The sequence below is a fragment of the Myotis nattereri genome (genome assembly GCF_964212035.1).
Source record: "Myotis nattereri genome assembly, chromosome: 2".
Lineage (NCBI taxonomy): Eukaryota > Metazoa > Chordata > Mammalia > Chiroptera > Vespertilionidae > Myotis > Myotis nattereri.
This window is the reverse complement of record NC_138076.1, coordinates 140,067,362-141,220,794: the sequence shown is the minus strand read 5'-3', so window position 1 is coordinate 141,220,794 and position 1,153,433 is coordinate 140,067,362. Positions and strand designations below refer to the sequence as shown.

General features: G+C 38.2%; 3 protein-coding genes, 1 long non-coding RNA gene and 1 pseudogene across 7 annotated transcripts; 1 reads left to right on the top strand and 4 right to left on the bottom strand.

Moving 5' to 3' along the window:
- The first annotated feature begins 201,176 nt into the window (after positions 1 to 201,176).
- Positions 201,177 to 752,944, top strand: SYT1 (synaptotagmin 1). 2 transcript variants are annotated; one of them, XM_081083378.1, is made up of 12 exons: positions 201,177 to 201,247; positions 201,821 to 201,932; positions 314,853 to 314,974; positions 385,322 to 385,383; positions 546,374 to 546,556; positions 600,061 to 600,245; positions 607,416 to 607,538; positions 611,355 to 611,522; positions 614,863 to 615,030; positions 657,684 to 657,801; positions 744,540 to 744,673; positions 749,887 to 752,944. In XM_081083378.1, the coding sequence occupies exons 5-12, from the start codon at positions 546,391 to 546,393 to the stop codon at positions 750,091 to 750,093; spliced, it is 1,269 nt and encodes a 422-aa protein (XP_080939504.1). In that variant the 5' UTR covers positions 201,177 to 201,247; positions 201,821 to 201,932; positions 314,853 to 314,974; positions 385,322 to 385,383; positions 546,374 to 546,390; the 3' UTR covers positions 750,094 to 752,944. The 2 variants fall into 2 exon arrangements, with proteins under 2 accessions (XP_080939504.1, XP_080939505.1); XM_081083379.1 differs by lacking the exon at positions 201,177 to 201,247 and having other exon boundaries at positions 201,270 to 201,932; positions 607,425 to 607,538.
- On the bottom strand, positions 666,503 to 669,793 carry LOC308513389. The gene is made up of 3 exons (XR_013995533.1): positions 668,739 to 669,793; positions 668,438 to 668,510; positions 666,503 to 668,205 (listed from the first exon to the last, which is right to left on the bottom strand). It is a non-coding gene; the product is annotated as an uncharacterized lncRNA (long non-coding RNA).
- A 77,694-nt stretch (positions 752,945 to 830,638) lies between the features above and the next one.
- Positions 830,639 to 940,384, bottom strand: PAWR (pro-apoptotic WT1 regulator; the record flags this gene model as incomplete). The annotated part of the gene is made up of 6 exons (XM_081083376.1): positions 830,639 to 830,956; positions 833,319 to 833,423; positions 835,176 to 835,323; positions 852,331 to 852,365; positions 868,125 to 868,256; positions 939,869 to 940,384. The coding sequence occupies 6 exons, from the start codon at positions 940,382 to 940,384 to the stop codon at positions 830,870 to 830,872; spliced, it is 1,023 nt and encodes a 340-aa protein (XP_080939502.1). The 3' UTR covers positions 830,639 to 830,869.
- A 36,735-nt stretch (positions 940,385 to 977,119) lies between these two features.
- LOC308513875 (cleavage and polyadenylation specificity factor subunit 5-like) lies at positions 977,120 to 987,117 on the bottom strand (annotated as a pseudogene). Its single transcript has 3 exons — positions 987,085 to 987,117; positions 977,945 to 978,102; positions 977,120 to 977,600 (listed from the first exon to the last, which is right to left on the bottom strand). The product of its transcript is annotated as a cleavage and polyadenylation specificity factor subunit 5-like (transcript).
- A 2,622-nt stretch (positions 987,118 to 989,739) lies between these two features.
- Positions 989,740 to 1,153,102, bottom strand: PPP1R12A (protein phosphatase 1 regulatory subunit 12A). Of its 2 annotated transcripts, XM_081083374.1 has the most exons (25): positions 1,152,514 to 1,153,102; positions 1,096,373 to 1,096,503; positions 1,072,426 to 1,072,544; positions 1,059,318 to 1,059,477; positions 1,053,576 to 1,053,720; positions 1,045,200 to 1,045,274; positions 1,044,486 to 1,044,574; positions 1,044,176 to 1,044,333; positions 1,038,935 to 1,039,059; positions 1,033,193 to 1,033,408; positions 1,031,897 to 1,031,991; positions 1,031,007 to 1,031,111; positions 1,029,674 to 1,029,841; positions 1,029,100 to 1,029,276; positions 1,022,487 to 1,022,577; positions 1,021,039 to 1,021,239; positions 1,020,627 to 1,020,795; positions 1,018,148 to 1,018,269; positions 1,010,597 to 1,010,662; positions 1,005,186 to 1,005,202; positions 1,003,404 to 1,003,539; positions 1,001,379 to 1,001,483; positions 998,660 to 998,707; positions 994,617 to 994,667; positions 989,740 to 992,180 (listed from the first exon to the last, which is right to left on the bottom strand). In XM_081083374.1, exons 1-25 carry the CDS (start codon positions 1,152,748 to 1,152,750, stop codon positions 992,094 to 992,096), a joined length of 3,093 nt encoding a protein of 1,030 aa, XP_080939500.1. In that variant the 5' UTR covers positions 1,152,751 to 1,153,102; the 3' UTR covers positions 989,740 to 992,093. The 2 variants fall into 2 exon arrangements, with proteins under 2 accessions (XP_080939500.1, XP_080939501.1); XM_081083375.1 differs by lacking the exon at positions 1,029,674 to 1,029,841.
- Positions 1,153,103 to 1,153,433: the final 331 nt, after the last annotated feature.

Here is a 1,153,433-nt window from a genome sequence, read left to right as displayed (position 1 = left end):
AGCCTGGACCTGATTTAGTTAGACAAGCAGCCCCAGCCAGATTCTTGTCATTCAAAAGAGCTTCCTGGCTCTTTATTTTATTAATATCACTAGTCTATGACACCCTAGAAAGACTTTGTCAGTTCATCATGTTCTTTAAACATAAACATTTAAATTCCAAAACAAGTTTAAATAAGCCACTTCAAGTTTGGTTTTGTAATATTTAAATACATTGAAAGCTCATATGGCAAGCTTGCAATTTAAAAGAAATGTAAGGAGAGAGTCATGTTGTAAGGCAGAGAAGCCTGAAAGGAGAGAGGGAGGAATGTGTTGGAGCAAACATTGGACTGGGAGAAGAGTGTGGGTTGCAGCTCTCACAAAAGCTTATTGTGTAGACCCAGGCAAGTAAATCATCCAACCCTTCAACTTTAACTTCTTGTCCTTTCCAAGAGGACCAACTAGTCTCCATGTTCTCATTAGCTTTAAAATTTTACTAAATTTTTTAAAAATATATTTTATTGATTTTTTTACAGAGAGGAAGGGAGAGGGATAGAGAGTTAGAAACATCGACGAGAGAGAAACATCGATCAGCTGCCTCCTGCACACTCCCTACTGGGGATGTGCCCGCAACCAAGGTACATGCTCTTGACCAGAGTCGAACCTGGGATCCTTGAGTTTGCAGGCTGATGCTCTATCCACTGGGCCAAACTGGTTAAGGCAAATTTTACTAAATTTAAAAATTTTACTAAATTATGTTTTTTATTTTATTTTTTTTCTTTTAATTAAATCTTTATTGTTCAGATTATTACATTTGTTCCTCTTTTTTCGCCCCCATAACTCCCCTCCTCCCAGTTCCCACCCCACCCTCCGCCCTCACTCCCCACCCACTGTCCTCATCCATAGGTGCACGATTTTTGTCCAGTCTCTTCCCACATCTCCCACACCCCTTTCACCCCCAAGAATAGTCAGTCCATTCCCTTTCTATGTCCCTGATTCTATTATAATCAACAGTTCATTCTGTTCATCAGATTATTTATTCACTTGATTCTTAGATTCACTTGTTGATAGATGCATATTTGTTGTTCATAATTTGTATCTTTACCTTTTTCTTCCTCTTCCTCTTCTTAAAGGATACCTTTCAGCATTTCATATAATCCTGGTTTGGTGGTGATGAACTCCTTTAGCTTTTCCTTATCTGTGAAGCACTTTATCTGACCTTCAATTCTGAATGATAGCTTTGCTGGATAAAGTAATCTTGGTTGTAGGTTCTTGGTATTCATCACTTTGAATATTTCTTGCCACTCCCTTCTGGCCTGCAAAGTTTCTGTTAAGAAATCAGCTGACAGTCGTATGGGTATTCCCTTGTAGGTAACTGAGTTTCTTTCTCTTGCTGTTTTTAAGATTCTCTCTTTATCTTTTGCTCTTGGCATTTTAATTATGATGTGTCTTGGTGTGGTCCTCTTTGGATTCCTTTTGTTTGGGGTTCTCCGCGCTTCTTGGACCTGTAAGTCCATTTCTTTCACCAGGTGGGGGAAGTTTTCTGTCATTATTTCTTCAAATAGGTTTTCAATATCTTGGTCTCTCTCATCTTCTGGCACCCCTATAATTCTGATGTTGGTACGCTTGAAGCTGTCCCAGAGGCTCCTTACACTATCCTCGCATTTTTGGATTCTTTTTTCATTTTGCTTTTCTGGTTGGGTGTTTTTTGCTTCCTCGCATTTCAAATCATTGACTTGATTCTTGCGCTCCTCTGGTCTGCTGTCGGGAGTCTGTATAATATTCGTTATTTCAGTCCATGTATGCTTAATTTCTAGGTGGTTCCCCAATATACGATCGAGGGTCTCATTAGTTTTCTTGTAGATCTCATTAAGTTTATCGGTGGCTTCTAAACAGTTCTTGAGAGACCTTAAAAGTGTGGTTCTGAACTCTATATCTTCCATTGACAATTTTGTCCTGTTTCTTTGTCTCTGCATTTTGTTATGCTTCCTTGGTGCACCCCCTAGTGGTCTTTGTGCGCAGTCTTATACACCTTGATTGTTGTAGCTAATACCAGGGAGGGTTTGACCTCCAGGCCAAGTGGCTATGAGAATCAGCTGTTTCTGCAGTGAGAGAACCTCTGTCCTCTAGGGAGGTGCTAATCTAGCCTTTGCCTGAGGCTATCCGGCAAATGCCTCTGTGCAGGGCTTGGGCGGGGCGGGTCGCACAGGATCAATAGGGTGGGCCAGAGAGAGCAGTGATGGCTGCTCTCAGTCCTGTCCCCAGGGGCTCTGCCTCTCTGAGTCCCAGCAATGGCTGCAAACCTCGGAGAGAAAGCTGCACTCGCTCTGACCGAAGCCAGACAGTCCCTCTTCTCCCGTTTGAGTCTGGGTCCCTAAAGACTCGCCAGGATCTGGAGCTCAGAGTCTGCGACTCCCTCCCGATTGAAAACGCCAACCGCGCCCTCCGCCAGCCCGCTCCGCGCACTCCGCACCTCAGAATTTGACTTCAGCACTGCGCCTCCTCTGAGTGTCCGTATGCGTTTCTCTTTCCTCCTAGTTGTAGGACTTCCACTCAGCCAGCGTTCCTGTGGTTCTGGGTGATGTCCCTTCCGTTTTTTGGTTTCACTTTTGAAGTAGTTGTTCAAGGCAGCAAACTCCGGCATTAACCTATGCTGCCATCTTGGTTCTCCACTAAATTATGTTTTTTAAAGCACCACCTGAATTATGAACACCCAGCCTCTACATAAATGTCAACACAAATGACCCATTACATACAGCACTCTCCATGCCACCCTCACAAAAACGGCAGGCTCTTGCTCTGAATGTAAACAATTGGAACTCATATCAAATTAGACATTGGTTAGGTTTCCAGTCTTCTGCTTCGTACAAATAATTCCTCATCATTAAAAGGTAGGATAGTTGTGCCGTATTTTTACACAGTCAGATAATACATATTCTGGTGCTACTATATCTGGGGAGAAGAGGATGAGTTTGATTTTGACATATAGATAGAATTGCTGATAAACCATTGGTTATTCCGATTTAAAACCTGGAGAGACAGTTAACTAGTTGTAAAATTGTTGTTAGTCAAATAATTTCCGACTTCTTCACCCCCTCTCCACTCTCCCTAATGAGGTTGTAAATTAATCTGTAGCAGAGCCCATGCTCATAATTGAATTCATGTAGTATCTACAGTGTTTGGCATGATATTGAGCATATTGTAGGACTTCATGTTTGGTGGAAGTATGGGGTTTTGGAGATACTCAAGAAGGAATAGGTTCAGAAAAATTCAGGGCAGTCAGTTAGAAGGCTGTTGTGGTAATACAATAGAAATTCTTATAAGTAGAATACATTATTAGCAGCAAAGACAGAATGATGTAGGTGCGCTGAGAGGCATTGACAGGTGTAATCAACAATACTAGGGGATTAAGTGTATGTGACTGGAAGGGAAAGAGAGGAATCTGCCAGATTTTTATCTTGAATCGAGTAGAAGATGATGTCATTTACAGAGTGAGGAGAGGTTTTTGTACATATTAAATCTGAGATGACTGTGAGCTATCTAAATGTCAAGCAGATGGTTGGATGTGAGAACCTTGAGATCAGAAGCCATGTGAGAACTCTAGAAGGAAGCAGATTATGAGTAAAGTCATGGAAGCGCGTGGCATTTCCTAGATGAAAGGATATAGGATGAGAAGAGGATCTAGAAAATGACCCTGTTCTCTAACATATCATGGTACAGTGCAGCAGGAAGACCCAATAAGGCCAATGAATAGACAACAGAGATACTGGAGCAAACTATGGACAGGTGGTATCATGAGATCCAAGGGCAGAAAGTAGTATTTCTAGTAAAATGGAGTGATCTGCTGTATCAAATGCAACTGAGTCATGAAAATGACAAGTCCCTAGAGACATCCATTTGATTTAATACCTGAAACTCATTGGTGAAATCAGTGAGAGCAGTTCCTGTGAAATGGGAGGGGAAACTGAATTAGCACCTAGTAAGAAGTACTTGAGAAGTGAAGATGCTGAGACACTAAGCATAAACAGCTTTAAAAAATTATTGCTAAATTGGATTCTTAATGAGAAGACAGAGCATTAAGTGAAAAAGATTATGATGATAATAAGGGATTTTTTTTTTGTCTGCTTATTTGCTCTCAAATATAGGTGAATTGTGATTATGTTAAAATGATATTTGGAAGGAGCTGGTAGAAAAGTCAGGTTTGAAAATAAAAGAAAGAGGTAAGTGAAACAATGGTTTTTGAAAGTTTAATAACCACAAGTTGAGGTAGGTCCCTTTCAATGGAATCAGCTAAGAGTAAGGATGAGGAGGGGAATTCAGAGCTATGAGGAGGGAACAAAAGTATAGAGTAATCATTAGAGAGAATAAGAATATTGTAGAAGAAATAAAGACATTCCATGAAGAAAACAAAACAAAAACAAAAAGAACAAAAAAATAAGAATGGAAAGCAACGAAAAGCAGTCATTAAAGGAAACTGACCTGGTCAGTGGGAAGAAGCAAGCGCAGGTTACTACAGCATTTCCCCAAGTGTCCCACCAGTAACAGGCCATTTCATTCCAGTGTTTTTCACAACTCTCCCCACTCCATCTTCTAACTTCTTTAAGTACTTCCAGAAAATACTTTACTTTTGCTTTTTGGCCTAAATGGTTTCTATTTTCTTTGTTCCATTCATGAGCCTAAATGTTTACTTTAGTTATAGTTTGTGAGCTGTATATCATGCTAGTAAAAATACCTGCTTCAAGGAAGAGTACAGATTATATTTTGAAATGAAATAGGCATAAGAAATCATGACTGCCTGCCAGTTCCAAGTAGATTATAGACTCAATTCCCCTATCTATCTCATTACATTTTTACTTGTGTCTGCTTTATCTTAGGCGCCAGTGAGTCAGAATTTTAAAACTTTTAAAATATTTATAATATTTTCTTATATATTTGGAGATTAGCTCCTTATCAGAGCTTTGCAAATATTTCTTTCATTCTGTACATATTAGCACCCTCATGTTCAGTGCAGTACTGTTCATAATAGCTGAGAAGTGGAAACAACCCAAATGTCCATATCAAGAGAATGGATTTTAAAATGTGGTACATGCATTCAAAGGAATACTGTTCAGCCTTTATAAAAAATAAAATTTTGCACCATTCGACAGCATGGATGAAATGTGAGGACATTCTGCTGAGTGAAATAAGCCAGTCACAGAAAGACAAATACTGTATGAGTCCACTTATATGAGGCACCTAAAATAGAGTCATAAAACCAAAGAGTAAATGGTGGTTCTAGAAGTAGGGGAAAGAGAAAATTACTAATTAATTGGCACAGAGTTTCACTTAAGTAAGATGAATAAGTTCTTGAGATCTGCTGTACAATATTGTACTATCTTTAACAACAACATATTGTACACATAAGAATTTGTTAAGAGGGTAGAGTGCATGTTAAGTATTTTTAGCAAGAATAAATTCCAATAATAAGACAAACTTTAAAAATATTTATTCAATTTTCAGATTAACAGTATTGTAAAGAATTTGCAAACTGCTGAGAATAAAAAAAGAAAAATCATTCATGATCCCATCACTCTTGAGATAATCCCAAATAAATTGATACTTAGCCTGCTAGTGTTTGTTTGGTAGCACATGCTGATATTTTAAATAACACAATAATAGCAATATGGTTTGTTTCATTTTTTTTTCTTAAAAATTACATGTAGCCCTGGCTGGTGTGGCTCAGTGGATACATTATTGGCCCACACGCTGAAGGGTCTCAGGTTTGATTCCTGGTTACGTACACATACCCGGCCTGGTTGGGATTTCTTTGGGAGGCAACCAATCTCAATCTCTCTCTCTCTCTCTCTCTCTCTCTCTCTCTCTCTCTCTCTCTCTCTCTCTCTCCATCTCTCTCTCTCTCTCCCCTTCCCATCTACACCCTCTAAAAATCAATGGAAAAAATATTTGGTGAGGACTAACAATAATAATAATGTTACTACAACTACATTTGGCATAAAATTAAGTCAGTCATAACTTTGTTTTAGGCACTGTAGATATAAAGGCTACCAAGACACACACACACACACACATACGTGTGTATGCATATCAATAATATACAAATTGATGTTATGATCCAAAAAATAAGAGGTATGAATAAAGCAATGAAAAAACAAATGATTGTTTCAGAAGACGCATCACAGAGGGAAAATTAGCCTTCTAAGGCCCTCATAGGAACTGACAATCCTATGAAAGAAGCCTAATTATTTCCCTGATTTTATAGATAATTAAAGTGAGACACAGATGATTAACAACTTGTTTGAAGTCACACAGCTAATATGTGAAATGACCAGGATTTAAACCCTAGCAGTCTGATGGCAGGTCTCAAGCCCTTTTAATCATCAAGTGATGCTACTTCCGTTCACCAGTCGGACTTTATTTAGCAGAAGGTATGCACAAAGGCAGGGCAGTGAAAGCCCATGGCATACCCAAGGGAGAGTCAGATGTTTTCTTCAGTTGTAGTAGAGATTGATGTAAGGTAGTGAAAGTGATGATACCAGAAGAATAGTTGAAGAGTAAACTACATTATAAAAAGCATTTAATACCCTGGGAAGGAATTTGGAACTTTTTCTGTAGGCAATAGGGAGCCACTGAAGGATTTTAAGCAGGAGGAAGACATAGTTTCCATGTAGACTTCCAATTTGTAGAATTGGTATCACCAATTCTAAAGTTAGAAATCACTTGTTAATTGTTTTTTTTTTTCTTCACATCATTATATTCTTAACTTGTTTTTAGAGGGACAAAGGTATAATCCAGAACATTCACAGTAATTACAGCTTATATGAAGCATGAAAATCTGAGGCTAACTCCACAGGGAAGTTGGGGAAATGTTAGGACAGGTTCTATGCATCTTTATCTATGTATCATGGCTTCAGAGCTTTGCCACCAGCTAAAAGGGCCATCTTCTTCCTGTCTCTTGTGCTTCCCAGGTAGCCTTTTTCATCATGTAGAAACTGAAGTAGGTACAGGTCAAGGAGATGCTAGTTTCAAAGGTTAAGTGGATGCAGCTGATTAAGTGAAGGAGTGGAAATTATTGGAGATAATACCTCTGATTAGGGGCGTTCCTCTCTGATTACTGTGCTAATGTCATTTTTCCCTCCTTTATGACTACAAATCGAATGCATTTTTTAACTTCATTTTCACTCCTTGAGGAATACACAATGATTTTCAAATACATAATAGAATTTCAAATCATGGTTATAATTTTTCATTTTCCATACCTGAAAAAAATACTTTTTATCTACTTGGGAATCTGTATTTTGGTTTTCCATTATATTAGCTATCACATAGAACAAGTATTTTGGAGATATATCACAGTCTTACTTATTTTAAATTGATATTGCACTTTGTATCTTCAAAAAAAACACCCCTTTTCCTAGATCTGTGAAATGTTAAAAAGACTGGGAGCTTCAGACCTTGATTTTTCTTTCCTCTTTCCAATTAAAAGTGCCAGGGAAAACCAAAATGACTAAAAGATGAGAAGAAAAAAGCAGAAAGGATAGAGCTGATTCATTTCAGAACACTGGTACTAATAGGATTTGTTCATGCTCTATTTTAGCAGATACAAATTAAAGGGCCAGATCATGTTTTCTTATTTAGTAAATTAGCAATTTTCTTTCTTAGTTAACTATCAACAACCAGCCAAGCTTTATGAGCTTCCTTTTATCATGCAGCAGAAATTTGTAGAGCTATGGACTCTGCTCTTCTGCTTCCTAGAGACCAAAGGTAATTAGTCATGGTTTGCCAAGAAAGCAGAATATTAAAGTGAATAAATATGTCCCATTCCCCAACCCCCGCCACCCTGTCAGGAAATCTAAGCAGCAGAACGAATCTTAAAAAGGGAAAGAAGTTTTGCTTTATTGAGTAGATTAAGAGCTAGAATTGAGGCTTGAATTCTAGGGCTGAGCTCTGCCACTACCTACTTATCTGTTTGTGAGAAACCCTGTTTAAGCCAGAAATGCTCTAGGCAGATACCTCACCTTATTCATCTCTTCATTTTCTCCCTCTCCTGCATTTGTTTGTTCTACATATCACCCACTCCCTTACCAGCTGCCTGTTTTTAATCTAATTCACATAAAGGTACAGTGAATTGATGATATTGCAGGATGATGTCTGGAAAAAGCGAAGCTTATCCTACAGGAACAAATCTATAATAACACCTGAATAGGCATGCTTTAATTTTCTTTTTAATTTTTAAATTATAGTTGACATATTAATTTTAGAGGTACAGGTGATTTCACATTTATATACCTTACAATAAGTCTTTCATTGTACATAGTTATTGCAATACTAGAGGCCTGGTTCATGAATTCATGCACGGGTGGGGTCCCTTGGACTGGCTGGCGATCGGGCAGATTGGGGCCACAGGAGGTTGGCTGTGGGAGTGCACTGACCACCAGGGGGCAACTCCTGCATTGAGTGTCTGCCCCCTGGTAGACAGTGCATATCACAGCGACCGGTCGGTTGGTCCCTTAGGCTTTTATATATATATATATATATATATATATATATATATATATATATATATTAGACCAGAGGCCCAGTGCATGAAAACCATGCACGGGTAGGGTCCCTGGGCCTGGCTGGCAATCAGGGTTGATCAGGTTCCCCACCTCCCTGCCTTCTCCTTCCCTCACTCCCTCAGCACTCTGACACGGCCGCTGGTCACCTGCTATGTTCTGCACTGCCCTGCCGTCTGGTGGTCAGTGCACATCATAGTGAGCGATAGAACTCCTGGTCTCTCAGTCAAATTCCCAAGGGGACAATTTGCATATTAGCCTTTTATTATATAGGATATTCCCCATACAGTTTTGAGTCAAATGAGTATAATTCTCATAGGTCTGACTGAATCCTAATTATGCAGTATGACTTTGCTGTTCAGAGTATAGTCACTGGATCTAGACTTTCTGAATCCGAATCCCAGGTTCACGTGATGTACACTTGATGCAGCTATGGGAATGTACTGGGCACAGTACTTCATTTCTGGTTTTAGTTTCGTCATCTCTACAGCTGAAATGATAGTAATAATGCCTACACTATAGGATCATTGGAGGATTAAAGGAGTTATTGCATGTAATGTGCTTAAAACTATTTTGGCCACAGCAAGTATGCAGTAATTTTTTGCTATTATTTATTTATTTCTACATTTTCTCAGCATTGTATTTTTTTAAAGGAAAAAGAAAGATGCTTGATGTCAATTTTGGTATCAATTCCCAAGACCCATTATTAAGCTATATATATATATATATCTATATAAAAGCCTAAGCAATCAGCTGACCAGTAGCTATGACACACTGACCACCAGAGGGCAGATGCTCAATGCAGGAGCAGAAACCAAGCATGGAAACATGCAAGAGACTGATGAATCTCAAAGGGAAGAGGGGAGGGGGAAGGGTGGGAAGAGATTAACCAAAGATTTTATATGCATACTAGAGGCCTGGTGCACAGATCCATGCACCAATGGGGTCCCTCAGCCTGGCCTGTGGGGATGGGGCTGAAACCAGCTCTCTGACATCCCCGAGGGGGCCCGGATTGGGAGAGGGCATAGGCCAGGCCGAGGGACCCCACCGGTGCACTAATCCATGCACCAGGCCTCTAGTATGAAATAGGAATATATGTTGAAGTTTTCATTTATGATTTGTGGGTTCAACTGTTTGCAATTTCATCTGCTAAACTTATTGCTTCACTCGTGGCAGAGGCAGAAGAGATTTTTTTTCAGGCTATAATAGAAAAAGGCTTGGACTTACAAGACTTATTTCAAATCCTTGCTATGCCACTTAAATTTCTCCGAGTCTTAGTCCTCTGTGAAATGGAGGTAGGAATTACCCATTTGGTTGGGTCATGGTTATTTATGGAGGAAAACATTTATCCATACTTAACAAAATGGAATGTTAAGGAATGAGAAAGAAGGAGGCTTGCAGTGGGATATAGGTTCAGCCATGGTAAGAATTTATATATATCCATTTCTACTTCCTTCCATATATCAGTTCCTACCAAGTGATCCATTAATGTTGATTTTACTGAACGGTCACTGCTTTCATCATGTCCCTTGCGAAAGCCAATTAGCCAGTGTGTAGCATTGACTAACACTCTCTGCTTGTGTTTCTCTTGGCTTTTATAACATTTCTGATTTCCCACTACTATATTGGCTGTGCTTTCTAGGATGGTTATTGTGGGCTTACCTCTTTTTAACTCTGCCATTTAAAAGTCCAGGTCATTCAGTATTCTTTCCATGTCCCACTGCTACTCATACTCTCTATTCCTCTTGGATGATCTTAATATAACGTCAACTGCCATTTATCAAAGCACACCTATCTCTAGTCAGCCTTCTCTACTGTACTTTCAACTAACTAGCTACTTGTGTAAACCTCTGTGGTACAACCCACAGTATCTGAAACTCATTAGTCCAGTACTTAACACTGACCCCAGGTAAAGAATGTTTTTATACATACTTTAAAAAATGACACTGCTACCCACCCCGTCATTCAACCCAGAAACCTGAGAAACAACTTAGAAAATCGCTTTGTTTATAACCTCCATTCTTACCTCTTATATATTCTTCCTTCTTTATATTTCTCACTTCTCCATACCCATCTCTTGTTTTAATCTATGGCTTCTTGACTGAGTATAATGGTTTTGAAATGGTCTCTCTATATATAATGTTTTATCCTCAAGTCTTTCCTCAAATTGTGACATAGTGATTTCTCTTAAGACAAAACTGAGATTGTCTTTCTCCTGCTTAAAAATGACATCAATCTCACTAAAAATCCCATTCAGTTTCCTTCTTTCCTTAATGGCCTCAGCTTCCCCCCCTCTTTTAGCCCCCTACCCCATTATAATGGCCTCCCACAGCTTTTAGGATAAAAGTTAAACTCTATGAGCTAGCCCATGGGCATTCACACCCTGTCCTTGCCTCTTTGTCTCATCACTGGGATATGCATGCACTATTCACATTTATCACCCTGAGGTTACAGGACAGTTCCTGGCAGAGACATCAAGAACAGCAGTGGGATTCAGGCAGTACAAAGAATTACATTTGAGACACTTCTTCTATCACACAAAACTGCTTTCAGAAACAAAGAACAAGGTAGAACTGGCTTCCCATCATTTGGGAGTTGTTGGCTGTGGATCCAGGAGATTTGGTGACACACTGTTTAAATAATGTTAATTGGAATCTGCAAGCTGGTGTGAGCTAGGTGGAGTAGAAGGTATCTGGGTTAATGAAAGGTGTGTTTTTAATACTTGAAACACCCTGGGGTAGGAATTATATATTAATGGATTTGCATACCTTATATTTAATACAATGCTCAACACATATGAAGCACTGATTAAATGATCATTTAGGGAATACACAGGAAAACATGGGGGAAGACACTGGGAGCACTTGTGTGCACTTCTTATATGTCTTGATGATGGTATTCAGTGTGTTATTAGATGAAAAGAAAGAAAAATATTAGCCAGGAATTTTAAAAAACTTTATGGAGGTAGAATTAACATATAGTAAATTCACATTTCTTAACTGTATAGTATATGTTTTAACAAATATAGACACCATTATAAACATTTTCCTAATTGAGATACAAAAATTTTTCATCATTCTGGTTTTTCATGCAGGCAATCCCCAACTCCCACCCAAACAGCCACTTTGCTTGCTTCCAACACCATGAACTAGTTTTCCCATTCTTGGGCTTTATGTAAATGGAATCATGAAATGTATACTTTTTTGTGTTTAGCTTCTTTTGCTCATCATGTTTTTAAGATTTACCCATGATGTTGACAGTACCAACTTTAATCTTTAATTGAATAGCATTCCATTGGATGAATATAAATGTGCCAAAATGTATTTAAACATTTACTTGTCAATGGACATTTTTTCCCTCGCACTCCTACATTTTTGGCTCTTATAAGCTAGAGGCCCAATGCATGAAATTCATGCAAGAGTAGGCCTTCCTTCCCCCGACTGCCGGCACCTGCTTCCCTCCAGCACCCAGGACCTGGGACCTGGGCTTCTCTTGCAGCCCCAGCTTCATCTGGAAGGACATCCAGAAGGACATCCAGTCTAATTAGCATATTATGCTTTTATTATTATAGATTTTAGAATCATGTTTTATTTTCATTAGAGCAAAAAAGAGGGAGTGAGGGAAGGAGAGGGAGGAGGGAAGGAGATGAGAAGGAAACTGGGATTTTTATTGAGATTGATCTTTTTTGATGAAATTAACATCTTAATACGGTTGGATCATCCAATTATTACACTGGTATGTTTCTCAATGTTTTTTTTCTTTAGTTTCCCTCAGCAGTGTTTTATCATTTTTCAGTGTAGAGGTCTTTAAATTTTTTTACTAATTATATCCTCTTTTTATGGTATTATAAATGATATTGATTTCTAATGTTCATAATCTCACTGTTCCTAGTTTATAAAAATGCAATTGACTTTCGTATATTGTCCTTGTGAACTACAGCTTGGATCAGTTGCTTAGTAATCATTTGCTTCTTTTGGGGGGTAGGTAGATTTTTTAAATTTACTATGAAGAAAGTTATTTTGTCCATGGAAAAAAAATACATTTCACATTTCCTTGTCAACCTTGACTTTTTTTTTTTTTTACTTGTCTCATTGCACTGGCTAGGAACTCCGTTACAGTATTGTTAGAAGTGGTGAGAACATATAAGCTTGCCTGGCTCGCTTAGAAAGGAAAGTATTCAATCATTAAGTATGATGGTAACTGTAGATATTTTCTCATAGATGACCTTTATCAGACTGAAGAATTTCCTGCATATTTCTGTTTTGTTGAGAATTTTTAAAATCATAGATAGACCTGGAATTTGGTCAAATGCTTCTTCTGTACCTATTGAAATGTCTATACAAATTCTTAAATGTCTCATAGAATTCAACAGTGAAGTCATTTGGGCCTAACGTTTTATTTGTAGAAAAGTTTTAAATTATGAATTCAAGTTATCTAATTGCTATAAGGCTGAAGATCTCTATTTCTTATTGGATTAGTTTTGATAACTTGTGTCTTTAAAGGAATTTATTTTCTGAGTTGTCTGATGTATTGCCATAAAATTGTTCATAATATTCCATTACAATTAATTGAATGCCTAGAGTAATTCTTCCTGCTATTGACAATTGTCATTTTCTTTTTGTTGTTGTTGCTCTTGTTTATAATAGCTAGAGTTTTACCATTTTAGTTTCTCTTTTCCAAAAGCTGGCTTTTACTTCCCTTGATTTTCTCTCTTGTCTATTTTCTACTTAATAATTTTCTCTTATCTCTTCTTACTTTGGGTTTAATTTGATTCTCCCTTTCCCATTCTTTTCTTTAGCTTCTAAAGGGGAAAACTTGGATTTTACTTTATTGTTTTAAGTCTACACATTTTCTCTAGGAATTGTGTAGGTGCTGTCAGTATATTCTGCTCATTTATGAAAGCTGCTCCGTCCCTGTCCCTGGAATTTAGTTTACCAAGGTTTCTTAGCAAATGCTACTTTTTCCTAATCCAACAAAAAAGTGTGATTTTCATTTTGTTTTTATTTTTTATTTTTATAATGGGAGAAAATGTCTTTCAAATCTCTGTACCTTACCTGGTAATAGAAGTCTATTAAATGGCTTTTTAAATTTTTTAAAATGTTTTTGTTTATTGTAGAGAGAGAGGAAGGGAGGGGGAGAGAGAGATAGAAACATTTACAAGAGAGAAACATCAATCAGCTGCCCTCCTGCACGCCCCTACTGGAGATCCAGCCCATGCATATGCCCCAACAGGGAACCAAACCAGCATCGTCTTGGTACATGGGTTGATGCTCAACCACTGACCCACACTGGCCGGGCTATTTAATGACTTTTCAAAAAATGTATCTTTCTTGATGGAAGTATTATAGGTGTCACCCATTCCTCCTCTACCCCGTTCTAGCCCCAGGCCTTCCTCACACTATTGTCTGTTCACAGGCTATGCATATATGCATATAAGTACATTGTTTAATCTCTCCCCAGTCCCCACCCCAGCCCTTCCCTCTGAAATGACAGTCTATTTCATGCTTCAATGTCTCTGGATCTATTTTGTTCATCAGTTTATTTTGTTCATTAGATTCCACATGTAAGTGAGATCATGTGATACTTTTTTTTTTCTCAGACTGGCTTATTTCACTTAGCATAATACTCTCCAGGTCCCTCCATGCTGTCCCAAAGGGTAAGAGACCCTTCTTTTTCACAGCTGCATAGCGTTCCATTGTGTAAATGTACCACAGATTTTTAATCCATTCATTTACTGATGGGCACTTGTACTGTTTCCAGATCTTAGCTATTGTAAATAAAGCAGCTATGAACATAGGGGTGCATATACTTATTCTGATTGGTGTTTTAAGCTTCTTAGGATATATTCCTAGAAGTGGGATCAATGGGTCAAATGGCAGTTCTATTTTTAATTGTTTGAGGAAACCCCATATTGTTTTCCACAGTGGCTGCACCAGTCTGCATTCCCACCAGCAGTGCACGAGGGTTCCTTTTTCTCTGCATCTTTGCCAGCACTTGTCATTTGTTGTTTATTGATGGTAGCCATTCTGGCAGGTATGAGGTGGTACCTTATTGTTTTAATATGCATGTCTCTAATGGATAAAAAGACTTACGTGTAAGTAATGAAACCATAAAAGTCCCAGAAAAAAATGAAAGGCAGCAAAATATCAAATACCTCATGTAGCAAAATTTTCACTGATACAGTGACTAGGGCAAGGGAAACAAAGGGAAAAATAAAGAAATAGGGCTACATCAAAATAAAAAGCTCTGCACAACAAAAGAAAATAGCATCAAAATGAAGCTCACTGTATGGGAGAACATATTTGCCAATGATATATCTGGTATGAGGTTAATTTCCAAAATATATAAATATATAAAATATACAAAATATACAACTTAACAAAAGGAAGACAACCCAATTAAAAAATGGGTGAAGGACCTGAATAGACACTTCTCCGAAGAGGACATACAAATGGTCAAGAGACATGAAAAAATGTTCAAGGTCATTTTAATGTCTTTTTAGAACATATTGAGGTTTTGCTAATGTTCAGTTTAAAAAAATTCATATGTTTTTAGCATCTTTCCCCATTTTCCTAAATTAATCCTAAGTTAAATCCTGGCATACTAATTCTAAAAGATCTCAGAAAAAAATACTTCAATAAACCAACTGGTAAATATAAGAGATTTAGCATTTTCAGGCAAGAAAACAACTAGTTAACCATTTTTATTCTTTTCTTTAAATGAGTTGCTAAGTTGTTAAATTCCAAGGTGAGGTTATACAGTATCTCTTTCACATTTTTTTTGGTTTGTTTTAAAATTCTGCCTTAAAAAAATTGAAGAATAAAGAAACATTTTGTTGTAGCATAAGGTTTATTTCTCAGATATTATTACACCTTTATAAGTAAAAACAAATCCTTTCATGAATAACAGCTATTACTTCTAGAACAGGTATACTTCAATACTTAGAGAAATTGTCATGGACCACCAAAGGGCCACCTTTATTCTTGTAGATTAATCATGTCAGATCACCCTGCTGTGAGAAGCTAAAGCCTTGCCCGCTTGATGATTTTACCTCAATAGATTTCATTATCTTCTCCTGCCTGCCACTTTACTCTCTGGTTGCATTAGAAAAGGCGTGGTAAAGGAGTCTCATTGTGAAGAGAACCATGTAACAGCTTTGCTACCAGGCAAGAGTTAATTCACCGTTCTGTAGGGACTGATATTCTCCTGTCCTTCAATAAAAGCTAATGTCTCAGTAGGTCCAAGGCATTCAGCTATTCTGCAAAGAGGTTGATACTTGGGAATTAGGAGTCAATCAAGAGTCATTCATACGTGCTATTTCTGCTTATAAAAATATACTTGAACCTACTTGATATCACATATGACTAAATTAAAAAAAAAACTAATCAATTAGCTTTAGCCTTGTTAATATCACATAAATATTTGAAAATGTGATAGTTTTTGGATGAGGTGCTATTGAATATCAGTTTGGGCATTTGTAGCAGATGATATCTGCAATAAATAAATCTCTGGCTTGAAAATCAGCCTTGTTTGAAGGATGAGAAATATTTAAGTGATGCCATTTAAATAACTCAACAACTGTTCATATGTAATATTCAGACATTCTAATAAAAGGAAATAAGCTCTTCCATGTAAGGTGTTTTTGCCAAACATTCACAATAATAAGAGAAATTTCCTTTTTTATGAGTAGTGTGTTAGCTAAAGGCATTGCCATGCTATTTACATCAACGCTTGTAGGCAGAGAGAAAATCATGACTAGAGAAAGAAATCAAATAAGAAAGAAAGCAAATGAGAGAAATAAGCAGACTAAAATTTGAGATAATTAAAGTTCTTATATAGGTAAAGAACACAGTGGCTTTTGTAAGATTCAATGTGTCAGTTGAGGATAGCATGCCATCAGTGTAATGAGTGATGAGTACAAAAAAAAAAGACCCCTAAAATACCAATCTTCACTTATTTACATACTATTTCTTCTTTAGATGTTCATTTTAGTTAGTTAAAACAGCAATAATCATTCTAAATTGCTTGCAATTGCATGAAGATATAGAAGTTTGAAAATAAGTTCAATTTACCAAAAATTCCTAATATAAAAATCATATGCTACTGTTTCGATGATTTCTATCCTATCCATATCCACTTTCAGTATTGTTTGGGATGGTGTTCTGAGTCTCAAGGCAAAAAGTTAATTAGTGAAAGTGATGCACTGTCTTTGTGATGTGTTAACTATAACCATGTATATGTGTAAGCACGTGGGGCTTTATGTGAAACATGCATTCTATAGATATGTATAAAATTAACATCCTACTCACAAATGTTTGAGTATTATCTAGCATTTGTCTATTGTTATATATGTTGAATTTTTAACATTCTACTTATGCTGAAACAGTTCTAGTTTTGGTCTAAGCAAATAAAAAGTGCACCATTATGATTTTCTTTTTAATATGATAGGATATAGATCAAACCCTAAGAGACGTATTACATATTGAACACCCTTTATGAAAGATCTCTACAAGGGCTTCAATTTTAATCAAGAGAAAAATGAGGAGTGTGACCAAATGATCTCTTCTACCACTAAAAGCTTTAATATTCTATGATTGTGTGATTGTAGTCATTGCTCATTACAAAGGGTAGAAGTAAGTATAGTTTCTTTATCCAAGGAAGTTCTCTCCAAAACTTCTCAGATTGCTGATTTTGTCTCTAGGCAGCTGTAACCTTTGAGAGATTTAGGAGCATCAGGAACAAATTTATTTTCAAAGGTTAAAATGCATTGCTCATCCCTTATAAAGAATGAATTTTGACATTCTATATAGGTTTATTCATTTAAAAAGGAAATCTAAAACCAGGGTGTTTTGAAAATGGTATCTATTTGACTTAGAGAGACATATTTACTTATTTGTGAATCCTAGAATTAAGCTAAACAACTTCACAATTGAATATCAATATCTAATATTTATTGAGCACTAAATATGCACTGAAAATTCTAAATGCTCTAATATATGAACATTTGTAATCCTCACAACAATTCTTTGAAGCAGCTATTATTATTTTATACCCATTTTGCAGATGATTCATAAGAGATTGGGTAACTTATACAAGGTACTAGTAAGCTGTCAAGCTGAAGATTCAACCCACGTATTATGGCTGCACAACCTGCATTTAAAAGCACTTTAGTTTTTTATGGAATTGAACATGTTGAATTGAACATCTTGAATTGAACACCGTAAACAATAGTTCAAGGTCATTGGTTTTATTTTTTACCACCAAACTGAGTAACCACTATCTTAGTGGTCTGTGGTAGCTGAGTTCTCCTGCTCAGAAGGTCCTTAGATACAATTATCAGGGTCTTTCCTTTCCAGAATGTGATCTATTTACGTACTCAGTCAACTACTGAGTTTGTATAATGGGCCAGTGGCTTAGTGGGCTTGGGCTGCTCTAACAAAATACCATAGACTTGAATATTTAAACAATAGATATTTTTTCACAGTTCTGGAAAGGTCTGAAATTTAGGTGCCAGCATGCTTGTGTCTGGTGAGAGACCTCTCTCTGACTTGCAGATGGCTGCCTCCTTACTGTATCCTCATATGGCAAGTAGGTGAAGCTCTGGTGTGTCTTCCCTTCTTACAAGGGCCCTAATCCCATCATGGGGGCTCCAACTTCATGGCCTCATCTAAATATAATTACTTCCCAAAGGCCTCACCTCCTTATACCATCACATTGAGGGTTAGGGCTTCAACATATGAATTTGGAGGGACTCAAACATTCCATCTATAACAGCCAGACACTGTCTTCATCACGGGGGATACAGTCATGAACAAAGCAGACAAAAAGCCTTGCCCATGTGGAATTCAGAATCTCATGGGGATGACAGATAATAAGCAAGGTAAATATTTATACTAATAATAGAGGAATATACAAATTATCCGGGACACCATCACAATAACAGTAAGGACCAAACAGGAATAGCAGGCTGCATGGGGTGACAAGGCCGGCAGGAGGGTTAGTGAGGAACGACCAAACGACTGAACAGCAGGCTGTGTGGGGCGACCAGGATGGCAGGGGTTGCAGTTGGGGGTGACCAGACTGGTGGTGGGAGACAGTTGGGGGTGAACAGGCTGGCAGGGGGTGGAGTAAGTTGTGTCCAGGCCGGTTGGGGGAGCAGTTAGAGATGATCAGGCAGGCAGGCAGGTGAGCAGTTAGGAGCCAGTGATCCTGGATTAGGAGAGGGATGTAAGACTGTGGGTTTAGGCCCGATCCCTGGGTTTGAGCCTAAACCAGCAGTCAGATATCCCCTGAGGGGTTCCAGATTGAAGAGGGCGCAGGCTGGATTGAGGGGACCCCCGATCCATGCATGAATTTTGTGCACTGGGCCTCTAGTGTAAAGTAAATAGTAAGTGCTAAGGGAGATAAAACACAGAAAAGAAAGCTAGGATATACAAGGTGTTAAAATTTTGGATTGGATGGTTAAGAAAGTCTTCTGAGAACTTGACTCCTCATCTGAATGGCCCAAGCTGGGGGAAGAGTCAGTGCAAAGGTTTTGGGGTATAGCATAGCTGGCCTGTACAAGACAACAACGTAGGGTGCCTCAACTGGTGTGAATTCAAGAGAAATGAGATTAGAGAAGTAAAGGGAGCCCAGATCCTGAACATCCTTGTAATTTGTAATATTAACCTCAGATTTTATTCTGAATGAGATGAAAGCTATTGGAGGATTTTGAGTGGAGAAGTGGCATGATCTGACTTTCATCTTAACAGAATAACTCTGGCTGCTCTGCTGAAAATAAACTGCAGAGGGGAACAAGAGCAGAAGCATGGAGACCAGTTAGGAGGCTATTACCTGTCAAATTATTAAAAGAGATTAGGCAAAAGGGTGCTAATCATGTCTCATCTGAATTGATCAAATGTTTTGTTTGCTACACAGAGAAAATTTGAAAGTGATTTTAATGCTAATATGGGAAGACTTCCAAGAATGTTGGCAAATTGCACAATGCATTAATCTCTTTGAAACTCTTTCAAAGACAAAAACAACCCAAATTGAATATAAAGCATAAATATACTGAAACTAAACAGTGACAATGAGGCCATACTTTAAATTCTACAAGTTATCTGCTATAAAACATACAATAAACACCTAGATCAGTGGTTCTCAACCTTCTGGCCCTTTAAATACAGTTCCTCATGTTGTGACCCAACCATAAAATTAGTTTTGTTGCTACTTCATAACTGTAATATTGTTACTGTTATGAATCATAATGTAAATATCTGATATGCAGGATGGTCTTAGGCAACCCCTGTGAAAGGGTCGTTCAATCACCAAAGGGGTTGCAACCCACAGGTTGAGAACCGCTGACCTAGATGAAACACTCAACTCAAACAATATTACTTAATATAGTAATATAACTAAGAATTTAGAAGATGATTGGGAACGTTCTGGGAGTACTAATAAATTCTCTAGCTTAGGGGCTAAAAGTGGGACATGTTTGCGGACTCAATATAATTTCATAGAACAGGAAGGGATTTTATCACCTCACAAAATAAACAAGATTTGTAATTTAATATGAAAGGGGGCAGATTGTAGCTATAGCTGGGTAAAAGAAGAAACAAGAGAATAATAGTATGAGAACATTTGGGGTCAACAAAGACATTCTTTATCTACCTTCAGTAGAAAAATCCTCTAAGCAATAGAGACTCACATGGGATAAAACTTTTTTCCAAGATGGTGTTTGTTTCAGGAAGCCTAGAAATGGAGATCTCATTGTGACCTCATTATCTATTTGACTAGAAATGCCAAGAGAAAATGGAAATCAATAAATCTGTAAGAAAAGTTGACAAGACATTCACTGCCTAATGCTCTGTTTCCCTTAGTAACCACCCCTCAAAAAGCTGAATAAGCTGAACACTTGGACAAAGGATAAAATCATTAATAACATTTCAATTTAACATCTTGAAGCAATGCCATGATAAAAGGTAGGAAAGTCAAAGAGAATCTCTGCACAATATTTAAGAGCAAATATTGGCCTCAGTAAGACGACATTAAAGTCAAAATTAAAATAAATAAAGCATTAAATTGATGCACAAGCTCTCCATCAAAATAAAAAATGATAAAGTTCTGTGCAAAGCCTAGATAAGCATAGGTTTTAGAATTTTAGAAAAGAATTGCTTTACACTCTCAGGTAAATGCATCAAAGGTATAATGCAAAATCCTATATAATAAAGAGGTAATATGTTAATTAACCATCATGCCCTCACGTAAGACTAATGCTCCCATGTCGTCACAAGATGGCCATCCCCATGTCGTCACAAGATGGCCGCCCCAAGATGACCAGCAGGGGAAGGCAGTTGGGGGCAACCGGGCTGGCAGGGGAGGACAGTTAGGCATTGATTGGGCTGGCAGGGGAGTGGTTAGGAGGTGATCAGGCTGGCAGGCAGAAGTGATTAAGGGCAATCAGGCAGGCAGGCAGGCAAACGGTTGGAAGCCAGCAGTCCCAGATTATGAGATGGATGTCTGAGAGGTCCCAGATTGGAGAGGGTGCAGACTGGGCTGAAGGACACCCCCCCCCCCCCAACCAGTTCATGAATTTTGTGCACCAAGCCTCTAGTATGATATAAATGACTAGAGGCCTGATGCATGAAATTCATGCAAAAGCAGGCCTTCCTTCCCTTGGCTGCTGGCACCAACTTCCTTCTGGCACCTGGGTTTCCCTCACAGCCCCAGCTTCACTTGGAAGGTAATCTGGAAGGACATTTGGTCTAATTAGCATATTATGCTTTTATTATTACAGATCATTTGGAAAAGGAGATACCAAAATTAATAAAATAATTTCAAAAACATATTGAAAAGTATAAAATTATATTATTAAAATTCATTCCATGGCATGTTAGGCAGACTTGATGAGTATAGGAAAAATAGAAAATAAATGAATATTGTCAAAGCAAAATTGTATTAGACAAACAGGACTTTATTTAAGGCTGTTACCATAGGGAAGAAAGGGAAGAATGAAGCCTGAACTCTGTTCTAAAAAATGGGGTCAGGAGAGTTTTTAAGTGATGATATGTAAGGAACCATAGCCTTCTATCTTTGTGACAACAGATAGTTTTACAAGAAACTAAGAGATAGGGTACTCTTCCCTTAATAATTACATCACAAAGGGATGACTGCCAAATCCTGGAGAAAAATTGTCCTACCTTGTAAACCAGCAAAAACTTCTAAAATGATTTAAATCTCAAAAGAAAAGAGAGACAATTTATAAGGACAAGTTTTCTACATTAAGTTCTCTAGGAAAAAGGAGGGCAGGGACCTCTGTGGTTAGGACATCTGGGTTTTATGAGGCAGGTGAAAAAGGGGTTAGCAGGAAGAAGCCTGTCTAAAGTTTAGCCAGGCTGAGGGAAACATTAAGATTGCCTTGGCCACTGCAGATGATAATATAATTGATACAGAAGGCCACACGATGAAGATCCAATTTACAGGTAAGTCCTGGGTGTGGCAAAAATAAGCTTACAGTTGTTTTTGTGGAAAATAATACAATGATTAATAAATAATGCAAGAATAAACTGTTTCACATACCCACAACTAAACACCTACTTTCCCCCACAATGTATAAAACATACTTTCAAAGACACAGTGAAAGAATAATTCCTGAAATAAATCAACATCTTAATCAGTACATGTTCAGATCAACTGCTAGGACATTTTTCACCTAGGTTTATCTTGATCAAGTAAACTTTGAGGGTAAAAAGAACTCATAAATTCTAGGGTAATAAAACCATAACACAATTCCAAAGAGGGATACATAGTTAGCCGGACTGCCTTCAGATCGCAGCAATGAGCCGATGTGATCCAATGTCATTTGAGTATTTTCAAAGACTGGTCAGATTATAGAGAGGAATACATTTTAAGCTAAGAAAGTTTGTCTATTTTATTTATTTGCCCAGGTGCACTGTTCTTTTTAAAATATATAGCTTACTGAGGTAAAATTGATATCCAATAAACTGCACATATTGAAATGTGATAAATGTCAATATATGTACATATCCATGAAACCTTTACTACAATTAAAATAACAAACATTTATGTGAACTTCTAAGGTTCCCTAGTCCTCTTCTGTAATCCCGCTAGTCCACCACCCAACCCCCAACCACAGATCTGCCTTCTGCCATGATACGTTAATTTTCATTTCATAGAATTTTACATGAACTGAATTATACTTTATACACACTTGTATGGGGGAAGATAATGTGGCTTTTTTTTTTTTTACTTAGCATATTTGCTTTGAAGTCTTATATGAATCAATAGTTCTTTTTTCAAATTACTGAGTAATATCCCATTGTGTGATTATGCCAGAATTTGATGCATCTGTTTGTTGTCATTTGGGTTGTTTCTAGCTTAGAGTTAAAAGCTCCTAGCTTTTAATAAAGTCTCCCAAACAAATAAATCCCCTATGGACATTTATGTACAAGTAAATGTACATTTATGTGGAAATAGGCTTCAATTTCCTTTGAGTAGACACCTAGAAGTGGAAATGGGTGTCACAAGGTAGTTGTATGACTAATATTCTAAGTCTTCTACCACCACCAGTCTGTGAGAGTTCCAGTTGCTTTACATCCATCCATACAAGCACTTGTTATGGCTAGTCTCTTTAATATTTGCAATTCAAGTGGATGTTTATGGTATCACATTGAGTTGGAATTTGCACTTCACTAATGACTAATGATGACCTTAAACATTGTTTGTTGTGTTTACTTGCCATCTCTAAATCTTCTTCGGTGAAGTGTCTGTTCAAATCTCTTGTCTGTTTATTTTTAAAATTGGGATATATGTCTTTTTATTGAGTTGTAGGCATTCTTTAGATATTCTGTATTTAAATTCTTGATCAGTTATATGTTTGCCATATTGTCTACTTATCTGTGGCTTGTCTCTTCCTTGCCTTAACAATGGGTATTGAAGAGTTATAAGTTTGTAATTTTGGTAAAGTCCCATTTATCAATTGTTTATGACCCATTTTAGTGGTTTTTATTTTCTAAGAAACCTTTTTATAATATAAAATCACATTTTTTTCCTTCAGTGTTTTCCACTAGAAGGGCTGTAGTGTTAATTTGCATATTTAAACTTATGATCCATTTCAAGTAAATTATTGCACAATGGTTTAAGGTAAGGACCCAGTTTTATTATTTTATATATAGATAATCAGTTTCTCGAGCACTAGTTTTTGGAAAGATAATTCTTTCCCTATTGAAAACCGGTTTTGCACCTTTGTCAAAAATCAATTGGCAATATATAGATGGATCTTTTTCTAGACTCCCCATTCTGTTTGGTTGTTTTATTCACCTATTATTGTACCAATACAATGTTGTCTAGATTACTATAGATTAATAGTAAGCCTGAAATATGGTAGTAAAACTTCTCTAACACTTTTAAAAAAATGTTTGTTCCAGGACATTTGCAGTATCATATATATTTTTTTTAATTTTTATTTTCTTTTTTACTCCCCCTCTCCTCCCCCCACACGCACACTCATGCCCTCACCCCCCTGTTGTCTATGTCAATTGGTTAGGTTTATATGCATACAAGTCCTTTGGTTGATCTCCATTAAATTACTTTTAATAAAAAAATGAAAATACAGCCATGGATGATGTGCTCAGTGGTTACAGCATTGTACTATGTATCAGAGGGTTGCAGATTTGATTCCCGGTCAAGGGCATGTACCTGGGATGCAGGTCTGATCCCACTCTCAGTCAGGGCATGTGTGGGAGGCAACCAATAGATGTGTCTCTGTCACATTAATTTTTCCCTCTCTCCCATCTCTGTCTTTCTCTCCCCCACCAACACCCACTTTTCCCTTCTCTCTAAAATTCAATGGAAAAACTACCCTCACTCCTCAGGTGAGAATTAAAAAAATATGGAAATATATATTTAAGGAAAAAAGGTGAGTTACTCTTGAATTATGTATGTGGTCTGTAAATATATGGCATTTGTATATGTATTCATCTTTGTATTATGTGTTGCGCATTTTCTCCCTCCAAATGTCATTACTAGGATATAATCATTTGCTGGCCTAAAAAATTAAATACTTAAGTAAATTAAACAAAATCTTGTAGTCTGGACAAAATATTTAATACTGACACTGTTTTAAAGTTTAATTGATGTCTTACCCAGGTTTTACAAAATGTATGTCATAATATTTAATTACTAGAGGCCAGATACAAAAAATTCATGCAAGATTAGACGATTCTTTTCCTGGCTGCCGATACCGGCTTCCCTCTGGAACCCAGGATCTGGGCTTCCCTCGCAGCCCTGGCTTTGTCCGGAAGGACATCTGGTCTCATTAGCATATTATGCTTGTATTATTATAGAAATTTGTTTTACAATTTTTCCAATTTTAAATTTTTTTAAATAAATCTTTATTGTTCAGATTATTACAGTTGTTCCTCTTTTTTCCCCCCATAGCTCCCCTCCAGCCAGTTTCCACCCCACTCTCTGCCCTTAAACCCCCCACTGTCCTCATCCATAGGTGTACGATTTTTGTCCAGTCTCTTTCCGTGCCCCCCAGACCCTTTTCCCCCTGAGAATTGTCAGTCCACTACCTTTCTAGGCCCCTGATTCTATTATATTCACCAGTTTACTCTGTTCATCAGATTTTTCATTCACTTGATTTTTAGATTCACTTGTTGATAGATGTGTATTTGTTGTTCGTAATTTGTATCTTTACCATTTTCTTCTTCTTCATCTTAAAGGATACCTTTCAGCATTTCATATAATACTGGTTTGGTAGTGATGAACTCCTTTAGCTTTTTCTTATCTGTGAAGCTCTTTATCTAACCTTCATTTCTGAATGATAGCTTTGCTGGGTAAAGTAATCTCCATTGTAGGTTCTTGGTATTCATCACTTTGAATATTTCTTGCCACTTCCTTCTGGCCTGCATAGTTTCTGTTGAGAAATCAGCTTACAGTCATATGGGTACTCCCATGTAGGTAACTGTTTTTCTCTTGCTGCTTTTAAGATTCTCTCTTTGTCTTTTGCTCTTGTCATTTTAATTATGCTGTGTCTTGGTGTGGTCCTCTTTGGATTCCTTTTGTTTGGGGTTGACTGCACTTCCTGGACTTGTAAGTCTATTTCTTTCACCAGGTAGGGGAAGTTTTCTGTAATTATTTCTTTAAATATGTTTTCAATACCTTTCTCTCTCTCTCTCTCTCTCTCTCTCTCTCTCTCTCTCTCTCTCTCTCTCTCTTCTTCTGGCACCCCCATAATTTGGATGTTGGTATGCTTGAAGTTGTCCCAGAGACTCCTTACAAGATCTTCATATTTTTGGATTATTTTTTCTTTTTGTTTTTCCTGTTGGGTGTTTTTTGCTTCTTTGTATTTCATATCTTTGACTTGATTCTTGCAATCCTCTAGTCTGCTGTTGGGTCTCTGTATATTATTCTTTATTTCAGTCAGTGTATGCTTAATTTCTAGTTGGTCCTTTTTCATATCTTTGAGGGTCTCATTAAATTTATAGGTGGTTTCTATAAAATTATTGAAAAACCTTATAACCGTGGTTTTGAACTCTATATCCAGTAGTTTGCTTTCCTCCATTTCTGTCATTTGTTACCTGTTTCTTTGTCTCCGCATTTTGGCTGCTTCCCTGTGTTGATAGAGTGGCTTTCTGTGCTAGGTGTCCTATAGGGCCCAGTGGCTCAGCCTCCCCAATTACCTGAGGTGGGCACTCTTGGTGCACCCCTTTGTGGGCTGTGTGCACAGTCTTGTTGTAGTTAAGCCTTGATTGTTGTTGGTATCACTGGGAGGAATTCACCTCCAGGCCAATTGGCTGTGAGAATCAGCTGTGTCTACGGTGGAAGAACTTCTGTGCTGGGGACACCCTTCTGGGACAAGACTTGCTTCAGTGGGGCTTTGGTGTTCACTGAGTCTGCTCCCTGAGTGTGTCCCTTAGGGATCTGAGGACTTGTAATCTGGATGGTCCCACTCTGGCCACTGGGTACACTGGCTCTTGGATCTCTAAGGAGGTGCTAATTTAGCCTCTGCCTGAGGCTACCCAGCAGGAGCTATGGAGAGATCTGCAGATTCCTCTTCCTTGTTTGGGGTTTGGAGGTGCCCAGATGAGGCCCACCTGTGAAGCAATGCAAGCTGCTGTGGGGCCTTGGGCCTTCTTTTGGATGTTCTGGGTTTCTCTGACCCAGCTGCAGTTTGTTAGGTAATTTTCAGATTGCAAAGGGCCAGGCCATTCATATGCAAAATCCTCTGTGCACAGCTTGGGTGGAGCGGGTCTCAGGGAATCAACAGGGCAGAGCAAACAACTACGGCTGATCCTCAGCCCTGCCCTAAGAGGCCCTGGGTCTCAGTGTCCCTAGGTAATTGCTGCAAGCCCCTCTGAGAGAAAGCTGCCCTCAAGTTCTACTGGATGCCAGACAGTCCAGTTTCTCCCCGTATGAGTCTGGGTTCCCAGAGACTCGCCCAGAACTGGAGTTCAGATCAGTCGGGAGCATGTGTCTCTCTCCTGATTTAAAAAGACAACCACATCCTCAGTTGCCAGCCCTTTCTGCATGTGCCTCCGTACCTCTGCACTTTACTTCCGCACTTCCTCTGAGTCTCAGTGTGCTTTTCTCTTTCCTTCTCGTTGTAGAATTTCCACTCAGCCAGCCTTCCTGTGGTTCTGGATGATGTCCATTTTGCCTATTAGTTGTAGTTTTGAAGTGGTTGTGCGAGGCAGCAATTTCAGGTGTTTACCTATGCTGCCATCTTGGTTTTCCCCTCTCGTATAAATTTTAGAATCATCCTGTCAATTTCAATTTCCAAAAAAAACTTCTGAGATTTTGACAGTGATTATGTTGAATTATAGATCAAATGGTGGAGAATTAACCTCTACAATAATGAGTCTTTCTTTCTGGGATTATGGCATATATCTTCATTTTTAGTATTTTAAATTTCTCTCAATAATGTTTTATGTTTTTATTATAAAAGAATTAGAAATTTTTATCAAATGCACCCATTAATACTTCATAGTTTAATGCTATTAGTTATGTTTTAATTACATTAGTTTTGAAATTTGTTTACAATTGTCTGTTACTGGTATATAGTAACAAAATAATTTTATATTGACCTTGTATTTTATAATTTTGCTTTTTTGTGGATATCTTTTCCACATTCCTTTTTTCCAGCTTTGTTGAAGAATGGTTGACAATTAAAAATTCCATGTATTTAAAGTATACAACTTGCTGATTTGATATATTTATACATTTTGAAATATTCACCACAATCTGTATTTTATGTCAGCTTTTCCCAGCTCTGTGTTCCAAGCTCAATGCACACTATATTGTATCTCACTACCCTTTGAAGATTCATTTATTATATTAGCACACTGAAGTATTAAGAAGTTTCACACAAACATGTGTAGTGTTTAAAAACATTTCCCACATATATTTGACTTCAAAAACTTATTTGAGGAGCAACTTTTAATGCTGCCCAAACAATAGCAATAGTTCCTAAAATTGCTGCCTTAAGTCATTTGATCAAAAGATTGACACCAACAAATGGGTGCTTGGGGGAGATTAACACAGTTGCTGTGTATAGAATGGATTGGAAGCCACGAGAGCTTACCAACTAGAAGGCCATTGAGGTATCTATTGCAATAAGCCATACAGAGGAGATGAGAGCCTAGAGAGTTGTAAAGAAAGAATTGATGAAATGCCTTGCTGCCTTCCTTTTGCCTGAAATGCCCTGTTATCTCCTTTCCAACATGGATTTTAAAGAACTGTTTTTGTTTGAATAACTACAACAACAAGGAGAATATACTGGTTGTATTTATTCCTTGGCAAATTACAATCACTATTTTCCCCCTTGTTTCTGCAATCTTCTCCCTTTCTTTATTTGGATTGACATGCAGTTTATTACCAACAGACTGTCTAGTTAAAATGGTTATATTAATTTATTAGTATTGAAAATCAGTGTTGGAGGCTTCACTCCACGTGCCATGCCTAAAAATGACTGTTTTATAACTGAGTCAAATCCCACTCCGTCACAAAGAATTCATAAACTATGCTCACACATATTAACCTCCTAATCTCAATTATTTTGGAACTTACTATATTTCTATAATATATTCTGTATCAATTTGTGGGTTTTTCCCCCTATATATTTATTCTTCCTACTCATCTTTGTGCCTGTATTACATGGAAGGAATCTTCTCTTAGATAATTGGTTGGCCTCCCCTCAGCACCACCTATGGAGCTATTGCACTAGGCACAATATAAGAGTAATTGATTAGATTGTAATATTCTACTTTCCTTGATTTTATATTCAATAAATGAATTTAAATTGGACTATGAATTTCAAAAAAAATTTTTGTGCATAGTGGAGAGAAATAGAATGTAATAGAATGCTTTTCCCCTGGAAAGGTAATTAGCATCTAAAAATGTAAACTTTAAAGGGAACATATACATACAGTAAGATTAGTAGGAAATTATATTTGTGAACTTATTTTAAATTCATTATATCTCAATGTCAAATAAAATAACAGAAAATAGCCAAAACTAATCAGCAATAGAACTTTTTTGGAGGTGAAGTTTTATATACTTCATTTTCTTCTAAGAAGGCAGAAGTGAATTCAAACTAAGCATTGAAGTTACCTACCTACTCCCCCCTTTTTAAAAAATCAGTTTCTATGGGAAAAGTACAGGTTCTAATGGCATTTTATTAGATTCTTGCTTATGAAGAGCAGGAGGTTGAAATGAAAATAATCACATGTGGCTTAGTGATGGAGTGTTGGCACTGAAGGCAGTGGAGTCAGTGAAATTTGTTTGAATCACGGCTTTTGTTTTGCTAACTAAATCATCTTACGCAAATCACTCTGTAACTGTCCATTGATAGCTTCATATTTTTAAAACTAGGGGCCCGGTGCACGAAATTCGTGCACTGGGTGTGTGTGGGGGGGGGGGGGGGAGTGTCCCTCAGCCCAGCCTGCCCCCTCTCACATACTGGGAGCCCTCAGGCGTTGACCCCCATCACCCTCCAATCACTGGATCGGCCCCTTGCCCAGGCCTGACGCCTCTGGCCTAGGCGTCCGGCCTGGGCAGCAGGGACCTGCAGTGGCAGCGGGGGGTTGGGGGCGGGCCGCGATCGAGTGGGCTCCGCCCCTGCCTCTGCAGGATGCCTCTGGCTGAGGCGTCTGGCCCGGGCAGTGGGGACCCACAGCTGCAGCGGCCCCGCGATCGTGGGCTTCGCTTTAGGCCCAGGCAAGGGGCCCCTAGCTCCTGGGACTGCCAGCTTCGACCGTGCCCAGCTCCCATCACTGGCTCCACCCCTACTTCCTGCTATCACTGGCCAGGGCTGAAAAGGCACCTGATTCTCCGATCATGGCTGGGGGGCAGGGCAAAGGCGGCCCTGGGGTCGCCTTTGCCCTGCCCCCCAGCTCTTAGCTCCCCTCTGGATTTCCGATCACTGTCAGTGGCAGGGGGCTTCTTCCTGCTTTCCCTTTCGCCTCCCTGCATTGTGCCTACATATGCAAATTAACCACCATCTTGTTGGCAGTTAACTGCCAATCTTAGTTGGCAGTTAACTGCCAATCTAAGTTGGCAGTTAATTTGCATATAGCCCTGATTAGCCAATGAAAAGGGTATCGTCATACGCCAATTACCATTTTTCTCTTTTATTAGTGTAGATAACAGCATTTTCCCAATAGGATTGATATGAGGCCCATGACACAACAGTTGTAAATAGTACAGCAAATAGGATCTATTTTTGCTTTTGTATAATTCATTGTAAGGTGTTGGGGGATGTTTAGGCAAAATTACTCTTGGTAAAGAGAAATAGAACATCTAAATTAATTTTAGGACCATTAGTCTTAGATATATTTAAGACAATAAAAATTCACTGAATTGTTTCCTCCAATTGTTGAGAGTAAATATAATAGACCCCATAATTATTTTAATTGAATTTTAGGGGAGAAAAAAGTGTTTGCATAGGCCAAAGCCACAAAGTTTTCTTTTCCTATGCTTTATCTTGAGTTACTATTTTATTAGATGCAATGTGTGGATTGAAGTTCATTCGTTTGCATATGGATAATCAGTTGTTCCAACGTGATTTATTGAAGCAGCAATCTTATCTCCCCTGAATTGCTTTTGTACCTTTATTGACAATCAGTGGTCCATATATGTAAGGGACTATTTCTGACTTTCCATTTTGTCCCATTGATCTATTTGTCTATCTTTACACAAATATTACATTGTCTTGTTGATTGTAGCTTTATAAAAAGCTAGGTAGGGTAACACTCCAACTATTTCACACTTGGCAGTCTAGGTTCTTTGAGTTTCTTAAAATTTCTAATTTTTAAAATTTACTAATCTCCAAAAATTATTTCTTCACTTATTAGGATTGAGATAAATTTGGGGAGGACTGGCATCTTTAAAGTACTGAATCTTCTTTTTTATTAAGTTTATTGGGTTAGCATTGGTTAATAAGTTTATATAGGTTTCAAGTGTACATTTCTATAATACATGATCTGTATATTGCATTGTGTAACCCACCATCCAAAGTCAAATCATCTTTTGTCTCTATATATTTGGCCGCCTTTACCATTTATTAATCCTCCATCCCCCTTCCCTCTGGTAACCACCATACTGTTGTCTGTTTCTAGACTTTCAGTTTTATATCCCACATATGAGTGAAATCATATAGTTCTTAACTTTATCTGACTTATTCTGCTCAGCATGATATTCTCATGCTAGCATTTCATCTTTTCTTATGGTGAAGTAGTATTGAATTGTGTATATGCACCACATCTCCTTTACCCAACCATGTGGTGAAGGACGCTTTCGTTGTTTCTATGTCTTGGCCACTGTGAATAATATTGCAGTGAGCATACGGCTGCGTGTGTCTTTGCAAATGTTTTCAAAATGTTCTGATAGATACCCAGAAGAGGAGATTGCTGAGTTATATGGTAGCTCTATTCTTCATTTTTTGATGAACCTCCATACTGTCTTCCATTGTGGCTGTACCAGTTTACATTCCCACCAGCAGTGAATAAGGGTTCCTTTTTTCTCCACAACCTCTCCCAACACTTATTACTTGTCTTGTTGATACGAACCATTCTAACACGTGTGAGGGGGTATCTCAATGTAGTTTTGATTTGCATTTCCCTAATAAGCTAGTGAAGTTGAGCATCTTTTTATATTTCTGTTGGGCATTTTTATGTCTTCTTGGGAGAAATGTCTGTTCAGGTTCTCAGTTCATTTTTTAATTGGATTGTTTGTTTGGTGTTGAGTTGTATGAATTCTTTATATATTTTGGATATTAACCCCTTGTGGGATCTGTTGTTTGAGGATATTCCATCTCTATTTCTGGTTTCTGATGAGATGTCTGATTAAATCCAAAAGTAATATCCATGACCCCTTTATCATATGGTTTTCCAGCCAAATCCTAATTTTTTTTTCTCCAGAACACACTTCCTCTTGGAAAACTTTTCTTCAAGTTCTTATTCTTTTTTACTTAACAATTTATTCCATGTATCTCTCCCCTCTCACATTTACTATTTGCAGGAGAGAAATCATGTTGCATTTTAACACTTTACTTAGAAATATCCTCAGTTAAATATTCAAGAATTTTAAAAGTATATCACATGAATACATTTTAACTCCTACTTTCACAAAACACTAGGCTGCAATTCAGCCAACTACTTTGTTACTTTTAAGTAAGGGTTGATTTTCCTCCAGTTGCTGATAACTTGTTCCTCATTTTCATCTGAGGTGTCACCAGCATCACCTTTAGTATCCATATTCCTACCAACAATCTCTTTAACTCAATCTAGGCTTTTTTCAACCTGCACTTTAAACTATTCCAACCTCTGCCCATTACCCATTTCCAAAGTCACATTCACATTTTTAGATATTTGTTCAGTAGTGCCCCACTTGTTGTTACTCAAATCTACATTAATCGGGGTTTTCAAGATAAACAAAACCAATAGTGTGTGTGTGTGTGTGTGTGTGTGTGTGTGTGTGTGTGTGAGAGAGAGAGAGAGAGAGAGAGAGAGAGAGAGAGAGAGAGAGAGAATAAGGAATTAGTTGGTTCATGTGATTTGAGCCTGACAAGTCATGAGCCTGACAAGTCAAAACTACTCACTTAAGCTGACAGACTAAATCAAGACCCAGGAAAGCTGATGCTGCAGACGGAGTCTGGAGGCAGTCTGCTGAATTCTCTCTGCTCAGGAAGCCTAGTTTTTGTCCTGGTGAAGGCCTTCAACTGGTTGGATAAGGCCCATCCACAATTTAGACAGCGATCTGCTTTTCCTAAAATTCACCAATTTAAATGTCAATCTCTCCCTGACCGGTTTGGCTCAGTGAATAGAGCGTCGGCCTGCAGACTGAGAGGTTCCAGGTTCGATTCCGGTCAAGGGCATGTACCTGGGTTGCAGGCACATCCCCAGTAGGGGGTGTGCAGGAGGCAGCTGATCGATGTTTCTCTCTCATCGATGTTTCTAAATCTCTATCCCTCTCTCTTCCTTTCTGGAAAAAGTCAATAAAATATATTTTTAAAAAATAAATAAATGTTAATCTCATCCAAAAAACCCTCAATATGATACAAAAATTATCATCTCAAGGTTAGATAATGTGCATTATCTTGATTGTGATGATAGTATCTTGAGCATGTACAATGTCATAACTTACCAAGTGGTATATTTTAAATATTTGCAGTTTTTATTTTATGTCAAGTACACTGCATAAAGCTATTAAAATGTTAGCATATGTGACAATCAAGATCTATCTCAGGTGATTTCTATTTTAAAGAAACCAATAAAGTACATTATTGGCAAGCAAAATTAATCAGAAACAGGTGTATAATTTTATATATCACCAATAATCACCTAATGAGTAATGGCCTACTACCAGAAAAAGTCAGCAAGTTTGTATCTACCTTTGTATTCACTATTTGTCAAATGACATGTATTATCAAAAGAAATATCAGCAATCCAAACAACAAAATATAAAAAAGTAAACTATTAGTTCATAGCTATAGGTCTATTTTAATTAAATCTGCGTGTTATTTACTATGTTACCTAAAACCTTAAAAATTGTGTTATATGTCTGAATAGTTTCTATTTAGTTTGTACAACTGGTGATTTTGCATAATGACTTCCTGACAAGAGGTAGCAAAATCAATAAAGAAACTAACATCAAGTATAGATCAAAATGCAATGCAAAATAAACCATCAACAAAATAACAAGAAAGCCCACTGCATGAGAGAACATATTCGCTAATGTTATCTCTGAAAAGGGTTTAATCTCCAGCATTTACAGGGAACTCAAAATTAACAAAAGGAAGATAAACAACCCAATAAAAAAATGGGCAACAGACCTAAATAGATACTTAACAAAAGAGGACATACAGAAGGCCGAGAGACATATGAAAACATCTCAAAGTCACTAATCATTCAAGAGATGCAAATCAAAACAACAATGTGGTACCATCTCACACCTGTCAGAATGGCTATCATCAACAAATCAACAAACGACAAGTGCTGGAGAGGATGCGGAGAAAAAGGAACTCTCCTTCACTGCTGGTGGGAATGCAGACTGGTGCAGCCATTATGGAAGACAGTATGGAGTTTCCTCCAAAAGTTAAAAATGGAACTCCCATTTGACCCAGTGATCCCACTTCTAGGAATATATCCCAAGAAACTAGAAACACCAATCAGAAAGGACATATGCACCCCTATGTTCATAGCAGCACAATTTACAATAGCTCAAATTTGGAAACAGCCTAAGTGCCCATCAGCAGATGAGTGGATTAAAAAACTATGGTACATCTACACAATGGAATACTATGCTGTGGTAAAAAAGATGAAATTCTTACCATTTGCAACAGCACGGATGGACCTGGAGAGCATATGCTAAGCAAAATAAGACAGTTGGAGAAAGATAAATATCACAAGATCTCACTCATTTGTAGAATATAATGAACAACATAAACTGATGAACAAAAACAGATCCAGAGACAGAGAAGCATTGATCAGACCATCAAACCTCAGAGGGAAGATAGGGGTGGGTGGGGGTAAGGGGGAGAGATCAACCAAAGGACTTGTATGCATGCAGGGATGGGAGGGCAATGGGGGGATAAGGACACATATGTAATACCTTAATAAAAAAAAAATTTTAAAAATGCAATGCAAAATAGACTCAGTGAGTCTCTTTGAGAATTAAGTTGTTAAATTCTGTGATATATTAAAAATTCACAACTAGCAGTTTTTCCCAAGCTGTTTTACATAGGAGCTCCTCCGGTGGTTTACCACTCAATTTACCAGTACAGTAGGTCCTCAGGTTACATGGGAGATACGTTTCTTTGGTGCCACATAATGCGATTTTTGACATAAGTCAGAACCCACCTCCATAAGCACCTACGTGGAGCACATACACAGGAGTAATGAAGTGAAACAGTAAAAAAAATAACTAAATAAAAGAAAGATAACAATCCCTGACCTTTACTTGTGGTAAATAAATAATAAAAAACATAAAGCACATATATACATACGTCAAAATGATGGAACATTTTTTTTATAAGTGAATGGGAGATAGTGACATAACCACGAAACGACCTATGTTGAGTCCAACATAACCCGAGAACTGTCTGTATATTTCCCAACTCTTCATAAGCCTTTTGTTTTATTTATTTATTTAATATATTTTATTGATTTCAGAGAGAAAAGGAGAGGGAGAGAGAAACATCAATGACGAGAGAGAATCATTGATCTCTGCGTTCCGCACACACCCCACTGGGGTTTGAGCCCACAATCCGGGCATGTGCCCTGACTGAGTATCAAAACCTGTGACTCATGAACCTCCTGCTTCATAGGTCAAAGCTCAATCACTGAGCCTTTGATTTTACATGAAGTAGCTGCTTACCCAATGGAAGGCCACAATTATAGAATACAGTAATTAATGAATATACTGATATATTTTAAGGATTAAATGAATAAGTAAAATAAACTTAGAAAACAATTCATAATTTGAGGATCTCTCTGCATCTGACTCCAAACAATAAACAGGATTTCTTATACATACTGTATTTTTTTTCCTTGAATAGTCTATTTTTATGTCTAAGGTATTACTTGTAAACTTGTTAGTATTTGAGTCACACACCTACCTGATAAAGGGAATAGAGGTTGCACTGTTCTTTATAAACAGAAGCTGTCACTCATATGGAAGAGCAAATAATTATGTGAATAAAATATAAGGCATTTTATTAATAAATGCAGCACAAAACACTTATCCTCTTCTTCTTTTATAGACTCTACCTACTTTGCTTTTAAAATGTCATCCATATTTATCAGACCACATGGTTCTTGACATTTAAGAATTTTTTTTTTATCAAATTGAAACTGAAGCTTTGACACCAGGAAGTAATTATCTGGGGACAGAAGAGAAACTTTACTTTTTTCAAGCATCAGTCTACAGTAAAACTGAATTATTGGTTATTTGTGATACTTTGTAGCTGAGAACTTTTATCATGATGTAGTTAAATCCTTCTTAAGGCACATACTAGTTCCTGGAAGTTTCCAGGGAAAGTTTCAGGAATTAAGCTGCATTTATTAGATAAGTTATTCTGTCTTGTTTTTGTTGTTGGTGTTGATTTTTTCCAAGTCAACTATGGACATTGTATTTAAAAATCATTTTAAACACCTTTTAACAAAGATATTTTATTGATTTTTGAGAGAGGAAGAAGAGAGAGAGAGAGAAACATTTCTATGAGAGCAAAACAATCAATAGGCTGCCTCCTGCGACCTCTTCCTTGGATGGAGCCTGCAACCTGGACATGTGTCCTGACCAGGAATTGAACCGGTAACCTTTTGGTACATAGGAATATGCCCAACCAACTGAAACACCACCATGGCTAAATCTATAATCTACTTATGCTACAGCAATCTACATAGGGTGGGGGAAGGGTAGGAAGGTGGGGCTGTTTTCTCTATTTTTAAGGAGGAGAAATAATCTCATGGAGGCCCAATTTGAAAATTCTCACTATGTGCACAAAACTTTGATTTCCCATGTATCACTATCCTATCTAATAAAAGAGAAACATAGTAATTAGCCATACCTCCGCTACCCTTCCCATTGGCTAATCAGGGCGATATGCATGACAGGGGGGAGCTTCCCAACCCCCTGATGGGCCCTGCTCTGTGCGTGACAGGGGGCAGCCCCCCAACTCCTCTATAGGCCCTACTCTGTGTGTGACGGGGGGAGCTACCCAACCCCCGATGGGCCCTGCTCTGTGTGTGACAGGGTAGAGCTATAACCTCCCCATCCGCCCTGCCCTGAGTGTGACAGTGGCGGTGCCCCAATCCCCTGATTGGCCCTGCTCTGTGGGTGATAGAGGGCAGCGCCCCAACCGCCCCCCACGGGCCCTGCTCTGTGTGTGACAGGGGGCGTTGCCCCAACTCCCCTATCGACCCTACTCTGTGACTGACGGGAGGAGCTCCTCAACCCCTTGATGGGCCCTGCTCTGTGTGTGACAGGGGGGAGCTTCCCAACCCCCTGATGGGCCCTGCTCTGTGCGTGACAGGGGGCAGCCCCCCAACTCCCCTATAGGCCCTACTCTGTGTGTGACGGGGGGAGCTACCCAACCCCCTGATGGGCCCTGCTTTGTGAGTGACAGGGGTCAGTGCCCCAACCCCCTGATTGGCCCTGCTCTGTGCGTGACAGGGCGTGGCACTGCAACCTCCCCATCGACCCTGCCATGAGTGTGACAGGGGGCAGAATCCCAACCCCCCAATCGGCCCTACCCTGAGCATGACTGAGGGTGGTATCGCAACCTCCTGATCCGCCCTGCTCTGTGCATGACAGGAGGCTGCACCCCAACTCCCCAATCAGCCCTGCTCTGAGCCCAACTAGGGGCTGCACCTAGGGATTGGGCCTGCCCTCTGCCACCTGGGAGCAGGCCTAAGCCAGCAGGTCGTTATCTCCCGAGGGGTCCCAGACTGCGAGAGGGCACAGGCTGGGCTGAGGGACCCCCCTCCCCCCCGAGTGCACAAATTTTTGTGCACCAGGCCTCTAGTCTTATCTAATAAAAGAGTAATATGCAAATTAACCATCACTTCATGATAAAGATAGCGGCACCCACACCCAATAAGGAGGGTATATGCAAATTGACAAGACAAAGATGGCAGCGCCTGCTGGAGCCACAGAGCTGGCTGGAGAGCAGACGGGAAGGCTTGGCATCCTGGGTCACCCCAGCGACCCCAGATGCCAAATCTGGCTGGAGAGTGGGAGAGCAGGTGGGCTAGGGGCAATCAGGCCAGGAGGGCAGGGCTGTTGGGGGTGATCAGGCCAGCAAGGGGGGCAGTTGGGGGTGAGCAGGCTAGCAGGCAGAGTGGTTAGTGGCGATCAGGCAGGCAGGCAGGCAGGTGAACGGTTAGGAGCCAGAGGTCCCAGATTGGGAGAGGGATGTCCCTGTGGGATCAGGCCTAAACCAGCAGTTGGACATCCCCCAAGGGGTCCCAGATTGAAGAGGGTGCAGGCCAGGCTGAGGGACAACCCCCCCCCCCCCCTTCCGCAACTTTCATTCACCGGACCACTAGTATTTTACATATCTTCTAATTTTAGCACCTTCATAGCACTGGCTTTATTTATTTTAAGATTTCTGGTGTGTAGGAACTACACACACACACACACACACACACACATATATTTAGTTAGTGCATTAAGGTAAAATTCAAAATTCTAGCTGTAAAACTGCTCTTTAGATGTCAGGGAAAGGGAGGAGAAATAAGAACAAATCTAGCTAACAATGATAGAAATTACTTTGCTATATTTAAGATGAAAGAGAAGGTGTGATTTTAACATTAGCACTCCATGTACTTGATACTTCTCAGCTAAAGATTACCTAATGCAAATTTCTTCATGTTTTACACTTGACCTAATTTGTTAATTTTTAATATTTTTCTTATCTCTTTTAAAATTAAAAGAAAAGTGATAGGCCCTGGCCAGGTAGCTCAGTTAGAGTGTCATCCTGATACACCATGGCTGTGGGTTCAATTTCCAGTCAGGTCACATACAAGAATCAACCAATGAATCCATAAATAAGTGAGACAAGAAATTGGTTTCTCTCTCTCTCTCTCTCTCTCTCTCTCTCTCTCTCTCTCTCTCTCTCTCTCTCTCCCCTTCTCTCTCTAAAAGCAATCACACTTAAAATATATGAGGAGTGACATATTTTAATGGAAACAGTATGGGTTTAGGAATTAGACAAATTGAAACTCAAAATATGGTTCTCCCACTCATTATGTATAGAAACTTGAGACTTGACCACGTCCTCCAAGCCTCAGCTTCATCATCAGTAATTTAGGACTAACAAATAACACCTTCTTTGTAGAGGCTTTTGAGATGTATGCTTTCGTGTGAAAAATACTAGGTCATAGTTTGCTTTCAACAAATACTTTGAAAATTACCTTTGATGTAAGAATGGAATATTTGCCAATTTCATGCATAGTGTGCATTTTTTCTTTCAACATTTGCTAATGAGTCTCTTAATAGCTCAACTAATCTTTAATATAAATAAAGGAATAATATCATTATTTGCACCCAGGCTTTTTTCTTCTTCTTCCAACATGTTAATATTATCCATGCTCCCTTTAAGTTTCCATAATAATTTGTTCTTTCTTCTTGGATGAATCTGTTTATTCACACACACACACACACACACACACACACACACACACACATACTATCTGGATAAAAGACACAGCAGATAATGAAAGCTGCTTTCTCTAGAAAATAGTAAAGCAGCAGGGGAAAGGATACAATTATTTTAACTGTAGACAATTCTGTAGAGTGTCTTTTTATAACATGATACTAATAGACTATATCATATTGTATGATTAAAATGAACCCACTATGTGGGAAAACATATTTGCCAATGTCATATCTGATAAGGGCCTAATCTCCAAAATTTATAGGGAACTCATACAACTCAATAAAAGGAAGATAAACAATCCAATCAAAAAATGGGCAAAGGACCTAAATAGACACCTTTCAAAAGAGGACATTCAGAAAGCCAAGAGACATATGAAAACATGCTCAAAGTCACTAATCATCCGAGAGATGCAAATCAAAACAACAATGAGGTACCATCTCACACCTGTCAGAATGGCTATCATCAACAAATCAACAAACGACAAGTGCTGGAGAGGATGTGGAGAAAAAGGAACACTTGTGCACTGCTGGTGGGAATGCAGACTGGTGCAGCCACTATGGAAGACAGTATAGAGTTTCCTTAAAAAACTGAAAATGGAACTCCCATTTGACCCTGTGATCCCACTCCTAGGAATATATCCCAAGAAACCAGAAACACCAGTCAGAAAGGATATATGCACCCCTATGTTCATAGCAGCACAATTCACCATAGCTAAGATCTGGAAACAGCCTAAGTGCCCATCAGTAGATGAATGGATTAGAAAACTGTGGTACATCTACACGATGGAATACTATGCTGCTCTAAAAAGGAAGGAACTCTTACCATTTGCAACGTCATGGATGGAACTGGAGAGCATTATGCTAAGTGAAATAAGCCAGTCAATGAAGGAAAAATACCACATGATCTCACTCATTCATGGATAATAGAGACCATTATAAACTTTTGAACAATAATAGATACAGAGGCAGAGCTGACTCAAACAGATTGTCAAACTGCAGCGGGAAGGCCGGGGAGGGTTGGGGGGCAGGAGGTAGGGGGGTAAGAGATCAACTAAAGGACTTGTATGCATGCATATAAGCATAACCAGTGGACATAAGACATTGGGGGATAGGGGAGGCTAGGGGACTGTCTAGGGCGGGGGGATAAAATGGACACATATGTAATACCCTTTGTAATACTTTAAGCAATAAATTTAAAAAAAAAAAAGAAAAGAAAAAAAATGATATTTAAGCTAACAAAAATAATAGTTTTATTTGTCTTTTACTTCTTGACTTTGAAAACATCAAATTTCTTAATTCCACCTGTTTTTAAATTTACACAATGATCTTCTTTGCTGTCTCCTAAAGCCTCTACATTTATCTGTTTCTTAAAGCATGTGACATCATTATTTTAAGTTAATATGTTATGCCTCTTTATGTTTCAGCTAGAATACTGATTTTATGCCTCTCACCAGGAAGTCTACTATTAAAAATAATAAAACATGATACTCAGTCTACAGTGCATGATGAAGTTTAGAATAGTAGTAACAAGCATTATATAGCAATGATTTTTCTTTATTTAGATTGTAGGTTGGTCATAAGCAAATAATTGATCCCACACTACACTTATGAGTCCAAAGAGGCATTGTAAACTAGCTACTAGAGTAAAAAAAAATCTAAGATGCCACGTGTCTCTCTTAACATACTGCAGTTTCGTGATCTCCAAGGAGCTTTTAAAAAGTAGATTTTCTTCATGGCAAGCTTACCTATGCAATTTTTTTTTATTATAGTTTCCTTCCTGTTTTACAAAGCTTTCAAAAACACGAACACCTGAGTTCACAAGAAAAAGTCATTGTTACTCTTTAATACGTAAGTTAATTTTATAAATAAGTTTTTATTCCCATATTTTATGACTAAGTGATATGTACTCAAAGTAAGAGTGCTATTCAGCTCCTATGCACAATTTTCATGCTGGAGTTGCAGATATTCAAGTACATGAATCTTTATTATCTGGTTAACAAAAAAAGGAGCCCCCCCCACCAAGTAAAATTTATCCTTTAATCTACTAAAAATAAGGAGTCTTTCTGAAAAAAATAGTACTCATTATCAAATCATCTTTTGAAAAACAAAATGTACTAATAGTATAGTATTTTAGTCATTTAATTACAATTCAGTCCCCACACTGTCCTCCTGCTTCTTGAAAGAAGAGAAAGCATTTGCTGAATTGTTTGCCTTCCACATAGAAAGAAGACAGCCACAATGAACATTACTATTTACCAAATGCCACATATATAAATATAATTTCTTTATTCCCTACAGTGGTCCTTAACAGTAGCTATCATATTCCCATTTTATAGGTAAGGAAACAGATGATCAGAAAAGATAAATAACATCTCTAAGATTGCAGAACTAATCAATTACATAGATGTACAGTATTCCAAAACCCCTGCTCAGATTATAAGAAAGCCATTGGTAAAAGTGTTCAGTTAACATGTACCTACTATGGGATTTGAATGGAAAGATCTATGGTGACTCTTTTCAGTATATTTTCATAATCTTAGGCTGCATTAAAAATGATTAATATACATATTCTTGAATCATTTCCCAAATCAAGCTCTCTGCCATATTTATTTCTTTTAAAAAATATATATTTTATTGATATTTTACAGAGAGGAAGGGAGAGGGAGAGAGAGTTAGAAACATCGATGAGAGAGAAACATCGATGAGAGAGAAACATCGATCAGATGCCTCCTGCACACCTCCTACTAGTGATGTGCTGGCAACCAAGGTACATGCCCTCGACCGGAATCGAACCTGGGACCCTTGAGTCTGCAGGCCGACGCTCTATCCGCTGAGCCAAACTGGTTAGGGCAATTTCTAGACAACTATAATAGTTTTATTTATTTATTTATTTTAGTAGATATTTACTTTTCCATCACAATTTATTCCCTCATACACTCTTCTACCTCTACCTACCAGTGATGGCGAACCTTTTGAGCTTGGCATGTCAGCATTTTGAAAAACCCTAACTTAACTCTGGTGCCGTGTCACATATAGAAATTTTTTTATATTTGCAACCATAGTAAAACAAAGATTTATATTTTTGATATTTATTTTATATATTTAAATGCCACTTAACAAAGAAAAATCAACCAAAAAAATGAGTTTGCGTGTCACCTCTGACACGCGTGTCATAGGTTCGCCATCACTGACCTACTCCCCACCTCCTGCAATCACCACACTGTTATGTGTCCAAGAGTTCTTTCTCTTTTTTCCCCCAAATTAACTCTTCTGTGACAACTACATATTTAATAGCTAAAGAAGAGGTTTATCAATATAACCATAGTTTGTACTTTCAGTAATATATTTTTTAGATTCAATTAAGGAGAAAAATGAAGCTGTTTTAAATAAAATTAAATTTTCAACTGAGGGGTTATGGGCACCATTATACTCATCAGCGTTATCATCAAATAATGTTTTATTATAATGTCTTGCACTCACAAGAAAAACCCTGTTGCATTTTTATAAGTTTTGTTTGTGGGGATGATTTAAAGTCGATTTTGTAATCTCAGGTTATTCTTTCATTAAACTGATTTGAAAGCTTGAAAGAGAAACAAAATATTTTAGTTTCAAAGTAGAAAAAACAACAACAACTAATCACATTTAACTTTGGTAAAATTTTTATTTTAATATATTTAAAAGAAGAAATACCCCAAAATTACAAAAACTATTTGAAATTAATATCACTAATAGGTTAAATGTTTATTCAATATTTAAAAGCTCAGTAATAAAATTGTGACCATTCCCCTATTCTTACCTGGTATGTAACTGTTTCTAGCTAGCATCTACAATTATTTATCAACTACTGCTTTGCTTTATTTTCAATACTTTCTCTTTTCTTACTCATTTCCACAGTCCTCCTTTAACTTCACATTTCTGAGTACCTAATGGCGCTCTATTCTAGCTAATGCTCTATTCTATCTTTGGAACGGTCTTGACAACCAAGGGATTTCTGATGATGCTGAAAATAATTCATCTGTCTGTGATAAATATAATATTTAATTAGAAACAAGAGAATAATATATCCAAAGGGAAAAGATTTGAATGTCAAGGTGAAAATGATTTTTTTTTTTTCTGAATCTGGGACTCAGTTTTTTGCTTTATTTTTTAAGGAGTTTTAAAAAGATTTTTCATTGATTTTAGAGAGGAAGGGAGAGGGAGAGAGTGATTCGAGAGAGAAATATCCATTGGCTGCCTCCCATGCACACCTGAACTGAAGACCAGCCTGAAAGCTGTGCTTGTGCCCTGACTGGGAATCAAATCAGTGACCTTTCGGTGCACAGGACCCCTCTTTAACCAGCTGAGCAACACCAGCCATGGCTTTTGCTTTACTTTTAAAAATCCCAAAGACAATACAATGAGTGATCCATTGTGTTATACCCATAATTCTACCATTTGATTAGATTTTGATTTTCAAACAAAAAGAAAGGTGTTAAATCAAGTAATTAAATCAAATCTAAATGCTACATTTGAGCTGATCCACTAATCCTGCACATTCTCTAGAAATAACCAGTATCTTACACCTGGTCTTGCCATGGCGGTAAAATTATATGATTTCTTCTCTAGCTTAATGTGAATGTTTAGTACATCATTTATGAATGATCATTGTCCATGGAAACAGTCCACCTTGGGAAACGAAGCAGCGTCCCAAGTTGGGACTATTAATTGTTGCTTCAGAACAACTCATCTCCAAAAAAAAGCTCATCAGTCTGCAATGGTATAATTTTCCCAATGAAGCTAGCCGGTGCAATGGTTAAATTTCTGGAATCTTTTGCTTTTTGAAGATAAAACGTTCTCTCAATTGCCAAAGTTCAGCTTTGTGCCAAGGCAGTAAAGTGCTAAAATTAAATGCCATTCTCATTTTAAACAATTGAAAAGAAAAGCCAGCTCTTATTGAGGAAATTGAACAAAAGGCTTTGACATCGACATCACCGAGAAAAATGCCCGAACAAAAGCATGTGCAATGTTAATCAGTAAATCCTTGAAAAGCCTTGACCAAAGGCAAATCATCTTGTAGTGTTTTAATACACAATGGGATTTTTTCCAATTTACATAAAACTGGATTAAAAATGGTTTAAAGTGTAGGTGTCTTTATTCAATAGCTTTTCTATGAAAACAACCAATAGAAGGCTTGCATATTTGTAAAACTTATCTTTTTATAGACCTCAAAGTTGTACAAATCTAGACTACGCAAACAAATGGCACGTACAGAGACCCTTGATTGGGCCTGACTGCACTATGGAGGAGCTATTGCTGAAGCGTGGTTGCTCATTAAACAGTTCTTGCCCTAACAGTGGTGTGCCCATGGCGTTGCAATTAGCACAGAGCCCTTTGAGAGTAGGGACCGGAGAAGTAGGCTATGGTGCTTTAATATTCTTTGCATTAGGCAGTGTCTCTCTCTCTAATCTCATATCTGAGAAACAATGGGTAGAAGTAAATCATCAACTAGACAGCCTCAAATAATTTACAATTACACTAGATTCATTAATCAGTCCTGAAAGGAACTTAATCTTAAACTGAGTGGTACTCACCTGCAGGTCAAAAGAATGGAATTTGAGAGAAAAAAACAAAACAAAACTAAGAAACATGCTATCATTTGTTCCCTAAATTCTCAAGATTTATCCTCATATTAAAGTCATTAGGTAGTAATTTGTTTTATTTTGATCTATGGATATATAATATTTGCCCATTATATAAATTTTTCATCTCTGGCATCCTTTATAGATCATCTTTTTCATTTTTTTGAGGGCATTGTCCATTAATTTATTCATTGTTTTGTTGTTGTTTTGTGTTGTTAATCCTCACTGGAGGATATTTTTTAGAGAGAGTAAAAGGGAGAGGAGGGGGGTAAGAGAGAGAGATAGGGGGGGCATTGATGTGACACACACACATCAATTGTTGCCTCCTGCATGCACCCCGAAAGTATCCAGATTGAACCTGCAACCTAGATACGTGTCCTTGACCAGGCATCAAACTCCAAATCTTCATAAATTTCTAATTACATTTTCTCAACTATAGGGTGATAGCATTCGTCTGTCATTTATCTATTGTCTCTGAGCCCCAAACCACCTCTTTCTACCCTTGCTTTGTGATGCTCAGAATTGGGACTCTGCAAAAACATTTCTCTTTTGCCACCTGCATTCCTGTTAGATTCTGACTACAGAAGGCACTAAAGAGAGACTGCCAGGCTGACGGAGTGATATAAAACTCAATCCTTTCTGGGTTTTTTGTTGTTGTTCCATGAGCCATGTCTAGCAATCATACTTTGACCTAGCAGTTGATTCCAATTGTTTCAAAACTCACAGTTTTTTAGTCTCTATTTTATCCATTTTCTATATTACATTCTTCATTGTAGTTTCCATGTTTTGCCTGGACCTAGACTGGTGTTTAGAGCATGGTGCAACAGATAGAACCATATGTCTCAAGATAACAGGAGCCATGTCAGTCTTTTTTACTTTATTCACCACTGCATTCATGGTCTGAAACATTAAGCTCTCAATATATAGTGGCTAAGTAAATATGGACTTTTAAAAACAGGTGGCCTTACCCTGGCTGGTTTTGCTCAGTGGTTAGAGTGTCAGCCTGTGGACTGAAGGGTCTCGAGTTTGATTCCAGTCAAGAATACATGCTTCAGTTGCAGGCTCAATCCCTGGCCCTGGTCAGGGCACATGTGGGAGCCAACCAATTGATGTGTCTCTCTCACATCAATGTTTCTCTCTTCTCTCCCTCTCCCTCCACTCTCTCTAAAAATCAATGGAAAAACTATCCTCAGGTGAGGATTAACAAAAATACAAAACAACAAAACAAAACAAAACAGATGATCTTGATTCAAGTTCCAGCCTTACCTCTTAAAGGTTCTGTGATTCTGGAAAATCTTTCTGACATTTTTTATTCTCAATTAAATAATCTTAAAAACAGAAAAATAGAAATTGTTTTTAGTCATTGCTGGTTGCTTGCAAAAACCTGGCTCAAAGCCCTAAGTTTTTTTTGTACACCTTAGTGCCTCAACATCCAGCAGATTGTCTTGCTCATGCTCGGTATTCCATAAATATGTGCTTAATGAATGCCGAGTAAAGGATGCATGTAATGAAAAAAAGAATTTTTATAATTAGCCAGACATGGTAGGCATTTGAAAAATTTGACAATACCTTCTTACTATTTTTAAAATAGTCAGAATTACTTCATAGAATAGAAAGTATGTGGATAAGTACCATATTTTTCATAGCTCTCAGGTCTTCATGTGTAGCATAGCACTTGGGCACATTGATATTTGGAATAGTTGAATGAAACACGTTGCTAATAGTACTTCACTACAGCAAGTGCCCCCATCTTGCTCTGGGTTGCCGTATCTCCATTATTTGTTAATCTAGCTGCCCATGGGTGGACATGTGAGACTTGTATTTAAAAGATTAGGCTGCTGGGGTTCAAAATTGTTTTTTACAAATGACTGTTAACCTCTCTGTTCCAGAGCTTCCTCATATATAAATTAAGATTATAATAGCAGCTATTTTATAGAGCTGTTTTGAGGATTAAATAAGTTACTACATCAAAGCTTTTAGAGCAATACCAAATCTATGGGAATCACTCAATAATACTTGCTGTTGTTTTAGAGGCATTTATTCAAAGTTGCTAAAATCTTATTTTTGAAATATATGAAGTATAGGTTATAAACAAACCAATACTGAGCTAAATATATTCTAGAGAGGAAAAAAACAAGTTGTTGAGAACATATTTTGATCATAAGAAAAATAAGATTGGTATTCATTTTTATGGTTATTTTATCAGGGATGAAATATAACCTTAGCAGTATTGGGCTCAGTTGAGATCCCAGAGAATGAGACATAGTGTCCTAATCCAAGCAGACAAATATATAAAACTAGAGGTCTGGTGCATGAAATTTTTGCACTGAGGGTGGGTCCCTCAGCCTGGCCTACACCTTCTCGCAGTCTGGGAGCCCTGGGGGGATGTCCAAATGACGGCTTAGTGTGCCTAAGCCATTAGTCGGACATCCTTAGCATTACCATGGAGGCAGGAGGGGCTTCTACCACTGCCACTGTGCTTGCCAGCCATGAGCACACTGGGTTGAGTGTCTGCCCCCTGGTGGTCAGCATGCATCATGGTGACTGTTCATTCCATCATTCGGTCATTTGCATATTAGCCTTTTATTTTGTAGGATACACTGTAGATGAGGCCCCCTAGAACCATAAGAAATGTGAAAACTTCACTGTTAACTCATTCTCGAATTGCCCCCACTGAAAATCAAATTGTGCCCCCTATGGGGCGTGTGCTGCACCTTGGTAACCACTGGGATTGACACTTTTCCTTTCTGAGTTTCATTTCTGAATACATATGCATATACCATGGGAATTGTAATCTCTTCTCCACCTACCTCACTGGGTTATCATGAGGAGGTTCTGACCTAATAAACCTAGAAATGTTTCATCAAGTAAGTGATGTCTAAAGAGGAAGGGATTGTTATTTTTAAGCCCACGGGTACCCTCCCAGGTAGCAGGTGCTGATTAGGGGAGGAGGGCATGATTGTTTCCTGGGACTGTAGCTATGGAAGCTTTGCAGAGGGTTGCACAGGCCTCAGAGGGGCAGCTCTTGCCAGCAACCCTATAGCTGTGGTCTTCCCTGGAGGTGCTGGCGGGGGGCAGGGCATTAGGGGGCGCTAGGGGGATGGTGAGGCTGAAGGGGGAGTAACTGTCAAACCTTCCTGCTTGGCGCCATTCTTTTAAATTGTACTTGGCTGTTTCGCAGCTGTACCTGCTCAGGGCGGGGCTCCAATCTCCTGGAGCCAGTTGGGGGCCAGGCCAGGGTGGAGCCAGGTGGGCTAGGAGGGAGGGTTTAGATGTGCCCCCAGTGAGGTTCAGAGCACTTCTGCTGCGGAGACAGCGCTGCTGCTGTCGCGGGGAGAGTTTGACCTTGGGGGGCCGCTCAAGCATACCTCCAACCAGATCTAAAGTTGTAGGGGGGAGAGGGGTGCCCGGCCCCAGCAGAGGAGGCCAGGCAGCAGTGGGCCGTGGGCCCCGGGTGCTGTGGGGGCGCTGACAGGTGGTGGGTGCCCCTGGCGGGGGTGGCGGGGAAAGAGATCAGGAGTCGGAGGTGCAGGCTGCAGCTACCCCTGAGAATGGGTCTTCTACCTGTCCGCCCTGGGGTTGCAGAGGCTGGGGTAGGGTGTCCGTGCAGGGGGATTGGGAGAGCTCCTCGTGGCTGCTTTCGCTTCCTTCTTTGCATTCCAGGCTCCTGTCAGGCACTCTCCTGAGACCCCGGGGAGAACTTGGCTCCAGCTGCCCACCCCCTGCTGCACGCACAGCTTCCTGCTGGTTTGTCAATATGCAAATTGATCATTACTGGGACACTGTAATGGAAAATTAGCATATTACCTCTTTATATGTGTAGATTATAATTTCCATTTTGCTACAGTTTAGGTAAAGATGATACCTAAAATAAAAGTTATACTTCTTGAAAACTGTTACAAATACTGTCATTAAACTATTTGTTTATTCATATATATATATATATATATATATATATATATATATATATATGACTTGTGTTCTTTGAAAAAAGTTTCAGCTTGCTGTCTCCTTTAGTGATTCAAAAAGCATTGCTTGCAAAACCTGGGGAGACAACAGAAAGTACTTTAATTTTAATTTGGAATTCTGTGCAAGCTATGAGCCAAGTTATTGACTCCAACTTATTTTTTTATTGTTAAAGCACCTTGCTCAGAAAATATTAAATGCATATGTCTGCAACAATTGTCTCAAAATAATGAACTGAGCAATTTTTGTCATAAAGAAAGATCTGAACTCTTCCTAACATGATTTATTAGTTTTCTTTTGTTTATATATACTAGAGGCCCGGTGCACAAAAATTTCTGCACTTGGGGGGGGGGGTTCCCTCAGCCCGGCCTGTGCCCTCTCCCAGTCTGAGACCCCTTGGGAGATGTCCACCTGCTGGCTTAGGCCCGCTCACCAGGGGATTGGCCTAAACTGGCAGTCAGACATCCCTCTGGCAGCCCAGGAGCCCTTGGGGGGATGTCCACTTGCCAGCGGGGACCAGGCTTAAGCTGTAGTCGGACATCCTGAGTGCTGCTGAGGAGGCGGGAGAGGCTCCCGCCATCACTGCTGTGCTGGCAGCCATCAGCCTGGCTTGTGGCTGATCAGAGCTCCCCCTGTGGGAGCACACTGCTCACCAGGGGGCAACTCCTGCATTGAGCGTCTGCCCCTGGTGGTCAGTGTGTGTCATAGTGACCAGTCATTCCCAGTTGTTCTGCTGTTAGGGTCAATTTGCATATTACCCTTTTATTATATGCCTGGTGAATGGGTGGGGGCTGGCTGGTTTGCCCTGAAGGGTGTCCTGGATCAGGGTGGGGGTCCCGCAGGGGTGCCTGGCCAGCCTGGGTGAGGGGCTGATGGTTGTTTGCAGGCTGGCCACAGCCCCTTCAGGGTGGGGGTCCCTGCTGGGGTGCCTGGCCAGCCTGGTGAGGGGCTGATGGCTGTTTGCAGGCTGGCCACAGCCCCTTCTGGATTGGGGTCCCCACTGGGGTGCCTGGCCAGCCTGGGTGAGGGGCTGATGGCTGTATGCAGGCTGGCCACAGCCCCCAGCCACCCAAGCTACCAGTGGAGGCTGGCTGGAAGCAGGTATCTGGGATTTATTTATCTTCTATAATTGAAACTTTGTTGCCTTTAGTGGAGACCACAGCTGGCCAGGACAGGTGGGAAGCTTGGCTTCCTCCATTGCCGGGGCAACCAAGCTTCCTGCTTGCTCCAGCTCTGTGGCTGCCGGCCGCCATCTTGGTTGGGTTAATTTGCATATAATCGTTCTGATTGGCTGGTGGGTGTGGCTTGGGGCATAGCAAAGGTACAGTCAATTTGCATGTTTCTCTTTTAATATATATATATATATATATATATATATATATATATATACACATATATATATATCCCACATTCAAAGGCTATGAAATTGCATTGTTTACCCATATCTTCAGAAAAAATTCACTTATACTGTTGTGGTAAACAACCTGCTTCCCTGTTAAAATGGTCTGGCCCTCTAGCAACTTCAGCACGAATTATAGTTAATTTGCCTACAAATGTCAGGTGGTCATAATTACCTGGCCACTCAGTGTATATATATATATATATATATATATATATATATATATATATATATATATGGCTTTGCTTTTATTATGTTTTAGAAGTGAATTTTGTTGAAGCTCCATGAAGGGATTAGATCTAAGTAGATGATGAAAGTTATGTGAAATCTTTAAACACACACACACACACACACACACACACTCACACACTCACACATAATGCTATGGCTATGCATCTGTTTTTACAAATGAATATATATTATATATCTGGTCACTGAGGGTTATTCAAATGAACCAAAGGTGTCCTCTGTCATTGGTCCTTAGGTTATTTATTTCTTCACTGAAGGCTGAGACCCATTAGCTCAAAAGCCCACCAGCACCCAACTCAAATTTTCAAGACCCAATTATTCCAGAAATAACCCGACTGAGCACTTTCTAGCCATTTAGTGCTTATCCGCTTTACACATTCCACAAAACCTAACCCCACATCTGCTGATAGAGCTTTGTGGTTAAAAGATCCCACGCTGCTGTGGTCCTTCAAAGTTCTCCGAATTAAAGACTGGAACACCGTGTTGCTGAGGGACTTTTCCAGACACACCAGCCTCCTCTCTGAGTAAGCTTCCCTGAGAGCTTGCTTATTCTCTCTAGCGGGTGGCCACCCAAAGCACATGAGCTTCTGGATGGTCTCGCACAGTGAGGGACTCCCTCTCCTGTGACTCTGTCCAAGCACCGTCCAATAAACCTTGTCATGTTACCGGAGCTCACGATTATATCTTTTTCCTTGATCAGCTCCCAACTCATCTCTAGTATCCATCCTGTAATTTTCATCCTGGCCACAATTACTGTGGTTCAAGACTCATCATCTTTATCCTCAACTTTAAAAAACCTTCAGTTTTTCCTTTCACACAATTGTCAGAATGTGCTTCTCAAACATAAACCTGATCATATTATGTGCTGCTTAATATCTCTCCTTAGCTTGATTATAACCTTGTGGCTTTGTTAAATTTAAGTGGGCAATGTGAATGCCTGGTTTCAAAATTGTAAAGTAAGTAACATCTGTACATAAATATGAATAATAAATAAAAAAGTAAAATATAGTAAGTTATAAATTATGAGGAAAAGGCAGGCCTATGCTAAAGAAGGGGCAAATTATTACTTACTAGAGTGTGACATTTAAAAAGACTTCCAAAGAAATCTTCAAAGATGATTTTAAAACAGTTCATTAGATTTAAAATTGAAGTATATTACAGCGATTTTTAAATAGGTCTGTTTATTCTGGTGTTCATAAAGGGTATTGTCACTCATACAAAAGAGCTCAAAAGGCACAGGATTTTAGAAGGTAGGAGAAAAGAACAAAAATAACAATCAATCTTCTAAATGTACAAGTTTACCTGCCCATTCTAGTGAAACTTGTTTGAATCAGGTTGAATTCATTTGTCATTTAAGACTTCATAAATCAACCCCAGAAAAAAAATCTAGAAAAGTTCTTTTGTGAAATTTTTAATCCTTTTTACCAGACAACTTTCTAATATCTGGAATGTTTTATGTCTTATAAAGGTCAAATTCCAAAGCTATCCTCCAATATTTGTTCAATTATTTAACATCTGTTTGAGTCTGTATTATATATCAAACTCTATGCTTGGTGCACATATAAAAACAAATGGAAAATATCCCTGACCTCTTCTATTGTTTATATTGTTGTACGGAAAAAAATGTAAACAAATAACTCTCTGAGTAAAATTGACTACAGAGTTTTGTTTATACAAGATACAGGTGGGGTTTAAAGGGGTCATAACTAACCCCTTTAGGTGAGTAGAAAGTTTGCAAAAATAAATATTTCTCCTAAATCTTCAAAGAAAAGTTATTTTATTTTATTTATTTACTAGAGGCCTGGTGCACGGATTCGTGCACTGGTGGGGTTCCTCAGCGTGGCCTGTGGGGATCGAGCCACTCCTGCCTGCCACTCCTGCTCATCCTGGCCCACTGTGCTTGGCGTGGGATCACGCCCAGTCAATCCCAATCAGGAGAGGCTTGCACCGCTGCAGCAGCACTCACCAGTCGTGAGCCCTGCCTCTGGCGCCCATTGGTCAGCTGAGCGGCGCTCCCGCTGTGGGAGCACACTGACTACGAGGGGGCAACTCCTGTGTTGAGCGTATGCCCCCTGGTGGTCAGTGAGCATCATAGCGACCAGTCGACCGGTTGTTCGGTAGTTCGGTCATTCAGTCACTTAGGCTTTTATATATAGAGATTTTGTATTGAATTTACTGAGGTAGCATGGGCTAATAAAATTATGTAGGTTTCATGTATACAGTTCTCTAATACATCATCTGTATATTATATGTACTGTGTGTTCACCACCCCAAGTCAAGTCTCCTTCCATAACCATGTATCCCCTATTTATCCTCTTCTAACTCCCCGCACCCTCTTCCCCTCTGGTAATTAACATAATGTTGTCTGTGTCCAATGTCTGTTTTTCTTTTTTGTTGTTTGTTTTGTGCTTGATCCCTTCATCTTTTTTGGCCCCCAACCCCTTCCCCATCTCACAGCTATCAGTCTGTTCCAAAACAAGCTCCTTAAAAGACAGAGAAGTTGACTGATAGATCACTGCAACTAGGGATTAGATCTCTCTCTAGGACACTGACTGTTATACCAGTATAACCTAATATATAGTATAAACTAGAGGCCCGATGCACAGATTTGTGCATCATTCGGTCCCTCAGCCTGGTCTGTGGGGATCGGGCTGAAACCAGCTCTCCAACATTCCCTGAGGGGTCCCAGATTGCTAGAGGGTGGTTCTCAGGTAATGCATCTCGGGAATTGGGTTCCCTCCTCTCTAGTTCCGGGTGCATCACCAAGAACTGCAGCTGCCAAGTGACCACAGCTCGGCAGCTCCTGCATTGAGCATCTGCCCCCTGGTGGACAGTGTGTGTCCTAGCTACTTGTAGGAGTATCTGACCCCTGGTGGTCATTGTGCGTAATAGCTACCAACCTGTCGGCTGGTCGCTTAGGCTTTTATATATATAGACTAGTAGCCAGGTGCATAAAATTCGTGCACTGGGGTAGGGGTGGTAGGAAGGGCTCCTCAGTCTGGCCTTCACCCTCTCCAATCTGAGACCCCTCAGGGAATGTCCAACTGCCTGTTTGTGCCCACACTTTTATCAGATAACAGCTCCATTGTTGTTTCTTTCTTATGCTTAAAACCATTGGAATTAGTAGGTATTCAAAGTGTGTATACATGTTGGGGGGACACCCTGTATATTGCTAGTCAGCAGTGAAATAAACCAACAGCAGATTTGGAACCCCCAGACAGGGCACCTCGCTCATTCCCCACGTGTCTCCCCACTTCACTTTCCACCTTCGTGGGCAGCAGGAGAATCAACGTTTTCTCTCATTAATTCGGAAAAGCACGACCTGTCACCCGCTGCCCAGCAGGAGTGAGCTAGGCCCCAAGCAAAAGAGGTTCAGTCAGGGCAGCCTTCTCTCATGGGTGCTGGCACCCAAAGTGCACATTCCTCCTCTACATTTGCCCTGACTATCCCACTGTTTCACTGAGAGGACAGAATTCCTCTCCACCTCTGGGTTCTTGATCTTGAACGCTGACCAAGGGCACCTCAGCGAGGGCCGCCCATGCCCACCAGGTATGTCTGTCTGCACCTGCTCCCGCCTCAGCCAGCATTAGCCCCATAGAGGTGATCTCGTAGCTGCACTGGCCTCTGTGGGAACAGGGCATCACCACTCCGCCCTCTCACTGTCATCTCACAGGCGCCCACTCTCAGCACCCAGAACACCCAGACACTCTCCAAAGGACATGAGCGCATCAGAGGGGATGTATGCACATCCTGTGGGGGTGTTAGGCATGCCGGGTTGATGGAAGTGCGGTGGAGAGGCGGGGGGGAACTTGTGCATGCCTTGGTTTGCAACTGTTGCAGGCGTGGGAGGGTGACAGTGTGCTGGGGGATGTTTGCACACCAGGGGGGGATGTGCACACCAGAGGCCTCTGGCTTTGCGGATCCGCAAACCCCCGTGGTGTGGCCAGGAGGATGTCAGTCTGGCCACCATGGTGGCTGTCCCTGCGATCCTGCGCCTTCTGGGCCAGGAGGCGGATCTTGCGCAGCCACTCCTGGGCACTGATGGCCTTCAGGCACTACTTCAGCTCAGCCTGCAGGCTCTGCTTGGCACGCTCACAGCTGTCACCACCGCCATGTGGGGAGTACAGGCCGCCCCCTGCCGGCCTGCCTCCCCTGTCCAGAGGCTCTCTGCGCTGCTCACCTGCCCAGAGTGACTGGGACTGGGCGGAAGCCAGGCGTCCTGCCCTGCCCAACCCTGGCCGATCCGCCCCTGTGCAAGCTGCTGCCCCACCGGGAAGGGTCACGGATCCAGGTCTGGGGACCACAGACAGCCTCAAGCGCTGCCCCCTGCCCGGCAGGGTCACAGATCCAGATCCCGGCACCACGGAAAGCGTCAAGCGCTGCCCCCTGCCCCCAGGTCACAGATCCGGGTCCCAGACCATGCACAGCCTCCTACACTTCCCCCTGCCCAGCAGGGTCACAGATCCAGGTCCCGGACTGCGGACAGCCTCAAGCACTGCCCCCTGCCTGGCAGGATCACAGATCGGGTCCCGGGACCGCGGACAGCCTTGCCCACTGCCAACATCCTTCAGTATGCAAATTAGCCATCATCTTGTTGCTTCAGGGTAGGGGGTCCCCACTGGGGTGCCTGGCCAGTCTGGGTGAAGGGCTGAGGGCCGTTTTCAGGCTGGAGGGCGACTGAAACTCCCAACCACTCCTTTTTTTCTTTTTTCTTTTATTCTGGGATTTATTTACCTTCTATGGCTGTCACTGGAGCTGAGAGCCAGCTTTAGCTCTGAGGCTCGGCTGTGGCTCTGAGACCTCGGCTACAGCTCTGAGACCTTGGCTGCTGAAAGCAGGTACTGGATTTGTTTGGGTTCTATAATTGAAACACTGTTGCAGTCCTGCTGGCTGAAGCCCTGCTGACTGAAAGCAGGTTTCTGGAGTTTGTTTAGCTTCTATACTTGCAACATTGTTTCTTAGACTGCAAGCTCAGAGGCCGGCAGTGGCAGGCCGGGAAACTTGGCATCCTCCATCACTGGAGCAAGCAAGCCTCCTGTTCGCTTCAGTGCCTGGCTGCCGGCTGCCATCTTGGTTGGCAGTTAATTTGCATAAGGATATGCTGATTAGCCGATGGGAAGGGTGTTGGGGTTATGGTCACTTTGCATGTTTCTCTTTTATTAGATAGGATGTCATTTTTAAGCAATACATTCTGAGTAATAACATTTCTCTGGCATAAGCTTTCAAGTCTATCACTAGAATTTTAGAGATGTTTCAAAAAGAAGACATAACTATATTTAGTCATTTTACCTATAGATTTGTCTTTTGGAAAAAATTCTTAAAGTTACCTCAAATAGATTTTTGCCACTGTACTTCACCATAAAATGGTATATAAAATTCTCACAATTTGCCATTTTAAGGAGAAAAATGTATGCACTGTACAGATTAACTATAGAAAAGTAATCATCTGTGCCTCTGTTTCTTCACCTGTAAAATAGGAATTGAAAAACCACATACTACATAGATTTATGGAAAGGATAATTATCTATGTACTTATAACAGTTCCTGTCAAGTAAATCAAGATAAATGTTCATCATCATTATCATCATCATCATCATCATATTGTGGACATTCATGCGTACTTTTTCAATGACTCTTTAAATAAGACAAAATAGACTGACAGTATTTTTTGTTACTTTTATTATATTTCTTGAATTCTTAATATACAAGTACTAGTTATTCACCGTAAATGGTTGATACATTTATTTGTAACATATTACTTATGGGTTAATTTAAGATGGTCTGAGATACATTATAATTAACCTATTCCTTTCTTCCAAAAGAGCCAAAGGTGTCAGAATAAAAATGGCTCCTAGGACTTCCAGCCCTGGTAGTGTATGGAAAATAGAGGAGAAATATAGATTGAAAGATGCTAGTCTGTGAAAAGTCCTAATCTTACAGTTCATGCATGAAAGAAAATTGACAAGCGTTTCCCAAATTAGATGGTGATTCTAAAAATACATATGATATTGCCAATTATGGATTATAAATCTAAATCAATAATTTCCAGGCTATCAATAAAAAGATTCAATCTACTCTTATAAAAGAACTAACTTTGAAAAATTCTCTTTCTAGTAAATGACTTAAAAAATTACTATTATAGGAAAATGCAATCAAGAAGCTTGCAGCCAACATTTGTGGGAAAGAAGTATCATACAAGGTAGTGTCAGTCAGTTCATGAATACAAATATGCTTTATTTTCTCATGTTTTGATAGTTGTGGTCTCAATCAGCTTTTAATAAGTTATACTTTACTTCAATTTCTTATTTTCAATAAATAACCACACCATACCAATTTTTATTCTAAATTTTGTATTATTTTCTAAACAGTGCCCCTCAAATTCTCTTGGTATAGGGTCTCTTCTTGAATGCTGTTGTTATAATATCTGAGATATAGTAGAGGAAACAAGGCACACATCCAAAAGTCACACAGCTAGTAAGTGGTGGTTGTGATGAGAAACGCAAGGGTTAAAACTATGCATAAGGAATCCAAGGAAAATGGAATAAATGTCCAATGTGATGGAGAAAAATAAAGTAAAAATAAAGTATATGTGTTTGCAGCTCTGAGGGGCATGTCTTTGTGTATTGAGGAGGGTGAGGGGGGAGATGAAACTGGCAGAAGTGTAGGAACCCGTGAGGAGATGCTCTGAGGAGTTTGGTAGGATGGGGTAGATGTGAAGCCAGGAAAGGGAGAGGAGAAGAAGGAATAAGAGAAAGATGAGGCTAAAGGAAGAGAAAGAAGGAGAACAAAATAAAGCTTTCAGTTTGACTGAATAATCTGTTAGGATTCTGCCTCCAAAGAATAGACGCCTACTTGAAAGTTTGTTTTTGAGTAACATTCTGTGAGGAACATATGTGAAGTATCTAGTGAAAATTTATTATTTGGCTCCCTTAATGTTAGCTTACAGTTAAAAAAGAGAAAGAAAAACTTGAATACAAAGAAGGATGAAATAAGTCATTCCACGTCTAAGTAAAAATTATGTATGGTCATTTAACATTAAAATAATATAACATCAGTATAGCCAGGGGAAGTTTAAATTGAAACTCACAAGTTTGCCCTGGCCAGGTGGCTCAGTTGGTTGGAATATCATCCAGTACACCAAAATGCTGTGGGTCCGATTCCTGATCAGGGTACATACCTAGGTTTTTCATTGATCCAGGATTGGGAAGCATACAGGAAGCTATCTATCTATGTTTGATCTCTCCCCTCTCCCCTCTCTCCTCTCTCCTCTCTTTCCTCTCTCCTCTCCCCTCTTCCCTTTCTTCTATTTCCCTCCCCCCTGTTTCCTCCTCCCCTCTCCTCTCTCCTTTCCTCTCTTCTCTCCTCTCCTCTACACCTCCTTCCCCCCTATTCCTTTCTCCCTCCCTTCCTCTCTCTCTAAAATCAATAAAAAAACATATCCTCAGCTGAAGATTAAAAAAACACCTCATAAGTTTTGAGGAAACTGTTTACATTAAGATAATTAAAATAGATTTAAATAATGAAAATATATCTTAATTATTTTGTTACATGGCAACACCAAAACAAAGATAATCTGATGACATAAAATTATTATCTAGATTAAGTATGTGTCCAATTGTTTCTCTTAATTTTTTCAACCTAATAAGTTACTTTATCTATCTTAGTCAAACTCTGAGCCATGAACCAGAAAGCCGTTTATATTGACAATCATTCCTTCATTTATTCACTCATATATTCAAAAAATATTCAATACCTATTGTGCTCCAACTGCTGGGCTTTGAGCTGGACAAACAATGGCTAGCAAAACCAGGCACAGTGGCTGCTCTCAGGAAAGACAGACCTTAACCAAATAATTATATAAAGAATATAAAAATACATACAGTATGAGATAAAGGGAAGTTATGGAATGGGAAGACATTCCTGAGAATGTGTCTCTATGAAGCATAAGTGGAAAGAATATTTTAGTAGAGGGAATCAGTCATGTCAAGTGCCTTAGACTAAGGACAAAGCAAGGAATTTAAATGTGGAGAATGGTTTGAAGGGGGGAAAATGTAAATGAAGAAAAAGTAGTTATAGGTGACAAGTGAAGTAGAGCAGAAGACAGTGTCAGCTTGAGTTAGGTGGTAGTTTGTAGACTGGTAGAAATGGAAGTATTCAAGAAATATTTAAGAGATAAAATATAAAATATTAAGGATAAGTTGGATATGGGAGAGAATGTGAAAATAAGGGCAGTGTCAAAAATGCCTTAGATTTTCATTTACTGAGTAAATGTTTCCATTCACTAAGATGGAAAACTCCAGAAAGGTGGGGTGGAAGGGTGGTGGGGATGAGGGACGTTATTTATTGGGATTACACTGGACTATTTCAAAGATTCACTGCTAATGCAACTTTACTCTAGGACTCAAATGTCTACACTGAACCACAATTACATCTAATGATAAATGGCCATATAAGCATAAATCACTTAGTAGTGAACAGTATTTTATCATCTTCACAGATAATTCTATAATAAACCAAGGGAAGTGTAGCAGCACATATTACATTCTGTTCTTTAATTAGATGGTTTCTTCTGGCTCATGTAATTGTTAATCTAGTAGCAGAATGGAAACTGAATATGTAAACATATATGCAAGAACTAAGTTGGCCTTCTAAAAAATCTATGCTAAATGTGTTTTTCTTTACGTTATTTCTAAATAGCCTTCCTGGAAAATGTGGTCCATTGACTATAATCAGTTTCTTAATCTCCTCTCCCAACATAATTTTAATCAGAGTAAGATATTTCCATTTCACAACAACAAAAATCGAGTTAGTCTTCATACTTTGATACACATTTGTTTCTTTCTAAAGAGAAAGATAAAAAAAAAAATCCTTGCATATCCCAAACTGCATTTTATACAATTCTTATTTCTATTCTATTTTTGATAGAACAGATGAGGATTATTTATTTCTATTCAATATTCAATAGATTTCAGCTTCTGTCAGAAGATAATGTATTCATTAATATGTTCTCCTGAATATAATGCTAATTATTATAGCCCCACATCTTTCCAAATTTATTTTAGTTCTTTAAGAGTGGATTCTAAGAACAGATGTTGAAAACATGTCAGATTTTGATTCAATTATCTTATCCCCCACAGTGTTAAAAACGCAATAGCTCATGAAATTTCAAAAATTAGAGCTAATTTCAGATGAGAAAATCAAGGCCCAGAGAGCTGAAGCCAGACTTGCTCACTCACAGAGGACACTGCTGAGCAGAGCAGAGCAGAACTCGGGCTGTAGCTGCCAGGATGCAGGCCAGGGTTTCTTCCCAGGCACGACACACAGCTTCTCTACTAATGGTGGCTCCCACAGCATTTTATGTAACCCTTACCAGATACTATATTCATTCCTTGACAGTATCTCCAGTGTTTGGTCACCTCTTATCATCTCACTTTTACAGACGAAGAACCTGAGGCATAAATTGTGCTTTGCCCCAGTAAAGGATAGAACTGTATTCCTACCCATGAAGTTTGACTTCTGCCTCAGTGCAGTTAACCAATACGCTATGCTTGCCTTTTTTTAAGAAAGGTTCTCAAAACAGCTGAACCTGAAAATGCTGTTCTTTTTCTATGTATTCCTATTAATTTTATTTTATATGAAAACTCGAGGCCCAGTGCACAGATTCATGCACTGGTGCGATCCCTCATCCTGGCCTGAGGGGATCAGGTTGAAACCAGCTCTTCAACATCCCCCACGGGGTCCCAGATTGCAAGAGGGCACCGGCCAGGCTGAGAGACCCCACGGGTGCATGAATCTGTGCACTGAGCCTTTAGTGTGCATATAAGATCTTTGGTTAATCTCTTCCCGCCCTCCCCCCTTCCCCCTTCCCTCTGAGATTCATCAGGCTGTTCCATACTTCCATGCCTGTGGTTTCTGCTCCTGCATTGAGTGCCCCCTGGTGGTCATTGCATGTCATAGCTACTGGCCGGTCAGCTGGTCGAACAGTCAGCCGGTTGCTTAGGCTTTTATACATATACTAGAGGCCCGGTGCACAAAAATTTGTGCACTGGCGGGGGCGGGGGGCGTCCCTCAGTCCCACTTGTGCCCTCTCACAGTCTGGGACCCCTTGGGAGATAACGACCTGCTGGCTTAGCCTGCTCCCGGGTGGCAGAGGGCAGGCCCAATCCCTAGGTGCAGCCCCTGGTCGGGCTCAGAGCAGGGCCGATTGGGGAGTTGGGGTGCCGCCCCCTGTCATGCACAGAGCAGGGTGAATTGGGAGGTTGCGATACCACCCTCAGTCATGCTCAGGGTAGGGCCCATTGGGGTTTTGGGATGCCGCCCTCATCACACTCAAGGCAGGGTCGATGGGGAGGTTGCGGCGCCACCCTCTGTCATGCACAGAGCAGGGCCCATCATGGGGGTTGGGGCTCTGTACTCTGTCACATACAGAGCAGGGCCGATCAGGGGGTTGGGGAGCTCCCCCCTATTAGGCACAGAGCAGGGCCGATCAGGGGGTTGGGGTGCTTTCCCCTGTCATGAACAGAGCAGAGCATATAGGGAGGTTGTGGCCCTGCCCCTTGTCACACACACAGCCGCAAGGCGATCAGGGGGTTTGGGCGCTGCCCCCTGTAATGCTGCTCCAGGGGCCAGAAGGCCTTGCAGCTCTGCTGATCCCAGTGCTGAGAGGCCTCGCCGCTCCGCTTGACACTGGGGCAGTGAGGCCTCGCTGCTCCGCTGATCCCGTTGCTGGGAGTCCTTGCTGCTCCACTGATCCTGGTGCTGGGTGGCTCTGCTGATCCCAGTGCCAGGAGGCCTGCGGCTCTGCTGATCCCAGTACCAGGAGGCCTCACGGCTCCGCTGATCCCTGGGCGTGAGGCCTTGCGGCTCTGCTGATCCTGGGTTCTGGAGGCCTCGCGGCTCCGCTGATCCCTGTGCTGGGAGGCATATTACCCTTTTACTATATAGAATAGAGGCCTGGTGCACGGGTGGGGGCCAGCTGGTTTGCCCTGAAGGGTGTCCTGGATCAGGGTGGGGGTCCCGCTTGGGTGCCTGGCCAGCCTGGATGAGGGGATGATGGCTGTTTGCAGCTGGTCACACCCCCTTCAGGGTGGGGGTCCCCACTGGGGTGCCTGGCCAGTCTGGGTGAGGGGCTGAGGGCTGTTTTCAGGCTGGCGGGTGACTGAAGCTCCCAACCTCTCCTTTTTTTTCTTTTCTTTTTTTTTATTCTGGGATTTATTTACCTTCTATGGCTGTCACTGGAACTGAGAGCTGGCTTTAGCTCTGAGGCTCAGCTCCAGCTCTGAGACCTCGGCTGCTGAAAGCAGGTATCTGGTTTGTTTGGCTTCTATAATTGAAACACTGTTGCAACTCCAGCTCGGCCGGCTGGCTGAAAGCATGGGGTTTGTTTAGCTTCTATAATTGCTACATTGTTTCTTAGAGTGCAAGCACAGAGCCCAGCAGCAGCAGGCGGGGAACCTAGGGTTCCTCCTTCACTGGAGCAAGCAAGCCTCCTGTTCGCTTCAGCTGCCTGGCTGCAGACCGCCATCTTGGCTGGCAGTTAATTTGCATATCGCCCTGATGAGCCAATGGGAAGTGTGTCAGAGGTACGGTTAATGACCATGTTTGTCTATTATTAGATAGGATATATATGTATACTTTATTTCATTAATGAGAATGATTTATTTTAAACATTTTCAAGGATATTTTTGTTGTTAAAATATGATGAATTATCATGAAAATTTAGTCAATAACATCTCCAAAACTTAATTTGACATATTTACCTCCAAATAGACTAGCATTGTTTATATTCTTCAAAGGAATTCTCATTACTGTGACTATTGAACTAAATATAAGTCGGCATAGAATTCCCTAAAAGCCTTTAGAAGTAAAAAATTTAATTTGATTAAAGTTCCAGTCTGGTGTTTCCTCCTTTTTCATAGCGAGGAAGTGGTAATAAAGTAATGAAGTAATAAAGTCCGCAATGGCCTCATTACAAGCTTATCATAATATACTTATGTGAACCATATTCTGCCCTGCATTTTTTAAGCCTTTCATTTAAGCATTATTTTTATTGCTGCAGATGTGCATGGAAAAGAATATTTAATGAACAGAATTAAAAACAGTTGATGTTTCATGAGATTTTCTAACATGATAGTCCTTACAGACGTTGAAGCCCTATTGGAACCTTGGAGGAGTAAGGTAAAGGAGGAGAAAAATTACTTTGAACTCGGTGCTAGGAATTTGCACATAAATCATATTATTTTTTATCACAGCTCTGGATATGTCTATATTTTCTTCATTTTACAAATAAGGAAAATAAGGCACAAAGAGGAAAATATAATGCACAGTGTACTGCCAATTATCGGCAAATTCAGGACCCGCATCCAGAATACCTGTCTAATAGCTGAAGCTTTCCCCACTGCTTGGTGCCCAGAAGTCTGCAAGGGCCTAGATAGTATCTCATATTTTTTAAGGAAAGAGAAGCAAGGGGCATTTTTTTTGTTTGTTTAAGGAATCAGGAGCATTTTATGGGGGTATATGTAGAAGGGGAAGAGGTGATGTGGAGAGGTATCAGTACCAGAAGGACAGGGGAGGAAAAATGTTTGCCTGGAGTTATTGTATGGCATAGGTGGAGGGAAAGAGAGAGATTATCTAGTGATAACATGTTAAAAATTGCTGTCATGCCCTAACCGGTTTGGCTCAGTGGATAGAGCGTCGGCCTGCGGACTCAGGGGTCCCAGGTTCAATTCTGGTCAAGGGCATGTATGTTGGTTGCGGGCACATCCCCAGTGGGGAGTGTGCAGGAGGCAGCTGATTGATGTTTCTCTCTCATTGATGTTTGTGACTCTCTATCCCTCTCCCTTGCTCTCTGTAAAAAATCAATAAAATATATTAAAAAAAATTGCTGTCACAATTAATTGACTTTAAGCTATTTTTAAAGCCTGAGTCAAGTTTTAATTTTTTTTTCTGATGGAATGTTATTTATTTTAATGTAATTTTGCATAAATTCTGGACCATGTGGGACCTCAGTTTTATTTGTGTTGCACATTAATGGTCTATGCTGATAATAAATTTACTCAGGGGTATTCCTCCATATTACCTCCTGTCTTTCCCCCCCCGTTTCTCTTTACTATGAGGGGAGGGCAGAGAGGACGAAAAATTATCCTATACTTAGAAACATGTATAAGTACTTTTTGTACTACAGGAATCAATGTAAATATAATATATTAGCATTTTGACTAAATTAAAGAAAATCGAGTTTTAGAACATTTGGATTATAGAATGTAAGCATTAACAGCCAAAAGTGTATTAGCTACTACTGCACACCTGGGTGGGCCTGGAAAATATGCTTCTCTAATTCCCCAACATTCTTTTCAGACACCCATGTCTACATATTTCTGTTTCTTAAACTGCAGATACATTTCATTTATTTATTTGTGTATCATTAGTTGGTGCAAAAATTTCCTAATTTTGTTTATCCACTTTCTAAAAGGAATAGGTACCTACTATGTGCCAAATTCCCCGTGAAGAATTAATTGCTCATACTCCTATCCTTTCCCTATGCTGCTATATGAGCAGGTTACCCTGGAGTTATGAACAGAGTAAACATAATTAAAATGGATCTTAGAGTCCCTGATGCAGGACTACCTGCTATATCATCACAAAGAGGTGGTCAAACAGCTTCAGCCCTGGAAGATATGTTCTATTTTTAAGTGGAAAATATAAAATGGCTTTTAGGAAATTTCTCCTTTTCAAATCAAACAGAATTTCTAGACTAAGGCTTAAAAGTGGCTTAGAAACTTTGAAAAGAGCTTTCAGTATAAAAAGAAAATGTAGAAGACTGAAACCTTTCTCAATTTGTGGAGTATATGGGGGATTAGAAATATTTGCATAATGAGTTCTGTACATGGCGTTAGTCTACTCTTGGCCACTTCTCATTAGTGTGCTAGGGAACAGAGTGCGTACCCCTCCCCACCATCCTTGGAAGATACCTCAAGGTACTAACAGGAATCAATTCTTAAAGAAGAAGTGTGGTTTTTTTTTATATGCAACTGCAGGCAATTGTAGATACCCTAGTAAAAATCTGGAAAAAATAATAGAGCTTTAAAACAAGATAAAAATTTTGATATACTACTACAATTGTGAAAATATATTGCTACAATATTTAATATTGAACTCTAAAACAGAGAATATATATAATATTTTCAAAGATTCATATAACTCTTTTTCGAAGGTTGATGCAACAATTACTAAACAAGATCTCATACAGAGCTAGAAAGAATAGTTCAGAAAATTCCCCAAAGCAGAAATTTGACTAGTTGCATTGTCTGATAGCAGTAACATAACACTCAAGTACAATTTTTAAATTTAACAGGTACATACAAAGACTTAAAATATAGTCTTAATTTTTGATTGCTGAAAAGGAAATTCAAATTACACTGACTGACAGATTATTCATGATTTTCTTTGAGAACACTGCATATGATAATGTATGAGATGCCATTAAGATTATTTATTTGGACAATAGTATACATCAAATGTAATAGTGACATTTTTTTAAAGGTATGTTTTTATTGATACTAAGATGAGAGAGAGAGGAGAGAGAGAGAGAGAGAGAGAGAGAGAGAGAGAGAGAGAGAGAGAGAGAGAGAAGCATTGATCGGGTGCCTCCTGTATGCACCTGACGAGGGCAAAGCCACAACTTGGGTACGTGCCCTGATCAGGAATAGAACTGGTGACCTTTTGGTGCATGGGAGGATGCTCAACTCAAACTGGCCAGAGCTGAAACTTTTTAGTAATATGTCCAATTGAACTTTCTGCAATGGTGGATTATTCTCTGCACTGTCCAATATGGCAGCCAAATGTGGCTATTGGTCACTTGAAATATGACTAGTGAAACTGCAGAACTGAGTTTTTAATTGTATTTAATTTTTACCAATTTAATTATACATTTAAATACCACATGTAGCTGGTGGCTATTATAATAGAATGCAATCCTGGACAAAAATATCTTAAATTTGTGAATATATTTATGAAGTGTCAACTAGGTACCATAAACTATGCTATGTTCTGGGGATACAGTAGTGGTTAAATATGCCTCACTCATTCCAACATGACACTAACAGACAATCTATCTCAATATAAGCAACATTATTATTAAGAATACCCATAAATCTTATATTGCTATGTTGATCTGAAAAATTAACAAAATTTAAAAAGAAAAATATCTAAATAGAAATTCACTGATATTTTTATATAAATAAAATTTCACTGCAATTAAAGCTGCTTGAAGTTGAGACTTTGTTTGATTACTACTATATGTCCTTAAGATGGGGTACAGTATGCAGTAGACATTCATTAAATCTTTTATGGGAGAGAAAAATATAGGAAGGAAAGAAGGACAGACTGATGGAGAAGTATATGGTTTTTCTTTCATACCTTATAATGTTGGATAATGGTATTTATATTAAATTATATGATTACATTAAGATAAATAATGTAAGAACAAATATAATGAGATTTCCTTCCCCTAATCTACATAAAAGGTTATGTCACTTAAGCCCACACAAGATTGCTCCAGACATTTAATAAAGTGTGCTGGAGATGCTAAAGAATCTTAATATTTTTACAAAAGCAAACATGTTTCAGGATTCCCTGTTGCTATTAATTGCCAATTATATGTGATTCTAGCCAAAGTGATCTGCAAATAAAAGAGAGTTACAATGTATTAAATATTATTGTTGTTAGTACTGAAAGGGTTTCATGTTTAACAATATCACTAAATACTGAATTGGGTATAAAGAAAATGGAAGGCAGAATTAACAAGTTAGTTGAGGGGGTTGGTCATCCTTGGAGACACAAAGGTCTAAACACCAGGAAGGTCAAAGTGAGTACAGATGCATGATCCTTAAGTCATAGTAAAAGGAAGAGGTTGTGCTTTAGAATTAGGTTGATCTGGATTCCAATCCTTTCTGTGACCCTTAGATTCATCATGTGTAAATTTTCATGATGATAAAAATTTACCATAATGGTATAACTGTTAAGTAAAATATTGATATAAAACACTGGCATTGAATCTAACAAACAGTCAGCACTTGATAAATATAAATTACCACATGGATACCATCTTTGCCTGACTAGTATCTCCCTACACTTTTTGAAAAATGTTTTATCCCATGTTCATATAACATTTTGTATTACTGCAACAGGACAAATTGTTCTTCACAAATACCCCAAATTTCACTAGTAGCATATTGAACACAATGGTGTTAATTATCATAAGAATACCATATTTGCTAACATACAGGTTAGCCTTTTCGGTACCATAGAATCTTTTGTTATAGAAAATTCTTCCTTTTCTTGAAACTCTAGCCAGTGAAAGTAGGAATCGTTCTTGCCCTTCAAAGACCAATTGTGGATAAATTACAAACAAGATCATATCTAGATTGATAGAACTTTTTCAACCTCATCAGAGGAAGTCTTTCCATGTAACCCACATCTTCTAACCTTCCATGAAGTAAGGGAACTGTATCCATTCATAAATGTTATTTATCAGCAAAGCTCTATTTATACTGAACCCTTTAAAAGAATTTTCATTTTGACCTTGACTGACTTTCGTATTATTCCCACACAGTCCTTGATTGATCACACAAAAAAGTAGGTTGGAGATGAAAAACATAAAAGATGAAGTAGTTCTGAGAGAACATTTCAGCCCAATTTTTACTTACACTCCTGTTTCAAAAATGGAATGAAAAATGTGAAATGCCAGTGATACATTTAATGGAATAAGAAAGGGTTTGAGTGGTAACTGTTTATTAAGATGTAACAAAAGTGAAAGGGACATCTGTAATACTTCCAACAATAAAGATAAATTTTAAAATATGTAAAGAAAGTAAACTTGAATATTCAGAGTGGCACTGAGTAATCCCTTATCAGCTCTTTTAGCTCTTGCTCGTTCTCTCTCTCTGAGGTTGGCAGGAGAGAAAAAAATAGGATATTTTTTTATATATTTGATTTTGAGATGCTCTGTTTCATTTCATTCTAGACTTAGTTGTGTTTTAGAATTGAAAATATGGCTTAGCTTCCTAGTGTATTTCTTCCAAAAGCAGTGTACTGAAACAACACTGCAGTATTGATTCATGCTACATGGTTGATAGTGTGGTTGTATAATTAGAAGAGCTGTAAAGAAAGCTTTCACACCTCTGCCCTGGTTGAAGAAATAAACAGCTTTATGGGATGAATCTTTAAACCATTAAAGGATTTAGCAAATAAGTGTTGTATTGGTGATTCATGCAGCCCCTGATAATTTGGGTCACCTTTATCATTTAGTAATGCAGAATGATACTTGAACGAAAAATCCCTTCTTTGGAAAAAAAAGTAGGCTTAGGTGTTTCTTGACTCACTATAGCTGATAGCAAAAGTTAATGAATGTTAAAACAGTTATTCTCAAAATGTAGCATATATAAAAATCACCTGGATATCTTGTAAAATGTATATGCCAGGGCCCTACTCTGTGATGTGCAGTTCTAATAGGCAAGATTTGCGCCAAGAATTTCCAGAAAAGGCCCAACTCCTGGGGCATGAAGTCTGAACCACCAGCATCAGGGCTAAGTAGAAACAACAAACTTATCCACTGTCCACAAGTTGACGGACTCCTGTATGGAAACAGTTTTGGGGAGAGAGATGGGAGTTGTCTTTAAAGAATTCAAATTGGCTGTAGATAAAGGAGACAGGAGAAGGTGAAGCAGGGCTAGTTCTGGGGAAGCTGTGGAGTTCCTAGGTTTGCTTCTTTGGATTAGTAGTGGGCAAGAATCCAGAAAGTTCATGCCATAAGCAAGAAGCAGAGGCAGCTGGTGGCCGGTGTTGCCTGACTATTCTTTGTAGAAAATCACAAAAATTGCTACTTGGAAGTTAATTCAAAGTTTCAACATACACTCAGAAATGTAAGTGATCTTTGGTCTTTTTTGCTCTGCAGTTGTTAACTGATTAACCTCTCTTGTCTCTTCTTCCTTCTGCCTGCTGTAATTTTATTTAGGGCATCCCCACATTTCTCTTCTTGTCAGTTCTCATGTTGACAGTCTGAGAAAAGCCCTCTTCTAAAGGCCATGGAGGATTCTTGTCACATGCCTTTGCTGAGCAGGGATTTGGGCTCCAGAAGCAGGCAGGAGGACTGTGAGAAAAAGGATACACACTGCAGAAAGAGTATGAGCAATGAGAAAAGACACAAAATGGAATATCCAGGGCGCTACATTCCTGCATTTACTTCAAGGAGAAGGCAGGAATGGTAAGAGATGAGGCTGGAAAAAGAGGAAGAAGCAGGATTGTAGAGAGGCTTAAGCCATGTTATGCAACTTTAACTTTTTACTATGAAGATAGCACCTGGGTTTTAAGATAGAAAATGATACGGTCAGATTTACAAGTAAGCGATCTATTCTTCTCTTTGAGAATCACAATGCCTCAGAAATCAAGCTTTTCTTCATCAGACAAGCATTGTCTTTACTCCTTAAAGAAACCCAGTTTCACTATGAAGAAACAATTTCTTGACATCACAGCAATACCAAGGAGAGATATCAAGGGCTCAAGGAAAAATAAGTACAGTGAGTGTTATCTTAGTAATTTTTTTCTGTTTTACTTTTTTTTACAAGAATGTTGGGACTGTGAATTCTGAGTTCTGATCTTTAGAAATGTCTATTTTAAGGACTGGAACACTTAAAGAGCAAGGCATCGCTGTAGCTGGTTGACACGTGTAGGAGGAGTGTGGTTTGTACACTCTGCATAGTCTGGTCAGGATCACGCAAGTGGTCATAAGGAAGGGGATGATCATAATTGAAATTAACCTTCTGGTTGTTTCTTGTTAAAATGTGCCTTTTTGTTGACATTATAAAGTGCCACATAAATAATACATGAAAGCACCTTCTTTTGATGTTGCTGCAGTGATCACAGGAAAATATAATGTTTCTCTTCATGAATTAAATAAAGAAGATTACAGTGAGGGCTGCAAAGAAGAAAATTACATGTTGTCATCCATGTAGGCAACAAAGTAATGATTTTAATAAAAACTTTCCCTGTTAATTTTGTCAGTCACTTTCCTTCTGTGTGTGACTGGTGGATGACTAACCATCCCAAGGAGGTAGTCAGGTCCACATTAAAAGTTTTGTTGTTAGGCAAAAGTTTCCTAAGAACTCACATAGAATTTAATTTTCTCACTCATTTGCCAAAAAGTATAATGAAAGTGACACATAACAAACTCAAAGTTGTTGAGAAGAGAAGTAATTTGACAAAATGTGACAGTGCACTGGGTCTCATATTTCATGTGCCAGGAAATTACCTATGAAGATTCTTTAACATAGAAAAGGTCCAGTCTCCAGCTCTGTTGGTCTCAAGAGGGAAAAATGCATCTACATTTTTATATATATACTAGAGGCCCTGTGCATGAAATTTGTGCATGGGGGAGGTCCCTCAGCCCAGCCTGCACCCTTTCCAATCCTGGACCCCCTTGGGGGATGTCCCACAGGGATTGGGCCTAAACTGGCAGTTGGACATCCCTCTTGCAATTTGGGACTGCTGGCTCCTAACTGCTCACCAGCCTGCCTGTCTGCCTGATCGCCCCTAACCACTCTTCCTGCTTGCCTCTAACTGCTCTCCCCTGCCAGCCTGATGGTCCCTAACTGTCTCTACCTCGGCCCCTGCCACCTTGGCTTTGTCCAGAAGGGTGACCGGAAGATGTCTGGTCAACCTGGTCTAATTAGCATATTACCCTTTTATTAGTATAGATATATATTTTATTGATTTCAGAGAGGAAGGGAGAGGGAGAGAGAGATAGAAACATCAATGATGAGAGAGAATCACTGATTGGCTGCCTCCTGCACACCCCCCACTGGGTCCACATTTTTAACAACCTCCACAGACATTTTTAATGTACCCAAAGCTTGAGATACATGGTTAGCAAATAACAAAACCCTTACTGCATCCATGTGGAAAACTGATTTTGAAATTTTATAGCGAGAACAAGAATACCCCTTTGCTGCAGGCTTACACATACAAATTTCTAAAATGTTAAAGTCTCTGTCAAGTACACATGGCATCTAACAGACAGGAATTTACAAAGATGAACAAAGAGTAACTAAGATATTTTGAAAACTCAATAGAGTAAGAGTAACATTAATGAAAAGTAAAAATTACTATTGTTTTATACAAGAATGCAGAGAGTAAATCTAAGTGTGCTTTTTGTGAAGAAAATAAGGTTATGGCTGTGCAAATGCTCTGAAAATAGCAAGTTTATGTTAAAAATGTGTATATTAATACATTCAGCAAGCATGTAAAAATAAAGGTATGGAGAATCATGTGAATCGGAAAAAGTACAACATACCCTGAAAACTGCCTCTAAAACCAGCTTTTGATTGTGATTATCTGGAACCATTGGTAGTTTTTCTTTTGCTTTAAACTTATATAACATGAAAGAAATAAATCTACTTGAATCAAGCAAGCACCTGCTTCAAGTTTTGAGATGTTGGTGTAAAAACAAAACAAAACAAAAAATACTTCACTGTGCAATATAGACATTTAACATTGATTACATATGTAATCCAGTGTTCATGGAAAGGTTTCTGTCCCCCTACTTGAACTTTTCTTGATCATGCTGTGAAATTTCCACCTGTCTCCTCAGAAAGTGTCCATAAAATTAAATAACTAAGAGAATTTGTTTGAGGGAAAGTGCACATTAACCTGTGACAGCTGATTTGCTGAAGGACCCTACAAGTTCCATGGGCCTATCACTTTAAACTGATGCAGTTTACATAATCCTAGTTGAGCCCTCAGCACTTTGCAGAATAGGAGGAGGACACCAGGGACCAGAAGGCAAGTGTTCCACAGTTAACTCCTGCTTCGCTTGAAAAGTCAGTCTCCTGTCAAATTGTTGTGGATATGTGCCTCCCTGGGGCTATTGCAAACTTTCAGCCTCTGTTCTTCCAATTCACTGTGCAACACTCACCCAAATACAGTGGAGATAACTTTCTCAGGGCACAGAAACAAAATATGGGGTCTGAAACTATGCTAACATTTTAGAATGTCAGAATGATTTCCCCAAGGCCTGCAAATGCTATCACTCTGTGCTGCAGTGAAATGCAGCCAGCCCTGTGCTTATATTGGAGTGACCTGTAGGAAAATGCATCCACCTTCATATCTGAGACTGCAAAGGGAAGAGACACCGTACCCCAAAGCATCAGCTCAATGTTAGAACTGGGTTCAATTTATGACTCTAATGCCCATTCTCTATATGTTCTTAGCTATTGTCTCTAAGCCTTTTCCCACATCTGAACATGGTGATAGTATGTATATTGATGGATTCTTGTGATTCACATGAAGTACTTGGAAACTGACTAGAAATAGTATCTGTGAATAAAAAATATGTAGTCAGGATTATTCACTCCAGATATATTTACTGATCACCTCCTTTGTGTAATAGAGGTGGCAGGTTATATCAGAATTATTTGTGAGCACCTGTAAACATTTGAGAAGTACTTTAGAGGAATCTAGAGAGCCTATAATTTATATCTACACTAATAAAAGAGAAAAATGGTAATTGGCGTACGGCGCTACCCTTTTCATTGGCTAATCAGGGCTTTATGCAAATTAACTGCCAACTAAGATTGGCAGTTAACTGCCAACAAGATGGCGGTTAATTTGCATATGTAGACACAATGCAGGGAGGCGAAAGGGAAAGCAGGAAGAAGCCCCCTGCCACTGACAGTGATCGGAAACCCAGGGGGGAGCTAAGAGCTGGGGGGCAGGGCAAAGGCGGCCCTGGGGCTGCCTTTGCCCTGCCCCCAGCCATGATCGGAGAATCAGGTGCCTTTGCCGCCCTGGCCAGTGATAGCAGGAAGTAGGGGTGGAGCCAGCGATGGGAGCTGGGCACGGTCGAAGCTGGCAGTCCCAGGAGCTAGGGGTCCCTTGCCTGGGCCTAAAGCTAAGCCCACGATCGCGGCGCCCCCCGCTGCCACTGCAGGTTCCCGCTGCCCAGGCCGGACACCTAGGCCAGAGGCGTTAGGCCTGGGCAGGGGCGAGCCTGCAACCGTGGGGAGCTGGGGGTCCCCTGCCCAGGCCTGACACCTCTGCCGGAGGCCTCAGGCCTGGTCAAGGGGCCGATCCGGTGATTGGTGATCGGAGGGTGATGAGGGTCAACTCCTCTGTCAGAGGCGTCAGGCCTGGGCAAGGGGCCGATCCTGCGATTGGAGGGTGATGAGGGTCAACGCCTGAGGGCTCCCAGTATGTGAGAGGGGGCAGGCTGGGCTGAGGGACACTCCCCTACACACACACCCAGTGCACGAATTTTGTGCACTGGGCCCCTAGTATAGCTATAATTAAGTACTAAGAAAAAAGGAAAGGAGCCAAAATGTTTCATATGCAAAGACTTCCAAGTAGTTTTGAGGGACTATAAATTTACAGTAGCAATGAATGACTCAATTAAGTCACTTTATCAACTGTAATGAGAATCCCTAAGAAAATAGAAATGAGAGAATCTTAGAATTATTCAGGATTATTGTTGTTTGATTTATTGTTCCAGGCAAGTATAAAAAATCAAAACAAGCAAGGTCATTGATGGTGTTGCAAGAGTGAAGTTAAAATTACCCCCCAAAAAATGTCTTAGTAAAGTGCAATTTTAGTGTTGACAATTTGGAGGTAGAAATGTTGAGGAAAATGAGTAATTTTCAATATTTGACCATGGGTGTAGATGACTTTAGTAAAGAAAAGTTGCTGGCTTCTGAATCAAGAAAGTGAAATAAACCAGTGAAATAGTTCACTCATATGTGGAATTTAATGAACTAACTAGCAAAATAGATGGGGGAGAGTTGTGGGGATGGAGGGATTGAGCACAAAAGAAAACAAAAGAGAACTCATGGACAGGAACAACAGTGTGGTGTTTGCAGGGGGAGTGGGTTGGTGGAGGTGGAAAAGGGTGTAGGGGAGATACATGGAATGGAAAGAATAAGATAAAATAAAACTTATATTAAAAAGAAAGAAATTCCAAGTGAAAGTTTGATGTCTATTTATTCCCATAGACATCAAAGTCATTCAGAATTGTGTTGAGGCTGGAGGGGTGGAGGTGCACGTTCTGGGTCAGCCTGCTGCAGCCCTCAATGGGTATAGATTGAACTAGGGTATGTATTGGTATATAATAAAGTAACAGACAAGGGAAGATGCTAGAATAAGTAAACTCTGAAAGAGTTAAGAATGTAGGAAGGTTTGTTCACCATGAAAGGATCATTCCCAAGAGAAGAGTTAGAAGGAAAGGGAACAGTGAAAAAAATGAAATTAGGGAGAGGATGCACAGAAAAATATGGGAATGAGGTCACAAGAGCAGACAGGTGTCAGAAAAGGAGGTATTTGAGAGGTTACCCAATGATGAGATGTATGGCTATTGTTAAATGTACTGCTCTCCAAGGTCTGCCAAAAGTTCTGGTTTAATTTTTTTCCCCCAGTGTTTTTTGAAGTCCCAGTGGTTCAAGTGGCTGGCTCATTGGCAGGAAGTACATTGTATTAGTTAGATGCATGGATTGTGGAGTCAAATCACTTAGTTATATAGTTATAGATCTTACTGCAGTGCTTATTAGCTGTGCAACTTTAATAACTTAATCTCTCTAAGTCTTTATTTCATCATCTATAAGATGATCAATATGGTACATCCAGCATAAAGTTGTAGGATTGCATGAGATAATGTATAAAGTATTGAGATTTGGACATAGCACAAAATAAGAATTTACTAAATGGTGTATATTGTTTTTACTGTTACTATGTTGTATGTATAAGAAGATGATTGCTTTGATTTAAGGTTCAAAGCAGAACATTTAGTAAAAAGTCATAATTTCTCACTCATAAACAGCAAAAATGGTTTTGATTAGTTTCTAGAACTGTCACTTTAATAGAAGAATTGGGAGATTGTGCAGAATGAGAGGATTCAGGCCCTCAGTGGAGTCAATCTTGGTGCAGACTGGCCACGGTTGCCTACAGGTAAGAACTGAATGAGGGAGGAGGAAGTGGTCCAAGGAGAATTATTAGTTTCCAAGACTTTTCCCTTATCTACTGCTGAAAAACAACTCACCATAAATTTAGTGGCATTAAAACCAATATTTTTAAAAAATATTCTCTTTCATTGTTCGTGGGTTGACTGTGCTCAGTCAGTCTTCCCTCCTTTAAGCCCTTCCAATCACCCAGATCAGACATTTACTGGAACTGGAATCATCACAATGGGTTTTTTTAAATTTATTTTTTATTTCATCACAGTTTTATATTTAGAAGTTTTTACACAGATAGTAGAAAGTTTACATATACCCCATACTCAGTTTCCACCATTATTAACATCTTACATTAGTATGGTACATTTGTCACAATAAATGAACCAATATTGATATAAATTACTACCTGAAATGCATAATTTCTTCAAATGTTCTAATTTTTACCCTATTGTTAATTTTTAAATTTTATTCCAGGATTTTATCCTAGATAACATTACATTACATATATGGTCATGTCTCCTAAACTCTTCTTGGCTGCAACAGTTTCTCAGACCTTTTTTGCTTTTGATGACCTGGTCAGTTTTAAGGATTGTTGGGAATATGTTTTGTATAATGTGCCTCAAGTGGGATTTGTTTGATGTCTTTCTCATGATTAGTTTGGGATAATTTCACAAGCATTGGTGTACATTGGAATTCACTGTGCTGTAAAGTTCTATGTGTGTTGACAAATGTTTAATGTCCTGTATTCACATTAGAGAGTCACACAGAATGCTTGCCACCCTGAAAAAGTTCCTGTGCTTCACCTATTCTTTTTTAAAAAATATATTTTATTGATTTTTCACAGAGAGGAAGGGAGAGGGATAGAGAGTTAGAAACATCAATGAGAGAGAAACATCGATCATCTGTCTCCTGAACACCTCCTACTAGGGATGTGCCCGCAACCAAGGTACATGTCCTTGACCGGAATAGAACCTGGGACCTTTCAGTCCGCAGGCCAATGCTCTATCCACTGAGCCAAACAGGTTAGGGCATGATTCACCTATTCTGATCCCTACTCCTTAAATCATTGACAACCAATGACATGTTTAGTCTCTGTCGTTGTGCCTTTTCATAATGTTATATAATTAGTATCAAACAGTATATAGCTTTCTGAGACTGGTTCATTTAATTAGCAATATGCACCTAAGATTCATCTATGTTTTTGTATGGTTTGACAGCTCTTTTACTTTTATAGCTATATAATATTTTATTGTGTAGATGTACAACAGTTAGTTTAACCATTCGCCTATTGTAAGACATCTTGGCTGCTTCCAGTTTTGGAAATTATGAATAAATTTACTATAAACATTTATCTTCAGGTCTTCAAATCAACTGGGTAAATATATAGCAGTTGACTGCAGGATTGTATGGTATGATGTTCACCTTTATGAGAAACTTCAAACCATCCTCTAAATTCAGTATATCGTCTTGTATCCCCACCAGTAATAAATGAGAGTTCCTGTTGTTCTGTGTCTTTGCAAATATTGGTGATGTCAATTGTTTTCTATTTTGACCATTCTAATAGATGTGTATAGTACTATCTCACTGCTTTTTTTAATTTGTGGTTACCTAATGCCAAGTTGTGTTATGACTTTTTCTTTCCATGTTCACATTGCCATTTTAATATCTTCTTTGATGAGGCGTCTGTTTAGACCTTTGTCCATTTTTTAAATTGAGTCATCTTTTTTATTATTGAGTTTTTATAATTCTTGTGTATTTTGTATACAAGTCCTTTGCCAGATATGTGTTTTGCAAATATTTTTTCCCAATCTGTAGCTTGTCTTTTTATTCTGTTAAAATGTCATTTGCAGAGAAGTTTTATTTTAATTTTAATGAAGTGCAACTTAGTTTTCTTTTAATTTCATGGGTTATGATATTGATATTGTATTTAAAAAGTCATTGCTGACTCAAGGTTATATAGATTTCATTTTATATTTGCATCAGACATTTATTGCTTATAATTTCACAATTAGATATATGATCCACCTTGAATTTGTGTGAGGTACAGATCTGTGTTTGGGTAAAAATTTTTGAAAATGGACTTCCATTTTTTCTCAGCAGCATTTGTTGAATATGACCATTATTACCCCACTGAATTGTACTTGCATCTTTATCAAAGGTCAATTGACTATATTTGTGTGTGTATATTGCTCGGTCCTCTATCTTTACCATTGATCTATATGTCTTTTTTCTTCCAAACCCATGCCATCTTTATTACCGTAGCTTTGTAACATCCGCAAATCAAGTAGTATTAGTCCTTCAACATTGTTCTTTAATATTGTGTCAGCTAATCTGGGTGCTTTTCATTTTCATATAAACTTTAGAATAAGTTTGCTGCTATCTAAGATATTGCTTACTGCTATTTGAACTGTGATTGCATTGAAGCTATAGATCAAGTTGTGAATAAATGATGTTTTTTAACAATTTATATCACCTAGTAATTTGAGTAATCCAGGGGTGAGAGAAACATCTTTGCATTTTGTAGACCTTAGGGGGGAAATGTGGAGTTTCTTAACAATAAGTATAATGTTAGCTATAGATATTTTATATAAATTCACTAGAGGCCCAGTGCATGAAATTCATGTGCGGGTACGGTCCCTAGGCCTGGCCTGCAATCAGGGCCATCTTTCCCAGCTGCCCACAGCTGGCCCCGCACCCTGCCACCATCCAACCCGGTTCCCTGTTCACCATCTGGCAATCAGAGCCTGATGGCCAGGGGAAGGGACCAAGAGGTCAGCTGTTCCTGTCCACTCACTGGCCCTGACCCTGCCGTGGGTTGCTCTCTGTGTGTGGGGCGACTGGTGGGGTGGGGCCTTGGCCTGGTGCCACCCACATCCCCCCGCCACCCACTCCTGGTTCCCTGTTTGCCATTGGGCGATCAGAGCCTGCCGGCTGGGGAAAGGGACCGAGAAGTGGTCAGTGCGCCTTATAGTGACTGGTCCAGCGGTCATTCTGGTTGTTCCGCCATTAGGGTCAATTTGCATATTACCCTTTGCAAAGTGGGGGCTGGCCAGCCTACCTTGATGGGGGCCCCAGATTGGGGTGGGGGTTCCTACTGGGGGGTGAGGGGCCAGGGTTGGTTTGCAGGCCAGCCATGCCCCCTATCGGGGTGGGGTCCCTGCTGGGGGCTGGGGGCTGGCCAGGGCATGGGGCTGTGTTCGTTCTCATCTCTGATTGTTCTGGTCAATCTGCTGTTTCGGTCGCTGGGCTTTTATTATATAGGATTATGTAAGGAATATAAATGAGGAAGTTTTCTTCTATTTATAGTTTGTCATGGTTTTGCTTTGTATTTATCATGTCTGCTGGTTGATACTTGCTGATTGAGATCTCAGTGAAGGCTTATCACAGGAGCACGCGTATGCGACCTTTCCATGTGGCTGGGGCTTTCTCACATGTTGGTAGCTGGTGTACAAGAATGAGCACCCTCAACGAGAGAACCTGGTAGAAGCTTGTCTCAGCCTCTATGGCTTAGCCTCAGAAGGCATGCAATGTCACTTCCCCTGTATTCAGTTAGAAGCAAGTCACTAAAGTCAGCTCATAACCAAGGAAAGGGGCATTAAACTCCATCTGTTGATATAAGAGCATCAGAGGATTTGTGAAAATGTGTTGTTGTTGTTTTTAAATCTCCACAATGACTCACACATCAAAGGTGGAAGCATTAGCATCAGTACTTTCTGTGGAATGAAAATACTGGCTACTCTAGAATAGACTAGTCATGCTCTAATTTTAATTGTGCCTTGGATGCCTCTTTGCACATGTATCTAAGTTAGGCTCTGTCCATACTTTTCAAATCAGATGAGCTCAGGGCGACACACAGGGAAATGAAGATGCCAGAGAAGGAGGCCGGATAAACAGAGAGAACAGTAGAGAAAGTTGGGGACCAAGGAAGGTTGCAGGGAGTTTTGAATTCTGGTATCACCTATGCAGTATAGAGTCCCGTAACTCTCCCCCCAAAACAAACCTATAATTCATAATAATTCCTTTACTTGAAGTGAATTAGTTTCTCAACTGTGTGACTGTTAGACAAGGTTCAGAGAAATCCTCTAGCTAACTTCGCTCCAGAACAACCTCCCAAATATAATTATAATAGAAGAATTTTCATGCGAGAATTCTGCCAGGGACGAAAAATAAGCAGTATTCTCTTAGCAATTAAATGATTATCATCAATGCAGCCATTCTCCTGCAGAGTTCTATGACGGAAAGTGAAGACCATCCTCAGTGACTTAAAACTAATTGGAGTGGCAGGATATATATAAAAAGGCAGCTGAGGGAACATAGTTAAAGTTTACAATTTATGAAGAGAAATAAATAGTATGGGGATTTTTAGGAGGAAATAATTTAGGAAGGCTTTGTATAAAACAGACACAGTAGAATTATTTGCAAGGCAGATTATAGTATAAATTATTTTCCACAATGGCTCTGCTAACTTGAGTAAATTATTTAACCTCCCTGGACCATCTATTTTCTAAACTATTATCAAGACTGATGATAAAATTTAAACCATTGTGTTGTGATAATCATGTGGCATGCTATATATGAAAAGCCTAATATGGTTCCTGGAACACACAGTAAGTGTTCAATTAATACTGGTTTCCTTATCCTAATTTATGTTTTAATCTGTATACTGGGGAAGGAAGAAACATAGTAGTTCTACAAGAGAACATTCTAATCTTGCACAGTATTCTAGGATAGGGATTGGCCAACTTTTTCTGTAAAGGGATAGATACTAAACACTTCTGGTTTTGCTGATCAGACATCTCTGTCATAGCTACTCCCCTCTGCTGTTGTTGCTCAAAATAGCCATAGGCAGTACAGGAATAAATGAACTCTGGTAAAATTATAAACTTTACTTACAAAAACAGACAATGGGCCAAATTTGACCTGTGGATCTAGTTCACTGGCTTCTGGTTTAGGACAATGACATGAGTAAAGTTGTAAGAGCTTGGAATTCACAAATGATTTTATAAAAATATGTAAATAAGGCTAATTGGCTAGAGTGATGGTTTGGCATAGGGGAAAGCCTGGAGTAAGACTGGAGAGAGAGCTGTGAATTCTTGAATGTCAGGATTAAGAATTTTGAATATATTGTGAAAATGAAGTTATAATATTCAGAAATATTTCATTGGTTATTTTTTTGTTAAGTAATATTATAACAATGTAAGGAACATGTAAAACACTAACCACAATGTCATTCCTTTAATGCAGTGGCCCTGTGCAGTTTTGAATGTTCCCTCTGTGCTCCCATAGCTCTCTGACTTCCTCAGGTCCCCTTACAGTAACCTGTTTGCAAACCACCTGGTTTCCCACTTGTAGACTGAGAGCTCCAGGAAGGCAAATAACTCAACTGCTTTAAAACCCTATTGACACCTAAAAAAACCACATATACACAGATATGATATATATACATGTGTATACACAAACATACTTATATACATACTGTATATATGTATTTACTTTTTGCAGAAGAGATGCCAACTAATAGGAAAAATAGCAATAAAGAAATATACATATTAAAAAGTAAAAGTTCCCTGTAATTTCACACCACAAAGATAACTTTATTAAAAATTTACTATAAAGAGAACCAGAGACACAGAAGCATCAAACAGACTGTACAACCTATGAGGGAAGGCATAGGGTGAGGAGGTAAGAGATCAACCAAAGGACTTGTATGCATGCATATGAACATAACCAATGGGCACAGACACTAGGGGGGTGCGGGCTGGTGCTTGGTGGTGGGGGCAGTTGCGAAGAGGTCAATGGGGGGAAAAGGAAACTCATGTAATACTTTAAACAATAAAGAGTTTAAATTTTTAAAAAATTACTGTATATTCTTTTAGACACTATTCTCTGCTCATCCTGTCTAACTCTTTGTTCACAAAACATTTTAAAATTTATTGAAATCAAAGTTTACACTTTAACATATTTTTGTTTTAATTCAATGGAATATAGTAAGCATAATTCACAGCATCAGATATTTAGTGCATTTCTCATTTGTGTTTTCTCATTATCATTATCTCATTTCTTTATTACTGCCTTGATGCTCAAAGGAATTTGAATGTGTTATTTATGTAATATAGGTATTAACCCTTTATATGTGCTTACTTAGACTTCATGTAAGTGATGTTTTCATTAAAGAGGACTAGGATTGTTACATTGCATTCTCATTATTATTAATTTCTGAATACTGACTTGGAATATTTTTTATTTTCTAACTATTTTGATACTGGGTGACTATGACTCTACTTAAATTAATCTGAGTTTTTTATTTATTTATAAGCATACTAGAGGCCTGATGCACGAAATTCATGCAAGTGTAGGCCTTCCTTCCCCTGGCTGCCAGCACCGGCTTCCCTCTGACACCCAGGACCTGGGCTTTCCTCCCTCTGGTTGCCAGCAGGCACCCGGGACCCGGGCTTCCTTCGCAGCCCCAGCTTCGTCCAGAAGGACATCTGGTCTAATTATCATATTACACTTTTATCATTATAGATTGTTATGTTATTTTAAAGATACATAGTAGTCAGAAAAAAAGAGATATTTCTGATGTTTTATGTTAAATCTTACTTGTGGTTTAATATATGATAAATTTTGATAAATATTGTCTGGTTTTTAAAGGCAATGTTTATTAATTCTATTACACAATATTACAGGAGAATATTGTTTATTTAATTTCTAGTTCTTATTTTTTCACCTTGATCTGATAATAGATACCTAAAATAACTAAACTTTTACAGTTCAATTTTATTTTTGTTCAACTTTTCTTATAATCCATTTATTCCCCTTTCGTGACCATAAGCATTGTTTGTACGACTAGATGTAACATTAATAAGCTTTAATTGGAGACTTATTGTCTATGTACATCAGTGTTCTTTAAAATAGAAACATCACAAAATTTGGATCATAGAAAATGAAAGTCTTGCATATATCTACTGCTAATGAAGGCTGATGTTAATTGATTGGTGTACAATGCTTAATCTCCTTTAATGCACATAGTGATGTCTATTAAAGATGGATCATTTTTATATACAATAGCAGAGTCATACTCTTACTTATTTGTTTTTATTGTGGTAAAACATCTGTGCAAAAGAGAAGTCTTCAAAGTACTATCCTATGCATTTTGACCAATGCATATGGAACCACATAACAATACCCCAATCAGGGTATATATTTCCATCATATTGCTAGGTTCACTTTTACTACCTTCCAAGTAAATCTGTCCCTCCATATTCTGAATTTTATCACTAGAGATAATATTCCCTATTCTTAAATTTCATATAAATTATACATACACATATATATGCATTTACATATTTACATATATATATATATATATTATATTTTAGAGGCCCCGTGCACAGGATTTGTGCAGTGGTGGGGGGCGTGGCCTGCGGGGATAGGTCCGCTGTGGGAGCGCTCCTCATTCTGGTCAGCTGAGTGGCTGTGGACCTGCCCTCTGAGTGGCTGCTTCCTGGCTGGGCATCTTCTGTGGAGCCGGAGCACTCACCTCTTCAGGGGACCCAGTCGGGGCCAGGCCCAGGGACAATAGCACTGAGAGGCAGAGAAGTAGGCCTCAGTCCCACGGCAGCCACAAACCTGCCTCCCAGCTTCTGGGGTCAGCTCTGCGAGCCTGGTGACAGATCTGCACAACCTGCGGGCATCCAGAGGAGGCAGCAGGGAGCAAGGAGGAGGAGCCTGGGGCGAGGAGGCAATGATCACAGACCAGGTTCCTGCCCATTGGCCTGGGGTTCGCAGCAGGAGCAGCCACTCATCCTGGTCAGCCAAGCAGTGCTCCCACTGTGGTAGTGCACTGACCACCAGGAGGCAGCTCCTGCATTGAGCGTCTGCCCCGTGGTGGTCAGTGTGCGTCATAGTGACTGGTCAACCGATTGTTCTGGTCATTCTGGTTGTTCCACTGTTCAGTTGCTGGGCTTTTCACACCGGGCCTCTAGTATTATATAAGATGTGTGGGTGTGTGTGTGTGTGTGTGTGTGTGCGCGCGCGCGCGCCCGTTCATGCCTGGTTTCTTTTATTAAAATATTGTTCTTGAGATGGATATATGTTGTTGCTTGTCTCAGACTTTTTTATTGTTGATAAGTGTTCTAGCCCTGACTGGTTTGGCTCAGTGGATAGAGCGTCGGCCTGTGGACTGAAGGGTCCCAGGTTTGATTCCGGTCAAGGGCATGTACCTTGGTTGCGGGCACATCCCCAGTAGGGGGTGTGCAGGAGGCAGCTGCTCCATGTTTCTCTCTCATTGATGTTTCTAACTCTCTAACCCTCTCCCCTTCCCTCTGTAAAAAAATCAATAAAATATATTAGAAAAAGAAAAGTGTTCTATTTTATTAATATAAAATATTATTATCTATCATTCTGATCAAAGATATTTGAGTTTTTTCAAGTTTTTGGCTATTGCAAATTGTTTTTGTTATATAATTTTACCCTTTCACTTGTAATATGACTGTTCTCTTGTTCTATAACCTTGCCAACTTTTGATATTGACAATCTTTTTATTTTATTTTATTTTTTTAATATATTTAATTGATTTTTTACATGTTTAATTGATTTTTTTTACAGAGAGGAAGGTAGAGGGATAGAGAGTTAGAAACATCAATGAGAGAGAAACATTGATCAGCTGTTTCCTACACACCCCCTACTGAGGATGTGCCCACAACCAAGGTACATGCCCTTGACCGGAATCGAGCCTGGGACCCTTTAGACAGCAGGCCAATGCTCTATCCACTGAGCTAAACCAGTTAGGGTGACAGTCTTTTTATTTTAATGATGGTATAAAACATGTAACATAAAAGTTACCATAGTGGCATTTAACGCATTCACAGTGTTGTGCAACCATTACCACTGAATGTTTTCATCATTCCAAAAGGAAGCCCCAATCCCACTAAGCAGTCACTTCCCATTCTTTGCCTTTTCCCCAAATACCTTTTTGTTGTTGTTGCTCTAATCTCTCTCTGTTCTCTTTCTGGAACTCCAAGTATAACAGACTGCCTGACATTTTCTTCAAAGCTACTGAGGCTGTATTCTATTTTTCAATCTTTATTTTTCTTGGATCTTTTGATATAAAATTATTTTTATTAATTTGTATAACCTTTTATTATTTAGTCTCTAATCTCTTATTAAGCTCATTTAATACTTAAACATTTTTCAGATATTGTCAGGGCCAGCCTGACAAGGTAAAGCCGGGCTGAGGCAGGGAGGTGGGAATTGAGAAAAGAAAGACAGGAAAGCGGGATCGGGAGGACTTGAGTTCTCGAGGAACTGAAGCAACTTTATTAGCCACACAATCCTATTTATTCATAACACACTGAATAGGAGGTCTGTCAAGAGGAATGTATTCTTTGTTCCCCTTAATCTCTAAGGGAGAGACACAGCAGAAGGACAAGTTCTCAGTACAGCATATCTCAGTAAATAGTTACAGACTTCTTGGTAAGCCATGAAAGGCTGTTCTTATTCTACAAAGGTTGCTCTCATTCTACTGATAATCACCATCCAAACAAGTCTGGGAAAACTGTGTGGATAAGGGCCCCAGCCTTGCTAGCCCCTTCAGGTGCAAGGACCTTGCCAGCCTACATCTGGCCCTCAACAAGATATAATAATTTTTAGTAGTAGAGTTTTCATTTTTATACTTATTTATATTATTTCTCTGCTGAGATTTCTTGTTGATTTGCTGGTTATCTCTTTTAAAGTTCTTAAATATTTATAATAGTTATATTAGAGACTTAGCCTTAATTCCCATATAGAGGTTGTCTTGAAGATCTGTTTCTATTAACTGCTTTTATCTTTGTTTCTTGCCATCTTTTCTTGCTTCTTTACACTTACAATATTTTAAAATTGTATTCTGGACATTGTGGTTGATGTTCTAGGGAATCTGAATGTTGTCTTACTTAAAGGATATCAGATTTTATTTAGTCAGGCCGATTAGTTACTCCCGGGGAATTAATTTTAACTTGTCAGAACATTGTGTGTGTGTGTGTGTGTGTGTGTGTGTGTGTGTGTGTGTGCGCACGCGCTCCTGTTACTTTTACATGTTTGTGCACAGGTTCTACAGCTGTCAGCCAAGGACACATGTGGAACATGTATGGTGAGTTCTGAGCCCACCTCTCTGTGCAGCTTTCTCCTCCTTGGTGCCCTGCTTGGTGCCCAGTCACCTCGGCAGCATCTCTGGACTCTGCCTCCTCCGCTGAGCAAGATGTGTGTGCTCTGCTCGGACTCCATCTTTTGTGGCACAGTCCCGGCAGAGACCGCGGGCAGAGAGCATGGGCAAATGTGCAGTGCAGCTGGCTTGCCTCCCATCTCTTGAGAAGCAGTTACGAACTGTCTGTATCTGACATCTGCAAATAGTTTCCTCAGATATTCTGTTGTTTTATGGTTGTTTTCAGAGGAGGGGCAAGTTTGGTATTAGTTACACATAATGGATAAGAGAAGTCTTGTTTAGGAGCATTTTATCACTCAACAATCACACTGTACTGTAAAATGATCATTGATATTCATAAAAATATTTTCTCTATTTTGCAATATTTTTGTTCGAGTGTGATACATAAACATTTTAAGCTTTTTTGCTCACTTTTCACATGTTTTTTATGCAGCATACTGTTGGTTAAAAGTCAATTTAGAAAGTAACTTAAAAACTCCTCGAAGGGCAGCAATTATATTCACAAGCAATAAAATCATAAAAATATACTAACTATTGGAGTGGTACGTTAAAAAAATGGATGATAACAAGGAGAATGTTGTTAAGGGAAATGACACAAAGAAAACCTACTGAGGGGGACATTAAAATGTGGAGTCTGCTGCAAGATCTTAATAGCATGATGTGGGAATAGAGAAAATTAGAGAGTAAGAGACAGAAAGCTCTGCTGGCTCAGTGTATCTATCTGTTTACTTACCACACTTGATTTCAAAAACCTCTTTTACATAAAGGTTATGGAAATGTGAAACCAGCATAGAATATAAATAGACGACTATATCAAAAACAAGGAAAAATAAAAGAGAGGTCAAAACATTAAAATTGAAGACCAAGTTAAAGGAGCCACAGATGTGACAGAGATTCCTAGTAAACAAGGAGAAGAAGGAAAATGAACATACTATTTGCTATGCTGAAAGAAAATCTATAGACATTGTTAGTTAATTAGTTAATATTTTGGTCCCAAAGCAAAGAGATCTATCTGATGGACTCTTACCAGAGGCAGCACATGTTCTCTGATTGCACTGTTATCTTAAAAACAAGGATACAGATTCTTCAAGTAACATCATTACATCTCTTGATGTTCAGGTATCATTTTGTTTACACTGCTCATCCACTCTGACATATATTAGCAAATATGTTTAATTATAAAAGATTGGTATCCTTGACTTGCAGGAATTTGTCTTAATATTACTTGTTAATACTCTTCAGTTTTGTTTTTGTTCTTTTTTTGCATACTCAGCCATATTCACTCTTTTTTCTATATTTACTAGTAAATCTATAGGGTGTCCCAAAAAATGTACACACACTTTAACAGCTGATAGCTCAATTTGAAAATAAAATGTATTTTCATAAATGCTGCCTTTATAATTATTCAAAGTGTGGGTATACATTTTCAGATATATATATATATATATATATATATATATATATATATATATCTCAAGATTTATGACTGGCTGGCTGACTAGAAGAATGGCTTGTTAATGAGGAAGACAATCACCCAAATCTTAAAATGTAACTTCCTGTGTTGAATATAAAATCTATTTCTTGCAATGACAAACATTCACTTGCCAGTGTGCCAATTGGCCAAATGGGAGATTTAGAAGCAGTAATCTTCCAGAAAACTACTGCCTCGAGGCTTATAATTGACCTTTGTGATATTTATTATAGTTCAGTCTTCTCGCTTCCAAGCTTTCTTTAAACTCTGAAATGTTGGGACTATGCTAATCTCAACAGGAACTTTTTTTAGCTTTAGCCTTCCCAGATATAAGAGTGTATTTGCATAGCATGAACTTTATAGTGAATCTTATAACTCCTCAGATGTCTTAGGTATATTTAAAAATGAGTAAAATCCATCTCATAAAACTGAGATGGAAAATTAAAGAAAATTTTTTATTTTCATTAATTCTAAACTTAAAAGGCATCATCTTGGTAGAGCAAGAAAAGTTATAAAACTCATTCACATATTTCTTGATCATGATCCCTAAGTGGGTAATCTTACATTTGGAAACAGTAAGGACTATTGATTTTTATTATTTCATTTGTTTATGCATGTCCTTACCTCTTTTACTACCTGTCACACATGAGTATAATTAATGTAATTTATGGAAAAATTAAATAATATGAATTAGAAATACTACAAGGAAATCAGGTAAAAAGAAAGGGAGGATTTAATAATGGGAGAAAGGTTTTAATCAATGTTTTTATATACACCTTTCTATTAAAAATGTGCTTCAAATGATCTCATGCTCATAATTTTAGAAACTAGGTGTAACCTTTATCAAATAAAACTACAAAGCAGTCATGAGATAAAGTGACTAGACAAGAAACATGGGAGAGAGACAGGCATTATAATCTGACATTATGGTTGATAGTGTTCCTGATTGCATTAAATAAATGTGATTGTTAAACCACTTTTTTCTCTGACTCATTAATAGGATGATTTATAGGAATATGTTTCATAAAACATAAGCAATATTTGAGTGTATGATAAATAATCCTTCTTTACCAATGATTTTTTACTGTAAATCTGGATATTTATTTAAGTATTGGATATCTTTAAAGAGATAAAATAAATGTTGGTATCTTGATAGATTTTTATCACTGGTAAGCAAGATTCCTAAAATCAACTGGGAAACAACTTGTATTTTCTATTTCCTGGAATAGTGTATGGACTATTCATTTAAAATCATTAAAAAAGTTATTTGTAAAGTGATCTGTGGACATCACCTACTTTGTAATTCTTTTTAAAAATTTATTTTTATTGTTGAAAGGATTACAGATGTCCCCTTTTGTCCCTCATTTACCTCTCCTCTCCCCACTCACATCCCCCTCCCAGGCCTCACCACACTATTTTCTGTGTCCATGGGTTATGCATATATGCACATAAGTTTTTTGGTTGACCTCTTCCTACCCACCCACCCACTCCTGCCTTCCCTCTGAGATTTGTCAGTCTATTCCATACTTATATGTCTTTCCATCTATTTTGTTCATAATTTATTTTTTTCATTAGATTCCACATTTGAGTGAGATCATGAGGTACTTGTCTTTTTCTGATTGACTTATTTCACTTAGAATAATACTCTCCAGCTCCCTCCATGCTATCTCAAAGGGTAAGAGCTCCTTCTTTTTTATAGCTATGTAGTGTTCCATGGTGTAAATGTACCACAGCTTTTTTATCCACCCATCTCCTGATGGGCACTTGGGCTGTTTCCAGAACTTAGCTACTATAAATAATGCTGCTATGAACAGAGGAGTACATTGGAATAAAAACAGTCTCTTCAATAAATGGTGTTGGAAAAATTGGACAGGAACATGCAAAAAAAAAATGACACTAGACCACCAACATACACCATATACAAGATTAAACTCAAAATGGATAAAAGACTTAAATGTAAACCATGAAACCATAAAAAAAGTCCTAGAAGAAACCACAGGCAGCAAAATGTCAGACATCTCTTATAGCAATATTTTTGCTGATAAATCTCCTAGGGCAAGGGAACAAAAGGAGAGGATAAACAAATGGGAGTGACTACATCAAAATGAAAAGTTTCTGTACAGCCAAAGAAATCATCTACTTTGTAATTCTTTATCAAACTTTTCAATTATTCTATTATTATTTATAAATTTTGTCATATATGTTATTCAATTTTGGCCACTTATATTTTTCTAGAAAGTTACAAATTCAATACATTTTTAAAATGTATATTAGCATAGAATAGTATTCCTAAAAATGGGTTTTTGAAGAATCAGCGTTCATGAATTAACAGGTATGCTAAGAAGTAAGTGCCTTTCTTAATAAAGTAAATTGGCACGTTATAAGAGACAAATTAAAAGTCAGCAATATGCACTAATCTATTTTTTTTGTCACTCTGATTCAAAGAGGAGAGGATATAGACCCCCACATCTTTTTTTTAATTTAAATTTTTTATTGTTTAAAGTATTACATATGTCTCCTTTTTCCCCCATTGACCTCTCCCCGGCTGCTCCCATCCCCTAGCACATGCCCTCACCCCCCTACTGTCTGTGTCTATTGTTTATACCTATATGCATGCATACAAGTCTTGGTTGCTCTATTAACCTCCCCTCTCATACTCTCCTGCTTTCCCTCTGAGGTTTGACAGTCTGATCCATGCTTCTATATCTCTGGATCTATTTTTGTTTATCAGTTTATGTTGTTCATTATATTCCTCAAATGAGTGAGATCATGTGATATTTATCTTTCTCTGACTGGCTTATTTCACTTAGCATAATGCTCTCCAGTTCCATTCATGCTGTTGCAAATGGTAAGAATTCCTTCTTTTTTTACAACAGCATAGTATTCCATTGGGTAGATGTACCACTGATTTTTAATCTACTTATCTGCTGATGGGCACTTAGGCTGTTTCCAAATTTTAGCTATGGTGAATTGTGCTGCTAGGAACATAGGGGTGCATATATCCTTTCTGACTAGTGTTTCTGGTTTCTTGGGATACATTCCTAGAAGTGGGATCACTAGGTCAAATAGCAGCTCCATTTTTAATGTGTTGAGGAAACCCCATATTGTTCTCCATAGTGGCTGCACCAGTCTGCATTCCCACCAGCAATGCAAGAGGGTTCCTTTTTCTTCACATCCTCACCAGCACTTGTTTATTGATTTGTTGATGATAGCAGCCATTCTGACAGGTGTGAGATGGTACCTCATTGTTGTTTTGATTTGCATCTCTCAGATGACTAGTGACTTTGAGCATGTTTTCATATGTCTCTTGGCCTTCTGTATGTCCACTTTCAAAAGTGTCTATTTAGGTCCTCTCCCCACTTTTTTGATCAGATTTTTTATCTTCCTTTTGTTAAGTTGTACGAGTTCCCTGTAGATTTTGGAGATTAAACCCTCATCGGAGGTAACATTGGCAAATATGTTCTCCTATGCAGTGGGCTTTCTTATTGTTTTGTTGATGGTTTCTCTTGCTGTGCAGAAGCTTTTAATTTTGATGTAGTCCCATTTGTTTATTTTCTCTTTAGTTTCCATTGTCCGAGGAGCTGTTTTGGTAAACATATTGCTATGACATATGTCTGATATTTTGCTGCCCATAGATTCTTCTAAGATTTTTATGGTTTCCCATCTTATGTTTAAGTCCTTTATCCATTTTTAGTTTATTTCTGTGAATGGTGTAAGTTGGTGGTCTAGTTTTATTTTTTTTTGCAATTTTCCCAACACCATTTATTGAAGAGACTGTTCTGACTCCATTGTATGCTCTTGCCTCCTTTGTCAAATATTATTTGAGCATAATGGCTTAAGTCAATTTCTGGGTTCTCTGTCTGCTGCATTGGTCTATATGTCTGTTTTTGCTCCAGTACCAGGCAGTTTTGAGAACCATGGCTTGGTAACATAGCTTGGTATCTGGTATTGTGACCCCTCCAACTCCACTAGTTTACCTTATCTTCTGGAAAATCCTTGTGTCAAAATATTTCATTTTTGTGTAGCCTGATATTTCCCCAAACCTACTTGAACATTGACATGTCTACCACCACACACACACACAAAAAAACTTGCTTAAAAAAATTTGCAGAGTAAGTGAGTGGGGACACAAAGATTGCTGCTGAGTGGGACTGCAGGCTGCTAGATAGTATGAGTGAGAGAACGAAAGGAGAGTGTGTGGACACGCGGGGAGTGTCAGTATTTGTGAGTGAGGGACAGCTATACTCCAAGGGACTTTTGGGAACTGGTGGACCGGCTCCCCGTGACCGGGCAGCCTTTACTGTGGCTGAAGTCTCTCCCAGAGCAGCTGGCTCTGCCACAGAGGCCACGCCATCTTGAAGGGGAGACGGCTGTGATCAGAGACTGACTGTGATCGGGATCCCAGCCTTATGTTCAACTGGGGAGATCTCTGATGCCTCCCGGGACCTTGCAACCACAACATCCAGGGACTAGTTACCTCAGCTGCAAATCCAAGAACGCAAGAACTCAGGCCTATCAACTCTCTATCCTCCTTTTCCAATAGTAAACAAATACATACATATATAGATTAAAGAAGGAGGAAAATTATATATATATATATATATATATATATATATATATATATATATATTTATGTATATATAATTTATATGCATATATATATATATATATATATATATATATATATATTCTTTTCTTTGTATTCAGTTTTTTACTTTTCTTCTTATATACCCTTTCTCTTCCTAAATCCTCTATACTGAATTGTGGCTATTTCCCCAGTCATTCAATTTCTTGACCTTACCTCCTGGAAATAAGCTCTGCCTCCTCAAATTCATCTGTGTGTTTGTTGTTTGCATTTTTTGGATTAGTTGTTCTTTGTAGTTTGCATTCATCTCTGGGTGTTTCTTGTTTGTATTTTTTGGATTAGTTGTTTTATTGGAGTTTTTTCCCCATATACATATTTTTTCTCTTTTTCTCGCTTCTCTCTTTTTCTTTTCTCTTACACTGTTTCCTTTTCTCAATATCATTTTTGCATTTCTCTGTATTCCCTAATTTTTTTTCACTGGTGGTCACCTTTATTCAGGGGTATTAGTATTGTGAATACATTTGTGTTTGGTGCCCTGTGTGTTGTGTCTTTCTGTGTTGTATTTTGTGCCTTTAAGTCAATGCATGAGAGAGAGAGAGGTACATAACCAGAAACCCTGAGAGGAGCAATCATGGGGAGACAAAGAAACAGCCCGCATACGAAAGAAAAGGAGGAATCACCAGAAAAGCAAATAAATGAAATGGAGGCAAACAATATGATGGAGAAAGCATTCAGAGCAATGGTCATAAGGTCACTGAAAAGGATGGAAGACAAATTCAACAATATATGTAAGAACCAAGAGAAAATGAAGAAGAACCAAGAAGAAATGAAAAATGACATCACTGCAATAAAGAACTCAATAGAAAGCATCAACAATAGACTAGAAGAAGCTGAGGACTGCATCAGTGAGCTGGAAGACAAGGTAGGAAAAAATACCCAAGCAGAGCACCTAGAAAAAAAAAAAAAACTTAAAAAACAAGAGGAGAGCCTAAGGCAGCCGTGGGCAAACTATGGTCCGCGGGCCGGATCCGGCCCATTTGAAATGATTAAAACTAAAAAAAAAAAAAGACGGTACCCTTTTATGTAATGATGTTTACTTTGAATTTATATTAGTTCACATAAACACTCCATCCATGCTTTTGTTCTGGCCCTCCAGTCCAGTTTAAGAACCCATTGTGGCACTCGAGTCAAAAAGTTTGCCCACCCCTGGCCTAAGGGAACTTTGGGACTACACAAAACGAGACAACATCCACATAATAGGGGTACCAGCAGAAGAGGAAACTGAGCAAGTAATAGAAAACCTGTTCGAAGATATGACAGAAAATTTCCCTGATACCATGAAGAAAAAAACTCACACAAGTCCAAGAAACTCACAGAATCCCAAACAAGATGAACCCCAAAAGATCAACACCAAGACATATTATAATTGAACTGTCAAACACCAATGGCAAAGTAAGAATCTTAAAAGCAGCCAGAGAGAGATAGAAAGTTACCTACAAAGGATCTCCCATCAGACTATCAACTGATTTCTCAACAGAAATACATCAGGCCAGAAGGGAATACAATAAAATATACAAAGTCATGCAAAGCAAGGATGTGAATCCAAGAATACTGTACCCAGCAAGGCTATCAATAAAAATTGAGGGTGAAATCAGGAGCTTCAAAGACAAAAAAGGACTAAGGGAGTTTATTACCACCAAACCCGCAATGCAAGAAGTGCTAAAGCGTTTTCTATAAAAAGAAGAAATAGGAAGGGATGAAGGAACACAGGCATAAAGGATAAAAATGGTGACAAACAAGAACGTATCAATAATAACTTTAAATGTAAATGGATTAAATGCCCCAATCAAAAGACATAGGGTAGCTGAGTAGATAACAGAACATGACCCATATATCTGGTGTCTACAGGAAACCCACCTTAGCAAAAAGGACTCACACAGACTGATGGTGAAGACATGGAAAAAAAGTTTTTCAGGTGAATGGAAATGAAAAACAAAGCTGGGGTAAAAATACTTATATCCGACAAATTAAACCTCAAAGTGAAGGCCATAACAAGAGATAAGGAAGGCCACTACATAATACTAAAAGGAGCAATTCAACCAGAATGTATAATTCTGGTAAACATATAGGTACCCAATACAGGAGCACCCAAATGCATAAAAAAACTTCTGGAGGATATAAAGAGAGAGATTGACAGCAATACAGTCATAGTAGGGGACTTTAATTCCCCAATAACACCACTGGACAAATCCTCTAAACAAAAAATCAGCAAAGAAACATCAATCCTAAATGACTCATTAGATCAGATGTAATTAATTGTCATCTTCAGAACATTCCACCCCAAAGCCACAGAATATACATTCTTCTCAAGTGCACATGGGTTATTTTCAAAGATAGACCACATATTGGAGCACAGGCAAAGTCTCTTCAAATTCAAGAAGATACAAATCATATAAAGCATCTTCTCAGATCACAATGGCATGAAACTGGAAATCAACTACAATAAAATAATCAAAAAGCAAACACCTGGAGGCTAAATAGCATGCTTTTAAACAATGATTGGATTACCCAAAAAGATCAAAGAAGAAATAAAAAATATCATGGTAACAAATGACAATGAAAACACAATTCAAAATTTATGGGACACAGTGAAAGAAGTCTTGAGAGGGAAGTTCATTGCTCTGCAGGCCTATTTCAAAAAACAATAAACAATGGTAATAAATTATATAACCCTACAACTCAAAGAGTTAGAAAGAGAGCAACAAGAAAAGCCCAGCATAAGCAGAAGGAAGGATATAATAAAGATCAGAGCAGAGATAAATGACATAGAGACCAAAAAAAACAATACAAAAGATCAACAAAACCAAGAGCTGGTTCTCTGAAAGGATAAACAAGATTGATGAACCTCTATCCAGGCTCACCAAGAAGCAAAGAGAGAGGACCCAAATAAACAAAATCAGAAATGAAAGAGGAGAAATAATAGCCGATCCCACAGAAATACAAAGGATTATGAAAAAATACGATGAACAAATCTATTCCAACAAAATGGACAACCTAGATGAAATGGACATATTTTTAGAAATATATAAGCTCCTAAAACTCAATCAAGAAGAATAAAAAAACCTGAATATGCCGATAACTACCGAAGAAATTGAAGCAGCGATCAAAAATCTTCCAGCAAACAAAAGCCCTAGTCTGATAGCTTTACAGGGGAGTTCTACCAAGCATTCAAAGAAGAAATAAAACCTATCCTCCACAGATTACTTCAAAAAATTCAAGAGGAAGGCATACTTCCAAGCTCTTTCTATGAATCCAGCATTACCCTAATCCCAAAACCAGATAAAGACACCACAAAAAAGAGAGCTACAGGCCAATATCCTTGATGAACATAGATGCTAAAATTCTCAACAAAATTCTAGCAAATCGAATTCAGCTTCACATTAGAAAGATCGTACAACATGACCAAGTGGGATGTATTCTGGGGATACAAGGATGGTACAATATCCACAAATCAATAAATGTGATACATCACATAAACAAACTGATAGACAAAAATCATATAATCATATCAATCAATGTGGAAAAAGCATTTGACAAAATCCAACACCCTTTCTTGATAAAAACTCTAAGCAAAGTGGGAATAGAGGAACCATGCCTCAACATAATAAAAGTCTTATGCTACAAACCTACTGCCAACATTATACTGAATGGGAAAAAACTAAACTCATTTCCCCTAAGAACAGGAACAAGGCAGGAATGCCCACTTCCACAACTCCAGTTCGATATAGTACTGGAAGTCCTGGCCATAGCGATCAGAAAAGAAGATGAAATAAAAGGGATACAAATTGGAAAAGAAGAAGAAAAACTGTCCTTATTCGCAGATGAAATGATACTGTACATAGAAAACCGTAAAGACTCCATCAAAAAACTACTGGACCTAATAAGTGAATTTGACAAAGTAGCAGGATACAAAATTAATACCCAGAAATCTATGGCCTTTTTATACACTAATAATGAACTCAGAGAGAGAGAAGCAAAACACACACACACACATACACACACACACAAAAAAATCCCATTTACCATACACCAACAAAATTAAGATACCTAGGAATAAACTTAACTAAGGATGTAAAAGACCTGTACTTGGAAAATTACAGGACATTGAAAAAAGACATAGAGGAAGACATGAACAAATGAAAGAATATATCATGTTCATGAATTGGTAGAATCAACATCATTAAAATGTCCATACTACCCAAAGCAATCTATAAATTCAATGCAATCCCAATTAAAATACCAACAACATACTTCAAAGACCTAGAACAAACTCCCCAAAAATTCATCTGGAATAAAAACAACAACAACAACAAATAGCTGCAGCAATCTTGAGAAAGAAGACCAATGTAGGAGGGATCACAATACCAGATATCAAGCTGTATTACAAGGCCACTGTTCTCAAAACAGCTTGGTACTGGCACCAGAACAGACATAGAGACCAGTGGAACAGAACAGAGAACCCAGAAATCGACACAAGCCAGTATGCTCAATTAATATTTGACAAAGGAGGCAAGAGAATACAATGGAGACAAGACAGTTTCTTCAATAAATGGTGTTGGGAAAACTGAACAGATACATGCAAAAAAATGAAACTAGACTACCAACTTACAGCGTACAGAAAAATAAACTCAAAATGGATAAAGGACTTAAATTTAAGATGGGAAACCATAAAAATCTTAGAAGAATCCATAAGCAGCAAAATAGCAGACATATGTCATAGCAATATCATTACCAATACAGCTCCTAGGGCAATGGAAATTAAAGAGAAAATAAACAAATGGGACTACATCAAAATAAAAAACTTTTACACAGCAATAGAAACCATCAACAAAACAAGAAAGCCCACTGCATAGGAGAACATATTTGCCAATGTTACCTCCGATGAGGGTTTAATCTCCAAAATCTACAGGGAACTCGTACAACTTAACAAAAGGAAGATAAGGAATCCAATCAAAAAATAGACAAAGGACCTAAGTAGACACTTTTGAAAGAGGACATTCAGAAAGCCAAGAGACATATGAAAACATGCTCAAAGTCACTAGTCATCTGAGAGATGTAAATCAAAACAACAATGAGGTACCATCTCACACCTGTCAGAATGGCTATCATCAACAAATCAACAAACGACAAGTGCTAGGGAGGACGCAGAAAAAAAAAGGAACCCTCTTGCACTGCTGGTGGGAATGCAGACTGGTGCAGCCATTGTGGGAAATAGTATAGAATTTCCTCAAAAAGTTAAAAATGGAATTCCCATTTGACCCTGTGATCCCTCTTCTAGGAATATATCCCAAAAAATCAGAAACACCAATCAAAAAGGATATATGCACCCCTATGTTCATAGCAGCACAATTTACCATAGCTAAGATCTGGAAACAGCCTAAGTGCCCATCAGTAGATGAATGGATTAGAAAACAGTGGTACATCTACATGATGGAATACTAGGCTGTTGTAAAAAAGAAGGAACTCTTACCATTTGCAACAGCAAAGATGTAACTGGAGAGCATTATTAAGTCAAATAAGCCAGTCAATGAAAGAAAAATACCACATGATCTCACTCATTCATGGATAGTAAAGAACATTATAACCCTAGCCGGTTTGGCTCGATGGATCGAGCGTCAGCCTGTGGACTGAAGGGTCCTAGGTTCGATTCTGGTCAAGGGCACATGCCCGGGTTGCGGGCTCGATCCCCAGTGGGGGGCGTGCAGGAGGCAGCCGATCATTGATTCTCCTCATCATTGATGTTTCTGACTCTCTCTCCCTCTTCTTTCCTCTTGAAAATCAATAAAAATATGTTAAAAAATAAAAAATAAAGAACATTATAACCTTTGTTCATCTTTTTGATGAACAAAAAGATAGATACAGAGGCAAAGAAGCATCGAACACACTGTCAAAATACAGTGGGAAGGCTGGGAAGGGTTGGGGGTGGGAGGTAAGGGATCAACTGGAGGACTTGTATGCATGCATATAAGCATAACCAATGGACACAAGAGACTGGTGGGTAGGGGAGTCTGGGGAAGGTCAATGGGGAAAAAAAGGAAACATATACACTACTCTTTGTAATACTTTAAGCAATAAAATAAAATTAAAAAAATAAATAAGTGGAAGAGAGTCAGAAAAAAAACAAAAACTTGCTTACCATAAAACAATACTTTGTAGGACAATGGTTTGGAAATACTAGCATACAAATATGAAAAGGGATTTCCCATACTCATTTATCTATCTGTAATAAAAGCATAATATGATAATTAGACTGGACATCCTTCTGAACAACCTTCCGGACAAAGCCAGGGCTGCGAGAGAACCCGGGTGCCGGGTGCCTGCCAGCGGTCAGAAGGAAGGCTGGGTCCTAGTGCCAGAGGTGCCAGAGAAAAGCTGGTGCCGGCAGCCAGGAGAAAGAAGACCTACTCTTGCATGAATTTTTTGTATCGGGCCTCTAGTTTTTATATATTGCTTTTGTAATTACCAAAAAAAATGTGTAAACATTACAAGATATATAAAATCATAAACATGAATAAAGTTTGTTAAAGTCTTCATTTCTCTCCCTCCATTTATGCTTCCTGTTATAGATTTATAAATGGAAGAATTATTCACATATTTTTCATCTTAATTATCACGTAACTAGAAGCCCGGTACACAAAAATTTGTGCACTCGGGGTGGTCCCTCAGCCCAGCCTATGCCCTCTCGCTGTCTGGGACCCCTCGGGGGATGACCATCTGCTGGCTTAGGTCCACTCCCCGGGGGATTGGGCCTAAGCTGGCAGTCAGACATCTCTCTGGTATCCCGGGAGCCCTCGGGGGATGCCCACTTGCCAGCGGAGAGCAGGACTAAGCTGCAGTCGGACATCCTTAGCGCTGCTGAGGAGGCAGGAGAGGCTCCCACCACCACCACTGTACTGGCAGCCGTCAGCCTGGCTTTTGGCTAAGCAGAGCTCCCCCTGTGGGAGCGCACTGACCACCAGGGGGCAGCTCCTGCTTTGAGCGTCTGCCCCCTGGTGGTCAGTGTGTGTCATAGTGACCAGTCATTCCCAGTCGTTCTGCTGTTAGGGTCAGTTTGCATATTATCCTTTTATTATATAGGATAGAGGCTTGGTGCATGGGTGGGGGCCAGCTGGTTTGCACTGAAGGGTGTCCCGGATCAGGGCGGGGGTCCCCCTGAGGTGCTTGTCCAGCCTGGGTGAGGGGCTGAGGGCCGTTTTCAGACTGGCCACACCCCCTTCATGGTGGGGGTTACCGCTGGGGTACCTGGTCAGCCTGGGTGATGGGCTGAGGGCTGTTTTCAGGCTGGCCACACCCCCTTCAGAAAGGGGTGTCCTGCTGGGGTGCCTGGTCAGCCTGAGTGAGTGGCTAATGGCTGCTTTCAGGCTGGCCACACCCCCTTCAGGGGTGGGGGGGGCCTGCTGGGGTGCCTGGCAAGTCAGGATGAGAGGCTGATGGTTGTTTGAAGGCTGGCCAATACCCTCAGTGAGGACCCTCACCCCATGAGGGTGTGGCCTGTCTGTGTGAGGGGCTGATGGCTGTTTGCAGGCTGGCCACAGCCCCTTCAGGGTGGGGTCCCCACTGGGGTGCCTTGCCAGCCTGGGTGAGGGACTGATGGCTGTTTGCAGGCTGGCCACAGCCCCCAGCCACCCAAGTTCCCAGTGGAGGCTGGCTAGAAGCAGGTATCTGGGATTTATTTAGCTTCTATAATTGAAACTTTGTTGCCTTTTGCGGAAGCCACAGCCGGCCAGGGCAGGCAGGAAGCTTGGCTTCCTCCAGTGCCGGGGCAACCAAGCCTCCTGCTTGCTCCAGCTCCATGGCTGCCGGCCACCACCTTGGTTGGTTTAATTTGCATATAGTCGCTCTGATTGGCTGGTGGGCATGGCTTGGGCATAGCTATGGTATGGTCAATTAGCATCTTTGTCTTTTATTAGTGTAGACATATTAGTTTACATATATGAATTTCCTTCCAAGTGGAATTTACTGCAGCATTTTTGTAATTTAATTTTATTTAAAATTTCTTGAACCTATTTGCTTTGTATTCCTATTTGAAACAATAAAAACATCAGGCTGTTTCTTTTCTTAATTAAATATTAAATGGAGATTTCTTATTTCAACTTTTTTCATTAATATCCAGTTTGGTGCACTATAATTGTAGATTATACCTGTATAAATATGACTTTTAGAAGCTTATTGGAGTATTCTATGTAGCCTATATTCTATATAATTAGGTTTGTAAATGTTTAAAATATATATATAGTCTTTTTTTTAAAAGTAAAATATTAAATTTGAATCAGTTCATTATGTTAATACTTTATTCTTTACACAACCTTCATTCAAAAAAGCACATGAGATGCTTTGGTGTGGTCATTCCAAGTAAACATAATAATAAAAAGAAGCATGAAAAATTAAAGAATTTGCAAAGGAATATTATGATTAATAATTATATTATTTTAAACTTCCATAAAATTGCCTATTTTGCCTGATTAGTCTGTCTAAACTTTTTAAAAAATATGCTTTTATTGATTTCATAGAAATTAAAGGAGAGGGAGAGAGAGAGCGAAACATCGATGATGAGAATCATTGATCAGCTGCCTCTTGCATGTCCCCTACTCAGGATCAAGCCCACACCCAAACATGTGTCCTGATCAGAAATCAAACAGTGACCTCCTGGTTCCTGGCACAATGCTCAACCAACTGAGCCACACTGGCCAGGCCAGTCTGCTTAAACTTTAAATATTTACTTGGGACAATTCAACTATAGTAATTTTTCCTTCTTTTTTTCTTTTTCTTTCTTTTTTTTTTTTGTTCTTGTTGAATTGATAATGATTTTTTTCCCTTTGGATTGATTGTCATTAATTCACTCAACAAATATTTACTAATTGTCATACACCCCACACTTTTATGAGTACTGTGGATATATTAGTTAATTAAAAAACAAGAAGAATCCAAAAGTCCCTGTCCTCACTGAGCTCATTTTCTAGTATCATGGTACCATCTTTGATGTTCTGCTATATTTGACACTAAAAGATAATGAAAGATATGTATTAATTTTGGTTTGTTCTTTTATTAGTATACCCACTAAGTATAAGTTGTCAACTTTTAACATTTGTACTTCTGCTTTCTTAAATATGTACTGCCTGGAAAAATTTTATTTGTACTTTGATTTTCACTTCTTTCTCCGATTTCTTTGTTATCTAATTTTGAAGAATATGCCATTCTTGTATACCCCAGATATTAATATTTGTTCTGTTTTTTATCTGTTTTCTGTTCAGTCACTATTTATTGGTAAATAAACTGTAGCAGACAGCTTTCTAATTTCTGCGGATAGAGGTTGTGAAACATACCCACGGTTCCCACTTCCCTGGAGTTTTCTTCAATGTGCGAAGAGACAGATCCCATTTTAGATATTAGTGAGTGCTAAGAAGACAATAAAGCAGTCGAAGGAGATAAAAAGGGGTTGTGAGATCTCCTAGATAAGTAAGCAGGAAGGTTTCTCTCAGGTGGTATTTGATCATTTCTGTATGAATATCCAGTCCTGGAAGGGTTTAAGAGAATAGCGTTCTGGGAGGGGAAAGAACATGTTCAGTTTAGGAATTTAACGATGTGATAATGTAATGCATGGAGCAAGTGGGAATGAGGTTAGAGGGTATGCAGGAGCCAGGCTTTGGTTTTGCAGCGTGAGTAACAGAATGTTAAAGTAAGATTGCTCCTGCTGTCAAGCTTCCGCTCAAATCCTAGAACAACCAGTGTGAAGGAAGTAACCTGTCATTCTAGATAATAGAATGCAGGACATGCAAAGGTGGCCCAGCACTGGCTCTGCCATTGTTAACCCATCTCCCACTACAATATTATATGAACAAAAGCTAAGAGTTTCTTAGGATGATTTCTATGAAGAGAGTAAGGAATTTTATGAAGAGGGTGCTCTTCATAAGGGTTTCCTCTTCCCTCCTCATAGGCATAGACCTGTCCCTCCCTTCCAGCAATGAAATAAAGTTTACAACACCAGGTTCAGCAAGATTGACAATGTCCTGGGATTGGAAAGGCACTGCCTGAAGACTACCTGAAGGCCAGAGACTGGCTGGAGGGGCCTGGCTTGGCAGAGGTGAGAGACAGGTGCTGAAAAGAGAGTAAGGTTCAGAGTTGGGCAGGTAAAGACCCTGTGGTCTTTCCTGTGGAACACATCTGAGGAAGTTAGCTAGTGAGAGTCAGCCTGATGAGGAAGAACAACCCAGCTGATTGGGTCTGTGAGGCAAAGACCTCCTGAAGGCAGGACAGATGAATTACTGTCAATATCAGGGAGATGCATGTGAGAGATTCCAGTAACAGCTCCCTCTCCATCCTACTCAAGAGCCTACAAAAGCACATCACAACAGAAACAAAAAAGTGATATTTAAATATCTGACATAAAAGTGGTTCTGGTTGCTGGACTATAATAGCACCTGCCACATGAGTGTGAGCATTCCGGTAATTTCTTTCTCCTGCAAAGGCTGCCCTGGATTGAATGGGGGTGTTGGGGGGCAGAATTTGGAACCCATCTCCTTCCTTATTGGTAGGTTGTGCCAGGCAGTAGTGAGGAAAAAGGAAAGATCCATTAAAAGAAAAGAGAAAGTCTACTTTTGTTTTAGATCAAAGTTTATTAATTAGAACTTAATAAATTAGAAAATGAGGCTTTTAGTTAATATCTGAGAGTGATAAAAAAATCTATGAGTTCTACATTGTACAAAAAAGGTCTGTTTTAATAATTGCATTCCTACAAGTTTATTTTGTTCAGTAAACTGACTGCCAGAACTTTAATATACACATATATATTTTAAAATCTAGATTGATCTATTTTCCTAAGTGACAGGTTTGATTTTAATTTCTGCATATATTTAGCCTATATTTTTGTTGATTTTATCTGAGAAGTACATCATATTGCTATTGGATGAAGTGTGTGTGTGTGTGTGTGTGTGTGTGTGTGTGTGTGTGTGTGTATGTGCGCATGCGCGCACATGCATGGGGGTGTGAGGGGGCCTGTTCCCAACTGGTGCTGAGTTGGAAAAAGAATTTTCTGAGCTTTTAGGAAGTTGGCAGCCGGCAGGATGGCAGTGAGGAAGAGAGTGTGAGAGAATGAGGGAGTGAAAGGGAAGTATGTGTATGAGTGTGGAGTGTATGTGTGTGTGTGTGTGTGTGTGTGTGTGTGTGTGTGTGTGTCTGTGAACAAGTCAACGATCCTGTAAGACTTTCTGGGGCTGATGGACTGGGGTCTCATAGATGGGGAGCCCCCACTACCATTGCAAGCAGTCCCCGGCAGCAGAGCTGGCACAGAAACCATGCCATCTTGAAGGGTAGAGCCAGCCCTGTCTGCACGTGGGGCTCCAGCTGGCCACGCCTCCTGGGCACCCGAGCCAGCCCCTGACTCTCGGTGCATGGAGGGCTCCTACCGGCCCATAGCATCTATGCCTCCCAATACCCGGAGCCCAACCTTGATAGTCAGGGTGCACTACACTCCAGCCAAGCCTGCTGATGTAGCTCAGGCCCCACACAACTTGGTGACTGGACTCTTCAGTGACAGCAAAAAATGGGAAGAAAAAAAGCAACCCCCAAAGGAAAGAACAGGAGAAATCCCCCCATTAATAAAAAAAGAAGAAAAACTAAATGAAAAAGAGGCATGCAATATGTCATAAAAAGAATTCAGAATAATTCATACAGTTCATAAACCAGATGGATGAGAAAATCAACAACCTATGTAAGAATCAAGAAGAAATAAAAAAATTATATAGCCACAATAAAGCACACAGTGGAAGGTTTCAATAGTAGACTAAACGAAGTGGAGGATTGAATTAATGAGCTATAAATAGAATAGAGAAACAAGCCTAATCTGAGCAGCAACTGGAGAAAAAAATTAGAAAGCAAGAGGAGAGCCTAGGGGAACTTCAGGACAAATGAAATGAAATAACATATGTATAATAGGGATGCCAGAGGACAAGAAGAGCAGGAAGGATTAGAGAACCTATTTGAAGAAGTACTGACAGAAAACTTTCCTGATATGGGGAAGAAAAAGTCTCACAAGCACACAGTTTCAAACAAGTTGAACCCCAAAAGACCTACCCCAAGACACCCCAATACATCATAATTACAATGGCAAATGTTAACAACAAAGATAGAATCTTGAGGGTTGCAAGAGAGAGATAGAGAGTTACCTACAAAGGATCTCCCATTAGATTATCAAATGATTTCTCAACAGAAACACATCAGGCCAGAAGGGAATGGAATGAAGTATAGAAAGTAATGAAGATCAAGGAACTAAATCCAAGAATACACTACCTAGCAAGGCTTTCATTCAAAACTGAAGGGGAAATCAGAAGCTTCGCAGACAAATAAAGGCTAAGGGAATTTATCAGTACCAAACCAGCAATACAAGAAATGCCAAAGGGGTTGTTGTAAAAAGAAGGGGGGAAAAAGGAAGAAGAAACACAAGCACAAAAAATAAAAATGGCTACAGCAAGTACCTGTCAATAACTTAAAAGGTAAATGTACTAAATGCTCTAATCAAAAGACATTGAGTGGCTGAATGGATAAGAAAACATGAACCATATATATGCTGTCCACAAGAGACTCAACTCAGGACAAGAGACTCAGACAGACTGAAAGTAAAGGGATGAAAAAATAACTTTCAGGCTAATGGAAATGAAAAAAAAAGGTGGAGTAGCAATACTTATATCAGACAAAATAGACCTCAAAGTGAAGGCGATAACAAGAGACAAGCAAGGCCACTTCATAATAATAAAGGGACTGATACAACAAGAGGATATCACTCTGATAAACACATATGCACCCAATGCAGGAGCACCAAAATACATTAAAAAAAAAAAACTTCTGAAAGATATCAGGGGAGATATTGAGAGCAATATGATCATAGTAGGGGACTTTAATACCCCACTAACATCGCTGGATAAATGCTCTAGACAAAAAAAAAAAATCAGCAAAGAAACAGCAATCCTAAAAGACTCACTAGATCAAATGGACTTAATTGACATCTTCAGAACATTTCATCCAAAGCTGCAGAATATACATTCTTTTCAAGTGCACACAGGACATTTTCAAAGATAGACCACATATTGGGTCACAAGCAAAGTCTCTCCAAATTTAAGAAGATAGAAATCATATCAAGCATCTTCACAGACAACAATGGCATAATATTAGAAATCAATAAAAACAATCAAAAAATTCAAACACTTGGAGGACAAAAAGCATGATATTAAACAATGATTGGGTTACCAAAGAGATCAAAGAATAAATTAAAAACATCCTGGAAACGAATGACAATGAAAACACAACAATCCAAAACCTAAGGGACACAGTGAAAGCAGTCCTGAGAGGGAAGGTCAAAGCATTACAAGCCTACCTCAAAAACAAACACACAAACAAAACATAAAAAATGGTAATAAATTATCTAACTCTAGAATTTAAAGAATTAGAAAGAGAGCAATAAGAAAAACCCAGAGTGAGCAGAAGAAAAGAGATAATAGAGATCAGAGCAGAAATGAATGACACAGAGACCAAAAAACAATACAAAAGATCAATGGAACCAAGAGCTGGTTATTTGAAAGGATAAACAAGATTGATGAACCCTTAGCCAGGCCCACCAAGAAGCAAAGAGAGAGGACCCAAATAAACAAAATCAGAAATGAAAGAGACAAATAACAACAGACCCCACAGAAATACAAAGGATTATAAAAATTACTATGAAGAACTCTATTCCAACAAAGTAGCCAACCTAGAAGAAATGTACACATTCCTAGAAAAATACAACCTTCCAAAATTCAACCAAGAAGAATCAAAAAATCTCAACAGGATGATAACTAAGGAGGAAATTGAAGCAGTCATAAAGAAACTTCCAGCAAACAAAAGCCCATGGCCTGACAGCTTCACAGGGGAGTTTTACCAAACATTCATAGAACTAAAACCTATCTTATTTAGACTATTCCAAAAAATTCAAGAGGAAGGCACACTTCCAAGCTCTTTCTATGAAGCCAGTATTACCCTAATCCAAAAGCCAGATAAAGACAATACAAAGAAAGAGAATTACAGTCCAATATCCCTTATGAACATACATGCTAAAATCCTCAACAAAATTCTAGCAAATCAGATCCATCATTACATTAGAAAGATTATACACCATGACCAAGTGGGATTTATTCCAGGGATGCAAGGCCAGTATGATATCTGCAAATCAATAAACATGATATGTCATATAAAAAAATTGAGAGACAAAATCACATAAACATATCAATTGATGCAGAAAAGGCATTTGACAATATCCAACACCAATTCCTGATAAGCTCTCAGCAAAGTGGGAATAGAGGAATCATACCTCAACAAAATAAAAGCCTTATATGACAAACCTACAGCCAACATCATACTCACTGGGCAAAAACTAAAACCATTTTCCCTAAAAACAAGAACAAGAACAGGAACAAAACAGGGATGCCCATTATCACTCCTCCTGTTGGAAACAGTATAAAGTGCTAGCCAAAGCGATCAGACAAGAAAAAGAGCCAAAACCGGTTTGGCTCAGTGGATAGAGCGTCGGCTTGCGGACTGAAAGGTCCCAGGTTCGATTCCGGTCAAGGGCATGTACCTGGGTTGCGGGCACATCCCTAGTGGGAGATGTGCAGGAGGCAGCTGATTGATGTTTCTCTCTCATCGATGTTTCTAACTCTCTATCTCTCTCCCTTCCTCTCTGTAAAAAATCAATAAAATATATTTTAAAAAAAAACACTATTTCTTTAAAAAAAAAAAAGAAAGAAAAAGACATAAAAGGCATCCAAATTGGGAAAGAATAAGTAATTTTGTCATTATTCACAGATGACATGATATTGTACATAGAAAACCCTAAAGACGCCATAAAAACTACTAGAACTAATAAATGAATTTGACAATGTAACAGAATACAAAATTAACACCCAGAAATCTATGGCCTTTTTATACACCAATAATGAACTCACAGAAAGAGAAACTAAAAAAAAAAAAAAAATCACATTTATCATTGCAACAAAAAAAATTAAGATACATAGGAATAAATTTAACCAAGGAGTTAAAAGATCTGTACTCAGAAAATTACAGGACACTGAAAAAAGAGATAGAGGAAGACATAAATGAAAGAATATACCGTGTTCATGGATTGGTAGAATAAACATCATTAAAATGTCCATACTTACCAAGGCAATCTATAGATTCAATGCAATCCCCATTAAAATACCAATGGCATACTTCAAAGACTGAGAACAAACTCTCCAAAAATTAATCTGGAATAAAAAAAGACCTGAATAGCTGCAGCAATCTTGAGATCAAAGAACAAAGTTGGAGGGATCACAATTCCAGATATCAAACTATACTACAAAGCCACTGTTCCCAAAACTGCCTGGTACTGACACAAGAACAGACATATAGACCAATGCAGCAGAACAGAGAACCCAGAATTCAACCCATGCCATAATGCCCAGTTACTATTTGAGAAAGGAGGAAAGAATATTCAGTGGAGTCAAGACAGACTCTTCAATAAATGGTATTGAGGAAATAGGTCAAATACATGAACAAAAAAACAAAACAACAAAAAAACCAACAAAAACAAAAACAATGAAACTAGCCCACCAACTTACACCATACACAAAAATAAGCTCAAAATGGATAAAGAACTTAAATGTAAGACAGGAAACCATAAAAATCTTAGAAGAAACCATAAGTCATAGCAATATCTTTACCAACACAGCTCCTAGGACAATGGAAACTAAAGAGAAAATAAACAAATGGGACAACATCAAAATAAAAAGCTTCTGCACAGCAAAAGAAACCATCAACAAAACAACAAAAAGCCTGCTGCAGGGGAGAACATATTTGCCAATGTTCCCTCTGATAAGGGTTTAATCTCCAAAATTTATTGGGAACTCATACAACTTAACAAAAGGAAGATAAACCAATAAAAAATGGGCAAAGGACCTAAATAGACACTTTTTGAAAGAGGACATACAGAAAGCCAAGAGACATATGAAAACATACTCAAAGTTACTAATCTTTTGAGAGATGCAAATCAAAATATCAATGAGGTACCATCTCACACCTGTCAGAATGGCTATCATCAACAAATCAACAAACGAGTGCTAGGGAGGATGCAGAAAAAAAAGGAACCCTCTTGCACTGCTGGTGGGAATGCAGACTGGTGCACCCACTGTGAAAACAGTATTGCGTTTCCTCAAAAAATTAAACATGGAACTTCCATTTGACCCAGTAATCCCACTTCTAGGACTATATCCCAATAAACCAGAAACACCAATCAGAAAGGATATATACACCCCTATGTTCCTAGCAGCACAATTTACAATAGCTAAGATTTGGAAACAGCCTAAGTGCCCATAAGCAGATGAGTGGATTAGAAAACTGTGGTACATCTACCCAATGGAATATTAGGCTGTTGTAAAAAAAGAAATAATTCTTACCATTTGCAATAGCGTGGATGAAACTGAAGAGCATTATGCTAAGTGAAGTAAACCAGTCAGAGAAAGATAAATATCACATGATCTCACTCATTTGTGGAATAAAATGAACAACATAAACTGATGAAGATAGTCATAGAAGCATCAAACAGACTGTCCAACCTTTAAGGGAAGGCAAGGGATGAGGGGATAAGAGATCATCCAAAGGACTTGTATGCATGCATATGAGCAAAACCTATTGACAAAGATGAGGAGGCGTGAGAGAAAGTGCTTCGCAGGAGTAGGGGGGAAGATGGAGGTCATGGAAATGTCAAGGGGGGAAAAAAAAGGAGACTTATGTAATACTTTAAACAATAATTTAGTTTAAAAAAAGAGAATTTTCTGAGACTGGCATGGGAGAATGAATGATTTTTATTTGCATAGACTTAAATCCCTGGTTTTCCAAATTCTGTTTCCCTTTGCCCAGTCATCGAATAAGTGTAGCTGGGGTTTCAGTAAAGCTAGAAGTACAGCCACTGTCCAGAGTTTTCTTTCCATGTTAGAGCTAGTGTTCAGTACAGCTACTTGCAGTCCATCAGGCCATTGTGTGTGTGTGTGTGTGTGTGAATGCCAGGAAGCCAAGACTGAGCCATTATTCAAGCATGTCAAGTGAAACCAAGATATCCAAGAGAGCTAACTCCTTTCTTCAGGGAATTAAGTATCCCAAATTTAAGTGGCCCCACCCATTCTGGGCCAACCATTTCTGACTGCAGGTGTATTGGTAGCAAGCACCTTCTTTAGTCCCCCCAACTTTACCTGTCATGGGTCTATCTTCCTTTGTTGAACTACTGAGGAGTATAAAGTTGTAGCTTCCTAGTGAAGCTTCCCAAATGACATGCCTATAACATCTGGCCTTCTCTTTGCTCCTTTTCTATCTATATATATAAAGAGCCAGGGGCCATCACGGCTGAAACAACCAAACGGACAACTGAACAGGCTATATGGGGTGACCAGGCTGGCAGGGGTTGCAGTTGGCGGCAACCAGGGCAGTGGGGGGGGGGGGGCAGTGAGGGGCAACCAGGCCAGCAGAGGGGGACAGTTAGGGGCAATCTGGCAGGCAGGCAGGTGAGCAGTTAGGAGGCAGTGGTACTGGATTGTGAGAGGGATGTCCGACTGCCGGTTTAGGCCCGATCCCCAGAATTGGGCCTAAGCTGGCAGTTAGACATCCCTTGAGGGGTCCCGGATTGGAGAGAGTGCAGGCTGGGCTGAGAGGAACCCCCTCCCCTGGGCATGAATTTCATGCTCTAGGCCTCTAGTTATTAATAAGTAGCTAATTATAGTGGTATAAATATTAATATTTTACAATTATTGACCTTTCTATTAAGAATAATGTTTAATGTGTACATTATTTTTAGCCATAGGAATTAATTTTTAAATCGAATGATTCTCTGTCTCAACTTAAATCCTTTTAAAATCACAATCTCTTTGTTCTTCCTTTCTTTGTGGCATGCACCAGTATCTCTCAGTTATCTTTAATTGGAATATCCCTTTGATTAATTTTTTAAAGAAAGCATATTGGCCTCCATGTCTGAGAATAGCTTTGCATTCTTTTTGTTTCAGAAACAACTTGGTTGAATAAATATTTTTAGATTGTGCAGCGTTTTTTTTTTGTTGTTGTTGTTGTTTTGTTTTGTTTTTTACCTTTAAATCTATCTTTCTTATAGTCATACTCAGTATTGCACAGATGTTAGCCAAAAATCTAATTTTTGTTCTAAGGGTATTTGTACAGTTTTGCTTTGTTTTCATTCATCTATTTTTTATTACCAAACTTTGTCTGGAATTAGGTCTCTTCTCCTTAGTTAAAATTGCTTTAGAAAGAAGTTCAAGGATTTTTTTTTTCCCCAGGTAAAAATATTTTCTGCTTGCATTTATTTGATCACTGTTTTGTTTCTCTTTTCAAGAGTTGTATTATATGCAAATTAAAACTACTCATATATTATAGGAGCTGGTCCCATGTAAGAGGGTTCCCTTCTTAAAATCTGCAGTCATAGTGATGTTACCACTATCTCTCATACTTGCTTTGGCTGCATTTCTGCTTTTGTGTAAGAAGCATATTCTGCCTGCATATTAACTAACATAGATTCATCAAACCTTCAAAATACTAATGACTCTTTTTCTAGTTTTCAGCACAGATACTGGTTTTTTCCTTCACTGTTTCTTCTTTTTGAATATTTATGTGAAAATATGGAAGGGAGATCTATCCACCTGTAGTCTAATAACAAGCTTATCTAGACATGCAAAGCACTTACTTTAAGCAATGTTACATATTCATATGGCTGACTGTAATGTCTTAGATAAATTTATATAAGTAGAATTATTGTCTGAAAATTATGCACATTGAAATCTTTTGATGAATATTATTGAAGTATTTTCCAGAAATGTACTGTCAAATGATGAGTCCTTTATTAATAGGTGGTATCTCTCTTTTCCATTTTGGAAGGCTAATAAGCACATCTCGATATTTATGCAAATTTGAGTTTTTTTCCAATGAGGTTGAACATGACTTTACAAAATGCCGGGGTCCAGCCCCAGTGGTCCAGGGGTTCCCAAAGGTGTGGACAGAGTCAGCAAAGAATGAAGGACACAGAGATGGTGTTCAGATGATCAGCGTAGCCAGGTTCTCCCTTTATTCTCCTGTTACATCTGTATTTATACCATTTGATCCTATAAGCATGCCTCTATAGACACATCATGGTATGTTTTGGGTCCTCCCTTGACCTTCTTCAGTTCCTTGTTTCATGTCCATAGTTTCTTATTTGACCTTTGCCAAAAATCTTATCTCTATCTAGCTCTGTTGATTTTAATCCTATCCATTATATTCTAAAGGTTAGGGCTAGTTTGTTATCTCCATTCCAAGGTCACTACTCTACTGCTCTACTATTAAGCTACAAGGAAGTAACTGAAGGAGATTATCCAAAGTAAAGGTTATGTCCTTTTAGCCTTGCTGATGGTCTTCCTTGGGACTGCCCTGCATAGGGGCATAGGCTTTGGTGCTTTCTCTGGTGGGTAGACCCCTGGGGATGTGGGCCTAACAAGTCCCAAATTTATTGCCAACAGTCTTAGTCTAAGTTCTTCACAAGTAGTACACGGTATTTCTGTAACACTAGGGGGTTTACTGATTTATTCCCTTCCTTAGTCCCTTTAATCCCTAACTCCAGGGAAATACCCCCACCTGGGGAAACAACCTTTCTCAGGGAGGTGGCCCTAGTTAGAACACATAGCACTAAGAAGGGGAGCAAACACATTAAGAACAGTATGCCATACATACCAGGTCCCTTGAAACATATGCTGTGCAGATGTTTCTTCCCTGAAGCGACTGTGTCAAGCAACAAGGATGGACCGGCCTCTGGCAAAAAAATAACTTTTTTTTTTAATTGTCTTTTCAGGTCTTTGATCTTTTTAAAAGTGGGTTCCAACAGGTCACTTCTTTCTAAAGCAATTTTAACTAAGGAGAAGAGACCTAATTCCAGACAAAGTTTGGTAATAAAAAAAAAGATGAATGAAAACAAAGCAAAACTGTACAAATACCCTTAGAACAAAAATCTAGGAAACTCTTCATTCACCATATTTGAATGATAGCCTTGCTGGATAAAGTAATCTTGGTTTCAGATACTTGCTTTTCATTACCTTGAGCACTTAAGAGCCATACCCTTCTGGCCTGTAGATTTTCTGTTGAGAAATCAACTGACAGTCTTATGGAACCCCCTTTGTAATTAACATTGCTTTTCTCTTGCTGCTTTTAAGATTATGTTTTTGCCTTTAATTTTTTGGCATTTTAATTATGATGTGTCTTGGTGTGGTCCTCTTTGGGTTCTTCTTGCTTGGGACTCTCTGTGCCTCCTGAACTTGTGTGAATTTTTCCTTCACTGGGTTAGGGAAATTTTCTGCCATTATTTCTTCAAATAGGTTCTCTATCATTTGCTCAGTTTCTTCACCTTTTAGTAATCCTATAATGAAGATATTGTTAAGTTTTATGTTGCCCCACAGCTCCCTTAAACTGTCCTCTTGTTTTTAAAATGTTTTTTTTCTCTGATTGAGTGATTTTTTTTTCTACTGTCTTCTAATTTGTTGATCTGATCCTTGGTTTCTTTTAATCTGCTGTTTATTCTTTCCAGTGTATTCTTCATTTCTATCCTGTCATTCTTCATTTCCAACTGGTAATTTTTCATACTTTCTATATCTGTTTTCATGCCATTGAGCATCTTTATAATCATTACTCTGAACTCTATATCTGATAAATAGCTAATCTCCTCTTAATTTAGCTCTTCTTCAGGAGAATCTCTTGTTCTTTCATTTGCGGCTTGTTTTTTGTTTGTTTGTTTCAGCATTTTGGCTGCCTGTTTGGACAATGTCAGACACTGTTTGTAACTGGCCCTGAGTACCCTGTTTGGAGTCACCAGTGATTCACAGCTTGTGTCTCCCTCTCCTGGGTTTGGATGCATTTGGAAATGAACAAGATGCACACTAAGGTCTTCTGTTTTTAACCCTGGGTCCAGAATCAGATCAGCAAAGACTCAAAGCACCCAGAGATCTGACTCTCATAATTCTCCTTTTGTTAAACCAAACTATGGTAAAAATACTTTCAGATTTGTCTTTAAGTATGATTCTGACTGTTCTTCATAGTAACCTATCTATTCTTAGCTAACTATTGGGAATTTTCTCTGATATCCTATTATTAGTACCCACTTTAAAAGTGGGAATTCCTCCAGATCTCTTAGGAATCCATTCCAATAATTAATAGCCCTCAGTATGAGGAAACATCTTTATATCTCACTTAAATCACTAGTGCTTCACTTCAAATCAACTACTTATACTAACCCTCATGAATTGAGGGAGTTCATTATCAACATTTTAGCTCTGTGTTCATTTTTCTTCTATGAAAATTATTGCTTCTGTTTCAATTATTCCCATATATGATTCAAAATAGCCAATGAAGTTTATGATCATCTGAACATATGTCATGGGATAAATTTCAATTACTGTTATTACTTCCAATTCCCTTTTATAACCATATTTATCAAGGCTGGAAAGGTTTCAAATGGCCCTTGGACTGATGCTTTAAATTTTTCAGTAGTAATTTTTAAAATTTATTATCCACAAAAAAGCTTATCAAGAGATTATTCTAATTCTACTCTAACAATTATTAGGTAAAAAGAAGTACTTAGGAAATGAGATTTCTCATAAAAGTAAATATACTCAGAAAACTAATTTAGCTATATAGAATTAGTTTTTAAATCATCTTTGCATTGAAGGTTCTATTTTCCAACCATCATTTTTTATGGAGTTTAGATAGCTGACTAGAAAATAATGTTAGGTCATTAGTCAAAGGTAAATATGAGTACTGGAAAGTATATATGAATTAGAAAGCACTTTGTCAAATGCATAATGTAAGTAGTTAAATGCATAGCAAGGCAATAAAAATCCTGATAATGTAAAAGACTTTTCAACTTACATCCAAGATTATGTGGTTTGAAATTTTTTATTATTATTATTGCTTAAAGTATTACAAAGGGTATTAGATATGTGTCCTTTTTCCCCCCGCCCTTGACAGTCCCCTAGCCTCCCCTACCCCCCAGTGTCTTATGTCCATTGGTTATGCTTATATGCATGCATACAAGTCCTTCGGTTGATCTCTTACCCCCCTCCCTCCTGCCCCCCAACCCTCCCTGGCCTTCCCACTGCAGTTTGACAATCTGTTTGAGGCAGCTCTGCCTCTGTATCTATTATTGTTCAAAAGTTTATAATGGTCTCTATTATCCATGAATGAGTGAGATCATGTGGTTTGAAAATTTGACTTTAGATAATAAAAGGAAATTTTTTTGTTTAAATTGTGAATGAGCATTAACTTTCCAGACAAAGATTGGGTAGCTCAAAGAGTATTAAAAATGAGGACTACAATGATATCATTATATATATACTTGAAACATTGCTTCAGAAGCAATTCTCAAGACTTGAGACATATATGTACTTCTGTTTTAATTGATTGCTAGTATAATAGATTTAAATAAAAATGTGCTAAATTAAAGAATGTATGTATCCATTTATTAAAATTAGTTGAGTAATTTTTCTGAAAGAAGTTTCTAAAACAAACTATCATTGAAAGATTTAGTTTCATATTAATTTTTTTTATTTCAAAATTGATTGATTTGTTTCTTGAAGAACTACAAATTATGAATGCCTGGATCATATAGTCTAACTATAATTTTCAGTTACATTCAATGGAAATAAAAATTACTTTTTCTCTTGATAATCCTCCAGATATGTCTATTTTACTTCAAGAATTGTCTTTATCAGTGGAAATATAAACTCTTATCCTATACTAACACAACTGTCCTGGGGTCTAGGTCTATGAAGGACAATTATTTCTTCTTCGTAGATTGCTATTTACCTAAATTTTCGAACTTTTAAACATCGAGTCTACTGTGATTACCCATCATGATTAAAATCAGAAATCTTTAAGTGTCACTGATTTAAATAGAGATTTTGTTATTTTATAAAATCCAATGGACCGTTCAGAATGACTGAATTAACTGGTTTTCCCTTACCGTTGCACCCATGGTCTGATTCAGTTATTATAAAACAATTCTTCTGCCATAACCGGTTTGACTCAGTGGATAGAGCGTCAGCCTGCGGACTGAAAGGTCCCAGGTTCGAGTCTGGTCAAGGGCATGTACCTTGGTTGCAGACACATTCCCAGTGGGAGGTGTGCAGAAGGCAGCTGATCGATGTTTCTCTCTCATCGATGTTTCTAACTCTCTGTCTTTCCCTTCCTCTCTGTAAAAAAAAAAACAATTCCTCCTATATTCCTATGGCCTAAGCAAAATTGAGTTGAAATATAGGAGGAAATATGGATATTGTTGGTAGAAACCAGAAAGAGATATTTTATTCATTACTTTTGCTTTTTACTCTTCTAATTATCTTGGACTTTTCAATGGAAATGGATTGTAACACAATTGTTAGTGAGTTTGTTATTCAGTGTTGTGGGGAAATGCAATACTGCTGATAGTTGATTGTCTTTGAGGTTCAAAAGCATCTTCACAAATACTCTGCCATCTCATTTTTGGAAGAAGCAAGTGAGACAGTAAATACATTTATGAGTAATGACATCTGATAATCAGAGAGGAAAAATTTAACATGGTTTTTCTGATTCCCAAAACAGAGAGCTTTATTCTTCAAGCCTTGCCTACTCTGACAATAGAAGGGAAGAAAGGAGTAAATGGATTTTATTTGGGACATACAAATTTCATGTGGGCTGTGTATATTCATTCGTTTAATACAAATTTATTGGTTTCCTATTATGTTAAAATTACTGATGATAGGCTTAGGATACAGTGATGAGCAATAAAAGTAAGCTCCTTTCTCCCATTGGGGATTATACCTTAGAAGACAGAAAATTAACAACATATAAACTTGAAAAAGTGCCATGTAAATAGACTTCTAAATTTGGCTTAACATTTGGCTTAAGTATGGGGTAACTTATAACAGACAAATGTTCCACCAGAAAATAAAAAAGAGAAGCCTTTTTAAAAAAAGTTTAAATATAGGTATTAGAGAACTACTGAGGACTTGGATATATCCCTGAGGAAAAGCAGTTGTGGTTAAATAAACCAATGTTTTAAAGCTAAGTTTCCCCCCACTCAGGATTTTAAACATAAAAGAGGAGACTGAAGAACATAGCATAGACTCAGGGGAAGGACCCCTATTAATATGAAAACAGGATAGTTTTTGGCAACTATGGAGATTGAAAGACAAAGTTCAAAAACATAAGAGTCCAAAATTCCAGTACAATAGGTAATACAGAGAATGGATATGAATATTATGTCAGTTTTACTCAAGATAATTGCCAAATTTTAATTCTGCATGGGACACAAGATTAATAAAACCGACACAAACTATGAAGAAAAAAACCACCAAAACTTTTTCAATAATTTCCAAATGTTGAAACCAGGATTATGGATCAGAACTCACCAATGAACACCCAGGTGTAGCTGGGGGCTACATCCAAGGATTGTGAAGTCAAAAGTAGACAAAACCTTAATAATCCTGACATCCAGCCTTAAACAGAGCTCTGATCAAATCCTCATAACAGCCCACACTCCATATGCCTAGCAATAGAAAGATTAAATACTTCCTGGAGAGCCTCCAAATTCTCTATAATTTTTCGTACATAATATCTGATATTCAGTTTTTTTGTTTGTTTTTTTTAATGAGATAGCGTTTTTATTTTATTTCTTTCTTTAATAAATCTTTATTGATTTTTTAATTGTTTTATTGCTTAAAGTATTACAAAGAGTGTAACATATGTCTCCTTTTTTTTTTCTCCCCTTGACCCTCCCCTAGCCTCCTATGCCCCCCAGTGTCTTGTGTCCATTGGTTCCAGCCATGGGCAAACTATGGCCCGCGGGCCGGATCCGGCCCGTTTGAAATGAATAAAACTGGAAAAAAAAAAAAAGACCGTACCCTTTTATGTAATGATGTTTACTTTGAATTTACATTAGTTCACACAAACACTCCATCCATGCTTTTGTTCTGGCCCTCTGGTCCAGTTTAAGAACCCATTGTGGCCCTCGAGTCAAAAAGTTTGCCCACCCCTGGACTATGCATATATGCATGCATGCAAGTCCTTTGGTTGATCTATTACCCACCCCCCCCCCAACCCTCCCCAACCTTCCCACTATAGTTTCACAGTCTGTTCGAGGCTGCTCTGCCTCTATATCTATTTTTATTAATCAGTTTATAATGGTCTTAATTATCCATAAATGAGTGAGATCATGTGGTATTTTTCTTTCATTGACTGGCTTATTTCACTTAGCATAATGCTCTCCAGTTCCATCCATGCTGTTGCAAATGGTAAGAATTCCTTCTTTTTTACAGCAGCATAGTATTCCAGTGTGTAGATGTACCACAGTTTTCTAATCCATTCATCTGCTGATGGGCACTTAGGCTGTTTCCAGATCTTAGCTATGGTGAATTGTGCTGCTATGAACATAGTGGTGCATATATCCTTTCTGACTCGTGTTTCTGGTTTCTTGGGATATATTCCTAGAAGTGGGATCACTGGGACAAATGGGAGTTCCATTTTTAGTTTTTTGAGGAAACTCCATACTGTCTTCCATAGTGGCTGCACCAGTCTGCATTCCCACCAGCAGTGCCCGAGGGTTCCTTTTTCTCCACATCCTCTTCAGCACTTGTCGTTTGTTGATTTGTTGATGATAGCCATTCTGAGAGGTGTGAGATGGTATCTCATTGTTGTTTTGATTTGCATTTTTCGGATGATTAGTGACTTTGAGCACGTTTTCATATGTCTCTTGGCTTTCTGAATGTCCTCTTTTGAAAAGTGTCTATTTAGGTCCTCTCCCCACTTTTTGATTGGATTGTTTATCTTGCTTTTGTTAAGTTATATGAGTTTCCTATAAATGTTGGAGATTAAACCCTCATCGGAGGTAACATTGGAAAATATGTTCTCCTATGCAGTGGGCTTTCTTGTTTTGTTGATGGTTTCTTTCGCTGTGCAGAAGCTTTTTATTTTGATGTAGTCCTGTTTGTTTATTTTCTCTTTAGATTCCAATGCCCTAGGAGCTGTATCAGTGAAGAAATTGCTTTGAAACATGTCTGAGATTTTGTTGCCTTTGGATTCCTCTAGTATTTTTACGGTTTCCCATCTTACATTTAAGTCCTTTATCCATTTTGAGTTTATTTTTGTGTATGGTGTAAGTTGGTGGTCTAGTTTCATTTTTTTGCATGTATCTGTCCAATTTTCCCAACACCATTTATTGAAGAGACTGTCTTGACACCATTGTATGTTTTTGCCTCCTTTGTCAAATATTAATTTTGCATATTGGTTAGGGTTGATATCTGGGCTCTCTATTCTATTCCATTGATCTATATGTCTGTTCTTGTGCCAGTACCAGGCAGTTTTGAGAACAGTGGCTTTATAATACAGCTTGATATCTGGTATTGAGATCCCACCTACTTTGTTCTTTCTCAGGATTGCTGCAGCTATTTGGGTTTTTTCTTTTATTCCAGATGAATTTTTGGGGAGTTTGTTCTAGATCTGTGAAATATGCCGTTGGTATTTAAATGGGAAGTGCTTTGAATCTATAGATTGCTTTGGGTAGTATGGACATTTTAATGATGTTGATTCTATCAATCCAAGAACATGGTATGTTGTTCCATCTGTTTATGTCTTCCTCTATCTCTTTTTTCAACGTCCTGTAGTTATCTGTGTAGAGGTCTTTTACCTCTTTAGTTAAGTTTATTCCTAGGTATCTTAATTTTTTTGGTGCAATGGTAAATAGGACTGCCTTTTTAGTCTCTCTTTCTGTAAGTTCACTATTGGTGTATAGAAATGCCATAGATTTCTTGGCATTAATTTTTTATCCTGCTACATTGCCAAATTGATTTATTAAGTCTAATAGTTTTTTCATGGAGTCTTTAGGGTTTTTTTAAGTATAATATCATGTCATCTGCAAATAAGGACAGTTTTACTTCTTCTTTTCCAATTTGGATGCCTTTTATTTCTTCTTCTTGTCTAATTGCAATGGCTAATACTTCCAGTACTATGTCGAACAGGAGTGGTGAGAGTGGGCATCCCTGTCTTGTTACTGTTCTTAGGGGAAATGGTGTTAGTTTTTGTCCATTGAGTATGATGTTAGCTGTGGGTTTGTCATATATGGCTTTTATTATGTTGAGGTATGATCCTTCAATTCCCACCTTGCTGAGAGTTTTTATCAAAAATGGGTATTGAATTTTGTCAAATGCTTTTTCTGCATCAATTGATATGACGATGTGGTTTTTTTCTTTCAATTTGTTCATGTGATGTATCACGTTTATTGATTTGCGGATATTGTACCATCCTTGCATCCCTGGGATAAATCCTACTTGGTCGTGGTGTATGATCTTTCTGATGTACTGCTGGATCCGATTTGCTAAGATTTTGTTGAGGATTTTGGCATCTATGTTCATGAGGGATATTGGCCTATAATTCTCTTTCATTGTGTTGTCTTTACCTGGTTTTGGTATTGGGGTGATGCTGGCTTCATAGAATGAGCTTGGAAGTGTTTCTTCCTCTTGGATTTTTTGTAGTAGTCTGAGGAGGATAGGTTTTAGTTCTTCCTTGAATGTTTGGGAAAACTCCTGTGAAGCCGTCTGGCCCTGGGCTTTTATTTGCTGGAATTTATGTGATGACTGCTTCAATTTCTCCCATAGTTATTGACCTATTGAGATTTTTTGATTCTTCCTGATTGAGTTTTGGAATGTAGTATTTTTCTAGGAATATGTCCATTACCTCCAGGTTGTCTAATTTGTTGAAGTAGAGTTGTATTGTTTAACAATCATTTGTATTTCTGTGGGGTCTGTTGTTATTTCGCCTCTATCATTTCTGATTTTGTTTATTTAGGTCCTCTCTCTTTGCTTCTTGGTGAGTCTGGCTAGAGGTTCATCAATCTTGTTTATCCTTTCAAAGAACCAGCTCTTTGTTTCATTGATTTTATGTAGTGTTTTTTTGTTCTCTATGTCATTTATTTCTGCTCTAATCTTTATTATCTCCTTCCTTCTGCTCACTCTGGGCTTTTCTTGTTGCTCTCTTTCTAATTCTTTGAAATGTAGAGTTAGATGATTTACTACCATTATTTTTTCAGGTAGGCCTGTAGGGCTATAAACTTCCCTCTCAGGACTGCTTTCATTGTGTCCCATAGGTTTTGGATTGTTGTGTTTTGATTGTCATTAGTTTCCAGGATGTTTTTAATTTCTTCTTTGATCTCATTGGTATCCCAATCAATATTTAATAACATGCTATTCAGCTTCCAAGTGTTTGAGTATTTTGGGTTGTTTTTATTGTAGTTTATTTCTAATATTATGCCATTGTGATATGAGAAGATGCTTGGTATAATTTCAATCTTATTGAATTTGGGGAGATTTTGCTTGTGACCTGATATGTGGTCTATTGTTGAAAATGTCCCATGTGCACTTGAGAAGAATATATATTCCGTGGCTTTGGGGTGACATCTGAAGATGTCAATTAAGTCCATCTGATCTAGTGAGTTATTTAGGATTGCTGTTTCTTTGCTGATTTTTTGTCTAGAGGATTTATCTAGAGATGTCAGTGGTGTATTAAAGTCCCCTACTATGATTGTATTATTGTAGATCTCTCCCTTAATATCTTCCAGGAGTTTTTTTTTTATGTATTTTAGTGCTCCTCCATTGGGTGCATATATGTTTATCAGGGTTATATCTTCTTGTTGTATTGATCCCTTTAGTATTATGAAGTAGCCTTCCTCATCTCTTGTTACGGCCTTCACTTTGAGGTCTATTTTGTCTGATATAAGTAGTGCTACCCCAGCTTTTTTTTCATTTCCATTTGTCTGAAAGATATTTTTCCATCCCTTCACTTTCAGTCTGTGTGAGTCCCTTATTCTGAGGTGGGTCTCTTATAGACAGCAAATATATAGGTCATGTTGTTTTACCCATTCAGCCACTCAATGTCTTTTGATTGGATCATTTAGTACATTTACCTTTAAAGTTATTATTGAAAGGTACTTGTTTGTAGCCATTTCTATTTTTTGTGCCTGTTTTCTTTGTTAGCTTCTTATTTCTTCTTTTTACACCAGTCCCTTTAGCATTTCTTGCATTGCTGTCTTGGTGGTGATAAACTCCCTTAACCATTTTTTGTCTGTGAAGCTTCTTATTTCCCCTTCAATTTTGAATGATAGTCTTGCTGGATAGAGTATTCTTGGATTCATCCTTTGCTTTGTATAACTTTGTAAATTTCTGTCCATTCTTTTCTGGCTGGATGTGTTTCTGTTGAGAAATCATTTGATAATCTAATGGGAGATCCCTTGTATGTAACTTTCTGTCTCTCTCTTGCAGCCTTTAAGATTCTCTCTTTGTCTTGAACATTTGCCATGCTAATTATGATGTGTCTTGGCATGGGTCTTTTCTAGTTCATCTTGTTTGGGACTCTGTGCTTCTGTGACTTTTTTCTTTCCCACCTCAGGGAAGTTTTCTGATATTATTTCTTCCAATAGGTTTTCTAACCCTTGTTCCTCTTTCTGTTTTTCTGGCACCCCTATTATTCATATGTTGTTTCTTTTCATGTTGTCCCATAGCTCCCTTAGGCTGTCCTCTTGTCTTTTAATTTTTTCTCCAATTGCAGTTCAGTTTGGGTGTGTTTTCCTTCCCCGTCTTCTAATTCACTAATTCAGTCCTCTGCTTCCCCTAGTCTATTGTTGAAACTTTCAAGGGAGTTTTTTACTGCAGCTATATTGCTCTTCATTTCTTCTTGGGTCTTACATAAGTTATTCATTTTTTTCAACTGTTTCTTCTCGCTTCTTGCATAAGTAGTTGATTTTTTCATCTGTTTCTTCTTGATTTTTGCATAAATTGTTGATTTTTTCCTCCATCCGGATTATTCACTCAAGGACCCTTATTCTGAATTCTTTTTCTTACATATTGCATGCCTCTGTTTCACCTAGCTGCTTTTCTGGTGAGTCCTCATTTCCTTTGGGGGTTTCTTTGTCTACCCATGTTTGATCTCACCAACAGATCTAGACATTGACTTGTTCAGGGGCTTCTCCTTGGGTGGCTGTGGCTCCTCAGGCTGCTGTTTCTTCTCGGGTGGTTGTGGTAGCAGTTGCTCCTCAGTTGGCAGCAGCTCCTCTGGTGGATGCTGTTCACAAGCTGTGGTGCCTCCTCTGGCTGCTGTGGGGAGGCTTCTCACACAGCTGCTGCTCCTCAGACAGAGGGTGTGCTGATCAGGAGGCTGCTGTTCCTTGGATGGGGGTGGGCTACACACGTAGCTGCTACTCCTTGAACTGGGGTGGACTGCTCATGTGGCTGCTGTTCCTTGAATCAGGGCTGGCTGCATACTGCTGTTGTTCCTCTTATGTGGTGGGCTTCTTGTGATGCTACTGCTCCTTGGACATGGACAGATTGATTGCTAGTCTGCTGCTTCTCGGATGGGTGTGGGCTGCTTCCACGGCTGCTGCTCTTTGGACGAGAGTGAGCTCCACGTGTTGCTGTTCCTCCTCTCCAGGTGTCTGGTTATGTGGCTGCTCTCTAGCACTTTAGCCAGACAGGATAAAATTCACCTTAACAAGACATGACTCAAGGGGAACAAAGCATGAATGTACTCATGACACTGATAACCCCAATATAAGTGACCACCTGAGAATAGAGAATTAGGGAAGAGAAAAGAGAGTACAAATGATATCTAAGAGAGAGAGAGAGAGAGAGAGAGAGAGAGAGAGAGAGAGAGAGAGAGAGAAAGAGAGAGAGAGAGAAGAAATAAAAGATAGGAGAGAAAAGAAAAAGGAGAATATATATATATATATATATATATATATATATATATATATATATATCACCACAGAACCAATAGATAAACCAAATAAATACAAACACCAAAACACCCAGTAAAGAGGGTGGGGGCAGAATCTTTAGAGGCTGAGCTGATATACAGGAAACAAGGTTAAGAATTGGATAAATTTGGGGAGGACCTCACTTCAGTATAGCGGAGGTATAAAATGGATGAGTGGATAAGAAGAGACAGAAAGGGAACAAAATAATATATTTACAAAAAAATTGATTTAAAAAATGGTATAAAATAGAAAATAACAAGTAAAAATAAAACAAAATTGAATGATGAAAAAATAATGTGAAAAGAAGTAGAAAATAAAGCAACAAACAAAAAAGGAGAACAAAGGACAAAGCAAAAAAAAGAGCTAATAAAATAATAATAAAAAAAATGAAAAATTGAAATGTCATTCCTTTGGCTGGCTTAAGATCACAGTTTTCTGGAGTGTCTGTGATTTTTATCCCTGATACTCAGTTTTTAAAATTATGCATTAAAAAGTCAGACCTCCAGTCAAACTAAAGAGAAACATTAGACAATAGAAACAGACCAATAAATGATACTGATTTTGAAATTAGCTGATAGGACATAAAAATGATTAACTGTTTTTGATTAATTGTTTGAGAAAATAGAAGAAATATTTGAAGAAAAATTTTCTTGAGATTCTTGGAATTTATAAAGATAAATTAAAGTGAAATTCCAGGACTGAGAAATAGGGCATGAATCGTTGCTACCAACGGAGGGAGACATTAATAGAATTGGTTGTACTTTAAAAAATGACCAGTGACTCCATTGAAAACTGTTCAAGTTGGTGTTTTTCAGCTTCTACTACACACATACATCAAAAAATCAGACTGTGTGATGTTTTATTATTTCTGAATAAAGCAGATATGCATGTGGAAATACCTCAATTGGTATCCAAAGGAGGAAAAATAGGAAGAAGACAAACAAGCAGATATGAAAGAAAATGAATCCTATGTAGGCCTCAGCACACAAAGCATAAGGAATCAAGATAAGGCTACACGGCACTGGGCTCCTATCTCCGCATTTCAGAAATGTGAAGATCTTTTGCAAAATTTCATTTCTTCTGGTCACTCATTTTTTTATGGAAGTATAATAACACAAATTAGTTTCAGGTGTGTAAGGTAATGAATTAATTTGTATATATTGTCATAGTAAGCCTACTTAGCATCCTTAATTTTGTAAGTCTACAATTTTTGTGTGTGATAAGAACTTTTAAGATTTACTCTCAGCAACTTTTATTTTTTTTTCATTTCCTTACCTAATCTATAATTTTTTTTATTTTTTTTTATTTTATTGCTTAAAGTATTACAAAGGGTATTACATATGTGTCCATTTTTTCCCCCCCGCCCTCGACAGTCCCCTAGCCTCCCCTATCCCCCAGTGTCTTATGTCCATTGGTTATGCTTATATTACTCTCAGCAACTTTTAAATATACAATATTGTATTTTAAATATAGTTGCCACACTGTATATTACATTCCCCTGACATAGTTTATTGGAAGTTTGTAGCTTTTGACCCCTTTTCTCATATTATAAGATAGTGGTGCATTTTAATTCTTTTAAATGTGGCTGCCTAGTTTTCCCAATACTATTTATTTATGTTTTTAATATATTTTTATTGATTTTTTACAGCGAGGAAGGGAGAGAGATAGAGAGTTAGAAACATCGATGAGAGAGAAACATTGATCAGCTGCCTCCTGCACATCTCTCACTGGAGATGTGCCCGCAACCCAGGCACATTCCCCTGACCGGAATCGAACCCGGGACCCTTCAGTCTGCAGGTTGACGCTCTATCGACTGAGCCAAACCGGTTTTGGTCCAATACTATTTATTGAAGAGACTGTGTTTCCCATTGTATATTCATGGCTGCTTTGTCATAAACTAATTGACAACACATGTATGGCTTTATTTCTGGGCTCTCTATTCTGTTGCATTGATCTATGTGCCTGTTTTTATGCCATTACCATATGATTTCGATTAGTATAGCTTTGTAATATGGTTTGAAATCATGGAGCATAAAGCCTTCAGCTTTGTTCTGTTTTCTCACGTTGCTTTGGCTTCCATACAAATTTGTAGTTCCATACAAATTTTAAGATTGTTTGTTCTGTTTCTATTAATAATGCCATTGGAATTTAGAATGGGATTGCATTGAATCTGTAGACTGCTTTGAGTTGGATCTTAGAACCAGATTGTATTGGTTTTAGACAAACAAAACAATATGATATTCATTTCGTTCAACTGTTATAGAGCAAATTCATATTCATTAGGGAAACATTGAAATATTATATGCTCCAGAAAAAAAAACACCTCTAGACAGTTTTACTTTACTTGTGTCATTTAATCTTCATAAAAATCTTTTAAAAGGCAGCACCAGGGTTGAAATTCAGGTATGCTTAACTGTGGAGCACATAGAGTTTTGTTGGATACAATATTATGAAGGAATGGTTACCCCAGTAGGACATGAGGCAGGTCCCAATAAGACATTAAGGTCTGTTTTGTTTACCTAAGGTAAAGGGTAAAAGAAACCTTATTAAATGCCAAAAAGTATAAATAAAAAATCTCCAAAGATATCATTCCCATTTTATGAAGAATAAATATAATGTCAAATTGTCCACATCACAAAGTTTTTAACAGCTAGATTCAAAATTCATAACCAAATTTTTGTCTCCCAGTACAAACATTAGGTGTAGGTAATGAACTTGGCTATATTGTTAAAATTCAGGTTTTGATTTCTCAGCTATAAGTATGATTGGGATTCTTTGTTTCCAAAGTCCAAGGTGATACATTTGCTGCTGATGAGGTTCCACACTTTTAGTAGCAAGATCCTAAAGTTTAAATCTGAGATATCTGAAGGGTGATAAATGCAAGATTAGCCTGAAATAATTTAAAGAGAGAGAGAGAGAGAGAGAGAGAGAGAGAGAGAGAGAGAGAGAGAGAGAGAATTTCTATTTTTTTTCTTTTTTTACTTTTCTACAATAAGATGTCAAGTATTAGTATGCAGCAAATATCTTTATTATACCTCTACTAAAACACTCACTGGTGAACAAAAGCATAAATGAAAACAATCAACCCTACCATACTATAACCCATTAGGATGTGGTGGGAAAACCCTTGAGTTGTGGCAGGATTTTGCATGTGGTTACTATAATAATTCAAGTAGGATTTGGCCATGCCTTTTCCTCATAGACCAAGACGCCATGCTGATTAACGAGGAGGAAAGTAAAATACAAAGAAATATAAATTTTCTTATTTTCTGAAAAATAATTGACCATGATTGAGTGGGTTTACCTCAATTCTCATGTTGAAATAAGTTTGACTGCTTTTCCATATTTGGCTAGTTATTACTCCCTTTGCCACATTTAGCTGCCTAGTAAGTATCTACAAAGTGCTTATGAGAAGAAACATGTAATATACAAACAAAATAAATTCATTTCCTCCTGCATATCTGAGATAGTCTGTGAGTAAATTTTTTGCAATTTTAGGGTAAAAACATTGAGAATATAACCCACTTATGACCTACTACCTATGCTTTAAAATTTTTTGTTAAATTATTTTTGTTTAGTTTGAAGGATATTTGTTTGATAATAGCTAAGGAGACAGTATTTCAGAGTGTTCTTTAAAACAACTTTACTACTCATTTTATGAGAGATTCTACAGTACATTGGTACTTCATTGAACCTAGCTTTTAAAAATTGTGTTCAGTTGCCTTCAATGGCTACTTAACATAAACATTATTGCGGTTTTTAAGAAGCATATATCAATTTAAAAAATTGAAATAAATAGACCAAACAAATAGCATTTTGAGTGTTTTTAAATTAAGGATCTTGTAGATATTCTAATTGAGTTATATACAACTGAAAAATCAAATTTCATTTTCCTTCACTGGTTATTATAGTCAAAATAATAGCCAGAAAGCCATTATTTTATTTTTTATTATAGGCTTTTTAGTTTTCTGCATTCCCCTTTCTTTCTCTTTTTTGAAGTATATACAGTTCACTATGTCAGTTTTTACCCCCGGGTGACAGTCTCATTTTCGGGAACTTCTGAAAACTCATGAACCATACTTTTTCATGAGTTTTTGAAACATTATTTTCTTTGACCTGTCATGTGAAAATATTGGAAGTTAGTAATAATAATAAGCCTATTTCTATGGAAATGGTCTAGATATTATTTAATCAATCTTGCTAGATGCTGAACAATTCATGAACTGCTTGTTGAATTTCAATAAGCAGCTCATGAATACTTGAATTGAGAGATTCCTTTTTTTAAAAAATCAGAAACTGGTAAGTTCCATCAGTAAGAAATGCTATCCCATCAGATTTAAACTGGTTCTGAAACATCTCAGTTTCAAAACTCTTCCTGAATAGACAGGTTGTGACCACAAGATAATACAATTCATTTTCTTGGGTGGTTTGTCAAACGTGCTTTCTGAACACAATTCCAGAGGAACTCCAAAAATGCTTCAAGCCCTAATAGCATCACTGTAATCAACCTAAGGTCTCCTAGGGCAGACTTCTTAGAAGGTCAGCACTCACTGTGATATCGGATGAAGTGGGGGGTGGGAGCTGGGGGTCTTCTCAACTGGGTGCTATTGGGGGTAGGTTTCTTTGTTTTTAATTAACTCTTTATTATTGAAAGTATTACATATGTCCCTTTGGGGGTAGACTTCTTACGATATCCCAATAAAAATCACTTTCTGAGACTCTCACAAGTGAATGAGTGGTTTTTATTTGGGTGGAATTAAATCCCTGTATTTCTAAAGTCCCATTTCCCTTACTCCAGTCATAGAAGAAGTGCAACTGGAGTTTCAGTAAAGCTAGGAACAAAGTGAGTGTCCATGTTGGAGACAGGACCAGCACAGCATCAGGCTAATTCAGTCCATTAGTCCATTGTGTGTGTGTGTGTGTGTGTGTGTGTGTGTGTGTGTGTATCCGCATGGCCTTGGACCACGCAGGAGAATGCCAGGAAGCCAAGCATGAGCCATGAGCCAAGCGTGCCAAGAGGAACCAAGCGAGTACAAGAGAGTGAACTCCTTTGTTTGGGGAGTTATGTATTCCAAATCTTCCCCCACTTTCAGTGGCCACATCCAGTCTGGTCAACGATCTCTGTCCCCAAGTGTGATTGATGCCAAGTGCCTTCCCTATGTCAGCGCAACTTCACTGGGTCTGCATCTATCCTCTCTTTTCCCAGTCCCCTTCCCCCAGGGTTTTGCAGGGAACATCCTACTATCTGGCCTTCCCTTTGCTCCTTTACTATTATTAGTAACTAGTTAATTACGATGGTATCGTTTGTGGTATTTGTCAGTAATCGCCCTTGTTATTTTACTGCCACACCTTTTATGTCGGTGTAGGTACTTTACAACTGAAAGAATGCCTTTCGTTTCTTACAAAAAAATTTATTGAATTTATTGGGGTGACATTCGTTAATAAAATTATATAGGTTTCAGGTACACAATTCTATAATACCTCATTCAAAGGCCCTTGGAGAGGGTGCTTCTTTTATATCTGAAGAGTGTTGGAAAAGAAAATAAATCACATCCCTTCTTCTGTCACTGTGCATCCTTATCCTACCATGGATACATTTTTAATTGCTCTTCTTAAAAGCTCGATCCAAAAGCCTGAGATATAAACAGCTCTCTACCATTATCCTATTACAAGCAAACAGCCTCTCAATCCTGCCCTGATTTTCAGAAAGGAAAAAACAAGCATTTAGAAATCGCTCTGAACTATATTTTCTACAAACATTTTCCTATGGGTGATCTTAATAGCCTACTAAACATTTGTAATCACACAGAGTTGAAAATATGGAACCGCAGGCCTGTTAGCACAGTGTGTAACCTCGGTGCTCACAAGGTATCCAGCACCCATGCTGAGCTGATTTCCAGAACCTGGGCTGCTCCAGCTCTCCAGAGAGCTGAAGCGGCCAGTCCACTCTCCTGTCTTCCTTGGAGGAGAATAGGTGGTAGCAACAATCTATGGGGGTGGAAACTGAGGAAAAGGAAGAATCAAGTAGAGGAAGAGGGGAAGGTGGCACACACAAGGCAGTGATTGGATAAGTGACACAGCTTGAATTCAGTGGTGCTTCTGTTCCTGTTTTTAGACTGATGATGTGTTTAGCTTTTTTCCACTCCTTTTTTAAAATTAGCAAACATAATCCTTACTAAGCACCTGGCTGCCTTGTTCCTAGACCAGATCTGTCTGTCTCCTTTCACCTGTCATTTTGATGCAAAATACGAATGCAATTTCACTGCTCTAAGAGATTCACTGGGAGCCTACTGAGATTTTTCCAAAGGCATGAACTCTTAAACATGCATCTTCTTATCAGAATTTCAAGCATTGGAATAATAAAGGAATGATGACAAGAATAAGTAAATAATTAAAGTGAAACAATAGATTATCAAAAATAAATGTTATGCTTTCATTTTTTCTCTTGTTTTCTCCAAAGGTGGGGAAAGATGTAGATTATAGCATGATTTGTTTGGGATCACATGAATAGCCTAACTACACATATATTTTCTGTTGGTTTGATAAATATTAAAAGTCTTGTTGTATCAATATATCATCATGCCCTTTTCAACAATACAAATGTCTAAGTTTCTGGAGCTGCTCAAGTGAATTCAGCCCATCTACCAATCTGTACCTGATTGCAATTAACTGTAAAAACAGGTAAAGTATTTAAGGTTGTGTGGAAAGGCTGTCCTAATATTTCTTAGAGACAATCAGATAGGTTATTACTTGTATGAAGGAATCTGAACCCTCCCACACTGCATACCACATCACTAATGTCTGACTCTAGCTACATTCTTTATAGAATAGTCCACTATTCTTAGTCATTGTTCTAGTTGAGTCTATGCCTGAAGTAAGATGAGATGTGAAAACTCTGAAGGCTCCAGTTCTTTTGGGACCTGAAGACAGTCTCAGAGTGACAGCTCATCAAGGGTTGTGTCTATGGCCCATACCATGAATTAGAACCACCCACATTTCATGTACCCACTTCCCCTTTGTTGAATGTGGAGATAGAGAGAGAAAGGGGTGGGCAATAGCTATACAGAAAAGAGGTAAGGCAACTATCAACATGAAAAAATAGTCAAGTTGAATATATACCTAATTCTTCCAGGATACTTTGCTATTGAAAAAAACACACCAAACAACAGAGTATGAAATTGATGGGATGCAAAAATAATTATGTATGGGAGGAAATGTCAGACTATGTGGACATTTCAAAGTGCTTTTGGGAATCCTCCATTACAAGTGTGAGTGTAGACATCACTTTATTTTGTTTTTAAGTGGTTTTATTTTTTTACAAGTCCTACATTTCAAATGTATTCTAAAGTCTGTGCTACGGAGCTAATGTGTAAATAGCCTAGTTCTAAAATTATATTCCTGTTGCTATTACTGCATGCATATACTTTTGAAAATAATTCGACTGATTAATATCTTGAAAACATATGTTGAAAAGTTTCATGAATAAAACATTCACCAGGATTTCCATTTGACAATGTGTGAAATAATGGGTTCCAGGACCATATTTATGTTATAAAATTATAGTCTCATAATTGACAAAGAATTTCCCAAGTATAACTAAAGAACTTTGGTATACCTCATTAGTTTAACTGTATTGACTATCATCAAATCATCATAGATTCTGATAAAAGTTGACACAGTTAAAGATCTGATTCTTAAAATAAAGATTGTAGTTGATCCAAACTCTCAAGAACTCTTGATGGATTTCCTCAAATTCACACACACAAAAAATACATTTTGGTTTTTAGAGAAGTTTGCTATTTCAAAGATGATCTGAAAACTTTGACAGATTTTGTTCAGTAAGAATTTTCATGAAGTTGGCAGCATATACTGCTGGTTAACACCCTGGGAAATGGATTTAGGCTGACCTGAATTTCATACTATGGTTACTACTTACTTGCTTTTTGTGTGCCTTGACACCCTTTATTAAGCCACAGAGTCTTGGTTTTTTTTAATTTATTAAGTGAAGGTGACTAAAATTTATCTTATAGGCATTTTTTGAGAATTTAAATAAGCAGCTTATGACAGTGCCTGGTATGGAATGCTGCTGTTATTATACTTCAAGTGTAAGTTTTAATTACAAAAGATTAAATGGCAATCTAAGTGGATAACATCGATTGTTTTCAAACTAAGTATAGAATATCATTGTACTATGTTCAGAAATTAACATATGCCTTGTAATAACCTGTGTCCAAATTTTCAGGGTGGCCAGGTATCATTATTATTCAACCGTAAAGACACAGGTTTAGCTGACAATCCCATGACTTAAACTAGTTGTTCTCTAGTTCAACAATGATATTGACATAAAAGCAGGAAGTTTAATAAGTTTATATTCAAAAAAGAAATTAAGGCAATATAAGGTGCAAGGAAAACCAAACAAGAGAAAATGAATCTTTTTTTCGGCCGGCTGGTGTGGCTAAGTGGTTGAGGGTCTACCTATGAACCAGGAGGTCAAGGTTCAATTCCAGGTCAGGGCACATGCCTGGGTTGCAGGATCAATCCCCAGTGTGGGCATGCAGGAGGCAGCCAATCAATGGTTCTCTCTCATCATTGATGTTTCTATCTCTTTCTCCCTCTCTGAAATCAATAAAAATATTTTAAAAAATCTAATTTTCATGAAATGAAAATAAAAATGTCACAGGTATTTGAGATGTCTTACCATCCACCAATAAAGAATATAAAGAGATGAAGAGAAAAGGAGAAACTGGGTATTACATGATTCAGCAATTCACATTGGAAGTTTTCATTCTTCAGGTCAATAGATCAACTATGATCTCAGGCAGTACAAAAAACCCCTAAATATACTGGTTGTTTCTGCTGGGGAAAATAATATAATTAAGCTCTCATCCCACCCAGGTCCACACCAGACTCAGCTCACTCAGGAATGAGTCACAGCTCTGATGCAATTATTGCCCTGGGCAGAGCCAAAGCACTGATTAAATAGCTCAGAGCTTTGGAGTTGGAGGGAACCTCTGCATTAATTCTCCTTCATGCTTAAATTAAGGCTGATTCTGGAGGATATCGAGTGATTGCTAGGGATTTAGGAGGATGGTCTTCTGCAAACTATCCATTGGAGCTGAGGCCAACAAGCTCTCCACTGAGCAGTTGAAGTGCAGGCTGGGGAGTTCTTGGGCTAATGTGTTTTTCATATATGATAAGTGTTTTCAAATATACTTTATTAATTGTGCTTTCAAAGTTGACTATATAAAACAAATTTTCAGTGAACTTACATTCCAAATGGTCTGCAACAAATGAGCAACTAAAGATACAAAAACATTTATTTTTAAATTTTATCTTTATTGTTTATGCCCCTTTTTTCCCACTGACCCTCCCTCCTCACTTCCATCCCTTCCCCAGGCCTTCATCTCACTATTGTCCGTGTCCATGGGTTATGCCTACCTCTATATATAAAAGGCTAATATGCTAAGTGTCCTTCCCTCCATCCAGGTAATGATGTCACATAGCAATGCCTGGCTTCCTCTCCCTAGCAACTAGCTTCCTTGCAGTTTCTTCAGCCCAGGAACAGGACTTGCTTTATAGCCAGGTGGAAACATTTTAAGCACACTTTAACCAAATGTCTGTGAAGCATTTTCCCGTGCCTCATCTCATTTGATCCTCACAGAAATTCTGAAGTAGGTACATAGGAGACTCAGTGGAATCCTATTTTCTTTTCATTAGCTGGGGAAAAAAAGAAATTTAGAAAGCTTAGAAACTTGACCTGACTGAAAAGAAGTAAGAAATAGTGGACCTTGAAAATGACTACACAGAATATAGTCAAACACTGTTGCAGTTAAATATTTTACCCTTTGTTCTCCCTGCATGATCTACAATAATAATCTACTTTGTGTTGATATTTACTGCTGTGTTGCTGCCAATTACCTGAAAGAGAAGTTGTGGTGCTTCACTGGGCTGGAAAAAGTTTAGCTAAATCAGAAAGCAGGTCTAATTAATTAAGCAAGTTTATCTATATGTATACTAGTAAAGCTCTCGCTGGCGCCAATAGCACACGTGTATTTCGATCTGTCATTGTCCATCGTGAATTTTGTTGACATTTCTATTATAGAGAGAAGGCAAATACGATATTAAAATTTTTCTTCTAATTAATTTCCTTTCAATGTGCGTGAATTTGTGCACAGGGCCAATAATATGCATAGAAGCTCTTTGGTTGATCTCTTCCTTCCCCTCCGCCTTCCCTCCCAGGATCCTCAGTTTGTTGCATGCTTCCAAGTCTCTGGATCTATTTTGTGTGTCAGTTTATTTTGTTCATTAGGTTCCACATATAAGTGAGATCATGTGATACTTGTCTTTCTCTGACTGGCTTATTTCACTTAGCTTAATACTCTCCAGGTCCCTCCATGCTGTCTGAATGGATAAGAGATCCCTCTTTTTTACAGCTGCATGGTATTTCATTGTGTAAATGTACCACAGCTTTTTTATCCACTCATCTACTGATGGGCACTTGGGCTGTTCCCAGGTCTTAGCTATTTTAAATAGAGCTTCTATGAACATAGGGGTGCATATGTTCTTTCTGATTGGTATTTCAGCCTTCTTAGGATATATTCCCAGAAGTGGGATCATTGAGTCAAATAGCAGTTCCATTTTTAATTTTTTGAGGAAACTCCACACTGATTTCCATAGTGGCTGTAACAGTCTGCATTCCTACCAGCAGTGTACTAGGGCACCTTTTTCGCCAGCACTTGTTGTTTGTTGATTTATTGATGGCAGCCATTCTGACAGGTACAAAAACATTTCTTTACTCAACAAATGACTAAGTTATTCCTTTGAAGAAAATACTACTTTCTCCCCTCCCCCAAAATATCCTATCTAATAATAGACAAACATGGTAATTGACCATACCTTCGCTATGCCTCCAATTGGCTAATCAGCCCAATATGCAAATTAACTGCCAACAAAGATGGTGGCTAATTTGCATACTGAAGGCAGATCCTGCTGCACCGCCCCATCTGGGGCTGGCGGCAGCACGATCCGGAGCTGCTGCCTACCCCAGCGCAGGATCGGGGCCTGTTGTGTGTGGGCGGGGTGGGCAGGGCAGGTGGCAGCACTATCTGAATGGCCGCCCGCCCCAACGCGGGATCCGGGCCTGCCATTTGCAACTGGGGAAGATGGGGCAGACACTGCAGGATTGGGTGTGCCATCTGTCACCAGGGGAGTGGGTCTAAGCCAGCAGGTGGTTATCTCCCGAGGGGTCCTAGACTGTGAGAGGGCACAGGTTGGGCTGAGGGAACCTCCCCCCCCACCCCCCGCCGCCCGCGAGTGCACAAATTTTTGTGCACCAGGCTACTAGTATATTATAATTCTTAACTCTTATTTTGTCACCTGGGATGACTTTATTATAATCATCCCAAAGGAACATATATCACTGCTCAAAGTAATTCAGATTAAGTTAATTGGCCCAGAGATATAGTGGATGCTGGTTAGTTTCACTGGTTAACCATGATGATGCTGCCTCAGTCACTAGCTTAAATATATAAGGTTATCTGTGGATTATCCGTGCATTGTGTTTCCAGGTTATCCATAGATATACACTGCATATGCAGCTGTGTATTGAGAAAAATTCAGTTTCACACCCACAGCTTTTGTTCAGTTTCACAATTGATATTCATTTTAAAGCATCTACTATATTGTATGTGTGTGAAAGATTTTATGAAACCCATCACCACTGTTAATTATTCAAGGCAAATATATTTAGGGGATTATGAGGAAAATTAATTTTTGTATGAAGTGACTCAGATACAGAGATTTTATTGTGCTTAGAACTAAGGATAGATTGAATTGACAGACATGCGGAGTATATACTACTGTATTACTATGTATTAAAAATGCATTTGTAGAAGTTGGAATTTGTTTGAGTACAATAAGAGAAACTGTTTATCTTACTTAAAATCTCCCAGTCTGAGGCTAAACTCCTCTCTTACATACATGGTTTCCCTTTTTCCATTTTGATTCAGGGGGCCTTGAAAAGTGAACTTAATAATGAGAGCCTTGGATTTGAATTCATATTTGGCTTATTCTCTGGAATTTACATTTTCATTGTCTCTTTTGGGGCAAATGTTCAACTCCTCTGAGCTGTTTTTTTGTTTTGTTTTGTTTTGTTTTCATTTGGTAAATCAGCTTGTAAGCTAAAGTTTATAAGGTATTTCAAAAAGGGAATTAAAAGTATTCCCTGAATTCCCTTATTAAGCCTAGCAAAATCTAAGATATCCAGTAGAGAACTGTTTTGAAAACCACTTTGTTTATCTTTTTTTAACTGAGGTATAATTGACATATGACATTAGTTTCAAGTGTACAAAATAATGACTCCATATTTGTATGGTATACTGGTATTGCAAAATGATCACAATTAGTCTAGTTAATATCTGTCAGCTCACCTAGTTACAAAAATTTTTTTGAGATTTTTTGAAACTTTCATATATATAATACAGTATTACTAGCTATACTAGTCATGTTGTATATTACATCCCCATGACTTATTTATGTTATAACTAGTGGCCTGGTGCATGAATTTCATGCATGGACAGGGGTGTCCCTCAGCCCGGCCTGCACACTCTCCAATCTGGGACCCCTCGAGGGATGTTCAACTGCAGTAGGACATCCCTCTCACAATGTGGCACCATTGGCTCCTAACTGCTTGCCTGCCTGCCTGATTGCCCCTAACCGCTTCTTTCTGCGAGCCTGATTGCCCCTAACCACTCCCCTGCCAGCCTGATTGATGCCTAACTGCTCCCCTGCTGGCCTGATAGCCCCCAACTGCCCTTCCCTGCCTGCTTGATCGTCGCAACTGCCCTCACCTGCCAACCTGATTGCCCACAACTGCCCTCCCCTGCTGGCCTGATCGCCCACAACTGCCCTCCCCTGCAGGCCTAATCACCCCCAACTGCCCTCCCCTGCCACAACCCGCCTCCTCCGCCAAGCCCTGCCTCTGCTATGTGTGTGGCCATCTTGCGGTGGCCATCTTGTGACGATGTCGTGCAAGGGCGTGAGGGCCACCTAGGCTTTTATTAGTATAGACTAGAAATTTGTACTTTTTGACCTCCTTCATTCATTTTGCCATCCCACATGCTCTGCCTCTGTCAACCACTAATCTGTTATCAGTATCTATGAGGTTGGGTTTGTTTGTTTGTTTAGATTTCACATATGAGTAAAATCCTAAGTATTTGTCTTTCTATGTCTGACTTCACTTAGCATAATGCCTTCAAGGTACATCGATGTCACAACTAGCAAAACCTCATTACTTTTTATGACCAAACAATATTTCATTGTGTATACATACACCACATTTTCTTTATCCTTTCAAATGTCAATGGACATTTATGTTGTTTCCTTTATCTTGGCTATTGTAAAAAAAAAATGCTACAGTGAACATGCAGCACATATATCTTTTTAAGTTAGTGTTTTGATTTTCTTCAAAAAAAAATTCCAAGAAGTAGAATTGCTGGATCATGTGATGGTTCTATTTTTAACTTTTGTTTTTTGAGGAATCTCCATACTGTTTTCCACAGTGACTGAATTTATATCCCCACCTATACTGCACAAGGTTTCCCTGTTCTCTATATCCTTTACCAGTATTGGTTATTTCTTGTCTTTTTTATAACAGCCATTCTAACATGTGTGAAGTGATATCTCACTATGGTTTTGATTTATATTTTCCCGATTATTGATATTGATCCAGTTTATTAAGGATCTGTGGGCCATCTAAACATTTTCTTTGAAAAGATGTCTATATTTTCTTATTTTTAAGTTGGAATGATTGTTTTTTTAGTTATTGAGTTGTCTGAGTTTTTAAAATCTTTTTGCATATTATCGCCTTATCAGATTTGTGATTTTTTAAATATTTTCTTCTAACCAGTAGGTTGTCTTTTAATTTTGTCAATGATTTCCTTTGCTGTGCAGAAGTTTTCTAGTTTGATGTAGTTTCACTTCTTTATATTTGATTTTTGTAACCTTTGTTTCTGGTGTCAAATACACAATAAAAATCAAGACTGATGTCAAGGAGTTTACCATCTGTAAGGAGTTTTATGGTTTCAGGTCTTACATTCAAGTCTTTAATACATTAATTTTTATTTTATTTTTGTGTATGGTATAAGATAGTGGTCCAGTTTTGTACTTTGCATGTGTCTGTCCAATTTTACCACCATTTATTGAAGAGACTGTGTTTATCATTGCATATTCTTGGCAGCTTTATCATACACTAGTTGAACATGTATGCATAGCTTTATTTCTGTTGCATTGATCTATTTGTCTGTTTTTATGCCAATGCATACTGTTTTGATTACTATTGCTTTGTAATATAGTTGAAATCAGGGAGCATGATTCCCAGCTTTGTTCTTCTTTCTTTTCTTTCCTTATTTTCCTACTGGAGATCAAGTCACAATCTGGGCATGTGCCCTCACCAGGAATTGAACCAACCAGGGCTGTTTTTCTTTCTTTAGATTACTTTTAGGTATTTTGTGATTCCACTCAAATTTTAGGATTCTTTTACCTATTTCGGTGAAAAAATGCCATTGAAATTTTATAAAGGTTGCACTGAACCTTTATATTGTTTTGGATAGTATGGGCATTTTAATAATATAAAGCTTCCTATTCATGAGCACAAAATATCTTTTCACTTATTTTTAATCTTATTCAGTTTCTTTCATCAATGTCTTATAATTTTCAATTTATAGGTCTTTCACTTTCTTGATTAAATTTATTACTAGGTATTCTCTTTTTTTTGCAATTGTAAATGAGATTCTTTCATCTTCTGATAGTGTATAGAAATGCTACAATATTTTTTATTGATATTGCATTCTGCAACTTATTGAATTTGTTGATTAGTTCTAATAGTTTTTTAATGGAGTCTTTAGGATTTTCTGTATCTGGTATCATGACATATGTACAATTTTACTTCTTTTCTATGCAATTTGGATGCTTTTAATTCCTTTTTTTTTCTTGCTTAATTGCTCTGGCTAGGATTTCCAATATTATGTTGAATTAAAATGACAAGAGTGGGCATCCTTGTTTTGTTTTTTATCTTAGAAAAATGTGCTGAGCTTTTTACCATTGAGTGTGATGTTTACTATAGGCTTATCATGGCCTTTATTATGTTGAGGTATGTGCCCTCTATATCCACTTCATTGAGAGTTTTTATTATAAATAGATTTTGAATTTTATCATATACTTTTTCTGCATCTGTTGAGATGACATATGATTTTTATCCTTCATTTTGTTAATGTGGTATATCACACTGACTAATTTTGGGATGTTAATCTCTGGAATAAATTCTACTTGATAATGGTGGATGGTCCTTCCAATGTATTGTGAAATTCAGTTTGTTAATATTTTGTTTAAGGTTTTTGCATCTATGTTCATCAGAGATATTGGCCTATAATTTTATTTTCTTCTGGCACACTTATCTGGTATTTTTATCAGTGTAATAATGACCTTGTAAAATAAATTTATAAGTGTTCCCACCTCTTTTATGTTTTTTGTAAGAGTTTGAAAAAGGTTAGTATTAACTTTTCTCTGATTATTTGGTAGAATTCACCAGTGAAACCATCTGGTCCAGGACTTTTGTTTGTTTAGGAGGTTTTTGAGTATTTATTGAATCTTCTTACTAGTGGTTGATCTATTTAAATTTTCTCTTTCTTAATGATTCAGTCTTGGTAGGAATTTATCCATTTCTTCTTGGCTGTCCTTTTTTTGTGTGTATATAATTGTTTCGTAGTAATATTTTATGATTCTTTGTATTTCTATGATATCAGCTGAAATTTATCTTCTTTCATTTCTGATTTTATCTATTTAAGCCATCTCTTCTTTTTCTTGGTGAGTCTTGGTTTATAAATTTTATTTATTTTTTCAACATCAGTTTCATTGATCTTATCTATTGTCTTATTAGTTTCTATTTCATTTATTTCCATTCATATCTTTATTATTTTCTTCCTTTTACTAACTTTGGGCATTCTTTTTTCTTCTTTCTTTAGTTCTTTGAGGTGTGAAGTTTGTTTGAGATTTTTCTTGTTTCTTGAACATTACTATGAACTTCCTTCTTAGAGCTGCTTTAGCTGTACCTCCTAAATTGTGTTATGTTGTGTTTTCATTTCTATTTGTTTCAAGATTTTTTGTTATTTTTCTTTGATTTTTTTTTACCCACTGGTTGTACACTAGCATGTAGTTTTAATGACATATTTGTGAATTCTCCAGTTTTCTTCTTGTAGTTGATTTCTTCTTTCATTCTATTGCTTGGGAAAGGTGCTTGACATGATTCCAATATCCTTAAATGTATTAAAAGCTGTTTTGTGGTCTTACATATGATCTATCCTGAAGAATGTTCTATATGCACTGTGAAGAATGTGTGTTGTGCTACTTTTAGATGAACTGTTCTGTATATATCTGTTAAATCCATCAAGTATGTGTCATTTAAAGTCAATGTTTCATTGTTGACTTTGTTAGATTATTTTTCCATTGATATAAGTGGAATTATTGATTTTTACTATATTCAGCTACATATTTAAATTTTAAAAATAGCCCTTATACATGCAATTACCTTTAAAAATCAAAAGTGGATGTTAAATAACTGCCTAACATGAAGAATAAAAGAAATATTGGTAAGAAAGCTTAAAGAAAAAAAGTACTTCAGTAGTTAATGGAAATTGTGGATTTTTTTTTCATTTTGTGTATTCATATAAAGCTTTTAAAGTTTTATAATTATTATTGTACTTTTTGTGATCAATGAATTTACAACTCCAAGCCCTAAAAAATAACTAACACCCAAGGAAATTTTCAATAAAATTCACAAACAGATTTTCTTCTCTATTCCTTAAGTCATTCAGTACCAGATTAATTTGTTTTCCATCATATACATCTATATTGAAAATGAATTTTACAAGTGAATTTGCATGCTTTCAATTACTATTTTTGTCTCCTTGTTTATTTAACTGAAAGGGCAATGTTAAGTGGTAGAAATTTATTTTTAAAAAAGATTTATTATTTTTTTCTTTAAATTTGTATCATTCATAAGAGCTACTAATTGGGAGTTTTTTTATTTATTTATGCATAATAATGTGTAAGTAATGTTAATTTACATGTCACATCTGCAATATAATACAAATTGCATACTCATATGGAAAATTTATGTTTTAAATTAAAATACACTAATAAATTAATATACTGAAACTATGGATTGATGGCTTACACTCAATAAATCATTTAGTTTGGGACACAAAAAGAATACAAAAAATGAAGTTTAACTCTTTTCAGTAAAATAATGCAATATGGATACACTAATTTCTTTATTTTTGTAGTTGCTATTGATTTCTAGTGCTTGTTTTTATATTACTGTATATTTCTTCATCTGTTATATTATTGTTCAGATATATGACTCTCCAGCAAAAGTCATGTCTTCCTCCAGCAATAGCCATGTCTTCTTCAGTTGGCATTGCCATTTAGCCTACTGTGCTTTACATAGTGCAAGAGATTCGTGTCTATTAAAAAAAAAAATCCTGGCTGTTGTGACTCAGTGGCTGAACATTGATTCATGCACTAAGAGGTTGCTGGATGGATTCATGGTCAGGGCATATGCTCTGGTTGTGGGCTCTATCCCCAGTAGGGTGCTTGCAGGAGGCTGCCGATTGATGTTGATTCTCTTCCATTGGTGTTTCTATGTCTCTCTGCTTCCCTCTCTCTCTAAAATCAATAAAAACACCACTAGCCAGTTTGGCTCAGTGGATAGAGTGTCTGCGTGTGGATTTAAGGGCCCCGGGTTCAATTCTGGTCCAGGGCACCTACCTCAGTTGCAGGCTTGATCCCCGGCCCTTGTCAGGGTGCATATGGGAGGCAACCAATCCATGTGTCTCTCTCTGTCTCTCCCCTTCCTTCCACTCTCTCTAAACATCAATGGAAAAATACCCTCTGGTGAGGATTAACCAAAAAATAATAATAAATAGTAAAAATAACTAAATAAAATCAATAAAAACATATTTTTAAAAAGGCCTAGATAAATAATACTACAGAGATAGCCTATACTACTATATGGATATTAAATAATGTGGGGGAATATATTTTTAAATCTAAAAAGAACAAAATCAGGATACATAATTTATGTAATCATAAATATAATTTCAGTTTTGTAAGGAAACACATACATATACATAGAAGTAATCTGACGTTAACATACAAAAATACTTTTCAATATGTTGTAGGTGTTAGGAGCTAGATTGTGAGATAAGAGATAATATTGCTTTACTTCTTTTTTTAAAGTATATTTTACTGATTTTTTTACAGAGAGGAAGAGAGAGGGATAGAGAGTTAGAAACATCGATGAGAGAGAAACATCCACCAGCTGCCTCCTGCACCTCACTGGGGATGTGCCCGCAACCCAGGTACATGCCCTTGACCGGAATCGAACTTGGGACCCTTGTGTCCACAGGCCGATGCTCTATCTACTGAGCCAAACCGGTCAGGGCTTGCTTTACTTCTTTGTATATTTCTTTATTTTTCAAAATTTCTACAGTGAGTATGTATTAATTTTATAAGTAATTTGCATTTAATCAAGTTTTAAAATATATTTTGAATAAAACTTTTAAAAAAATTAACAGATTTTGTATAACATTTTTGAAGGTCACTGCTTTACTTTAATTCTTATCCAGTCTGATTTTACTCCCAGAGACAATAAAGTACCTTGCATTACTCTACCATGGAGGGAAAGTTCAGCTACGTCTTTGTTTACTATTTCAAATTGAGGAACAGTTAATTACTCTGTCCTCCTCTGATTAATCTCCAATTTAAAAATCACATATACTGAGTAGAAAAAAGCTATATCAGAAAAAAGAATAACCTGTCAGCTTCACAGTATTTTAATATGAAGATAACGTCATTCCAGTTCTGTAGCCAACAACAACAAAAAAAAATTGCTTTAAAAAAAAAAAAAACAGGGTTGAGAGAACTTGAGATAGAATAGTATTTTGATTTTGTCTTTTGAACTTTAGTGTGGGCTTTAAATCAGTTCACAGAACTTTTTCAATTTTTATATCTTTTTTCCTTTGTGAAAGTAATAAATGTTGAAAGGTTCTGTAAAATACAAGTGCCGCTTGATACGTTGATAAAACAAGGCTACAAAGAGCATATCGCACAGACAAGCCCCAATTGAACATGAGCTTTAGCTGTAATCTTAGCTGACATTTATCTAAAATTATCTCCTACTTTGTCATTACACTATTAAAGGTACAAGTTGAGTGGCCCATAAATCAGAGGTTCTCTAATTCTGTCTCAAAAATCAAAACTGATTTATTTAAATGTATCTGAAGTCCCTAGGCCGTTACAGAATGGATTATTAAAGAGAGATGTATGGCTCTGCACAAGGTAGCTGACATTGCTCTATGGTTTATAAAAGCGCTATACTTGTTCTAGTCTTTTAACATATCATGGTTCTTGATTTCAGAATAGAAATATAAAATAATTTGTCTTCACTTTATTGAAAAGCTTCAACCCATCTGTTTTACTCCTATAAAATTTCTCTTAACCTGGCCTTGAAGAGAATTCTTAGAGAATGGTAACTATCTTAACAAAATCTTTTTTTTTTTTTTTAATTCTACCCTGGAGGTTTAGAGATGGTTTTATCTCAGCAGTGTTCATGGAGATTCTAAATTTTAAGTACATTTTCTAGTCCACTTGATGGATTAGTGCTAGGTCCCCGTCTTCCATTTTACCATTATAATAGTATTTTCTCATTCAGTATTCAGGGATATAAGAGTAAAATGACATTTATTTAAATATATTAAATTACTGCCATTCTTTATTATATTAACATCTCTAGGTGTTTAATTTTCAAAACAAATTATTTAAACCTTCTACATGGCAACAAAAACAAACCCAAGATCACAAAACTCTAATTTTGTCTTAAGCAAAGAACAAATCTTAGGTTGACTAACCATATGTCTTTTTGCCTAATATATTTTCATTTGAAATTTTGATCCAAATTTAAAATAACTTGTTATACAAAATGTTATATGAAGAGTAAGTACAGTTGCTTTGCAGTTCATTTACAGCCTTTTGGTAAAACAAAATTTGACTTCAGAGTCTCCAGAAAGCATTGTGTTTTGTTTTGTTCTTTTTTTTTCTATCTCTAATTGTGCTTTTAAACATTCAGTCCATAGATTATTCTTTGTAGTGAAAATTCAATTAAAAACTTATTTACCAAGATTCCCTAATAAAGAAAATATGTTGGTGAAATAAGCATTTTTTAAATTGAAATCACTTGAAAAACAAAATTTTCAAAATTTATAAGATTTACCTTTAACATGAATTTTTATTAAACTAAACTCTACTAAATTGTTTTCATAAATGTTTCAGAGTTATGTTAGTTTCTGGAATCCTTCATAAATGTTATAGGAACTTAATGTCTTCCCTTTGTAAGAGCACTACTTTAGTACTCACACTTTGGTGGAGTCACACTTTGGTGGGTTCTCTCGAGAAAGATTAATGTGGGGTACTCAACAGAAAACAACGCTAAATGAGAATATCACATAAAGCCTCGAGGGTTCTGTTTTGAACTAATGTATTCATCTTGTGTCCGTGGGTTGGATGGGAGGGAAGGGAATAGAAATTTTTGGCTTGGGACAAGGCAATGCTGCAGAATAAAAGGAAACAAAAGAAAAAAGGAAAAAGGGAAAAAACTTCGGGATTGTGTTTTTGCTTCTGTCTGCCATCACCTGCCTGATCCTGGCAGTGATTTGGAGCACTGGTCAGGGATTTGTCAGGAATGAAATCTAAAGCCCTATGCATTTAAGACTCTGATTAGAATATGTGAAAATAACTAAATTTCGACAGTGTTTCTCCAATCAGTTCTTTCCAAATTTACTAGACTGGTAAATTATAATCTAAAGTGGGTCTCATATTGTTTTGTTGGGGAGAGGGTGAAGATAAAAGCTTTTCTGCTTGTAGATAATAAAGAGTGAACTGTCTTTGGTTTACTGAGGATTCTGTATCATCATCCCAGGGCTTATTTTCTCCCCATTTCCTTAGCTCTTGGGAGCTGTCAACTCTTCCCACGTTATCTGATAAATAACTCATATAGTAAGAGCAAATGAATTCACAGGGTTATATAAAATAAGAAATAAACCTCTCCCAACACACCATTTATTAAATGATCTTTCCTTCATTCTGAAAAAGGTAATTTTGAACTAAAAAGACTAAATCACCCAAACTCATATCTTCCATCCAGAGCACAATCTATTATAATGTTTATCAACAACAGTAAAGGGAGCTCATCATTCATAAAAACCTACTCTGAGAAAGAAAGATAAAGTAAAATCATAACTTTTCAGCAAAAAAAAAAAATTACTTTAAACCACGAAGCAGAGGAAAACTGGTACATAAGATCAACATAAATTAAGCCTAATTAAATAATTGTTGCAGATAAAGTAGACCACATTAAATAAGAAATTCAAGGAGAAACCAAAATGGCGGCATAGGTAAACACCGGAAATTGCTGCCTCCTACAACAACTTCAAAAATACAACGAAAAGACAAAACGGACATCATCCAGAACTACAGGAAGGCTGGCTAAGTGGAAATTCTACAACTAAAAGGAAAGAGAAAAGCACTCTGAGACTCGGAAGCTGCAGAAGTAAAGTGCAGAGGTACGAAGGCTCGAGAGCACACAGAAAGGGGCTGGTACCTGAGGACACGGCTGTCTTTTTGAATTGGGAGGGAGTCACAAACTCCCAACTGCTCTGAACTCCAGTTCTGGGAAGTTTCTGGGGACCCAGGACTCATACAGGGAGAAACTGGACTGTCTGGAAACAGGCAGAATTTGGAACTTGAGGGCGGCTTTCCCTCAGAGGTGCTTGCAGCAATTAAATGACCGGGACACCTTAGGGCAGGGCCGAGGATCAGCCATAGCTGTTTGCTCCGCCCTGTTGATTCCTTGAGACCCCGCTCCACCCAGGCTGAGGCAGAGGCTTTTGCATATGAATGCCCTGGCCCTTTGCAACCTGAAAATTACCTAACAAACTGCAGCTGGGCAAGACAGACCCAGAACTTCCAAGAGAAGGCCCAAGGCCCCACAGCAGCTTGCATTGCTTCACAGCTGGGCCTCCAAACTCCAAAAAAGGAAGGGGAATCTGCAGATCTTTTCGTAGCTCCTGCTGGGTAACCTCAGGCAGAGGCTAAATTAGCACCTCTTTAGATCCAAGAGCCAGCGTACCCAGTGGTCAGAGTGGGACCATCCAGATTATAACTCCTCACATCCATAAGGGACACACTCAGGGGGCAGACTCAGTGAGCACCAAAGCCCCACTGAAGCAAGTCTTGCCCCAGAAGGGTGTCTTCAGCACAGATGTTCTCCTACTGCAAACACAGCTGATTCTCACTGCCAATTGGCCTGGAGGTCAATTCCTCCCAGTGATACCGACAACAATTAAGGCATAACTACAACAAGACTGTGCACAAAGCCCACAAGGGGGTGCACCAAGAGTTTCCACCTCAGGTAACTGGGGAGGCTGAGCCACTGGGCCCTATAGGACACCTAGCACACAAAACCACTCTACCAACACAGGGAAGCATAAAAAATGTGAAGACAAAGAAACAGGTCACAAATGACAGAAATGGAGGAAAGCAAACAACTGGATATAGAGTTCAAAACCATGTTTATAAGGTTTTTCAAGAATTTTATAGAAACCGCCGAAAAATTTAGTGAGACCCTGGAGGATATGAAAAAAGACCAACTAGAAATTAAGCATACATTGACTGAAATAAAGAATAATATACAGAGATCCAACAGCAGACAAGAGGATCCCAAGAATCAAGTCAAAGATTTGAAATACGAAGAAACAAAAATACCCAACCGAAGAAGCAAAAAGAAAAAAGAATCCAAAAATATGAAGATAGTGTAAGGAGCCTCTGGGACAACTTCAAGCGTACCAACATCAGAATTATAGGGGTGCCAGAAGAAGAGAGAGGGCAAGATATTGAAAACCTATTTGAAGAAATAATGACAGAAAACTTCCCCTACCTGGTGAAAGAAATAGACTCCAAGTCTAGGAAGCACAGAGAACCCCAAACAAAAGGAATCCAAAGAGGACCACACCAAGAAACATCATAATTAACATGCCAAGAGCAAAAGACAAAGAGAGAATCTTAAAAGCAGCAAGAGGAAAAAAGTCAGTTGCCTACAAGGGAGTACCCATACAACTGTCAGCTGATTTTTCAACAGAAACCATGCAGGCCAGAAGAGCGTGGCAAGAAATATTCAAAGTGATGAACAGCAAGAACCTACAACCAAGATTACTTTATCCAGCAAAGCTATCATTCAGAATAGAAGGTCAGATAAAGAGCTTCACAGATAAGAAAAAACTAAAGGAGTTCATCACCACCAATCCAGCATTATATGAAATGCTGAAAGGTATTCTTTAAGAAGAGGAAGAAGAAAAAGGAACTCTTACCATTTGCCACAGCATGGATGGAACTGGAGAGCATTATGCTAAGTGAAATAAGCCAGTCAGAGAAGGATAAATACCACATGATCTCACTCATTTGTGGAATATAATGAACAACATAAACTGATGAACAAGGACTGATCCAGAGACGGAGAGGCATTGATTGGACTGCCGGCCCTTGGAGGGTGGGGGTTAGGTGGAAAGATCAACCAAAGGACTTATATGCAAGCATATAGGCCTAACCAATGGACATGGACAATGGGGGGGTGAGGGCATGAGCGGGGGGGTTTGGGGGGTAGGGGGTAACATGGGGATAAGGGCACATATGTAATATCTTAATCAATAAAAATATAGTTAAAAAAATAGAAATTCAAAACTGAAAATTGAAATGGAAAACAACATGCTTCATAAAATTTATTAAAGAAAAACAAAAACTTAACTCAGAAATAAATATTAAGATAAAAATGCCAAAGGTAGAATAAATGTGACTTAATGTGCATTGATAGAAACAATATGAATAAAAAAGTAATAGAAACAAGAATCAAATTTGAAGAAAGAGATTAAATTTGAAAAAAGAGATTAAAAAACAGGCACACAAGATCCAACATACAAACAATTGGGATTGGAAGGCCTAAAACAAAACAATATAACATACCTAAATATTTTAAATTTCCTAAAATTAAAAGAAGACCTAATATTTTTTTTTTGAGTCTATCTTTACCTAGAAAAATTAACCTGGATGCTTCAAGGCCAAAATTAATCAAAGAAAAATTATTAGAAGATCTGTGCTTCCAGTCCAAACAAACAGATAACAAACAAAAAACCTATGTTATTTTTATTATGTAGACATTGGTATGAATAAAACATCTTTTGTGAAGTGATTTTTCAAAAATTTTTCTATAAATGGTTCTCTTATTATTGAGTTATAAGAGTTCTCTGTATGTTCTATTTTATGGTATTTTATTAGATATATGTTTTCAAATACTTTCTCCCAGATAATAGCTTGCATGTTCACATTTTACTATTAAGCACTTGAAATGTGGCAAGTACAAATGGGGAATTGAATTTTAAAATATTATTAAGTTTAATTAATTTGAATTTAAATACAAATAAATAAAAGGAGATCTATGAATGCCCATCAGCACATAAAAATGTGTTTACCACCATTGATCACTTGAGAAATGCAAAATAAATGACTTTTAGATACCACTATGAGCACTAGTATGGCTAAATAAGAGAAACTTGCAATACCAAGTGTCTGTGAAAATGTAGAATAACAGAAATCTCATATGTTGCTGGTATGGATTTCACATTAGAATATACTTTGGCAGTTTCTTATAACCCAGCGATTCCATTTCTGAGTATATATCTTAAGAAACCCAAAACACTATTTCAAAAGAATATATGCACCCTACTGTTCATTGCAGTGTTATCACTATAGCCAAGTTATGGAAACAACCCAAGTACTCTTCAATGGTCAAATAGATAAACAAATCTGTGGTGCATACTAGTATACACAATGAAATATTACTCAGACATGGAAAAGAACGAAATCTTACCATTTGCAATAGCATGGATGGAACTAGCAGATATTATGCTAAGTAAAATAAGTCAGTCAGAGGAAAACAAATACCTTACAATTTAAAAACAAATACCTTAGAATTTAAAGAACACTATAAATGAACAAAACAGAAACAGACTCCTAGATGCAGAGAATAGCCTGATGGTTGCCAGAGGGGAGAGAGATTGAGGGCCTGCCTGGATGAAAACGGTGAAGGGATTAAGAAGTACAGGTTGGTTGTTATAAAGTAGTCATGGCATATAAAGTGCAGCATAGAAAATATAGTCAATACTAATGTACTAACTCTGTATGGTGCCAGTTGGGAACTGCAAATATCAGGAGAAACACTTTGTAAAGTATATGATTGTCTAACCACTATGCTGTACACCTGAAACTAATACGAAATCATATTGAATGTAAACTGTAATTGAAATAAATTATAAAAATAAAAAATGTAAAAAAATAAATATTTTGACAGTTTCTTTTAAAGGTAAATGCCACTTACCATATGATTCGCATACCACTTTAAGATATTTACCCAAATGATAATTTATATCTATTCAATGACTTGTACATGAATATTCCTTAAGTTTTATTTATAATGTCCACAAACTCTAAACAAGCCAAATATTCATTACATTGTGAATGGATAAACAAATGTGACAACTCTATAAAAAAGGAACAAATTTCTTGTTCACAACAATAATGATGAATGTTAAAAATATTATGCTAAGTAAAAGAAGCCTAAAATAAAAATTATATACTACATAATTTCACTTATGTAAAATTCCACAAAGGGGATTTTAATAATAATTATCAGTGTTCTACTAGGTGTGCGGAGGGGATTTACTGCAAAAGGACATGATTTAACTTTTTGGGGTGATGGAAATATTCTTTATCTTAACTGTGGTGATAAATTATATGAACATATAGATTTGACTTAAAACTTATCTTGTAGTTTACTTAAAATTGATCATTTTATATTTTATTTTTTTATGTTTTACTGTATGTATTGTATACCTCAATTAAGCTGATTGTAATATTCCTAGAAATGAATGAAAATAGTACTTAGAAAACCTTTAGTATTCAGCAAAACCTACGACTTGTGAACATCTTGAAACCTTTACTATTTATTATATGAGAATGGTAGGCAGCATCAAAATGAATGAGTTCAACGTGCATCTAAAACATGTTAAAAATTACTATAGAATATACCCAAAAGAAGTGAAACAAAAGAGGTAATAAAAGAAAAACAAAAATCATGAAACAAAAACAAATATAATAAAGTGGACATTGAAACAGCTAAAAACTAAAGATAGGCAAACTTAGCAAGATGAATCAGGTTTTCAGTGGCGAATTTTTTGATGCTTATAATGTTATTAAACTTATTAAAATTATCTAATCAATAATCAAACAAAAGTGTGCCAGTGATTAATATGTCAATGAACAGGATTTATCATTCATCTAATTATGTGCAAATGCCTTGAAGCTTTTCCTTAAAAACTTCAAATAATAACAATAATCTAATATTGATTTTTAGATTTTTAAGTATTTCAAGGTGACATTTTATATTTCAATTTTCTATTTTAAACTTTCCAAATTTTTAAATTTTCAAGAAAATGTCTTATAGCGAAATATTAAAATTAGTAATCATATTATATTCTAACTTATTGAATTTTTAAAATATGAAGACAAAACAACATGATGTATGTTTGTGTTATTACAAATAAGTACTATGAAATATTTCTGCCCACAGAAGTGCCTTGTAGCACATGTACATTTGTACATACATACATTTATGTGTTATATTTTATATGTTGTATATACTATAATATATTGCATATAAATGTACAGATGTATTTTTACACCTCCAATGCTCAGTAATAGTAGAATATAAATTTTAAAAACTGACTGATATGAGTACTCATCTCTCCTACTGTAGAAAATGTGACATATTACAGATTTTGTACAGTTTATGAAGAAATATAGACTAAATTATATATGAGGTAAAATCACTGGAGGACATCAGTGTTAGCTTGTTTGTTTTTTTCAATGCATGCGATTGCAAAACCAGAAACATAACCTCATTGCATCCTTTCTTTTTTGAGAAATGTAATTAAAGTTCTTCTTTTATTGTAGACATTTATTGACAGTTTCAAAAGAGTTGACAAGAGCTAAACGAAACAAAATGAAACAAGACGACGACAACGACAAAAACAAATAAACTTCATAGGCCTATATTGGCTGACACTTCTTATATGTAAATATTACTTTAAAACTTTTTGGTTATCAATTAGTGGAATAAGAAAATATGACTACATAGAACTATCTCCATACTTAAAATTACAGTTTAGTCTTCATTTTTTGTATGAAAATTAGTTTTCTCTCTCATTGAGCCTCTCTGGAAAAATGCACCTGCATAGATTTCCATTGGAATAGTCACTTTGGGTGCTTAAATATTCAGATTCTGAGAATAGGAATACCAAATGAGATGTAATGCAAAGTTACAGAAACAAATCCATCAACATTATTTCAGTGACTCAAGGTTAAGAGAAGTTCATTTCTTGCGCGCTTATCAGATGAAGGAGTGAATCCTGATCTTTGGGCAGCTCTTCTTGAAGTCTTAATTAGGAGACCCAGGATCATCCATCCATGGTCCTCCTATACAGCGAATTCTCATTATCGTTTGCATTCAGCCATTGGAGAGGGAAAGAAAGTGTGGATCTGGCCCATCTATCTTTTTAAACCTTGTTCAGCTATGACACACCCTCCGCTTCATCCTGTGGGTTAAAACTCAACTATATGTTTACACCTAACTGCAAGAAAGGCTAACGCATGTAGCCAGGAAGAGAGCAAATACATTTCGGTAAACAGCAGTCTCTGATATAGACATTAATTCTATGATACTGTATATGTATTTTTTAAATTTTGTATAGGGTATGGAGCTTCTTTGGGGGTGATAAAAATATTCAGAAATTAGTGTGATATATATAACTTTATAAATATACTTTAAACCAGTAAATTGAACACTTTTATTATTATTATTATTATTAATTATTATTATTATTTAAACATTAGTGGTGACTTACATCTAACTATGTGCTCCTACCCTATCCCAACTATCTGTCTTCCCTTGGGAGGTAACAACCATCCTGAAATTTCTTTAGTGTTATCTCTCTCTCTCACACACACACCCCTAAATAATGCGTAATTTTGTTTGCTTTTGACCAATGCAAAAAAGGCCACATTGAGTAATCTTTTGAGCTTGCTTTTTTTAAACTCAACTTATTACTAAGATTTTTCCATGTTGTTGAATGCCACTGTTTGTTTTCATTGCTGAATAATAACCAATTGAGAGAATGTATTAAAATGTATTTATCAATTATCCTGATTTTGGGTTGTTCCCAAGATTTGCTGTTGCAAACAGTATTGCTTTGAGCACTTGTATGCACATCTTTGGTGCACGTATGCAGGAATAAAAATACTGGTTCAGTGGGATAAAATTTCCCAGCTTTAACACCAAATTTAACACTAAGTGGTTGTACCAATTTATATCCCATAAACAATAAAAGATCCTGATTATCTACAACCTCTGTTACAGTCAGAGGTATTATAAGATTTCTTAATTTTTGCTAATCTGTATGGGTGCTAAAAGGGTAAGACATTTTGATCTTGATTTTACTTCCTTGATTAATAGTAGATGAGCAACCTTTCACGTTTTTTGGTCATTTCTTCAGTGACAGACCTGTTCATTTTATCTGCCTATTTTTTAAAAACATTTTTTTCATTTACAGTGGATATGCATCTTTATATTAGTTTCAGGTGTACACCCCAATGACCACACATGACATAATAAGTAATCACCACAATAAATTCCACACCCATCCAGCACCATGACTACTTATTAGAATATTATTCACTGTATTTCCTATGCTGTACTTAACATTCCCATGACTATTATGTAACAACCAATTTGTACTTCTTAATCCCTTCACCTTTTTTGCCATCCCCCCAACTTCCTCCCATCTGACAACCAACAAAAATTCCTATGGTTGAAAATATATAGCATGGTGTCATAAAAAGGGGATGAGCTAAGAATTATTATACTTGGACCCTATGCTGTCTTCACCTTTAACAACTGAACAAATAAAATCATTAAGACTTAGTAAAATTACATTTTGAGGCGTTTTGAACTGGATTATCTCTAAGATTAGCTACTGCTCTGAAATGCTATAATTATACTTTGACAGTTTCTGATGAGTTGAGTCAGACATAAATGTATGAAATCCAGCAAATTAAAAGAAGGTAAAGAATACTTTCTGAAATGAATATTAACATTGCCATGAATGACTTCTATTACATATCAGAGTTAAGCTATTATTTTTCTAAACATTAAAGTGGAAGTCAGCAACTGTATTACATACCAATTGATTTTAGTCATGATTTTAGAAAAATACATTTCTTTCACTTTTGTGTGCCGACACCATTATTTCTGGCACATTGTAGGGGCTCAATAAACATGTGTTGCATATGAATAAATGGATGACATGAATAAGAATGAAATGTAACTCTATATTCTGAATTGGTATAAAAAATATTTCTTACTCTATAGTTCATTTTCCTAGTTAATTGAAAAAAAATCATTAGCAAAATACACATAAAAAAGACTCCTGTAACACTTAATACTTAAATGCGTTGCTCTGTTTTTATTCAGAGCATGTTGTAAACGAAACTTGGATTGGTCTAATAATTAACTCTAGCAAAAATCTAAAATATATAATTCCACAAAGGGGACTGGTAAGTGCATAGTTAATATGAAGTTCAAATAATAAAAAAAAAACCCTGCAGTTTCCATAACAAGTTATATACCAAAATTGGTATTGGGGAAGAAATTTCCTATGGGAAAAAAACTAGAGAAGGAATATAATAAAAGATATGAAAAGGATTTAGATTCTGAAGCTGGCAGAAAGCTTCAAACACTATGGGATAATTGACACATTTGGTCCTTTCATATTCTTGAATATAACTATCATCCCCCCCCCCTCCACCACCCCACCACCACCAATTCAGAGGAGAATTTTCCTTTCTCCAGTGCTTATGGGAGATAAAATTTTGTGTACTGATATTCAGGTAAATGCCACATTTTCTTTATCCATTCATTTATCAGTGGATGTAGGTTGTTTCCATATCTTGCTTATTGTAAATAATGCTGCAGTGAACATAAGAGTACAGATAGTTTTTCAAATTAGTGTTTTTGTTTTCTTCAAATAAATATCCAGAAGTGGGATTGTTGAATCTTTTTTGATTTTTAAAAAACTCTATACCATTTTCCATAGTAGTTACACCACTTCATATTCCCACCAACAGTGAATAAGAGTTCCCTTTTCTGTACATCCTCACCAATACTTGTTATTTTTCGTCTTTTTTAATGAGTTGTATGAATTTTTTATATGTTTGGATATTAGCCTTTGATATATATGATTTGAAAATATCTTCTCATTCAGTAGGTTGCCTTTTTATTTATTGAGTATTTTCCTTGCTGAAGAAGGTTTTTACTTTGATGAAGTCCTACTTGTTTGTTTTTACTTTTGTTGCTCACCAAGACCTATCTCAAGGATATTACCATCTATGTTTCTTCTAGGCCAGTGATGGCGAACCTATGACACGCGTGTCAGAGGTGACACGCAAACTCATTTTTTTTGGTTGATTTTTCTTTGTTAAATGGCATTTAAATATATAAAATAAATATCAAAAATATAAATCTTTGTTTTACTATGGTTGCAAATATCAAAAAATTTCTATATGTGACACGGCACCAGAGTTAAGTTAGGGTTTTTCAAAATGCTGACACGCCGAGCTCAAAAGGTTCGCCATCACTGTTCGAGGAGGTTATAGTTTTAGTTCTATGTCCAGTCTTTAACCCATTTTGAGTAAGTTTTTATGTATGGTATAAGATAGTGGCTTTCCACTTTCCCCAACACAATTTATTTAAGAAACTGTCCTTTCCCCATTGTATGTTCTTGGTTGCTTTGTTATAAACTAACTGATCATATATACATGGGTTTATTTCTGGGCTCTCTATTCTGTGCATTGATCTATGTATCTATTTATTCCAATATCAAGCTGTTTTGATTACTTTGGCTTTGTAATATAGTTTGAAATCTGGGAGTATGATGCCTCCAGCATTCTTCTTTCTTTAGATTGCTTCAGCTATTTGAGTTTTTCATGGGTCCATCTTTAATATACATGTATCAAGTATTTTTGTGAAGCATAGCCCTAAGTCTCTGTATATACTAGTGAGATAAAGACACATAGTGCCTGCCTCAGGCAATGTATAATTACCAATAATAAATCCCACATTTATAATATTGGATTGAGTAAAAGGAGTGTATAATTTTGCATTCATTAATTATAGAAAAGGATAATAGTAAAAATTAAAATTAATATAAAGAGGGGAATGGTTTTATGTAAAAAAAACATAGGTGAGGTAATGGAGGATTTATACCCTTTTCCTCTACCTTTTAGTGTTCAAAACAGTGTGGAAATGCTACAAAACAATATTTTAGAAAGAAGGTAGATATTGGGAACTCTATTCACTCACTTATTCATTCTGCAAATATTTATTGAGTTCTTACTATGGGCATAACGTAAAGATAATAAGATATTCTCTAGATAAGAAATAAATAATTACAATAGAGTATAATAGAAATAAAAAATACATCACAATGCTATAAAGAACATACAAGAGGCACTTAATACAAGTGAGCATATTCCCTAATTTAAGAGAACCTGCACATGTGAGAGAAAATTTCCAAGAGTTCATCATCTAAAAAAGCAGTGATACAGAAAAGGGACTATATTTTGACTAAAGATTTAAACCTGGCTGCTCACTGTGTGAACTTGGCCACATGACATCAACTCTCTGATTCTCAATTGCCTCATATATGTCAAGGATTGTTGCAAAGATTTAAAATATAGGCCAAGGGTCTAGTACATAGAAGATCTGTAAATGGAAACTAGTGTTAGAATTATTTATGGAGTCTTAAATTCAGTAAGAGTAGTTAAGGATGTTCCAGAGAAATAAAAGCACAAACAGCTTAGGCTGGGATAGTAGAATGACTTTATATTAGGTCTCCAGGTAACAATTGAGAATCTGGTAGGAAGTGGACTGAATAGTGAAAAGATTAGTAGAGAATGACTCCAGAGAGGTGAAGTGGTAGAAGTTAGATCATGAAGGACTTGCACAACATGCTAAGAAAGTATACATAATAAGATTTGTGTTACAGAATAATATTCCGGTGGCAACTAGAGGGTAAATTGGAGTAATATTTCCATTAGAAAGATCATATATAAAGCAGTTAGAGACATGCATTTATTCCTCCTATGTACCAAGCACAACGATAGGTAATATCGATTTTATAAAGGTACAGATACCTTCTTTTAAATCCAGGAGAGAAATTATTAGGCTTGAAATAGTGGAAGCACAGGGAATGAGTGAATGATAGATTTGGGAATACTTTGGAGGTATAGTTGACAAGAATATGTGACCAAATGGATATAGGGTGTGAGAGATAGAGAAGGGTCTGGATGACACTCCCATTTCTGAGTGAAGCACTGGATGGAGAGCATGGTCTCCAGAGAAACGGCTTGGGTCCAAATCCTGGCTTCATTTTTCAGTAAATAGCAACTCCACTTACTAGCAATAGGCCTGGAGTGGAACAGGGCAGACATGAAGCTCAGTGAAGTGCAGAAGTAAAACTTTTTCTAATACACTAGAGGCCCAGTGCACAAAATTCATGCATGGGTAGAGTCCCTAGCGCCCACCAGCCTGGGCTTCCCTTTCTCGGCTGCTGGCTAGGGACTTCCTTCATTCCGCACTGCCCCCTGGTGGTCAGCACACGTCATAGCAAGCGATCAAACTCCCAGTCAGTAAAACTTCCAAGGGGACATTTTGCATATTTGCTTCATGGATAAGAAGAATTAGAGAACAATCCCAAACTGAAGATCACAGGGTTGCTATGGGCCATGGACCTATTTTAAGAAATCCTGGGTTATTACATCCCCATTCCTGAAATTCCAACCCTCCTTATGTTCCTTTACATAGCCTCTCTTTCATACTTACTACATTTTTATCATTACATAAAATATACTTATTTATGTTTAATGTTTATTATACATTACTTCATGCCTAACTATAAATGACTCAAGTACAAGATATTTGTTTGTTTTGTTTGCCAATTTATCCTACTATACAGAACAGTGTCTAGAATATCAGTTATTTAACAAATACATATTGAGTGAATTGAAGCATGAATGCAATCAGAGATTCCCCTAATTTCACCTTTCAGTGATAAAAGATAATAGGAGACTATTACAAGTAGAGTCACTACATGGCTCAGATCCCACAAGAATATTCTGATATTCCTTCCAAGTTAAAACAAACAAACAAAGAAAACATAGTAAAAGCTATGCCTAAAGGCAAAAGTAATAATGAATTGGCAGTAGAGATCAAAATCATAAATATCAACTATAGCTTAGCTTCATGACAGGAGCGGACTATGCCTGAAGAAAAAGAGGATGATTGTTTATGCTCTTGTATTCTTCCCTTTTACCCTCTTTCTTCCACTAGCATTTATAGATCATTTTTATTGACATGGGTAATAATAGACTTAAGGAAATAAAAGATGTCACCTAGAAGTCTTAAGCTTAGACACCTAGATTATTGCTGCTGTCTGCAATAACTAATAAGATTTTGGATTATTTTCCTTTGTGGAATAAATTAGATATGTTTGCAGTTTTAAGGTTGGTTATGTTATTATGGTGGAATATTATTTTTAGAAATGTAGTATAGGTAGGGCAATGTATGAAGAAACCACAGGCATCCGAAGGGTAATTGTGTAAACATTTCATGGTTTGGGGTACTATTGAACCCTCCTTCTACTGGTAAAACATGTATAATACTTGTTCCATTTCTCACTATGGAAAATGAGGGAAATGGTACCTAATGGCAGCAATGGTATAGCCAAGTATCAAAAGCTCAGCCTTGAGCATTGTATCTGAAATGAATGATGTAAAGGCAGTAAGATTGCTGATATTTATTAAAGTTAGTTGTGACTGTGTCCAGACAAAGAAATACATGGCTATTTATTTTATTATTTAGGAAGAACACATATAGGTCTTACTATGTGTCAGGTATAGCCCTAAGTGTTTTAGAAATATTTAACTCATTTAGAAACCTATATTAGTCATTGATGCTCTTTGCCAAATATTCTGGACTCACAGTAGGGTTGCACTCCCTGATGTCCTGGTTGGGTGTAATCAAATGATCAGATTTGGCCAGTGAGTTGTAAATAGAAGTCATGCATGCCACTTTTAGTCCCACTAACTAGTTCCCAATATGATACCCTTTGGCCCTCTTACACCTTTGTTATGGCCATTGGCAATACTCTAGAGAATGGCTCTTCCTTCAACCTGGATATATGAGTGAGAAAAACAACAATGCAGAGCTGTTATTCAGCCAACCCATAACGAACATGTACCCTGAGCATAAAATGAATCTGTATTTTAAAGGTACAGAGATATGGGGAGTTGTCTGTTATCAGAACAGAGATATCTCTAACCTAATAACACAGACCCTTATGAATTAGGTATGTTACTCCCATTTATAAAGGAATCTGAGCCACGGAGAGTTTAAGTAACTTACACAGGTCACATAATAGAAGCAGCAAACCCAGGATTCAAACCGCTTAATTTGGCTTCATAGTTCATACTCGTAACTGGTAGGCTATGCTGCCTCCATGGACTGTCATTTATCAAAGATGATTTCTGTCCTTTTCGATTTTTGTACTTACAGACTATGTGTTGTTACTATGTGTTTTCCAAGATTCTTCATTAGCTACCAATTACTAGTGTGAATTCCTCCAATAAAACAGGCAGAGTTGTTTTCGTGCTTATAACCAAGAACCATGAAAGAAACAAGGGTAAATGCATACTCTTTTGTCTTAAAATCAATAAATAGTCACTGAAGAAGTTTAGGTAAAAAATTATATGATTCACTATTTAAAAAAAAGTCAAATATCTTTTTTTTTATAAAACTAGAAGTATATTTTATAAATTAAAATATATTAAAGCTAATTTATTAAAGTGGATATATTGGTAGAATGTCTTTAATTGAATTGAGTCATAAATCTCAGAAAATTTTAAATATTAGAAAATAAAATAAAGTGATATTGTATTCTCATTATGATGCTAACCCAACTCAGATATAATAACACTCTTTCCAATTCTTAGAAATGGCTTCTACAATGTATGACTAAGGAAATATGTTCTGAAAGTTCAGCAAAGTTACTTTTCTATTCAGTATTAACTTTAAAGCATTTTCAAAAATTCTGCTTAAACGTTTGGAACTCTATTTTAAAGGTAACAAAAGAAGTTCTGAAAAACTAAGCCTGGATTTAATGTTTAATAAAACTGCCAACTGCTTTTCAATTTGGTAGCTGAAAAATATTTAGACAGTAAATTGAAAAATTTTACACCTATCATTGAAAAGTGGTATTTGCCTCCAGAATTTCTAAGATAATAATATGTAATCATGCAGAGGCCTAAGAACATTTATTTTTATTTACAGAGGCTCAAACTCAATAACTATCTCCTAGAATGAGACAATACATATTGTCAACTTTGTCTTTCATTGTTTCTGTAGTTTCTAGACTCAAGTCAAACTGTAAAAATTGGAAAATAATCAAAGCAAAGTAATAATTTCATTCATTACAGTTGAAAATTGCAGATAATTTTTCTTATTATTTGTATACATTGAGCTCTTCTTCAAGAATATTGGACTACATGTTATCACACAAAATCAAAAATAATTTTTAGATTTTGGGTTCACAAGACTAAAAAAAACCCCAAAAACTTATAGTGAGGTAAATTTTTTAGGCCATAAAAAAGACAGAGCTTATTTCATCTTTTTGTTCCTCTTCTTTATAGAAGAGTTGGGTGTATTCATTTATATGTGTGTGTTTGCTGTGACTTGCTATTTTTTTTTCATAATCCCAATTGCCATATCTTCTCCTTTCTATGTGAACAGAATATTAATAAACCTAGGGCCATTGTTTCTAAGTAAAGTTTGCCAGAAGGCCGATGCATTCTTTTCTGTAAAAATATATATGCAGATCCTGTGACTTTTTTAAAAAATTGTAGACCTTGTTTCATGACCCTATTATCTTAATCTACTTAAAATGAAATTAGTTCCTTTGTTTAAGGTCTAATAAGATTGCTAAGCAAAGACCTTTGCCTGGCAAGCACTGTTGGGAATAAAATCCAGGAATGCTGTGAGCACATTTTTGTCTTTAACATTGCCTTGCCATACATCCATTTTTATCAAAGCCTCTCTCCAGTGATGGAGTGTAGAATGGTTTGGAATTTGCCTGCTTAAGTAAAACTGTAAGCTGGGACTATCTCAGTTTGCGTCAGCATGAAACAATCCCGACAGCTTAGACCTCAGGCAGTAGTTCTAAACCTTCCTAATGCTGTGACCCTTTAATACAGTTCCTCATGTTGTGGTGACCCCCAACCATAAAATTATTTTCGTTGCTACTTCATAACTGTAATTTTGCTACTGTTATGAATCATAATGTAAATATCTGATATACAGGATGTATTTTCAGGGGTCGCGACTCACAGGTTGAGAACCACTGGTTAGACCTTGAAGGTATCAATTATCAGGCAGAGGCATAAAAGGAATAGCCAGGTATCGTTTGCATATTACTTTTAGCAGAATATAAAAGGGGCTCGGCCTGACTGCTAGAGCAAGTCTCCTCGAATTTGCGGGCCCCAAAACAATGAATCAGAAGTGTCTATTTAGAATCCAGGTAAAAGCACCAGGTAAAATATGAGGAATTAGGGTGATTTTAATATTTGTGTACCATATTTCTCCAATAATGAATATGGAAGAACTGGGCTTCTCTTGTTTGTTTTCTGAATTTGACTGTTTCTCTCATTAATCTCATTATCTGTTTAAATACTTGCTTCTGATTGTTATCTGGATAAGAATGTGACAATGAAGATAATAAGCATTAATATCAAAGTAAGTTTATCTTTGAAGTCTGTCAATTGAACATTTTGTTCGTCCCTACACAAGGGGAGACTATGACTTTTAACTGTACTATTTATTTACCTGAAAGAACAGGAAGATCTAAACATATGGTTCAACATCACAATTAGAAGGTTCCTCGCAGAGAGCTCAGTAATCCATGATAATTTGATACAAACTGACATTTGGCTAAAACTGTGACAAGGAAAAGAGCAAATGTCCTTTGGAAAATAAGTGAATAATCTCCTAGGGTACTGAAACTGGGAAAAATAGGAAGTGCAGGCTAAAATTTAAGACTTTCTGGCTGAATATGAGCTTATAAGTATCATAGCACTTTCCTTCCTCCACAGTCTCAACAAACCCATAACTTACAAGAGCCCCTTAGATCCCCTTCTTTTCACCCTGTGCACTGGTTTATTTCTTTTGAAAACTCCCCAGTGACTGCAGACATTTTTCTTAACAGGTAATTTTTCAATGAAATGTCATTTTGGCTTTGTGAGTATCCTTAGTGGCATGTACCAAATGACTCATTTCATTTGTGACCAGAGCCAAATTCAAATTTAATTTTCCAGAGGAGACAAGTTAATGTTTAACCTATTGTGCCACCTGGCATCCTAAATTAAATTTCCTGAACTGTTTTCACTGAGGAAAGAATCAGGTATATTGTTTTGTAAAGGCATTTTCAACTGTCAGCTGGATCTTCAATCATTTTTAGAGTTATATTATTATCCCATTTGTTATAATTAATAAGTAATAAATATCCAGAATTCTTGGTTTTGAAAATGACAATTAGATTATGTAGGTCTATGGCATAGCAATAGCTTATACTCTGAACATTAGGAAATGTTAAAATCTTTTACCTGAACTTCCATTATAAAGCATATCCTGGATATTGTGCCCCGTGAATTCTATCATAGAGTGAAATGTTGATTTGCAATTCAAACCCAAACCAATTTAATTTCGAAGCTCATGTTTTTCACCACATAACAGTAGAGTTACAGATGTTTCGTAAATTTATATGGAAAGAATTTCAAATTTCCATTTATAAAAGAACATTATAAAGTTAAACATAGAAAGAATTTTCAGACCACTTCAAAGTGGCATTGACACAAAGATCTAATGAGATATAAATACATACGTATATCTCTAAGAAAATCCAAGACTTTCTATGCTTCTGTATATGCATCACTCTGAGTTATTAAGGTCAGTTTCTACTCAGAGTATCCTGGCATGTCACCAAAATGCTATAGTTATAATAGGTGCTCCTGTAACTTACCAATTTACATTCTAGCAGCAACTAGCCCATTTATGTTCAAATATTCAAAATTACTCTATATATTTGACTAATCCCAAAATGAGCCACTTTAAATTATAAACAATGCATTTTATTCTTCTTTGTTTAAAAAATATAAATTTATGAAAGAATTGATATTTTCTCTTCTATTCTTATCTCAGAAACAGTTCTTCTCTTTCTTATTCTAAATCAGAAGAGTACAAAGCCTGAATCAGACAAGGCATCAAATTCCAGGTCCACTACCTCTTGGCTGGCTAACTTAGGGAAGTAGTGTGCCCTCTCTGGGCGATATCTATATAATGGGAATAATAATAATATTAATACTGATCTCATTTAGTAATTTTGAGAATTATGCAATTTGATTTATGTAAAGTACTTCAAACAATACCTGCACAGTAAATACTAAAAAACATCATGTATTAGTTATTAAAGTCTTCATATTTACAATACCTTAGCATGATACCTAATCTCTCTGTAATACTCACCCACTACTACATTTTATTTCTCATTCCCTTCCTTTTAGCATAATTTCTTCTGGAATACAGATATTAAATAATAATTGAAAAATATTTAGAGACAAAAAATTACATGCTGTCTCTATCAAAGCACATGGACTATAAATATTTTGGGGTGTTTTCTTCTTGATCTATAGGCTGTTATGATCATATTGCATATAATTCTAGGTCTTGCTTTTATTCATGTAATGTTACAACAAAAATATCTCTTTACTACAAAATAGACATCATTTTAATGGTTTAAGTTATAGGTATTTACTAAGTTATTCAACAACCTTCCTATTGTAAGTCATTGAGTTTACTTTCATCTCTTTTTTTTTCATCATTATAGCTAATGCTATCATTCATTCATTCATTCATTCACCAGGTAAGATTTGTCTGGCCAGAAGATATAGTAGAGAGCAAAAGAGGCAGAATCTATACCTTTGTGGAGCTAATATTCTAGCTGGAGCAGGAGCAATAGACAGATAACCTCTCTTTACATATAAAGAAATGACATGGTTATAAAGAACACTAAGGGAAGATATGGGTGTAAAAGGTGGTAGGGAGCCCAGCTGGTTTTGCTCAGTGGTTGATTATGGACCTTTGAACCAGGAGGTCATGGTTCATTCCTGATCAGGGCACGTGCCTGGTTTGCAGGCTTTATCCCCAGTGTGCGGTGTGAGGGAGGCAGCCAATCAGTAATTTTCTCTCATAAACTCTCATAATTGATGTTTCTATCACTCTCTCCCTCTCTCTTCCTCTCTGAAATCAATACGAATATATATATATATATATATATATATATATATATATATATATAATTTTTTTAAATTTATTTTTATTTTTATTATTTTTTTAAGTCCACAGGGGCACTCTTTTGGAAAAGCTGGATTTGGAAGTCTCTCTGAGGAAGAAATATTTGAGCAGACACTTGAATGAAATTATGTTAAATCATAAAATTTCAGTGTATAGAAATTATTGCAAATCTTTTTGAATATTTGTATATTTATAAGTGGATGACAATTTCATTAGTAAATGCAAAAAAACCTAAATAATTTCACATCATATTCTAGCATTAAAAAATAATATTATACCTTGCCCTTTCTGGGTTGCTCAGTGGGTTGGACTGTGGTTCCATACATCAAAATTTGCAGGTTTAATCTCCATTGGGGTGCATATGAGAGGAACCAATTAATGTTTCTCTCTCCCTCCTTCCTTCCTTTCTCTAAATTCAATAAAAAAAAAATCCTCAAGTGAGGATAAAAAAATAACATTATACCTTATTAAATAACAATAGCAGAATAAGCATATTTGACTCACTGGGTGCTCTGTGAGGAGTTCAAAATATGGCCTAGAGAGTTACATAATTACTCAGGCCAATTTCATATCTGGTAGATTGGAGGTTATGGATCTGAAAATCAACTTTGTTTTTATATTTATCAGCAAAATAGTCATCATCTGTTTGTAAAAAAAAAATAAAACATGATTCACATCTGTGGCTATGATCATGAACAGGCTTATCTCTTTGGGTTCAAATTATTGGCATCAGCATACCTATGTATTTTATACTTTCAAAACAATTCAAAATCTCCATGTAATTCCAGTAGACAGGAACCTGTTATATTTAGCAATAGGTAACCTGAAAGGATTTCTGATACTTAGGGTGTATGATAGAGGTTGCCTTTGCTTAGAAGTTTACATAATCACTTAAAGCCAGCCTTCCTGGAGAAATTCCCACATTCAGCACTACAGCCCTTTGATCATAATGTAATAGGACAAATGTCAGGAAATACATTCCCATAAAGTGAAATAATTTTTTTTCTTTAACCCAGAAATGACTATAAATATTACCATCATGGGAATTTTATTCATATGTTATATTTTCAGCTTCTGTAAGGAGAACACTGAATGACAGGGAGTAGTGATGCTTTTAATTTAGGACAAGATCAAAGCTCACTTAACACTTAGTGCAACCTGATTATTCTGGTCTGTATGCTACACCAAAATCATGACACAATGACCTCAAAGCATTTGAGGGTTCATTTTCTCTAACTAAAAGAAAAAAATGAAATGGATTTTGGTGAATTGTCTTGATGAGATAAATATTATACAAAATTTATATACATGTTCCTTTATTGTATCTATACTAATAGAAGGGTAGTATGCTAATTAGACCAGGTAACTGGCCATCTTCCAGATGTCCAACTTCCTTCTGGACAAACCACAGTGGTGGTGGCCAAGGCAGAGATTGTTAGGGGCAATCAGGCGGGCAGAGAAGGGCAGTGGGGGCCATCAGGCTGGAAGGAGAGGGCAGTTGGGGGCCATCAGGGTGGCAGGGGAGTGGTTAGGTGGTGATCAGCCTGACAGAGGTGGTTAGGGGCCATCAGGCAGGTAGGCAGGCAAATGATTAGGAGCCAGTGGTCCCGGATTATGAGAGGCATTAATCCACAGGAGTCAGGCCTAAACTGGAAGTCTAACATCCCCCAAGGGGTCCCAGATTGGAGAGTTTGCAGGCCAGACTGAGGGACACCACCTCCTGTGCATGAATTTTGTGCACCAGGCCTCTAGTATTTATATATTTAGATATAAAGTAGCAGTTCTTCTTTAGTTTTCCTTTTTCTAAATAATATAACATTGTAGGTTTCTATTTCACATAGATTGGAAGTTGAAGAATTTTAAAAACCTAAACAAAGAACTAGGTACATGCAAAACACTCAAACTGGAGACACATTAAATTCAAGAGTGGAAAGGTAAGAAAGAAAAGCAAAGTGAAAATAAACCTAGAAATTATATAGGAGAATTACATTAAGAATGGGAAGATACCAGTTAAAATTACCAAGAGAAAGAAAATGCAGATAGAGTAGAAAAAGAGACATAAAGCCTGCATAGAAATAAAAACACAAGAGGGAAAGGAAGAGAAAATGCCAGAGAGGTTCTGTCAGGATGAGAGAGAACGAGGGTCGGGGGGGGGGGGGGAGAGAGAGAGAGAGAGAGAGAGAGAGAGAGAGAGAGAGAGAGAGAGAGAATGAGGATGAATTAGAAAGGGCAAAGGAGTAGTCAAAGAACATAGACAGAGGAACAAGAAAGAAATTCCAAGTCAATATTTTTATGACTAAAAGTTACACAATCCCACTGCAGCTAGGTTGCACTTAATGAATTAAGGAGAAAATATCTCACAAGGATGCACAAGTGTCTCAGAGAATTAGACCTGGAAGTTCAACTCGATCTTTCCAAGGACAGGCACTAGGAACTATAAGGATGACATTGTCAAAGTTCTTTTTCTTGTCTTAATACATTTGCTCTAGACTTCCCTTTCTGAAGACGGGGTTATGGTTGGAAGTCTGGTTTTCCTACAGTTGCTTGCTTTTCATCTACTTAGTATAGTCCATATGAGAGAGTGACTAGGATTTCTGAATTTCAATTGCTAATTTTACAAAGGAGTTTATTTGATCCAGTTGGATAAAGGATTCACTCATGGTAATAGGTTTAATCAGCCTTCACCAGAGAGTGATAATTAAGATTAGTCTTCCACCTATAAATTGTGGAACAGCTCTCAGGGAAAAAAGCCATGGAATAGGTAGAAAAGTTCAAAGATACCAACTCCTTAGAAGTAAAGAAGATTAATTAATGAGAGAAGAATGCCTGAAGGTCAGTAAAGTAAAAAGATTGTTGAAGGGGAAAAAAATACAGTAGAATAGTATGTTAAATAGGAATGTGTCCAATTTCAACCATCATGCTTCATGTTGATATCTGTGCTTGTAAAAACTCCATTGCACCATAAAAGGTAGTTTCTTGCTCTAAATTTTTAGGGAGAATAAAATATTTGCTTGTGAGTTCATATAAATTTAATTCTCTACTACTGACATTTCTTGGGCCAAAGATTGTGTGTGTGTGTGTGTGTGTGTGTGTGTGTGTGTGTGTGTAGAACAGTTAACATGAGATTTACTCTCTTAACAGATTTTAGAGGTATAAACAGTATTATTAACTATAGATGCAATATTGTACAGTGGTTCTGTAGAACTTTATTTTATTTTGAATAACTGAAACTATGTGCCCCTTGATTAACAACTCCCAATTCTTCCTCCAATTAGTCCCTGGCACCTACCATTCTATTATCTGGTTTTATAAGTTTGACTATTTTTATATCTCTTACAAATAGAATCAGGCAGTATTTTTCGCTCTGCAACTGGTTTATTTCACTTAGCATAATGTCCTCAAGGGTTATCTATGATGTTATCTATTGCAGGATTTTAAGTCTGAATAATATTATCTTGCATGTATTTATAACATTTTCTTATCTATTCATACGGTGGACATTTAGGTTGTTTCCACATTTGGCTCTTATAAGTAGTGCTGCAATAAACAGGGGAGTGTTAATATCTATTTAAGATCTTGATTTCAATTACTTTTAGAATAATACCCAGAGCTATAATTACTGTATTATGTGGAAGTTTTATTTTTAAGTTTCTGAGGAACTTCCGTACTGTTTTCCAAAGAGGCTATACCATATGAATTCTTCTCTACAATGTAGAAGGGTTCAAATTTCTTCACATTCTCACCAACATTTGTTCATTTGTTGTTGTTTTTTTAATAGTAGCTATTCCAGTAGGTGTGAGGCACTATCTCATTATGAGTTTGATTTATATTTTCCTAATAATTAGTGCTGTTGAAAATATTTATCTTACCTGTTGGCCATTTGAATGCCTTCTTTGGAGACATGTCTATTCAAGTCCTTAGCCTATGTTTAAAATTAGGTTATTAGGGGTTATTTTGCTATTAACTTGGAGGTTATTTTATATTTTAGAAATTGACCTCTTATCAAATACATATTTTGCATATATTTTCTCCAATTGTAAAGGTGGCCTTTTTCTTTTGTTTATTGCTCTGTGAAGCTTTTTAGTTTGATGTAGTCACACTTGTTTATTTTGCTTTTGTTAACTATAGTTTTGATATCATATCAAATAAACCATTGCCAAAACCAATGGCATGAAGCTCTTCTATGGTTTCTTCTTTTACAGTTTCAGTTCTTATATTTAAGTCTTTGAGTTGATTTTGGTGTATGGTATAAGATATGGGTTCAGTTTCATTCTTTTGCATGTAACTATCCAGTTTTCCCAACAACAGTTATTGAAGACTGTCCTTTTCCATTTTATATTTTTGGTATCTTTGTCAAAGGTCAGTTTATTGTATACACTTATATTTATTTCTGGGATCTATATTCTGTTCTATCTGTATGCTTATCTTTATGCCAGTATATTACTATTTAGTTAGTATAGTTTGTAAAAATAGTTTGAAATCAGTAAGAAAGCTGCCTCCAGATTTGTTCTTCTTTCTCAAGAATATTTTGGTCATTTGGGTTTCTTTGTGGTTCCATATGAATTTAATAATGCCTTTTTTCTATTTTTTTTTAAAGCCATTAGGATTTTTACAGGGGTTGCGTTGAATCTATAGATCTATTTGAGTAGTATGAACATTTTTAAAAATATTAAGTCTTCCAATCCATGCACACAAGATGTCTTTCCATTTATTTGTATCTTCATTAATTTTTTAAATCACTGTTGTAGTTTTTAGTGTTCAAGTCTTTCATCTCTTTAGTTAAGTTGATTCCTAAGTATTTTATTATTTCTGATGCTATTGTAAATTATATTGTTTTTCTAATTTCCTCTTCAAATAGTTTCTTGTTAGTATGTGGAAACACAACTAATTTGTGTATGTTGACATTGTATCCTGCAACTGTATTGAATACATTTATTATCTCTAAGTGATTTTTATAAAGTCTAGGATTTTATTATATAAAACTAGAGGCCTGGTACACGAAATTTGTGTGGGGGGTAGGGGTGTCCCTCAGCCCGGCCTGCACCCTCTCCAATCCAGGACCCCTAGGGGGATGTCTGACTGCTGGTTTAGGCCCAATCCCGCAAGGATCAAGCCTAAACCGGCAGTTGGACATCCCTCTCGCAATCTGGGACCACGCACTCCTAACTGCTTGCCTGCCTGCCAGCCTGATCACCCTAACTGCTCTTCCCTGCCGGCATGATCCCTAACTGCTCTCCTCTCCTGGCCTGATCCCCCTAACAGCCCTCTGCTGCTGGCCTGATCACCCCTAACTGCCTCTGCTTTGGCCCTGCCACCATGGCTTTGTCCAGAAGGACGTCTGGTCTAATTAGCATATTACCCTTTTATTAGTATAGATTATGTCATGTACAAATAAAAAAGTTTACTTCTTCCTATTCACTTTGGATACCTTTTATTTCCTCTTCTTTCCTAATTGCTCTGGATAAGACTTCTAGTACCATCCTATATAATAAAAGGCTAATATGCAAATTGTCCCCTCAACCAGGAGTTCGACCAGGTGGTGAGGCTGGCTGGCCAACCACCCGCAGCCCCTCCCATAGGCCGGCCCAGCTTGATTGGTCCTAATCAGGGCGGGCCAGCCAGACTCCACCCGTGCACAAATTCATGCACAAATTTGTGCACTGGGCCTCTAATATATAATAGATGTGTCTAGAATGCCACACTTGCCTTTGCCTGATTTTAAAAGAAAGCCTTTGCTTTTCACCATTGAGTATAATATTCAATGTAGGCTTTTAATATATGGCCTTTATTATATCAAAGTAATATCCTACTATCCCTGCCTAGTTTGTTGAGTGTTTTTATGATGAAAGAGTATTGAATTTTATTAAGTGCATTTTCTGCATCTATAGGATGACTGTAATTTGTATTCCATTATTATGGTATATCACATTAACCAATATTTATATGTAAAACTACCCTTGGATTTTGCATATGGTGTAATTGTATCTCTTATATCCTTGCATCCCCATTATCATTGTATCCCATGATCAACGTGTATGGAATTTTGAATGTTCTGTTAAATTTAGATTGATGCAATTTTGTTGAAGATTTTTGCATATGTATTCATCAGGGATATTAGCCTGTACTTTTTTGTAGTATATATGCTGCCAAAGCGAGCACTACCCTGTGCTTTTGATCTGGCTTTGGTATCAAGTTAATACTGGCTTCAGCATATGAGTTTAGAAGTGGTCTGCCTTCTTCAACTTTTTGGAAAAGTTTAAAAAGGATTCATATTAATTCTTTCATAAATGGTAGAATTCACCAGTGAAGTTATCCAGACTTGGGCTTTTATTTGTTAGGATGTTGCTAATAACTGATTCAATCTCCTTACTATTTATAGGTCTGCTCACACTTTCTATTTCTTTATGATAAGATTGTCTAAATTGTATTTTTCTAGGAATTTGTCCATTTCTTCTCTTATTCAATGTATTGGTGTATTGTTTTTCATAGTAGTCTATGACCCTTTTTATTTCTGTGAATGTGTTGAATGTCTCTCATTTAATTTCTGATTTCATTTTTTGAATCCTTTTTCTTTTTTCTTGAATAGTCTAGCTAAAATTTGTCAGTTGTTTATCTTTTTTTAAAAAAATCAACTCAATTTTATTTTTTTCTATTTTCTTTTAGCATCTCTCTATTTTTTATTTTTATTTTTTGCTCTAAACTTTATTATTTCCTCCCTTCTGATAATTTTAGGTTTAGTATGTTTTCATTTTTCTAATTCCTTGAGGTGTAAAGTTTGAATGTTTATTTTAAATATTTCTCTGTATTTCTTCTTTCTTTCTTAAATATTTATCACTAAAAGCTTTCTTCTGGTACTCTTTTTCTACATCTCATAAATTTTAATATGTTCTGGTTTCATTTTCATTTCCTCAAGGGAGTTTCCAATATCGCTTTTGATTTATTCTTTGACCCATTGTTTTTTTTTGGGGGGTGGAAATATATATACATATTACTTTTCACATATATTTGAACTTATTTCTTCTGGTATTTACTTCTAGTTTTATTCCATTGTGTTTAAAAAAGTTCCTTGGTATGATTTAATCTTAAATTAGATAAGACTTGTGACATAATGTCCTATTTTTCTGGCAGAATGTACCATGTGTTCTTGAGAAGACTGTTATTTTAGTGCTTTTCAGTGGAATGCTATGTGTATGTTTGTTAAGTTAAACTTAACTATAGTGTTTTTCAAGTGCGCTATTTCTGTCATTCAAGTCTAGTGTTTCTCTACTGATTTTCTTTATGGTTGTTCTATCCATTCTTGAAAGTACAATACTGAATTTTACTATTACTGTATTCAACTATCTTTCCTTTTAATTCTATCAATTTTTGTTTTATATACAGGGTTGGCATAAGTAGATTTATAGTGTTTGTATTAAACATAACACAATAATTAATAAATAATAATAGAAGAATGAACTCTGTTTCACAACTATAAACCTACTTTTGCCCCATCCTCTATTTAGGTACTCTGATGTTGAGTGCATTATATTTGTAATTGTTCAATCATCCCGTTGAATTAAACCTTTTATCTTTATTTAATATACTTCATCTCTTCTGACGGTTTTTTACCTAAAGTCTATTTTGTGTGCTATAAGTATAGCCACTACTACTCTCTTTTAGTTACCATTTGCATGGAACTTTTTTTTTCTACTCTTTTGGTTTCAGACTAATGTGTGTTCATAAATCTAGAGTGAGTCTCTTGTAGCCAGCATATTGTTGGATTTTCAGCCACTCTGTGTCTTTTAATCTAAGGGTTTAATTCATTTACATTTAAAGTAATCATTGATAGGAAAGTAAAGCAATTTAAAATTACTATTTTTAATTGTTTTCTGTTTTGTCTTATAGTTCTTTTGTCACTACTTTCCTCTCTTACAACCTTTCTTTCTATGTCATTTATATTTTTGTATTTACATGTTTTCTCTTGGGGAAATTCTATAAGGTATTTTATTTTTGGTAAACATGGGACTCACATAAAATATCTAACAGTTTTAACAGTATATTTTACTATGAGAACAACTTCAATCTCATAGAAAAACACTACATTTTATTTTTCCCCACATAAACTTTTTTATTGAAATCACCATTTATGTCTTTTCATGATATGTATATATTAACATATTTTAGTTATAGTTATTTTAATACACCCGTTTTTAACATTTAGATTATAATTTAAAATGTTTTAAATTTATGTTCATTAAAATAGTATAATATTCTGCATTTGTCTATATATTATCTTTACAAAGAAGTTTTATACTTTATATTATTGTGTTGCTATTTAGTTTTTTTGTTTGTTTCAACTTGAAGAACTGCCTACAGTATGTCATGTGGAGATCAAGTGGCAATGAATTGCTTTAGCTTTTGTTTATCTGATAATGTCTTTATCGCTCCTTCATTTTTGATGGGCAGTTTTGCCATTATAATATTTTTGGTTGGCAATGTTTTATTTTTATCCAGCACTTTGAATAAATCATTCTTTTTCCTCCTGCCCTGTGAGAAAATCTGCTTAAAAATCTGTTGATAGTCTTATAGGGAAGCCCTTGTACATAACAAGTCAATTTTCTCTTGCTGCTTTCAAATTCTCTTTGACTTTTGATAATTTGACTATATGGATGCTCTCAGCTTATCATGGTGGTTACATTTCAATAAACCCATTGTAAGTTGAATATATCATAAGTCAAAATGTATTTAATACGCATAACCTACTGAATATCATAGCTTAGCCTAGCCAACCTTAAATGTACCCAGAACACAATATCCAAAAATGCTGGCAACACTGTAGATTATCAGTTGTCTACTCTTGTGAGTCCATGTCTGATTTGGATCTGTGACTCACTGCCATTGCCCAGCATCATGAAAGAGTCATACCACATTTCACTAGCCCAGGAAAAGATCAAAATTTAAAGTACAGTTCCTATGGAATGCATATCACATTTGCACCATCATAAAGTTGAAAAATATGAATGATAAGTTGAGCCATCGTAAGTCAGGAACTGTCTGTAATGTGTCTCTATGGGATTATCTGGGTTTACCTTTTGGGGAATCCTTTGGGTTTCCCATTTCCTTTCCCAGATTTGGGAATTTTTAAGTCATTTTTTCTTTGAATAATCTTCTGGCCCTTTCTCCATTCATTTTTATTTTTGGAACTTCCATAATGTATATAGTGATATTTTTATTGATATCTGATAAGTCCCTTAAATATTTTTGAACTCTTGTTCTTTTTTTTTTTTTTTTTGCTCCTCTGACTGGATAAATTCAAAGTATTTGTCTTTGTGTTTGCTAATTTTTTTCTGCTTCCTGTAATCTGCTGTTGAACTCATTTATTGAATTTTTTTAGTTCAGGTTTTTTTATCCTTTAAGTCCAATATTAATAGTTGATTCTTTTTTAGAATTTATCTCTTTGTTGAATTTGTCACTTTGTTCATGCATTACTTTCCTAAGGAGACTCAGCACTTTTTTTTTTTTTTTTTTTTTTTTTATTGCTTAAAGTATTACAAAGGGTACCACATATGTGTCCATTCTATCACCCCGCCCTAGACAGTCCCCCAGCCTCCCCCATCCCCCAGTGTCCCATGTCCATTGGTTATGCTTATATGCATGCATACAAGTCCTTTAGTTGATCTCTTACCCCCCTACCTCCTGCCCCCCAACCCTCCCCTGCCTTCCTGCTGCAGTTTGACAATCTGTTTGAGGCTGCTCTGCCTCTGTATCTATTATTGTTCAAAAGTTTATAATGGTCTCTATTATCCATGAATGAGTGAGATCATGTGGTATTTTTCCTTCATTGACTGGCTTATTTCACTTAGCATAATGCTCTCCAGTTCCATCCATGACGTTGCAAATGGTAAGAGTTCCTTCCTTTTTACAGCAGCATATTCCATCGTGTAGATGTACCACAGTTTTCTAATCCATTCATCTACTGATGGGCACTTAGGCTGTTTCCAGATCTTAGCTATGGTGAATTGTGCTGCTATGAACATAGGGGTGCATATATCCTTTCTGATTGGTGTTTCTGGTTTCTTGGGATATATTCCTAGAAGTGGGATCACAGGGTCAAATGGGAGTTCCATTTTCAGTTTTTTAAGGAAACTCCATACTGTCTTCCATAGTGGCTGCACCAGTCTGCATTCCCACCAGCAGTGCACAAGTGATCCTTTTTCTCCACATCCTCTCCAGCACTTGTCGTTTGTTGATTTGTTGATGATAGCCAGTCTGACAGGTGTGAGATGATACCTCATTGTTGTTTTGATTTGCATCTCTCGGATGATTAGTGGCTTTGAGCATGTTTTCATATGTCTCTTGGCTTTCTGAATGTCCTCTTTTGAAAGGTGTCTATTTAGGTCCTTTGCCCACTTTTTGATTGGATTGTTTATCTTCCTTTTGTTGAGTTGTATGAGTTCCCTATAAATTTTGGAGATTAGGCCCTTATCAGATATGACATTGGCAAATATGTTTTCCCACACAGTGGGTTTTCTTGTTGTTTTGTTGATGGTTTCTTTTGCTGTGCAGAAGCTTTTTATTTTGATGAAGTCCCATTTGTTTATTTTCTCTTTAGTTTCAAGTGCCCTAGGAGCTGTGTCAGTGAAGAAATTGCTTCGGCATATGTCTGAGATTTTGTTGCCTTTGGATTCTTCTAGAATTTTTATGGTTTCCTGTCGTACATTTAAGTCCTTTATCCATTTTGAGTTTATTTTTGTGTATGGTGTAAGTTGGTGGTCTAGTTTCATTTTCTTGCATATATCTGTCCAATTTTCCCAACACCATTTATTGAAGAGACTATCTTGGCTCCATTGTATGTTCTTGCCTCCTTTGTCAAATATTAATTGAGCATATTGGTTCGGGCCGATTTCTGGGCTCTCTATTCTATTCCATTGATCTATATGCCTATTCTTGTGCCAGTACCAGGCAGTTTTGAGAACAGTGGCTTTGTAATACAACTTGATATCTGGTATTGAGATCCCACCTACTTTGTTCTTTTTCAGGATTGCTGCAGCTATTCGGGGTCTTTTTTTATTCCAGATGAATTTTTGGAGAGTTCGTTCTAGATCTCTGAAGTATGCCGTTGGTATTTTAATGGGAAGTGCGTTGAATTTATAGATTGCTTTGGGTAGTATGGACATTTTAATGATGTTGATTCTACCAATCCAGGAACACGGTATGTTCTTCCATCTGTTTATGTCTTCCTCTATATCTTTTTTCAACGTCCTGTAGTTTTCTGAGTAGAGGTCTTTTACCTCTTTAGTTAAGTTGATTCCTAGGTAGCTTAATTTTTTTGGTGCAATGGTAAACGGGATTGCTTTTATAATCTCTCTTTCTGAAAGTTCACTACTGGTGTATAGAAATGCCTCAGATTTCTTGGGGTTAATTTTGTATCCTGCTACATTGCCAAATTCATGTATTAAGTCTAGTAGCTTTTGGATGGAGTCTCTGGGGTTTTGTATGTATAATATCATGTCGTCTGCAAATAAGGACAGTTTTACTTCCTCTTTTCCAATTTGGATGCCTTTTATTTCTTCTTCTTGCCGAATTGCAATGGCTAACACTTCCAGTACTATGTTGAACAGGAGTGGTGAGAGGGGGCATCCCTGTCTTGTTCCTGTTCTTAGGGGAAATGGTGTTAGTTTTTGCCCATTGAGTATGATGTTGGCTGTGGGCCTGTCATATATGGCTTTTATTATGTTGAGGTATGATCCTTCTACTCCCACCTTGCTGAGAGTTTTTATCAAAAATGGGTGTTGAATTTTGTCAAATGCTTTTTCTGCATCAATTGATATGACCATGTGGTTTTTTTCTTTCAGTTTGTTTATGTGATGTATCACGTTTATTGATTTGCGGATATTGTACCATCCTTGCATCCCTGGGATAAATCCTACTTGGTCATGGTGTATGATCTTTCTGATGTACTGCTGGATCCGATTTGCTAAGATTTTGTTGAGGATTTTGGCATCTATGTTCATGAGGGATATTGGCCTGTAATTCTCTTTCATTGTGTTGTCTTTACCTGGTTTTGGTATTAGGGTGATGCTGGCTTCATAGAATGAGCTTGGAAGTGTTCCTTCCTCTTGAATTTTTTGTAGTAGTCTGAGGAGGATAGGTTTTAGTTCTTCCTTGAATGTTTGGTAAAACTCCCCTGTGAAGCCGAGGAGACTCAGCACTTTTATAACAGCTACTTTTAATTTTCTTTTAGGCAATTTATATATCTCCATTTCATTAGGGTTGGTTTCTAGAGTTTTATTTCATTTCTTTGTTTAGATCATGTTTCCATGGTTTCTTATTTTCTTGGCCTCTTGTAGGTTAGTATCTGCACATTTTAAAATATGCCATCTCTCCGTCTTCACTGATTGGCCTTATACAGGAAGTGACATTCACCAATTAGGCTAGTTAGAGCTTTGTTAGGACTTGCAGTTTTGCTAGCCTAAATCACTATTTTTATTCTTAGTGGCCCCCTAGACAGAAGAGACAGAAACTAATCTCATGGGTAGCAACTTGAACATTAATGTACAATCCAACTCTTTTCCTTTCCAGAGAGAACTTTGGAGCTGAAATTTTTCTCTTGCTTGCTTTTTTGCTAGACTGAGGGGAAGACATTCGGTGAGTTAGTGTGTGATGGTTCAAACTACTTTCTTCACTCTCAGTAGCCCCAGGTATCTAGAATATGCCAGGTCCTATCATCACTCTGATTCAGGCAGGGCAAACTAGTCTTGGGCCACCCCCAGAAAGTTGGATCTTTAATGCACAATTCAATTATTTCCCTCCCCAAATCAAAGGTGTAAGCTGAGGGTTTTGCTTGCCTTTTTGTGTTGAGCCAGAGAGCTGTAGCAAGTACCCACACACTAAGTTAATTAATCCATGCCTTTGGTTTCTGTAGTTCGCAGGAGTGTAGCATATGCTGGGCCCAGTCAGTAGTATGAGACATGCAAGACAAAAGCCAATCCCTCCGAGATGTTGGAAAGTTGAATGTGTAGTTCAGTTCTTTCCTTCCCCTAAGAAAAGGTAGGATCTGGGTTTGTTTTTGTTTTCTGTGTGATTGCTCTGTGTGCTGAGCTAAGAGAAAAGTTGTGGTGAGTGCCCACACACTAGACTAGATGAAACCACCACCTTTGTTCTTAGTAGCGCTAGGGGTCTAGTGTATGGCAGGTCCTGTCAGTGCCACATAACAGGTGAGGAAACAGTCAGTCTCTTGGATAGCACCCCCAAAAAAGTTGAAACCCACTTTCTTGTGCGGTCTAACTTTTTCTTTTCTAGAGTCTAACTTTTTCTTCCCTAGGGAGAAGCTGGACCTGTGTTGCTTGTTTTTTCTCCATTGACTTGCTCTGTGTCGATTTTGAGGAGGCACAATGGCACAAATTTCTGCCTTTGCTCTCTGCAGTCCCAGGGAGCTATCATAATTTACTTCTGTAGGTACTCTGAGACAGGCCACATGGAAAAGTACATCAGGCAGCACCAAGACCACAGGATGTTGTATGTGTGATGTAATTCTTTCTTTCCTCTGGGATAAAAGGGGAGCTGTGGGTTTCCTCCTGACACTGACACTTATGGGTGAGGTTTTGGCAAGGGGGTCCCCAACTTTTCTACCAGTTAGATGTGGCTGGTTTCACAATCACCTGGCTGATAGGAGCCTCTGAACTAGTTCCTGGATATCTCAAGGGGAATTGATCTGTGTATTGCTTTTGGTTCAATTTGTCCATGGTGGGAAAGAAAGTCCCAGTCTTCCAATTCTGCCATCTTGCAGGCGTCACTCGAGTCTTATTTGTTTTAATGCCAGCACTTTGCAGAATGCAGAACACTTAAGCAGTGCTTATGGATTGCGGATAGAAAAGCATACACTGTTGAGATTTTTGTGTTATTCATTGATTCACTGAATCTAATATTTATTAAAAATAATTGAGTCTCTACTAATCACTAAGCATTTTTTCTAAGTATGAAAGATTCTCCACAGGAAATATAAAGATAGAATGGCCAAGCTGACATACCTAATGGACAAAATGTTTTAGATTTTTTGAGGAAGCCAAATACAAAAATTTCATTCTTACCTGGATCCTGGACAAATTGAGAGGCAAGAGAAAAGATCAGCAGATGGAGAACTGAAATATCTTCTTTATTGCTAATAAAGGTTAAGAGGAAGGACATAATGGAAAAATCAAAATTGCTTTTCTCACTGGGCCCACAGAAATAGACTGAATTACCAACTGGGAAGTTTTACATTGGGCCAGCCTCCTTACAAAAGAACCCTGACACCTGAGAAATAAGGAGAAAATGTGATATTTGTGAGCACCCTCAGAAGGAAGGAAATAGGAATGGTTTACCCTTACAACTCTCCAAATTCATGTGCACAAATTTAAATAGTAATGAGTGAGATGCATTAACTAATACTGAGACAAAAATATCAATGAATTATAAGAAAAGAAAAAGAAAACCAAAATGTTTTACTAGATTTTGTCTTAGTTAACGTTCAATTTTAATCACTAATGATGTCATCAATTTCTGCTTGTAATTAATTTAGTACAGTTTTTATTTATTTATTTTTAATGACAACAGCTTAGGCTTGTTTATAATTTTCTACATTAATTTAGTGGAAGCTATCCAATGATACTCTATTATATTTTTTCCAGTTAAGTTAGCATGATGGACTTTTAATAGATCCTTCAATAAATATTATGATGATCAAGAATATTGTGAAGTCAAAATTACTCTCAATGATATTTTTGACTTTGTGTAATAACAGTGATCACAAAGATAAATCTTGAGTTTAACTTAACCTAATTTCCAAATGGCACTTCCTCAGAATTCTTTAAACCTTTATGTTTGGTGTATGGCTTTTTCTCTTTGATTTGTGGAAACACACATCTACACTCATTGAATTAGTGAAAGCAAGGTAACCTCAATAATTTAACCAGGTTTGTGACTTGAGAGAAAGCTACTAAGCTAAATGCTGAGATTCTCCTAGGATATGTTATAAAAAAATTTGTGCAGGTGGTTGAGAGTTGTCCTTTATGCAGCTGTGGTAACAGAATAAAAATTGCTTACTCTGGGAACACTGACTATGTCATCCTTAAATTATCCGTGCACTACTCAAATAGTTTACATTGCTGTAGTGGTAGGAAGGCTTAAAGTATGCTTCCATCCTGCAATCATCATTGCCTGTAAACACTGAGCATTCAATGCAAGCAAAGCACATTCCACCATATCTTTATTTTAATTTTTCTGTACATATTCATTGCTTATGTTATGTGTTATCACTTTTTTAAAAAATTGAATACACATATAAAGATAAAAAAGACCTTAGGAAGATTTTTCCTGTAATCTAGCACTTAAATATAAACACTGATATTTTCATTAATAACCATTCAGATATATTTATTTCTGAGTGTATGTTTTCTCTCAAATATTCATGTATATATTTATCAATATATTAAAATATTTCATATGCATTTGATATTTTCTAATTGAATGAAACATTACAGAAAATTATAAAAAAGGAAGGAAACTTATTACAAATTGGAATTACTATAAACCCTTGCTCCCCAACACAACTACTGCTAATATTTTAAGATATAGCTATTTATTTTATTTTTCTAATTTGTATCCTGAATAATTGGCATCATTAAATAATATATTAGAAACACATACCATGTCAATCAATAAATGCAGAGAGACATCAGTAGTATAGTGATCAAAAGCAATGTCTCTTGAGTCAGATTGCCTGGCTTTCTGATGTATGCTGCTCCTTAGTTGTGGAACACTGGACAAATCGCTTAATTCTATTAAACCTCATCTCTATATTGGGGAATGATAGCATTACCTATCTCATATGTCTGTTATAAAGCAACTAGTATATAACAAAGCATATTATAAAATCTTATAATTGTATTTTATACTATTACTGTATAGTTTGCCAAGAGAGTAGATATACCAGAGACTATTTAACTCTTTTACTGACTTTCATCACATTTCCAATTTATCACAATGAAAACTAATGTCTGCAATGAAAATCCTAAGTATGTGTCCTTATACATTAAAAAATTATTTTTTAAAATACATTGCATGAAATGGGAATTTAACTCAAAGATTATTCATTTGAAATAATTTTATGGGATATAATTTTTTTCTATTTAAAAGGTTTTAAATTGCATTTATTAGTAGTATAATGAAAACTATGGACAAGCACAAAAAGTGTCAACAGATGCTGTTACTTAAACTGGTAATGAAGAAAACAAAAGGACTTGTCCAATTTGTTGGCATTTTATTATTCATAGTAACCTCTTATGATTCTATATCTGTAGTATCAATTGTAACATCTCCTCTTTCATTTCTGATTTTATTTATTTTATTTTTTTTATTTTTTTATTCATGAGTCGAGCTAAAAGTTTCTCTATTTTGTTTATCTTGTTAAAAACACACACAAAACAACGCAGCTCTTATTTCACTGATCTTTTCTATTTACAAGTTCAAATCTTGTCAGTCTGTTTCACTTCTTTCCACTGATATTTATGTCCTTCTTTCTACTAACTTTGGATTTTGTTCTTATTCTGGTTCCTTGAGGAGTGATGTTATATTATTTAAGATCTTTCTTGTTTCTTAATGTAGGTATTATTACTATGACTGTCCCTCTTAGAATTGCTTTTGCTGCATCCCTCAAGTTTGGTATGTTGTATTTGCATTTTCATTTGTCTGAAGGTATTTATTTATTTTTTTTCTTCATTGGCCTATTATTATTCAGTAGTAGCATGCTGTTTAATTTCTACATATTTGTAAATTTCCCAGTTTTCATTTTGTAACATTTCTAGTTTCATACTTTGTAGTTGGAAATACATTTGCTATAAGTTTAATCTTTTTATGATATGACCTAACATTTTATTAAACTTCATACTTATTTTCTATTCCAGATGGTTTTAGAAAATTACTATTTTTATATTATGACCTTTTTACTGAATTACCTCATAAATAATGATCACAATTAATAATAAATGTAACAATAATGAGTCTAGAATTTTATTTCTGAATATGAATGTCTTATTTTTTTAATATGGCCAGAAAACTGTTGACATTCAAGATCCTTAATTTTAGTTGTTTTTAGGATTGTCTTCATGACAACCGGGGATGGTTTTCATTATCTACAAATGAATTCCTCATCTTACACATAGAGAAAAATAAGTCTTGATTTAATGAGGAATCATTTTGTTTGATAATGTATACAATTCCTAAATGATTAAACAGTCTAAAAAGATTTTCTTAAAATAGTTTTGAAAAACAAATGCTATGTAAGAAAAATTAGTTATTCCAATTGCTATATGAAATTATTAATTTTATTTCTTCACAATGAGCTCATTTAAAATTTTATTGAAATGTTGAGAGGGCTATAAACCTAAAAACTTAAAATTTAACTGAAATGTTTTCTCTATTACTATTTTTCTTGAAAGTGTTTTCCCCCTTTCCTTTCCTTGCTGCTTTGCCCATTTTGCATACAATTTAACCAATATCTCTTCTCTTAAATAAATAACATGTGCATCAAGTGTTTTTAAACTTTCATACTTCAGATTTTGTCAATTAATACTAATTCTTTAAATATAATTTTTTCAAATATAAAGGAATAGTTTCCCAAGTTGAAGAAAAAGCACATACTCAAAGACCATGACTTTATTACTCTACTTTTATAAATATTAGAAACTTATATGTATCCATATATTCCACTTTAGGTTACAGTGATAGTGTTTTTTTTTATTTTATTAAATGAAATACAGTACCAAATGTGCATACTATTATCACTTAAGATGCTCAATAAGTCATAATTTGACTGTTGCTTCCAGATGATTAAATGGTGCAGGTTTATTTACTTGGAAGCCTAAATGAAAAGAGCACAGTTTCAAGCATCATAATCATGCATAATTTCACATTTAATGGAAGGAGAGGAAATGTAAATTAATCATGTAATCTATAAAACTTTTAAACTCTGAAAAATATAGGAAAACCATTTATGTGACATGTACAGTGAAGAAATTCAATGAAATCTTACTAATGTTTTTAACAACTGAAGGTTTTCCAATGTACAAAGCTAAACTTGTTAAAGAACATACCTGAAAGTCTTGCAGTAGAAAATGCTTTCATATTCATTTTGAATAAAAAAAAAAAAAAAAAACTTCCCACAATTCAGTGGAATGTGAGCAAAAGAGTGAACTCCTGCAGTGTTATATGTTTTGAGAGAAATGAAATCTCTTCAGTACAAAGCATTAATATGCATTTTGAAAGGCTATATAAAAGCACGGTATTGGCATGCTTTAAAAATGAGCTTGTTACACAGAAAAATTGGCATATGTATACTGCTCCATCTTTTCCTGAATCTCACTAAATATAAAATGCCCCCTCAGCATAATCCTGGAGAGCTGCAACTTGTAAATCCAGAGGGCTTCAATTGTTTGAGTTAAAAGTAACATTTAAATAGCCCAGAAGGGAATGTTCTAAACTCTGACTTGGATTTAAGCTACTTGGCTGTAGTCGGGGCTTGCACAGTTGATGGACAGTACAATTTTTGAAGCACATAGAAAATGTAGAGGTCTCAGGATGATTAAGGGATTGTAAGAGAAGGCTAAAGGAACATGGTTATAATGTTTTGGTTTTTTTTTTTTTAAAAAAAAAAAAGGTAGTGAAAAGAAAAACCCCAGAATAAAAAGGATCTTGTAGTTATTCCTTAGACCAGTGATGGCGAACCTATGACACACGTGTCAGAGGTGACACACGAACTCATTTTTTTGGTTTATTTTTCTTTGTTAAATGGCATTTAAATATATAAAATAAATATCAAAAATATAAATCTTTGTTTTACTATGTTTGCAAATATCAAAAAATTTCTATATGTGACACAGCACCAGAGTTATGTTAGGGTTTTTCAAAATGCTGACACGCCGAGCTCAAAAGGTTCGCCATCACTGCCTTAGACAATTTGTCTAACGTTGTGGAAATGAAGGGAATACACAGATATGTTATTGAATAGGGGCATCTGTATGGCAATGTCCTGAAAATGTCTCAGATTTAACTCAGGGGGTCAGAGAAAGTTGGATTCAGCATAAAAATGTTTCAATAAATTTCACATATGGATGCTAGACTGCAAACAGCTTCCTTAAAGAAAAACCTTCAGTACAGCACCACATCAACATTCAATTACCATATGTATTCCAATGGTCTCATAGCTTTTCCATTGATCCCTTTTACTCATATTATATATTGATATTAGCACATAAAATATATGTCATTCCCTTGCCCACTGTCTCCTTCTGGGCTCATGGAAAACTCTCTTTTTCCTCATTTTATTGTAATAAAACATGACATAAATTTATCCTTAAACATTTCTTTCTTTTCTGTTTTTTGTTGTTATTGTTTGTTTGTTTGTCAATCTTCACCCTAGGATATTTTTTCCATTAATTTTTAGAGACAATGGAAGGAAAAGACAGGAAGGGGAGAAGAGAGAGAGAGAGAGAGAGAGAGAGAGAGAGAGAGAGAGAGAGAGACCTCAGTATGAGAGATACACATTAATTGGTTGCCTCCAACATGCACCCCAACTGGGCAGCAGATGGAAGCCACAACCCAGGTTTATGCCCTTGACCAGGAATCAAACCCATGATCTTTCAGTGCCCAGGCTGACACTGTAACCACTGAACATCACAAGCCAGGGCTACCCTTAAACATTTTTTTAAATATATATATATATATATATATATATATATATATATATACTTTATTGATTTCAGAGAGGAAGGGAGAGGGAGAGAGAAATAGAAACATCCTATCTAATAATAGACAAACACAGTAATTGACTGTACCTTTGCTATGCCTCCCATTGGCTAATCAGCACAATATGCAAATTAACTGCCAACAAAGATGGCGGTTAATTTGCATATACCGGCTGGGAGCGAAGACTGAAGACAACATGGAAGCAAAGTGCTACAGAAGGGAGCTAAGTAGAGGTGGCGGAGACAGGAACAAAGCCAAGTCTGCGGAGGCAGGAGGTGGGAGCAGGAGGGGAAACCCAGCTGGAATGGCTGGGAGTGGGAGGGCAAACCCAACCACAGCTCTGGGAGCGGGAGCAAAGCCTGCCTGAGTGGGTTTCGCTCCCTTCTCTGCTTTGCTCCAGCCACAGGAAGCCCTATTCTTGCAGGAATCTTCCTACAATGGGCCTCTAGTTAATAATGAGAGAGAATCATTGATTGGCTGCCTCCTGAACACCCTCTACTGGCGATGGAGCCTAAAACCTGAGTTTGTGCCCTGACCAGCAAAGGAATCATGATCTCCTGGTTCATAGGTCAATGCTCAACCACTGAGCCATGCCGGACAGGCCCCTTAAACATTTTTAAAGTGGAACATTTTTATCATTCCAAAAGGTATCCCTGTCCCTGTTAAGTGGTGGCTCTCCATTCATTCCTTTCCTCAGCCCCTGGCTAATGTGCTTTGCGTCTCTATGGATTTACCTTTTATGGATATTTCAGATAAACAAGATCCTAGAACATGTGGCCTTTGTGTCTGTCTTCTTTCACTTAGTGTTATGTTTACAAAGTTTGTCTATGTTGTGCCATATATCAGTAATTCAGTACTTTCTATTGATAAATAGTAATTTGTTGTATGTTGATATTAGAGCCTGTTTATCCATTCATAAGTTGATGGACATTTAGGTATCAGCATTACTATGGGTAGTGCTGCTATGAATATTTGTGTTCAGTTTTTGTTTGAATATCTATATTCAATTATTTTAAGTATATGTGTGTGACTGTGTGTTTGTGTGTATTTGGGGGTTATATAATAATTCTGTTTTACTTATTGAGGAACTGCCAAACTGTTTTCCATAGAAGTTGCTCCATTTGACACTCTCACTAGCAATGTATGAAGGTTAAAATTTCTCCACATCCCTGTCAACACTTAATTTTGATTTAAAAACTATTATAGTCCTAGCTGGTTTGGCTCAATGGATAGAGCATCAGCCTGCAGACTGAAGGGTCCTGGGTTTGATTCTGGTCAAGGGCACATGACCGGGTTGCCAGCTCAATCTCCAGTAGGGGGATGCAAGAGGCAGCCGATCAATGATTCCGTCTCATCATTGATCTTTCTTTCTCTCTCTCTCTCTCTCTCTCTCTCTCTCTCTCTCTCTCTCTCTCTTCCTTTCTGAAATCAATAAAAATTTTGAAAAAAATTTATAACCATCCCAGTGGTGTGAGTTCTGTGGTTTTGATTAATTAAAATCCCTAGTAATGTGTGATATTAAATACATTTCATGTGCTTTAGAGCAGTTTGTATTTATTTTTTGGATAAATGCACATTGAATTCTTTTGCTCATATTTTAATCAGGTTGTTTGTCTTTTTGTCAGCAAGTTGTAAATGTTTTTCATATATTTTGTATACTAAACACACTGATTAAATATGATTTGCAAATACTTTCTACTAATCTGTGGGTTGTTTTTAACTCTTGATAGTGTTCTTTGAAACACAAAACTTTAAGTTTTGAAGCAGTTTAATTTATTATTACCTTTTTTTTCTTTTGATTTTGTTGTCATGTCTAAGAAATCGTTGCCAAACTCAAGGTCACAAAGATATGCCTGTTTCCTTTTGAGTTTATAATTTCTTCTTTAGGCTACTAATCCATTTTGAGTTAAGTTTTATATATGATGCAAAGTAATGGTATAATTTCATTCTTTACATATGGTTATACAGCACCATTTATTGAAAAAAACACTCTTGCCGTAACCGGTTTGGCTCGGTGGATAGAGCATCAGCCTGCAGACTGAGGGGTCACGGGTTCTTATTGAAAAAAACACTCTTGCCGTAACCGGTTTGGCTCCGTGGATAGAGCGTCAGCCTGCAGACTGAGGGGTCACGGGTTCGACTCCGGTCAAGGGCATGCACCTTGGTTGCGGGCACATCCCCAGTAGGAAGTGTGCAGGAGGCAGCTGATCGGTGTTTCTCCTTCATCGGTGTTTCTAACTCTCTATCTCTCTCCCTTCCTCTCTGTAAAAATATCAATAAAATATGTTTAAAACAAAAAAAAAAAGCAGAAAAAAAAACCTCTTTCCTCCATTGAATGGTCTTGGCACCCTTGTCAAAAAATGAAGTTTGTTTTATCCATTCATATACCTATCCTTATTCCAGTGCCACACTATTTTGATTACTGTAGCTTTGTAGGATCCTTGCAATCAGGAATTGTGACTCTTCTGATTTAATTTTGTTTTCCTTTTTTAATATTGTTTTCCCTCTTAAGGATCCCTGTAGTTACATATCCATTTTAGGATCAGGTTTCCATTTCTGCAAAGTGGTCATTGGACTTTGATAGAATTTCATTGGTTCTGTAGGTTGCTTTGGGGTGTATTGCCATTTTAACAAAATGAAGTCTTCCAATTCATAAACATGAAATGTCTTTCTATTTATTTAAGTCTTTCTAATTTCTTTCAGCAATTTTTTTTTATTGTTTTCAGTGTACAAGTTTATACTTCTTTCTTAAAATTATTTCTAACCATTTTATTCTTTTTGATGCATTATAGATATAACTATTTTCTAAATTTCCTTTGGGGATTGCGTATTGATAATATATAAAAATACAACTGACATGTGTGTGTTGCTCTTGTAGCTTTTCTTGAATCTGTTTTTTTCCCTCTAATAGTTGTATTGTGAATGCTTTAGGATTTTACATATATAAAATCCTATCATCTGAAAATAAAGATTTTTTTACTTTTTCCATGCCAATTTGGAGGACTTTTGTATCTTTTCCTTTTCTTTTCTTGTGTAATATTATTATCATGATGTGATGTTTGATTTTAAAAAATGTATTATGGCTTCCAGTAAATTATCTTTTTTTTGTACCTTCCTTCCTAATGTGACTCATTATATTTATTTTTATATGTTTGACCACTCTTGCATTCCTGGAATAAATCTCACTTGGTATTGGTGTATAATTCTTTAAAGACTTTACTACATTCAATTTGCTAGTATATTGTCCAGAATTTTTGCATCTATGTTTTTAAGGATATTGGTGCATAATTTTCTTTGGCTTATCAGGCTACCCACATAGAATGTGTGAAGAAAGTGTTTTTCTAGTTTTCAAGAGTTTGAGAAGGATTTGAGTTGATTATTTTGCAGAAGTTCAGTAGAACTAACCAGTAAAGTGATCTGCTCTTTCACTTCTTTTTGTTGAGCGGCTTTATAGGGGTATTTCATATGGTTTTAATTTATGATTTTCTGAACACTGATGATTTAAGCACATTTTTATGTACCTATTAGCCATTCACACATTTTCTTACATGAAGTGTCTATTGAAATTTCTCTCCTATTTTTTAATTGTTGTGGTCTTTCCATTATTGGGTTGTAGGAATTGTTAATCTACCCTTGATATTGTTATCTCTAACCTTGACCTAATTTCCAGACCTAAGTATAACTGACCTGTCATTGTCATATCTTCTTTCCATAGGCAACTTGAACTTTAAAACTCCACATTGAATTCAAATACTTTTAAAGATATATTTGCTCTTCTGGTCAATGACTCTATTAATTACCTAATTAAACAACTCTGAAATCTGATATCCTGCCTAGATTTCTCCCTCTTCATTATGTCTCACTTCAAACCTGGAAACTTTTTAAATATATCTTTTAACCATCTCTCAGATGTGTCCCATCTTATGCATTTCATTATTACTGACTTCATTCAGGACCACATACTTGTCTAAGCCAGGAATCAGCAAACTTTCCTTTGTAAAGATACAATAGCAAATATTTTAAGCTATGTAGGTCACACAACCTGGATGCATACTAACTGCTTATCTCTGCTATTGTAATGTGAAAGCAGCATGGACAAAGCTTAAACAAATGGGTGTGGTTGGATTCCAATAATATTTACTTACAAAAACTGGCAGTCAGACCTTAGGTTGTGGATGAAGACAAAACATGAACAAACTAGATCTAAAATAATTTAATCTGGGGGCCAAAATAAAATTCAACACACTTTTAAAAAAGATAACAATATTTAGCCATTTGACAATGTGAGAAGGCTAAAGGCTAATTCTTTCTATAACATCTGGTTCCCTCTAAGGGAAATTTCCTCAAGTGGAACAATGTAACCCAGATGGGAAAATATAACCTTTCCCCTTTTCCTGCAGTCTGGGCTAGCAAGCTTTGTTGCCTGTTTGCTCACATGTTACAGAGGCCATAAATCTTAAAACAATACACAAGCCTTGGAGAGGGCTGTCAGTGCTGGTACCAGGCCAGGCCCTTAGGTATGGTCCCATAACCCCCATCCCCACACACGGGGCTTTTTGCAAAGCCCCCGTAAGGTCCAGAAGTCCCATCTATATTTGGAGGACAAAGAAGACAAAAAGATATAAGGGAAAAGCTCCACCAGATTGCTTTGCTCAGAATTTGAGAGGCATCTCCTCTGAGTCTGCTGGCATAATAAAGCTGTGTAACTCCATTTCTCTAAGTGTTGCTTGGTTTTTCTCTGGTCTTCTATAACTTTTGGTTCCCTAATCATGAAGCCCAACCATGCTGGTCTTTTTGGCCTCTGGTGAGTGGACCAGGTTTGGGGCCCAGGGACACGGGATAGGCCTCTGGGAGGCATGCTTTGCTGATTTTACCAGAATTGAACCAGGGGACTCCAGGAGCTCCCAGACCTCAGCTTAGGACCTGGTCGGCATCTGGAGAGAGTGGACAAACAACTCTGGACCTATCGACAGAAACTATAAGGTAGGAGCCCCATGCAGTTAGGCCCACTCCAAGAGAGTGGAAGAGGGAGCTTGATCACCTCCCTGGAAGTCATACAACTTCATCAGGTAAATTAGTCAGGAACCAGGTAGACTGTTTAAACTCTGAGTGAATGTCTGGTGAAAGTGTGTGAGTATGGAAGGAGAGGGCTTGCGCTCTCCTATCCATTGTGTGGCTCCATGACCTCAGTTACAGAGTCTGAGTGGGCCCTCACCTGTGGTTCCGTGATTCGTCATAAGGCATATCAGTGACTCACCCCCACTTGGAGGTGACCAGGCCCAGGGTTTATGTGGGTGCACCTTAGCTAAGAAGAATCAAAGCTCCCATGAGGGATGCGGCCAGGTGAGCATCTGAGTGGATCTGTGAAAACAGGTCACCCCTCCCTTGTCTGTCTCTCACCACTGATCATCATGGGGTCGCCACTGTCCTCAATTTCATGTTGAAAAATTTTGAAAAGGGATTCAATGGGGATTATGGAATTAAAATGAATACTGAAACATTGAGGAAATTCTGTGAAGTAGAATGGCCAGCCTTCAGTGTCGACTGGCCCTCGAAAGGCTCTTTAGATGAAGGACTGGTCAGGGTGGTCTGGAATGTAGTCATGGGAGATGCTGGACACCCAGATCGGTTTCCCTACATAGACAGCTGGTTAGAAATTGCTCAAAACTTGCTGCCTTGGGTCCAGTTCTGCATGTGTAAGAAGGGACAGAGTAAGGTTTTAGTAGCAGGAGTAAAGAAGCAGGCAGGACAGGAGCAGGCAGAAAAGAAGCAGGCAGGAGAAAAGAAACAGGTCCCTCAGAAGGAAACTCAGCCCCCTATTCTATAGGAATCCGCGGAGGAAGTCCCACCAGTTTTACCACCTCCATATGTGCACAGGCAGCACCTAGTACTCCCTCTGCTGGTCTGGAAGGTCCATAAAGTCTAGGAACACCGCCCTCCTCCATCTCTCCCCAACCAGATTCTCCAAAGCCAATTGGGTGGCACTTGTGTTCAGCCTACCAAGGGCCCAAACCACAACCAGCACGTCAGATGCCTCTCAGGAAGATTCAGGGTACCAAAGTACTTAGCGAAGATGGGACCTTACAGGAGAGAGGGCTGGTCTATTATTATCAGCCCTTTACCGTAAGTGACATCCTGAATTGGAAACATAATACCCCAGCTTATTCTGAAAAACCTCAGGCCATGATAGACCTCCTAGAAATGATCTTCCAGACCCAGAAGCCCACCTGGGTGGACTGCAAGCTGCTCCTTTTTATGTTCTTTAACACTGTGGAGTGCATGAGAATAGTAACAGAGGCTTGGAAGTGGCTCCGGACCCAGCCCCCGGCAGACAGGTGGGCCAGGGAGGCCTTCCCAGATGAGGAACCCGATTGGACCCTGAACTCAGAAGATGGAAGGGCCAGGCTAAAAAGATATCGGCTGGCTTTCCTCCAGGGGGTCAGGGCCAGAGCCCAGAAGCCCACCAATATGGCTAAAATCTCCAAGGTCTTCCAGAAGCCTGATGAAAGTCCAGCAGCTTTCTATGAGAGACTATGTGAGGCATACCAGATCTACACTACCTTTAACCCTGAGGCCCCAGAAAATCAAACTTTGGTAAATGAAGCTTTTGTAGGCCAAGCCCAGCCTGATAAAAGGAGAAAATTATAGAAGCTGGAAGGATTTGCAGGAAAAACTCTATGAGCTGCTAGAGATAGCAAATAAGTTTTCATCAATTGAGACAGGGCAGCAAGAAAGGAGGAAGAAAAGAGAATACAAAGAAGGGCCAATATAATAGCAGCGGCTTTTAGAGGTTTGGGCCCCCAGACATATCAGAAAGGGAAGCAAGAATACAGATCAGGGTGGAAGGAAGAGCAAGCCTGAGACAAGACCAGTGTGCCTATTGTGAGGAAACAGGACACTGGAAAAATGAATGTACCAAATGGCAAAGTAAGAAAACAGGGCCCCCTTTTCCACCAAGTCGCTATCAACCAGAGCCACCCGAAGCAAATCTCATTGGGCTAGCAATGGCTGATTCCGACTAGGAAAGACCAGGCTCTTTTCAGCTGGGCCCCCATGAGCCCATGGTCAGAATGAAAGTTGGGGACCAGACTGTGGACTTTATAGTTGATATGGGAGCTGAGCACTCAGTAGTCACACAGAAAGTAGCGCTTTCTTAGGAAAGGAGGTCACCATTATTGGAGCTACTGGGGACCAGACCCATAGACCATTCTGCCGCCCTCATCAATACCAACCTGGTGGCCACCAAGTAAATTCATGAATTCCTGTACTTGCCAGACTGTCCAGTACCTCTGATGGGTGGATACCTTTTAGCCAAAATGGGGGCAGAAATCACTATTGCTCCAGATGGCTCAACACAGCTTCGCCTAGGTGAGGAGACCTCCCCAATGATCCTGTCCTTAGCAGTGCCAAGGGAGGAAGAATGGAGACTTTATACCCCCCCAGTCAAAGGCCTCACCATTAGAACCTGAATTAGAGGGAGAATTCCTGCTAGTCTGGATGGAAGGGAATCCTCCAGGCCTGGCTAAGGACCATGGCCCGGTACTAATCGACTTAAAGCCTGGGGCACAGCCTGTTAAAATCTGCCAATATCCAATTCCAAGGGAGGCATGCCTAGGAATCCAGGTCCACTTAGACCGGATGCCTCAGTGGGGACTTCTTAAAAGATGCCAGTCTCCATGGAACACTCCTCTCTTGCCTGTCAAAAAGCCTGGGACTAATGATTACTGTCCCGTACAGGACCTGCAGGCTGTTAATGAGGCTGTTGTAACCCTGCATTCGGCGCTACCGAACCCCTACATGCTTCTGGGACTCATTCCATCAGAGTTGAAATGGTTTACATGTCTAGATCTGAAAGATGCCTTTTTCTGCCTTCAGCTAGCACCCTCTAGTCAGCCCCTATTCGCCTTTGAGTGGGAAAACTCAACTATGGGGGCCAAGGAGCAGCTCATCTGGACCAGACTGCCACAAGGGTTCAAGAACTCCCCTACTTTCTTTAGTGGAGCACTAGCATCTGATCTGTCTAAGTTCCCAGTGGGGTGTATTCTACTCAAATATATAAATGACCTTCTACTGGCCAGCTCCACATGAGCACAGTGCTGGGAAGGAACATGAGCCCTTCTGAGACTCTTAACTGAAACAGGTTACAGGGTGTCCAAGAAAAAGGCACAGATTTGTCAGAAAGAAGTCAAGTACCTAGGCTTTTGAATCACCCAAGGGAAATGAAGTCTAAGGACTTAAAGAAACAGGCATTACGTGCTATCCCAGTCCCTAGCACCTGGCGACAGATTCGGGAATTCCTGGGAGCAGCAGGGTTCTGTCGGATTTGGATCCCAGGGTTTTCAAACCTATCCGAGCCTCTCTGGAGGCTTTGAAAGAAGAAGAGAGGCACCCATCACCTGGAGTCCCGAGCAGGAAAATGCCTTTATCACTACTAAAGCCAAGCTCACTGAGGCCCCAGCACTAAGGCTACCGGATATGACATGGGACTTCATCCTCTCTGTTCACGAGAACAATGGGATAGTCCTGGGAGTTCTAACCCAGGAATTTGGACCCTGGCAAAAACCAATAGTTTATCTCTCCACACAGATTGACCTGGTTGCCTTTGGGTGGCCCTCATGTCTCAGAGCCCCTGCAGCCACAGCATTATTAGTCAAAGAAGCAGATAAGCTTACCCTGGGACAAAACTTAAATTCTAAGTACCTCATGCTGTTGTCACCCTAATGGAAGAAAGGGGGCAGCACTGGCTGACTCATGCTCAGCATCAGGGGCTCCTATGTGAAAATCTGCGGGTACAACTAGAAGCAGTGAGAACTTGTAATCCTGCCACCTTTTTACCCGCCACTGAGGGGGCCCCTGAGCATGATGGCCTACAAGTCCTAGAGGAGGTTTACTCCAGCCGGCCAGATCCAACAGACAAGCCCCTACAGAATCCGGACTTAGTATTGTTCACAGACGGCAGTAGCTTCCTAGATGAAGGAAAAAGACGAGTCAGATATGCAGTGGTATCAAACTTTGAGACAGTTGAGGTACAGGCCCTGCCTGAAGGATGGTCAGTGCATAGGGCAGAGCTTTGGGCCCTCACCAGAGCTCTAGAACCCAGTAAGGATAAGCGTGCCAACATCTGCACTGATTCATAGGTAAAGAACATGGTATGGTGATTACCAGAGGGAAGGGGTGGGGGGTGGTAGAGGAGGTAAAGGGGGGATAGATGGTGATGGAAGGAGACTTAACCTGGTGTGGTGCATACACAATACAACATATAGATGATGTATTGTAGAATTGTAAACCTGAAACTTGTATAAATTTATTAACCAATGTCACCCCAATAAATTCAACTTTTAAAAAGGAACAGGAGAATTTGAAGCATAGTCAGGAAGAAAGTCAGTCAATTGGGGAAAACACAGAAATAATAGATGATAGAATTAACAAGGCTTTCAGAGAACTATTTTAAACTCATATTTAAAGGTAACTATAAACATAACAGAGAAACAGAAGATATAAAATAAATGAACATTCTGAAGGTAAAAGCACAGTATTTGAAATAGAAATTGATAGACTAAATAACAGATGAGATACTGAGAAAAAAGAACTGTATCTAAAGAAAACAATAAAATGATCAATATAGAAATAAGCAGTAAAAGGGAGGGGAAAACCCTAAGTTTTGTATACCCCTAGAACAATATTAAGCCGTCTAACATCTGTAAAAGTGAAATCCTGAGGTGGGAGGGAGAAAGGAAGTTAGAATAAGCAGAAGAAATATTTTAAAAAATAATGGTCAGAATATTTCCAAATTTGATCAAAACTCTAAATCCATAGATTAAATAAGCTCAATGACCCAAACAAGATAAACACAAAGAAAATTACACCTAAATGAATCACTAAAATTGTTAAAAAAAAACAAACAAACAAACAATAAATAGAAATCCTAAAAGCAGTCAGAGAAAATGAACACATTTTATATAGGTTGAAAAAGAAAAGAAATATCACTCACTTCTCATCAAGACCATTCTGAACTAGAAGATAATGGAATGAAGTTTCTAAGTCCTAGAAATAACACATGTTATCAGCCTAGAATTTTATGTTCAGTAAAAACAGCCTTCAAAACTTAAAGACATTCATAAACAAGATAACGCTCATATAATGTGTGAATAACCAACTTATACTACAACAAATATCATAAGATGTTTTTTAGGCTGGAGGAAAATAAACCAAGATAAAAACATAGAACTACACGAAATAATGGAAAACAAAAGTTTGTGGGTAAAGATAAAAAAATATTAAATAAAACTCATAATAGAAATGTAGATTTAAAATAGTTGGATAAGTAAAATAAAATGACAGAATTATGCTAATGATAAATAAATATTTTGTTATTTATTTGATAAATATAGTGATAAACTTAAATATTTTGAACTTATAGCATTATTGACAGAGTGGTAAATATAATAATGTGTATTAGATTGTAGTAAGTAAAGGATGCATGTTCTGTAAAAACAATTGCTAAAAGAATAGTAAAAATAATGCACTGAATTAACTAAATATCCATAAGGAAAAAAAATGGAATCTTGATCCCCAACCTAATACCATACATAAAAATAAATTCCAGATAGATAATCTACTTAAATGTTAAAAGTATCAAGGCAAGCTTTTAGATTAAATCATATGAAGTTGTCATTATAACTTTGGAGTAAGCAAATATTTCTTATATGGCACATAAACCTAGTTATCCATAAAAGAAAGATGTAAAAATTTGTGCTACACAGAAAAAAGAACAGATGCCCAATGCATTTTATTTGATGCTACAATAACTTTGATATCAAAACCAGCAAGTATAGCTCAAGAGGAAAATTATAGTCATTAATCAACAATAGGAATGTAAACATCTTAACCGTATCATCAAACCAAATTCAGCAATTTTTTTTAAAAAGTGTATTATGTTAGAGTTACTTAATATAAAAAATACATGGTTAATTCTATATTGAAATACATGTCAATATAAATCACTACATTAACAAATTAAGAGAAAATTGCCTTCAGTAGATGCAAACAAAACAAAAACAAAACCTAGAAAAATTTAATATCCATTCCTGATTAAAAAATAACATTAACACATAAAAAAGTAAATCAAAATAAGAGAGAACTTCTTTGCCTTAATAAAGGAGTTTGTCACAAACTCTACAGTAAACAATGTACTTATTAATAACATATTAAAAGTGTTTTCCTTAAAGTAAAAATAATAAATATGTTTAAGTGGATGTTCTACCCAATGTAACAGTCAAGCATAAATATGAAGATGATAGCTGTTGGGAAAAGTGAAAGTCATTATGCATAATTTATAAGTTTGTCTCCAGAGAAAACCCAAATAATATGCAAATTATCATTATTAATCAAATAGCTTAGCGGGATTGCTACAAAAATCAATTTCATTTTTATGATGAAATGTGAGCTTTTAAATAGTAGAACTCACCTCAACTATAAAAACTGGTAATTAAATTAAATGTAAGGAATAAGTACAAAGCCTTTGATAGAGGGAGTCAAAGTCATAATGATGCCAATTTTTAAATCCCAAAATTAATTTAAAAATATAATAAAGATCAATAATATTAACAGAGTTTTTATTGGAAATATAAAAGGGAATTATAAGTTATATATGAGCATGCTAAAGATGAAAAACAGTCAAGATATTTGGGAAGTACATGAAGGGAAAACAGTGGAGGGGGAGTAGGGAATGCTCTTTCGTATTTCAACATCTATTATAAAGTTACATAATTAAGACAGGGTCCTATTGATGCAGGGATAAAAAAGACAGGGGAATACAATGGACACTTCAGTGTGAGAGGCCACGTCCAGCATGACTTAGGGTTCGGGATCTGGAGAAGGGCCGCAGGCAGATGATGAGACAAGACAAGAAATAATAATTTGGAAATAATGGGGGGTGGAGAGTCCAACACAATGGGAAGAACTTTGCTAGTACCCAGGCCCTGCCAATCTTTTATTCAATTTTGGATGCACATATTGCCCTTAGTCAGGCAGGCAATTCCGGTAACAGACAATCTTAAAGGTCAGTAAATATTAGTAAAGATTTTCTTTGAGACTATTTGGTCAGGAAATTGCTTGAGCCACCATTGTCTCGACTAAACAATCGGTGCATAGCTCTAGCCCTTGCCAGAGCTCAAGGTTCAGGAGCCTTCTGTGTTCCTTGCTAAGTTGGTTGAGCATTGACCAGTGTACAAGGAGGTTGCTGGTTCAATTCCAGGTCAGGGCACATGCCTGGGTTTCCAGCTGAATTCCCAGTAGGGGGCATGTAGGAGGCAGCCAATAGATGTTTCTCTAATCAACATTTCTCTCTCTCTCTCTCTCTCTCTCTCTCTCTCTCTCTCTCTCTCTCTCCCTCTCTCCCTCTCTCCCTCTCCCCCCCCTTCTCTGAAATCAATAAAAACATGTTTTAAAAAATCAAAATAAAAAAGTGATCTGGACAGAACTAGCATGGCAAGTTGATGGAAAATAGGACAGACTCTTCAATAACTATGCTGGCATAATTGGTCATCTGTGTACAAAAAAAGGAACTAAATTCTATCTTAAAGCATATACACAAAATAATAATTTTAGATAGGCTAAGGACTCAAATACAAAAGGTTAATGTTATTAACTTAATAAATATTGAGAATATAGAGTAAAAGATGAGAGGATGATCTACACTAAAATTAAGCTTTATTTTTTTTTTTTCATAAAAAGAAAAAACAAACAAACCCACAATCCACAAACTGAGAGAAAATACCTGCAATACATGTAGCCAACAAAGTATTAATAGGAAGAATATATAGTGAGCTCCAATGAATTAAAAGACCAAAGATAAATAATATATGGGTAAAAGATTTGTGAAAAGGTATTTCACAGAAAGGAAAGATAAATACTCAATAAACATAAGATATTCTAAATTTTTTCAATGATCAGAAAAATACAAATTAATAACAAAAAATAATCACTGATATCCAGCAAACTAAAAAAATGCTTAAATTTTATTACTACAATTTGTCGGGATTTCTCTCCTCCCCCCCCCCCCCCCAATTTGATAATAATGTATATTGCACTCTCTATGTGGTCTCAATTTTTAGTCCTCTGGTATCAGGGTTCTCGCCTGTGAGTCTTCCATTGATTATTCAGGAAGTTTTTCTGTATTTTAGTTGTAATTCCGGTTTGTTCCTGGGAGCATGTCCATGAAGCATCCACATACTCTGCCACCATTTTTAATCTCCAGAATTTCTTTTCTTATTCTAAACAAGTATACACTTCCATTCCTAATTTGTGCTATTTTAAAAAATTAAGATTCTTAAAATGTAAAAACTTTAGATATACAAAATCTGGATCAATTTCTTCCCCTAAGTGTATACTCAAGAGAAATTTGTGTCTTGGCTGGTGTGGCTCAGTTGGTTGAGTGATGTCCAGTACACCAACAAGTCACCAGTTCAATTCCAGGTCAAGGTATACGCCTGAGTTGCAGTATAGTGCGAGGCATGCAGGGACAGCTGACTCTCAGATTGATGCTGCTTTCTCTCTCCCTCTCCCTTCCTCTCTCTCTAAAATCAATAAAAACATTTTTTTTAAAAAAAGAGAAACTTGTGCACATGAAGAACAAAAGACATGTATGAGAATGATCATAGCAATACTACATGTAATATCATATAAAAAATGCAAATATCTACAGACAGAAGAATGGGTAAAAGTAATGATATATTCATACAATTGAATGTAATATGAGTTATAATGAATAAACTTCAGCTACACATGGATAAATTACAATACTTCTTAAACTAAGAAAGTGAGTTGGAGAAATATATTATAGCACAATTATATTTATGAAAACTTCTAAACCAGGGAAAGCTGAAGATAACCTTTATATATAGGTGGTAAAACTATAAAGAATAGCAAAATAAAGGTGAACACAAAATATAGAATTGTCTTTACCCTGGTGGTACAGGTAGGAAGGAATATCACATGAGGGAGAGAAAAATGGGTGATGGCAAAGGTAATTTTTAATACTTAATTTCTGAAGCTGGATGGTGGCTATCATTTTGGCTTTGTTAATGGCCTTTAATCCAGTCATAGTATTTATAATGAAAATTCCTAAGAATTCTAAAGCCGACTGCTAAAATTCAGTAACCTCATTCATTAAGGAGAGTGGCTGGCAAAATAAGCTTTTCTGGTTTCATGCATTTTCCTTGGTGATGATGAGACAATTGTATTAATACTAGAGGTGGCACATGAAATTTGTTCCTGGGTATGGTCCCTAGGCCCGGCCTGTGATCAGGGCCATCTTCCTCAGCTGCCCGCAGCCAGTCCTGCTCCCGGTCACCACCCACCCCCAGTTCCCAGTTCACCATCGGGTGATCAGAGCCTGCTGGCTGGAGGAAGAACTGAGAGGTCGCCATTCTGCCCACTTGCTGGCCCCGTCCCCACTGCGGGGTGCCCTCTGTGTGTGGGGTGACTGGTGGGGTGGGGGCCTTGGCCTGGCACAACCTGCATCCCCCACCACCCACCCCTGGTTCCCCATTTGCCATTGGGGAAAGGTTCCAAGAGGTGGTCAGTGCACCTCATAGTGGCTGGTTGAGCGGTCATTCTGGTCATTCCACTGTTAGGGTCAATTTGCATATTACCCTTTTATTATATAGGATTAAGATTATTAAGTCTTGGAAGTTGAGATGTGAAAGGTGACGCACTTACTAGTACTTTCTTTGTTAGCTTGAAGTTACTTAACACTTCTGTCTGTTTCTCAAAATATTTGCTATTATTTAGATACTAGAGGCCCGATGCATGAAATTCTTGCTAGGGGCTCGGCCCCCACCGCCATGGCAGTGGCCTCAGCCCCCACTGGCGTGGCTTCATCTGGAAGGTCTTCCAAAAGGATGTGTGGTCTAATTAGCATATTACATTCTTATTATTATAGATCATTGACTTCCTGATACCCAAATCTATTCTTCTATCTCTGTTTAAGATAGAAAACATGGGGGCACACGCAAAGGACAACACTGGCCTAGAAGATGTCATTATCATTGTATCCACACCCTGCTACAGCTTCCTGGAGTGGAAGCATGCTCACAGAGCAAGAGACCAATCCCTCAGGACCCTGCCATCTTTGTCAAAAGTCTAGAAGAGCCAAGAGGAAAGCATGAGATCCAAGAGAGACTTCTATGCTGGGGCTCAATGTAGAGAAACGGGTGTCCTTATCTTTTCTTTAGGTTCAACATACAAAAAGTAAGCTTCTTTCTTTCAGAAGCCTAATTTCTGATGCTTAATTTAATAATAGGTGAATTAGGGACAAGTGGCCCAGGATGCATATAAATTATTGAAGCAAACTCATATAATCCATTCTGCAAAAAGTCTTCCAGGGATATTCTAGAATGAATCAGACCCAGATGTGTTTATCCTGCCCACAATCAGAACACTGAAGATCATTCCAGAATCAAATTTTGAAGAAGTGGTCTTGAGTGTCTGCCATGCTTTTCTCTCAAATGGTATTACTGGGATATTTTAGCTCCTTGAAAACACAAAATAGCCTTCCTCCCCCATCCCACTTTATCTTAACTATCTCTATGCCTTTCAGTAATTGAATTAATATCTTTGGAAACACCCCCCCCCCCACACACACACACACGTATTGAATGAAGCAGCTGAACTCTGATTCTCTATTTTTCAGTTAAAGAGAAATCCTCCCTCTGATTTTGAAGGAAATTAACATAGAATTTAATGTCACTCTTGCTTTAGTAGCAGACTTGTTTTTAACACAGTATATTCCTTGTATGATAGAGTATTTGAAAGATATATCATTTGTTTTCTGTCTAAGACCTTTGCTAACATTAGCTCAAACTACTTTTATTTTGCCCTTGAGATAGATTCACGTAAATAATATTTTCCTTGCTAACCTCAACAGCCTGACACAGTATATTACTTTTGAGTCACTGTCCTCCTTTTCATTTCCAATATTTTCTTAGTCATAACTTTAAGAAAAGGCTTTTTGTAAAGCCACATTGAATACTGCTATCTCTTTATTTTCTTTTCCTTAAGAAGTGTAAAGTATTGTAGTTCAATTATGAGGCTCTTACTCTCTGCCCCAGGGTCTTGACTCCCATATCTATTCATTTATTTTTCCCCTTCTCTCATTTTCAGATTCTCTTTATTTTGCGGTGTGGGTGTTCGGTTTAAAGTTCATGTGGTTAATTTCTCTTTACCTAGTTCTGATAGTGAGAGCCCTAATTTTTTCCTTACCAGTTGGCTATAAAATGATCAGCAGTACTGCCAGGCCAAATGACTCTCAGAGAAAAAAGTATAAGGATGGCTCCAAATGGATGGCTCTGCTTGTTTGTTAGAAAATAAAAATGTCAGTGTTCATGAGTGCCTTTTCTTTTAGCACTAGAATTAGATTTTTCTTAATATTAAAAAGTAATAGAAATTAAATTTTATGAAAAAAATTTAAGTGCAAATTCTTTGAAAATCAAATTATTCATCTCCTGGAAGACTACAGTATAAGGCCAACACATGCAAGATATTGATAAATTCTTATAACATGGATTACCTCTCTTCTAACTTCAATGCACACAGATTAAGAGAATATTGTGAGTATAACTCACCATTGGTTAAAATTAATTAGATGATTATATGACAGAAAGAAATCCAATCTCCTAGAAATCTGAAAAAAAAAATTAGCAGTAGCAGCAACAATTAATTGCAATGATAAAACAATAATAAGGGTTAATATCTTTCCTTGCTATGTGCTTAGAACAACAGTTGAGCACAGCTTTACTTATTCCTCACAAAAACACCCACCACGAAACCTAACGATGTATGTGGTGTCCTTATGTCCTTAGTACAGATGAAAAAAACTGGAGGGGTATTGTACACTTTTCAAAATCACATAGGCAATTAGTGATGAAGATAAAGTTTTATCCAAATTCTTGCCCTAGAAAACAAACATTTAATCCTCTGTCTGTTCAAAGGCTGTATCTTGAAAAGCAATGGCAGAAAATGCATAGGAATAAAAAGTTTTAAAAAGACATGAATCTATACAAACAATAAGCAAAACGTAGAAAAATTGGTTATTGTTTTTATTTTTTCACAACTTTGGAGAATGACACTTATGAATAGATTTTACCTGAGGTTGGAGGGGGGTGTGCATTAAAGACATGAAGTTTAATGATATATGAGAGCCTTATTAAATGGAACTTTTTAGTACCATTGATCAACTAGAATATGCAAGAGAATTTTCACAGAGAATTTTCTTGGTACCTCTTTCATGCATTCTTTCTATGGTTTACAGAAAATCTTGGCTAAATTTGCACTTAATGAATTTCTTATTTCTAAGGTCTTTAATTCCCACTCTTGCCATAAGACACACTTTTCTCCTCAGTGTCCCAATCCAATTTAGTTTCTATTCTGATTCTGTAGCCTAAAATAGATGGCAAAGGGAGCATTAAAGTAGTAAATAGATGAATCCATTGGAACAGGAATAAAGAAAATGGTGACAATGGGATCTCAATCAGAGCAAAATGTGAAGGAAAAACTAACAAATCTGGTATTTTAAAAGCAAAAAATGAGGAAGCAAAACATTAAACAAAAAAGAGATGAAAACAGTTTTGGAAACACCATGTAATTTTTTTAATGACACACAACCAGGAAATGAGTTAAGTCTTTGTAGTATGAGGCATAGAGATTCTAGATTAAAAAGTACCTGAGAGCCAGGCCGGTGTTGCTCAGTGGTTGCTCAGATGTTAGGGTTAATTCCTGCTTGGGGTACATGCCGGTGTTGTGGGCTCGATCTCCAGTAGGGGGCGTGCAGGAGGCTGCCTAGCAATGTTTCTCTCTTATTGATGTTTCTATCTATCCCTCTCACTTCCTCTCTCTCTAAAATTAATTAAAAGTCTATTTTTTAAAAGGTACCTGAGGAATGAGATAGAGAGAAAGGACAATTGACCTGATATTTCTTTTAATTGATGTGCGTCTGCTATCAAGGCAGGAAAGATGACACACTCTCTATAACATAAAAGTATGAGTTCAGCTCAGTAGGACCAGATGGAGGTAGTCAGCCCATTAATTGAATTTGGGGAGCAACAACATAGGAGAGAGAATAAAAATTGTAGTCCTGCAAAAACTAGAGCATATCCACAACCAGTATATAAGTGGAGTCTTCTTAGTATTCCGAACAGAAATGTTATCCTAAAGTTAATTATATAATATATGTAAAACCCATTTCTTATGTGAGCCAGCAGGCACCCTTAAGTAACTTTGGGATATGAACATCTAACACCATGTATGTTGTGTAGGATTCTGACCACTGAGAGAGAGTGGTTGTTGAATAGAAGGTGTGGTAGACTGAAGAGAAATTGGCTAAAATATTGACAATGGGATCAGAGTCTGAGACAGAGTTAACTAATCAGGGTTCATATTCTACTTACTCATTTCTTCTAACATAAGTTTAGTTGTTTCTAAATACAGCCACTGGATGTAGCGATTAAACACACACAGTTTTTAATTACTGGAACTTGGATATATTTAGAATTATCTATATTTAGAATAAACAACTATATTTAGAATAAATATGTCTATTGGGTGTATATAATAATAATAATCCTCTCATACAAAGACATTTATTGGAAAACAATATTAGAGAAGTAATTGATGTTTCTCTGTCTCCTCCTTCACCCCCCTTTCCTCCTTTTTTGTCATCAAATACTTAAAATTCATTTAAAACTAATATTTATTATTTTATTTCTCCAACTACGAAACTATTCTAAAATAAGATTTGAGGAATATTTTAGAAAATGAAAGATAAATATTTACATAAAGTTACAATTCTGGAAAATACACAATTATTTGTCATTAAAATATTCGTTTATACTTAACGTTCTCATCTATGCTGAGAAGAAGGATCTTAAACTTTACATAAATAGGAGAGATGTAATTAAAGCTTGAAGAAATGTGTTACTGTTAATTGAATTCTTGCTACAGTTACCTTTGCAAACCAATGTTAATGAAACTCCAGTTCAAAGTGGATGGGCTTGGGGAATTGAGATAGCTATTTATTTCCTTACCTGAGATGTCATGAAAATCTTCTGAATAAAATCAAGAGCCCAATTAAGAGGGTTCTCATTTGTAGCTATTGGTCAAATTGACACAAACTGCTAGGATTTCTAAGCAAAACAAATCAGAGGCTCAAAGGCCATTGAACAAGGTCAGAGAGTGAGGAAGGGAACTACTTCTTTGCCTTTGAGAGCCCTGCACCTGTGGAGCTCAGTAGGCGGTGCTCCTAGGGCAGCGAGGTTCTGCCCCGCCCCTCGGCCAGCTCACAGTCCCTTCCCCCACAGGCGGAACCTCGCAGTTTGGTCTCTCTCCGTATTACCAAGCTATAAATTGCCCTAGAGCTTAGAGACAATCAGGTCAGCACAGCTCTCACAAGGGAAAAGCTCCTTACTTCCCAGCAGAATCGTTCAGGGGAAAGAGAGGAAGGAGGGAGGGAACCCACGCTTTAGTCATCACCGTGCTGGCAATGGATGGAGAGAGATGGGGCGGAGGGAGGAGGAGGCTGGCAGAAACTGCATCCCCAACAATGTCGCACTTGACCCAAGTCTACAAACTTATCGGCCACGGCAGCGGAAACTCCCAGCGCGCTCCCCACCGCCGGGTAGCTTAGATGCGCTACTGGGTGGAGTCGCGCTCCCGGGCCCCACCTATGGGACACAGCTCCCCTGCGTCTCCCTGGTCCACAGCACCCTGCACAAAAAGTCTCTAGGCATCTCGCAAGGCTCAGCTTAATCTACACTTGCTTCCACCCCCGAATCCCGTTAGGATTATGTTATTAACCTTCGAAGGCCACCTCCTGTGGCTCCGTGTGCGGACACCCGCGCGGAATCCTTCCATATCCCCGCCCCGCCCTGCTCTGCGTTCACAACTCTGTCGGGTCAAAAGGCCAAAGACAAACTTCTGCCTCTTTCCTGATCTCACCTTTTCAAAAAAAACCCCACAGCCTGGGAACCCACACACATCGGGACTCCTAGGGCGCTGTTCCCGTCTGGGCATGCTCAGTATCAGGGCAGGTTTTGATTGAAAGTAAAGAAAAAAGAAAAGAAAGAAAAATAGCTTTGTATGATGCCGTCTCCTCCCGTGCTTAGGGCTGGCTGAACAGGTTGTGGGGCATCCCTGCGGGTACCCAAAGGGCTTATCGGGTGCCCTTGACAGCGTCTCCTTGGGATCTCTCCCCATCCTAGGGACCCCCCTCCCCCAACCCTCCTCCACCCCCCTCTTCAGGTCCCTGTCCGCTGTGGGGATGGAGAGACACTAACAGAACTGGGATGGGCGATGTTGGCTGAGGGATCCACCTATTATTAGTGCGCCCGGATTGGCTCCTTGGCGCAGCGTACCGAGGTGGAGCCAATCAGGTGGCCGGGGCTGGGAGATGATGGGCGGCCGCCTCCTCACTGGAGGGATTCCTGGAGAAGCTGCAGTGTGGGGATGCTCCAGACCGAGTCCTGCCCCCAGTGTCTTTCCACCTCCTCCTTCTGCTGCGGCGGCAGCAGTACTTAGCGGCCGCAACTTGAGGCTGCAGCCGGACCAGCCCCCCCAGGGTGGTGCCCAGCCGAGAGGGGGGCCAAGTGCCCCAAAGGGGTGTGTGTAGGGCGGGGGCGGCCAGCTGGGACCAGCTGGTGGCCCTGGAAAACCTCCCACACACCCACACCCACACACCCCTTTTGTGTTGCAGGCTGCCCCTCCAAGCACAGAGGCAGCGAGAGGACGTGTGCGCCTTCGAGGCGGTCCGCCCGGGGAGAGCAGTGGGGACGGAAACCCTCACCACCTCCTGGTCTTCCCTGCAGGTAAGGCGGCGGGACCGGCGGTGCGGCCACCCTGGTGGTGCCTGTTCGCTCGAATCCCTCTGCAAGATTTTGTTCTCGGTACCTTTGGGTTTTGGTGGTGGGCGAGGAGACCTGCGGAGGGAGCCCGGGGTGGCCTATTGTGAGAAATCTGAGACCACATGTGCATCTCCCGGCAAAGCACTTTGCCCAGCGCCCCTGATTTAGAGGCTGGAGTTGATATTGGGCACCCCCCATCTTCCCGCTCCGTCTCTCTCCCTCCGTCCCCCGCCCCAATCTCCATCTCTCACCTCCACCCGCCCCCTTTCCCGTCACCTTTTCATCTTCACCCTCCTGCCATCCTAAGCACGCACAGGGTTTCTTTCTCCTCCTGGAGAGGACTGCCTGTTCTCCGAGGAAAGAAGGGGATAGTGAAGAAAGGAGAAAGATTTCTTTCTGCGGGGGCAGAGGGGCAAGAGAGAATGCGAGCTCCGTGAGAATGAGAGTGCAGAAAGCAATTAAACTGAACAGAGCGAGTAGACCAGCCATCCTGCCGGGCTGTCAGAGAGGGGAAGCATCAAGTTTGACTCGACCTCCTATTTGCAAGAGGCTATGTCTCTCACTTGATTCGTTCCAACGGAACAAAAATAAACCGCCGATCCAACCCACATCCAACTGCTTAATTGCTGTTGTTTTTAAGTGCCAACCAGCTGACTTTTCCTGTTTTCATCTGTCCAGTGGGGCTATTTGGTATTTGCCCATCAGTGATATGTCTGAACTTTGAAGTGTTTCTTGCATAGAGAGAAAAAAAAATGAAAAACATATTATTACTTCCCTGAGGTTCTCTGGTATGGCCTTTATGTTGGGAGGCAAAAAAAAATATGTAAAGTTACAAACATTCGTAGGTAACACCAATATTACCAGGAGGCTTGGGCTTCTACTTTGAGAAAGCTGATCTAGTTAGCTTTGTATACATGTTGATTTTCACTTTCTTGAATATTAGTTAACCCTTTGGGGAAATAAAGCAACCATTTAACTTTTCTGTTACAGCTAATTTGTGTATGAATTGCCATTTCATTCTACCTTTCTACTATCTGCATTCTATTGCCCGGCTAGCAAATTCATGCACTGCCTTATTTCCTTATAATAATAATATTTAATAGATGTAAACATGATGTTTATACAATTTCATTGCTCCAGTTAGAAGGCATATGGAAGCTCAGTTGGCCAAGAACCCTCTTGTACTGGAACAAAGTTTAGAAAGTAATGGTAGAAAGATAACCTCAAATTAAAAAAAAAAAAAAAGTCTTAAGGGGGAAATGTTTTTGTTCTCAAGGAAGAGAAAGAGGCAAAACCACTATGTGCCTTAACTGCCTGCATAATAGGTCAAGGGAAAGGTACTTGTTGGACAGACCTTGACGGCAGCTTCGGCAATTTCTAATGCCATCAGCAATGTCTCCTGTTATGCATCCGAGACAGCTAAGTGATTACTGTCAGATGGGAGAAAGTAGAGAGAAGTGTCTAGTTGGATGTAATGGGAAATCGTTCCAAGTGGGTCCTACATGAGTGCAGAGCAGCCAGCCGATGCTAGCGTCCAGATAAACCCTTTCCTTTGATTTATCAGGGGAAATGCCCAGTCTTAGGTTTATTCTGTGTGTGTGTACATGTCACTTGGGATGAGAAAAGGGAATCATCTTTCTGAACTCTGCCTGATCTTCCACACTAATCTATGCACCACAGAAAGTATTTTTTCACCACATATCTTAGTGTATAAGTTTATACACAACTTAGATAAGAGCTGGTTCCATTTAACATCAGTGTAATGAATATTATTGTCTAAACATTTTCCATTTGAGGCATTTATCTCTGCTATCTAAGTGGAATTACCTAGAGTCACAAAAACAAGATCTTCTTCCCAGGGCTTTGACACTTAACTGGCTTTTTTCCCTTTGTAATGTAGTGTTTTTGTTGAAAGCTGACTAAATTTTGGAGATGCCACCTCTTGCTTACAAGGACAAAAGGACAATCGCTTAATTGCCTCATGTGTATACAACTGAATTAACAAGTTTAGACATGAAAGGATGTATAAAAAGGAAACCAACTATGTTCCATGTGAGCAAAAGAAGGTCTTGTTTGCTTATTTTTCCACTGTCTTAGGAAAGGTAAAAGTTTAGGCTTCCTGGTTTGTGACAAAGTTTTTTCATGTCTCTCTACAAATGTTAATTATAGCAATGCCATATAAAAGAGATGTATCTGAGTGGTTAGTTTTTCACATACTTCTGAAATTAAGTCTTTATGGATACGGGAAGTCAGAACTAATTCCAATATGTAGTGAGTGGATTGAGAAAAGATTTAAATTATAATCTGTCATCCCACCAAATGTTCTAATGTAACAATTTCATACAGCCTTCATCCTTTCTCTGTTTAAGAGAATATTTTATAAATGTCATTAATATTTCTGAACAAATATGATAATTAGATATTTTAAGATATTTTTATAAAAAAATATTGCTAATGTACAGGGGAAATTTTAAAATACTAATTCCAGAAAATGCCACACAATGGGGCGTTGTTCCAGACTAGTTTTGAGCTTCATTTCATAGTGAAGAATATTAGTTATTCTCTGTGGTCAAATTATCAGATAGTTTTAATCAAGAAATATTAAAATGGATAACATGGTGTTTACATGATTAGCTATGCATTTGAGAGGGTGCTAACTAAAAACAAAATTACAACATAGTAGCTTATCTTAATTATATTTGCAAAATGAACTGGAAAATGAATAAGTGCAGAATGTATTAAAAATGTAATTTGAACTTCCTGTTAGCCTAATGACACTATGCATATAATATCAATTCATCTCTTTTGAGGTCAGTATATTAAATCAATTTAGAGTGAATTCCCCACACAGGTTTGTGGAGCCATCTGATCCCAAAGAACGTACACTTAAGACAGACATTTTTATGAGCCTGCAATACTTATAGCTTGTATGATTTCCAGTTTGTGGAATAACCAGTAAGAGATAGCATTAATTCCAAATCGGAACATAATCTTTCTTTTCCCAATGATAGTGATTCAATAATTTGGGGGTAGAAAAGCAAAAATAGAACAGTTTGATTACATAAGGCAAATTTGGTCCAATGTTACAGAAAACCAAAGTTAGACTTTCTGTCATAATGGTAGTGTGGGCCTTGCAAATATTTTGCTAAACAAGTAATGGTTTGTACAAATAAATATCTAATCCATCTGTGATTTAAAAAAGTTTTTAACTGATTTGGTTGCCATAAATGCATCTGTATCAAAAGTTTAAGATGTAAGAGATGTTTTCTAGCTGAATTTGCTTTCCATGGGAATTCACCAAAGCTATTTAAACAGGGATTGAGTATGTGGCTGTCTAAATAAATAAATTGTTTTTCAACTAGCATTTAAAGATATACAGGATGGGGCAAAAGTAGGCTTGCAGTTGTTCTTATCGAAAATAATACAATGATTAATAAATAATATATGAATGAGCTCTGTGTTCCATGCACTTACAACTATAAACCTACATTTACCACACCCTGTATATGTGTGTGTGTGTGTGTGTATAATATATTATATATATTATATAATATATTTATATATGGATATATATGTGGATAAATACATATAAATTTTTAAAAAATTTCTAAAAGGATTATAAACTAATGGACAATATTATATAATCTTCTGACACTAACGGGTACTCCTGTAACCGTTCAAAGGAAGATGACAGTCTCTTAGCTTTTAATAGTTCTTTGGTTGAAAAGCTAGAAATACCCAGAAGAAAAACTGAACAGGGTATGGTTTTTTCCCTTTAAACAGCCCTTCTATGGGTTTGAGAACAAGTGATTTTTATTTGAATCATGGATTAGGAAAAACAAAAACAAAAACCCAGTAACAGAAAATGCACTTCTATGTAAAAGTAACAAATAAGATGAAGTCATATTTTTATAGGACTTGGACATAGTGGGGTGGTAAAGTTCCTATCTTTCTAAGGCTTTTATCAGGTGTTTCTTTCCATGTTTGCATAAAGGTAAACTTGTTCTTATTCTTTTACATAATTGAATATGATTATTATTGCTTTTTCAGGTAAGGGGGTATGGATTGGTATCTTTAATAATTCCTCTAGGAATGATTAGCATTTTTTTCATAATATTATGGTAAACTTTATTCACACCTCTTCAGTAAGTGTGGCCATTTTTTAAAAGCAGGAATTTAACCTTTCTAATTTGAAGAAAACATGTTTTCCTTCAGCTTAGCTGTCATTTTAAGAGAGTTCTTGAAGAGCTACCTTTATATTGGCTATAAGATAAACTGTGGTAGCAGGGTAGTAGAGTGAACATCACTCTACTCTTATATGATAGTAATAGAAAAATAAACTTATTTTAAAATATATTGATAATATGTTCACACTGTCTATTGCAAGTATGACAAAATGCTGTCCTTTCTTGTATATATGAATAAAAATTTGACCTTTGCTGTTGAGAAATACTGCTATGTTGTAGAAAGAGTAAGCAACCAGAGATGCAATTTTGGTTGTTTTAAACATCCTATTCCAAAGAAACTTCCTTTTAAAATATTTATTTCCCTAATTTACAAATAATATTTAAGAGAGTTCTAAAACAAATTAAAACCTAATTTAGAATACAATAGCACATCCATGATAGTTTTAGAAATAATTTTCTGCCACATCTTTGAAAAATATAAAGCAGATTTTTAAAATTTTTCTGTAATTTTAATAATTTTAATATTTAGTTAAACCATAAGTTCTAATTGTTTAGAACTAGTTCTGATTCTCTTTGGGTTTGTTTCATCTCCACAAGTACACTCAGTGCTTGGAAGGGACGTGGAATTTTGGTTTTCAGAATTTGCCAGTAATGCAGATGAGGGGAGTTCAGAGGTCATCTTTTTTGGTTACTTCTATTGTGGAGATACAAAGGAAAAATACTGGTCATTCCTACATCGGTCTCACATATAGTATGTTGAACATAGGAAGTCATTTTGCTAAGGGGGTGTTCTGAAAAATTGTAATTAAAATGTAGATAATAAATACTTCTATTTCTTAGTCGTTTGTACAAAATGAAAGCTGAAAAATTTCCATGTAGAATGAGAATGTGTTTTTTTTTTAGCTAGTATAAAAATCTGGTGAAACTATTCGGTTAAGATAAAATTTCCTAAATTTTCCTGACATCCCTGTCGGATAACATTTTATTATAAATACTAGATTACAACCCTGCTACAGCAACCCCAAATACTGTGCCTGAGACAGTTAGTTAAGTGCCTCAGTCTGAAGCTAATTTTTGATTAAAATATCCAATTAATCAAATCTAGGTGTGGTACTGAAATTTGGTCTTATCTTATCCAAGTGAACCCATTTCTCTATTTGGGAAATGTAGCTTTGCTTAATTCTAATGTGCTTAGAGTTCATATAATTAACTATTATTTTTGCCAAAGGATATTATATAAGTAAAAGGAGTTGTGTGTTGTTTTCTGCAATAGATAAATGTTTTCTTTTTATTTCTAAATAATTCAAAGATAATCAAAGATAAAACGCACATAGGCACTTAAACACAAATCAGAAGATTATTTAAGAACTAGAGGCCCAGTGCACAAAATTCACGCAAAGAGCTCGGCCCTTGGCCGCCACAATGGCTGCCTCTGCCTTGGACCCCGCCGCCATGGCTTAGTCTGGAAGGTTGTCTGGAAGGACATCTGGAATGACCTATGGTCTAATTAGCATATTATGCTTTTATTATTAAAGATGCAAAACATTCTTAAACTACAATTGGTTAAATAAGATGTACTATCTCTTGTCCTCTTCCCACACTCTCCCGGATTTCAACCATCTTTCAGTCACATGGCAATAGAGGGCAAATCAGGCAAACCCACCTCACACCTCTGGTGAGAGTTGCCTGGGTGTGCCTCCTGGGGTCACCCAAGGCCCATTTCCTTCCTGTGCCCAGCCTCCTTGCTTGTCACCCTAGGCTTCGCTCCAGCCTGGAAGCAGGTGATTGGATTTACTAATTGCTGCAGTTGAGACTCATTGGCATGTCTTCATTATCAAGAAGGCAAAAAGAACATGAAAATACTCAGACAAAACATACACAGCTACACCAAACTTAGTATTAATACTTAGAAAATGGGATGTTAAATGTTACATAAGTTATAGGATAATTGATAAAATAGCTTTTCTTTCATGAAATTTCTTTTGATTACTCACAAGTGATCCAGGAAAAGGTGAGGTTGTTCGTCATGAATCAGTATGGCTGCTTTTTTAAACTAATTTACACCAGTTGATAAAACTCAAATAATTGTTAAAGAGAATTTCGGATCCTTGGATTGGCTTTAATACTCCCCAAACCCACTTGTCTTGTTATGAAGACCCTTAAATATTCATATCCTCATCCTCATCATCACACATCATTGACCACAGATTTGTTTTTCTATGGGATCTGTGGTATCATTGTGAAACCATAAGGTTGGTTTGAGGATGGATTACAACAATCTATTTTCAAATATAATGTTATGTGAGAGTTGCTGTAAGTATAAGCAATGTAGCATCAGAGCAGCAGGCTACACTCACTAAAATGTCAATTTAGAATTGTTTGCTCTTTCTTGAGAAGGAAAAAAAAGCCAATTGAGGGTATTTATTTCCTCATGATGTCCTGCACTACAGTATTGTATGCAATAAAACCAGTGGATAGACCCGTGTTCATCACCTATGAAAATGCTTACTTATGAGGAAAAAAAAAATCAACACATGTTTTTTAGACAAATGACTCAATGGCTTTTGAAATAGGAACAGTGGTATAACAGGTTACTAAGGCCTCACTGAGCTCTTCTAGCACTCATCCTTTGACTTAGCAAGATTATTAAGAAGAAAAGTTGACACAATTTCTCAGGAAAAAGACAAGGTACCAAATCATTGAATCTGTTTCTGCCTTGGAATGTCTGCCAGATCCTGGTTTACAAGCCTGGCTTTCTGCCTAATTCACAGCATTTTCATCAGATTTGAGGAGTGAAGAAAGTGTGAACCATTGGGCATTAGAGACTATTTCTAGAGCACCAGAATCTCTTCTATAAATAGAATAACATCACCAATATAAGGCCACAGGTTTTAAATTTAAATATATATAAACCAGACCAATGTATGCCTCAAAGTGCTTGAGTTTTACCTATCTGCACTTAGGAAATTCTTATGTCATAAGCTTAGATAATAACATAATATTACAAATAACATCTCTCTTTTTAGTGTTTTTTTTTAACTTATAATGTTAAATTTAAAAAGCCAAGCAATCACCTCGAGATAACACCTTGAGTTTAATAATTCAAGGAAGTGACATTTCAACAAAAAGCCATATACTCCTAAATTAACCAAAACTGCCCTGCTTTTGAATTGTGGGGGAAAAGAACAAAAAGTACTTGATATACAAGTTTTCAATTTTTTTTGCAAGGGAATCATAGATACTTTCTGAATCACTCATAGACACCGCAAAATGAATATTGATGATAGGAGAGAGCCAACTTCTCCAGGAAAAAGTGAAAGAGACAAGTTCTGTTATGCCTTTAAGAATCTGTCTCATCATTTATATACTGAATAGATAGCAACAGTTTCATTTCTCTTGACTTCTGGACTTTTAGACCTGTATGCATTGAAGCATATTACTACTCACTGTCGGAGTAGATTTGTTCAGCTCTCCCGCTAAAAGGATAATATAGCAATTTTCATGCATTCCCTCTTTTCCTTTCTTATTTTCTTCCTCTCCTTATTCTTCCTGCCATTCTTTTTTTATATTTTAATGAATTATCTTCCTCTAATTACTAACTGAGAGCTTGGTACTCCAGGCTTCATACTAATGGGTTATTTTTTCTCAACAACCAAGAAATGTATTTCTTAGTTTTTATACATTTTAGGTTAGTTTTATGAAGCACATGCATAGATAAGTAAGGGAGCAGGTTCTTAATTTGTTTATGTAACTGGTACACTTAAAGGGAACGTGCCATAATTTGAATGTTTTTTTGTTTTTTTAAATAGATTTTTATTGATTTCAAAGAGAAGAAGGGAGAGGGAGGGAGGGAGGGAGAGAGAGAGAGAGAGAGAGAGAGAGAGAGAGAGAGAGAGAGAGAGAGAAACATCAATGATGAGAGAAAATCATTGATCCATCTGCTTCCTGCAAGCCCCCTACTGGGGATCAAGCATAAAACCCAGGCCCTGACCAGGAACAAAACCATGACCTCTTGGTTCATGAGTCCATGCTCAACCATTGAGACACACCAGCCAGGTTGGTGTTTTTAAGTTCTTAAGTATAAAGACTGGCTTACTGGTCATTTCTAGAACAAAATTGATTGCAGAGAGATAATACAACAATATTTAAAAGTACAAATAGCCCTGGCCAGTTTGCTTAGTGGTTACAGTGTTGACCCATGAACCAAGGGTTCTAGGGTTTGATTCCAGGTCAAGGGCTTGTACCTCCATTGCACATTCCCCAGCCCCAGCAGGTACAGGAGGCAAACAGTCGATGTGACTCTCTCACATGGATTTCTCTCTCTCTCTCTCTCTCTCTCTCTCTCTCTCTCTCTCTCTCTCCCTCTCCCTCTTTTTCTCTCCCTCTATCTTTCTCTCTCCCCCTCTTTTTCTCCCTCCTCTCTCCCCTTCCACTCCTCTTCTCTCCCTCCCACTCTCTCTAAAAATCAATGGAAAAATATCCTTGGGTGAGGATTAAAAAAAAAAAAAAGTGAAAATAAGTGACATATACTACTAGGTGTTGAGTGTACCCCGTGAATCACACAAGGTTGCCTCAAGAAGTCTAATTAAGGAGCCACATTTATTTCAGAGCTGGCGGCTATGAGGGGGCAAATGCTTTCCAAATCTTGAAGCCCTGACTGGCCGTAACATCAGTCTTATAAAGGCAAATATCACAAAGGTATTGATTATGTCTCTAGGTTTGGATTGAGGAACCTCGTTTGCAAAAGCAGTTTGTTACAGAAGCTAAAATTGAGCAAGTTAGTTATCTGCAAAGATTAATTATAGTTTCAGGTCTTGGGACCACTCAGTCAACGGAAACGCATTATCTGGAGCCACTGAGGCAATTTAAAGTAATTGTGTTATCTTGGTCTCCAGGTGCAGAGGAATGTGTTTTGAAAGACCAGTAAGACCACAATCAATGGGGTATTCAATCCACAATCAATGGAGTATTCAAACGAATGGGATAACATATAAGTTAAGAAAATCAAAATAACCTTTCTATTATTTTAGCAAGCAAATAATTACAGAAGCCAGAACAGCAGGATTAAAATATTAAACAGTAATTTTTACCCGAGATGGTTGCTACCATGCTTCATAGGTAGCTTTTTTGTAATATATATTTTGTTATTTCAATGATAATTAAGTAATTGCTCTCATGGCAGTTGTATAGCACTATATTTTTTAAAAATTAAATTGCCTTATTTGACTTTGATAATGAAGAGATTCTCCATTTTGCAGATAGAGGAGACTGAGCAGTTAAGTGATCTGCCTGCAGTTCCACATGTAGGAAGCCTTTTATAATTTTTACCTACAGAAGCATAGGGCCTCCGCATTTAGAAATGGGGACAGAAGTATGTCTTTTAATTCTCTCAAAATATAAAAACTAGTTCGCTATTTTTTACCAAAATGAAAATAAAATTCTAACATTATACTGAATGTTGAACTATATAGTCTTCTTATTTTTGTGGAAAACATAAGACAATTTTAATACACTGTCCTTACTTAGTTACTCTAACTGTGAATGAAATTACATTTGTATTTTAAAATTATTCCAGGAACAGTTATTTTTTTAACTCAAAAAATAACAGGAACAGTTTTTAAATCTATACAAGAAATCACTAAGCCTGAGTCACTAGGCTCAGTTGCCCTTCAGTCATTGCTGTATAACTGCGATATTAAATGTCATTTCACTGTTTGTCTTATTTATAAACTATGTAGTATTAAGTCACTTCCTTGAGTACCCAGAGATGTGGTTGGATGTGTGTAGCTTATCACAAACTCTCCAACCTCATCATGTCTCATTATTTTTCTCATTGGTACTCACACACATAATTTCTTACTGTTTTCTGATTCTAACATTAATGGAAGTTGTTGAATCTATGGATGCTTTTTCTCTTTTATTTCAAGGTAGAAAGAAGTTGGCAGAGAATATATCTAAGCTCCGATTATTATTCAGCCCTAATGTGTGAAATCTATCAATCGGCAATTCTTTGTGTTAAGACTCAAACACAATTGGGAGTGATTGTCAATTGCCATGCACATTGCAATGTGGATTAACATAATTGACTTTCTAGGTGAGCTGATATAAGGAAAAAGGAGTTTTAATTGGGAAAGGGCTGTAGAAAGAACGCAAGATTAATTAGAGCATAGGATAGGTATTTATGGTGATTTTGGACAAACACAGGGTAATCATATTTTTATATTCTTAATATATGTCAGCACCCTCCTGGGTGCTTTCCATGCTTCATTCCATTAATATTCCCAATAACCTTATGAGATTGGTACTAATTTACCTCTAATTTTTAAATGAGAAAATCATAGGAAAGAAATAACTTGCCAGTGTTACACAGATATTATGTAGTTGGATATGGTTTCAACCCCAAACAGCCTATATTTATAAAGCCAATACCCAACCACAAGTAATCACATTAAGCTCCTCACTGGCAGGAGAAGAGTACAGATGGTATCAAAGAGGTAGAGATGACCTACAGAGATAGGAGAGACATAGACAAATTTTATCCACTTCATAGTAATGTGATCAAAACATTAAACTTGGAATCTTCTAGACCTGAATATAAATACCTCCTCTGGCATGATAAGCTTCAATAAGAGAGTTCATACTAAAAGTTTCATTTTAGGAAGGGAAATATAGTAATTTCTGCAAATTGCTACTCTGTTGTCAAATGGCAGATCTTACCACTCCCCCCCCCCATTTTTTTGTTTTGTTTTGTTTGTTTGTTTGTTTTAGTCAGGAACTTTTTCATTTGTAAAAATGTCACCAAACTCAAAATTGTTTAAGGAAGGAAAGGGATTTTAGAGGTCAGGTTATCATAAAGTTCAGGAATATTCTTTATTTGGTCATAGCTGGATATGGAAAATCAAACCATCTGATCAGATCCAGACCTATTGCTTCTTATTCCTCCTTCCACCTCCTCCACCTTGTCCCCACCTCTTCTCTGTTCCTGTTCGGCCAGTGGGTGAGTGATGAGCTTAGTGGTTATATGATTACGTATGATTGAATATTGGCTTTGTAAACATAGACTGCTTCGGTTTGAATCCACGTTCTACTACAATTTAGTTCTACTTTTCTCTAGCATTGCTTTATTTAGAGCCATGTTCCTTCTTTACAGTGGTAAGGATGATTCTAGTGACCATAGGCTTATATAAGAAATTGTGTAGAGTGAATATCTTCTTCCCCAAAAAATTTCCAGAATAAGTTTGATTAGAACAACTTGGATCACTTGTCCTGGACCATTCACTATGATGAGGGCAGTGAAATAATGATATTTTTCTCAGCCAGGACTTGTGTAGTCTCTGGATTTGAAAGTTAGACATAGCATTACTCATCTATATAGAAAGAGAGTTCTGCTGTTACAAGAAGGAAAGTGATTAGATTTAGGACAGGCAAAAGCAACACATGTGTACTAGCTCATAAGGTAGGAGCACTGGCCCATCAGAAGGGATGTTGGCTAGCATTAATGTTGGAGCAGGATGGCTCCAGGAGATTCAGGGAATTCTAGGGAAAGGTGCATAGTAGTTGAGGATGTGGAGAGAAGTGGAACAAGGATGGCTGTTTACAAACAAGTGTGGAGTATTCAATAATTTAACACCGATATGACTACACCAGTGTGAAAAGGCTGAACATCAGAGCACGAGGGCAGAGTTGAGTATCTTTAACTCTCATTGGGTCCTTGCGTTATTGCCTTGACTTCTTTCTTTTTTATTACAGAGGCAATATACCTGTAGGACTTGAGGATTTTTAGATTCTCATCCCAGTGGAGCTGAGAGCAGCCAACTGAAGGCACTCATAGAGCCACCTGTATACATATCAGTACTTCAAAATTTTGTTAGTTTAGTGTAGGGAGTGTTATCTCAAGGGGTTTATAAAGTTTTATTTTATAATTGCCCTAACTGAATATGCATGGCTATAGATGCAATAGAATAACTGCACTAAAGCGCTGTGCTTTTTCTCTTTGCTGTACCATAAACTGAAAAGTTATTATTTAGGAGTAATATATTTCTTCAGTAAGTGCCATGATGTACCTACCACTGTTTTGAATGCTGGGAATACAGAAGCAAATATCAGAAAAATTCTTTGTTTTTATGGAGCTTGCATTCTAGGGGAGAATACAGATAATTAAAAACAGCAACAAAACATAACGAAGGCAGTGTCAAGCATTGAGATATGCTATAAAATAATAAAACAGGCTAATAAGTAAAACAACGTAATACTAGGGACTCTGGTCAACCCATAATGTATAAGCTGAGACATAAAAAGGAAGAGAAGCCAGCTATGTAAATGTCAGAGGAAGGCTTTGTGGATAAAGGAAACCCCAGTGAGGAAACTGCAGTAGGAATGAGTTTGGTCTACAGCAGTTCCTCCCTCTTACCCAATCCATGATTTTGCCTTGCATGGTTTCACTTACCCAAGGTCAACTGCAGTCCCAAAATACTAACTGTAAAATTCAGAAATAACTCATAAGCTTTAAATTGGGTGCCATTCCGTGTAGCATAAAGAGATCTTGTGCTATCCCATTCCACCTTGCCCGGGACTTGAATCATCCCCTTTTCCAACATATCCACCCTGTATGCCAGCACTGCATGTGAGTCACTTAGCAGCCATCTGGGTTATCAGATCCACTACAGACTCCCAAAGTATCGCAGTGCTTGTGCTCCAGTAACCCTTATTTTACTTAGTAATGGCCCCAGCGTGCATGGGTAGGATGCTGGCAACTCAAAAATGCCAAAGAGAAGCTGTAAAGTGCTTTCTTTTTGTGAAAAGGTGTGTTTGTAAGTAAAAAAAAAAAACGTAGTATGTGTTGGGTTTGGTGTTGTCCGTGGTTTGAGGTATCCACTGGGTGATCTTGGAACATGTTCCCTATAAATAAGGGGGGGACTCCTGACTTGCAGTAGAGACAAAAGGCAAATGTAGCTGAGTGTAAAGACACTGGTTTCATGAGTTTGACCCTGCTTTAATATTTTAATTAAAAATAATCTACAGCCCTAGCCAGTACGGCTCAATCGGTTGGAGCATCGTCTAGTGGACCCAAGAATTGAGGGTTCGATAGACAGATAACCGCTATTTACATATAAAGAAATGACATGGTTATAAAGAAGACTAAGGCAAGATATAGGCAAAAAAGACGGTAGGGAGCCCAGCCGGTGTTGCTCAGTGTTTGAGCAGGATCTATGAACCAGGAGGTCACGGTTCGATTCCCTGTCAGGGCACATACCTGGGTTGTGGGTTCAATCCCTGGTTGGGGCTTATGTGGAAGGCAGCCAATCAATCTTTCTCTCTCACATCAATACTTCTCCCTCTCTCTCCCTTCTTTCCTCTCTCTAATCATATCCTGGGGTGAGGATTAAAAAACAAACATACAATCTGAAAACATTTATTAAGGAAAATTTCAAAACAATATGATTATACATAATCTAAACATTATTTAAATATATTTGGTGTCTCATTTCTGCATGGTATGATTTCAGACTATACATATGCTTACTTTATTTTTTTATGGTTATACTCATGGAATCCTATTTCTACCCTGACTTTCAAAATGTATTTTCAGATGTCTTATAATTTCATCCTCCATTTTCATCTTTAAAAGAGTAACTCCTTTTATATTCCATAGACACTTATTGTATATATTTTGTGAAATCTTCATGACCTTTCTCCTTTTGCCTGAATGTCTAAGGGAATGGAACACATGGCCTACCCCAATTTTATTATTTCTCTGAATTAAGTGTATACCTTGGTTTTTTTTTTATCACGGTAATGATTTTTTTTTTCAGTGTAATTTCCTTTCGAGTATATTTTTGATAATATCCTACAAAACTCTAATTTAGATTTTGAAACAAAAGTAAATAAACACTGAGAACATAATGAAACAAATTATTTTGTGTCGATTATCATTTAGACAACACAGGTCTCAGAGCATTAACCGGAAATTATTTTTCCTCTATCTAGTTTCATATCCTGGTTTCAAGAACTCAATAACCCAAGTCTACCTGGGTCACTCTGTGATAGTAAACTAGGTGCTTACAGAAGCATATTAACTTTTGTGAGACTGCAGTACCACTCAATGCGCTGCGGCAGTAATGAAGCAGTAATTAAAGCGTCAATCTTAAAGGCCCTCTTTTCCCCCCCCAAGACTCCTATACACATTATGCTCTGATAATAACATATTTTGAAAATGGAGTTTTCTTTGCTGAGTTCACACAAAACACCCTGTATTTGAGCACAGAAAGAGTATAATAATGGACTCTTCTGGTCAATAGTGGCATGCTCTATGTTTCCCTTATGTGTGGAGCCAAGACTCTTTTCTATCCTAAATATCTTATGCTTTAGGACATATGTACATATATATTTGCATATGTAGTATATTTGAATTTTTTAATGTATCCGATCAATGCACTACATGCAAGTTTTCAGGATTTCGCAATGCTATTTTTATCATTCTGATTTTCCAGTGCCAGGCAGATGGTAGGAAGAGAGCATTCTATAGAATGTTTGTTGGATGAGTGAATGAACCCACTAAGTTTACATAATGTTTTCCAGTGATATTCAAACTCAATACACAGTCAAACACACATTCATTCAAGATGAACAACAGTTCTATTTCTTTCTGCTGTTGTATCTTGATATTATTTTATCTAATTCTCTTCTTTTTTTTTTTTTTTTTTTTTTTTTTTTGCTAATTCATTAAAACATACTGGTCATGACCAACCAAGTTAATGCAACAACCTCCTAATGGATAACAATCTTTAATTTTAAATACTTCCTTAAAAATATTAAGAGTTTTCAAAGAATTACAGTACATTTCAATCTCATTAAGCATACTAGTATGTGAATATACAGGAACTTGCAGTGGCTTATTTTGAATATAAGGTATTATCATACTGTAAATGCATATAATGTAATATAAATCTCATACCAAAATTATAATGTTATTGCTATATTTACATATAGGTGATTTTGTGTGAATTTGCACTGTTGTTTTTTTTTTTTTTTATGTGTGTGTGTGTGTGTGTGTGTTTCTTTAAAACCCACAATGAATCTGGCACCAATACTGTTATTGGCTATTCTCAACCAAGTAGATCCATGTTGGTCTCCTACCTTCTGAGGAATTCAGTTAATAGCCACTAGTTAATATAGCTATCAGTTAAAATATATTAACTTTCTTTTTTAAAAAAAATGGGTTAATACATTGCACTCTTTTTTGTTTATGGATAAACTGTCTTTTTAAAAAATATTTTTATTGATTTCAGAGAGAGCAAGGAAGAGGGAGAGAGAGAAAGATCAATGATGATAGGAAATCATTCATCTGATGCCTCCAGCATGTCCCCTACTGGGGACTGAGCCAGCAACCCAGGCATGTGCCCTGACTGGGAATCGAACCCTGACCTCATAGTTCATTGGTTGATGCTCAACCACCAAGCCACACCAGCTGGGATGGATAAACTTTCTCATAGAGTAGAGAAATATACACAGATATAATAGATTACTTTTCTACCTTTAAAGTAATAAATGAGTAGAGAACTAGTCTATGGAATCAACAGACAATGAAGATTGAGCATAAGTATTCAGGGTTTTGTGTTCAAATTAAAAAACAAATAATACAAAAATTCTCAGCCTGCTTCTAATTTCATGTTGTAGAGATTTTAGTAGATTGTTTCTCTGATACTATTCTGTGCTAACATGTGAAAATCTGTGACCATGGCATTTCCCTACAAGGTAATTAAACAAACAAGTGGCCCAGCAAGAAATGCTCTTTTGACTTCCCTATTATCCGTGTGAGTTTTCTCATAATGGTAGATAAGGTTGGAGATTATGTCTTTAATCCTTTAATCATTCATTAACCTGCTCAAAAATATTTACAGTAAAAACTCCCAGACATTATCAACCACCTATAGAAGAATAAAGTATAGTTCAGTTAAAAGAGACACTGTAAGCAAGTAATGATAATATACTCAGATGTGAATTGTGAAATAGTCAGGATAGTGTAAGATATGCTATGGTAACAAACAGTACAAAAATCTCAGTGGATTCAACACCTAAGCTTTACTTCTTTCTCATACTACATAACCATTGTGGATTATTGTGTGTACATGTTTGGGGAGGAAGAGGTCTTCTGATTTACAGGGACCCAGACTGATGAAGGCTTTAAGGACTAATATGGCTAATATGCAAATCAACCGAACTGCAGAATGACTAGTCACTATGATGCAAACTGACCACCAGGGGGCAGATGCGCAATGTAGGAGCTGTCCCCTGGTGTTCCCACAGGGAGAGCGCTGCTCAGCCAGAAGCTGGGCTCAGGGGTAGCGAGAGCAGCGGCAGTGGTGGAAATCTCCTGCCTTCGTGGCAGTGCTAGGGATGTCCGAATGATGGCTTAGGCTCGCTCCCATGGAGAGTGGGCCTAAGCCATCAGTTGGACATCTCTCGAGGATTTCCGTACTGCGAGAGGGTGCAGGCGGGATGAGGGAACCTCCCTGAGTGCACGAATTTTGTGCACCAGACCTCTAGTTTCAATATAATGTTTAAGGATTCATTGCAGTAGAGAGAAAAGTACTATAAGTTTTCTCACCAACAATAAACTACTTTGACCCTGATCACAGACCAATTGCTGGATCCAGTCTACATGGCCTGTGACTACAGGGCCATAGGAAGCATAACACCCTTCACCCCAACCCTGGCTTTGAAAGGAGAGGATATTACCAAGTCCTTGAAACCTCTTCTGTAAGTCTCAACAGGAAAGTGTGAAGCTTTCGGGGAGGGGAACAGGGCAAGTGCCGGGGGGTAGGGGAGACCAGGGGGAGGTCAATGGGAAAAAAAAAGGAGACATATGTACTACTAATTGATTTGTAATACCTTAAACAAAAAACAAACAAACAAATAAAAGCACATGAGAGTGAATGATTAATTAGTCAAGACAGTGATGGCTTCACAGAAGAAGTGATTCATCAGCTGTACCCTGAGGGATCCTTGTATCATTATGAGAAATGCTTAGTCCATCCTTTAATGAAAACTTTTCTTTTCTTTACCTGAATCTCAAACAATGTATATGTATTTGATTAAAAATGCCAGCATTCCTGGCCAATTTAGAGGGTGAACTAAATAATTTGTGTGTTACTAAGAATTCTAATATGAATTACAGCCACCAATTTAATAGATCTATTTGGACGTCTTAAACATACCTCAAATTTACCACATCCCAAACTGAACTCATTCTCTCTTCACCAACAAGTCCAGTCCCTCCCCAATATCTTTGATTCTAATGAATGATTCTACCATTTGTCTGGTTGAGTTATCTAGAAATCTGGGAATTGTCTTTGTTTTCACGTCTCTCATCCTTAACCCCAAATCCAAAATATATAATGTCTCAATGATTCTTGCTCATAAATATCTTTTAAATCAATAATTTTCTCCACCTCCATTACTATAACATAATCAAACCAACTTGCCTTCCCAAGTGTGCTGTTCTTAACTTGACACTCAAGTCCATGCAATATTGACTCCTCCTATTCACCAGCCTAATTTCTCATATCAGTCCTTTCATTCTCATATTCTGGGCACATTGGCCTTCTTTCAAGATTTAATATTTCACATGCCTTCCTGCCTCAGGGCTCTAGCACAATCTGCTCCCTGTGCTTGGGAGTCCCACGGAATATATGCACTATTGGCAGACACTAACACGTTAATTCAATAATATAATATGGCTGGCTGTTTAAAAATAAGTGTCTATTATTTATTTCTGAAGGTAAATGTTTAGTTTCTCCATATTATAAGAGTATGAATATGTCACTTTTGAAAATTTCTGCAGAACTGTCAAGAATTAGCAAATTGTGTGTACTAGGGAAGAGTAATTGAAACTTTTTTTCATATTTTGGGAAACCCTAAGCAGAGTTTAAGTTTGAAGATATTGAATACTTAAGTACATTTAAATAGGAAATGTATTTATAAATTCATAACTTACAGGTGAGAATAATGATGAGACTAAGTGGAAGGAAATCTTAAGTGGGTTAAAGAAGTGTTTTAACTATATATTGAAACGTTGACCTCCTCGTTCATAGGTTGATGCTCAACCACTGAGCACACTGGCTGGGCTTATATTGCTAAATTTTTAACCTTAGGATTTTTTTCCAATTATTTTGGCAATGTGTTTTCTCAGAATCATGGCATCATAGATTCTTGTTGTTGTTGTTTGTTTCTTTTCCTTGTAATCGGAACACTCTGTGATCTTACATCCTCTGGGTGTGAAAACATATTTTCAAAAAATGTCTGAAAAAATTCAGTGAGAAATAAATCTTCTAGCTAAAGCAAAAATAGTGAGACATTTTTACATCTCTGAGGACTAATTACTAATTTGAGAATAACAAAAAATTTTGGTATTTATACTTTTATACCTTAAACAACATTAAATTATAAAATTATAGCAATGAAGAATTAATGTTTATCTTTATATTGCAAAAAGCGTATTGAACTTAAGTGCTCTATGAGTACAGGAATCATTTCTGCATTGTTTCTAATTATATCCTCAGTGTTGACTGAGTTGGCAGTGCTTAGCACTTACCATGCAAGCACTTAAAAATCTTCGGTGGATATTGCTGGATGAATCATCCCTTTATATTTTTTTCATTTAGTTCTCACACATTTCTATTTTTCTTAAAACTAATATAGTAACTTAATGTGTGGCCTTGATAATAAGAGTCTTCATGACTTGAATTAGTTATGGTCAACTCTAGTTTTCATACAAGTGAAAATATGACTTGTCTTTTTTTGTCGGTCTTCACTTCCCTAGAATAAATTTGCCAGGTAGTTCACTATGAAGTTCCAAATGAATGTGTGCTAATTTAAATGTTCATTTTGTGGTAGATAATAAGAGTAAAAGCATATTATGTAACAACATATGCCAATTCCACTTTAATAAGACCGCTATTTTATATTATTTGGGTCAATGCAAACTATCTTTGAAGTATAGAATTATTCTTTTGCATTATCTTTTCCCTTTCACCTACTCTCTACCTTTTTTCTTCCTTCTCTGTTTTTAACTGTCTCAATTGTCATAAATCTCTTGCATTCAATGCACAGAAGTGTTCTATTACTGAAAAACAAAGATATTCTCTCTCTATAGGTATGATTTTTGATATATGTTTAATACTCTACATTGGAAACTGGTAATTTTAAGAAAAATCTGGTTTATTGCTATAAAGAGCAGTGTTTTTAAATAAACATTTTAACTTGAGTTTTGAATGAAATATTTTAACTTTATTTTTATTTTGAATGAAAATGTATTTCATAAAAATATTTAAAATATTCAATCAAAAAATATATTAATTGAAAAATGTATTTTTTCAGAGCCCTCATTTTCTTCCCAGAGGCACCACTCTTAACAGCCTTTAATCCCCTCAGAAATATTATGGCCATATGCAAAGATACATCACATTTAAAATTTAAAATTATTGCTCTATTATATATGCAATGTTCTGCATGTTTTGTTATTAGATGATTTTATTTATATTGTATAATATTTTATTTTCTATAAACCAATTATTTTATGATATACATATTTTATTATTAGGAAAAGTTACATCTATTACTTTTAGTTAACATAAAATCCTATATAATAAATAGGTAATATGCAAACTGACCATCACACCCTCACAATATGGCTGCCTATGACCAGACCTGCAGGGGGGTTAGTGAAGGATGACCAAACGACTGAACAAGCAGGATGTGTGGGGCGACCAGGCCAGTGGGGGGACCGTGAGGGGCGACCAGGCTGGCGGGGAGGGCAGTTAGGGTTCTTCAGGCCAGCAGAGGGGGCAGTTAGGGGTGACCAAGCCAGCAGAGGGGGCAGTTGGGGGCAACCAGGCTGGCAGAGGGAGACAGTTAGGGGTGACCAGGCTGGAGGAGGGGCAGTTAGGGGTGATCAGGCTGGCACACAGTGGCAGTGAGGGGTGATCAGGCTGGTGGGGGGGAAGGAGTTAGGGGCGAGCAGGCAGGCAGACAGGTGAGCGATTAGGAGCCAGCAGTCCAGGGTGTGAGAGGGATGTCTGACTGCTGGTTTGGGATTGGGCCTAAACCGACAGTCAGACATCTCCCAAGGGGTCCTGGATTGGAGAGGGTGCTGGCTGGGCTGAGGGGACCCTCACCACTGTGCACAAATTTCAAGCACCAGGCCTCTAATAATTTTATAAGCTATGTTAATTGCAAGCGATTCAGTTTAACTTTTAGCTAATTTAGTTTTATGATTTTAAGTATTTTCTTATATAATTTTTGATGGTTTTGATGGTTTTGACTATATACATAACACATATTAAATTATTTTATAGATTTGAGCATAGTTAAGTATTTTATTCATATTATATTCTTGTGTTAATATATTATTACAGTATCTTATTTAAAATTAGCATTTTCATTAATAATCATTATTAGAGATAATAATATTTTATGCATTTTAAATATTTGAGTACCTATATAAGTTCAGGAACAATTATAAATAAAAATTTATAATCCTATTTAATATGATTATATAATATGTTTGGTTTGGGACTGCAATATGTTAATTTTAAGGATTTTAAAGTATTTCAAAATGTAAAATTGTTAAGAAAAATCTTGCACATTTTAGCTACATAAATATTTTAGAACTAAAATAAAGGATGTGAAAGTTGTATGAAAAATATGAAGATTTAGGGGTCTTTCCAAATTTACTTAATAATATCTTACCCCTAGAGAGCTTTAATTATGTCAGGTGTTATTCTAAATACTTTTGTGTATTACTCATTTAATCCTACTTCACATTCTCTGTGAGGTCTGTATCATGCTCATTTTTGGAAACAAAATTAAAGGTCAGAGAAATGGTGCTGTTTGCTTACAGTTGTGTAACTGTTAAATGTTATAACTGGGTCTCAGTGCAGAGGCTCAGGTGTGGTGGGTTTGGTTGGTTTTAGAGCTAATAGCATCTAGATCATTTGTTTCCTAATTTAAAAAACTGAGCATGAGTTCAAAGTTGCTCATTGTCAATAACTTCCAGACCTCAAAGAGCTTAGGTTTTAATGGGGACAGTACAGAAATAGAGAAAAGAAGGAAAGGAGGAAGGAGAGAGGGAGGTAGGAAGGTGAAGAGACTTTTGTAGTATGTTTTATTTTGGCAAGTGCTATCAAAAAAGTCAAAATGAAAAAACAGGGAAAGAAAGTATACAGTTCTTGGTTGGGGGCTGAGGCAGGAATGAATGTAGAATGCTTTTAAAAATAAAGGTGGTCAGTGAAGGTCACATTGGAGTACAGATTTGAAGGAGGTGAGAAATTGAACTTTGCTAAGAGGTGGGACCATGCCTGGAGATTTGAGGAAAGCAGAAAAGCCATCATGACCAGTGGCACAGGCTGAGAAAGCACCAAAAAACTTGAGAGCAGGAACACGATAGCAAATGGTATAGGGCACTGGGATGACTCTGGCTTTCATTCTGAATGAAATAGGAAACCATGGGAGTGTTTTGAGCAGTAGGGTACTGTTCCACTTTAGAGTTTCTGAAGGGTCATTTTGAATAAAATATTCTTGCCGGAATTGATTGAGTGGGGCAAGGGTGGAAAAAGAAAAAAATTACTCTTTGTAGGTTTATGTTAAACAAACCTCTCTGTGTTTCCTACATTTTTGTGGCCTCAGCATGTTAAGAGAACAGTAGAGAGCTTAGGAACAGATTATCATAGAATATTATTTTAAAAAATGGGTTTAACTTCCATCATACACACTAAAGCTTATCATAACCCTGACTTTGTTTTGTGTTTTGAGCATTTTATACAAGCATTTCACAGCCACCTTGCCAGGTAATGCATTGTCTTGGAGCAAGTAGATAAAAGTTGGGCTAATTTCAAGGCATTTGGGAAAGAGGCAGAGGAAATTTTTCTTTTATTTTTTCTATGCTTGACTTTACTAAATGCACTGCCAAACGTCGAAGAAAAGGAAGCATTAAGGGTTCATGAATGCAGAGTAAGTGCAATTGGTTCTGAACGCCATCCTCCATTAAATACTTGGATTGGCATTGCTTTTCCAGAAAATTGTTTTTAGACAATGCTTTTGCCTTTCAGTATTTTACATTTAATTTCATTTTAAACAAAAATATATCAGTGTCAACATTCCAAATGATACCCACTAAGTCGAAGGCTGATTTTGAAAGTTATAAAACATTTGATGTAATCACCTAAATGTTGTTGGTTATAGTTAAATGCACAGCAAAATTTAAGAATTAAAAGATATTTATAGCCCTTATAGCTATTATAAACAATATTTTAGTCAGTACATACTCCTGATGTTTTAGGTACCCAGTCAGCAAATGTTTTTCTATTGATTACTCTGGGATAAGCATTCAGACAGATAGCCTAGATTTGTTTTTCCAAGAAGAATATATATATATGTATATATCTAGCCTGAGCTGGTTTGGCTCAGTGGATAGAGTGTTGGCCTGTGTGCTGAAAGGTCTCTGGTTCGATTCCAGTCAGGGGCACATGCCTGGGTTTTAGGCTTGATCCCCAGTAGGGGACATGCAGGAGGCAACCAATCAATGATTCTCTCTTATCATTGATGTTTTTCTCTCTCCCTCTCCCCCTCTCCCTTCCTCTCTGAAATCAATAAAAAAAATATATATATAAAAAAGCCTAAGCTACTGTTATGACCAAACAACCAGAATGACTGGAACGCTGTTCAGTTGCTATGATGCGCTCTGACCACCAGGGGGCGGACGCTCAACGCAGGAACTGCCCCCTGGTGGTCAGTGCACTCCCACAGTCAACCTCCTGCGGCTGGCCAACTTCCCATGACCCCTCCCCCCAGCCAGCCAACCTCCCCCGGTCCCTTCCCCCTGCCGGCTACCCTCCCCCATATGCCTCGATCACTGGACAGGCCGAGGGACCCCACCAGTGCACACATTTATGCACTGGGCCTCTAGTATACTATAGTTAAAGAGCAAGGAAAGACCCACAAAATACCTTCAATAATAAGTATAAGGCAGTGTATTATTTGTTGCTAGAGTAAAGAAAATGTATATTTAATTAAAGAACCACTTGGATGAATAGATACAGCTATTTACTATTAAGTCATTCAATAAGATTTTATGTTCTGTAAATGCTACTTAGTCATGTGATTAGGAGGATGGAATGCCAGTAGGTGGAAGTAAGATAATGATCTCCTATGACACTTACACTTTATATCTTATAATATAGTTATTTGTGTGCATTGTTTACTTTCCCTGTTATAATGAGCTCCTTGAGATTAGGGAAGATGTCTCAATTGTTTTCATATCCCATGAAGTTGATATTCAATAAATATGTACTGATTGAATGAATTATGTGCTTTCTCCTAAGAAGAAAAAACATAAATTCAACACACATAAATTCAATTCTTTGGTTAGAAGAAAGAAGTTATGACTCTTGTTTGAGAGCACTGATCATATTTTTTACATGTGATATTCTTGATTTATGGAAAGAAAGCTTAACCTTTCAAGTTAGAAATATTTAAAACTAACTAAACTTTATTTTCCAAAGAGGATTGCTTGAGTCTTATACCCAGAACTATTATTAATACATTTAAGCTACATTATTGTTGAGAGTACAGTTAGCAATCAAATTTATTGCATGATGAAAGTGAAATGTATTTGTATCATTAGTAGTAGTAATAAAAAGTATACTAATAAAAAGTTAGTATAACCTCAGATATAATATTATATTTAATCATTTTAAAATAGTTTTTGTTTTCAATTTTTGTGATTTGGAAAGAGTATTGTTTTTGTATCTGGAAGACCACACATTTGCCTGTAACATAGGTGTAAGTAGATTGCTCATTTCCTATTTTACTTCCTCTTCCTGGATATCTTTGTACACAATGCCCTGGGTAGATAGATAGACTCATCTCCATTTTTTAAGCTTTAATGACACATATTTAAGCTGCTGACATAATAAAACATATTCACCCTACCGAGAGATAATGCATGTAAAATGATTAGTATGGTGCTTGACACAGAAATGTTCAGTAAATTATAGTTATGTCTATTATTATTATTACTAATCTTGTTGGAGTTGTTCACTTTAAAAAATACATCAGAGATCACTTTTTCCATCTACCTCCTGAACTCTTCAAGGTTCAGCATACCTCTGCCTGGTGATTGGTTAATATCTTTGGTAGCTTCTGAGTCATGCTTCATCAAGAAACCAAGGGTGTGATTTGCATTCCAGCATATCCTCCTCCTTCCTCCTGCTCACTGTCACTTCTATTTTTACTTTGATGCACAAGGTTCTTTAAGGCATCTTGTCTTCTGAGGTTTGCTGCAAGCATAGATTTACTACCTGCTTTTCTATAGGAAATGTGTACTTGGTAACAAATCTTTACTAGAAAAAGACAGTTGTAGCTAGATTAATACCTAAGGCCAAGCTTTCATTTTCTCCTAAATTCCCTATTCTTTGCCCTCCTTGGACTATTATCAGTTTTCTGTCCTGGTTCTCTCAGAGCGCCGGGTCCAGTTAATTTTGTTAAAGAGTTCAAAAATAATTTGAGTATCTATAGTTAATCTATTGACATGCATGTGTTGAATTCCTACTTTATTCAGGGATATTTGTTAAACACCAACTCGGGGCATTTTATTCTGGCATTTCTTTGTTGCTTCCAAGGTTTGATACTATTTTACCTGAAATTATGTGCAAAATTGGGAATGTATATTTGCATATACATTTTCTGGGGATTGAGCTTATAGCTTCCATTACACTGTCATAGGATGAAAACTCCAAAGTGATTGTCACCCACTACAGAGGCAAAAAAACCAAGTTCCTCTGGTTGAGGAGTTTGGGATATAAGTGAAATTGACATAGTAAATGGCAGGATAAAAGTAAGGATGAAGTGGTATACAATACAATAGGCAAGAAGAACAAAATCAGTAATGAATTGCAGGGAAGAACTGGAACTTGATTGGGTTTAAAAATAAGTTCTTTGTTAAAGTTTCATGGGACTTCTATCCTGTGGGGAAAAGAGCATGAGCAAGGCCTTGGAATTAGGATTGATTAGAGTGTTTTGGAAGATAATAAAGAGACTATGTCTTAAACGATATTGGATTATTAAAAAAAGTTATTGATTACCTGATATATTAATAATTATCATGTTTTACAATGTTGGATAGTAAGCAGATTCATGTCTGACTTTCTTTTAGCTAATCTTCCTTAGATTTAAGGAACATTTAGACGCTGAAAATCTTAATTATTCTTCAAGATTATTTTTGTAAAATAACTCAGTAGCAACAAGCAGCATGATATATCATTAAGAAAGATACTGAAAAAGGAAAAAAAAAAAAAGAGAGATACTAAAGCCTGGCTGTCAGAGCTCAGTGGTTGAGCATTGACCTATGAACCAGGAGGTCACGGTTCAATTCTCAGTCAGGGCATGTACCCGGGTTGTGGACTTGATCCCCAGTGTGGGACATGCAGGAGGCAGCCAATTAATGACTCTCTCTCATCACTGATGTTTCTATTTCTCTCTCCCTCTTCCTTCCTCTCTGAAATCAATAAAAATATATTTAAAAAGAAAAGGAAGATACTGCAGTTCATTTCACAAAGACACTAAGTACAGTTCTACAGCAGCTAATTACATTGTAGCAGTGTATGCTGACCCAGACTGAATATTTCTATTTCAGTTCTCTTATATACCCAGGGCATCTTGTTGCTAAGCTTCGGTTTGTTCAATTAGACAGAAAAAAAATGTTCAAATGTCATGGCTTAAGAGAATAGACATTTCCACTTGATATCACAATGGATTATTAAAATTAATATATCTTAAACTGGGCTGTTCATGACCCTCTTCTTTTTATACTTACATCATTTTCCTTTTCTTTCTGGTCTCTGTTGAGCTTCACAGTTTCTATCAATTGCAATCAGTTGCTCTTTCTCCAGCTCATTCTCCTCAAATTGACCCCTTCTTCCTGGAAATCTTTTTTCATCTTCTCCTTATACCATAGTTTTTATTCTTTACTCCCCACTCTGCTTGCATTTCCATTACTCTGATCGTCTTCCCAGAGTAAGATTCCCTTCCCCATTGATTTAAAGATTGCCCTCCCCTGAAGCTAAGCTGAAAAACCATCAGCTAGTGCATTATCTAAATAAGAACTAAGCAGTAATAATCAGGCTCTAAACATGAATATTTCTAGATTTTAGGAATATACATTGTACCTTATTTTATACTATCTTTTTCTGATTGATTTCTTTAGAATTGATCCTACTGATTTTTCATGATTTAGTACATATGTTAGTTATCTTCCCCATTAACTATAATCTTCCTACCAACAGGATCAATTCTCTTACTGTTAGTTTTTGTTTGTTTGCTTTGTTTGTTTTTATCAATCAGATTAAGCACAAAATGGGTTCTTGCTATATAGTTGTTTATTAAAACACAAGAGGCCCGGTTCATGAAATTTCATGCACTGGAGGGGGGTTCCTCAGCCTGGCATGCCCCCTCTCACAGTCTGGGAGCCCTCAGAGGCGGGAGGTGACCTGGTGATCAGGGGAAGGCAACACCCCATCATACCTCTGCTGCTGCCACTGCCAGCAGTGCAAGCCTCAGCCAGCCCTGGTTAACTGAGCCTCAGGCGGCCCTGGGGGGCTGGGCAGCCACCATCCAAGGCTTGCCTGCACCTTGGGCTGAAGGGACTGGGGGACTCCAGAGGCAGGTGTGTGGAGCACCTGGGCCCACCTGGTGGTGGGCCTGGCCTTGCCACACACCTGCTGCCCCAGCAAGGCTGAGGGGACTGGGTGCTGCCATCTTGTGGCTGTGGGTGCCTCCATCTTTGAGGGCGGGGCAGTCAATTAGCATATTCCCTCCTATTGACTGTGGGGACTGCCATCTTTGTGATGGGGTGAGAGTCAATTAGTATATTCCCTCTTTATTAGATAGGATTGGCAAGATGTTAGGAGATGAATGACACAAAATCAATACCAACATACATTTTAATTTATAGTGTTCAAAACATTTTTACATGCTTTTTTTATTCACTATTCATAACAACACCATTATATATCTTTTTTATATTTTGTAGTAAAGTAACAGGCTTGGTCAACAATATAAAAGTAATAAATGGCTAAGCTCTGCATTAAACCTATACTTTCCCCCCATACCCAGCTTTCCATGATACCATAGCTGTTTTCTGAGGTTGCATTTTAAAAAAGAAAGCTAAAGATTGAATAATTTCTAATATCTGTTGAATCAAAGGGACATAAATGGATGTGGTACAAATTTGTCAAGATAGCTAAAATAAGTTCTAAATGTTACTGAATTTTAAAGTACCCACCATAAAATGACAGTTAATTGGTACTTATATATGGAAGAAGGCATTTTCAGCAGCTTTATAAGGTCAATAGAACTTCCTTATCCACAGTTTCACTTTCCAAAAGTTACACATGGTCAACCACAGTCTGAAAATATCATGTGGAAAATTCCAGAAATAAAAAATTCAATAAACAATTCATAAGTTTTAAATTGCACGCCGTTCTGAGTAGTGTGATGAAGCCTCATCCTGCGCCATTCCGCTGCTGTGTGCACGCCTCACTCGTTAGTCACTCAGTAGCTGCCAGGCCCACCATCTCTGCGCCACAGGGCTGGTGTTCCGGTAACCCTGACTTACTCGCTGCTGGCCCCAAAGCCCAAGAGTGGCAATGCTGGCAATTCAGACATGCCAAAGAGAAGCTGTAAAGTATTTTTTTAAGCAAAAAGGTAGAAGTATAGACTTAATAAGGAGACAAAAATTTGTATGCTGAGGTTGCTAAGATTTACAGTAAGAACAGATCTACCTTTGAGCCCTGGTGGATGGCTTACTTGGTTGGAGTGTCATCCTGTACCAAAAGGTTGCAGGTTTGATAACCAGGGCACACTGCCAGGTTGCAGGTTCAATCATCAGACAAGGCAGGAGATAACTGATCAATGTTTCTTTCTCACATTGATCTCTCTCTCTCTCTCTCTCTCTCTCTCTCTCTCTCTCTTTCTCTCTCTCTCTCTCACCCACCCACCCCTTCCTCTTTCTCTAAAAAAAAAAAAAAAAAAAAATCAAGGAAAACATATCCTTGGGTAAGGATTTAAAAAAAATATATAGCCATAAAATTATGAAGAAAAAAATTTAGTTTTGCTGTCATATCTCAAACTAGCACAAGTTATAGCCACAGTGAATGGTGTTTAGTTAAGTGTTTAGTTAAGATGGAAAAGACATTAAATTTCTGGGTGGAAGATATGAACAGGAAATGTATTTCAATTGTTGGCAACATGTTTCACCAGAAAGCATTGAGCTTATATAAAGACTTCAATAAGGGGTCCCCTGAAACACATGGCCATATCCACATAACTTTTATTTATTATAGTATATTGTTATAATTGTTCTCAGTTATTGTTCCTAATCTCTTAACTGTGCTTAATTTATAAATTAAACTTTATGTATATACTAGACCCAATACATGAAATTCATACAAGAGTAGGCCTTCCTTCCCCTGGCTGCCAGCACCGGCTTCCCTCTAGCACCCAGGACCAAGGCTTCCCTCGCAGCCCTGGCTTCCTCTGGAAGGTCGTCTGGAAGGACGTACAGACAAACATCTGGTCTAATTAGCATATTACACTTTTATTATTATAGATAGGAAAATACATAGTACATGTAAGGTTTAGTACTATCCATGGGGAGGCATCCACTGGGGGTCTTGGAATGTATCCCACATGGAGAAGGGGGGACTACTGTGCCTCAGAACGCATAGGATAAAAGGAAACTTGGTCAGAAATGTCCCTAGAAACGTGTGACAGTTTGAGTTGTGCTCAGGAGGAAGGTCACAAATCACTGTGTTAGTGATATCCATTAAGCAGTCTTTCCTCTCTTTAAAAGCTAAATATTGGGTTCCAAAATAAACAAACCTCAAAATGGCTTGCATCTCATCTCATGCGTGTCTTCTTAGATCCACAAAACCAGTGCTGTTAAGTTTAAGTGCTGAGAATTATTCAAGTAAATCCTGCTATATGTGATAAATTTGCAAGAGATGCTACATCTAAGACAACTATGAATAACAATATCATAATTGTATATATTAGTTTTCTATTTGATTCCTCATGATGTATATTAGTTTTGTCTTTGTGCTTATGAATGAAGGAGCTAGGTCTGTTTTCCCTTACCTCGTATGATGTACCTGAGCTCTAGAACTGGTGAATCTTGACTGAGCTTGAACTGTGTTAAGTGGTTTAAATAGGACAGTACTTTGCATGGTTTGATAAAACCCAGGTGGATTCTTCAATTTCTTGGGTTTAGTGATATGGAAAATATCACCTTTTAGAGTTTTTAACAGGAAAACAACCTACCTACTGCCTATCACTAATTTTTAAAATAATGACTTTACCATTTCTCAAATTATAGTACATTTTGAGTTCTGCACAAATTCCTCAGAAATTAGTTTAGTCACACCCAAATAAGGGATTAGTAATTACCATTTAAAATGTCAAAAAAAGGTTTTAAACTGTTCATTAATAATATAAAAATAGGGAAAATATTTTAGCAATACAAACAAATCACCAACATGAACCCCAAATGATTGGTTTATATTTCCTCTTCCTACCTCCCAGCACACACACACACTTTAAGTGCTAAAGAAATTTTAGATTTTAATATAAGACAGAGATCTGCCATAGAAAATAATGCTTATTTCATTTTTTTCCAGAGGTCTGAGTTAAAGTTCAGTAAAAGAAGAAATGCATACCAAGAAAATGAGCAAAAGAAAGTCAATATCAATTTGACATTTGTAGGATATAGATTTGCATTTTTATGTTTTTATTATTTTAATTTTTAATTACAGTTGGCATAGAATGTTACGTTAGTTTCAGGTATACAATGTAGTGTTTTGTCATTAATATACCTTAAAAAATGATCACCCTGATAAATCCAGTACCCCTCTGACATCATATATAGTTATAGTATTATTGGCTATATTCCCAATGTTGTACTTTTTATCCCTCTGATTGTTTTAATAACTGGCAAATGTTCATTGCAGCATTATTTACCATAGCCAAGATATGGAAACAGCCCAAGTTCCCATCCATAGATGAAAGGATAAAAAGTTGAGGTACACAATGGAATCCTTCTCAAGAATCTAGAAAACAAAATAAACAAATAGATATGTATTTGATTTAACAACAAATTTTTCTCCCAAAATATCCCAAGGAAAAAAGTTTGATACAAATGAAATAAGGGGAAGAGTTATTTTTCAGAATTCTCCAACATTTTAACAGATAAGTAGATATAAATCCTAGTTTAAGAAGAGTTACGTTAACAGAGAAAATGAAGACAGACCTAATCAGATTCTAAAACTGAAAAAAAAAAATTGCATGCATAAGTTTTATTATAATGGGCTCATTAATATTTTTTATTCACTAATGACTGAATTTGCCCAGCTAAGCTGATCTGCTGATGAACTTCGCCATCAAAAGTGTTTACCAAGCTCTACTAGGATTGGGCAGACAAGTGGATGACTGCCATTATTGCAACTAGTACAAATGCACTGAACAAGAACATACAAATGAAAAACAATTCCAGATTTTTTGTGGGAAATTGCAGCATGAGGAGCATGAGTGATTAATATTAACGACAAGTTACTTCTTCAAATCTATTACTAATAATTCTTGCCTTAATTTTTTTGGGGGGTGGGGGCGTTCTATTGGTTGGTTTATCAGAATACAGGGTGAGGCAAAAATAGGTTTACAGTTGTGAATATGTAAAATAGAGTTTATTCTTGTATTATTATCTATTAATTATTGTATTATCTTACTACATGAACAACCATAAATCTATGTTTGCCACACTTTGTATATCGATTTTAACATTGACAGTATTGTACACCTAGAGCAATAAAACTATTTCTGAATATAATATACAGTAAGCAAAATTTTCAAATCAGCTCACATATTTCTCTCCATCTGTATTGAAGACAAAGACAATGTAAGTAGTAACATTTACTGAATACTCAAAGTGGGTGGATGGGAAGAGATTAACCAAAGAATTTGTATGCATATATGCATAATCCATGGACACAGACAATAGTATGTGAAGGCCTGGGGTGGGGAGAGGATGTGGACTAGAAGGGGAAAAGGGTACATCTGTATAACTTTCAAAAATAAAGATAGGTTTTTTAAAAGCCTAAAAACTCAGATACTTGTGAAATCTAAGCTAGAAAGTTATATAATAGAAAAGTTGAGTCAAAGATAGTAAGCCTAAATAAAATTTCATATGCTATGATTTCTGCTAAAACTAGGCCAGAGTATGATGATATTTTACTGAAAACAAAACTTAAGTGAAACTAAAACTTAAGCATAAAGTTAGGTTAAAGACTAGATTTATCTCATGCTACGTAGATAAAACAACAAACAAATAAAAACATGGTGCCTTAGGTGAATAAATTAGATATGAGCTTAATGCATACTCTTTATACAAAAATTCCTGACATAACCAAAGCAAAAGTATAAAACTTAATAAATTGTCCTCTATGTTTCTCTTCAAGACCTCAAATTTCAGTGCCCTTTATGTACACAGACTCTTTCAAGGTTGGAGGGGAATAGGGAGGCTAACAGTAGATATGTGTATGTGTGTGTGTGTGTTTTGTTTTTTCTGTTTTTTTTGGGGGGGGATACCATGGGGGATAAAATTTGCAAAAATAAGACATCCTAATCATAATTAGTGAGATAACTGTGTTCTTTCCATGAATACAGTGAGATAACTATATTCATAATGATTTCATTTTTTTTCTTCAAAAGGACCTTCACAATTGTACAAGTATTAGGAAACTTAACATCTAGAACTGTTATTACATATTTTCCCTCTGCCTACATCTCTCTCCCCTCTATTCTTACTATCAAATGGGCATCAAAATAATAATACTTTCTTCTTAGACTTGTCAGGAATAAATGAGATGATGCATTATTAAGTGTTAATGAGAGAGTTTGGACAATAGTAAAACTTTATGAGTTCTTAAAATTATGACTACTTAAGTCAGACTTTATGATGTACCTTCCTTTTAGGTTTCTATAACATCCCATAAGATACGTAGAAAATAAATATGTACTCAAATGAATTATTCATAGGGAATTGATTATTTCAATACATAGGATCATTTTGAAATGTGAAATGAGAAAAGACAAAAAATACTTTCTCAAAAAACTAATTCATGACATTAGGATTATAGGATTAAGTAATTAACACTGCAAATAATCAAATTATTTAGTATAATATTTAATCTTTAAATAATGTAATATAATATTTGTTCTAGCAATTACATTAAGAATTGGCATTTGTGTGCTTTCCACATAATAAACGGACTCCAAAAAAATACATTTGGTGGCTTGAACTATGGCATATTCATTTGAAAAATAAAATATGTTATCAAAAACTTTTCATTTCTCTAATTAAACAATTATAAGAAAATACTATGAACAGCTATATGCCAACAAACTGGACAATGTGGATGAAATGGACAAATTCCTGAAAAAATACAATCTTCCAAAGTGGAATTAGGAAGAATCAGAAAACCTGAATAGGCCAATAACAACTGATGAAATAGAAGCAGTAATAATAAAAGTAAAATAAAACAAAAAAAAACCACCTCCCAGCAAACAAAAGCCCTGGTCCAGACAGCTTCACAGGGGAGTTTTACCAAACCTTCAAAGAACAAATAACACCTATCCTCTTCAAACTATTCAAAAAATTGGAGAGGAAGGAACACTTCCAAGCTCTTTTTATGAGGTCAGCATTATCCTAATTCCAAAACCAAATAAAGACACTACAAAGAAGGAGAACTACAGGCCAGTATCCCTGATGAACATAGATGCTAAAATCCAAAACAAAATATTAGCAAAACGGATCCAGCAATATATTAAAAAGATCATACAGCATGACCAAGTGGGATTTATTCCAGGGATCCAAGGCTGATACAAAATTTGCAAATCTATAAACGTGATACATCATATAAACAAATTGAAAGACAAAATCACATGATCATTTCAATAGACGCAGAAAAAGCATTGGACAAAACCCAACACCCATTTTTGATAAAAACTCTTAGCCAAGTGGGAATAGAGGGATCATATCTCAACATAATAAAAGCTTTATATGAAAAACCTACAGCCAACATCATACTCAATGGGCAGAAACTAAAACCATTTCCCATAAGAATAGGAACAAGATAGGGATGTCTGCTTTCACCACTTTTATTCAACATACTGGAGTGTCCTAGCCATAGCAATCAGGCAAGATGAAGTGATTTTAAAAGGCATCCAAATTGGAAAGGAGGAATTAAAACTCTCATTATCATTTGAAAAATATTCGGGCTAATTTTATATGCTATATAGAACCAAATATAATTATATAAGTTACAGTAAATTATATAATTAATCAGATAGATACCAAATAGTAGGATATTAGTGAGTTCTGAGTTTAACAGGAAAGCTACCTTTCTCTGTAGTGCAATGGTATGAACATAGAAACACTGCTTAATAAACTCTCTGTAGAGTGCTTTGGGTAGGACTAAATGCTCAGTGACCAGAACGTAAGCTCTTTTTTATTAGACCAGGACTGGGATGCTGTCCAGATTCTGGAGGTGAATAATCATCATGGCATAGGACTCTGGAAGCCTGAGCAGTGACCGCCCAAAACTGTTGTGAGGAGACATATGCAGCAGTTTGTCCTGAGCTTTTAAAGGAATGGACAGATGAGGCTTTGGCACTGATTCAAATTAGATCCATCCATTGATTTGCTCTATACAGCTAATTAGGATGTACATACTTTATTCACTGCCATAGGGCAGACCTTATGCTAGGGCTTGACATCTGTCATCTCACAAAGATCACTCTTGATTTATTGATACAGGTGTACTACACATTTTTAATTTAGCAGGGGGGGAGTAATTTTCCTTCCCAGTGTTTTTATAATAAATCTTGATCAGGAACTACCATGCCAAATCTCTGGCATTCACATTGGTTTTAATTTTGGAGTTAGTCCACATGTGACTTCTGTCTGGACAGAGCTGCAATTCCCAAGTTAGGAAATGAACCAAATAAAAAGGCCCATTTGGGACTTGTGTTGAAGCAGCCTTCCTCATCTTCAGCACCCAAAGGGGTAGAACATCTTAGACCAGTGGTTTTCAACTCATGGCACACATAAGCTATTTACTAAAATTCTGTGGCACACCAAAAATATGTATTTTTGCCAATCTGACCACAAAATAGGTATAATTCTGGTTTATTCCCACTAGACGTTTATTATTGTGTTGGCTGTTTTTATTTTTTTTAATTTGACAAACTTAAAGAAAAGAGGTCAGTGCCCCTGACTAAATAGTCAGGTATTACATGTTTTAGAAATTCTTGCTGCACACCTGTGTGCCATGGCACACCAGTTGAAAATTTCTGTCTTAAACTAAAAAATCCTACTAACCAAAACTCCTAATCTTATTAACCAAAATTTGTTAAGGCATTAGTGAATGCTTGAACATCAGTGATTGAGTTTCTATATCTTTTACCCTATCTATATGGTTGTATTATCCAGCATCAGATTCTTACACCAACACTGCACTTAATAACTGTACAAGCTTGAGCAAGTTTCTTAACTTGGCTGTCCCATATTACTTACCCATAAAATTGGAATAAGTATAGTACTACCTCATAGACTTGTTTAGATGATATAACTGAGTTAATAAATGACAATGTTCTTGGAACAATGCCTGAAAAAAATCTAACAATAAATGGGTAATTGTCATTATTATTATTGTTGTTGTTTTGGGAGTATTTTCTCATGTATAGGCTGTCCCTATCCCATCCCAAGAAAACTCAGTCAACTCGAGCGGGGAAATATCAGTCAAAATAATGAGTTGGTGCCAGAACATTTACTTTCCATTTCGTTGTTTTATCATTGTGTTAAAGACTAACAGCATAATCTCTACTCTCAAAACTTCCGTAGGCTCTGATCTTCCCACAGTCATAGACAGTAGGATTTGAATGGCTTTCATCTAGTTTGTCTTAGTAATACACCCACAGTCCATCAAGAAACAAATGCCATTCTATGGCCCTAGTTAAACAGAATTCATGATTGTTTCCCCCCCAGGATTGTATTGCAACCACAGATGACAATGGCAGCCTGCCAGCAGGCCCTGCCAGCTGGCTCTCTACTGCTCTCTGGGTTTTAGAGAACAGAAGCACCGATATTCTTTATTCTGCAGGCCAATTCAAGCACAATTTACAGTGAGGAAGAAAACCTTTAAGAGTGGTGTCACATATAGTAAAGTTATATCTTTAACATTTAAAAATGCAGTTTCTTTCGCATATACTTGTAAAACGAATAGTGGAAAATTATCAGTTAAAATGAACATTGATAAAACAAAACAAAACATGTTTTCCAGCAGTCAATTACATGTCCAGTAATGATACAAAATGATATAACTGTTGATAATGAAATGTTTCATTCATTCCTCTTTCATTCATCACTTCAATACACTGTGCCTTCTATGTGCCCAGCACTTAGTTTTGAGATTGCATTCACTTCACATCCATAAATGGCTATGAGCTGGCAAATTCTGCTGCGTAGTGCTACTTATTCTGGGTTAATACTAGGAAAGAATGCTCCCTAAATATCACCATTTTCAAATAAAATTTTAGAAGTTCTCATGTAGCTCTCTTAATATTTAAGGTTGTTGCTAAGTTCTTCATGAGTATCACTAGTGTAGGATTTTGCCTTGACCTCCAGTGTGTATTTCTGGAGTTAGAATAGCCTGGCACAAGTTAAAGAGTGCAATGCAATAAATAATTGAAAGAGTAAATATGGAAATCTAAGTAATATAGAATGACAATAGGGGGATTAAGCAATGATGAAAAGCTGCAACCCTGGAAATTTTTTTATTTTATTTTAAAAGCTATGTGATATTCTCCAGATATATTTTTCTTTATAATTACAAAAGATATGTTATATAATTATATGGTAAAAGATGTATCTATAAATATGGGTGGGTATAGTATACCATTTAAATTAAAAAAATATATATATACTTGTGAAATATTAGCATTTTTCTTCTGAGTGAGATTCTTTTTTTTCTTCTTTCTTATCCAAGAAGAATATTGTTTGAAATTTAATATAGCTCCTAAAAGTGTTCTGTTTTCTGTTTAATCTGCAAACAGAATAATTTTATTTTTTTAAAATTGGCTCTTAAAACACCATGAGTACATTTCCCCTAATATATTTAGTTCAATAAGCTTTATAATTTTTATCAATGCTTTTTAATGGAACGCCAAAATAATTTTATGGTAGATTATTTTATAGGTAAAACAGAATTTCTTCTACTATTATTACCTTTCTGAAGGATGTCATTAATTTTGTTATGCAATTAAATTTGGCTCCTAGTTTATTTTTTAAATCTAAGACACCTTTATAAACACAACTTAAGACAATTATATACATAGATAAAATCCTTATTTATATTAAAAATATCATTATCTGTATTTGTGGAAGGCTGAACACAAATCTGACTAAACAAATTAATCAAATAAATGGTCATTGAAAATTGCTAAAAGACCCATTGTGTGGTGATTCAGAGAGTCAGTAGATAAAGATAGCTATGTTTCCGTAGTTTTCTGGTGACATAACTATTTTGGTGGGAAGAAAATGACTAAAATGATGTTTATTTATTTCATTCTTTCATTCAACCACTATTAATTTGGATATTTTGTCAGGCATGCTCCTATTTACTACTAAGGCTAGACTGGTGAACAAGCTATATAACATGTTGCTCTCATGACACTTACATTCAGAAGGAGAAGACAGATTTATAAGCACATAAGCAAATAAATCTGGTGGAATGAGGCATATTTAACTGTGAGAAGAAAATAAAACAGGCTAGAGATAACTATGGAAATAGACGACCAATTTTGATTGAATAGTTAAGGAAGTCTGGTTTGAACTAAGACCTAAATGTAAAAAAAAATAACAAAAAAAAGTAGACAATGGAAGATCTGTGTCCGATGCTCAAAAGAAAGAGCTAAAGGCCCCAAGGGAGACACTTCAGTTGGTGTGTTTGAGAGATGAAAAGAAGGTGCATTTGACTGGACCCTCTAGGACTAGGGAAAGGAGAGAGGAGGCGAGTGATAGTGTTAAAGTTAACACCTATAGAATATGGTAGTCCATGGAAAAAATTGGACTGTACTCCAAGTGCAATGAAGGATTGTAAACAGCATATTATCGGGCTCTTATTTATAACTAGAGGCCTGGGTGCACGGAATTTGTGCACAGGGGGAGGGGTTGTATCCCTCAGCCCAGCCTGCACCCTCTCTAATCTGGGACCCATCCAGGGATGTCAGTTAGGATTAGGGTCGGACATCCCTCTCATAATCCAGTACTGCTGGCTCCCAACTGCTCACCTGCCTGCCAGCCTGATAGACGCCTAACTGCTCCCCTGCCAGCCCAATTGGCCCCAACTGCCCTCCCCTGCCGGCCTGGTCCCCCCCAACTGCCCTCCCCTGCCGGCCTGGTCCCCCCAACTGCCCTCCCCTGCTGACCTGATCACCCACAACTGCCTTCCCCTGCAGGTCATCTTTGACCACATGGGTGCAGCCATCTTATGTGTTGGAACGATGGTCAATTTGCATATTACCTATTTATTAGATAGGATTTTAGAGGAAATATCTTCTATGTGAAAGAATATTTATTCTATTCATGGATTTGGACCCCTTTTGGTGATACATACTTGTTTCCTAGTTTAAATACTCAAAACTGTCAAAATGTATGTAATTTTTAGTGTAATGTGGCTTGTCTGAACAATGGAAGACAGTTAAAACCATTTAGCATAATATTTTCCTTTCCATATGTTTGTACAAATGTATTAAGTTCTTTACAGTTAGACATTTTAAGTAAACAACATCAACTTCATTTATTTAGTTATATCCTTCCTACATAAAATCTTCACACATTATTTTTAAAGGTATATTTATATGTATGTTTATCTGGCTGACTTGATACTAATCCATTGCTTCTCTAACTAGAAATAATAGTGATGATAAATGTTTTTCAGTCCAACCACTTAAGCAACATTTTCCATGAAGTTAAAAATACATATTTTCCAGAAACATAAACTTTGAATTGAATTTGGGCCTCTTAAAATAATTTTTCCTAGAAAGAGATAGTCTTCTTCTTTTATTAGTAAAGTTTAGAGTTGGTTATGAGTATTTGAGATTTTATTTTGGTGTAGTGTTTTTCCTTTTCTTTATTTTCTAGACATAACTATTTGCCAAGCAAATGCAGTATTTAGACCCCCAAGAAGTTCAAAAGGGTTTGGCACTAACAAAAGAAGTGCTTTTATATTTCAAAATCCTCTATAATTAACATTTCTGTCTCAGCATTAAAGCTTTTTCCTGCTTTAGATTTTCATTTTAGTGGTTGAAGCCATTATTATTTGTGCTAAAGACAATCTAGCTATTAAAAGTAGCATAAGTGCAAATTGGAAAATAATTGAAAGATAATTTGCCATTATTAACCACGTCCAAATATTTGTTCTTGTAGTTGTTACAAAAATGGTGATCATCAGGCCAAAACAATTCTCCTTTGCAGGCACCAACTCTTTGCTGTTGAGGGTTTGGCCTTCATAATACTCATGTGATCACATCCCGTTATACATGCTTGAGACAACATCTTCAAAAGGGAGAATATGTGGATACTTCTTCTTTACCTCCTAAAATGCTTTCTAACCATATGCTTTAACTAATTAATCATGATCATATAGAGACACTTAATCTTAACTTTATATCTATAACTGTGCCCCTTATTTCTACGAAAAATAATATTTTCTTATATAGATTTTTAAGGACCTATTTGAAGGCAAACTTGACCTGTAACAGTAGTCAAAACATAAAGGGTACTTTAGGGACAGCTCTGTACCCTCTATATCAGGCAAATAGTTTGTAAGACTTTATTCAAAGCCATGTCCCAGAGGGTTATTTATAAACTATGAAACAAAATGGCATAGGTAACATAGCTGGCAGATAAACTGAAGTTATGGAACTAAGAAAAATTTAACAGTTATAATACCTGTTACTTAATGAAATTTAGCCATATTATTAATAAATATTGATTTTTTTTCCTTAGAAATTTTGTTTTTCTAGAAAATGGAAAATTGTGAGATTGTTAGCAACCAAATAAACATCATTGGATTGATCCTACATAATAAAAGCCTAATATGCTAAGTGTCCAGTCATCTGGTCATCCGTTCAACCAATCAAAGCGTAATATGCTAATGATAGGCTAAGGCTGCTCAACAGCTCACTATGATGTGCACTGACCATTAGGGGGCAGACAGTCGACTGGCAGACCTGCTCACTATGATGTGCACTGACCACCAGGACACAGATGCTCCAACTGGTAGGTTAGCTTGCTGCTGGGGTCCGGCCTATCGGGACTGAGCAAGAAAGGCCAGACATGCCCTGGAACCCTCCCGAGGTCTCTCCGTGGCTGGCCAACCTCCCATGTCTTCCCTGGACCTGATCGTGCACCAGTGGGGTCCCTTGGCCTGGCCTGAACCCTCTTGAAATTCAGGACCCCTCAGGGGATGTCGGAGAACTGGTTTCAGCCTGATCTCGCAGGCCAGGCCAAGGGATCCCACTGGTGCACAAATTGTGCACTGGGCCTCTAATATCCAATAAAGATAAATATAAAATTTAAATTTATATTGTATTTATGTAGGCACATATACATTAACCATAAAGAAATAAGTGATAGTTAATTGGTTCACTTGACTTGATCTTGACTCTTCAGGGAATATTATTTATTATTTTATTCAAAACTGGAAGTAATATATAACATTGTTAAATCTCAAATTTATCTTTCAAGTAAACATGGATACATCATTTGTATTTTATATTACAAAAAGAAAATTTTTCAAATGTTTAATTTTTACATGTAATACTTGTATTATAATTATAATATAGTAGATTTTTAATTCTTTCTATATAAATTTTAATGTTGGTGAAAGTCACACATATTACAATTTCAGAAATTGCTGAGTGAGAATGAGATTTTGGGATATTTTGAATATTTAGATTACAGGTTTGTATTTATATATACACATATATATTTAAATATTTTATAATCTTGAGTGATAAACAACCTCTCAGTTTATATGTTGTTAATTCAATAGAAAATATATAACATAAATAATAATACATAAATTTATATATAAATATGTCAAGAATATTTTAGACTCCTAATCATATTTTATAAAACTAATTCTTTGCATATTTTAAGACAGGAGGCAATAATGTTACCCCATTTAGTACTTTCTTTCCTGTGAAAGAATCACAAAGTGTGTCATATCCTCTGATAAAACACAAAACTTGATTTATGTGCATCACAGAATCAAATACCTGTTGTATTTAGTAAAAAATAATTTAAATAGCTGTGTATCAATTCTGTGTGTCAGAATTCCAGTTAACTAAAATTTAGTTATAAATCAAATTTACAAATGTCTATTTTCATAATAAAATTGCAATTTGAAAAGCAAAGTAAATATTAGTGTGTATTAAATCTTAATTAATCTTATAGAAGTTTGCCTATAAATATTGTAAGATTAAATCAGACATTATTTAATAGTATGCATCATCCTACAGATATGTGACGAAAAGAAGGTAGGAGAGCCTAGCTGGTTTGTCTTGGTGGCTAGAGCATGGGCCTGCATACTGAAGGCTCAGTCCCCAGTGTGGGGTGTGCAGGAGGCGGCCGCTCAGTGATTCTCTTTCATCATTGATGTTTCAGTCTCTCTCTCCTTCTCCCTTCCTCTCTGAAATCAATAAAAATATATATTTTTTAAAGGTAGTAGATGTGTGTAATACTATAAGTATTACTCAACTGAAAGTACTCAATTTTAACGCTCATATTAAAAGTTTACAGAATTCCATAAATATTTTGGGGATAGGGAGAGAAAAAAAAGAGTTCTGACCTTAATGAAACCATATTTTGACTATTTTTTTAGCTTAAATAATAAAGATAATAATATGACTATGTATTGCTGGCTCCCTGAGCACTTTATATAAACCAGTAGTTTCTCTAAACACAATATTGTTCAGAACATGAAGCAATAAGGTATGCAGAGGTTAAGTTGAAACAGTTTTCAAAATTAGGATAACATCATACATTGCAATTAACTTAGTTTGTACATGTTAATGTAAATAAAAATATTTTTATTTCCTCCAAATTGGTTAAATGTTTTGGACATTTAAAATTATTTACATTTTTAAATTTGGAATGATTAATAAATCATTTTTTTCATATTTCTGTAAACTTTTTTGGATACCAGTGAAATCTTGCAAAGTATAGTGTATTAAGTATTGGTATTATATTAAGAGGAGATTACAGGTTACTCATATTTTTTTACGTTATTAAAAAGAAATAATAAATGGATCCATTTTTGTCTTTCTTTTTCTAAAACCCCTTGAATCCTAATGATGTATTGCATAATGTAATACAGTATGTAATTCTAGCAAAATGAAGGTAAAAATGATGGAAAAGCAGTCCTAGCCAGTTTGGTTTAGTGGATAGAGCATTGGCCTGCGGTCTGAAGGATCCTGGGTTTGATTCTGGTCAAGGGTTCGCTTCTGGTCAAGGGCACATATCTCAGTGCATACAGGAGGCAACCAATTGAAGTGTCTCTCTCACATTGATGTTTTTCTCTGTCTCCCGCTCCCTTCCACTCTTTAAAATCAATGGGGAACTATCCTTGGGTGAGGATTAACAACAACAACAAATAAAAATTGAAAAGCAATGGTAATGTTTAATTTATCTTCAAAGTAATTACTTTAAGAATTACGATACAGGAAGCAATTGTTCTTTATTTTCAACTAGAGGACCAACGCATGAAATTCATGCAAGTAAGTAGGCCTTCCTTCTCCTGGCTGCCGGCACCGGCTTCCCTCTGGCAGCTAGCAGGCACCCAGGACCCGGGCTTCCCTTGCAGCCCTGGCTTCATCCAGAAGGTCGTCTGGAAGGATGTCTGGACTAATTAGCATGTTATGCTTTTATTATTATAGATTATAAAACAGACTAAATAAACAGTGTCAATTATAGGAATAATAAAATAATTAAAACTACTTTCAATACTTAAATGTAAAACATAATGTAGTTAAGGCTTTCAAAGAAATTTTATACCCCTCACCTATAATGAGTTAGATTCAGCATGACCTTTATATCTACTAGCTAGGCATTACATTTCTTTTTCTGTCTCTTGAATCCTATGAGCACGTTAAGCTTTAGTGCATGTTAAACATGAACCATAGTTTTCTGGAAGGCATTTAACTATCCTTTACCTACCTAAAACAATTGTTTATCTTCTCCTGGAGAGCTGGACTCATCATTCAGGGTCCCCTGCTTCTCTTAATTTAAAAACAAAGTCAAAATTTTAGCTGATAAAGATGAAAAGTATTAAGCACATTGTGTTTTAATGTGAAATATTGCACGAGCAATATTTTTATGAGCTGATAAATTCTGTAACCATCTTATGGCCTCTGAATAACTGCTCAAGCAGATAAGCTTTTAGCATCAAGTTCTTTGAAAGTCTGCATCCTTGAAATTATAATTATCATAAAAATAAATTATATTTGCATTATTAATTTTATTAATAAAGAAAATACAAGAAAATCTGGTATGTTTGCTTAAAAAGATGCTTTTTGGGTAGCACAGAATAAAGCTTTTATGTGAATCGTTTTTATGGTTTACTAGGGCCCAGTGCACGAATCCATGCACCTTGAAAGGAACTGTGGGCCACGAGGCTGTGGTGGGCACAGGGGCGCGTCTCAGCCCATCTTCTTTGCCCCGGCCTGGCCCTCCTGTCGCGGCCCCCGGTCCCCTGTCAGCTGGCAGCCCCGCTCCCACCACCACTGCCACTCTCACATGCTAATGGTGCTGGCCCCCCTCCCACCCGCTGATGGCGCAGAGAGATTGGGGCCCGCGCCGTCAGCGGGTGTGAGTGGAAGCTGCTGTCCTGGTTGCCCTTCAGGAGCAGGGGGAGTAGAGAAGCCTTCAGGGGCGATCAGGACTGGCGCTGGGTGCTGGTAGCGAGTGTGAGTGGCCAGTGGGACCGTGGCATACAGGAGCAAAGAATTTTCAGTAACCACCAGAGGTTCGCCTCGATAAAAGTGGCCAGCACCCCGCCTTGGTCTGGTGCCCCCGCTCACCTGCTGCACCATCCTGCCATGGCTGATGCCCACCATGTTCCACGTTCTGCCACCTGCTGCCTACTCTTGCCATGTTCTGCGTTCGCCCCCTGGTGGTCAGCACATGTCATAGCTACTGGTTGTTCAGTTGTGCTGCTGTTTGGTCTATTTGCATATTAGGGTTTTATACATATAGATACATGCTTTCACAGGTGGCATTCTTATCTGGAATGAAATCTAAAGTAAGTTAGCCTGCTTTTTAACTTTACAAAACCTATAATATGGTTTCACAAAGAATTCGTTTAATTCAAAAAATGAACCCTGAGTTGCCCTTGTGTTGATGTAGATGCTTGGCTCCTGAACTGGCTTGAAAATAAGAGGAGGGTTAGTAAGGGGAACTCTTCTGATGGGAAATGAGCAGCAGGGTCCTAAGGGAAACAGTTGTGCTCCCAGAATAATATGTGTTTCTAAGTGAACCTAAAGTGTTCTTTAAAAGACAAAGAAAACTTCTTCAGTGCAGGGAATTTAGATAGACTGGTGGCAGATGTAAAATATCAACTGAGACACTGTACTTATAAATTGGACACATATAAGTTGAAAAGGGATATAGTGAATATTTAGAAACTTATTAAGATCATGAGGAATAGATAAAAGCTATCCACTCCCCTCCCCAGTATTGAGAAGAGAACAAAAGAAAAATAATTTTTGGATAAATGGAGAAATTAAATAAAATGATATTTTATATAAGCAAATAGTTGAGCTACAGAACTGTCACAACACATAAAAAGACTGAAAGTGGACATTGGACTTCAAAATTTTGTATTTCAAATGAGTGTAGTCATATTTCAAATTACTATAGTCACCATGCTGTACATTATATCTTCAGAACTTCTTGTAACTGGCAACTTGAGCCTTTTGAATCCCTTTACATATTTTATCCACCCCCAGCCTCTGGCAACCACCAAACTGTTCTCTTATCCATAAGTTTAATTAATTAATTTATTTATTTATATTAAAATATTTTTTTATTGATTTCAGAGTGGAAGAGAGAGAGAGACAGAAATATCAGTGGTGAGAGAGAATCATTGATCGGCTGCCTCCTGCAGGCCCCCTAATGGGGATTGAGTCCTCAACCCCGGCATATGCCCTTGATTGGAGTCAAACCTGGGACCCTTCAATCCGTAGGCCAATACTCTATCCACTGAGCCAAACTGGTGAGTGCTCAATATTTTTAGATTACACATATAAGTGAGATCATATAGTATTTGTCTTTGCCTAATTTCACTTACTATAATGGCCTCAAAAACCATCCATCTTGTCACAAATGACACCATTTTCTTCATTTTTATGGCTGAATAATATTTCACTGTGTATGCATATATATATTTCACCCACAATGGAGACTCAAGTTGTTTCCAAGTCTTGGCAATTACAAATAGTGCTGCAGTGATCATGGGGTAATGATAACCTTTCTTTTTTTATTGAAGTACAATTTACATGCAACATTATATTAGATTCAGATGTAAAATGTAATGATTCAATATTTTTACATATTGTGAAATGGTCACCACAGTAAGTCTAGCTAACAACTTTACCGTACATAGTTACAAAAGTATTATTTTTGTGATGAGGACTTTTAATATCTACTCTTTTAGCAACTTTCAAGTTTGTAATACAGTATTAACTGTAATCACCACGCTGTATATCACATCCCATAACTTCTTTTATAACTAGAAATTTGTATCTTTTGACCCCATTTACCCATTTCATTTCCTCCTCCCCCTGGCCGCCGGCAACCACCAAACTACCAATCTGTTCTCTGTATCTATGAGCTTGTGTTTTAAAATTATTTATTTTTTTCCAGTTTAACATATGTGAGATCATATAGTATTTGTCTTTCTCTGGCTTATTTCACTATTATAATAACCTCAAGATCCACACATATTGTTGCAAATAACTACAACTTTTTATGGTTTAATAATATTCGCACCCGCAGCTTGGATGGAAACAAGTTATTTTTAAATCTTGGCAATTGTAAATAATGCTGCAATGATCATGGGGTTGCATATGTCTTTTTCAGTCAGTGTTTTGTTCTCTTTGGATAAATACCCAGAAGTGAAATTTCTGGATCATATGGTGGTTATATTTTTAAAATTTTTTTAAGCACCTCCATACTGTCTTCCCTAGTGACTACATCAATTTACATCTGACCAACAGTGCACAAGGGTTCCCTTTTTCTTCACAGCCTCATCAATGCTTGTTATTACGTGTCTTTTTTGATAACAGCCATTCTAACAGGTATGAGGTAATATCTCATTGTGGTTTTCATTTGCATTTCTCTGATGATTAGTAAACTTATCACCTTTTAATATATGTCTTCTACAATGCATTCAACTTTTCTTTGCTTACTGTTATTTATTTTAATTTTAAGTTTAGTTTCAGTAGAATAAACAAGTATACCTGAACATAAGAATACTCTTCAAAGAGAAATGACCTTGGAAAAGGAAACAATAGATTTCTTCACTTACTTAAACAATTTAAAAGTTACAGCACATTATAGTGCTATTAAAAATGTTGTAAATAATGTAAAACCTACTTAAATCTCTATTGTGGAGAAAAATAGTCCTAATTATCCTATCTAATAAAAGAGAAACATGGTAATTGGCGTACGACCACTACCCTTCCCATTGGCTAATCAGCGAGATATGCAAATTAACTGCCAGCCAAGATGGCAGCCAGCAGCCAGGCAGCTTAAACGGAACATGAGGCTTGCTTGCTTCAGTGACGGAGGACTCCAATGTTCCCCGCCTGCCTTGCCGGCCTCTGAGCTTGCAGTTTAAAAAACATTGTAACAAATATAGAAGCTAAACAAAACCCCAGAAACCAGCTTTCAGAGAGCTGGGATCTCAGAGCTGAAGTTGATACAGAGTTTCGATTATGGAACCGAAACAAACCAGATACCTGTTTTCAGCAGCTGAGGCCTCAGAGCTGGAGCCAAGTCTCAGAGCTAAAGCTGGCCCAGAATAAAAAAAAGAAAAAAAAAAAAGGAGCAGTAGGGAGCTTCAGTCCCAGCCTGAAAACAGCCCTCAGCCCCTCACCCAGAGTGGCCAGGCACCCCAGTGGGGACCCCCACCCTGAAGGGTGTGTGACCAGCTGCAAACAGCCATCATCCCCTCACCCAGGCTGGCCAGGCACCCCAGTGGGGACCCCCACCCTGATCCAGGACACCCTTCAGGGCAAACCAGCTAGCACCCACCCGTGCACCAGGCCTCTATCCTATATAGTAAAAGGGTAATATGCCTCCCAGCACCGGGATCAGCGGAGCCACGAGGCCTCCCAGCACCGGGATCAGCGTGACAGGGGGCAGCGCCCAAAACCCCTGATTGCCCTGCAGCTCTGTGTGTGACAGGGGGTGGGGCCACAACCTCCCTATTGGCCCTGCTCTGTTCTTGACAGGGGAAGGTGCCCCAACCCCCTGATCAGCCCTGCTCTGTGCCTGATACGGGGGGAGCTCCCCAACCCCGTGATCACCCTGCGGCTCTGTGTGTGACAGGGTGCGGCGCCCCAAGCCCCCTACCCCCCACGGGCCCTGCTCTGTGTGTGACGGGGTAGAGCCATAACCTCCCCATTGGCCCTGCCCTGAGTGTGAGAGTGGCGGCATCCCAACCCCCTGATTGGCCCTGCTCTGTGGGTGATAGAGGGCGGTGCCCCAACCCCCTGATGGGCCCTGCTCTGTGCGTGACAGGGGCCAGCGCCCCAACCCCCTGATTGGCCCTGCTCTGTGCGTGACAGGGGGTGGTGCCGCAACCTCCCCATCGACCCTGCCTTGTGTGTGACAGGGGACGGTGCCCCAACCCCCCAATCGGCCCTACCCTGAGCGTGACTGAGTGTGGCATCGCAACCTCCCGATCCGCCCTGCTCTGTGCATGACAGGGGGCGGCGCCCCAACTCCCCAATCGGCCCTGCTCTGAGACCAACCAGGGGCTGCACCTAGGGATTGGGCCTGCCCTCTGCCACCCGGGAGCAGGCCTAAACCAGCAGGTCGTTATCTCCCGAGGGGTCCCAGACTGCGAGAGGGCACAGGCCGGGCTGAGGGACCCCCCTCCCCCCCGAGTGCACAAATTTTTGTGTACCGGGCCTCTAGTATTTGATATAACATCACAAGAGTTTTTTTCAGAGACTTCTCATATTTTATAAACATTGATGAGTTAGTTCTTTTTCCCTGAGGTAATATAGAAATATTTGTAATTTAGGAGTCCTCCTCCTTGTTATGTATTTCAAGGAATCTGAAGAAATCAAAAGAGTATTTTTAGTATACTCCCAATCAAGCCAGTGAATAAAAGTATGAATTAAAGGAATTTATATATTCAGTAAGTACAATTATAGATATTTCTTTTAATAAAAGAAGGGGATGGAATAAATTATTTTCAATAACATTGAGAAAGTCTTTTAAAATCTATCAAAACCCCCCCAAAATATTAATCGTATTAAGTGCTAGTAGTTTATTTTATTCTAAGCATTTAGGCATATATCCAGAAGAATAGGAATAAGTTATATTGTAAAAAAATGTATTTCCTAGTGATAAGTAAAGCTCATTCAAACATTCAACAAATAGCTGTGAGTACTTACCAAGTGCCAAACTGCTAAAAGTGCTGAAGGTAGAGCAGTGAACAAAACAGAGAAAAATTATCTGTCCCCCATAAAGTTTATATTCTAATGGGAGGAGGCAGACAGACAGACCAAAAGTGAAGTGTTTAGCATCTCAGATGGCAAAAGTGCTATAGAGAATGAAAAAGAGAAAGGGCATGCCAACAGCAGGACTGTGAGTGGTCCCTGGCCAGTCACACATGCAGTGATTAGCATCAAAGAGCAATGACTTAGAAGTGAAATTAGAGCAAACAGAGAATCAGTTCTGCCTGTCTTGCTGCAGGCAACGATCAGACTGAGCTTGTCCCAGCAGAGGAGAGGATGGATGAGAGTCCTGCCGGGAGAAAGCAGAGTTCTGGGCTCCATCTTCACTCTGCCAGAGCACACAGTATCCCTGGGTTATATTTTATTTCATTTCATCATTAAACCAGCAATTGTAGTGCCTACTATGCCAGGGATTATACTAGATCTTGATACAATAATGATTAAGACATCTTAACTGCACACGAAAGCTTAAATTCTGGCATTTTAAGAACACCTACTGGTATAATTACTTGATGTAAAAGTATTGAAAGATTAGATTTTCATGTTTTGATTCATTAAAGCATATATTGTGTTAAAGTGTTGTCAGAAAGGGAATTTACTATTTATTGAGGATCTTCCCTTCTTCAGGTTTGGGGTTAGGGGTTTCATATGCATTACTTCATAAAATTGATCAAATAGTCCTAGGACTGGTGTATTATGATCCTTATTTTATGATAAAAAAAAGGAAGTATCCCAGTTCATGGAATCAGCAAATAACAGAATAGACAATTTCATTTTTTTTCTTTCAAAATACGATGTGTACAAAAACCACATATGAAAGATACTAATTTTGTTGCATGATTATATAATCATTATCGCATGGCCAATATGGAAAGATCCATTGAATTATGTGAAAATGTGTTAAATAAGAAGATACACACACATAGAGAAGTATGTGTGTCTTTGTGAAAACAAGGAGATGAGAAAAACAAAAGAATCAAATAACACTAGAGTGTTGACTACATATATTTGGAACAACACTTTTCTAATGAAGGACCAAGGGATCAAGTTCCTCCAAGCAAAGCCATCGAGTTTAGGTGATGACGGCAATGATGCTTAGAGATTTATATCCTCAAAAAGCAGTTCTATCCAGGAGTTGCATACTTATTAGAGCATCAACTACTAAATTCTCCTTTTATGTACTGATGGAAGTCTCAAAGATGAACTAACTGAAGCCAAAATATAAAATTCCACGTGCAGTTAGGTCAAACACTTTGATCTGCCTCCCAGTTATTACTGCCACAAAGCTACTTTTTATTTTGTCAAATGAAATAAAAGTGTGAGTTTGTCTATGCCTTACAAACAGAAAAAACACCATCAAAACCACAAGTTCTTTGGGATTTAACAGAAGCAACATGATCAAGTTGGTCCAATCTCTGCTTTATAGTTTAAAGGGAACAAGTAATTTAAATGACCTGTTAGGTATAGAGTGAAGAAAGGCTGTTCCCCAGACATTTCCTAAAGCCCATGATATCTGAACTTGCTTAGACAGCAGCCATATTGTTGCATGGAAAACATGAAAATCATATTTTATACCCAAAACTTAAAAATAATTGGGGTTATTAGAAATAGAACATTTCAGACAACTTTGTAGTCTTATTTTTGTGGGGTTTTTTTTTGTTGTTGTTGTTTTTTGTCTGCCTCATCTTCTTATTAACATAAGACACATAGTTTTGTGTAAGCCACTCTCTCACAAACATATATGAAGTCATTTTGCCCCTGGCAAATAATAGACAAGGAATTTTCAGAAGCTGAAGGAAAAGATTCTGTCAGAGATTCTCTGGGCTTAACTAACCTTCACCAGCTAGCTGTTCAGCCAGGAGCAAATCACTTCAGCTTCCTTAGCCTCAGTTTCTTCGTATTCACAATCTCCACAGTTCTGTAAAAATTACCTTTACTCATTCAACTAACATTCATGGACTTTATCATTTCCAGGTCCTTGAGATTTTTCTTATTCCATTATTCTAGTTGAAATACTATATTTAAACTTGAAGAATCTGACAATTGATGAAGCAGGTTGTTTTTTTTAAATTTAGTACTAGTAAATATAATTTCTAAATATAAGGCTACCTTAAGAACCCATGGTGCAACTTCAGAGATACCACATCCTTGGGCAGTTTTGATAATTACATAACTCAACAATATAAAACTGAACAGAGCTTAACAATTCACTCAGTCCAAATCATTGCCAATCATTCTGCTCTATTGATCAGAAGCTATGATATTTCACCTTAATCACTAAAGCACAATTGTACCATGTTCCTATGGTCCTTTGATAATGTTTTTAGTTTACCCAGTGTTGTAACACTTCTTATTTCCATAAATTAAACAGGCTCAAGAAAATGTTGCAATTAAAATGGGTAAAGAAGGGTGTGTGGACAGGTTGAGGGCCTTCACTTAGGATGATCAAGTGCTGGGACACTGATTTATGTTTACATTTTCACAAATAATTGATTTAAAAAAATGAGAACACAAGCCATTAATATGTAACTAAGGCCATTTCCATCAACCCAAAGATTCATAATCTTTGCAGGACAAAGTGGACATTTTATGGCAAACTCTATGTTCCTCCTCCATATGGATACAAAATGATTGTTTCCATTTGGAAAGATTATCTTATTGGTATAACACTGAATAAATGCACATCCTTTATTTCTTTATGCAGATTTAACTTCTATGCAGATTCCATGCTCCCATTCGCATTTTCATTAACTCATTGTAAATATTTCAAAAGTGATTATTTGACATAAATGTGTGATTGGTTTAGTGACTTTCTAGGATTAAAGTATGCCATTATTTCTTATCAGCTACTCATTTATAAAACAACTCAGCGTGAGTTACTTCTAAATTGTTTTATATCATCTATTTGTTTCCTTATATTTCAAGTAGAAAAGATGATTTTTTTTCTCATATTGCCTTCAAATTTTTTCAAGATATACAATTGCTTTCTACTGTTAAGATTCTAATTAAACTCTGGCTGTGACAAAAATCACAAATACAAAATTTAGGTTTTACACATAGGAAAAACATTTTATTCTTGTATCCCCAGAGAATTGTTAGAAAAACCATTCTAACCAGATTTATTTGCTGCCATATTCTCCTTATAGTTAAACATAGACCCCTTTTTTAATTTAAGCCAATTACACAGATAAATATAAATGTAGATAGAGATAGAGATAGATAGACCTTCATTGTCCTCCCTGAGGGACAAATACCGATAATGGCTATAATGAATACAATATTAATTTTTCTTAAATATTTTTGTCAACAAATTGGCAATTAAATAACTAATACCTACTTCACTATAATTCGTTTTACCTTTGATTCTTCTAATAGTATATCATTCTTACTTAGTGGTATTCAACGTATAAACGTGTTTTCTCGTCAAAACAAAGTCATTCATAAAGTCATCAACTACTACCGATACACCAGGACCATCTACAGTGTTGTTTGGTTGAGCCTCCTCTTCTGCTGTTTACATACATTCAGCTAGGGATTGCCAGTTCAGATCTAGAAATAGATTATAAACTCCTTCTTCACTATTAGGTGACCGTCAGAGCCATTTATCTACTAGATTGAAAACTGCCCCAAGAACAAGCATCATATTATCTTCATAGCCATAATGCTTAACATAGTCTACAGTGCATAGTAGGTATTTTTAATACATGTTTTTTTTAAGTAAGTAAATGAATGCATAACTATTTGAATAAACAAAATCTGGATCTTTCTAATGCTCACTAGTTCCCTCAGGATTTCAATTCCTAAACATCCAATCTCTGCTTAAAGCCTTACATTTAGCCTGGATAAATTTTCTTAGATTCTGGATGTCAAATAGTAAAAATCCTTGGGGATTTTTTCTGTCCTTCTCATTCATTCCTCATGCCAGCTTACATCCCTGGATATTTGCACCTGTGTAGTTCAGGCCACAAACATTCATTTGTTCATTCGTTCAGTTGGTACTTATTGATTTCTTCCTGTGTGCTGAGCATTTTAGATAAAAAGAGGAGCAGAAAAGAAAGTACACCCTATGTCTCCATGAAAACTAGAGTCTACAAAACCAGAGAGTAATGATCATGACTGCAAATAATGTAGTTGCAATTCTGTGAAATGCTACAAAAGAGAGTAAGATAGACAGTGTTCTGAGAGCTCATAGTAAGGAAATTTTATCTTCTTGGGTAAGCTAGGCCTTCCTGATGACTCAGGTACACATGGGCTGATATCTGAAACACAAACTGGAAATTACATGATGAGTATGGAGGAGAGAATCCAGGCAAATTCTTTTTTTTTTAATATTTTTTATTGATTAAGATATTACATATGTGTACCCTCTACCCCCCCTCCCCCCGCTCATCCCCTCACCCCCCCCCTTGTCCGTGTCCATTGGTTAGGCCTATATGCTTGCATATAAGTCCTTTGGTTGATCTTTCCCCCTTGCCCCCACCCTCCCCTACCTTCCCTCCAAGGCCCGACAGTCCAATCAGTGCCTCTCCGTCTCTGGATCAGTCCTTGTTCATCAGTTTATGTTGTTCATTATATTCCACAAATAAGTGAGATCTTGTGGTATTTATCCGCTCTCCAGTTCCATCCATGCTGTGGCAAATGGTAAGAGTTCCTTTTTCTTCTTCCTCTTCTTAAAGAATACCTTTCAGCATTTCATATAATGCTGGTTTGGTGGTGATGAACTCCTTTAGCTTTTTCTTATCCGTGAAGCTCTTTATCTGACCTTCCATTCTGAATGATAGCTTTGCTGGATAAAGTAATCTTGGTTGCAGGTTCTTGCTATTCATCTCTTTGAATATTTCTTGCCACTCTCTTCTGGCCTGTATGGTTTCTGTTGAGAAATCAGCTGACAGTCGAATGGGTACTCCCTTGTAGGTAACTGACTGTCTTTCTCTTGCTGCTTTTAAGATTCTCTCTTTATCTTTTGCTCTTGGCATTTTAATTATGATGTGTCTTGGTGTGGTCCTCTTTGGATTCCTTTTGTTTGGGGTTCTCTGCGCTTCCTGGACTTGTAAGTCCATTTCTTTCACCAGGTGGGGGAAGTTTTCTGTCATTATTTCTTCAAAAAGGTTTTCAATATCTTGCCCTCTCTCTCCTTCTGGTACCCCTATAATTCTGATGTTGGTACGCTTGAAGTTGTCCCAGAGGTTCCTTACACTATCTTCATATTTTTTGAGTCTCTCTTCTTTTTTCTTTTTCGGTTGGGTATTTTTTGTTTCTTTGCATTTCAAATCTTTGACTTGATTCTTGGGATCCTCTTGTCTGCTGTTGGATCTCTGTAAATTATTCTTTATTTCAGTCAGTGTATGCTTAATTTCTAGTTGGTCCTTTTTCATGTCCTCCATGGTCTCACTATACTCCTTGAGGGATTCATTAAATTTATCGGCGGTTTCCATAAAATTCTTGACAAACCTTATAAACGTGGCCTTGAACTCTATATCCAGTCGTCTGTCCTCCTCCGTTTCTGCCAATTGTGACCTGTTTCTTTGTCTCCGCATTTTGGCTGCTTCCCTGTGTTGATAGAGTGGCCTGCGCGCCAGGTGTCCTGTAGGTCCCAGTGGCTCAGCCTCTCCAGTTACCTGGGGTGGACACTCTTGGTGCACTCTTGGTGCCTTGGTTGTTGTAGGATCACTGGGAGGAATTGACCTCCAGGCCAATTGGCTGTGGGAAGCAGCTGTGTCTGAAGTGGGAGAATGGACCCCCTCTGACCACTGGGTACAGTGGCTCCTGGATCTAAGGAGGTGCTAATTCAGCCCCTGTCTGAGGCTACACAGCAGGAACCAGGAAGAGGCTCAGCTGTGAAGCAATGCAAGCCACTGCGGGGCCTTGGGCCTTCTCTTGGAAGTTCCGGGTCTGCCGGGCTGGGCTGTAGTTAGGTACATTCACATGCAAAAGCCTCTGCTGCAGCCTGGGTGGGGCTGGGCCTCAGGGAGTCAAAAGGGCGGAGAAAGAAGCTATGGCTGATTCTCCGCGCCCGGAGTTGCGCGTCTCAGTGTCCCGGTAATGGCTGCAAGCACCTCTGAGGGAAATCCACCCTCAAGTTCGCCCGCTGCCGCCTGACAGACCAGCCTCTGCCCGTATGAGTCCTGGGTCCCCAGAGACTTCCCGGAACCGGAGTTCAGAGCAGTCGGGAGCTTGTGATTCAAAAAGACAGCCGCGTCCTCAGGTGCCACCCCCTTTCCGCCGTACCTCTGCACTCAGCCTCCGCAGCTCCTCTGGCTCTCAGCGTGCTTTTCTTTTCTTCTAGTTGTAGAAATTACACTCAGCCAGCCTTCCTGTTGTTTTGGACGATGTTTGCTCCGTCCTTTGGGATAATTTTCAATTGTTGTGTGGGGCGACTATTTCCCGGTGTTTATCTATGCCGCCATCTTAGTTTCTCCTCCAGGCAAATTCTTGAGCAGACAAAGGCCTGAAAAGGCCTTGTACTATGCTAAAGTACAAGGAAAGCAGAGAAGTATGGTATAAGAAAAAAATTTAAAAGTCCTATAGTCAGACCATGTAGGATTTTTAGGTCATATCTAAATTTACCTAAAAGTAATGAAAGGTCACTGAAAGGTGCTGAACAAGGGAGGGAAATGATCAGATTTTCAATTTTAAATGCTCACCAAAGCTTTAGTGTTGTGAGTGAACTAAAGAGGCACTAAGGTGGATGTGGATAGATTGGTTTGTCCTCAATATGAGTTTTCTGGCTTAGACAACCAGATGGATGAGGGTGTTATTCATCAAGATAGAAACACTGAGTGTGTGGGAAGATCATGAATTTGATTTTGGACATGAATGTGTGTTTGGAAATAAATCCTAGGAGAGATGTCTGATAGGAAATTGAATATATTGGCTTCAGGCTCAGAAGAAATCATTTGTGTTTAGATAGTAATTCAAGCTGTAGATGTGGCAAATAATATAGAATAAAAAGAGAGAAAGCTTAAATATGAACTTTGAGGGATTCCACTATTCAATGTCTATGCACACAGGAATGAGCCTGCCAGTGGCAATGAGCTGGTACAGAGGAAGGAGTATATAGTATTGAAGACCAAAGAAGAATATATTTTGAGCAGAGAGAAGACATTGTTTGTGTCAAAAACAAACCACTTGGATATCACTGAAATAAAAAAAAAATATTTATTAGATTTAGTCATAGGAAATCATTGGGAATTTCAAAAAGAGCTGTTTCGATGGACTCATGAGACCAGAAACCAAGATAATAAGTGAGGAGTGAGTAAAAGCTAAAAAGCAGATAACTATCGATAACTCTAGCCTCTCTAAGTCTCTGTCATTATGATGTTGGTGACTCCCTGAGGAAGCAAGGTGACTACTTTCTGGGAAACCGTTTTGCCATTGTCTTATTTCTTATTGTTTATTTATTCTAAACAAGCTAGTGGAGGAGTCCTAGAGTGTCTTCTCATGGGGACTGGCCACTTTGCAAAATTACTAAACATGATGAACATTTGCTCACTATACTGCCTAATTATATTAATAGAATCATAAAGTCTTCAATAAGGCTCAAAGTACAAGGTAATTGATAATATCTGTCTGACTTTCTATTTCCATGACTTCCTGGGTAAGTTTTTTGGATATTTCTATAACTTTCCTATGTAGCATTTATGAAGTAGAATTTAGAATTGGGGTACATAATAAAGGTAATATCAGGGAAGAAATATTAGCTATAAGTCAACTGTGATATCTCAAATATTATTATACCTTCACTCCATTCCCTTCCTTCTTCCCTCTCTCCTATCTTTACTTTCCTATTTTCTTCCTTCTCTTTTAGAAATGAATGCTTAATGATTATTCTATACTATACAAGTCACTAGCTGATTAATATAAGATGTAAATGAAGAGATAATGATAAATACACTGAAATTGCTAAAGCAAAGTCTATGTCGAAATAAACAAAGATTAATAAAAATAATTGAAGAGAATGGTGTTATGGTATTAAGAGAATGACTTTTGTTGTTGTTGCTGTTTTTTTGTTTTTTTTGGTGGTGGTGGGGTTGTTGTTTTTGTTGTTAATCCTCACCCAAGGATATTTTTCCATTGATTTTTAGAGAGGGGGGGAGGGAGGGAGAGACACAGAAACATTATTGTAAGATAGAGACACATGGATTGGTTGCCTCCCACACAGGCCCCAACCAGTGCCTTGGGGCCAAGGAGCATGCCCTTAACTGGAATTGAACCTGGGGCCCTTCAGTCCAACGCTCTATCCACTGAGCCAAACCTGCTAAGGCAAGAAAATGAGTTTGATACATACTTTTGATGTAAGGCTACATACAATGTGGTGATGAATAGAGCACTATTAAGAAAATATAATGTAATAGAGATTATCCTAGAAGCTCTGCACAGGTCTAAATGTAAAGATACGTTGGTTATTGTAATAATCTAGGTATCAGTTTGGAGGACTGAGTGTAAATAAGAGGCATTATGTAATGGAAGTATTCTCAAGAGTAATTATTGGGAACATATCAAAGGGAAAGGCAGTCAATTTGGAGTCAAAGGAAGGTTTATATGCAAGATACTTTAAAAAAATGAGATAAGTAAGTTGAAGTAATATTTTTGGCTTATTAGGCATCATGCGTTGGTAGAACATTCATGCATACATTTATGAAGGTAGAAGAAAATTCAAAAACATTTAGATTACTGTGCAGCTATCTATATATTTTCTCAAATACTTCAGGCCCACTCAGTAACTAGTATTTTCTAACATATGCCCAACACTGATAAAGACAAGTAAAAAAAAATCAATTGATTGAAAATGTTACTAATTTATTTAGTTATATTTACTTACATCGGACTGGAAAGTTAAATTTTACTTTTAATTGTAAGTGAAATCATTTGAAGTTTATTAATTTCTAGTATGTGTTGTAGAGTTTGTTGTTCTTAAATGACATAAGTAAAACATCTCATCTTTGTCTTAAGAAAATGTATACAATACTCTTGATTTCTCATATAAAGTTCTTATGAAGAAAGTTTATTTTTAAAGAATCAAATTTTATCTATTTTATTTCTTTATCTTTTAAAGATGTTTGATGTATTTATTATCTTCCTTTTTATAATTATTTTAAAGGATATTTATTTTGGACCAATCTACACTTACCATAAGATCTAATAGTGACCAAAATTATTATGTAATTTTAAACTAAGTCAAATACATTTTTTCATATTAGTCAAGTAAATACTTGAGTAGAATCTTAAAGTTTGAAGAATAATATTTCTCAAAAAACATTAAATTTCTATTTAATGTAATATTAGGTACTTAATTGACATTTAAGAAATTTTATATTTTTTCTCTAGAATTAATAATGTTTTAAAATGTATACATGCTTGAAAAATGTTTTATTATGATCATTTTCTGGGTTGTTTATCTGAAAAATGTCCTAAGATGATGGCAATTATAATGTTTATAAAGTGCAGAATTTCTTCTTTATCCTTGCCCTGAAAATTTTTCTAAAATGTGAATTATTAGATTTCTTTTGTTGCTGTTGTTGGGTTTTTGTTTAGTCTTTTGTTTTCTTTTTACTTCGCTTGATTAATCAAATCTTTAGAAATATTTACTTGATCCAGTAAAATGTATGACTCATTTGACTCTCAATGATGCATACAGGAAATGATTAAACTCACAGTAATTGAAGTCTAATTATTAACCAAGTAGAGGCCTTGTGCATGATTTTCATGCACTTGGTGGGGGAAGTCCCCTCAGCCCAGCCCGCTCCCTCTCGCAGTCCGGGAGCCCTCAGGGGATGTCTACTGATGGCTTAAGCCCACTCACCTGGCTTTGGAGGCGGGAGGGGTTCCTACCACTGCTGTGGTGCCTGGCTTCTGGCTGACCTGTGCTCCCCCGCTGGGAGCACACTGACCCCCAGGGGGCAGCTTCTGCATTGAGTGTCTACCCCCTTGGGGTCAGTGCGTGTCATAGCGACCAGTTGTTCCACTGTTTGGTCGATTTGCATATTAGCCTTTTATTATATAGGATGATTTAGAAGATAAACAAATTAGCCTTATGCATCACTAGTCACATATATGAAGGGGATTGAGAGGGTGTAATGCAAGCATGTCAAACTCAAAGGCTAACACAGGCCAAATAAACAAGGTTTAAGTTTATGTGGGCCCCCCAAAAATAAAAGCTTCAATTTTCATAAAAACGTAGGTTTTTTCAATAGAGACATGCTCAATACAAAAGGCTGAAATAAATGAGTAATTGTTAACATAAAATAATAGAGCATTTTAATAAAAATTAATATTTTTTCTTGAACATTAACTTATCAGATACTGAATAACTGCACAAATTAATAAGCATAATGCAAATAAAGCTATTTTTCTTGTTCTCTGAAAGTGAAATATTTCCTGTTTGTTGTGCACACCAAATAGGTCAGTCTAAGGCTAATGATGTGGCAATTGGCTGCTAAAATATTCGCTGCTACTATTAGTAAAGAGAAATGGTGCACCTGTGTGTAAGGAGCGTAAGGGAAATGAATGCAACACGATTATAGTCATCGGTCATTAGCGAGCGTTGTAGTTTGTTATTAATAGTTATGTATAACAGGATATTGTAAAAGTTAAGTTAGGAAATTTTTATTAAAACGTTTCTTTCATGCCGTTATATTGGTTGGGCTGCAAAAACATTCATTGTGGGCCGCATGCGGTCCATGGGCCGAGAGTTTGACATGCTTGGTAATGGTATCTTCCTAGCTAAAATATTGATTGTGTCCCTAGAAGTCTCCTAAAAACTTAAATATCTGTAGAAAAATCATGTGCATTGGAAAGGGCACTGAATTGGATTTGCCTTGGGGGAAAAAATCAGTTAATCTTCCTTAGTTTTTTTCATTTGCAAAATACAGCTAATTTTTACTTATCACACAGATGTTCTGACTCTTAAGACACGTATGTGCCTTTTTTGAACTACTGTAATAAGATGACATTACTCTTCAGTTAATTGCTCTTTTGATAACCTGTCAAATTCATCCCTTAGTAAAATCCTAAGTAAACAGCTATACAAAATTAAATTCTCAAAGGGGTTTGGGGAAATGACTGTGGGACTTTGACACTGGAGAAATGGGAATTGTGGTAGATACCCCAGAATGTGTTTCTGTGGGTGGAAAGAAGAAAGTCGTGCTAATATTAAAGAGTGAGGTGCATAACTGGGGACTAGAAAAATAATGAAAACAAACTTCTACTCCTGGTTTTGTCCCTGGAATCTGTTCTGATAATAGAGTATGACCTTCAGCAGCAGATGTTTTCATGTCTTAAACACGGAGCAGTTTAATGAGTTAAACCTACTTTAACAGCAACAAATTATAAAGTAATTTGTTTTCTTTTATTGATGCACATGTTATATATACGTTTCCACTTTAATGTTCTCATTTGCATAAGTTTAAATAGGCTTATGAATTACAGCTCTGAGGCTGATGTGCAATAGTTTATGGGCTCCTCCACTTTGTAATGTCTGCTTAAAGATACATAAAGCTCGAATGTTGTATTAGAAACATTTCTTATTTTCACCTTATAAAACCTCTGAATTTAACTCTGAATAAAGAATACTGTTTTGGCCCAGCAAGTGTGGCTCAAGTGGTTGAGCATGGGCCTATGAACCAGGAGTTCAGGGCTCAGGTTCAATTCCTGGGCAGGGCACACACCCCGGTTGCAGGCTTGATCCCTAGTAGGGGGCTTGCAGGAGGCAGCCCATTGATTGATGTTTCTCTCTCATCATTGATGTTTCTATATCTTGTTCCTTCTCCCGTCCTCTCTGAAATAATAAAGAATGCTCTTTTGTTTTCTATGTCTTTTCATGCACTAATTTATACAAATGAATATAGATTTTCACGAAATATGATGCAGTATGCAGTTTAATTTCTACCTATCCTCAATTTACATGCAACCTAATGTAAAAAAAATTAAACTGAGTACACATATTTATAATGCACAAGTGAAGGATTTAAGTATCACACGAGCAATATGGAGGTTCCAAATGAGGAGTGCTGACTGTTACCATGGGAAGTGAGAGTGGGCATCTTGGAGGAAGTGTCTTTTCAGCTATTTCCTCAAAGGTGACTGGTAATCTCTCTCTATATATATTTTTTTAGATTTTAAAACAATTTATTTGGTTCATTAGATTCCACATATGAGTGAGATCATGTGATACTTATCTTTCTCTGAATGGCTTATTTCACTCAGCGTAATACTCTCCAGGTCATTCCATTGTGTAAATGCACCATAGTTTTTTTACCCACTCATCTGCTGATGGGCCCTTAGGCTGTTTCCACGTCTTAGCTATTGTAAATTGTGCTGCTATGAATAACATGGGTGCATATATTCTTTCTGATGAGTGTCTCACATTTCTTAGGATATATTCCTAGAAGTGGGATGACTGATGATCAAAAATAGACCCAGAGTCATAGAAGCAAGAACAGACTGTTGAACATCAGAGGGAAGGCAGGGGAGGGTGGGTGGGAAGAGATCAACCAATGAACTTATATGCATATATGCATAACCTGTGGACACAGACAAAGGGGTGGTGAGGGCCTGGGGTGGTGAAGGCCTGGGGCAGGGAGGATGGAAGCAGGCTGGAATAGGTTAACGGGGGGAAAAGGAGAACCTACGTAATACTTTCAACAATAAAGATTTTAAAAAAATAAATAAATTACAGCTTACATTCAATATTATTTTGTATCAGTTTTAAATGTACAGCATAGTCAAAATAAGTTTCAAAAGTGTTCCTCCCTTCAGATTCTGCTACATCTACTGATATAGACTGCTATTATAATTCTGTAGTTATTTTAAAATTTTAAGACCTTTTACAATTATATTGAATATTTAAAATTACTTTACTTACTATCAGTTTTTTGTAAGGAATAATAATATCAGCTTATTAAGAAATAAAACCATTATGTTTGAAAATTTTTCAGGGCTTTGTTATCCACTTTGCACCCCAAATTCTAGATATTTTTATTAAGATTTCCAAAGGCATAAGGATAGAAACTGATTATTCTCAAATATACTTTTAACATATTGTACTTAATTATGCTATATTTATGGGGATGTTTTATTCTAGAGTTATTCTGAGTCTAAATAAAATCCAGTATCCTTTTAATGAAATGTTAACATATTCTAAACATTATAAAAAAAAGGAACCCCAATGAAAGACTTTTAGTTTTTTATTTTATAAATGTAAGGTAACTCACCTTTCTATATATTAGTGTCAGCCAGATAAGATTGAAAATCATCTTTATTTATTTGTGTGTATATATGAGAAATAATGATCCACTGCCTCCTGCACACCCCCTACTGAGGATGGAGCCCTAATGTAACCTGACTGGAAATCGATCAGGTGACCTCTTGGTTCATGGGTCCAAGCTCAACCACTGAGACACACCGGCCAGACAGGACCCATCTTTTGAGCCAGGATATTCTCTTAATTTTATTGAAATGTCTGAATAAATCACTTAGCCAAATGTATGTTTTTCTATCTATATAATAAAAACCCAGTCGTCATGATGCCATAACAACCAAAGACCGGTCAGCAGGAGGCTGCGTGCACGGTGAGGCGCACGTGGGTGGGCGGGGCTGCGTGATTTCACACGCTGGGCTTCTAGTTAAATAATATTAGAATCATAGCAAAACCAAAATTCTTATATGATATAAATGATAATAAAGGTAATTGCAAATAAGGTTATTCAAAACTTCTTTTAAATATTTGAGGAGGGCTCAGATCTGGTTGTTGAAATCAACATTCCTTTTAGCACATGTTCCCACTATTTTATTCCAAAGTTCAGCCTAGCTAAATCTGTTTGTTTCCCTTTTATCTCAATTTTTTTGTTTACTAACAAGTAAATATATTTAGTTTATTGCTTACTGTTTATCTGTTCTCTTGAACTATACAGTTTTCTTTTACTATTGATGTATATAGAAAATGAGCTTAGCATTCTTTATAAGAGTCTGGGTGAGTTATACCAGTGAAACTATTTAAACTCTTTTTAATTACATTTAGAACTCTTTTCTCTGCCCAAGTCTCTGGGCTTAACATTTATGAAACTATAGTTTTCAATTACTGTTTTGCTACCCCATTTCTTTTTGAGAAATACAAACTTGAAATCTTTCTTTTCACAGTCTCAGGATAAATTCTCAAAGCAGTTACAACTGACCCTGAGCTTTATTAGAAAGTTCTTTCCTATATTGAGTTGAAATGTTTCCTTATACTCCCACACACAGCTCAATCCCTCGTGTCCATGCAGAACAAATCTTATTTCACACAACAGCCATTCAAGTATTTGAAGATGGTTATATTCATACTTCTGAATCATCTCTGCTCTCGGCAGTTTTCCATGAGTCATGGATTTGATTTCTTTACTATCCTGTCTTTTGGTGTAATCCCAATTAGTCTGTGTACCTGGAGTTTGCTGCAGGACCCTGGCATTAGTCTGAACAACACAGAATAAAGTATGCCCCATACTAACCTTGTTCTTGAGCCTATATTTCCAATAACACCTTTTGCTGCCCAGACACACATAAGTTAACCTGATCAGATTAGATATTAAGATGATTGCTTCATAATGTTGGCTTATATTAAATTTAAAGTTAACTAGAATTTGGGCCAAAGATGGAACTCAAGCATCAGTAGTTGGATGTACAAAATAATAATAACAACTACATGTTAAGAACACGTTTAAATTGAACAAATATTTTAGGGATTTTTAAAAGCTATACATTTTAAGAGATTTTAAGTCTTTTGTAAGGTTTTTAAGTACTCTCATCTTATACCCTATATAAAATAACGGTAATTTATATAGGGTATAAGTAAATGTACAAGCCACATAGATTTTTTTGTTTTGTTTTTGCTTAAATAAGACAATGCACTCCTACATGCTATGATTTATTCCTTCTGGGAAGCGACCAGGAAAGCACTGATGTGAGAAGAGCCTTTCACTTGCTCTTCTCTCCATTCGAATCAGGTTGCCTGCCAAAGCCACATCCCTACTTGTAAAACTGCCCGCATCAGTTCATGCAGCCTCCATGTGTAATTTGCTTTGCTGGGAGCTATATCAGGGCAGGGTTGGCTGATTGAGAGAGTTGAAAGCTACAGACTCTGGGACAAGAGGACTGCCCTGTGGGCATATGAGCTAGTTACATTTTGGTCCTTTATCAAGCAAGGGAGATAAAACTCTTGGTAAGTATAGAAAAGGCTATCCTGACAGTGCTGTCCTGAACAGTGCAAATGACTCTCATCACAGGTGCACTGTTCACTGAGTAGTATTCATTAGAACACCACCTGGACAGAACAAACAATATATATAAAGAGATCAATTGGAGCCAAATTTTATGTAAAGGATAATCCTCATAGAATTATTTATAAAGGGAAAACTAATCTAATCTGAATGACCAGCAATTATAGAATTAATTATAGTACCACCATACAAGTAAATATTCATCCATGTGTGAGGATGCTAAAGAAAAATCTTCAATATTTCCATAGAATATTGACGAGGTACTAAATTCAAAAATCAAATTTCAATGTAGTATGTTTAGTGGTTACTCATTGTTAAAATACATAAATGATACATTTGGACAGAGAAAGATAGTAATTGAGACTGATGTGGAGACAGGAGGAACGAAAGATTATAAACCAAAAAGTTTAAAGATTTATGGCTAGATGGTAGAATTATTGACCACTTATTGACTTTTTAAAATTCCTGCACTTGAGTTTATATGTGTTATGCAAACATTATGCAGGCAATAAAGTTGCTACTTCTATAAGAAAAGCATATATAATTAATTATAAAAACAAATATGATAAGTACAAAAGTAATGTGCCCAGGTTATAAAAAAAAGAAACCAGCCTCAGGAATTTGAGCAAAAAAATAAATAAATAAATAAATAAACTATGTCTTGGAAGGCTATCAAAGAACTCACCAGGTCTGTGGATCCCAGCTTGGGAAAGAGATCAAGGGAAGCTGGATACCAAGGAAGCCAGGATAGCCAAACACAGAATTGGATCAGGAAGAACAAGGGGGTGGTCTGATTAGAGCTTCCACTGGCACCTTTGTCACTGGACAGTCAGTCCGTAGTCACCTGACACCTCTGCTCCCATGCCCAGAATAATATCTAACCCTCCTTCATTTATGCTTCACTTCGAGAAACTAAAGTCCAAAGTGGGATGGTGAATCTTATTGGCCCATAACCCATAGCATATGTCCATGCCCACATTTCCAGGGCTCTGCATGACTCATTTCTGCTTCCCTTGGCTTCAGATGGTGGCACCCCTATTTTAGAGATTTCTGTCATCTCTCTTCAGTAGAAAGGATGTGGAATGCTAAGTCTTGACAAATGTTCTGTATAGCAAAGATTGGAATGGGATAGTAAAATATTGTGTTATTACTTCTTCTCTAGTGATCCTTAAATGGGACCCTTAAGATAAATTATTTTTCTGTACAAGAAAGGCTAATTGTGTATGTCACAATTACTAAAACTGGAAAATTTAATAATGTGTATTATGTAGCGCAGATGTAGTAGATATGCACTCTCCTGGGGACCAATACATGAACTGATTTATGCATGCATGCCAGCTTCAGACACCATATATTAGTGTCACTATATTCTAGAGCAGCAATTTTCAACCTTTCTTCATCTCATGGTACACATAAACTAATTACTAAAATTCTGTGGCACACCAAAAATATACATAATATTTTGTGCCAATCAGACAAAAAATAGGTATAATTTTGATTAATTCAAACCAGATGGCCATTGTTGTGTTAGAAGTTGTCATTTTTATTAATTTATTTATTTTTATTGATTTCAGAGAGAAAGGGAGAGAGATAGAGAGATAGAAACATCAATGATGAGAGGGAATCATTGATTGGCTGCTTCCTGGATGCTCTCTACTGGGGAGGATCGAGCCCGCAACCTGGGCATGTGCCTTTGGTTGGAATCGAACCTAGGACCCTTTAGTCAGCCGGCCAACTGAGAAAAATCGGCTAGGGCGAAGTTGTCATTTTTTTAATTTGATAATTTAAGGGGAAATAGGTCAGTGGCCCTGACTAAATAGTCAGAGATTGCATGTTTTAAAAGTTCTTGTGGCACACTGGTTGAAAGTAACTGTTCTAGAGTATCACCAGAATGACTTTTGTTCAAGTTATGACACTTAGTGTTTTTGAAATACTAAGTCATGATTAATTACTAAACTAACTGCCAAAATTTGAATTTAAAAAATGTATATATGTTTAGTTTTTGAGTGATATGTAAGGACCTGTCTTCTTTTTATTAATAGCTTTCAAAGAAAAATGTAAACTAAATTAAAATAATAGGATTACATGATCAACAACATATTGACAAAATTTTACTTGCAAACAATAACATTTAATATGGGTGTTCTCTACACTTTTATAAGATGGGTTATAAGATTCCATAGAAAGGTATAGATGTTGTACTGCCATGGAGTTGTTTTAAGAGCTAATAGATGACATTCAACAAATGAAAATAATACACATTATATATATGTTATAGATTTGTGTTAAGGAATATTGGGATGGCTTTAACACATTGAGTTTCATCTTATACAAATTCAAGAAGCAATTGAATTTTTAATTCACACTTTTTTCTTGATTTTATCCAATCAGATGCATTTTTGTCAAGTTTTGTAAACAAAAGATGTCTAAGCATTTTTAATTATAAATATTATATATCTACATTGAGAATATCTTTTCATTGAGGAAGAGGGAAAAAAACTCTTTAAATATTATTGCTCTTTGTATAAATTGTCTCAATTGGCAATTCAAAGCCTTCTATAATTTGTCCAGTTGGAATTAATTCCCTTCCTTTCCCTCCATGTTGCCCCTGAACTTTGTTTTTACCAGTATTCCCTCATTCAAGTTTACATCATATGATGATACTAATGATTGTGATAATGAACCCTTAGTAATTAGGACAGAAAAGTTAAGATGAATTAGCTAATTTGTCCAAGGTCATACAGCTTATAAATAAAGTACTACAATTCAATCTTGAGCAGTTTGACTCAAAAGTCCATACTTGTAACCCCTACATTATTAATAGATTATATCTTTTCTTCTCTGGATCATTAATTTTTAGAGGTAATGGCATCCATCTTATTTAGTAATATAACTTTCATAATACTTAAGACTATGATGACCTCAAAATAAGTGAGATTAAAAGGAAATATACCAAAAGGATCAGTACAGTTTTTTATATAATTGGAGTTACAGTTAAACATACCTACTTTCAAATTTTGTCTCTCTTACTTTATGACTATAATAGGTTACCTGTAGCTTCAGTTATCTAATCTATAAAATAAGAATATTATCAAGAAAACTATATTTAGGATTGTTGTAACAACTAAAGTTACAGTTTTTAACAAGTCTGGTAGAAATTAATAGATGTTAGCTAATATTTTAATCAAACATTTAAGGAGAAAATGCTAATAGCATATCTATACTAATAATAGAGGAATATGCAAATTGTCCAGGACTCCATCACAGTAACAACTGAACAGCAGGCTGTGTGGGGTAACCAGGCTGGCGGGGTGGGGGTGGGCAGTTAGGGGGAATCAGGCAGGCAGGCAGGTAAGCAGTTAGGAGCCAGCAGTCCCAGATTGGAGAGGGTGCAAGCTGGGCTGAGGCGACATCCCCCACCCCGTGCACAAATTTCGTGCACTGGGCCTCTAGTTATTAATATAAAGAGCGTCTTTTAAAATTATATGACTGTCTAGAGTCAAATCAGCACAGCCCAATAGACTTTCTGAGATGAAGAAAATGATTTATCCAGTTCAGTATGATAGCTAGCAGCAATAGTTAGCTTTTGAGTACTTGATATGTGGTTAGTGTGATTGAGGACCCAACATTTTCATGTTAATTCTTTAGACTTAAATAGGTCCATGGAGTTAGTGGCCACATAATGACCACTTATTGAACAGTGCAGTTTTAGGTTCTAGATCAGTGCTTCACATTCCCCCCGAGGCATATATGACAGTTGGCATTTATATGTGAAATGCTCTCCCATAGATGGGGACTGGCAAGACAGAACAAATTAGTGACTGAGTTTAGAGGCTGAAATTAAGCAGACTTCAGTTCACATCTTGGATGTAGTGCTTAGTGTGTGACCCTGAGGTGGAGTTGACTTATCCGCAAATTGGGATAACAATTGAACTACATTATAGAGCTTTTAAAAATACTTTTTATTTGACATAATTTCAAAGTTACAGAAATATACAAGAATAGTACAAAGGTTTTTTTTATATTTTTGTATGCCCTTCACTTGAAATCTCCAAAAATTCTCTCCCTCTTGCTCTGTGTGTGTGTGTGTGTGTGTGAGAGAGAGAGAGAAAGAGAGAGAGAGAGAGAGAGAGAGAGAGAGAGAGAGAGAGAGAGAGAATTTGCTTGAACCATTTGAGAGTAAGATACAGGCATGATTCCCCTTCCCTTTATTAAATACTTAATATATGTTTCCTAAAAATAAAGACATTATCTAACATAAATGCAGAAATTAATATTTATTAGTCACAATACTATTATCTAATCTAGAGACCTTATTCAGATGTCAGCATTCGTCCCAATAATGTCTTTTATTTCCAAAGTAAGTACCATCTTATGCGTTGTATTCCTTTTTCATGTCTCTTAAATCTTCTTTATTCTGAAACAGTTCCTCAATCTTGATTTTGTTTTATGACATAGACTTTTTTTAAATGACATTGGACAGTTAGTTTGCAAACTGTTTCTCAATTTAGGTTTGTCAATTGTTTCCTCCTAATTAGATTTACCTTGTGCACTTTTAGTAGGAATAACCAAGTATGGTGTGTCCCTTGCAATGTTCTATATTAGGAGGTACATGATGTCCCTTTGCCCCATTCTGGTGATATTATCTTTGAACACTTTATCACTTTAAGCTGCTGTCTACCAGCGGTGTTTACTAGTTAAGCTTATATAATTATTTATTTTGATGTTCAAATTGTTCCAAATCTGGGCAGAGGGTGCCCCACAAACTGGCCCCTATATCTTTTTGACATGACTCCATCATTAAATGAATATGTCCCTAATTTCTGGCATAAAAAGTGGTTTCAAACTCATCTTTTACTTTCTCTGAATAGCCCTGGAATCAGTAATTTCATCAGAATGTATAGTTTTCTTTTAGTGAAAGAATGTATTTTTGAAAGCATGATCTTGGAGCCAGGTATGGCTCTTACTGTTATTGATAGTGATTTCTTCTAGGTCCTCTCAGCTTATAGAACTGAAATTTACACATACACACACACACACACACACACACAAGTACGTATAAACATACATATATATATATATACCAACATACTACCATATACATTACATATATGTAATTACATAAAACTGATGCCTCCAATTCCAATCACTCCCCTTTCCAATATTTGTGACACCCTTCTCTGACAGTACAAAGCCCAGTTCCCATGACCTACAATATATTTGTTTTGTTGTTCAATTCTAGAATACAAAAAAAATAGTTTCAAAATTGACTCATGAATCTGAAAAAAAAAGATGCCTACTCTGTAAAATTCAATATTTGTTTAGAGTTCTTTGAGTCTTCAAATTGGGGATACATAATGCAAGTATTCAAAGTCCAAATAGTTTCACAGTTACTTGAATTCTTGCCCCTACCCCTCACCTAATGTGATTGTGTTATTCATTTAAAATGTGACTCTATTCATGTTTCTGTTTTAGATTTTTGAATTTGATCACCCCAATCTCATCTATTTTCATTTTTAAGTGTGTGAAACATTAAAATTATCAAAAAATCAGAACTTCCTTCTTTCATAGAACTATTTTCAGGAGTAAATAAGACTAAAATGCTTAGATTTTACACTTTAGATGGCACCTATTTAGGTCCTAAGAAATTTCATCTAGCTATCCATTTAACAATACAAGTATTGATTTACCTGTTTAATGTTCAATTGCACACTCCCTTAATACTTCATACCTTTTCCTCCACCTATGAAACAAAGTTGGAATGCAAATGTGTGAATAAAATTATTCTCCAACTTTGATATTTTAAGTCTTATTTGTACCCTTGTCACAATTGATTATAAAATACTATTGTGTTTAGTTTCCAGTTAAGTCTCAATGGCTGAAAGTTCATTCAGTTTAGTTCATTCCTAAAAAAGTAGAAAAATAGTTACTGCATGTGGGATAAGCATAATTTTGTTGAAGGACTAATATAGAAACAATATCAGAGTCAGAGTCAGACCTCCATTTAAATAGTGCCTTAAATGGAAGGAAAGAAACTGTAGTTCTGTAAGATGGTGATAATTGTTAGACTGAAGTGAAACGAATAGAGTCCTGTGGCATGTCTGAAGGAATGAGGATTACATGCTTAACTCATTCTTAGAGACAAGGTTTCTAGATTAAGTCATGCTCCACAAAGAGAGCGGGGAGGAAGCTCACACCATTAGAATCACTTTTATTTTAATGTATTTCTTTTGAAGAAAAAGCTTTGTTTCTGGAAACATCTAATATTGTTGCATATTCCTCATGAATTCTTCTGTGCATACTTAACAAGTGACTATAATGTGTATACTTTATTAGTGTTAGTCAGTAAATATAGCAGACAACAGATCTCATAGCTAAATGTTTGCAATAAAATTTATGGATCAGATTTAGGCATTTCTTTCATTGGGAGAAATATATACATACACATACATATATATTTGTAATAAAGACGTGCATAAAGTTTTATGATCATGTATAAAAGTTGAATTTCATTAAAAAATTGTTTACTATACCACCATAATTAAGCAACAGAAGAAACAAAAAAAGAAAAGTATATTTATGGAGAACTCATAAATTACAGAAATAACTATGAATTTTATTCTTAAACATTTATGGGAAGCAAATAGAGATGACATATCAGGATCAAAAATATAATTACCATGTGTATCAGCAACAAAACAACCTCCCTGAGATGGTTACTTTTAAATATGCCTTCTATACTGTCTATATTCATGATAGTATATAGAAATATATTTCTTGTCTACACTATAATGTGTGAACTTAGAGTTGTTAAATTGTAAGTTGTACACCCTCACAATGTTAGTTATAATACAATTTTAGTAAATATTATAACTCAATTTGATGGGAACATTTAACGTATGATCCTACAGCACAAATATGTTAGAAAATGCTTACTCATACATAGAGAAACTTTCATATATCATCAGTTTCACAAGGATTTTAAAAACATAATAGATGATTATTGCTTGTTTGATACCCAGTTTTCATATTTCTGGACCTCATCCTCCAAAGGAGGTAAATACAATCGCCCTCTCCTAGCAGCAGCCCCTCAGAACCCAAGTCTTCTCCATACCATCGGGGGGCTTCCCAAACCCCTCACTTTTCTGCACCATCACCCCTCCTGAAGAGATCTTGCTTGTCTGATTCTCATGCATCCTTTATACGTCCAGCTCTGTCCTTGCTGCTAATGAGGTAAGTGGACTTTCCTACTATCATCCCCAGGATGCATTTGGGTTCTAGCTTCATCTTGAAACCCAGGACTTCATTGGGATGCTTTGGAAACCAAATTTTTATTGTAAGGTTATTTCTATGAGAAATTGGTTTAGGTGTTCTGAACAATGCAACTAAAAGTTTTGCTGTAAGACTACTGCAGGTCATGATGTTTAAAAATGTATCTCCTATCTGTTGTGGGATATGTCCCATTCTATAATTCTGACCATGGGATCATGCTTACATTTTCTTGGGCCTTTTGAAAGGACCTTGGCAAATGTTTAGGGTATGTTTTGTAACTAGCTATTATTTCCCCCCTTGTTATTCGTCTGAATTAAAGGCAAAGTATCCTAGAAATTTCCTTTTCTTTCTCTAGGGAAATTGTCAGCGTGGCAAGGGATAATATTTATTAGTTTTTCCACTTTCATTATAATAAGATTTCTCGTAGATATCAGAAAAATTTAAGGCTACCATGGCTACTGAAGCTTGCCTTTCTCTCACCGGATGTTCTTAACATCTATATTCTCTAACCAACCCAGAATCTGTACCACAACACACGTCTCTTTAACAGGATGCTTCCATCTGCATTTCTATTTGTTTATTCTAGTGCTATTTTGTATCTTCCACTAAAAAAGATATAGATTCCTCGATACTTTATTTTTCAGCATTTTACCTCAGTTTTCCCTTCTAAATTTAAAAGTATGCATTTAAACTTGAAGTAAATAATACTAATTGACCCAAAGTTTAAAAAATATTCCATTATAAGGTGGAAGTAAAATGATAGCTTAGAAAGCAATAACAGCAATAAAGAGTTTTGGACATTTTCTTTTCTCAGCTGATCTTATTAGGAACTACTGGAGTCATTTGATACTCCATTTTAAAGGGTAAATATTTGACTCATATTCATTTGGGAATGATTTATGTAAGACATATCATATCATAAAGTGTTTAACTTCTGGGCATAAGTCATTACCCCTGCATTTAATTATTTCTAAAAGATAGCATAATTTAAGAATATATGATTTACATTTATTTCTAGGCTTATTTTACTCTTGGATTAATTAAATAATTTAATGTACTTATCACTTAATAATTTTTTAAAAAATATTTTAATTTTTTAAAAAGTAAAATAAAGGTCACAGAGAAAAACAATGACCTCAAAATAGTTTATGCCTTAAAAAAATAACAACAGAAAACATAAGTTAAAAAAAGAAAAGAATTTGTAAGACAGCAAGGATACAATAAACAGGGCAATCTTAGGAAATCTGAGACTCTCTTATGACATGTCATGTTATTAGTAATAGTTATGCTAAAGTATAGAGTGAATTCTAACAGATTCTGAACCATGAACCCAATCACATGGGATTATCTAAGAGGAATTCTCCTAATCTAGCACATGCCTCTATTTTAAAAACATAGAATATATAAAATCCAGTATTTAATTTCTCTGGTGATCATCTGGAAATATGGTGAGTCATTTTAATCCAAAATATCCTTTTTCAGAAGGGACTAAGATGGAAATAAAGCTGATAAAGTTGAAGGTAAAATACGACCTGCATGAGTCAGGAACCTAACATAAACCGAAGATGTCCTTCGGAACCCGGAGCTGTTAAGTTCTGCACTTCAGGAAGACGAATAAAACAAATGTTATCATTTGGATGCTGACAAATAACCCGGTGTTATTTTAGCACAATAGTTCTAATTGGTCTTTCCATACCCTGAACATGTAGCTTGACTATGTCACTGCCTTTTCTGCTCACATAAGGGGCTAACAGACAGTGACTATTTGGTTTTATACCACAGCCTATCTCTAATTCAGTTCTGTTTTTAACATGATTTAAGTGAGTATCTGCTAGTTTCAGAGTAATTTTAAGGTAGAATTTAGATTGTTAAAAAAAAAAGGGGTTGCAAAAATTACATAGTTTGATCCTATGTCTCAAATAAACATAATAAACCAGATTTATTATTATTAGCAATTATAGGAAAGTTATTAGCAATTATTTTGGGGAAGATACAAATAATGTTTATTTAGTAATTTCTGTTCCTAATTTAATAACATTGTAGTGTTTAAATGATTATCAATTGCCAGTTGTTACCTATCTGATTAGGAAAATATAATTTTTCAAAAGATATTTTATATAAAAATGTAATGATTTAAGGTGAAGTCATAGAACTTACTGTCAGAAAACCTGGCAACTATCTAGTCATGTGACTTAGATGTCATGTATTCTTTCTGAGCCTCAATATTATCTGTAAGAGATGATTGATAATAAAATTAACAATCTAAGCGATTGTAGAGAAGATCAAAATGCAATATATGATAAATACATGTTAAGCTGAAAATAGCAAAGTGCATTTGGTAATTATATACGGATAATGTTATACTAACTTGTAGATACTTTTTGATAATTTAGAGAGAAAGAGAGAGACCTATTTGTGAATAAAAAAGAGTAAAAGAAAGCTGATATTGGCAAAGGCAGGGGTGGAATGAAAAATACAATGGAAATATATTAGAACATATTTCGAAAAAGACATAATAGCTATGCAATGCTGGGAATAAGAAGGAGAGAAATTAAGGAAATATTAACATAGTAAAGGAAAAAGTCAGAAGTTGTGGGGAAAAGTAGAGCTAATGACTTAAGAGGCTTGGAAACAATACTAAGTTATGAAGCCTAGGGAAGGATAGTTGAGGCGTTACTTGCTGATAATGATGGAAGACCAGGATGAAAATGTTTTCTAAGACTGCCAATATATATGTTCTATAGCTATAGGTTGGAGAGTGGTCAGACCTTAAAATAATTAATTAATTAAGTTAATTAATTAAATTATTTAACCAAAAATTGATCTGAACACAATTTGTCTCTTCAATGGTTGTAGGTTAAAATGAGCATCAGGTATAGCCAGGGCATAAGTTTTAGAGTGAGACAGATTGAAGCTTGGATTCCAGTTCTACCACTCCCATAGCTATGTAACCTTGTGCAAATTACCTATCTTCTTTGCGTATTATTTCTCTCATCAGTTAAATGAGGGTAAACATAGTATCTATCTCATGAGGCTCTCAGGGGGGAAAATGTGTTGCAATACTTGAGACTGCATACATGCTTACTAGATGGTCAAGAAATTAAGTATTTAGAGAGCTTGCTTCTGTGCATAGAACTGAGACATAAATTCACATATTGAGAATTCATACTGGTTTACTTAGAAATGAGTGAACAAGCATGTGGGCATGATGTAGATTTATTTTTCTCTTAGGGGTTATTTTAACAATTTTCTCTAAAGAATTCTAACAGACTTTCTGTAGCTGTCCTACCAGCTTCAATTGTTAGGTGCATCTTACTGGCAACTACTCTCTGTCAATAGAGATGGAACAATTTATTTGATGTTGCCTCTGTAAGAGAGGGAGGCCCTTTGGGTGCAAAGTGTGCTGTCATGCAGATAACTTCCCTAATGAGGTAGAGAACTGAGCAGTCAGGAGGCAAAGCAGTGTTTGGAAAAACAGTCTATTTTCTTTCCACACCTCTCCCATCCATATAGAAATAGCTAGCACAAGAGCCACTCGCTATAAGAATTCCTAATATTTGACATGATGTGAGAAGGCTGCCTCTCATAGATGTTATCATGTCTGAGTCTGTGCCTGGCTTCATCAGTGTGTTTGGACAACCACTTCCTTTAACCTTGAGGTGTGTTTCCTTTTATTTGAGTGGTAGTTTGATTTATGAGATCTGCACTTGTTTGTGAAATTATGAGAGGCTAAATTTGGGTTTTCTTCTAAATCTATATCTTTAGAATATAATATGAATATGCAAATTTAGGTTTTGGTTTTGTTTTGTTTCGTATTCATTCAGTATCATAATGAGAAAATACTTATAGCTTGTACATTACTAGCCTGATAGTGGCAAGTAGGAGAATGTATGCCATACTTTCTGTATCTCAGCTTCCTCCTTTATATTAGTAGAAGATATGTCAGTATTTTTTACTTGTATCATAGGATTATATTGAATGTCAATTATGTTTTATTTAAAACTTTCTGCAAAGCTATTTGCTTCTCCAAAATTATCTAATTTAGCAAGTGTACTAATTTTAAAAGGATTTCTATGGTCATAAGATTTAGTTTAGTTGTCAGCTTAAAATTTGATTTTAATTTTATTTAAAAAGTAAAATCCACTTCAATTTAAGTTTTCTATGTGAAAATTTTTAAAATTTCTGTAAATATTACCATCACGTAGATATCACATTTTGTTCTATTTTATTGCCATCATTTATTTTTATCTGACTGCCCATGTAATTTTCATTTCAGTTGCCTTAAGGGAACAATATGAGAACTCTTCTAGAGCTAATTTAACTCCTATCAATTTTCACCAATAAAAGTCAAAGATTATAAAAATTTATATAAACATCTTATTCACTTGGATAAGATGCAGTCTGTTCAATTGCTAAATTGGTTCTTATATTAAAACGATTATTCATTTTATTTCATCACTTCAATTATAGTCTAATAAACTCTTTTAGCCTTCTGAAACACAAAAACTCATAAAATCTTATTTATCTAAGACTTACTTTCTCAGTATAAGAAACATTTTAAAAGTTCTGCATAAAGCAAATCTCTATGACATCGAGATGTCCAAAATTATGAAGATTATCAGCCATCATTTTTGGTATCCTTAAAAATTATTTGATTTTGAGAAAAGCCTCTAAACAGTAAAGTTGAGTAACATTTTTAACTTAATTTACTCTGCTTTAAAAGTAAAAACCTGTGAAGAAATATCTAGGTCACAGATAATATACTCATCTTTCTTCTCCTATCTTGTTCTTATACTCTTGGGTTGAGATGCATATGGTTAGATGAATTCGTGTAACTAATATTAGAACAATTTTGATTCCAGTGTATCAACTTCTGTAAGCCTGGCTATCCTAAAAGAATTTATTGGCTAAAGCTTAGAGCCTCTAAGAAACCCTAACTTGCAGAAGGAAGGTTCACGTGAAGAGGTAAAATAAACAAAAAAACTATAACTTGTTAAATAAAAATTTTGTCTTATATTATCAAGAGTAGTCCAGGAAAACCATCCCTGTCTAAGACTTTGAATGCAGAAATATAAAACTTGGAATTTTTTTGTAAATTTCAGTGTCCTATTTCATAATGTACTGTTTCTTTCTAACAGAAACCACCTGTCAAGTTCAGATCATGAGAAAGAATGCCAGCATTTTTTGTAATACAGTGAATTAAATCCATCCCTTTGAAAGAGTAAATATATGGCTCAAATATCCACAATTTTATATTTTGGATCTCCTTGGAAACTACCCATGTTAGGAATAGTTTAATAATTTATGAATACTTGTAATAACCTTCTATGACAGATATCAGCAAAAAATCAGCAGGGAAATTTTTCTTTATATATCCTTGTTTTGCCCCTTCAAGAGAGAAAAAGAAAGAGAAGGAAGGGAGATGGGTGGAATCCTAGAAGATTTAGATTTAATGAAACATGCCTGGTGTGTGTGTTGGGTTCTTTCCAGAAACATAGGAAGTTCATTAGAATAAATAAAGGGTCATCTATATTTAAGGGATGCAGTTTATATGCCTTATTGGTCATGGTCTCTCCAATGAAAGATTATTTAATGCATCTTTGTTGATTAAATATATATATTTTAAATTTTATAATGTATAAAGTATTTTGTTTGATCCTTGCAGCAATCCTTTAGGATAAGTGAAAGCAATATTATTATGTCTCCTTTGATGTTTCTGCTAACATGGCTCCCTGGGTCAGTGCGAATCTAGAACACTTGTAAAAGACATAACAGCCATCTTAACAAGCAGGGATTGAGATATAAGACCTGTGGTTTTTATGTCATATCTGGAATTGAGAAGACCTATCAACCAGTAAAAAAATGTGTTAATTGCCTGTATGATTAAAAAGCAATAACTAGAGATTGAAGTGAAAGTCTAAAGAGCTAAATATGTAGATTAAAATTAAATATGAGCTGTTTTTGAAAAAAGATACATTGAAAATTACTATAGAAAGAAGTTGGAGTAACCCTTATCTTTAGAGAATAGCATAAGCACAGGTAGCAGCTTCAGTCCCTCAGGTTCTCTGGAGGTAAATAGCTTCTTCAATCTATGGATTCTAATAAGTCATACCAGCATATTACATGTTGGTAATTGAAGTGTGATAAACCAAAGGAACCTGTTCTGGCTTGCGCTCCACAGAAATCACGCCTTGCCTAGGAGGTTAGATTTGATTGGATCCATTTCCAATGAACGAAGTTCAGAAGCCTAAAAAAGACTAAAATTGAATCTCCGGCAGTTTAAAAAATTTAAGTTCTAAAATGGTACTTTCTAGACCTAGATAATTTGGAATCTGCCTTTGAACAGAAGGGCAACCATGGGGAACTATTGTGCCTCCCGTGATGACATCAGGGATATCTCGTCCCCTGGGTGGTACGGATTGCTTTCCTCATACATGTTGCACTAAAGCCTGAAGCAGACTTTGCCAATAAGGTTCTGAAAGGCAAGTTTTAGGTCTCATTGATTTACTGAATTATTTATTTAGATAATGGATTCCTGAGCTCTTGCCATGAGCCAGTCAGTACGCTAGGCCATACGGCTACCACATAGGCATGGCTCACGTTTTGTGAAACCTAAATTTTATTACTCTGGTAAAAATAACATTACTCCTGAGAAGGGAGGCTAAACATTATTTAAAAAGTACAGTACAGAAGTAGGACCCTTCCATAAAAGGAGGCAGATACACAAGAATGGAGATGAAATTGTGGTTTCTGTTTGGGTAAATTAGAAAATGAGATTAATTGCTCCTATGTTGAGAATTACGGTAGGAGGCAACCTCCATAATGTTAATTCTTTCTAAGATAAACATTCTTTTATACTGTTTTCAGCTTGTCATTGCCAATGAGGGCTTTTAAATAAAACTTAAAGGAAAACTATAAGTCAAAACAAAAAAAGAAGCAATCCTTCCTAGTATTCCAAATTATTAGAGCTAAAAATATGAATAAACAAATAAATTTGCTCTGAAGTAATTTGAAAGAGATGTACTTATCTGTAACCACCTTAGTTATATGTATCTCAGAGCAGAGTAAGTCCATCTTGATCTTATCATCTAGAACACCAGTATTTTAGTAGCTTCATTAAATATTTCAAAGTACAAAGACTCAAATTTCCTTTGAAGTAAATAAAGGAAGGCATAGCAAGCAGTCAAGGCTTTGGATATCAGATTTAAAAAGTTGGAAGAAAATTATTTCATTGTATCAAAATCAATTATTGAATTCTACTGTTTTTATGTCACTTCACTTAGAGTGGTATAGGTAGGAGTAATTTTAATTTTTGTCTTCAAATCAAAAGCAAAATTTCAATGTGGAAAAGGTTAACTGATGAATAAAACATGTCCTATTTGGAAATTTTTGCTTATATACAGATATAGAATTCATGCTTCCTCATCTGTGATGATAGTTGAATCAGCACTATCTTTGTCTGTTAGTAACTTAAATGCTATGACAAGTTCAAATCATGACTTGTATGTTTGCTATTATATAATTGGAAAATTATACCTTGTCTATTTATGGTTCCTTAAGTCATTACATATATGTTACAACTTTTAAACAACTTTCGGTATAATTCTTATGAGTTGGCTTTGCAGATATGCCTGTTTTTAAATTTTTCTATTTAAATAGAGAATTTACAGGTGGCATTAAGAGATATGTTTAATTACATTTTTAATTATAAAGAACCCAAACTTTCATGTTCACTAAATAATAAAAATGCAAATTCTTTATTTATTAGTATATTTAGAATAATAAATTTCTCTGAAAGTAACTTAATCTGGCAACTTTGCATAAACAAGCAAGGAGGCCTTGATTTAAGGCTATTGTAGCAGGTGATAGAGGCCGGAACTTAATCCAAGCTCTACTCCACTGAAACAAAGGGCAGGAGAATTTCAAGAAGTGAGGAGGGGGTCTCTCATGCTGTCTATTTGCTAATTGGCTTTAACCAGAGGAAAAGGAAACTTCCTCATATCTTCAAGCCTAAAAATAGTGATACAGCTTGGAACAAGGAACCCATCAGAGTTAGTCTCCTAGCTTTATACAGACATTGAAATATAGTAGTGCTATCTTCCTTGATGTTTATATTCAAAGGTTTGGTTCCCAGGTTCTTGAGAAAGACTTTTTTTGGGTTGTAAAACTGACAAGAAGCTTTTTAAAATATTTATATTTCAAAGGAGCAAAGAAATATTTTACAATTACAAGTTTTCTAAAATAAATGCTCTAAGAAAAAGAGATATCAAGAGCCTAGAATTGGGAAGAAGACTGTCTAAAGTTTAGTCAAGTTGAGGAGGATGGTCTTGATAAATCTGTTTAATGTTTAATTGTTATAATTTGGACTTCTTTTCCAAGGTTCTTTGACTGTAGCCCTCTGAGGGGGGTGACTCATTTGGACATGTAAAAAGTGGGAGAAATAATATGGATACTATTTTTTGTTTTCTTCTTTATTTTGTTACTTACTATTTATTTCTTGGGAAGTTGTCTTTGTGAATTTTAAATCCTATAAGTTGAAAAGAAACTAGATATTTATCCTAGCAACAAACAAAAAATGAAATTGTATCTTAAGAACTAGAATTGCACTGAAGAGGTTTATCATAGAAACACAATTAGTAGTAGTATTTTTAGTACTTTTATTGAACATACTAGAGGCCCAATGCACAAAATTTGTGCAAGAGTAGGCCTTCGCAGCCCCAGCTTTGTCCGGAAGGTCATCTGGACGGTGGTTTCACTGTTCAGCTATCAGTCAATTTGCATATTATGCTTTTATTATTACAGACTAGTAGCCCATCCTGCGAAATCACATGCAGTAGGCCGCCCACCGCATCCATGAGAGCCAGCAGGAGCCGCAGCCTGCTGCTGAGAGCCGCGCTGCTTCCGCAGTAGGCGGGACGGACCTGTGTTCATTCCACGGGAGGTAGGAGGGAGCCACGCTGCTTCTGCTGGACATGGACCCGCTGCCTCCTCTCTGGGCCTGTGCTTGGCCGTGGAGGCTGTGGGCCAGGCCCCCTGTCTCTGTCCATGCCCACTCTGGCTCTGGGGGGCCGGCCCGAGCTGGGCGCAGCAACGAAGCAAGCATTCCACCAGGCCGCTCATGCTGCCCGCTCTCAGCGGCCGCCACCCCCCCCCCCCGGCCCCCGGCCCCTGGACTGGGGGACTCTGGCAGGGCTGAGAGGACTGGGCACTGCTATCTTGTGGCTATGGGCACCTCCATCTTTGTGATGGAGTGACAGTTAGTTTGCCTATTACCCTTTTATTAGATAGGAAGTATTCATCATCATGCATAGAAGAGGGAGGAGGTTATATTATAAAGATAAATAAATTAACTCATGCTGAGAAACTACTTGAACAGATACCCATATTCTTTTTACTGTTTAAAGTATTACATATGAGATACCCATATTTTTATATTAGCTGCTTTCTACCCTGAAACTTGAACTAAAAGTAGTGTTATATGTCATCCTGTTAAGGAAACAGCAATAATTATAAATTCTCTTCCTCTTTCAGAATCTTTTAAACAAAAAATGCCTTACTTTCTGGAAAATTCCATAATGCTATAATGCTGAAACATTATTCAAAATAAAATAGCTCATAAAAATGTTTATGAAACATACCCAGATAATTCTTAATCTCTGTAAACCAGAGCTCTCTATTCCCTCCTTTGTAAATGTTGTTCAGGGTAATTAAGTGCTGTTTTTCAGTTACTTGGAGAGGAACAGATATGACTGGGACTCCTTAGATCATGATTTCATGTGCTAATATGATGCTGCCTGTATAAGGGACTATCTACTAACAGTAGATGTAAAGGTTTGGAACTGCTTCTATGAACTGTATTTGAGAGAATTATAGCAAGGGCTAAAAATCAATTCATTTTTGCATTCCTCTTCTTTCTTTGTTTCCTTCCACTGGTCCCACAGAGCTGAATTCTTGGGTTCTCTCTCCTCTCTGTACCTTTCTAACCCCGCCTTCTGTTTCTCCTTTAACTCTGCTCTTCTCTAGGAAAATAGGACACTGAGAGATATATAACTTCAAACAGCCATCAGGGAGTAGGTCCTAATCATCCCAGCACTCAGTAAGCCATGTCTGAAGTCTCAACCTTTCCTCTGGGTTTAATAGGATAAAGCAAGTGGTGGAATAGGAATTGAGAAATGTGGCTCTACTGATAAGGAAACTTTCTCAGAAACTGTGAATTAGCAGCAGCTCACCAGATTTACTTCTAGTGTTACATTGCTATTCGAGTGCCTATTTTATCCTATGGCTTCTATGGACATATCACGTAGGGTAATGATCCTCCATCTATTTGCACAGGTGCAAGAAAAAAAAAATAAGGCCCTAAAATGTACACACAGACTCACACATACACATATGCATGCCAAGCATACTAAATTATAGAAAAGAACCATTCATCAATAAAGTAAATGTTATGAAGTCCTGTGACTCATCATTCAAATTTACTCATAGAACAAATTAAAAAGTAATTTTGAAGAAAGTTGACAGATTGGACCAGAAGCATAAATCTAAGCCAGCCAGGAAGTGTAGCTGCACAGTAATGTTTGGGAACAGCTGCTATCTAGGTGTCACACATAGGTTGCCTCTATAGATGCTAATGATGACAAAACTAATTAGTAGATTAGAAATTGCCAGAAATCAGGGGTACCTAGGATAAGAATCACTAAAATTGAATAGTATTTTGACTAATAGTAGTCTTTCTTCATCTAAGGCAGTGATGGCGAACCTTTTGAGCGCGGCGTGTCAGCATTTTGAAAAACCCTAACTTAACTCTGGTGCCATGTCACATATAGAAATTTTTTGATATTTGCAACCATAGTAAAACAAAGACATATTTTGATATTTATTTAATATATTTAAATGCCATTTAACAAAGAAAAATTAACCAAAAAATGAGTTTGCGTGTCACCTCTGACACGCGTGTCATAGGTTCGCCATCACTGATCTAAGGATTTATGGAATAGGCGAGTTTTTGTGTAAACATCTGCTGCTTCAGGAGAATATTCATCACTCAGTTGCCAAATGACATAGGCATTGGGGCACTTTGAACACGGCGAAGACTTTAGATCTGTAGCACTGCTGAATTTCCGACCATGGACTAAAACTTTATTCAAGTGCTTTTCTTTTAAGTAAAATAAACATTGTTTATAAAGTGAATTATTGAATAGTTTAATGTAGAAGAAAGCATTTCAAATGATATTTAATTTAAATGTAAATGTGGACTGTGAGTTATGAAAGAGAATGTGGCTTTTCATATTCTTCTTTTCTAACCCCTGGGATCAAAGTCAACTTTTGAACTTGCAAAGGGAGCCTCTAAACTTTAATCTTAATGTTAGGGTTTACGTTCTTTATTTTCACTGCTAGCAGACAAAGGCTACCGAAAGCTTTATCTGCAACATAGCTTTCCTGTGAAGACACGGGCTCTGAATTAGCAGGAGATTGGGGAGGACTCGAACATTTAGGTCGTGGCTTCGGAACCAGAGCTCTCAGCAGGTTCATGCTTTGTGGATAATTAAAATCAATACAAAATAATTAAACAGAAGAATCTCCAGTTACTTAATCCAGTCCCCAATCTCCAAGAGAAACCAGCTCTACTCTCTAAGAACCGCCACATGGACGTTCTGGTTCTATGAGAGAAATGGAAACACTGGATTCCCTTTCTGCACTTACTAAGAACATTGCATGCAAATGTGTCTTGGTAACTAACAGGTGTTCAGAAAGAGGTCATTGTTTTTATAAGCTTGATATGAGCCTCATACCATGGTCTTCTACATTCCCCAGATTAACAGTGGGAGGCGCCGATGGCCAAACTTGTACTCATTTTTCACGTTACATGGACAGAGGTGTTGGCATTGCTGATAGTGCCCCATCTTCTAAGTGGCTCTGTTATTCTTAGTGTCTCTTCGTCACGTTTTAAAAGACCATGTCAAGTACAACTCCCTCCATGGAACCTTACTAAACTCAATACCCATTTATTTTATTTTATTTTTGGTTCCTTTATTTAGTGAGGCTTTAGGATATATACACAAATCTATAATATAGATATAAATTACCATATAAAGTAGCATTTGCCATCTCTCCACCTTGAAAAGTCCCCAGAGCCCAACACAACACTATTTAGTCATTAATCAGCAAATGCTAGTTCATATATACATAGTTGAAACTAAATTTATTTATTGTCTGTCTACAGGAGAGATGAGGGCAACCATGAGAAATGTTGAGTCTCCCAACTGATTTTAATTCTTTATTCCAACATTATGTTTTCTTTGATTTATTCTATTTTAAAGCTCCCTTTTTATTTTATAGAGGTCAAATATCATAAGAACAAAGTAAAGCAAATATTTATAAGTTCTATTAATGCTCTACTTTATTAAAGTAAAACTTAATATGACAAAATTAATGTACAAAGAAGATTTTGGATGGTCCCTTGGAATTCAATTTTATTTTTTATAAATACTTTTCCTAGAGAAAGGGGCTATGATTCTTTAAGGTTCTGTAAAGCAGTAGAATTCAAAAACTCTAAAATAGTGTGTCAAGATAAATTGGTAGGTTAGTCCAAGGATACCTGAAAGTTTTAGGCAAACTCTCTTTGAAAAATAAAAGAACTTTTAGTCAATATTCAACATTAGGCTACCATATAGAACTACATCATATTCAGACACATAATATCTTCTTTAATCCTGTCATATTTGACTACTGGTCAAAATACAAGATTTATATTAGAGGAAATATTTTCAAAGAGTATCATCTACAACCAACAGCCTTTACAATATCTTTATGTATTCTGTGACCTACATTTCTTCCAAAATTATTCATTCTTTCTCCTTGAGCTAATTAGCACCCAGTTACTTCAATTGAGAAGGAAAATAGGCAACCCAAGTGCAGGCTGTTCATTGCATTATACCTGGAAGGGAGCGGGGAGGGAAGGGCTGCAAGTGTGGATGGCATTCTAAGTTCCCATTGCCACTTAAAACCATTGCTTTCCTCTCATGCAAAACTCTTCCTCTACACACACATCTGAGCACTGTCTACTAATCATTGAAGACACTGGAATCTGGCCTTTGCTCTTCCGTTTGAGTCCAGTTTCAAGCACGCATTTGTACAACCTCAGCCTCTGTATAAAGGACCCATCATTTATTTCAGCATCTTTCACCGGCACTCCACTCAACAAACATTATCAGAGCTCAGGTCAAGGAAAAAACATTCATTTTCATTTTAGTCCTTATGAGAACCAGTTTTTCTCTACTTTCGCCATTCATACCCTTCAATTCTATAGTAATATAATGTGCAATTCAAGAATGTGGGTTAATATGTTGTCTTAAATTTCGTATGCATTCTATGAAATGATCAGAAAAAACTGACCAGGGCTATCTATATTTATTTTCCACATTATTCTTTGTATAGTGGCATAAAAATAGTAGGTATTTAATAGGTATTCATAAATATTCATTGACTAAGAAGGAGGTAAGCTCCTGCCTGTGTTGCTCAGTGGTTGGATGTCATCCAAAGCACCAAGGGGTTGTAGGTTTCATTCCAGGTCAGAGCACATGCCTGGGTTTCGGGCTCAATGCCTAATGCAGGAGGCAGCTGATCCATGTTTCACTCTCATATCCATGTTTTTCTCTCTCTAAAAATTAATCAAGAAAAATTTTTTTCAAAAGGAGGTGAATAGTTACTAAATATTTTAGAAAGAATTTACTCTCTTTTGTACACAGCACAATAATTTTAAAGGATTTAGTAATCCATTTAAGAATATAGTTCTCAGTCATCTACCACTTCCTTTCGCCATATCTATAATTGGATTTTCCCAATGAATGCTATCTTCCAGGTCATATTTTAGCCTATGACAAATAATAAAACTAGTTTTAAAGTCATGGCATGCCAGGTTTGTAAAAACAGACTTTTAAGTTTTGGTGACAAATTATATAATGTTATGGTGCAATAGTTTATTTGAAAAGACTTTGTAAAACCTCTAAATTATACCTCATCTTTATGGTTCTTGTGCCTTCTTAGATGTTTCTCTAATAATAGAACTCTGTAGAATTGACTGTTATTCACCAGTAACAAAGCCCCATCTTGTTTGAACTTCATAATTAGCCAGATATTATAAATTCTTCTTGTTGAACTGGTTGCCTATAGAATTTTGCATAGAGATTTTTCTTCAAATGATGGTATCTTGTAAACATGACAAGTTATATCTTGCAGAAGCCCATATCTTTTTTAGGTTTAATAAGAAACATTAAAAAACATAGTTTATTTTTACAGAGACATTATAATTTTAAGAGTCTCTGAAAAATGATATATTCTAATAGATGCTTAATTTTCAGTGTAGCCCAAATATATCCTATGCCCAGAGAACATTTTTTAAAAATATTTAAAAAATAGTTATCTTGGAAAATGCATCCCCCAACTCTTCACCATGTGTAGTACAGGTAGGCTTTGTTTGCTATTAAAGGATGAATTTCATTTGTCTTTAAAGACTAAGTAAAAGATAGAAATATTTTTAGTAAGTAAGTTATTACAAACAGCATCGTTGTACTTAAAAGTGAAAATAAGCTACTAACTCAGCCTTGGGACTTTAATTTTATTTGTATACTATGTGCTATTTGCAAGTGGGCTTCATTTTAGGCTTGTTTGTCTTGGCTTGTTTGATTTATTCTATTTTAAAGCTCTTTTTTATCTTATAGAGGTCAAATATCATAAGAACAAAGTAAAGCGCCGAAACCGGTTTGGCTCAGTGGATAGAGCGTCGGCCTGCGGACTGAGAGGTCCCAGGTTCGATTCCGGTCAAGGGCATGTACCTGGGTTGCGGGCATATCCCCAGTAGGGGATGTGCAGGAGGCAGCTGATCGATGTTTCTCTCTCATCGATGTTTCTAGCTCTCTATCTCTCTCCCTTCCTCTCTGTAAAAAATCAATAAAATATATTTTAAAAAAAAGGAACAAAGTAAAGCAAATATTTCCTTAAGTTCCGTTAATGTTCTACTTTCTTCAAGTAAAACTTGCAAATATAACAACAAAATTCCTGAAAGCATTTCAGCTGACCCACAACCTCTTAAAGAATTGTTTAAAAGATAGGTTATTTTCTTTACTGCAATATATAAAAGAAAAGATTTTTGTGATCAAAATGTGAAAGGAATGAAATCAATTTGTTCTCAATACGCAAAGAAAATAAAATTAACTTGTAATGAATTCAAAACAATAATGTACCTTATTTTTAATCAGCTTAGTTTATTTATATAAGTATTTCCATTTTTCTAAAGATAATTTTGGAAAAATTGTGCTTTTTGGCTAAAATTTTATTTTCATAAACACACATGTGTTGTTGACAGTGTAGCCCCCTTTATAACTGAGATTAATTTCCAGTATGCAGAAGTACTTGAAATTAAAATAGAATAATTTTGAAGCAAAAGTGGTTTCCTCCCCCTTTTAGATTTGGGACATGATTCAGTTCATCATTTGAAACTTAAAATTTCCATAAAGATGCTGCAGAGACAAATTGCATTCAATTTTTTTTCCAAATTTATCTTACTGTTAAAAGTATTACAGATATCCCCCTTTTACTTCACCCATTGACCCCATCCACCCTGCACCCACCCTTCCCAGCCCTAGCCCTTCACCACACTATTATCTGTGTCCATGGGTTATGCATATCCTATATAATAAAAGGCCCACGACCATAACGGCATAACGGCCAGAACGACCAATCGAACAGTCGCTATGAGGTGCATTGACCACCTCTTGGTCCCTCCCCGCAGCCCGTAGGCTCTGATTGCTGGATGGCCAATGGGGAACCATGGGGAACCTGGGTGGGTGTCGGCGGTGGGGCAGGACTGGGGGCTGGCGAGTGGGCAGAAGGCAGACCTCTGGGTCCCTCCCCCTGGCCCGTAGGTTCTAATAGATCACCACATAGCAAACAGGGAACCGGGGTGGGTGTTGGTGGGGGGGGGGGGGCTGGGGACTGCCAAACGGGCGGAAGATGGCCCTGATCATAGGCTAGGCCTCGGAACCCTACCCACTCACAATTTCGTTCACTGGGCCTCTAGTATGCATATAAGCTCCCTGGTTAATCCCCCCCCCCCTCATCCCCACCCCTGCCTTCCTCTGAAATTCATCAGTCTTTTCCATGCTTCTATATCTCTGGATCTATTTTGTTCATCAGTTTATTTTTGTTCATTAGATTCCACATATGAATGAGATCATGTGATACTTGTCGTTTTCTGACTGGTTTATATCACACAGCATAATACTCTCCAGGTCCCTCCATGCTGTCTCAAAAGGTAAAGGTCCTTTTTTACTGCTGCACAGTATTCCATGGTGTAAATGTACCACTGCTTTTTTATTTACTCATCTACTGATGGCAACTTGGGCTGTTTCCAGATCTTAGCTATTGTAAGTTGTGCTGCTATGAACATAGGCACATATATTCTTTCTGATTGGTGTTTCAGGTTTTTAAGTCTTTAAAATAAAATTTTTAGAAAAATTTCTGTTTTTAGACATCAAAGTGAAAACATGTGGAAAGTGACGACTTCACTCACCTCACCCCCACATTACTTCTCCTTCATTGACAAATTCTTAGGATAGCAAGTTAAAACTATTGTATAGCCACAGATATGTGTAGAACAGAAAGGAATTTGGAAAAATACAGCAATTTAATTGTTGGATTTGTTTCAGAATAAGGGACTCTTTCATATAATATGCATATTCTATCCATATGTGTATATACATATGTATTTATACATAGCTAACATATATTACGTAGGGTTTTTTCTTTGTAGGATTGCACAGTTTCTGATTATTCAATGAGATACTGAGACAAATGGTACAAAGCCAGACCTCTTTCCTCTGTTCAGGAATGAGATCAGGAGTGCTCATGTGAAACACATGGAATGACCCGTCTTTGGTGCTAATATAGCCCCACTAGCTTTTTGCTTCACTAATCATGTGGGTTGGGGCAGTATAAGTCAAATAACACAGCTCCAACAATATTAATGGGAAATCACTTCTGTTTGTATGGAGAGTGCAGGGTGGATAATTGTGCTCAGCCTGGCCCTATCCAGTCCTTTGTCCACATTCACAGTCAGCATGCCTCCCAGGTCCCACCTGTAAGGCAGCACTTCTTGGCTTTACCACTTTTTCAAATATTCCTTAGCCTTTTAGGAAAAAATCTGAGGATGGATAAATGGAGTTCAAAATAAGCAGTTTGATCTTTAATATCACTATCTCCTTAAATCGTTCAGAGAAAAAGCGCAGATCTTTTTCTCCTAAAGAGTAATATCTATGAGAAATTTTAGGATATAACTCAGGTAGATAATGTTACAGTAGATGCATATGTATCTAATAAAGAACGCTGTATAGTTATATGTTAGGGAATACTAACATAAAAAACCCTTTCACTTTTATTTCAGTAAAGTGTTCTTTTAAAAATATTTACAATCTGGGTGGGCTCCATCTTGAGCACTCCCATGCCCCTTCTCAGGCATGAATCCTTTACTTTCTCCTAATCTCTAAGAGTCTCATGAGACTTGCAACCAGGGGAGCAATGGGCAGCAGTTCCACCCTGGCTTAGCCCCTGATCCAGTCTCCAGGGCCCCCTTGTCTCTGACTTCCCAGGGAGCTACAGCAGCCCCCCTTGACTCACTGTTATCCTATAATGTTTCTAGGGAGTCCAAGCAGAGCCCCGCCTTGGCTCTCTCCTGTTGCTTCTTCTACCCTAAGGCCTTTCTTTATTTTACCGTCCCCAGCTTTAATAAACAACTCTCAAAATAAAAAATAAAAATTTTAATATATTAAAAAAATATTCCCCCCCAAATTACCTCTCTTACAAGGAGGGAAACAAATTTATTCAATCTATAAGAATTTGCTGGGCATCTGGTATATACCAAGACATCTCCTAACTGGAGATACAGGAGGAAACAAGAAAGACAAATTTCTGCCCTCAGGAGCTTAAAATCCAGTAATATTTAACAGATCAAAGTATGTATTTATCAGTCCATGAGCTACTCTTTAAAACTACTAGACTTATTAATTCTATATTGCCCGTAACATCTTACATTGAATATCTAATAAATACTTGTTAGGTGATACATTTAGTCACCAATTTAAAGGGCCAGTGAAGATAACTTTTACTTAAAATATCTGAGCTTTGGAGTGAATAAACAAAAGCACTGGATTTCATCAGAAGGCAGCATAGGAATATTTGCTGTAAGTCTACCTCTTAGTATAAAGAATATGAGAATTATTTTACATCTATTTTGAAACAACGACTTTATAAGTTTTGTTTTCCAACTTTTTAGATGACATTTCAATGATTTATTAATGCATTTAATGGAGTACAACCTAAGGCGGGGGGTGGGGAACCTTTTTCTGCCAAGGGCCAGTTGGATATTTATAATATCATTCGGGCCATACAAAATTATCAACTTAAAAATTAGCCGGCTATATTTGGCCAAACATTTAATTAACTCACCCCCAATGCCTGGTCAGGGCCAGACCAAATGATTTCCCAGACCTTATACGGCCCGCTGGCCAGGCGTTCCCCACCCTTGAAGGGCTTTTGGATTTTGTTTTACTCTTCCTGGAAGATTTGCAGTGCTCTCCTCCACCAGCTTGGTTTTAGCCTCTTCTCCCCGGAACCCTACTCTCCTGGCATATGGGAAGAATGTTATGGTTTCAGAATTAACCTTCATCAGGTGCTTTAGATGGTGAGGTCCTGTGTACTGACCAATTCCTTAGCCTCTCACTGGGCACCACCGGGCAAAGTGAAAATATACCGAAAGGTAGAAAGAGGGAGGTATTTTTTCATTGGATATTTTTCACTGATGAAGCCCTTTTCTTGAAGCAAACACCGCTCATATTTAGATGAAATTACTTATCATAACCTGGAATGGGAAACCCAGTGGCTGGTGAATTTGGGCTTTTCTGAGAGAGAAGCCAAACAATTTAAGTTAGAGTCATGGACTCTTCACACAGGCTGTCAGGTTCAACCAGATGAAACAGTGCCTCATAACCGTTTGGCTCTAGAAAAGAAAAACAGATTTACTTAGGAGGAAATGGCTGATAAGAGATGAAAAAATTTAAACAGGTACTAAAACTGCTACTTTCATGCTGCTAATATTCTCAGTGCCCACAGGCCACAGAAAGGCTGGAAATAGCTAGTGTAGCTTTGGAGGAGGATGAGGATTTTGCTTGCTTGGTTTGTTTCTACCGTTTATTCAAATTATCATTGTTCTTTATAATTTGGGTTGGTTTTATTGGTTTAGAAAAGCTTGGGCCTGCTGCAAGGGGAACCATCTAAAAAGGATATAATTTAAGGCAGCTGAGTCTCTATAAAACTAAGTTAGGGTTAGATATAACTATGTTATATAAACCAATCTCTTAAACATCTTAATAAATACTTAATTTTAATCTAATAAAATGTCCCCATCGTCCAGTAGTGTTTTAAAATATCAGCTCTAAATTTTCAAGTTCACTTTTTTTCAGTTTTTAAAGAACCATAGAAATACTATATGTAAAACAAACAAACAAACAAAAAACCAAGGATACATTTAACTGTGTTGATAGAAAATGACACAATTAAAATGCCTAAAAGGTCCTGCAGATTATTTTTACTATTTAATTAAAAATACAGTGAGCACCATTTCTCTGATAGCTTTTATAGTCAATATTAGTATAACTCACTTTATTAAAAGCTCTCAAAATGAGAGAATTAGTCATGGAATAACATTTTCTGCAATTAATGACATATTTAATTTTCTTATGTAGTCATATATCTATCTTTACTCCTAATCAAAATATAATTTAGCGAATTTATTATTTCATCTAGAAATTAACAGCTGGCTTGTAAGAAACACTTATGTCAGTTTAATTACTGCCTTTTTAAAATTGTATAATATACTGGGACAGAAAGTTAATGATGCTCACAGTATTTAGCATAGTTCATAACCTATATTTTAATGAAAATATACTGTTATTAACGATACACATTCTACAGATATACACCAGTTTCTGCTCCTTTTATGTCTGTTTATATAATTCTATAAAATAAAGCCAGGCTAATTCTATTTATTAATTTAGGCATCACAGAGTAAAATATGCATTCACTATATTCATGTGTACATAGGATTATATGAATTTAATCTACCCAAGACATAAAAAAGTAGTGTTGTCTTACAGTTTCTCAAGATTCCAATCTGGTCAAGAATTCATTTTGCTTTTTTTTCTTATCACAGATACATAAGCATCTTTAATTAGACTGCACATGTTTGTGTTTTAAGTAGTATCCCTTCCCTTCAGCCTCACTGTGCCAAAAGTGACGTAAACACTTGCATATTGTCCTTGGAGAGATGCACTGATGTTAAATATAAGATATCTTCAGCACTGGTGTCTCAAATGTAAGCCTGTTACACAAACTAAGTTAAATCCCTTTTTGCTGTAGTAAAAAGTAGGATCTCTTCCATTATAGTACCTCAATTGTAAAATCCCAAGTTCTCTTTCTTTCCTCAGTCTCATTGAATTTGGTGGTTGTCTTTATACCAGTAGCTAGTGATTGGCTATAGGACTTCTCCAAACCAAGGACTATAGAAATAGGAAAGACATAGTATATCCCTGGGCTCACATGGAAACATTTATAGACATAAAATACTAGAAAGATTGTCATAATAGTTTTATTGTAGGAGATAATTTTGGAAATACAGAATTGCTATAGAATATATGCTACATGAATAGTCAAGATGTCTATATTAATAATTTATGTAATAAAGTTTATTATTTTCATAAAGTATTACCAGCCAATATCTGCAGATCTATGATAATGAGTAAAACGTGTCCACTGGTTTCAAGATAATTCTGAGTTTAGAAGGTGTGAGTTATCACAAAATAAGATAGCTGAGTTTTAAAAGCCTTAAATAATACCCAGTTTGAGAGACTTCAATCACAACACCATTTCATTTATAAATCACTTTTAAGTGTCTGTATTCTAGAGAATCCTTGACAGTGATGGGTGTTTCTGAGTCATTGCTAGAGAAAAGGTCTAAGATGGGCTATAGCAGAAAGAAGTTCCTCTAGAAGAGAATTAATAGGAACTAGCTTTGGAAATTCATTTCTGAGTGAGAAAATAGAGCAGGCATTCAAATCTCACTTTTTGGCATATGCTTCACATCGAAAAGGAAGCATAAGAGAAAAACAGAGGCACTGGAGAGAATAGTAGGGTGGTTTCCTCTCATTAGCCCCCCCCAAAAAAAAAACGGGGAAACTGGGCAACCGGGATTACACTGAATTATGTGAACTATAAAAACCCTTGGCATATGAATTTGCCTCTAATTAATTAGGAAGAGAGTAGATGTAAATTAATATTATAATCAATGTTTGTACTTAGCAGCAAATAATATTTTTCTTCAAGAGTCATAAATGATTTAACATTTTTCTGTTATATCATAATTCTAAAAAAAAAAATAATTGAAAACAAAGAAAATAAAAGCCTCCCTGGCATTATACCCCTTTAAAGTAACTATAATTTCAGTTTGGTGTGACTCCTTTCAGATTTCTAATAGCATATAAATATATACTTTTACATTAATTTTTTGTTTGTTATTATTGATTTTTTAAAAGGCAAGGTAGAGAGAGAAACATCAATGTGAGAGTGAAACATCAATCTGTTGCCTCCTGCACGCCCCCTACTGAGGATCAAGCCCACCACCCTGGCATGTACCCCAACTGGAATCAAGCCAGCAACCCTTTGGCTGAGCCACACCAGCCAGGGCAACATTAATGGGTTTTTGTGTAATACTATTCTGAAGATTACTTTTTTATGCAATCATATAAAGATATAAGATAACTAGAGGCCAGGTGCACAGATTCATGCACCAGTGGGGTCCCGTGGCCTGGTGTGCAGACATCCTCCAAACAGTTCCAGATTGTGAGAGGGCGCAGGCTGGGCCAAGTGACCTCACTGGTGCATGACTGGGGTCACGGAGGGCCATGTCCATTCCTGATCAGCCAGACCCCAGCAGCAAGCTAACCTACCGGTCCAAGCATTTGCCCCCTGATGATCAGTGTACATCATAGCTACCAGTCGAATGGTCCAATGGTCGAACAATCGAATGGTCACTTAGGCTTTTATATATGTAGATATGTCAATACTTACATATAAACCTACTTTAAATTTGTTGTCATTACATTATTTCGTTAAATGAGTGTACCATAACTCATTTAAACAATCCCTTCCTGAAATATATTCCTAACATGGTAATATAAACAATCATGTAATACACATATTTCTAATGGAATTCACATATTGACAGTTCCTGATAAGCCCCAGTGATGAGAAGGAACCAGGTTCACTGGAGTATATATAGACAAAGTGCCAGACACTTGTTAACATAGTGTCATGTAATCACAACAACACCGGAAATGAAAATTGTGGGCATCCTGTTCCAACAAAGGATAATGTGTTTCAGAGAGGTTAAAAAGGTCATAGAAAGACACATAGCTAGTAAATGACAAAGCTTATTCAAAAGCGGCGATGTTTGAATGATTCTTTGTCTTGCCATGCAACAAATTGTGAGCACGGCACTTCAAGTGTATGCCTGGTATAATTAGATCTGTCTTTTTAGTCATATGGTTGACTCTCAAATTGTTTTCTTTAACCACAAACCCCTGATTTCATTTTTAAGAGAATTCTTGAACAAAACCATGCCATGCTATTTCCCCCCTAACATCCATAACAGGAAACCTGGTTGCTTAGAACAAAATGGAGTAGCCATTGCACTATCATCAAGAGTTAACTCTCAAGACGAATGATGGGTTTCTTTACCTTTACATTTTAAATACAAAGCAACATCACACTCATGCATATCAACAGATAGTGTTTGATGTCCAATACATTTTTATATTATGTGGGAAGTGTTTGGTTTACATGGAAAATGAAGTAATCCTCTTCATAAATGGACAATATACTTCCTCTAGTAAATAGTTAAGTCCAGACTCTTCAATATGTATATGGATTAACTCTGTCCCCTAGTTTAGTATAATCCCATTGTTTTCATAATAAAGACACATCTATCCTTTTACAAAACAGAGATCTTTATTTTGGGCAAAATATTTTTCATCATCTCCTAATTATCTATGTGTCAATTATAATTTACTGAACGAATGCTGAACTCTAGGGATATAAAAACAAATTAGCCATAGGATCTATGTTCTCAAGTAGCTACCCAAGTAGTAGGTAGGAAAGGCATATGAGCAGGAGATTGATAGAAAATATAATACATGTTAAAGTGACAGCCCAGTGACAATTTTGTGTTTTAATACAGAAAACATGAGAAATACTGCTATTTAGGTTTTCAGGGCACTAATAATATGGGATTTAATGACATAAAAATTTTAGAGTAATTATGATACTCCAAGGGAGGGAGAAGCTAGTTTAAAATACATTGTTTAATATGTGATATCAGTTTATAATTATATAGACAAATAAAATGCCTAGTTATCATTACCAACACTCTCTCTGTCTTTGTTCATTGCATAAGTCAGTGCAATGAACAACTTAGTCAATCCATCCTTCCGCATCATGTTTGTAAAGCCAGATGAAAGCGTAGATTTTTTATTCACCTGAGTGGATGCTTTGCTGTAGTCTAGTCAAAACCACCAGGCAGCTCCTCGTGATTTGGCTACGAGAGCGCTTGCTGAAGCTTACGTGTTGTTCAGGATGTCTCTAGCCTCTGCACTTCTGTCTGTTCTAATGACCACACTCAGCAAGCCCCAGCTTTCAAAGGAGACTCCACTAATTAGCTTAGTCGATAGAGCATCTGGTAACTGGTTGGTGGGATAAACAAAAAAGACTCCTGAAGTGAAGGATGGAAAAAATGAATTCTCCAGGCCACAAAACCAAAATGAAATTATCAGCATACAACGCAAAGCCATGAGAAGCCTGATCATTGACATCAGCATCGTCTTTAACATTGCCTGGCACCGAATCCTGGGCCCAAATGCAGATAATTGGAATTACATAATGCTCAGTGCTTCAGTTTGGCATGAGTTTCATAATATAATAAAACTTATCATTTGTAAGCCCATCTGATTTTTTTGAAAGAAGACCGAGAACAATTTGATCTGTCTTGCTACAGCAGACATGGATGCAGGTGGTTGAAAAACAAAGCATTTAATCAGGCAGGGTTTTACTTAAACTACTTGATGATTCATCATCCAGCTTCTGCTCATTGTCACTTGCGCCTCTCTGAGCTATTCTTTATAGAGTATTTAAGGAGCCTGGACTACATGTGCCTCTGTCTTGGATCCTATTGTACTATAAATTGTAGTTCCAATTTGTTTGAAATTCGGCATGGCCTGTCAGGATGCCATGACTCATGCTCTGTCCAGATGAATACTGTATGGTAGTTACACCAAAAAGGACTGTTGTCGCTACTAATTTATTGGTAATTCTGGAATATTCCTAGGCTACAGTTTTGTCAGGTTCCAGTACCTTTAAATCATACCCCTCCATTTTCTTATGTTTTTTTTTTTTTTTTTTTTTAAAAACAGGATAAATTTAGTCAATGGCTTCATAAACACTAGATTCTGGTCTCCCAAATAGCCCTTGCTGTCTGAGATTGCTCAGGACTGCCTTTCTCCATGATGAAGAGAGACCAGTGTGCATGGTATTCCCCAAGCAGAGACTGCCTGTACTTCTTATCACAGTCTATATTCTGAGGTGTGTGTTTTTTTTTTTTTTCATAAGCTGACTATCAGAAACAAAGCAAGTCGTAATTGGATTAAAAAAATGAAAACTTAAACTCAAATGACAAAAGCATGAGGACAGAACTTTTTTAGTTGTCCTCTTTAGCACTTAATAATTGCAATTAAATAGATATTTAAAGGAACTCATAAGATCCTTGAAGGCAAAATAACCTGTCTTCATCATTGCACCCTCAGCATTTAACTACGCAGCAGTAAGGATGCCAATCTTTAGAATAGCTGGAGTTGATGCATGAATGAATGACTCTTGAAGACAGGTTATGTGGCTAGATCATCTGGATGCTGGAGAAAGTTAGAAACACTAGGAAAGCACGAGAATAGGACTGAATGATGTAGAGATGAGCTGAAAGGATATAGATGTATTCAGCCTAAGATTACACCTCCATCTTAGTCTATTGGGGCTGCTGTAACAAATCACTAGATGGACAGCCTTCTCACTGTGTCCTCACATGTTGGATGGGCCAGGGAGCTCTCTGGGGTCTCTTTGATAAGGGCACTAATCCCATCCATGTGGGTTCCATTTTCATGACGTAATCACCTACTCCAATGCCCCACCTCCTAACACATAATATTGGTGGTTAGGTATTTAAAATATGAATTTGGGGAGCACAGACATTCACTCTACAGCAACTTTAAAATGAACATCTCCTCAAAGCACATGTTGCTCACGTGCTGCTATTGCACCCAATACATTGATTTGTTACGGCTCCTAAGGGTACTTAGATGGGATTTGTTATTTTCATTTCCAGCACAGAGTGTGGTACATTAATAAGTGCTCAGAGAGCATTTATGGATGACCTGAACCAGTGCATACACAGTGTCATCATCATTAAATCCTTAAGTCCTGTCTGGTTTAAAGGCAGTTGAGGTGTTGTGTTGAGAATTTATGCAAATTGTATAATCCACTAGAAGAAATGTCTCAAAGAATTTAAGCATCTGACAAACAATTTTTATTTTAAATCCTCACCCAGGGATATGTTTTAGAGAAAGGAAGGGAGAGAGAGAGAGAGAGAAACGCGGATTGGCTGCTTCCCATACACATTCAACCTGTGCCTCTGACTGGGGATCTAACCCAACTTAGGTACGTGCCCTGACTAGGAATCAAACTAGCAGGTAACTGTTCATTGCATGGGAGGAAACTCCAGCCCACTGAGCAACCTTGGCCAGGACCACAAATTTTAATAAAATTCAAACGACAATATGAGGTTAAGAAATATAGCCGAAACCGGTTTGGCTCAGTGGATAGAGCGTTGGCCTGCGGACTGAAAGGTCCCAGGTTCGATTCTGGTCAAGGGCATGTACCTGGGTTGCGGGCACATCCCCGGTGGTGGATGTGCAGGAGGCTGCTGATCGATGTTTCTCTCTCATCGATGTTTCTGACACTCTGTCTCTCTCCCTTCCTCTCTGTAAAAAAATCAATAAAATATATTTTAAAAAAAATACAGAGAAAAAATGTTTTTGAAATTTTTCATAAAATTAGGAGAAATGAGAGTGGGGCATGGAAAGGGAGAGTAGCAAGTAGGAATACCTGGGCGAGACTGGAAAGAGTGAAGACAGTGCATCAGATTTACATGAGCTCTAGCCAGGTTTGCTTTGGGTTTCTAGCCAGGGATGATTTTTAACTATTCACATTTCAAAGACAATCCTTAACGATATTTCAATGTCCAGTAAGATTTAGACAGTTATATTTTGGGGTCAGTCACATGCAGGAGAATGATTCAGATGCGTATAGCAAACAAAGACATTTAATAGAAATTTTCAACTATGTAGAGAATGAGAGAATGATTTCCTCTAGCTACTTCATATGTGGCCTTAGAGAAATAATGCATTAATCTGCAATTAGATCATGCCATCTTTCAGGATGTTTAGCTAAGGTGAAACGTGTAATTAGACATTTTAAATTGCATGTCACCTCCACCCACAGGGTTGACACATGTTGTTTTCTCTTTGGTACAGTTCTGTGTAAGGATTCACTCAGTATATCTAGAAGTCACCTTGACCATGAAAGTAAGGCTGTTGCAAATTACAGCTTCAGAATTAAATCAAACACCATCTTCCATTATTTATGTGCTCCAGTGTGAATGCATTTCATAACGTTTTTCCTTTTATTTAATATAAATTTTATACCAAAAGACATCATAATAATTAAATTATTAAAATTAATAGCAGATTATGAATGTTATATTAATCTGTCCACCCTTCATTATGGTAGGAATATACATAGAAATAGATAGATGACAGACAGATAAGAAAGAATATATGTAAATAAATATATCTCAATATTGAACCTAATTTGGTTTTATCAGTTTGTTGTTCATGTGATAATTACCCTAAAGCATGTTTTCAATGATTTCATGTTTGTTATTATAAAAAACTTCAAATGTGTATTTTTCATTTGAGATTTTGTTAAATATTAGCATGTGAGAGAAAAATAAAATATGTAACTCACCTATATGTGTGCAGTAATAAGTGCTAAATGTTAAAGATTTATTTTCTAAAAATGCACTTAAACTAATACAATATTGCCTGCATTATATTTCTCCACTCTTTCATTGCAATGTTAATCAGGAATTTAAACGCTATTTTGGGCACGGTATCCTGAGTACTATATGAAAAGAAAGTGATGATGGAATTTTTATTTTAGCATTAACAACAGTTTTCAAGGGAGCTAATTAAAATCTTTATCTGAGCCTTGAAGATGGGAAAACTGTGAATGCATGTGCTGAGTTCATATGCCTTTGAGATTTTCTTTTCAATTTTATAATTTCACATTTCTAGCTTTTTTTTTTATCCATTCTCCCATAAAAGTGTTTCTTGATAACTTTAAATGCTGCTTCAACTTAAAGTGACAGTTAAACAATTTCTAAGATATTTTGAAATAGCTTAACAGGGAAAAACATCATTTTTTGAGGGTTTAGCAACAATTTAGGAATTCTATTTAGTCTTGTCCAGTTAGTATGCAACATGTCATTTTAAGGTGGTATCCTGATTACCAGCAGGATCAGAATTCAAAAGGTGAGAAAAGTATTGCTCGGTTAATTTCCAAGCACTATTTAGGTTTTGTCAGTATATGTTGAGTGGAATAGTAACTGGTTGGACTTCAGGGAGTAGTAAATGCTTATTTGTCATATAGGTGTTTAGTTGGTCTCATGGTAGTCTTGGTGTCCTTGAACTACACCTTTATAATGACCTAGAAGAAAATAATCTTTCCTTGTCCTTTACCTAATAATTTTATGGGACCATACATTTTATTTTCTGCCAAGATATTATGATATTATGCGTGTATTTATGGATAAATACAGGGAGTGTGAGAGAGAGAGAGAGAGAGAGAGAGAGAGAGAGAGAGAGAGAGAGAAACGCAAATGTATTGTCTATTTGCTCTATGGTCATCTAGCAGATCAATTTCATTTTCTTGTGTTTCAAAATTTCAAGGTCATACTCATATTGTCTTTGGCTGAAAATAAATGAGTTTTTGGTGTACAGCTAGGTGGTGTAAGGTCAAGGTGTATGGGTAATGATGGAAACTCCCATAGTATTAGAAATTAAGATAAAATAAGGTTGCTCTTCTTCATATTGAACTTAGGTTTTATTTTTCTACACGAAACATGATGTGTAGTGACTTAGGGAGAAATACATTAGTAGTAATGGGGTACTAACATTGCTGGAATGCCAGGTTTTGTGTTTTTGTATACTTAATATATCACACAAGTGAAATAACATTCTGAGAAATATCTAGAACAATCTATACTAATAAAAGGATAATATGCTAATTAAACCAGGAGACCTTCCAGGAGACCGGCCAGGGAGGGCAGTTGGGGGCCATCAGGCCAGCCGGGGAGGGCAGTTGGGGGTGATCAGGCTGGCGGGAGGGGGGGGCAGTTGGGGGCAAGCAGGCTGTCAGGGGGGGCATTTGGGGGTGAGAAGGCTAGTGGGGGGGCAGTTGGGGGCGAGCACGCTGGCAGGCAGTGTGGTTAGGGGCTATCGGGAAGGCAGGAAGGTGAGCGGTTAGAAGCCAGTGGTCCCGGATTGCGAGCGGGATGTCCCCTGAGGGGTGCCAGATTGGAGAGGGTGTAGGCTGGGCTGAAGGACACACCCCCATGAACGAATTTTGTGCACCAGGCCACTAGTTTAATATAATATACAAAGTCCTCAAAGAAATTGGAGGCATGACACTGGAATTTGAATCCTGACTCATCTACCTTTTATATCTATGTTTGGGAATATATTTAACCTCCTTGTGTCTTCGTTTCCTTGCCTGTAAAAATAGAATAATAATAGCATCTTTATCATTAAATCATCTTGAGGAGTAAGTGACTTAATACCCCTCTCCCTTTCTTTACTAAAAAGAAAACTTCAGGAAGGTTTTGTGTATGTGTGTATATTTAAAGGATATATCCTACATACATCCTAAAACAATGGTGGCAACCATTTTAAATTTAAAATACTCATCCAAACTGAGAAAGTGTTTCTTAGCATAATTAACTACTGACAAGAATGTTTATGCATGGGCTCTGTGTTTTAGTAGCAATTTACTCGAAGTTTACTCTGTTAATTTATTGAGATTTGACCTTCTATATAGTTGAGAAATTAATCAGTAAAAGAATAATTAGAGGTTATAATATGTAGTTTGTCTATTATGGTGAATTTCCTTTTGCTTTCATAGAGAAAATATTAATTTTTCAAAATGGAGCTAGAACATAGCATCACAGTTTATTGGTTAAGAAAGTCGGAGAGTTTTTTGTTTTGTTTTGTTTTGTTTTGTTTTTAATGATAGGCAGCTCAAAAGATTTTGTTGTTCGAGACCATGAAGTCCATTATAGTACAAAGCTAATCATTTCTTGAATAATGTTTTGCTAAACACTAATGTTAGTTTAAGTAAGCTTGATAATCAACCTTATTCACCGCTGCATAACATTTGAAGTCATCACTCCCCTGCCAATTGTAAGTCCATTTTGTACTTTGTATCTCTTATAGTTCCTGCATCAAACTCTGTCTTTTCTCTATTGTCCTCTTCTTGTAGGCCAGCAGGAGGTATCTCTCTTCATAGCTATACCTTCATAACTAGCACAGTGCCTGGCACATAATACGCCCTCAATAAATGGTAGTTGGATGAACATGGTAATGAATGAATAAGAATGTTAGCAACCTTTTATTTTATTTTATTTTATTGTTTAAAGTATTACAAATAGTACATATGTCTCCTTTTTTTCAGCACCTTTTTCTAAAAATAAATGATGTGAAATTAGCATGAGTTTATTTTTTTAATATATTTTATTGATTTTTTACAGAGAGGAAGGAAGAGGGATAGAGAGTTAGAAACATCGATCAGCTGCCTCCTGCACACTCCCTACTGGGGATGTGCCCGCAACCAAGGTACATGCCCTTGACTGGAATCAAACCTGGGACCCTTGAGTTCGCAGGCCAACACTCTATCCACTGAGCCAACCCGGTTAGGGCAGCACCTTTTAATTTATATCTACTGTATTGTGCTTAGTTAATGTTAAGGAGTAATAAAATCAATATTAAGACTCCTTCACTAAAGGTACAGTGGTGGGAAACCTAGGAGTTGAAGTACATTAAGATGTTTGCTTAGAGTTTTGAAATTATCATCTTATTTAAGAGTAATTATAATAAAAAACTTCCTTCCATAAAATATTGGTTTAATCAAATGATCTTATATCCTTTTTCACCCAACTGTTATTACAAACACATTGTTGATGAATTGATGCTGCTACCTTAAAATAAAAATGAGGGTGTATTACACTAGAGACTTTTCTATATGAACCCAGATGAGATGTAATAATTCTGATGGATGATTCTTACAAGAGATACCTAAAAAGAAACAGTCAATCAAACATATAATTTAATTCTTATTATAGAACAGCAGATATCTGAGCTTCTTAAGAAAATGTGTGCCCATCACAAAATGCTGCTGAGTTCTACCCTGTTTCAAACTAATAAAAATACAGGTGCAGTGCCAGCTACATACATTAGGAAGAAACTCTGTGGAAAAGTGAGATAAGAGTTGGAAACACTTTCATGTTCTTTGGAACAGTAAGTGTATTTGGATGTTATGCCATGATCAGAGAGACTATGTTAAGTGTTTTTGTTTCTGAGGAATGTTCTAAAGAGTTTGAACTACGATATTCAAAAAACAGAGAAACAGCTACTGGTGATTTTGAAAAACTAACTAAAGCCCAAGTTTGGGAAGAACTGCAGTCCAGAGTGGTTTAAAAAATGTCACATAATTTCAATTTAATTTAATTTAAATAATTATAAAAATCTTGTATATACTTTATTTTACAGTTTAATCTCAATAAAAATAGCAACTCGACCCCTTACATGCTTTGTTGGGAGTTTTGCTAATAATGGAAGAAGAAATGGTAAGGAAATAAATGATTGGTGTTTTAACCCAGTTTGCATCCATTTATTTAGATTTCTTTCTAACCTTTAGCCTTTCCAGATTTTCTCTTTTAAGTAATGGCATTTAAATAATGGCATGAATTTTAGGAATTAAAAAAATATTTTGTTAATAACTTAAATGTATGCAGAATCTCAGAATACAGTGGTCTGCAAAGTCAGTGCTCATTTCTTGAGTGATTAACTAAACATATTTAATAGTTTGGAAGATAGAAACACCTTTCTAATTCAATTTTTCTCACGTAGTTCTTCATTTAAAAAAAAAAGTGAGTTCCTATAGCAATGAATTAAGTCCTTTGATGAACTAGGTATAGTAGACACATGCTCCCTGCCTGTGGGACATCACAGTCTGGGGGGTGGGGGGGCGCGAGGGAGGAAGGAGGAGCAAGTAAAGATGCCAGTGCAGAGCGTAGTGTTAGTGTCACATTTATAGAGGAGCCTGTGATGCTCTGGGTTACAAAGGAATGATCCTCACTCAGATGAATGGGGTTTGGGATGGATTCTGGGAGATGTGAATGACAATGAGGAATACTTTTGAAGAATTTTAATTCAGGAAAAGTAGGCTAGCTAAAATTTTTAAAGAAGGACCTGCCATAGTTTTCCCTTCAGACCTAAAAATATGAGTTTATAATTGAACTAGGGAACACAAAATAAGGAAATCTCTGAGGGAAATAGGCCACGTTTCATTTGAGATTTGTGAGTTTCATATACTAGCAGGACATGGATAGGTAGATAGCCATTAGGAGAAAATTTGGGTCTCGCAGCAGTTCTCAACCTGTGGGTCTCGAACAACGAAAATACAGCCTGCAGCCCTAACTGGTTTGGTTCAGTGGATAGAGCGTCGGCCTGCGGACTGAAGAGTCCCAGGTTCGATTCCGGTCAAGGGCATGTACCTTGGTTGCAGACAAATCCCCAGGAGGGGGTGTGCAGGAGACAGCTGATTGATGTTTCTCTCTCATCAATGTTTCTAACTCTCTATCCCTCTCCCTTCCTCTCTTTAAAAAAATCAATAAAATATATTTTTTAAAAAAGAAAATACAGCCTGCATATCAGATATTTACATTAAGATTCATAACAGCAGCAAAATTACATCTATGAAGTAGCAATGAAAATAATTTTATGGTTGGGGATCACCATAACATGAGGAACTGTATTAAAGGGGCACGGCATTAGGAAGGTTGAGAACCACTGGTAGAGAATAGTAAAGAGGACAGTGCTAACGATGTAGTGTTATGAGTAATCCGCATAGCAGTAATGGTGACACTATTAGAGTACAGCATATAGGAACAGAGAGCTGAGGACAAAACCTTGGAGGTTTAAATGTGGATGTGGTAAAGGAAGAATAAGCAGAAACAGATACTAAAATAAAATACAGAAATACAAAAACCGTGAAAATGTGTGTATTGACACACGACCAAAGTTTTCAGACAGTGGAATGGTGCTGAACAACCACACTGCGGTAGAGAAGCTGAAGATTGAGTTTAGGTGTTGGATTTCACAGTCCTGATGTTCATGGTGACGTTAGTAGAATGAATGGAAATGCCAGATTGCTAAGGATTTAATAGATACATGGAAGTAAATGCAGAAAAGTTTACTATGCAGGTTCCATAGTAAAAAGGAGAAATGTCAGTATAGGCTAAAAGGTCTGTGGAATGAATATTTTGGCTTAGTATGGAGAAAATTGAACTTGTTTATAAACCGGAAGGAAACAGAAATATTGAAGGAAAAGAGTAAGGATTCTTAAGGTCTGTAGTGTAGGAGTCCATTTTGAATTTCAGATTTTTTTTTTTTATTTCTTAAAAGCACAAACAATATATTGCATGTATGTGAATTTTTATTGAGTCATGAGAGTCTCATTAGGTTCTATACTCTCCACTGCAACCCCCAATAAAATAAAGTTTGGAATCTCTGAAATGTATAGAGGGAATATGTTATGGGCAATGACCAAGGAAGCAGGGTGACATTAGTTTGAGAGGATATATATTTTACACCAATTCATTGAAAAGTTCATCTGTGAATCTCAACATGTGCCATGTATATTAATAACAAAGATGAAAAGAATAACTCATATCACCTCTTAATTTTCTCTGAATTCGGAAGGAAAATAGACCTGAAAGGATCTGTACTGCATGCCTAATGCAATACATGATTACTGAATACTTGCCCAGTCTGTAGGGCCCTCAAACAATTAAGCAGGACACCTAATCCAGACTGTAAAGGAACCATGTCAATGTGATTCTAATAATGCTATATCCTCAAGTATTTTGGAAAATTAATCTGATGTTAGTGTGTAGGATGGATTAGAGGTGGAAGATTTCTTCAGAGGTTATTGCTTTAAGCCAGGTATAAATTGGTAAACACCTGAGTCAGTGGTCTGAGTGCATCAATGGTGGAAATGGAGAGAAAAAGGCAATTTGTTACTAGATACACTAAGAAAAAAGAATGGATAGAATTGTTCCTGATTACAGAAAGAGGGAAGGAAGCATAGATGACTTCATATGATGTTCATACTAAAATAACTATCATATATATTTGTGTTTAGTCCATTGTAAGCCTCCAGTAAATGCAATGAGATGAATGAATACATGACCACGTGAGAAAGAGAGGAAACAATGTGTTGGAGGGCGGAGTGTAAGTTTTAGGCATTTCCAGTTTGAAAAGAAAATGCAAAGATCTTTGTGTAACTTAAAACAATTTGTCAGCACAATATGCCCATTTCATACCCTATACTATCTTAGTAGTATTACAAAAGTGAGCCAGGTTTGCTAGGCCCACTTGTCTTTTAGCCATACACTAAGAAATACAGCAGAATTTATGTAAATGAGCATAAGCTCTGAAAGACTGATAGTTGGGGTCCAGACCTCAGTTTAACCTCTCACTACTAGTGTGGCCTTGAACAAGTTGTATAATCATTCTATTTCTGTGGGAATAATAGTATCATCTTCCTCATACGGTACTAAGGGCTTGATAAATGATATACTACCCACTAGCTTTCAATGCTACATGAAACATGAGGTTTGCAGATCACTAGATAACTTATCCAAAGTTGTCTACCAGGAGATACTGATTGTTTATCTCTTTGTACAAGACATTGTGTTCATTACAATGGCTTCAGATTAAAATAAGTATAGTCTAATACAGTAGGTTTAGAAAAAACATTTTCTTACTTTGAAGTGCCTAATGTTTTCAAAGTAAACATATTTCATTAGTTTATATGTACATATTTTAAAGAATGTGAAAATACTTAAAGAAGCTTGACTTTTAAAAATCTTACATATTCCAAAATTTCTTCTGTATATCATAAATCATTCACTTGGTTTGGTTTTAAACTTTATAAATTTACTTGCTTTAGTTTTCTTTTTTTCCTGGCTTTTTTTTTAAGTTCATAGTGTTTTTACAAATGTAAAATAATTCTAGGGATTAAAAATAAATATCCTACTCTCCCTTTCTCCAATATAATTGGTGGACTCAAAATGTTAGTGATTTTTCCGTAGCTTTAATCATTGTAAATTATGTGCTTTTACATTTGATTTAAGAAACAGGTAAAATTTTAATTTAATTGTTCAATTGAGATTGATATAGTTGTCTTGTCTTTTTGTTTGTTGTTTGCTTGTTTTGTTAATCCTCACTAAGGATATTTTCCCATTGATTTTTTGACAGAGTGGAAGTGGGGAGAGAGACAGAGAGTGAAACATTGATGTGAGAACGATATTTCGATTGATTACCTCCCGAACATGCCCCAACCAGGGCTGGGGGATCAAGCCTGCAACCGAGGAATATGCCCTTGACCAGAATCAAACCCAGGACCCCTCAGTCCTCAAACACTATCCACTGAGCCAAACCCTGTAGTGATACAGTTGTCTTTTATTTATCTTATATTGCCCAAATAATACATAGAAGATATGTCATTTTTAAAAATAGGTAATTTATGTAGTTTAAAACAAAAGGTTTTGGTTACTATTATATGAACAAACTATTTTTTTATATATTTTATTGATTTTTTACAGAGAGGAAGGGAGAGGGATAGAGAGTTAGAAACATCGATGAGAGAAACATCGATCAGCTGCCTCCTGCACAACCTCTACTGGGAATGTGCCTGCAACCAAGGTATATGCCCTTAACCGGAATCAAACCTGGGACCCTTCAGTCTGCAGGCCAACGCTCTATCCACTGAACCAAACCGGTTAGGGCATGAACAAACTATTTCAATAGAGGCTTCCTTTTCCTATTGAGTTGTACTTGTTATTGCCTTGGTTTTCTCATATCTAGGTTTATAGATATGGCCAATGTGACATAAAAAATGTAGGATGTGCTAAATATTTTGGTCAAGATAAACTTATACCATAAATCAAACATTGTTTTTTTTTATAATTTACTAGATTTATTTGTTTATTGATATCTTCTTTTCTCATCAAAGTATATAGTCCATCTGTAAATTATAAAAAAAATTTTATTGTGGTTTAACTATTATTATTATTATTTATTTACATTAAGAAAGCTTAATTTTATTTACTTTGTTAATAGTATATTGCCATTCAACCAATGTCCGTATACTCTGCCTTCAAGATTGTAGTTAATTTTTTATGATTTTGTTGCCTTTTTATGAAAGTTTACATCTTTTACAATTTCTTGCATTATAAATATATTCACTACATATATTTGTTCATGTCTTTATTTTTGTATTTGGTACTTCAGCATTGGGGTTGGGATTGAATTTAGCAAAAGGTAATACAGTTTTAATTGGATTTTATAAAGCTTAAGCAACATGAAGGTTAAGACATTATCTGTCTTGCTTGTTCCTGTGCCTTCAAGCCTACAAAAGTACCTTCCATGTAGCTGCTCAATATATATGTGTTGATATAGAGGAGAGATGTTGGGAGAGCTAGGGTATAAGAAAAAGGGAAAAACAAGTTAGTATGGCATTTCTGGCCCTCAAGAACCTAGAGGCAAGATGAGGAAATATGATAGGTGCATTAAAAACTATGACTAACAATTAGTTCAGTGATGAGATGTCCACTCCAGTATACCATAATTATATGTGCTTTCAGTGTTTAAGAATGGAAATCTCTAGGGCCTAGGCTATAGTGTTTTCAAATTTGAATTGGTGTTAACTTTATATTAAAAATAATAATTGTATCAATAAGAGTAGCACTAACAATAGCCAATTCAATAGGACTTATTATGTGCTAACGTTGTAATTAAATTAATTTACCCAATGCTCACAACAACACTATTGGAGAATTATTATATTCAGGTGTTTGGGTATTTTTAGATGAGGAAATTGATAATTATAGCTAGGAAGTGCTGGAGCCTGGATTTGAACTCCAGTTTTCTGAAGACAGAACCCAATGACAACTAAAAAAATAAGTCTTTGAAAGATCAATCCAGTTCTTTACTGTAAATGTCACTCATTTTTTCCCATGCAAGATTCCATTCATTGATTCCTAGATTAGATTTATAGCAAAATAGTAAGCAGTATAAATAATCTCTCTATATAAAAGCCTAATATGCTAAGTGTCTGACCAATAGGTCAAATTTTTGGTTGACCACTCGACCAGTCACTATGATGCACACTAATCACCAGGTAGCAGACACTCTGACCAGTAGGTTAGCTTGCTGCTGGGGTCTGGCCATTCGGAACTGGACAAGACTAGCTGGACATGCCCTGGAGCCCTTCCCGCAGTCTCTCCCCAGCCTCTAAAATATTTCTTCTAATTAATTTTCTTTCAATGTGCATGAATTCATGCACTGAGCCTCTAGTCATGATATAAATATTATTTCAAACTATTTAAAGCTTAAATGTATTAAGTAGTATAAATGTTAATAAATCATGTTTTATTGAAAATTTAGTAAAGGACTATATTTTGAAACAAGCATAATAACTAAAAATTAGTGCCATAAAATTAATTACTTTGGCTTTCGTCTCCCCAAACACATTATAATAACATAAGTATATTCTTTCCATGCTTGTGTTCTTTGCCTAAGTGTATTCTTCCAATGGTTTTGACCTGAACTTTATATCAAAGTTCACCTAAATTCCCACAATGATCAACTATTGCTTTTATAGATCATGTGAATAACAATGGTCAATAGATTAAGTGCATGATGCTAGTTTTTGCAAATTTCTAGTCTAGATTTATTTACTAACTAATTCATCTCATAAAGAAGTCTAAACCTCTTTTGAATAATTTAAAATCAAACTTGAAAATAAATTTATAAAAGAAATATATTCATCCTAACAAAGGAATAAAGACACTGAAGACAATCAATTGAACAAAAACAGGCTGACAAAATCCACAGTGTATTCTATGCTAAGATTTTAGAGAGGAAAAAAAAAAGATGAAAGTAGTTGCATTGTTATATGGATTAAATTAGACAAGAGAGCCAAGATTTTCAAATTTGTTTTTTTTTCTGATCAATTCACAAAGAAAATTAATATAAAGTTTCTGTGGCTTTCATCTCACATTGACTAATTATGGTGAAGGATTTTTCCCTAACAATTTTGCTTTTAAAAAAATCCAAACAAACCTTATTCTAATAATAAAGCAAAAACTTGATTTTCTGAGTATTTTAAGATATTTTAATATTGTGTTCTTAGAATTAAAGGGCCATGTTGGTTTGACTGGGACTGCATTGTAGCAAGGAACTAGAAAGTCTATGATGAAAATGGCACTTTTCAGTCATTGGGTTGAGAATAAAAAGGTATGAATGTAAGAACTTGGGCAAGTGAATTTTTATTTTGAATATTTTACCAATGAGGGGAATTATTGACTCCTTTTGAGAATCTGGTGAAGATGCACAAATATATAAATGCATACAATTCTACGTAATATCTCAGGAGGTATACAGACATCTTGGAGCTACGGTCTCAATCAATAGGTAATGAAACCAAGAGCTAGGTCATTCCTAAAGGACTTTTGCAGTCTATTCTTCTAATACAGTTTGCAAACATTTTCCCCTAATTTATTTTTTTAACTGGGAAAAATTTTTTTGAATGCTGTAAGTAAGAGCCTATTTCTACTAGTTTCTCCCCCACTTTTTGCCTTTGCCCACTGCAAACAAGATTCTTCTTATGCAAATATCATTTAGAGCTTCTTGGCCCAAAGAATATTTAATGTAATTATTCTTTAAATATTCATGTCTTGGATAATTTGCTGTTATATCAGCTGATTTGCTTATACATAAGGTCAAAAACTTGAGGTAATTCATCATAAACTAGTCATTTATCAAGGTTCACTGAATCTTTTAACCTACATTGATTACTATAAAGTTAATTGTCCATATTTGAACATTACTCAAATTAGCCTTTTAAAAATTACACAATAAAAAAGGAAGATACACATAAGTCAAAATACATAAAACATCATAAGCAAATAACCTTTGGCAGTTTTTATTAGAAAACTGTATCTTAAGCATATCCCTCTAGATTATTTAAGCTATTTGTTATATTAAAACTATTTATAGATAACCTAATAAAATTTATAGTACATATGTTCAATTGAAGAAAACAATTAATATATTAGAAACATTTCACTCTGACAGCACAGTATTATAAAATTTCTGACTTAGATGTTATTTTTGTCTATAAGCTTTCATGAATTTATATATTTATGTATATATATATATATATATATATATATGCCATACAATATCATCTTTTAATATTATAAAATTTGAAATGCAAAGTCTAAGAGAAGTATCTTAGTTAGGACAAAATGTATTTTGCTTTCATGTTTTATTTTTTATACATTTGCTTAACCCAAATTGGTTTATGTATGCTTTTCCCATAAGCTGTAACTCTAAATACTGTTTTTCATGACAAATCAGCAGGAGCACATTTTATTAGTCAAATGTGCTATAGTTTACCATGCAAAGTTGACCTATCATGAAAGTAACTTAGGGGAACAGTAACATTAAATGATTGTTAGCATCTCGGAGACCATTTTCTAAATTGCCCATGCATTTATACATTCAAGAAGTATTTGTGGAACTACTACTGTTCTGTGCCAAATGTTCTAGGCCCCAGTTATGCATTAATAAACCAAAATGAAAAGAAATTTAGCTCTTAGAAGTTTTTAAAGAGGTGATGGAGGAGAGAAGAGGAAACACGCATACATGCAAAACAATGATAAGCACTACAAAGAACAGTACGAAGAGCAGCACAGCGTTACTTATCAGTTAAACAAGTCAACCGACTGAACATCAGGGAGCCTGAAAACTAATTTTTAAATTAATATGATAATTTTTACTCCTGGTAATAGGTAAAATAGTTGGTTTGTTTTTTTGAATCATGGTAAATGTCGCCACCCACCCATAACTCCACACCATTATTCAAAGTGTAACTAGAGGGACTAGATCCTTCAGTGGCCTCCCATGGTTCCCTAAGCTGGAGCCTCAGCAGAGGCTCACCCAGGCCTGCCTCCAGCATTGACATGCTTCGTGTTTCTCCATATTCACTATATCCAACCACAGTCACCATTTTTGTTGTTGCTTTTCAAACCTATAAAGCTCATTTTCTGCCTCAGGACTTCACAAACATATTGTTTCATCTGGAATCCACCCCTTTACCCACCGCCCCTAGCTCCCAATATACCTTCAAACACAGCTAATTCATAAATGTGGTTTCTACATGGAATTCTGGATGAGGGCCCCTGCTCTCACTTTCCTAGTATCTTTATATGTCCTTTTTAGAACCCATCACAACGTAAGGAATTATATAATTGCATATACTCTTTGTGTATTATCTATCTCTGTCTTTCATTAGCCTAAAGGCTCCTTGGGGTGAAGTGAGGGGGCACTGAGGTAGCTGTTGCTTTCCTTTGCCTGACACAAATAAGCATTTAGAAAATTGTTTCTGAGAGAAAGAATGAATTTCTATCAAAAACGTCTTCAGCTTACAGCACATGGTTTTATGCAACTCATGGCAAAGTGGGTTCTGGTGGGAGCTGGTAATAGCCTTTATACCATGTGACTGAGCAAATGGGTCTAGTTGAACCTTGTGTTTCTCAGGCTGCGTCACGCGTGGGTCCTGCCCCAGGCTCTGCAGGAAGTCTACTGCTTGCTTGTAGGCTCATTGCCCCAATGACAGATGGTTTTTAATCTTCGCTACTTGGCATCCAGAATGGGAATATAGTTCTAACTCGTATTCTTTCCAACATGTAGAAAATGACTCCGATTGGCTGTGCTTTTTGAGTAATCAAATACTTTTTGGGACCTGTGGCCATGGGAAAAGGCTTTAACTGCTCCCTGGCAGGAAAAACCACTTTATGCTTGGAATCATTGTTGAAAAAAGGATCCAATTGTGAAAAGCCACAATGTGTAAACTATGAAAGAATTTCAGGATGTTATTATTTGATCATCTCATGCCCAATACTCTGAAGGACACACACACACACACGCACACACGCACACACGCACACACGCACACACGCACACACATGCACATAAGGACACAGTGTCAGTGATGTTTTGCACATCCTTTGAAATGAGAAATTAGAATTATCCTTGAGGGGAGGAAGAATCCTTCAGTGCCTAGCATATCCTAAATCTCCATGTGGCACTTTTCAATTTGTAGTAATATTCTATTTAATTTCTTTATCTGTCTCCCCAACTCTTTTTTCAGTGGCAAGGAACTATCTTTCCCTTTTTTATCCCCAAGATCTGGCCAAAATAGAAAAAGAAAAAGAGGTCAATATAGGCAGTCAATTAATGTTCAGTGACTGAGTCACAGATAATAAATAACCACTTATAATGGAAACAAGGCAAAATGGAGCTCAGAAGCCACACAGGGAACAAAGTTCTCATAGGAAACACCTATTTCTTTAAACCAACAACTAAGGTTTTCCCAAACCTAGTAAACCCTCAGATTTTCCTACATGGATTTAAGCCATAAGGATTCTGTTCTATCAGTTGGCAAATAGGACTCCTTATAGCTGCAGATAAACTACAAAATTCTATTCAGAATATAATGAAAGCTGCAGGAGATTGCGTGTGTATTTATCTTGTAGGAAAAACTTGAGTCCTACAGGGTGTTGCTATGTTATCTCCCTCCAGAGAATTGAAACTGAAACTGTAAAGAGAGCGGAATGGTCTGATTAGGATAAGAGCTACTGGAATATGCAGTCTCCAGTCTTAATTAGGACTACAAGATTCAGCTGATAACATAAATCTCCCTCTTTGTGTTTCTACATTTGTGAATGAATTATGCCACCGGACTGAGAGTTTGGGGATTTCATATTCTAAAATCATTATTTAAAACCCTAAAATATAAGGAAGTAGGTTTATCTATATAAGAAAGTAGATAAATGCATTAAGGGGTGCATTAAATAAAACAATAAAAGGAAGAAGGAAAGAAAACAATGGAAGAGAAAGTAGAGAGGGAGAGAGGAGAAAAGAACAGAAGAAGCAAGGAAGGAAGGGAACTATTAAAATAGTAAGATAGAACCGCTCTGCAAGTCAGATGCATTTGTATGTGCTGTATTTCAATGTCCTTCCTAGGTAAATAGCAATACCTTTCCATTTTATTAGCACGGTGGCACTGCTGTTGCTTACAAAGAGATTCACAAGTCAAAATAGACTCAGTTAGCTTTTCAATAATTCTAAAAGGTGGGAGAACCCTGCCAGAGATGGATAGCACTTCAGTATCCTAACAAGGAGTCTTGTTAGCAAAATAAAGTGTGAATTGCTTAGAGATAATTCCCCCAGTGGGTAATTCCTCTGGGCACTGCTGTGGCAGTGCATGCTATTTCTGCTCTGCAGACCAATGCCATTGGACAGGATACTAGTATGTCAGAAGAAACGTGAAGAATTCGCTTTTTTGAAACATTCATCCTTCTGGATTTTTCTTTTTGCCAGCATGATTCACATGTATTGATTCTTAGCCCGGAGCACCTAGCACAGCATGGAATTAAGGAGGCTAGAGCAGGATGTGAATAATGAATGGGCTGCATAAATAATCAGAACTCTCTATGCCCAGTTAGTAGTAAAAGCAAGTACAGAATTGCAGGCCAGCGTTGTGATGGATTATTTCTTTTATTCTCTCTCAAGGGAAAACAGGAAAACAAGAACTAGCAAGAACTTGAGTGACAAACACCTGGATTCAGATCAAGAGACTGTCCATTTGCCTATTGCTTCATTCCTGGAAATTGTGCTGCAACTGTCTGATTAAGGTATTTGGATAAAACAGAAACTTTGATAGTTTTTTTGATGATCATCCTCCCCCAGCCCCATCCTTATACATATTTTGTGACATATGGTGGTGGTAGGGCATTTGCACAGATGATCAGAGGTTTGTATCTCTTACTTTTAAGCTGATTTTATGATATTAAAGTAAATATCTTTTGTAATTATTACTAGTATTAATACCTTTGAAGTGCTAATTTAGTTGATGGGGCACTGGTCATTTATATAACATTTTTGCTTTCTCCTACTTTCATTTTATGCTTCATCACATCCCAATATGTCATGGATCATTATCTGTAGAAGATCTTGAGCAGCCTTGCATTCTGCAAGAATATGCCATGACATCTGCCTCTGTGCCTTTGTGCCCTGTTGTACGGATGATATTTGGGTAAGGGGGCGAGAGAGGAGGCAGAATTTGTCTCAGGCTAATGTTTTTGTGTGCCATGCCATGTCTTATTCTCATATATGCTTAATTGAACGATGAAGTACATATATCATATTGTACTGTTACATATGTTAGAGTACATAATTGGGGTTGTAAAGTATCTGCTTGAATGTCTTAACTAATGAATTCCATCAAATTCAATTATCATTCTTAGACTCTTCATTAACCAATCAAATTGCTCCTTTGGTCTGTCATTTCTAACGTATATTCACTAGACATAAATACTATTCTATCAAGTAAATTTGAGGTGATTAAATTAAATTATCTCACAGATCATTATTTGAAGTCAAGTGTTATGGATATTTTAGATTTCCAAAGAATTGTTTTTCACATTATTCTCATTGTATACAGAAGAAATAGTTTTATAGTATGAGACTGTCTTGAAGACTTTATTTCACTATTTGCATCTTAATGTTTTTTTCCACCCTCAGGAAGTTGGATACAATCAGTTTCCAATAATAAAATCATTTAGAAATAAACCAACTATAGACCTATAAATTCACCAACATATTAAATAAATCTGTCCATTAGGTTTTTGTTATATTACAAGCTCATCACCTTTTGGGAATTAACTATTTCAATATTAGGAGTTTCTCCAATTTCTCATTCAATATGATACTACAGAATAGAATCACATTTGTTATTGTATAAAACTGTTTTATATTAATTTTCATAAATTTTACATATATTATTATTACAATAAACAAAGTGGTCTGAAAATGCATATAACCAGAATCAAAAGCATTTTAGTTTCCTAGGAAATAATCATCACAGTGATAATGATTTTTTCAATAATTTTATAATGAAAAGCATGTGCTGATGCTCTGGCAGTGTGGTCCTTACTATACAGCTTTTAAAACATTTCTACTTTATTCTCATCTATTTTGATGGCTCCTAGGAACAATTTCTTCTTCTATTCTGCAAATATTTTAAGGAACATCTCAATGTAGCCTGAAGTGAACCTACACAAATATCTATTCCTGGGCACTATGCCAGGTTTGCTTAATCAGAATCTTTGGGAATGGGTTCCAGAACCAGCATTTTGAATATGTATGTCAGATGATTCCTATATATTTAAAAGTTTAAGAACCACTACGCTATAATATGAGAGGAAGTACACATCTGAGAGGGAAACATTGTAAAATTATCCTATTTAATAAAAGGGTAATATGCAAATTGACCCTAATGGCAGAACAACTAGGAACGACCAGTCGCTATGACATATGCTGATCACCAGGGGAAGATGCTCAATGCAGGAGTCCCCCCTGGTGATCAGTACACTTCCACAGGGGGAGCTCCACTCAGCCACAAGCCGGGCTGACAGCTGCGAGCACAGCGGCAGTGGTAGGAACCTCTCCTGACTCTGGGGCAGTGCTAAGATGTCCGATTGATGGACATCCCCCAGGCTGCCAGAGGGATGTCTGACTCCCAGCTTAGGACTGATCCCCTGGGGAGTGGGCCTAAGCCGGTAGGTGGACATTCCCTGAGGGGTCCCAGACTGCAAGAGTGTCAAGGCCAGGCTGAGGGACCCCCTTGAGTGCACAAATTTTCATGCACCAGGCCTCTAGTAAACATATAATTGATATCAAACATAAAATATTGAAATTAAATTACATTTATATTTTGCCCAATTGGTATGACTCAGTGGTTGAGCGTTGACCTATGAATTCGGATGTCACAATTTGATTCCTGGTCAGGGCACATGCCAGGGTTTTGGGCTGGATCCCCAGTAGGGGGCATGCAAAAAGCAATCAATGATTCTCTCTCATCATTGATCTTTCTATTTCTCTCCCTCTCCCTTTCTCTCTAAAATCAATAAAAAAAATTTAAATAATTTTTAAAATTTTTAAATTTAGATTTTTTTCTTATATATTTTTATTTCTCAGGAATAATTTTAGACTATATTATTTCTGCTTTCATGCTAAATATTTTAAAATTAAAGTTCAGTATATGAATGTCAACAATAATAATATCTATTAATTTAAAAGTTTTCCAAGGTTGTCAAGTAATATAAATTACCTCTACCATATTAATGGCATTAATTTATAATTTGTACAATTAATTATTATTTTCTCATTTGAATCTTTAGTTTTACAAAGCTTTCTATATAACATCATTTTTTGCACATTAAATATATCTAAGAAGCACCACTTCTTTTAAAAATATATATGTATTTTTATTTATTTCAGTGGAAAAGGGAGAAGGAGAGATAGAAACATCAATGATAAGAGATAATCACTGATCAGCTGCCTACTGCATTCCCCCTACTGGGGATTGAGCCAGAAACCCAGGCGTGTGCCCTGACTGGGAATCATACCATGACCTCCTTGTTCATGGGTTGATGCTCAACCACTGAGACACAATTGGTTGGAAAGCACCACTTGTTTAAGAACTAGAGCATGAGGGACAAAATAGTCTCAAATAGGGGACATACAGTATTAAACTAGCTGTTAAATAGAGTGGATGCTCATTAATGGTTATATTCATAATTCAGGGCAATAAATATATTCAATTATTATAAAATAAATGGATACATATAATAGTTACACATCCATTGAGAAAGCATATGAATGGAGGAAATGTTTAAACAGAGAAAATGAGCTACTCTGAGTTATTTAACCCACCACTTAAGTCTTTATCCAACTTTATTTTCTAAAGAATTCTACCCTCTCTATATTTGTTTAAAGTTTAGCATAGAGTGTTTTAATATACCAAATTTACCAAATTGCTGCATTTACCTATACAATTGTTCCTTTAATTTATTATATATTTATTGAATACCTATTGTGTATTAAGCACTATGCTAAATTTGTTACCTTTACTGCAGAAATTAGACTACAAAGAACAGTTTGTTCTATTTGAAATTTAGTATTTTACATTTTACCATTTCTCTTTATTTTTTTGTTCTTTAAATTTGGGTGGTTTGAGAGAACAGGCAGCATCTGCGCCTGGGGATGGATGAACAGGAGTGTGAATAACTCAGGGAGTCTGCCCAAATAAGGACACTCTGTCTTATTTCTCCTCTAGCCTTTGGATTTCAAGATGGTCTAGTGGCCTTAAGTAGAGACCCCCATAGTCCCATTTAATCTAAAGAACAAGAGTTACATGTGGAAATGCAAGCAGAACTATTTCCTCAATCAAAAATCCTCTATTCAGAGAAAAATTAATAATTTCAAAATAAAGGCCAATAGTATACAGCATCTCCTGATTTGATATAAGACACACAAGTAAGCTAATCTGCAATGTAAAAAGCAAGCATTAGAAAGCCATTCTGGGAAAAGAGCCCAAAATTCTTTATCAAATCTAATTTTCAGTAAAATAGATTATCTAAAAGAAAAGTTTCCAAAATCTCTATTGCTTAGGTTGAGGCACAAAAGTCATCTTGTAATTTCTTAAAATCCCTCTTTACCCTGGAAAATGCACTGAGGGGGAAAATGTGTTTTACTTTATATTGAAGAAAGTGTCAAAAGGGATTTTTAAATGTATAGCATCCCTCTTTTCCATCCCATTCTCAAGAAACAAGAGCAAAGGATAAGATGGATATTGACAGCATTCAAATGAGAGTCTTAGGACAGGAATGAGTATGTTGAGTTATCTCAAAATATATATTTTCAGCTTTTAAAAGCTACTATGAAAATCTGGGCTTAGTAAGACTACAATGATATCACCACCCAACTTTGTATGAATTTCCCAAATACTTTTGTTTCCACATCCATTTGAAATGATACTTCAAAATTTCTGACCAAATCTATATTACCAGTTATCTTCCCCTATAAACTTTGTTTGACATTCCATACATTTAGGTTTTCAGTCAATGTCTTTATTTCCGACTCTCCCTTGGCCTTACAGATCTTGTTCATTGGGGAGCCTGATTTTAGACATTTATGTTATTCAACAGTGATTTTGTTAAGCATCTTCTATGGCAGTCACTCTCCCAAGGCCTCTGTGCAGGCCCCGTTCTCACGAAGATTTCATTTTAGTGGAGAGACAAACTATTATCAAAGGTCAAATACATAAATACTTAGGCCCACTAAAATATTGGCCATCCAATAACTTTAATCACATTCTTCTCTACCTTTTTTCCTCCCAAGTTTTATGTAGTCAGTGATCCTACTCTTCATTTTAATCTCACTATTACTGTTGTCAACCATGCACTAAAATCAATCTGATCCACTTATTTTAACGTTTTTAAGTCTTTCCATCTTCTTAAATGGAAAGGACAGGGTATGCATACATTTACATATTAGAGAAAGCTGAATTGCCTGAGAAATCTAACCCATATAGCTAGGTCTAAGTAACGGTGTAGGGGCCAGAAGGGAAGGCCATACCCATCGCATTACAGAATCAAAAACTCAGAACTCAGCCCTCATAAGGCATCTTTTTGGATCCTGAGATTTTTCTTAACTACATTTTCCAGTGACTGAATGCCCTATTCTGGGACACATCAGAATACACCTTTTGCTCTGTTGCTCTGCCTGCCCGACAAAGTAATTTTGGTATTGATTAAGTTGGACCAGCCATTTCTAAATTCAATAAGAAAGGTCTATATGTATCTAGTCAAGATAAAAAGAGCAATCATTGTGGTAATAGGAAGGAAATTATTCAATTGAAGATACTTTCTATAAAGCACAAAATAGATGATAAGAAACAATACATAGCAACTAATATTTTATTTAGTGATGATTTACAATTTATTTAATGCTTATTTGTTTTTTATTTGAGTGTATCTTTTACCAATTGTTAGGCCTTTAAAAGATTCTTCATTTGTCATACATTTACCCCTTAAGTTATATGTAGGTAAACATATATTGAACATATACTTACAAAAATAATAAGGTTCATATGAACATGGGAAGAGAACTTGATATAATCCGAGAAACAGAGCCAAAGTAGGAAATGAATAAATAGATGGAAAAAGAAACATTTTCAACAGCCCAGTAATTATGTGAGGTGACAAAGGGATATATTGAAGGACAGAACATTGTGTCTGGTGCTAATGTAATGGACTCTGGAAAGCTATGTTTTCCTAACATAGTAAAATGCACATTGAACTACTTGAAATACAGTCTAAACTCACTGTCTGCATCTAGATGAATCACTTATTACAAAACCTTTTCATATCAACAGTTCTGGTGGACTGAGATGAGGCACTCAACCACCTCCCATTTATAAATATTTCTAAATATATAGATCAACACCAGATAAATCTGAAAATCATCAAGGGTCAGAAAAGAAGAACACAAAGGCAGAGGAGAAAGACTCAGAGCTGATGTCATGACTAAACAGGGAGAGGCCAGTCCCTTAACAAGTCTCTTGTGGCTAAGTCCTTGGGTCCAATGAGGTTAGAGTTCCGGAACTGAAATTCTCACATAAATTCAAGACCCTGGAATAGCCGTTTCTTTCTTGATGAAGCAGCAAGAAAATTACACTCACTGGTCTAGGGAAGTGACTGGAGTATGTCTTCCTAGGAATATAGGTGAAATGAAAAAAAAAAATAGCTCTACTATAACAAATCAAAACACTAGACCTTGGCATGTACCAGTGTGGGGCTCAAATTTATATTGTTCATAGTACATGAATTCCCCCAAATATAATTTATGTAAACTAATGGAAACCTACAGTTCTTATAGAAACATGTCTTAGCTAGAGCACAAAGGACTCTTAAAGGGAAACAAAACACACACACACACACACACACACACACATACATACACACATACACACACACAAAAAAAAAAACACCTGAAAATGAGTTTTCAATTAAATAATGATAAATTACTGTGTGAGAATTATCCAACATAATGAAGAATAAGCAAGCACCAAAAGCAGGAGAACTAAAATCCTAAATATTTGAGATAGCTTAACAATATAGAAAAAGCATAATTAACCACTTTGAATTATTAAGAAAAAAAAGAAGAAATAAAAACCAACATTAGAATACAATGAAAGCAAATTAGCAGATAAAGTATATAAATTTAAAATTTTAATGAAAATTTTTAGGAGGAAAAGAGAATATAGCCTTAGAGAATATTAATGGAATGTGAATTATATCTGTAGACATTTCTAGAATGAGAAGAGTATTAATAGATGGGGGAAAAAATGAGTAATTACACAAATGTCTACTAAAAATTCCAAATGGATGGAATTAAAAGTTTATAACTGAGAATTTCCCATACCTGAAGATGTGGGTACCATAGAGAGAATCATTCCTAGCCACAAACCAGCCAAATAAAACAAACTGAGATACATAAACATTGTAACAAAGCCACAGAACTCCAAAAACAATGCCAAGATCTTCAAATCAGAGAGAACAGACAATATAAAGAAACAAGGAAAGAGGTAATATTTTGCCACCTGAAATAACCAGATGAAAAATGGAAATAAATAATTTCAGGTGTTGAAGTAAAATAACTAGCAAACTCAAGTTCCATACTTATATAAAGTATTCAAATAATTATTCAAGAATAATTCTGGGTATGTTTACTTTATTAGAGACCTGAGTTCAAACTTAGGTTCAAAATAGAAAAAAAATCAAGAATTAAAAGGAAGATAGAGCAACAAAACCAAATTTATTTAAGGTTGCGATGTAAACTTGTAAGACAAGCATAAAGAAATTTTGAGAAGTTAAAATGAGAAAAAAAAGAAGTACAAATGTGCACTTAAAGTAAATATATGCCATTACAAGAAACATTGTAAACTAAAGACCAAAAAGAGAGAAACATTTAAATTATAGAAAAAGGTGATGGGAGTGATGGATGAGATGATATAATGTTTTGAAGAGAAAGTAGAAATCTATTATTGAAAACATTTTAAAAGATAATTATTTTTGTGAAAAAGTTTAAGCAATTCTGCCAGATGATGGAGAAATACATTTTAAAGTATTTCCTAGCTCTCACGTACAGGGTGGGGCAAAAGTAGACATACAGTTGTGAGTACACAAAACACAGTTTATTCTTTGATCACTTTTTATTGCTTATTGTATTATTTTCCATACAAACAACTGTAAACCTACTTTTACCCCATCACCTTGTATTTATAGATAAGTATTGAGACTGTACTTAGGAGGCTTAGAGTAATATATAGGAAGGTTTTCTCAAATATGAGAACAACATCACAATTATCTAGTTCATAAATTTATTTAATATTTTCTTATTATACTTTGAATGAAGAAGAGACAGTCTGGGGCAGGGGGAAAAATCTTTTAGAAAAAATATAATATCTTTCCAAAGTAGTTCCTAGTCAAGATGGCAGCTGAGTATAGAGCATGACCAGATTAATCCTTTGGGATTAGTGGTTGTTTGATGTTATACAGAAAGAGAAATGAACATCTGATGGCACCCAAGAAAGCACTTCTCTAGGGTAGAATAGTCATCCTACTCACCCTATGTTCTTTAGGACTTTTAATTCTAAAAATATTGGAGGTTTTTAGCCATGTTGTTTACTTCTGAGTATAAATGTAAGGAAATTCAGTTTTATAATTTAGAGACGCTTGAATAAGGTTTTTAAAAAATAAGATTTAATAAACTGATTTAAGGTCAGAATGCTTCAAGTTTATTTTGGATGCAAAATGATCTCCTATTGAAATCAACAAAGGAGATCATTTCAAAAAGTATTCATCCAATAAAGATTCTCTATAGTTAGAAAATGTACATTGATCTATTTTTATTTACCAGCAACATTTTCCTTCTCTTTATAAAAACTTTATAGGAGAGAGGAAATTTAAAAATAAAACAAAAGGCAGAAAACATTATCTGTAACTTTAAAAATTGTATTCAACGTTGCCTGCTCTTCACATAGCATGGTATCCAATACTTACTGGTCTTCTCTGATTCCGTTATGTTGTGGGCAGGCTGGATAGTGCTTTACCACCAGTTTCTTGTATCTAGGCAAGAGCATTCAACCCAAAAATCCGAGTTTGTGTTTTTCTACTGAAAGAAATATCTCTGGTAAATAGGAAGGATGACTTATGTGTATATATCTGACCATATATAAAAAATATTATTTGTGTTCATCATTAAGTTGAAACTACATTGCTCTAAATCATTGTTTATAGTTTCTTTCTGTATATCTCCAATATACTACTTAGTTTTAGATCTCTGATACCTTAAGATGTATAACAGTTGAAATAAATCTATTGTTTCCCCACAAAATGTTTTGAATTGATAGTTTTCCTTCTTTATTTAATGAAACAAATAATTTATTTCATAGTCATAGCAATTTTTGCAAAGTTTTAGCTAACCTAATGCAGTGAATGAAAATTGCCTTTGTCTAATATTTATTCAGAAAGTAAAAGATATATTTCAACAATTATAACTATAGAGTAAAAGGTTATTTGGTTTTGTTTACTAGCCATTCCTGTTTATATATAATGAAATATATATTTATTTTAGCAGGAGAAAAATTATTCTTCCATATTTAAAAAGCCTTGTCATTCATACCCTGAAACTATTTTTTTTAGAATATATATTATCCATTTTCCACATACACATTGAAATTTAGTTTGTGAAATGGAATGTATATCTATTTATATGTTTCTCTGTAATAGGGTTTTAGACTGTGATGGGTGGTTTTCCATATACACATGAAGGATTAGATACATATATTTTTTATTTCCAAAAATGCCATCAGTATTGTCAGTCTCTGAATATAAAAACTGCCTCAATGTTTCTGATATTTCTTATTAAAGTATAGTCACAATGCAGAATGGAGAAATACATTTTATGAAGCATGACCATGAAATAATATACACTGAAACTTATGTCCAAATGAGTGTTGCCCTTCACTGTGTTCACCTTGGATTTCAGAAATGCTGCTGTTGTTCAAAATATTTTGTAACACATTTTTGTGAACTGTCTTTAGAGCCAGTTTATACACCAGAAAGCATTTTTCAGCAAACACTGGGAAGACATTGCATTATTATGACTAGTGAAAATATGGAGGTAGCCTCTCTGAGACACTGCTTTTAATGAGTTTATGTTTCAAACAAAATAGGCATCCATTAAGTGTACTTTTATTTTAGCCTAGAGGCCTGGTGCACAAATTCATGCACGGGTGAGGTCCCTAGGCCTGGCTGGCAATCAGAGCCGATCAGAGCCTGGCTGTTCGGGGCCGGCAGGCCGGGGGGAGGGACGGGTTGCGGGAGGTTGGTCGCTGACCCTCAGTCCCTTTGGGAAAGGGGCCATGTCCGCCACCACCCACCCCCGGTTCCCCATCCCATCCAGGGGCCTGAAGGCCCTGGCAGGGTCGGGAGAGAAGGCGACGGTCGCCGGGCTAGGTGTGGAAGGAATGGATGCTGGATGGCTACGGGAGGTTGGCTGTGGGAGCGCACTGACCACCAAGGGGCAGCTCCTGCATTGAGAATCTGTCCCCTGATGGTCAGTGTGTGTCGTAGTGACTGGTCAACCAGTCATTCCAGTCATTCAGTTGTAACGGTCACTTAGGCTTTTATATATATAAATAATACTTTTTTTCCTAAAAAAATATATGTATCACAGAAAAGGAGGGCTTCTAAGCTGATGGGTTCATGAATCACATGTTGAGTAAAGGACCTTATCACAGAATATTACATTAGACTCTTTTAAGATTCTTTAAAAATAAAACAGGAAACAACAACATTTCAGGCTGGATCAATGAGTGTAGACTTACTGTTTTGCTCACCTCTTGTTATATCATTTACTTATGTCCTTATCTCAGACAAGTATATAAGGTCCTTACTAGAACCCATAAAACCATACATGACATGCCCCTGTTATACTTTAAAATCTTTTTCAAAAGATAGAAGAGGAAATACTCTCAAATTGATTTTATGAGACCAGAATTACCCGAATACAAAAACTCGACAGAGACTTTTCAAGTAAACTGAAGATCAGTAGGTCTTAATAACATAGAAGCAAAATATCCTCAACAAGGGGCAGTCCATAAACTAGAAGGATGGTCTGTCTTCTGTCAGCTGTTCATTTTTTAAACCAATATTCACCATTTTGAGCACTATTCTATGTGGTCAGGAAGTCAGACTTGTTATCATCACTCATTTAGTCAGCCACTTATTACTTAAGTCATCCAAGAAATATTTCTTGAACATGTATAATGTGTCAGACATTATACCTGGTACTGGGGAATATAGCAGTGACCAAAGTAGGACAAATTCCTGCACTTCTGGAACTTACCTTTTACTGGAGAGATAGGCAATAAAGAGGCCATACATGTAAAATATATAGCATCTTAGTGATATGCTAAGAAGGAAAGGAGAATTTAATGTGCACATGAAGGTGAAATTTATGTAGGTTGTTCAGAGTTGGCTCCATTGAGAAGGTGACTTTTGTAAAACCCTAAAGGATGTATAGGACAGGCTCTTGACAATGTCTGCTGGAAAAGAGGAGGTAGAAAGAACAAGCAGACACATAACTAGGAGGCCAGTGAAGACTCAGACAAGCGAGTGCTTGGAGGTAAAGTTGAAGTCTTAGGTGGAGAACAAATCATGCAAGGCCTTGAGGAAAATGGTGAGGAGTTTAGACTTTCTACTTACTCTAATGGAAAGCCACTGGAGGATTTTTAATAGAGAAAATGCCATAAAATGATTGACTGTTATAAAAATTCATTCTAGTTTCTCTGGAGAAGATATATTTAGGTGTCAAAAGTACAGTCCTGGCTTGTGTGGCTCAATTTGTTGGAGCATTGTCCTGTACACTAGAAGGTCATGGGTTCAATTTTTGGTCAGGGCACATACCCAGGTTGTGTGTTTGATCCCACATTGGGGTGCATCCAGGAGGCAACTGAACAATATGTTTCTTTCACATCAATGATTCTCTCTCTCTTTCTCCCTTCCTCTCGCTCCAAAATCAATTTTTTTTAAAGTACTGGCTGAGAGACAATAGGAAGTTATTGCAGCAATGAGGGGAGGAAGCTGTTAGAGGTTAGTAGCTTTGATTGGACTCAGGGCAGTATAATGGTGAAAAGTAGAGAAACTTGAGACATATTCTGAAAGTAGAACCTATATGACCTGTAGATGGATTAGTCATGGGGAATAAGTGAGAAAAATTAATCAAGAATTATCCTAATTTTTGCCTGAAACAACTTGGTGAAGCCATTTACTGTGATGGGAAGATTCAAACAGGAATAAGTAAAGGAGGAGAAACCAAGTTTTGTTTTCTCCATAGTAAGTTTTAGATTCTCATTGGATTTCCAAGAGATGACAAATAGGCAGTTAGATAGAGGAGGCTGGACCCCACCTTACTAAAAGTTGCTTAAATATTAGTGACCTTTGTCATGTCACTTTATTATGTCTATATTTAATAAGTGTAACTTTACAGAGTACTAGGGTTAATTTGACAGATAATTGATGTAGAAAGCCTGAGCCAGCCTCTGCAAGTCTCTTGGCCTATCCCCCAGGTTGGCAGTATTGGCGCAGTAGTGCAAGCACCATGTCCTCACATGGCCACAGAGAAAGCAAGGTAGCTGAGAGAGTGTGTGTAGCAGAAAAGGACCTTTCTTTCTTTTCTTTTCTTTTTTCTTCCTTTCTTTCTTTCTTTCTTTCTTTCTTCCTTCCTTCCTTCCTTCCTTCCTTCCTTCCTTCCTTCCTTCCTTTCTTTCTTTCTTTCTTTCTTTCTTTCTTTCTTTCTTTCTTTCTTCCTTTCTCCCTTTCTTTCTTTCTTTAAGTTAGCGCTCTCTTCTGAGCAGGAGCAAAATACTTTCCAGAAAATTACTAACAAACTTCTCCAATGTGTTCTTGTCCAAAGCAGCATTAAATGCTTATCCCTATGCTATCACTTGCAAAAGGAAAGGGTATCATCTAAATTTAATAACTATGACTCATTTCTTATGGCTGAGATTCCATCATTAATGAAGAAGCTAGGGTATATTGGGAAGGTGACCGTCCATGTATGCTACAGGAAGCATTGGATTACAGATGGATTTAAAATCAGGACAGGAGGATGCCCAAAAATTTGTCCACTCTACACTCAAAATATCTTCACTGTTCCTCTATAATACCCATTGGATATGACCACTGGAAGAATGAAAATGTATATTCACTAGTCTAGGGTATCACCTACAAATTACTTGCTTCTAGGAGTGAAAGAAAACCATAACCAAATATAGTCTTAGGTTGCCAATAAAAAGGGTTCTCTCTCTCTCTCTCTCTCTCTCTCTCTCTCTCTCTCTCTTGATTTCTAGTAACTTCATGTTTTCCCAGCTGCTGAGGAAAAACACAGCCTAGAATATCATAATCTAATCTAATAAAAGACAAATATGCAAATTGACCGTACCTTCACTATGCCTTAAGCCACGCCCACCAGCCAATCAGAGCAACTGTATGCAAATTAACCCAACCAAGATGGCGGCCAGCAGCCATGGAGATGAAATGAGCAGGAGGCTTACTTGCTCCAGTGATGGAGGAAGCCAGCCTGCCGCCGGCTCTTAGCTCCACTCAAAAGCAACAAAGTTTCAATTATAGAAGGTAAATAAACCCAATACCTGCTTTCAGCCGGCCGTGGCCACGGAGCTGGAGCTCGGCTCTCAGGTCCACTGAAGGCAACAAAGTTTCAATTATAGAAGGTAAATAAATCCCAGAATAAGAAAAAAGAAAAAAAGCAGAGGCTGGGAGCTTCCATTGCCAACAGGCTTGGCCAGCCTGAAAACGTCCCTCAGCCCCTCACCCAGACTGGCCAGGCACCCCAGTGGGGACCCCCACCCTGAAGGGGGTGTGACAACCCTGCAAACAGCCATCAGCCCCTCACCCAGGCTGGCCAGGCACCCCAGTGGGGACCCCCACCCTCAAGGGGGTGTGACCAGCTGCAAACAGCCATCAGCCCGTCATCCAGGCTGGCCAGGCACCCCAGTGGGGACCCCCACCCTGATCCAGGACACCCTTCAGGGCAAACCAGCCGGCCCCCACCCGTGCACCAGGCCTCTATCCTATATAATAATAGGGTAATATGCAAACTGACCCTAACAGCAGAACGACTGGGAATGACTGGTCACTATGACACACACTGACCACCAGGGCGCAGACGCTCAATACAGGTGATGCCCCCTGGTGGTCAGTGCGCTCCCACATGGGAGGAGCTCTGCTCAGCCACATGCCAGGCTGATGGCTGCCAGTACAGCGGTGGTGGTGGGAGCCTCTCCTGCCTCCTCAGCAGCACTAGGGATGTCTGACTGCACCTTAGGCCTGCTCCCCCTGGCAATTGGACATCCCCCGAGGGTCCCCGGGCTGCCAGAGGTATGTCTGATTGCCAGCTTAGGCCCAACCCCCCAGGGAGTGGGCCTAAGCCAGCAGGTGGTCATCCCCCAAGGGGTCCCAGACTGTGAGAGGGCACAGGTTGGGCTGAGAGACCCGCCCCCTCCCCCCGCAAGTGCACAAATGTTTGTGCACCGGGCCTCTAGTCTTAAATAAATTTAATGTGAATTTTAATTTAGCAGGTCTGTATAATTGCCTTTCACCTTTATAAGGGATACTTTTTTTTAAATGTATTTTATTGATTTTTTACAGAGAGGAAGGGAGAGAGATAGAGAGCTAGAAACATCGATGAGAGAGAAGCATCAATCAGCTGCCTCCTGCACACCTCCTACTGAGGATGTGCCCGCAACCAAGGTACATGCCCTTGACCGGAATAGAACCTGGGACCTTTCAGTCTGCAGCCTGACGCTCTATCCAGTGAGCCAAACCGGTTACGGCAACAAGGGATACTTTTATCATCTTCAAAATACCTCAAGGCTTTCATCCTTGCTGTCCCTTCTGCCTGACATTTCCTTCTCTTAGATATTCACAGAGTCAACCAGATCTCTTCATTCACACCTTAAATGTCATTTTCTTATAGCTGCTTACCTTGACTACTTTACTTGGAGCAGCCACACCTGTATTATGTACATATATTAAACACTGCTTTTGATGTAAGAAGTTATTACTAACTAAAAACTGCATGTACTTTTGCTCAGACCTATTTATTAAGTCCTCTCCACTCTCAATTCACTCCTAAACTTCTTTTTTCTTCTCCATGGACTCCCAGCACCTATGACAATATGTGCTATATAGTTGATAGTCAATATTTATATTAAGCATCTTTTTTATGACATTTGTTGGAATTTTTTTGATTGGGAAATTAAATTACATATAGAAATCTTTCCTATATCACTATTTTAGGGAACTTTTTTCTTTTTAATCCACATTTTCTACTTCAAATTATAGAATGAATAAACATAACTATGCTTTTCTGGCCATAGTAGATGTGCTAAGGATAGGCAGTAAATGCAAGCCAACTCATTCATGAAGCTTTTTTATTTGGTTATAATGATTTCATGTGCACATATATTTTTATACTTATAGGCTCTTAACCTATGTCTTCCACTGTCTCTTAATTTAGATATGACAATGGCTTACAGTATGTTTCTATAACTTTAAAATTAATCATTTGCCTATGAACCAAAATACAAATAAAATTTTTCTTGTAAAAATATATTTCTGGGCTTATGGGCCTAAAGGGTATAAGTTGGAATCTGGACAGGAAATGTAGCTAATTTCACAAGGATTGTTTTAATTGGCTCCTCAGTTTGCCTGAGTACAAAAACACCATTTTTGTATTCCAATACCCTTATTCAAAAATAGTTACAATTATACCATATATATACCATTTGCCTATTGGCTCTTTTAAGGAAGGAACAATTAAGTTCTTTGAGATATTAGAGTTTTCATAGGAGTAAAATGTAGTCAAAACATTTGAGTGTTCCAAAGTCTAGCTGAAGACTGTAGGTAGTGAGTGGGATGAAATAAACTGAAAGGGGAACTGGAAGTGCCGAGGAAAAATGACACTGAGAGAGAAAAGAGATTCAGAAGTAGACACATCTGTGCTGGAAACTTAATGAAGTCAGTAAGAAACATCAGCCTGAGTATTTGGGGGAGAGGGAGAGGGCTGGATACACAGACCTGTTAAAGAATCAGAAATGAGACAATCCTATATAATAAGAGATGAATATGCTAATTAGCCATTATGCCCTGAGGCATAACGACCAAGCGCATCACTCATCACGACCAGATCACGGATCAGCAGGAGGGTGGGTCAGTGAGGTACAAGCTGCAGGAGGGGGCAGGGCAGCAAGCTATGAGGGGTGGCGGGGCGAGGGAGCTACAGGAGGGCGGGGCAGCAGGCAGAGAGCACGGGGGGGGGGGGGGGGGGGGGGGCAGCAGCAACTACTGGCGCAAGGATTCCTGCGCAGGGCTACTAGTCAGGAATAATAGAAGGAGGAACTTAGAAAAGTCATACAAGACTGAAAGAAACCAAATTCCAGAAAATAAGTTTCTGCGTGTGTGCACCTTTAGTAGCAGGGTCATAGTGTCTGAACATGAGCTTGTGGATGGGGAATATGTTAGTTGGTCTGTGAATGTGGCCATTCATTGTCCAGCTCTGTGAGGAGGGTTAGTAGGTATTAACTGTTTATTTACTGAGAATCTGCTATATGTCAAGTGCTGCAGCAGAAGCAAATAAAAGACAGAGAGCGGCCTCTGTCCTCAAAAAGGCCTTAATGTCTGGAGGGAAGATAAGTAAAAAAGCAATGGGATAAAATATATCTGCCACAACACTCCCATTATTGGAACGTTTTTCCAATTTTCAAAACGAAGCTAAGCAACCCACTGGCATTGACTTCATGGCTATCTAGTTTACACCGTCCTTCCATTCAGTTACTCTTTTCTCTTTGCCCTATTATAGAGAAAACAATGCGAGTTGATATCTGCATATGTTTTTAAGTACAAATCCTTATCTGTGTCTGCCATATCACACTGTATTGTGAGAAGTCCAAACTTTAGGCTCTTTCTTAAATTTAATTATCTGGTACTTTCCTGCAACAGTCTGCCTCCTATTGACATGGCAGGCTTCATTTTGTTCACGTATCTTTTGTGTGTGTCTCCTTGATATTGATAACAGTGGCTGGTGTAAGAGCTTATCTGCCTTTGATTCTGCAAATGTAATAAAGAAGGAAAATATAAAGTAACAGCCACATGTACTAGTTATTCAAGCATCGATTCAGCGTCTGTATAGATAATGGAGGGATATGGCATGCAAGCTGCAACTCCATCTATCTGGGGCCAAAGAAAAACACCAACGGCAAGAGATAGCACCTCCTTGACAAATATATGAAGAAATAAATTGTTGAAACAAAACAAGCTAAAGTGATCTTATGGGCGGCTTTGTTTTATGTTTTTTTTTTAATATATTTTATTGATTTTTTTACAGAGAGGAAGGGAGAGGGATAGAGAGCTAGAAACATCGATGAGAGAGAAACATCGATCAGCTGCCTCCTGCACATCCCCACTGGGGATGTGCCCGCAACCAAGGTACATGCCCTTGACCGGAATCGAACCCGGACCCTTCAGTCCGCAGGCCGACGCTCTACCCACTGAGCCAAACCAGTTAGGGCTGTTTTATGTTTAAGGTACAATTATTTCTTGCATATGGCCCTTTGTATTTTTTGTCCTTTTTTTTTTTTTTACTTCAGAGTATCACCCGTCTTTTTCTTACCTAACTATTTATAAATAGAAATGATGTGAAAATTAGGAGAGATTTTACTCTTTATTCTGTTTTGGTTTTAACTCCATTTACTCTACTTGAATATGTCTTAAATATTATAAAAATTACAGGACATTTGATAGAAAATATTATATTAAGGGAATTCTATGAAGTTATGTAGTTTTTACCTGACCCTGGCAGATTTTTAATTTGTAAGAGCCTTCTAAGAAGGGAAAGTTACATCTTATAGAAACTTATATATAGCACAAATCGTTCATAATCTATATTCACCTTGTGGAATTTTTTCTTAGAGAATGTGTAATAGAGTATTTGGTTTATAGTCAAAGCCAAAAACAATATAGGTAATTGATACAGACATTTAAAATATCATAGGCCTCAAGATAATTAATTTTGTTTCCTTTGGATTTTATAGATGAACATGAAATTTGATTTGAAATTTAAAGAAGGGAAGAATTAGTCATATGGAACTATTTTATGTAAAAGGAGATTTTTTTCATCATTGATTTAAAACTATAAATCAGACATTTTTTATCCAAAAAAAATCTAGAGAATAATATTGGTTTTCAAATGTGATTAGAAAAATTGAAACATTCAACCCTACCCTTTCTATGAACTCTTTCTTAGATTAGCAAATTTTCTCAATCTCATCATTTGTAATGTTTTTTATAACATTGAGAGTTATATATAAGCACTGACTCTTTTAGAAAATTATGCTGAGTTGTTTTGTGGATAAGTATGTTTGTGCCAAGATATTTGTTTCTATATTTGATTTGTATGGATTGCTATTTGAGGAAAGCTGATAATTTTGCAGTGAGGGGCATTACATGAAAAGCCATTATTCTCTGGAGCCTTTATTTTGGGGCCACAGAATGTAGATGGGAGGCCCTGGGCAAGTTGAGGCTCAGGCTATTTGCCAAGATCATTGTTGGCTCATACCATTGCCCCCTTCCCAACTCAGAGACACCCTGGCAGTCAGGAAGATTCATTTATAGGAGAAAAAAGAGGAATGGCTCCTTCTTTACCTTTGCCCTGAGCCACAAACAACAGAAACCACCTGGAAGTCACCTTGGGAGAACGGAATATTTAAGAGTTGTAGAACTTGTTATGCCAGGACCTAAATCCTATCTCCACCAGCTGCCTGTGTGACTCTGGGCAAGGTGACTGGCCTCTCCAGCAATTTCCACCTATTCCTAATAATTTAAAAGGATCCCCCAACATCATCTCAATGACAAGAAGTGAAGGTAGATATGGTTTCCAAACTATTTTGACTTCTAATTTAGGGGTGGCACGAGGTTCTGTTCAGATATAACTTAAAATAGTGCTCGTTAAATAGTGGGTAGTTACCTATCAGTGGGTCATGTAATCAAACTAGTAGTTTGTGACTAGCATTTTAAAATAAAATAGATTAAAGTGAAAAAAATGATACATTAAATGCATTGAGAATTAGTATTGCTTTGTGAAACATTTTTTAACCAGGCCAGCAGTACATTATTATTATTCATGAATGGCCAAAAGACTTACAAGGCCCAGTATTATTAATATAGCCACACATATGGAATACCACTTAGTGATATAGAGTAAAAAGGGCAGTTTTATATGTATTTTAAAAAGACACATACTCTCCCTCTTAAGTGCTCACCGTGCACGGCTACAAAAGCAGGAGGCACCAAGCTGCAGGAGTTCTTCCAATATACATAACACGTATAACATGTGGAAATATCTCAAGCATAAGAACTGTGCTTAAGTTGCAAAAATAGTTTCTTTCTTCAAACATTTTGATCTGGGCTCAAGCAAAGCAAATAATGAGCACCAATGACTTTCATACTATTTAACACTTTAACACAGAATATAAAACAGTTGCAATAGAGGTTGGTTGTATATTTACACTGTGTGTACTTAGTTGTGCTATAAAGCATATTTCTTACTGATGTGACTAGGTTAAGTAAACTCACTTGCTGAGTTACTTTATGTTCATGCACAAGTGTTATATACAAAATCACAATGTCCATTCCCTTGGATTCGTGTGGGAAGGAAGCATATAGTGCATCCTTGTTTGGTTTTATTTAAGAACTGCTTTTAGGCATCTTTCCTCAAAATTCATATGCTAAGACTACTGCAGAGAGAATTCTCTATTCATTTCCTCTACACACTCTGCCGTTGGTTCTCTGACATTTTTTGTGAGCATCAAGATGGCTACTTTATGCAAATAATCCTTGTGCATCAGGCCACAACTTATCCATTCGGATAGCTCTACAGCTAATGAGTTAATGCCTATATTATAGGTCTCTTTTTTCTACAACAGATTATGAAACTTTCTGGTTTCAATTATCCTGAACCCCAATCTGAGAAAGGACATGTAATCATAAGAAAGACATATTCCTTATCAGAACAAGCAGATGTGCTCAAAATATTGACAGAGTTGCATAATCTTTTGGGCATAGTACTGCAAGGAAGTAATGCTCCAATCCCTGCATTTTTATTTTCTGTGAGTTTGGTATTTTCCCTCAGAATAATCATTTTCCACATTCTTGATGAAATCAGGCTGCTGCATCCAATCAGCCATCCTTGAATAGCTGAAGCCTTTGACATTAGGTCCTATCGCACTGTTTACATATGGCTTCCTGATGTGGATGCCCAGTCAGAAACTCAGGTACTACACTGGGACCCCGTTTTCACTTTCTGAAGAGCAGTTGCATATCCATAACATCCAGCTTCTAAAAAGAGAAGCTTTCAAACTAAACAGAACGTGCTTATTTATGGTAATCCAATTTTTTTAAAAGAAGCAAACAAAATTTTAGAGGCATATACATTGAACCATACAAAATAGCTATTTGATTCCCTTTTACCTATAAAGATGGCAATTACATATAGTTCAATTTATTGTTACTTTTGAAGTAAAACAAAATCTTATATCCAATATACATTTCCTTTTAAATATCCAACTAGGATTAGATCTGATCTAATGATTTTCTTCATTCTTGTATTTAACAAATATTTCCTTAGTTCCTCCTTTATTCAGAGCACTAGGCAAGTGGCAACAACAGAGATAAAGCTGATAGACTCTTAAGAATCATGTAATATTTTTTTTTTATTAATAGGAGGCTGGTGGCAAAAGAAAGAAAGTTAAATGTTTCTTTTCACTTAAAAATTAACACAAAACTTGATAACTTATGCAAGTGTGTTTTTTCAAATATCTTCCTATACTGTCCTTATATATACTTCCTCTTGAGTAGATGCTCTCTATAATCAACCTACAAAAGTAATTTAGTCTTTCCCAGGCATCATTCCTCAACCTTCAACACTAATAGATCTCCTGTAAGAATTGAACCACCTAAAGTCTCCCTTGTCTTGAAGCATTGACAAAGCTCCAAGCTAAGTCTTTACCATTTTAATCCCACCAGCTACAATTTATGATAATGCAGTTGTCTATATGTTATTGCTTCTTCATTTTTGAGGAGAGAGTAATGAGTGGATGTCTAAGTACTTTGCCTCTTAATAAGATAATCACTGAATGGCCTCTGTGCTGCTGTTTCTAGCTCTTTCATATTTACTTTAGAAGTTGCATTGCTTTTGTTTTGTTTTGTTTGGAGGGACTCGTTTGTTCTGTGGTTGATAGTTTTGAAACCAATGCTTCTATATCTAATACTGCAGAGCTTGTTTTCTTCAATGAGTCCTCATTTTGTGTCTTCAGACGTACTGTTCCACTTGCAGCTGTGGCACTGATGCTCACCAGACTGTAGACTGAGTACAACAGGGCAAGGCATTAAGCCTTGATTCTCAGCCTTGGCCTCACGTTGGAATCACCGCGGAGTAGAAATACCAATGCCTGTGTTCTGCTCCTGAGATTCTGATCTAATGGGTCCGAACTGAGGCCAGGGCACTCAGATTTTCAATTCCTCCAGAGGAACTCTTACTGCTCAGTGAAACCTGGGAACCACAGACAGAAGTCTCATTGAAGTCAGGCCCCAGCTTTGGGATCTGCTAAAAGCTAGTGTCTATATTCACTACAGTAACTCATTTAGGTGATTAGCTGGCTTCCATTTATAAAGTTCTTGCCATTTGCCCTAAATTCATCAGAGTGGAGTTCAAATCTCAACAAGGATGAGAAACAGTAGCCATAATAGCCCTTAAGTCACTCCTTGGTAAGCACTGTAAGATTATTGTATGCACCTGACGACTTGGGCAGCTTTCTCCTGAGAGTAATTAACATCTGTGTAAAGATGTAATCACCTGAAGCAGCTATGTAAGCAGGAGCGATCTCAAGGGCTTTCATTTCTAGCTGCAAAGAAATTGTATTACAGCAGCATTTTTCAGCATATCTTAGAGCATCAGTGTAATCAGTATTAGAATGAAGCATTGTAAGACTGAATAACAGAAAGAGATTAATTTCTATTAAATATCTACATCTATTGGTTCTCCAAAGTAGATTAAGCCGGGAAAGTCTAATGGAGGGATTTCACCCAATCGCCTTTGACTCTGGGCACAATTCCTGCAGTGGCTGCTGAGGTTCACCAGAAAGAAAAAAGAAAAAGAAAAAGAAATGAAGTAAGAAGCAGTCCTAAACATGTAACCAATCCCCAAATTAACTGCTGTTTCAATGAACTGTGTTGTTATTTGGGTTCAGTCTTAATTTACATTGACAATGGCATTCTTTGGTCTAGAAAGAAAGATTTTTTTTACTGCAACACTCTACATTTTTAGAGTCCAACACTTGCCTGCAGTTTCTGAACTGAACTTACTGGTTTTCCTATATCAGTTTCACTAATGATCTAGGTTTATCTCCTCCATTCATTATTATCACAGAAAGTCTAACATTTAATTGTAGTATAATTTCACCTTTTCCTTTTCACCTTCATGTCATTTATTATAAGAGAATTGAAAGATCTTTGTCAGTTTGGGCTATAACTGTTGCCTCAGTGTCTCCGTGATTCATTAAATCATAAAAATAGGCATTAATAGTGATTTTCAATGAATAGGTCATTTCTATTTCATATCAAAGTCCAGCAGCTCCCAAGAAATCCCTTGGTCAACTATAAAACCACGACTTGGGCTTCAAAAAATGTTACTAAGTGCTGATTTTCACCTAAGGGGCAGGTTGATTCAGGATTTTATTGAAAAATCTTGCAGAAGCACCTTTCCCCTTGACTAAAAGGTACACTCTATTGATGCCAGTGAAGAGGAAAGCCTGAAATGGGAATTCTTCTAGGTCTCTGAAAGTTCTGTTTTCAGAACTTGGTTAAAGTCCCAGCGAAGAGCTCTAAACTCCCCTTAGTGGTTATCTTCCTTATAGTAAAAGGCATTCTTGAAGGCCGCAAAAGTCAGAAAGACCACGTTAACACTCTCAGATGGTCAAGAAGTTGGTTTCTAAACACTATGTTACATTAAGCAGCCAGTGTAAGAATGACCCCAAGTTCAGTAAGATTTGAGGATGCTCTCGCATCCTATATCATACCCCACCACCTCATCTACCTGCTTTACTCTATCTATCCATGTCCAATTTGGAAGAATAGAGAAAATGGATAAACTAATCAGAAAGATAAAGAACAAAAATAAAATCATAAAACTATCCTTGGAAATGCAATTCTTAAAAGACACTCAGAAAAATAGGGATTGGATTATTCACAGGATAAATATATGCCTGGTCACAGTATTAAGAAAGAATCTTTGGATGGCAAGTCATAGGAACTGTTTGAACTTGCATAAATTCAGTGACATTATCAGAAAGACACTGGGATATCTACAGAATCCAAGGAAGCATTAAGTTTTCATGGAGGAGAGAGTGGGGTCGAAAGCACCAGTAGAGATATCAAAGACAGGAATGTGTTCTTCAGGCTTCTAGAAGTCTCCTAGAGGTTCAACAGCTTAACTCCCTATCTCTCTGATCAAATTCCAAAGTAGCAGTAATTTGATTTTCCCATGTGAGGTGAAGGGCCCACCCCATATCAATTAGAAATAGCCAGACTAACAGTTGTCAGAGGGGACGAGTTTGGGGGACTTAGTGGAAAAGGTGAAGGGATTTAGAAAAAAACAAACAAACCCACAAACTCATAGACAGAAAACAGTATGGTGATTTCCAGGACAGGGGGAGGAAAAAGAGGGTATAGGGGAGATAAATAGTGATGGAAGGAGACTTGACTTGGGGCGGTGAACACACAATATAATATGCAGATGACGTATTCTCTTATAAACCTGAAACCTATATAATTTTATTAACAAATGTCACCCCAATAAATGCAATAATTTTTTAAAGAAAGAAATAGCCAAGAAAGCTATTCTTGGAACAAAAACAGACCCTTGGGAGTCATTCCTATGGACAGTATGGCAGTTCTCAATTAGGAAGGTCCAGACAGAAAATCCAGCAGGATTCTGTTATGAGTATTTTCACAGGACCCTGAAAAGAACAAGAAGATCTAATTAAAAGACAGGGACATTTATGGATCATGTTATTCCTAAAGCCTCATGCCTTTCTATTTTGCCTAAAATGTCTTATATTCTTAACTTCTGGCTAGTAAGCAATTGTGCCTTGAGAGAAGGTGGTAATATTTTGCTTTTGGTAATAAAAGGAGCATGAAAAATCCTGAGAATAGGCAGTTGTACCTTTTCTGAAGAAAGCAAGGTCTTGGGGGCTCTCAGATTCCGTTCTGAGTGAATGCTGCAGGAGTAGTGTGCACTGAATGGGTCCCCGCCTTTCCCAGAAGCTAACTTGTACTCTAAGTCTGTCTCTCCACTTTCCATTTTTCTCTTTCTCTATTTGGGGAAGCAAATTGGAGAAGATAAGAGTGGAGTTAGGGTGAGAGAGTGAGTGGGAAGAGAAAAAGAATGAAGACAGAAGAAAGAATGAGGAAGAAATGCATAGAGGAAAAGAGAGTATCTTTCAGAGGACACAATGTTCAAACAGGGTATTCCCTTTCCCAGTAACCTCCAAGAACATTAGAGGGAGTAACTGCTTCAAGGAATCATTTAAGGCAATTGAGGCTGCCTTTCCAGTCACTTCTATCCCTTCCTCAGTGCCCCTACTGCCTAATAGACTTTTCAGCAGCTCAGAGACTTAATGTGGAAAGACCAAGTTGATTTAAATTCAAAACAAGTTTCAAATGGACTCATATAAAATCTTTACCCTCGCCGGGACCGGTTTGGCTCAGTGGGTAGAGCATCGGCCTGAGGACTGAAAGGTCCCAGGTTCGATTCCGGTCAAGGGCATGTACCTTGGTTGCGGGCACATCCCCAGTGGGGGGTGTGCAGGAGGCAGCTGATCGATGTTTCTCTCTCATCGATGTTTCTAACTCTCTCTCTCTCTGTCCTTTCTTCTCTGTATAAAATCAATAAAATATATATATAAAAAAAATCTTTACCCAAGACCAAGTTTCTATAGATTTAGAGAGAAACATTTGGGAAGCATTATAATAACCCAAAAGGAAAAGGGGAAAAGAACAGCATCTGAGAGCCCCCACCCTCCAAACCCTTGCTGTCTTCAGTTTGTCTGGTGCTATCCTTGATTAGAAGTCATTTCATTTCATTTGCCTATCTATAATAATAAAAGTGTAATATGAGAATCAACCGAACAAGCAAACAACTGAACAACCATCCAGACAGCCACGCTATGAAAGGCACTGGCGCCAGGCCAGCCAAGGCAGGTGTGATGCCATTGGTCGGGGGACCCTGCCATCACCCCAGAATTGCCCCACAGAGGGAGGCCCAGGCCACTAGCCAGTAATGCTGTGGTGGGTGTGAGGGGCTGGCCAGCGATCACCCTGCAGAGGCAGACCCAGGCCAGCCAAGCAATCGCACCCCACACCTGTCGCCTGCAGAGGGAGGCAACTGGTGGCAGGGAAGGAGGGACAGTGCCACCCAGGTGCTGGCAGCCAGGGGAAGGAAAGCCCCGATAGGCCCTGATTGCAGACCAGGCCTAGGGACCCTACCCGAGGGGTCCCCAATTGCAAGAGGGCACAGGCCGGTCTGAGGGACACAGCCCCCCTCCCTCCCACCCCTGTGCATGAATTTTGTGCACCAGACCTGTAGTGAAAAATAAAAATACTGAAATTAAGACCAAGCATGAATATATTTCTATATGCCTTTCAAATTAGCTGACGGGAGAGTTAGGAGAACAAGAGTACAGGGGACCGGATTTCACTAAGAAATAAATTTCATTCACCCTCCTTAGAAGGTAAACTAAATGTGTGAATTCAGTGCAACCCTTATCCTTTTTCTGAAATCACATCTTTTTGACAGGAAAGAGTGCTGCTTGCTTTGTCCATGCCCCCAGACTGTAATGGAATGTCCATAGGGCTAGCCAGAGTGTCTTCTGTGTAAAAACTGAATACACAGCACTTCGCACAGGGCCTGCGCACGGAGGCACTGGGTAACATTTGCTGAAAGGATATTAAATCACGAAGCAGTGTCTAAACAGCGATGTGACCTTTAGGAATGTGAGGAGGCAGTATCGAATTGGCACAGTGTTTAAGAGTGCGGACCCTCAGTTAGACTGAATTGATTCAAATCTTGACTGCCATTTTCTAGCTTTGCGGTCTCTGCTGATTTATTTAACCTCTCGGAACTTGGTTTCTTTCTCTGCAAATCTGGGGTAATGATATGAGCTTCCTCCTGAAATAGTTCTTAGAAATAAATCAGGTATCGGGCATAAAGCATTTAGCACATCTCCTGCCACACAATGAGCACACAGAAAGAGATATTAAGCAAAACAAGCTATCAATCTGAGTTACATAAAAAATTCAATCAAACTTTGCAAATATCTTGAGTTTTAATATTGGTTGAAATTTTCATGCTACCACACTCATTACATATCAAGAAATTGACAGAGTGAAGGTGGTAAAAGATCCTGTTTTATATAATAACATTGAAGTTCTAGAGCAGCAATTTCTGTGACTATGCAACCAAACATAGCTTATTAGAGTTCTCTGTTCTCCAACTAGCCAATAAATAAATTACAAAATAGGAAGCTGTTATCCACCAAGTATTTTTGGAAGCACATCCTTGCTGTTTTTCTCCTAACATTAGTGTGATTCGAGAACATTAGCATGCCCTTGGCTTCATTTGTAACCAATGGTTTGGAGGCAACCAGTGATTTGGAGGCAACATGATAGAGCGATTGGTAAAGGGAGATTCTTTTATGTACCTACAGTTTTATTTTGTGGGGTTATTTTTTAAAGTCTAGATCTTTGATTGGTTTTATTTATCTTTGTCTAAAAATGGGAGGTTAGTGGTGCTAATCAAAACCAGGATAATATGGTGTAAACTGCTCTGAGAGTCCTTCCAATAACAAATTCAATTCTGAATTTTAATACCCTTCCATCTCTAATCCCTCCAGCCTGGCAGGAATAGTGTATCTTGGATTAAATTTATATCTGTCAGAACACATGTGCTTAATAGCAACTAGAATTAAGGCACCCATATACTCAAAATTTGAACAGAGTAGAAAGATCTGTGCAATGTAGGGTCCGGTGCATTACTTTTGTCCAATATATTAGAGATAATTCAAGAATCAGTCACTGTCTGTAGTTAATGTATTCAATATATTAGTGGAGAGGGGATCATCAGTGAAATGTAGAAGTTAGTTAATATTCGTACAAAGAATTCATTAACTTCAACAAGATGTGATTTGAGAGAAAATGTTCTAATCACCACATGTTTTAAATAAGTGCGTACACATAATAGGTGCTAGGGTTTTGATTCTACAACTGGGTATTCACACTGAGAAATGCTATTTTAAATGTATCAGTGAGATTAGGGGAAATATACAAAATGTTTGGAATGTGAAATAAATGCAAGCATTGCTGATGTTAGGTAAGATTATATTAAATTGGATTAGGGTATGTTAAAATATAGGACAGAATTACTTTCAAAAGTAATTCAAATCTAATTCACTAATGCTAAAATGTGATGCAGATGCAAGCAAAATGTCTGCAGTGCTGTTTTTATTTTTCAGGTAAGCAGTGGAAAGATTAAAAATGTAAACTTACTCCTTGGAAATGAGGAGTATCACCCTTGATTTTCAGCGTTAAGTGTTATAAATAATCTCTTTTTAGAACTGCCTAAACCTCTTCTTCTTTTTGAATATATAAAGCTCTCTATCCTTAAAGGGAAATTATATGCTTTGTCTCTACAATTGAAGCTATCAAGGATGACCTTGAAGTTTCTAGTAATGCCTTAGTTACCTATTCTGGGGCCAAAAGACTCAAATTTTGCTTTCCACAGATAACTGTTTTATCATTGTTTTTCATAAATAGAATATTGTTGAAGGACCAAGTAGTTTACCATTTCATATCAACCTCAATTGGTCAAATGTCTATGTGCTGAGACACTCCAAGAAATGTCAGCTTAAATCCCCAAAGACATCTTGACTGGAAAACAGTAGGCAAACAGAAAAATCATCTTAGCCAAATTGTCTACATAAAATGTTTCAAATAAATAACTGAACATTAGCTTTTAAAGAATTCTGGAATTTCAGACTTCCCATGTATTTGCCCAGGGGATACTTTTCCTTTGGGTAAAATGCCACTATTGTGTATACCTTAACTCATGTACTCTTCTAGTGTAAATATCACAGTAAGTTTAAGGGGCTCTAGGATGATTCCTGTTTAACCTTTGCAATAGCTAAAAACTGGCAGTATGATAACTCGTTCCTCTATTTCACATGCTACCTTTAATAAACCAAAATGGTGATATTTTATAAATTCTTTGCACATTGTAAAGTTCAATTGCAAAAAAAAAAAGAAAAGAAAGAAAGAAAGAAGAAAGAAAGAAAAAAAAAGTCCTCAGTCTCACTAAGGAAGTTACCGCTGAGAGTGATGGTAGAACATTCTGGAGTTTCATTACTTACAAATGATTTAGAGGACATCAGCTGTAGATCCTATGATTAATTGGATTCAAAAAAATCAATGCTTAAGGTTTTTTAAAATTTTTATTTATTGATTTTGAGACACAGAGAGAGATTTGTTGTTCCACTTAGTAATGCATTCATTGGTTGATTCTTGTATGTGCCCTGACCAGAGATCGAACCCTCAACCCTGGCATATCAAGATGATGCTCCAACCAACTGAGCTACCCGGCCAGGGCTGGGTTTTTTATTATTATTATTAGTAGTAGTAAAAATTTTAACTCTAAGCTATTTTATAAATAGGAAGACATCCCAAATGCATTATTTACAGGGCTAATGTGATTAGAGTTGAGAAGACAAGATGACACACAGCTCTCCCTGGAATCTATTCTATTGGATGGAAAGACTGTGTGCTATTAGTGACTACAGAAAGGCTGCAAGAAGTTAGCACACCACCATTATCTGGCTAATTGCTGTGTGAAGTACTTTTAGAAAAACTGGGACTGAAAGGCACTACCAATTTATGGTCTATTCTTAGTGACAATCATGCCCAAGAGAACAGCACATTGGGAAGTCTGTTTTTCAGATGAAAATATTTCTATCAGACGAGGTACGTTTTAAAATGCTCTCTTACTGAAAGGTGCAAAGTGATCATCTTTTCACAATATGAAATTCATCTTTCAAGTATTCACTTTCACTTCAACTTTCTTTATTCATCCAAATAAACTTACTTTTTTTGGGGGGGAGGAGGAGGAGCGAAGGGAAGGCACTTAATTCAAATTTAAAAGAAGATGAAGAGTATACAGGTTAATTTTAGTGGTTGGGTTAATTGAGAGCTTTCACTTTTGCTAATTTCAAGGTTTTATAACTGTTTAAAGCATGTTCTCGGCTTTAATCATATGCAACGTAAAATATGTAAGGGACAAACTGCTGTCACAAGATGCGTAGACATGTTTGCAAATCCTTTTTTTAAAGCATAGATACAAATACAGTATGTCCTTGGTTACGTCGGAGATCTGTTCCTTTGGTGCAATGTAATGCGATTTTCGCTGTAAGTCAGGACCCACCTACATAAGCACCTACATGGAGCACATACACAGCAGTAATGAAGTGAAACAGTAAAAACAATTTAAAAGAAAGATAACAATTCCTGAGCTTTACTTGTGGAAAATAAATAATAAAAAAACATAAAGCTCATATGTACATTTGTCAAAATGACGGAACTTATTTTTTTAATATATTTTATTGATTTTTTTACAGAGAGGAAGGGAGAGGGATAGAGAGGTAGAAACATCGATGAGAGAGAAACATCGATCAGTTGCCTCCTGCACACCTCCTGCTGGGAATGTGCCTGCAACCAAGGTACATGCCATTGACCGGAATCGAACCGGGACCTTTCAGTCCACAGGCCGATGCTCTATCCACTGAGCCACACCGGTTAGAGCAGAACTTTTATACATATATATGTAAATAAATGGGAGATGGTGACTCACCACGAAACAACGTCGAGTCCGACGTAACCCGAGGATTGCCTGTGTACCTGTTATTTCTCCTTATACTTTTCAAAAAAGTTAAAAGAATTGTACTATACTTTTTACTATAACCTTTCACTGGTTAAAAAGAATGACAGAATTGTGTGGATAAAGTCAACCTAAAGGAGGATGAAGCACACCAGTGCAATGTGTTCCCTCACTGGTCAGAGGCTACAAATTAAGACTCATCATAGCATATGCTTACTGCTTGTTTATTACAACTTTCACACACAAACAACTTACTTGCTTTTAGCTAAAATTTTCTTGGTAAGAGGAATAACAGTGCATTTGTGACTGCAAGATAAAATATTCATTGTTTGGCTTTTTTCATTGTTATGTTGTTTTTCATTATGGGGAGAAATTTTGCAAAGAATAATGTTGTGTTATTATTTCACAGTTTTAAAAGGGTCTTTTTTAATAAATAAAATTTGGCTTTTGAACTGGAAGTTCTGTATCCAGGTTGCAAGCAAGCTACACAGATAATGTTCTCATGCTGTGTTTGCTGAGATGCCCTGAACTCTTGCCCCAGATTATTTCATTTATATTCCATGTCTGTTCAAACTGTGGATTTAGTTTAGCATCACTAAACACATTACATTTGCTTAATGACTATGTATTCCTTGAATCTCAAATTCATTGAGGCACTCCTTTGGGATCCTCATATTGTTAAACTAGGGAAGAAGGCAAAGCAAGGCAAAAATAGAAGGATGGGAGCCAAGGATGGGGGTGCTGGGGAGGGGAGGTGTTGAGCTTGTCCTCTTTTTTTCGCATTGATTGGAAAATGATTTTAAGAAACCTACAGCATTGGGGTATATATATATCAGTATGCAGCTTTCTTTTAAAATGAGTAGCAGGATCTTACATTTATGCAGCACCTTTTGCCCCCAAAGGAATGAGTTACAATCTATGTACAGAACACAAAAATCACTTTACCCACCACTGGAGAGGAGCACAGCAGTTGTTTAATAGAACACAACAATACTGCAAAATCATTTTAAAAAGGAATTGAATGAGAGTACAGTCTCCAAAAGAAACTACAGGGGGGATTTAAGAAGAACAGACTACAGCCTCTCAACTTGGAATCTGGCCAGGACTTTCAGGCAAACATTCCACTCCATTTCAATTTTTTTCCCCTTAAACATGATAGTGCCTTTGACCCAATGATTTGTGTCTTGACATTTTAGTGTTTCTATTTCATGACATCCTCTGGATCTAGTCCCTTGATAATTACTGTTCCAGAACTGACCCAGAAAGAAGAATTCCATTTAGTGATTTTCAGTTTTCATTCTTCTAATGCACCTGGGTTCCCACCTCCATGTCTCCTTGCCGAATGCCACCAGTTCTACTCAAAGTGGGTAATATTGCAATGCCGATGTCATTAAAAATCCAAAGCGGCAAAATAGTAGGTTATAAGACAGATTTTCCTAATTTCTTATAATTATAAAAAAATATGTTTAAGACATCACTGCAAAATTAGGAAGGTTTTGAGAGATTCAATGAAATCATGTGAATAATGTCCTAGTGAAATGGATTTGATACCTGTCACTGAGGGATTGTTACTTCTTTGTTTCTGTCTACATTAATTTACATTGTACTGCAGATTTTTCCAAAGTCCTAAATGATAGTGATTATTCTACAGGTGAATTTATATTTAAAATAGGTATGTGCATTTCATTTTCCCTTGTGAAGAAACACTATACATTTTCATAATTTTATGACCTACTTATATTTAATTTTCATGATAATAGCATAGCTTCTCAATTCATAAGTATGTTGGACAGTTTCTTTTCATTTTTCATAGAAAAAGAACTGTCTTTGGAAACTCTTTCTACAGAGAAGAAGGCAGGCTTTGAAGTAAGATTAGAGCTTTTTTTCCCATCTGGCAGGTTTGAATCATCACTCCCTCTAAAAGGATTAATTTCTTTTGTTCCAATTTTAAAGTAACAATTGCCAGCATCCTGAAAAGCTTCATTATGTGGAAAAACTGGCATGAGCAGAAACCATAATAAAATAGTTAACCTTCATCCTTAGAGAAACTATAGCACTACTAAGAATTTAATTTTTTCTGCTTTCAAATATCTAACAACACTGTGCTTTTTTTTAACCTACCACTCTGATAAAAATAAAAGATAATCACATGTAATTTATAAATGTACAAAAGGAAGAAAATGTATTTATATCCATTAAATTTTTGTTTGAGTTACAGTTATTAGTGATGAAAGTTACCAGTTGTCTAAATTTCATAAAGTAATATATTTTGACAATTAAAAGTGTTACATTTTTACTGAAAATAAATAAATTGGATCATAATATACAGTAATGACAATTGTAACTTCTCTCAAATAATTACAACATGTAATTAACTCAGTTAATGCTTAATGATTTAACTTATCTATAATAATAAAAGCATAATATGCTAAGTAGACTGGACATCCTTCCAGATGACCTTCCTGACGAAGTCAGGGATATTAGGGAAGCCCGGGTCCTGGGTGCCAGAGGGAAGCCAGTGCCGGCAGCCGGGGAAAGGAAGACCTACTCCTGCATGAATTTCATGCATTGGGCCTCTAGTGTGCCTAATAAATTCCATGACTTGGGTTTAAAATATTTTGAAGAGTGCTGGGAAATATTGAGCTACATATAAATTTTACCATTTTTTTTCAGTTAGCTTAAGTAGTTGTATTTCAATAAAATTTAATAATAGCTTAGGTTTAAACTCATTAATTTTGTTGGCTTGCACTAAAGATACTTAGTATTTCTTAGCTAGTGGCTCAGTGGTTGAGAGTTGACTCATGAAGCAGGGAGTCATGATTTGATTCCTGGTCAGGGCACATTCCCGGGTTGCAGGCTTGATCCTCAGTGGAGGGTATGCAGGAGGCAGAGAATTACTAATGTTGATTCTCTCTCATAATGAATGTCTCTATCTCTCTCTCTCTCCCTTCCTCTATGAAATCAATTAAAAAAAAGAAACCTGCTATTTTTTTTTTTTACGGTAGTTCAATAATATAGTTTTAATTGTTTATATATAGAGGGCAAAAAGGAACATGTAATTTGGATATAGATTTGGGGATTTTTCAAGTATCTAGTAGTACTGGTTTCCTTTATGTACCTATCTCATTTTATTTCACAACATTATGAGGAAAAATTATTATTTCCATGTTTAGATAAAGAAAATGTAGCAGCAGAAAGTGGTTCAGCAATTTAGGCCGTATGACTTAAGTGTATGATTAGTGTAGTTAACTCTAAAACACTTTTCACTCAACGGTGACATTGGTTTGGTGAATAATTATGTAAATTCAAAATTTCAAGGCGAATTTATACAAAAACATGAAGCTTAATTCAACATGTATAATACCTCCATGAAAAGAAGGTTCCCTGGAAAAACCCGATAGATGGCATCTCAAAAAGTGCCTAGGCTCCTTACTGTATGGGCACAACAAAACTTTCTGGTAGCCCTCTACATCTCAGCAAATAGCAAGCCTCCTTTATGACTATGCTAATTTTTCTCACCTTAGTGATACACAGTGAGGTCAGCAGCAGAATACCTTGTTTTAACATCATGTTAGAGGCCAACTGTACACTTCTGAAAGGGAGGATGAATGAACTTATAATATATCTGAACCCATTTAATAATAATGATTTGGCATGACCATATTTTATTCCTATCATAAAATATATTAAATAAATGATTATTAATAGATACAATACCCCATGGAGATAATGAACATGGACTTTAAGGTCACACAAACCTTGATTACAATCCAAGTTTTCCTTTTACTAGCGCTGCATGTAGGCAAGTCATTTAAACTCATTATCAGTTTGTTTCTAGCAAAAATAAGGCTACCAATAGTCTCATAGGACTGTTGTACATCATTCATGTATGAACGAATAAATATAAAACACAGGTTATCTAACCTATAGGAAGTACTTCCGAAATGATCATTGTTGTTTTGTTCATATGCTAGTACTATTAATATATATCAGATAGCATGCAAGGTCTTTAAGGGCAAATAGAGATAGCCCCTACATAGTTATAGAAATTATGGACTAAAAAGATAGGCAGTAAAACAAGCATGGCCATTCAGTTTACTAATTACTATTCTAGAAGAAGATTAAAATCGTGAAGAGTTCCATAGGGAAAATAGTCAATAATGTTGCAATAATTATGTATGGTGTCAGGTGGGTACTAGACTATGAGAGTGATCACTCTGTAAATTTTATAAATGTCTAATCACTATGTTGTACACCTAAAACTAATATATTATCTATCAATGTAATTGAAAAATTAAAAATTATTTTAAAGATTTCCAAAAGCTTTCACTTAGGTTAAAAAGCCATGCTGGTTCTATTGAAGGTATATATTTCACAATGTTCCTGATCCAATCCTACATTGCCTGATTGTCCTTACACCCGAAAACACCGGAGGTCTCAGGGATTAGTATAGATGCCTAGGGGAGGACTGCAGTTTGTATGGGCACTCAGTATGCCCACCTTTCTTTTTCTAATTGGTTTGCATTGAAGGGTAATAATATGCCTTTGGGGATGCCAAAAGGCACTAGTCTTGAGTCTTAGTTCCTAAAAAACACAGGTGATTCAAGGTTCTCTTTTGGGGAAGACTGAAATTTTGAAATTGACTGGAAATACCCATTTCTATTTTAACTTAAAGAGGAAGTGATGACATTCACTATTTCAAATTTTCAAATTTTCTACCTTGGATGGGCCTACATGTGACCACACTTGAAGATCACTTATGTAAGGCATGGGAATTAAAGTATTAGATTTTATGTCATCAAGGGAATACCTGCTTAGGACTGGCCAATGAAGCAATTGGCCAACAGCTGGCACCTGTATGACCAACGTTGCCAAGGCCAAAGAGTGGCCTTCATGCAAGGAGTGGATTCCATCATAAATTGTAATTGGAACATACTTTGAGGGGAAAAGGGAAGGAGTGGCAGTGACCACGAAAGAGTTCCAGGCAATGGGTCCTTTTTTTTGGAAAGAGTCCCCGTTAAAAAGAAGGATGACATTGCTGGCTTTGATATTTGGCTCTTTTGATCTTTTTGCAATCTGTAGGGATGAATAGTTGGTGCCATCTTCTGAGAGTCCCTAAAATAACATCTCTCCTACCTATTTGATTTTTTGTCTGTCTTTCCTTTCATTTTTTTTTGTTGTTGTTGTCTAAAATGTACAATGTAGGAGTATTAGATATTCACAGAAAGATGTGCTCAGAGCTTCAGAGATTTACTTAGTGTGACCATAGTGGAGGATGAGAGGGCTCCTGCATCACGCATCCTACCTTCTTCATGATGAGCCACGTGAAAGCCAATGGTGAAACACATTATCACCTTGATTAATTCCTTTGAAGCACAGTATAGTTGCAAGTGATTAAGATGTTTTGCATTGGTTATTGACTTCAATTAATGCATAACTTCTGGTATTTTGTTGTTCTGTACATTTTTAAAGCTGCTAGGACAAATCTGAAAGAAGAAAAAAAGGATTTGCATTCATACAAATGTACTCCCAAGGTGCTCTACCCATCAACATTTCAGTGTGTGGAAATTTTAAGCCTCAAATTATTCACAGTTACCTCGTTGGCCATTTTTCAGCAAAAGGGCTGCTGCTGTTGACAGCTATGGCAGCTGGCCAAGAGAAACGGCATGGAGGGGATGCAAATTTCCCCTCTAAGTGAGGTGAGGGGAAATTATGTGATGAGGTACAGCAGCTATCTAAATCCAACTCTAATTTAAGGCCCATCTCAAGTCCCTCCTCTTTCTACATAATTCTTCCGTAATTTCTCCAGACCATGATGACCTTCCTGTCCTCTGGGCTTCTCCAGCTCACAGTTTATTCAGGTAGCCTCAAACTTCAAATGTATTTTATAAGCTTATGTGTAAATTAGCATTTAGCACATGAAACTATTTGGCACATTTTTTATGTGGTTATTTTATTTATGTAATTATTTTAGTCAGCTTTATTACCATTATTGGAGGAAATTATTGCCTGGATCTGTTCCCAGAGCCACTACCCATCACACAGCAGTGACAATACTGTTGGAACTTGATGGCCTAAGGATCGCTCTGTCCCAATATCTAAAGTTCTCTTCTTAAATTAATGGAACATCTGAACTGAGAAAGTAAAGGAAGGTCAAGTTGGGAATGGTGGGCAGAAACTAGATAATACTTATACTGCTTTGTAACCATATGTCAACTTTCATTTCCTGGGAGATTTCAGGAAAAGACTTTGGGAGCAGAAGTTGAATAGATGATTTAGGGGATCAATTCCCATTAGAACAGTAATGAGAGATTTTCAGTGTAAAATCCCAATAAGAAACGAAAAGAATTCTGAGATTAGATAGTTTTAGAGATGATAGGGAATGTATCTGGATGATAGGTATGGATAATGGACCCCTCCACTCATTCAACATTCAGCTAACCAATGCTTACTAGCTATTAGGCACTGGTTTTAGGAGGTACTTTAGGATATAGCAATAAATATGTTAACAGGATCCTGGCCATCAAGGAATTTACACTCTAGTGGAGTAAAAAGAAAATAAACCCACATACATAGAGTTATACTGTAGTAGGGGGGAAAACCAATAAAGATATTAATGAATAAGAAATTAAGAGTAGAAGGGCCATTTAAATAGGATGGTACAAGGCCTCTTTGAGACAGTAACCTCTGAGTTGAAACCTGAAGAATAACAACCATCCTGGAATATCTGGAGGAAGAGGTTTCCGAGTAGTAGGTTCAGCATATGAAGAGTCCTGACACGGGAATGACTGTGGTTTGTTCTAGGCAGAGAGAGAAGAGCATGAAAGTTCGGTGCAAGGCAATGGAAAGTGTTAGGTGAAATAGGTGCAAACCACATGGGTCCTAGAAACCATGAGAAATGGTTAGATTTAATTCTAGTTGTGATAGGGAGCTCTGACATGTGTTCAGCACAGAAATACTATGACCAAATTTATATTTGAGGAGCTCACTCGGGCTATTGGGTAGCACACTGACTGTAAGTAGGAAAGAGTAGAGTTAAGAGAATAAAGCATTGATCCGAGGAAAAGGGGGACTATGAATGTGTCTGCAGGATTGATGAGTGGAGGTCAGATAATTTTGTGGAGTTAGAATAGGTAGGTTTTGATTATATGGGGATTCAGGGAATGAAAGGATTCACATGATTACCTGGATCCCGGTCTCAGCAGTAGATTGGGTGTTTAAGATGCTAAACGATTACTGTCTCATCTCCCACTGTTCACTATTGTTTCTTGTTAGCCTTACTTCTGCAGCTAATGTATTCATGGACAAGTGCCCAAATGTCTTCTGTGTGCACAGCAAGGGTTCTATAAAAAGTCCATCAATTTATTATTTTGCTACTGTTCAAACAATAAAATGCTATTCATGAACACTATGTTTTTTCCAAAGGAAAAATACTTCGGTGAAATTTTTAGAAACTTCAGCTTTTCTGTAAATATATTTATGCTTCCAAGATTACTTAGAAAATTATTATTCCATTTAGAAGCCTTGCATTAAATTTTAAATCCAAGTTGTTCAATTTCATTAAATGTTTAACTTACATGAAGGTAACTCTTTCTGTTACCATGTAACAACTTCTGCTGTAGCTCTTGTGAAACACAAGATAGTATTTTAAAAGCTCTGTAAGTTTTCAGTACTTTCCATAAGAAAACAAATCTCTAGCAACACTTGTGTATTTCTATGTCAATATTTTAAATCTCAGTGGCTTTATCCTTATCATTTAGATAAAGATCCCTTTGATTTTCTTTTGTTTTGACTTGGGCTTCCAGTTATTTATGCAAGGCCATTCACTCCGTGGAATGTCTAGAGCAGTGGGACACTCTATTTTCAGTTTTCCTGAGATACCCTGAATAATCTTTAGTTGTCTTTACATTCTATTATTATTATTATTATTATTATTACAAATATTTAATAAACTTTATTCACATTACATACCATTATCCTGGTTAAAATGAACAACTTTTCACAGTAGTGAAATTAATAGTCTGAACATCAATAAAAGAAAGGAAAATTGAAAAAGAATTTGGTCATTGAAAGTTTGACATATATAGTTTTTATTTTCATCTACAGAAATAAAAGCATTGGGGGGGGGAGCCCTTCTCTCAATAAATTGTCACAAGTTTATTTAACCTTGTATTCACTTGCAAAGAACATCTATGTACATATATTTTCCAAGGTCACAAAATTCCACTTTTTGTTCATTTTGTTTGATTTTAAGTGAGAAACAAGAATTGACATTTACTTCAGAAAATTCAACTATAACTGTAGTAAGCTGGAACTGTGTGGAAATGGGGACTGATGGAGGTTTCTGTTTGTTGCATATAATCTTGGCTTAGGCACAGCTAGCATCCAAGCAAACTTCACTGAAGATGGCATTTCCCAAAACATGTTGTTTTGGGGCCAATGAGCGAGGTGCAGAGTAGATCACAAAGGTAATGAAATAAACCCTTAAAATGCACAGCAACTTTATTCACTCTTCATTATTGACAGGTGAAATCCTTAAGTGTCTTGTTTAAAAATAACAACACTCTAAAACCATGGTTCTCAACCTTGGCTGCACATTAGAATCACCTGGGAATCTTTTTAAAATCCTGATTTCTGGGCCTCATCCTCCGGAAATTCTGTTTCTTTTTGACTAATGTTGTGGCCCCACCCCATAACAAAGAAACAGAATTTCCGGAGGATGAGGCCCAGAAATCAGGATTTTAAAAAGATTCCCAGGTGATTCTAATATGCAGCCAAGGTTGAGAACCACTGCAAAAGTTAGTCCAAACTCTGTATTGCTCATATTAAAAAACACTCCCAGGGGAGGGACCCATAATGTTACACTCTATTATTGGTGAATATTAGCAAAAGATATCAAAGCAAATCATAGCTATTAACACTAAATTAAGTGTTTGAAGTTCTTGCTTCCTGGCACCATCATGAACACTTTTATGTTCTTGTTCATTTAATCAAATGCCCTATGAAGCAAATAGCATAATTGTCCCCATTTTACTGATAAAGACTGAGCTTAGAAAGGCTAAAGGCTGTCCCTAACATCACCTAACTGTCAATCAGAAGAACTGAAATAAATACAAATGTACAACTCACATTCAACTGTAAGGTAAATTGCTTATTGATGTTAGAAAGTCAATACAGTTAACACTGTTATTTTATAATTTGATTAATTTTAAATATTTAGATTTTTCAACATTATAAATTTCCATGTGCTTCTCTGTTTTCCCACCAATAGCAATTTTGTTTGTCTCACTATCGCCTTAATTTCTTTCACTATCATCTTTTCTCCCTCACCCAGAGTCGGTGCTTTACTCAGTGGGTACTTAAAGCTCAGCCCAGAGAAGGTATTTTCTGTATTTCATGATGTTTTGTTCTCACTGCTGTCACAATTCTCTCTCCTGGATTCACAATACATACTGAGCTCTGATAACATTTCCAAGAGTTTTGAACTTGTTTTTCAGTGTCTATGAATGGAATGCCGCTGTGTGGAGTCTGAGGTCTGTACCAGAGGTTTTATGGGTATCTTTCATTGCTAGATAAATACTATGGCATTCCTATTACTGTAGGTTAGTGTTTCTTTATCCTGTTATTTTAATATTTTTCCAGTACGATGGAGAACAAGATTGAAAAATCAATAGAATTAGGATTGAAAAGAGACCATAACAGGATGGAAATTGGACAGAAACAAATGAAATAAATCCCCACCCTCCCTCCCCCCAGTTTAAGTTCAAGATTAGATTAGGTATCTTTTGTTTCTCTCAGAAAATAAAAGGTAAGGAATATCTCACACATATCCATCTCATGTCCTGTGCTCACTTTGGTTACCCTCCATTTTATTCTGAACAAATTTTCTTCTCAAAATGATGTCTCCTTTTGTGTTCATAACAGGGGCTAAGTTGTCTATAATAACATATTTTTCCACTGCCTTCTTTCATTAACATCATACCTTTTGCTACTTATGCCTCTTGATGTGAAAGTGAGGAGGGGAGGCATTCATATTTGCACCCCACTTATCAAGCCCACTAAACTATATTTCACTAGAGTAAAGTCCTTATTAAATCAGGAGTCTTGATTGGCCATTTCAGTGTCTCCTACAAGGCTCCAGACACAAGATCCTGATCTTTTTTTAGCATTACTCATAGTACTTCCTCTATCCTTGCATTACAAACTCATAAAGTCCTGTCCTACTGGCAGTTTTTAGGCTATTCCTGTTGATACCCAGATATTTTTTCTGGACCCCAATCTACTCATTTTATCTTATTTATATTTTCATTATTTATTTTAATTTTGAATACAGTTTTCTTCTAAAGCTACGTCTTCTAAATGTACTTTTCATTTAATACCCATCTAATTCCTGAGCAATTTTACTCTGATGAGGATGCCTTCATTTTCCAAGTCTATTTGATTTCCCCTCCAAGAAAGGATGGAGGCAGTTTGGACTAGGATCAGGGTTGCAGAGATGGTGAATGGTAGCCCATTTTGGTTCATTTTGCCAATCATTGTTGAGAAGTTCTACTGTAATTTGATGTCTATTTCTTAATAGTAACCTAAAAAGTTGCTTTAGGATATAAGAAACCTTAAATCCACTGGTGAAGAGGAGGTTAAGAGAGATCATAGTCTTCCAGTATTAGAAAGGTTTAATACACTTTTTTTTTCATTCAATAAGTATTTATTAAGTGCTAAGTGTTCCGCTAGATATTAATAATTCTATTGAGCACAAAATAAACAACATCTCCCAGAATTTACAGCTGGCCTAGAAGAAAGATGATTTGTCAGTTTACTTCGAAGAAGGGTGATGAGTAATTGGGGAAATTACAGAGAGATATGTGAGTCTATAGCAGGAGATCTCCATCAAATGTAGAAGGAAATGACATTTCATCTGACATCCAAAGAAGGGTAAGGGTTAACCCTATCCTAGTGCTAAGAAAACAAAGGTGAAAAAGACAGTACCCTGGCTTCAGTGAACTTACAATACAGGGGTATATGGGTTTTCTGAGAGATCTTTCTAGAAATAGTTCAAATAAACTAGGAAGGACTTTTAAATCAGTGGCTCTTAACTTTGCACATAAAATTCACCTGAATTTTGTTTTGTTTATTAAGCCCAGGCTTGTTTAGGTATTTCCCTCAAATTTCATTAATTAAAATTCCTGGTTGTGGGCCCTGGGAATCTGCATTTTATGAGATCCCCAGTGACTCACGTATGTGAGTGTTGGGGATCACTGCCTAAGATTTAGACATAGGTGTGCTTGAGAATCACCTGTGGATGTTTTACTTCTGCCGGTTCTCAGGGCGCACCTTAGGACCCAAAAGGTCTAGAACTAAGAGACCCAGAATCTTCATTTTTAGGATTCAGTCCAGTTGATTCTGGTTCAAGGTTAGAGAGACCACACATGGATAAGCTGTGCTCTGAAGTTTTACAACAATATTTTCCGTTACAGAAGATGACTATGGTCTAGATAGTGATTTGAATTTCAGAGGAAAATTAGACACAAATACCTGGAGGGTCTCTTCCTGACCACATCTTCCACTCAAGCATAACTGAGCAGGCACTACTCTAATATACAAATGGCACATGACATATCTCTGTTCACAAAAATACAAGTGGATGCAGAACTTTTAATGTGAGAGTAAAGCACTTAGGCTTTTCTAATTCCTTTTTTTATTGTGACACTTCTGAGATCTAATGTTTAGTCACGATTATACAGCTCTTGCTCTCATTAATGGCTGAGAAAGAAATTTATTATCCCATCCCCTGGTTCTCTTTGAAGCATCTAGGCAAAAACTGACAACTTTCTGCAGACAAGTCTTCAGTCCTTCTGAGAAGAGCATAGTGCACCTTGTAGGTGCTTCCTATGCCTTTGCCCAGACTGTGACTGCCCTGCAGCCACGAAAGGAATTTTCCTTCGGTGGCTTATGAGAAGTCATCTCTGTAATGGGGCCACCATGCTGTATGTATAGGGTGCGCCCAGCCCACCTCCAGGCACATCTCCCTCTTTCTTTGCTTCATTAAATAAGCAGCACGCCCTTTCCGTTACAGGGTCCCTCATTCCATGCACTCTCCTCTCCTCTCCACGGAGATCTTTGTCATCTCTACTTGCTTCCACTAACGTCAGACCACTAACACTCACCTTTCACGGGTTAGCTCAGGAGTCACTTATCTAGAAAACCCTGCCTGGATTCCTAGTCCAGGTGAGTTCAATTTCACACGATTTCTGTCTTGGAGGGTGCTTTCTGAGTATTATTATATACTCCTTCATGAGTTTATTTGTTTGATGTCTCCCTAACTGGACTGAAAGCAGATTGTGTATATTTTTATTCACCATATTGTCTACATATAATAGGTGCTTAATAAATATTTGTTGAGGAAGTAAAATACTCTAAGAGAGCTAGGTCTATGATTTCAATCTATTTGACGGGTTCATCAAATATTTATTCACTATTTGCTATGTGTGGAACCCAGGAATAGGCGCCAGGAATGCAGAGATGAATTAACTGTTTGTGAGCTGTACGCAACATGCACTTTTCAGTCTTAGCCAACTGTCTTGCAAATAAATGGGGTCCTACCACCCATTTATATATGGTGGCCCTTTCTTAATAATTCATCTTCCGAATTTATATTTCTGCTATTTTTCCCACACAAAACCTAGCCCAGTTCTAGGAAGCCGAAATTAAAAAAAAAAAAAAATCAAATCAAGCCCCATTCTAGAAAACAAACCAAAACCTCAGATCAATTTTTGATTTAGTACATGAAAAAGCTTTTTTTCCCCCAAGATAATTATAGAACATAAAGGCTCACAAAATGTTAGATTAAATAGCTCACTTCTTTCTTCTTCAATAAGAATAAGATTTCGCCATTATTAATTAATTACTTAAAAAATTAATTTAGGATATTTTTGAAAACTTCTAGTGAAAAAAAAAACACAATTCAAATGCTTTCAGCAGTGATGGCTGTCTTAGCAAGTACAATTTATTTTTTCTTAAATATAAGCTAAAAACCTACATTCGAATGTGACTACAATGCTTTTCAAATACTTAATATCATTTAGAATAGTGTTTAGAAATCTTCTGCCTTTAACCATTCCATATCATGTCTATATTTGGTGTAAATATTTCTTCTCTTCGAAAACATATTCTAACATCTCCATATCAAATTTAAATTAAAAGCTTCATAGCTAAAGTTGTACCTTAATATAAGGTTATATTTCATAGACCTGACTCCATTTTAAATATTTGTAATATTGTCCCTTTATTTTAAATGACAATTAGTAACCAACTTGTCCTTTGGTTTTCCTCTTTTGGGTTTAACTGTGACCTCAACTCACAACACCAGATATCATCTCTTTGGCAATTTCTTGATCTGGTTATCATTCCTGCTGCCAATATTGCTGACTACCTGGCTAATGGTTTGGACTACAAGAGTCAGAACCTAAATAACCAAAAGAATAAAAGTATATGCATTAAATAGACTTAGCCAGTAAAGATTATATAATTCCAGTTTTATGCAGCCAGTCTACTAGACCAAAGTAAATATCACAGCACCTGTTTGTTTAAAAGGAATTCAAAGTATACAGTTGTCAGAAACACTCAGTTCTACATGACAGAAATTTGTTCAGAGGCTTGCCAGTGACGTGATAATAACCTCATTCTACCATGAATCATCCAATAATCATCCACGTTCAGACCTATTAAATATAGGGTGCTAGTGTTTATTTTTGCCAAGTGAGATAGGCCAAGATTAGCTATACTTTACAAATGAAAAGAGGTAAGGAGAGGTTAAATGACTCTGCCAAAGTCACACGGTGAGTACACAGCAGATCTAAGATGAAAACGAAGTGCAATGAGCTATGGTGCCTCCCTTCCAGGGAAATCATTTATCAAGCACTTATCCCAAATCAAGATTAATTGAATCAGATGAGAGTTCTTCCTTCATTGAAGCACATTCAACTAATATGGCTGAGATCTGTTGTTTGTGTTGCCATTCTAAATAGAGTGTGTAATGAAAAGAACTACAAAGTTAAAAACAGCAGTTCTTTTTCTCCAGTTAACATCAAAGATTTCATATCCTTTCACTCTCACATCTGCGTGAAGTAGGGCATTTATAGTGTATTTTCTCACATATTATGTCCAGATAAAAGCTAAACAGAATAGGTTTATGGCTCTTTGATGCTCTAATCTCATACTTGTTGTTTCTAGAATTAAAGCTGCACCACGTGTGTTTCCATAGTATTATGTTTTCCTTTCGAGTCCATTGTTCCTATTTAAACAGCTGTCCACAGTTCTGCTGCTGTCATACTGGCTGTAATTATATTTCAACTAAAAACCATTGTTGCATTTGTATTTATAACTTGGCAAAGGAGAGCAACTCACAGTACATAGAGGTCTGTTTTTCAAAACTGGGATCAATTAAAGTATTTGCTAAGTGCACCAGCGTCAGAAGTATTATCCTGTGGTATATTTATTAATTTAAAGGGGAAAATCTCAGTCACAAAATCCATGCACATTAAATGGGTAGCAATGCTTTCTGCAACTTAATTTGAAATGGATTTTTAAACAGAGGAAATGTTGTTTCTAACCATGTCATGGAGGCGGTGATTATGTTACGTTCCTGTTTATGTTTAGGATTTAAGTATCTGTATTTAGTCTCCTATCCAGTTTGTAACATCTCAATAAATAATTCACAAATAGTCATAATTTGAAAAAAAAGTTAGTTGTTATTAGGAGAATAGTGTGATGCATAAAGGTCACCCTAGATCCAAATTTCACCATACACTTGATAAAATCACTCTGGACATTTGAAGGGACAGCATACTCTTTAATTATCTACTCCCAGTTATAGACAAGGGACTCATGGTGTTCATATTAATTCTTTTATTAACATCACCCATTGTTTAAGCCATCGTTCTGAATATTTGTTGAGCTGTTTAAAATCCATGATTGGAATTGGGGGGAAGTATAATGATACTATAATATATATCACAAGATTTCCAAAGGAGATTTTAGAGACAACAACCCCAATACAGACTGCTGAGTCCTGGGAAGTGTTGTGCTTTATCCTCAGTAGATATTTACATTTAAGGAAAATATGATTTTCTATCAGGAGTTAAAAATTATTAGAAACAATAGTAGTATGGAGATTTTACACTTATTTATATTAGGCACTTATTTTGTGCCAGGAACTGTGCTAAATGTTAAGAATAGAGAAATGACTAATCATAGCCCTTGTCGTGAATGAGCTCACAATCTAATGAAATACTCAGATATGTAAGTAAATAACCACAGGAGAGTAGTCGAGTCCCAACTGAGGCATGTAGATAAATAAACATCAAGTAGGATAGTTTGAAAAAAATAGTGAAAGTTTCACTAAAGAGATTTTAATGATATTTCAAAGTGGTTTTTTTTTAAATTATAGAAGCGATAGATGAGCAGGGGCTGTGAGCGATGTTGTGGAGCACCACTGGAAACAGAACAGAGCAGGACATGTTGTGGGTAGGGGACTTTAACATGTGCTGAATGTGTTGTAAGACTTGAAGGTCAAAGTTGGAAGAAGAGATTGAAAATGTAAAAAGACATTAGGTTGCTAACAACCCTGTACTCTGCTAAAGAATTTCAGATTCTTGAAAAAGTTTAACCTGAAAATTGACATGCTTAGATTTTTCTTTGATAGTTTAAGCCCATTTCTTTAGAATAGTTTGGAAAAGATACATGTAAATCCCAGATCTATGAATTAGTAGGTATATGACCTCCTGTGATTCTCTTAGACTCTCCTTGGCACATGCACAGTTTTGTTATCCTTATGGGAGACGAATACCTGCTTTGTAGAATTATTTCTAGTATTAAATGAATTTATGTAAGTAAGGTGTTTTGTGTTTTCCTTAGTACAAAATAAAAACTTTGTAAATGGAACTATTTGTCAAATTCCTATTGAAAATAGGACATATATCAGTTAAGTGAAGGAATTGCTATCTCTCAATTTTATAGTCCTTTAAATCTTGTTTCACTTCTTTATTCTTTCAGAAGGTAGTTGTTGACCATCTCTTCTGTATCCAAAACACCTGGGATACAGGATTGCTGGTTATGGTCTGACAAGCTAATGGGGAAAGAAATTCAGTCAAATGAAGGCAGTGCAGTATGACCTCATAGGTTATAAGTATATGGGCATCATATATCATTAATGTGTATTCTGTTAATATTCTTTTTAAAATAATTTAATTTGCTGGGGGTGATTCTTTAAAAGTATTGCAGAAATTTGAAGCCCAATGGAATTATTATTATAGGCAGTCCCAGAATTATATTTTAATATGTACAGAGGATATAGCTACATGAATCAATTCATACAGTGATGATTAAGGTCATAATTATAATAAATGCAAATATTGTAACTTGAAGTGTCTACTTAACATAGTTGGTGCCTATAGAGGTGAAATGATCAAGAGTAGCCAACTGGAGAGACATTTTTCCCATGATTCATCTCCAGGTCGGTGCTATGCTAGTTGCTTTGACATTGCTAGGCAAAATGCCATTTTGAGATTTTGGTTTTTGGGTTTTGAAGCAGGGATAACAACCTATATAGCATTTCCCCCCTACTAAACTTTTGCAGTGTTAAAGAAAAATTGTTGACCAGAGAAATCAGAAACAAAATTTGCAAGTAAAGTCAAAATACTAATCAACTCATGTAGATGTTCCTGTGATGCAAAAAAATGCATTAACTTTTTTTTCATTCAAAACCTCTACAAATTGTTTTTGTGTAATATACTGCACCATTGGATCCCTACCCAGGGAGCTGATGCAAAATTTCATTTGAGAAACAAAAGCTATGTCCATCTATGTGGCAAGAGAATGAATACTGCCTTCCAAGTTGATATTGGATCTAACAATTTAAATTTAAAATACATAATTTGGGAGACCCACTATCATCTCCCCTTGACCTTGGTATTAACAGCATTTGTGACCTTGAATGCAAATGAAGTACAATATGAAGGATGTTCTTCATCAGTATGAATTAGCAGTTTTTAAATGCATGTTTCTGCAGCCATCGGTTTATTTTCCAACATGAAATTTCTATCTCCCTAAATCAATTTAACCAGTAGCGTGTTGTGAATGTGACTCATTACATCTGTGCCTGTGGTTCGCATTATGTTGCTGCAACAAGACCACTGGACAGATTTTTGAGCCTAAGGAAGTTGGCCATTTCAATTAACAGGACACCCAGGACATTTCCCTCTCAGGATAATAAAAGTGTGCTCTGATTTGCTTCCTCTCTGAAAAAGAAGAAAATATTATGTATTGCTAATATCAAGTCAAAATTCATTTTTTTTTCTTTTGGAATACAACACAAAGTCTTAGCAGGAAGTGAATATTTTTTAAAAAGTAAAAATGTTGGAACTTAGAGAAGTGTGATGATTTTTCCCATATTATAGTGTATGTGTCAGGAATGCCTTTACTAACTCTGTCATTTCTGTAGAAATATAGATAGGCACATTCATGGCTTTTTAAAAAACTTTCTTTTTATTATTTACACTCTTACAGATGTCCCCATTCGTTCCCCTTTGTCCACCTCCACCCAGCCCTTGCCACCCCCACATTATTGTTCCGGTCCATGGGATATGCATATATGTTCTTTGGCTAATCCCTTCACCCTCTTTCACCCAGTCCCCCCTCCTCCCCCATACCCTCTGACAATGTCAGTTTGTTCCATGTATCTATGCCTCTATTTATATTTTGTTTGTCAGTTTATTTTTTTATGTGCCTCAGGCATGAAACAGCTCTGGCCACCAACACAGGCATCAAGCTAGGATGAACTAAGGACTGTACATCTGCTTTGCCCCTGACTGATATAAGAGCCACACCACCAATCAGGTGTCTCCTTGCCCATTGCCAGGGGGTGTCTGTTTATTATTACTGATATTACCTGCTGTTACCTGTTCATAGCAATGGGTCTGGGTTTCCTGTGCTTTGGAAAGGGAAAACCTTGAAGAAAAGGCATCATTCTAATGTTTAAATATTGTTTACTCTGCGAACCCTTTGAAGAAACCTGTGGTGGCTAATCCCTCCTGGGTCAGTGCTCAGCAAGGCTACCTAATGGGTGGTGACGTAAAAACAGTGTGATGAGGACTCCAAACCACTGCATGAAGAATTGATGCAGCTTTTCAATGATTCTTTAATGAGAGTAGAACTCTGACCTTGTCTGACACTCAGTCAACATTGGTGCTTGCTGAACTTTTAATATAAGTGCACATGTAAGCCATAGCTCTTGTTGTCTGATTCAGTTTCTCTGCGTTCTATTCTCCATGTCTCTCTTTCTGTTCAGTTTTTGTAAGCCTGCATCAGAAAAGGAAAAGGAAAACAAAAGCAGAGCACCTTTCAAATATAAAAACGCCCCTGCCAATATACGCTGGCGTCTTTAGACATACTATTTGTATGGTTAAGCTTCACAAAGTCGTCTCTGCAGAGGCTGCACATTTAGCTGCGAGACAAGTGAGTTATAAAATTGGTTTTGGACTATTGAGAAAAGAAATGGAGCTAACGGGTAGAGATTCTATCATGAGCCCATAAAATAGGAACTTTTCCTTCTGGTACATGTCTCTTCCCAGTACTGATTTAGCTTTCTTTAGATGGAGAACAGTCATTATCAAGACAACTCGTACTTTTTCTCTACACAACAGTGGCTCTCAATTAAAAATTTGCATGTATATGTAGTGCTGATATGAGCCAAACATCTTCCAAAAAAAAAAAAAATCCTTTTTTTTAAAAAAATCCAATGGTTACTTTACAGTTAAAGAATAATAGCATTATACAGTATTGGAGCTGAAAAGATGAGTAACCCCCAAAAAGTCATTTTAAAGTTGAAAGGTGCTGTCCAAAGAGGTTGATTTGCTCCAAATCAGAAAGCTAGCTCACAATGGAAGAACGGAGCGTCTTCATCTGCCCCTAGCGCATTTACCCTTCAGTGTGCTGTACACCTTGAAAATAGAATCAGGGATTTAGAAATGATTAAATGCCCATACCTAGGCTTTTTAAGGAAATAATTTATCATAACTCATATTTTAGCATATCTTTCAAAAAGTTGAATTTGGTCTAAGTACCAAACATTCATTAACATTGGCATTCTGTTGTAAAAATAATTGCATTTCTTATATATTAATGTCCCTTTTACTGTTTCAAAACATCTTAAAATCTATTATTTTATATTGTTTTGTTGTTGTTTTTTTCCCACTGAGGACACTGAAAAAAAAAGGGGTGGTAAAATATAACCTTACCAAGCCAAGTTCACAAAGCAATTCATACAGATTGTGACCATATCATTATGAGTGCCAATGAATTTGCAGAAGGGAAATAGGGAAAGCTTGCCTGATTTGTGCTCAACTATTGGGAGATGCCATATATATATATATATATATATATATATATATATATATATATATCCTATATAATAAAGATGTAATATGCAAATGGTCATCATGTAACCACCGACAGCATAACAATCGGATCATGGATCAGCAGGAGGGTGGGGCAGCGAGCTACAAGCAGGCAGCTGAACGCTACAGGAGGGGCTAGGTCAGCAAGCTATGAGCGGGGGGCAGGGGAGAGGAGGGAGCTACAGGAGGGCGGCAGTGAGCTATTGGCTCACAGATTCATATATATATATATATATATATATATATATATATATATATATATATAAATTTAATTCTCTATGAAGGGGTATCACCTTAATTTCCTAACTGATACAATGCATCTCAGAGCAACTACTTCAATTAAGACCTGAAAACCATTTTGAGGCAAAACTGGAATTCAAACTCAGGATTGTCACTCCAAAACAAATGCTGGGTCCTCTGTATTAGTGATTCTCAAAGTGTGACCCAAAGTCCTTTCCAGGAAGTCTATTAGACCAAAACTATTTTCATAATACCTTTTCTAAATGTCATTATCTAACGACTGTACAATGGAATTTTCCAGGGGTTACATGATGCATGATAACCCAACAAATGGACTAACTTGACTAAAGAAACAGACATGAGAGTTCAGCTACCTCCTATTAAATTAGAGATTTCAAAACATCTGCAAAGATGCTGAACAATGACAACCTTGTTACTCATTTTTTGGAGGGATATAGTTATTTTTATATATATTTTTAAATATGTGTTTGTTGATTTCAGAGAGGGGGAGAGAGAGAGTAAAACATCAATGAGAGAGAAACATTGATGTTTTGCCTCCTGCAGTCCCCCTTCTGGGGATGGAGTCTACAACGTGGGTATGTGCCCTGACAGGGAATGGAACTTGAGACCTCCTGGTGGGTGGGTTGATGCTCAACCACTGAGCGACACCAGCTGGGCAGATGTAGTTTTTTATTAATAACGTGTTAATTAACATGTTACTACTTTATGGTTTAATGTTATTATTTTCATAAATTAGTAATAGTTTATATTTGTTATTTTAATTTCTAATAGGTTTTATATCTGTAGATATAACTATATACACACAATTCTCTTGGAACCCTCGATGAAAAGTGTAAAGGAGTCTAAGACCAACCATCGTGGAGAACCTGGATGCTAGATGAAGCTTCCTCACCGAGTAAAGTTGGAAACTACAGTATAAAGCAAAGCAGCCCAGGGCCTATCTTTCAAATGACAAGAAAACCTGTGTGTACATCAGTCTTAGTGTTAGCAGTGACCTTTAGATTAAACCTTGCTGCCATGTCGTCTTTTTAACTTACCTGAGAAAGAAATCAGTAGTTATTGTTCTTTCCTTTGAAGGTCATGGGTTATGAATTGTCACTATAATGAGGTACTTATTTTTTTTCTTCAGGATAAATGTTTTTATTTAATTTTATTTTTTCCATCCCCATTTATCCCCCTATACCCTTTTCCTCCCCCACCCACACCCTACCCCCGCACCAAGCTGTCTGCCTGCTCTCTATCTATGAGTCTGTTTCTATTTTGCTTGTTAGTTCAGTTTAAATCTAACTCTTTGGGCTTAATTCCAGCATAGATCTCAAAGACTAAGAAGGAAATGATAAATGATAAAACTCACACATTCCAAAGAAAGGGGCTGGAATTACATAGGCCTTTCAAAGGCAATTTTTTAAAAAAATATATTTTATTGATTTTTTTACAAAGAGGAAGGGAGAGAGATAGAGAGTTAGAAACATCGATATGAGAGATACACCGATCAGCTGCCTCCTGCACATCTCCTACTGGGGATGTGCCCGCAACCCAGGTACATGCCCTTGATCAGAATCGAACCTGGGACCTTTCAGTCCGCAGGCCGACGCTCTATCCACTGAGCCAAACCGGTTTCGGCATCGAAGGCAATTTTTAAGATTGGTTTGACAACACCTCTTCTAACCTGGATAAGACGAAATAAAGGGCAGAAGTAGGAGAAGCCATGTTGATGGAAACTGAATAATGTATTTAAGGATACTTGTGAATACGCTCTGAGCATTTATGAGGGAGAGTTAAAGAAAGCTTTCTTCTTATATAAAATCTAAAGAACCGAGCTTTAGAGAGACCATCCATAAACCCTCGTCTGTGACCTACGGAGGCTCTGGGGCCTCACGATGATGCCTGACCCAAAGCAGGGAAAACCGAACAGCGGGATATTGTGATGGGTTCAGCCCTCAGAGGGAGGAGCATGCAGAGGCGTCTCCATTGAGAGGAGTCTGGACTCAGAAAGGTGGACAGGGCCAAGGATGGTGATGAGCATTCCCTCTGGGACCAGATATTAAAGAAACAGCCTGGAGTTGTTGTAGTTAGTATCTCCTAAATTTTTATTGTATATTTTATAACCCATCATAAGACATTAATTTTTACGTAATTAGGTTCTTTCATTCCTACAGAAAAGTTGCAAGGAACTCCCAGATAATTTTTTTGCCAAAATTCATCAATTGTTTATTTGTTGTGTCCTATGCTCTATCATTCCCTTTCTCTATCTCTTTCTTTCTCTATGCCTATCAGTCTGTCAGTCTGTCTCTCCATGAACACACCCTGTTTTCTGAAACCATCTGTAGGTTGGAGGCATCATGCCTCTTTACCCCTAAATACTTCACTGTGCATTTCCTAAGAATAAGTGCGTTTTCTTCTATAACCTGCACTGCAGTTACAATGATCAATATCAGGGAATTTTTCATTGATACCATAGTATTACCTAATCTAGCTGGAATTATTTCAAATGCTTCCCAAGAATTCTTCCTGGAAGGACATCCTAACCTCTTATACAGGGGAAACTACTCATTTCCCAAAGGTTTCGAGAGGAAGTATGAAGGGGGAACAGATGAAAACACACAAATCTCTAACCCAGTCTTGAGTAACTAGCAAGGATTCTAGGAAATTGGTGTTGGGGATTGAAAGGACTCATTTACTAAAGAATAATTCAATAACATATTTGCTGGGAAATGGAGTTGCAAGACGTATGTAGCCAACAAAGCAAATTCAAGGATGGATTGGCAAGCAGCTACCAGAGGCCCCTGCTTGTGCTTCTGTCTCGTGTGAGAATCGATTGCAGAACCCAGGGCTGTGCTGATTCATCAAGTGGAGATCGTTCATGCTCAGGAGCCAAGATTAGCTGCTATGTTATCTAAAGCCAGAATTTTGCTTCACAGTACATTAATGTAATCTGTAAGGTATCTTTCTCAATCTTGAGCTATAGAATATTAACTGAGTGTCTACATGTAAAGTCCTGGACTAGGAATAATTCCTGAATAGTCTCTTCAACAGTCATTCATTCAGCAAATATTTACTGAGAAGTATAATGTACTATTATGTTTCAAGGAGCTAGGAGAACAGTAGTATTTGACTAAAATAGGCAAGATCCCTGCTCTCCTGGAAGTTACTTTCTAGGGTACATTCTGTTGTCCTTTGTTGAACATGACGATGATCTTTGTAAGGGGGACATTGCAATGATGCTTTGTTATGTCACATGCTATAGTTTCATGCTGTGATATGAAAGGAAGGATTTGTATCAGAGAATGAAGGTAAAGGAGAAATTATCCAGCTTTGTTCCCTGTAATGATGTATTGTCTTTTTAAAGTCCTTCTTGTTAGCTACACATTTTATTTTTTACTAGCTCCAGGATTCTGGTATTTAATCCTGCATTTAGTGTGACCTTTTTACAGTTAGTTGCAAAGCAGAACACACTTCTTTAAAATATGCTTATTAAATATTTCCTAGGCTAGAATTCACACATTCAGAAGCTAAAGCCCACATGTGTATACATTAATTACAATGAATATCAAATGTGACTATTAATTTTTCTGGCTAAAGTTCTATGTATGGTTTTACCACTTAAGTAACTTTGATTTATGTACAAGTATTTTGACATCATACATGTATTAAACACACAAGCCTGAATCTGAATAATTTTCTTTTGGAGGCAAAATATAAAAAGATCTGAACCATCATTACTTTTACTTCCGTCTGAATCCTGAGCCTCATCAGCATGGTTCCATATCCTCTAAGTTGACTTTAAAAAGCTCTTAGCCAAAATATAATTATACTAGTGGTCTGGTGCATGAAATTCATGCACGGGGGGGGGGGGGGGCGGGTTGTCCCTCAGCCCAGCCTGCACCCTCTCCAATCTGGGACCCCTCGGGAGATGTCTGACTTCCGGTTTAGGGATCGGGCCTAAACTGGCAGTCAGACATCCCTCTCACAATCTGGGATTGCTGACTCCCAACCGCTCGCCTTCCTGCCAGCCTGATCACCCCCTAAACACTCCCCTGCCAGCCTGATTGATGCCTAACTACTCCCCTGCTGGCCTGGTCACCCCCAATGGCCCTCTCCTGCCAACCTGGTTGCCCCCAACTGCCCTCCCCTGCCAGCCTGGTCCCTCCAAGTGCCCTGCCCTGCCAGCCTGGTCACCCCCAACTGCCTTCCCCTGCAGGCCCAGTCACCCCTAACTGCCTTTCCCTGCCAGCCTGCTTGCCCCTAACTGCCCTCCCCTGAAGGCCTGATTGCCCACAACTGCCCTCCCCTGCCGGCCATCTTGTGGCAGCCATCTTGTGCCCACATGGGGGCGGCTATCTTATGTGAGGGTGTGATGGTCAATTTGCATATTACATCTTTATTATATAGGATTTGCTTGGTTATACTTTATAAAAGCACTGGACAGCCTGGAAATGATGCTTAAATTATATTGAACCATGGAGTTTCTAATAGTCATTTTTTAAAATCACCAGAAACTAACTTTAATAGCTTGCTTAGGGAATGTCATTCTAGACCAGCGATGGGCAAACTATGGCCCTCGGGCCGGATCCGGCCCATTTGAAATGAATAAAACTAAAAAAAAAAAAAAAAAAAAAAAAAAAAACCGTACCCTTTTATGTAATGATGTTTACTTTGAATTTATATTAGTTCACACAAACACTCCATCCATGCTTTTGTTCCGGCCCTCCGGTCCAGTTTAAGAACCCATCGTGGCCCTCGAGTCAAAAAGTTTGTCCACCCCTATTCTAGACTCACAAATCCAGAGAGACAAATCAGAAGTATACTTTGTGTCAGAGATGTAGCTATTACTTTACATTATAGAACAAAAGTGTGATTTGATTCTTGAGTTCTTTATAATAAATATGGATGTGCATACTATACACACATAAAAATACATAATATATGTATATACACACATAGATATATATTACATACATGTCTATTTAGACTTGCATTTTTTGTTGTGTGCAATGTATACATATATATATGTTTACATGTGTGTGATAGCTCTTCAAAGGTAGAAAGTGATAAAGACTGCTTGACTCTAGAGCTTAATTTTTTTAGTAACACATGCTATATTTGTATGTCACCTTTGAAAAGGTTTGTAATATTGATGCACACATAGATGCTGTGAAGTTTATTTTGATTTTGCTAAGGAGAAGTAGTTTATGTGTATACAAGAGGCCCGGTGCACGGATTCGTGCATGGGTGGGGTCCTTTGACCTGGCCAGTGATTGGGCCAATCAAGGCATCTCTCCCAGTCCTAATCAGGGTCAATGGGGGCTGGCTGGCTGGGGAGGGACCAACGGGAGGTTGGCCGGCCAGCGGGAGGGCTCCAGAGCATGTCCAGCCCTCTCGCCCAGGCCTGATTGGCTGGATCCCAGCTGCAAGCTAACCTACTGATCAGAGCATCTGCCCCCTGGATGTCAGTGTGCGTCATAGCAACTGGTCAAGCAGTTGACCAAATGGTCAACTGATCAGTCAGACACTTAGCATATTATGCTTTTATTATATAGGATATGAGTGTATAAATATTTCAAAATCAATCTTTCCCTTAGTGCTAAACATGAGATACTGAAAATAGATATTTAAAAAGACCCTTGAAATATAAATGCATTTAGTATATTATAGTGAAGAATTATATTTTAAAGCTTGATTGGTTAATTTTATGCATCATTTATTTTAGTGTCTCATAATTTGTTAAGGAAATATTACTATTCAAATGTTTTAGACTGTTTCCTTTTCCAATTCTCAGTTAACATATTGGCTACAGCAGTTTATGCTTCTGTTTGAATACTTTCAAGAAAAGAAGCAAGTTATTAACCCATTGAGGGTGAGAATTATAACTGTTTCATAAATATATTCCAAGTACACAGTGTTATTATTGTTTTCTGATTAAAGAGACTTTAGTTGCTGGTTATGGAAATAAGCAAGTGAAGACTCAAATGAGTAATTATATTCTGTAGGTGTTTAATGTATTTTTATATTAGTCACTGAAAAACAATTGCCCATTCTCATCCATTTAACATGTTCTTTCCTAAAAAGAAAATACCATCTGCAATTAGGAAAAACAAAAAGGTATATTAAATAAAGTATTATGTTTTATTTTATTGAGTAGGTTGTTTATTGGTTTGTTTATTTGTTTTTAGCTATTAGAATACATTTAAGGCTGTTTAAAAATCCACACAGCATTAAATACTGTGTTCCTTTCACACGTTTTTATAGACCTCTTGAAATTAGTCACAAATAATTTCTTACTCTTATGTTCTTGCCTTTTTGCTATTTCTTAAGCAAAACCAAGTTCCCCTGCCTAGGGCCATCACACTCCCAGTTCCCTTCACCTGGTTCTTACCGGGTTCTTACCCGGAAACTCATGCAGCTGTCTTCCTCAATTTCTCTGATCTCTACTCAAATATCTTTCTAGAGTGGCTTTTCCTGACCACCCTGCCTGAAAGAGCCTCCTGTGCCAGCATCTGGCTTAATTCTTTTAAGCCTTACCTGTCCATATTTTTCTTCATAGCCATATTGCTCTGCTTTCTTTTTTTTAAAATATATTTTATTGATTTTTTACAGAGAGGAAGGGAGAGGGATAGAGAATTAGAAACATCGATGAGAGAGAAACATCAATCAGCTGCCTCCTGTACACCGCCCACTGGGGATGTACCCGCAACTAGTACATGCCCTTGACCGGAATCGAACCCGGGACCATTCAGTCTGAAGGCCGACACTCTATCCACTAAGCCAAACCAGTCAGGGCTTGCTCTGCTTTCTTATCAATACTGTGAGGTAAGGTCCTTGTGGGCGATATTCACCTCTCTTAACAGTGCCTGTCCTATTGGAGGTGCTCAAATCATTTTTAAGTAAAATGAAACTATAGACAGATGATAAGTAGATATGGATGTACATATAAATACAGATACGTATACAGATATGCCAAGCCTCTGTTGAATGAATACAGAGGCAAGTTAAAAACCAAAAGATTTAGGCAAATGACAATCACACTCACTTGAAACCAACTTATCCTCCTATCTAATAATAGACAAACATGGTAATTAACCATACCTCCCCTACACTTCCCATTGGCTAATCAGGGTGATATGCAAATTAACTGCCAACCAAGATGGCGGCCAGCAGCCAGGCAGCTGAAACGAACAGGAGGCTTGGTTGCTCCAGTGATGGAGGAAGCCAAGGTTCCCCGCCTGCCACAGCCGGGCTCTGAGCTCCAGTCTAAGCAACAATGTTGCAATTATAGAAACTAAACAAACCTCAGATACCTGCTTTCAGCCAGCCTGCCTCGGAGCTGGAGCAGCAATAAAGTTTCAATTACAGAAGGTAAATAAATTCCAGAATAAAAAAAAAGAAAAAAAGGAGAGACTGGGAGCTTCAGTTGCAGGCTTGGCCTGCCTGAAAACAGCCCTCAGCCCCTCATCCAGGCTGGCCAGGCACCCCAGTGGGGACCCCCACCCTGAAGGGGGTGTGGGCAGCCTTAAAACAACCATCAGCCCCTCATCCAGGCTGGCCAGGCACCCCAGTGGGGACCCCCACCCTGAAGGGGGTGTGACCAGCTGCAAACAGCCATCAGCCCCTCACCCAGGCTGGCCAGGCACCCAAGCAGGACCCCCACCCTAATCTGGGACACATTCAGGGCAAACCAGCTAGCCCCCACCCGTGCACCAGGCCTCTATCCTATATAGTAAAAGGGTAATATGCAAACTGACCCTAACAGCAGAAAGACTGAGAATGACTGGTCACTATGACACACACTGACCACCAGGGGGCAGATGCTCAATGCAGGAGCTGCCCTCTGGTGGTCAGTGAGCTCCCACATGGAGGAGCTCTGCTCAGCCACAAGTCAGGTTGATGGCTGCCAGTATAGCGGTGGTGGTGGGAGCCTCTCCTGCCTCCTCAGCAGCACTAAGGATGTCCGACTGCAACTTAGGTCTGCTCCCTGCTGGCAAGTGGGCATCCCCTGAGGGCTGCCAGGCTGCCAGAGGGATGTCTGATTGCCAGCTTAGGCCCAACCCCCGGGGAGCAGGCCTAAGCCAGCAAGTGGTCACCCCTGAGTGGTCCCAGGCTGTGAGAGGGCATAGGCCTGGCTGAGGGACCTCCCCCCCACCCCCCCACCCCCGAGTGCACAAATTTTTGTGCACCGGTCCTCTAGTATATATTAAGAGGCTAATATGCAAATCAACTGAACGGCAGAACGACTCGTTGCTGTAACACACACCACCAGGGGGCAGACGCTCAATACAGGAGCTGCCCCCTGGTGGTCAGTGTGCTCCCAAGGGGGAGTGTCACTCAGCCAGAAGCTGAGCTCACGACTGGCAAGCACAGCAGCAGTGGTGGGAGCCTCTCCTGCCTCTGTTGCACTGCTAAGGATGTCCGACTGCTGGCTTAGGCCCGCTCCCCACAAGGACCGAAGCAATCAGTCAGACATCTCCCAAGGGCTCCCAGACTGTGAGAGGTCACAGGTCGGGCTGGGGGACTCCCCTCTCCTGCCAGTGCAAGAATTTCGTGCTCTGGGCCTCTAGTGATTGAATAACATCACATTACGTGTCTGAGCAACTGAATTTCTTTTTTTTTTCAGAAGTAGTCAAACTAAAACATAATATGGTATTTAACTTGGGCAATAGAAATAAGTTATTAAAAAGCATAAATAATAAGCTATATTAAGATAGATTCTATTTGCAGCAATTAATTTAAGGGTATACATCACATCAATTATTTTGAAATTGCTTTAAATAAGTTGAGATCGGGTTGGCAATTCAATTCACATCAATCCTTGGCTGAAATTTAATGGTCAGTTGCCTGTCTGAGGATGGGTATGTACAGTCTGAGGCATTTGATCTTGCCCATTTCTTTGTGCAGTCATAGTATTAATTGATAGAGATCTCCATATTTCATCAGAATAAAAGAACAAAAGAGGCCTATTAAATATCACCAAATCCATTAGATGAGATGTTGCTACTTCATAACTGTAATGTTGCTACTATTATGAATTGTAATGTAAATATCTGATATGCAGGATAGTCTTAGGCGACCCCTGTGAAAGGGTCATTCGACCACCAAAGGGGTCACGACCCACAGGTTGAGAACCACTGCTTTAGAGGTTCAAAGTTCAAATACACAGAATTAAACTAATATGGACAGAGCTGATTGCTATTCAGGGAGAAAGTTCGAGGATACAAGTTTATTTAGGAGATTCTAAGCTCCATGAGAGTAAAGTCCACGTGTACAATGTAAGCTTTTGTATCCATAGGAGTGGCACATAATAGTCACTCACTACATCTTTGTTAGATTATGATCCTATATTAATGACACCCCCCCCAAAAAAAGAATTATAATGCAGTATTAGATATTTAGGTGTTATTGAGAAATGGTTAATGATGCAGTCTTATTTTTGGTCAGAAATGTGCTTGTTTTCCTGGATGTGGTATTGGGAAGCAATGAAATATATCAGCATGATGATTGTGTGGTTGAAAGAAGACTCTATGCTTTTCCTTAAGTAAAAACTACACTTTAAAGCTGACCTTGTCTTGAGAGCAAAAGAGTAGTTGAAATGGAAATAGAAAATGTATGTAGGGGTTCCTGTCATTCAGCATGAAAATAATAACAGTAATAGATTTTTCAAAGAGTGTTAAGAGAGGACTCTTTTATATTAACAATAGTCACACAAGTATCTCTTTTTTCTCTATTCAGTGGTTGGAACACTACTTTCTTATTCAGGAAGCTGCACAAGATATATGTGGCTTTTGAAGTCCTACATGGTAGTAGGATACTTTCTCGTTTCTAGGTAATTTCTACTAATGCAGATATCAATTATGCTTTCACACTTTCAATATCTCGCCCTTGTGTGTTATGGGTAGTGCAGATTGGTTTTGTTTTATAGCCTTTGTTAATGCATTTGCAGATTGCATTGAAAGAGTCTGAGAAAATTACTCCATACATCAGCATCGACAGTACAAATTGTGTTTTCTTTTCTTTTCTTTTTTAATCTACACACTGTGCTAGTACATTACATTGGATAAGCCAGAAAAAAAAAGTGACTAATGTTGGTTCTGAAAAGTTGTGAGGTTGGAGCAAATATACTTTTTAATGCTTCTCAAAACTGAGCAACAGAAAAGGTATATAAAATAGCACATAAAAACAAATGTGCACTCCCTTGTCCTACCATCCAGATTTGGAGGCATATGCAACTTGATGATTAATTTAGTGTACTTGTAAAATTAGTGAAATTAAAATATTTTCTATGCATGTAGTGCTATTCTCTAGCTAATGAACCTTTAATGAAATTTTATTTATATAGATGTGCTGTGTAAACATTGAAGATTATATGGTAATTACAACTTGGTTAATTAATAATAGCTATAATAGACATTTCTTTAAGAAGTCCTAAGGTAACATTTCACAAGTAATAATAATTTAGAGCCAACTGTATTATCAAAATAATGCCCTTCTTCTTTAGTCAGCCATGTGTAAACAGTAACCTTAATAGAATGTTCAATGTTTCTAACCACTGTATAGTATAAATTCTAATACATTTAAGTGCGACTGTGTTTAGTTTTTGTGTCAGGCTTGCTTCACTATCTATACTTTTATTTTTTCCTCTTGGATCTAGGTTGTCAGTACCATATAGAAGAAACTATGGGAAATTTTGTGATTTCAAATTAGGCAATGTCTTTCTCTTCAATGTGTCATGAATTTTAGTATTAAAAACACTAACAGAAAGAAACAAAAATGTTATACTTTAAAGTATACTTAATATACTTTAAAAAATGTGCCTTACAATATCTTGTAGCACAAAGTTAAGTAAGACATTACCTAATCAAAAGAAGACTACCCATACTGCTTTGCTACATTGATCCTCTGTGCTCAGTGTGTTGATTGGGCCTTTCATGTTAACTTATTTTCTTGGCACTTGCTTCTTTTTAATAAAGAAACATGAAGGCAATGTGACATAGAAATAACTTCTTAAGATCCTGGGTAATCTGTTATAGCTTATCAGAACACTCAGGAGAATTTTATATTTTTGGCTTGAATATCCCTAATTAACCAAGTCTGTTAGCTCTTACTCCCTGTTAAGGTGACAATCCTTATTGGTAACCTGTCATGTAACTTTCATATTAGTACATCATACAGTTAACCCTAGCTCTTTCTCTTAGGCCCTCAAAGTGAATGAGTGCATAATTGACAAGAGATAAAGGTATAATGGGTAGCAGTTATCTACCTTGAAAAAGAAAAAAGTGGGATAGTATATAATAAGAACAATATTCTGCAATTGGAATTCCGACTCATGGGAAATACTAGAATCTATACCCACACATAGCAAGTATGTCCTATACCCTTTCCATTCCATCGAGGATCACAATATTTATTTAATTATGTAAGCTTTATAAAAATAGATAAATCTAAATAAATAACATAGGAGATAATTGAAATTTATTTTCATGTCTATGTAATAACTAAGCACCTTATAGAAATCAATTAACTTTTTCATGTGCATATAAAAACAAAAAGCATAGCTGGCTAGCATTAGGTCTGTCTATGTAGCTCCCTGATTCAACTGTACGGCCAGAGCTTTCATTATCATGGGGTTAAACAACAAAAACAGAGTTTATCATAATGTGCTATGTGTTGTGATAAAGGCATGAATTGGCATTTTATGGACAGGGACCTTTTCTCCTACTTCTTTTTTCCACGCAGCTTCAAGAATAGCACTATAGAAACTTAAAAACATTTGTGTGATTTGCCTGTTAGAGAGATGGAACTGTGGCTTCTCCTGGGGCCACCTCTAATGTATTGACAATAAGACTGTGATTGTAGTCAACTAGAAAATGGTCTGTGCTTCCCATCAGCCTCTGCCATCAAGTTCACTCTTCTTAACATAATTAACATTTACATTTTTTTCATTATGTTGACAATATATTCCATGTTATGATTGTTAGTAAAATTAAAAATCCACATGGTAGATATCACATAGTCTCCATTAAAGTCTGTAAAGTGAATTATTATGACTGTTTTCTAATGTTTCCTTATACCAAGGATATGGAAGTGACTATAATAAAATCAGTTCCTTTTCAAAAATGATATGACCTTAAACTATATCTAAAGAGGAAATTACAATGCTAGTGATTCTATGGCAAATACTCCAGTGACACCATTAAAAGATAGTAAAAAATAATTCACTTTAGTATGTAATTACCAAAGAATTTTTAATTTCAAATTGAAGCTTGGCCTCTTAGTTGAGTTTTCTGTCAGAGGGCCAATCCTCAGGCCCTTTTACCCCCTGCCTAGAGTCCTACATCCAAGGAAATCTGTCTGTTCTAAGGAATTAGTCCTAAGCAATTCATCTTGATTATATTCTTTTTGTCAGTGAAAATTAGCTGCCATTCACATTAGACACCTAAAGAATCAAAGAATAGAAGCTGAGAAAACAGCTCACCCATGTTATTGCCTCACTTGAGCTGCTGTTTTTCTGTTCATTGTATCATTTCATGGGTGAAATGAGAATCTTTTTCAAACACAAGTAAAATGGCGTCAAATTTTTAAGTGAAATTTTATTGAAATCTCCCCTAAATTTCTAATGCAAGAGCACTCAACTACTTTCTCTACTGAAAAATTTAGTGTCACAACTATACATTCTCCATATAATTTGATGGATATTCACCATGTCTCTCAAATACATTTAAGTTTGGTTGGGTTATTTTAAAGAATAGTTTACTGATTTTTAAAGTGAGGGGAAAGGAGAGGGAGAGTGAAACATCAATTGGCTGCCTCCAACACAAGCCCCACCAAGGATAGAGCCTGTACCCCTGGCATGTGCCCTGACCCAGAATCCAACAGGCAATCCTTCAGTGCACAAGACAAGGCCCAATCAACTGAGCCACACCAGCCAGGGACTATGTAGGGTTTTAAAACATCTATGAATTCTTTGAATAAACCATTTAATATAGATTTTTATAAGATTCCATTTATGATCATTTAAAAAAATAATTATTTTATCAGAATTAGGTGGACGTTCCTTACTTATGGCAAGCATCTTTTTGTATCCTTCCCCCTGTGGTCTTTTCTATATATCGATTTGTTTTCATTCATTGTTAGGGGAATCTAGAGTCTAGTGTTTTGAAACTATGACTTCATATGTAATCTCTTTCAGAATGGAAATCACATTCTATTCTTTGAAATTCTTACCATTTCCAACTCCCACACATCTACATCTAAGAACTAGCTTTTAAAATGTGTTTTCTCCAAAGTAAAGTTGTTTGTTTGACTCAAAGAGCTTTTATGATTAAAAAAGTGCTATCTATTTAAAGAGTTAAGAGTGTGGCTGTTTGAGTTAACACAGACTGTCCTGTTTTCAAGTCATTCCATTAACATATTTTAGCCATCACCCTGATATGAATATCTTAACTTAGATATTTGCTCAGATTTTGTTGACTCTAATTAAGAGAAAACGTATCTCTAGACTTCTACGGCGATACAGTTTTATTTCCTGCTTACTAAAATTCTATATGAAGTATGTAGATGTTTGGAGTTAAAATATTATGACAAATGTTTTATGCTTCTTATAAATATATCCTGAAGATAATCCCACAATGTTAAATTCACCTATGTAGGTGAAACTATTGTATTAGTCTGGGAATCTTTGCTTAATATAGGCATAACGATATTCCTATAAAAGTTCCAGAAGTACTGATGAACTTCTCAATGGTGGCATGTTGAACATTCCTTGAAAAGGCTTTTATTTTAAGGCTTTTTGTTCCTCTAAGATTAGATGTGTAAATTACATTTAGAAATCAAAGATACCTCAATAAATCAGTTAACCCAGTCTTTTCCCTTAGGTTAGTATTGTCACCCCCTTTACAGATAAAGCAATTAACATGCAGAAAACTTATTTCTATTGCTTCAGGTGATGCACATCTAATAAGTAATGAAAGAATGTCTAGAAAATATAGGTTTTCTGTCTTATTAAAGTCATTTCAATTACTACAGAGACTTTGTTGCAAGGGAAACACTGGATTCAAATTCATAAGAGCTGAGTCTAGATCCTGGTTCCACCACTTACCAACACTTAAGAACTTGAGAACTGAGTCTATTCCAATGTAAACGGAGATTTGACACCTACTTCACCATGTCCCATGAAGTTGAATGAGATAAATATATGCTATCTGCTGAATTCAGCTTATTAAATAACAGTTTAAATTATTTTTTTAGTCATGTTGCTTCTCAAAAAATTAGGCATTTAACCTCCCAGAGTGAATCTTGAGAGAGGGCAGCTTTCATGTGAAGGTCAAGATCCCGGACACCTTCGAACCAATCTGTATAGACGTTTATATTTGTACACTCTTTTTATTACCAGTAAGTTAGACAGAGATGATGTCTGGAGAATAGGTGTAACATGAGAAATAAGTGTAACGTAATTTTTTTTTAGTTTATCTTGACATTATTCCCCAAATAGATGTTAAATAGAGGAAACAGAAGACTATTTCTTGGCTATGGTTTAGTGGAGGCTGCCCTGAACTTCCAGGTTGATACCTTCTCATAGTGCTAACCTAAACTTGTAGTATAGTAAAGCATTAAAGTTGCACCAGTCAGCACAGAACTATAAAGATCTCCTGTCATATCCCAACATCCCACTTATTTCTTCAAAGACACTTTGCAGAGCTTGAATTTGCAGCCAAACAAGGCTTACGTAAATCCTTTTCTCTCCTTCAACTGTAAATCTGTATATAGGATTGCTGTCCCACTCTCCCCAATGACTGGGAAGGCCGAGTCAACTTATTTCTATTCTTGTCATTTTACCAACAACCTGTGTCCTTGTTAGGAAATGTGCCATTTTTACAGCTACCATGCTGCCTTTTATTTATTTATTTTTTTAATCCTCACCCTAGGATATTTTTCCATTGATTTTTAGAAAGTGGAAGAGAGAGGGAAAGACAGAGAGAAACACATCAATGGGCCAAAATACATTGATTGGTTGCTTTCTGCATGAGTCCCATCCAGGCCGGGGACGAGTCTGCAACTGAGGTACATGCCCTTGACCAGAATCAAACCTAGGACCTGTTGGCCCACAAGCCAACACTTTATCCACTGAGCCAACCTGGCTAGGTCCCGTGGAGCCCTTTTAAAGGTGTTTGTTTGGCTTCTCCTTTTTATAACGCCAGAAATGATGCATGCGTCTATTTTACCTAAATATTCTTCACAGTCTAATTGTTGCAGTACTAGAATCTCTATAGAAATCAACACCCTCTGAAAATAGTCCAGTCCTTTTGTTTTCTCTCTCCCTTGTGCAGGCCTCCCTTTTAACCCCTTGCTACCCACAGAGACACTAATTTTGCCATCACTTTCCCTCCAACTTTCTTGCAGGGATATTGCCACAAGCAGTCTTGATTTGAACACAGAATTATAAAAAACATTGTGCTCTGTTCTGACAAAGCTGGAAAAAGTGGTCCCTCCTCATCTGTGCACTGAACCAGACTGAAATGGCAGTTACTTCAAGTTAGAGTTTCAGGTGCCTTTAAGGATACTTGACTAGAACTTTCTAGTTTCAAAAAAAAAAAGCATATGCCTCGGACAATAGGATGATAAGATGAAAGAAAATTAGGAGCTTCACAGGAGTCCCAAGCTCATCAACTATGCTTGATGGCCAGGAAGTCACTTTGGGAAACTGACAATCAGCATTCAGGTTCATTTTCTGAGCTCAAAGTATATCCTGTTCACCTCCATGGAGGGATGAGCATTGTTGAGCATTTACTCATTTTAAGCACTACCTGCCGTAGGGAAATACAAATTATAGAGCACAACCTCCTCTAGTTTTTAATATAAAATCAGCAGAGATGTGTGTGGGGAAAATAATGAGATCATGTCAAGTGAGGGCTAAGTTGTGCGTTATAGAACGCAAGTGCTCCACAAGCAGGGAGGAGACAAAACACAGGAGGACGCCAGTGCTGGCTGTTATAGGCTCCATGGAGAGGTCGGCAATTGTGCCTGGTGGGTCCTGAGCTATGTTCCATGAATGCAGCTCATGGAACTACGCATGGATCCCACGAGCGTCTCAGCTTTCTCTCCTCTAAGCTGGGCCGTGCCCATTCTATGGCTTGCCGTAAAAGACCATTGGCATAAACTCCTTGCCGTTGGATGGTTTCTTCTGAGCCATCCTCACTACTGTTCACCTGAGGGCGCTAGATGTGGAAGCAGGGAGTGTGCAGAGCCACTTTGGCAGTGATGAAAAGCACAGATAAAGATTTCTATACCGGGATGCCTGCCTCAGTACTACCCGCAATTGTCACTTTATACAAACCAAAACCACAAATCGCCGTTTGTGTTCTCTCGTTTATGTTAAAGTCCTTTCAGTGGGATTTATATCCCATCATTTGAATCAATGCATCGCTCTTGTATTCATCTTTTCTATTTCTCTCCCATTTCTCTTCATTTAAAACTCATATCAGGCTATTCTCTTCTATAAAAATGTTCACAGTTGCCCATTTTAATAAACAGAACCCATTACAGACATACTCAGAGCTGGAAGGCACCTTAGCGAATCACCTGTTTCTACTCTCTCATTTCACAGCTGACAAAATTGAGGTCAAAATAGATTAAATGATTTGCCTAAAGTCACAGGCTGACTAGCATGATATGACACTAAATTTTACTTTTGCCGATATATAATAGTATTCATTCAATATTCATTTATACGGCAGGTGCTATTCTAGGGTCTGGAGGCTAGAGAGGCCCCTATAGACATAATTTTGCTCCTGTCACCGTGCCTCTGCAGGATTCTTCTCCCTTAGCTGTGACTTTCTGTTATACCTTTGTATTTTAAAACAGAGTTTTACTTTTTCATGCTTTGATAATGTCCTTATCGTCACTCAGTCCCAATTCACTTCCCCAAGCTTCTCATTTAAGTCCCATTGTCCTTTTCAAGATACAAACTGGCTCTCTTGGCTTAGTGTCATTCTGCCTCAATATCCGCTGCCCCATTCTAAAATAATTATTTTGAGTATAATGAAAATGTTAAACATGGTTGAACCCAGTATGTGATTATTGTAATTCTGACTGCCAACAAATGTTTTTGTATGTTTTGACTTGGATAATAAAGTGTCACAACAGAAAAATGAGCAGACCCTTTATCCTGCCCCCCTTTTTCAATCTTGGTTGGTAAATATTTGCTTCTAGCATAACGAGGACAGGCTTGTAGACTTAAGCCTCCTAAATGGCTGTCAATGCTTATACACAAAAGAGAAAATATAGAAGTATGTCTTTGCCCTAATTATGAGGCACAATCTTTTGGCCTTCTACCTTCCTAACAAGGGGAGTCCAAATTCTGTATTATTGCCTTCTTGCCAGCAACATCACAGGTCCCTGCAGTAATTGCATTAACTTATGGAACATTTGTTTGTTTACTTTATTTCTTGATCAATTATTTTCCTTTAGTGCCTAATACTCTCCAATAGTCACCCATATAAATGTCAGTATCTTTTATAGTTATAGACAGAATGAAACAATCCAGTGCTTAATGAACAAAATAAAAATAGCCACAATTCAGTGTAATGTTTTGTAGAGATACTGAAAAATGGCAGGTCATTTTTAATTTAAAAAATAGTTTTATGGTCTTTTTTTGGTAATGTTTGTTTTGCTGTTTTAAACTCTCATAAAAAGTTGCAGATTAATATAAGCAGTTTTCCTATGCCCTTTATCTAATCAACCAATTGTTTACATTTTATATTTTGTCCTATATCATTTTCTCTGTCTCTCTCATAATATATATATATATATATATATATATATATATACACACACACACACACACACACACACACACACACACACACACTAGAGGCACGGTGCACGAATTCATGCTTGGGTGGGGTCCCTTGGCCTGGCGGGCAATTGGGGCTGATCCGGCTGGCCAGGGGAGGGACTGCAAAAGGTTGGCAGGGCACGGGAGGTTGGCTGTGGGAATGCACTGACCACCAGGGGGAAGTTCCTGCATTGACCGTCTGCCCCATGGTGGTCAGTGCGCGTCATAGTGACCATTTGGTTGACCAGTCGTAACAATCGCTTAGGCTTTTATGTATATATATATATATATATATATATATATATATATATATATACAATTCATATATTTTTCCAAACCATTTGAGAATATGTTGGAGACATAGTGTGCCTTATCCTTATCCTAAATACTTTAGCGTATATTTTAGTATATTCCCTAAGAGCAGGACATTCTCTTACATTATACAGTACAGTTGTCAAACACAGACAATTTACCATGGATAGAATACCATTATATAATTCACAGTCCATATTTGCATTTCATCTACTGTCTCAATACTCTTATTAATAGCTAATTGTTTTTTCCTAATGGTCTAGGATCTAATCAAGAATCATGCGATGCATTTAGTTGTCCTGCAATGCACTTTTTTGTTTGTTTAAAAGCTTATATTCAGTCATTAATGGCCTAGATAGTGTCTCTTTTTAAAGTAACCTCTGCTTGCTGACTGCTGTTCCAAGATTAAGAATTTAAGCCAAAAGATGTCTAAAAAAAAATCCCTTAGGATTAGTGCTATCTGTGCTGAGGGAATGGCACATCAACTCTGTAACTGTGTTCTCACCACAGTTTAGGCATTTCAATAGTGGGGAATCTCAGAAAGAGAAAACCAGAGTTTATCAACACTTTGCAGTTTTGAAATTTAAAACTTGGAAGAAGGATTCTGTTGTCATTTCAGTCTCCTGGGGGTTGCTGGTTTACAAGGGGCCATGTTGCAGTAATTCACAGTACATGCTTCAGATCCAACCCTAAATAAATATCCACCTCAGTGGGGTATTTGGTAAAAGCTCAAAATCAATATATTTTCATCAAAATGAAATCTTTGGGATATTTAAAACAAAGTTCGGATGTAAATATTAGTTATTTGTCATTCTTGAAAGTAAGTCCTCTTTTTAAAAAAGCACAGCTGTGCATTTTTAAATGCCGAACATTAAAATGAATGCAAATAGTTCCTCCCCCAAAAAATGAAAAGAAAAAAAATCAAAGATTTGTAGTATTTAAAATGCCTAAAGCATGCAGTGCTTTGCTTATTCCGTAAATAGAATTATGACTTTAGCAGTTTGATTTCTCAGCTAATTGTCTTTTTTCCCCCATGTCAGGCCTTCTTCTAAAACTGGATAAAAATACCATGACAGAGTCATCAGCTTTATCGACTATGAATGTATAGAATCTTTTGTGAAAAAATGTATAAACCTACCTAAACAGATTCATGTTCGTTTGTTTATTGTTTTTGTTTTAAGCATTGACTAGTGGGGCTCAGTGGTTGAGCATCAACCTATGACCCAGGAGGTTATGGTTAGATTCCCAGTCAGGACACATGCCCGGCTTGCAGGCTTCATACCCAGTAGGGGGCGTGCAGGAGGCGACAGATCAGTGATTCTCTCTCATCATTGATACTTCTATCCCCCTCTCCCTTCCTCTCTGAATTCAATGAAAATACATTTTAAAACACAAGAATTGTACAAACACATAACAGTACCAAGTCTCAATACCAGCACCTACTGATATCCATTACATTACTGAAAAGCCAGATAGAGGAGGGAAAGTGCAAAATCATACTGTGCTATTTTCCCCTTTTTTCTCTAAAATAAAGAGAGTTGTTTATACATGAAAGAGAGAAATTAGCTACCAGAAAAATACTAGGCACATCTATATTCAGCACATAGTTTAAAAATAAAATCATTTTCTGTCCCCTACAGAACAGGCCTGCTCATTCATCCTTGGGATAGATGCCTGCAAAACCAACATGAAATCAAATCCCTGCAGATGGCTCATAAGTCAAAAAACAACAGCAGCAACAACAACAAAAACTGTTTAATCCTTCCCTTAGGGAAGCCTGCCCCTTGCTAAGCAACAATGTGCAATATATAGAATGTCAAGTGTTAGCTTTTTAGAATGCCTTCGTTTTCCCTAATGGGTTTCCCCCCATGTTTCTTGTAAAGACTTCTTTGTCACTTTGTTACCACAATATCTACATCTATAGAATTCTGTTGTCATTTTTATTTTAAGAAAAAAATATATGTTCAGTAGACTGAAACTATATATAGAAATCTTACCAAAATTGAGTGTGCCTCAAAGTCATGTTTAAAAAGTCAGCCAGACAAATCTAAGCACCTTTTTGCATTGCCCTTTCTAATGGATTTTCATAGAAAGGAGTTGTGTTTCAAGCAGGAATTAAAATGAAAGCAGAGCGCGGAGGCTTACCCATTGAACAGTGGCAATAAATGCAGCTTTGGAGCTATCGCTGTCAGTTCCGATCTTTTCTGCTGAGCACCGGTGTGAGCCCATCCCCAGAGCGCTGGTAGGAAAGCGTTGTTGTTTTGTTGAAGATAAACATTGTAAAGACTCTGAAAACATAGGAACATGCCTATTAGGAATCTATTCTTATATATTCCATTCTCTCTTGGTTTTCTTTCTACCTAAACTTTTTGAAGAGTAAAAATGATGACAACATACGTAAAAGGGGACTTCTCTCTAGCACTGTCACACTTTTTTATTTGTGGGTTGGTGACTGTCAAACCAAACCAGAAATTCTTGACTTTTTGTTACGTTAAGGAGTTGCATTCCTGATAGTAACTCTTGGGAAGGACTTAGTTCTCTTACTCTATAAACTGAAAGTTGTACTTTTTTTCTGAATAATGTGAGATTATTTTTCTCCCTTCCCCTAATGGATTTATTTTATATATAATCTACTCTCTATCCAGATTGATCTATATGCTAAGTGGCATTAGGTTATATGTGGACACTGATTTGGCTCTTAAAATCTGCCATGCTCCTAACTTTAGTGAAAATATAAAATTCAAAAGTAACATGATATGTATAAGGTTGATTTATAATATTCATATTGATACTCAATATAGCACTAGACATTAAATTGTATGATTCTTCTTTAATGGATATGATAATGTAATATTCTCTAACAATGTCTGACCAGGTTAGTATTATTTCTGTTTTCAAACTGAAAAATTATAGTATTAAAAGCACAACTAATTTTCCAGAAAAATCAGTGTATAAACTACTCACACAACTTTAAAATCCCTATCAATCCAATGCTATATATACTAGTACATATACGTGTATTATGTTGTTATTTGGATGTATGCATTGCAAGATTTTTAAATACAAGTATTAAATCATAAAATGTATCAATTATATTTATGACAATTTGAAATGATTCTGAACTATGTATAGTCACCTCACCACTGTGCATATTGTTTTCTTTTTAGAAAAAAAGAATCTGGAAGAGAGAAAACAGAGACCAAAATACCCCTGAATCTCTAACAGAACAGTAAGTAATTTTCTGACAAAATAATTATACTAGCACTTCTATAAAATTAGAAGAGCTTCAAAATTCTTTTACAGAAATAGTCACCTTTCTATTTGCTAAGATAAGAAATGAACATATTAAGTAGGTGGAGCCTTCTATAACTCAATTTCAATTTGCTGGAGTAACCTGAAATCACTTATCCTATAATCCGCTTAGATAAGCAGCCAAGGTAATCCTTGTCTTACATCTTTGTGGCAGAAAATGTTTATGTTGGTTTCATCATATCTTTTGATTAGCATCATATCTTTTTTAAATTCTAAAGAAGAAGAAAGTAATAAAATTTAATCAGATGCCTCACATGTTCTGTATGTGATACAAAACTTATTTATTTTGAACAAACTTTTAAACAGAATCAGTATGCTTGGGGGGTTTATAGGCATTAAATTAGAATTATGAAACACCATCTGCAGGCTTAAAATTTATAGCTTCATCTCATCAGTACACTTCTTCTCTATTTTCTCACAACTTTACTATGACATGCATTTCTAATATAGCTATTATTTGATACTAATAATTCTTTTTCTAAATATGATTCTATTGAACAAAATTAAATGCATTCTTATATCATTTATATGATAAAAATGGCAACATTATAATGATTTCCTAGATATAAACATTATTAATTTGAATATGTGAATATCAAATTAATTTTTTAAAGATAAAAATCCACTTTGAACCACTTTATATCACTTTTAATGCCATGATTGTTTTGACGAGTTTGCAAATGTAGTTCTCTAAAATTTAAAACAAACTTTAATGTAAAATGTAGTGAATTAACAAAATGATAACTATATATAAATAGAAAGGTATGTGATATTAAAAAATTCATAAGTGATTTTTCTAGGATATCTACAAAGTATATTACATAATAAAATTCTAGCTTTCAAAAAACTTTAATGTAAAGTTACATGTTAGTTGGAATGAATAAACATAATTAATCAAGATTATGATGCAATACATTTCACTTATTGTACTTATTCCAGAGGAGCAATGAGAGAAAGATATTTCTTTACTTCCCTGAATATCATGTCCATCTTCACTTTCCACAAGCACTCTACCTTCACTTTGTGCTGTAGTTATGGGTAAATTTTTAAATCTGAAATTTATAAGATCCAAAACTTTCAAAAATTGTTCCTTAATTTGAAAATTAACTCTGAATATGTGAAATGCTGTTTTGAGGTGACAGAGCAGGTTATGAATAAGTTTACATAGTTCTGGATATAAGAAAGATAATTTAAGAATCAGATTTTCCTATCATGTAAAAAAAAAAAAGAAGAAGAAGAAAGAAAGAAAAGCAAGCTCTGCCCATCTGAGTAAATTGCAAGATATGAAATAAATGAGCAATTTTTTGACATTTTTTTTTCAACATCTTACTGACCAGAGAGTTAACGTTTCTCAGCACCTAGCAATTGTCCCATAAAAACACTAGGCTCTCTCAAAGTTTTGCTTTTATGCATACAATTCAGTTTTTAAACGTAATTTCAATTCTGTACATTACTCACTGTAAAAAGGTTAGATTTTTTAAATGATAGAATATTTAATCTCCTTATATAAGAGCCAGATATTATTTGTCTTACCCCTCCCAATTTCTTAGTCTCTTATAATTTCACTGTGAAAAGCCACCAGTGGCCATTTTATTTAGTATGGCAAACTCTGGAGGGAACTGATTCCAGTAATGAGATCTGCTCATTGGAATAATCCCAGAGAAAAATAATGTATATGTCTTCAAGAAAGAAAGCATGCTTTTATTGGTGCATTTGTTGTTTGGGGCAGTTTTTCTTTTCGGGCTTTAATTGTCCTTAGTTTTTTTTAAATTTATCTTTCTTGTTGAAAGTATTACAGACGCCCCCCCCCCGATTTTTTTTTTTTTTTGCCGTTGACTCCCTACATCCCACACCTGCTCTTCCCAGACCTTCTTTAATTTATCAACTACATACTAAGTCACTCATACATAACTCTAAGAAAAAAATGGCTCTTAATTCAAGCTCAAATAATAAAAAAGTATAATTTATTCTTTAAAAAAATTATAAAATGTTTAGGAAGAGAAATACTCAGAATTAAAATGATACTGTCAAAACATAAGTATCTTAATGTATGTCTTGACCTTCAAAGAACTCAGGAATTAGAGGTGTCAGAACATGGAATGAATCCTGATGTAAGGTGAGAACATTTGAGTACAGTGACTAGTTCTCTTTCTCATCTGTAGACTATATGCTTGTGTTGTAAGCCCATGAATAAGTGACTTTTTACTATTTGTATTTGAATCAAACTTATAACTGAAAGATTTTTATCATAGAAAGCCATAAAAATACTTATAATTTTTCCTCAAAGCCCCATAGATTTAAAATGATTTGGATAGTTGATTAAAATATTACTGAAGATCTTTGGAGCACATTGAATAAATTTCACAAAAAGATTTGTGCCTAAGAAAGTTAAGGAAAATAAGGAAAGGTAAGAAAAGAACCTTTGGAAATTGTATCTTGAAATAATTTTTCTCTTCAATTGCTGAACACTCAATGGTACTTTTAAGAACTCCATGGGTCCTCTCTCTATAGATTCTGAATACACTAGATAATAACAAAGAGGATAGATTTTAAAAACATTCAGAAGCTCAGTAGTGCTTCTTAGAAACTATTCATATTATCCTAGATTTTCTAAACCTCCTGAAATACTGCTGGGGGTTGATTTTCTCTCTCAAAGCATGACTATGATTAACCATCTCACTTTCCTAACACATCAGATAGAAAAAGAAGTATTCAGTAAGAAAGGACCTAATGGAAAGCAGGTTTTAACTAGGAAAGTGTTTTGTGGTCCATTAGAGAATAACTATTATTTGCAAATGCTACTCGGAAATTTAATATAATCAAACCTTTCTCTATTTGAAGTAACAAGTCCTTGTAATCAAAAAGTTTAGATGTGTGTATATTTAATAGTATCATAGAGCTAGGAAAACATTATCTAATCTAATAGTCTCATTTTATAGGTATTACCTCCTTTAATATCCTTATTTATGGAGGTGATGCCATTGTAATAACCTGGTTATTACTTAACAGGAAAGGAGTGAAATGGGAGAACAAATAACATAGGTATTCCATTCACTCTCCAAGTCTGCTCCCCCCTGATTGATGGGGGAAGGGACTTGACAGAAGAAGTTGAGACACATGCCCAGTAAGGTCTGAGTCACATGGGAAGGGGCCTACCTATCGACCTGTCAATCACACCTGAAAGCCAGTCAGTGGCCAAAATGGGTGTGGCCACTGCAAGTGCATGAAACCTAAATATATAAACTTCCAAACAACAGAAGTTCTTGCTCTCTCTTCTCCCGCTTGGGACTCCTGTGGCCGGGGGATGTGCTCCCCTGTGCCTACATGGCTCACGGCCATTTGGACTCCACACATGCACTGGTGGGCTTTAATTAGCTTACATACTGAATTACACCTGGATACAACATGGAAGCGAAACTCTGGGCACTGGCCTCGTTTCTGCCTTGCTGAACTCCCAGCTGCCCCTCTTTCAGGACTGGCTTGGGGGAAGTGGGACATTGGAAACTGAGGAATGTAACTCCATCCACATCCCATCCTCCCATGTGAGTCTTAGAAAATTCATTTCTGAAGGTATCGCAAAAACCTCATTCCCACTTGTGTCTGGGAAATCTAGCCCATCAGTTCCTCTGGCATTAGAGGGACAGATAAGTCATGTATGCTAGCTCTTAATAGCTTGTGGCAGTTCAGGAGAAAACTAGCTTAAATAACCACTCTCTATTTGTTCTATCTGCCACATAAACTGAAAGTGCTTATATTAAAAAGGGGGGATCTTGAATGGGTTCAAGAAGCCTCTTAAAATTCAAACTTCTTTCAACCAAAACTCCAATTAAATTTTATATAAACTCTGCCTAATATCCACCTGCCCAAAACCTTATGTAGACATAGCTCATTAGGATGATATTTATAGTAGAAAGAATTACTATATTACACACATAATATATATAGAGAGAGTGAGTTAGGGAATCTGAGGCTTGGCTTTGTCCAACTTTCCTTCTGATAGGGAAGAGTCCAATAGCATATGGAAAAGTGATAGCATTCACCCCATAACAAAGAAACAGAATTTCCGGAGGATGAGGCCCAGAAATCAGGATTTTAAAAAGATTCCCACGTGATTCTAATGTGCAGCCAAGGTTGAGAACCACTGCTCTATAATGTTTTCCATTGTGGCTATACCAATTTACATTCCCACCAGCAGTGACTGAGGATTCCTTTTTCTCCACAGCCTCTCCAACACTTGTTATTGCTTGTCCTGATAATAGCCATTCTCACAGGTGTGAGGTGGGATCTTGTAGTGGTGATTTGCATTTCCCTAATAGCTAGTGAAGCTAAGCATCTTTTCTTATACCTGTTGGCCATCTGTATGTCTTCTTGGGAGAAGTGACTATTCATTTCCTCTGTTGATTGGTTAAAGATGTGGTACATATATACAATGGAATACTATTCAGCCTCAAGAACAGATGAAATACTGCCATTTGCAACAAGAGGGATGGATCTTGAGAATATCATGCTAAACGAAATAAGTCAGACAAAAAATGTTAAAAACCTATGATTTCACACATATGTAGGATATAAGACTAAAAGCAACAAGTGACCAAACAAACCAAACTCATAGGCACAGACAACAACAATATGGTGACTGCCAGAGGGAATGGGGTTGGGGCATAGGAAAGGGTAAAGGGGATCAAATATATGTTGATGGAAGATTTGACTTTAGGTGGTAAACACACAATGCAATATACAGATGGTGTGTAATAGAATTGTACACTTGAAACCTATATAATTTTATTAACCAATGTCACCTCATAAATATAATTTAAGAACATTTAAAAGGAAGTCTTGAGATATTTTGACAGTCTTCATGGCCCCATAAATTAAGCTGAATCAGTGTGCATTTTGTTGTGAAGGGTACCAAAAAGGCCTTCTATCCCACCGGAAAAATACTTCCTTTGGAGTCAAAATGGGGTTATTTCCTTCAGAGAAAATCAACCTAACAACACTGTAAACTAGTTTTCAAAAATAAATTACATCCAACACATGTTATTGCATGCATCATTTTATTTTTTTTAATTTTTTAAAATATATTTTTATTGTTTTCAGAGAGGAAGGGAGAGGGAGAGAGAGAAACATCAATGATGAGAGAAAACCATTGATTGGCTGCCTCCTGCACACCCCCCACTGGGGATCAAGCCCGCAACTCAGGCATGTGCCCCTGACTGGAATCGAACCCGGGACCCTTTGGTCTGCAGGCCAGTGCTCTATCCACTGAGCCAAACCAGCCAGGGCTGTATGCATCATTTTAAAGAACACTTTATATCAGTGCATGACAAAATAATGCTCTCTCCCTTAAAAAATTAAATAAAATTTGGCATGTGATATCTGAAATTAAAATCACAAAATTTTCTTAGCAAGGAAATCTCAAACAACAAAAAATTATTAATTTTGCTGCTCTTTCCCTCATGATAAATAATATTTTTAAATTTTTTTCTCTTTTTTTAGTATTTCAGTGATTTTCTGTTGGTAAATTTCATATCCACCATTTTCATTTGGTTTTATTGTTTTAGTTGCTATTTTGTAAGTACTGTAAAAATACATTTATAATACTGAAGCAGAATATCAATATTAACACCACTCCCCATTTTAATTCCAGATCTTTTTCTGCTTTTAAAAATAAGCACATCCCAATCTTAATAATAACTATTTCTGTGTCAGTAAAATATAATTTATGGTAAACACCATTTTTTCTTCTTACCTCAAAATTTAATCCTTATATAAACTACAAACAATTTTCTTTTCTATTCTAAAATATGAGAAATATGGTTCAATATATGCTCCATTGTACATTTAAGCAATTTATGTTCCCTGTTCTATGGTTATTATAAATTGCTTCACCCTGCTATTGCTTTCAAAAGAATCCTGGCAAAGCCTATGAACTGGTACAAGATGTTGGAGAGTGAGGAAATAATGCCTCTAGACAAATGATTAAACTGCATTGGTCTGCTAAGTCAATGACCCCCAAAGTGATATTGTATACATTTTCAATAGTCTGATATGTACTTTGACAATAATTCTTAGCAGTATTTTTGTAAGTCGCTCAGGGTTTTTGCTTTATTCATTTTAGGTTTGAGTTTAGCATTGATACAATTTGCTCTAACATCTCCTGGGAACTTATTTTTTTATTAGGTATGCAATATTTGAACTATGAAGGATTTAGTCTTGGATTTTCCTTTCCTTTTGGATTTTATTATTATCAGTGTTTCACAAATGGCAAAGTCAAATTTGTCGGTAAGTGAAACAGCTGAAATAATGGAAAATATACAGGCAGCCCCCAACCTAGGGGAGAGTTGTGTTACAACATTCATCTTAATATGTTTTCTTTCCATTTCAGAGGATGGATATTTACTCAGCATAGTTACACAAATAAACCCGTAAAGACCCAGGCTAAGCTGAACCACAGTATTTAGAGCACTGGGAATGGGGACGGGATGATGAGAGGGAGGCAGGAACAAAATGTTTCTCCGTTTTTCCTGACACTCAGTCAACCCAGGCCAAATAAGTAGAGCTGGCTTCCCATGCTGTTCCCTCTTTTCCTAACCTTTGCTTTTTCCTGCTGTGATTCTGCTTCTTATCTGATATTCTCAAGCTGCTGTCTCTTTAACGTGGTTTTGGCTTCAAATTTCCTAACTCCACTTTTCTCTTGATCAAAATGCCTCAACGCAGCTGGCATGAGAAAATGTGTAGGAAAAAATGAACGGGGTCAGGTACTCACATCAGCCCTCTCTCCTGTCTGCTCTCCCACCCGCTATACACACATTCTTAACCCAAATAAGCAAATGACATCAGGGATGTCAGGCAGGTGAGGCCCTGTAGTGATGAACCTAGGTAGTATGTGTGATAATACTGGGGCCAGGAGCCCCAGGCCCTGGAGGCAGCATTCCTGCACTGCTTTTGAGCTGTTATACCTCCTTCTAATCACCCACTTAGGAGCCCAGAATTTATTTATTTTAACACCAACAAGTTTTCCCATTGGTTCTTGTGAGGCTCATGATAGAAGCTGTGTCAATGAGGTGGAGGAGGCTATACTTATCAGCTTTTTCCTCCTGTAGTGTAACTTATTTAAAGTTCGTGACTAAATAATACTATTTACCTACATTTTAATTTTTATAGTTTTTAAATACCCAAATTATAAAAGCATGGATTCATGAAGTAAATACTTGTGTCCCCTCAATCTAAAGAAAATTATTTCATTTGTACCCTTGCCTTAGTTCAGGCTGCTGTAATAAACTGTCATAGGCCGGGTGGCTTGTAAACAACAGACGTTAATTCTCACAGTTCTGGAGACTAGAAGCCTGCGCCCGGAGTGCCAGCCTGCTGTGTTCTGGTGGGGGCCCTCGTCCAGTGACAGGCCTCTCACTTTGTCCTCACGAGGCAAAAAGAGGGCAGGAGGGCTGTTGCCCTTTTTCTAAGGGCACTAACCCTAAGGGCGCCAGTCTCATGAACTAGTCACCCTACAAAGCCCCACCTCCTAATAGCATCACATTGAGTGTTGGATTTCAAGGTTATTTTGACCTTTTTAAAATTATGGTAAAATATATGTAACATAAAATTTACTGTTTTAACCACTTAAAGAGGTATTCGTACCCGCTTACAGTTGTACAACCTCCAGAACGTTTTCATCCTCCCAAACTGAAACTCCATTGCTATTAAACACTAACTCCTCATTCCCTCTCCCCACAGCCCTGGAAACTACCATTCTACTTTCAGTCTACTTGAACACTTTAAGGTGCTTCATATAAGTGAAATGATACAGCATTTGTCCTTCTGTGTTTGACCTATTTTCTTAGCATGATGTCTTTAAGGTTGCAGCGTGGTTCAGAATTCCCATCCTCTTTAAGGTTGAATAATATTCCATTGTATGTATATATTACAGTTTACTTATCCATATATTCTGTAATTGATGGAATAATTTAGTTGTCTGAAGTGGAATCTTTTTGCAGTTCCCTAACAAAAGATTCAAATATAGAAATGCAATGACTTTGGGGCTTTGGGAACATGTCTCTTTTAATATCATAAACCCTAAAATTTATCCCAGAAAACTAGTTTTGTATACATGATCAGCAGAAGAAATATATGATTTTAAGGTAACTTATAGTTTCTAAGTCATAAATATGCCACACTTTAATTGCTCAGGCTAGAATTAGCCAGTCTTTATTTGATTACCTTATGTTTTTATACATTGAATGTTCCTTAGAAGATTTACAGTATTCTTAAATTGGCAGTTCTCTAAAAATAAATAGAATAATAGAAGGTTGTTGTTGATTCAAAGGGCATAGAAGTGATAAATGGTGATGGAAAAAATTAAGCTAAAAATATAAAGTTAGACCAAAAAAATAGAAGTGCAAATTTAGTTTTCAATTTTTCTACAACTATTTCACTTCTGATCTATATATTATGAAAAATTACTCTTGAAGAATTACCAGATAAATCTTAAGAAATTATATATTTCTTCATGCTTAATATTTTCAACAAACATTATGTACTTACTAATAATTGTATGGCTAGCAATTTTTAATACAAGATACACAAATACATATGTACATATCTGCATATCTCTTGTAATAGACCAGCATTATCTCTATATTACAGATGAAGAAGCTGAGGATCAGGAAGTGAGTTTCACAGTTAATAAGTGACTGAGTAGGAATTGGAGATCGGGACTTCTAGATGCAGGGCTGTTGCTCTCCACCACCTCACACTGCCCTCTACATGCTATGCAGGGTATTACATGCAGGACAAGACACTATCTCTCCCTTGAAGTAATTTACATTACAGTGGAATGGATGGGCATTCTAAACATAATCCTATATAATAAAAGGGTAGTATGCAAATTGGCCCTAAGGGCGGAACGACCCAGAATGACTGGTCACTATGATGTGCACTGACCACCAGGAGGCAGACACTCAATGCAGCAGCTGTCCCCTGGTGGTCAGTGTGCTCCCACAGGGGGAGCGCTGCTCAGCCACAAGCCAAGCTGCCGGCTGTGAGCGCAACAGTAGTGACAGCAGCACTAAGGATATCTGACTGCAACTTAGGCCCCCTCCCCATCGGGAGACCCCGAGGGCTCCTGGGTTGCCAGAGGGATGTCTGACTGCCAGCTTATGCCTGCTCCTCTAGGCCTAAGTTGGCAGGTGGACATCCCCCAAGGGGTCCTGGACTGTGAGGGTGTGCAGGCCAGGCTGAGGAACCCCCCAGGTGGACGAATTTTCATGCACCAGGCCTCTAGTTATAATATAATAGCATGAGGATAAGAAGTATTTGGAAGCCAGCAATAGACATGGCTTAACACTGCCTGAAAAACTTTACAAAAAAAAAGGACATTCCATTTTTACCTTTCATGACTTATTATCACACTGGTTTTCTACTTTGTGAATGAATTTACCTAAACACACAATAGTTAGTTAGGGTTGAGGCTATAATGAGGTTATGAAGATTAAGTAAAGTATATGAAGTTTATTCTATCCAATAGAAAACCATTGTTTTAACGTGTTTGTTTGTTTTTTCTGTATTGTTGGGGTTTTGTGTGTGTGTGTGTTTGTGTGTGTGTGTTTGCTTAGTGTCTCATTCTGTGGAACCCTTAGTAATAGAATAAGAGTAACAAATTTAAAATAAGTTTTGTTAGCTTGCATTAATTTTTTAACGTGCTTGCATTATACAGAAGAGGGAAGATTTAAGTGTATGACTTTGCCTCTCGTTCAGAAGCATCACATCTTCTCAGGTGATGCTTCTCAATAGTGTGATTCATAATAACACTTGTTATTTCCTTCCCTCATGGGCAGACGCTAAAGCCGGCTTGCCAAGATCTATGTAGCTTTAAGTTACTGCAGTGAGGGAATTTCACAGCACTGTTATGCTCTTGGTTAATACAGCTGTGTGTTTTGCTTGGGAAAGACAATTCTGATAGTGTCCTATTGATTCAGATGTTTTCTGACAGTAGCTGCCGACCAGGTTTGCCTTCATTGACTTTTCAATGTTCTGTTACAAATAAGTTGCATGTGCAATTTGATACTGAAGGACAGAGAAGGTTCCCCACTGTGCAGGGGGTCGGAGCAGCCCTGAGCTATGGGGCGGTGAGTGCTGATTATCATTCTGAAAACCACCCTCTTGTCCTGAGCTGCTGCCATAAAAGACTTGTGTTTTCTCTGTGTATTTTTTTCTCCTCATTTTATTCATCCACACATTCCAATGTACCTCTTATTTTTTAAAGGTGTAAAGTTTATTCTTAGAAAATCCCCAGGCTGACTAACACTTGAAATATAAAGTCAAAGGTGTTTTCTTATATTTTTATACGTCTGGAATTCAAGATGACCCAAATTGCAAGTACTTGTTTTGTTAGTGCAATTTAAAAGAAATCTTATTTGTTTGATTTTTCTAAAATTGTGGATGATTAGCAATGTCTGTTATCGTCATAATAAAATAAACTATCATTTACTGAATGCCTACCATTTGCCACACTCTGTGCATGGCAATTTTCAGGTTATCTATAATTTTGACAACTCTACAAGGTAGGTATCATACCCTATTTTACAGATGAGGAAACTAACACTCTGAAAGGTTAAGTCACTTGCCCCCATAATAATTACTTTTATCTTTTTCATCATGTTTGACCTGTAGTTATCTAAACTGATAACAGTATTGTTTAGATTTGCAGAGTACGTCATAGTTTGCATAGCACTTTCACATGTGGTGCCTCTTTCAACCGCACTAAACCAGTATCTATATTTTTGCATCCATTTTCTTTTATGAGACCATCATATGGATCTAAATTCATAAATAGATTATGGATGTCCCTGTGCTGAAACATTACCCTTTGTTAATTTAGCATTATTTGTACAATGGCTTTATTTTTACCACTACTAATTTATGTTCATATGGTATGAGGGGAGAAGGCAGCTGGAGAACTTGACTATTGATGCCCTTGAACAATTTTGGGGATTATGCTTACCTAGGCAATAGGTACCTAAAGCAGAAGCATAATCATGTTTTGAGACCAAACTTCTATGCCCCAGAAAACTATGTAGAAAATACATGCATAACTGCTATTTCCTGCTATCTCCTCCCAGGATCCCAGCCACAGCATCCTTGCCTTCTAAAGGCATTTTAGTCTGTGCAGTTTATTCCCATATCTCCACATAAACCAAAGCATCCTATTCTTCAATATACATGAATAAACATGGGGGAGAGGGGAGGAAAAAGACAAATAGAGAAGAAAGGACACCTACAGTATTACACAGAGGTAAGATAATATAAAAATGGGTAGTAAGTATATTTCTGTCTCATTGGTTCCAACACTCAATGACATTACATTTTTTGAAATAATTTATGGATGGAAGTACCAATTGGGTAATAGGAACAACAAATGAAAAAGGTGGAAGAATAAGTACAGAAAAAAATTAAAACAGATAAAAGTCACATGTACGCCACCCTCCAACTCCCATGGGGACATAAAACCAACCTACTCACCATTCCAGAAGGTACCATGTTCTTTCACACACCAGAGCTTTGGTTCAAGAGTTTGACCCCGCTTTTCCCAACCTAACCTCATCCTTGGCTGAGTTAGTTTCTTTCTCTCTTCTATATTCCCAGAGCATCTAGAACATACCTGTACTGTAGCACCCATCTGATCTGCTGGATATAAGCAAAGTCAGCCAGCAGTTGGGTAGCCTAGCCATCCCCTCACACTCATCAATCCAGAGAACACTTCCAGCACAATGACTAGCACACAGTAGATAATTCTATTCAGTCATTCAACAGTACCAGGCCTTGTGCTAGCGCTGAGGGCTAGACTCAGAGAATACTTGAAGAAGAAAAGGAACAAAAAAAGTAAGGAATAAAGGAGTGAAAGAGCCATAAAGAGACAAAGGGAGGGAAGAGCCAGTTAGAAAAGAAAGAAGGCAGGCCAAAAATAAGTAAAAATATGACTTAATCTATCATACAGTATCCTATCTAATAAAAGCCTAATACACTAAGTGTCTGTTCATCCAGTCAGCTGTTCAACCAATCAAAGCGTAAAATGCTAATGATATGCTAAGGCCGCTCAATCACTCACTATGACATGCACTGACCACCACGGGGCAGACATTTCAACTGGTAGGTTAGCTTGCTGCTGGGGTCCAGCTGATTGGGACTGAGTGAGATGGGCCACGCGTGCCTTGGAGCCCTCCCAGCTGGCCAACCTCTTGTGTCCCTCCCTGGCCCCAATCGTGCACCAGTGGGGTCCCTTGCCCTGGCCTGCACCTTCTCTCAACCTGGGACCCCTTGGGGGATGTTGGAGATCCCGTTTTGGCCCAATCTTGCAGGCCAGGCTGAGAGAACCCACTGGTGCACAAATCCGTGCACAAGGCCTCTAGTTTCATATGAAACCATTGTTTTCTTTTAGCAAAGAAATATATTTGAAAATAATAAATATTTTAGAGTACTTTAGAACTCACAATGGATATGATGGAAATGAGTTTTATATAAGACTAGAAATCTGATCTTAGATATTTTTATTCACATTAATTTGGAAGGTATTTTTCTTATTAAAACATTTCCATGTTTACATATGAGAAGACAAGATCTTTTATATGTTTTTGTAATGTAACAAATGAAGTGGGGAGGCAAAAGAATTTTATCTGCTGAAACCGGTTTGGCTCAGTGGATGGAGCATCGGCCTGCGGACTGAGAGGTCCCGGGTTCGATTCCGGTCAAGGGCGTGTACCTGGGTTGCGGGCACATCCCCGGTGGGGGATGTGCAGGAGGCAGCTGATCGATGTTTCTCTCTCATCGATGTTTCTAACTCTCTCTATCTCTCTCCCTTCCTCTCTGTGAAAAATCAATAAAATATATTTTTTTAAAAAAAGAATTTTATCTGTCAATCTACAAATTTGTACATTAAAATATTCCTAATTAATGCAAAATTCACCATACACATGTTAGTATGTGAGTGTGTGTGTTTCTGTGTTTTCTCACTGGTCTCAGTGGGAGGGATTATGCTAATTTGTACCAGTGCTCCTAATTGGAACTAACCACTCCCCCATGTAAACACCATATGCTTTTCATTCTCCTGGTAGGCATGCCTTAGTTTCTCTTTTTTTTACTCTCACCCCTGCCTTCATCCATCCTAAGAAAACCCCGGATTTTTCTATCACTTCTAGAGTTTTCAGGGGTTTCCTGCTGCCCTTCTACTGCTCTTCATGCATTGCAAATGGGAACCCACGTGTAGAGTGTGTATCAGAGGAGGCTGCTCTTGCTTTGCTAATGATTGAGTCTTGTTTTCAATTATTGCCATACCTATGGCAAGACTTTTTTTTTTACCCATTATGATTTATCATCTACAATACTTTGTTAAAGAGCATTGCACTCAGAAGTTATGTAATCAAGAGGCAATCAAGTGTAATATGAAGAATTGATCTGAAGTCCTTGCACTTGAGGGCCATACAAAGTCTCTTGTTTCGGGGAAATAAGGATGAAAATTAACAATAAACAAAACCCAGAAGTTCCCTAGGCTCCAGAATCTCAACAGAAAATAACATCAACCGTTAGTGAAAGTGTAGGTATTAACATAGAAAAACAGATCTTGTGCAAATATTAAAATTAACACCTAGGGCTTTTGTATAGATAATTTTTTATTATAAACAATAAAATATGTTGTATCTTAAATGCAAACATATCAAATACAGCTTCTATCTTATGTTTCTTCTATCTCTTTGCTACTGAAAAACAAATATCCCAGTAACAATAATTAGCAGTCACTAAAGGCAAGAAGATTACAAATAATAATAATAATTAATGAACAGTCTTGAGAAATAAAATCAAGGATGATTTAAAATATTTATTTTACTTTTGAACAATGTAAGGGTTATAAGCACTGAGGCTGACACACACACCCCCTTCACCATGCAGTAAAAAAATCCACCTATAATTTTTGACTCCCTAAACGCTTAACTACCAATAGCCTACTATTGACTGGAAGCCTTACCAATAACATAAACATCTATTAACCCACATTTTGTATATGTATTATATATTGAATTCTTACAATTAAGTAAGCTAGTGAAAAAAATGTTAAGAAAATCACGAGAAAATACATTTACAGTACTATGCTAATATGTATCACTACCATAAGTTTATATCATCTGTTTACAAGATGAATCATCTGTCAATACTAACATGAATATTGTCTTCTGTGATATAAAACACTGTATACATTATGCATATTACTAATACAAGACATCAGAAGTAAAAATATATTGTGAAAAAAATCACATTTATTTACACATGTAATGAATCATGCATTGTTAATGAAGAAGCAGCAATATGATTGTGTGTAAATTACTGTCATTATTATGATTGCTTCATGGTAGTAAGGAGATCTCCAAAAAGTTTCCAATATTCTTATTGAAAAAAATGCAGATATAAGGGACCCATGCAGTTCAATTCTGTATTGTTCAAGGTTCAGCTGTAGTACCTTAATTCATCATAATTACTTCCCAGGTTCTGAATCAAATCTGACCAAATATTATCTGTTGAAATCTATATGACAGTCCAAATTAAATAAGAAAAGAACATCTGTTAGTCTTTGTGTGTTTATATGCATAGAAGGTGCTGTGTGAATTGGTTTGAACTTTCCTTCTTTTCATTATCTTACAGTTTAATTGACAATATGCATAAAATTGAAAAAATAAGATATGGGAAGAGGAAAAGTTAGTGCTATAGATAAAGGGTTTCAAAAATTACAAAAGAACAAACTAATTATTCACAAGATAGCAAAAGGGATATTCAAAAAAAATTAATTGGATAAGGGAAAGGAAGGAAAAGACCACATACATACTCAACCACAGGCATGTACACATCACCCACACATGTGATGTACAGAGCTCAAACATACACACACGAAAGTTATGCACAGACTCTACCACACACATATCATATATACATACAAAGGCACACATAACACATTTGCTCATACAATCCCAAACACACAGACACATCAAAGTTATGCTGCCAACTTAATTAACTAAGGATACAGAATTTTATCAGAAGTGAGGTAACCTCTTCATCATTTCAGAGAGCTCAATTAGTAAATCAAAGGTCATTTCTGGCCTGGATTTTTTTTGCAACTACAACCCAAATTAATAAGAACAAAATCCAAAGCATGACAGGAGGTCTGGGATGACATCTACTCCTGCCTGCCTCTTGCAGGTTTGCCGTGTGGGTGTGTAGCTTCTCTTCATCCCCAGTGTCGCAGATGGGGCTCACAGCTGCCAATGACTGGACAAGCTACCAGGCTTGTAACGTTCAGTTATTTTTGCAACAGTGCATTTTTATATATGTGTACAGTATCATTCTAGATAATCATAACTTTATAATCTATGTATTTCTCATTAAAGTATGTGTGACATCTTTTCATTCTCAAACCAAACTCAGTGGCATTTAGGCTATGTTCATCTAGGGAGAGAGCAGAGTCAGTGCTCAGGAGCCATGGGCAACACTGCATTTCCATGCATTAAATATCATGAATTATACTTAGTCTAATACTGAATATACACAGTGGGAATAACAACCCTTGCCTGATGATGAACAAATGAAATCATGTTTGTAACACCGCTAATACATGGTACATATCAGATGTTCAAAAAATGTAATGGAGCCTGGCCAGCATTGCTCAGTGGTTGCTCTGTGAACCAGGAGGTCATAGATCAGCTCCTGGTCAGGGCACATGCCTGGGTTTCAGACTTGATCCCCAGTGTAGGGCACGCAGGCAGCAGCCAATCAATGATTCTCTGTCATCATTAATGTTTCTATCTGTCTCTCCCTCTCCCTTTCTCTTTGAAATCAATTATATATATATATATATATATATATATATATATATATATATATATATATAAATGTAATGGAGAAGTGTGAAGCATTCTTTATTAAAATTAATGATTTCTAGCTACTCTTGGTTTGGTCGATTTCCCTCACAAAATATACTAATTTAGATCCTAAATAAGTAACTATATTTTCCAATTTGATCACTTTTTAATGTCCTAGGAAATATTAATAAGGGGTACTGAGTTCACATTAATATGTCTCTGAAATATGGATAAAACCATAACACTTTCAAGGAAATATACATTACTTAAGTTTTACTTATCTGTAAGTAGAGTATGCTTTTGGATGATCTACTCATTCACAGAAACCTTCCTTCTGTGACAAGCCACTTAAGTTGTGATTCACCCCAACTTAGAAACAAACAAACAAATAAACAAACACGCTTTCCCTGCCCAGTGTGGCTCAGTTGGTTTGAGTGCCATCTTGTGAACCTAAAGGTCGCCAGTTCAATGCTCAGTCAGGGTACATGCCCAGGTTGCAGGTTCAGTCCCCAGTTGGGGAGCACATGGGAGGCAATTGATCGATGTTTCTCTCTGTCCCTCTCCCTACCTCTCTCTCTAAAATCAATAAAATAATATTTTAAAAATAGAAGTAAAAATAAACACGCTTTGTAAAAGAACAGATATTTTTTAAAATTCTTTGAAATGTCAGGAAGAGTATAATGTAGTAGATGTCAGTGAAAGTGGTTTTATGTTATTAGAATCATATAGCTCATGCTTATCCATCCTTTCAGATGTTTCTTGAACAAAAAAATACAGTCTTTATGTGCATTGAATTTTACAGTTGACTTTAACTTCTGCTTCGTGTATTAAGCAGAATGATAGAGCTATGGAGCTGTGGAATTGGAATTGGAAGATATGCACTTCAATGCCATTTAAATATTAAGTGTATTAGGAAACTATACTGATACGCAGGCATTTTTGAGTGTCAGTTCTAGGTCCTTTAAAAAGCACACCAAAAGAACTTATCATTTTTATTGTGGTAAATGTTGATGTACGCCGTCGAGAATCGGAGGAATTAACTCCCCAACAAGAAGAATCATGGAACTACAGAATCCAGCACATAGATGTTTAGGCGTTAGTAACGGGAAACCAATAGTCAGCACCTGCCTATAATCTTATCTGAAACCTGGATATCCCTAGGCCTTTGGACCTTTTTAAAGTTTCTTGAGCATTTTACTTGCAAAATAAACACTGCTTAAAACAAAACAAAACAAAACAAACAAACAAACAAACAAACCAAACAAACAAACAAAAAAACATTAAGCTGTTTTATTTGGAGTCCCTTAGAGAAATTGTTCTTATAAAGCCAAGATTTCTGTAAAAATCATACCTTTCCAAATAACTTCAAAAGTGTACTTTCAAGCAAATAACTAGGAAGATATGAACTCAACAAGGCCATAGGTGACTCTCTTTAGCAGTCAGTTTGTAAAGAGACCTTGTAGTGTGGACTTGCTGGCATTTCTAAGTAAAACATCAACACCAACTGTACAGTGGAATAGAAAGACAGAGGGGAGAAGATAAGATATGGGCACCGCGTCGTGAACTTAAGGGTTCACATAAATTTTCCCAATTCTTTCTCCTAGCATACAGCCTCTCTTAGGATCCAATTGCCCTGGGCCACAGTCAGAGACTCATTTGTTCAGGGCCCCACAGACCCAGCAGGAACTGATATACATGAGGTGATGTACCTCCACCTTTCAGGGTTGAGGATAATCATTTGGCATCATCGCCTCTACACTTCACTTCCGCAAGCACACACCCAGGCGGCCAGCCTGAACAAGGAAGGCGGGAGTCCATGTTATACCAGAGCTCCTGCATGCTTTGGATTTTGTTCTTATTAATTTGGGTTGTAGTTGCAAAAAAATCGGGCCAGAAATGACCTTTGATTATTTTATGAAACCCAAACACACTTGTCAAACTCAACCATGCAAAGCAACACAAATTAAGTCAACTTTCACTCCGGTTTTGTGCCAAATGGAATGAAGTCTCTGGTGGGCTGAACAGCTCTATTTCCTGCTTTCAATTTCAGAGAGTGCAATTAGTAAATCAAACTTTAAAAAGCTGTCTAAAGTAATTAATTAGGTCATAATCACTCAGAAGCATATTTTGTAGTGTACTCTAATCTAGTATCCGGTCTAAATGCTTGAAAGGGTATCAGTTTCATTATTAAAGAATTAATTATAATTGGACCTAATCCTTGGGAGATGGAGGTTGGGAAGAAAAACAAAACTCGGGGAATAAACTGTTCACCTATGTGAAGTAAATAAATTCTTTCAGAGCTCAAGAGTGCTAGTTGTGCTCTGGAATTATTGTATTATTACTTCTTGTTAAAAACCTTATAAAAATCACCCAGCGAATGACTCATAGTCAGAAAAGGTCCTCTCAATATGCTTATCACATATGGACAACTGATATTCCTCCTACTCTGTCCCGAGCATTTCCAGTAGTCAGTACATTGGTACAATAAAGTACAGGAGAATGCACGTGTTGCATCAGCCACTACATTAGGAGTTTATCCACATTATCCCAGTTACTCTAATAACATATTATACAATCCTGTGAGAGATGTATACTTTTTACAGAATGAGGAGTAGAGGTTCAGGGAGACTGAATGGTTTCCATGAAGTTAACAAAAGTGAGATTTAGGAATTTAATCCAGGCCTATCTAACTCCAAATATCACCCTGTTTTTACTACTTCAGCATTTGTCACACTAGGAGCCCTAGTAGCACATTTTCTTGAGAATTCATGAATAACAAGATACGGTTTTTAAAAACTCTGTCCTTTCATTTTAATCTAAAGTGTATATATTTTACCATTTATGAATACAAAACAGCTCTTTGGCAGATCATTCATAAACATTTTAGCAGATAACAACTTCAATTGTTAAGTTATGATTGCTTAACCCCTCCCTTAAGATCCCTGAATGATCTTCAAAGATTTTTATTTTTTGAAAGATGGCTGCCTATGACTCATGCTTATAAGATTGTGGGCTGCACAGCCACAGAATATTCCTTATGGACGCCTCAGTATTGCTAACTAATTCTTTAAATTCCAGGTTGTATTTATTTATTTTCATGAGCACTAATGATCTTTAAGACTCAAATGTTACAATGTCAGCAGATATAAGGAAGCACCTAGTCACAAACTCTGGAGTTTGAGTTATAACCTTGTTCATTATGGGAAATTTTATTTGACCAACCATTAGGAGCCACCAGAGCATCTGAAACATGAGCAGTTATTTGATCAAATGATTCTTAGAGAAGATAATTCTTGCTGTTTTATGCATTTAATAATATTATTACTTCATTTTAACCAGACCATGAGTTCTCTTTTATATATTGTTTGCTCCCGGTTTACATACATTTTAATGAGTTCTGTGAAGCCTGGTGTGATAATATCTTTGTCTCTTTCATATGCTAGTATGGCATGCTTTTATTTGACAAATAGCTTTTCTCAAAGGACATTTTAATGCCACATTCACAAGAAATCAAGTAAGAATACTAAATACCATTTATTTTGTCAGTGCGGTGGGGTTTTAAAGAGCTTTCCATCTTAAAAGTTATATGAAAGACATGTGAAAGATTGGAAAATATAGATAACTACCTCACATCCTAATATTTACAAAAGACAACATAACTTTTTACCATTTGCATATAGGAAAAAAATCTCTTCTTTTAAAGATAACATTATGTTATCCTGTAGAAACTAATTCTCAATTTAAAACTCAATAATAGAAATACTCTCTTCAAATTAATTTAAAATTTCTCATTTGGAGTGACAGCTTTTGTATTTATACTCTGCTCCTAAATGTCACTGTCTTTAATATAAAGGCTCTTACGATACATGAAGACCAATTTCCCAACTTTTTTCTTTCACTGACTATGAAGAAGAATGCCCAGAGGGAAAAATGTTACTATTTTTGTAAGTTCCTACTCATTTATTTTTTAATGTTTCTTTTAGGATATAGCAAACTAAATAAGAATTCAACTCATCCTAAACAGTAGTAACAACTGAGATAAATATAGCTTATCTGTACCCATTCATGTCAGAGAAAATATATAAATGTGGACCATTTCCATACTTTCCCTGCTTATTTGGACCAAAGGGTATTGTAAAACCCAAGTTAGAGAGTTCAATAAATTAGAGGCAGATAATAATTTTAGTTTTATGGGTAAATTGTTATAGTGAATTAATATGTTTCTCAGATGGCAGATGCTCATCCAGAAATGACAATGAGTAACACGAAGCCAAGAACACAGATAATTGACCTGCTAGGGGTTTCACAGCAGTATAAACCAGAACAGCTAAAAACAATCTTAGCACTTATAAGTGCACAAGTAATCAAGAATATCTTTTTAAAATTATTTTTTATCCTCACCCAAGTATATTTTTATTTATTTTAGGAAAAGAGGAATGGAGAGAGAGAAACAATGTTAAGAGAGAAACATCCATCGGCTGCCTCCTGTAAGTGCCCTGACCTAGGATTGAACCCATAACCTAGTTATATGCCCTGACCAGGAATCGAACCAACAAACTTTTTGGTGAATGGATGGATGCTCAACCAACTGAGCCACCCAGCTGGGCAAGTATATTTTTAAAGCACTATTTCTTCTACTACATTTTGGGGCTTCACAAAAGATATTACACACATAACTGAAGTCATAATGCTGACTTAAGTTCTTATTTGAAATGTATTTTTGAAAAATCATTAAGAAACTTCATTTTGCCACATAATTCTTTTTATATTTGTTTTTGCACATTTCTATTTTTCCACAATTGTGTTTCAGTTTTGAGACTCTGAGTTTTTTCTTAATATTTTATGTATGGATAGCATGACATTTTATAGTAATTATAAATTAACATCTTATATAATAAAACCCTAATATGCAAATCGACCAAAACTGTGGAATGACCAGTTGCTATGACACACACTGATCACCAGGAGGCAGACGCTCAATGCAGGAGCTGCCCCCTGGTGGTCAGTGAGCTCCCACAGGGGGAGCGCCACTCAGCCAGAAGCCAGGCTCGCAGCTGGTGAGTGCAGCAGCAGTGGCGGGAGCCTCTCCTGCCTCTGCTGCAGGTGGTTGGTAAGGAGCGAGGGGTACCGGATTGAGAGAGCCCCAGACTGTGAGAGGGATGTCTAACTGCCGGCTTAGGCCCAATCCCCAAAGCTGGCAGGCAGAAATCCCACAAGTGATCCCAGACTGCAAGAGAGTGCAGGCTGGGCTCAGGACCTCCCCCGACTCCAGTGCACAAATTTTGTGCACTGGGCCTCTAGTTAAAATATAAAAAGGAATCTAATAATTCCTATTCTACAGAAGGACATCTATTAAATACCACTTGTATGTGACCTGACATTTACAGAAAAATATACAAGTAAGTCTGGCAATGAACACATGAATATGAACTGTGGATACAGTCAGATATTAAAATTCTTTATTGGGACTCAGTCTTGGCAAATCTTAGTGTGTAACTTATTGTAATTGAAAAAAAAAAAACAGACTTGGGTAAAGGATAATTTTTATTTTTATCTTTTTCCAAAAAGAGATACTGTTGTTTTTATATACAAAATGGCACAATCAAATAGAGTTGAATTAAGTGTCTCATTTCCCAACAGATTCAATAAATAATATATATATATTATTTTATATATATATATATATATATATATATATATATATATATATATACATATATAAAGAGAGGCTCAAATATAACCTTGAACGTAATGCTTTGCAGTATTGTAAGAATCTTAAAAATGCCTTCCATTTTCATCTTCTTAAATTTTTCAAAAGCTACTTAAGATGTCATAGAAATTTATGCCTCCACTATAACTACAGCCTATCTTTGGAAAGCTGTTTATCACAAATTCCTGCTATTTTGTATAATGGACCTACCAATACACAGAATGAGTGATGTACAAACTGACCTGGTCAGACTTGGGAACCTAAGTACATATCTGTGAAAGAACAGCAATTTGTCTAGTTTTAGGATATTTTTTTATTTTTTAATCCAAATTATTTTATAGGCCTCAAGAAATTCTAATGACAACCTGAGAGGTCATTTGCTATTACTGACAATTCATGGTGAAGAAACTGATGGCTAAATAATTTGCCCAAAACCAAAGAAAGTTGAATTAGGGTTTTCAGCCCCAAGTTTTCGAGTCCAGTTGATTATTGGAATTGCACTAACATTTTTTTTTACCTCTAATTTTTTCTTTAGGATGTGACATCATTTGTTATTGTAAAATTATACTTGTGGCTATACTTATACTTGAGATTACACTTCCATTTTAAATTCCTATTTCTGTCACTAACAGCTTTTGAAAAATTTTATCTTTTTTTTAGACTTGATTTTTTATATTTAAGAAAATTAAACTAGAAAGTTGCATTTAAAACTACCCAGTCTTTTTTTTTTTTAATTAGACAAAACTTGACAAAAATAACAGCTGTGAATCTGAAAGCTAGGTTCCTCTCAAAGCACAATCTGAATGTAGGAAGAGTTTTGCCTTTCAAAAGTGAGGATGTATGGACAAAAGAGAACAAGTTACTTAAAATCCTGACCCTCCCTTTTTGAAGAAACTGCATCTGAACTTGAACTAGAAAAACAACGTAAAAGTAGAGGGAATTCAGTCTATACTGAACAGTACTGGTGTTTGAAAACAACAGACTCTTCTTATTCAGTATATTATTGAGCTAACATGTAGAGAAACCTTTGTAGATCAATACCAGTTTATTTTTTAAATCACTTATTGATTCTCAACATTTTATTTACTATCTTCTACACCAGACAATATTATGAGCACTGAAGTTACAATAATAAATGACATATACCTTGCCTTTAAAAAGTTCAGTCAGAGAGAAGAAAAGGAGGAGAGAGGGAAAAGAAAAAAAAACACACACAAATTTGTGCTAAGAGAGTACAAGAGAAATAATTACTTTTGTGGAAGGTAAATATTTTAGATTAGAAAACTGAACCCCAAAGAATGAATGAATGATTATTAAATGCCTACTGTATTTCTTTCCTAGGACTGCTGTAACAAATTTTCACAGATTTGGATGGCTTAAAACAACAGACACTTATTCTGTCCATTCTGGAGGCTAGAAATCCAAAATCACGGTGTCAGCTGGGCCATGCTCCCTCTGAACCCTGGAACCTTTGCAGCTCCTAGTAGCTCTGGACATTCCTTGCTTTGTGTCAGTGTAACTCCAACCCTGCCTCTGCCTAGTTCACATTAGTTCACATGGCTGTCTTCTCTCTGTGTCTGTGTCTATTTTCCTCCTCTTATAAGTTCACAGTCATATTGGATCGAGAGCCCCTCCTCTTCAGTATGACTTCAACTTAATTACATCTGTAAAGACACTATTCCCAAATTAGGTGACATTCACAGGTACCAGGAGTTAGGACTTCAACATATCTTTCTAGGGGACACAATTCAACAACACCACTAGGTGCTTATTAAAACACCAGATTTCTGACCTCCTTAGTTTAAAAGGTAATAGTGTTTTCATTTAAAAATAAGACAATAAAATAATTTCTACCTTTTTTGGAGTTCACAGTTCTATATGTGGGCTTTTACATATACAACTAGTGGCTCGGTGCATGGATTTGTGCACACTGAAAGGAAATATTTTAATACTAGAGGTTCGATGCACAAAATTCATGCAAGAGTAGGCCTTCCTTTTCCCGGCTGCCAGCACCAGCTTCCCTCTGGCACCCAAGACTCGGGTTTTCCTCTGGTTGCTGGCAGGCACCCAGGACCAGGGCTTCCCTTGCAGCCCAGGCTTTGTCTGGAAGGACATCTGGTCTAATTAGCATATTACACTTTTATTATTATAGAACTAGAGGTCCAGTGCACAAAAATTTGTGCACTGGCGGGAGGGGGTGGGGTGTCCCTCAGCCCCACTTGTGTCCTCTCACAGTCTGGGACCCCTCGGGAGATAATGACCTACTGGCTTAGGCCCACTCCCAGGTGGCAGAGGGCAGGCCCAATCCCTAGGTGCCTGCCCCACAGCTCCTGGTCGGGCTCAGAGCAGGGCCGACTGGGGAGTTGGGGCGCCGACCCCTGTCACGCGCAGAGCAGGGCCGATCAGGGGGTTGGGGAGCTCCCCCCTGTGACGCACAGAGCAGGGCTGATCAGGGGGTTGGGGAGCTCCCCCCTGTCACGCACAGAGCAGGGCTGATCAGGGGGTTGGGGAGCTCCCCCTGTCATGCACAGAGCAGGGCTGATAAAGAGGTTGTGATGCCACCCTCAGTAATGCTCAGAGTAGGGCAGATTGGGGGGATGGGGCACTGCCCCCTGTCACACTCAAGGCAGGGTCAATGGGGAGGTTGGGGCACTGCCCCCTGTCACCCACAGAGCAGGGCAGATCAGGGGGTTGGGGCACTCCCCCCTGTCACACTCAGGGCAGGGCCTATGGTGAGGTTGCGTCTCCACCCCATCACACACAGAGCAGGGCCCATGGGGGGGTTGGGGCGCCGCACCCTGTCACACACAGAGCAGGGCCAATCGGGGTTGGGGAGCTCCCCCTATTAGGCACAGAGCAGGGCCAATCAGGGGTTTGGGGTGCCTTCCCCTGTCATGAACATAGCAGGGCAGATAGGGAGGTTGTGGCCCCGCCCCCTGTCACACACAGAGCCGCAGGGTGATCAGGGGGTTTGGGTACTGCCCCCTGTCACGCTGCTCCAGGGCCAGGAGGCCTCACTGCTCCACTGATCCCAGTGCTGGGAGGCATATTACCCTTTTACTATATAGGATAGAGGCCTGGTGCACAGGTGGGGGCCAGCTGGTTTGCCCTGAAGTGTGTCCCGGATCAGGGTGGGGGTCCCCACTGGGGTGCCTGGCCAGCCTGGGTGAATGGATGATGGCTGTTTGCAGCTGGTCACACACCCTTCAGGGTGGGGGTGCCCACTAGGGTGCCTGGCCAGTCTGAGTAAGGGGCAGAGGGCTGTTTTCAGGCTGGCGGGTGATTGAAGCTCCCAGCCTTTCCTTTTTTCCTTTTTTTTTTTAATTCTTGGATTTATTTACCTTCTATGGCTGTCACTGGAGCTGAGAGCCGGCTTTAGCTGTGAGACCTCGGCTGCTGAAAGCAGGTTTCTGGGCTTTGTTTACTTTCTGTATTTGAAACTTTGTTGCAACTCCAGCTCTGAGACCCCGGCTGGCTGAAAGCAGGTTTCTGGGGAATGTTTAGCTTCTATATTTGTAACAATGTCTTAGAGAGTAGCTCAGAGCCCAGCAGCAGCAGGCGGGGAAGGTTGGCTTTCTCCATCACTGTAGCAAGCAAGCCTCCTGTTCATGTCAGTAGCCTTGCTGCCGGCCACCATCTTGGTTGGAAGTTAATTTGCATATCGCCCCGATTAGCCAGTGGGAAGGGTAGCGAAGTTACGGCTAATTACCATGTTTCTCTTTTATTATATAGGATGGCTATTTGTCCTTTCTCTGTAATGGAAGTGTCAGCGCCACCCCTCAACTGCTCCACCATCCCACCTGCAGGGCAATTGATCATGGTCGGGCCCCCCCGCCCTGGCTTCCTCAGCACCTGGGAGTCAGGCGGCGGCCCCGCCCCCCGCCCCCGACTGCTGCCATTGGTCACTGTCTGGGGGTGATCGGTGGGGTGGTCAGGCCTCATCAGGGCCCATCAGGGCTGGCAGCGCCTCCACTGCTGCCCGCTGCCAGTGCTGTGTCACCAACGCCCGCTATGTTTTGCGCTGCCCCCCTGGTGGTCAGCACACATCATAGCAATCAGTTGAACTCCAGCCGAGACAATTTGCATATTAGGCTTTTATTATATAGGATTCTCAGTATTTTATTATCTGTAGCATTGATTATTCTATTTACAAATATGAAAAGGATTATCTTATCTGAACAAGATAAAAAGGTAAACCAGATTTAATTAGCAATTAAAGATAGGGATAAAAAGGAGCAGTGGCCCTTTAAAACAGACTCATCATAGGAATTGTGGAATCACTCTTTCCGGTGACTTTTTTAATAGATAAACTAATGAAATGGATGATAAAATCTTGTCCACAACTGATGAAGAGTATTAAATGACCTCCTAGAGCAGTGGTTCTCAACCTTCCTAATGCCATGACCCTTTAATACAGTTCCTCATATTGTGGTGACCCCCAACGATAAAATTATTTTCGTTGCTACTTCATAACTGTAATTTTGCTACTGTTATAAATTGTAAATATCTGATATGCAGGTTGTATTTAGGTGACCCCTGTGAAAGGGTCATTCAACCACCAAAGGGGTCATGACCCACAGGTTGAGAACCGCTGTCCTAGAGTAACTTCAATAGCAATAATTCATATATAATAAAAATTTGAAATTTTTGAAAATAGCATGACACATAGCAGGAATATGTAAGATTGACATATTTCATCTGTCATAGATATTTAAATGTACAATGATTGTCCAACCTGAAAATATTCTTTTTTTTTAATTTGAGTTTCCTATATTCTTTAAGATTACATAAATGGTACATAAAAATATTTTAATTTTTTTTAATTGAAAGTACAAACTTACTGAATTAATCAAATTTCAAACTATATGCTAGACCTTGCAGAGAAACAAGGCATTTCCTATGACACCAGGAAATATTATTACTGCTAGTGTTATCCTATATAATAAAAGGCTAAAATGCAAATTGTCCCCTCGACCAGGAGCTCGACCAGAAGGCTGGGCTGGCCAACTGCCTGCAGACCCTCCCCCAGGCAAGCCCTGCCCCAGATCAACCCCCCCCAAAGGGGGGCAGGACTGGCCCACCAACCACCCATGGCTGCTCCCCCTGGCTGGCCCTGCCCCGGATCGCCTTCCACCCTCCTGATCAGGGGCGGGCTGGCCAGCCAACCTCCTGTGTCCCTTCCCCATGGCTGGCTTGGTCTGATTGGCTCCAATCAGGGTGGGTTGGCTGGACCCCACCTGTGCAGGAATTTGTGCACCGGGCCTCTTGTATTTGTATAAATATGGGCCATAAGGGATTTCACCAGGATAAAAATTTCATGATGGGAATGATATTTCAGGAAAATTGAATGATTAATGCATTCATTCAACCAGTATCTAGTGAGAGCCTGCAGTATGCCCGGTACTAGATAAGATACTGTTCTAATTTTCTGCCCTCAAGTGGCTTAAATTCTGTGGGGAGTGGAGAAGATGGCCAGAATACCCTGTTACATTTGAATCACAGGACAAAACAACAAATACATTTTTAGGGTAAGTGTTTAAGACAGTATTTGGAATGCTGGAATACTTATACAATGAATAAGATTTCAGTGTACTTAATGACAAGTACTTAATAGTATTTTAGTATCTCTGATAGTATTTTACTATCTCTGATAAGATATTTAGTACACACTCATATTAGAAAGTCTTATGTTCTAATCTGACATTAGAAATTAAAAAACTGGGTACCCTGTATTTCTATTTGCTAAATCTGACAACCCTAAGGAAGGAAGACAAAAAATAAACACACACAAAAAGCAGTATGTGTGTGTTGATAAAGACTATGATGAAAAATAAAGTAGGGTTAAGAGAACTTGGGATGCTACAAGAGTGGGGTCACTATTACATACATAAGAGGGAAGAACTCTCCAAGAAAGAGGCATCTGATCACAGACCTGAAGGATGTGAGCATGGGATCAATACCACCAGCTGTGGAAAGAGCTTTCCTGGCTAAGGAGATATGTGAAAAATCCCTGAGGCATGAAAATTGTAGGATTCTGAGGGAACAAAGTCCAGTGTGTGGGAACACAGGGGCAGGCACATTTTTTGTTGCCCTTGAAGAATTTATCATTAGGTAGAAATAATCTTGGCATTACTCAAAATATGATCTTTAGTTTTATAGCTGCTACCTCTCTGTCTACCTTTCTTAGTCTTTCTGCCTCTTTATCTCTGCCACTCAACAAATGCATGTATGCATGTATGTGTGTACTGTGTCTTCCTTATAGACTAATACATAGTAATATCTGCTACAAGAAAAAATGAGCAACTAAATTAATCTGGGCCTTATTTACATTTGTGTTGTCAATTTTAATCATTTGCTTCTTTAACTGAAATTTTCTGCTTTCGTTGCAGTCATTAGCTTCCATCTATAAATAATAATGTATTTACTTTCTGCATGTTCGATTTCTACACATTTTGCAACAGAGGCCAATATACAGGGAATATTTTTATTTAATGAAACTTCTAATCAAATCCTGTGGATTTACTAGTACTTGTTTAACCTCATAGTAACACCAGATATTAGGATTCTAACACCCAAATTTGTTAATCTCATTCTGCATGTGGGAAATTGGTCACCATGTGACATTATGTCACACCTAACTCCTGCCCCTGTAACCCTTCTCTCCACACAGCCCCAACAAGTGAACTCAGCACTACCTCCAATTTTAAATATTAGGGATTTAAATAGCTCTAGACCCAAAAGTGTCTAGGGACACTTGTACGGCATTTGTGTTCAGGTTCTGCCTCCATCCTGGTGCCTAAAGTTTTGACCTGGTGGCTTCCCAATACTGTAGCCCCTAAAAACTTGGAGCTCTATCTTCCTCATATGTTTAACTCTTCTAAAGATTCACCCATTCTCTCGTCTCTGGTCTTGTTGTTGAGATGATTTTACCTACTGATAAAGTTTTCAAAGTTAAATGTTAGAGTATTGGTGATTCTTTATCTCTAAGTTTCATTCACTCCTAACCTGGGACATCCCAAATCAATTTCTCAAACTGCTATTCTTGACTTTTCTCTTAGACCTGTATCCTCCTATGGTCATGCTTCTTGACATAGTCATGGTGTGTCTGATCATCTGAACTTTCATTGAGAATCACGAATGTGTCTATTCTTACTGGGCACTCAAGCTCAATTCATGAATGTGATTCCAGATCCTTCTATCCTCCTCTGCCCTCCATGGATTTGGCAGGGCAAGGGCACTTGGGCATAAGTCCTCTCTTCTTCCCAGCAATGAGGCTGGTTGGATATTACTACTCACTTCTTGTTTTCCAAAGAGTGAGAATGAAAATTACTATGCCCTTACTCTGAACCCCCAAATAAAAAACCTATATATATATAAAAGGCTAAGCAACCAGACGACCAGCCGGTAGGTATGACACGCACTGATCACCAGGGGGAAGATGCTCAATGCAGAAGCTGCCAAGCTGTGGTGACTTGGCAGTGTTGGTTCTCTGGTGACATACCCCAGAACCACAGAGGAGGGAGCCTGATTCCTCACAGGACTGCACGATTCCACCTTCAGCTGTGGATTATGTTGTTGCTGGGGCACTGTTGGCTCTAAATCTGGTTTACTACTGGCTGCGGTGACTGCAGACGCTCTTCGAGCCCTGGCGCTGCCCCAGGTGTGGCCTGTCAGGGAGGGACTGCAGGAGGTTGGCTCCAGGGTGTGTCATGCCCATCTGGCTCAGTCCCACCCTGCCAGCCACCTTCTAATTAATTTTCTTTCAACATGCACGAATCCGTGCACCAGGCCACTAGTATCATTATAAATATCCTACATCTCAAAAATCTCTAATTCAAGGCACCCTACACATATTGTTGCAGACTTCCAGAACCAGGCATTAGAAGAACTCTTATTTGTTTAACTAAAACATTTCTAATCTCTTCACTGTTGTGTACTTTTGCAAAAGAGATATGAGTTCCTCCCTCTCAATTTATCCAACCCCTTGCTTCCTAGCCAGAATCAGGAAGGCTTCTGAATTTCATAATGAATGTCCCCTTTCAATCTATGGGACCTGCTCCAACTTTGTTACATCTCTTCTGAGCTTTCTACCGTATACCCACTAGAACTTCTCCTTGTGCTAGTCCAAGACGGCTTTTTCTGTCTGGTTCTGGCAGCCATTAGCTCTTTCTTCCTAGCAGGTGTCTGTCCCTGAGGCCTGATTCATCGTGTAGCCAAAGAACCCTTTCTCGGTGTAAGTAAACAGATCCATGACTGACTAGATCTCAAGATGAACCATGTAATTGCTCTTTTAGCTGTGGGGAAGTGCTTCTAATGCTTTAATATTTATGTTCTAGATCTACAATTTCTTCTATGAGCCCTGTGCACTCAATCCCTAAGTCTTTTTTCATTTGTAAAAGAAGGTTGTTGGCTATTTGATTTCCAAGGTCACCTACACCTCTGCAGTCTGTGATGCAACTATTCATCACATTTGGCAGATCCTCTCCTCTTTATAAAAGTCACGGCTATGGAGTCAGAGAGAATGAACATGATCCCAGGCATGATTATGCTCTATGAGGATTTCTGTCTTCATAGCCATGTACTCATTCTTCTAGAAAACCATAAGAAGAGGTAATAATGCGAATTACAGATAAATATATATTATATGATTCTAAATCACAAAATATATCAGTTTTAAGGCTAGAAAGAGAATTACTAAAATTTCCTAAAAGGAAGTTATGTGACATTTTATATATTATTAGCTTTTTACTTTCTGTTAATTCTTTATTGCCTTATTTGGAGGTGAATACATGCATAGTTTTAAATTTTTCAAAATCAAGATGAAACATAATTTTGACTTCTGTTCCTCTGTTTTTGCTTTTCATAGTGGATGCTGAAAGTATAAACCATTGTTTTTCTTTATAAGAATATTAAATGTGAGAAATAGTTGTATCATAAAGCTCACACTCCAGAATTAGCTATAAATTAATAATATTTAAAGAATACATTTGAAAATTAATCAGCCAGTCACATCTGGGAGATCCCAAATAATTGAAATAAATGTGTGTTTTTAATTAATTGGGATAATTTTTAAATTTTCTGTATAAATATGCATCGATTACCAGTGGATTTGTCTTCTCTATACTTTTACTTGCTGGATCCACCATTTCAGTTCCTGAGTCAACATCCTGATGAAGTTGAGAAGCTTTTAATAAAAGACTTTTATCTTTTCAATTATTTTTTCTGATACTAATACATTGCCTTTTAAACGTAGAACCCATGGCTTCTTCCTGAGGTACAAAATATCCTCTAAGATTGTATTTTATGCCCTCTCTCCCTAGAATTTTATATAGAGAGTGAGGCAAAAGTAGGTTTATACTTTTGAGTATGCAGAATACAGAATTTATTCTGGTATTATTATTTAGTAATCATTGTATTATTTTCCATATGAACAACTGTAAATCTGCTTTTGCCCCACCATATATATATATATATATCATAGCCATTATATTTTATCTGATTACATGAATTATATATATTAAATAAACATATGATAGATAAAATAGCTATACATGCACAGAGTGATGATAATGGATACTTAACCCACATGGTACAACTTCATGGAGAGTTAATTGTACTCAATGATGATAAGTGATAAATTCAGATATATGAAGGGGTAAAATTAAAAAGTCATGTGAATTAAAGTAAAAAGAATGCACAAGATCCACCTAAAAATTATTTTCCAACAGGCACTGAATTAGGCTACAATCAGATCCCCAGCATATTTAACCTTCTGAGTTAGGACAATTCAGAATACCCAACAAAGTTTGAAAATGAAGAATGAATAGAACATATTTAACATATAACCACAGTGAAACAAGGCTAATATGGAAATTATTGTCACAAGTTATAAAGAACATGAGAAGAATAGTCCTACTGATTTTAACATCTCCCTACAGCAGATATCAACAGAGTAATAATTTTTACTTTGATGTATAATCCATATTGAAGACAGTGACTTAAATGGATCCTCTGATGTATGGAGAAGCTATATCAAGGACCCCTGAGTCCAGGCTATAAAAACCTTAGACCTTTATAAAATGGTTGTCATGTATTTGTGGGATTATTTGTTTAGAATGTAAAGTTTACTAACTATTTTATACACAGATATGTCAAATTAAATCAATATATCTGAATATGATGTTTTAAATGATATTTTAGGATAGCTTAATTACTTAGTGGTGTGAGTTGTTTTTTTTCATTTTTAATCATAATTATGTTCTCTATCAGCCACAGAAACTGCTGAGTGTTATGCTAGAGATGTAAAAATAAGTAACTTTATTCTTTTAAAAGGCCACAATAATTTCAAAGAACCATTTGCCATTGACATACACTGAAATGAAACACACTGACGTGATAAAAGAGACTTTAGGTCTTAAGGTTGTAGCTGCTGTTATTAACATTGGACAGATCCATAGACATGAAAAATGGGCCACCTGTCCTTTCTGCTGACTCAGTGAGGATGTTTTAAAAACAAGATTGGTACTTTCAGATGGTTGCTGATTGTTATGGATGAAAAAAGCCTTAAAATCATAGTACTATATTTTCTATTCTTCTTATATGAGTCACTGTTAGAAAGGAAAACCTTCACTTCTTCAAAAATAAATCTGCTCTTTCAATGAGATCAAGCATTTCAATGATACTCATTTGAGTCCAATATTACATTGTTGGGTCCTATAGGAAAACAGACTGAGGACTGGGTAGATGTTCACACACATTTAATATGTAGACATTCCAGAGCACCCATCTACCACCCACCATTCTCCTGCCATCAGCTCAGCCTCAGTGAGTCTGACAGGTACTACAGTGATTACACTGTTCGCGATCAGTTTAATCCTGGACATCGTATATAACATCGTTGCAGGAATATAAAATCCTTGTAGTTGGAGATCATTTTATTTGGACAAAAACATCAAAACGTCACTTATATAAGAGCATGTATTTGAACAAAAACAGAGAATTATGCAGATTGCTTATTTCTTTTACTGTACCAAACATCTGGCTATCAGGGGACATCTATCTGGATGTTTGACAACCACCAATCTCAATATGATTAACTGAGCATTTCATTTTTTATCTAAATGAATTGGCACCAAGGAAAAACAGATTTGATGATTATTAATTAATCTTCAGGTCCAAAGAGAATTAGAAAATTTTCTCTTGTGAAACAGAAAGAGAAGCCATTCAGTACATTAAACTATGTGCCTAAATCTGAATCCGAAAGAAATCACAATTGATGCTGATGGGAATACTAATAAATACATTTTCTTTGATCTCTAGGACAAAAAAATCACAAAAAGATGGCAGGGTTGAATATTTAGGTTATCTCACAAGTGAAAACTTGATGAGAAATAGGTGCATATGAATTAGCAGGGAAGACACAAGGCAATGTTTAGACTATTTTCTTAAAGACACTGGGATCTAAACAGTACCTCTCAGTCTTCTGCTTGGTTGTCAAGTCTCCAGAGAGGCAACCTGGCAGCTACATGGGAACTGTTAGACTAATGGAGTTGGTCACTTCCCCTGTCAATATCTTGTTAAATAGTTTACTAGTAAGATGACAGATGGGTCAGGTAGTTTAGGAGTCTTGTCAATGGACATGAGACTAGAAAGCATCTACAGACAAGTTGTAGCTTTACAATAAGAGCAGATTGAAGGAAAAACTATTGCTATTAAATGAGAAGAAGAGGGTAAAATAATGCTGCAAATTTATTTAGGTGGTAGAGAATTATATATTTGAGCAGTGAGGAGGCCGAGTGTGGTGGGAATGGATCTCTAAGAAACCTAACAAAGTTTGAATAGATTTAAATAGTAAGAGACAGGTTGGAAAAGCTATGTAATATGCAATTATATATGCAATTGTGTATATGCATGTGTTTGCACTTGTGCAGATCTGTACACATAAGCTATTGGATCCTCCTCAACTCCCTCATTTCTTCTCCCCTTTCAGGAAAGACCATATACCTCAACATATTTTAAAGCTTGTATATAAAATCTACAAAGAAAAGAAAACATTATATTACTACATTTTTAACTATGCAATGCAACATAGACATTATATCTCATAAATTCACTTTTTGTCCAAGTTATACATGAGGCCTATTCACCTCGATCTAGGGATTGGTCCTGATGTATCTCTTTATTCTAGTGTATCCTCCCTATCAAATTACAAATTGCCTTCTATAATTTGTTTCTCTAATATTCTCTGCCAATTCAAGTACTTTTGGTAGTTTTCCTTGGGAGCTTCTAAGACCTCAGTGACTGCTTTACCATTGAATTCATTCTGCTATAAAGGAGTGCTTCTCATTATGAGCTTCTTATTGTCTTACATGGTAGCAGAGTGACTATGTGACCTAAAACTTAGTTTCTTTGAATCTCAATTTTCTCTACAAAATAGAAGTAGTATATACATTGGCATTACATTTTTTCTACTAAAACTAATAGTGTTATAAAGTATGCCTCAAATGTCTATATATTGGGATATAGGTGCAGATTCAACATAGATGTTGAGGGGAAATTTTGACAGTTCTGTAGACACCACCTAAAACAGGAAGTCAGACGGCCTTTTATCCAGACGTGTCCTTTTGGTTAGTCTGTTTCCACAAAGGAAACAGATTATCCATTTATCTCCAGCTCATTCTGCAAGATGTAGCCTTGGTTACCATCGCTGAATAGCAACTCTCCAGGTATAGTGAAGAGATGCAATCATTCATTCATTAATTTACCATAAAGGTTTTGTATATCTACTATATCCTAGGCAGCATGCTCATCACAGGAGTATAACTATGAACAGGCATGATCCCTATTCTCAAGGAACTGGCAGAATAGAGCAGATGTCATACAATAAATGAGTAACAAATGATACATGCACCTCAAAAGAAAACCATGTGTGCAGTGATAGAGATCATTACTAGAAAATTCTTGGAAGACAAGTAAAAAATAATAGTTACATGAACACACATCATAAGTGCTGTGAAAGAATCTGAGCAGTGATAGAGAATAACAGTTAGGGAACTGTGTCAAGATGATAGCTTGAACATATCTCTGCTGCTATATGAGACCCAAGCAACTGCTGAGACTTCATGTGCTGCTGGGGTCTTGAAAGGACGACCATGTGCAGGAATTTTTGCTTCGTGAGCGAGGAAGAGGCAGGGACCATTGGGGGAGAGGCCTGGTGAGAGGCCCCAGTGGATGTGGTAGATCCTGGTGTAAAGCCTGCACTCAGAGTAGTCCTATGTTGGGTCCACCAGTCTTCCCAGGCCTTGAGCAGCTTCCCCGTTAAGAAAATATTTTTTAATCAAGAGAAACAAGAAAGCAAACACAATAAAATAAATGACTGTTACAGATGACTCCACTAGGGTTAAAGAAAAAAAACTTGTATGAAAGGAAACTAAAAGAAAAGGACAAGTCAAGATTAAGAAAATATATTGGGGGAGGGAGGGCGGGAAATGCCCAGAATAAAAATAGGCAAAATAATACACATACAATTGAGAAAAAATTTAGAATGCCAATAAATATAAGAAAAGATGTAAAAGCTCACTACATTGCTGGTTGAAGTATAAATTAGTACTACCACAAAGGAGACCTTCAAAATACCTGGTAAATTCGAATGTGCTTATGAGCTATGACTCAGCAAGTTTACAAGGTGATGAATTCCCTAGAGAAACTCTGGCATATTTCCATAAGGAGTTATATGCAAGGATGCTCAAGTCAGCTCCCTTTGTAAGAGTAAACATAACAACACCCAATTATTCTTTTTTAAAAAATATTATTTATTGATTTCAGAAAGGAAGGGAGAAGGTGAGATAGAAACATCAATAATGAGAGAAAATCATTGATCAGCTGCCTCCTGCACACCCCACACTGAGGATCAAGCTTACAACTCAGGCATGTGCCCTGACCAGGAATCAAACCATGACCTTCTGGTCGATGCTTAACCATTGAGCCATGCTCTCTGGGCAACACTCAATTATTCTTTAGTAGGGAAATAGATAAACTGTGTTCACACAGTAGGACAATGAATGCAAATTAAAACAAATAAACTATACTTACATGTATTGACCATAATAAATTATAATAGCATAATGATTTGTTAAAGAGCAAGTTGGAAAAAGAAGGTATGAAATGATTTAAAGTTGTAAATATGTATTAAATGTAAAAAATGCACTTATACAAAATTATAAAAATATTCTAAGCCTAGAAAATATTATATATATATATATATATATATATACATATATATATATATATCATTTGCATAGATATATGATCTATTCTATAAAACATAAAATTATGCACCCTAACTGGTTTGGCTCAGTGGATAGAGCATCATCCTGCGGACTCAAGGGTCCCAGGTTCGATTCCGGTCAAGGGCATGTACCTTGGTTGCAGGCACATCCCCAGTAGGGTGTGTGCAGGAGGCAGCTGATCGATGTTTCTCTCTCATCGATGTTTCTAACTCTCTATCCCTCTCCCTTTCTCTCTGTAAAAAATCAATATAATATATTTTAAAAAATAAATAAATAAATAAAATTATGCACAGGTATAAATATATACTGACTTTAGGGAAGTGATAACCTCTGAGGAGAGAGGGAGAGGAAAGGCATGGGCCAGGCTTCGGTTGTATGTATGACATCGGACGCTCAGAGCAGGGTGAGAGTGCTTGTCTTGCTGCAGAGATGTCAACATGACAGTATCTGTTTGTTCATGAAGTGGACATCCTCTGTAATACTGTTTTTGTATTACATGAAATTATAATTACAGTGGGAGATTTCAAAAATACACATACTCCTAACAAGAGCTCAAACCACAGTTTGTCAAGGAGTGAGGTTGGCTTGCTTATCCCTCCCCAGCCCCCTTTCCATCACCACGCTGCTGCCTATGTCTATGCTATATGTATGTCTGTGTGTGTGTGTGTATTTATATAGGTATATATTTAAATCCGTTCACCTTCTTTCATCCCGCCCCTCAACCCGCCTCCCTTTCCACAGCTGTCAGCCTATTCCATGTATCCATGTCTCTGATGCCACTTCGTTCGTCCGTTTGTTTTGTTCATTAGATTCCACATATTAATGAGATTACATGGTATTTGTCTTTCTCTGACTGTGACAGCCTAGTTATTTATGAACTACTTGTGTGTTGGCTCACCCCGACTGAACAAGTGAGCCGCTGAAGCAGAAAAAGCACCGCCAGGGTTGTGAAATATCATTGGTGCGATGTGCCTCTCTATGTGCCTGGCTGAGCACCTTCCAATGACATTTGATGTGGGGTTTTCTCCCAAGGCCATGGCATGCTGAGTGCATTAGAATCGAAGCTGAACGACTAGTGTGTGGCCTGCGTTCTTAGTAGGCCCCCAGGCATTTCGCGTTCATTTATAAAATGCCTTCTTTCCACTTGAAATTAATCTTATGTTCTTTCCATTCGCCATTGTGATACTCTTTTGACTTTATATTCTGACAAGCCTGAAATAGCCTGATAGCAGTGAAGTATAAAAATCCAGTTACAACAGTCAGAAATAAATGAAAAATCAGTAACCAAGTTTACAGAGTTACCTTCACAGCTGTGTCAGTGTGCAATTCAGGCTCTTCTAGTTTAATGTCTCTAAATTATGTCTTTGTTTTGAATTAAATTGTGAGAATTATGCTTCCAGAGCAGTTAATCCATCTCCAAAATTTGTAATGCTCCTTGTCGTTCTCTGACTTTATTGCAAATGGAATTCAGTGTCTGGTTGATGGGAGAGCGACTAAAACAGCAGAAGGAGAGTTATCACAAGTGTCTTTATGGAAGACATTAGCTTGTGATAATTAATCTGAATAGGACACTTATTTTAATCCAACTAAGGAAATCAAAGTATGTTTTTTCTTCCTGGACATATAGTTTAATGCCCATTATTTAGGTTCAAATATTATATTCATTTAAATTGTTAGTCACAATGTGTGAAGTTGGATTATCCATTCATTAAAGAATTTGTATTTGGCATATCCTGTGTGCGTGGCTTTTGCAATTCAGAGGTGAATGAGACAATATTCCTGTACTCAGGTGGTTCCTAGTGTGATGCGGGAGGAAGATAAGCAGACTAGGAATGTGGAAGGTGTGTCAAGTCCAGGGGTAGTAACATGTCCTGGGCTTGGGGGCAACGGAGCATAAGGAGTTCACCAGACAGCCTCCTGGAGGAAGTGCTAGCTAAGCCTGCCAGTCAGTGATTCCAAGTCAGAGTTTTATCATTTGTCAACCAAAAAAGTCCAAGTAAAAAAGGATTAAAATTGCCTCTAGCATCGGCTACTGAACAATTTATTTGGGGCTTTATATTTAAGTAACACTTCATATATTAACCTATTCATGCCTTCCTTCCTTTTATAAAATCCCTTGAGGAATGCAAACTAATATCTCTAATTTTTCAAGTTAGGGAACCGGCTTTCAGTGTTCACACTCAATTACTATTATTTAAATGAGATAACTTAATAAACATTTATTGAGTGCTTCCTACCACTCTGTGCCTCAATTTGTTGTCTTCAAAATTAGCATAATAGTCATGCCTCTCTCTTAGAAATAAATAAGGTAATATACACTGAGTGGCCAGATTATTATGACCACCCCATTAGTACAATGAAGTGAATTAGTTATGCAAATAGTAATAATAATAAAACCTTGAGAGTATGTGCTTAGGAAGTGTTCAATATTTAGTATTTTTGGAAGTGTCAATGAAGTACTGATGGGGTGGTCATAATAATCTGGCCAGTCATAATAATCTGGCCACTCAGTGTAGGATATTAACATAAGATATTGTTGCACTCAAAATCAGTGTATGTAAGCCAGTTATTATTACTAGTAGGACTATGCCAGGTATTGTTTTAAGCACTGATTGTGAGCAAAATAAAAGTTGGCTTTCCTGGAGTCTGTAGAGTAGCTGGAGTGGAGTGAGAGAGTAAAAGGAAGTGAAAGTTAAAAGACTTGCTGGGGGAGGGAAAGGCCCACATTACATGGGAGTTTATAGCCATTCTAAGAATTTAACATTTTAAACAAGAAAGAACATGATCTAACTTATGCCTTGAAAGAATTACTCACTGAATAGACTGAAGAAAGGCAAAGATGGAGAGAACAAACCAGGTAGAAGATTATTCAGATAATTGTGCTTTGAGGCCAGAGCTGGGGGAGAGAGGGAGCAGGGCAGAGATAAGTAGTCAAAATCTGGATACAGTTTGAAGGTTTAACAGGCAGAATTCACAGATGGATTGGATATGTGGTGGTGCTCAAAAAGGGAGGTTCCAGAATTTGGGTTTAAATAGTCAGATTGAAGCTGCCATTTCTTGAGATGGGGGGAAGATTTATGAGGAAGAAAATTGCAAGTAGAAATCAAAATTTCCATTTCAGACAAGTTAATACTAAATAAACTGATGAATACCATATGGTGCTGCAAAAGACCAAAGGATTGACTTGGGTTAGGAAAGATGGACAGAAATGAGAGAAAGAAGATATTATGGCTTGGAGATTGAAAGTGAAAGGTGGGAGACAGACAATGAGGCTCACAAAAGAGAAATATTGTTTGGATCTGAATGGGAAGAATGAAATGAAATAGTAATGAGAATTAAAACTGGGAAGCTAGAATGAACAGTTTGAGCTGCTTTTACTATTTGATTGGCAACCTTTAAGATTTTCAGAACAAGTTGATTTGAGCTAAGGCAGTGGTCAGCAAACTGCGGCCCCTTGAGTGTGGCTCCTCCACAAAATACCACGTGTGGGCGCGCATGTACAGTGTGATTGAGACTTCGTGGCCACACTCAAGGGGCCAAAGAGCCGCATGTGGCTCGTGAGCTGCAGTTTGCCGACCACTGAGCTAAGGAACTCAGCATTTATTGCATTGCATTAAGTTATCTGTTTCTGTGCTTTGCTGTCCTACCTATAGTATTAGTCCCCCTGCGTTCATTCGCTTTTGTACCAGCACTGACTAGCACAGTGCCTGGAACATGGTCTGCGCTCAATGATTGCTTGTGGGAGTCAATGGAAACGGAATGTCATGTGCCCAGTTGAGATTGTAGGCTCCCTGGGTAGTCCCTAGTCTAAATTCAAACCACTTGGACTTGCAAAACATTCAGGGTTGCTGAGAACATTCCAGATCATCAGTTTTAGCACTACTAAGAAGGATAACACTCCCTTCTCACAGCCTGAAAAACAACACTCAGTATCCTGCTACTGCCTCATTTTGCTTCATACTAGAGTCTAGAGCAAAGTTGGAATGTTCCTCTTTCTCTTCCATTTAATTTGCTACATTTCAAGTCAAACTGAATCCTGGTCTACCTGAAGAAAATACAGAGATGGAGTTTCTCCTTCCATTTTTGCTGGTTCATTTGTCTGCACTCTAATTCACTCAAAACTCAGAGAAAAACACTTTGTATGGCATTGATTGCACCCCAGGTGATTAGTCTAACAACAACTATGTAACAACGTTAGGGCAGAAATCATCTCTCTAGTGGGTCTTGTGTGGGCTAACACCCTAGTGAGATGGACAAATAACCTAAGATGCGTCCCCACTTTTCTCTGAGACTTGTCTTTTCAATAAGAGTTTATTTACTGCACCCCCTGCTTGCGTTTAGTGAGTGATAGGTTTCTTGAAAATAGAACAAATTCTGTCTTTTTCACTTGAAAACACAATTTTTATTGTTGTAAAACTATCCCATTAAAATTTTTTAAATATGTGAGAATAAATGTCATTTTAGATTGGTACAAACTAAATTTTGATAACAAATCAGACTAAAGTTGTAGGGTACCATTTTTTCCCCTCTAGTTCCACTTGTAATCAAGTGCACTTCATTCCAAAGTATTACTCCATCTTACTTCTTACTCCTTCTTCTCTGCCCCTACAATGATGATCTCCTATAACACCCTCCCACTTACTCCTGCCTTACCCACCAACTCAGTGATGCCTCATAATTGAATATTGGAGACCGCTGGTGACCCCTAAGCATTATTGGAGCTTATGAAAATCATATTTCCTGGGTTCCAAGAAGTTAGTTAGGTGAAACAGTATACCTGCTCACAGGGATCTTCCAATCTGCTGGGAGGCAGGACAGGGAAACACCCTTTACTAAGTATGACTCATGCTTTGATGGGCATTGTCCAAAGGAGAGGGCTTTAACTCTTTCTGGGTCAAGGAACATTTCACTGATAAGATGCCGTTTAGTTGAATCATAAAGAATAAGTTTGCCAACAGTTGGAGGCATTGTAGGTTTAACAATAAAGCTGTATTTTAAATAAACAGAGGAATTCATTTCAGTGATATCACCCATTAGGAGAAAAAAAGTTTGATGTGACTGGAAAGAAGGGGCCAGATGCTGGCAGGACAGGTAATGTGGCTGAGAAGCAATATGAAGATGAATGAACTTAGGTACCGAGTTCAGGTAAAAGTCTATCACCATATTTGCAATGAGGTGGGGCAGAGTCCATGGGATTCAGAGGCTGGGACAGAATGCAGAGATTCTTGGGATCAGATCCACATCAGTTAGTGACAGAGAGCAGGAGGGCAAAATGAGGGAGGAGGGGGAAGTAATGGATAATTCCCAGGTGCCATTAACCAAAGTAGAGAAGGAGAGAGGAATTGGCTGGGGTTGACTTGGTGAAGGGAAGATCTGCTTGTGGAAGTGTTGAGTGTAAAAAGCCTGTGATCTGAGATGAGTTATATATTTGTGAGAATTCACGTAGGCAGGAAGGCTGACGTCATAAATGTGGATGCAATTGCTCAAAGTAGAACATGCAGAGTTAAAAGGGACCCAGGATGAAGCAAGATTTGAGACAGTCCCAAGAGCCCAGGCGTATTCTCTCATTACTGTGGTCAAAGTTCCGGAGACCCTGACAGGCCCAGTCTCTCTGAATTAGTCTAAGGATATCGCCATTCTTGTGGGAGGTCTCAAATATGTATTCACTGGTTTGCAAAATTAAAATAAGATATGCTCATTCTCTAGTCAAGCATGAGACCGCCAGAATGATGCATTAGCCAGAGTCATTTGATATCAACTACCCACCAGGTTTCACCCTCCGAGGACGTAGCAGTTTTGAAGGAGCTATAGAAACAAAATTCTCCCTTTTCTTCTGAATACCCATAGGAGCTGGTATCGCTGTAAGATACTATGTAATCTTTAAAAGTCCCTCTGGAAAATCCAAACATTCATAAAATAAGCCAAGATCTTGTCAAACAAGGCCTTACCCAGCCCTATTCAAGGAGGGAAGCAGTCCTTTCATCTCTGAAAAATGACTTACTTGCTTTCTCCTCTAAGGAATAGTAGAAAAACTACCACAACTACACATGTATACTTAATAATGATAAAAATATTTAAGGTCCAAGGCTATTGCTGATAAATAGATAAAGCAAGACTTCCATAGCTACATTGCTAGTTACTAACTAGAGAAGACTCTTGCTTACCTTATCTGCTTCAGAGTGAGACCAGAAGGCTAGTCACTTAAGTTTGTATGTGTGTGTGTGTACATGTGTGCACACGTGTGCATGCACACATGCGTACCTGAAATCCAATAGACAGTCCACAGTCTTCTGAAATTTGGTTTGTTATCCCCACAGATATTTTCAGTTATGTTTTTACTTACCCTCTCTGGGCTAATATTTCATCTTACCTACCATTAATGAATTTCTGTGCTACAACAAACCATAGGAGTTCCACGTTCTTTATTTCATTTCCTCTCCTAATACCTACATGAATCAGACATTAACATCCAGTTTTATACATTGATCTAAATCTGTGAAAGGCTAAACAACTTTTCCAAGATCACGTATCTACAAAGAGGCACAGCCAGTGTCTTTCTGACACTAAAGCCCCCACTTATTTTAAAATACCGTCACCTCCAAACGAGGTGGGTAGATGGCAGTCCCTACTAATTCTCAGTTACCTTGAATCAGTTAATTCCAGAGTTCAGCACTGAATAGCAAATTTGTTTCCTAGTAATACAAGAACAGGAATGGAAAATCCCAAAGTATTGGCAACAAGAGCGCGATAAAAATAAAACACTCTTCCATAGGGATTCCATTCCTGTTGGCTGTGTCTAAACTTGTCTAGGTCAAACAACATCATTGATGTTGCCTCATCTCAAAGGATACACTAGATACTCGGGTTGTAAAGATGTGGTTTCACTTAAGTGTTTTAAAATAATTTCCAAAAAAGAAATTATGTTCCAAAAAGTCCAATTTATCACAAGTGAAAACCTTTGAGGTTCTGACTGGTGGGGACTCAGGGTGGTGCTCCTATTTGTGTGTGCTTGGCCATGGCCATCTTAGAAGAGAATCACACACCTATCACACACCTGCAGAAGCCCCTGTCAGGACCAGCCCCGGGGGGGGGGGGGGGGCAGGGGCGGAGTCTCTTCATGAACTACTAGGCAGCTCCTAAAAGGAATCTGATTGAAGCAGAACAATGTCTCCAAATTGTTGCCTCTCCACATTTATTTCAGAACATGTGAACAGTGCACTAAATAAATTAGTTGAAGAGGAATTTTGACTGGTCCAATATGAGTATTGATTATTTTTGTCTTTCAGAGCTTTATTGTAGCTACTCAAGGACAAAGGAGAAAATTTTTCTAAAAATATGCAGTAAACAGTAACTTTCTCTATTTGAACACAGCAAAGGGGAAAGAAAAGATGAATGCTCGATTCGAATGCTATCTCTTAGTAGCTCTACCCGATCTTGGCAATGACAAACCAATACATAAACATTTCCAAATAAAGGCAGGGCAGCCAGGAGGTCCATTTTTTCTACTTGGCTCACAGTCCATTATGTTACTGATCCTGAAAAAAAATTTAATTCCTCTCTGATGTCCCTGAATCCTTCTCACCCTCACCAATAAAGAAATATATGAATTATATATATGTAGATAGATAGATAGATAGATAGATAGATAGAGATAGAGATAGATATAGATGATATAGATATAGATATAGATATAGATAGATATAGATATAGATAACCCTAATATGCAAATATACTGAACAGCGGAACAACCAAACAACTGGTCACCATGTTGTGCACTGACTACCAGGGGGTGTGTGTGGAACATGGCAGGCATTAGCCTCAGCAGGATGGTGGAGCAGGTGAGCCAGACCAAGGTACAGCGCTGGTCACTGTCATCAGGACAAGCCTCTGGTGGTTACTGAAAATTCATTGCTCCCACACACTGTGGTACCGCTGGGCGCTCGCACCCACTGCCAGTGCCAGCCCCAATCGCTCCACACTGTCAGTGGGTGTGAGCGGGGCTGGCGCCATCAGCACATGGGAGCCACAGCAGTGGGAGCAGGGCTGTTGGCAAACAGGGAACCAGGGACCTCGATGGGAGGGGCAGGGTGGAGGCACAGAGGGTGGGCCGAGACGCACCCCTGTGCCCATGGCAGCCTTGTGGCCCACAGTTCCTTTTAGGGTGCATAAATTTGTGCACTGGGTCCCTAGTATATATATATAACTATATATATACATACGTATGTATATATGTGTATATGCACATATGTACATACATATATCTATATATATAAGAGCCCAGCGACTTTTTTGCCACAAAAGAGAAGCTCTAACAGAATAATGTTATTTTGGTCTAAACATTATTTATTCATTGCATCTGGGCATTTTAAAACAATGCAATTTGGAATAAACTTATGCCTGGTTAATATTATCCTTTAGAAAGGAAAAAAAATTAATAATTTAAAGCATATGGTTGTTAGGCATCCAGATTGAAAGAAATGTATTCTTGAGATAGAAGAGTGAAGAATTACTCCAAGATCAGAAATATTAAAGGAATCACAACCTCTTGGATGGTAGTGTCATACTTTGTAAATACAAATTAGGGTTTTAAAAACTCAGCACTAAGCCTCTATGGTCTCACTCCAGACCCTCCTAGTCAGCATTTCAGGGAGCACATTTTTATTCAACTCCCCAGTGATTTCTATGCATGCTGACATGTTAGAATCACAGTAATTCATATAGGACCATACAGATTTCCAGACGTTTTTCAAGTTATTCAATAACTAAATAATTTACAATATGTTATCTATATATGATATGGAACAGAATTTAAAAGTAGATTTTATGTTAAATAATAATAACAAACTCTTTAAGTATTTTTTGGTGCCAGGTACTATTTTAAGTAGTATTCATTAATAATAATAATAATTTGAGTATTCACAGCCACTGTATTATCTCACTGTTAGGATAATCAAAGGAGGCTGAGAGATTGAATAATTTATCTAAGATCACACAGCTAGCAAATGGCAGAGCAAATATGACCTCCTGCAATCTCCCTTCCAAAGCCTCATTTAAGTACCAGGTCATACTATGTCTTAAATATTTGTCATTGAAAACTGGACTGCTTACAATCTACACTAACAAAATAAAAACATGCAAATTGACCATACCTTCACTATGCCTTAAGCCATGTCCACCAGCCAATTATAGCGACTATATGCAAATTAACCCAACCAAAATGGCGGCCAGCAGCCACAGAGCTGGAGTAAGCAAGAGGTTTGTTGCCCCAATAATGGAGGAAGCCAAACTTCCCAGTTGCCACAGCTGGCTCTGAGCTCCACTCAAAGCAACAAAGTTTCAATTATAGAAGGTAAATAAACCCCAGATACTTGCTTTCAGCCGGCCATGGCCACAGAGCTGGAGCAAGCAGGAGGCCCATCCTGGCTGGCTCTGAGCTCCACTCCAGGCTACAAAGTTTCAATTATAGAAGGTAAATAAATCCCAGAATAAAAAAAAAGAAAAAAGAAAAAAAAGGAGAGGCTGGAAATTTCTGTTGCTGGGGAGGCTTGGCCAGCCTAAAAACGGCCCTCAGCCCCTCACCCAGACTGGCCAGGCACCCCAGTGGGGACCCCCCACCCTAAAGGGGGTGTGGCCAGCCTGAAAACAGTCATCAGCCCCTCACCCAGGCTGGCCAGGCACCCCAGTGGGGACCACCACCCTGAAGGGTGTGTGACCAGCTGCAAACACCCATCAGCTCCTCGCTCAGGCTGGCCAGGCACCCCAGTGGGGACTCCCACCCTGAAGGGGTGTGACCAGCCTGCAAACACCCATCAGCCCCTCACCCAGGCTGGCCAGGCACCCCAGCGGGACCTGCACCCTGATCTGGGACACCCTTCAGGGCAAACCAGCTGGCCCCCACCCATGCACCAGGCCTCTATCCTATATAATAAAAGGTAATATGCAAATTGTCCCTAACAGCAGAACGACTGGGAATGACTGGTCACTATGACACACACTGACCACCAGGGGCCAGATGCTCAATGCAGGAACTGCTCCCTGGTGGTTAGTGCAATCCCACAGCAGGAGCTCTGCTCAGCCACAAGCCAGGCTGATGGCTGCCAGTACAGCGGTGGTGGTGGGAGCCTCTCCCGTCTCCTCAGCAGCTCTAAGGATGTCTGACTGCAGCTTAGGCCTGCTCCCCGCTGGCAAGTGGACATCCCCCGAGGGTTCCTGGGCTGGCAGAGGGAGGTCTTATTGCCAGCTTAGGCCCAATCCCCTGGGGAGCGGGCCTAAGCCAGCAGGTGGTCATCCCCTGAGGGGTCCCAGATTGTGAGAGGGCACAGGCCAGGCTGAGGGACCCCCCCCCCCCGAGTGCACAAATTTTTGTTCACCAGGCCTCTAGTGTCATAATAATAAGGAGAAATGCTCTCAACACATTGTTTATTGTAAAAAGAGGAGGAGGAGGAGGCTATGGAGGAGGAAGAGTCATCATCATCAGAAATATTTTCAAACATTAGTGAAAATATGCTTAGGAAAAAAAAGACTGACAAGGTAGGCCAACTGATATGGCTCAGTGGTTGAGTGCTGACCTATGAACCAGGAGGTCATGGTTCAATTCCTGGTCAGGGCACATGCCAGGTTGTGGGCTCAGTCCACAGCGGAGGGAGTTCAGATGGAATCATATCATGGAATCTCTCTCATCACTGATGTTTCTATATCTCTCTCCCTCTCCCTTCCTCTCTGAATTTAATAAAAATATATATATTTTTAAAAAGACTATAAAGGTAGAAACCAAAACACTTGTTATCTGGTGATAGGGTTGCAGGATTTGATTATGTTTGCTCTATTTTCTGAATTCCCTGTAATAAGGTAATGAAAGAAAATGAAACAGTCTTATAATTAGAAAACAAAATTGAGTCACTTTATGGAATGATTATATATAGTAATGATTGGCCTATTTCATAAAAGTATCAATTGATTTAGATTTTTAATTATACTACTTTAATACTTAGCTACTTTTAGAACTACATAAGTGGATATCCATATAGTAGCTGGGTTTGTTTTTCATTTGAAGACTAGTTTAATCCTTACACACAAATCCTATATTTACTTATATATTTAGTTGCTCTTGGAAAAAAAATAAAAACATTGTAGCATTGAAAATAAATATGCCACTTCTATATCACTGCAATGGAAAACTTAATCACTTCTTATTTTGTTCTCCAATGTATTATGCTCATCAAGAAATAAATAAGGTTATTTGACAGCATGTATATTTTATTGTCAACAGTATTTATTTTAATGTTAGAATCTAGAAAAATAAATTATACCTTAAAACAAAAGTGAATAGATAGATATATGTACACCCATGGCCAAAGAAGCATTATTCATAATAGTTCAAAGGTAGAAGCAACCCAAGTGTCCATCAATAGACAAATTGATAAATAAAATGGGGTGTATACATACAATGGAATAGTTTTCAGTCTTAAAACAGAGGAATTTCTGACTTATGCTACCACATAGATGAACCTTGAAGACATGATACAAAGTTAAATCAGCCAGTTACAAAAGGACAAATCGTATATGATTCTACTTTTTGAGGTAGCTAAAGTCATAAAATTCATACAGAAAATAGAATGATGGTTACCAAAGGCTAGGGAAGGGAGGAATGGTGTGTCAGTGTTTCATGGGTATAGAGTTTCAGTAGGGGAAGATGAAAAAGTTTTGGAAATGGATGGTGGTGATGGTTTCACAACAATGTTAATATACTTAATATACTTAACCATAGTACTGTACACGTAAAAATGGTTAAAATGGTAAGTTTTACATTATGTATAATATACTACAATAAAGAAAGAAGTGGAAAGATGTTAAATATTATTTCTTCCATTTGTTATTTGTTTTAAAAGATCATATCCTGAAAATCTTGAAATGACCTGTTCATAAGGGTTTCACTCAGAAGAATGTTTTGACATTGACATCTTTTTAGAAATAGTTGTCTTGAATTTATCTCCTCTGATTTGGTCTTTGATCATATGCAAAAACAATGATACCTACCTTGAAGTTCATGATGAAGACTTATCACAGTTTTTTAATCCACTCATCTGCTGATGGGCACTTAGACTGTTTCCAAATCTTAGCTATGGTGAATTGTGCCGCTATGAACATAGGGGTGCATATATCCTTTCTGATTGGTGTTTCTAGTTTCTTGGGATATAGTCCTAGAAGTGGGATCACTGGGTCAAATGGAAGTTCCATTTTTAGTTTTTTGAGGAAACTCCATACTGTTCTCCACAGTGGCTGCACCAGTCTGCATTCCCACTAGCAGTGCAGAAGAGTTCCTTTTTCTCCACATCCTCACCAGCACTTGTTGTTTGTTGATTTGTTGATGATAGCCATTTTGACAGGTGTGAGAGGGTACCGCATTGTTGTTTTGATTTGCATCTCTCTGAGAATTAGTGACTTTGAGCATGTTTTCATATGTCTCTTGGCCTTCCTTTTATCTTCTTTCGAAAAGTATCTTTCTTTTTCTTTTTCTTTTTTTATCAAGGGAGTGATGTAATCCTGCTTGGCTTTGGGAAGTTCAATATAGCAGTTGTTTACAAAATATTTTGGTTACTGGAGATACAGAAGTAGAAAAATGAATTAGGAAGCAATTTAATTTGTTCTACAATAGGGACCAAAAAGGAAATGGTTTGCAGACATTATGGAAGTTACATTGACAGGACTTTGTGACTAAGTGAATAAATACAGGCATCAAAGCTGAGGGCCTGAGACAAGAACTGATATAAAAATGGTGATAAAAGAACCCGGTTTGAGTCAGAAGAAAATGACTCAGCTGTGGACATGCTGGTTTGCGATTCCATCAGATATCCAGCCAGCAGTAGAAAAGGTGGAACTAAAATAGGGGAAAAGTACTGGTTGGAAATGTAGGTGGGAGTATCATCGATGTTCAGGTTATAGCTGAAGCCCTGTTTGTTGGCGGGATATTGTTGCCAAGTGAAAATGGAGATAAAAGGAAAGAATGCTAAGGGCACAGTCTCAACATCCAAATATACTTCACTGACAAGATCAGAAGAATGAGTCTGGGAGGGGAGTGGTCCGTATGATCAAAAGAAAACCAGAAGAACATAATGAACCGATTCTGTATGTCAACTGCTGTATTTAGATACTACCTAAATAATCCATTTTAAAACTTTCATTGAGCTTACAGGATGCCCAACAACTAATTAAAAAATTGTTGATAATGCTTTCGCTTACCAAGAAAATGATGTAAAATTTATTTAGCTTTGTGTCTTTTTTCTTGTATATAGGATTGGGCAAAAGTAGATTTACAGTTGTTTATATGGAAAATAACATCATAATAAATGATAATACAAGAAAAACTATGTGTTGCACATACTCATAACTGTAAACATACTTTACCCCACTCTATATCTAATTTATTTGCAAAGTCACCGCAAGGAGATAATTTTTAATGTCCCATTTCTGAAGTATAGAATAACTTCCTAAAAAAAGTTGTAAAATACTCAGACCCTAAATAGCTGCCTAAAACTAGTTCCTGTTAACAGCATGAAAAAAATATTTTCTTTGAATTAATAGTTAAAAGCAATGGAATGATTTCCTTTTTAAATAACTTCAATCCTGTATGGCATTTAGGAATGCATGTTAAATGTAGTATTATCACAAAAGTCTTTTTTTTCTTTATTGTTATGCTTTTGCCCCTACTTTACCTTTAATCATAATAAAAACAAAGCAGAAAGAAAATAAATATCAATAAAATGATACATATTGTTTCATTTTATTAGTGTTGTATAGACCAGAATTTGAGTTAACAGAAAAAAGTTTTCCTTCATCATACAAGCATAAAATTATGAATAAGATTTTAAAAGTAGTGCAATTGTATAAAATATTGAAATACTATGACAAAGTATATATTAATTAGCTTGAAAATAAATATCTAGAAAGCTATAGATGATCAAAAACAACACGTCCTACAGAAGAAATAGAGATGTAGGTCACTTTTTTTTCCAATTAAAAAAAATAAGTGGCCTGACCTCCAATATTTTCTCGAGTTTTCTCTGTAAGTTGTAGGGAGGAATAAAAATTACTTGAGAAAAAGAGTCAGCTTTCTTCAGTTCCATAATTATTGATATCAGAGGTTTGTATCTTAGCTACATCATTGATTAATAAAACAGATTTTTAATTTTACAAATATTAATACTTGGTCTAGCAGTCTGGTTTAATACTTCATTTTTATTGAATTTATTGAGGTGACATGGGTTAATAAAATTATATAGGTTTCAGGTGTACAATTCTTTAGTACATCATCTGTATATTATATTGTGTATTCACCTCCCCAAGTCAACTCTCCTTGCTTTACCATTTATTCCCCCTTTCCCTATTCTACCTCTCCACACATACCTTTCCCTCTATTATTACCATACTGCTGTCTGTGTCTCTGAGGGTTTTTTTTTCCTTTGCTTAATCCTTTCACCTTTTCAACTCAGCCCCCAAACCCTTCCCCTCTGTCAGTCTGTTCTTTGTAGCTAAAAGTCTGTTTCTGTTTTGTTTGTTAGCTTGTTCACTGGATTCCACATATAAATGAAATAATATTATATTAGTCTTTCTCTGACTGGCTATTTCACTAAGCATAATCTTCTCCAGGTCCATCCATGCTGTCCCAAAGGGTAGTATTTTCTTCTTTTTTTTGGCCAAGTAGTATTCCATTGTATAAATGTACCACATAAAAAAATGTATCAGCTAATCCAGTCAGAGCTCTAATTAAATGTGTGTAGGCTTGAAATTAAAGCATAAATGGAAGTGCACAGAAAAATTGCTTCTTATTGGTTCTTAAATAATAAAGGCTAATGATTGTTGAACTTCTCCCAACTGCCTAATAATGTTCTTAGTAATCACCTGTATTACATACTATAATGTTCACAATAATTTTATAATTGCACTAGACAAAATTTGTGGACTCAGGGGTGGAGGTGGTCCCTCAGCCCACCTGTGCCCTCTCGCAATCTGGAAGCCCTCAGGGGATGTCAACCTGCCGGCTTAGGCCTGATCCCCAGGGTATTGGGCCTAAGCCGTAGTTGGACATTCTTAGCGCTGCCAAGGAGGCAGAAGAGGCTCCTGCCATTGACGCTGTGCTTGCCAGCCATGATCCTGTCTTCACTGACCACCAGGGGGCAGCCCCTGCGTTGAGTGTCAGTGCACATCATAGCGACCAGTTGTTCTGCTGTTCAGTTGATTTGCTTATTACCTTTTTATTATATAGGATACCATTGTTATTTTAAAGTGAAATGATTACATGGTTTTCCCAAAGACATATAACTAACAATAAAGCAATGAAGTTGGACTTTGCACCCAATGGTCCAACTCTACAAACAGTACTCCTCACCATTCATCCTCACCATGGATAACATCCACTTATTTATTTTTTCAAAATATTCACTATATATAGTATAGCAATGAAATATGAAGAATGTTCTACATCCAAATCATCCTCACTTATAATGTACAAAAATCTAGTTTCATTGCAAAAAAATAATCTGTATCTGTCTTTATGATCTAGAGTAGTATTCCTAAGGAAGTTTGGGACAGAAGGCATTGGAGCAAAGAAGGAAAAACCCTTAGAGGGTTTTCAGCATCAAAAATGGGCATTTTTATATTATACTTACTTCACCTCTCAATCCAGAATGTTTCACCATTCTTTCCTATGCTTTACATACTATTTCATATTTTTCCACTTCCTGGAATATCATTTCTGCCTCTACCACACTTAGGGATCTCTACTCACTTACCTTGTCCACAAAGTCTTCCTATCCCCACACGTCTTTGTGAGGTGTCTTTCTTCATTTTGCTATTAACACCCTGCCTCTTCCTTCCTATCACTCACACTGACACTCTACACACACACACACTCACACACACACTCACACACACACTCACACACTCACACACACACACACTCTCACACACTCACACTCACACACACATCCACACACACACACACTCACACACATACACACACACACACTCACACACACATACACACACACACACTCACACACACACACACAGTTTTCTAATTCTCTATTTGTAGTTTGGTCTCTCCAAGACTATCAAGTCCTTTTAAACAGAGACAATGAGTTTTCCATTCATATTAATATGGTAATAAATAATAAAATTAAAAGATGACTATTATTTTTATCTTCATTGATTACCATAATGCCTGACACAGACTCAACACTCAAAAAGTACTTGTTGACTGAGTTTATGGCAATGTATTTCATGGTTTGCAATGCATTTTCTCATGTCTTATATTATTTAATTTCAATATTAATCCTGTATGGTGAGTGTAATATTTTTATGTTTAAATAATAGGAAATCCAAGACAGAAAAGTTCAGAAACTTATCCAAGGTCACACGTACTGCAACAACAATAAAAAACTGAGACTCAAATTCATGTCTTTGGACTCTATGTCCAGGGTTGTTTTTCTTACAACTCAGACGATAAACTGGTTTAGGAAACTGCAAAACATACCCTCAGGATACCAGATTTCATGCTCTGAAAATTTTTACTACATTGAAGTGGTAGCATGTCACAGAAAATTTTAAATGTTCCATTTCAAGTTAAATGGACAAAATAAGTATTTTTCAATTCAGTAACTGTTTATTGCAGAGCATAGTGGTATTAAATAATATTTGCAGCCATTGCCCTTGAGAAACTTAAAGTTTGATAGAAAGGATCAGAGAAAAACACAAATAACTTTAACTCAAGGCAAGAAAGAGAGGCTACAAAGGATTCAATTGTTTATCGGACACATCTTTACTATTTAATTAATTCTAGGTGTCATGCGTGGCATGAATTTACTAGGTATATGAGGATTAAAAACAGGTGGTGGCTCCCTAATGAAAGAGATTTCATCCAGAGGGCTGAATTCAAAACAGACTCATGGAAATGGACAATCTTAGAGGAAGCTTAAAGAGCTGTTTGACTTTCAAAGAACAAGGATTAGGGTGGTCATTCTGGGGAGTTAATGAGACATTAAACAAAAGCCAAGAGAACCAAGATGGTGGAGTAGGTAAACACCAGTACTTGCCACCTCCAATAACCACATCAAAATTATAAGTAAAATACAGAGTGACCATCATTTAGAACCACCTGAAATCTGGCTGAATGGAAGCCCTACAACTAGAGAAGTAAAAAAGAAAGCACACTGAGACTGGTACGAGGAGTGGAGGCATGGACCAGGCTCGTTTGACACCCAGATGTGGCATGTTTGTTTGTTTGTTTGTTTTTAATTGGGAGAGATTTCATGGCTGTGGAGGCCTCCTGTAAGGAGCAATGGGTCCCAGACCCACACCAGACCCCTCGGCACATGGTTCCAGTCCTGGGAAGAAAAGACCCCATAACTTTGGGCTGTAAAAATCAGCATGGGCTAAGGCTGAGTGACACAGAGGCTGCTGGAGACCCAGGCAGTTCCTCTTAAAGGGTCAGAGCACATACTTACTCGGACTCCCTCTAAGTTCCAATACTGGGGTGGCAGCTTGAAAGCAACTTGGGACATTCAGGGAGGAACTGGATTGTCTGGCATCAAGGCAGGAACTATAGGGTAGCTTTCTCCCAGACTGGGTGCTTACAAGGATTATTATTCCTGTGCTGGGATTTACCCCATTGCAGAGCTGATTGGCAGCCATATCTGAGTTTCCATCATATTGGCTAACACTATTCACTCCACTCTTGTGAGTCTCTGAGACACCACTCCATCCAATTTGCAGCCCCATCCAACCTTTTTGAATCAGCTTTTCCATATGAATGACCTTTCCTGGTTCAGGCTTCAGACTTCCCTAAAATCTCTTACACAAGCAGCAGCAGACATCAGTGTGCCACATACCTATCAATAAGAGGACAAAGACCCAGCACTAACACCAGCTTGCCTTGCTTCACAGCTGGGCCTTTCCTGGGCACTTCTACACTCAATAAAAGTAGCAGCATTCTGCAGATCTCTCTGTAGCTCCTGCCAGGTGGCCCCAGGCAGTGACTGACTTTGTACCTCCTGGGAGACCCCAGAGCTAGTGCACCTGGTAGACATCTTCAGACCTTACCAGATTACAACTCTACACATCCACACACAACACACTAAAGGGGAAGAGTCAGTGAATGCCATAGGAGTATCTCCTGCACAGCAGCTCTTCCTCTGTAGTCACAGCTGGTCCTCACAACCAATTGGTCTAGAGGTCGATTACCCCCCAGTGATACCAACAGCAATTAAATTTCAACTACAATAAGACTATGTACACAGCCCACACAAGGGTTCACCCAGAGCACCCAGCTCAGGTGACTGGGGAGGCTGATCCACTGGGCCCTATAGGACACCTACTACACAAGGCCACTCCACCAATTCCAGGAGACATATTAGCTCTACCTAATACATATAAACTAATATAGGGCAGCAGGCAAAATGAGGAGACAAAGGAACATGTCACAAATGAAAGAAATGGAAGCAAGCAAACTACTGGATACAGAGTTCAAAACCATGGTTCTAAGGTTGCTCATGGATCTTAATGAGAGCTTCAAAAGACTTAATGAGACTCTCAAGGATCTTAGTGGGAATTTCAAAGACATGAAAAGGACCTGTCAGAAATTAAGCATACACTAACTGAAATCAGAAATAATTTACAGGGATTCAACATAGAGTAGAGGATTCTGATAATTAAAACAACATTTGGAATATGAGGAAGCAAAAAACACCCAATCAGAAGGGCAAAAAAATAAAAAAAAAATATATAAAAATTCAAAAATATGAAGATAGTGTAAGGAGTCCCTGGGACAGCTTCAAGCATGCCAACATTCCCAGAAAAAGAAGAGAGAGAGCAAGATATTGAAAACGTATTTGAAGAAATAATGACAGAAAACTTTCCCTACCTGGTGAAAGAAATAGACTTCCATAATCAGGAAACACAGAGAGTCACAAACAAGAGGAACCCAAAGAGGCTCACACCAAGACACATCATAATTAAAATACCAAGGGTTAAAGACAAAGAGGAATCTTAAAAGCAGCAAGAGAAAAGTAGTTAGTTACCTACACAGAAGCGCCCATATGACTGTCAGCTGATTTCTCAACAGAAACTTTGCAGGCCATAGGGAGTGGCAACAAATATTCAAAGTAACGAATAGCAAGTAACTACAACCAAGATTACACAGCAAAGCTATCATTCAGAATTGAAGGTCAGATGAAGAGCTTCACAGACAAGAAAAAGCTATAGTTCATCACCACCAAACTAGTATTATATAAAATGTTGAAGGGTATTCTTTAAGAAGAGGAAGAAGAAGGGGAAAAAAAGGTAAAAAATTATGAGCAATAAAATGACAATAAATACTAGTATATATCTGTCAACAATTGAATATAAAAATCAAAATGAACAAGAAAACTAATGAACAAAATAAACTGACGAATAAAATAGAACCAGAGGCATGGAAACATGGAACAGATGGACAAACCTCAGAGGGAAGGGGGGGGATGGGAAAAGATTAACTAAAGATCTTATATGCATATATGCATTACCTATGGACACAGACAATAGGGTGGTGAAGGCCTGGGGTAGGGTGGGACCCGGGTGGAGGGGAGCAATGGGAGGGATAAAGGGGGGTATCTGTAATACTCCCAACAATAAAGATTTTAAACCAAAAGATAAACAAAAGCTATAAGGTTGCAAATGTGTGGGGTATGTTTTGAAGAGAACCAGGTTAATTAGAGTGGTAAGGAAAAAAATGGGTAAATAAGAATGAAATGTTAAGACCTTAAATGTCAGCCTAAGAAATTAATTCATAATTTAAAAAGCAATGGGGAGCCACTGAGAGTTTTGAGAAACAGAATGACACTGTGGGAGCTGGGATCTGCAAAGATTTGTCAAGTGCACGTAGGATGCAGTAAGAAACTCAAATTTTCAAAGCTAACTGTGATAAAGTAGCATCATTTAATTACACCATTTTATTACAGAAAATATTTAGGTGATCTAAGATAAACAAATTCTTTTAGCTTCTTTCCCCCTAAAATAGATGAAAGAATATGAAGAGAGTCCCCAAAGATAAGTTTTTATACTAAACAAAATGCCTATTAGGGTGAGAGATTGCAACTCAGTACAGTTAAATTAGATTTGTTATTTCTTGGAACTCAACTCCCTTTGGTAGCTGTAGAGAACTCTATTGCAGATTAGAAAAGAAAAAGAACATGAAGTACACGGTAGTTTTTCATAGTTATTCCAGGTGACATCCAAGCTGTCAGCGTGCAGACAAAGAAAAGGCATATAAATAAGACAAATAAAAGCTTTTCTTTAGACTCAGCCTCAAATACCAACAGAAGTATATAAAGAGATAATGAACTTGTCTAGGATGCCTGCTGCTGAATGCGCAAACCCAAGTATCTTTCAATTCCAAAGTCATTCCACAGAAAAAGTCAAGTCACTTTGGATTACTGTTTTCAAAAGGAGTCATTTTTAGAATAATTGTGTTCCACATATGTTAGCCAAAATATTTTCTGTTATGTGTAAGTTTTAATTGTATTAATACTAAGCATATGCTGCTAAATATCATTTTAACAATTGACACACCTACATGTCTTAGGGATCAACTTCAGTGATTTAACTTGATTTTTTGTCAAATAAAATAAGAATATACTTGTTATAGTGCTGTACAATTGAATCTGGCACTTTATGGGCATTAAATAAATTGTGCTTTAATGATAGACATATTATACTAAAGAGATATAGCTTTCAAAACATATTGTATTAGGTGGCCTAAAAACTCTCTATGGGTTACAAATTCCATGAGATGATCAACAAAAGAAAATTTCCATTGTCAAATAAACTTTAGAAATTTGCATATCTCTTTCCTTTGGAACTACATATTGCACATTGCATCTTAAAGTCTGGTAAATTATGACTTTTTTAAAAAAGCCCTATTTAACTTTATTCAACCCAGTGCTTTTCAAACTTATTAGACCACATAACCTGCTTGGTTTCTTTTAATATCTATTCACAGTCCATGCTAACTTTAGGAAATATTACCAGAGAACAAAGAGAACAGCATCACATACCAGGAAAATGGTAAGTTTGAATAAAAGATCTGCTCACCATTAACCCCATTTCCCAATAAAACTGCTACTGAGTGAACCCATGAGGGCTCAAATTTGACACAGATGTTCACGGGATTTCCAGAGTCCGATTTAGTGCTGCCTCAAAAAATGAAAAAAAAAAAATCTTTTGATTATTTTATTTCCCCATCTCCGCTACTTCCAGCCATTCATTTAATGTTTTCTGTGTTCTGACTCTCTGAGGAAGCATGATATATTCTGGAGATAAATAGTAAGCAGAATCCCGTGGTCCTCACCTTCACTAAACAACTGGCTTCGTGGAAAAAAAGACAAGGGAAAAGACTGATGTGTTCTTGCTGAGGAAGATGCCTCCCACTGCGGGAACACAAACCAGGAGCACCCATGCTGCCTCGGTGGACTAAGGCAGTCCTGGCAATAGCTGAAATCTGAATAATGAGTAGAGGAGAGATTTAAAAAAAATTCAGGGCAGGCCCTTTGTGGTAGAATATGGCTTTTAAGAGAAAAGTAAGTGCACCAATTCATTACCCCCATGTAATATGGACACCAAAGGAAAATCATTACCTTATTGTATTTCCTTTCTCAGGAAAGCTTGGAAACCCTATCCAAACCCTTATACCTGTAGGATAACCCAAAGGTGAGAGGAGATGGCTCTGTGCCATTTAAAGCTTGACCCACTGTTTCTTGACTAGGTAGCTGTAATTACTTCAAGGGAAGGGGCTGAGGCTGGACTTCCTCCTCTTCCCTATAATTTAAGTCCAGAGCTACAAAGGGCAACACCGCTAACCTACAACTCCTTCTCCAGAGCTTCCTCTGTAGTTTTATCCAACCCTAGACAGCTCCTCCCTGCCACATTCGACTCTTATGATTGCAACCATAAATCCAGGCCCAAAACACCACTTCATTGAGACAGAATATAGCTATTTGAAGTATGTTCACAAAATATGGAATATGTTAGGATCCTGATGCCCAGACATATGTGGATCTTCTAACTTCTTGTCAAAACAGTGATTTGTCCTGTGGAGAAGGTCCACTGGACTATTAAATCAATGTGTATGTCACATGTAAGCAAAAGTAAAGAGTTTCTAAAATTGAAAATGTCAGCATTATTCACTGAAACTCAAAAACACTACATTGGCAACATTCTAATAAAATGAAGATTAAAATGTCTTAAAAATGAAAAACTGGAGGGTGCTGTTGCATGCAATGATTCTATATTTTGAAAAGGAAACATTCACAGGAGAATGTGAATAAATTACCATCCTGACCAGACCACTCCCACTCCTTTCTCTTTAAAGTCGAAAATGGTGCAATTGTTATGTTATGCTTCATAAAATAGTAAATTATCTCCAATTATTGTAAATTCATAGTAGAGTAAAATGCTATGTAGAACAACAGACTCCCTATGGTCAACTTGAAATGTATTACAATATTATAAAATTATAACTCTGAAAAGAGTTTCAAAAACATGTCTAGCTCATTTTTCTTGCCTCTAGGCACAACTGGGTTACAAATAATTCCAGAAAAATAACTCTCTAAAGAGAAGATACAATAATTATTCTTGTTAGCTACAGGGTTCAATTACATTTATATAGAGACAAATATTTTTTCCCATATGGCACTTTTCTTAATGTTTCCTTATGTGCACATGCAGCTAAATTCTTGAAAATTTATATTCTACCACCTCAACACAATTGAATTGTCTCGGAATAACAACAAAAATTAAGTAATTAATTAAATCTATCAATGACTTTACCCCACGAACTTCTGAAAAACCTTTTTGTTTCTTTGACTTGCTGTTTCTATTTCTGTCTGAGACAGCACTGACTAAACAAAAATCTCATCATCACTAGGTAAAATATCTAAACAGTGTTTTAAGAGTGGTAGGGTAATCTAGCCTTTGCACAAAAACATTTTGCTCTTCCTACAGAAATAAAGTACGGCTCCTACCACTGACACATAATATAAGTAATATTTTAAATTATAATCATAAATTTCTGTTGGGAATCTGACAGATACAAGATATCTTCTGCAAAATGTTCACACAGGCCACTTTTCTTCTTTATCACTCAGGGTACCATCTAGGCTCCCTTTCAAAATCTGCCCTTCCACAATGTAGGGCTATTTTGAGGGTTTCTAGAACAGTTCTGACATCACACACTAGTCTGTCTATCAAATATGTATTAAGTTCTTACAAAGTTTTTCTCCTCCCCACACTCTGAAAGCTAAAAGGGAGAGAGCGAGAGTCCGATGACATGAAAAGGACAGCACACAACTTGCGAAGTTGAAAAGGTCTCTGATACCCAGATCTGTCACTGAATAGCTAGGTGACCTTGGAACTGTCCTTTATCTTCTTTGAGTTTCAGGTCCCTTGTTTAAATGGAAGAATAATGCCTATCTTCTATTAAGAGTTAAGTGAGATAATTTGTGAAAAACAAATACTATATGTCCAGATTGGCTCTCAGTTCATGTTTGAAGTTACTGTTCCTATTATTGCTGATGTTTTTGTTGTTAGTAGCATTGCTCTTTCTATTGGGAATGCCAAAGCACGAAGGTCCCAAAAGCCCAATGAAGAAATTTATGATTAGGATTAGTATTCACTGGGAGAAGTGATTGGAATTTTATGCCAGCAGGGACATACACAATGTGCAATAGAGTCAAAATGACATGGCTATTTAGACAAAGTATTTCTCTAAGGGGGACTGAGGTATTGACTTAGGATGAACACATAATCTCTGATAAAGGGAGAAACCCTCTTATTAGTATCCCACTTGTAGACAAGGAGCAGAAGGCTTACAGTATTAATGTTAAATTCCCAACATGATTAAACTAGGATTTCTGAGTCCAAAGTCAATGCTTTATCCATTTATACCATGCTTTACTCTCTGCCTTTAGAACAGCAGTCCTTCCCATATTCTTCCCCAACTACTCAACTAATGACCTCTTAGTCACTGCATATTTTTAATTCCCATTGTATATTATATTCATTTTATTATACCATAGTTACTTATTATATTCTACCTCTTTCTACTAAATTGTGAACTCTAGATCAAAGAGAATTTCTCATTCATCTTTGTGTCTCAAGGCCTCACTTGTTCTGAGTGCCACCTCTGCAGGGCTGAGTGGTCCAGTGAGGAGAGAGTTGGGGTTTTATCTGGACTTCTCTAGAATCTGCAAGCACCACTGCAAATGGGGAAGCATCCTTGTAGAATGTTGGTAAATAGTAAAGATTAGTGAGGACACCAGAGTACAAAATTTAAAGCCTTTCAGATCTGGACTAAGGATAAATTCTTGAATTTAGAAGTTGTTCCTCCAAAGTCCTGTTATTTGATATATAAACAGCGGTTTTCTTCCAGTGTGCCCCAAGAATTTCTGAAACATGCCATACCTGATTACTTAGTCTGGGACACTGACCTCCTGTCCTTTAGATTGTCAAATTTTAAAAATGATAACAGCCAACACAACAATAACTGGCCAGTGTGAATGAATCAAAATCATATTTTTGTCAAGTTAGCAGAAAATATAACATTTTTTGGTGTGCCATCAAATTTTAGTAATTAGTTTAGGTGTGCCAGGAGGTGACAAAGGTTGAAAATCGCTGATTTACCAGCAATATTTAAGGACAGATTAGCAAGAAATGGAGGTTGTAGTAAAACCACTCATTGGCTAATTAAATTTCCTCTTTACTTAGTTTTACTGCAATTAAAATATAAAAGGTCTGTTTATACAAATCAACAAAGGACAAGTGCTGGCAAGGATGCCAAGAAAAAGGAACCCTCCTGCACTGCTGATGAGAATGCCGACTGGTGCAGCCACTGTGGAAAACAGTATGGAGTTTCCTCAAAAAATTAAAAATGGAACTCCCATTTGACCCATTGATCCCACTTCTAGGAATATATCCCAAGAAATAAGAAACACCAATCAGAAAGGATATATACACTCCTATGTTAATAGCAGCACAATTTGCAATAGTTAAGATTTGAAAACAGCCTAAGTGCCCATCAGCGGATGAGTGGATTAAAAAACAGTGGTACATCTACACAATGGAATACTATACTACTGTAAAAAAGAAAGAACTCTTACCATTCACAACAGCATGGATGGACATGGGGAGCATTATGCTAATTGAAATAAGCCAGTCAGAGAAAGATAAATGTCACATGATCTCACTCATTTGTGGAATATAATGAACATAAACTAATGAATACAAATAGATCCAGAGACAGAGAAGCATTGAACTGACCATCAAACTTCAGAGGTGATGGGAGGTGCATAAGAGATCAACCAAAGAACTTGTATGCATGCATATAAGCATAACCAATGGACATAGGCACTAGGTGGATGAGGGCATGTCTCGGGGATGGGGGTGGCCAGGGAGAGGTCAATGGGGGAAAAAGAAGACATGTGTAATACTATATGTAATACGTTAACCAATAAAGATTTCTTTTTTAAAAAAAAAAGATCTGTTTACATTTTTGATGCCTTGATATGTATTTAGAAATACAATATTTTTAAGAGGGTTTTCCCTTTGCTTTTTTCTGCTTTAATATAGTGCAGTCATTATCCGTGTGGGCCCACATTGCTTCATGTTAAATTCACCAACTGCTGTTTTCCACATTCCCTCAGCCAATTTATTTCAATTTCAGAAGGAGCAACCAACTCCACAGTGGATGACTGCTGACTGCAGTTCCACGCCATCACTCTTCAGGAATAAACTCGCATCAAGCAAAAAGCGTCTGCATGTGGGATGGATGTGATCAGTCCCCTGGCACACAGCTTCAGGCCCAGTTTCTGTACAAGGGGTACAGAACTATAGATAGCTCACTTGCCTCTTGCACAGGACTGGGTTTTTAGGTTAAAAAATAGCTGTAGTAAATGTAAGGGAAAAGAAATAGGTTGCACAGAGAAAACTTTCAAACAAGTCATTATCCCATATTTAGGGATAATGGTCATATTTACAACATAGTTGATGATGGCCAGATAGCATAAATGCTTATGTTTACCTTTGGAAAAAAAATTTTAGAATTCTTATGGTAACAACTTAAAACTCATAATTTTCATGATGAGGGAGCGAAAGCCTAAATGTTCAGGGAATTTTCTTCAAATGGCTATCAACTTAAAATGGCTAGTATTTACTAAATAAATTTGTACTGCGCTAGACACATAGGGTAGAAAATCGTAGCATGGAGCCAATAAAGGTGGCCCTTCATCCATCTGGCCTCTCCGAACTTGCATCAAATACTTGCATCTTTTATAGAAATGAGCTAAGCTGATATTTGACAAGATCCTTTATTCTTGAATGACATTACCATTTATTCCCTTACCTTGCCCTTGTGAATAGCATATCAGAATAAGCCACTTTGCAATTTAACATGTGAACTCATGAATTATCGGTTATGTATTGTCACACTCCAACTAAAATAATGATTTTATTCCAGAATTATATATTTCTATAAATGTACACCCAACAGTCTACTGGAGTAGGTTTTTCAAATTTGGTTGTACATTATCATAAGGCTAAACATTTTTCAACTGTAATATCATGCAAAATTTTTTCATGCATTTTGAATAGGGAAGCCATTTCATACAGGTCAGCATGCAATTTTCATGTGTTAGTATTGGTGCAAGAACAAATGGCATACTGCATTTCTTCTCTTGTCCCTGTTCACATCAAGTGCCAAATAAAATGATAATCAAGTTTACCATCTTCACTCTGTAACAAAACCAAATAGCACTAGTATAGAAATTAGGAAGAAGAGCGAGTATTTAGTGAACTTCAACACTGAGTCAAATACTATACTTGTATTTTGCCTCTAAGTTTCACAGCATAAAAATGAAGTAGTTACTATCTGAGTTTCAGGGATATTAAGTAATTTACCAAACATACCCTGCTGGCTCTTTAAATGGTATAATTACACAGGCCTCTCACCTGAGCACTCTGTTTTTCTATGGTACATAATTTCCCTGAGTGCTCTCATCTCTTCATATAGTTTCAGTTGCTTCTTTTATACACTGGTAACTCCTAAATCCATTATTTCTCACTATGATCTTTCTCCTAAACCTCAAACCCATATATCCAACTGCCTACTACATTTCTCCCCTTCCTTGTCCTAGTCACTATCTCCTTCAAATATCCATTACTGATTTCCTTGTCCTCTCTATTCTGTCCTCTAAATTCTTGTTTTTGCTGGTACCACCATCCAGCCAGGGTACATGAAGACTGGGCATCTTATATTTCTCTATTACCCTGACATCCTCTTCTAAACTGTATCTCCTCAATATCATGTAAGCTCAATGAGGGAATCTATGTTGGTTCTCTCTACCCTCACTAACCTCTCCTTATTATGTCTATTATCATCTCTTGCCTGGACTCCTAACAGGATCCCTTACCTTCAGTTTTAACACCCTCAACACTACTAGAGAAGTGGAAGTCTATACAAATAATGCAAATGTACCATTCTCCTTTTTAAAAATGTTCAGTGGCTTTCCATTTATTGTAGGAAACAGGCTGAGACCACTAACAAGACCCCGCTTGCTCTGGTTCATACTTTCTTCCATAAAGCTTCCTCCTCTTCATCCTCAACCCTTACTTTATTCTCCAGAAACATCAACTCCTTATATTTTTTCTCACATAATATGATTTTTCTTTGGTTATAATATTCCTTCAGCCTGGAAGTTCCTTCGTATCTGCACCCTCAGTTTTTCTAGATGACTCCTCTTTATCCTTTAAGATTCAGTAAATGTCACTATCACCATAATTCCTTCTTTGACCCAGTCTTACAAAAATCAGAATGATGGATTTATATTTGAAAGTTGTTTACTGAGTATCTACAGAGTTGAATTGACATAATTTGTGCTGAGCTTAGAGAGCAGAAACATATGCTGGCAATGAGCTTGAAAAGCCTAAGCCTTACTGAAACAAATAAAGGGGAACACTTTAAATAATTTTGGAAGATTCCTTTACTTCCTGAATTAACTTGTAAGCGTTTTTTCTAAGCTAAATTACCTAAAAAGCTTTATTCTCCCCTTGAGTAAGAACCGAAACTAATTAGACTTCCTCCCAGGCACAGATGGGGAAAATATCATCTCCCTAACTCTTTTCTTAATCCCTCGTATAAGCAGATGTAGAGGAAATCCCAGCTGCCTCTTAAAGGCCTGCTGGGGAGCAGTAGCATCTAAGAGACTGGACCAGCCAACCAAGCTTAACATTTGCATCCAAAGGACTCCTCAGAAGCAATGGATTCAGTTCCCCATTCTAGGGCTTATGGGAAATATTACCACACAAAGACATAGGCCTGTGCTTTGGGGAGAAGGAGATTTAACCAATCAGAGTGTCCCCATGTCTAATGTGGTAATGTGAGCTCAGTCAATTCAGGAAAACAGAGCGATTAATTTATATTATTTTTTAAATATGAATCACAAAATTTGAGAGAGGGAGCTGCCTACAACAGCTCCATGGTGCTTATGTTTCTTGGATTTCATTCAGTATTCCCAGCTTTATAATCATGATATATATCTTGTTCAAAATAACTAATCTATCAGTAAAGCTAGACTTACATGATATATGCTTATACACAGTGTCCTCTAAGACACTTTGTCTTTCCACATACATTAGCTGAGTGGAGGGGGGGAAAGAACTCCATATAAAAATGTATATTTATCAAGATGTTTTATATTTCATATAATTAAATTCTAAGAGAATTTCCTTAAACAGTTCTTTCTTATAGTTGGATCAGGTAATACAGTCATCAGCTGATCCACATCCCTTGCTGTGGAATCCAATGCATGGAGCAGTTCAGTGTTTCACTGATGATTGTATGGACAACATCTTGAATCCACGTCCCCTGACCTGGGAGGAAGCTCCACTACACCTTGAAAACTCCCCCTTTTTTCATAAAGTAATTATTTACGAGTGTGAGCCAGTATTCAGAGGAGGGAGCTATAATGTTTCAAACCAGCAGAAATAATCTGTGTAGCCACAAATTATCCTTTACAGAATAGTGGCACCTTGGATCATAATGTCACATTATCTTTCTATATGCTCAGGGTTGGGGTCTGTTTCTCTTCCCTGAAATTACTCCTAGCCTGTCTTTTCCTTTCTTCTCCCCTGGCAAACCCATTTCCCAGTCATGAGGATCCCATTGTTCACATTCACATCACCCATTGCCCTTCCTGACTCCCAGAATGTGAGGATTGAGTTGAGCTATCTATCAAAAGACAGAGGTTTAAAGCCACCTCTTTCCCAGGCATTCCTGGACTTGTCATATGAATGTTTATGGTCTGTAATAGCAGGCAGTCTCATATGCTAATTGGAGGTGAAAGCTTTCTTTGTCTTTTGGGTTTCTCTCACATTCTAGAACAATCTCTCTATATATATAAAAGGCTAATCTGTAAAGTGTCCCCTCGGGAGTTAGACCAGAACGGGAGTTCGATCACTTGCTGTGACGTGCACTGACCACGAGGGGGCGGCGCGGAACATGGCAGGCGACCAGCGGAGGCGCCGGGGCACTGAGGTAGCAAGGGAAGGAGGAGGCGGGGAGGCAGGGAACCTGATTGGCCCTGATTGCTGGACAGGCCTAGAGTCCCTACAATGCATGAATTTCGTGCACCGGGCCTCTATATGGAATAAAATGTAAGGTCACTTTCAAATGGCATCAAATAAAGCTAAAAGGAAAGTCAGACTGCTATTTGATATTGATTTCAGAATGGCATATTTAATTTTACTCTTTCATTCTTTCCCCACTAAGGGCTCACTAGTCACAGAGGGTCACACCCCCACCACCACCTCCACCAACACCCACACATTTCTGCAGTTCTTATCCCCTCGGTATGCCTTGGGGTAGGTGTTAAGGTCAGGCTAGTAGCTACTAACTATAAGTGAGCCACCTGAGATACAACTAGAAAATATATTTTTTTTAATTGGCTGCTTTGAAAAAACTATTTTTGGAGTCCAAGTAGAGTTTTAATGCCCCAAGGACAGACATTATATAAAAGAAAAACCTTGTTTTTGCTTATCAATAACCTGTCAAGTTACTGGACACTATACAACATGGTAGATGCCATTCAAGTCAAGGAGCCCTTGTTGACCTCTTAGTACATGATATCAAGACATGTACAAAAATGAAAAGTCCTGCTCTCCCTGGTAAAGGGGAACTTAAAAAGCTGCATTTAACAACAACTTTTAATGAAACAATTCCTCTTTCTTCATTGCTTTTCAGCACTTTCTGAAGTAGATATTTTCTACCATGTTTCCTGGCAAGATTCATAAAAGCTTTCAAATTTCAGAACTATAGCATGTGTCTTAAGCACATTCTCTTTTTTCAAACTCATCATCACTCATATAAATAGATATAAAAGACTGTAGAAATTATATAAAATTTCTTTGAAAGAGGTGAAACAGATTCACACTCCAAATAAGTGTATGAATTATTAACTAGTTATTAAAAGTGTTCTATAAATTGAGCTATTATTGAACTTCAATATATCTAATTCAGGTTCCAAATGTGACAAGTAAAGCAACTTTTTTCTGGTCATGTATAAGTTCCATTCATTTCATTGCCTATAAATTAAGTCTCATAAGTTTGAGTGAGATATATGAAAATATTTGAAGCATAATGATACTTAAGGTGATGGTTTATTTTGATCCTATTGCTTAAGACACAAAGTTAATAATTATATGAATCCAACTTGCTCTATATTTTAATAAATAATACCTTCTAAATAAGATGATCATAGACATCTATCATTTTTAAAAAGCAGTGTGACTGAAAATGGAGAATTATGATAAGAGGAGAGCCTGGTTTTTTTTACAAAAGAGATTTTACCCTGCCTTGTGGAGACAACTTCTGCAGCCAGCCACAGCAATGTGTGTTTAATTCAGTTATGATGGAAAGAATGAAATATCTTTCAAAAGCTTCAAATTCTTTTGGCATTTAATCCACGTTTCTAATATACTCTGACACTAAGCAAGACAGAAGCTTGTGCATTCCTAGGGAAACTTACCTCAAGTTTCCATCTATCAGAAAATGTGGCTTATGTAGGCTGCCTCAGCATTGCAAGTCCAGTCATCAGGTTCAGTCCTTTGGGTCACTCCAATGTTTCTAAAGGCACCCATCTCAAAGCAGTGTGTGTGTGTGTGTGTGTGTGTGTGTGTGTGTGTGTGTGTGTGTGTGTGTGGTGTGTAGGGCGTAGTTGCAAAGAGAAAACAGTAAAAGACAAATGATCCATTAACAAATCATTAACAAGTTAATGTATTGATTTTCAGATTCTTTAGCTGTCCCTTCAGATATTAGAAAGGAAGAGAATCTTAGTGAAAACAAAATAGGTAGTTACATTACAAAAAAATAACACCTAATGTTTATTTCATGTGATCCTAGACACAGACATACCTTAAAGACATTGCAGGTTCAGTTCCAACTTTACCGTAGCAGTAAAGCAAGGAGCACAGTAGATCGAGCCATAATGGAGTATCTTAACTTCAACTTATAAAAAAAAATGCAACAGCTGGGAAACACTGTAAAATGAAGTATGACTGTACTAACATCATTCCCATTCTATAGATAAGAAATCTGAGGCTCATAGGGATTGAGAGCCTCAGTCAAGCCTGTGCTTGTGACTAACTACAGCCCTACGTTATTATATTGCAAACTTTTATTCACTGGCATTTTAGAAACACATTTACTGCATAAATCCAGCTCCTTTGTACATATCCTTTTTTTCTCTCTGGCTAAAATAAAACTGAAGCACTTTACATTTCCTTAATTGCCAGCAGGTGTCTAAAGGTTTAGCTTTCCATTTTTGGTGTCAGAACTCAATGAGCTCAAATTAGTGATTTCTGGTAAACCTGAAACAAATAAACATGAATGCTTTTTAAAAGTTAATGAATTAAAAGTTTTTTTAATTGTTGGACCAGTAAATTAACAAAAATGGTGGGGAAAACTCCAGAATAGCTTACCTCTTCCCCTTACATGAAGAGGACGCTAAGCACTTTTGCAGACACCAATGGGAGGAATGTTATTCCCTCCACTGCTTCTGTTTTGTTGTTGCTCTTGTCATATTGTTAGCTAACATTTGTCAACCACAGAGTATGTGCCAGGCACTGTGACAAAAACTGCAGCTATGTATTCAGTGCTTGCCACAACTCCATGAGGTTCTCATGAACTAAGTCACATTTAAATTGTGGGGACTCACTCTCTAAAAGCCAATCTCTAATTCACACATGTTGACTCTACCCTAAGAATAACCAGGAACATATTGCCTTTCACAGTTGTGTCACCTGCCTTAAGGAAGAATTCTACACCACCATGATATAATGGGAATAGCACAGACACCCAGCGCTGGCAGACACTCTGTGATTTTTTTTATGTGATCTTGGAGACAGTACCCAAACTCTTCTCAATTCTTTCATTCTCTCATCTGAAAAAGTATACCAAACCTAAAGATTGTCATGAGGAAGAATTGAGATAACCTACAGATAACCTGGAAATAGGAGCTATAATAAAGTAATATTGGTTTCATCATCACCATCATTACCTTTATTAGATGGTATATTCTCAGATCCTTTGGAAAGAAAATGAGTATGAGATGAACAGAACGTGGGAATCCTTCATGTAGTAGTTGTATACATTATATATATACAACAACTGTGTATTATTGTAATTTTATACTTGGTGACTAGAAAGTATATTCCTATTTTTATGTTATCAATCAACTGTCCAGCCCATAAAGGCTTAAAAAGTTAAATATGAAGTAATCTGAGTGAAATGAAAGTTCTTAATTCATTCCAAAGGAATCTGGAGGGGTTTGGGGGGAGAGAGAGATTATAAAAGAAAGGAAAAAGAAGAGATCATTGGGATGAAAAAATAAAAGAAAATATGACAGGTGTTTCTTCTCCATTCCATGTTCTTGTGTGGTTTGTTTTCAGAGAATAGAGCATTCATATATGCAGATGTGATTCTTGTTATTTTCAATAAAGAGAAATCCATCCTTTAATTGGTGTGTCTTAGGGCTTAGTAGACTACTTTATCTTAGAAAGTTAAAAACCACAGAGCCCTCAAGAAAAATGGGTAGAAACTATTAAAAACTACATAAGTATAAAATAATTTTTTCCTAGCTCAGGATGGCATTCTTCTTTGGTATATATTGTAAAGTCACAATGATTTTAGTTCTTGAATTCTTTATATAATATTCAAAATATGAAAAATGTATATTGTTCTCTCAACTGCTAAATAGCAATACCACATTGTTAATAGGACTGTCACATTCTGAAATCAGGGACTCTCACTTTTCCTGGAACAGAAAGACTCAGGTTCCTCCTGGTCTCTGATCAAGTCCAACTTCTCAAGGATGTCTTTCCCGACTTCCTCGTGGGCAGTAAATCCTGCAGCCCATCACTCCCCGCCCTCCTTCTCCAGCTTTTCCTTTATTTTCTTCAGAGCACTTGTCACCATGTGACGTCTGTCTGTTTAGTGTCACTCCCACCCATTACAATGTAAACTCCAGGAGACCAAATACTTATTTTATTCACTACTGTCTGGCATGAAGGAGGAATTCAGTCAATTTAAGTGATGAGTGCTGAAGAACTAGATCTTTTAGAAGAGCAAAGCCCTGATTAGCTCTCAGAGACTGGCAACAATTAATATCAGCACATTTCAAATAAATAGCATATATCTTCATTTTATAATTTTTTTTGTGTGTGTGTGTGTAGAAGGGAGAGAGGGTGAGGGGTGAGAGAAAGAGAGAATATAACACTTTTTAAAGTGTTTTATAATATTCTAGAATTGTCACTTAAGTAATACCAGCGAAATACTCATGGGGAATTTGCTAAGACTCGCCAGGAATTCCTGGGTATGCAGTCATAGCCACCAAAGAAGAATTTTTATAATCATCTAGAAAGGATTCTTTTTTCAAAAATTGAGGTTTGGTTTTTTTCTTTACAGTAAGCTAGAACTAGGTGACTATATAATTTTTGTGCTACAGTGAGACATTTTTGAGAGTTAGAGGAGATGCTAAAACAAGCTAACAGATTTAATTCATCTACACCAGCCTTTGCCATGGGCAGATTGGAGCACACACAGTTACTCTATGAATGACAACCATAACCTGAGTGCCATTTGTCATCCCATGCTTTGTATAGTCCGCCATCTCTGAACGGACAGAGACAGTTCATAAGAGTCATGTTTCTGCACCTCTTGTTTGTATGGCAAACATCTCTGGAAGCAAGCTAGAGATCTAGAGCAAAAGGAAAGCTTTTTGCTTGCAACCCATTATAGAACATTCAGGCTTTCAAAGCGTTAGGATTCCTTAGCTGTGACGCAAACCCACTTTGTATGTACACGTTTCCCCCCAGGCCGTGCCACGTAACCCTCGTGGGATTTGGGATGTTAAGGGAAAACTGGCGTAAATATAAAGCTCACGCTTTCTTGCTGTGTCACAAATAAAATTCCTTTGTCATTGGACCAAGAGCCTCGTGTCTTCTGTCAGCATCTATGAATTTATAGCAAGCTAACTGGTTAACTTACACGTAGGGCAAAATCTCAGCATCCTCATAGCTCTCAACATGCATTCATAGGGCAAGGGCAGAATACATAACCATAGTGATAATGATATTTAATCCAGCTGAGTCCTAGAAAGGGCACTGGACAGGGGTCCAGGAATAAATTGCAATTCTGCCGGGCTACAACATTTTGAGTGACTCGGAACAAATTACTTCATGCATTAATCTGGTCCTCAGTTTCCTCATCCATAAACTAGGCAGGAGAGGGAGGTAGCCTTCTGACTCTAAATTATTTGGATTTATAACTCTTTCAGTTTGTCTCGTGACCCCGACCCACCACATAATTTATATTTGTACAGCTAGCTGCTGTGGTAACGGAATAATCACAGACTACTAAAAGTACAGAAACTCTTTAGAGATGATCAACTCTAGAGATTTCCATAACTATGTTCTGATAAATCCCAGCATTCTTCAAATAAGATTGGAGTATTCCAAAATGCTTGATTGATTTAATTTTCATAGACATCTTCACTAAGATAATTTTCATAATTTTGAATTAAAACAGGATAGTATGGACACTCAAGTATGTATAAGCCAAGTGCTAACACAAAGACCCACAATGAGCTAGCATATCTTCATTGCCCTTACAAAATGCAAATGCCATCCAATCCAATTTCTGAAATAGACCTACACTGATAAAATATTTCTTTCAAGGTTATTTATATTGGGAGTTAAAAACAACAAATCACTTTGGAAGGCCAATTTTATCAATCAGGTATATGAAACATTGATGTATTGCAGAAATACTAGACTGATGAAAGGGAGTGTAATGAATTGGGGTAAAGAGAGAAAAAAGTAGAGGGAGGAAGCTAGGTCTATATGTATGGAGCTATTACAATTTAGTTGAATTTCTTTTTCTTTTTGAGTTAAGGATCCAGTTTTGTTTATTTTACGGTCAGGTAGTTAGTTGAATGTTGCAATAATTTAGAGTGTAGGTTTAATACAGTAGCTCTACTTATATTAGGAAATCAGTATTGAAGGTAGGTTTCCTTGAATAAAAGGTTTTCTTTTGTTTCTGACTTGGTATTGCTACCCCCATGGATGAGGTCATGATGCGGAACTTGGGAGGAACCAGCCAGAATGGAAAAGAGATATGTATAGAAGGCAGTGGGGAAGAAAAAATGCAGAATTCAATGGCTGATTCATGTACAGAAAGATTTAAACATTGCTCCTGCATCTCAGTGACTGGGAAAATGATGGCAACTTTGACAGAGGTAGGAAGGTTGCAGTTTTGAAAGAAAAAATTATGAGCATAATTTTAGAAAGCTGGAGTCTGAAGAGACAGCAGACCATCTGGTATAAATCTCCAATGGACGGACCAGAACTCTGGAGAGAACATTGCTAGAATTATGGATTTGGTAGTCATCCATGTCCATAGATTGCAGTCTTCAGATATCACAAATTATCTGCTATTCTTGAATCTGGAAATGCCAGTCATGCTGGCAATTTTCTGCCTCTCATTCCAATAAAAGGTTCACATTCTGATTTCACTGTGACTCAGAAAATTGCCTCAAATCTCATGCACCATTTTCCTTGTTGCAGGTGACAAATCCAAATCTACCTCCACTTTAAATATAAAAGTTTACAAACAGTGTTGTGTATATGTAAACTGAAAAATTACCTCTTCCTTCACTTGAGTAATATGGGTAATATGGAAGTATGAATAAAATAATAATAAATCTTTTTTACCAATCAATGTAAGTAACTCAGCTTTCCAAAGGCCTCCTTGAATTACCGTAAAGGAAAAGGAGACTGGAGGTTCCTGTTTGATTGTGAGATGTGTAGCATCATCAGGATGACAAGGTAAATGCGGGGGAACATTTTTGTGAGTGTTGGAAAATTGACTGGATATTCAGCAGAAGCTAAATGAAAATGTCAGGGAAACGGTGAAGATTTTGCACTTCAGCAGATTGGAACATAGCAGATTTGATTGTGACTTCATGAAAATAGGAAATCAAACTTGCAAAGATCACCTACACTAGAATATACTAGAATGCTTTTTTACTTAGCAGTCCAGGTTTTTTAAAAATATGTGCCTTTTAATAGTATGTTATTTGGTTACTGTAGTATATGGTGCACTCATCATATATGATCCCTTGAATCAGCAGATTTATATACAGTATTTATTACTCAGATACTAATAAATAAGTGGCAGGGGTTCTATGAGTATCTATTGCATGCCTACCACAGCGTGGACATTATAAAAGTGTAAGCTGAAGAAATTACAGTCTATTGGGAAGGCAATATCGGACACTCATAAAATAATAGTTAACATTTCATTCTGTGATAAAGAGGGGAAAGAGTTCGGTGGAAATACCTTCTTGGTTGACATGAGCATCTTGCTTTTGATTGAAAAAGGCACTTATGGGGACATTGACCTGTCCATCTTCATGCTTTTACTTTTAGGGCCACAGGGGATAGGTTGGTTGATGGTAAGCAGATGCTTATTCTATTGGTAGAAGTAGAAGGATTGAGGGATTCAGGTGTCCTTTGGCATGGTTAAGTTTTTAAACAAATGAGATTCTAGCAAGAGTAATTAAAATGAGTTGTTAATTAAAAGATTTTGCTATCTGAACTGGGGGGAGCAAATCAAAGTGGCAAGCTTTCATGCCAAGTCATGTCACTGCTCTGAGGCCCAGAAGCATAGCCTGAAACAGCATTGCCTAGGCATTTCCTGAACGCCTGAAAGGAGTTGGGTTGAGTTTAGCTTAGTCTGGAAAATATGTCTATGTTTAGAATAGATTGTGAATTTTTAAATTTAACATTTAGACAGAGAATCACTTATTTTTTATTATTATAAATGCAAATGTTCCATTCTAGTTAGCAGACATCCTTTCATCTTTTATCTATTGAACTCTTATAAACAGCCAGACATCTGCTAACTGCATTATCTTGGTTAAACCTAATACAATATTATGAGGTTGATACTTTAATTATCCCATTTACAAAGGAACAAAAAGACATGGAGCAGTTAAGTAACTTGTCAAGATTATAAGCTCACAAGAAATGAGATTGGGATTGGAACCCAAACATGCTGGCCCTGAAGTCATTTTGTTAACCACCACCATATATGGCCAGTCTTGACCAGCAGTAAGCATCAGATATTACAGATGAATGTGTGGGTAAATTGGTTCCTGACTGCAAACAGATCTCTAGCCTCCAAGTATTTTTTTATACTACACATTACTATTATACTATCTCCATAGCCACTAATCATATATAAAAACCTAATAATAATAATAATTATTATTATTGAAGTTGGCTAGTGTATCTCTGTGTAATTTTCATTTTTAGTTTACTATCTAATGCTTTTTTAAAAATATATTTTATTGATTTTTTACAGAGAGGAAGGGAGAGAGATAGAGAGTTAGAAACATCGATGAGAGAGAAACATCAATCAGCTGCCTCCTGCACATCTCCTACTGGGGATATGCCCGCAACCCAGGTACATGCCCTTGACCGGAATCGAACCTGGGACCTTTCAGTCCACAGGCCGACACTCTATCCACTGAGCCAAACTGGTTTCGGCTAATGCTTTTTTTTTTTGCTTCAACATTTCTTCTTAGCCAATAACTTATTGTTTTTGTTAAACCAAGAAAAAATCTATTACATGAGGTTATTATAGGTAAATCTCTTATAGCTAGAGAAAAAAATCATGGTGGTTGTGTTTTTCATTAATTATAATGGCAAATATAGGTCCCTTCTGTAAAATTGATTTTCTTCTCCATTTTTAATTCAGCAGGTATTAGTTAGCTGAAAAGCAAGGAAAATTATCAATTATTTTCATTATTCCATGTATGCAAGGTATGGGTAGTCATTTCTGTAGGTTATATAAAACATATTTTCCAAATTATTATTCCTTTGCATCCAAAATCATCAATAACAGTCAGCTCTATCATTTCTTGACTGACTAGCATCTTTCAGATACTGTACTTGGAACATTTTTATTCTTGGCATTTTATATGCATTATATAGCATTATTATTCATAATCATCCCATGAAAAAGTTATCTTTACCCACCATTATACAACAGCAGTGTAGCTCAGAAAAGTTAAATAACTCTCCTAAGTCATAAATTAGAAGTGACAAAAGCTGTTTTCAAAACCAATATTTCCTCCCTCCTAACATTAAATTTTCTACCATGTTATGCTGCCTCCAAGATACTTTTGAAAGTATGGAAATTAAACCATCAGTATAAAAATAAGATCTGAGCTCATTTCATTTTTGGTTTGTACTTCATAAACATTTAGCACATACACATTGATCTTAGGTAAATAAAAATTAAATTTATCTATAGTTCTCAAATTTGTCTCTTGGGATATTTCATATCATATCAACCCTTTGTTAGCATTGTTGTCCTTTCCCACGGCCAGTATTTATGCATATGACCTACTTTTGTATTGACTGTGGATATTTCTTTCTTTATCTCTGCACAAATCTTTTTGCTGACATGTTGTTAGCAGATATTTATTCCACTCTACAAGCAGTAATGCATAAAAATGTCTTAGATATTCATGTCCTTTTCCAAACCTCAACACATACTGATTTAACCATCATGACATTCATAGATATTTATTTCTTCATGACCAGAAGAGCAACATAAATAATTAATATTGATTTTACCAACCATGCTTCTGAGCCATACAACTTTCACTAGTACTGATTAGTAGAGTAATATTTTAACTCTGAAGCTCTCTGACATTTAAAAGTTTAGTTTCCATTTCATAGCACACTAAATATTACTGGGATACAAAAAAGAACTGTTAAAAAGCAGTAATTTAAACTACAAACTTGAGAAATCAACTAAAACCAAAACATCTGTAAGATTTTGAAAATATATCACTAGACACTTATATTCACAGCATCAATTTTATATTTTCAATCCCAATGAGAGAGACAGAAACATTATTGCTCTTTAATAAAAGTGTGAAAGATATTTTATTGTATTTTCTAAATGTAATAATTCCAATAACTAGTTAGCTATTACTACTTATGGCTTAATCTCTTAATTCACAAGCAGATCACTCTCTCTGACTTTCATTTGCTGCCTTCTTTTGACCCTAGCTCTGCAACTTTGGACGAATTAATGAACCTTTCCAAGCTTCTTTCCTTATCTTTAACATGTAAAATAAAAATACACAGATTAAATGAGAATATGTGTGTATTATATAGAATATTTGTTGGTATGTACATAAGCAAATATATATATATATATATATATATATATATATATATACACATATATACATATATATAATGTGCTATATACTATATTAGCAAATATATGATGATATATTTATGTATAGAAATATATAGAAAAGAAACAATACCTAGCATACATGTAGTAGTCTCTCAATAAGTGTAAGTCCCCTCCTTTTCCTTTTCATATATATCACATATTATGTACATATCTGTTAAGTACATTACACTTTGTCACATTCTATACAGTATATACACACTATAAAGTATAATGTACAAGTATACATTTTACTTCATCACATACTTTATCATCTCTGTATCCCATACAATGTACATATCTGTTAAATAAATTGTACTTTGCAAAATTTTCACTAAGGATGGGACCAGGATGAGGCAAGTGCACAAAATTTAATATTTGGGGCAAAAAAAAACCTCAGTCATTAAGTAAATGTTTTAATGCAATTTTTCAAGAATCAGAATTTATCCAACATCCCATGATGAACAAAATATAATATTTTTTAAAAGTAAGATTGTTATTACTGGGTTTTCCTCCCCCCGACTCCAGCACGGCTCGTGCCGCACTGCTTGCACCAGAATTATGCAAGTGTGTTCACAGCTCATGACACAGCCTCTGTGCAGACAGTCTTCAACATGTCCGCATCCTCAGCCCTGGGCCTCTTGCCTGCAGGAGCTCACAGACCCATTATGTTTCCCCAGTCTGAGGCTTTGAAAGTTTTAGACCTTTCAGAGATCCCTTGGAGGCAGCATAATGATAGTATAAAAAATGTAGTGTTAGGAGAGGACAATATTGGTTTTGAAATTGGAGATCAGAATAAAGGCTGAAGTAAGAACCAAGAACTTGAAAAGACAAAGATGGGCAGGCCCAGGAAACCACAGAGACCTGGTGATGAGAGAGCTTCAGTTCTAGAACTTGCTGAGGTTGAAAGGCCAAAGCAATTGTCTCTTTGCCCGTTTTACTTCAACTTCCTCACCCAAGAATTATTTCTGAGCATGACAATGAATAAATATCCATGCTTCTATAATGATTTTGAGAAGCATGAAATAAAGTTCTCGTTCATCTTAGGTCTATAAATATATCATATATATAAACAAATATGTATTATGTGCTAAATAATATATCAGCAAATATATATATGATATATATATACACATATAGAAATATCTATATATATATAAAACCCTAATATGCAAATAGATCGAATGGCGGAAAGCCAAACAACTGGTCGCTATGACGTGCGCTGACCACCATGGGGCACCATGTATCATGTTGGGCATTGGCAGCAGGGAGCAGAGCGCAGAACATGGCGAGCATCGGCCATGGCGGGATGGTAGAGCAGGTGAGCAGGGGTGCCAGACCAAGGCGGGGCGCCTGTTGCTGTCATCAGGAAAAGCCTCTGGTGGTTACTGAAAATTATTTGTTCCTGCGCACTGTGATAATGCTGGGCACTCACACCTGCTACCAGCGCCAGCTCCGCTCACACCAACTGTCAGTGCAGGAGCCACAGCTCGCACTCACTGCTGGTGCCCGGCACCAACCCAGATCGCTCGGTGCCATCAGTGGGTGCAAGCAGTGGGTGCTGCCCCGATTGCCCCCCAGGACTTCTCCACCTCCCCCTGCTCCTGAGGGGCGGCACCAGAGCCGCTGCTCGCACCCGCTGACAGCGCTGGGCCCAATGGCTCTGCGCTGGCAGCAGGTGCGAGCGGGGCCGGTGCCATCAGTGCATGGGAGCGGAGGTGATGGGAGCGGGGCTGCTGGCAGATAGGGGACGGCGGTGGGAAGGGCCCGGTGGGGGCACGGAGGATGGGCCGGGACCCACCCCATGCCCACTGCAGCCTTGTGGCACACAGTTCTTTTCAAGGTGCACGAATTTGTGCACTGGGCCCCTGTTGTGTGTGTGTGTGTGTGTGTGTGTGTGTGTGTGTGTGTGTGTGTGTAAAACAAACAATACCTGGCATACAGGCTCTCAATAATTTTTCTTTCTATCGGACTTAGAAAAAAGGGCCTTGGTGATTAATAGTTATCTAAGTACTTAGCATATATAAGTATGGGGTTGATTTTAACAGTGCTTTTGAGAATTTTGAAAAATTACATTCTCTTTCAATAATATTTTTCTGTTATTTCAGGTTGTACCTATTCCCAAATATTTAAATAAGCCTCTACCCAAACCAAATTGGAGACCAAGTTAGAGTGCTCGCTCTTACTTGGTTTTGATTGGTTCCCTCACAGGGACACACTGCCTCTTAGATTAGCCTTAGAGAAAGAATTGCCTCAGCAGTAGGTTAACCCAGTAGACAGAACTACCAGGCGGTGGAGCAGAAGGAGTGGGTGACAGCATTCCAATTACCAAATTATGCACCAACCGTATCCGCAGTTAGTGTTGCCATGTATGCAGCTTTTCAGGTGGCTATGAATTGGCAGGGAAGACCATATGAGCCTACGGAAGTCCCCGATGTATTAAGAAGCTGGAAGGAATGGAAATCCAGTGGCTCTCCACAGTGGGAGTAGAGAGGCAGCGCAACTCTTGACCCTGGTTGCCTGAGGGGCACACAGCGGCCAGAGACTGACTTCACCTAGGGAAGGCCCTGCTAGCTTTGAAAATACAGCCAAGTTTTTGCTATGCCACAATCTTTCAAAACATGGGGCATACGAAACCAGTCCAGAGTCTCATAACCTCTGTGTTTCAGTTACGGGAATATTTGCAAACATTAGACTCTATGGGTTCTTCTACAGACTCTCACCGTGAAGCCACCGTCTCGTTCTGGTACAGAAAGCAGTCAGGTTCCCCTTTACAGTGTATCTACCTCTAGAATTCCAGTGTCTCAAAAAGCAGTTCTAGCTGATCGCTGCTGGGTACAGATTTAGTAACTTTTACTAGGCGGTTTCAATACATATTTGGTCTGAAGATAGCAACAAACTAACTTCTCTGGAACAGGTTTAGTTCATAATCTGTGAAAGGTGAAGTGCTGGTTGATTTCTCAGAGCAAAGGATCGGGTTTGAACCGGGGCCTGCCTGACTTATAGCACAGAGTGTGCTTCACTACCATGCATTGCGGTCACCTGCAGTGCTTATCAAATGCACGATTTCCGGGCATCTCCCTAGATTTACAACTAAATCATAACCATGGGGGACGGAGCCCGGGAACTGTTACTTTCATAAGCTCCCAGGGGACTCATGCACACGAAAGCGTGGGCGTCACTGAATTGTGTCCTGGTGGCATTGGCTCCTTTAGGATCTGGAGTTCTGCTTGTCTTAGGGACAGATGCACATAGGTAAGCTTGTTGTCAGCACCGCTGAGACAACTGCTCTTTGCCACCTCCCTTAGGAAGACCACATGGCTGCTCGGCCTCAGAACACTGTCGTCACTACCCCAAGCTGAGCTCAGCCTGCCCATCTCAGCATGAGCAGGCAGTCAGGGCTCCACAGCGTCGAGGGGAGTATACTTCCTAGGTAGGCATCTTGAAAAAAAATAGACCAGCTTTTTCACCTCATCTTCTATCTTGAATTCTGTTAAAACAAAGACTACTTTTATCTGTGGAACCAAGCATATATGCCATCTGTTTCCTTTGAAATATCAAGAGTTCTATAATGTTTCCATTCAGCAACATATACTTATTCCACCCCCCTTATGATGTTGCTTCATCCTCATCCATCAGCTTTATCTGATTAGATTCAATCTATACCTTGGTACATTGATCTATTATTTATGTTTCATTTTATTCCCAATTTAGAACTAAGGAATTTTATCTTTTAATATGTTGTGACATTCTATGGATTTCTTAATTCTTTAAAACTGTACTCCTTTGAAAATGTGCAGATAATGTATACTTGTATCTTTGTTGTTTATGAAGATTATTATTTAGACACATGAAATATTACATATGATATTAGACAGACATGTTACAATGGATGGTTTAACTAAAATAAGCCATTTGTTTGCTTCCCTTGATACTGCTGCGGTTATATAGATTAACACATGATAATTTGAAGAATATATGCTAGTTAAATTATTTCGATTTTTAGCACAAGACAAGTAAACACACTGTTCTTGTACTGTCAATGAAAAGAGATCATTGTGTTACTGGGAGAAAGATTGAAAATATTCAGATTAGTAATGATCATTTGGATGTGGAAGGTTAGATATTATCTACTAGTATTTAAAAAAACATGTGAACTTAAAACCACTCTAAAGGGTCTTTAAACATATATAAATTGTTATTCAGAAATATTTTACTTGATATAATTAGGTTGAGCCCAGAATGTGATATTCATTGCTTTTGCTGTTTGCATGATCTTTTGTAGTTTATTGATCCCATATTTTCTAAGGGGTATCGTGGGGACATAAGAGCACATCGCATTAGAATGCATAATTCATTAGATTAAACAGCATATGTCATTGACTTGGGTTTCTTCAGGGTGTTCCCTAAGTACATCATGACCCAGATTAGCTAGCAGCAATTCAAGATGCAGAACTAGCACAAATGAAATAAAGGGAATGCCCTTCAGTGTGTCTGAATAGTTGTCTTATGTGAGGCCCGAGCAGAATTGCTGAGAACCAAAGAGAAAGCAGGTTCCAGGCACCAAGCAGGAATCCTGTGTGGCTCTGCCTAGTGTGGGATGTCAGCAAAGGTCCTCAGAAATGCCAGGATCGTTGCTGAGTGATTGACATGCAGACAGTGCAGGGCAGTATTGCACCTGGGGACTCAGCTCATTCACATTACAGAACACCTAAGCAGGTAAGCATCTCACCTTTCATTCTAAATAGTCTGGAGTTACTACTGAAAAATAATTGAGAATTTAAGACCTGTTTCTGCTACTACTTGAAAATTTACATTACTCATCTTTTTGTGAGGGCTTAAATATATACATTTTCTGGACGTTACTAAAGATGGAAATAAATACATGGCTGGCTGGGTGAATAAACAGAAAATGTAGACAGAAACAAGAAAAACAAATCAACCTTCCTGTAGACCAACCAGGAGAGACTTAGCAATAAGTCTTGTTATTAATCTCACATGCCAGAAAACCATCACTTACTAAGATAGATAGAATAGGATGTTTGCATTGGAGGTCGAGAAAAATTTAATCAATCAAATGTGAACATTAGTTAAATGAAGAGAAAGAAGACACAATAAGTGCATCACAATTTCATATGGATTTTCACTTGTCTTTTGAGCAGCAGAGTAAAATGACTGTCACTGCTTTTCATCACTGAGAACCCGAATTATTTTCAGAGTTCTATCCCTTATTGTTGAATATGTCTGTGTATGAGCCCATGATCCAGGGTTCTGAATCAGAGAATAGTTTATTTCATTTGTGTCAGCCCCTGAAAGCTTGAGGAATATCACATTTGCTTACAGAAAACTGAAATAGATATAGTATGATATATTCCTATGCCTCGAGTCCATTTTAAGACAGGTCAAACTCAAGTTGTCCTTGGACAAGTGAGAAACAAAAATAACAAAACTTTAAACCCTAGATTGTTTTCACTTAGGTCTATGATTTTGGGAAAATCCTACATTTAAAAAATGGATGATTAGGTATACAGAGTAATATACAGTTTTCTCTGATGATACTCCAAAAATGAATTCTTAAGAGCAAATCCTGTTAAGATCTTTTCATGTTGCTAGGAGAATAGTTACCATAGGAACAATGGCACTAGTAAGCATCATTTGCACATACATAGCACGTAACCTGAAAAGTAATTTAATTAAAATAGCTTTAGAATTTTATACTGTTGTCTTTTGCCACATTTGTGTGTATAATACAATTTATTAATCCCTCTAAGGCAAACGTGTACGTTTGCCCACAGCTAGCTTTTATTGGCTTAATCCTCACGCATTTTGTTACACTGAAGTTTTGTCTTTCTTCAGCATAAAATAAAAAAATCGGAGATCAACTGTCATTTTCCTTTGGAACAGAGTCACAGCAGCGTGGGTGTTCAGCCTGCGGGGCTGCCATAATCAAATAAGAAAACCAAGGAAAACATTGGTGCTGGTGCACACTGAAGCCATGCTTCACCCCTGACCCAGTCATTTTCTCCTGAGTACTATTTGAAAACACAAAATCAGAACAAGTGGCCATCCTGACATTCCTTAAAACATGTGTTTTCTGACTTTTCACTAAAAATCACAAACTGATCAAATGGAACACAGTTCAACTCAAGCTATTCTGGGAAATTATCCTCTACTTTTCCCCTCAAAAGAATTGTTAATAAAACTACATTACACAAGTACTGATTACAGACCCATGCTGTATTGTTCAAAGAATATGTAGCTCAGATTACAGAACTCTCTAAAACCAAAATCTCAGAGTCTGAAATCAGGACTTAAGTGCTACAATGCCAGAAAACAACTTGGGAGAAGCATCCCCTGTCACGATCATGAATTGGTGCAGATGTTTGTGGATTTCCTGAATTCTGCAACAAGGGAGTTCGAGAGGTGTATTAGAGAGGATAAAGCACACCTCACTTGGCCACAGTGGGCTTCTGCTACTTTCACATTCATCACCACTTCTCTGACCTACCATTTCCTCCAAAATTAGCTCATTTATCTTGATATACATCAATGGCTTTTCTAATTTTTATTAACAAAGTACGCTATCTCTATTACTGCGACTGTGCAATATACAGTCAGGAAGCAGTTATTTCCCCTGAATTCCAAAGGGAGACAGGAAAGCAGTCAATCACGCCTGTTAATAAGGATTATGCACCAAACAGCATCCATCAAACACTGCCTTTATGATGTAGGGAAGAGACATGGACCCCAGGACATGACTCTCCTCTCTGACATTCCTCAGTGAGACACTTTTTCTTTTTTCATCCTGGCCAGGAGGGTTTCGCTTAATCTCCTCAGCCTGCATTGGGATGAGAGAAAAGGGCTTTTGACTGTCCGGGTGAGGACCCTTTCGGAGAGCACCAGACGTCAGGCATCTATGGCCCAGGTCACACAATTCCCACTTACAAATGACTGAAGTGGACAACACCAGGAGTTGACCCTTTCAACCAAACCCCTTTACCTCGGTCAGTTATGACAACTGCTGACCCAGCCCTGGAAACACCAGGATACCCTCTTTACACCCTGGTTGGTTCATTCTGTTTTGAAATCTTGTCTCCCATTAAAATAGCCATGGGATAAGCTTGCAATAAGTTGTCATTTTAAATTCACAATAATACTGTTTTACCTTTCCTGGGGGGAAATAGCTATGTATCTACGTATCTGCACCACAAATAAATAAATAAATAAATAAATAAATAAATAAATAAACAAACAAACAAACAAATAAAAACTTTTCTAGTCCATTTAGCTCTGGCCTGAAGAAACTTTCTAAATTTTGTATCATGGCTGTGTTTTCCATCAGATTCACGACTTGATACCCTTGATAATCAAGTATTAGAATCTGACCTTGACCTGGACAATTTTCTCTCCACCTACAATCATCATAGAAAGACAAAGAACATGGGTATCATCTGTTCTTTAAGCTGGATTCCATATATAGAAAATAAAGAGTATAATCTTACTCCATAGTATTAGAGCATTAATGAGAATTACACTAAATAATGCACATAAAGGTAGATAGTATCTGGAATATTACTCTTGAATGGATGGGAACTTCTATCCTTACATTACTGTTTCTTACCTTCTTGAAACCATTTGTCATAACCAGTCTTGCAAATGCCCTTGCACTGCACTTCAATGTCAATATTCCTTAGCAAACTTCCCATGTCAACTTCCAGATAAATATTTTAGACTTTTAAATAAACCTACTTAATGAGTACTTCTATGAATTATTTTGCATAGATTTCACCCTTTTAATACTTTAATAAGACATTATAGTTCTCCTTCCTAAATTCCATTACAAAGGTAGGTATGCAGTAACTTATTTGTTTTTTTAATGTATGAGTGTCCAGTTAAATTTAAGAAGGTAATTGCACTGATATCCCTAATGTAATCAGTTTTACTTGGGTTTATTTTACTTTTTATTTTATTTATTAATTTATTTATTTATTTTAATCTTTATTGCTAAAAGTATTACATATGTCCGCTTTACTTGCATTTATTTTAAAATCCACTGCTCTTGTAGCTATCATTCATGGATCTTTTACTTTGAAATCTAAAATTAATTCAAGTTCCAGGTTGATGTTTTTCAAACTTGATAAAAGGAAATATTTGCCACGGTGACAGCAAATATACTGGTAAAAAGAAAAAAAATACTGCCATAAGAGGCAATGATAACATTTGTTAATCATAATTCAAGTAGTGCCGGGTAGAAAATCATAAAGTCTTGGAAATCAGAAATTTAAAAAGCCTAACAAGTAATCAATTCTGCTTGCCCATTCTCTGCCCTTTAGGTTTTTGTCTAGTCTTCATTTCTAATGTCCCAAATGATGAAGCTGTTCCTATTTCCCTTGGAAAACTTGCTCATAGTCAATAAATATTACTATCAAAGATCTTTACTGATATGCTGACCAAATTTTGTATTTTAATCCATTAAGTATATTTATTTTTAGTTCAGGCCCAGAGTACTCCCAAGCTTTGTAATTCTGCCTCTCAGACTTGCATATATTGCATGACCAAATTGGACATATTTTTATATTTATGATTTCCTAAAGATTTTCTCCCAGTAATTTTTCTCATTTGATTAAAGCACCACTGCTAATTTAGATCTTTTGTAATGTAATTTTTCAATTCCTACTGTTTATTAACCTAAAGTTTGCAACTCCTACTTTTCATTAGTTTGCCTCAAAAACAATTTAGCCATATCCCTTTCACTGTGTAGGTACCTCTTTATTTTACTTATCCTATATAATAAAGCGGTAATATGCAAATTGACCCTCACTCCATCACGCCATCACAAGATGACTGTGCCCACAGCAGAGCCGTAACGAGTGATCAGCAGGGACCTGAGGCTGCATGGCGCTGGGCTTGGATGGGGAACTGAGGCTGCACCACCCCCCTGCCTGGTGGGGCTTGACGGGGGAACTCAGGCACCACCTCCCACCATGGTGCCAGGCTGGGGGACCTGAGGATGCACCAGGGGACCTGAGACTGTGCCCCCTACCCAGCAGGGCTTGAGGGGGGAACCTGAGGCTGCACCCCCCCACCCGGCGGGGTTTGATGGGGGCCCTGAGGCTGCGCCCCCTGCCCAGTGGGGCTTGATGGGGGAAGGGGGGGCTGGGGCCGGCCGGGTCTGGGTCTGACATGATTTCAAGGTGCATGTGGGTGGATGAGGACTTGACTCTGGGTCCCACAGTGCACCCCTGACTGGCAGGGGAAAGATTTCTATATACATTTTACTAATTGTCTTTCATCCCTGACACTTCTATTATAGAGATAGGGCAAATAGCAATATTAAAATATTTCCTCTAATTAATTCCCTTTTAATGTATATGAATTTCATGCACCAGGCCACTAGTTTTCTGTAATTCTCAATTGTACATACACCTTTTTGATCCTCATAGGTGTGTACAAGAGGACTCTATACACACACACTGTATCAAAGCACCTTTGGAATAGAAACCATGTCATATAAGCCTATTTTACACCTAAGTCTACAGTAACAAAGCTGAGTTTTACACATAGTATTTGCTCAATAAATGTTATATTGAATTCTCTTCTCATACAGCAACATAGAAAGTTGGAATAAAATAAATACTTTCTTGGGACTTGAAGGTAAAGTAGTAAATTTTACTAAATTAGAAACAAATATAATAAAGAACGACTATTTTAGAGGAACTTCTTAAATTAAAAAATTATCTGAGATAATGAACAAGTGAGATTCAATTAAACTCCACTTTTAGGTTGCTGTGCAAAAGCTAGCCACAAAATTAAAAGTAATAAAACAACCTAAGTTCCCACGGAATCACCAGGAGTTATTTTAATCACATCTGAAAGAAATATTTCTACAAGCCATACCACAGAGGTTATTCATTTATTGGTGTTTATTTCTCCACTTCAGTTACCCTTTCTGTTTCTTACTCTGTTTCTTAGCTTCTTAAAACCATTTGTCATAACCAGTCTTGCAAGTGCCCTTGCATTACACTTCAATATCAATTGAGTATTTCTTACCAAATTTCTTATGTCAACTTCCAGATAAATATTTTAGACTTTTAAATAAACCTACTTAATGAGTGCTTCTATGAATTATTTTGCATAGATTTCACCCTTTTTAATACTTTAATAAGACCTTATAGTTCTCCTTCCTAAATTCCTTACAAAGGTAGGTATGCAGTAATTTATTTGTTTGTTTAATGTCTGAGTTTTCTGTTAAATTTCAGGTTCCATAAAGGGAGTAGCTATATCTGTGTTGTTCACTGCTATCTCTATCTCAACTCACTGCTATGTGCCTGGCCTAATGTCTGGCATTGAATAGTTATATAACAAACACTTATTGAAATAGTGAAAAAATGAATGAAGGGGTGAACACAATTTTATTCTGATAAAGTTTCCACTAGCTTAAGCAATTCATCAATTAATCTATATGCATCTTTAATTTTTTAGTATTCCTTGGATGGTTATGAATTATCTAAGAATATAAATATGAACTTACCTTTAGATAATCTATGTATAAAAAATAGCTAGTGATGCTTCCCATAATGCCCTTAACAAAGATATTGGTGAGATAGGATCTATATTTCCTACTGAGTTATTTCTCACTATTGTATTCCATTCTCCTAAAGGAGAAAGAGCCAGCAGGGAAATAGAAGCTGCTGGCGTGAGTTGAATTGCACCTCAAAAAGGGAACTCTCAATGGCTTGGCACTGAGAAAATAATAGCCAGGCCATTTCTATAATAATTAGACAACAGGTCAGTCAACGCAAGTATCAGTCATTTTGGTTAAACATCATTGCAGCTCTTGAGGTACAGAGGATAAAAAACTGATTTAATTCCTTACATTTTAAGTTTCCTAGGAGATTTTTCAATTAAATACAAAAATTCTAGACATAGTCACTATCCAGTAAACACATATAATGTTTACTATGCGACTTGTTACATGTCTTTGGCTTAATGACATTGCTTATACTGTAATAAATTCAACACTAAAAGCAACTATGTTATTCTTTCTGTCTTTTTTTCCCAATGGTCAAGTTGCTTGGGGCTTCTGCACCATGGATTTCTTCTCAATATTTATTTCATCAATTTACTAATCACTGATTTCAGACTTTCTGGAATAATCTCCATATATATATATATATATATGGAGATTATATATATATATATTACCTCAAATGTTTTAAATGGTAACAAATGCTCTTAGTATTCTAGAATGTATACTATAAATGCCTAATAATTTGTTACCTAATTTTCTAAATCTATATAGATTGACTCACCTTCATTAAAAATGTTTTTCTACCCATATTTAGAATCTTCACATTCCTTAAAATATGATTTAGAAGGCTTTATAATTTTTTATACATTATAAAGATTATAATCTCACATAATGCATCAAAAATACATTTTTTTATTTTTATTTTTATCTGATTCTTTTAATGTTTTTAAGCAAAATAATTTTTATAGCAAGAACCATTTAGCCATACTGAACATAAATTATTCAAAAATTAGTAATAGTTAATAGGTGTATGTGCTCAAGTATGCAAGATACTGTCTTAAATTTTTTTAATGTTTTATTAAGTTATTACAAATGTGTCCTTATCCCCACATTACCCGCATCCCCCTACTCATGCCCTCAACCCCCTGTTGTCTGTGTCCATTGGTTTGGCCTATATGCTCACATATAAGTCCTTTAGTTGATCTCTCCCCCTTACCAACACCCTCCCCTACCTTCCCTCTGAGGTTTGACGGTCTGATCGATGCTTCACTGTCTCTGGATCTGTTTTTGTTCATCAGTTTATGTTGTTCGTTATATTCCATAAATGAGTGAGATCATGTGGTATTTATCTTTCTCTGACTGACTTATTTCACTTAGCCTAATGCTCTCCAGTGCCATCCATGCTATTGCAAATGGTAAGAACTCCTTTTTTACTGCAGCATAGTATTCCACTGTGTAGATGTACCACAGTTTTTAAATCCACTCATCTACTGATGGACATTTAGGCTGTTTCCAAATCTTAGCTATGGTGAATTGTGCTGCTATGAACATAGGGGTGCATATATCCTTTCTAATTGGTGTTTCTAGTTTCTTGGGATATATTCCTCATCACAAAACTCTGATGAGATTGGCATCATTATCAACAGAACTATTTTGCACAAAAGGTTTAAGTAACTTCCCCAACATCACACAGCCAATGATTTAAATTCAAATATAGTATAATCTTGCATTATTATTTGTTAATTACTGTATTATTTTCCATACAAATGACTGTAAACCTACTTTTGCCACACCCTATATTTGGATTCCAGATCTCAAACTTTAAACATTCATGGTATCTAACGTGCCTCTCTTTATACATATATTATTTTTGGCCCTATAGAGAGGAAGGAAGGGAAATTGCAAAAAATAAAATAAAAAGCAAAAAACCACCACAACAAAACAAAAACTGTTTCAGGCCTTTAATCATGAGAGAATTTACAGCCCAATACATAACCACCTGCTGGCCCTAAAAATTCTGACAGATAGGGTGCTCATCTATACACTCACAGCCAATACGCTTTATACGTATACCATATACAGACTGTAAAAAAAAAAAGGCAAGTTACCAAGAATGTCAACTAACCTTTGTGTAGGAAACTTCACTAGAAGGAACAGAACTAACATACTGTATAGAGATTATAAACTACAAGGTGTCCAAAAAAATGTATATACACTTTAATAGCTGATAGCTCAATTTTAAAAATGAAATGTATTTTAATAAACACAGTTTTTATAATTATTCAAAGTGTGTATACATTTTTTCAAACACCCTATACATGCCAGGCCTTTTCCCAATACTATCTTATGCAAAACTCAGTTGCAGAAGATAAAACTGAAGCTTTAAAGTTCAATTATTTTCTGAGGACCATGTAGATGATTGTGAAGGAGCTGGAATTGAAACCAAGTTCTGAGTCCACGCCTGTGGCACCACCACACCACAGTACAGAGGGGACGGTGCCGTGAGTAGTATGAAATGCAAGTGCATTCCAGAGACTCACCACGGATCACTAATAATAAAAAAAAAAACAGTGGCTCTACTTCAGCAATTCTGTTGAAATTCATCAAAGAATAGATTCTGCGAGTTTTTCAATCTGACCTGAGTGTATGCAAAAATGTAATTGTGATATATGCCTACAAGGTAAAAGACAGACTAGATAGCGTATATCTACTTTAAAAATACATAAATCTCTGGAACGTAAGTATTGTTTATAAAATGAATCTTTAAAACCATTACCAAAAATTACTATCTAAACTGTGTACTATTTGGTGCCCTCTTGTACCTCTTAGCTACTATGACACTTATTTTTAAAAATGATCTCCTTTATTCCCCAAATATATAAAAAGAAAGCAAAGGCCTTCAGCAAACATACTCTGAGTGTCCCCCTAGCCTCAGCTTCCAATGACGCTTAAAGGACAGCGAAAGCAGCTGAGGCGTGTATACATTGAGGTGTGCGCTGCTTTACTCTAATAAATAGATTTCTGTTAGATCTTTGTGAGTACTGAAAGTGGGAAAGTAGCTTATGCTGTCCACTGCAATGACTATAACATAGGTTTAGACAATTTTAAGTAATATGAAAATACCCTAAATACAAAAGTTTGTCAACCAATACCTGTTTCTTAAAAATATGTATTTCATTCCATAGGCTAGTAACTACACTAATTAATTTGAACTGCCCCATCACAATGATTTAAGTTATGTCAACTGATACAAAAGAACAGTTGGTTACACCTGATACAAAAGAACAATTGGTTACACCTCATGAGTTTATGAAAGTTTATTATATTGCTATGAAATGTCAATCCTAGGAGTTTTGAAGTTTTAGTATTCATGAGTAGGGATGACAGTAAAAATCTTTCAAGGATGTATATGGGAATCTTTATTTGGTGGAGCAGCAATGACTTCCAGCACTCATATGTAATAGGTTTGAAATAGGGACTTTTGACCTCACATCTGGAGAATAGAATAATGCAAGTCACTACAGGTAGTAATTACTGGAGGTAATTGTAATGCAGCTTGAGTGGTAAACATTAATGGGGGAGGAGGGGGAGAGACAGATTTCTAAGCAAATAAAATCTCAAGCATCAAAAAGACCAAAAGTTTGTGATAAATGGTTCATTTAGGCATGCAGTGCTGTGTGGGCAAAATTGGATTGCAATCATAGCCATTTCAAAAAATGAAAACATTAGGAGAAAAGAAAATTGGACACAAATGGCATGGAAATTACAGCCTTTGATCCATTCTGAAGAACCTTTTTTTTTTTTTTTTTGAAGCATCATCATGAGTGGGCAGTACATTCCTTCCACTCTTCTGTTAAAACCTTTATGAAAGCCTGGAGACCCTGAGATAGAAATAATCAACTCCGGACTGACAATGGAAATATTTTTCAGTGATAAACGTTTTTCCGTAAACCTGCAAAATTAATTCTAGTGTTAAATTGCTATCTGATTTTGCTATTGACACTTTTAATTTCAGGAAAAGTCCTTCCCAAATCATCCTTGACCCGTCCAACTAAAGATCAGTTAATAAGCACATATTTTTCATGCTAATAAAGAGAGAATAAAATTTCATGAAGATAGTGTTTTAATGTTCTCAGTGTCAAATATTGAGAATGTCCTGGGTCCAAGAATCATTCTATAAATAACAATGCACACCTTGGAACATAAGTGGGCATTATTCTAGAGAAACTGATCTTTGGCTCTTGTAAATGATGCACCGTAGTTTCCAAAGACATGCAGCACAGTAGGTCTGTATTTGCAGAAACTCAAATTAATTCCTACAGCTTTGAAACAGTAATGATCATAGCTTTGTTCAATCACTATGAAAATGTCTGTAATTTGATTGTAAGACATTAATATTGTAATTACTTATTGGCTTTCCTTATTAACTACTGGTAATTACTCATTTCACAACGTTTTTTGACCTATTTTGTTAAATCCAGGTTTCTAAATTAGCTGCCCGGTACTCATTTAAATTAGTTCTTACCTATGAAATCATTTCTGAACATTATCTTTGGGAGAATGTTACATCCTGATGTTAAGAATTACTGGTAAATAAGTACAAGAACATTACTCTTTACATTTAGTAAATAACAACTCTAATCTTCCAAGAAGGCTGTTTAAATCGGATTTGCAATGCCTGAAGCAATATCTTGGCTTATTTTCTTATTTGACTTGACTACATTCTGCTTTCATTAACATTTTCTATTTGACCTTTTGAGTTATAGACCCCTTCTAACCTTAAAATATATTATTATGAAAGAAAAATATGTCTGTTTGTTTTATATCTTTGAAAGTGAATATTAGTTTTATTGCTATTGAATGTATTATATAAAAGTAGAGATGTGAGATTCAAATGAAATGACTAAACTATGGGTGTATTTTTTTCCTGTCAAAGGTTTTTAATTCAACTATAAATGAAGTAGTGTCTTACCAAGATTTGTTGGTCATATATAATTTCTGTGAGCAAAATGACCAATTTTCATGACACTTTTAAGGCTTTCATAATACTTTTTCTAAAATATCTCTATTAAAGTTAAGTAGCAAAAAATAATTTTTTAAATAGACTTTCTCTTGGAACACTGTAACATACAACATGTTCTTTTATATCTGTAAGATATGGAAATCCTTGACCAGGCCCTTGAAGAACCTATAATCGAATGAAAAAGATGGACAAGTAGCAAATTAACAAATAGTATGATGAGTGATGTTGGGAGATACTTAAACATCCCTGCCTCAGACTGCTAAATTAGGTTATACCCCTTAGCCTCAGCACACTGAACTGCCCCTGTTAAAATACTCCACATCCTGTTTAGCAATTACCTTTCAAATCAGTCATCCTGATAGATCATAAACTTGATAAGGACCCATGTCTTCTCCCTTGTTCACCATAGTATCTTCAGTGCTATTTCTAACATGGTTGCTTTATACATTCTTGTTGAATAAATTAATGAATGAGAGTGAGTGAATGAATTAATCAATGAATGAATGATTGAAAGCTATGAATGGAGTGTTGTGTTACATAACCCAGATGGGACCATTTTTTAATGAGAGCTCAGCTAAGTCATAAAGGAGAGTCCAATGAACGTGGTGAGGAAGAGCATGAAAGATAAGATACAACACATGCAAAGGTACAGACATGAGAAAGAGCACAGAGCAGGCAAATCAATGGCGAGTATTCTAGAAAGGCTAGAACATATGTAGAAGTTGTGAAATAACAGTTTTGCAGAATAGTTGTTGAGATATTTTATTTTCAACTTAACACTTTCCTTCATGTCAAGCAAGTAAATCATTTCTTGCCTAGAGGGATTTTCTTTCCAGGGAAGAAAAAAGAAACAGTCGAAGTCAGTGGCACTTATTGATTTTGATAAGATGAACATATTGGAGATATATGCTTAGTGTCCAGAAAAAGGAACATAAAGGGGAGCATGGTTTGAGGACAAAGAGAGAGTAAGAAGAGAGATTCATTGACACAAATAATGAGAACTGGTTTGTCTGATCTTAGGATGATAATGACTGTGCCCTGAACACAAAGCCACAGCTTCACCAAAGATTCCTATGCCAAAAGCATGGAATGAGGGAAGAGAGCCACTGGGGTGAGAAACACATTGAGAGGCCATGCTGGCTGAGACATTGGGGTGAATAGGCTGAGCAGATGAATTATGATCAGCGGAACTTCCATAATTCTGGGGGGTGGATAGGGACTGGGAGGATGGGAGTAAAAGGGGGGGGGGATGGGAGATATCTGTAATACTATCAACAATCCTATATAATAAAACCCTAATATGCAAATCAACTGAATGGCAGAATGAGCAGTCGCTATGACGTGCATTGACCACCAGGTGGCAGACACTCAACATAGGAGCTGCTCCCTGGTGGTCACTGTGCTCCCACTGGGGGAGCACAGCTCAGCCAGAAGCTGACAAGCACAGCAGTGGTGGCAGGAGCCTCTCCTTCTTCCGCAGCAACACTAAGGAACCCTTGGAGGATGTCCAACTGCAGGAAGTGGGCCTAAGCCAGCAGGCAGACATCCCCCGAGGGGTCCTGGACTGTGAGAGGGCACAGGTTGGCTGAGGGAACCACCCCCTCCAACCCCTGCTCCAGTGCACGAATGTCATGCACCGGGCCTCTAGTAAAAATATATTTAAAAAAGAAAAAAAATCACTACTAATCTTTGGCAGTAAAACTTTGCCTTTTTAAAATAAAATCTTGTTTCATAAAAATTTTTTAAATGAAATATTTCTTTTCATTTGCATTTTTAACTTTAGATTCATATGTTCTACCTAACCAAGTTAAGTTGGAGCCATTTCATTGAAGGGCATCATATATCATATATCAAGCTAATAAGTTTGAAATTGATTCTGAAGAGAGTCAGCCATTTATGGTTTTCCATCAAGGAAATTACAGATTTAGATAAAAATTTTATAAATATAACACTAATGGCAATAAGATTTTGGATTGGATAGCAAACAAAGAAACAAACAAACAAAACGAGTGGGAAGTTGACCATGTATGAAAAATAATGAAGTCAAGCTGACCCTAATATTATAATAATAGAAAGGAATCAATGAGCTGAGAGATATTTAGGACACAAAAAGCATACTGACTAGATGTTCATTGTGAAAGAAAGAGGAGTCTCAGATGATTCCCAGGTTTCTGGTTAGCCTGGGGGCAGAGAGGAGGGAAGATTCGAGAAGGAGGTATAATGTTACCATTTGTACAAAAAGATGGGAGGTGGCTGGTGAGGCGAACACTGTGAAAAGAAAGGGAGAAAATAATCTGGTGCTCAGGACAGAGGAATTTGGGGGCTCATAGTAAAGTTAAAGATTGAGGCATATATGTGAGACCTGGCCCAGGAAATGCATAGACTAAAAGAGCTGAGAAAGATGGCTGAGAGTGAAAGCTAGAAAGACAGAAGAGAAAGAGCTCACAGAAGAAATTAGAATGAAGTTTTTCAGGAAGGAGAGATATGTCAACTGGGTCAGATGCTATGAAAAGCCAAACTAGTAAAATGAATTTTGAAGAATTTGAACAAAAAAAATATTTGGCAAGGAAAATAGATTTTAGAAGCAACTGAATATGAGATCTTAGAAGACCTATGGGAAAGAATGTTGTGATGTGGGAAAGGGTGTGGACTGCAATAACACAAGAAGCAAAATCTAGGTGATGAAGTAGATACATAATGAAGTTGACCAGAGGGGAGATAGACATGCAGGACTCTATGTGGACTTTAGGATCAAGGAAGCTGAGTAATCTTGTTCTTTGCTGCCTAGTGGGTGAGAAATTTTAACAGTTTGTGTGGAGGGAAGCAGGGAGGGAAAGTAGAGGAAAAGCGTTTAAAGAGAAAATAAAGAAAGGATATAGGAGTGGTATCCTGTCGCAGTAGAAAAGTACAAGATGCAAATAGACACGGAAGGGAAGGAAGTTAGAATCCTTATGAAATCAGAATCATTTCATGTCTTTACAGGAAGTAGATGGAAAGTGCAAAATGTCAGGAAATTATTGTCTTCTTGCCTCTATTTTTCTGAGAGAAAATAGGTGAGAGAAATTGTCTATTATGTGAAGACTATTATGTTAGAAATTATCTATTTTCATATAGTCTCATGTTTCCTAAATATCTATTATGTCTATTCTATGGGGAATTGTGTGAGAAATCACTATTACATGAAAGGAATTGTCTGCTGAGCATGAGGGCACAGGAAGACTGAGAGTTTATAAGTGAGCACAGTAAATATTTGAAGAACAGAGTGGGAGGGGAAACTGACTGGGGATAAGTGGGATGATTATAGTAATTTTTTCTAAGCGCAAAAAGCTTTCCTTTGGGCCTAAATTATGGAAGTACATTTTCCGATGGTGGTTTATAAAAAAAAAAAAAAAAAAAAGGAAAAAATGCCAAAAGAAATAAGGCCCCTTTAAACCTAGGAGAAACCTTAGACTTCATGCAGCCATATAACTCTCCTTATTTATATATAAGATAACTGGAGGCTTGACAGATAAGCAACTTCCCCAAAGCACAGTAGGGGCACAATACTCCGGTCCCCTCACTGCCATGCCAGACTTTCACTCCTGTCGCTGCCCCCTGACAGATGGACGTCACCTACACATAAAGGTTTACCAGGAGGCCTAATTTGCAAGATCAGCGGAGCACACAGAGCCTGGGCAGCCATGTGTACAAACTGTTATTTTTCCTCCAAAAGACTTTTTTAATAGACTATTTTTACAGTAATTTTAGGCTCACAGCAAAATTGATCAGAAAATACAAAGATTTCCCAAATACACTTGCAGAGCCTCCCCCACTATCAAGATTTCTCCTTACTCTACTCCCGCATGGGACATTTGATGACCCTACACTGACACATCGTCATAATATCATACAGAGTCATTTCACTGCCCTAAAACTCCTCTGTGTTCTGCCTATCCACCCCTACCTCTGGCAACCTCTGATCATTTTCCCCATAGATTTTCCCTTTTTCAGAATGTCACAGAGTTAGAATAATAGACTATGTGACTGGCTTCTTTCACTCACTATCATACATTTAAGGCTCCTCTGTTTCATAGCTCGATAGCTCATTTATTATCATTGAATAATATTCCATTGTATAACTATACCAGAGTATATGTATCCATTCACCTCCTGAAGGACTGTCGGTTGCTTCCAGGTATTAGCAATTACAAAAGAAAGTTCTGTAACATCATGTGCAGGTTTTGTGTGGACATAAGTTTTCAACTCTTTTGCATAAATACAGGGTGCCCCAAAAAAATGTGTACAGACTGAATAATTTTGAATTCCAATGGGTTAAATCTGAAAATAAAGAAGCAACAAATGAGCTATCAAAAATGTACACATATACATTTTTGTATATGGACACCCTGGAATAAGGAGTATGATTACTGAGTTGTATGGTAAGAGCATGTGCTGAATTTTGTAAATTATCCAAACTGTCTTCCCAAAGTGATTGTACTGTGTCACATTCCTTCTAAGCCATGAGTAGGACTCCACATCCTAGACAGCATTTTGCATCATCATATTTTGGATCTCCAACATTCTGGTGGTGTCTCATTGTTATTTTAATTTCCAATTCCCTTAGGATGTAGAATGTTACACATTTTTCCATAGATTCATTTGGTTTCTGTATATATTCTTTGGCAAGGTGCTCAGAAATGTTGCCCACTTTTTAATCAGATAGTTTGTTTTCTGACTGTTGAGTTTAAGAGTTCTTTATGTGTTTTGGATAACAGTCCTACATCACATTTGTCTTTTGCAGCTATGTTCTCCCACTCTGTCTTATCTTCTCATTCTCCTCACAATGTCTTTTGTAGAGCAGAAGTTTTTATTTTTAATGAAGTCGAACTTATCAACTATTTCTTTCATAAATCAAGCCCTTGATGTTGTATCTAAAGTCATTGCCAAGCCAAAGGTCACCTATATTTTCTCCTATATTATCTCCTAGGAGTTTCATAGTTTGGCATTTTATATTTAAGTCTACATTAAGTCTTATATTAAGGCTTTTGTTTTATTGAATTTATTTAGGTACCATTGGTTCACAAAACCATACAAGTTAAAGTGTACAACTCAATAAAACATCATCTGCACACTGAATCATGTGCACATCACTGCAAGAAAAGTATCTTCATCTCCATTAACCCCAACTTTGCCCACCTCCACCTACCCCTCACCACTGTTACCACACTTGTCTGTGTCCACGTGTTATGTATACACAGGTTATGTGTATGTATGTATACATGTTTTTGCTAATCCCTTCACCTTCTTTCATCCAGTCCCCCAAATCTCCTCCCCTCTGTTCCACATGTGTACAAACTTCTAAGTCCATCATTTTCTATTAATCTTTACCTTCCATTCAGTTTTCAGGAACTAGAAACTATTTGTGGTTTCAAACACCCTAGTTATGGTGAAAACTCATATCTTAGTCCTTTTTTAAAAAAAGGCATACCTCAATAAACACATTCCGGAGATTTTTTTTACTCCAGTATTTTGTTTGTTTGTTTTCAACAAGTACACAGGGATCATTTTATGAACAGTTTATTTAGCTCCTGGAGCATATGACATCACCGCCTTTTGAATTCTCTTAGACTGTATTTTCTCAGGGACAATTTTGTCTGAAATTGACTGTTGAACAATAGCTTCATCATTTAATTTCTGGCATGAAATTAATGTCCAAAACTGAGTTACATGTTTGTTTGTGTTCTTATTTTTTCTAGTAATTATAAAATGTCTTTTCCTATTCTACCTTTTCTGATAAGTACTCTTGGTGTACCCTATTGTTTTGTTTTGTTAATCCTCACCCAAGGATACTTTTTCCATTGATGTCTAGAAAGATTGGAAAGGAGGGTTGGAGGGGGAAAGAAAGAGAGAAACATTGATGTGAGAGAGAGAGACACATCGATCGGTTGCCTCCTGCACACCCTCCCAATCAGCCAGCAACTGAACCTGCAACCCAGGCACGTGCCCTTGATCAGAAATCGAACCCACAGCCTTTGGCTAATGCTCTAACCACAACGGCTAAGGCCACCCTATTTTTTTAAAGTTTCTAAAAGGAAAATATGTTCCTGATCTTAGGCAAAATATAAAATATCGCATGCTATATTTATGAAGTTTAAAAGAGCATCAGTGTGTTTTCCAGTTTGAACTTCACTTAAATCTAAACAACAAAAACACCAGAATTTTAGAAATACTGAGGAAACTCCAATAATTCAAAATAGGGAAACCCACAAAAAGTTTGCATATGGGGAAGAAAAGAGTTCTGGTGGGTCAATTTCATGAGATTGTTAATTATAAAAGAAAAATCAAGTTTTTTTAATGATTGAAGAAGCACTTAGCTTCATCTTCACCTAGATATATAAATTCAAGACCTGAAAGGTGAAACTACATTTATTTGGACAATGAACCACAAACACCTATTTCCCCAGTCTCTAACAGTGGCTCAACACAAAACATGCATTATCCAGCATCAAATGTCAAAGGAAGGCTTCTTGCGGGAGGTTGAGGAGGTGGGGCTGGGGTGCAGCCAGGGTCTGGGATTAGCCATATTAATTAATTTCCCAGGTTTCTCAGTTTTTGTCCTCTGTACAAATAGAAAATTTAAACTAGATCCCTATAACAGGATGCCAACCAGCCTAAATTTTCCTGGATTCAGAAAACCTATATCACTAGCTAACTTTCTACAGAAATTATGGTTGGAGGCAAAATCCATTGAACATAAAGGAAAATTCAGTTCTGTTTTACTGTCTAAAAGAAAAATTGAGCTATAATGTTTAATGGCTTGTAGGCTACCCTAATACATCTATGTTATAGGATGACTATGATTAAAAACTCAATTTATGAACAATAGGGATACATTAATTATGACTAGAAAAACAAACATAAGCAAAGAAAACATAATATGTTTTATATACAAATTATCCTGCCATAGTAGAAAGTTGATTCAAATTGCGTAACACTGGTAATTCTTCTTTTATTTACCAAAATGGTGTTATTTTCAAATGCTTTTACTTCATTGGGCACAGATGATAAGCTCTCTGACAGGAAATATTATCTCATTGTTACCACAATCTCTTAGGGAATTTGAAAATTTGAGGGTCTTTATTTAAAATGAATTATTGTGATGGTGCTATTTAATTCTAGTCTGTCTACCCATGTATAGACATTAGAAGTTCCAAAACTAAGTCAAGTTGAATGTGTATGAATTGAATGTAAAAGATGTACCCCCTGTAAATCACTGTTGCTACAAATATTATCTCCATTTTACAGTAAGGGAAACTGATGTTCAGAAAGATTGAAGAGCTTGGAAAGACAAGAGGATTTTAAATGGCAAATCTGAGCATTGAGCCCCTGACATAAAATTCAAGTCCATTGATGTCCTCACTATATTACTATACAATCTTCAACTATCTTCTGTTAACCATTTATAGGAAGCTTGATAAGATTTATGAGTTTGTGTTAATATTAACCTGATTCTATGGTGTAAGTCAGAGTTAAAATATTCAGAGGCATAATAAGGAGTCACTGAAGAGATAAGATTTGAGAAATTGTCCCCAAACACTAATATTTCAGATTACTTCAATATTGCCTTAAATAATAGCTAAAATTGCTTGAGTGCTTACCACATTGCTCTGAGAATTTTATAAGTAGGAATTTATTTAATCCTCAAAACAACTCTATGGCTAAGGTACATTATTTTCTCAGTTTTTAACAAACGATGTATCTGTGGGATGGAGAAGGAAAATACAAAGTCACACAGTTGGTACGTTTTGGAGCTAGGCTATGAAGTTAAGAGGACTGACTTCAGAGCCCATGCTCTACACCACTCACAGGTGAGGGGTAAGGAGGGAAGATCATAACATTCGATCCAATAAGTACTTAAATAGCTCACTTTTGTGGAAGACGAATAATTCTGGAGAGTGAAACATTGAGAAAGTACTGTTAATGGAGCATGGTGACCACAGAGTGACACTGGGGAGAGAACTTGAACCACCAACAACCATGGCAGAGGGAGAAAATTACTGCTCATGTACCACTGATGGTACATTGTATGCTTAGGGGTACTCAGGACTGCATCTACCTACCAACAAACTTACAAAAGAGCCAGGAAATTCTTTCTACTCCTGCCCGGTGGCTCAGTGTTTGAGCGTCAATCTACAAACCAGGAGGTCAGGGTTCTATTCTCGGTCAGGGCACATGCCCAGGTTGCAGGCTGGATCCCCAGTGTGGAGGTGTGCAAGAGGCAGTCAATCAATGATTCTCTCTCATCATTGATGTTTCTATCTCTTCCTCTCCCTCCCTCTCTCTGAAATCTATAAAAACATATTTTTAAAAAAAAAAAATTATTTCTACTCCCATGTAAAACAGCCATATTGCAATGGCACCACATTCTACTCCTCTGAGAGCTTCTACTCAGAATCCAATAAGAAAAAATAAAGATAAATATTTGAATAAATTCATGAGCCAAGTTTAAAAATTCAGAGTATGCCACCATTAAGTTAATGAAAAAATGAAATTGGTCTACTTGAAATATTTGAGATCCTGCTGAGGTACATAACTAAAGAACTATAACCATTGCCATGGAGGACTACATAAATGCACGAGATATGAAAATGAAGATTGTAAATTTTCATAGGAAGAATTGTTTTATCAAAAAGATAATAAAATATTAGAATGGGTTGTCAGGGGGGATTATATAGGCTCTGTTTCTGAATATCAGAAGTGATGCTATTCATCCTTATAAAAAATTCAAATGTCTAAAAGTAGGGACTCCCTAGAATCTCACTATTTAATATAAAAATTTATATTCAGCTATAATAATTGTCTCTGCGGCATCAGCAAACCAAACATGCAAATATCCAGTTTGGCTTTTTAAATGGGTACTAAAATGAAATAAACTTTTCTCTGTCAAACTTTTAGTGGTGAATCCATGTCAGAGAGGGGGGAAAAGGGAATTCTTCTGTTGCCTTCAGGTCCCTTTTGAATATTCCCTCTTTTAAAAAATACCTTTATTGAATTTTAGAGAAAGAGTAAGAGATAGGGAGAAAGAGAGAGAGAGAAACATCGATGTGAGAGCAGAACTTCCATCAGCTGTCTTCTGCACGCTCCCTGCAGGGGATGGGGCCTGAAGCCCAGACATGTGCCCTGAGCAGCAATGGAACCGGGAACCTTTAGGTGCACAGGACGAATCAACTGAGTCAGGGCTGAGTACTCCCTCTCTCAGAGCAGAATTCGATGAATATTTTTACTAACATTTTATGGGAATTTGATAAAAATTATATAACTTCAATATATGATCTGGTTGCCTGATCACCACTGTTATATATATGGAGCAGATTACTAAATCATATATTCAGTCTCTAGCCAGTATTCCTAGAGGAACCATATATTAAAATCCATTTGAGTCTAACATTTGGTCATTACACATCTGCATTAAGCACAAGGTGCCAAGTATGTTACATATCTGACCTCATACTAACAACAACCTTGGGCAAGATGGGTACTATTATCACTCTTTTTATAAATGACAAAAACCAAGACTCAATAGGGTTTTACAAAATGAAAAGCATAAACTTGAGGCTAATTCAGGTAGGTCCATCTGACTGTAAAGCCTATGACCAGCACACTAGACCAGTGGTCGGCAAACTGCGGCTCGGCAAACCGCGGCTCATGAGCCACATGCGGCTCTTTGGCACCTTGAGTGTGGCTCTTCCACAAAATACCGACTTCTGCGCATGGGCCACAAAGTTTCAATCCACTGTACGTGTGTGCCCACACGTGGTATTTTGTGGAAGAGCCACACTCAAGGGGCCAAAGAGCCGCATGTGGCTTGCGAGCCACGGTTTGCCGACCACAGCACTAGACCATGCCAACTCATTTTTATTAGGGAAAATCACTAGGTCCTCATTTGACAGTTTGCTTTTACAGGGTAATTATCTGTGTGTACATTTAATACTTTGAGGTAGTTGGTCATCGGAGGCTATGCTTATCTCAAACTGCTTGAAAAATACAAGCTGTTCAGACTTTTAAATTTATTTGTACATTTAATAACAATAGTTCTTAAACATTAACACAGCTTAAAGGTCTGATTATGCAGTGACATCACTCATAAAAGGGTCTTTCTTGACAAGCATTGCTGCCAATTGCACAAGCCAACACTTCCAGGTCACCTTCCCCTCACTAACAGGCAGGCGGTATCCAAAGTGTCACCTCCAAGATTGGCTCAGACAGGTGAGAGAAGGGAATGGTGAGGAAGAAAAGGAAGTAGTGAGAGAGAAAGAGCTGAGAATGGAAGACGGAGTGGTTAAGTAGGGTCATTAGCCTGATGATGGGGCTCGGTCACCATTCCTCCTCCTGTCATCTCTGCACCCCAGTCTGCTTAGGAGACTGTCCTTCCCACTGTCAGGCAAGCTTCTTCTACAAGACACACTGAACTGCTTGCAGCTTATCACAAGGGAACATTTTAGCTGTGACCTTTAAAAGCACAATATACTATAGGCATGACTATCATTTACCTTTTGCATTGATGTGGTTCGCTGGAGTTATGACACCAAGTTATGCTCCATGGGCAATTACAAAAGGCAAGAGACAGTCTAGCATAAGGTAAAAAAAAAAAAAAATAGCTACTTCCAATACAGCTTCAGTCCCACCACTATTTTTAAGACTTCCTGTTCAAAGAAGTAGATGACCAAACAAAAACCTACCTTCAATGAAGTTCTAAATATGTTTAACTTCCTGTGTACACAGAACCTAACAAAAATAACTTACTCATTGGACCATATGTCATAGATTTGTGCTTCTATTTGATGTTTATCTGATGTATCATTCAGTAAGTACACTTATGAAGTGTGGATATGTGTCAGGAATTAGATTGGGGGTTGTATTGTCCATGTCAGGGAAAGACTTGCTCTGTAATCCGGGAGGCAAGCAATTGTATAACATTATATTAAAAACTGTACCATTATTATGCACCTAGAACTCTCCTAAGTGATTTAAATGTATTAGCTCATGTAAATATTTCAACAATCTTTCAGGTAATTGCTATCATTATTCTCATTTTACTAATGGAAAAAAAGGAGCAAAGAGGGGTTAAGTGACTACTAATTTATTGAGTTACTAAGTGCTGGTGCTGGGACTCAAACTCATGCAGTCTAACTCCAGAGACCCTGATTCTAGCCACCTTGCTAAAATACAAAGCACAAAAACTATAGAGTGAATCTCAGGGGGTCCAGGAAATACTTCTGAGAGATGATGTTAGAATTAAACTCTAAAGGATAGGTTGAATTTATTCAAAGAAATGTCTTTTAAAACAAAACATACAGCACATACTGAAGCATGACAGTCTGTTCAAGGAACAATGATAAAGTCTGTGAAAATGGCATTTAAAGTGTGTGGGAGAAATGAAGAAAGGCATGCAAATTACATTAGGACCAGATGGGGAAGGGCCTTTTATATCCTGCTGGGGAAATTTGGATTTTTATTCTAAAACAAAAGAGAAACCACAAGAAATTCCAAAGCAGGTAGGGAGAGGTAAATATTAAGTTATAGCCTGGTGTATTCTGATCAAAAATGGAAAAACTAAATGTGGACATTAGGAAGGCTTAGAGATTATGCACACATATCACATTCAGCATTTTTTTTTCTACGATTTGTTCTGGCTACTGACAAAGAAAACCACTTGGGAGTGATGATTTAGGGAGGAAACAGAAGTCATAAGGCTGGGAAAGCATTCAGAAAACTATTAGCAATCCAGGATACCATCTATTATAAAGCCCATGATGTTAAGAAACACTGAGAAATAAAAAGGTTCCAAATTAAAGACCATCTATCATAAGATGCATACCTATTTCATAGATGTAAAAATGCAGGAATGAGTACATCTTAGAATATATGATGTATGGTATAATAACTCAAGCAAAAGTAAATTTAATTCCTGTCCCAGTCACTGACTAAATTAGAAAATACATTAATTGAAGAAATACTGATGGAATGTTGGTATACAGAAAAATAACACATGTTGAGAATAGATGGCAGTAGTGACTGGGAGGTAAGAAATGATCATGGATACCAGATATTTAGAAATTAGAATCATTTATCTTTGTTGTGCTGTAGAATGCAGATGGTGAGAGAGAGAACTTTAAGGATAGCATTTAAATGTCTAAGATAACCAACAAGGTAATAATGTCTTTGAGACCAAAAGCACAAGAAGAAAAAGTCCATTGGTCTGTGAGATCATGAGCTTGGCTCTAGACATGCTGAGGATACTTAAGTGTGCATATGTCAGCAGGCAGCTGGAATAAGTTCCTGGTCCCTGATCAGAAAAGAGGACAGGTCATTAATTTAGGAAGCATCCAGGTGATGTGGCCAATGAAAGTGAATGGAGCCTCCTCACAGGAAGTCTGGGCAAGAGGAGATGTTGGCTTGAACCAGGGGAAAGCATTAGGAATAAATGAAAGGAGATGGATCCAAGACAGATAATAAAGATAAAATTTCTTAGTCTTGATATCAGTGATTCATCCTTAAGGATTGGGAGAAAGATTGTTTCATTAAGAGATATGGGAAGTTAAGAAGTAGAGCTGAAGAGAAGTGAAAATGCTATTTCTAGATGTGTTGTGTGGAAAGGGCTGCCAGGATATGCAAGTAAAAATGACCCAAGCATAGTTGAAAATGTATAGTCTATACTTCCGCAGATGGGTCGATATAGTATAAATTTGAGAGTCATATGTCATAGTGAATGTTGCTATTGGGGCATAAAAGGTTGCCCAGAGAAATATATAAAGGAACAGTAAAAATGATTCAACGATATAACTTTAAAGTAAGTAGAAGGTAGAAGAAATAGTTCTAGGTTATATTAAATAATACTACTTAATAAGAAACTAAAACAACTATGATTTATTGAATGCTTATACATGCAAGACGTATTACATCTGATATTTATAATACTTATAAATAACTGCATGATAGCTATGCAAATCTTCATTTTACAAATGAGCAAAGCATGATGTTATGTAATTTTCCTAGGGTCACACAATTAGTAAATGGCTAAGTGGAATTTGAACCTAAGGCTCCTGTTGAAAGCCTTATAGCTTTATAACGCACTCCCAGCCTGCACAAAGCCCATCTTCCTGAGATTGTCATACAATGCTCCTCTTCTTTACAGACCACATGTAACAAATCAATGCTTATAAAGAACACAAGTAGGAACGTGTTTGAGAGAATTGATCTGGATCTGTCTCTAATGGTACCTGGAACTGTATGGTTTTGCAATGACACCCTTCTTTTGACTATGAAGATGTAGTCTTCACTTTTACCAGAAAGTAAAAAGGATTTCTTAAAACATGTGATACTCTTATAGTCTATATTCATTTTCCTGACTTTTGATTTGAACATGGAAACAAAGAGATAGTTCTCTACCATAAGAAATCAACAATGTAATGTGATAAGATGCTTGAATTCAGTACTGAAAACAATAGACAATGGTGAGGACTGTGGCACAATAGAGAGTAAAACCCAACTAAAAAGGTGGCAACCCCAACAAAGCCCTGTGTTGACAAATCAGATTTTGTCAGTTAAGGTGGGAACTTAAAATGTTAGGTGAAGCCTTTCATTTTTAATGCGATTCATTATTTTAAACACCATGCAGGTTATAGAAAAACTCTCTATGAGTACATTGAACACTAAATGGTGCCATAATGTACTTCCACATGACAACCATTAATATGGAAGATAGCACCATGCCTTATATTTATTTTTATTTTTGATATTTCTAGTTCCTTTAGTGTTGCATGAATTACAAAACTTTACTCTCCTTTGAACAGAATCTATTCTCTCAGCGTTCCTCTCAAATTATGAAAACTAGAGATACACAGTCATGCAGCTCCCTGATCCTTTCACATTTCAATGGTTCCATGACTGTCTTTGTCCTTGAAGTGTATGCCAATGCAATCTAATATTGAATGAGCTTGTTTTATTGGCATGTGCATCATTTTATTGTTGCCTAATGAGTTTCAGTCAATAAAAACCTATAGTTATTTTGTATTAACTTCCAAGATAAATTTTACACATCCAATACTTGCAGTAATTTTGTTTTGAAATTAAACGTAAGACTTTATACTTCCTCTATTAAATTTTATTTTATTTGGGAGGGTCTGTTAGAATAGGTTTTAGGTAGAGTTTTCAATCATCTACCTCTTTCCACAGTTTCAAGTATAAAGACCTGCAATTCACTCCATAGACTATTCTCAGACACAATGACTGTTCATGGGAAATCTTGTCCATCAAGGTGAACCATTTCAAAGGTCCAAAACAGAATTGATCCATAATTAGAAAATAAATTACCTTAAGGACCCCACCCATGCAATTTCCTACAAATAACCATAGCATTGTTTGCATTTGCCTGAATTTCTCCTACGAGTGAGGAGATACCATATAGATTGGCACATCTGCTTACACATAGGGCAAGATTTCAGTGATTTCAGCTATTTGGTTTCTCCTGCCATTATCCAGAATTCTACCTTGTAACTTATCTCTTGTATTTATTTTGATTAAAAAATCCCTTGCTTGTAACTGCAAAAATACCTTTCATCATACATTAAAGAACATTCTCTTCTTGTTCCTCTGCTTTGAAGAGGACTAATCCATGAGTATAAATTTATCTGACCAATTGGGGCATTGCACTCCACATGGTTTTCTTTAGTAAACTGAGCGAGGCTCTTATATCAATAATGATAGCTGCTCATGCTTCCTAAGAGTAGTCCTAAACATTATGCCATGCATTTTATATAAGTCACCTCCTTTACTCATTAGCAGGAATACTTAAAGAAGGCTTATACATTCTCAACACTCAAGGAACTAAGACATAAAGAACTTGAGTAGCCTCAGTCAGTAATTGCTAGGGTCAAATTTTCAACTCCTTCTGTTTGCACTGAAAATTCTGCTCATAGCTGTTGTTCTTATTCTAGGCATATTATCTGGCCTTTCCTTTGATATAGACAGTTGCACAGTGGCAATCACAATCACTAAAGAGCCCTGAGTTCTATGGAGAACTAAGGCTTTTGGCATGACTGTAACAAACTCTATAGGGTATGTCCTGGCAGTCTGCTATTAGGCCCATGCTTTGTAATCTTTACAAATCACGGGGAGAACTAATTAAAACATAAAAAGTCCTTAACAGTGTGTTAGGTATGCTTGATTGCACAAAACACACCTTCATTTCTTTAATCAAGTTGTTGGTAATACTGAATGTCTACCTTTTTCAAACCATGGCATAGATGATGATGACGTACACATCTGGACCACATTCACAATGCCCACTGCACTCCTAATCTGCAACTTCTTCTCCACCAAAAAAAAAAAAAGTTCATTAGCAGGAAAGGGTATAAACCATGATGTTATCACAGGGACAACATCAAATCAGATATATTTTTTAAAGTACGTAATTCAGAAATATTGGTACATTACTATCAGTAATGGGATTATTACATTCATCCCCCAGTATCTCTGGGGGGTTGTTTCCAGGACCTCTATGATACCAAAATCCACAGATGCTCAAGTCCTTTATATAAAACAAGAGACCAGGTGCATGAAAATTGTGCACTCGGGGAGGAGGGTCCCTCAGCCCAGGCTGCACCCTCTCGCAGTCCCGGACCCTTCGGGGGATGTCCACCTGCCAGCTTAGGCCAGGGATTGGGCCTAAGCCACCAGGTGGACATCCCTCTCACAGTCTGGGACCCCTCACTCCTTACCACCTGCCTGCTCGCTGCTCCTTACCACTCAGCTCACTGTTCCTTGGCGCTGCTGCAGAGGCAGGAGAGGCTCCCGCCACCACCACTGCTCTCACCAGCCATGAGCCTGGCTTCTGGCTGAGCAGCGCTCCCCCTGTGGGAGCACAGTGACCACCAGGGGGAAGCTCCTGCATTGAGCTCCTGCCCCCTGGTGGTCAGTGAGCATCATAGCGACCAGTCATCCTGGTCATTCCACTGGAATGGTCACTTAGGCCTTCATTATATAGATTGCATAGAGCAATGCATACAGTCAGCCTTCCACATCCGTGGATGCCCAACCATAGATCAAAATACTGTTTTTAATTCACAGTTGGTTGTCTTGGGGTGAGAACCCTGCAGATACAGAAATCCAATTCTTAGTGTGCCAAGATACTGCTGTGGAGAACCACCTAGCTTCATAGTTTTCACAGAGAATTTAGTGTGTGCTTTACTCCCCCCCACTCTTTTGGCTTTCTGTTTTCCAACTAGATTCTCTAAACTGTCCTTTCAGCCTTCTTTTTTCTATTTGTTTTACAAGAATTTATGTTAAATGCCTCATTGAATTACAAATTGCATACGTATGAAATATTCACAAAATAGTCCACCCACATCCTGGTTAGCTGTCATAAACTAGATGAGAATAATGGGAAGGAACCATGTCTGTTTTCCTGCTTTGAAGCATGCCCAGAAAAACACAATGTAAAGAGAAATTTTTAGTAATGGCTTTTCTCAGTAGCTGTGATCTCTGTTGAGTGTTTGTTCTATCTTTGGGAATTTAATGTTTAACCATTTTTTTGATATGTCAAAATATTAGTTTCTCATGAAAGGGGGTTTGTAGTAACAAGCATTGATTTCTTTGCAAAGTTTTTACATTTAATAAATAAAAATGCCAAATAGACAAAGTGAAATGGAAATATAGTCAGAACCTTCTTGGATCTCTAAATTCCTGTTGATGGAGAATTACCCCTTTTGTAAAAGGCAAATATCTAGAGAAGTGACCTTTTGGCTATCACTAGTCTTTTGTAAATGTGTTGGGAACAATTTTTTAAAAAAATATATATTTCTTTTTATTTTAGAGATTGAGGAATGGAGAGGAAGAGAGAGATAAAAACATCAATTCGCTGCCTCCTGCACAACCCCTACAGGGGACTGAACCCAAAACCCAGGCATGTTCCCTGACCAGGAATCAACTGGTGACCTCCTGGAGCATGGGTCAATGCTCAACCAGTGAACCACACTGACCAGGCTGGGCACAATTTTTTTAATTGAATTAATTGGTTGACATTGCTTACTATAATTATATAGGTTTCAGGGGTACAATTCCACTAAGTAAGGAATGAGGAATCTTGTACACGAATCCATGTGAAAGTGGGAGAAAATTAGTAATAAAGGTTTGGGGGTTTTTTGTTATCATCCTCAAAATTTTTGCTTAAAGACCTCTCATTTGCATTTAGAAATGTAAATTTCCTTAGACAAATATCATCTAAGATTATTTAAGAGATTTTTTTTTCTGGGTGACATTTTTGTTGCATTTATCTTTAGAAACTATTTTTCTGTCACCTGTGGTTCCAAATTGTAACTGAAAAGTTATGAAAAAACTCTATTGGTTAATTATATAACTTACATGGTATTTAAATAGCCACATTTAATGCATATTTGTAGCTTAAGAGGAATCTTCACAAATAAAAGCTTTTTTGTGGGCTGAGCACCATTCCAACTCAGAAAGGTTGTTGTTGTTGTTTTTTAAATATATTTTATTGATTTTTTTACAGAGAGGAAGGGAGAGGGATAGAGAGTTAGAAATATCGATCAGCTGCCTCCTGCATGACCCCTACTGGGGATGTGCCTGCAACCAAGGTACATGTCCTTGACCTGAATCGAACCCGGGACCCTTCAGTCCGCAGGCCGACACTCTATCCACTGAGCCAAACCGGTCAGGGCCCAACTCAGAAAGGTTTTGTTCACTAAACTTACTCCAAAATTTCAGATGGTCTGTATTCTTTAAGGAATATATGGTTGCTGATTATCTATGATGGTTGTGCTGTGAAGACTCTTCTATTAAAATGTGTTTCAATGAAAATCTTTCCTTAGAGCAGACACCTAGTGAATTATCTTGATTGCAGTGGAAGATAGCAATTTTGAACAATTATTTATCCTTATAATAATCCAAGAGCTTTTATTGTGAAGCACTTGCTATTTGAAGATCTGACTCTCATCTCTAAATAAGCGAGTATTAATCCACTTGTTTTTAATCCTTGTAATACAACTTATCTTTTGCTAGCCTATTCTATGAGCTACTGAGTACATGTTAAATGGGAAATGAATTGCAAACCTTCTCCATAGTTTATAAAAATATATATTAAACATACATAATAGGATGAGCACTAAAGCATATTGTCTTTTAAATAATTATAAAAAAAACTTTCTTTAGCTGCTTTAGGATAAAATTTAATTATTGACTAAAAGTTCACCCACTGAATTTATTGTTTTCCTTACTTTCTCATTTTGACTTCCTGACTTCTTACACAAAAACATATTACTGTTTACAAGAAATCATTATCCTTTCTTTTAAAATGGAAAGCAAAACCATTAGACAATAATTAAATTGAATATTATACTGGATTCATCGACTAGGGGGCTCCAATATTTTATTATACAAAACATGGAATAGTACCTATAGAAAAAAATTTACCTGTTCTGTCACCTGAAACTTAAGTGCCATGAGACCTGCCTTTGGAAAACATTTTGCTATTTCAGAAGGCAACTTAGAATTTTGAAATATATACTAGTTCTCAAACTCTGTAAAAAGTTCTTCTGGTAGTTATTTTTTTTAATTCAATTCTGGTCATTTCTAGTATAATAATTGCAACAGCATACATCAATACTGAACATAAAAGTTTAATTTAATGCATAGACTAGAATCCAACAGCTGATTTTAATATTGGTCACTTCACATTCTATGCAAGAAAGACCAAGCTCTGTACTGATACATGAACTATAGAGAATAACTGGGAGACAAAGATAATATTATAAATAAGAATATTTTAGGAGGGAAACTAGAGTTTTGAATACCTATCTATGTCATCTCTTTAGTTCAAATATTATTTAGTTTTATTTCTGTGAGGTCCTAGTAAGTCTTTAATAGATCACAGATAATCCCAAGCCCTGGTTGATAACCACTCTCCTTCATTTTCAGAAATGAAATTGACATCAAAATTGATATAAAAATCCCTACCTCCATCAGTCTTGGGAGGATCAAATGAAATAATGTACATGGAAGCACTACAGATACTGTACAAGTGTTAAGTTTGTTTGAAGAGGGGAGTGGTTCTAGGGACAGCTTTGACTCAGTGGAACTACACTTGCATTTAGTGTTTGAAAAATCTTAGTTTTACTATCTGTGTGTTCTCTTGAGTAATCTGAACCTCACTTTTCTATGGAAAAGAAGTCTCAGTTTCCCCACAGTGCTGTTTATAAATCACCTCAAACAAAATGAGCTCTATAAGGAAAGTGATTTGTACACAAGGAAGCACAACATTAATATAATATTATTATTAGAGTAATCTATAAAATGCAGTATATTTAAAGTAATGGAATTTATGATAAAGTAAACACAATTAGTTAATTAAAATATCTATTTATAAAGTCTAGGCAATTGAAGTGAGTTCTTATTTTGAGTCCTTTATCAAATAACCATCTCCATCTACCTATGGAGAGGGCAGAGAAATGGTGGACAAGTTCTGACATTAACTATCTTACCATTTCAAGAAAAGAGTGTAAATCCATGTTTCCTTCCCTTCCCTCAATAACCTTTTACACTTGTAAACTTGCAAAATGTTATGATTCAAAGAAGAATAAAATGTATGCCAAATGACTTCTACCAGGATGAATAACTGAAACTTATTGAGCCTTCTTTACAGAAACTGGTTTTTATTTTTTATAAAAAATAACTATTATAAGACTTAATGTCAAGGGCCAAATATGAGTAGTTGTAATTTCCCCAAAGTCCAATAAGTTAGAATTAAAACAAAGAGTTAAGAATACATTATGTTAAGGTCTAACACACAGGTATATATATTAACTTCTTAGTCATCTAGCAATTTATTTAGACATCTGAAGAGACAGAGAGCTTAGTGGAGTCAACCAAATCTGGTGTGAAGTATTGAGTGGCAGCTGTCAAATTACCTCACAAGCCTCAGTTTCCTCATCTGTAAATGAGAAAAGTTCTAACTCATTGGATAGTTGTGTGGATTCAGCATTATAATGAACAAAAGTGACCAAAAACTGTGCCAGGCAATTGCTTGGAGCTCAGTAGGTAAACAATTATATTCAATAAGTCAGGAATTTTTATTTTTAATAAAGCCATCCAAGTGATATTCAATCTGGAAAGCTAGGACACCCTACATTAAATTGAATCCTATTTCTCTTTCCCACAGAATACTGCTAGTTCTTAAAAGTGAAGCATTAATAGTTACTGAATAAAGACATCTATAGTTTGAATTTACATTTTAAATTTTTTCAATAAAGGTACTAGGAAGAAGGAAGACAATACTTGTTGTGGTTAGAAAATAACCAATTTCTTAAATACTTTTCCAGTGTTTCGAACTTGAGCTTTGTCCTCCGCAACATTTTAGCTTGGGTATAGTGTCATGTCGCTTGAGGTTAAGAATGTGATTTTTGAGGTCACAACTAGCCATTGTTTACTAAATGTGTATAAGATAAAGTGAAATGAGAGGCTATAAGGTTGCCTCAATTAGCAGATAACATTTTCTAATTTAACTAGGCCTCAAGGACAAACATCAACAGTCAAGTTTCTAAATAGCTTCCTCATATCCTTTTGGGGCCATTAGTTCCCTCATCTCTAAAACATTCAATATTCTTTTCAAGACATCTTGAACACTTGAGCAGCATTTTTTCCTATTTGCAGCAATCACCAGTTGAATGCTTTTGTGAATGAGAAATTAAATGGATTTCCAACAATGTAGATACTTTTAAATGAGGGTCCCAATGAAATTATGGTTGAATCAAGGGGCAGCAGGAAGTCAATGATTTTCTGCACTTGCAAATGTTTTTCTAAAATGGAATGTCATCCTTTGAACTACAGATATTAAGCCAGTAATGCCAACATCTTGAATCTATAGATAATTTTTTTATGGCTCCAAAAATTTACACAAGAACAGTTTAGGAAAGTAACTAACTACACTTATTACCAAGTTGTATAAAGGGCACTAAATATACCACTGACTATAAAGGATTCCTAAAAAATATTTATGTCCCTAACTTCTAAATGTCCAAAATATAAATGACATTTTTAAAATGTTTTAAAATCTCAAGAGAATATAAGAACCTATGCAAGTAAAAATGTAAATTCGGGGGTGGGCAAAAGTAGATTGATAATAATACAATAATTAATTAATAAATAATAATACAAGAATAAACTCTGTGTTTTGCATACTCACAAATTTAAACCTACTTTTGCTCACCCCTGTATACATAATCTTATTTAGCTACCTGCTTATTATTACTACATGAATCTGTGGGCAGAATGATTTAGAGATTTACTGGCTGTGATGAGACAATTTTAAAGCCCTCACTAGAAGAAGATGGAATCACTTAAGGTCCAAAAGTGGGGGAAATTCAAAGACTGCAACAGATTTGCCCCATTGGTGTTTTGAGATAAAGCAGGTGACTGAAAGGAAGCTATTGGAATTTGCCAAGTAAGCTTCTGAGAAGGAGTGTGGCATGAGATCAGTATTTAAAGAAGATGATTTTGCTGTTACTAGATAATCATACTAGTAGAAGAGGAAGAATCAGTGACCTTCATATTAGTCACATTGTCATATGTACAATAGGTCATTCAAATTAATTCCTACTCCCTATTGTCATATATTCCCTCTAAAATTCAATTATTCATTCATACTGGGTAAATCTGTCAAAACTACTGCATGATTTTCCAGGAGAGAGGTAAGAGAGCAAAGTGATTAGAAACAGGCTCTGGAACTGGACCTCCTGGGTTGTAGACCTGAGCTCTCCTCCTTGCCAGCTGTGTGACTTTGATAAACTACTTAATCTCTCCTAACCTCCGTCTTCTCACCTGTAAGATAGGGATAACAATATCTTCATCCTTGTTTTAATGAGAGAATTAAGTGATATAGTGTCGAGGAAGTACCATAAATCCTCACTTCATGTCTAGGATACATTCTTGGAAACCAACCTTAAGCAAAAGGAGACCATTTTTACCATAGTCTAAATGATATAAACCAAAGTTAAGTTCCTATGGCATATTTCCGGTCATAAAAACATCACCAAACTTCTAAAAAAGGTCCAAAACATTTCTAATAAATATTGTAAAGAAAAATATGAGTTAGACATATATTTAAGAAAGATTAATAAAAACAATTGAAATAATTAGTTTCTAACGTGCTTTTTCCAGTTCAGGGTCTGGGGTGGCTGGAGCCTCTCCCTGCAGCTCACGGCACAAGGTGGCCCACCACCCTGCATACGACACCCTTAGAGCACAGACACATGCACACACACCCTCACTCACGGAGACAGGGCGATTTAGATACACCAATTCACCTCAAGTGCATCCTTGGGATGTGGGAGGAAACCCAAAGATTCAGAGAAAACCCACCAAGACCTGGGAGAACTGGCCAACTCCACACAGACAGTGGTCCCTGCTGGGAATGATGTTATTTTTTTTTCTTTTGCTCATCAACATTATAACAAAATGAGGTTGAACAAAATAAAGCTTATTCAAGAACTTGTTGTATTTACACAGTATTTAGCATATTAAAAATGCTCAATAAATGCTATTATTAAGATTTCTAGATTTAGAGATCACTCATTGTAAGATATCTTTACTACTACATCATAGAAATCTGTATTTCTTTTCTTGATTTCAGTAATAGAGAAAAATACTGTCAAAACAAAAATTCAAACTGAATTATCCAAGTGCCTAAATAATTTATAAATAGAGATGCAGACATTTTAAATTTTAAACAACTATTGCTTGGGAAATGGTTCTAGATGCTTTGATCTAAATATTATCAACTTTATATATGTTACTTTTTTAAAAAATGTATTTTTATTGATTTCAGAGAGGAAGGGAGAGAGAGAGAGACAGACAGAAACATCAATGATGAGAGAGAATCATTGGTTGGCTGCCTCCTGCATGCCCCACACTGGGGATTGAGCCACAACCCAGGCATGTGCCCTTTACCAGAATTGAACCTGGGACCCTTCAGTCCACAGGCCGATGCTCTATCCACTGAGCCAAACCAGCTAGGGCTATGTTACTTTTTTTAATCATAAAATGTATTCATTGAATAATCTAACTTTACATATATTGACACTTATTTTTAAATGTTTTTAAGTTGTAAGACTTTTTTGAGAATAACATCACTATGCTTCTAAAACAAAATAATGTCAATATTTTATGAAGACAATATCTGGATAATGAAGCTAAGATAACTTTAATGCAGTCCTTGGTAATTGGAAAAGATTATTTAGATCTTTCTTGTGAGTTTTTCGTTGATGTTGCTTTTGTTATTTCCTTTGTTTTCCTTTCTTTGTTCTTAGAATATTTTTACAGATAGTGGGGTTAGTTATGTATAGAAAATCTAATATGATGGTATTTATAATGCTCTGAATTAAATTTATAAGTAATATCCTTCACACCATTTAGAATTTGTCAATTTTCTAGTGAATTACAGTTCTTCATTTTAATCAGCTTTTATTCTGGAACTCCCATGATTTCTTCTGCAACTTCTCATATTTTTACAGAGTAAGACATTTCCTCTTAAGCCTATGGCAGAACTATCTCCCCTTGAAAATACTGTAATCATGAGCAACATGGTTCAAGTCCATGAACATGTGTTAAGATGCTACTACCTGCAATACAGATCAGTAGAAGTTCCTGGCCTCATAAGGGAGTTTTGCATCTAAGAAGAGAGATGCTCAAGGAATAAAATAATGTGGCATAAGAGGCATACAAACTCTTGGGATTTCAGCAGACTGATTAATAGCATTCCTATATTTTTCTTCCCAAGTCCAAAACCATATGAAAGTTAGATGGAGGAAAAAAGATTCTGCAGAGTTATCAAAATAACTCTCTGGAGCATATTACAGCTGCCCCACTTATCTTTGGGGATACGTCCCGAATAGATGCCTGAAAATGTGGATGGTACCAAACTCTATATAGACTACATTTTTCCCTGTATCTACATACTGATGATAATGTGTAATTTACAAATTAGGCACAGTAAGAGATTAACAACAGTAATAAAATAGAGAAATTATAATAATATACTACGATAAAAGTTGTGTGAATGTGCTCTCAAAATATATTATTCTACTGTACTTATCTTTTTACTTAAAAGAAGCACTTTATGGCTTCTCTTTGGCATATCCAAATTCCCAACATTACTACTGTTGTGCTTTGAGGCAATTATTAAGTAAAATAATGGTGACCTGAACACAAGCACTGTGAGACAGTTGATCTAATAACTGAGATGCTACTAATTGACTAGTGGGCAGGAGTGTACACAGCATGGAGATGCTGGACAAAGGAATGATTCACATCCTGGGTGGGAAGAAGTGGCACAGCATGAGATTTCAATATGCTATTCAGAACATACCCAATTTAAAATTTATGGATTGTTTCTTCCTCAATTCTCCATTTAATATTTTTGGACCACTGTTGACTATGGGTAACTGAAACCACAGAAATCAAAACCATGTTATGATAAAGTGGGGGAGGGGGGAGCCAAAGTAATTACATTATAGAACTTGAACTGTGGCCTCAGTTTTATTCCTTGAATTGAGCTTAAATTCAAGTCTGCAGTGTACCCCGAACATGTGGCTGTAGCCCTGTAAGTTCACTGTACATCCAACAGCATGCACCCTCTCTGGGCAGGTGAATGGATAGAAAGAACCTCAGATACCCTGGGCCAAACATGCCCAACTCCTCCCAATGCCTCAATCAGACCAGGCATTCCTCCCCTGGGGAGGGTGGATGGAGGAAGAGAGCCAAAAAATAGAATTGTCATTCTCCATTTCTTATTTTTCTCTTTTGGAAAGGCAGTGGAAATTTCCCCTACTTGGTGGGAATATGAAAAGTAAAAATAAATATTCTTGTCCAAAGGGAGAGATAACATACATGGGTATAAAGAAGAAAGAGTCCAGATGGTTGGAATGATGAGGAAGTAATTCAGAAAGGTGACAGCATCTGAAATAGGCTTAAAAGAGTAATATAAATCAGACAGGCAAGAACAAACAGGAACCATGAGAAACCTGAGAGAACATCCAGAAGAAATAACTAGAAGAATTTCCAAGCATCAATGAGGATCCACTTAACACTGAAGTGAATTTTTAATGAACATAGTCAGAATGATTTCGGACCATTTTATTAATATTTAGGAGGCAAGGAAGAGCCCATCATTGTAAGGTGTTTAAGATTAGCAAGCACAGTAGATCTAAGTGGATATGACATTCTATGGAAATGGTATATTATTAAGTAGATGTTGCAGGGTTCACGCTCATTAGCTGGACTAATGAAGCTGGTATATATGTCACAACTAGAAGGGGTAGAGAATGAGGAAAATAATGAACAGATTTACAGGGAAAAGAAAAAGACAGAAGGCTATAGTGAAAGAGAGAACATTTGCAGTATATGATATGGAAAGTGGAGCAATGCCCAGAGATGAAACCCAAACTATAATTATGACAATTATTAGAATCAAATACAGAAAGGAATTTTGAGGGCTAAATGACAGAAAGTCATCAATGGATGTTGACGTCACTAAGGATGCCTCTAAGAATGTTGGCAGAATACAGTCCAAGCCAGTGAAGGAAGATGGACACCCATCCTGGAAGTTGTTGGTGACTCTGATGAAGAATTAAATAGAATAAGCACAGAAAACGTCTGTGGTTTAAACAGGTGCTGGCAGTTAGTCATCTAGAAGTAGCATGAGGAACAAATACTGACCTATTCTCTGGACCTTATAGGAAAATAAGAGGCTAGGAGGCATCAGGGTGAAATTGGGTCTTAATTAATGAAAGGTAAAAAGGGTTTAGGAGAAAGATCTGAGGCTTTATTACAAGGTAGAATAAAATGAGGCAGTCAATAACATCTATGCATGATACACTAATAACATAATGGGCCAAAGTGTAAATGATCTAGGAAAGAAGGGTGATCTACTTAGGAAGAAGGATGTGAGAATTACCAACAGCAAGGATGAAGGAAACGGTGATTTGAGAGAGAAGCTCCAGGGAACTATAGACAATGCAGGAGGTGGCATAATTGAAACTTTTCAGTCCTTCGGATTGGTATTGCCCAGTCACTTTGGGATGTTGAAAAATTATATTCCTGCAACACTTTATAATTAGGAACAGGAATTGGTGTCATCCTACTGGAGCTTGCTGCTAATGACATGAGTGTTTTTATAGACTAACATGTGATCTTGCCAACACATTCTAATGTAGTCACAATGCCATCCAGTGGTTAGTTTGGTTACTTGTACCGGTACTTTCTATTGCTTTTTAAGAATATATTTCATTTCATAATGACTATTCATCTAAGTTTCAGCAAGCTTCTATGAAAACAATTTTATGATATCTTCAAAAATCACGGAGGAAGGATTTGATTTGCGATCCACTTCTAAGCTAATGGAGTTATTACATCCAGCTTGTTTTCTATGTGTGTGATGCTCTGGGAAACATGATTTAGCCTGTCTTCCATTGAAATTAATACAATAAGGAACCATGAAATAATGGGCCTTACACTGTATTCAATTTTAGTCCTAATAGAAACACAGTGGAAAATAACATCTGCGACATAGGCCTGTTGATCACAGGAAAGTAATGGATATTTTTCTGCCATGATTTTATTGGTGCTGTGGGCTTTACCCTTCATGGTGTGCTCATCAGTAAAGTAATACTGTCGTACATACTTTGACTTGACTTGTACTTAGTGTCCGTTTGTCTGTAAGGTCACATGAGTAAATTTAGCTGGGAGACTTTAATTTGGCTGCTGACAAAGGAGAATAAATCAAGATGCCATTAGAAGGAACCCTTCTCAAAATTTTATAAAAGCACAGCTTTCAAATTTATGGCACATCTCTTTAAAAATATATTTAAGAGCAATTTTTAGAGGCATCACATTTGGGACATTCAAACCTTTGCCAATGAAATTCTCCATTGCCAGGAAAATTCATTATTTTAATCTCCATGGTAAATTAACTCTATGATGTAGCTACTTCATTTTTTTATGAAGCAAAGGCAGGAGTAGAGACAATCCCATTGTTTTTACCATCATTTGTGTGTGGAATTACTAAACGGTTCGCCCATGAAGAACCTATAAAGGCCTTTTGGTTTATCCCTTTACCATAAGGCATAAACATAACTAAACCACCCTAGAAAATATACATTAATACCTCATATTGTTTCTTGAGACCTGGAGGGAAAGGATCATCACAGTCAACTATATTAAATGGATGTAGTTATCAAAAATCATTTCTAGCCCTAACCAGTTTTGCTCAGTGGATAGAGCGTCGGCCTGAGGACTGAAGGGTCCCAGGTTCGATTCCAGCCAAGGGAATGTACTTTGGTTGCGGGCACATCCCCAGCGGGGGGTGTGCAGGAGGCAGCTGATCGATGTTTCTCTCTCATCGATGTTTCTAACTCTCTATCCCTCTCCCTGCCTCTCTGTAAAAAATCAATAAAATATATTTTTTTAAAAAAATCATTTCTACTTGAAAATGATGGGAGCCATTGTCATTTGATTATTTTTACACACTGTCCTTAGACTCCTTAATTTCAGTTCAGAAAATGTAAAATTAATTTGAAGAAGAAGTAGGTAATGTCGTAAATGACGACGCTGTGCAGATTTCCAGGGCTGTGGGAACAAGCGATGCAATGCTGCCCAGTCTGAGTGGCCAAACTGATGATGATGATGATGATGATGACCAAAATCACAAGTATGAGTTATTGCTTTTGATCTTAACTCATGCAATTAAATACTCCATACTATTTATAAATATTAAATTAATACTGAATTGTTTCACTAAACTCTGAACTCTACAATCTACCTCATGAAATGCATTTTTAGTGTTTCCTTGTTGTTACTGAGTTTTATATTTTTTGAACTTTACAATTGGAAAAAAAATTAATTACAAAAATTACTGAGTAGAATAATATACTGAACACATATGTAACCTTTGCTTATACCAAATGGAAACTTTTTGTCACATTTGCTTTGTCTACATATCTGTATACTTTTTTTAGCTGAACTATATGAAAGTAAATAGTAAGTATTTTACCTCTAGGAACTTCAGTCTGTTTGTTAGGAGTAAATACTCTCCACATAACCTTAATACAAATATCACATGCCCCAAACTTGAACATTGGTGAAAATATTATGTCTATCAAACATAATGTCTATATATACATCTCCACAATTATCCAAAAATGTACTTGACAGCTACATGGTAAAGGTATACTTCTACCTTTAAATTAATATCACGTTCCTCAAATACCTTCTTTTTCCCCCTCAAATATCTTTTACATGATGGTTTCAGGATTTCTGGATTCTTGTCTGAATCACTTATTTTATTGGCTATTGCAAAAATAAAAGGTGATTTTCTAATTTTTATCATTATTTCTGTAAGAAGGTCCTGTTCCTTTTATCATAGCATCACCCTGGGCTTATGGATTCCTTTTGTTATTCAGCTTTTTATAATCCATTCCCATTAATTCTCTTTTTCATGTTCACATTGTCCCCAATTTGGCTAGCAGGCGCCCGTGAAACACAGCTCCTTTGCTTTGTGACACATCCCAAAAGATTTGGGGAATGTGCTTACCTTCGTACACAATAAGCTGCTCCTTTTTGTGCCTTCCCTGTCAAGAGTTAGAAACAAGTTCTATCTTTGTTTTTGTTTTTTCTATGAGTAATTGTATTTAGAAACTAAAATATATTTGCTTTTGCTGAAATATCATTTTCTAGGCTCTTTTGATAGACAGAGCTAGGTTTTTTGTTTGTCTGTTTTGTTTTTAACATAACATGTTCCCCAATTCCATCCATACATCTCCCATCTCTCACTTTAAGAACACTGGTTTCTAACAACATCCATATATCTATCATTTGCTCTATCCTACAATACACAAAACACTAGTTTCAGACTTACCATGCCAATAACAGAACTAACAACAAATTTACTCTGTCAAGTATAAAATTTTTTAACTATTCTCATATGTCCTTAGACCATGTACCACTAAAATATTTCACTTAACAATGTTTCCTGAAACTCATTCCATATAAGTTCATAGATATATCCTTTATTTTTTATGGCTTTATTTTACTTAATGGATATATCAAAATTTACTTAACTAATATCCTTTATCATATAGGGTTTTTAAAAATAGTATGCCACAATGACCAACTTTGTGTACTTGTTTAGTGTTTTTGAAGGTGTATCTTTAGGGTACATTCCTAGAAATGGGATTGCAGAGGCAAGGGTTACCCAAGATTTGTGCTTTTGTTAGATATTCCCAAATTCCTCTCCAAAGACATTATGCTATTTTGCACTTCTGCCATTGTACTTCTTATGATAACCAAACCATTTCTCTCTGAATATATTAACATGTTAATTGTTTAAATAATATGAAACAATAATTTCTTTTATAGAACAAGTATTAAGGTAAGAACACCTCTTTCCTTATTCTACTTCCTGATCCTAAACTCAAATTTAAATTATATGAGGCAGACACTACAGAAATACAGCAGGGATATAATACTAGAAAAACCTGAACAAATGGAATATTTTGAAGCTTCAGTATTTATGATTGTTTCGCTCTTAGGCCAATTAAAAATACGAAATAAAATAATTCATGCAATGGGAGTTCAGAGTGGGAAGCACCCTCAGAGATTTATCGATGTGGGTCATTTAGAACAAAGTGAAGTGCCAACAACATAAACATGACAATGTACATCACATTATCTCTTAGGGTAGGACTATCTATGTAGTACACATGCTAATTTCTACTCAATATAATCTTCTATGCCTTTATTTTTCTTCTGGTTCTCTCATTGGTCTCCCTATCAACCCTATATCTTTCTAGATTTTTTATATTTCTTTTTAACAGTTACTAAGATATCACAATCTGATTTCTCATTTCCCATTCCCAAGCCAGTGGGTATGGAAGGCCAGCTCATGTGACTAGAAGCACTGTAGGTTCCCTTCATGTGACTCAATGGTCTTTCACTGCCACTCAGCACTATGTCCTTCTCGAGGCTCCAGACATCTAAAGTTGACGCCTCAGTACCTTTTCTTTTGGCTGATGACCTTGGTTTTTACTTTATGTAAAGACCAAGGGCATCCAATTAGTGTTCCTACTAATTCTATCCTCCTTTCCTTACACTAATTTTCACTCTTTCTCTCTAATCCTACCCCTTCACCCCTCCCCTCATATACACTTGCATTTTTCCTCTGGAGCTGTGCTCCATAAATCACCTCCTTTTTAGCTTACAATTTTTTCAACCATTCTCTCTTCTTGCAACTTCTTTGTCTATACACATGCTGAGTTCTCTTACATCTTAAAGACAGTTTCTTTCCTCTTCTAACCTTGAGTTATTACATTATTACTGCAAATTTCTGAATGTCACTATTTGAAAATCATACCTTCGGTTTATTCTCTTTCAAGGTCTTGTAATCTGGAGTCCACTTTATAAAATCTGTGCTCATAAAAATTCCTAGTTTCCTCTAAACTCCAATACCACTAGTCTCTTATGGTCTCCATACTCCTTAAGCTCACAGTGATGTTTGGCACTATTGACTGGTTTCTACTTTGAACTTCCTTTCTGTGATTAACTTTGTTGTCAGTTTTTCTCCTGAATATTCCTCTCTCTCTCTCTCTCTCTCTCTCTCTCTCTCTCTCTCTCTCTCTCTCTCTCTCTCTTACTACTTTGTCCAAATTCATAACTTAGTTATTTCCTGAAAGTTCATCCATAAGTCCTATTTGAGTAGTTCACTAGGTGAAAAGAAGTTGGGAGGCCTAATATGGGGATATGTATCCTGGATTGTTAAAAAAGCATAATACATATTGCGAAGTTTATTGCATAGTGCCTAAAAGTAATAGATACATATGTATGTTTGGATTATATGGTAACAGATAATAGATGGGTAACACATACAGATAGGTTCATATTATATGCCTGGACTTTATTATGTAAATAAAGTCTAGGACTTTATTTCTTGGGCCAATACATATCACAATATTTATAGGCCAATATCTCTGGGGCCAATATGTATTAGGGCAACAGTTTTCAACTGACTAAAAACAAAGATCTAAACTTCAGTTAAAATAAATGTTAACTCTTTATTAGCATCCCTGACAATAAAGATTTTTAAAATTTAATACCTAAAAGGAAATTGTATCATATTACAAAATTTAAACTTTCTTTAGTATGGCATTAATAATCATCCATTACTTACATTAGAATTCAGCTATATTTGTCCATTTGTATTGGCCTAACACTTTTAAATGTATATGACAAATTGGAATATTTTCTACAATAACAATATTGTTACAACTTCAATGGATGTAGGTCAACTTCTGATATACCCTGGTCTTTATATTAATCCTTCAGAATAAGAATCAAATGATTATGTTTGTTAAGTCAGGAATTTAGGCAATAGTTAATCACACATTCTTTGGCTAAGTTATAGCAAGTAGTTATTTTGCATCAATTATATGAAAGCCAGTATTCTGGACATTAGGTATCCAGGCTGGACAAAATCTCTGTCTATAGATCGTAAACATTTCATCTGAATGAATTAGACTACATGATATGGTATGTGTAACTTATACCTATCTCTTCCTTCAGTGAATGATGCTATAAAGGATATTCCAGCTATTAGAGTACATACTAAATTAGACAGATAGAAAGGAATTTGTCTTCTATAAAGAGGAACTGTTCAACTTATAGATACAGAGAACAAACTGAGGGTTGCCAGATGAGAGAGGGTGTTATAGGGCTGGGTGAAAAAGGTGAAGAGATTAAGAAGTACAAATTGGTAGTTACAAAATAATCATGGGACTATAATACAGTATAGTGAATATAGTCGATAATAAATATGTATGGTACCAGGTGGGTATTATAATTATCAGGAGATCACTTTGTAAATTATATAATTATCTGACCACTATACTGAACACCTAAAACTAATATAAAATAATATTTAATGTCAACAGTAAGTGAAAAATAAAAATATATAAAAATAAAAATCAGCAAAGAACCCGAACAGGAGACATGCAAAGGGTGAACAGATATATACACAGGGACTCAGCATCAGTAAAGAGAAATACAAATGAAAACCACAAGGAGAACTGGGGTTGGGGGGGGGGCAAAGGAGGGAAATGGGGGGTATCTGCAATACTCTCAACAATAAATTTAAAAGCACAATGAGATCACATTTGTTAGGATGGTTATTACAAATAAAGAAGAGGAATGTGTTGGTAAAACAAAACAAAACAAAACATGTTTTATCTTTGTCAGTGGTTACAAACTAAGGTGATCTTGCCCTGGGGAGTTGTTGTTTTGTTTGTTGTTTTTTTTTCAAAAATCTTTATTGATTAAGGTATTACATATGTGTCCTTATCCCCATCCCCCCCCCCACCCCCCGCCTATTCCTGTTCATGCCCTCACCCTTCTGGTGTCAGTGTCCATTGCTTAGGCTTATATGCATGCATACAAGTCCTTTGGTTGATCTCTCCCCTTTACCTCCACCCTCTGCTACCTTCCCTTTGAGGTTTGAGCATCTGATCAATGCCCCGGGGAGTTTTTGGCAATATGTGAAAACATTTTTGGATTTTTGGCCACACCTGACAGGAAGAGGTTCTATTGTGTGTCATCTAGCAATTCTGCTAAACGTTCTATAATGCACAGGGCAGCCTCCTGAACACACAATTATTTGATCCACAATGTCAACAGTGCCAAGGCTAAGAAACCCTGCTCTACACTAATGGGCCCCTCTGGCTTGGGTTCTATTTCAGAAGAGGAACATAAACCATAACCATGTTCTCCCACAGCCCCTCTTCTTATCTGACATAGAGATCTCCCTTCATATTCACTTCGCTAATCTTTTTGTCCCATGGGTAAGCATATAATGTTCAGCTGAGATCTGTACCCTCTCTTTGTTTTCTGGGCTGTTCTCAAGGGTCAATCAATGCTTACTAAAGTTTTCAAGCAAGCACTAAGGTAGTAAGTTCTGTGCCTGCTGGGCATAATTATAGGAAACAACTTTATTTTTAAAACCTCATAAGAATCATAAGCACAATACACAAATTACAATTCCTTTCCAGTGTTTGTCCTCTCAGCAGCTCACAGCAGGACCAAATAGCAGTCTCTGCCAGCCACCACTTTTCTAGCCACCTTTCTAAAACATCAGAAGCAACAAACCTCCCAGGATGAGGAGACATTCTGCAGTGTTACCTACGTGGACCAGTATTGTTCCCATAAAGTGCTTATTGTTACAAAATAGTCAATCAGTTCACGAATAGTAGGAGGAAGTTAGCCATGTTAATCATTATTATTACACTAAGGGCCCAGTGCACAAATTTGTGCACCTTGAAAGGAACTGTGGGCCGAGAGGCTGCGGTAGGCACATAGGCAGGTCTCGGCCCATCCTCTGCGCCCCTGCCTGGACCATCCTGCCACGGCCCCCGGTCCCCTGTCAGCTGGCAGCCCCACTCCCGCTGCTGCCGCTCCCATGCACTGACAGTGCTGGCCCTGCTTGCACCCACTAACAGCTCAGAACAATTGGGGTCAATGCCAGCAGCAGGTGCCAGTGGGGCCAGCACCATCAGTGGGTGCAAGTGGCGGCTGCTGCCCCTATCGCCCCTCAGGAGCAGTGGAAGGTGGAAAAGACCTCAGGGGCAATCAGGGGCAGCAGCTGCCACTTGCACCCACTGACAACACCAAGCGATCAAGACTGGCATCAGGCACTGGCAGTGGTTGCAAGCGCTGGGTGGGACCACAGTGTGTGGGAGCAAAGAATTTTCAGTAACCACCAGAGGCTCGCCCAAATGACAGTGACTGGCGCCCCACCTTGGTCTGGCGCCCCTGCTCACCTGCTCTACCATCCCATCTCAGCCATCGCCCACTATGTTCTGTGCTCTGCTGCCAATGCCAACCATGGTCCGCACTCGCCCCCTAGTGTCAAAGCATGTCCTAGCAACTGGTGGGTTGGTTGTTCCACTATGCAGTCTATTTACATATTAGCCTTTTATTATTTAGGACTCAAAGGGTAGAAAAGTCACAGGGGTCTTGGTTGTTAGTACAGATTTCACTTATTTTCTCTTTTGAATGCTATCTAAACATTTTCGGTTATAATATAATAATTTACCTGTGTGGTTCTATGGCAGGATACAAATTAAGTCACTTAACAACAGTCAAGTTCCAGATGGAATTTATACCGTTACTACTTATGTAACATTAGTTAACTCACTTAACCTTTCAAGGGCTGAATTTAATAATGCATTAAGTACATGGGCTAGTATCTGGCAGGAGAACTCAGGATTTGAATTCCACATCACCAGTTTCTGACCATGTGACCATCAGCAAGTCACCCCAGTATTTAGAGAGATTACGAGATGAGATTAATTAGAGCATTACATTGCTGTTGTCATCACCAGATAATTATCTTGAATGTGTCTTCTAGACACAACTCATTATCCTTAACTATATCCAGTATTCAGGATGTTTAAATTAGCCAAAATTAGGTAGGCTTTTAAACTCCATCTTTCCCCAGTAAAATAATTATACTCTGTATCTAGGAATAGAAGTATAGTGGAAATTTAAAGTGCACCCCAATGCTTCCAAAAGCCATCTTTCTTAGCATGCACAATCTATTTTATATTCACTAGGAAACTACTAATACTCTAGAAATTGAATACTTCTTGTTAGACCATTAAAAGTTGAAGATTTCCCCCTGAAAATTCTCCTATTTCAGAATTTCTTTCCTTTCCTGACATAAAACTGCAAGAGTTCTGTTCTCACTGCAACATCTTCACTAAGAAACCGAAATGCCACCCAGCAAAAGGCAGTATGAGAGCCAGAACCTCTTCACTATGAACTGAGATTTGGGTCAGTAGCTACTGGTCTTTGAGAGCGCTAGTTTCTAGTACACTCAGGAGTGGGCTGGGCATCATTTCCAGATTCTGTGAATTTCGAATTACCTGTGCTCCCAACTGTCAATCACCAATATTTAAAAGAGTCACCTATTAGAATGAAAAAATAACTTGAGAATATTAAAGTTAAATTAAATGCCATTTCATTTACTCTCCCACTATCCACCTGCATTTCAATTTACTGAGACCATTTTTCTAGGCAATCTTATAGAGTACGGTCAAGTCTCCATAAGACACTTTTGAAGTTGGATGCATGTTGCAGTGATTATAGTGTGATATTTTTGAGACTGATCATGCCACTTGTCAAATATCCTTCCCCTGCTACATTTCTTTGGTATAACCAGATAAGTGGGCACACTACATCTTGTTATACAGGTTTGCAAGACTCCAACACCTTTATTGGAGATAAAGGACAAGGACATAAGAAAAAGAATAAGCCACTCAAAATAATAAATGCCAGCTATTTTCAAGACTATGAACTAAAGATTTTTTTAAAGCTGTATACAGAAAAAAAATGCTTTACTAGCATAAATATCCATGAAAATGTACCCGTTCCACTTAACCAAGTAACTTGTCATTTAATGATGAGATGTTTTATAGCTAAGTTGACTATTCATGCCTTTTCTATAAAGTGCATCTTATGTTTTAATTAATTTCCATTAGAATACCTAAGCAAAATTCTTATTTTTAAAAAATCTTCAAGGTTTTTGGTTGACAGCAATTGAAATGCAATTCTACACTATGTCAGTAATTGAAGTGTTTTAACATTTTAGCCTCAAAAAAAAGAGTTCATTTTGTTCTTATATCAATTTGTGTACATCTTTCTTAGTTTAATAAGCTTCTGCCATCTCGTTTTCCTTGAAACTACAAGATTTTCTTAGGGCTCAAGGACTCACACATATTCACATCATCTAAAATTTTTCATTTATTTCTTTGCCTGTAATTTTTTAGTACCCCCTGGATTTTAAACAGCAAATATAAAATAATTATAAGTGACATGGCACAAAATATAGTTATTCACTTGATCAATTCTACACATTCAAACTTCTTGTTATTGATTCTATATTCTATGCATGATACCTCCATTCTGCATTTTATTTATATTTGTTGCACATAAAAGATTAATTTGGAAAAACTGTTCTGACAGTGTAGTGGAGAGTGTAGGAAACTTGTGTTTTAGTCCTGCAGATCTTGGCACTTTCTTTTCTTCTCAAGCGTAGAATGGGAATACTGGAATTGATTACATGCCTTTTCTCATACCTTATTAGTATGTGTATGGTGGTGTTGTTTTTTTCCATGTGCCCTTGATTTTCTTATTCTTCGTAGGTATAGAAAAGAAATTGAACTTTTAGAATTCTTTTTAGAAAAAGGAAGTAATATTTCTCATGAAGTCTATTTCAGTTAGCAAACTCTTCCCTGAGAGACTAAGTGATTCCCCAAAGATTAAAAGCTCAATAAGTGGGAAAGTCAGCAGTGGACTCCTAGCCTCCTGCTTTCCCACACCGCAGGCCAGCTGTGAGAGCATCTCCTTTCACCAGGCTGCTCCTGAAATCTTAATTTGTCATTTTCTAAGTAGTAGACAATTAAGGTCTGAGATTCATTTTCAATACAAAAGAATGATAATTGAATGTCAATTTCATGTTTTTTTTCAGTCCATGCAAAAGACAAAGATAGTCATATTAAAATACTTAACAGGCTCTTTAGCTGTGATTATATACCAATTCCTGGAGATGATGAACATAAATATTATTATTGATTCCTCCTTAAAAGATCATCTAATCTGGTCTCATTTTAAAATTACTTAAGATTTGTCTTCTTTATATATAACTTTAGGAGTGATTTACTAACTAGATACAAGAAATAAAGTGACCACTTCTACACATTATTTTATTTACACTTGGGTTTAGATTTTTGTATTATTTTTATCTATAGTCTCTTATAGCACAAGGTATCTCAAACCCAAAGCGGCTGCCATCTGGCTTGTTTTACATAACTCTCTAAGCCCATTCAAGTGGCAATATACCAGTAAAGAATAAAAAATATATATGTTGGATGGATCCCAGAAACTGCACCCAAAATAGCTTTGTAAAGCCATTGAGCATAACAGTAGGAATAATAGGGAGGTCACAGCAGCAGCTGCTTGGGGAGCGCTGGAATAATTCTTCCATCATCATGCTGCAGGTACAGTCCAGAAAGCAATGCTCTGAGCACCTCCTCTTCCTCCCTTAGTATTTATGCCTGTCCATCACTCACAACTCAACAGCTAACAAGCACCTGGGACTCTATTCCTGCTGAATTTCATAGACTCACATTAATTTCCATAGCTTCCCAATTGAAACAGTGAGAAACTTCCCCCAAGTTGGACAAGCAGCTTTAATATTTCATCACAGATTCATGGATCACCCCTGTTATTTTTATCTCCTGCCCCTTTTATTAATTTTTTAAAATGTATTGAGGCGAGAATGGTTAATAAAATGACATAGGTTTCCGGTGTGCAATTTTATAATACATCACCTGTATAACACATTGTGTTCACCACCCAAAGTCAAGTCTCCTCTGTCACCATTTATCCCCACTTTATATTCTTCTAACTCCCCAACCCCACTTCCACGCTGGTAATCACCATACTGTTGTCTGTGTCTATAAGTTATTGTTTTTCTTTTTGCTTAACCCCTTCACCTTTTCTACACAACCTCTAACGCCCCCCCCCCCGACACCTGTCAGTGTGTCCCATGTATCCAGGCCTCTGTTTCTGTTTCATTTGTCAGCTTATTTTATTCATTAGTTTCCACTAAGTGAAATCATATGGTACTTGTTCATCTATAGGACTGGCTTATTCCGAATGCTCAGCATAATACTCTCCAGGTCCTTCCATGCTGTCACAAAAGGTTAGATTTCCTTTGTTGTGGCTGAGAAATATTCCACTGTGTAAATGTACCACAGCTTTTTTACCCCCTCATCTACTGATGAGCACTTGAGCTGTTTCCAAATCTTGGCTATTGTAAACAACAATGCTGCAATGAACATAGGGGCGTACACATTCTTTTGAATTAGTGTTTTGGGCTTCTTCAGATATATTCCCAGAAGTGGAATTGCTGGATCATAAGGTAGCTCCATTTTTAATTTTTTTGAGGAAGCACCATACTGTTTTCCTCAGTGGGTGCACCAGTCTGCATTCCCACCAGCAGTGCATGAGGGTTCCCTTTTCTCCACATCCTCTCCAGCACTTGTTTATTGATTTATTGATTATAGTCATTCTGGCAGATGTGAGGTAATATCTTATTATGGTTTTCATTTGCATGTCTCTAATGATTACTAACATTGAACATCTTTTCATATGTCTATTGGCCATCTATCTGTATGTCCTCTTTGAAGTGGCTATCAGGCCCTTTGCTCATTTTTTTTTTATTTTCTCATCTTATATTTGTAAACATAGTAGAATTCAAAAGTTTCTTAGAAAACAGACCAGTAACCACCTTCCAGTTTGCAGGGCTGTAGCTGAGGGGATCAGCAGGCCTAGAAAGTTGGGATATTGGAGCTGCTGGTGGAGAATGGGATGCCCAGCCCAGGAGAAATCATCAAATACTGGCAGAGGGGGCACATGGGGTGTGGTTAGGAGCAACACCACATGATCCATGGCTATAGGGAAAGGGGAGCACAATGTGGTCAGAAAGGCCTTGAACTCCTCCTTGACAGAAAACCGATTTTTACAAAGATCTAAGCCTAACTGAGGTGAACACCTCAATGTTTATTCACATGCTTTGTTTTCCCTTTTAAGAATCAAACTTGTCCAAATTAAATATTTCTGCTAATGTCACGATATATGCCTAAGCAAAGTAGAAGGGGAGCTTGAAACAAAACAGGAAAAGAGAGAAAAATTTAAAAATCATCAAATTAGTCATTTTTTAATTGGATTTTTTTTTGGTGTGGATTTTTATAAGTTCTTTATGAATTTTGGATATTAACCCCTTATCAGATGTATCATTGGTGAATATGTTCTCCTACTCAGTGAGTTGTCTTTTCATTTTGTAGATGGTCTCTTTTGCACAGCAACAGAGAACAGGACTTCATAAAAGATTGGTAGGTGGCCTGCAAGTAGCTTTCTCGATGTTCTTATAGCTTGTTTTCTCTTTTCCTGAGAGGGCAGACAGAATTCCCTTTAAAGAAGGTCTATTTGGTAGGGCACAACAGGGAAAGTCCCCAATACTACTCAGAATCTCCTAGATATGTGAGAATTTTGATTCCCCCAAGTCAGCCTCCCACAATGCCTCTGTTTAGTTATTATAAGGCACCAGCTAATCTTTTCATTTTGTCTCTTTCCACAAATTCTTTCCATTTGTATTATTTAAAAACGATGTCATGTTTCACTATTTCCACATTTCTTTCAGTGAGATATCAAGACCCCAGTGAGAAAAAGATATATTCTTAAAAAGAAATGCCCTACATACACAACAACACTGTACTCCTTTTCAATTGTAAATCATTTATTTACACCATATTGTTGTCTTGCAACTATTATATTTTATTGTGCTGTTTTTAAAATAATTTCCTATTCCATTTTCCTTATTCATCCAGAGATTTTTTTATAAAATTGTAGAGCGTGCAATATAGTGAAAAGCCCAAAATACCAGAAAATATTTTTAGAATGGAGACATTCTGCAAATGACAGATTTCTTTCCATTTTAGGCCTTATGAAAAATGGATTTGAAACTTATAAAAAATGTATCTGGAACATCTGAGTGCAAGATTTTTTTATTGGATTTTGGAATTCAGATCTATGATTTAAAGTGATTTTTTTCTTTCCTGAAAGTGGCCATGCCGAATTGATTTTTAAGGAGAAAGAAGGGTGTCATTTGGATTTTGAACCCTTTTCTAAGGACTTGTATTCTTTTCACTTATGTTGACTTTACTCTGATTGTATCCTCATGAAGCAGGGAAAGCAAGTGTTCTCACAACTTTTTTTACAAGTGTTGACCTTAGGCAAAGCTGTAATTAAGGCTTCATTTTACTGTTTCTTCTTACCTTTTTCATTTCACATCTCCTATTATAGCTGCAGTGTGGCTTCCAGATAACGCTCTTTTCTCTACCTTACAGGAAGGGTCTTATTATCTTCTATCATCACTCAGAGAGAGAATTTGTTTTTTCCCCATAAAAAGTAAAGAGAGAAAATAATCAACTTAAATGAATGAACCACTCACTAATGGTTGACCTTTAAGTAAAAAATCCAGTGAATGAGGGATATATGTTTAGAAGATAGAAATGGAAATTTTTCCAGTCTATAAAAATACATTGAGGACTAGGGTGAATCCATTTGATTATTATGAAACACAAAAGTCTGAGTATTAAATCACTAACCCAGTTTTTAAAATCCTGATCTCAAACTCTGAAACTAGTTCTCTCAGACTTCTTATATCTATGATAGTTGTAGCAACTTCCACTAATTTTTAGTATAGATAATGGAGTAAAAATCTAACTGAATAAAAAGATGGCTAAATTGAAATCAAAATTCCAAGTCTAACCTGACTTGCTGCTATCTAGCTTTCTGACCTTGCAAGCAACTGTGCCTTTCTGAATGTTATTTTCCTCCTCTAAAATCAGGAAGCTTAAGTGTATTTTTAAAAATGGTTCTGTAACAGTCCTCTTTGGTTTAAATTCGGATTGTACCACTCTATAAAATGGGGATGATGGTAGTACCTAGCTTGGAAGAAATTATATCAAAATAGATAAGTGCTTAGTTAGGTTCTAGTAAGGTTTAGATATATTTGATTCAAGAGCTATGTTCAAGTTATCACAGATATATTAAACAGCTGGCATAACTGAAAAAATGTAAACAATATGATTTTTAAAATATTTGTATAGTAGCTTTTTATGTGCCAAACATTGTGTAAGTCCTTCATTTTTAAATCAGATTTAATCCTCTCAATAACAGTGTGTAGAAGATACAATTGTCCTTGGTCTGCCCAGGAGAAAACTAAAGCTTGGTTAATCACATAGTCACACAAGTGAAAAAGTGCTTAGGTGGTGATAAGGAGTTTTATTTCCCCATAATCTACTCTTTTAATCACTGTGCAATGCATACTGCCTTCCATTGTAGAGGCTTCTGCCTTCCGTCTAGATGACTAATATCTAATTAGATGCAGCGCTAGATTCTAATAAAAATCAAACTTTTCATCTGAAATCATTTTTATGATCCATGTCATATTTACATTCATTCTTTTCCAAACATGCCAGCGAACTTTTAGCATGATAGCTGTAAATGTTTCCCGCATGCAAACCCATAAAGGCAAGTGAGTTTTCTTACCACCACTTGTTATTCACACCCTCCTTTCCTTTCAAAAGCACACATGCAGGATCAAGTTCCTTGAGAAGCTCAGAGACATGTTTAGAGTTAGCCTTGATTTCACTTAAAACTAGATAAAATTAGTATTTAAAAGCCTGTAAGAGCTCCATAGAAGAAACTACTACATTATATACGCAGACATACCCTTCATTTTAAATGTAAGAAGTCGTAGCTTTAACACCATTGTTTTCCACATATGGTGGGAATTATGACATTTGAAATTAATATATTTCAATTACCCAGTTCTCAAGGTGCAACGCTTCATCGCACTGGGGAAAAACATCTGTGTTTCCTTCTCCCGGTTAATTCTCTTCTTTCAGAGAAATGATTTTCAGCTATTTTATAGTATATGTCCTTCATTTGGGAAGCAATTTGTATTCATGAACTCACAGTCATCATTCACTAATATCATGGATTGATGGACTTAAAAAGCCTAGGTTTTCATTAGTTCTGTTTGCAAGGCTAATTTTTATAGTATTTGATTATTTCACTTCCAGTTGCTCTTTTTCCAGGACATTGGGTTCTACAATCATTCTTTTGATAGAGTAATCTATTATAAATTTCTGTCTACAAAGATGTCTGTATGTCCCTACAAATGAGAGCAGGTACTTATAGAAGCAAAAACTTGTTCATGTTTCTTGTGATAATTATGCACAGAAAATTCTCCAATGAGATCATTAGAATGTGTGCCTTGTAACAGAGAAGGTCAGGAGTTTAGTTGCTTATATAACACATATATTATTGGCTCTTAATTTGCACTGAATATATGTAAACTCTTCACTCCATTTCTCAATATCATATTATGTATTTACTCCTTTACTGTTATCATTACTAAATTCAAATTAGTCAGAGGGTTTGTCAACATAAAATCACTATTCCTTTACCAAAAGCCAACTATGTAAATAAAGAATGACTTGATGATAGATATGGATGTATATATACAGATATATTCCTGATCTCTAAGCACACATACACAATAAATTTTTCTGTTATTAAATTTTACTTATCAAAGAACATATGTAAAAATAAATTATTTTGCCCTTCAAAATGCAAAATTTCTGTATGAATATTTTTTGATGTAGTCGATTCTAGTACATAAGAAGCCTTGGGAATAAAAGAGAATTTCTTATAATAATGATTCCTACTAATCAGCAGGAATATTGTGGCTGTTGAGGTTCCCCCTGAGGAATGAGGGATCCCAGACTCACATCAAACCCCACCAGCCTGGGATTCCAGGGTCAGGAAGAGAAGTCCCTATAACTCCTGGCTGTGAAAAACAGCAGGTTTTACGGCTGAGTCAGACAGAGGGCTGCTGGAATCCCAGGCATTCCTCTTAAGGGCACACATATGGACTTGGAACCACTCACTCTGAGCTCCAGCAATGAAAAAGCAGCTCAAAAGGGACTAGGGGAACATGAGGGAGGACTGAATTGCCTGGCTTCCGTGCAAGGGCTGGAGGAGCAGCTTTCTCCCAGACAGAAGTGCTGGCAGAAGCCATTGTTACTTTGCTAAGCTCTTCCCCTACAGAGCTGAATAGATGACAACATATCTGAGTTTCCATCAACCTGGCTAACACTGTTTGTCCCACCCTGGTGATTCCCTGATGCCCTGCACCACCCATCCCTTTCCAGTAGCTTTTCTACATAAATGGCCTGTCTTGGCTCATACTACAGTCTTTCCTAAAATCTCTCCAAGGTTCACAAACCACAGGCAAACAGCTTCCGTCCTCAGCATGCCTATACCTCTTGCTCAGTAGCCCCAGGGCCAGTACTAGTGGCAGCCAGCCTTGGTTTGCAGCTGGTCCTCCTTGGACAACTCCAAGCCCAGCAAAAGTAGCAGCCATCTTGATATTGCTTTGTAGCTGATGCCAAGGAGCTCTGGGCAAGGCACAGGCAACAGTTGACCTTGGCCTGCAACTCCTGGGAGACCCCACTGCCAGCAACCTGGTGGACAGTTTCAGATCGTGTAGAAGTACCACCCAACACCTCCAAGACTCGCACACTCAAGGAGAGCACTCAGCAGGCATCAGAGCCCTCCTGAAATGAGTCCTGCTCTGCGGGGTCAAGCCCCATATAGCAGATCACTGCCAGTCCTTGTAGCCCACCTACCTTGGGGTAAGCCCCTCCCATTGCCAGCAATCAATGCTCAACTACAATAGAAGGGTATATACAGTTCACCTGGGCAGGCACATTTGCAGCACCCAGCTTATGTGACCAGAGAGACTACACCACTTGAGCCTAGATTTACTACATAAGGCCACTCTGCCAAGACCAGGAGAAATCATAGCTCTACATAATACATAGAAACAAACTAATGGAGGCAGCCAAAATGAGAAGACAAAGAAATATGTCCCAAATGAAAGAACATAACAAAACTCCAGAAAAAGAACTAAATAGAATGGCAATAAATACATATCTGTCATCCATATGTTCATTGCAGCATTATTTACAACAGCCAAGATGTGGAAGCAATCTAAGTGTCCATCAATAGATGAATGGATAAAGTAGTGGTGCATAGCCCAGCCAGTATGGCTCAGTGGTTCAATTCCATCAGGACACATGCCCAGGTTGCAGGCTTGATCCCCGGGGGGGAGGGGTGCAGTGTGCAGGAGGCAGCTGATCAATGTTTCTCTCTAAGTGATGTTTCTATCTCTCTATCCTTTCCCTTCCTCTCTCTCTAAAAATCAATAAAAACATATTTTTAAAAAAGAAGTGGTGCATATATACAATGGAATGTGACTCAGCCATAAAAAAGAGTGTTGTTGCCCGGCCAGAGTAGCTCAGTAGTTGAGTGTCGATCTATGAACCTTGAGGTCAGGGTTCCATTCCCAGTCAGGGCACATGTGCAGGTTTCGGGCTCAATCCCTAGTGGGGGGTGTGCAGAAGGCAGCCGATCAATGATTCTCTCTCATCATTGATGTTTCTATCACTCTCTCCCTCTTCTCTCTGATACCAATAAAAATATATTTTAAAAATAATAATCAAATAATTTTAAAAAAAAATTTTTAAATGTTGTTGCCCTCTGTAACAACATGGATGAATTTATTTATTTTTTTAAATATATTTTATTGATTTTTTACAGAGAGGAAGGGAGTGGGATAGAGAGTTAGAAACATCGATGAGAGAGAAGGATCAATCAGCTGCCTCCTGCACACCCCGCACTGGGTATGTGCCCGCAACCAAGGAACATGCCCTTGAACCGGAATTGAACCTGGGACCCCTCGGTCCAGAGGCCAACACTCTATTCACTGGACCAAACCGGCCAGGGCAACATGGATGAATTTAGTAGGTATCGTGCTGAGGGAAATAAGTCAGAAAAAGAAAGACAAATGCCATATGATTTCGCTTAAATGTGGAATCTAAAAAAATAATAAATGAACAAGCAGAACAAAAACAGATTAATTTTGATGTTACCAGATAGGAAGGGGTGTGGGGGATGGGTGAAAATGGTGAAGGAATTAAGGAGTACAAATTAGTAGTTACAGAATAGTCACAGGGGTGTAAAGTACAGCATAAGAAATATTGTAATAACTGTAAATGGTGTCAAATGGGTACTAGATCTATGGGAGTAGTAGCTTAAGTTATATAAATGACTAGGGTATGCACCTGGAACTAATATAATAATGTAAATCAACTGAAATTGAAAAATAGAAAAACTATTAAAAAGAAAAACAAAAAAGTATAAAAAATTATATGACATAGTTCTGAAAAAAATGAGTAATAAGTGATTTGTTTCTTGTTGTCAACAAACCTATATTGGGCATTACTATGTCTCATGAACTTCACACCTACATAAGATCTCATTTAATCCTTACAACAACTTGTGAGGTACTTTCTGGTCCAGTATGGAAGATGGGACATGTATCTGAATGACCACAACTTCAGACATAAACTGTTGACTGTCATAAGCAAAGTTAAAGATATATAACAATACCTGTATGGTAGGAAAAAATTTCCTTCACCTGAAGAATTTTTTTAAAAGCTCCAATAAAAGGTAACATTAAGGTTAGATCTGAAGAGGAAAAAAGGTATTTCTTATTTCACTCAAAATGTTATGACTTCTTTTCCCCTTTAGGTGTGTATTACTAGCATTGTTCTTGAGCTAAATAAATATAAGGGTGAGACATTGGCAAATGTGAAATGAAGATAAGGGTGCAAGAAAAACAGGAAGAGATGGAAGGACAGAGAATACCTGAAGTACCTAGCAAGGACTATGAGTGAGAAAGAAGAAGAATATGTGCTTTTGTGAAAAAGAGATTATGAAAGGTGAAAAGAACCAAGATCTTATTCCTAATGAGTTAAAAATGAAAGGGTAGAGGAGTAGGAAAGTTATTGTTTAATGCTCCCTTGATACAATCACCGATTGACACCATTGAGGTAGCCTAGTTTATTTGATGCCTGAGTTGACCTAACTAGACTTTTGAGGCTCAGATGCTCATTACTCAAGAAATAATTATGAGGATGAAGAAAGAAGTGCTCATCTTTTGATAGACTGGAAAAGCATCCGTTTTGATGGTGACAAGGTGACCTTTCCCCCACAGCCATGCTGAATAATCGTGCTTGTAAGTGAAGTATTTTGTGAAATCAATCTGGCTTTCATGGGGGCCAGCCTATTGACTGTCTCTCGTCATTCCTGGAAGGACAATGTAAATGCCCCAACATCAGCCCCCGGTGTGTAAGAGTTGATTAATGTAAATATATTCAGTATTTATCACTTTTTCAAATATTAATGCTGACCTCTAATAGAATCAAAGTAAGCATTTTTTCTCATTCACCTATAATAATAAAAGGGTAATATGCAAATAAGCCGAAGGGCTAAACAGCAGAATGACTGTCCAGACGACCTTCTGGATGACCTTCCTGACAAAGCCGGGGCTGCAAGGGCCTACTCTTGCATGAATTTCATGCATCAGGCCTCTAGTTTTCAATAAGTCGATATCAATATCTATACTTCTTATAAATGGGTTCTCTAGAATCAGGTTATTCCTTTCAAAACTGTATCCTCTCACACTGACAAGTCATATTTGAACTAAGGCCCATTCTATTAAAGTGACCTTCATTCCATTCTGCACAATGCCGTAATCAGGAGACTAACATTTGGGACCCAAACAATTTTTTAATAGCCTGAGACAGTTCCTGTAATTTTCCAACAAATTTCAGGAAAAACACATAAGATAATAAAATAAGTCCCAAAAATCACTTTTATACCTCTTCTTAATAGCAGAGTGTTCAAGACCTAAGGGAATGCAATGATAACACTATGATACTCTGAGGAAGTTTACAATCTAGCATAAGAAAAACATGTGTAAAAAGTAAGTATCATGCTAGGCTGTAGGACCTAAGAAGCATACCAGGAAAAAAATTCTGATTGATGTGGCTCAGAAAATAAACAGTTGACATAGACTTTGCAGCATTAAAAAAATAGAATAGTAAAGAATTAGGTGGTGGCAGACTTTAGATAGAAAGTTTATAGGAACTGGGGGAAATTGAATTTCTATGGATATGGTGAATTACTTAATAAAGTAGAAATTTATGGGTGAATTTACACTAAGAATTTACTTTAAATTCTCTTCAAAGTATTTACTTTAAAGAATTTACTTTAAATTATTTATTTCTATATTTTCATTTTTACTATTATTAAGATCCATTAAGATATCATGACCAAAATATATCTTATTTTCTATAATACATGAAAAATAAATGAAGCTAACTTTAAATAATTTTCTTATTCATTTCATCAAATTTCACAATTTTGCTTTTTCTAATTCATTTCATTTTTATTTTTCCCTACATTTCATATTTTTAATCCCATATGCTCTAATAAATAATCATCATAAAGCACTTTGCAATTACCTCAGATTATTTTTTAAATGGAAACGTAAGTAAAAATGTAATCAGCCATAAAATTCACACTCTTATTATAGTAATCATCTCATTGTTTAAGCCCAAATTTCTAGTCCCTGCTAAGCACTAAAACTTGTTTAAATTCACTCAGAAGAGTAGTATTTTATGCAGGCTGAGCATCTGAAGCAAAAATGATCTGTCATCTAAATATCTTTTTGGGGGGGAAATAAAAAGCCTACCATAAAGTTCAGTAGGCCTGTTTTTCCTGTCTCCCAGTAAATCTAGCGCAGCATTATTAAAAGAGGGAAAGATTCTTAGTGTGCAATCTAAATGAAATAACCCCCTAGAGCTACAAGTTGCATGAACATTTAATTGTCATTGTTATTCTTTTTATTATTTTCCTAAGTGGGTATTTTTATGTCACCTATGTTTAAAGAGAAAACAATTGCAGTGGTTCTCAAAGACAAGCCTGCATCAGGATCACCTGGGAGGCTTGAAAAACTAGACAGCAGATTCCACCGCAGGGCTGGAGTGGGGCTTGAGAATTTACATTTCTGACAAGTTACCCTTTGCTGGTGCAGGGACATCACTTTGAAAATGACTCTGTGTGTGTGTGTGTGTGTGTGTGTGTGTGTGTGTGTATGGGTATGTGTACATACACACAGACATATGCATAAAGAAATTATTGGTTATGAATAGTGTTTTTATAAAGATACCTGTGTGCATGCGCATCATTCAACCATCTTTAATCTATCAGTCCTTTCTTGGTTTTTTAGTTGTGTTTATAATCTCTTCTGTCCCATAGAGCTGTTTTGATGCGCAAAGCTAGCAAAACCAATTCCCAGCTACTGGAGAGCTTTAAATGCTGAAGTCAAACTGTCAATAGAATCCTGCCTAGGCGGATTTAATGCCAGGAAGATAGGTATACAGTTGGCATTTTAATAAGCTACTTTGCTAAGCTTTAATAACACAAATTCTGTCAACCTTGGACTCCTGATTAAAACACAAATAAGTAAGGGAATCGCTATTGTTGACTAAGCCCATTTTGCATATTTATTGCTATCCCTTTTACTAGTAATTTATAAGGCATGAAAGACTGTGTAATGAAATCTATTCTCTACTTGCTAGGTCTTTGATGTTGCCTTTTCCATGTTATATTAAATGTAGATGCCTGATGTGACTTTAATAGCAGCTTACCTTCATTTGCAGAAAATGTAAATAAAGTGCTGTCTTTATGTCATTTCTTAACTTTCTAATGTGTCCCCATATTGTTTATAATCTATTTTCAAAGTCCAAAATTTTTAACTTGCTTTTTTACTTCACCAAAATGAAAATCATATATACATTTATTTAACTATTTATTTTTAAAAGAAATGTTGAATTTGGTTGGATTAAATAGCACATTCCATCTCTCAACTGTTTTAATTCAAAGTTATCTCTCACACAGTCTTCTACCTAAATTAAAGAGATAACCCTAAACAAAGGTAGCACAATATAAACAAGCTAGGGTGGGGAGTGTGAGAATATAGAACCTCAGAATCATGGGGGCTACTTAACAACCAAGAAGATGACCAGGCTTTGGGACTGATTACGGGGAGGCAAGAGGATGCCCAAAGTAGGATAAGGAAAGACTGAAAATAAAAATGTAGGTATAGCTCTCGCCAGCTTGGTTCAGTGATTGGAGTGCCAGCATTCTGACTGAAGTGTCTCAGTTCCCTTCCAATCAAGGACCCATACCTCAGTTGCAGGCTCGACTCTGGTCCAGGTCAGGGGGAGTGTGGGAGGCAACCAATCACTGCACCTCTCTCACATCAGTATTTTTCTCTTTCTGTCTCTGCCTCTCACTTCCACTCTCTCTAAAAATCAATGGGGAAAATTTCCTTAGGTGAGGATTAACAACCACACACACACACACACACACACACACACACACACACAATGTAAGTTATAAAGATTAAAATACGCCAAATTCACAATTTCATCACATGATCTACTTATTTTGCAAACGGAGGAGGAACTAGGGTAGATATATATAAAAATAAAACATAAACATCAAATTACCTATTTTTCCCCTTTTATAAGATTATGTAAAGTTACAGAAGACAAAGTTGAAACTATATACCTTACTTTAATTGCTGTAACTATCAGTTTCTTGTACAGAACTGCCGCCTGTGACATACATAATCTAAAACTGTAGTGTTTGTATTTAAAGACTATAAATTCTATTCATTCATTTAACAAATATTTATTAAGCAACTTTTATGTGCCAAGGGTTAGGTGAAGGAAACACAGTTGTGAATACACCTCCCTTGCTCAGCCTGGTTGTTAAAACACACTAATAAACAACTCATAGCAATTACATGTGTTGACTATGGGGAAAGGAGAAGCACATGGAGTTATGACACAATGTAATCATATGGAGTTAATCATGCCTGGGTGCTCCTGCAAAATTTAAGGAATCATAAATTAGAATTTAATTTAAACTATATGTAAAAAATGAGGCTCATCTATATATCTTTTTCTTAGCAACAACTACAGGGAAGAAATGTGTCCTTTCAACCTTTGAAGAGGTTATTTTCCCTTTCAACAGAGAGGGGGAAAGCTTCAGATCAGAACTAATTGTTCTGTGATTGATTAATACTTCACCTCCTGTTGCTACATACAGCCGGATGACATGCATTGTACACACAACAGGAGGTAAGAGAGTCAATCAATTAGAGGAACAATTAGTTCCAGTTTCTACAATTTATTTGAGCTTGTAGATGAAATTGCCTGAAAATATTAAGAACATTAAAGATCAGTGATGAAACCTAAAGAAATAAATTTATATTCATATTTTAGAGGCAGATGCTTTGTTGACACTGCTCTTCTGCAGATAGGCAACGCTAATGTGATAACAATTACGGTTTGGCAGCAATTAATAAATAGACTGTCAAAACCAGTCAAGCTGTGTTCATGGTTTTGGAAGGCGGCTGATTTTAGCTTTGACATGATGTGGCTGAAGTGTTCCTGAAAAGCTCAATATTATTAATTAATTTAGAGGATGTAATTCTGTGAGTCCCCAGCTACGGGTCTTGGGTTGGAAATTTTTGAAACCAAGCATTCAGTGCTACTTGGCATCTTCTTAATTTACCTGGGGTGGGGGGAGGGAAGGGGGTGGGAGCCCATACTTAATTTATACTTGCATTGAGAAAAATACAGTATGTCAAAATATTCAAAGATTTATGAGACCAATGGACCTACAATCAAGAAAACATGAGTCAATTTGAAGTCATAGCATTTGTTGGGATCCTCTGGTCACATGAGATTCTGGATTGGGTTTGGGTTGCAATATCATGGTACGAAATTCAGGTAAAGCTGGAAATCAGGGTGGACCAAGGGTAATGGCCTAGCTCTGGATGAACTCAGAAGTCTATCCCATGCAGAATCATCTGGGAGTCTGAACCTGACAAGACACGGAGGTCCTTGGGGTCCAGGAAATGAGAAAGCAGAAAGGAAGGAAGGAAAATGGTCAAAAGCATTTTATTTAAAACAGTGAAAAAAGCAAAATGTTCAAGAACTTTAATACAGATTTTCTTTTAAGGTGAAATGTAAGAAGGAGTTTTAAGCTTGGAGATGAGCCAATTCTTATTTAATAATGATCCAATATACTTCAGCCCAGAATGTAAATCTCCAGTCAGTTTTACATGTCTACTAGTTTGTCCATATTTCAGGAAATGAATAAATGAAATATTAATCTTATGTGTGTCTGTACAATATTTAAAACCTAAACACATTCTGAGAGTAATTGCTCTAGAGTTACTCAAACGTAATCCCTCAGAGAATATTTATATATTTTAAAAGGTAGCACTGTTACATTGATGAATAAATAATTTCCTGCTAGAAAAAAAGTCTCTGATGGATATAAATAAGGCAGCTAAGAAATAAGGAAGGAAAATAAAAAGCACTATCACCCAGAAAAACAAGATAATATTAACAGATAAAATTAATTCTAAATATTAAAACTATTTCCAGACCGAAACAGAAAGAATTAATCTCATCTCACACAAGTTTGCTTAACCTTTAAATAAAAATCATGTAGAAATTTGTTACAAATTTCCATTTTGTAATTTAATTCTAGGAATTAACTATGAGGAAAAGCAAATTGATAGTCTCAGCTCCTTGTCTGTGGTGCTTTAGTACTTATATCAACTTTCATGCTCTAATTAATTCTACTAATCCCTTTAGTTAATGAATAAGTAAATGAGAATGGGGGGGGGCAGAATCCATCAATTGCAAGAATAGTGGTATAAAATTATTAATTCAGAAGTGACCCAACACCATCAAAGTGATCTTGTCAGCAATGCTTTGTTATCTTGTTAATATTGTAATTTCTGTTTTATTGCTCTTCATAGAGTAAAACATCTCACAGTTAATCTCTACAGTACTTTTGTTTCTAAACTCTCTAAAGGACATTGATTTGGCAGTAGCCAAATAACTGAATACAAATTGGTTTTATGTAATACACAGAAAACAAGTATTTTATTGATATAGTTTATTTGTGAAATTACACTGAGAATTATTTTGAAACAGCATGCTCTCTCTCTCAGGGCAGTATTAGAATTTCATGCCTAAATCAGTTTAACATTAATTTTTGTATGATTTTTTGGCTTATACAATAGTATAAATATCTGTGGTTGGAATTGTCAGGTGGGTAGAGATGTACATAAAAACTTTGAGAAACAAGATGTAAGTGAGAAAGATGACAGAATGATCATGAGGGGAAAAAATGCTATAGCTATAGCTTTTCTCTTCTATTAATAAAGAAAATACTGATATTTAAGGACAAACAATTTCTTTCAACCTGGTTGATAATAGCAGAGAACTTGAGCCTCAGCTATATATGTAACACAGTAAATGCCCAGACATCTTTAAGAAGAGGGAAGCTTGCATGAATTTTTAGAATTATAAACATTGTATAGTGACATTCTGATACTGACTTCTAGACTTCCTTCCCTGAGGAAGTGTTTAAAATCTGTAACCAGCATGGCCAAGAGAAGAGGCTCAGGGCAACAGAGACTTCAGCAGTTGTTGTCTAAGCTCTTTTGATCCACTTCAATGCCACACCATTCTTACGTCATCTGTAATGCTGTTTTCTCATTCAAAACCATATTCAGTCTCTGATGGTGGGCTTCTTCAAAGTGTCATCTTAATGAGCTAATTTCTAAGAGACTTTCCTTCTCATACCATCTGCAAAATGCTGGTTGGGTGCTTGTTATGAATAAGAGCATGATTTTGCAGCTACATGTTCCCCTCTTTCAACACCGAATGCTCTATATTTGTTCTCTCTCTAGCAGCTGCCTTCTTGCTCTTCACTGTCAGCATTTTGGGATGAAAAAAAGGTTTAGTAACAATGAGTGCCCAATGATGTGTAGGCTTTAGATTCGCTCCAAATTTGAAGCAGGCTCCATTTCTACCATTGAAATTGCCCTGTCACCTCTCCAAATACCAATTCTCTTCAAAACTGAACTTAATCTGATCTAACATACAGAACTTGGAAATGCATCCAGAAACTACTCATGACACCAGAGAAAATGAAGAATCATGGATAAATTCACCTGAGTTTACTTACCTATGTTAACATGTTTCACTATGTCATAACAGAGAAATGCAATATTCATTTATACAAATATCATGACTGTATTCTCTTAAACTATCAAATTCCAACCATGCTGTGGTAGGGATGGAGACATTGTATTAAGTATTGCAAATACAAATATGAATAAGACTTTATCCCAAAACTCAAGGGGCTCAGAGCTAGTGGAAAAAATTGATACATAAGTAGATAGTCATGATAAACTTTTAGAAATGCAGTAAACATGCACAAATGTCTTCATCTTTTCCCTTTTCCAACATAAAAGGATCTTTTTACATATTAAAAAGGGGGGGGGCATGGCATGTTTTCATTAGAAGTACATGTAGATAGGACTTTTCTTTTTGGTGGCTTATTAACCACAAGAGATTATTTATGCTTCCTTCCAAAAACTATTTGAAATAGTAGAAATGATATGAGAAGAAATGGATGAAGCACATAAAACTCTGGTCAATGTGAAGTGATCTTAAGTGAGAAATCTTGAAGAATTTCCAAAGGATAGAAAGCATTTTAGGAAAACTGATAAAGAAACCAGAACTGAAAAAACTGAAATGCAGAAGTCTTGGAAAAAATGTACTCCAAGAGAGGAACCATTTTCTCCAGCGGGACCTCATTATTCTAACAGATTGATCAGGTCTTTTGCCTGGAGAGTAATTGCATTGAGTTAATCTATTAATGGGAAACTCCTACTCACACCTGGGCAACTGGCTCCAGTTTACACAGAGGTACTAAGAGCCACTCTGAGAGTGCTCTGTGTAATGCGGGGAGGATTCTGGGAAGTGTTTAGGACTTTAAAGAGAAGCAAAACAGGGTACTCGGAGTCCTAAAGGAGCATGAAGAAGAGTAGGAACAGTCTCTCTACCAGAAAGAAAACCCATTCTACTGCCAGAGAAATGTCTTTTCGGCCTTGATAATTGAGGTTATTCCTAGCTCCCTCCCTAGGCATCTAGAAGGAATGTCTGCTCATCAAGACACTCTAACCAGGTACACCAAGTTCCCAGTCAACCCTTTCAGTCAGAGAAGAGGAAACTGACTTGTGCAATTTAGGAGAAATCCATACCAGTCACCAATATTTATCAGTATCAAATTCAAACACAGATGGCTTCAGGCCCATACTCTTATCTAGTATGTAATTGCTCTAAACATATATTGGCCCAGTCCACATAACCTAGTAACATACCGGTCCCTAACCTATGCCATATTTGCATTTATGAAAGGAGGTTGTTTTTGTACTTCAAATAAATAGTCAACTGGTGAACCATCTTCCAGTACAAACAGTGGAAAGGAAATGTATTTTGGAACCAAAATGTTAGCACATGAGTCAGCCAGTCATTCAGGGGAGTCATCCTTAGATACATCCTTGGCTCTTTCTGATTCTCAAAACCATGTTCTTTTCTGCAGCCGTGGGGCCTCTAGAAACCTGCATTTTGGGCTGAGGTTCTTCCAGCTACAATGGAACTCCAGTGCTAGGAAAGGGTGATTCCCATGTATGTACTCCCTGGACGTTGGGGCTCCTAAATGGTTACCACTGAGTGTTCTACAAAGCCCTGCCAGAGCCAGAGCTTCAGAAATTCTAGACTGTTTAGCACAGAATCCTGAAAGATTCCTTTGTTAACAGCCATCATTTTATTTAAAATTTGATAAATCTAAAAATCTATTTAGGTCCTATTCCATAGAGAAAGATGAACAACCTCCATCAAGAAACAGAATTATTTTTTTAATTTCTTTGAGTCTAAATGATGTTTTTCTACGGGACCAGGAAGTGGTGTGATAGAGAGGTAGACAGAAAACACTGGCCATATTCCAGGATCTGGCCCTCAAAGTGATAGGCTCAGAAAACTGTTTTGGAAATGACTCTTTTGGTATGACTCATGCTAACCAATTCACAAGAGACTAATGTGTAGCCCCAGCCAGTGTTTGGCTCAGTGGATAGAGCGTTGGCCTGCTGTCTCAAGGGTCCCTGGTTCGATTCCGGTCAAGAGCACATGCCCAGGTTGAGGCCTTGATCCCCAGTGGGGGGCATGCAGGAGGCAGTCCATCAATGATTCTCTCTCATCATTGATGTTTCTCTCTCCCTCTCCCTTCCTATCTGAAATCAATAAAAATATTTTTTTAAAAAAAGAGATTAATGTGTAAATCAGAATGCCAATATTTGTTTAGGGACTGGACATGACATTCCCTCACCTGAGCATTCTCTCCAAGTAGAGAAATCTACATGTCAAATCCTATATAATAAAAGCCTAATATGCTAAGTCTCTGGTTGTCCAGTCAGCCATTCAACCAATCAAAGTGTAATATGCTAATGATATGCTAAGGTCACTCAACTGCTTACTATGACATGCACTGACCACCAGGGGGCAAACGCTCCAACCAGTAGGTTAGCTTTCTGCTGAGGTCTGGTCGATTGGGACTGAGCAAGACAGACTGGACACATCCTGCAGCCCTCCCACAGTCCCTCCCCAGCTGGCCAATCTCCTGCATTCCTCCCCAGCCCTGATCATGCATTGGTGGGGTCTTCTCAGCCTGGCCTGCACCCTCTCGCAATCCAAGATTCCTCAGGGGATGTTGGAGAGCCAGTTTCGGCCCGACAGCAGAACGACTGGTCACTATGACACGCACTGACCACCAGGGGGCAGATGTTCAATGCAGGAGCTGCCCCCTGGTGGTCAGTGTGCTTCCACAGGGGGAGCACTGTTCAGCCAGAAGCTGGGTTCATGGCTGGCAAGCACAGCAGCAGTAGTGGGAGCCTCGCCTGCCTTCATGGCAACGCTAAGGATGTCCGACTGATAACTTTGGCTCGCTCCCTGTTGGAGGGTAGCGGGCCTAAGCCATCAGTCAGACATCCCCTGAGGGCTCCCGGACTGCAAGAGGGTGCAGGCTAGGCTGAGGGACCACCCCCTCTCCGGTGCACGAATTCCATGCACTGGGCCTCTAGTAATATTATATTAACCACCACAAATCAGAGTAGGAGGAGCTCCCACATCTAGCTCTGTAATAGGGATATATTTGTTACAGGAACAAGACTAATAATAATAATAATAATAATTGTTATTATTATTATTAACTTTGCATTAAAACAATTATCAACTACCATTGAGTGCCAGCTATATGCTTATTAACATTTACTTTTATGATAAACTAGTGGCCTGGTGCATGGATTTGTGCACATTGAAAGAAAATTAATTAGAAAAAATATTTTAATATTGCTATTCGCCCTATCTCTATAATAGAAGTGTCAGAGATGAAAGAAAATCAGTAAAATGTATATGAAAATAATATATAAATTGATTAATAAACAATAATATGATATAACAACAAAAACATGATATAAAAATATTGATAAAACAATGACTGATAAATTGATTAAACTTATTATAATACTGAGACCAGTGTCAGATGGGGACAAATCAATTCTTGGAATCAGACGACCTCTCCTCTGCAGATCCTGTTAATACTTGAACTTCAATTATGTTAGGTCGCAATCTTTTGGTAATAAATCTAGTATCATTGCAAAGACCCCATTTACTATGAAGATTTCTCAGTAGCATGATGATTGTACCTACTTTCAATTCTAATTTATGACACAGCATTCCCAAAGGAGTAATACTTTTGAGAAATTTGATGGGAAAATTTTCCTTTTCGGCATCATCTGTTGAATCTAGTAATATTGTTGATTACACTGTCATCTCTGAGTCTTAACGCAATATCAGTTCCCCAGCCTTTTTCAGCTTTTGGGAAAAGAATAGGATACATCATTGCATCTAATGTAGGAAACAGGATACTGATTTGTTTCATTTTAGTGGCATGCGGATTATTGGGATCTGGTTTAGAATGAATAAGTCCCTTTCAAAAGGAGGTCCTCCATCTTTGTTTTTGAATATGATGGCACCCCAACCTCTCTTTCAGGTAATTGTCAGCAACACAGTGAATATCAACATGAAGCAGATTATTATTGTAGATCATGCAGGGAGAACAAAGGGTAAAATATTTACGAGTAACTGCAGCAGTGTTTGACTATCTTCTGCATAGTGAGAACACCTGAAGTCATTTTCAAGTTCCACCATTTCTTACTTCTTTTCAGTTGGATCAAGTTGCTAAGCTTTCTAAATCTGTTTTCCGGCTGATGAAAAGAAAATAGGATCCCACAGAGTCTCCTATCCACCTACTCCAGGACTTCTGTGAGGATCACATGCGATGAGGCACAGGAAAACGCTTCACAGACATTTGGTTAAAGTGTAAAATGTTTCCACCTGAGTCTGGTTGTCGCTAGGGAGAGGAAGCCAGGTGTTGCTACTTGACGTCATTACCCGGACTGTCAGACACTTAGCATATTAGCCTTTTATATAGATAGAGATATATAAGTTGTATATTATGCTTTTTTAACAGATGAGAAAATACTGGCTCAGAGTGCAAATAATATGCTCTTGTTTTTGTAGCTAAGAGTCAGAACTGAGGTTGCTCTCAAGCTGGCCATCCTAGAGTTCCTCTGTGCTCAGCAAGGACCTCCTTTAATTGTGCCCCTCACACCTGTGGAAGTCTCCCCCTACCCCTTGCTGGGTTTGATCTTCATTTTTACACCCTAATTCCTACATTACATTATGAATTATTATTCCTTTAAGTATATTATTCTCATCTTTGCAGCTTTAAACTTTCCAGTGAATCTACATTTTGCCTCTTTTTTATTAAAAATTCATAGTTTTAAGTAATCTCTCATACTTCAGTCTGATTTTATAATTTTACTTCATTAATTTTAGTGGCGCTTTGCTAGCATTCCTGCTTTTTCTTTTTTGTTTCTTATTTTTTGTTTGTGATTCTGTGTGGGTTTTTTGGGGACAAAATTGACATAATCTTTTGGTTGAGCTTTCCCCACCCCCCATTGATTTAGTCTTTGATTGCAAAAGCCCCTGATTAGTTTCTAAGAACAAAATCTCCAGTAAACAAGTCGAACTATATTAAGTCATACCTCCTATTTCAGTCCATATTTCACCTTCTATAATACAGGGTGATTTTTAGTTGATTGCAATCATCACTCATATTTTATTCCTGCTATCAGGAATAAGATATATTTACTTTTATCTCAGTAAAAAAAAAAAGTTTATGTGCACGATAATATTCAGCTATGAACTTGTAATAGTGTACCCTCACTCTGAATGTCTCTTTAGCCACTTGGATATTAATTGAAATTTAGCTATTGATATTACCTGTTTTAAGGGAAAGCAGTTGCCTATTAAGGGGCATGAAGGAAAAACCATTTAGTTAAATATAAATCATTTCTCCCAACAAATACATCACAGTTTATTAAGAGACTGATGAAACAAAGTTGAGGTTCTCATCATCAATGATATTGAACTACACAATAGGGAACATTGCAAATCTTCCCCATATATATTACTTTATAATAGGGTAGAGCTGATTTCTACTTAAGAATATCGAAAGTCATAGCAATATGACATTTTGAGATTAAAAGTCATCTAGCAACTTTCAGAGAAGTTGGTCACAATCAGTACTAGAACATTATATCACTTTTTTGTTTTATTTTAATATATCAAGTTATCGATCAATAATTCAGGGGGACAAGGCTAAAGAGATGAGGGAATTGCTTATACAGTGACTTTATTTCCATGAAATTATAGTGTCTGTAATTACTGTATATAAAATTAAAATGCAATTTAGCTCTATATATTACTGTCAGTAAGCCAGCATGCCTGTTTCTGATGCAAATGAGAGGATATTAAAGGATTGTGCTTCTCAAGGCAAACTATCAGACTGAACTCTTTCTTTGAGGATTGAAGAAGCAAACTGTGGTATATTCATCAGTCTTATTATTGAGCCACTCAGCTGGAAATGGCATTAAGCCCAACTGTTGGCCAAAAGGAAAGTTTAAAAAAGGATACAGATAATGATATTGTATCAAAGTCATATTTTTTGCACTAGTGCTTAAATGTGAGTTAGTGACTCAGTACTTTATAGGAAATGTGTTAAGTTCCCTTTCTTATAGTGGTGTGAACTGGGTTTGTGAAGACGACAGACACAAAAATTCTTCATGGACATATCCATAACTTTATCAAAGATCGATTTGTTGGAGAAAGAAAATAAACTGTTTCTTATTAAGAGACAAACACAAAGAAGGCGAAGCAGCGAGGAAAACACTTGGAGATCACAAAACATAATAGACACAATAGGGGACCTGCCTTTCAAATATTCTCTCCAATCCTGATTTACTTCTAAACTGCTCCAAGCGGATCCAGGCATAATTGTACATTGTCCCCTCACTCATCACTTTGGTTCATGATGGGCACATTAGAAGGTGGGGCATTCAACTTGAATATAAGGTACAAAACTGAGACCTTACTTACTCTTTCAGATCTTTTACATTAAGTCAGTGGTTCTCAACCTTCCTAATGCGGAGACCCTTTAGTACAGTTCCTCATGTTGTGGTGACCCCAACCATAAAATTATTTTTGTTGTTACTTCATAACTGTAATTTTGCTGTTATGAATCTTAATGTAAATATCTGATATGCAGGATGTATTTTCATTGTTACAAATTGAACATAATTAAAGCATAGTGATTAATCACAAAAACAATATGTAATTATATATGTGTTTTTCCGATGGTCTTAGGCGATCCCTGTGAAAGGGTCGTTCGACTCCCAAAGGGGTCGCGACCCACAGGTTGAGAACCGCTGCATTAAGTGAAACCAATCAAAAACGAATTTTCTTATACTAGTATTTCAAGTCCTATTTATCTAGCACCATAGGATGTGGGACAATTATCTTCACCATAATTCATAGGATGTAAAGAGTGTACAGTCCTGCTCTAAATGTATGAAAATGTAATGAGTGTCTCTTAGACTTACTAAGAATTAAAAACTAGGAGTGAAAGGCACACACGGGAAAAAGGTATTAGCAAGAAGCCAAGTTGACATAGCATAGTAGAAAATAAGGCTATAGAAAAAGTAAATTTTTTTATTACTGTGGAAATCAGATGATGAAGTGTTTGCATATGATTAGCCTTTGGTTGCAAACAACAGCAAATGCAACACAAAATGGATTAAGCCAAAATGAGAAAAAATGCATTATTTTCCATTGTAAGAAGTTCCAAAGTGTGGTGTTCATAGTGTTGGTTAATACAGCAGTTTGATATCATCATGAGAGTCATGTAACTTCAGACTTTCAGTTCTGTCATCCATAAAGTGTCAGCCTTCTGCTTCACTAACTTCTCTCACAACCTCACCATGACCACAAGCAATTCCAAGTACCACACTCAAACACCACCAGCAGCAGAGACACTGCTTCCTGTATATACATTTTTAAGAGTTTGAAAAAAAATTTCCCAGAACTTACTCAACAGACTCCCTCTTATATCGCAGTAGGCCCAAATTAGATCATATGTCGTTGCTTGAACCAACCATTGGCAAAAAGAGTGGGATTACCATGAATTATATTTAAACTAATAAAATCTATGTGTAGGGGATAAGGAGCAGTAGTTGCCTGAAAAAGAAAAAAGACTTTATCTTAAATCAAAAGGAAGAAACAGCTGTTTGGTAAGCAACTAACACATGATTTTTATTATTTTGTAAATTGTGGGTATTGTTCATTCAGGTCTCATGTCCCCAACTTAATTAGCACACAATAAATGTAGAATTCAAGAAGAATAAGCCAAATCACCACTTTTGTACTTCATATCTGATTATTTAGCATATAAATTTAGACTTCAGGTCCAACTATATTCAGATGTTTTAAGTCTCAATGGTTTTCTACAAGTGTGTTATCTCAGAAAAGCCTTCCTCATTATTTCTACTAAAGCATATATCACATTCGATTTTAACCTCCTATATGCATCCCCATGCATACAAATGGTGAATAAACTACTTGAAATTTACCCAAAGCACCAAGTATCGTGTTGGATACTTGTAGGCACATAATTTATTCACTCATTCATTCATTCAGCATTCATTTATTCATTTATTAGCAAGACAGAGTTCCATGGGCCCTGGAACTAGCCTGTTTAAGCTCAAACCCCACTTTAGCACTTACTAGCTATGTAACCTTTGGCAAGTTTTCTCATCTATAGTAGAGAGATAATAGTATTGCCTGACTCATGGGGTTAATTTTGTGAACATTAAATGATCTTGTATGTTTAAAGCTCTTATAAAAATGCCTGCCTAATAGTATGGGCTTATAAAGCGTTAACTATTTTTATTTATTCATATAATCTTTGTAACTGTACACTGCAGAATTTTTCATCATATTTACCACAATCTGAACCATGTATAGATCGATTTAAAAGCTTTGCTTCTCTGTGTGACAAAACAATGACAGTTTGAATACAGTTTGATCAAAGAAGGCTTTGAATACAAGCTTAGATTTTCTCTCAAGTGCCTACAGTTCAAAACACAGCAAGAGTTCAGAGCTGAGTTTCTGCAAATCAATGGAGAATGAAAGTTCCAAAGAATTTGTCTGTTGCTTCTATAGAAAACATTTTGAGAGCCAATTGGCTTGATCAGCTAAGCTGTATCTCTTTAGTAACTGTGAAAAGCATCTAATTTCATCTTACTATACAAAAGTTAAAGAGAAGTTACTTCAATTAATATGAAAAAAACAAGCATTGTTACTATACAAACTTGTTAAATTGATCCATGCAAGATTTCAATTCCATCTCTACCTTTTCTATAAAAAAGAAGAGAGACTGGCCCTTACAGTACTATTTCTAAAACACTACAAAATGCACTTGAAGTCTTCATAATAAATTTGAAAAGGCTATTTTTATACCTTTTCTTGATCAAGACCCTGCCATTCTTACTAAAATATTGGGAGGCCCTTTAATGCCATATAATTTCTTCACTGAGTGGTGCTTTTAAAATAAATGACAATTTTAAAAAATATATATTTTATTTATTTTTTACAGAGGAAGGGAGAGGAATAGAGAGTTAGAAATATCAATCAGCTGCCTCCTTCATACCCCCTACTGGGGATGTGCCTGCAACCAAGGTATAATGCCCTTGACCAGAATCAAACCTGAGACCTTGCAGTCCAATGCTCTATCCACTGAGCTAAATCAGGGCAATAAATGACAATTTTTGAACCTGCCATAATAAAGTATTTCATTAATAGAAAAGTGGGTGCATAATAAATTGATTAGGAAAACAATTAAAATTGTGAATTATCAAATGCTTTTACAAAACTGCTCTCAAATCATAATTTTCAAGATTTGTTTCCCTATTGCAGGTAGGAATTTTTCAATTTTGCATAAGACCTCTTGATTTTCTATACCATTATTACAGTAAATAATCACTTGGGTTTTGACTTGAATATGGTTTGTTTCTTTTTTATTCTCTATAATATAGGTCTGAGCAGGGGAGGGGGGGAGGTAGCAAAATATAGTTTTCATTTGGCTCATGGATTTATTTTTATTTTAGTTATTTCTTCTGAAATTTATATTAACAATTGCTAAATATAATTATGATTGATCTTCTGGGAATGAAAAACTCTGTTTAGAATTTTGTAACATTTATTACTTTATAATACATTATTTGTAAACAATGTTCATCTTTTCTCTTTATTTAGGAATCCTGTGTTTCATGTACTCTAAGAAACCATTAATTATAAGATGCACCATTATTTTTTATACCATTATGTCAAAAGTGGTTTAATATCACTTGAAATTTTACTTTGTATTTATTGAAAGATCATTCAAAGTTATGTAAACATTTTATTTTTATCACTCTTGTACATAAAGAGGAAAATAAAAGCAAAGTAGATTGGTTAACTGATTATTAAGATGTCTAAATTTGTTCTCAACTCGGAATTAATGATGCCTATCTTTTACACACCATTTATCTTCCTTTATGTCATCCATATTGTTGGATAAAGCATTTCTTTAAATATTGCTCCACTATTGCTTCCAAAACCTTCAAAACTACGTGACTTTCATTCTGCTAGTTTTGGTTGCATCCATTTACAGCAGATCACAACCAGGATTTAGATCTCTTCCGCAAATATATTTAAGTGATCTGTTGACTGGGACATCAATGGGCACAACAAGCAGGTTGGGTGTGCACAGGCCTGGCAGGCAGTGACAGTAAGATGTCATAGATTATAAGGGAAAAAAAACAACATTTCAGAGATGTAAACATATGGGGAGAATATATTTTGAAAAACATATTCAGTTGAATATTTAAAAACTCAACTGTCAGTCTCCAAGGCATTTTTCTAGGCCTACACAGTAGGAGTCCCAACGTCACTCTGTCGCATTGGTTCAATTACTCGTCCACCCATATCTAGCTGTGACTGTGGAGCAGACTTAGTAACAGAATTCACTACCACTGGGTACAAATTCAAACATTCCAGCAACTACTATAAGCCTAGTGAACCTACACAGGTTTTCCTGCTCATTATGCTTTCTTGATTATAAGGTACAGATTCTCAGATTACTATCGATAGTAGTATTCTCAGAATACTGAAACTCAGCTGGAAAACAGGACAATCAGAGGCGTGGCAGTGCACAGTGGTCACAGATATGAGCTCTGAGATTGGCATGTTGGGAATCCCTGGCTCTATCCTTAACTCTGTGACAAGGAGCATGTTTACTCCTTATGTTTCCATATCTTGAGAGTACTCAACACCTTAAATTCCGGAAGGAGAGAATCTTATTGGCCTCACTCACCTCTTCACGCCACACAGTGTCATGGGACTCAGACCAGCATCTAAGTGAGCTGTCATTGAATCAGCTACTCATCCCTCCTACATCCACTGTGACTATGGCTGTAGGAGGGGGTCATGCAGTCCAAACAGACTCTCATCATTAGAGCCTGTAAGCAATACATTTTTTTTTTAAAAGGAGCTGTGGCTGGGTAAGTATTCACATCTCCCACCCACCATCTGCAGGGTCCAGAGTTGGATCTCTCTACTCAGAATAATAAACAGCAAAGTTGTTGTTTTGGTTTTTGGTTTTTTTTTTTAAAAAAAATGGATGTATGTTTAACAAGTTAGGACACCTTGGAAATACATCTTGTTCTTCTTTTTAAATAATTAAAATTAGAGTCATATGGGAAAATAACTCAATTCTTATTAGAACCAATATCCTACATTTAAGGAGATGAATCTTGAGAAACTGTTTTTGCTTGTCTTGGGGAGATAGGGATGGAGGGGATGAACATTGGAGAATCAGAAAGAGATAGGAGATAATTCACATGAAAACTGGAAGTTGGGAAGCCAGACTTTTCTTACCTCTACTAGGGGTAGCTAGCCATTTTAAAAGTTTGATCTATGGTTTTTAATACAAATGTTTTCCCAGCCCCGGTTCGGGTTCCTCCCTGGCTGCCTGCCACTTGATGTACTGTTACGTCCCCTGAGGGGTCCTGGATTGCGAGAGGGTGCAGGCTGGGCTGAGGGAACACCCCCCCCCCCGCCCCCGCACAAATTTTGTGCACTGGGCCTCTAGTATATAAATAAATTTATTGGGTGATGTTGGTTAATAAACTTATATAGTTTTTGGTGTACATTTCTATAATACATCATCTGTATATTGTACTGTGTGTTCACCAAGTCAAGTCTCCCTCCATTACCACTTATCCCCCCTTTACCTATTAATACCTCCCCACACCCCTTTCCCTCTGGTAATCACCATACTATTATTGTGTGTGTCTATGTTGTGTGGGGGTTTTTCCTTGCTTAATTCCTTCACCTTTTTTGCCCAGCCCCTAAACCCTCCTCCCCTCTGATAGCTCTGTGTTCTCTGTAACTATGAATCTGTTCCTATTTCATTTGTTAGTTTATTAAAGTATTTTTTTGAAAATCTAGCATTATGAAACTAAACTCTTCTGTAAGACCCAGTTTTCTCAGAAGCAAAACAGATTTAACAGGAATTTTTTGTGTGTAATTTAAAATAATTCAGGTTTATGATATACTAGAGGCCTGGTGCACGAAATTCGTGCAGGGGGGGGGGGGTTCCCCTCAGCCTGGCCTGCACATTTTTGCATACTGGGACCCCTCAGGGGATGTCCAAACCGGCAGTTGGACATCCCTCTCACAATCCAGGACCACTAGCTTCTAATTGCTCACCTGCCTGCTGGCTCCTAATTGCTGGCCCCTAAACACTCTGCCTGTCTGCCTGATCATCCCTAACTGCTCACCTGCCTGCTCAGTGCATGTCATAGTGACTGATCATTTCACCGTTTGGTCAATTTGCATATTACCCTTTTATTATATAGGATTGACAATGTAAACATACAGAGGAGAAAGTGAATATCCTAACACAAAGTTAATATTTTTAAATGTATCTCTCGAATCTTTTTAACAAAAGTTTTTATTTAGACAATGTGGACATGCTTTATATAATGTTTCATAACATTTTTTATCTAGCACACTAGTGTATTTCCATCTTTGTAACTGTTCACATTTAAGATCATTTTAATAATACTATTTTATTTAAGGACTAGAGGCACAGTGCACAAATTCTTGCACTATTAAGGGTCCTTAGGCCTGGCCTGCGGGATCGGGTCAAAACCGGCTCTCTGACATCCCCTGAGGGGTCCCGGATTGTGAAAGGGTGCCAGCCAGACTGAGGGACCCCATCAGTGCACGATAGGGGCCGGGGAGGGATGCGGGAGGTTGGCCAGCCAGGAAGGACCGTAGGAGGGCTCCAGGGCATGTCCAGCCCATCTCGCTCAGTCCCAATTGGCCAGACCCCAGCAGCAATCTAACCTACCAGTCGGAACATCTGCCTCCTGGTGGTCAGTGCACATCATAGTGAGTGGTTGAGTGGCCTTAGCATATCTTTAGCATATTATGCTTTAATTGGTTGAACAGCTGACTGGCTGACTGGACACTTAGCATATTAGGCTTTATTATATAGGATTACCATAATTTAAGAAGTCTCTCTGTTAAGTAGTTTTTGGTACTCTCATATTAAAAATAATGTAAACATCTTTATATTAAATTGTTTATGCACCTAAGGTTAATTCTTTATTGAAAATTCCTAGGAAACAAAAATGAGCACTTCTATAGCTTTGGATTTGTTCTGTCACTTGATTCTCCATGAAGTATTTTTCTAATCTATTGTCTTTCCCAATTGTCTTTCCCAATTGCCCAATTTTTTGTACCCTTACCTTCATGTTAATACAATTAATATATATTTTCTCATTGTTATTTTAACTTTCAGTTCATTGACTATTTGTGAAATCAAACACTTAAGGTTGGTCAGGAAGGATTTGTATTTATTTATTTATTTATTTATTTATTTATTTATTTATTTATTGAGCACTGCTTGCTCATGTCCTTGTACTGCACTTCTAGAAGAAATTTTTTTTCTATCCTATATAATAAAGAGGTAATATGCAAATTAACCCTCACACCCTCAACAAGATGGCTGCCTATGCCCAGGCTGGCAGGGGGGTTAGTGAGGGATGACCAAATGACTGAACTGCAGGCTATGTGGGGTGATCAGGCTGGCGGGGGGGGGGGGGTAATTTTAGGGCAACCAGGCCAGCAGGGCGGGCAGTAAGTGGTGACCAGGCCAGTGGGGGGCATTTAGGGGAGACTAGGATGGCAGGGGGGTGCAGTTTGGGGCAATTAGGCTGGGATGGGGGGCAGTAATGGGTGACTAGGCCAGCAGGGAGGGGGCATTTGGGAGCTACCTGGCCAGCAGTGGGGGGTAGTTAGGGGCGACCAGGCAGGCAAGCAGATGAGCAATTAGGAGCCAGTGGTCCAGGATTGTGAGAGGGCTGTCCTACTGCTGGTTTAGGTCCGATCCCTGGATCGGGCCTAAACCGACAGTCAGACATCCCCCAAGGGGTCCTGGATTGGAGAGGGGGCAGGCTGGGCTGAGCCTCCCCCCCGCCCCCCACACAAATTTCGTGCACCAGGCCTCTAGTTCAATAATAATTCTCTTGGCATGTTCCAGGTTGGTAAATTCCACTTTAGCAAACTAAATGACTATACCTCTAAAATTAAGTAATCTGTTTTCTATTAGTAAGATTATTTGTGTTTTTCATTTACTGGTAAACCAATTTAAAGAGAATCATAAATACCTTTCTAGCACTGCTTTAACTGTTGAGACTTAAATGTTATTATTAGAGTAGACTGGTGGAAATAACCTTTGATCAGGCTAGTTCTTGTAGGACAAATCACTTAACCTCTCCATATCCCAGTTTCTTCTATAAAATAAGACTGAGTTACTTTTCAGGATTGTAATGAGACTTGAGGATATTATAGTTAAATATTGATGATAGCTTTTGGTACATGGTAGCTTCCTAATAAATGGCATATTTAGTTTTTATTAGCCTCACTTAGTGTTATTGTATTTCAACATGTCCCTTATTATAATGGCTTTCCAAACTGTAGGTCTCAAACCATTCATGGATTATGAAATTTATGTACATAATTTTGGGGCACAACTAGAATTTTTTAGTGAAAAAGAACAGAACAAAACTGAATATATAAAAATATTTCACACATTGTAAAGGCAAGTGTTTTTATGTGAAACTTTTATTCTGTATATTACATAGGTAGAAGGAGTATGTATAGTGGAGCACTTCTTACTATGAGTTGTAGTAAAAAACTTTCAAAAAATACAATTTTATCAGATACTGATCACATAGTGTACAAATCTTACACTATGTGGTTAAGACAACTAAATTTAAATTCCAACTGTAATAATTACTACCATATTGCTTTGAACCAATTGCATAGCCTCTATATTCCTCAACTATAAAATGAATTTTAATTATACTTGTCTCATGGGAGTGGTATGAGAACTATATGATTTCATGTAATGAAATCACTTAGTAGATACTCAATAACAGTAGGCTATTATTTTATCAAGACTTGAGCAGAATATAAATTTTTCTCTGAATGAGCAAGTAATGCCACATACACTAGAGTTCATAAGAGAATATAAAGTCATCACATTTGTCAGGACTGAATAATTAGCAAGTTTTTTCATCTACAACATGTTTCTTGATAAGCATCTTATATCCACAGATATGAATTTTCAAGAGCCATGTAACTATTCTTAGTCTTGCTATGGAAAAACAATATTATCTCTCAAAATGGGAAGGAATAGATGGGATGAACTTACATGTTAGACATTGTATTAAATTCTTTGCATAAATTATCTCATTTCATACTCATTAAAACCTCATATATGTGGTATTATTATGCTCACTTACAAATGGAGAAACTGAAGAACAGAGATATGAACCCATATCTGTCTGATTCTACCCTCTAGGATTATATTAGTAGCTACTAGTAGAAAATGTAAAGCTTAAAAGAAAGAACTAATCTATTATAAAATAAAAATTGATTACCTGTGTGTTGGTATTAGCCTCAGCCACAATCTCCTTGTAGGATATCCAAAAATCTCTGGATTTTGTTTAAGACTTTAGTAATAACCCCATACATTTGAGATTATTCTTCTTTTAATTGTACTTCCACTAAATACAGAAGTATACATAATTAACTCACAAAATCTTTGAATTCTATAAAAATCTTTTATGTTTGTGGGTTTTCTCCATTTCCTTGCAAATCAAAAAAGAGCTTTATGGTTCCATAAACCTCCCTGCAGAGACTATGAGGTTACTCATGCCCAGGCCTGTTCGTACTTGCCTATTTCTGCCCAAATTCATGCCCACTCTCTCACCAGCACAGCCTGAAATTTAAGTCACACAAAGTCCAGAATATGTTTAAATTGGAGAATATGACTTTAATTCAATCCCTTTAGAAAGCCTTCCTTATATTTAGGAATATAAATATATACTTACAATATTATATATTTATGTTATGTAGACTAAGAAAAATCTAGGCAGGACAGGTTTTACTTCTTCATATTTCAAAAGGCAAATTAAATGAGGTCAAGTGCCTTGTTAAAATTCATTTAGCTAGTAAAGAGGACTAGAACTGAGCTGATATCTTCTGTATTCAAAGCTAAAGGTTTTTTTCACTAACTACCTTAGGATTATTTTTTTTTACTATTTTGGAGATAAAAAAAAACATGTAAAATAATTGAATGAATTAAGTTAATAAGATAATTCATTAATATATTCAAACTAAATAAATGGAAATAATTAAACAGACAAGCCATGTTTCTTCATCAGTGCCTGGTATATATAGTCAATCATACCACATATACAGTGACTTCAATAAATTCACAAGTAAATTATTGAACAGAGCATTGTTTGCAGTAAATGTCAAAAAATAAAAAAGAGAGAAAAGACTGGGAGGAAAATGCACCATCAATAAACCAGATTCAAGAATTAGTTTCAGTATGACATTTATGACATCTTAGAGTAGCAATATTTTAACAGTATTCTTCATAACTATTTTAAAATTCGCTAACATTTTGAATGTATGTTATCATTTACCAACATTTCCAGTATAAATATTCGATCTGTCTTTTTCTTTTAGAAAATGCAGAATGTTTTGAGCATAGAGCCTGTATTATTGTCCGCAATCGTTGCATACACCTTTCAGTGAGATATGGGTTTCAAAGTTAAATCTACACAGCAAATGATTGCCTACATAAATAACTAATAGACTGAGCGTTTACATGGTATTGTTGGGAGAGAATGCTTTCAGTAACTGTCTGGTCTTACCTTCTGGGAGAGAATCTCCACTGTGGTTCCATCAATATTTCATGAAGCAACATAAAGTAATATGCTAATGATAGACCATTTACCCCATGAGCAGGTGCACCCTCTGATGCTTTTTCATCCCTGGTATACCTTTGATGTGGGATCAGTGAAGCCATTTTGAATTTTTTTTTTTTTTTGCTTCCTTCTCTCCACAGTTTCACCTGAACCTAAAATGGTGAGCGAGAGTCATCCTGAGGCCCTGGCAGCCCCGCCTGTCACCACTGCTGTGACTGTTACACCAAATAATGCCACAGAGCCAGCCAGCCCTGGAGAAGGAAAGGAAAATGCCTTTTCTAAGCTGAAGGAGAAGTTCATGAATGAGTTACATAAAATTCCACGTGAGTAGTACACATTGTTACTTCAGGAAAAATAAATGGCTGAATATCATCTTACTAGATCTTACTTGTTAGAAAGCAGAATTCCTTCTAACATATTATAAACATACATTTGATTTTTTTTTATTGGAACAGCGGTATTGCCAAAAATATGCATCTTGTATTTAATGTAAGTGGGTTCTTTTTTATCTTCTTTAATACCTTTTTCTCTCAAGAATATTAATGCTTAAGAGTTGTGCTGTAGTTTACATTTGTGGTTATGAAATTATTCCATTGTAAAGATTATTTCTAAGTGGTAACTAAAATGCACTTCCCCAATTGCAAAGTTTGATTTTCTTTTCTTCATTTGTTAATATTTCAAAACTTTTTGCACAGTTTTTAAAATTTTTCTTTGTCTTTAGAAAATAAATACTTTGTACCCACTTATTTGTATAACACTAAGTCCAATCAGTGGCATTTAATATAAATTTTAAACTACAGGTTTATTTTTTTTTTTCAGATTTGAACACTAACTTTGTATTAACACTTTTCTAGGTGCTGGGAAATCTAGGTTTTGGCCTTCACAAAGCTTATATTCTAGTGGGGGAAAGAAGTAATAAATCAATAAACAGGCAAATATATATAATGCATTATTTAGTAATAAATAATGTAAGGAAAACTAAAGACTAGTAAATGGGATCAGAAAGGGGATAGGGAGGGAAAGGTTGTTATTATGTAGGATAATGAAAGCTGGTTTTTAAGGAAACCTGGAGGAATTAGGGAAGAAAGTTATAATAACCTGGGGAATACAGGCAAAGGCCCTTAGGCAAGAATCTGCCTGAACTGCAAGGAGCTGCGTGTGCCTTAAGTACAAGGTGGAGAGGGACAAAGATGAATCTGTACTGTAGCAGAGGCCAGATCACATGGGGCCTTGTGGAGTATGCTAAGGAACTTGGATTTTAGTCTGAGTAAAATAAAATGCTTTTGCCTGGTTTGAGCAGAGGTGTCCCAGGATTTGGCTTAGGTTTTTCTTTAAAATCATCTTGCTATAGTGTCGAAAATGTGCTTAGAGGGGCAAAGGTAGAATATAAAGCAGGCTGTTGCAATGATCCAGATGAGAGATTTATAAAATTTGTAAGAGAATTCTTCTATAAGGACACTGAGAAAATAAATGAAAATAGACAAGGAATCAACTTCTTATCCCTCAAGTAATTAACAACTTGTTGATCTGTCTGTCCTCCTTAAGAAATTCAAGTTCATCTGAGAGACACTGTTTGCACAGTTGTCAGCAATTACCATTCTTAGTAAGAAGATCCATAACCCAGTGGGATGGAGCTGGTCCAGTAGATAGAGCCCTACTATGGGAAATGCAGGCTCCTGGTTCTCTTCTTTGCTCTGCTGCTGAACTGATGGACTGATCTAGATACCTTTGATAAAACTTGGCAGAAACCAAATACATATATCATGGAGGCAAATTCTCACTTGAATATTTTATCAAAATGTTTACTTTAAAAGAAATGTGTTATAAGGAAGCAGAGAAAGCAACGGATAACCAAATCAAATCCACATTCTGCCTTGTCCTCAATACCATCTCCCTCTCTGGAAGAGTTAACAATATGAAAGGCGTGACAATGTTGATAACTATGGGACTGAATGTTTTCCATGTATTCACATAAGCCATTCTCTCATCTCCCAAATGTCAACTTCTTAGAACTTCCTCAGCCATGCAATTTTACATTATGACCCATTTATCACACCCTGTCTGTCAGCATTTCCTGTCCTTCCCCCTGCTTTTTATTTCTCACCATATTACTTAGCACCATTTACAATGCTGTATTTTATAATTTGCTTTTATTTTATTTTTTATTGTTTATTGTTTAAAGTATTACATATGGTATTACATATGTTTCCTTTTTTCCCAATTGACCTCTCCCCACCCCCTCCCCCACCATCCCCATCACCCAGCACATGCCCTTGCCCCCCTGGTGTCTGTGACCTTTGGTTATGCTTATATGCATGCATACAAATTCTACGGTTGATCTCTTACCCCCATCCTCTCCCTCCCCTGCCTTCCCTCTGAAGTTTGATGGTCAGTTTGATGCTTCTATGTTTCTGGCTCTATTTTTATTCATCAGTTAACATTGTTCATTAAATTTCACAAATGAGTGAGATCATGTGATAATTTGCTTTTAAATCATTTGGCTCCCTCCAAAGTAATATCAGCTTGATGAGGGCCAAAAGTTGGGTGTGTTCAATGCATATTTATACCTCTGGTGGTGCCTGCCACATATGAGCCACTCAATATCTATTTGTTGAATGAATGAATTTTAAATTAACTTATATCCTGAACCACCCTCCTAGATTTTGAGGCCTTAAGATGCGGAAAAGTTAAAGCATATTATAAAATTTTAATTTATAACATTAAGAAAAACATCATTATAGTGTTTGACTGTGTCATCACATTGTTTCCACATTTGTAGTGATAACCACATTTTAGCCTTTCCCACTTAGAGCCAGGTATTACTTTATATTATTCCTCCTTGTTCATCAGTTGAAAAACAATCAACTGGAAAAAAATTAGCTATGAAGCTCCCTTTTTTCCCTCCCTTGGCTCTAAGGAATTAACTTCATTTAATTCCTTTCCAAGCCATTGTCCCATTTCTGTGTCCCTTCGGTGGGCACTGGAAATCCAACCAGGTAATCAGTCTTCTCCATGGAGATTTGCTTTTGACCAGCAACCTAAAATAATACACTGTCAGAAGATGCGGGTAACACCTGTGGAGATATTATGTTGCTAGATTTCTCCTTGACTTAACAGGAAGCAGCAAGTGAAATACCTAAAATATTAAAGTGGTAATGGTAAATAAGTGTTAGAAAAACAGTGTCATAAGTACAGCCTTGCCTTCTTATTAAAAATATGTAACTGCACATTTCACACTTTCACTTTAATCCATTACAATTTTACTGTCACGGTAATTGAAATGTCTAATGGGATTTATACACAGGGAACAACATTAAACAAAAATAAAATATATCCCCAAATCACATTCCTTTTGGAGCTTATGCTTTATAAAGGTTATCACTTTTGACTTGGTGCAACACAGTGTGACTCTAATGACAGGTAACAAATTAGAATATTAATCGATTTCGGTCTCTGAACTAAATCTTGTCTATCTGGCAGATGTGGGGTTTTTTTGCAAAATTGATAGCAAACAGCTTTAGTCTGTCACTTGAAATTCCCACTTGTGAGAAGAGCGGTGTCACAATGGCAAGGAGTGTGCATGTCATTAGTCGGGTAATCTGCACAGTCCAGCATGGAACATATTCAAACCAAATTGCCTGATGATATCATCCATAACACCACGGGGCTTAAAATTAAAAAAAGGAAAAGGAAATGGTGAATGTGGAGCATTTTTATCTTTCAATTCATTCTGCACACTGTTATCTAAATGAAGCAGACAAGGTTCCTCAGAATGTTTCTTTATTTTGCAACTTTGATTTTGATATGACTAGGGCCATGGCTGGTTTGTAAAGCATGAACGCGTGTCATCCGAATAGCTGTGATTAAGATTTTGATATTCATGAGCTTCTTGAAGTAGAGTGCCCCTTTCCTTAAGCACAGCAGAAAACCAGATAGCCGGTCCTGACTCTTAGTCCAGAATAAGAGCAAGTGGACTAAGGGTACTTATGTAATTCATGCAGAAATACTATTAGATAGACAGTTTAACACAGGGATTCAAACCACAAACTCTGGTCACAGACTGCCTGGGTTCAAATCTTAGCCCCACCACATACTAGCCTTTTGACCTCAGGAATGTCACTTAATCTTTCTGTTATCAGCTTCTTCCTGTATAAAAGGGGGGCGAGAATATCCCCATCATAGGCTTGTTGTGTAAAGACACCATGGCATATAAAGTGCTTAGCAGAGTGTCTGACACAGAGTAAGCATTTTATAAATGTTAGCTATTATTAAACTCAAGCTGTCTTTTTTAACAAGTCTATTTCTATTTTATAAAAGCCCTCTTTTTAGGTCAGACACCAAAATGGAGAAAATTCCAGAAACTTTGCCATCAAATATTTAAGCATTCCATTCTTTAAATCCACTCCAAAATGCCTGTTCTAAGAAAGACAAATTCCCTCTCAATGTTTCCTTTTCCCAGCACCTTCTCTAATTTACCTTTAAAAAATAAAAATTAAAAATCCTCCTGTAATTTTATTATCTTACTCATTCCTTTAATCCATATGCATGCTCAAGGTTCACACATCTGAAATTCCTAGCCAAATTCCACACACACTAAGTGCTTAAGAAATGTCAGTTTTCCTCTTTTTATTCTCTAAACTTTTCTTCTTACCTTTCCTCCTCTGTCAACTACCATTCTCTCTTCTTCCTCCATATCTCCACAAAACTGACAACCCAGCTCCTTCCATTCTGTTTTTTTATCCTTCAAATACTGTTAAAATTGTTTTAACTAAATCACAGATACTTCTTGATGTGCAGGTATGGGGTTTATTTTCAATCTCAGTCATTCAGATACTTCTGCATTGTCATCATTGTCAGCCACCATCATCTGAAAACTCTTAATTTCCAGAACTCTCCTCTCATTTCCTCCTCTTCCTTTCTTTCCTCCTTATTCTCTCTTATTGGCTGGTCTCCTTTTTCATTGTCTTTCCTTCCCTTGAGTGGCAGAGGTCCCTGTCTACAAGTTTCCATTTTCAACCCTTTTTCCTTTTGAAATCTACATGCTCTCCCCGGGAGCTCTCAGTCACCTAGCTGTTCAAATAAGAACTCTCACTATTATCTTTGTCTCCCTCATATGTTTCATCTCCAGTTCTATACCTGCATTCAAATCCTGTTTATTCTCCTCCTGAAAAATCTCTCAAAACCAGCCAGCATCCTCACCTCCAGTGTGTTCTCTCATACTTTCTCTCTTCCTGGACTCCCTTTCCTATTAACCCTAACACATTCTTTTTTTTTATTTCAAGCCAATTCAAATATTCACTTAAGTGAGAAGTTCCATCATTTCCTAAAGCAGAAATATTTAAGTCTTCCTCCAGCCTTTCAAAGCTCTTCATTAAATGTCTTGGTTATCTGGTTTAGGTTTATCTTGTTTAGTCTTTCTCATTGAAATGGAAATTCCTCAGAGGCAAGAACACTTTCTCATACATATTTGTATCTTTCATATTTGAAAGTGTCTAACACCATGCTAGAAACAATTGTATAGATATTATCATATTATAAATATTACGTTATACCAAAGACTGTATTTCTTGTGCCATGCTTGGAGAAACTGATCTACAAAGCAATAGACTTCAGAACTTTTTTAGCCAAGGATCTGTTTGTTCAAATAAAAACAAAAACAAAATACTATATAAAACAAAACAGAGCTGCTGTGGTGAGTTAAAGGTGTCTTTCACTCACTCTTCCAAGATACCCCTATTAGCAGCTCTAAAGGCCTGGGACTGTATGGAATATATTTGAAAGCAGTGGCCTGAAAAAGTAGTAGGTATATCAGTGTTCTCTCTTCAACCACCAAAGAAACTCAACAACCAGTACTAATATAGTTGGTTAAATATGGCACAAGCAATATTCATTGATGATGAAAAAATGCTGTCCAGTAACTATGTTTATCTCATGTGGCTGCAGATTGAACATAAAGTCATTGTCATATGTCAAGAAACGTATGAAGAGAACCCTTAAGAACATACAGTGATACATATCATGTAAATAACAATAATTATGGTATTGATGGCTAATATTTGTAGAGCTTTTTTTAAATTTATTTTTATTGATTTCAGAGAGAAAGGGAAAGGGAGAGAGAGATAGAAACATCAATGATGACAGAGAATCATTGACCGGCTGCTTCCTGCACGCCCCCTACTGGGGATTGAGCCTGCAACCCAGGCATGTGCCATTGCTGGAATCAAACCCAGGACCCTTCAGTCCACAGGGCAACATTCTATCCACTGAGCCAAACCAGCCAGGGCTGTTTGTAGAGCATGTAGCATGGAAATATGTGCCATGCACTCTGTAAAATAAACCTCAATTCTGCCTTATAAAAATTCTATTAGATGAAAACAATTATTTTCCCCATCCTATATAATAAAAACCCTAATATGCAAATCCACCGAACAGCAAAAGGACCAGTCACTGTGATGTGCACTGACCACCAGGGGGTAGATGCTCAAAGCAGGAGCTGCCCCCTGGTGGTCAGTGCTCTCCCACAGGGTGAGCTCGCTCAGCCAGAAGCTGGGCTCATGGCTGTGGAGCACAGCAGCGATGGCAGGAGTCTCTCCCACCTCCACCAGTGTAAAGGAGCCAGGGGTCCCGGACTGCAAGAGCCCCAACTGCAAAAAGGATGTCTGACTGCCGGCTTAAGATCAGGCTTAGGCAGGCAACATCCCCCTAGGGCTGTGGTTCTCAACCTTCTGGCCCTTTAAATACAGTTCCTCATGTTGTGACCCAACCATAAAATTATTTTCGTTGCTACTTCATAACTGTAATGTTGCTACTGTTATGAATCGTAATGTAAATATCTAATATGCAGGATGGTCTTAGGCGACCGCTGTGAAAGGGTCTTCCGACCACCAAAGGGGTCGCGACCCACAGGTTGAGAACCACTGCCCTAGGGGATCCTGGCCTGCAAGGGAGGTGCGGGGAGGATGCCCTCTGCCCCCACTGCACAAATTCCATGCACCGGGCCTCTAGTTTTATAGATAAGAAGGCTGAGGCTTAGTAAGATAAGTGATTTGTCTTAAGGAAGTTACACATGGTTCAGATTGACAGGCCTAGTCAGGAAAAAATTGCAGTTTTTTTTTATTATGCCTTAACAGACTAGCCCAGAGGCTGCAAATGACCTCCACTATTCCTATCACACATGACTTGAAACTTTTAGAGTTCTATGTGTCTGTTCAGAGTACTGGTTGATATTTGATATTCATCTTTTAATATTTGTATTAAATGACTGAATACTCAGAACACAAGTTTAATACTAATTCAGAGTTTGCTGTTGCATTACCTGGCTTTAAAGACAAGTACTTATGTATTCACTTAAGTTTCTGCATTTCTTTTGTTGCACTCTGTTAGATTGGCATGTGAATAACCAATTACTACCTAAGTTGCAATTTGTTGCTTCATATACATGAACTTTACATATGATTCAGCTATCACTGGCTGACTCAATTCTTCTCACTTCAGAGAAGCATTGGCTAAAACGTTAAGTGACATTATTCATTGTTAACCTCTGCTAAGTTGAAATATATTTAAGAAAAAAGTTGCAATACCGGTAAGTGTTTTTTTCAGAGCAAGTGCTTTGCGGTATTGAGTAACTTCATCAATGCAATGCTGAAGGAACCTATTTCGGACAAGGACACTTAGAGATAAGGGTGCAAGTCATCACAGCACAGTGTAGTGAGTCATGCTTACATTCAATAAACATAGTTTATTTTAGTTTAGTTTATTTCATCATCTTTTCAAGTTTAATTCTGATTTAAAATATAGGAAATATAAATGTGTGTGTATCTGAATACTGTGTGTGTTTGTGTTAAGAGTTATTATTTATAACTTAATCCTATGACAGAAAAGTCAGTTTGGTTCTTAATAGAGTTGACACTGCCCCCTACAGCATGCTATGAATTTCTGTAGGCCATTTTTAGTGTTCTAAAGGAAGGGCATGAGGGGCAGCCTACAGACCAGGCACCTACACATCTTGGACCATGTGAGACAGCTTCACACTATGAAAAATTGCCTTGCATTTTGCATGAAATTCAAAATCTCCATAGAACATGCATCTAGGAGGAAACCCTGTTAAAATGGGAGACATCTATAATACTGTCAACAATAAAAACAAAAATAACCCCATTAAACATTAGCTTAACTAACTTCATGAAAAATAAATAATCAAAAATAACAAAGGAAACCCTGTTAATAATTATCTGAACCTAAAACTGTCATATAAACACAACGTATTTCTGTGTGGCTCTCATATAAACTGAATATCCTAGTTTTATTTCTAATGTTTGACTAACCTCTGATCCTTTATTTTCTCCTTCCTTTTCAAAAATCTCATTGTCTTACTTCTCTAAATTCAAATATTCCTTTTAGCAGTTGTAATGATTACTTCATTGTCTTGCTACTAGTATAGTTGTGCCTGAAGACCTGTATACTGAAATATAAATAATTTTATTATAAATTACTTTATTTATTTTATATTATAGTTAGTTTTATTGATTTTTAAAACATATGTGTAGGTATATTATCTATTACTTATACTCTGAGAGAGTTAAAGGAATATTGTAACATTTTTGTTATAAACTGGGGCATTGTGGAAAACACTGATTTAAAAGAACATGTGTGCACCATGATCCTACCGACATCCTATATTCAATGTTGAAAGCTAACCAAAAATATGTTACTGATGCTGGCTTTCAAGAAGGTTCTTTAAAGGTGTCCCTGCATTTTTTTCTCCCTCCTAGGACCCTATTATGCAGAAAACTCCCCCAAAATATTCATGCCTGTAAAACAAACTAGTGTTGAGAGATTTTATCAACTTCTAAAGCATTGGGTAATACACGGTAATTCGAAGCACATAAAGCCACCAAGTGAATTAAGATCTCAGGGAAGTTTCTAAACCATATTGAACTACATTTCATTAGCATTTCAAAGATATTAAGGAAACACACCTGAGAAAAATAAGGGAGTGAACCATATTTTGGACACATATTAAAAAATAGTTCAGGAATTACCTTGCTGAAATACTATACTGACATACAAATATATTTTAAAACAGTGTTAAACCTTTATTCCTCACCACATAGCAGTCACAGGTCAAAACACAGACTGCATTTTCACTAAAGGAAGCCTGACTACAAATGTAGATCTATAAAGAGAACAGAATGAAAGAAGCTGAGATACTGCTGTTTCCTCTTTCCTCTAATGACGAGGTATATCTTTTATTGCATTGCTGACATGTCAGGTTTGTGCCAGTCTATTCAATTAGATAAAAAAATTTAGAAGCAGAAAACCAAAGGGAAAATATGTGATGTACTATTATATTTTTAGCACTAGGCTTTATTTGTCTTTGTTTTGATTTTCATTTATGAGACTTACAACAAAGGGATTGAACTTGATAGCTCCTCTTCAGCCTGCCTTTTAAGTGAACTTACATAACTTTGAAATAAAGATTAAGAAGATAATGGCCCATTTAAAGGTTTCTTCAACCAAGCAACACTTTCATTGAAATTCCTGTCCTGGAGGAATTTCAAAACCACTTGAACCTTGTCCCTTTTTCTTTTCTCTTACAAGCATTTTACACTTAAAAGTTAAAACAAAAAAAAGGGGGGGGGGGTATTACAAATAAGAGAAATACAGTCTACTGTTACATATGCCATATACTTAAAGTAGTGTGCACCTACCCACAGAAACTTAGAAGAGATCCAAGATCTCAGGGTAACAAAATTTCATTGACTGCGTTATCTTGTTCAATGCCTTGAAAGTAAAAGTCTATCGTAATAATTTATTTTTCATAAGGACTTGGATGCAGTTCTTTCAAATCAGTAAACCAAGTATGTCAAACTCAAAGGCTAACACAGGCCAAATAAATGAGGCATGCGGCCTGCGGGCCGCGAGTTTGACATGCGTGCAGTAAACTATTGCAGTGGGTTAAAAACATTTCTGCTATACTCGTGTAAATATTGCTCTCTAAATTCTTCTGTACACTTCTGTAGCCCTGTACTTTGCCCAGAATGCTGTGCTAATCACTCATGCCATTAATACTGTATGACCTTTGGCAAATCATTTACTATCTCTGTAAAACAAGGATCATAATAGTACTTTACCTCTGGAAAGTATAAGCAGTAAAGTATTAACATATATAAAGTGCTTAAAACAATGTCTGAATGAATATAATGTTGGACATATTCAAAGTTCAATTGTACAAGGCATATAGCACCTACTATGTGCTAGGCTGTGTAGACCATGCTTAGGAACTAAACCAAAGCACATAACTTTAACTTGTTTCTGGGCCTCAATAGCACTACAGACTCAGAATTTTTCTGCCAGAAGAACCTCTAAATTAAAATGTCTTTTTCTGAGATTGTTTGGTATGATTCTTGTATAAGTTTCAGCATCACCTGCAACTGTTTGCCCTCCCCCAATTTGCTTCAGCAGGACAGAAACTCTCGAAGTTCTTGAATTCATTATCCAAAATGTTCCATCTCTCCACGTCTTGTACAAACTCTCTCCTCAGCTGGAGTTTCTTGCTTGCCACTGCTTGTCTACTTGGACTATCTCTTGATATCCCTCAAAACTCTTTTTTTTAATCCTCACCAGAGAGCATGTTTATTGATTTGAGAAAGAGAGAGAGAAACATTGATGTGAGAGAAACATCGATCAGTTACCTTTCGTACATGCCCCAACTATGGATGGAACCTGCAACCTGTTTTTTGGTGTACACTCCAACCAACCTAGCCATCCAGCCAAGGAAGAACGTCTCATTTTTTAAAAGTCTTCCTATCCTCATGCCACCAACTTCCTAATCTATTAACCAACAATTGTCACTCTTTAGTAAGTCTGTACTTTACATATGTTTATAATTTTTACTGTTTATTTTACTCATCAGTATGTGTTTTCTCTCTTAATACCAATCAATCTACATGAGATCTGAACACTATTTTCATCTCTGTGTCTCCAGCTCCAACACAAAATTTGGCTCAGAGTAGGCAGAATTATTATTCTTTTTTTTGCTCAAAAGATCCTAATAATCATATTACCAAGAAAAAGCTTCCTCTCATAGATACAGAGAGCAGACTGGTGGTTGCCAGCAGCAGGAGGTGCAATGGGGGTGAGATGGGTGAAGAGGGTCATAAGTGCGAACTTCCACTTATAAAATACCTAAGTCCTGGGGATATAAGGTACAGCAGGGTGCCTATCATTAATACTTTACTATATATTTGAAAGTTGCTAGGAGAGAGGATCTTTATTAAAAGTTCTCATCACAAGAAAAAAGATATTTTAACTATGTGTGGTGAAGGATATTAATTGGACTTATTGTGATGATCATTTTGCAATATATACAAATATCAAATCATTATATGATAGACCTGAAACAAATATACATCATGTGCAAAAGAGGTTTACAGTTGTGACTACATGAAACAGTTTACTTTAGTATTAATATTTGTTAACTAGAGGCCCAGTGCACAAAATTTGTGCACGGGTAGGGTCCCTAGGCCTGGCAGACAATTAGGGCTGTTCTGTGGGGTGACTGGCAGGGCAATCAGGGGGCCCCCTGCTGACATCTGCCTCAGCCATCCTGGCACTGCCCACTCACTGGCCCCGCCCCCTGCCGCTGCCAACAGTTGTTTCCCTCTGTAGGGCGCCCAGCAGGGCAATTGAGGGGCCCCCGCTGACACCTACCTTGGCTGTCCTGGGGCCTGCGGGCTGTGGGCAGGTCCTGTGTTGAGCGTCTGCCCCCTGGTGGTCAGTGCACATCATAGTGAGCAGTCATTCCACTGGTTGTTCCACTGTTTGGTCAATTTGCACTAGGCTTTTATTATATAGGACTAGAGGCCCGATGCATGAAGATTCTTGCAAGAATGGGCCTTCCTTCCCCTGGCTGCCAGCACCGCCTTTTCTCTGGCTGGAGCTACCTTTCTGCCCTTGCTCCAGCCCAGAGCCGCCTTTCTGCCTTTGCTCCAGCCCGGAGCCGCCTTTCCACCTTCCCACGCTGCCCAGAGGCCCGGAGCAGATGGGGCGGTGTGGAACGCCTGGTCATCACCACAGTGATGACACAAGCATCCCGCCCTGCCCTGGCCAGCTCAGTGCCTGTGTATGCAAATTTACCCGCCATCTTTGTTGGGTTAATTTGCATATTCACTCCTGATTGGCTGGTGGGCATCACGAAGGTATGGTCAATTTGCATCTTTCTCTTTTATTAGTGTAGATTGTGTTAGTTTCCATATGCATAGTAGTAAACCTACTTTTGCCCACCCCTGTAGCTATTTTTCAATTATCCTATATAATAAAGAGGTAATATGTAAATGGCCATTATGCCATGACACATAACGACCAATAGCAGGAGGGCAGGGCAGCAAGCTACAAGCAGTGGAGAGCTACAGGAGGGCAAGGCAGCGAGCTATGAGTGGCAGAGAGCTACAGGAGTGCGGGGCAGTGGGCGGAGAGCTACAGGAGTGCGGGGCAGTGGGCGGAGAGCTACAGAAGTGCGGGGCAGTGGGCAGAGAGCTACAGGAGGGCGGGGCAGTGAGCTGCATGCGGCAGAGAGCTACGAGCAGTGGTGGGCCAGGTGGCCAGCTGAGGCAAGGGGCAGCGAGCTACTCATGCACGAATTCATGTGCAGGGCTACTAGTATCTTAATTAAAAAAGAAATGGCTTCTAAAAGACTCTTACTGGAAAGGAGTGATAGTAATAAATAAAGGCAAAAGTCAGCATCACACTGGACTCAAGCTGGGTACCTTGCACAGCCACTGTGCCTTCCCTCAAACACTTGGGATTTCATAACCAATCTTTCTCTTTCTCCCTTGCCTTTTATTTTTCTCTCCATTTCCTTGACCTTTCTTTAACTTTGTCATTTTCCATTCTGTTTCTTTCCTTGTTGCCTGTGCTGAATAAAAATGTTCCTCATTTGTTTTATTCTCTTTGGCCTTCTGATTCAACATTGAGATACAAGCAGCCACCAAATTGGTCTTCAGGGTAAAACAGCTTTCCCTACAAGCAGTTTTGTTCAAGTGGAGAGCTGGGACTTAGCAATAGTTTCATCTTTAAAAATAATGTATTGTATTATAATGCCAGGAAACAAGATGAACTCTTTTTTTATTTTTTTTTACAAGAATTGCTATATAACACAGTCCAATTTCCTGTGCTATCACTGAGAGAGTTCAAAGATGCCTGAATGTGATTTATTGCAGCAGTTTTTCCCACAATGGTCACTTTTGTGAAGTTTTCTATTTCTGTTTGTTAGTTTGTTTTTGGATTCTCACCAGAGGATATGCTTATTGATTTTAAAGAGAGGGGAAGAGGGAGAAGGAGAAGGAGGGGAGATAAGAGGGAGGGAGGAAAGGAGAGAGAGAGAGACAGACAGAGAGAGAGAGAGACACGTGAGAGAGAACATCAACTGCTTGCTTTCAACAGGGGATGGAGCCCGCAACCTAGGTATGTGCCCTGACTAGGAATCAAACCCGCAACATTTCTGTATACAGGACGATGTTCTAACCAACTGAGCAACACTGGCCAGGGTATGAGGTTTTCTTTAGTGAATAGAGGTTTATAGGAAACTTGTATGAATTTCTCTGTTTTACTTTATTAGCCACACAAAGCACAACAATTTAGTCAGGCAAATACTATTGTTGCCAATAACACCACAACTGTGATTATCACTGAAGTGGTGCTTCAAAGTGGCCTGGCCAGCCAGCTTCCACCCACACTGATTGCAACTGTTCCCTGGCACCTCACCTTTCCACAGCTGCTGTCATCCATGCACCTTTCTTTCCCATAACTGCTAATGTGGCTTCACACCATTTACCTGGCTGCCCTCCAGGTCCTCATCAGTAGAAATCTGGTTTGCTGTTTTGCATTAAGTAGTCTTCAGCTATAACAACAATGCCACTGATGTGGAAACTCAGTTACTTTCATTCGAGTTGAGTTTAATAATCTTTCTGAATGTCAAGCCCGGCCATGTTTCTAATAGTCTTCAATTGTAGGAAACATATAGACAGTTTTCCCAAGTCAGTTCTGCTACTTTTATCTTCCATGGGAACTTACACAAGCCTTTGCTTCTATCTAGATTACTCGGTTTGGCCATTCATTCAGCCAGGAACACTTGGACTTATATGTACGCAATGCCATGCACCTATCCTTATTAATACTCTCTTCTCCCTTGTTTTTTAATACTTTGAACTCTAATTAGCTTCCTTTCTTTCTGCTTTTGACTTTCTCTTTCTCTCTGCCTCCTCAATCACTTAGTTACAGGGATCTGTAATGATCTAATGATTTGCTGCTGGCATTCTTTACCTCTATGATTTTTCTTTCTTTACTTAGAGGCCCAGGGCACAAAATTCGTGCATTGGCCGGGGGGGGGGGGGGTCCCTTAGCCTGGCCAGCGCTCTCTCACAGTCCAGGAGCCCTTGGGGAAGCGGGCCTAAGCTGTCAGTCGGACATCCTTAGAGCTGCTGCAGAGGCAGAAGAGGCTCCCGCCACTGCCTCTGTACTCATCAGCCGTGAGCCCAGCTTCTGGCTGAGTGGAATTCCCCCTGTGGGAGCACACTGACCACCAGGGGACAGCTCTTGCATTGAGCGTCTGCCCCCTGGTGATCAGTGCGCGTCATAGCGACCAGTTGTTCCACTGTTCAGTCAATTTGCATATTAGCTGTTTATTATATAGGATAATTTCAGGACTTCCCATATTATCTTTATGTAAAACATACTCAAAACTCAATTTCTAGTCCTGATGTCTCTATTAAGCTCCCCCATTTTGTTAAATCAACTTTATTAGGAATGGTATGCATACCATAAGAAGCACCCACTGTAAATGTATAGTTCTGAGCATTTTGACAAATGTGTATGAGGTAATCATCACTCCAAAAATTTGCCTCTAGTTCTTTTCTGTCAGTTCCTGCACAGTTCTAGGCAGTGATTGATCTGTTTTCTGTCACTATAAATTGCTTTTGACTGTCATAGCATTTCATAAACATGGAATCATGCATGTGTTATCTTTTGTCTCTGGTTTCCTTCACACATTTCCAAAACTAAACTCATCACCTTCCTCCTCAAACACACACACATATACATACATACACACACACACACACTCCTCTACCCTAAAGCTCAACACTCCAGCATAATCTTAATTCTCCCCAATTTTTTGTGCCCACTAGTTTACAAGTATTATTACCTCGCTCTTGGCCCTGTCTCTCCTTTCCATTCCCATTACCACTGCTCTACTTGGGCCCTCATCATATTACAATTATTAGAACCTACTAAGGGACCTTCCCACAACCATTTCCACTGTTGGCCAATCCATTATACATAAATCTCCCAGATAATTCTTCCTTGGAGCTCAGCTCTGAACACACAAGTCTCTTGCTCAAATGCCCTAGCTGGTTTGGCTCCGTGGATAGAGCATCAGCCTGCAGACTGAAGGGTCCCGAGTTTGATTCCGGTCAAGGGCACATGCCTGGGTTGCAGACTCAATCCCTAGTAGGCGTTGTGCAGGAGGCAGCCAGTCAATGATTCTCATTGATGTTTCTATCTCTCCCTCCCTCTCCCTCCCTCTCAGAAATCAATAAAAAATACTTTAAAAGATATTCACTACTCCCCCTTAGCTGACTTTTGAACTCCTTTATTTGTCAGCCAAGACCTCTGTAGTCTAGTCCCAATCCACCTTTCCTACCTCATTTCCTCTTCTCTGAAGTGAACTATTCACTGTTCTGAAGAGACATCTCTCTACTTCCTGCCTTTATACTTTAGTTCATGATTTTCCTACATCTGAAATGTCATTCTCCTCATTTCTGCATATGCAAGCCTCCCTATCCTAAATGATGAAGGCTCAATTCAAATGCTAGCTCTTTTATAATGTTCCTGTGAATATCCACATTACTCTTCTACTATATTTGTCTTCTATTGTGTAGTATCATGATGTTCATATCTTATTTTCTTTACTACATTTTAAGGTCTTAGAAGATACCTGGGAGTTTGAACACTATAGGCATATGCTATGTACCTTATAAAGAGTGGGCAGTCAATAAGTGTGTATGGCCTGGATTAATGGCTTAGTGGTAGAATACAAAATAAAATAAGTTATCCTTCTTATAATTTAATAGGAGAGATAAGATATGCAGAGAAACAATAACAATATAAGACAGTGGTGCATTCTGAAACTTAATATATAGAGGAGTCATCAAAGATGAAACTGGAAATGTAATTTAAAATTAGGTTAGAGAGGGCCATCAATATCCAGCTAAGAAGTTTAGACTTTATCTAATAGTTGAAGAGGAGCCAGGAACCATTCAAAGTCTTTAAACATGGAAGTAACATAATTATAGTTTTGTTGTAGGAACAGCAGTCTGGCAGCCGTGAGTGGGTAGGACAGATTGTAAGGGGAGAGCCAGGAGTGAGGGACAAAGCGTGAAGGAGGTAACTGAAGGAACTCTATAGAGGTAATGAAAGCCTAAATTGCTGTGGAAAGGAAGGCACAGATGTGGCAGACTCTGTGAACATGCAGTTGACAAGCACTCAACTGGATCTGAGAGTGTCTAATGCAGAGGAATGAAAAATCATTCCAGAGAAGCTGGGTAGCCATTTCAGGGTATGTCTTGTAGGGAATGGGGAAAGCAAGAGAAAAGAAAGTTCAGCTTTGGAAACTGAGGTTTGGGAATTCATTGCATATAAATTTAGGTTGTAAAAGTGGATAGTTTGTCAGTAGTAAGAATGTATATGGGGCGGGGGGGAAGAGCGTCAATGATAAATTCTTAGACCATGACTCATGAATGAGTAGAGAAATGGATGAAAAGATAAATGAGCTGTCAGAGAACAGTGGGGAAAGCAGAAGGGCAATGTCATAGAAGCGAAATAAACGAGTTTCTGAGAAACAGTAGCCAATTTAATTTTTAAAAATTATCAAATGTACTGCTTGAAGTTTGGGACAAACAAAAATAGCTGAAATATATAATCTGTCCTTAGGATTTTTTCAGCCTGGGGGCCGAGGGGGAGCAGATGGCATCATCATCATCACTACCAATATTTTCTAAGTGATTAGTACTATATATTGAATTATGATTTGACCAATTATTCCTCATAACAACCTTGTTGGACATATATTTATGATCCCAATTTTATAGGAAGTAAAGTGTCTCAAAGATGTTCAGCAAAACATACTTTTGTATAGGACTTAATGAAATCTGTATTAAAGAGAGGTCCAAGTAAGCAAAGCACAAAGGAGACAGAAATTAATTACAGAAGGAGTTAAGAAACAAGTGGCCTTGAATTCTGCTTTGAGCCAGAGGATTTGCCCACCCAGAGAACTGATAGAAAGACCTTCCATACTGAATAACATAAGTTGTCCAACATGTATTGTGCATTCCACCCCAGAGTTTTATGGTTAACAATTTGGTTGGTGTGATTGGATTGTGGGTTACATGTATTCATATGGTTGGAAGAGAAAGCATGTGACCCCATTTTTCAGAACATTTAATGCTTTGCTAAGCAGCTCATATTCATTCTGCAAAATATAATAAGCCTTCCTGGGATTTAAGGAACGAAGTGTGATCCAGCTAATTTTTTTTTTCTTTTTTGGACCCATGAGAAGAAATAATTAGAGATATAAGCATCCAGGCATGGCAAGTGCTGCAAGTAGATCATGGAATATTATGCCTGAAAAAAAAAAGTCCAGAGGATTTGGATCTCTTTATTGACCTTGGAAAGCCTTGTTCCATTAGAGAGCTGGAATCAGAAGCCAGCTTGCAGGGTGTGAGGTGAGGACTTGGATGAAAAAGGAGTGAGAAGGTGAAAGCAGGGAATGTTAACTGTTCTCTCCCAGGAGAATACAAACAGAATTATAGCTCATGCACTTAACAGGATGAGGGAAATTGGATAAGTGTTCAGGTGGTTTCAGAATGAGATGAAAGGGAAATAGGTTGTCATTACCATCAGCAAAGCTAACCCTTTCCTGGCTACTTCTAAATGCCACCATATGTCCACAGCCCGGTGTTACCACAAATCTCTCATACATTTCACAGAAGAAGTTACTTGTGAACCTAGGACAGAGAAGTTGGTGACAGTGCACTGTCAGCTTGAACATTAGTAACTCTTTCAGATACACTCAAAGGATTAATTCACCTTGACTATAAAGTGTTGCTGAGATCACATACCAACATATTGACCTGTTTCCCTGCCCTTGCCACAGGCCTCATGCTTATGGCACCTGCCAATGTTATGTTAGAGTTACTTGTCTTATTCTTCCAGATTAGCCTAAATTATTTGGGAACAGAGATGGACATTCTCATACATATTGCTCCTATAGAGTAGACACAAAATTATTACTTAATGAACTAATTTGTGGGACTATGTTTCACTATTATAAATACATGCCAAAAGTTGGTTTGTGGAGAGAGACTCATTTTCTACTGCTACACAGAAGCTTACCACAAACTTAGTGCCTCCAAACAGTTCACATTTATCCTCTCACAGTTTATGTGTATGAAGAACCCAGGCACAGTTTAACTGAGTCCTCTGCTCAGGGACTCACAAGACCATAATCAACATATCGCTGGACTATAGGAGAGCAGTTCAGGACCCTCTTTCAAGTTCCTCCAGAGTTTTGGCAGAAACTCAGTTCCTGGAAGTTGTAGGAGTGACCCTCAGTTCCTAGAGGCACCCCTGTCATGGGCATTTTTCAACAATATGGCAGTTTGTTTCTTCAGGGCAAATGGGAGGGCCTCTCTGTCACCTCAGAAAGGGCCAGGTCCTTCCTGGAGGGCTATCGCCTGATTAAGTCAGCCACACCCAGAACAATCTCCCTTTTGATTAATTCAAAATCAACTGGGTTGAGACCTTTCCCACATTGTCAAGATCCCATTACCCCTGCCATATAGAGTCACTGCATCACAGGTTTGGCCCACACTCAAGGATGGGGGATTATATAGGATGTGTACCCGAGGGGTGCTGGGGGGCAGGGGGGATGTAGAGGTCTTGGGAGCCATCTTAGAATTCTGCCTATCCCAGACAAGGAAAGAGAAAGAGCTTGTGGGAGAGAGCCAAAGAGTTCTTACTTAAAAAGCAATAGTGGTTTTCTTTAACTAATACCAATTTGTACTGTGTAGAGTTCAATATTTTTTCACAAAATTAATTTTTTTTTACAAAATTGCACTAGAAAGCATCATTCATTCCTATTTTGTTCTTTTCTTATTTTTTGGTGCTATTTCATGGCAACTACTCATATAGAATATGTTCACAGGGTTGGCAGCAGCACAGTTTTAGCGGTGGATATTACAGTACAGATTTTTTGTTTGAGGTGTCAAAGAGAGTGTGAAAGCCACAGCCATTTGTTATTCATAACTCTCAGTCCAGCAAATCCCTCAAAGGTGACATTTTGGTAATGGTCATTAGTGCAAATCACTAGGTTTCAGGATGTCTGTGAAAACACCATAAATCCTGGATTGGAGATACTATTCCAATTCCAAACTTTTACTTAAAAAAAAAAAAAAAGGTTAAGAAGAAATGGAGTTCTGGTCTTAAGTCACAATTATGAGTTGCTATAAGCTATACTCAATATGATTACAAACTGTAAGTTTGACACATCATGTTTTTAAATGATTGTGTTACACATTCCTGATACCGCCTGTGTAAGAAGCACGCATAGGGAGGAGAATACTTTAAAGCGGAAGGAAAGGAGACATGTATTAATAAAGACCTCCAAAAGACTTAGAGTGTGGATTCTTGGTATACCCCACATTCCAAAAGCTGTTCCAAGCACATGTGTGGTAAGCCTCTCATTTCTGAAACTGACATCTCTCTTGTTAAGGTGAATTTTCAAAAATATTCAGAATCTTACCATTAAGAAGTAAATTATTTTAAAATCCCTGCAATGAAAACTTTAGTTTAGCCATGAACTGAGAGGAAAAACTCATTATTGGCTTCTTTTGAAATCAATTTAATCCTAAACTACAGTTAACGTCAGCCAAATAACTAAGGTTTATACACTGATGCACAGTAACCATGTCAATTACCTGCTTCGTATTCTTGTAAGGAGTTTAGGTTTCTCCTGTTATTGATTGGTGAGAAAAATCTTATGAGGAAAGATTCCGGGCTGGGGGGTGGGGGGGGGGGAGTGGTGTTTAATGAGGATTTTTCATGTTTTGAGAAAGCAGAAGAAAATAACTAAGTCGAAAATGAGTGGTGTTGTTTGAAAGAAAAACTAATCTATCTACATTAAGAAATTAGAAATCTATCTTTTAAATGCAAAAGTACAGAGCAGGTCTTGTGGATTGAATTATATCTCCCAAAAAGATAAGTTTAAGTCCTTAACTCTTGGTAACTGTGAATATAACCTTATTTGCAAATAAGTTCTTCAAACACCTCAGTTAAGATAATGTCGTGCTGGTGTAAGCTGGTTCTTAGTCCCATGTGCCTGATGTCCTTCTAAGAAGAGGAGACACAGAGACCAAAGCACAGAGACAGGGACACACCGGGAAAACGCCATATGGCTACGGACACAGAGTGGTTCTCAACCTTCCTAATGCCGCGGCCCTTTAATACAGTTCCTCATGTTGTGGTGACCCCCAACCATAAAATTATTTTCGTTGCTACTTCATAACTGTAACTTTGCTACTGTTATGAATCGTAATGTAAATATCTGATATGCAGAATGTATTGTCATTGTTACAAATTGAACATAATTAAAGCATAGTGATTAATCACAAAACAATATGTAATTATATATGTGTTTTCCGGTGGTCTTAGGCGACCCCTGTGAAAGGGTCGTTCGACCCCCAAAGGGGTCGCGACCCACAGGTTGAGAACCCCTGGATTAGAGTGATGTATTTACAAACCTGGAAACACCAGGGATGGTGAGCAACACTGGAAGCTAAAAGAAAGGCCTGGAACAGACTCTTTCCCATAGCCTTCAAGAAGAGCATGGCCCTGCCAACACCTTGATTTTGGACTTTTGGGCTCCAGAACTGAGAGGATAAATATTGCATTAAGCCTCCCAATCCATGGTAATTTGTTTCAGCAGCTCTTGAAAATGAATAGAGTAAGCAAGTTAACGGATAATTACCTGGATCCTTGTGAATGCAAGCTTAGATCACTTTTCCTTCTCTGCCAAAGTCATCCCCAATCACCTCTCCTCAAGGGGAAAGTTTCCCTTGAAAAGGAGAAGGGTGCTGAGAGGCTAAGGAAGCCAGAGATTTCATCCACTTCATCATCTTCCCTAGGGTGTCCCAAAGTCAAGAGCATTCAGGCATGTTTGTATAGCCTCATAACAAGTACATTCTCATTTCTTCCAATTACCAGTACTTTTGGTGTTTTAACCAGCACACTGCTATCAAAAAGATATCAGAAGTTGTAAACCAGCAACTTATGAAATACAATTTATGAGGGAGGAATGGCTTTTCTCCTAGTCAGACTTTACAGTATTGTTTTTAAACATTCTTGGCATAAAACTCACATATCACTGCACTGCCAGGATATCCTATATAATAAAAGCCTAATATGCTAAGTGTCCGGTCATCTGGTCATCCATTCAACCAATCAAAGTGTAATATGTTAAGGATATGTTAAGGCCGCTCAACCACTCGCTATGGTGTGCACTGACCACCAGGGGGCAGACGCTCTGACAGGTAGGTTAGGTTGCTTCTGGGGTCTGGCTGATTGGGACTGAGCAAAATGGGCCAGACACTCCCCAGAGCCTTCCCACAGGCCCTCCCCAGCTGGCCAACCTCCCGCATCTCTCTCTCCCTGGCCCCGATCGATTGTGCATTGGTGGGGTCCCTTGGCCAGGCCTGTGCCCTCTCGCAATCCAGGACCCCTTGGGGGATTTCGGAGAGCCAGTTTCTGCCCAATCCTGCAGGCCAGGCCAAGGGATCCCACTGGTGCATGAATTTGTGCACCGGGCTTCTAGTACAGAATATAATGAAAAGCAGAGCAAGCAAAATCAGTGATTCACAACTCTTTGTTGTGAGACTTATTGCTTAGAACATGTTCCTGTCAAAAGCAGTGCGTGACTGCAAGTGAGGAAACATAAGACTTTGACCAGGGGCACTTTTGCTCAGCAGACCCTCCCTTTGTGCTAAACTTATAGGAATACTGCTTAATGCACTGTGCTTGTCATAATAGTCACCATTTACTGAATGAGTATGTACCAAGCATCCCATAGGCACTGTGCATTATTTCATTTAATCCTTAGAACAATCCTGTGAAGTAGATGCTAGTATTATCTCCAGTTTATAGATAAGGAAGTGAAAGCTAGGGAAATTTAGTAACCAACATCATTCAACTGCTAAGTAGCAGCTGAAGATTCAAACCTTAGCCTGATGGTCCCAAATCCATCCAAGGCCATTCTAACACTAGTTGTTCTCTCCTCCCAAAATGTCCATAGGTAAACTGTGTGTTGTCCTTATTTGTAACTTGTATAGGAGGGTCCTGCAGACTGAATGTGTCTTCCCACAGTTGATATGCTAAAACTTAATGCCAACGTGGTGTTATTTGGAGGTGGGGACTTTGGGAAGTGATTAGGTGGTGAGGGTGCAGTGCTCATGAGCAAGATTAGTGCCCTTATAAGAGGCCCCAGAGAGCTCCCCTGTGCCTTCTGCCATGTAAGGACATAGGGAAGACAGTTGTCCATGAACCAGGAAGTAGGCTCTCACCAGATATAGAATCTGCCTGTGCTTTGATCTTGCTACCATGAGAAACAGATTTCTGCGTGTATAAGTCACCCAGTCTATGGTATTTTTGTTAGAGCAATTTGTAAAAACTAAAACAGGGTGTTTGCCACTTTTCTCCTAAAATTGTCTCCAAAATTGGAAAAGAATTATTTTCTCATTTCTTTATCTTTCCATAACTTCTCCCTCCTCTACAGCTTGTTAAAATAATTTCTTAAATTGCACAAATATAACTGTTATCGTGGGGTATCCTTCATGTCCCCATTGGTTGCCAGTGAAAATGGGCTTCCTGGGGTGCCGCTGCATTAAGAATTTCCAGAAGCCCCCACAGGAGGATGAGATATAGTGAAAAGTTTTACTTCTGTGAAATAAAACCCCTGCGTTCCCAAGGTCCCATTTCCCTCTGTCCCACCAAGGAAAAAGTCCCATTTGTCTTCAGCAGAGCTAGAATAAAACCATTGCCCAGAGATTCTGCTCCATATTTGCACAGTTCAGTCCAGCATCAGATTAACTTTGCTTGTGTTCCCAGCTGCAGTCCATTGCATGTGGTCACATGGCCATGGGCCATAAAGCTTCTGGTGCTTCTACAACCACATGGCTATGGAGAAAGGGTGAATGAGTACAAGGAAGCAGGAGCAAAGCCAGGGGAACAAGAGAGAATTCCTTCGTCTCAGATTATGCACTCCCAAATTTTCTCAGGCTTCCAGTGGCTCCACTCCTCTGGCCAATTATCATTGTTCCCAGGTTAGACTGACAGGAAAGTACCTTCCCTAAATCAATCCAACTCCCTGCTCATGTATCCATCTTCCCCTTTTTCCAGGCCCTTCCCCCAGTGATCTGCAGGGAATGAATCAGTGGTTCCCTGAGGAGTGTAAAATTGCAGCTTCCTGGTGAAGCTACCCAGATGGCCATGCTGATAATGTCTGGCCCTCCCTTTGCTCTTTTCCTATTATTAATATTAATATCCAGTTAATTACTATGATAACACATGCTTTCTCACATTTCAGTATCAAGCAAAACATCAGGAAGAGGACTTTTTTTTCATACTGATACAACTTCGTGGTAAATTAGATAAGAATACTTATTAGATTCTTGTGTCTGTATTCATCAAAATATTCTACACCAAAACCAGCAAGAATGAATTTGAGAATCTTATGTAGAAGCAAGGATTGCTAAAGTTGGTGATGCATTACAGAAAATCTCATCCCTTTTCCTATTTTTCAAACTCAAGCATCATGAATCTTGATTATTGCTGAGCAGGAGATCTCTGAAGCTAAACTCATTCCAGGTGGTATAAGTATTTTGCTTTCAATGATTGACTTTAATAGAAATGCTAATCCTATATAATAAAAGGGTAATATGCAAAATGAACCTAAAGGTGGAACAACCAGGAATGACCAGTCACTATGACATGCATTGACCACCAAGGGGCAGACACTCAACGCAGGTCAGTGCACTTCCACAGGGGAGACGCTGCTCAGCCAGAAGCTGGCTCATAGCTGACCAGCACAGTGGCAGTGGCAGGATCCTCTCCCGCCTCCACAGCAGCACTAAGGATATCCACCAAGGGCTCCTGGGTTGCCAGAGGGATGTCTGATTGCCAGCTTAAGCCCAATCCCCTGGGGCGGGGGGGGGGGGGGGGGGGGGCGTCTATGCCACTAGTCAGACATCCTCCGAGGAGTCCTGAGTTGTGAAAGGGCACAGGCAGGCAGGGCGGAGGGATCCCCTCCCCCCAAGTGCATGAATTCTCATGCACCTTGCCTCTTATATACATAAAACTACTCTCTCAAATTGCAAAGTATCCTTATCTCAGGAATGATAAAGGAGGTTAACAGGGCCATCAAGTTGTGGGGCAAGGCAACATTTCAAATTTAGTTAGCCTGGAAAAAGAAGAGGTAAGGAGAATGAAGGGGAAGAAAATGCAGAGTATGGAGAGTAAAATCACACCCAATAAAGTTAAGAATCTAGTATAAATTTCATGACATAAAAGCATAATGCTTCATACTCTAGCATAAATTGATCAATTCATTAAAATTCCATTCTGGGTACTTTAAAGAAATACAGTGAAGGGCCCTAACCGGTTTGGCTCAGTGGATAGATCGTCGGCCTGCAGACTGAAAGGTCCCAGGTTCGATTCTGGCCAAGGGCATGTACCTTGGTTGTGGGCATATCCCCAGTGGGAGGTGTGCAGAAGGCAGCTGATCGATGTTTCTCTCTCATTGATGTTTCTAACTCTCTATCCCTCTCTCTTCCTCTCTGTAAAAAATCAATAAAATATGTTTTTAAAAAAAAGAAATACAGTGAAGGATTTCATAATGATAATTAACAGTGTTTTCTGCTCTTTTCTTGGCCTAAAATTAAGGTGCTTTTGTCAATACCTTCATTACTATTATTGGCATTGCACATTGCCACACCCTCATTATCTCTACAATTTACTAAAGCTTTTTTTTTTCTGTTTGGTAACCTTGCTCCTCAAGAAATTTCCATATGATTTTCATCACAGTCCTTTTGCATGTTTTTCTCTCATATAAACTTTCATTTTCTATACACTTATACAGAAAATATCATATTTTATCATAAAGCTAAAGAGATCTATACTGTTTTAACCTATCCACCTACATTTTCATCCATGTCAAGTTAGTACTTGTTTAGCTAGTGAAACTGAGCTTCCAATTTCACTTTGAACAGCTTTTTGTTCTAAACTGAGATCTCTCTTTTTAGTTTCTTCAGTGACAAAAAAGAGCACTTTAAAAGTCATTCTAAAACTTGGTCTGATGAAGTAGGTGGCAGTTTTCACAAGGGAATGCAATTCCTAGAAATTGTTCCCACTGAGTGACAGCTATTCTGACTGAAAAGTCTAGTGTGAGGAATAACTTGTTTTCACCAAAGGTATGACTCTGAAATTGCTATGTCTGTGTAGAAGCCATGCTTTTAAAAAGATCACCTTGTTAGTTACTTGAAAACTCAAATATAAATGAATAACTTTTATGATCACGGGCCCCATAGGGGGCCAGTGAAATATTTTGATCAGGGAAGCAACCTGACCAGAGCTTATGACAATTACTCTGGGCATGTATTTCAGATGAATTAGGGGAGGGTGGAGCTGGAGAAAGGGACTCTGTTTAGAGGTAATCACAATGTTTTATGCAAGAAGTAATAAGAGCCTGACTTGGGCAGTGGAAATAGAAATTCAAAGAGGAAAAGCTATGTAAAATATTCTTCATTTTTCCAATTTGGTACATATCTTTGCCTTCATTCTTTTGTTCATGTTGCCTGTCATTCCCCCATTAGTTGTACATATGTGAATTCTGCACATCTTTCATGAGGCCATTTCCAATTATTCTATTCTTTCTGTGAATTTTCACATTTTTTTACCTTTGCCTGTAAGGCAATTATTATTAATTCTATCTTGTATCATAATAATTTATGTTCACCTCTTGCTTTGCTACTGTGAGTTCCTAGAAGACTAGGATGATTCTTTTGTTTCTTTCTGTCACCTTTTGCCACCCCAGTGGCTAGAAGACAAGTGTTTAGTATGAGGGTGACATACTATTCATTTTTGGGGGGTGTTACATGGATAAAGTGACAGAAGGAGCAGTGTATTCTAGCTGCAAAGTCAAATAATAACAGCAAGAGTTTCAAAGGAGGTTTTTATTTAATTAAAAATCTAAAATCTCTTATTCCAAATATCATTAGGGGTCGGGGAAAACAAAGATAACTTAATTTCATGATTATTCTATCACCTGTGGCCTTCCAGTGTATGGTTTTTATAAAGAAGCTATTAAGACTTTAAGGAGGTCATTTCAAAGTCAAGGGCAATAGAGTGTCTTTGTATAGCAATATAACAAATATATTCTCATTTCTTCCATGGATAGGTATTTATTACCATTAATTTAGTAATTATTAAGTAGTTCACCAGAATCACCTTACTTAATTCTCATATAATTCTATAACTATTACCATTATTTCTATTTTAAAGAAACTAATTTGTCCAAAGTTTACAGCTAGTATGTAGCCATGAGGAAACAAAACCCATCAAGTGTGTGACAAAAAGATACCAATTATACAGCTAAAGGGAGGATTCAGGACAAGAGCTGAACTTGTTAGAACAACACTCCTTCTAGAAGTCCTTCCAGGAAAGAGAAGGCCACTGCTGAGTGTGTCTGTTTTCCAGGGTAGGTTACCTCCCAATATAATATCCTGTTCTCACAATACATTTATTAATAAATAAAGTCCCAGTATGTAAATATATGTCTACTATTCTCATCAGGAGTTCCTCTGGAACACGTACAAGTTGAAGCACTCTCAGATATATCAACTCCTTTGAGTCATTTAACATACTTTAAATTTAAGAGTAATTCTCATACACAACTGTGGTATATCTCTAGAGATGTTTTTATTGGTGCAGTAGAGTCTCTAATAAAATATTTATGAATGAAATGTTCAACTCAGTGACTTAGGGGAATACAATTTTGGTCCATTCTGTTATAATAACCAAGAGCTAGAAGTGACTTCACAGAATAAAATGGCTGATATATTCATCAGTATTCTTTTGGTGAAACCCACCTCCAACTTATGTGATTTTTTTTGCTTTTACTTCTTGGAACTAACAAAAACTTGCCTACCCTGGCTGCCACAGATCTGTGTCCTAAAACTCAAATTATGTCATCGGAATTCAGTTTTTCTTTGTCTTTTCAACCATTAGTTTAGATTTTGTCTATTTTGACTTCTCTGACAGGCATCTCCACATAGTTGCTTCCTAGAAGCTCTGATAACATTCAACCATCATAGCAAGCCCAGTGCAAAATGGTTTCTCTCATTCAACAAACATACATTGAGTGCCTACTCTGTACAGCATTGCTCTAAATGTAGACACATCAATGAAGATAGAAAAACCTCTGTCCTTTTGCTGCCTTTTCTAGATCTAGCACTTGTCACAGTAGCCTCAAGTCTGACTATATTACACTGACTTGAATCATGTGCCCACTTCTGGACTAATCATTATGCCCTGCGGGAATGGAATGTTCTCATTCACCAGACTTGAGACTTGTGCCTATGCATAAAGAAGCAAACACAGGATCAATAACACAAAACCACCTTGATTGAGAATGACAAAGCAGTATTTTTTCAAAGAGGAATTGGGGTGCCTTTACCAAATAACAGATGTGAACCTAGGGGGAATTTTTAGATTAAAAATACAAATTCAGAGGGTTTAGATGAGAAAACTTCCCCAGGGGAAAAAAAGAATTTGCTCAGATAAGAGAAAATTAATATGTGAGTTAATAAGCTTCCAGAATCACCAAGTCTAGATTCCCCTTCATTTAGTCAATGAGCATTGGTAGGAAAATAGTCTTCCATACAGAGTATGTTGGGTATAGTTTCCCTTCTATAGATAATAGCTATCCGCAGTCACTGTCTGAATAAATGATTTATTTATGTATAGAATTTAACATCTACCAAATGAATAGCTCTGCGCTACAGGTACTTCCTTCTTTCCATGGATAGTGAAAGGTATGTTCAATCTTGTCTCACTCCAGGTGAGTAGAGCTCAAGCTATTAGTAATTGAGGCCTCAGGCTTGGTAATTTATAAAATTTACTTTGCTATTCTGTGACAGAGACAAAAAACTGCCCCCTATACTTTGGGAAAATTGCTTCAAAATTTGTTTGTCTAATATGCTGACTCCTGCTTACCAGGAAGTAACTGATAGGTATTTTCTAAAGAATTTGATCTTATTTTTCACAACAACCATGCTATAGTAATTGTTGGTGTGTATTTTTTCTTAGCTTGATAAGATAGACCAACAGACAGACAGACAATATATAGATAATAGATAGGTGTGTGTGTTATGTATTTGAATAGCAAAATTACTAGAGATTAATGATCATAAAATAAGAATGTAGACTTTGCAGTTAAACTGCCTAAGTTAATATCATGAGTCTGACATTAACCTACTAAATAATCTTGAGCAATAAACTTTCTGAGACACATTTGTTGTTTCTTAAACCTTTATTGTTGAGAATATTACAGATGTTCTCCTTTTTCCCCCATTGCCCTCCTTCCCCCAGTTTCTGCCCCACCCCAGGCCTTCACCACCCTATTGTCTATGTCCATAGGTAATTCATATATAAATTATTTGGTTAGTCCCTTCCCTCTGAGATTTGTGAGTTTGTTCCATGTTTCCATTCCTCTGATTCTATTTTATTCATCAGTTATTTTGTTAAATAGATTCCTTGTTCATTTATTTTGATTTTTTTTTAGATTTAATTGTTGATATTCATTTAGTGTCATTTTATTGTTCATATTTTTATCTTTTATTTCTTCTTTTCTTAAAGAAGAACCTTTAGCATTTCCTGTAATACTGGTTTGGTGGTGATGAACTCCTTTAGCTTTTCCTTGTCTGGAAAGTTCTTTATCTGACCTTCAATTCTTTATCTGACCTTCAATTCTAAATGACAGTTTGCTGGGTAGAGTAATCTTGGTTGTAGATTCTTGCTTTTTACCACTTTGAATATTTCTTGCCACTCCCTTCTGGCCTGCACAATTTCTGTTGAGAAGTCAACTGATAGTCATATGGGTGCTCCTTTGTAGGTAACTAACAGCTTTTCTCTTGCTGCTTTTAAGATTCTTTGTCTTTAACCTTTGGCATTTTAATTAAGCTGTGTCTTGGTTTGTCTTCGGTTTCTCTTGTTGGGACTCTCTGTGCTTCCTGGACTTGTAAGTCTGTTTTTTTCACCAAGTAGAGGAAGTTTCCTGTCATTATTTCTTCAAATAGGTTTTCAATAGCTTGTTTTCTCTCTTCTCCTTCTGACACTCCCGTGATGCAAATGTTGGTACACTTGAAGTTGTCCCAGAGACTCCTTACACTGTTTTCATATTTTTGGATTATTTTTTTCTTTTTGCTCTTCTGATTGGGTGTTGTTGTTTTTTGGGGGTTTTTTTGCTTCTTATATTCCAAATTCTTGACTTGATTCTCAGTGTCCTCTACTCTACTGTTGATCCCCTGTAAGTTATTCTTTATTTCTGCTAGTAGGGAGGAGAGGGATCTCAGGGAATTACCAAGGCAGGGCAAAAAGTGTGAGCCAGGTTGATAGTGATTCAGATATGGTGCAGCCTGTCAACTTTTTGGCAGGAAGGGCTCAGCAAAGGAACACTGGCCTCTGCCAGCACTTTAGTTTGGGAGAAAGCTTCCCCTCCAGCTCTTGCCCTGATTCTAGACAAGTTAGTACCCCCACTGAATGTCCCAGGTTCCTTTCAAGCTGCTGCCCCAGTGCTAGAACTCAGAGGGAGTGAGTCCAAGTAAGTTTGTGTTCAGGCCCTTTAAGACGAACTGCCTAGGACTCCCACAGCTCCATTGCACTCAGCCACGCTCCCTGCTGATTTTTATAGCCAGAAGTTGTGGGAACTTCTTTTCCAGGCACTGGCACCATGGGCTTGGGGCCTGGTGTGGGGCAGGGACCCCTCGCTCCTCAGGAAACCTCCACAACCAAGATATCCCTCCCAATTTTAAACCTCACCACATAGGTGTGGGACCAGCTGATTCTACGATTCTGCCCCATGATTCTGCCCTTCCTACCAGTTTTGAAGTGCTGCTTCTTTTTCTGAAACATAGTTTTTCACTCGAGAATGATAATAACAATAGTATTCACATTGTAAGATTTTTGTACATATGAAATACGTTAACATATATCAAAACTTAAAATAATGCTGATGCATAGTTAACGTTCAATAATTTGAATTTCCATCATCATACTCTGGATGCCTTCTGCTTCATATGACAGTATCCTCATCATAAGCCAATACAGTGATTATCAAAAGTGTTCAACAAGTATTTCTGATCATTTCTCCTTAGGGGCACACAGGATAATTACACTTCTTTACCCTTCTGTGGGTGTTGCTTTGTGACTAGTTCTGGGAGGTAGTCTGTGAGTAGAAGTGGCATGTGTCACTCTTAGCTAGAGCATTTGTTTGCTGACAAGACACTATCCAGAGCATACTCTTCTTTCTGGAACCAAACCCAGCAATTTTGGAGATGTGTCTCCATCAGCCCATATTCTTGAGTGACTACCAAATAAGCTGAAGCCAAGCTGACCCACAAAGACCTGTAGTGTGAATGAAAATAAGCCTTTGTTGTTTTAAGTTCCTGACACTTTGGATTGTTTGTTACTGCTGAATAATCTAACTTACACAATAAAGTATTCAATTGTCTCACATAAAATTAAATCTTGGCTAGGCATTTCTAGATCTAGTTTATAGCTCCAAGCCAGTAAGTAACTGAGGTTCCCTTGATTTTCCCTGCATGAGTGAAAACTAGCTTTAGCCTCTCTAAATATCACATACAAAGTGGGGCAAAAGTAGGTTTATAATTGTTCATATGGAAAAGAAAAAACAACTATTAATAAACTCTGTTTCCCATACTCACAACTGTAAGCCTACTTTTGCCCCACCCTGTATATAACAATCCAATCAAATGGTGGGGTGGTGGGAAGGAAAAAGCAAAATAGTGCTCTTTTATCAGGGAAAAATCTGTATGTATTTCCCAATAGTCTCCTATAGATTTCCCATAGACAGTTTTGGCAATCCTGGCTTTTATGCCCAACCCTCAACTAATCAGTGACAACAAGAAAGGAATTTAAAAAGAGACTGAAATCAATTATCATTCATTTGGTAGATCTGGGGAAAGGGCCTCCTGTTTTTGAGTATACTAATCCCTGCATGACACCTGAACAAATCAGTGCTCTCTTTACAAATTAAGGAATAAAAATGGTTGTCTAAGCAATCAAACTATCTTTCATGAGAGTAATAGCCTCTAGGAGAGTTCTTGTAGAATTGAAATAAGGGCTTTTACACTGAGAAACACTGAGATATACTAGTAAATCTCTCTGCTTGCATTTTACAGTAGATAATGTGGATTTTTAAGTAGATTTGCTTATCTACATTCTTAGACAGACACCTAATAATTTGGTATCCACTTAAGTATGTTAATAAGAAGAATGCTATATGAATTAATTGCCTAGATTATAATTATCCCAACTATAAGTAGTTTTTGAATTAAAATATCTTCCTAGAATACAAAATGAATAGTGGCTTACTCTGTTCTAAAGTGAGAGATGTGGAAAGAGTTTACCAGAGAATGATGTTGAGCTACTCTGCAACCCCCTTCTGGCTTGGAAAAATGATACAACTTGTAGTTTGAAAGCATGGATTCCAGTTAAAAGCTGAAAGTAGATGAGCGCCACATCTTTCCATAATGCACGGAATGCCAAGAGAAACAGCAAAACAAACTCTACCTGTGGTACACATTTTCCCTTACCAATATTTGCAATTCCAACTTTGAATTAGCACAGGTATATTTAATTGCCTCTGAATACTGAGTGCAAGCCATTCTGAGTTGAAAACAGGAGCCCTAAAAGGATTCTCAGGCTTTGTTCATCTGCAGAATCCTACATCTGCAGATTGATTTTAAATTGTATGGGGAATTGTTGCTATTGTTTTACATTTTTTGCCATTGTACTTGCTTTAGAATGGCATTTAAGTTACCACCGTTGCCCTCTCAGGCAGAAATGGCTTGCCAACACCTATGATTTCTGAGTTACCGATACTAAAATTACAAGAGTTCTACTGAACATTTTGATGAAGTCTAGTGAAAGAAACATATTTTTCTCATGATATAGTTCCATGATCTTTAAAAGGCATTGGTCAATAAGCCCAAACCATTTTTTAGCCAAGAGATCTACACTATTATTAACAATAGAAAGTCTTTCAAAAATGTAATACCTGAGGCAGAAGCAAAAAAAAATGCTGCCCACTCAAATTTATTGGTCCATGTTTCTCATTTATCCTACACTTGAATTTTATCTCTGAATAGCAATACTACAAAACTTATTTGTACAATATGAGACTAGTATATTTTCCCTGTGTATATCCATGAATCACCTTTAAATTATGAAATCTCAAATTAAAACTTGCTCATATCAACTTTAATGTCCTTTCAAGCAGACACCATTTTACTTGTTAAGAAAGTCTCTTGTGTGGCCATGGACAAAATATATGACCTTGAAGATTTAGAGCAACAAAGACAATTATGTTGAATTTCTCCTTAACAGATTACTTAGCAGCATGTATCAAAATTTAATTTTATCTGAAACTGAAGAAAATGTATTAGAAGTTAAAATAAGACAACAACTCACTTTTAACCTTGTAGTCAAAGGTATATGAATTAAGATGTGGAAAAATAGTCAACCCGTATCCTTCTAAAACTGTTGATCAGCATTTTTGATAGCGGGAGGCTTGATTCTAATGGTTAGCAGTCATGTGTGGAGGTGAAATGCTGTGTTTATCTCATGGCTGATCTAACTAAATAAATCTATTTATCATCTTGAGAGTCGTTACTGCAATGGGGTCACACTTTTGGTGCAGAACAAACAGAAACCAGGAATCTATCCTCACCTTCCCACTGGAATGTTACTGTCAAATGAACCAAGAAAGACAGAAACGCAGCTCACTGTTAACACCAAGTACTTTTGGAAATGGATGTTTGCATCATATCCCTGCCTCTGATGTAGCACTGGGTTATGTGTGGCCTTGGGAGTGAAAAATCCCTTTCTGTGCATAGTGAGTAAAAGGGTAGGAAGAAAACGAACTCAAGTGTTTTAAGATGCAGCACAATGACATCTCAATCTTTTCCTCTGATGCTTAGCATTTTATTTCCCTAAGGGCAAGGCTACTAAAAGGAGAAAAAGATCAATTTTTAGATGGGGAAGCAAATTAAGCAGTTAATGTAAAAACAGATTATTTTGTTTTCCTCTAAAAATAAACAACATATCTCATTCTCAGAAGACCGACTTAAAGTACACCTTAATTTTATATATATCCCTGTGGATTACACACATAAGAACACTGAAGAATAATTATTCTGATTTATTCGGTTTCAAAATGATTGTGACAGTGTTAGAAGGCAGGGTTTTTCTGACTTAGCATCCTGTCTGACTTTCAAACATTCCAAATGAAATGAGAATGCCAAGTTGACAAGGCATGGAGGCTGGAGGCTGGAGGCTGCCTAAACAGCCATTCTTGTAAACTGTGATAGCCCTTCCAGGGACAAGTATGCCTGCGGAACTACATGGAACACACGTATCAGGGATTCCTGGGCATGTGGGATGTCTATGGGTAACCTGAGAGGCAAATCATGTGTGGTGCATGTACTACTCTGCTGTGGTTCTGAAGTTAGGCTATTTTGATCCTGTCACATGGAAGTTCAAAGAGCTGTTAAGATTTTGCTGTGATGTGTGCCAAGGTTCTCTTAGGAATAAAAAGTTAAGTCTAAAAAGTTGCTCAGAAGATAGTTATGTAAAAGCACAAAAAACTGTGCAGGAATGAAAACCATGACTTTGTGCAGTGGTTACCTCCTGGAAAGAGAGAATGGAATGCAATCCCAGGGGGCCTCAGCAGTACCCAGAATCTTTTTGTTCTTCAGCTTGGTGAGGGGCAAATGGATGCCATACTTCATTCCTTTTTGCTTGACTTACCTTTTAATAATAATGTTTGAAAGAATTAAAGATGTCCATGTGGTAACATGTAAAAATCCATAATGAAAAAAATCGTATGTGAAGGTAATTCTATCTGCAGATAGATGAGGACAAGTAGTGAAAATGTTAAGAGGTGACATGTTAAAGTGATAGCAATATGAGACAAATGGAGAGAAATTGAGAGAGGTGATTTGAAATTTGGTGGTCAAAACATGGAGAATATAACCTGAGGAAAACGGAAGCTTCTTTCAAATGATGAATATAAACCTATTTAAATATTCAGTAGATAACTAATTTGAACCTCAGCTTTTTCTTCCTTCTCTTCTCTCCAAAATCATTTTACATTCTCCCAATTAAAGAAAAATACTTTATTTTGTATGATTTGTACTCACCAAATCATTTTACATTCTCCCAATTAAAGAAACATACTTTATTTTGTATGATGACTATCTAGAATTAATATGCATAATCCTACAAGAAAATATAAGTCAGAGCTCTAAATTTAAAACAAGGTCAAAATACATTCACATTTCTTAAATATGATAAGCAATAACTGTCATTAAATTGAATTTCCTACTTACTGCATATTCTGAATTTAGAGCTTAAATTAGACATGTGAAATAAGACTATGATTCAAGAAGGAAATTTTCTCACTTCTATTATAACTATGCCATTAAAAAACAAAGTTTTTTAAAAAGATTTGATTATCAGGAAAAATATGAGGCAAAGGGCAAATACACCTCAGAAAGACATAGAAAACCTATTTTTCCTACAGGCAGTCATGGTCAGAAAGAGCAAAACTTGCTGAGTCTAATTTGCAAAAAGATTTAATTTCATTGTTTCTTGTTTCCCAAGATCTTGGAATTTCTTATTCTTCATGATCTTGGATAAATTCAAATACAGCACCTTTTTTTAATATAAAGCTAAGAGTTGAATTTCTAATTTACCTACTCTTGTTCTGTTGGACTTACTTTATTTTGATCAATTTCAGTCAAGTTCTCTCGGTTGCTTTGAAATTGAAAAATATTTTGAGTAACTATCTTGTCATGATTAGCTGAAGTAAATGGTGTAAAGCCTATTTTATTGAAAATCAAAGAAAATTTTTTTTAAATATTCTGTTTTTGTTCTCTGGCCCTTCATAATGCAGATAGTCATATATTATAGAAATCTTCAGTCTGAGAAGACATTTCTCTCCATGCACTCACACCAAAATGCCTTCAGAAACTGATATACAAGGTGCTTCCTAAGAGAATCACAAATACCATAAAAGTTTCATTTTTATGTAATGCTACTTTTACAAGAAATTCAGATTTAGATTATTAAAATGACTCTAATATCAAGTGTTTTCAAATTGACCCTAATGTCCAGGAAGTATTTGCAACTTCCCAGGCTTTATTACTCTGGGCCAGCAAGGAGGAGCTGTAAGATGAAATTCTGTTGTGTTCTGGTAATCCTGTCTTTTTGAACTACAACAGTGTCTTGTTCCCAGGATGGTGCTAAGCAATGCAAATCTCATCTTTCCCAGCTTTGAACTTTCTCATGTATCTGAAATTCTCCTTGTAGCTCCTATATCTAATTTTATTTTTCTTTACTCCACAGTACTCATCCAATGATCAAATCTATTTAAAAAAATTGCAACTAAGAATCCTTTTGTTTATATATGACTGTTGGATTATTTTCCTAAGACAAATTTACAATTCTGTCTTTATAGAAATGTCCCCCTGCCCATATACCGGGGTGTATCAAGCCATTCTGTTAAAGGGCAAGATGGCTAATTTCATTACATTAAAACATCTGACCATATTATAAGATCAAAGGATAGACTCCCCTTGCAGATCCTACAATGATTCACTCTACCTGTAGAAATTCTGCATACATAAATCACTGTGAACCTCCACGGATGACCCAGGGGTCACCTCACTGATGGGACCTGATCCATCTCAAGTCCAATGTCTTCCCCCCTGTCCTGGTTCTTTGAGTGCTTAGTAGTCTTATACTAAAATGCAGGTTTCTCGAACATGAGTTAGTATACTTTAGAGCCATAGGCTTAAAAGCCAGTAAGACACTGTAGGTGATTGCCAAGTACTAAAAACAAAACTGCTAGCTAACTTTAGTTGCCTATAAGATTTAATGACCTATACCAGATCTACTCTTTTTTAAATTCCTTTAGTATGTATCAATTCTTAAAATTAAGAGATTTCTACCTCTCTGTCCCCAATATTTTCATTATTTTCTGCTACAGTATATTTATTTCCTCTCACTCTCCCTTCTCAGAAAATGGAGGTATTTAATTCCCTTATAAAACTATAAGATCCCATTGTCTAAGACAAAAATATCTTCTTAACTTTATGCTTGATTAACTCCAAATTGTCTATATTCCTTCATGTAGAAATTACATAGGGTCAATTTTTTCTTCCCCTAATTTTTAAGAGAGATAAAAAGATAGAACCAGGTCTTTGAGGAAACCTAGCAGATTTCATATGGTTTTATTGCTTGAGTCTAATAATTTTAAATATGTTACCAAGAAATATTTTTAGAATAAAAAATATTAAATTTTAGAAGAGAATTTTATATTTATTTCTTATTATTTAAAATGAGAAAGAGAATTAGCATTCATTAAACTCCTTCTATGTACCAGGTGTTCAGATGTATCAGCTCATGTAATTCTCATAATTATTATCATAGTATTATTATTCCCACTTTTCATGTAGAGAAATAAAGGTTTAATGGAGAAACCAATTCACTGAGTTAGAAAATCAGGGATCTTTGACTTCAAACCTCTAATACCTTCAAGTATAGAATGATGAAGTAGTATGCAACATTATTACTGATTTTCTATGATTTTACTATTTTCATTATTAAGTTCAACACTTATTAAAATTCATAAACATTCATTTTAATTAAAAATCAAATTATATTAACATCATGATAAAATACCTGCTCTATGAGGTCAATTAATCTAAATCTACTCTGATCTAGAAAGGCAAACTCTTGTGTGTTGCTTTATAACAATAACAAAATAATCATTATGTTTCAGACATTTCAGAAACTTATTTTCCATACTGTATGCTGATTATGAGTCTGATCAATTGTGCTAACAAGACTTTTTCTTCTTATACTTTGCTTTTTTTTCAAGGAGCCAATTTTGTTTTATAGCATAGTTGGACCTTTGCCTAGAAAATTACAAAATCACTCAAAATAAACAACATTTATATCAACTTTCTGAAGAAAAAGAAACTTCTCCTATCTAATTCCAACCTCATGACTCTTCTCTGATATTTTCCAGACGTAGGTGTTAGCATCTGCTGTTATAAAATCTTTGGTTTTGATTAGGAGGGTCTGGGGTGAGGACTACAGCCAAGATAGCTTTTTAAATTAAATATTATATAATTATGCCACGTGTTCAACTTCACAAATAGCTGGAACTTTCTGAAAGGATGTACATCTTTAAGCTCATTTTAATCATTTTCACAATGTATTTTTGAGGATGTACCTAAGATTCTCACCCATACAACCCTTAAAATAAAACAACTGACAACCTTCTCACAATATATATAGGGACATGGAGATGCCAACTGCTTTCTCGGCCACCTCCTGAGCACTACTGAAGCTGAGATTGCTCTTCAATTCTTCTCCTGGAAATGTACTGCAACTCTCATGCAATTTACCACCTCTCCTCCCATTTCACAAATTAGATGGTTGTTTAGAGACAATCAGAAAAAGTGCCAAAGAACAAAATAGCTTCCCCCAACTCCATACTCTACCCACCCCCTTGACTGCCTCACATATCAAATAGGCATAAAGCAGCCCACAGAGGTGGTAGGGTACATGGGAAAGAGAAAGCCAAGGCCTTAGCAGCAGTGTATACTTCAGGAAGGACCAAGAGTGAAGTCTGGAACCAAGGATTCAAGGACAGATCTGACCAGGTTCACATACACGTAGGATCACCCACTGCCCCTTTCCCAATGTCCACAGAACGCATTCCTCTGTTTCCTTCCATTTGTTTCAAGTGCATGAAAAGATTTCAAAGAGCACTGATTAGAGAAAGGATTTAGTGCAATCAATCACCACTTACAAGTCAATAAAGCTCTTTTCCTGAAGTCAGTGCTATGCTTTTTTCATAGGAAATAGCACTCTCCATTTCTTTGTTGTTTCTTTCTCAAGATCATTCTCATGATCTGTTTTGTCAAGTGCTATGCTAAAATTTCTCTTTCTTTCCAGCAATACTTAAAGTAAAATCTTTTTCAGAGATAATAGTTTAACCTCTAACCCTTAGTCAAAAAGTTTAACCCTTACCCACTTCAGTCCATTGACCTCCATTTTTCAGTTGTTCACTTCAAAGCATTAAGATGAATGTCAAATATAAAATTTTCACATTGCTTGGAAAGCATTTGCTTAAATGTTTAGCAGATGCATTACTAATAGCTTTGCAAAGAATCTTAAGAGACTACTAATATAGTAAGATAATTCTATTTCTTCCAGGCAATATCTGGATTTAGTGATCCTAAAAGGATATAACAAGCATTACAATATTTGCACCGTGACTAGGTTCTTGACTTTGATGGCTATATGTTAAGTAAAATACCGAAGGAAAAAAATCACAACTATCCTTTTCATTCACTTTTATAGCTTTTAAAAAAATATGTATTTTTACTGATTTCAAAGAGAGAAAGGGAGAGGGAGAAAGAGCTAGAAACATGAAGAGAGCAGAACATTGATCAGCTGCCTCCTGCATGCCCCCTACTGGGGACCAAGCCTACAACCTGGGCATGTGGGGACCCAAACCGCCACCTCCTGGTTCACAGATTGATACTCAACCACTGAGCCACACTCAGCTGGGCAAACTTTATAGCTTTCAAATCCTTAAAGAAAATCCTCTATTTCACAATTTTACTAAATCATATTAAAAATGTAAATTTCAGCTAACAACACTTCTAGTTAAAAACCACTAAAAGAAAACTACAGGCTCCTAACCTTATTTTCTTGAAAATTATGAGCAGAGACAGAAGAAAATTATTGAATGTGGCATATTAAAACATGGCACTGGAATGATTTTAATAGTAAAGAACCTAAAATTATGATCCTAGATTAAGTTGCTTGATTTGCAACAGTAATTTTCAAAGATTCGATTAACAGAAAGAGATTAAAGAGATTGGACCATAATTTTTTCCGGGGACCTTTGGACAGTCAGATTTTTGATACCTTAAATTTACCATCTATGAATGAAGATACTAAGTGAAATAATAAACCCAATTATTTTATAAATTATTCAGTGGAAACATATGGTATAAAGTCAAAGTTGGTTCTTAATTTTAAAAAATAATCATTATAACTTAAATGTGTATGTAAATAATTATTGACTAATAAGTGCTGGATTCAGTTAGCTTTTTTAGTCACTTAAAATACTTTGCCAATTTGAAAGGAAAAAACAAAAGCAGCATCCGAGAGCATATTGTTGTTATTGCCTAAGCACTACAGAATTGAGTGCATGTTCAAGCAAAATCTACCATTTTGCCAGTAGAGAGTGAAAATCTTACCACTAATATTTTTACTGCTGTGTTAAAACATTTCCTCAGCTAGTGTTAGCTAGGCTGACTAATTATTAAAAATACAAAGTAGGGCATATTATGTTTATTTCCATTAGAACAAATTTAATATTATTCTAATGCCATTTGCATTATTTGAATAACAAACAATTCTTGGCCTCTGTGATTTAAAGGACTATAATTTATTCTCCCCCAATGTTAGATTATTCATTTTATTCTTTACTCAGGAACAGCTTGAGCACCACAAAATGCTTCGCCTTTCAGTTTTCCAGCAGCAAGCTATTTTAGAATGCTGCCCTGCCATTCTGCTATATTGTTAAGACAGAACATGAGCATGTTGGGAGTTGTATTACACATACAAGATCGCACGCATTTTATCTTTTATCTACATAACTTTTAGAGTTGCTTTTTCAGTCAAGTTTTAAGCATTTTCAAGTTGTGAAATTCAATAGGAATTTCTGGCAAATATTAAGAACTGGCATTTAAAACCCTCCTTCATTGTTCTCCACCATACTAAGTACTTTGGATTTACATATTACAGATTTACATATCAAAAATCACAGAGTTTATATCATTAACTCCTCTCTTTGCCCACCTCCTTTGTAACAGATGGTGAAACTGAGGTCCAGAAAGATTAAAATAACTTAATCAAATTTACTTAACTTGGAAAAGTTAAGAACTTGGAGGCAAGACCCATGATCTATCTTATTTCTATTAATGCCCTGCTATGCTTTTTATCAATCATTTTTTGAGAAATAACTTTATTTGGCATAAAGAATTAAAAATTATTTCAGTTAAAAGAAGCCTGATAGTAATGTACAGATATGTTCACAAAACTAAACTCTTCTTAGCAGTAATATAATTAGTGAATATTTGCTCCAATTTCAGTGTGGACATAAAAGAAAGCCAGAGTATATGAAAAGAACATGAAAATTGAACCCCAAAGACTTAAGCCTGATCCTAACTCCAATAGGAATCTGGTCTCTAAAGTGGAGATTATAATATCCACCTTGGCTACTCTAGAATTTGGGGTTTAGGGTCAAATCAGAATGTGAAGAGGTCTCAAACTCAAAGAACTATATAAATGAGAAACTGAATTAGTAAGTACAGTAGTCCCCCCTTATCTGCTGTTTTACTTTCTGTAGTTTCAGTTACCTGTGGTCAACTGCACTGGTAAATTCCAGAAGTAAACAATTCTTAAGTTTTAAACTGTGTACTGGTCTGAGTAGCACACCATCCCACTCTGTCCTGCTCAGGACATGAATCATCCCTTTGTCCAGCTTGTCCACACTGTTAGTCAGCATTGTATCACAGTGCTTTTATTAAAGTAACACTTATATACTTACTAATGGCCCCAAAGCACAAAGTAGTGAAGCTGGCAATTCAGATATGCCAAAAAGAAGTGGTAAAGTGATTTAAGTGAAACGATAAAAGTTCTTGATATCATTTTTTAAAAGTTAAAAAAAAATTGCATGCTAAGGCTGCTAAACCAATGGTAAGAACACATCTTCTATCCATGAAATTGTGAAGAAGGGAAAAGAAATTCATGCTAGCATTGCTGTCATGCCTCAAACTGCAAGAGTTAGGCCACAGCGCATGATAAGTGCTTAGTGAAGAAGGAAAAGGCATTAAGTTTGTGGGTTGAATAGAAAACATGGTCCAACTGATGGCAACAAGGAAACACTGAGCCTATAGGAAGACTTCAGCCAGGGACCCTCTGAAACAAGTGACACCAAGCTGTTTACTGCAAGTAAGGGGTGGTTACACAGACTCAGGAATAGGTTTGGACTGAAATATAAAAATGACTATAGAGGAAGAGAGCGATCACATTCACATAATTTTATTACAGTACATTGTTATAATTTTTCTACTATTAGTTGTTGTTGAATGTCTTACTGTGCCTAACTCTAAGTAGAAATTTATCATAAGTTAAGTATGTATAGGAAAAATCTTAGTATATATCAGGTTCTGAGCCATTTGCAGTTTTGGGGAATCCACTGCAGGTCTTTGAATGTATTCTCCTAGCAATAAGTGCAACTACAGTACTGAAGGTGCTGGATATAAGAAGGGGAAAACCACATCAGCATTACTAATACACTTTTAAGTCTTTTCAAGGGACTATATAACAAAAGAATAATTGATGGGGTGGTGGCGGGGGAGATAAGCCTACTGCTTCTTCCATAGTCTACCTAGAATAAAAAATAAGAAATACTTGCATAGATTTTCTAAATGATCTGGAAAGTTGATATATTACTGAAGTTTTATCAGGGTTAGATCTGTAGCGTTACCAAAAAGCATATCATTCCGTTCTAACAAGATGTTCAATGGGGTCATGTCTTCACTATTTGTGAACAATACTTGAAGACTTTATTGCCTCTACTTATAATTTCATTTATTCAATACTTAATGTTTGCTTCAGATTTGCTACCTACCCAACCCAATTGGTATTCATGGGAAAGAGGCAGAGAAGAGAAGATAATAGTACTCCTCTTCAGGTAGCCTCCCATGTGGAAGAAACAAAGCTACTAGAAAACAAGGATCTACTCGTATATGATTATACAACTTAGAAGGCATAAATAAAGGTGGATGACAGACCGTGTACAGGCTCATGTGTAATTATTCCTCAGGTAGACATTTAGAGGGAGTCTACTGGGAATATTTTAAAGGGAGAAATGACTGAGTTTGACAAGCAAATGAAAATAAAAGGAACTCTACATTCTCAGTGGAGATCTGTGAGAATCTATGACACCAGCGAGATCCATGCAGGGCCTTGAGGTCCTATGTCCACAGTTGAGTGCTTAGAAATACAAGCTCTGAACCGAGGAGGGATAAGACTTAAAAGGAAAAAACAAAAACAAGAAAAGGCCACGAGACACCAGACTAGCACCGAGAAGCCCTTTGAAAAGCAAGAACAGAAAATGAATCGAGAATCATGGGAGCTGCAGGAGATACAAGTTCAAATCTAAGAAGCAGGAAACAAAGAGAAGTGATGCTACAAATTTGGAATCGGACAGATAAAAGAGCCAGGAAGAGAAACACGTTGAGAGAAGCAGAGAAAACAACAGTTAGGGAAGAAAATTAATGTTGGGCCTAGAGCCGCAGGAATCCATCGGATAATCAAGGAACAATGTCCTGTGGATAGCTAGACAAGCAGGGGGGTTTGTTTCCGCTGTTGTCTGCCTGTCACTTTGGATAGTAATGAAATTAATGGGCCTGACTCTTTCCTTTTAGGACTGGGAAGACTCAAACATCCTGCTCTTCGGCGCTCATGCATAGCAACCACACAGTCTCCTGTCAGGACAATCAAATCTCTCCACATTGCAGGGAATTCTAAAAATGTGTTGCCTGCTCTTAGAATAATAAACCTGCAAGATTGGGGGGGGGGGGGGAGTCTTTCAAAAAGCAGGTAGTAACACTAAGTGACATTTTTGTCTGTTTATTTCTTATAACTGTTGAACTGAAGCTATAAAATATCATAAGGGCCCTAACTGGTTTGGCTCAGTGGATAGAGCATCGGCCTGTGGATTGAAAGGTCCCAGGTTCGATTCCGGTCAGGGGCATGTACCTTGGTTGCGGGCAACATCCCCAGTGGGGCTGTGCAGGAGGCAGCTGATCGATGTTTCTCTCTCATCGATGTTTCTAACTCTCTATCCCTCTCCCTTCCTCTCTGTAAAAAAATCAATAAAATATATTAAAAAAAATATATCATAAGGTAGCAGGGATTATATCTGCCCCTTTAACTGATATTCTTTCATCATAATTTGATTCAATCATAGGAACATTAAATTGCTTAGCAAAGAAACCAGTAGGTACTCAAATATTAAGTTATCCAAAAGTCACCAACAAACAGGTGCTATGTTTAATTCCTAGGATAATTTTTTTTTCCCTCCTTGGGTATTTTTAATGGAAAACAGATGAAAAAAAATTGCTAACCAACTTCAAAGCATCATAATGAAACCAAATACTAATTGGCTCAGAAACCAAGATATCATTATTTTGAAGATTTCTAACACAGAAGTGGAACCTCAGGTGTAACTCTTTTTTAGTTTTGAACTTTGAAAGCCGAACTCAAGTGAGGCATACTGCAAATGTTACAGGATAATTGGATTTCCCTTTAACCACGAAATTGTGTTGTCCACAGCATGATTGAAAACCATTACAAACTTCCAAAGGCTTCGGGACTGATTAGCCCATGAATAGCCCTCATCTCTGCCAACTTAGCTGGCATCCCTTTCTGTTTACCGCTGCACTCTCCCGAGGGCCTGCCGACCACAAGCTCCTGGGCCTACAGTGGAGCCTTATCTAAATCCTCTGGAATTTGTGCTGGGGCTTATCTCTGCCTGGAGACACAACATCCTTTCCCCTGTTAAATTTCAGACATTCCAATATTGTGAAGATATGGATGACTTTGCCTTATCGTTGAAAGCAGACTATTCTAGACATTTTATAAAGTTAATTATTTGACTAATACCTGTGCAAATAAAATTGCCTTCAGCCGACTAACTTTTGTTACCAAGACTAATCATTGCATTCAGCAAGAAACATCAATAACCTTAGTAAGTTATTCAGCAGGGGTTGTGAATTTGTTCAATAGAATAGTACATATTGAAATCAGATCAACGGATGGAAGTCCTGGTAAAAATTTATCAATATGTATGTTGTGACTTTGTGCATATCAAAGCAGTATAATGTATTTTACTAAAGTTTTACATAGAAAACTTCAGTAAAGAGCTTATGGGCAAAGAGAGGCAGATTTTCCATTTATTAAATTTATAGAGTTTTTAAAAATAATCCTAAATAAGAGTTTATTAGAAAAGTAAAATAGCAATTCTGACTACACAGTAGAATCGGAATCTAGCAAAAGGTCTCATTTCATTTGCCTAAGATGCTTTCTCATATTGTTCACAATTTGCTTCATGCATATAGCTTGACTATAAACTGTTTAAGTAAATAAGTTACTTCAAACTTGTTTACTGTTCCTCCAATGTGCTGAGCACTAAATGTGTTAACTAGACACTCACATGAATGACTGGATAACGGAATGAATGAACCTCTCCCCTACATTGCTGTTCACACCGTCCATCTGCCTTAAAAAGCCACAGGTAGCGAACTCAAGTCAGTAGCTTGGATCATTTTTACAACATATTTATACAGAAACATCTCCCAGTTTGCTTTTTTGTCAGAGGCACATACTGAAAACCTACACAGGACTATATGAAAGGAAAATGTGCTCCTAAGAAGGTAATTTTTAAGGTTATTTAGAGAAGGCTACATATGTCTACTATAAGGAAATGTCTTTTCATTAAATATTATTTTTAAAAAGTCTAACGTAGATTTCCTTAAGTCTTTGCTTTATTGAGAGCTTTGTTTAACAAAGTAGTTACTGGGTGATAAGTTTGATTAAAAGGAGTCTAAAAACCAAAGGACAGATGGGAAGGAAGGAGAAAGGGAGAGAGAGAGGAGGGAAGAAGACAGACAGGAGGAGGGAGTCAGGGGAAAAGGGAAGGAGGAAAAGAACTGGAGTCCCCAAAATGCTATTTTCACTGTGTTAACAAGCAAGGCTTCCAAGCTCGCCTCCTCCACAAAGCCTTCCTTGAACTCTTGGACTCTTTATTTTGTCCTTCTCCAACCTATTACCTACACAACCTCCTACTCCATTGAATTCTGTGCTTAATTCTGTATTGTTTCCTATCTGGTTTTTATCTTGGGAATGAAGTCTTCATAAGCTCCTAGAGAAAGACCCAGCTTTTCTCTGTACTCTGTTTCCCCACTGCTCCGGCACAGTCTGATAATGCAACAGATTGCCAAGAAGAAATAAATGAAAAGTTAAATGACCAAATGTTGGAGTAAATTTTCCCTAATTCAATAATCTTGATGAATTTTACATTGATATTCTGGGAAAGGAGTTTGTAATTTGGAGTCCAGTGGTGTCCTACTCCTCTAATCTCCACAAGGATAACACTCCCAATTGTGTGGAAATTTAAACACAAACACACACACACAGCACACAAACTACATATTTCCCATCAATAGCCCATAACATGTCCTATTTGAAAAGGTGCCATATAATTAAAAGGAGGCTTAGAACTACCGTTCTAAAGAGTGAGGAAAAGGTAAGTTTATTTAGACCTCAGGAGCCAGGAATGCATAGTCTTTGAAGCCATTTCTTCATTCTGACCTTTAAATGGTTGGGTTAATCATAAACCATATTCTGTACATTGTTTAAATTTTGCCTTGTGTGTCCTGTCTCCAATAGTGGTTAATGAGTATATTAATCCACATATTTCCAAAGGTGGTTTTTTTTTTCCTATTTGCATTCTGTAATGTAGAAAAACCTTTGTAGTTTTGTAAAATCAAGGCTTATTTTTAAATCAATCTTTGAAAAATTATTTTCCTTGTGTTTTTAAAAATTATTACTAAACAGTCTAAAAGCAAAACTTTGAAATACATACTATTTTTCCTACTGGTTAATAGAAAATTTATTTTCATATTATATTCTGAATCTTGCATTAATGTATGCTGATATGGAAAGATGGATTATTTTTGGATAAAACTAGAAGATGGTAAAAAGCTTCAGTAAATATAAGAATGGAAAATATGTAGATTATTCATAAAATAAATAACAGACATTAGTGCAGTGGTGAGGCCCTTCTATGACAAAACAGATGTGTCAAAGGTAGAAAATGCTTGAGGTTACTGCTGAATTTTTGTAGTGGCCATAGCAATAGTTTATTACTTGTCTCATCTTGAGTCTCTCAGCTGTAATATCTAGGACAGATGTAAATGAACACGCTTATATTCCTCAGAGAAGAAAACACAGCTTGTCTTATGTAAGAGAGATGGATTTAAAGTTGTTTCATAACATGATGAATGGGAATGGAACTGACAGATAATGTAGAGCTTCCCTTAAACATGAAGTTGAGGCAGGAAATACAAAACCAGTGAGTTTTGCCCTGGATTAATCCTGGACCCAATGCACAAATGCATCAGAAGGTTGCCAGCCTAGGAGACTGCAACAGGGGGGCTGTGACTGGGAATGAGGCAGGAGAGAGTCAGAGCTAAGGAAGTAGGATTGAGAGCAGACCTAAGGAAAACACACTTCAGATGGTGGTGTGCCTCAGAGACTGTCCACTCTGCTTCCACTTGACCTTAAGAACATGGCTCTGTGGGTTTCTTCTGAGCCCACCTGACTGTTAAGCTGACAGTACTCAGACAGGCATTTTAGAAAGTGGGGAAGAAAAACCTATTTAGAAGTGAGAGCTCGGAATCAGGAGAACTAGAGTAGGGCTCCCCTTTGCCATAAAGCACTTTGTGTAGATTTTTAAAAGTGCCTCTCCCCAACTGCTCATTCTGTAGGTCTGTGTACAATGTGTGAATGATCAGCAGACTTTGGATTTGGGAACATAACTTGACACACAGGGCTGCTATTCAGTAATATGAAAAATTTCCCTTTTATGAATGTATACTCATAAATATCCTTGTTCTTGGTGACACTTTTTAAAAAATCTTTACCCAAGGATATGTTTTTATTGGTGAGAGAGAGAAAGGAAGAATGGAAGGAAGAATGAAAGGAAGGAAGGAAGGAAGGAAGGAAGGAAGGGAGGGAGGGAGGGAGGGAGGGAGGGAGGGAGGAAGGAAGGAAGGAAGGAAGAGAGGGAGGGAGGGAGGGAGGGAGGGAGAGAGAGAGAGAGAGAGAGAGAGAGAGAGAGAGAGAGAGAGAGAGAAAGGAAGGAAGGAAGGAAGGAAGGAAGGAAGGAAGGAAGGAAGGAAGGAAGGAAGGAAGGAAGGAAGGAGAAAGAAGAAAGAAAGAAAGAAAGAAAGAAAGAAAGAAAGAAAGAAAGAAAGAAAGAAAGAAAGAAAGAAAGAAAGAAAGAAATGTATCAGTTGCCTTCCCTTACTCACCCCAACTGGAGATCAAACCGAAACCTAGATATGTGTCCTGACTGGGAACCAAACCCTCAACTTTTCAATGCACAAGATACCACTCAACCAATTAAGCACACCAGTGGGCATTACTTTTTTAAACTGCTCAGTTTATCCCACTTCCCATGAAAGAACAGCCTCTGTTAATGAGGGGAATAGTTGTTTGTTTGGGATTTCCCCACCAGAAGATCTGGTAATGCAAATTTATTTCTAAATGATTCCTAATTATTATATTATTTTTTCATTAAATATCAGTGCTTCATGTCATGGATAATCTAGGAGAGCTGAGTTTTGAAGTGAAGTTTGAGTAAGAGGTGAAGTTTTTGTGTAGGAAGAGGATATATTAAAATACCTTTTATACATTCATATGGATTTGTCTTTTTATTTTTAAGTAGTATTTCAATTTACACCTAGTTTATTGTATCACAGTCAATATTTTCCACTGGGTGGAAGAGGGAAATTTTAGCAAACGTATGTAATATTTGTATTTAAAAATCTGTCCACACTAAGTGAGACCTGTGTGGAGCCTCAAAAATAAATATTTAAATGACTAAGGAAGAATACCATTTCAAAATAAAAGGAATATACTTGATGTCCTGGTTTGAGAAGATGAAGGATTCACAGGAAACAATCTGTAGGCAGTGGGAAATACAGTTCAAACATAGAGATGATGAAGCAGAATGGAATAACCAACCTAAAAGGGTAAGGCATGGGAAAGGATGTGCTCAACAGTGAGTGAACATGAAGATGAGCAAGGGGCTAAGGCAGGGGTGGGCAAACTTTTTGACTCGAGGGCCACAATGGGTTCTTAAACTGGACCGGAGGGCCGGAACAAAAGCATGGATGGAGTGTTTGTGTGAACTAATATAAATTCAAAGTAAACATCATTATATAAAAGGGTACGGTCTTTTTTTTTTTTTTTTTTTAGTTTTATTCATTTCAAACGGGCCGGATCCGGCCCCCGGGCCGTAGTTTGCTCGCGGCTGGGCTAAGGACTTTGAATAACTTTTTAAGACTTGGGAATGGGAAATGTTAGAAATAAGGTGAGCCCCCGAATTCAGGGGTCCTGGTAGAACACAAAACATACTCGGGAGCCAGGCAGCAAGGCAAACATCTTTACTTCTACGTAGAAGGGTGCGCACACATGGACTATAAGCACGCGCACACTGGGCAGGAGGTCTGCTTGGCTTATAATCCCGGATGCACATGACCTGTCCCTTGCTCTTGATTGGAGCTCAGGCTCACAGTCTTTCACAATGGGCTAACTCAAAGGGAGGCCCTCAGGGCAGCTGCAAGCCGTGAGGCCAATATGGTGGCTGCCAAGTTACACAGTCCAAAATGGTGGCTGCCTAAACTGTTCTTTGACAGAAAAGATGACTTGTTTCTTCTCACAGAAAGAAAAAGAGAAAAGTCAGAGGCTTAGAAGGAGATGCTGGGAAGAACAATAGAAACAAAAGCAGAAGAAAATTTCAAGAAGGAATATCTGATCAAGATTTTCTCCTACCACAGACACCGTTGTTTGGGTTTCTCCAAAAGGGAACCATTGGTTCTTTGAGAGAGTATTTGGTACAATGTTAGTATTATGAGAACAGTTGCAGAAGGGAGGTGGAAGGCTGGATGAGAAGGAAGCATCATAAAAAATACAAAGACAGCCCACACTAATATTCCAATTGTATAATCACCTATATGCAGCATATATTACAGACCTTCCAAGGTCTGCTGTGTATCTCTTGAGTTTCCTATTGCTGCCATAATGAATGACTCCAAATTTATAGGCATTAAATCACACAAATTTATTCTTTTCTAGCTCTGGAGGTCAAAAGTCCAAACAGGTTTTACTGAGCTAAAATCCAAGTGTCAGCAGGGCTGATCCCTTCTTTTTTTGACACTGAGATAGAATAAATGACACTGTGTAAATCTAAGGTGTCTAACATGATGATTTAATATATGTACTTGAATTTTATTAAGTAAATGCTTTACACACACACATACACACACACACACACACACATCACCTCACACACCTTTATACCAGCCCCTGGTGAGCACCATTCTACCATTCTACTTGGTTTCTTGGGAGCCTCTGAATAACCCAGGATAATATCCCTTTCTCAAGATCCTTAATCACATCTGCAAAGTCCTTTTTGCCATGTAAGGTAACATATTCACAGTTTTCAGGGAATAAAATATGGACATTTTTGAGGTGTTGTTATTCTGCCCACCACAAAGTCTAAGTTAAAACATCAGAAGCACCTTTGATTTGACTTTGTCTTAATGCTTATGCATCAGTTTAGCTATGGGTTAAATAATATGAGATTAATTTATTAACTAGAAAATGAAAGCAACATTTTTAATGAAGAGTTTGTATGCTAGTCTATTATTTTCTGTTGAAAGTTCTTTAAGTTAAATTTTAAAATTCTCTTACCGAACCGGTTTGGCTCAGTGGATAGAGCGCCGGCCTGAGGACTGAAGGGTCCCAGGTTCGGTTCCGGTCAAGGGCATGTACCTTGGTTGCGGGCACATCCCCAGTGGGGGGCATGCAGGAGGCAGCTGATCAATCTCTCTCATTGATGTTTCTAGCTCTCTATCCCTCTCCCTTCTTCTCTGTGGAAAATCAATAAAATATATTTTTAAAAAAAATTTAAAATTCTCATCACAAAAGTCCACTAGTCGGTAGTAGTAACAGCAAGCTGATAGCTTTCTATCAATAGCACTATTTTGATGAGCCTATTTTCATTGAAGCTACCTTTTATATTATAAAAATCACTCTTGGCAGCATCTTATGTTATTTGCCTCATTTTTGTTTTTAAAATAAAATGTTCTATTAAAGTGTTTCAAAGCTCAAGAATAATTTTTCCTCTGTATACATTTAAAATAATGTACATCTTAACCTATTAATGTAAAGAAATATTGGAATTTCTCAAACTATTCACTTTATAGTTTTTATTCCCTCTATTTTTTCTTTCTATACAAAATTGAAGGGATAATGGGCAAAATTGCTGTGAAGATTAAATTAGATAATATATGTAAAACAGTAGCACAATTGATGACTCATAATAAGTAGGTCTTCAATAAGTTTTCAGCCTAATCCAAAATATATCCCATGAGATTTGTCCACTAATATTCAAATGAATAATATGATAGATGATGTTTCTTACTAAACATATCCAATTTTAAATATTTGATTGCTTTATACAATAGAATAAATTTTTAACCTGATAAATGGAATTAAATGGTGATTTATATTATAACTAGAGTCCCAGTGCACAAAATTTGTGCACGGGTAGGGTCCCTAGGCCTGGCCGGCCATCAGGGCCCATTGGGGCCTTCTGGCTACCAGCTGGGGCCTTCCTTTTGGCTGCCAGCCAGGGCCTTCCTTCATTCCGCACCATCCCCTGGTGGTCAGTACATGTCATAATAAGTAAGCAAACTCTCAGTTGAACTCCTGAGGGGACAATTTGCATATTAGACTTTTATATATATATAGATTAACTATTCAGTCAGATTTTCAAATGAGTGCACAAAGCAACTTTTTTTGAATTAATTCTATCTAAAGGTGCCAGTAAATTATGAGAAAATTTTTGTTAATTTCATATAGTCAATACAGCATACTCAAAACTAAGGTATTCAGAAGATCAACTGCAAGGAGGTCTAGGAGACAGTAGCACTTTAAGAAATAGAAGTCACAAAATAACTTTTTCAGTGGCTATAATTTACCTACAAGTGGCACTATTTCAGACTTCTGGCTGTAATCCTATGTTTCCATCCCTTTGACTCCTTTTGATTAAATAATGTGTCTGTGTTCCACTGTCTATTTTCTTTCTGTGAAGTTGCCAAGTGATCTCCATCTTTTCCTGTGCAATTTAAGAGACTTCCATGTCGCTCTCTAAGAGAATGTCACACAAGTCCAACTAGGAGCATAATTTACAAGGTTCAGAATGAACAGTCATTATTAAATACTAGAGCCCGATGCATGAAATTTGTGCAACAGTAGGCCTTCCTTTCCCTGGCTGCTGGCACCAGCTTCCCTCTGGCACCCGGGATGTGGGCTTCCCTTGCAGCCCCAGCTTCATCCAGAAGGTTGTTGGGAAGGACATCCAGAAGGATGTCTAGTCTAATTAGCATATTATGCTTTTTATTATTATAGATTGTCTCACCTGCAATGACTACATAGGCTCTCTCATTAATGCTTGGTAGGCATTTAACTAGATTAAAAGAGGTAAGAAACTTTTATCTAAAACTTTCACACAAATATTTCTTTGGCTGAACATACAATTTGGAAGCTGTGATTTTATATGTCCTTAGGTTAACAGCTAGTAGTCAATCATAATCTTGAACAATATGCACAGTACATATTCTACTCTATGAAAATAAATACAGAGACAGCATAGAGTAGGTTTTCTCAGGTTTGAAGAGAAGTTAATATTTTCGTTATTACTTTATCAAAGTATCCTGACTTGTGTCCAGCAGTCATTAGTTCTAGTAATGTTTATGTAGCTGGAAGAAAATATAACTTTCTTTTACCATTTCAGTGCACAATGTCTTTTCTGATTACAATAGGCAAATCTGATTATTTCTTCTGGTTGAGTAATTCCTTTCCAGGCAAAGTGAAATCCTGAATGTTTTCACAGGAACTTATTTTTGATAAGCACATGTGTGGTGGGTGCCAAATAAGAAAATACACTGACTTTCAGTAGATGGACAACTTGTGATAAAAATGTTTGAGTGTACTTGTATGTATGTGTATGTGTATATATTCCACATTCAAAGGCTGTTAAATCGCATTGTTTACCCATATCTTCAGAAAAAAATCACTTCCACTATCATGGTAAACAACCTGCTTCCCTATTTATAATGGTCGGGCCCTCTAGCAACTTCAGCGCGAAATTATAGCTAATTTGCCTACAAACGTCAGGTGGTCATAATAATCTGGCCACTCAGTGTATATGCCTATATTCAACAGAGCCTATAAATTGGAAGCCTCCCCTTGTCTAATGATCATTTCTCCCCTTCTCAGTCCCACTCGCATACCCACTGAACTTCACCCAGTGAACTCATCTCTCCTTTTACATATGTATTGGTGTGCATGTTTTATGTCCCTACATGTACTCTGAGCTGTACATGTAGTTATTACTTGCCTTGAGTTATTACAGCTAACATTGAGTCCTTGCTATGTGCTGGATGCCATTCTAAACTTTTTAATATATTAATTCCTTTAATCTTCAAGATAGATAAAGTGGGTACCACTATTACCTTCACTTTATAGAGGAGGAAGCAGAAACTCAGAACAGTGAGGTCAATCTGGCCAGAGTTGCACAGCCTGTAAGTGTCCAAGCCTGTATCAACCATGGTTGAGAGCCACTGAGCACAGATCCACCTCCCTGGAGATCCCGAGTGGGTCAAGTTCCCCGTGATTGACTTTCAGAGCACCAAGTACTTTCCCTCTAACCTTCTCTGCCATTGTGATGTTACATGTGTCTTTATGTTTGATTAATGGCTTCCACTCCCATCTTGCCCAGACATCATAGAACGCCTAGTACTTACTAGATAAGTAATAACAACTAATATTTATCAAACTTTTACCATGTGCCAGGTACTGCATCTTATTTTAAACTTCAGAAAGACTATGAGCTGTCTACCAATTTACCTCCACCTTAGAGATGAAGAAACTGAGGCAAGAAGAAGTTAGACAACTTGTTCAAGGTTACACAGCTAGTAAATGGTGAAGCCAGGATTTAAAATCAGAGGTCAAACTCCAAAGCAATGCTCTGAATGAAGGAAGGAAAGGATTAATGAAAATATAGCTGGGAGGAGCAGGAAAAGCAATAGGGAGGAAATATTTGTCATATCTGGAAGAGAAAAATCAAATATAGATAGATATAGATTATAGATATAGATATAGATATAGATATAGATATATGATATAGAGATAGAGATAGAGATAGAGATAGAGATATATAGATATAGATACACTATAGGCATAGGAAACAACTAGATAAAGTAATGCAGAACAGAGCGCCTAGACTAGAGCATAACAGGTGCTCAATGAATGGAAATGAATGAGTAAATATCTTTATAGCCCATAAGTTTAAAGTTTTGCGTGTGTGTTTTACTACTAATGTTCTCTGTACATGTTTTTCTTTCAGTGCCACCATGGGCCTTAATTGCCATAGCCATAGTCGTGGTCCTTTTAGTCCTGACCTGCTGCTTTTGTATCTGCAAGAAATGTTTGTTCAAAAAGAAAAACAAGAAGAAGGGAAAGGAAAAGGGAGGAAAGAATGCCATCAACATGAAAGATGTGAAGGACTTAGGGAAGACCATGAAAGATCAGGTAATGTATTCATTCCATAGTTCTCCTTAGATTTTATTGGAAATTAATAAATGGTTTACTCTTTTCTGTGAGATAAGTATAGAAATGAACAACTTCTGGACAAATAACATTGTTTTAGAGATGCTTTGCAATCCTTTCAGCCATTATTCAATATCCCAAAGTGCAATGGAAATATTTGGTAGGGTTTTTCGAGTCTCCTAAGCATATAAACCAGAAAAGGGCTTCCATGACCCTCTTGATGGGTCAGCATATTGGAATGATGCCTGGATATTCTGATTACAACCGCTTAGCCAGTCTTAATTGTGTTAGAGTTTGAGAAACATATTAAAGAATATCTGAGTGTTACCCCTCTTGGGCAGGTCACCTTTCTAGCATTATCACTTTTTTTTGAGATAAAGTTTTATTACAGAAAAGCTTCTTGCTGCAGGGAGAGGACCCAAGCAGGTTGCCCGCATTATCACTGTTCTTGATCGCTATTAGATAACTGATTCTTAAACGTGTTTATCACTTGATGAAAGCTATCCATGGTATGTATCCATCCAGCTCAATAATTAGTGCTGGGAATAATGGATGACACAGGAAAGGAAGAAAAGTATGAGCTGGCCCTAAAGAACAGGGTAGACTTTACAGGCAAAATTCGTATTTCCTCACATTGGAACAATTAAAACCATAACAAAGATTATAAAATCAATCTGGCTGGTTTATTTTCTAAGGAAGCTGCTTGGATGTCCTTTATATTGTGTATTTTTACTAAATTAACTGAATGATTTGATTCAGAATACTTTATTATTAATAATTATAATGATTAAGTGCCTCTTCTGTTTTTTTTTAATCATATTCACTATGGATATTTCTAAATAACATTTCATTCATATTAAAGTATAGAAAGATTTTTCAAAGAAATAAAATTTTTAGTTTTCAATGTTTCCCTTCAAATAATTCAAAAGTTCTATTTATTTCAAAATAGCAACATATATATGCAGTTTTATAAACTCGTCTTATAGTACAGTGGGGCCTTGACTTACGAGTTTAATTCATTCCATGATGGAGCTCATAACTCAAATTACTCGTATGTCAAATCAACAGTGAACGAGTGAGACACATGATGCTGGGCTGATGCTGTGGCATTCACTGTGACGTTCGCTGCACCAACTAGCAGTGGGGTATCTGAAGCTGGCTCATAACCTGAATTTTAGCTCGCAACTCAAAGCAAAAAATCAGCCGAGAGACGGCTTGTATCTCAAAAAACTCGTTAGTTGGGACACTCGTAAGTCAAGGCCACACTGTATTAATTATTATTAAGTAAACTCTTAAATATGTGAATCTTAGGAACAATTGAATCAACAAAGGCATGTTAGTACATTTGCATAGTTTCCTAGTTAATCACTCACTCAGGACAATAACCCTCCACCGCAGTTGGAGTTTTAAACACTTTTTCTCAAAGACACAGTCATGTCTATTGAAAATAATTTCACAGAGCTCATTTTTCACTCCCTGAACTTTTGTTAGGTCTCAGTGCTATAGAGTGGATGTAAGGCTAGTGCTCACGCTCAGCGAGCTCTGTTCTGAGCTCAGAGTAAGAAGGATTACATTTTTCTGAAAGTTTCTAATCACAACCATAGAATCCAATGCACAAAAGTTAAGTCATACGTGTCTAATAAGGACTTTTCTTTCTGGTTAATCTGTTACATAGAAACTGAGATTTTAAATCATCCCTTACTTTATTTCAATATGTCCATAGCAAGCAGGACTTGATACAGATTTACTTAAACAACGCATTGGAATAAGTGTAGAAGCAATCTTCAATATGGACATGAAATGAATCATTTTTACTTGAATTTCAACTATATATGTCAAACAATAGGTTGAAAATATAATACTATCATTTTCGTAACTACAATAAAATTAAAATCCGAGTATCCTGAAATTAAAAGTTTAAAGTATCGAATAATAGTATATTATTTGATAATATAATTATTCTTGAGGCTCAGTGCCCGAATTCATGCACAGGTGGGGTCCCTTGGCCTAGCCAGCGATCAATTAGGGCCAATCAGGGCCGTCTCCTCCAGTCCAGGGGGAGGGATTGTAGGAGGTTGGCTAGCCACGGGAGGTTGGCTGTGGGAGTGCACTGACCACCACGGGGGAAGCTCCTGTGTTGAGCTTCTGCCCCCTGGTGGTCAGTGTGTATCATAGCTACTGGCCGGTTGACAAGTTGTTCAATCTGTCGTAATGGTTGTTTAGGCTTTTATATGTTTACTAGAGACCTGATGCATGAAATTCGTGCAAGGGGCTCGTCTCTCACAGCCCCAGCTGCCTCGGCCAGCCTTTGCAGCCCTGGCTGGCCCTCGCAGCCCCTCACAGCCTCAGCCGGCCCTCACGGCCCCTCACAGCCTTGGCCGGCCCTCACAGCCCTGGCTTCGTCCAGAAGGTCATCCAGAAGGACATCCAGAAGATCTTTCAGCTGTCCGGTCTAATATATTACGTTTTTATTATATAGATAGATTATATTAACATTGAGTAACTATCATATTAACATTATATTAAATAATGTTTTTTCCTAAGAAAAGAAATTTGTATTTTTCATTGTGAAATTTTTTCTGTATGATGTAAAAGACTATCCTATATAATTAAAGCTTACTATGCTAAGTGTCCAGTCGTCTGGTCATCCATTCAACCAATCAAAGCATAATATGCTAATGATATGCTAAGGCTACTCATCTGCTTGCTATTATGCGCACTGACCAACAGGGAACAGATGCTCTGACTGGTAGGTTAACTTGCTGCTGGGGTCTGGCTGATTAGGACTGAGCAAGGTGGGCTGGACACACCCTGGAGCCCTCCCATGGTCCCTACCCAGCTGGCCAACCTCCCGCATCCCTCCCCAGCCCCGATCGTGCACCGGTGGGGTCCCTCAGCCGGGCCTGCACCCTTTCCCAATCTGGGAACCCTCGGGGGATGTCGGAGAGCCAGTTTTGACCTAATCCCGCAGGCTAGGCCAAGGGACCCTAGTCATGCACGAATTCATGAATCAGGCCTCTAGTAGTTTATAAAATAGTACCAGTGTTTATCACCTCTGTTAAAAACCTGGATAAATGAACAAGATCTCAAAAGTAATGAATACAGAGAATTAACTATAGCTAATTTTTCACTGGCCACCTATTCCTTTAAATGAGAGGGAAAGATAAATGAGTCAAATAAGAAAATATTAAGAAATCAGTGATAGTTTATAGCAATTTTCTGTCATAACATAGCATTTAGGATTTCAACCCTCAAAAAGGTAATTAATTATTTTAAGTAAATCAGTTTGTCTACATAGGATTTTATAGGTTTTATTTTGATTTATAAACAATTAAATGTTAAATGATTTACAAACAATTAAATTAAATGTTTGGATAAGTGAAAGTAGGCTCCATGTGTAAACAGTTATATAACAGTACCTTATGATACTTTTTTAAGGCAGACAAAATAGCCAATAATGGGTTCTATCATTTTATGAAGGGGAAGGATGAAGAAGCAAAATGTGACTCAAAGATATTAAGATGCTATATCACATTTGATCAGACAAATTCAAAACAGCCTTAACACAAAGTAAAATTATTTTTAAATATTATTTAGAATATTTTTAAACAGAACGTTGATATGAACATGGGAAAGACGATGTGCTTATTTAAAAACAGATGTGAGAGGGATTTTAGATACAATTTCTTAAGATACCTAGATTTAGGAAAATCAATGTTTTTACTATTTCAATCCATATAAAATGTCACAGAAATTTAAATTTCATTGTTCATGGCTGCATGTCTCTAAGGTAAAATTTTATAACCAAGGAAGATATTTAATATTTTTCAATGACAACAAAAAACTATAAATAGTATTTACACAGAAAAAGATATATATTTAAGATTTTGTTAATGTCTTAAACCTTCAGAACACTAAAATACAGAGGAAAAATATCAACTTAGAAAGTCATAGGTCTGGAAAGGTCCTTTCTCCATTGCTTTCACTAATGTGCATAGATACTTTAATTTTTATTTCTTCCTTCTATGTCCTCCTTATCTGTGTTGTGTCTCATGACTGTTCTGGACTGTCCCTTGCGGTAGGTTTCCTCGGCTACTTAGACACACCTAAGTCAACGCTCGGATACATCTAGTGGCCTGGCAGCTGGGACTCCACAGCTGAGGGTGGACCATTCTGACACACATCAAGGCTGAACTAAATTGATTTTTTTTAAAGATGAAGGGTTCTCATATTAAATATTATTAACTGATTAAGTAGAGTATTATTAGAAAGCTCAAGTTTTTAACTGATGGGCACAGAAAGAAAATTCATTCCTTTGTTGATCTCTTTTTACTGTGCCCTATCAATGCCAAATCTGAACAATTTAACTTAGAATGAACACGTGCTCCTTCTGATGGAATGCCTTTTGAATGTTGAAGCAAGCCAGAAGCATGTGCACTAAATCTTTGAAATTTAAAACAAGGTCGATGTTCCCAGCACAGCTTTTTCTACAGCAATTTATCAAACTCTCAGAACTGCTGGGTTTACAAGCTGTTTCTTCTGCATTTTGTTCCATTGGGGGAGGGAGGGGGGGCTGGTATTGCTCGTGAGATATTATAATGGCCACTGATTTAATAGGCCTGAATTTAATGTGATAGTACAGAAAATGTCTTGGTTAAACTCAGCCTTTGGGACAAGAATAGACTTAATCACTGCAGTGATGAACAGTGGCACTGAGAAATTATAAAAAATTTAGACCTGTTTCATGCAGAATAATTGCAGAGATGGTCCTGCACCTTTTATTAGGGCAAAAACCACTTAGGGAGAAGGAGATTTAATATCTCAGCTATTTCAAATCGCACTGGGCTGAAACATGATATGCAAATCATCAGTTCTGAAGGAGGCTTTTGAAAAAGTATTTTAATCCATAAAATCTTTTATTATAGTAATGTGCAGATATTTCAGACAGAAGTATGCATTAGTTTGCTATTATATTTTAAAAAAATAAAATCTTACAGGGAGGCAAATTACCTAAGCTACAATTTTCTAAGCACATTTAAGACTTACACACAGCTAAGGTTTCAGTAATCTTTTTTTTTTTTATTTCACTTTAGTGACACCCCACACAAAAATTAAAAGATTAGCATAAATTTTTAAATAATTATGTTGTTTCCTGCCTTTGGCTATCAGTAAATCAACATTTTATTATTCAAGAAAACATTGATGTATAAATTAAAATTTCCCAATTAAATAGTGTATGGCTAACCAAATTTTTTTAACCTTCTACACTAATCTACTAATGGTAATTTTCCATTTTTCCTACTCATTGTAAGCTCCTGAAATTTTTCAGGAAGCACAGAAGAAAAGCATCTCTGACTACAGCTCAACTCTGTTTATCTGATCTTCCCACACAAACAAGTGTATTAATATGATGCCAGCAAGTCTCGGTTTTTTTGGAATCAAATTGGAGTTCACTGGGAAAAGCCAAATTGGAAAATCTTGTCAATGAGAGACTGAGGGTGCCATTTGGAAGCACCACTGCGGGTCTCTGCGGGAATAGATAAGCCAACAGGAAAGGCTTCTCTCAGCAGAAAGAAAGAACATGCATTTGGGAGCTGGGAGTGGTGGGAGCCACTGAGTGGTTGAGCTGTAGTTTAATGCTTCCAATGCCTTTCTGAAGCCCAGTTATGCTTCTTAGATTCAAGTTCTACAAGAATGCTCAGGTTTACTTGATTGCTGACAAGAATCAAGATGCCCTTACTTTGTCAGAGATATAAAACAGTCTACCACTCATATGTCTTAACTTGATTCCTGTGAAGGTCTACAGTAACACACACACACACACACACACACACACGGCAAGAAAAATTCCATAACCAAAAACTAAGAGAAAATATTTTCTATATATAACAGAAAGGTAGAACTACTAAAATACAAAGAGTCCCTACAAATCAATAAAAAGCAACCAACAACAGAAAGATTACTAATGGCTATATATTGGCAGTCTCTAGAAGAAAAGATGAAATGGTCCAAATAAAGGCTTAAAATTTTTGTCAACCTCACTAATGGTTAGGGGTATGTAACAATATCAGTTTTAATTTTGAATAATAATTCCTCATTGACTTCTGATTCTTTTTTTTTAATTCTTTAAAGCAGTAGAATGAATATTCCCAGTAACAGAGCTTTTACTAGTAATATTTATAACCTTTAATTATTTAGAAAAATATGTTTACTTTATTGGGGAAATATTATATATTTTTATTTTTTAAAAGAGGAGCATTTTAATGTATTTTATGAAATAATGAGCTTTCTAGTGTTTCAATTTATATTACACTTAAGTTTTAGGTTATAAAAATTATTCAACTGATACAAACTGAGCTTTGAGAGTTCAGTCCCAAAATTTTTGTTCATTAATGCAAAATAACCCTTTATACAGATTTCAGTATAACAAAATTGCAAACATAACTTTTTATTTTTTGATATCAAATGGACCCATAAATCAATTTAATTCAGCCTAGCTTTCTATGGAGCTGTTATGAAAACAAAATGGTAAACTTAGAGTGGAAATGGGGTAGATCTTTCTCTAAACATGCATTTGCTGGTGGCATGTTTTTCCTCTTTTTCCATAACCATTGCACATGTATATATGAAACATAACAAATTAAATTTTTCTGAGAATCACTTACTCAACTGTTTTTTTCATAGGAAACAAGGCAACAAAAGGCCACACATTTCATATAAATTACTCCACTGCATGTAACAATGGTTCTACATGATGGTTAGCATCAATTGCTTTAACCTACATGAATGTGAAACCTGGCCTGGTTAATAGCATGTTTGTTATAATTCTGAAATAAGCAGTTTTAGCAGAGCCAAATATAATACCAAGTTGACATTTGCAACAACTTTACATTTTTTGCTTGCAATATTCTTAGGGGCTTCTTCCATTGCTTCCATGTTGCTTGCTAATGGGGGGAGGGGGAATTCCATGCACAAATGGAATTTAAAAAAATATGTAAGCATCAAATGTGAATGTGTGTCAGACAAATTGAGATTTCTAGCATCTTGGTGCTTGCTTTTGACAGCTTGGAAGTATAACCACAAGCCCAGTTTAATTTGGATTTTGATGAAAATTCACTTGAATTCACATACAATCCATTTCCCTACTCATAGGCCCTTAAGGATGATGATGCTGAAACCGGATTGACTGATGGGGAAGAAAAAGAAGAACCCAAAGAAGATGAGAAATTGGGAAAACTTCAATACTCATTGGATTACGATTTCCAGAATAACCAGGTCTGAGGGGGGAATGTTTTCTAATTCCATTACATTGTCTGAAATTACCAAGTAGAAATGGAAGCAAGTTACTTTTTAAAACATTTTGTTGGCTGCAAGGGGAAAATGCAATTATCAAAGCCATTGATGAAATAAGATCTGAGTCCAGTCAGTCCCCTACTTGCTAATTTAACATTTGGTAATTAGAATTCACAGTATTCAACTGATTGCATCTAATGTATGGCACTTACAATAGGCAGGCAGAATACAAATTAACTTGAAGCAGTCAGACTTATTCTGAGAGCTCCAACCACAGTCTCACCCCTCACAGCCTTAGCTAGAACAATCTTTCTTGCCCTTCATGGATTTAGATCCAAACAGGGTGAGGGGCCTTTGTGTTATGCCACCATTCAAGCCAAAGTTTTGAAACATAATGTATCAGTATGGCAGGAATCAAAGATGGAAAATTGAAATTCATGAATTTCAAAGGCATGCCTTGTGTAATAACATCATGATATTAGGTCAAACTCTTGATGCTAATAAGATAGAAGGTCTAGAGCAGTAAAAAGACTGGGAACCTGATTTCTAGTGCCTATGACTACTGCCCAAAAAGTGACAAAACACTAACGGAGATAACAAAACAGGCACATCTGCTTCAATTTCTCAAAAACCATGAGGTGCCACCTACATTAACAATAATATTACCTGTCTTTTATTGACTGCGTTATAGAAGTAGCACCAAGATAGCTGTTAGAAAGCTCTCTACATAAAAAGGCCTTCCAGATTCTATGACATTGATGAATATACTCCTTTTGCATCTGAATTGTTAAAGAAAGTAAAAAGCTAGACAAGAATTAGTGGAGCTGGCCAAGTTAGAGATCTGTCTCTTAAGAATACTTAGGAGTCGGCCTTATTCTTCAAGATGGGAGATTTAAAACTCTCCAATTTGTTTTGCTTCACTCATCATTTTGGGTGAGGAGGAAATGGTAAATGTAAAATACATGCAATTACTACTAATACAACATGTGTTCATTATTTCCAGTTTGATGAGGAATGAACCACAGATAAATCAAACTCGAAGGTTCAGCTTTGACAACAAATGTCCCGAGTCCGCAATGCAGTGTGAGAGCTCTAACCCATTGCAGAAATTCGGGGCTTTATTTAAAAATTGATAGTCCAAATAATGTCTGAAATTTCACTTTCGGAAATTTCCACATTTCTCATGAAGAATGTGTTGATATGTTCTATCATATTAAAAATAATTTTAGCCCTAGCTGGTTTGGCTCAGGGGATAGTGTCACCCTATGGACTTAAGGGTCCCAGGTTCAATTCCTGGTCAGGGCACATGCCCCGGGTTGTGAACTTGATTCCCAATAGGAGGCATACAGGAGGCAGCAAATCAGTGATTCTCTCTCATCATTGATGTTTCTCTCTCTCCCTCTCCCTTCCTCTCTGAAATCAATAAAAATATTAAAAAATAATAATTTTATTTCATCAGCTTCATTACAGTCCTGCCTAGTTATTTCATAATACATTTTAGAAAATAGCATATTGGTTAAAGATAGAGGTTTATAGGTAAGGATTTATATAAATCTATAGATATACCTTTTATAGTTAAGTAGGGTATTTGAGGTCATTTCTATCACACATGCCAAAATTGATCATTAGGACTTGTTTGAAAGCAAAATTTCTTTTTATATATTTTATGGAAGGTCAAGGTCAACATATTATCTTCACATATATAATGTTTCCTGGGAATTAACCTGCCTCTTTATATGAATCCAGTGTTTTTCTATTAATTTATTCTATAAGTTTTCTCAGTAGAAATTTGGTGGTATCTCATCCTGGTCAGTCATAATTTTAAAATTTCTAAGTTGGCTTTTATAAATGTCATTTTATAAAATACAATTCTTAAGAAAATAATAGCACAGATTTTTTTCACTCAAATATATGAGTGTGTTTACTGTTCCCATTCTAGTAAACATCAACTTTAAAAAGGCATTTTATTCTGAGGATCTAGAAGATTCTACCTGATGAAACTTTTATTATTATGCACTCATTTTCCAAATGTTCTCAACTAATCTGATTTATAAAATGATTTCCATGAGTCATGAAAATAAAGTCTGAGAAACTGCCCAGATAAGGCTGTAATCAAATATATACATTTGTTACCAAAACTAAAAGAGAGCTCTAAGGTATTCTAATTGAGACGCTTTCATGATGAAGGGAAATGTGATACTTATCTCAGAGAGAAGTCAGGGGGGAGTTGGAAGAAGAAATTCCACCCCTAACCAACAAAATATCCAAAAAATATTTAAAATATAGATGATTTGGTTTTAAGGAGTGTAGGTATATTTCTAGAGTTTTCCCTACCCAAAAGAATTTTTTTTTGCAAAATGAGAAAAACATAGAATCTTGCTTATTCACATGCAATCTTGCTTATTCACATGCAATCTAAAGGCAGACACTAGATAGCAATTTGGCAAACCAAGACAAATTGCTTGATTTACTAAATATATCTTTATTATCTGATGTCTACTTTAGCTATTCTTTGATCATCTGTCTGTGTTTTGTATATCTACAATCCAGTACTCTTATTGCTATTTGTTATATAATGATATCACAAAGATATTGAAGCATTAAAACAAAACAAAAATAATTCAGGGCATTAATCCAGGTTAAAAAATGAGTCAACTAACCCAAATGCACTTACAAACATAGTGGGTCAGTTTTGCAGAACATAACTGTGACTTTTTTTAGAAGGGGATGAATTGCTTTTTCACTGTGTTGGCTTTTTCACTATGTATACACACACTTTTAATAATTATAAAATCAGTGTTTATTAAAGTACATTTCATTTTCAAAATTGGGTGATCAGTCATTAAACTGTGTATACTCTGAGGGGGGGGAACTATATATTATGAACAATAAGAGAGTCTACTTTTGTTTCCCATATGGATCTAGAGCAATCTGTCGATACAAAATGTGTGGTGTCAGAGCATCTAGAATAGTCCACTCACAGCTTTTATTTGCAAAAATATTTAAAATGTCAGCCTGTGTCCTCATTCATAGCAAGACATAAGAATGTATCACTAAGAAAACAGACTTGAAAAAAATGCAGATATTTCTGCTGTACTGTAAAGAAACACAGAAAATTAGTCACACTTACCATTAAAAACCATAACTGTAATATTCCCTTCCTTTACATGAAGTTGAAATTATATTTCTTTGACCCAATGTCTTATATGTAAACACAGAATTTAATATATGGCAATCATTTTCCTATCAGTTAAAACAAAAGTAGTCAGCACACAAGTATAGGTCAAATACGATAAAAACTTGAAGATCTTATTTTTATCTCAAAAAGGTACCTAATTTCTAAGGAATTTCTAGATAGTTGATCTGAGGCTCTGGTTCAGAATAAAAATTTCCTACATTATAATTATACACTTGTGATTGTTTAACAATTTATTTCCACTTACAAATCATGCCCTAAAAGAAAAATAACGCACAAGGGCTTTTAGCAACTGGGAAGTTATTTGATTGCAACTCTTTTGCAATTATGAATTCCATAGTTAACTGTAATCAGCAACCTTTTGAAAGCCTCTTTTATGCTTAAAACCAGGCTTTCTAGAGCCTGCATCTGCCATAATTGGGTTTCTGAAGTCTGTACAGCTCACTTCATTTGCCTTCTGTGCTCAGATTCATAAGAGAAAAATGTTTATTAAAAGCAAAGAGGAAGAGGGAGGAATCACAATATCCAGCACTGTGAACAAATAAATCTTTTCCAAAATGCCCACCAATGTCTGTGTTTGCTGTATCTGTTGTTTATTTCAGCTGCTGGTCGGGATCATCCAGGCTGCCGAGCTGCCCGCTTTGGACATGGGCGGCACATCTGACCCATATGTGAAAGTGTTTCTGCTGCCCGACAAAAAGAAGAAATTTGAGACAAAAGTCCACCGAAAGACCCTCAATCCTGTCTTCAATGAGCAATTTACTTTCAAGGTATTGTTTTATGCTTACTAATTTTCCCTCTGTTGTTTTAGATAAGCAACTGAGCTCATCCTGACACCTACACAGACATGCACATGACCGCTTGTTTGGAGATTTAAAGGGATTCTATTCAGAATATTTAAAATTCTTATTTTCCATCCAGTGAGGATTTTGCATTGCATTTAGATATAGCCAAAGTAGGATTCAGCTCGGCCATTCAGAATAAAATGCAGGCTGGAATATGACTGAGAGGTCATGTCCACATATAAAAAGTGAGGTCACCTTCAAGTGTGTGCCAATAGGCTTGACATTTTCCTCTCTATAAAATAAAGTCAAAAAAAAATAATGGAATTATTGTTTTTAAGTTTCAAAGTTCCTGGATATAGGTAAACCCTGTTGCAATCACAGAATAAAGTGAGCTATGTCCATTGTTCAAATGATGCAAATAGACATTTCTCTCATTGCCAACTTCTGTGTGCACAGGGGTAAATTGAGCCCTCTCAAATCATTCTTCTTCACCGTTCAACAAAAAGGTGAACATATTATTTGTATGCACTTACAGCATTCTTCTTTTACTCTAGGCCCGTGGTCGGCAAACTGCGGCTCGCGAGCCACATGCGGCTCTTTGGCCCCTAGAGTGTGGCTCTTCCACAAAATACCACGTGCGGGCGCGCACATACAGTGCGATTGAAACTTCGTGGCCCATGCGCAGAAATCAGTATTTTGTGGAAGAGCCACACTCAAGGGGCCAAAGAGCCGCATGTGGCTCGCGAGCTGCAGTTTGCCGACCACTGCTCTAGCCTGTTCCTTAGTGCCCTTCGTTTAGTTCAGACAAATAATAACAATGAGAGATTCTGGCCGTAGAACAACTCGACAGGAACATGCAGGCCTCAGGCATCTCTGCACAGACACGTGCTGTGGTCTTGTCTAGAAGTCACATGTACAAATAGTTCTTTTATGAATATATTGAATATGAGAAAACTATTTAGATGCATTACTTAAAACAATACATTTCTGAAAACAAAGGAATGTATATAACTTCCCAGTAGGCTGATGCAAAACCACCTGTCCCTCAACCAGCTGTACAGAAAGCATGTGCCTCATGTTAGTGAACTTCCTGGTCTGAAAGAAATGGCTGTTCTGAGGCCACGAGTCATTTTTCTAGAACTTTGTTCCCAATTTTCTAAAAGAGCAGTATCTCTATTCACTCTGAAACTTTTGAGATTTTATAGACAAAAGTTCCTAATGAAAGTAAACCTATTAAAAATCTACAGTTTTCTATGCCTAGGATAGTTAATTTACAGTAACAGTAAAAACATTTTGGAAATACTAGGCTTCTGAAGAGTTAATCACTATGGTCAATATACTACAGAACATAACATGAAAACAGAACTAAACCAATTGCAAGTGATAATCAAAATCATTTTGACTATGTATGAATCTTAATTTATGTTAGTCATTTCTAACCACAATTTACTAAACAGATTCTTACATTGTTTGAAGTAATATTATGTGGCCTTTTGTTTTGAGTTACCTATGTTATTTATTTTTTTAACGTATTGGTAATTGTTAGTAATTTCTCTGACTTCAAGAAGTTTAATTATTGGAAATTTAAAATTGCCTATAAAATTTTATCAGGTTCCATTTTATTGTAAGAAGGTTGATCAAGTCATAAATCCTACCAAGCTACAATATATTTCAATACATTTAAGGAATATACCACTGTTTCTAGAGAACTGGCTAATTTATTCATGAGATGTTATATATTATGCATCTTGAAATGCCATAGACAATATGATATAGAAATAGGAGCACAATAGAGTTTAAAGAGGATTGGCTTTGAAAGTGAGTTCAAATCCAATTAACATGAACCCTACATGCCCCAAACTCCTACTTGAAGGACTACTAATCATTCAAACAAAAAAATATTAGGTGCCTGCTGCGTGCCAACACTGTGCTAAATACCTTCAATATATTCACTCAGCCTCACACAGCACCGTGGTGTAGGCACTGCTAAGTCACTATTATTCTGGCAGATGAAAAAGCTGAGGTTTATTCACTTTGCCTAGTGCCTTCAGCTGGGAAGTGGGGACACCCAGACCCAGCCCTATCTAAGCCCAGGTTTTTGATTGATGCTACCTCAGTACAATCACACACACACACACACACACACACACACACACACACACACACACCCCTAAAGAGATTTAGCGGATAAGATAAAATTTTCAAGAGTTTATCCCTACTTTAAAATTTCTTATTTCTTCTTTGAAATTCAACTCTTTGAAAGGGTTTTTTTTTTTCTACTAAGAATGGAATAAGCGTTGTGCCTAGTTCTTTAGTATTTTAATCAAATTCCAAATAGTTAACAATGGCAGAAAAAAAATTTGGTAAACTAAAATTTCTTATACATATATGGTCCAATATTCTTCCTTCTCCTTTCCTTCTTAATATACAGAGTTAATTGAGAAATGTTTGCTGAAGCATAAGACAACCATTTATACTGATAAAATAATAGGAAGTGTATGAAAATTGATCAAACCTTCAATACAAGTCTAAACAATTTCTTAATTAGGCATTTCTATTCAGTTACTGAAGTGTAGCTCACTTGGATTGCACTGCTTTCCCTGAATATTAAAAATGTTACTAATAAACCTCCCAACCCATAGCAGCTGTCCCAGATATATTTGAACAGCTGGAGAATTCATCAGTTCTTGGCTTTTGCCACCAATCATTCTAAAGAGTGTCATACCTAAGAATGAACTTTAAGATCTCTATTATAATGCATCCCTGATATTCAAAACATCAATTTTCTAGTCAGCTCTTGTCAATCAGTAAATTGTTTTAGAGAGTAGGTGAGGCACCTTGTGAATTTCATTTAAATCCTTTTAGACTTCTAGAATAGCTTTTAGCAAGTCATTAATTCATTATAATACGGCATCAAGTGGCTTGAAAGTTATCTACCTTGAAAAAGTTACACTCTCACAATATAACTTAACAACAATAATGAAATAGTCTGCAAGGAAAACTTTATATAGTCAAATTGGCTTGGTTTATTATTGTATTCATCTTGAAGTGTTTATAGCATGACTAATAGTAGGATTCATTACTAATAATACTAACAGCTTCCAGAAGTTTGGGATGAAGTGATAAATTACTAAGAGAAGTCCCCACTTCCTCCCAAGTAATTTAAGCTGAATGCGGTTTGTCAAATGATTCTATTTGAGAAAATACCAAAAGCACAATTATCTCCCTGGTCAGTTTATAAATATTAAAATTAAATATTGTAAACAAGTAATGTGTTCTAAGCATTTTTGTGACCAGATTTTTATCCTCATCTCTTTTCATTTAGGTGCCGTATTCGGAATTGGGAGGCAAAACCCTCGTGATGGCTGTGTACGATTTTGATCGTTTCTCCAAGCATGACATCATCGGGGAATTTAAAGTCCCCATGAACACAGTGGATTTCGGTCATGTAACTGAGGAATGGCGTGATCTGCAGAGTGCTGAGAAGGAAGAGGTAAGAAAAACATTAGCATTTCAAAGATGACAAACTGTACTCACCAGTTCCACTCACGTAATAACCTACTGAGAGCTGCTCTTTACAGAATGATGTGGGCGTCCAGCTGCTGACAGCTGGCAAAACAGGGTCAGGGGACTGCATAACCTCATCAGAAAGTACACAGGTCTTCTGGGTGTTATTTGAAAGAAAAGAGAAAGGTTTGTATACCGAGTCTATCGACAATTCCCTAAAGAGACAGACAGACAGACACACACACACACACACACACTTTTAAAAGCTTATCACACATGTACTTCTTTAGAACGACAGTAAACTATCATCTTATTCTTTGTATTTTGCCACAATCATTCTGTATTGCTACACAGGTTTTCTAGCTATTAAATAGAAATACAATGGCACTTTTTCCTTGATTATGTCTGGATATCACAGACAGTTCATTGTTTCTCCTGAAGATATCCGAGCATGATGGGTGAAACATCAAATATAATTCACAAGGGCTGATATTAAATCCATTTTTTAAATGGCTCACATTTTTATAGTAGTCTTCACATTGTTTCCTCCCAGCTTGAATAGTTTAACCCAGGGTTTTTCTGTGATTTAAAAAGGGAAGTTCAATATTCTTAGTGAATTTAAACTGCATAATAATCAGTTCTATTGGATTATGCTGTGCCTGCCTGGCACTGGAATTTTTCTGTGATAAAGTCTCAATAGGCCAATACCAGAATGGCAAACAACTCCTAGCTTCTCTGAACTCTAAAGCAATGCCTTTTGCAGTCATTTTCTGGATTCTGACATGAGTTTATCATTACCCAAGAGATTGCCAACAGCCTCCATTATTTAGGACCACCAGGGATTCCATAGATGTGGTCACTTTCAGACTACCAGGGAGGTCAGCGAGTGGCCCAAGCCTCCCGAGAAACTCAGCCAAGCCCCTCACCTGGGAATCCTCTCAGCCTGAGGTTTTCTGTGGTCAATACAGTGACATGAGGTTTTAGAACAGACTTGTGATTGCTATACAGAAACTGAATTTTAATAGTGCTCTAAAGTTATTTGGTTGTACAAAAGGAGTCAAAATTATTGGAGTTAAGCTCTGCTTTCTTTTTGGAAGGAAATATAAATAACATAACCAAATAAGTTAGCCAAAATTAGATTCTGGGATAATGAGATAGATTTAGCCCTACTGTGGACTTTCAAGAGCAACCCAAAGGTAACACTGAGTTTTTAAATTTTATGATTTTTATAAGTAGCTCTTACCTATGAGTAAAACATCAACTTTAAATTGAACATGTTATGAAAACAGAAACATGACCTATTTCATTGAATTTTTATATTTTATTGAAATGTTTGATTCTGTACAAATTGCTCAGTTCTAGGGGTTAACAAAGTGGGACCACAACAAATATTTATTAACTAGTTGGTTATTAATTGGCTGGGTTTTGGTTGGTTTATTGGTTGAATATCGGAATATAATCTACTTGTGTTTCACAATGCCCGGTATATTCCTTGAGTGAAAGGGATGCATGCCATCAAATAATTTTTCTCTTTCAAAAATTCCTTGAATATTGGCCAGGTTTGAGGCTTGACACTAAGCTGGCAGGTTTGGTTGGACTCAAGAATCCAGGATAGGCTGACTGCGCCAGAGGAATCACATTCTCACGCCTTTAGCTGCCCTCTTCCTCTTTCTGTATTTCTTTCTCTTTCTTCCCTAAGACTCTTTTCACCCAATTTATTAAAAAACATTCATCATGAGAGTTTCTATTATGCCTGCTGTCTTCTTGGAGTTGTAGTAGATGTTTAAAAAAAAGTGAAAATGATCAATACTGCTTCTATCTTGTGGAATTTAGTGTTGTCCCCTTTCTCTCCTTCATTCCAGTCTTTGCCTTCCTTATTGCCAGCTACAGTGGTTTCTGAATAAAGTCCTATCTAAAAATCAACTCCTGGCTTTCAATACTGACCAATCCATTTACCAGCTTGGAGACACTGGGTAAATCGCTTAAGCTCTCTAAATTCAGTTTTTTAATCTAGAAAGGGGCCGAACATTATCTACCTTTTATTTTACAGATGAGGTGGGCTAGAGTATCAAGTTCCAGTATGTAATAAGTGCTCAGTAAACAAGCTTATTGTTCTCTTTCTCCTGTTTTACATTGCCCCATTCACTCCTCCATTTTCCCACTATATATCTATATCTACTTCTCTATCCTTTTTCTTTCCACCTTTGTACTTATTGAAAGTCTCTCTAAGTTTTTAATGGGAAATAATTCTACAATCATACCTTCAAACTCTGGAGTTTTTCCCCTTTACTATCTACTCGGGAATAGTAATTTTTGGTTTTCAGTTGAGTGACTATTTCCTTTTATCATGATCTGGAGAACATCATGAAATAGATGTGCAGTTTACCAAGTATCATTGGATGACTAGAGTTGGGTATAAACTTTCTCATACTAAATGAAGTCAGATTCCAATTACATTTTATATCTGAAGAATTACTGATTCTCACTGATATGTGCTCTATCTTTTCATACTCCCATTAACTGCCAAAAATCCTAGTTGCATGAATAAATTGAAGTCTTAGGTGGACTTTAGTTCTCGTGATTTTAAAAATTTATTTTTCCATTTTACATGAGCAATTCTGTTCATGACTTCAGTGTGTTTCCATCTAACAGTGCAAAAAAATATTTTATTGTCATAAGGAGTTAAAGATATTAAAGAAAATGAGAAAAAAGAATTCAAGAAATAGTTTTGGAATCTACAACAGAGCCACTAACCATGGTAGTCTATTCGGGTAGAGACTTGGATTTAAATGGGCTAACCCAATGCACTGAGTTCCAACCCAGTGTTTTTGATAGAATGTTGCCAGAAAGTTGAAAAACATAAAAGTCATAAGATGAAGTGAGTATGTAAGTGAAAGAATTGTAATTTTAATGATCATTTAAGTGTGCAAATAACTTAGAAAAAAATGGGAAGGAGCCTTATCTGGAAGTTACTAAGTATATGTTTAAAATGGGTGGAAGATGGTATAGGGGGAATAAATGATGTTAGAAAAAAATAAAATAAAGGAAAATATAACTAAATAAGTAAACAAATACATAGCTACGTACATACGTATATAAATACAGCGAGTGTTGAAGAGAGAAGCTGCCAGGAAGAGCTATAAACAAGCACGCTGTTCCCCCTGTTAGGTTCTAGCCCCTGGTGAAAACATCTATGGTGAGCTTTCCATTCTGACTTAACAACATTTTTCTATATAACATACTCAGAGCCACCTGACTGGCTTAGGTTCACTTGCCATTTTTAGGTTACTTGATTGACCACTTTCTCTCCTTCCGCTTCCCCACCTCCCAACAGATGAACACAGAATTTGACCTTACAGACAGCTATATCTTTATATTTCTTTTGTGTGTTTTTTAAACATAAATGTATATCCTCTGAGTTTTGAGAGACATTTATGTTTTCTTCATTTTCCCCTTCTCATTATAGGGCCTCAAAAATCATTCTTTATAATTAGTATATTCAGTTCTTCCATTGCTCCACCCATAAGTCAAACCTGAAACCAACCTTCAGACTTTTAGAATAATCCTTTCATTTACTATGTTCACTTAAATACTTCAAATGTTACAATCAATAGCAATGCCTCCATTTTTATATGTAAATTTTATTTATAATCATTTTAGAAATTGTCTCAGTCCTGCACCCCAGAATCAAGAACCTCTTCAAAGCATTTAGTATATTTTTTCAATCACCAGTACTACTTATCTTGGCATTTTTATTTTAGTATTTTGTTCGTTTTTTAGTATTTGTTCCTATCTTAGTATTTTTATATTAGTATTTTATTCCTATTTTAGTATTTTGTTCTTTTATATCCACATGCCTTCCAGTAATACTTATTTCAAAAGAAAAAGGAAAAAAAGAAAGCATAAGAAATAAATTAGATACTACCACCAGAATATAACTTGAGTCCTTTTTTTTTCTTTTCTGAACGAGTGTTTCTCATAACTTGACCAGTACTGTTTTTTCTCCATGAGAGAATATGTCTATCACTTCTGCTTTGTGTAAAATTCATTAAAGACTGATTTTTAAATGAGATTCTGTAATCCAGTGCAAATGGAAAAAAAATTGATTGCTGAATTAAAACAAGTTGCAACATAATTTAATTAGTATCCAAGCAGAAGGGAAGAGAAGCTACTTTAGTGCCTTAATAGAAAATCAATTTTGTAAGAAAAATTCACATTTTGAAGCCTAATTGGGAAAACATTTACTTCACAGAAAAGCAAAGAATACATATTCAATCAAATGGCAAAAGTTTTTTAGATTCCAATGGTCAGTTACTTGATACTTCTCTGGAATGAGTTAAACTCATTATTCCTTATAGCATCTTTTTTTGTCAAGGATCATGAAAGAACTGATGCTATTTCTAAGGACACTTAGTAGTCAGTCAGTGACTCATGACTGCCAATAATCTGCATACAACAAATCAATGCCCTGAATGGAAAGCCTTATAAAAGGTTAATTGCTGGAAGGAAAAACATGGATGCCAATAAGAACCTGCCTTGTCATTCACAATCTATCACATTAGAGAAATGCAACAAAGACACTGATTTTGATCCATAGCATTCCAGGAAGGTTCCCATACCAGCAGGGACCCATGTCTATTGCTTCTCACTGCAAAACCAAGTTTGATCACAGAGGGAAAGCACACAAGAGGCATGCAAAAATATTTTTGAATGAATAATTGGGGAGAGATGATTATTATCCTGTGTGACATGTTTCAAAACTTTCCTTTTAAGTTCATGTTGATAATAATAGATGCTTAGCAAAATCATTGTTACTGTTTTTGTTGACTGTCACAAAAATGATGATAGTTTTTCTCTCATTTTTTTATTGTAAAGGCTCACTCAGTCTCTCTTCTGTAACCCTTCTTTCATACTGTTTCCATGATGCATAGAGAGCTTGGGGTTTAGCTAAATCTTAAGTTAAGATTTAGTTAAAGCTTTGATGTAAGTTTCTGATTACATCATGGAAATGTAACCAGATGGAAATGAAAACACTTACAAAAGGAAATTTCAAAGAATTTTAACAAAAATTAAGTTAATCATATCTAGTCAGATTTATACTATAGTAGATATAATAGTACTGAATTATTTTAAAATATATTAAGACCATGACATATTTTAGTGTATTTAGTATCTATATGTCCATTTTATGGAACTGGAACATAATTTTCCTTTGAACTATAACAGAAGTTGCATTTAATTTTTTTATATGTCTTTGGCTATAACTCTGGTTTACTTGAGTCTGAGTGTTTGGTCGGAATTTCAATGATCAATTATAATGATTGTTATGCATAATAAGTATTGTCTGATTCATGATGTGGTTTCCAATAACATCGTAGGAAAAAGCAAATAACTTAAAATATTCCTCTATAGGACTGCAATTTGATTGCCTTTCTAGTTTAAAAAGACTTTTCAGGAACAAATGGATAAAACCAAATTCTTCACTGAGTCTCTAAATGAAAATTTGATATTGTTATTTTTATTGTGAATTTCCTAAAAATAATATAAATTTAGACTCTAATTTAGAGCATTAAGTGAGAGGAGAGATCCTGGGCATGTTCAAAATGCCCTTTGAGAACATTCCATTGCTCCCCCACTGTCAGACCTAAACCTGTTCCCTTCACAACCTCAACCACCCGAAGGCCTGTGTTTCCAGCCCTGTTTCCTTGTTTCCAAAATTCACTTTCATTAACGTTTACCTTAGCTTCTCTGCCTCGGCTATACACACAAATAAGAGCAACCATTTACTGAGAGTCTGCTGTGTGCCAACAAAAGTCATTCTTATGGCATTCTTTAAAATTGGATGATTAAACCTGATTTACAGAATGAGGGGTAACAGACCTGCAGCCCAGAAAAGTCTAAGAAATTTGTCCAAGTTCATACCAACAACGGCAGAGCTAAAATTCAAATACAGGTCTGCAGCCCACACTATTTCATCACACCATATTCTTTAAACAGTCTTTCTCAGTCTCTTCAGCCACACACATACAGATACACGTAGACATACACAAACACAATTAATGCAAATTAGTTTTTCTTAGTTTCTTCTTTTTTTTTTTTTTTTTTTTGGTTGGGGTGGGAATCAGCATTTGGTCAATTAGTTTTGACAACCTGCAACTAGTTAAGATCTACATATAGATTTCCCTTTCAAACATTATAACACATTGCAAATATATGCAACATAGCAAAAAAGAAAAGCAGGACTAGCTATGGCATTTTTGTTTCTTCTTAATAATATTTAATAAATACTCAGCATGAATTTCTGCCCAGAATACAAAGCCCTAAAATTCAAAGATACTCATTATCACAAACATGTTATTATTCACTCGTGAGTGCTGAGGAATTTAATGAAGGCAGAGGCATTTTGCTTTCCATTAAAAACACACACGATTAAATGGAATATAAATTTCCATTTATTCATTCCAAACATATATTAAATACCTGTGAAATTAGCACTGTAAAGTGTATAAAATGAAAGATTACAATTTACACTTGGGAAATGGTCAGTAATAGTAGCAAAATTTTATAATGTAAAATGTATTTGAAACATAGCTTTGTCTGATGCCAAAGGAATTCTTATTTTGTGGGTGAGGCCAGGAGTTTAGGGGGAAATCTACTGTTTTTACCATTTAATTGTTTCCAGAGTATTTTTCCTCTCACTGTAGGGCCAGTGGTGGTCTTGATATGTGTCTTCCACCCACTCCTGTCCACCCTTCCCAGGTTTTAAGTGCCTGAAGGCAAAGTGGAATAGCACCTAAGCTTTTGGGGAAGCTTGTGGGAAAATCCTTTGTCAATCTACTTTAAACAAAACAACTTCAACACTTGCAATTCCCCTGCTCGCTCTATCTCCTTTTTTTCTTTATCTCTTCAAAAGGGGAACTCAGGGAACAAATAAACCATTTAGCTTACTGTTTTGCTATACATTAAGTGTCCCCCAAGTTGCTAATAACATGCAATTATTTCTCCCTGAAATGGACCCTAGCCAAGATTCTGAGCCAGGGATGTATGTCAGGGTGCCCCCTGGGGTGTCCCCTGGGCTCCAGAGCCCAACTGGCAGACTGCTGGCTTGGAAAACACAGGAGAGCAATGGGAAGTAGGAAACCCAGAGCCCAGCAAATCCAGCCTGGGGCAAAGCATCCCCCTACACCTTTCCAATGCTGAGAGGGCAACGTGAAAGGTGATGGATTTCATCTCAGAATGAGCCCCTGCTTTCAACAGCCTTTCCAAAAGTACTTCTAACTCAGTATTTTTCTTTTCATGTGGAAATAATTAGTTTATATGCAACAACAATTTGTGGACTTCGGAAAACACTAGAGTGTAGAGATGAACATTCATGAGTGAAGTGGAAGGCTCCAGGGACAATTCTATAAGGGGAAAATATTTTTTTTAAATACTGCTAGTCAAATCTCATTCTCTAAGCTGCAAAACGCTCCAGAATGTGGTGAGAGGTTGTTTTACCAAAGTTAACCAACTGCTCTTCACTTCAAAATATTATTTCTACATGAATAAATCAGTATTCTGAAAAGGCCCCTTCCCTAAACTGTCGCTGTCTGCTTGTGTTTGAAGAGATGGGTTGGGGGAAATGCCTTGCAGGAACCAGCACCGTGTCAGGAATAGGTTGTTCTTTTGACAGTGTACCTCACTGTCAAAAAATAAAGACTGAGCGAGATTAGAATATTAAAACAGGTCAAGAGCCTGGAGTTTTTGTTTATATTTTAGAATGTGTTTTTGGAGAGCCTAGGTCACAGAGAGGGAATGCAGACAGCATTTGAAATGCTTGCCTGATATAAAATCAACATCAATGTTTACCTTAGAATCTGAGGTAAGACGGATGCTTCTTTTGGGGGCATTGACTCTCCAAGCACTATCACACTGGTACTTGGCTCATGTTGAAGCCATGTTTGAAAATGACAAAGGCTACTTTTAGAAAAAAAAATGCCACTTTCGTTTCTTTTTGGTAGACAATTTTCAAATCTCTGTCAACTAGAAAAAAATCAAGTAAAGCACAAACTTGTCTTCTTTAATCTGTTTTAACTCATGTCTATTAAGTATTTGCATGAGCCAGACACTGTGCTAAGTGTGGTAGCCCATGTACTTCTTACAATAACACTACAGGGCAGGTACCATTATTATCCCATATTTATAGACAAAGAAACTGAATCTCAGAGAAAATGGAAATCACATGAGGCCCCACAACTAATGGGAGGGCTGAAACTCCCACTTTGATCTGACTCCAAAGACAAACACATCACTCTGGATTCCTCTGAAAAAAAAGCTTACAGGGCTATGCTAGGAATGGTATTTTAGACGTGAACACACCCCATAGTTTGTTTCTCTTACCCCCAATTCTTCCAACTCCAAGGCCACACCACACTGCACAAAGGGAGGTGTGGGAGAGGGGGGGCGGGCTGCAACAGCCTATTTCAATTTGATACCTCTCCCTACTCCTAAGTCTCTTAGCTGCTCCCAAGCTTTCCAGGGGAGTCTTTCTGTGACATAGATATATCTGTGATAAATCCCAAATAGGGTTCATATGTTCTGTTTCCAGTTCTCTCTATTCCCATCCTCTGATTTGTTCCATTCTTTATATTGTAAGTTCCTAGAAGGAGGAAATAATTGCTTCCATTTCTCCCATCACTTGTCCTTATATCGGGAATGATGATGAACAGGATGTAAGACATCCTACCTTCTTATTATATCTGAAACCCCAAAGATCCATCAAACATTTTAATGTTCTCCAGGCGGTGTTTAATTAGGTATACTTACACATAAGAGAAATTTCTTCGCAAAAAACGAAGATCTTTGTATGCTTAGTTTTCTAAGCACCTGCTTCATAAAACAATAGAAGCTCCTTGCTAGCACTTTACAGGGAAGATAAGATACTGAGCTCTGCAGAATTGCCCAGTTTTTGTCATTACTGAAATAATTTTTAAAGAACAATAAATCTGCCAAAAATGGATGGTTCCCTTAGAAAGCACTACAACTGGAAATGTGACAAATGACCTTCTTCCTAGACTTCCATCCCAACACTCTCTCTCTTATGAGAAAAAGGAGAGAAAAAGCAGGAGCTACATCTTATAAAACCAGGGGATAACAAATGCCTTATTGCCTGGTCCTCAGCTTATTCTTTCTTCAAATCCAAATACTTAATATTTTCAATAAGTTATAGCATTCCTGCCTGATGATTTTTATTTCATCTTTATATGAATTATTTCAACCAATTCCACATACAATTTACCAAATTTTTAAACTCTTTATATCGGGTCTGAATTTTAACAGGTTCACTAGCCTTTATTAAATGAGCAGCTATTGTAATTTTCAATCATGACTTTCAAAGCCTTGGATGAGTGGGTCTAGACCTGGTTTGCTGCATGGCCAGTATTTCCACCAGGTGATGCCTAGAGTCCTTCAGTCTCACCAGGACCCCCACAGCACCAATCTCTTCCACCTGCTGCTTATATTTCCTTTTCAAATATTTCCTAATTACGAAACCAAGAAGGCGGCATAGGTAAACACCAGAAATTGCTGCCTCACACAACCACTTCAAAACTACAACTAAAAGACAAAACCGACATCATCCAGAACCACAGGAAGGCTGGCTGAGTGGAAATTCTACAACTAGAAGGAAAGAGAAAGCACACTGAGACTCAGAGGAGCTGTGGAGGTGGAGTGCAGAGGTACAGAGGCGCACGTGGAAAGGGCTGGCAACTGAGGACATGGTTGTCTTTTTCAATCGGGAGGGAGTCTCAAGCTCCCGACTGCTCTGAACTCTAGTTCCTGGCAAGTCTCTGGGGACCCAGACTCATACAGGGAGAAACTGGACTGTCTGGCATTGGTCGGAACTCAAGGGCGGCTTTCTCTCAGAGGTGCTTGCAGCGATTACCTCAGGACACTGAGACCCAGGACCTCTTAGGGCAGGGCTGAGGAACAGCCATAGCTGTTTGCTCCACTCTGTTGATTCCCTGAGACCCCGCCACACCCAAGCTCTTCGCAGAGGCTTTTGCATATGAAAGGCCTGGCCCTCTGCAATCTGAAAATTACCTAACAAACTGCAGCTGCATCAGAGAGATCCAGAACTCCTAAAAAAAGGCCCAAAGCCCCACGGCAGCTTGCATTGCTTCACAGCTGGGCCTCACCTGGGCACCTCCAAACCCCAAACAAAGAAGAGGAATCTGCAGAGCTCTCCATAGCTCCTGCTGGGTAGCCTCAGGCAGAGGCTAAATTAGCACCTCCTTAGAGATCCAAGAGCCAGTGTACCCAGTGGTCAGAGTGGGACCATCCAGATGACAACTCCTCAGATCCATAAGGGACACACACAGCAGGCAAACTCAGTGAGCACCAAAGCCCAACTGAAGCAAGTCTTGCCCCAGAAGGGTGTCTCCAGCACAGAAGTTCTCCCACTGCAGACACAGCTGATTCTCACAGCCAATTGGCCTGGAGGTCAATTCCTCCCAGTGTTACCTACAACAATCAAGGCTTAACTATAACAAGACTGTGCACAAAGCCCACAAAGGGGTGCACCAAGAGTGTCCTCCTCAGGTAATTGGGGAGGCTGAGCCACTAGGCCTATAGGACATCTAGCACAGAAAGCCACTCTATCAACAAAAGGAAGCATAAAAAATGCGGAGACAAAGAAACAGGTAACAAATGACAGAAATGGAGGAAAGCAAACTACTGGATATAGAGTTCAAAACCACACTTCTAAGGTTTTTCAAGAATTTTCTAGAAACCGCCGATAAATTTAGTGATACCCTCAAGAAATCTAGTGAGACCCTCGAGGTTATGAAAAAGGACCAACTAGAAATTAAGCATACACCGACTGAAATAAAGAATATTATACAGACACCCAACAGCAGACTAGAGGATTGCAAGTATCGAGTCAAATATTTGAAATACAAAGAAGCAAAAAACACCCAACCAGAAAAACAAAAAGAAAAAAGAATACAAAAATATGAAGATAGTGTAAGGAGCCTCTGGGACAACTTCAAGCATACCAACATCTGAATTATGGGGTGCCAGAAGAAGAGAGAGAGCAAGATATTGAAAACCTACTTGAAGAAATAATGACATAAAACTTCCCCTACCTGGTGAAAGAAATAGACTTACAAGTCCAGGAAGCACAGAGAACCCCAAACAAAAGGAGTCCAAAGAGGACCACACCAAGACACATCATCATTAAAATGCCAAGAGCAAAAGACAAAGAGAGAATTTTAAAAGTAGCAAGAGAAAGAAAGTCAGTTACCTACAAGGGAGTACCCATACGACTGCCAGCTGGTTTCTCAACAGAAACTGTGCAGGCCAGAAGGGAGTGGCAAGAAATATTCAAAGTGATGAATACCAAGAACCTACAACCAAGATTACTTTACCCAGCAAAGCTATCATTCAGAATTGAAGGTCAGGTAAAGAGCGTCACAGATAAGAAAAAGCTAAAGGAGTTCATCACCACCAAACCAGTATTATATGAAATGCTGAAAGGTATCCTTTAAGAAGAGGAATTAGAAGAAAAAGGTAAAGATACAAATTATGAACAACAAATACACATCTATCAACAAGTGAATCTAAAAATCAAGTGAATAAATAATCTGATGAGCAGAATAAACTGGTGAATATAATAGAATCAGGGGCATAGAAAGGGAGTGGACTGACTATTCTCGGGGGGAAAGGGGTGTGGGGGGTGCGGGAAGAGACTGGACAAAAATCGTACACCTGTGGATGAGGACAGTGGGGGGGGGGATAAGGGCAGAGGGTGGGGTGGGAACCAGGTGGAGGGGAGCTATGGGGGGAAAAAAGAGGAACAACTGTAATAATCTGAACAATAAAGATTTAATTTTAAAAAAATTCCTAATTTTGTAATTCTAATTGTCGGTCAATTCCTTTGGTAAGAAAAACAATTTATAAATTTAATTTAAATCTGAAACAATTAAATACGCTAGCTGAATTAAATCTCACAAGCTGATTTATACATGTTACTAAGGCAAATTTGTAAATGAGGAAAATGAGAGGCTCAGAAGCTAAGAAACTTGTCTGAGATCACATAACTAGGAAGTAATGACCAGATACTTAAATCCATGGTTTTCTTCATTCTGAAGCCCATGTTAATTATTTATTTAATATTTTTAAATATATTTTTATTGATTTCATAAAGAAAGGAAGAAGGAGAGAGAGATATAAACATCAATGATGAGAGAGAATCTTCTATCAGCTACCTCCTGCACTCCCCACCCCTCACTGGGGATCGAGCCCGCAACCCAGGCATGTGCTTTGACTAGGAATTGAACCTTGACTGCCTGGTTCATAGGTCGAAGCTCAACCACTGAACCACGCTGGCTAGGCTATTTTTTTAATCTTTAAATTCCTTTACAGTAGGGACTTGACATCAAATTCCTAACTTTGGGGGCTAGGAATTGTTTAAGAAGTGTATAGGAGATCCAAGCAATTTACTTATGAAAGAAATGTAGCATGTGACTATGGTGGCCTTTTAACAAATGGATTGGGGTTTGTCCTGAAGAAGTAATCAGGATCAGGAAGATGTCTGTTTAAATAGCATGCATGCTGTCTGAATTCTGTTCTTCCTCTGTTGGTGTGGTGGAGGAAAGGGAATTGTTTATCCCAGTGATTGTTACTCTGCATACAACAGTGCTGAATCTAAAAACAGAAAAGAGGTAGACGAGGTAGCTGAATCTTAATTAAGAGTGATTTAGGCCAGTGCTGCTGTTTGGGGACTCTGGTTTGAGTCTGAAATAAGTATTTACCAGGATGTGTATAAGTGACCAGAGGGGTGGTTTCATGGAAAAATCTAGTACACAACAGCAAGGATCAAACCCTCTTTCAGATCCTCCTGTCCAGCACATAATAAAGTCAGTGTCCTGGGCTAGAACTTAAGTAACTGGGAGCAAAAACCAGCTCATCATGTGTCATTTCAACAGAGGATAATGCTTGAGACAATGTGTGATCTCCTCTAAGTGGAGCACAGAGCCACTTCTCCGGCCATTAATTTGAGTGCCAGGATGGAAGGTAGGACGCAGAAGCAGGGAGAGTGTAGTGGACTGTTTCTTTCCTGTCCCTGATGTGGCGACCGGCCATCTCCCACTGCCCCGCCCATTCTCAGTATATCAGTCCCGCATATGTTCTCTAAGAAAATGTTTCAGGGTGCCTCCTTTCCAGATAAAATCATATGCATTTCTCTTCAGAACTGAGGATGGAAATGATTCATTTCCTCAATGCACACCTAAACAAAGATTTGCAAATGGTAAGCTAAAATCTCCCAAAGAATTTAAGACACTGATTATCCAAACATATTCTGAAACTGTGAAATTTGAGAACTAATGTATCCCTACTTGGAAACTACTGACATCACCTTCTATGCCTTATCTATCTATCTATATATAAAAGCCTAAGTGGCCGTTTGACCATTTAACCATTCGACCAGTCCTATGATGTGCACTGACCACTAGGGGGCAGATGCTCAAATCACAGGCATGGAAACATGGAACAGGCTGATGAATCTCAGAGGGAAGGAGGGAGGGGAGAGCAGGAAGAGACTAACCAAAGATCTTATATGCATACTAGAGGCCTGGTGCATGGATTCGTGCACCAGTGGGGTCCCTCAGCCTAGCCTGCAGAGATGGGACCCAAACCGGCTCTCCAACATTCCCCGAGGGGTCCTGGATTGCGAGAGGGTGCAATGAATCCATGCACCAGGCCTTTAGTTTTATTAATAACCAAGATCACTTTCTTCCTTAAAAGGCACAATCTGTTTAGATTATCGTTTTATGTTCCATTTTATTTTGTTTCATTCATTTATATTTAGCCCCCAAAATGCAGATCATTAACCAAGTGATGAGTTTAAGATTTACGTGATCTGTTTTTATGAATGAAACAGTGATTATTATTAACATTGCTTCAGATTTGCATGACACTCACATGATCCAGAGTCCCTTGGCTTCTAGACCACCTTCTGTCTTTCCTCAAGTCTCAGGGCTGTGGCATCTATGGTAATTGCCCATCTGATTTGAGTTCTCATGATAGAAAAACCAGAATCTCTTTCCCTGAATGAGAAAACTGAGTAATGAATTTCATTAATTGGGGGCAAAATATCCATTTGAGTCAGCTTAGAATGACCTTCAGAAGCCACTGAGGTCCAAACAAACAGAAAGGTGTTTAAATCGGGCATAGAAAGCAAAGATGACCTTCCTGTCAGTGTTAAATGTTGAAACAGAAATCTAAAAGAGCCTACTCCTCTGGAGGGTTTTTAAAAATAAGAACTGGGGCGTGGATTTGTCGTCCTGCTTCAAGGTAAGGGAATAGACAAGGTGATCTCTCATGGGATCTAGCAGCCCTGTGATTCATCAAAGGTGTTTAAAAAGCCAAGCCATGAAAAAAAAGGAGCTGTAGCATCAATCTAAATCAAGGCTTACATGTACTTTCTCATTTTTTTAACTCCTAATCTCTCCCTGCATTTTCATAGGACCTATCACAGTAGGATATACCCTCTACAATTACTTTGACAAAGAACGATATCAGAGCTTTGTTTTCTTAGTCTCTTTCAAAGTAATCAACTTTTGACAGTGAAAAATAGCAGAAACGAGTTCCTGAAGCTCTGGGCTACAGTGATAGATTCGAGGAGTTGATTTAGCTAAGGGGGTTTCCATATATCAGCCCCTGGCTAACTGTCTTGAGCAAGTGCCCACAGGCAGCAAACTCCAGTGGAAAGTTAGGTAAATGCAATAAAACAGTAGTCATATCAAGTTGACTTTCTGACCAGGTACCTTGTAAAAAGGATACCAGATTTAAAAGCAAAATCTTTTTTTTTTTTAAATGAGGGTCACTCACAGCAAAAGCATTCTATCTAGAGATGTGAAATTTCACATTGTGAAGAATTCTTGCAAACAGAAGCACTAATAAGCTGAGCCTCTGGACTTCGTAGCTATACTACACGGGATTTCATAATCAAGGATGCCAAATTGCTCTAACATGTTTTCATACATTAAAATGGACAGCATGGCCCTAACTGGTTTGGCTCAGTGGATGGATTGTCGGCCTGCAGACTGAAAGGTCCCAGGTTCGATTCCGGTCAAGGGCATGTACCTTGGTTATGGGCACATCCCCTAATGGGATCAGCAGGAGGCAGCTGATCGATGTTTCTCTCTCATCGATGTTTCTAGCTCTCTATCCCTCTCTCTTCCTCTCTGTAAAAAATCAATAAAATATATTTAAAATGGACACCATGTTCAATAATGAGAAAATACTTACTTATATTACCACTTAAGGGAATATTAGACAGCCCTTAGACATAATTACATGGCAAATGTATATTAGTATGTTATGTAGAAGAAAGCAAAATACAATATTTTATATATACACATGTTTTGTTGTAGGGTTTTTGTTATTTTTTCTTAAATATATATATTTTTATTGATTTCAAAGAGGAAGGGAGAGGGAGAGAGAGACGTAAACATTAATGATGAGACAGAATCATTGATTAGGTGACTCTTGCATACCCTCTTACTGGGAATCGAGCCTGCAACCCGGGCATGTGCCCTGACCTAGAATTGAACAGTGACCTCCTGGTTCATAGGTTAACGCTCAACCACTGAGCCGCACCAGCTGTTGTAGGTTTTTAAATATCTGCATTTGCATAAAGATAACTTGGGTATCTATGAAAATTAGAATATGGTCTTAGGATGCTAAGATGATATTCCTGGTCCCATTTTAAACATATATGTAAATATAAATACACAAGCATACACATTTGACATAACAAATGACCACTTTTTTCAAAATTTAATCCAGTATTTTCTGGTTTCAGAATAGGTTTTCTCCCAGGAGTTATAAGAAAATAGGGGTAAACCCACATGATCCCTTCCTCACTCCCTTTTCTGCTACTAAGATCTCCATCAGCTACAATACACACATATTTCAGGGGTTTCCATTTTAACTTATATTCAGCTGACGAGTTTTTCTTTTGCTTTCCCAGAATAGTTTTCTCTAGAAATTTTCCCATATGTTATTCCAGAAAATTATTTAGTGTTTTTCTTTAAGAAATTTGAAAATAAGACCCAGGCCAGTGTGGCTCAGTTGGTTGAGCATCATCCCATGCACCAAGTTCAGGGCAGATGCCTGGGTTGTGGGCTCAAACGTCAGTAGGGGGTGTGTAGGAGGCAGCCAATTTATTTTTTTCTCTCTCTTTCTCTCTCCCTTCCTCATTCTCTCTAAAATCAATAAAAACATATTTTTTAAAAAAGGAATTAGAAAATGAAAGGTCAAAATAGATCAATATTCCAAAATAAGACTTAGGGCAACCCTGCAGGGCTTCTGTAGGGTTTGAGGTGTGCAGGTTCCCATGTCTTAAATCACTGGGAAAGTGTGCTAAGAAAAGCTGCATGGCTGAACTAAAACCTTGCCTGGCAAAGAGAAGTTTTTGTGATGAATCTTTTCATCCCGTATAAATGAACTAGAGGCCCGATGTACGAAATCCGTAAAAGGAACTCGGCCCTCGCAGCCCTGGCTTTGTCTGGAAGGTTGTCCGGAAGGTCGTTCAGCTGTCCAGTCTAATTAGCATATTATGCTTTTATTATTATAGGTAGGGCAACAGAAAAAGCTAAAAGCATATCTTGGATTCATGCAGCAGAAAATATATTGCTGAAAGGTTTTCAATGCCTTTGAGATACCATCACACAATCATATTGATCCAAATATTTCCTTGAAGCATGGATTTTAAAACACAATTTTCAAGCCAACTGAGTTCTAAGTAGCCATCAAATTTCAGTTCCCTTTTCCTGGCCACAGCAGGAAACTCTTTGGCGGTCGGCAGCTTTGCTCCACGGAAATAAAACCCAGTAACCTTTGGATGTTCTGCTGTAATATCTGAATCCCACTTAAGTGAGTTTCTTCCCAGGGGGATCACGAGGCCTCGGGGAGACCAGGCCATGCATTCATTTGTACAGGACCTTTGGCCTGTTCGGACAGCCAAGGAGACAGCTTCGCGGCTGGCTTAGCAGAAGCTCAGGGACCGAGACGGCACAGTATTTCCTGGGTCGCTTCCTAAATCACAGCTTCAGCGTGTGACAGAGCACACCTACTTGGTGGGAAACGCTGTGTTATGGCTGCAAAGAAAAAAGCATATAACCTCCCTCTTGGAAGATGTGGAAAAACAAACCATTGGGTATTGAACAAGAAAGATAAAGACTGTTATGCACCTAATTTCATACCAAAAAAAAAATAGAACTTACTTAGGAGCTTGCTGTTGCCTTTTCAGTGCCACGTTCAGGTCTATTTGTAAATGCCAGCTTTGAGTAATTTTAAAAAAGGTATTCAAAATCATTTTCATGAAACTTTCAGGTTCCTGAAAGCAGAGACAGGGTTGCCTCTTCATATGAGGCCTGCAAGGTCCTGCTCTCACACTGACTTAGTGTGGCTGCAGAGAGGGCTCGTGGAACAAGAGGGTCTTTGGAGTCAGGGAGGCCTGGCTCAAAGGGCCTCTGCCATTCATGAACTGTGCCAACTTGGAGAAGTCGGCTAACCTCTCACTGCTTTAATTTTCTTATACAAAAGGTGGAGACTACAAAGCCTCTTCGCAGTGTGAATTAGGCCTCAATTAAATAAAAAGCCCATCACATTACTATTATTACACAATGCAGTACTTGCAAACACCCAGAACTAGTAAGCATGCAATGAATACTAGCTTCCTTTTTTTTCTGTTTCACTCTTCTACACACCATAACTAATCCTATATAATAAAGATGTAGCCCTAAACGGTTTGGCTCAGTGGATAGAGCATCAGCCTGCGGACTCAAGGGTCCCAGGTTCGATTCCGGTCAAGGGCATGTACCTTGGTTGTGGGCACATCACCAGTAGGGGGTGTGCAGGAGGCAGCTGATCAATGTTTCTCTCTCATCGATGTTTCTAACTCTCTATCCCTCTCCCTTCCTCTCTGTAAAAATTCAATAAAATATACTTAAAAAAAAATAAAAATAAAGATGTAATATGCAAATGGTTGTTATACCGTGAAGCGTAAGGACCGATTGTGTAAGGACCAGATCAGGGATCAGCAGGAGGGTGGGGCAGCAAGCTACAAGCGGGCAGGGGAGAGCTACAGGAGGGAGCAGGGCAGCAAGCTATGGGGGGCGGGGGGGGCGCGAGGGGAGCTACAGGAGAGGACAGCAAGCTATGAGGGGGGCAGGGGGCGGGAGGAAGGGAGGGAGCTACAGGAGGGCGGGGCAGTGGATGGAGAGCCACTGGAGGGCGGCAGCGAGCTACTGGCGCACGGATTCATGCACAGGGCTACTAGTTAATTATATTACTTCAATTTCCTACTACCTCTTTAAAATACATAGGCCATATTTATTCATAGAGAAGAAAACAAAGCTTCAATCATAAAATGCCATAAAATATTTTCTCATCGGGTAGTCCAACAATATGGGACAGAGATTTTCTTGCGATTCACAGACAGTTCATTTTAGCATAATTATTGAAAAACTCAGCTTTGACTTTGACAATGCCTGGCAGTCCCAAACACCTTAAGATCACACTGCTTTACCTACACATGCCGCAGTCTATGAGGCCTGTGACAAGCTGTAGTTAATAAGTTTCCTGTGGTGTCAAAAGTAATAATATTAACACGCCATTGTGAGTTAAATTAATTTTGTTTTGTGCACTGGCCTGCATAAACGTGAATGACATTTCAAAATATGATGAGGCAGGAGCTGAGAAGGAGCCAAATGGCAAAGGCAAATTGGATGCACTCACTGGAGCAAGGCCAGCATTTGTGGTGTGCAGGAAGATGGGTGCAAGAAGCATAAGGAGAAGGGTGTTTTGGTTCATTTTGCCCTTTAAAGAAATCCTGAAGAGAGATTCTGTCTTTAGAGAGACTAGAGATGTTTGACATCCTGTCTCCCTGTTTGAAAATGAAAGAGCTAATCTCTGATTTCAAGTGTCTTCAACCTCCAGATTTTCTTTCTCTGCCTGCAAGAGGCAGCTGATTGGTAATAGCTTTTAAGTGGATAACCGTCAAGTGTCATTTTAAAGTCCTAATGGTTGTGTGTGTTTTTTTCAGAATCCCACACACACACACCCTGCTGATGGCAGAGATAAATGTGCTGTCTGTATACAATTAAAAGAGACATTGGACCTAGAAGGAAAGTATCTTAAGATATACCAGCCACCACCAAAGTGGCTGGTATATCTTGTCTTTTTCCACTGGAGCGCTAATATTTCAAGTGTTGCAACCAGCAATCAACTTATCATTTGATGAAAAGAAAGATTTCTCTATATAGAGTTCCTATACATAGGAACTCTGGACTAGCTTATATTATATGGAACTATTATACTTCATTATATTATATAAACAGGAACTCTAGAATAGTTTAATGAGGCTGTGTACCTCCTCATACCATGAGCTTGACAATTTAGCCCAGGCCACATCCAATAGTAATAAGCTTCCATTTCTTCCACGAATCTGTTAGCACATTTTGAGGTGTGTTTTTCTTCCTTCCTTTCAAGAAATACCGCCCAATTTTTAAACTTGTATATAAAAGTTCCTCTGTTTTAATAAAAGTAAGAGCACTGTATTCTGGGCTGTGTGTACTGTTTAATAGCCACAGCCATCCCACACAACATGGAAGTACTGTTGTCCTCATTTTACAAAGGAACAGTGGAGGAACTCCACCAATGAGATGGTTGTTAAGTGACGGAGCCTACAAGTATTTTAACTCAGTCCAATCTGACCTCCAAGCCGATGCTCCAGGTGACGCAACCACAAAGCCCCTCGCCCTGTTTCTTTCCAGCAGTCAATCAGTTATATGCACTAGCGGCTCATGTAAGTAGCTATACATTCAGCACGTGCTACATTTAACTCTCTCAAATGAAAACACACCTGCAAAGGAAATAGCTCCTTTGAGGGAAATTTTTTGTTAATCTGATGATTCAATTTAACAAACCTGTGTCTATAGATTATTCTATGCCAGGCTCTGGTGATATAAAGATGAGTTAGACATTGTTTCTCCATTTAAGGAGTATAGAGCTGATGAGGAAGGGATGATGCTATCTGGAAGTGGGAAGGTCAGAAGGGATGATCAGAATGTGAATTTCAAGCAGACTGTAAAGGATGATTAAGAATTCAACAGGTTGATCACTTCCAAGCAGAGGGTGGGCACTGGGGACACGTAAGGAACAAGATAGCCAGATCTGGTTAGGGTACATGTCAGAGGAGCATGATTGGGTGGGGGGGAGGGAGGGGCAGGAACACAAATAAGGGTAATATTTCAGGGCCTCGAATGTGGGAACACAGGTGGGAGCAGAAGGGTACTATAGCTGCCTGTGGCAGCCGCAGTTGTGTGGTTTGGGAAGCTGATACTTCCACGTACGAAGATGAATTGCAGCCTCTTGACTCCATTTCCGAGGGTGTTCCAGAGTCTATACAACAAAATGGCAGTGAAAGTAAGAACTCAAATTTGGAAAAGATTTTAGGAAATAGATTTACAGGAATTTTCTATCAATTAGATAGAGGGATGAGGGGCAGAGAACCACTGGAAATTATTCCAAATCTAGCTTGGTTGACGGAGAAGTGAGCATACAAGGCAATAAATGAAATTACAGAAAGATGCATTAATTTTAAGAAAAAAGAATAGGCTCTATTTTGAACAGGTTGATTAAAACAGTTTATGTTCATCTAAGATCATAGTTATACTCTCTTTTTCCCCCACAACTTAATTTAAATGCTTTATATGTAGTATTTAATGTTCTCCTAAATAGTGCCTACCTACAATCAACTAGCGTGGCTTAATTGTTTTATTCCATTATCGTTTTGCTAGTCTAGTATTTTCTTAAATTGTTCATAAATAAATCCAAACGTTATATACGTTTAAAAAATCTCCAAAGAAAAAATGTCCTGAAGAACAGAAAATAGCCTTCATTCTTCCAATTTAGGCTGGATATTTTCAGATTTCTTGTTGAACTTCCTGATTGCCATTTCAGCTCATTCCAGTTAGCAGCCAGATATAATAAGCCACCACATCCCTTATTGAGGCTCAAAGCCACTTAGGAGTTGAGTAGGGGGACAAGGTCCAAACTATGTTTATCCAAGAGGCCCACTGTGTGAGGATACCCTGAGTCTCCCTGCAGAAGGAGAACCTAGGACAGGGTCATGTGTGGTGAGATACACATCTTACCACACTCCTGGCTGTCCGTGGGCTCTGCTGTGTGTCCAAGAACAAACTAGTAAGAATACTAACTTAGAGGTATGTGACTATATAAACATTCACATGGCATTATCCTTCCATTGATTAACACAGCAAAAATAGAAGTGTTTGCTATGTACCAGGCACTGTACCTGGCACTAAACAGAGATGAATAAAATATTATTTTGTAAAAGAACTATTCTCAATTGCTTACAGATAGAAACACTACTATACTTAGGATAACAAAATAACTGGCATGCATTGTGCACTTACCAGAGGCAGTGTTCTAAGCATGTTATGGAGCTCACTTCATTTAATTCTCACAACTGGCTGAAATCAGTACTATCATTATTCCCATTTTATACAGTGGAAACTGAGGCTGAGGGAGATGAAACAACCTGCTCATGGTCACCTAGCTAGTAAGTGGCAAACAGGGTTTTCAACCTAGGTGTCTCTGACTTTAGACTTCAGCTCTACATGTAGCCCAACTGATGTTTCAGTCGGACAACCTCTACACTGTATCCACGGACCTTTGGCCACATGAGAACAGAAAATATAGTACTTATCAGGTGTTTAGAGAAGGTGACTTGCTTTCATATTTTTCTAATTCTCTTCTTAAAGTAATCCCTTTCTTGCATTCATCCCTCATTTGCAGAAAGCTTATCATTCTGTTTTTCCTTATTTGACCTCACTAAATCCCTAAGAGGAGAGGGGAATACGTTTTATTATCCCTTCTGATTCAAAGCAATGTAATACATCTCCTTCTAGTCCATGCATTTAACTCAGGCCACCTCAGGAACATAAAGGAAAGTCGGGAGCTTGTGTCTGGGTATGCTTCCGCTCCTCTGAGAAACCCTTTTCAGCTCAAAGGTCTGCAGTTACCCGTGGAAGACCTTGAGACGGTCATCCAGGAATTGGAGCCTGCTGATTCCTGTGCATTCAGGAAGACATGAAAGCAATTACAAATTGCTTAACAGATGATGCATAATATTAGAGATGAAGAATCTGGCTGTGAACACTTACACCAGGGAAATCCTGCCATGTGATTTTTTTTTCCAGTTCAGCACCTGTGCTAAGAGGATCTTACTGACATAGTGCTAAATACTATTGAATAATGATCCAATATAAAAAGTTCACAGACGCCCTAACCGATTTGGCTCGGTGGATAGAGCGTCGGCCTGCAGACTGAAGGGTCCCAGGTTCGATTCCGGTCAAGGGCATGTACCTTGGTTGCGGGCACATCCCCAGTAGGGGCTGTGCAGGAGGCAGCTGATCGATGTTTCTCTCTCATCGATGTTTCTAACTCTCTATCCCTCTCCCTTTCTCTCTGTAAAAAAATCAATAAATTATTAAAAAAAAAAAAAGTTAACAGACCTTTGTGGTGGGTTTGAATAACCATGACACCTCAAGAAAGTCACTTCACAGGACAGAGCTTCAGTTTGCCCATTGAGGAAATGAAGATAATAATAACCTATACTTCATGGCTGTAAAGGTAGCAAATAAATTACATGAAGTGTCCAACACATACAAGCTGATCCATAAATGATAGCCTATTATTAACAACTAATAATTATTGAGCACTTATTATGGGCCAGGTTCTGTTGTATACACTTCACATATATTAACTTTGTGATCCTCACAACAGTCCTCTGATTTAGGTTTATTTGTTATCATTCCCATGTTACTGATGAGGTTACAAAGTCCCACAAATGTTAACAATATTCCCAGGTCAAATATAGTCAGCAATATTGTAATAACTATTATGGTAGTAACTATTAAAGTACCGGGTGGGTACTTTACAATGTGTTCCCTCTGACATTTTAAGTATATGATTGTCTATGCTGTACACCTGACACTAATACAAAATAATGTTGAATGCCAACTATAATTGAAAAATTTGGCAAAAATTAATAAAAAATGAATATTCCCAGATCACACAGCTAGTAAATGATAAGCCAATATTTGAATACAGCAGTCTCTACTATCTCTACTATCATTTTTGAGAGCCTCACATCTTTTAGGAATATAGCCATAACCTCCTGTCCACTTTTTCTTTATTACTGTACCTTATCAGTAAGCACAGGAAACTTTCTCAATAACCCAGGCAAAAACTGCCCCAACTTACTTCTGTAAGTTGTTCAGTTTCCCCCTCACACACAATTGAAGAGTATCCTTAATTTGTAATAGAAACAGCTTCCTACAGAAAGCTATCCCACCTAACTCTGTACCATTCTCAACTACAAGTGACATCATTGGCTCATTTCCCTACCTTTAATTCACTCTGTATAAAATGGGACCGATCTTTTCTAATAGTACACATTTTCTTCACTTTTTTATTTTTCCCATAAGCTTAAACCTACACAATTCCTCTATCTTAGCATCTTGCAAAAGCAGTCATATATAGCTATGATTCATCTCCTTCCACCAAATGTTTTTAAGTATTCAAGGACTGTGAAGGTTTTTTTCAGTAACAATTTTGTACTTATCCTTTTCAGCTTCAAATTCAAAATGCTATCCCTCTGATTTCACATATTCTTTCTCCTACTTGAAAGATTTTAGAGAGGTCATCTAAAATTTGTGTGATTTTTTAAAATTTATATATATATATATAATTATTTGCCAAGAATATGCATTTTGAAGCAATAGAAATAAGGATTACCTGAGGCTTTTAATTTTTCCACTTGCAGAATTCTGTTTAATCCTTACCTGAGGATATCTTTCCATTGATTTTTAAACAGAGTGGAAGGGAGAGAGGTGGGGGAGGGTGAAAGAGAGACACAGATTGGTTGCCTCCAGCACATGCCCCAATCACACATCCCTGGAGATCAAGCCTGCAGCTGAGGCATGTGCCCTTGACCTGGAATCAAACCCATGACCATTCGGTGCACAGGCTGGAGCTTTACCCACTGCACACCAGCCAGGGCCATTTGCAGACTTTATTGAACAGCAAGGGTTACTAGTTTTCTGAGGTAGATTTCTATTGAGATCTGCAGACTACTTTAAGGTACAGCGTTGGTAAAGATGCTTCCATAGGATTTTACATGTGCAAATGTCTCTTTCTAAATAATTTTAGTACTGATCTCCATCAATAAAATACCACATACTAAAATCATAAATAAAAACAAAATCCTAATAAAATGATAAAGGCCATCTGGTGAAGTTGACCAGAAATGTATGGATCAGTTCTCATTTACATTTCTAGAAACTAAATTTCCTTCATAAAAATATGATGCTCAAAAACTGAAAGCCAGAATGTCACTACAAATAAAGAGGGAAATCATCCTAGTTAAAATACCTTGAGTTGTGATTGCATAACACATGCGTTTTTAAAAAGAAAATTCTCTTAGTAGTTATTTCTCATAAAAATCTGTAATGTACTTTACATGACTAAAAAAATGCCTGACATCTTAGCAGGGTCATTCCAGCTGTCAACATGAACATAGGCAAAATGAAGCAAATAAGAGATCTCTGTGTGCTTTCTTTGTCTGAAGAGAATGGCTTCCATGCAATTCACATCATACTCATTTGCAGATAAACTATATTTTTGCACTGTGTGATTCAGTGGCATCCACATTTCCATGCAAAGGACCATTGAATTTCCTAATGACGTTCTGATTTTCTTAACAATGAACACCAGTGAACTCTCCCCTAGGCAAACCAGATGAAAACGAAATTATTTCTGCGAAATGAACAATTTGTGAAATCTTGGCAAACTGAATTCCCAGCATACTTAGAGGTGATCATGGCTTCCTCTGTAACTTTGCCACAATGTGTAATATGTTAAAGGCAACATGAGAAATACACTAATTAGTTGTATAACCTTCGGCAGAAATAGGTGAGAACAGATCACCATGGAAGAGAGAAAAGTCAAAAACTCTGGGGGGAAAAAAGTAATATACAGATGGGACAGCTTCACTAAGAAATTGAGATTAACAGAGGTGATATGAGAGGTGTTCCCTTATCACCTTTGAGTTGGTGATCTACTTTGTGCAGGAGGTAACTAAAGTTAAGCAAATTTCTTCCTATTGCTTCAAGTCAGTTATATAATCAAGATGAAAATCTAAATTCAAAGTCCTAATCTATATGCCTATAATTTGCTGCTCCATATACTCTCTCCTACATCAGAAAACTAATTCAGTGGACTGTGCAAGAGAAAGATTTTGTTCCTATTACCCACAATCTGATTATAGTCTTTTCACAGTGACACTGTGATGCTACCAAGTAGATGCATCATGCTTGTGGCACAAAGGATGGACTGTACTTCTTTATCTCAAGTAAATACAGTTATCTTAGCATTCCATCTATAGAAGGTTATAATTACCCTGGAAATGACTAAAATGGCCATAGTCATAATTGGGATTTATATCTATTCAGAAATTCAAATATTCCACCTCAGCTTATATCAAGTAATGAGGTTCTTTTGCATCTTTACTAGATTCAGCATTGAATTTCAACATTGAAATCTAAATTTAAAGAGGGTTTGTTTGCATCTTTACAAAATACAGCTACTCTATGTCTAAAAAAAAGAAGCAGCAAAGAAAGTAGAGGAAGCTATTTAAAAGTGGTTCTTCTTCTGATATTAAACTAGCAAGAAAAATGAGTATCTTTCATTCACAGGGCAGGTTTAATATTTAAAAGTTCTTTCCTACCTATGATTTCATTTTATTTTTACCAGTATATATTAATAGTTTCAATTTCTCTCCAAACATCAAACTAGCCAAATTCCCAATGTTACTCAAATAATTTTTAATACCTACTCAGTCCTCCCAAATTGTGATTTTTCTCTTTGTCTCTTTTACATTTTTATTCTGTTAGTATTCTCCCAATGATCTTTGTACAGTGTCCTTGCCATGCCTACTCTCCCAGAAAGCTTGATCCCCCAAATCCTACTTTTTTGCTTTTAATAAGAAATCCAATTGAAATTTCTAAATATCTCTTCCTTCAGATAACTGTTTTAAATGGTATCTGCTCTTTACTAGACACAGTTCTATTTTTTGTATTACTAGACCATATACCATAGCTTTCCTCCTCCAGCCCTAGACTTTGTTTTTACCTCCGCCATATAGGGGTGCTTTCCGGCATAAGAGGCAGGCCTATCAAAGAGCCAGGGACTTACTCCTTTACTCTGCCCTGAGCCTCTCAGAAGGCAGAACTTTTGATTTCTGTCATGTCACCACAATCCCCATCACAGCAGATGACTTGTCCTCATAGTCTTGACTGATTCCAAACTTTTCTTACTATAGAACAAAAACTGATAATTACCATTTCCTCTCTCTTGATCTGTAACTTTGGTTTGACCTTTAGCTATATGGTAGACACGAGGTTAGACAACATGGATTAACATATAGGCCTTGTTTAGTTAAAGACAAATAGGCAAACAGACGTCTAGAGTCTGACATTGCAAATGCCATACTGAGAGTTTGGAAAGGTGTCATGGAAACACAAAGAAGGAAGAAACCCCAAAGGGAGAATGGTCAGGGAAAAGCTCAGTTGAGAAATAAATAGGAGTTCAGGAGAAAAATAAAGAGAGGGAGGTTATACCAGGCAAAGGAAGCACCATGTTTCAGGATTTGAAGCCACAATAGAACATGGTGCAATCAGGATCACAAGTAGAACAAATAGTAGTTCTTGTTTTATTTCTGGCAAACCCAAATAAATTTGCTTTCATGCAATAATGTTTCTGCTGTATAATTGCCTATCTGTATAAATGCAGAATACCTTTACCATTTTCCTTGTCAAGTCCATGGCCTTTAAGCTCTACTCTGGCATCATTTTCATAGGTTGCCCTTTATATTTTAAAACATCTTTTCAAGTGAGAGCACCCTTTCCAATCTGTCAAAAGGGCAGTTATGTTTAAACTGGATCCTCCCATTTCTGCTGTCTTAACTCTTCTTGCTCACAAAGTTGGCCTTTTCTCTTTCCCACTCACATTCTCACCCAGGTTCTCCATCTCCAACAATCCATTCCCCTGCTCTGTGTGCTACTCCTCCCCTACTGATGAGCATCAAGAACCCCCAAGTCAATTCCTTTAGGAGTGCTGCTTCACTCTTACTTTATTGTAAAGTGCTTCCATTTTGTTGTGAAATTTCACCGTGCTTCTCAACTTTGGCACTCTGTCTTTATATTACACTAGCGGCCCTGTGGCCTTTTGCAATCCAGGACACCTTGGGGGATGTTGAAGGCCTGGTGCACAGATTGGGCCCACTCCCCGCAGGCATCTAGTATGCATATAAGATCTTTGGTTAATCTCTTCCCGACCTCCTCCTCCCCACTTCCTTCTGAGATTCATCATTCTGTTCCATGGTTCCATGTCTGTGCATTGAAAGTCTGCCCCCTGGTAGTCAGTGTGCATTATAGCTACTGGTTGAATGAACAGTTGAATGGTTGCTTAGGCTTTTATATATATAGACTAGAGGCCCAGTGCACAAAAATTTGTGCACTCGGGAGGGAGGGGGTTCCCTCAGCCCGGCCTGTGCCCTCTTGGAGTCTGGGACCCCTCAGGAGATGTCCACCTGCTGGCTTAGGCCCGCTCCCCGGGGGATTGGGCCTAAGATGGCAATCAGACATCCCTCTGGCAGCCTGGCAGCCCTCGGGGGATGTCCACTTGCCAGCGGGGAGCAGGCCTAAACTGCAGTCGGACATCCTTAGCGCTGCTGAGGAGGCGGGAGAGGCTCCCACCACCACCGCTGTACTGGCAACCATCAGCCTGGCTTGTGGCTGAGCAGAGCTCCTCCCATGTGAGAGCGCCCTGACCACCAGAGGGCAGCTCCTGCATTGAGCATCTGCCCCCTGGTGGTCAGTGTGTGTGTCATAGTGACCAGTCATTCCCAGTCTTTCTGCTGTTAGGGTCAGTTTGCATATTGCCCTTTTACTATAGAGGATAGAGGCCTGGTGCATGGGTGGGGGCGGGCTCGTTTGCCCTGAAGGGTGTCCCAGATCAGGGTGGGGGTCCCGCTTGGGTGCCTGGCCAGCCTGGATGAGGGGATGATGGCTGTTTTCAGCAGGTCACACCCCCTTCAGGGTGGGGGTCCCCACTGGGGTGGCTGGCCAGTCTGGGTGAGGGGCTGAGGGCTGTTTTCAGGCTGGTGGGTGACTGAAACTCCCAACCTCTCCTTTTTTTCTTTTTTACACTGGGATTTATTTACCTTCTATGGCTGTCACTGGAGCTGAGAGCCGGCTTTAGCTCTGAGGCTCGGCTCCAGCTCTGAGACCTCGGTTTGTTTGGCTTCTATAATTGAAACACTGTTGCAACTCCAGCTCTGAGGCCCGGCTGACTGAAAGCAGGTTTCTGGGGTTTGTTTAGCTTCTATAATTGTGACATAGTTGCTTAGAGTGCAGCTCAGAGGCCGGCAGCGGCAGGCGGGGAACCTTGGCTTCCTCCATCACTGGAGCAAACAAGCCTCCTGTTCGCTTCAGCTGCCTGGCTGCCGGCCACCATCTTGGTTGGCAGTTAATTTGCATATCGCCCTGATTAGCCAATGGGAAGTGTGTCGGAGGTACGGTTAATTACCATGTTTGTCTATTATTAGGTAGGATAGTCCTGCTGAAAGCAGTGCTTTCTCTATGCTTGTGTATAGAGAAATTAGCTACTCTGTTTTCCAGTTTTGTTGAGCTATAAATGACTGTCTGCTTTCTTTCTGTGATCTAATCCCTCTGCTTGCCTCAGACTCCTGTATTCTTTTCCATGAACTTAGGTCTCATCTATAGAAAACCTGTTACATATTTTTGTCTTCTATTGCTCTTTCCTTGGATCAGGTTCTCTGGGGGCTCTTTTTTACTCCCAACCCTTTCTTTAGTCCTCTGTGGACCTCACACAGGCCTCTGCTCTTAGGTAGTGGTTTCCTATTCTCAGCAAGAATCAACTTCTCTAGCCATTTTTATCTTAGCTCTTTCTCTTCCTGACAAGCTTACCTAAATTTCTGCTGCACCTTCAAATCTATTTTTAAAGAAATGTAAATAATATGTTACACTGATAATATTTTCTTCCATTCAATCAGTAATTGTCTTCTCCAACCCCTTCTCCTCAAGAGTATCCAATAGCACCTTTTTTAAGGGGCCACCAACCCAGTAATATATACCTTCCTTTTTTGCTAAGCTCCTCATGCTATTTTGTCCTTATGTAAGACTTTTTTCTTCAGGTATTTTTTGTTGTTAATCCTCTCCCAAGAACATTTTTCCATTGAATTTTAGAGAGAGTGGAAGGTGGGGGGAAGGGAGAGACAGAGAAACATCAATGTGAGAGGACCAGGACCAGGGATTCAGCCTGCAACCAAAGTATGTGTCCTTGACCAGAATTGAACCCGGGAGCCTTCAGTCTGCTGGCCAATGCCAGCTGGAGCTCTTCATGTATTTTTTGCTCATATGATTTGTGACACACATGTAAAGACATGCCTGGTGTTCCAACAACAGCCAGAAGGTGTATCTGCTCTGGAAAAGCAGACAATGTGCAATGCTCATGATCCTCTCAACAGCTTTTTATTTCATTCTTTTCTATTTCCCTGCCCTAATGCCAATATCTCTGATGCTGTTAATGGAACTTCAACATATAGTATTTTTTCAATGAAATTTCCGTATGACCTGTTTCCCCTGTGTCAGTCCTGAAGAGAACGAACAGCCTTGAGCCATAGCTTGGGGAAATTATCACAGTGCCTGGTACTTTTCCTTCTGATACATCTACAAACTATATCCACTTTCTCTGTCATCTGAGGTTCATCAAACCTTTTATGTCTGTGCATTTGAATTACGGCAAATATGTCTCCTGGGTTCTTCCCAATTGGACTAATAATTAGGGTCTCACATGGCCCCTTGCCAGGCAACAGCTCTCATTCCTTATGAAGTGAATTCACATAAAACCCTCTTTCAAAATCCTCCCACTGCTCTCCTCGCCATTCCAAGTTGTTTGATTTCCTTGCCTTCTCTCTTCCCTATGCTCTCTTTCTAGTGGAAGATAAAATAGACAAACTGGCTTTTCCTTCACTGTCCTATTTTTTTTCTCCTCTCTATTTTTTTCCTTTGTTTTCCACTGCCTCACTTTCCCAGCCCCAACTCCAATTTTCAGGGGTTTTTTTCTGTCTTCTCTCTTTTTTAAAGGTTCCTATTTGCAATGGACAGACCCCATGGCCAACTGAAGCCAGAAATAGAGAAGCTGAGTTTGGCTCCTCTGACCTCTCTAACCTTGCTTTTCAATAGCTTTTCTCTCCTTACCAGCTTCCGTGTGACTTGATCAAGCCTACACCATACTCTCTCTTGTTATTATGTTTTTCTTTTTGTTAACCTGAGGATATTTTTCCATTGATTTTTAGAGAGAATGGAAGGGAGGGGGAGAGACAGAGAGAAACATCGATCTGAGAGATCAATTGGTTGCCTCCCATATGTACCCGACCAGGGATGGGCGCTTACAACCGAGGTAGGTGCCCTTGACCAGAATCAAATCTGGGACCCTTCAGTCCAAGGGCTGAAGCTCTACTCAATGAGCAAAACTGGCTAGGGCCACCATACTTTCTTTATTGCCTTCATTTTGTTTTTCTCTCCATGATTTTGAGCTAGCCTTGGGTCACAGATGGATCTCATGTAACCCTCATCTAAATATAAAGCAGTTATTATTTATTCAGTTTAATGGTGCAGGAAGAACATTCTGAGAGCACTCCCATGAGCTGGATAGTGATAGAACTCAGATCTGCTGAGCATTCATTCATCCTTCCCTCTTTACCCAACACTCCCTGAGGAGAAGAAAATCTTCCTGGGCCAAAGACAGGTCCTAGTTATGTGGCACTGCCATTCCATCTGGATTCCCTGTTAATCACCATCATACCAGAACTCAAAAGGGAAAAGTGTCCTCTGTCAAGGACAGCACCCTGGCTTCTGAGCTTTCTCTGTCAAGACCCTACTCTCCCATAGTTTCCCCTCAGGTTAGGATGCACCAGTAAATGTAGCTCCAGAGTGACAGGTCAGGATATACTCTTTGCAGTCGCTGAGTATGATAGAAAAATTTTAATTCTGCTCTATCAGTAAGCCTCTGAGTAAATCATTCAAATGCATGTCTTTGCCACTAGAGATGGCACATCTATGGCTTGCTTAGCATTGTTTATCATAAATGCTCCAGGATCAATGGCCCGCATCTGGCATAATATTTCTTTATAGTGTTTCTTGTATTAACTGTATAGGTCAAATCCTCATAGAAATGTACGTTGCCCATATTTCAAACTTATTTGGTATTCACATTTTAAAAGAAGATAACACTAGTTTCCCATAATCCACATAACTATTAGGAAAAGGATACTTTATCTCAGAGCCTCCAAGTCATACGAGGACAAAAAATAGAAGATTTAAAATTGAATCTGACCCAGATAAATCAAGGACATGTAGTTAACAGAGGGAGAATGTTAAAGGAACAAAGCAACTTAGTAAGTCTTGCCGTGGGAAATCTCCCATAAACCTCTCCAGTATTTCCCTTCCTCTTCACATGTTCTCATAAAGTTGGTCATTTCCTGGGATCCCATTTAGGCCCTCTATTAACTGAAGCAGCATCCCAAGCTATGGGAGCATACCCACTATCTTCCCCTTTTTTGTCCATCTCTACTCATTTGGATAAATCTTTCATAACCCCACAAAATCTGTCAAACTAAAACTGAATACCATGATGGATTGCCATATTGTCCACTAGGGGGCAAAACACTATTTCATATCATTGTAAAGGCCACCTAGAGCTTTTGCACAGAGGAATTAAAGGCGGGATTTCAGGCACCATGACACACTATAGCATGAGGAAACTTGACAAAGACATTTCTGGGACTCACTTTCCAGTTCACATTCTGTTCACATTCCCTTACCCTCCACTCAAAATGTACATACATGAAATTAACCACATAAAAGGTAGTTTCTCTACCTTTTCTATAGTGGTCCTTCATAATACATCTTTCTACAATAGCACTTGCCATTTTATGTTGAACTTCTGTTTCTATGCTTGTTATTCCCAGCACAGAATAAGATTCTTAAGGGAAAGAACAAGTTTTAATCTTTTGTTCCAAGTACCTTGCACCAGGACTGACATACTGAAAACAAAATAAGAGTTTGGTAAACTGAATTAGTGCAGTATTAGACTAAACATTGCTTATTTTCTACAAACCATACAAAATGAAATGGATCACTAATCATACTTTAAAAAACACCATTTAGAACTTATTCTCTTATTTGTATTAATAATGTCAAATAGACCCAATTGCCCTGCCGGTGTGGCTCAATGGTTGAGTGATGACCCATGAACCCAGAGGTCATGGTTCAATTCCCAGTCAGGGCACATGTCCGGGTTGCAGGCTCAATCCTCAGTAAGGGGCATGCAGGAGGCAGCCAACTGATGTTTCTATCTCTCTATCCCTCTCCCTTCCTCTCTCTCTGAAAATCATTTTTAAAAATAGGCCTAATTGTGATGGTTCAGTAAAAGAAATTTCTTGCTCACTCGATAGTACAAGGTAGTTCCACATTAGTAGGTAGGACTCCATGTTTCTTTAGGAACCATTCAGGAATCCTGGCTGATTGAACCTCTGCTCTTCCAAGGTCACTCTAAGGTCATTATCTCAGTCATTAGAAAGAAAAGATCATCAGTAGGAGTTTGAGGGGATTAAGTCTAGAGGTGGTGCACATCACTTCTCTAGCAGTCTCTGCCAGAGTTGAGCATTCATTCTTTGGCTAAAAGTGTACTAATCATTTCCTTTGTGCCAGGTACTATGCATACATATAAAGGGTACTATATACAGATGATCAAATTCATAGAAGTGAGATACAATCCAATGATCACAAAAATCAATAACATGCCTGCTGTACATGATTATAATTATTGTACCTGGTTATAATGCATTATTCTTATAATTAATAGTTCAAAAGAATATTACAGGGAGCTACTAAAGAGTATTCAAGAAGAATACTCTTATTTAGTCTGGTGATTCAGGTATGGCTCCTCAAAATAAATTATCTTTGAGGTGAGGCATTAAATATGAGTATAATTAACATGACATATTTAATGATATGAAGAAAATTGATGTGGCTAGAGCACACAGAGGACAAATGGTATCAAATGAGGCTGAGGAGTAACCTGGAACCAAACTCTGAGGAATACTCTAACTGATGTAAAGATGCAGGTCTTCTTCCTAAGAGAGACAGGAGACCTATTTGAGGATTATAAGTAGATTTGTTACCTAAAAGGTGACTGACCACTGTATTTCAAGAGTAAATTTAAGGAGACCAACTAAGAGACTATTAGAATAATCCAGGTGATAGATTATTGAAATATGGTGATAAATATTCTAATATTGGAATATTAGAGATTTATTGGATAGGGGTCAAAACAAGTAGACCCATTTGAGAAATTTCTAATAGATTAAATCAGAGCTCTAAAGAAGTCAAAGGTCAATGATAATTCCGTTTTCCAGCTTGAGTGCTGGTTGAATGCTGGTACCAATCACTGAAATAGAATGAACCAAGTTTTTGAGAAAGATAATAAATTCAGCTTTTGGCATTTGAGCCTAATATGTGTGTGAAATATTCTAATGTGAAAATGATAAGCAGATGGTTAGATGTATGAGTCTGTAGCACAGATAAAAGATCTAAACTGAAGATGCAAATTTGGAAATCCCTCCTAAGAAGATTGTAACTCAAGCCATAGACTGGGGTAATACCAGTTTATGAAGAAAAGAAATGGGCTAGGACTAAGCCTTGAGAAAGGACATCAAGAATGCGTGGCCAGGGGGAACCAAATTAGGTCACTCAGACTCAAAGTCTCAAGACCTGCCCCTGCCTTCAGTCTGATTATATTCATTCTTTATTATCCTCAGGCTATTGACCACAGGGTGGGGCCAGAAGTTTTCCAACAGGGTGGGGTGATTGCTTCTACCTGAAGGCTGATTGTTATTCTCAATCTCTTTTTTTTATTCCTTATTATTATTTTTTAAATCTTTTTTGTTTATAGTATTACAGATGTCCCTCTCTGCCCCTTCCCCACATTCACCCTCCTCTGGTTCCTGCCCTGCCCCAGGCCTTTGATACCCAATTATCTATATCCATAGGAAATGTATACATGCATAGAAGATCTTTGTTTAAATTCTTCCACCCCACCCACTTCCCTCTGAAAATCGTCATTTCCATGCCTCTGGTTCTGTTTTATTGACCAGTTTATTCCATCAATAGATTTCTTATTTATTTTGATTTTTAGATTTAATTTTTGATAGATATGTATTTATTGCCATTTTATTGTTCATATATTTGATATTTTTCTTTTTCTTTTTATTCTTCTTCTTGAAGAATACCGTTCAATGCTAGTATGGTGGTGATGAACTCCTCTAGCTTTTTTGTCTGTGAAGCTCTTTATCTAATATTCAGTTTTAAATAATAGTTTTGCTGGGTAGAGTAATCTTGGTTGTAGGTCCTTACTATTCATCACTTTGAATATTTTTTGACACTCCCTTCTGGCCTGCATACTTTCTGCTGAGAAATCAGAGAACAGTCATATGGGAACTCCCTTGTAGGTAACTAACTTTTTCTCTTGCTGCTTTTAAAATCCTCTCTTTGTCTTTAGCCCTTGTCATTTTAATGATGATGTGTCTTAGTGTGGTCCTCTTTGGATTCCTCTTGTTTGGGACTCTCTGTGCTTCTACACTTATAAGTATATTTCTTTCCCAGGTAGGGGAAGTTTTTTGTCATTATTTCTTCAAATAGGTTTTCAATATCTTGCACTCTCTCTTTTCTGGCACCCCTATAAAAAAAATTAAAAAAAAAAAGAGTGGCCATACACAAATAAATCAAGAAAGCATTGGATTAAAGAATCAGAAAAAGAGAAGTCAACAAATTCTGTTGAGACTTTAGGTCAATGAGACCAAAAAATATTTGGCTTACTAATATGGGTGTCATTTGAAACTTTAACAGGAACCATTTCAATAAAATGATGGAAAGAGAAATCAGTGGAACATATGTTATAGGGACAATTATTGTAGCCAGTTCATTCAAGAATTTTGGCTGTAAAAAGGAGCAGAAGAACTTGAACTATCTAGAGAAGAGGGTGGTTCAAATAGGATTTTTGTTATAATAGCAAACAATCATATAGTACATTTTAAGTGCCAAGCACTTTTCTAACTACTTCACTTTGCCTTATAATCTACTGTTTAGTTTGCTCATTGATTTTTGCATGCTTTATTGTATTCCAGTGCCTAGAACAGTACCTGGCACACAGGAAATGCCCAATAAATATCTGCTTAATGAAGACATAGTGAGTTAATGCCCATGTCTCATTCCAGTGCTCTTCCCACTACTCTGTTCTGCACTTGGCTATTATTCTTTAATAGGCATTTTAATTTTCTATTTTATCATTCTTATTTTGATCATTTCAGAATATCCTCTTTTCTGATGTTAATTATTATTTCTAAAAGGGCTCAAAGTGTATCTTTTAATCAAAATACAAGTTGAAAATATCATGAAGAAATTTTGAAGATCTAAATCCTAAACAAAAATTTATATTTAACTACATGAATGTTATGCTTCTAGAAGACTAACTTGGTTTAAGCTCTTGGGGACTTTGCATATGCATTTCTTTGCCTAGAACATTCTTGCTCTCTTCTTCAATGGGGTTACATTGATTCTTCCTTCTGAATCTTCACATCTCGGCTCAAGTGTTGGCTCTTCCAGGACCAATGTCATGACACCAACCCCTCCTTACATGCTAGTAGTTCTGGCTAAAAGAGGAGAGCTAGCTAGAGACTTGTCTTAAAGCTACATTTGCATGGCAAGTTCGTTCATTTTACAAAGAACATGCATTTGAGGTCCCTGGATTTATAAGGGCTATAAATCTCCTATTAAAGTCCAGACTCTGCAAAGTTTCAACCTTCTCCTCTTGGTTCCCATAGCGTTTGTGCTGCCTATATGGTGCAGTTATTACATTACGTTGTTATTATCTACCTCTGCCCCTCCACTACATTCTGGAAATCTTAAACTCATCTTATTTATCTAGGTATAATGGAGTCTAGTACCTGAAAGAATCCATGATGGGACATAACAGTTGTTTAATAAGAAATGAATGAATAATTGAATGAATACAAAGTTAATGGATTATATAGTAAAAATAAGTATTCGAAGAAATAACACACTGTTTCATTCACCTGAACAATTTACAGTACATTTGTACTCTAGGCCAGATTCAGTCTTTTTAGCCTCAGTGAATCCACAGCAGCATTTCACACTGTGACCATCTGGACCATTAGATGTAAATACCAGTTTAGCAGATATTTCAGAGCTATGAAAGTAGTTGTGGGAATAAGATGAATTTGAAAGATACTACCACACAAAGGACATATTTAAAGCCACCCCCTTTGTTATTTAGATAAAAACCTGACATTGTCCTTCTTATAAATAAATTAGAGGCCCAGTGCACAAAAATTTGTGCACTCGGGAGGGGCGGGGGGAGTCCCTCAGCCCAGCCTATGCCCTCTTGGAGTCTGGGACCCCTCAGGGGATGACAACCTGCTGGCTTAGGCCCGCTCCCTGGGGGATCAGGCCTGAGCTGGCAGTCAGACATCCCTCTGGCAGCCTGGGAGCCCTTGGGGAATGTCCACTTGCCAGCGGGGAGCAGGCCTAAGCTGCAGTCGGACATCCTTAGCACTGCTGAGGAGGCAGGAGAGGCTCCCACCACCACCGCTGTACTGGCAGCCGGCAGCCTGGCTTGTGGCTGAGCAGAGCTCTCCCTGTGGGAGCACACTGACCACCAGGGGGCAGCTCCTGCATTGGGCGTCTGCCCCCTGGTGGTCAGTGTGTGTCATAGTGACCAGTCATTCTGCTGTTAGGGTCAGTTTGCATATTACCCTTTTATTATATGGGATAGAGGCCTGGTGCACGGATGGGGGCCGGCTGGTTTGCCCTGAAGGGTGTCCCGGATCAGGGTGGGGGGTCCCTCTTGGGTGCCTGGCCAGCCTGGGTGAGGGGCTGATGGGTGTTTGTAGGCTGGTCACACCCCCTTCAGGGTGGGGGTCCCCACTGGGGTGCCTGGCCAGCCTGGGTGAGGGACTGATGGCTGTTTGCAGACTGGTCAAGCCTCCCCCAGTGGGGACCCTCACCCCATGGAGGTTTGGCCAGCCTGAGTGAGGGGTTGATGGATGTTTTCAGGCTGGCCCCACCCTCTTTAGGGTTGGGGGTCCACTGGGGTGCCTGGCCAGTCTGGGTGAGGGGCTGAGGACAGTCTTCAGGCTGGCCAATCCCCCCCCCCCCCCCAGCAATGGAAGCTCCCAGCCTCTCCTTTTTTTAATTTTTTTCTTTTTATTCTGGGATTTATTTACCTTCTATAATTGAAACTTTGTAGCCTTGAGAGGAGCTCAGAGCTGGCCAGGGCAGGTGGGAGGGAAAGCCTCCTGCTCGCTCCAGCTCAGTGGCCACAGCCAGCTGAAAGCAGGTATCTGGGGTTTATTTACCTTCTATAATTGAAACTTTGTTGCTTTGAATGGAGCTCAGAGCCAGCCACGGCAGCTGGGAAGCTTGACTTCCTCCATTATTGGGGCAACCAAGCCTCCTGCTTGCTCCAGGTCCGTGGCTGCTGGCCGCCATCTTGGTTGGGTTAATTTGCATATAGTCGCTCTGATTGGCTTGTGGACATGGCTTAAGGCATAGCAGAGGTATGGTCAATTTGCATGTTTGTATTTTATTAGTGTAGATAACATCTTAGTATTTTTTGTAAATGGAGGATACACAGAGTCTGAATTTTCATTTTGAGCGATTATGGGACTGCCATTTAGTACTTGTCACCTCTAAATAGATTCCCAACCACATAGAAAAATCCTCTACTCAAAGAATCTATCACTAACTTAACACATAGAAAAATCCTAAGATTAATATAAATAGAACATGCCTTTTTAAAATGTCACAGCATTAAGTCAATCCGGGTGTCTTTTAAAAATTCATTCAAAAGTATAGTATTTCCAACACACATGTGAACTTAGCCCCATTTGCAAAGATCACTCAGTGAACCCCTCTTTTTACATATAAAATGAGGTATGGTATTATAGAAGCCATCAAATAAATATTCATTTTAAATCAAACTTTTTATGTAGCCATTGGATCTGACCTCTGTTCTAATATCTACCATGCTTTTCAGAAAGGAAAGGTATTGCTGGAGTTGTCTAGCCAGTCATTAATTTGTGTCTACTCTATTTAGTGGCTACTTTTAAAAAAAAAAAAATCATGGAATTATCAAGCAGCTCAGAACAAAAGTGCTTTCTGATTGTCAGCTCCCCGTTCTAAAAGAGCAGGTTAATTTCTCTAAATCTCACAGTTGGAACTTTCTAACGCTGACTGGCAGTTTCCACCTAGTGATCAAGGCAATTGACTAAAATAAATTATACATAAAGCTGAAATTCCTAATAGTAATAAAGCCCCCTTCATGAGATAATCACAGCAGCAAAAGCACTCATTTGTCTGCTGCAGCTCTACAGGGTCTTGCTTGAAATTACCTTATAAAAACTGTACTTCCAGCATGTTTTCATTTCTAGTTTTACAATAGGAATAAAATGTCAGTGAGAATGGAGTAGCCAACGGGCAGTCAGTTGGAATATTTGTTTGTCCTTCCAAATGGCGATCGGATGGTAAAGACAACTCATGATTTGAGTGAAAGGGCGTTGCTTCAGCTCCACACTGAGGCGCCCACAGGCCTATGGAATCTCTGAGTCCCGAAGTTTTCATTTATAAAATGGACATAACAGTACCCACTTCGCAGGGCAGCTGTGGAGGAAACACACACAGAATTGTCAAGGAGCAATAAGGATCTGAGAGACAGATTTGGGTATCATTTTTCTACATAAATTTTTCAAGAGCCACTTTTGCCTTCCATCACCAAATGTTCCTGCTAAAGGAAACATTTATAAAATTTAGAAATGTTTGATTTCTAGAAATTTAGAGTGGTAGATAAAATGTTTAATATTAAATCTTTATATATTACTATTCAATTATCTTTCTTCCAAACTGACATGTGAAAAGTCTGAAATAAGAGTTTGATGTGAAAATGTCCACATAAAACTATCAGATCATTCCAGTTCTTCTGTGTAGATAACAAGAGATACAATAAAACCTTCACATGCTAAAACCAGACTCTAGGGACAGGAGTGCATCTCCATCTAATTAAATGTCCTAAAACAATTAATCAAGGATAAAACCAGAATGTAATAGAAGAAAGTTGGCCCCATTCTCAAACTTTTCACTTTAGAAAATTATTAAAGCTGATTTTTAAAGAATTAGGAACAGCATATATTTATATCTCAGATAGTTACAACTCAGAAAATTTAATGAACAAGATAAAGGCTCAGATGAATTGGGTATTTTCCTCCCCCATTTCTAGAAAAATGAGTTGTTCTTTATTTATCTGCTTGGTTCCAAAAAGGATACAAATTCCAGAATAAACAGTGACTAGTTTTCAAATGGCTTATAGATCCAGAAATAAGATTTTAAAACACTGAAAAGTAACTTCAATTGATTGATAGAAAAAATACATGTTTAATTTGGTGTACCAATTATGATAATTGTATGAGCAAATGAAGCTTTACATGTTTAAGTCCCTAAGTTAGTTATATGTAGATCTGTAAAGGCTGCTAAAATAAGTAATTTTCCTTATTTTTCTTTCTCCCGAAGTTTCCATTTTGATATTTTCTTTTTTAAAAAACTACTCCTTCTTTCTCTATCCCATAGTTTTTTGGGTTTTTGTGTGTGTGTGTGTGTTTTAAATATATTTTATTGATTTTTTACAGAGGGAGAGGGATAGAGAGTTAGAAACATTGATGAGAGAGAAACATTTATCAGCTGCCTCCTGCACACCCCCTACTGGGGATGTGCCCACAACCAAGGTACATGCCCTTGACCGGAATTGAACCTGGGACCCTTGAGTCCGTAGGCCAGTGCTCTATCCACTGAGCCAAACCGGTTTGGGCTTTATCCCATTGTTTTAAAATTACAGAAAACTTCACATATTTTTCCTACTTGAGATGTGGTTTTTCAAACTCCATAATTGCTCTCTTCTAAAACTAAATATTATATAAAATCTTTAAAGTTCCCTAAATATCATAAGATAGAATAAAATGATACTAGGATGTAGGTAAGTTGTGACATTGTCTTAAACAATTGAGATGCCAGTAAATTAACTATGGAATTAAATTATGGGCCATAAAGAGAGGTGTCATTTAAAAGAGAACAGTCATGTCTAAAATGCCTAATTAGAACTGCTACAGTAACCTGGTTCTGCAACACAGCGAGTTCCCCAGGGAAGGTCCTGTGGCAAAAAGACAGAATCCAGCAAAAAGAACCCTCCTCCTAATGAGCATTTTTGAACAGCAATTTTGTTCATTTACATCTCTCTTATCTCATAAAGTTCAGGTAAATTTGCCTACACTTTGTATTAATTTCTGTGATATTGACTCTCATTCTGTATTTTCAAAGACTATGAAAAGTAATTTATTCCACCAGGTCCTTCTGATGTGTAAATTAATTTGTAGGGGTGGCATTTCAGGTGAATTTAGCACATTAGAAGTAACTTATTACCTACACTAATGGAGGTGAGCTATGACCTACATAGCTCAAAAGGGAATATTATCTAAAGTTGCCATTTGCTTTTTTGGAAATGTGTGGGAACTGATAATTCAAGCAAGGACCTTGTCTTTAAGGAATTCACAGTCATGTGGGAAAACTAAGACGTGTGCAGAGTAAGACAAAAAATAAGTCCTTAGTGACTTGAGAAACGTATAGGTAAGATGTTCTGAGGACTCAAGGAATGAAAGAATGGGGGATATCAACACTATGTTGAGCCCAGCTGGCCTGACTCAGTGGTTGGGTACTGAGTATGAACCAGGAGGTCACAGTTCCATTCCCGGTCAGGGCATATGCCCGGATTGCCGGCTAATCCCCAGTAGGGGATGTGTAGGAGGCAGCCGATCAATGATTCTCTCCCAACATTGAGGTTTCTATCTTTCTCTCCCTCTTCCTTCCTCTCTGAAGTCAATAAAAATGTATTTAAATTAGAAAAACACATGTTGATATTTTCAATAAAAGCACTACTTAAGCAGAAAGAGCATCACTTCTCACACACACTGCATATATTACTTCTCACCTGTCGATAAAGCATAGAACAGGTAGCTATGCTTTTCTCTCTTAAAGGTGTATATAATGAGTATCCTATACAGGAATTACATTTCCTTAATTGTTAACTTACATGTAGGCAGATATTTCCACACTGGAGACTCTGGCTGATTTACTATTCATAAAGTTATAGGTAAAGCTAAATATGGTCATAATAAGAGTATAACATGAGAGGACATGAGGAGATGGCCTCTGTAACTCACTCCTATGTTAAAAGTCTATCTTCAGAAATCTGATAACCATTACTGTCTTTGGAACCAGAATTCACTTTTTGGGGGGGGGGGTGGGGGGTGGGGGTAGGAGGGAGGCAATAAGAAATAAACCCTAGTTTGTCAGATACCTAATTCCCTGTGGCAGAAAGCCGTGTAGATCCTCCAGCTTCTCCCACCTCATCTCGCTCATGCTTATAAATACGAACACGAAAGTTCTAACAACATGGTCCTTAATTAGTGATACCAGAGAGTAAGACACTTAAGGTGGGAGAACCCATAGCAGTTCTTTCTGGAAAAGTAAATACAAGTTTTCTATACCATCATCTTCAACTCTGACTCATTTGTTCAGAAATGCCTGGGTACAGGATTGGTGAATGTGCTTTGGGCGTAAAATATGATATCAATTAAATAGGTGAGGGGCTATGGGATTCTTTTTTATTACTATGTATTTGTTTTCCAACCCACCACTTAGATTTTTACAAATATTAGGATTTAGATTTTTACACATATTTGGATAAAGAGAAAGAAAGTTAGACCTCACTTGAAATGAGTAAAAATGAAAGTGCAAAAACTTACTCCATTGTTTTTCAGTTACTAGAAATTCTAATCAATAGTCTTTTATCAAAAATCTAAATATAAAGTATTAAACATAATCCTATTTGAGGTATAAAGAGACCAAAATTTAGGTAGGGGTGATTTTACTAAAAAAGTGCCTGGCTCCTTGCAAAGGTATTTAATAAAGTTAAGAAGTTTGCCCAGAGTGTGGCAGTGCCATTCAGAGTGGAGTCTCTAGCGAAGCCATCTTGGTCTCATTTCCTGAACCGTTGAATTATGGATCTAGTTCAATGAATGTTAAAGCATAAATGAGCTGTTTAAAAACTGAAATGGGTTGCAATCACTCATGATGATACCTTATGAAAGACCACTGGGCAGATGCCGATAAGCCTAAGAATTTTCCAAATCTAATTGTCATAAAGCTCCTTCCTCCTGAGGAATTACAATGTATTTGTAGACTATATTTATCTTTATCTGAAAAGTTACTTATGCTTGTGTATTGGCTTTTGTAGCAAGAGAAACTGGGTGACATCTGCTTCTCCCTTCGCTATGTACCTACTGCCGGCAAACTGACTGTTGTCATCCTGGAGGCAAAGAACCTGAAGAAGATGGACGTGGGTGGCCTATCTGGTAAGTCTGATTTTTTTTTAAATGCTGCTTCATCATGGTTACCAAGTGCATAGCACACATGCTGTGACTCTCCAGCCCTTAATTGATCACTGTTCTCGTTCTTACGGAGGCTGGAAGCAATCTCAGAATTGATCCCAACACAGTGCCCCAGGAAGCCACTCTCAGTGTGTTGGAATTGGCTCCGAAGATGAAATCTATTTTCCTGCTTCATAGCACAAGTATCAATTGTCAGTTCTATAGCACTGAAAGCTGATAATGCTTGCTTTTCTTCTAAAAGGCAATGCCACCACCCTGGCCAGTGTGGCTCAGTCGGTTGGGTATTGTCCTGCACACTGAAAGGTTGCTGGTTCAATTTGCCTAGTTAGGGCACATGCCAGGTTGCAGGCTTGATCCCCAATAGGGAGCATGCAGGAGGCAGCCAATTGATGTTCCCCTCTCACAACAATGTTTCTCTCCCTTCCCCTCTCTCTCTCCCTCTCCTTTTTCTTTCTCTCTCTCTGTCTCTCTCAAAAGTAAGTAAATAAATAAATAAATACATTAAATAAAATAAAATTACTATATATATATATATATGTGTGTGTGTGTGTGTATATATATATATATATATATATATATATATATATATGATTTTTAAAAATAAAAGGCAATGCCTATGACCAACTATAATTTTGTTTAGTTGGGGGGGGTACTTTTTTTGGTTCAAAATTCACTCATCATATGAAAAATAGTATTTTATCTGAGACTTATTAGGTGTTTCATAGCCTAGCATAGTTTTTAAAGATACTGTTTTATTAAAGTTTCTGCATTTCAAAATATGTGAACAATAAAATCTGTTTGAGGGTGAATCCCCATGGTAATGCATTTATTTCCTGTAGCTTATATTGGAGATGGGAAAGACTTTGGGATTTAAAATACTATAAAACCTAACCTTAGTTTTAAAAAAAAATGGTGAGTAAAATAGTATACTCTTGCTCAAAAGCAAAGTCAAGTCAAGGGCTTGTCATTTCCACAGTTGAATGTACTTTTTTTTATTTTCTGTGTGATTAAATCAATTATATTTAATTTTCCAGTGAATTATTACAGTGTGAGAAATGTTCTTGATATGCCACAAGGTCATCATAAATAGATTATAGTTGTCATTGCTTGTGGCTGTGGCACTAGAACTAGCATTTCTGATTATTCAGTGCTTTCTCCAATAAAAATTTTGCAAACTTCAAAAGGTCACCCTAATGCAGCCTGGTGATTTTATATTCTAAAGCAGCGATACTCAACTGCTATACCTGAGTCAGGGACACTGACCTCTTTTCCTTTAGATTGTCAAATAAAAAATGACAACAGCCAACACAACAGCAGCTATCCAGTGTGAATGAATCAAAATTATACCTATTTTTTTGTAAGATTGGCAATAAAGAAAATGTAATTACTAGTAATTAGTTTACATGTGCCATGAGATGAAAAAGGTTGGAAAATGCTGTTCTAAAGTATAACAGCTAAAAAAAAATGCTAGAGCTGTGTTTCTACTTACTGCACCACTAATTTGTTAATGAAATTCTCCTGGTGCCTCTTTATAATAAGTCGCCTGAGGAAGCTGCACTAATTCTTTCATGTCACTAAGACCTCATTTAATAACTTACTGCTTTCATTGCCTAATAGCATAACTGAGCATATTTAAAGCGATGAGCAGTTTCCTCTAAAAATGTAAAGAGTACTTAATGTACCTAAGTTGCAAAATATATGTATCTACGTGTCTATACACACATACCTTCCCTAGCTCTGTCCATTGAAAAGGCCTAGAAACAGGTTAAGTAGCCAAGAGCATCCTAGCACAAGCTATGGTTTGAAAGTTTAATTTCTCATGAAAAGAACCTGGGGCATATTAGAGAAATGGGAGATTCCAGGTGTGACACAAAGTGTTCAAGACAAGCCTAGCCAGTGGTCAGCAAACTGCAGCTCACAAGCCACATGCGGCTCTTTGGCCCCTTGAGTGTGGCTCTTCCACAAAATACTGACTTCTGCACATGGGCCACGAAGTTTCAGTCGCACTGTACATGCACTCCCGCACGTGGTATTTTGTGGAAGAGCCACACTCAAGGGCCAAAGAGCTGCATGTGGCTCACGAGCCACAGTTTGCCCACCACTGGCCTAGACCATCCCATCTACCAAAAAGCAAGGGAGCTATCAAAGACTAGTGGGGAACCAACTTGAAGTGGTTTCCAATAACAAAGATGTGATCATTTAAGCTACGTAATTATAGTGTGATGTATTCAACCCTTAAAAAATAAGAGGATTTGGTGTGTCTATGTGTAAAAAACTTCAGAGAAATTTTTAATTACAAGAACAATTTGCTACCAAATCACTACCTAATATCCTGAGGTATGACTTTAGACACCTTTGACCTTTAGCTTTCCTTTGGTTCAATAGCCAGATCCTATCACATGGTATTTTGTATCCTCTCTCACAGGTTCTGTTCCAAGCTCCTATGCCAACAATATCATCATCCTCTATGCCTAGTACTCCCCTAGTCTGCCTTCCAGCTCATCTTATACCCCTCAGAGCTGCCTCCACTCTTTACTTAAGTCATTTTCTTTTCCTGGAATTCTCTTCCCTTCACCAACACCTAGCTAAAATCTATCCATTCTTCAGGCTCAGCTTAAGTATTCTTTTCTCCATTCATTCGACAAATCTGTACTGTGTCCCTACCTTATGTTAGGTATTTCTTTCATTTTTTTAAATTGTTGCCAGTGTTACAGATATCCCCCATAAAGCCCCCTTTCCCCCTCCAACCAGCCCCAGTCCCATCCCAGGCTTTTACCACATTATTGTCTGTGCCCATGGGTTATGCATATACGCATATATGTTCTTTGGTCAATCTCTTCCTGTTCCCCCACCTCTCTGTCCTCTGCCAGTCTGTTCCATGTACCCAGGCCTCTAGACCTGTTATGTTCATCAGTTTATTTTGTTCATTATATTTCACATATAAGTGAGATCATGTGATATTTGTCTCTGACTGGCTTATTTCACTTAGCATAATACTCTCCAGGTCCATCCATGCTGTTGCAAAGAGTTTCTTCTTTTTTACAGCTGCATAGTATTCCATTGTGTAAATGTACCACAGCTTTTCTATCCACTTGTGTTAGATATTTCTGAAACTAGATGTGCATCATTGGACAAACCAGCCCCAAAAAAACTACCCTCATAAAGCTTATGTTTTAATGTGTGGAGATGGACAGGAGGCCAATAAATAAGAAAAACACATAGTATGCCAAGAGGGGAAAGGTGCCACTGAGAAAGCAAAGGAGGAAGCAGGGGAAGGAATGTTGGGTGTGGCTGTACATGGGCATTTGGAGAAAGCTGCCTGGAAAGAGATGAGGGAGTGAGCCACAGGGCGTCTGGGAGAGAAAACATTTTAGGTAGAGGGACTCCACGAAGCCTTTCTGATTCATCACAATAGAACAAACCTTTCTCTTTTTCAAATGCCAATGGTAGTTTGTTTACGCCCTTCCAGCATCACACTTCTCTCTCACTAGAATGTGTTCTGTATTTCTATCTCCCACGATGCCCTCACTGACTGCTAGCACTGAGCATAGCTGTTGAGTGAATAATGAATTATTTACAAAGGAACTGTGGCCTGAAAAAACAAGTCTTGCATTTCAAATTTGTTTAACCTACTTACCATTAAACTAACTTTAAGCACTTGGATGGTCTGTGTCAAAGTAAGTTGACCTATGTATGTCCTATGAGACCAAAATTATATAATGAGATCATTCCAGGTAATTCAAATGCCAAATTACATTTGCTGGAAATGGCTGGTTAATTGGAACTAAAGTTGGATGTTTTGCCAAGGTTTAAATCCCACTCTGCCACTACTAGCAACTTGACTTTGGACAAGTTATTTAAGCTTTCTAAGCCTCAGGTGCATTATCTATAAAGTGGGAGTAATAAGAGAACCTGGTTTATATGGTCCTTGTGAAAAATAAATAAAAGCACTAGGTCTGTCATACCTAAATGCTCAATAAATATCACTAATTTTTTCTATTAGGAACTTTATCAAATCTTGGGTTAAATATGCAAAATGTGAATGCAACCAATGGACAGTTTAACCAATTGCTTGATTCAAAAATGGAAAAGGAAAGTTCATCAGTTTGTTTGATCAGGATTGCCTGATCAATTCAGGCAAAATGCTCTCAGTAGACCATGCTTTGCATAGACCCAACAGTGAATTAAGACAAGGCATGGAATTAAACAACAAACAAAACTGAAAAAAAATAAGAAATGGAATACATTTTTAAAATAATTTTTATTACTACCCTCAACAGAGCCTGTTTAATTCCTGCCTATTGTGTTAATTCAAAATGCAAGACAGAAAGATTTTGCCTCAATCATATACCCATATAGCAAACCCTGTAAATTCCAACCCTTTTTTTACAATTTAGAAATCCTTTTCTAACTTGGTATTTTCAATCAGTTCTCATTAGAGACCTCTGAGGCAGTTTCTGAAGGTAATAGCCTCAGAAAATTGAAATTTAGAGACATTAAATAATGTACATAAATCATCTTGCTCCATAGCTGGCACATAGGAAGGGATCAATACTGGCTATCGCTTTTGTCCCTAGTATTAACAGTCAGAGTCACCTGATTTGTAGTTGATATAGCTGTGACTGAAGCCCAGGACCTCTGATTTCCAACGCAGAACACTTTCCAATACACCATTCAGCCTTCCCCACACCCATCACCTTCCAGGTGGGACAATAGGGATCCGCCAGCTCTAACATAGCAGAGGTACCTCTCTGCTTGGAGCTGAAACACCAAGATCCTTGGTGTTAATAAGGCTAGAAATGGAGGCTTTAAAGGGTTTCTTGATGACTGTGGAAATTTCCATATGTATTAACCCCTATAAATACTCCCAGAATCACAGAAGGACTTGACTTGTGGCTTCTGGCAGCCTTTTCTTCTTTATGACCCAGTATGAAACAGAATGCAGTCTCCTAAACCAGTCCTTTCCTCCCTTTCCCTGAAGCTCCCACGGAGTCCTTTTGAGATGTCTCTAAGTGTTTGTACTGCTGGGAACCACAGCAAATCAACAGGGGTAACGATGTTGTAGCCCTGCTGCCTAAATTACAAAGTAAACAACAAAATCATGTCAAGCATGGTGATGAAAGGGAGCTGGGAAGACACACAAAATAAACAGGAAGTGCACGCATCTATGAAAGCAGTCTCCTGAACATCACAGAGCTGGAAAGGAGGCTATGAGGTGCGATCAGTTCAGGAATGGCCCCAGGGCTGGTTGGGAAAATGTGGTTGTGTTCTTCCTCATCATCTCTTCCTCCCTTTTACTTCCCTCCCCAGCTCCCACCATCAGGCTTCTTCTTCCCCATGTCTCTGTGGAAACTGTACTATAGAAAGCAAAGGGTAGGGCTGTAGGAGAGGTCCCCCATCTAAGTCTCCAAAAAGGAGAGCAATGAAATTCAGAAATGGCAGCAACTACTTAAGGAAGATAATGCGTAAAGAATAAAGGGGATTCACTGTAGTAAAGGAGTCACTATCTGAATCTGCCAGGCTGCCAGTGTGCGGACTGGCTGCTGAGACCAACATCAGTAAGATTGACCTTACCCACTACCACACCCCTGCCCCCCCACACACACACACACATGCGCACATGCGCTCTCTTTTCTATGAGATGCAATTTTAAACATTGTTTATTTTCTTATATCTACTATCCTAGAAACAGAACTTGGGAAATACAGCCAATTTCAATATCTGAAGGCATCTAAGAAAGAACATACAGTCAACCTTAGGGAACCACTAGATTCCACGTAGGAACCATGAATCAGCACAGACAGAGCATTCTTTCAGGCATTATTTATCAAGATGTGATAGTCTACCTACATTAGAGTCACCCAGGGACCATGTTAAAATTTAAGATTTCAGGGACTACCTCACACTAAGCTATCCTGAGTATCTCCGGATGGGAACCTAGATATTATGTTTTTTAAATCACCATGTTATTCTTATGCATCTTAAGTTTAAAAACTATGCTTTATAGAGCATATAGTGATATCTGAAGCTATAGTCGTAATCATATCATAACATATAAATTTATCAAATCGTATTTTATATCTTAAATTTACACAATGCTATATGTCAATTATATCTTATTTTAGAAATAAAAATAAAAAACAACTACCCTTGCAGCGGTTCTCAACCTTCTGGCCCTTTAAATACAGTTCCTCATGTTGTGACCCAACCATAAAATTATTTTCGTTGCTACTTCATAACTGTAATGTTGCTACTGTTATGAATCGTAATGTAAATATCTGATATGCAGGATGGTCTTAGGCGACCCCTGTGAAAGGGTCGATCGACTGCCAAGGGGGTCGCGACCCACAGGTTGAGAACCGCTGCTTTAGAGGCTCAAATGCTACCTCATAATTTTAGCTGAAGTCCATGTCAGCCAAATGCCAAGTTAGAATTTTTTTGGTCAGTGATGTAGAATACATTCTTTGCCTTATATACTGGAATTTTCTTAAATAACAAGTTCTATTTTTTTCATTAACCCAGTATCCTCTTTCCTGAAAATCACCTTTTCCACATGTGTAAACTATTATCTTTTTTTTCTTCAGTCAATTCCACTTTTTTTCAAAATGTTCTGGCAACATCCCTTGATAAAGGTGAAGGGATGTTGCCAGAACATCTCATCATCTTTAGTGTACAAAGACTTAATCACTAAAATAACATACCAATCTGTACACAAGGGGGAAACTGAGGTGCTCCTTTCAGCTTAGAAATCTAATAAATAATTTGATGTTTGACCTTATGGACTCATTGATCCTGTCTTTGCTGTATAGCCAAACACTAATTAAACAATCAACAAACTAATTTATATTAGTGGCTACATGATGGAATTTTAGTTTGGGTACAAAGGAAATTTAGAATAGGGGAGAATTTTTGAAAGAGAAGATAAAAGCAATAACAGTTCCTTTATACGTTCCTGACCACCAACCACCCTTATCTGTCCTTCCATTGGTGCTGAAAGCATGACAAAGAAAACCACTCCAAATTCAATTGATTTGAGTTAAAAGCCACTAGTCTGGGAGCCAGGCCAATAAATAAAACGGCAAAAAAAAACTTATAAGAGCCAATTAGTTATGGATATGCAAATTAATTGGCCCGTGATATTAGGGTCAAGCAATAATATGCAAATATACTGGCATCTTATTGAACTAACAGGACAGGAATATGCATAATAAGTTGGCTGTGATGTCAGAAGGCTTCATGATTTTAGGCTTGAATGTTAGAATATAAAATTCTGTGACACTTCAAAGCATTTAGTTACAATACTGATAAAATAGTCTAAATCCCTAAAATGTAAATAAATTGATCTAAGAAAGAAATGACAGATCTTTACACTGGATTCTCCTAGAAACAGAGTTATTAAGAAGGTTTATAGCCAAGCCCTATGCAAGTTGAGCCCCAGGCATTGTTACCACAGAACGGATAGAATGCTATGCCCGAAGGACTAATGGTGGTTTTAAGAAAATGAAAAGAGAAGCTGTGAGATCTGAGCTATATCTGAAATCAAGAGAAATGAGTGCTAGGCTGAAATGTACTAGTTAGAACAGTTAGCACAAAAACTCCTAAATAAGTCCATTAGTTGGCAGGTACAGGTCCAGTCATTCAGCAAACACCATTTGAATACACACTGAGCTAGGCACTTTGCCACCCTTGGGTATGCAGGTATGCAGGTAAAAGTCACAGCAGACACATGCATAGCACAGCGTGCGCCAGAACACCCTTCTAAATGTTTCATATATGTTAAAAGATTTAATCCCTATTACTCCCCTATGAGGCAGATGCTATTTTTAATGCTATTTTATTGATAGAACTAAAGCACAAGAGGTAAATAACTTTCCCAAGGTCACAGACTTAGTATGTGCTGAGTTAGAATGTCAAGCCAGTCCGAATTCAAACTCCATGAATAAAGCATATGACTTCTAAGTCCTTATCCTTTCTCAGCAGGTTCAACCTGGCGTGCAGATGACTAACTACATGTTACAATTTGAGAGATGGCCAAAAATTCTCCCCTATTCCAAATTTCCTTTGTACCCAAACTAAAATTCCATCATGAAGCCACTAATATATATTAGTTTGTTGATTGTTTAATTAGTGTTTGGCTATACAGCAAAGACAGGATCAATGAGTCCATAAGGTCAAACATCAAATTATTTATTAGATTTCTAGGCTGAAAGGAGCACCTCAGTTTCCCCCTTGTGTACAGATTGGTATGTTATTTTAGTGATTAAGTCTTTGTACACTAAAGATGATGAGATGTTCTGGCAACATCCCTTCACCTTTATCAAGGGATGTTGCCAGACATTTTGGAAGAAAGTCCTAGTCTAAGGGATTGGAGTGCCTACTGGGTGGTAGAGAAAGAACTAGAGAAAAATGTTATCTACTACAAATTTAATTAAGGGCTGACTCTGGAACACACTGTATCATACTGTGGGGTTGAGGGTGGGTGGGCAGTAGATGTAATAGTACAAAAGCTTACTACCACTCTAAAGTACTATGGGACTCTGTGGGTCAAAATTAGATACTGAAATATTAAATTGAAGAAATTGGAATTGCACCCTTGCTGATTTTGGCTCAGTGGATAGAGCATTGGCCTGTGGACTGAAGGGCACATGCCCAGGTTGTGGGCTCGATCCCCAGTGAGGGGCATGCAGGAGGCAGCTGATCAATGATTCTCATCAGTGATGTTTCTATCTCTCTCTCCCTCTTTCTTCCTCTCTGAAATCAATAAAAGTATATTTAAAAGAAAAGAAATTGAAATTATAATAGACAACTTGCCAGGAAAATAGAGCTCAGCTGGAAAATGTTAACAAGACAAATCTACAGATTGAGAAGTAGGATGCCAAAGAGGTCTGTGCTAAGGCATTTTTACTAGTCACCATGAAATTCCCAACTTTGAAGTTGACAAATGCTTTCAGCTACTGAAATTTCAAAGTTAGTGGATAAATAGAAAAGTCTTGCTAGGCTGAGTCAGCCAAAATGTGGTAGATGTGCTCCAGTATGGGCAAGCTTGGAAACAATAAAGAGAAAAAAATGAAGTATAAAATAATAGGATCAACTATAAACCAAGAAAAAGATCACACAGAACCATCCACTAAGGACATTTGACCAAGTGCACGGCTAAAACCAAAGATGCTGGTGTGGTCCAAGATTTGATAAATACATACAAGAGAAAAAAAAAACCCTACTTTTGTCTTACACTAAGGCCCATCCTTGGTGTGGTCAAGCACCTTAAGAAAGATATAGTGGTATTAGGTGACCAGAGGAGGGCAACTAAAACAGGGTGAAGTCCTAGCCAGCTTGGCTCAGTGAATAGAGCATCAGCCTGCAGACTGAAAGGTCCTGAGTTCTATTCCGGTCAAGGGCACATACCTTGGTTGCAGGCTTGATCCCTGGCCCTAGTTGGGCTCATGGGGGAGGTAACCAATCATGTCTCTCTCACGTCGATGTTTCTCTCTCTGTGTCTCTCTCCCCGTCCCTTCCATTCTATCTAAATATCAATGGGGAAATATCCTCAGGTGAGGATTAACACAAAAATAAAAATAAAATAAATAAGTAAAATAGGAGGGAAGTTGCAGTATGGGAGGACAGGCTAGGGTTAGGATTTTGTGGTCTGGAAAGAGGAAAGCTGAGCACAGAGATGATTAAAGTTTGAAAATCATGAAAGGTAGAGCTAGAGTAATACCTGACTGTTTATGACTTCCCACAATACTAGAATTAGGAAGCAACTTTGATTTTTGAAAGAACATAGATAAAAGGGAGGGTCACTCAGGGTGACCTCAAAGGCACCTTGCTACTCAAAAATTCTCTGCCAAATGTCCTTCCCTATTTTTCAGTTGGGTTAAGTAAAAACTTGTTACTCTAACAGATAGAACAGGTAGAGATAAATGTATGGGTTTGGAGTAATGGGCTTAAAAGGAAGCATCTCTCCAAGCTTTCACTGTGTGTTGTACTGTAGGACCCCATGCCTTTCCATGGGCAACTATCAGAAACAGACCCCACAGCTGCCTCTCTCACAACCCAGCCCAGAACAGCTGCATTCCCATCCTCAAGTTGCATTCCATCCTCTGCTCTCCCTTCAGTACAAGGAAAGGAACAGGGAGAGTCAGATTGTCTAAGAGGTTGTTGTGTTGGCAGAATTAAAACCCCCAAATAGTCCTGTTTTTTAAAAACAAAATTGGTTGGCTTTTTAAGGGATATTATCCATATTTGGTAAAGAGTTTTTCTAATAAAACTATTAAAAATACATAGCAAATGTGTATGCCACCTTTCTCTTCCTTTTATGAAGCTACAAGATTCCTGTTAGGCTGACCACAGGTGACAACAATGGAAATACTATTGCTGAAACCGGTTTGGCTCAGTGGATGGAGCGTCGGCCTGCGGACTGGAGGGTCCCGGGTTCGATTCCGGACAAGGGCATGTACCTGAGTTGTGGGCACTTCCTCAGTGGGGGATGTGCGGAGGCGGCTGATCGATGTTTCTCTCTCATCGATGTTTCTGGCTCTCTGTCTCTCTCTCTTCCTCTCTGTGAAAGGTCAGTGAAATATATTTAAAAAAAAAAAAATACTATTGAGTCTCAAATGCTCTGAAGATGCTCAGAGAAATGGAAAGATCAAACATGATCTTTTTAAAAAATTGTACTCGCCGAAACCGGTTTGGCTCAGTGGATAGAGCGTTGGCCTGCGCACTGAAGGGTCCCGGGTTCGATTCCGGTCAAGGGCATGTGCCTGGGTTGCGGGCATATCCCCGGTGGGAGGTGTGCAGGAGGCAGCTGATCGATGTTCTCTCTCATCGATGTTTCTAACTCTCTATCTCTCTCCCTTCCTCTCTGTAAAAAATCAATAAAATATATTAAAAAAAAATTGTACTCTATTATAGTTACCTACACTTTCAAAGGACATTTGGGTTGTTTTTGTCCCTTAACCCCTTATTCCTAATATCTGTTATGAACATGCCATTCTCTTCCCCTCTGCTCCATAGTTTTGCCACCTGCTCATTATATAGTAGCCTTATTATAGCCGAAACAGCAGCCCTATGAAAAAAGTTAAATCAGAGGAACAAATGTAATTCTTGAATTCAATTGGTTATTTGGCTGTCATTTTCAGATTTTTCTTCCTTCCTTTATTCCTCCTCATTCCCTTGTAATAAAATAAACAAACAAAAACAAAACAAAATGTCCAGACTATCTCTAGAGATAGAGGAAGGGAGTGACCCAGAAATAACATTACTGTGTGGGGTTTTTTCTCAATGACAGCCATGAAGACATTTTTCAGTGAAAAAGTAAAGATAAAAATGGCCCCCTGGCCGCATCTTCTGCCCAGCATGAACAGACAGGACCATGATGCAGCATCCTATCTGCTCACTGCTTCATAAACCAACTCCCTGTGAGAGGAAGTCTAGAAGCCACTGCAGCGGGTTGCCTTTCTGAATTACTAATGACCTAACTTTTGCTATTCATCATTGCCATGATCCCTGGGAAACCAGGAGACTTCCTATATATTTTTTCCTACAAAAAATGATTTTTAAATGTTTACGTAGGATGTTAATTTTTTTGCTTAAAAATATGAAAGAAGCACATTTTTTATATTATCAGAAACACAAACTGCTTTTACCCAAAATAAAAGCAACATAGGTTGATAATATGATAGTCCCCCATCAACCAAAAATTGGCAAATGCATATTTAGAGATAGTATGCTTGCAGAACTAATATATATAGAACTAATCTGTATAGAGCTGTGAGATTCCACAGTTATCCACTAATCTAACAGCTGCCATTTGGGCATATGATGGTCTTTCATATCCTAATTAAGGAGATAAATGCTTTTACAATATTTCCCCAGTTTTTAGTTTTAAATTTTAGAAAAGCTTAAGAAATAAAGTTAAAGTAACCTATAATCCCATCACTTATTTTAATATGCAAGGAAAAAAATAAAGTCCCCAAACTAGTCCCTCTAACCCAATGGTTCTCAACCTTCCTAATGCCGCAACCCTTTAATACAGTTCCTCACGTTGTGGTGACCCCCAACCATAAAATTATTTTCATTGCTACTTCATAACTGTAATTTTGCTACTGTTATGAATCGTAATGTAAATATCTGATATGCAGGATGTATTTTCATTGTTACAAAGTGAACATAATTAAAGCATAGTGATTAATCACAAAAACAATATGTAATTATATGTTTTCTGATGGTCTTAGGCGACCCCTGTGAAAGGGTCGTTCGACCCCCAGTGGGGTCGCAACTCACAGGTTGGTGACCCGCAGGTTGAGAACCGCTGCTCTAACCCATTCTCATTCAGAAGTAGTTAATTGTCTCAAGGAAACAATTTGAAGTTTCATATCCAGATTTTCTTTTCTGCTTTATGTAAATTAAACACACACGTGTGTATATATATATATATATATATATATATATATATATATACTTTATACAAATGGGATCATATCACACGCATTATTCTGTGAGACTTTTACGCCCAGCAATATAAATAAAGACCCTTCCAGGCCAGTACATATAGATGTGTCATTACTTTTATACTCACTGCATATCATCCCTTTGTTTGGATGTATTTCATAAGTCCCTTGGAAATATGTAATTCTCTGAGGAAAACTAACTTACCAGAGGACTTAAAGCAATACCTGAATAAATAGAAGAATGCACTCTTGGATAGGAATACAATATAGTAAAGATGTTAGTTTCTCTCAAATTAATAATAAATGTTACAAATGAAGTTAAAAGACAAGAAACAGATTGGAAGAAAGCAGATAAGGCAGTAATGTCCCTATAATACAAAGAGTTCCTCCATATCAATAAGAGAAAGAAAACCAATGGGGGAAAGTCTCCATCTATTTTTAATGTTCCTGAAATTTTCTTGCTGCTGCTTCTACTATTGGCTCCTGTTGATGGTAAAATCTTACATTTATACAGTCTCATCATGCCTCTAAATAAGAAGGATTTTAAAGTAAGATGCAATTACCCTAAGTTCAAAACCTAAAAACATGTGTTGCTTTAAAAAGACAACTGCAATTGATTGCAAAGAGTACAAAAAAGAAAAAAGAAAAAAGAAAGAAAGAAAGCTTGTAGCTTTTCATCAGCTGTATTTGCAGGAGTTTGAATCCATTAAAACACTCAATCCAGCAGCACTGTTTTGATAGCAAGTTGCAGATACCTGTGACAGTCAGTGTAAAAATATCTACCTTTCCAAAAGTAAAACCAACATGTTTGAGAGAATTTACAAAACTACTTAAACATTTGAAAGCTGCTTACACTAAAAGTTGTCAATTGAAGGTGTACATCTAAAAAATACTCTTGAGCTCCACAGTACCCTCTTCACATGCAGTGAAAACATCAAAAAATGAAGCCAGCCTAAAGAGCTATATTCCAGTGACGCTTCGGTTCCCCATATAATTGGAAATCTATTTTAATCTTAACTGAAAGATATGTTCATGTATTATATAAGAATTTCACTGAAAACATTTTAAAACAATTTAATGGCAGAGATTTTAGAAGAGGCCTTATGAATGCTTATGAATTATGTAAGTCTGAACTTTCATTTTAATAACTTCATTAAAATATAAAAACCTTAAAAAGCCTCTCAACAAGAATTTAACTTCATAGAAATGCTTTATATGTGCCTGACCTTGCCAAAAGGCATGCCTAAGGCGTCATTCACAGTTATTACAGGGCAAAGCCTAATAATAAATACCTATCTGAAAATGCCAGCATTTGTTCTCGCCTCCATGGCCTCCCCGGGAGTCCCCACTGGGCAGTCAACAGACCCTCTCCTGAGAGACAGCAGGATGAATCCGAAAAGAAACAGCCACTGGCATTGGAAAACCTGGGTCTGAAGCCTTTAACCTTTCCAATCCTCAGTCTGTTGATCTATATAATTGGGATGTTAATGACAGCATGGTTGTTGGGTTAGCAAATGAAGTATAGCAGGTCCTCAAATAACATCATTGCCATTGTAACATCGATGAGACTCTGTGGGAACTTAACTGGTTTATAACAATTAGCCTATAGTAAAATTGGTGTCATGATACTTTGTTTCACTTAAAGTCACAGAACCCATCTTGGACATTAAGTGAGGACTTTACTGTAATGTCAGATGGAAACTCTAAGATTAAAAGCACTGTATAAATGTTGGTTGTTTCTAAGCAACGGACAGCTCTTGGTCAACTCTATTTTTCTCACCATATCTTTGTTCTTAGAAAATACATTCCTACGTGGCTCACATAAATATTACACTGTGTATGTGTGTGCTTAAAGAATGCAATTCCATATTTGGACAGCAGTCATCTGCTTAGATTAACCTGTCCTAGGAGAACATGCTAAGGTTCACCAGCAAATTCTGTTCCCTCCTCTGTTACTATTTGGTCACAAAACTCAGTATATTTTATGAAAAATAAGACCAGTACTATATTTCTACCACCCTTGACTTTTTAAGTTATTTATTTGAACTTTCTAAGATACCAGATTTCTCTTCCAAGTGGTTTTTTTTTTGTTGTTTTTTTTTTTGGTTGTGTTTTTTTGTTGTTGTTGTTGTTTTGTTTGTTTTTTTTTATTATAATCAGCTTAAGACAAAAGCAGTTAATTGGGCCAACAAATAGGAATAAAGAGGAATTGAGCCTCTCTCATCCTAATTATCAAGTTGTTGCCTGGTTGCTAGACAAATTTCCCTCTCTCTAATATGCAACACCATGAAATGGAAGGTACTGTTGCTACGTTCATTTAACTAGAAGTGGCAGGGCCTGATTCCAAAGCAACCACCGTTTGTCTTCCAAATGATGGCCCAGCAGATGAATACCTAATTGGATACAACATGAGTTGCCTGCTGCAAGTGCATAATTGAGTGGTTAAGATTCCAACTTTCATTTAGCTCTACAAATTCTCAAATCTTTACAAATAACAACACCAACATGAGAGGAGTACCCATGTAAACTCTCACATCCTTGCAGAGCTTCGACTCTCTTCAGCTTCTTTTCCTCCAGCTGATTTCCTTTTCTATATCAAACATATTCCCAGGCTGTGCCCAGCCTAGCCAGTTTTTTATAAAATGAAAATTCTCTGGCTGGATTATGCATCTACTCTCCAGCCTTCATCTGAAATCAGATGGATCGCTCCACTTGCCAACAGGAAAAGCAGCTCAGTGAAAACACTTATGAAGAAACTAGGTAAGAAATGTGAAATATTGTTGTGTATTAGTCCTACAGCAGAGATGATTCCTCTGTGCCACTTTGATTTGTTACTTAACTAATCCTAAATTTCCCCACATCAGTAATGTGGAACAGGGTCTCTCTCAAATAACCAGCCAGCCTGACCCGAGGTTAAACCAATTGCTTAGGAAACATTTTCTGCAAAGCTATGAGCCTGAAGACTATCTATATTCCAGACTCCAGGGATAAAAGTGTCAGAGCTTCACAGGATGCTAAGGGAGATATAAACATGAAATTAGTGGGTAGATTCCAGACCGATCCTCAAGTTTAAAAAAAAAAAAAAGAACTCTTCACAAACATATATTGCAGTCAGGGCTGCTTCTATTGTTAATAAAGTATCTTTAGTATTCCTGCAATTGAACTCAAGAAAATAGAACTGAGGTGTTATGTAAATTTAGCCCAGAGCTAAAGAGAAGGAGATTCTCTTCAAGCCAACTTATAAAGAAATTTTGATAAATGGGTATATCTTTTAAAATCAACTTGCCCACATACAGTTATAGCATACATTTTGATTCTTATAAACTGCCACTTGAATTGTTTTTATCATAAAGCAGTCCAGCCATCCTTAATGCTATAAAAGGAACTAGTTATTAAAGCTACTAGAACTTAATATTTCCTTATAAGCAAGATATAGGAATGGGATTTTTGTTTTCATCTTGGGTGGATCAATGAACAAAGAGCTGTTTTTTTTTATGTGTGTGATTGCTGTGGTATGGGTGGTTCTTGTCATTCATTGCCTCTCTAACTTGCCATTTAAATTTTAAAATGATTTCATATGAAATGTAAAACAGCAGTGCAATCTTATTACCGAGATTATTCATTTTAAAGATGAGATTGTCAACAGAGCTTCCCCACTCTACGCTCAGAAGTCCGGACTAATGCATTCATTTCTGGAAACACACTGAAGAGGAAAGGCATTGACTTTCTAAAGCAAATCCCGAGGGAGATCAGGGTCACGCGGAGGGCAGACACAGCCTCCGCGGGAGGAACTGTTCAAAGAATCGGAGATGTTAAAGCTGCAAAAGACAGAGCGGACACAATAACTGCCCGCAAATATGTGAGAAAAGAATTGAACTTAACTCTTGTTAACTATAAAGATCTGAACTGGGATCAATGGGTGTAAGCAATGAAGATCCATATTCGGTTCTTTCCATTTCAGTACCTGAGCAAAGGCTATTGGGGAGCTTAGCAGAGGTACTGGGTAGGGATGATGCCGTACCCACCTCCGTGGGTTAGTGTTAATCTGTTAAATTCCTGTCTCCCAAAACTGTCCCATTCTCAATGAGAACTAAAGCTCTAAAACATCCTGCCCAAACTGGAGCTAGTATTAGCACACGAAACAGCACCTCCATTAAAGACAAATTTACCCCATCAAGAGCCAGTATTTTTCCTTTAAAAAATAAGAATGAAAGACTACAGGTGATGATGGTATAACAATAAATAGCTGTAACCTAGTTGATGCTTTTGGTCTGGTTTAACCCTACTCCTTATCCCACTAGGTTGATATCATCCCCATGAGATTGATACTATCCCCATATGTAAATGAGGAAACTAGGGCTTACAAAGTAAAGGGACTTGCTCAAGGTCACAGAGTGAACAAATGACACAACCAAGCTCTTCACTCCAGCTGAGTCTGCGACCTCAGCCTGTCTGCTTACCCACTACATTCCACTGTCTAGACTGTGCATATTCTCATTTCAATTGGCCATAATCCCCGAACCGTAGAAACCTCAACCCTAGAAGATAATAAGTGCTTTCGAGCTGCAAAATGATCATCAGTTGGCTCACAATTAATACCCTCTATAGATTATTTTGACAAAGTAACAATATCCAACTGTGCCTGCAAATGCCAACACATGCAAATCCCCGTGATTTCATAGATAAATAGCAAATGCGCTAATGAGAAAAAGAAGGGAAAAAAAACTGCTCTTTGTTCATATTTTTCCCTGTGTGTTTTTTTATTTCTGCTGGAAAATAATGTCCAGAAGGAATCTGTGTTCTTTTCAGCAACTAAAAGAAAAAGAGGAAGGTTAGTGTTTACAAGTTCATATAATACAAAAAAAAGAGCAGGCATGAGCTGTGGCTTCCCAGTGGGTTGCTGAGCAGTTTTAATTTACTTTTAATCATTTCAGAAGTCATGCCTCAGAGGTATGGGCTGAAAAGCTTTATAGAATTTTGCTTTTTTCTTTCTTGTCCCTCCTTTTTCAGGTTGGCAAAAAAATAAATGCCAAAGAAAAACAAAAAAACTGGGTAGAATCAATTTAGGTATTTGCTTCTCCTGGAAACTTTAGATATCCTAGCCTAGTCTTCATTATGCTTTATCTTTTACAGTCCACATATTTCACTTGATCACAGACTTGTCTTTCTGTGTGTTCTACAAATGCCTTTTCTCATTCATGAGACTGTGAGGTCCTTTCATCGTCAGGGTTGCCAGGCACCCTGTGTGTCCCTGTTTCTGTGTTTCCATGACACGGAGTCAGCACACACCATAGGTATCAGTGGCTCTTTCTCTGTGAATTTCTTTTGCCAGAGACCTGACTGAATTCATTTTTACATGGCCATCATCTGGCATTACCTAGCATGTAGTTAGGTCCCCATAAGAGTTGAAATTTAAATGAAAATGAGAATATTTTATCCCCCACAATAGGGCTTATAGTATGAACTGAGCTAAAATGAATTGAATAGAACAAATCAAATTGAACTGAATTGAATATATTAAGACATTATTATGTCACAATAAAATTATCCAGATTATACTTACAGACAAATGGATTAGCACAGCCTACCTTATGATGTGATTCTAAAGATTGATACTCCTAGGATTGATTACCTATTATGTTACCAGAGAAAGGGTAGTAACCTTTAGGCATAATATTGTAATTAGTTCTTTAAACTGAGACCAAAATAATAGACACGGCCCAAATCACTATGTATTTGAAGAATAGCTAGGAAATATGGAACACACCTCATGTTTGACAGTATTTTGAAAAAGGCAAATGATGTATAAAGTAACCTGAATTGACATGTTGTTTATATGGGAGGATCCCCAAAACAAGTAGATCTTAAATCTCATTTCCCCGTCTAAGTCACCTTCTTGGTCCAAGGTTTGCTGTGATCCACAGAGAGAAAAACCCAATCACTATCCTCCCCTCAACCTGCTCCTTTCTTATTGGCTCTGGTGTCTACAAACCAGTCCATCAGCCAGTCAGTCCCCATATATCTGCTCTAAGCCCTGAGTTCGGCACTTAAGATTCAGCCAGTGAGATGGACAGTGTCCCTCTACTTGTGGAGCCTATAGTCTCAAAAAGCCTGCAGTCTCTCCTGGCCCGCATGACACAGTGATGGAGCATTGACCTATGAACCAAGAGGTCATGATTCACTTCCCAGTCAGATCACATGCCCATGTTGTGGGCTCGTTCCCCAGTGTGGGGTATGCAGGAGGCAGCTGATCAATGACTCTCTCTCATCATTGATGTTTCTATCTCTCTCTCCCTCTCCCTTCCTCTCTGAAATAAAAATATATTTTTAAAGCCTACAGTTTCAACAATACATAAGTACAAAAATAATCACAAACCCTATGTTTTTTTAAAAATTTCACAGAATGTGAAATGAAGAAATGAAAAGAGGTTTCCCTCACCCAAAGGATGTCGTAGGCTGCTTTAGAGTTATAGGTAATTCTTTTCTCCAAATTACATCTCTTTTCATAGAAAAACAAAACAAAACAGATAAATAAGCATTTTATAAAAACCAAAGTGATGGTGGGGTACAGGAGATATTCCTTCTTTATGATCTTTACCTAAGTAGCATAGAGTTGCATGAGATCAGGTGTCTTCAAATTTTGATGATGTTCACCTATTGGTAAAGCTATGGGAACATATTGCTGTTTGTATGTTTATTTGTAGGTTTATAAATTTTTCACATTTACTACTGTAGTAATATAAAATGGGCATTGTAAAGCTATTTAAAAATAGAAAAATGTAAAGGCTAAATCAAATATAAACTACTCATTTTATAATTATATAAATGATAAAATGTTATTCTCCCTTTAAAGGTGTTATTGATATTTTGCCCTAACCGGTTTGGCTCAGTGGATAGAGCGTCGGCCTGCAGACTGAAAGGTCCCAGGTTCGATTCCAGTCAAGGGCATGTACCTTGATTGCAGGCACATCCCCAGTAGGGGGTGTGCAGGAGGCAGCTGATCGATGTTTCTCTCTCATCAATGTTTCTAACTCTCTATCCCTCTCCCTTCCTCTCTGTAAAAAAATCAATAAAAAATATATTTAAAGGTGTTATTAATATTTCTACTGTTTACAAATATGCCTCATATTTAAAAGCATAGTTTTAACTTTGTGATATAGGAATTCAAGTATTCTATTTCCCTTTCCACTTAGCTTCAGAGTGCTGCATCTGTAAAAATACTTTGGAAAAGCACACTATCAATATTTAATAGGAGTTAATTTGAGATTCATAGTAAATATAAATCAGTATGTCAGATTCACTGAAGTTGTGATGATTTTAACCAACTTCTCTCTCCTAAAATAGATCATTTTTTAATATCTAATCATGATGAACACAGCTCACTCTAGAAGTCGAAGAATTCAGCTTGGTCATTCTGATTTCTCACTCATGTGAAATTTATTTGCATTATTAAAATTTCAAGCTACCGCTGTTGTTTTTCATGAATCACTTTAAGCAACATACTCATTTTGTGAGGATTAATTCCTTACAATTGAATAATATAATTTATAAATCAGTATAACTTGGCTCACATGAGCTAAGTGCATAGCAAAACACCAAAAGCAAATAAACAAGTGAGGGTCCCTGCATATCCCAGCCGCACTGGGGTGCTTCCTTGCATGTGAATCGTGCCCAAACACTGCTGTGTTGTGTACCTCAAATCTTGGTAAATCTGTAATCCTTTTATTACTTTTTAGAAGAAAATATATATAAAGTAGAAATTCTAATATCTTCTTCTTCATGGGGAAGAACTAATTCCTCACTGAGACTTCGGAACACTAAATACTTCTAGTTTATAAACCAAAAATATGTCAGACATACCACATTTTTCTTCTTTTCTCTTACTACAGGCAGAAAAATTCTTGTCGTTTCAATTTTTCTTTCTTTAAAAATCAATTACTCATTCACCAAGGACAATGCATTGTAACGTATCAATGCAAAGTATAATTTTTATGTAAAAAATGATACACATTCTGATAAATGATAAGCTCTTCATAAATTTCAGAGGTAACATTTTGGAAGGACACATAAAGAAGCACTAAGCCAGATTAGTTTCAGGACTTGCAATGTTACACAATTGCAAGGATAGGAGTGGCTGGATGGTTAGCCTGTCAAAGGGGAGACTGGGTGGGTAACAGGAAGGCTGATCACAAGTATTTGAAGAATTGTTCTAGGGAAATAAGTATGAAATCATGTGTTCAAATATGTACTGTATTAAATACCTACCTGCTAAGTACCACAATCGTCTAGGAGTTGGAAAAACAAAGATGAATAAAATCCTTCAGGCTTAGAGCTGGCTCAGAGAAAGCCACTTAGAAAGAAATATTGTGTAAGATTTGGGAGTCCACAAACTTTTCCAGGAAATGACCAGGTAGTAAATATGTTAGGCTTTGCAGGCCATGTGGTCTCTTGGAACTATTCAACTCTGCCCTTGTAATACAAAAAAAAAAAAAAAAAAAGCCGTAGACAACATGTAAAGAATGGACATGGCTGTGTTCTAATAAAACTTTATTTGTGAACACTGACATTTCATATACATTCACATCTCATGAAATATTATTCTTTTGATTTTTTTTTCAACCTTTAAAGAAGCAAAAACCTTCTTAGCTCATGGCCTACGAAAACAGACAGCAGCCACATTTGGTCCATGGCAGTAACTAGTTGAGCCCTGAAAAAGCTGAACAGGATTTTACGGAAGCTCGGAGGAAGGGTAGATAAGGGTAGATAACCCCTACTGGGTGTCTTGGGAGCTTCCTGGAGAAAAGAACGGAGCTCAAGGGGACAGGCCCAAAGGACAGTGGGAGCACAGGCATGGCTGTGTGAAACAGACTGGGGAGTGCAGAGGAGCCGCAAGCAATGCTCTCAGCAGAGAGGAATGAGAAATGAAGTTGGAGAGAGAAGCGGGGTTGATCAAGGAAATTGAACTTTATGCTGTGGAGGTGTGAGCAGCCACTGGTGGGTTTAAGCAGGGAGTCTGTGCTGGAGAGGTCATCAGTGGTGGATATGGAGCAGCAGGTCCAGAGGGTGTGTGTGTGCGCGTGCATATTCAGTTTGACGTGGCTAAGGATCCCAGTTCTGCCAGTCACCAAACTATGACCTCAAATCAATGCATCTTCTTTCTCTAAATCTCAATTCCCTGCTTTGAAAATCCAGATAACACCTATCTTAGTGTTGGTTGTTTATTATCGCACTGTCTGTTCCCCTTCCTGCACACAGTATCACAATGGGGACCGTGAGTTCCATTGCTAACTTTTTTCACTGATGTCTTTTCTAGATTGCAGGAACAGGTCATTATCAGTGTACACCAAGTGTCTAGCATGGTGCCTGATAGAGCTCGCACTCAAAAGTAATTAATGAATAAATGGAGGAAAATCAACCAGTCATAAAGCCACATTCTCCCACCTTCTCATTCTATCTGTGCCAATGCTGGCTTCTGTTTTGCAAGCATATGTTGCTCCATTTAAAAGTTGGAACAAAGGCAAGGAGAAAAAATGATTAATTATTCTCTGTACAGCCATCTTATTCATAGTAAGTCTATTTTCCTGAGAGAGTGCTAAGTCCATTATATTTTGGTACATGGTTTGGTTTGGTTTTTACCCTCTTCCACTGAAATGCATTTTCTTCAAGAAATTCTCTTAACCTAAATAGACAGTTTTCTAGTTTATATTGCACTAGACTTGAAGTGAATTAATAATTTTTAAATGCACAATTCATCCGATTATCACACTCAAACTCAGAGAGAGGATGACAAGTGACCTGTTTCATGAGTGATCCACAAATGTCTATATTCTTCCTTACGCAAGTTGCCAAAAGACCTTCATATTTTACTACCCAGTATCACATCACATTGTAAGTGGGGCATATATGATTTATCTAATCACAAGATTTCCAAGACTCTTGTTCCAAGACAAACCAGAAAGCAACATGTTGATTTTTATGTCAAATTACTCCTTTTTACTCAAGGTCATTCATTTATTCAATAAATGTCCATTGAGCACTTACTATGTGCCAGGCACTAAGTCTTTCCTTTTAGAGAGATTTATGGCACATGTTAACATGTTTACTTTCTAAACAGCTTAACTCTTAACCAAATTATTTTTCCTATTTGCCCATGTTACGTGTAGGCTTGTTCCCCAGGAGAGGGGGGTGCAGGAGGCAGCCAATCTATGATTATCTTTCCTCATTGATGTTTCTATCTCTTTCTCCTTCCCCCTTCCTCTCTGAAATCAATAAAAACATTTTTTAAATTAAATAGCAGATAGTGTACATGAGAAAACAGTTTAATTATATTTCTGAAGATGAGTTCTTTCCAAGAAAGCTCTACCCAAATATGATGAGATCCCTGGGACTTTTAATTTTCAATTACTAACTTGTTAACTGAAATAACTGAGGAGATATACTAGTATATTCATTGTGTCATAAATATGTATATTCTATGAACATATGTGTTTATTATATATATTTCACTAAAATGCTAAGTTGTCCTTAGTATTTTGGATAAAATAATAATTCCAGAATATTCTCGAATTATTATTTTATCCAAAATACTAAGGACTACTTAGCATTTTAGTGAAATATATATAATAAACACAAAATTTAAAGGCTTAATATATGTCAGCACATAGCAAGTATCCCAAAATAGCTGTTGAATCTATTAAGAGTAGATCTAATTTAGTCTTTTTTTCCCTTCCTCTTCTTCCCTAATAGTTTTATTCACTCATTAATTTAAAAAACATGCCACCCCTACTAAGTGCTAGGCAGTTCTGGAAGTTAAGTTTACAGCAGTGAATAAAACAGGCAATCCCCTTTCATGAGGGCAACATTCTAGAGAGGGGAAAAAGAAAAGAAAAGAAAAGAAACATGACCAGTGAATAAATTAAAAGTGTGCTAGGGAAGTGTTTAGGATAAAAATGAAGCAGGGCATGTTTATGAAAAGTGGTCAAATTCTGAATACATTTTGAAGAGCCAACAAGATTTGCTTTTGACTATGAATGAGAGAGAGGAACCAAGGATGGGTGCATTGACTTTGGCCAGAGTAACTGGAAGAATGGAGCTGCTAAAACTGGGATGGGGGAAACTTCAACAGGTCAGGCTCCGAGAGAACGGACAGGATGGGCTTCCTTAGGAACATGTTTAACTTATGGTATAAATTAGGACAAATGGAGATATCTACTCTATAGTTAAAACTTTGGTGGTTATCACATCAAGTGTATTTGAAAACTATGCTGTCTTCTCATTTAGTCTCCGTATCATCTAATTCTTAAAGCCATCAACTATATAAAACATAGGCCATACACCATGAAGTTTATCCTCATCCACACCTTTAATCCTTATCCTGAATTTGCATTTGTTATTGATGCCACACACCATACTGAAAATACTTGACTTTCAGATTACTGAACTCAATCAGTCTTTCCCTCGCTAACTTGAAGATGCTTAAGGATTTAATCCTTTATGAAATCCTTCTTATTCAACCCCAGTTTACTGATGCATGTATTGCTCCAGGATAGATCTAGAAACCTTTAGAAATATCACAAGTATTACCTACTTTGGAGATTCTTCTCTTTTTGTTATCTAATCATGGCATATAAATACCAACTCAAAAAGAAAGTCTATTGAAAACAATCTTTTGGGTTCTTCTTACTACTAAACAGGCTGGATTACATATTCTACGTCAATTTATAGAAGTAAATTTGTAGCCCTGTCTGGTTTGGCTCAGTGGATAGAGCACCCGCCTGCAGACTGAGGGGTCACGGGTTTGATTCCAGTCAAGGGCACATGACCTGGTTTGTAGACTCGATCCCCCGTAGGGGGCGTGCAGGCGGCAACCAATCAATGATTCTCTCTCATCATTGCTGTTTCTATCTCTCTCTCCTTCTCCCTTTCTCTCTGAATTTTTAACAAATTTGTAAAGAAAATAATTGTTTTTAAAGAATCAACTGATGAATTTAATGGCTTCCAAGATTTTATTAAAACCAAGTCTAATCGCCAGAAGGAAAGGGCGGGGGGTAGAAGAGGGCAAAGAGGGGATAAGTAGGGATAGAAAGAGACTTGACTTGGGGTGGTAAGCACATGATGCAGTATGCAGATGACATATTATAGAATTGTACACTGTATGATTTTATTAACCAATTATCACCCAAAATTTTTCAATTAAAAATAATTTTAAAAATTTTTATAAGTCTGGGTTCTGATTTGCAGTGGTTTTCACACCACTCTGTCCTAAGAACCACTTGTGAAGGTCCAAAGCACAATTTATCAACCCCATTAGCTATAAAAACAAACACAACATGACCCACCGTTGAGCAAATGCTTTTGCTGAGACACTAGCATTAAATCATGAACTCATGCCAAAACCAAAAGCATGAAGATTGGAATCCAGATCAAACGTGATTAAACCAAGGAACATACTAGAATGCCCACACACAGTTCCAACCTATGACCTCACTTGGGCAAATACTAAATATCATAACTAAAAATGGTCATTTAATGAATTTACAGCCCAAATTGGGAAAGCTCTTCCATCAATTACTTGCAAACAGACCCTAGAAACGTTCTGGAAGTCATGACAGTGACTTTGAAGTCAGCAAAAATGACTGTCTATTTGAACACAGGATTTCAGTCAAAGTGTTTCTTTTCAAAATGGGTATAGAAATCGGGCATCTATTACTGTACCTTCTATTTCCTTCCATGGTAATCTCCTCCTGAGAAAAGAAATGCATTTAATTCTGATGTTCCTGTCATGTTTCTGACAATTTACATCCTCCATTTCAGTTCTAATATTACAGTTTAGTAAATAGTTCTCAGACCCAATAAGCATATAAGCAGAGAAATTTTTAGCAAGTTAATCAAGAGGCAGGCAAGTCAATGGGATATGCTTGAAATAACAAATCACTTGATTGCTTAATTAAGTTAGCAAGACTGCCACAAAATGAAACATTGTCATTTCTAAAACCTCAGTTGAAAATATTTCTGGATAATGACATGCACATTTTCAAGAAATAAAGAAAATTGTCCTAGTGAAGGCAAGAGGTGACATTTGTGCACCATTCCAAGTAGTCCTCTGAGGACCCTGAAAACACATAAGGGTTTTGTTAATCATCTTAAAAATCTCAAAGAGCAGCCTAAGCTACACATGCAGTAGTCTCCCCCATATCTGAGGTTTTGCTTTCCAAGATTTCAGTTACCTGTACTCAATGGTCTAAAAATATTAAGTGGAAAATTCCAGAAATAATTCATAAGTTTTAAATCAAGATATTGGGGGTAGCCTATCTCACATGATCCCACCCCGTCCCACCCAGGACATAAATTATCCCTTTGTCCAATGTCTACACGCTGTGTACATACACTACCCTCTCATTAGTCACTTAGTTGCCATCTAGGTTAACAGATCAACTGTCCTGGCACCACAGTGCTTGTGTTCAGGTAACTCTTATTTTGCTTAATGGCCCCAAAGCACAAGACAAATGATGCTGGCAATTCAGATGTGCCAAAGAGAAGCTGTAAGTGCTTCCTTTAAGTGAAACAGTATTTATATATAGGACAAAACATAGCTTATATAGGGTTTGGTACCGTCTGGTTTCAGGCATCCACTGGGGGTCTTGGAATGTATCCCCTTGAATAAGAGAGGCTACTGTAATATAGTAAATCCACATAAAGCTTCCTGGTGTTTCAGGGAAAGTTCTAATTAGCCCAAACTTTTGATTGGTTGAAATCTTTACTTCTAAGCATAGTAGCAAACCCCTGAAGAGCTGTGATTTCAAACCTCTCTGTTGTGTCTATTGCCTCTTGATATGGTAATCATAAATATGTTTGTATACTGAAACATCATCTAATAGAACTCTAATTTTGACAAACATGATTATAAGAGGATACTAAAATTACCCAAAAGGGACTAAAAAAAAAAATAGCTATTATTGAGGGTTTCTATCTTCCACTCATTGAGTTTAATACTTTACATGAATTATGGTACCTTATAGTTACAACAAACCTGAGATGGTTACTATTTACCCCATTAAAAAGATGGGGAAACACACCTGAGACAGCTAAATAACTTGCCACGTTCATGCCAGAGAGTAAATGACTGGATAATAATCCACATCACGTCTTCTAATTACACCGTGATCATGTTGCCTGATTTCGGAATCTAAAATCCCTTTCCAGAAAGATTTTGACCTCTTTGGAAAACTTCATGGTTAATTTTACTTCATTTGCTATGATGGTTAATCTAACATTTTAACTCAAGTTTTGGCATTCAACACTCCTTCAACTCCCCCTAAAAAAAGAGGAAATAACACACCTGTCACTTAGATCTTTTGAGAAAAATATTAACAGCAGGAGCTAATTAGCATACTCTGAAAGACAGGGCTGGGAGTCCAGAGAGACTCTTCGGCAAAGATTCAATTTGAAATATGTTCCTGGAGCTTATTTATCCACCTTTATACCTTATTCAGTCAGCCAACCAGCGAATATCTGTCTGTGCCTGGGGTCAAGCAAGTACTTTCCTAAAATGAAAAGGTCCTGGTTAGCAGATTGGAGGAAGCTTTCTCTGCCATCCCCCCAGGGGAATTGGGTGAAAGGCTCTCCCTCAACCTCATTATCTCCTAGAAACACCTACTAGTGCCTTCTTCCTTCTTGAAACCATAAATGTCCTGGTCCTGCTTGGGTGATCCAATATGTCAGATCTCACAGATACAGGAGTGTAGTGTGTGTCCCAGAAAGCCAAATCCACAGAAGAGGATTGGCTCCGATGGGTAAAATTATAGAGTAGAAGCAACTGCTCCCTTATTCAGAGCTTATTTGCTAGGCAAGTTTTGCTTCAATTAATTCCTATGACATTTCCAGGAAATCCTATATAATAAAGAGGTAAAATGCAAATTGTCATTACACCGTAATGCCTAACAACCATCAGCAGGAGGGCGGAGCAGTGAGCTATGAGCAGCAGAGAGCTACAGGAGGGTGGGGCAGTGAACTACCTGCCGCGGAGAGCTACGAGTGGTGGTGGGCCAGGCAGCCAGCTGAGGCAAGTGTCAGTGAGCTACTCACGCACAGATTCATGTGCAGGGCCACTAGTATATCAATATCAACCCTTTTCGGTTGAGATAACTATGGCTTTGAGACCTAAGAAATGTAAAGTCCAGGCCCTTAGTTACTATTTTTCTCTCGGGATTTAAATAGTTTTTGTTTCTTGAAAAATTGAAGATCGGTGGCCTATATTAAGCTGCAATACTGTTATTCTGAATTCCCCGATTTCCACTTTAAAACACAGCAGTTTCGATCTTTTAACCCTTTGCGGTCTAATTTTATTTTTGGAATTCAAACAGTCTGGTCCAAATTAATTGACGGGATTGAGTGCTGAACTTACTGACAATGCATATAATTGCAGCGGTTTGTGGTGTCGACCTCAGCTCCACGTTGGACCTGCTCCTAGCGCCTGGTCTGTCGAGTCAGCCTTGGACGTTGGACCGAAAAGGGTTAAGCAGTGTCTCTCAACCTTCTGGCTTTTTAAATACAGTTCCTCATGTTGTGACCCAACCATAAAATTATTTTCGTTGCTACTTCATAACCGTAATGTTGCTGTTATGAATCGTAATGTAAATATCTGATATGCAGGATGGTCTTAGGCGACCCCTGTGAAAGGGTCATTCGACCACCAAAGGAGTCGCGACTCACAGGTTGAGAACCGCTGTTTTAAAGGATTATACTTGCATTCCTTTTGCTCTCCCCAAAGGAAGCTATTCTTTGTTTAAAAGTAAAAGTGTGCATCTAAGCTTGGTAAAAGTCATGTAGCTGAGACTCTCTCAAGTTCCCATGGAACCAGGTAATTCTTATCAAATCTCCTTGAAAAAGATAAAAGGACCACCATGGTTACAAAGTGCAGAGCAACAAAACCCAGGGTCCAGGTAACAGCGCTGCATTGAAATGCAGCATTTGTATGTACCGACTCCCCACCTTAGCACACAGCATGGCAGGGGGTGGCAAGGGTTTGAATTCTGAATTCCTGTTAGAATAACATCTGCCAAGAACAAGCCCTGAATGTACTGCTTGTCCCTGTAGAGAAAAATGAGGAGCTTATCATGCAGGTTTTTGTAAAGATCATACCTACACCTGTTGTCAGGCTAAAGCTTTAGACACTCCTGGATGAAATGCCAGGTCTGAACCGTGTGGGTTAGGGAGCACGGCTGAGCTACAAATTGCTTGGAAGCAGGCTGATTTAAGGTTGCCATGGCAAAGGAAAGCAGACAATGAGAAGCTTTTACATTAATATTTTCTAAGTCCTGTTATGATAGGATTGTCCAACCGAGGGGCACTTTTCTGTACTTCCACTGACATGCCCAGATAGAATAATAAACACTAATTATAGAGTATTATAATGATTTCTGGGTTTGCCTCAGAGGGTGTGTATCTGGCAAGGTAATTACTTCTCTGACAGATAGGTTTTTACATGAGAATTGAGGACGATGAGTCTAGTTTATTGCCTGCTGATGAGACCACGGGGGAGGAAGGTCATGTGGCTGCTTATTAAGACCTTTTTAGTCAACATGTTTTCAATCAGTTGTCAAGGTACCCACCCCCGGTTTTAAGAAGTACTTCGTGTGGAAATGACACAGTAATTCTCAGTGGTGGGAGTCTGCTACTCCAGGGAAGTGTCTAAGTGATGAGAGACTGTTCTCAGGTTGAAATTAAAAATATGACGACTAGTGCAAAAGAGAGGGCCAGATTGTTTTACTGCACTTACATTCCTTGAGAGATTATTTCCCCTTACCAATTTATACTCAAGTTCCTACACCAAGATTCTGGATAATAGAAGGTACTCTGACCCGGGGTATTTATTTTCAGTGGCATTTTTAAAATGTTTTATTTTAAACTAGAGGCCTGTTGCACAAAGAGATTCATGCAATAGGCCTTCCCTTCCCCTGGCTGCCAGCACCAGTTTTCCTCCAGCACCCGGGACCCAGGCCTTCACTCCAGTCGCTCGCTCCAGCCGCAGCGGAGAAGCCAAGCCTCTTCAGTCTTCAGTTGTCTTCAGCCTTCAGTCTTCGCTCCATGCCTGTGTATGCAAATTAACTGCCATCTTTGTTAGGTTAATTTGCATACTCATCTGATTGGCTGGTGGGTGTAGCGGAGTGACACCAATATGCATGTTTCTCTTTTATTAGTGTAGACTAGAGGCCTGGTGCACAAAAATTTGTGCACTCGGGGGAGGAGGGGTCCCTCAGCCCAGCATGTGCCCTCTCACAGTCTGGGATGACCACTTGCTGGATTAGGCCTGCTCCCTGGAGGACTGGGCCTAAGAGGGCAATCAGACATCCCTCTGGCAGCCCGGCAGCCCTTGGGGGAGCCGGTGGGGAGCAGGCCTAAACTGCAGTCAGACATCCTTAGTGCTGCTGAGGAGGCTGGAGAGGCTCCCACCACCACCGCTGTACTGGCAGCCATCAGCCTGGCTTGTGGCTGAGCAGAGCTTCTCCATGTGGGAGCACCCTGACCACCAGAGGGCAGCTCCTGCATTGGGAGTCTGCCCCCTGGTGGTCAGTGTGTGTCATAGTGACCAGTCATTAAAAGTCGTTCTGCTGTTAGGGTCAGTTTGCATATTACCCTTTTACTATATAGGATAGAGGCCTGGTGCATGGGTGGGGGCCAGCTGTTTTGCCCTGCAGGGTGTCCCGGATCAGAGTAGGGGTCCTGCTTGGGTGCCTGGCCAGCCTGGATGAGGGGATGATGGCTGTTTTCAGCTGGTCACACCCCCTTCAGGGTGGGGGTCCCCACTGGGGTGCCTGGCCAGCCTGGATGAGGGGATGATGGCTGTTTGTAGCTGGTCACACCCCCTTCAGGGTGAGGGTCCCCACTGGGGTGCCTGGCCAGTCTGGGTGAGGGGCTGAGGGCCGTTTTCAGGCTGGCAGGTGACTGAAGCTCCCAACCTTTCCTTATTTTCTTTTCTTTTTTTATTCTGGGATTTATTTACTTTCTATGGCTATCACTGGAACTAAGAGCCAGCTTTAGCTCTGAGGCTCGGCTCCAGCTCTGAGACCTCGGCTGCTGAAAGCAGGTATCTGGGTTTGTTTGGCTTCTATAATTGAAACATTGTTGCAACTCCAACTCTAAGGCCCGGTTGGCTGAAAGCAGGTTTCTGGGGTTTGTTTAGCTTCAATAATTGCAACATTGTTTTTTATAGTGCAGCTCAGAGGCCGGCAGCGGCAGGCGGGGAACCTTGGCTTCCTCCATCACTGGAGCAAAGAAGCCTCCTGCTCGCTTCAGCTGCCTGGCTGCCAGCCGCCATCTTGGTTGGCAGTTAATTTGCATATCACCCTGATTAGCCAAAGGGAAGTGTGTCGGAGGTACGGTTAATTACCATGTTTGTCTATTATTAGATAGGATTACAGTTGGTATATGATATTTTCAGTTTCAGATGTACTACCTTGATTAGACGTTCATATAACTTACAAAATGATCACCCCAATAAATCTAGTACCCATCTGACAACATACATAGTTATTACACTATCATTGACTATATTCCTGATGCTATACTTTACATCCTCGCGACTATTCTGTAACTACCAATTTGTACTTCTTAATCCCTTCACCTTTTTCACCCAGAAAATTTATTATCAAACGTAACAGGCACATGTGCCACATCCTCTTGAGGAATTCAGACCTTTCCCCACTTTGACATTGCCCAGGAAAGAGGGGTGGGACTTCTCTCCCCTCATTATTTATAGATAAAGAATCTATAAAAGAGGAAAAAAATAAAAGCAAGTTAGAGAATTCAGGGAAGGGGAGAAAGTAAAAGAAACCTAAATAAATTTTTATCAAAAGAAAGTTTTTTTACTTTTTTAATTAAATCTTTATTGTTCAGATTATTACAGTTGTTCCTCTTTTTTACCCCCATAACTCCCCTCCACCAGGTTCCCACCCCACCCTCTGTCCTTACCCCTCCCCCCAATGTCCTCATCCATAGATATACGATTATGTCCAGTCTCTTTCCACACCCCCACACTCCTTCCACGCCCCCCCGCCCCCCACCCCCCCCCCCAGAGAATAGTCAGTCCACTCCCTTTCTATGCCCCTGATTCTATTATATTCACCAGTTTATTCTGTTCGTCAGATTATTTATTCACTTGATTTTTAGATTCACTTGTTGATAGATGTGTGTTTGTTGTTCATAATTTGTATCTTTACCTTTTCCTTCTTCCTCTTCTTAAACGATACCTTTCAGCATTTCATATAATACTGGTTTGGTGGTGGTGAACTCCTTTAGCTTTTTCTTATCTGTGACGCTCTTTACCTGACCTTCAATTCTGAATGAGAGCTTTGCTGGGTAAAGTAATCTTGATTGTAGGTTCTTGGTATGCATCACTTTGAATATTTCTTGCCACTCCCTTCTGGACTACATAGTTTCTGTTGAGAAATCAGCTGACAGTTGTATGGGTATTCCCTTGTAGGTAACTGACTTTTTTTCTCTTGCTGTTTTTAAGATTCTCTCTTTGTCTTTTGCTCTTGGCATTTTAATTATGATGTGTCTTGGTGTGGTCCTCTTTGGACTCCTTTTGTTTGGGGTTCTCTGGGCTTCCTGGTCTTATAAGTCTATTTCTTTCACCAGGTAGGGGAAGTTTTCTGTCATTATTTCTTCAAATAGGTTTTCAATATCTTGCTCTCTCTCTTCTTCTGGCACCCCCATAATTTGGATGTTGGTACGCTTGAAGTTGTCCCAGAGGCTCCTTACACTATCTTCATCTTTTTGGATTCTTTTTTTCTTTTTGTTTTTCCGGTTGGGTGTTTTTTGCTTCTTCGTATTTCAAATCTTTGACTTGATTCTTGCGATCCTCTGGTCTGCTGTTGGGATTCTTTATAATATTCTTTATTTCAGTCAGTGTATGCTTAATTTTTAGTTGGTCATTTTTCATATCCTCGAGGGTCTCACTAAATTTATCGGCAGTCTCACTAGACTTATTGAGGATCTTACTAAATTTATCGGCGGATTCTAGAAAATTCTTGAAAAACCTTATAAATGTGGTTTTGAACTCTATATCCAATATTTTGCTTTCCTCCATTTCTGTCATTTGTGACCTGTTTCTTTGTCTCTGCATTTTGGCTGCTTCCCTGTGTTGATAGAGTGGCTTTCTGTGTTAGGTGTCCTATAAGGCCCAGTGGCTCAGCCTCCCCAATTACCTGAGGTGGACACTCTTGGTGCACCCCTTTGTGGTCTTTGTGCACAGTCTTGTTGTAGTTAAGCCTTGATTATTGTAGGTAACACTGGGAGGAATTGACCTCCAGGCCAATTGGCTGTGAGAATCAGCTGTGTCTGCAATGGGAGAACTTCTGTGCTGGAGAAACTCTTCTGGGGCAAGACTTGCTTCAGTGGTGCTTTGGTGCTCACTGAGTCTGCCCGCTGAGTGTGTCCCTTATGGATCTGAGGAGTTGTCATTTGGATGGTCCCACTCTGACCATTGGGTACACTGGCTCTTGGATCTTTATGGAGGTGCTAATTTAGCCTCTGCCTGAGGCTACCCAACAGGAGCTACGGAGAGATCTGCAGATTCCTCTTCTTTGATTGGGGTTTGGAGGTGCCCAGATGAGGCCCAGCTGTGAAGCAATGCAAGCTGCTGTGGGGCCTTGGGCCTTCGTTTGGAAGTTCTGGGTCTCTCTGACCCAGCTGCAGTTTGTTAGGTAATTTTCAGATTTCAGAGGGCCAGGCCTTTCATATGCAAAAGCCTCTGGGCACAGGTTGGGTGGGGTGGGGCCTCAGGGGATCAACAGGGTGGAGCAAACAGCTATGGCTGCTCCTCAGTCCTACCCTAAGAGGCCCAGCGTCTCAGTGTCCCAGTGATCGCTGTAAGTACCTCTGAGAGAAAGCCGCCCTCGAGTTCCGACTGATGCCAGACAGACCAGTTTGTCCCTGAATGAGTCTGGGTCCCCAGAAACTCTCCCGGAACTGGAGTTCAGAGCAGTCGGGAGCTTGAGACTCCCTCCCGAGTGAAAAAGACAACCGTGTCATCAGTTGCCAGCCCTTTCACGTGTGCCTCCGTACCTCTGCACTTTACTTCCACACGGTACCTCCTCTGAGTCTCAGTGTGCTTTTCTCTTTCCTTCTAGTTGTAGAATTTCCACTCAGCCAGCCTTCCTGTGGTTCTGGATGATGTCCATTTTGTCTTTTAGTTGTATTTTTGAAGTAGTAGTGGGAGGCAGCAATTTCCAGTGTTTACTTGTGCCACCATCTTGGTTTCTCTCTATTTTTATCAAAATTTTGAAAATGTGTACGTGTACTGCCCTTCTTGAAATGTTTCATCTTATTAAAGTGATATGGTTTCAATGTCACCCCAATAAATTCAATTTAAAAATAAATGATTTGGTTTCAGCACATCCTTCCTAGCCCTACTACAAGTATAAAGATTGAGAGGAAAAACACAGGTTTATCATTTATAAACTATGGCAAATGATTTGTACTCCAAATACTGAGTAGAGATTCCTGAGTTTTGATGAAATATAAATGTCCCAATACAATTCCCCCTTCAGATTACTAAACAAGTTCAGATACTGTTCATAAAATAAGATTTTTCTCCAAGTGGTCTGTGTGGTGTTTGATACCACAGATAATCTAGGACCCTTTGCCATGTCTTCTAGAAATGTTGAAGGGAAATTTACCCACACCAAATATCGCTATTAAAACACTTATTCCTGGCATGATGATAGAGGGCCCTATATGCTTTGTAGAACAGAATGTATTTCCATTTCTCCCCTAACTATACTTCTCTCCTGTTCAATACAATATAGTAGCAAAATTAATTCATATGGTACAGATGCCTATTGAATCAAGACACAGGGGTGTTTACTGTTTTTCAAGCCACCACCCTCCCCCACCCAAAAAAAAGACTCCATTTGCTTCTCTGCTTTTCATACACAGTTTGCTGTTGTCCCTTGCAGAATTTACAGCACTAGAAAAAATACACAGTGGAATGATCAGGATTTAATTAGGTTTATTTGTTGTTGCAACAGCTTTCAAATTCTTTCCTCTTATGAAGGAGTGAATCCCTAGATTACTCAGACACAAAAAAAAAGAAGAAAGAAACTACAGAGGAATTTTTATTTGCACTTCTGAGTTAATCATGTAAAGCACCTGTGCTTTTCTAAAAGCTGCAAATCCTTCTTTGTCTTTATTATGATGATGAGCTAACAAGATGAATTCATCTCTAGAACTGTATAAAAACCAAAGTGTGATAAATGGCCCTCAGAATATAACCCCTCCTGGATCATACCTATTATTTAGAAATTCTCTGGGGAAACGAGAATCTTGCAGAAGCATTGTTTGTGTCCTGGTTATTAAGCCAGAGGACTTCGCCTCCTCAGGAGAATTTAATATTGAGGGTAGGCTGAAAGCTGATCCCTTTAATCCAGAAGATTTTTCATAAATAAAGAAACTGAGTTTTAGTCATTGAAGCAAATTCCCCGTATGGGTCATGTTTTTGTGTTTAAGTGCTGAACTATGCAATAACAGCAACTGAAGGAAAGTTCCCAACTTTGAGAATATCCAGCAGATTTGAGTATTGTTATTTACCCTAATGAACTCTTAATGATTGCAATGAACATATTCTTAATATAAATGCTTTTGTCTTTTTAAAATTTATTCTATACACAAAATATAAACCAAATTTTAGATGATTAGATTTGTACACCAAAAAGACCTTTAATTTTTTGATATTTTAATCACATCCCACATACAATATTATTAGTTTCAGATATACAAAATAGTGGTTAGACATTTGCATACCTTATGGAAGTGATTGCCCCATAATTCCAGTACCCACCTGACACCATATATCATAATATTATTACAATATTACTGCCTATATTCCTATGCTATATTTTACATCCCCATGACTATTACTATAGCTGACAATGTGTACATTTTAATCCTTTCACCTTATTCACCCTTCCCCCACCCCAAAATAATCTTCATTCAACCTCTTCTATGTTCAGGATTCTCTAAAGCTTGGGTATCAAGATTTATCAAACAGTTTAGTATTAAATTAAGTAGAAAGTTTTCATCTACAGGGACCTATAACTTAAGTAACCTATATCTGAATTAAGTATAAAAATGTTTAATATTCAGCTTAGTATTGGCATGTAAAGTTTATGAGTTCAAAGGAAAATTTTTTAAGTGGCTTTCCATTGCCTGACCATATGGACTCTAGACAAAAAGTTATGACCCTGAGGTGAATGACTATTTTGACAAACATGTTTGACACTATCCTGGGAGATCTAAAGCACTATATACTTAGAGCCAGGGTAATGATTTTAATTTATAGTTCCATCATTTCAAGTTTTGAATAGAACCATATCAGCAAACAAGAATAAAAGTTGATTCAATGTTGGTGGCAGATGTGAGAAAGCATCATCAATTATTATATGATAGGCTTAATTGGCTTTCTCCTGAGTCACACAGACATTATGTTCATAATCTGCTTATATATGGGTGTTTAATGCCCAAATCTTTGAACTACTGTTGATTGTTTATTCTTTTCTGGTAACAGTTATTTCCACCAAGCATTTTGTAATAAATAGTTGATGCAATGAGAGTCAGGGTGAAGTATTGAGTTTCAGTGTGGAATAAGCTACTATCAAAAAAAATGACAAGAAAAAAAAATTACAAGGACTAATCAATTATTGGAAATGAATTCTCAAGATTGTATATTTTTGTTTGTGCATTTTTTTTCTACCTAATGCAGATGTTCAGTCAAGGTTTATGTATATTCATTGGTTTTTCAAGTCTGATTAGTTTTAAAAACAACTTGAATCTTTATGCTTATGCCCCCAAAACTGTCACCCACAATTAAAATTAAAGTCATGATACCAAATTACTATTGGCAGAGCCAGGATTTACAATTCAAATGGTATCAGGGCAAAATTGTAAACTAGACTCCACATGCAGATTATTATGGGTTTGAGAATATATTGGTGTATTAGGCCAAAGTTAACAATTAGAGGGGGGGATCCATCAACTATAGGTATAAATTTCATTACCTGTTTGTTGTTGTTGTTTTAAGATCAAGAATAGGTATTGTGTATGAACTTTACTAAGTGAAGGGAACAAAGCCATGAATACGATGTACACTGGTACCTTAGGTGAAAACATACACCGTGATACATAGCTCTCCAAAGACTGCTTCTTTGTCCTGCTTTTGTCAGTTAGCTAGAAAAGTGCCTATCATTAAGTAAACAAGCTAGAAAAATCCTTCAGTCAAAAGGAAAACAAACTTTGTCATGGGAAACTCAGATTAGCACACGATTAAGGTAGTGGAGGTGGTCATCATTGCCTGTGGTCTCTAATACTGTTCCCAACGTGTCAGCACTGCTACTTTACATGACAATGTCAAGTCCTGGGCCTTGAATTAACTCCTAAAGGTTGCCCAGTCCATCACCGTGCTACTAGATAAAATGGAAACCATTTCCCAAGGAAGGCACCACATTCCTCTGCAGAGAAGAAACTTGATTGTTGACAAACAAAAATGTGTATTTACATATGTTACACATATGTAATGTTTTTATAGATATTTGCTATATGTATAATACATAACAAATATATTTAGAAATGATAAATTTCCAACCAAAAATGTTCTCAAATATAAGATTCCTTTGGAAATAGACACACCTACCCCCAAATATGTCTTTGAAGTTTTTTTCCTTTCCATTTTATTTTATTGTACTCTACTGTATGAGCTATCTGCCATGCCCATTGTGCTTTTATTAAAAACACAAGTGGCCTGATGCATGAAAATTCTTGCAAGAGTAGGCCTTCCTTCCCCTGGCTGCTGGCACCAGCTTCCCTCCTCCAGCCACAGGCAGGCACTCAGGACCCAGGCTGCTTCCCTCCTCCGGCTGCCCCCAGGCACCTGGGACCTGGGCTGGCTTCCCTCTGGCCCCGGTTTGGTCAGGAAGGACATCCCGAATTATGTCCAGAAGACGTTCAGTCTAATTAGCATATTACCCTTTTATTACTATAGATTAATAACTATCCTGCATTCTTGGAATTCCCTGGTATTTGGATATTTAAATACCTATTATGAGCATAATCTCTATAAACTACTCATGATTCACAAAAATTCTCAGTGCCTTTTCTTGAAGTTAGTAGTTTCCAGGCTCCATGCCAAGCGTCTCACACAGCCCTGAGTCTATAGGTGCTTCTCCAACATCCTCACAATTGCCTCAGTTTCCCCATCACTCCCCACTGCTCTTTTCCTGCTACCTTGCACACAGCCAATGTTTCCATAGTTCTGCACTCTTCTCACCCTTCTTGCTCTCCGCACACTAACCTCACATGTGCGAAAGACATTCTACTGGAAGAATAGCCTATTGCAGCCTTTCATACAATCATTCTAAACACATTTGACATAAGGATGTCTGCCCAGTCTCCTGCCTATAGGGGATAAAGGACATGAGTTTGAGATCAAAGACATATATGCTATTACAAGTCACAATCATGTCTAATAACTTAACCTATCTTTATCTTATTTTAATTTATGTTCATTTTTAGAACTTCTGCTATCTCTACTCTCCTACCCACTTTGTAATTATTTAAATATTAGAGGCCCAGTGCACGAAATTCCTGCACTGGGGGTAGGGAGATCCTCTCAGCCCAACCTGTGCCCTCTTGCAGTCCAGGACCCATCAGGGGATGTCCACCTGCCAGCTTAGGCCTGATCCTCCTGGGGACTAGGCTTAAGCTGGCAGTCAGACATCCCTCTCACAGTCCAGGGCTCTCTCAATCCAGGACCCCTCGCTCCTTACCTCCCACCACCACCGCTGTGTTGGCCAGCAGTGATCCCAGCTTCTGGCTGAGCAGCACTCCCCCTGTGGGAACTCCTGCATTGAGCGTCTGCCCCCTGGTGGTCAATGTACATCATAGTGAATGGTCATTCTGCCATTCGGTTGATTTGCTATTGGGGTTTTACTATATAGGATTTTATCTAACTGGTATCCCTCATAAGAGGAACATTTTTGCACATGTTATATATTTTTGCTTGAAGAGACAGTAACTTTCAGGGACAGCAGAGGCCCAGAGAAGCAACTGGGAATCTAGCGGTAATTCATAAGTAAAGATCTTCCTCTTTTCTCTGCCTTGGTTAAGTTTAATGGAGAGGGCACTAAACTGAGTTCTAAGTGCACTTAAACCATAATTTGAACCATAACCATGGGCAAGTCGCATAATTTGTCAGGTATCAGTCTGATAAAAAAAAATTAAACTATTTGATATCTAAGGCCTCTTCTTTAAGAAATCAGTGATTTTATTACTATTTTTTATTAAGCAAGGTTTAGAAGGCTGGCCTATCAAAGAAAGTCACTGTAAAAAATAATCCTAGTGAAATATTTCAAATATGAAGATATTTAAATGTCAGTTGTATGGACATTTTTGGAATGTTTCTAAGCAGTCATAATCATGGCTTTCTTATTCTTTCTATATGCATTTGATTAAAAATGATGCATAAAATTATATTTTATATGCATTCTATTGGCAATGCTAATTAAGTTTAATTTATTTTAAAAGTTGTTTATAATGTCAATACCTTAAGAAATGCCTAAATAATAGTTGCTAGGAGAGAGGCTAAAATGCCAATAGATGGTCTTAGAAATTTCTGTAATGTCTAATTATGTATAGATCCAGACTATTCATGTTTGGCATACAAGTAACAGCTGAAAGTTAGAATGGTTTGACCAATATATGCAATTAAATGGACACATTTTAACTCTTTTCTTAGGAAGTGGCTTTTTATTATGAGCATATTTAAGTGATATATTTAATCTAAAATCTTCAATAACTCATGAAGACCATTAAGTTCTCAAACACCTAATTTCATGGTTACATTAACACAGAAGAACCTCTACATTCTTTGCACACTTAATTTTTCTTCACTACATTGTACAAATATTTAAGAGAGTGTGTGTGTGTGTGTGTGTGTGTGTGTGTGTGTGTGTGTGTGTAGCTGCAGGGGCTGTAGATGGAGCTGGGTCAGAAAATATCTGCAGTGACCATATAATATTTTTCCAGTTCCTTGGTCACTGTCTTTCAACACCAGTACTGGTATGTCCTTTTTCTCTCCAGTCTACGCACATACATACTTTTGAAAGAAACAAGACTGTTTCAGAACCAAAGAGAACAAAACCTGATGCTTTCAGGGAAGGATTATATGCTTGAAACAGTATTAACTTTGTAGTTGGTGGAAACTTTTAAAAAGGGTTTTCATGTTCTATTCACAGGAAAACTCATGGAAGCAGCAGTTACTTTAAATCCCAATTTCTGGGGCTAAATCTATTATAGAAATTATTATACAAGGATATAATACATACATACATGATTTCCACCCTCTTTTGCTAAGCCCATTGACGTATCTAAGTGCTGTCATTTAACAAACTCCAAAGGAACTCATCTTTGAGTGCCATTAAGGATGTGTACTTACAATGCTAGAAACTTGATTATTTATAATGTTCAGAAAAATATGCTTCATACGTAGATTTATTCTCCTTCTCTGTGACTCTCCATGACTACTTCCAACAAAATACTATGTAATCATGTTATTCTCATTCACATGTATAAAACCTGGTAATTAAAATGTGGAAATACCAGTTTTCTGACTCAAATCTTTCAGCAACACAAACATTAGCCATAGTTTTTGTATAAAGACACTATCACATTGGTAAATTCTAATACAAGCTACCTGTACTTTTCCCAGTCTTATGTCCTTCAGTAGACTTAATAAACTCTCAATTAAATAAGATGGCCAATGAAAACTTAAACTACTTTAAGTTAACTAAAGATGTTATAAGATACTGCCATTAGCTAAGTGCTTGATGTGAATCAGGCACTAAGTGTTTCACAGAGAATAGCACATCTCACCCTATGAGGTTGGTACTGTAATTATCATCATTTTGCAGATAAGGAAACTGAAACTTTAAGAGCTTAAATAATTGTCCATAATTATAGAGGTGGAGCTAGAATTCAAATCTAGTTTGTCTGGCTCCTGAATTACTATTCCATATGGCACCCTAGCAATATATTTATATTCATGTTTTCTTTGCCATCTGATTATAAAATGCTGCCGCCCATCGTAGTGGTTGAAGAGATTCAACTTTAGTTCTAGCACATGTAATAACACACAATTTTAAATGTAACTTCGGAATATTCCTGCTCAGTTTCCAAGTTCAAGTCAAATTCAAAGTCTTTGATGTGCTTCACTCCAGCCACTCAGTGCAAATTATGTCACTAGGAGCTAGGTAATAACCATTACTTTCAAGATCAGTCACAGTCAGTAGGCCCAGTAGTTAAGCAGCTATTTTCAACCACCAGAGTGCATTAGAATTTCCTGGGATACTTGTTAAAAGTCCAGGTGCCCAGACCCACCCCAGTAGTCCTGATTCTATACCTTAACTGGTTATCCCCATGTTAACAATGCCTGGTTATTCTGTTGCAAAGTCTTGAGGCATCACCCTTTGAGAAACACTAGCTTAGAGATACACAAGATTTTTTAAAAGTCCCCTGGGAATGAATAAAAACTAACTTAGTGAAGAATAACACAGCCCATAGGTCATCAACTCCAAAGCATGTGTTCGGGAGATGGCCAAGAGCTAAAGCGGCCCATTTGCATTATTTCCTGAATGTAGAAAAGATGCTGCCAAGAGCAAAGAAAAGAGGACATTATCTTTTGTAATCATTGAAATAGAATCTTTAGTGATCCCCCAACAGTTATGAGTCTGACAGTAAAAATTATACATAATTACACCACTTAGGAAAATAAGAGAAAGAAACAGATGGATTTATTTTTATTCAGAATGGCTGATTTATTGTGGTCGGAAACCAAGGAATTTTAAAATACCAAGGAGTCCGAACCTGCATGTGAGGTTTGGGAAACAATGGGCGGAATGCTAGATGTCACAACTGAAGATGAAGCTATCAGTACAGCCAGTTGTGCAAGCGACACAGTAAATATCAATCCATTGTTGAAAACTTTCCGATTTGCATACATTTTAAACTCTCTCAAAATGTGCCACATCCACACCACATGAAACAACACACACCAGCACAGAAAAATAATCCTCTTCGAAAAGTGGATACCAATAGATGCTCGAGATGTGACAACCTGCCATTAATCATCATTTCTCCAAAGGGGAGGGTTAGATATTGTTCTGTGACAATTATCTCCGTAGCCACCACATTTTCAACCTTTTAAAATATATGTTTTATACCCTAAATACCCTAAATAGTCAAGTTTCTATGGGAATACTTTGGACTATTTGAAAACAGTCACAAACCATTTCCTAAACATTTTTTTTTTAAATTTTCTAGCATACCTACAAAAACATTACCTTGTTGCATTGTGAAAAACAATTTACTATAAATTAGGAAATCTATGTACAACCTCCAGCTCTACAAATATTGTATAAGAATATAGCAAATATACAGATTGATGATGCATAAGTGAGAATATACACTGGTTTACACCAAATAGGGACAGGAAGATGGAGGATAATCCTTCACTCCCCACTTGACCCCACCTGTGACGTACAATTTACTTGCAGTATAAGGAACAAAGAGTACAGAAAGAATATCAAGAGAGGTGAGCCAGTTTAAGCTGATGAAAATTTTTTAAAGACGTATATATGTCTGATATACATAAAGTAAAGAGGTGACCTGGGCAGTTTAATCAAGATTCATCTGGTCCAGTTAATAAAGAAATCTGAGTAAACCTAGTCTAACCATGTCTGGATAGGAAATCCTGAAAACATATTTTTAGCCCTAACCGGTTTGGCTCAGTGGATAGAGCATTGGCCTGCAGATTGAAGGGTCCCAGGTTCGATTCCGGTCAAGGGCATGTACCTTGGTTGTGGGCACATCCCCAATAGGGAGTGGGCAGGAGACAACTGAATCAATGTTTCTAACTCTCTATCCCTCTCCCTTCCTCACTGTAAAAATCAATAAAATATATTTTTTTAAATAAAAATTTAAAAAATGCATATTTTTAGACTTCTCAGTCAGCTTCCCTCCAACTTCTGCGCCCCTCCCCCCCAACCCCATCCCTTTCCTCTTTCCTCTGTCTGACCTTTGGGATGGAACAGACTGAGCAACTTCACCAATATTTACTATCTGCAAAATGCTAACCCCTCTGCTGTTCCATCTGGGAGTGCGAGGACCCGAAACAGCTGCCATTTCAATGTATACCTTGCTTCTGACTAACCTGAAAGCTAGAGCAGGGACTGCACTGGAGAGGTGATACAGTATTTGGCTACAAACTGCTTTATTATTTAAAATCAGACAAATACATAACCTGTTCATGTAGCCCGGATAGCTGGGTGATAAGCACCTGGTAAGTGCTAGGGGAATAAATAGTAGGGAATATAGTTAGGTATTAACTTATTGCAATGGACCAGCACATATGAATATGATTTGGGATATCACAGAAGCAGTTGTCAAAATGGAAATAGTGTTGCTTTTACTGGGAAGGAAAAATTGAAAACAGTGGAAATGCAGCTAGAAAAAATTACAGAGAGAAACTCCAACAGTGTGTCAGGTTTAGCCTGTGTAGGAAATTGGTTCACACTAATAAAGACAGATTCTTATGACAGTATGTAAAACAGAGGCTGAAGGAGGATTCAGCATCAAATAGGAACCCATTTAAACTCAAAATGATCAATACCAATCAGAAGCTGATGACACACAATCCACTCTTTATTCTCATGTCTCATCTGAGAGGTTGACATTTCAGAATTCATACATTTTTAAAGGTACTTGACTATTGGAATAGAAATTGGTCTATTTTATGTTAAAAACACACACACAACTTGTTTCAGCCCACAAGGATAAATTAATACCTAACTAGAATTCATCAAAGCAGATTTACACTTGCCCTGGCCGGTTTGGCTCAGTGGATAGAGCATTGACCTGCAGACTGAAGGGTCCCAGGTTCAATTCCGGTCAAGGGCACATGCCCGGGTTTCGGGCTCTATGCCCAGCAAGGGGTGTGCAGGAGGCAGCCAGTGATTCTCTTTTATCATTGATATTTCTCTCTCCCCTTCTTCCTTCCTCTCTGAAATCAATCAAAATAATTTAAAAAAAAAAAAACCAGATTTACACTGCATCATTTCAAAAAAAAAAAAAAATCAGGTGACATGTCCTCCCTCTTACATTCAAATGCTAAAACATCTGGACCATAAATTTAATCTTACCAATGACATACTATATACACAAAATTGTTTTGCTATTGAGTATATTTAGGCACTAAGTGGATTAGCCTGTGTACATAAAATTACCTTCATAATCATCAATAGAATTAAAGGTTAAACAGGTGCATATAATGAGAATCCTAATATTTAAAAACTATTTTTACACACCACACACATGCAACTTTTTTATATCATTTTGAAATGCCAAGATGATTTTAAAGGACCTGACATATAATAGGCATTAAACACATTTGCCAAATAAACAAGGGGAAAGGAAGGAAAAGGAGGTAGAGAGGAAGACCGATTGGTTATAGAAGAGACATTAGCCCATCAAGTCTGCATTAAAAAATTCCTGAGAAATTTAGTTGTAGGTTAACAAAATAGAGAACTCAACATTTATTATAGACTTTAGTAGTAATCTCTGATTCATAAAGTAAAGATATTTCTTCTCCTGGTCTATGTGTAATATAGTATATTTGATTAAAAGAATGTAATGAAAGGAGGAAAAGAGTGCAGGGAGAATATGAAGGGGGAGAAAAAACAATTTAAGTTGATGCATTATATCAAAAATAAAATAACTTATAGTAAATTTAAAATGTCATCATTCCACACTCAGTAAAGAAAACAAGTATTCAAACTTTTTTAAATTAATTCTCAGTAAATTTAGGGAGGCTTATTCTTATAGTTCGCAAGACAGTCACATTAATTATTTGTTATATTATGGCTGCGGAACACTCTATACTTCCTATGCTAAATTAGGAATATTAATTTTTAACCAATTAATGCTCAGATATGAAGTTATCAATAACCATTTCTAAACCAAATGTTTTATTACTTTAGAGACTGAGATATTTATTGTGTTGATTGTCTTATAGGGTCCAGAGTATGCTAAAAGATTTCTAGTTACCTGTAAGGGATCTCTATAATGATGGCTTATTACCATCTTTGGTCACCTCACTGTAGAAGATTGATGTGGTTTCTGCCCAAAATTAGCACTTTTTATTTCATTTGAATACTTGTGAGAATATATTTGATCATTTTGTAGTACATCAAAGACAATATTAATATTTGAAATGCTTTTAAATTAAACCTTTATTGTTGAAAGTATTACATATGCCCCTCTTCCTCCTCCATTGACCCCTTCTAGCCCGCCCAATATTGAAATATTAAATTGAAGATTAGTCCGGTCTTTCTCAACCTTCTCAGTGTGTCAGAGCCACTTTATGAGATTTTAAAAATACAGATGCCCAGGCTCTAACCCAAGAGAGGCCTTGGTTAAAGGTCACAGGGAGCAATTAATTTTTAAAATTTCCTCAGGTGATACAAATCTAGTATGAAACTAGATTAAATGAAGTCATCATTCTTTTTCTGATTGAAAAGGAAAGAATAGAGCTCAAAGAATAGAAGTTTTCTAAATGACATCCCCTGGCTAAGGTACACACGGTAATCACAGGTTAAATGGAAGTAACTTTGGAGCAAATACTTTGTGTGGCCCTGGCTGAGGAAATTTCTCAGGCAGTCTGTCAACAAATATCTGAGCATTATTGACTGCCAGGCACCGTCACATGGAGCCTGGGAATCCAGAGGTTAACATACTCTTAAGGAACTGATATTATAGGAGGAAGAGAGATCATAGGAATTTTTTTTAAAGAGGAAAGTATTTGCAATTGCCTTGGCTCTGGCAAGCACTGTGAAGAAGACAACGAGAACAAACAATGCAGAGGATGAATGCATTGGCTCTGCTGAACAAAGACCTTTGAGAACCTGGAGGAAAGTGTTTCACCAAGAAGAGTGAGTGCCAAGGTCCTGAGGTGGGAAGAGACTTTTGTCTGAGGAGCATCCAGAAGGCCGAAGGCTGACGTGGCTGGATCGCGGTGCACCACGGGCAGAGTGTGGGGAATTCGGTCTGAGAGGCAGGAGTCAGCTCTTGCAGGGGCTGGAGGAAGGCGCTGTTTATATTCCAGTTGCTCTGGGGAGCTAGTCAAATGCTTTTAAATGATAAAGAGGAGATGCCCTGGTTGCTGTGTAGAAGGCAGCCTGGGGAGGGGGTCAGAAACAGCCGTGGGATTCCCACTGCAGCAAGATGACAGTGGCTTGGTGCTGGCAAGATTCTAACTGACCCTCTACATGGCACAAATACACAGTTTTCTCCATCATTATTTTATTTTATTTTTTATATATATATATTTTATTGATTTTTTACAGAGAGGAAGGGAGAGAGATAGAGAGATAGAAACATCGATGAGAGAGAAACATCGATCAGCTGCCTCCTGCACATCCCCCACCGGGGATATGCCTGCAACCAAGGTACATGCCCTTGACCGGAATCGAACCCAGGACCCTTCAGTCCGCAGGCCGACGCTCCATCCACTGAGCCAAACCGGTTTTGGCTCCATCATTATTTTAGATCAAAAACTCCATACTTAATGATGAGGTGGGGTGGGTGATTGTTCCTTTTTGTAACTGTCTCTGACGTTCCAATCCCAACAGCTTCCCACCTAGGAAAAGCCTACACAGTGTTTCCTGCAAGCGCCTGTGAAGTCTATATTACTATGTAACAGTGAAATCTCTGAAATTTTTGAGTCCTAGAAATTTTGGTGAATTTTTAGTCTTGTAACTGAATGAGGTTAAGTTGTGAATGCTACAAACATTCGACTCTGAATTGCTGTTCAGAGCTGAAAGTTGGCCTTCTAATTGAATTAATTTCTAAACACAAAATATTTCTCCTGATACTACCAATTCTATTCCGTGTGCCGCTTATTCAGAAAGCGATCAGTGTGCAAGGTTGGTCTGGCCCACAGAACTGAGAGGGCGTTGGGCAGGAGGGACCTTGTTACCACATAGGGTGAGCTCCTCTAGGCTGCGCTTCTCTGAACTACCGGGGAAATCAGTTCAAAGGCTTTTGAAGGAATTTTACCCTTTAGGTAGAGAGAATACGAAGGGCTGCGCTCTGAGTTCATGGCCATTGCCAGCTGGTATTTAATAATTGATTTGGCTTTTAAGCAAGTACTGTCAAAAAATCTTTGGAATTACTGTGTTCAGTTCTTAACTTATCCTGGCTGCGTACTGTCAGCAACTTAATTTTCCTGGTGAACAGGGGCCAAGTGTTTCACATGGCACATGTGTCTTAACACCTATTACGTTGAGAAATATGTAACAGGAAGTCAGTATATATCTGTGGAACAAAGTGAACAGTTGCTAGAATATGGTCGCTCTACTCCAGAGCCAAGAATAAAGTAGAGGCCGGGCCGGTGTATCTCAGTGGCTGACCATCGACCTATGAACCAGGAGGTCACAGTTCAAGTCCCAGTCAGGGCACAGGCCCAGGTTGCGGGACATACAGGAGGCAGCTGATCAATGATTCTCTCTCATCATTGATGTTTCTCCCTCTCCCTTCCTCTCTGAAATCAATTTTTTTAAAAAAAAAAGAATAAAGTAGGGTAGGCTTTAAAATATAATTGGATTAAGGTTAACTTATATAATATTTTGTCAACAACAGACACATATCAAAACATTTGCAAACAGGATTTATTGATGAGGAAAATTTTCTGGGAAAATTTGTCTAAATTACTATTCCAAAAAAAAAAAAAAAAGGTTTAAGTATATGAAATGGGTATATTTTATAAACAATGAGGTTTTTTTTTTGTTGTTTTTTTTTTTTAATATATTTTATTGATTTTTTACAGAGAGGAAGGGAGAGAGATAGAGAGTTAGAAACATCGATGAGAGAGAAACATCGATCAGCTGCCTCCTGCACATCCCCCGCCGGGGATATGCCCACAACCCAGGTACATGCCCTTGACCGGAATCGAACCCGGGACCCTTCAGTCCCCAGGCCGACGCTCTATCCACTGAGCCAAACCGGTTTCGGCAACAATGAGGTTTTAATGGAAGGGAGAACTTGGTATTAGGAGGCAAAAACAATTTCTTCTGTTTAACAGGGATTCATTCTTTCAACAGTATTTTTGTCACAGCCCTTCTCAGATAACCCTTCTCCAGACCCCCACTGCAGATCACTGACTGCTCCACATGACCATACAAGCAGCCAGCACAGTCAATCAAATCATGCCATTTCAGAGCCTTCTCTTTATTCCTGCCTACCTGTCAGAGTCAGCAGCATTACTACAGAGTCTTGTATTGCTGTGCCTCATCTCCTTTGAAATTCTGTTATCTTAGAATCCTATTATTTCAAAGACAGGGGATTAGAATAGGGCATGAATGGGAGAAAATATTGATCATTTTCTTGGTCTTTTTAAGCTTTTTTTTCCTTTCTATTGAGTTTATTGGGGTGACACTAGTTAAAATTATACAGGTTTCAGGTGTACAATTCTACAACACATCTGTACACTATCTTGTATGTTCCCCATCCCAAGTCAAGTTTCTATGCATTGCCATTTATCCTCCCTATGCCCTTCTCCACCTCCCTCCACCCCCCAGTCTAAGTTTTAGAAGGGTTTTTAAAAAAAAATGTTCTGATATATTTTTATATTGATTTCAGAGAGAGGAGTGGAGAGAGGTAGAGAGATAGAAACATCAGTGATGAGAGAGAATCATCAATAGGCTGCCTCCAGCATGCCTTTTACAGGGGATCAAGGCCAAAACCCAAGAATCAAACTTCAGCCTCCAGGTTCATGAGTCTTCATTCAACCACTGAGTCACATGGGCCAGGCTAGGTTTTTGTTTTTTTCTTATGTAATTATATTTGAATGCAGATGGTTATATGACATTGTAACAAGTCATCTACGGCAATGTCAATGGGGTTTTTATTTGCCTTTTAAAATTTCAATCATTGCCTTCAGCAGATAATTTTAAAGAAAATATTATAATTTAAAAAAAAAGGCAAATGTTCAGGTCATGTTATTTAAAAGTTATATTTCATTTTCTCTAGAAGTCAATTAACGTGTTAACTATATTGCCAAAAAGGAAAAACCAAACCTCCATTGGCTTTGTTTATACCAGGAAGAGACCACATTGTTCCATTTATCTCATCTTCCACACGGTATCCCAAGAGAAAGCAGATTAAGTCTTACCAAGTACATTTGATGATTACTGATGGATTTTTTTTAAAAGGCACCTTTCCATAGACCAGTGATGGCGAACCTTTTGAGCTCGGCGTGTCAGCATTTTGAAAAACCCTAACTTAACTCTGGTGCCATGTCACATATAGAAATTTTTTGATATTTGTAACCATAGTAAAACAAAGATTTATATTTTTGATATTTATTTTATATCTTTAAATGCCATTTAACAAAGAAAAATCAACCAAAAAAATGAGTTCACGTGACACCTCTGACACGCGTGTCATAGGTTCGCCATGACTGCCATAGACAAATGAGGAAAGAGATTAAAATTCTCACGTAGTACATATGGCAGAGTCAAAACGTGGCTCTCAAACCTTGGGGTGTTTCAAAATGCAGCTGCTGCAGAGGTCTGGGCGCCCGAGGGTCTGCATCCCCCATAAGTCCCCTAGGAAGCTGGTATTGATGGCACTGAGAACCCCTGGAATAAAGCTTAGCCACTCCCTGCTTTTCTTGAGGAATAAAAATTTTTTAACTTGTTATATCCACAAGAACAATGTCTTAAGAAAAGCTTTTATCAACTTTTAGCCACATTCATGTGCAGCTCTTGAGTGAGAGAATCCAAATGGACTTGAATGAAAACAAAGACTTTATCTGAGCATCTTTCTCTCTAAAGCCAAGGTGACTAGAACATACCTAGTCCCACCTCTTCTTCTATTCTTAGATCTCCACTTTTCCTCCAAGTACACTAGCCACACTCCCACTCCTCCTGCCTAACTTATCCTTTGTTCATTCACAGACATCATGTGACATCATAGAAAGAAGTGGGTCCCTGTGCCTGCATTGAGCCCCAATTACTGCACAGAAACAAAGATAATATCTACTTCTCCCCGCTATTGTTAATGATTTGACTAAATGATATCTATGTAGAATCAAGCCTAATGCCCAGCACACAGGGGAGGGGGCCTTCTCTCTCACCACCTGCAAAACGAGTTTCCATCTTTCTAGAACTTCCCGCCTCTACAAGTCATTACATTAATCTCCCCGTCACCGCACTTAGTGACACTCTCCCCGAATATTGCAGAGTGTACGTGTACCAGGCAGAAAGTGAGAGAGTGAAGATGCTAGGCAGGGTTTGCAGGTTTTCAGAAGGCAGACAAACATAAAACGGATGGTGATGGTTCAATAGCTCCCATTTCTGGTCCTTGCAAGAAAGAACCCACCTGCAGAGGTCAGAGCTATAGGACTTTGCAGCCCTCTTAATCACCTCTGGCTACACAGCTTTCGCTACAGGTAATGGCGCGACCTGACAGAACAGATGGGACCACAGGTACATTGCTGAAAGGCAGGCATTGCTTTGGTCACCTATTTCTAACCCACTGTTGCCTGTCCTAATGCTGTGTATCCATAGGCCATGCTGGTGTATTTGGTTTTTAGGAAGTCCATGCTTGACCCTAAAGGACTCACACCTCTAATCCAAAAGTGGGACAAATCTTTCTTAGATTTCCAATCACCCCGTTGGATAATATCACAGTAATCTATGGATTCAGGTAATCATCCCAGCCAGTTTGAGAAGCACTACCGTGGCAGTTAGAGACATGTCACCTAGGTGCCAGCTCTAATAAACAACGTGGCCTTGAATAAACCTGCAGTTTCTTGTGCCTATTACCCTCATCAGTAAGATGGGCATAATGCCGCACAACTCATGTACTTTGCATTGTTATTATGATATACATTAAGTGCTTCGAAAGTCAAGCAAAGGCAAATGTGATGCTGGTGGTTAAGTTGAACAAAGTGTATTAACTAGAATCCAGTCAATTCTCAGCTTTCATCTATACCATATATCAAGAATGTGCTATTATATTCCCATCATACTTTCACTTAGCATTCATGAAGCATCACATAAGCCCTCCTGATGATATAGCCTGGGACAAAAATCCAGGTTTGCCACTTCTTCCACTTTTAAATAAGTGTCTTTTCTGAGTACTTTTGTTGGCTAGCTTATTTCTGTTCAAAGAATTTTACTTTTCAATGTATTTCATGTGTCAGTAGGAGATTACCACATGGAAGATAGATATTAAAAATAATTAAATGTAAAACATTTTAGGAAGAATGAGAGTAAGAAGGTGGACTTCCCTGGGGCTTGTCATAGCGCCGGTACATACCGCCCTGTCTGCAGAATGAGTATGTTCGCACTTTCAGAACTGTGGGGCCCTTCACAGAGCCTTCTGTCACAGGGGTTGACCCTCCAATGGAGTCAACCCACACTCCAGCCCTCGCAGGCTCACATAATAAGAATTCCCTCTCCCCTCTTCCCCCTCCCCCAACAAAAAGCTTCCATAATGCTACACACAAACCCCTGGGAATAGCTCCTCTCTTGCCTGGAAGTGTAGACGCCTTTCTAGAACTGTCATATCACACTTGACCAGTAGGTGCTGCCATCTAAACATGGGTGATTTTCCTTCCAGTCTGGCAAGTTCAAGGTTTCCAGCTTTGGGAGATAAAACCTGGCTTTCAAGTCTGGTAACGTCTTTTTCACAGTGGTCATCTAGGATTGATCACTTCTGAAGGCTCTAGTTTCTGTTCAAACCGACTTAACACAAGGCAGCCTGAGAAACAGCACTCTTGGATGGGCAGCTGAAGCAGATTTTCACAGGTGTTTCCTCTGTACTGCAAATCTAATAGCCCCCTACGTTTAATCACATCCATGCTAGAGGCAGAAAAAACACTACAACAAAAGATGAAAAGAGAGCAAACTCAGTAAAGCTTATGGCTCCCCAAGAGCTGTTTTGATGTAGAGATCGCCATGAATGCTCATTAAATCCTCAGTGTGTGTGAGGCAGGACTTTGGGGAAAGTTAAAATGAAGATAATAAGACACCATATCTACCATACTGACATGTTTGTACAGCATTCAAAATACGCCAAGGAAATTCCATGTGACTCCCCAGCATATTAAAGGCCTGAAACAGCTCTTCTAGATAAATCACAGTCCAGATAATCAAGTACATACTTGGAAGACACAATTAGTTTTATTATAACATTGACCACAAACGACAACAACAACAACAACATTTAAAAAGCAACTCAAAGAATAGTCCCCATGATAGCCAGTTATATCCTCTTCGTGAGCAAAGAGGAGCTCCCATACACCATGAATATTCAATACATCAGAATTACAAAAGGCATTAAATGACAGGTATGTGAGAGGAAAGCCAATAAGGTTTATATTCCCAGTGCTTTATTTATTGGAAAATATTCATAAGGTTCTTCCTCAGCCAGAAACTGAATGGAAATGGGACCTTGTATTGTTAGGGTTTTCCAGAGAAACACCAATATAATGTCTATGAGTGTGTATAGAGAGAGAGAGAGATTTAAAGCCATTGACTCACGAATTTGTAGAGATTGGCAAGTCCAAAAGAGGTTGGCACGGCAGGGCAGGGCAGGGAGGGAGCTGGAGCTGGAGACCCAGGGAAGAGTGGATATTGCTGGTTGAAAGCAAAGGCAGTCTGCTGGCAACATTCTGTCTTCCTTGGAGGAGGTCAGTCTTTTTACATGAAAGCCTTCAATTGACTGAGGCCCACCTCATTTTACCTTAATTACCTATTTAAGGATGTATCTCCAAATGCAGTCACATTCCTGTGTGCTGGGGCTTAGGACTTCAACATATGAACTGGGGGGAGGGGAGAGAAGTTCAGCCATTAAAGGCCTGAATGGGTATTATGATGATCTAGAAATTTAAAAAGAGAGAGATGGGGAGAAGTTGGGGAAAACAAAACAAAAAAAAACACACATGTGTTTCTTGGTGCAGTGATTCTCAAGGTGTGATCCCCTAGGCCCAGCAGCATCAACAACACCTGGGCAGTTGATAGAGATGCAAATTCTCAGACCCCACCCATGGTCTACTGCAGGTGAGAGTGGGGCTCAGCACTGTTTTTCCATTGAAATCCAGGTGATTTCGATGCCGGCTGAGGTTTGAGAACAACTCCCTTAGAAGCTGACTGATTATAAGAACAATGCCACCTGAGAAATTTTCCAACAAACATCCATCTAAATATTGCTTAATCTCTGGGTGTTCTTTAAACACTTCAGCTGAATCCTATTTTACAAATTGGCCTTGGAATCCATGTTACTCTGATAAATTGTAACTGAAGCCAGAGCTCCAAGGATAAGCATGATAACAAAGGAACTTGGCCTCTGAGTACAGATTTCCAACAGGGTAAAAGCAAAACTGTGGATGCCCAACAAAACTAATTTATCAAATAACAGAGCAGTTTGCTTGCTGTATCTGGTTGGAGGCCACAATTGTCTTATGCAGTTCCCATGAATGGCAAACTGAATTATCATGGTTGAACTTTGTAAAATGCACTCTATTCTCCTCCTTAAAAATGAAAAACTAGAAATAGAACTGCTAAGTTGGTCACTTTTGAGCAGGAATCAAACTTATACTATGCTACACTTGGCCCCAAAACACCTTCTAAACCCTCACAACATTGGCTAATACACTGGCCAATAAAGCTGTGGCCGTGCCTCTCACTGTGTCCTTTGAGAATCTACCCCGAGCAAAATGATTTAACTCCCCTGTGACTTATTTCCAAGCCTCCGTGGATGGTCAGATCTACAAATAAGGATACACACAACCAATTTATCTGAAGAAGTCAGCTTTGTCTGAGGCATATATGCTACGTGGAGGTCAGGTGCATGCCACCAAAGGTAGAGCTTACGTCCAGGAAGCTTTCTGGCCTTGTCTAGCACAGTTCTCAGAGCAAACATAAGATGCTGCATCACATTGCATCATAGCTATAGATCCAGCACTCATAATTATGTAATTTGTGGGGCAAGAATTTCCCAGGCCTTCAGGGAAAAAGATTATTTGTAGAGCCTAACTTTTTTATATTGGCTATCAAGAAAAAGGTGTTGAGTGGTCCTTTGAATTGGACTTGGATCTAGATGTAGCCTCTTTGTGACATTCTGTCACAGAATGCAACTGTGAACTTAATAGATTTGGGCAGGAACAATGTGAGTAAGCCTCGGGGCTACTTACAAGCCATAGTACTGAATGGTGTCCAGGTGGGACAGAGAGCATTTCACACTGAGCAATTACACCAGCAGTTCATTGATGGAGAAGTTGCTACTTACCTGGTGCCACAAGAATAAGGACAGTCCCTCGGCTGGAAGCTCATATTCTAGACAAATAGTCGGGTAATCTGGATTCTTTTTTCACTCCTTCATGACTCACTCTTCTCTGGGTTTATCTCTGGAACTCCCCCTGGGGTGACTTATTACCTGTGACTAATCATACTGCGTGGGCCTCTTCCACTAATAAGAAGTGAAATCAACTTAAATTTAGCATCAGGAACTATCTTGAAAGAAAAATAGGTTTATCAGAGTAGCCTAAAAAAATAATTCATAGACGCAGACAACAGTATGGTGATTACAAGAGGGAAGCGGGGTTGGGGAAGTTGAAGAGGATAAAGGAGGGGGAAATGGTGAAGGATGGAGACTTGACTTGAGGTGGTGAACACACAATACAATATACAGATGATGTATTGTAGAATTGTACACGAAACCTACATAATTTTATTAACCAATGTCACCCCAGTTAATTCAATGAAAAATGAAATAATATTTTTTTTAAAAAGAGTAGCCTCTTATAGTTTTGAGAAGAAAAAGAGGCCATGCCACAAATATGGTAAGGGACTTGATGATGAGCAAGATAGGATACTGTCACCCGTCATGACTCTAGCACGAGGTAGTGGCACCATCTCCTCTCTGTTCCACTTCCCCTCCCTCAGCCCAGTTACCTAGCTGCTCCTTAGAGGTGCTTGCCAACCAGGAGAGAAAGAAAAGCTTGACTCCTGGAATAGTTACCCCTATTTGGGGTTGCCACACTCTGAGAGATGCAAATACTAAGCTCAGAGAAGATCCAGAGTCCTCTTTGTGGACACTGCCATCCCAATTTTGGGCCTCACTTGGAGGTGGGATGCACCGACAGCACAGTCTGTGATTCAGAGGCACATCAAAGCTCCTTTGATGGCCCCTCCTTAAATCAGAAGAGGTTCAGATTGTCTACATTCTCTTCTTGCACATGGCCCATGCTGAGGTTTTCGTTTCATTGCAGAAGTTTGTCCTTCATCCTCTGATCTCGAAGGTCCATTGTTACCTTCTTTCCTTCATCTTTGACCATATCTCCACCCCATAGCACCCTCTTCTTCCCAGCTCCCTCCTCCTACAAACAACAGTGTCTCCTAACACTGACCACTGCCAAACGATGGTGCTGCCAGACAGGTTGAATGGGATATCTCAAATGCATGGGGGATGTTCCTGACTTACCTGGAATCAGTTTGGCCTGGATATTTACACTTGAATTTAAAGCAAATGTAAGGAAAGGCAGCTCTGGGTGAGCCACTCTGAACAGGAGATGGCAGTAGCAACCAAGGAATTTGGGCACCCTTTTCCAGTTCCAACAAAGGACATTCCTCTCTGTTGTTTGTCAATTATGGGCATAATTGTGCCTCACCAAAGCCAAAATGGCTAAATAATGTGTCCAAGGTCCCAGACTGTGTGGAGTTCCACAACTATTGAACAACTAAAAAGTGCTCCAATTGAACACTGAACGACCAAATGAGCATGTGGGGAGCAGTTACTCAGTCACTACAGAGGAAAGGAAGAGGCCTCCAGAAAGTGCAGACACCCCACTTAGACTGGCATTGGAGGGGGTTTTGGAAAACACAGGATTTGAGATCTTTCTTAAGTCACACGCTTAGACTTTGAGCGAGTTATTGAACAGAGGTGCCTCAGCCTGTGCCCAGATGTGGATTAAGGGGGTAAAGAAGTCTTTATAAAAGGTCAAATAATATAACAGCCAGGAAAACTTTGTTAATTATAAGCTCTAAACAGACAAGTAAGGCATTTTTGTTGGTTTGCCCCTGCACTTCCAAAAGTCCTAGACCACTTTTTTTTTTACTTCCTTTTTCTTTTTCTTTGCCCAGGTAATATGGCCAGAAGCAGTTTGGCCGTCCGTAGGTCTATTATTTCTCTGATAATTATAATTTCCCAGAGTTATGGCACACAAATTACTCTGTAATAGCTCTAAATTCTTTGCTTCATCCTGAGTCTACAATTATGCTCTCACCCAGGCTCCTGTCATCTGCTGTCTTGATTTATGAAACCTTCTGTTCTCTGATCTCCTCATTTCTTACCTCTGCCTCCTTTAAAACTTACGAAATGTGGCTGCAAGGTCAAATTTCTCATCGTTACAGCCTTACATTCTCAGGTGTGATCATTACTGTCTTAATAAAGCCGGCAGTTCCACAGTAGTCTGTTTAATCCACTAGATAATTGCTCACTATAGAATCCCCATCCTGTCCCTAGCTAGGATTCCAGAACCACTGTGTTATGGTTTGAAACACCTATTAATTTGGCTCATGCATTAATTAAAATTTCATTTCTAATCAAGTATATGATGGATCAAGTGCTGCATATAAATAAGGAAACTATAACTAATTATAACCAATTTCATTTGAAGTGAGAACAATAGAACCAGAATGTTTTCTGGTAACTTCCATATACTTACAGACCCTTTGCAAAAGTCAGAAAAATATCTAAAATTTAGAATATTGCTGAATCAGTTTGGTATTATGGTAGAAGATTTAGGAGGCATGCAACCACACAAAATTTTTGATGTAGTTAATAAGGCAGACATATTACTTCACTTTGCCCCACTTTTGACCCAGAGTGAATTAAATCTACAGTAAAATTAGACCTAACGAGGTTCTGGTACCTGCATGGCCAAGAGGTATAGAAATTTCCAGCCCAGCTTTTTAGTGAGTGGGACATAAGAAGCCCATAATCTAAAGCCAGTCCTTGGTTTTATTATTTATTTTGCTGCCTTGATCATTTTTCTGCACTCATTTGGCTTGAAGGCACAGACATTCCCTGTTGATTATCTCGACTTGGCAGTAGGTTTCTGCTACACATTTTGATTCCTAATATGGTAGTAGGAGAGGGTTTTGTTTGAGTTCCAGCGAGTTTCTCCAGGCTTGTGGAATGCAGTGAGGAAAGAATCCTACAGAGATTAAAACATGAACATTTGCATTGATGAAGAAAAATAAAAGAAAGAAAGAAAAAAGAGGCCGTCTCTCTTTAAAATGTGGGTGTTGTTTTTTTTCTTTCCTCTGGCCGCTTTCATTTCTAATAATGTCTTCGAGCTGTGGGAGGGAGAGAGGAATTAATTAATGTTGTTTGTTTAATCATCTATATTTTCATGAAAATTTCAAAGTCATTTTGAAATGCCTGAGAGTTTTTTACAGAAGCAATGCTAACAAAATACACTTTTCATTATCATCAAGGTTTAAATCCTTGAAGCACCCACTCACACCACTCCGTAAATTGCCACCTAATGATGACATCTGAGAAAATAAGTTTCATGTCCCCAAAAGAGAGTAATACATCAGGCTGTCTACTCAGGATACAAATCAGACTGTTCCTCTTCATTTTTGTTACAGTATGAATTAATGCTAAAGAAACCATGTATTGATTGTTTCAGAGGTCAATACAATTTTTCTCTCGGAGTCATAAATTTGTTCACAGCAATATTTTTTTGGTAACAACTTTTAAACAATACATCCCAGGTGACAAACTTTCTTTTAGTAATGGGTTCATTTCCCCCTGAATATATTTATTAAAGGCCACATTTGCACTGGTGTAAAATTTTTCATCATTTACATCCATTCACTGTTTCCTTTATATAACAAAGACTTATATTTGGCATCGATTGCCCCCAAATTGGCTGGATCAGCATTTGAGGTTATGTCTATTTAGGCTTATCTGCCACATCCAAACAATGAAAAAGAAAAAAATCTCTAATGAGAGAGTCCCCTAGAAAGCCAAGAAATGCAACATGCTAGTGTAGATTTGTGTTAAAGTTAGGTGTTTATAATGCTTCCACTATTTTCTTTTTCTGGGCAACTAATTCTAAGAAGCCCTTCAATAAAGGGTTCTGATCAGTTAGCAACAACCACAAACATAACTAGTCCATACAGTTATGTAGGCCCAGGAACAGCTATAAATACCTGAAAACCCCAATAACAGAGGTTTAAATGAAACAGAAACGTATGTTTCTATAATATGAAATAGTGTGAAGGTAAGCAGTTCAAATCTCACCTGGGTCTCCATCTATCACAAGGAACCTAGACTGCTATCATTCTCTTCTGCCATATTCTGCATGTGATGTCCTTGTCATGGACTGTGAGAAGAAAAAAGGGGGGGGGGGAAATAAGGGTAAATACGGTAAATCCTTTCATGAAAGTTCTTAAAGTCCCACACAGTCCTTCCACTTACATTTCAATGGACAGAATCTAGTCTTGACCCCTTTACTGCAAGGAAAGCTGGGAAATGTAGTCTTTTATTCTGGGTAGCAATGTGCCAGCTAAAAATTGGGATGCTAAAACTAAGGGAAAGGAGTGACGTAGGTATTGAGGTAGGCAACACAGGCTTCACCATGGTTAGGTGCATAGGCTTTTTGACTTGCTGTCAGGGTCATACAGTGATTTAGCTTCCCCATGTATACTCATATTTACTTAAATTAAAAGTAGCTTTTCTATAAACTATAGAAAATTTGAAAAATCAGACAATTAGAAAACAATCCTATATAATAAGAGAGGAATATGCTAATTAGCCATTACACCCTGAGGCATAAGGACAAGCCCATCTGGAATCAGCAGGAGGGTGGGCCAGTGAGGTACAAGGGCTGCAGAGAGCTATAGGATGGGCAGGGCAGCAAGCTATGAGGGGGGGGGGGGGTGCTACAGGAGGGCGGGGCAGCAGGTGGAGAGTTATAGGAGGGCGACAGCTACCTACTGGCGCATGGATTCAGGCACAGGGTTACTAGTTATTAATAACCTTAAAATTTACTGCTCAGAAATAACCAGGGCTTTTTTGCTCTCTTTTTGGTACATAATTCGAGGCCTTTCTTTATGCACACATGTATGTTTCTATACTTTCCATTAAAAAGTTGGAATATATAAAGCATTCGATTTTTAACCTTTTTAAACAACACAATAGTATGAACATTTCTCTGCATCAATAATCTTTCAACATTGTTTTAAATGACTATAGATTATTTCATATGCCCATACCATAATTTATTTAACCAATGTCTAATTATTGAACACTTTAGTCATTTCAAATTTTTCTGTATTATAAACCACACTGCAATTAACATCTTTGCCACCAATCTTTGCTCATATCCTGCTACCTTCCTTGAAAGGTAGATTCTCTGATCAAAGAATATGCTTATCTTACAGCCAAGTTCCCCTCCAGAAAGACTGTTAGCATTTTATTTTTTAAAAAATATATTTTTACTGATTTTTTACAGAGAGGAAGGGAGAGGGATAGAGAGTTAGAAACATCGATGAGAGAGAAACATCAACCAGCTGCCTCCTACACACCTCCTACTGGGGATGTGCCCGCAACCAAGGTATATGCCCTTGACCAGAATCGAACCTGGGACCCTTCAGTCTGCAGGCCGACACTCTATCCACCGAGCTAAACCGGTTTTGGCAAGACTGTTAGCATTTTACATTGTTACCTTCCCATCTGAGTATATGACGGTACCTTTTGACCAACAATGAATGCTATATGTTTTTTTTAAGTCTTTGTCAATTTGATAGGCCAAAGTGTGGAGTCTCAATTTATTTGTATTTGTTTAATTACTATTGAAGTTGAACACTTCTCCCTGCCTTAAATGTAGCCTTCTTTACTACTTTGAAAAGATAAGACAGGAGAGAGAGAAAGAGGTTCATGGGCTCATATGTGGAACATTAACTTCAGCCAGGAAGGAACCAGTCCCTGGTTGTTGGGTAAGTCATGGCTGCTGACTTGTGACCAGCAACATCAAAGAGGAGGTTATCCTCTCGTTTCTCATGGCACTCAAGGAAGATGCCACCGGATCACTTCAAGGAAGGTGCCTCAGCTTGTTGCTTCGTTGTTTCAGAAGGAAGCTACCGCAATCTTGGCTCGAGCTGTGATGAGCTTGAAGGACAATGCTTCATATGTGATTTATGTAATTTCCCTCAAGTTGACTGTAGAGCTCTTGCCTCATCAGAGTGGCAACATATTTAGAGGAGCTCAAATTTAATTCACGTAGTCAGTGAAGCACAAGATCTATCTACCCTACTAGGGTATCTTCTATCTAAATTTGTAACTGAGCTGAAAACAAATTTGTGCCTTTAAATACCTGACCTATGTGTCACATTTCACTTCATCTGGAGCCAGGATGACATACAGCAAGTATCCAGATCACAGTTTTCCAGGCAAATTGCCTTTTGCATCATTTTCTGATGTAGAGAACTTCAAATTCATTAGGCACATACTATCTGTGAATGGATATGATATATTTCCTTGCTGTGTGTTGTATAAATTTCTTTGGAGTAGTTTACCTCTGTAACTTTTTAATCCTTTCCTTATGCTCAAAGGCCAATTAGTAAATCAAGAGTTAATATAAGAGATAGTTTGAACACTCCAGGATAATTACCAATTAGACCATCAGGACAAACCTTCAGATAACTGAGTGCCTAAATACTAAGGTGCAACTAAAAATAGGAAGAATACGGATAAAGTTCATCCTCTACCAGCAAAATAAAAAATTAAACATTGAACCACAACTATCTCTTTTTCTCTGTAGGCCTAAAAATTATGTTCTATATATGGTAGAAAGGCAAATATGCATTGTTTACAATTTAGGTCAAGTCTTGCACAGCGTCTCGCATGGAGCACACCCCAATGGAAATTTAGTGGGCAATAACACGGAACAGTACAAGCACATAGGAATGTAAGACACCACTGGGGTTTGCACTTACTCCAACTGTCTTGCGGTAGTGTTTTTTTCTCCCTCTGTGGGAGAAGCTATTTAGAGTCAAGCATCATTAAATCAGAATGCAAAGGAAGGAGAAAATGAATATGGGTTAATTGCATTCTGGATGCCACTGAACCACACACAGTTGGTTCAAATTATTATTGTGGCATAAAAATTCATTGTGCATTCCAGGAGACAAATAATTTGGTGAAACTGGAGTATGGGTGTATACCAGGAAGTGGCCTCAGCTGAGAATTCTGAGTGTGGTGTGTGTGTGTGTGTGTGTGTGTGTGTGTGTGTGTGTGTGTGTGTTGGCAGGGTGAGGACAATATATAGATCCTTGTAGTTTATGCTAAGAAGTTGGGATTTTGTCCTGAAGCAGAAATTTCCCAGGAGACTTGCAGCCTCATTATATGCAATTTGGCACATTCTGTGTGATGTTCTCCCCTTTGCTGCAATAAGAAGCTCTATACCTGTAATCTTGGTAGAGAAGTAAAGCCTTTATTCCTTATCAGCAGATCTACAGGGTAAGCAAAGGGAACACTATTATGGGAGCAGCTGTAATTGAGCTGAAGACCTTTTCCTGCCATCAACTGCCAAGAGATAAAAGGAATACAATCCAATATATGGCAGAGTCACCAATGTCAAGCAATTAATTCTTTGTAATAGGAGTGGAAAGAAGGTAGAGGCTAATGAGGGTTGCAGGAATCACAGAAGGCTTCTTGGAGGAGGTGGTGTTTCCTACCCGTGCAGACTTAAGGCATAAGCTTTACGATCCTAAAGAATCAGTAGAACTCCAGGGAACCATTTCTTCAGTGGAATATACAAAACGGACATCTCTGGTCTCGTGGGTCACCACAGAAAACATAGGGGCCTGTACTTTTTGCAGGGCCTTGTCTGGGTAACTTAGATAACTGCCCCGTTTCATTGGTCTTTATTTATTTTTCATTTTATTTACTTATTTATCTAAAATTATTTGCTTAAAATATTTTTAATTATAAAAGTAATATGTGTTTATGGCAAGCTGTAAAAACAAAAGTATGAAGTCTCTACCTCTACCCCCATACTCAACCCTTCCATCCAGAGCGAACCACTGTTCACTGTTTCAGGTATACCCTTCCAGAAGTTTTCCATATATGTATATGTGTGTATATATATATATATATATATATATACACACACACACACACACACACACACACACACACATACAGATTGTATACTGTGTGCAAATATGATATCGTTTTCCTCTTTCTAATATAACTATGCAAAGGCTATATAGAAAGCACTTGACGACAGCAATCTGGTTGGTAACAGGGTCCTGAAACTCTGTTGTAATACACTTTATATAACATGGATTATCAACTGTCTATATCAAAGAAAGTAGGGAACACTAAAGTCATACCAACCAATTCCTTGGCTTTGCCATTGGACATCTCTGCCGAAGAGCACACAAATTGTTGCCTACCATTCCATTGTGTGAATGGGCCATGATTTTGTAATCCTTCCCCAGTAGTAGATATACGGGTTGTATGTAGGGTTTTCCTTCATGAACAATAGAATCACTTTGTACATTTATCTTTGGTTACTTGGGCAAGAGACCTGCAGTGATGGCGAACCTATGACACGCGTGTCAGAGGTGACATGCGAACTCATTTTTTTTGGTTGATTTTTCTATGTTAAATGGCATTTAAATATATAAAATAAATAGCAAAAATATAAGTCTTTGTTTTACTATGGTTGCAAATATCAAAAAATTTCTATATGTGACACAGCACCAGAGTTAAGTTAGGGTTTTTCAAAATGCTGACACGCCGAGCTCAGAAGGTTTGCCATCACTGCCTTAGAGCATAAGTGCCTCCAAGTGGAATTCCTGAGTGGGAGGGAACGTGCACTTTAAGTGTTAATAAAATGCTGCCAAATTGCTCTCCCAAACCTTGTTCTATTGACAGTCAGTGGCAGAGACATTTATATGTTGGGCTTTCCTTGTAGAAGGTGTGAGCTATGCTGTTGCAGAACTAGTTCTGCAAGCTTAAGACTCAAAACCAACCTACCTATTTGCATCTAGGATCCCAGCCATGCGCTTTCTCTGAGCTTTTAATGTCTCCAAGCAGTTTGCATTGTAGTTCAGCTAAACTATGCAGTGGCATAGTCCCACCCACATAAAGAATCACTTTTATTTTTGCTTTCTAGAGTGTAAATAGCTGTTAGAGGGTTTCTTTCCAAACCCAGAGAAATTCTATTGGGAAAGCAAACTAGTAAGAGAGAGGAAGTCATGAAGGCCAAGTCTGAGCTGCCCTTGTCAGGAAGGCAGACAGAAAGGAACAGGCAGAGAGACAGGTTCAGAAATTGAATACGGAGCTGTGTGTCAGTCACGTGACCATTTCGGTCTCAGGAAAGAAAAGGTACCATACATATTGCCTGAAGGACACTGAGGAGGGGTGGTAGCAGACTGAGTGGCAAAGACCAAACGCTCAGCTTCTTGGCTATTTTCACCTCCTGTTCAAATGCTTTTCAGAAACATGCAACTTCATCTTTCTTATATATATGTTTAGATATATAAATCCTCTTCTAAAATATAAGATAATCACTATGTTTTCAAAGATATAAAAATACTAGGGGCCCAGTGCACGAATTTGTGCACCTTGAAAGGAACTGTGGGCCACGAGGCTATGGTGAGCACAGGGGCAGGTCTCAGCCCATCTTCTGCGGCCCCACCCAGCCCTTCCCGCCATGGCCCCCAGTCCCCAGTCTGCCAGCAGCCCCGTTTCCGCTGCCACCACTCACACCCACTGACGGCACAGAGCGATTGGGGTCGGTGCCAGCAGCCAGTGCAAACAGGGCCAGCACTGTCAGTGGGTGCAAGTGGTGGTTGCTGGCCACAATTGCCCCTGAGGGCTTCTCCACCTCCTCCTGCTCCTGAGGGGCGATCGGGGCAGCAGCAACCGCTCGCACCCACTGAAGGCACTGAATGATCGATCGGGACTGGCACCAGGCACAGGCAGCAGGTGCAGGATCACAGCACATGGGAGCAAAGAATTTTCAGTAACCTCCAGAGGCTTGCCCCAATGACAGCGACCAGTGGCCTGCCTTGGTCTGGGGCCCCTGCTCACTTGCTCCACCATCCCACTGCAGCCAATGCCTGCCATGTTCTGCAATGCCCCCTGGTGGTCAGTGCACATCATAGCAACCAGTTGTTCGGTTGTTCCACCATTAAGTCTGTTTGCATATTAGGGTTTTATATATATAGACAACAGAAAAATGACAGCATTGTTAATTCAATTTCAGGTTTTTGTCAAATATCTTTTTCTCTTTATTTTGGTTAATCTTCACCCAAGGATATTTTTCCATTGATTTTTAGAGAAAGTGGAAGAGAGAGGGAGAGACAGAAAGAAACACCAATATGAGAGAGACATATTGATTGGTTGCTTCCTGCATGCACCCTGACCAGGGCCAGGAACCTGCAGCCAAGGTTGTGTCCTTGACTGGAATCCAAACCAGGACCCTTCAGTCCTCGAGCCGATGCTCTACCTACTGAGCCAAACCGGCGAGGGCAAATATCTTTTTTTTTTTAATGTAGTTAATAGACTGATTTATTTATTTATTTATTTTTGCTAAGAAAATGAGCAAAATGTAATCAGGGCAACTTCATCTAAATGGTAAATCATGCCAGACCCCCTGGGCTCCTGCCCTGCCCTTCCTTCTCCATGCACCACCCTCTTGTTTAAACTCCTTAATTGGCTTCAATTAGCTTCTCACTCCTTCATGATGAATCCAAATTCCTTAGACTGCTCTACAAGCTCCTCCATAACCAGGCTCAGGCCTGCCTCTCCACAAGGCATCCCTTGTTTGCCATTTCCCTGGGCTGTGGCCACAATAACACCCCACCCTCTCACACAGGGGAGCTTTTGTGGGTGTCCTCACTCTGCTCTGACGGTCACCCCCCGCCTCCAACCTGGAGAACCTCTAACCTGGTGCTTCTCAGGCCTTCCTGTCCACATGACCCTCCTGGAGCTCTTGTTCCAGTGATGAGTCTGCGTCCACTGGGCTGGGAAACGACGGAGGTTCTGCATCTCTAACAGGTTCCCGGGTAATGCTGAAGCTGCTCAGAACACGTGCTGACCACCAGGCTCTACTGGCACTCTGCCACCCTCCCCCCTGAAAACCTGAAAACCTGCTCCCTGCAAAGCTGATCTGCGCAAAGCGTCCTCTTCCCTAGTCTTATACACGCGTGTGCAGAATATGCACCATTGCCTTATAGGTCACACTATAGTCATGGCTGCCCCTCTCACCACCTGTGCATCATCTAAGGGCTTCTTCCTTGGAGTCCCACTGCTGACCTCAGGCCGGATGTATAGGCATTTCATAAAAGTATTTTGAACAGAGATGAGCAAAAATTTTTAAAGCAATGCTTGAATGACCACCTGATAAGATGTTGTTACAAACATCTATGCTGGATTGAAAGGTTAAATTAAATTCTTAACTTTCATATCTCATGTATTTTTTTATGTTACTACCATTATCTCCAGTGGGGTGAGGGGTGGGAGAAGGGAGGTTTAGAATTATAGTAAGTCCACATATAAGAAAACTAGTTTTACTACAGGACAATTGATATAAGCAAGAGTTAAGTTCCTACAGCATATTTCTGGTCACAAAAATAACATCAAACTTCTAAATAAAGGCCCTAAAGACTTTTAATATTGAACACTGAAATAAATGTTGAATACATACACTTAAGAAAGATTAATAAAAATAAGTAAGAGAATTCTTTCCCAACCCACTTATTCCAGTGCAGGGTGAAGGATGGGCAGAGCCTCTTCTGACAGCTCAGGGTGCCAGGCGGGGACCCACCCCGGGAAGCACTCATCACCCACACCCACACTCACTCACTCTGGGATGATGTCGACACACCAGCTCACCTCCTGTGTGCATCTGTGGGTTGTGGGAGGAGGCCCACACAGACAGTGGCCTGGCCAGGAATAGATTTTTTTCTGTCTTCAGCGTTAGTACAAAACAAAAGGGTTGAAGGAAACAACATTATTTGAGGATCTGCTGCAATTGATTTCCATTCTTTAACTAGCATGTTAAGTCTAGAGGCTGGTTAAGAGTTTGAAGAGGCCAGACCTGCTAGACGGCAGAACAAATTGATTATCTTCGTGGCCTTGAGGCTGACTTTGTCACTCCCACTCCTAACTTCTGCTGCATCGCACAGCCCTGCCGGTTTTCAAACTTGACCTTGCACACAAAAAAGCAAAGGAAAGCCAAGGCCAGTGGATAATCTCCAGCAGAGTGTCTGGGCAGGAAGTGGCACCTCAGGGACCTTTGCCCTACCCATCGAGGAGAGAGAGAGCTAGCAGAAGAAACAAACAGCATCTTTCAAAAGTTTCTTTTATCATGTCACAAACATGACAGGATGGGCCAGCAGTAACTGTCCCTCCCATGGTAACCCCAGGCCCTAAAAGTTGGTTAACAGTCTCTTGGAGCTGCAAAGATAGCATTTGCAGCACAGTGGTTCTCAAGGTCCAATGTATATCAGAATCAACCAGGAAGCAATAGTTATAAAATATGAACACTTGGAGCCCCTTCCCAGACCATCCCTGGGGGCAAGGCCAGGGGTTCAGTAGCTTTTAAAATTCTCCAGGTGACTATCATGTGAAGCCAGAGTTCAGAACCACTGAGAGAGGATATCACCTTATTAGATGTTTGAAGTCCCCTACAGCTGCCTCAGAAAGTGTAGGTCTAGTCTCAGCTTAACACCCAACTAATTGGTATCTTAGTCTTATCCATTATAGGCCAAATAAAACCAATGCAGGACATTCTACCCTTTTCCTCATGCAGCATGCACTCACTATAACTGAGAATCTCTTTATTTGCACCCGTATCTCCCATCACAGTTTCTGTTAAGAAATTGGTAAGCTGATAGAGAATGTGAACCATAGAAACAAGAAAGCTGGCCTGGCTGGCATGGCTCAGTGGTTGAGTGTCGACCTATGAACCCGGAGGTCATGGTTTGATTCCTGGTCAGGGGACATGCCTGGATTACAGGCTCAATCCCCAGTGTGGAGCATGCAGGAGGCAGCCAATCAATGATTCTCTCTCATCATTGATGTTTCTTTCTCTCTCTCCCTCTCCCTTCCTCTCTGAATCAATAAAAAATATATATATTTTTAAAAAAGAAAGAAAGAAGAAAACTGAATTAGTTTGGAAAATAAAATGTCAAGTCAGCTTGGTTCCTTTTCTTTTAAGTCTTAATGTACCTTGCTTTCTCATTCTCCTTCCACCTGTACCCTGTCTCCGTGAATCCATCAGTCATAGTGTTAAGCTCACAGCATCCAGCAGGAGGTCAGGTGGGGCCACACTGGCAAATCTGAAGTTTCAAGAGAATGGGATTTGGTTACATTTATAAGCACAGACCCACCCCCCACCCTAAGAGTTGGCTGTCATACTGCCAAATGTGAAAGGACACTTGCTACATACATGGCAGGAACTTTATATTTTTTGTTGAATCAGAATCAGAGCTCCTCAAATTTTCTAAATGAAATATTTCAGGTCTTACAATAAATCTAATATAATAAATACTCATGTACCCAGCACACAAAAGAAATAAAATATTATATATATATACACATATCTTATATATCCTATATAATAAAAGCCTAATATGCTAAGTGTCTGGTTGTCTGGTCATCTGCTCAACCAATCAAAGCATAATATGCTAATGATATGCTAAGGCCACTCAACTGCTCTCTATGATGTGCACTGACCACGAGGGGGCAGACGCTCTGACCGGTAGGTTTAGCTTGCTGCTGGGGTCTGGCCGATCAGGACTGAGTGAGACAGGCCAGACATGCCCTGGAGCCCTCCTGCGGTCCCTCCCTGTCTGGCCAACCTCCCACATCCTCCCTAGCCCCGATCATACACCAGTGGGGTCCCTCAGCCTGGCCTGTACCCTCTCGCAATCTGGGACCCCTCAGGGATGTCGGAGAGCCAGTTTTGGCCCGATCCTGTAGGCCAGGCTGAGGGACCCCACTGGTGCACGAATTCGTGCACCGGGCCTCTAAAATATATATATATATCAAATCACCTTGTGTATTCCTCCCTATCCCTTTTCTCTCATTCTCTCCTCAGAGGTAACCATTATCTTGAATTTGGGCTTATGATTCTCAGGACAATTTTAGGTTTTATGTCCATCATTTCTGTGCATGTTTTTATTACATACACACAGAGTTTTGTTTTTGCACGTTTTCAGTTATATACATGGTATTATACTCTATGCATTTTGTTTTCAAACTTTATATAAATAGTATCATATTATGTATCCTTATGCAGCTTGTCTGTCCACATTCTATTCTTGAGGTGCACCCATGTTGATTAATAGAAGCTTGCTCTTTTTAATTGCTGTATAGCACTCATTCCATAGTAGAAATACAACCCAACTGATGTTCACATTTATCAGTTGATGATTATCTGGGTTGTTTTCAATTTTTGCTGTCATAAACAATGCAGCATTCCTATTCATGTCTTCTTAAGCAAGTGTGGGAGCGTATCTCTAGGATGTTCACACAAGAGTGGGATTTCTGGCCCTAGCTGTTTTGGCTCAGTGAAGGGTCCCGGGTTAGATTCCAGTCAAGGGCACATGCCTGGGTTTTGGGCTCGATCCCCAGTAGGGGGCGTGCAGGAGACCGCCGATCAATGATTCTCTCTCATCATTGATGTTTCTATCTCTCTCTCCCCTCCCCCTTCCTCTCTGAAATCAATAAAAATATATATTTTTTTAAAAGAGTGGGATTTCTGGGTTGTAGTGAATACACATCTTCAGCTTTTCTAGATGTTACTGAACACCTGACCAGAAGAACATGAGCATTCCTATCACTCACATCCTTGTCAACATTAATATTAACTTTTATTATAAATGTTTAAATTTTTTAACTAGTGTATTTTCCCTACAAATCCTGCAGAGGGCAGCATATCCTGGTGATTAAAGTTCCTTTAAGCTGCATTCCAGTTTATGGGCCACTTCCTTCTTCACTCCTTGAAATGCTTTGACCTCTTAAGTCCATAACTCCTCAGCCCACTCCCTTACCTCAATCGGCTCCCTGGCAGACTCTTATAAGGACAGACGACTGTAACAGTCTGAAAGCTGAAAGCTCCCTCCCACTTTTCACTCCACATTTCTGGCATGTTTCTGTCTCCTGGCAGGATGGGAGGAGAATAGAGAAGAGTCAGTATTGAATTAAAATCCTTTTTTCCAGTTCAAAGTAGCATAAGAGAGGATCTGAGCAGACAACACAGTCTTCCACTGTTCCGGAGCAGTGGTATGCAACCTAATTAGAAGGCATTACACGCTGTCAGAGGCTGCTTATGCAAATGGAGAGCTACTGAGAAGTAGGGAAAGGTATTGTAGAGCAGTGGTGGCTTTTTTTTCCCCTCTGGAATAGAAGATATTTATTCCTTTGCCTTCTTAGTTACATTGTTCCTGGTTCCCTAAAGGAGAAAAACAGTGTTCCATTTCAATACACCTCCTCGAATTTCTCTCATTCTGAACTGAGCTGAAGCCCTGCCACGTCCAGACTTCTGTGGTGGGAATGCAGCCTTGAAGACGCATTCCTTTCAAGGAAGCAGATGCGCGACTGGGCTGTGCTGAACGACTTAAATGGCTGCTCCTGGAGCGAGTTTATTGTTAGGGCTTTCAAAGTGGTCCTACCAGCCCACCACTAGGCCAGGAGTCCTTTGTCCTAGCTCACCTGGATTTTAGTATTTTAATACTTATGAATGAATGAATGAATGAATGAATGAATGATGAAATTATATTGTCCTTGAGAAGGAAGTAGATAAATATGCTTTTCTTTTGGGTTGACTACTGTCTTGAGTTATTAAACCTTTTCTTCCCTCTTATCATAGACCAAACTTTCTACAAATGGAATCTGTCAAACATTCTTTCAGCAAGATGATGTAGGTGTTCTAGGGAGTAAACTTCATTCCAAAGAAAATGTTGAGTTAAAGAATGTTTAACCCAGTTTCTCTGTTGTAAAATGTCTTAAAGGCATCTCCGTGCTGATATGTATTATACATCTCTAAGGTGGAGACTTTGAGAGAGCCTGTGTTTCTAAGTGGTTAACCACAGTTTGCTCTTTCATGAATCATCTGACAAGAATACAGTTCAAAAGACACATTTGGGGAAATGCTAGGTTAGATATTCTAAGGTTGGTTATACCATCATCCATAATCATAGAGACCAGAAATTCAGGCGACCCAATTATATGTCACCCATGGATTGAAATTCTCTCCTGATAGGATGTCTGTCTTGACATGTTGGTAGGTAGACACGTTGCTTCGGTATTGGATGTTCTTGTGGAGATATTTGAAGTCAACCTAATTTTTGCTTCCTTGTCAGTGACTTTTTTCTGCTTCAGTGCCTGAGAAATGTCTAAATTCTTGGGCTTCAATATTCAGTCAGGGACATGTTTGTAGTGTTGAGCATTCTGTTATCAATATTCCCTGGAACGTGGCATACTTTTAATCTGTAGATGCGGCTATTCTTTGCTTTAGTGAATTTCCTTGTGTGATATTTGTGAATGCCTTTCTTGTTCCATTTATTGGATCCTCTTCTTCAGAGACATAAATTTTCCTTCTGTTATGTGCTTTGGAACTCCAAGCTATTAGGATCGGGTTCCTCTGCTCCCCTTGTATTTACAAGCCTTTCTTCAAGGTCAATCACTATATTTACAGCCACGGTTTTTTTATTCCTTTCTATGTCACCTTTGCTTATTTGTTCTATAATATTGTTTTTGTCCTCAACGTCCTTAATCCTGTAACCTTTCTGTTGTTCTATCATCTTATCTTTGCGCTTACATTTTTCTGAGTTCATGTGTTCATTAACTTGATTCACAATACAAAGCACTTCTGAGGAATTTTGTTTTGTTCTTTGGACTATGTTTTCTCTAAGAGTGGGGGGTTTCATCATTCTTTTGCATGCTATGTTCCTATCTTTTAAGGGTTGATTGCTTTCCTTTGTTTTCATTTGAGAGCATTGCCTTAACATGTTTAGATATTTGACACTGTTTTCTGCCCCCCCCCCCAACCTCCCTGTCTCATTCACTACTTTTTGTTTTGATCTCGCGTAGATGATGTAGCCTTGACTCCATTCGCATAGACCCTAGCTTGTTTTCTCCATATAGTTTGACAGCTAGGTAATGAGTTCCACCCACCTTACTGAAGATTAAAGGACTGGGTAGAGAAGGAAAGGGGGAGCTCTTTGGAAGTTGTGTAAGTTAGGACTCCTGGTTCTGCTCTCTCCTCTGGGATTTATTGGTGTTTTCAAGTAAACTGTAACCCCTTCCTTCAATCAGAACTCTTACCGACCCTGAAGAGGAATATTCTGGGGGGGGGGGGGGTTCCTAGCCATTCAACAAATTTTTATTGAGTATCTATTCCCTTCCAGGAACTGTTCTAATCAAGGCACTGGAAATACAGCTGTGTGAACAAATGAGACAAAACCCCCCTTTCTCATGAACCTGTATTCATTACCGTTGGTGTCTTTACTGATACAATGTGGTATCAGAAAGAAGCAGCCCACTTCTGCCCAACAGCCATCCCACTGTCCGTCAGTCAAAAGAGGTGGGAAATAAGGGTAGTCATTCTGTTGGATTATCTCTGGAACTGAAGGCAACAATTCACCACTAAAGCCTCGGAGGGGCAGGAAGGGAGGCAGGGAGGAGCTGCGCTGTGCCACTCCAGCCTCTTTTCTTTCCTTGGTCAGCAGTTGGCATGCGTGTGTGTGTGCAGATGTTCATGCTTTGTTTGGGGTATTTATGTTATCAAGTCGTACTTTGGTGGTTGATTTATTGTTGAGGAGGTAGGAGCTAGTGCTTCTTATTGGCATTTTACTTGTGTGAGAGAGAAAGGAAGATTCTATGATCTGTTGTCACTATCAAGCTTGAGCTGGAAGCCTCAACTAGTTCTCTTAGCTAGTTCTTTTAAAACCCTACCTATGGTCTCAAATATAAGATCACCATGAAATAGCTCCTTTCTCAGAACTACTCAAGTACTTTAAGACACAGATAAAAAAATAAAAATAAAAAAAGCCTAAAGCTGAAGTCATTTGGTTGGGTTATGGGCCAGATTCTCTTGGTTACAAAACAAGGACTTGAACTTTCAAGGACTTCTAAGAAATTAGTTAGTCTTATCCTGGACACTGAAAAATGCATTTCCTCATATCTACAGAACACATTTGTCAGAAGAATTCTTCAATGTCATGATACCTAATGCTCAAGATGGCTCTTACACAATCCCATAAGAATCCAAGCTCTCTCCTGAATGTGTCAAACCTATGCAGATAGTGGCAGGCAGAAACAGGAGTGAGAATAAATACCTATCCCTAGGCTTTGAGATATGAGGTTTGTGTTAGCATTAGAAACCCCAAGCCTCTAGACCAGCGGTTCTCAACCTGTGGGTCGCGAACCCTTTGGGGGTCGAACGACCCTTTCACAGGGGTCGCCTAAGACCATCGGAAAACACATATATAATCACATGTTGTTTTTGTGATTAATAACTATGCTTTAATTATATTCAATTTGTAACAATGAAGTTGGGGATCACCACAACATGAGGAACTGTATTAAAGGGTCGCGGCATTAGGAAGGTTGAGAACCACTACTCTAGACCTATTTGCTTAACTGAAATAGTCAAAGAAACCATCAAACACTTGTGTCCTTAACTGCAAACCATGAGACTTAGCATTACCTGCAATGTCTCCCGAATAAATCATACTTAATTCAGATTATGAAGAGAATATTTGATAAATGCTGTACTTATAAGAGAATTTGAATGTCACTAGATTGCATCTTCTTGTGTGACTAGCGTGCCTCTAATGTAATTTCCCCCCTCCAGAAATGTAATCCTCAGCCAGTTGCCTTGAACGCTGGTTACCGTGGAGATGATTATCAGTAGTGTGATGACCTATTTAGAGGAATTTCTGCATTGCCAGAAAACAAATAACCATAGAGAGAGCTGGGCAAACGAATGATGCTCTTTCCCTGAAGGTGCCTTTACAAACAAATGCCATAGATGTCGGGTGTGTGTGTGTGTGTGTGTGTGTGTGTGTGTGTAGATTTGTCCATAATTAGGACTTCAAATGTTTTCGTGAAGTGGCAATTGTCCTCACGCTCTCCTAGACTACAGAAGGTAGTACAAACAACAGCAGGTATAAGCATATGGACATCTTTCCTCTTTCAACAATTTGCACGGCCATGGTTGCATTGATTTCTCAACAGTATTAACATATCATCTTTTTCTGGCTCAGCCTCTGTTTTTTGAGGATTTTCTAGGGGTGCTGGAGTGTGGTTGACAGGTAGTTGGTAAGGATCAATTTTAACAAACCAATTAACTGGTCATTAAAAATTCCTCAATAATACTGTGACTATTTTGATGGCTAATTTGATTTCCTCAGAATTATGCCACAAAGTCTATTCTCTAACCTCTTTTTGGTCTCCCATTTTTCTGTGAAGCTTGTGATTATATGCAGATCTGGCTTACGTTTTTAAGTTTAAATGTTTTTCATTAATCATTGTGCTATCTACTGCCTATTCAGCTGCTGCCTCTTTTTTTTTTTTTTTGAGAAAATTCTGATACCACTCTAACTACAGTGATACTGCAAATTCAAGTGATAAATACTGAACCTTTATTATAATCAAAGAAGCAGTAACAACATAAGCCAAGTATTACCCCAAATAGGAAAACAGACCTACTGTCCTTCTTCTGATTTACCACGGCCATATTTTATGTCATTTTTATATTTGTTCTAATGTTTCCAGGTGAATTCCTTTTTCTACTCTCATCTCTCATTATAACTTCCTCCAGGTAATAGCAAGGGGGCCATATATTTTACCATCTTCTCATATTACCTAACAAAGTGCTGACATATGATGAATGCTCAATAAGCCTGACTCAACACATAATATGCCCTCCAAGAACTTTTAAAACCTCTTTAGTCATGTTCTACAACTCAGTTTTCATCTATTCACAATCACAATGGCCTTCTAGCAAGATTATGTAGGAATCTCCCTTTTTAAAAACCATGTACAGTGAGTCTGTTCTCTACAGAGCATCTTGAATCAAGGTCAGTTAACTCATTTAGGCACTGTTTTCCATTCTGCACTATAGACCTGTCTTTATGCCTAATTGTTCTGAACTGAGGGCAAATACCAAATTCATATTAGTTACCTCACTAACTTCTTTAGTTTCACTGCCATGATCTTACTGCCATGTTGAAAATGCTCTAGGTCTGAAGAGCATTTCATTTGACAATTTTCTCTTTCAATATTTTAAAGAAGAAAATATACTGATATTTTAATTAATAATTTCTTAACTAAATTTTAACTCCAGAAAATCTAGGACAAATTGATCTTGTACCCTTTGAGACAGCATGGAAGTACCTGGAGAGTATTATGCAAAGCGAAATAAGCCAGTCAGAGAGAAAGACAAGTATCACATGATCTCACTCATATGTGGAATCTAATGAACAAAATAAACTGATGAAGAAAATAGATCCAGAGACATAGAGGCATGGACCAGACTGGAAAATCTCGGAGGGAAGGCAGGGGAGGGTGGGTGGGTAGAGATCAACCAAAGAACTTCTAATCTTATATGCATAACCCATGGACACAGAAAATAGGGTAGTGAAGGCCTGGGGCAGGTGGGGGGAGGGGGCAGGAGCCGACTAGAGGAGGTCAATGGGGGGAAAGGAGAGACATATGTAATACTTTCAACAGTAAAGATTTAAAAAAAAAAACACAAATAAATAAAATGTTGATGTCTCTCCATCTAATCGAGTTGTATAGGAACGGTTTTACCTAAAAAGCATGAATGCTGCTTACTGGGGTATGGCCCTGATTCATTTAGACCATTTCCTAAAAGAGGCATTAAAAACACAGAGTGTTTTCTACTTAATTCACAGCCCATAAATGGTAGCTTCTCTTAGAACATAATGTCTGCCCTCTTATTCATTTGTTTAATAAAGATATTTAACTGTCTCTTTAAAATGGCCTCCAGATTAAGTAACAAGCTGTGAGGTTTTTGTATCTTCAGACCTAGCACTACTTGGTAAGAATTAACCCATTGAAACTGGACTTAGAATTGTAATCACCCAGATATTTCTACCAAGATACAAAATCAGACCTCTGACTCTGCCCAATAAGTCCACTCAATTAATGCACTCTGCATTCTCTTGGATGGATTTTCAAGGAAAATCATGAGCTCACTTTAAAATATTTCCTCTGTATCTAATCTTCTCTCCTAGAGATGACAGCGCTTAGCATTTAGCAGTAGCAACCCTTCCCACCCTGAAGCTAAACTGGGAAGAATGAGAACAGAATGTTCTAACCTCGTCCATACTGCAGGCGGTTATTCAAGGGGAAAAAACATATTTCAGAGCCTTTTGCTAGATCAACTTGCTTTACAAATAGGCACAATCTCCTGGAGAATGATGTGGAATAGCTTTTCTCCAAAAGGATGCCATAGTTTTATACCCTCTCCTCTCAGAAAACTTAGGTCTTTAACTGCTAGTTAAAGACCAAATGCAAATCATTGCATTAACTCGCTACATGTGTTCCAGCTGGTCATTCCTGTCCCGCTCTAGTCACTCTGGAGCAGCACCTGTTGAGTGTTTCTGATGAGACGCTCAGGGGCGGGATGTTGGGTGAGTCCAGCGTTTTCACTGAGGCCCATCTGCCATCCTCTCCGTGGAATACAGCCATCCTTTATGAGGACTGTGAAAGGAGAGGCTGCCTTAAAATGGAGAGTCAGAGAATCCATGAAGAAGTGGTACTAGAGCTGAGCTTCATGAAAGAGGCGTGAAGTAGGGACATGAAGAGGAGGCATTCCAGGCATGAGACCCCGAAAGAGGGAGGAAACAGTGTATTCAAGGTGCTGAAGGGACAGTGCGGCTGGAGCAGAGGCAGCGAGGGGGGGCGTCCTGAGAGGGGAAGCTGCAGAGGTGGGGACAAGCCAGACCATCCAGGGTCTAGTGGTCTAGTTAAGAAATGTGAGCACTGAAGTTACAGTATAGTTACTAGGTTGACAATAACATAAGGAGATATACCATGATTCAATCATTCCTTCCTGTGTAATATATATAGGCTGAAATTGATAATGTGTATGAGTGCTGAATTAGGATAAATGTTCCAAGTCTCAGGACCTCTATCATAACAAGCATCAACTGTATGACTGTGGACTACTTAGTTAATGTCAGGTTTCCCAGCTGTAAAGAGCAGGTGACAGTGTCTGCCTCTCAGGTGGTCATGAGGAATAAGTAAGAGAAACTCTAGAGAGTGAATGGTACCGTGCCTGCTAAGAGCTTTTTAAAAATTGTAAAGCATATGCAGTGCATCCCTTAAATGTGGACAAGAAGGGACCCAGCCAGGAGCCGAGTTTAGAGGGCCCCCCTCTGGTTCTCGTCTAGCTACACTTCCAGGGGGTGGATGGTCCACAAGACCAACAGCACATACTCTTCTGGAGGCTGCACCCCAACTCCATTCTAGGGCAGGCTCCGGGCACTTGAGAACCAGGCTTCCTTGCCCAAATGATCAAAAGTTGATTGACAAGGTCTTTGAAGTTCTTTTCCCTAAATATAGCCACCTGAGGGCAGGTGCGTACCCCATGGTTGAGAGGTGGCTAAGGAGCAGCTTTTAAGGACTGGTGAATGGAGCTCAGATATACAAGCTGGGGCATCCCCATTTGCGTATGTGTAACTTCTTACCGTGCACATTGGAGCTGACAGTGAGAAGGAAAGGGGACAGGGTCGGGTTGGGAGCAAACTCTCCCACATTGCCAGGTTCCATTTTAGAACCTCGGGAGTCTGAGAATTCTTAGTTTAAAACTGAATTTCCTGATCATTATGAATATCTGTTTGTTGAGATATGAGACTAGAAGATAAAATTTAGACATATGGTATATGGACTTACTTTTGTAGTCTTAACCTGGGTCCTGAAAATGTTACAAAAACTATAAAATGCTGCACATCATACAAAATTCCATTTTATTTAAGATGGTTAAGATGGTCACCTATTTATGAAAATCACATTCAGGTAACCATGAAATTCCATTCTGGACGGGAAGACTGGAAAGGCCAAAGGAAAAATCAAGTTCAATAAAAGACAGTCCATCTAGTGACCTCTTTCCCTCTCTACATAAGTCTAAAGACTATTCAAATACCATTGTATTTCTTTTCTAAAACTATACATTCAAATGTGAACATGGAGGGAGAGAAAGATAGGAGAGCTAACGGGTTTTTAATTAACAGAATGTTAGTTCTCTCTTCATGACACTTGTTTGGACTCCCTAAATGTAGAGCCTTGAATTCAAACTAAGTATTTCCAACTGAGTGAAGAGTGTCTATCTGCTTGGAATTTCTCTCACGGTCATTGCCATACAAATTATTTAGCAAGAAAACATACCCTGCCTTATGCTACCTTTCCTACTGCAGAAGTATGTGGGTTGTTTTCAACGTAACTTTTTGGCCATTGATGTCTGCTCTTCCCAACTGAACCGCAAGCTCTTTGAAAACAAACTGGTTTCTATAATTTTCTGTATCTCCTCATTCTCTTCCCTAAGAGTTGCTCAGTAGATATTTATACATCCATGTTTTATTCAGTCATTTAGCAAATATTTTACTGGATGCCTACCATGTGCCAGGCTCTGTGACAAGCATGGGGAAACAGGACTGAACAGGACACTGGCTGAAAGATAGATACCTGGCACATAATAAGCACTCAGTAAATGAGTGATTAAGTGGATGGATAGATGGATGGATGGATGGATGGATGGATGGATGGATGGATGGATGGATAGATGGATGGATGTGTTCTGTACTACAGAGCTAAGGAATAATATCAAGAAGAATGTATTAACCATTTAAGTTATTTTAGACTAAAAGTCATCAGGTGAAAGATATCAGCCTGTAGAATGCCTGTGACTCAAGAAAGAGGAAAATGTTGGGAAAATAAGAGCAGCTCTAATTGGCACCTCTGGGCCCCCTCTGTGACCATTTAGTATGTGGCTATGGAATCTTGCAAAGAATTAAACCATGCCATAGAATTTTCTTTATAAAGAATTTGACTAACTCTAACACCCCAACTCTCACTTCTCCCAAATTTAGGGAGGAAGTATCTTGGGTGATGTCAATTCCAACAAAATCAGTGTATACAATAACACTATTGTGAGTTTTTACTGAGATCTGAAATACTGATATGCAATGACTGACTTTAATTACAAATTTGCTTCATAAAGTCGTGAAATCACTACAGAGTATTACCCCGTCATTTTGCAACATGCAGTATAATATTGAAGCCATAGTTTATTTTCATTTTCTCCTTACAATGTTGTAAGAAAACCAAATTACCAAGCCAGAAGCTGATCTCCCCTACAAAGCTACTAATCTTCTCGACTAATCTGAAGATGGTTAAGATGGTCACCTATTTACAGAAATCACATTAAGGTAACCAGGAAATTCCATTAGGCACAGGAAGACTGGAAAGGCCGAAGGAAAAAAACAAGTTCAAAAAAAGACAATCCATCTAGTTATCTCTTTCCCTCTCTGCATAAGTCAAATATCATTGTATTCCTTTTATAAAATTATACATTTATATGTGGCAGTGGAAAGAGAAAAAGAGATGAGCATATCAGTATTTCAGATCTCAGTAAAAACTCACAATAGTGTTATTGTATACACGGAGTTCTTTGGAATTGACAGAGCACCAGCTGATTTCAAACAGAGCTTCACAGCTTTATGAAAGAGAACCATATTTGGCCATCAATGAATTACTAGTAAAATGAAATATCTCCCTGGAAGGAGAAGGGAAATCAACAGTCAAATAAAGAAACCTAATAACAAGCCAACCAGGGCATGCAAAGTCTTTTTGTAGAAAGGACATACATTATTCATATTGTAAAAATCTCAAGCCAAAGGTGGAAAGCCTGGGTTACCCACAATATTCTTCATCTTAAAATCACTATCTCTTTTCCAAAGGGGAAATGAAAGCTGCATCATTCTCCTTCTTCTGGGTCCACAGACTCAACAATGTCACCTAAAGGCAGGAGGAGAAACAGCAAAGAGAAAGAAATCCTCCGGAAAACATTAAAGCATTTTCCTTTGGAGCAGAAGCACTGAGACATTTCAGCTAAGAAAATGGAGGGGCCATTCCCTCCCTCCTTAGGAGATGTGTCCAGACCCTTGACATGTTCTAGGAACAATTCAAAATTAGGACATGGGGAGAGATTCCTCCAGTCCCACTGGAAACATTTCCAATCTCCCCTTCAATTATCCTAAGACAGTTTCACGCCATAAGCTTTCTAATGCTTCGATGGCAGATTGTTTAGAAGATATGTCGACATTTTAAAGCAAGTACCTGCAAAGAACAGGGAGATAATGAGAGTAAATTGATCCTGGCTAACCCAACCTGAGAGCTGGCTGAGCCTGAGGTGACCCACTAGGGAGCACCAAGTAACTCCACGTATTATGTATAAGGGGATCTCTATTCTCACGTTGTTTTCATTTTGTGCTCAACTTGAATTGCCTGGAAACTATCTCTGTGGATAAGGAGTGGCATCCATTTGTTATATTACATGTGCTTAAAAATCCTAGCCATGTTACCAAGTAACATTGTTACCAATGTTTTTTTATCAAGTAGAAATGCTTTATATTATTGTAAAAAAAAAAAAGAAAGATTTTACTAATGACCCTTCATCCAGCATGAATAAAAGGCCAATACAAATCCCCAGGGGGTGAAAAAAAGTCAGAATGTGCCACTCGCCATTTTGTTTGCCTAACTGAATCCTTTGACTGTTTTCGTTCCCCTTCACCAGCTCATACAGTTTATGCTTGGTCATCCCACCAAACTCTTTGTAGTCATCAGGAAGGAACCAAACGTAATCACTACCGCTTCTGCCCTCACGCGCTGGCCCTTCCTGAAAGATGTTCCAACTGCAGAAACTGAACAGAAAAGCTCTGGATTTTGCAAACATAATGTACTCCTTCCTCCACTATGTGTGAAGCTCACCCCTCACACTGCTCTTTCACCTGCTGGGAAACAGGCCACATCCGTGAAATCTTTCTTTGCCGTAACCCTGGTCCCAAGCTTCTGGACTGGCATTCCTACATTGGTAGTCCAGGGGCTGGCCGTCATGGACAGCCCATTTGGCAACGTTAGAAGTGACTGCCGGAATCCAGTGGCTTCCTCCACCATGGCCAAAAATGCTTTCCATTGAATTCATAGTAACAGCTTTTGCATCGATGTGTTTGTCTCCTCGAAGCACTCTGCCACCATTAATGAACTAAATCAGCCTTTGCTATTTTATGATCTTTCTCATTAAAATTTTCTCTGTGGCAGTCGCTTATGGAGTGTTGTTTTCTTTTAGCAAACACTGCACTTAACTAATGTAAATTCATTTTTAAATTATGTGCTCACATAGAAAATGTCCCCAGAATATATTTTTAATGCTGCATCCTTAACATTACAGGGAGCATTTTAAACCATAAAGACACATATGCTCTGCAATGTAGTCTTCTCTAAGTACTTGTAAATTACTTATTAAAAACAACAACCCCCAAAGTAAATATGTTGTAACTGCCAGTGATGGCAATGGGGCTTGTTTGCTCTGAGAAGCCTATTACTGTTCAATTATTTGCATACTATTAAGTGCTTGGTTTGCTGGTGGGATAGACGTTACTCAAGAAAATGCTGCAGTGGGCAAAGAAACTGAATCCTCAACTGGCCGTGTTGTAGGACCACTCTACACAAGTGCTGGTGGCTCATCACCAGGAATTTGATCTCAAGTGGAAAGGAGTGTCTCCACACAAAAAAAGTGTATGTGCACTGCCGGGTTTAGACAGGGATGGGATCCTAGAGACCCAGGTTGAGAAACTCTATAAACATTGGTTGGTTGCCTCCCAACTTCTGTTGCCCAGTCTCTACTTCCTGTTTAAGGAACCACCATATTCCATTCTGAGCCTTGTGCTTAGACTAGAGTTGAGCCTACTCCCAGCTCCAGAGGTAGGACCCCTGTCCCTCCTGATTGGTTTGGGGATGGACACATGACCCAGGACTAAGTCAACCTAGCTTATCGAATTCTCTTCATCTCAGGGATTAATAGAAAGAAGGTGTGTTGTCTACATTAGTCCAATCAGTCTAACCATGAGCTTTTCCTGGGGACTCTCCTTTGTATGGGACAGTGTGATGATCTAAGACTTGCAGCTGGTACAGTCATTTACATCCTGAAGAGGGAAGCTTAGGGTGTCCTGGGCGGCCTCCATGTAGACTTGGAGGAGGACTCCATGGAAAACAGAGCAGAGACACAGGCAAACCTGGGACCTCGCTGATATTGTTGAATCTGTACCAGACAGAGAATGGACTGGACTGATGTAACAAAGAAACACCAAAATGCAGTGGTTCAAATAGATAGTGCCTGTGGGAAATTCGTTATCACCGTCAGGTCTGTAAATGGGTGGGTAGGTGAGCAAAACCGGTTGGCATTTAGGGGCTGTGAGGTCGACTAGGGCCCCAGGATCTTCTAACTTGTTGATCTGTCCTCCTAGAATAGCGATTTGCACGCTTTTTCATTTCCTGGCACACACAAACTAATTACTAAAATTCTGTGGTGCACCAAAAAAGTATATTATGTTTTTTGCTGATATGTCAAGAAAAAAAGGTATAATTTTTGACTCATTCATGCTGATGGCTATTGTTGTGTTGGCTGTTGTCATTTTTTTTATTTGGCAGTCTAAGGGGAAAGAGGTAAGTGCCCCTGACTAAATAGTCAGGTATTGCATGTTTTAAAAATTCTTGCGAGTCACAGGTTGAAAATCGCCATCTTAAAGTATTGCCATCATATTGCAAGGTAAAGGCTGGGTCAGTGATCCCATCACATTCATGTTTCGGTTGGAAGGAAGGAAGGAAGGAAGGAAGGAAGGAAGGAAGGAAGGAAGGGAGGGAGGGAGGGAGGGAGGGAGGGAGGGAGGGAGGGAGGGAGGGAGGAAGAGTGGAGGGTATAAAGCTTATTTTTAAGACAGAGTTTATCTATTTCAGTTCTATTGACATTTTGAGCCTGATAATTCTTTTCTATTGAGGATGTCATATACATTGCAGGATGTTTGGCAGAGTCCCTGGTTTCTACCCACTGAACGCCCATATCACTCCCCTCCAAGTTATGACAATCAAAAATGTTTCCAGACATTTCCAAATGTATTGGGAGTGGAGTGCAAAATAGCCAGTATTTTAAGGGTATGCTGTGGAGTTTACACACATCACTTCCATTCACTTCCAATAGCCAGAAGTTAGTCAGTTGGCCATAGTGAGTCATAAGAAAGTCTGGGATAAATATTTCTAGCTGGTGCCCAGGTAAAGCTAGCAATAAAACTCCAGGAGCTTTATTGCTAAAAAAGAAGGGAGAAAATCAATTTTAGGAGACAATTAATAATCTTTGCCACACAGCCCTACTTCTGGGTTTTTCCATTACATAAACCAATAAGTTACCTTTCCAATTTATAACATTTTGAAATGGATTTTTCAGTCGCTTGGAATTCAGAACCCAAGCTGATACAAGTATTACTTTCCTCATCTAAGACTATAAGTTGAAATTTAGGGAACATCATACAAAGGAAAAAGGATGAAAGGAGTAATACCTGACGTCACTCAGAAACTGGATCCTGGCTCCGAGGGATTGAACAAAACAGCTGAAATGAGGCTGTTTTGTATTAAGGGAGGTCTTTGGTTGAAAGGAAAGGGCCAGGTTACAAGGGCCGCGGTCATTGTGGTAGTTAAGAAAGAAGACGGTATAATTATGCAAAATTGTCGAAATGAAAACTGCAGGCATCTTGCATTATTCGGCTTTGAACTGCTGCTTTCTAGTTCTCATAGTAAATAGAAAAAGTCTTTAGTGGCCCCTTTGTATCTCAGACAAAAGGATCATTGCTTACAGCCAGCTGTTTTGCAATTATATTTCTATGAAGTCGACATAATTTGACATCAGAACTGCCTGCGGGAAGAAGGCCGAGACAATGTGCTGGGGTGTTAGCTTGTGGAACAGTCACAGAAGAAGCCCCCTGTTACAAGAGGATGGATAGTCTTCCCAAACTCATCTCAAAGCCAGTAGTTCTGAATTCAAAGCATTTCCCATAGGAATATCATTTATCTGTTATGAGATCGCCACAGAAGTCCTCCAAAACCAGGAAATGAAAATAGGGACTGTGTGCAAACACAAAAGACAATCCTACAGGGCAGAGAAAGGTTGGTCTTTCAAAGAGAAAGTTTCTGAGAAAATCATCAGTAAAATCTTCAGGGTAGAGGTGATTTTTAAACCCAGACTTAGATGAAAAAAGAAGGAAATGACATTTCAGGCTAAAGGACATAGTATTTCACATTCTCTATGAGGAACAGCCTGTGGTAGGAGTATGTCAGGTGTGGGCCTGGTTGTTTCAGCAACACGTTCCCACATGGCAAAATACTCACTCGCCTCTGGGCCCGCCTACCTACTCCTCTGTGCCTTTAAAAGGGCCAATAAGGCTCCAATTTCCTGTTTCCTTTAGGGAGATATGAAAGGGCAAGGTTGCAGGTTCAATCCCCAGTCAAGGCACATAAAAGAATCAACCAATAAATGCATAAATAAGTGGAATAACAAGTCAATGTTCCCCTTCCCTCTCTTTCTCCTTTCTCTCTCTCTAAAAATCAATAAATAAAATAAAAAGGAAAGAAAATGCGTTGATATATATATAAATATATATATATTATTCATCCACACAAAAAAAATAAAGAAATCCTGACATTTGCAACAGCATGGGTAGACATTGAAGGCTTTATGTTAAGTGAAATAAGTCAGACAGAGAAAGGCAAATACTGCATTATCTCACTTATATGTGGGATATATATATATATATATATATATATATATATATATGCCAAGCTCATAGAAAGAGAGTAGAATGGTGATTGCCAAGAGCTGGGGGGAATGAAGGAGATGTTGGTCAAGGGATATAAACTTCCAGTTATAAGATGACTAAGGTCTGGGGATCTACTGTACAACATGGCGACTACAGTTGGTAATGGTATGTTTTATATATGAAAGCTACTAAGAGAGTAGAACTTAAAAGTTCTCACCACACACACAAAATTGTGATTATGTGAGGTGATGGATGTACTAACTAACCTTATTGTGGTAATCATTCACAATACATATGTTTTCAAATCATCACATTGTGCATCTTCAACTTACACAGTGTTATGTCAGTTATCCTATATAATAGAAGGCTAATATGCAAATCTACCGAATGGCAGAACAACTGGTCACTCTGATGTTCACTGCCCACCTGAGGGCACACGCTCAATGCAGGAGCTGCCGCCTGGTGGTCAGTGTGCTCCCACAGGAGGAACACTGCTCAGCCAGAAGCTGGGCTCATGGCTGGCCAGCACAGCAGATGGACATCCCCTGAGGGGTCCCGGACTGCAAGAGGGCACAGGCCGGACTGAGGGACCGCCCCTCATCCCCAGTGCACGAATGTCATGCACTGGGCCTCTAGTATCTCAATAAAGCTTGGTGAAAAAGAATAGGACCTCTGAGTTACTGCCACCCGTGGTCATGGCTGGATGTGAATTCTGCCTGCAAAGTAAGTTGCTTTGGTGCCTGTGTCAGAATGAATCTGCAAAGGCAAAGACTAACTCCACCTCTTTAGAACAGGAGCAAACCTGCTCCCCTCCCAGCCTTCTGTCCTCTCTGTTAAGCATAGGAAATTACAGAGTACTCCTGAGTCATTGTTAGAACTGGCAGATTTGCTCATGAAAGTCACAGGTTAGCAGCGTTACCTCTCAGATCTCATGGAAGCACAGGTACCTTAAGGTCCTCACATGTACAGCTCTTTCTGGAGGATACAAGCTTCCACCTCATCTTCAGATGACTGGCTCCTTCCCCTGTCTTTCTGTTCTTAGCTCAAACCTGGCCTCCTCAATAAGGACAGTGCTAATCACCTTTTCTACATTACCTTGTTCTCCCCGAGGCATTAATCACATAACTTCAGAGCTCACACTGAAATCTGAAATTACTAATATCTTGTTGGGGTTTCAATTTGCTTACTCAAATGGCAGATGCACAAGGAGCTTTCTTGTCATTTGCTGTCTTAAATGAATAGGTAAATAGTCATTGTGTTTCTCTTGAGAAAAACCTATGCCTTAGGTTGAAGTTTTAACTCACAAACATAAGAAGCATAAATGTTGATTTAGGGGTTATTTAGTATTTTGATATTAGTCAGTGCCAAGGAGCAACTGGAGTCTTGCCCATTTTGTAGATGTACTAGGGGTTAGGATGGTGCAGCCAGGGAACTTCATGAGCAAACAAGGTTTCTGAACCAAAAATCAACCTTGGCTGTGAACAGCAAGATACACTGTCATACACAAGCCGTATTCCCCCTTTTCTTTGCTACTATTTACAGTGTTTTTCCTAAAAAAAAACTGACCAACTAGTTAGTTGACAGAGCTGTTTCTCATCTCTATATCTGGTTTTTCATTTTGATTAAAATCTCCCTTGACTGGATGTAGCATTAAAAACAAACAAACAAAAACAGAAAAACCCAAGTAATGTGGGCCTTGGGGCAATGGGAAGAAGACAGGACTGAAGGTAAGGAGACCCAGATTATGAGGCCCTAAGGAAGTTCCACGTACTCATTCAACAAAAACTGAAGAGTGCCAGGTACTGTTTAGTAAATTCAATTAATGAACATGGCAGACCAAGTTTCTGTCCCTCAGGAGTTATGTTCTACTGGGGATAGGAAGAGGAAGATAAGAACATTTTTTTGATCTGCAGTTTTATCTTCTAAAAATATGTGGGCAGACCAGATCATCTGTCAAGATCCTCCCAGCTGTACATGTTTTGAAAGGGAGGGAAGAAATGTTGGAAGGCTTAGCAGCAGTTACTAGGAGAATAAAATCATGGGTGATTTAAGTTTCATTTTTTTTAACATTGCTTTCTGATTTTTTTTTTCTATAATGAACACGCATTATATGTAAAGTAGAAAAAAAATGTTTAAGAAAACAGTAGATTTTCCTCTCGAACGTGAGCATTGGTTCTTGGTGACGTGAAGGTCTGTCAGTTACCCATTGGTACTGAGAACTGTCAATGGGAATCATCGCACTGCTTCAGTGACCTACTTTTTACTTTCCCTTTACCTAACGAGGCCGTGGGGAAGCTGCTAAGGGGATCTTCTGCTCCTTTTCGCATTACCTGCGTGTGTGCTGGCTTCTTCTCTTTTCCCTGAACCCTGGAAGCTCCTCTCTACCTCGGGATGCTCAGGCACAGCCACTGGCTCTCTCTCCTCTCCTCTCTTTCCCTCTCTCCTGTCTTTCTCTTTCTCAGCCTCTTCTTACCTCCAACCTTCTTATCTCAGTTACCTCCCCAGAGAGGCCTTACGTGGATGGTCTAAAAATTTCATTCCTACCTGGGACTCACCATACTGAACCTGGTAGTCCCTATCATGTCTTTCTCCCGTTCTTTTCCTCTAGTGCATTCTCCTCAACTTGTAATTTCATGTGCATTTCTTTTCTTTTCTTTACAAGCTTATTGTCTATTTCCCGCACAAGTCTGACGTTCCATCATAAAAACAGGGATGGTCTGTTTTGTTCACTACTCAATCCCTAAGGTCTAAATAACATTGGTTCAGTAAATAAGTAAATGAATGAATGAAACGACTCCTTTGTCCTCTATCAAGAGCTATTTCCATACAGTGCCAGCTCGCAAGAGCCAATTGTTAAATATTCAGAACTTTAGACATTAAACTGTTCATAGCTTGAAATCAGCTATGCTGACAGATTGGCAAATGCTACATGTCAAGTCATTTTATTTTTTTATCCAAAGATCTGGTTTACCAGCACACCACTGCTCTCATAGTATAAATCCAACTATAAATATTGACAATACAATGGCAAAAAAACATAGCCCACAGGTTGATTATAATCTTTCCATAAAAAATTAAATTTTAAAAAACACTAACTATATGCTATGCAATTATTTTCCTATTGGGAATTCTTGGCCTTTTAATAAGCTAAATTATAATCTAAAATATGTGTCTTGAATCTCCTAAACATTTTGCTTCTGTTTTTCAGATCCTTATGTGAAGATTCATCTGATGCAGAATGGCAAGAGGCTGAAGAAGAAGAAGACAACAATTAAAAAGAATACACTCAACCCCTACTACAATGAGTCATTCAGCTTTGAAGTACCCTTTGAGCAAATCCAGGTAATGTCAAACATAATTTTGTCTTCCCATTTAATTTTATTTATTCAGACCACACAAGCTAAACACACAGACACTGCACATTATCAGAGCACATGCCTTCATTAGAACTGCCATTCTTATTCCCGTGCACATTTGATGCTTAAGCTACATCAAGAGGAGAAGCTAAAATACACAGCCCAGGATGTGCTGACTCATCAGCCAAACACAGCTGGCCTTCTCTTGAGCAGAAATAAAAAGGACATCAATAGAACAACTATACTAACCCAAAATGTATATTTGTAAAGATTAAAAGGTCCAGAACAAATGAATTTTCACTATTTACTCCCAGGCCATAATATGTAATTCTTCTAAGCACATCTTTACAGAAAGAAAAAAAAAATAGCAATAAGGGAAGTATATTGGTTGACGCTAAATATGCAGTATCTTTAAGTTTTATTATTAAAAGACAATTAACAGCCCTGGCCAGTGTGGCTCAGTTGGTTAAATGTTGTCCCATGCACAAAGGGGTCACCGGTTAGATTCCCAGTCAGGGCACATAGCCAGGTTGCAAGTTCCCCAGTTGGGGTGCATGCTGGAGGCACCAATTAATATTTCTCTCTCACATCTATGTTTCTCTCTCTCCCTCTCTCTCTAAAAAAAAAAAAAAAAATCAAAAAAGACATTTTTTAAAAGACAATTAACAATAGAAAAATTAGCCCTAACCAGTTTGGCTCAGTGGATAGAGCACCGGCCTGCGGACTGAAGGGTCCCAGGTTCGATTCCGGTCAAGGGCATGTACCTTGGTTGCGGGCACATCCCCAGTGGGGGGTGTGCAGGAGGCAGCTGATCGATGTTTCTCTCTCATCGATGTTTCTAACTCTTTATCCCTCTCCCTGCCTCTCTGTAAAAAAAAAAAAGAAAGAAAGAAAGAAAAATTAGGCTAAATTGTATTTTTATTTGTTTAAATTTAGCTCCTTGTTTCTGAATCTGAGGGAATGGATATTTTTATAAAAATGAATCCTTACTTTGCAGATAATAATTGTTATGATAGGAAGCATATTAGAAGACTTTGTGGTTAACATGTTCAAAATAGGATGCTACATGTAGCCCAAATGATAGCATATGATCTTATTATTCAGCCATTTTTAAATAAAATTTAATTTAAGGTTTTCTCACTTATTTAAGGTTTTCTCACTTCATATCCATAGTTAGACTTTTAGAGTCCAAAATTCATAACCTATGATTTTGGGTTATTTATTGGTAATTTTTAATGGGTATCAGAGAGTTAAAATGCTTAAATCAACACTACTTTTTATTAAGTACTTGATATAGGTCCATCTTTTCATAATATAAAAGTTTGTCCATATTTGAAGGAGAAATGAAGGATAGGCATCAAAACAACTTGGAGCCCTCTACAGGCCCAGAATAACAAGTCAATGAATACTCTTCAGTTGCATGTTTTTACTTTTAATCTATTCTTAGAATGCAGAATCTTATGAATGAATCACACCTTTATTCTACAAAAAAGCTAAGAAAATAGCCACATTTATTGTATGTTTATTTAGTGCCTAGCCCCACATTAAGCACTTTATACATATAATCTCATTTAATCCTTACAATAACCTTATGAGAGAGATTCCATTATTATCCCAATTTTACATATAAGGAAACTGAGTCTTAGAATTTCCTCATATGTGAAATAGAAGTAATAATAGGATCTACATCAAAGTAAGATTATGCATATGAAAGTGCTTTGGACAGTGCCAAGCACATAGGAACACTCAGTAAGTGGTTCCCATCATTATTACTATTCACAATGCTAGTGTTGTCTCTTTTTCAAATCAACATTTTATTAGAAAATGGATCTAACAGTAGATTAAAGCAATATATGAATCAGCACTGTCCAACAGAACTCTGTAAGGATGGAGATATTTTATCATTTGTGCTGTCCAATATGGCAGCCACCAGCCACAAGTGGGCAATAAGCACGTCAGTCACAGGTGTGAACAAGGAACTTCATTTATTTTTCACTTACTTAAACAGCTACATGTAGCTAGTGTTTTATATAGGGCAGGGGTTTTTTTGTTTGGTTGGGGTTTTTTTTATGTTTTTATTGATTTCAGAGAGAGGAAGGGCGAGAGAGTCAGAAACTTCAATGATGAGAAAGAATTATAGATCTGCCTCCTGCAAGCCCCCTCCTGGGGATCGAGCCTGAAACTGGGGCATGTGCCCTGACCTGGAATCCAATCGGTAGCCTCCTGGTTCATGGGCCGACGCTCAACCACTGAGCCATACTGGCCAGGCTATAGGGCAGTTTTTGAAAAATCAGTGATCCCACTGTCCTCACATTGATTCACGGTTTTTATATTACATTTCTCATGTCCATTTTCACATGGCAGCAAAGTGGACATCCTTGTTTACTTTCAACAGCTGTTGCATAAGTAAATGACATTGCAGAAGACACCGCCTTCTGCCCCCAATTACTTGTTCACTAGTCCGCACCAGTGCGCTCTCTGCTTCGGACCCACTGGCAAACCCCTAAGACCTCCAATTATCTCCAACCATTTATCTTGCAATATTTGTTCAGTGAACTCTTCCAAGTTCTAAGACCTTTTTCCTATGGAAACTAACACCTCCTGGTATTTGGGTGTTGTTGTTCTTTTTAATTCCGCAAAACAATATCAGGCAGGGCACTGAGATGAAAAATCCTATTGTAGACCTTCCCCTTTGAGTGACAATTCTGTACCCGGTTTTTGAAAAACAAATGTCCCTTTTCAACTATAAATTGCAGCAAATGCACACGTGTTGAAAATGAAGTGCATGGAAAACAGAACATATGCTGGGTTTCCGGGGCAGCATTTTGGAGGAGATAACATTTTGTCAGGACAGAGCCTGCGCCCCATATAGAGTACAGTAGGCCGGGAAGGATGGGCTCACCTGCCTCCCTCCTCCTCTGCTCCTTAAGTCAATGTATTCTTTTCATTTTTCCCTTCCCAGCAGGCTGCTTTCCACATCTTTGCTTTCCCTAGAGAAAGTAATTGAGCATTTCACATGCTATCATAGGGGTTTTGGTTTCCTCTTTCCTGCAGTTACAGGGTTATCTGTCTTTCTGTTTCTATCCCTAAGATATGCATTCTGCGAGAAGAAAAAAAATGCCAATTTATAAATGCACATGAAAATGTTGCATTCCTTTCCTCAAGCCCCCAAAATGTATAAACTATACATGTGGCTGGAAAGATTAATCCAACGCCTTCATAAGGATATTGTTGAGTGTTACTAATCAATACATTCCGAGCTGAATAATCAAAGTCCATTCCTTTCATGTTACCTTTGGGAACAATGTCCCCAACGCCCCGCCCCCTTCCCTGCAACCTGACTGCATCCTGATGTGTTTGCATGGAGAGTTTCTGAAAACCAAGCTCAGTTCCAAACACCATCCAGCGGGTAGGTAATCCCCTTGGCCATAAAACAATCCCAGGCTGCACAAAGGAAGACAGAAGTCTGCGTCCTTTATCGACAGTGTGTTGCATTTCACATTCTACATTTCACTTTGAGAAGAGATCATTTTCTCTGATCTGAACCTGCACCTGGGCACCCTCTCCCACACACTGGTGCAAGAACGCAGACCTCAGAGTACAAGGTCTACACAGGGCCAGCACTCCGCTGGGCTCCATCTGTCCCTGGCTTCTATCACTGCATTTTCTGCTCTTTTTAATGTGCCACAAAATGTTATGCATTCTACTTTACTCTAAAGTGTTCCTTTATCTTTGCACTCCATTTCTAGATTGGAGCCATTGCATATTTTGACTAAATAAATTTATTCCTTAGGAAGCAGAACTAAAATGTGCTTTTAAAAAGTCTTTCTTTCATGTGATAATGGTATGGATTTGCTTTCGTCAGTTCAGTCAGTTCAAAAGAGTAAGTTATTACAGAAACCCTCAAAATTTAATGGAATCACCAAAATAAAATCCTATGTGGCCCAAAAAGGTTATTTCCATTTGATGTTGATGCTGGATTCATAGTAGCTTTACTCAATAAATGTTTATTGAAAGCATGTATGAATGAAAAATATTATCTTTACTTAGTTACTACTTTTTTAAAGACTTTTACTCTATGGTCACATCTTATATTCACAACAATTTTGTGACCAGCTGAAATTCTAGATTAGTTTTATGGAAAATATTGGCTCTCCCCCTCCCCACAGAGTGGGATTGCTGTCATGGCTGCTTTGGGAATTGTAACCAGAAAAAGAATGGTCTGAGTGTCAATGTCAGAAATTTCCCGGATGAGACAACTGAAACAAATGCATTCATAGATGAATACGAGTTGACACCAGCAGCAGAGCATGTGGTTTACAGCATGGACTCTGGGAACCAAAAGACTCATTCCTTCTATGACCTCAGGCCGGCTTCTTACCTTCTCTGAGCTCCATCTCTTCTCTATAGAATGGCAATACTAATAGACTCTTTTGCAGCGGTTCTCAACCTGTGGGTCGCGACCCTTTGGGGGTCAAACGACCCTTTCACAGGGGTCGCCTAAGACCATCAGAAAACACATATATAATTACATATTGTTTTTGTGATTAATCACTATGCTTTAATTATGTTCAATTTGTAACAATGGAAATACATCCTGCCTATCAGATATTTACATTACGATTCATAACAGTAGCAAAATTACAGTTATGAAGTAGCAACGAAAATAATTTTATGGTTGGGGGTCACCACAACATGAGGAACTGTATTTACCCTTTGCAGTCCAATGTTATTTTTGGAATTCAAACAGTCTGGTCCAAATTAATTGACGGGATTGAATGTTGAACTTTTTAATGTTCTTATTGCTCGACATTGGACCTGCTCCTAGCGGCTGGTCTGTCGAGTCAGCCTCCAGGTTGGACCGAAAAGGGTTAAAGGGTTGCAGCATTAGGAAGATTGAGAACCACTGCTCTATTGTGAAAAGTGCCTGAGCAGTGTATGTAAAAGACTTAGAAGAGTACCAAATACATACTAAAAATGAACATTTACTGAGTATTTTGAAGGTGATGACAATGATAATAATAGTGGTGATGATGATGTAATGATGGCAAAATAGGGATCACATCATATTCAAGTCATTTTCACATGCTTGGAAACGGAGTCTTCCTATTTCCAATTCCTTAGCTCTCAAGGAAGCTTTGTAATAGGGAGGTATCTCCAGGGCTGGATGATTAATGTTTATTTCGTGTCCTCTTTCAGAAAGTGCAAGTGGTGGTAACTGTTTTGGACTATGACAAGATTGGCAAGAACGATGCCATCGGCAAAGTCTTTGTGGGCTACAACAGCACCGGGGCCGAGCTGCGACATTGGTCAGACATGCTGGCCAACCCCAGGCGACCCATTGCCCAATGGCACACCCTACAGGTAGAGGAGGAAGTTGACGCCATGCTGGCCATCAAGAAGTAAAGGAAAGAAGCCTTTCTGCATCTGCCCACATAGTGCTCTTTAGCCAGTATCTGTAAATACCTCAGTAATATGGGTCCTTGCGTTTTTCCAGCCATGCGTTCCTGACACAGTTCAGTGGTACTTCAAATCCTGTTTTAATTTGCACAAATTTAAAGGTAGAGAGCCCCTGAGTCCTTCATCATACAACTGCCCTCCAAATCTACTCTTCTTTTAAGCAATATGATGTGTAGATAGAGCATGACTGAACTTATTTATTGTATCACACAGTTGTACATACCAGTATGCTAAAGATTTATTTCTAGTTTGTGTATTTGTATGTTGTAAGCGTTTCCTAATCTGTGTATATCTAGATGTTTTTAATAAGATGTTCTATTTTAAACTATGTAAATTGACTGAGATATAGGAGAGCTGATAATATATTACTAGTATATGGTAAATATAGTATCGTCTGCATTCCCAGCAAAAATATCAACTTGTAAGGCACTAGTACAGTGAAACTGACACCTTAAAGGACAACTTAAACCTGAGCTTTCTATTGAATCATTTGAGTACCAAGATCCACTTACACCACATATTTGGTGGGTGCGTCCAATTTTGTAGAATTTCTTCACAGGCAAATTAGCATGATCTGAGCAGCATCCAGGCTGACCTCCAGGAAGTATAGCCACAAAACAGAACAGCATCTGTCTGTACATATCTACAAAGCTAAAACCAGGGCTTCACTCTTACATTTGAAGGAGCAACCGAACAGGAGTCAATGATTTCAGGTTATTGCATATAGAGTAGCAACTTGACGGTGTTGTGTGTATGTGTGTGTGCGCGTGTGTGCATGTGTGTGTGCATTTGTTTAGGGATGGGGGTGGGTGGGAAGATGCTGAGGGGGGAAGTCAGCATTTCTGAAATATTGCCTGACTATTTCAAAAGAAACAAGTAGCTCTCCATTATCACCTTTATACAAAATGTGCATCCTGTGAATTCTGTTCCAGATTTCACACAGCTAATAATTCCAAAACATTTGCACACTAGACTTTGTAACAAGATATTTTATTACACAAAACCAGATTAGAAGGAATGCAGGATATTTTTAACACAGCAATCTGTGCTTATTACACAAAGTTACTTTGTGGTACACAGACAGTATTGTAATCCCATCAAAAGATGAAAAGCAAACAATTAGCCATAGTTCTGAATGCACTTCGATTAAGCCAAAACAGACAGCTAGTGATCTTTTTTATATGCTCTTTTTACTTAAAGAAGTTTTAATTTGTCCTTTAAAAAAAAGGTGACACAAAACCAAGAACAAGTTCTAGAAAACTGAAGCAACCTCTTATGTATTCTAGATGCTTGACTTAGGAGGAGTTTTTAAATGTTTTCAATGTTATTATGTAGTAAATGGCACTATTATGAAGCTACTAGTCATTCCATAAGAGTCTTCAAGGACTGCTCTGTGTAACACTGTGACTGCCTTGTGTGCTTAGACACGTAGTTTCCTCAGTGGATAGCACTCAATTTATCCCGTAGTGATATTGTACACAATACTGCCATTCCCTCTGCTGCACTGCCCGAAGTGTGTAGCACAAACAGTTCTCGTTACAAAGGACCAACTCAGAACTGAAAAGCTATGCATAGGACAAGGAAGATACACAGGACGGGGTGGGACACAGCATTTTGTCAAGCACTGTGCAATAGTCCATATTTCCCCCATGATGGCAGACAACCACTCTGCAGTGTTGTCACACTGCATCGAGTCTTTTCTCCCTCTCACTTCTGCAGCCCATTGGAACTCCAGGCCACGGAGAGTCGGGATGTGCCGAGGTGGGAGTTGATCGCCACCAATATCAAAACATAGTGGAGGAAAACGAGGCAGAAGACTTGAGGGTATCATGCCACACTTTTTTTTAACCACACAAAGAGAATTCAAATAGGGCTGGTGGGAGGCTTGGAACATGGGGTTAGTGGTTTCCTGAATTCTCGTCATTATTCTTTCCTCATCAAAGAAGAGGCATACCCTTTGACCTTTCAGACCAGTGATAGCAAACTCTAGAACTGGGACAGACAAAAAGGACAAAAGAATAACATCTCCCTCTTCGGTAGGTGGTCCACACTTAAAAAAGAAAGAAAGAAAAACATAGATATTAGAAAATGTGGACGGTTTGATGTAAGACTAGATACCAGTTTGAACGGAAGAGTCAAATGAGAATCTTTCCATTGTAAAGGACCAAACACAATCAAAGAGAGGGAGCTGATTGACTTGTAAAAATTCCTGAAATACCAGAAACTGACATCTCATTTTATTGTATTCAGCTTTACGTTGTTTACACTGAAACAGTACTTCAAAACAAGCAGGCTCAAGCTGCCGAAGACACATGACTTCTTGCATTCAAGTCCTACTAATGCATTCTCTTGCAACACTGCCAGACATGGGGTCTTGTTGCCACTGAATCAGTTGGTACTATACCATCTCTCACAAGTCAGTGACCGAACCTGCTCTAAGACCAAGATTCGCCCTCAGATAAGCCAGATGTACCTTTCTGACAAAGCTGTGTAAAGTGTTAGAATCGGATGCTCTAGAAAGATCCTAGTTGCCTTTGTGTATATTTACTGCCTGCTTGAGTGTTTCTATGTGTGGGTTTTCTCTGTATCTTGTAGAAATGTTGGGGTGTTTCCTTCTGCCATATGGCTCGTGGCCCGCGAGCCCACTACTTTAGCTGTATTTTACCTTCATTTTTGATGAGGTGGTTTAAATTTTGTTTCACTTCGTGTAGTGAATTCCACAGTAGTTTTCTGATCGTTGTTAAAAATAACTTCACATATTACCCGGATATTCAATAAAAATGTTTTATTTCCTGTTGATGTTGTGCCACCTTTCAACTCCTTTTCTTGCCTGACTCTAGGGGTCGGTCGATGGCCCGTGGACTCTGGGGCCAGAGGCAGATCAACATGCACCGAGCGCTGCCTCGGTTCCTGGCTGGGAACACAGCGGCTGCAGGGACACAGTGCCCGGAGCGCATGCGGCCAGAGCTCCTGGCAGCGTCCGTCTCAGCATGTTTCTCTGTTTCTGGTCAATCCACCTGGCGCAGCATCAGGCCTCCTGCTGTGCTCAAACTATGTCCTCCAGGGTTTGCACGCTAGAGCCTGAGCCACACAGCCTCTCCAGACTGGGATTGAAAGTCAGGTTTTTAAACCCCATTTTTGGAGGGCAGCATGATGTTAAATACCCTACCTGCTGCAATTCCTAGAGATAAAAGTAAATATCTTTCCTCCACTAAATGCCATGTTTTTACTGGATGCTGGAGATACGATGAGTGATGTAAGGAGGTCCTCCTGTCCCTGAGCCCACAGTCTCAGGCAGACGTAGAAAGGCACCATTACAATACACTGCGCTGTGCACCTCGGTCCCCGACTTCTGTTCATGGGCCACGAAGTTTCAATCGCACTGTACGTGCGCGCCCACACATGGTATTTTGTGGAAGAGCCACACTCAAGGGGCCAAAGAGCCACATGTGGCTCAAGAGCTGCAGTTTGCCCACCACTGCACTAGACCAATCACAGCGGACACCCTGGTGTGCTGCCCTGACTCCCCTGTTGCACTGCTGACAGCTCACAGCTGTGTCCTTCTGACCTTCCCTGAGGAAGCTGCCTGACTTAGGAGACCACGCATCCTCCCCGGGCAGCCCACATCCGTGGCCTCACGGGATCTCTCGAAGGCGCCATCTCAGTCTCACAGCCCCAGGGTTAGCTGAGAATGCTCTTGCAGCTGCACTGCAGTGCAAATTCTTCCTCCCAGTTTCCCTAGCTCCTTTACAGGGGTTACTTCCAAGAGCACTCCCCAGTGAGACCCCTTCACCCGAGAATCTGCATCCTGGGGAACCCATCTCATAACACATTCTTTGGGGTGAGGGAGCGATATGAACAAAAGTTTCCTAGAGAGGACAACGCCAGAGGGACATGCTAACGGAACCGGAAGGAGTTATCCCAGTGTGGAGGCCAGACTGTGACAAAAAATACCTCATTTAACAAGGCTTCAAGTTTCCCCACGGTAAGGTCTTCGACTGCTGGCTACATCCTACTCGCTTCAGCCAGCTTTCGTTAGGCACCGCCACGTAGAGATGGCACTCAGCTAACACGGCTCGACAGTCGGGGAGGGCCACTTAGCTACCGCACACTCCGAGGATGACTGGCAGAGCGCTCAGTGCAAGCTGAGAAAAGGATGCTGGAGGCAGTCCACCAGGATTAGGTGCAAAAAATAATCATTTGTTTGTTTTTCTTAAATAGCTCCTTGGCATTATGTATAAAAGTAGAATATTTCTTTTTTTAAAAAAAATACGTTTTTATTGATTTCAGAGAGAGGAAAGGAAAGGGAGAGAGAGATAGAAACATCAATGGTGAGAAAGAATCATCGATTGGCTGCCTCCTGTAAAGCCCCTACTGGGGATCGAGCCGCAGCCTGGACATGTGCCCTGATTGGGAATCAAACCACGACCTCCTGGTTCACAGGTCAAGAGCTCCCCGGAGTCTCTCTCTTTCTCTTTTTTTTAACCCCTCACCCAAGAATATGTTGCTCTTTTTTATCTTTTAGAGAGAGAGGAAGGGAAGGAAACATCCATATGAGAAACATTGATCAGCCACACCAGCCCAGCTAGAATATTTCTTAATTAATTCACAAAAGCAAAAACAAAAAAATCATCCATATTAGGGGCTTCAGTCAGGAAAAGAAAACCACTCCATGGGTTTCAAAGAGGGAATTTTATAGGAAATTGGCCACAAAGAGAGAACCGAGAACACATGGGTGAGACGATGAGTGAAACCAGAGATTCACAGACACCACCTGTAATTGTCTGTCAGGGCTGCCCTTACAAAACACCAGGGGCCCACCGGGGGCGCTGAGACAACAGAAGTTTGTGTTCTCCCAGTTCTGGAGGTCAGAGTTCAAGACCAAGGTGCTGGTGGGTTGGCTTTTCCTAGCCTCTCCTCCATGCCTGTGCCCTCACCTCCTCATATTAAGGACATAAGTCCTATTGGATTAGGGTCCACCTCATCTTCACCTAATTGCCTCTGTAAGGGCTCCTGGTCCAAACAGTCGCATTCTGTGGAGGTGGGTTAGGACTTGGACATACGCATGGACAGGGCTGAAGCACCGGTGAGCCCACAGCGCCACCGCTCAGTCTGGGAGAACAAATTGGAGAGACAGCGTTAATGAGGCCCAGAACCTGAACGGAGGGGCTGGAACTGTTTTCTGGGACCAGTGAGGCTGGTGGGGGGACACCAGTGAGGCCCCCCCTTGGAGGTTGGGGAGGCCAGGAGACCCTGGCCCCGCAGTGGCCACTGTGCCTACCGGAGAGAGGCAAGAGCTGGAAACAGGACTGTGGGTCCCTTCTCCCCTCCACCTAACCCAACCCAGCCAGGGCCTCCCATTGGCAGAGCCTAATCAGAGTCAGCTGGCCAGGAGTCTGGGAAACAGCCTACTGGGTCTTAGCACCCACCCCGAGTACATGGCAGAGCCAAGACAGGTGGGAATGAGGGCAGAGAACAAGCAGGCAATGACCAATGCATTAGTAGCCTTAGTCCCGTGGTCGGCAAACTGCGGCTCACGAGCCACATGCGGCTCTTCCTAAGCCTTAGGAGTACCCTAATTAAGTTAATACCAATGTACCTACCTATATAGTTTAAGTTTAAAAAATTTGGCTCTCAAAAGAAATTTCAATTGTTGTACTGTTGATATTTGGCTCTGTTGACTAATGAATTTGCCTACCACTGCCTTAGTCCTTTCAGGCTGCTGTAACAAAAATACCACAGAGGGGATGATTTAAACACACATATTTAACTCTCACAGTGCTGCAGGCTGGGAAGTCTGAGCTCAAGGCACCAGTAGATTCAGTGGGTGTGTGTGGGGCGGGGGGAGGGGAAATTAGATGGAAGGGGTCGTCTTCTTGCTGTGCCCTCACAAGGTAAAAGGGGAAAAAAAGCTCCCTGGAGTCCTTCTCTCTCTCTCTCTCTTTTAAAACACTCACCCAAGGATATGTTTCTATTGATTTTTTAGAGAAAAAGGAAGGGAGAGGGAGAGAGAGAGAAACATCAATGTGAGAGAGAAACATCGATTGGCTGCCTCCTGTCCCCCTCCTGACCAGGATGGAACCCACAATCTGGTATATCCCCTGACTGGGAATCAAACCTGCCACCTTTTGCTCCAACACCGGCCTGGGCTCCCTGGAGTCTTTTATCGGGGCTCTAATCCCATTCATGAGAGCTTCACCCTCATAACCTAATCACCTCACAAGGCCCCACCTCCTAAGAGTGTTGGGATTTCCACATAAACATTCCAGGGGCACACACTTCTCGGCAGCTGCACAGACGCTCTGAACACTCTTGTTTCTTCCTCAGAGGATCCAGGGCAGGTACCTGAGCCGCACTAGGCCTCACACACCTGATGAAACAGATGCACAGAAATCACATTCTTATTCTATTTATGCAGAGAGTTTACTGTCACAGATTTGAAAATTCCAACCATGATTGCAATCACCCCCTCGCTGCAACACATCTTTATTATACATGCACCGGGCTCTTTGATGTTTAGCAACTGATTTAAGCTGCACACAAATCTTTACCGTTAAACAGTCAGAAGGCAACTGTGGAATAAAGAGGTAAGGAATCAGGAAAATAAAAATGAGAAATGGCCTAATACTAAATGTACGAAGAAATTTCCCAAAGCCTACAGAGTAGTCATTATTCAGGAGGAACCATCAAGAAGGAACAGTAATGAAAACACCAGGCAAACCTGCTGATGATTTGTGACCTAACTTCTGAGGCTGGCTGAAAGTTACCTGCAGGTTACCATCTGTGTTTCAGCCATGCTGAGCACTCCGCCTTCCCACCGACACACATGCCAGAGTTCCCACACTCATCCTTCTCCTCTGACAGTAGCCCTCCTGCCAACAGCCTTTCCCCTGTGTAAAATGTACTTGCTCCTGCCGGGGTGCACACAGCTTCAACAGGATTTTGTACTGACCAAGTCGGGACTCACTTCCTTCCCAGCTGCCCACTTTATCTCCGTCACTTCCCTACCTCCCCTGGGATGGGAGTGCAGGATTCTTTAAGTTGCCTGGGGAAGGAACCCATTTCAAGCTGAATTAGGAAGAGAGAGAGAGAAGGGAGAAGGAAGTGGGGGTAAGGAAGCAAGAGAGGAATAAACTAATGGCTCATCTAAGCAGGAAGTTCAAGGTATGATTACATTCAGGAACAGCTGGATCAAGGCCCTCAAACAATGTAGACATCCCATTTATTCTCTCTCTTTTTTGCCACCAGTGTCTCCATAGGACAGCACAGATGGCCCCTAGCACCTCTAAACTTATATTCTTCCAGCTTAGCATGCTTGCAGAGAGCACTACTTTCACAATTATGGCACCAAAATTCCCCGACCTAATTATACATGCTTGGATCTCATGCCCTCCATAAAATAATCACTATGAGCAGGTAACGCAATATTCACTTTGGCCAACAAAACAACACTATTTGGCCCCCATACACCTCTGCCAGGTGGTATGTTGAAGGCCCAGACTCAGACCACAGCAACAGCTTGGTCATTCTTCCCCTTGACCAAAAACACTACTGAAAAGGAAGTATTATAAGTATGCACCACCTCTCATTACCTGAAAACATCAATTGGTTTTCCAGGCACCAATCATCTGCTATATATGTTAAGCAGCCTTTATTCAAAAGCACTAAGGCATTAACACAATTCTAGATTCCTGAGTTCATAAAAAGAATTACTATTATAGAAACTTAAGAGGAAGAAAAGATAAAAGACAGGAAAAAAATCACCGTACACACCCTTTATGTCTTGCCATCTGGGCCGACAATCTTGGTCCATATACAATCACCTTTTTTTGCGTGTATTTTTAGCATTTTTAAAAAATTATAGCCGAAGCCGGTTTGGCTCAGTGGATAGAGCGTCGGCCTGCGGACTGAGGGTCTCAGGTTCAATTCCGGTCAGGGGCATGTGCCTGGGTTGCGGGCACATCCCCAGTGGGACATGTGCAGGGGGCGGCTGATCGATGTTTCTCTCCCATCGATGTTTCTGACTCTCTGTCTCTCTCCCTTCCTCTCTGTGGAAAATCAATGAAATGTATTTTAAAAAAATAAATAAATAAATAAATAAAAATTATAGTTGATGTACAATATTATATTGGTTTCAGGTGTCCAACCTCACGATGAGATATTATACTACTTACAAAAGAAACAAGCTTTTGTTGCCACAGTCTTTATAATTGTTATTTTTAATGATCATCTGACTTTTTTCTTCAGGTAGATAAACAAAAACTTATTCAACCATTTCCCTAATATTGGACATTTAAGTTATTATTAATTAATGTATTTATTACATAAATAATATTGCTATGGATACTTTAGTGGAGATTTTATTTATTATTTTATTAATCTATAAGTAGATAGATTTTATCTATTTTTTTCTTAAGTTTCCAGAATTTTTAAATTTGGCTTCTTGGAAGGTTTCACCAGGAAATACTGCCATTGGTGTTATGTGTTCCAGTTTTCCCACGGCCTCCCCAACTGTGGGCTTGGTGCGTTTGTTCGGTGTCTGCCAATGAGCAGGTCAGGGCCCCGGTAATGACAGGCCCGGAGCTGGAATATGAGTCTCTCCATCCCACTGTCCTCTTCACTGCTCCAGGCAGCCTGATTACAAAATAAATGACATGAGCCCTGGCCGGGTGGCTCAGTTGGTTGGAGCATCATCCCTGTACACCAAAGGGTTGCACTAGTTCAATTCCCAGTCAGGGCATAAAATCTTCCTCTCTCTCTAAAAATCAATAAGTGACATGAGAAAGGCATTGGCAAGAACTTGAGAAGAGAGGGTGGCAAGAGAGAATCTCAAGGAAGAGAACACCCAGGAGGAGGAGTGTCCGGGTGAGGCAATTGCCCCCTCGGGTGAGGCAATTGCCCCCTCACCTTCGTCAGGACTGTAGGCTGGGTGAGGAGTAGCTCCTCCAGGCCTGCTCTCTAAGACTGGATGCATTAGCATCACAGAAGCCTCACCGCTGCCTCCCAGGGCCCAGCCTCATGTTCTGCTCTCACCTGAGAGCAGAAAGAGCTCCAACTTGAAAGCTCACAGCTGTTCAATTCCTGGTCCATTCGCTTAGCTGTATAGCCCTGGACGATCCTTAATTTTGTGTATCAAGATAATGGGCATTAAACCCTAGTATACAATAAGCATTCAATAAGTGGTAGGTATTGTCTTCTAAATCTAGCCCAGGGTCAGCAACCTTTATATGTAAAGTGAGCTATTTGGGCCTTTGTTGACAATACATTCTGTATCTTCTCTTCTTCCTACTACCTGACAACCATCCTTCCTTCCTTCCTTCCTTCCTTCCTTTCTAACCCTTTAAAAATGTAGAAACCTTTGTGCTCACTTGGGCAGCACATACACTGATAATGAAGAACCTTTTGTAGCTCACAGGCCATACACATGCGGGCAGCTATAGTGTGTGGACTGGATTCAAGTCACGCCACTCTGCTTCTTCAAAACCTCCCCTGCTGCCTCCTCTTACAGCTTAACATCTAATCAGGGTTCTCCCCAGATATCAGTCACCTCCCGCGCTCCTCCCAGCCTTGCCCCATGTTCAGGTTACACATTCTCTGAACCCACCCATGTGCTCTCACATTTCCATGCCTTCTCTCCCCCTGAAAATCCTGACAAAGTCCTACAGGCTGCAGAGTGAAGAGGAAAGGGGGGGAAGGGCCACGAGACCTCAGGCCATCGGGGAAAGAGAGGGATGTGACATTTATTTCCAGATGTGCTGCACAGTCTCGCTCTCTCTGAAGCACACTCTGAATTCTCAGGCCTAGTTCATTGTTGCTACATCCCAGTAGCCCACGCGTGGCTCACTTTACCCTCAGATGCCTCTGGCAGTAGACAAACAGCAATGCTCTTTAGAATAAGAATGCCTGCCTCATCAGTTTCTTTGAACATATTGAAGACTTTTTTTTCTTAATTCATGGGAAAATGAACACATATTTTGCTTTCAGAATATGAAAGCAAAGCTTCTTCCCCCAGCAAATGTGAGAGTCAGATGATTTATAAATTATGAAAAGGAACTGGAAGCCAGGTCCCTCACCAGTTTCCTGTCAGTGTCACAGTTGCCTCATTTTCTCACATTTCCCTCCAATATGTGCTGCTGGGCTTCTCCCAGCAAGGACACAAACCCAGGTGACTCCAATTAGGCAGGCTTGAGGCAGCAAGTGATGGGCTGAGTGACTCATTAGCCTTTGCTTTGCCTCTGGCCAGGAGGCTCACCACTTGTGTCTGATGGCCAGGAAGGGGCCTCGCCAGCCCTGGAACCCAGTGTGACTTCAGACCCACCCAGGCCTGCATCTCTACCCTGAAAATATTTCCTACTTCATCGAGAGTTCTTTAAGATGTATACCAGCCCTGGCCAGTGTAGCTCACTTGGTTGGGCATCGTCCTGTGAACCAAAAAGTTGCTGGTTTGATTCCAGGTCAGGGCACATGCCCAGGTTGCAGGCTCTATCATGGGTATGGATTGTGTGGGAAGCAGCTAATCGATGTTGAGCTCTTACATTGATGTCTCTTTCTCCCTAGCCCTTCCTCTCTCTGTGTAAAAATAACAATAAAAATATTTTTAAAAAGTAAATTCTTCGAAGTCTTAAAACAAAGATATATACCATCTCTACGTATTTATTCAACACTTCCTATGAGCTAAGTACTATTTCTTCTTTTAGGAGTCAGTGAGACAGACTGAAGTGGGACCACACTATGGGCTGAATTGTGTCCCCCAGAATTCATATATGGAACTCCTAACTTCTAGTGTTAAACCCAGATTTCAGGATCCCCAAAAGACCACCAGGGAGCCAGCCGAGTCCGATGCAAAAGCAAAAGAGTCTTTATTCGAGCTAGCTCAAGCTTCCCATCCACTACACTCGCTGATGCAGCGGCAGGAGGCAGAGAGAGAGTGAGCTCTGTGGGGAGAGGGGTTTTATAGGGGGATTGGAGTAAGGGGAGGAGAGAGGACTGTGGGCCCTGCCAATTGGCCAGGCACAAGTCGGGGTCTTGTTACACAGGATGTGGTTGTGTCTATGGCACGCACTGCCCTTGATTATCATTGGTTAGTTTAAAGAAATCCTAGGTGTGGCTAGCAGAGGCTTGGGCTTCCGGGAAGAAACTCCTTGCTGAACACATGACTAATGGCTGCTGCCCAAAAATGGAGGATCCCGGGCAAGATGGAGGGCATAGCCCTTGCCCTTTCACTAGTACCTCAGAATGTGACTCCATCTGGAGTTAAAGCCTTTACAGATGTGATTAAGTTAAAATGAGCTCCTTAGGGTCGGTGAGCCCTAATGCAATCTGACCGTGTCCTTCTAAAAAAAGGGGATTAGGACACACAGAGGGACCCAGGGGGGCAAGCACGCAGAGGAAAGATGTGACGACACAGCAAGAGGGAAAACCATGGAGCAAGGCTTCAGAGGAAACCAAACCTGTTGGCACCTTGACCTTGGATTTCCAGCACCCTTAAAACTGAGAAAATAAACTTCTATTGTTTAAGCCACCCAGCCTGTGGCATATCACTATGGCAGCGCTGCTAGGCTAATATAGGCCCCATCCCTTTGCCCTTAACAAGACTCAAAATGTTTCGACTCAAGTGAAACCAGCCTTCCCAAGACTGCAGATCAGACCTCTCTGGTCCTCTCGCTTCCTTGAGAGAGAATATGCTCTCTCTTTCCAAAGTCCATCCCAACACGGACCCTCCCCCTCACACTCCCCTCCTCTCACCTTCCTGGGCAGTACAGCACCTCTCCTCCTGCCCCATTCACCCACTGCCAGTTCACATCTTTCTCTCCCCAGAGTGAGCACTATTCTACAAAAGCATGAACTCTGGACACAGGGAGAGGAGGAGGTTTAAGCATGGTGTGTATCATTCCTTTGTCTCAAATTCATACTGTATTAATCAGGGTTTTCCAGAGAAATGGAACCACCAGGATGTGTATATATAGAGATTTATTTCAAGGAATTGACTCACATGATTGTGGAGAGTCAGGGAAGAGTTTCAGTCTGAGTCTAATGACAGTCTGGGGGCAGAATTCCCTCTTGTTCAGGGTAAATTAGGGTTTTTTTTTATTAAGATCTTCAACTGATGGGGTGAGGCGCACCTGCATTATGGAGGGCAACCTGCTTTACTCAAAGGCTGCTGGTTTAGATACTAATCTCATCCAAAAAACACCTTCACAAAAATAGAACATTCTGGAATAATGTTTGACAAAATATCTGAGAACTATGACCCAGCCATGGTGACCATACAATTAATCATCACACATGTCTTCCTTGTACTAAACTGCTTTGTCTTGTCCTCACTGCACTAATTAGAAGGGAAATGTCCAAAATAATAACCACCAGCCATGTGTGGCTATCCAAGTGGAGATGTGCTGTACCTGTAAAACACATGTCTTACTAATTATTATATTGATTTCAACTAAAAATGCTCATTTTGAGGGTATATTGAGTATATCCCTTTCCTATCGCTGCCATACAAATTGTTACAAACTTAGTGGCTGCAAACAACACAAATTTATTATCTTACATTTTTGTAGTTCAATAGCTTGACCCAGAGTCAGTGGGCTAAAATCAATGTTTTGGTGGGACTGCGTTCCTTCTGGAGGCTCTAAATGAGGGTCTGTATCCTTGCTTTTTCCAGCTTCTAGAGGTTGCCCACATTCTTTGGCTAGTGGCCCCCTTGCTCCACCTTCAAAGCCAGCAATATCTTCTCTCTTATCCTTCTTCCTTCCTATCATCTCTCTGACCACAGCTTGGGAAAAAGTTCCCTTCTTTTTCTTAATTTTCACCCGAAGAAACATTTTTATTGATTTTTAGAGAGGAAGGGAGGAATGTAGGGAGAAGAGGAGAGAGAGAGAGAGAGAGAGAGAGAGAGAGAGAGAGAGAGAGAGAGAGAGAGAGAGAGAGAGAGAGAAACACTGCTCGGTTTCCTCCGGTACACAACTGACCTGACCAGGAATCAAACCTGCAACCTTTTGGTATATGAGACAACACTCCAACCAACTAAGCCACCCAACCAGGACAAGATACTCCATTTTTAAAAACAAATGTGATTAGATTGAGCCCACATGAATAATTCAGCATAATCTGATCATTCTAATTTTAATCACATTTTCAAAGTACCTTCTCCATGTAAGAAACATACTCGCACTGACCAGTGTGGATCAGTTGGTTGGGCATTGTCCCAAGCACCAAAGGGTTGCTCAGTTATGGCTCCCCAGTGTGGGGTGGTGGGGAGTATGCAGGAGACAGCCAATTGATGTTGAACTCTCGGAACGATGTTTCTCTTTTTCCCTTCCTCTCTCTCTCTAAAAAATCAATAATCTAGTCTTTAAAAAACAAAGAAAGGAAACATACTTACACTTTAGGTATCTCAGACAAGTTTGGGTCCTATATTCTGCCTTTCCCATTGTGTTAAATAAATATTATTTAAATTAATTTCACTTTTTTAAACTTTCCTTAATGTGCTTACTAAAAATTTTAAATTATAATGTGGCTCTCATTTTTGGCTCACATTGTTTTATTGTTCAACACTCTATTAGGAATTGAGAAATACAGAGATCAAGAGACTTGTCAAAAGTTGTAGATCAAGTCAATAATGTGAAGTGCCTCAGGGCTCAGACCTCTTCTCTTTCCACACTGGTCCTGGGTGATCTCATCCTGTCTAATGACTTTAGTGCTATTTATGTGCTGATTGACTCCAAACTTTTATCTCCAGCCCAGACCTCACCCTTGATGTCTAATAGGCATCTCAATGTCATTATCTCAAACTGAACCATTGCTCTTCCCCAGCTCCAATCCCAGTCTCCTTCCCAACCCACTGCTCATACAGTTTCCCCCATCTCAGTAAGGCCCAAACCTCCAAGATAGATAAGCTTGACTGCTCTTCTTCTTTTTGGACACACACCCAATGTATCAGCAAGTTCTGTCAGTTCTACCTTTAAAATACATGCAGTACCTAATTATTGTCAACACCCTACAACCTGGTCCAAGACCATTGCCTTTCACCTTGATTAACACAACAGCTCCATAATTGGCCCCTATGCTTTAATCCTTCTCCCTTCCAGTTTATTTTCAGTAGAGCAGCCAAAGTTATCATGCTAAAACATGTATGTCATGTCATTCCTCAACTTAAAATACTCCAATGATTTTCCACCTCGTTAAAAAAAAAAAAAAAGCTGAATTTCTTACCATTGTCCTCCAAGGCCCTCCATAGCCTTGCCTCTAGCTACCACTTGGCTTCATCACCCACCACTCTCCTTGCTCCACTCATTCATACTTGACACTTGCTGTTCCTCAGATATGTCAAACATGCTCCTACCTCAGGGCCCTGGCACCTGCTGTTCCCTCTCCTTCAACAGTCATTCCCCAGAGAGCTCCATATCTCATTCCTTCAGTTTCTTTAGGTCCTTAATTAAATAACAACTTTTAGCATCCCCATGCCATCACTCTCTATTCCCCCTACCCTACATTATTTTTCTTCATAAAATATCACTATGTGACATACTGCTTTCTTATTTATCTGTTTATTGGCTATTTCTCCTGAATAAAAATGTATCCACGAGGACTGAGCTTTTCATCTGCTTTGTTCATTCCTGTACCTCCAGCATCCAGAACAGTGCATGGAACATAGTAGCCACTCAATAAACACTGATCAGTAAATGTATAAACTAATTGACTCAGGATTAGTAATGTTAGGCTGAATAATTAAGAATAAGCTATAAAACTGTGTATTCAGTATTATTTTTTCAGAACCATATTATTTAATTCTAGCAGGTCTTTAAAGGCATCTTTCAATACTTATCAACCACATTAACCAAATTCCAGACGAGAATCTTACTGTTCAAAGAGCAAGTGGTTTCAAATCCTTTTGCCCTTTTGCCATTCAAAAGTAGTTTACATGGATAATTGTTCAAATCTAGCCTTTAGAACTGGAAGAACAAAATGCAGATATTTGCCATTACAATAAATCGAAAAGCAACAAAAATTACCAACTTTTTTCAGTTCATTTAACCCCTAATCAACTCTCAAGCAAAATATCCTTCCCAGCTGACAGTTAGCGAATGTAAGGGCCTGCTTTTCTCAGCTTCTATCACATTGCAAATCTCCAAAAGCAACCTAATTGCTTATCACTTAAGCAGAAAGAGAACAGGGGCATTATATTTTCTTATTTCTGTACAACTAATCTTTCTATTTGCTAATGCTTTTAGTGCTGTTGATCTCAACTTTCAAACTGCTTTTATTCTCAACCCATAAAAAAGCAGCTATTTATGACTTTGAAATAAATTTTCTTTGCTTTCTTTTCCTTAAAGTCATACTGCACTTGACTCTTCTACATGCAACACTGATGTTTAACAGAAAATACCATAATATCAACAGCCTTTATCTTCCTTCCATAAACCTTGAGAATATGTCTACATTCCCCTCAATTCTCTACCAATCTCATGACCCTCAAAAAGTAGAAAAGGTTGTTCTTCTAAATCACTTTAAAAATTACTAGAACACTGGGCCAAAAAGAGTATTAAAAGTTAAAAAGAAATATCATGAGTCATAAGTTAAGGGCAGTAGAAACTCTTGCCCTACACAGATACACCAAGGGAATAAACTAGAAAGTCCATAAAAAGACCATAATCCTATATAATAAAGAGCTAATATGCAAATGGTTGTCATGCCTTCATGCCTTAACGCCATAACAGCTCAGACACTCAACACTGGGGAGAAGGGAATGGGGGTCAGCCAGGCTGCGGCCCAGGAGAGGGACAAGCTGCCCGCCCTGCAGTCCTGGGTGCAGCAGCTGTGCCTGCACCTGCGGCCTGGGAGAGGGACAAGCTGCCCGCCCTGCAGTCCTGGGTGCAGCAGCTGTGCCTGCACCTGCGGCCTGGGAGAGCGACAAGCTACCCGCCCTGTGGTCCCAGGCACCAGTACCTGAGGCTGTGGCCCGGGCAAAGCTGCCCACCCACAGTCCCCTGCAGCTTCAGCCGGCCTGGGCAAAGCTGGCCCAGGTCCTGGGTGCCTATGACCGACCAGAGGAGGGAATCCTGGGTCCCGGGTGCAGGGCGAGGCAGAGGCGGTTAGGGGTGATCAGGCCAGCAGGGGAGCAATCAGGCAGGCAGAGATGGTTAGGGGTGATCAGAGAGGCAGGCAGGCAAGCAGTTAGGAGCCAGCAGTCCCAGATTGTGAGAGGCAGTCGGACATTCCCCAAGGGGTCCTGGATTGGAGAGGTGCAGGTCAGGCTGAGGGACCCCCACCCCCTGCATGAATTTCATGCACTGGGCCTCTAGTATATAATCATAATTTAGTATATGAGAAAGCAGTTGTTTCAATAGTTTTTTAACTAAACTGTCTTATAACTGACCAATTATTTGGAATACAGATTTAAATTCTATGTTAGTTAGGAATGTTCTGGCTATAGGTAACAAAACAATAACAAAAACTAACAGATTTAAAACACAAGGATGTTGAGTTGTACATAACATGAAGCCCATCGGGAGGCATCTCAGGATTGATCAGTGCCTTAAGGATGGTTTGAAGTTCCTCTTCACCATCCTCAGTGGGTTGACTTTTCATCCTTGGACATGCTACCTCATAATCTAATATGGCTGTCATAGCACAAGACATCAAGTGCTCACATACTGAAATCAACAGGGAAATGCAGGCCACGCAAATGAGAGAGAGTTCTCCTTTAGTGTCGCTCTCCTTTTATCAGGAAGTTAAATTGTCTGCAGAAACCTCAGAAGAATTTCTCTTCTGTATCCCTGGTGAGGCCAGGTCCAAAACCATTCCTTCTTATACCGAATGCAGGTTAAACCCATATCTAACTTTTTCTGTCTCTGCAGTTGGGAGGTAGACAGGGAAAATTGAACTGGGAATGGATATTGGGTAGCCAATCAGACCCTCAGTAATGCATATCAAATACATGCATCTGGCCAGCAAGAGACTAAATGCTACTGGACTAGTCCTCCCCCAATATACAAGAATATACCCTAAAGAAAATATGTGGAGTAACTGTTTTCAGATGTTGGACTACAGGATAAACAGAACTAAGTTGGCTCAGAAAGGGAGACAAATGAGGTGAACCACATGACCATCCCAGCTTTTTTCCTGGAGAAACTTTCAGACTGCAGAGGGAAGCATAGTCCACACGAGGTGTGACGGTCTTGCTCAGCTGCAAAAACAGAAACCAAATCACACAGCCACGGAGGTGGCTGGAACTTGTGGGGCAGGGTACCAGGATAAAAGGAGCTGTGCAGAGAAGTAGGCCCAAAATCTGCATCAGAATCCCCTTGAATCTTAGGCCAAATACTCACCTGTGTGTGTACAAAATGGGCCACAGAGAATTACCAGGGAAGGAACAAGTGCCAGGATGCTGAGAGCTGAACAACAACAAAGGCCCACATGGACCTGGAAGACATTTAAGTTCCAACCAGTCATGGTGAAAACACTTTGTTGAACAACCTGGGCATTTGGTAGAGACTCTCAGAAAGGCTATGCTCAACATTTGGCTAATGGAGCCTTCGAGTAACCACCTCTCTCGCCCTGCCCAAACGAACCTGGAAAGAATCATACTGATTCACAAGAACATTAACTACATGCTGAACAAAACTCATTAAGGAAGAAAAAAATTCTGGACAACCAAGTAGGTAGCATTCATCACATTCATATACAAGCAAAAATTACTAAAAAAAAAAAAAGAAAAATATGACCCATGACAAGAGAAGTCAGTCAATTAAAAACAAAATTAAATTGAGTTGATTAAAATATTTAAAGGCAACATGAAAAATATAAATGTGCCAAAAGAAAATGCAAGTGGAAATTTCCAAGCTTTACACTGAAAGTAAAAGTATAAATAAAATGATTGCTAAATTTAATTACTGTACCCATGAATTTAAAACACCTGTGTATCAACAGCAATACATTTCGTGAACTGAGTTAAAATAAGCAGAAAATTGGGGGAATGAAACGTCTATGGAAAAGGCTTAAATTATTTATATGAAAAGGCTTTTCAGAGCAAGAGAAAAAGTTTTAATGCAATGGTTATAAAAACACTCAATATTTTATGGTCAATAAACATAAAAATGTTCATCTTCATTAATAATAAAATGCATTTAAGTAGCAAAAACTTATTTCACATAATAGAGTGGCAACGATCAAACAGCATAATATCTTTCTAACAAGGGTAAAGGGAAACTTACAACCACTAATGGGGCACAGGGCATGGATCCATTATGAAAGGTTAATTTGGCAGCATTTGTCAAAGCTGAAAATTTTGTATAATGTCCAACCTTGCAATTCTACTTCTAGGAATATAGCCTAAGAATATAGGCTCTATAGCTAGATAATTGCCCAGGGAATTTACATGAAGATGTGCATCGCAAGGTAGTGTATATGTATAGCCAGCAGTGGCGTCTAAGCACAAAATAGCAGCAGGTGTTGAGCTCCCTGGCCCTGCTACCCTGGCAGTGTGTGTATGAGCTAAGGAGACAAAGGTCTGTAGGTGAAACTCAAAGGACCCATCCCACTTAACTCTGTCGTTCTTAAGGCCCAAGAAACCCTGCCTGAGGCCATCTGTAACGGAACATCACAGAGAGAGGAAAGAGCTTGCTGGCCCTGTGCAGAACCATGACGGTCAACAACAGTGCCCAACAGAAAGGCCGGCTTCCAAGCAGCAGAGGCCAGTACGTGATTTGTGTCATGTGAAAGATACTCATGGATTCTTCTAGAAGTACTCAGGTCAAGAAAGAAGCAAGAGCAACTAGAAACAAGATCCAGGGGCTTTGAGTTTTCTAGTTAACATATCCACCAAGAAGTGAGATGTGGGAACCAAAGCCCACTTTCTAAATGACCTTCTCTTTGAGTAATAACCTAGTCCCATTTTTCTTGTTTTAATCTACTTCTGGTCTGGAGTCCAAAACCACTGGAGAATTTAATTTTTCTCACTTGGTTTCTAGATTTCTCCTCCACATGTCTGTCTTTGCTCTCTGGAGGACATTCAGCTATTGTTTTTACTGATTGTACTTTGTTGTTGTTGTTGTTGTTGATTTTCACCTGAGGATATTTTTCCATTGATTTTATTTACTTATTTAAATTTACCTTTATTGTTGAAAGTTTTACAGATGCCCTCCCCCTTTTGTCCCCATTGACCACCTTCTCCCCAGTCCCACCCCCTCCCCAGGCCTTCACCACACTATTGTCTGTGTCCATGGGTTATGCATTGTCAAAGCCAGCAAGAGCCCTGCTCAGCACTGCTGCTCTGAGTTGCTCTGAGTCCATATATTCTTCGAAATTCTTCCCGACTACACTAAGGGGGGTGCAGGTTCCTTCACAAACCCTGCCCAGTGTACTATCTGTTGGGAACATAGTCCAAGTTCCTCTTTTATCCTCTGCTCACTAGTTACAGGTGCTGGGTCTGAGTCCCTCTGCTTGGGGGCCGGACCTCCTAGGACACCGGGTCTTGGATGGATAAGACATGAAAGTTGTGGGTATATAGTAAGAATGAGTCTTTATTGCAGAAGCCAGTGGCCATATAGCTGTCAGACAAAATAGTTCTTTACAACAGTCCTATACAGGCAGGCAGGCAGACACCAGCTGGTTAACATGTACAGCCTTCCCACAAAGCAGCATTAGTCTCTGTACCCACATTATTATCTGGGCAGCCACATGCTGACCCCAGACCTATAGCTTTACATAGTAGCGGCACCTGAGCTTTCCCTTAGAGCTACAGCCTCAGTAGCCTCTCCAGCTCAGCAGTACACTGGCTGGTTCAAAGAGTAGCTATATCTGAACTCTCTGTGAGCCCTTAGCCTTACATCGTAGCAATGCCAGCTCTCAGCTCCATCTGGGCTCTCTAGCCTTTTCCCCACTAACCTACCCTCTTGCAGACTAGCTGGTCAGTAACCTGTATATACCACATAGACAAAGAAGACTTTGTGCCAATAGTTATATCAATCATTTTGGCTACAGAAGGAATACCATAAGGAAGTGGAATTGTACTTCCTTATGGTATCCAAGCCTGATTAAGATTCCCATGCTCAGGGTGGCCTTGGACGTCTGGTGTATTAACTACAAGGCCTCTGTGCTTCACTGGCCTTGACTATCAGGCATCCAGGTGTGGTTCCCACGTGCATATATGCATATAAGTTCTTTGATCGATCTCTACCACTGCCCTCCCTCCCCCAACCTTTTCATCTGAGAATCCTCAATCTATTACTTGCTTCCATGTCTCTGGATCTATTTTATTTGTCAGTTCATTTTGTTCATTAGATTCCACATATAAAAGAGAGTGGCTATCATCAGTAGGTCAACAAACAACAAGTGCTGGTGAGGATGTGGAGAAAAGGGAACCTTAGCACACAGCTGGTGGGAATGCAGACTGGTGCAGTGCAGTTTCCTCAAAAAATTAAAAATGGAATTGCCATTTGACCCAGTGACCCCACTTCTAGGAATATATCCTAAGACTGAAACACTAATCAAAAACAATATATGCACCCCTATGTTCATAGCAGTGTTATTTACAATAGCTAAGATTTGAAAACAGCTCAAGTGCCCATCAGTAGATGAGTGGATAAAAAAAGCTGTGGTACATTTACACCATGGAATACTATACAATTATAAAAATGAAGGACCGCTTACCCTTTGAGACCTGGAGAGTATTATACTAAGCAAAATAAGCCAGTCAGAGAAAGACAAATATCATATGATCTCACTTGTATGTGGAATCCATTGATTTTTAAAGAGACTTGAAGGGAGGGAGGGAGACAGATAAATATTGGTGTGAGAGAGACACATTGATTGGTTGCCTCCTAAATGTGCCTTGATCTGCACAGGGGATCAAACCCGCTACCCAGGTACGTGCTTTTGACTGGAATCAAACCCAAGAACCTTCGGTGCTCCTGTCCACACTCTAACTACTGAGCAATACAGGCCAGGGCTGATCATACTTTTAAAAATATATACTTCTACTTTTTTTCTACTGTTTCATAAAGTCAATTTACTATTTCTATGTTTTATTATCAGATTTTTATTCAACTTAATTTTCTGAGATAATGGAATCATGGGCATTTTTTCCCTTTTTATTTAGTTTTTTGGAAAAAAAATATTACTCTGTTTTGAAATTTAAAAATAGCAAGGTAAAAAGAAGATACATCTATGGGAAAACAAAAGTGAAAATCACTGAGATACAGTCCTGAACATACTAGTACTTAAATGCACTTTTTATATTTTTACCTTGTATTTAAGTTATTATTATATTCTCCTTATCTCTACCAAACTACATTCCAAAAATATGTCAAGGAAAAAGTCTCCAAATTGAACTTATTAAGAGCAGGGACTCCCCCCCCCCACCACCCCCACCCCCGCTGTCATTCATTCTTGTATTCAACAAAAGTAAGCTCTGTGTGCTTAAAAGTGCCAGGCACTGAGTTTTGCACTGAGTTTATAACCTGAACAATAGAGACACAATTTGTTCCAAAAATAATTTTAGGTGAAGGGATTGTGTTTTGTTCCTTTGTATGCAGAAGTCCCACAAATGCCAGGAATAAAGGGGACAGTGGATAAATGTTGCCTTAACTATTGCTAACTGCCTTTAGCTACCGGGGGTCTTTATTCTAATCTCCCCAAGCCCCTGAGGCACTATATAGTCAATCTTCCTCCTTCCATTCAGTGATTCAATCTCAGCTATACTTTTGCAGACATCCTGCTCCACAATACAGAAAACAGAAACCACATTAACAGCTCTGCAAAATCGGGGTTGCGGAGGAGGGGGACAAATGGAGTGATCTTAGATGGGTCTATAATCACTATCTTCCTATCAGTAAGAATCATTATTATTATTACTCTGTTTACAACCACTGTAGGAGCTTAATACATAGAGATCTTTGATGAAAGAGTTAATGAATGGATATGTGCTATTAAAAAAATATGGAAAAAGAAGATAGAAATTAATATGGCTGGTCCATTAAGGGGGAAATTGTGTGTGTGTGTGTGTGTGTGTGTGTGTGTGTGTCTACAGGAGAAGAATTTCAATGATTTTGCTATTGCTCAAACAGTTTTTTAATTCTTTTTGATAACAGTATTCATTAAAAATATCCTAGGGGTAGATTTAACTAAAGTGTTTAGATACAGCTAAGATAAAAAAGCATTTCTTTTGGTCAAGGACAAGATAAAATTCTACTCATTTCTCAAATTGGGATCCCTTTTATACTGGTCTCAAGAATGAAGGCCTGGGGTTGGGCAGGAACAGAGTAGCAGGGGTCAATGGGGGGGAAAGGAAGATATCTGTAATACTTTCAACAATAAAGATAATTTTTTTTTAAGTCAACAAAAGAGTTCTGTGGCCAAAGAAATTAGAAATTATGTCATTCGATTTCCCTTGGAAATTTACAAAGCACGTTTCTATCATGTTATTGGCTCTGGTGGCATAATTGTGGGTTCCTGAACTAATTTGACTCAGAAATCTTTTCTTTTTAAATAATGCCTATTAATATTTCACAAAATGCATATTAGAGAAAATTTTGTTTTAAAGTAATGCATGATTTTCTTGTATTTCTCTCTTTCTCTCTCTCTCTCTCTCTCTCTCTCTCTCAGGAATCACAGGAATATTATTCCTTAAAGTATTTTTATTGATGTATAACATATTATTCTATTAGTTTCAGGTGTATATCATACTGATTTGACATTTATATACATTTCAAAATGATCACCATGATGTCTAATTACCACCTGTCACTATGTAAAGTTATTGCAACATTATTAACTATATTACCTATGCTTTATATTAATTATATTCCCATGAGTTGCTTATTTCATAACTGCAAGTTTATACCTCTTAATCCCTTCACCTATTACACCCCAGCCCCACCCCAGCCCCCAAGCCTCTGTTACCACCAGTTTGTTTCCAGTGTCTGAGTCTGTTTCTGTTTTGTTTTGTTTTGTGTGTGTTTTAGAGTCCACATATCAGTGAAATTATACAATATTTCTCTTCCTCAGTCTGACTTAGCATGGACCTCTAGGTCCATTCATGTTATCACAAATGGCAAGATTTCATTTATTTTTATGGCCTAGTAATACTCCATTGTATATATGTACCACCTCTTCTTTATCTATTTATCTGTTGGTGGACACTTAGGTTACCTCCATATCTTGGCCATGGTAAATAATGCTGCAATGAGCATACGGGTGAATACAACTCTTTGAATTAATGTTTTTGTTTTCTTTGGGTAAATACCAAGAAATAAAATTGCTGAGTCAGATGGTAGTTCTATTCTTAATTTTTTTTTTGAGGGACTTTCATACTATTTTCCACAGTGGCTGCATCATTCATTTCTCCCAACAATGTATAAGGTTCCCCTTTTCTCCACATCCTCGCCAACACTTGTTATTTTTTGTCTTTCTATAATAGCCAGAATTGAAAGCCCAGAAATAAACCTATGCTTAGTGGTCAATTAATGTATGCAAAGGAGGCATGAATATACAATGAGGAAAAGAAAGTTTCTTCATAAATTATGTTGGGGGAAAATGGACAGCTACATGCAAAAGAATGAAACTGGACCACTATCTGATACTATATACAAAAATAAATTGAGAACAGATTAAAGATTTGAATATAAGACCTAAAGCCGCCAAAACCGGTTTGGCTCAGCGGATAGAGCGTCGGCCTGCGGACTGAAGGGTCCCAGGTTCGATTCCGGTCAAGGGCATGTACCTGGGTTGCGGGCACATCCCCAGTAGGAGATGTGCAGGAGGCAGCTGATCGATGTTTCTCTCTCATCGATGTTTCTAACTCTCCATCTCTCTCCCTTCCTCTCTGTAAAAAAATCAATAAAAGATATTTAAAAAAAAAAAAGACCTAAAGCCATACAGCTCCTGTAAGGAACCACAGGCACTACGCTCTTCGACATCAGCCTCAGCAATATATTTTGGATCAACCTCCTCTAGCAAGGGCAACAAAAGGAAAAATAAACAAATGTGACTACATCAAACTAAAAAAGCTTTGCGCAGTCAAGGAAACCATCGACAAAATGAAAGGCAACCTACAAAGTGAGAGAAAATATTTGCAAATCATACATCCAATAAAGAATTGATAACCAAAATATATAAATAACTTACACAGCCTACTAGCAAACAAACAAACAACTGATTTAAAAATCAGCATAGGACTTGAATTGACATTTTTCCACAGAAGACTTACAGATGGCCAAAGGGTACATGAAAAGATGCTCAACATCACTAATCATCATGGAAATGCAAATCAAAACCACAATGAGATATCACCTCACACCTGTGAGACTGACTATTCCTTTGGATTATGTTTTTTTCTAAAAACACTTGGACATATAAATTTTAAATATGCCTATTTTTAAAATCAGTTACTACTGCAAACATGTTGTTTTTATGTCAATTTTCCCTTCTACCTTCATGAAACAAACAAATATCCTTTGTTCAATCTGCCAATGTGCTCAGCTAGAAACACTCACCTAGTCTGCATCCCCTTTGGCCTTCTGACCGAATTTTAGCAAATGAGATCTAAGCAGAAGGAAAGCTATCTATTCTGCATCAGCCTTTTGCCTGTGGCCCTTTCTCCTGCCTAGAAGACAGTCTTGACCCCCGACTGAGGTATGTCCAGCATCTTGCCACCATGATATTGAAGCCACGCTCTAGGAGAGAATAGAGCAGGAACATAGGAGAACCTGGGCCCCTGATGGAATTATTGGGCTGTCCTGGGCTCTGTAACTTCTTTTTGTTTTAGGAAAATAAACTTCTTTCTTGTTTAAGCTATTGTCTGTCACATTTTCTTTGAATTTTAACCAGACACATTCCTAACCCAGAGTCACATTATTGTCACAATTCACATAATTATCTTGCAATGAGTTGTAGTTCAGTGCCTTTATTGTGAATTACCTCAAACCCTGTCTGACAGTAGATACAGTGTATATGAATCAATAAAAATCTGTGTGTTTATAACTATTGCAAGCTCTACATTGCAAACTTCTGTAGATCAGCAATAAAGACATAAGTGGCCTGCAAAGATTTTTCTAAACCTGAATATTGATCAAAGTCTCTAAAACCTTTAGTTTTTTATTTTATAGCAATCACCTATAAATTATTTGTGATATAGTTCTATTCATAAGTTAAGTAAATGAAAATAAGTTTTGGGATGAGAATTTTATTTCACCCTTTGTGAACATTACACATGCCTTTAAGTATTATCATGTCGGGTTGGGATGTTGGGATACAGATACGTATCTTTAACTTCACTCTGCTCTCTTTGCACAGAGAAAATCTGACTTCATCTCAGCTCCCAGCACCACTGGGCTTTGGAATGCTGGGAAATGAGTGAATCTAAATTAAAATATGTGGGGAAAATGAAGGGGATATAAATTTTTGTAGAGGATTATCATCATCTGGATGCACTGTAGGTTTTTTCTCTCCTTTATCCACAGATTCAGTGACTGAGAAGAATGGCACAGTTGAACTTGGTAACTCTATGCAGGAATGGAAGGGCAGTGACCCAAACCACACTCATGGTACCAGTGAAAGCGGGCTGCTTTGCTGTTGTTACAAATTGTCTTGCTATTTTCAAAGGTAACTTTATACAGACTTGACATTTTTATCTGCGGAAAAGTGATGAGAGAGAATCAAGGCTCATTTAGGAAGTTTCACCTGATTGCAAAGGAGCCAAAGAAATTAAGCTCACTTCTGGAAATTTCCATGCATATTAGTTCTTCATAATTAGAAACGAAATTCTATGGAGTGCTGAGGCTGTCACTTAAAGACCTTCTAAATAACCTGCCATGAGAGAGAGAGCAAGGAGGGACGATACTTAATCTGTGGCAAGAGCTGAGACAAATTACAAAGAAAATGCCTTTCAGCTTTGCATGCAAAAAAATTTTCCGCTAGGTAAGTAATCAACCCAAAAGAGATTCTGAAAAATTGATACATTTAACAAACTTTATTGAGGGCCTATCATTTGTTAGCACTGAGATTTATATTGAGGATACGAAAAGCATTTATATGGTCAAAGTATGTAACCTTAAAAGGTTTACAACTGAACAAAAAAATGATACATAGACTAAGCATGCTACACCCAACTGACATGCCAAAGGAACCACAGGAATTCCAAGGAATAAACAGAGTGTCGTAGTTTAAAGGGCTTTGCCATCTGGCAGAACGGCTTGAATCCCTGTCCTGTCACCTTTGTGACTCTAGGCATGTTATGTAACCTCATCTGTAAACCTCGGTTTTCTCATTTGGAAAATGGACCTACTACACAGGCTGTTTTAAGGATTAACTATAACATGTAAAATGCTAAGTATATGTCTAGCAAAAAGAAATACACAATAAATATCAGCCATTATAAATAACTAGAGGTCCGATGCATGAAAATCATGCAAGAGTAGGCCTTCCTTCCCCCGGCTGCCGGCACTGGCTTCCCTCTGGCACCCAGGACCCAGGCTTCCCTCTGGCACCGGCAGGCAGGCATGCGGGATCCAGGCTTCCCTCGCAGCCCCAGCTTTGTCCGGTTTAATTAGCATATTACACTTTTATTTTTATAGACTAGAGGCCCGGTGAACAAAATTAGTGCACAGGGGCGGGGTAGGGAGGATCCCTCAACCCGACCTGCACCCTCTTGCAATCCGGGACCGCTGGCTCCTAACTGCTGGCCTGCCTGTCTGCCTGCCTGTCTCATCGCCCCTAACCATTCACCTGCCTGCCTCATCACCCCTAACCGCCTCTGCCTCAGCCCCGGCTGCCACAGCTTCATCTGCAAGGGCATCCGGGAATTAAATCCCAGGTCACAGGTAATTAAAACATGAAGGGGGTAGGATGATGAATTGGGGGAATAAATGGGTAGCTGCCGTAACAGATACATCCAGAATAACTGAAGACTAGGTCTGTAGCTGAACTAAAAGTCTTTGTAGAAATGCTATGAAGGATCCTATTTAACAAATAGAGTACAGACGAGAGAGAATAACTCAAAGCATGGACCAACATGCTAAATACAGGGAAACAGGCATGCACAGTGCATGTTTTGGAATCAATAAATTTGAATGCAGCTGGACACTAATTCTTAACTTTTAAAAAATGAATATTGCAATGAATTTAGAAAAAAAAGGATATGAGCAGCCAATTCACAAATTAGGAAATAATTAGTGAACAGACATATGGGAAAATATTCAATCTTACTAGGAATCAAAAAATGCAAATTAAAACAATGAGAGGAAGGTTGACTCAAGATGGTGGGTTAAGCATACAACTTTAATTACTCTCTTAACCCCAAATCCCAAAAATGACAGGAATGATATAAAAAAAAGAGAGAACCAAGTGCCACCAACTCACTAGAAATGTTGTGAGATTCTTGAAGTATAAAAACCATACTGTGCTAGATTGATGGAGCAAACCCAAAAGTGTGCAAAAAAAAAAAAAATCACGGTGGTAATGATCACCGTTCTAGAGGTTATCCCAGGTCACAGGTAATTAAACATGGAGGAGGTAGGATGATAAATTGGGGGAATAATCGGGCAGCTGCCGTAACAGATAGATCCTGAAATCCCACAATCGCAGCTCATTTCCCTCTCTCATCATGTGCCACCAGCCGCAGCGACGGCAGTGGGAGCTTCCAGGAAGGGGGCTGCTGCCACTTGTCCTTCAGGCTGACAGAAGCTTTACCATCTTCCCACTACAGCTTTAGATATTTCCCTGGGGTATGAAAGAGGGTGGGTGTCATCACTCCCTCCCAGGTGGCAAGTAGGGCCCCTGTCCTGTGTCATGCTTCTTGGGGATCCCTGTACCTTAGCATCCTCCTCCAAATTGCCTAAGTCTGGTTTCTGGAACTGCCCAGAGACAGCTGTGTCATCCATAAAGAGCATTCCAAGTCTGGACCTGGTCCAGTATGGGTCACGGTCACCAAAAGTCCCTTTGAAATTTTCCAAGCTTCGTCCAGTGACTGGGAACGGCTGGGCTCTGTGAACATTTTTTGCTCGCCTTCCCCTCTCTCTCTGGGAGTCCAATTACTTGTAAATGAGGTTGCTTGATACTGTCCCACAGAACATGGTGCTCTATTTAAGACTTTATAGGTTTCTTGCTCTCTGTGCTTTCTTTGGGATAGTTCCTGTTACTGCCTTAAAGTACACTGATCTTGTCTTCTCCATTGCCTAATCTGCTATTAATCCCACCCAGACTATTTTTCATTACAGATATATATCTTCCATTTCTTTCCTCAACATGCTCATATTTTCTTCTACCTTTCTGAACATATGGAGTATATTTATAGTAGATGCTTTCATTTTCTGCTAGTTCTATCATCTCTGGAGTTTGTTGTATTCCTTTAAATAAGATTAGATTTTTATTTTATTTTTTGGCACACAGATAAGTTACTTGGAGTCGGTTGAATGCTTTAAAGACTTACTTTAAAGCTTTGTTAGAGTGCATTCAGAGCAGTCACTAGTGAAGAGCTAATTTAGTTCCAACCTAAGTCTTATACTAAGACAATACAATATTCTTTGGAGGTTTCTTTCCAATGTGTTTTATATAATAAGGTCCTTTTGTATGGCTGGTGAGAACATGAACTACTCCCAGCCTTGTTTGAATTTCAGTAATTGTTCCACCCACTACTTGCTGGTGTTGTTTTTCTGTTCTCAGAGTTTTCCACTCACATATGCACAGATCAGTACTGGGCTGAAAACTCAGGAGTACCTTGACAGCTCACTCACCCACTCTCTCCCTCTTTCCCTCCTCTGAAAATTTTTAGAAATACTACCTGCTCTCAAAAAAATGCTGTTATAAATATTCCACCAAGAGATTTTGCGAGTGCCTATTTTCTTGTATTCATGCCAATAGTAATGATTACCAACCTTAAAACATTGGCTGTGGAGAGACAGCAGTCAGGATAAGAAACACAAATGCCAATAAATATATAAAAATCAGCTCGATTCTGTATAGAACATAGAAAAAAATTACAAAAAAAAAAAACACCTTAGTAGAAACAGAGACCATGCAAAAATAGAATGCCTCAAACAACATGTTATTAATTAGAAAAAATATTTCATTCCTTTAAAAAAACAGCATCCTATTTTTAAAGGGGTTTTCAGAGTACAAAAAAAAAAATGCCCAAGTAAGTTAAAAATGTGTTCATAAAAGTTTAAAAAGAAACAGTTGAAATTTCCCATCGACAGCACACTCACACGTAGAAAAGGACAAAGATATGGGAAATAAGAGAAAAAGATAAGAAAAACAAGAGAATGAATCCAGAAAATCCAGTGCTAAGTAGTATAGGCTCCAGAAACAGAGAAACAAAGTGAAAGAAATAATCAACAAAATAATTGAGGAATATTCCCCAAAACTGAGATGCTAGATTGAAAGGATCCACTCAGGGCCCAATACAGTCGATTAAAATAACCCTAAAATGAAGCACATTACTGTGAAATTTCAAAACAGCGAGGCAAAGAAAAGATTCTACAAATTTTGAGAGAGAGAAGACAGTGGAGAAATGGCTTCAAAAGATATCCAATCTAGAATTTTATATTCAACCCAACTATCAATCAAGGGTGAAAATGGAATATAGTCATTTTAAGACATTCGTGATCTAAAAAAAAAAAATCTGTCTCCCATTAACTCATTATTAAGTAAAACTGATTAATGTGTTCCATCAAAATGAAGAAATAAACCAAGAAAGAGAAAAACATGGAGATTTAGGAAAACGGGAGGCCCAACACAAAGGACAGCAAATGGAATGTCCAGGAGGAAAGTGATAAAAGGCTAGATACAGAGGTAATGAAGTTGCAAAGATGGTAGTTATATCAAAAGTATAGCGAGGAACCAGAGCAATGTTATCCAGAAGACAGGCACTCTGAGGACCCCCTTAGCCAGGTCCTCCTGCCTTTGTGCCATCATTTTAATATGAGGATAAAATGCCCAAAGGAGGCCTGGCCAAGATTCCAGGTGCACTTTGCTTATTTGAACCATTTGATGATGCATCTGATGATTCTGTTCTCCACTCCACCCCTTGACCATGCGGTCAGTGGAAAATACTCATTTCTTTCTAGAGAAAGGTTTTGCGCTGACCTATTCCTGGAAGTCTGAGGTAGGTCATGGTAAGCTCAAAAGTGGAAAACAGTACAAAACAGTCTTTTCCCTTCATCCTACTGCTACTGGACACTCCTCTGTACCCCCGCCAGGGGCCCCACCTGTGACGAGCCCTGCTTCCCAGGACTTACCACGGACTGTGTCCTGACTTCCTCAGACGGGGCTTCTGAAAACTTTCAGGAAAACTGAGTCCAGGCTTTGACCAGGTGACTGTGCGGTTATGTCTTCTGTTTTCCTCTGTCAGTGGCGAAGTTGCCTTTTCCATACACAGCTAGGCGTGTGTTTGCTCCTCGGTTTCCCACAATTAAGCAATATTTTATTGAAGGGTTTACACATAGGTAATGAAGCCGTAAAGAGAAACACCACCAGGAACACAGAGCCAGTGCCCTCCTCTAGAAGAGCGAAAGGAGGGTGTCTTCACAGAAGAACACAGAGCTATTTCTGAAGCATTGGTAATGTGTTGATCTAGTTGGTGAGTTCACAGCTTTTTATTTTATAATTATTCTTTAAAATGTGCATATGCACTGTTGTATATACTCCTGTATGTGTGCGATACACTTCACAATAAAAAGAAAAAGCATAGTAATAAAATAATGTTCATAACTAGAAAAATAGGCCATTAAATTGAAAGTATGCTATGATCACAACTCTGTGCATTACATAATGGGGGTTGGTGATGGGCATTAGGAGGGGTGGAAGGCAGTTTTACCCAAATGAGAACAGTAAATTATAGTTAAAATTTTTTGCATGGTTTTCTCACAAACCCAGCAGTTTTCAAGTTACTTTAAATTCATTATCCCATTTAGTGCTCCACCATTCTATGAAACAAAGATTTCACAATCCTCATGTTGCAAATGGAGAAGCAGAGGCTTACAGAGTTTAACAAAGTTTGCCCGTCATCTCATAGTCAAGGAATAGTGGACCTGGGACTCAAACCTCTGTGCCATACAATCTCGCTATACCACCCTTTTCTCTGACCTTAGGCAAGTGACAATCTCACTGAGCCTCAGCTTCCACGTCTGGAACATAATAACTGTGATGATGGGGCTTTACTTAAGAGTGTTATCAGGATTAAGTAAAATATAGCATGGAAAGTACTTTACTATACAACCTAGCACATAGTAAGTACTCATTAACTATTACATACCAGTAATAGTATTGTTAACTAATATTAAGGATTCATTAGGTAGTTGAGTGCAATACTATTCAACTAGGCATTAGGCATACACGGATGAATATAAGCTCATTGTCCAGCAGGAACAAACAAAAAAACAAATCCAGGAACCTATGGTAATGATGGAGGTATATGTATACATGCGCTGTATGGGGGCAGAAAGGAAAAATGCTTGGATTGGGTCTGTCAAGGTGAAGGCAGCTGGGGAAGGCTTCCTTAAGGAAATGTTACTCAGAGATATACAGTTGAATTGGAAAGGAATCTATGAGGCTATATCCAGACGGTGTCCTTAACCCTCATCTGAGAAAAGGAAAAATATTGTTAACATAAAAAAAAAAAAACATTATTTGAGCCAAACTGTCGACATATGCTGGGAAGCAGAACCTCAACGAATTGAGATAATGCTCCCGAGAATGGTGGGGTTACATTTGTATTTATACATTTGCAATCAAAGGAGGGATGTAGGTCGGTTACATGAAATTCATTGGTGATAGATTAAGGAGGGATAAAGCAAAGCCGGGGAAATCCCTCGGATTGGATAAAAAGTAAAATGATGGACACATACTTAGGTGGGTGCAGGGTCAATTAACATGATAGTGAAGGAATTTGTGGTATCTGTCCTGGCGCCCAGCTCATTTGGTTGTGCCCCAGGGGCTCCAGCAAAAGGAAAGTTACAAGTTACCCAGACATTTCAAGGGTATGTTATCTTAGATACCAAAAGACAGGCTCAGTGAAGGCAAAGGTTGACCTTGTCAGTGAAGATACTGGCCTAGGACGTAACTGCCCACCATAACTGCTTTAAAGTTTAATTTCAGACCATCCCTTGTGGTTACTTTAGGTCTCTGAGTTTGCAAGACCGCCATGCAGGCCTCCCCTGAGCTTGTCAGGTCAGCATGTGGCCCCTTTCGTCCACAATATGATAGTGACGTTAAGGCAAAGATATCATTATACCCTGAGTTTAATACTACCCTACTAAAAAGTTCAACAGTGACTGTTAAATCAAAGAGAAAAAGACAGCCCTACCCAGTTTGGCTCAGTGGAGAGAGCCTCGGCCCGTGGACTGAAGGGTCCTGGGTTTGATTCTAGTCAGGGGCATGTACCTCTGATCAGGTCAGGGTGCGTGCCGGAGGCAACCAATCAATGTGTCTCTCTCACATCAATGTTTCTCTCTCTCTCCCTCTCTCTCTCTAAAAATCAATGCAAAAATAACCTCTGGTGAGGAATATTTTCCTCAAAAAACAAACAAAAAGGAATAAAGACAAAAGACGATTGATTTTGGTAATTAAGAGAAAACTAGTCTCAGGAAAACTTGAATATGTACTGAGAATCAGGTGAGATCAAGGAAGTGTTCTTTTTGTTAGGTGTGATATGGTGGTTATACATAGTTTTAATGTCTTTCTTCTCTGTTAGAGATGTAGAGTTCAATTTCCATAGTTACCTTAACTTATACAATTGGCCTACAATGGGAATGAGATGGGAGCATGGGAGAGAGGTGGTGGTGATAATTATAAAAGAAAGCATTATAAGAAAGAAGTCACCAGGAATTCAGTAAGAATAATCATATCTCTACTTTTAGGTATGCTTAACATTTTCCATAATAAAATATTTAAGTTGTAAAAAAAAGAGAGCTTTGGACAACCTCAGTGGAGTATCAGGTAGAGAAAATGAAGATAAGATCAAGATACATACATAGACATATACAGAAATTAACATGGTTTGGCTAATTGTAAGGAAAACCTAAACACATTTGTGGGTCTAAATGAAGAAGCCAGTGGACAGAGAAAGATTGAAAAAGTAAAAGAGAAGAGATGATAGATTAAAATTCCACATGGAAGAGAGGTGATTCAGCCATCAGTAAGGATAAAAGAAACAGCTTTTAAATCCATGTCAGATGAGGCAAAGCCTACAGCTCTCCATCAGCCTGAACCCCAACTTGTGTCAGGAAGACAGGGGCCATGCCTTTACAGCTGGGATGGAGCTATTTTGATGCTAAGCCTGACACTGGAGGGCACAGGCTCCCAACAAAAAGGAAGCAAAGGCAGGTGAATAAACAGGTACAAAGGACAAGCAAGACCACCACTCACAGTGAAAAAACTGATATTGAAAAGAATCTGGCATGAGGTGAATCATACCAGTCACCCACAGCTCTCCCGCTCCACCACCAATTCAGATCCAGCAAGCGGTCTACCCACAGCCTCAGATCTCCAGTTTAGGAAAGGCGGGTGATCTGGCCCAGGTTGAAGTTAGTATTCACAGGGCTAATCTGGTTTCAGCCTGAAGTAAAGGTGTGTGTGGGAGGAGTGGGGGCGGGAGGGGGGGGAGGGAAGGGCGGGGGGGGGGGGGCAATGGAGAGGAGCTGTGTCCATTTCAGAGAAGTTACGAGACCCAGATTCAACAGACCTTGAATCTCAAAGGTCAGTTCAAACCTGAGCCAACCTTTGCTCTTTGAACAGCAGTAGGCTGTTTATATGGCTACCCCTCACAGAACACTTGCTATTATCCAATACTAAATTTAATGATGAGGAATTTTGACTCACCACTTCCCTGCAATTCAATTTCCACAGTTACTTTTAAGTTGGGAGAAAGCTATTCCAAAATAATTATCATTAAAATATTTCAATAAAATTATTCCTCTCCTCCATGCAAACCACCCCCTCCCCCCAAAAAAATTTCCTACCGTACCTGAATCAGTGGTCCTTTGAGAACCAACAATAACCGCCTATTGTTACAGAACTAGAATGCTGCTGGAACAAGTAATTTTATTAACAATGCCAGCTCAGGAGCTGCAAACTATTAGTTGCACTGTTTAGTTGCCTTAATGGGGCATCATTAAAATTCCCTCTTCTATTCACTGCTTGAGATACAAAGCCAGGGAAATGGTCCACTAGGTGCAAGTACAGATATTCTAATTAGCGACACTGTAACCAGGGTTTCTGCCCACCAATATGCTAAATCATGTGAATTGCATGAACAGTGAAACGGAGTGGCAAGTCTGTCAGATCTGCCTTCTGAGCCGAATCCATATTCTGCTTCTAATTAGAGCTACAAAGATTTCCTATACAAAAGCTCACGTTTCTAACTCTCCATCTGTTATTGACTCTTCCTTGGAGCCACCTCACCCACAGTCCTCACTGCAATATCACCCCTGTGTGTGTTTTTTTTTCTCCCCGGACACAATCCATTTCCCCTCACCAGGAATTCTCGCTGACAATACCCGAAGAGCAGAGTTATGCTCAGGAACAGCTTGCCCAGTGCCAGGCTTCATTTGTCTTTCCCCAGAGGCCATTTATCACAGGGAGGTGGCCTGTTGAGGTAAATCCTCATTGAAAGCCTGTATGTTCCCCTGGGTGCAACCTGGATGCCAGCACCATGAAAAATAAATTACTTTACACCCTGCACACAGGGGTTTCAGTACAGAACAAGGCGAGTCCCACAAGCCAGCAATAACATGTCCCATCACTTTCTTTGGAAGAACGATGCTTCTAATTCTTAGAGAGGAGTAATCGTATATAGGGTGTCCCTCCAAAAAATGTATACACACTTTGAATACCATTAATAATTCCAATGGGCTGAATCTGAAAAGAAAGGAACATCAACTGAGCCATCAGCTGTTAAAGTGTGTATACATTTGGGGGACACCCCGCAGTACTGCTACCTACATACCCAACCTGCAGTTTCTCCCATGCCAAAGGCTTTGTTTCTATAGTATCTTTAACGACCTTACCATCAGAACCCAACAAGAGAAGGTTGGTTCTAAATTTGGATGTGTTCCCACATCCATTTCCTCTCCCTGCCTCACCCTCTCTCCACCCTACTGGACTTTCCATGACAGGTAGTATCCATTTATAAAAACCTCAGGCACATTCTTTCGTTCAGCAAACACAAGGGCCTATTAGTCACCAGGCACAATGGCAGGCAAAATCAAATCATTGGAGAAGATAGAGTTTCTATTACGAAAAAGAATTATATGCCACAATAATATAAGCATTGATTGTTGATTTTCAATATTTAGAGTTAACCTATGCATCAAACTTGGAATACCTACAAAGTGGACAGGCTGTGAATGGGAGCAAACGTGATGATGGAAAAGCAGAGGACAAACGCTGGGAAGTGGAAGGGAAGGAAGACTGCTGAGGGGAAGGGTTGGGGACTCGAGAAATACTCAACTGAGTCCATGGAAGAATAAGCCAACGTATAAATAAACTGCCCGGCCCATGTGGGTCAGTGATTGAGTGTTGACCTATGAACCAGGAAGTCACTGTTAGATTCTCAGTCAGGGCACATGCCTGAGTTGTGGGCTCAATCCCCAGTAAGGGGGCGTGCAGGAGGCAGCCGATCCATGATTTTTCTCTCATCGATGTTTCTATCTCTCTACCTCTCCCTCTCCCTTCCTCTCTGAAATCAATAAAAAATCTTTTTTAAAAAGCATAAATAAATTAAAGCTATTGAGTTGAGTATAATGAATGTTCCTGGGGCCTCACTTACAGCCATCCTCTCCTTCCCCCTACTTTTACTTGTTAACAGAAGCCAGATTGTATTTCCTTGTCAACATTATTCTTTGGAATCATGAGCTCAGGAACGACCAGGGGTAAATCATGATTAATCTACATTATGGTAACTCTCCATCTCTTGTCAGTCATTAGCAGCAGGTGTGTGGCTGCTTTTAGCCAAAGTCTGCACTGGGCTCCCATATTCTTTCAGACATCTGAATTAATTAACCTTATAGCTGACCTATCGGGACATCTTATTGTGGGAAAATACATTTTCCTTGCTGCTTAAAAATTTGGAGTTGATTTTGCCTTACTAGGAGTGGAAACATCCTAACATGCAATTACCCACTGAGGAATTAAAAATGATGATTTAACTGTACTGGATGGAAGGAGCAAAGAAGGGAGGAGGAAATATAAATGAAGTAAGTTCTCCAGATAATAGAAGGTCAGTAGATAATACATAACATTAATTTTTTAAAAGAAAAGAAGTAGCAGCATAAGAATTCTATTTGAGGAGCTGGAGGTAGTCATCTGAAGAAACGAGGTAAAAATGGGAGCAGAGCTGCAGAGGGCAGGGGTGGGTAAATGCTACTTTAATTATAAGTCCATTTGTTCTGTGTTATTTTTAAACTATGTATTATTTTCGATACAAGTTTTAACATTTACATAAAAATGAATTCAAAATTAGAAATTAATTCCCTCTTCTGTAGGCACTGAAGAGAAAACAAGACTTTTTCTCGGGGACAGGACAGCAAGTTAAGAGAAGCACCTTCAGCCCAGGAGGAGAGGCCGGCCCTGACGCCATCCCATCCAGGAGGGTTCTCTCTGCAGATGCGGATGAGGCTTTGGCAGGGAACGCGTTTGAAGTGGGAGGAGATAAGAGAGCCTGGAGGGCAAAGAAAGAGAAACATCCCCAGCTGCCTGCAGTGCCTCGCCTCTTTTCCTCCCCCAAACACCGGGAATGTGCAGAGTCCCAGATTCCATTTTGTTCAAATAGGTGACAGCTGTAGGAGGCGGGTAACTAGGTGTGAACTTCTCCACGCTGATTTCACTTTTAAAAATACCAGAGAAAATGGCTTTGGTTATGTTGACAACTCCTCAGGGGTGTGAACAAAGATGGCACTTGGGACTGCCATCCCCCCCACACTGTTGACTAAAAGGTATTAATGACCTAACTTGAGCCACCGGAATGGCTTTAAATCAGCTAAGGACATTCCCTTTCAACAAACTCCTGAGCTTCAAAACTGCAATATTGTGCCCAGGGGACCAGAGTTACTGAAATAAATTCTAGGAAGACGACAATTTTAGAACTTTCATAGTCTAAGAGAAATAAACGTTGATTTCCAACCTTACTCACTTAGCGTCTCACTGAACTGGTGGTCAATAGGCCTTTATTTTTTAAGCTGTTTTTCAATCATGCAAGCCTTCCATATTGGGTTGAAGTCAGTTAAATCCTAACTAGACCCTTCTCAAATCAAACCTATTACAATATTAACTACACATGGACTTAGCCATGCATCTTTCTAGGACTATATCCTACAGAAATAAAACATATAAGGTGTGCATTGCAGCATCATTTGCTATGGCCAAAAAGGGGGTAGGGGGCAATCTAAAAATTAAACAACAGGAAACTGATTAAACAAATAATGCCATATCCACACTATGAAATAACATATAGCTATTAAATCAAAAATAAAATAAAAACCAAATAGAACTCTGAATTTTCATAGAAAGATGACCATGATACATTGTTACATAAAAAAACAAGTTGCAGAAGTATATGCACAATATAATGAATGTCATATTTACAAACAAAAAAGTGTATATATATGTATATGTATATTTTTTCCATGTAACTGGGGAAAGATATGACTGTTCATGGGGGCCCCTCGGGACACGGAATTAGAGGGGAGGAGAGTTTTACTTTATATACTAGTGAATATTTTGAATTGTTATATCAACCATATATTCTTTTGTACTAAAAGAAAAAGAAATAAATAAAATTTACTCTTTGGGAGTGAGAAGGTTATCAAATTCCCTTTTCCAGTACCATACTTAATATCACAATTTAATGAAAATCTCTTCAGCTTTTCAATGTCTTCAGGAAATAAAGATTTTGGAACTTTCTTCTGTAACTGTCATAATAAGAGTTTCAATTTATTGAAAGTTAAGATGTACCTGATATGGTTGTAAGTGCTTCACATACAGTTACTTGATCCTTCAGTAACAACACAAGCTCTATTAGACCCACTCTACAGATGAGAAAATAAAATAACTCAACAAGATCACATATTCCCACAAGCAGCCTATAGGATCCCAAAGCAGATCCAATCCAGCTGGGAAGTGGGTGCTCTCCCTAGCACTATACCGTATTTATGAAGCACACGAATCTAAGTTGAATTGTCTTACTTCACATGCAACTATTTTTATAAATGGAAACAGCAGACAGTAGTCCCCCTTTATCTGCGGTTTTGCTTTCTGCACTTTGTTACCTGAAGCTAACCATGATCCAAAAATATTAAATGGGAAAATTCCAGAAATAAACAGTTTTAAATCGCACACCTTTCTTTATAGTACGATGAAATCTCCTAAGTCCTGCTCTGACCCTGCTCTGACCCGACCGGGACGTGAATCATCCCTTTGTCCAGCTCTATGCTGTGTGTGTTACCTGCCCCTTAGTCACTTAGCCATCTCGTTATCAGATTAACTGTTGAGAGACTGCAGTGAGTGCTGGTGTTCAAGTAACCCTTATTCTACTTAATAGTGGCCCAAAGCACAAGAGTAGTGATGCTGGCAGTTCGGATACGCCAAAGCCATAAAGTGCTTCCTTTAAGTGAGAAGGTTAAAGTTCTCAATAAGGAAAGAAAAAAAAATATCATATGCTGAGGTTGCTAAGATCTACAATAAGAAGAAATCTATCCATGGAATTGTCTTTATCGTAGGCGTGTATGTATAGGAGGAAACATAGTATAGTACATAAGGTTTGGTATTGTCTGCAGTTGCAGGCATCCAGTAGGGGGTCCTAAAATACATTCCCCGATGACAAGGGGGCTACTGTACACAATGGGAGTCTAAAAAACTCCCTCTCGCAGTTGTTAAAAATGAAAAAAAGAAACTAGGCCTCAACAATTCCCTTCTAAAGACAAGCCCCTGTGTCTTCTGGTACTCAAGCCTTCCCCTCCCAGCCCTACCTTCTACCTTTAACCTATGTTCCAGATATTCCTCAGGATATATGGAGGTCTCTTGCGGGAAGAGCTCAGGAGATTTATCTCAGTGCAGTGGCGGATGCAATGGCGTGAGCACACTCCGCCTATACAGCTTCCTCAGCGCACCAGGAAGTGGCAGCGCCCGCTTGAGCAAACCTCCTAGAGCCCCTACATAGTACCCTGATCTTTCCTACTATTGGCTGCCCTAGGACTGTGTAAACTTCTGATGGGTCCAAAATGTTATATATGTTGCTGCACTTACACAATAAACTTAGATCTGCGTCACTGAACCTGGTCTCCAGAGTCGTGCATGCCTTGTTAGGGCTCCGTCGTCCTCACCCCCGCGGGACCCCCTGCTTCAGTCTCTCCCAATTCTCTAGATTTCTCTCAAACTGAAATCTGAACAGATATCATCAATGTTGAATGAAGATTATCTCACAGCTTCTAAAAGCTAAAATCATATTCATAAATCCCCACAACCCGCAGGCTTGGTGTTAAGTTTTGTGCATTAACAACAATGCAAATATTGTGGCCTCACAATCATTTGACTCCAACACCCTTGCAGGCCTACCGGCACATGGTTTGTCATTCCAGGCCTTGAATTTGTCATATTTGTTAGCAGCTCTGTGGGAACAGTGGTCAACAATTTTTAGAGGGAAATGTTCATTAGAGCCAAAGAAGAAAGCTCTGGGGTTTAGATAACGCAAGGCCTGTAAATAAGAAATTGGAAAATACAATAGACCTGGGAGAGGCAGTAGCTCTGTCTCTCTCCTGTCATGTACTCTGAGACTCATGACTGGGTTTATTACTGACTCTGTATTCTCACCCAGTTTCAGCAACCAGAGTCCTTTCATCCCATCTCTGGCTGGCCCAATGATTACACTCTCCAGGGACCTAGCACTTCATAATAATGATTCATTATTTATTCTAGCCCCAGGACCTTTCAAATGAGTGTTTCAAACCACTGCTGGTTATTATATTGGATTTAACTCTACTGATGCATTTATTGACACCACAGGAACCACCGAAAGCAGTGGTCTCCATAGCTTTTGAAAGCTGCATCTTTATTTGATTTTTTTTTTTCATGAATCCTGAAACCTAGCATAGTCTTTTCTACAATAATTCATCAAAATAAATGTATTTGATGAAAGAACTAATAAATGAATCTTTAACTAAACTGGCAGATGACTTTAAAGTTTTAGGAATTAATTAATTTTTCTTAATGAGCAGCCCAAACCATTTCCAAGTCTGTGCCAAGATAACCATGTGGGTAGGGGCTATATCTGCATTGCCTTACATACTGAGGCACTCAATAAAAATTTTCTGAGGAAATGAATGACAAGCTAGAGTACCACAATGAGTTATTTTCATTCAATTTCCTGATATTTCTTTTTTTTTTTCCTGATGATATATACAGGGTGCCCCCCCCCAAATGTATATACACTTTGAATAATTAATTCCAATGGGTTAAATTTGAAAAGAAAGAAACATCAATTGACCTATCAGCTATTACAGTGTGTATAAAATTTTTTGGGACACCTTGTATATATGTTCCATGGAGTACAAATTACAAACCTATATCTCCTCCTTTCTTCTTTTTTTTTAAAATCAACTTTTCATTTCTCTGATGGACCCACTGAGTTGTAGTGTCTATATATCCTACAAATAGAGATACCTAACCCATTCGAGTGAAAATTCAGTAGCTGCTTCCAAGACATTTAAAAAACAAAGTCTTCATCATCAACAGAAGAAATGGAAACAAAACAAACAAAAAGAGCAACCCCAAAGTATAGATCCTTAATGTAAGAAGAATTCTTTAAACCACAGAAGGAAATCTCACTTGAACTGTACTACAAGCCTTCACAGTTGCAAAGGTAATGACCTCTACCTGGCTACTTCATCAGAAAGGGTTTAGAGAAGTGAAAAGAAGATGCCTCTGAGGTAAAACGTCAACCATATACTCCACTGGAATGTCCTTGAACTGGAAAATAGTGTAGGTGATAGCATAGAATTAATTACAATATGATGAGATTAAGAAGCTACTGGTATTAACTGGTTTGGTCATCTTCTTACTCTGATCTAGAAGCATTTGCTTATGAAATTTCACGAAGGCACACATGAGGAATCTGTCTTTCCTAAGAGGCACTGAATACATGAATGGTGGCTAAATAACAGCCTATGCGTATGGAGGGGCCTGGAGGGAGGGCATAGGTGAAGGGTACGCCTATTCATTTACTTTTCATTTCCATACTGTAGCTTTCTAATATGCAAAGTTAGCTCAAGGCACCCCCACATGTAAAACCCATCCAAGGTTCCCCATTGCCCTCAAGATAACTGCCCCAACATGATGTATACCCCCTTTCAGGATTTGGCATAAAATTCTCCATCTAGGATCTAATTAAACTAAACTTGTTGCTATTACCCATTTTAACTATTTTTAAAAGGTTAGTAATAGCTGCCAATAAATAAAAAGCCTTTGTATCCACAAAACCTAAAATAATGCTTGTACAACACAGTAGACGCTTGTTGACTCATGGATGACTTAATAAATGAAAGAAGAAACAAGTGAACAAAAGATACATAGTTCTCATAAGATTCTGTCCAGTTGTTTTGATCCAAAATGTGAATACTGCTATTTCATATTCACTGGGGTGTGGGTGGGGTATGGGAGGTGGCAGAGGTAGATAGATAGATGTATTTTTTTCTGTGAATATTGGCATACATATGTATCTGTATGATATATATACATATATATATTTGTGCTAATATTCACAAAAAAGGTATCTCTTACTCTACATATATATACACATATGTATACATGTATATGCATGCTTATATATGTATGTATATATACACACATGATAGCTCAACAAAGTCAGGCATTTTATTTTTTATTTTTTAATTGATTTGAGACAGAGAAGGGGTGAGAGAGACATTGATTTGTTGTTCCACTTACATATTCATTCCTTGGTTGATTCTTGTATGTGCCCTGACTGGGGACTGAGCCCACAACCTTAGTGTATTGAGATGATGCTCTAACCAACTGAGCTACCCGGCCAGGCCCCCAAATCAGGCATTTTAGACATGGTTGCTCTCTTCAGTGGGTTGTTGAACACAAGAAAGGGAGAGATTTACCGCCTGACCCACGCCACAAATTATAGGCCACCAAGTACTGGGAAAACACTGTCACCTACAAGTGTCCCCTATAGACATCAGTAGCTAGAAGTACTATTGCAGCTGTCCAATTATACCCACGGACTCATCTGGCACAGAATGGCTGGTTCCTTCACACAAACCCGAAAGGAGCTCTGCAGAGAACCATCTTCTCTGTGCAATGCCCCCCTCCCCAACACCAGAGGCCTTGGTCAACAGCACCAGCTTCCTCACTGCTCAGGTCAAAACGGAGCAGCCACCCCTGGTTCTTCCCTGGTATTCCACATGCAGCCCGCCCACAAGCCCCAGAGCTCTGATGACAATAAGTAGCCCTGAACTGACCATTTCACCCTCCTGTGACCACCTGTCTACGCCCACTGACAGGTCCCCATCTCCACCACACTCGTCCCGCTGGTCCTTGCTCCCCACAGCAGCCAAGCGAACTTCTCTGATTACGTCTGCCCACATCCCTTCACCGCATGGAACACTCAGTGACCCCTCTGTACATGAGTAAACCCCAAACTCCTCGCGCTGGCCTAGGAAGCCCCCTGACCAGCCTCTGCCTCCCCCCGCCCCCAGCTCATCTCCCTCTCCTGGGCACAGCACCCCAACCCACCGCCCTGCTTCTGTCCCACATGCTGAGCTCAGCCCCCGTGGCCGCTTTCTTCCCCACATTCAGACAGCAGTTCAGATGTCATCCTCAGGATCATCTCTCCTGACCGATTCAGGTCCATCTCCAAGCCTTGACCCTCGTGCTTCCTTCGAGGTTAGACTTTCACTATCTGTCTCCTTCCACTAAAGCGGAAGCCCCGCAGGGACAGAGGCCTGTTTGTTCTCTGCTCTGCCCTCAGGGACTAGGAGGGCTCTTGGCACGAAGTCCGCACGAGTAAATATTTGCTGACGGACTGAGTGCCCAGAGAAAGGGCTGTCTTTTCCAAGTACCAGGTGCTCAGTGGTCTCCCGAGTTGGCACACCTGGGCAGAGAGCACTGCAGTTGGGAAAACAAGCAACTTGGAAAGGAATATTTCAGACCCCTGTGAGATAAGATCTGCATCGCAGAGTAAAGAAATGATCGCCCTGGGCAGACACCAGAGGCAAGTTCGTCTTTCATTCTCATTGGATTAAGATCTAAAAGTCTGATTTCAACAGCCCGAGATCTTCAAACGAAACCTGAGGAGTTATTTCCCCTCCCCTATCGATTGATAAACAGAAACTTCTGGTCCTTCTCACTGTCATGTCCACAATCTTTGATCTTTGGGATTCTGTTTGCTTCCTCTTAGTGCAGTTACAGCTCCACTCTGTGGAAAAACAGGGAAGATGGGCGATGCAACATAGGTATGTACCTACGTGACCCCAGAGCAAACCTGGGCAACTCTGAGGAGAGACCAGTGTGTAAAAGCATGCACACAACATCAGAATGAAGTGCATTTTATTCTTGTTTAGATTAGATGTGGTAACCTCTAGAAATTAAATATGAATCACGGGTCTATTGGTGTTTGATGATTTACTTGCTCTGTTTCCCACCTTTTATTTCCATAGCAGGCTTGAAATTTGAAGAGAAAATTGCTTGCAGTTTTCTCTCTGAAGTAATGCGTCTCTGTCAGTAGACACTGTGACATGTGAAAAATCACAAATACAAAACACGAAGTTTATTCTGGTCAGAAGGAGAAATGAGACGATTAAGAGCCAGTGATGCCCACTGTCTGGATGCACAGGGATGCAGCCATGGAAACCAGCAGGCGCAGCCCTGCCTGCTGTTAAAATGAAAACAACATTATTCACTCACTTGTGTCCCTTGACCCTCGCCTCAGAGAAGGATCTTCCAAGAAGCTGCCAAGAGTTATGAGCAACACAGAATCAGACCAAATCAACATCCAGCTGGCTTAGCTTTTAGGAGATCAGGTGCAGAAAAGAGTTAATGATCGCCCAGGAAAACAAAACAAAACACAGAAATATTTTAATGCTTCTTAGTATTTAAGACATTGCAATTCGGGGTCTCTAGCCATCGAAGCACAACCTGACTTCCAGAAACACAGCAACACTCAACACAAGAGCTACACCTGTCTCACCACTGTACCATCTAAAATAAAACCATTTCAGAACCAGTTTCAACACATGGCTGATATGCATAGAATTAACCTTCCCTTCTCTAGCCTCGGTGAGTTGAATTTGAGCTTCACTATATACTGAGCTAACTCATTAGAAGGCCTTGAGCCTTAAGTGAAATTAGAACCTGGGCAAAGTTTATCTTTGGTGACTCAAGATAAACACTTCATCTCCCTGCTCCACACCCCATGCTCCTGTCTGTCTTTAGTTCTTTCCCTATCAAAACAGCCTCTGAGGAAGAGACCTGAATTCCTCAGCACTAAAATAAACCTCTGCTAGAAGCTTCAAGGATGACCTTTCTCAAGGAGCTAAGGGAATAAATGGGACTCAAAGCTTTGAGCTGCACTCTGACAGGTAGGGAGACTGGGGAGTTCCCTGAACCCATGAAACTGTACCACACAGCAGCCGTCTGGCTTGGCGGTAAGTAGTTAAATCAATTTCAGTTTAAAATGTCAAAAACAGACCCTTCCGTAATTAGTTCATAGCTAACAAACATGCAAATCCTTCATTTATGAAACAATTACAAGAATATTTGAAGGACAGAATTCTACACAAAATGGAAAGTTTCACAGTGACTGAGCTTGGTTCAAGGATGAATCAGCGTTTGTCAGCAAAGTTAAAGGACATTTTAAGCAATAAGATCAAAATGAGCAAGGTGAGGCGGGGAGGGAGCATTACAGTAGTAGTGTGGTTCCTAATTTACCTGTCTCTCACCTCCAGAAGATCTGACTTTAGGGATTATGAACTCTGCTGACCAGTACAGCGCTCAGTTTTAGAAAAAGATGCATACTGCGAATATCCACTGTGTGGAATATAATGATGAGTAAGACACTGACCAACCACCAAGCAATTCACAATATCCGGGGTTTAGGTAGAAATGGTTGCATATAACCTAAGAGAATAAAGATCGACCAGGAAGAAGAGAAAATGTAGCGTGAACTGGATATAAAGTCAGGAAGCCATACAGTCCATCAGCCACTAGCCACCTAGCCCGGAGTAATGGTGTGCGGGTCGTTCAGTCCTGGGGAGTGGGGAAGCCAATGCTGCAGTTTCCTGCCCGAGTCCGAGGCTGCTCTCTGCCCCTCCCTCACGCTTCCGGTTTGTTGAATAAGCCCAGCTCCCAGAATCAATTACCCCAGGTTAGGACAGAGACTCTGGCTCTGCATTTTCCACATCTACTCACTCATCCCTGAAGAATTCCTGATCACGGGAGAATTCACCCACAGCTTATCTCATGTCGGGGAGTTCTCAATGAAAAGGGTCACCACTTCCTGGTTTGCTGTAACCACAAAACCCACTCATTTGAAAAAAGAGGGAACCTGAACGCCCTGCTGATCCCTCAAGACCTTGCTTCTGCTGCTAAGGGTGGCATGTCCCTGTCCTAGGACGCGTCACCTCTCGGCCTCATCTCCTTGCTGCGGGACTGCATGTACGGGTCATCCATAATGAAACTCAGGAAATCCCCAGTCTGAGTAACTGTTCTCTGTGCGGCTGCCAGACACTGTCTCTGCTGACGCCAGGCTACACTCAGCCGACAGTACCCAGGCCGTTTGAGCAAGGGCAGGGTTGCTGCGGTTGCAAATGTTGACAAATGCCCCTCCACCTGGGGCTAGAGCAGCCTCCAGGTCCTCTGTGCTGAGAATTTGAGGCAGCAAGGAAGCCTCTGACCCTTTGGCCAGACATCCAGCTCATTGCTCTGCACAATTATGAATTGGTAAACATTTTCTTAAGGCTGAACATTTTTAACCTTAAGTTTAAGTGAATGCTCTCCAAAGCTTCAGGTGCTGGGTCAACAGCACTTCTGCTTTAGTGAAAAAGTCTCATCCCTTTTCTTTCAATTTGCAAAGTAATCTGGGCCATATCTGAATTCCTTGCCACTTTTTTTTCCTGTTTTCTTTTCTTGAGTGTAGAAGGGCCATGTTAAGAGGGTCTTTTCCTCTTGAGAAAGGATCTCAAGTCCAATCACATGCCTTCAGATTCCTACCTAATGGTCTGAGCCTTCAAGGTAAAATGAATGCACTGACGGGGATAAAAGCAATCTCAGTAAACACTGTGATTTCTATTATGTGGGGAAAATGTGAATAGAGTCGCAGAAGCACAGGCTCAAGAAGACCTCAGAGACCATCTCATCTAATCTCTCATTTTATGATTCAGGAATTGCATTCTCATTCACTCATTCAATACTGGGCAGGATTGATCCCAGGCCAGCATTTATCCCCGTGATTGTCAGAGTGTGGTCCCAGGACCAGCAGCAGCAGCAATAGCTGGGATCTTCTAAAAACGAAGTTCTTGAGACCCGTCCCAGACTGTGGGGGTGGGGCCCAGCAATCTGTGTTGTCTTCCAGGTTGTTCTAATGCATGCAGAAGTTTGAAATCCATTTCCCTGTACCCGATAAGAGGAATGTATGAGTCAGGGCTACTTATTTTAACTGGATTAAACACAAAAGGGAATTTGTTGGTCCGTGCAACTGGAAAGGTCCCAGAATAATACTTCCTCCAGAATAATCTGTGAAAAACACCACGTTTTGCTTTTCTTCAATGGCTACAAATTTCCTTCTCTGGCCCAGCTGGTGTGGCTCAGCGGTTGGGCATCAATCTATGAACCAGGAGGTCACAGTTCGATTCCTGGCCAGGGCATATGTGTAGATTGTGGGCTCGATCCCCAGTGGGGGGTGCACAGGAGGCAGCCGGTCAATAATTCTCTCTCATCGTTGATGTTTCTATCTCTCTCTCCCTCTCACTTCCTCTCTGAAATCAATAAAAAATATATTTTAAAAAAAATTCCCTTCCTGTCAACTACGGAGTCCAGACAGTGGTCCCAACCCACCTGTCTCACCTGCCTTCCATTTTAACAGGCACCTCAGCTAGTCTTTGTGGTCCCCTCCCATTGGCACAGACCATTCCGTGCCAGTCCCCATTCTCACTGCATCCATCAAGTTCCCCTCAATTGAAACACTTCCATTCCCTCAGCCGATCAAAAACCCTGCCCAGACTTGCAGAACAAGCTCAAGTTTGGCCACTTCCATGAATACTCCTCTACCTCCTCCAAGCCTCTTGTAACCTTTCTTGTGAACTCACATAGGACCCAGTGTCTGACCCGTACAAGAGAGCCCTTAAGTACATTTCTAAGTCAGAGACCATTTTGTTTTAAGAGAAACCCCCTGTGCTCATTTAAATAAATGACCTGTAAGGATTCCAAGGGATTTCATGTAACCCAACTGCAGCATGGTTAGCTAAACTGCAACAGGTTTGAAAGGTCACAGTATTAAGACAGAACATTCGTTTTTCATGTTTCAATGGAGACGGACATACCCTGGCCTCTCCTACTATGCCTCAATCCATTTTGATTAATTATCTTATTAGTGAATTTGGAAGAAGAAAATTCACCAGTTTCCTTCTGTGGGGAGCATTCAAGGGCAGGTGCCCAGGGCAGGGACGAACAGGGATGGGCAACTCTGCAGTTTTCTGATTCTGCCTTTGACTAGGGGAGTATTTCAGGAGTGAAGGGGAGCCCCTTGTCACTGCAGAGCTGAAGTTTTCTTCCAAATAGTTGAATCAGCAATAAAGCTGACAATTTTCGCTCCATCTGCCTGACTTATTTATCTGTCCCTCAGTTCCAGCTCAGGAGAGAAAGAGGGAGTATTATCATTAGTCACCCTGAAATTTAAATAATTGGCAGCTAGGCTCGCTTTCTCTGTCTGAAGCTGCATATTTATCATCCCTGCTGTAAAGCCAATCCAAGTCTTCTCGCTCGGAAAACTAACTTCTTTTTAATTTGGGCTTCTGCCTCCCCATTAACTTGGGCATTTATGTGGAACTGGGTGTTACCGTTAGTTACAGAAACTGCTAATTTTCCCCAAAATTTTTTTCCTCTTCTTTTTTCATAACAGAACACCCAAATCTTAGTTGGGTACATGGGAGCCCAGAAGAAAATAGATACAGTGGGGCCTTGACTTATGAGTTTAATTCGTTCCGAGACCGAGCTCATTAAGGAGCTTGTTAATAATTCAAATTACTCTATCAACTCAATGCAAAAAAATCAGCCGAGAGACAGCTGGTATCTCAAAAACCTCCTTAGTCGGGACACTGGTAAGTCAAGGCCCCACTGTATTTCCCAAGTAGATGTAGTCATGTGATTAAGTTCTGTCCAATGGGATTTAAGTGGCTGTGCATGGCTTCTAGAAGATATCCTAAAAGGGGAGGAGTTTGTGTCCTCTTTCAATTTCTTCCTATTAGCTGGAATGTAATTGTAATGTCTGGAGCTGGGGCAGCCATTTGGGATCATGAGGGCGCAGCAGTGGTCTGCTAGGTAGAGCAGTCTCATAACAGCAGGAGAGAAGATTGTCAAACATTCAGGAATTTTGCATGCTGCTTATAAACCATCGGTAGCTTGAAGTTGGCCATAGTAGGAATGTTTCCAACATAGGAATCAGGCAAATGCTACAAGTCAAACCCAGAATCAGTTTACCAAAAAACCACTGGATAGAGCACATGGTGAAGCTGGCAGAGCAATAAGACATCGGGGCCACAGACCCTGATGGCCATGAGACAGCTTGCCATGCAAAGCCTGCTTTGCCTATGTCTATATGAGAGAAAAAAATGAGTTTCTATTTTGTTTAGGTGTCATAATTTTTACATTATTCCTCTCAGAACCAAACCTAATGCTAATTAACACCCAGTTGGGACACTGGGCCAAACTCGGCATCACCTGACCATAGTTTGGAGGTCATTAGGAAACTAAGAAAGAAAATCCATTTCAGCTCGGGTCAGGTTTCCATATCCCTGCACAATCTATGGGGGACAGAGTTACCTACAAGGGTTCCATGACACCTAAACCCATCCTTGTAGCAGGGATTTACACCTGAAAAAAAGAAATATGAGCAGAGCATACACCCCAAACTAGTTCACATACTACCATTCAGTACATTAGCACACAGATACCTTTTTAAAACTCATTCTGTGGAGCATCTATTCCTTTTCAGAGTATATGACCAAATAATTCTCCCAAAGCATTTTATAATTATTTAAATGTATCTCCCTATAATTGACAGACCTATTTTCCCCCTGTGCCGTGCGTGCAGCAGGCTACACACACACTCACAGCCACTGAGAGCTCTGCCGTGCGACCCTGAAGTAAGTGTCTTGTTTATTCCAATGTGGTTTCTCTCCATTTATTTTGTGTTCTGGTAAACAGTTCTGATCAATGACGCCTGACAAAAGCTGTTCAAATGATGGTGCTGTACCTGCCAAAAGGAACAAGAAGGAGTATCACAGGAAACCTTCAAATGTCTGTTTTATTGCAGCTCTAGGCACCTCCAAGGAAACAGAGAATGAAGGTCCTTAGGCAATAAGAACCTCACAGAAGTCCTTTGACTTTATAAACAGCCTCATGAGCATTACTGCATCCAGAGCACACTGGCCAACAATGGAAGATACAGCTGGACTTCAGGGGATCTAAAGATGATTGCAAATGATCTAAAGATAACCTACTAAGTGGAAATGCGTTTCCAGTGGGCTTTGCTATACTGGCTGTCTGTAATGCTGACTCATTTGGGGTACTCAAACTCAAGGACACAGCCACACCACTAAGAGTGGCATGCCTCTACTTAAAATGTGTATGTGTGTATGCTTCATTTGTGGGTTAACATCATCTCTCTAACCAGATTATAAACTCCTGCAGGATGTAGAAAGAAAAAGGTAAATAAGACAAGATCCTTGACCTACTAGAGAAAAGAGGACAAGAGAAGACTACAGTATGTGAGAAAAGTTTTGTGGGAGAGATAACGCAGAGTGTAGAGCTCTTGGTGGTTGACTCTCCGATACTGATTCTCTTGCAAATGACTAATCTAATCCACACATGAGAATCCCGTTGCCCTCACTGGTCATCGGTTTTTAAGATGGACAAATGCTCAATCTTAGTCACCAAGACATGGAAAGAAGTGAAAAGTTTCCTCACTCCTAAAAAGGAGACACAAAAAGAGACGCTCCCACTCTTCCTTGGGGCTTCGGGTTCAACCACCGACCCAGTGGGCTCAAGGCACTAGGCACTAACAGGTGAAAATGAGGGCCTGGAAAGGAGAAAAAGCCAGATATCTGAGTAGAGAGACTTTAAGTGCCAGAGGGGGAAATAGCAGGCATTGTTCTCATAGCCAAGAGCTAAGCCTCTTAAACAAGACCTGGTGCTTCGCAGGATAACTATTTGCAGAGCCCTCTTCCAGTCCCTACTCTCTACTTTGCGATGGGGCAGGGACCCTGTCTTAGCAGGGCCTCAGGCACCGTGCCATGTGCAGCCACCAGCAGTGTTAAGAAAAGATTCAAGAGCAAAAACTCCAACAAATCTTTTTCAAAGAGTTAGAATGGGTATTTGATGGTGAGAAAAACAAAAGGATTAGGAAGAAAAATTGGGGGAAGTTGGGAAAAGAACTATTCCAGGATCCCCTCCCTAAATTCTTCATCCCTCAAACCGTCCATACAGGAACCTGTTTTCTTCGGTTGCCTCTCCAGGGCCACATTTTTCCTATCCTAACCTGTCTCTCACTTTAGAATTACTGCTAAATGCTGTCCCTTTAGGGTTGCATTCTGCCCTCCACTAGTCATGTGAAGGTCTTAACCCTCATTGTGTACCAAAATCAAGAGGAGATATTGTTTAACTACCAAGACCCAGGCCCCACTTCCAGACTGATTAAACCTAACATGAAGCCAGAGCTGAGAACCAAGACATCACTATAATAGACTTCTGTCGGGTGCTAATGTCAAGAATTGTTGCCCTGCTCAGTTGGTTAGAGTGTTGTCCTGATACATCAAGGTTGCAGATTTGACTGCCGGTCAGGGCTCACACAAGAGTCAACCAATGAATGCATAAATAAGAGAATGCATAAATAAGAGGAACAACGAAACTGATGTTCTTCTCTCTCAAAATTCAATAAATAAAAAGGTAAGCAAAGGAGACAGACACCTATGAAGTTAGACTTGGAGACTGTCAACATTCCAGCAGGTCCACTTCTTTCATGAAAGAGGAAGGATGGGAGAAAGGGCTTCCCCCTTGGGGGGGAAAGCATTCTGCAGAGTGTCAACTATCCCTTTCGTCTCCCCTCACTGTTAGGTTAGAATTCCAGCAGGGCCCTCCACACAGTAAGACTAAAAGGGAAATGGTGCTTCCCACCACTACCGCTATGTTGAGGACTAGAGCTTAGCTCTGGATGGAAAGTTGGCAAATCACTGGTCTGGCCCAGCCCCTGATTCTTGGGAGAGTGAAGGGAGGAGCAGGAGAGGTGTTGAAGCTGATAGGAAGAGGTAGGAGGCCGGCTGCATTGTCCTCTTTGGGTAGCAAGAACACCAGGCTATCATTCGGCTCCCATAGACTCTAAGGGAGGTAGCTGGCTTAAGCCACTATACTTTCCCCCCAAGCAATGTGTACCATGGTCTCAAGGGGAAGACTACTCCTGAGAGAGCTCCACCTGGAGCCCAGCCAGGGGTCGCCTGTAGAGCTCACTGAAGAACCAGCATGGGTGCTCCAAGAAAGAAACTGCCTTCAGATTCCTTCCACACAGAAGTCAGTGAAGGAGAGTGCTGGCCAGATAAGCAGCCACAGAAAAAAGAGTTGCGTGTAAGTGACGCTCTTCAGAAGCAGGCAGGTGAGAGAAGTCAGCTCCTACATCAGCAGGTGTGAGAAGAACACAGCCAGACCGCCACCCCAGCACCTAAGACAACTGGTCTCTTTGGGGTGGGCAAGAGAAGGAAGAAGACTGTTGAATAAAAAACTTTTAAACTAAAACAAACACTACTGTGGGCATAAAAGGGGCCAAATACTAAACCTGACAACCTCAGGGGAAGCCTTCATGGCAAGTTTTACCAACTCAGAGACCAAAAGTAACCACACAGGAGGGTCTGAACATAAAAATCCCCACCTAAGAGCAAGTCATAGTGGGTAGTCGCATCCTTGGTCAGTAGCTTCCTTGACAAAGGTCAATCTTTACGTGAACTTGTCTATTGGTTTTGCATCTATGATGACTTACCTCTGGAATGTCAGAGCAATCCCTTTTTTCCAGACTCCTCAGGGCACAATCTCCCACTAGAGCAGGAGACCACAAAACCCCTCGTTATCTTGTTCCCCAAATACCATCTCAATGTGCTGCAAATGTTAATTGTTAACGACCCTGTCCCCACCTGTGTAAAAGAAGTGTCTCTCTGCTTTGCCTTGTATCCAGTCTCAGAGATTTCCCTGCTTAGTATCTCCCACCTCCTTAATCTACCACCGATGGATTTCCTGTAGCACCCCCTCACGTCTTCTCCTTGGACTCTAGTGTATAAAGCAAGCTGCAGAACTGCCATTCTCCAGAGCATTTTCCCAATCCATGGAGATTTTGCTTCCCAGCAAATGTTGTCAGTTTGGCTCAAATAAACTCTTATAAAACGTTTTCTTAGGCTGGACATTCTTTCATCGACACTACTGAGTCTCAGGGTTTCAGCGACACTGTTTTAACAAACGGGTAGTTGTTAGGTTTGATCGAATGATTGAATGATACCCCGCCCCTGGGAACTTCATGATGGGCATTCCCTTTCGCTTAGACCACATTCCACTTGCTAAGACCATTATCTCTTCCCTCCGGACCTTCCCAGGATCCGGACCTGCACAGAAAATTCTCCGCCCAGAAAAAGCCCGCCTTGAGTCCTTTAAAACCTCTGACTCCCCATCCCTGAGTGCTGGCGCCGTTTTGGGGGCTCAACCCATCTGGTATCCAGATGACCTAATAAATTTATAATCCTTTACCACTTTGGCCTCGTGCGTTCCTTCTTTGGCGACCCTAACAGCAGTGGCATAAGTTATGCAATTGGGCTGAGATGCCATTAAGGGAGTTTACTACCCAGGAGACAAAGAGCATTCTGACAGGACACAATTAGTAGCACTTATGGGAAAAATAACACCCTTTCATGTTTATACTCTAACACAAGGAGATTCTCTCAAAAGTGCAGGCACATGTTAATGTTTGCATTCCTCCTCCAACGCAACTCTTCAAGTGACACATTTATGTTGCCAAGGAGGTTTTCCTGGAGACAAAGGTGGAGCAGAGTGGTGGTGTGAGATGGCGGCAGTGTTTGAGGGTAATGTTAAGGCTTCAGCATGAGCCACACATGCCTCCGAATAATAGATAAACAAACAATTCAAAACAGGAGCCTCACATTAAGTAACCAATCAAATCACGTTCCCCAAATTCTTCTAATTGTCACAAAGGGGTGGGGGTGGGGGGGAGAAGAGGAGGTAGTGGGTGGTTTGGTGGTCATCCTTATAATCGTGTGAGTTAAATGCAAAAATTAAAAAATAACCAAACGAGCCCTGCTGGTGTGCCTAAGTGGTTACTGTGTCAGCCCAGTGCACTGAAAGGTTGTGGGTTTGATTCCAGGTCAAGGGCACATACCTGGGTTGTAGGTTCGATCCCCAGCACCAGTTTCAGCCCATGAGGGAGGCAACCAACCAATGGGTCTCTCTCACGATGTTTCTTTCTCTCTCTCCCTCACACCCCAATCCCATTCCACTCTAAAACGCAATGGAAAAAATATCCTCCAGTGAGAATTAACAACAACAACAAAAATCAGTAAATAATCGAATGAAAAAGTTAATGCACATAGAAAGCCAGAGAGACTCCGGTGATAGTTCTGAGTTAAGTTCTCGCCATTTCCCCCTTTTCCTGTAAAAAGTAAGATTCCAGGAGCCCCTACAACTCAACCCTGAAAGGACTGATAGCTACAAAATCGCTTCACGTTGTTTGCCAGTTATGCTGAAAACAACTAAAACTTTATAGCAAATAACTCATGTTTCATATCTATCGTTTGGTACACAACCACCACCTTTCCCAGAGGCCTCTGAGCCCAGGTCAGCCAACAGGGCAGCGCTCCCAGAGGAGACTGGCTTCGGGGCCAGCTCCATGGCCTGAGGTAACTGTGATCTGAGGTGTTTTGAAGGCCCCTCCCCTCCCCTGGGCCCACACTGTCTTTCCCTGATCTGCAAAATAGAGCCTGAAATTCTCAGCATTCCTGTCATTCCCTAAGGGCCCAGGCCACTCTCTAAACATTCTCCCCCAGAGGCACCTGAGGAATTAGGCCAGGAGTTCTTAGTAGGAGGTAAAGGGCAGCAGGGGTATTTGGGAAGACAACAGGAGGCCTCAAGAGAACACACAAAAAAGATGATGGTGCAAGAAAAGCTTGCAACAGGTGGCTCCACCGCTCAGCACTGCCAGTGACTCACCTGGAAATGGAATGTGGGCCGGGGGAGCTGGTACACAGCTTTGTTCAAATCCTTCATAAAGGTTTGTAGCTAGTGTCACTCGTTGGAATCCTGGAATGAAAATCTTTTCACTTAGGCCCTTCCTGGACCTCAGAAGCCCTGTCCCTGTCACCTCTGAGTCGCTGAGATGAGGTACGTTGGCAAGAAGCCTCTTCCTCTCCTTTCTTTCTCTCCCTCCCTCTCGCCGTCCTCCCCTCCCTTTCTCTTTCCCACACACAATCTGGGAGTTTATTTGGTAAGTTTTTTGGAGAACTGGGACACACCTGCAGTTTATTCATTGAAGCCTCAGACACACCACTAGAGGGCAGTGTCATCACTAATCAGGAGGCTGATCTCCTCTGGCTCCCTGTAGGCAGGCCCACCTGCCTGCTCTCCCACAGGGTGTTTCAGAAGTTTCCCTTCAATTCTCATTGTAAATAAACAAACCCGGGGCGGATGCATGCAGACGCACATCACAGCGCAGCATGAATCGCCCAGGCCGAAGTTTCCGGCATAACCATCTTGCTCAACTTTGTAGCACAGTTCAGAATCCAGACTTTAAACCTGCATTTTTGCCCTCCTAAAGTTTGGAATTCCCCTCATATGCTATCCTCAAGAGCTAATGGGACTTTTCAAGGAGCTGACTAACCCAGCACAGCCTATTTGTACACGATTCTGTTTTGTTTCCAAATTCAAGTTATAAACCTTTGGCTTGCTCAAAAGCAGAGCGGCCCACTGGTCCACAGCTTCCGTAGATTAGTCATGTGTGGGAACGCGGGGGCCAGGAGCCACATGTTTCCCCGGCCAGAGGCACTGAGCGTGTAAACCGGGACCTGGTAAGCTGGGTCCTCGTTAGCGAGCCAAAGAAAGCAGAGCTGCTAGGAACTTTCCTGGCAGAACTCCCCTTCCTGTGACTTCATCGTACTCCTAGGCATTGACCCGGTGCCTAGCACAGGGGCAGGCTCCCATGTGATTTCTCTGAGACTAGTATTTTTAGAAGCCACGTAAACTGACTAAAGGCCTGGGTGAAGTTATAAATCAGGGAGTGTTAAAGGGACAGGACAGAACATGGGCGTGGATGCTGCTGCCCCAACAAGACTGGTGCTGTCCTTCTTCAAGCAACCGACACCTGCTGACGCGGGGCTCAGCCCGGGATTATCAGCCGAGGCAGATAAGGGGAGGGAAACATTTGCAAACAGAGACCTCTGGAATTTCCCTCCACTGCTGAAACACCACCCGGAGTTCAAGTGGCCATATTTGGACAAAGATTGCTCTGTTATGTTTCCTCTTTTGTATTTTCACTGCTATATCATAACATGACACTCTTTCCACGAGGCCAATGCTATTTATTTACCCAACACTTTCCCAAAGGTCTCTCTTCTCCTCCCCTATCTTCTCCCCTCAAAGGATCGGAGGTGCACACTCTGTTTTTGAGGGGAAAGATAAACTAGAGGAAGAGTTTATTGAAATTAGTCAGGTGGTGACTGCCACTCAGCAAATCCACACTGACTGAGGGGAAGATGGAGTTGAAAATTAGTCCCAAGGTTTAAGGATTCCATTTCCACAGGAGGCTCCCAGGGTTGGGCCACCATTGTGTTTCACAGCAGGTGAAGAGAGAAAAAAGTGCAGAAAAACAAAGAAGATTTATACTCCTGACTAAGCAAAACCCCATGAGGTGGGATGTTGACAAAGGGTGGGGATGGACTGAAGTATGTGCAGATGGCACCCACGGCCCTCACCCACCTCCTCACGACCCCGGGCACAGGGCCAGGGAGGCACCTTCTCTCCAGGAGGACTGTGCCCGCAGGAAATCAGGGAACAAGCTTCATTTTGCTTCCAGCTCACCTTTACAAATACTGGTTTGGGGCATGGTGGAAAAAAATAAAAACAGATCGCAAGGCGAGGAGAAGTAAATGAGATCCCAGCTAAATAGAGCTGTTCCAGAACATGACAGCTTGGCGTCCATCCGTATTATTCTGAATGTATAATCTATGTGGCTCTTCGGTTTCCAGTAAAGGAACTTTTGTTTTGCTTCTTTTCTTCTCCCCTTTCCCTCAGAATGAATGGCTTTCTCATTAGGCAACGTTCACATGCTCTGAGAAAATGTGTTTGGAATAGAAAGACTCCCTGGAATCACAGATTAAAATGCCAGCGAGTCTCACACAGTCTCCCCCATTCTGCCCCGGTTAGATGAGAACACCCGCCGTTCTGCATGCAGGGAACGTCTCAGGTAAGACTATTAAAGCCACGGAGCGTCTACTTAGTGTGGTTATTAAAGTCCTGTGGCACTCCAGTGAACAGTGTGTGGACTGGCAGCCAGAACCTCTCTTCACACTCCTGCCCTTATATTTCCTGGATTTACAGAAGCGAAGCAAGTAGGAAAGATCAGGTCACCCATTTCTCAGATGTTAATAATTGAGTACCGACTCCATGACCATGGCACTGGGGTACAATAATATAAGGTATTGCAAAGTGTCTGCCCTCACAGTTTAGTCCTGAGGGGAATGAGCCAGTTATAAGACAATTATAACTTCACACCCACAAAGATAGTTATCATGAAAAAAAATTCCAGAGCGTTAGCAAGTGTTGGCAAGAATGTGGAGAAATTAGAGCCTCACACATTGTTGGTGGGAATGTGAAATGGTGCAGCTGCTATGAAAAACAGAGTTGCCATATGACTCAGCAATTCCACTCCCAGGTACTTATCCAAGAGGACTGAAAACATAACATACAGCCCTAGCCAGTTTGGCTCAGTGGATAGAGCGTCAGCCTGCGGACTAAAGAGTCCCAGGTTCAATTCTGGCCAAGGGCACATGTCCAGGTTGTGGGCTTGATCCACCACCACCACCACCCCCCACCCCCCAGTAGGGGGCATGCAGGAAGCAGCCAATCAATGATTCTCATCATTGATGTTTCTATCTCTCTCTCTCTCTCCTCTCTGAAATCAATAAAAAATATATTTAAAAAAAGAAAACGCATCATACAAAAATGTGTACACGTGTTCATAGAAGCTGTACGGATAGAACCCAAAAAGAACTAATAACTCAAACGTCCATCAGCTGATGCATAGTTAAACAAAAGGTGGTAACCTATCCATACACTGGCAGAGCATTCAACCATACAAAGGGGGTTCTGATACATGCTACAACATGGTAGACTCTGAACACATTATGCTGAACGAAGCCAGACACAAAAGGACTAATATCCCATGATCCATTTCTATGAGAGGCCTAGAATAGGCAAGCCCATGGAAGCGCAAACAAGCTGGCAGCTGGCAGGGGATGGGGAAGGGGAGCGCGGGCTACCAACGGGGGTGTGATTTGGGGGTGATGACAATGTTCGGAAATGACACGCGGTGATGGCTGCATAACCTTGTGAATATTCTGAAAACCAGGGGCCTGTGCCCTTTAGAGGGGTGTGAACTGTATCTCAATTACAGGAGGCAATCCCGACGCAGTGGACAGGTGCGCCGCAGAGCAGAGTGCTGGGCCAGAGCGGCTGGGCAGGAAGGGCTCCAACAGCTTTCTGCAAGAACTGACTTTCCAGCAGAGACCATAAAAGACTCCAAACGTTAAAAGTAGGAGGGGCAACGGAGGAAGAATGATCAGTGCTGAAACAGGAACACACCTGGTGCTGAGGGGACCGTGAGGAGCTCACTGAGCTGATGCAGTGTTTGTGGTGGGCAGTGAACCCACACGAGGCTGGCGGTGGAGGAGCTAACAAGCCGTGCTAGAGAATTTGGACTTGTACACACGTGTTGGCTCAGTTGGTTGGAGTGTTATCCCATGCACCAAAAAGGTTGCATGTTTGATTCCCTGTCAGGGCAAATTCCTAGGTTAGGTTGCGGGTTCCATCCCTGGTTGGGGCACATATGAAGGCAACCAATTGATGTTTCTCTCTCTCTCTCCCCCTTCCTCTCCTAAAAAAATCAGTAAATCATATCCTTGGGTGAGGATTAAAAGAAAAAGAATTTTGACTTTATCTCAGTTACAACTGGAAACCCTTGAAAGAGTGAATGCTCAGGAGCAACAAGATCGGATTGTTCTTCAGAGGCGTTGTTCCAGATGCAGCGTGAAGAACGGACTGGCTACGTATCGAGAATAGAAGTCCATAGAGGAGTTAGGAGGTTACTGCACTAATACAAGTCAGAACTGACCAAATGGGGAGGACTGGGAGGTACTAGAGATGAGCTTCCAAGCTCCCTGTGTGTTCTGCCAACCCCAACAGCAGCGGGCTCTACCAGAAAGCAAGATACGGTTTCTTTTTTTAAAACTAAATTTATTGTGGTGACATTGGTCAACATGAACATACAGGTTTCAGGTGTGGGCTACTATGTTACAAAGATAGTTTCATAAGGAGATGATATTGATGCTGAGGCGGTACTGATGCTGAGTTGGTACTGATACTGAGAAGGTACTGATGCCAAGGAGGTACTTATGCCTGGAGGTACTGACCTGAGGAGATACTGACGCTGAGATGTACTGATGCTGAGGTGTACTGATGCTGAGGTGGTACTGATGCCGAGGAGGTACTGATGCCGAGGAGGTACTTATGCTGAGGAGGTACTGATGCTGAGGAGGTACTGATGCTGAGGTGTTCCGATACTGAGGTGGTTACTGATTAGGAGGTACTGATGCTAGGAGGCTCTGATGCTGAGGAGGTACTGATGCCGAGGAGGTACTTATGCTGAGGAGGTACTGATGCTAGGAGGCTCTGATGCTGAGGTGTACTGACACTGAGGTGGTACTGATGCTGAGGTGGTATTGATGCTGAGGCAGCCAGCACACCTCCCTACAGGTCCTCCTCCTACTTTTTTATTATCAGTCGCCTCTAGACTTGGTTTCTCTTTTCAGATCACACGAGTTCAAATTTCTACTCTGCTATTTCCAAGCCAGGTGACTTCAGGTTAGCCATTTAATCTCTGATCTCAGTTTTCTCAAACAGGAAATGAGGAAAAAATTACATATGTCAGTTTTTACTGTGGGGGCTATATATGACTACATATGTTTTTAAAAAAAATCCTTATAACAGGCCCGCCCTTAGTGGGTGCTTAGTAACCCAAGTGGTGTCTATACCTCGGAGCTTGTAAGCCTGTAGTTGAAAGTCATAGCCATAATTCTTCAAGGCAAGCATGACGGGGAAGCGGTAAATACGTCTGCCTCAGGCCTGGAACTGTCAACAGCTCAGCAAGCTGGGAAAGAGGATCCCAGGGCCATCCTGGAAATAGGCGTTTGCCCAGAAGACAAATGAGGCTCCTTAGATACCATTTCAAAATCTAATGTATTTAAATGAATTCCTAAAAAGAAAGCTCTGAGAGCTGCTCAGACAAGCCATCAAATCCAGCCTGTTTACGCTCAGGCAGGAAGGCCAAAGTTCCAGGTAAAGGCCCCCTTCCTAGAGCTCACATAACTGCAGGGCAGCAGACCATACAAATAGTTTGAGGCACCGAACCAACGGAATGTTGTCTGGAATGATAATGTGGAGAGAAAAGCAGTTCACGTAAACACAGCAGGCAATTTAATGCAAAGAAACACATGTAACAAGCAGCCTACAGCTTTCCAGGCACAAGGGTCCGGTTGAAGTTTTTCATGTAGAAAAACACATTTAGAGAACAGGCAAGAATGGAAAGTATCGAAGTATGTTTTAAAAACCTTACTTCTGGAGCTTATTGTTGTCAGCACTAAATGCAAGGTCTTTCTTTCCCCCTTTACCAGGTAGCGGGTCCTAATGATTGAATGTAATTTCAGTACTGATGTAATCTATTAAATAAACATATTACCACCCAAGCCTTTGGAAAGATTTCTCTCTCTTCCTATCCTCTCTCACATACACACACGTATCTTCCATGCATTTGAAATATGCCTCCCTCTCACTCTCCCCCTACACCATGAAAATTTCTTTCCAACCTTCCTAAGGTTTTTCCTTCTTCGGTGATCACTGTAATGGGTTTCAGAAAGCACCAGGTGGCAGAAGCACACTGGAAATAAAGCTGAGCTAAGCTCCTGGGCAGCCCGGAAACTGCAGGGACAATCATTGTTTTAAAGACCAATAGAGACTTTTCCATCTTAAGAACAGATATGCTTAACGAAGTGAAGGGAATCTGACAGTAACAACAGGAAAGAGAATCTATCACCCACAGATATGGGGAAATGTTCCATTTTCTTCCTTCTGTGATTAGTGGTTGTGATTATATTAAATTGCAACTTTATAACCTCCCTTTTAAACTTGAACAAGTTGAGAGCACATTTAAACCATCTTCTCTCAAAAAGAAAGTACGTTATTTATACATACAGCTCCTTGTTTCAAAAGAGATCTAAGGCATCTGCATGTGTCCATAATTTTTTAAACCCTTTAAAAAAAATCAGTTTTGGGAATGTGGCTTATTCAATTTTTCCTTTTAGCAACAATTACTTTAGGTGAAACATTAACAATGGTGCCTGAGGCAGTAAATTTATACCTTAAGATTCCATTTCCAAAAACAAAAATGCCAGTTATTGCAGAGAATCAGAACTGACTGAATGAAATGGTAACCATTTCCTTTTTTTTCCCTGAAACAGAAATGAAGATGTCCTTTCTGTTCGAACAGAATTCACTGCAAGACCTTTGTAACTCCGGTAAAAAAAAATACAGCATGTATCATTCTTGAGCTGTCCTTAAAAACTTGGACCTTCATTTTCTTATTTTTCAAACCTATACCAATAGTATATAACATGCATTATATGTTTGTGTGCATAATTACACATATGTGTATAATTTTATATGTACAAAATATTCCATAACAAATAATTTTTAGAATACTTAAGTGTTGCGGAAGCAAGAAAAAGTCATTTATATTTTTAGATTTGCTTTCAGAAAATTAACCGAAGCCAAAATTCATTTACTTCTTTGGGATATTTAATCTGAATGCCAAAAAGAACTGTATAAAATCATTATTTGGTCCATAAATGGTGGTAGAAAAGTTGAAATAAATTTTAAAAAGTAATTTGGCCCAGTCATTGGCTTTAGGCAAATGAAAAGCCATTATTATTCCCCTCTGTTCGGGCAAGTGAAGCCTTCACCAACATGAGGGGAGATGAGGTGGGAGACTGAGGACCCTGTGGCGAGTCCTGGGAAAATCCCACATCGCCCCATGTTTCGGTCATACCTTGGATCCACAGGCTAACTATGAGAAATCAGAAATAATATGCTGACTCTTCCCCTTTTTAAAATGAAAACTTCATTTGCTCTATTAAATGGGCAAAATACTCACTTCGTGGGAGGGGAAATTCAACTGTCAGGAACAAATATTATTACATTCCAGAAACGCCCAAATGGTAAGTCTTGGTTGGTTCTCTCCTTTGTAAGAACTTAGTAGGCAATCACATGAAATTCTCTTCAAGGAACAATCCCATGCATACCTCCTGAGGCCTCAGTCCGAACTCCAAACAAAAGGGCTCTCACTCTGATGGTTTCACTGGCCCTCTCCCTGCTTAAGCAGCTTTGAATAAATTTCTCATTTGACTCAAATGCTTTCTCAGCCAGTTCCGAAAGGGGATTTTCTGAACTCTGAGCACCAAGGTGAAGTCTTCAGTGGTCCAATACATTGTAAACTGGAAATAATTTGCAATAAAAGAAGGGGGAAATCAGCTTAAAGAAATTACTAGTATAGGAACTTACTGCACTTTCTCAACATTCCTTAGGCATCAAGACTGAGCCTAGATGACTTGACTGTACACTCAGTGTTTTCCTGCCTGGTTGCTTTCTCTGTTTGCAGAGCCCTGGAGAAGGTTAAAAACATGAACTCTATTAAAGGAGCACGCCTTGCCTGTGGGGCATCACGTGTAAAAGCCTGGAGACACTGCCTTGGGAAAGCTAGGAAAGTACACTGCAACCATGATGACTGGGGAAGTTCATCTTTTCTCTTCTGAGTTTTGTTCCCAAACTTCTAATAAAAATAATTTAGGTTTTGACCCTCAGAACTTTTTTTTTTACAGAAACTGCTTATCATTATACAAGAATAGTTTCCCCTATTTTTTTTTGTTTGTTTTTCCTCTATTTCTATTCTTTCCCACATAGATTAAACCAAAATAAGATTAACCAGACCTAATTTGATTCCAATCCAAGCCACTCGCCCTATGTATTCCATTCCAAATCAAGTTTAATTTACTGACTTCCTTGGGTCCCAACTGAATGATCTACTGGAATTCACGAAAGAGGTCACAGAATAATACTGCAGGTCAAAAAAAGAATGTGAAAAACACAAACAAGCTTGGAAACAGATTGGCCTAAAGACATGACTTAGTTAAGATGTTTCTTGTGGAATGCAAATGATAAAACATTGAGTGTTCCAACTGGAAAAGCAGCCAGCAGAGGAGCAGATGCATCTGCGTTTATTCATCATTCCTTCCTTCCTTCCTTCCCTCCTTCCTTCCTTCATTCATTCAACAAATACTTACCGAGCACCTATTATACCATCAGACCTGGCCTACTCATGGCCCCTAGACTTCAGGAGAATATTTGCTCTTCTGGTTCCCAGCTCTGCATGAAGCCTGTCTCCCCTTTGCCTCCAGTACTGTCCACTATATATTTTTTATATTGTGAAATCTGTGAACATAAGCTTTACTTTTTATCTATTTTTATCTTTTGGTAATTTAGAAACTGAAATGAAAACTCCCTTTTGATTCTGATAACCAGCAGCCTTTGGATTCTTTTAATCCAAAACATTTTAGATCTTTTTTTTCTTTTTAACCTTTTTGGAAAGTCAAGATTTACCTCTAAAGGATAAAATCAATTTCCTTTGCTCATAATATTACAGCTAATACTATAATAGCTACATATATGGTTTTATACTAGTGCTAAGCCACTAATATTGTTATAGTTAATGTTACAAACTCCCACAATATTTTTGATCCTCAAAATCACCTTCATATTATAGGAAGAGAGGTATTTTTACTATCTGATCAGTGTTCTTTACTACTTTTCCTCAATTTAAGTTTAGCTTAAAATTTAAGCTTTTGTCAGGGAGTGGCACTCTGTTATGCTACAAACACACTGAGAATTCCTCCTTATTATTCAAAAGGTTTCTGCTTAATCCTAAATCTTTGGTTTTGCGTGGACAATATTAACATCCACCCCTTGTTGTCTAAAAACAAAACTTAAACACATGATAACAGCAGATTACAGACATGTCCGACTTCCATAAATAGAACAAAAATGCTCATGTTATTTTGGTGAACAGAAAAACTATGTCAGTCCCCATTTCAGCCTTATTTATCTAGTTAACCTTGGGCAAGTCCCTCAAATTTAATAGTGTGTATGAGTTTTACACACTATTAAATGAGTAGTAAAATGCTCTTTTAAATTTCACCACCAGTAGAAAATCATTAATTCTAAAATATTTTGTATAATACTTAATGCTACTGGTATACAAATTCTGAAAAGAGAGGAAAAAACCCATTTCCGTTTTCATCTCATGCAGCCTCTTAAGAGACAAGGTACATTTTTTGTGGTTTCTTGTTTAGTATCTAGAATATTGTGTTCACATTCAGTGAATTCTTTAAATTCCTTTTACTGACAACCCTCTGGACCCTGAATATAAAATTATGTAGGCATTTCCCTGTTGCATGAAGACGGATTGGTTTGTACAAGTACACAGTAAGTTAGTGGCAGGATCAAAGGTCAAAGTCTCTGGCCGATATCCTAGCCTGGCCAGGATCATTAGGTTACACCTCCGCAAACAAGTCAGAACCCCAACACCCTCTCTAACATCAACAGAATTCTCTAAGCTGAGACTTACTCTAGCCACCCTTCTTTGCTAAATCTTTTAACCAGATCTGGTTGGTTCCCTTCCTCTCTCCATGCCTAACAAGCAGAGAAACAGATAAAAGGAAAGCTGGATGTGCAGAACAGACGTTGAATCACCCATAAGCCAGAAAAACCTGAGAGTTAACTACATGGATTTCTTTTTTCCACTTTGGAAAGTGAATTTTCTTAAATCATATAATGAGTCTCAGGAGTACAATGTAAGTTTGCAAGAAAATTTCATTTTCATGAAATTTTTTTCAGTCACAAAATGGAAATGAGAAAATGCATAAATTGATTTACAAAAAAAAAAAAAAAAAACACACCTGCTAGAACTATGTCACCAGAACAAAGCAGTAAAAATCACAAAAATCATAAAAGTTAGTCTAGTCACCCAAAGAATTTATAAACTGTCTGGAGATGATCTATGAAAAACATAGACACCATCCTTACACATTAGGAAGAAGTGTATGGGGTGTGTAGACAAAAAATATGTGAAGAGAACAATATCAACAGTTCTGCACTTACCAAGTGACACATACTGATGTAGGTATTTAAAAAATCTTAAGCCTTATAAATGGTAGATCCTTAAGAAGTTTCACCAGTCATTTAAGGAAATTAATCTCTCCTTCTGTGCTTGTCCACTTTAGTCTATGTAAACTTATTAAAGACAGTCTGATATATTTTATTACTGCCTTGGGCTTCTGCCATAATGCCTTGCCCAATATATAGTACAGTTTAAATGAGTGGTTTTCCCTGGAGTGGTGGGCGAGGGCAGGCTAGAAGGGGTCAATGGGGAAAAAGGGGGACATATGTAATACTTTCAACAATAAAGTTTTGTTTAAAAATAAATAAATGAGTGGTTTTCAAACTCTGTGCATAAGATTCACCAGTAGCTTTTGCAAAAAAGGGCAAATCCCCAGACCCTAGAATATTGGACTCAGTATATCTGAATTGGATCCAGTGATTAATTCAGACATTTAATAAACATGTATTAAGTACTTCATGTGGTAGGTGTTATTAAATCCACTTTACAGATAAGGAAACAGAGCCATAGGGAAAGTGGCTTGCTAAAGGCCACAGAACTTACAATAGATAACAGTCAGGGTTAGGCCAAAGTAGCAACCAACGCCTCTGATTCACTCATTCATTCATTCTTATATTCAACAGGTATTTGAAAACCTCCATGGGCTGTCAAAAGGAAATGCACATAGATACCTAATGTCAGTTATTCTGTATCACCGCCTGTCAGCACTGGAAAAGCTTCCCCCAACCAACATGGTACTGAAGGGTACAAATCTAGACAAGGGATACCCTAGTTTTATTTCTAGAGATAGCAATTCAGTATTTTAGGAAGAGTTCTTTTCTTTGTAAACTAAATATTTTAAAAATATTTTTATTGGTTTTTAGAGAGGGAGAGGGAGAGAGTGAAACATCAATGTAAGAGCAGACCATTCATCAATCAGCTGCCTCCCACACACCTCATATCTAGGATGGAGCCTGCAGCCTGGGCATGTGCCCCAACCGGGAAACAAACCGGAAACCTTTTGGGGCATGAGATGACACCCAACCAACCGAGCCACACTGGCCAGGGTGACTACACTCAATCTTTTTAAATGGGGAATATATTTTAAAATGTACCATTTTAATCTGTTTCTCTCTGTTTAGTAGCTCAGTTTGCCATCAAGAAAACCCATCTATCTCCTTACGCCTATATTACTCCCACCAATTTAAACTGAAGTCCCAGATATTTTCAGTTGGAAAGTCTATTGCCAATTTTAACTTTTTTCATCAATCTCACTCATGAGGGAAAACGCTACTATTTCTGAACTTATTTAAAATAGAGATTAAACTTTACCTCTTTCTTATATTCCATACATTTTACATAATGACAAGTAAATCACCCTTGTTTAAGCTGACAGGTAAGGTATAAGAATGTACAATGTAATATCTGAGAAGGAAATACAACAACAGGAATTAGGCTGTGTGTGCAATTTCAATTAATACATATAATTGGACAAATAAAATGTCCACATGCCAGTTAAGATGCTTTTTTCTAGGTCATTAGACAAACATTACTTTCAACCTTGCGCAACCCGGGAGGAAAACGTTTTGTTTGAGCCCTTTCAAATACCACGGTGGCAATCTGCCACAGCAATAGAAGTCACCCCCTAGTACCAACACCTATAATTGCCATCCTCTGTTTTGCTGCCCTATGCTACTCACATCAACAGAAACTGCTTGTGGTTACACCGGAGCAGGCCAGGAGACAAACAGCCCTTGGCTCCGACGTGCTTCCTGTGCTCTGCTGTCAGGACATCCGGGCCACTAGTGGTCAGGGACACTGAGAAAACAAGTGGAGGAGCACAGAAAGGGACTCGTTGCGAGCCTTCGTGAACTCAAGCTGATTCACCGTGTTTGTTCAGTTCCCCTATCACCTTGGTTGATGGCACTGCCAGGGACTATATATTTGTTCAGGAGTTTGGGCACAGACATTTCTCCATAGGAACACAGGCCCAGGTTGAACCAGGGGATTTGAGAGTAAGACAGAGCTAACTGGGAAGTATTTTGAGCTTCTGAAGTAAACAAACTCAAGAAGGCCTTTCTTCGTAAAAGATGTTTTGCTTTACCCAAAACTTTGCTGTTTCCTGAGTAGTCAGTTTACCAGGGACTACAGAGATTACATTACATTTGCATCAACACATACTGCACTTTTTTAGGACAGAGTTCTGACTTTCTTCAGTTGGACCTCACAGGACAGCTAAGCTCACTAGAAAAGCAGGAATGTAAGATGAGATAGTGGTTTTATTACTTATACAGAGCGCCCCTGATAACCTTTTCTTTTAATTTCAGGGAAGACAAACATTATAATCTTCTCAATTTCCTCATTGGTACAAATCACACTATGAAAGATGCATCTTTATTTTAATCCTCACCTGACAACATGCTTATAATTATTATTTTAGAGAGACAGGGAGAGAGAAAGAAACATTGATGTGAGAGTGAAACATTGATCGGTTGCAACCTGTACACACCCCAACCGGGAATTGAACCCACAACCTGGGTGTGTGCCCTGATGGGGAATCAAACCTGCCACCTTTTGGTGCACGGGATGACGCTCAATGAACTGAGCCACCCAGCCAGGGCAAAAAGGTGCATCGTGGTTTTTTTTAGTAATTTTTTAAATATTTTATTGATTTTTTACAGAAAGGAAGGGAGAGGGATAGAGAGTTAGAAACATGAATGAGAGAGAAACATCGATCAGCTGCCTCTTGCACACTTCCTACTGGGGATGTGCCCGCAACCAAGGTACATGCCCTTGACTGGAATCGAACCTGGGACCTTTCAGTCCACAGGTCAACGCTCTATCCACTGAGCCAAAGTGGTTAGGGCAAGGTGCATCATTTTAATTCTTCTCCCGTCATAGCTATAAATCAGCATTGTGTCACACATTTTACATGCATTATCTCAGTTATTTTCCACAATAACCCAACTAAGTTAGGCACTCTTTTGTCCTGGTTGCAGATGAGGAAATCACAAGGCAACCTGTCCTAGGTCACACAGTTTAAACTTAAGGGTCCAGTCAGGATCTGAATTCAAATAGCTCTAACTTGGAAATTAGTGCTCAAGTGGGTCTAACTTGGAAGCTACCACACCATTACGCTATGGTGTGAAAAAGAGCCTTGCAGCCCTCAGCTGAAATACCATGGCTCGTCAGATGTTGAATATATTCTTCTAAATATTACTGACTGTAACTGATACCAACCCTCCCTCCCCAATTCCTTCAAAGCTTACCTTAAATCCTAGGGTCCTAAAGAGTCTCCCTGTGGCCTTTAAGGGATTAATCTGTTTGTGCACACTGTCTATTCTTTTAACCACATGTAAGCGTTTTGGGAACAGAGGCAGCCTGATTCATCTGAAATCTCTAAGGTTTCCAGGTGATTCTGATGTAGGGGCAGACTATCACCCTTACACACTGCCTCCAACTGAATTAAAATCATGTTCTAAAGAGGCAAGGATCAAAGTTAATTTCAACTCTCCATGCCAAAAATAATTTTTATAACTTCCTATAGCTTATGATTTTATGGTATTTGGTTATCTCTAACCTTGCCTCTAATTAGACCTGTTGCAGACCAATCTCATTAGTGGTCGGACACCTCACGTTTCAGGTACTGGCAAGATAGCTGCTTCCATTTATATCACGTGTGACCTCAGGGTAAATAAAACATCTCTCTCGCTCTTACTTCCCCATCTACACAGTCAGCTTTTTAAGTTAGTCAGGAAGATGTTGTAACCCCATTTGAGACCAAGTAAGAGAACCTTCTCATATCCTGGGAAGGGAAATAGCTCTTACCAATTTATCGGTAAGAGTTCTTTAAAACTAAATATAAAAGGCTAAATGCTAGTCTAAGTTTATAAGGGGCAAATCCTCAAAACTGGGTCTAAATCCTCCACATGTCTTTCCCAAACAAAATACATTTTTAGGCAAGAATCACATAAGAATAAAGTGTCCTGACTACTCAATTACAAAAAAAAAAAAAAGTAAATGGGTGATGATGATTTCGCCACAGGGTGAGTGTTTCCCAAGTAACTAGATATCGAAAGCTTGCAAAGCACACTGTACTTAGTTCCACCTCAATTGCAGACTCGGAAGGAAAGAAAAACACAGGAACAAATATTTTTATTTAACCATGGGTGACTGGGAATTTTATGAACTACTGAAACACACTATTTGGAAATCCATTATAAAATTAAGCACAGAAACTGAATAATTGCAAATGCTTCAGATGATCAGAATGTACTAGAAAACGTGGGGCCCTGAGGACAGTAGCACTGCCATTAAGAACATATTTTGGGGCAAAAATAAAATTCATATGACAAATTAAATGAAAATATGAATTTAGGCTCTAAATCCTCAATCACTCCCAACTTCAAGATTAGGAAAAATACGTGTCTTTTCCAAACATTAGACCATTCAACATGATGTTTATAACACAAACTATAGCCTACGACACATATTGGGGCTACTATCTCTTCAACAGGTAAGTGAATTTCAATTCTATAAGTCCCAGATATTTTCAGTTGGAAAGTCTATTGCCAAATTTAACTTTTTTCATCAATCTCACTCATGAGGGAAAACGCTACTATTTCTGAACTTATTTAAAATAGAGATTAAACTTTACCTCTTTCTTATATTCCATACATTTTACATAATGACAAGTAAATCACCCTTGTCTAAGCTGACAGGTAAGGTATAAGAATGTACAATGTAATATCTGAGAAGGAAATACAACAACAGGAATTAGGCTGTGTGTGCAATTTCAATTAATACATATAATTGGACAAATACATATAATTGGACAGACTGTGAAGTTACCATCCTCAACCCTATGCCAACACTCTTTTATTGGGCAACAAATAATACAATGGTGTAGGGATAGGATTTGTCTTTTTACTGAGCCTAGCATAAAGTAGTATATAATGTATATTTGTGAACCAATGTAAGATGCAAAATACAAGAATTCTAAGCTAAGGCTGGTTTTTGTATTCTGGAAGAAAAGATTGTCCTCTTTCTGGATGTGTCAGGAGTAGAGACAAGGTTTTTGCTGATATCATCAAGTGGTCCCCTTTGAAATGGCTGCCAGCAACTGGGCTTTATTCTAACCACTGCAGGAACTCCAGTCCAACCAGTCATAGGGCAACTTCACAACGTGCCTTGAGCTATCAACTAACACTCCTCCTCGTCCTCCTCTTCACAACCAGGACTGTGAGGAGACCTGGACTGCCTCACAATCAGCTATAAAACTTACCCATGGGTGGCACCTCTACATAGACCCTCATTCAGATATGACTAGAGATGGAAGTGTGTAGTCTTTATTAAAACCCATACAGTGAATTTTAATGGGTGGGAGCAGGGACTACAATCTGGGCACCTCGTTTCTTATTATGAATTCAGCATAATTATCTTATTACATGAGCTCTGATGTCTTTTCTCATCCAACTCAGTAACAGCTCTATAACTACATTTTATTTTGAACACCACTTTAAAGTGATTTACTAAAAAAAAAAAATTAAAAAAAAAATCCTTTTATAACCAACTTCCCGAGTTTCTCTATAGGCATAACCAGATTTAAATTTTTAAAAAACACGAAGATACAGTGGGGCCTTGACTTGCGAGTGTCCCGACTAATGAGTTTTTTGAGATACCAGCTGTCTCTGGGCCGATTTTTTGCATTGAGTTGACAGAGTAATTCGAGTTAACGAGCTCCTCAACGAGCTCCTTAATGAGCTCAGTCTCAGAATGAATTAAACTCGTAAGTCAAGGCCCCACTGTATATCTAAGCACTGCCTACCATTTGCACAGAAAATAAGTGAGAAAATAAATGAGAATGGCAAAGAACAAGTAGATTTCTGTCTTCTTACATTTTCCAATAAAGGTAGTAATTAGAAATGTTGGCTTTTACTAAGAAGAGCTTTATAAGGCCCTCTGGTTTTTATAGCATCTGATCATTTAGATGGTTGTTAAGGCTTTTAATTTTCTACAAAGAAAGGTAGCTCTTGATTCCAGGTCCTGAAAAGGAAATGTAACAAGACTGGACTCCTTGGGCCAGAAAACAAGGAAGCTATTGAAGACAAAAAGGAGACACAGGCCTCACTTGGAAGGGGCTTCCAATGGCCAAATCTGGGGCAATCTGGACATAAAAAATAATGACTGCAATGGATTAAAACAAATTAAATACATAAAACAAACAAATGACTTACCTTTGGCGTTTGCTTGGGCTCTGGTCCATTATTGCAAAGTTGGTAAATAAAGGGGAAGAATCAACATGATCTTCTTGTGTCTTAGGGAAACTAAGTAATTGATGAAGAAAAGTCTCTCTTTAAAGAATTCCAACTACTAATGTAAATAGACGGATAAAATTAGAAAACTATCACTTTCAATACCTAATGATATATTGGATCTCGGCAATAATTATCAATGTTTGTTAAAACCATTACATAGCCCTAGCTGGTTTGGCTCAGTGGATACAGCATCGGCCTGCAGACTAAAGGGTCCCAGGTTTGATTACAGACAAGGGCACATGCCCAGGTTGCGGGCTCAATCCCCAGTGGGGGGCGTGCAGAAGGCAGCCAATCAATGATTCTCTCTCATCACTGATGTTTCTCTCTCTCCTTCTCCCTTCCTCTCTGAAATCAGTATTAAAAAAAAGACACACACACATAAAAAACCCATTACATAAATGATAGGGAACTTTAAAATAGAGTAATCAAGCTAATAGCATCTGAATCTGTTAATTAATCTTAACATCATTGAAAGTGAGACAATCAGCCCTGATTGCTCAATTGGCTGGAGCATCATCCCATATGCCAAAAGGTTGTGGGTTTGATTCCCGGTTGGGGCACATATCTGGGTTGCAGGTTCGATCCCCAGCTGGGCTGAGTATGGGAGGTAACTGATAAATGTTTCTCTCCCCTTTCCTCTCTCTCTAAATCAATTTAAAAAAACCACATATCCTAGGGTGAGGACTTAAAAAAACAAGTGAGACAACCAGACATTATATACCTTTGGATGTGATTCAAGTTGAATTACAAACACCTATGAAATATTGAATCTAATAAAGCCTCTACATCTAATTAACAATTTACAGAAAATGGGGAGCAGGAGGGATGGATAAGTTAAACCATAAAGATATAATTCAAATGCAAAATGTAGGAAATTCTACAGAATAATCTAGTTTCTTCACTTTGAAAAATGGCATAAAAACTAGGGGTGTGTCACTTATATGTTAAAAAAAGACTTAAGAGACATAATAAACAAATGTAATAATGACTCTTATTTGGATCTTTATTTAAGTGAACAGTACGAGGGCATTTTGAGGTATCAGGGGAAATTTGAACACGGGTGTGACATGCTGTGGCAGCCATGAAGATGAGCCTCTCCAGTCTCCACACCTGCTTAACTGACAGCTGCAGCTGCTTCCCACTGGCTGCTCCCTGCCAACAAAGCGGCAGAGCAGGAATACAAAGGCAAGCCCATTCCTGCAAGATGTGGGGCTCCTGAGAGCTTGCACTTTTGGCCGCAGGACTCTGACGGTCTCGCTAAAAACTCTGAACTGTTCTGTGGGTGAAGACTCCCTGCTCAACCACCCTCCGTCCCCCTCTCCTTCACATCAGTCAGACCTGAACTGAGGTCTTCCAACCGCCCCGCCCTCCTACCCCACTGTTCCTCACAGGTGTGTTCTCCCAATACATTTCTTGCAGGCCTGTTTCTCAGGAGAAATTGAACTAAACAGAAAGGAAGAAATTAGCATTAAATTTGTTAGGTATGATAATACATAGTGTGGTTATTTTTAAGTCCTTTAACAAGTATTTACTGGTTAAATGATAGAATGATTGGAGTTTAACTTTAACTATCCCAGAAAAAGAAAAAAGAAAAAAAACAAAGAGGGCTAAACTAAGATTGGCAAGGTGTGGATATTTTCTATTCTTTTGTGTATATCTGAAAATGTTCTTAGTAAGAAGTGGAAAATACGTAACTAGTAATCTTCAAAACTATCAAGGTCATCAAAAACGAGGAAAGTCTAAGAAACCGACCTAAGAGGACGGTATGGAGACGTGGTATCTTTGATTGGCCCCTAGAACAAGAAAAGGACAGTAGGAAGAAACTGAGGAAGCCTGAATCCAGTATGGACTTCAGTAAATAATGATGTACCCATACTGGTTAAACTATGACAAATGCACCATGCCAATGTGAGGTGTTAATAACGGTAAACTGGCTGGGAGGTTATTCAAGTACTCCGTAGTATCTTCATAATAATTCTCTAATAAACCTGCTCTCAAGTTTTTAAAGACTAAAAGGTAGCTTATTTGACTATCTCCTCATATTTAAAAAATGATTTAAAGATTTTACTCTCCCCATGGACCTGCCCAGTGTCCATACATGCAAAATCAAACAAATAAACTATAATTGATGAAACAGTCATTTACTTGTTTCAATAAAGTTTTAAAATGTAACAAAAATGCATTATTGTTACCAAAAACCTTCAGACAATAACAGAGATAGATCTTAACAGAAAAACAAAGATTTCATTCCACAGTCTCTTAAACTTAAGAATTCATTTGTGTTCCGGAGGTACTAAACTAATGGGTTTGTGTCAAACTGCCAACATCATGCTGCGGCTTCTCCTGGTACAAACAGCCTTTTGCAATGTAAGCAACAATAAAAAGATCACTTTGTTTTTACTAGTTCATGTTATATTATTCATATGATGTCCAAAAAGAAAAACGAAAACCTTTGCTTAAAAATAAAAATGTATAATGTAAATTTGCAAGCTTTGACCTGCATCAGAAACACTTAAAGGGCTTGTTTAAACATAGATTGCTGGGCCTCACTTCATTCAGGTGTTGGGTGGGGCCCAAGAATTTGTATTTCTAATAGGTTTGTAAGTGGAGCCAAAGCTACTAGTATGGGGACCACACTTTGAGAACCACTGGCAAAATATTTAGTAGGACAATGATCTATCTATAATAATAAAAGGGTAATATGCTAATTAGACCAGACGTCCTTCCAGATGAAGCCAGGGCTGGAGGGAAGCCAGCCCGGGGCCCCGGGTGCTAGAGAGAAGCCGGTGCCGGCAGCTGGGGGAAGGAAGACCTACTCTTGCACGAATTTCATGCATCAGGCCTCTAGTTATGTCGTAAGAGTGAGTATATCATAGCAAAAGGCAGAACAATGCATTGCTTTGTAACCTTGGGCAAATGACCCTTCCCATCTGTATCTTGCATAATTTCTAAAGAATCAAATAAAAACAATATTTAAATATTCAGTAGTGCCAGGCATTTAAACCACTGAACACAATGCCTGGCACTACTGAATGTTTCTATGCTATAATTAAGTAGGGTTAAAGTTATATTCAAATTGTTAACTGATTTGTTATGCTTAGCTGTACTTCTTAAGGTATATTGATCTTAAAAGGATTACAAGAAATGAGGCACTTTTCAGTTTCCTATGATCATCAATGAGCATTTCTGAAGTGTCCATTATAATTTTCACTGATTCACTAGCTTAAATAGTAAATATTACAGCTAATATGAAAATTATTTGCATAGTTTTACTATAAATTAGTGATGTTGTTCACTGTCCTGAATCATTTGTACATGAAACTTTCAATCTGCTATGGAGAGCCAATAAATGTTCAACTTTAACATTTTATCAAATGAATGTATTCTTACCAAAAGTGATTTGAAGGTTCTTCAAATGGGATTTCCTGTGTCTTTGATAGTTGTGTTTATACTTTTGTACTAAAAATAATAAAAAGAAATGAGATACCTTTCTATTAATTTTTCTTAATTTGCTTCCATAAAACTAAAATAGTGAGCTTTTTCCTTTTAAAGGCATCTTTATTCAGTCACAGAAATTTTTTGAAAGTGCAAGTAAAATTGTACATTTGATCCAGTATTAATAGGGATGTTTCATTTTTAGCTTCCTTTTTAACCTTATCTGGTTAGAGAGCAAAATAAAATGAATGGATTGTAAAAGATATTATATCTTTTATCCATCTCTTTAACATAAAGGTCCAACATTACATAAATTCTTTCCAAGAAGTTGACCAGAAATAAAATGTAAGCTCTTGCAGAGGTGAAAAGAGAAACTAGAAGCAAGAGATTAAGAAAACATGTGGGCATTTACAGCTACTGATAGAATTGTGTGCACACACAGAGTGAATCGAGAATTTAAAAAAGATATTTGATGAAGTCTAAGATAAATGGCTCCAGTTTCCATTAAGATTAAGAGACCTTGCGAATGTTTTCAGTAGGCTCGCTCCAGTAATGGAGTATGTTCTTATAAAAGGACTTGAGACATTATCTACACATTCTGACTGAAGGATGCTTGTTCGCTTGTTAGACATGTATGACATTACTGAAAAGATTAACTTAGAGTTCTAGAAGTAAAGAAGACTGATTAGCTTGTGAGGGTGTATGAAGAATGGCATACTAGCAAAAAGTTATGAAAACCATTTACTAAAAAAACAAAGACTGGATTTTTACATTCTCAGACCTCTATTTATCTTTTTCAAACTATGAAGGACCTGAGATTCTTTGAACACCAGCAGATGTAGTTGATAACAGTTCTTATTTGAATTAAGAAATTACTCATGTAGTTTTAAAATACAAAGATAATTAAAATGTTCAGTCAGCTTGAACATGTGTACACATCTTCAGTTATTCAAGGAGCCTCACCATTAATGTAGTCAGATCTTATCCAACCTATATTTTTGTTTTTAGAAAATTTTACCTTCTATAACATACTAAATAAAAATTCTAATGTACTGCCTACTGTTTCAGTAAGAGGCACATAAGTTAATTAGAATATTAGCATTTACTTTCAAAAGTAATATTCATGGTCAGGATTTTACTGACAGTACAGTAAGGAAATAACCAGTGTTAAAAATAAATGAAAATTTACTATTTTTATTGAGTATTTATTATTTTACATGCAAAGCATATTAAAGCGAATCAAGCTGACTACTCCACAATGAAAACCTATGCAATGGGAATTGTGAAAGGTATCTACACAATACTAAGTGGGCCAATAAATTATCCAGATGTTTTTCTAAAAATATTTGAATTACCTAAATTAGCTGATTTTTCAACAGTAAATTTTAGCTTTCATATGGTATTTTCTGGTAGCAGTAGCCAGCTAATACTTAAACTTAGAAGAAAAGCATAATAATAAAAAGCCCTGAATAGCACAGCCAAATCTTTCAGGAGAAAAGTTCACCAAAAAAGTAATATACACACATTAGGTATCCAGTGGAGGAAACAAAAACAAAACAGGCATGTAATAAATGTCCATCAAGTGATCATCACTAACATTCTATTATTACCAAAGTGACTGCCCATATGCCAACTGTTTGTTAGACTTAAATGCCTAAAACAAACCAGTAATCAATAATATACAGTGGGGCCTTGACTTACGAGTTTAATTCATTCCGTGACGGAGCTCATAACTCAAATTACTCGTATGTCAAATCAATTTTCACCGAGTGAGACACGTGATGCTGGGCTGATGTTGTGGCGTTCACTGTGACGTTCGCTGCGCCAACTAGCGGTGGAGTATCTGAAGCTGGCTCATAACCCGAATTTTAGCTCGCAACTCAAAGCAAAAAATCGGCTGAGAGACGGCTCGTATCTCAAAAAACTCGTTAGTCAGGACACTCGTAAGTCAAGGCCCCACTGTATACAGAAAAACTAACTTAAAATCATGTTTGAATAGATCAACAGTTTGGTGTATCTGACATACATTGAAATCTTTTTACTTTTTACTTCAGTACCACTATCAATTCCTTTAACATTTTCTTTTCGTAATACATAGTTATCTAAAAGAAATATGGTGCAATACTTCCCAATAGGTCTTTCACTCCAACATTCAGTAAATGTTGCAGCACATGAAAGGGTACACCGAGACCTAAAAGACAATGGCTGAATAATAAATACAAAAAGTACTTTCGAATGAACTATTCAGAGTAGATTGGTTAATGCTACTTAAAATTGCACTTTGTGCTCCTGACTCACACCACATAGAGACTGTACATTGCTAAATGGAAGGGCTGGCACATGTCCATTCTTCTACAACTTCTGTAATATCTGTAACTGTATACCCAGTTGACCAATAAATACTTGCTGAAAGAATGACTATGACAATTTAATGTAACCCTCTCATCCATAGTCTTCTTATATACTGACACATGATTATTTTGGGGATGAGGATACGATTTGAACATGATATGAGATTCTAGCTAAGCAAAATAAAAAACTACGGGCCTAGGTTTTCATGGGTAATGGTTCAAGTCTTTATACTGAAAATAAAACAACCAATTTCTATACATCACCGACAACTTATTTGCACAGGGGGGAGTACCTTTTATTGAGACACCCGATGAACAAAATGTTCACTGTTTAATTAACATTATGCTTTCAGTTTAATGGAATGACAAAAGAAAAAGTGTTACTAAGTTCTAAGTAATATAAATTACAGTCCTAGTCCATGGGATGTCCTTTATTTAGCGAGCATAATTCCAAAACAAAAGAAGGTTACTGTTACATATTAGGGGTGGTTCAGATACAATAACAGAATGTTTAGCCCTGACTCTAACGTATTATTTTTAAGTTCAGATTCATGAATGCTAGTTCTTTCTCATTTAACATACCCCCCCAAGTGAAAACCTGGTGTATTAGGTTTTTATATTACAGGATGAAAATATATGCCTGAATCTTGTAATGGATTAACAAAAGCATTTAAGTGACAACATTGCATGGAACTTACTAGGCATAGACTCAAGATCATAAAAGTACAAAGATGACAGATGACGATCACTGTACATGTATTACAAATGCAAGGCCTTTCCTATTTCATCTTAAGATGTTGAACATATTGCTATGTCTAATACACTTACTTCTATAATATTCAACAAAGTATTCGTGGATGCAAAATCTTGCATCTTAATTTCTAATTATAAAAATGCAGATTAATCCAGAAAACATAAAACACATGTAATTGAGGTAGGTTTTTGACCTTAAGAATACATTGCTTCTACTACAATTAAAAAGTTATAAAAAAAAAAAAGTTATTTTAAACAAGAATATATTGCTTCATGGATCTGCCCCTGATACTTAAGTTTCTATGTTTTAAACCACACAATCAAGTGTGACAGTGCTAAACTACTATGTTTAGTAAATTCCCTTAGAAACACACCCCTAACATCTTCTTTTTCCTCTAACGATAACAGTAGTACAATAATATTAATAATGAACAGATTATTTAATCAATTCCCAAGTTAATACATGTCGAAAATCAGGGAGGCCAGTTGTATTCATTTTAAAGTTAATAATCATACTGTTTGGAAAATAAGATCACAAACACTTTATAACTTTGGATATGCTTTATTATGCCACAAATTCCCAGGAAATATAAGAAATAGTTCTTCTGAATGGGACTAATAATTTCACAAATACTAGCACTTTACTGACAATAGCCAAGTTTTCTAAGGTGGTGCACATGTATTTAAGCTAGTTTTTCAAAATCTCAATATTTTTATAAGTTTTAAAGGGATATTGTAGCAGATCCTACTTTATTTTTTAATATTCAGTGTAAAAATCTATATGTGAAGTAAATACATATATTAAGGAAGAACTGCATGTGAAAAAAGCCTTGCCTAAGAACTTAGGTGATGCATTTGCACTAGGTACCATTATGTAAAAGATCATAGTCAGAAATGTTCCCAATAAACTGAGAAAAGGAAAAAAAATTAAAACTGCTGTCTTCATAAGTATTAATTAGTGGTATAATTTTAAAAAGGGAAATGGAATATTCCTTTACTTACATATGGATTAAATAAATTAGAAATACTTCTTTTACTGAAAAACCAGTACACTTAACATATTTTAAGGCTAAATACTGACAGCATTTTCACAATGTCCAAAATGTGCATGGGAAGTTAGGTAATACCGATATTTCTGCCACATACCTAAGGGGAAGTAAAGGAGATGAGTACCTCAAGCCAAAGGTAGTAACTGAGCCTGGCAGACTACCTGACATGTGGATAGTGGATCACTGTCCCACGCTGGGCAATATTCTTTGAAAAGGATGCCCTTTAGGGCAGTAATTCTGCACTGTATCAAAGTTTGGTAATTTAACATTGAAATTGTTGGTTAATATATATGGACATATGAAAACTTCCCCAGAGACCAGGTTATTAAATAAACTAAAAGGGGAAACAATGCTGGTAGCTAAAATTATATTAACTCCAGAGTCCCCAGTGGAAGGTATAGAAGGAAAGAGGCAACAGCAGTTCTTTCCAAACTTACGTTATGATCAGAATTATCAGACAGTGGGTGAGCTTTAAAAAGGTCTCAATCTAAACCTATCTAGAAACTGCAGCCAGGAAATTATTTTTTAAGCAACCCAAGTGATTCTGATGATCAGCCAAGGTTGAAACTTCTGAAGTGGAAAGGGGTATGGGCTAGGGGGGCAATCTAGGCCACTGCAAAGAGTTTCAGAATTCAACATCTGAATTTTATCATTTACTCTACAATTTTAACAACTGTCTCACTCTTCCTATTTTTCTAATAGTGAGTAATGAAGGGGCTAAGCAAATGAAGGAAAAAGAATCAGTGGGGTACCTAAAACACATTTTACTATGTTCAAGCCACTTATGTATATTAGATAAATGGGCATCCATATACTCATGTTTGAGACTCTACTAACACTTCTTAATATTAATGTTATTTTAAAGGAGGGGATTTCCTTACTCAACATGAAAATGTAATATAAAACAACTCTAAATACTAATGATAGTAGAAAAAATTTGTATAATTCTTTAAAATAATTATTTTTAAAAAAATCTAATAGTAGAAAGAAAATCCTTTAAATTTGAGGTAAGGCAATAAGTCTCGCATATGATAACAACTGTGTCAGTGTTATTTTCCAAGTTAGAAATTAAGCAAAAATATTTCCATGCTAGTTCTGTTTATGTACTCTTTTGTAATGTATAAATGCTTTTAGTGTGGATAAATATCTTGGTTTTTATTTTAATGTATATGATAATTAAAGATATGAAATTTTTTCTTATACACTAAAATCGTACACTCTATCAAGGCTTGATGAATAAACAACTTTTTAAATACCCCGTGTTCACTTATAAACTAAAAAAGGTAGTACCTACATAAGAAATTTTATATTAAAATTACAAACATTATGTTCTTCAGAAGTTAACATGATTTTAAATTTTTTCAATATTCAAATACAAAATACATTTTAATTTACTATAGCACAATTCAAGTATTCTCTTAAATTTTGTATTTAACCAACTAGTTAGTATGTGATATTAAGTGACTTTTTATAATAGCTTTCCTTTTTAAAGATGACTGTTATACAAAATAGTGCGACTCTATCTATATACTCTAAATTGCTTAGATTAAGTTGAAAGAACAAAGACAGCAGACAAAGACCTTTATGAGTAAATCACCTACACATAAAAGGTTGCACACTCCAGTAATAAGGCATTTGCAGGTAACTCCCCAGAAGAATTTGAATTCATGTAAACAAAGACTATGTATATTCCTTTAGGGAGAAAATGCACTACCATACATAAAATATATTCAAATGGTTGTGACTTTAAACTATATATTATTTGAATACCACACAAAACCAAAGAAGCATGACCTGTAATTTTAATGACCAAAAGATGTTACTTATTTGTGAAATAAAAAGTAGATACTTTTTGAAACTAACAATGAAAAGGAAATGTTTTCAAAATAAACATCCACTGTTTTCCAGAAATAAATATACATACTTAATGTATTGCAGCACAGGAATATTGTCCTCATATTAACCGTAACATTCAATCAGTAGTTTTAAAATATTTTTTCCACACTGAGGCTGAATCTTCTACCTTGTCAGTTGCCCAACGACTTTTAACAGAGTTTTATTCTCCTGCTTTAGTTGTTCATTCTCATCTTCAATATCATCTAGGTCCTTAAGGAAACAAAAAGGAAAATAGGATGTGAGTTTTTAAAAATGTTCTAAATAAAAACACTTCAAAAAATACACACTCAGAGGTAATTCATATAAGCAGTTAGTCTGGAAATGAGGGCAAGTTCTGAAAACAACTTTAGGTAGAAATGTGCCACCTAAAGGAGCGTACACTACTCCACTCCTTCTCACTGAGAATATGAGCCAACTCTTGCCAGATCTTTCAGTTTTTCAAGAGAAGCCAGAATTCTTTAATTGTAAATCTTCCAATTTTTAACTATTATAAATAACTTAATTTTTTATTTTTTAAAAATTCCCCATTCCACAAAAAGAATACATATTGGGGCAATATGAGGTTCAGAGGCTCACACTGCAACCTTGTGTCAAATTAGGCATCAAAAAGATCCAGGTACAAGTTCTGGATATACGCCTACCACTTCGTGTGACCTTTTAAAAGTGTGTATGTTGTGGGGTGAGAACCTGAGGAGCTGATAAGAACTGAGGCAAACAGAAAAGGCGATCTGGGGCAGACAGAGTTCATCTGGCTTCTCTATGAGATTTTGTTTGAGGGAAAGGTTTTAGAGCTTAAAAAAATTTGAAAGCCACTAAACTAGGTAATCACCCTTTGGCTTTAAAGTTATGTGATTCTAGCTCTAAGTTCCCTATTGTAATTCTAGTGCCTTATATAAAACCATTTGGTAAATACAAAGGCCATCTGCTCTAAGTTTCAGTTAGAAGAAACATTATATCAAGGCAGACTATTTACTGATGGTTGGAAAGCAGACATTTATAGATTTATCCTTGTAATTCAAAATACTAAAACTTGGAGCAATCATTACATGTGCTATTGGAGTACAGCATTCTAACAAATTTAGTATACTGTCTTTGGATAATTAGGTCCATGATTTAAAAATGTACAAGAACATCCCTGGCTGGTGTGGCTCAGTTGGTCATACATCCCGTTCACCAAAGCAGCAGGTCTGATTCCCAGTCAGGGCACAGACCCAGGTTGTGGGTTCAATCCCGGGTCCAGGTGGGTGCAGAAGGCAACTGATCGATGTTTCTCTCTCCTATCAATGTTTCTACTTCTCTGTCTCCCTCCCTTCCTCTCTTAAAAAAAAATAAAAATTTTAAAAATGTACAAAAACAGAATTTGCATTTACTCACAAACTACATGAGTGATGTTGAAAAACTGATTTGTTTAAAGCAACAATAAAGATACATGATTCCTAGAATTACTACAACTGAGACTTAGATAAGATTTAGAATTTTAAGCTCTGAAAGTGCAGATGTTTTATTATTCTCTTTAATGCACAGTGCTAATACATCATAAACACCAAAAATATTTGCAGATTTCATTAAATCATAGTCCATAACCAATAGTTAATGCCTGTGTTCTGAACCAAGATGAAAGACAGCCTATAAAAATTAAATTGTTTAGAAGTAGGATTCTCGAATACCTGAGGCCAAATACTGGCTCAGTTGATTACTATGTGATTACTACATATGACCTTGAGCAAGTTAAACTTTGAGTTTTAGCATCATCATCTACAACCTGTAGTTAATGCCTTACAGCTTTGCTATGTTGCACATAATGGAGACTGTATTTTCTCTTCTTTCATAGTTAGAGTTAAGACTGGATTAGAAATGTTTTTTCCCCCTACCAAGCATGTCAAACTCACGGTTGGCGGGCCGCATACCTCCTTCAAATAAATGAGGCATGTGGCCTGCCAGCCTCGAGTTTGACATGCTTGCAAGGTAAACATTTCCTTCCTCTATCCTATCTAAATTCTTCTAAAAGCAAAACTATGGAATCTCTTTTCATTACCATTACCTAAGTATCGTCTAGCATTAAGAACTGCTTCTTAAGCAGGAAGTAAATTCAAGGGCTAAAAAGAAAAAAAAGAACGACAAATATTCATAAGAGAGATCTTCAGATAAAGCTTATTAACCTAAACTTGAGAATGCATACATACACTTGAAGAAAAAGAAGTAGAGAAAATACAAAGAAATTTGGAATGTCCTATAGCAAGGAAGTAGTAACTGTAGTTCTTCATTGAGGAAACTTTGTGCCTTTTATGTATAGTGGTGACCAAGCTGCCTCTCACCTCCAGATGAACAAAACACAAAGCAATCCATTCATCAGTCCATCTCCAACAGAATAATGTTAAGTAAATACAGTTGATAACTAGACAGAGGAAATAAAATTACAAAAGGAAATGATATTTCTTACTACCACAAATTAATGGCATTAATGAAAGAATCAACCAAATAATGAAGTTAAATAATTTCTTCATATCTATATATTTTCATCCAATTTCCAGAAAAAAAAGAAATGATGAAACTGAAATATGTAAATACTCACTCTATTTAACAAGTCAATTTCTTCTTTGAGTTTTCCGATCATTTCCTCTTTATCTTGCATCAGTCTCACAAGTCTTAAGTTTTCCTGCCTTTCTCTTAATATTTCCTAGTAAATATAATTACAAAGTTGATTAATTGGAAAGTATTTGGTGGTTTATAATCTTAAGTGTCATACATCTGCCAAATATGGTGAAGATAATATGAAAATTTCCACTGAATTTTCTTTCCACTTGATGAGGGAAGGAAAAACCCATCCCAGAAAAGAACCAGAGAATGAAAGGAACATAGGAGTTGTAAGATATGTTTCTGATTAAATCTATGTTTACACAAGTCTTTAACAAATACTAATACTCAAAGTCCCCTCTTTAGCTTATCACCACCATTAGTAATAAAATATTTTGATCGATAATATGTTAGAAGAAATTCAAATTTATTAAAAATATAGTTTAAGAAATTTACTTTGTTATGCACCTGAAACTAATATATGTCAACTGTATGTCAATTGTAACTGAAAAATAAATTATTTTAAAAAGAAAAGGAGAAAGCTGTATGGAAAAGTCTAAACAGAAAAAAAAAAAAATGGCCCTCAGTTTTACTTCCAACTCTGCTAGTTAACTGACAATGGATGAAATGAAGAAACTGAAATAGATTACTGGTTTTTAAGCTTCTTTTTAAACAATGTAACACCTTTCCCAAAGAAATCTTATTTAGAGAAACCAGGGACTTGGTCTAGGTCAGCCACCTTGGGGGCAAAAGAGAAGCAGAACTTAAAAGGTCTCACCCAGAACTTGTTTCTTTCCTACTAACCCTCAGCGAAAGCAGCCGGCCGGCCTCTTTAATCAACTGCTGCCAGCCACTAACAAGACAATCCAAACCCTTGTGGAACTTTAAAACCTTTCTGAAGAATCCCCTTGAAACCTACTGAACTATGTATTCCTTAAAGTTTTAACTTTAGATTTATAGAATGTAGTTTGAAAGCTCAGATGTGAACTAAAAATAATGATATGTTATAAAAGAAAAAAACTTCACAAATTAAATCTCTACTAAAAATAATCTTTATATCACAGGTAATAATTTCAATTTAGCAAAACAAAACATATTTTCAATAACCAGAAAGTAATTCAGTATCATTATCAATTTTAGAGACTGACTGTCTATAGAATCTGATAACTTTATACCAATATCCATTTGCATTGTTCTCAAAGATACTACTAAATAGGTTTATTCTTAAAACTGTTTCAAACATCATCTGTATATTGCTTTGTGTTTATTAACAAATGTTACCCCAATGAATTTAATTTAAAAAAATTTAAAAATTGTTTCAAACACGAAATATGGCTCTGGGCTCTAACTCAGAACCCAGAAGAAAGTCTACAAATGACCATCTGTACAGATAATAAAATAAAGACACAGTAGCGCATTCTGCCAGGAAAACTTGTAACCATTTCAAAGGCAAAGACTATTTTCAATATATTAAAGATAGCACTTGGCAGGATGGGAGTAGCCATTAAATATTAAGGAATACAAGAATTGGCTCTGCTTCTAAAAGTTGTAACATCAACCGAACCGGATACAGGAAAATATTAAGGAAATCAGAAAGTAAACCTAGCCACTGTGCATTCTAGACAATGGACGTAAGACAATGATGCAAAGCTGCTAGTTGACTATACATGGAAATTACCAAGAACACCAATGACATCTTCCATTGGTGCCCTTATTCTTTTCCCTTTTTTTTTTTTATCACTGTTGCTCCCCTACAAATTTCAATTTTTTTCTCTCTTAACTGCTATGAAAATTAAAAAAAGAACTACAAATAGTATATTAATTCTATCAACCTTAAATAATTTGTAACTCATACCTTTTCGAGATCTTCAATTTTCTTTTCCAATGTGTTACTTGGGACCAAATTACCTGAAGCATTTGCATCCCTATTATGTCTGCTGAACCCACTTCTATCTGTTCGGGGATATCTACTTGAGATATCTTCTTCAGAGGCAGTGGTTGTGCTATGAAAATAAAAAGATAAAACATCTAATATATCCAGCAAGAAGAATGCTGAAAATATTTTCTATTCACCATAAACAATTACCATTCCCTGAGGACACCTAGTTATAGTAATCAACTTATTTATAACTATAGAAGTTAATAATTATTCCAATACAATGAAAAACACTCATTAATTCTTTTGACCAGTATCTCCTGGATAGTTGGTAAGGACAAGACACTGTTCTGGATACTGTAACTAAAAACACAGACATAGACTCTGCCCTTCAACTTAACAGAGATCATAACTAATTATAACAAGCAAGACCATCATCACAATAAGGTAAGTTAGGGTACTATGACAGGGAATTAATGCAGACTATCTGTGACAGAGAATCGCTTTCATTTTTTAAAACAATTCTAATCCATCACGGATCAATACTTTTATAAAAGATCAAGTAAAAATGAATTATTGGAAAAATAAAAGAGACCATACAAGTCCAAATATTTTATTAGATTCTGACCCACAAAATTATATTTTAAAATATAATTAGAATAAATAGAAAAAAGGAAAGAATTACATAAGATTGCATATTTTTCACTGGAAGTATGCACATAGCCAATAATAGGCGATCACACTACTAAATCACCTGAAGGCTTGACTGGACTGGAGAATTTGCCTCTAAGCTCATTCACATGTCTGATTGCAAAAGGCCTCAGTGTCTCACTGGCTGCTGGCCAGAAGCCTCAGTTCCTCAGTATGTGGGCTTCTCCATTGGGCTGTTCACCATATGGCAGCTGTCTTCCAGAGAGAAAATGACATAGCAACCAAGACAGACACTGTATATCTGTTCTGCCCAAATCTCAGAAATGACATTCTGGCACATCAACTCTGTTGCAATGTGGAAGGGGATTACACAAGGTGTAAATACCAGGAGGCAGGGCTTCCAGGGGCTCTCCTGGAGGCTGGCGACCGTACTTGTTAACTTACTTATACCAGGTTGGACTGATGATTATGCTGTTCGCAAGGGATAAGGTATATCGAAACTACATGTATGTTTTGTTTAAATAGCACTTATAACAGAAAAACCAGTTTCACAGGTGTATGCTGACGGAAATAAGAGAGATTTTAAAACAACTTCAACAAGCTCAGGATATTCATTTTCAACTTTTACCACAAATGCAGAAAATGACACTTTTCAAAATGTCTCCAGTCCTTCATTAGTAATCAGCTCCAATCATTTAAAGTTAAATCTAAAATAGCTTTTGATAAAAAATGGATTCCTGATCTATTAATTTCTTATGCATGGGTTTTCTTTTGATAGAACATTATGCAAATGTGTAATACTGAAATCACCAACTTTACTGACAACTGTTAAAATATTGTGGAACTCATCATAATTTGTAGAACTTTCCCCAAAAACTCCCATTCATTTTTGTTCTTTGGTCTTATATAACATTGAAAACATTTTATGTCTCCTTTGCATGGAAGACTAAGATTACTAAATAAGAACTATTAGAGAAATAAGTCTAATTCACATATTTTAAAAGCTGGGGACCAAACTGGTGTCTTAGCTTGCAAAAACAATGAGTTCATCCCAAAGTTCAAATACTTTTGTCTGAAAATTTTCCATTGAACATTATTTTTTACTTCAGCCTATGATTAACAGTTGATTGGTGCAGTTTCCAAATTATCATTTACTTTTTTAATCTCAAATTTAATGCATTAGTGTTCAAGTAATTCACACTTTTAGTGAACCACTGTTAATTTAGCTGATATAACAAGTACACTGCTTAGTTCAGCTGAGATAGCAAGACTTTCTCAGAGAAACAAGCAGGACATTAATTTACATTCTGGCCCAAGTTCCAGCATGTTTTCCCTGTCACTGTCTCTATATAATCAGAACATACTCCTACAAAAGAAAGGCAAACTTCAAACCACAGTTGATTTGTTAACCCTTCAAAGTTTTATATACTTCAGAGCATGTTGTGCTTGTCAGCAAGGAAGTTAAAAAATAAATTCTTCATATCACTGTCATGTTAGCAAAAGTCAATGTGTTCATTAAAATATAACAAATATTTCTTTGCTATCTTATTTGTTAAAGAATTTGTTTTCTTTATCACTAAACTGGTCCTAAATTTATCAAGCTATAGTGTTTCTGGAAAGTATTACACAAACTACCTTCTTTGCTACAGATTCACTCAACATCTCTAAGCAAATATCTTTGTCTTGTCATTTGTGTATAACCTGAACTGAGAGTTTAAAAGAAATTCACAGAGCACTAATGATTACATATGAAATCCTGAAGACTGGCTGTCAGCTTCTTAACTATAATATTCGTTCAAATAATACATTTGTGGTTGTGAATATATTTATGTCATGCCCGTTGTAAGTGCCACTTAAATTTTGATGATTTTATTGTTTTAGTAGACAGTACATCACTGCAAATAATTCACTGTGGTTTTAGCACTTCCACATCCACTAAGGCTAAACACTGAATTCAGTATAGGAAGGACAGTGCTTGCCAACAAAATGAGTACAGACTCTGTTGTTCTGTATCTCTTTGAAATTATAGTACTTCCATCATCATCACTTGGTTTACTATTATTGTCACATTCAGGAAGGGCTATCTTTTCTTTTTTTTTTTTTTAAAAAGTCTATTAAAGCTTGTTTTATCTTAAATAAATTAGAATAAAAAATAAAAATTTTACTCCCTGGATATAGATAATACTAACAAACACAGAAATTGAAAAGATTTTTTAAGTAAATAAATCTTCACATTTTTCTTCAATACTTAAACATTTTGGGTTACAAATGACTAATATAAATTAACACATGTACAGCAGGCTACATATACTGCTCAAGCTCACAGGGAACATTCATCAAGAGAAACCATATTCTGGGCCATAAAACACATCTTCACAAATTTAAAATAGAAATCATACAATGTCTGCTCTAAGGCCACAGTAGGGTTAAACTAGAAATCAGTAGCAAAGATAATTAGAAAATCTTAAAATATGTGGAGATTAAACAACATACTTCTAAATTACATGTGGATCAAATAAGAAATCTCAAGAGAAATTCTAAAAATATTTTTAATTAAATGAAAATGAACCCACAACTTAAAATTTGTGGGATGCAGTGAAAGCAGTAGGATGCTTAGAGGGAACTTTATAGCACAGAATGCATATATTAGAAAAGAAGAAAGGTCTAAAATCAATATTCTAAGTAATTTTCTACCTTTGGACACTAGAAAAGGAAGAGAAATTTAAATCCAAAGTAAGTAGAAAAATGAAATAATAGAGTAGAAATCAATCTATAATAATAAAAGCATGATATGCTAATTAGACCAGACAGTCAAATGACCTTCAGGACGAAGCTGCAGCAGCAGGGGCCAAGGCAGAGGTGGTTAAGCGAGATCAGGCAGGCAGACAAGTGGTTAGGGGAGATCAGGCAAGCAGGCGAGTGGTTAGGGGCAATCAAACAGGCAGGCAGAGGGGTTAGGAGCCAGCAGTCCCAGATTTTGAGAGGGATGTCCAACTGCCAGTTTAGGCCTGATCTCACAGGGATCCCTGTGAGATCAGGCCTAAACCTTCAGTTAAACATCCCCCAAGGGGTCCCAGATTGCCAGAAGGTGCAGGCCAGGTTGAGGGACCCCTCCACTCCCCCATGCACAAATTTCGTACACTGGGCCTCCAGTTAAATTATAAATAGGAAACCAATATATAAAAATCAATAAAACCAAAAGCTCTTTCTTTGAAAAGATTAATAAAATCAACAGGATCCTACATGGGGTAAGTAAGAAAAAGAGAGAATAGACTTTAACTACATTACATGGTAGAAAAAGCAAAACTATATAGAGAGAGTAAAAACAGTAAGCAATTGCCAGGGGTTGAGGAAGAGGTAATGGGGGTGTGAAGGGGGTGATAAATAGGTGGAGCAGTGAAACTACTTTGTATGACACTATAATAGTGGATACATGTTATTTATACATTTGTCCAAACCCAATGTACAACACCAAGAGTGAACCGTATTGTAAACCATGGACTTTGGGTGATTATATGTCAATGTAAGTTCAACTGTAACATATGTACCTTTCTGTTGTGGAATGTTGATAATGGGGGAGGCTATGCATTTGTGTGTGTGGGGGGGGGAGGAGCAAAGGGCATGTGGGAAATTTTTATACCTTCCCTTCAATTTTGCTGTGAACCTTAAACTGCTCTAAAAATTAAATTTAAAAAAAATTGTGCATGAACCATTGACTTGGGTTAGTCAATATCCTGTTCAAAAGAGAGTCCATTGATAATGCAGTTGCATATGATGACAATATCAAAATGCAATTCAAGCTTCTAAATATTTACTTCAAGTTCTTATCTAGCTATGGACTGGTAATGACCAATAGTTCAAAGACCACACTTTGAGTGCTAGTTATGCTAGAGAAAGTTTAAAACTCAGAAGAGGACTAAGAATGTGCAAAATATCTAGAAACAAAGAGCATGTGGCCTATTTAAGAGAAGTGATATGACACTGAAAAAGTAAAAAGCTTGAAAGTCATTTTATAAGAACTTAAGCTTATGGTCTCTAAATTTTATTCACTACATACCCATGTTGGTATGAATGTTTATGTACTCTTCTTATAATATGATTTACAATATAACTATATTATATGTGACTATATATTACATGTTATATATTCACTAGGGGCCCGGTGCACGAAATTCGTGCACCGGGTGTGTGGGGGGGGGGGGGAGTGTCCCTCAGCCCAGCCTGCCCCCTCTCACATACTGGGAGCCCTCAGGCGTTGACCCCCATCACCCTCCAATCACAGGATCGGCCCCTTGCCCAGGCCTGATGCCTCTGGCCTAGGCGTCCGGCCCGGGCAGCGGTGTCCTGCAGTGGCAGCGGGGGTGGGGAGGGGACCGTGATCACGTGGGCTCCGCCCCTGCCTCTGCAGGATGCCTCTGGCTGAGGCGTCTGGCCCGGGCAGCGGGGACCCACAGCTGCAGCAGCCCCACGATCGTGGGTTTCGCTTTAGGCCCAGGCAAGGGGCCCCTAGCTCCTGGGACTGCCAGCTTCGACCGTGCCCAGCTCCCATCGCTGGCTCCACCCCTACTTCCTGCTATCACTGGCCAGGGCGGCAAAGGCACCTGATTCTCCGATCATGGCTGGGGGGCAGGGCAAAGGCGGCCCCAGGGCCGCCTTTGCCCTGCCCCCCAGCTCTTAGCTCCCCCCTGGGTTTCAGATCACTGTCAGTGGCAGGGGGCTTCTTCCTGCTTTCCCTTTCGCCTCCCTGCATTGTGCCTACATATGCAAATTAGCCGCCATCTTGTTGGCAGTTAACTGCCAATCTTAGTTGGCAGTTAATTTGCATATAGCCCTGATTAGCCAATGAAAAGGGTATCGTCGTACGCCAATTACCATTTTTCTCTTTTATTATTATAAATAATGTAGTATAAATAATGTAGATTATTATAAATATATGCAATATGCATTGTTCACAGATAAATCAGTGATTTATAATATAATCACATTATTAAAATAAAATATTATCTGTATCACAAAAATAGAACATAAGGGATGAAAAGAACTTAAAGTTTATATTTTAATTTTTTATGGCACAAAATTTTGTTTTCACAAAGCACTAACCATAACATGAAAAGTAATTTATTTATTGGGGAGAGGGAGAAACATCAATTTGTTGTTCCACCTATCTATACGGACTATGACACGTTTAATGAAAGTATAACTGAAAATGCTGCATCACTTTTTAGAATCTTATTTTAATACTTTGTCACAGAGATTCAAAGAGCTAGTTCTAAGATCAATTTTCATATTTGATTTTATGGTTATGCTTCCAGAAACAGATGCCTCACAATAAAAATTTAAATATTTTTAAAAGTTTCACTAAAAATTGCAAAGTAAACAAAGATTTTTTGCTGTTTTAAAATAGATCTGATTCTGTGAATCTTGCCAGCTGAATAAACATGTGATCATCTTTGTCCTTATATACTTGATTTGATATTCTCCTTAAATTCTACCCAGGCTTATAAATTTTCTAAGTATTAAACTAGATAATTCATAAATCCATTTAAAATTTGAATTGCAATACTGTGCAACATTCAGAAAGTGAACAAACAGAGCATGCTTCTCTCAGGATACCTCCAGGACCAAATGACCATCTCACATATAGAGCAAGGGTAATGAGTAATACACAGTACTAGCTATTAAGTACTAATGCCTTAATGTTATTTATATTAAATGATAAATATAAGTAGAAGTTTTATACATTATCCTGCATATCACTTTACCTTGAAGACTAGCACTGACATCATCTGAAGGTCATGGGAAGCCATTAAAGCAAGAAAAGTGACAATCATTTTAACAACATGCACGGGAGATGAGAAAACTGGAGACAGGGAGGCCAGTTTGGAGGCTACTGCATCACCTATGTAAGAAATTGGTATGCTGGTACTGGAGAAACACAGGAGTTAACAAGGCAGCATAAATGATTAGTTTTAGCTGAAGTAGTTAAAAAAAAAAAAAAAAAAAAGAGGGTTTTAACCAATGCCCAGATTTCTGGCTTGAGCAAGAGTGGACGGATTTTTATGCCAACTATTAAAATCCATCAAGTTTCACAAGTTTACTTTTGAACATGCTGAGTTTGGGATGCCTTTGTGATATCTACAAGTAGATATCTGAAAGTTGTTGGTTATAGAGGGATAGAGCTAATGATCTGAACCCATCAGCATACTAGTATTTATAGATAGTAACTGAGGTCATTGGAGTGAAGGTGATTTCTGGCAAAAATACACAGAACAAGAAGACAATAAAGTTGTTTTGCTTGTTTCCAACAATGAAACTGGCCAATAATGAATTTATCCTAAAGAAATAATCAAGACTGTGTACAATTATTTAGATACAAAGATATTAAAGTATTTTAATAAAAAACTGGAAAAAATCTACACATGTAACACAAATGGACTGTTCAATAAGTGTTGGTATGCACATCTAACGGTATGCTATGTTGCTATTAAATACAACATTGTAAAAGACTAATGAAAATAAAACGTACAAAATTATAAGAAATAAAGTCTAAGGTAAAGAGCTAACACCAATACACAAAAAACAAGTACAGGAAAGGAAGAACTACAAATAAGACTGAAGAACTACAAATAAGAAATGCCAACAAAATGGTAGGAAGAAAATCAGGAGAATAAAGTATCATTAAAACCACATCATCCTATATAGTAAGAGAGGAATATGCTAATTAGCCATTATGTGAGGTGTAATGATCAAGCATGTCAGGACCAGATCATGGATCAGCGGGAGGTTGGGCCAGCCAGGTACAAGCAGGCTGCGGAGAGCTACAGGAGAGGGCAGGGCAGCAAGCTATGGGGGGGGGGGGGGGGGGGGAACTACTGGAGAGCGGCAGCGACCTACTAGCGCCTTGGTTGGCAAACTGCGCCTCGCGAGCCACATGCGCTCTTTGGCCCTTTGAGTGTGGCTCTTCCTAAGCCTTAGGAGTACCCTGATTAAGTTAATAACAATGTACCTACCTATATAGTTTAAGTTTAAAAAATTTGGCTCTCAAAAGAAATTTCAATCGTTGTACTGTTGATAATTGGCTCTGTTGACTAATGAGTTTGCCGACCACTGTACTCGCGCATGGATTCGTGTGCAGGGCTACTAGAATAATTTTATATAAGAGCATCAGAATAATTTTAAAGGATTTCCTTTCACTTAAAGAAAGTCCAATTATATGCATCAACCATAAGATTATTCAAATAGAAACTACAAAGCTGACAACTGCAAACAAAATCCTAGAAATATGGATATCCCTTAATAGCATTGTATCTGCTTGATGTACAAGCTTAAAACAGTATTTTAAAGTTTAACCTATTAACAAATTTTAAAATACTTCATATTTGGCTTATTGATACATAAATGATATCAATTATACAAATTAAAAACAAGGAATAATTATTAGAAAACAAAATCAGTGCTTTATCCACATTCAGATTAGGTTTGTAAGGAATACTGTCAGAGTTGTGAATAATTGTGTTACTTGATCTTACTGCCAAATTTAGCTTTGTTTATTCTAGAAACAGAAATGTTTTTAACCTATTTTGAAGGTCTGATATGTGCAGTACAAAATACCCAGAAGAGAAAATTGTTTCATTAACTCCAAAAAGTTTGTAACATTCTACTCAGGAATGTTAACACAAATCTCTAATAGGATTCTAAAAAGAATCACCCGGGATCTGCCCTTAGCTACAAACATATTAACTATACTGTTCAGAAAAGGAAAAAGAATACAGAGTATCATTAAAGATAAATACTACAATCTACCGAAAGTTTTCCTCCTCTGGGAATTTTCACATCTTCTGTGGAAAGAGTAGGAGGAGTCATGTAGGGGAATAAACACTGTTCTAAATCTATCATGAGAACAAGACTGGCAACATTGTGAAATTACAGCTAGAGGAATTTTCCACTAAAATAGATATTTTAAACCTTAGCAATTAAAAGAAATACAAGACTCATGAGTAAAATTCTACTTTTAGAATGAATATCAAAATACTTAGAAGTGTTGGATGAATCATGAAATTCCTAAGTTACCAACAATCCATGATTGGCTTTCACATTTTTAATGTTTTCCTACCTTGTTCCCCACCACCACTCCCACTCCTCAAAACAGCCCCTTACTCGTGCAGGTCTTCTCTCTCTTCTTCCTTTAAATGCACACACACACCACACAGAGCAACAACTAAAAATCAAAATCAACTCTCAGAAACTTTATAAACATTGTGATACATATTTACTGTAGAAAATAAAAAATATAAGTATCTCCAGTAACCCCAACAACCCAGAGATAACTACCAATACATTTTACTGTAACATGTTAGTAGTTCTCAATCTTTTTTTTATAATATATTTTATTGATTTTTTACAGAGAGGAAGGGAGAGGGATAGAGTTAGAAACATCGATGAGAGAAACATCAACCTCCTGCACTCCTCCTACTGGGGATGTGACCGCAATGAAGGTACATGCCCTTGAACCAGAATCGAACCTGGGACCCTTGAGTCCGCAGGCCGATGCTCTATCCACGGAGCCAAACCGGTTAGGGCAGTAGTTCTCAATCTTTTTGGAGTATAGATCCCTTAGAAAATTTAATGAAAAATATAGCTCTTCTCCCAGATAAACATTATATTCTTTTTCACCAGAATTTTCGTGGATCATCAGTAGATTTCAAGTTAAGAACACTATGTTAGACTTTGTTTCAATATTATACTTTTTGTAATATGCTCTCCCTCTACCCACTTCATATAAATAATAATTTTCCTATACAATTAATAATTTTCTATACCATCAGTTTAATGTCTGCACTGTAACTATTTATATTAATGTTATATCTTATAACCTATCTCACTGGAAATGTAAGTTTTTCCAGTTAGGAGTCATTATACATGCTCATTTCTGGTATATATTTCTGGTATAGTGAATTATCCTAAAGAGATTAAATATGATAGTTATATCTCATCAGATATACTACCTAGTTGTTCAAATTTCACTACCTGAGACCTGGACAAAACAAATACAGAAAACAAAACATCCTTCCATATTTAGGTCACTGTATTTGGTAAGAAGAGCTAAAATTATACACTCCTCATTATCTTAGCATGCATGCCCCAGACACGTATCTTGCACCTCAGAACTATTAAACAAATATTAAACATAAAAATCCATTTTGATTTTTCAACTAAGCAATATGAAAAATAGGAATCACACAAAAACTTATACACGAATGTTTATAGCATATTATGTTATGTATTCTAATATAATAATTCATATTAACCAAAAGGTGGAAATGACCTATTGTTCATCAACTGATTAATGATTAACCAAAATGTGGTATAACCAAGCATGCTACTATTAATATGAATAAATTTTAAAAACATGTTAATTGAAAGAAGCCAAATCAAACGGCCTTATATTGTATGATTCCATTTATATGAAATATCCAACACAGGCAAATCTATGAAGACAGAAAACAGAGTATTGGTTGCTATGAGCTGGGTTGGGGGTTAACTGTTAATGGATATGTGGTTTCCCCCTTTTTTTGGTGGGGGAGGGGGAGTTATGGAACTAGATAGTGGTGATGGTTGTACAACCTGTCAATGTACTGTAAACTGGTGAATTGTACATTTTCAAAGGATTAATTTTGCTATTTGAATTATATCTCAATAGAGTTATTTTAAAAAGGAATAAGTATAGAATAGCATGTCCAGATTAGCGGTTAATTTCCAAGGAAATATAATACTGTACATAAAATGCACTTAAAAATATTTATACCAAATATTATTAACATAAATTCTCTTTCTTGATTATAAAGATATTTTAGGTCTTGTAGCTAAAACAAAGTAAAAATAGCTAAACAGACTCTGTGAAATCTATGTCCACATATGTAGAAGTTAAAGAACAAAACAAAACCAAAAAATAAAACAACAACCCATGTTAAACAGAAAAAAATCCAGTTACTAGTACCTACTTTTCAGTTACTCGAAGTCAAAATAAGCCAAATCAAATTGTAAAACAAACATTCTACATTCTACCCATACCAGGCAAATTAATATTATTATGAGGTAAAGCAACATATACTGACAAAAATCAGTCAATTAATAACTGTCTGATCTCACACAAGTCGTTCAACTTCACTGTGCCATAGTTTCCTCATCTGTAAAATAGAGATAATAAAACATCTCCCTCATGAGGTTATTGCAGAATTGACTGCATTAGCATATATGGCAAGTACTTTGAATAGTGTCTGATACATAATGAACACTATATAAATCTTAGCTAATATTTACAACACAGAAAAAAAGTTCACAAATCCACCAGGGAAGAATTCAGACCACAAAAAGTACCAGTATCTCAATTACTTTTAGAATATCATTTTGTGACTTTCCTATCCATTTGCAAAATACATTAACCAGAAGAGCCAAAGCTATTGTATCATTATAGCATTTGATAAAATATAGAAGATGCTAATCCTATAAAATAAAAGCCTAATATGCTAAGTGTCTGGTGGTCCAGTGACTGGTCAACTGTTCAACCAATCAAAGTGTAATATGCTAATGATATGCTAAGGCTATTCAACCGCTTGCTATGACGTGCACTGACCAACAGGGGACAGACAGTTGTCTGGTCGATGAATCACTATGACATGCACTGACCACAATGGGGCAGATGTTCCGACAGTAGGTTAGCTTGCTGCTGGGGTCCAGCCGACTGGGGCTAGGCGAGATGGGGCTGGCTAGACATGCCCTGGAGCCCTCCCGTGGTCCCTCCCCTGCCCCGATCGTGCACTGGTGGGGTCCCTCAGCCTGGCCTGCACCCTCTTGCAATCTGGGACCCCTGAGGGAATGTTGGAGAGCCACTTTCGGCCCAATCCTGCAGCCCATTCCCTTTGGGAGGGCGCCAGATGGTACATTTGGTCTTTGGTCTGAAATTTCTTACTTTTCAAGGATGATTTTTTTGGTGTAACCCCTGACCTATAGTCTGAAATTTCTTACTTTTCAAGGATGATTTTTTTGGTGTAACCCCTGACCTACAAACTAAGAAAGTTTCTCGTGACTAAGTGGTTCTTTAAATACATGTGCAAACAAGAACTACTGGTTTTATAACAGTGGTTATAAAGAAAATTCCACTTAGAAAAGAAAAAATTAACAGTTGTGTTACATCTTAAATTTGTTTGAATATTATGTTTCTAAATAAATTATTCACTTTCCAAACTTATAGAGGGTCTATTCAATTTCCTATGAAAGAGCATTAAGTTTCACATGACAATTAAAGGTCTGACTTCTCTCTATATTAGTTCAAAAAATAAGAGATCTGACACAATTCAAGATATACAGTATCTTTTAAAAGTGACACTTCTTTTTTTTACACATTAAGTGAAGTATGGAAAGGAGGGTCTTCTGAAATTAGATGGAAGTTCTTCGAACACCACATGTGGACAGCTGTGGTTCACAGTAAGGTATAATGTTTGAGGTGTGTGGTTTGTGCATTTCTATGTGGCTTGGTTGAGCTAGGTACAGTTTTCTGGGTGTACCTACTGTTTGTCATGAACAAAATTAAAATTCTGCATTGGCAAACTCAAATTTTGTGTCACAGTCAAATCGTTCCCTAATATATATCAACTGGGGCAAATTCAAATGATCAAAACAAACATTTTAGCACAACTGACTTTGGAAGAGAATGCTGGTCCCTAAGGAAAAGAATCATAGTCACATTTTATCAAAATAAAGAAATTATGGCAAAACAAAACAAAAAATTATGGGTCCCCAAAATAGTTATAGTGAGGGTCTCTGGAATACTTATGCTATATTTCACTGAAAAGGAGAAAAGCAGAGATGGCTCAGTTGAGAGCAGTCATTCTCTATATAACTTAAAATAAAAGTTGAAGATACTTGTTTTACTTCAACTATGGAGCAAAATAGAATGCAAAATTATATGTCCATTATGTCCATTATCCACACAGTTATACAAATAAAAAGCCTATAAAAATAATGTTAATAGTATTTGATCTGTGTGGGTTTTTCTAATCCAAATATTCAATAGTAAGAACTGCTTTTAAAATAAACAGTTCTGCCGTAATTGGTTTGGCTCAGTGGATAGAGCGTCGGCCTGCGGACTGAAGGGTCCCTGGTTCGATTCCGGTCAAGGGAATGTACCTTGGTTACGGGCACATCCCCAGTAGGAGGTGTGCAGGAGGCAGCTGATTGATGTTTCTCTCTCATCGATGTTTCTGACTCTCTATCCCTCTCCCTTCCTCTCTGTAAAAAATCAATAAAATATATATTTAAAAAATAAAAATAAAAAAATAAACAGTTCTAAGGTGTATAAAAATTCTACCCTGATCATTTTCAGTAACTGCAAAAAAAAAAAAAAAAAATTGTAAGAGAAGAAAAGTTCTGATAAAGCTACATGAATTATAGTTATAGAAGGACAATAATTACATGAAACATTATATATATATGAAACAAAATTTTGCACCTACATTTCAACTAAGATAACATTAATTCTTCCTAATATTCATATCTTGATGTGTCCAATGCTCTGGCATATGAACAAAAATTTCCCTCTCTTGTAACTTAAAAAACTTAAAAAAATATATTTCCTCTCTTGTAACTTAGCTAATTTCTGCTCAGAGGGAATGTGGTATAATAAAGGACTCATGGAACTAAAACCATTTTCCTCATTTTGGAATGAAGATGCCTGTCCAGGTGCCCGATGTGGCTATTGTTAGGTAAGGTACGTGCAGGTGCTCTGTATACCATTAAAAGCTACATAAATGTAACCTATTAATGTTACTGGAGAGGAGGCCAACTCAGAAGCACACTTATCACTGTGCATAAATGTTACTTAATAAAATAATTAAGTGTATTAAAAAATTTGTGAAAACAAAAGGACCAGTTAATTACTATGTGAGAATGATAAAATGTATTATCTGTCTTAACTTGCTTCCCCTGTTTCTTAATCAGTGCCATTCCTAACGGTTAAATTACATGCTTTAAGAAGAATGGTAAATTATACACCCTGGCTAATCCTGCCCTTTGCAAGTCATTCAGACTACCTTGCCTTTAAAAAAAAAAGGTTTTATTTAGATATCACACCAAGCAGGATAGCCACAGCTACACATCTAACAATCTCTCTTGTTTTTTTAAAGATTAATTTTAACCAATGCACTATAAACTTAACCAAGAAAACATTCTATTAAGAAAATTACACATTGGAAAAATAACCTACAAATATGACACTGATCCATCTTTCCTAAACCTTGAGTTTCAGAAATTTCATGACCTCCCTACATCTCCAACTACAGGCCTTCCATATCCAAGGGCTCCACATCTACAAATTCAACCAACCTTACACGTAAAATATTCAGAAAAAAAAATGTTACGTTGTTGCTGATGTGTGCTATGTAGTTAGGCCCATCCATGAGAGTTGCATCTATACTGAACATGTACAGACTTTCTGTCACTACTCCCTGAACAATACAGCGTGTAACAACTACTTGCATAGCAGTTACATTGTATTAGCTATTATAAATAATCTACAGATGATTTGAAGTGTTCAGGAGAATGTCCATGGATTTATATAGTAACTTGAGTATTCCCAAGTTTTGGCATCTGAGTAGGGTCCTAGAACCAACCCCCAAAGTATACCGAACGATGGCTATAATTTCTCAAAGTTATTTATACATTTTAAAAAGGGAGTCAGTGAACATGTGAGAGATGTTCAAGATAAGAGTGATTTCAATAGAATACAGTATTCCCCCTTATCCACTGTTTCACTTTTCCATTTCAGTTACCCATGGCCAACTGTATTCTGAAAATATTAAGTGGAAAATTCCAGAAATAAACAATTCATAAGTTTCAAACTGCAAGCCATTCTGAGTAATGTGATGAAATCTTGAGCCATCTAAGATGTGACTCACCCACATGTCCAGCGTATCCACTCTATTATACATTACCTATCCAGTCACATAATAGCCATCTCAGTTATCAGATTTACTATTGAGCTATCACACTGCTCCTGTTTAAGTAACTCTTATTTTACCTAATAATGGCCCCAAAGCCAAGAGTAGTGAGGCTGACAATTCGGACACACCACAGAGAAGCAGTAAAGTGATTCTTAAAAATCACCATAAAGTCAATAGCAGCCTAATGCTATGTCACAATACCTACATCATTCACGTCACTTCATCTCATCATACATAGACATGATATCATCTCACATTATCACAAAAGAAGAATGAGTACAGTACTATAAGATATTTTGATAGAGAGGCTATATTCATATAACTTTTATTATAGTACTAGAGGCCCAGTGCATGGATTCGTGCACAGGTGAGGTCCCTTGGCCTGGCCTGCAGGGATCAGGCCAAAACCGGCTCTCTGATATCCCCCGAGGGGTCCCCGGATTGCGAGAGGGAGGTTCTCAGGTGATGCACCTGGAATTGGGCTCCTTCTTCTGTGGATCTGGGTGCATCACCCGAGAACCTCAGCTGCCAAGTCACGGCAGCTCAGCAGCTCCTGCATTGAGCGTGTGCCCCCCGGCGGTCAGTGCACATCATAACTACTGGTCGGAGCATCTAACCTCTGGTGGTCATTGCACATCACAGCTACCAGTCAGACCGCGAATGGTCAGATGGTTGCTTAGGCTTTTATATGTATAGTTACTAATTGTTCTATTTGATAATTAATTGTTGCTGCTAATCTTTTATTGTGCCTAATTTATAAATTAAACTGTATCATAGGTAGGCAAGTATAGGAGGAAACACAGTATATAAAGGATTCTGTATACATGGTTTCAGGTACCCACTTGGGGTCTTGGAATACAACACCTGCTGGTAAGGGGGGATGACTGAGTATTAAAATTAGAGCTCCTCTTAATCAATGTTTTATTTTAGAAGAGATATAATAAACAAAACTTTTAACCAAATATTTTAAACTTTAACATACACGTAGAGGAAAACAAAGGTCTTATACATGTAAATCTAGGGAAATGGTCACGTGCAAGCATGTGGGCTCTGGAGTCAGATTGCCTGAGTTCAAATCTAGATTCCTCACTTGACTAGCTTAGCAACCTCAGCAAAATTATTCTACCTCTTTAACCTCTCATCTATGAAATGAAGCTAAATATTGTACCTTATTAGATAACTATGAGAATTAAACAAGGTCTCTATGTAAAGCATTTTGGACATTAAGAGTACTTGATAAGATTTATAATTATTCCATAATTATTAGCACAAGTATGAGCCCATCTTCTGCAACCTTTATGGCTTCAATAGTGAAGAAACCTAACATCCCAAGCATCTGCATTAAACAACTTCTCATACCGAATTCTGATTTTCTTCCTATATATGTGCACACACACTAAAACACATTTTCTGGTGAAAGCACTACTCATTGTGTAGAGGTGGTGCTATGGACTTACTGTGGTCTGAATGTCTGTTACTTCGCACCCGCCCCCACTCCCAATTCATGCCAAAATACTAATGCCCAATGTAATGGTATTAAGAGGTGGGGTCTTTGGAGGTGCCTAGGTCAGGAAGGTGAAGTCCTCATGAATGGACTCAGTGCCCTTATAAAAGAGACCCTACACAGCTCCCTAGCCCTTTCCGCCATGTGAGGACAAAGCAAGAAGTTGTCTGTCAACAACCCAGAAGACGACCTTGACCAGAACCTGAACAAAATGGCACTCTGATCTCTGACTGCCAGCCTCCAGGACCATGAGAAATAAATATCTGTTGTCTATAAGCTACCCAGTCTGTGGTACTTTGTTATAGGAGCCTGAACAAACTAAGACTGAACTGCAAACCCACAAAATGCACATGGTAAAGCCCTAACCCTCAATGTAATGGTATATTTGAAAGGGAAGCCTTTGGGAGGTAATTATGTTTATGTGAGGCCGTGAGGGTGGAGCCCTCACAATGGGATTAGTGTCTTTATCAAAAGAGACACAGAAGCTACTCTTTCTCTTTCCACCATTTGAGGAAAAGCAGGAGGGCAGCCATCTGTAAGTCAGGAAGACAACCTTCATCAGAACCCAATCATAATAGCAACCCTGGTGTTGGACTTTACAGCCCTCCAGAATTGTGAAAATGTAAATTTCTGTTTATGGTTTTTTGTTACGGCAGCCAAGCTAATTAATATAGGTGGTATTTTCAATGTTTAAACACATAAGGGAAAATGATCCTAAGTTTATATTTTGCTAAGTTCATCAGGCCCATACAAATTCATGGTGCACACAATTTCAAAGACTGCAAGGTATGCCAGAATATGTCATGGTTAGACAGACATTACACTCCTACTTACAGTGTAATTTCTTTTTAAAAGCATAATATAAAGGTTTCTTATTTTTCAGAAAGCTTGCTCAAAACAGTTCTAGTTAGGTAAGCCATGGTGAGACAGACATTACACTCATGTCTACAATATGTTGTAAGTCATACTTAAGGATTCTTACCTTTTATATCTGCCTGAAACTGTTCTAGATGGCTCCTGTGAAATAAAAATAATAACATATCAGTTTGAATGTGTGTGCAAGCACACAATTCTAGATTACATAAAACAGTTGATAGAAAATATCTCATTTTGAAAGAAAATAATTTAGAACAATTATCATTACTTTAAAAAATGTGCACTGCTGGTCAAACAAACCAAGACTCTACATCTGATATTTCATTCAAAACCAATCACTTTTTAAAAATTGTATAAAAGCTAAGAAAATAAAGGAAGCATCGTTCATCAACCATCACCTTTAAATATTTCTGAAAGTCAATAAACATTAAAATATGAAACAATTATAATCCTTTCCAGTCTTTTTTTATGGCCTCATTTTTTTTAAAAAAAGGCTACAATCCACCATATATTTAAGAGCCATTGCTCATTTTTAAAGACAGCTAAAAATAAAAAGTGAGAATGTATTTTTTATGCTGATTCTAAAGTACAAAAAAAATTGCTGTAAGTTAATATTAATCACTGGGGTGGGAAAATTATTATCTTGCCCGGGCTCTCCCAATATTTTTACATTATCATTTTATAAAAACTGGTCAAAATTAAATGATGAGTCTTATAAACACTGATAACTCTTTTTTCTATTTAATCATTAAAAGTCTCTAAGAGAGACCCTACAATGAAAAAATTTCAGATATAATTAAAGCCAGAGAATAACCTCTCTTTATAAGATGTCCAGATTCCAGGCTGAGAGCACTGACTGCATGGTGCAATAAAGGACATATCAATTTGGGAACAGTACAGCAAACCATATGGTTAGACTAAGATTTAGATCCCAGTGCCAGTACTACGAGTAAGTTATATAACATCTATCAGTCTCAGTTTCTTCATCTTCAAAAAGGAGTAGCAGCCAATGTCTATTTTATTGGATTACTGTGGAAATTAAATGGTATAGGTGAATAAAATGGTTAGCACAACTCCTTTGTAATTAACCCATTAACAGAAGTAACCAGGTGACACGATACTAGAGGTACCGCTGTGTGTGGGCTTGACTTAGCAGAATTACCTCTGGGGAAGCCATGCTTTGCCAGTTGGTTCAAAGACATTGTAACTCTCCCTTGGGCAGCAGCTATTCTTTACTTGCTAGACAAAGTAAACTTTATTTTCAACAGTGTGCTGAAAAACTTTTAAAACATGAAATACCTAATTATTTAGTCAGGGGCACTGACCTCTTTTCCCTTAGATTGTCAAATTTTAAAAATGACAACAGCCAACACATTAGCCATCTGGTGTGAATGAATCAAAATTATACCTATTTTTTTTTCTGTCAGATCAGCAAAAAAATATATTTTTTGATGTGCCACAGAATTTTAGTAACTAATTTAAGTGTACCATGAGATGAAAAAGGTTGAAAATCGGGCTTTATAGTTTCTTTATTTGCCTGTCGTTAATGTGGCACCCCGTAAACATAAGGCAGATGAATTCTTGGTACTCTGTACAGCAAACATGTGAAACAAATCTATTCATAAAAATATGAAATCTCTAGTGAATACCAACAAAGAATATACTTTCTAAAATTTAGTTTTGAAGTTATTTTTGAACCATAATAATTAGGTTAAAATGTTTAATCACTGGTTATTTAGATAAAGCAGAAAGACATATTAAGCTCATGTGTATCCACTCAAAATACATTTTATTGAAAGCTGATAATGGTTTCATATGGAACTTATTCCCCTAAAATTTCACAAACAGTAGTTCAACTAACATTTTATAACAGTTTTCTTTTATAAAAATTCCCTAATGTTATTCTATATGAACTAAAACTAAGGCATACACCTTAAATGATACCTGTCTAAATATGCATAAGAAAAAAATGCTAATAATGCCCTAAATTCCAAAACATCGTATCTCTTTGTTTGTTTTTGTTAATCCTATCAGAGAATTTTTTTCCCCATTGTTTTTCAGAGAGAGTAGAAGGGAGAGGGAGGTAACGAAAGACAGAGGGAAAAGAGAGAGAGCGAGAGAGAAAAAATCAATGTGAGAGACATACTGACTGGCTGCCTCCCACAACAGAGAGCAAACCCACAACCCAGGCACATGCCCCTGACTGGGGATTGAGCCCTCAACCTTTTGGGCTCAGGCTGCCGCTCTAACTACTGAGCACACTATCCAGGGCTCTCATTTTAATTATAACTGACATATTTCAAAACATGACATCACCTTGATTACCCAAACTACTGCTTACTGAAACAGAATAAGCAGAACGGCTGATAAAAACAGCCCTTACTGGACTTCACTGATCTGTGGGTTACTGATGTACAGATTGAGATGGTATAACAACCTGGCAATAAATAATATTCCTGAGGCTTAAATAGACATTGCCCTAATGTGGTTAAACTTTGACTAAACAGTTTTAGAGCAGACTTTTAATAAATACAGAAATGTGGACTGGACGGCATTTTCAGCAACACCAAACTCTAGTGGCATTATACTAATTTTATACTTTGGTCCAACTATAAATGGAAGTCAGTATCAGACAAATTTCCAGTTGAGTATAGTAACAGGAAGTTAAAGAATACAAATTTTCTACATTCCTTAGTTTTTTTTAAAACTGGTCACTTAAAACTTATCTCAACTAAGTTTATACAGTATTTGCTATAGAGTAAAAAGTTAATATGCTAACATGCTTGATCCAATCACTCCATCCTTATGTCCAAGATGTGCAAACAATTAGAATTTAACCATTTGCCTGCCATAAGCATCTATAGACCAACTTTAAAATCATTTTTCGTGCCCTAACCGGTTTGGCTCAGTGGATAGAGCGTCGGCCTGCGGACTCAAGGGTCCCAGGCTCGATTCTGGTCAAGGGCATGTACCTGGGTTGTGGACACATCCCCAATAGGGAGTGTGCAGGAGGCAGCTGATTGATGTCTCTCATTGATGTTTCTAACTCTATCCCTCTCCCTTCCTCTCTGTAAAAAATCAATAAAATATATTAAAATAAATAAATAAAATCATTTTTTGTGAGAATTTTCAACTGAAAATATTCAAGAACACCTGAAATGTAATATATTTATTTTTATAATATTCATTACAAATTGATTTTTTAAATTAAATTCAAAATATCGTGGCGTGTGGGGATGGTTTTTGTTTTGGACACATGGCAATTAACTGGATAAGCTTATTTCTATATAACTAATACTCCAACAGTTAAAAATCTAATGAAGGCAGACAACACTTACATTTTTATTGGGAGATTTGAATATGTTCTTTTATTAGATTATCAAATTTGCAACTAAATACTACTTCACAGTGATTCTAGTAATCAAATTACATTTCTTAAAAATTAAATGTTCCCAAAATTGGATAGACTATATTAGTATTAGTAGAGAATTTCGAAAGGGTAGTACTTTGCTTATAATGTGTCTCTAAAATCAATAATTACAGATGGAATTTAAAGTGATCTCTATATTTTTTGAAAAAGAAAATTTGGCATATATTGAATAAGAAATGTTAGCTAGAAAAAGCAATTCTTATTGTGCAGCGAAAAAATCCCTTAAAATTTTAAGGAGGAAAGTGCTTGAAATTTCTACATATTAAAACAAAATTCTATGCAAAAGTAAATTCCACCCTAGATTTTTTTAACCAAAAGCTTCTATATTTCTGTGGCCACAAGATTTCCAAGCAAAGGGTGACAACTTAATAATTACTGTTATAATTAATTCAATTCTAAATATGACGGGAGGCGGGGGTGGAGGAAATATCACTATCACGGAATCTTCAAGGAAAAAATACAATTGCTGGGTTGGCTCAGTGAATGGAGCGTTGGCCTGTGGACAGAAGGGTCCTGGGTTCATTTCTGGTCAAGAGCACATGCCTGGGTTGCGGGCTCGTTCCCCAGTAGGCAGCGTGCAGGAGGCAGCCAATCAATGATTCTCTCTCATCATTGATGTTTCTCTCTCTACCTCTCCCCTTCCTCTCTGAAATCAATAAAAATACATTTTTAAAAGTCTTTATAAAAAGAAAATACAAGTGCTAAGACTGATATTGGTCTTAACATTTTTTTTCAAAGACTATGTAATTAGACCTTCAAAGAACCCCAAAGCCTGTTATGCAACTGGTTTAAGATATACTTTTCCTGGAATAATCTTCCTTGCAATGGGATGGTTTATATTACTAAAGGGAAGGAGAAGAGAACTATGTAGAGCTTAGAAAATGTTGGCAAAGCACAAACTATTTTGTATAAGTTTAAACAAAACATTCTACTATATTCAAGCTAAGAGTGGTCAATAAGGAAATCCCAGAAACATTGTCTTTACAGGTGCAGTGGCTGATCAGAACTAGTCAAGTATAAACAAGTATACAAGCACATGTGACATGCCCTGGCTGGTATGGTTCAGTGGTTAGAATGTTGGCCTGCCCACAGAAGGGTCTCAGGTTCGATTCCTGGTCAAGGTATCTGGGTTGCAGGTTGCATCCCTGGACCCTAGTTGGGGCTCATGTGGGGAGGCAACCTATCAATGTGTCTCTCTCACATCAATGTTTATGTTTCTCTCTCTTCCTCCTTCCTTCCCTCCCACTCTATCTAAAAATCAACAGAAAAAAATATCCTCAGGTGATTTTTTTTAAAAAAAAAATCACATATAGCAAAATAATACTTATTGAATTAATTAGCAACAAAGCCATAGCTCCCAGTAAAATTATGGTGTAACATGCTAACTGGCCCTCAAGACTGACTTAAAATACCTATACATAATGTAGCAAGACAGACTGTTAAAGATGAATACAAAATAAAATATCTGTAATGTATATAACTGATAAAATAACTAATGAGAAGACAACAACTTTATCAAATTAACAAAGATTAAAAAAGAGAAAAACTCATAATCCCTCTTTCTTCCCTGAATAAGTCAGTCCTAAAGTCCTTAAGTGGGTATCGAAATACTGAAACCCCACATGAAGAAGAGCTGCTTGGCATAGAGAATCAGAGTCCAAGCAAACAGAGGAGTGTCCATACAGCAGCAGGGACTTGCCTGGCCTGAGAAGTCAGAGGATGTGCAAAATAAGGTGGGTGTCCACAAAGCAGGAAAGGGAAGGCAGACTATCGGTCCTGAAACAAGGTCGGAAAGGGAGTCACATGCAGAGAAATCAAGAACCACAAGCAGAGTGTGATGGTCATCAATTTAGGAGGTGGCTCGGGATAGGGTTTTAGGGTCCCAGAAGTGTACACACTCAATGCCCTCAAAGAGGTGGCCTGGTGTAGGGAATTCACAGTCTCTGCAGGGCACGGAGAACATCTATGCAGAAGGATGCGCCCAATGAGGATGAAGAGTGTCCACAGAGAGGCATCCTGGCCTAGAGGTGTTAAAACTTAACCAGGTTGACAAGGCGTCCCCATGGGAGAGCAATGCAGCACACAGTCTCAGAGTCTGAGCAGGAACAAAGACAAGGACCCTAGGGAAGAGCAGCCTGCCACAGGATAGACAGGAGAACTAAGCAGTGTGACAAGGAGAGGGGGGTGCCCTGATATGAGGAGTCAGAAATCAAGCAGAGTATGGACAGCATCCTGCAGCCTGGCACGGGATGTCCAAGCCTGAAGAGAATGAGGCAAGTGTTCACAGGGAGAGGCGACAGGGGAGGTCAGAACTCACCTGCAGCAAGGAGGGCCTAAGTGTGGGGAAGGAATGGCAATGGGAGATAGCTTACATACAGAGGAATTGAGCAAATAAGAAAATATATTCAGAATAATGGGAAATAGATTTCTCAATGTCACAAAAAAGGGAGGTACAGGTGCTAGAATAAACCTGATGGTATCAGGCTAGAATTGGAGTTATTGGTATAAATTAGTTTCAATATCTACGTGGATAGATATACATATATACACATACATAAACTTGCATATATTTTGCAGGTCTGAACATAGAGAGGAGCTAGGAATAGTGACATTTTTTTAAATTTAAATTCTTTAATGTTTAGAAATAGTGACATTTTACTAACACAAGATATACATGTTACCCACAGCCTAGATCTTGGCTTCAAAATATCATTTTCCAGTAAAAGGAATCAAGTCTCTTTAGAGCAATGGTTGCTTCCAGGCCTAGAGGTAGAAAAGCTAAAGATGAGCCCGCAATATCTTACACCAGGAAACAAAGAAGTATTCCAAGAATGATGGAGATGTGGCAAAGAATACAAAAGTTCAAATTATCTGGGATAATTTGAATAACAAAGTAAATAATGATAGTTTGGTGACAGACAAAATAATGATCCTCACAGATGTCCACATCCTACCCCTAAAACCTTCTAACACAGTGGTTCTCAACCTTCCTAATGCCACGAACCTTTAATACAGTTCCTCATGTTGTGGTGACCCCCAACCATAAAATTATTTTTGTTGTTACTTCATAACTGTAATTTTGCTACTGTTATGAATCGTAATATAAATATCTGATATGCAGGATGTATTTTCATTGTTACAAATTGAACATAATTAAAGCATAGTGATTAATCACAAAAACAATATGTAATTATATATGTGTTTTTCCATGGTCTTAGGCAACCCCTTGAAAGGGTCATTTGACCCCAAAGGGGTCGCGACCCACAGGTTGAAAACTGCTGTTCTAACATATTAGGTTACATACATAGCAAAGGGAAATTAAGCTTGTAATCAACAACTCTAAACAGGGAGATTATCCTGGATTATTTGAGGGCCCAATGTAAACACAAGAGTCATTAAAAGTGGAAGAGAGAGACAGAAGGCAGAAGGAGATATGACTAAGAAGAAATGTGAAATGACACCATGTAAGGACTCAACCCACCACTGCTGGCCTTGAAGAAGGAAGGGGACAACTGGCCACTAAGAGCTGGAAAGGAAATTGATTCTCACTAAAGCCTCCAAAAAGGAATTCAGCCCTGACTTTAGTCTATGATTTCAGTACTCGATTTTAGCCTAATGAGATCCATGTAGGACTTCCAACTTAAAAAACTGTATGATGATAAATGTGTTGCCAAATTTGTGGCAATTTGTTACAGCACCAATAAAAAATAAATACAGATGGTAACAGGGTATAACCCATCAGATAAACTAGGGAATAGTGACTCAATAAAGTGATATCTTATATAATAAAAGAGAAACCTGCAAAATAGCCATCCCTCTACTACACTCAAGTCACGCCCACCAGCCAATCAGGAGCAAGTATGCAAATTAACCCAACTAAGATGGCGGCGGCCACGGAGCTGGAGCGAGCAGGAGGCTTGGATTGACCCTGGCAATGGAGGAAGCCAAGCTTCCTGCCTGCCCTGGCCCACCCTAGGCTACACTAAAGGCTACAAAGTTTCAATTATAGAACATAAATAAATCTCAGGAAAAAAAAGAAAAAAAGGAGAGGCTGGAGCTTGGGTCACCGGGGGGCGTGGCCAGCCTGAAAACGGCCTTCAGCCCCTCACCAAGGCTGGCCAGGCACCCCAGTAGGGACACCCATGCTGAAGGGGGTGTGGCCAGCCTGCAAACAGCCATCAGCCCCTCACCCAGGCTGGTCAGCACCCCAGTAGGGACCCCCACTCTGAGGGAGGTGTGGCCAGTCTGCAAATAGCCATCAGCCCCTCACCCAGACTGGCCAGGCACCCCAGTGGGGACCTCCACCCTGAAGTGGGTGTGGCCAGCCTGAAAACGGCCCTCAGCCCCTCACCCAGGCTGGCCAGGCACCCCAGCGGGACACCCACCCTGATCCAGGACACCCTTCAGGGCAAACCAGCCAGCCCCCACCCATGCACCAGGCCTCTATCTAATCTAATAAAAGAAAAACATACAAATTGACCACACCTCTGCTACATCCCAAGCCAGGCCCACCAGCCAATCAGAGCGACTATATGCAAATTAACCCAAATAAGATGGCAGCCTGCAGCCACAGAGCTGGAGCAAGCAGGAGGCATGGTTGCCCCGGAGATGGAGGAAGCCAAACTTCCCGCCTGCCCTGGCCGGCTGTGGCCTCCACTCAAGGCAACAAAGTTTCAATTATAGAAGATAAATAAATCCCAGATACCTGCTTCCAGCCAGCCTCCAGTGGGAGCTTGGGTGGCTGGGGGCCGTGGCCAGCCTGCAAAGAGCCATGAGCCCCTCACCCAGGCTGGCCACACCCTCATGGGATGAGGGTCCCCGCTGGGGGATTTGGACAGCCTGCAAACAGCCATCAGCCACTCACCCAGGCTGGCCAGGACCCCAGCAGGACCCTCCTCCCTGGAATGGGTGTGGCCAGACTGAAAACAGCCCTCAGCCCCTCTCCCAGGCTGGCCAGGCACTCCAGTGGGTACACCCACCCTGAAGGGGGTGTGGCCAATCTGAAAATAGCCCTCAGCCCCTCACCCAGGCTGGCCAGGCACCCCAGTGGGACCCCTACCCTGATCTGGGACACCTTTCAGGGCAAACTAGCCGGCCCCCACCCATGCACCAGGCCTCTATCCTATATAATAAAAGGGTAATATGCAAATTGACCCTAACAGAACGACTGGGAATGACTGGTCACTATAACACACACTTACCACCAGGGGGCAGACGCTCTATGCAGGAGCTGCCCCTGGTGGTCCGTGCACTCCCACAGGGGGAGCTCTGCTCAGTCACAAGCCAGGCTGATGTCTGCCAGCACAGCAGTGGTGGCAGGAGCCGCTCCCGCCTCCTCAGCAGTACTAAGGATGTCTGCCTGCAGCTTAGGCCTGCTCCCTGCTGGCAAGTGGACATCCCCCAAAGGCTCCCAGGCTGCCAGAGGATGTCTGACTGCCAGCTTAGGCCCAGACTGCGAGAGGGCACAGGCCAGGCTGAGGGACCCCCCCGCCCCAAGTGCACAAATTTTTATGCATCGGGTCTCTAGTATATCTATCTATCTATCTATCTATCTATCTATGTATATATATTTATTTATATACTAGAGGCCCGGTGCATGAAAATTCATGCATTCGAGCGGGGGTCCCTCAGCCCGGCCTGCCCCCTCTCACAGTCCAGGAGCCCTCAAGGGCGGGAGGTGACCCGGCTATCAAGAGAAGGGGACGCCCCATTACACCTCTGCTGCTGCCACTGCCAGTAGCACAAGCCTCAGCCGGCCCTGGTTACCTGAGCCTCAGGCAGCCCTGGGCAGCTAGGAAGCCGCCATCCGAGTCTTGCCTGCACCTCAGGCTGGCCCTGGGAAGCTGGGCAGCCGCCATCCAAGTCTTGCCTGCACCTCAGGCTGGCCCTGGGAAGCTGGGCAACTGCCATCCAAGGCTTGCCTGTGCCTCGGGCTGGCCCTGGGAGGCTGGAGGGCTGAGGGGACTGTGGGACTCTGACAGCAGGAGTGTGGAGCAGCCAATCCCGCCTGGGGGCAGGCCCATCCTTGCCATGTGCCTGCCACCCCGGCAGGACTGAGGGGACTGGGCACCGCCATCTTGTGGCTGTGGGCACCTCCATCTTTGAGGGCGGGGCATTCAATTAGCATATTCCCTCCTTATTGGCTGTGGGTGCCTCCATCTTTGCAACGGCATGAGGGTCAATTAGCATATTCCCTCTTAGGCCTGCTCCCTGCTGGCAAGTGGACATCCCCCAAAGGCTCCCAGGCTGCCAGAGGATGTCTGACTGCCAGCTTAGGCCCAATCCCTCGGGGAGCCTTTGATAAATGGATAGAGATAGAAAGTTTGATGGGGATTAAGATATCTACTTGGTTCAAAGAACTTATCCACAAAATATTTTTTTCTTTCAATTTTATTTTGTACTAGAGGCTCAGTTTGTGAAAATTCATGCACTGGAGGGGGGGGGGGGGCGTCCCTCAGCCCAGCCTGCCCCCTCTCACAGTCCGGGAGCCCTCAGGGGCGGGAGGCAACCCTGCGGTCAGGGAAATGTGACACCCCCATCACACCTCTGCTGCTGCTACTGCCGGCAGCGCAAGCCTCGGCCGGGCCTGGTTACCTGAGCCTCAGGTCTCCCTGGTGGCTGCACAGCCGCCATCCCAGGCTTGCTTGCACCTCAGGCCAGACCTGAGCAGCTGGGCAGCCGCCATCTGAGGCTTGCCTGTGCCTCAGGCCAGCCCTGTGCAGCTAGGGGGCTGGGGGCACTGGGGGACTCCAGAGGGAGGCGCATGGGGCAGGCCCGGCCGTGCCACTCACCTGCCCCCACGGTGGGCCTGAGGGGACTGGGTGCCGCCATCTTGTGGCTGTGGGCGCCACCATCTTTGAGGGAATGGCAGTCAATTAGCATATTCCCTCTTTATTGACTGTGCGCACTGCCATCTTGTGAGGGCGTGACAGTCAATTAGCATATTCCCTCTTTATTAGATAGGACTAGAGGCCTGGTGCATGAAATTTGTTCATGGGTGCAGTCCCTAAGCCTGGCCAGTCATCAAAGCGTGAGTGTCTGATGAGGAAGGGCAGGTCCCAGCTGACCTCTGGGCCCTAGGCAGCACCTGGGCCCCCGGTGCCCCACGTACCACCCTCTGCCTGAGTCACGGCTCCTGAGTCCCCACGTGGAGATGCAGTGAGCGTGGCCGGAAGCCGTGGGCTGGGGAGCAGCATGGACCTCTGGGCTGTCCAGTGGCACTGCACAGAAGCCAGGCAGGAACTGTGCTCTCTCCCGACCGTCCTCACAGACCGGCTCCTGTGTGAACCCATGGGGAGCCCGACCGGCCCCTGTAGTCCCAGCGGCTGTGGCCCAGCTCACCCAGAAGAGGCCACGTGGGTGCGGGGCAGTGCCCGCCACCTGAGTTGCAGGGGTTTCCCTGGTGCAGGAGCCCTGGCGTCCCAGGGGAGGGTAGGAGGAGGAGTGAGAGTGAGCTCAGTGGATACCCCGCATTCTCACACCTCCATCCCCATCACCCCCACCCCCAGGTAGCTGGCAAGAGGTCACAGCCCCCCACCCGGGCACTGAGGGAGGTTGGTCACCCCCAGTTCCCCGCCCAGCCTGGGAACCGGCCCTGATTGGGCAATCAGGGCCTGCCAGCCGCTGGTTACCATCTGTGGGTTGATTGGTCAGGGCCTGGCCCCCCACTCAGCTCCCTCAGCACCTGGGAGCCGAGCAGTAGCCCCAGCCCCTGCTACCGCCACTGGTCGCTGTCTGTGGGCAATCAGCAGGGTAATTGGTCCCCCGCTTGCACCCACCTTGGCCTAGCGCCACCCGCTCATCTGCTCTCCACCATCCTGCCATGGTCTTGCTCTCGTTGGGGCCCATTGGGGCCAGCAGTGTCTCCACTGCTGCCCCCTGCCAGCACTGCATCGCCAATGCCCGCCATGTTCCATACCACCCCCTAGTGGTCAGCGCACGTCATAGAAAGCGGTCAAACTCCCGGTTGAACATTTTGCATATTAGGCTTTTATTATACAGGATTGGTTTCAGGTGTATAGCTGAGTGATGAGACAACCATATACTTGTTTTTTGTTTTATTAATCCTCACCCAAGGATATTTTTCCATTGATTTTTAGAGGGAATGGGAGGAAGGGGAGGAGAGACAAAAATAGAAACATCAATGTGAAAGAGACACATAGATTGGCTGCCTTCCACAAGCAGGATTAGGAATAGAGCCTGCAACCAAGGTATGTGACCTTGACCAGAATCAAACCTGGGACCCTTCAGTCCAAGGGCTGACGCTCTATCTACTGAGCCAAACCAGCTAGGGCAACAACCATACACTTTACATATTGTTCCCTTTGATATTTCCCGTACCCCAATTAGTATTATGCATAGTTATTACAATAGTATTGACCATAGTCCCTCTACTTTTCTTACAACCCCGTGACAATTTTGTACCTACCAATTTTTACTTCTTTTTTAAAAAATACATTTTTATTGATTTTAGAGAGAGAAAGGGAGAGGGAAAGAGAAACACTGATGTAAAAGAGAAACATCAATAGGTTGCCTCCCACGTGCACCCCAACTGGGGATTGAATGCAAAACCTGAATATGTGCCCTGTCCGAAATTCAACAGTGACCTTTCAGTGCATGAGACAATGCTCAACCAACTCAGCCACACCAGCCAGGGTACCAATTTTCACTTCTTAATCCCTTCACCTATTTTACCCAGCCCCCCAATTCCCTTCCTCTCTGGCAATCACCAGTTTGCTCTCTGTGTCTGAGTCTCTTTCAATTTTGTTTAATCATTTATTTTGTTATTTAGATTCCACAAATAAGTGAAACCATATGGTATTTGTCTTTCTCTGACTGCTTATTTCACTTAGCATAATGGACCTAGAGGTCTACCCATACTATGGCAAATGGTAAGACCTCATTCATTTTTACGGTCAAGTAGTATTCCATTGTGTAAATTACCACAACTTTTTTATCCATTCATCTACTGATGGGCACTTGGGTTGCTTCCATATCTTGGCTATTGTAAATAACACTGCAATGAACACAAGATGCATATATTCTTTCAAACTAGTGTTTTGGGTTTCTTTAGGTAAATCCCCAGAAGTAGAATAGCTAGGTCATAAGGCAGATCCATTTTTAATTTCACAAAATACTTTTCCTTTTTTCTCTTGTTAATCCTGACCCGAGATTATTTTCTCCATCGATTTTTTTTTCTTTCATAGAATGAAAGGGAGGAAGAGAGAGAGAGAGAGAGAGAGAGAGAGCACACCTATGTGAGAAAGGTACTTCTATTGGTTGCCACCCTTGCACCCTGACCAGGGGGGCAGGGAAACGTGCAACCCAGGCACGTGCCCTTGACAGGGAATTGAATGGAGACCATTTGGTGCCTGGGTCGACACACTTTAATCACTGAGCAACACCAGCCAAGGCAGAAAAATTTTTTTTAATTATTTTTTTATTACCACTAGTTCATATTATCTGAAAATATGTCAAGTAGAAATTTAAAATACTCTACCTGTTCCCAATACCGCATTCATATTCCTATTTTATTCTTCATATTTGAAGTTTTGTTTCACTAAATGGCTCAGACTCACAGATAAGGCTAAGGAAAAAAAGTCTGTCTGGTTATTTAAAAAGCCTTAACTCAACCAATGATACCAAAATTATCTCTGTTTTGTTTTTTGAAGTTGAAGTTGCAAGCACATATCTACCTATATGAGTAGGAAAATATGTGAGTTTAGGTAGTAACTCAGAGAGCGGTCAGCTGGAGACAGAGGAGTTCCTCTTCCCACTCCAACGTCAATGTGGCCATTTGGGACCCTTGAAAGAGAGCCCCACGTTCATCCTAGGCACAGAGCCTGGCAAAACAGACACTTGGAACCAAGGTAAAAAATGAGTCACATCCTCACTGCTAACGAAACAAAACAAATGAAGGGAAGAGTGGGCCTGGCAAGGAATTAGAAAAGGCACAGGAAAAAAGATAAACTGTATGAGGCAGAAAGCTCCTCAGAGAACCCAGATCAGCCGAGACTGTTCCATATCCGCACATATACTGTATTTGGGAATAAGCCCTGTGTTCTAACACAAGCCACCCCAGCTTTCACTGGGTAAGGGCTTCATTCCACAGAAAGAAATCAACCCTCTTTCTAAAAGCTGCTGCCTGATGTTATCTGAGTATGCCAGAATAAGTGGCATGGCCAAGAACTGAAACCATGTCTTAAACTGCTATATATTCTCATCCTAGCTGGTGTGGCTCAGTTGGCTGAATATTGTCCTGTGCTCCAAAAGGTTGCCAGTTTGATTTCCAGTCAGGGCACATACCCAGGTTTCAGGTTCAATCCCTGGTCAGGGTGCATACAGGGGGCAATCAATCCATGTCTCTCTCTCTCTCCTCCCTCCTTCCCTCCCTAAAAGAAATAAAAACATATTTTTAAAAAATGCTATATTGCCTCTATCCCAATAAATTAAGCCTATATCTTCACCTGGACTAGGCCCATATTTTTTTAATTTTCAGATTAGGATTCTCATTCTCATGTGTAATTTATTTGTTCATCATTGCTCCATTCTAAAAATGAAAAAAAAAAAAAAGGTCCTTTGAGAAAAAGAAAAACAAACAAACAAGGGAAATTAAGCACTACTTATGCATTTTGCATCCAAGCACCAGAGCTCACAGAAAAATACATATTTTTCATTGAATTTATTGTGGTGACATTGCGTAATAAAATTATATAGGCTTTAACTGTACAATTCTATGATACATCATCTGTATATTGTATTGTGTGTTCACCACCCAAAGTCAAGTTTCTTTCTGTCACCATTTATCTCCCCTTTACCCTCTTGAACCTCCCCACCACTCCTTTCCCTCTGGCAATTACCATACTGTTGTCTGTGTCTATGAATTTTGCTTTATTTATTTTTTTGCTTAATCCCTTCACCTTTTCACCCGTCCCCAACCCCCTTCCCCTCTGACAGCTGTCAGTCTGATCTCTGTATCTATGAGTCTGTTTCTACTTTGTTTGTTAGTTTATTTTGTTCATTATATTCCACAGCCAAGTGAAATCATATGGTGCTTGTCGTTCTCTGACTGGTTTACTTCACTTAGCATAACACTCTACAGGTGGAATAAGCCCAAATTCAATTTCAACTGTGTTAGACAAAGGATACAAAGATAGTTTCGATTATGAATAGTCACACAGATGCTGCTTGTTAGCTTACACCATTATCTGTAATAGGTTCTATTTGTCCTATTAGCAACAATTTGGGTACAGGTGAACAGATAAACCTGTATCACGCTTCGATTCTTCATGTCAATAGATCTCCTCAAAGAGCAGAGGAGAACGAAGTCTTTTATCCGCATTCCAAACCATCTCAAAATACTTTGCTTCTCTCTGCCAAATGCATTTTTATCATTATCTTGCAACTTAATAGACAAGTTATATTTCATTTTTAATCAATAAAATGGGGATGTTATTGGAAACTCCTCTGAAAGTGGTATCTTAATAAAATTCATTTTAAAAAAGTAAAAACTGGAACTCTGAAAAGACTACACTAATTTAAGACCTCAAAATGTGATCAAATTAATTTAAGATTACATTATATCAAGATCACTTCCAAAAGAGTTTATATTAAAGGATTCTGCAAAGTGACTTTCTTAATACTTAATCATCCCAATGCCATTAACTTCCAATTATCTGTACCACATGAATTTAAAAAAAACCAACTAATTTAAAACTGAGTTAAATTTTATTTTAAATATTTTATAATTACACAGAAATATAGAAGTTTCTAACAATTCACAATTTTGTCTTTTATTATGTTTAAACATTTAACTTTGTAGAAACTTGCTGTTGAACTCTTTATTCGCTATGCAATTCTAAAACAAATATCAAACTAGAACAGAACTGTACACTCATTTAAACTTACTAAGAGGTAATTATTAGTCTTGGTTGTTTTTACCAAGAGGTGATTATTTTTCTTGGTTGCTTTTACAATTGATACTGTTTATATCTGACACTTTTTATACTGTGATACTGTTTATTAGTCAGTCAGCAAATATTCATTGATCAGGAAATAAAGACCAAGCACTGCTTAAATCATAAGTATTTGGAGATAAGAAAGATCAGTTTTTAAATCCACTGAAAATATTTCAATGGAGTTGATGTAACCAAAATGAAACTAGAAAAATTATTAATAGTAACTTACAAATTATCATTAAAATAGCTAGTGATGCCTGGCTGGAGTGGCTCAGTTGGTTGAGCGTAATCCTATGCACCAAAAGGTTGCCAGTTCGATTTCTGGTCAGGGTGTGTACAGGAGGCAATCGACTGATGTTTCTTTCTCTCTCTCTCTCTCTCTCTCTCTCTCTCTCTCTCTCTCTCTCTCTCTCTCTCTCTCTCTCTCTCTCTCTCTCTCTCTCTCTCTGTCAGCATGTCTTCCAGTGAGGATTAAAAAGAGCTAGTGACATCCTAGCATTTTTAAATACTCACTTGTAGCAGATAGGAACTGCCTGGATCTAATAAGCTGACCGCTTCATTCTGCATAGTGTTCTGTTGTGTAACTGCATCTTCTCGTTTCCGCTCTTTCTGCCCCGCTTCATCATCTTCATATTCATCTAAGCACTGAAAGAAAGGATAGTTTCCATTTTATTTCACTGAATATTAATAGAATGTTTTAAAAGTACATGAAAATACATTTGTTAGTATAAGGAAATATTTGTGCATTCAGAAACTAATTTACACAGTAAAGATGTTTCTTTCAGCAATATACTGGTATACATTTCATTCCTGTAAATTAAATTATCTGCTTAATATCCAAACTTCCATATTCACATCACTGCCAACATCTAATCTCAAGATTTGCTTAAGGTAGGGTTCACTCATTCTGTATCATCCATTCAACAAGTAAACAAACTGTGTCTACTTTAAACAAGGCACTTTTTGGAGGAAATCAAAAAAGATACACCACAAACATGGTCTGTATAGTCTACAGCAGTGATGGCGAACCTATGACACGCGTGTCAGAGGTGACACACGAACTCATTTTTTTGGTTGATTTTTCTTTGTTAAATGGCATTTAAATATGTAAAATAAATATCAAAAATATAAGTCTTTGTTTTACTATGGTTGCAAATATCAAAAAATTTCTATATGTGACACGGCACCAGAGTTAAGTTAGGGTTTTTCAAAATGCTGACACGCCGAGCTCAAAAGGTTCGCCATCACTGGTCTACAGGGAAGGTGAGACATGTATATAAAACTTAATCATAAAGGCTACTTTCTAGCTTATTAGTACCTGTGAGTACATATGGAAGAGTTTTTTCACCTCTACAAAGACTCTGTAGAAGAGATTATAATTTAAAGGATGGGTAATATCTGCAACTGTAGATACAGAAAGAAGAAAATTTCAGATGGTGGGAAGAGCACATGGAAAAACTTATAGGAAAGGGTGTTGCGAAAAAGCTGAATCAACATCAGCATTATCTATCTCCAGACTTTTTACATGAAAAAATAACAACCCATAATCAGAAACAAAACTCTACACATTACACCCATTGTAAATGAACACATTCCTAACCAATACACTGCCCTAAAGGATTCTATGAAAGACAAAAAAATAAACAATGTCCCTGCAGGCACTCTGCAAACACTAATACACTGACCAACGTACAGAATGGCAAGAAAGACAACAGAACTTACAAATTCTCCCAAGAGAGAGGCCACTGTGCAAGTCAAGAAGGATCACTGGAGTGTCTGGAATAGGAGGAGCCTAGTACATAAGCAGCACATTCAGACACAAGGTTCACAATGGGGGATATGGAAGCAGAGAAGGAATCTTAAATTAGAATGACGTGGGGAGAACATCAGGAAAAGAACGGAAGGGGGAGGTTCCGGATAATGTTCAGGGTCCTCTCCTGTAATGAAACTATGAGTACTGGTGTTATCTGGTCCTAATTATGTAATCTGTAGGAACTGGGGCTTGGATAACCAGTACAAGAAAAAAGATGATACTGTCACTACTGCAATTGCTACGAGTAATAAACTGTCCTTGTCTCTGACCCAGGAGACGTCTGTCTTCTGCCAGGATCCATAAAACTATAGTAGGCTAACATGCTGGCCTGCAAGCAGGGTAAGATCTCAGGTCCTTCACAGTTCACAAAGGTGAAAATTAGAAAGGCATATGCTCTGATCACATATAAATAATATATATACTATAAATAGCCTGAAAACTCTGTACTTTTCACTACACAACATGGAAAGATGTTATAGTGCTACAATTCCCTGGCATATAAGTAAAACATGATCAAACTGATTTTGAGAAAATAACCTGTATACAGCAATTAACTGTATAGGTTAAGAAAGACAAGGACCAAAAATGAAGACTAGCCAAACAACATAATAGATAATTTGACCCTATGAAAAAATATTTCCTATGGGGAAATATTTCCTATTGGGAAAACAAAACCCAATAAAGGATCATGTTAAATGGTAAAATATAAAAAAATTTAAAAGCAAAATTAGATTTAAGACATTAATGTCCACCATCAACATAGTTATTAACATTGTTAATCAGACAGTCCTCTGGAAGGACTGTCTGATAAAACGAGGTAAGAAAAAAAAAAGATTTCAGCATTACAAAGAAGGCAAAAGTCTATCACTTCAAATGATACGATTTTATCAAGAATATAACCTAAAATATTTAGAATTATTAGAGCTACTTGAGATGGTTTTCAGTAAGTAAGCAAAAATAAATAACTTCCCAAAGCAACACCAATAGCCAATGAGATTATATAATTTTAAAAATAACCTTAATAAACTGAAACACTTTATAAAAAAACTGTAAAACCTAAGAAACAAGTTAAAATCCATTCTTAAATTGAGAAAAACTTAATATTGTAGGTGTCAATAATCTTAAATCAACTTCTAAAATAAAAAATGTCAATCAAGATCTTAAGAGAATACATTTGGAAAGCAGGGTGGGTGGACCATCTGGATGCACAAATACGTAAGACATTCCAGAACAATTAATTTTTATTTATTTTTTTTTAAATTAAATCTTTATTGTTCAGATTATTACATTTGTTCCTCTTTTTCCCCCCCATAACACCCCTCCTCCCAGTTCCCGCCCCACCCTCCGCCCTCACTCCCCACCCACTGTTCTCATCCATAGGTGCACGATTTTTGTCCAGTCTCTTCCCGCATCTGCCACACCCCTTTCCCCCCCAAGAATAGTCAGTCCATTCCCTTTCTATGTCCCTGATTCTATTATAATCACCAGTTCATTCTGCAGAACAATTAATTTTTAAAAAGGGTTTATGACAGAACACTCATTCTGGTTAACATTAAAATGTGTAAAACATGCCCTAGCCAGTTTGGCTCACTGGATAGAGCGTCAGCCTGCAGACTCAAGGGTCCCAGGTTCGATTCCGGTCCAGGGCATGTACCTTGGTTGCGGGCACATACCCAGTGGGGAGTGTGCAGGAGGGAGCTGATCGGTGTTTCTCTCTCATCGATGTTTCTAATTCTCTATCCCTCTCCCTTCCTCTCTGTAAAAAATCAATAAAATATATTTTTTTAAAAATGTATAAAACCACAATAATGTAAACTGTATGACAGAGGTCCTAGAACAGAAAAGAAAATTAAGCAAAGGAATTCTTCAGTATATAATACTGAGAAAAGAATCAACCACTTAATGTACAGTGGGGGCTGAGAAGCAAGAATACAAGACCTGGACAGAATAGAGTGGTCTCATCTCTAATCTTCCCCTCTACAAAAGCAGCCATCCCTTTCTCCAGTACCTGAATTGCAAAAATCCCTGGCTGTAGGATTGAACGGCAGTAGCATAAAGCTAGAATTCTTAAATCGTAGAATCCTATCTAATAAAGGATTATAATAAATAAATATATAAATAAAGAGGTAATATGCAAATTGACCATCACTCCAACACACAAGATGGCCGCCCCCATGTGGTCAAAGATGGTCACCACAAGATGGCCAGCAGGGGAGGGCAGTTAGGAGGGACCAGTCCTGCAGGGGAGGGAGTTGGGGGTGACCAGGCTGGCAGGGGAGGGCAGTTAGGGGCAATTGGACTGGCAAGGGAGTGGTTAGGGGGTGATCAGGCAGGCAAGCGATCAGGAGCCAGCAGTCCTGGATAGTGAGAGGGATTTCCAACTGCCTGTTTAGGCCTGATCCCGGTGGGGTCCCAGATTGGAGAGGGTGCAGTCTGGGCTGAGGAACAGCCCCCCCCACCCCCCCAGCATGAATTTCATGCACCAGGTCTCTAGTCTATACATATAAAAGGCTAACATGCAAAGTGTCCTCTCAGGAGTTCAACTGGGAGACCAAGAGTTCAATCACTCGCTATGACGTGTGCTGACCACCAGGGGGTGGCACGGAACAAAGGAAGGCTTAGGCCGGCAGCCGGCAGCCAGCAGACAGGGAAGGGAGGCCCTGGCCAGCAGCTGGAGGCCCCGATCAGCCCTGATTGCCAGTCAAGCCTAGGAACCCTACCCATGCACAAATTTCATGCACTTGGCCTCTAATAGACAAATAAAAAGTAAAAGTTGAGGCAGGGAGCCATGAACTCCCTGAGCACTGGGATGTTATCTTTGTTTTCATTTCTGAGACCCAACCCTTCAACACTAACCTTCCCTCCTTTCACATCCTCTATAAATGTAGACTCCCTTACCAGTAGCACATTAAAAGAAAGGAAAAAAAAACCCAAAAACTCTTCAGTAAATGTTTCATAAATGAATGAATGAGTTACCAAGATGAGACAAATCAGGGAGATGGACTGTGGCACCACAAGGTAAAATTGTCAATGTTCTTTTCCATGTAAACACCGTTGTCCACTGACCTGGGAACCTATTCATTACACATACTATCTTTGTGGAGTGTGTGCATGTTACACCCCAGGCAGCTTTTACAATAGGGATTGCTTGATGAATCACAACTTCCCTCTGAAGTTCTAGCAACTTGTGCAGTTCTTTTAACAACAAGCACCCTAAAATTCTTTAAGCTATCTTACATAACTGGAATAAATATACCTAGATGAACAATTTCATAGAAATTATGAAAAATAAGAAAAGAATGAAAACAAAAAAGAACTGAGTTAATAAACAAAGGTGAGCAAAGACATTTTCTACTTCTGTTTCTTGCAAAGATTAATAATTCTCTAAGCACACAACTGACTGGTATCCTTAAGGGAGAGAGAGAGAGTTGTTTTTAAATAAGTACTAGCAAAGGAGAACCAAAAAGAAGCCTAAATATGTTTAGAGTTATTATGAAGTATAAGCTTTTTATATCTAAGAGGAAAAAAATGAAAATAAAAAATGATTTTATATTATATTTGTATCAGTAATGTGGGACTGAATTCCCTCTCTCTCTTCCTAGCCCTCATTTCTAAATAAATATAAACATGTAAAAGTCATTCTCTCCTTTTATATGGATTAGAGAGAAAGTTGCATGAGAACTGGGTTGACAAGTATAAACTGAAATAAAGTGAGCGTTTTTTTTTTTCATGAAATCAACTTTTAAACAGAGATGATAATAAGCATCTCTGAATTTCACCAAGCTCTTCTTTTCCCAAATTACATTTTAGAACGCTAATATTTTAACAAATAAACCCCCTAAAAAAAAAAAGTATGATCTTCATTGCAAACAACTAATGTTGTTAAAAAAGAGAAGCTATAAGATGTTCTAAACAATTTATTCAGATCATTCCTATAGATCTGACAAAGTAACTAAATAAAAAGAAAATTAGGGTATCTTTAAAGTCCTGTTAGTTAGGACTCAAAATACGAATTCATAGGAATAGGATAAAAAAAATTAGAAATAGATCCAAATACATAAGCAAGTTACAATAAAAGTAGAAACTCACATCAGTGGGAAAAGATGGGCTTTTTATATGTGGTTTGGGGATAACTGGATAGCTGTATTAAAAAATGACATTGGATTTATTCCACACACCACATACCAGGATAAATTTCAGTGCATCATTAAAAATAAGCAAAAATTTGAAGGCACTCCACCAAAGAAAATACAGGAACAGCAAAATAGCACAAGAGAAGAGTCTCAATACCATTACCTACTAGGGAAATGCAAATTAAAACCATAATGGACTATCACTATACACATACTGGAATACCAAGTGATAGTGAGGATTTGAAACGACTGCATATCTCCTCTATTGTTGGTGGGAACTAAAAGTGATATAGCCATGTGGGAAACCAGTTTGGCAGTTTCTTATACATTTAAATAAGTAGACACTTACCATATGACCCAGCAATTCTACTAGTAGTTATTACCAAGAGAAATGAAAACATGTTCACTGAAAACTTGTACCAAAAAATCAGCTTTTTTCATAATATTTGGAAGTAGTCCAAATGACCATCAACTGGTGAACATATTAACAAGCACTAGTACAGTCATGTAATGGAATACTAAGAAACAAAATGAAAAAATCTCAAAAGTATTACTGCTACAAGAAAAACACCAGAAAGTGGATACTATGTACTGTATGAGCCCACATATAAAATTCTAAAGAAAGCGAAATCTTAGGGACAGAAAGAAGATCAGTGGTTCTCAGGAGTTGGGTGTGAGGGGGCTGACTGAAAGGGGCAGAAGTAGTGATGGAAATGTTCTATATCCTGTTCCCATGGTGGTTTACCCAGTTGTGTACATTTGCCAAAGCTCATCAAATTGCACTCTTAAAACAGTAGCATATTATTGTATGTAAGTGACGCCATAATAGTATGAAGAAGAAATAGAGTGGAGATACTGAACAAATGAAATGAGTTAAAAAAAAAAAAAAAGACCTAAATCTGATTAAGCCTCTACATGTAATTACAAATTACAGGAACTAGAGGGGATAGAAGAACATATTAGACACCACAATGGTGCTGCAATTATGAAAATCCAGACTGTGGGACACACTAAGCAGGGTTCAAACAACTATAAAAAAAAAACCAAGCAGCAAATATTTTAGGCTTCTGGAGCTACATAAGATATTTTGTTTTTGTTTTTTAACAACTCTTCAAAAATATAGAAAACAGCTGGGCTAGTGTTGCTCAGAAGTTGAGCATCGACTTAAGAACCAAAAGGTCGCTGGTTCAATTCCTGGTCAGGGGACATGCCCAGGTTTCAGGCTCGATCCCCAGTGTGGATCGTACAGGAGGCAGCTAATCAAAGATTCTCTCTCATCGATGTTTCTATCTCTCTATCCCTCTTCCTTCCTCTCTCTCTCTCTCAAAAAAAAAAAAAATCAATGAAAATATTTTTTAAGATATATATAGATAAAACAATTTTTAGTGCTCCTTCATATAGAAGCAAGCTTCTACTATAAAGACAAATGGCCAGTATCTACAACTAATAAATATGAAACTCAGAGGACACCAATACCAACATATTAACCTCTTTTTTGTACTTAATAAAGGAACTATTTTAAAACTATTTTTTAAATTATCACTTAAGAGATAGTTTGAATAATGAATATATGATGAAATTAAGCCTCAGGAGTTTGAGATTAAGAAATTTTTATTTTTTTAGGTGTGAGAGTGATATTGTTTTTTTTGTTTAAAAATATTCCTAATCTTTTAGAGATATATATATACTGAAATGTTTAAGAATAAAATAGTATGTCATCTAGATTTGCTTCAAAATAATACAAGAGATAGAATGGGCAGTGTGTGCTGCCATGGATAAAATTGCCCAGGAGTTGTCAACTGTTGAGGTTGAAGGATGGCTCCATGGGGGACTTTATCACACCATTCTCCTTTTGTATGACTGAAATTCCCATAATAAAGTTTTTAAAATAGCAATAAAATTTAACTTTGCATTGACTAAAATAACTAGAACTATATAAATATTTTATTTTAAATAGCATAATACTTCTTATTCTAGGGAACAAAGTGGTAGAATATTATTTAAAACTATTTTCAAGGAAATGGGCAATGTTTGCAATTTCACACAGAGTGGAAAAAACTATGTATGAATGACAGAAAATACGCATTAACTATCTCCAGACTGAATTTTCTTTTTTCTTCATAATTGTCAATAAAGTGTACATCAGATTAGAAAATTACAAACTAAACACTCAGATTTTGGAATCAATGAACTTAGATTCAAATCCCAGCTATTACTTAAAATAGTAATAGCATCTACAATTAACTGAATATTTTCTAGGGCACTGTTAAGCATTAACATCTAGTACAGTGATGGTGAACCTCTGACACACGTATCAGAGGTGACATGCGAACTCATTTTTTTGGTTGATTTTTCTTCGTTAAATGGCATTTAAATATGTAAAATAAGTATCAAAAATATAAATCTTTGTTTTACTATGGTTGCAAATATCAAAAAATTTCTATATGTGACACGGCACCAGAGTTAAGTTAGGGTTTTTCAAAATGCTGACACGCCAAGCTCAAAAGGTTCGCCATCACTGATCTAGTACTTCATGTAATTTTCATAAAAACCTTAAGCAGTATGTATTACTTTATAGAGAGGGATCTGAGGATTAGAATTAAGTAACAGGCTTAAGGACACAAAGTCATTGAGGGGTACAGTTGGCACTACAACCTAAGCAGTATAACAACCCTAAATTCAATTTTCCAACTGCTAGGTAGAACCTATTTATTAGACATGAAATCCATTTAGTGTACTGAATTTTGTTTCCAACTACAGTTTACATTCAATACCATTCCACACCAGTTTCAAACGTATAGCAAATTGGCTGGAATACCATGCACTCTACAGTGGTACCCCCAATTGACCCAAGCGCCCATCTGGCCCCAGGCCCTGTTATCTCAACATTATCCCATGTAATAAAAGCATTGGTGGCGTCACGCTTTGTGTGACGCCTCCACAAGATGGCAGCGCGAACAGTGGAGGCAGGGCCTGGTGGCCACTCCGCACAGTGAGGCCTGGGGGTCCCAGCATCTCTGCTGCCTCGCGTGGAGGAGGCAGGTCACGGCAGGGGACGGCAGGTGGGGGCAATCAGGCCGCAGGGGAGGGCAGTTGGGGAGGATCGGGCCAGCAGGGGAGGGCAGTTGGGGGCAATCAGGCCGGCAGGGGAGGGCAGTTGGGGAGGATCAGGCCAGCAGGGGAGGGCAGTTGGGGGCAATTGGGCCAGCAGGGGAGCAGTTAGACGTCAATCAGGCAGGCAGGGAGCAGTTAGGGGGTGATCAGGCTGGCAGGCAGAAGCGGTTAGGGGCAGTCAGGCAGGCAGGTGAGCAGTTAGGAGCCAGCGGTCCTGGATTGTGAGAGGGATGTCTGATTGCTGGTTTAGGCCCGATCCCAGGACATCCCCCGAGGGGTCCCAGATTGGAGAGGGTGCAGGCCGGGCTGAGGGATAACCCCCTGTACATGAGTTTTGTGCACTGGGCCTCTAGTCCTATATAATAAAAGGGTAATATACAAATTTGACCAAATGGTGGGATGACTAGTCAGCAGGGTGCAGGACCAGCAAGTGGGCGGCACCAGGCCAGCCAAGGCAGGTGCCAGCAGGCAGAGGGAGGGAACAGTGATCAGGGGATGGGGGGGAATGGCAGGACCAGCAAGCAGGCAGGTGCCAACAGGCAAAGGGAGGGTCAGCGATTGGGAGGGGAGGAGCAAATAGCAACATTAAAATATTTCTTCTAATTCATTCACTTTCAATGTGCATGAATTCATGCACCAGGCCACTAGTTGACTATATTCTTCATGTTTTCATGAATCTCTGTGGCTATTCTGCTTAATCCCCTCACCCTTTTCACCTAGCCTCCCAATTCCCCTCTCCTGACAGCTTTCAGTTTGTTCTCTGCATCTCCTTTTTTTCCTTTTTTTTTTTTCCCATTAGATTCCACATATAAGTGAAATCATATGGTATTTGTCTTTCTCTGACTGGCTTATTTCACTTAGCATAGTACCTTCTAGGTCGATCCATGCTGTCATAAAAGATAAGATTTCCTTCTTTATTACAGTTGAGTAGAATTCCATTGTGTAAATGTACCACAGCTTTTTTTTAATCTATTCATCTACTGATGGAAACTTGGGTGGCTTCCAAATCTTGGCTATTGTAAATAGCACCACAATGAAAATAGGGGTGCATATATTCTTTTGAATTACTATTTAGGGTTTCTTTGGCTATATTCCCAGAAGTGAAATTGCTGGCTCATACAATTCCATTTTTTATTTTTTGAAGAACCTCCATACTGTTTTCCATAGTGGTTGCACCTATCTGTAGTGCCAACAACAGTGCACCGGGTTCCCTTTTCTCTTCATCCTCACCAACATTTGTTGTTTGTTGATTTATTGATGCTAGCCATTCTGAAGGTGTGAAGTGGTATCTCACTGTGGTTTTGATTTGCATTTCTCTGATGATTAATGATGTTGAGAAACTTTTCTTATGTCTATTGGCCATCTGCATCCTCCACTTCCTTGGAGAAGTATCTATTCAGGTCTTCTGCCCACTTTTTAATTGGGTTGTTTTTCTGGTGTTAAGTTGTCTGAGTTCTTTATACTGCACTGAATTTTTATAAAGAAAAATAAAACAAAAATATCAGTGAGCACTTTTTATCAAACTTTTGTTTCATATTATCTTCGAGTACACTGAGTCATTTTGTAGAACACAGAATTGCTGGGAGTTGCAGGAAGAAAAGAGTGGCTACGAGTTGATGATAGTTGTAGCTGGATAACAGTTTTGTAAGGGTTTATCTACACTATAGTTCTGTGCATGTTAACATTTTTACTTTTTTTTTTTAATTTTAAAGAGACTTTCTAGTAGGAGTCTATGAGGATTCTGTTTTCTATCACTGACAGCAGACCAAGCTTTCCCAGGTCTCATCCATCACTGTACAGACTCTCATTTCCATAGTGCTCTGTACATTTCCTTATCCTGCATGCCTCCTCTCCCTTTCAAATCATTCCATTTGTGCCCTCTGGAATTCCTGCTGATTAACATTTTTGCTCTCCTCAGCTGCAAAATGAAACCTAGTTGGCTTTCTGAAAAAGCTCTTTCCCTTTTAGCCCCCCTCAACAAGAAGCAATTTGTTTATTTTTTCCATTTCTTCCATACGTTAAGGGCCTGGTGGTAGGGTTAGTGTCTTCTCAGACTATCTTTATTGAGCAAGTTTCTCCTTTGGCCACAGTGTTCTAGTCTAATGTTTCTCATTCAGTTAATACCACTCTGTATGAAGCATGGAATTTTGTGTAGGCATTTTCTAGCATACTGATGACTAAGGGATACTACTGGTTTATGGATCAGAAGCATAAAATGGATATTGTGCAATATAAAAATTAGTCCCTCTAAGAAAGAACTGACCCACATCCCATTAAAATACAGTAATAAATAGTCATGAAGATAAAAAAAATCTGTAATTATCTCAGCCTAAACACATTTTACCACTAAAAAACAGAAGGTTTGGTGGTGGTTGTAGGGGTTTTTAAATATACACAGATTTTTCCAGGAAGACAATTACCCTATAAATCCAAGGAATATAATGTTTTCGTTGTTAGTAATCATATAAAGTTGCTCAGAGGATGTCACAAATAGCAAAACTATCATGGTATTTGAGCACACTTTTATCAGTCCGGAAAGAAAACTTTGAAAGCCACTGTATTATGTTTTTAAAGCTCTAAGACCTTGCTTGAGGCAACAAACTGCACATCACAATAGCAATCTTTTATTACAAACCTGGCCTCGATAGTACATATTCAATAAATGTTTACTGAACTGAACACTGGGGCATGTAATGGAGAAACCAGACTAACTAGACAAGACTGCAAAGGACACTGAGGCTAAGGAGGAGTTGGGATTTGAAGTCCTAAAAACAAAGAAAACAACCAATCATTTAATTTCTTGAACAAATGAGAGATAGAACATACTGCTTTTGAAAGACTAGCATTATGATGATATGTATGTAAAATGTACAAATATACTTGACGTGAAAATCACAAGGTAGTAATTTCCTACTACTAAAACTTCTACTACTACAGCGCAAAGGTCTTTAATATAGCAAAAATTAAACAAATTTATAGACTGGAATACCTAAAGAGGATCCATTTAATGACTGCTTTCCATATCAATTTTATAAATATGAATTCCACAAAACTAAGGTCAGTAAAAGCAATCAGCGTACCATTTGTCTACTTTCAACACAATTTGTATTAACAAATTTTTAAATGTTTCTAATACATAAGTATATTAATATACTAGAGGCCAGGTGCACAAAAATTTGTGCACTCGGGGGAGGTGGGGTCCCTCAGCCCAGTCTGTGCCCTATCGCAGTCTGGGACCCTAGAGGGGATGTCCACCTGCTGGCTTAGGCCCGCTCCCCAGGGGATTGGGCCTAAGCTGGCTGTCAGACATCCTTCTGGCAGCCCAGCAGCCCTCGGGGAATGTCCACGTGCCAGTGGGGAGCAGGCTCCCCCACCACCACTGTGCTGGCAGCTGTCAACCTGGCTTGTGGCTGAGCAGAGCTCCCCCTGTGGGAGTGCACTGACCACCAGGGGGAAGCTCCTGCATTGAGCATCTGCCCCCTGGTGGTCAGTGTGCGTCACAGTGACCAGTCATTCCCAGTCGTTCTGCTGTTAGGGTCAATTTGCATATTAACCTTTTATTATATAGGATAGAGGCCTGGTGCACAGGTGGGGGCCAGCTGTTTTGCCTTGAAGGGTATCTCATATCAGAGTGGGGATCCTGCTGGGGTGCCTGGCCAGCCTGGATGAGGGGCTGATGGCTGTTTGCAGGTTGGCCAAGTACCCCAGTGGGGACCCTCACCTCATGGGGGTGTGGCCAGCCTTAGTGAGGGGCTGAGGGCTGTTTTCAGGCTCGTCACACCCCCTTCACGGTGGGGGTCCCTACTTGGGTGCCTGGCCAGCCTGGGTAAGTGGTTGACGGCTGTTTACAGGCTGGCCACAGCCCCTTCAGGGTAGGGGTCCCCACTGGGATGCCTGGCCAGCCTGGGTGAAGGGCTGATGGCTGTTTGCAGGCTGGTCAAGACCCCCAGTGGGGACTCTCACCCATGGGGATGTGGCCAGCCTTGGTGAGGGGCTGAGGGCTGTTTCAGGCTGGTCATACCCCCCTTCACAGAGGGGGTCCCTACTGGGGTGCCTGGCCAGCCTGGGTGAGGAACTGAGGGCCGTTTTCAGGCTGGCCACACCCCCTTCAGGGTGGAGGTCCCTACTGGGGTGCCTGGCCAGCCTGGGTGAGGGGCTGATGGCCATTTTCAGGGTGGCCACGCCCCCCGGTGACCCAAGCTCCCAGCCTCTCCTTTTTTTTTTTTTTTCTATTTTTTTCAGCACTTCCTTGAGTGGAGGCCACGGCAGGCTGGAGGCAGGTATCTGGGATTTATTTAACTTCTATAATTAAAACTTTGTAGCCCTAAGTGAATACCAGGGCCGGCTGGCCAGCTTGGCTTCTTCCAAGGGGGCAACCCAAGCCTCCTGCTTGCTCCAGCTCCATGGCTGCCGCCCTCTTAATTAGGTTAATTTGCATACTTGTTCCCAATTGGCTGGTGGGCGTGGCTTGTGGGTGTAGTGGAGTGATGGTTAATTTGCATGTTTCTCTTTTGGTGAAGTAGAGGTATACCTAACAAAAATATGTAATCATTACAACTATGATTTATCTAAAATGATGCATACTGAACTAAATAATACAATAAAAACTCAACACATTAATAGTTGCTATATTTATTTTTAATAAAATACATGTGTAAGCCAAGTTTCGCTACTTTGATATTTTCATAGGATAAATTATGTGGTATACTATCTTGTTTTTGGAAGAGTTCAGCTAGATATTGCTTCACATTCCTTTCTCTTTTTTCCTATTTGTTCTCTTTCATAAATGAGTCTTAAAAATGAATGAAACCATTCATCTTCAAACAATATTGACAATAGTGCATAAAATCCATTAAAAAGTGCTAGCTAGTTCCTTTAATTTTCAGAATTCCGCCCCCCCAAAAAAATTTAATATCATTCTATTCTGTCCAAATACCTCAGGCTATGTAATATATACACATCTGATCTTAATATAAAGAAACCACACAAATTCCTCAGGTGTTTCAGTTTTTCAATACTTTGTGCAAAGTATATACTTCTTTATAGAGCTCTAACACAAGGAACAGCCAAACATTTTCTTCATGTGAATTAAAATGAGGAACAGAATTACAAAAGAACTAAAATGAAATGAAAACTTCAAACATCCAAGTAAGTTTAATTGTATCTACATACAATAAATTATATAAACGTGGCTCTAAAAGCATTCTGATTGCCCTTTGCATTTAAAAGAAAATCAAGTAAACAATCTTAGCAAAGCTTTTAGGGAAAAGGAAAAAAAAAAACAGAAACTATACAGCTCCATGGCGGTAGGATCTGTATTGAGGATCATACAATTACAAACCATGAATTTGGATAAGTGGTTGTGCTTTCCAAAATGAAAGTTACTATATCCATGAAAGGTATTAAGAGAGTTAAGCTACATTCCACTCATTTTTCTTCTGCAAGACTATGTCAATCCTATCAGTACTGCTGCTTCTTTATCTTCCTCCGTGTCTAGTAATACCCCTTTTTCATCCTCCATTAGTCCTTTATCTAGCATATAGCACTCTGTCATCACTCAAAGGCTGTCTAGATTTTCCTTCCCTTCCCTTTCTGCTCCTAAGCCAAGAGATGTATTTTAAAATGGTTAAACAAAAGAAATTTTCCACTATATAAAAAGAAAATTGAAATAAGATCAAATTAATGAGCATCTCTATGTGAAAATAACTGAGCAAAATAAATGACTTCTCTCATTAGGTAGCTTAAAAAAGCCTGTCTATATTACAATGATTTAAAAATGTTACACACACACACACGGCCCTAAGCTATAAAGTTTAGAAACTTAAGAGTAAATCAAGATCTATGAATTTTTCAGACTAATTATAAAACACCCTAATTGACTAGAATTTCATTTTTCCACAATTTTAAAGCACCTTCCTCACCATTAAACTTCTACACTGATACTATCATATATGACTCAACCATGGTCCCATCCAACTACCTGTGTAGAGATCCCATCAGATCCTAGGGCTAAGCAGTGTCAAATTCTCCAAATAACAATATTCAAGCACTCTCACTTTCAGCTATTTCAACAAATATAATAATAATAATAATTTAAAAACTATAGTTTGGATCTTTTTATTTAAACAGAAAATGGCATCTTTTCCTAATTACAAAATTAATGTACATTCAAAAAGCTTTTAAAAGAGAAAAAAAAAAAATAAGAACTCATCCTTAATCTTAAACAAATGTTATCACTTTGGTATAAAACCTTCTGCTAGAAGGCTTTCCTTTCTTTTCTTTTTTTTATTCACAGAATTGTAGGCATCTATTTTGAGTTCAACTTGTATCATCACCTTGTTTTCAACAAAAATTTTAGTAGCTGCATAGTATATGAGATTATGAATACGTCACAATTTGTTTAATAATATCTGTGTGTGGGATATATAATCTTAATAGTCTTTCATATAAATTTGTGTATCCATCTCTATTTTTTTAATGCTCTTTAAACATGTCAAATTTTCCTCCAAAAAGGTTGCTCCACCCTTATTATTTTTAAGTCTTAAAATTTTTTTTAAAATTTATTGATATGAAAGGGGTGGGGGGATGTTGTTCCACTTATTTATGAATTCAGTGGTTGATTCTTATATGTGCCCTGACCAGGAATAAACACACAACCTTGGCGTCTCAGGATGACGCTCTAACCAACTGAGCTACCTGGCCAGGGCTTACAACTCTCTTTAAAGATATTAGGCAAACAGGATTTCGCTGAATCCTAGTATCAGGATGAACTTACGTGATCTTTTTTTGGCTTTAGGTATTTCTTAATGTATCTTCATTTTCTTCATTGATGTCCTCTCTCAATTTTTATATTGGTTCATTCATTTCCTTAGTATTTCTAAAAGCTCTTTATAAGATGGTAATTTTTGTTATCATATATTGTCCATTTTTTTCTTAGTTCACCTTTTTAATTCCGTTTAGGTTTTCCTTTAGAGATTTTCTCCCTGTGGTTTTATGTTAAGAAAATGTGTTTTTCATTTTAAGATCTAATAAACACAGAGACTTTCTAATTTTTACTACCTCATTTTTAACTCATTTCATATATAATTTGTTGTATAGTGAGATTGGAATCTAATGATTTTTTGCTATAAGAAGACACATGTTCTAGCAATATACATGGAAAAATTCAGAACTGAAAACACTGGCATTGGGTTGTATGAGTAGCTGCCCTAGAGGAGTTCAGCACCTTTCTCTAGGTTTCATATCCAGGGGTTCTGAAAAAACCATCTCCTCACCACCAATTCAAAATGCTATCTTTGCCTGGCCAGCATGGCTCAGTGGTTGAGCATCCTATGAACCAGAAAGTCTCAGCGGGATTCCCAGTTGGGACATATGCCCAGGGTGTGGCTCGATCCCCAATGTGGGGCGTACAGGAGACAGCCGATCAATGGTTCTATCATTAATGTTTCTCACTCTCCCTCTCCCTACCTTTCTGAAATCAATAAAAATATCTTTTAAATGCTCTCTTTATTATGTATTTTTATATATGGCTATGTTTTTAGCTTTCTGTTCCACTCATCCTATCTAATAATAGACAAACATGGTAATTAACCATACCTCTGACACTCTTCCCATTGGCTAATCAGGGCATTATGCAAATTAACTGCCAACCAAGATGGCGGCCGACAGCCAGGCAGCTGAAGCAAACAGGAGGCTTGCTTGCTCCAGTGATGGAGGAAGCCAAGGTTCCCCACCTGCCACTGCCGGCCTCTGAGCTGCACTCTAAGAAACAATGTTGCAATTATAGAAGCTAAACAAACCCCAGAAACCTGCATTCAGCCAGCTGGCCTCAGAGCAGGAGCTGCAACAGTGTTTCAATTATAGAAGCCAAACAAACCCAGATACCTGCTTTCAGCAGCTGAGGTCTCAGAGCTGGAGCCAAGCCTCACAGCTATAGCCAGTTCTCAGTTCCAGTGACAGCCATAGAAGGTAAATAAATCCCAGAATAAAAAGTAAAAATAAAAAAGGAGAAGTTGGGAGCTTCAGTCACCTGCCAGCCTGAAAACGGCCCTCAGCCCCTCACCTAGACTGGCCAGGCACCCCAGTGGGGACCCCCACCCTAAAGGGGGTGTGACCAGCTGCAAACAGCCATCATCCCCTCACCCAGGCTGGCCAGGCACCCAAGCGGGACCCCCACCCTGATCCGGGACAACCTTCAGGGCAACCAGCTGGCCTCCACCTGTACACCAGGCCTCTATCCTATATAGTAAGAGAGCAATATGCAAACTGACCCTAACAGCAGAAAGACTGGGAATGACTGGTCACTATGACACACACTGACCACCAGGGGGCAGATGCTCAATGCAAGAGCTGCCCTCTGGTGGTCAGAGCACTCTCACATGGAGAGCTCTGTTCAGCCACAAGCCAGGATGATGGCTGCCAATACAGCGGTGGTGGTGGGAGCCTCTCCTGCCTCCTCAGCAGCGCTAAGGATGTCTGACTGCAGCTTAGGCCTGCTCCCCGCTGGCAAGTGGATATCCCTGAGGGCTGCCGGGCTGCCAGAGGGATGTCTGATTGCCATCTTAGGCCCAATCCCCTGGGGAGCAGGCCTAAGCCAGCAAGTGGTCATCCCCTGAGGGGTCCCAGACTGCGAGAGGGCACAGGCTGGGCTAAGGGACCTCCCCCGGCCCCCGAGTGCACAAATTTTTGTGCACCGGGCCTCTAGTCTATTTTTATTAATAGCCAAATCATATTACTTTATCATTATATGTTAATAGTATATCTAGTAGTAGCTACAGTTCTCTTCATTATTATTCCATTTTTAAAACTCTCTTGGCCAATCCCAATATATTCTCCCAGTAAAATAATTATTTTAAAAAATTAACATAAAAATTATTTGGAGAAAACTATTGACATTTATTAGCTGTATGATCTTGCAAAATGGGAACAGCAGGAATGCCCATATAAGAGAGTTGTTGTGATATAGGTTAGCAATGAATTAGAACTAAGGAAATGAAGTTGACATGGACTGTGGACAGACAGTAAGCAGGAGTGGAATCTGACTGGATTAGGGAGAGCCAACAGCAGTAAGTTACAAGATGATTCCCAGTTTTCTAGCTCATGGTGTAATCTACATGCACCGACAATTTTAAAAGGTGGAAAATGATGAGGAATTTGGTGTAAAGCATGAAATATTTGTGAGATATACAAGAGGAAGGACCAAGGTACAGATCAAAGGCTAAATCTCTTTTCCCAACACTGTAGGGAGGCTTCTAAGATGGACCTAAATGCAGTTAAGTTAAAGAGTGAGGGACTTTATAGTTGTTCATATGGAAAATACAATAATAAATAATGATTAAGTAATAAACTGTTTCACATACTAAATGTAAACCTACTTTTGCCTTACCCTATATAGGCAACGAGAAATTGAGAGATTCTGAGGATTCTGTAGTTTCTCTGAGAAATAATTGTGCTCTTCTGCTGACAATCAGAGGAAGAAATTTAGGATGAAGTCATGCATGTGAGGCAGATTAAAAGTTTAAAATACGTATTGTAGGAAACATGAAAGTGAGTGAAATGTAAAGGATCTCCAGATAAGTGGTAAGGGTCTTGCTAAGAATGAAGATCCTAAAACTTCAAAATGAAACCAATTTGTAATATCAGCTGTTACTAGTTTAAAGCTTATTGCTGTAAGTCTAATTCTAATATAAAAACTAATTCTTTAATATTTTCAGCAAGCTGTCTAATTATTTTTGGAATGAGTGTACAGGAAGGTCTTCCCTTAATTGTTCAAACAGGTTAACTCAGAAGCAAGTCTTGACCAGCAGGTTATTAATTGCACAATTATGCTTGAACATAATAGTCTTGTTAATATTATTTTCCATCTGGATATTTTTAAGTTACCAAATTTAGTGAGAAAGACTACAGGATCATATTAGTTTTAGATGAAAATTCTTTCCACAATTTACGTACAACCCAGGTTTCAACTAATTAGACTGTTTTTATGCTTAGTAATTAGCAGTAGAAGGCCTGGGTATTTATAACAAAAATTCCTCGATGTTGAGTCACACAAATAATACTAAGGAAACAAACTAAGCATTAGTATAAGGGAAGAGATGCTATCTTCAGAAAGAACTGTCAAAACTGATAAATAAGTAAAATATAGTCTAACTGCAATGTATCAATGATGGCTCTTAATCGTAAGTGCTGAGGTTAGAAAATAAACATACACACCTCAGCTCAATACTTTACAAATTATTGATTACACTCCTAGAGAAGCAATGATATAATCAATGAAAACTATATATTTAGTACCTTTCAACTATTATCAGCTTTAAGCAACCCAGTATTTACAGTCTTTCTTTAGCTACCCCTAATGATACAATCTAATTCCATGACAGTTATTCTTCAACTTCCTAGAGGTTTAGGCAATATATTTAACCCCTCTATACTTCAGTTTTTCTCATCTGTAAAAGAGGGATAACAACAATAGTTATGCCCCATAAAATTCTAAGGATTAAATGTACACAAAAAACTAAGAAGAGTGATGCACTTAGTAAATGGTATATCATCATTATAACTCCCATCAAAGAATATTAGACATACATATAAACATACTAATAATAACAGCTACCTTTTACTAAACTTTATGTACTAAGTATTATCCTAATACTTTATTTGTATTATCTCATTTCATCATCACACTATAGGTACTACTATAGATTACTTTCATTACTTCTCTACGCTAACCCAAAAACAAGTATCCAATTCTTCCACATAGTAGCCATTTTGTATTAATTGAATATTAACTGAATGAAACCTTGTCTGATTATTTCAAATGTAAAATTCAGATTATAAATTCTTAGTTTCTTAATTTTTAATTCATTCTAGTTTTACATAATTTATAGCATTGTTTCCTTCTTTCTTGCTTGCAAATCCCATCTGCTTAATTAGATTTTAAGGTTCCCAAAGGCAGAAACCTCATCCAGTATTGTTTAGTATCCTTTCATTTTATTAGTAATACCTATGTAACACAAACTTAATACAAATGCATGCTCCCTAATTTAATATTTCCTAAAACTGTAAAAAATTTAAATAATTTTAATGCCAAATTTATTCACTTATTCAAAAACATTCCTTCTGCTTAAAAACTATATTTGAAAAATCCTCATGTACACAAGAATGAATAACTTCTGGTACCTCCTATTTCCCATTTCATCCCAGTCAATTTCATTATAGATTCTAAGTGAGAAACAGGATTTTCAAGAACTCTTATATGCAGCATGTTTTCAGAAACACTATACAAATGCAGTAAAGCCTAATTACTTCATAGAACAAGCAAAACTCCCGTATGTCTTAAGTAATTAGTATGAATTATCCTCACTCTCAAGTCCTTCCCCCCAAATAATGAAAAGAGTGATTAATAAATTCAGAAAATCTAAAATTAAGTGGAGTTTATAAGGACTGCAGGCAGAAGCCCTGCAACTAACTTGTAAATTAAGTTATGTCTTACTAGTTTTTGTGGGAGTATGTGTGTGTGTGTGTGTGTGTGTGTGTGTGTATCCTATCTAATAAAAGAGAAACATGGTAATTAGCGTACGACCGCTACCCTTCCCATTGGCTAATCAGGGCGATATACAAATTAACTGCCAGCCAAGGTGGCAACCGGCAGCCAGGCAGTTTAAACTGAACATGAGGCTTGCTTGCTTCAGTGACGGAGGACTGCAACGTTCCCCGGCTGCCTTGCCGGCCTCTGAGCCTGCAGTTTGAAACATTGTAACAAATATAGATGCTAAACAAAACCCCAGAAACCCGCTTTCAGCAGCCGGGATCTCAGAGCTGGAGTTGATACAGTGTTTCGAGATTATAGAACCCAAACAAACCAGATACCTGCTTTCAGCAGCAGAGGCCTCAGAGCTGGAGCCAGAGCTAAAGCTGGCCCAGAATTAAAAAAGAAAAAGAAAAAAAGGAGCAGTTGGGAGCTTCAGTCACGCGCCCGCCTGAAAACAGCCCTCAGCCCCTCACCCAGACTGGCCAGGCACCCCAGTGGGGACCCCCACCCTGAAGGGTGTGTGACCAGCTACAAACAGCCATCATCCCCTCATCCAGGCTGGCCAGGCACCCCAGTGGGGACCCACACCCTGATCCAGGACACCCTTCAGGGCAAACCAGCCGGCCCCCACCCATGCACCAGGCCTCTATTCTATACAGTAAAAGGGTAATATGCCTCCCAGCACTGGGATCAACGGAGCTGCGAGGCCTCCCAGTACCGGGATCAGCATGACAGGGGGCAGCGCCCAAACCCCCTGATCGCCCTGCGGCTCTGTGTGTGACAAGGGGCAGGGCCACAACTTCCCTATCCGCCCTGCTCTGTTCGTGACAGGGGAAGGCGCCCCAACCCCCTGATCAGCCCTGCTCTGTGCCTGATAGGGGGGAGCTCCCCAACCCCCTGATCGCCCTGCGGCTCCGTGTGTGACAGGGTGCAGCGCCCCAACCCCCCCTACCCCACGGGCCCTGCTCTGTGTGTGACGGGGTAGAGCCATAACCTCCCCATCGGCCCTGCCCTGAGTGTGACAGTGGCAGCGCCCCAACCCCCTGATCCACCCTGCTCTGTGTGTGACGGGGCGGTGCCCCAACTCCCCTATCGGTCCTACTCTGTGAGTGACAGGGGGGAGCTCCCCAACCCCCTGATTGGCCCTGCTCTGTGCGTGATAGGGTACCGAGCCCCAACCCCCCTAATGGGCCCTGCTCTGTGCGTGACAGGGGGTGGCGCCGCAACATCCCCATCGACCCTGCCTTGAGTGTGACAGGGGGCAGTGCCCCAACACCCCAATCAGCCCTACCCTGAGCATGACTGAGGGTGGCATCACAACCTCCTGATCCGCCTTGCTCTGTGCATGACAGGGGGCAGGGAGCAGGCCTAAGCCAGCAGGTCGTTATCTCCCGAGGGCTCCCAGGCTGCGAGAGGGCACAGGTCAGGCTGAGGGCACCCCCCTCCCCCCCGAGTGCACAAATTTTTGTGCACCGGGCCTCTAGTATATATATAATATGCTAGTTAACTGGGACACCGTAACGCAGTGGTTCTCAACCTGGGCTGCACATTAGAATCACCTGGGAATCTTTTTAAAATCCTGATTTCTGGGCCTCATCCCCCGGAAATTCTGTTTCTTTTTTACTAATGTTGTGGCCTCAACCCATAACAAAAAAAAAAAACAGAATTTCTGGAGGATGAGACCCAGAAATCAGGATTTTTAAGATTCCCAGGTGGCCGAAACCGGTTTGGCTCAGTGGATGGAGCGTCGGCCTGCGGACTGAAAGGTCCCAGGTTCGATTCCGGTCAAGGGCATGTACCTGGGTTGCGGGCACATCTCCCAGTGGGAGATGTGCAGGAGGCAGCTGATCGATGTTTCTCGCTCATCGATGTTTCTAACTCTCTATCTCTCTCCCTTCCTCTGTAAAAAATCAATAAAATATATTTTAATATATATATATATATATATAAAAAAAGATTCCCAGGTGATTCTAATGTGAAGCCAAGGTTGAGAACCACTGCCGTGATGGGTCTACCAGACAGGAGGTTGCTCGCATAGCATCAGGGGCAGGGCGGCAGGGTCCTCCACGCACCTGCGCTGGGGGAGGGTCTGATCAGCAGCAGCTGCAGCTGCTGCTTCAAGTGCCAGAGAGGGAGGCAGGGCTGGACCAGATAGTGGGCGGCGCCACACCATTTCGAATCGCGCACTGGGCTCCTAGTTTTGTTTATAAAAACACAATTTCCTACAGTCAAAGTACCTACTGAGATTTGAAGCGGCAGGGAGAGAGAAGATTACAGAACCAAAGGCAATCTACCACATGTTGAGGTTTCTACAATGCTATATACTTTTTCTGAGAATTCAGAAATATTTGCATAAACACGATGACAGAGTAATTTGTATATATACTTGACCAAAAGTAATGATAGCACTATTTCTTTAGAACTGAGAAATTATTTTGGAATCTCCTTTATGCTTGGGGAAACAAAAATCACCAAACAGCTTCTGTCACCTTTGGCCAGAATTTTCAATAGAAAAAGTCACCATTTTAACACTACTACTAAAAAGGAAGTACTAAATAAAGGGAGAGTTATAGGAAACAGGACCTGGGAGAAGAATAGGTTGCGAGTCATAGTTCTGCTAAGGTTTCTAAAAGCACAGCACAAGTTCTGCAGAGCTTCTATAGATGACCTACCTCATTTGGTTTAGGGTCTGTAAAAGTTCCTCTTCAATGGTCTTCCCCCTTAGAAATATTCATCTAGCCCAAGCATGTCAAACTCGCAGCCCCCAGGCCGCATGTGGCCCTCAATGAATATTTTGAGGCCCAGCCAATATAATGGTATGTAAGAAATGTTTTAATAAAAATTTCGTAACTTAATTTTTACAATATCCTGTTATATATAATTATTAATAACAAACTACAACATTCGCTAATGACTTATTGCTATAATTGTGTTGCATTCATTTCCCTTACATGCCTTACCCACAAGTTCACCATTTCTCTCCACTAATACTAGCAGTGAATATTTTAGCAGCCAATGGCCATGTCATTAGTCTTGTACTGAGTTGTTTGGTGTGCACAACAGGAAATATTTCGATTTTGGAGAACAAGAAAAATAGGTTTATTTGCATTACGCTTATTAATTTGTGCAGTTATTCAGTGTCTGATAAGTTAATGTTCAAGAAAAAATATTTTTATTAAATGTTCTATTATTATGTTAATGATTACTTTTATTTCAGCCCTTTGTATCCAGCATGTCTCTATCGAAATAAACCTACGTTTCTATGAAAACTGAAGCTTTTGTTTTTTTGTGGCCCACATAAACTTAAACCTTATTTGACCCGTGTTAGCCTTTGAGTTTGACATGCTTGATCTAGCCCCTCAAGAAGTTTTATATTTCTGTTTAAATTTCCTTGTCCCCTAGGATATCCTTTCCCCTACACCTCATATACTCATTCTGAAAATAATTTAAATTTGAACTTAACACAAAAATTATTCATACTAATAAATACGTTCATTTTTAAGAATAATTCCCCTCACAAAAAAATAAAAGTATCTACCTGCTGGGGTCCAACCCCAGCGGGTCCAGGGGTCCCCAAAGGTGTGGAGGGAGTCGGCGAAGAAGGAATGACACGGAGACAGCGTTCAGTTGATCAGCAGCCTAGCCAGGATCTCTAGCCAGGATCTCCAGCCAAGTTCTGGTCTGGATCTCCAGCGAAGTTCTGGTTAGGATCTCCAGCTAGGTTCTGTGTCCATGTTCTCTTGCTAGGTTCTCCAGGTTCTCCAGCCAGATTCTATAGCCATGTTCCCTCGCTAGGTTCTCCAGCCAGGGTCTGTCCAGGTTCTCCAGCCAGGTTCAGTCACCAGGTTCTAGTCAGGTTCTCTTGCCAATTTCTGTAGTCAGGTTCAGTCCAGGATCTTTTGCCATGTTCTCTCGCTAGGTTCTGTCTCTAGGTTCTGAGGCCAGTTTCTGTCCAGGATCTTTTGCCATGTTCTCTCCAGCCAAGTTCTTCTGTCTCTAGAGAACGTTCTGTGTAGGTTCTGTGCCTAGGTTCTGTCTCTCCTTGTTCTGTCTTCTTACATCTGTATTTATACCAGTTGATTCCAACCCTATCAATCTCTATTACAAAGGTTAGGGCGTTTCTTATCTCCATTCCAGGGAGTAAAGATTATGTAGCTTAAGCATGATTGTTCGTAGTTAAAGTGATTAATTTCCCACCTGGCACTTACTTAAGAGGTTTTATTCCCTCCCTAACTTCAGGGGAAAATCCCTACCTGGGGAAACAACCTTTCTCAGAGACCTTGGTTAAAACACATAGTGCCAAGAAGGTGAGCAAACATATTAAGAACAGTATGCCATATATGCCAGGTCCCTTGAAACAGCAAGCATGGACCGGCTCCCGGCATCTACCTATATAAAACAGAGTAAAACTGATCTTGAGTGCAAACTAGCATTTAGCACAGAGGCTGGCACACTAAAGGTACATAAATATTAAGGAAATGAATGAACAAATTAACAAGTAAACTAATCTACTTTAGCCTAGCCTGCTCCCCACTCACCAAGGGTTTTTTCCTTATGTATCTGAGAGTCTCAGGTTAAAGGGAAGAAGTAAATTGTACTAGCAGTGGACGGACAGAAAAGAAAGTAAAAAGAAAACTAAAAATGTAATCTCCATTTTTGTCTTATGTAACACTAGAGGCCTGTTGCAGGAAAAGATTCGTGCAATAGGCTTTCCCTTCCCCTGGCTGCCAGCCCCAGTTTTCCTCTGCACCCGGGACCCAGACCTTCACTCTGGCCACCGCCTTCCATCTTTGCTCTGGACACAGTCTTCGCTGTGGCTGGAGCCTTCAGTCTTTGCTCCTCGCTCTGGTGGGAGTCTTCAGTCTCCGGCCAGAGCTGCTCCTGTAGCTCCTTCCACCCCCAACCCTCCCCCTCATAGCTTGATCACTGCTTCACCTGCAGACCTCGCTGACAGGCTCCTCGGTTCCAGGGGGACGCCTTGCCTGCAGCTGGGCTTTCCGATCGGGATCAGGATCACGGGCCGCAGGCAAGGCGGCTCCTGGGTCCCGGGGGTGCCAGCTTGCCTGCGGCCCGGCTTTCCGATCGCGATCACTGGCTGGGGGACGGGCAAAGGCGGCCCCGGTTCTCGGATCCAGGGCTGGGGGGCAGGGCAAATGTGGCCCCCAGGGCTCTTTGCCCTGCCACCTGGGTTTCCGATCACGGTTCTTCTGTCCTTCCCCTTTCGCCTCCCATCTTTGTGCCTATGTATGCAAATTAACCGCCATCTTTCTTGGCAGTTAATTTGCATATTGCCGATTAGGCAATGGGAACCATAGCAAAGGTATGGTCAATTACCCTTTTGTCTTTTATAAGATAGGATAACACCTGTCATTGAATGATAGATTCATTTTACTTTAACTTTCACTGGATAACATGAAACTATATTTGTGCCCTTAATCCTTGTGTTGTTGTTGTTTTTAGAGAGAATAAGCAGGGGGAGGTGGGTGTGTGGAAACATCGATGTGAGAAACTTCTTTCAGTGGTCTCCTGTACACGCCCCAACAGGGGATCGAACCATATACACATGTGCCCTGACTGGAAATCAAACCCACCACCTTTTGGTGTACAGGATAATGCTCCAACCGAGCCACCAGCCAGGGCTAGGATATAGCACTCTTAACTCTTATCTGCTTTTAGTTCCATACCCTGCAGATTACTTGAACCAAATTAACATTCAAAGAAGGTATAAAGATACAAACTGCTAGTTTAAGAAGTAACACAGACTTCGGCTGGTTCTACAACTCATAAAAGTAGAAAGCAAGAAAATCTTATGAACAAAATGTCCAGCTCCTCCTGAATAAGCATTTAAATGCTATCTGAAGTAGAAAAATACATAATTTTAAAATTTTTCAAAGCTTATGGGGCCCATATAATTACCAGAAAGTCTAGTAGTTCAAGAGGTGGTTTTTGAAGCCAGCTGATTCTGCTGTTTAAACAAGAAATTTTTTACAAAATTTTATCTCCTTCCTTTCCCCCAAAAACCTTCATAAAAAAACATCATTTACATAGACTACCTACTCTAAACCCTAGACATTAAAAAAACAATTGGAGTAGTCAGCTCCTTCAGGGTTTATCATCTTTGTGGCTCCAATCTATAAAGAGGAAAGTGGAAGCACAGAGTAAGCTAGAGTTAGGTGAAAAACATATTCTTAAATGGTTACCCACTTTACTCAACTATCAAGGAATATCAGAATGTACACAGCAAAAATAAAGCAATATCTAAATGTATGGTTGAGGTCTTAACCATATGAAAAATATTTTAATGGCACTGTACTGATTAACAGTACATGATCATGCCCTAGCCAGTTTGGCTCAGTAGATAGAGTGTCGGTCTGTAGACTAAAAGGTCCCGGGTTCGATTCCAATCAAGGGCATGTACCTCAGTTGCAGGCTCCTCTCTGGCCCATGGCCTGATCAGCACACATGCAGAAGGCAACCGATTGATGTGCTTCTCTCACATCGATATTTCTCTCTGTCTTTTCCTCTTTCTTCCACTCTCTCTAAAAATCAATGGAAAAGACAAATGGGGGAAACCAAGATGGCGGCATAGGTTAACGCCAGAGTTTGCTGCCTTGAACAACCACTTCAAAAATACAACTAAAAGACGGAACGGACATCATCCAGAACCACAGGAAGGCTGGCTGAGTGGAAGTTCTACAACTAGGAGGAAAGAGAATAGCATACCGAGACTCAGAGGAGGCGCAGTGCTAAAGTAAAATACTAAGGTGCGGAGTGCATGCAGAGCGGGCTGGCGGCAGAGGGCGCGGTTGTCTGTTTCAATCAGGAGGGAGTCTCAAACTCTGAGCTCCAGATCCGGGCGAGTCTCTAGGGACCCAGACTCAAACGGGACTGTCTGGCTTTGGTCGGAACTCGAAGGCAGCTTTCTCTTCGAGGTTTGCAGCGATTGCTGGGACTCTGAGAGGCAGAGCCCCTGGGGACAGGACTGAAAACAGCCATAACTGCTCGCTCCCCCCGCCCCCCCGGACCCATCCCGCCCAAGCCCTGCATAGAGGCATTTTCGGGATAGCCTTAGGCAAAGGCTAGATTAGCACCGCCCTAGAGATCCAGCATAGAAGTTCTCCCACTGCAGACACAGCTGATTCTCATAGCCAGTTGGCCTGGAGGTCAAATCACCCCCAGTATTACTGACAACAAACAAGGCTTAACTACAACAAGACTAAGCACAAAGACCACAAGGGGGTACACCAAGAAAGCATAAAAAATGCGGAGACAAAGAAACAGGACAGAAATGGAGGATATAGAGCTCAAAACTGCACTTTTAAGGTCTTTCAACAATTTTCTAGAAACTGCCAATAAACTTAATGAGATCTACAAGAAATCTAATGAGACCCTCGATCTTGTGATAAAGAACCAACTAGAAATTAAGCATACACTGACTGAAATAAAGAATATTATACAGACACCCAACAGCAAACCAGAGGAGCACAAGAATCAAGTCAAAGATTTGAAAAGCGAAGAAGCCAAAAACACCCAACCGGAGTAGCAAAATGAAAAAAGAATCCGAAAATACTAAGATAGTGTAAGGAGCCTCTGGGACAGCTTCAAGCGTACCAACATCAGAATTATAGGGGTGCTAGAAGATTAGAGAGAGCAAGATATTGAAAACCTACTTGAAGAAGTAATGACAGAAAACTTCCCCTACCTGGTGAAAGAAATAGACTTACAGGTCCAGGAAGCACAGAGAACCCCAAACAAAAGGAATCCAAAGAGGACCACACCAAGACACATCATAATTAAAATGCCAAGAGCAAAAGACAAAGAGAGAATCTTAAAAGCAGCAAGAGAAAGAAACTCAGTTACCTACAAGGGAATACCCATACGACTGTCAGCGGATTTCTCAACAGAAACTTTGCAGGCCAGAAGGGAGTGGCAAGAAATATTCAAAGTGATGAATACCAAGAACCTACAACCAAGAGTACTTTATCCAGCAAAGCTATCATTCAGAATTGAAGGTCAGATAAAGAGCTTCACAGATAAGGGAAAGCTAAAGGAGTTCATCACCACCAAACCAGTATTATATGAAATGCTGAAAGGTATCCTTTAAGAAGAGGAAGAAGAAGAAAAAGGTAAAGATACAAATTATGAACAACAAATATGCATCTATCAACAAGTGAATCTAAGAATCAAGTGAATAAATAATCTGATGTACAGAATGAACTGATGATTATAACAGAATCAGGGACATAGAAAGGGAATGGACTGACTATTCTTGGGGGGGAAAGGGGTGTGGGAGATGTGGGAAGAGACTGGACAAAAATTGTGCACCTATGGATGAGGACAGTGGGTGGGGAGTGAGGGCGGAGGGTGGGGTGGGAACTGGGAGGAGGGGAGTTATGGGGGGGAAAAAGAGGAACAAATGTAATAATCTGAACAATAAAGATTTAATTTAAAAAAAAATCAATGGAAAAATATCCTCGGATTTCACACACACACAACAGTACATGATCAAAAGCGGACCAATTTTGGTCTACTATTTTATTTGTGTTCATGCTTTGCTATAAAATTGAGACAATTTAGAATGAAAGCAAATGGTAGGATAATAAACACTACTTTGATTTTACACATCTGAATCAATGAACATTAACACAAAATGGTTATTTAGAGAGGAAAACACTCCTTTCAGTATAAATGTGCTTATGATGTGGTTTCTTTCCTTTGTGATTGAAATTTATGATTTGTTGAAATTACCAAAACCCCGTATCATTGAGTTTTAGTTTATTTTAAAAGGATCCAAAGTTCTTAATCTCATGTGTCAGAAGAACTGAACAAGACTTTCATAATAAAGGAGAAATCAAAATACCTACAGAAAATGGTAAGTTAATTTTGAAAAATGCTTAATTTACTGAAAAAAAAAAATGCTCTATGTAGCATACTTTTAAAAGCCTTAAGAATAATATGCCTTTCCCATTACATAGTTCAGATCAAATCATAGCCTAACAATTATGAACATGAAGTATTCATTTATATACCATCCTTCAGTGTTCAGAACACGTTTATACTACTGACAAATCACGTGAAAGATTTAAATAGGACACTGGGTAAAAAATTCCATTTATCCATACTTCAGTGTTTTCCCATTTCTTTCATTAAATAACTAGCATTTAAACAGTGTCTTTCTTCAGAAAGATTTTTTTTAAACTTTTACTTATATCAATGATTCACTTTTCAAAAGTCTGTGAGCTTTGTATACAAAAGAAAGATTTGTATTTTTGTTATTTTAGTTGTAAAAATGTTGTCACTTTAAAGATTAAAAACATGGTTAAAGAAAAAAGAACTTAGTTGAAGTCTAAACTAAAACTAGGATTAAAATTCTCTTCAATCTTAAATAGATGTGAGTTTACACATTCTATCCCTAATAATTCTAAAATATGGATGATGGTCACCAAACACTACACCAAGGTGCAGTGAACTCAAAGCTCCTCTCCAAGAGAAACAACTAATTTTTGACATCTGCGGAACACTGCATAAACCACTAGTTCAAGGTAGTTCACCTTCAAAAACAGATTCTGCTGCATTCTTTTTTTATTCCATCGTATGTCTACAAAACTAGGCCTCTATAATTTCTTACCGGCCAAAAAATCAATGTAGAATATGAAATGACAGTAGAAATTCCCAACCTGGTTCCAAAGTTTAAGAAGTTGTTTACTACCCAAGAAATGCATCTATCCCATTGGGGGGAAAAATGAGTTATTTAAGAATGAAATAAAAAGTATTTGTTCAAATAAGAAAAGCCAAAAAATTCATATGCATTATTTATTCAAGTTGTTAGAACATAAATAAATATTTAAGTTATTTGGCCCTAACTACTAAGAACACTGAATTATTTGATTTCTTTCAATCTAAAGATTTCATGAAAAAGTTACTAACACACTAAGGGTGCAGTGAATTAAGAAAGTTTGGGAACCTTCTGATATGTGACAATCAAAGGGGTTGCCACTAAACTTAGTAAAACATTAACTGACCACTTCAGTTTACAATATCATCAAAAGACCATATGTGAAAGTTACTGCATAAGCTGTAATATCTATACTAATAATAGAGGCATATGCAAATTGGTCGGGACACCCTCATGCACGATCGAATAGCAGGCTGCATGGGGCGACCAGGCTGGCAGGGGAGGGCAGTTAGGGGCAATCAGACAGGCAGGCATGTGAGCAGTTAAAAGCCAGCAGTCTCAGATTGCAAGAGGGATGTCCAATTGCAGTTGGACATCCCCCCAAAGGGTCCCCGATTGGAGAGGGTGCAGGCTGGACTGAGGGAACCCCCACCACCCATGCATGAATTTCGTGCACCAGGCCACCAGTATATAATAAAAACAAACATATATCAAGCTTTTACTATGTATTAGACATTGAGTTAGACAATCAAAATAGGCAGACTCTGCATAACTCCTATACAGATTAAAAATCTAATACTCAGAAGCTAAGAAACTTACTTGTGCCAACAGGGAGAAGGGAGAAACTAAAGGGGGTAAAAGTGTGACACAAGGGGAAAAAGACTTTGATAACCAACTAAATATCACAATGTAATTACAAATACAGCTTTTTTAACATTTGAAAACTTTATAAAAATCCATAAAGTAAATGACTAAAGACTAATAGGTAAACTAATGGCCAATAAATCAGACTTACTTTACCCAGAAAAACTTTCAATTTGATATATTTATCATGTATACTGTATCCTATCTGAGGACTTAATTATATTGCTTGGTCAGTCAATGAAGTCATAGCAAAAAGAATGCCCAAAACTTCTTAGTCACATTTCCACATTTCAACTGAACAAAGTCATTAAGCAGCCCAATAAAACAACAACAAAAAAAGTGTCATATACTTTCTACTTCTTTGATTTGTGTTCTTAAAATGTCAAAGGATGTTTAGCAGTTAAATTCTCTAAGTTTCAGAAATCTTCCGTATTTACATGATCATAAAAAGTAGTAATTTTATGCAACTGAAGGAAGACTGCTGTTCATGCTTTTAAAATGTGCTTTTAATTTTTCTGACTAGTAAAGGCTATAATAATGTCACTTGGAAAAAAGAAGGCTGAGTAAGCATCTGAGGGTAAAAAGGAATGTTTTCACAGGCATAGTTGGTAAATACCACTGGCTCTAGATGAACATTCTTCCCTAACTGGAAGCCAATCACAATTTAACTTTAAAAATCCTCTTGTTGTTACACAGAGCAATGGGAGATCGTTATCTCAATTATCCCTTCACATAAAACTCAAGGACTGAACTAATACTTTAAACATTATCAACATCAATTTCTTTTTACTATGTTTCCAACTGAATCCATACTCAAAATTAAGATTTAGCTGAACCAGTCAACAGGCTTAGATGTTAGCTCTGCAGTTTGAGTACTAAAAAAGCTGATTTTTATACTTGATGAGAAGAACAACTTTAATGTCATAGCAATCTTTAACTGTATTACAGCACAGCAATGTAAATAAGGCCAGTATGATGGGAAGGAGTAATTCTACACAAACACATTCATGTGTCTGCAATCAGTAAATCTCCCTGGATGCTGCAGTAAATGATCTTAAACATAAAGAACTAGGTGTCTGGGAAATGGATGACGCATAGTCAGATAAAATAAATACAAATTTTTAAATAAAGCAAGATAGTATATTTTTGAAATTTAATGTACTTTTTTTCTTCACATTTAAATTTTTACTCTAAATGACTGAAAAATACAGTATACACCATAAACATGAACAGGCAACTCAGAAAAAGAAGTAAAAACACCCAATAAGTGTAAACATTACAATCTCTAATAAAAGCAAATTACAATCAAAAATCGGTTAAAGAAATTACGCACATAATTTGCAATTGAAGCTTTCCCTTACAAGCCTGAACCCTAGATCCCAGATTATAGTCTTCCATAATTTAGCTCAGTCTCTCAATATAGCTGCCTCATGGTATCTTAGTTCAGATCTGGCCAGAGGATCAGGCTAGTTCATAACTAGGCTGAACTAGCAAAACAAAGACTCAAGTAACAATGAGAAAATCAAGAAGGAAAGGAATAGTCCCAAGGCTCAAATCCCTCTGTCCCTTCTACAGTGGATTTCTGAACCATTTGTGAAACACTAGAGGGTAATGATACATTTAAAATTTATGCCATAAAAGGAAAGGAAGCAATCCAGTGTCATTTACCAATGAATGGATAGACAAGTGGTGTGTGTGTATATATACACATACAATATAATACTAATCAGCCTTAACAAAAAAATTCCAACACATACTACCCACATGGATGAACCTTTGAAGATATTACCCTAAATGAAATAAGCCAGTAACAAAAGAACAGGTATAGTACGATTCCACTTCTATGAAGCACCTAAAGTAGTCTAATTCAAAGAGACAGAAACTACAATAGTGATAGCGAGGCGTGGGGGTGGGAAGTAACTGTTCAATGCAGTTTCGGTTTGGTAAGAGGAAAAAGTGTCTACACAACAATGTAAATGTACTTAATGGCACTGAACTGTACACTTTAAGATTATGAAAATGGTAAATTTTATGTTATGTACATTTTACCACAATGAAAAAAAAAAGGGAGGAAAGGAAAAGATTAAAAATAATTAAGCTTACAACTGGAAAGACCCTAAAAGACTTTCAACAGCATTTGTAGAACTTAAATGTTTAACTTACTAAGTAACACAAAGATACGCATTGGCTAAATATACCTTGTAATATAGACCACAATTTGATAAATATGAGGATTTCAGCTGATTAAAGAAAGACTTTCAATTCAAGTCACTTTAAATCTTTATATGAAAAAGCTTCAGATTTGTGATACTGTAGGGAATGACTTTTCAAAAGCTCTCTATAAAGAGTTCAATCATAAAATAAGAAAAATACAGACAAATGCACTTCATTTTCCAACCTCTATATTAACCTGTTCCTAACGTGTGTTTACAAAGAATGTATATTCTGCAGCACATCTTTTCATCACTCCCCATGTGAAAACCTTTGGCAGGGACACTGTGCATTCTTGGGAGGATTTAAATTAGTTTGTGAGGGACTGAAACCTGGCTTAAAAGCAAAGCATTGGACTTGGGATTTGACAAAGAGTTTCTTTTCTAAAGAACTTAAAATGTTCTATCATGAGTTTTCACATTTATGTTCTCCATCATTAATAAAGAAATAAAATTTAAATTAAATTGATCTTTTGGTAGATTTCTACATATTATTGTGCTAGCTATTTTTTTTACACTGTAGTATTTAAAACCACATCTCTACTTCAAGCAAAAAATGACTACATTAAATATTCTAACTATGAAGAAAATCCTCTATCAACTGCATCATTTAAAAACTCAACTGGTCTACTTTTGAAGAACATAAGTTCTCTACTAAAAAGCAGAATATTTTTTTTAAATTGAGGAAATTTCAATTTCTTTAAACACTTTTCACTCAAATATATCAGTGCTTATTAAAAATAAATTCACCCTCTAAATTTCAAATTGTTATTTCTTAAAGTTTGCTTGATCGATTATTGTCACCCATTTAATTCTACAACTTTTAGTTTATGCCTAAAAACTCAAATTGCTCTAAATGATCATTACCTGCAGTGTGACAAACTACAGAAAATCAAGTACTACTGTAGTAGTACTATCTGAATGATCTGAAATCTTCCTTTAAAAGCCAACTTGTCAGATCAGCTTAATTCAAGTAGTGAAATGTGTTAAAATGGCTTCTCTAAACCTGAGAAAATTAGATGAGAAGATTAAGAAAAATGAATTTCCTGTTCTTAAAGAATAGATAGGGGGGAAACCCAAAAATCCTTGTGGTAATATTGGGAGAATATTCTGGTCCTATGACTCAGGAAAATAGCATCCTTATTGGCACAACAAAATTGATTAGAATAATAGATGAAAGTCTACACACAATAACAGCACCCACAATTTGCATAAATAATAGAATTGGTTAAACATAACTGTAATCTTAATTATAAATACTGTTCCACTAAAGCACCAGCAAAGTATGTGTGTGTAGAGGAAAGGGCATGGACTAGTCAATCCAATAGTTATAGTATGACCAATGATACCATTATAATGTGGTACTTGTGAACAATCTATTGAAAAGAGGGGATACACTCCCATGTAAGAAAGTTTTGCATCAATTCTAAGACAACAGCTCAAAAGATAGACCTCTTACCCTTCTGTGCAATAGCAATGTGTTTCCCCTTCCCATAATTCAACCCACCAAGGAAGGCTCTGGAAGAGTTTGCTTCCCGCTTAACTTAGAAAGCTAATTCTGATGGTTCTTTACCACCTCCTGAGTTAACACTTGGGTGCTGGGGACTACCAGCACTTAAACTTTCTTTTGTTCAGTAACAATTAAGGAATCTTGCTACTGTACCCTGAAGGAAATACTGAGGAAGTAGAAGTGCAAGGAAAATTGTATGAATAGGTATCTGTTTTGAAATCTAGCTCTGACTACAAGATGGAGAACATACTGGAAGCAAATAAATTAATTAGGACCTACTACAGTGATCCAAGTGAGCAATATTGGGGCCAGAACTAGAGTAGTAATAATGAGGATGGGAGAGAAGCAAATGAATTTGAGCATTATCTAGAAACTAAAGTTGACAACATGTGATGAATAAATAGATGTAATATGGAATTGAGGCAGAGATAAAGGGAAGATACTCATGTAATTGCGAACATTCATATCAGTAACTTGGAAACACTAGGTCAAAATACTCACAAGTGAGGGAACACAGAAACAATAAAGTTTAGCAGGAAAAGATTATAATTTTTAGGGGAAAAAGGCAGAAATTTTCAGTAGGCAGTCTGGCACACAATTCTCAAGCTTAACAGGAAAACAGACACTGGAAATACAGACTCATAAATGAACAGTAATGACATCTACTTCAGGCCAATTAGAGGAATAGGGACCAGATTAACCTTCTTGTCTGAAACAGTAAGAGAAACAGATCCAATATATGAAGCAATGGTTCTTAGACATTGCAAACAAGAATAACCCAACAGACAAAACTAACAAGGTGAGCTCTACAATTACTGCCCAGAGAGCTTCCAGACTGCAATACCGTGAAGAGGAACACCAGCAGAGCCCAGCAATCTCCCTGAATTGAAAATACTGGATGTGGAAATCCAGGAAGGCCAAGGTAGCTAAAGCATGCAGGGCAGAATTCTGAAAAGAGTGCTGCGCAGAGAGCTCCAGAGAGTGAGAGGGTCCCTTTTCTAGATTTAAACTAAGTATCAACCAGTGCATGTACATGAGGAAGCACCCCAAAGCTGGGAAGAGAACCATTTGAAAAGATTACAGGAAATAAATGTTAACAAAGCTGATATAGGCAACACGACTGTGCTGAATGAAGGCAGATTTTAAAGAGTCCATAATGTATGATTATCTATAACAGTGATGGCGAACCTCTGACACACGTGTCAGAGGTGACACATGAACTCATTTTTTTGGTTGGTTTTTCTTTGTTAAATGGCATTTATGCCCTAGCTCAGCCATGGGCAAACTACGACCCGTTTGAAATGAATAAAACTAAAAAAAATAAAGACCGTACCTTTTTATGTAATGATGTTTACTTTGAATTTATATTAGTTCACACAAACACTCCATCCATGCTTTTGTTCCGGCCCTCCGGTCCAGTTTAAGAACCCATTGTGGCCCTCGAGTCAAAAAGTTTGCCCACCCCTGCTCTAGTGGTTACTGAAAATTCTTTGCTCCTGTGCACCACGGTCCCACCCGGAGCTTTCACCTGCTGCTGGTGCCAGCCCCACTTGCACCCAAAGCCGGCGCCGGAGCTGCCACTTGCACCCGCTGTCGGCGCCAACGCCAATCCCGATAGCTCAGTGCCGTCAGTGGGTGTGAGCGGCAGCTGCTGGACCCAATTACCCCTGAGGGCTTCTCCACATCCCCCTGCTCCTGAGGGGCAATCAGGGCAGCAGCTGCTGCTCGCACCCACTGACAGCTCCAGCCCAGCTCGCACCTGCTGTTGGCATGGCCCCAATCACTCCGCACCGTCAGCAGATGCGAGCAGGTCCGGCACCATCAGCGAGTGGGAGCAGTGGCAGAGGTGGGAACGGGGCTGCCTGCAGACAGGGGACCAGGGGCCATGGCGGGAGGGGCCGGGCAGGGGCGCAGAGGATGGGCCGAGACCCAGCCTGTGCCCACCACAGCCTCGCAGCCCACAGTTCCTTTCAAGGTGCACATATTCATGCACTGGGCCCCAGGTCATCAAGAAATCAACAAATGTTGTCAAGGATATGGAGAAAAGGGAACCCTAGTGCAATATTAGTGCGAATGCTGATTGGTGTAGCCACTGTGGAAAACAGTTTGGAGTTTCCTCAAAAAATAAAAAAGTGCCTTATGACCCAGCTACTCCACTTCCGGAAATATATTCAAAGAAAACCGAAACACTAATTTGAAAGAATATGTGCACCTCTATTCATTGCATCATTATTTACAATAGCAGCCCTAGTGCCCATCAGTAGATAAGTGAATAAGAAAGCGGCGGTACGTTTATACAGTGAAATACTACTCAGTTGTAAAAAAGGGAAATCTTATCTTTTATGACAGTATGGAAGGACCTGGAGAGTGAAATAAGCCAGTCATAGAAAGACAAATACCATACAACTTCACTTATATGTGGAATATAATGAACAAAATAAATTAACAAAACAGAAACAGACGTGTGGATACATGGAACAGACTGACAGCTGTTAGAAGGGAGGGAGGGGGTTGACGAGCTGGGTAAGAAAGGTGCAGGGATTAAGAAAAAACAGCCATAATTCATAGACACAGACAGCAGTATGGTGATTACCAGAGTGAAAGGGAGATGGGGGGAGTAGAAGAGCGTAAAGGGGGGACAAATGGTTGACAGAAGGAAACTTGACTTTGGGTGGTGAACATCCAAATACAGTATCCAGCTGATGTATTACAGGATCATACACCTGCAACCTATATAATTTTATTAACCACAATAAATTCAATAAAAATTGTTTTAAAAATTAAAAAACAGAACAAAAAGATACACTTGATCTGATAAATTCCCACTTTCTTAAAAGCTGTACTTCTCATTTTAGTATACATGTACCCTTTATGTAAATACAGCATTACGCCCTGTCATACAGAGACACAGTACATATATGACCTATTCTTAGAGCACAAGCTGTGTTCAGAGATGGGTAGGAGGGCAGTGATGGTGACAGAATAGGAGACTTCAAAGAAGGAAGGAGTTGCAATAGAGACTGTTCCATTTCCAGGCTGGCCAGGGGAGATGGGTGTAGCCTCCACTGCAACCCCTTCCTTCTGGCCCACAAGGCACACATACAGACCTTTTCTTTCAAACACAGAATCCTTCCTCTCAGTGATTTCTTAAGACCTTTACCATGTCTGTGCAGATTCTGAAACTTCCGAGAAAGCAAGATAAAAGATTTTCAAAATTTATCTGACTACATGAACTTTCTCCTCCCCCTGGCCAGGACCTTGCCCCACCGTTGCCTCCATTAACTAAATGTGGTCACCCTCAGAACTCTGCTCTTTTATATCTAAGCTACTTCCCTAGGTGATATACCTATTTTCACTTGTTTTTAATAGCACAGATCATTCTTTCTCAAATGTGGTCTCCAGTCCTGACCGGGTGGCTGGGTTGGAGTGTCATCCTATATGCCTAAAGGTTGTAGGTTCTGATCTCCAATCAGGGCAAGTACAGGAGGCAATCGATTGATACTTCTCTTACATCAATGTTTTTCTTTCTCTTTCTTTCTCCCTTGCCCCCACCTCTTCACTCTAAAAAATAATCAATAAACATATCCTCAGTTGAGGATAAAAAAAAAATTGTGGTCCCCAGAAGTAGCATCAGCATCACGTGGGAAATGCAAATTCTTGGACAGTAACCCAGACCTATTGAATCAGGAACTGGGTGAACCCCAGCAATCTGTGTTACAACAAGTCCTCCTGGTGATGATAATGTGTGCTAAAGTTTGAGATCCACTGCCACAGTCAGACTGACTAGCTCCAAATTGTTATCTCTGGGCCAGAACTCTTCCCTAAAATCCAGGCTCAGCCTGTCTAGTAGGATGGCCAAAGAGCATCTCATTGTACTTTTAAAAAAGATAAAATTAAACAAGGAAATAATTAGTGTAAATAGTAAATACATACTTATACTAAAGAAAAAATTCTGCCCTTTAAAAACTTATATTTTAAACTCTTAACCATAATATTTTGAACTAGAAAACTTACTAACAAAAGATTTCAAATTCATTACAGAGTTCATTATCAACCTTTAAAGAAAGAATCTTGAGGGATATCCCCACATATTTGTTGATAAAAGTAGATAATATTTCTGGAAGGTACACAGGAAAATGACAGTGGTTGTTTCTACCATTAGAAATGTTATCATGGGCATGTAACTTTCAAAAGTTAATGCATTACATTTAATGTAATGTTACATTTAAGATAAACTTCACTTTTAGTTATGATAGTTTTCTTATTTACTATCTAAAAAAATTTTTTTTGTTTTAGTAACACTAATTTAAAAGCCCTATTAAACTGGAAAATTTGTCAGCTACAAAGCTTGATTCTGCCTTTGCATAATTAAGTAGGTTAAACCAAAGCCCCTCCCCACCATGTTTCCCTTATCCCTATAACCCCTTACTTTCATAGTAAAAGCTATTATGATCAGTTAGTTCTATACCTTAAGCAGTGCTCAGAGACTATAAGGTTCAGGAAATTATAATACAGTAGGTTACAGCCTGGTTAATCATATTCAGAAAGTAAAATGGAAAAGGCAATAAAAGTAAAAATAAATAAAAACACCTCAAACAACAAACAAATGCTGCCTCTTGAAAAAAAGCTAAAGAAAAGAGAGTCAAAAAAGCCTTATTGGAATGCAGGCGATGTTACGTGAATGAATTACAGAAAAATCTCAGTAAATATAGTAAAGTTTTGGAACAGGAAATAGTGATAAAAATCATTTGTTGGGATAATATTTTATATTTGATAAAACAGTTTCTAAAGATAACCTCTCATTTGATTCTCACAACTAGGTATGTAGGCTGTGATATTAGAATAAGTAGGTTACGATGTAGTCTAATAAATAAATAAATCAAAGATCAGAAAAGTAAGTCCTAAGCCTGTGACTTTTTACTGTATCTCTGTTATGGGGAAATATAGAGCTTGTTAAAGACTTTATATCTCAGTATGAGGAAATCTAGATAGCCTGTTAAAGATTTTTCATACATTGGTTCACTCATCAATTCAAATGGAGACAGATGAAGAAACCCACAAAGGTGTAAACCAAATTACATAAAATCTATTTACACATCTGCAAATTCTAAGTCATAAAAGGACACCCATTCCCCTGAAGTGTATTCCTAGAGGACAGAAAACAGAGGAAAATATAGAAATAGTTTTAAAATGTGTGATTCAACACTTAAAACCGTAAGAGAGATAAGAAAAATGGGAGAGCACCAACAAGAATCTCAGATCTCTATACCCCCTGTGAAAAATACTATAGTAAATACAAAGTACAGTGGGGCCTTGACTTACAAGTGTCCCGACTAACGAGTTTTTCGAGATACGAGCCGTCTCTCGGCCGATTTTTTGCTTTGAGTTGCGAGCTAAAATTCGGGTTACGAGCCAGCTTCAGATACCCCACCGCTAGTTGGCGCAGCGAACGTCACAGTGAACGCCACAACATCAACCCAGCATCACGTGTCTCACTCGTTCACTTTAAGATTTGACATACGAGTAATTTGAGTTACGAGATCCATCACGGAACGAATTAAATTCATAAGTCAAGGCCCCACTGTAATTAGAGTTCCATGGCAACACGAAGGGGGCAAGCCTCACCTTACTAAACACCTATCCACCCGTTATTTGCCCATTACACAAATTATTGTTAATTTAATGTGAATTATTAAGAATTATTCATTCTAATTTTTATCCTTTATCTATACTAACAAAAGGGTAATATGCTAATTAGACTGGGAGACCTTCCAGACGTCCTTCTGGACAAAGCCATGGTGGCAGGGCTGAGGCAGAGGCAGTTAGGGACGATCAGGCCAGGAGGGGAGGGCAGGCCAACGGGGGAGGGGAGGCAGTAGGGGGCAAGCAGGCCGGCAGGGGAGGCAGTTGGGGGCAAGCAGGCTGGCAGGAGGGCAGTTGGGGGCAATCAGGCCGGTAGGGGGGGCAGTTGGGAGCGAGCAGGCCAGTAGGGGAGGCCAATTGGGGGCAAGCAGGCCAGCAGGGGGGGGACAGTTGGGGCCGAGCAGGCTGGCAGAGGGGAGCAGTAGGGGCAAGCAGGCCGGCGAGGGGGGACGGGGGGGAGTTGGGGCGAGCGGCCAACGGGGGGAAGGCAGTTGGGGGCAAGCAGGCCAGCAGGCAGAGTGATTAGGGGGAATCAGGCAGGCAGGCAGACAAGCAGTTAGGAGCCAGCAGTCCCAGATTGCAAGAGGGATGTCCAACTACCAGTTTAGGCCTGATCCGGCAGTCGGACATCCCCCAGGGGTCCCAGATTGGAGAGGGTGCAGGCAGGGCTGAGGGACACCCACCCCATTAACGAATTTCGTGCACTGGGCCACCAGTATTATTAATAACTAGAGGCCCGGTGCACAAAAATTTGTGGACTGGGGGGGGGGGGGGTGTTCCTCAGCCCCACTTGTGCCCTCACAGTCTGGGACCCCTCGGGAGATAACGACCTGCTGGCTTAGGCCCGCTCCCAGGTGGCAAAGGGCAGGCCCAATCCCTAGGTACAGCCCCTGGTTGGGCTCAGAGCAGGGCTGATTGGGGAGTTGGGGCGCCGCCCCCTGTCATGCACAGAGCAGGGTGGATCAGGAGGTTGCGATGCCACCCCTAGTCACACTCAGGGTAGGGCCGATTGGGGGGGTTGGGGCACCGCCCCCTGTCACACTCAAGGCAAGGTCGATGGGGAGGTTGCAGCACCACCCCTGTCATGCACAGAGCAGGGCTGATCAGGGGGTTGGGGTGCTGCCCCCTGTCACACACAGAGCAGGGCCGCTCAGGGGGTTGGGGCGCCTCCCCCTGTCACCCACAGAGCAGGGCCAATCAGGGGGTTGGGGCACTCCCCCCGTCACACTCAGGGCAGGGCCGATGGGGAGGTTGCGACTCCACCCCGTCACACACAGAGCAGGGCCCATGGGGCGGTTGGAGCGCCGCACCCTGTCACACACAGAGCAGGGCTGATCAAGGAGTTGGGGAGCTCCCCCCATCAGGCGCAAAGCAGGGCCGATCAGGGGGTTGGGGCGCCTTCCCCTGTCACGAACAGAGCAGGGCGGATAGGGAGGTTGTGGCCTCGACCCCTGTCACACACAGAGCCACAGGGCGATCAGGGGGTTTGGGTGCTGCCCCCATCATGCTGCTCCAGGGGCCAGGAAGCCTTGTGGCTCCGCTGATCCCAGCATTGGGAGGCCTCGCTGCTCTGCTGATCCCGGTGATGGGAGGCATATTACCCTTTTACTATATAGGATAGGGGCCTGGTGCACGGTGGGGGCAGGCTAGTTTGCCCTGAAGGGTGTCCTGGATCAGGGTGGGGGTCCCGCTTGGGTGCCTGGCCAGCCTGGATGAGGGGATGATGGCTGTATGCAGCTGGTCACACCCCCTTCAGGGTGGGGGTCCCCACTGGGGTGCCTGGCCAGTCTGGATGAGGGGATGATGGCTGCTTGCAGCTGGTCACACACTCTTCAGGGTGGGGGTCCCCAATGGGGTGCCTGGCCAGTCTGGGTGAGGGGCTGAGGGCCGTTTTCAGGCTGGCGGGTGACTGAAGCTCCCAACCTCTCTTTTTTTCTTTTTTTTCTTTTTTATTCTGGGATTTATTTACCTTCTATGGCTGTCAATGGAACTGAGAGCCGGCTTTAGCTCTGAGGCTCGGCTCCAGCTCTGAGACCTCGGCTGCTGAAAGCAGGAACCTGGGTTTGTTTGGCTTCTATAATTGAAACACTGTTGCAACTCCAGCTCAGCCAGCTGGCTGAAAGTATGGGGTTTGTTTAGCTTCTATAATTGCAACATTTTTTCTTAGAGTGCAAGCTCAGAGCCCAGCAGCGGCAGGCGGGGAACCTTGGCTTCCTCCTGGCTGCCTGGCTGTCGGCCGCCATCTTGGTTGGCAGTTAATTTGCATATCGCCCTGATTAGGCAATGGGAAGTGTATCGGAGGTACAGTTAATTACCATGTTTGTCTATTATTAGATAGGATTATCATTGAATATTGTTAATTTTTATTATGTGAATTATTAAGAAGGATGGATTTGGGAGTGAGATAAACCATGATTTCAAACTCAGCATTATTAGCTATTAGTTGTATAAAATTGAGCAGGTGCACAGATTTCTCAGTAGTAAAATGGAGATTCACTCACCTATCTTTAGATTCAGGTTTAAATAAATTAAAAATACTTATTCAAATTATCTGCCACATCAGAGTTCCCAGAAAAGCAGTAGCTATTTTTACTTACAATGACAACACAGTATCATTTCCATTACTTCCTTTATGATGAGTGATTAGCATTTCTCAATGCTTCCTTATTGCTCCCTTCACATGCCAAATATCAAGAGTTTAATAACTCTGAGAAATCTAACAGAAAATATAATTTTAAAAATGAAAGTCAAGCTTGGCTGGCCTGGCTCAGTTGGTTGAGCATCATCCCATGCATGGAAAGGTCACTGGTACGATTTCCCAGTCATGGCACATATTCAGGCTGGAGTTCAATCCCGGGTTGGTCTGGGTGTGTGCTATGTGTGCTGGAGGCAATGATCAATGTTTCTCTCACATTGATGTTTCTCTAGCTCCCTCTCCCCATCCCTTCCTCTCTCTCTAAAACCAATAAAAAAAAGGGGAAAAAAGCCAAGAAAAATAAACCAGACTTAAATTGAGTAATTTGTTTTAGCTAATCCAAACCTATTAATAAATTCTGTAAATCAATGTTTCTCAAGGTATTGCTGATAGTTCAATTTCATCAGAATCACCTAATGAGATCTTTAAAATGCAGATTCATGGGTTCTATCCTAGACTTACTAAATTTCCATTAATGATTTTTTGCCAATAAAATTTAATAACATTTGTTTTAAATAGTCTACTGTAAACTTCTGACACGGCAACTTACAAGAGAAATAAATTAAAAGTTATATGCAGTGATTTATTAACATTCTAATTATCTTAAGAATATTATGGCTAAGTAGGCTCTGTGCTTATAATGTAATAACTTGACAAAAATAAGTCCAACTACAAAGCAAATGCAAAACTTACACATTCCAGGAAAAGTACTATGCATTGGAAGATATAAAACTGTTAACTGGAACAATAGCTCATGTCTTTGTCTCTTTGGGCTGCTGTAACAAAATACCACAGACTACGTGGCTTATACGCAACAGGAATTTATTTCTCACAGTTCTGGAGGATGTCCAAGATCAAGGCGCGGACAGATTGGGTGTCTGGTGAGAGCCCACTTCCTGGTTCACTCTCCTCACATGGTGGAAAAGGCAAGGGTGCTCACAGGGACCTCTTTTATAAGGGCACTAATCTCATTCCTCAGAGGTCCACCTTCAGGACCTAATTTCCTCCCAAAGACCCCACCACCACCACCACCAAATATCAACACATTGGGGATCAGGTTTCAACATTCACTCTATAGCAGCTTATAATAAAGTAGTTCATTTTATGTTCCAAACAAAAAATTGCCATTAAAAATAACTAGACCTAATGAAAAATTTAGAACTACTTACCTACTTTTTATAAATAATTATTTTCATAAGAAATATACAAAGCAAATCTCCTTAAAATGGTTACCAAAGACCACTACTTTAAGGGTGGGGGGCTGCAACTAGTGACCCCTTTGTTTTGTTTTGTTAATCCTCACACAAGGATCTTTTTTCCACTGATTCTTAGAGAGAGTGGAAGGGAGGGGGAGAGACTTAGAGAAAAGTTATCAATGTGAGCCTCCCCCACACACCCTGACCAGGGCCAGGTATCAAGCCTGCAACCAAGGTACATACCCTTGACCAATATCGAACCCAGGACCCTTCAGTCCATGGGCCAACACTCTACCCACTGAGCCAAACTGGCTAGGGTACTAGTGACCTCTTTCCCCCGCCCCTAGTTTTCATTACTCAAAAGGATTTGGTGATTTTAAAATACATTTTTATTGATTTTAGAGAGGGAGAGGGATAGAGAGATAGAAACATCAATGATGAGAGAGAATCACTGATTGGCTGCCTCCTGCACACCCCCTACTGCGGATTGAGCCCACAACCCAGGCATGTGCCCTTGGCCAGAATCGAACCTGGGACCCTTCAGTCCGCAGGCTGATGCTCTATTCACTGAGCCAAACTGGCTAGGGCGGATTTGGTGATTTTTAAAAAAGGAGAACCAGCCCTGGTAAGTCTGGCTCAGTTGGTTGAGCATAGTCCCCAGCACTAACATGGCCCTGGTTGGATTCCGGGTCAGGGCACATTCCTAGGTTTCCAGCTAGATCCCCAGCAGGAAGAGTGTAGAAGGCAGCTGATTAGTGTTTCTCTCTCAACCATGTTTCTCTCTCCCTTCCTCTCTCTCTAAAACCAATAAGAACATTTCTAAAAAGGAGAATCAGAATAATCCTCTTCTTTCACTATGCCTCTGCAAAGCCTTCCCTCAATTAAAAAATGTAAATTCAGCAATAAAATAAAAAGTTGCCCTAGTAGGTTTGGCTCAGTGGATAGAGTCTGCCTGCGGATTGAAGGGTTCCGAGTTCAATTCCGGTCAAGGGCACGTGCCTGGGTTGCAGGCTCGATCCCTAGTGTAGGGCGTGCAGGAGGCAGCTGATCAATGATTCCTATCATTGCTGTTTCAATCTCACCCTCTCCCTTCCTGTCTCTGAAATCAATCAAAATATATATTTTTTAAAAAGTTGCTCTATCTTAGGGTTCCTCTCTAAATTTTGGCTCTTATGACCAAGTCATGCTATTATACTAATTACTATAAACTAGAATTACTAAGCTCACTAAATCTATATTTACTAGAACATGCCCTGGAAGTATATTTTTGTTTATATTTTTAAATCAATGGCATTAAGCTTGGTAATATATTGCTTTTTAAAAATTAATGGTTTTAAATGTAACATTAAAAAGTAAGTCTCCTACCCTAACTGGTTTGGCTCAGTGGATAGAGCATCAGCCTGCAGACTCAAGGGTCCCAGGTTCGATTCCAGTCAAGGGCATGTACCTTGGTTGCGGGCACATCCCCAGTGGCAGGTGTGCAGGAGGCAGCTGTTCCATGTTTCTCTCTCATCAATGTTTCTACCTCTCTATCCCTCTCCCTTCCTCTCTGTAAAAAATCAATAAAATATATTTAAAAAAAAGAAAAGTCTCCTAAATGTGATACCAAATTATTTCAAGAGCACAGTGAACTTTTTTTTCTTAAAGCTCCAAAGTTACACTTAAAAAGGGGGTCGGAGGACCCAAAAAACATACTGATAATTATGTAAGTATAGTCAACATGCATCTACTATTTAGATAAAACAAAAAATTGTTTAACTTTATAGTGAACATTCCGTCATTGCATTCATCATTTACAAGTAGACAACTCTTCTTCAACTTCAAGGAAGAAGGGGCAGTTCACCAAATTTTCCAAAAATCAACAATATTTATATTTTAGAGTTCAACTGTGAAGGCTTAATATATACCCTAAATAAATATAATAAAGAACAGATTAAAACAATGAAAGATTTGCCTGGCCAGTGTGGCTCGGTGGTTGAGCATCAACTTATGAATCGAATCAGGAGTTCATGATTCAATTCCCAGTCAGGGTACATGGCCGGATTGCAGGCTCAATCCCCAGTTGGGGGGGGGCATACAGGAGGCAGCTGACAGAAGATTCTCTCTCATCATTGATGTTTCCAGCTCTCTCTCCCTCTCTGAAATCAATAAAAATATATTTAAAAAAAAAACAATGAAAGATTTAATTTACTTTCAAAACTGAGATATGTTTTCATGGAATGATGATGGTTACTCATAAGTCTCAAAAAACATAATTTATTTTAATGCAAAAATTATTTAAATTTATTGTTCTTACTATAGAGGCCCGGTGCATGGATTTGTGCACATTGAAAGGAAATTAATTAGAAGGTGGCCGGTGGGGCGGGACTGGGCGAGACAGGCCAGACACACCCTGGAGCCAACCTTCTACAGTCTCTCCCCAAAGGGCCGCACCTGGGGCAGCGCCAGGGTTCGAAGGGCGTCTGCGGAGTGAGCGGGGTCCCTCTGGCAGATGGGGTCCCTCAGCCTGGCCTGCAGGGATTGGGCCAAACCAGCAGTATGACACCCCCCAAAGGGTCCCAGAGTGCGAGAAGGCACTCTGCAAAGTTGCTGTCGCTCAGCAGCTCCTGTGTTGAGGGCCTGCCCCCTGGCAGTAATTGCACATCATAGCTACCGGCTGGTTGGCCGGTCACTTTAGGCTTTTATATATATAGATTGTCCACAAATACAGAGCTAAAACAGATACCTTCAAACCATTACTATGCTATTAAATTCTAATCTTCAAAATAATTTTCATCAGGTCCAAAAACAACAAGAGATTAAGTCTAACTGGAAAGGATTTATTTTGCTGACAGATTATTCTATTTGGTTCAGCTTCCTTCCCTCTTTCAACTCACATCCTTCTCACTTCTAACTCACATTAAATAACTATTTAAACTGTCAAATATCTTAAGATCTATAGATAGTTGGCTCAATAAACTCATCTCAACATATTTCTATTATATCATAAAAATTCCAAAAGTCAATTACAATAAAAATTGTTAAGTACAGGAAAACTGATTCCACATTTCATCTCAAGTAAAAACAAGTAAGGAATTAAGATGACCTCCCCATTCCATTTATGTTTAAGAACAAGACTTGAAATTTTATTATGCCTAATTAATCTATTGCTTACACTACTCTGACACTCATCTCCTCTCTCCAGACTTCATTCCATTCCAAGTTTTAGTTTCTGGTTTTTATCATTTATGAGAGCTTACAACTCCCAGTCTTGCTTCAAGAGTATTCAAATTTGGAAGCAATTCTGGAAGTAGATTAGACAGTTCAGTTTTCTCAAATCAAATTGCAGCAAAACTTAACAAGCCATATCCGAGCCTATATTTTTCCTTCTATGGAGTTAACAAAAATATATCTCATAATATAAAAGAGCTATAAACTACTCGCAGACATTATCTTGTTAATCTTCACAAAATTTCTACTAAAAGGCATCCGAAAACCTGTAAGCTTCCAATCCTTTAGACTCAACAGTTTCTTAAAGAGATTGTAATGCTATTTGATATACTACTAAAATAAGCAGCCTGTAAGACACTAACTGCATCTTAATAATTTAAGAAGGCAACTCAAATGTATTAGCAGGGAGCTTCCTTTCCTTTGTAGGAGTCTCTAATTAGGAAATGGTTTCAGTTAGTACAAAGGGTGTTTCCTGGTCCTTTCTTTCCCACATAGTAAAACAAATGTAATAAAGTTTCTATCTCTCAAAAGAGAAAGAATTAAGCATTTAGCCTGCCTTATTTGTATAAATCATATCCCAGGGTAACTAAATAGTTGGTAAAAGAAAAGTCCTCCTTATATAATACTCTAGCTAATAAATTACAGGAAATGATAACATTAGAATATCACCATTTTGCAACCCCTAATAAAATAGATCTAGACCACCAGTTCCCAAAGCTTGGTCCAGGCACCCTGTGAGTCCCCAAAAACCCTTTCAGAGAATCTGCAAAGTCAAAACTAACCTATATAATAAAAGCCTAATATGCAAATAGACCGAATGGCGAAACGACTGGTGGAATGACCGGTCACTATGATGGGCAGTGACCACCAGGGAGCAGATGCTCAATGAAGCAGCTGCCCCCAGCCCGCAGGCCCCAGGCCAGCCAAGGCGGGTGGGTGCCAGCAGGGGGCCCCCAGTTGCCCCACTGGTTGCCTCCTACAGAAGCAGGTGCCGGGCCAAGGTGGGTGCCAGCAGGAGCCCCCCCGGCCACCCCACCAGCCGCTCCGCAGATCGCCCCTGATAGAGGCCTAGGGACTCTACCCGTGCTCAAATTTCATGCACCAGGCCTCTAGTTTTACAATAATATTAAAAAGTTACTTGCTTTTAATTCTCCTCTCATGCTTTCATGAGGATACATGAAGTTGCCAGAGGCTACATGACATATAACATTGCAACAAACTAAATAACGCAGATAAGAGAATCCAGCTGTCTCCTTTTAAGCTGGACAATAAGATTTTCAAAAACATAAAACAATGCAACCTTTTCACTAAGTTTTTGTTTTGGAAAACAGTTTTCACAAAAATGTCGTTTATGTAAGCATGCAATGGGTTTACTATTACTTTTAAATAATTAACATATTTCTAGAATTTCTTAGTTTTAATTTCTAATATGGTAAACATCAATAATACTACCCTGGCTGGTGTTGCTCAGTGGTTGAGTGTTGACCTATGAACCAGGAGGTCACAGTTCAATTCCCAGTCAGGGCACATGCCTGGGTTGTGGGCTCGATCTCCAGTGTGGGGCATGCAGTAGGCAGCTGATCAATGATTCTCTCTCATCATTGATGTTTCTATTGCTCTCTCCCACTCCCTTCCTCTCTGAAATCAATACAAATATTTTTAAAATAAATAATAAGTTTGGGCATAGCTGACCTATGCAATTCATCAATAACTAACATCATAGGAAAGAGAGCTGTCCAGACATTTTTCTCCTAATGGAAGTAGTCCTCCCTATGAAGTGTTCTTGCCACTGCTCCCAAATTGAACATTAATCTGATCAAACTTCTAGTTTAAACCAAATTCTATTACTTTACAGGAAATACCAAGGGTTCAGAGTATTACATTAAACACTACAATTGGGATGCAATCAGCAAAATCCAGACTATAGGAAACACTAGAGAACAAATGATCAGCTTTATTCAACAAATGAGATGCAAAAGAATGAAAGAAGAATGTAAATATTAAAAGAAACTTAAGAGACATAGCAACCAATTATACTGAACAGACTTTATTTGGGCTAAATAGAAAAAACATGATTGAGAAAATCATGGAAACGTCAACACTGGATATCTGATATTAAGGTTATATTTAATAGTGGTATTATGGTTATCATTAAAAGGTCTCTTATATTTTATAAGTTTATAATATTTACAAATAAAATTATATGATTCTAGGGTTGCCTCAAAAATAACAGAATTGGGGCAAATAAGATTGACCATAGCTGGTAAGTATTGAACATGGGTAATACACAGGGTTCATTATACTATTTTATTTACCTTTGTTCACTTGATTTTTCTACATTAAAAGCTTTTTTTTAATGTTTCAAATTAGGAGAAAATGTATTTCCATATAATGCCACAGGGCATTATAATCATGTTTCCTTCAATTACACGGCCTCATGATGTGTTGTTTCTGCTGCACTAGGCAGCTCTAAGCAGTTTGTCTTTGGTTATTCTAGCATCTTACTTCTAAACTCTTTGCCTCCAATAATATTAAAACAAAAGCAAAGCAAAAAAATAACTGCTAGAAAAGGAAGGTTATAGAGAGGTCAAATATAAGGAGACAATTTGGGGACTTCACACCAGAAGGAAAGATTCTCATCCCAACAGAACAAACACCAGCATCCTTACACACACACTTTTGATTGTGTCTCTGGTCCAGACCCTGAAATGAAGGAAAATTTTCAAAACAGAGTAGAAAGAAGGAAGGAATAAGTGCATTTTAAAATAATTTCACTCCTGTCTTTTCCTATTTCAAATATATCAATAGACTGATTGGTCTTCACGTTTTGGTTTGAAAGTCTTCAGTCCTGGAGATGTTGAAAGACTAACCCTAAACATTATTGGCTTGAACTTTATATAGAATTCCCCATCCAATGGAGGCTATTTAAAGATTAAGGCTATAAAACCAATAATCTTAAATTGAAAATTCCTTGCACAATGATCTTAATAGAATTTTGCATAATAGATTTATGAATCACAGAGGCCTCAGAACTTGCCCTGCATGGCATATAATAGAGTAGGGCCATGTCTATTATCCCAGGATCGCCTATATTTCAAGTATCCTATTATTGGTTTGGGAAATGCATCATCATATCCATAGAACTTAAGTAACTGAGAAACGTATTTAAATAATTTCTTCCCATCTAATACTCATCTTAAATTATGCTTCATTTTCAAGTCCTCCAAAAGGAGCAAGTCTAACAAATAAATACCTTAATGATCTATCCTTAGTTGAGTAACTCACAAGTGTTCTTTTTTTAAAAAATCACATGATAAATGGAAAAGTATACTGTAGCTATTATGTAAGTTATTCTATATGGATAGCAGTTAGTCTTTATTTTTAAGATTACTTTCCTAAGGAAAAAAGTCAGTATTTTTAACCTACAGGAACACAAAAAACTATAGATAGGCTTTTGTTCAAAATAGGAAAGAAGTAAGATTGTTAATCACACAGTCTCATTCTCTGCACCAGAACAAATTTTTACTATTTTCCCCTATTTTAACAATGTAAATAGTTTTAACTACAAAATGTTTTAAAGAACAAACTAAAAGAAAAATACAGGGAAAGTTACTAAATTAGAAAGGGGTCTTTCTGTTCATTTTCAAAACTATAGTCTCAAAGATTACAATGAAATCAGGTAATTTAAACTTAAACGAAACTAATGTCCTAGTTAATACAGTAAGAAAATGTATACAGACAGGAAAGGAAGAAAGAAAATTGTCTTTGTTCACAGATGACATGATCACCTACAGAGAAAACCAGAAAGAAATAAAAAAAAACACCTGGAACTAATAAATATTTATATCAAAGTTGCAGAATACAGTTAATATTTTAAAAATCAATCAGTTTTCTATATACCAGCAATAAACAAGTGGGTTTTGAAATTAAAAACATATATTTATATTTATACCCCCAATAAATGAAATCTAACAAAATATGTAAAATATCTATATGAGGAAAAGTATAAAACTGAAGAAAGATACCAAAGAACTAAATAAATGGAGAGATAGTCCCAGTTCCTGGTAGGCAGACTCACTATCAAGATGTCAGTTGTTTCCAACCTGATCGATGCTTCAATGAAGGCCCAATCAAAACCCTAGCAAGTTCATTTGTGGCTATCGACAAGCCTATCCTAAAATTTATATGGAGAGGCAAAAGACCCAGGATGGCCAACACAGTATTGAAGGAGAAGAACAAACCTGGAAGACTGACACTACCCAACTCCAAGTCTTGCTATAAAGTACAGTAATCAAGGCGATATGGTGCCGGTTTCCCACTGTGAAGGTAGAAGCACAGGGGGAAATTAACAGACAAGGGCAAAATCGGCAACTAATTCCTCAGATCAGAAATTCAACACGGCTTATCCTCTCTGGGCCTCACTCTCCTTATCTGTGAAGTAGGAAGAGCACCGACCTCCTTAGAGTTTTTCTAAAATGTAATGTGTTAATGGCCCTGAAATATCTTAAATGGTGCCAGGCCCAGTAAGCACACAGATGTTATTTATAAACATGGCTTACTTATCCTGAGAGACAAATACCCTTTTTCATCCATAATCAAAATAAAATATTCTAAAAGCCAGCTTGTTGTATAAGTGATTTATGAACTATATTCTACTACAATGTTCTAATGACTTCACATATAATGTCTCCCCAACCGGTGTATGACAACATCCCAACTCATCTCTTTGCCTCTGTTCTCTCCTTCCTCTAACCCAGTGGTTCCCAACATAGGGCACACGCCCAACAGGGGGGGCAGTGAATTTTTTGCATTTCTTATGGTTCTAGGGGCCTCATATAGAGTATGTAAATATATATTGTGACATATTTATGCATTTCAGTTCTTTATTATATGTTTTGAAACTTTATTTGCTATTTTTTCATATCACATCACTTCATATTATTTTTTATAACAATTTCTTAGTGATTTCTTCCTTAGTACTTCAACTGTCCTTTCATTCTTTTATTTTTCTTTCATGGATGACATGTTCTTTGGAAGCTGGTTTAGACCAAGTTAATGGCCTTTTAGGCTTCCTCCACATGAATAGGAGTTCAACTTTTTGAATAATAAGAATTATATGTCACGGGGCGGGGGGCATCAGGATTTTAGAGATGCTTAGGTGGGGCATGGCTAAAAAACAGTTGGGAACCACTGTTGTAACCTATTCTGCACACCACTGCCCAATAACTGGTCTTGCTAAAATCCTAATTTCACAAATATGAATGTATCCTGCTCAAGTTCTCCCACAGGCTGACACATCAAGCCTACAATCTTCAGCTTAGTTTTTAAGGTAATTAACAATGTCACCTATTGTAATTATTTCCTAATGTAAACCCTCTATACCGATCAGGTGGCTACTATCACCTTTGTACCACTGCCCACTCTGCTCTCTCTGTCTGAAATATGACTCTCCTTTTCATCTGTCCATTCTTATCAGTCCTTCTAGATCAGCTCAAATCTCACACTCGCTCCACAAAACTTCCAGGACCATTTAGTACTTCAGGGATCTCTCACTTCTCGTTACTAAGAGTACGACACAACCTTTAACATGTTATTATGTATTTATTAACATTTCAAAATGGTCTTATATAATCTTATTTCTCCAAATTAGATTATAAATTGCTCAAAGACAAAAACATGAATTAGAGTTCACTCAAATCCTGATGGTGCTGGTAAGAGATACAGCAACTCAAATGTCAAAAAGGCATAATTCAGTGTTCTAACATAAGAAGCTAGTAAATGTATTGTAACATTATTGGAATATCCAAATTATGAATATTCTGTAGTCATTGAGGATAACACAACTATTTATTTACTGACATATAAAGAAAGATGTTCATAAGATACTGAAAACAAAAAGGGTATAATATTTGCAAGATGACTAAATTTCTGGATGTATAAATATACTTACTGTATGTGTATGCATAAAATATCCTCAAGAACTACATACCAAAACCATAAAGTAATAGTTCTCATTGGATGGTAGGAATTATGTTCATGAAACAAAAATATGCAGTAATTAACAACTCTGCTTTCAAAAAAGTTTAAAAGGAAATAATATTGCCAGTGCGGTTTCATGGTTGAGCATCGACCTATGAACCAGTAGATCATGGTTTGATTCCCAGTCGAACCATGGAATAAAAAACATGGGATATATGGAATAAATAACATGCCTGGGTTTTGGGCGCAGTCCCCAGTTGGGGGCATGCAAGAAGCAGCCGATCAATAATTCTCTCATCATTGATGTTTCTATCTCTCTCTTCCTCTCCCTTCCTCTCTGAAATCAATAAAAATATATTTTTTAAAAAAGGAAATACTATTTAAGATATAATGTCAAATGTAAAGGTAGATTATGAAAATGTACATAGAATATAATCCCAACGCATAAAAATAAAAATGGAAGACTGTATTCCAATTGGTAAAATCTATAGCTTACCTTTACACAATCCTGTTTTTGATGTTTGTTTCTAATTTTCTGCAAGAAGAAGGTATTACCTTTATATAATCAAATATAAACAAACAGTATTTCTAAAACATGGTTTGAAGCAGCACTTGACTTCCCCTAAAATAGAGGGCAGATGGAAGGGAGGGAAGGAACATCTGGAGAAGTTAAATAAATATGTGGAAAAAGATTCAAAGGCAGTGCCTATTCTTTATCACCTGTATTCTAAGATGAACTGGAAGAATCTGGGAATGGAATAAACACCCGCTTTTACATCAAGTACAGGACAAAGTCTGAATCCAGGCACAATATTAAGCTATAAATGGTTACACTCAGAACAGAATCTGGCAATTTAATATCACTAGAGCCCTATCTCTATTCCATCCTGCTCCTCCAAAAAAAGTTGTTCCCAAATCTATTTTCAGTAAAGAATTATCCTATATAATAAAAGGCTAATATGCATATTGTTCCCTCGACCGGGAGTTCGACTGGGAGTTCGACCAGGGGGTGGGGTCGGCCCACTAACCTCCCATGTCCCCACCCCCCCATCCCCCCGCCAGCCGGCAGGACCCCACCTGTGCACGAATTCGTGCACCGGGCCTCCAGTTTTTGTAAAAGAACCACTTAGCACACCTTTGTTTAGAGCCTATTCTCTCATTTCATTTTAACCCATGAGGAAATCTGGATTTACTTAATCTATTTTATACATTTTCTTTTTATAGGATTTTGTATTATTTACTATTCTTGAATACATTATCTGTCTCTGAACAAGAAAATCCTCTTAATGATTTCAAGTTAGGCAGGCAAAACGTTTTGCTTCCAGAAGCTGTCAGAGTTATTGTATAAACAGGTATGGACAGAGGAAGGAAATGCCTAGCCAACAATACTGACAAAGAACAGCAGAATAGAGTCTGAATTCCTTGGCATAACATTTAGATCTATCACAACTGTTCTCCATTCACCCCCCACTATAAAGTATCTGCTCATTAAAGTTTCCTCTGTTACATTATACCCCCTCCCTCTTTCCAACAATGATAACCAATGTGTGGGCACTAATTGGCAGCCACACAAATCTGGAGTCAAATCCAAGTTCTGCCAGTTTGGCTTCTGGGCAAGTTACAACTTCTTTGAGGCTCAACTTCCTCATTCTGTAAAATGAGGAATAAAAAATCTACCTTGTGAGTTATTGTGAAGATTAGAAATAAAGCATGGAAAGCCCCCAGCACAATGCTCAGCATACAGTTGGCATGTGATAGAATGCTAGTATTTCCTGGCTCTGTGCCTTCACACATGCTATTTGCTCTACCTAGGATGTTACTGTGTCCCCCTCTCCACTGGGATACTACCAATCAAGACCCAGGCTTAATACTTTATCTTATGCAAAGCCTACCTTTTCTCCCTATGTAATCGGTGGCTTCCTTCTGAGTTAGTTGAGTATTTTGTTCTTTTCTCCACCATAGTTCTTATTACAACAAATTCTAATAATTTGTTATCCGATATGGACTGAATATTTGTGTCTCCCCCAAATTCCTCTATGACAGTGTTAGAAAGTTGGGCCTTTGGGACGAGATCAGGTCATAAGGGTGGAGCCATCATGAATGGGATAGTGCCCTGATAAATGAGACCCCAGTCTCCTCACCCTCTCACTCCTTCCACAATGTGAGGAGTCAGAGTGAACAGGAAGTAAACCTTCACCAGACACCAACTCTGCTGCCGCCTTGGATCTTCAACCTTTCAACCTCCAGAACAATGAGAAATAAATTTTTGTTGTTTGTAAACCATCCAATCGATAGTATTCTACTATAGCAACCTGAACTAAAACATTATGATTTTCTCTGAATAAAGACTGGAGGTTCCTTAAAGACTGGTGAGTTTATAATTCATCTTTGTATCATCTAGCGCTGAGCCTAGAGTACTCAAATGTTTCTGAATAAAACCAACCAAAAAAATCTTACAAAAATGTTATAGCATCCAAGGGAGAGAAGTAAGGGCAAATGGCACAGTGAGGTCAAATAGGTTGAAAATATAAAAGATGCTGTGACATTTGGCAATTAGGAAGTAGAATGCAACCTGGAGAAATCAATTTCCATAAAATAGTAGGGCCTGAGCAGTGAAGTGGGAGTTAGCAGGTGAAAACAATGTCTTTAAAATGAGCAATTAAGGAAAAAGCAAGTTGAAGGTGAAGCAGAATTAAGAAAACATTTGTTCATGGCAAGATGAACCAAGGGAAAGGCTGGTGAGCTGAGTATTTAAGAAAGGAATAAAATCAGCAAGATTCCGGGAAGGTATCAGGGTAGTTAGGTTCTGGGCTATACTCAGCTGAAGGTTGAGTGAGGGTAAAATACAACTTAAATTTTGAGACAGAAGTAGTCTGGAAAAACCAAGTTAATACTTTTTTATAATGGACTAGGAGGTGATCTCTAAAGACTTTTGCAGCTCAAAACATCATTACTTAATTTTTTAATACCAATGAAATACTCTTAAATCCATCCATTCCTTTTCCTTTCCACTGCCCTAGCAATCAGTATTGGTATTCTCTGAAATAAACATTAGTATTCTCTTCTCTAGTCACTGTCTGCTCCCTAGCCCTTTCTCGATTTCATTACTTGAACAGATCTTCCCCAAGCCACTGTTTTATATTTTTCAGATAAATGGATAATGGACGTGCATATATAGGTAGATGTATATGTGTGGGTATATATTTTTAACACTGTAACATTTGTTTAGAAACTTGGATTTGTTTCAAGGCAACCAATATATTAGGGAGCATGCTAAGCATGAGACAAATTTCACGTTTGCTCATGCACAACTGCAAGAATCACTAGGTAAGCACAAAAGACACAACCCATCCACATAGAAATACACCAAAATGCACACGCCTCAAACATCTGCCAGGTAGCTCAGTTCACTGGATGTGTTAAGAGCCACACCCATCTACACCTGGTGCTACACTTTCAGTCCAATTTCAGATAATCCTTCCTCCACCACATCACAAGTTGCAACTCTTTTGACATCCACTTCTACAAGCAAGCTTTATAACATTTTTTATTATATTTTTATTGATTTCAGAGAGAAAAAGAGAGAGAGAGAGAGAGAGAGAGAGAGAGAGAAACATCAGTGAAGAAAGAGAAACACTGATTGGCTACCTCCTGCATGCCCCACACTGGGGATCGAGCCTGCAACCAGGGCATGTGTCCTGATCAGAAAAACCGTGACCTCCTGGTTCATAAGTCAATGCTCAACCAATGAACCATGCCAGCCAGGCAAACTATACATCATTTTTGAGGTCAAGTGTCATATTTACTAGAGTACTTACGTATTTCTTCACAATTTAACATGCATAAAATTGTACTTGTCTTTATTAAGTTTCTATCTTTTTACATGTCACTGACAAAATTTTTTAGTGTTATGTCCCTAAACTCAATTTTTCATTTGCCCTGTGGTTTTTATTGTGAGTTTGCCACAGTGAGTTTTAAGAACGTGTATGTTAAGATCTTACCCACACTTACAATTGCAGTTCTGATGACCCATTTTCCACCAAAATCAAAGGTATAAAGGTTTTAAAAAAAAAATCACCAACTCTGGGCATCCTTCACAATTATCTGAAGGTCCTAGTACCTATGAGGTATTTTTATAAAGACCCAAACACTTTTCTTGAAAATGCTTCAGGATACACAATGTTTGTGCATGTTGAAGGTGGGGGGATGGGGAGCTGTTTATGTTAAGATGACTTATTTATCTTCCAATAAGAAAGCTACATAATAGGGCAGAGAAGCAGCAGGGTCCTTTCCCAATCAAGTAATGCTTAAGTATTCTAATATCAAATAACACCAACATTTCCATTGCTAAAAACAGAAAGTATAATGGTGGTTGCCAGGTGCTGCTGAGATGGTAAAATGGGGAGTAATTGTTTAATGGGTATAGAGTTTCAGGGGGTTTTTTTGTTTTGTTTTTAATCCTCACCTGAGTATATTTTTTCCATTGATTTTTTAAATTTTTTTTTATTATTACATATGTGTCCTTATCCCCATGTTACCCCCTATCCTTGCCACTCATGCCCTCACCCCCCTGTTGTCTGTGTCCATTGGTTAGGCCTATATGCTTGCATATAAATCCTTTGGTTGATCTCTCCCCCTTACCCCCACCCTCCCCTACCTTCCCTCTGAGGTTTGACGGTCTGATCGATACTTCTCTGTCTCTGGATCTGTTTTTGTTCATTAGTTTATGTTGTTCATTATATTCCATAAATGAGTGAGATCATGTGGTATTTATCTTTCTCTGACTGGCTTATTTCACTTAGCATAATGCTCTCGAGGTCCATCCATGCTGTTGCAAATGGTAAGAATTCCTTCTTTTTTACCGCAGCGTAGTATTCCATTGTGTAGGTGTACCACAGTCTTTTAATCCACCCATCTACTGATGGGCACTTAGGCTGTTTCCAGATCTTGGCTATGGTGAATTGTGCTGCTATGAACATAGGGGTGCATATATCCTTTCTGATTGGTGTTTCTGGTTTCTTGGGATATATTCCTAGAAGAGGGATCACTGGATCAAATGGGAGTTTCATTTTTAGTTTTTTGAGGAAACTCCATACTGTTCTCCACAGTGGCTGCACCAGTCTGCATTCCCACCAGCAGTGCACGAGGGTTCCTTTTTCTCCACATCCTCTCCAGCACTTGTCGTTTGTTGATTTGTTGATCATAGCCATTTTGACAGGTGTGAGATGGTACCATATTGTCATTTTGATTTGTGTCTCTCGGATGATTAGTGACTTTGAACATGTTTTCATATGTCTTTTGGCCTTTCTTCTGTCTTCTTTCAAAAAGTATCTATTTAGGTCCATTGCCTATTTTTTTATTGTGTTGTTTATCTTCCTTCTGTTAAGTTGTATGAGTTCTCTGTAAATGTTGGAGATTAAACCCTTATCAGTGATAACATTTGCAAGTATGTTCTCCCATGCAGTGGGCTTTCTTGTTGTTTTGTTGATGGTTTCCTTTGCTGTGCAAAAGCTTTTTATTTTGATGTAGTCCCATTTGTTTATTTTCTCTTTAGTTTCCATTGCCCTCCATTGATTTTTAGAGAGATTGGAAGGGAGGGAGGAGAGAGAGATGAAAGGGAGGGAGGAAGCGAAGAAAAAGAGAAGCACTGATGTGACAGAGATACATTGATTGGTTGCCTCCCACATTCACCCCTACTGGGGCTGGGGAACCTGGAATCGAGGTACTTGCCCTTGATCAGGAATCGAACCCACAACCCTGCGGTTCGAGGGCCCATGCTCTACCGATGAGCAAAACCAGTCAGGGTGAGTTTCAGTTTTACAAGATAAAAAGAGTTACAGGCTGGAGAGTGGTGATGGTTGCACAACAATGTGAATATATTTAATTCCACTGAATGTACAAAGTGGTTAAGATTTTATGTTATGGGTATTTTCCACACCAAAAAAATTTTAAAAATCCATTCCTGTTTTTGAAGTCATACTAACATCATAAAAATACCCACGATGAATAACTAAATATGTGAATATGTATTAATGTGGTCCCATTTTTTATGTAGATATACAGAAAACAGATTTAGAAACAGGTATTACTATGTATAAGATAACAGGTGATGTTTATCTTTTCTTGTGTTTCCACAAAAAAACTACACTGAACACATTATTTAAAAAAAAAAAAACAAACTTACTTTTACCAGAAAATAGTAATAAATGCATAATAAAATACCAGTCTTATCAAGATTTGAAACCTAAAAGTAACTTCTTTGACTATTTCAGCTAATATAATCTTATTTTATTTCATATTCTTCAAGTACCATCTTCTAAATGTTAATTTTGCTCTTCATAACTGAAATTTCCATTCTTTTTGAATATTACTAAAAACATTTTGCAAGAAATTCCAAAACAGAAAATCATTCCATACTTTATATAACCTGCAAATTTCTCAAAGAAATAAGATTAAGTAGTTCACTTACATGCCCAAAGATCAGCAATTTTCAATCTTTTTCATCTCATGGCACACAAAATTACTAAAATTGCTAATCTGACAAAAACAAGAGGTGTCATTTTTATTCATTCACACTGGACGGCTATTGTAATTGTTTGCTTTATTTAACAATCTAAAGAAAAAGAGGTCAGTGCCTCTGACTAAACAGTCAGCTACTGCATGTTTTAAAAATTCTTGCAGTACACCAGTTGAAAATCGCTGCTATAGATAGACGATACTAGACGGTATATTTTGAAGTCAATTTTATTACAAAAAATGTTTTTTCATTCTATATTTCAAACTGTGTTTTATTATCTTTATTTGTCTCATCAGTTAGTCCACTAGAATTTATATAAAGAGCTTGCAAACAAATTTGTAGCTGTCACAGAATTATAATCTGTAACATAAATTCTCTGTTTTCACCAAAACCCCAAGAAAATACACACTTTCATATTACAACAGCCCATTTTCTTTCAATTCAACACGAGTTAAAACAGATGAGACTATTACTGAAAACTGTATTGTGCACTTTCAAGAGCACAACAGACTAAGGACTTCCAGCCAAGGTGGCAGAGTAGGTAAACTCTGCTCACCTCCTCCAACAAACACTTCAAAATTACAACTAGATTATAGAACAACCATCACTGAGAGCCAACTGAAGACGAAATGAATAGAATTCCTGTAACTGAATATATAAAAAAGAAGCCATGTGGGATTGGTAGGAGGGGCAGAGGTGCAGAACCCGCAGGTCCCACACCCATGGTGTGGCAATTAAGAATTGAGGGGGGTATCTCAGCTCCGGACGTCTCCAATGAGGAGGGGTCCCAGCTCCACACCAGGCTCCCCAACTCAGGAATCAATGCAGAAAAGAGGAGTCCCCATAAGACTTGGCAGTGAAAAACAGGAGCGATTATGTGCCAGAGATACAAATGGTTGCAAGAGACCAAGGAGCTGCAGGTCTTAAAGAGACCATGCACAGACTCACTCACTCACTCACTCACAAACCCACACACTGTAAGTCCCAGTGCAGGGACAGCAACTCAGAAACAGCCAGAACACACAGGAAGGAACTAAACTGACTAACGTCAGGAGCAGGGCTGAAGGAGAAAGGATCAGGACAACTTTCTCTAGGGATGTAAGTGCTGGCATGTGTCATTACTCCCTTGTGGAACTATTCTCCTTACCCAGCTGGCCCTGTCTGGCAGGCACCAAATATGGTGCCTCCATTAACCTGGCTAACACCATATCCCCTACCCCATTGATTCCCTGAGACCACCTCCCTTCACCCAACTTACTCACTCGGTCTCAGCCTCTTAGCAGCTTTCCAACACAAGCAGCCTGCCTCAGCTCAGCTGGAGGACTTTCCCAAAATTTCTCAAAGGTCCACAAACCCCAAACAAGCATCACTGGCCTTGGCATGCCTTGTAGGTCTTGCTAAGCAGCCACAAACCCAGCACAAGTGGTGACCATTCTCAACTTGTATTGTAACTCCCATGAACTGGATCCAAGCCTGGCCTAAGAGGTGGCCAGTATTGACCTGGAACATAGCTTCCACTAAGCAGTCAGTCACAAGCCCGGCAGAAGGGGCAGAGTTGGCCTCAGCTCACAATGCGGCACCCACCAAGGGTCCCAAGCCCAGAACAAGTGGCAACTAGCCTCAGTTCACAGCATAGCCTGTCCCAAGCGCCTCCAAGCCCAGCACAAGCAACAACCAACCAGATTACAATACATGGGAGTTACTACCAAGAGGCCCCAAACCCAGCATAAGTAGCAGTGGGCCTGCAACAAGTCTCTTCTACAAGGCCCCAGATCCAGCACACCGGTAGCTGGCTTCAGAGCACACCGGTGCACCACCCAACCAGCTCCAGTAACAATACACCCAAAAGGCAAACTCAGCTGGCACCAGAGCCCCACTAAAGCAACTCCTGCTCCATGTGGTCAACCCAGGCAAAACAGCTCATCCACTATAGTCACAGCTAGCCCTCTCAACCAGTCAGCCTGACAGTCAATCCCATCCACTGACATAACAGCAACTGACACCCAACTACAAAGAAGGGCACACACAACCCACACAGGGGACACCCCTGGAGCACCTAGCACAGGTGACGAGGGAGACTGCCAGAGTCCCACAGGACACCTTCTACATAAGCCACTCTATCAAAACTGGGAGATGGACTAATACACAGAAACAAAGGGAGTCAGCAAAAAACGAGGAGACAAAGACATGTCCCAAATGAAAGAACTCGGCAAAACTCCAGAAAAAGAACTAAATGAAATGGAGATGAGCTATATACCAGATACAAAGTTTAAAAAAAACTGGTTATAAGGATGCTCAATGAACTGAGGGGAAGAATATAGGGACTCAGTGAAAAGTTCAAGAAGACAGAAAATATAAAAAAAGAACCAGTTAGAAACGAAGAATACAGTAACTGAAATGATGAATACATTAGAAGGAATAAACAGCAAATTAGATGAATCAGAGGACTAAATCAGAGATCTAGAAGATGAAGTAGCAGAAAACACCCAATTGGAAGAGCAAAAAAAAAAGAAAGACTTTTTTTAAAGGAGGATAGCTCAAAGGATCTCCAGGACCATATCAAGGTTAATTCCACATCACCGGGTAACAGTAGGAGAAAGAGAGCAAAGGATTAAAAACATATTTGAAGGAATAATGACTGAAATCCTGATGATGAAAATAGAAATACAATTCCAGTAAGTGCATAGAGTGCTGAACAAGATGGTCCATTCCACGGCACATCAAAATTAAAATGCCAGAGGTTAAAGACAAAGAGGGAATCTTAAAACAGCATTAAAAAAAAAACCAGTTGATTACATACAAGAGAGCTCCCATTAACACTATTAGCTGAAACTGTGCAGACCATAAGTGACTAGCAAGAAATATTCAAAGTCATCAAAGGCAAAGGATTACAACCAAGAATACTTTACCCAGCAAGGTTTTCATTTAAAATCAAAGAGATGAAGTTTTCCAGACAAGAAAAAGCTAAAGGAGTTCATCACCACTAAACCAGTACTATAAGAAATGTTAATGGGATTTCTTTAAGAAGCTCTTTTAAAATATAAGAAAATATAGGAAAGTAAAAAATGCTCATTGACAAAAGCAAATAGTAAAAACAGTACATCAACCAACTATAAAGCTTAAAAGACAAAATTTAAAAGACAAAGTAGAAACATAATGTGTAATTACAACAATAAATTAAGAGATATACACAAATACACACACAAAAGAAGTAAATAAAGATAAAAACATAAACATGGAAAGGGTGATTAAAACTGTAGATTTTAGAATGTGTTCGAACTTAAGCAACCATTAGCCTAAAATAGACTACTACAACATAGCTTAGTATATATGAAGCACATGGTAACCACAAACCAAAAATCTATAGATTTATAAGAAAGAGAAAGGAATCCAAATATAACACCATAGAAAATCATCAACCTATAAAATAGAGCAAGAGAATAAGAAAGGAACAGAAAAGAACTCTAAAAATAATCAGAAAAAAATTAATAAAATGGCAATAGCTAACACCTATCAACAATTACTTTAAATGTAAATAGACAAAATGCTCCAATCAAAAGACATGGCATGGCTAAATTAACAAAAAAAAGAAAGAAAAAAAAAAGACCTGTATATATGCTGCCTACAAGAGACCCACTTCAGATCTAAAGACACAAGCAGACTGAAAATAACGTGATGAAAAAAGATATTTCATGCAAATGAAAACACACAAACAAAAAGCTGGAGCAGCAATACTTGTATCAGCCAAAATAGGTTAAGTGTTAGAGGCTTTTTTCAGTAGTCTAAGCTTCTAACAAATTCTGGACAATATGTAATATGACTGTTATGTAAATGTTTGTAAGGTACAGTGCATTTCCAAATAGATCAAGTTGTCAGTTAAAATATCTATAAAGTTTAATTAGAAGAAAAAATGAGAATGCTTAACATCCCAGTAAGAAATTTCCATTAGATATCAACAACGAATTGTCAATGTAACCTGTACAGCAACTATAGCTTATCATTTGGTCATCTTTAGAACACCTTACAAATATTATTTGATTTGATTCATATAACAATCCTGTTAGATAATAGTATCAATTTCATGTGAGGTATTGGTAAACCAGTACAGGGCCTTGAGGTCAGTTCTTCCTAAAATTTAGTGTGTACAAGAATTACTCAAGAACATGTTAAAATGCAGTCTCAGGTAATTCCTACCCTCCCCCAGACTGAGATGAACCGCAGTAATCAGCATTTTGAGGAAACAACATACAGGTAGTGCCCTCCCACTCCCCCGACTACACACAGCTTTTAGGACACTAATCCAAGTAACATACTAACACTGTAAGTGGTCTAAAACACCATTTGTGCTCTGACTCGAAGTTTCTAAATGATTAGATCAGCGATTTCCAACCGGTGTACAGCAAGAATTTTTGCGATACCTGACTATTTAGTCAGGGGCACTGACCTCTTTTCCCTTAGATTGTCAAATAAAAGAAAATGATAACAGCCAACACAACAACAATTGATGGTGTGAAGGCCCTATTTTGAAATCTACACTAATAAAAGAGAAACATGGTAATTGGCATTCGACCGCTACCCTTTTCATTGGCTAATCAGCGAGATATGCAAATTAACTGTCAGCCAAGATGGTGGCAGGCAACCAGGCGGCTTGAAACTAACATGAGGCTTGGTTGCCTCAGTGACAGAGGAAACCAACGTTCCCCGCCTGCGACTGCAGGCCTCTGAGCCAGCAGTTTAAGAAACATTGTAACAAATACCGCCAGACTTCAGCCAGCAGATTCGCAACATTGTAAGCAAAGGCCAGAAACCTACTTTCAGCCTCAGAGGCCTAAGAGCTGGAGCCAAGCCTCATGCTAAAGCTGGCCCAGAATAAAAAAAAAAAAGAAAAAAGAAAAAAGGGAGCAGTTGGGAGCTTCAGTCACCCACAGCCTGAAAACAGCCCTCAGCCCCTCACCCAGACTGGCCAGGCACCCCAGTGGGGACCCCCACCCTGAAGGGTGTGTGACCAGCTGCAAACAGCCATCATCCCCTCACCCAGGCTGGCCAGGCACCCCAGTGGGGACCCCCACCCTGATCCAGGACACCCTTCAGGGCAAACCAGCCGGCCCCACCCATGCACCAGGCCTCTACCCTATATAGTAAAAGGGTAATATGCCTCCCAGCACCGGGATCAGCGTGACAGGGGGCAGCGCCCAAACCCCCTGATCGCCCTGCGGCTCTGTGTGTGACAAGGGGCGGGGCCACAACCTCCCTATCCGCCCTGCTCTGTTCGTGACAGGGGAAGGCGCCCCAACCCCCTGATCAGCCCTGCTCTGTGCCTGATAGGGGGGAGCTCCCCAACACCCCCCACCCCATGAGCCCTGCTCTGTGTGTGACGGGTAGAGCCATAACCTCCCCATCAGCCCTGCCCTGAGTGTGAGAGTGGCGGCGCCCCAACCCCCTGATGGGCTCTGTGTGTGACGGGGGCAGCGCCCCAACCCCCTGATTGGCCCTGCTCTGTGCGTGACAGGGTACAGAGCCCCAACCCCCCTGATGGGCCCTGCTCTGTGAGTGACAGGGGGCAGTGCCCCAACCTCCTGATTGGCCCTGCTCTGTGCGTGACCGAGGGTGGCGCCGCAACCTCCCCATCGACCCTGCCTTGAGTGTGACAGGGGACGGTGCCCCAACCCCCCAATCGGCCCTGCTCTGAGCCTGACCAGGGGCTGCACCTAGGGATTGGGCCTGCCCTCTGCCACCCGGGAGCAGGCCTAAGCCAGCAGGTCGTTATCTCCCGAAGGGTCCCAGACTGCGAGAGGGCACAGGCCGGGCTGAGGGACCTCCCCTCCCCTCCCCCCCACGAGTGCACAAATTTTTGTGCACCGGGCCTCTATATGTATATAATAAGGTTACATCTAGTTGGTTAATTCTTGCTACCAGAAATCCTTATATACAACTACAGGCACCGGATTTTTTTTTACTCCTCACCCGAGGATATGTTTATTGATTTTGAGAGAAAGAGGAGGGGAATAAGGTGTAGAGAGAGAAGCGTCAATGTGAGAAACATCTACTGGTTGCCTCCTATACATGCTCTGACCGGGAATCGAACCTGCAACCTTTTGGTGTAGAGGATGACATTCCAACCAACTGAACCACCTAGCCAGGACAGCACCTGATTTTTTTAAAAAGTCACTTTAGAGCAAAAAGGATTGGTAAATTCTATTATTATCTTTGTAATTCAATCAAAATTATACCTATTTTTTTGTCAGATCAGCAAAAAATATATTTTTTGGTGTGCCACAGAATTTTAGTAGTTAGTTAACATGTGCCCTAAGATGAAAAAGGTTGAAAATCATTGGTTTAGATATTGGAGCTTTGCAGATCTCCAAGAACAATATGTAAAATTTTAAATAAATTGAAATGTTACATTCAGTTATATTAAAAACCTTACCCTAAACTCCAGTACAAATGGTAATAGGTCACCAAGTTTTAAGAAACTTAAAACGAAGTAGATTCTACCATTAATTTCATTTTTTCTGTGAAAGAGGGATAGAAACATCAATGATGAGAAAGAATCATTGATCAGCCTGCTCCCATATGCCCCCTACTGGGGATGGAGCTCCCAACCAAGGCACCTCCCCTGACCAGGAATGAAACCATGACCTGCTGGTTCATAGGTTGATGCTCAACCACTGAGCACACTGGCTGGGTTGATTATTTTAATTTAATAGCTTCTCATGCTTTGAAAACTGTTGCTCTTTATTGAATGGGGAGCTAAGACTTGCGTACCTCAGGTTTTAGGAACATAACGAAAAATTAGGATAAAAATATAAAAGCACTTAGAGAGCACAAATTTATGAATATACTAAAATCCATGGAACATTTTAAACCATGGTCGGTGTCTCTCAGTGATTAGAGTGTCAGCCCTCCACTGAAGGGTTGAGGGTTCAATTCCCAGTGTCTCTCTCCTATCAATGTTTCTCTCTGTCTCTCTCCCCATCCGTCCCTCCTTTCCACTCTATCGATTAAAAATCAAGGAAAAAAATTTGAGGCAAGGATTAACAACAAACATCAAACACTTTAGAAGGATGAATTTTATGGTATGTCGATTATACCTCACTTTTTAAAAAGGAAAAAAAAAAAAACACTTAGAAAATGTCAAATTCTAGTATTTCCCAATAATTTTAAACTTCTAAGACATTATATTAGCATTACTATTAAGTAGCAAAATTATTTTCTGGCTTACATCACAGATGCTAAAGACTAATGTAGAAATAATAAAGAGAGTAAGGCCACTAGCTTAATAAAGATCTTAAATAACAATTTTAATGCCAATGGTAATATGTTTACTTGCTAAATTTTTCCAATAAAGTCCCACTTCATCTGCCTTTTATAATACGGCCTTTTTCAAATTCTATAGCAATATGTTAGTATCTTGTATTTTACTAAAATAATCTTTGTATTTATTAAATTCAGAATATAGCATATAATACTCTATGTATATAAAAGCCTAAGTGACCATTACAACTGAACGACTAGAACGACCGGTCAACCAGTTGCTATGATGTGCACTGACCACCAGGGGGCAGACACTCAATGCAGGAGCTGCCCCTGGTGGTTAGTGAACTCCCACAGCCAACCTCCCACGGCCCCTCCCCCCCGCTGGCCGCTCCCCCCCCATAGGCCTCGATCTCTGGCCAGGCTGAGGGACCCCACCCATGCATGAATTAGTGCACTGGGCCTCTAGTATATAATAAGATTAAGCACAAGGCTTTGAAGGCAGACTATCGCTGCTTCTTACCACAAACTCAGGCAAATGACTTACCCTCTCAGCAGGCCCCCATCTTCCTTTAGGGTTGTGCACCAATATATGTAAAGTGCTTAGAAGAGTGTCTGGCACTTAATAAAGCACACCATAAATGTCATCTACTTTAATTGCATAATTATTTTTATGGAAAAAAGCATCTCCTCTTAGATAACTCACTATAAATCATAATATTAAAAATTCAATTTACTTTATCAATGAAATCAAACATTTAGGAAAGTCTGGCTTATATCTTATTAAGCAACCTCAGTGTTTATGCTATATTTTTCCAACTCTGACTCACTATTAGTTCCTCCCCTGACTCACCACATAGACAGGTAGGTAGACAGTCTGGAATATAATGGGCATTCCAAATGGCATTTCTTAATCTACCTGGATTTATAAAGTTTACTAAGTGGAACTTGTCCCATATAATGTTGAACAAATATGCTGAGTAATTATTACTTACATTTTGCTCATTTAAAAATGCTCCTTTAAACTATGCCAATCACTGCTCTATGCGATCAAGAGTCATTTTAAACTCTCTAAGCATCCATTTTATTTCCTCTGGAAATGGGGATAAAAAGAGTAAATGTAACTATCACATGGGATTGCTGCGAGCATTAATTAAGACAACACATAAAGTACTTTAGCCAACTACTATGAAATCAGTGAGTTTCAATATATGTTACCATTTCTATTTAAATCAAAACCTTAGTGTCATTTGAGTTCTACCTATTAAAAGAGTTTATTTTCTATGGTAATCATCTGTTAATCCACTCGTGCAAACCGACTCAACCGCAATAACAAGCACTCTGAAAACAGGGGTATATAACTATCTCGGAAGCCTTCCTCAAATACACCCCTCCTCCCCGAGTTATGTACTCTGCTCAGGAAACAGGCTGTACTTTAACACTGTACTTACCATAACTGCCTTTATTACTTGGGAGTCCCTTGTGGGCAAGGCCTGTGTCCTATTCATTTCTGTAACCCAGACTACAGCCCAATAGTCCTTAACCTTGACTCACATTAGAATCACATGGGAAGCTTATCAAAATATTATTGCCTGGGATCCATCCCAAACCTACTAAATCATGAGGGGATCAGGGAGGAAGAGGGCAAGAGTAATCAGCACAGGAGCATATTAAGATCCTCACATGATAATGATGTGCTGCCACAGTTAAGTACCACTGCACTCTTTTAAAATACTATACAAAAAGGTATGTATACATGTATGTATGAATATATGGGTATAGAAACATAAGACTTAGCTCAAGACCCTCACCTTCAATAGCCTCTCTCAGCCAATCAACTCTTACCTTTAAACACACAATATTTCTAATAAGCAATTAATTAGAACTATTAAGATGACTTTTAAACTAACTCAGTTCTTAAGTTTTTCATGTAATTACTAGAGGCCCGATGCACGAAATTCGTGCAAGGGGCTCAGTAGTTCCAGTCACTCGGCCCTCCCAGCCCTGGCTTCATCTGGAATGTCGTTTTGCTGTTCGGTCTGATTAGCATATTAGCTCTTTATTATATAGGAGGATGCCTTAGCTTTCCTAGATTACAGTCTTGCTACTACTTCTTTTCATCACAATGCTAATGATATTACCTGGACACAAACATGTAGTAAGTATCTGACTGATCTAATAAGCATATATAATAATTATTGGCAGGAAGTATGTCACATCCAATATGGGCTATCCACCCCCCCCAAAAAAAAAAGCTCTTAATAAACCTCTAACTTTGTAAATGAGAACTAAAGTTTATCTCACTAATAAGCATCTGTAAATTTGCACTTTTTATTATAGTCATCAGACCCAGTATCCACCCAGTATTTTACCGTCATCCACTGCTTTCAGTTTTTGACCTGCTTCCTTCCTAAGAGTACCTTCCAGTTGTTTTTGGTATACTTAGCTGCTGTCAGGTACCTTTATAACACCGTATAATACTTGGTAGTTAGTAAAATGAATTAAAGTCACAACGAATGTGTCACACACGTTTAATAAACACTTCTTGAAGGAACTTGCTGTTCATCAATCACTAAAATAAGCTCTTTGCATACAAATTACATGTTAATCTAATATAAACTTGGTTGGGAACAGGGTTTGAAAATAAGTCTTACTCTACACTATATATAATACAAGTCTACTTTTGAATATTGGCAGATTGGTGGTTTTCTGCTTTGATACCTGAAAAAATTGTAAAATATTATATTAACTTTTAAAAACAGGAGTGCTAAGTAGTATGGCCCACAAAGCTCCACATCTGGTCTTCTCAATGCTGACTAATAGAAATGAGTGGCACAAATTATAAAAATCAATAAGCACAAGATATGAAAATGGTTCATCTTCAAAGTTTTGAGCCACTACAAAGTATTTTACCACTACTTTGGGAGGAGGCATCAGGAAGCATGCCTGCTAATTAGATACTATGGTAAAACATGACCATGTTTTGTTGAGTCCTACAGCATGAAACAGAGCCATAGTAACCACAAAAAGAAAGCAGTCCTCAATTCCCCATTCAATAAAAAAGGTTCAAATTCCACAGACAAAAAAAAAATGGTACCCTGGGTTGTTTGTTTTTAAGGAAGATTAAATTTAGGAGTTGCCAACACCCAAATGAAAAACATTCCAGAGTATTAGACTCAATTGTAGTGGGGAGTCATCTACATTCTCAGCACTATGTTCCTTACCCAAAGCAGAAGTATTAACAAAGGATGTTTCTTAGGATCTCACAAGATACACTATACTTATTTCCCTCAGTAAACATTACCCTTGTTAAAAAAACAAAAATGTATCTTTTTAGCACAAGCAGCCAGACAAATAATGAAATCTAACATCTGACAGTGTATTTCCCAAATAAGAACCCTGTCAGATGAATAATGAGGAAAAGATTGAAAATGACAAGTTCTTTTATTTGGACCTCCAGCTACTTTAAAAATAAGTTGAGGAATGTAGTTTTTCCAAAGCCTTGTCTTCAGTTTCCCCTTAATCTTCATATTTTTAACTAAACAAACAACAACAAAAAAAAAACCTAGAAATTTGATTACTACTTTTAGAATTCCTTCTTAAACAATTTAATGAGTAACAGATCTTTTGTGCAAGTAGCAAGCCACAGTGAACAGTTCTGCTGGCTGATAAAAATCTTCCTGAACCACTCATAAAAATATACCCTTCAAAGACAGATTTTCCAGGTGCGGAAATCATATTAAGACTTAAACATTTGGGTATGTTTGATATACACCCTAACTTAATGCCAATGCTTTTTTACTTGAACCACAATTAAAGTTAGTAATTCTTACTGTGTTCTTGGTGTCAAAGTTGAATAAATTAAAGACCAGGAGTAAAAAAAAAAAAAAAAAAAAAAAAAGTAAAACCTAAAGAGCCAATGAGGAAAAGATGCAACTAACTACTTTGGGTGAAACAAGGTTGTTGAATCACTTCCCAAAACCTGTGAGCTACTGCTGAAGTAATCAAACTTGTATAGGATTGTACTGTTTTGTTTTGTTGTGGGTAAAATGGTGCAGCTATTCACTAAGTAAAAATGTTTCCCCAGTCGCTCTAATGGAAAGATGCTGCTGCCTGCAGAAATGTTTTGAGACTGCTAAAAAAAAAACAAAAAACACAACCCTACCACAAATGTTTTCCAGAACACACAGAGCCAAATACTTAAATACGAGGAGAAAGCGACTCAGAAAAAAATTGTGAGTTGCTACAGCGCTCCTATTGTCCTAAATATCACTCAGAAACAAAAACAAAACAAAAAAAACTGTGTGTGTGTGTGTGTGTGTGTGTGTGTCTCTCTGTTGGAAAGCGCTATTCCACAAGCTGGCTTACATATGAAGTAGGGCATATATTCATTTGGATTTACTGGGTGCGTGAAAGACAACGCTGTCTTGGGTATACTCAGGCTGAGGCTTCTGTTCCTTTACAGGTGCTACTAAACACTGCTAAGAGAGGAGATCATCTCATCATTTGGGCCGGACACGTGAGAAACTAAATAAAATCTGTCGTCATCACCATTAGTCAATTTTTTCTAACCGAGCATTAAAAAAAAAAAAAAAAAAAAAAACCACGTCTGAGCGAGCAAGCTCTGGGGTCTGGGGCCAGGAGCTGTGTGTCCACCGACGCAGAAACGGATCCCGGTCGGAGCCCTCAGCCCGCAGCCGGCGCAGCACGTGCCCCGCTCGGGGCTGGGAACTTCCCGGGCAGCATCTGCCCAGAGTGAAACTCCATCACCCCCGCCCGCCCGCCAGGATCAGCAGCAGGCGCTGCCGCGGGAAAACGCTGGGCCGGACCGAGGGGACCCGAGACCCCGGAGGGAGGCGCGGGAGGCAGCAGCCCCCGCCCCGCGCCCGGCCGCGCCCCCGCTCCCGGCTCACCTCGGCCGCGGGGATGTTGACCACGCCGGTGGAGCGCCGCTTCTCCCGCAGCTTCCTCTTCTCGATCTGCCCCTTGCCTTTCCGGGCGCTGGGGCCCGCGCTCTTGCCCTTCTCGGGGCCGCCGTCCCGCTCCTCCTCGTCGCCCCGGGCCGGCGGGGCCCCCGAGGCGGAGGCGGCGGCGGCGGCGGCGCCGGCGGGGGGCTCGTCCTCCGGCCGCCGCGGGCCGGGCGCCGCCCGGGGCAGCGCCGCGGGGCCCGCCGCGCAGTTCACGCCCCCCGGAGCGGCAGGTGCGGCCGCGCCGCCCGGGAGGTTGTTGTGGAGCTCGACGGCCGCGCCGGTCGCCGAGGTGCCCAGAGCGCCCGCCGGGGGCTTCCCGGCCGCGTCGCTCCCGCCCCCGCTCGGGGCGGCGGGGCCCGGGGGGTTCTGCTTGGCGCGCAGCTTCTCGCGCTTCGCCTTCCACTCCTCCAGGAAGTCCGTGGTGCTGCCGCCGCCGGCCCGGTAGCCACCGGTCGCCATGTTCCCGGCGGGCCGGCCGGGCGCTCACCTCCGGCCGCCCCCGGCCCCGGCCGCCGCCGCCGCCTCCTCCAAGCGGCCCCGCAGAGACGAGCGCACCGCCCCGGGCGCGGGCTGCCCGGTCCCCAGCCGCCGCGGTCTGCGGGAAACACACAGGGCGGGAGGGAAGCCTGAGGTCCGCGCGCCGCCAGGGGGTCTGCCCCGCGGAGCCCCCACCCGAGCGCGCCCACTGCTCCCGCCGGCGAGCGGCCGCCGAGTCCCCAACCTGCAGGGCGCCTCCGACACACCTACACGGCGGCCGGCGATCGCCGCCCCCGGGGGAGGGGACAGGGACGACCCCGCCCCCGCCCCGCCCCCCGCCCGTCCACTCAGGGGTCCGCGCCGGCGTCGGTCGGGGGACCCGCGCAGACCCCGCCACCTGTCGGCCCGTCGCCTCTCCCGCGCTCGCTGCGGCCACCGCCGGCCGGGTCCCCGCCACCGTCGCTCCCACCCCCGGGCACGGCGCGGAGGGGCGACTAGCCGCCAGCTGTCCAGCCGGGTCGGGAAGGGGCCGAGGCGTGGGGAGCGCAGGCGCCCGGGCAGCCCTTACCTGGGGGAGTTGGGGGGATGCGGCGCGGGGCTGGGACCGGGCTCCCAGGTGAGCCGAAGAGGCGGCGCCGAAGGAACCACGGCCAAGTCGCCAAGTCGCCGTCCGGAGCCCCCGGCTCTGCCGGGATGGGAGGGAGGGAGCGAGGGAGCGAGGGAGCGAGGGGCGGGCAGGGAGCCGAGCGCCGCCGAAGCCGGCGGAAAGGGCCGAGCCGGGCGGAGGGGCGCGGCCGCGGGGGGTGGGTCCGCCGCCGCCCCGCCCCCGGCGCTCAGGTGCGCGGCGCCCGCGCCCGCCCGCGGCCCGGATCGCACATTCCTGGGCTCGCGGCCCCGCGGCGGCCGGCCTCGCGGCGCCTGGGTCCCGGGGCGGGAACGGCCCTGCGCGCCCTGCACCCGGCTCCTCTCCCCGCCTCCCCCTGCTCCCACCGCCCTTCCTTTTAAGTACAAGACGAATTCCTCGAGGGAAAGGCTGGGAGGCTGCCGGCCGGGGGGAAAGTGCCGTCAGCTCGGGATGATTCCGGGCCCGACCAGCCGGACGGGAGGACGCGCCCGCGCCCCGGTCCTCTCGCTGACCCCTTTCAGAGGCACTCGGAGGGCAGGGGCAGCACAGGAAGAACGGAAACAAACCCAGCACCCCCTCTATGAAAAGTTTCACCCTCCTGGTGAAAAGGTTACCGAAAGCAGGGGCTTAAATGGACAGCGACTTGGCAAACGTTGGCTGTGACCTTAGGGTTACGAGAGAAAAATTAGAAACATTTCGACAGTGTGTCGCACCGGCTGGCTCAATCCTAGCTCGAGGTTTCTTCTTAAGCCTGCCTCCACACCTCCTCTTGGCACAGGGTGAATGTAGCAGCGAAAGCTCCCTGTCAACGTACTAAAGCTGCGCTGATGCTCATTTGATAGGAGCTGGGGCGGTGATTGCCTCTGTTTTTCTATCCTTCATGCGCCCTAGGCCCTAGGGTCACTCTGATCCTCCGGGGCAGGTCGTCTAAGATTTCTGCACCGGGCTGGGTGGGCTGCTGCTGACACTGTATCCAAGTAGCGATGCCAGGGCGCACCACGGGGCGCGGGGTACAAATGCCGGGCCACCATTCTGCGAGGAGTAGGCGAGCCTTGAGTCACACTCTTACCTAACATCGATCTTTCTTCCTACTTAGCATTCCTATTTTGCCCAGGTGACGCATGGTGGGTGGGCAGCGAGTGTGTGCCTGTGACAGGAACGAGGGCAGAAGACAGTGATTCACCTGCTATTTATTCCTCAGGGAGAAGCTCGCACGGTTCTGGTCTCGGGTTTGGCTGTTGGGGTGAACGTATGGGTAACCCACAGGGAGCTCCGGGAAAATTCTTAGAAAATTAAAGGCCTTCCTTGGGAATGGGTTTGAAAGGCTGAGCCTAGCTGGTACCGACCTGGGTGCACCCCCTGAAATCCCTCGCTATACGGGTTTATTCGTTTGTTTTCTGAGTTTTGGGAGGGGAGAGGTAGGGTTGGACATTAAACAGATTCACTCTCATATGCTTAGAGGGGCTGAAGGATGCAGTGGAGAGGGGATAGGGCCGGCCTGGATGCACACACACAAATGGCTGAGAGGTCTCAGGCATGTTATGTAAATTATCTGAAACTCATCTTTCTTTACGATAAAAATCAGCAGTAACAGTCCATATTTTTTTAACTGTTACCAGAAGTGACACGGTGTTTTAAGTGTGCTTGGTTCAAGGAAGGCACTCAGTAAATATAGCCCCTTTTGTTAATAGGCCATAAGCAGAGTCCTGGGTCTCTAAGGTGTTGGGGATTGAGGGGAGTTAGGAAAAAAAAGATAAGGTACTGAATACGAAATATGAACCTGAAAACAACAGGCTGAATAAACTAGGATAATACTTACGCCATGTAAAGTTGTCACTGCTTCTCTTAGACCAGTTCTCTTAATATTAATAGTCTCTGCGTCAGGAAGGTTGGCTCTTACTGACTTGTGTGGCTTTGAGTAAGTTGCTTAACTTCTGTGCCTCTGTTTACTTACCTATAAAATGGGGATAATAATACTTCCTACATTGTGAGAGTGTTGTGAAAGTGCCTGAGATCCTTAGATAAAAGGTAATATGTGAGTACCAAAGTAGTCATTACTCGTCTATAAAGTGCCCTAAGAACCAAAGATGAAAGAGATTATTGAAGTACAAAGCACTATATATTATTATTATTACTTATTATACCTTTGTCTTTACCTTACCATTCTCAATATTCCCAAACGTATATTTCACAGCCAAACTGCTTCCAACATTGCACCAAGATATTTAGCTGAGTCAGTCCTAAATTGCAAAATGTTTGCATATCATCAATCTTTATGTATAGCATTCTGATGAAGTCATCTTAGAGACTCTGAGCTTGTTTCTCAACCACATCGCTATTGACATTTGGAACTAGATAATTCTTTGTTTGGGGAGTTGTCCTGTCCATTGTAGGATGTTTAGCAGCAACCTTGGCTTCTACCTATCAGATGCCAATATCGGCCCCCCACCCCCAGTTGTGACTGCCAATTTTTCAGGGGAAGGAGAGGTAGGCAAAATCTTCCCCAGTTGAGAAGCTCTGAGCTAGCCTAAAAGAACTAATTTTGATGATTCACTTGCCCTTAATAATAAAGGAAAATATGATGATGATAACAAAACAAAGAGATTCAATCTATTTTTAATGTTTTGTTCTTAGTTTGTTTTAGAGAAAGAGGGAGGGGAAGGGGGAGAGAGAGAGGAAAAAACATTGATCTGTTGCCCCTCTTACATACCCAATTGGGGATCAAACATGCAACCTGGGTATGTGCCCGGTCTGGAGTCAAACCAGCGACCTTTCGGTCCATGGGAAGATACTCAACCAACTGAGCCATACCAGCCAGGAAGAGATTCATCTTAATATGTCACAGTGAAATGTATTCTAAACATTAAATCTTTCTTAATGTTTTCCAAGCAGTGGATTAGCTATGATGTGAAATAGCCTCTTTGTATGTGTTGAAATAATTGATAGGATATTGTGAAATATTCATTTTGCCTTCAATGCAAATGTTCCTGGAGTCTATGCGATTCACCCTCTAAAATAAAAATACTACATGCACACAGTTTTAAAGGTTAAATATTTTAGTTCTGCAAGGATTATAGCAAAAGACAGCAACCTACCCTTTCCACTCCTAACACCTTTCCCAGAACTTTGAACTCTTTTAACTGTTTCTGCTAATAAAAATCTTCATATTTGTTTTTCAAATGTCCTTATCTGCTATTCTTTCTTGAACCTAACTTTCCCTTATGTTGATTTTCAGAATCCTTCTGCTTTTACCCCCAACCTTTGCTCTCTTTCAGATGTGTCTGCTGCTGCCTCCAATTTCCTGGCTTTGTTTTTTGGGTTCTTCAGGGTAAAAAGGATTGCTTCTTATTCACTTTGTCTGCTGCGGGTGGTTAGAATTCACTTTGCTCTGCTAAAGTCTATCTGTTGTCCATCTTTCATCTTCCAAAATTTTCTTCTCATCTCCCATCCTCTTTGTGATTACTGGTTTATCACTTTACTTTTGTTTTAATGAAGTTACTTGAGGGAGTAGAGATAAAATGTGTGTTCAATCTGTTATGTTTAACAGGAAATCCAATCAATCGATTTGGCAGGTTTCTAGATACCTCTAAATTTAATCCATAATGAAGCCAGATTAGTAGAGACCATTATTTCTTATTTCCGTCATCACTGAGTGAAATCATAAGTTCCTATGGATTGACGCTATTAGCAAGAGCTCTATGAAATGTGTTGTATTTTCCGTAGGCTATTTTGAAAATGAGGCCCATCATATTACAGAATACTCCTGTTATTTAAAAACCTAGGAAAAATGTCTGACATTAACAGTAAAAATAGTTGTACTTCTCTTTTGATACTTTTTTTTTTAAACCACAGTAAAACTATGTGTTATTTAGCTAGTGAGTTTTCCCTTTTCCATTTGACTACTGGTAATCTTTGGCCAGATTTATGGCCTATCAAGGAAAGATCTAGGTTTTGTGGTGCCTGACACTTATACAATCTTCTTTAAGAAAAAGAATGGTAAGAAAATAAATATTTTTTTAAAAATTATAGATTTTAACAAGTGAAAAATGTTATAAGCATTATAAAAATTTGGAAAAACAACCAAATTATTCATAATTTACTCTCTGACATATTTCTCTAATACTATTTTACCTACATTATTATTATTAACTGTATTATTATTTATTATTCACAAAATATGTGACTTCCCATTCAGCTTTACCCTCTGTTTGTAGATACTCGGGAACTCTGATAAATTCTATTTGGCACTATTTCCATCAAAAAAGAAAATAATGTACTGGGCATCTCTAATTTTATATTTTGCATGATTAAATATATTCTCCATAGGAAAGAACTTCTGTTCTGACTAGGTGTCAATGCAAACAGAGTCCTCTGCTGATTTTACACGTGTGATCGCTGAGAGGAGTGCCTGGAGACTAGCTTTGATGGCCTCAGACTTGCCACCCCCACAAGCAGCAACCTCCATGTTGCTGTCATCGACCAACGTCCCAGTCACTCTGGCTTGCTGGGGGCCTTAGCTGTGGCCCGTTGTTTTCCATGTATATCCTTTCTTCCTGATAACATACAAAGATAATCTATCCAATCTCCTCCAAGCTCAGACACTTGACTTCCTCACTTCCAGTAACCATTTCCTCTTTACTCTCTTCAGTTAGGCATTCTGGTGGTTAGTCTCCTGACTTTGTCATCACTAGTCAGTGCACCTCCAAAATCTCAGTTTAAACATCCCACTTTCCAACCACCACCTCCTACCCCTCTGGCACACTGACTCTGGTATCCCTACTCCAACCAATTTTTGATCTATTGATCACGCCAACTTTTTATTATCTATCGCTCTTTTTAAAAAATATTTTATTGATTTCAGAGAGAAAAGAGAACCGGGTGCACTGCTGGTGGGGTTGCCGATTGGTGCAGCCACTATGGAAAACAGTATGGAGGGGCCTCAAAAAATAAGAAAATGGAGCTGTCTTGTGACTTAGCATCCCACTCTGAGTATATATCTGAAGATATCCAAAACACTAGTTCCAGAGAATATATGCACCTCCTCTAGCCAGTTTGGCTCAGTGGATAGAGCGTCAGCCTGTGGACTGAAGGGTCCCAGGTTTGATTCCAGTCAAGGGCACGTACCTCAGTTGCAGGCCCAATCCCCAGTGCAGGAGGCAGCCAATCGATGATGTTCCTCCCTTATCAATGTTTCTATCTCCCTATCCTTCTCCCTTACACGCGCTCTAAAAAATAAATAAAAACATTAAAAAAAGAATATATGCACCCCTATGTTCATTGCAGCAATATTACAATAGCCAAGATATGGAAGCAATCCAAGTGTTCATCAATAGGGGAGTGGATAAAAAATCTGTGGTACAATATATAATGGAATATTACTTGGCCATCAAAAGAGTGAAATGTTGCCATTTGATACAACATGGGTGGACCTAGAGGGTATTATGCTAAGTGAAATAAGTCAGCCAGAAAAAGAAAAATATCATATTATTGCACTTATATGTGAAATCTAAAGATAAATGAACAAAACTGAAATAGACATAGACACAGAGAACAGACTGATGGTTGCCAGAGGGGAGGGGTTGGGTACTGGATGAAAAAGGTGAAGGGATTAAGAAGTACAAATTTGTAGTTATAAAACAGTCTGGGATGTAAAGTACAGCATAGGGAATGTAGTCAATAATACCAGGTGGGGCAAAAGCAGGTTTACAGTTGTCTGTATGGAAAATAATACAATAATTGATAAATAATAATACAAGAATAAACTCTGTTTCACAAAGTCACAATTGTAAGCCTGCTTTTGCTCCACCCTGTATTGTAATAACTGTGTATGGTGCCAGGTGGGGACTGAAAATATTGGGGAACACTGTCATTGTCTACAATTGTCTAACACTATGCTGTACACCTGAAACGAATACAAATAATATTGAATGTAAACTGTAACTGAAAAATAAAATTAAAAAATGTTTTAAGCCTTGCCATCGTAAAAACAAACAGTATAGCATGCTTCTTAACCCTACCTTAAATGCATGATGATAGTTTCAACTAGGCCAGTGATGGCGAACTTATGACAACTAATAAAATTCATCTTATTAGTTATGTCTGAGCACAGATGGAGAACAAATTGGAGCTGTAATGTTGCTGTTATTTGTTTGATTTCTTTAAAAAGAAAGAGATCTAAGTTAAATGTTGCAAAATATTTAAACCTATGAACTCATTTTTTTGGTTGATTTTTCTTTGTTAAATGGCATTTAAATATATAAAATAAATATCAAAAATATAAGTCTTTGTTTTACTATGGTTGCAAATATCAAAAAATTTCTATATGTGACACGGCACCAGAGTTAAGTTAGGGTTTTTCAAAATGCTGACACGCCTAGCTCAAAAGGTTTGCCATCACTGAACTAGGCAGTTCATACTGTTTGGCAATCGTGCAATCCTAATAAGCTTGCTTTCCTGTGCTTTATAATAACTAGTTCACAACAGTCCTTTAAATCTCCACTACCTCCTCATCCTGACCTTACTGTCAGTTGATGAGCTTACCTTCACACTTCACTGACTAATCAGGACGAATCAGAGTGGAGCTCCTCATCTTCCTAAGACAGCTCTTCCCACTTTCCTGCTTCCTGATCTACTCTTTGCCTTCCTACTCTTAGATAAAGTTATCTACTCCTCTCAACAGCAATCTGCCATTTGTGAATTTCCTTTTTAAAGGGGTTTGCTCCTACAATTATGTTCTCCTCTCATTCATAATCAATTTCTTCTCTATGAAATCATTCCCTTCAACATACAAATGAACTCTGGTAATCCCCTCTGTACTAGTTATCTATTTACTAGAGGCCCAGTGCACGAAATTCGTGAATGAGTAGGGTTCCTAGCAGCTGCCAGCTGCCGGCTGGGGCCTCCCTTCCCCCAGCTGCCTGCCGCCACCACCCCCTGGCAGTCAGGGCATGTCTAACTCCTGGTCTGTCGAACTTCCGCCTGTAGGCACAATTTGTATATTAAATTTTATTATATAGAATTACTGTAACAAATTTCCACAGACTTAGCATCTTAAACAATGCCCCTTTATTATGTAACAGTTCTGTAGATAAAAATCCTACAGGTCACACTAGGCTAAAATCAAGGGGCTAGCAGGGCTGCATTCCTTCCTGGAAACTCTCAGAAAGAATCTATTTCCTTGCCTTTTCCAGCCTCGGGAAGCCACCCACATTTCTCAGCTCATGTTCCCCTGCCTCCATCTTCAAAGCAAGCAATGTCACAGCTCTCTGTCCTCTCTGCACGTTTCTTTTATAGTCACAAATCCCTGTGATTTTCTCTTCTGCCTCCCTTTTCCATTTTAAAGGATCCGGGTGATTACTGTTAAAATCAAATGAGTGCATTTGAAGATCTAATTGGCTTTATTAAGTGACTTATAAACCAGGCAGCATCCCATCTAACAACTAGAAGGGTACTCTGAGGGAGTGTACAAAGTTTCAGGTTTTTATAGAAAAGAAGGGTGGGGCAAGGAAGCGATTAACAAAAGGAAAGAAAGGATTATTTTTAGTACAGGATAGCTTTGGTGCAAGAGAGCAGGAAGGATTTTATCATGCAGTTTCCCTGTTCTTTGGGGGAATGCAGATGGCCCTCGTGACAGATAACGTCATCAGAGCTGACCAGAAAATTCCAGACTGGTTAAGAACACATTTCTGAAAAATGTCAAGACTACAATTAGGGTAAGTGTTAAATCCAAGTTTAGTATCAAGCATGGGTTTTAGTACAAGTGATGCCATTTTAACCTTACATTGGGACCACCTGGATAATCTAAGATAATGTATTTTAAAGTCAACTGATTAGCAACCTTAATTCCATCTTCAACCTTAATTGTCCTTTGCCATGTAGTTTAATAATTCACAATTTTCAGGGATTAGGGCCCGGAATTCTTTGGAGACTATTATTCTGACTACCATGCCCTCTTAGGAAAAAACAAAACAAAACACACACACACACACACACACACACACACACACACACACACATACACACACAAAAAAAACCTTCCCTTGACTCTGGAGTCCAATCTGGTCAATGTCTTATTTATCTTTTCATGTTTACACTCAAAGTTCTTAGAAAAGTTATCTTTAGTCACTGTTACAACATTGTGGGACTAAACCTTGAATCTCTGGGGTCTGTTCTAACTCAAGATAGTTAGTATTGTAACTGAATTGTAGGACATCCAGGTGGTGTCCAGAGAGTAGGAAAATTGGTTGGTGTGGAACCCCCCACTCCTCAACATTTAGTGTCACAAGTGCAGGGAGGAGAGGAAGTACAGTGTTTCCCTTTTCCCCTGGTTAAGTTGAAGATGTGATTTCCTGATAAGCCAGCAACTGTACTCTTAGTAGCTCCCTACTGGAACTCTTGACATGTACACAGGCACACATGGAAGTAAATGTTTATTGCAGCATGCTTTATTTTTAATAATTTTTAAATTTTCAATTCCAGTTGATGTACACAACCAATTTGTACTTTTTAATCCATTTACCCTTTTCTGTCATCTTCCCAACTGCCCTCCCATCTGGCAACCATTAAAATGTTCTCTGTATCTATGAGTCTCCTTCTGTTCTGCTTGTTCATTTATTTTGTTTTTTTTAGGTTCTATATATAAGTGAAATTATATAGTATTTGTATTTCACTCAGCACAATTCTCTCTCTCTCTCTCAATATATATATATAATTTCCTTAAAAATAACTTTAAATTCTAGCATATTTTATACATACAAAAGTACAGAAAATAATATAACAAATAGCATATATATAGTTTATTAGTACAAATGAATATTTATAGCATCTCAGAAACATCATAAAATACAGTTTCAAATAAATATGTAAAATATGAGACTTCATATAAATTTCTAAAATGTAAAATAATATATTTTTTCACAGGTACATACTTTTCTAATATAAACACAAATACACCAAATTCATCTTATTAGTTACGTCTGAGCACAGATGGAGAACAAATTGGAGCTGTAATGTTGCTGTTATTTGTTTCATTTCTTTAAAAGGAAAGAGATCTAAGTTAAATGTTGCAAAATATTTAAAACTAGAGGCCCAGTGCAAAAAATTTGTGCACTCAGGGGGGTCACTCAGCCTGTCCTGTGCCCTCTCGCAGTCTGTGCCCGCTCGGGGGATGACCACCTGCTGGCTTAAGCCCACTCCCCGGGGGATTGGGCCTAAGTTGGCAGTCAGACATCCTTCTGGCAGCCCGGGAGCCCTCAGTGGATGTCCACTTGCCAGTGGGGAGCAGGCCTAAACTGCAGTCGGACATCCTTAGTGCTGCTGAGGAGGCGGGAGAGGCTCCTGCCACCACCACTGTGCTGGCAGCCATCAGCCTGGCTTGTGGCTGAGCAGAGCTCCCCTTGTGGGAGCACACTGACCACCAGGGGGCAGCTCCTGCATTGAGCATCTGCCCCCTGGTGGCCAGTGGGTCATAGTGACCAGTCATTCCCAGTCGTTCTGCTGTTAGGGTAAATTTGCATATTACCCTTTTATTATGTAGGATTTGTTAAACCTCAGAGATGAGGGATACCTATGCTATTTGTTATATTATTTTCTGTACTTTTGTATGTTTAAGATATGCTAGAATTTAAAGTTATTTTTAAGGAAATTACTGGACTTATATAAATCATTTCATAAGAAAAGGTTTGATTTTAAAAGGCTGAATCTTTAACATAATTGGACTTGTCCAACATGTATTGGAGAAAACTTAAAATGTGGCATTTTTGTTTGTTTGTTTTTGTCAAGCAAAAAAGGACACACATTATAGGAAACTTAATGAATCCGTGTACCTTGTAAATATTTGAATTGATTTATGGCTTGGAGCAAAGGAAGAAAACTGAAGACGTGTCCATTTCAAAAGACACCAACCCCTTTAGTATCACTGGTCTCTCTTCTAATGTCTGGAAACAGGTCCTTAAACTGGCTGCTAAGCCACTTTCCTTCAACAGGCAAAGAACTGGATGAAACAGGTGATGCCTCTCATTATAACCAGCTCTTCATTATCATTCTTTTTTTTTAAATATATTTTATTGATTTTTTACAGAGAGGAAGGGAGAGAGACAGAGAGTTAGAAACATCGATGAGAGAGAAACATCGATCAGCTGCCTCCTGCACATCTCCCACTGGGGATATGCCCGCAACCAAGGTACATGCCCTTGACCAGAATCGAACCTGGGACCCCTCAGTCCGCAGGCCGACGCTCTATCCACTGAGCGAAACCGGTTTCGGCTTCCTTATCATTCTTTATTTGCACCCTAGTGCCATTGAATAGGTATTCCTTTTTTTCTGAATCTCCTTTTGGAAACTTGACAAGCCACTTCCAAATGGTGAAAAAATGTCTTTGTCACCATAGTCGGTTTGGCTCAGTGGCTAGAGTGTTGGCCTGTGGACTGAAGGGTTCTGGGTTTGATTCCAGTCAAGGGCACATGCCCGGGTTGCCAGCTCAGTCCAGGAGACAACCAATCAAGGATACTCCCTCATTATTGATGTTTCTATCTCTTGTTTCCTCTCCCATCCTCTCTAAAATCAATATATATATCAAAAATCTTTGTCAAGAGAAACTTTATGTGGACAGAACATTTTGGTTCTCCGGCACAGATGGAGCACCGCAGAAGCTCAGAACTATTCTGCTTGGGCTGCTTGCTGAAGATGCTCCATTCATTGTCGTGACTCGTTGCTCTCAGCATCGACAGGAATGGGTCTGTGCTGGAAATACTGAAAGGAGTATTGTCTACTGTAGTGGAAGTCATTGACTTTATCAGAGCCTAGTCCTGACTCAATCTTTCAAGACATTAAAAACTCTTGTCTATTACACACAGTCCACTGACATTCCAAAGAACAAGTCTTTAAAATTGTTATTTTTATTTTTCAAGTATAGTGGACATTCAATATGATATTAGTTTCAGGTGTACAGCATCGTGGTTAGACAATTATATAGTTTGCAAAGTGTTCCCCCCGATGAGTCGTGCATCCGCCTTGTTACAGGATTATTGACTATATTCCCTAAGCTATACTTTACATCCCTCTGACTATATTGCAACTACCAATCTTTTTTTATGTCTTTATTTTTAAAAATATTTTAATTGATTTCAGAGAAGAAGGGAGAAGGAGAGAGTAATAGAAATAGCGATGATGAGGGAGAATCATTGATTGGCTACCTCCTGTACACCCCACACTGGGGATTGAGCCTGCAATCTGGACACGTGACCTGACTGAGATTCAAACCATGACCTCCTGGTTCATAGGTCGATGCTTTCTCTGACTAATTTCACTTAGCATAATACTTTCCAGGTCCATCCTTGTTACAAATGGAGATATTTCATTCTTCTTTTAGCTGAGTAATATTCCATTGTGTGCATATATATCCGCTTCTTTATCCTTTCGTCTTTTGATTGTAACACTTAGTCCACTTGCATTTAAAATAATTACTGATAGCTATGTAGTTATTGCCATTTTATTGTTTTCTGGGTGTTTTTGTCGTTTTTCTCTGCTCTTTTCTTCTTCGCTTGCTCTCTTGTATGTTGATGGCTTTCTGTAGTGTTGTGTTTAGATTCCTTTCTCTTTATTTCTTCCATCTCTTGTAGATTTTTGGTTTGTGGTTTCCATGTGCTTCATATATGCCAAGCTATGTTTACAGCTGTCTATGTCAGGTTGATAGTTGCTTAAGTTTGAACACATTCTAAAATTACTACCATTTTTACTCAACCCTTCCTGTTTATGTTTTTGTCATTATTTTTTTACTACTTTCATGTATGTGTGTGTATGTGTAGCCCTTAATTTACTTTTATTTAAAAAAAAAATATTTTTTTGATTTTTTACAGAGAAGAAGGGAGAGGGATAGAGAGTTAGAAACATCGATGAGAGAGAAACATAGATTAGCTACCTCCTGCACGCCCCCCAATGGGGATGTGCCCGCAACCAAGGTACATGCCTGTGACCGGAATCGAATCTGGGACCCTTGAGTCCGCAGGCTGACGCTCTATCCACTGAGCCAAACCGGATCGGCCTTAATTTACTTTTATAATTGTACATGATCCTTCTATTTTTGCCTTTTAGCCTTTTTTTTAGTTTCAGTGTTAGTTGATCCACTATTATATGTTTGCCTTTGGGAGTGAGAATTTTTTTCTTTGTAATATTTTCTTATTTGTATTTTTTATTTCTTCTTTTTTATTGATTTAGAGAGAGAGGGAGAAAGAGAGAGAAAGAGAGAGAGAGGGAGAGAGAGAGAGAGAGAGAGAGAGAGAGAGAGAGAGAGAGAAAGAGATTTGTTGTTTCCACCTATCTGTGGTTGCTTCTTGTGTGTGCCCTGACCAGAGATCCAACCTGCAGCCTTGGCATATCGGGATGATGCTCCGACCAGCTGAGCTACCCAGCCAGGGCTCTTCTTCTTGAAGAAGTCCCTTTAACATTTCTTGTAATATTGGTTTGGTGGTGATGAACTCCTCCAGCTTGGTCTTGTCTGGGAACCAAAGAACAAATCAAATCTTAAAGTGTGTGATTGAACTTCAGCATAAGTTGTATGATGTGCTCAGCAGGGAGAGAAAGACAGAGAGAGACAGGGAGCGAGGGAGAGAGAAAAAGCAGCTTTCTCAGAACTTAACCGGCATTTTTGGTTTTGTTACATTATAGATATTTTTTACCATGACACTATGGTAAATCTTTTTATTCAGGTTCTACGTAGAGCATTATGGATGCTGCTAAAAGAAACACCACCGACTCTTACGGTTCAGCCGCCATTTCAGGAAGTGAAGGTGGAATGCAAGCCACGCTGTAAACTTTCCAATGAGGAGGAAGAACTTTCTGTGACCGGAAGCCCACTGAGAAAGTCTTGTCAGTTTCTCTGCAAGCAGAACTCTTGAATACCCCCAAACAGCATAGAAGCCTTTTCAATGTTACTTCTGCTCAGATGACTTTAAAATTAAAACGTGAATTCATCATCCTTTTTTGGCCCACAGAAAACTTCAATGATTATACCTTACTAACGATGGTTCCATTGGATTTACAATGATAATGAGGAATGAATTCAACTCAGTCTTGGAGGATGTACTTTGACCTATATGAACCAATGTTTTCAGCTCTTCTTACCATAGAAAAATTGAAACCCAATGAATGACGTAACCCAGTTTCTTATTCAAATCAAAAATAGCTGTTCACTGAGGTTGCCTTTCATTTTATTGACATTTGGATTCAATTCAAATGAATGAAGACAATATTTTGCATAATAATATTTATAGCAGTAATTTATTGCTTACTACAAGACAGGTACTACTGTGTTATCACTTCATCTACAATGTCTAACTTAACCCTTTACACAGTCTGACAAGGAGAGCACTAACATTACTGCCCTTTCAGAGATCAGGAAATTGAGGCATAGAGAGATCAGGTAACCTGTCCAATGTTGCACAGATAGTACATAATAAAGCCAGTAGTTATGTCAAAGGAATGCTCACTATAATAAAATAAATGGCATGTCAACAGCTCAGTTTCCGTGCAGTTTCTGTGAAAGGTTTGTTCTGATTTCATCAACATTTGAGGGCTTCATAAGCAATGATTCTTAGGGCCCAGAACACCTGAACAAGACAAGCCATGTAACTTGGGCTTCACCCTGCCTTTGCCTCATAGTGTCTGGCATACAGCAGGTGCTCCATGTACAAATATGCACTCAGGCAGGGTGGGTGTTCTAATGTTGCCCAGGGTGTAAACTGTCTCCAGGGCTTTACTTGGGAGGTGAGGCAGTTCAGGACGGGGAAGTGTTCCTTGGTGTTTATACCATAGCCAGCCTTTGATCCTCAGCACTGATCCAGAGTTCTGATTTTATCAGCAATGGAAGAGCATATTAATGGCTGAAGGACACAGTCACATTGATGTAGCCCTCTTGCCTGATGTCTACGAGCCAAAACACTCATTGATTTATAATGAAAAATACGAAGGTCAGAAACTCAGGAATGTTGAAGTCATGAACGACGCGTATTCTCCAAAAAGGCAGACCTACGTGGGAGAGAAGGCCCAACTGGAAATTCACTTGGTAAATATGGAAAGCGAGCAAGAGGGGTTAATTCGAGGAATCCAGTGTTTCCTGGCCTCTGCTATGAGAGGCGGAGACAGTCATCTCTACAAATGGCTCTCCACGGGACCCTGGCATTCCAACTTTTGTTTGCTAATGAGGCTGCTAAACTCTGCTACTGGTGGGCACACTCTTTCTTTGTACTAGTATATGCCAATGATTTTAATCTGGGCATGTTTGATTGGGAAGACCTCTTTCTGGTGAATTTGCATATCTTTGCAAAATTCATTCATTGAACTTTTTAAAAGTCTAATTCTCGAGGGCAATTTTATTGGTGGCATTCTACTATAACTTCAGTGTTTTAATGACTGGCGTTTTCTAAGGCCATTTAATAGAGGTCTACTCCCTTGATCTTCCAATAGAAATTGACCCTAATTTTAAAGTCAATATATAAACTACATGAAGAAAAGGGTTGCAGTATTCACTCAATGAACATCTGGGCATGCAGCTACTGTGTGCCAGGTTTCGTCCATGCAAGTTACTGTGTAAGCAATGGAGTACAAAGGTAAATGACATCTCCCACCCTCAAGCAGCTTGCCGGTGTATAAACATAACACATCTGTAAGCAAAAATAGGTACCACAAAAGAATATCTGTATAGAAAGACTTGCAAGCAGAACGATGATATTTAGTTCTAAATAGACTTAAGAAAAAATTTCTGTGGAAGTCATATTCACCAAGAATGAGTAAGAAAAATTTTAAGTGGATGAGAGAGAAAAGTGCATTCCAGTGGATGGAACAACTTATGCAAAGGCACAGAAATGTAAAAGGAATGAGGAAGGTGGAGCCCCTCGTGCTGGGAGTGGAGACGAAGGTGTGTGTATGGGTGGGGACACAGACGCAGGGATGAGGCTATGGAGCTCTTCAGGGCACAGGAGACCTTTCCCACTCCCTGAAGCCCCTTCCCTCTTACCTGTGGAACATCTGACTCCCATGTTTGCCTCTGGAGCCTCTGGCTATTATTTCTCTGTCTCTTTTAGGAGCTTTGGCTTTCCTTGGGTCATTCTTTAAATCAGTGATTTAAGAAAAAGAATGTTTGAGTACATGATGCATGTTTATGGAACAACGTTAAAAAGCTGTAAGGGCAAAGTGTGAAAAATCAGGTTTCCCTCCATTCTATGGCGCCCAGATGCACAGTCCTGCTCTCATGTTCTCAGGGACAACCACTCGTACCTGCTTGCTGCATATCCTTCCAGAAAGTCTCCGTATAGGCAAGTGTACATGCTCATGTTCACGCATGTGTGTGTGTTGTGTGTGTGAATACATATGTCTATGTCTATGGATATATATGTAAGTATATAATTTTTTACACAAAGAATAAAATATTAAATTTTGCGTTCTTCACTTAAAAAAAGATTTTGGAGATCTTTTCAAATCTACTCATTCACTTGACAAGTACTTATTTAGTGTCTACCAAGTGCCAGGCATGCTTAGGTGGTGAAGGTATAGCAGTGGACAAAGTAGGCAAAATCTCTGGCTTCATAGGACTTACATTCTAGTCAAAGGGGATAAGAAAGACAGATGAAAGTGAAATAAGCAATGAAATATATATTTTGCCAGATGGTCACAAGTGCTATGGAGAAAAATAAAGTGGAATGCTGGTAGGGTAAAAGTTTGAGCATGGCTGCAGGGATATTAAGGAGAGAGAAGGGAGGGAGGGAGGGGGGGAAGGAGGGAGAGAGAGAGAGAGAGAGAGAGAGAGAGAGAGAGAGAGAGAGAGAGAGACTTCTTTCCTTATTAGTCCAGTAGCATTCTGTCAGATGAATTTACCGTAATTGTTTAATCAGTTCCTTATGGATATTTATGTTGCTTCTCATATGTGGCTGTTACAGTGATGCAATTCTTGCACATGTCATTTGACACACCTAAGAGTATATTTGTAGGTTAACTTGCTAGATGTCAAATTGCCATTTCAAAGGGTCTGTGCGGTTTTAATTTAACAGAAATTGCCAAATTACTCTCTGAAGAGTAGCTATTTACAGTCTTTCAGCAATAAATGAGAGAGTCATATCATCAGTGCAGCATGTTGTCAAAATGTGTGACGTTTGCCTATCTGATGAGTAAACCTTATTACAAATCTAATTTGCATCTCACTTTGTATACTTGAAGTTGAGTGTCTCCTCACATGTTTAAAGGCCATGTTTTCTATTTTCTTTGCCAAATTCTCTCTTATATGTGTGTGTGTATGTGGGGGAAGGGGGCAGTTGCTTTTTTTTTTTTTTATTTCTGATTTGTAGAAATCCTTCTTAATAAAGGATTTACTTAGCAAAGAATTTACATCCTCTTTGGGATGTTGGTAGCAAATATTTTACCCAGTTTGTCAGTTCTCTTTTGACTGTGTTTATAAAGAATGACCTTTGTGATACAGAACATTTTTATTTTTATATAGTCCAATTAAACCACCTTTTTTATGGTTTCAGAAATTAATTTTTAAAATTCCCTGTGTTTTCTTCTAATACATATTTTTAAAACATTTAAAAAAATTTTAATTTAATATTTTACTTATTTGGAATTCATTCTATGTAATATGTGAGGCATCCCTCTATTTTTTCCCAACTGGTTACCTATTTGTCCCCAAACCATTTGTTGAATAATTCCTCTTTTATTTTATTTATTTATTATTTAAAAATATATTTTTATTGATTTCAGAGAGGGAGGGAGAGAGAGAAACATCAATGATGAGAGAGTATCATTGATTGGCTGCCTTCTACATGCCCTCACCTGGGGATCGAGCCTGCAAACGGGGCATGTGCCCTGGACTGAAATCAAAACCCAGGACCCTTCAGTCTGCAGGCCAATGCTCTATCCACTGAGCCAAACTGGCCAGAGCGAATAATTCCTCTTTTAAATACCACTTTTTCACATGCCAAATGAAATAGACATGTGTGTGAAATTTAGATTTTCTATCAAATCCATTGATTTGTTCTACAAGGTTGCATTTTATGTGCCAAGCACTGTCCCACATCTGCATCAGTACCGCATTTTTAATGTTTTAGCTTACAAAATATTTTACTATCTGAAAGAAAAATGCATTTCATTTTTTGTTATTTTTTAAGACTTTCTCTGGCTCTTTTGATTTGCTCCTTTTCTATTTGAACTTTAGAGTCTGTTTGTCTAGTTCCAAAATAAGTCACGTTGGTGTTTTTATTGAGATTACACTAAATTCTTAGATTACTGTAGGGAGAATTAATATCTTTGTCATGCTGAAATTTTCTGTATAAGAGTATGGTGTCATTTGGTATGTCTTTTTATTGTATCTCTCAGCAGCGTTTTTGTTTAATTCATATACTCCTTTCACACATTCTATATTGTACTGGCTATAGAAAAGCTTATAGTTCCCTATTTGAATTTTGAATTTTCTTATTGTTTCTAATAGTTTTTCATTTTATTCTCTTATATTTTCTGGCTAAAAATTATACCATCAGCAAATAATGATAATTTTGCTTTACTTTCTTCAATTTTTATTTGTTTCTGTCATTTAATTATTTTGGCTAAATAATAGTGATGATAAAGAAGACCCTTATTCCTGATATTAGTGGAAATGCCACTTTAATAAAAGTTTCTCTGTCATAGTTAGAAGCAGAAGTCTCCATTCGGAAACTTTCCATTATAAAAATTTGGGGTGCTCACCAGAGATCAAACTTTTTGAAAGTGAAGAGGTTTATGCATAGGTTCTTTGTAGTGATGGGGGTTTATCATAAGGATATTTGAAAACGTGAGTGAGACAAGGATGGCAGTGTGGTTGCTAATTACTCTTTGTCTCATTTCTTTTTTCTATCCTACCACTATGCTAAGGTTTTTATATACTGGGTGGGGCAAGAGTAGGTTTACAGTTGTATGGAAAAAAATACAATAATCTACACTAATAAAAGAGAAACATGGTAATTGGCGTACGACCGCTACCCTTTTCATTGGCTAATCAGCGAGATATGCAAATTAACTGTCAGCCAAGATGGCGGCCGGCAGCCAGGCAGCTTGAAACTAACATGAGGCTTGCTTGCCTCAGTGACGGAGGACTCCAACGTTCCCCGCCTGCGGCTACAGGCCTCTGAGCGGGCAGTTTCAAACATTGTAACAAATACCTCCAGACTTCAGCCAGCAGATTCGCAACATTGTATGCAAAGGCCAGAAACCTACTTTCAGGAGCGGAGGCCTAAGAGCTGGAGCCAAGCCTCAAGGTAAAGCTGGCCCATAATAAAAAAAAAAAAAAAGAAAAAAAGGAGCGTTTGGGAGTTCAGTCACCCCCAGCCTGAAAACAGCTCTCAGCCCCTCACCCAGACTGGCCAGGCACCCCAGTGGGGACCCCCACCCTGAAGGGTGTGTGACCAGCTGCAAACAGCCATCATCCCCTCACCCCGGCTGGCCAGGCACCCCAGTGGGGACCCCCACCCTGATCCAGAACACCCTTCAGGGCAAACGAGCTGGCACCCACCCGTGCACCAGGCCTCTATCCTATATAGTAAAAGGGTAATATGCCTCTCAGCACTGGGATCAGCGGAGCCGAGAGGCCTCCCGGCATCGGGATCAGCATGACAGGGGGCAGCGCCCAAACACCCTGATCGGCCCTGCTCTGTATGTGACAGGGGGAGGTGCCCCAACCCCCGGATTAGCCCTGCTCTGTGCATGACAGGGGGTCGCGCTGCAACCTCCCCATCGACCCTGCCTTGAGTGTGACAGGGGGTGGTGCCACAACCCCCCAATCGGCCCTGCTCTGAGCCTGACCAGGGGCTGCACCTAGGGATTGGGCCTGCCCTCTGCCACCCGGGAGCAGGCCTAAGCCAGCAGGTTGTTATCTCCCGAGGGGTCCCAGACTGCTAGAGGGCACAGGCCGGGCTGAGGGACCCCTCCTTCCCCCCGAGTGCACAAACTTTTGTGCACCGGGCCTCTAGTTAATAAATAATAATACAAGAATAAACTCTGCTTCACATACTCACAACTATAAATCTACTTTTGCCCTACACAGTCTATGAGGTTGTCTAAAATTAATTTCTCCAAGAGTTATGATAGAGGTAAAATGCCCCAAAAGGAAACTTGGTTGCAGTGTTTTGCTCTGAGGTTGCTCATTCTTTAATGGAGTACCAGACAAGAATACAATTGCTAAAAAAAAAAAAAAATATTCAAGGGAGTATGAGATCCAATAACATAATATACTTCTAATTAGACAAAACTTGATCTTAATTTAAACAATATTTCTTGCTCTCTCTTTTTTTTTTTTGCTCACACATACAAAAATTTGGCCTCTACTTGTCTAAATCTATCAATACTCAAGTTTTCATGTTTAGAAAAATTGCTCTGAGATTGTGCAAAAGCTTACACCTTTATCCTCCACAATGCCTTACCTATAACAGGTTTGAAAAACATTGTTGAATGGGTTTGTGATCAGTGTGCCCTGTGTGGTTTTATCTCAGGGAAGGGTAGCAGTGTCTGCTGAACAAAGGAAAGGCTTTAGTTATGCTGACATATGCACCTGCTTTTAAAAGGATGATGAATGTAGATAGTTTCAAAATGTCACATTACTATAAAATTACTCTGGGTTACTAATAATTGGATTTGAACGGAGACCTTATCAGTCATTATTGTTAAAATTTACTCTATCTTCTGCTATTTTAATTTTCCATTTAAATTGCCCAAGAGGCACTTGTAACCTCAACATCTGTTACTCATTAACAACTTGTATGCTGAGATAAGGACATTTTCAAAGTCCCAAATTGCTGACTTTTAAAGGTATTAGTCTCTGATTTTTTTTCAAGTTGGAATGCAGAAGTATAAAGTTGAATAATTTATGTGCTACTCTCCATGTGATAAAGACAAAACTAGGAATATTTTAATAGCCTGAAAAAGGTTTATCAAAACACCCCTTTGGTTTAATTCCCTAAACTCTATTTAGAAGATCTCATTGATTCAATTGTCACAAGATAGTATCACTTTCCTCCATGGGTTAATTCTCACTTCAAGTTCCTGGCTATCCTGTGGTTGAGCAGCTTCAAGCATTTTGACCACATCCCACAGTAATACATTTATTTTTACATTTTTGATCTTATGCATACATGCATATGTGCATAGTTTCTTAAAATAAAACTTGAATGATCTACATGTTTTACACTCTGATATTTTGTTCTTACTCTATCCTAACCTATCTTGTTCTGCTCTATTCATTAAAAAATTGCTAGTTATGGCTTGCTAAAATGATTTCTTAAGTCTGCTATAGATCATTGCTTCTCAAATTTTAATGCTCATGCAGATCTCCTAGGGATCCTGTTAAGTACAGACTCTGATTCAGCAGGTCTGAGACCCTGCATTTCTGACAAGGGCTGCGGGTCTGCGGACCACATGTTGGAGAAGTCAGCTTGAAGATATTTGTCTTTGGTTCATGTGGCCCAACCTCTGCTTTACTCAGCTGAGGTAAAGGTCTTAGAATCTATATATATAAAGAGCCAGGGACCATCACATCTGAAACAACCGAACAGATGACTGAACAGGCTGTGTGGGGTGACCAGGCTGGCAGGGGTGGTTAGTGAGAGATGACCAAACGACTGAGCAGTAGGCTGCGTGGGGCAACCAGGCCGGCAGGGAGGCAGTGAGGGATGACCAAACAACCGAACAGCAGGCTGTGTGGGTGACCAGGCTGGCGGGAGGGGCAGTGAGGGGCAACCAGGTCGGCAGGGGGCACAGTTGGTGGCAACCAGGCCGGTGGTGGAGCAGTGTGGGGCCATCAGGCCGCAGAGGGGGGCAGTGGGGGGCAACCAGGCCAGCAGGGGATGACAGTTGGGGGTGATGAGGCTGGCAGAGGGGGGGCAGTTGGGGCGACCAGGCCAGCAGGGGGGCCAGTTTGTGGTGATCAGGCAGGCAGGCAGGTGAGCAGTTAGGAGCCAGTGGTCCTGGATTTTAAGAGAGTGCAGGCTGGGGTGAGAGGACTACCCCCCCCCCATGCACGAATTTTATGCACTGGGCCTCTAGTCTTAATATAAAGCATTGAGAGCAGCACAGCTTCTTTAGGACAGATCCACTTAGTTCAGATCTTGAAGACTACAGCATCCAGCTAATGAATATTTATTTCTTTTACACTTACTGTGTGCAGGCCCAATTCCAGGATAAGATAAAGTCCTTCTTTTTGTATTTTGCATATTATTGGGGTGAACAATTCAATCTATACTTTGAGGTTGTGGTAAGCACAACGCAGAGAAATGAAGCTAAAGGAAAAACACTGGCGGTGTTGGCATCGCATGATTTAGGTTAGGTGCGCAGGCCACGCATACCTGGGGCAGTGAGGTTTGACAGGACCCAAAGGAAGGGAGAAAACAAAGGGAAGATCTGAAGGAGGGACAGACAGTTCAGGCAGAGAGAGCAAGGACACAGGTCCTGAGGTGGGAATAAAACCAGTGGAGTTGAAGGATTCAGCAGGAAGACAGGTCTGACGAGAGGGGTGTAATGGAGAGAGTAAAAGATCAGGTCAGATCTGATCATACAAGAATTTACAGGCTGAGGTGAGTTTAGATGTTATCTAAGGGTGATGGGAAACACGGGAGAGTTTGAGCAGGGAAATGACATGAGGTTTCAGTTTGAAACCACCACACTATGGTTATGTGGTGCATATACCAGAGAAGGACGGGAGTAGAAATGTGGAGACGGGTCAGGGCATGACAGCAGTCAATCCTATTGACTGTTGTGTCCATTGACAGGATTGTGCCTGCTTATTTTTTAGGACAGGGGATAAATGAAAATATTTTGCACTGCTGAAGTACTATAAGATTGAAAATATAGAGATATTCATTTACATGAAGAACTTTTGTTGATAATTGACATCTAATAAGGCAGGATGCCCAATTGAACCAAAGTTAAGTCAGTGACAGCATGTAATAGATTGGCCCATCTGTCCATAAACCTGGCTTTCCAGGTGAGCGGTCCAGCATCCTCCTGACCTCCATCCCCCAATGCCCAGATTCCACAGGTAAACATTTCATCTGCCTGGAGTAACCAGCATTCCCGTGCAGCGGGAAGGGAGACTGGAATGTGCATATTGTTTGAAATTAGAAAGTCATGTGATGGTTTAAAGCACATTCCCCTCATCTCTCAATGGTGATGACTTTCTCTCTCGTAGCCCTCCTACCCAAATTTGACCTTCCTCTTGTATTCCTGATCTTATTTCTTGTATTATAAGAAATCTAAGACATCATCTGTGGTGATGCATCATTATTTATTGTATCCCTGATATATATATATATACCACTACTTAAAATACTTAGTAGAAACACGATCAAATATAAGATGGGTCTCACCTTCAGTAACGCTTAAATGTAAAAAGAATGTGCTTGTTAGAATGAATGAAATGTTATCACCATTCACTTAGTCAGAAGCGTGGAGGTCACTAGATTAGTTACCCTCGCTCAACTCCTGCAGTTACCAGGCCCTGGAGTTTCCACATCCAAAACCTCTTAAATTCCTGCTCCATCTCCCACTTCAGAAAACTCTGATCTGTTCTAGCTGGGATAACTTCCATTAGCCACTAAGTGATTCTTCAAAATAAAAGTAGAATGATATTCCAAAATACAACCTGATGATTGTACTATTTGATTAGATTAAAAGCATCTGTTTTGTGTTTTTTCCCCCTCTAGTTTGCTTCAGGGTAAAGTCTAATCTTCTTAGCATAACCTAAACATACTTTGGAAGCTTGCCTCTACCCCTTTTCAAGTAGTTTCAAGTACAGAGAAACCAACCAACATATAAAAACTTTATTCTTGCCCTAACTGGTTTGGCTCAGTGGAGGAGCATCGGCCTGGGGACCGGATCCCAGGTTCAATTCCCGCCAAGGACATGTACCTTGGTTGTGGGCACATCACCAGTAGGGGGTGTGCAGGAGGCAGCTGATCGATGTTTCTCTCTATCCCTCTCCCTTCCTCTCTGTAAAAAAATCAATAAAAATATATTTAAAAAACAAACACCTTTATTCTCTCCGCCTGTAGTGGACTCTCCTGCTCCTTTTTCTGCCTTGAAAATACCTCCTTATTTTTTATGAATCAGCTCAAATGTCACCTCCTTAGTAAACTCCCTTCGATGCGTCTATGCCCACTTGCAAAGGAGCCAGGCACTTATTCCTCTGTAGAGGGTGACTCCCAAGTCCCTACTTTATCCTTCATCATATTTTATAATTGTTTGCATTTCTGGATTGTGAGCACTTCAAGATCAACAACCATATTCTGTCCATTTTCCTGTCCTCACCATGTAGCATTGGTCCTGGCACACAAAAAGGCCCTTAGCAAATGTTTGCCAAACGAGTAAGTAAATAATGTGAAGCTGAAAAGGAACAACCCTTAATAAATAATATGAGATCTAAATGTTATGAAATATCCATCACTCCAACTCTGAAGAGGGAGTCATGGCCAACGGTAAAGCTTGGCCTGAATTCCTCTCCTCAGCTCCCAGCGTGAAGTCCACTGGTGTGGGCTGGGGTCCAGAGCATCATGGAACCTTGATCTTGGGACCCTTTGTGCCTCCAGTGTTCCCTGGACCCGTGTTTGTGAAACCTGGCAACCCAGGCGACCACAGAACATAGAGTGCCTTTTTGCCAACCACCTCTGTATTCAAGAAAAAGAATCTAGATTCATTATCAGTTGATCCATACAGCTCATCATTAGAACTTTATTTTGTGAACTATTAATCACCATTTCAAAAAATTATAATTGGTCATTTGCAAAGTTAGTCAACGATAAGGTGAGAAAGTAATAGCCCCTGGCAGATTTTTCACCGTAACTTTCCTTTAAGGTCAGATCTCAAAAACCAGAAAATTTCCATAAATGAATAAACAAATAAACAAATGAGTGAATCTTAATAGTTAAGTATATAATCTGTCCTTTAAACTCTACTAGGGCCCAGAAAAAAAATTTCCCCAATTTTACATCTTTCTACACCCTAGTACCTCATAGAGTGCCAGTGCCTTGTGGGTACTTAATACATGTTGATTGAAAAATGTTGAAAGGAGAAACTTACTTTGAAAAATTTTTTCAATTTTATTTTTGTCTTGGCTTGTTTCTTTCAAACCTGGATAAATAACAGGGGAAACATACTCATTAGTCTCTAAACCACTAATATCATGACTGGTATCCCTGTTGCCCCATGGTATTTCAATATAAATATCACAATAAATGTACAAAGCAGTGTTCAAAAGGTGGCCGGTCAGAAGGCTATAGGCCTGTATTAAAAGGAGGTTGAGACCCAATTTTCTTTTTCTTATATGGTATTCTAGTTGTATGGTCTACAGAGTTGTGAAAGGATTGAACAATAAGAAAGAAAAGAATGGTATTCAAGAAGTCAAGGAAGGGGAAATAGTTGCTATATTGAGAACAAGTATATTTTTAAAAAATCCATGTTTATATGTAATTGCCATTTTGTAAATGAATATCATTAATTTCATATGGTTCAACCTAATAGCAAAGGGAAGAGAAATTGGAGAAAAATTATTTCTAAAACTAAAAGATATGTTCATTACTTGTTAATGCTTTGAAGGACTGAACAAAAATGAAGGCACCCTTCAGCCTCAGAATCAGCCAGAGGCTGTAGCATATTGGTTAAGATGTGAATTTCTAAGTCAGACTTCCTTTAATTGAATCCTGCTTATACAACTTACTGTGTAATCTTGGTCAAGTCACTTAATTTCTTCTGGCTCAGTTTCTTCACCTGTAAAAGTGGAAAATAAGGAGATCAGTCTTTGGGATCAAGCAGCTCTAGGTTATCTTTGAGCAAATTGATTTACTTTTTCTAAGCATATTTTTTTATCAGTAAAATGGACAAAAGATTATACCTAATTCATATGGGTATTATGAAAAATAAAATTATTTATGTAAAACCCTCAACAGAGAAGTCATTAAGGGCTTAAAAAGTTGTAGCTATTACTATTAATAAATATTAACTACATTGACTGGAATATTAAAAATATATCTTCTTACAGTTTCCTAAAATTAACCAATTCAAAAATGAGATTTAAATGTTTACTTTACAAACGTGTCCTTGAATATTCTGTAATAGCCATCGCCTAGTTAATTTTTTAAGAAGTGAATTAGAATTATTTTTAAATCCACACAGGAATTCAGTTTTTATAATTTAAATGTATACTTTAAGTATTCATTTCCAAATGAATATTATATAAAAACATTAAAATATTACTTCATGTAGCATAAAATCATAGTTATAAAGTTCTATGTATCAAAAATATTTAAAAAGTGAAACAAAAATACTGTTGGTGTTTTGGTAAACCAAGGCATATTTTGTTGATCTCTACAGTGAAGGAAAGGCAACAAAAGGTTGACAGAAGCCTAGTAAAGAGGATGCCATATACCTGAAGAGACAGCGCACGCTCCATTCCCCCTTCTTAATTCTCTCTATAGCTCTGACAGCACTGCTGTGTTTCATGGGCTTCAACTCCAAGGAGATATTTTTTTTCACCTAGAATGTTCTTATAAGTGATATAATTTAAAAGGCAAGGAAGAAAGACCTAAAACATCTACTGAAATAGTCCCAGGAAATTTGGGAGACAAGCAGATAGAATATGAACAATAAAAGATCAGCTCAGATTGAGTCTTCAAGTAATTATGAGAGGTGTTTGTTAAAAAAGACACTCCTAGGGATTCATATATTCAAAGAGAAAAAGAATGAATTCAAAGGTAATGTCATGGCGATGCATATGATTGATGAAAAGGATAGCATTAATGGTTATAGGAAAAGTGCTTTTATATAACTTAAAAAGGTAGAATAAATACACAACCTCAAAATACGTCATTGACCAGGAATGTATTCTCCCCTGAGGTGCAAGAGCTTTAAAGCCACATAAAATATTTCATTGTCTTGTGATTCATAATGCTGGCACATCTTACACCGTATTCAATTAAAGAACAGTGCTTGTTTCTCTACATCGGCTTCCCACAGAGGAATGAGGGACATAAAGGCAAGTAGCATTGTCAGAAGTAAAATCTTGGTTGGAATCCCCATACCTCACTTTAAAGTGTCTGCTTCCAATATTACTTCCAATATTACTATGTGCTCATATATTTTTCTATATTTTTCAGCCGGCAACAGTTTAGTTTGGGTTTAAACAAAGCAGGTGCCTGGAGGTCCTTTTTACATGTATTTGCCTTGACTCTGAAAGGAATGAGTCAGTATGGCAGAGTAGTTCAAGTTTAGCATTCGGTTTCACAAAGATCCAGTTCAAACACTTTATTTCAAGTTTCTAGGTCTCACTTTCCTCAATTGTAGAATAAAGAGTTATAATAATGCTCACTGCATTTGGCTGTAAAGAGCCTTAATCACATATAAACCAACCAACACAGAGTCTGGCACATGGTAAAAGCTAAGGTACTATAATTGTTTTTTAGCTTTTTATTAGATAATGTTTGAAGAATTATAGGACTTATATGATGGCATTTACTTATTATGATGGGAATTCAAGTCAAGTCCTTCTTGCTTCATGAAGTATCCTTAAGCTATAACAATCTCTTCTGCATTTGACACTAATTGTACACTTGGAGATATCTTTATTATAATTTGCTATGGTATGGTAGAGATTATTGCCTCAAAGCGTGAGATGAAATGATCATAAATGAGACTTCTGGGAAGAGGGACTAATTATATTTTTTCCTACTTCTCCCATTAAATATAATGTAAAATGTGCCCATTACCCATAAAACAAACATAAATAGACTCTGAAATATGGAGAGAAAAAGACAGACCACCTGGGGACATTATGATGGTAAATTCCCTGGGTTTTCTTCTTGCCTTATATATCCTGGAATGGGTGTTGGAAAAGCTGTTAACCTAGAAATACTAATAGGTACATACAAAAACAAGCAAGCAAGCAAATAAACAACCCCAGGTTTATCTAACCGAAGGGCCAAGAAAGGGCAGCCTAGCAAGATAGAAAACTTTGAGACAATAACCACTCTACTCCAGCCAAACACCACAGTAAAAAACTCTCCTCACCCCCATTCACATCAGGTAAGGCCAAATGGGAGCCTGGACTTCCATCCTCTCCAGGCTACAGTGAAGATACCAATGTTCCAACAATGGGGTGTCAGAGAAGACCAAGGTGGGAAACTGGAACTTTTACCCCCGTTAGGCAGTGATGAGCTCTCACTGCATACTGCCCAATGACAGTATAAACCATCTGGGAACACCCCTTCCTGGAACTCATGCACATTCCTTCCTACTTCCCATTGTGGTGGTGCCAGGGGAGGCCTTGTGGGAAGATAGGACTTCCACCATTGCCCAGTGGTAATGGTTACAAGGCCATTCTGCCCACCCCTCCTTGCTGTGAACAGAAGTCACAAGGAGAGCAGTACTGAGGCACTCCTACCTCTCCCTGCCAAGGAGATAGCAGTGGAGGCCTAGCAGGAAGCTAGAACTCACACCCACACCCAGCAGTAATAAGAGCCCCCACCCGAGCTGCCAATAAAGACTGAGTCTTGATCCTCTACTTCATCCGGAAATAATAAGGCAGCGTTCCCACTCATCTCTTCCCCTACTGAAGTGGTGTCAGAGGAAGCGAGCTAAATAGAAGGTTTAAATAAGATTCAGAGTGTCATAACATAATACCCATAATGTCCCCATTTCAACGGAAATTCAGTCACTGTACCAAGAACCAGGAAAATCTCAAATTGAATGAAAACAAAATAGGTACCAGCTACTAGAAAAACTAGCACCAATTACACATAAGTTTTTATTCCTCCTGAAAATACTTCCTCATTCATTCTATGAAGCTATTATTACTCTGATGCCCAAACTAGACAAAGACAGTTAAAAAAACAAATAAAAAACCCCACAAGCCAATATCCTTCATAAATTGTAGATGCAAAGATCCTTAACAAATATTACCAAATAAAATTCAGACATCCATATACATCCATATTTACATATATAATACACATACATAAAAATTATACATACTTGGTGTAATATTTGAAAATTAATCAATGTAATTCCCCATTAATATACTAACAATAAAGTCGCATGATTATACCAAGTAATGTACAAAAAACATTTGACAAAATTCAACACATGATAAAAATGTTTAGCTTGACCAGTGTGGCTGAATGGTTGAGCATCGACCCATGAACCAAAGGTCACAGGTTCCATTCCCGGTCAGGACACATTACCAGTTTGTGGCTCAATCCCTAGTATGAGACTTGCAGGAGGTAACCGTTCGATGTTTCTCTCTCATCGGTGTTTCTATCTCTCCATCCTTCTTCCTTCCTCTCTCTCTAAAATCAATAAAAAACATTTAAAAAATGTTTACAAAAATAGGAATAGAGAACCTCCCCAATTTGATCAAGATCTTCCATAAAAAACCTACAGGTAACATTATACTCAATGGTGGATGATTATGCTTTTCATTTAAGATCAAGAACAAGAAAAGAATGTCTCGCCCTAACCGGTTTGGCTCAGTGGATAGAGCATCGGCCTGCGGACTGAAAGGTCCCAGGTTCAATTCCGGTCAGGGGCATGTACCTTGGTTGCAGGCACATCCCCAGTAGCGGGTATGCAGGAAGCAGCTGATCGATGTTTCTCTCTCATTGATGTTTCTAACTCTCTATCCCCCACCCTTCCTCTCTGTAAAAAATCAATAAAATATATTAAAAAAAAAAAAGAATGTCTCCTCTTACCACTCTTATTCACCATAGTGCTAAAGTTCTAGCCAGTGCAATAAAGGGCAGAGAAAGGTATATAAACCAAGAGGGAAGAAATAAAAACTGTCCTTATTTACAGTCTGCATAGAAAATCCCAAGAGATCTACAAAAAACCTCCTACAACTAATAAGTGAGTTCATTAAGGCCACAGGATACAAAATGAGCATATTAAAACCAATTACATTTCTATATACTAACAATTACTAGTAATATGTTGACGCCAACATTAAAAACACAATACCATTTACAATCACTCCAAACATTAAAATACTTAGGTATAAATATCAAAAAAACAGGATGCCTGTACTGAAAATCACAAAACACTAGTAAAAGAAATAAAAGGAGGTCTATTTAAATGGAGAGATATACTATGTTCATTGATTGGAAGATTCAACATAATGAAGATGTCCATTTTTTCTGATTTGATATATAAATTTAATGCAATTTCTATTAAAATCCCAGCACGATTTTTGTAGCTATAAAAAAGATCATTCTAAAATTTATATGAAAAATCAAAGAAAGGAGAAGAGTTAAAACTATTTTGAAAAAGGAGAATGAAGTGGGAGGAATCAATCTACCCAATTTCATGATTTTTATATACTTCACTAGAGGCCCGGTGCATGAAATTCGTGCACCGGGGGAGGGGGATCCCTCAGCCAGGCCTTCGCCTCTTGCAGTCAGGGACTCCTTGGGGGATGTCCGCCAGCTGGCTTAGGCCCGATCCCCAGCAGTCAGACATCCCTTCCGCAGTCCAGGACCCCTCGTTCCTTACTGTGGGAGAGGCTCCCGCCACTGCTGCTGCACTCGCCAGCTGTGAGCCCTGCTTCTGGCTGAGCGGTGCTCCCCCTGTGGGAGTGCACTGACCACCAGGGGGCAGCTCCTGTGTTGAGCATCTGCCCCCTGGTGGTCAGTGTGCATCACAGTGACTAGTCATTCTGGTCGTTCTACCATAATGGTAGCTTCGGCTTTTATTATATAGATTAATCAAAACAGTGTGTTATCAGTGGAGAGATAGACACATTAAACAGTGGAATATAATAGAGAGCCAGAAAATAGATCTATATAAATATGCCTACCTGATTTTTTGACAAAGTTACAAATGCAATTCAGTGAAATAAAAATTGCCTTTAAAAAAAAAGTGCTACTAAAAAGAAAAATAAGGTACTAGACCAATTAGAGCAAATGCATTAAAAAAGCAACAGAATTTCACCCAGTAGACATGGCTCAGTGGTTGAGCGTTGATCTATGTACCAGGAGGTCATGGTTCAATCCAGTTAGGGCACATGTCAGTCCCCAGGGTGAGGCATGCAAGAGGTGCCAACCAATGATTCTCTCCCATCATTGATATTTCTCTCTCTCTCCCTCTCCCTTCTTCTCTGAAATCAATAAAATATATATATTTTTTAAAAAACCAACAGAATTTCAACCTAAACCTCAGATCTTATCCAAAAATTATCTCAAAATAGATCAACTATATAAATGTAAATTTAAAAATGATAAAATTTCAGAAAAACTCACAGTAAAAAAATCTTTGAAATCTAGAGATAGACAGAGTTCTTAGACTTGACCCAAAAACAAGATTCATAAAATAATGATTAAAATGAAAAAATTATGCTTTGTGAAAGATCCTGTTAAAGAGGATGAAAAGACAGACTAGTGTTTAAATACATAAAGAACTTTCAACAGTACAAAACAAAAAAAGCCAATTAGAAAATGAACAAAAGACCTAAAGAGACATTTCACCAAAAAGGAAAATACAGATAGCAAATAAGCACATGAAAAGATGTTTAACATTATTAGCATTTGGAAAATACAAATTAAAACTACAATGACGTATCATTACACACCTATCAGAATGGCTAAAATTTAAAAAAGTAGTGAAAACACTACATTGCTGGTGGAAATGTAAATTAGTATACCTGTTCTGGAAATTATTTAGCAGTTCCTTAAAAAATTAAACATGGCCCTAGCTGGTTTGGTTCAGTGCATGGGTCCTGCAGACTGAAGGGTCCAGGTTGTATTCCAGCCAAGGGCACATGTCTGGGTTGAGGGCTTAATCCCCAGTGGGGGGCGTGCAGGAGGCAGCCGATCAATGATTCTGTCTGATCATTGATGTTTCTATCTCTCTCTCCCTCTCCCTTTCTCTCTGACATCAATAAAAATATATTAAAACAAACAAACTAACTAACTAACTAACTAAACATGCAATTACATAATGACTCAGCAATCTCACCCCTGAGCATTTATCCTGAAAAAAAACAAACTTATGTTTACATGAAAGCCTATACACAAATGCTATAGTAGCTTTACACGTAAGAGCCAAAACCTAAAAACAACCCAGATAATCTTCCTGGATGAATGGTTAAATATCTGCGGTACATCATATCATGGAATGCTCTTCAATAAAATGGAATGAATGTTTGATACATGGAACAATCTGGATAAATCTATAGAGAATAATGACGAGTGAGAATGTAAATCCTGAAAAGGCTACATACTATATGATTCCGTTTATATCATATTCTTGAAATGACAAAATTAAAGAACTGGAGAACAAATTAGTGGTTCCTAGGGTGGGGATACTAAGCAGGGAGTTGGGGCAGGAGGGAGGCAGGTGTAGCTTTGAAAGTACAACACAGGGATTCCTGGGTGCCGGGAGCCGGTCCATGCTTGCTGTTTCAAGGGACCTGGCATATATGGCATACTGTTCTTAATATGTTTGCTCACCTTCTTGGCACTATGTGTTTTAACCAAGGTCACCTCTTTGAGAAAGGTTGTTTCCCCAGGTAGGGATTTTCCCCTGAAGTTAGGGAGGGAATAAAACCCCTTAACTAAGTGCCAGGCAGGTAATTAATCACTTTAACTACGAACAATCATGCTTAAGCTACATAATCTTTACTCCCTGGAATGGAGATAAGAAATGCCCTAACCTTTGGAATAGAGATCGATAGGATTGGAATCAACTGGTATAAATACAGATGTAACAAGACAACAAGAGACAGAACTTAGAAGACAGAACCAAGAGACATAGAACCTAGACACAGAACCTACACAGAACCTAGAGACAGAAGAACTTGGCTGGAGAGAACATGGCAAAATATCCTGGACAGAAACTGGCCACAGAACCTAGAGACAGAACCTAGAGACAGAACCTGGCTACAGAACCTGGATAGAAGATGGCAAGAGAACCTGACTAGAACCTGGTGACTGAACCTGGCTGGAGAACCTGGACAGAACCTGGCTGGAGAACCTAGCGAGGGAACATGGCTACAGAACCTGGCTGGAGAACCTAGCAAGAGAATATGGACACAGAACCTGGCTGGAGATCCTTACCAGAACTTTGCCGGAGATGCTGACCAGACCTTGGCTAGAGATCCTGGCTAGGCTGCTGATCAACTGAACGCTGTCTCTGTGTCATTCTTTCTTCGCTGACTCCGTCCACACCTTTGGGGACCCCTACCCCTGGGGTGGTGGAATTTTCTGGATTGTCTTAATGCCAATACCTGGTTGTATTATGGTGCCATAATTTTGCAAATGTTACCATTGGGGGAAACGGGGTAAATGGTACATGGAATTTCTCTGTGTTAGTTTTTACAACTGCATATGAATATATACTTTTTTCAAAAGAAAGTTTATATATATATATATACATATATATATATATATCTCAGAAGTTCTGGATTCTGATCCTATATCCAGATGAACTTTAAAAAGACAGTAATTACTCAGCCTCCGTTTACTCATTTGTAAAAGAGTAAATAAAGTGTGTACTATATCCTGGAATTGGGCAAGTAAAGAGAAAATGTTTAAGAATTTGCACATAGCTACATACTTGGAATCAGACTTCTGGAACAGAAGAGACCATACTAATTTTCTATTTCATTGCTCTCCAGATTATTATTTTCTGGGCCATGGAAACCATGGGTTGGACATTGTAGAGAGTGATGGGAAGTAGAGTAGAAAGTGTGTCCATATATCCTTCTCCTTATAACATTCCACCCCCATTCAGTAGCCTTGCTTTCATTTGTTTTCCATACTAGAATTCTCAGGGATTTTGTAGAAAAAAAAAAGTTTTTTTTTCTTCCCTATTTCACTAACTAGGAGACTGGCAACCAGAAAGGTTTAGTGACTTACTCAAAATGCGATCGTTGGCGGTGGAGCTATAAACAGAACCAGCACTACTGACTCTAAGTCCATTGTTTTTTCACTAAATCATGGTGCCTTGTTATTTTGATTGAATTCTCAGTATTTTTGTCAACAATGCAAGTAGCTTCTTAAACAGCTAGTAATTTGCTAAAGTAATAACATTTATTGCTGTCTAGAGCCATAACTTTATATACCATTTTCCTTAAACGGATGAGTCGAAATTGTAGACCTGTTGATAGTGGTGGCATTGGATATTGTTTATAGGAGGAAAGCATTCAAGGAGTGTCTTACACATCATTCAGAGTACATATTTGGTAAAAGCTTGTTAGTGCCACCTAGTGGTTCAAGTGAAAAGCACTAATTCAGAAGACATTTTAGACTCCCCCTTTTGTTAAGGCTATTTCAATTACTATACTAATAAAAAACTTTCTTCTCTGATAGAGCAAATTAATTACATGAGTTATTTTCAAGCCCAAATTACTTAATAGTTGTAATTAATTTTAAATCAAAATAGTGAATCTTTACTTAATCCAGATCCTTAGGATTTGCGTAAAAAAACTAATAGGCAGGTTACTCTAGGGACTTAAAAGTTTTAACTCATTCTTAAAAAATAAAATCTGCAATCCATATTTTTTTATTAAATCAAGTGTTACTCTGAGTGAAAAAAATATCTCATGATCATGTTAAAAACTCATGTCACAGGGCTGCAATTAGAATTAAGTGTTCAACTAAACCACTAAAAGGGTTTTTAACTCTTTGAAGTTTTCTAATGAACATACATTTCTTTCAATGAAAACCTATACTTAACGGATACAATCCTTCTAACATCAAAGCAATTATTTGAGCAGACCAAACCCATCTCAACAACTATTGAATCCTTACAACACTTAATTACTTCAATATTCTTATCATAAAACAATTTTCTTTCTTTTATGAGGGGTCATGAAAGGAGTGAATCATAAAATCATTTATTTGCTCAAGGTGTTATTAACTTTAGAAACTGCTGGTCTTCTGGGATGGCCCACATAACAAGGCTATTTTCAGAACAATTATGACAATGGTGACTAAATACTTAAGTACACAAAAAATATCTGGTAGACAAGGATAAGGGAAGTTGTTAACAAGTCTGTGGAGGGCACAAATCCAAGAACATAGGCTACAAAAGCAGCCATTGAGAGGAATGGAACCAGGGACAGGAAGAGAAGAGAAAAAGATAATAGGAACAAAGGTGAGGTACCATCTGGCAAAAAAAAAAAAAAAAAAAAAGTCTGAGACAGTGCTTGAGAGGGCTGAAAAAGTTTAACAGGAGAAATTTGGGAAACAAATTTAAGTGCCCATTTAAAAGTTTCAACCTGTGCAAATTATACTTTCCATTATACAAGATTTATTTTAATAATTGAATACTTTATTAATTTATTTATTTTACTCCTCACTTGAAGATATTTTTCCATTGATTTTGAGAGAGAGTGGAAGAGAGGGAAAGACAGAGAGAAATAGTGATGTGGGAGAAACACAGATTGGTTGCCTTCTGCACAAGCCCCGACCAGGGTTGGGAAGGAACCTGCCACCGAGGTATGTGCCCTTGACTGGAATCGAACCTGGGACCCTTTGGTGTGCAGGCCGACACTTTATCCACTGAGCTAAACCAGCTAGGGCAATAACTGAATATTTTTAAAGCATTGACAAGGTATATTTTCACACTACCAATTAAAAACATTGTTAAGAAAATGTGAAGCAAATGTAGCCCACTTCAAATGCTAGGGTCAGAGATGAAGTTTATGAGTAGCACTCATTAGCATGTCAGGCAATATTAAGTTCTTTATGTAAATTACCAACTGACTAATTGAAGTTATTTCCTGCTTTTAAAAAAATCTGAACATTCTTGGAATACCCTCAGGTTTTTCCAGTTAAACGGATTAGACTGAATGTTGATGTTGAAGACAGGTGGGAGCAAAATAGGTTTTGAAGGAAAAGTACATGAAGCCTTTTGTGGTTGACTTCTTGAAGTTACGTGAAGTGGAATGGGTGTGGAGTCAGATTGTTTAGATCCTGGCTTCATTGCTTATGTATGCCCTGAGCTCATGACTTCAGTTTCTCCCTCTGTAAACTGGGAATTATTCTGCCTCTTATGGTCATTGTGAGGATTCAATCATATAAATATATTGTGGCACTCGGTAGGTGATCAAGAAATGTTCATTTCTTTTTTCTTGGAGACTAAACATACCAGACAATATTAGTAAAGCAATCAGCAAAGCATTCAGCGTTCTTTCCCAGGGTCTTTTGGCTTCACTGGCAGCACAGATCTGTACCGGCAAAGAAATCAGGAGCTGTTTTTAATAAGTTTCACATAAAATTCTTATGCCCTAAGAATGTATTATTACACATAATTATAACAAGTAGATTTTGGATCTAGGGAGCTATATTTTTAAATCTAATAATTACAGAAACTCGCTTGTTCTATATTAACTTGAGGTTGCTAATTTCTTAGTGTAGAGCCAACATGGAATTTTTTAAAGAATAAGAGAATAAGAAGTATGTAGGCTACAAAAAGAACACTTCTATTTTTAGAACCAGTATCCACCAAATGGGAAATGTTGGTGGTGTCTAATGAGATTTTTGTACAAAGATTTGAGAAAATACTCTTGCTTCTATTAACATTTACAAAGATGTATAAATGAATACAGATGATGATTTTTAAGGATTTTATTTGAATCATTCCCCCTTCCAATGTTATTACTGTTTAAAACCCAGAGCATAAATATGCTACAACTGATTAAAGGCCACCATCGAGATGTGATGTTTATATTAGGGACTCTCAACAACTGTTTAACACTCACCTACGCTCATATCAATAAGTTGTGTTTATAGATGTATCCATTACTTCTAAAAAGAATTTTATAAGTTTAATGTGAAATTTTTAAAAATACAAATAGGCCACTTTCTTTAATTTACAAAAACACACGAGTAGAAACAAAAGCAAATTAAACATTCCCACATTTGTTTACACCACTATTTTTTCATATCAACGTCACCATTCAAACACTAGGAAGCAGGTGGCGATTTATGGCTGGGAAAGAAAGAAAACAAAGACAACCTTTCTACCATGTGGATTCTATACTGTGTAGAGCTGTGCTCACAGAGACAGTGTCTCTGGCTTCTCCACTGTGCGGGAGTTCAGTTCTATATAACATGGAAGCTGTTCAAAAGCTGAGGGAGACCAGAAATGATGGGCTTTACCCTGGTGCATTGTCACACCTTTCAAACAACGGTAGGGCTACCAGCTTGTCATTTTTAGGCACTGAAAACAAGGCTTTCTCTTGAAGTTGAACCAAAAACAACTTCTTATGTTCCCTCGGTTTTGAAATATGTGCAGGACTCTATGAATACTGAGGAGGTTCAAAATTTGGTCTCCACCAGTTACCAATACAGTCCCCAATGACCCAGTCTTACAGGACTCCATCCTGATGACTATCTCTGTCATTAACGTTAGTCCTTCAACTTCATCTTCTCCTGGGTTCAGTTCACCACCAGGTAGTTTGAAGAAAGTTGTTCCCAGCTGGAGCAGTAACATTTGGGGTAGCCGGCGCCCATGTACAATCAGAACCCCTTCTACAGTCCTGCTCATCCAATTTTATCAAATTCCTCACTTATGCATTGAAATCTGTCTGCCACATAGAAGCTCTTCCTCCCTCCCTCCCTCCCTCCCTCCCTCCCTCCCTCCCTCCCTCCCTCTCTTCCTTCCTCCCTCCCTCCCTTCCTTCCTTCCTTCCTTCCTTCCTTCCTTCCTTCCTTCCTTCCTTCCTTCCTTCCATTTTATTTTTAAATATATTTATTGATTTTTAGAGATAGGTGAAGGGAGAGAGATAGAAGAACATTGATTGGAGAGCAAAACATCAGATTGGCTGCCTCCTGCACATGCCCTACCGGGTGGGATCCAGCCTGCAACCCAGGCATGTGACCTGATGGGGAATTGAACCAGCTGCCCTTCTGTGCAAAGAACGACACCCAACCAACTGAGCCAGTCCAGCCAGGGCGAGAGGCTCTTTTGTATCAAAAGTATAATTGGTGAGAGGATAGAGGGTGATGGTGGGTTCCAAGGTGAGGGGCTTGGTCTGCTGGGTGTACTTGTTGACACCCCACCCCTCCGCCAGTGGGTCTGCGAGCTATAGGACGTGGGTGGCACCACAGTCTTGCTGGTGAGCAAAGGGGGAGAGATAGGGAGGCAGACTGGCCCGTTTGGGCAGTGGTTATCTGCATCCCACTCAGCAGCCATTAACATAGACATACTCATTCTTAACTCAGTGGTTTACTGATGAACTGAGCAAAAGAAAAAAACAAAGATTGATAAAGGGCAAATTCAGCCCCTTTTCAAAAAATCTGGCAATATTTAAAGTAAAATTATAATGGAAATTTTAACTAAACTTTTAAAACATTGACTAATAATTATATGTAAGAAGTAGTCCTTAAGTGTGCCTATTTATATAATTTTCCACTTGAAATCTTGTTTAACATTTCCCTTATGAAACCTCTAAACGTATTTGTCTCTCTATTTTTTCAAACTAGATCATTTTAAAAATTAAAACCCCTCAATATTGTTCTTTGCTTTTCTGAATTGATATTATTCTATTTATTGACATCTAATATTATTTTACTTAATTATTGAACCATTTATTCACTCAGTTTTAGGTGCATCTCACACTGGAGGGTTTTGGATTTGCCTGTGTGCCTTATGCATAATTCTAGCCAAGGCAGCAGGAGAAACACTTAGAAGTGCATTTCTTTGACTATTCTGAGCAGCCATGGTAACTTGCCTTTAGGGTTACAATCTCAGGGGGAGAAGGGTGGAAGTGAGTTACCAAATGTTGCTCCCACCCCCCAGATCCAGATGTAAAGGAAAGAGGACAGGTGAGGGGTGAACTCCACAGTTACAATCACTGGCATGAGCAAGGAGGCTCTGAGGTGTGAGGATGGAGAGGGCCTTCTCACATCTGTGATTGCAAGTTACTAGCACTCCTCCTCCTCCACTCTTTCTTTGCATTCTTCACTTACGCCTCTGTGACATCCTCGCTTCTTGCCCAAGAAGTCTCAGGTCTGACAAGGGAAGGCTACAAGATCAATTCCAACTCTGCAATTCTATGCTGTTCACTAAATCTTTTTATTTATTAATCTTGATAAATGACAACATGCTTCTTTAAGCATAGATATTACTGTATAATATTTTTGTTAGATTCAATGCATATCTCTTTTTTCTGTTACTGCACTAGTTTTACCTCCTAGCATATCACACATATTTTGCATGCTTAAAATAGCCTCTAACATGAATTCAATTTGTATGAAGTGTAAAGGGAAGAAATGACTCATTTCAGGGACTTCGACAAAAATAAGACTTGCTGCTGACATGGTCTGGTAGGAGGACTGATGAAACCCATGGCCTATATAACTCCTGGGAGGTGCAGGGGCGGGAGGGGAGTCGGGGAGAAAACCAGGCTTCACAAAGTGGGGCCTATTTTAGCCGAGTCTTGACAGCTGTGTAGGAAACAAGGTAGCTCATGGGCAAAAACATGGAAAGTCTGGGGTTTCTTCTGAGAGTGCAAATATGTTACTGTGCATGGAGCTTAGCGTGGGCCTTAACCATTAAACCCTCAGAACAATGAGGTGCTTGGTTCTGGTCAGCATCAAACAAGTCTTAGGAACAAAGCCTGCGGCCTGTGGGCCACAGAAACAGAGTTTTAGTCAAACTAAATGTAACATCGGCCCAGAAAGGCAGAATGACCGCACTGGCCACATCCTTGAGAAGATAGGCAGAGCAACGCCATAGGTGACGTCAGGACCAGGTGCAATGATCACCTACCCCTGTCCTGGCCTCAACCCATCAGTAGAGTCGGAGACCCTAACGCCCTTAGTCACCATGATTAATGATGGCCCCCTATATAACCCATCTCCTGATAGCATCTGAAAATTGAAATCTGCTTTCAAAATCTCTCCAAAAATCATCACTCTACAAATAAGTTGTTTTCCTTTTCCCATATCCGTTTCTGATTTGCATCCAAAGGCATATATTTTAGTTGTATATGTATTTTTATTCCTTACTTTGTGTAATATTAGGTTGAAAATATTAAATAAAATATTCATGGTTCTTTCTGGCAAATTTAGTTATTCTTCTACTACATAAGGTAATTCAACAGGTTTAAAACCCAGGCTTTTTGCAATGAGTTGACAATAATTACCTCTGTATAATGATGGAGTCCCCTTGTTTCTTTTACACTTCTCCACTCTCGCAAACCATCCTGCTCCCACCAAACAGCTGACCCAAGGATGACTCATGTTATTCACACAAACACACCTTTAATTTATTCACGTCCTACATCTGAAATGCCTCTTACTCCATTCAAACTCTTCCCATAAAAAATGTTTAATTAAAAAAAAAAAGCCAAATTACAGGAAATGTTATACACTTCCCCACTGGGATGCCTCTCTCCATGCAAATTCTATTCATTAAAAACAGTTTAATTTTAAAAATATCACTTTATAGAAAACTTGGAAAATACAAGAAGAAATATTACCTGTAAAAGTACTCCCTTGTACTAAATGATATATTTCTGTCCATTTGGCCTAGCCTTTTCTAAAACTAGTTTTTAAAATTGTGTAATCCAGTAATGGCAGAACAGCTTGGACTAAGTCTCCCACAAATAACAATTATGGATTCTGGGCACTCTCCCTCCTGGGAGCACAGCCACGCCTTCTGCCTCTCTCCCCTTCCCAATCTCCTTCCCCCCACCAGGCTGGGTTTCCTTGCCTCTCTCATTCTCCTAAGCTCTGGGGGTCCTTCTTTTGCCTTTGTAACTTGTTTCCTGAGCCCATTTCTTTTACTAATAACTTCTTCTACCTCTGTGAGTTTCTAAATAAACTTCCTCTTATTTAACAAACAAACAAACAAACAAACAAAGAAATAAACAATTACTGACTCTGGACAAAATATAAGAAATAATTAGAGAATGACCAAAAGCAGGCATAAATTGGAGAGAACTCCGCCCTGAGAAAAAGGGAACTACACTTGGTGAGATCCATGTTCACACAGATTTACTCCTGAGGGTGTCCCCTGTGAGTGCTGTGGAGGGCAGCTAGAGCTTAAGCTGGATCTTGAAGCCTGAGGTGTGAGAGGACAGATTCTGGGGCTGCTAGAACAATTGAAAACTGAGGGAAGATTTTGGAGATAAGAGCCATAGAGATGAGAGTCCCCAAATCTGTGTATAAACTTCCTTCAAGCCCTAGCCGGTTTGGCTCACTGGATAGAGCCTGGGGACTGAAGAGTACCGAGTTTGATTCCAGTCAAGGGCATGTACCTTGTTGCGGGCACATCCCCAGTGGGGGGTGTGCAGGAGGCAGCTGATCGATGCTTCTCTCTCATCGATGTTTCTAACTTTCTATCCCTCTCCCTTCCTCTCTGTAAAAAAATCAATAAAATATATTTTTAAAAAAACCCAAAATAAACTTCCTTCAAATTCTTGGATGGCCTCTTAATTGCGCATGCATGGTCTCTGAAAGCCCAGGAAAGCAGCAACTAGAAAATGCTGAGGAGATATTTTGGTTGTTGCCCACCAGGAAAGAGATAGAGTATGGGTTTGAAACCTACCTATATTTTTAGTCCACTTGGCTATTATAACAAAACTAGTAACCCAGTGCACGGATATGTGCACATTGAAAGGAAATAAATTAGGTGGCAGTGGGGCTGGACTAGGCAAGGTGGGCTGGACACACCCTGGAGCCAACCTTCCAAGGTCCCTCCCCAGCTGGCTGCACCTGGGGTGGTGCAGTGAGCAGGGTCCCTCCAGCAGGTTGGGGTCCTTTGGCCTGGTGGAATCGCACGGCTCCATGAGGAATCGGGCTCCCTCCCCTCTGGTTCTGGGGTGCACCACCTGAGAACTGCCACTGCCAAGTCACCGCAGCTTGGCAGCTCCTGCGTTGAGCATCTGCCCTCTGGTGGTCAGTGCGCATCATTTCTACCAGCTGGTTGGATGGTTACTTAGCCTTTTATATATATAGATGCTACAGGCTGGCTTATAAATATTTATTTCTCACAGTTCTGGAGGCTGGAAGTCCAAGATCAGGGTGCCAGCAGGGCCAGGGAGAGCCTTCTTCCAGGTCACAGACTTCTTGTTGTGTCCTTACATCGTGGAAGGATCGAGGGAGCTCTGTAGGATCTCTTTTATAAAAGCACTAATCCCATTTGTGAAAGCTCCACCCCATGACCTAATCACCTCCTAAGGCCCGTTCCTAATACTATAACATTGGGTGTTAGAAATAAATCATGTGAATTTTAGGGAGACACAAACATTCAGACAACAGTACCTACCAACTCAGAGGGGCTTGGTAAACACTTCAAAAAAAGTTTTCTTGGGGAGAGATATAGAAACATTAATGAGAGAGGAACATTGATCAGCTGCCTTCTGCAGGACCCCTACCTACTAAGGGTCGAGCCCGCAACCCAGGCATGTGCCCAGACCGGAATCTCTGGTTTATAGGGCCACACTGGCTGGGCAACACTTCAAGTTTTCAATCAAAACTAGAGAGGGGCCATACCTTTAGAGTAAAATCTATTTTCCAGGACTAAAGTTTTGCTTAGAGGTTAAGAATAAATTGGAAATAGATCCATCATAAAAGTATATTAAGTAAGCTTACAGAAGTTCAGAGTCATCAGCCAGTAACTTAGCTGCCCACTAGAATGGAAATCAGAACACTTCAGAGGAAAATGAATTCATGTTCATGGACAATTATTATCTACAATGTCAAGGATAAAATATATTAAACATGTAGAGAAACAGACAATGTGACTCAAGATCAAGAGAAAAAGTAGTTAATAGTAACAGACCCTGACATGACCCATATGTTAGAATTAGCAGGCAAGAACTTTAAAGCTGTTATAATTTTTTTCAAAGACTTGAAGGAAAAAAATAGTCATAGGCCTCAAAGGTGAGAAGACAGTTGATTTTTAAAAATTTAAGCTTGCAAGACACCTTGATTTTTAAGACACTTGCCTTCCCATACCTGCAAGTTTAGGCTTTTTGTCTCCCTAGCAAGCCACCCCACCCTGAAGTGTATGGGACTGTTATGAAATTGCTTGTCTCATATAAAAAAAAAAATCCTTCTGGCTGGGCCGATGTGGCTTGAGTGTAGACCTATGAGCCATGAGGATACGGTTCGATTCCTGGTCAGGGCACATGCCCTGGTTGCAGGCTCCATCCCTACTGTGGGACATACAGGAGGCAGCCGATTAATGATTCTCTCTCATCATTGATGTTTCTCTCTCTCTCCCTCTCACTTCCTGAAATCAATAAAAATATATTTTTAAAAAACCCTTCTGTTTTATTTGATTTCCTAGTAAAATGAACTCAATTTGTCTGCATGTGCCCTTTTCCCCATCCAGGGCATATGTGCGATGATGGGACACATGAGCTTTTATTTTTAAACAATCACTGGTGTTACTCAAGGCTTGTTCTCTATATGATCACTTATCTATTAATGTAGGATACTGTACCCACGTTTTAGGTTATCACAAGGGATTTTATTTTTGAATTCTCTATTTCTCTTCAGAAGATTAACAACTGATGATAGAATGCAGTATGTCTCAAAACATGGCCCCTGGACCAGCAGTATCAGAATCACCTGGGGACTTGATAGAAATGCAAACTCACTGGTCCCAGCCCAGATTCTAAATACTGAATTAGAAATAGGAGTGAGGCCCAACTATGTCTGAACAAGCTCTCTAGGGCAGTGGTTCTCAACCTTCTGGCCCTTTAAATACAGTTCCTCATGCTGTGACCCAACCATAAAATTATTTTCGTTGCTACTTCATAACTGTAATGTTGCTACTGTTATGAATCATAATGTAAATATGATACGCAGGATGGTCTTAGGCGACCCCTGTGAAAGGGTTGTTCGACAGCCAAAGGGGTCGCGACTCACAGGTTGATAACCGCTGCTCTAGGGAATTCAAGTTTGAGAACCACTGTTTTAGAGGAATGATAAAGCTAACCATTCCTGGGACATTGCTAGGACAAGAAAAATGGTGAATACTACACACTTGGATTATAGTACTCTGATCCCTCTTGGAACATCATGACACGGAAGCACATTTTTTATTCCAGATTTTGCTTTTGAAAGCAGAAATAAGAAACCAGCGTCTGAACAGAAACACTACAAAAAAAGTAGAGACATGGGAAAACAATGTATATTATATGTATAAATTATTGGTAAAATCCATGAGAAAAATCATTTCCTGAGAATTGATCTAAAATGTTCATTTTGTCCCATGAACTGATGTGTTTCTTTGATATCATAATGATGACTCTAATAGTCCATTTTTCCATTTCTAACTTGGTGTCAGGAGTCTTTGCAAAAGTTTTACATTTGATTAAATGCTTCCCCTTATGAAACTCAACCTAGGTTTCCTAGTACAGTTATTCTCAATTTATAATCTGATTCTTATCTCTTATAAAAATAATTTTATAATTTAGCCCTGGCCAGTTGTAGCTCAGTTGGTTGGGCACCGTCCCGAGCAACAAGAGGTTGCCAGTTTCATTCCTTGTCAGGGCACATACCCAGGTTGCGAGCTCAATCCCTGGTTGGGGGTGTGCAGGAGCCAGCAGTTCGGTATTTTTCTCTCACATGGATGCTTTTCCCTCTTCCTTCTTCTCCTTCTAAAAATCAATTAAAAATTTCTATAAAAATTTTACAATTTATAGGTAAAAGTAGTAAAGTTCTGGAAGGATCAAGTCTATCACTACCAAGAAAGTGTAGTGCACAGCTGTGGTCAGTAAATGTCTAAACCAAGTCCTTCATCTAGCTCCTTGGTGCCCCTCTCTCCCACTACTCTTCTTGCTCACTTGTCTATAACCACATCAGCCTTACTGTCTGTCAAACACTTGAGAACATGTGCACCTCTTGGCTTTTGCTTTTGTTGCTCCCTCTGGTTGGAAATTCTCTTTTCCCAGATGTCTGCATTTTTTGTTCTCCCCTTCTTTGAGTTTTGGCTCAAATGTTACTCTCTCAGTGAGGCCTTCTCTGACTAGCTCTCTCCTGAAATCGCTCATCCTTCTCTATTCTTTCCATATTATCTTCTAAATTAGGGTACTTGCTTATTTTCAATCTTTCCCCTCATTGATGTAACCTTCACAAAGCGGGGACTTAATTTTGCCTGTTTTGCTTCAGGGTTTATCGCCACCACAGAGGCAAATGTCAGGCATGTACATGCTAACAAGAACTTATTGAATCACAGAGACAAGTTTGCAGGAATCAGAATGTTTATATTTAACTAGAGGTCCAGTGCACGAATTCATGCATGGGTGGGGTCCGGCCGCCTGCCCCAATGGGGGGCTGATTGGGCTGCGCCTGCAGGGGAGAAGGGCCACGTATGGGCAGCTGGCTGGCTGATCCCACTCCCTATGCACAGGGTGGGTGGGTGGGGGGGGGGGAGGGTAAGAGCTTATTGTAGAGTAAAATAAAGGAAATAGCTTAAAAATATTAAAACCAGAAAACAAAGCTATGCATAGGGTCTGATACACAGACAATACTAAAATCCAGCTCCCTTCCTCCCTGGTTTTCCTTACTACTGGTCACAGTAAAGCAAGTACCGACACCAGAGTTGCAGTCTAGCATGGAGTAAGAATGAGATGGTAGGACTCTAATTTTAAACAAAGGAATAGATGAGACTATAAAACTCTTATGCAGATCATTATGTAACAAGATTAGTGTAATGTGGAGGCTGACAAATGGTTCAGATGACCTCATATTTTGAGTACTATACGTTTTAGAAGCATCCAAATTAGTGATAATCCTGACATTCCAACAACTATAAATTTTAATGGAAACAAGGACTATTGAGAGCAGCAATTAACAAATATTTTCTATGGCAAATGCATTTGTATGTTACACCTATAAACTCCCTGCCACTCTCCCCTATTTTTTTTCTCTGCTAACAACAATTGGAGCTATAGATAGATTAGATTCACATAAGTAGTCAGTGTTCCTGGTACCCATCAGATGTGACATGGTTACAGAGGTGTACTTTTTCCTACTTTCCAATGATTGAAGGAAGTTCTCCAAAAGCTGCCTCGATCTTTTCCCCTTACTGGTCCCAGAGTTAAAAAATTAGGCATTTATGGTAACTATGTAAATTATTCCAAAATTTTGCTTTAAAATATTCTAAGACAAGCATGTCAAACTCGCAGCCCATGGGCTGCATGCGGCCCACAAGGAATATTTTTGCAGCCCAGCCAATAAAACGATATGCAAGAAACATTTTAATAAAAATTTCATAACTTAATTTTTATAATATCCTGTTACACATAATTATTAATAACAAAACACAATGTTTGCCAATGACTGATTACTATAATCGTGTTGCATTCATTTCCCTTACGCACCTTACGCACAGGCGCACCATTTCTCTCCACTAAATACTAGCAGTGAATATTTTAGCAGCCGATAGCCACGTCATGAACTTCGTACTGACTTGTTTGGTATTCGCAACAGGAAATATTTCGCTTTTGGAGAACAAGAAATAGGTTTATTTGCATTACACTTATTAATTTGTGCAGTTATCCAGTGTCTGGTAAGTTAATGTTCAAGAAAAAATATTTTTATTAAAATGTTCTATTATTTTGTTAACTATTACTCATTTATTTCAGCCCTCTGTATTCAGCATGTCTCTATCAAAATAAACCTGTTTCTATGAAAATTGAAGATTTTGGTTTTTTAGGGCCCACATAAACTTAAACCTTATTTGGCCTGTGCTAGCCTTTGAGTTTGACATGCTTGTTCTAAGACAAAACAATACTATTAATGTTTTCTTTTAATTAATCCTTACCCAAGGATATGTTTTTCATTGATTCTAGAGCGCGAGGAAGGGAGGGAGAAAGAAAAATGTTGACGTGAGAAACATCGATAGGTTGTCTCCCACATGTGCCCTGGGGACCAAACCCAGAATCTGGGTACGTACCCTTACCAGGAATCGAACTTGCGATCCTCCCATGCACGTCAACACTGCAACCACTGGGCCATACCAGCCAGGGCAATACTATTACATTTTTTAATACCACAAGATTGTTTGGAATTACTAGTTATCAGCTAGTGAAGCTGAGATTTACATCTACACCTGAATCCAAAGCTTTTTCCACCATGTCAAGTGTTTAAAAATCGGTACCCTAAATCTTAGCTCTATGGACCCCTTTACAAAAGTCTGATTCAAATTGTGTGCTAAAATGCTCTTAAAAAGTTATAAAAACAATACACTTAGACACATGCACAACTGCAAAACACTAGAGAGCACTTATGGTCTACTTAACACTGCCAAGTGACCTTATTTTTGTGTGGAGCTTTTCCTGCCCTATACCTGTGTTTGATATTCTTTAGGGCAGAACATATTCACTCATATAAAATAGTGTAGTACCAACACATTGGCTTAGCACATTTATTATAAAAGCAAGTGCAGATAAGGTGCATCTACTCAGCAGTACTCTAAAACCCATACAGTAACAAATGAGGGGGTCATGCTGTCTTATAGAGGCCTATTTTGAGTATTTCTTTTGGGGTGGGGTCAACTCTATGGGTAATATAAAATACACATTTATCTGTTTTATACATTGGTATCCCACATTTTTTCACTGGAGAAAAATTGGCTGCTAAACCACAGCATATTAATGTTACTTGGGAATAAAAGATTCTTGGGAATTAAAACTCTGATCAATTTTTAAAAATCTGTTTTTGAAGAATGCAAAGGAAGTTCTTTTGCATATTGGTATGTGAAAATCTTTTACAAACTTACAATGGTCTGTCGGGTATAGTTAGAATTTATACCAGGGAGTCAACTGGCTCCTTGGGCAATAAGACATTAATATTTAAGTCCCATTGAAGAGCAAGTGGTTTAGTAACAGTAGGCCCTAACTAGATGTGGGGGTGAGCATCCTCACATCTAGTATTAGAGGGAAAAAACACACACCAAGGAACACATTTCCCAAGGATAACCAAGTATTTTAAACCTAAAATATAGACTCATAGGTGATTATGCAATTTCATGCAAATAAACCATCATACTGACACCGTGGGAAAAGTCCTCGATTAAGAACTGGCAATAAACAATAACCAACACTAAATTGGGTTAAGAGCTCTATTCTGTATGAGGCTTGGAATGTTGAACAGTTAATAATCTATAAATCTTAGCTTTCTCACATATAAAATGAAGACAGACTTTATCCAATCTGTTTTAAGGATCAAACAAGGTAGACTACTGAAATGGACTTGTATCCAAACAAATCTTCAAGAAAAATTGAGTGTTAAGGAAGGGAAAGTAAATCTTTCTTTTCTATTCCCATTCTCTCAGTTCTACAAAGTACAGACCCACAAGGACAAAATACAAACCCTACTACCCTGGGTTACTCAGGGCAGAATCTACTTATATTGTTCATTTCTTCAAAATATTCCCCCTTCTTTCTCTTCAGCCTTTAAAAATGAAAATGTAGTAAATTTTTGTGACCTAGATGTTTACTAAAATGTAAGCAGTAAAAATCTTGGATAACTTAGCTCAAAAAACTTTACACCTAATAAACTTTAGAAAACTTTCAATAAAATTATAATAAGATAGAATTATTTATGTGACCTGATTATAGAATCTTAAACTTCTGACTCCTATGTTTTTATTTTGAATTCATTACTTTGTAATCCGGTCACTTTGTAGGCATGGGACAGCAATATGACACTCTCCATACCACTTGCCTAAGAAAAAGACCACTCTGTTTAAATAGCACTCAAAAAACCTTTCCAAAATGTAAGTCAAGAAATTTAGTTATATATAGAATAAAATAGGAAAATAAATATTTCATTCTATACCCAATCCTCTCGACAGCAGCTCTCGTATGCACATTATCTCTGTTGAACATGCACATTCAAGGTACACAAAGACCACACACATACAACTTGGAACATCACAGAAAAGATTGCTTATCAGCCAGCTTTCATCTTTGCAACCAACGATTTTCACAAGCAAGATATGACTAATGGATAGTTAATTAACATGAGATTTGCTCTGTATTCTGCTTATATGAAAAAGTGAAGGACAACCCACAAGGCTATTATATCCTATGAGAAATACATGATCCTAGTTTGAAGAAAATTTGGCACTCTGGATATTTTCTTCCTACAAGACTCAATGAGTGTTGACACTGAGAATCATGACTATTTCAAATCAGCCAGGATTAAATCTTGAAGCAAGATAATACAGCCTAATGGATTAATGAATATCTACTTTGCTTTTTTATATGAATACTCTCCTAGAAAGTTCTATAGCTGCTTTTCATTTGGTTTTGAAGTATTGGCATGTGGAATTATTTTTTTTTATGGAGGACAGACAACAACTGTAAAAATCTATCATTCTGTGAGCATTGCACAGGGAAAGTACTGGGAAGTAAAAAAGAAGAGAGTCCAATTCTCGTATTGATTTAAACACAGGCTTATTATAAATCCTCTACCAAAGCTCCCCACTGAGAGTGCCTCTTACCTACTTATATGTGTTAGTAGATTGGGGCTGAACAAATCTAGGTTGGAAAATGATCTAATATTTTACATCTCAATGGAATATTATCTTTATCTGTATCTCAAGCCGATGCTTGCAGCTAAAAAAAAGCACAGGTTTATTTTAGAAGCCACCAAATGTTTATGCAAATGAAATATTGTGCTACAAAGCTACTACCTTGAAACATTGTTAGCATTATTTTTTACTCACTTATCATAAAAAACTAGTTCTCAGATTCTGCATACAGACAGCTTTATGTAAAATATATAAACATTTGTCCAAATTGGTACACAGATTGCATAAACAAGGCAATTAAGACTGCATTTACAGATGTGCATGTACAATGTTATGCAAATTGTCACAATATTACAATTTCAAAAATTATTCAAATTGGAATCAAAGTAAAGCAATTAGTGAAAAAATATCCATGCAGAATTTAAATGTCTCAGAACAAAATTTAAAATGTCTCAGTAAAAGTTCACACATTTAAAATAGTTTTATTCATTTTATTTGTATATGTCAAAATACATTTTTATTTCCAAAATAGTGGGTTTTGCAACTAGTTTCATGCAGAAACAAGGTCTGCTCAATACTACCAATAAAATCAATATAGCACAGTAGCTGTTCAGTTTTAGATACAAAGAATAAATAACCTAAATACAAAACACTAAAATATTAGAAACATGTATTTAATCATTCTTCACAGGCATCCAAACTTCACAAATATAGTCCTTAGCATGCCTAACTGTTGTGCAACCAGAACATGTTGCAGTCACTCAAACTGATCAATTATCTGGATATTTTATGTCCATATAAGACCATGGAAATTCTCTATATTCAGATCCACCATTCATACAGTTCAAATATAACCAAAAATAAAATTCCCACAACTATCCTTGTACCTTTAAAAATCAAGAATCCTGAGCTTGGTAGTAAGAGCATAACCTTCTATCTTCATAAAACCAATCGAGAGAGAGGACATGAAATCCTGCTTACCAAAACACCTTTTCCCAACCCCAAAGTAATCTAAAATAGGCAGTAGAACACAATGACCTTTTAAAATGAAGGGGTACAAATTCACATTTGATATAGTATACAATACAATCAATATTACAATTAGCTACTATAAGCTTTACAATGTACAATTTATTCAAATGGCTGAACTGTTCAGTGGTTAAGGAGACAGTTATGTGCCCGAAAGATGTAATATTTTTTGCATGGTTTAATGAAAATATAAAAGCTATTTGTCCAAATAAAAGCCATCTCCATTATGTACTTGGTTTTACTTTTTTTTTTTTTTTTAAAGGCCACTGAAATGTATAAAATGGTCTGAACATCATGGTGGTATAGAAGTCAATGCCTCTTCACATGGCAATAACAGTGCATTTAACATTAACTCACGGTTAAATCTGCAAATGATTTCATAGCATTATTTTGGCTAGCACAACAGTTTTAGACAGCACTCAGATAAATATCAGTATGTGAAATGTGAAGCAATTATCTTATGCAACTTTAATTATGGCTGAATACTATCAAAAACTGAAAATAAGAGTAAAAGCACTTTACAGTAGAAAACTTTTATAAAGATAGGGCTCCACATAATGTGTTACTTTTAAAGTCTTTATATCACATTGTTAGCAAATTCAGTTTTTAACACTATGATGGAGTAGCCTACTTTGCATTAACAGACATTTGAAATAAGAAATAGTCAAGCATGCCATGGTGTTCTAAAAATCAAAACAATACACTTATTTATATATACAGCATCACTCAGTACCTGCTAAAATGAATGTGAAGATTATAGAATCTAACATCTTGTACTACAATAATAAAAAACAAACAAAAACAAAAAAGTGACCAATGAAGGCAGAAAACAGGACTTAAAAGAACCTAACCTCAACTGACTTTAAAGCATTCATATAAGAAATAAATGCAATATTGCACAAATAGTGAAAGCAAATGTTCCACCAAGCAGTTCAGTTCCAGGTGGGACACAACACAGCATCCGCCTAATACATGAGCCTAATACATGACAATGACCTCAGAAGAGCAAGTGTTCTTTTCTGTAAGTGAAAAAGCCGTGAAAACATAGAAAAGTCTGCCACATGAAGCATTACAAGGAAAAACATACAAACCCAAACTTAAATGTAAAGCAAAAAAAATTTAAATATCGAAAAACTGGAAACGGTGGCACATCAAAAATGTTGAATAACTGTCTTCTGTGAGAGCTGCAAGTTTTTGTTGACACAAAAGTATTTATGTACAACTAAGGCTTACTGGTTAAATATCTGAGGCATATCTGGCCTTGAACACTTTCCTTATATGCTGGAGCTGTAAACAAGTTTTCTCAGTCTTTAAAAAAAATCTTCTCAGCAGCTGCATTAACATGAAACAATGGTCTTGATACAAGAAAAAACAAAACAAAAAACAAACCCAGAAAATTTAAACAAAACTCCAAGATAAGAGGGCATTTGGCAGGATATCCAGAAATGACAGTCTCCAAAGACTCTTTCCAGGTTTCCAGTGACTGTCAATTATGGTCCACTGGGTTACTAATATGTGCAATTCCATTATTTGCTGCTTTTTATTTTATTTGGAAAGTTTGCTTATAACTCTGATCAAGGCCCCATTTTCGTCCTTTAGCCTCTGGTTGTCTGCTTTTAGGTCTGGTAACATCTATAAGGGGAAAAATGAAGAAAAAGTTTTTCCTTAGTAAAAATATAAAATATTATTCTTAATAAATGTTATATTTTCACCACAAGACACATGAACAAGCTTTGTCAGTTATATATTTTCCTAGTGGCTAAAACATATAGCAGGACGTAAAAAAAAACCAACCCCCAACTTGTGAAGCTCATTAGTTGAATAAATGATGGAATGAACAGCTTATTCTCCCGAAGTTATCAGTTAAAATGTACTAAGTCACTTGATATTATGACCCACAAGCACACCATATTAGAACAGCCAGGAAAAAGGAAGCCTGTTTTTGTTAGGCTAAAATGGAGCTGAAAGGGAGCTCCTTTTAAGAGTTCCTGTCAGTATTAAACCAAGACTTTTTGCTCAATTTACTTCAGAGCTCAAACCATAACACTTAGATATTTCACAAAAAAATCATCATATTTGGGGAAAGATTTGAGGGAGTTAGACTTGTTCTAAATTTTTAAAATTCTTTAAAGGATTCGTATATGGTACTAAGTTTAAGTACCTAGTACAATGTCCGAAACTAGGTGCTCATTAAATGACAACAAAGCAATTATTACTATTATGAGATAGAATAAAATTACATATAAGCAAAAGTAGTAAGCCTGTATTTATAAAAATGTTCAAGAATAGAAAAATAACCAGTTATTTGGAGCAAACAGAGAAACACACCCTCACATTCTCAAAATAAAGCAAATCCATTTTCTTTTTGCAGACAAACTGAACGAGAGGGTGAAAATATTGTAAAATGACATGGATTTTCCACCAAGTAGAATGATTTAAATTACATGAGCTCTGCTAAATTTGCTAGGAAATGAAACAGCTTATATTTTGGACATTAAAGCATACTTTTTAAGATATTTAGCAAAATATAAGCAAAATCTATATGAAAAGTTAAATTTTATGTGGACCCAACCAATTCTTACCTGTGTTCGAAATGTATGGATATAAAATACAGTAATCTGAAGTTTATGTATGAAGTTTATGTATTAAGAGAACTAAGTGAATATTAAGATGGCCCTTACTGAAAGTGACATTTTGGAAAACAGATGATGCATGCTTAATCTTCATCTTCAACATATATTATGTGTACAACACGTTACGTTATGTTCCATTTTCTTTCTAGTTAAGAATTTAATATTCGTAGAGCCAAAATGTGTACAAGCTTTGTGAAAGTGCAGACAAGTCTTTTACTTAAATTCCAAAATCATTCTCTAAGTTTACTGTAGTTTAAATATAGAATTAGTGACACTTTCTAACATTCTGAGAAGCCATGCATAATTAAGGTTATATGATAAGCTCCAGACAAAATGGCATTAATTTGTAAAAGTGAACTCAAGACACGCTTACTAATACAAAAACACCTGCCTGGCTCTACCAAGAAGAAATGATGAAACTATAAATTATAGGTTCACAGACTGCAGTTTCCTACACAACCCTGAGCGCTTGGCTACCACTCTTGTCAAGGCCCTATTCTCAGTCAACAGTCGTTCATTTAACTCTCTCAGAGTTTGAATTTGCTTTATTTGATGCAGGTTCTGCAGGAATCAGAACATAAAGAAATAAAAATAAAAAATAAGAAAATGGAGAAGAATACAATAAAAACATAAAGAATCACAGACAATGAATATAAGAAAAAATTAATTCTTAAAAAATATTCCATGAGCTCTACAAAGATATACAGTGTAGTCCTAAAATTCCATATCAAACAAAATACTTAAGCAAATAAAATCCAAAAAATTTGTCTACAAAGGCACTCAATAATAATGTTCTATTGAAGTAATCAAATAATTTAATACTAAAATACTTAAATCTTGAAATTCTAGTTCTATGGGCCCAACTTCCTATTCATTAGTTTCTAATTCATAGTGTGAAAGAGATATTTTATGCAAGACAATGTGATAAGAGTTAATGAATTAACTATGCTGTTTTTTCTTTTTCTGCAAAGAGTGTTCCTCCCAACATACAAAACAAATAGTTATTTCCATAGGAAATGCAGAACTTGATAAAATATAGCTCTGCTTGTCTACTATTTTAATATTCTTTATTTTCAAAGGAGAATATTTTTATATTGAAACGTCTCCACCATTTATTCTCCAAGAAACAGAGCATGTGAATGCGAAGAACAAATAATGAATCCCAAATCTTAGTCATTATTGTCTAATATGTTCTGTACTGAACATCAAAAGTTCCACAAAAATTCATTAACGAAAAGATATATGTGTTAAGTACTTTTCTAGTCCACCTACGATCTGGATTTAGGAAGAAAGAGAAGCTTGGATATAGATAAAATCACAAATTGCATAAACAGCCTTGAGAACAATTACTGTGAACATAACACCTATAACAGTACTGTAATATTTGAGTTCCTAAACAGCACTATGTCTCATAAGTAGCATGGTTTATACTTACTTTGAGCTCTTCTTCCATTTCAGATATTCTTCTTTCTAGAGCTCTTCGTTCCTAGGTCAATTTAAAAGAACAATATTAAGTATATAATAATTATATTCTTATGTTCTCTTCTAAATTGTGAAATAGTGCCACTTGAGAATCAAAAATCAAATCAGGAGCAGTGTAGAAAAAGGTGTGATGCCAGTGATGTGTAAAGAGCTTTCCAATATTTGAGAAAGAAATATGAAAGTCATTATTTGTATTACTTTCTATAAGCTCTTTCTTTAAAGCTTTGACTTTCTGGTAAGATGCTATATAACATCTTCAAACTATTTTAGCTTACGTAAAATGCAAGGATAGAGTAAACCAATACTGAAGACTTAGGATTGTATAGGAAAAAAACAAAAACAAAAAACTCACACAAAGATGCAATTATTCTATAGTGTTAGAAGCAGAAAAGCAAGAGCAAACGTGCCTAAAATACCCGTACTTTAAAATTTCCATAGGATTTAAGAGAAGTTCATCTCTTCCACCCAAATTATTTACTAGCCATTATTTACCCAATTGACTTCAAAGCTTATTCAGTTGATACTGTGTAGCATTAATGCAGTGAATCTAATGAAGAAGCAACTGCAGCATTTTATTTTACATTACCTTATTTCAAAGAGTGACGGGCAAAGGCAACATACATTTTTGCAGTGTACTGTTTTATACTCCCTCAAATAATAAGCATTCTAGGGTGTTATGCAAAAAAGCAAGCAGCAATAATTAATGTGCTGTAAAACTTTGGTTAGGTCATACCGCCCAGAAGATACTGACTCTTGCCGGTCACCTTTCAGATACAAACCATTTAAATTACTTTAATTATACCAAAACTACTTCCAAGACATTCTTTCCCAGATTAATAATTAATGTTCATATTTAGTGAATCAGTACATTTACTGTAAATGTTAATGTTTTTAAGGGTATGTAATTTAAAAAAATAGATGAAATCTTACTAGTTTGATAAGTACCATGTTATTCTATTATCAGCATGTTATTTTCATAAACAGACCTTTCTCCTAGTTAATAATACAGCTACGACAAATTTATAAAAAACAATGAACTTCTCAAAATACTAGGACATATGTCAATTTAATTCTTATAAATTTTTGAAATACCAGAAATAGCATAATAGCATATTTTCTCCTACTGATAAGTAATTGCCCAACCACCCTCAATTTTATTAGGTGACTTCAAGATTTTAACTACTTAGTGATAAAGACACGAACACCATACTAAATTGCCTTGTTGCCCAATTGACAACCATAAAGTTATAGGAACTTCTTATGTCTGACAAATAAACTTACTAACATTAAAAATATGGTTATGAGAAAATGCATGTAAAGTGCTTACCCCACAATCTGCACTTAAGAAAGTGCTGAAGGAGTGTTAGTAGTTATTATTAATACTATGACTGTCAATGTCTGTTAAATTGAGAATGAATTAGCTACTTTGTAACTTATCTGCATTTGACAGACAGAAGAGGTCAGGTGAGAATGTCAGAAAACAAAAATATGTATCGTGTGCCTAAGCTTAGGATAAACATAAAAATATCAGTTATCTCTCATGACAGGGTGATGGATGATTTTATTTTTTTCTTTTGCTAAATTTTTTGTAATAAGTATATATTTTTGATTAAGTTATCTGCCTTTTCATCTCAACCATAATATGGATAACAGAGGAGTGGTTTTTATTTCTACATGTTAGATATAAAATTCAATAATAGTTCTATTGTGAAAGAATATAATATTAAATTTAATAAAATAAGTGATTCAAATTTTAGCAATTAGTTATACAAATAGTTTACACACACACACACACACACACACACACACACATACTTTTTTATTGACTGATTTGAGAGAGAGAGAAACATTGATTTGTTGTTCCACGTATTTGTGTAATCACTGGTTGACTCCTGTATGTGCCCTGACCAGGGATCAAACCTGCAACCTTAGCGCAACAGGACAATGCTCTAACCAACTAAGTCACTTGGCCAGGGCACCAAAATTTTTTTAAATGGTCTATAACAGTGGTCGGCAAACTCATTAGTCAACAGAGCCAAATATCAACAGTACAAGGATTGAAATTTCTTTTGAGAGCCAAATTTTTTAAACTTAAACTATATAGGTAGGTACACTGTTATTAACTTAATTAGTGTACTCCTAAGGCTTAGGAAGAGCCACACTCAAGGGGCCAAAGAGCTGCATGTGGCTCGCGATCCGCAGTTTGCCGACCACAGGTAGAACAGTGGTTCTCAACCTTCCTAATGCCGCGACCCTTTATTACAGTTCCTCATGTTGCGGTGACCCCCAACCATAAAATTATTTTCATTGCTACTTCATAACTGTAATTTTACTACTGTTATGAATCGTAATGTAAATATCTGATATGCAGGATGTATTTTCATTGTTACAAATTGAACATAATTAAAGCATAGTGATTAATCACAAAAACAATATGTAATTATATATGTGTTTTCTGATGGTCTTAGACGACCCCTGTGAAAGGGTCGTTCGACCCCCAAAGGGGTCACGACCCACAGGTTGAGAACGACCGTCTACAACCTTAGTTGACTTGGCTCAGTGGCCACTAGAGCATCAGCCTGCAGACTGAAAGGCCCTGGTTTCAATTCCAGTCAAGGGCATATACCTCGGTGGCAGGCTCAATCCCCTGCTCTGGTAATCCCCTGCCCTGGTTGGGGTGTGTGCAGGAGGCAACCAATCGATGTGTCTCTCTCACATGGATGTTTCTTTTGCTCTGTCTTTCCCCCGCCCTTCCACTCTCTCTAAAAATCAATGGAAAAATATCCTTGGGCAAGGATTAACAACAACAACAAAATGGTCTAGAACATAATTTTTTAAAACTGCTGAAAGCATAATAAAACAAGTAGTTATTTCAAGATACAATTTAGTAAATGGCACAGACACTAACAGACTGTTTATTTATGGACTCTGACTCTGTATTTTAGTATCATTTCTCTCTTTTTTCAGTCAGAATGGTAAATTGGCTATTTTTAAAATGGAATGAGAGAAAATGTTTTTATATCAACTGCTTCTAATTATTTATTCTTTGATCTAGAGATCATATATGCCCAGGATGTAATTTCTTCTCTGCTTGAAATCTTACAAGTCACCACTCACTTGCATTATAGATACTCTTAGAGCACTTGTCCTTTAACTTTTGATCTTTTATACATTTTCAACTGCTCAGACTAAACTTGTAGAGTTATTCCTATGACCCTGAGCAATAAAAATAATAAACAGAGAGAAATGAAAGTGAATATATTAGAGCCAGATAAAAAATTTAGAAAGACATAAAATGGCAAAAGAATTTCCTTATAATCATTTCTTTGTTTAAAAGATTTTACTTAAGTAAAATACTTAAACTCAAAATGAAATAAATATTATTAACTTTTAAAAGAATTTGAAAATTTGATGCTCACTGAAGCTTTAAAAAAATTACTTCAAGAATGAAAGTATTTTAATTTTGCAAAGAATTAAACTAAATGTATGCATGATTACAATGTTTTCAGTATATTACTATAAAAATCAAAGAGATAAATGGCATCTCAAAAATATCAGATTCACTATCATAATGTGTGTTTACATTTCAGAATTAAGGCAATATATTTTTAATCAATTAAAAGAATAATATGACAAATTGTCTTATTTAATAAGACAATTTCACACCTACAGATACCCCACAGACACCCCAAAGAAGGTAAGCTAGAAAACATTCTAATTAAATTTAAGAGTATTAATTTAAACTCATTAAAACTACCATCCACAAAAACTAAAGGGAAAAGAACTACTGTTGCTTACACAAAACAATAAAATGGGAAAATGATCTATAATAATAAAAGCGTAATATGCTAATCAGTCCAACGTCCTTCCAGACGGCCTTCAGGATGAAGCAGGGGCTGCAAGGGAAGCCGGTGCTGGCAGCTGGGGGAAGGAAGGCCTACTCTTGCATGAATTTCATGCACCGGGCCTCTAGTAGTCAATAAAATGGACACTTACCCTTTTTTCCATTTCCAATAGTGACCTATCAGTGTATCTTTCTTGTCTCTGCAAGAAGAGTAAGAAATATATAAGGGATATAAGTGTAATGAAAAATAAACAGGGTGTGTGTGTCATTTCAGTTGTTTATTGTTATAAATCAAATTCAGAATTTCTATCATGATGAAACTGTTTCAGCTAATCCTTATTTCTTTCTGAAATTTAAATTTATATTTTAATTGCAAGAAATTTAAAACAAAGGCTAATATATATACACCAGTTCAGAACATGAAATGAATCCTAAGAATGCTTAAAAGATTGAAGAATTAAATTACATTCAAAAGCACCTGGAATAAATCAGAAATAGATGGAACAATGCCATCAAGTAGACATTAAATAAGTTTTAGATTGAAAATTAGTATTTTTTGGGGGATTTTTTTCCATATAACAACATTTTAGCAATTTTATGATTCATTTACCAATTTCTTAGGTTAAAAACATCAACTTTTGTTAATATTTCTGACAAATATTCTTGATGTTATATTAAAATCAGATTTAGTAAATGTGGTGAATTGACATTTGACAAAATTTATCAAACCAGTTTCTGGCCCTGACCAGTTTGGCTCAGTGGATAGAGCATCGGCCTGTGGACTCAAGGGTCCCAGGTTGGATTCCAGTCAAGGGCATGTACCTTGGTTGCGGGCACATACCCAGTAGGGAGTGTGCAGGAGGCAGCTGATTGATGTCTCTCTCTCATCGATGTCTCTAACTCTCTATCCCTCTCCCTTCCTCTCTGTAAAAAATCAATAAAATATATTTAAAACAACAACAACAACAACAAAAAACCAGTTTCTGGTAAGTTAACCTATTTCCCTCCCTTGGAGACTGTATATGGAGGAAGGTGGCTGAGCTAAGGCAGGATTCAAGGATTCTAGAGTCCATTGGCTAAATACTATCAAATACACCTAAACTTCAAGATTTTTAGTAGAATAATAGTTGCCAAATCTCTAGACCTAAAACTATTTTCAGAAAACTAGTTATATTTTCATGTACAGAGGCTCATTAAGCTACTAATGTAACCTGAAGAATGATGACATTCCAGTTTACTATGAAGCTTAAGGATAAGCCAGCAAGTTTTAACTTGTATAACATTCTAAGTTTTTGACATGTCACTATGAAATGTGTTCATTTACTTCTCTGTGTATCTTTCCCGCCCCCCTACTTTTTAATTTTAAAAAAATATATTTTTATTGATTTCAGAGAGAAGCATCAATGATGAAAGAGAATTATTGATCAGCTGCCACCTGCATGTCCCACACTGGGGATTGAGCTCGGGCTTGTGCCCTGACAGGGAATTGAACCATGACCTCCTGGTTCATAGGTCAATGTTCAATCACTGAGCCACACCAGCTGGGCTCCCTCCCATTATTAAAATTAAATTTATTGGGCTGATATTGGTTAGTAACATTATATGAATTTCAATTCTATAATACATCAAATGTATATTGCTCACCACCCAAAATCTTGTCTCCTTCTGTCACCATGTATTTGACCCCATTTACTTCTAGTAAGCACCATACTTATCTGTGTCTAAAGTTTGTTTGCTTTGTTTGTTCTGTGTATCTTTACAGTAAAATCTCATTAATTACTAAAATCTGAAGAGCCTTCATAACCTCATAAGGTTAGCTTGGGCCCTAGAATTTTAGCACAGCTTGCATTCTGCATTGACAATTGCTTTACAACATAATAATGGCTAACAGCAACAATAAAAAGTGGTAACAAGCACAAGTTCAACACAGAAAATTAATTTTAAAAAATTATGAAAAAGATGAGTGTAAAAAAAGGAGCCAAAGAAAGCATGCAGTATAATTTATCGAATTTTAATCAGTGTTTTCAAACTGGATTCTAAGAGTTGTACTGCAGAAATGTGCTTATGCTAAAAAATCCCATGTGAAATTTAAACAAGTTTGTTTTCTTAACAATGACAGGATCCCTTAGAGCCTTTGACATATAAATAGACCCTGTAAAATCTCTGAGATGTAGAATATATAGTATTTCCCAAGTTTCTTGGATCACAAAGCTTTTTTTTTTTTTGAAGTGGGGGCAGGAGGAGGAGAAGGGAATGTGCCTATTATTGTCTCCCAGGACTAGTGTTCCAAGAAAGAGCTTGGGAAACAATTCCTAGACCCTACACATCTTAGGAAAAATGAACAAGGTTTTTAATTCTGCTTAGCTATTTTTCTTGTCTAAAATACTCTCCTCTAGGCTATTGCATAGAAGGAAGGCAAAATGAGTTATAACTACAATTATCTTCTTCCAGTATTACTATATCATATCACCATTTTTTTGAATAGGAAATATTTATAATGAATAAAAATTATTATAAAGAAATGTTATAACTTTAAGGAGATTCTGTATAGATGCTTTCAATACCTTGCTACATTTGGTATTCTGGAAATAAGCACTTAAATCCTTCATGTACTACATAAGTATTAAAAGGCTTAAAAATATTTAGACTTTCCATTATGAGGCTATACTTCTAGATTTTCAATTCACTTTAAAAAAGGTAGATAAAATGATCATTAAGCTGTATTATATTGTTTCTTTCTGACTAATAAATAAGCTATTATCAGTAACCAAACTTATGTTTAGAACACTAGAGAACACTGCAATGTAATCTTTTGGATAGAATAAATCACAACCATTGCCTATAGAGTAACGGAAGGAAAAAGGTTCAAACCTGGGTAGCCTTTTCCAACTGCAATTTAAGATCTGTCAGTTCCATGTTTGTATCATGTAGCTGTGCTTTCAGCTTTTCATTTTCAGCCAGAATTTGTTCATAAAGCTACAAAAATAAGGGAAGAAGAACAAATTACTTTTGTGCCCTAATAGTTTAGTTACTTTTCCTATTGATTACTTCACAATATTAAAACTTGTATAGAAAGATTAAGGTAACATGAGGTTTTAAAGGATACATTAAAATATATTTTAATGCTTTGTGGTTGCAATGCAGACAGTTTTGATTACACAGGTATATTTGTTCTACATAAACTCTTAGAAACTAACTCTAGTATTTAAAATAAAAGCACTAAAAAGTCGGACTTTTGAGTATCCATTAAAGAAATTCAGTTTTCTGATAAAGAGGGACAGTAACTGCACAGTAATAGCTGGAGCTCTGGAGACACTGTGATTTTTATTTGTGGTCTATGAGCTTTTCTGCCTATCATGCCCTCTTCAATTCATGATAGTGAGAAGTATCAATTGCATTTATCATTATATTTGTATTATTTTTTCTAAAGTTAAAAGACAAGTGAAATATATCTTGAACACTCACAGAATGCCTGAATTTACTACTTCTTTTTCTCTAATCTCTACTACAACCACGAAAAATGGCGATAATATTCTCTTAGCTAAACTATTCTAATGCTAGACTTACTCTCCTGACCTCCATCTAATCTGTTTTGTATGTAGCAGCAAATTAACTTTTCAAAATGACAATCTCAATTTTCATATACCAACCATTCCATTAACACCTCCATTTAATACATTAAAAACCCTCTAATGGCATCCCAATGTTCTCAGTATAAGGATATCCTTAAAATAGCCTGTAAAGCACCATATGGTTTTTGTCCCAGCCTACACATCTAGTTGCAATCTCATACCACCATCCCTTCCGTTAACTAGCCCTAATGAAAATTTAACTACTTCAATGTATCACGTACCCTTCCACCATCAGGTCTATGTGCCTGCAGTTCACTCTCTCTGGAACACTTTTTTCTCTCCCATTTTTTTCCAGTTCACTACTAATCATCTTCCTGTTCTTTTGCTCCAGTTTCACTTCCTTAGGAAATCCACTGTCAGGCACTGACACTTTCCTTTATAGATTCATTTATAAAACTGTTTCCTTACTGTATAAAACTTTATATAACTTTGTTAACACTTTATAAAACTGTTTCAGAATACTTGTTTTAAGGTATACATACATTAGTATGATTGTAATGTCTGTCTCTCCCAATACATGGAAGATACCCATACAAGCAGGGACAATATCTCCATCTACATTGCCCATGAGTGGAAGTTCACTCCTGTAACACAGTTCAGTGTTCACTTCTTTACTGAAAAAAAGAAAAGTGACTGAATCTTATTCATAATGAAAACTAACCTTTCTGGTTTGGCTTGTAAGAAAGTGGGTAATTCAAACAGCTGCCAAATACCTGGGAACATATACAAATTCTACAAGCCTTCTTTTTCCCCAATATACTTCATCAGGTTTATTCCAAGCTCATAATATGAAGAATTGTGACAATCAGAATCCTCGATTATTGACTTTCCATTTATTTCTTAATTACTTCCCCCTTAATCATTAACAGCAGTTGAACTACCACAGTTTTTGACTTACTAGGAAAAACTATATTCTCCTAGCAGAAGTTGCATTCTTTGGCTGCTTCCTAGTAACAAATAAAGAAGTGTGTGTACATGCTTGTATACACACACGCACACCCTGCCCCAAAGCCTCTTTTCAGCTAAGTCACAGTATCAGAGTTACTGGTCTGAGACACTTAAATGTAAAATAAAGTCTTGGGCACTTTCCCCTTTCCTTTAAAAAACAAACAAATGAACAGCTATTTATATTCTACTTACCATCAATTGCTCCAAACTAAAAATTAGAGTAAGATATTGATTTCATTATGAGTTTCTAGGAATATCTCAACATATATATCTTAACAAACAGATTATTTTAAATTAAACTAAATAACCCAAGTACCTTTTTAAAGTCAGTTGAGTCATCCTTTTCTAGCCTGCTACTGTAAGGTTTTCTTTCTTCTAAGTAACTGTATGATCCAGAGCGACCCAGCAAGGAATCATACCGATCACTAGCTGACGTAGAACTGGTTTCATATCTTCAAAAGATGAGTTTAAGTCAAAATCTTTATTATAGGCTTTCACAACTTACATCAACACACATCCTACTATATATTAACTTGATAGTCCAAATAGTAGATAACATTCTCCCTCATTTGTTATCTAATCAACTTTTATAATATACTAGAGGTCTGGTGCCGTGCACAGGTGGGATCCCTTGGCCTGGCTGGTTATCGGGGCCAATTGGGACCGGCCAGCTAGGGGGAGGGACCACAGGAGGCTGGCCAGCAGTGGGAGGCTGGCTGTGGAAATGCCAGGGGGCAGCTCCTGCATTGAGCGTCTGTGTCCTGGTGATCAGTGTGCATCATAGTGACTGGTCGTTTGGTCGACTGGTTGTAACAGTCGCTTAGGCTTTTATATATATATAGATAATAAATGCAAAGTTATTTTTAATACTACTAATTTCCATTTTTGGGGGAAGAGATTCAATATTTCTATATCTAAAAGTCAAACCTGGTTTCACATTATGATAAATTATATCAAAATTTTTAAATTGTACATTTTTTTCACATTTTATCATCTTTGAAATCAGAACATGGCTTACAACTGATGGCGTATTATAATTTAACTAGAGGCCTGATGCACGAAATTTGTGCAAGGGGCTCGGCCGCCGCCACCACGGTGGCTGCCTTAGCCCCCGCCTGCCGTGGCTTTGTCCGGAAGGACATCTGGTCTAATTAGCATATTACGCTTTTATTATTATAGACTAGAAGCCTGATGCACAAGATTCATGCACTTGGGGGGGGGGGAGGGGTCCCTCAGCCCGGCCTGCGCCCTCTCACAGTCTGAGAGCCCTTGGGGATGTCTGACTGCCGGCTTAGGCCTGCTCCCCTTGGCTGCCCTTGGCCCTTGCAGCCCTGGTTTCGCCCAGAAGGTCATTTGGCTGTCTGGTCTAGTTAGCATATTACGCTTTTATTATTATAGATTGGTAGCAGTTTTCTTATTTTTAAAGTGGTATATAATTATGCTTTAAAATTATAACATTTTTTATTTGATGAATAACAGTCTATTCAAAGTGATGGATAACAGATTTGTAAATAAGAATTCTCTTCTTATCTGGTTCTGAATTCAGGGTACATTTTCTAATAATGCCTCTACATTTCAACTCAATACAATCATCAGTACATAAAAACTTATTCCTGGTATTATAAGGCTTTGGATAACAATTATGGTAAGGAAAATGGAATGGAGATTAGATTCAAGGAAGGTCTCTAAAAAGATCAATAATTTTGAGCTAGATGACATTTTTTTAGCGTTTGCATGGCTTTCTTTTACTTAAAAGCAAATATGAGAGAAGATTCTGAATACCTAATGAAATAAATTTCTGGTGGGTTTCATCAGACTCTGTTGTTAATAATAACATAGTCATTATTGAGGTAACTTAGGAAGCTTAGGAAAACTTAAAAGTTATCATTGTTGTAAAGATAAGAAAAATCGTAACTTACTGGGACTAAGAATTAGAAGTAAAGACTTTGACAAAGACAGTTACTAGGTCATCTAAATTATGGATAGATTTTTACTACTCAAAATATTTTATCAACTTATAAAATCCATAAATATCTAGCCACATAGTTTTTAGAGAGAATGAAAAGGAGAAGGTAGTAAAACAAAAGGTAAAACATACCTAGAAATGGAATCCGTCTAGAAAAAAAAGAGAAAAACAGAGATACTAAATTTTATGCTTCATTAAAGTAACTTGTTGATTAATCAAGTAAATTTAACATAACATAAATACCGTTTTCACACTATTAAACTAACATCTAATTACTATATCTGTTTTAACTTTAACATGGTTGTCCTTAGAAATAAGTTCAACAACACAGTCACTATTTATTTTTACATGCACAATATAATTACATTGGGCAATTTATGGTCAATTTTTTTGTGAATTCCTACAAATTCCACCATATATTATTTTTTTAAATAGAAAAAAAATAGACCAAGACACATATCCATTACTATACCCACTCAGCAGAAAAAAAATAACATACTTTCATTAAAAAATGTCAAGTTTACTATGTGCTAATTCAAACAACTACTTTTCTCATTTTTCTATTTTTGAGGCAATGACATGAGAAACAAACAAATGAATACCTAAGGTATTTTATATATAACAGTATATACATATTTCATTTAAAATTTACTTTCTTGAAAACCCAGCTATATGTCCTTTAAAGTTTAGAAATTAGAGGTAGAAAATTATAATTATTTAAAAAATTTCCAAACAAGTGGTATGCTACACTGAAGTTCCAATAACTCTTCTTATCTAAGTTGTGTAATAATAAATAGTACAAAAATAATCTTACTGAGTTTGGCCGGTGTGGCTTAGTGGTTGTGGGCTGGATCCACAGTAGGGGCCATGCAGGAGGAAGCCAATCAACGATTCTCACTCATCATTGATGTTTCTATCTCCCTCGCCCTCTCCCTTCCTCTCAAAAATAAACAAAAATATTTGTATTTTCCTATTACATTTATCTTCAACTGCACCATAACATTATTGGTTCCTTTGGGACTGTTTGAAGTCTAATTCACAGACTAAGAATGTCTTACTAAGTTGTATTTAATTTTTTTTGCAAAATCAAATTTTCATTTGTTTCCTATTTTCTTTTCTTTTTTAAAAAATATTTTTTATTGATTTCAGAGAGGAAGGGAGAGGAAGACAGAGAGATAGAAACATCAATGATGAGAGAATAATTGATAGGCTGCCTCCTGCATGCCCTCTACTGGAATCAAACCTGGGACCCTTCAGTCCGCAGACTGATGCTCTATCCACTGAGCCAAACCGGCTAGGGTACTTGTTTCCCATTTTCTGATGTAAAGCTTTTTAAAATTAATTTATTCTTCAGTTATATAACAATTTTGAAGTTAAAATTTAATTTTCAAAATATTCAAATTTATAAGTTACTAAGAGTATAAGTATAGCATGAAAGTTCCCACCACAAAAAATTATTTTTGTACCTTTGTGTGGTGATGGATGTTAACTAGACTTAATGTGGTGATTTCTCAATACATACAAACATTGACTTATCGTTCTGTACACCTGAAACTAATATGTTATATAGCAATTATATCTCAATAAAAAAGGTGCAGAAATAAAAAAAAAGATATTCAAATTCAGAAGAATATTTACACATAAAATGTGTACATATCAAACAAAAACATCACATCTCACCTCATAGTTTGCACTCTGATTCACTGATTTAAACTTAAAAAATAAAAACTCTATGCAGTTACTGAATTCACTCATATTCTATTTCTTTTCTTTAAAAAATCATGGTGTTGTCATTGTTTTAAAAATATATATATTTAAATTGTGGTAAAAAACATAACTTTTACTATCTAAATTAGTTTTAAGAGTATAGTTCAGTGGTTAACTATATATACAATGTTGTGCAACAGATCTCTAGAACTTTTTTATCTAGCAAAACTGAAGCTCTAGACCAGGGGTGGGCAAACTTTTTGACTGGAGGGCCACAATGGGTTCTTAAACTGGACTGGAGGGCTGGGACAAAAGCATGGATGGAGTATTTGTGTGAACTAATATAAATTCAAAGTAAACATCTACACTAATAAAAGAGAAAAATGGTAACTGGCGTACGGCGATACCTTTTTCATTGGCTAGTCAGGGCTATATGCAAATTAACTGCCAACTAAGATTGGCAGTTAACTGCCAACAAGATGGCGGCTAATTTGCATATGTAGGCACAATGCAGGGAGGCGAAAGGGAAAGCAGGAAGAAGCCCCCTGCCACTGACAGTGATCGGAAACCCAGGGGGGAGCTAAGAGCTGGGGGGCAGGGCAAAGGCGGCCCTGGGGCCGCCTTTGCCCTGCCCCCCAGCCATGATCGGAGAATCAGGTGCCTTTGTCGCCCTGGCCAGTGATAGCAGGAAGTAGGGGTGGAGCCAGCGATGGGAGCTGGGCACGGTCGAAGCTGGCAGTCCCAGGAGCTAGGGGTCCCTTGCCTGGGCCTAAAGCGAAGCCCACGATCGCGGCGCCCCCCACTGCCACTGCGGGTCCCCGCTGCCCGGGCCGGACGCCTAGGCCAGAGGCATTAGGCCTGGGCAGGGGCGGAGCCTGGAACCGCGGGGAGCTGGGGGTCCCCTGCCCAGGCCTGACACCTCTGCCGGAGGCCTCAGGCCTGGTCAAGGGGCCGATCCGGTGATTGGTGACCGGAGGGTGATGAGGGTCAACTCCTCTGGCCGAGGCATCAGGCCTGGGTGGGGGGCGGAGCCGGGGATTGGGGGGATATGATGGTCCCCTTGCCCAGGCCTGAAGCCTGGGTCAGAGGCGTCAGGCTTGGGCGGGGGGTGGAGCAAGCGATCAGAGGGAGATGGGGGTCCCCTGCCCAGGCATGATTCCTGGGCCAGAGGCCTCAGGCCTGGGCGGGGGTCAGAGCCAGTGATCGGGGGGAGATGGGGGTCCCCTGTCCAAGCCTGACACCTCTGGCGGAGGCGTCAGGCCTGGGCAAGGGGCCGATCAGGTGATCAGAGGGTGATGGGGGTCTACGCCTCTGGCTGAAGCCTCAGGCCTGGGCAAGGGGCAGAGCCAGCAATCGGAGGGGTCTGGGGGTCCCCTGCCCAGGCCTGACATCTCTGTCAGAGGCGTCAGGCCTGGGCAAGGGGCCGATCCTGCGATTGGAGGGTGACGGGGGTCAACGCCTGAGGGCTCCCAGTATGTGAGAGGGGGCAGGCTGGGCTGAGGGACACTCCCCGCCCCCCCCACACCCAGTGCACGAATTTCGTGCACCGGGCCCCTAGTCATTACATAAAAGGGTACGGTCTTTTTTTTTTAGTTTTATTCATTTCAAACGGGCCGGATTCGGCCCGTGGGCCGTAGTTTGCCCATGGCTGCTCTAGACCCACTGAATAACTCAATATATCTTCCTATCCCTAACCCCTGGCCACCACAATTCCACTTTATGTTTCTATGAGTTTGACTACTTTAGATACCTAATATAAGGGGAATCAAACAGTATGTCTTTTTTTGTGACCAGCTTATTTCACTTTATGATGTCCTTGCTCTTTGTGCTCCAAAATCCTTTTCCAAGTAAGAATACCCTTTTAATTTTTCTGATTACAGTGCCATAAGCTCATACAAAAGCACTGCAATATAAAAAATTTCTCTAGCTGCTCTGTGGAATAGCCTACTCTCTGATTCACTTCTTCACTAATAAACCCTTTCACTTTAAATTCTAAAAAAATAAGAAGTTTCTCTATTAATTCCCCACGCCTCAAATCCCTTAGTTAACTTTTATACACATATCCATGTGAACACATAAAATATCTATCTATGCAAATACATTTTATTTAATCTATTCACTACCAACAGACGTTTAGGAGTGTTTTCAATATTTTGCTTAAAGAGCCACATTGTTATGAACACCACTGTAGATTTATCTTTACACTAGAGGCCCAGCGCCCTCGGCCTGGCCTATGGGACTGGGCTGAAACTGAATCTCCAACATCCCCCGAGGGGTCCCGGATTGCAAGAGGGCGCAGGCCAGGCTGAAGGAACCCACTGGTGCACGATCAGGGCCAGGGAGGGACCACAGGAGGGCTCCAGGGCATGTCGGCTGGATCAGCCAGACCCCAGCAGCAAGCTAACCTACCGATCGGAGCATCTGCCCCCTGGTGGTCAGTGCACGTCATAGCAAGCGGTTGAGTGGACTTAGCATATCATTAGCATATTACGCTTTGATTGGTTGGACGGCTGACCAGATGACTGGATACTTAGCATATTAGGCTTTTATTATATAGGATAATTCAGTTACTTCTAGATTTCTAGAACTGAATTGCTAAATTTAAAGGCATAAACTTTTATGCAAGGTTTCTGTATTGTATTGCTAAACTAATCCCCCAAAAGGATACATTTATTACAATCCTAAAATCTTCTATGAAATGCCTATTTCAAAACTATGCCAAATCTGATCATTATCAACCTCTGCAATTTTATTTTATATTATGTCTTTGATTATTAATGAAATTAAGTACATTTTCAAGCTGCTGGCCATTTGTATTCCTTCTTTTGTAAATTGATACATTTTATGTATTATGCCCCAATTATTTTTTCACTGTACAAATTTATACAGTACAAATACTAATATACAGTACAAATACTAATCTTTTAAATGTTAGAAAAAAAGGCTAAGATTCTTTTCTTCTACCTGAACAAAAAACATGTCTCTGTGTTTTAAACATGTCTTATTAAGGGCTTCTTTTCTGACATATTATAGTTTTACATGTTTAAATAATCAAATCGAAAAAAAAATTAAATCTCTTAATCTTTTTTTATGGTTTCTTGCTTAGTGTCACATTTAAATTCTTAATTACTACTGTCACTTACATGGTAAAAGTATTACCATACAACAGCTTAATGACAGCAAATCATAATAACCCATGTAACAAAAGCCCCAGTTTTGAAGTAATAATAGTATTATGATAAAGTAATTCAAATTCTCTGTGATAAAATTTATTAATTTTCTTTAAAGATATATCCTGAAGGCAGGCAGCTTGAGCTTCACATGCAATTCAGAATTTTCAAGATTGTTGAAAAGTCCTTTAGAGATACTAAATTTCTAAACAAATATGAAGAAAATTAAAAAGGGCTATGGCCTTTTCCAGAACATAACTGCATTTTAAAAAACTAAAATCTGGGTCTGGTAATTTATGAATATTCTTTAGATACTTCTCTTTGCTGAAGGGTACTATTCTATTTTTGTTTTTCTTTTCAACTTTGAAGACTTATTTACATGCAAGAAACTACATCTACCTTAGAGTATACAGTTTGATGAGCTTTGACAGTTGCGTATATCCATAAATTCAGTACAATCAAGATTCAGAACATTTTCACTGCCTCTAAAATATTCTGTGCGCACCTTTCCAGTCCTTCCACCCGATACCAGCAAACCACTGGTAAGTCTATCCCTCGCATGAAGGTACAGTGTGGAGCAACTGTCTTTCATGGATAAATATAAACACAAAAAGTAATACCTAGAAAATAATACATACTTCAAAATCCAAAAAATAAAGGTTTTACCTGAGTTTCTTTCTTATTGGATCCCTCTTCTGTATCTGATTGTTGCTCTTGTTCATTTTCATCACTCTAAAATAGATAGTCAATTTCAAACAGTTGATATTTACATACTTTAGGGCTTTTCTGGTTTAAAATGGCCCTTGCGAAAGATCTACCAGGGAAATAAATCAAAAAGTACACTGATTTTCACATGGACATTTTTCTACCCTATTTTTCCGGCCGATTTGTCAGCATGGCATCATCCACGTCGTTCAGCATACCTGGTGAAGAAAGGCAGTCTGCCTAACAGCCTCCTAACAGGGATGAGGAAGCCAGAGGCCTGGCAGAGGGAGGAGACAGTCCCTTTTATATGGTAACTGGAGGCCACGGCAACTCAGCACTGACTGCAGGACTGACTTCCAGTCGGTCGAGCCTTCGGTCGTTTTGGATGTTACAGACCCCGGGTTTTTATATATTAGGATAGTACTGCATGTACTTCAATCTTCAATATAAGTACTATTTAGTCATTCAACTATAACGAGGCAACAAAAATAGTTAAGTCATGATCTTAAGCAAGAAAAGCTGCATTCGCTAAGCCCAGCAAGATTTATTCAACAGTGCTAATATGTTTAGGTCGTTTATCTATCTGGAAATTCGTTTGGAGTTTATAATACACCAAACAGAAAATCAGTTTCAGCATATTAAAAACCTAGAATCCCAGACTATAGGAATATCCTATTAGAAGGTCTTGAACATCTCAACAAACCTTAAAGGGTTGAAAGAAAAGGGAAATTTGCATTCAAACATATCTGTCTTAGGCTCACCATAAAAATATCACAGGCTTTACAATTAGATCACTCAAGAGTCACATTGGTATAGCTATTTTTAGCTATGTGACTTAGGGCAAACTTATTTTAATTTCTCTGAGCTGCAGTTACCTTACACATAAAAGTAAGGAAATAAACTTTATAGAATTGCTGTGAGGATTAGTGAGAATCTGTACAAGCTATCATTTTGGTAACTAGTAAAAAATTATATGTGAACACCAGGTTGGGAACAGGAGAAATCAATGCTGCTGCTGCTATTATTACTAATTAATATATAAATATTTTAATTCCATATCATGGATTAATTGTCTTTATGCATTGCAGCTTCATGGGAAAACACAGGAACTGAAAATTAAAACAGGGGGAAAGCTTCGAGGTCCTGAAAAGTAGTAGCTAAAAAAAAGGAACCTACTAATACAATAGAGCAAAAAGCTGCCCAAGTGCACACTACCCTTTCTTTTTGTATGTTGTATGATAGAGGTGTGGCTATGAAGGGGAAAGGAGGGCTCTGCTTTGCTGGCTGATTAGAACACAATTCAATGCAGGCTCAAATTAAAAAGACAAGTGTTGCCAATATGGATTTCAGGAAGGACCCTTATAATGCCAGAAACTGGAGTTGTAAGGAGGGCTGGTCTGAATAACAGTGGGGGAAAATAAATACTATACTGTAACTAATACAGCTTTGCCTATTAAACTACTAACATGTAGTTTCTTAGTTATTCAGAAGAAAAAAGAATTTTACACAGTAAGTTACTCTGTCAGGGTGCTAGACTGTGGGATTTTATTTCACTGTTATTAAAATGTTACCAGGCAGTCAATTAAAATCAACCATACATTATGTACTTCCTGATGGAGGCTAAAAATACCTTGCCAGCCCTGGCTGGTGTGTCTAGATAGTTAGAGCGTAGGCCTGTGCACCAAAGGGGTTTAGGGTTCGAGTCCTGATCAAGAGCAAGTACCTGGGTTGCAGGTTCGATCACCACACCCCGTTGGGGTGTGTGCAGAAGGCAACTAATGGATGTCAAAGTTTCTCTCTCCCTCCCTTCCACTCTCTCTAAAAACCCAAATGGAAAAAAATATCCTCAGGTGAGGATAAACAAACAGAAAAACCTTGCCAAAGGAATGCTGAATCAGAATCTGATCAATTCTCTACCAGTTGATGGGAAATAGGAAAAACTACACTTCAAGAATATGAGAATCCAGTTCATTACAAAGCAATTGTAAGGGGGAAAAAAAGGGAGAAACTTACTGATTAAAAGAAACATTAAAGAGATAATCATCGGGTTCTGGGTTTGGGCCTGGGCCTGCACCGGACGCCGCTGGGGCCGCGGCCCTGCGTGGCGGCGTCGCCTGGGCCCCGGACCCGGGCGGCGGTGGCCTGGCAGGAAGCCCAAGTGGGATGCGGCTGACGCGGAAGCGGCTGTGCTCGTTTCTCATCGCCCTGTACTGCCTCTTCTCTCTCTACGCCGCCTACCACGTCTTTTTCGGGCGCCGCCGCCGGGCACCGGCCGCCTCTTCTCGGGGCCTCCGGAAGGGGGCGGCCCCAGCGCGGGAGGGGCGCGGCCGAGAACAATCTACTTTGGGAAGTGAAGAATGGAATCCTTGGGAAGGAGATGAGAAAAATGAGCAACAACACAGATTTAAAACTAGTCTCCAAATATTAAATAAATCCATGAAAGGGAAAACAGACTTCCGAGTACAAATCTGGGGCAAAGCTGCCATTGGTTTGTATCTCTGGGAGCATATTTTTGAAGGCATACTTGATCCTACTGATGTGACTGCTCAATGGAGAGAAGGAAATTCAATTGTAGGAAGAACACATTACAGTGAATCTGAAGTGATGGGTCACCTTGAAGAAATAAACAGAGGAGAAAACTAAGATGGCGGCATAGATAAACACCGGGAAATAGTCGCCTCACACAACAATTGAACAATATCCCAAAGGACGGAGCAAACATCGTCCAGAACAGCAGGAAGGCTGGCTGAGTGTAATTTCTACAACTAGAAGAAAAGAAAAGCACGCTGAGAGCCAGAGGAGCTGCGGAGGCTGAGTGCAGAGGTACGGCGGCGGCGGCTCGCGCGCGCGGAAAGGGGGTGGCACCTGAGGACGCGGCTGTCTTTTTGAATCACAAGCTCCCGACTGCTCTGAACTCCGGTTCCAGCAAGTGTCTGGGGACCCAGGACTCATACGGGGAGAGGCTGCTCTGTCAGGCGGCGGCGGGCGAACTTGGGGGACGCTTTCCCTCGGAGGTGCTTGCGGCCGTTACCGGGACACTGAGACGCGCGACTCCAGGCGCGGAGAATCAGCCATAGCTTCTTTCTCCGCCCTTTTGACTCCCTGAGACCCCGCCCCACCCAGGCTGCGGCAGAGGCTTTTGCATGTGAATGTACCTAACTATAGCCCAGCCAAGCAGACCCGGAACTTCCAAGAGAAGGCCCAAGGCCCCGCAGCAGCTTGCATTGCTTCACAGCTGAGCCTCTTCATGGTTCCTGCTCTGTGGCCTCAGGCAGGGGCTGAATTAGCACCTCCTTAGATCCAGGAGCCACTGTACCCAGTGGTCAGAGGGGGACCATTCTCCCACTTCAGACACAGCTGCTTCCCACAGCCAATTGGCCTGGAGGTCAATTCCTCCCAGTGATCCTACAACAACCAAGGCACCAAGAGTGCATCAAGAGTGCCCACCTCAGGTAACTGGGGAGGCTGAGCCACTGGGCCCTACAGGACACCTGGCGCGCAGGGCCACTCTATCAACACAGGGAAGCAGCCAAAATGCGGAGACAAAGAAACAGGTCACAATTGGCAGAAACGGAGGAGGGCAGACGACTGGATATAGAGTTCAAGGCCACGTTTATAAGGTTTGTCAAGAATTTTATGGAAACCGCCGATAAATTTAATGAATCCCTCAAGGAGTATAGTGAGACCATGGAGGACATGAAAAAGGACCAACTAGAAATTAAGCATACACTGACTGAAATAAAGAATAATTTACAGAGATCCAGCAGCAGACAAGAGGATCCCAAGAATCAAGTCAAAGATCTGAAATACAAAGAAACAAAAAATACCCAACCGAAAAAGAAAAAAGAAAAGAGATTCAAAAAATATGAAGCTAGTGTAAGGAACCTCTGGGACAACTTCAAGCGTACCAACATCAGAATTATAGGGGTACCAGAAGGAGAGAGAGGACAAGATATTGAAAACCTTTTTGAGGAAATAATGACAGAAAACTTCCCCCACCTGGTGAAAGAAATGGACTTACAAGTCCAGGAAGTGCAGAGAACCCCAAACAAAAGGAATCCAAAGAGGACCACACCAAGACACATCATAATTAAAATGCCAAGAGCAAAAGATAAAGAGAGAATCTTAAAAGCAGCAAGAGAAAGACAGTCAGTTACCTACAAGGGAGTACCCATCCGACTGTCAGCTGATTTCTCAACAGAAACCATGCAGGCCAGAAGAGAGTGGCAAGAAATATTCAAAGAGATGAATAGCAAGAACCTGCAACCAAGATTACTTTATCCAGCAAAGCTATCATTCAGAATGGAAGGTCAGATAAAGAGCTTCACGGATAAGAAAAAGCTAAAGGAGTTCATCACCACCAAACCAGCATTATATGAAATGCTGAAAGGTATTCTTTAAGAAGAGGAAGAAGAAAAAGGAACTCTTACCATTTGCCACAGCATGATGGAACTGGAGAGCGGATAAATACCACAAGATCTCACTTATTTGTGGAATATAATGAATAACATAAACTGATGAACAAGGACTGATCCAGAGACGGAGAGGCTTTGATTGGACTGTCGGGCCTTGGAAGGAAGGTAGGGGAGGGTGGGGGCAAGGGGGAAGGATCAACCAAAGGACTTATATGCAAGCATATAGGCCTAACCAATGGACACGGACAACGGGGGGGGGGTGAGGGGATGAGCGGGGGGTGGCGGGGGGGGGGGGGGGTAGAGGTACACATATGTAATATCTTAATCAATAAAAAAATATTTTAAAAAAAAAAAAAAAAAAAAGAGATAATCATCATGTATGGTCCTAGTTGAGTCCTAATCAAACCAGCAAAGTATAAAACTACAACAACAAACCATTTATAGCATATATGAATTAAATTTATATTAAAACTGACTGAATATTCAATGTTAAGGATTTAGTGTTTATTTAACAATAAGTCTAATCTGGTATTGTGCTCATTATGTCATAATATTGTGGTTACTATTTTTAATTATTTTTATTCCTTAAAAATATATACTAACATTTTTACAGATAAAGTGATATGTCTAAGATTTTCTCAAAATAATATGGGAGTTGGAGAAGTGGTGAGGAATTAGCTTAAATAATGGATAGTTGGGGTGGGATCATTATACTTTTGCATTATTTTTGCATGGCTTAATTTTTCTATATTAAAAAATTAAATGAGTCTGGCCAGTGTGGCTCAGTGGTTGAGTATTGAACCATGAACCAGGAGATCACGGGTTCCGATTGCCTGTCAGGGCACATAGCCAGGTTTCGGGCTCCAACCCCAGCAAGGGGCATACAGGAGGCAGCCAATCAATGATTCTCTCTCATCATTGATATTTCTATCCCTTTCTCTCTCTCTCCCCCTTACTCTCTCTAAAATTAATAAAAACATGTATTTTTTTAAAAATTGAAAGAAAAAAGGGAAAAAGCAAAGTAAAAAATCAAACAAACAAAAAATAAGATAAAACAAATTATATTTGTCCTACTACAGTTGTACACTGTATTGAAATAGTATAAATTTCTCCTTAACTGAGCTAATTCATAGTTCTTTTTTCTCCTGCATATGAACAGCAATGTCAGGCATACAATTAGGAATCAGGAAAGAAATGAAATTCTATAGGATCATTATAATTTGGTAAGTAAAGCACTGCTTCTAACCAGCATCATTGGACGGAAATAACAGTTATGTGTTTATCTTATAATCATGTTCATAAAATGGGATTAAATGTAAAGCATCTTTCAAGAACCTCTAAGATGAGAGCAGTTTAGTCATTATACAATAATCAATATACGTATGCTGAGCTGCAGCTATTATTACAAAAGAGCTCCTGCTTTTAACACACAAAAAATCTTAGTAGTTATTAACTACCCTTTATAAATTTTCCTATTTCATAACTTGGCTTAACAACACATAGTGATGATCTAAAGCAGCGGTTCTCAACCTGTAGGTTGCGACCCCTTTGGCAGTCGAACGACCCCTTTCACAGGGGTCGCCTAAGACCATCCTGCATATCAGATATTTACATTACGATTCATAACAGTAGCAACATTACAGTTACGAAGTAGCAACGAAAATAATTTTATGGTTGAGTCACAACATGAGGAACTGTATTTAAAGGGCCAGAAGGTTGAGAACCACTGATAGCAACTGGTTGACTGCCGGGAGCCGGTCCATCCTTGCTGTTTCAAAGGACCTGGCATATATGGCATACTGTTCTTAAAATGTTTGCTCACCTTCTTGGCACTATGTGTTTTAACCAAGGTCTCCTCTCTGAGAAAGATTGTTTCCCCAGGTAGAGATTTTCCCCTGAAGTTAGGGAGGGAATAAAACCCCTCAACTAAGTGCCAGGCGGGTAATTAATCACTTTAACTACGAACAATCATGCTTAAGCTACATAATCTTTACTCCCTGGAATGGAGATAAGAAACGCCCTAACCTTTGTAATAGAGATTGATAGGATTGAATCAACTGGTATAAATACAGATGTAACAAGACAGCAAGAGACAGAGAGAGAGACAGAACCTAGGCACAGAACCTACACAGAACGTCTCTAGAGACAGAAGAACTTGGCTGGAGAGAACATGGCAAAAGATCCTGGACAGAAACTGGCCTCAGAACCTAGAGACAGAACCTAGTGAGAGAACATGGCAAAAGATCCTGGACTGAACCTGACTACAGAAATTGGCAAGAGAACCTGACTAGAACCTGGTGACTGCACCTGGCTGGAGAACCTGGACAGAACCTGGCTGGAGAACCTAGCGAGGGAACTTGGCTACAGAACCTGGCTGGAGAACCTGGAGAACCTGGCTGGAGAACCTAGCAAGACAACACGGACACAGAACCTGGCTGGAGATCCTAACCAGAACTTCACTAGAGATCCTGACCAGAACTTGGCTGGAGATCCTGGCTAGGCCGCTGATGAACTGAACGATGTCTCCGTGTCCTTCCTTCTTCGCTGACTCCGTCCACGCCTTTGGGGACCCCTGGACCCACTGGGGTTGGACCCCGGCAGTTGACTGTCTTCCCCCTGGTGGTTAGTGCACGTCATAGCAAGTGGTTGAGTGGCCATAGCATATCATTAGCATGTTACACTTTGCTTAGTTGAACGGCCGAACTTTTATGTACGTTTATGAACTTCTATTTCATAACTTGGCTCAACAACACATAGTGATGATCTAAACAGTATATAAACTGAGCCATGTAAGATATTATTAATTATTAGTATGCACTTTGGAAAAGAAGCATACTAGTCTGGCCAGGTAGCCCAATTGGTTAGAGCGTTGTCTTGATATGCCAAGGTTGTGGGTTCATCTATAATCAGGACACATACAAGAATGAACCAGTGAATACATAAAAAAGTTCAAATCAAAGTTTCTCTCTCTCCCTACCTCCTCCCTAAAATAATTTAAATAGGATTTGAAAAAAGAATAAGAAGAAGAAGGAGGAGAAGGAGAAGGAGAAGAAGGAGAAGCATACTATCAGGAAATTATATTTTAATAGGTTCTCACATCTTGTGTCCAAAATGAAACTCCAGTAGATCTTCTTTTCTCTCTTGGTCGCCGTCGCTCCCTGATTGACTTAGGCTGTGATTTATCTTCTCCTTCTTTCTCCTCTTCTCTCTTTTCTCCTTCTGTTAAGGATTACAATGCACCACATGGTAGCAATGTATCTTGACAGTATTTTACAAGGCAAATGTAAAAACAATTCCAAGTCAACCTCCTTTGTGAAGCCTTCTAAAATTCTCTAATCATTATCAAATTTTTCCCCTTCCTATAACACTTGGTGTAAATATATATGTGTATTTCTCATCAGATACATTCATCAGGATCAAGACAAGAACTAATTTTAATTACTTAATTTTCCTAGTGCCTAAACAAGTTTTGCTCCAAAGATATACTTAGTAATATTTGCTGATCAGAAAATAATTAAATCCTAAGAAGATTCAATTGGGGCTCTTTTGGTAGGAAGATGGTTATTATACCCAAAGTTAACACTTCAAGAAAACAAACAAACAAACAAACAAACAAACAAACAAACAGTTCTTAATGATAGAATAGCTAGTAGGCATCATAAAACTTTATCAGTTTCTGCTTCTACTATTCCCAGTCCTCATTCAGCAGAATGCAGTATTCATTTCATTTCTATTAGACAGCATCTAAGAGAAAATCAATTTTTCTGGAAAAAATATTTATCTTTCTTTAAAAAAAATCAATGTGAAAAAATATTAGTCTTAAAATTCGTTTCCTTCCTGGGACAGCTAAAATGGCTTCAGACATACAGGCTTAGGGAATACTAGGGCCTTTGAATATGCTTTAAGAAGTACACATATATGGAACAAAAAAAAATGATTTTTAAAAGGCTCCTTGTATCATTAACAAAGAGTCACAGCAAAGGACAACCCAAAATTATAGTATTAAGAGGAGTTTTAAAAATTATTTTTGGAATCAGTTTAGAGCAAAGATCTTAAATTCCAATGCCTGTAGTGGCAATCCAGGTAATGAAAATGTACAAAGGGGCCAGGAGGGCACTTTTCCAGGGGGGGTGGAGGGCTGCTATTATTTGGCTCAAGTCAATTGATGACATGTGAAAATTCATACCGAGTGATGCCAAATCTTTTAAATATTCAATAGACAATGGAAAGCTGAACTATTATGCAAATATACGTAAGTTTAAATGTTGGCTCAAAATTTTTATAGCCGAAACCGGTTTGGCTCAGTGGATAGAGCGTCGGCCTGCGGACTCAAGGGTCCCGGGTTCGATTCCGGTCAAGGGCATGTACCTTGGTTGCGGGCATATCCCCAGTGGGAGATGTGCAGGAGGCAGCTGATCGATGTTTCTCTCTCATCGATGTTTCTAACTCTCTATCTCTCTCCCTTCCTCTCTGTAAAAAATCAATAAAACATATTTAAAAAAAAATTTTATAAACATTACTAGAGGCCTGGTGCACAAAATTCATGCACTCAGGGGTGGGGGAGTGTCCCTCAGCCTGGCCTGCGCCCTCTTGCAGTCTGGGAGCCCTCGGGAGATGTCCGATTGATGGCTTAGGCCCGCTCCCCATGCGACATCCTTAGCGTTGCCATGGAAGCGGGAGAGGCTCCCACCACTGCCACTGCACTCGCCAGCTTTGAGCCTGGCTCAGTGGCACTCCCCCTGTGGGAGCACACTGACCACTGGAGGGCAGCTCCTGTGTTGAGCATCTGCCCCCTGGTGGTCAGTGCACGTCATAGGGCCGGTCACTCTGCCATTTGGTCAATTTGCATATTAGCCTTTTATTATATAGGATGTGCACCTCTCAACTTAGTGGATCAAAAAACTAAAATATCTCAATGACCAACAAAAAAGCAGCTGGAAATTAGGAAAAACTTAATTTTCTGAAGTCTATATCTTACATAATTACTGCTATAATCTCATGGCTAAAACTATGAAATTTTGCTTTTAAAACATAAAATGCCTATAATTAGAAATAATCTTATTTAGTACCCATCTCTGATTTAAAGTAGAAATTAGAATTTAAATAGAAAGTTTATATGTAATAATAAGAAATGTTAATATTGAGCATCAGGATGCCAATATAGCTGAAAAAATCTATTTCTCGAGAAATAAGCATAAAAACTATTTTGTTTTAGCAGGGACATTATATGTGTTAAGTGATTTTAGTTTAAATCAATTTCACAAAATCATGTAAGAGACATGATACACATAACACGCAATAAATAAATACAAGCACTCAAACTCATAAACAATTCTTCTATACTGACTTTTCTACACTGGTAGATACAAAGATTTTTGTGGCATCTTAGGTTATAAAGATGTGTATCAATGCCAGTTCACATAATTTTCTTTTGATTTTATACTATTCTCACTCCCAACCATCTTATCAGGCTCCCAGTTTGGAATGTTGTTTCTTTTCTGTTGAAATACTAATTAGAAAAACCAATTCAAATGATTTGAAGGAAACAAAGTTTTTTCAAAATTTGGTCTTCTTACCTCTTTCATTTTCTTTTGTTAATCCTCGTGAGTAAGCAGAAGTTATACCTACAAGGCTATTTGGCCTACTTAGTTGACTTGAAGCATAGAGTGAACTGCTCATGGTAGAAAGTGAAGAGGATGGAGTGGTTGAACTTGAAGTTGATACTGATCTGTAACGCTGATAAGTCTGTAAAATATTAGATTTAAAATCCATTTAAAATATTAAACACACTTAAAAACATAGAACACTTAAATTTATTTCAATGAAAAAGTAATGTTCTACTCATGTCAAAATAATTCGGATATCTATTAAAACCCTTTTGAGTATTTTGTATATGGTTTGCTGGCATACAAATCTCCCTTGGATTTTGAAAATCACAGAAATTATTCCTACCATTTTACCTAGCTGTGTCATTGGTATACTATTTACCTCATCATATGTTCTGGAGTACTTTTGCTTATATTCATCTTCTCGAGAGGTTTCTGACTCCTTTTTTTCTTCTTGCTTCTCTTTATCTTGTTTTTCTTTTTCCTCTTTTTCTTTTTCTTCATTTTCTTGTTCTCTGGTTCGAATAGAACGACTTCTTCCTATTGTTTTTTCAGCTTCCTGAAGATCAGTCAATGTCACCCCCTGTACATAAAAATGATAAATTTAATTATGAGGCATTAAAGCTCACTTTGAAGGAATACTATAAGTAAAGAAAATGTGAATTAAAAGTCAAATATGCATGTTTGAAATTGGTTTGCAAAATGAAACAATTTCTACTTAGCAATTAACATTCATTCTATGAACAATCATCAGAAACAAGCATAATAAAAGAGGTAAAAAATAAAATGTGTAAGAAATTGTCTCTATATCCAACTAATTAACAAAATAGCATGGATGACAAAAATACCATTATGAATATAAATACTCCCAAAATGTCAGCAAATGAAGAAAAAGCCAAAAAATCAGTTTATATATCAAACTTATATGTATTTATGATTTTATATATGTATATACCCACAGAGATTTCAGTAAAAAAATAATTTTGAAGGTTAAGCCTTGAAGAACAGGAAGTTGATACTGATCTGTAACTGATCTGTAAAGGTCAGATTTTAAGAAGTAAAAGTATAAAGACAAAAAAATATGTTAATATTCTAGCTTGACATGTGAGTAATGGTAACGCTGAAATAGCTGACCCAGGACTTTGGTGCTCAACTGGGGGAAAAGAAAGACACAAAGGCATATATGGAATATAATTACAGTGGCAAGGAGGAGGTAATGAGATGATAACCAGTCTGAGTGTCATTTTTCTCATACTTGCACAGCAATTATTTAATATACCAAATAGACCCATTTCCCCAAACTCCAAATATTCTTGGAATTCTTTAGTAGTTATTAGAAATCACATATGATTAATTCATTTTAACACAGATATTCTGTGCCAGATATCACAATAGAAATAAAAAATACTCAAAGAGATACAAGGCATATGCTAATTAGATAAAATACAATATTAACAGTGTAATCATATAAAAAAATACTATGAGAGGGGTACTAAAACAACTTTTAAAAATATTTTTACTGATTTTTAGAAAGAGAGAAAGAGATGGAAACATCGATGTGAGGGTGAACCATCAATCAGCTGCCTCCCACATACCTCTAGGGATAGAGCCCAAGACCTAGGCATGTACCCTGACCAGGAACCAAACTGGCAACCTTTTGGTGCAAGGGACGATGCCCCACCAACTGAGTCACACTGGCTAGAGCTAAAGCAACTTTTATCTTTAAAGATTTACTCACATTATATAATGACATCAATATATTCATAGCACAGTAAAAAAGGAAAAGGTAACTTATTTTAAAGTTTCATATATTACAAACATTAAATATACCTGTGTTGACCTTCTAGACTGTCTTGCTTGTCTAGATCTTGCTTTTCTTTGGGATTCAGACTCTTCATCTCTAACAGGAGTGAGGTATGATCTACAGTAATATATAATAATCGTTAGTTGGAGATACAATAACTGTGAATGCTGTTACATATGAATGTGTGAGTGAAACATACAAGTTTAGCATTTTTAATATATTTTAAGAAAACTAGTCTTCAGAAAATGGTTACATCCACTCTGAAATTCAACAATGGAATCTGATAATCTTTTAGATTACATAGAACTAATCATATTTACATATCATATTTTTCAAATTCTTCCTAACTATAGATTTTAAAAGAACAACTATCTCCTTAGCCCCTTTTTGATTCCCTACAACACTTCCTAAGGTCATATCTCAAGTTACTGGCTAAACTCTATACTGTCTATGCCTATATGGTACAATCGGTAGGACTGAATGCAACCCTCAGGATACAGGATGACTAGTGAGTAAGCAGCACTCCCTGTACTCGTGTCCTTGCACATTTATTAATAATGTTTTTGGCAGATCCATACTCTTGTTCACAATAAAAGTACTCTAAAAATTCAAGTGGTTTTATACATGAACTTCTTTAAAATCAGCATTTCTCTTGGGTAATTGATTTTCTGATATAAAGAACTTAGCATTTATTTTCACTAAATCTCATCTTAAAAATCTAAGCCTATGTTCCATTCTGTCTTAGGACATGCATAATTTCAAAAGCATGCAATCTATGCTGTGAAATAATTAAAGAGTTAAACAAATATAAGTCAGAGTCTTGCTAAACAACAATAAAAAAACTTCGCTCCAATGACTAGTATTACTTTAGTTTTCTTTTTGTATTGCAGGGCTCTGTCTCATAATTTTCATTCTGTCTATACATCAACTCCCTAGAGTTCTAAGTTTTTAAAAATTAATTAATTAATCTTCACCCAAGGATATTCTTATGGATCCTAGAGTGAGGGGACAGGAAGAGAAATGGGTGGAGAGTGAGAGTGAGAGTGATGGACATAGCGGGAGACAGAGAGAGAGAGAGAGAAGAAAGAGAGGGAAACATTGATGTGACAGAGAACGTTGAACCTGCAACCCTTCAGTATATGGGACAACACCCCAACCAACTGAGCCATGCAGGCCAGGTCTAGAGTTTTAGGTTTTTAGGTATGAAAGATACTTCCTATTTTTATAACAATATTAGAGGCCCAGTACACAAAATTCGTGCATGGTTAGGGTCCCTAAGCCTGGCCAGCAATCAGGGCAGATCAGGGCCTTCTGGCTGCCAGCCGGGGACTTCCTTCATTCTGCACCACCCCCTGGTGGTCAGCACATGTCATAGCAAGCGATCGAACTCTCGAGGGAACACCTTGCCTATTAGCCTTTTATATATATAGATGACGAGGAGCTTGTTTGTTGACATTAGTGTTTTAATTTAGAAAATGTTATACATTCTAACATGTCTCCAGGAAGATCACACCATATTGAATGGTTTGAGAAGTACTGAGAGAAGAAACTGGTTTGTGTTTAACTCAGCATTTAAGTAGGGAATACTGCCTCCCCCGCCTTTCTGGTGGTACAACTATTTTTTTTTTTAATATATCTTATTGATTTTTTTTTTACAGGGAGGAAGGGAGGGGGATAGAGAGTTAGAAACATCGATGAGAGAGAAGCATCGATCAGCTGCCTCCTGCACACCCCCTATTGGGGATGTGCCTGCAACCAAGGTACATGCCCTTGACCAGAATCGAACCTGGGACCCTTTAGTCCACAGGCCGATGCTCTATCCACTGAGCCAAACCGGTTAGGGCGATGGTGGTACAACTATTAAATGTGAAAAAGTGCTCCATAAGACAACAGCTTGGAAATATAGTCCAATGAGTATCTCTGCCTCCATTCATTTAAAACTTCTTTATGCACCAACTAACCCTATTCAATTTATTGCTTTTTGTATTTCTACCATATGAGGAGAAAAAAAGTAACAAAAGGAGGTGAAACCTAAATGTGATGGGAAATCCGGTTAAGCAAAAATTTACAGCAGCTCATATGGCTGCATACCACTTTAGCATTTCATGAGCTCCTATAAAAGTAAACATGAACACAACACACTGAATTCTAACTACTATTATTTACATGGTCAAAGTTTTCATATTTAATTTTAAATAGGGTAATACGCATTGCCACTTTGCCCTTTTAACCCCATGACAAATCACTAACCAACCATCACACTCTCTTCTAAGTAGCCAAGATTCTTTTTAAATAATTTCAAGTGACCATGAAAGTTAATAAATCTATTTATCATATCCAGTTTATTATATTCAGGTTAGAGGGATGAAAGTTAATAGACTTGTAAAATCTGTTCATTTAAATTTCCCATACAACATTTCCCCAAATTAGCATAAAAATCTGGCCTATCAATTTCTGATACATATATTTGCTATATTTGATAGTCTCCATATGATATTCAGTTCCTTTCTCCATCCTTGGAGTGCCTCTACTCTAAGAATAAGATGTAGAGAAGAAAAATAGTTCATATATTTTGGTTTTTTATTCCAAAGAGCTGATCATCAAGAAGACAGCAGAATACAGCGAACTCCATTGAAGCCTTAATTATTATCCTAGATAATAAAAGGCTAGTATGCAAATTGACTGAACGGTGGAATGACCAGTCGCTATGATGTGCACTGACCACCAGGGGGCAGACGCTCACTGTAGGAGCTGCCCCCTGGTCATCAGTGCACTCCCCCAGGGGGAGTGCTGCTCAGCCAGAAGCTGGGCTCGGGCTCACTGCTGGCAAGCACAGTGGCGGTGGCAGGAGCCTGTCTCGCCTCCATGGCAGTGCTAAGGACTCCCAGGGAAGAGCAGGCCTAAACTGGCAGTCAGACATCCCCCGACGGGTCCCGGACTGCGAGAAGGCACAGGCTGGGCTGATGTTGTGCACTGGGCTTCTAGTGATACCATACTGTCAGACTGTATCTCTCTCTTTTTTTTAATCCTACCAGAGGATGTGTTTTTTTAATTGATTTTAGAGAGAGAGGAAGGGAAGGAGAGAGAGAAAAAATTGATGTTAGAGAGAAACATCAATCAGTTGCCTCTACTACGAGCTCCAACTGGAGATTGAACTCGCAGCCTAGGTATGTGCCCTGACCAGGAACTGAACCCACAGCCTTTTGGTTCATTGGACAATGTTCCAACCAACTGAACCACCTGGCCAGGGCAGACTGGCTCTTTTATATAACAACATAGGATATATAAGTTTATTACTTAGTAGTCTTACACTGCTTACAATTTTCTGAGCAATGGAAAGGTTGTTATTTTTAAAGTAAAACTTTTCCAATAAATGCAATAATTCCATATATATTTTTTAATTCACTGGCATTTACTGTATGAAAAACATATTTATTTATAATGTTTACATTTTGGCTAGTCAAACAAATTACATCTTTAAAAATCTGAATACCAACCCTTGCTTCATACTTAGCTTTTTCCCTTCCAGAGGGAATATAAATGGGCAAAGGGAGCTGCCTGAGCAAAAGGGAAATGGTGGAAGAGAGCGGTTATATTGAAGGAACAGTTCAATGTGAATCTGTGCTGCAAATACAGTTATTAGTAAGATACTGCTTTTTTTTTTTTTAAATCCTCACCTGAAGATATGTTTCTATGGATTTTTAGAGAGAGAGAAAGAGAGAGGCAGAGAGAGAAACAGAGAGAGTGAGAACCATCAATCAGTTGCCTCCTGTACGCTCCCTGGGGATCGAACCCAGGGATGTGCCCTGACTAGGAATCAAACCCACAACCGTTTGGTGTACAGGACGACCCACTGAACCACACTGGTCAGGGCAGTAAGGACTATCTTACAGTTTGAAAAGACTATGAAAAATTAGAAATACTTAAACAATAGAAGAATTTGCTATCATGCTCCATTTATCTAAAGCTAGCTTCTCTACTCCACATTCCCAAAACTAATCCTTTGGAAATCTTAACTAATAAAAACAGGACTCCTCACCCAATCAGATCAATAAAAATAGGGAAATTCTAAAATACGGTGGAATTTAATAGTGTTCATAGTAACTTTCCATAATATCCCAACGTACATATGTAATAGTACCTAAAGTAGCATAAATGTGTTGATTTGTTTTCAGCCACCATATATTCTTAAATCATCATATATACATTTTGGGGAAAAATTTTTTAACCATCTACATTTCAAAAAAATTAATGAAATTTAATTAAAAGACGAACAGAAGAGGCCAACAATGTATTCAAATTGCAAACAAATACTTGACATGAAACAAAACACAAACATCAATATCACTGCAAACATCATTGAAACAAGGTAAGACAAATTTTCTGTAAGAGACTAGGAAAAATGTCATTAGGCACATTTTGTTTCTAATGCTATTAGAATCTGCTCTGTCCTTACAATTATCTCCAAATATTTAATTCCCAATCTTTAATGTCTTCTAGGATTAATCCTAAAAAGTTGAAACTCAACTTTCTATAACAACATAAAAAAATGTGAGATTAAGAATTATAATTTGTTCTTAAACAACATATGATTCTAGGTATATATTCATTAGATATTGTCACTGAAGAATTTTTAAAAGCATGTAATGCTACAGTTAAAAAGGATTCTGGAAGTTAAAAATTATGTAAATCAAATACCTCAATTTACAGAAGAAATTCTGCCCTGTAGAAAATTCTAACTTTAGGATTAAGGAAGAACAAGGAATAAAAAAAAACCAAAGACTCCTAACCCTTTCTCTCCTTGGTGACCCCAACCCATAAAAGCAAAACACTCAAATTTATTTTTACTTAAGAGAATGATGGATGCCTATGCCTCTCTAATTTCTGTTGGCTGATGGTCTTATTAAGAACACTTCAAATAACCCAAACTGACTTAAATTCATAAAAAAATAAAGAAGGAATAATTCAAATATGATATGACCTATATAGGTACTCCAATCACAAAATTCAAACCACTTGTAATGGCATTATTAAATTGGATTACAAAAATATATGAAATGTAAATTTAATGACAGAAACTAAAGATGCAATGATAGGAAAGAAAATATTTAACATTAAAAATAACATTTTGTTACTTTTTATATGTTCACCACAAATATTACTGTAAGAATCTTACTGTTAGGATGCACTATGAGGCACCAAAGACAAAGGCTGTATAAAACTGTCCATTTATGAATACTATGTGTCAGAAATAAAACAAAGTTAACCTGGTCGGTATTTTACAAAAAAAAATATCAGTTATGTAGTTAATTAAATTCTGCAAGAGTGAAATATAAAAAAGGTTACACTTAGCTTCCCACTTTCCTTCTTTCTCAAGAGGAAAAACAAAATTCAAAGCTGGACCTGTCCAGTGTAGTTCAGTGGTTGAGCATGGACCTATGAATCAGGAGGACCTATGTCTGAGTTGCTGGCTTGATCCCTAGTGGGGAGCATGCAGGAGGCAGCTGATCAATGATTCTCTCTCATCATTGATGTTTCCATCTCTCTCTTCCTCTCTCTTCTGCTCTGAAATCAATAAAAAACATAAAGCTAGGGACTATGATATAGAAGAAAGAAGACTGTACTGATTCTTCTTGGATTCTTCTTGGATGCAGCTTTAGCTCTCACACTAACTAAATAAAAGTGGAAAAGTCACTTATTTCTGGATCTCAGTTTCCTTCTGTAAATTGAGAAGATATCCTTTCCGCATCTATGATTCCACACCACTGACAGAACACAAAATAAATTCATAGCTTCTAAAAATATTTAATTAACGAGTGCCTTCTATATACCAGAATTAAAACTAAGTGAATGAAATAAACAGTTAAAATTATTTGGCTTATACATATGCACAAGAAGCCACTTTTCACCAAAAGAATCTTAAAATGAAATTCTCAAAGGTAACAGCAAAAACCATTTAACATCCATCAGATTTCTTAATAATGAGGGGAAACAATGAGAAGAATAAAAAAACCCTGTTTTTGTCATGTTGTATCTGGTTTTCTTTTAAATATATTTTTATTGATTTCAGAGAGGGAGGGAGAGGGTGAGTGCAAGATAGAAACATCAATGATGAGAGAGAATCACTGATTGGCTGCTTCCTGCATGACCCCTACTGGAGACCAAGCCAGCAAGCCTGGTATGTGCCCCTGACTAGAATCGAACCTAGAACCCTTCAGTCTGCAGGCCAACACTCTATCCACTGAGCCAAACCAGCTAGGTGCATTTGGTTTTCCATGAGTATGATCATGTGTGAATAGATCTTCATTACAAAAATATTTTGAATGAAACCAACCATTAAAAACAGTAAGATGGCTAAGTAAACAGACAACTGTTTGTCTCAAAGCCTTTAAACAAAACCATCAATTCTGTTCTGGGTGGGTTAGCAAGCCTGAATGCTAATTAATGACTAACTATATCAATTTTCATAGTTCTGAGCTGATATAGATTACTTCCTTTATTATCCTAATGGAGAGATGGTGGTCAACTTCATAAGATTACAGAAACAAAACAAAACAAAACAAAACAAAACAAAACAAAACAAACAACTTCCATCACTGGGCAAGATATAGCAGCAGTTCTATTAGGACCTTTACACACCTGCGTCTCTCCCTGACCTCTGACGTGGAGGAGACAGTGCCAGCAGTAGTTGTAGTCAGGGTTGTGGTAGAGGCTGCAGCATTTACAACAGTTGGAGCAACAGGAATGGTCACTGCCGTAGGAACACTGTCCTTTTCTTTTTCAGTACTATCCTCAGCCCACAAACGATTTGAGGTACTATAGCATCACAAGCAGCAACACAAAAAGAGAAAAGGAAAACAGCTAAACAATGAAAGCACTTTCTAGCAGCTGAAAACATGTGACTACAGGGATGGATTTTTTTAAAATACAAGGCAAGACGTTTTTTAACTATGAACCAAAAAGCTCAACCAGAGCTGTCAAAGAGAGAAATTTGTATTTTAAGCAGCCTAATTCAAGGAAAGTTTGCAATTCAGGAATCTAATTTATTTCCCCAAACATGCATCACAGCAACTTTTTGGAACCAATTTTTGTTCGTAAATGATTTTAACATGGTAAATGAAAAAATCCAGAGCCCCACAATTTTCTAAACAAAAACGCATGCACGTACGTAAGCACATAGTAAGCCTGAACACAAAGTGTATCTGTGACTCACCTGCTTTGTGTGCCTGCTGAGGAAGAACCCGTTGTAATCTTTGTAGTAGTGCTTGTGCTGGAAAGCAGGCTTTTCTGAAGCCCAGCTGCAGAGGTAACTGTTGGTGTTGATGTGGTGCTTGGAACACTAGAACTAATCAAATCATCTTGTCTTCTACCAAAGGAGCAACTAAAGGAAAGAGTCATATCTCTATAGAATGTGTTTGTATGTGTATTCTATAGTCAATGTCTATACATTTTAAGATTCACAAGGCTAGGGGAAATCTAAAAAACTGTGTTCCTAAATACACCACCAGCTCCAGCACCAAGAGTTGCACCTACAACTTGCTAGAGTTTAGATAATTTCACTAATTTGGTAGTGTATCATTTTACTGCCTCCCCCCCTCCTTCAACAAAATGCAAAGATGATCTGATCTGGTATTTTACATTATCTGGAACTGTTCCAGACCATAAGGTCATGTCTGTCTGGGTCTGAGAAAAAATACTGTGGTTTGGATTTACTCAAGGAAAGTTAAGACTTTGACATTTTTGAAGAAAATTGTTTCAGCAATGGGTCACATCCTTAGGAGTGATCCATGCCTTATTATATTTCTTTGTCTTTTACTCTATTTTTTGGTTGCTTTTAGCCATGAAATAATTATTTACCCCCCTAGCCCCCCATATAATATTACCAACATTCTAATTCAAAACATTTCCATAGCTCTGAGTCCTAAGACAAGTGAAAAATTTCTAGGTCACCAAATAATGACCAGGTCAATTAAGACACTGATCTATTTCAATTGCTCCAGTCAATTATATAAGGAGCTCCTTTTTCACATACTACAATCGAAAAGATACTTCATAATATATCAAATTAATTATATATATATGTGTGTACACACACACACACACACACACACACACACACACGCATGCACACACATACATATACACACATATATATATATACACACACACACAGCAGGTCCTCAAATAACATCGTTTGCTCAATGTCATTTCATTATAATGTTGATGAGAAGCCGTAGGAACTCAACTCTTATTTATATTAATCAGCCTAAAGTAAAATTGGTTTCATCATATGACGTCTTGCTTAAAGTAGCAGAACCTACTGACATTATGTGAGGACTAAATGTAATATAATAGGAAGGCATCAGGAGGTGCAAAGTTTCACTCATTTTAAAATATATTCTGTTTTTCAACGTTTTATTTAAACATCAAATGATATATATTTTTAAAAGCACATTTTCTTATATAATATTAAATTGAGGAATTCAAACCAACGGCCTCATATTTTTATAAAATACATAAAAGTCACTTAAGAATTATATTACTACCTTTTATGATAAGTTGATCCTTCATTAATTGAGCTATTCCTTTTGAGATCATCTTCCCATTTTCTTCTTGTATAGGAACTACTTGTTCGCAAACTTGAAGAGTCTCTGAAAAACAATATACTTCAGATTCTGATAGATAATTTGTAAGTAGGGTTAAGAAAGCTGTACATTAATAAACATTAGTAGAAATAGAAACTAAAAAAAAAAAAATCCCTTGGGAAAATACTTTGGAATATGTATTAAGAAGTGGATGTAATTTTAGTTCTAAAATTCTATCCCTGAGGTATAATGCTATTTATAGGGGGGAAATTAAGATGTTTGCAGACATTTAAATTATGATCCCAAAATATTAGAAATTTAAATGTCTATAGTTTTAGGAGGGGAAGTGGTTACTTTAATTCAACAGATCTACGCTGTGGAATATTATGTACTGATGAAAAACAATCTAAGATTGCATATGAGATGTTAGATTTAAAAAAAGTCAAGATACAAAATTGGAGGCTTTAACATGATTACAACTATATTAAAAAGCTCACACTCTATCTGCTGAAAAATAGGAGGAAACAAACTAAATTAAATAGGGCATTTTTTCTACCCTTCTTTTTCCCCCCTTTTCTATATGTTTTACATATTTAGAGAGTATGTACTACCTTGTGACCTCAATTGCCACCACTGTCCCCTCGCTGTGCTCCACCACATATCTTTTTTCACTATTCATGAACAGAGCAAGCCAGAACTTCCTCAAGAGTCCTTGGTATTCTATTAGGAATACCCTCCCTCTCTTCCCATAACCCATATCCCACACAATTACAACAATGCTCATGCTTTAACTCTCATGCTAGATAATAAAGACTTTATAGGAAAGACAAAGCAAATCATAATGAATCTACCTGTTTTCCTTCTCTTCAATGTCAGATGTACTGGCTAGTCGTCTTGGTATTGTAGGTGCAACATATGCAAGCCTAGTTCCTTTACTATCTTTCTCCTATAAGACAGAAAAACAACAACAAAAAACCCACGAGTGAAAATAAATGTGTGATAATTATAGGTACTGCCAAGAGTATTTATTTAACAGCCATCACAGTTTATTTTATAGTATTTCCATAGCTAAAATCTAAAATTGATACCTATTAATAGTCAAGTACTATAAACACTTAAGGACAGTCTATTCAAACTAATTTTCTTTTCTTTCTCTTTTGATCTAAAATTAGACAGCATTCTAACATAAGAAAAGAAAAATTCCTCCACATTTTAATGACTCTTTCTAAAACTACTGTAACAGATTACTTAAAGTAATGTTGTATCAGAAGGTAAACTATCCTTATGGTTCATTAATTAAGTCCCAATGACTTAACACTTATGTTATATAAGGTATTATCTTGATATTCTACCCTTTAAAATGTAACAATACAATATTCAAAACAAAATTATTTAAATTATATATAAATATATATCTCCAAGTTTGGTTGAGTGTTTAAACAATAACATCTGATACATCCCAACTATATTGGCACCCATATATATGTTGGAAACAATAGGGCAATAAATTCATACAAAATAAAAATATTAAAATTACTTGATGCAAAATTCCATTTCTGAATTTCTGATACAATAAAACACTCCTAAACACAGAGAGAAAACTCTATGGAAAAAAAGTCCAAGCACTAAAAATGCAGAATATAAATAATCTAACTATATAAAATAACACTGAATGAACTGTGGTACATTCCATGTGATGCAATTTAATACTGCCTTTCAAAATATAGTTATTAAAACTACTCATGAAGACAAAATTGCTTGTGATGCATCAGATGGAAAAGCAGGTAAAAAAGTTGCAGATACTAGATAAATGCAACTTAGGAGTATAATCACATTCTAGAATAAATGTGTTCCTAAACTTTGGAAAACTTATCTAATAAATAAACTTGCTCCTTGATATATTTTATGGTAAATTCTCAAGTAAGATAAAGAGTTCCTTTATTGAGCGTAGTCTAATCATATGTAATGATTCCATACAGATATTTGTTTAAGGTAGGGACATTTGTATTGACATTAAATTATTAAGTCAGGTGAATTAAGTTGATACATAGATCTAATGATACATAGTAGAAAATCCAAGGGATCTGATGTTGCTAAAAAACAAATCATTAGAGTTTTCATAGAAACCAGATTGTGAAATACATTACCTTTTCTTTATTATCCAAAGAGGAGGAAAGCCTGGGACTTGATGCTGAACGCATAACACCCGCAGTGTCTTTTTCTTTCTGAGCCTCTTTAGATGCCGTGATCTCTGCAAGTGCACCATAACTACCAGTCTTCCTAAGTCCTAACCTCCACGATGCAGGAGACTCATCTTTTCTCTCTTCTTCTTTGGAAGAAATTTTTGTAGCTGAGGTTGGAAACTGTTTTTATTATTAAGGAGAAACAAAAAAGAATTATCAAGAGATCATTCCTTAAGCTGGAAATAGTAAGTTTACAGAAAAAAGAAGTTTAAAATTAGTTAAGAGTTTCAAGAATAACACTTTTACTAAGCAGGTTAATGTCTTAGTCAAAAGTGAAAAGATCTAAAACTGAAAAAGGAATGAACTACCTTTCCAGGAGTTAGATTTAGAAAACACACTGCACACTTTATGTCACACAGAAAAATTACGCTGCAAATACAGAGAAAAGAAATGAGCACACCAATAAGGACTTAAAACCATGCATTTTTGGAACCAATATTCATATTAAACTTGTTATGTTGTAACCGAACATAAACCCTTGCACATTGAAATGCCTCACCATAGATTTTTCTCCCTTACTGGGCACAAGAACAATGCCAGTTTTGCGCAAGCCCTGCCTCCATGATGCGGGATCTACTGATTCCACCACAGGCATGATAGGAGCAATGAACTCATACTAAAGCCAATTAAAATAAGACAGGTAAAGAGATAGATTGAAAGCATGAAAACAGAAAAGAAAGTTATGGAAAAAAAACACACTTTTTTCTTTCATGAAAAATTTTTACAAATAAGTTAAAATCCAGTAAGTGGGTAATAATCCAATCTTTAAAAGTTACTGAAAACAAGTTCCACTTTTAGCATGAAAAAAATCTAAAGAATATAATAAATGTCTAAAGCAGTAAAAGGCACACAGAGCAGATAATATTATAGAATGTGAATGAATAAACTATTTCACTTCAAATTTTTTTAAATTCATTTATATATTTGGGTTAAAAATTTTAAATTCAGCATAATCAATAAAAAAGTAATGTGACATCTTCTGGTTACAATTTTTTTTCAGTAATATTTTAATATCATAACCTTATATTTACTGTTTGATTTTTCCACTAAACATTAAACATTTTAACTAAAAAGTTTGGTACAAATATTAATTTCATTTCCAGGGCTTTCCTTCCAACAGTCCTAAAACTGAAACATCTGTTATCTTTAACTAGTTCACATCATCAACTTCACTTACAGAATTTAAATATTCAATCACAGTGAAATATGGATGGTGAATATGCAACTAAATAGTTGCTGCAAGCATAGGATATGACTATTTAAAAAAAAATCACTTCTTTCATATTTACTGCCAAAATTTGCTATAATTAGCAGATTAATAGAGCTTGCTGAAGCACCCATGATGACAGAGGGCCATTTCACCAGACAAAACTGTTATAAGATACCTCTGGTACTTCCAGTAGTTAATTCCCATCAATAGGGATGAAAACAGACATATGATATACAACATTCCCCGAAGTGTGTACTGAGGCACTCCAGGGTGCAGAACAAAATCACAGGAGCACTATGGGATATTTTAAAGTTTTGAAAGAAGCAGAGTAACACCTGTTGGACACTGTACAAACTGTGATTATTAACTTATTTGCACTTAACTACTTAATAAATGAAACAAGTATTTCTTTCAGCCAAGTGGCACTGTGAAAAGATAAATTAGTAAGACACGAGGGGCTCCATGAATCGAAAAAGCTCAGGAACCACATGGCAGGCACTGAGGTGACTGGTTATTGATTTCTGAGATTAAAGTTATAGTCCTCTAGAACAGGCGTTGGCAAACTCTTTTCTGTAAAGGGCCAAATTGTAAATTTTAGACTTTGAGACCACAGAGTCTGTTATAGCTACCCAACTATGTTGTTGTAGCACAAAAGCAGCCACAGGAAATACGTAAGTGAAAAATGTGGCTGTATTCCAATAAAACTTTATGTAGAAACACTGAAATTGGAATTTATGTCACAAAATATTTTGATTTCCTCCCCTACAACCATTAAAAAAATTCGGAAGCCATTCTTACTTGTAGGCTATATAAAAGCAGGTAGTGGGGTCCAGCTTTGGTTCACAGACCATGGATACCAATCCCTACCCATGAACCTCCCCAAAACTGGAAACAAATGTTACTTCTCTATGATAAGAAGGTCAGATAGCAGATAACATTTACTGAATGTTGTAATGGAAACAAACATTTAACAAATGTTTATTGGTGTCAGGCCCTAAGCTAAGTGCTTCATATGGGTTATCTCATTTAATTCTTACAACCACCAAATGAAATACTATTACTATTGTAGAGTTGAGAAAAATGAGGCAATATTATAAATTCTGAAATAAATATTGGTTGCACTATAATGACTGACATACTTCCATTCTGTCCAACATGAATTTGCTTTTAAGTTCTGGTGTATATATTCAAAAGCACCTTTCAATTTTATTTGAAATATAAAGGACCTCTCTAAAATACTCACCTATACTCACTCCCTGAAACTCTTATTTTAGCTTTAATGATAGGGCACTACTTTGACTTTCCTACTCTTCGGATCAGTCCCCCTTTTTGATCTTTTTGTCATTCTTGTAGTTGGCAAGTTTCCTTGTCATAGCCCTGCAACATAAGTACTCCAAGAGTTTATTATCAGATCTCCTATGTTCTCTTTCCAGTTTCTTCTCCTGGTGGTTGGGTGTAGGGTGCTGTCTACTTCTTCAGGCTAAATATTAATTGCATTCAGCTTATTCTTCAATTTGTTACTCTCTAGCTCAGTTTGACTTCTAAATTCCCATTCTTGATCATCCCTGAATTTCTATTTACCTTTAGAAAAAACACACAACACAACTTGTTATAGTTCATATATCTTACCATTTAGTTTGGGGCTCTATATTACTTTGAATGAGCCTTAAATCAATGTGGTTTTAATCAATGGTTTGTTCTTTGAATGGTTGCTAATACTGTACATAATCTTACTGAGTATTATACAAAATGAAGGTGTGGTATCAAACTTCAGGTTGAAACAAACTTAAGAAAAACTATAATGTTAAACTGAAGTACATAAAGTAGTACTGAACATAATAAGAGGCTTTAAAAAAATCATACACTAATGATAAAAAGATCATACCAACCATTAAAAAATAACACTTCAATTTTTTTGTACACTATGAATTTACTGCTTTGAATAAAATTTGTCTATTAAACCTTAAAAAACAAAGACTGAAACAATATAACCTTTAAATTAGGTTATGATGCTTGAAATTGAGAATTGGTATTTCTAAATATTCAAGTTATAGAAGCAAATAATTATCAAGTTAATTTAATTACAAAATCAGAATTCTGAATAAGAATTTTATAAGCAAACAAGTTATTAGCTCATTAATCTAACAGAGCTATTAAGTGTTTGCTTTCAATTAGGGTAGTTGGCATAAATCAAGAAGTAAATTGCCATAAATTTGGAGCTATGCTTGAGAAAAATACAATTAATCACAAGAAGTCTATTGTAATTATTTGACTCTGGTAAGACATGGCTTAGCCAAGTACTCAAAAGAATGACAGCCAGTTTAATGGCCAACTATTCCAAGGGGATGGAGCTTTTGAGGAACTTTGGCTAATCCACATTCTAACAAATAATAAATAAAAAGAGCTAAAATTCATTGAAGAAGTATATAGAGGTTATATAATTAAATAAGACTTTAGTTAAAGCAGCTTGTGGTGACACCAGTTATGTATGACATGATAACCAAATTCTCCATAAGCAGCTGGAGAATTCCATTTGAAAGCATATATAATTTTAATCATATGAACATGGGATCTAGCTGAACTCAAGAAACCCTTAGTTCTAGACTGTAGAAGGTTAAGACAACTACTCATTCATACAGTTTTCTGATACTCAAACCACACAAGTGAAATCCATACATTTCTACCACTAAGATTCACATTATTGATTTCATTAGGAAAAGTTTTAGAAAAGGATTAGTACTAACAGTATAGATTTAAAAAAATTCTCTTCTTTATGATTTTAAAAGACTCACATTTTGACCACTTGGAGCCAAGCCCAAAGATTAGCAAGATTGACACTATAATAGAAACACTACAGGGATTTTAACATTAGTCCTCAAACCCATGCAAACCAAATAATGTCAGATAAGCAACAAAATAAAAAATGACAGCTACACAAAATGTACAATCCCTGAGTGCACCCTTGATTTGAAAAAAGAAGTTAGGAAAACATAACTGTAACCAGGAGGGAAATTGGGGAAATCTTGAGTATGGTCTGCACATTAGTGAACGTAGATAATAACAGTATTATATCAAAGTTAAATTTCCTAAGTATGATAATTTTAGTGTGGGAGTGAAAGATAATGACTTTGTGCCTATGAGATACTCAAGTATTTACAGCAAAGTGTTATATTGATTGTAACCAATTCTTAAATGGTTCAGCAAAAAAGATGTGTGGAGTTTGTGCATGTGTGTTTGTGTTTATATAAAAAGAGGTACATGAGTATACTCCTTAAAGACAAGTAAGGGGCAGTGGAAAAGAAGTCTTTGAAAACAGATAAGTAGGTAAAAAAACAACTACACAGAACTCTTAATCTTAAATTTGGGTTTAAAGAGGTACAGGTTCTGGAGTAGAGGGAAAAATAAAGTATTTAAAAAGATTAACACACTAGTTAAAAAGCACTGTTTGGTGAGAAAAGAAAACAAGAAGGACAAAGAACAAATGGAGGACAGAATAAGGGAGAAGAGGAAGAAATGACTAACATTTTGGGAGCTTTAGTCACTAGCCAGGCTCTCAACAAAAGATTACAATGTTAACTTACTTTCTTTGTTTATTGTTTATATATAGAGACCCGATGCACGAAATTCATGCATCTTTCTCCTGGCTGCTGGCACTGGTTTTCCTCTGGCACCCGGGCTTCCCTTTGGCACTAGGGATCTAGGCTTCCCCCTGGCCGCTGGCAGGCACGTGGGACCCAGGCTTCCCTCTGGCCGCCAGCAGGCACCCGAGACCTGGACTTCCCTTGCAGGCCCGGCTTCGTCCAGAAGGACATCCGGTCTAATTAGCATATTACGCTTTTATTATTATAGATATCTTTTTTTTTTTTTTGACAGGTAAGGAAGATAGTAACTCACTCAAGGCATAAACTTAAAACAGGTGGGGGTCAGGAGCTAATCTCTGATTTGTCATCAAAGATAATGCTTTTACTGGTAAGCCGTACTTGCATGCTTAGTGCTTTGTATTGAGCTAGAAAATCTATATTCTAGTTTTTTCATTGACTTGTGGTAGTACTTTTTGTGCTTAACGTTCATATAAAACATGCACCTACAAAAATGCACCTTTGCCTAACAGAGAGAAATGATAAAAAAAAAAAATCTGTTTCTCAGTTTCAACTGAAATAAAAACTACCATGATTATTAATTTTCATATGAAAAGTTTAATCTTTCCACCACTGATTTCTGATAACTATTAACTATAATATCAACTGCAAAAAGCATTAAAATATAAGGATTCAGAGGAAATCTAGTCAAATTAAAGAAAGAAAAATATATTCTTACTCTAAAACCTTAAATATTTGGGCGATAAATTATAAAAATTTAGAACTGTCTTAATGTTTTAACCCAAACAGTACTTAAACAGAAGATATGCATTTTTAGCAAACATAATTTTGGCTTACCTTTTTTATAGGTGATGTAGGTGTTGCCTGACCAGATGGCACAGTAGGTGTTGTAACAGCTACAGGAGCTGCTTGTGTACTAGAAGTATTTGCATTAGTTACAGAAGCCATGGGTTTTGTCTTATCTATTTTAATAAAAAAAATAAAAAAAAAAGGAAGAACATTAAGAGTTCAGATTCTATATGAATTTGGTTTCAATGGCTTGGAAAATACAATTTTATATTCCATTTTTGTTTAAGGTTTTGTTAATTCAAAGTCTTTCCCCACTATTAGTATCCCTTTTAACAAGTAAATTTTTAATGGAGTTTCTAGAAATGTCTCAGTATATATGTTAAAGTAAATGAAATAATATGAAAAAATACAAAGCTTTAAAAAATAAAAAGCATAAATAGAATCTGACTTGTACTTTTAACATATGGAAATTTAAAACATATTTAAAATTAATCTTTAAAACTTGAATGCATAAGTTCAATGTAAGTAAAAAAATTACAAGAGCTGTGCAATTTTTTAATGTTTAAAAACTTATATATCTAAAGCTGATATTCTTTATTCCAGAAATCTAGAAGTGCTTTTTGTCAATAATCAGCTTAGATTCCTGACAAAAAAGTATGCTTCAAAGTCATAAAAAACATGCCTTTTCATCCCTAAAAAGTCTATAGTTAAATGGGTATAATATCAGGTAAAATCTCTTTTCACAATATATCAAGACAATTTCTAACTAGTAATGAATCACTTAGAGAAAGATTTTTGAAAATATTAGAAAAATCAATCTGATGATAGAAAAAATCCAGACTGTATTTGAACATATAAATCAGACTGGCTTTTACCAAAGTGATCACATATAATTTAAATCCTTAAATTAACTGTAATTTATAAATGAACTAGAAAAGTTACTTTCCAAATGGTCATAGGCCATTTTACCTAGTTTTAAAGTATTCCTTTGGTTTCAAAATGGGGTAGGACAGGTGTCCTTCTAGAATCTAGACTTTGAGAAAGAAGTATAGTGCTTTAAAACCTTATGAGAAACTCATTTTCATTATACTACCTTACTCCCTCCTTCAGATCACCAGCTTTCCAAAAAAAATCTTCCATCTTATCATTATTGTATGTTGTTATACTTTAAAAGTAGACTTCGGGGCAAGTATAGACATCCTACCAACAATGTGAATTTGCAATGATTCATTCACTTCTATTTACATTTACATAAACATCCATAAGATGTTAAGTTGAAAAGCATATCTTAAACTATACCCAAGGACATGGCTAAACTGTCACATTTGAAAACTACTATAACCTTAGGTTTTCAAATAAACTGAATCAGCTAGACTCAGTCCACTAAAATTTATTTTCATTGTTAACTAATACCTCTTTTCCTTCAACAGAAGCTAAGTTTATCAGCACAGTTAAATACAAATCATGAATAATCTAATTAGCCCATCTTCCTAGAAAATAATCCATTTAAATGGAGCAAGTAATTCAACATATATTTGTTGTCTGCAAACTGCAAGAACTGTCTAGGTCTAGGTCCTGGAATGTATCAGTCAATGAAAAGACAAACTATTTTAATTGCACAAAGTTTACAGTCTAGTCGAAGAGATAAATAATAAAAGATAAACTTCAAAAGATTTTATTTTTTCTTTTCTCCCTATTTGCTTTTCGTTTAAAAATTTCTTATCAGTGAAATATACAAATCAAAGAATGTATATGCATGCATGTAAACATTTATGGTTTAAGAATAATGAAACAAACTCCAGGTGTCTACTATCTAGCTTAAATAAACATTATTAATATTGCACAAGTTTTTCTATCCATTTGATTTCAATGAAGAATGAAAATTTTCCAAGTCCTAATGGCAAAAGAACCTAAAAGCAAAAATATAACTCCTTTTTCTCATTCCCTCAACTACTTCTCAAATTTATAAATTATTTGAAAGGAAATTATACTTTTGGTTAAGTTCCTATTTTCATATGATTTATGAAAATACCAATTTAAAAACTGGTTTAGTACATAATTGGTGAAAGAAAATTCAGCAAAATTGTTATTTTATGTCAAAGAGTTTCCCAAGAACCTAACCATACAAAAAGTAGAAAAAAAGAAACAGTTTAGAAATTGTCAAATCAAGCTGTAGCTCTACAGGGAAATGGTTACTTTCTTAAGCTTGCCAAATAAAAGTATGATAAAGTCTTGTTGATATTAAAAAAGAGAAGGAGCCACACAGCATTTACATGGATTAATTCTCGAGATGGAGTCAAATTTTCCTGGCACAACTCACTATTAGCAACAGGAAGAACAAAATTATCATAGTACAATGCTTCAGAGGAATGTTTAAACTTAGCTCAATGAGAAACTAAGCAGAGAGTGACTGGTATGTTTAAGCCCCAAACAAGGAACTGATACAATACAATTTGATGATAATTAGTTCTATTTATATTTATAGAATAGTAGAGTTTAAAGAACTATCCAGATCATCAAGTCAAATTCTTCTCATTTTACAAGCAAGGAAATTTCAACCAAAAGAGGTCAGGAATATTGCTATTCAGTGGCAAGACAGCCTAAATCTGTCTTTTGATTGTTTTAAATAGCTCCTCAGTGCCTACCATTGAACAGTGAAGTATACAGAAGGGACCAATTTAAAAATATATATATCAAAAATCTCTGTGCGATGCCTGGATTTTCAGTTCTTAAATTCTACCATGAGTAGTAAAAGATTTGACAAATTAGGAGATCTGGGTGCTAGTCCTGGCTTTTTTGTTCACATGTGCATATAATCTAATTCCTAATTATATATTTTACTATAGATTGGGAGCCAAGGCATGTTGCACAAGGAGATTAACCATATAAAAATAATGTTAAGTACTTACAAAAGTATCTGGGACAATTTAAATTTAAATGATATCGTTTCATCTTGAACATGAGAAATAGCACAAATTTAACTGAAGTGATATTAGGTTAAATCAATAGTGTAGAATTTTATACAATTATTATATGAAAACCAACACGTACTAGTAAAGCAATTGACTGCTATATAATTCCCATTTAAAGCAGGTATTATAAGCATGATTTTAGAGAAATCTGAAATTAAATAAATCAACCACACCTATAATTACATCCATGAATCAGTCCATGTTCTTAAATACTGTGCATGCTGATTCTCATATAATTTGCTTTTATAATTAGAAACATTTTAATTAGTGTTATAGAAATAAATTATAATATTCAATAACTATTGCTTTCGCTTCCAATTTTACCCACATTACTGTCTCACCAAGGCAAAAGGTATGCTTACCTAAACAGCAATGTAACAGCAATAAATAAAAAAAATTAAAGCCCTAAGTGACAAGAATGTAACTACATATATATATAGTGTGTGTATATATACACATATACGTGTGTGTGTGTATATATACACACATATACATATATGAACTCTGTGTATTACTGAAAAATAATTGTACGATTAGCCATCTTTCTAAAAAAAAAAAAAAGAGGGGGGAATCCAAAACATATTACCTGTTAACAAAGCTAGTCTGTATCTGTTTAGCAATATCTTGTTTTTAATGGGAAACTTATGTTCCTCAACATGTGTTTATATGGTAAACTTTGTCTTCTCCCATTTTCTTATATAAAATATTTTGTTGAGTAAAGATAAAGTGATTCAAAACTGTTATTGTTTCTAGAGGAGATATAGGTAGTACAAGAAATTCTAGGGTTCCATTTTATGTTTACTAATGACCAAACTGGTTTTGATAATGATGACAGATTTTTCAGTGAACTAAAAAATCTTACTGGAAATAGTATATTTTTTTCTGAGAAAGCTGTATTAAAACACCAGGTTATATAATTCAAAGACTGTCAAATGGAATCTCATGCTGTTCAGAAGTTTTGACTGATTAACTGATACAGAGTAAGATAATAAATGTTAATTAGTAATAGCAATTTGGTAAAATTTACAAAAATGTGGGTGAGAGAAAAAATACAGAAACAATTTCCTTGACTATATAAAGGAAAAGAATGTAAATTGTTATGGCAGCATTGGTAATGCAATTTAGTAGCATCTATGAAAATTGAAAACATGGCTAATATCTGGTGACAGATGATTTGACTTTGGGTGGTGGGCACAAAATGCAATATATAGATCTTGTATATTAGAAATTTACACCTGAAACCTATATAACCTATTAACCATGTCACCCCATACATTTAATTTAAAAATTAAAAATAAACTAACAAAATAAAATTAAAAAAGAAAATGTGACTAATATTTCAATTTTAAAGTATATCTACTAGAAAATCTCTTGCACTTATACACAAAGAGGCAATTACACAAATGATTACTGCAGCATTATTTGCAACAACAAAAAAATGGGAATAAGGTATGTATTTATCAGAAGGAAAATGAATGTATTTAATGAATATTAATTAGGAACTAAGGGGTAAATTGATATAGATATGAACAAATCTAAAAAATATAACTTCTGAATGAAACAAAGCAAGTTGCATAACAATTCCTAGAGGGTAAAAATAAAAACAAAGAACAATGTTATAATTACTTTGTATTATTTCTGAATGTACTTGTAAGGTAAGAGTATAGAAATGGACTAGAAGATTACTGAAAAAAGTCATGATAGTAACTGCATTTGGAAAGAAAGCAAAGGGATGTAGACTAGGGTATATAAAGAAGACAACTATAATGTTTTAATTTTATTAAAAGACAATTTTAAAGCAAATATAGCTAAATGTCAATAGTTATTAAGTCTTGGTAGTTAAAATATGAATGTTTATTATACTTTTACTGTCTTTAAAATTTCTCAGAGTAAGTTTCCCTACACTCCTACATGAAAGTAGGAGTGTAGGGAAATCTTGATTCATCTCCAACTTTCTAAAATTTTACTATATCTTGGGTAATATTTGGGATGCTGCTGGAACCTGCTTTTGGACTTTAGGGCCTCAGAAAATAATAAGAATATAGTTGAATTACTGTAAGTCCATTTAGACCTTATCTACAACATCCTAAGGGAGAATTAGAAGTCTCTTTACTGTCAAACCTAAAAAGGTAAGAAAGAGACAGAGGTGGACAGGAGCCTCCAGGTAATTAGAAAAAAGAAAAAAGAAAAAAAAAAAGATCACAACTATACTCCCTGAAAGGTAATTTACTGGTTTGGTAGATATCCAAACAAGTAGCAAATAAGTCTGAAAAGTTTCAAAATTACTTAACACTTCCTTCTATCCTTCAAATTTTACCTGTTTCAGCTTCTGATTCTGAATCATCTTCCTCATCTTCTTCACTCGAGCAGCTAGATTCATCTTTCTTTCCTTCTTCTTCATCATCAACCTTTTCTTGTTCCAGAGATTCAATACGAGATGCATTTTTCTCTGGCTCAATAATCAATGTCTCTTTGCTGTGAAAGGAAAATAGCTTTCAAATAATTATAAGCACAAAAGGTCAAAATACATAACTCTTCCCCAGACTTACAATATTTAACAATCATTCCTGTGGCCAGCATGCCAACTCATTCATAATAACAAAACCTACTTTTAATATTTTACTTACTTTTTAAAGGTCTTCTGTGACTGATTATTGTCCATATTAGCTGTTGATTCAATTAGTGGAGATTTCTTCTCCCGTTTTTCACTATGGAGCTTTATGAAAGTTATGCAAAGGAAAAGAAGAATATTATTAAAATAATATTAATTAGTAATATACAAAATTTAAAATTATAACAAAATAGTTTTCCAAACACTAAAGACAACCAAAATAAAACAAATAAAATTTTTAAGTTGCACCTAAAAAGGGTTTAGGTAAAGAATAAAAAAAACAAGATAATTAAAAAAACTCCATGAATTTGGATTATTTTAGATCCCTCTCAACTTTATTTCACTAAAAAGTCAGGGCCCAATCACCACATAGGATGTTTGATAATATTTTACTTAAAAATCTGTTTCCTAGTAATATCATTCCTTGCTTATCCAGGGCCTGCTATTTGAGAAATCTGAGATTTTATAGCCTCTGCTTTCTAATTAAATTAGAACATATTATTAAGGACATATACATTATAGAAGGATTCATTTTGTGAAGGGGAATTTAGAAATATGGGTATAAGCAACACAGGCAAACACCACACTACTTTGTTCTCTTTCACCGTCATTATAGTTTGATGGCCAGAAAGCATAAAACATCCCAATAATTTTTTTTACCTATCTGAAATTCAAAGCTATTAAGAGAATTCACTAATGTGGACAATTTTTAGACAGTCATCAAACATACCAGATTTTGTTTCTTTTGCAATTCTTCTAAATATCCTAAAATGTCTTCATCTGCTACATCAAAGGCTGTCTGGCCCTAGGTAGAAAACAAGGGGGGTGGTAATGGTATAAAATCAATAAATTATAAAATGCATTTGGTGATTCTGTATGATTATATAGAAAAAAGTTAGATAACTATTTTATGGTAGTTATAAAACACAGTATACATAACTCAAAGGAGATATATGAGAAATCCATGTGAGATAGAAGTAGCTATACACCTTCCCTTACTTTTTTGTAACAACTTTATATATTCACATACCATATAAATCACCCATTTAAAGGATACAATTCAATGTGGTTTTTTTTTAGTTTTAGTTGTTTTTTTTTTTAGTATATTCACACAGTTTTACAACACAATCAACTTTAGAACATTTTGATCACCCAAAAAAAACAAACCCATTAGCAGTCACCTCCCCACTTAACCATCTCCAACTCCTAGCCTGAGGCAACCACTAATCTACTTTTTGTTACTATGGATTTGCCTATTCTGGGCATTTCATATAAATGGAATCACACAATATGTGATCCTTTGACTGGCTTTTTTCACTCTGAATGATGTTTTCAAGGTTCATCCACGCTGTAGCATGCTTCACTTCTACATTTCTTTTTATCGTTGAATAATATTCCATTGTATGACACACCACATTTGCTAATCTATTCATGAGCTGATAAACATTTACTTTTGTTTTCTGCTTTTTGCTATATCTAATGAATAATGCTGTGAACATTTGTGTACAAGTTTTTGTTTGGATATCTGTTTTCATTTTCTTGGGTATATAGTTTATGAGTGGAATGACTGGGTCATGTGGTAACTCCATGTTTAACCTTTGGAGGCCTTACTACTTTTTGATTCCTCTATAAAAATTATCAATTTCTTAGAGTAATAAAATTTAAAAATATATTTCAAAACTGCTGAAAGTTCAGCCTGCCACAGGTATGGCATAGTTTAAAATAATCAATCCAAATGAACACCTGTCAATATATTTTTATTCAGTGTAGAAAAGAAAATCTAAAAGAGTTGCTGATCAAATACAGGATTTTTCCTGCTGCTTGTATTAGTCCTTATAATAACCCTACTGGTACAAGTTTCCAACATGCCAAAAGGTTCATTATTTATAATACATTCTACCCTATACATTAGCCAGTGTATGATTCTTTCTCAGAAAACATTGAACTTTTTACAACTAGAAATCACTCTGAAAGGAAACTCAAATTTCTTATATAATAGATGTCCTCATAGCCACACCAAAGCCACATGGATAGATAATGACACAAATAAATTCTTTCATTTAAAGCAAACAAAATTACAATCCTCAAGTCTACTCTATTAGCAGGGTGCTGACATCTACTTAGATAGGAATTACATTTCCCAACACTATGAAATGAAATATAGCTCAATATTTGAGCTAGTTTTTCCATTGTCTGTTTATAAAATAAAAGATATGGTTTAAAACATATATCTTAAAAATGCATAAAATGTTTCTTAATCACAATAGGGGAATGTATGACATTTAAAATTTACAAGATTGAAGAACACTTTTATATCTGCCTTTTTTTTTTTTTGTTAGAAAGTCTTCCCAGTAGGAAATTAAGAGGCAATCTATGTTTCCCACCTAGTTCAAAAGTTTTAGCTTTAATAAATCTTTTTTCCTCATTTCCACCTTGAGTATTAAATGCTGAGAATTAAATTCATAAAGAATAAAGGGCTTTGAGACAAAATAACTAGCTCAAAATTACAAAGTGACTTTTAGAGTAGCCATACATATTAATCCCTGTTTTGCAATACCATACTCTCTCTGTATGATTAGATCTATAATATTACATATGCAGTACTTGCTAAGCAAACTGTGTTCAAGATCATGTTATTATGTGAAATATCTAACTGGCTTCTTTATAAGTATTATTTTAAGTATTTACCAACCTTTCTCATAAAGAAATACTGCACCTTGAGCATTTTTAAAAATTGTAATAAAATTTTAGCAGTAATTAAGTACAATGCGGTTATTTTAGAACCAAGGAATTTTCTTTTATAAGAGAAACAGGATCACCTTACTAACCTTTCTTTTTACTTTCTCCCTTAATAATCGAGTCTACTTCACAAACAGCAGCTGATAGAGAATAAAAACTAGAGTAAAATGTAGGCCATAAACACTGAGAAGTTTCTAATTTTAAAGAGCACACCCATTAACTTAACTCAATAACTTAACCATTATCTTTAAAAAATAACTAAAACAGTTCTGAAGCCTAACCAACTGTAACTACTATAAGGCTAAAATGCTTCATTAATAGGGTACTAACAAAGTAGGGCATATAAGCAGTCACTCAAAGCAACCAGGAAACTATTGAGGAGGGCACAATGCTTAAATCAGTTCAATACATCTGTAAATTACTAGAGCCACTGTTTAACTTGTACAGTCTCTTCATTCTTCCTTCCTCATTTACTCTAACTAAATTGCCTTTGCAGGTATGATCTTTATCTTTACAACAGTGAAGTAGTCAGGACAAGCATTATTATGATTCCCATTATACAAATGAGGAAACTCAGGCTCTGAGGATATGGTACTTGCCCAAGGTCATCCAGTTAATGAAGAGAAAGTGGGAACAGCATCTGTCTCTATTGCTATATTATCTTTACAGAAAATAAGAATAAGCTCAAATAGAATCAGGAAAAACAATCCTTGTGTCCATTAATAACAGCAGGTTTTGTTATTCACTTAAATCTTTATAATGACAGCTATGAAGCTAAAGAGTTGTCTAGTAATGATTGTAATACTGCATTTGGAGAAAATTCCAACTGTAAAGGCACCATAGTTAATATTTGGGTAAATTTTAGTAAAAACAATTCTTTTAATTAGTTAAGGAAGCAAAACAAAAACTTTTCTATTTAAAACCTGTATCAGAACTTGTAGTAAGTTAAAATGACAGCAAATGTGTTTAGAGTTTGCAAATAAATTAAAGAAACAAGACTAAATTTATAAATATAACTTGAGCACATTTCCCCCATTTTCACATAGAAAAACTTTTAAGCTTTCTCTACAGTTTCCATATTACATATTTCCCCAAATTATGTTTTCTATTAGTAAAGAATTTATCTAAACTCTCTGAAAGTACCTTTACATTTTTTGATATCATTTAAAAAAGAAATGTAGTAAAAAAAATTCAATCTACAAGTACTGAAGAAACTATCAAATGACAAGACAAATTCATATAGGCAGGCTTACACAATTAAGACTAATTTGTTTTGATTGAACATGAAGTATAACATGCTATTTTAAAATGTAGCCAATGAAAAGAGAGACAGCCTAAGTCACAAAGGCAACATTATCTACACTAATAAAAGAGAAAAATGGTAATTGGCGTACGGCGCTACCCTTTTCATTGGCTAATCAGGGCTATATGCAAATTAACTGCCAACTAAGACTGGCAGTTAACTGCCAACAAAGATTGGCAGTTAACTGCCAACAAGATGGCGGCTAATTTGCATATGTAGGCACAATGCAGGGAGGCAAAAGGGAAAGCAGGAAGAAGCCCCCTGCCACTGACAGTGATCAGAAACCCAGGGGGGAGCTAAGAGCTGTGGGGCAGGGCAAAGGCGGCTCTGGGGCTGCCTTTGCCCTGCCCCCCAGCCATGATCGGAGAATCAGGCGCCTTTGCCGCCCTGGCCAGTGATAGCAGGAAGTAGGGGTGGAGCCAGCGACGGGAGCTGGGCACGGTTGAAGCTGGCAGTCCGGGAGCTAGGGGTCCCTTGCCTGGGCCTAAAGCGGAGCCCACAATCGCGGGGCCGCTGCAGCTGCGGGTCCCCGCTGCCCGGGCCGGACGCCTAGGCCAGAGGCGTTAGGCCTGGGTCAGAGGCGTCAGGCTTGGGCGGGGGTCAGAGCCAGTGATCGGGGGGAGATGGGGGTCTCCTGTCCAAGTCTGACACCTCTGGCGGAGGAGTCAGGCCTGGGCAAGGGGCCGATCAGGCGATCGGAGGGTGATGGGGGTCTACGCTTCTGGCCGAGGCATCAGGCCTGGGCAAGGGGCAGAGCCAGCAATCGGAGGGGTCAGGGGGTCCCCTGCCCAGGCCTGATGCCTGGGCCAGAGGCATCAGGCCTGGGCTGAGGGCAGAACCAGTGATGGGGGGAAATGAGGGTCCCCTGCCCAAGCCTGACACCTCTGTCAGAGGCGTCAGGCCTAGGCAAGGGGCCGATCCTGCGATTGGAGGGTGATGTGGGTCAACGCCTGAGGCTCCCAGTATGTGAGAGGGGGCAGGCTGGGCTGAGGGACACTCCCCCCCACACACACCCAGTGCACGAATTTCGTGCACGGGGCCCCTAGTAAATAAATAAAAAGCTTGTATTTGGTTATATTTATGCCACAAAAGCCTTCAAAATCCTATGTATATTATGCAGCCCCTTCCTATTAAATCTTGATATTTTAAGGAAAAAAAATTTGAATAAAAATTTAAAAATCATATTTTTAAAACTTATGAGTCAGTATCTCATAGAATATATAAGAACTCAAAACCTAAGAAAAGTTGCAGAAAAACTTAGCAGACTAAAAGGAAACAATTATTAGGGCATTATGAAAATTAATTTCTCTGATTATGTTTCTCCTGAATTTGCAAAACTCAGATAACAACTTCATATAGTTGTTAAAAAGCTAGCATTGTCTTAAATAAGCTGAAAACCAAAAAATTCTAAGGAATTATGAGGCACAATTCTCTTAAGTACAGATAAAGATCTACTAAAGTGATAAAATGAGGAGATAAGGTATTAAAATATACCTTAATACTAGGTGTAGCAATTTTAATAATGCGGATTTTTTTCAATAGATGGAGTTACACGTATGTTGATATATATGTGATCTGATATGTATGCTATTTTGTTGTATTGACAACAAGCTTCAAAACTGCATATGTTAAATTTGCTGAAGGTGTTAACAACATAGATATTTTTATGCTTAAAAATGTCGAATTTCGTGCCAAAAAATGAGCATTTGCAGGAAGTTTTAATTCATTACTTTATTTTGAAAAAAATGTTATTGCATACTTCAGGAAGCTTATGGTGAACATGCTCCATCTCAAGATACTTGTGAACGCTGGTTTACGCTTTAAAAGTAATGATTTTGATGCGAAAGATAAAGAACGTCCAGGTCAACCGAAAAGGTTTGAAGACAACAATTAAAAGCATTATTGGATGAAAATGTGTTTCAAACTCATAAACAACTTGCAGAAAGATTAAATGTTACTCAGCAAACAATTTCCGATCATTTACAAGAAATGGGAAAGATTTTTTAAAAAATATATTTCTTTACTGATTTCAGAGAAGGGAAAAGGAGAGAGAGACAGAAACATCAATGATCCGTTGCATCCTGTACGCCCCCACTGGGGATCGAGCCCACAACCTGGACATGTACCCTTGGCTGGAATCGAACCTGGGACCCCTCAGTCCGCAGGTCGACACTCTATCCACTGAGGCAAACAAGCTAGGGCAGTGGTGGGCAAACTGCGGCTCGCGAGCCACATGCAGCTCTTTGGCCCGTTGTGTGTGGCTCTTCCACAAAATACTGACTTCTGCGCATGGGCCACGAAGTTTCAATAGCACTGTATGTGCGTACCCACACGTGTTTTGTGTAAGAGCCACACTCAAGGGGCCAAAGAGCCAGCCACATATGGATCGCGAGCTGCGGTTTGCCAACCATGGGGCTAGGGCAATGAAAAAGATTTTAAAGGAAGGAAAATGGGTGCCACATCAACTGAACGAAAGACAAATGGAAAACCGAAAAGTCATCAGTAAAATGTTGCTTCAATGGCATGAAAGAAAGTCTTTTTTGCATCGAATTGTGACTGGTGATGAAAAGTTGATTTATTTTTAAAATCCCAAACACACACAATGATGGGATCCAGGTCAACCATCAACACTGACTGCAAGGCCAAATCACTTCGGAAAGAAGACAATGCTCTGCGTTGATGGGATCAGGAAGGTAGGGTTGTATTATGAGCTTCTAAAACCAGGTGAAACCATTAATACTGATCGCTACTGACAACGAATAATCAATTTGAACCATGCTTTGATTGTGAAATGACCAGAATGGGCCAGAAGACATGGCAAAGCAATTTTGCTTCATGATGACTAACCATCACACACTTCAAAACCAGTTAAAGACACGTTAAAAGCTCTTGCCTGGGAAGTATTAACCCATCTGCTATATTCATGGATGTTTTTCTTGAAATTATCATGTTTTCTTTGATTACAAAATCTGCATTATTAACTGGTACACCTAGTACATTAAAAACGGTGACCCAAGGAACTGCTAGCATAGTAATATAGAAACAAGATAAAGCAAAATGATTGCTTAAATTATTTGAGAGAGAGAGGAATGAGAGGGACAGAGAGAAACACTGATGTAAAAGAGAAACAGATCGGTTGTCTCCTAAACACACCTTGATCATGGATCAAACCCGAAACCTGGGTATGTGCCCTGACCGGAATCCAACTTGCTACCCTTCAGTGCACAGGATGATGCTCAACCAACTGCAGCCACACTGGCCAGGGCCAAAATTATTTTATATGTAGTTTTTTTTTTCCTAGAGCATAATTATAAATTAAAAGGAATAGGAACTAAACAATGATAGAACAAATATACGATAAAATGACTTTTTCTCATACATACTATGTAATATGCATGTTGTAGAGCAAAATAACATGTGTAAAGTAGGAAGTGATATAACCTTTTTTGAAAACCATTTCAAGTAATAAGCTTTTCTCTTCTGGTCCTCATCTGGAGGCCATTATCACTGAATAAACCAGTATCAGCACTCGCCTTGTCAATGGACAAGTGGCTTATGGGGGCACAATTTGGGGACAGGAATGCAGAACAGAGATCAGAAGGTAACAGATATTCATTTGCTAATTTCTCCAGAAAAATCCCAACTGCTGAGGGGAATTTCTACATAGGAGAGGAATATGAATTGTCAAGCTAAAATTAGCTGGCCTTTAGCTTAAAATTAAATAGTATCAACATGTGTTTGTCTTCTAATGCTGATTACAAAACAGAAAACTGTTATTTTAAAAATAGACAAAGCAAGTTATCAAGTTTTGATAAAAATTTAGATTGAAGATACTTATTTATAAGGGCAAACCTATAATTACAGATGTATCATTCTCAAACATTTTTCATCTTGACTTTCCTGCAGATTTTCACCACTTCCTATGATTTTCTTGCCTGCACATTTCTTACTTAAAATAATTTATAAATACATACATAAAATACTCCAGAAAGAACAAAGAAGTTCAGAGGGCTTCTTTATCCTTTTATGTCAGCAACCAGGACATGAATCTGCACTACTACCTCAACCTACAAACACTTACTCTTGGGAAAATCTTGGATATGTATATCTCTTCCCTTTGCAGATCCCCAGTTAGAACATGCAGTTACTAGAGCAACCAGTACAAGCACCCATATTTAATGAACACAATAGAATTAGATGTATCCATCTGGACAAAAAAAAAAATGAGATCATTTTAGGAACCTATACTAAGTAATTTAGTATACATTACTGAATTAGCCTATGAAATGCAATATATGAGGGATATTCAATGGAATTAAGGATAATTAAGCTCACTAAAAGAATCAAGTTTTGAGCTCTGCCAAACCAACTGTTGGTAAATGATACTTATTACCTACTGACAGGGAGTGGGAGGGAACTAGTAAGAATATTGGTGACACTGGTAACTCACTGATGGCACTTGAAAGGGAGCAGAGGAGAAAAATCTAATCTAATAAGGAATCTGATAACTTGAATATATTCATGACATTTGCTCACTCTACCTAATTGGGTGATATTAAAGTGAATTATTTACCTCACTAAACTTTTCCCATCTGCAAAACTAGGAGACTAGCTGTTGCATCTCAACGATCTTATTTGGCATAAAACTTTATGGTTTTTACCATTCTTTTCTGATATAAGACCATACTATCCATGTCAGTTAAAAAGCAGTAGCTAGTAAGCCAAGCTAACAGGACTATCAGGTACAAAGAATTAGAAACTGACTTCTTTATGTGTTCTAATTCATAAATATAATGATGGAATAAAACATATAGAGATGCAAAATATTCTAAAGTTATGAATTCTTAAGAATATAATTTCAACTGAAGGACCCAAATCTAGGCTATATGTATGAAAATATGATTACTGAAAGAGTAATAATTCTTTCTTTGCAGAATAAGGCCAAAACCACACCATAGGTAGCTGAAAAAGATGTTAATTAATAAATAATATTCTTTTAATATTCTAAGACTAAAATTATATTTCTAAAAGTTAAAATGTTTAAAATACAGTAAAAAGGCCTACCACTTTGTTGACCATCTCCATATCACACAGATTGTCCACTAATATTCGACATGCTTCTTCTTTACCCCAGTGAGCTGCAGCATGGAGAGGTGTCCAGCCATCAAAATCTTTAATATTAACATCATAGCCTGCCTGTATTAAAAGTCTAAAGAAATTATAGTAAGTTAGATAATCATTAAAATCTAGAAGTGAACAAATGTAACCAATAGCTTTATACCATGCGAGTTAACAAAAATTTGCAATATAGTTCTCTTTTCATAGTTCAACCCTTACATCAATGAAACAGGGCAAAAGAAATTCTCAGAAAACACTGGCAAAGAGCATCTTGAGTTACTGCCATAATAATGCATTCAGCTTTAATTAATTCCTAGTGACTACAAGTCTTATGGTGTGACACTGATTACTTCTTGTTAATATGACCTGTAATTAAAATTTTCAGAGGAAAGCCTGTAATTTTTCAATGTGAGATCATTCATTGCAGGGAAGTCTTCAGGTGTCCATATGAAAAATCATCTCAGGCTAAATATAATCTAAAAAATATACCTGGATCAAGCAAGCTTACTTTGTAGTATTTTTGTTGCCTTACAGTATAGGAATTAGTTTAAGTTTTCACAAATCTTTATGATCTACCGTGGAAAATTTTCATAGGAAAATGACAATCTGACTATTAGGAACAAACAAAACAAAGCAAAATTCCAAGGGGCCCAGTCTACTTTTCTGCAGCAGTAGAAAGCAGATATCCAATCATCAACAAAGCTAGAAACAGGAATACATTTTAATACAATGCAAAGAGTTGCACAAATTATGTTAGTATGCCCTTCTAACTGTACACTGACATCAACCTTTATTTTACTTAGAAATTAAGCTCACAGAGAGCAAAGAATGGGCCCATAAAATGCACATAGCACAGCTCCACACACACAGGCAAAACACTGAATACTTTACAACTCATGAAATCTGGTGACCTTTACCTTACTTTCCAAGATGTTGAACTTGAGAAGGGCTTCTTTTTACCTACAGAAGGTGGTAGTGATAGCTAATACATAACCCTTCCTTTATTTATGTTTTAAGTACTAGTTCCCTATTTCCTAACAATATCTAAAGCAGTGGTATCAAATTCTGGCTCCAGAACAGAATCACTTGAAGTGTTTGTTAAAGAACAACAAAAAAGATTCCCTAGCTCCACCTCAGACCTCTTGGATTAAGCAGTGTATTAGGATAAGTCCCTGTAAATCTATTTTTTTAATATGTCCTCCATATGATTCTCATACCATGCTTGTCACCTACCTGCAGACCAACTTTTAAGAGACACCAATCTTTTATTTTATTATTTTTTTATTAGTTATCCTTTTTTATTTAAATTTTTATTGTTTAAGTATTACGTAAGTCTCCTTTTCCTCCCATTGACCTCTACCCAGCCACCCCACCTCTCAGCACATGCCTCATCTCTCCCCCACATCTGTGTTCATTGGATAGGCTCATATGCATGCATACAAATGCTTTGGTGGATCTCTTACCCCCTCACCCCACATCTTCCCTCATAGGTTAGACAGCCTGTTCAATGCTTCTATGACTCTGGTTCTATTGTCGTTCATCAGTTTATGTTGTTCATTATATTCCACAAATGAGTGAGATCTTGTGATGTTTATCTTTCTCTGACTGGCTTATTTTGCTTAGCATAATGCTCTCCAGTCCCATCCATGCTGTTGCAAAGAAGAATTCTTTTTTATAGCATTGTAGTATTCCATCATGAAGATGTACCACAGTTTTCTAATCCACTCATCTGCTGATGGGCACTTCGGCTATTTCCAAATCTTAGCTATTGTAAATTGTGCTGCTATGGACACAGGGTTCATATATCCTTTCTGATTGGTGTTTCTATTTTCTTGGGATATATATTCCTAGAAGTGGGATTACTGGATCAGATGGAAGTCCAATTTTTAATTTTGTGAGGAAATGCCATACTGTTCTCCACAGTGGCTGCACCAGTCTGCATTCCCACTAGCAGGAGACACCAATCTTTTAAAGAACAGGCTAACACATATATATCCAGAGGTTTAAATAAAAAATATGTCCATTAATATATGAATTATCAGAAAATTTATATAATAGAGACAGAAATACTACTGGGATATAAGATAATAAAATATATCCCCCATTAGAAAATATGAATTATAATATTAAATATCCTGAACAATATAAAATTTTAAGTATCTGGGAGCCTGTTTGGAGAGAAAAGAGTCAGGAAGGTAAATACATTCCTCCCCTCTCCACCCCCAAATAGATGGTTCTCTGTATATGCCAGGCCATAAAAGGATACTAAAAAATATAAGACAGTACTTACATTCAAAGAGCTTCTAATGAAGGACAAAAATCTAGTAAGTAATTTAAAACAACAATCAACCCCCACAGACAGGTTCTGTGATGGGGATGCAATGGAATTACAGAACTGAAAAACATCAAAATCAACTGAAAGGGAATTTTGTGTGTTTTTTGGGGAAGGGGTACGTGGGAAGAATAAGCCAGTCAGAGGAAGCCATGTATCACATGATCTCACTCATATGTGGAATCTAAAGAACAAAATTAACTGATGAACAAAACAGATCCAGATACACAGAAGCATGAAACAGACTGTCAATCCTTAGAGGGAAGGCAGGGTGGGTGGGAAGAGATTAACTAAAGAACTTATATGCATAATAGGGGTCCGGTGCATGAATTTGTGCATGGGTGGGGTCTGGTCGGCCTGCCCCAATTGGGGCCAATCAGGCCGGGCCAGCCGGGGCGGGGGGTGGGGTGGGGGGGCTAGGGGTGGTTGGCTGGCCAGCCCCGTCCCTGATGGAGTGGGGGTGGGCGACTGGGGACAGGACTGGCTGTGGGGGTGGGGACATGGGCCGTTGGCCGCCTGCCCCGCCCCTGGTCAAACTCCCGGTTGAACTCCTGGTCAAGAGGACAATTTGCATATTAGCCTTTTATTATATAGGATTATTATATAGGATATGCATAACCCATGGACACAGACAATAGTGTGGTGAAAGCCAGGAAGGGAGGGGGCGGGTGTGGGCTAGAAGGGATCAATGGGAAAAAAAAGGGGACACCTTTAATACTTACAACAGTAAAGATAAATTTTTTAAAAAAGGATACATTTGAAAAAGATACTCTATTATTTCACATGTATTTTTATTTATTTTCATAAATAATATATTCACACGCTTCAAAAATGAAAAAGAATAAGTGACTATATAGCAAAGTCATTCTCTTGCTGCTGACCTTTAACCAGTTTCACCTCCCTATAGATAACCATACTATATATTTTGATTGAATGCTTAGGGAAATTTTATGCGTATTAAGCAAGTACAACTAAAAGATGTTAAATACAGATTATACACACTTTTCTCCTTGGTTTTGACATTTAAAAATATGCCCTAGCGCTCTTTCCATATTTTTATGTAGTGTTTTTTTTGTTTTTTAATCTTCACCCAAGGAGTGAGGATATTTTTTACATTGATTTTTAGAGAGAGTGGGAGAAAGGGGAAAGGGGAGGGGGAGGGAAAAACATGGATGTGATAGAGACACATTGATTAGTTGCCTCCTGTATGAGTCCCAACTAGGGCTGGGGTTCAAATCTGCAACCCAGGTACCTGCCCCTGACTGGAATTGAACCTGTGATCCTCCAGTGTGCAGGCTGATGCTCTACAGCACTGAGCCACAGGACCAGGGCTATATATAGTGTTTTAATTGCTACAGAGTATTCAAGTGAAAGGATGTATCATATTCATTCAACCGTTCTCCTACACCTATTACAAACAACACTGCTAGCACATACCTTACTTCATATGTGAGTGAGAATATCTGTTAAAAAAAATTCCCAGAGGTAGAACTGATAAGCTAAAGAATAACTGTTACTTTAACAGAATTTGCTCAATTGTCATTTATACTGCCAAATATTTTGATTTTTGTTATATGGTAGATAAAAATGGTAATTCATTATAGTTTATCTGCACTTATTATGAATGAGGTTGAACATTTAATTTTTCACAGGCTTAAGAGGCTTGAACTGAGTTAAAAGATTGAAAGAAATGTGCCTTCAAGTTGAAGTAATGGTGAATAAAGGTTACCTAGACAGAAACAAGAGTAGGTATTAAGACATTATGACAGAATTTCAAGTACATAGATGGAATAATGCATACTTAAAGAGCAATGATAGCAGCTAAATTTAAAAAAGGAGCCAGTGGCCAGATGACAAACGGTCTTATGTGCTAAGTTCAGTAATATAACATATATTCTAATCTCTACTGAGAATCTTAAAGGATTTTAAGAGCCTGGATAACCTAATTACAAAGACTACTTGAGAGTAGTCTAGAATCTATTTTACAGTGTAATCCAGTATATATATATATACTGTTACATGTTTACAGAAAAAAGAGTTTTAACAAATCATATTTACCTTTACCATATGCAATATCCTTTGATATTTCCAATTCTTTCTTTAAAAAAAGCTATTGGCGCCCTAACCAGTTTGGCTCAGTGGATAGAGCGTTGGCCTGCAGACTGAAAGGTCTTGGGTTCGATTACGGTCAAGGGCTTGTACCTTGGTTGCAGGCACATCCCCAGTGGAAGGTGTGCAGGAGGCAGCTGATCGATGTTTCTCTCTCATCATCGATGTTTCTAACTCTCTATCCCTCTCCCTTCCTCTCTGTAAAAAATCAATAAAGTATATTTAAAAAAAAAAAAAAAGCTATTGGCGACTCACTAAGTTCATTTCATGACCTGCTAATAGAGTCTGAAAGTTTGAAAAATTTTGGATTAGAGAGAACCAGACAGGGGACAAGGAAACTAATAAGAAGTTAACTGTACTACTCTAGGAGAAGGCTTAAATTATTGAAGTGTAGGGATTGAAAAAAGGAGGAAATCTGGGAATAGTTGACACACACTGCTTCACTTTTTTTTACTGAGGAGAGGGAATAAGAACATGACATCAGAAACACAAGAGGAATAAAAGCAATATAAAGGACACAGTAAATTTGGGTAGGGCCAGTCTTATTTCCTTTCACATACACATAACAAAAGCTATGCATTAAATTATTTTTTTCACTTAGTTGCCAACACCTTTGTATTGCATAAGTAAAAAACAAATAAAACCCACAAAAATTTGTGATATAAAGAAACTTTGCTCCAAAAAAAATTTGCTGATCAAAATATATCCCTATATAGTCTAAGTTGCTTACAGTTTGATATTTAATATTATGCTAATAGCACTTGAGACCCAGAGTACACAGAGTAAAAAGAAACTATTTTAGATAAATTACATGTTAATAAATATTCAATAGAAACCAAACTCTTAGAATTTTGAGAATTAAGCTCTCAGAATATATAAACAGAAATATGTTAACATATGACATTGTTCTTAGTCTCAGAAACCAGAGTTTGCCAATCTGGGAACCCCAAAATGACTGTAATAATTTATTAGCCCAGACGGTAACAGATAATGGTCGTCTGATACTTATTTACTTACTGGAAAATTGCAACTAAAGAAACAAATGTGAAATAATAAAAATTTGAGAGTGAAACAACGTGCTTTAGAAAGAAAGCAATAATATTCAAGGTAGTTTTTCCTCTGTAAAGTAATGTTAAATAACTCTTATAAGCTGTTTTGAAATGTTTGCAAGGTATCTTAAGAAAAGGAATACCGAACAGAAGAAAACAAATCAAAGTAAGAAAACAACTGTGAAAAGTAATACTTACTTTAAAACTTCTGTATAGCCTTTAGCTGCTGCAACATGAAGTGCTGTACCTCCAGATTTTGCATGCCGGACATCATTTATATGACCACTATTTAGCCATTGTCTTGCATCTCTTAGCATTATCCGTTCTTCTTCCTTTCGAGCTGCTTCTATATCAACACCTGATAAAATTAAAATTTTTATTTTTCTTCACATAAAATGTTTTTCTATGTTGGAAAATAAAATTTTCTAAAACATTTTAAGTTTAAATAAAAATTAGAAGTGAAATTTTATTTTTGAAAAATGGGCTGCTTATAACAAACTGGTTAAATGAAAAATGTGGGAATATTGTGGATATTTTATTAGACTTCTCTGCTGATTACTTAGTTTTTGTCCCACAATATTATTTTGGCTCTCTTTTTAACTTTTCTGATTTTTCCTTTTGTTTTTAAAATGTGAATATTTACGTAGGTATATCATCTCTTGATAAAAAATTTATTTTTAATCAATCATACATAATTAAGCCTCATATTCCTATATACTGCTTTAACCAGTTTACTAAACACTTCAACTTGGAGGTGCTGTCTTCATCTAAAATTTACCAGACCTTAAAACAGATTATCTAACAAACACCCTTTCCTTTTCCAACATACCTACATTGTCCATACCATTAGTATTAGTTTTATAATTTTAATATGTAGATATTCATTAATTTAAAAGAATTTACTAAGCACTGTGCTAGGTTGAGATAGTAAGAGTGGGAAGAACTCAAAAGGAACAGGATACTCTATTCTTACCTTCAAAGAGATCAGTATCCTGAGAAAAAAAGTAAAATAGAAAAGATAATCCTGAAATTTATGAATGAGCTCATGTCTTATAGCTTCATCTGCAGGCTATTTAACAATACATTAACAATCTTACTAGAGAAAAATATTAAAGTTAAAGATAGCGCTTTTTTATCTTTATCCCCACTGTGTGGATGAGGTGGATGAGTGCCTGATACAAAGTAAAAAGGATCAATAAGTAAATGTTTACTAAATGAATAGAGTAAATAAATAAGTATAAAATCACACACAACACACACATGCATCCCCTCAGTTAAGATATCTCCTATAAATCAAGATATATGTATCCAACTATCTATTCAGGATTTTTCATCCATCCATCCATTCAATATGTACTGAGTGTCTAGTATATGTTGGCTACTTTATAAGTTCCTATGGGTATAGAAGTGAATTTATGTGGTAGAAGATGATACATCTGTGAAGAAAAATAAAGCAGAATAGAAGGACAGAGGGTAAATAGAAAGAGGTATTATCTCATATGAGTTGGTAAAGAACAGTCTCTTTGATAAGGTGGTATTTGGAGCAAGAAAAGAAGTGAGTGACAGCTATACTACAACATGGGAGAACATTTCAAGCAGAGGGAAGTAGTAATAGGCTCTGAGACAGAAACTTACTAAGAATGATCTTTTGATTAGAAAAATCAGGGTATCTACAATGAGCAGGGTGATACAATATAACTTAAGAGGACCATTTAAACTAGAAAGTTAAGAGTAGAAAATGAAGTATTAATTAGAAAATTACTGCAATAATCCAGGGAAAAGGTTATAGTTACTAAAACCGGGGTGGTAGCAGTGAAGTTAGTACAGAGGTTAGATTTTGGGTTCTTCAATAAAACTGATAAAATTTGTTGTTAGTTTGGATGTAGGAGAAAAAGAGAAGTCAAGGATAAAGCAAAGGTTGTTAGCCTGAGCAATCTGAAAAACTAAGTTTTTAATATGAACAATTTAAAGTTTGAGATGTCCCAATAGACATTTAATTGGAGATATCAAGTAGTCAGGTGGATATCTGAGTATGGAGAACAGAAAAGAGGTCAAGATGAGGCAAATGATTTAATCTATATATATAAAACGCCAGCGACCATAACACCGTAACGATCAGAACGACCAGTTGCTATTACGCCCACTGAGGCCAACGAACCGACCAGATCGGGGCTGGGGCTGGCCGGCCAATCTCCTGGGGCCCTTCCCTCAAGCCGCCCTGCCCGATTGGCCTCTCCCTGACTGAGGGCAGGGTGGCCAGCCACCACCCCGTGGCCTTTCCCCCAGCCAGCCCCACCCCACCCTGATCGGTCCCCAAACCCTCCCCCCCCCCGGCCTGCCCCACCCCTGATCACCCCCCCACCCCAATAGGGGGCGGGGCTGGCTGGCCAACCTCCTATAGCCCTCCCCCTGGCTGGCTCCACCCCAGATGGGCCACCACCACTCTGATCAGGGGCAGGGCCGGTGGGCGAACGACCTGCGGACCCTCCCCCCAGCCAGCTCCGCGCTCAATCGACCCCCCTCCACTCCGATCAGGCCAGCCAACCACCCATGACTCCTCTTCCAGGCTGCTGACCCCTAATTGCCCCCCCATTGGGGGGTGGGGCTGGCTGGCCCACTGCCCCTCTCAACCACAGCCATGCCCTGATCAGCCTCCACCACCCCGATTGGCCCACGGTCGCTCCTCCCAGCCAGCTCTGCCCCCCACACCAATTGGGGGCGGGGATGGCTGGCCTACTGCTCAAAGCCCCTCCCCGCAGCCAGCCTGGCCCTTACCGGGCCCTGATCAGGGTGGGCTGGCTGGCCAACGTCCCACCATCTCCTCCTCCTGACAGGCCCAGCCCCAATCGGACCCCACCTGTGCACGAATTCATGCACTGGGCCTCTAGTATAAAATAATACGCCATGGGTACCTCAACTCAATGCTAAAGTCTTAACTCAATTTCCCCACGCCAAGCTTCTTGCTGTTTCTCTCTCTCTCTCTCTCTCTCTCTCTCTCTCTCTCTCTCTCTCTCTCTTTTATGCTTTTATTGATTTGGGAGAGAGAAAGGATGGGAGAGGGCTAGAGATAGAAACATCTGTCAGCTGACTCTTGCATACCCCCTATTGAGGATCCAAACCCACAACCTGGGCATGACTAGGAATCGAACCAGTGACTTCTTGGTTCATGGATCAACGCTCAATCACTGAGTCACACTGGCCATGGCCTGCTGTTTGTCTTGTATTTACTATGCTAGGTAACAATATTTGCCCAGCAACTTGGAAGACATCCTTAATCCATCCTTTTAATAAGCAGATTTTGAGATGCCATCCCCTTTTTATGGCCCCCTATCACCATTCTTAGCTCATATCTTATGTCTCACACTTTGACTACTAATACTGGCTTTTAACTCATTCAGCCTCAGTCCCTTGCGATTCATTCCCCACACCAATGTCACAACAGTTTTGCTGTACCAAAATATAATTATTTTGTCTCATTTTCTATATAAGTTGCTCACCTCCTATAAGACAAAGCTAAAGTTCTTTGTAGCATACAAAGCCTCTTATAGCCTGGTCTCAATGCTTTCTTAGTCTCTAGTCTAGTCTTTCTCTTCTATCATCACATAGTGTTGTAACCATCTAGATCTCTTCCTGGGTCCCTGGGTGCATTATGCTTGTGTGCTGTTGTACAAGCTTTATCCTCTACCTGGATTGTGCCCTTCTCTCACCTGCTTAACAAATTACCATTTATCCAAGACATAGCTAAACTCTTAAAAAATAAACCATAATTGAAAAAAATATTTTTAAATCCCAAGATTACACAAGTACAGGCAAAGTCATCTTCAAACTAAAGATTGTAGTATCTCATTACCACATTTGAAAGAAACTTGCAATAAAGAGTTTCCAAATAGATTTTATAAAAACAATCGATTGTTTTTATATATGTGTAAAGAACAAAGCCTATTATAATCTTTATTTTAAAAGTATCACCATTTCCATAATAAAGTAATTTTATATAGTAAAAATTTCCTACCAAAAGATAATCAGCCCATCTTATTTAAGATGTCTTCTAATGTTATTCAGAAAAAAATTATAATGCTGCATTAAAACACATTAAGGATAACTTTTACTAAATGATTTTTCTCAGACTGATTTTTTCTTATGCTTTATTCTTTTACTATATATTTTAAAACAGGAACCTCTTTATTATCTTTATCCCTTTTTTGCCTTTACCATATCAAACATTCTGAGTTTTACGTCCTTTACTATTCAAAATTTCTTCTGAAAAACAAACAAAAAACACCTACTTATGTCTAGATTTATCTAATTTCACCTTGTTTACCTAATTACAAAAAATAACTTTTTTGCTTCCAAATAGTGCTTTTATATGAATTATATAAAAACAAAACAACTCGAGTTTAAAACTCAAGTATATGTAAAGGGAAAGTTCTTATGCTTAAGAAACTCCAATTAGCCCAGCTGGCGTGGCTCAGTGGTTGAGTGTCGACCCATTGAACCAGGAGGTCACTGTTCGATTCCCTTCCTGGTGAGGGCACATGCCCGGGTTGTAGGCTCGATACCCAGTGTGGGGCATGTAGGAGGCAGCCAATCAATGATTCTCTCTCATCACTGATGTTTCTATCCCCCTCTCCCTTCCTCTCTCTGAAATAAAAAAAACACACCAAAATTTAAAAAAAAAGAAACTCCAATTAGAAAAAACTCTTCTCTCATTCTTAAAATTAAAAAGAAAAATACTGATTAGAGTTATAGACCCTGCTTATTAGTTCATTAACATTTTTTTAAAAAACCTTCATAGTATTATATATTACAACACTTGTTTTATAATTCTAGTGCTTCACCTAGTGACCTTGAGAAAGCTGTAAATTCTTTGAATATCAGTATAATGAGTTAAGAACAGGTACTAAAACTAGACTGCTAAGTTTCAATCCCTGATCTGTCATTTATTTACACTTACTAGTTTTATTTTATTGGGCGAGACACTTAAACTATGCTAATATTCAGTTTCTTTACTTGTAAGATAGGGGTAATAAAACTACCTATCCCATAGGGTTGCTGTGAGGATTAAATTAGTTGATGTATGTGAAGTGCTGATCAGGAGTAAGCACCAAAGTGTTAACTACCATTATCAGATCTAAAAGTCTATGATTCTGCTTCTCTCTCTCTAGCTCTCTCTCTTTTCTTTTTTTAATATTTTTTTTGATTTTTTACAGAGAGGAAGGGAGAGAGATAGAGAGTTAGAAACATCGATGAGAGAGAAACATCGATCAGCTGCCTCCTGCACATCTCCTACTGGGGATGTGCCCACAACCCAAGTACATGCCCTTGACTGGAATCAAACCCAGGACCTTTCAGTCCGCAGGCCGACGCTCTATCCACTGAGCCAAACCGGTTTCGGCTCTCTCTTTTTTTTTTTTTTTTTTGGTTAATCCTCACCCAAGGATATCTTTCCATTGATTTTTATTTTAGGTTTTTTATTTTTTATTTTTTTTGGGAGAGTGAAAACAATAGATATTAAAACAAAATTGGGTATATTATAAAGTGATTAGACTATTTAACATCTGTCATTATTATTTAAAAACAATAAATATTAGATTGAAATGTAGCCAAATCTCTTAGGTAAGAAAAAAAATAGAATTAAGCTGTTTTTGGTCAGTCAAGAGATATAAAAATTAACTTGTGTCCCAGGAAAATTATATTAAAATATAAACTAGAAATAGGTTTAGCTACTGTTCAACTATTACTACTTTTTTTTTTTTTTTTAATTTATTTTGTTGACTTTTTACAGAGAGGAAAGGAGAGGATAGAGAGTTAGAAACATCAATGAGAGAGAAACATTGATCAGCTGCCTCCTGCACATCTCCCACTGGGGATGTGCCTGCAACCAAAGTACATGCCCTTGACTGGAATCGAACCTGGGACCCTTCAGTCCACAGGCCGACGCTCTATCCACTGAGCCAAACCGGTCAGGGCATCTATTACTACTTTTTAAAAATTTATATTTATTGATTGATTTTAGAGAGAGAGGGTTGAGGAAGATCAAGAAATAGATAGATCAATTTGTTGTTCCACTTATGCATTCATTGGTTGTATGGGCCCTGACTGGGGATCAAACCTGCAATCTTGGCATACCGGGATGACGCTCTAACCAACTGAGCTACGTGGCCAGGGCCAATCATTACTACTTTCAAAGGAAATTTACTTAAACATTAACTAGTTATTGATCAAATATATTATCCTATCTAATAAAAGAGAAACATGGTAATTGGCGTATGACCACTACCCTTCTCATTGGCTAATCAGCGAGATATGCAAATTAACGGTCAGCCAAGATGGCGGCCGGCAGCCAGGCAGCTTGAAACTAACATGAGGCTTGCTTGCTTCAGTGACGGAAGAAACTAACGTTCTCCGCCTGCTTTGCCGGCCTCTGAGCTTGCAGTTTAAGAAACATTGTAACAAATATGGAAGCTAAATAAAACCCCAGAAACCTGCTTTCAGCGAGCCCAGGATCTCAGAGCTGGAATTATACAGTGTTTCGATTATAGAACCGAAACAAACCAGATACCTTCTTTCAGCAGCAGAAGCCTCAGAACTGGAGCCAGAGCTAAAGCTGGCCCAGAATAAAAAAAGAAAAGAAAAAAAGGAGCAGTTGGGAGCTTCAGTCACAGCCTGAAAACAGCCCTCAGCCCCTCACCCAGACTGGCCAGGCACCCCAGTGGGGACCCCCACCCTGAAAGGTGTGTGACCAGCTGCAAACAGCCATCATCCCCTCACCCAGGCTGGCCAGGCACCCCAGTGGGGACCCCCACCCTGATCCAGGACACCCTTCAGGGCAAACCAGCCGGCCCCCACACGTGCACCAGGCCTCTATCCTATATAGTAAAAGGGTAATATGCCTCCCAGCACAGAGATCAGCGGAGCTGCGAGGCCTCCCGGCACTGGGATCAGCGTGACAGGGGGCAGCGCCCAAACCCCCTGATCGCCCTGCGGCTCTGTGTGTGACAGGGGAAGGTGCCCCAACCCCCTGATCAGCCCTGCTCTGTGCCTGATAGGGGGGAGCTCCCCAACCCCCTGATCGCCCTGCGGCTCTGTGTGTGACAGGGTGCGGCACCCCAACCTCCTGATCGGCTCTGCTCTGTGTGTGACAGGGTGTGGCGCCCCAACCCCTCCCCCCCACGGGCCCTGCTCTGTGTGTGACGGGGTAGAGCCATATCCTCCCCATCGGCCCTGCCCTGAGTGTGACAGGGTGTGGCACCCCAACCCCCTGATCCGCCCTGCTCTGTGTGTGACGGGGCGGTGCCCCAATTCCCCTATCGGCCCTACTCTGTGAGTGTCGGGGGGAGCTCCCCAACCCCCTGATCGGCCCTGCTCTGTGTGTGACAGGGGGAGCTCCCCAACCCCCTGATGGGCCCTGCTCTGTGCGTGACAGGGGGGAGCTCCCGAACCCCCTAATCGACCCTGCTCTGTGCGTGACAGGGTATGGAGCCCCAACCCCCCTGATGGGCCCTGCTCTGTGAGTGACAGGGGGAAGCGCCCCAACCCCCTGATTGGCCCTGCTCTGTGCGTGACAGGGGGTGGCGCCGCACCTCCCCATCGACCCTGCTTTGAGTGTGACAGGGGGTGGTGCCCCAACCCCCCAATCAGTCCTACCCTGAGCGTGACTGAGGGTGGCATCGCAACCTCCCAATCCGCCCTGCTCTGTGCATGACAGGGGCGGCACCCCAACTCCCCAATCGGCCCTCCTCTGAGCCCGACCAGGCGCTGCACCTAGGGATTGGGCCTGCCCTCTGCCACCCGGGAGCAGGCCTAAGCCAGCAGGTCGTTATCTCCCGAGGGGTCCCAGACTGTGAGAGGGCACAAGCCGGGCTGAGGGGTCCCCCTTCCCCCCGAGTGCACAAATTTTTGTGCACCGGGCCTCTAGTAATAAGAAATAAGAGCCAAAAGAATGACTAAAGAATTTTAAAATATTAAATAATAACTTTCATACCCAGATAAACAATTTGAGAAATATTATCACTACCAGAGATAATATTTAGGGTGCTCTTTTTATAATTATTAAAATGTATTAGAGAAGTCCCTATCTTTTGGTTTCTTTGGAATATAGTTATGCTATATAAAATCATGTATTCCCATTATGTAAAAAATAAACATCATTACATTTTCCAGGAGACATTCTTAATAAATATAGTCTGGGACAGTAATGAAGAGTGTGAGCTAAAAATATCTATCACACTCTTTGGGACTGAACAATAGCACCACTTCCTACCCATATGACTTTGGGCAAATCACTAAGTCTCAATTTCTCATCTGTAAAATAGGAATAATAGTAGTATTAACTCTTAAATTGCTGTGAGGCTGAAATAAAATGAAATAATGTACACAAAGCCCTTTGCTTAATGTCTGGCATATAGCCAACATTTAATAAGAGTTAGCTACTATGGAGTAAAGACAGTCTCTTTAACAAATGGTGCTGGGAAAACTGGACAGACATATGCAAAAAGATGAAACTAGACCACCAACTGACACCATAAACGTGAATAAATTCAAGGTGGATAAAAGACTTAAATGTAAGGCATGAAACCATAAAAATCTTACAGGAGAACATAGGCAGTAAAATCTGACATATCACATAGCGATATATTCACAGATACATCTCCTAGGGCAGTGGTAGGCAAACCGCGGCTTGCAATCCACATGTGCCTCTTTGGCCCCTTGAGTGTGGCTCTTTCACAAAGTACCACGTGCGGGTGCGCACATACAGTGCGATTGAAACTTCGTTGCCCATGCGCAGAAGTCGGTTTTTGGCCTGGGCGAGTCTATTTTGAAGAAGTGGCATTAGAAGAAGTGGGGGGTGTCTGTCAGTGGGTCGGGCGGGCAACGGGATATGCAACGTGGGGGAGGCGCCAAATATCAACAGTACTTAAACTATATAGGTAGGTTAATAACAATGTACCTACCTATATAGTTTAAGTTTTTAAAAATTTGGCTCTCAAAAGAAATTTCAATCGTACTGTTTATATTTGGCTCTTTTGACTAATGAGTTTGCCGACCACTGTCCTAGGGCAAAGGAAACTAAGGAGAAAAGAAACAAATGGGACTACATCAAAATAAAAAGCTTCTGCACAGCAAAAGAAACCACCATCAAATTAAAAAGGGAACCCACTGAATAGGCGAACATATTTGCCAATGATACATCTGATAAGGAGTTAATATCTAAATTATATAAAGTATTCATACAACTCAACAAAAAGACAAACAATTCAATTAAAAAATGGGCAGAAGACCTGAATAGACATTTCTCCAAAGAGTACATACAAATGGCCAAGAGACACTAGAAAAAAATGCTCCAAGTAACTAATCATCAGAGAAATGCAAATTGAAACCACAATAAGATATTACCTCACAACTGTCAGAATGGCTATCATCAAAAAATCAACAAACAGCCCTAGCTGGTTTGGCTCAGTGGATAGAGCAGCCATGGGCAAACTACGGCCCGCGGGCCGGATCCGGCCCGTTTGAAATGAATAAAACTATTGAAAAAAAAGACCGTACCCTTTTATGTACAGATGTTTACTTTGAATTCATATTAGTTCACACAAACACTCCATCCATGCTTTTGTTCCGGCCCTCCGGTCGAGTTTAAGAACCCATTGTGGCCCTCGAGTCAAAAAGTTTGCCCACCCCTGGGATAGAGTGTTGGCCTGCGGACTGAAGGGTCCCAGGTTTGATTCTGGTCAAGGGCACAAGCCTGGGTTGTGGGCTCGATCCCTAGTGGGGGGCGTGCAGGAGGCCACTGATCAATGATTCTCTCTCATCATGGATGTTTCTATCTCTCCCTCTCCTTTCCTCTCTGAAGTCAATAAAAATATATTTTAAAAAATCAACAAACAACAAGTGCTGACGAGGATGTGGAGAAAAAGGAACACTAATTCACTGCTGCTGATGGGAATGCAGATAGGTACTGCCACTATGAAAAACAGTATGGAGTTTCCTCAAAAAATTAAAAATGGAACTTCCATTTGATCCAGTGATCCCTTCTGGGAATATATCCTAAAAAACCGAAAACACCAATCAGAAAGAATATATGCACCCCTATGTTCATAGTAATGTTATTTACAATAGCTAAGATTTGGTAACAGCTCAATTGCCCATCAGATGAGTGGATAAAAAAGCTATGGGACACTTACATTATGGAACACTATGCAGCTGTAAAAAAAGATGGATACCTTACCCTTTGAGACAGCATGGATGGACCTGGAAAATATTATGCTAAGTGAAATAAGCCAAACTGAGAAAGACAAGTATCACATGATCTCACTTATTTGTGGAATCTAATGAACAAAATGAATTGACCAACAAAATAAGACCTGACGCAGGGAGGCACGGAACAGACTGATTTGGGGTCGGGGGGATGAGAAGAGATAAAATAAAGAACTTACATGCATAGACCATGGACATGGGCAATAGGGTAGTGAAGACTTGAGGGGGCAGTATGGGCTGGGAGGGGGGGGGGCAAAGGGTGGGAACCTGGGAGATACCTGTAATACTCTCAACAATAAAAATATATTTAAAATGTCAAACACACACACACACACAGAGTTAGCTACTATTATTAGTATTAGTTCTTCCCTTTTCAGTTCCAGGGTCATTCATCCACTATTTCCCGGAATTCTCTCTCATGTATTATTCTCCCAGATTTACATTTTCCACTCTGACATCTCCAAGTTCCAATAGTACACCAGACACTGTCCTCTAGAAATGCTTTAGCCACCACAAACTCAGTATGTCTCAAAACAAACTCATAAATCTTCTCTTTCACCCCACATTTTCCCATATCAATTTGAGCCATCACTTCTTACACTGGAAACTTCAGTAAGCAAATGATTTTTTTCTATCTCCACATTCAATTCTTCAACAAACTGTTTTAATTTTACCTTAATATTTTTCTCAAGACAGCCCTACTTTCCCATCTTAAATGTAATAATTTGGGCCCTTATCATCTGTAATATTTAAGAGCCTTCTTCACCCCCCCCATTTTAATTCATTGCCATCAGCTTTATTACTAAAAACCAAATCCAATCAGGTTAATTTTTTGCTGAGGTCTTTGTTGCATCTGTTTATGCCTACCAAATATATATCCTCACCATCTGGCTTGAGCCCTATCTTTTTCGGGCTCACCTCCAGCTCTTACTAATCCCATCCTGACATTCTATCTCCATTACAATTCTAATGAATTCTCCACATATGCTATATCTTCAATTCCTTTTCTTTGCATATATTGGTAGCTCTGCCTGACATGTCTTTTCTGTCCATTGCCTCCCTTCTCTGCCAAGCAAACTCTTTCTCAAATGTCATTGTTCTGAAACCTTTCCTGACCACTACAGTTAGTCACAGCCTTTTCTGTTCTCCCACAACATTCTGTTTCTATCTATATTTTACAAATAGCACACTGCACTGTGAAGCTCTTTTTATATATTTGCCACTGTGAAATTCTTAAGAACAAAGATTGCCTTTTTTTTTTCCTTCTTCAATACCCAGCACTCAGAACATCTGCTGGCACATTAATCAATACTGAATGAATCATTACAATTAAAATCAGCATTGCTAACAGTTTCCCTTATATAAAAGGGAACCAAAGGCAAGAGGTTTTCAGTATATCTCCATACCTTTCTTAGTTCATAATAATTGCTAATATTAGACAGTACAAAAAGATTTATTTTAACCAGTTTTCCAGGAAACTGTTAGATATCTGGGCACTCATCAGGGCAAGATGGCAGATAAGGTACCCTTCTTTTTAGCTTGTGATGTGTTATATACTTCCAGCTCTTCAAGTGTTGAAGATCCCATTACTCCAAAATGCCTGCCTAGAGCCTAGTTGTTAAAAGCTCTTCTGTGTACTTATTCAAGCTTCAGTTTAAGACAACTTTTCTAATGTGTGTCCTATTCTCCTATTATCTTCAACCACTTGTTATAATGCCTCAATTCTATTTAGGCATTTAAATATTTTCTCAGTTTTAGTGCCTAAGATTTTTCTTTTTAAACAACTGAAGAGTCATTATGCATTTCCTTAATCCCAAGGAATAAAAATCTCTTTTCAAGGAACTGGTTTAGCTTCTATGCCTTTAACCCTATTTCCTGATGAATCACATTTCAGCAGCAGTCAACCTTCTAAACCAGTGGTTCTCAACCTTCCTAATGCCGTGACCCTTTAATACAGTTCCTCATGTTGTGGTGACCCCCAACCATAAAATTATTTTTGTTGATACTTCATAACTGTAATTTTGCTACTGTTATGAATCGTAATGTAAATATCTGATATGTAGGATGTATTTTCATTGTTACAAATTGAACATAATTAAAGCATAGTGATTAATCACAAAAACAATATGTAATTATATATGTGTTTTCTGATGGTCTTAGACGACCCCTGTGAAAGGGTTGTTTGACCCCCAAAGGGGTCGCGACCCACAGGTTGAGAACCGTTGCTCTAAACCAATATTCATACCTTTTCTTTATCCTTTAACCTTAGTAAAACACATTTCTCTTCTGATAATACCCATTTAATCATTGCCACAATGACATATAGTGGGAATCACTATATATGATTTATATATATTCACAATTTTAATTGTAGTAAAATACACAGAACGTAAAATTTGCCATCTTCAATAACCATTTTGAAGTATAGAGCTAAGTAGTGTTAAGTACATTTATATTGTTGTGTAAACCAATTTTCTTATGTAATGTGGCTCACTGTTACTTCTGTGTCGTCATCTCCTTCCAGCTCCTTCCTTGTTCTGCCTGTTCCAGTCACACTGGTCTACTTGCTGCTTCTCTGAATACACCAGGTACCCTCCTATCTTTGCATTGGTTGTTCTCCATGTCTGGAATGTTCTTTCCCCATAACCACATAATTCAGTCCTCACCTCATTCAGATTTTAGCTTAAATACTACCTTATCCGTGAGAACTTCTTGACTGCTTTATTTATATTTACAATGTGTCACATTCATCCTATGTACATCTTACCCTTTTTGCCTGTTTTATTTCTCTCCAAAGCTCTTAATAGCATATAATTTTATGCCTGATTCCACCACTTACGATACCTCTTTCAACTTAAAAATATTAAGATACAGAGCTGAGAAACATGTATTTTTTAAATAGAATCATACTGCACATTAGGTAAGCTGACTCCTCCCTCCAAATTATAATTGTCTTTCAATGCCAACAATTATTTTACTAAAGATGTATCATGTTCTTTCTAAAACAGTTGTAAATAATTATTTTCCATTTAGACTGCTTTTACACTACCTTGCCGATTAACTTCATTTTGAAGTAGCTCTTCCATTGCCTCCTCCTCAGCAATATCTAAAGGCGTGTCACCTTCACTGTTGACAGCTCCTACATGTGCTCCATGACCAATCAAAAACCTGTAAAATCAAAGGTAAGATGGTTAAGCAATGATACTGAAATAAGACTAAATACATAACAATGAGGAAAACTATGTAAGAGCAGTCATAAAAACCAAGAGTAGGGCCCTAGCCAGTGTGGCAGGCTCAATTTCTGGTAGGGGGCATGCAGGAGGTAACTGAAAGATGTCTGTCTATCTATCTATCTATCTATCTATCTATCATCTCCCTTCCTCGCTTCTAAAAATCAATAACATATCAATAACATATCTTAATGCACCAAAAAGCCAAAAAACAGGATATGTATTCAGTTCTAAAAAACTACAGTAGAGCATATTTTCTTTTTTTTATATTTCTTAATTTTTCTATAATGTACATACATTGTATAAAAAATGCTGATTTTAGAGAGGAGAGAGAGAGAGAGAGAGAGAGAGAGAGAGAGAGAGAGAGAGAGAGAGAATGGTTGCCTCCCATATGCACCCAGACTGGAGAGTAAACCTGCAACCTAGTCATGTGCCCTGACAATTGACCGGCAACCCTTTTGGCATATGGTCTGACACTTCAACCAACTGAGCAACTGGTAATAATTAGAAAGTCTTACATGGGATCATTTCAAACTGTCTCCACTAAGGTTTTTCATTATCTCCATACTGACTGGTTTCCTAACTGATCTCCATGCTCCCAGTCTTGTGCCATAAGCAATAGTTCTTAACTTGGGGTCCATGGACGGAATTCAAAAGACCATTTCATTGACACAGATATCTTAAAATATTATTTATGCTCACCACTATTTTGAAATTAAAATAGTCATTAGACCACCATTAGACCTTTTTATTTATTATGTTACTAAAGAAGCACATATGTAACTATACCACAAATGTGTTTTTTAATACTTTGATAAATGAAATTCAATATAATTGGTTTTCACTGTAGTTTGTATTTAATGCACCCAAAGCACAATCCTCAGAAAGTATCCACAGGACTCATCAAACCTGCCAAAAGGGATCCAGATACAAAGGTTCTCAATCACTTTCATGTGTTAACTGCACATCTCCTAGAATCTATGTAACACTAGAGGCCCGATGCATGAAAATTCATGCAAGAGTAGGCCTTCCTTCCCCCGGCTGCTGGCACCGGCTTCACTCCGGCAGGTACCCAGGACCCGAGCTGGCTTTCCTCCGGTCCCGGTTTCGTCAGGAAGGATGTCCGGAAGACATCTGGTCTAATTAGCATATTACCCTTTTATTATTATAAATAACCAATGTCAATTCCCAACTAAAACATTTTTGAATGGTTGTACCATCAGTAGGAGAAACACACATGACCCTCAATAATCTAGTTTTATATTCTTTTCAGCCTCATTCTTCTTTCCTGTATCACACTTTAAGCTCCAACAATATGGAACTGCTTGTAGTTCCAGGTTAAACCATGCTCTTTTGGCATCCCTGATTTTCCTTTTCTATATGTAAAGAATGGGCAGTTTTTCCCTATGTCCCTAAACAACTGAACTTGTGGTTGTTTTTCTTTTTCTTTTTGACTGACTACATAAAAAGTCCACAGAGTTAAAAAGAAAAAGGAAAGACCTTCCTTAAACCTCTTCTTCTACTATCATGATCTCTTCCCAGAGAAAAACACTACTAACAGCATGGCAAATATCTTTCCAGTACCTTTGCTCTGAATTTAGATGTCGGTATATAAACATATATGCATAGTCATTTGGAGGCTCCTTTTGTAAAACAAAAATTAATGAGATTATTTTAAATGCACTGGAATGCGCTAACCAGTTTGGTTCAGTGGATAGAACGTTGGCCTGCGGACTGAAGGGTCCCAGGTTTGATTCCGGTCAAGGGCATTGTACCTTGGTTGTGGGCACATCCCCAGGAGGGGTTGTGCAAGAGGCAGCTGATCGATGTTTCTCTCTCATCAATGTTTCAAACTCTCTATCTCTCTCCCTTCCTCTCTGTAAAAAAATCAATAAACTATATTTTTTTAAAAAATAAATGCACTGGAGTGCAATGCTTCACTTCTAATAGCTGAAAATATTCTACAGTATGGCTGGTTGATAATTCTACTTGATAGCGTCCAGCTAATGGGCATGTTTTAAAATGAACACTTGACATTAACAATCTTTTAAAATTTCCTCAACATGATGGGCATGAAACATCTTATCATTGTTTTAACATCTTTTCTGATTACACGAGTTTGAAAATATTTTAATGTTTACTGGCATTTGTATTTTCTCCTTTTGTGAACTTCTTATTTACATCTTTTGCTTGTATTTCTTATGTGGTAATTCAACAAATACTTATGGGGTGCTGTTATGGACTCAATGTTTGTGTCCCTGCCAAAATTCAATGTGACGTTATTAGGTAATTAGGTTTAGATGAGGTCATGAAGGTGGAGCACCCATGATGGGATTAGCTTCCTTATAGAAGAGGAAGACACTCGCGTTTACAACCTCTGTGCCTGAGGACACAGCAAGATGACCATCTGCAAGGCAGGAAAAGGGCCCTCACAAGGGCCAGCATCTTGGACTCCATAGTCTCCCAAACTGTGAGAACCAAATGCCTGCTGTTTAAGTTACCTAGTCTATGGTATTTTGTTATAGCAGCCAAAGCTGACTAAAACAGGTGTCTAGAATGTATCTAGCACTACATTACATGCCAGCAATACAACTGTAAACATAAACAAACATGGACCTTCTCTCAAAGAGCCTACAGTCTAGTAAAAGAGTTAGATGAATCACCCCAATAAATGTAAAATTGTGACAAATCTATGGCAGAGAATTTTGTTGTATCTAGCAGTGAATAACAATTTGATTTGGTCAGGTTCAAAAAGTATTCTCTGAAGAATATGTAGATACTAACAAAGATAACTGAAAGAGTGTGTTCCAGGAACAGAAAATAAAAGGCACCAAAACCCAACAACAGGAAGTGTGTATGGCTAGACAGGGGGCAGGTCTTTTTTTCCTGAGTAACTGAAATAACTGATCACTCTCTATATATTTCTGTCTCTGATAAACATAAACACACACACCGAAGTCAGTGAGCGTTTATTTTTGCTTACATTATCAGGAATGTATTTCAAAAAGATCACTTTGTGCAGTATGAAAGATAGATTAGAATGGAGAAAGAATGAGAGCAGGCAGACCAGTTAAATAGCTATAGTTGTGGTATAAAACAATTATGTTGGAAGCTTGAATTTGATGGAGGAAATGGATGAATTCCAGAGATAACTAGGAGATACTGGAAGATCAGCTGAATAGAAGAAGTGAGGGTAAAAAAAAGTGTTTAAGCTCATTAAAGTTCTTGACTTATATGATGTGATAAATGGGATGGTGGTACTAATAATATACAAAAACTTAAGTTAATCCCTGCATCTGACTAATAGATGTGTTGCAAATATTTTTTCTAAATTGTCACTGCATTAAAAACTTTTCTTGATAACCGGTTTGGCTCAGTGGATAGAGCGTCAGCCTGCGGACTGAAAGGTCCCAGGTTCGATTCCGGTCAAGGGCATGTACCTTGGTTGCGGGCACATCCCCAGTGGGGGGTGTGCAGAGGGCAGCTGTCGATGTTTCTCTCTCATTGATGTTTCTAGCTCTCTGTTCCTCTCCCTTCCTCTCTGTAGAAAATCAATAAAATATATAAAAAAAAAACAAAAAAACTTTTCTTATAGTATTCTGTATTTTACTGAATTTTAAAGATTTTATGAAGTCAGGTTTGTCAATCTTTTGCTTTAAGAAGACCTTTACCCATCTAGCTAGATGTATCTATGTGGAGATGTAACTTTTACAGACACACACACACACACACACACACACACACACAGACAAAGAAAAATGAAAGACTATACACTATACACAGACAATAGTGCAGTGAAGGCCTGGGCAGCAGGGGGCAGTGAGCTGGATTGTGGGGTGGAGAGGGAGAGGATCAATGAGGGATTAAAAAAAGAATATTAGGAACATATACTATAAAGTTAACAGGTCATCCTTAAGAGGTAGGATTAGAAGGGATGTGTGTTAGTTGTGTTTTTATAGTAAGAAGAAACTTTTTTGTAATCCAAGTTTTCTGCAGCAAGTATATTTTGTGTATCAGACCACAAAATAGACTGCCATATCATTTTGTAGCTTGTTTTTTATTTTAGTTTTTATTGTCTAAAGTTTGTAGCTTGTTTTTAAACTTAATAACCTGTTATAAACATTTCTTTCTCCCTGTGCAAAGTAATGTTTCATTTTTTTATTATTTTCATGTTTGTTTGTTTTTTACAAATAAATGTCATACTTGAATTTGAATTGAGGTAACTTTTTCTTTCTCACAGTTTTGAAAAATATAATAGAAAATTTAAAAAAACATTTATATACTACAAATAAATAAATGAATCTGAAGAAAAAAAAAAGAGATGTGCTATGATCCAAGAGAATATGAAACTATTCTACTAGGCAAAACCTTGATCAAGTAATTAGTGATATTTACACATAAAACCCCACTTCTACTTTGCTTAGGTATAGTATTAGAAATCATTCACCAGATATAAACACTGAGAATAAAAGGAATATCTCAGTGTAGCCTCAATGCTTGCAGCAGTGCAATCTATATGAGAAGCAGAGTCTCAAGGGCATACCAGGTCAAGGCCAAATACAGACAATCCAAAATTTATATAAACAGGAAGGATGTTAAAAGAAAATAACAAGAGTAAAGTTCCAAAACTACTGGCAAGGAAGTGGGGCCTGGAGCAATCCCTGAGCCAAAAATTTATATATATACTTGGTATAGTTCACAAACCTCTCCTGTACTCCAGAACTAGTCTGCAAACATAAATAAAAAATAAAAGATATATTAATATACATAAAATCTCATTGCATTAATTCTTATCTACCATGAATAATCTCAAAAGCCATGCAAATATTGGTTGGATAAAAAAAAAAGCATAAATGTTTAAGTTCGGTAGACTTTGGGTTAGACTCCTACCTCTGCCTGGACAGCTGTGTGACATTCATTAACTTAAAATATTTGAAGTTCCATTTATAAGTTACTTAAAGGGTTGTGTGAAGTTTAAATGAGTTAGCTCAGGTAATGTCTAAAAATAAAATTAAGATTCTGTTATCACATCATGCAAAATTATGACATTTAGAAAGTAATGTTTAAGATAATGTGAAAGAAAATACGTTATCTCAGAAATTCACTTTGAGGGACCCTGGAGATACTGAAAACAGATGGTTACATGTCCTTCAGAACAAACAAGCTGGGGTATTTTAAGCAGCTCATGTGACTGCTAATTAGAAAAAATATACTATATTTATTTTAATATTTCTTAGAAGAAAAAAAAGAATTTCTCATAGGAGTCCCAAAATGAAAGTGAGAAGACTGGGCTAGTTCTCAGATGGGCAACTTTTTTGATGCTTCAAGATGTAAAAAGTTAGTGATTTATTCAAATAACGCAAAGTGCAAAATAGAAAATTCCACTTAGTAAATAATGACATTCTTTATGAAGTGCAGAAGTGAAAAAGGTAAACTACCAGGTTTATAATAATCTAATAAGATTTATAATAAGATTTATAATAATCTAATAGCTTTGAGTCAATAAATAATTTTGGACAAATAAATTAATTTACCTCAAAATGAAAATGTGACGCAAATGGGAATTTTACAAAATTATTAAAAAATCTAACAAAAGGTATAAACTAACCAAGTCACTGGTTGCAATTTGGATATGGTATATTAAATAAGCAGGTAGGATTATATCTGTGTTAGAATTACTCAGTGATGAGAGGGGGGCTATGAGGCTGTGTGGAAAAGGTGAATTAGCCCTGACTGGTTTGGCTCAGTGGATAGAGCATCGGCCTGCAGACTGAGGGGTCCCAGGTTCGATTCCAGTCAAGGGCATGTACCTTGGTTGTGGGCACACCTTCAGTAGGGGGTGTGCAGGAGGCAGCTGATCGATGTTTCTCTCTCATCGATGTTTCTAACTCTCTATAGCTCTCCCTTCCTCTCTGTAAAACGTCAATAAAATATATTTTTTAAAAAAAAGGAAAAAAGAAAAGAAAAGGTGAATTAAGAGGTACAAATTGGTAGTTACAGAATAGTCACAGGGATGTAAAGTACAGCATAAGGAATAGAGTCAAGTAGAGGCCTGGTGCATGACACTCGTGCACTGCGGAAGAGGGACAGGGTCCTTCAGCCCAGCCTGTGTCCTTTCGCAGTCTGGGAGCCGTTGGTCTGACATCCTTAATGCTACCGCAGAGGCAGGAGAGGCTCCTACCACCGCCGCTGCGCTTGCCAGATATGAGCCCGGCTTCTGGCTGAGCGGTGCTCCCCTGTGGGAGCGCACTGACCACTAGGGGCCAGCTCCTGCGTTGAACATCTGGCCCCTGGTGGTCAGTGCGTGTCATAGTGACCGGTTGTTCGGCAGTTTGGCCAATTTGCATATTGCCCTTTTATTATATAGGATAATCTACACTAATAAAAGAGAAACATGCAAATTGGTGTCACTCCGCTACTCCCACCAGCCAATCAGAATGACTATGCAAATTAACCCAACAAAGATGGAGGTTAATTTGTATATGCAAGCATGGAGCGAAGACTGAAGGCTCTGGCTGGAGTGAAGACTGAAGACTGAAGACTGAAGAGGCTTGGCAATTGCAGTGGAGAAGCCAAGCCTCACTGTGGCCAGAGGGGAGAACCCTAGCCTCGAGGCTTGGCTTCTCTGCTGTGGCCAGATCCAAGGCCTGCGTCCTGGGTGCTGGAGGAAAACTGGTGCCGGCAGCCAGGGGAAGGAAGGCCTATTGCACGAATCTTTGTGCAACGGGCTTCCAGTATTGTAATAACTATGTATGGTGCCAGGTGGGTATTAGACTTATCAGGGGGATCACTTTATAAGCTATATAAATGTTAAATAAGTTCTAGAACCACTATACTATACACCTGAAACTAATATAATATTGAATGCCAATTGTAATTTTTAATTTTCTTAAAGAATTATTCAGTGTTAACTGAATTTGCAAACAATTTTTGACAGTCTCTATTAATTATCTTGGATTCTGAGTTTTGTCAAATATCAAAGTACAGATAAAAATTTTAGAGACAGAGAAATAGTTCATTTAAAAATTTTGATTTTTTAATTAAAATTTTGTCTTTAAATCAGAAGCTGAGAACACAATAATCAAAAAAACAAGGATAAAGTAACTTCATAAGCAAGAACTGAATATATTTAGTGTCCAAATTTAATAGACAAATACTAAGCTTCTTATATACTGTAGGGAACCTAGTATCAAGAAGTCCTTTTCACTAATATATGAATGCTTCATGTATGCAATATATGAATTTTTAAATCTGAGAAAGTCAGTGTGTGCAGCTTTAAAAAAGGAAACTCTGTTACAAAGATGAACCTCAAGACCATATACTAAGCAAAATAAGCCAGTCACAAAAGGACAAATGTTTTATGATTCCACTTATAGGAATATCTAAAGTCAAAAAAAAAAAAAAGAAAATAGAAAAGTGGTAATCAAAGACAATGAGGAGAGGAGAGGACAAATAATTGTTTAATGGGTAATTTTAGTATTGCAAGATAAAAAATTCTAGAGATCTGCAGCACAATGAATAAACAACACCTACTGAACTGTATACTTAAAAATGGTTAAGATGGCCTTAGCCAGATAGCTCAGTTGGTTAGAGCATTGTACCAATACGCCAACATCAGGGCACATACAAGAAGCAACTAATGAATATATAAATAAGTAGAACAACAAATTGATGTTTCTCTCTCTCTCTCTAAAAAAAACAATAAATAAATTTTTTTAAAAGGTTGTAATCTATTGATCTAGATCAGTATTTTAAAAAATGGCTAAGATGATAAAGTTAATATTACGTTTTTAATAATGATAAAACATTTTTATAATATCAGAAAGTCAGCAGAATACCACTAAAACAGTTGTTTCTTAAAAATCCAAATGAATTACTCAAAGTCATACAATAAAACAGAAATTATAAAAACTAAGCTACCTGAACTTTTCAAAGTGGGTAAACAGACCATCACATCATTAACTTCAGAAATAAATGCTATTTTCTTTTGGAAGTCTCTGAGAAACAAAAATTACAAAATAAGTATAAATATCTATGCATCTTCAGTGGGAATGCACTTTGCTATTTCATTTTTTAAGTTCTATACCATAACGAAAAATAGTTGTAACAGTAAGAATCCAAAAATTTGACTTTGGAAGTATTTTTAGAAATATGCTCTTTTCTTTCAGCTTGACAAATGTGTGCCACTTTCTTCTGGCCTGATGAGAAATCTGTCATTTAATTTTTGCCCCCTATAGTGTAGTTTCTTTCTCACTGCTTTCATGATTTTTAATTTGTCTTTAGTTTTTCAGAGGTTTGTATACAGCATGTCTTGGTGTGGAATGCTATGGTTTAACCTCTTTAGAATTTGCTAAGCTTCGTGCACCTGTAGGTTTATATCTTTTGTCCAGTTTGGGTATGTTTTTGGCCATCCTTTTTTTTTTTTTTTTAAATACGTTTCACTGATTTTAGAGAGGAAGGGAGAGGAAGAGAGAGCTAGAAACAGCAATTATGAGAAAGAACCACTGATTGGCTGCCTCTCGCATGCCCCACACTGGGGGTAGAGCCTGCAACCTGAGCATGTGCCCTGACCAGGAATTGAACCGTGACCTCCTGGTTCATAGGTCGACACTCAACCACTGAGCCATGCCAGTTGGATCCTTTATTATTCTTTTAAATACTTTTTCAGATAGTCCCTCTTTATCCTCTTCCTCTAGCACTCCAATAGCACAAATACTAGCTCTCTGTTACAGTCCCATAGGCCCCTGAGGCTCTGTTCATTTTATTTTACTAGTAGTCTATTTTCTCTGTTGCTCAGATTTGGTAATTTCTGTTGTTCAATTTTTCAGGTCACTAATTCTGTCTTATCCTCTCCATTCTGCTGCTGAGGCTATCCACTGAATTTTTATTTATTTTGGTTACTGATTTTTTTAAGTTCTAAAATTTCCATTTGGTTCTTTCTGATATCTTCCTTGTATTTCTTTTTAAAAATATATATATTTTATTGATTTTTTTTTTTTTTTTTTTTTTTACAGAGAGGAAGGGAGAGTCAGAAACATCGATGAGAGAGAAACATCGATCAACTGCCTCCTGCACCCCCCCCTCCCCCACTGGGGATATGCCCACAACCAAAGTACATGCCCTCGACTGGAATCAAACCTGGGACCCCTCAGCCCACAGGCCGACGCTCTACCCACTGAGCCAAACCAATTAGGGCTCCTTCTATTTCTTTGTGGACTTTCTATTTTTTTTTTTTCATTTAAGCATGCTCTTAATTATTTGTTGAAGTATTTTTATGCTATCTGCTTTATATTTGTCAAATAGCAATATTGCTATCAAGCAATGTTGATTGGTCTCTATTGATTATCTTCTTCCATTTAATTAGAGATTTTCATTGGTATGACAATTGATTTTCAATTAAAATCTGAACACTTTGAGTACCATGTTATGACTCCAGACCAGGGGTGGGCAAACTTTTTGACTCGAGGGCCACATGGGTTTTTAAACTGGACCGGAGGGCCAGAACAAAAGCATGGATGGAGTGTTTGTGTGAACTAATATAAATTCAAAGTAAACATCATTACATAAAAGGGTGCGGTCTTTTTTTTCAATAGTTTTATTCATTTCAAACAGGCCGGATCCAGCCTGCAGGCCGTAGTTTGCCCACGGCTGCTCTAGACGTTGCTTAAATCTTCTATGTCAGCTAGCTTTGTCTGGCCCTGCTCTAGCAGAGGAAGGTGAGGATATAAGCCCAGGTTCCCCACTCAACCTTCAGTGATACCAGAGATGGGGCAAGCTCCTTGTTATTTCTTGCTTCCTGCCCAACCTACATTGATACTTCCCTGGCTGAGAAGGCTATCAGTGTCTCACTATTCCCCATGTAGCTTCCACTGACACCATGACGGGAGGGAAAGAGGACTGTTTAATGCTTGGTGGTGATGGTGAAAAGTATTCACTGGCCAGTAAGCCTCTTTAGACACCACCCCAGCAGGCAGGACTAAGATAAGAGTTCATCCTTACTGCCAGGTGGGGTGGAAGGCCAGGCTTCCCACATGGTCACTATTAGAAGCGCAGGGAGGGCTAGTTAACCATCTGATGGGTATTAAAGTCTTGTCTAGCTCTGTATCTAGCCTAATCTGACATCACCACAGTGAGGGTGTTGGGGTGCCTTATTACAGCCTGGTAAGGGTGGAAGTCTACACCCCCGACTTGCCCTATTGAGGGTATGGGTGGGACTAAGATTTATTTTCCCCATGGTATATGGCTGGAGTAGAGTGGTTGTTGTTGTTGTTATTATTATTATTATTTTAGTTTTCTGCCTTGCCAACGTTGCCCCTCTCCTCGTATTTGGCTAAAGAGATTAGGCTTTTATTGGGGCTTTTTTGCGCTGCATTCACTGGCGCTTTGGGTTACCAGCTACCTCAGCTCCAAGTATGGGATATATGAGGCAAAAAGAAAAGCCAAAAACTCATCCCTGTGTCATTCTTTGGACCTTAAGATGCCTAGCTGCTCTGCCTTCTCTCTACTTTTAGAGGTTCCTTATATTTATATGTAATGTTGAGGCTTTTTAGGTGTACTTAGCAGAAAGAACAGAATAAAGCATGTCTATTCATCTACCTAAGAGGCAGAAATTCTCTTTCCCATTTTTAATTGTCAATAAATTGCAAAATTTATAACATTACTATTTTAAACCTTTGTAAAAAATTTCAATTTGCCAAAACCCAAAGGCTATTTCTATATTATTTTTGTACATAAATCATGTTATTAGTACAATTGTTAGTAGTCCTGACATCTTGCTAAATTTTAATTTCTAACATCATGATTCCATAAGTATGCTACAGATATAATTAATTACACCAATAGAAAAGACCAAGTTAATATCTGTGAGAGAAATTAGTGTATTTGTGAAACTGGGCTCTATTTCCAATTGTCTAAGCACCTGGGTTGTCATTTGCAAATTCAAAATGTGGGGAAATTTCAATTCCTCTCTTCTCTTTGTAGAGCCACCTTTAAATTTAAGAAATTCTGAAGGTTTTGTCTTCAGCATTTTTAATTTCTCTCAATTATTCACTAGAACAGTAACTCTATACTTCTTTGATCATGCACTAACTCCTGAAAACACACATTTATTAAAATCAATTTCTTTATTACTGCAGCTCCCAATTCCCAGAGACAAAACCTCTACTTATTGTGTAACGATTCTAAGATGTACATTTCCCTTATGTTTAAATATCACTGAAATCCTCTACAATCAATGGATCTTACAATCAATAATGTCTTAAAATGAATATTGGTCAGGTGGTAGATAAGACATAGTTGTCAATATCTGTCCTCACTTCAATAGATTTATGTGCATTGATATTACCTTATTTGTTGAGCTTAACTTTTGCTTAAAATGTTTTCCAAAACTTTCTGTTGATACCTTCTGGTAAGAGCAAGAAAGCACCAACATCCAAACTTGCTAATTGACTATCAGTGACTTAGACGAAAATCCCAAAGTTTACATCAGAACATTCTTAAGCAATGTCACATGACATCAATGACACTAAATTGCCCAGAGAAAAATACTGTGTGGAAAAAAACACAAAAAATCTAGGAGATTAAAAAGTAAAAAGAACAACCACCCCAAATTATAGTTTGATTTTTTGTTTTTTACCTTTTCAATTAGTACATAAAATACTGGCATCTTAGATTTGATAAAATCCAGTATATGCATAATAAACATATCCAAAATATTCCTGGGTTCCTATTGCACCTTTACCATTGGCACCTCAAATTAGGCCTATCTAAATCCACATTCCACTTTCTCCTCTGCTTCACCCTATTTTGCTCTTTGGAACCCTTAATAAGTTTAATGGCACCATTTTCCCAATTACAAAGGCTAGAAAGAAAGGCAGAATAGTGTAGGGGCAAATGTACAGACATGTAAAGTTAGACTGTACTGGTTCAAATCCTAACTCTGCCATTTACTGTGTGATTTCTATGACTCGGTTTCCTCATCTATACTATAAGAATTTTTAATATAGGTCTACCATCACACAGAAAAATATAAAATTATTCATATTTTAGAAATATTATAGATTATTTAACAACTAAACTGAGCCTAAGGCAGTATTCTCTAACCAAACACATTAATATTTTTGCAAAAAATACATTTAAAGGCTTAACAAGGGAACCAGACCAGTGTGACTAAATGAGAGAGCTTGAAAAGTGAAAAAAATGAAGTCGAAAGGTGACAAGTGGCCAAACATGGCCTTGCAGGCCACCAGAACTCTGGCTTTTAGCTTGAATGCATTATGAACTTATAGGAGAGTTTTGAGTAAAAAATGTGATATTATCCCACTTACAATATTTTAAAAGGATCACTCTGGCTGCTATATGAGAAATACATGGGGAGAAGAGGACAGTTACGGTTGTGCCAGGATCAAGGAGAAATGAAAGAGGTGATGATGCCGAAACCGGTTTGGCTCAGTGGATAGAGCGTCGGCCTGCGGACTGAAGGGTCCCGGGTTCAATTCCGGTCAAGGGCATGTGCCTGGGTTGCGGGCATATCCCCGGTGGGAGATGTGCAGGAGGCAGCTGATCGATGTTTCTCTCTCATCGATGTTTCTGGCTCTCTATCTCTCTCCCTTCCTCTCTGTAGAAAATCAATAAAATATATTTAAAAAAAAGAAAGAGGCGATGAAAAATAGTTTAATACTGGATATATTCTGAAGGACAAGCCAAGAAAAACTGTGAGGATACTGATGGATGTTTATGGAATAAAGGTTAAAATGAAGAAAAGCCAAGTTATAAATATGTCACCACAAATATTTAAAAGTTTTCATATCCTTAAAAGCTGGTTCTTTAATGATCAAGTGACAAAGCTAATGGAACTTTTTCCAAGCTGTAAATAAAACCATGAAAATGTCACTGATTTAAATACTACTAGCATTTTACAATGATATGAGAGCCTCAACAGTAGTGTTTTTAAAACGACTTCAAACAAGAAGAAAAACATATTAAATATACTAATTAATCAATATTTCTTTCTATATACCATGAAGCTAAATAACATTAGCCTAATACAGAGCTAATTTTCTCTACTATTGGAAAATTTTATGGCAAATACTAATGCAACTAAAGATTAAAGCATTCCTGCCTAACTGACATGGCTCAGTGGTTGAGCATTGACCTTTGAACCAGGAGATCGCGGTTTGACTCCTGGTCAGGGAACATGCCCAGGATGCGGGCTCAATCCTCAGTATGGGGCATGCAAGAGGCAGCCAATCAATGGTTTTCTCTCATCTTTGATGCTTCTATCTCTCTCTTCCTCTCCTTTCCCCCCTGAAATCAATAAAAAAATAAAAAACATTCCTTAAACATCTGTACTGGAGGCCTAAAAAAATATGGTGATGAAATTAAAACATAAAACGATTATATCAGAACAATAAGCACATCAATAACCAAAATGTTAATAAAGTAAGTCATTTAAGTTTTATTACTCAAACATAAAACATTTTTCACTAACATAAAAATTTCTATGATTTACAAGAATCCAAAAACAAAAACACAACAACCCCAAAACAATTCCAAGGATAAAACTGTAGTCATTCAAATAACGTTCATTGGTCAAGCAACAGGGATAGGCTGAATAAACCACAATGACATACTGTACAATGAATGGAGTACTAAACCTAAAAAGAATAATGAGAAATATCTGTATTTTCTAGCATTTTCCATAATAGACTGTTAAGTGAAAAAAGCAAAGTGAAGGAATATGTGTATGATGTTCTATCATTTATCTACAAAGGAGGAGTAATACATACTTTAAATAATACATTAAAAACCACACTGGGATAAAATATAAAATTAAAAAATTATAGGATGTGGGAGGGAATAGAGTGGTAGAACAGGGATTGCCATTAGAACCTGGTATTTTATATAAACCATAAAACAAAATTAAATTTTTAAAAAAACAAACTCTAAAAAATAAAAAAAAATTAAACAGTGAACTTAACAGCACACCTAGTTGGTGGTATAATCACACAAAATAGAACTATTTCAACTGATTTCTATACAGATTAATTTGATGATATATTTCAAGTGGGATACTTAAGGACAAAAAGAAATGAACCACCTTCCTCCTCCCCCTCAAACCCAACCAACCAAACTTCAAAATGCTTTTAGTAATCATATTGTTGCTGTTGGTGGTATTGCTGTTATATTACAATGTAATGTATGTGTAACATCTAATGAAACAAATAGTAATTATGCGTTATTTTAATCTTGTAGTTCCTGGCAATGAAGTGGAGGAGAAAGGAAATATTGATATATAAGATAGAAGAGATTATAGAACAACACTCTGCTGCTGAATTTGAATTGGAAACAGTAACCAGTAGTAACAATGAGTACTTCTAGCACCCATTACAAGGAAGGGGATCCTTAGAAAAATGGCAAGTCTAGACCCGGGGCAGGAAATGTAAAACATGTCTGGAACACCTTGTAATACTAAAGTGCAAGTTTACTTTATCTGGTAATGTCCCAAGGACTCAGAAGCCAATATGAACAGACTCTTAATGACCAAAGATGGTATAATGCTGAACATTAATATGATACTCCCAAACTCACTTCATTTATACTTCCTCTAATCCACTCTGGAGAAGGGACATTATTAATCTCTATTGTTAGTTTTTCTTAAGACTTCTACCTGATTCAAAGCAGGGAGAGGTTGCGGGTAATTATCTTGGTGAAAAGGTGAGATAATTGAGTCAGAATATGAAGAAATATCATTCATCTATTCAACTGGTTTCTGCTAGGTTACAGACCAGACACGAACTGTCTAAAAACTAAACTGTAACCTCATATTCTTTGTTCTACTATCTCCAACAAAAGTCAAAAATTTAGAACTCACTGTAGCCCAATCAGCTTCAAATTCTTAGAGTAAACCATCTCCTTCACTGTTTGCTTCGGCTCATTTCAATAGGGAAGAATTAGCACTATTCTGTGTACAATGCAGTTGGTAAAGGAGGATGTAAACAATTGATATGTTAGAGATGATGATGAATCAGCCAGGAATATCAGAAAGGTTTGAGTTTGGTAAAAACCGATCAAGTAAAGAAATGAGGCAAATGAACTGCTGTGTGCAAAGACACTATGATGTGAACCAGCAAGGACTGTCAGGAAACTAAAAGTAGCCCAGTACTGACATAGTGAAAAACGTGGAAAGCAATATGAGAAGTAAGAGCTAGGAAGATGCCTGATCATTCCCAAATAATCATATTTTTTCATAAATAATATTAATCATAGAGGCTACGTAGGTTGGCCAAGGGCACAAGACTAGCAAATGCAGAACCAGGATTTGGAACGAATTTAACTCCAAATATTTCATTTAGCAGAGTGACACATTTTCCAAGGTTATTCCTGGTTTGTAACAGTTGTCTCTACATTAGTATTAATGGGGCCTTTTACCCTAACAAGTGCTCTGATTTGGGAGATATCTTCACCCTTTCTCTTAGGCCACCACCATGCTATATCTTTCTAGGCCCAAGAAAACTAGGGTTTCATTAACTTCTCACATTCATTAGTGGAATTAATTGCTGAAAAAGATAATGCTGATAAAAATAATCATGCATTTGGAAAAGTTTGGGGCTATCACCTTAACAAATAACCCGTTATATACTAATTTCTATAAACAATGTCATAATTTAAAAAAATTCTTATGGCAAAAAAAGAAAAGTCATTATTTTCTAATTTTAATTTGGTTCGGAGACACTACGTATTATACTTCAGCCATAAATTCTAACTTCCGATAGGAAGGTAGTTAGATCAGCAAAATTCTAGTCAAGCTTAGTCAAAATAGGACCTAAGAAGCTCATATTCCATATCCCATCTCCCCAAAAGTAAAAAGTTATAGTTACTCTATTGAAAATGTTAACATTTGAGCAGACCGTTCACCCCCCTCACACTTGTTTACTGGCATGTAAAAAACTGGATATGCCAGATTCTTGCTTTTCCAGAGTAGACAGAGGCAAATATTAAGCCAGACCAATGGAAGTACCTTAAGAGGAAATAAGCTGCAGTCAGAGGGTTCCCCTCCCTTGACATACACAGAATACGGAGAAGATAATTTCCACTCCTCAACCAATTTTTATTTTGCTCTTGGTGTGGGCATATGGAAAAACACAATTCAGGAGCTGTGGTGATCATCTTGCACTAAGCGGGGGGACAGGGTAGGAATAAGGTCTGTCTTTGGGAAAGTCAGATGAAGAAAAAGCCTGAAAGACCCCAGGCCCTAGATCAGCCATGGGCAAACTACAGCCAGCGGGCCGGATGCGGCCCATTTGAAATGAATAAAACTATTGAAAAAAAAGACCGTACCCTTTTATGTAATGATGTTTACTTTGAATTTATATTAGTTCACACAAACACTCCATCCATGCTTTTGTTCCGGCCCTCCGGTCCAGTTTAAGAACCCACTGTGGCACTCGAGTCAAAAAGTTTGCCCACCCCTGCCCTAGATCAGTGGTCGGCAAACCGCGGCTCGCGAGCCACATGCGGATCTTTGGCCTCTTGAGTGTAGCTCGTACAGTGCGATTGAAACTTCGTGGCCCATGCGCAGAAGTAGGTTTTCGGCCTGGGCGAGTCTATTTTGAAGAAGTGTTAGAAGAAGTGGGGGGTGCCGGTCGGTTGGCTGACGGGAGACGCGGTGCAGGCGGGCTGCGGGATATGGAGCGTGGGGGAGGTACATTGTTTTGAGGTACATTTGCTGAGGTCAACCCCTTCCAACTCTCCCATCTACACTCGGCTATCTGAAATAAGTATACAAGATGAGTGTGGATGGGAGAGTTGGAAGGGGTCGATCTCAGCGAAAGTACCTCAATCAGATTGAGGACGTTTTTAGCAAAGGCCAGCTTAGGAGTACCCTAATTAAGTTAATAACAATGTACCTACCAATATAGTTTAAGTTAAAAAAATTTGGCTCTCAAAAGAAATTTCAATCGTTGTACTGTTGATATTTGGCTCTGTTGACTAATGAGTTTGCCGACCACTGCCCTAGATGATCATCAAGCAGTTTTATAAACCTCAATGCCCTTCCTCTTAAGTATCCTATCTAATAATAGAGAAACATGGTAATTAGCATACGACCACTACCCTTCCCATTGGCTAATCAGGGGGATATGCAAATCAACTGCCAACTAAGATGGCAGTTAATTTGCATATGTAGGCACAATGCTGAGAGGCGAAAGGAAAAGGACAGAAGAAGCCCCCTGCCACTGATGGTGATCCGAAACCCAGTGGGGAGCTAAGAGCTGGGGGCCCCAGCCGTGATCAGAGAACCGGGTGCCTTTGCCACCCCCAACCAGTGATTGCGGGAAGCAGGGGTGGAGCCCGCGATGGGAGCTGGGCAGGGGCGGAGCCGGCAGTCCGGGAAGCTAGGGGTCCCTTGCCCTGGCCTAAAGCCTTGGCCAAAGATGTTAGGCCTGGGCAGGAGTGGAGCTTGCAATCAGGGGAGCTGGGGGTCCCCTGCATAGACCTAACGCCTTGGCCAGAGGCGGTAGGCCTGGGCAGGGGTGGAACCAGCCATCGCGGGGAGCTGGGGGTCCCCTGCACAGGAATAATGCCTTGGCCAGAGGTGTTAGGCCTGGGCAGGGGCGGAGCCTGAAACCGTGGGGAGCTGGGGGACCCCTGCCCAGGCCTAATGCCTCAGCTAGAGGCATTAGGTCTAGGCTGGGGCAGAGCAGGAGATCGCGGGGAGCTGGGGGTCTCCCGCCCAGGACTAATGCCTCCACCAGAGGCCTTAGGTCTTGGTAGGGGCGGTGCCAGAGATCATGGGTAGCAGGGGCGGAGCCAGGGATGGTGGGAGCTGGGGGTCCCCTGCCCAGGCCTGACACCTCTGCCGGAGGCCTCAGGCCTGGGCCAGGGGCGGAGCAGGCAATTGGAGAATGATGAGGGTCAACTTCTCTGGCCGAGGCATCAGGCCTGGGCGGGGGGCAGAGCCAGCAATCGGAGGGGGTTGGGGGTCCCCTGCCCAGGCCTAAATCCTGGGCCAGAGGCATCAGGCCTGGGCCAGGGGCGGAGCAGGCAATCGGAGGGGTCTGGGGGTCCCCTGCCCAGGCCTGACGCCTGAGCCAGAGGCATCAGGCCTGGGCAGGGGGCAGAGCCAGTGATGGGGGGAAATGAGGGTCCCCTGCCCAGGCCTGACGCCTCTGCCAGAGGCGTCAGGCCTGGGCAAGGGGCCGATCCTGCAATTGGAGGGTGATGGGGGTCAACGCCTTTGGCCCAGGCGTCAGGCCTGGGCGAGCGGTGGAGCCGTCAATTGGAGGGGTGTGCAGGTCCCCTGCTCAGGCCTGATACCTGGGCCAGAGGCGTCAGGCCTGGGCGGGGGGCGGAGCCAGCTATGGGAGGGAGATGGGGGTCCCCTGCCCAGGCCTTACACCTCTGACGGAGGCATCAGGCCTGGGCAAGGGGCCAATTTGGCAATCGGAGGGTGATGGGGGTCAATGCCTCTGGCCAAGGGATCAGGCCAGGGCAAGGGTGGAGCCCGTGATCAGGGGAGATGGGGTTCCCCTGCCCAGGCCTGAAGCCTGGGCCAGAGGCGTCAAGCCTGGGGCAGGGGTGGGTGGGGTGCCAAGTCGCAGATTGATGTGAACTACAGAAGAAGCACCTTTTCTGACCGCTCATTGGTTAAGCTCCCTGTATGCCACTGGTAATATTCTTCGTAACTTGGGTAATAAGAATCCAAAACGGTGATCTAGGGTTTTTCACCACACGCCTGGTGAAAAAAACAAAGGTCCGCTGCTGGAGGGCTAAGAAATGTCATATCCTGCCCTAGCCACTTTGGCTCAGTGGATAATGCCTTGGCCTACCGATGGCAGGGTCTGGATTCAATTCTGACCAAGGGCATGTACCTAGGTTGCAGGCTCCTCCCTGGCCGGGGCCCAGGTCAGGGCTCATGCAGGTAGCAACCAATCAAAGCGTTCCTCTCGTTTTGATGTTTCTCTCTGTCTTTCCCTTTCTCTTTCACATTCTCTAAAAATCAATGGAAACATATCCTCAGGTGAGGATAAAAAAATAATAAAGAAATTATTATTATATGAAAGACACATCTTGAAAATGCCTAAAAAAAGTTGTCATTTTTTCATGGTGATGGGACTGGAGTCCGTGTTGATGAAAAAACCTTGCTGGCTGTGGTGACTGGCAGTGGCTGCAGCAGTGGGGTGATGGGGCTGGTGCCTTCCCCTGATCAGCCCAGTCACCTCCCACAAAGGGAGGCCAGACTGCGGGTTAGACCCACTCCCCAAGGGGAGCTGGTAGCGGGCCTAAGCAGTCAATAGGACATCCCCTGAGGGCTCCCAGTATGTGAGAGGGGGCAGGCTGGGCTGAGGGACACTCCCCCCACCCCCCTGCATGAATTTCGTGCACCGGGCCCCTAGTCCTATCTAATAAAAGAGAAACATGGTAATTGGCGTACGACCGCTACCCTTCCCATTGGCTAATCAGGGCGATATACAAATTAACTGCCAGCCAAGATGGCGGCCAGCAGCCAGGCAGCTTAAACTGAACATGAGGCTTGCTTGCTTCAGTGACGGAGGACTCCAACATTCCCCGCCTGCCTTGCCGGGCTCTGAGCCTGCAGTCTGAACACTGTAACAAATATAGAAGCTAAACAAAACCCCAGAAACCTGCTTTCAGCGAGCTGGGATCTCAGAGCTGGAGTTGATACAGAGTTTCGATTACAGAACCTAAACAAACCAGATACCTACTTTCAGCAGCTGAGGCCTCAGAGCTGGAGCCAAGCCTCAGAGCTAAAGCTGGCCCAGAATAAAAAAAGAAAAAAAAAAGAAAAAAGGAGCGGTTGGGAGCTTCAGTCCCAGCCTGAAAACAGCCCTCAGCCCCTCACCCAGACTGGTCAGGCACCCCAGTGGGGACCCTCACCCTGAAGGGTGTGTGACCGGCTGCAAACAGGCATCATCCCCTCACCCAGGCTGGCCAGGCACCCCAGTGGGGACCCCCACCCTGATCCAGGACACCCTTCAGGGCAAACCAGCTGGCCCCAACCCGTGCACCAGGCTTCTAGCCTACATAGTAAAAGGGTAATATGCCTCCCAGCACCGGGATCAGTGTGACAAGGGGGAAACTCCCAAACCCCCTGATCGCCCTGCAGCCCTGTGTGTGACAGGGGGCGGGGCCACAACCTCCCTATTGGCCCTGCTCTGTGCCTGATAGGGGGGAGCTCCCCAACCCCCTGATCGCCCTGTGGCTCTGTGTGTGACAGGGTACGGTGCCCCAACCCCCACACCCCACGGGCCCTACTCTGTGTGTGACGGGGTAGAGCCATAACCTCAACATCGGCCCTGCCCTAGTATGACAGTGGCGGCGCCCCAACCCCCTGATCCGCCCTGCTCTGTGCGTGACGGGGGGAGCTCCCCAACCCCCTGATGGGCCCTGCTCTGTGCGTGACAGGGGGTGGCGCCGCAACCTCCCCATCGACCCTACCCTGAGCGTGACTGAGGGTGGCATCGCAACCTTCCAATCCGCCCTGCTCTGTGCATGACAGGGAGCGGCGCCCCAACTCCCCAATCGGCCCTCCTCTGAGCCCGACCAGGGGCTGCACCTAGGGATTGGGCCTGCCCTCTCCCACCCGGGAGCAGGCCTAAGCCAGCAGGTCGTTATCTCCCGAGGGGTCCCAGACTGTGAGAGGGCACAGGCTGGGCTGAGGGACCCCCCCTCCCCCCCGAGTGCACAAATTTTTGTGCACCAGGCCTCTAGTATATTATCTATAATAATAAAAGCCTAAGCGACCATTACAACCGAACAGACAACTGAACAGGCTGTGTGGGACGACTAGGCCGGCAGGGGGGTTAGTGAGGGATGACCAAACAACTGAACAGCAGGCTGTGTGGGGCAACCAGGTCCGCAGGGGGGGGCAGTTAGGGCGATCAGGCCGGCGGGGTGGGGGTGGGGGGACAGTGAGGAGTGACCAGGCCAGCAGAGGGGGGCAGTGAGGGGCGACCAGGCCAGCAGACGGGGGCTGTGAGGGGTGACCAGGCTGGCGGGGGGGAGGGGGGCAGTTGGGGGCAACCAGGCCGGTGGGGGGGCAGTTAGGGGTGAACAGGCCATTGGGGGGGGAAGTTGGGGGCAACCAGTCCAGCAGGGGGGGGCAGTAAGGGGCAACCAGGCCAGTGGGGGTGGGGGGAAATTAGGGGCAACCAGGCTGGTGAGGGGGTGGCAGTTAGGGGCAACTAGGCCGGCGGCGGGGGGGGGGGGGGCAGTTGGGGGTGACCAGGCCAGTGGGAGGGGGCCGTTAGGGACGATCAGGCAGGCAGGCAGGTGAGCAGTTAGGAGCCAGCGGTCCCAGATTGTGAGAGGGTTGTCCAACTGCCGGTTTAGGCCCTAAGGATCGGGCCTAAACCGGCAGTTGGACATCCCCTGAGGGGTCCCAGATTGGAGAGGGTGCAGGCTTGGCTGAGGGGAACCCCTCCCCGGTGCAGGAATATCATGCACTGGGCCTCTGGACCTCTATAACAAGAGCTCTTATTCTTTTTTTTTTTTTTTTTTAAATATATTTTATTGATTTTTTACAGAGAGGAAGGGAGAGAGATAGAGAGTTAGAAACATCGATGAGAGAGAAACATCAATCAGCTGCCTCCTGCACATCTCCCACTGGGGATGTGCCCACAACCCAGGTACATGCCCTTGACCGGAATCGAACCTGGGACCTTTCAGTCCGCAAGCCGACGCTCTATCCACTGAGCCAAACCGGTTTTGGCAAGAGCTCTTATTCTTTAGGGCATTTTAAACTTGATATACTCACTTGCAGCTAAAATCATCCCAACTGCCACAATGGGTTATCAAGTCTACAAAAATTATTCCATAGGAAATTATTCAGGACAATTATTATCTTTTCAAACTCAGAAGCATAAATCAAAAAAGAAAACACAAGGATTAAACATCTAAAGAAAGAAATTGGGTTTTCATTTTCCCAGGAGAGATAAATGAAATAATGGTCAAAAGTTAACACATATGAGTACTTTCTATGTGCCAAATACGCTTAATGAGTTATGTCAGTTAATCCTCACAGCAAACCTAGAAAATATCATTCCTATTCTATAGAGGAATAGAGGAGAAAACTGAAGCTTATTAAAGTTAAGAAAGGTCATACCACTTGAGTGGTTAAGGAAGCCTTCATAATCCACCTCAGTCAACCTCAGTGTCTAATAGTACCAACTATTTAAGAACAGCTAAAGATAAATGCACATTAGCTATTTTTTCTATAATGAAGAGATACAAGTCCTCTGATCTTGAAGGAGTAAGGAACTTGAGAACCATAATTATAATTATGAACAACCACTATTGTTTTGCAATGGCAAAAAGACCTCCTTTTATTTATTTTTTAAATATGTTTTTATTGGTTTTTAGAGAGAGAGGAAGGGAGAGGCAAAGAGAGAAACATCAATGATGAGAGAGAATCATTCATCAGCTGCCTCCTGCACGCCCTCTACTGGGGACTGAGCGCAAGCTGGGCATGTACCATGACTAGGAATCGAACTGGTGACTTGTTGGTTCCTGCGTCAATGCTAAACCACCAAGCCACACGGACCAGAGAAATCACATAAAGAAGGCAAGGCCCAGAAAGAAGAAACAAATTACTAAAAGATGTCGTGCAGTTAGTGTTAAGAGTCAGTAATCAAACCCAATGCAGAGCTTTTGATTCCAAAGTCAGAGCACTTTTCATTTCACCAAACACTACCTCTCCTTTAAATTGAAGTATCTTCAATATACATGGTGTGTGTGTGTGTGGGTGTGTGTGTGTGAAATATACAAAGAAATAAAACTGAAAGTTTACTAAGAGAGATTTACAAAGTTAGCTGAAAAGCTTTGATGTGAGCAGACAGACAATAAGTGTTTGTAGTGTTGACACAAAGTAAGAAGAAAAACAATTGAGTAAAAAAATTATTTTGTCAAGATATTCATACTTCCTGTTAAAAGCTTAAATAATTGAATTTTCTTAGAAAGTACCCACTCATTAAAGGTAGTTAATACAATGACTCTTTCTCACTGAATTTGGAAGTAATCTTAATAAAAACTAAACAAGCATAAATTGACTAAATGGAGAACTATGTATCATATTCTCACTATAACGAAGTAACCAAATTGAAAATTATCGTTAATGTCCCCTAACAATTCATAATTACATAGAGATAGACTTGAATTATTTGACAATCCTGTACATGTATTCAAAAGAAAAGGAGATGGGGGTGAAGCATGTGTACAATCAATTACAGTGGGGCCTTGACTTACGAGTTTAATTCGTTCCGTGATGGAGCTCGTAACTCAAATTACTCGTATGTCAAATCAAAAAGTGAACGAGTGAGACACGTGATGCTGGGCTGATGTTGTGGCGTTCACTGTGACGTTCGCTGCGCCAACTAGCGGTGGGGTATCTGAAGCTGGCTCGTAACCCGAATTTTAGCTCGCAACTCAAAGCAAAAAATCGGCCGAGAGACGGCTCGTATCTCGAAAAACTCGTTAGTAGGGACACTTGTAAGTCAAGGCCCCACTGTACTCACATTAATACAAAGTACCAAAAGCGAGAGGTGGGGAGACAGGGTGAGAATCTCATATGGGTATCAATGAACTCAGTATTAGGATTCCCAAGAACCATTTATTCTCTTTCTGGGAAGAATAATTTTCATTAATTACAGTAATATAACATGTTGCTCACTTACCTTTAAGAATAATTTCTGTAAAATCTAAGGTCTCTATAATTGTATTTGAATAAAAGTAAACAGAGAACTGGCTTACTCTGCAATATCGAGATATCCACAGGAAGCAGCTGCGTGTAGTGGTATCCAGCCTTCATTATCAGGTTGATTAATATTTGCTCCATTTTCTACCAGAAACTTCACCATATCGACATTGTCATCAATGCAAGCCTAAAAACACAAAAAATTACAAGAAGATTTGATTCAACACTCCTAATAACTTAATAATGCAACAGAATTCCTACTTTGCAGCCTTTATAATATAAACATTCTCTGAAAATTAGTCTGTTGCTATTTTGATTGTACTGCCATCAAACAGGCCAATGTACTAAGAATTTAAATTGTAAGAGTCCTTAATTAGATACATGTACAACAGTAGTATATGTGACTAGACAATGCCAACCCCATGGGAAAAACAAGTACATTTCATTAAAATGAAAACAATCAAAACTTTGTAACTAAGCACCAAAAATATCCTCCATAGCAATGGTTCCCAAAATGTGGTCTGCTAAGGGGGGAGACATCCTTTTAGAGAGCTGACATGGTCAAAACCATTTTTAAAATGATATTAAGATGGTATTTCCCTTTTTCACTGTGTTGACATGTGCACTTAAAGGTGCAAAAGCACTAGTGGTAAAACTGCTAGTACCTTAGCACAAATTAAGGCAGTGGCAAAAACAAACAAACAGTCTCTAACAATCACTGTCTTTGCACTATGCCCATAATTTTAAAAAGGCTATTTTTATTTATGAATGTCCATTACAAAGCAGAGCGAATCATAAATTTTATTAAATTTTCATCCTTAAATATACATCTTTTTAATCTGTGGAACTAGACAGAAGTATGCATATAAAGCACTTCTTATAATAATAGTCCTGACGAAAGCACTTATGAAGCTGAGATGAAAGCTGAATCTGCCCCTTTTTCCAATGTAACATTTTTTTTTACTTAAATAACAAACCACTGTTAGTCTAACTTAATTTTAACTTCTAGTATTGTAAACATTAATACATACAATTCACATAAACAAAGCTCTTTCAATAATTTTTAAGTTTCTCTCTCATCGATGTTTCTCTCTCTCCCTTCCTCTCTCTCTAAATAAAAACATTTTAAAATTATATTATATTAGAAAGTAGTTTATGCTATTTGAGCGGCTTGAAATAACAGAACTATTTATAAGCTAATTGTTAATTTTTCTTGAGAAAAGATATTAAATTATATTCTCCTATTTTGCGAAGAGGCTCCAAAGCAGTATTCTGATTTTTATCATCAATATAAAACATACTCTATTTAATAAATGCATATAATACAAATATGATTATTGGTTTTTAAAAATGGAATATGTTAAGAAAGAAAATATGATTCTACATAATAAAAGCATAGTATGCAAATTGTCCCCTCTACCGAAGTTCTTCCGGAAGTTCTACCAGAGAGCAGGCCAGCCAGGGGAAGGAAGGGAGGCCCCGGCCAGCAGCTGGCAGCCACTAGGGACATTGCCAGTGCACAAATTCCATGCACTGGGCCTCTAGTTCTTTATAAAAGGATATGGGAAAATGTTCACAATATATTAAGTTTTTATTTTTTAAAAAAATTTTAAATATATTTTTATTGATTTCAGAGAGGGAAGGGGGAGAGAGATAGAAACATCAATGATGATAGAGAGTCATTAATTGACTGCCTCCTGCCCGCCCCCCACTGGAAATCAAGCTAGCAACCCAAGCATGTGCCCTGACCGGAATCTAACCATGACCTCCTGGTTCATAGACTGACATTCAACCACTGAGCCACACTGGCTGGGCTTTTTTTTTTTTTTAATTGATTTTTAGAGAGAAAAGAAGGGAGAGGGAGAGATAGAAACATGGATGAGAGAGGAACATCACTGACCGGCTGCCTCCAGCACGACCCCTACTGGGGATCTAGCCCGCAACCTGGGCATGTGCCCTGACCGGGAATTGAACTGGTGACCTCATGGTAGCTGGGTCTACACTCAAAGGCTGAGCCACACCACCCAGACATAATATATTAAGTTTTTAAAAGAGGATGCAAACAAATTGCCTAATGAGTCCAATTTTACTAAAATTATATAAACAAAATGACTAGAAGAATATATGCTAAAGGTTAATAGTGATTATCATTGGTTGTGAAACTGAATAATTTTTATTTTCTTCTTTAAATTTTCTATATAAAGAAACAACCAAATTGCTACTGAAAGTGTAAAATTCATTTAACTCTTTCAGAAAAAGCATTCAACAGTATCTACTAAAAAGTGTATATAAATGATAAATAAATGGTATGGACTATATGTGGGGGGTAGAGATTCTATTCTTGTAATAGAATTATATGCATCAAGAAATAAAGAACATGAAACAAAAATAACTACTGCTACTGTCAACAACATGAATTATCCTCACAGACATATAGATGAGTAGAAAAAGGCAGACAAAGGATATAATATACTGTAAGTTTCGCCCTGGTGGGTGGTGGGTTCAATTTCCAGTCAGGGCACATACCTAGGTTGCAGGTTCAATCCTTAGTTGGGGCGCATATGGGAAGCAACCAATCAATGCTTCTTTTTTTTTTCTCAGAGTCTCTCTCTCTCCCTTCCTCTCTCTAAAATCAATAAGCATACCCTTCTTGGGTGAGGATAAAAAACACATAAAAAACATAGTGTAGGTTTCCAATCAAAGCTAATCTCTGGTGGTTAAGCTCAGAATCATGGTTAAATGTATGGAAAACTGATGGGAGGGGCATGAGGAAGCTCTCTGGAAGATTGGAAATGTTCTCTACCTTTCTGATTTTTTACTTAGACATTGAATACACGTAAAAATTTATGGAATTATACACTTAAAAGCTGTGTAGTCTATTGTATATAAATTATACCTCAATTTAAAAAGAAAAAATAATAGGCTGCCATTTACTGAAAGCCTACTATGTATTACCTCCAGTATAAGACATTTACCTTTTTCTAAATTGTACATGCTAAAATGTCTTTCTTTAATTTCTATCCGCTGCCTCCTGAAGCTTCACATATCAAATGGAATTACTCTTTTAATGGTTAACCTTTAAATATTATAAAAACCTTCCCCCTTAACAATTATCACATATTTTAGGCTAAATATGCCTAATTTCTTTAGCTACTCTTCATATTATATATGATAAAAACTATATAGTACACCCCAAGGCCCTAGGAACACAGAGGATGGAAAAGGTCATATTATAATATGGGAGACTAGTCCATAAATAACAATGATCATGTAAGGGCATTAATAGCAGAGGGTAGAAAGTTCTAAAATATCACTAGTGACATAAAAAGATATTCTTTTGCCAGGCCGGTGTGGCTCAGTGGTTGTGTGTCAACCTGTGAACCGGGAGGTTGTGGTTTGATTCCTGGTTGGGTACACGCCCCAGTTGCGGGCTCAATCCCTTAAGGGGGCTGTGGAGGAGGCAGGCAATCGATGATTCTCTCTCATCGATGTTTCTCTCTCTCTCCCTCTCCCTTCTTCTCTCTGACATCAATTTAAAAAAACCCTATTTTTTAAAAAAAGATAGTCTTTTAACTCGAATGGTCCATATAGTCTCTTTGAAAAATATATATTTGAGGAAAGTTTTGAAGATTACATAGGAATTGTTCACTTAGAAAGTTAACTGGAAGGAACTTCAATGAGCAAATGCACTACGATTTTTAAAAGAAGCATGGAATAACCAAACAGCAAGTCATCCAGTGGTATAGAGTATCTATAAATTACAAAACAGGATAAGGCTAGGTCATAAAAGGTCTAAATATAGTGTGTGTAAAAGATTTGAATATAATGCAAAGGTGACTGGATTGGATACAAAGGTTGTATTAACCCTTTGCGGTCATATTAAATTTGGACATGGGTGTCGTACTGGTCGGAATTAATTTCCATTGAAAGAGCAGTGATACATAACATGCAAGATTATGAAGGATAAACAAGATTTATTAATTCTTTTTTGGAACTACGTCACTACTAGTAGAATCACTACAAACGTTATCACTTTCTAGGTCAGAGTCAGTATTCAAGGTGCCAAAATAAAACTCTTCATCGTTACTTTCAGATTCGCAGTACACTTCTTTCGTTAACTTCCTTTTTGCCATTTTGGAGTATTATTTTGAAATATCTTAACAAGCGAGAATGCCTAATTACAGTTAAACGTAATTTGTAAAGCTTTATTTGAAATTCTGCAAAGTATCTCCGAAGCTTGTTGATTTCTTCACTCTCAAAAGGCGACTGACTGGCCACGGTATTTTGCATGGCGAGTGTGGAATGACCGCGTTTGTCTATATTGAGTTTCGATATCTCCGATTTGTCGGGAAAATGTTTTGGTTCATGACAAGGTCGCTTAGACACTTAAGAGCTTTCGGAGAAATTATGAACTGATAGATGAATGAATAGAGTTAAGATTCGTACGGTTCCTTGCTGTGGTGGCTGAGAGCAGACATAAGACCGGAACGGTAAAAAAGCTTTGGTGGCTGAGAGTAGACAAACGACCGCAAAGGGTTAAATCTGCTTTCTATTCCTACACATCAGGGAACCTGCTACATTGAGCCACTCAATTGACAGTGGCTCAATTCAGCAGTAGGGTGAAGTAGTAGAAAACATTTTAGAATTTCAAGATGATGTTTGAAAAGCTATTCAGAGTTTTTAAGCAGAGGGAGTGACATGATCAGATCAATATTTCAGAAAGAATACTGAAAGCAATATGAAGAGGGAAGAGTACTCAGACTGGATCTATATTTTAAAAAACTTAGGAGAAAATGTGCAAGATTAATTAAAGATTAAGTATGAAGAGTGAAGGACAGAGAGAAGCCATTCATGGAAATAAATACCACAGATTCAAGGAGCAGTTTGAGGAAAATAAGATGATTTTTAGCTTTGGATATGCTGAATTTATAGGTATCTGTATCTCTATCCAATCACCTGTATCTAGTGGCCAACTGGATACGCAGATCTTTGAAAATAAATGTGGGATGAAAGTATCAATTTGGTTGGAAAAGAGGAAGTAAAACTGTCCTTATTTGCAGACGACATGATATTATACATACAAAACCCTAGAGACTCCATCAAAAAGCTACTAGACTTAATACATGAATTTGGCAATGTAGCAGGATACAAAATTAAACCCAAGAAATCTGAGGCATTTCTATACACCAATAGTGAACTTTCAGAAAGAGAGATTATAAAAACAATCCCGTTTACCATCGCACCAAAAAAATTAAGCTACCTAGGAATAAACTTAACTAAAGAGGTAAAAGACCTCTACTCAGAAAACTACAGGACGTTGAAAAAAGGTATAGAGGAAGACATAAACAGATGGAAGAACATACCGTGTCCATGGATTGGTAGAATCAACATCATTAAAATGTCCATACTACCCAAAGCAATCTATAAATTCAACGCACTTCCCATTAAAATACCAACGGCATACTTCAGAGATCTAGAACGAACTCTCCAAAAATTCATCTGGAATAAAAAAAGACCCCGAATAGCTACAGCAATCCTGAAAAAGACCAAAGTAGGTGGGATCTCAATACCAGATATCAAGTTGTATTACAAAGCCACTGTTCTCAAAACTGCCTGGTACTGGCACAAGAATAGGCATATAGATCAATGGAATAGAATAGAGAGCCCAGAAATCGGCACGAACCAATATGCTCAATATTTGACAAAGGAGGCAAGAACATACAATGGAGCCAAGATAGTCTCTTCAATAAATGGTGTTGGGAAAATTGGACAGATATATGCAAGAAAATGAAACTAGACCACCAACTTACACCATACACAAAAATAAACTCAAAATGGATAAAGGACTTAAATGTACGACAGGAAACTATAAAAATTCTAGAAGAATTCAAAGGCAACAAAATCTCAGACATATGCCGAAGCAATTTCTTCACTGATACAGCTCCTAGGGCACTTGAAACTAAAGAGAAAATGAACAAATGGGACTACATCAAAATAAAAAGCTTCTGCACAGCAAAAGAAACCATCAACAAAACAACGAGAAAACCCACTGTGTGGGAAAACATATTTGCCAATGTCATATCTGATAAGGGCCTAATCGCCAAAATTTATAGGGAACTCATACAACTCAACAAAAGGAAGATAAACAATCCAATCAAAAAATGGGCAAAGGACCTAAATAGACACCTTTCAAAAGAGGACATTCAGAAAGTCAACAGACATGAAAACATGCTCAAAGTCACTAATCATCTGAGAGATGCAAATCAAAACAACAACGAGGTACCATCTCACACCTGTCAGACTGGCTATCATCAACAAATCAACTAACGACAAGTGCTGGAGAGGATGTGGAGAAAAAGGAACACTTGTGCACTGCTGGTGGGAATGCAGACCTGTGCAGCCACTATGGAAGACAGTATGGAGTTTCCTTAAAAAACTGAAAATGGAACTCCCATTTGACCCTGTGATCCCACTTCTAGGAATATATCCCAAGAAACCAGAAACACCAATCAGAAAGGATATATGTTCATATATCCCATATGTTCATAGCAGCACAATTCACCATAGCTAAGATCTGGAAACAGCCTAAGTGCCCATCAGTAGATGAATGGATTAGAAAACTGTGGTACATCTACACGATGGAATACTATGCTGCTCTAAAAAGGAAGGAACTCTTACCATTTGCAACGTCATGGATGGAACTGGAGAGCATTATGCTAAGTGAAATAAGCCAGTCAATGAAGGAAAAATACCACATGATCTCACTCATTCATGGATAATAGAGACCATTATAAACTTTTGAACAATAATAGATACAGAGGCAGAGCTGCCTCAAACAGATTGTCAAACTGCAGTGGGAAGGCCGGGGAGGGTTGGGGGGCAGGAGGTAGGGGGGTAAGAGATGAACCTAAGGACTTGTATGCATGCATATAAGCATAACCAGTGGACATAAGACATTGGGGGATAGGGGAGGCTAGGGGACTGTCTAGGGCGGGGGGATAAAATGGACACATATGTAATACCCTTTGTAATACTTTAAGCAATAAATTAAAAAAAAAAAAGAAAGTATCAATTTGGGGATTATCTGCATTAAGGTAATAATTAAAACAATAGCACCTGAAATCACTCGGAGAGAATGCAGAGAAGTGACCATGGAAACATTAAGAGAATGGTTAGATTAAATTATGACCAGTAATTTTACTTGGAAGACAAAGACATTTGTGATATTTTATTCATTAGTTAAAGAGATACAAAGTTCTCAACGTAAGGAAGACATATACACAAGTAGATGATTATATCAAAAGGAATGTGATAAATACAATTACAGAGCTGTGCACTGCTTATTGTGGAAGCTCAGAAAAAAAAGAACTAAGCAATAATGGTGGTAGTCAGGAAATATTTCTTGGAGGAGGCTCTACACCTAAGCTTAACATATGAATAAGTGAAACCTTTCCTGGTGTATAAAGAGTCAAAGTCAAGATAGATGATGACGATAAAGGTAGGCAGGATCCAGAATAGTCTTATTTGCTTTATTGTATGAATAATACTTTGAGATTGAGGATAAAATATTTTCAGGAGGAATGATTAATTTTTAAAGTTTCTCCATTTTAGGAAGGTGAATGACTAGGCTTGTTGAAAAACGTTTATTTTTTCCAGTATAATGTAAGAAAAACTGGAAAAAATACCTAATGCAGTTATTGTTAAATATGATTATTTTGTTACAAGCTTTTGAAATGTTTAAATATAAATTAAATGCTAAGAACAGTCACAAAATATACATTATATAAGAACCTCAAGTTTGTGGTATAAATTGTTCCAAGTATTCTCTTGAGCATTTATAAAGCACAGTCAAGAAACTGGCAAAGCTTTCTCATAACAATATTGTTGCTAAGAGAATCAAAAGCTAGCACATGCAAGCACATTAAGAGACACATGATTTGCTGACTTTAAATATTTGACTAAATATGGAAAGAAACAGAACTCAAATATACGTGCAAAATATTATCTGACATGGTCTATCTTGAATTTTTCTTGAACACATATCCAGAGCAATTACAAATAATAAATGGCTGTGTGAAGACACTCTGTCTTTTTAAATCCAGGCAGAGGCAGCTTTGTCAACCTGAACTGTAAACGAATTCAATAAACTAGTTTAAGTATATAAGTCATCTGTTTTTATTTTAAAGGGGGCCTATCATTTTTCTCAGGTAATTAGCTGAAGGACAAACTCTGTTCCCCACACATTTTAAGGAAAAAGCTGGATAATGAAGCTGAACAACATTGGCTCAAAATAGAGTCCAGGGCTTAGAGACAGATTTTGGGTAGGGCATGCGTATCTTTAAAAAATCATTAAATTTCATTCCTAGAAAAGATAAAAACAAATGTGTTTAGCAACTATGGAATTCAATTGAGTAAAATCATGATTACAAATTTAGCAGAATCTGAAATATATTCTGATAGTGTTATATTCCTTTTCATGAAAGCGGTTTTGTTAAAAGTACACTCTGTCTGGGATTAATCCAGTTTGCCAATAGTGTCACTGGATAAATTACTTAAAATTCTGTGTACCACAGTTTGCTTTGGAAAAGGAGAATAATGGTACCCACCTCAAAAGTTTACTATGACAAATGCACATAGAGAGTAGTACCTGTCAAAAACTAAGTGCTACAGTTCGTATCAATACATATGCCACGTGCTATATCATCCATTTAAATTTTTCTTTTTTCTATTCTTATCCAAAACTTACTTTTTCATCCCTCTATAAATTGCAAAACAAAATTAAATGGTGGAGAGTTGTCAAATATTCCTTTTAGTACTATTACTTTTGGTAAAAGTCCCATCCACCAATGATTTCTAAGAGGGTGATTAACTTTTAACCTTAGAAATATCTTCCAAACCCCCTTCAAACACTTTTATATATATAAGTTTTATATAAGCTTATTCATACAAATTATATACAATGCAGAATAAAGCAGAAGAAAAGATTTAGTTGTATAAATGCAATTATAACAACTTAGGTGAAAATGTGATTTTAGTGAATTAGTTGAAATGCTTACAATTTGTGCCTAACCATTAGTAACAATTACTGATAAATAATAGACAAATTAACTTGAATAGAAAGTTCTCTATATCAATTTATATTTCCTTGAAACAACTCTTTGACTCCTTAGTAAGGAAAACTCAGTTCTATTCAACTGGTGGGAGCAGAAATTTGTAGATATACTAGAAAATTGCCCATGCCCTAAGCCAGGGGTGGGCAACCTTTTTGTGAGTGCTTGCCAAAACCAGCAAAATCTCTGACTCAAAATTCTTCTGCGTGCCAACCCTAATTTTTTGAGAACATGTTACGCCTACTTGATATCTCTTAAGGTGTACGTATGTGAAGAACCTTGAAGAAATAATAAAATTCTTTCGAGCGACAAAAGCACAGTATATGACAGTGATGGCGAACCTATGACATGAGTGTCAGAGGTGACACACAAACTCATTTTTTTGGTTGATTTTCCTTAGTTAAATGACATTTAAATATATAAAATAAATATCAAAAATATAAGTCTTTACTATGGTTGCAAATATCAAAAAATTTCTATATGTGACACGGCACCAGAGTTAAGTTAGGGTTTTTCAAAATGCTGACACGCCGAGCTCAAAAGGTTCGCCATCATTGGTATATGATGATGAAAAATACATTTATTTTTTAATGTATACATGTACACTGATAGTCCGACAGAAAACTTTATGACTCCGTTTGATATTATCAGTGGGACTTTTGCTGCTGCATCACTGATGTCAGAGATTTTACATCAGGTTTATATTTTGTGACCTTCAGAGATATGCACGAGCTACTACTTTCATCTGTCAGGCTACTCCTATTACGAGACTTAACAAAATTCACCACTGAGAACAAAGATTCACAAGCGTATGTTTCATCTGTCAAGCTACTCCTATTACGAGACTTAACAAAATTCACCACTGAGAACAAAGATTCACAAGCGTATGTGGATGAAACCAAACACTGGTCGGATCTAGGAAGGCAGGGAGAGTTAAGGCAGAGGCATAGAAATTGCTCTTTCCCTCTCTCGTCAATCCATGTCTATGGTCTTTAGGATAACTTGTTATGTAAAATTATTTATTTATCTAAGATGCACCTACACTGAATTTATCTGAAAAATAAAAAAGTCGATATTAAGAAAAAAACTGTAAATGGAAGATTATAAGAGAGGGTTTCACGTGCCAGCAAAAGTTACTGGCGTGCCATGTTTGGCACGCATGCCAGGGGTTGCCCACCCCTGCTCTAAGCATTCTGAGTGACAGATGTCAGTGAGTATGCTTAAAGAAGAACAACTGAAGATATATAAGCAAGGTTTTGTTCTATTTTAAAGAAAACTGAATTGGATACATCAAAGAAGAACTATGCGTATGGTTTATACAAAACAATGAAAAACTCCAAGTGGTACTCCCATACTAAAAATAAAAAATAAACACCTTGGTTTTGCATTAAGACTGGCAAATAAAAGAGCATGTATAATCTTAGGAGGTCATCTGTTATAAAAACAGCTAACAAGTTCAGCATTGCATTTAGGTTTAATTACTTATTTTGGTCTTTCTACTCTTACCATATAAACAAGTAGGAAATCTAGATGTAAAAACAAATACCTGCCCTCACAATAAATCATATATTCAAATGATAAAATTATGGAACAATAAATTCAAAATAGATTATGCACAATGGCTAGACCATAGGAAATTCTTAATTTGGATTTTAAAAGTTCAGACTCTTATGTATAGGCAGCATCCTAGAGAAAATATAGAAGACACTATATATTTGTGGAATGAATGAACTAGACCTCCAAACAGATGATAAAACATGAAAAAGAACACACACAACAAAAGAAAACATTTTTAGATTATAAAAAAGAATGAAAGTTTCTAGGGTAAAAGTAATCTAAGTACTACTTAAACATTTATACTTTACCCAGTAAGTACTAAGTACTTGAATGAGGACATCAAAAACTGAAAACCATATTCAAAGATTAAAGTCTGCCCTTTATCTAATCTCATTCCACAGCATTGTTATTTTCTTTATGGATAAATATCTGTAAATACAGTACTAAGTTAAACCTAGATCCTTAGAAGCCAACACTTTTATAAGGGAAGAGGATTTCCTTTAGTGTTTAAAATTCTTAGGGATATAAAAAAATTCAGAAATCAAGACAAAATGGTCAAAAGATTCATAATAAGTGAATCAAAAAGAATGTAAACATTATAAATTCTAGCAAGGTAGAAATGTTAATATGGCTAACAAAATGAGATGAGGGGGGAAAACAGCAAAAATATCTGTGAGTTCTAGAATTCATAAAATCTTTCTAAAATTGGAACGTGGCTTAAAAAATCCTATTGCAACATATTCATAGCCTATTTTCTTAATATTAAAAAAATATTTAAGGTAATACTCTCTAGTTGCAAAAAAAAAAAAAAACACAAACAAAACCCTAAAATTTAATCATTATTCTTCTGGGTTTTTTTTTTCCTTTTGGCAAATTAAGTTTAATACATTCTAATTAAAATAGTTATGTGATATGTGTCCTTTTAAATAAAAGTGTGTCAAAGGATTTGCATCGGAAATGATGTTCCCTAAATGAATGATGATTAGCTATGGATAATCAACATCCATTAAGTAAATTATTTTTACTCTTTGAGCATATAGCACAGTGCTTAGATCCAAGTTTGAAAAGAGCCAAACTGCCCAGTCAGTGTGGTTAAGTGGTTGAGCATTGACCTATGAACCAGGAGGTCATGGTTTGATTCCCAGTCAGGTCACATATCCAGGTTGCCAGCTCAATCCTCAGTGTGGGGCTTGCAGGAGGCAGCCGATCAATGATTCTCTCTCATCATTAATGTTTCTAGCTCTCTCCCTTGATCCCTTCCTCTCTGAAATAAAATATATATATTTAAAAATAAAGAAAATGTGAGATAATAAATGTTTAGTGTTTTAAGTTTAGGGGTAATTTATTATGCTGCAATAAATAATGGTTACATTGCTAGATTTTTATCTTGTTAATCCTCACCCGAGGATATTTTTCCATTGAGTTTTAGAGAGAGTGGAAGGGAGAGGAAGAGAGAGAAACATCGATGTAAGAGAGACAAATGTACTGGTTGCCTCCTGCACACACCTGACTGGTGCCAAGAATCATACATGCCCTTGACCAGAATCGAACCTGGGACCCTTCAGTCTACTGGGCTGAAGTTCTATCCACTGAGCCAAACCGGCTAGGCGGGCTACTGCTAGATTTTTTAACATAGAAGGTATTATTTATATACCAGTTTTGATTGCTTTAGCTTGCATGTATCCAAGCATCATGTTCCCTTCTCTACTTAATCTCTAATCTGCCTTTTCTCCTGTATTTCTTAAATGTCATCGGTTAGTTGTTTAAGCTAAAGAATTATCTAAATTTTAATCTGTCACAAATTAAAACTCTTAACACTGAACCATCTCTATTTCTTGAAATTCCAAAACAATCTGAAATTATAACTTCAAAAAAATAAGCAACAATAATCTGCTAATGTGTCAGCACTTGTGCTTGATGAGTAAATAAAAAGGTATAAAAGAATAACTCTTTAACGAATAAATAATAAAAATTATTATTCCACCCAGCAGGTGTGGTTCAGTGGTTGAGCGTCAACCTATGATTCCCAGTTAGGACACATGCCCGGGTTGCAGGATAGATCCCCACTAACGGGCATGCAGGAAGTAGCCAATCAATGTTTCTCTCTCATCATTGATAATTTTATCTCTTTCCCTTTCTCTCTAAAATTAAACAAAAACTTGTTTTGGAAAAAAAGAAAAGAAAAAAAGAAAGCAATCACCATCACCATTTAATTTCCTATATATTAGCAATACCAAGTATTAATTAATTCACTTTCCTCAAACTATTATACAAATATGCCAGTACTTATATATAGGGTGTTCCCAAAAATGTATATATATGCTTTGAATAATTATAAAGGTAGTGTTTATTAAAATACATTTTCAAAATTGAGCTATCAGCTGTGAAAGTGTGTATGTATTTTTTGGGACACCCTTATTTACAGATAATTTATCACAAAAATTTACTGCAATATTTCCAAATGTTTCCATGAAACTACTGAACTAGAAAAGTTAAATGGTTTTCGACATGAAGGATCTTGAAACGAATTAAATTTAGAAAATACTGTAATAAAACAGTTTTACTGCAGAACTTGTCAACAAATCCCTTTTTCCACTAACATCTATATTTATGTCCAAGTTGAGGCACACAGTCTGGTAACCATTGTACCATACATAAAATCCTATATAATAAAAGGGTAATATGCAAATTGACCCTAACGGCATAACAACTGCTCGACCAGTCACTATGAGGCACACTGACCATCTCTTGGTCTCTTTCCCTGGCCAGCAGGCTCCAATCACCTGATGGCAAACAGGAACCAGGGGTGGGTAGCGGGGGACAAGGGTGGCGCCAGACTAAGACCCCCGCCCCGCCAGTCACCTCGCACACAGAGGGAGACCCGTGGCGGGGGAGGGGGTGGTGAGAGGGCAGGAACGGCCAACCTCTCAGTTCCTTCCCCTGTCCAACAGGCTCTGATCGCCCTATGGTGAATGGGAACCGGGGTGGGTGGCGGCGTGGGGTGGGGCTGGAGAGCGGGTGAACGGCCAACCTCTCAGTTCCTCCCCTCAGCTAGCAGGCTCTGATTGCCCAATGGCGAACGGGGAACCTGGGGTGGGTGGTGGGGGATGTAGGTGGCTCCAGGCTAAGGCCCCCACCCTGCCGGTCACCCCACACACAGAGGGTGACCCAAGGTGGGGGCGGGGGCGGGGATGGCAAGCGGGCGGGAATGGCCAACCTCTTGGTCCCTTCTCCTGGCCATCAGGCTCCGATCGCACATGGCGAACGGGGAACCGGGAGTTGGGAGATGGTGGGGGGGCAGGGCCAGATGTGGGCAGCCAGGGAAGATGGCCCTGATCACAGGCCAGGCCCAGGGCCCGTACCTGCGCAGAAATTTCATGTGCTGGGCCTCTAGTCTATATAATAAAAGCCTAAGTGACCATTATGGCGGAACGACCAGAACTGGTTGCCATGATGCGCACTGACCACCAGGGGGCAGATGCTCAATGCAGGAGCTGCCCCCCAGGTGGTCAGTGCACTCCGATAGGGGAAGCACCGCTCAGCCAGAAACCGGGCTCATGGCTGGTGAGCACAGTGGTAAGGAGCAGCAAGCAGTAAGGAGCGAGGGGTCCTGGACTGCGAGAGGGCACAGGCAGGGCTGAGGGGACCTCCCCATCCCAGTGCAAGAATTTCATGCACCGGGCCTCTAGTCTATCTATAATATAATACATGTGTGCATCATTGCACGGTGAATTTTAAGTCTCTCTCAAATATAGATAATTGATAACAAATTAATAATTTCACAATTTTATACTATTTTTCACCTTTAGGGAGGAAAACTGTAGATTTTATGCTTGCAAAGTCAAGGACACTATTATCTATCTAATAATAGGGTAATATGCAAATTGGTCGGGACACCATCACAGTAATGACCAATCAGCAGGCTGCGCACGCAGTAGGCGCAGGTGGGCGGGGACTTACAGCGCTGGAGATGCAATGGCGGCTGCTGCTTGCCCAAGGCTGGCCCTGGACTCAGGCAAGCCGCCAATGGCCGCTGCCACTTGCCCAGGGCCGGCCCGGGGCTTAGGCAAGCCACTGATGGCCACTGCCACTGCAAGGGTCTGAGGCTCAGGCAATGAGGGCCAGGCGAGGCTTAGGCAAGCCATAGTGGCTGCGAAGGCCGAGGCTCAGGCAGCCTTGTGGCTGGCAGTGGCAGCAACAAAGGCATGATGGGGGTGTTGCCTTCCCCTGATCGCTGGGTCACCTCCTGTAGAGGGAGGCCAGAGGCAGCAGCAGTGAGGGGGTGATGGAGGCGGAGCCTTTCCCTGATCAGCCAGTCTCCTCCAGCAGAGGGAGGCCAGGATGCGGCTTAGGCCCACTCCTAAGCTGTCAGTAGGACATCCCCTGAGGGCTCCTAGACTGAGAAGGGGCAGGCTGGGCTGAGGGACCCTTCTGCCCCAGTGCACAAATTTCATGCACCAGGCCTCTAGTATATTCATAACAGTATCCAATAAACTTCTTTTGGTATGGTTCTCCAGCTATCTAAAAGACTTTGACACACATAAATATTTCTGCCAGACAGACAGAGGCTACAAAACTGCTGAGGCAGACATGACAAATAAAAGGACATCAGATAAAACAAAACCCAGTTTAAAAACCTACCAAAAGCACATTCTTAGCTCTATCACAAAAAAGCAGGTTGGCAGGAGAAGGTTGAATCCAGTTGCCAAGAAAAAAGTAACCTGATGATAAAATTTCAATTCTTTTTGATCATAAGGATTAACTAAGGTACTTTGGGACTTTATAACTTCTCTGGAAGAAGACAAAAAGTACCCCTGAATAATGGCTAAGGCACTGCTGGACCCTACAGATTGCTCCTAAATTTAGTCTTCTTTTAACTATCTGAAGCCTTTATTTCTAAGGCCTTCCCCAGCCTATATTAATGTAACCAGAGTTAAATCACCCTCTCCTTCCATTCTCTGTAATATTGCAAACATATCTATCCTAACACACTTAAAAAATTATGGCATCAACTATAATTTTCTACCAATATGTACTATCTCTGCATTCATTTCCTTTCCCTTTTGGATCCACTATTCTATGAACTCCTAAATGCAAGAACCCCATCATGTCTACATAATAGTATCTAGAATACAAATGACAGTAATCAACTGTTGAATGGAGGAACCTACAAGTATGATTTTAGCTTTAGTGGTAAGACTCATAAATAGGTTGCTGATTCTCTGTCACCTGTAGATGACAGTATTAGAGAAATTAACTTTTCCATGTCATATCTGACTTACTACACGAGAATGAGTAAGTTACAGAACATTTTGCAATTTTATTTATGTTAGAGGAAATATTTTCTCTTTTCCCACATGAAAAATGTGTAATTTATACCAAGAAATTGAATATCTACAAAATATTAAAATATCTTGGAGTTAAATGTACAAATGAGTGATACTCATGCTCACTCAAAAACAAAACATCACATTCTTCAGAGCAAAAAATGATTAGGGCTGAAAAGATCATACCAGTGTTAAAGTAAGTTATTGTTTTCGTAGTCCTTTTTTGATATCACTGCTATTCTTGAATGTTCACCTTTTGCAAACCTGCGCCCTCTAACCAGGCAGCAGGAGTTCCAAGGTAGGAAAGACTGCAAACAAATAATTTCACTTTCATTTTCTCTAATACCTGACATTAGTGAAACTTACAATTCCCACTGCACCACATGCAGATATGATCCCCTCCTTTTTACATAAAATAAACCAGAACTGCCTCTAAGTTTCCTTTAAAAAAAAAAAAAATCAAATTACTTAAGCAATAGCATTAGCATCTAGCATAGAACTACTGCCACAAAAGGAATTCCTTCTACTGGTAAGACAGACTCCCAATGCACATAAAGTTCTCAGTAATTTAGCTACTGTGGTAATAAAGTCAGCCAAGAAGAGAGCACAGAAGACAAAGTGAAAGCCAACTACTCTGGTTTTCTTTCTTTTTTGGAGTGGTGCCTTGCATTTCACGGAAAGTCTAAAAGCTAAGTCTTGACCATATAAGGCTTTGGGATTCCCATGGATGGAAAGGCCTAGATGGCAGTCAAATCTAATAACCTTAAAATACATGAAACATGGGTACTAAACTGTGAGAGGGGTTTTCTTTTTTATCTTAGATTCACTTAAATATATTCTCACCGATAATTTCAAAAGTGTTCCTGCAAAATATTATGATCAAATCCATAAAGTTAAAATACATAAAGAAGTGTATACATTAATTACTGACATTTCCTTAACAAACAACTTTTGATGAAAATCTTTCCAAAGTCTGTTACATATTCCTTTGTCATTTCAAACAAGTACAAAAAAATGTAACTTAACTTTTCTCTATTAACTCATTATGGTATCAACTATTAAACTCTGATGTTTTACAACAATGTCCTTGTTGCCAATAGTTTATGTAGTTAAAATAATACCTAAAATGCTTTTGGGGATAGCTTTTAATAGGTTTTCTGCCTTCTGTTTTGCTTTCATCCATCATCCCTTTAAACTATCTGATAGCTTCCTCTATTCTTTAATTCTTATTGTTGAGAGTATTACAGATAATCACCCTTTTTCTCCTCATTACCCCCCTCCACTTGGTTCCCTCCCCACCCTAGACCTTCATTCACTACACTATTGTCTGTGTCCATATGCTATATAATAAAAGCCTAATATGCAAATTTTCCCCTTAACCAGTTCGACCACTCGCTATGACGTGTGCTGACCACCAGGGGGTGGCGCAGAACATGGTGGGCGTTGGTGACGAGGTGCTGGCAGTGGGCGGCAGTGGAGGTGCTGTAGGCCCCAATGGGCTTCTGGGTGAGCCGGGCCGCAGCCGCCGGGATTGCAGGGGCTGGTAGGGCTCCCCGTGGGTTTGTGCAGGAGCCGGTCTGTGAGGCTGGCTGGAAGAGAGCGAGCTGCCTGCCTGGCTTCCGGGCAGCGTCGATAGGTGGCCCAGAGGCCCATGTTGTGCCCCAGCCCATGGTGTCTAGCCGCGCTAACCGCATCTCCGCGTGAGGACTCGGATGCCATGACTCAGGTGGAGGGGGTTGTGCTGAGGCCTGGAGGCCCAGGGCCTCAGCTGGGACCTGCCCTTCCATGCTAGATGCTCGCACTTCGATTGCCTGCCAGGCCTAGGGACCGCACTTGTGCATGAATTTCATGCACCGGGCCTCTAGTATGCATATAAATTCTTTGGTTAATCTCTACATGTCCTCTCTCCCCCTTCCCTCTGAGATCCATCAGTTTGTGCCATACTTCCATGCCTCTGGACCTATTTTGGTTGTCATTTCATTTTCACTAGATTTCACATACTAGTATTAGTGAGATCATGTGATACCTGTCTTTCTCTGACTGGCTTATTTTGCTTATGATAGCTTCTTCTTTAATGAAAAGTAATATCTTCATTTTAATTTATAGCTCTTAATTTACCAAGCATTTTTAAAAGGAGCATAAAAAAAGCACATAAAAACCATGTGAGGGCTTCTCCCAAATAACTGAAAAGTATTTGGGGATTCTGCAAGTCGGTTTCAGTCCTATGAGTAATGTTTATTTTCCAATGTTTTTACTTTTAGGTCATAAAGTATCCAATATGAGAAAAAAATATTAGAAAAATCATGTCCTGTAAAATGTAGAGGGATGACATATAACTCAATAACATCAAAACTGACAACTGCTGCCCTGCCTGGGTGGCTTGGTTGGATCATTGTCCCCATATACCAAGGTTTTGGGTTCAATCCCTGGTCAGGACACAGACAAAAGGCAAACAGTGAGAGCATAGGTAAGTAGAACAATAGATCCAAGTCCGTCTGTCTGTCTCGATCTCTTCCTAAAAATCAATCAATAAATTAAAAAAACAAAAAAACTAAAAACTGCTGAAAAAAAGGAAACTATTTTATTATTGGCAATGTTTTCTTTGCATGGGAGTGATTATGAGCAATCATGTGACACAACTAGTGCTGATCCTTTCAGAGCTCTTGGGAAAAACAGTGATGACCCTAGGAAAATGAGCAAAGACACTGAGATAACTGTTCACTTTTCCATTATTTATATTTTATTTACAACTTTGCACACTCATATCTTTAGAATAATAAAGGTACTAATAACTTACTCTGTAAATTAATTTTCAAAAGTTAACAATAAAAGGGAAAGAAGAAGTTCATTTTATAGAATTTAGCAATGTGTAAAGCTCAATGGAATAGTCATGTCTGATACAAATGGAAGACTCTTTTGTTACAGCTGTTTCATGTTAATATGAGAATAGAATAGATAAATAAGACATGGAGGTAAACCTCAAAGCTCTGTTTTACGACAATAATAAACTTCAGAAGATTAACAACTGTTTCTGGACTTTAATGCCCCTCACCAGCACTGTTACACGGTTCAGATCTTTTCAACAATTACTGAACATCTATCATTTATCCTATATAATAAAAGGCTAATATGCAAATCGACCAAACAATAAAACAACCAGTCTCTGATGCACACTGATCACGAGGAGGCAGACGCTCAATGCAGGAGCTGTCCCCTGGTGGTCAGTGCACTCTCACAGTGGGAGCGCTGTTCAGCCAGAAGCCAGGCTCACAGCTGGTGAGCACAGCAGTGGTAGTGGGAGCCTCTCCCGCCTCCACGGCAGCACTAAGGATGTCCAACTGATGGTTTAGGCCCGCTCCCTCTGGGCCTGAGCCATCAGTCGGACATTCCCTGAGCGCTCCCAGACTGGGAGAGGGCGCACCTGGGCTGAGGGGACCCCCCACTCCCAGTGCATGCATTTCATGCACTGGGCCTCTAGTTAAGTATAATATGCTGGGCATATAAAGATGAATCATGATTGATACAGATACTTATAAAATCTATGATTTTAATTTTAAGCCAAATAGGAAATAAGATGATCTTTATTTAATATGGCAAGTGCTATATTTTGTAGGAGTTCAGAGGATAGGCATAGCCTAGGAAGGAGTCAGAGCTTTTGGGAGAAACCTAATTTGTGTCTTTAAGGATTAAAAAACGGTAAACACTAAAACAAGTTTACTTAAAGCAGCGGTTCTCAAGCTGTGGGTCGCGACCCCTTTGGAGGTCGAACGGCCCTTTCACAGGGGTTGCCTAAGCCCATCAGAAAACACATATATAATTACATATTGTTTTTGTGATTAATCACTATACTTTAATTATGTTCAATTTGTAACAATGAAAATACATCCTGCATATCAAATATTTACATTACGATTCATAACAGTAGCAAAATTACAGTTATGAAGTAGCAACAAAAATAATTTTATGGTTGGGGGTCACCACAACATGAGGAACTATATTAAAGCGTCGCGGCATTAGGAAGGTTGAGAACCACTGACTTAAAGTTGGGGTGGTGGTGGTAGTGGTGAGTAACAGTATATCGGATAGAAAGTATCAGTATTGCTGAAAGATCATAAAAGTACAAGAAAAAGTGGTAGGTGATTAGGGAGAATTAAGTAGAGATGAGGAGGGAGATTGTGACTGGCCTTATAAAGCAGGCTAAGGAGACTGACTACTCTGTACAACAGTACCTGTCAAATATGAATAACATAAGGAATGCCTCAGAAAAATCCCCCCCGAGGTGTCCCTAAAATTGAGTGAAATTTTATTTATCATGCTATTTAAATAGCTACCAACATAAACCTAAGTCTTTACACATGCTTTAGTATACATATTAATCAAAACAAATTTATAAAAAGTCTTAATATTTTTTCTTTAGTTTGTAAAAGGAGTTTGTGATTCTCATTTGTCTGGGAATTGGCCCTCATCCATTGAAGCCATGACATTTTCATTAAATTCATCTTGGTCTTTCCTCATCTGTCTGTGACCATTAAGTCTGTTATATTCATAAATGTAAGCAACTGAAACTAAGAAGAGGTATCAGTTGTCATTGGTATATCTACCTATATATATAGCTACTCATGCTTATATATTTTAGATTATCTTCACAATGAAAACTAAAGAATTAAACATTCTTGCTGAAATGGAAATTATGAGACGAGGTTTAAGACAAAGTCTCCTAAATTTCTGGCTTATGTGAGTGACTACAGTGGGGCCTTGACTTACGAGTTTAATTCATTGCGAGACTGAGCTCGTTAAGGAGCTCATTAACTCAAATTACTCTGTCAACTCAATGCAAAAAATCAGCCGAGAGACAGCTGGTATCTCAAAAAACTCGTTAGTCGGGACACTCATAAGTCAAGGCCCCACTGTATTTGGAGGGTAATGCCACCACTTCCAAATGTATCACCCCTAAGATCTCAGAACTCTGAAATTCCCAGAGGAGAACATGGTATCCCATTCTCCATCTCCTTCTCCCTCTTTTGACTAAACCTTTTTTGTGTGTGTCCTTATTTTGAATACTTGATTTGGTTTGACCCCTTTCAATTCTTCCCAGACCACCATTCACAGGCTTTATTGCATACTCTCTAAGTCAACTACCCATTCACCCCAGAATTCCTCATATCTCTTGACATTCTCAGCAAGCATGTCAAACTCATGGCCCACAATGAATATTTTTGTGGCCTAGCCAATATAACAGTATTAAGAAATGTGTTGTTGGTGGTTTTTTTAAAGATTTTTGTCTTTTTTAAAAAATATTTTATTGATTTTTTACAGAGAGGAAGGGAGAGGGATAGAAAGTTAGAAACATCAATGAGAGAGAAACATCAATCAGTCGCCTCCTGCACACCCCCAACTGGGGATGTGCCCACAACCAAGGTACATGCCCTTGACCAGAATCGAACCCGGGACCTTTTAGCCAGCAGGCAAAGCTCTATCCACTAAGCCAAACCAGTCAGGGCTTAAGAAACATTTTAATAAAAATTTTATAACTTAATTTTTACAATATCCTGTTAAACATAATTATTAATAACGAACTACAACGTTCGCTAATGACTGATTACTATAATCATGTTGCATTCATTTCCCTTACACACCTTACGCGCAGACGTACCATTTCTCTCCACTAATACTAGCAGTGAATATTTTAGCAGCCGATGGCCACGTCATTAGTTTTGTACTGACTTGTTTGGTGTGCACAACAGGAAATATTTCGCTTTCAGAGAACAAGAAAAATAGGTTCATTTGTGTTACACTTATTAATCTGTGCAGTTATTCAGTGGTAAGTTAATGTTCAAGAAAAAATTAATTTTTATTAAAATGTTCTATTATTTTATGTTAACGATTACTCATTTATTTCTGCCCTTTGTATTCAGCATGTCTTTATCGAAATAAACCTACATTTCTATGAAAATTGAAGTTTGTTTTTTTGTTTTTGTTTTTTTTTTGCGGCCCACATAAACTTAAACCTTGTTTATTTGGTCCGTGTTAGCCTTTGAGTTTGACTTGCTTGCTCTAGAGCAGGGGTGGGCAAACTTTTTGACTCGAGGGCCACAATGGGTTCTTAAACTGGAACGGAGAGCTGGAACAAAAGCATGGATGGAGTGTTTGTGTGAACTAATATAAATTCAAAGTAAACATCATTACATAAAAGGGTACGGTCTTTTTTTTTTTTAGTTTTATTCATTTCAAACGGGCCGGATCAGGCCCGCGGGCTGTAGTTTGCCCACGGCTGCTCTAGAGCAAACACCATCCATTTGCTCTCTGTGCTCTTATGTAGATGCTTTCAAGCGATGCTAGAAAAATCATGAAACCAGGTTGCTTTGGTCCACTATAATTTCACCTAAACTCATTGCAATATTTCACTAACAGATTATTGTTAAATGCATTTTGCCCATATTCCTATAACATTGTATTTACTACCCCAAATCTCCTTCAGTCTCCCTAAGATCCCATTGATATTAAATCCTACTGCTCTATAATGCCACTTATGATAAATACCAAATAGCTATATATTCTTACACAAGGAAGAAAACTTAAGTGATCAATGGTAATTTTTTCAGAATCTCACTCCACTCTTATATATTCACACCCTGCTTCTTTCTTTCCTTTGGCTTAGCAGTGGTTCTCAACCTTCTGGCCCTTTAAACGCAGTTCCTCATGTTGTGACCCAACCATAAAATTATTTTCGTTGCTACTTCATAACTGTAATGTTGCTACTGTTATGAATCGTAATGTAAATATCTGATATGCAAGATGGTCTCACTCTAAGGCGACCCCTGTGAAAGGGTCATTCGACCGCCAAAGGCGTCGCTACCCACAGGTTGAGAACAGCTGACTTAGAGGAAGAAATGTCCCCTCCCCCCAAATTCCTAATGACTTCTCACACAAATGTTTCCTACTTTTCTATGTTTATGTTTTAATATTTTACCCTATGTTTAAACCAAACTGAACTACTCACTAGTCTAATTCTTATTCTGGCATTTCTTCAAATGCTGCTCCTTCTTCCTATAATGCTTTCCTATACCTCTGCCCATATAAATCCAACCCTCCTCCAAAAATATCCTTTACATTCTTTTACATCCTAAAAATCACATAAAACATAAAAATACTTCCGATACTACCTTCCACATGTAATATTCCCCTTTTCCTCCACGTTGCTATAAAAATGTTCAAAAATGTGAATATCTATGTATCCGCCATCTAGATTCTACTATTAACATGTTACTATTGGCTTTGGCACATACTTACCTATCTTGTCATTTCTTTATCCATCTAGAAATCTGGCTATTTTGAAATATACCAAAGGTATAAAACTGTAGAAATTAGTATAATTAGTAAATATCTCCCTACATACTTCAGTGTGTGTATGTTTAAGTGGAAATTAACGTTTAGCTTTCTTTTTTATATAATGAGCCCTCCTTCCTCCCACTCATACCCTGAAACAACCACTGCTCTGGTTTGTTCCACCCTAAGAGTAAGATGTGCCCTGGCCGGGAGTCAGTTGGTTGGGTGTCATCTCAGGCATCAAAGGGTTGCTGGTTTGATTTTGGTCAGGGCACATACCCGGGTTTCAGGCTCCAAGGGGGCATGCAGGAGGCAGCAGATCGATGCTACACTCTCTTCTCCCTTCCTCTCTAAAAATCAATAAACTATTCTTAAAAAAAAAAGATGTGGGCATTCTAAAATTCATTTTTGTGAATTCTTATTTTGGGAAAAACTTCTTTAAGCAAAATATTTAAGAGATTCACTCATGTAGCTGTGGGTATCAGTAGTTTGTCTTTTTTTGCCCAGTAGTTTAACCATTTCCTTATTAATAAACTAGGGGCCCGGTGCAAGAAATTCGTGCACTGGGTGGTTGGGGGGGGGGGGAGTGTCCCTCAGCCCAGCCTGCCCCCTCTCACATACTGGGAGCCCTCAGGTGTTGACCCCCATCACCCTCCAATCGCAGGATCGGCCCCTTGCCCAGGCCTGATGCCTCTGACAGAGGCGTCAGGCCCGGGCAGGGGACCCTCATTTCCCCCATCACTGGTTCTGCCCCCAGCCCAGGCCTGATGCCTCTGGCCCAGGCGTCAGGCCTGGGCAGGGGACCCCCAAACCCTTCCGATTGCTGGCTCTGCCCCTTTCCCAGGCCTGATGCCTTGGCCAGAGGCGTAGACCCCCATCACCCTCCAATCGCCTGATCAGCCCCTTGCCCAGGGTTGGCGGCGTGAGTGGGGCGGACACCGCAGCCGCCCCGCCAGCTTGCATCCAGGTCTGCCGGCCAGATCGGGTCCGGGCAACCGCTGGCACTCACGCCCCCAACCCGCTCTGGTTGGGGGCGTGAGTAGGGCGGACACCGCAGCCGCCCCGCCGGCCTGTGTCCTGGTCAGCCAGCGGGATCTGGTCCCCGGGGACCGCCAGCACTCACGCCCCAAACGCGGGCTGGCGGCGTGAGTGCAGGCGGACGCCGCAGCCGCCCCGCCGGCTTGCGTCCGGGCAACCACTGGCACTCACGCCCCCTACCTGCTCTCGCGGGTTGGCGGCGTGAGTGGGGCGGACACCGCAGCCGCCCCGCTGGCCCGCGTCCGGGTCTGCCGGCTGGATCGGGTCCCGGGCGACCGCTGCAGCCGCCCCGCAGGCCCGCGTGATTGGGTCCCGGGCAACCACCAGCACTCACGCCCTCAACCCGCTCTTGCAGGTTGAGGGCGTGAGTGCAGGCGGACGCCGCAGCCGCCCCTCCAGCTCCCGGGCGACCGCTGACACTCACGCCCCCTACCCGCTCTCTGATGGCGCTGTACCATCCTGCCTGCAATATGCAAATTAGCTGCCATCTTTTTTGGCGGTTAACTGCCAATCTTAGTTGGCAGTTAATTTGCATATCTCACTGATTAGCCAATGAAAAAGGTATCGTTCATACGCCAATTACCATTTTTCTCTTTTATTAGTATAGGATACCTGGACTTTACCAGTTTTAAACTATTAAGAATAAAGCTGCTATGACTATTCTGCTATAAGTCTTTTTAGAACATATGTTTTCCTTTCTCTTGGGTAAGCATTAGGAATGGAATTTCTGGGCAGGTGTACGTTTACTTTTATAAGATAACTAAAGGCCCGGTGCACGGCACCAGTGGGGTCCCACGGCCTGGCCTGTGGACATCCTCTGAGGGGTCCTGGATTGTGAGAGAGTGCTGGGCTGGGGAGGGATCGCGGGAGGGCTCCAGGGCGTGCCCAGCCCGTCTTGCCCAGTCCCGATCGGCAAAACCCAAGCAAGATAACCTACCGGTCGGAGCATCTACCCCCTGGTGGTCAATGCGCGTCATAGCGACTGGTCGAATGGTTGAATTAACAGTCAGACACTTAGCATATTAGGCTTTTATTATATAGGACTAGAGGCCCAGAGCGCGAAATCATACAAGACCCAGGCCCACCGGAAGACCCAGACCCGCAGAGCACGAGTAGCTCACCGCCGTGAGCCACAGCACCGCGTGAGCCACGAGCCACAAGCCCCACCTCGCCGCGAGCCCTGCCTCACCACACGAGCCCCGCACCACTGCCACAAGTGGCTCATGAGCCGAAGGGACCAAGTGGTACTCCACGCACCTCCTGGTGACCGGTCGTTTGGTCGTTATGACGTTACAGCCACTGGCTTTTTATAATATAGACTAGAGGCCCGGTACACAAAAATTTGTGCACTCGGGGGGGGGGGGGTCTCTCAGCCCAGCCTGTGTCCTCTTGCAGTCTGGGACCCCTCGGGAGATAACGACCTGCTGGCTCAGGCCTGCTCCCGATGGCAGAGGGCAGGCCTAATCCCTAGGTGCAGCCCCTGGTCGGGCTCAGAGCAGAGCCGATTGGGGAGTTGGGGCACCGCCCCCTGTCATGCACAGAGCAGGGCGGATTGGGAGGTTGCAATGCCACCCTCAGTCACGCTCAGGGTAGGGCCGATTGGGGGGTTGGGGCACTGCCCCCTGTCACACTCAAGGCAGGGTCGATGGGGAGGTTGCAGCGCCAACCCCTGTCACGCACAGAGCAGTGCCCATCAGGGGGTTTGGGGCTCCATACCCTATCATGCACAGAGCAGGGTCGATCAGGGGGTTGGGGAGCTCCCCCCGTCACGCATGGAGCAGGGTCAATCAGGGGGTTGGGGAACTCCACCCTGTCATGCACAGAGCAGGGCCCATCAGGGGGTTGGGGAGCTCCCCCCTGTCATGAATGGAGCAGGGCCCATTAGGGGGTTGAGGAGCTCCCCCCTGTCACTCACAGAGTAGGGCTGATAGGGGAGTTGGGGCACCGCCCTGTCACACACAGAGCAGTGCGGATCAGGGGGTTGGGGCGCCGCCCTCTATCACCCACAAAGCAGGGCCAATCAGGGGGTTGGGGAGCCACCACTGTCACACTCAGGGCAGGGCCGATGGGGAGGTTATGGCTCTACCCCGTCACACACAGAGCAGGGCCCGTGGGAGGGGTGGTTGGGGCGCCGCAGCCTGTCACACACAGAGCCGCAGGGCGATCAGGGGGTTGGGGAGCTCCCCCCTATCAGGCATAGAGCAGGGCTGATCAGGGGGTTGGGGCGCCTTCCCCTGTCACGAACAGAGCAGGGCGGATAGGGAGGTTGTGGCCCCGCCCCCTGTCACACACAGAGCCACAGGGTGATTAGGGGGTTTGGGCGCTGCCCCCTGTCACGCTGATCCTGGTGCCGGGAGGCGTCGTGGCTCCGCTGAACCCGGTGCTGGGAGGCATATTACCCTTTTACTCTATAGGATAGAGGCCTGGTGCACGGGTGGGGGCCGGCTGGTTTGCCCTGAAGTGTGTCCTGGATCAGGGTTGGGGTCCCCCTGGGGTGCCTGGCCAGCCTGGATGAGGGGATGATGGCTGTTTGCAGCTGGTCACACACCCTTCAGGGTGGGGGTCCCCACTGGGGTGCCTGGCCAGTCTGGGTGAGGGACTGAGGGCTGTTTTCAGGCTGGTGGGTGACTGAAGCTCCCAACCGCTCCTTTTTTTCTTTTTAAATTCTGGGCCAGCTTTAGCTCTGGCTCAAGCTCTGAGGCTTCTGCTGCTGAAAGCAGGTATCTGGTTTGTTTAGGTTCTATAATCGAAACTCTGTATCAACTCCAGCTCTGAGATCCCGGCTGGCTTCTCAGGTTTTGTTTAGCTTCTATATTTGTTACAATGTTTCTTAAACTGCAAGCTCAGAAGCCAGCAAGGCAGGCAGGAAACATTGGAGTCCTCCCTCACTGAAGCAAGCAAGCCTCATGTTCGCTTCCAGCTGCCTGGCTGCTGGCCGCCATCTTGGCTCGCAGTTAACTTGCATATCGCCCTGATTAGCCAATGGGAAATGTAGCGGTCGTACCCTAATTACCATGTTTCTCTTTTATTAGATAGGATGATAAACATTTTCCCAAAGTAATTGTGGGAAAATTTACATCTCCAACAATAATAACAGTTCAATTACTATTACATCCTTGCCAGCATTTGATGATTTGAGTTTTATTTAGCCACTGATTGTGTAACATCCCCCTTTGTGAATATAACTGGCATTGGGTTGTACCTTTTACTTTGTTCTGTATGGTATCACTTCTGTGTGCACTTGACTTATCTCTACTGGACTACATACTTGAAGTTACAAATTGTGTTTTCCCTCTTTTTCCTTCTATAATGTTCATAGCAGAGTGCTACATGCTGACAATGAATATGAGTTTAATTAAATTGCTTATTAAAATTTACTTGTCCTTCCTATTCCAGTTAAGCCACACACACACACACACACACTCCAAAAGGCACATCTGTGAAATGAGGTTACAGACAATCAAGGGTTGGTAACTACCCTCCAATTTATTCCTTCCAGATATAGACTGAGGTTTCTTTCTAGGACATAAAATGTTTTCCAAAGTGTACATTCACACAAATGGAATGGTAATTCTCTTTAACTTAAGTACAGAATACAACTTCAGGAAGCATACTCTATGAATTTTAAAGAAAGGAGAAGGCTCCTGAATAGCTACCACAGATGTACCAAATCAAGTCAGCAGTCAATGAGATGTCCTGTACCATAATATAAAAATAACATCCACCTATTAAAATCGTAATTTAACTATTCGGTGTATCTATGCATCAAATAAGTTATGGAGAACAATTTCCAAATGTCCACTTCTATTCAAAGCCCTAAGACAGAAGTCTTTGAAATGGCTGATTGTGAAGAAAATTCTTAACATTATTAACTATTTCCTGACGTCTAGCAATCAGTATTCTAGGTAATATGCTAGGTGCTAAGGCTACTTATGAAGGAACATATGCTTTATTGAAAGAGATAGGCAAGTAAATTGACAATTATGAAACTGGTACAGCAATAAGCAAGAATTCAAGGATAACATACAAGAGGGCTCTAGATCAGAAACAAGTTAGGATAAGTTTCTTAGCAAAAGTGACTGCATGAGACACCTAATCTCATAAGCCAGAAAAAATAGGGTCATCCCTGAAGGAAAAATTCAGTAGTAATCATGCTCAAGAGCCAACTTTCTCTAGAGCAACTGATTCTTTTCAGAAGGGTTCCTAATGTTACAGGGAGTAAATGAAGGATTTTTGGGTTCTTGGCATGACAGCAAAAGGGCATTTGATTTGTTTTCAGTTCTTGGTGATTATAAATAAAAATTTGCAGTTTTGTGTGTGTGTGTACGCACATGTTTTTCATTTTTAAAAATTAAATTTATTGGGGTGACATTGGTTAATAACATTAAGTTTCAAGTGTACAATTGTATTATACATCATCTATATATTGTATTGTATGCTCACCACCCAGGTCTACTCTCCCTCCTTCACCTTATATTTGACCCTCTGTACCCTTTCTCCACCTCCCTTTCCTCTAGTAACCTTTCCTCTAGTAACCTAACACTATTATCTGTGTCAATGAGTTTGTTTATTCTGTTTGTTCAATTGTTGTTCTCTGTTTTATATCCCACATATGAGTGAAATTATATGGTTATCATTTTCCATCTGACTTATTTGGCTTTCAATGATACTGTTAAGATCCATCCATATGGTCACAAATGACAGTATTTCATCCTTTCTCATGGCTGCGTAGTATCAATGCATAAAGAAGCTAAGTAGATGACTGCATAAAGAAGCTAAGTATTTATGCATAGCTTCTTTATGCAATCATCCAATGAAGAAAACTTAGGTTGTTCCCATGTCTTGACTATTGTGAATAATTTCTGCAATGCCCCAGCCAGATAGCTCAGTTGGTTGGAGCACTGTCTGGTAAACCAAAAGGTTGCAGGTTTTGATTCTCGGTCAGGGCACATACCTAGGTACGGGAGGCAACCAATCGATGATTCTCTCTCTCTCTCCCTTTCTCTCTTTCTAAAATCAATAAACATATCCTTGGGTGAGGATTAAAAAAATTAAAAATGTTGCAATGAACACAGGGGTACATATATCTTTATGAATATACGTTTTCGGTTTTTTCAAGTAGATACCCAGATAGGGATTGCTGGGGCATATGTTCTACTCTGACTATACCAATTTACATTCCCACCAGCAGTGTGAGGGTTCCCTTTTTCCACATCCTCTCCAACACTTATTTCTTATCTTAATGATAACAGCCATTCTAACAGTTATCAGGTGATATCTCATTGTGGTTTTGATTTGTATTTCCTTTATACTGGTAGCTAGTGAAGTGGAGCAACTTTCCATATATCTGTTGGCCATTTGTATGTCTTCTTGGAAAAGTTGTCTGTTCAGGTTCTCTGCTCATTTTGTAATAGGACTGAAGCTGCTGAATTTTTAAACTTAATCACCCAACAATTATTTAGTAAGTGTTCACAATGAGCTAGGCACTATGATAAATGCTTGAATTTTACTTGTAGACAAGTAACAAATAAATATATGTATGACTACACCCTAAAAGAAGAGGTATGAAAGAACAGGGTTCTAAAAGGGAAAGGCAAATTTGCAGAGAATAAGACAAGGAGTCAGTGAAGGCTCCCTTCAGGAAGTCACAAAGCTTAATGAACAGGAGTTATCTAAGAGGTGGAGAGGTTGTTCCAGGCAAAGGGAAAACATACAGTGTCTGGAGGTATGAAAGAGCTCGGTACATTTAAGGGTCTGAAGGAAATATAGCTAGAACATAGATGAACTAGGGGAAAAGACCACAAAAGTCAGCAAGGTCCTGACAGGTCTTAAGGATTTGGGATCTTATTCCCTAACAACTTTGTTCAACAAAGAACATCATTTCCTATAAGCTTCAAGTGTCACAGATAATATCAGTACCAATGTTTAAGGTGAAAACTTAACATTTCTTCTTAAACTCTTTTATTAGTATTGCTTCTTATAAATTTAGTATTTCATCCAATTGGTCCAATTTTTTCTAGCAAATGCTAGATTTCTGAAATAGTTGATTCCAAAATTTAAAAAAAATAGCACGAGATTCTTATTTTATTTATTTATTTATTTATTTATTTATTATTGATTTTATTTATTTCACAGATGGAGAGGGAGAGAGAGATAGAAACATCAGTGATGAGAGAGAATCATTGATGGCTGCCTCGTGCACGCCCCACACTGGGGATCAAGCCTGCAACCGGGCATATGCCCTGACCAGGAATTGAACCCGTGACCTCCATCCAGGTTCATAGGTTGACGCTCAACCACTGAGCCATGCCGCCCGGACAAGAGATTTTTATTTTAAAATTATAAAATGCAGTTCAACAAACATGTATTTATCTGATACACAAAATATGGTTTTAAAAGAAATAAACAATAAATGTTGGACTTGGAAAGTTACTTTTTTTTTTTTTTTTTGCAAAGTCTTGCTTCCATGCTGTTTACCTCTTGTTACTCTGAACCAATTCTACCTAAAATACCAATCAAGCAGAACCTAATTTTAAAAAAAAATGTTTTTATTGATTTTTGGAGAGAGAGGAATATATAGACAAATCGATGAGAGAGAAACACCATCGATTGCTGCCTCCTGCATGACCCCCACTGGGGATCGAGCCTACAACCCAGGCATATGCCCTGACTGGGAATTGAATCAGTGAACTCTTTTTGTTCATGCATGGATTCTCAATTACTGAGTCACACAGAATTTTTTTAGTATTCTAAATATCACAACCTGGATCTTAATGAAAGCCCTTATCTTTTTTCCTTCTAGTTTCACGCATATACACTTTCTTTTATCTATTTTCCTTATAATTCTTTGGGGAAGTGAAGGTAAATATATATATGATCATTAATTCACAGCTTTTCAGAAAAAAAAAATGTAAAACTACACTACAAACTATTAATGTCTAGCTAACCCATTTGCCCCTCTACTCAGTATCAATAACTCTTCCTATCCCTCAACATCACATTCGGTTTCCAACCCCTGAAAATCTGTTTGTGTATATTGTCTACAAACAGGAAAGTAATTACTTTTATGAAAAAGCTCTTCCTTTTCTTCCCAATTTTGCTGGACTAGAATAAAATGATACCATTTATATGGCTTCAAATGGTACCACATATGGTGTTTAATTAAACATAGAGAAAAGGTTTCCAAAGTCATTTCAGATACATTCATTTTGTATCCCCAAACAGACTACTAACTAAAAGGTAGATACTTTCTACTTGTGCCACAACACCTAATAAAGGTCTGAAATAAATATTAACTCCTTTTCCCTTTGGTGGGAAAGGCTGGGCTAGGTATTTTCACATATACCATTCTCATTTCATCCTCTGAGAACCCTACTGTGGAACATTATTATACTTCACAGACTCTGAAGGGGAAAGGACCCAGAGATGAAGTAGCTCACTGCAGTGGTGTAAGTTCTTCCCTCCACACTTCACTAGTTCTCTATTTTTTAAAAACCTACACCACTTTACAATATAACATTTTATTAAGCAAGTGACTGTTTAATACACTTGAAAATACAAAATTTCACTTGCTTCATATTCAACTTTTTAAAGGCAACAGCTGTAGGTGCTTATAAGGGCCAAACAAAAGTGTGTGTGGCCCTGGCTGGCTGGCGAGATTGGTGCAGTGTCCCATACACTAAAAGGTTGCGGTTCGATCCAGGTAGGGGCCCGTACAGGAGGCAACCAATCGAAGTTTCTCTCTAACATCAGTATTCCCCGCCCCCCACTCCCCATACCGCTCTCCCTATTTTTTTTTTTAAAGTGTGATATAGAGGTTAAAGCAGAAAGCAAGGTAAGAAAATAATTATTGTAATTCTTCAAGACACAATGAAGCATCTTCACTTTGCTTAAAGTGAATACCAAGACCATGCAAAAGTTCCAAAACCTAAAATAGCAAAATTCATGTTTGAAAATCCTTTAACACATTATACTGTAATTCAATTAACAGATGGTTTGGTTAATCTTTCTTCCAGCTGCCATGTTACTAAAATAATCTTTCTCCACTAATTTTATTCATGTTTTACTATAGCTATTATTTTAGTACTTGATATACTTAAAAGCCTACACCTAATTTTTTGCAAGCTATTCTGCAAAATTTTGTGTAAGCATTCTAGCAAAATAAATTGAAAATCTCACTAATCTAACGATAGCACCATTAGAGCTAAAATGGTAACAATAATTGAGAGCTGGAGCTACACAAAGAAAAGTTGTTAAAATATTCTACTCTAGAATCTTTTTTCCTAAAGGGGAGGCATACCGTATGTCTTCCAAATCTTCTTCCCTGCTTTTCCTGGCTATTATTTCCCAGGCTTTCATTATCCACATTCTACAAAAGGGGAAACAAGCTCAGAGAAGAAAGCTAATAAAAGGAACAGGAAATATTTAAGCCTGAGGCAGAACCAGCATTCTTTCCAGCTACCTTCTTTCTACATGCATTGTTAAATTTGACTCATTATTTGTTATTATAACTTTCTTTCCAATTAAACACATTTTTGTTGTACATTTATGTTTTTGCTTTATTCTTAACTCTTGTGTAAATATTTTTAATTATGATTTTGATTCAAACATTTTTTTGTGGAAGAAACCACAGAAATTATGAAACGGATTTCATTTACACACGGTTTTTTAAATTATGTAATCTACCTACCTGTAATATATTTAGATGCTAAAAATTAACCATACCTCTACATTCATCCACAAGATGTATACAGTGCAAGTGAGATTAGAAAAAAACAGACTCCCATTTCAAAAGGTCAATCAGATTGCAGCAACCCTTTGGGAGCCATTTGATAGTGCTTATAATAAGTGGTTTAAAATATTCCTTCATTTTGACCCAGAAAATTCAGTTCTGACAGTCTATGCTAAAGAAATTATTCTACTTTCACTGAAAAAATTCTTATAGGTTAAAATGTACACCAAATGAGTGCAAGAGCAAACACACAATAAATATTTACTAGCAGAATGAATCTATATATATAAAAGCCCAGCGAGCAAACAGTGGAACAACCAAACGACCGGTCGATCAGTCACTATGACATGCACTGACCACCAGGGAGCAAACGCTCAACACAGGAGCTGCCCCCTGGTGGTCAGTGCCCTCCCACAGTGAGAGCGCAACTTGACTGACCAGGATGAGCAGCGTTCCCACAGCAGGCTGATCTCCGCAGGCCATGCTCCCCACCCCCCCATCAGTGCACAAATCCGTGCACCGGGCCTCTAGCACATTAATGAATGAGTAAGCTATGAATAATAAAAACCTAAAAACAGAATCGGAATGATTAAGAAAACGATTAACATCCAAACAAATACTATTCAATGGTAAAAATTAAGAAAAATTAGCTACATGGAAAGTTATATGAAAACTGTATCTATAGTTCAACCACAAGTATATAAAAAATACACACAAACACATACCCATGCAAGGTAGAGTGCTGTAAAAAAAATACCTAATACATTAATGCAACTTTTTCTTTTTTTAAAAAACATTTTCCAAGTTTTCTATAGGGTAAGTATATAAGCATTAAAATTAAAAAGATAAAAAAATCTAATGAACTTGAACATTTAAAAAATACCAATAGGAAAAATCCAGCTTGCTTTCATTGCTATTTTATATAAAACTAATTACACTTCATAAATTACCTCACTAAGATTCTCTTTATCCCTGCATAATTAAATTTTGAAATGTACTTCATTAATATGTAAGAATGGATTATAATAATTATTTGGTTTCTCTTACTCAACAGTCTCTTAGGTATATTTCTATGAGAGAGATGCAGGTGTGAGGAGTGTAGCTGCCATCTAGAAGAAAGTCCTTGTAGAAAAGATTCTAAAGAAAATTAAATGTCTTTTGATAAATTGCCAAATAATCATAAGAAATTAGTTAAGTCCTAATCCTTTTCTTAGTTCTACTGGCACTCATTTGCTCATGAATTTTAATTTACAATAAACATATCCTGGCTTTCAAAGATACCTAAAAACATAAAACTGAACTCTAAACATTGCCTTCAAAATTAGGGCAAAAATATTGAGTGTCCAAAGATATTTAGCCTATGCTAACAAAAAGATCATCAAGTAAAAAAAAGTTAAATATTTTAGTGTAGACTATTTCCTTGGCAGGGAATGAAAAGAAGAAATTGGTAAACAGAGCAAGAACCTTCAAAGGAAGATAAAAGTTCATTTTACTACTGTCTACTTTCGATAACGGTGGGATTACCCTAATTTTACTACTCTAAATCAGCGACTTTAAACTGGTGTGTCACAGAATTTTTAAAGTGTGCAATATCTGACTAGTTAGTCAGGGGCACTGACCTCTTTTCCCTAATACTGTCAAATTAAAAAATAACAACAGCCAACACAACAATAGCTGTCTCGTGTGAATGACATCAAAATTATACCTATTTTTTTGGTCAAATTGGAAAAAAATGTATTTCTTTGTGCCACAGAATTTTAGTAATTAGTTTATGCATGACAGGAGATTAAAATGGTTGAAAAGCACTGCTCTAAATAAAAATAAATATTTTCTGTAAAAATTGGAAGACAGCCCTAGCTGGTTTGGCTCAGTGGATACAGCGTCAGCCTGCAGACTGAAGGGTCCCAGGCTCAATTCCGGTCAAGGGCACATGCCTGGGTTGCAACTTGGCCCCAAGTAGGGGGCGTGCAGGAGGCAGTTGATCAATGCTTCTCTCTCATCACTGATGTTTCAATCTCTCTCTCCCTCTCCCTTCCTCTCTGAAATAAATAAAAATATATTATAAATCCGTAAGTTATATTGTTTGGCACATAGGTCAGTAAGGGTTTATAGTATTACTAGAGGCCCGATGCATGAAATATGTGCAAGAGTAGGCCTTCCTTTCTCTGGCTGCCAGCACCGGCTTCCCTCTGACACCCAGGACCCAGGCTTCCCTCCGGCCGCTGGCAGCTGCCTCGGCCATTGCAGCCCCAGCTTCGTCTGGAAGGTCATCAGGAAAGTTGTCCAGAAGGACGTCCAGTCTAATTAGCATATTACGGTTTCATTATTATAGATAAATGGAGTAATCTCCATTGTTAACCTAGGCAGCAACCAGATTGCTTACTACAGTAAATAATTTCTGAAAGAAAAGAAGACTTCTTCATATAAATGGGTCTCTGAGAGTGAAAATGGTTAGCTAGGATACTACCTCATAATTGTTTTTTCCTATATAAGGCTTTCTTTAAACAACGTTAAATTTTACAGTGTCTTGCGGAGTAATTGAAGAATAGAATCTTTCTTGAACTTCTATTTAAAACAGGGTACACCAAACCATTTTATTTATTTCAGATCTTCAAAGAGCATACTGCTTACAGTACTGTGTCTATGATAACTACCATACCTAAACTAGGCTCTAGTTTTACTTTTATTCCAAAATAGGAAGAGAGCAGTTAATAGAAAGAAAAGAAAGAAAAAAAAACCCAGATGTCTTTGAATTTTCTGCTTAAACTAGGAACTGCTTTTCTTGTAGTCTTTTAGTTTTTTATCTCCCTGTCATCCACAGTCCTATAAAACGTAGACGTTCTAAACTTGGAATCAGATTATCCAACAAAAACAAACAAGCTTTTAGTAATGGAAAAAATTACTTAATACAGGAGCAGAAGCTAACAGAAAAGCAGGTAGAAATCCCATATATGTAAATTTAAAAAAAAATGAAACAGAAGCAATTAATAAGGCTTTTTACATAATGTCTTCTGACAAAAGGAACATTTTAAAGAACTTAATGGAAGACATAAAATACTCACATAAGACCTATGACCTGCTAGTTGTTATATTTTAGTCATTATATGTTCAGTTAACATTTCTTAGGTAAAGGTATTTAGAAGCAAGGACCAATAACATAACCATACCTAACAGGGTCCTAAATTACTTGTCCAAAGGACCTACAATCATAAACAGTGAGCCCTGGGAGAGTAGAGCATGTTAGGTGGCAAAAGCTAAACCTTGGTGTATCCTGGCTATATCTAGGAAGTTTCTTGGAACACCCTAGGTACAGCTTTAGAAGATAACTGACCTATGAGATCTGCTCTAGCCTATTTTATAGTCCCATAATTTAGCCCCAGGGTTTCCTGAGGATTCTATAGAGATACAATCTGGTGATTCAAGTAGTCCACAGGGGATAAACATAGTGTTTAAGAGAACACTGTTGAGTCAAACTGCCCAGTTTCAACTCCCAACTCCACAATTTAGAAGCTTTGTTGTGACCTTGCAGTTACAATTGTAACCTCAATTCCTTCATTTGTATAATGAAGTAATAAGAACAAAAAATAGCCCTGACCAGTGTAGCTCAGTTGGTTGAAGTCATCCTGTGCACCAAAAGGTTCAATTCCGTCAGGGCACATGCCCAGGTTTTGGGTTCCATCCTTGGGTTCCATCTCTCTCCACTCTCCCTTCCTCTCTCTCTAAACCAATAAAAACATACTAAAAAAAATAATATTTATTTCATATTGTTGTGAGACAATAACTGCCTAAAACAGTGTATATTATATAAACACTATTATAAAAGTGTTCACATTTATTATTCCAATGAAATAGGTCCCTCTGAAGATACTATAAGAACCCGTTAAAAGTACAAGTTCTATGCCCTGACCATAGCCCCTCTTTAAGGCCATATCCTTTTCACAAATGAAAGAGGAGGAACAAATTATATTTACCAAATGGGTGGTAGTAAAGAAGAAAGGAGTTTATTGGATGAGAAAAGGGACTATGTGAGTTAGTCTAAAAGACCCAACTAAAACAAAATAGGATGGGATAACTATGACTTCAATTAAAATGAAATGTCAAGATACAATATCCATGAATTACTTTGTTCTTAAATTTTTTTAAGATATTGTAAGAGTTACATAAAATTAGAATGGCTTCAATTTTGTTTTACTTTACTATTAATTTCACTCTGAAAAAAATTATAATACAGTAGGTCCTTGGGTTATGTCAGAGATCTGTTTCTATGGTGTGACCTAATGCGATTTCCGCTGTAAGTAGGAACCCATCTCCATAAGCACTTACATCACTCACATAGCAGTAATGAAGTGAAACAGTAAAAAAAATTTAAAAGAAAGATAACAATTCCTGACCTTTACTTGTGGTAAATAAATAATAAAAAACATAAAGCCCATATGTACATACGTCAAAATGACGGAACTTATAATTTTTATAAATAAATGGGAGATGGTGACGTAACCACGAAACGAAGTAACCCAAAGTCTCTGTATACTGCTAGAACATAATTTATAAAACCCTCCAATTTCAAGGATTAGTAATAGTACAAAGATGAATATGAAAAGTTCAATTACTTAAAAACTTGTCAATTTAGTGTTAAATATATGCAATTCTATTAAAACTAGAACATAGTTAATGGCTAAGAAAGTTAAAATTACTGACTTGAGGGAAAGCAGAAAAGAATTTATCAATCAATTACTAACTTATAGCTTCTAATACAAATCACTTTGTAACTTAAGTACAGAATTCTAGGGATTAAAATTATAAAATATTGATAAAAAACAGAATTCTTTTTTGGTAAATAGGAAATTTACAGTATCAAATAAAATCAAAGGGAGACTAAAAGGAATATTTTCATCTTGGATGAACTACTGAAATGGCTTCCCAGCTGCTGTGTCCTAATCTATTTTCCATAACTATCAAATTAATCCTCTTATAGTAGACCTTAGTTCATTCATTATGTTACAAATTCTTAACCAATTTATAAATCAAGTCTATGTTTCCAGACTTGCCAGGATCCACCCTCCCAACCTTTCTTCACAGTCTATTCCTCCATTTCTTAAAACCAAATCTCCTTCAGGCTAAAATAAGCCCATTCCTTTTCTATCACTTGAGTTCATCTCCTTTCTCATTCACCTTTCAGCACTTTTTAAAGAGTGTGAATAATTCTAGCAAAATCTACTTAACCTTATGTTATGAAACATCTCTTAAACATATTGACCAAAGAATTCTCCCCTACCCTCTACCCCCTTTAGCATGCCTTTTAACATTTTGTAAAATAACAGTGTTCAACTAAAGAGTGAGCCATCAGAGAACAGATCTCTAGTCTAAACTACTGCAATAGCCTCAGGAACTGGTCTACAGGTATTAATCGTCATCACCCTCCACCCTAATCTTTTCCATAGGCAGCAGTTGTCTCTTAAAAATGAAAATCTGATTACATTAAGGCAATTACAAGTCTCAGATGCCTTTCTAAAGCTCTTTTTGTAAGAAATGGATTTAAAGGGCTTCCTGGGTCCCACTAGATCTGCCGCCTACCTAACTTCTCCAAATCTCTTGACACATCATTCTTCTCCTCACCCACTGAGCTCCATTCACCTTGCCCCCTCTTCCTCCTTCCTATGAAGGGCTTTTATATATTATTTCCTTTGGCCAGCCAGAAACTATTTCTCCACTTTCTACCACCAAGAATCTACCTCTCCACTTTCTACCAACTCTTTACCAAGTTACACTTATTCGTCTTTCATTTCTCAGTTCAAGCATCATTTCCAGAGATATCCCATTCAAAGTCTCAAAACCTTTTGCTCCCTCATAATATTGTATTATTTATTTATTGAAATACATTTGACATATACAGGGTAGGAGAAAAGTAGGTTTACAGACGTTTATATGGAAAATGATACAAATAATTAATGTTACCCTATATAATAAAACCCTAATATGTAAATCGACCGAACTGCAGAACGACCAGCCTCTATGATGCACACTGACCATCACGGGCAGACGTTCAATGTAGGAACTACCCCGGGGGAGCAGGGCAGGCCAGCGGGAGGTGACAGGCTGCTAGCCAAGGCAGGTGCCAGCGGGGGTCCCCCTATCACCCCACAGATTGGCCCAGATCACCAGTCAGGCCTAGGGACCCTACCCTATATATTAGGAACAGTCTCTTAGATTAAAAATTAAAACCTGGCAAGGCTACTTTAATACTGAAAAAATCAGGATGATGCAGTGATGACATGCATGGACTCTGGCTTGCACATTTTGTAGTCAGCCCTGGTTCTAACACTTATAACTGAGTAACAAAGCCAATTACTTAACTTCTTTCTGCTTCGTTTTTCCACCCATAAGATGGGAAAAATGGTACTACTGCCTCAGAAGAATCATGTTATATACTACTTTTTATAATCAGGGCAAAAAAATGTAGCTGCCCATATAACAGCAAGATGCCTTTTACCTGTATGAAAAGTATGGTCACTGGTGCATGCAGCATCCCGGATTGTGAGAGGGATGTCCAACTGTCAGGATCGGGCCCAAACCAGCAGTTGGACATCCCCTGAGGGCACAGGCTGGGCTGAGGGACCCCCCCAATGAACAAATTTTGTGCACTGGGCCTCTAGTCTATATAAGAAAAGCCTAAGCAAACATAATGGTGGAACGACCAGAACGACCGGTCGCTATGATGCGCAATGACCCCCTGGGGGCAGACACTCAACGCAGGAGCTGCCCCCTGGTGGTCAGTGCGCTCCCACAGGGGGAACGCCGCTCAGCCAGAAGCCAGGCTCACAGCTGGCGAGCACAGCAGCGGTGGCGGGAGCCTCTCCCGCCTCCGCGGCAGCACTAAGAAGCAGCGAGCCAAGCAGTAAGGAGCAGCGAGCAGGCAGGCAGTAAGGAGCAAGGGCTCTCAGGCTGCAAGAGGGTGCAGGCTGGGCTGAGGGACCTCCCTGCCCAGTGCATGAATATCGTGCATTGGGCCTGTAGTACAAGAATAAACTGTGTTTTGCATATTCACAACTGTAAACCTATTTTTGCCCCATGCTATGGAGTATTTTACAATTTTCCTTCAAAATACTTAACACAACTCACATTAATTGTTTAATTAATAAGAGCAGTCTTGTCTTCTTTTGCTAATCTCTGTATTCCCTACCTCCTAGCAAGAAGCCTGGCACATACAAGGCACCCAACAATCATTTGTTAAATTCATGAAAAGGGACAGTTCAATCACCAACTAATCAGTATAAGAGAATATCTACCATCTATAAATATAAATTCTAACTTTTATATAGTTAATCAGTTTAACAAGGAGCCTCAGCAGATTCTTGTGAAATTTTGGCTTTAAAATGTACATTAATCCAGAGTAAATGTTTTCTTTGGTATTATGTATGTCCAACTCAGTAACAGATTTTTATATACTTGAATACATTTCAAATTTCGCATGTTTCTTATACTAGCAGTGTATGAGAAATCTAGTTTCTCCACACATTGCCAATTAGTCTTTCCTTATGATATAAAAGGTCGAGAGAAAAGGCAGTCATAATACAGAAATACTTAACCATCAATACTAGCTTCCTTGAGTAGCCAAAGACTAAAATTCATTAATTATGTTACTGTATCTACATTTAATACATTAATGGAAGTAGCCAATTAGGCATTATTCTCCATTTCAGATTCATATACATCTTTTTTTCCTACTGTAAGAGATTCAAAGATGGCATAATTCAAAATTTGCTATATTTCCCTCCCAGAGATAAACACTTAATAGTTGGGGTAATTTCCCCAGATTATTTTTTCCCCTACATAAACAATTTTTGCCTCCAAATGGAATCATACCATACATCTTGTCTTGCAACTAACTTTCTGACAGTTAAGTGGTTTTTGAAGAAGAACAATTTATATACTATCAGTATATGATCAGTTCATTTCACACATAAAACAAGCAAACAACTTACCCCCACCTCCTCCTCAAGAATGACTATAAATGTCAGGGGAGGTTGAAAAGGGGAAAAGGTACCATGTTAATTTTGAGTTAAAGTTTAATATATAATAAGCATTTATTGTTTCATAAGCTGAAACAAGTCTAATTATGCTTGCTCAAAGTCAAAATGACCCACACAACTTTACTGCTCCTTTTCTCATTACTTGTACAACTTTAAATAGTTTTAAATTTTCAATACAGTTACAAAAACTCAAAGCAATTCTAGTAATATTTAAACAAAATAATACTAAAATATATTAGGCAAAAGTAAAAATATATATCAAGGTAGAAGTTTCTTAATTATAGTATTTTATTTTCCCTGAAAACACCATTTGTTAATGGTGTTTAGAAACCAAGAGAAGTTAGATTGTTGAATAAATTCTTTATCCGTTCAATTCTTAGCAAAAATGTATTCTCACCTCTTATTCTAACTTATGACCTTGTTTTCACAGTGCATTATTTCAGGCAATAAAAATTATTTAGATTGTTATTATTACCACTCCTTTATTCCTCTACATCAGGTCTATGCTCTAATCCTTCCATACCTCTAAAAAAACATATACTCAGCTTTCCCCCACAATATCATAAAAGTAAATTTGGCTGTACTTAGGAGTTCTTAATTTTTCTAAACTGAAAGGTGTAGAAAAACAAACACACAATTTTGCAAGAATTTTCATTTCACCAAACTCTAAAACAATCTAACCATCTTTTATCCTGTGGTTTTCCTGTAGCCTCATAAATTGTTTTGCATTTGGTATTCACACTCCCAGATAACAAAAAAGACCAAGAAAACAGGCTAAGTCCAAGACAAGATAAAACAAACAAATAAAACAAACCTCCAAACAAGGTTTTAATACCTTGTTTATAGTTAGGCCACCCTTCTCCATGCTAGCTCAACATCTTCTATCTATCCTTTTAGCATACATTTCACACTTGTCATTTCTTGTTTACCGACTGTATCCCCAATATCATTTAAATATACTCTGCTCCTCACCTATAGAGTAAGCACACAAAGTATTTATTAAATGAATACATGCTGTGAAAAGTAATCCACATTCACCTAGTTCTCCAAACCTGAAATCAAGTGTACGCACACCTTTGACTCTTAGTCCCTTAGGCCAATCCATTTACAATTCCTACCAATTTTATTTCGTAAATGTGTCTTGAGTTCACCTACTATTTTCCAACTCTACTACTACCATTAAATAACATTACACATAACTGACATAAATGTATCCATCTATATTCCCTAGTGCACTGCAAGCTGTGTTAGGGCAGGAATAATGTCTTCTTTGTCATCATACTACAATGAAGAATACCAAGCATATACTGGGGTTGGGGGATGGGCAGAATATAATTACAGCCTTTGACAGTGCCTCAATTTTTAGTGGTGAACACTGGTCAAAACATAAGTAATTTCATTCTCTAAAAAAATATAACAGCTTATTGACATATAATTCACACATCATACAATAACTAAGTTCAAGTATACAGAGTTTTAGCATAGAGATGTAGAATCACTACAAAATTATTACAATCACCACAGCGAAGACCTGGAAACAGCCTAAGTGCCCATCAGCAGATGAATGGATTAGAAAACTGTGGTACATCTACACAATGGAATACTAAGCTGCTGTAAAAAGGAAGGAATTCATACCATTTGCAACAGCATGGATGGAACTGGAGAGCATTATGCTAAGTGAAATAAGCCAGTCAATGTAAGAAAAATACCACATGATCTCACTCATTTATGGATAATAAAGACCATTATAAACTGATGAACAAAAATAGATACAGAGGCAGAGCAGCCTTGAACAGACTGTCAAATTACAGCCGGAAGGCTGGGAAGGGTTGGGAGGCGGGAGGGGCGGGGGGTAAGAGATCAACCGGACTTGTATGCATGCATAGAAGCATAACCAATGGGCATAAGACACTGGGGGGTAGGGGAGGCCGGGGGATTGTCAAGGGGGGGAAAAAAGGAGACATATGTAATACTCTTTGTAATACTTTAAGCAATAAAAATTAAAAAAATCATTACAATCAATTTCAGAACATTTTTATCACCCTAAAATGGAATGTTAAACTTATTAGCAGTCACGTCCCACTTCCCCTCAACACCTTCACCCTTTGGCAACCATTAATCTATCTTCTGTCTCTATAGAACTGGCTATTCTGAACATTTCATATAAATTGGAATCATACAATATGTGGTCTTTTGTGACTGGTCTCCTTCAGTTAGCATGTCCTCAAGATTCATCTATGGTGTATCAAGTGTTCGTACTCTGTTTCTCTTTTTCTCTTCCCTTCTCTCTTTCTCTCTCCTCTCTCTCTCTCTCTCTCTCTCTCTCTCTCTCTCTCTCTCCTCTCTCTCCTCTCTCTCCTCCTTTCTTTCTTTTTAGTCCTCACCGTAGGATATGCTCATTGATTTTAGAGGGGGAAGAAGGAGGGAGAGGGAGGGAGGAAGAGTGGAGGAGGAGCAGGGGGGGGGGGGGAGAGAGAGAGAGAGAGAGACCATTTATCGGATGCTTCCCATACACAACCAGCTGGGGATCTAATCCGCAACCTAGGTATGTGCCCTGACTGGGAATTGAACCCCAACCTTTTGGTGTACAGCAGGGGTCCTCAAACTATGGCCCGCGGGCCACACGCGGCCTTCCGAAAACATTTATCCTGCCCGCCAGGTGTTTTTGCCACCGCTGCCTGTTGCTTAGCAGCCGACTCATCCCAGGCAGCAGTGCGCATGTGTGGAATGTGCGCCCGCACTCTCTGACTCCCCTCCTACTGTCTCTCAACTCCTCCTCTCAGTCTTGGGTGTGATCGGACGAGTCACGAGCTTGCCTGTGCAGAGCCTGCTGCTGCCTGAGGACCGAGGTAAGAACAAGTTAGGATTTTTTTTTTTTAAGTTAGGAGGTCTATTGTTTTTTTATTTTGCAGTTAGTAGGGCTTTTTTTTCTTTTTTTAAGTTAGGAGAGCCTTTTTTTTTGAAGTTAGGAGAGCCTTTTTCCAGAATGAAACATCTGAAATCTCCAACCAGATCTAGACTAACTGATGCACACTTGCATCACTTGTTACGACTAGCAGTGACAAATATGGAACCGGACATTGACCATCTCATTAGCCAAAAGCAGGCCCATAGTTCCCATTGAACTACTGGTAAGTTTGTTGATTTAACTTTACTTGTTCTTCATTTTAAATATTGTATTTGTTCCCGTTTTGTTTTTTTACTTCAAAATAAGATATGTGCAGTGTGCATAGGAATTTGTTCATAGTTTTTTTTAAAACTATAGTCTGGCCCTCCAATGGTCTGAGGGACAGTGAACTGGCCCCCTGTTTAAAAAGTTTGAGGATCCCTGGTGTACAAGATGACGCTCCAACCAATTGAGCCATCCTGCCAGGGCAGTACTTTGTTTCTTTTTATTGCCCAATAATATTACACTGATTCCAGTAAGAATATATACACTACATTTTATTCATCCATTCATCAGCTGATAGACAAATTGCATTGTTTGTACTTTCTGCCTAATATGAACAATGCTTCTATAAACATTAATGTACATGTTTTCGTGTAGACATGTTTTCAATTCTCCTAGATGTATTTTCTACTCACCTAGGAGTAGAATTGCTGGGCTATTAACCTTTTGAGGAACTGTCAGACTTATTTAGAAAGTGGATGCACCATTTTACATTAATTACTACTAGCATTGTAGGAAGATTTAATTTCCCCATACCCTAGTCAATAATTGGTATTATTTGTTGTTTTTATTACAGCCATTCTAGTGGTTGCAGAGTGGTAACTCATTATGGTTCTGATGTGCACTACCCTGATAGCTAAGTATTTTCATTTTACTGTAAACTCCATGGAGGTAGTGTTGTTATCTGTTTTGCTTTAAAACATATCCCCCAGCACTTAATAGTGTATGGCACATAGCAGGCCTTTAATTCTATTAAATGAGTATCTTGGGGTGGTGACCACACAATACAATATCCAGATGATATATTACAGAATTGTACACCAGAAACCTATATAATGTTATTAAACAATGTCACCCCAATACATTCAATTTAAAAAATGAATATCTAAAAACTAGTATGAATTTGGGAGTATTTCTTTTGCAGCTGTGCATGTAATAGGAGTTACTGACTATATGTAGGAAGTAAAGGAAAAAATAGAAGATGACCCTGCAATTTTAGTTTATTAAAAGAATGAATTATGATGTCAAAAATAAGATGTAGATTATATAAAAAGAGAACAGTTGAAACTATAAGAATGAATGATATAGAAAAGGAAAAATACACATTTAACAACCTTGAAATAGATTTTAAAAAGAGGCATTCAGAAGACAAACAAGGAGGGAGCAGGCTTAGTTTGTTAAATTACCTATAACTTAAACATAACTTTCTCAGGAATGACTTTCCTGACATTCTAGGTTAAATCCTCCTAATAAAAAATTTCATCTCACCATATTCTAACATTTACTAAAATTGTAATTATTTGTTCACACTGCCATTTCCACTACATTGTATAACATGTAGGCAGGGACTGGTGCTTTTAGAGATTAGTATAGTGCCAGGCTTTCCGTAAATAATGATTTATTTATTTGTTGCATGAATGAGTTAATAACTAATTTAAATAAATAACAGCACCATATATCTGTAATATGCAAATAAACTGTTTAATATATTCAAAACTTATACAACCCAAATTTTATTAATATACTAGAGGCCCAGTGCACAAAATTTGTGCACAGGTAGGATCCCTAGCTGCTGCCAGCTGAGGCCTTCCTTTGCACCTGCCTTGGCCTGACGCCGCCTGCTCACCTGCTCCACCATCCTGCCACGGTCTCACTCTTGTCAGGGCCCATTGGGGCTGGCAGTGCGCCCACTGCTGCCCACTGCCAGTGCTGCGTTGCCAATGTCTGCCATGTTCCGCACCGCCCCCTGGTGGTCAGCGCATGTCTAACTCCCTGTCAGTCGAACTCCCGCTCTTGGGGACAATTTGCATATTAGCCTTTTATTATATAGGATATTCACTAACAAAGTAAAACAGATTTTCCTATGGGTGACTTAGAGAAGAAAGATAACATCACATTATGAATGTAACAGATATGTGTCAGCAGGACTATTTTCAAGGTTAGTCTTCTACACTAGATAGATATACTAGAAACTTTACTGAAAATGTATTTTGCATAAAGAAACATTAAAGCTGCATGTTATTTTGAGCAAAACATGTCAAATTTCTAAAAAGTAATCCTTGCAATAGTGTCATGAGTGAGCAAAGATGTACATCAGTAATTTTCAAGTTTTTTCATCTTATGGCACACATAAACTACTGAAATTCTACAGCACGCCAGAAAATGTATTTTTTATCAATCTGACAAAAAAAAGTAGGTATAATTTTGATTTATTCACACTGGACGGCTACTGTTGTGTTGGCTGCTGTCATTTTTTTTTTTTTATTTGCTCCTGACTAAATAGTCAGGTAATGCATGTTTTTAAAATTCTTGTGGCATATCGGCTGAAAATCACTGATGTACGTATAGTATAATATCCACCAGTAAAAAGAAATTGGAAATATACTAAATATTCATCATCAGACAACTTTGGGATGTACATGTATACTCACACACATATACACAGAGTGAAATCAATATTCATTAACAGAGAAATATTTCTTAAATGTGTAATATAAAAAGCAGGTTATAAACCAGAAAATTAAGTATAATTATAGAAAATTATGTTAGATAGAGATGGATAAAATGAATTTACCAAAGTTTTAAATGGGGTTACCTCCAGGTCTGAAAATTTGGATAGCATTTAGTTTCTTTTTTTATATTTCTCTTTGATGCTTTAAATATTTTTCTTAATATTTTTTAGCTAAAATTCATATAGAACATTAAACAAATTTGAAAATGTCATGTTTGAAAATAAAATGAAGATGGGAAAGACAAAAAGGTAGAAGGCATCAAAGGCTTAAGAAATACATAAGGCACTTTCATGTACAACATCTATACTAATAAAAGGGTAAAATGCTAATTAGACAGGATAGACTGGACATCTTCCGAACGTTCTTACAGACAAAGCCGTGGCTGCAAGTGCCAAGGCAAGCCGCCACGGCTGGGAGGGCCCATTGCAGAACCCCAGCCGGATGGGCAGGGCCTCCATCATAGAGCCTCCACAGGGTGGGCAGGGCCTCCCTGTGGGTGGTGATGAATGGCAGAGCCCAGGCTGGATGGGAAGGGCCTCCCTGTGGGTGGGGATCAATGGCAGAGCCCAGGCCAGGTGAGAAGGGCCTCCCTCTGCTCTGCAATTGATCCCAGAGCCTCAGCAGGGTGGGGAGGGCCTCCCTGTGGGTGGGGATCAATGACAGAGCCCAGGCTGGGTGGCCGGGCTTAGGGAACACCTCTCCCCCCCCCCCCCCACCAGTGCATGAATTTCATGCACTGGGCCTCTAATAAGATAAATAAAAACACTGAGAAGATCAGAAAATTAAAGGCATTTTACTGTAAAAAAATTATGGTTGGAAGAGTTAAAAAGTAATAGCTATTTTGAAAGAAAAAAACCTTGAATATGAGGCAAAGTGTTTATGCAGATTATTCCATGTACTTGGAAAGGATATAGAAATTGCTGAAAAAGTCATGTTTTAATCTTTTTAAGAAAAACTGTACAAATTAGGGAAAACAATAGCTCTTAATAAAATACAGTCTTATGATCTGACAAAAGCAGCATTAAATTCTTTTGTGGGAAATACAACATCCACAAAAAAAGATCATGTTCAAATCACAAGCTATAATCTTGAGTTGTTTCATGTAAAATCTAGAAAACACTTGGTTAACATGAAGAAACTCTGAAGCAAACTCAAGCCCAAATAAAGAGTTGACTAAAATCTAAGATGGCTTTTTTATGATCATGCTCCAATTAAGAATAAGCTTTTTAACGGAGAGGCATTGATTGGACTGTCGGGCCTTGGAGGGAAGGTAGGGGAGGGTGGGGGCAAGGGGGAAAGATCAACCAAAGGACTTATATGCAAGCATATAGGCCTAACCAATGGACACGGACAACGGGGGGGTGAGGGGGTGAGCGGGGAGAGGGGGGGTAGAGGGTACACATATGTAATATCTTAATCAATAAAAAATATTAAAAAAAAAAGAATAAGCTTTTTAGATAATATCACCTAATCAGATAGCCTTTATTAAACTATGATTACCCATGATCTACCTATCCGCCATACTTGTCTCCAAATGACTACCATTTTCAAAATTAAAACACACACACACACACACACACACAAACCCTCAACACTGAAAATATTCAAAAGAATGTTCTGGAGCTAAAGCTCTAATAGAAGACTTCCAGAAATGTTAAAGGCAAAAGTATAAATACTGAAATAAGTTTATAGCCATCTAAAATAATTTTGAAGGCAAATAAAATATATACTTCAGTATGTTTAATGCAAAGTAAAGATAATTGGGGTGTGTGTGTGTATGTTTTAACAGTTAATCCAGGAAAATACACTTTCCCACATACTTAATTTCTAAGAGGGCATATCAGTTCACATCTCATAAAATTTCTCCTTTGCCCTTTTCAGGTATTCAAGAAAATGAACTTTCTACAGCCATATGATTTTTTGTTAAAGAACATGTTAAACAAACAAACAAAAAAGTAATTTCACCTCAAATATGAGTTAATAATCAAGTTAAAGTAATGCTTTTTATTCAGTGAAGCTCTCCCTGCAGAATCTCTCACTCAATGCACATAATGCATTTAAATAGATTACTAAAAAGATGACAGCTGAGGAATGTCTTAATTTCTTTCCATGGTTTCTACCGAATGTCATTTCAGAAATGCCTATATGACACATGACAATGTGGAATGTCTCCACCCATGAAAGAACATTCAAGTCGAGCAAGCACACTTAGGATAGTAGCACAGAGCTCAAATTTGTCTTTTTATGGTTACCCAGCACAACACTGAAAAGATAAACCACCAAAATACTAATAAGGTCAAGAAAATACTGGCATGCAGGGATCCATAGTGAAAATGTTATTTAGAAAAAAAGGTGTGATTAAAATTGTTAGAAAACATAAATTAGTTTCTAATGCCAGTATACTAGGGATCCCTTTTCTAAACAAATACCCAATGATTTGTTTAAAGAAATTAATTTTTAAAATGTTACATAAACTGAGCAAAATTCTACTTGTACTGGTAATCAGGAATATATTCCATTTCAAAAATAAATCTAAAATCCTGCCAAATTTATATAAGTGTTACAAAATTAAGTTTTTGGTATCCAATTTTTTATTAGAACATTTTTAATGTTTGTTAGCTCTTATATTGATCAACACAAACTGTCATCATTTTGTTTTCTATGAATTCAGTTCTTCACGAGATTAGTCTACTTTGTGTTCAAATTTTTTAAATCAACACTTACTTTGTACCTGCTAAAAAATGCAATTACTAAAGGAATTAAAAAAAAATGAATCAAAGCCCCTACTTGAAGAAATTAACTATTTTGCCAGGAGATAAGATATACTAACGAAAGCAGGTAGTGTATATGGGTTTACCTAAAATTTATCTCTTTTCTGCATATAACGGCTAGTTAAACACAATATTGGCAGTTCTCAAAATTTAGGATAGATTCTGATAGTATTTCAATTACCATAGAAAGTTCTTGTAAGTGTTGGCTAGCTATAAAAAAGTAGATGAAGAAAAAATTATATATACTTGTGTGTTTCATTTCATTCTTTGCTGATTAATGGGGGAAACCTCCAACTACTAATCATCAACCATAATGACTGGAAGATTTAACAATATTTTCTTTCTTCTGTAGACTTAAAAGAAGACATCAAACACAGTGTTAAGTTTGGGCTTTTAGAACCCAGTTCTGCCATTTATTATCTTAGTAACTTTGATCAAGAGAAAAGGGATGTTCTGAGAATTAAATGAGATATTGGTTGCAAATGTACCTACCATAGTGTTTCACATATAACAAATCCTCAGCAATGTTCACCAGCCAATTCCACTTCTCAATGAAAGACTGATACATCATGGCTATTACATATTTAACCCCATCTTAAAATAACACAAAATGACTGTTAGAGATTTTCGATCTTTCAGAGATGTTTATCAAAATCCCAATACTCCATCTTTTCAACATAACTGTTGAACTTTCAAAAGAAAAGTGGGGTAAAAATGGCAATTTTTTTGCAGGCAGAAATGCAATGAAAACAGCAACTTTGGGAAGTGTCAATAAGTAACAGGTTACGGCAGTAACAAAACTGCTTTATATCCCCTCCCAAAATAATTATATATTAAAAATCATCTAGCTAGATTTCTTTTTAAGTACAGATACTTTTCTTATGTGAACAGTGTTTTCTAAAATATGGTAACAAATGGATAATGAAAAAGTTTCTCTATTCCATCTAGTGCTGCTACTTGGCTACACTAGAAAATGCTCAGTCACAGCTTGCAATCACACTGTAGCTGCAGCACATGAAAGATGGTCTTGGTTGTGACACTTCAAAATCAGACCACAAAACTGCTGTCAGGAAGCACAAAGGCAGTAACTGCAGAGAAGGCATTATAACAGCAACAGTGTGGGCACTGATGCCCTACCAGCACAACCCATATATGGCTAGCGTTGTCCATTTATTTGCAGGAAGTGAGGGGCCTATATGGGGTTAGGGGTTTTGTTTGTTTGTTTAGATAGGGTTTTTAAAAAATGAATTTAGGATGATTTCAATAAAAATTTTTAAGAGTCATCAGCTTAAAGTGTTATAGCTTCCTAACGAGAATATTATTTAGAGAAAATAATCTAAACTGCACATTCTTTTAATCACATATTTTAACATTATTTATGAGTGATCCAATAGATTATTATTCTAAGATCTTACTATCTCCCACCAAAAAGAAAAAAAAAGGGGGCGGGGAACAATTATAAACTCTGTATTCAGTTTTAAATAGATGTCTCATATGTACCAATTACACGATTGCCTAACAAGAGACTCAATATCAGCTGTTTCCAGTCTCTTTTCCTTCTGGTTGGAAAACACTTTAAGTAGCCCTATTAGAATACTTTTAAAAAGAGAGTTACATTTCAGATTACAGTCCAGTGAAAACGGATTGGCTGAGAAGATTAAACACTTAAGAAAAGACTGCACAAAAGTACTCCTTTTACTGACAAGACGGGAGTCACATATTTTTACAAAGAAGCTTCAAATGGCTTCTTTAGAAGTTGATAAAATTTGTTTTTTAAGGGCAAAAGTATTTAATACTAAACATATCTGCAAGTCTGTATTGAAAAGTATAACTTTAGTATTTTAAAATAATAATCACATAGAACATGGATCTATTTCTACTTGGTACTCCTCTATAGGACCTAGTTCAGATCCTTATAAAAGAAGGTAGCAAATTAATTAATGACTCAACTGAAATTTTTCTCTATCATTTAAACAAGATTTAAACAGGTTTAGGATTTTTTAATAGGAAGGTTATATTAAGAAATGTTAAAAATCTCAAGATAATAAAAAAATCTGTACAAAATATCTACACAAAGTTATTCATTTCTTTATAAAAATACAAGTTCTACTAAGTGCAAGAACAATAATCTGGATGTGAAGATTTTAAAGATTTACCTCATGACATACAAATAAGCTATGTATCTACAATACGAGGCAAAAAATACAATTCAATAAATTTTTAGTGAGCACCTACTATATGCCAGCCTCTGGAAATACAAAATGTGGAGACTGGGTCCTTACAATCATCCAGAAAAGACAAACTTACAAACACTATTCAAGTAAGATCCCTTCTGGCGGGCAATTGGGTTGAACCTTGAAGAATGAATAGGATTTTGACTGGCAAAGGATAGGGAGGATATTCTAATAGAAGAAAAATATGACCACAGGCATGGAAATAAAAAAGTAAAGAGTAAAAATTACAACACAATGGAAATATATCAGGTATAAGTTAAAGAATTTAAATCTGAATTTAAGGAGTGACACAAAGTGGTATTGTTAAAAGATCAGTCAGATAGCAATATGAATGCTGGATTGGACCAGGGAGATAAGATATGGGGAAAGCAATTAGCTATTACTATACTCTAGGAATAAAAATAATAAAGGCATAAACTAGGTTGATAGTGAGAATGGAAAGGAAAAGCACTGATGCAAAGGCAAGTATGAAGAAGACCGATTGGATATATGACGACAAGGAAATGAGGAAAAAAATAATTAAAATGTTTAAAACTTGATCTAGATGTCTAAAGCTTCCTAACAAGAATCTTATGTAGAGAAAATAATTTAAAGGGCACATTCTTTTAATCATATAGTGATTTAATGACATTATTAACAGAAACTGGCATCAATGAGAAGAGCAAACTTGGTGAAGAAAGAAAAGTTTCATTTCAGGTTGAAGTGATAAAATGGATTATAAAACTAAATTACAATGATAAAAACCCATATTTGAATAAGATCCTTTGAGGAAATCACTAAGGTAAATGTAAATAAAGTACAGTACTCGCTATTCTATGGCAAAAGGATGGACCTCTATTTACTATATTACCACCTAAAGATATATTTTTAAATATAAACTCACAATGTATTGAATAAAAAATTAATACTTCATCATCAGTAGAAAAATGGAAATGAGGGATTGGAGCACTGAAGAAATATGAGAAATGGAAACTGACTTAGAAGCCGCTGGCACAGAGGAAGTAGATAAGATTTTAAGGTAAAAACCAAAAGGCTATACTAAAAACTATTGGAAGAAATCTCAGTCCTGCCTTTTATGCACACCAATATTAGTAAGAATTGGCAATAAAACATTCTATTGAAAACTCTAATATTTCTCTCCTAAAATCTTTATAAAGTAAACTGAAGTATAAATTACATAAGTGTAAAACTACCAGGTAGCTATAAAATTAGACCTGATTATCGCCCACTGTAGAAATGAAAATATACTCTAGACCTCAGTTCTAGAAAATCATATGTTTATATCACTAGCTCCATACAGTTTTCTAGCTATGGGGGAGTGGGCTATTCTAGAGACCAAGATAGCAAATTTGACAAGAAACACAGCTTTTTTTTTCCCTACAGGCATGACATACTTCTTTCTTTTTTAAATTGATTTTAGAGGAGGAGGAAGCGGGGAGATAGGGAGAGAAAGAGACAGAGAGAGAAACTTCTGTGTTAGAGAGATACATGGATCAGTTGCCTCCCGTACTCCTGGGGATGGACTGGGGAACCCAGGTATGTATGTGCCTGACAGGGATTGAACCCATGACCTTACGCTGCAGGGGAGGAAGCTCCAACCAACTAAGCCACACTGGCCAGGGCTGCATAGCATATTTCTATACAAAAAGAATAGCCAAAAACTGATTATCTTTTGTAACTTCTAATGAGAGCACATTTAAACAATTAAAGAAACTTTCAAATATAATCTGCTTATATTAAAAAATGGAGGCAAAATATTATATTAAGAAGTATATTTGCATGTTGTGATATCCCTAAAACTTTTCTCCTAACAGTGAAATTTAGGAGACTTGATCAGAATCAGAAAAGTAAATGAATATTCCAAAACACTAACCAATAATTAATCTAGTAAAAACATTTTAAGTATTCTATGATCTTTCTAGAAGCTAAATAAAAAACTATTCAAGGACTATTAAATAAATCAGTGAGTCAACTTTAGGTTTTATAATTTAAGTATTTAGAACAATTGGCAAGCAAGAGATCCCTTAAAAACTTAACATTTTCTTGTAATTCTTTTACTTAAATGATGAGTTTTATTTATCACCTTTCACTATCTGCAATCTGTTATCCTGAATTCCCCAAACTCCTTGCACTCAAAATCACAATGGGGGGGAAAGGTAGAAGAGTTAATAAAGGAAAAATGAGAGTGAAGAAAAAGTAATAAACATCTTAATGCTTGATATATTAAAGACCTTGGCTTCACTGATTTAAGGAATGTGCAGATAAATTAACAAAAAAAATGTTATGCAAATGATTATGTATGAACTTGGAAACTTCTGCTTAACCACTTGTCAGCTAAAACAAAATACCCAATAAAGACTAAACCTATATAATGCCAAACTAACCACTGAATTCAATTAGGGAAGACACTGATAAGTCTCATAATTCTTGCACCATGCCCAAATTGAGAGGAGATAAAAAAAAAAAAAAAACTTTAAGAAGCCTGTTACATGTTTTTCTCTGCCTACCTAAGCCAATAATATTATTAGAAAATTTCCTTCACAAATTGATTCCTCCACAACAGTAATAACTTAACATTTCTATTTGACAATTTTAGTGAAACATATTGATGTAAACCATTATCCAACTGTATCCTGACCTCAGGCATACAATAACTGTCTTTCAGAATCAATTCCATATTAAAATGTGTAAATCACACTTGAAAGAAATGTGAAAAGATTCATTTCATATAATTACCATTAAGATTCATTCTTAATGCCAAACTTATTTTCACTCTCAACACCATGTTTTTAGAACTTAGAATTATGCTATGCCTTAAAATAAGCTTCAGCCAAATAATGTATTACAGACTCTGAATTAATGAAATGGAGAAAGATTTTAAAATCTTGGTATATTTTTACGGGGTGCCACATTCTGAATTCCAGATTTGTCCTGTAGTTTGTCAGTCATTTCAGTTCATCCAGTCAACTTTGTAAACACAGGCTTATAAGCCAAGTTTTGATATTAGAATTCAATTAAACTTAAAGCAATGGTCATTCATTAAACAGGAAGAAGTAAAAGGAAAAATGCCACCACACACCTCTCTGAAAAAGGCAGCGAGGTAATACACATAAAATATAAAGCCTTAACTTTCAACCTCCCGAACAAGTTTTTGTGACAAGTATAAAATTTCCAATCGTCCACATATAACCAAGGCAACTCTGAGACATTGTACACGTCTCTCCAATGTAAGGGCAAGCTTCCCTGTAAAGTCGTTTTCTAGGAACTCCGGAGTTGCCCACTAAGAATTAGTATGTCTTTGTCACCTATTACCGTGACTGAAAAACTGTTCTTTTTTTTTTTTTTTATGCAGAACGCTACGGGCTTGTGTTGCTTTTGGCCTGTTAAAGGCAAAGGCACATTATCTCCGGATTGCCAATAGTTTCTCCTTATTTGGCTAACATTGAGAGATCCCAATCAGGCTACTATAAAACTTTAACATGCACAAAGCATCCATTTTGAGAAAAGTTTGTGACCAGCTTCCCACCTCCACAAAAAAATAAATAAAATAAATTAAAAAAAAAAATCAGGGCCTGGTGACTGGCTGTGAAAAGAGTGCCCCGTGTTTATGCCCCTCTTTCTAACCCCAGCGCACACCCCGGGCCCGGGGGCTCGCGGATCTCTGACACTGCGGCCAACTCCTCCTTCAACACTTTGGGGTCCGGCGGCGGTCGGCATGCCCCTCCCTTTCGGCCGGTGCACATCAGCTCCTTACACCCCGCTTTCCCCTCCCCAGCGACCAAGAGGAATAAAGCAGAAAACAGGAAATCGTCCGCGCAGGGCTCTAGGCTTAGGCTCTTGATTACTATCATCATCATCATCACCATCATCACCGTCGTCGTCGTCATCTGTAACCAAGTCCTACAAACTACAACACATCCGATGCCCCCGGAAAGCCAACGACGTCCGACTGCCCCGCGTCCCGAATGCCCCTGGCGGGTCCTCGCCCTGAGCATCTCCCGTCCTCCCCAGCAGATCCCTGACCTCGGGCCCCGGGCACAGCCACGCTACACCCACCCCTCCCGGCCTCGACCCCAAAGCCCAGGCACACGTCCGTCCACATGTGGCCCGGGGGCCCCCGGCCGACCACAGTCCCCTTTCCCCTCTGCCCCGGAAATCGGCCGGCTCCAACTCCACCACCGACCCGGCTGAAGGGGCCTCCAGCCCGGCGCCCTCCCGCCGCCAGCCCTCTCCCTCCCTCGCTCCCTCCCTCCCTTCCTGCCTCCGTCCCTCCGTCCGCAGCGGGCAGCCGGCCCTGGCCTCGGGAGGCCCGGAGCGGAGGAGGGAGGCCCGGCCCCGGCGGGAGCGCGAGGGCCCGCGGGGTCGGAGAAGGGGAGGCGGGGCGCACAGACCTGGTGCAGGGCAGTGAGTCCGTCCACATTGGCGTAATTGATGTCGGCGCCGCGGTGCAGCAGCTTGAGGACCTCGTCCGTGTCGCCGCTGGAACAAGCAGCCAGGAAGACGGCGCCATCGTCGAACTTCACCTTGGTCTTCTGGCGCTTCACCACGGGAGGCTCGAGGTCCGTCTCGGAGCCGATCCAGCGCTTCAGCTGCTCGTTCCGCTTCTGCTTCGCGTCCGCCATCTTCATCCCCTCTCCTGCCGCCGGGTCTTCTTATCGGGAGGAGGAAGGGGGAGGCGGCGAGGGGAGAGAGCGAGGGCAGGGGGTGTGTGACGGCTCGGGGAGTGCGGGCCGGAGGCGGGCTGGGAGCCGGGAGGCGACGCTCGAGACTTCCAGTATCCCACAGAGCACTGGGGCGGCGCGCCCGGCCGAGCGGACCTCCCTTTCTAGCCGCGAAGCCCTCCCGCCCCCGGCCGGCCACCCGTCACCGGCGGCCCGAGGAGCGTAACTTCGCGAGATCCGGGCAGGGAGGCGCCGGCGCTCGGGGCGCATGCGCACTAGCCCGCGCCCGCGCCCGCCCCAGGAAGAGCGCTGCCGCGCACTGGCGGGGGCGGCGGCCACCGGAGGGAAGCGGGTGTGGTCCGGCCGCCCGGGCTGTGCGGGGGCTGGGACCGACCTGGAAGGGCGGGGACGGGGACGGGGCAGGAAGGTTGGCCTGCCTGGCTGAGGGCTCCTGAGGTTCCGGAGGCCAACCGTCGGGCTGTCGGGCGGCTCTGACGGGGCAGTTTTGCTTCCCGGGCTGTCACTGCTCCGCCGAGTCGTTTGCTCTGGGCGGGTATTCCGATTGGCTGCGTTCTTTGAATGGAGTTGTAGTGCTTGTGGTTTCCCTAAGGAGCTCGGGTGAACTTGGACGTGTCCGTATCGGTCAGAAC

Coding starts and splice junctions, on each gene's coding strand:
- SYT1 (XM_081083378.1), top strand. CDS start 546,391: ATGGTGAGCGAGAGTCATCCTGAGGCCCTGGCAGCCCCGCCTGTCACC. Junction 611,523..614,862: donor ATGAGCAATTTACTTTCAAG/GTATTGTTTTAT, acceptor CTTTTCATTTAG/GTGCCGTATTCGGAATTGGG. Junction 744,674..749,886: donor TACCCTTTGAGCAAATCCAG/GTAATGTCAAAC, acceptor GTCCTCTTTCAG/AAAGTGCAAGTGGTGGTAAC.
- PPP1R12A (XM_081083374.1), bottom strand. CDS start 1,152,750: ATGAAGATGGCGGACGCGAAGCAGAAGCGGAACGAGCAGCTGAAGCGC. Junction 1,096,504..1,152,513: donor GACTCACTGCCCTGCACCAG/GTCTGTGCGCCC, acceptor TTGTGTTTTTAG/GCTTGCATTGATGACAATGT. Junction 1,031,992..1,033,192: donor CTTTGGATAATAAAGAAAAG/GTAATGTATTTC, acceptor TCTGTCTTATAG/GAGAAAGATAGTAAAGGAAC.